Genomic DNA, 1,153,433 nt, shown 5'->3' with positions numbered 1-1,153,433 from the left:
TGGGGTTTGTTCTGCTCCTGGGAGGTCTCATCTGTAATTTACTGCAGCCAGATTTGTGAATCTGCTTAAGCAAAGTTATTCACAACCAGAACTTCTATTAATCCTAGGAAAAAGGATTTTAATTAGGTATAATGGGGTTCTGAATGATCTCATTTGAGACTGGTAGTTTATTTCTTTGTAAGACCACCTAATCATGATCAAAAATCAGATCATCCTTTATCAACCACAGGCATTTCTACTGCAGTAAAAGTATCTTTTTTTATTATTTCTTTCCACAAAATCTTTTTTTTTTTCTTTTCGTGTGGGGAGCACAACAAAACACCAGAACCAAACAACCTAAAAAAACCCATAAAAAGTTCTTGTTTAGTAGGGGTTTATTTAGTTTTTGGGGGGTTTCGTGTTTTTTTGTGTGTTCTTTTTTTTTCTTTTTTTTTTTCCCATGTAATAAAAAACAAAAGCACCTTCAAGGTATTTTGGTCCAAACACTTCAGCATAAGAAAAAGTCTCAGTTGCTGCAATGCACAGTAGGTAGGTGTAACTTACAACCCATAAAATATTTTTTCAGATCTTCTGGTGTTTTAACATGATTTCAAATTTGGGTCTTGAAGTTTGGGGTACAATGAGTTAGTTTTCAGATGCATACTCACTTGCTGCAATATTACAGTTCCAACAATGGGATGAAAGCAAGGTAAAAACTCACGTAAACAGGTCTTTTTTCAGGCATCAAGAAATATGAAAACCCAGCCTTTTGGAGGTCATACATCTCCTTTGGACTGTCACTACTTCAAAACATTTAAAAATCTATTCTCTTAAGTGATCCATTGCTGAGGAAGAGTGTATAATTTACCTGACATCCTCTGTCACTTTGTTTGAGATAACATGAGTTGAGTGGTCAGCAGTTGTCTTGAATATATTATCCAGCAACATAGTACAAGTAATTTTAATATATATCTTTTATATAATATATTATAGATTATATAGCCATATGTTATCTGGCTTCCCTTTCTCTGAGCCTCATGAATATTATGATATGATATCACAAAATTAAAGAATTACAGGATGGTTTGGATCAGAAGGGACCTTCTGCACTAGTTCAACACCCCTGACATAGGCTGGGACATCTTTCACTAGGCCAGGTTGCTCTGATCCCTGTCCAGCCTGACCTTCAGCACTTCAAGGAATGGGGTGTCCACATCTAGGAAACCTGTTCCAATGTCTCACCACTCCCATCATAAAAAATTTCTTACTATCCAATCTAATCTACCCTTTTTCAGTTTACAACCATTATTTCTTACCCTGTTGCTACAGGCTCTAGTAAAAAGTCTATCCCCACCTTTCTTATAAGCCCCCTTTTAAGTTCTGAAAGGCCACAAGGATGTGTGCCCTCAGAGCCTTCTCTTCTCCAGGCTGAACAACACAAACTCTCTCAGCCTTTCCTCACAGCAGAGGTGTTCCATCCCTTTGATCATTTTTGTGGCACTCCTCTGGACTCGCTCCAAGAGTTCCATGTTTTTTCTGTACTGAGGGCTCCAGAGCTGGACGTAGTACTCCAGGTGGGGTCTCACCAGAGCAGAGTAGAGGGGGCGAATCACCTCCCCCAACTGCTGGCCGCACTTCTTTGGACCAAGCCCAGGATATGGCTGGTCTTTTTTTGCAGCCCTTTCTGGGCTGCAAGTGCACATTGTTGGCTCATGTCCAGTTTTTCATCCACCACTTTCCCCAAGTCCTTCTCTTCAGGGATGCTCTCAATCCATTCATGGTACTGGGGGTTGACTCAGTCTAAATGCAGGACCTTGCACTTAACCTTCCTGAGGTCCGCATGGGCCCACTCCTCAAGCCTGTCAAGGTCTGTCTGGATGGTAGTTTTTTCCTTGAGTGTATCAACTGCACCACTCATCTTGGTGTCGCCCACAAACTTGCTGAGGGTGTACTCGATCCCATTATGTATGTCATTGATGAAGTTACTAAATAGTATTGGTCACAGTGTGGACCCTTGAGGGCTCCCTTGGGGGAAACCCAAGTGGTTTCTGCTTGGACATTGAACCATTCACTAAAACTCTATGGATGTGGCCATCGAGCCAATTCCTTATCCATCTAACAGTCCATCCATCAAACCCATGTCTCTCCAATTTAGAGGTAAAAATCTTGTGGAGGAACATGTCAAAGGCCTTAACAGAAGTCCAGGTAGATTGCATCAGTAGCTCTTTTTTTGTCCACTGCTACAGTTCTGTGTAGGAGCAGCTCTACTGGGGAGTTATACAGGCCCTAAAAATGAACCAGGGAGAAACCAGGCCATAAACCTTTTAAATGTGTGGTACAACACTGGCTTCTGTCCATATTTAATTATAAGAAGCTGGCATTAGCAGGGTGGTAAGAATATAGAGCAATACATGTTTGTCCTATCCCAATAATGTGTTTGATGTGAAACAGAGCAAGAGCTCTGGTTTTAGGCTCTAACAATTTGAGAGATGTGAAGCATTATAAAAGACTCAAATGACTACAAATCACTGCTGAGATTCTTATGAGATGTGGGAAGCTGAGAGCCTCAGAGGATTGACTCATAACAGGCATTTAGGTCCTAAAGACTGATTGATATATCGTTTTGCCTGAATGCATCAATGCCAATAAGAAGGGCAAATCTGAAAATTATGTCATCATTCACTGGGGAAGTAGTTACAGTGTGACATGTCAAGCATTTTGATTCAACCTGCCATCCTGCAAGCTGCGCATCAGGGTTTTTAATTTATTAAAATGGCTGGTTTATTTTTCTTTTTAAAAGGAATTTATAAACAGCACATTTGAAGGCTGATATCAAGTGTCTTTTGCTTCATTAGTTTCTTTCACCATATACTATGTCTTAGAGCAAGGCAGGGAATTATAAGGCCATTATAAAGATCATAACTGTTGCTGTCAATAAAACATTAAAAATGAATTCAGAAAATAATTCCCTCTAGGTCCAATGAAGTTGATTTTTTTTGTGACCTTTATGTCTTTTCCTACAGTGGGGATTAGATTTGGACTAATTTAGACCCAGGTTTCCAAGAACATAGCATCTTTTTCTACCCAGCAATTTTTACCTGGCAGGAAAAGAAGTAAGCCATTTCTCTGGGCTTTCTTGACATCTGGCCACTTGATCAGAGCTAAAACTAGGAAACATTTCAGGTATTTAGAAACTGCAGACCAACAACCTGTATATATCAAAGTGCAACGACTCTGGAAAGTTCTGGATACATCAACTTTTCTGCACAAATCACTTGCTGGGCAAGCGCTGGATGATTCTGCTTCTAATGTGATGGTTCAGGAAATGGAAGGAGAAATGGGAGCTTGCATGGAATGCCCTCGGTCTATCCTACTGTGGCATAATCCAGTGTCTTGGGTGTTTGGTCCTAGGTACTAAGGCTCCTGGGATTGCTCTAGGGAGGTAGGTATCATCCTATGGCATGTCAGAACACAGTCAGTAGTCTGTACCCCTTTACTTAACCTCTTCTACCTGGTACTTGCAGTTGTAGGTACACAGTGGTTCCTTCCAGTCCTGTGTTCCTGGAATTTTAGTGGAGTAATCAGTAATCCTGACCTTTTCAGAAGGCAAATATTTGAATATTTTTCCTGTGGAAACAACTGTTACTTAAGTACTTCCAGTCTATCAAGTAATATACTACAGCAGAAAATGAAGTTGGTTTCGGTTTTGTCAAAAATTAACGAACGTAATCCAGGTGATATTGATTTTGACACTTCCTCTTTTGAGATTTGCCTTAGAAGGTTTGTCTTCCAGTCCTTTGATCGGCTTGATGGCCCTCATTTGCAACTTCCCTGGTGAACAAAACACAGAGTTAAAATCCAGATATCGCATTTGTACATTTTATCACTGAGGATGGAAGGGGAAGATCATCTGATTGTCCTTCAGCTCACAAGAGATGACTGTACATTTTCAGAAAGGCAATTGGATCTCAATCGCTGCTGTCACTGTACAGTTTTTGGAGATTTCACTGAGCCTGTGGTGGGATGTTGCTTTACTCAAACCCAAAGCAAATGATCTTCAATGGAGAAACTGAATACCTGCACAATGGGCTATCAGCAAGAAGAAAATGAGAATGAAAATATGGGGGACACCACAAAAGATCAGAAAGCTTTAAAAAAGTATTGATTTTATAAAGGACTTTCTTACCGTAGTTTCAGGGGGGTGAAGGTCAGCAATGTTAGAGTAATCATTGGGTAAGGGACACTTCATTCTGTCTATGCCTAGTCAGCTCGATGGTGAGGCTGGATGGCAGCCAGTAACTGAGCCCTTTGATTCAGCTGTTTTCTTTACCTTTTTTTGAGTGTCACACTTACAAAATCAGATTTTTATCATGAAATGAAAACTTAATGATAGGGAGAAAAAGAGATGGTATACAATGTATCTTCTCTTTTCAAAAGAAAATCTTAAGTGATTTATGCAAGTGTGAATCAGATTGAACCAACCTCCATATTGTTTTTGTAAAAATGAAGCATAAAACATCAAAGATCTATTCTGGAGTAGTTGTCTTTCCATTCTTTCATCATTGCACATCTTCCAAAAATTTATTAGATGCTGTTGCAATAAAGTGCATATCTCTGCTTACCTCAGATTTGGGTCTAAATATTTTGGGAGGGGTTACTGTGTTTGTGTTAGAGCAGCATTAGAGAAAATGCTGACAATTCTGGATTACGTGGTGGGCTGGAGGCAGCATGTCTGTAGCCGCAGGAATGTAGTTTACCTGGGATTTGCTTTCCCCATGCATTTAGCTGGGAACCTGCTCTCAGGGACAAAAGCCCTTCATTGGCCTTCTGATGGACATTTCAGGCATGTGACTGAGAAAAAACGTGAACCCAAAAAGATGTGAAATCTCTTACTGCACTTTATGGCTGAAAACTGAGCCAAACCCCAAGTCTGAAACTTCCAGCCAGCAGTGTTGTTGCCTCTGCTCAGCAATTCCTGTGCTAGATCACTCTCAAGCATTTGAGCTCTCCAGATCTGCTCTGGACCCACATACAGAAAGGCTGCAGTGCTGAACATGTGCTGGTGCACAGCACTGTATCAATGGTCAGCAAGGCAAATGGTGTTTGGCCTCTCAAGGATTTCCACCAGGATATTGACCAAATTCACCAAACATCTCCCCCTCCCCCACATTTCACCTTTGCTTCTATGAAAGGCTTCAGTACTAAGATCAAAGTATGAGGTTTGAAAACACAAATTTTAAAAGCTCAGTAGTTTTCCCTCCTCTAAAAATATCTCCCCAGGAAATCAACAGTCCCCCAAATACAAAAAAATTCCCTTTAAAAATCTCAGTGTTCTGCTCATCATGATTTTGGGGACTGCCTCCTGATGTAAGTGCATTTGGCAGAGGTAATACTGATGAATTATCTTTTTTAACTGCACAAGGCTTCAATGAGACTGCTGAACAATGCCAAAGGCAAAATTCATTGGGAGACATTAAATAGTAAAGTTTAATATGTTGAAAATGAGTTTTAAATTGATTAAGGTTTATAAACAACATAAGCTTGGGTTTTCAATTTTGTTTTTACTTGTTCCTTATGAAAATTAATCTATTTTCTCATATGTCATTTCTTTTTGGTACCTTTTATAGGTTGGCTTGATTGCTGTCAATTCATTTCTTTAATGTAAGCAATTAAACGGTTGATCATTTTGCTGGCTTTCAATTATCTTCCTGCCTGACAATTGCTCCAGCTGTAACTAATTTTCCTTCTTTATGTTCATAATCCCAGTCACATCAGCTGTGTGTTACAGACAAGGGGAATGCCAGGTGTTAGCTAAGGTGAAGGAGAGGAGGCAGCGGTTGGAGATTTGGTCCCTTTGTATTCCTGATCCTTTCTGCTGTTGTGAACAGAGACGTGATCCCTACAGTAAAGGATGGTGTGGCCAAGACTGTGTGCAGACTTCCCGTTTGTTAGATGACATGACAGCTTGCTGGCAGTTGAATGGAGCAGACCGCCATGCCTTGCTATATGTTTATAGGGAATTCGCCTGGGGTACCCAATGCGTAGAGGAATGTGGGGCTTATGATAACTTGGGCTCAGGGCCCACTGAAGTGTTTCTGAGAAACTGAAACTACCTAGGAGCTTTGAGGGAACAGGAAAGGGTGGAAATAACACAGTCCAAGGCCTCAAGCCTGGAGCAAGGACTGAACTGACAGTTCCTCTTCACATTGGCACAGAACCATAGAATTGTAGAATGGTTTGGGTTAGAAGGGATCTTTAAACGTCAGCTAGTCCACCCTGCCCTGCAATGACCAAGGACACTGTCCTGGTTTCAGATGGGATAGAGTTAATTTTCTTCTTGGTGGCTAGTGCAGTGCTGTGTGTTGGATGTAGGGTGGAAACAGAGTGGTCGGGGACTTTTTGGTTTCTTAGGTTGTGCTGGCAGGAGGGCTGGAAGCGCACAAGAAATTGGGAGGGGACTCAGCTAGATCAGCTGACCTGAACTAGCCAAAGGGGTATTCCATATCATGGGATGCCATGCTCGTGTATGAACTGGTAGTGGGGTTGGCTGGGGCTGGGCGTTATTGCTCAGGTACTGGCTGGGCATCAGTCAGCGAGTGGTGAGCAGTTGTATTGTGCATCACTGGTTTTCTTTTCTCCCTTCTCTTTGGATCTCATCCTTCTGCCCTTCTCCCTCCTTTCCATTATAACTGTTTAAGTTGATGTAGTTATTGTTAGTATTGTTGTTGTTGTTCTTGTGTTTTTATTTTATTTCAATTATTAAACTGTTCATATCTCACCTCTCGAGTTTTATATTCCTTTCTGATTCTCCTCCCCATCCCCCTGAGTGAGGGAGGAGTGAGTAAGAGAGCGGCTGTGTGGCACTTAATTACTGGCTGGGGTTAAACCACAACAGACACCTTCAACTAGATGAGGTTGCTCAAAGCCCGGTTGTCCAACCTGACCTTGAATGATTCCAGGGATGGGGCATCTGCCACCTCTCTGGGCAACCCGGTCTAGTGTTTCACCACCCTCATCGTAAAGAATTCCTTCCTTATACCTAGTCTAAATCTACCATCTGTTAATTTAAAACCATTACCCCTTGTCTTATCAGTACAGGCCCTGCTAAAAAGTCTGTCCCCATCTTATAAGCCCACTTTCAATATTTAGAAAGGCCACAAGGATGTGTGCCCTCAGAGCCTTCTCTTCTCCAGGCTGAACAACACAAACTCTCTCAGCCTTTCCTCACAGCAGAGGTGTTCCATCCCTTTGATCATTTTTGTGGCACTCCTCTGGACTCGCTCCAAGAGTTCCATGTTTTTTCTGTACTGAGGGCTCCAGAGCTGGACGTAGTACTCCAGGTGGGGTCTCACCAGAGCAGAGTAGAGGGAGAGAGTCACCTCCCTCAACCTGCTGGCCACACTTCTTTGGACCAAGCCCAGGATATGATTGGCTTTCTGGGCTGCAAGTGCACATTGTTGGCTCATGTCCAATTTTTCACCCACCACTTTCCTCAAGTCCTTCTTTTCAGGGCTGCTCTCAATCCTTTCATCCTCCAGCCTCTATTGGTACCAGAGGTTGCCCTGACCCAGGTGCAGGACCTTGCACTTGGCCCTGTGGAACTTCTTGAGGCTCACATGAGCCTTCTTCAAGCTTATCCAGGTCCCTCTGTATGGCATCCTGTCCCTCAGGTGTGTCGACCACATTATTCAGCTTTGTGTTGTCCACAAACTTGCTGAGGGTGCACTTGATCCCACTGCCTGTGTCATTGATGAAGATATTAAACAGTACTGTTCCCAATACCAACCACTTGTCACTGATCTCCATCTGGACGTTGTGCCATTGACCACTACCCTCTGGATGGGACTATCCAACCAATTCCTCATCCACCAAACAGTCCACCCCTCAAATCTGTATCTGTCCAATTCAGAGTGAAGGATATTGTGGAGGACCATGTCAAAGACCTTACAGAAGTCCAGATGATATCTGTAGCTCTTCTCTTGTGTACTGATGTAGTCACTCCATCACAGAAGGATACTAGGTTGGTCAGGACAGACTTTCCCTTGCTGAAGCCATACTGGCTGTCTCAAATCACCTGCCTCTCCTCCATGTGCCTTAACATAGCTTCTAGAAGGATCTATTCTATGATCTTCTCAAGCACAGAGGTGAGGCTGACAGGTCAGCAGTCCCCAGGGTCCTCTTTTCTGCCCTTTTTAAAAATGGCTGCAATATTTCCCTTTTTCCAGTCACTGGGGACTCCTACATGACTATCACTGCCGCTAGCTAAGTTCATCTAGCTTGCACCATTTTATATTCTACATCTCACTTGATCTTGCCTCCTTCTGAACACTTTGTTGCCTACTTCCTGAAGCCATGAATAGGTGCAAAGACACTTGGTCAACATATTCCGTCTGTTAAAGATATGAGTTTGCTGGAGTTGTAAGATCCTGGAGGAGAGGAGTGTTCCTTTGGGAGATGTGTGCACTTTGCTGCCTATTATTTCTGCTTGCTTGTTGTAGTACCTGTAGGAATATGAGTATAAACAGAATTCCCAAGCAACTTTAGATCCTGCAGGATTTGCCTTTTAATGCTGCTTTTCACTGAAATTTTTTGCAGATGGTATTTCCATCATAGAAAAGATCTTGCAGGGGAAACACTGGTGCATCAATCTGGTGAATTTTAGGACAGCTGTCTCAGGTACATCCTGGCTGACATGGGCATTGTCAGCAGTGACAGGCATTGATGGAAGATGGATCTGATGAGGGAGTTTACATAACTCCACACTTTTTGGGCATCTTCCCCATTAATTATCACTCTACAGGAGAAAATAAGAATTTTTTATTACAACACTGGATCTTTCAATTCAGGCTATCCATCCTGAAGCCAGAGGTTGAGTCTTTGTTGTTGAAAACTCTTCCCGGAACACAAAACAATCCTCTGTTTTTCAGAAAATTTTCACGTTTTTTCTTTTTCTTTCTTTAGTGCATTGCATAATGTTGGAACTTCTCAGACTATCCTGATGCTACCAGGAACCTGCTGTAGCCCTTGCAGCAAGAAAATGCTCCTTGCAATGAGAAGAAGAGGTCTGAATCAAATATCCAGTGAAAACTATGGAAAACTGGACTAATGCAAGTTTAATACTTTGAAATAGAGAGTTCAGAGATGTTCACACTTTGTGACTGGAGTCATAAGGGCCCCATTACCCTGATGGTCCTTATTCCTGGCTTCATTCAGATCTATAGGGCATTAGAGTATAGAAAGTATGGTGTAGAGGAATGAAGCTGGGTTAATTAGCATTGATAATATACAGCTGTGGGCTGGCTTCAGGCGTGGTGGGTTGGCTGATGTAGATAAGGTGCAGCTGTGGCTGGTTCTGTTAAGTGGTTGAGAGCCAATGAAGAGGGAGCAGCCGAGGAAGAAGTGGAGAAAGTAAGAGAAGAGAGGGTGGGCCCTGGATGAGGTGAGGAGAAGGCAGCAGAGGGACTAGCATGGAAGAGTGTGTTGGTATGAGGTGGTAAAAGACCTTGTTGCAGCTTGATAATTTGGAGTGTTGCAACAGTATGGTAAACATGTGACCTGGGTCTCAGTGTGAACCCAAAACATTGTGGCAATCTAGTGCCAAACTTGTTGACTCCAGAACCACAGGTGCCTGTTCCATCAGGACAAATACTGCAACAAGGCTAGTTAATTACAGGGCTAATCAGTCAGAGGAGAGAACTAGCACAGATATTCAGCTTTCTGTGTCTCTCACCTGACTTTTTTTTTTTTTTTACAGCATGAAGCTCTGATGAGGGTCGCATCATCATGTTCAGAGCCAGCTCAAGGCTTTCTAACATATCACTGCATACTCTGATGGAGATACATGTTCCATCCTCATCTTTCTCCCTCCATTTCTCAACTCATTGCCACTGCCTGCTGCAGTTACTTGGAAACCTTGAATATTATTTTTCAGAGTAAAGTTTAAAGAGATGGGTCCTCATGGCAGGAAGCTTTCAGTGCTGGAAACATGGTTCACATGTTCATGAAGTTCATATGTTGGAAACAACTCATGTCAAATCTGTTTATACTTCAAAAAACCTAAAAGAATCCTTCTCTGAGCAGGGTTTCATTATGGGCAAACTCCTTTTCCTCCTGTTTGAAATATTGTGCTGGGTTGACCTTGGCTAGATACCAAGTGCCTACCAAGCTCCTCTATCGCTCCCCTCAGCATTACAGGAGGGGAGAAAATAAGATGGAAAACCAAAACAACTTGTGAGTCAAGATAAACACAGTTTAAAGAAGCAATAGCAAAAGTTGCACATGCAGAAGTGAAGGAAAATGAAAGATGTTATTCTCTACTTCCCATCAGCAGGTGATGTTTGGCCACTTCCCGGGAAGCAGGGCTTCAGTACATGTAGCAGTTGCTCTGGAAAACAAATGTCATAAATAACGAATGTCCCCTCTTCCTCCTCCTTTCTCTTAGCTTTTATATCTGAGAAGACATCATATGGTATGGAATATCCCATTGGTCACTTTGGGCTGGCTGTCCTGGCTATGTCCCCTCCCAAGATCTTGCTCACCCCCAGCCTACTGGTGTGCGGGGGAGAAGGTTGGAGAGCCAGCCTAGATGCTGTGTAAGCCCTGCTCAACAGCAAAGCACAGCACTGTGAGGGCTGCCACAGGGCTCAGCTAGACCAAATGTAACTATGTCTGTAGTGTTTTAAATACTTAATATTGAGCACAGGTGTCATGATGATTGAAGTCAGTAGCACTACACAGGGTCCTATAGGCAAAAGAGGATGGCACACTGGAGCTTACACTTCTCTGAACTTAGAGCAACTGAGAATTAGGGACATCACAACAGCTTTGCTTTTTCTACCTGTGCAAGGCACTGATTACTCTTTCAGTGCTTGCTGGAGAAACCTGTGCAGTAGATAACTGTCTCAAGGGCTGAAGGGACTCATAGATAACTTGTGCCTGAGACCATTGTGCTGTCAGTGATTCTTACTGTCAGTTGCCCCATGCAGAAACCCTTTTTCATGAATCTCAGAAGAACAGTTTAACTCTAAAAATGGTTGGGAAGGCTCACTAAAGGATTTTCACAGCTGGACTGAACACCCCCACCTCCCATCCCAATACTAGAAAACCTATTAAACAATGGGAACAAAAAGTAAGCAATTGGAATTAGACCACAGGGGTTACCGGAGACAATATGTAATAGTGTTTCACAGCCAGAAGCGTGCCATTAACACCATCTCTCACTGTAGCATGGGCCATGGGAAAGATTTGCTAGCAGTGGGAGGGATCTTCATATAGAATAAAGATCTTTTCTCTGCAGTTTTCAGACAAATATGAAGGTAATTGATGTAAAATAGTACATTAGTTTTACTACGTCAGGCAAATCTGTGAGAAATGCTGTGGAGACATCTTGTCATTTCCAATACAGTCAGACAGGTCAGGTGAATACATGAGAACTGTATAGTGAAGAAAGAAATACAGCAAGGTAACAAAGAAAAAGAAGAAAGCAGTTATAGACAGAGGTGTCTGTCTGAAGGAGGGTCTGACTCCCTTTTGTTAACATGTTCAGTGAAATATTCTATGGCAGTGGAATATTCACTCATATAACTCCTAATAACTCATCTTTGAGAGGCAGCAGAGGGAAGTTAGCCTCCGTCTTCCACTTTGGCAATTGTTGGGTAATTTGCTGTGCCATGAAGAGAATAGGGAAATTTGGGCTGCTTTTCTACTCCAGATTTTGACATAATGAACAATTTTTGTCACTGCTATCGAAGATGCTACATTTACTAAAGACTATCTAAAAATTGATATCTTCCTAGATAAGATAGGTGAAGACCTGTAAGCTCAAGGAGTTTAACCATTAACCCAGCACTGCTAAGTCCACCACTAAACCATGTCCCTGAGTGCCACATCTCCATGTCTTTTAAACACCTCCAGGGGTGGTGACTCAATCACTTCCCTGGGCAGCCTGTGTGATGGATGTGCTTGACCCCTTAACCAAACTAGTGGGAGTTTGGTACAGGCTCCAAAGGAGGTAAAGGCCTAAGCTGTGAATGGACCCAGAACTCCTCCAGTTTCAATCTGTTCTCTGAAAACCCACAAAGGAGCAGAGACACAGTGAGTACTGATGCATATGAGATTGGAACACTGATCATGCAGTTAACACATGAATAGCAGGTGGCTTGTCCAAGACTCATTTATCAAGGAACAAAGAAAGTTGTGAGTACAAGGAGTCTCATGCATACCTTTCCCATCTCATGTAATTTGACTATGAGTCAACTACTTTATTCCATAAATACGGCAGCATAAGTGAGCCTTCTCTGTCCTCTCCCAGCTAAGCAGTGTGGCTGCATGCCAGTGATCTCCCCTTGAGCTGGGAAACCTGCCAAGGTTGCTCCTCGAGGCAAAGAGACCTTTTACCTACAGCAGATCTTTGGTAAGTGACTTATATTGTGCATAACCTTGTAGTATGGTAACTCTGATTTTGTCTTGGTAACTTTGATTTAAACTTAGTAGTTTTGAATCAATGTTCAGATGATTGTGCTGTACAGTAATAGAGGGAACCCTGCCATTAAACTCTGTTAAGTTGCACTTTTACATCGTATTAAAACCACTTTTGCCAATACCCTTGACAGTGGTTCGTTAGGCTATCTAAATCACCAATTCATGACAAATTGGCAAAGTTGGCAGTATGGCAAGTAGTATCGCTGATTACTTATGGAAGCATGGAATAAGCCTGAGTCCCAAATTCTCAGAAGAATGGGCTTGTGACCACTGTCATGACTGGGCTGCTGCTGAGAAACAATTAAAATTAATGAGAGGAAATATTAAAAATGGTAAAGGAAAATTAATTATTTGTAAGATGTTAGGCCCATGCCTAGAAGCCACCTGTCAAGATAGGAAAAAACATAATAGAAAGTGACAAGATCTGAGAGAAGAAATAGAAGGCAGGAAAGCAGATGAGTTATTTCTGTTACTGCTAACTGAACAGCTAGAGAAGCAGTTACAGGTAGGAAAGCAGAAAACACAAAAGCTGGAAGAAAAGATTGAGATGATGTTCATGCAGGCCCTGCATCCTCCTAACCTCATGCAAATTAGGAAACTAGCAGTGTCCCCAGAGGATTGGGATGGTGATATTTGGGGTGATACTGATGATTATAATGAGGGAAATGACCCCTTGTTCCCCTCAGATTCCTTGGAATATGAGACTAGATCCCATCATTAAAGCAGAATACATTCTGATTGCCATTGGCTGGTTCTTCATGACACCTGGTGAAATTTCTATTAGGTATGGGAGCCCAAATTTCAATATTAACACAACAAGATGCCAAGAAACGGGGTATGTGACCCAGATGGCAGAGCTAAAGTCACCAGAGTAGAGAGAGCAAGTGTTATTTGCCAAACTGTGAAAATTAATTTATGGTACCTGGGTGACAAGTGCGTGTCGTCTACTCACTTTGTGATTAAAAAGCACAATGAAAATATTTTGGGGTTTGATGTTTTGACTGGACAAAACTGGCATTTGCCAGATTGGAGCTTGTGATTCTTTGGTACAAATACTGACCCCAACCCTGGTAGAAACTGGGACACTACAGTGTGTTTACTCCACACAGCCCCTGCATTCCCCTAGTCGAAAATTACCAATGTACCACAGTATCCAATTTCTGCTGTGGAAGAAAATGGAATTTCTGATGTAATAGCAGACTTAGAAAAATGGCACATTATTTCCAGAACCCACTCCCCATACAATTCACCCACCTGGCCAGTCTGGAAGCTGGAGGCGAGATTGCATCTGGCAATTGATTATTGGTGTCTAAACGCCAACACAGCTCCACTAACAGCAGCAATACTCAATATTGCAACTGCAACAACCACAGCACAAGAGCTGCACATGGATGGCAGTGCTAGATGTCAATGCCAGAGATACATTCTTTATGGTCCCCTTGCAGAAGTAGGATAAAGAGAAATTTGCTTTTCTTTGGGATGGTATACAATACACCTTCAACTGACTCCCACAGGGGTATAAACATTCACGGATGATTGCTCATGCTGTGCTTGCTGAACTTTTACAAACAGTCTCACTTCCTCAGGATATTCAACTGTACCAATATATGGATGATATTCTATTTGGAGGGACCTCCTCTGAAAAAGTGGGAGAAGTGGCAGCAGCAGTGTGCCAGGTGCTATATAAAGCAGATGTTGAAGCTTCACCTAAAAAAGTGTCAGGGACTAAGTAGAGAAGTAAAAATTTTAGGTACTTGGTGGACTGCAGGTAGTGTGTAAAATAGAACAACTTAGAGTAAAATAGAACAATTGCAGATGCTCCAGTCTAGGAAAGAATTACAACTTATAGGTACTTTAGGGTACTGGAAGAAACATATACCTGGATTTTCTATCATTGTTCACCCATTGTACTCACTTTTCTGAAAAGGAAAACTGGAAATGGAGCTAAGAACATGAAAAGGCAGTCAAAACCCTAATACAGGAATTAAAAACACATCAGTCACTGGAGCCAGTACACCCTACGACTCTGTTATAGGTGGTTTATTATTATATTATGGGGTTTTGCAGAACATGGTACTTATTGCAGTCTACTCCAGACCAGGCCAAGTGGGCCAAAAAGGCTTTTAATGTTTTACTCAATTGCATTTAAAGAGACAGAACAGAGAAATTCTGAGTGGGAAAAGGGATTTCTGTCTTTGAACAGTTAAACAAGTTGAGTTACTAAGAGATAACCTGTCTGGAAAAAGCCCTGCTGAGACGTGGGGTTTTGCCTTTCCAGGAGCGATATCCAACTGTGTTGGAAAAGGATGTATTTCTGTGAAAACTCTGTGATTCTGTATTCATAGACAACACTACTGTAGAGACAAAATCACTTAAATATCTGTATTTTACCAGAATTACGGGATGTGACTTTAACTATTCAGGTCCTGTCACCATCAGTTGCTACAATCTAACTATAAATTGTATCAAGCTTTATTGCCTACCCCTATAGGGATGAATCGCATATTGGTAAGAAAACTGTTGCAACAGAATGACCTAATTCAATTGCTAAAATGAACTCAGAACAACAGACAAAGAACCCTGATTACCATGCATCATGATGCAGAGAAAATACACCACATCCTAGAAAGAGTGAAGAAAGATGGATAACATCACTGATGGGAAACTCTTTTTGGATGGCCACCAATGGCAACTGGAATCTTTAATTTGATGATGCATCCAAGGTCTCCCCTTACCTCCTCTTCTCCAGGCTAAAATAACCCCAGTTCCCTAAGCTGCTTTTCATAAGACTTGTGCTCCAGACCCTTTACCAGCCCTGTTGCCCATCTCTGGACACATTCCAGCACCTCAGTGTCTGTCTTGTAGTGGGGAGCCCAAACCTGAACCCAATATTTGAGGTACAGCCTCACCAGTGCCTAGTACAGCAGAAGAATGACTTCCCTGCTGGCCACACTATTTCAGATACAAGCCAGGATGCTGCTGGCCTTCTTGGCCATCTGGGCACACTGCTGGATCATGTTCAGCCTCTGTAAACCAGGACCCCCAGGTCCTTTTCTGCCAGGCAGCTTTCCAGCTTACTCTTGCCCAAGCCTGTAGCATTGCGTGGGGTTGTTGTGACCCAAGTGCAGCACTCAGCCCTTCTCCTTGTTGAGCCTCATACAACTGGCCTTGGGCCAACAGTCCAGCCTGTTCAGATCCCTTTGCAGAGCCTTCCTACACAAGCAGATCAACACTCCCACCCATCTTGGTGTCATCTGCAAAATTCCTGAGGGTGCACTCAACCCGCTTGTCCAGATCCTTGATAAAGATATTAAACAGGACTGGTATGACAGTATTTGTGTAAAAATGTATAGTTTATATAGTAGCACTTCAGTTGTACTTGGGTCAGACTTGATGTGACAGTAATCCCTCTGCTCCTAAAACATGTTTATGGAAGAAGCACAGAGAGCCAGCTGTTAGTGTCCTGCAGAGCACTGCATAAACACCACAGATTAATAAAGCTCTTGTGCAATTAGTCTGAAGAGGGATCTGTGCAACACCGATGCACACAGTTACACCTATTTCAAAGAGACATTTTGATGTCCTGACAGATATTTATGTGAATTGTCTCCTACTGAGGCCTTCACAAGGAACTTGATGTTGATGGTAAATCTGCTAATAGCAGCTAACAGAGACACCTCTCCCTTGTTGACCTTTGATGCAGATAGATGTCTAATGCTGCATAACCAGCAAAACAATCATCCAGGTAGTGCCTGTCAGTTCTTCCTTATTTGTTTTTAAATGGTTAAGACAATATACGTTCTGTCTTGGTGCAGGCAAAAGTAAGCAATCAAACCTGAGGGGCAAACTGCAGTGGATGGTGAGGTAACTGGTGAAAGCATAGCACCTGGCATAAAGGAGCCAACAGCATCTGGGGAAGCATAGGGTGGGTACCAGGATGCTGGGACATGCTGTTCACAGTGGTGCCAAATTGCTATCATCAGCCTCAGAGATTAATTCACACAAAATCTGGCTAATGAAAGCTCAGAAACAAAGAAAACCAGCTTCAGCTTTTAGTCCTTTTCAGCCTTTGAGCAGAGTTTTTCATGGCAGCAGAGACCTGCACATAACCTGCCAGTGGGAAAAGTTTATGCTGAAATGTAAATTGCCTGAATGAGAGGCATCTGATGGGCTGTAGGGACTTGCTCTGGTGGCTTTCGCCCCCTGTTATACAGAAAACTGGGGATGATCCAATGGTCAGGGTATCCATACAGGGTGTGGGCTCTGTTCTTGGCTGCTGGTGCTAACTTCAGCTGGTTGTTTTGCTCCAGGTCCTAATGAAGGGCCAGGGCTCACAGCCTTAAGACACATTAAATGTGATATTTTAAATGGGAACCTGTAATTAACCCAGTCACCTGCAGCTCCTTCGAATCACTGGAGAGAAGTGAAGATGAAATTAATCAACTTAGTGTCTGTAACTCCTTACCTGTTGAGGGTACCTACAGCAGCTATTCTTTTGCTGAACTGCCTCAGTTAGATGCCTAAAATTGAGTGCAAGGTATCTGAGCTTGAAATCAGTAGGAATTAGACCCTAAAAAACTCTGAAGGTCACTCACTTTGCCCAGTTTTTAATATTTAAAAAAAGTCCAAGTCATGTCTTCTTATCTCTGAGAAATGTCAATTGTATTATAGACTAATTGGGCACTGGGATATATGCACTAGCAGTTAGTGTGGCTGATAGTACAAAAAGCATCCTTTTTCTTGTGATGGACTTACTCCATTAAGGTGACAACTCAGCCAGGCAGACCTCATCCATCCCTTACCTGACCCTTTTTTTCTTTTGTTTCCCCTCATCTCTCTCTCCTCAGCTATGGGTAATTGTGACTTTCTCCAATGATCTCACAACAATAGCTATGGAGATAGATATTCTGGCAGTGTTACTGTCAGATTTATATCATCTGAGAAATATTTTTTTCTGAAACATGAAAATAAATATGACTTAGGAAAGGAAACAAGCAACTTTTGTTTTAGGATAGCTTCTCAGCTCTACTACAGAAACAGTATCTGTCAGGATGCCTACTTGTTTATATTCCTAACAGATGAGTATGGCAGGACAGTCAGAAATTGCAAAGTAAATCACAGGTATGGTGATCATCCTTCAACTCCAATTTTAGACATCTCTTTCCTTATAGTAAGAAAAACCCCTAACATTAGCAGATGCATTTCAATGAAACTTGAATTAGTTGAGTTGAGCTAGGATAAATTTAAGGTAGTTGCTGGGTTGTCATTTGTACATTTCTTCCTTTCTTCTCCTGTATTTTGCATAGCAGCTTCTTTATGCTCTTTATAATAATCTTTGCTACCAATGACCTTCCCCTAAATCATTCCCTCTTGCAGTCCATCTGGTGCTTTAAACTCCAGCACAAGTTTTTATAAAAAATGAATTTCAGAGCTCATTTGGCAAATTTTGCTGGAAGTATTTATTGGTTCTCATTGAAAACTTGGAAAAGCCTGAACAGTATTGGCCAATTTCTCATTTTGGTCATAATGATGGATACATATATATTTTATTCCTATTGGTGGTTACGTATGCAATGCATCTACTAGTCATTCATATCGGTAATATATATACACACACGTAACTATTCCAATAATACGGCGTATAAGTCATTCCAGGTTATTACAAGTGGACCCAGAAATCCAGCACATCATTTTGGTCCTTTGAGACTTTCAACTGTAAATCTCTGAGTTGTTTGACATGAACTTCTGCCATTTATTTCCCCTAGGAGAAATTAACTGGGAATATTTTGGCCTAAGCAAGCCTAAAAATGCATTCTGTCCATGTTAAAGAGATCTGAAAAATCTCTGTTGGAGAAACTCAGATGTCCTTGCTGTAAAAGAGATGCATATTCTTATCAGGTCTAGTGAAGCTCTAATGATATTATCTGTGTTTGCATAACATGAACAAAATATACACCATGTCATTGAAGAAATCCGGGTACTTTCTAAATTCTCTGATGGAAATCATAGAAGAGCCCTTTACCCATCACTGATTTTCCTTCAGCAGCTGTTGCAGAAAGTGTTGATACTGAGCAGTTAATTTTTTTTATATACAGTCAGCCACCATGTAATAGGAGATGTGTGTCAGCAGGGTCCAGATACACATCACTAGTCTCGTTGTAATCCGGAAATCTTTAAATTGTCACTCTCTAATGGAACAAGAAATGGGTATTCTAAATTCATAAAGATTTATAAACATTCACTGCTGTCATCTGACAGATATATGCATCGCCTGCAGCTTTTTCATTCTTCATCTCTCTCCTATGAGCCATGGGAAAATGATGTTCCCGCACCCTTACTGCAGGGGTGAGAAATCTTAAGGTCAAGTTAGAGACTCTGGGTGAACTGAATGACTAAAAATGAACCACAAAGGAAGAACAAGCCACTTAAATTTATAAATTGTGAGACAAAAAAATTGCATAGGAGCTCGCATTGTGGCTGACTTAGTTGCTTTGTGTTTGACATGATAGTCACTGGATGCCTTTGTTCTAGGGCAGAGTGACTGTTGTGTGCCATTGGAGTAGTGTACAATATTCTGCTTTCAATACTACAAGACAAAAGGTTTTTCAGAAACCCATTTTTCTTCCTCATGTAAGAAGCTGCTGTTTCATTACAGAAAGCAATACCCCCTGCCCACACACAAGTAATATGTAAACCTCTTAAAACTGTGGTTTGGGATATTGCCTGCAAAGAAAGTTGGCATTCACTCCTGAAACTGGGAAACATTTCCATTGAATTTTATTATTATCATTAATCAAGCTCAGCATAACCCACATATGAAAATACTGCTTTACCATTAGAATTCACCCTGATAGCCCTATATTGACTCCACTTATCTGTGTTTGACTCAAATGGCATCAAATTTTGATGTGACAAATGTAGAATCCATCATTTCCTGCGTGGAATTTGCTATACTTTCATTACCTTACAAAAAATTACTAACTTCTAATAGGCAGTGGTGTGGTTTTACCTTTCAGCCATTGGGTTTTGATGCGCATTCCTTCTCCACACTGAAGAGCCCTATTGCATCTAATATTTCCCTGGCATTAATTTTCTTATTTTCTATAATCAAAACACTTTTGTTTCCTATCTTTTGATAAGCTAAATGTATTTGATGCCCTTTCCATTTCTAATGGTGGTATTTTTTACATATCTCAGACCTGCCTTTTTCTCTGTACAGGGTGTTAAATTATGCATCTGGCCAGATGTGGAACTGAAATCGCCTCCCAGCAAACATCTATGGTTTCAGATTATTGCTCTCCTGCAAGCCTGTGCAGATCTGCTGATAACATGGGTCCAAGGTGCATGTTCACTAGACAGCAACTCTTCCATTTCTGGGCACATAGCTGTGTTTGGCTATATTGGGATATCTGTTGCTTACCCAGTTCTGCCTTAACCAGTGGTCCTAACTGGTCTGAGTCCAGAGCTAAATATATCTACTGTATGAATAAGGAAATAGGAACAGTGATGTGGCCACTTCCCAGTTGTATTCATCAGCACGTCAGCATTAGTTAATGGGTCATGGAAAAAATGCAATCTCTTCCAGACTCTCCATTAATCCTGCTCCTGTCTTTTCATAATCCACCAAGCTTGGTATTGTCTCTAAACAATGGCAACAATGATGGCTTTTGGGTTTTATTACATGATCAGTGATTTGGGTATGAAAGCAAGTCTGGCTGAGAGCTGTGCAAGGCTTACTATTGGCATTGAGATCCCTCAGTGTAGCTTGTCTTCAGCTTGTGCCTATAGAGCATAGGGACAGTCCTGCCCAGTTATCAAGCCCTGCAGTACTGAATGCCTCATGCAAATCTTTTTTTGCCATGTCTGTGCAGATGCTTTTGTCAAGGATGTGTAGACCTGAACAAGGACATGCACTTGGCAGTGTATACTTATTATTATACTGACAAGTGTGTATGGAGTTTGAGCAACACCACTGTGAAGCTGGTGATTGTTCTTACTCCTATAGTATAGCTCAAGAAACTGGGACATTCATAAAAAGGAAATGACAGCTCCTAGGTGAGGCTGAGTTGATAAAGGATATTGGATTTCCTAATTTCCATTATGACCCTACTTGTAACTCCAGCCCCACCCCACTCTGAAAAACAGATTCAGAAAGGAAGTCTGCATAAACTGGCTCCTCCATAGAGGAGCATATATCTAACAATGAGACTCTTTTGATAAGATCTTTGTTTCAGGCTAGATTCCTTGGATTTAACAGAGATGAGACCACAAGTGTAATTACATATAGAAGAAAAACAGGAAATGTATTTCTAATACATTTGTGGAAGAATTCATTAATGATCACCATTTCTTTAATCCTATCTCAAACAAAAGAATATAGATGTGCTGAGGTTTTCATGGAGTGCATGAAGAAAGAGAAAACTTCATGTGCATGTGCGTACATACAATCCAAAGTACTTATGTTGTGTAGATCAAAAGAAAACACACTTTAGCAATGTGAGGTGGTCAATAAGAGATTATGTTAACCAAACAACAAGCATCTGTGAAATGCATTTTTGACTGATGATCCTGAGTATAGCTGTAGATAGCTACAGCAATTTGTGCTCAGGTTTAGTCTCTTGTGATTAAATTGGGTAAGTTAGTAGCTACATGTAATTTGTTATTTTAAATTAGTACAAGACTCATGACATTTCTCTTTTGGGACTGTTTCAGTTGAGTGGTTCACTGCCATCATCTACACATTTAAATAGGTAAAGCTGCATTGGTCAAACTCTATCCATCAGTTACCTGTTCCTATTGTTTCCTTGAAGCCAAAAATGAGAAAAGGCAAACTTTTCAAAGGCAAACTTTCAATGACAAATCTTCACGATTACTGAGTTTTTGTTATTTCTGTTTAATTCTGGTTTTCACTGGAGATACGTAAGAACTAGTGAGTGTTAATGCTTTATTTACCAAATTCTCTAGGACGGAGAAAGTGATCATATGTACAAACAGAGAAAGCTGGGTAGAAGTTTTAAAATGTTTTGACGTGCTTTTGTCAGCTAGCATCTTCTCTGCTAGCTGCCAATTTGATTTTTGATATGTGGAAAAGAAACCAGAAAGAAAGCAAACCGAAAGAAAGAGAAAACTTCATGGACAAATTTGCCAACGTCATCCAGTGGGGATGATCTCCTGTCCTGTGGCTGTATGACAGCCTTACACTGCCCAAACTGTTCTTGTGATCATATTGGAACAGAACAACGTCTATCTCCTCTGCTTTTGAGATTTGTTTCTCAACACACTGTGGTAGGTGAAGAGGTGAGCAGTGATAATGTGGGATGGCAGACAAAGAAGTAGGAGAGCAAGGCTAATAATGCCTTTGGCTCTCCTTATAATGTGAACTCATTACCAGGAGGCAAAGTCCAGTATTATTCTCCCTTAATCCAGATCACATTTATGTATTTTTCTAGACAACGTATTACAGAAGTAGTGGCTGGATGAGCCTTAACACGGTTATCTACTGGTCATATAATTTGCCTGCTTGGTGAAAAATCTGGGTTTGAATCCTTCAGCAAAATCATATGGCTATTGGATCTGTACACAGCTCTTCTCCCTCTGCATGTCGTCAGTACAGTGAAGAGCTCAAGTGGGTCCAGAGGAGGGTCATGAAGATGATCATGGAGCTGGAGAACCTCCTATATGAGGACAGGCTGAGAGAGTCACGTTTGTTTAGCCTAGAGAAGAGAAGGCTCCCGGGAGACCACACAGCAGCCTTCTATTACTGAAAGGGAACCTACAGGAAAAATGGGGAGGGACTCTTTAACAGGCAGGGTAGTGGCAGGATGAGGGGTAATGGTAAAAGATGGTGTATTTGGATATTAGGAAGAAATTCTTTACTGTGAGGGTGGTGAGGCACTGGCACAGGTTGCTCAGAGAAGCTGTGGATGTGCCATCCCTGGAAGTGTTCAGCATCAGGTTGGATGGGGCTTTGAGCAATGTGGTCTAGCAGAAGGAGTCCCTGCCCATGGCAGGGGGTTGGAACTAGGTGATCTTTAAGGTCACTTACAACCCAAACCGTTCTATGATTCTGTAATTCTGTGAATGTGACTATTTTCACTGATATCTATGGAACAGAAAATGACCTAGAAGAAAAAAAAAATAATCGGCTTATCTATTCTGTACTTCCAATATTTATAAGTATCTTTTGATCGTGAATAGGAACAAAGGAGTCAATTGCCAGGAGACAATATTTAATCCGATAGTTTGGGAAACTGAGCTCTCAGATAAGAACATCTCTTGGGCATCACCATGCTCTGAAGAGGAGTCACATGAGGAAAATTGTTCAGACAGTTAATTCTCTGCTTTGGTGAATAAAATGCCCTATTCCAAAAATAAGGCCTGCTTTCACATATTCATTTTTTAACTGCAGTCAGTCTTTGCACAATTATCAGTTTTAACAGTGATCTGATGTTTGCATCCAGATTGTTGATGAGAATGTTAAGAAGTTACTGGGTTCATACCGATCCCTGCCAAAATTCCCTGAGAACACTTGTTTGTTGGGGATTAACGACGGGTAACTGCTACTTGTGGGCTACCTTGATTTATTTGATTGGTGACCTAATAGTATTGCAAAATACAATTTTTTAAAAACAATCTCAACTCCAGATTAGACCACATTTTCCCTGCAGCAAGTTCAGATTCTGCCCTTTCTCCCTGACAGCTGGTACGGGCTGCTGGCGGCCTTTGTGGGGTGGGTGGGCCGGGGCTGCCCCGGTCCGGGCCCAGCCGGTCCCAGCCGGCCCCAGCCGGTCCCAGCCGGCCCCAGCGCCCCCCCCGCAAGGCACAGCTGAGCCCCTCAGCCAAGCCGGGGGCGCCGGGGAGCGGGGACACAGGTTTCCGCAAGGGCCACGGGGCGGCCCAGGCCGAGGAGGAGGCAGCCCAGGGGGCAGCGGCAGCAGCGGCAGCCCCAGCCCGCAGCAGGAGGAGGGCAGGAGGTGCCGCAGGCCCGGAGCAGGGCTCCCCTGCAGCCCTGGCGAGCCCCCGCCGGGGCAGAGCCCCAGCCTGCAGCCCGGGGAGGGCCCCAGGCCGCAGCTGGGGGCTCTGTCCTGCAGGAGCTGCGGCCCTGGCGAGCCCCGGCGGGAGCAGCGGGTCCCTGAAGGGCCGCAGCCCGGGGCAGGGCCCGCGCTGGCGCAGGGAGACGGGGCAGGAGGCGGGAGCGGGGCTGAGGGGCCGGCACGGGCTGACACACAGCACGGCACGGCACGGCCCGCGGGGGGCGGGAGTGAAGGGGGGAAGCTGAGCCTGGTGAAAGTGGAGTTGTTTTCGTTTTGTCTTTTGTTTCTCACTCCCCTAATGCATTTTAATTGGCAATAAATTGAATTATTTTCCCCCAAGTCGAGTCTGCTTTCCCCATGACAGTACTTGGTAAATGAACTCCCTGTCTCTGTGTTGGCCTATAAACTTCCTTGTCCTATATTTTCCCCCGTCCTGTTGAGGAGAGGGAATGAGAGAGCGGCTGGCTGGGTTGGCAGCAAACGGGCAAGGCTAACCCACCACAGTTCCCCATGCCACTTGCTCCCGTGATCCTCTCATGCTGCCAGACGAGGCGGGAAGTAAGGACTCTCCTTGCCTGATGAAAGCATGGAGGCAAGAAGTTGACTCCAGCTCAGAGGAAAGTTATGGGAAGAACAAGTCGCCTCCGGGGCCCATTACTAGCAGCACCCCACTTCTTGCTCAGCAAACTGAGTTCCTGGCTCCTGGAACATCCCTGCACACCAGTCCATGTCCATCTCTCCTCCCCCTAGCCTATCCTGTTGGAGGCAACGCTTGGTAAGAAGAACCCCTTGCCTTGCCTGTGCCCTTTGCTTGTGCCCTGCTTGTGTCTTCTGAGCACAGCAGAAGGGCAGAAGAGAACCAGCCTGGTAGAAGACATTTCTGGGAGGAATTTCTTTGCACAGGGGGCAGTGAAAGCAGAAAAACCCTACAAAGACAGCCTGTCCCAGCTATGGAAACACAACCATTGACTGGAGCACTGCTGCTGGGCAGCTGCCATGCCAGAGGGGTGCAGGAATGGCCTCATATTTGGGTGCAGCCCTGATGGGATCATGTACGTTAGGGTGGGTACAGGTTTGTACGTTTGAGACAAAGCGTTTAATCTTCTGAGTTATAATTGTAAGAATGAAAGTTGGATTTCTTACTGCAGCATGCATATCTTTCAGAAACTCCTGAAAACATAATGACCAACAGATTGTCCTGTAGGAAATGGTATTGCAACACTGTAGCAACGTTGTAGATTCACGGGATACCTCACAGGAAGAAAGATTAATTTATTTAAAACACAAATAATTTCAGTCTCTCACACTCACAAACACTGAGATGCTTTTAAGCAGCCTGCCCAGCATTCAGGCACTAAAGCACCTTTATCCAGGGAGTCTGTTCAGGATTGTTTGGCATGATGTGGAGGAGAAGGAAAGCATTTTTTGGGACCCTCCCCACACTTCCTGCCTTTTTCTTAGGCTGGTGGTTTTGTTTGTGTCTCGCTATACCCTCCAGGAGCTGACAGCAATTAATCTCTTTATCCTGTCCCACCTCTGTGAGTCATCAGGATTTAGTCACTGCCTCTGTTTCAGAGCTGGCTGTCACAAGAAATTGCAGGAAGTTGTGTGCTAGGATCTTGATGACCTGCTACTGTAGGTGTCAGCAGCATATGCCATTTTGCAGCCCTTCTTCTGGTGTTTTGCACCTGTGCATTCACATTCAGTCTACATTCATATCTGTACAAACATTTTTCCTACAATTTACGACAGCCCTAGAAGATTCCTGGGCTTCTGTTTTCTAATACATTGTAAGCACGTTGGTACATGCTGGCAAAAAGATGATAGCTACCTCTTATGATTCATAAGTTTTCATCTCACATATCTCCCAAGTTCCTGGTATTGCCCATAGTATTTCAGCAATATATTACTGTAAACTTTGCTCCTTCCTGGCCCAGGATTACAAAGGAATATTACAGTTTACTTCCTTCTATGTACGTAATAATTTTGTCTATAAATTCTAATCTGATCCAATCTTTGTATTCTCTCTATTTTATTGCATTCTGGATTGCTATGAGCTTTATGATGTGCCTTGCTACTTTCTCACCTTCCTTTATTCACTTTGTATTATCCCTGTTTATCCAAGGCAAACCAAAAAAGTTTGAGAGGAAAGGGAAGGGGTGCTTACTGTTGGTAGGCCAGACAAAAAGAAATCTCTTGAGTAATGGAAAAAAAGTATTGAGTTCACTTTTAAATAATATTCTATATACTCTTTCTGTAAGCTGTTGTAATAGTCTTTCACTGACTTTGTGGCTGCATACTTATCAAGGACTCCCTTGTAGACTAATCAGAACTTTATCTGTTATATTAGAGATTTTAGCTGACATCAGATGGAGACATTGATCCAAATTCTCTGTGCAGCTTTCATAGTTGGGAGTGGCAGCTGACCCTATCCTGAGATTAATAGCATAGTGATCAATGATGAATAATTAATCCACAAATCCCAGCTATGAGAAAGTCAGGGTGTTCAAAGGAAAAATTAGCTGTGCAAGAATGAGGTAGGCATTTTTAATAAGCTCATATTAGTAAGAAAAAACACGGCACAAAATATAGTTTCTGATTCACAAGCCTGTTGCCTGGTTCCTGTGGTCTTTTGGGGAATTCCTTAGGGTCTTTTCCTTATTGTTCCCATGCATGTGTTCCTCTAAAGTTGACATGTTCTGGTTTTCCATTTTCCTGGCAGCGTTGCATCTTGCAGCAATGTGCAGAGCTCGAAGTCTGCACAGTCATCGCATTGGGCTGGCTGGATGTGGGGCCTCTTGATTGGCCTATGCTTTTGCATGTGATGGGGGTGACACAAGGCACCTGGTGGCCTCACTGAACAAGTTCATAACCCTCAGGCACATTCCACTGTTTTCATGCCCCACCATTTTAGTGCCCAGCTGAACTAAAGAACTTGCCCCATCCCAAACATGTTGGGGTTTTTCCAACAGCCTCGTGAAGTCAGGGACCTCAAACCTGCCTTTTGCTGTTACTACTTTCCATTCTCATTTAATGTTCATTCCTTTATTTCTTGTTAAAGAAAGTTTTAGTCATTGCATACATAGATTTATATGGATACATATACTCAATTTATATATATTCATACACATATAATTACACACTATATGTACATATATAAATATATGTATGTAAAATGTATCTTTGTATAAATATTCATGCATATTTGTACTCTTTCTATATATTTACATATAGAAAGAGAAATCTGTATTACTATAAAAATGTATATATTTTTATATATGAACACTCCCTGGCCCAAAGTAAATGGGCAGCCAGTCAGGGGTGCTTTTAAACCATGTGGGCACCTGTCATGTATTCTTTTGGATGGAAGCTGTCCTTATACTGATATTGAAGAAAAGGAGGGAATATAGAAAGGACTGTTGCGAATATAAGCAGAAGCCTTGAAATTAAAGCACAGGATGATGCCAGAGGCCTCAAAGGTATGAATATGAATCCCAAAATTCAATTAGAGGGCACTGAAAAAGTGCAACCTTGCAGCTAGTAGAGGAAGTTTAGGGCTTACATGAATTTTTACAGAAATGCATAAGAACCTGTTGCAGGTGCCCATGATGGACAGCACAGGCAAAGACATCTGTAGCTTACACATATGAGTGTAACAACATTAACTTATTGAACAGGTACCTCACTTCAAAATTGGATCTGCAGAATTTGTCTCGCTGGTATCCTTTACTGCTACAAATGTAAGCAGTGCTTTGTTACTATGAAAGGAAAATACACCCAGAGGGAGCAGTGGATGAACATCGTTGAGTGTCTGTGAGATATAGGTGCAGATTGGGGGCCAGATTTGGCCAGAGCATAATTCTTCCCACCTTGGCCTATGCACACTGATTTCCTGCAGGTGGAAACCAGTATGTGTATGTGAATGAGAACACCAAGCAGCAGGACCTCCTACAAACCCTAAAGAGTCAACTGTGTCCTGTCGTGCCTGGGGATTTTTAGTCAATATCACAAATTTCCATAATCATCTCTGGGAAGTGAGATGGGACCTATCATCTGGCTCATAGTAGGTCCCACAAATAGTTGTGGCTCAGTTTTAGTTCGTAGGGGTTCTGCCTTTCCTAATATCTACTGCACAATACCTCGAAGACTTTGTGAACACTTCTTTCTGAACACAATTTCAAAAAAGCTCAGGCAACATTGGACATAAGCTCAGAGTTGTCTATAGGATTTAGCATCTTTTTTCTGGGTGAAAGTGGACTTAAGGTTTAGTAGAGGAAAATACAGGAACGAGGCCAACAGTAAGGAGCAATATGGGAAATTTGTAAAGAGGGTAATGCATCCAGTTATAATTTCAATCCTAAACTGTGTGCTGTCATATATAACTGCAGTCTGGCACTATTAATTTTGTTGAGCCCATCAAGGAAAACAGACTAAAGCAGGCATTAGTCTACTTTGTCACTTGGCATTTCTGTATCCATCAAGCTGTTCCAAGTAGCCTGAGAGTCATTTCACATTATGACCATTTTCTGTTAAGTTCGACCAAGTCAAGTGTGGAGAATTAAAATTAATTATTCAATGAAAACAAAGGCTGAAATGTGATCAAGTTTGGCTGTTTTGTTTGTTTGTTTGTTTTTCTCCTCTCTAGGCACATCAATTCCCCAGACTCTTTCCTCCTGGTGTGTGTGGCATTTTGAAAGGCAATGACAGATTATAAATTCAACCCAAGGTTGCTGAACCGTTCAGTAGAGTCAAGGGAGGCCTGATGAATTTCTGTTATGCGTTCTGCATAAGCGTGTATTATACAGTCATTAACAATGTGAGTGATAGTCTGAAGTTTGTTGCAGTTGTGGTATGATCAATCATTGTACCTCACCTCCTGTGAGTTGCTTAAATGCTGTTGTACATAATCTAGTATCCTTGAGGTAAAACAAATCCTGGCCTTATGTTTGTGATGTTGACAATAAGCTTCAGCTTCAGCAGTTGTAATATGTGAATATAGGTGTCCAGGGCTGCTTGAGATGCTGTAGGGTATCTGAGACAGCCACATGGGGCAGTTAGATGTGCCTTAGGCTTGTAATAGATCAGTGCCATTGGTGTGGCAACTAGAGGTTCTTTCATATTGTGATAGATCTTTATTATCCATGGCAGTCTGGCATTTCCTTAAAACAGTTGGTTTAAAGTACCAGAAATTGGAATAGAAAAACTTCAGATAACCTATACAGGAATGCTGAGGAGTGCAGTCCTGCAGTTCTGGCACAAAGGTACACTCCTCTCTCCCTAATGGAGAGAGTGATTTTGTACAGAAACCTATAGCCCCCAAGTTTAGCAGCTGCTTCCATTCAGGAAGCTTGTTCTTGTCACTTTTAGTATGCTTTCACTGAAAAAGAAAAGGAAAAAAAGGAACTTAGTTGAATCTGTTCTCCATATATTTGGTTCAAACAAGAAGACTTAGGAAGAAAATGGCTGCTCTGAGCTTGATAAAAAGTTGTGCTTCAATGCTTCAGTCTCTTCTCAGAGGACTTAGTAGGTGAATCAGCTGTTCCAGAGGTCAAAGCACACCATGGAGTAACGCACAGACATATCTCTGAATAGCATATACATATGGCAAAGCTGGTTCCTTGAGCCACAAAGGGCACCAGAATGAAACAGGAATTGTGCCTGTACCCATCAGCTGAACAGTGCCAGGACACATTTGCCAATCCAGAGCACAAGTGCTTTACAGGGCAAAGCTACAGCTACAACGAAGCAGGCTGGACAATCAGAAGATAGTGCTCCAGCCTGTTCCTGGTGAATTTACAGGTGTACAGGAATCCAGTTTGGTCTATAATAGCTCTGCCTTCAGAATATTGCTGAAAATTAGGGAAACCGAGGCACAAAATCAACAGTCCTGGTCAGCTGACAAAATTATCTTTGTTAGAGTCTTTTGCTACAGGTATTTACAAGGAGGCACAGATGGAAGAGGTTGATTTGATATCCTGCAATGGAATGCAGTTTAAATGCCAGCTAAGAAAGCATGCAGTAACACTGTGCAAATATCTGTAAAGTGTAAACACCTAAGTCAGAGAAGAAAAAAGTCAAGGGATAATCATGAATAAGCAATTAGGAGTAAAACAGAGGACAAAGTAGGTTCTGTCTCAGGAGGTTTTTGTGAGAAGTGCTGGATTCTTTCTAATGGGAAGATGTAATGATTGGGCAGATTATAGTGTGGAAAACAGCTTTGGATGCTGGGAAACTGATTTATCAATATACATAGTTTAAGGGAATTCTTAATATTATCTGGCCTAATTTTTTTCAGTGTTTACCCAGGGCTGGTTAATGTTTAGGTAAGATGGACAGGTATAAAGACTGGTTCAAAAAGTTTATTCCTTCCCTAAAGTTTTTTCTTATTTACAATAAACTTTGCTTTTAGAATGGTTATTTTGTCATTTTTGTCATTGTATTTCTTTTCCCGTCACATGGTTGATGTTTAAGGCACTGTTGTTTAATATGAGAGCGGTAGATCTGTGCAGCTCCACTCTGCAGGCTGGAGGTGTGACAGGTTACACTCAGGTGATTGACAAAGTAAGACAGCTGCTACTAGCCCCAGAAACATGAAGTCTCAATGGATTTCAGCACTTAAAGTGGATTTCACAGCAGCTACTACTGCTTGCTTGGGTGTGTGTGCTTGTGTGCACATCCACAGGCCACTCAGCTTCCCACAAATAGCCTCAGCAGCCTGGGACAAACCTGCTGCCTCAGATGACACAAAAGGACCGGAGGAGAGGTATTAGGAGACATGTGCTGGGGCTTAACATCTTCCTGGTGCTGTTGATGGGATAAGAGAAATCCTGGCAGCAGCAAGAAGCAGTGAACAGCTCCAGCTCTTGAGTGCAGGACACAGGGATGACACCTAGGTATGCAAACTGAAGAAGAGTACTGGAAGAAACACTTCATTATTAACCATGCATAACATGCTAGTGGGGGAGATTATTCTTCCAAGCAGGTTTTTCTTTCTTATTTTTTACGTATTGCTTCTGTATATTCATTATTTGCTGAAAGGCAGAATGACTTTCAAATCATTTGGGCTATCTGAAATCTTCCCACAGAGATTAAACATCTCCTGCATGGAGTTTTCCATGTACACACCATGCAGAACGTCAATCTTCCTTCACCTGGAACTATAGTGGAGTATTTTAACCCAGTGTCTTTATCAGATCTTTGCTGACAGCCTGTCAAAGCATTCCTGGGGAATGACTCATTTACAAATGGATTTTCTTCCTTTCTCTTCTACTTTCACTCTTTCTTTTGCTCTTTCTCTCTGTCTCCTTAAATTGCATGCTTTAAATAGCTCTTGAAGATGGAGAGTTTGAAAAGCAATAAATTTCATTTAAATCAAGGGTAGCATGTTGCCAGGGCTGGAATTTTCTGTAGAAAAAGGTACGTTCAAACTGGTTTTTGCATAGTTGTGCGTATGACTGTCACAGTCCATCAAATCAATGACCTGTCCTGATCGATGTTGTGTTTGTGAAGGTGGCTCATAATCTCACTGACCATTTTCCATGTCATTCCTAGGAGGAAAGTTTCTTTTTGATCCTGAATATTTCTTGTTAAGCCATTTAGCTGTTGTAGTACATGAAGACTCACCTTACGCATTTTTATCTTATATATACATAGCATGGGAATCACGCTGTTAATTAGTACTAGGAAAGGTGCTTGATGCTGGTTGTTACTAATGCCCTGATATGTCTCCTGAGACTGTGAAAGGTTGAAAATTAAATCCCTATGCCAAGGAAGTCTCCTAAACTTTCTTTGTATTTCAGTGCTTCTGGCTGTAAGTTTAAGGCCTGTGAAGAATTGGTGGCTTCTGTTAAAATTTCCCCTTTGCATCAGAGGTCAAGAACAAACCAGTTTTTATTAAATGCATTTCCATTGGACGCATATTCTATATCACTGGAGGACTACTGCCTCCTGCAACGGGCACCCCGGCACCCCCCATTCCCCTCTGACTTCTGTGTTCCTCCCTATCCTTTTGCTCACCTTCTGGCACCTCCTTGGAGGAGACCTTACACATAGGTACTTCAAAACTAAGACAAATTATGTACCAACAATCTGGTCCCTCAGATCTTTTCTGCTACTAAGTGGTGTAAGATTGAACTAATCTTTTCTCTCACACATCCGCACTCTGTAAATCGAGTTCAAATGATTCGGAGGAGTATAAACCAGTCTGGCACCACTCTCATGAATATCAAATCAGCCTAAAGACAGTATGAACCCAAGGCTTTGTGGATGCAGTTACTTGATTTCAATGGTTCTGAATTTATTATATTGAAGCTAATCAGAAGGAACAATGCAAGGATGCAAGGAATCGAGTCATAACCAGTATCTGTACCTCCATACAGAACACTGCCAGTGATGCAACTCCCTATGCATATAGGCAGTACTCTTCTATACTTGGAGTAATTCATTGAAGCGGCCAGAGATTAATTAAAAATACTAGCTTATCTGTCTGGCAGCTTTCTGGCTTTATAGGCAGTTTTAATTGACAAAGGTCAGCTTTAACCTCTGTAGAGTTTTCCTCTATAGCCAGCGGAGGAGTAGAGGGCAACTCAACAAAAGGCTGACAGAGGTGCTGATAAATCAGCCTGAAGCTGTTTAAAAAGAAAGAGGGAATGAAAGCTGATAAACATAGAACCAACTCATGGTTTGGCTTTATGAGCAGCTTTCTTGTAAAAACGTCATGCATCTAGTGAGAATTTAAGCCTTTACAGGGCTTGGGGGGGTGTCCTGTTCTGCTTCTGTGCTCAGCATCTAAAGCCAGGACTGTATCCTAGAAAATGGTAGGCTAGCAGAGATGACATTAAAAGGCTGCAGGACCACAGGAAGCGGTGCTCCTCCCACTGCCCAAATGTGTTATGCTGAAGTCATATCTAGGTGTGTTCTGTGATCAGATAATTAACCACAGCAAATGGATGTATTTGCATGTGCCTAGTTAGCAAGGATGATTTCATGTTCTTGGCCTCTGGGGTGCAATTCTGTTGCCTACATATAGATGTCATTGCCCTTGGAGATGCTGTCTAGTAACCCAGCAGGTTCTCTATCAGCTAAGACATCAAGATGCAGGTCTTCCGCAAGTACCACGTCATACGTGCTGGATCCTTACGTATGCACTGGGCACCTAAGGCTGTCTCAGATGGTCCCAGGGGCCAGTGTTTAGGCAATGAGGCTGTACCTCAAGCATCTACCACGCTCTGGACTCTGAGCTGTCCAAACTCATTCACAGACAGTGAAGGTCTGGTCCACGCAATCAGTGGGGTGTACAGAATGACTCACCTGACCAAATGAAGGCAGCTAAATCAGGAGAAGACAAACAGTGAGAAAGCTGTACTAACAGGACCCTGCCGTAAATTTCTGAGACAGAAACTGTACACTACAGATGCACACATTTAACCAAATGAGTTCATCCTCTAGCATTCAATGAAGGCACTCCTAATAAAAATCCACCCTCAAAACTCTTGCTTGCAAAAGCAATTTCTGTGTCTTCTGTCTGGAAACTAGCTTATCATCCAGCCAGAAGTAGACACTGATTGTTTTCTTCAGCTCTGCTGGAAAAAAGACGATCTGCTGTCTGCTTGCCATGCCCAGTGAGCGTGGCCCCCACAGAGGTGCCAGGCATCACGCCACGGTGCTTCCTGAGCTGCCTCTTCCAGACCACCACCTGTGCCACCATCCTGCCTATTATACCGAGAAACAATAGCAGGGTCCTAACTGGAATGAGTCCCCCCTACTTATGTTGCAGTGTTTCCCCACAACCAGATATGCTATTTGCTGCTTTCCTGTTGAACAAAATTTTAGGTTCAGCCATTGTTTGGAGACAAGGGTATTTTCAGATTTAAGTACCTAGGCTTGGTGGGAAATCTCAAGAAATCAGCCTGCCTAAGGACAGGATCTGGACCTTGCATAGAGCTAATTTTAACGGTGTGAACAGCTAGCAGACGCAATGTTCCTGTTGCTGCCAGTAAATAAAGACCAGCTGGGATGCAGGACCTTTACTGAAAAAATACCATGAATAAAATGTAGGAAGGTAAAGAGTGAGGAAGGTGAGGACACTGCTTTGCTTACTAAGCAGGGAAAGTGGATCAAAAATAAATGGTTAATTTTAGAAATCATTGAGACCAAACCCAGAGGCACAAATAGTACTAAAAACTTGGTGAGAGCTCCTGTTGAGCAAACTCAGTCACAAATAAAAGATGTGAGGCAGTGGTGAAAGTGTTAAAAAGAGGCTTTATTTCACTGTGTGCTTATTCAGGCATAAATCAAGTTAAATGGGAATGAGATATTGGTGATAGGATGTCATTGTTTAACAAGTGGTGTGAGAAAAGGATTTTTTAATCTGAATTTTTAAGGGAAAACTCAAGAATAAACACTTCTATCTGAAGAGACATGAGAATGATGTTATCTGCAGGTATTTACATTGTAGGCAGAGACTGTAAATAGACCAATAAATGACTTATAGTTTTTAGGGGAACACGCTTGATTTAATAAGGGGATAATTTTTTAGAGAATATTTTATGCTGGAGTGCAGCTCATTTGTTTCTATGGTGTTCCACTTTCTTTTTGCTATATGGAAAATGACAATTTACCAGCCAAAGTAACTGAACTGTTCATGGTAGAATTCATCCCACATGACTGTGCACATCATTGAAGAGCCTTTTGAGTGTGTTTGACTTCATCTGTCACCCACAGAGATAAGAGAGAGTGGCACTTGCAGGTTGCATGAACATTGCGGACAGCAGAGGTGGCTGTCCCCTCTTCCCTGCCAGGACTTGTATCTGAATTGATCTCATTCCTCTGAGGGTTGTAGAAGTACTGTGACATTTTCTATAAGGAAATCCTTTTCTTTTTGCTTTTTGCTGACAGCACTGTGGTAAGGCAAATTATTTGGAACTGATCATGCTATGCAGCAGAAAAAGAAAAAAGGCTTTAATTAATGTTGAAAACTTCTCTTCAGATATTTCAGAGAAAAAAAGATGTATGAGACTCTAGATGAAAAACCTATATGTGGGTCATGGGGAGATACATGCTTTTGTTTCACAGTTCTCTGATTTGGGATTTTGAGTGAGTTAGCAGATACTAGATTTCTCTGATGAGGAGGATGATTTTGTAGTCGTCAGTCTGGATCAGACTCAGGATCTACCTAGAGCACTGTTCTGTGTACAGCAGGTTTAAGTCAACCTGACTGCAAAGGAAGTATACAAAACCGTGTTGAAGTTTACAATAAGATTTCTATGGCCAGGCATAGTTTATTTTCTGAGTAGTTAGAGGGTGGTTTAAAACTTGAAGCTTGAAGGCTTTTAGTTGGACTAAAGTTCTTGTTTAGCTTTTTGCTTTTCATCTCAAAACTTTGGCTATTTTCCTTACCCATAAAAAATTAATTTCACTTGGTGTTGCATCTGACTAGCTCTTACTTTAGTGGTGCCTTGTGACAGTCTGTTCCATTGCAGCAATTGGCTCATTGTCTGAGTGGGATTTTGTTTCCTATTACTTCTTTTTATTTGCCCTATGCTTATACCAGATTTCCTTTTACTTTCTCAGATTTATTATAAGCAAAGATGAACAGAAGAACTCCCTGTCACCTACATATCCCAAACTAGGAAAAACCAGTTGGTTTTGACTCGGAATATTTCTGTGCCAAAATATGGATGAATAGACATTGCAGCACCTTCTACAGCCAAATCTGATCACTCTTCCAAGCTAAACTACATCTTCTTCGTCTTTAAAATAGTCCTGCTTGCTTCTAATCATGTCTGGTTTGCTCCAGCTGAGATGCAAGTTCAATAATTTTGTTTTCTACAGAGTTACTCCACCGTCTGGTGTATTTGTACCATGCATTTGCTGGTCAGATGGGAGGAACTTAAGGAAGTTTGCTCTGCACTGCACCTTACCTGATTTTAATAGGCTATTTTAAGCCATGTGTTAGTATGTTACAGGTACCTGCAGCATCCTCTCCTTGTCATCCTGAGTTCTCTGCACATCAAATCAAAGAGCTGCATTGTTTTAAACTGTTATCAGATCTTTAACTCATACGGGATATATCTTTTTAAAATTATATAGCTGTACACTTACAGATACTCCTGAATTTCGTAGAGATGCACTTCCACATTTTAACCCCAGGGGTGCATGAAGACTGTGGAATAAAAACTAGCAATGAAACTTGATGTCACTTGATTCAGACTCCCAGAATCATTAAATTCTGTAGTTATGAGAAATTCATGTTAGATGTCAAACCCCAGAAATAAAAGATTTTGTGATAATGTTTCCTCTGTGTGCTTATATAGCTGTCTGTTCACCCAGGTAACTTCTATGTCTATTAGATAGGTTTACCACAGTTGGCAGAATGACAGAGGCCACAAAGATATTAATGTCCTGTAAGTTTCATTAAAGTAGGTTGAAGATTAGAGAGGTTTTTCAGCTGTTAGACTGAGAAGAGAGATTCAATGACTGTCCCTCCTAAAGTGGAGTCTGTAAGGGGAGCCCAGACCCTGCAGCACATAACAGGACCTGCATATACAATGCTTTGCTGGTTCCTCTGCTCACACATCACACCATGAAACTTCTGGTTTAGAGAATTGCTCCCAAGTGGCTCAAACCGTAAACCTATAAAAATTTTAGACATGAGATGACAAATAAGAACACACACACCCCCACCCCACCCCCCAGTATGTTTACTGTTCATTTTGAGTCTCGTAATATTTAGCCAAGCTTGTGATTTTGTGGGAAGAAGGGGAAAAACTGATGACAGGATGTTGAATTCTGGGAACCTGTGACACTGAATCTCTCCCATTTAATATGGGAATGCAATGCTGCATTACTGCAGTTGATGATTAAGGCAACCTAAAAGCAGGATGTGTTGAGAACAGGGAATATGACAAACATGGAAGGTGTTTCCTGTGTAAAGTCACATCAATTGATCTCTGAAGGCAGAAAAAATAATGTAACGGGCCCAGAGCTGCCCAGGGGATTTTCAAATTCAGCTGACAAATAGTCCTACATAAGGACAAGACATTATTGCCATACTGTGAAACATAAAGTCTCGCTACATGTGCACAGTTATGCTGTCTTGTGTTTCTTTTGATTGTGGAAAGGCAACTATGGCTGTTCTTTGCCATACAACAGCCATTGTAGTAACCATATCATGGATCAGACAGGGAGTACATGTACAAGATCCTTCCTCCCAGGAGGTCCTTTTAGGAAGAAGAAGGGAGGATGAACACAACCCACTGACTTGGTGAAAACACAGGAGAAAGAATGTTCATTAGCAATAACACCAAGTGGGGATGTGCCTACCTACGTATGTGTGTATGTCATAGAATCAAAGAATCATAGAATGGATTCGGTTAGAAAGGATCTGAAAGATCATCTAGTTCCAAATGGTAATTATCATGGCTTCCCCACCAACACTTCAGTCAGTTCAGCATTCACAGTCGGGGTGAACAGGTGTAATGAACACACCACTTTTGTTTCAGGTATATCCAGTTCATTCAACTCATTGCCTGGTCCTAGCGAAAGGCTCTCCTACATGCCAGCAAATCAACATATATTCAGCAGTGACTGACATAACAATCTTTGATTTGGACTCTTTATATATTTTTTCTTCACCAGCAGCACACTTAGGGATTCATTACATTCTTTTCACTCCTCTAATGAAGCAACCAGTTTGATCTTGTTAGAAAAGGGCAGTCACATAAGTAGCTAAGTTAGGCAGAGTCCAATTCAGACTAACTTCCTAGTGCATTTACTTGACTTCAGAGCTCCCCTGTGAGACATTTCCATGCCAAGAGTTCATCTCTCAGTATGACAGATGGTTGTCCATGCTGTTTTTTATATCCCTAGGATTCTGGTCTGTAAACTTGTGTTTTCAGTGGAAGTAAAACATTTGGAGAGAATGCTACAGGGATTAGGTTTTGGTTATTCTTCCACGTCTGCCCTATGGAACTAGGGAAATATTTGTGAAGATAACTTCAGTAAAGTTTGGGAAGCATTCAGATGGTGCAGGGATGGGAAATAATCTGTATAGAGAGATGCAGAAATTGCATTTAACAGCTGAGCCAATGAATCAGGGTTGTTAGAATACATTTGATTTTCTGTGTGCACAGCAATTAAAGGAAATAGCTTGCAGGTGAATATAGAGGGGATAGATTCAGGTCTCTGCACAACAATGACGGCTGATATAATGAAGATCTAATGAGAACAAAATTGAGATTCAGAGTTACAGATGGCATTCCTTTCCATCACTATCTGGGATATTATCTTCTTCAAGGATCTGTAGTATCATTTTTCTGTGGTGCTTTAGATCAGAACCAGCTGTCAGTAGGACTAGATATATAAAATGGCTGGGGAGTATGTTAGGGGATTTCGCCATCTAATTTTAGCTGCCTAAAAGCTAAGAGTCTTTTCTAAGTCAGCTGTCTGATGTCCCTGTAGATTTGGTGGAAATAAAGACACCTCAAGAAGACAATTAATTTCATCTACTCTTAGCACACAAGTCAAAGTACTAGGTCCTGAAAACCCTACAGAATTTCTGCTTAACTTTGGGGACTTTAAATTATCAAGCCTTCCTAGTTTTTGCCAATAGTATGTCTGACCTGTTTAATTTCTGCCAGTGGGCATGTGGACAGCCTCTACTGCACATCTAATCAATTCATTAAGATTAGGAAACTATGGATTCTTCCAGCTATCCTGTCCGTGGTCATTGATCTCAGAACATACCTAAGCAAGGCTTGGTGACCACACAGTTTTGATAATTCTTTTCTAACTTAAGGCAATGATTAGAGTATTTGCATGAGATGTTGGAGACAGGTTCAAACCCTTTTTCATTGTCTTTTAAACCATGCTTCCTACCTTCCATGACAGGTCAAGACCTCATAAATGGGACAAAACATTTGCAGGTGCCTCGGAGGTGTTTTCACGCTAGTATATTTGAGGTGCAAAAGGACTGACCTGAAATAAGCAACCTGACATCAGAAGGCAAATGAATGCAAACTCTGAAACCTGTTTGAGAAGAATGAGGTGTCAGGTTTGCTGTAATGGCTTATGTTTGAGGCTACGTTGATGTGCATAACTCATCCTGTGTACTGTGGAGGAGGTCTTCTGACCTGAAGCTGAAAGGGCCCTGCAAAGTTAAACCACTGAAATACTGAATTCGTCTCCTCTCAGTATTCAAAACCCAGGGGTCCTTGAGGTCTGTGAGAACTTCACATGCATGGATGAGCAAAAAGTGCTCAGACTAGTAGGGGTATATTATTATTCTGCTATTATTTCCAGAGATCGCATACCTTGTACCACTCTGATCAGCAGCAGAGTTAAAAAAAATAATAAATAAAATCCAAAACCCACCAACAAAACAAGCTTTCCTTGGCTACCTGTGTGTTTGGAACAAAGCTAACTTCTTCCCTGGCCAAGTACCTCTTCTTCACTCTTCTTTTTCAGGGAATGTCTCCTGTGGCCCAGTGTTGAAGAAGAACCTGCTTTCACATTTATGAGCAGCTGCTGCTGTCTAAAAGCCTGTGGAGATGCTGAACTCAACAGCTGTTTTGTGGTAGCTGTCTTCACCTTCTTGTGGCTGCTGCTCTCTGCTTTTCCTTGGGTCTGTTGGGCTCTGGACAGGCTGCTCAAGAGCTCAGAGGCAAGCTGTGGAGAGCAGGGGTTTGAGCCTCCTTGTCTATTTCAGTTACCAGTTGGAACTTCATTTTGGCTCCTTCCACTCACCGGGAGGCTGTGGGTCTCAACCATGTGCCATGCAGAAAAAAACATCATCAGAATGAGGTTTGTTTTTGTGATGGCTCTTGTTGACTTAGCTGGTGGGATGCCTGTGTGCTGGATCAGGCTGGTAAACTGCTGGTTTTTCCTTTCTGGATTGCAGCCATCATTTTCAAATGTTTTCTGATTCCTTGTAGTGATACTTCAGGTGATGCCAAATGAAGCATTGGCACATCTGGAGCATGTTTGGCCTCGCTTCTCATCTGTTTATGCTCTCAGGGTGGCGGTTTTGGTTTCTTGCTGGGGCTCTGCCTCCCCCTCCACCCCTTCAGAGCTGTGAAAACATTTTTGCAGCTCAAGCCATAGCAGCAGATGACTCGTTACTTTCATCATCATTGCTGCACTGTAGTCTCTTTCCCAAATTCTGGAATAGCCAATTTCTCCCATCTTGTCCTCAGTGTTAGGATGCAAAACCAGTGGCAGACCTGAAAGGTGCTTATGTCCTACCTCTGCAAAAGTGCAGAGCTCACTGCCGAGATCAGTGCAAATCCTGGTAGAGGACTTCTGCTGAATTTTCATGTATGCTCCAGTAACAACCCCAAAACATGTGATGTCCAACATTTTAATCATCACTGTTTGGTAAAGCAATGCAGAATCCTACTGTATTTGCTCCTTTTCATCATGTCGTGGTTTAATCCTGGCTGGTAATTAAAAATGCCACACAGCCACTTGTTCACTCCCCCCTCACCCAGGGGGATGGGGAGGAGAATCGGAAAGGAATGTAAAACTCGAGGGTTGAGATAAGGACAATTTAATAATTGAAATAAAATAAAAATGAAAGATTAACAATAATAATAACAATAACAGTTATAATGAAAAGGAGGGAGAAGGGCGGAGGAATGAAATCCAAAGGGAAAGGAGAAAAGAAACAAGTGATGCACAGTGTAACTGCTCAGCGCCTGCAGACTGATGCCCAGCCAGTACCTGAGCAAGGATCAGCAGGACCCAGCCAATGCCTGCCCCGCCCCCCCCCCCCCCCCCCCCCAAGTTTATGGACCGAGCATGGTGTCCCATGGTATGGAATATCCCTTTGGTTAGTTCAGGTCAGCTGTCCTGGCTGTGTCCCCTCCCAATTTCTTGTGCCTCTCCAGCCTTCTTGCTGGCAAGGCCTGAGAAAGTCTTTGACTTAGTATAAACATTACTAGCAGCAATTAAAAATATCAGTAAATTATCAACATTGCCCAAATCCAAAATGCAGCACTGCACTAGCTACTAAGAAGAAAATTAATAACCCAGCTGAAACCCAGGACAATCATCATCCTGTAAGACAGGGATACCAGCAGATATTTTTTTCCTACCTGTCTTTGCTTTCTGCCCTGCCTGTTCAGGCTGTAAACTTCTCACGATAGGACTGTCCTTCCTGAGGAGCTAGGCATTGGGCAGACATGAGGCAAGCTCAGCTGCGCTCTTCTTACTGTAGGATGACTGATGGCCTGTGAAGATGGGTGACAGAAAGATTTAACAACCTGTTGAAGGTTGTATAGCTCAGGGGTCTAAACTGCCATAACCTTTCTTTCCTGGGAAAGGGTTTTCACTCCTTCTTGTCCTGTTCACTGGTTCTGGGCTCCAAACCATCACGCAGAGGAAAATGGCATCACCTGTATCTTCCCCTCTGGGAAGGTCTTCCCCTCTGCAGTTCCCCATTACCCATGATAGCTGCAGCAAGACTGATTTAGCTTTCTGCCTTGCTGTTCTGCTGCTTTTTTTGGGCAATGAGCATTGTAATCTCTGACAAAATAGCTGCCGTATGGAGAAGTATCATTTATTTAGCATAAAGACCCTTCAGAGAAAGCAGATGCTTAAAAGCCTCAGTGAAATGAACTATAAGCAGAGCTACCTTCCCTGGCAGGCTTATCAATCCCAGGTGGTGGGAAAACCCGCTTCCATCAGACTACCCTACAGAGCTGCTTTTTCTCCTCCCCTTCTTTTCACATCCTCCCCTTGAAAACAGCTTTTCAGCTCTATATGTGACTATTTCCTTGCTCACTGCTAGTCTCAGGGTGCCCAGGAGGGGTGCGTGACAAGAACCAAATTTCTCCTATATTTCTTTGAAACCTTTTTTACCATGTGCTGTTTCCTTCCCAGCGCTGTAGGGATGATGATCAGATTTCAGTATTTTCAGTTTAAAAATCGTTCCAAAATTTAGACTTTAGAAAATGCCCAGGCCAAAAAAACACTCAGAGATTTCTAGAATATGCACAGCTTTTCAAGAGGGGCAAGACTAATCCCAACCAAACCCGTTTCTCTGAGAAAATTCTAGGATGGGATAGAGAGTGCTGCTGGTAAGGGGAAGAAGGCGTTTCAGCAAGAATTTCATCTTAATGTTAAAATGACTGCAGCCCTACATGATGCTAAAAGTGTATATTTTTTACCTGTCATAAATATCAACTTGTTTCTCACTGCCCTATATGGAGAGAGAAGTGTTTGCTCTTGTCTGCTGTTTTCTGAAGCTGAGTATTATAGTAATATTGTTGCCCTGAAATAAATAGATTTACTCCAGGTTTGTTGATATGCACCAAGGTAATAGAGACCAGAATCAAGTTCCAAGTCTCCAGTGTGTGTGTGGGGGGGGGGGGGGGTGGGGGGGGTGGGGGGGGGTGGCAGGGGAGGGGAGCTAAAAAGTTAGCTTTGTCGGTGAAGATAGGTACTTAAGGATTTAATCCATAAGCTCAGGAAAAAGCTGGGGGTGGAAATGTTGAAAGTGGAAAGCTCCCTGCAGACCATTTCCAATACTGGGAGACCCTCTGAAGGAGGAACAAGCTATCATGCAATTATTTACTCTGCTATTTATGGAACAAACCACACACATTTTCCTTCCACAGCAACTGGTGCAGCGCGGTGTTTGCAATGTACACACAATTTCTATGAATCATCATTAAAGTAATCATCTTTGTGACCAGTGGACTCTAGCAAGTGACTCATTAAGAGAACCACTGGCAAATAATTAGCACACATACTTGTTTATATGCCTGTGTCTCCACAGAGGTCTCGTTCTTCTTGTGGTTTGGTTTAGCTCCAGGGGAATTTTGCTTTCAGTGTAAAACACTTGTTTCAATCAAGGTAATTACCTGAGCAGTACAGTTTTGTGTACAGTGTTTCCATTAAACCATCCTATTTATTATGAGAGTAAATGAAACAGTTATAGTCAGTTTTAGAGCAGCTCTTGGCAGTGGTCCAGCCCAGTGGCTGGGGATTTTTTTGTTGTTTTTTGGGTTTTTTTTTTTTCTTTTTCTTTTTTTGAGGACATGTCTATGTTAATTTCAGCTTGAGCATCTAAAAATGCATCTCTCTAAAAATCTCATTACAAAATGCCTTGGATACAGAGATTGCTGCCTCTGCTGCTTAGCCGGTTCTCTGAGGTCACAGCCATCTATGACTTGCTGTGGATTTCTTTGGAAAAGGAGTCCCTGTTTTTTTCTGTGTCTTGGTGTAGCTGACATACCTGGGAATGGATCAGAATGGTGTGTTCGTGTGTACAAATGCCAGTTTGGCAAATGCTCTTTTTCCAGCCACATTTCAAATGTGTACTTTATCTGGATCCACTGCTAACTTCTGCGCCTGGTGCTGTTCAAATTTGCTTAAGAAATGTTTGTTGTGTTTTTAGCAGTGATTTACTCTGAGGAACTGGAAAACTTTATACCTTCTGTGCAACAAAATATGAAAAGTCAGGAGCTGGATTAAATTATTTAAACATAAGTGCTTAGTGCTGTTTGGGCTATTGCAAAGTATTCTCCAGAATATTATGATTTTCTTGTCCAGAGTTTTTTAACTGCCAGCCCAATATAGATGTCTAGTCCCTTATGTATGGGCAACTGGGTCAGCTTCAGATCTTCACTGACTGTAGAGTTAAGATGGCAAGTGTAGGACTCAGTTACTCATATGGGCATCTGGTGCCATTTGGGTTGCCTTCCTATTCCCTTTCTGGTCTCTGGACACTTCAGGAGGCTTCGTATCTCCTGTGTGTCCTGTGAGATGCCTGCCAGCATGATTACAGATGTTTTGACTACCTTATTACACCTCAAATGACACTAGATGTCTGCCTTCAGGTAACTGAATCACAACCATACAGGTACCTTCATTTAGGTACCTGAAGGTAGGTGTCTCCTCCTCTCCCATGGAGTTTGTTCCTGGCTCTAGTACACTTGTTGCTTGACTAAGCGTTCAGTTTGCCATTTCATGGAAATACATACAATGCATAGCTGTTGATTTCTTCAAAGTTGAGTATTTCCTACCTGTTGAGTAGTTCCTGTTGTGCTGCATCTTTTGAACAGTCTAGCTTCACAGTATTGTTGGGGAGCAAATGAAGATGCTGTGATCTGCACCAAAAATTCCTTTCATTTCAGATAAAAGGGCATGCCTGTGATGTGCAATGAATTTGTGTGTGCTCAGTAACATCCAGTTGCACTCATTCTATTTGACACAGGTCAAAGAACTTCTGTGAATGCTTGGGAGATACGAGGTCTAGTTATATTAGCTATAGTTCTAGAATAACAAGGAGCTGCAGAACATCACTTACAAGATGATAATTATCAGACTAATGAGCTATATGCTCTCAGTCCCTTGAAGCACTGATGAGACACCTATGTTTGAAGAGATTTGCAAACTAGGGAACATGAACTGACCACACATGTTGCTAATTACTGGAGCTGGGCATATTAGTGAAATAATTAAGCAGTTAAGAAGTACTTAATGGAGATATGATATAAGACAATAACCAAAGGAAGAGCAAATGATGTCCAAAGGATTGATTTTTCTCAAATTTAAGCTGTCAGACATTTGGATCTCAAATTGCTTTATTTAGGCATCTCCACACAGTGGTACTGTTCTTATCTATTTAACTGCCTTAAAAGAAATCTCTGATAAATCTGGTGTTCAGTCAAGCCACACATGTGGTTAAAGAGGTTTTGTGGTTTTTTTTTTTTCAGAAAGATCTGGAATATCTAAAAATATAGTATATATTCCAGAGAACATAAAAATAGAAAAAAAAACATTGATGCCAACAACAGATCATGTCCAACCTGGCTGGGTCCTCTTAATCCTGAGATTTCTTAAGGTGGTCACTGTAACAGGGTGGAGGGCAGAGCAGGTGGCGATTGTTTGGACAATTTTTTTTTTTTTTTTTTTTCAGTGAGAACGATTGAAAAAATGGTGTTACCGGAACATCTGGATCTATTGGCTTTTTTTGTTGTTGTTCTTACCCCATTTAGTGTTGCCTTAAGTCCTGGGAAAGTTGAGTAAATTGTATTTCCAGACAAAAATTGGAATGTTTTCTTTTTTGTCATTTTCCATTTATTACTGCTTCCGTAAATTACACTACTGCTAAACGCCTCACATGAATTTATGATTCCTTACGATTCTGATATCCTAAAACTGCACTTATTGACAGATAATATTTTTGACCAGAAGCATTCCTTTATCCATAAAACTCAAGAAGAGGCATCTCACAAATGGACAATAAATAGTGGTATCCATCGCTCCCAGAAATCAGTTTGTGTTTTATGACATATAGACATATTACAGTGATGCAGGTGATAACCTGAGATATAATGATAGGTGTGATATAAGAACTAGAATAGAACAGCCTGGAAGACTCTCTAAAAACATAAACTTTCAGGAGCTGATGTCCTTTCCAAATAGCATCCTAAAGGAGAAACTGGATTTTATGTTTTCAGAATATCTCCAAACTGAACAATTCTGTGCAGCAGAAATAAAAAGAACATAGTTCCCAATACAGGAAAATTATCCCCCAGGAGTTCAAAATTAGCATAATTGTTAGGAACTCGAGGTAGCTGGTTGTTTCTAAGTTGAACCTTACTGTAGAGAAAGAGAAAGAATATTTGTAGAAACACTTTTATTTGGAAAAGGTGATAAAATTTGTTATTTAATGCAGCTACAAACTACCATGGTGTTAACCGGCAGCCTGAAATTGAAAAAAAACAAGCTCCATTTACAGGTTTAGATTTCAAATGATCACCAGATATTGTAATGGTGCTGAATAAATCTGTGGGACAGAGAAGTTAGTGGCCAAATATTATGTTTCTCTTATTTGGCAAAAGCTAAATCAATCTGATAAACTCAGTATACGAAAATTGAAATTCAGTATTGGATTATTCAATCCATGAGTGAAAGATTATGTTGACCTTAAAATCAGTGATTTCTTTTGGTTAACCTAACATTAGTTCCAAAACAAGCACATTTACTCAGAAATATTCTTCCTGAATACCCATAACTTGAACTAAATGGAATTAATTCGGGGGTCAGGTGGTCCAGTTGCTTTACATGCAGCCAGGTTCTGTCCCAGGAAAATTCTATTAAAAAAAAAAAAAAAAAATTAAAAGAAGTTAGAGCTTAAATTCACCTTTTTATTCTGTTTTCTATACTTGTGATTTCTGCTGCATTTACTGTTTAAAGCATAAGCTGAGCAAAAACCACCACTTTGTTCAAGCATCAATATTTTCATAGTGTTTATGGTCTGATTTATGCTAGTGCCATAGCGTCACACTCAGTTGCATATTCAGTTCCATTCTTAATGTTGTTCTACAATTTACAATGCTGGCATCTGAAGATGTAAATGTTAAACTCTTGCTCATCTGTCCCGTGGTAGATTCTGCTCATGGTGAAACTTCTTCTATTTTTGTGTGTGATTGAAAAGATTTTAGGAGATTTTCATCACAGCCTGTAAGTGAAATGCTGTGAGATCACCAGATGGAAGTTGCTGACAGAGAACTAAACAGCTCTAAGAAAGAAAACATTGCTTTTGGAAAAGCAGAATTGTTTATTAGATGACTGTCCTCATTACTATTTTGTTCTGTTATTTGAAGAAGCCAGTATCTTGAGAAGCTTGAGCATGAACATCAAACCCATGAACATATATACTGGATTCCGTATCTCCTATAATTTAGCCCTTAAGAAATTAAGAGCTGTTGTGGTTTGACCCCAGCCAGTAATCATGTGCCACACAGCTGCTTGCTCACTTTCCCCTCACCAAGGGGGATGGGGAGGAGAATCAGAAAAGAATGTAAAACTCAAGGGTTGAGATAAGAACAATTTAATAATTGAGATAAGATTTTAAAAAGGAACAATATTAATTATAACAATAACAGTTATAAGGAAAAGGAGGGAGAGGGGGAGCGGAATGAAATCCAAAGGGAAAGGAGAAAAGAAAACAAGAGATTTACAACACAGCTGCTCACCCCCCACTGACCAGGGCCCAGCCATCGATAAGCAATGATCAGCTGGCCCTGGCCAACACCCACCCCCCCCCCCCGGTTTATATACTGAGCATGATGTCCATGGTATGGAATATCCCTTTGGCTAGTTCAGACCAGCTGACGTGGCTGCGTCCCCTCTGAGTTTCTTATGCCCCTCCAGCCCTCCTTCCAGCAAGGCCTGAGAAACCAAAAAGTCCCCGACTACTCTGTTTCCACCCCAAATCCAAACCAAAGCACTGCACTAGCCACCAAGAAGAAACTCTATTCTAGCCAAAACCGCCAGGACAGGAGCTTAGTCTAAGTTGCATGCCTGGGATGTCATTATGCTCAGTAAAAATATATATGCAGTTCCACAGGCTGACCCATCCCATGTCTGTTAGGCACAATAGGGAATGATTCATTCTCCAGATTAAATAACTGCAGTTTAGGTTTCCACATACAGGTGATGACAAATAATCTAAGTGTCTAAATTCTCATTATAAACACTGGACATCATGTTAATGCAGTTAATGAAATCAAAAAAGCTATTCTACTGGCCAGGAAATAGAAGTATTATTCAGTTCCCTAAACACAGGCATCTAGTGCCATTTAGGTGCTCTAGGGAGATGCGTGGGCTGTCAAATATGAAACAATCAGAGGAGATCTACATCCTTCTGAAGGTTGTGTGGGATGCCCTATAATGCCTAGAACACCAGTAAGTTCCCATGGTTGGGGAACTAAATGTGCCACAGATCTCTAGAATGAAATCAGAGTTTTGTAACCTAATGCACATGAAGACATCTCCATTTAGGCATTTTCCGCTGGAGCTGATTCTTATCCTGGTTTAAGACTGCATGAGCTGTGTGCTGAAGGTGTTTCATTCCTTTCATCAGCTAAGACAGATAACTATCTTAGATTAGATGCCTAATTTTTAGATGGTTGAAATTATGTGACATAAATTTCTCCTTCCCTTTAGGGCTTAAGGGAAAAACTTTACTTTCAATGCTGGAAATACTGTAGAGCTATTACATTTTATAAGCCAGGCACTAAGCAAGGAAATGTGATGTACCCTTAATAGCACTTTATATTTGCATGTTTAAAAGCCTGAAAAACATGGTTGCACTTTCACAACTCTTTGTGTGACCGGTGCAAAACCAGGCAGACGACTGAAACAATACTATGCAATTTTCATGCTAATGGAAGAATAAAGACAGCAGTTCAGAATGTCTTGAAATAAAGTGGTTTCATGAAACAGTATTTCAAATATGACTTGGATAAGAATCGTGACACTTATTCATAATACAGAAAGTCATAGGAAGTTTAGAGCTGATCCTCCTGAAATATCTGCTCCAGCCTCAGGGTTGAGCTGAAGACCACCTCTGAATTCATGCTGAAGGCTCAGATCCTTTCTCGATCTGCTGTGGCTTCAACACACCTATGCCCTACGATAGGTTTACTTTGATGTTGTCATTATGCCCCTATTCAAAATTCACTGAAGCCAGTAAGAATTTTTCCATCAAATACGTAAGACTATGAAGTAAGTGTAAGATTGCTCAACTGCACAAGTGTACGTGATGTTTTGGTGCTATTTCCATGGGTTTTGGTGGCTTTTTTTCCAAGTTAAAATTTTTCAAGGATTGCATTAGTAAGTGAAAATGATGGTGGCAGGGACCCTCAAGGTTCTTCAGACACTTTCATTTTGGGTTGGAAAAACTGTTTGCATCTCATAACAGAAAGCATCAAGCTCCATTTGACTTTGGAAGCAATGAAGTTGTCTGTGATTGGGCCGTGGAGATTTGCATTAAATATCTTATGGTGCCGAGTCTGGCTTGCTACCCAACTGCAGCCCCCTGTAAATGTGCTTGTTTGTTCTTTTTATTGCAGCCATCTCCTGCAGGCATGTAAATGGCTGTTATCAAACACCCCATTGTATTCTTGCTGGCCAGATGGCTAAAGGGGCATTACTGTTCTCTCACCATAAACTGTATGCTTTGCTGCAGGCATTAACAAGGCAATATATTTTTAGGAACCATTAAATACTTGAGATTTAGGTAGTAGCAGGTATTGCAGTTGTGGGCTTAAAGATGCTTTTAAAGTCCTTTGCTTTGTCCTTAAAAACTCTGCTTGAATGAGGTTGCCTCAGGAGACAAATTAAAATAAAAATAACCCTCTAAACGCAAAGTTTGGTGGTGCTCCTGAGATATGCTTCTGTTAGGAGTGGAATCTTGCAAGTTGTGAAATGCCTTTTAACTTTCCTTGTGAGACACAGATCCAGATTTCCATGGGCGTAGTAATGATCTCTTTATTTTTAAATTGTTAGCCTGCTTCCTCTCAGGTGCATCTGTTCCTAACACCTCAGAAAGGAGAACCCTGAGCCCAGAAAATCCAATTAATTAAACAATGCAAAGCAGCCTGTGACCCTGTCATATTTCTTGCAAGATGCCAGGCTGCCAAATCTTTAGTGAACACTTACTCTATCACGTAGTCTATGCTGAGTAGTAACAGAAGAAGACTGTGCTTGTAAAACTAAACTGCTCTGTAGTTACAGAGCCATTTACAGCTGCACTGTAACCTTCCAGCCATTCTCAACCTACTGTCAGCTCAAATGTCTTCCCCCCCTTTCCCCCCTCCAGTATTTGCATTTTTCCTTCTAAGTGGTGTTGTGTTTCTCCAGCTGAGATTCACTTTTGTGATCTGTAGGGCCACCACCTGTGAAGTGCTGGCCTCCAAAGAGCCTACCTGATTTAATATGCATGGGATACCAGATCTCCAGGTGAAATGATGAAAAACGTGGAGATTTCCTAAGCAGAGCTCTTTCCTCCTGGAAGCCAGTGAGTGAAAAGCGCAGCACTGGTTTCTCTGGCCACCCCACCTTCTTCTGGTTACTCAGTTGTTAGTGTCTGGGCTTCCCATTCACAACATCCCTCTAAGGAAAATACCATTATGCCCATGGGACCAAGAAGACACAGGAGCAATTAAGTTACTAGCTTTATGGTCCCTAGTGCCTTCTCAGCATGCTTGTGAATGAGCCTTGGTTTTGCTTTCAAAATCTGTAGGGCTGTTCTCAGTACTGTCAGGAAGCTTCTGCTTTCTTCCTGTCCATGAGGTTAGTGCTGCTTCTGCTGCCTGGTTTTTAGGTTCATAGAATGATAGAATCAAAGAATGGTTTGGGTTGGACAGGACCTTAAAGATCATTTAGTTCCACCCCCCTGCCATGTGCAGGGACACCTGCCACTAGACCAGGTTGCTCAAAGCCCCATCCAACCTGGCCTTGAATACCTCCAGAGATGGGACATCCACAACTTCTCTGGGCAACCTGTTCCAGTGTCTCAGCACCCTCACAGTAAAGAATTTCTACCTAATATCTAATGTAAATCTACCCTCCTTTAGTTTAAGACTGTCCTCCCTTCTCCTATCCCCACATGCCCTTGTAAAAAGCCCCTCTCCAGCTTTCTTGTAGGCCCCTTTAGGTACTGGCAGGCTGCTATAAGGTCTCCCCAGAGCCTTCTCTTCTCCAGGCTGAACAACCCCAACTCTCTCAGCTTGTCTTCATAGGAGAGCTGCTCCAGCCCTCTGATCATCTTTGTGGCCCTCCTCTGGATTTGTTCCAACAGGTCCCATGTCCTTTCTCTGTTAGGGGCCCCAGAGCTGAATGCAATACTGCAGGTGGGGTCTCATGAGAGTAGAAGGGGAGAATCATCTCCCTTGACCTGCTGGCCACGGCTTTTTTGATGCAGCCCAGGATATGGTTGGCTTTTTGGGCTGCAAGTGCACATTATCGGGCCATGCTGAGCTTGAAGGCAGCTTTATCGCTTCCCCCAAATGTCTTGCCCTTGGTAGGAAGTATCTCTAAAATAGTCATAGAGCTACCTTGCTGTTATTTTCTATCTCTCCTAGTTTACAACTGGGTAATGACATTTAGGCTAGTGGTATGTGAATTTGACCAAGCCATGGATATTATTTCCTCATCTCCATCCTTCTGCACCCACCTGCTATGGCTTGTGTGTTAAGTTGCTTGGGGAAGGGCTTATACAGCTTACACAGTTTCTTCTTCTGGGTTTATACAGCTCATGACACAGCAGGAATAAGGGCTGTGATTAGTGATGTGGTTTTGACACAGAATAGTAATAGAAATGCTAGACATCATGAATTTCTAATGCTGTGACTCCATCACTACCCCCTAGCTCTGTTATTCTTTGCACACACTCTCAGGCTTGGGTGGAGATGATATCTGGTATTTTGGAACTGAAAGAGAATGAAATGAGTCTAGGGGTTTGGTTGTTGTCCTGTGTATTGACGGACCTGGCCTCAGTTCACTAACAGACTCCTTGAGCACTCCTGGCCTCTCCATGCCTTGCCTCCCTGCACACACTGCTGGGATTCTTGCACTGCCCTGCATTGTAGTAATAAGGGGGAAAACAGTAAAGATTTTGGGATACATTAATCAGGAAGCCAAAAAGCAGCTGCTTGTTCTTAATTTCAGGGTTTGTCACCTCCTTTATGCTGATGAGATGTCAAGTCCATCACGTGCTTTCCTCTGATAACAGCTTTCCTACCCTCCTTGCCCAATTTTCAACAGTTTCTGTGCTATTTCTTTGCTCATATTGAAGGTGCTAGCAGCAAGCAACTAAAAAAACCCTGCATTGTTCTAATTCACATCCTCCTTAAGATTTTCTTTTTCACCTAGGCTTACAGAAAGAGTCCTGCAGTCAGACAGTTTATTGAGATAACTTATTCTCATGTTTGTGACTGTATTTTCACTCTCCCTGTATTTAGAGAGGGGACTAAGGCAATTAATTGTTCATCTGCATTGTGTACAGCATACCAAGCAGAATAACATTTCCATATGTACTTTTTGAAATAATAAATCAATCACAGTGATTAAGATTACACAGAGATATCAATACCTGCTGTGCCTACCTGTAAGGGGTCTGTCCATTGCCTAGGTGCCAGCTTGCAGAGTGATTATGCCACACCTGCCTGCAATGAGGGGCTGCCCAAAGCCCCCCACAGCTTAAGTACTGGGGAAGAAGAGGGTTCCTCAGAGGAGTATGGAGGGAGTAAATGGCTTGGTGGAGTGTGGACTGGCTGCAAAGGGGCTTTGCTGCGTGTAGGCATGTTCCAGGGCAGAACTTGGGTGGATAATGGATTGTATATAACCAGCACTTATGTATGCAACAGGGGATCTCACTTGGGGTCCATGCCTTCATATGCCACAAATGGTGCCCAAACAGGGACTTGAGTAGGAAGCTCACGGAGCCTGAACCAGTGGCGTTGCCTGACTGAACCAGGAGCCGTGGAAACTTTGACTTTGTGCATCCATCGCCTAAGAAGGAGGTGAGCAGTTGGGAGCCACGGGAGGGAAGTTATCCCAAGATCAGTAGTGCAGGCCCAGCTGAACCAGGGAAGATGGATATGCAAGCGCTCTCATCACCACTGCAGGATGGTAGGTGAGCAGCTGGGAACCATGTGATAATTATTAATAATGGAATAGAAAAATTTGGGAAAGAAAAATCATATGTATATTTGGACTGAAACAGTTGGAATTGCCCCACCCACAGATTCTGCATTTTGGGCAAAACCAACTGAGTCATCACATTCTTGTGAGTTGTCTGGGATTATAGTCTTTTGAAACAAACATTCCCTTGGTAATCATGTTTATCCTCTTTCAACAGTAGGAGATCATGTCCAGTAGAGGCTGCATGAATTTCATTCATGTATTTGCAGCAAGGAGCAGGAGAAAAACGTGAATATTTTCTGTGCTGTTTTGCAACTGTGACTAGATCTGTAGATTTAAATTGTACTATGTATTTTATTGATAAAGACCTGAAGAGAGACTTGAGCTGAAGCAGTTCTGAAAGCAAGAGACAGAGAGTGTACTACAGTGCCTTAGATCAGTGCAGAAAGGATGCTCTGTGAAAGGGAGACGTGGAATTATTCAATGCATTCCCTGTCTGGTACCAGGTAGAGCAACCAGCTGCATGAGAACAGCTCCTGTACAAAGCTGTAAAAGAACTCAGACACCCAGTTAAAGACTTTTGGACTCAGATCGGCATTTACCATTAATTTGTATGCTGCCATTGCAGAAGGATATGTAATGACCCTACACGATTGGAAAGTGCTGTATTGTATGATGCTTCCCTCTATGCAGTATATAGTTTGCATAACAGAGTACTGGGGCTGAGCTACTGTGTGGACAATGAATAATTTAATGAACATAAAAAATATAGATCGAGGGCCTCAGTGGATCTCCGCTCAGCTCGTTTGACTAGCTGATCACAGACCTCCTACCAACAACGAGCCAGAGAACAAGACAGAATAATGCGGACTTTCCTGCTGTTTCTTTCCTTGCACCTGACACCACACAAGCTTTAACCACATTGAATAAGTTAGGATGTGATATGAAAAATATTGATGTGTGGGTTTGTTAGATTGCTAGGGTTTTGGGCCATTCTTATATGTCTACGGTGTTTGATGAACCTGATGTGAGCCATGATACAAAGGGCTATCCATCAATCTATGTAACAAACAAAAAAGGGGGAATTGTAAGGTGCCTGTTCATTGTCTGGGTGCCAGATTGTGGAGTGATTATGCTATACCTGCCTAATGAGGGAGGTGCCCAAAGCCCCCTACATCTTAAGTACTGGGGAAGAAGATTGCTCCTCGGATGAGCATGGAGGGAGTAAACAGCTCGGTGGAGTGTGAACAGGCTGCAAAGGGGTTTTGCTGCGTGTAGGCACATTCCAGGGCAGAACTTGGGTGGGTAAGGGATTTAATATAACCAGCACTTACGTATGCAATGAAGGATCTCACATGGGGTCTGTGCCTTTGTATGCCACACCTACCCTGGTGCATCTCACATTTTATGAATGTCTGTTTAGACAGGAAATATTTGCAAAGCAAACCTGAAAGCTTCATGGCATCATAAGCATTGTCACACAATGTATGTTGACCAAATGCACAATGAAATAAGTAAATTTACAGACTCTAAGACTATTACTAGTTTCTGAAAAGTCTGCCAGAAACATTTAGTCCACAACTGCATCAAATAGTTTCAAGTTATGAAGAAATGTGAAAAAATCAGAAGCTGTGAAATGCAAGGTTTACACACACAAACAAGAAGCTAAATTCTTCTAGTAAATTACTCAAGAAACAGTTGGCCCAGCCTTTTACCACAATCCTAAAAATGGGAACAGGAGAATTTGCAGGCAAGTTTAATACATTTCTTTAAACTATGGTCATTCTATTTCAAGGTTATGCAAATAAAAAATTATTTTTCTTTTCAAAAACAAATTATGGCTTGGATTTTGATAGCTTCTATTTTCAGTATGCCATTGATGTCACCTTATTTCATTTATATGAATGTTTTCTGTTCATTAGGGCAACTCAATCAAAATTCAGATTTTGGTCCTACACTTCCTTTGAGCCTGACAACAGCAAGCAGGTTAAGTCAGGGCACCAGGGCATGAGAGAAGAGTCATAATTATTGTCTGTAATACTAAGAGTTCATTTTTATCCAGAGGATCTGCTTTCACACTGCCTAATGATTTCTCAGTTCCATTATCTATTTCATCTAGTGTTTGTTGTTGCAATAGTGATATTGCTTTTGGCTGATGATATTTTAATATCATTTTTCTTTCAAACTGTTACTAATTTCCAGGTTTATGCATCTCTTTTGTCCAAACCTTAATGAATCAATATATTTATACTCATATAAATTTCTCTATCTGCCCTTAGAATTGTTTCAGTCTGATGAGCTGGCATTGACTGAAGATGGCTTTTGAACGTCACTAACAATAAGGCACCTTTGTGGACTCTGACCCTGTGCGCCTTCATCCCTAACGCAAATACCTTTTTCATGTATGAATTTCAAGTTCTTTCTTGTAGTCTGTTACTGTGAGCTGTTTGGCTGTGCTACTTGGACACGAATGGTCACTCTGAGGCTTTATCTGCACTGCTAATCTTATTTTGGCCTTAATCTGTCTGGTCTATGTTATCTTTAGAGAAAAAGTGATTTCCATAATGCAAAATTCTTCCATTTTGTTATGCCACTCCATCTGAAGTTTTTCTAGGGCAGAATGGAGAGAACAGAGAAAAAGAGGGCTCAAGAAAACGAGCTAGCTTGGGCACAGACCTCAGCATCCACCTCTAGGTCCTGGTCCTCCTGAGCAACCTCAGTCATTGCCAGCTGTGTGGTGCCACACAGTATGCGAGATATAAGCATCCTTCTCCACCTCTGATCTCTCTCATAGATTTACTTTAGACCATAGAGAACTCCCTTCATCACTGTTGGCCATAGTACAACTGTATTTCAGCTTAAAGCTTTCACCTGAAAACCCTGCGTACAGTCAGAAGAGAGAGGAAGGCTGAAGAAAAGTCCCTGGCTGTGTCTTCTTTAATAAAGTTAAGATGTAGCTTTGCTACTCACACCATCTGCTATTGAGCATCCAAGTCAGCAGTGTACATAAGGGATAACTCAGACAGCTAAAGGATTTACTCATCCAGTTCAAGTGGTATTTACTGCTCATGCATTTAGAAGAAAAAGGGCTTCTGTGTCAAATCTTGCTCAAAGGAGTCACGTGTCTCCATTGTTTATATTTCAGCAAAATACCAGTTATTTGTCAAGCTTCATCCATACATTTGCACCAAAATTAAGTGTAATGTGAGAGGAAATGTGAGATACATTCCAACCTAGGCTGAAAAATTGATGGTCCCTCAAATTGTCTGTTTTCCCTAGAAACCCAATTTGCTTTTGCAAAGGGGACAGGTCTAGGGAGACGTGATAGAGTACTTCAGCACAGGAACTGATCTCGGTGGATGCTGTGAACTGACAAGAATATAGCTAAACCTTGAAAACAGGTATTCAGCTTAAAATTGAGGATTTTTTCCCAATTAAATGAATTGGGCTTGTCTTTTTCTGTGCTATAGTGACAACAGAGTGCAGACAAGCAATAGTAGAAAAGGTGTTCATACTTTATTTTAACCATTTTTCCCCATATTAATAAACCCTGCTGGAGCTGACACCTTTTCTTAAATCCCAGATGTTTTAGAAATAAACAAAGCTGCTTCTCTGGGAAGCACCAGGAGGCTGTGTTACAAATTTGTGACGTTTTGACACATATACTAGGGATGTGACTGACCTTCCCCAGCTTGAGGTATCTAGAGTGTTTTTTTTATATTTGACTTGGGTGTCTAGGCTGATGCTGTGGACAACAGAAATCTTGGCAGTGGGTTCAAAGGCCTTTATATCTCAGTTCATCTGGCCAAATGTAGGCTTGCCTTAAACACCTTTGTCTATGCTGAGTAGATCTCCTTGAGTCATAAAAGCTCCACCTAGAGGTCTCCTCCCATTTCTCCACTTCAGATAGTCTAGGGCATGGCACTGGATCCAATGCTGGTGCAACTGAAGTTAGCCTTGATGTGGGATTTAATTTGAAATTGAGACAACCTAACTAAGTGCCTCTGGGCACTAAATGTCTCAGCTCCCATAAAAGTGAAGAGAAAACTTCCTGAACAGAAGCATCCAGCACATGTTGACATGCTGTATGGTATCCTGCTTGTCCAGACCCGCACTGGCCTCTTTTAGGTCCTGCATTGTACCTGCCAGCTGTGTGCAGACATCTCAAACTGAGCTCCCTGTAAACATAAGAGTTATTAGGGTGAAACTTAATTCACAGAGTAGACACTGAGGGGCTTTTTGTGCTTTCTTAGGAGGCCCTCAGTCGCCAACACAGAGAAATCTAGTTTCAATCTAGGAGCTGTGGGATAATCCATCTATTTTTTCAGGCAGCTGAAACCCATCTCACAGACTCTGTTGGTCAGATTTCAGCTGACTGTATCAGGAGCTCAGACGCTTAAGGCTCAACCCTGTTGCACAGGCAGAAGCATGTAGCACCATACGAGTTCTCACAGGGTGTGCAAAGCACCCATACAGACCTACTTGATTTGTAAAGAGTACTATGCTCTTCTGCAGAAACATCTTGAATCCAGAAAGGATAGCTGAAAACATCTCAATATCTTCATACACCTGCAGGCAGGCTATTAAACTGTGCTTCTTGCGTATATATATACACCTACATATGGATGCATAAATTCAGATTTGTCAGTTTAAATGTGTAATGTCTATCACAAAATGTTTTATAACATAGGTCAGATGAGGGGAAATCCTTTCATTCCTTATACTAATCCTGGAATAAGTATGTTGGAGAACACCCAGCATCATACTCTGTGATACTACTCTCTGGGCACCAGCTGAATTAGTTTAAAATCAGCCTGATTGCAAAAGCTGTGAGATCCACATTCAAAACGCTATCTGCAGGATAACTCTGTAAAAGAAAAAAGCCAACATCTTTCTCTGTGCTCCCAGAGAAATTTTTAAATGGCTGCTGGTGCAGTTGGTGAAACTTAACATTCCATAAAGATTTTCAGTGACAGGGACTCATGATCTATAATTCAGAGTAACAGGAGAAGGTTGCAAACAGGTTCAGGTCAAATCAAACAGGTTATAAGTATTTAGTTTCAATGTAATGAATAAAAATCTAAGCAAGTGTTTATATCTGAGATTGGAGGAATTTTTACAAAAAAATGCAAATGAGCAATTGCGAATAACCATTTTCACATTTTCCATTTTAAAATAAATATCCCTTCTGTTTTAAGTCACATGCTGAGGCAAAAAAATATTTCAAAATATTCAGTACTGCAGAAATGTAATTGTTGATCTCTTGTAGTTATAAATCCTACTATTCACAGATAGTTTTATAGTATATAAACATTTTTCTTACTTTTGGATTACTTGTCTATAGTCAGTGGGTTATTTACTTACAGTCAAGTTAAGTAACTATCAGTTTGTAAAAAAAAAAAGCTAGAAAATATAGGTAAAACCTTCATTTCTTTTCCACATGTTGTTGCCAACAGCTTTGTCAAAAGATAATATTTTTTGCTGTGAGTGCCTGGAATGACGCATGAGGTGGTCATCAGTGGTAATTATGATCTTGCATGTGTTTAGTGAACTGTTATTTTTCTAATCTTCCACGGAAGCTCCTTCAGTCAAGGTCAAATTCTTCTGATGTTTTCATCTTCAAGGAGCACGCACCGGACAATGTGCCTCTTCTCCTTCCTGAATGTGCAAATACAATTGATATTGTCACTTTTCTGAGCAACCTTCTGAAATGTGTGCATGTGGTGGAAGGAAACAACCACAAAGAAAAGAACTTTAACATTCAGAGGAGAATAACATGTCAAAATTCCTTAAACCATGATAAATGTACCAAAATCATCCAGCTCTTTCTAAACACCAGTGAGTGATGGTGATTTATGACTGTGGAGATTTTTCTTAAGCTAGTAGTTTTTGCAGAAGAAAGAAAGGTCACTGTAAGTGAGGGTGTACATAGCTTATTTTGTTCTTTGCAGTTTGCTATTCCCTTTGAACTAGCCCATACCAGATTAGAGACCTGTGCTAGGGGCCTACCATTAATAATCATCATTATTGTCATACCCAAAAGAAAAGAAGAGACACATGGACACACAGATATTTAACAAGCATTGTGTTTGTGAACCTTTTGACACCACCACATAAATAAAGCCAGTAGTTCATAGATGAGAAAAGCAAATCCTAACAGGAGAAAAAATAGCTGATCACTAAACCAAGCAACAAAAAACAAATCAAAGAAGCTGAATAGAAAAAAAAACCCAGCAATTTACACTGTGTCAAAAAGACTGGCTAATCATTTATAGGTAATAGCAGTGCAATCCAACAAAGGATGATGGAAAGTATTCCATGAGTAGGAAAGTGGAAAAAAATGTTCCCCAGCAATTCCTGTCTTTTTGCCATAGTTAATATCACAGCGAGCCTTGCTTTTTCCATTGCTCAGCTTACAGATCTCCTAACTGCAATGGGATGAAAACAGTTGGGTAAAGTCTGAGACCAAGACTTTGTTTCATGAAGTTCTCTGTTAGAACGCACCCCAGAAAGCCTTAAGCATCCTCAGAGTTGTTGATACAGAAATTAAATATCTGAGTACAATCCACACACCATGGGTCTGTCCAGACCCTTGTTCTGCCTTTGATGGGACAGTAACCAGAAAAGGTAAATTGTCAGAAAAATGTGCAGTGAGGCTTCCTGGTAGCACTCACTTCCCTGTAATTTGCAGCTTCCTAAGCAAGAAGTAATTTCATATGGAGGCTTCAATGAGAATTTAGTGCCATTTTCTTTCCTGCCATCCTACTGCCAAATGGAAAGAGAGTCCTGGCTAAAATAGAGTTAGAAGGAGAGTATGACTGAGGAGAGATTTCACAGACGTCGTTATGAAGGCTGGGAGACATGACTGGTAGAAATCTATGTACCTCTGGCTAAAACCTGAGTATACAAATCTTGTTAGTTTTAAATGTAAGTGAATAACCATGGCTTGTCTGGGACAAACTCCTCAGAAAAAGAATCACTGTGTGCATTTGGATTAACACAAACAAGGAAAAAAATAAAGAAAATAAAAATACTTCCTTAGATTCTGAATTAAATAACCTAAAACCCCAGGACAGTATCTATTAACCTAAGCTTTGTTACTGTCTTTTAGCTCACATTCACTTTTAATTAAGACATTACACTGAATGAACCCAAAGTTTACTTCAGGACTTTTGGAATAAATTAAATTTCGTTGCCTGTAGACATGTGTCTTGTGGTCGATTGGCTTTGGCTTTAAGCAAGGTTTAAACTATGGCTGAAGATATTCTTCTGCTTGCGGCACCTGTAAAAGGCTCTCTCCCATGTATGCCAAAATTTATGCTTATTTATTTTCCTATAGTGGCAGTGTCTGTAAGATCTGTCTTCTGCATTCAGCCTTCCATTTGCATAAAATGTAATTATCTGTGAGGTTTCAGGCTCTTCTATCGTTTTGGTTAATGACCTCAGAAGTTATTGGCAGTGCACATACAGACACACACAAGGTGACTAAAACCACCTAGGCTTGATTTCCATGGGAAGCCAGCATGAAAATGGAACAGTTAAACAGAAAACAGCTACATGGAACATTTACTGTGTGAAAAGCAAGTTCAGTTTGAAGAGGATGGCTTGAAAGGATGTTTTCAAAGAGAAAGAGGGCACTTGAGGGCAGAGCTTGAGGCAAGGTATTTCATACTCTGCAGTCACCTTGAAGCAGAGGGTGATAGGTAAAGCACAGAGTGAAAATGGAGACAAGAGGCAGGATCTGTGAGGCTTGTGGGGGCAGCTGAAGAGCCATGGAGCATCCACCTGCCCCCAGGAGACACATCAGCTGTAGGGACATTTTCTTTTCAAGGTAATGTGTGCGTTGTGAGCTGTGCTACACATGGGCTGTCCCCCCATCACAGTATGATCGCAGGGGCTTTGGATCAGCAGGTGAGTGAGCAGAAAGCACAGAGAGGGACCATCCCACTATCTATCCTTAAATAGTAGAGCTGACTGCTACTTCAACAACATTTTACGTGGAGGACTAAAATAGACAGCACTCAGGAGATGTAATTCTGTTTGGTGTGAGATTTTGGGTTTTCCCATGAAAGTCACAAATAAATAATGCTTGCTTTATTTTTCTCTTTTCAAATCTGTGGTAGAAGAAAGAAAGCAAGCAAGAAAGCAAGCAAGCAAGAAAGCAAGCAAGCAAGAAAGCAAGCAAGCAAGAACGAACGAACCTTGTGTTTATCACCTTCGGTTCCAAAGTACTGGAGAACCTAATGTATAGAAGCAGCTTTTCCCTATCTTTTCACTGCTATAAACAGTTGTCATCAATTCAGACATTCAGAAGCATATATGAAGGCATGGACACCCCTGCAAACTCATCTAACCTTTGTATATGAGAATCCTGGCCACTCAAGTATAAACTAACTTATAAATTAGGGTCCGAACTCCTGAATCTCACCAGGAGAGGGCAATGCTTGATATGCATATACTATCCAGATGCAATGATGGCTATGATAAAATTTTCCTCACCTCCACAAATACACGCCCTTAATAAGACTCATGCAAGAGTAGGATCAAGGCAAGCACTGTCCATGACCAGAACCATGTTTTGATAGAAAAGGACAGGATAAAGTTGGTGTTATTTCAAGATTGTGATTTTCAGAGCAGTCCGCAGATAGATAGAGGAATCAGTCAGTCTGCATTTAAATAGTTAATTACAGATATTAATGTCTCCTTAGCTGCATTAGAAAAAATAAATGTAATGGCTTTTCCTGCCAGGAGGGTGCTTCACATAATGGATCACTTTGCTGATGTGACTAAATACCTTTCTGATATTGATCCACTCAGAAAAGGAGAGAAAACTCTTCAGGGTGCTATAAACCAGCCAGGGAGGCAGCTCAGGGATGCGGCAATATAGAACAGAATTTGTGCCTTAAGAGCTGACACAAAAAGCACTGCTGAAATTGCCAGGTCTTTTCAGGAAAGGCTGACAAACAAACAAAAGGAGAAGTTTCTTCATCTTGCGTCTGCTGCTCCATGTGTCCTTCCAGAACAGACAGTTGATTCTTGACATACTGAGATGAAGGAGTGACCTGCTGCAATATTTGGATATTGGGTGCACATAGCAGTTGCCCTGCACTGGGATACTCTTGCTGCTAGGTGGTGTTAAGACTCCAGCCTATATTCCCAGAAGAGGAGGCTCTAGCTTGGATACGCCTGCCTTTGCTCCATACCCCACCTGTGTCCCAGGTAAGTCTGATCTTGGGCCTCTGTGTTGATCTGTTAGCAGGTAGGATGTAGGAGTGGGATTCATCCAGTTACATTAGTTTTTTTGCAACATAGCAGATTTTCAGATGTATTTCATGTAACTCTAAAATACATTTTTACGCTCTAAAACTCCTCAGTCTTATTAACTTGATCTTAATTAATTCCAAGGAAGCCCAGGGTCACTTACTAAGAAGTCTACCCTGAAGTCATCTAAAGTTAGATGTGACTCCTGCCATAGGCTTCAAATGCCTGTAGTGTTTCAGCATGTTTATTAGCCTTGGTAACTCACTGGCCATTGACTAAAAACACAAAATTGAGAATTGAGTTGCAGGGGTTGTAGTGGTGGGATACAAGTAGGTACAGTTTCTGGGGCACTGTTGGTGTTGTTTTTTTTGGGTTTTCTTTTTATTTTCCTTCCCCCCCCTCCCCCCAGATACAGTTTCTGACTATGCCACTGCTTGAGAACATGGTCTGTTACTGGTTGCTTTTCATTTTTATGCCTCAGTCTCCTCTCTGCACCACCTTTATGCTATTTGGACTGTAAACCTGTCAATCTAAGATCATTTTGTAGAGCAGGAGCCTCACTCAGTATCTGAAATGATAATAACAAGCTTATTGCACACCTCCTTATGGCTTCATTCTGGTGCATTGCTCTGCAGGTAAAGAGCTTCGTGCTCCTTGTGTGACTAGCTGTGATGCCCTTAATGCAAATCTTTCCCTGAGTGGTGGAAATAAGGAAGCACTGGTTTCTGCAAACTGCTCGAAGAACAGGGGTGGGAGCTTCTGTTTGCGTTCTCAGATATTTAACACTAACCTACAAGCTCTGAAACTTTAGGGACATTTGTAACATCTCTTTCTTGTATAGATTTCCAAGTGTCTGATAGATGATGAGCTCAGATTGCAGATCCCATTTCCCATTAAACTTTTGTGAACTTGATAACTTTGGGACCTCTGTATCAAATTAGATTGATTCCGTCCAAGCAGGGGAAGGACCAGCAGAGACACACACTCAAAGAATGTGATAATGTAAGCTTTGCTTCCTCAAGAAACCATGCAAAAACTGTTGGTCCTTTTCAGAAACTTTGCATTCTTGGCCAGTGCCCATCACAGTCCTTTTCTCCTTTGTACTTTTTGTCGTTTAAAACAGCATATCCTTGTGAAAGTGCATCAAAAGATCTGGAAAATTCTCTGCAAAAGAAGTTGCTATGATTTGTAATCCTCTCAGGATCATAATTCCAATCTTTTGGATGTGTAAAAGAAGGTGCCTTGCCTCTCAGGTGAAGAATACAGTAACTGTTATCACGCCTCTGGCTTTAGATCAACCAGACTATAAATAAAGCAAATGCAGTGTATAGAAAGTAGCAGTACCTTTTTAGATTGTTTTGGCTTCTATCAGGTAAAGCTCTTGGGTGCTGTGGGATTATTTGACAAGATGTCTCTTGGGGACCAATACGAAAATCAGTGGGGATGCTGGTGACATACTCCTCTGTGTTGTTCTTACTCAACCCCTGGATCACAGGTCTGCTTGGCAGAATTTCATTTGGGTGCCATAGGTTTGCAATGCATCAACAGAATAAAATAGATCGTTATGCACTTATTCTTCAAGTCCAGTTTATCTGACCACAGTGCTCTGAAAAAACTGAGAAGAGACAAGACTGAGACAGAGACACACAAAGAGACATATAGGGAATCAATGAATATGCACAAAAGTGAAGCTTTATATAAGGCCAGAGTATCAAATAGTGCTGTAGTAGGGGTAGTATTTGGAGGGGGGATGTATCTTTTACAATTAAGGGAAGGGGATGTAATGTGTCATTTGTTCACATAATGATTCAGTCTGGTGCCCGTATTCTGAAACACTGATTTCAGTGTTGAATTTCTATTTTACTGTATAGATGATCTAGGGAAGATGGTGGTTAAAAATTGTGTGGAAATCAAATCCCAAATTCCCCTGTTCTCTGTGAGTAAAAAGGGAGATTTTCTGCCTCACCTGCCCTAGTACCCCTGATTTTTTGTAATAACGTAGGACCCATATCCAGTGGGAATAAATGAGAGTAGAGTTTTACTGAGACAGCTGAACAGGGCGGGTGTCACATGAGATGAGTTTTGATACTCTGCTTTTTCCCTCAGGTTCACTATCTTGTCCCTCTGAATAGCTTTTAAAAATGATGATGAATTTCAGTCAAATTTGAGTTAGGTATAGAGGTTTCAGAGGTAACTAAATATCTATGAGACTCATAAAAGCCTGTTAGAGAAGAGATATCCAAAATAATGTTTTTGCTGGAAGTCTGGCAGAACTCACTTGTGCATCCTGTCCAGCCAGGATGGGTGATTGGCACATGTTGACTCACCAGCCTGCCAGCACACATGTAGCTGTAGTGGCAGGACAGGATTACAGGGGAGGTGATCAAGAGAAAAGAGGATACATCAAAAAGACAGGCTTCATTATTTTTACTTTTCATGTAAAAGGTTGCTTGTGCTGATGGTAGTGGTGGTCCATAGTGACCTGATTTTGCACATGTGGAGCAGTCAGGAAGGTGCAATTAATTCGGGTAATTACTGTGATTAACTTCTTGAAAAAAAATCTCTTCATGGAATCCAGATGACCTTCTTACCACCATCATTACTATTTATAGTATTGTTTCTTATGAAACTAGTTCAGTTTGGGACCCAGCTATTCTGGGCAATATTTCAATACACAAAGCAGAGACATTCTAACCAAGACTCATCTTGAACTCTGTGGCTTTGCCCATACGCTTCAAAGCTGATGGGTACCCCTCAACATAAAACTACCTTCTGAGAGTGTGTTACTAACACCTTTTGCGAATATAATGGTTGACTGACCATGGTTTGCTTAGGGGGATTAAAGAATATTATATATAACTTAAAACCTATTCCGACGTATTTGCTTATCACCACTTATTTTTGCTTTATAAAGAATAGTTGCTTCTTGTTTACTTTAAATTTCTATCTGTTGATCATAAATATTTCTGTGGCCAAAGTTTATTAAAAAATGCAGAAGTCTGTTTTCACAGACACCAAGCCTATTATTCATATTTTGAGGTCTCTGAAATATCCTCCCATGAAATTTATATACAGAGTCTAAGTTTCTTTTGTTCCCATTTAAACACTGGAACAACTGTGGTTCTTGGAGGTATTATTTCATTTTACACTCCCAGATGAATAATCCACTCTAAATCAACATGTTTGCTCTAAATCTGAAAGCAAAGAGAAAAAGTGTCTTTCTATGAGACAACCCCAGCTGTGTAGTGTGGCAGCCAAATGCCATTAGATGTGCTCTGTATACCCTCTCCCATTAATCAAAGCCAACAGAAAGGGAATTCTCTCCTCAACTAATGGCTGAGTATTAGTATGGGGCAAAGATTTACATCCAAGTGACTCTGTATTCAAGAGCTCTTGGGCACAGATTTTTTTCTCAGCCTTGCAGAGGAATGTAGTGATACCTTGGTTACTAAGCTATATGCAAGCAGATGGTATGGATGTACAGACAGGACAGCATTTTAACAGCCTAAATGTAGGATTCTGTTATAATTTGAGGCCTTGAGGCCCTTTGGAGGATCCAACCTAGTCTTCAACTCTATGCAATAGATACATTCAGCTATTTAAGACACTTTCATGGGCCTGCCAGATTTGTCACAGGATATGTGAGAGATGTGCTGTTCTGAAATGGCAGGTGGAAGGAGGAACGAAGCCCTTACAGCATCTACAGTGACATTTCAGATATGTGTTTAGGCCACTGAATTCCATCGATTAGGACTGGGCAGGTCACTGTCTCTGTCTCCGTATCTAAAGTCAAATTCCTTCAATATGCTGCAGCTGGTTTCAGCTCAGCTTTGCTGAAACCTTTCACCAGCCTGTGGTTTGAAGACCTCAGTAGGTAAAATGTGTCTCCCTGTCTTCTGTGGGTAGGAATGCCTGTATCACTGGCACTCACAGCTAGAAAAGATCCACTCAATTGTGGCATGAATTTTTAATTCCCAAAACTCTCTCAAGATGGCCTTTATTAACTCCCAGGATTATGAATATTTTTGTTTTCTTCATAGACTGATCCTTAATGGGTGAAAAAATGACAATGATATGGACAGGCCTGATTTTATGCAACCCAGACCATAACAGTATATTGCAGCTCTTTTGGTAGTTGGCAAAAAGTACTGGTCAACAGTAACTGAAATTAAAGAGAACTGATGGAAGCCCATATCACATGTAGAACAAAAAATTATGAGGCTAAAGGATTTGCCTACAAAAATGGTTTAGAATGTGAGTGAAATCTTGATGTCTCAGGAATTCAGGTAACAAGGTGATAAGCATAGCATAAAAATGGAACCAGAACAGAACAAAACGTAGCTTTGCATGAATCGCTGAAGTCTCCTATTACACTTGCAAGCAAAACACAGACTAAACATTTGCAGTAAAATGTACCTGATGAATTTGGCTGTTAGTTGTTCTAGATGCACTACCGTGTACCAATTTCCCTTATTTGTCAAAACTAAAGAAATGTTAATCTCTGAAACTCCTGGTATTTTTATTTTGTACCCTGCCATGTATTTTAAGAAATACTTATCCTATTCATTTTTAACCCCCAACACAGAAAGACCAGCACATAGCCATTAGCTTCTCATATGTTTTTTCCCTCTTCTTCTGCAGTAGAAGGATTTTTCTTGTTTTCATTACATGAAGGTTGTAGTTATAGCTTAGTCCTTTTACGCTAGTGCCGGCACTTCTAATGTGTGTCCCTTGGATTTATGTGGATCTAAATGAACAACTGCACTGAAGCATCTCTTAAGCTTCTGTATTTTCATTTTAGATTTACTACTAGTAATTACATGCTGTACATATAACAGGGGATCTAAAATCAATTGTGCACTTTACATTTTACTGGGTACTTATTAATTTCAATATCTATCTCAATTTAATCGACATTCCATGCATAAATGAATGTAGCTTTTTTTCAGGGCACAGTGATAATCCATTAGTGACATTTATGAATACTTTTTAAATGGCTGGTGATGCTGTGACCTGAAAGAAATAAAGAAATATGGGATGATTGATGAGGCACTCCATCTCCTCCTTGGAGAACTGACCTGTCACCTAAATTTGTTACTTCCACTTTTTTGCATTATGAGTCCCAGAGCAACACGTTCTTAAAATGCACAAATGATGTTACTTTATCAGATCCACACACCACAGCTTATAAAACAATGCTATTTCAGCAAGTGTACAGCCTTCTACAGTGGCTAATCCCCTCGTTTATATTCCCTTTGCCATTGCTGAAGAGTTTTACTTGTGAGCATTGGTGTTACACCAGGATGAAGATTGCTCAAGGTCCTGATAAGTCAGGAAGATGATGTGTTTCACCGCATGACCAGATGATTTCCATGGCAGTGGGTAAAGGACATCTGGGGAATATCACACCACCAACCACATGCATTTTGCTTGACTTGCAAAGTGTTCAAAACTTGGACTGACCTTCCTCTGAATCTGCACAAAGCTTTATATGGTGCAAATATCAGCTGCTAGGAGTAGATGGGAACAGCATTTCCCATTTCACTGTTCAGGTATCTGCCTGTTTGCTGCCTCTGGGGGGATGGATGAATCCATTTGAGAATAGGTTCGGATTCATGTTTGACAGTGAGGACATAAACATGTGACCCTTTAAGCCCCAGTTAAAAGAGAAACATGACTTCTTGGTCAGTAGGCACTGTAAATCATGGATATCAATGGACTCCAAGAAGTCCTGCAGGAACAGTTCATGTTCCTTTTTGGGCACATTTTTACTAAGAACTCTTCATCTATAGCCAATGATAGCTATGACTCCCCTTGCCAAGGTCTTCCTCAAGTCCATCTTCTTTTGCATAGCTCAAGGCTAGTCCATCATGCTACTGAAACACAAGCAATGTCTGCCATGTGGTGCATTGGAGGGTTGCGTCTCATGGGAAATCACATTGTGCTTGTATGAATAGTTGTCCCTCCCCTTCAAGTGCGTAGCTGTAGGACCAAGGGATTTGGCTCAACTACTTTAATACACATACAGTGTAAAAATGCACATCTTATCAGACTCCCTTCCCAATCACTGGTGAGAGAAAGACTCTCTAAGGAATTATTTACCTGGCCCATTTTAGACACTCTCTTCTGATAAAACAGCATTTCACACTGTGCTCCCCTGTGGGAGATGTCTACCTGTTCCCTGTCTGCAAAGAGAGTCTGTGCAGGTAAGCCAGGTGTAGACTTCTATATTTAGTCAGTTACACCCTGGTCTAAGTAAGGCAACCAAGGGTGCCCATAAGTCTGTAACAGTCAGGAACTGAAAACATTAGTGCTGGGGAGGCACAAAAATTGCTAATTAATTTTTTCTCCCCATGTCAGTAGTTAACAGATAGATGGAATATATGAATAATACTGGTATTTCTAGTTAAACTGTCACAGATGGCCTTAACTCTGACAAGATCAGTGATAGGATCTTTAACTACTCTTTTCCAAAATTATCATTGCTCAGACTTTCACATGCTGTCACCAGGAGTGTGATAGAACCTGTGATTTTTGTGGTGGATGGAAATTCAAGCACTCAGATGCTAGGTGGTTTTTCTCAGACAATTATTTATAATTTAGGACTCTTATCCCTTGTGTGTTTGTATTTTCATTTTGAAGTGTTTGAACCCAGTTGCTTTAATGGCTTCAGAAAACTTGCCACATAAATTCCGAGGACTGGTCTCCCTAAAGGAAACTGAGAAATGGCTGGTGATCCAAGCAAGTTCAGCTGAAGAATTATTAACTCACGTCTCAATTAGTCACTCATTAACAAGCTGTCCTTGCCTTTCTGTTAGCAGAATTAACAAAAATCATTAGCTTCTATCAGCTGTGACCATATTTCCCAACATATGTGGACAATATGCAGTTAGTTAAGAGAGTTCAGCAATATGGAAGTCAGTTTTGTAACTGATCAAGCAAAAGAAAATTTTTCCTAGGACATGCGAAGAGGCAGCATCACGCACCAGGCAGGTCACATTTCCACCGACAGCAGATAAAAGACTGAGGGAAACATGACATTTCTGGGTCCCAACCCATGTCTGCAAATTCCCTTTTCCCATGTCCTGTTCGACCCCTCTGCCTGGTCCAAATCAAGTTTGGGAAATCTTCACTCATGTGGCTGAGAGATGGAGAGCATTTGGCTTCAAACATAGCAGGGATGAAGCCAAATGCTTTCTCTGTGTAATGTTCATTAGCCAAGTGGTTTGAGTGGGAGACTGGCTCTTTTGTTCCTGCTGCAGTGTCTCTCTCAGCTTCTGGCACCATCTTGTGGGGGAACCCTGTGCACCCCAGGCAGGGAGATGGCAGAAGTGCACCCAACATCTGGGAGCCTCAAGGCCAGATAAAGGTAGCAGATTACTCCCACGTCTTCTTCCTGGCATGGGAGGAAACCACAGGGACTGTTGGTCTGGGCCGTGGGGAATGCACATGTGATAATCTCAGATACTTAGCTTGTGTGCACAAAGTCCAGGAACCCAACTTGGAGCTCAATATAGACAATGAAGACGTGATGTTTTAGGCATTACAGTCCCCTAGACATAACCTCAAGTGTGTTTTCGAGAGAAGCTCCTGAATCAAAATGATGCTTTAGACAACTTCTTAAAATTGCTTCCACACATCTTGTCTGTTTGCCTCCCAGGACTTAATTTCAGCTGAAGCATCTCCATATTATCATCACAGAAACCATCATCAAAACTGTTTCACTCTAAGCCAAGATGTCACAGTCTGGTCCTTGATAGGTAGTCTCCAACCGGTACCAGTGAACTTCTTGGAGTATGACAAATACCGCTGGTACTTAGCTAGCTGAGATCCCATTTATTTCAATTTACTGCCTGGCTCCTGAAGATCAGATACTGTATGACTCTCTTCACTTTGTTAGACAGCTCTTCTACTTGACATCATTCAATGGGACTTGGCATAAGGTTATCCAAAAGGCATTCTCTGAGGTTTTCATTTTCATCTTCATTCAGACACAGAGACAGAGAATTGTCCATGACCCACTTTGCTGACCGAAGAGAGCCAGCGGTACCCTTCACTATGGAGGTAAATACAAAGTGAATATGAGAAAGCAGATAATGTACTGCACACGTATTGCTCTGCTACAGGCCTGAAAAGTAAATGACACTGGTTTAAAGTTGTTACTGTTGGCACTTGGAGCTGTCACTGATCAGGAAACTGATCCACTCAGGTTCGGGGGGAGGGGGCTACAGAGTGACTTCTTATTTGAAAAACAGAGCATCAAAACCAGTTATTTCCTTGTGTGTAATGAGTTTTGGTTTTGTAATGCAGCTTGCTGTTTCTGTTATCTCTTGGATATCTTCTGATATCTCTTGGATACCCTCCTGGTAGATCTGGAAGTCAGCAGTATCTTATCTTCCCTTTTGGAGGTCTGACAAATGGCACATCAAAAAATCCAGAGCAAAGAGATACTACGGTCAAGGGTCAGAAACCAGAATACATGATGCCTGCTCCTCAGTGCTTACTAGAAGCACAATAGACACAAAACCAACCCAGGCCATCAAGGGCGACAGTTTGCATAATTTGTTATGGTTTGGGAGGTTGCACTGGGGAGTTTCCACTTTGCAGGCTTCTGGAGCTGTGCAGCAGTATGTCACGATTGCCAACAGAGACAAAGGCTACAAGGAGGATGAATGTAGACGTTCCAGAGTGGAAGCTGCCATGGTATGATTTCTGTTGGTATGCACCACATGCTTGACTCTTTAGGACTTGCCACCAGTTTTGACTCTTTCTACTTCCCTCCTGTGGCATGGCCCCAAACCTTGGCAGTAACCAGATTCAGTTTTGTTTGTGCTGCTGAGAAATTTTGAGCTCTCTGCTGACTACTGTGACCACTAGAGTTTTGAGAGAAACTAAACTTGGCTGTGGTACCAGCTAGTCAAACCTCAAAGAAAATTGACAGGCAGTACTAAAGCTCACAAGAACAGGATAGTGGCGGAAAGGTTGTTTAGCAGTGGCTATGAGTAGGTCAACACTGCAGGACTAACAAATCTTTAGGAATATGCTGACTTACAGGCTTGTGATTTTACAATGTCTTTTAGTTGCTCTCATCACTCTCACTTCAAAGAGATTCATGGATTTGTCCTCACAAGCTTTCAGTGAAGGTTGTGGTGTATGCTGCTATCCCTATTCAGCAGTTGCATCAAGAGAGGCATTTTGTGATGAAGAGATTTAACTGAGGTCACAAAATCCATTGAAGCCAAGCCCAGAGATAGAACTTGACCTTTTTGCATCCCTTTGAAATGGTTCCTTATGGCTGCCTCCCTGTAGCATCAGTTCTCAAGGCTGTAAGACTGAACATATTTAAGCTTTGCACTGAAATGTTCTTTAAAAAAGAGAGTTGTGGCTAATAGCTAAAGTGTCTTTCACATTAAGCATGCAGAGCTAAAGACATGGATGTAATGCAAACATCAGGTGCCCAGATTTTTTATAAATATAGGTACTTATTTAATAAACAGAAAACTATGTCCTCATCATGGACCTAGGTTTGCAATTTAAGAGTTCAACTGTACAAAATAATTCTTTTTGGGCCAGACTGTAAGAATGTTATGGACAAAAATCTTCTTGTTTGCACAGTGGAGACTGATACACTTATGAGTAGGATAAAATGTCCTTGTGATGGATTCAGTGGTCATGGAGAACCTTTCCATTTGGAATACTTCCTATTTTTGTGCTTGCTTCCTTCTTTTTCAGTGATTTGCGGAATAATCAATAGTGGTACTTACCTATTGGCACCCCAGTTTCTCCGTTCTTAAAGCAGAAATGAGAGACAACTCTCAGAACCTTTTAAAAATTAGTTGTGAAAGGCAGATGTACACTACTGCCTAATTTTTCATGTACCTTACTAAATTTAGAAACTTGGCTGAAATTTCAGAGGATAAAAAAGAACTTGCATGTGAATCCTACCCTAAAACAAAGAAGTGGAGAATAATGCATTTATATCTTCTTTAAAAAGATATTTTTTTTAAAAAAAATAATCGGTGCTTAATATTTTTTTATCAGCTTGAAGATGAGAAATGGAGAAATCTTGCTCTTTCTTCTGTTAGGTGGTATGGAAATCCAACTCAGCAAGATTGAGCTCATTTCTCAGCTTTGTGCATCTTTTGACTTCTCTTAACACTTCTAGGTGTTGTTTCCCCATGTATGAAATTAGGAAAAAACCCCAAACTACCCTTTTCCTCCTTGATGTATTTTATCTGCAAGCCCTTCCAGACAAGCACTTTTTCCTTACCGTGGATATGTTCTGTAAGCAGGAAAAGGCTGGAGTTGAACCCTCAAACAGACATTTACCATCAAGAAATTTACCTCTGTCCATTAGATATAGCCATTTTGTTATATAATTCAAATGTAAGTCAATGGGAGGAAAAGTCTGTGGCAGGTGAACCAGGTTGTAGCTAATGTTTATGGATATATATAACAGCCTGTCCCAATCTGGTAGCACCAGCTTTCTCCCAGTCCAAGATGGCAGGCGTGAAATAGGTGTTAATATTCTGAAGATGAAAAGCAGACAGAGCAAGCCAGCAATAAATGTGGAATAAATATGGAGCAGCCTGGTTCTACTGTGGACTGATTTTAAGATTTCATCTGCTTTTCAATGAATTGCAAAGTTAAGCTGCTCTAGTAGCAATTGGGAGTGTCAGAGAGAGATGTCACATCTGTCCAGAAAATCAAGGCCACATTGCATTTTGTGACCACAACAATATTTTTTCTAATGATAAAAGAATGTTTCTCCACAGAGCTTCGGTGCTGATGGGACCCAGTCAGCCTCCAGAGGCGATGGGGATATGAGATTTCACAACAAGAGGTTCTGAGCACAATGGTTTCCTGCTGACGCACCGTTTGCCTCTTGCCACAGTATGACTTATGCAGGGAATTGTGCTCATCAGTCCTGGTTCGTTTCACATCCATCTCTGGACAGAGGAGGGTGGGATCCCTCTGACAGGTTGATTTTGAATTGCTTCCACAGCCTTCGCTGACACCCAGTTTCCAGGTGATTTATACAGTAGCTTGGTGGCAGCTTGTTTATAATGCAATGTAGTCTAAAATGATTTTGCTTGCATCTGAAAGGGAGCATTCATCCATCAGTGCACCCACGGTCGCTCCCCTGGCCCCTACAAGTGCATCTGAAAGGTGTCTTTGCTATGAGGTGTCTCAATCCTGTTCACACACATTTTTTAAAATATTGAATTAGAATTAGTTAGAATGCCATATTTTCAGCTGGAGTAACACTGAAGGAGTCCATCACAAAGGATCTAGGTCTCTGAATCCTTCTGTAATTACATATCACTTGCTGGGGAAATCACTTGAATCACGTTTTTTAAAGTGGTTTAGGGTATCAGGGTGCCTCATCTTTCTACTAATTTTTCAGATGTATTCAGAGAGAGAGACAGATAAGTATCTAGACACAGAGACTGATAGTGAGGATGTACCTGGCTGTCAGAAGTATTAAAACTTCTGCAAAGTCCACTGAAAGTTACACATCTGAGTCCATACCACAGCTGTATGCATTTTTATCAACTCTCTTCTATCAAAGAAAGATAAAGACTAAATCAATGCATCTGAGCATCAAGATTGTAAGGTTATTTCAAAATCAACCAATTTAGCATGTGGCTGTTCTGCAAAGATTACTGCCTAGTGGAGTTCTTGTTTGCTATTGCTTAAGAGTCAGTCTTTACAGATTCAGAACTTTCAAGTAATTGACAAGCATTTTCAAACAGAGCCATATCTAGGAAGGCATTGTCATGACAGAATATCATCCTGGCACTGAATGACTTAGAGTTTAAAAAAAAATGAGCAAAGGACATGAATAAAAAAATATACAAATTCTTCCTGTAAGAGCATGTCATTCCTCTTCTTGTAGCTGACCACCAAATACAAAGGGCAACTGCTTGGCAGAAAACATGAATTGGAAACTCTGCTTTCCCCCACCAAACTACACACAGCATTCCCGTGGGATACCTGCCCTGCAAATGCTCCTCTCAGCTGGGATGGGATGCAGTGGGCTTTCTTTTACCATCACCAAGTTCTGTATGTGGCTCCGCACATGAAGTATCACAAACTCCTGTAAACCTCACAGGGTCTATCATGCCCGCTGAAGACTGGCTTGACTCTTTTGACTCTGTGGAACCAAAATGCCACTCTAAACTTGGCACTGAGCACACTGAAATGCCACATTTTATCTTACTCCTTCCATTAAAAATGTGATGGTCCAAACAAGAGAGGGTGCTTGGACAGTGGGAGATAAGTGGGGAAAAAATGTGTATCTCAGTGTACGGAGCATTGAGGATTGGACAAAATATGGATTAAAGCAAAATTTTTTGTGACACTGTGAAATGTTGAAGCCCTGTGGTGAGGCAGGAGCTAATTTGCTGTGCCAGGCTCTAGTCAGGGCAGAATTACATACTCTAACTGTACAGAGAAGAAAGTCACTTTTCATGCTCATGCATCAAGGGTTTCAGGCTTCTGTCAGTAAGTGAGGAGCTTTACCTCTCTGAGAGAGCTGAGAGAGCTCATTTTGCACGCAGAGCTCCCCAGCTGGCACACTGTACCTACCTCCATTTTTACCTCACTAGGAAAAATCAGGGAAATACCCTTGTTGTCCAGTTTTGTGGAGACGAAACAACTTACAGCTTCCCAGTTTGTAAGAAAACTCTGTGCAGACCCTTTCTGAGTAGAAGAGATCACTGTTGCTGTTCAGAGGATTGTTATTTCTTCCTGACAGATGCTGCTCTGTTTATTTTGAAGATGGGTGGAATTTTATCTTTTATCTTTCACATTATTAGCAAGAACAAGTTGTCCATTCACACTTACAGAAGGTAGTTTAATCAGTTGTTATTGACTAGATAGGTAATGCTAATCAGTGTGTCTGGGTGTCTTTACCCAAATAAACTCAGTTCTAGTGGAGTATGTGGGCCCCCTCATACTTTCCTCACTTCATACATATATGTGTATATGCTTCTGTATATAAAGTTTATATGAATTTATCTGTGTACTCTGAGTTGGCTAACCCAGGGGACCTGTTGTACTTCCTACAGGGTGAACATGGAACTGGAAAAAAAAAAAAGGCAGAAAAAAGGAAAAGCGTCTCCCTACCCATCCAACAAGACAGTCCGGAACTGAAACTCCAATGGCTAATGTCAGGACTGTGTGTGGGAACACACAAAATACTCCAACAGCCTTCAGAAAACACTGCCAGAATTGCAGCAAAAATTAAATCTCTCCCTTGTGGATGTCTGAAAGGGCTGTTTCTGCAGCAGATGTCTTTTAGGGCTCCATAACTTATCCTGTCCCCAGTCCCTCTGTGGACACAGCTGGAAGAAAGTGGTGCTCAGTCTAGTCCCAGGGTAGAAAGGGCAGTTGTCACCAGGGATGATGCCTCCAATAAGACTTGCACAATTATCCCTACCTTCATAATTTTGCTTGTCCATAAAAAACTTGCTTAAAAAATCATTTGTAATTATTATTTGCCTGGCTGCGAGTACTATAATTGTTAATCAATCTTCATTTTTATGTAGTGATGTGTACTTGCTTCCGGGCTAATATTTTAAATTGATATTGTGATGTTTTGTAATTTTTAATAACAATATTTTTATTTGAGCATGATGATTGTGATTAGAGGTAAATGCAATTTCCCAATGGAAAATTATTAAGCTAAATATACCAGCTTCGTCAATTTCCATAATTTATGGGGACACCTTTGCAATTAATTCTGAAAGTGATACTTCAAATTAAAATATAGGATTTATATGCTAGCTTTTTTCCAAGCAGAAACCTCCTCTCATTGTCATAAAATCTAAGTAAGTGAGCTGTTTTAAGAACAGCTTATTGGTCATACTTTGGATCACTGTTGCTAACTGATATGCAGAATCATGTTTCTTTTCGAACAAAATATGTTTCTAAAGGAAGACAACTGTCAGTAAAAAGATCAGAAAACATGAGGCCCCACAGCTCGTGCTCCACCTTCTCTCAATTTGTTTACCATACTCTAGACCATCTCTGCAATACTCTGCATCGTGCAGTGACATCTGGTGTCTGGACTACATAATGCAAATAAACATATAATTAAAGGCTTTGCCTAGGACGTTAGGCAAAGACCAGAATAATTTTCCAGTTTTCATCAAATGTGCCATGAAAAAGGAGAAAAGCTATTAGCTCTATGCTCTAAATTAATGTTGGCTCCTACTTTTTGAGATTTTGTGGAAAAAGCTCCTAACCATGGCAGAGGCTTTTTCAGTCTCTATGACTGATTCAGCTCTAAATCTCGTATGAAAAGAGTAAAGTTTACATGATGCATACTGGTAATCAGATGTCGAGAGTTCTTAGATATACCAGATTCATAACATCTTTCATAACTCTCAGGCTCTGAGTTGCTCTTCTGGTCCATTCAAGAGGTCTGATTCACTTGAAGATCATCTTTCTTCTCTCCTCCTTCTGCTTCCATGTGTGTGTTTAATATTTTATAACAATTGACTGAGAGAAAGTTTAATATTTCCCTCTGCCACCAGCAGGATATTAAGTTTTCATTAAATATGTCAATTAGTTAATTCTTTGCTTCATCAATATGCATTTGTCACTGGAAGCATTCACTAAGCCAGACCAAAACGCAATGAGGACACTCACTGTCTAGAGAGTCTTTCAGCCTTGCAGCTGTTTGGATTCCACTATAGGAAGCTTAGACAACATATTAGAGAAATCGGTTAATTAAAACGTAACTCCCAGATACATGGTGATAGATACTCAGGCTTGCCGTGTTACTTCTGCTTTTGGGTTAGTAAATCACTGCAATGATAAAATTGTTTTCCTCAGCATGTGTGGAGGTGAAAAGATTTTTGTAGTACATTTATTAAGAAACACTCCTTCAGAATTCAACTTGCTTTCTCGAAATCCTAGTAACTTCAGTTTCCAGGCACTGAACTTGACTGAAAGAAATTCTGAATCCCATTTGGTCCTGTGAATGGACATAACTGGTTGGCCAGCAGGTTAGGCTTAATTTATTAATCAGCTGCACATAACAGATCATATGATGCAACTACTGACACTGATAATTGCCTTTTGTCAGGAGGTGGTGGTCTGACTTTGTTCACCTACTCTTCATTCAGAAACCTTCCTTAAGAATCCTCAGAATGTGTAAGTAGTTATTTATATGGCACTTCAGACATTTACATAACAGTCATGCACAATTTATCCAAAAGCTCCAACACCCCATCCCTCACCCTCACCCCCTGAACAAATGGGTAAATATCATGGCCGCCAACCATTTTACAGATGAGGGAAGTCAAAACCTAGAAGGTAAAGCAAGGACCCTAAAGCTGTCTACCAATTAAGCAGGTGAAAGGAAGCATCTTGTTTTTCTTGCTAAAAAACAAATTCTTAAAAAATTTAACTTTCATGGTGACCACAATTATTAGTGAATGGATTGACTTCAGCAAAGATTGCCACTTTAAAAATGTGCAAGGAACATAATGGAAAATATATTTAATTTCTGCAGCTCGTAAAAGGTCATAATTTTTTTATGATTTATTTTATTTTTTAGGCAGAAATGATGTTTTTTCTTAGGCATTGATTATTTTTTGTTTAGGAAGAAAGGAGAATACTTAAAAATAGTCTGAAAACAAAATGCCATATCCCAATTTTCATCAAAAAGAACATTTTATTCATCCTGGCACAAGAACACGTAATTTCATTTAGATTTTGTTAAGAAACAAAACAGACCCAAAATGAAACCTTTCTTATCCTTAAACACCAGTTGGCTCCTAAAAAAAGATTTCATTATTTTTCTGCTTTTAACAACTCTTGTTCCATCAAAAGGATTGCTGAATGACAGTTTCAATGTTTGCTGCTCATCATTGAAACAATAGGCAGTTTTCTTTCCATCAGGATGTTCTTGCATCAGATTGATGCTTTCCTGACTTTTCCCCTTCTGAAGTTTAGACGTGTGTAAATTATTTCCAACTCTGTCCTGTCCAGGTAGCAGTTTATAGAGTTGGATAATTTCAAGTCCTTCCTTTTTGTTTACTGACCCATTAATTTTAAGCCATGTATTTTCAGCGTGATGCCCTCTCCAACCCCACTCCTGCCCTGGTACACAGCAAGGTTTGTAATTTATAGATAAAGGTGTTCAGCTGAAAGTTAATATCTGTGAAGGAGCCACTGGACAGCTATTCATCTTGGCACTGGCCAAGCATGCAGCTGGGCCTGGCTGGGCCAGCAACTTGACACTTCATTTTTATAGATGCTACAAAAATTACCTATCTAGTCCTCTTTCTTCTGCTTCACAAAGCAGTAAGGGCTTGTATTATTTGCATGACCAGATGCCTTAATAGCATTGGGTGCACCTGCCTTGATTTTATGTTCTTCCTCTTTTCTCTGTGGGCCTCAGATCAGCTCTTGAGTATTGACCTAAAAGAAGATATTGCTCCATCTGATTTTCACCCTTTCTTCCCTTACCTCCTTGGTTCCACAAGAAAGTGACTGCATGGGGGGATCTTTTCTATAGAAGGTTAATAGAAAGGTATTATATTTCCAATATCTATTTCTTCCATATGACTAGCATTTTCACAGATTAATCAGACACCATGTGAAGAACTACGTGTTTGTGTTTTAAGTCTGCCTCATGCTACTTAATTGGATGCTTCCTGGTGCTTGTACTTGTGAAAAAGTGATCCTCTGGCCCTTACTCCCTCTCCCCATGTAATTTCTGATGTTATGGGCCTCTGCTTTGTGATCTCTGTGCATTTAAGTGTATAGGTATGATCTATACCTTGCAATCTGAAGAATCCTAGTCCACTCAGTGGTTCCTTACCTGAAGAACTCTACCTCTCTGAGTTCCCTGCCTTTCATTTCTATCTGTTGGACTGTATGCAAGCTGACAAATCAAGAAAATAGTACTGAGTCTGTGTTTTTGCACAGACAAGTGGCATGTAATAGACACTCCATCCCATGGGTGTGCAGCTTGCACTGCAAAGCATCCTTTTAACTATTAGCGTAAATAATCAAAAGCCACAGAAACTGCAGCCTGCTAAAAGAATAGCAGAAGAGACACTGTAAATACATTAATTAGTGAGTTATTTTACTAATATTATTCTTGACAGTAGGTTTCTGTCTGGGAATTACCAGACGTGTGTCTGTGGCAGGGAGCTGTGCTGATTTTCTGCCAAACTTAATAATCTACAGTGATTTTGGGGACGTGAAGTTTTTTTAATGTGTTTGTTTTCACATTCTTTTTATCCATTCTCTAAAATGATAGGCGTAGAACTAATCCCATAGACTGATGGATGCCGGAGCAATAGAGTAAGAGTTGTTCATTTTGACAGACTTAGCCACTATTTTTCTGAACTCAATTCAAACCCATCAATTAAAAACTGCTCTGCTCAGGGAGCCCAGATGTAGTACTGTGAGTCCATACACTCAAGCCATGCATAAGAAGTTGCAAGATGAGATAAAGGTGAGCAGTGGCTTTGTGTGGTCAGTAGTTATAACAACCTTTCAGCAGCCAAGTAGAACAGAGCTTGTTCGCAAAGGTAAGCCATTGTAAAAAATCTCATGACAACGTTACAGATTACTGGTGGACAGGAGACCTTCGAGCATTTGCCCAGTCCCACCATATAAAAGATGGTCTTTGGTGGTCATTTACTCCTTTCTTGCATTTGAGCATCACTTTTCTCTTCCTTATATGCTCTTCTTATTGTCAGAAGGGTTTAATCAAAACAGTTTCAAACCACTCTGGTTTTATATACCCCTTGCCTGCAGTTTCCACTGGGAGATTAAATAAGGTTCATGAGATAAGGCAATGCTTGTTACCGGCTTAGCGGTGGGAGAATAGCCAAGGTGAAGCCTTCATCTTGAGTATGCATAGGTCTGGGAGAGGCACTATTGTGTTACACTTTGCTATCCAGCTAAAAGACCAGCAAAAGGCTTTCTGAAATGAGGGGTATTCAGCAAATAGTTTTGTTGGAGTTAAGTGATATTTTCCAAAACAAGGAGAAGTTTCATTTCTACGTTTTACGAATAAGCCTTTGCAGTGTTTAATTCTAAAATGACATATTTTTCATGTGCAATTTGACTGAGAGAAAGAAAGAAGGAAAGAAAGAAAGAAAGAGAGAAAGAGAGAAAGAAAGAAAGAAAGAAAGAAAGAAAGAAAGAAAGAAAGAAAGAAAGAAAGAAAGAAAGAAAGAAAGAAAGAAAGAAAGAAAGAAAGAAAGAAAGAAAGAAAAGAAAGAAAGAAAGAAAGAAAGAAAGGAAGGGAGGCAGGGACGGAGGGAGGAAGAAAAAAGAAAGGTTAGATGAGAAGGGGAAAAGTTTGAAAGAAGATTGAATGACCTGAAAAAAAATTTGGTTGTTGGTGAATAAAAAATGAAAGACAAATCAGGTAGTTAACCTGTCCATTACTACTCATTCTCCATGAGACTCAGTGAATTGGCCCTTCTCCTCTCCTCTTTCAACTGTCATGCCACCATGTCTGCATTATCCTATGTTCTTGGCCAAGGGCCATGACATTGTTCCCATTCCAGCATGGTAGTGTGAGAACACAGAGCAGAACAGAGGAGGCAGTCTGCTACCAAGCAAGACCCTATGCACTACTCTGAGCCACAAATTTCTGGCTCCGGCCCAGCATCAGCCTTTCTCCCCATTGTAACTGAGTCAGCTGCTAAGGCATCTGATATCCAGTATCAGCACATGATCTGACATTTGGCATTCCACCCACTGGGACTTCAGGAACATGAGAGGCATTTCCAGCTCTTAATCATTCTCAAAAAGGGGTGCTAAAATCCTAGTAAGGGTATTCATGGTCAGGGGAAATAGAGTATGAAATGGATGGTTTGGGATTTGGAAGTCTCGAGGAGGGGTCATAGCTTAATTCTGAAGACAGGATGCATGTAGCATTTTGGAAGATCCCCCAGGTCCATTGTCAGAAAAGCACTTTAAAATGTTAATACAGTTCTGTTTTCTCCTTGTCAATGTGGCTTTGCTACAACCAACAGCAAGGGGTGTGGATCTCCATCTGTAGTGTATAATAAAAGGGTGTTTTACATTCAACAAACAATATGATTTATATCCAAAAGGAGAGAGATGCCACAGATCCTTGTGCTCTTAGGGACTTTAATTTATTGCCTAATTAAACATTTGCTGCCAAATTGTCTGTCCTGTCATTTTTAATTCCTGGTCTAATATTCCAGACAACAGAACACTTAAGGAGGCTACCTTCTACAAGCGAGGCTTAAATGAAAAAAGATGTTCATGTGTGTTTCCTAATCAAAGTAAATAGTCTATCAGGAGTAATTATTCTTTAGCAGGTCTGTTCTTCTGGCACCATGCAATGTGTATGAATCTGCCAAGGTCTGTTGACACCTCATCTCCTTGCTGCAGAGGCAGAAGTCAAGGCCAGCTCCTCAAAAGTGAGGGAACCCCTTGGGAAGACATCACCATGCACCACTGTGAAGAGCCTCTCTGTGTCTTGATGATCTCCCCACAGGTACGGACATGCTGCTTTTAGGTCCCTTCAAAGTTTTCATTTCTCCACTGTAAACAAACCCAGTTCTCTCACTCTCTCCTCACACCATGGGATCATCTTCTTGTCCACCTTCTTGTCCTTCTATAATCCCTTATAGATCATATGAGTCTTTCCTCTGTAATTGCCTCAGGAAACGAGGGGAGGCTGACCACCTTGTAGTTCCCTGCATCCTCCTTCTTGGATGTTTTGAGGACAGACATATTACTTCCTTTCTCCAGGCTTGAGTAAGGTCGATAGCATCTTGTCTTGGCTTTCCCTTCACTGCATATCCCTTTGCCCAGTGTCTCTGTGGACACTTGTGTTAGGTTTGCATGGTAGAGATTTTAGTAAGAGGGGGGCTGCAGGGGTGGATTCTGCGAGAAGCTGCTGGAAGCTTCCTCTATGTCAAATAGAACCAATGCCAGCCGGCTCCAAGACAGACCTGCTGCTGGCCAAGGCTGAGCCAGTCAGTCATGGTGGTAGTGCCTAAGGATAACATTTAAGAAGGTGGGGGGGGGGAAACTTAAGCAACTGCAGCTGAAGAGAGGAGAATATGTGAGAGAAAGAACTCTGCAGACACCAGGATTGGTGAAGAAGGGGGAAGAGTTGCTCCAGGTGCCGGAGCAGAGATTCTCCTGCAGCCCATGGTGAAGACGATGGTGAGGCAGGCTGTGCCTTGCAGCTCATGGAGGACCTCACGCCAGGGCAGGGGGTGCCCGCAGGGGGCTGTGACCTGTGGGCAGCAGCGCTGGGGCAGCTCCGGGCAGGGCCTGTGGCCCCACATTGGGGCTGGAGCCAGCTGGGCCTGAGGGGCTGCGCCCACAGGGGAAACCACGTTGGGGCACGGTGTGAAGAACCGTAGCCCATGGGAAGGACGGTGAGTGATCTCCCTGTCGTTATCTTGACCCACAAGCTTTTTGTTATATTTTCTCTCTCCTGCCCAGCTGAGTTGGGGAGCAATAGAGTGGCTTTGATGGGCACCCTGCATCCAGCCATGGTCAACTCACCACAATACTGTATCCAGCATGTCAGCAAATGCACGTTCAGTTTCTGTGCCTCGAGTTTTGAGGCTGATTACCCATTGTGAAAACCTCCTTGCAGACTCCCACCCAAACAGGAAGGAGTCTGGGAATGCCATGGCCATGGACTCCTCTTTGGATCCAGCATATCACAGTAGCAGGAAAAGAAGTTTGCAATGCCTATGAAACTGTCTCCAAGTTCAGGGACAACACAGCTGCCCTGTATATTAGTTTTTTGTGAGGCATTCATCTCCTGTCTGTCTCTTTCCTTCTTTATTCCTCCCTCCCTATTTAGCTTTTATTATTTTATCCCTCAAATTAGTGAAATAATATTTCCTGCCTCTGTTTTGTTTCACAAGCCAGCCTGAAAACTGGCAGTATGTGGATCTGGTGTATGCTGTTCTAATTAGCATCCTCCGATAAACCCAGTAATATCATATGACACAATTTACATCCCTATTATAACCAATCCCTATTCATAGTACCTCTTAGTAATTGCTGCCTGTAGATTTTTTGTCAAAAAGGTAAGCAAAGACCTATATATTTGTGTCTGTGTGTGAATGTGTGTATGTGCACATAAATAGATGTTATTTATCAGGATTTTCTTTCCTGTAACTTTATTTGTCTAATGACATTTCAATATAATAAAATAATTTTCTCCCCACTATTTATATTATTCTTTGTGACTTTTCTAATCAAAAAGCTGTTTATTTTTTATGGTTTTTAAAGCAGCAGCAGAAAAAGCCAATACCACTGTTACCTTCCTTACTAATGGCATGCAAGACCTTTTTCAAACAACGCTTTCTTTCGTTCAAAGCTTGCAACATCCCTTTAGGTTGGCAGACTTGGTGCTCCCTTTCTGGAGTAGGACTCTTCAGCATGTCCTGATCCATCCTTCTACCTAAGCAAATGCAAGTGTCTGCTTAGGGTCAACTGAACACTCACTGAATGGGTTTCAAGTCTATTGCCTGAACAACAGCAATTAGCTTCATTTGAAATGACAGAGTATCACCTCTCTCTCCTAGTTCTGAGGCCTCCTGCAGGTACTTTGTCCTGCCCATCAGCTCTATGCCAGACCTTAGATATTTTGTCTCGTATGACTATGGCCACATATGCATGGTTGGCTGAAGCAGGCACCCTGTCTACACTGCTGTAATGTTCAGACACCTAACACACTTGCAGACCCTTGTGTTTAGACACCTGTTTCATGAGTATAAGACTCAATGTGTATCCCACTTAGATACTTAACAGCAAAAGAATACTGCTCCACCAGTTCCTGTTGTATCCCGTTTCCCTGATCTTATATCAGTTTTGCCTCTATAAGACAAACATTTCAGATTATGATGTTCTGCTCTATTCTGAACAGTATCTGTATAGCTATGACAAAACAGAGCCTCGACTTTAGCTGGCATTACTGTAATAGAGACGTTTCTTCCCAATAAATTCTTTGTTCTACCCTTTGTCTTCTCTGTTCTGGTGCAAGCTCCCCCTTTTACAATAAGAAGTTTATGAAACAAGACTTGACATGTCTACCTTTGGGACAACAAGGTGCTATTGAATGAAAAACAGATTTCCACAGGGAATTAGTTTTACCTTTCCTCCTTTGCTGGTTAAAAAAAAAAAAAGAAAGAAAAAATATTTAATCTTCACCCTTAGCCCTGAGGACCTCATCCAGCAAGCTACAGAGAGAAACCAACTGTAAGGACTTGCAGAGGAATTAACTGGGGAATTGTAGAGAGCAAGATAAAAGAAGAGATGTCATGGAACTGGAGCTGTAATAACTAGAGGAAAGAAACTGTGTGACTTTGCAGAGACCTTTTCCTTAGGTCCAACCTGCCATTCATTGCAGGTCCAGTAGCTAAGCACTGTTGTATGGATGGAAGCAACGTTTAATTGAGCTGCTGCCTGTGGGTCCAAACCAGCCTTCTTGCCAATGTGTTTCAAAAGACACCTGTGAAGTTCAAGTGTTTTCTCCTTACTTCTTCTGCATGAATTTTGCTCGCAGGTGTAATGAACAGACACAGTATTCCAGCCCTACAGTATATGGATGGATGCAAGACTTCTGTGCTAGTTCAGAGTTGTGCATCCCCTTGGCATCTTGCTGAAATTCTAAGCTTATCTTTAAAGCTTTTTTTTCCCCCTAGGTGGTTAGCTTTGTGTTTCTACCTCCTGTGACCCACTCTACATCACAGGGGAAGAATATCAGAGCAACCCCATCCGTATCTGAGTGGTACTACATTATGCCATGTACACAGGCATGAAGATTTGTATGGGATAGCATTTCTGTTCGCTAACTTTAGGTGTTTACAACGTGTACGTTACATCTAATTTACATAGGCCTCTGTTTGAGTCAATGGAGAACCAGTTACTATACTGAGTGGACTTAGGTTCCATTCAGTTTACCAAAAAATGTGTCTTTGTTAGGACAAGGTGTGATGTCACTCACTGTGTTGAATCTGTTGATTTGCTGTCTGACTTCCTCAGATGTAGATGCCAACGTTGCAGACCACTGCATTTAATCAGTTCAATCATACCTTTCATAATGAGCGCAGTTGGGGTTTGCTTTAGAAGGCAATGAAGACATGGTACATCCAAATTCATTTTCCTGATGCCTGACTAAACACTCATGGGAGGGCTTTTCTTCCCTTTATTGCCAGCTTGTGCTGGAAGGCCAAGAAGCCCTGCTTCTGCTATGCAGTCCCTGGAGGAAGAAGAAATCCTTTTAGAGCTTTGAGAAAAAATACCTTTCTCCACAAATTTGCTAACTCTTTACAGGAAAACTGTCTTTTTTTGTTCATCCTCCAGATGCAGCAGCTAGTAAAGGAATGCCTAAATTGCCACTAGTCTTTGATGTTTCTTGGTGTCTGTAGTACAGAGATAGGGAACGCTGCAAGCACCAGATTCATGCACTTGTAAATGATCAGTATTCAGAACCACACATTTTCCCTTGATATTTTTACCTAAATGGTGTTCCAAGGATAGACACAACAGATAATATTTTGCTCTGTTCTCTCACCACTGAAATGATGCTCCACAGACTTACAAGAAACAGGATAATATGGAACTTAGAAAACAGCCAGAGTGCATGAAAGAACTGTGAAAACAGGTGTATTAGGACTTGTGAAGTACTCAGCAAAGTAGCTAGAGAAACCCCAAAGAAAGGAGAAGACTAAACTAGAATTGCAGTGCAACCTTTATTGTCCTCTGGAATATAACTGCATAACACTGAGAAGATTAGAGTTATTAGTTTAATTTACTTTTGTTTTCATTGTCCAGAAGAAGTTCTTTTGTGCTAATAGATTGTTTTCATTCATGGCTGCTACAATAATTTACATAAGTTTTAAAGTATTAAAAAGTGATGTAGTGAATAAGATAATCAGAAATATTAATGGAGTCTAGAGACAACAAGACCAAAGCTAGGAGGAAAACCCCAAGACTCAACAATGTGACACTGGAGAAGTAAAGCAAGTGTATGGAAGTTTGCAGAAAGTGTAGAAAAGGAATTTGAAGCAGTTAACTTAAACCTGAGCATGCATAGAAATCACGTGTAAAAAAACTGAAAAAACATCCCTAGTTCATAATTTTTCTAGGGAATTTTCTTTACTGTGAGGGTGGAGAGACACTGGCACAGGTTACCTAGAGAAGCTGTGGATGCTCCATCCCTGGAAGTGTTCAAGGCCAAGTGGGATGGAGTTTTGAGCAACCTGGTCTAGTGGCAGGTGTCCCTGCCCATGGCAGGGGGTTTGTGACTAGATGATCCTTAAGGTTCTTTCCAACTCCAACCATTGTGTGGTTCTGTGAAATGCTGCTTCTCTGAACCATTCAAGAGAATTTTTCTCCCTCCTTCCAATGCACATCAAAGCTTTCCCATGCCTCCCAGAGTTTCTCTTTTAGGATTTCCTTTCCACTCTGTTGCTCCCCAACAGCTTGAATCCCTTGGCTTTCAAGACATGCTGCAAAACTTAGTTCTATCCAGACTTTGGGATGATTTTTTATAGATGTAAGGACTGGACTTCCACATACTTTGTCTTCGCAGTAGATGCAGAGATACTGTGAGCATAGTACTACCTCCAGGAACTTGGCAAGACTTACTTACAGGAGTAATTAGCTGCTAGCCAGGTTTAATAGGTCAGGTGCTATTAAACTGTGTGCTGACACAGTTTTACTACTTCCAGACTGGAGTTAATTGCCCAGACCTTTCTCAGTGTCCTTTGGATGCCTAAGTCAGACATCTTTGCATGTAAAACTATTGCATAGTAAAGATCTTGTCTGTCTTTTTTTTTTTTTTTTTTTTGGTAGGAAACATCAGAGTCTAAGAGGTATCAGACTGGACTTAAGGCAATTCTGATTTTGTGCTGTGCCCTATTTCTCATGTTAGTGAGAAATGGACATTTCAGAGGAAAGTGTAAGAGACACAGATTTCCTCATAGTATGTAAACTAGGCATGGGCCTCATGTATGCTCTTGACTTTCCATACATGACTCATGGACATTAAGGATGATGGTTTTGATTCTTTAACTGACAGAATCCTGGAGTACCTTCAAAAGCTAAACAAGAGAGCAAAGAAACTTATACCTATTGTTTGTAATTCAGCATAGAACAACTTGTGTTCTCTACTGGTGAGTCTGCATACCACAAGTGGAGCTTCTGGCACTCTTCCTCCTGACGGAGAAGTGTCACTCTGTGATTCTCCACTCAGTAACTCTCACTACCCCCAGAGGGTCTAAAAGATAGAGGAGGCATGAGAGGAGCAGCCCTTGCCACAATGTGAAGATGGGATTATAAATGGGTGGGAGAAGGCAGCAGAGAGGCACATAGGAAACAAGAGCATCCTCAGAGCCTGAAAGAAATTTGAAAGATGTGTAGACATGGTGCTCAGGGACACGGTTTAGTAGTGGACTTTGCAGTGTTTGGTTTGTGGTTGGACTCGATGTTCTTAAGGGACTTTTTCAAACTAATGTTTCTGTGATTCAGTGATGCTACGGAGAGAAGCAGTTGGGATTTAGCTGCTGGCGGTTCATCTTCCATGAATTGATGTCCTGTCCTCAGCTGGACATCATTCTCCAAGGACCTTTAGGTGGCTGAAGCTTGTCTTTCCCTCTCTGGGTCATGATTCTTCCCCACCTGAGGAACAGCAACAGGGCGAATCTCATGTCTTCTCTTTCGGCCTCAGTTCCAATACCTAAATTGGTTAAGGAAAGAGGGGCCCTGGAGAAGGGCATAAGTGTCAGTCCAGGGATAGAAATGGATGTTGCCACATCAAAAAATCTAGCACATGAGATAAAACCTAAATTATGGTAGCTGGAGCTTAAAAAATCCTCTCTCTAATATATGGTTGGGAAAATCCTTTCATGTGCACTTACCTGTGGATGCCCTATATAAGCAGGAGAAGAATTTTGAAGTCTGTAAAGCTAGACTGGGTTTGGCTCTGGATTTCTCAGTTTTAGCAAATTCTCAGTGAGCTCTCCTTTCACACAATGTGCCTTTGTGGACCACTCTACCAGTGTTAGATGAAGATCCTGACTCAAGAAAAAGCCTGTTAATCAATCTCTTATGGAAGGACAGCAGGTTTTGTGGCAAAGTCATGCCATGCCTGTGGGTTCATTTGAAATCCTAACTTTAAAGTCACATTTGAGAAAGCACCATCTTGCCTCCCAGCTGTGGTCATGTGAACCTAGCCTGATGAGTGGAGGAGAGCAGATTTTTCAGCCCCAAACACCATTCCTCTGCAATTACTGACATGACAGTTCTGTGGTTATTGAGATGATGGCTAAACCCCATTATGCCATGAAAATGCCATTCATTATGCTCTACCAACTTCAATTTTTGCGCTGTTCTCAGAGGAATGACGTACCAGGGTGCATCTCTGTTGTGAAGAGCAAACAGTGCCATTACCTCCTGGGTAACAATAAGAAGAAAACAAATAGAGGCTAAAATATGAAGTGCCATTATAGGAAATTGTTGATTATTAGCCCGTATTTGCTAGTGCAGTTATAGAGGTCAGCTCTGTACAAAACCAGGAAACACAAAGAACAGAAACACAGTTTGTGGCTCAATTTTCAGATGCATGCTGGCAGCTTTTGGTACCTGTGTAATTGTCAGTGGAGTCCCCACGGACTTCCAGCCTTGGATTTTCTTGGCAATAACTTGGCTGACCTAGAGGCAGTGGGTTAACTTTGATTTATGTGACTCTGCTTCAGTTGTTACTGTAAATTAAACATTTTGTCTGCAAAGCTGAAAAGAAGCTACCTGTTTCAATCAGAAGTTTTCTGGGACAAATAGTATTTCTCACTGTGTACCTAGCACAATAAGCATTGATCTTAGATGGTGTCTTGCTCTAATACAGTAATTAATGAAACAGTAATGATATTTCCTTTGTGCTAAGATCAGTGAGCAGGTTTCCGTGGCAACAGTCCATGCACAAGCTTCTGGCCTGTAGCAAATGTGAAGTTATTTGAATCATTTAAATTCTTTTAAACAAAGAGAGGACTGGTGTAACTCAAATTAACTCAGATTTACCGCAAGATGAAAGTATACACAGGGGCAGTTACTTCAGGTCTGCTGATGCACAGAAACTTTTTACCCTGCATTAACTCACTGGTGTATTTGAATCCTTCAAGCAACCATAGGGCTTGTATCTCAGAAATATATGTATTTTCACCACATTTACTTTTTTTCTATCTTGCCATTTTCTGCCAATGGAAACCATGCCCATTTTACACTAGGATAGTAGTCTGCATCAGATCTTCATCTTTATAGTCCTGAGAGGGAAGGAGAACATATTCTTGCTTGACTTCTTCAGCGGCTATAATGAATGAGCAGACAATCCCCAGGCTGAATAAGAGGTAGAATAAACAGCAGGAGGAACTCTCTGCTGCTTCATCATTTCTTTGTTTCTTTAGGAACCAAGGTCTCCTTAGAAATAAAATCGTACTGGCCATGGGTTTGCTGGGGTGGAACATATCACTGGAGTCCTAAGCTCAAAGCATGCTGGGTATATGAAGACTCAGTGCAAAAGGTGTGTTTAATTTGAATGTGTGGAAAGAGACAGAAAATAGCCGAAGAATTTTGTATTTATGGATGACAAATGGCTGGACTAGTGGACCTGCTGTTTTGACATACTGGTAAAGCCTCTCTGCCTGCCCATTTTTGTTGGTCTACTGCAGGGGCAAAGAAGGATGAGGGACATGGAACCCCATGCAGCATGATCCTTTTTGGATGCTGATCCCCATATGTCTCTTCTGCCAAAAGATAAGTTCCTCATGAGCAGATGGTGAGGCAGTTCTATAAGAGAAAGTTTGGGATGGGGAGAAGTATTCTAGGCCTAAAGCTTTTTTATAATTTATTTGCTGTATCAGTGAATACTTTCATAGCCAAAGAAAGGCAAAGAAGTAAGTGGTTTCTGGAGAAAAAGGAAAAGTATTAATTATAATGCAGATCTTTTAGGCATGCTTTTTCTAATGCATGAGAAAGTGCCTCAGCAAATCAAGAAACAGACAATATCACTAATCACTTGATTTCCCTTCCAGTAGGAAATTCTGGTGAATTAATCTTTACAAGGCTTCAATATCCAATTTTTAAGGAAAAAAACCCAGCAAATACTGCTTCCACTGGTTATGTTCTTGTATTCATCCACCATCATAGCCTAGAATTGTTGCTTGGAGATACATATATATATATATATGTAAGGCCTGTATAGACCTGATACTTTGGGCAAATCGGTACTGCAGGGATGTGAAACATGTTGAACTAATTGGGATATCAGCAAAATTCGTGACTGGGACCTGGTCTAGGATGGAATATTAGATGTGGATAATCTAATTTTGTCCATTGGTATCTAAAATAAAAACACAGGTTTATCACCTTGGCAGCTTGGTGGAAGAAGATTCTTGGCCTTTCCTGAATGTAACGACATCTTCAGCTAAGTATTGAATTTAAAGCCAGACTTGGTAGAGGTCAGAATGAGACTTCTGATACTATCAGTTGAATTCTAGTCTGTGAGCCATGGATGTCTTACACCACTGTTGTTCCAATGTTTTAGTTCAGATCACTCCTAGAGACAAGGCATTGGGCTAGATGGACAATGGAACCCAACTACTAGGCTCATTCTTCACCCATGCAACATCTGGAAATGTGGCCTACTAAATTTGGGCCTGGAGAAGGTCCACATGGCAATGTCCCTAGAAGAAAAGAGAAAGCTGAGTTATTCAAAAGCTCCCGCATTGTTTACTTTTTCAGGTCTAAAAATACTTTTATACAAGAGACTTCGAACTGTTTTTTGTGCTAAACACACAAATGGAAATCTCACCACACTACACACATTATTTCATGAAAATAAATATTGTTGCCTTTAATATTTAAAAAGATTTTTGAAATAGCCACAGAGGATGAAAAATACAAGCCAGCTAAAGCACTCCATGTCTTGGAGACCCACAGAGGCATATTTCAATTCTTCTGCTTTAATTTCCTTAGGTCTCAAGGAATTCTGAGGTCTCTGAAATGGCATGCTGGGCAGGGAAAGGAGAGCTGTTGTCCCCAGGGCTTCTTTGGCTCTGTATTATTCACCATCACAGAATTTTTGTTCGGTGTAGGCTGAGAAACTGCATCAAGTACTACTCCTCAAAGCTGTTGGAGTAGCAAATACACTATGCCCACGGTATCCCAAACACCAGCAGGCACTAACTCTTAAGGTAGCCCAGGGGACATGGGATTTCCTTAATTGTTTGTGCAACTCGAGCAGAGTTCAGCGTCTGTTTTAGGTAATAGGAACTTTGCTGTTGGCTTTCTTGGGATGAGGGGAATTGATATGAGCAGAGAGTCTTGTGCTTCACAGGCTCATTTCAGATTAATTTTCTTGTCTTAACCCTATACCAGATACTGCCAGACCTGTCCCTCTGTGATGCTGAGGACACAGTCAGGGTGCCACACAGTAAACAGCAAACCTGTACTCCAAACACCTGCAGCTCCAGGTGGATTCCCTGGGACACTCAAATTTTATGCATGTCAAACTATACAGGTGGATGATAAGCTTAGAAAGCTGTGAAGGAAGCATGTGGGCTAATTCTCAAGCAGTGGATGACAGGCTAAATCCAGAATGATACTGAGTGTAGTTCACGGATCCTGCAGCCAGAATTGCTAGCAAAAAAGCAACCACCAGTTCTCTGTTGGATGCCCCTAATTTCTTTTATGTTGCATATAGTAAAAGGAGGGAGAGATAACCCATTGCTAATTCTGAACAGGTGAACTATGAGAGCTGCTGTCATCAGAAAAAAATAATCTATTACTTTGGAGACTAAGAAAAGTGGGAATACCCATATGGCTCAAGTTCATGGATGCATACACATCTGTACCTGTGCTTGGCCATTTTTGAATTCTGTATTTCTGAATTAATATTCTGAGACTTGATTATTCTCTTGGAGTTCTCCCAATGTAACACTGGAGTCACACTGTGATGAATCAGATTCTTTCTGTGCACAACACGCACAATCAAATATAATGCAGGCATCATAGTCAGTGAACGTAGGGCTGCATTGCAAAGTCCATTTAAAGCAGAATTCAAATGCCTTTGCTTCCTCAGTCTGTTTCTCAATTATTGCATTTCATTGTATCAGTGATTATGTATATTCCCCACATCTGGCACTGTAGTCTTTCCTAAGGATCATTTTGTAATGCCCTCTCCCATTTAACTGGAAAATTTCCTCTCTGTTGAGCAGCAGAGGAGCAGCAAAGGAAGGATTGTCAGAAAAGACTCATTGGGGGATTGTTCTTCTCCGTTATTTTCTACGGACTTACATTCTCACAAAGTCTTATCTTACAAGCAGTCAGAGAAAAGAGGGTTGAAAGGCTGCTGGCAAGGTTATCTACTCCAGAAGCCTGCCCTAGGGCAGAGTAGACTACCTTTATGGTTTGTTTAACTATTCTTTTATGTAAATTTCTCAGACAGTTTTATCACATGGGGCCAGTAGTGCCAAGCACACACTCAGGAAGACATTCCATTCAGATTTTCACTGCAAACCCCCCTCTTCCTTCTCAGCCCCTTGTAGATGCTCCAGATGATCTCCAGCACTTAGAGATCACACATACCCAGAATCCTTCTCCTGTATTGAGCTCACCAGGCAGAGGGTGGCTTTTATTCTCATCACTGAATTGTCTTGCTGGCCAAAGCAGGATAGATGCATCCAAACTGCCTGTTGGGAACAGTCCCTGTCTTGCACCAGTGCTTCAGCTTTGTGCAGAAATTGTGCAGGAGACAGTTAGCTAGTCCAGGCTGCAACAGTACCAGGGACTGTTGTAGTGGTTTAGCAGAACAGATAATTAAGTTTGAGTGTTTAACAGTGTCTCTGCCACTGTTTATTGCTAGTATAGGTTCAGCTTTGGAGTTTTCCTTCACTACATGCTGAGCAGTCTGATCTTGGTCCACACATCATCATGCTATAAGCCCACCCATGTTATGTCAGTGTGTGGCTAGGAAATACTCAGGTTTGGTGACTTCTTAGCTAATTTCAGTTGCAAAATGTAAGTTTTCTTTTCAGTTCTGATCGTATTTTACTGATCTGATTTTGCTGAGGAACAAAGGAGAGGTGTTCACCACAAAGCACTGCCTGAAAGGAAATTCTGTGGTTAAAAAGGGTGTTATATCTTGGGACAGATGCGGCTGCCTTTGCCCTGTGCAATGATGTAATGCAGGGTCCGAGCTGATTGCATTGCAAGGGAATATTGTTTGCTGCTGATGTGACAAGAGACCTGAGCTCTTTGGGGTTGGGGATGTCCAGGCTGTCTCCCTTGTGCTGCTGCTGCAGCAGGCAAGCACTGGCATGCAGGGTGCATACTGAAGCATTTTTCAGTGCTTGCTGCATTACTATTTATACAGCAAGCATGTCCCCATCGCCTTGCTGTTCTTCGATCCTGCTGCCACAAAACGATGCCAGAGAAGGGTTCAGCTGGTTATTAAGAATCTGCTTCCCAGCTTTGCTTTCCCAGCCTTTGCCTTTCCTGCAAAGGGGGGCCTCTCTGCTCTCGGTGAAATGATGCAATTAAACCTCCTCAGCCTTCTCCTAACTGGCCTCTTGGTGGTAGTCTTAACACAGCATATTCACTAGCTGCTCTGCCTGCCTTTAACTAAAGGCATCGATCTCCACCCTGCTCTAGGAGAACTAACGTTTTTTTAAGTAGATACTAAATATATACAAAGTTTATGGACACAAAGCAAGATTTTAAAAGGATTTTCCAGAGATACAGAAGCCCTGCATCGCTGATCCATGCTGACCTACTTCAGGGCTTCACCTGTTATGCAAAGCCTGGTGCCGAGATCTGTCAGATATCCGCGAAGAACAGATATTTGGATCCAGTGCATACAGCGAGGCAACGAAGGCAAAAGGAATAGGGAGGTTGTCATTTGCATACTTAGCAGTTTGTTTAGTGCCAGGCAAAAGAAAAAAAGAGTCACACTGCTGTCAGCAACGTGCTCTAGTGAATACCGTGGCAGGATTAATTCAGTGCCTCCTTTCTAAATGGAGTCCCAAATGGCCAAGGAACAGCCTAACAGAAGGAAACACCATGTGGAGTCTGAGGAATTCAAGGTGTATGAGATTTGTTGAAGCCTTCCTGCAAACATTGATCCTGTATGTCAAAACACGGTTAAGGTCTATGTACATATTTAGAAAATCCCTGAGAAGCATCTAGGTCAGGATGACAGTAAGGACAGTTTCAACTAGTGGTTAGAGTCAAAGTCTAAGTATGGGATCTAATCTTGTGGTAAGGCCATCTTAAGTGCCCCAAGCTCAGCTTTTGATCACCAAAAGGCCATTGGCAGATAGATAAAACTGAGCTCAAAGTTTGAGGCATTTGATTAGAGTAAGTAGAATTATGCATTGCAAGTTAAGTTACTCAAACACCCTGTGGATCGGCTATAAGCTGCAAATAATGTATTATTTCTTTTCCCTAAACATTTGTTGATGGGTTTAGAGCCCAATTCATGCTATGGATCTTCTCACAGTTCTCTTTGGTGGCTGCCTTGGCCACTCAAACTAAGTACAGCTTTGCTCTGCAATGAATTAAATGAAGGCTTTTCTAAAGAAGAAAATAGTGACTAAGGAGATAAGACATAGCCAATATGTATATATCTATAAAGATACGTGCTAAATACATATTATATACTGAAGATATTTAATGTGGCTGCATTTAGGCTGAGGGAATTGCTGCCCCTTTCAAACCAGGCTGAGCAGGTATGAAGCTGGATGGCCCTCAGTGCAGGGCTCCTCTGGCAATTGATATGCTCCTGCAGTTGCAGCCTTTCTGACAGATCTTCAGTCTCTCCCATGTTTCAGCTATGCTTTTTACAGGTAACAGCAGATGACGGTTAACAGCTCTTATACTGGTGTCCACTAGCCTGAACTGTTAGATTCCCCAAGATTTCCCAAAGATATGACTCAGTTTTCCCATTCTGAGATCTTGGTGAATAATTTCACACATTTCTTCCCATTTACCCTGTAAGGAAGAATAAAAAGAAAGACGAGTGGAGATGAGAGAAAGAAATACAGTCAGACATGACTATCATGAGGTAGACTTCACAATTACAGAATTAGAAGCAAACAGCATTACAAATATACTACAGAGTTATGTCCAACCCCTTCTCTTCTACTAGCCCTGTCAGGCAATGGTTTAAATGAAGATAAGTGGTTCTTATAATCTTTTGTCATTCTCTTAGACCACTAAAATAGAAAGTGTCCAACATCTGCTGCAAGCATTTTAATAAAGAGGTGAAAAATTAATCCCTACAAGTCTTCAGAGTTAACTCTTCCCTTCAGCCATTTTCAACTAGTAAGAAAGAAGAATGCTGCAGGGAGAAACAGAATTTCAATATCTGCCCCACGAGGTCCCTTTAGAGATCATAATTGCTGGCAGGGTAATGATTAGGACATGGGGATTTTGCTGGCTCTGTAGTGAAGCACGGAGCGCTGTGTGTAAAAACACTACCTTTGTCACTAGTAGAGCAACGAGGTGTGGAAAGGGGCTGCAAAGACCCCTTCTTCCTTGTGCATTCAGGATAGGCTACCTTAGTGGCCCAAGCATCACATATGGGAGACAGGAGATCTGGTTTCTGTCATTTTCTCACTAGCTGGGTCGGGTTAGCCAGCTGTTATCCCATGTCTCTGCCTTAATTTCACTTACTGTAAATGCCTTGAGTAGGACATCATTTTCAGTAAATGCCTTGAGTAGGACAGATTAAAACTGCTCTCTGAGGTTTCACCTCCATTATTTATTGTAAGCTAAAAAAAAATCAGTATTTTTGCTTGTCTGCTGTTGGTACTTTAATTCTTCAGCCGTTCTGAGCTCAGTCTTTAAACCCGCAGCATGTTGGCTTGACACTTGCCCACTGCAGAGTGGCTGCACTGACGCCAGGGAGGCTCAGGCACTGCCCCCAGGTCTGTATTGTGGTGGCCTCTTTGGAGACAGCATAATCCCAAACACCAGCTCCTTTCTCAGGATCCCTTCTTTTCTCCTCCCCTATTGCTGGCTCCAGGCATGTCCCCTTGGAAATATGAAGAACCATGGTGAAGGCAAGAACAAAGACACCAGGTTTAGCACAATACCCCCAAGGACCCTTCCTTATCTGCTACTTGCAGTCTGCCTCTGTTGCCTTGGCACACCTCGGGCTGCCCAAATATGAACAATGTCAGCAAGACTCCATTGGAGCAAAGGAATCATTTTTACCTCATTTCTCTGGGGAAAAGCTCTTTTTACCTGGTGACCATCCATTCCCTTCTATGTCTCTCCAGCATGGAAACAGCTTTGAGTGAAGCTTGAAAGCAAAACCTCTCTGCTGTCCCTCAACACTGTTGGCTTTACCTTTACAAGGGAACAGGGCAACAGCTCTCTGGGGCCTCACTGGGAGTGGAGAAAGGCCTTTTTCAGAATTACATTGTGAGCAATGTGGGCACAGGATGAAATCCAGCAACTTCATGCATACCCAGCTGAGCTGTTGTAGAAATGAAAAGTTGATCAGACTTCTTTCTCTCTCCTTCTTCACTTTCTTCTGCTGGAACTTTGAAGCTCAAGCAAATGGGTGCTATTATGTGCTCCAGGTGATTTACAGTAGCAGAAATGAAGCAAACTGCCAATTAAGGGTTACAACTGCTGGAATAATGGAGTCAAAATAGTATCTTCCTCAGGTACCTCACTTTGTGGCAGCAGCAATGTGAATATATCCCTGCAGACTGCCACATCAGACTGTCTTACTCCTCCATGGGTTGCAGGGGTTGTGGCACAGGGGAGCTAGCAGGCAGGTCCTGGGTTGTCTTGTGATGCTGCTGACAGTTCCCACATTGCGTCTGGCCAATGTCAACGGCAGCGAAGAGTTTCTTTAATCAGTTGATGGTTGCTTTGCTGTCTGCAAGTGGGATGAGCTGTCCACATTCAGGTCTTGGCTCTCCTATAAAAATCCTTATGTGAACTTGGTAAGGCAAGTGCCTCAGTTTCTCTTCTGTGCTACAGAAACTATGCTTCAGTTGTCTGCTGAAAAAAAGGGGCAATAGCATTGCACATACTTTGCTGGAATAGTTAGTTTGAAAATGCTTCCAGAGTATGAAATGTGACTGTATTATTACTTGCCCTCTCTGTGGTTAAGAATTTTTTGTTTGTTTGCTTGCTTTGTATTAGTTTCTGGCTGCAATAGTAATAATTCCACATGAGACCCCATTCTGAGAAAAGTATTATCCCTTATTTAACTCAAGTTGGCTGTGAAAGATAGTCTTGGAAGGGTCTGCCTGCACTTGGCACTCTTCAAATACTGGGCATTTGGATGAATGAAAAGTTGCTGAAGCTAGGTACAGCTCTGCCAGGAAGGTAGAGTACATAAATGTTGCATTGGTATTTTATTTTATTATTCCTGTTGCACCATTTTTCATTTGAGTTTGGCTTTCTACAGATTTCTGACTTGAGGGCTAGCTCTTGTGTGGACTCTAATATATAGTAAAGGTTGAGCTCACAGTTTACCTTTTCCTACAATGTAGGAGTTAATAAGGACTTTTTTGTCTACCTGGCTGCTTATATTCATGAATCTTGTAAGACAATATTTTTGAAGTCTCCATCCCTGTGCTAGACTTGATTTATGTTCATCACAAGGTGAAAAAAAAGTAAGACATATGTATGCATAGAGGCGGAGGGCTCGTGTGCAAATCCTGATGTATCTAAAGGGAAAGAAATCCTCTTTTTGCCAGATTACAAAGGAGGGAGAAAGGGGAAATGTGCTTTTTAGGGAAAGGAAATCTGGTCTGCAGCACAGCTGTCTAGGAAAACGGAGCCAAAGTCTTATCCCAATTCACAAAACCATGCTTCCTGACATAGCTGCTGTACTGTCTGAGTGGCAGAAAGGTGTGCTTTTTTCTGGAGAGGCAGCCAAGTGGAACAGGAAAGTTTAAAATGTAGTTGACTTACCTACTCCTTGTGACCACATGAACACCTCGTTGGTGGCACTAAGAAGTTCCTGGATATCTGCTTTTCAGGATTCTCTACCCAACCTTGTCCAGTAAGGACAGAGATGTCTCCCTAGAAATGTTCTTAGAAGGATGCTGAGATGAGCTCATTATATTTGCTATTTCAGTTGGACTTCCATCCCCAATTGGATAAATAGTGCAGTTAAATGTTGGCTTGATACAATGTATCTCCAAACCTTAAAGAAGAGAGGCTTAGAATAATTTAATAAGGCACCACTAAAGCACCTGGTAGAGAAATGTTTGGTGATACAGCTACTGTGACCGAGGGTCTCGTTTCAGCTTTTAATACTGCTTTTACAGTAACAAACCTAACATAGTTATTTGTTTTCCGAACATGCCTAATTTTGCTCCCAGCAATTTATGAAGCCTGTTTTGTTTGATAAAGAAACCAGTTTGTTTGGTTTTTTTTTCTTGCAGTACTATTTCTTGGTGAATATTTCACACTACCGTAGCTGATGTGATAAGCCAAATATCACTTGATTGTACTCTATGGCAGACCATGGCATGCTATGGCTGGATTTTCAGTCTATGCCCATATCTGATAGCGTAACTGGTCCACCAAAACACTTGGTGGTCTTATGCTCAGAGCCCTTTGGTAAAGATGAGTCTTAATTTGTTGGTCTTTTTTCCTAAATAAAGTATTTAGTAATGATTGCCAATAAAATACAATAATTGTGGACAAAGGTGTTACTCATATTCAGCTATGACCCTCTCCACCATTAATTTTCTTCTACTACTTACTATGCAGTGACTTGATGAGAAAGGTGTAACCTAGTTATGAACTTTTCCTCCATTTTACACCTAATAATAAAATGCCCTTTTGTGAGCAGTTTGATAAAGTTATTAAAGGCATGTTTGTGACAATCTGTAGCTTCTGCAAAACCTGATGTTCTGAAACTTGCACAAAAGCCTTTAGGGAGCAGACCAGTGAAAATGAAATTTCTGAACATGAATGAGTGTATCAGAGCAGTGGAGCTGGTGTGCAACCAAGTCTCTGCTGCACTGTTCTCTGTAACCACAAAGTAAGGCAACATCCATTCGTTGAAGTGTCCATTCATGGGCACACAAGGGAGAGTTATGGAAAGGAATGAGGCTATGCCAAACAAGAAGATTGGGGGACTGAATGTTGATCTTTGGAGCCCTTGATTAATCCCCAGCCTGGCTTGCTTTCATAGTCTTTTTATATTTGCACGAATGGATTTCTACATGTATCATTATCCACATTTTCACAATTAAAGATCCCTTTTCCAAACTCTACCAAATCAGACAAACTGGGCTATTAAGAGAAAATACTCATAATACCTGATAGGGATGTAAGTAATTGAACTTTGCATTATTCTAGGCTCATCCATTATTTCAAGGATAATTCCTATTTGCCTTAGCTTTATTTTTTTTTTTTAAAAAAACACAACAAATGTAAGATTTCAAAATATATATCATCCCATGTCAAGATCTTTTTCAAGGATTTTTTACAGAAAACATTCATAGAGTTATTGCAATTTTCTATTAAAACCTTCTATTAAACTATCTTTTTCTAGCCTGGAATTTAACGAAGCATGTATATGTGCACTGCAAGCAGTATTACAGTTCCTATTGAAAGTATTTATGAACAGTATTAACCAAATCCTACCTAGATCAATGGTACACACTTGTGTGTGCTTGTACACATTGTACATACTTGTACACACTGCATATGTGTGTGAACATACATTAAGTAAGCCCAGTAGCTTCTAGAATTTACATTTCATGACCTTGGTTATGAGCTGCCCATTTGAAGAGCAAAAGAGAAATGTTCTCATCTGTGAAAATAATAAAATAAACAAAATGAAACAGAACAAAACAAAACATTAAATGTTATACCTGTTTAATGATCAGTAAAAAAAAACAGTGAGGATAAATCTTCCTCTTATGTTTGGTCTACTGCACTCATTGTATACACATATATACCTATTGCCATCTAATTTTAACTTATTAAATCACTTTCTTTGATATTTCCATTTCAGGAATAATTTGCAAGTGATAACTTTTGAGAATGCCCATCATTGTTTGCATGGAAAATGTTCCCTGACTTGAAAGGTGGAAAGATCATCACACTTCTGGGACCCACTGGCTTCTTTAGTACATAAATTCCCCCACTGTTGTGTCTCCAGAAGGAAGACAGTGAGTCCTTCCAAACCCCTGGGAAGGAAGATATTGGAAAAGGGATTACACCTGAGATTTCAGCTTTTCAGGTGAAAGGAGCCCAGGCTCAGCTGGTGCCCAACAAACCAGCTCCAGCAGCAGTGCTTTCAGCAGAGCTTTGCTGGCTGACATCAGCTAAGGGCTGGAGGCAAAAGCAACATCCTTTGCTTGGCTAGCATTTCAAGAGTAAAAGCATCGGGTGTCATTCAACTTTATAATGTTATACCTAGAGTGGGGAGCAGCCAACGCTGTTTTTTCCATGCATATTCTGGTGACATTATACCTTTTGCTCTTGCAGACAGCTTCTGATGCCCAGACTGACCAAATAAAATATATGTCTCAATAGTTCCTGGTACACTCTGTGACATTTCTGTCCATCTTGACTTTAACTGAAGTTTATTTCTTCTCTCAGATGGAGGGCTCCTGGATGACTCAGAAAACTGTTTTGCTTTTCATTACCACTGTTGCCAGCTGCTGCAGGCTCACAACACAATGAAGGGGCTCTGAGCCTTGTGATCTCTTCTACCTCAGCTTTTTCTCTGTGTACTTGCATGATGTTAAAGGCACGTTTAGGTGAACCAGGATAAGAGTTTCCCTGCAGGATTGATGAACAATGTATTGGAGAAGTGTCACCAACACCACAATATCTCCTGTCTGCGTAGGTAGTGGAAAATTCACAGCAGCAGGCAATTGGCATTCAATTCCAGTGTCCCACATCCTATATGAGACTGCTAACCCTAAGAAACAGAGACAACCTTTCTAGACCAATGGTAAAAAAGATTATAAAATGGTCCAACTCCAGCATGGAAGGCAATGCAACTTGTTCCTGAGAGCTTGTAATGTAAGTGAATTGTTTCTTAGGATGGATGAGGACTCCAGGTAGATGCTGAACTTTATGCTCATCCCTTGTTCTGCTTATTTGATGGACAGTATCTGTTTTAAGTGATGGGGGGTGCTGGGACCTCAGTTCCAGATATTTATCTGTAAAACCATCCCTGGGCTTACCCACTTATTTAGCAATGACTCAGTGACAAGCTGTATTTGTCCTTCTTACAGTATAGAGGATGTCTGTGACCCAGTGTAAAGTAGTGTGACTTAGTGTAAAGGATCTCCTGTGCTTGGGCTAGAACATGGAAAAGGATGGGAAATTCCTCACTAAAGAAGGCTGTTTGGTCACAGGACTGCATTGGCACCAGCCAGCTTGGTGATGTTGGACACTGGAGGTCTGCGGTCACTGGTGGCGAATCAGACATTCCTGTTGGCATCTTTCCAACTTAATGTTCAGTAGAGAATAAAGTTGCCTCTACAGTCTATTTATTTTTCTCTGCAGTTGGGGGGGGGGGGGGGGGGGTGGCAGGGGCATGGGGGCAGGGAGGTGAAAAGTATGTCTTCACCCAAAGACTGATAGAGATTTTAGAACGGGCTAAACTTCTCTCTGGAGACATCCATTTGTCTCATTGACTATGGCAGGAGCTGAGGGTGTCTTTTCAAAGAATCTGTTTTCAGGTGAACCCTCCCCTGAATAAGTGCTAAAATGTGGTGAGATATGTGTTACAAACCCCAGTTTTTAAAGGCAAATGGGCCGTAATTGTTGGAGGCCAGTACTTAGAATGGTGTTTAAATGTTATCTTTTGAAGATAATCTCTAGTTCCTCAGCTCCCTTCTTCAGGGTTTAGGTAGTACTGTTCCCTCTGCCTATTTAGATTTTCTCTTGAGTCAAGAAAAGTGTCCTGCTATGAGGAGCTGCTACAGTGTTTCTGCAGGGCTCATGGTCGCAGAGTAAAGCCAGCTGGGGGTGGGGGGCGGGGTGGGGGTGGGGGGCGTGGGGGGGTGTGAAGCAGCAAAATTCTTTGTCTTGGCAAAACTGCAAAACCTGCAAGGACAGGATTAGATCAGCGCTAAATAATTCAGGCCTGAGTCCAACTGTCTCTCAAGTGTGCAGCTTTAGCAGAGTGGCTGTTCTTAACTATTCTTGAGATATTGCTTTAGGTGGCATGCTGATTATCATAAAGGTTTACACTTTCAGCAATGAGCAAAACTCCCAACAATTTCTTGGGGCTTGAGTTTGAGGCACTACTAACCTGCTTATGTTATTATCTTCTGTGGTTTTTTTTTTTTTGTTTGTTTGTTTTTTTAAATATTTCTTCAAGCATTCATGAGTCTCACTTTTTTATAGTAGATATCAGTGATTTCTGTGATGTGTGTGTTTCCTATTATCCACTTTGCAAAATACCAGACAGTCAAGAAAAAGTTACAATAAGTTGTCCATGTGACCCATATGCAGATAAACTGGCCTGCCTTTCAGGACAGGCAAGGAAAGATTGTGTAATTTAAAGGCAAGTCTGAAGTTATCTGTTAATTCAAATAGATAGAATAATCATCTGCTAAAAGTTCATGTGCTATTTGTGCCAGGGAATTGTCAGTCACCAGGGACTGGTGGTGGGCTCATACGTAAGAGTGCTGTTTATGTGCTATTTTCTTTTTATAGCTTAAATCAATAAGCTGATTGACCTGAGCTGGATCGATCCTTCTGAGTTTTATTTACAATTATCCTTTAATGGTTAATACAGTAGTGCTCTAAAACTGAACACACTACAGCAATTCTTTTTGAGACAATGTATCTTCAGCCCAGTCTGAATCCTGCTGAATTCAATGTGTTTATAGCACTACAGCTGTGTTTAAGCCCTTTGCTAAATCAGGACTTATGCAACGATTTGCGAGGTGGTGAAGGATACTAACAAAGGTTCACGTTAGTCAAAGAAGGACAGCCACACAATGTTCTCTCATTAGTGGATGGAGAAAGAGCCTCCTGCAGAAGGCAAGACAGTGCAAGGCTAATTTTCTGAAAGGACTTCTGTTTGTTATTGGATGAACCCAAGAAAAATCTGCTGCACCCAAGCTTAGTCTTTTGTAAACACCTTTCTTAGCAGAGAGCCTCTCCTTAATGAACAGCCTCTCCTCTCTTGCCATGAACACCTCCCCTGTTTGTCCAAAGCCATCCATGCCTGCAGTCCTGTGTTGATGTGCCAGCAGTTAGGGATGAGAACTGCTTATGAGAAAAGTAAAACAAGAAGTTGAAAGCAAGCATGAAATAGCTTGCCTTTCCAAAGGTCCCCATTTCTTTCACCACCACAGAAGAAGCTGTTCAGGATGTTTGTGGGAAAGGGTTGCTAAACTTCCCATCACAGAGCTCTCTTTTTAAAATGGTTCTAGTGTAACCTTTATTAATTAAAATGCTAGGTTAGTGATATTCCAAAACTACAAAAACAGATACTGAATTCAGTTTTGTGTATAGAAATCTGGGTTACATCCACAGGTCTCAGTTCCATAAATGTATGCTACTGAAGATGAGACACTTGTCTATGTTCTCTAGATATGCAAGGAAGATGATTGCCTGAAGTTAACTAATGTACAACTAGTATTGAGAATCCTCAAACTTTTCTGTAAGTTTGAACTAGTTTATTCACATATGCTATAAAATGCACAACATCAAGATATCAGGTATCAGAACCAGAAGTTTCCCATTTCATGGAGAATTAAATTTCAGCCTAATGAAATCGGAGACAAACCTCTTCATGCTTCCAGCTGGACTCAAGTACCATCTTCTGGAGACTTTAAACACCTTGCCAAGTACAACTTGTAAACCAACAACAGCCAAGAATAGACTTAGAAGGCCTGAACGCTGCTGCTTTTCTTTTGCCATTAAATCTTATGTCTTTCATAAAGGTGAAACCATTCTTTATTTTCATAGAGTGGCAAAAGAGGTGAGTCTAAAATACAGTTAAATCAAAAGGAGTCCAACATTCAGTGGACAAATCCCTGGTAAGGCCTCTTCAAGTCAACAAAGTCAACACAGGAGATGGCCACTATCTCTTGGCAAGTGTAAGGACAATACCAGCCACTATTTATGCCTTTGTATATAGGAAGAATAAAAGAAAATAAATGTTGGTCACACTCCCAATGAATTCAGTGAGAAAAAAAAGTCCCATCAAGGAACAGTTTCCCTTCAGTTTCTGGAAAACCAAGAATTCTTCATGGGAATGTGTCAACTGTGTTAGATTTGACAGGATATTAGTAAAATTTTACAATAGAATCATTTAGTTTGGAAAAGACCTTTGAGATCATCAGGTTCAACCATTAACTCGGGACTGCCAATTCTATCACTAAACTATGTCACCAAGCACACCGTCTCCACATACCCAAACTAAACCTCCCCTGGAGTAACATGAGGTCATTTCCTCTCATCCTCTCACTAGTTACCTGGGAGAAGAGACTGACACACACCCTGCCTACAGCCGCCTTTCAGGTAGCTGTAGAGAGCAACAAAGTCCCCCTGAGCCTCCTGCTCTCCAGACCAGACAAGCCCAGCTTCCTCAGCTGCTCCTTACAAGGCTTGTGCTCCAGACCCTTCACCAGACATGGTGCCATTCTCTGGACATGCTCCAGCACCTCTACATCCCTCTTGAAGTGAGGGGCCCAAAAAGGATTCGAGGTGTGGCCTCATCAGTGATGAGTACAGGGGATGACCAATTCCTGAGTCCTGCTGGCCACACTGTTTCAGATACAAGCCAGGATACTGTTGGCCTTCTTGTCCACCTGGGCACATGATAATATAGATATATCATCAACAATAGAGATATATTTAGTTTTGATTTCATCATACCATATAGTAATTGAAACTAGAAAGTCAGGGCTAGAAAACAACAGTTTCTGGGTTGTGGTTTTTTTGTTGGTTTTTGTTTGGTTTTTTTTTTTAGTAGTTGAAGCTTTACAGCTTGTTTTCATTTTGCATCTGAACAGATGGCAACTTTTGCTGTTATAATTTTTCGTCACAAAAGACTGATTGATTCTCTACTTGTTAGGGCATTTACCTCTTATGAGGAAAACTTAAGTTCAAATTCCTGCTTTGAATCAAATAAGGCAGGTTCTTGAACCTCTGTCTCTTTCTGTGCTAACCCCTAAGCTATCATTTTTTAAAATCTATTGATTTTTTTTTTGAGTCGGTATCCATCTCTATTAAAATTCTGTTCCATATATGAGAAACCTTTCTTGAGAAAAGTTTAACTGAATTTTGTCATATACAACCTAAAATTTCAATACTGGCTTTTTCTGATTGGAGGATTTTATTTTGATGATGATCATGTAGACCTCTCCCTCTGTTTAAAAAAAAAAAAAAAAAAAAAAAAAAAGAGCAAAACCATGGCCAATTCTATCCCTTTTTTCTTTTTCCAATGCCCACAAAATTACTGTCTTCAGTAAAAATGAATATGAACATGAGAATTATCTAGGAGAAATTTTGGACAGCAAGTAAGTTCCAATCCATAATTTGTTCCAGTTTCTAAACCAAGGTCTGAAACTCATTTAAGCTCAGTAATTCAGGAGCTGAAACAAAAGGGAAATGGAAAGAGCATAAGCACGAAAATCTACATGTGGCTTTTTCATTTCACTTGCTATAGCAGTTTCGTTACTGCCATTTTGCTTTTACGAAATGAAATACCTGATATTTAAGATTTAGCATTACAGGAATTCTCATGTCAGATGTTACTGCAAATATTGTCTGTCATGCTGATGTTACTCCTATATCCATCTGCTTTTTTTCTAGTCCTTCCTCAGTAAGTACAAAATCTTCAATTGTTGGGTAGGTGTGTACAGGTAGAGACACTTTCACAGCTAAATATCAGAAATTTACCTCAGCTTTCCCTTCTGAATATACCAAGGAACTATGAAAATAATTTGCTCTTTTTATCTGCTATTTAAGCAACTATGAATTCGATTTCTAGCTTTATTTCTAATCATGAGAACTAGAAATATTTTTTACTATTTTAAAAAGAATACTAAAATTGTTATATAGTAATTTGGTTCATGGGAACTGGAGATTTATGAAAATAATAAAGCCAAAGCCAACAAGGTAAGCCTGCTCAGTTGGGATAGCTGTTCAAGCTGCATGCACCTTTTCTTAACTTCAAGGAATTCCCTGGTATGCTTGAGATGTCCCCTCTCTAAGAGGACCTGCTTGCTGTCTCCCTGATGCCTTTTACGGAAATTGTCTAGAAGTTTGACCTATTGAAGAAGTCCCATTAGAAAGGCCATTGGCCAAATTAATCCCTGAGGTCTGGGGGTTTTATCTTTTTTTCCCCCTCCCTTTGCTTTCTGATAACACAAGGAAGATGGTCTTTGCCAGGACAGGTCAGAGAAATAAGATAGGAACTTTCTTTTTAGAAACTTGCATTTAAATCTTGCTGCATGTTTCTAAAACACAGGGGCCTGGTGTAACCTGCACTGAAGTTGGATTTTTCTTTGAGAAAGCTTTGAATTAGACCCTATTGATGTATAATTGCTTAGAAGTTGAGTAAAGCAGTGTCTGCCCAGGACCAATTCCAACAGGATCCTGTTTCCTGAGAGTTGCTCAGGACACTCTGGAGGAGACAGTTTGCTTTCTGATCTCCCAGCTGTGTGATGTTTTTAACACCTTCAATAAATTGTCATTTGCTTACTTGTTTATTTTTGGAATCTGTTGACACATGCATATAAAACAGAGCAGAGCATGGGGTGTGATCTGTAGGTAAGAACACAATAAGAATCATAGAATCATTTGGTTTGGAAAAGACCTTTGAGGTCATCAAGTCCAACCATTAAGCCAGCAGTGCCAAGTCCACCACTAAACCATGTGGCCATACACCACATCTATGCTTTTTCTAAACACCCTCAGGGATGATGATTCTACCATCTTCCTGGGCAGCCTGTTCCAATACTTGACCACCCCTTCCATGAAGAATTTTTCCTAATATCCAAACTAAACCTACCCTGGTGTAACTTGAAGCCATTTCCTCTTGTCCTGTTGCTAGTTACCTGGGAGAAGAGACTGACACACCCCTGCCTACAGCCTCCTTTCAGGCAGTTATAGAGAGTAATAAGGTCCCCCTGAGCCTCCTCCTCTCCAGACTAGACAACCCTAGTTCCCTCAGCTGCTCCTCACAAGGCTTGTGCTCCAGACCGTTCACCAGATACATTGCCATTCTCTGGACACACTCCAGCACCTTTATGTCCCTCTTGAAGTGGGTAGCCTAAAACCGAACACAGGATTTGAGGTGTGGCCTCATCAGTGACAAGTACAGGGGGACAATGACTTCCCGAGTCCTGCTGGTCACACTATTTCAGATACAAGCCAGGATGCTGTTGGCCTTCTTGGCCACCTAGGCACACTGCTGGCTCATGTTCAGCCAGCTGTCGACCAACACAGCAAGGTCCTTTTCCTCCAGGCAACTTTCCAGCCACTCTTCCTCAAGCCTGTAGCATTGTGTGGGGTTGGTGTGACCCAAGTGCAGGACCCAGCACTTCTTGTTCAAGCTCATACAGTTGGCCTTGGTCCAGATCCCTCTGCAGAGCCTTCTTGCCCTCAAGCAGATCAACAGCCCCACTCAACTTGGTGTCATATGCAAACTTACTGAGGGTGCACTCAATCCCTTTGTCCAGATTGTCTATAAAGATATTAAACAGGACTGGCCCCAGTACTGTGCTCCAGGGAACACCACTTGTGATCAGTTGCCAGCTGGATGCAATTTCATCTACCACCACTCTTCGGGCTCAGCCATCCAGCCAGCTTTTACCTAGTGCAGAGCACACCTGTCTAAGCCATGATCAGCCCATTCCTCCAGCAGAATGCTGTGGGAAATGGTGTCCAAGGCTTTATGAAGGTCAGGTAGACAACATCCACATCCTTTCCCTCATCCACTAGGTGGGTCACCTTGTCACAGAAGGAGATCAAGTTTGTCAGGCAGAACCTGCCTTTCATAAACCCATGCTGACTGGGCCTGATCATCTGGTTGTCCTGCATGTGCCACGTGATGGAGCTTAGGATGATCTGCTCCATAACTTCTCCCAGCACTGAGTTCAGGCTGACAGGCCTGTGGTTCCCCAGATCATCCTTCCTGCCCTTCTTGTAGATGGGCATCACACTGGCAAACCTCCAGTATTCTGGAACCTCCTCACTTAGCCAGGACTGTTGATAAATTATGGAAAGCAGCTTGGTGACCTCTTCTGCTTGGTTTTATTCCCTTCCCCCTTGAAATTTAGTTTAAAGGTCTCTTGTTGAGCCCTGCTAAGTCCTGACCTAGAATCTTTTTCCTGCTTTGTGACAGGTGAACCCCATCTGTTGCCAGCAGGCCTGGGGCCATGTAAACTGACCCATGATCAAAACCCCCGAAATTTAGCTGTTGACAGCAGCCCTGGAGCCAGGTATTGATTTGTGTGGTCTTCCAATTACACACCCCACAGTTCCCTGCAACTGGCAGGATAGAAGAAAACACTACTTGTGCTCCTGATCCCTCAGCCAGTAGCCCCCAGGCCCTGAAGTCTCTCTTAATTGCCCTCAGACTTCTTGTCATTTGGACTTCACAGTTGCCCACTTGGAAGACCAGTAATGGATAGCAATCAGAGGGCTGTACCAGAAAAGGGAGTTTTCTAGTAACATCCCTTACCTGGGCCGCAGGTAGGCAGAAGGCTTCCCTATGGGTTGGATCCGGTGGGCATAGGGGGCCCTCCTGTTCCTCTCAGAGTGGAGTTGCCAATGACAGACACCTTTCTTTCCTTCCTATAAGAACTGGTCATCATGTGTGGGGTTGAATGAATCTCCCTAGGCTACTCCTCCAACCTGGATGGTCTTTCATCCAGATCATCGTTTTCCTGGACTTCAGGTTTCAGAGCCATATACCTATTGTATAGGGGCACCTGGTAGGTGAAGTAGCCCAAGGGGTGATGCACCTGCTGCCCCAAGCAAGGACCTCTTTCTATTTCTCCCTGTCACTTAGACACCCTCCATCTATCCGGTGGTGAGTAGGTAATGGAACATCTGCTTCCTGTGATGCGTCCATGCATTTGTCTCAGTGATGGTAGGAAGTGGCACCACCAGTCTATCTCCCTCTCACACTCCTTGATACTGTCATATCCTTAATCTTTCTACTTCCTGTTTTGGCTCTGCCACCAGGCTGAGCAGATCACCCACTTGGTCACACCTCATGCAGGTGTCATCTCTGCTGCCCTCTGCTAGCAGTGACAGGCTCAGGCACTCCCTGCAGCCCATGACCTGGGCTGCTGCATGTTTATATGGGAGCTCTGTCTGGGTTGCCACATGCCTTCTGGTGCAGTTTCTTGGCCGAGTGGACACCATGGCTAGGTTTCTTCTGGGAGTGCAATGATCACTATTAGAACTTGCCTTTTTGAGCCATTAGGGGGAAGGTGCCCTTCCTGTGTGAACTGTTGTGCCATGCCTTGGCTGATGTGCCATGCCCTGTTTTCCTGCTCCGTTCACTTGTGCTCCCTGGGGGCAATTGGGAAATAGCAAATTATTCCTGGCCAGTTTATTGGATCTGGCTTTCTAAGTGGTTTTTAAAGAGATTTTACTGCTTCAGCGGTGTGGGTTCAACAGTTTTGATATGTTTTTGCTTAAAAACAAAGAAGGAAGGAAGAGCTGTGCACTCTGCGGGTGAGCATGCGTGATGCTGCCCTGTTCAAAGACAAGCAAAGGAACCTTTTCACCTCTGGTTCCTGCACTTTGATGAAATCTCCTTTACTTGCTGCAGATTTCCTACATGTGGAAACTGCCTCACCTTAGACAGGATGAACCAGAACAATTCCTTCTTTCCTATTCTGTATAGTAATATCTATTCTTCTATTCTGAGAAGGAGGGAAATGTTGCATGAGCTTGTATCTTCAATGTGTAGAAACTTTGTGGAGAATGCATACCAGTAGGTAAGGTACCAGAAAGAAGATCTCAAACAGCACCAGAGAATGAAGGAAAAGAATTGAATGCAGCAGAAGGTGCTATTTGAAGATCTTTGACAATCACTGCCATAGGTAGCAAGGTCTTTATGTCTTCTTGTGCCTTTATTGCTTCTAAGTCTCTCCTGCCTTACATGCCTAATTCTGCCTATGTCATGACTTTTTGAGATGTCTTTTGGGATTGGAGCAATCCACTTGCCAAAGAGTTCAGTTCAGTACAGAACTACCTCAAAACCGGAGAAATGACAGTGACATTGTGTGGATCCTTTTCTCTCTCATCTTGCCTTAAGACTTGCTGCATGTTCTTGCAGCCCCCAGACTCTGCATAGACTTGCCTTCTCCTGGACAAGCCTGAGGTTCACCCTTTTGGGAATTCCCTTTATTCCGGGCATCCTGATATGTGTGTGAAGCCAGTCCCTGCTCACCAGACTACAACTTTCAACCACAAATCTGCTGCCCCCACTGACAGGAGAACATTTGCTTTTGAAAATAAACATGAAGAATTGAAGAATTGAAGTCTGGAGTCATCTTTAATATGGTCAATAAATCCATGCCTAACTAACTTCCTTTATTCATCTTTACACACTTCTAGTGAAAGAGTTTTAAACTCTTATGAATGTGCTCTTTGTTTCCTGTGGGTTTAGATCTTGGTCTATGATAAAGTAATACTGAATATAATTTAATGCCCCACTGAATAGCCATATTTATTTTCTCCTCTGGTAATATCTGTGGAAATGGTCAAAATGGGAGAGCTGTACCAATATTTCACTGCAATTTATCATCATGGGGTTTTGACACTGATAATTGGAGATCTCAGGTCATTTCTCACACCAATAGCTTTACACAATGAAAGCTGTTTCTTGGTGCTAAAGAGTCTATTTCCTCTCTTTTTAATACAGTTGTGTGGGTTTTTTTTTTCCCCACACTGGTCTTTTCCAAAATAAACCCATAGCTGAAGTTCCCTCCTCGGTCTCTTCTTCGTTATTTGCGTTCAGTCTTTGATTTGGGTCTTTTCAAATCTGGTCCCACATCTGATCTGTTTCTACAATCATGGTACATAATCCTTGAGGAACTCCTGACTGCATTAAAGGTGTCTTTGTTCTTTCTGGGGCCAAGACTTTGCCCTACATACCCTGTTACTGATAAAGCATGTGAACTCTTTTTTCTGCTCAACTCTTACTGCTATGTGTATGTGGCCAAGTTCTGAGCTTAAATGAAATTGAAATTAAAAAGTTACCTCTTTTCTTCTTCTTCTTTTTTTTTTTTAATAAATTCCCTGATATCTAGAAAAGATTTTTCACATTCACTCTTTTACTTATCCTGTGTCAGATGCCTCGTCTTTCCTCCCTGGCCTTTCTTCTTCAAGTCTCCCTGTGCAGACCCATGAAGTGCCATGTGCCATGTGCCATGTGCAGAATCATCAAGTACTGTGTATTTAGCATAAAGTGTCATAATTCTCACATTACTTGCTTGCTAACTTTATGAATACAGATGGATAAGTATAGAAAAAAGGAACCCTGCTAGTGCTTCCAAAAGAAAACTGCAAAGTGAATTCAATATGCATAAACCAGTACAGAATCAGCACCAAGAGAGATGCTCCTAATTCATACACTCATTTTATGGGACATGAGAAAAATGTAACCACAGGACAGACATTTATTTGCAAATCCCTTTCAATGAAGCTTCTACTTTCATCAAATATCTAAGGTTTTGTTTCTCTCCCCCCCCCAACATTGCTTGCTCTTGAGCAATGTAGCCGTATTGGTGTTGCAAATTCTTTTACTTAGACCATAGGAACATTGTTCCCTGGCTCCAGCTACACCAGCTGAAGAAGCTGACATCTTCAGCTGTCCCTGTCCAGAGTTTGCCATCTACTCTTTTCTGCCAGGTGTTCTGTTTAAGTGTGATTTCTAGTCCTTTTCTGTCAATGTGAGCCAAATTAGGAAAGATCTGTTAGCTACTTGCTTTAAATTAGCTTTTTTGACTGAAATTTGTGGAGGAAGTCAAGTACCCCACTTAGTCAGCAAGGGGTGGTTGGAACATAGTGTCCTACCACCTTTGTGATACCACAAAGCAAATAAGAGACAAAATTATGAACACATTTCAATATAACTAGCTTGTGATTTAGACCGAGCTCATTGAGGGGTTATAACTTCTTTCCCATTCACTACTTCAAAAAACTACAATTAAAAAAGTGGAGGGTTTGGATATTGATAGTCTGGGCTGGAAACCAGGACAAAGTGGGGTGCAGGAGGGACAACAAAAGTCTGCATCTCTTATCAAATCCAGGATCCTATCCTATGTTGTTCTTAGAGCACCAGCAACAAGAAAAGTGGGATAGATGAAGCTTCCATACCTGTGATAACTGTTTTGTACACTGGCCCTCTGAGATCCTTTGCTGAAAAGCACTAGGTGTGTTTATCCTATTTTAAATCTATGTTAATAATTTTCCCCAATATTAAAATGATGAGAAAATAAATATTTATAATGTACTCGCCTCCTTTTCAGGTCCTTCAGGATATGGTCTGCTTTTCATGCCTGTGATGCTACCTTAGACTTTGAACACTGAAATAAAGACTGTATTTTGGATGCTGGCAGAGTCAGCTTTGAAAAACTGATCAAGCTTATTCACCTCCTGCTTAGAAACCTATCAAAAAATGCCAAGAATTAAACTATAGGATTAGGAAGCTTGCCATTTCTAAGATTTGTGGCACTAGCAATTGACTTAATGCCTTGGCGGGGATCAGGCTGTGCATGGATTCACTCATGTGGCTTCTCTAATTGTTTGTCAGGGAAAGGATTGCCTCAAATCCTTGTGAAAAACTGGATAGAGTATCACAGTGGACCTCAGCTTTAGATTCAATCTGTGCCAAACTCAGGAACACTTTAACACCAGTGACTGGTTATTGGATGCTTTTCATGCCTAAGGTGTTGTACAAAGATCCTAGTCCTCATACCACATTTGTGACACATGTTTGACTGCAATTTTTGGGAACCCATTTCCAGAGGCAGCAGAGCGGAGAGGTGCACTGTAAGGAAACGGTAGACTTAGCTGTCAGACACCTGCCATTGACATGGTCCACAGCCCTAGGTTGGGGATTTAACTAACTTTCTTGCTAGGCCTTGCTAGCATAAAGTACTCCCTGTCAGTTTTCCGTGTCAGCACTACAGAGTTCATTTGGTCAACATGGCTAGGAAGACACTGGCTAGGTGAAGCTTGACATGCTCACATCTACAGCCTTTTTTGTCTTCTGCTTTCTTCTGTTCAGTTCATGCTCCTCATGGATATCTCAGGCTAGCCTTACTGTTATCTTAGATTTAATCGGGGCTTGTTAGGAAAGAACATTCTGCCTACAGTTCCTCAGAGAAACCTTTGTGCAGAGCTGGCAAAGACACTATGTGTTCAATTGGACTTATGCAATCTACTGAAAAAGTGGGAGGCAGATGACTGAGGAGTTATTCTGCACTGTCAAACAGTCCTCTTAAGACCACATCTAAAACTATAGGGTGCATATAAGAAGACAGTCTGCACCTCTGCTTAGGGTTAGGCTATGTAAAGACACTGATGAAGCTGAGCAACAGCACCATAAGCATGGATCTGGCTGCTATAATTGGCAAATATTTTTGATATAGGCTTCAACCCACCACTCATAACAAAAATGGTGTGCTTCTCTGTATGAGACTTATCTTGCAAGAAAATATTTTTTTATTAGTTTGGTTTGGCCTCCTGAGTTCAATTCTATAGCAGAACCTCAGCAGATAAAAGCTAGTGTCATCCTACTGCACCGTTGGTTTACACCAACAGTGGTGTAGCCCTTTGCATATGTGCTCAGGGAGATATATCTCCAAAGGATAGTGTTCCCAACCTTCAATGTTATTGTGGGGTGGAAATCACTGATTATAAAATTCCTTGAAGCTGTGGGGCTGAATAGACAATATCTGATTTTATACTATTTATTATAGCTTACGTCCATTCTGTCTTGACACTTTTCACTTTTTCCAGTGAAAGGCACAACTGAAGAATGCATTGAAGAGTGGGCTTTGGGGAGGTGGGGAGGAAAATCAGATCAAAGTGAAGCAGAAGTAGACTTTAATAAATTATTTCAGTAAAATACACAGTAAGAAAGTTTGTTTTGTGATATATGTGCCCACTGTAGCCAGACCTCCCTGTACATAACCATAGATACATGAATCAATTTCTTTTAATTTAATCTCTTTCTTGCAGAAAATTGAACAACAGCAACAACAACAAAAAGAGTCAAAATGAAACAAACTACAAAGGAGGCCAGAACAAATGTCTCCTAAACTGGGTGCCACTGAGAGTTTTTCTTTCTTCTTGACTACACAGTGTGATATTTTTCTCCACGTTTTCTGCTCAGATTAAGAACACTTTCATCTTCTGTGATGCTAGTAGTACGTGGGTCTGTACAAAAGCATGCACACAAATGAAGACTAAAGCTTCATCTCTGTTCAGTAGTGCTGGCAATTTACCATCAATCTTGTTTCTGTATAACATAAAGAGAGGGACAAGAAGGGATGTACCTTTTCAGCAATTCAGGGCATATGCTTTCAATACCCAAGTTAAAAGAAATGCAAAGAGGTAAAAAATCTGGATCCAAAACCCAGACGACAAATAGAATTTCAACAAAAAATGTGGATATTAAATACTCTAACTAAGCTACAGCATCATTGCAGTGTCATGTTGTCATGTGAAAGTGTCTAAAGATACATAAGCACCTGAAATTTTAATGCATGGGTACACACTAAAACATTGTAGTAAGTGTTTTGCACTTTCACCTTTTGTGTGTGTGTGTGTGTGTGTGTCCCTGTTCTTGGGAGTTACTGCGTAAACTATGAAAAAGAACCAGTCTTGTCTGGAAAGCACTCCTAAACACCTGCTGTTAGTGTTCACCCAAGAAGTAGAAAACCAGCTTCCACTCTCTCTCCAGCCACCCAAGGGAGTACCTTCCCAATGTTATAATTTAATTGCTTGCTTCTAAGACACAACTGATTAGAAAGGTACTACAATGTTTAGACTAGAATTCCCAAGGTGCCTAGAGCTTCTTGTATGCATGCCTTTCAGATTACTAACATTTACCATTTACAATTGCTGAAGGCACAGTTGTACTTTTGGAACAAAGAGCACAACCTGACCTATAAGGCAGTGAGAAGCACTAGAAAGCAAATGCACGGCACAGTAGATGAGCCACTCATCTAGCATTCCCAGGGCTGCAGCGCTAATGGAAAAACAGTGCTAATGAGATCCTGGGTGCACAAACAAGAGTCCTGCAACTAGAAGCTGCTGTTATATCCTAACCTGTAGCTGTGGCAATGAGGATACCAGCTCTGGAAGTGACCCACAGACAGGATTTGCAGTCTGGATCCAATGCTGGCCAGTGACCAACTTAAAGAACTCAATCTTTTCAGTTTATAAAAGAAAAAGAAAAAAAAAATACTAGGAAGTGCTTTGATTGCAATGTATAACATGCTTTTTTTAAGAGAAAATACTGGGTAATAAAGAGTTCTTTAACCTAGCAGGGAAGCACGTTGCAAGAAGGAGCAGTAGGCAGTGACAGCCAGGCAAACACTAATAACTGGCATGTTTTCAACAGTGCAGGCTATTAGTCACTGCAACAAACAAGCAAGGGAAGCTGCATGTTCCCTATCTTTTAATATTGTCAAATCAAGTAGTAACATTTTTGTGGAAAACATGCTTTTGTCATGCAGAAATGTGAACCAGTTCAAGTTAGTGGGGGTGGAGAGCAGGAAGCAAAGCTAGAAAAAGATACAGAGAAGGACAATTCACTGCTGATGGAAAGAAAACGTTGCTTAATGGGGAGAGATATAAAACTGGGGGCTCTTCAGTTTGGAGAGGGGGAGGCTGAGGGGGATATGCTTAAGGTTATTGAAATAATAATGGTGGTAGACAAGGTTATGGAAATAATAATGGTGGTAGATGAGATCAATTTAATCTACTGACTAAGGAAAATTCCCTGGAATCTTAGGAGACTGATTTTAAACAGAAAAAAAAAAAAACCCCAAACCTTATATATATGTATATGTATATTTAAACAGAGTAGCAATAAACTTTTGGAGGTTTGTTGCCACAGGAATTGTGAAGACTGAAAATGTAAAAATATCATGGCCAAAATCATGTCAAGGAATATCTGAGGATGCAGTGAATAGGCAGGAGTTATACTCTTTATTGTCTCTAATGCAAAAACTGAAAGTTGTAAGACTACAAGAGGAAAGGACTGCAGATAGTGGCCAGATTTGTGCATCCTCCTTAAACAGCATCTACTTTTGGTGCAGATTACTGGTCTAGCCGGACCCAGCCTAGCAGGATATGGTTTATGTTCACATATTCTTGCATTCTACATAAGCACAACATAGGAAGTGGGGACTTCACCTATTCCTACACGTGGTCAGATGACGTCAGGCCTCTTGAAGTGTTGGCTGTTGGCCTGTTCAGCAGAGTGAGGCTGAAGCAGCCTACCTGCTTCCTCAGGTTGTGCCTTTGGGCTCTGTGCTGGGAGAAGTTATGTCAGTACTGGGGCAGACCATATCCATTCAAACCAGAAGTAAGAGTCTAATGTCCTACTTATCGGCTTGGTTTGGGAGAGACAGTTCTGCTCATGGCCACTACTCCATGATGCAGATATTCTAAAGGCAGCAGTGCATCTTGTATCAGCAATAGAGTACAGTGGGCTCGATCCTCAGATGTTTTCCTCCTGTGCATGTCTCATCTTCAGAAGTGTGGTGGGTTGACTGAGCCAAAGGGAGGGACTCATCTGGGAGAAGACCACTCCATAATGAGGAATTCAGGAGGCAGAAGGAGTGGGGAGAGGCAGCCCAAAACTCTATGAGGTACCATCCTTTTGCTTTAGACACCAAAACATCTTGCTAGTACCTCATACCGAGCAGCAACGTTTTGCCCTCACATCAGTCAGGGCAGCCTCTTGACTCCTTGCTAGCATATGAAAGTTATATCCTCATGTGAATGATTAAGGATTCCTTCTGATTTTAGGCTGTATAGATTGAGGAATGGAGAGCTGTGTAGTATGCTGGTGTCAGATATGGTGGGGAAGAGGCAAGCCATTCCAGTTACATTTCTCTTTTCCTTAAAAACAAAACCAAAAAACCCCAAGATTGTTCTAGAAACACACGTCTGTCATAATATTAACTAGAAAAGGAGAGGGTGCTCCTCTACATGTCCATATCCCTGTAAAAGGACTATTATTCCTGCAGGTATTTTTCTCTGTTTTGTCTGTAGAATTGCAAGCACTGTTTCCTAACAGCTTTCTCATAAGCATCCAAAACCATTTGAGTTTAGCTTCAAAGTCTATCAAGTCCAAGATTCATTGATGTTGTACCAGCACTCTGACACATGTGGCTGTGAATGTTTTCTTTTGTCTACCACAGAGCCATCATGTCACATTTTGCTTCACATTAAACCACTGAGACGAAAAGAGAATGTTCTTCTGGATTAGCACAGGACTTAGCCCTAGGAAATACTGGTTCAATCCCCATCTTGGTCACATATGCAGCAAACCCATCACAAGCCTCTTGATCTATCTGGAATCAAATATACTGGCAGAAGGGAAATGAAATCTGTAGGTCTCATTTCTCTATTTGTATAATGAAGCGATCATGATATCCTAGTCCCTTAGGGAGTCTGAGGATTAGTCACCCTAACACCCAGAATACCCTGATATTCCCCTATTGTGTGTTATATAAGACTCTGGAAGGAACGACTAATCATACATGAGGTAAACAAGTAGCAAATGGATTATATGAGAGTAATTCTATGTGCAGTATAGTCTAATAAAATGAACATTTGAGTGATGACAAATAGAGAGCCTTTGGGGATGAGAGTACTAGAAACAAGGAAGCAGCGAAGAGATTTCTAAGAGGTGAGAAATAAACCAAAATGGGCTCTATTTTTAACCCCTGTGCTCTTACACTCAAAATTTTGCTTTCAGGTGCTGAATAATAAGTGGTGCAGACAGAAAGAAAATCCATCTGTGTCTGTGCCAGGTTTCATTAAATGTTGGCCACAGAAGTTAATAGAGGCATAAAGGTGGAGGAATGGTAAACTAAATAAAAAGCACTGAATAACAGAAATGGCATTTTATTATAGGCAGCATTACGAGAGGTAGTTTCCTGTTTGGAGTGGTAATGAAAGCACTGACATCTTGACTTCAGATGTTTCCATGAGTACAAAAATCCCACAAGTTGACTTGTATAGAGGGAGGGAAATATTTCCTGGAGTCAGAGACCAGCGCCTGCAGGACTGAGAGGGATACAAACAAGACCTATTGATGTCAGAAGAATAATCTTGCACAAACTTGTGCTGCAAGCAGTGCTGACCTGACTGTCTTTCCAGTACAGCCCAGTGCTCAAGTTCATGTTGGAGGTCTCTGGACAAAAGCCCACATATAAGTATGGGTTTTGTGGGCATGGAAGGAGACAATGTCCCAGCACCACTTGTACCAATGCTATATGCCAATTCTTGAAAAAAATTTGTCTTACAGACCTTCCTAGAATGTTCTTGTCACGTAAAAATAACGGGAGACATGGAGAGCCTGGACACAGTATTAGTATACATGCATTAAATCCATGCGGCTGCAGAAAGATGGGAGCATGACAAGCTTCTAGTCTGCTCTTCAGCTATTGCTCAATGAAATGACATAGCTGTAACCATGTAGTGCAAGGGAGACATCCAGGGAGGAACTTTTCTGTTGTTTGTTCCCAATCCCTCCTTAAGATCCTTTGGTCCAGACTTTAGAACACTGCAAATTACTCCGGCATTACAGCCAACCATTTCTCAAGGCATAGAATGAAGAGGTTAAGTTCTGACCCAGCTTGGAGAAAAGCAGGACTTCTAGCATGATAAAGGCTGGCTGTGAAAGGACATTTCACGGAAGCCACATGAACTCCTTCTCTCTCCCAGTCTCTGCAAGCCCAGATGCTGTCCAGAAATGCAGAGTTCTGTTCTATCAAAAGATGGAGGCATCGCGATTTGGTTTTGCTCTGTATTAAAAGTAAAGGAACAGCATTCAAAATCTTGGAGAGAAAGGACAGTTTGTTAAGAAAATGCTGGTTCTTGTCTCCTTTCAAGACTTAAAGGTAAGGCAGGAGAGGCTTTCATTTCAGCCAATGTGCAAACAACTAAGCCACTGATTAATCTGGGTGTGTATTTAGTCTTATCTTACAGAAAAGAAATCTATGATACAGATAAGCATTTCCCATTTCCATACTTCATTAAAACATAACTATCTGAAAGAAAAACAAACCAACCTTGAAGAAATTGGTGGTTTTTATCAAAGCAGAATTGACTAATGCTGCAGGTGGAACCTAAGAAAGGCAAAGGACTGTTGCCCTATATCCTCCACTGCTTTTATATAGTTACCTTCATCTTAGTTAAGTCATCTAAACTTCATCTAAGTTAAACAATCTTTATCTTGCAGCAGGAATGACTTCAGTCTTGTGGAAGAGAATGTGAGAACTAGGCTGGCTTTGTTTCATGGCACTTCCCCCAACCAAATTAAGGCATTTACTCAGCAATAATTACTAATGCACCTGACTTGCTCTTTAGTGAGTACAGGTGGAGCACAGGGTGCCTCACTTCTGTGTAGACTCCTTTGCTGTAGGTGATATGGTTACTCAGATGATTGCCAGAAAGACAACTACAAGTCATCTGTGTCTTTAAGAAGCTCCCCTACTGACTGTGTAGCTTTAAATATCCTGAGGGGCCCCAGCAAGTCTATACTCTCTGCTGAGACATCTCAGCACAGAGGGGAAAATGTATTAGTTGATGAAAAGATATTAATAATGCAGAGAAAGGTAAAATTATTTCAGCTCTACTGTAACATATCCAAGCTGTTTGGAATATTTGGCTCTGATTGTGTGTGTATACCCAGTGATGCGTTTACTTTGATCAAGATGTCATGGCAACAGCTTCCACTGATAAAGTGTGCTTCTGTTAATGAGATCACCTGGGCCAGTGATTGGAGAAATGACAACTGTGTATTCATTTCTAGGTTGTTCAGATATTCCCTGCTTTGTGTTCTGCTTCCAGTCACAAAGTCAAAGTAAATATCCATCAACTCAGCAACACTTCTTGTCTGACTTTCCCCTTGAAATCACAGTTTACTTGCTTTGGAGAGCTTGGCATCAAATAAGAGATAAGACAAGCCAGGGGAAAAAAAATGTGCACCCTCCCCCAGCTTGCTTTGTGCCCTGAGAAATAAATGAACTTGAAATAGTGACTTTGACTCAGATGCTGATAAAACTAGTGGTCGCTATTTTACCTTTCCAGGGGTTGGGTGAAGTCATGGGAATTTCAGGGCTAAGAGAAGCAAATTCCCTGTAATCTCACTCCCATACAGGTTACAGGCCGATTGAGGGTGAGAACAGCTTGAATCATAATTTAGAGTTGCTCTAAATTATGTCAACAGCCATCATCAGAAAGCTCACCAGCAAGTGGGAATGAGACTGAAATGGAAATGTCAGTGCAACTCTGATCACAAAGTTTGCCACAAGAAAATTGCCAGGAGGATAAAGTTAGTAAAAGGTTTGAGTATTGAAGTTAAACCCTCGAAAATATATTCTTAATGTTCTCATTATATCAGAACAACTCCTAGTAGTGTATTAAGCAATATGGTTAAGTATGAATAACATCTGTGGTGTTAGTTTCCTTCTTTCTACTGTCCTTTTCCAAGAAGAACTGTTTGGGCAGCACAGAATTTCCTTTTGGGCTAGATTGATTTTCTTATGTATTTATGTAGAAGGAGGTCTGTGCTTGGAGAAGTCAGTAAGATATATGAGGATCCTGTGTTTTGGTGGAGATCATTCCACAGTCTTTGACAAGCTTTTCTGAAACCTCTGATAATATTTACATGAGAAGGTTAAAATAGACTCAGTCTTTCTCCACATCATGCCATGCTAAGCCAGCAGTCTGGACTCCTGGTGCCTGGTTCTTGCTGAGGATCAATAATCTTGGAAGGGAAGACAAATACTTTTGGTATAGCATGGCATATAATAAGGATCTAATGTTAGAAGCTCAGCACCAGGGTAGACTGAGCTCGTTTCTGCCTGTATGGCCTTCCCCTTAGGTAGAAATATCCTTCTAGTTCCTACATGGTGAAATCTTAAGCATCAAGTATTATCTTCCTTTTTATCATGTACTGGATTTGCTGCTGTCCCTCCTGGAATTGTAGATATGAAGATAGAGATCCAGAAAGATGACAGCCTTTAATCTCATTCAATATCATGAGAATAATAATAATACTGCAATAATATTACTCCTCCTCAATAATAATCTGTGATAATTCTGTGATATGCAGGATAAATGCTGCTGTGACTGAGTCTCCAAGTCCATTTTCATGTCTCTCTTTTTTCTACAGGACTTCATAACAGTACTTGGGGTTGAGCAAGAAGCTGCTGCTGAGAGAGGAAAGTTAAGAGTGGAATCACCACCATTCAAGACCTCCCTCTTTGTTTCGATTACTTGGCCTGTGCGAGGGTGACAGCAGAGCATTGATATTAAACAGAAAGGCTGCCAGAGATTTTCCATTCTGAACACTGATATCTGACTATCTACAACCTTTTACTCTTTGTTAGGTTAACACTTTTTCCCCCTAGTATCTATCTTAGCAGATCATATCTGATTTGCTTTTATTTTTAGAAAATGTAACCCAAGTGGGTTTGGCCATTTTCAGGAATGAGGTTACTAAAATATTTCAGTTGTTTCAGCATTTCTGAAAAATTCTAGGGACTTTTCTATTCCTTTTGCTTCCAGTGAGCATCTTGAAAGAGCTTTTCCATCCCTGAAAAAAACCAACCTAAATCTGAACAAAGTGCTAGTCCTTGAAGATTTGACCAACACTGACAGTGAAATACCCATATACTATATCTTCTGGATGTCTTCCAGCCAAAAACTGAAAATAATTTTCTTTTGGATTAATAGTTCTGGACTATAGCAGGTTGGATATGCAAGATGAAGAGTTTTAATTACAGTTCATGAGGTAAGGCTATCTGTACGCCTGAGAAATAAGGGATCATGTTTTGCACGCACAAGGGCTTGCACAGCTTTAGATTCCGATATGAGAAAAATATGATTCTGAGTCTTACTGTTCTCCTGCCACCATTAAATAACTATGAAGTTTCCTGGTGGAGTTTCTCAAAGAGAAAAGTAAAAAGATATTTATATGATTGAAGACTATATGAGTAATAATGTAAATGCACATAGGATCTAAATTATGGTGCCACGTTGGATTAACAGTGCACTAACAGTTAATTTTCATTGTAGCATTTCCAAAGCTAGGAGTACTTAAATTAGTGACCATATCAATGTATTTTTATTGTTATTTTTTAGCATGTAATTATAGTGTAGGCAAATGGGAAAACAGAAAAAAATGAGAGTTGCTGGATGACGCTCGTTCCTGTTGACATAACTACTTTGCTCAACAGTAAGCAGAGAAAACCAAGTTTTTATTGTCCTACTTTAAAATCTTCTCTAGTAAATAAATAATGTTCCTCATTGTAATACACCTTCTACAGTCCCTCTGCTCAAGCTCCCGAAAAAGCACTCACATTGCATTGTACCTTGATAAAGATGGCTGACAAAGACCTAGCTCTGTGGCTGGTAAATGTTCAAGTCAGATGGGTAAGACAAGTAAAGATTATCATTCACGTTTAGAAGACACCTGATCAGGACAGGGATCTGACATTTTAATAAAGAGTTTTCACTTGCCGTACATGTACATTGGGAAGGTAAACAAACACACAGAGAGGCGATGAGATATTCCCACAGCTGGGTTTTGCAAAACAGTGGTGGACTGGGAGGAGAACTCAGTTGTCCTGTCTACCATGCTTACATATATGCCCATCATTACAGCACATCTGATGGGACTCTGAAAGTTTGCCTTTGAGGGTTTCCTCAATCCCTAAATAGTCAAGGGATCACTGTATTTGAAGAGAAAAAAAATTTACCTCTAGCTTTGCAATGAGACATGAACTGTTTCCCCTTCAGCTCACACCTTCTCAACATTATGCCTCCCAGGAGACTGGCAAGATGCTGCTTTGGTTTCTAGTGAAGTTGGGAGGCTTTATTTCCTGGTCTCAGGCACAAACAAAGCAAGTTTGGACTGTTAAAGCACCTCATCATTCTCACAATGCTCATTGTCATCATCTGTTCTTTTTCCTGGGAAACAATAAATGAATGTGATCATGGATGAAAGCTCCTTCATGGGGTGCAGGCTGGTTCCCTGGCAGACTAAGGAGGTAAGAGGACTTTGTGGATATCCTTGTAGCACCACTCACATTGAAAGTTACACGCGTAGCAAGGGTTTTACTAACCTCAATATGACCCTGCTCAAGTACTGTTCAATAAACCATAAACCCAACAGTGAGGCCGAGGGAGGGTGACGCAGGGAGAGAGCTGTTTCATCTGAACAGTCTGTTCTTAGGCCCCCACATCTTTTTATTCCCTAAGTCCAGGGTGGTGCCTAAAATCTGATCTTTGACGATATGTTCATTTGTAATGTGAGAGAAGTGGGGTGAAGTTCTGTTGACTTCTGGAGATAAAAGTCCTTGAGGGAGGATGAATCAGCCCTCCAAAGGTACTGTTTGCATATCAAAGTGAAACTATCATTGCTTTAGCCAGAGGTGCTCCATCTGCATTTGTGGTAGACAGGAGGCAGCTAGCAAATTTTGCAGCAGGATAAGGTTTCCTAAATTACAAGAGAGCCTGGGGAATCCTTAAAATCTGCTGAGAAGCTTCAGTGAAACTTATTCATAGCCAGAAAAGCCTTGCATGTCAGTGAGGGAAGATGTTTAGGGAGGTTATCAATTCTGAATAGCAACACTCAGATGGAAGAAGTGTTATTGGATCATGACCTTGGATCCCAACACAATGGTGTCCTGCAGAGAAATCCAAAGTGGCAGCTAGAAAGGGAGACAGCGTAATCTCACTTCACCTTTTATTGGTTTTTATGTTTCTCTGTTTGTTTCCAATTTTGCTATCGTGTTCCTAAAGCTTTTTTTGGCAAAGGTAAATCTCTTATCTTACTTACGTTTGTCTGCTGTCAGAAACAATCTCAGGTGAATCTGACAAGCTCAGGGCCCCTCATTTCCCCAGAAACTAGAAAAACACAACTGACAAAACAAACCCTGAAAAGACACCTCCTTCAAACCTTTCTGATAGGATATGTTTGAGGACTGGCAAATCCAGGGGAGAAATGTTCACTGTTGAGCATAAACCAATGGCTTTTACAGACAGGCAAGACTGCTCTCATTTCCAAGCGGCCACATCTCTAACCAAAGAAGGATGTCCAGAGCCTGAAGCATTATAGTGAGGAAATAATTTTCAGTTTAGGAAAAGGAAAACAAGGGAACTATCTGTGTTTCTCAGGCAGAACCAGGACCATAGTACCAAAGCTTTGACAGTCAGAGAAGCAACATCCAGGGATCAATACTGCCTATTATTTGAAAAACAATTCCAGTTTTAAGCTTTAAATTGTGAACAACATTGACTGTCAGAGATAACAGCAGATATGACTCTGCCCCCTGTATTCCCAGAAGCACTGGGGACGGAAAAGAGACAGGAAAAGGAAAAGGATTGTCCTCTGAATCCAAGTCACGCTGTTAAGAAAATCATGTCAATGACTTCTTTCAAATTGTATTTTGAATAAAAGACCATACATCTACACATTGTGGGAACATGGGTAACTGTAACAGAGTTTGGGGAATTCCAGCTGAGTTTTTCAAAAACCAGTGTCATGAAACCATCAGTTACACTAACAATATTAAGCCACTCAAGAGATGGGGTGGGGAAGGGAGTCAGTGAGTTTTCTGGAATGTGGGATAAGGAAAGGGTCTTTATTTCTTTTTCTGCATCCCCTTCTACACTCATTGTACAGCTTGTGTCTGCCTTTATGCAGTTGAGGCTTGTTCCTGGGAACTTCATATGATGCTGAGGCTCCAGAAGAGGGTATCAGTAGGGATGCTGGTCCACTGGGAGGCACAAAACCATATCCCAGCACAACTGCTTCTCTCATCCAGGACGTTCAGTCATCTTCCAGGACTCAAGACTCTTTCCTGAACCCTGTGTATGCAGCAATGCTGCTCTGGTTCACCCTAGGAAGGAGGAAAGGAGGAGGATGAGGAACTATCAGAGGAGGAACCAGTTTTTTGGAAAAGGAGAGATGAGAGGAGATGTTCAATAATTCAAACAGGAGCAGGTGTGAGCCCTGCAAATTGGCACAGAGTGGGGTGCAAATCTAGTGCTCCTGAGACTGCAATAGAATTGCCACCTTGGTGGGGATTCATTTCACTAAACATTCTTGTACATAACAGAGAAGATTCAGTCTGAACAGACCACATCAAGCTCCTTGTATGGTCAGAGTAGGGCAAGTCATTAAGCTCACTGAAATAGAGAGAATCATTTGCCATCATCTAAAGTATCGATGTGACTCATCCTGTATGTGCTCTGACTATTGGTTAGATCTCTGCTTTTCATAATTGTACCCAGATAACTACCTTGACTATAGATTTCTAAACTGCTCTATTGGGTTTGGCTGGGGTAGACTGAATTTTCTTCATGTAGCTTGTATAGGGCTGTGTTTTGGACTTGTGATGAAAACAGTATCAATAATACAGGGATGTTTCCATTATTGCAGAGCAGTGCTTACACAGAGCCAAGGCCTTTTCTGCTCCTCACCCCACTACACAAGCAAGGAGACTGGGGATGCACAAGGAGTTGGGAGGGGACACAACTGGGACAGGTGACCCCAGCTGACCAAAGGGATATTTCATGCCATATGACATCATGCTCAGCATATAAAGCTGGGGCAAAGAAGAAGGAAGGGGAAGGACATTTGGAGTGATGGTGTTTGTCTTCCCAAGTAACTATTATGTGTAATGGAGCCCTGCTGCCCTGGGGATGCTGAACACCTGCCTGCCCATGGAGAGTGGTGAATGAACTCCTTGTTTGGCTTTTTTGTGTGCACAGCTTTTTCTTTAATTATTAAACTGTCTTTATCTCAACCCATGAGTTTTCACACTTTACACTTCCGATTGTCTCCCCCATCCCACTAGAGGGGAGTGAGCGAGGTGCTCTGTGGTGCTTAGTTGCTGGCTGGGTTAAACCACAACTGCAAACAACTAAAGGTAGGGGAAATGAACCCTGGCCTTCATCACTGCATTTTAGTTTTGATTAGACTCACATATATCAACACAATATTCCAATGATATTCAGTGTTTCATACCTTCATTTGAGAGCATCCATTCTGTGACTTAACAACACATTATAATGAAAATAACTAAGACTCCCGTCCACAATTTCTTTTTACAAGTTTCACATTATTTTTTTACGGTGAATTTGTTGTTATTCTTATTATTATTATCCTATATTCATCTCCAGGAAGAACCCTGAAGATAGCAGGAGAGAGCACAAGGAGAGGAGAAAACAGAAGCCCCACAGGCAAATGCAGCCTCCACATAGCTCACAAGAGATTGCAGAACACCTCCCTATTTTAATGTGGGCAAAAAACAATTTTCAGCTAGAAAAAATAGCCAAAATAAAGCAACAAACCCAATAACAAGCACCAAAGTCTGATGATCCTGAATTCCACACTCATGATCTAACCTCTAGGCCTCACCAACAAAAGAAATATCTAATATTGGTGGTTTGAAAGTCTGTACTGAGTGCATTGATTTCTGTAAGCACTGCAACATAACCCATTTAACATCTGCCTTTAATTCTCGCCTTCTTAAATTATTCCTTGTTCAGATTTAAAATTGAACAAAGAAGCAGCTTCCTGGTGTGTACTAAGGACACCTTGCCTATGTGTCTGCTTCTGAAAATAGCTCCAAGAGCCTTGAGCTCCTTAAAAATGTGTGGACCAAAAGAATATCTCAGGGGTATGAGGATCCCTGATTAAACACCCTGTATTACTGGATATTTCCAATCCATGACCAGCAAGCCTTCAGGCAAACATGAATTACCAGCAGTCAGACTATATATGAGAAACCAAGTGCTGAAATGATGTAAGTGAAGCAAGTAAGCAGATATTATTCAGAAATTAGTTTCCAGATGCCAACAGGGCACAAGACATTCCAGATAAGTATTTTGTAGGGAGAGAGGGACAGAGTTTGTTAGCTCTCTTTTATTTTTAATTTCCCCCTCACCCCCATCCCTTTTCTTTTTCCATTTTTCCAGCCATTTTTCCAGCAGGATCAAAATGTCTGCAAAAATATGAAAGCGTCTTTCAAATCTTGTTTCGCTCTTGCACTTCAATCAAATTAATTGCCTGTGCTGAGTGCCAGAGTTCTCATGTGGTGCATTACCTTTTGATTTTTGTCCCAGGTGTCTTTTCTGTCACATCCAGATCCATTTCTTTACCTTATTCAGATACTTGCCAATTCCTCATTATGATGTGGCTTTTCCCGTGCAATCAAAACCACCCCTGCCCTAGTTCTCTCCTTTGCAGAGCAAGGATTGCACAAGAAATGGGATACCTCAGTTCACTGACTGACCTACAAACAAACAATTTCAGTTCAAATTGACCAGAAATGAACAATTTTTCATCCCTGTGGGAATGTCTATGTATCCTTCTAATCAGAGCAGACTCAAGACAGGATGGACATACAGGACAAATTCCCTGGATCGGACAAAGGATTTTAATCTCTGTTTCCCATCAACAAGTTTCACAACCTCTTGTTTTGAAGGAAACTGTTTTCCTGCTGCATACATGAACTGATTCATGCACACAGTTTCTACAGCTAAGAGTTCTGAAGAATTTAACCCAGAATCGTAAGTAGTCTAACTTTAGAGATCTACTTGAACCATTCCCAAATAAACTGATTTAGAAAACTGTGGATAAAGAGCCCAGTCAGAAGAATTACAAGGTTAATTTAAACTGTTACTTGAATTGAATAGCTGCTGAGTAACCTGATGATTTTTATTTCTTTTTAAATTAGAAAGTATGTTGTTCTAACTAAAATAAATTTCAATTCTGGAAAAATGAAAACAGACCAATTATAATAAAATAAAACTACAAGGTACTTATGTTTCCAATCCATGTGTTTAACTTCCAGAGAACTAAACAAAAGATTTAAATGGCTTAAACTCACTCTCCCATTTCCACCTCCTTCTTCTTCCTGCTGTTAAAGATGACATTTTCCTTTCAAGGTGGATATGACACAGTATCTCAATTTCACCATGCCAAAGAGTCTTGAAGAACAAGTTTGTAAAAAAAGAAATGATTCAACTCAGAAATCTGTAAATACAATTTTTTAGAAAAGTATCATTGAAGAAATTGTAGTTGTAGTACACCATCCACACAAAGGGCTGCTTAGTGCAATCCCTACCAGAGCACTTTTTCAGGAATAAGTCAATGGACAGCTTGAGAGTATGTCAAGGAGGTAGTTTGTACAGAGTAGTAAGGGGTATCCAGCTGGACGTTTGCAACCCCCATTTCAGCTGTTCTTTGCGTGTGCAAGGTGCTCTCACATGAGGCTAATCCCAGCCTTTGCTCTTCTATATTTTTGAAGGCCAGGGCTGCTGCTGACACTAGAAGTCATCCCAGAGCAATAACTGGTCAGGCACAAACACCAGAACTGCTGGACATTGAAGAGTTGCTAACTATTCCGCTTCCCTTTCCATACAAATGAGATCTGTAAACAGGAGATTATTTGACAGGGGGCATATCATAAAGAGGAATTAAGAAGTTTCATTGGTGAGTCCTAGCAACCTTCTTTGATTTAGAGCACAGAGCCTAATCAAACTGCAACATTTTTGGAAAGGAGTTCTGGAGTGATTAAAAGATGCAGTCTTTCTCAAACTCACCACTAAGCCTTGGTATCCCCTCCAGCCTGTTATTGCTCCAAAACTTTGTCAATGAAAACGGCTCCACAGAATAAAAGGAAAACTTCCAACCTCCTCATGTGCATACTGAATTTGGTCTTTTCCTCCTTTAGAGTGGTAAATGAGAGAGGCGATCCTCAAGATGAATTACTCTGAGTTGTGAGTCAGCTCACAGCATAAATACAGCTGGAATACACACAAATGGTTCTGCTCATTCCAGTGGTGCAATTTCCCATTATGCTAATTAAAGCTTCCCCTGAAGAGATGTAAGCTTGTGTTCCTATTCCTACAAAGGGAATTGTAGTGTAGACCTGTGCTGCCCTGTTCCCCTGAACACATTCAGCCAAGCACTTCCCTAGCACTAAGGGATGTTACCTTTTGAGGATCTTGGTTCATTCATGTGAACAGTCCTTTCTCACTTTGCTTGTGTGCAGTGGGATTCCCCAAGTGAGGCAATGTTTGTAGCCTTTCCTTTCCCAGCTGTGATGTGAGTGAGGAGGGAATAAAGCTAGAAGAGACAGAGATTGCAACTGGATATGCCGATACATTTTTGCTACATAGCAGGAAAAAAGCAAATACTTGTCTAACAAGACATTCCTTGATTCTTGTTAGTGTACCAACTGGTGTTCCTCACAGAAACTGACTTTCTTCTTCCAGGTCTGTTCATGAGGATACACAAGGGATCAGTCCAACTGTTTTTACTCATTCTTCTCTCCTTTCTAACAAAGAGATACCAGACTCATCCATGATATATGAAGGCTGTATGCTCTGTTGCACCTTTTCAGGACCTACTGGTGCCTACTTTTTTCCACGTTGCCCCTGGTGGCAGCAGATGTGGGCTTGATACTCCTGATGGCTGCTACCAAGCTTGATGTTTTCCTTGATAATCTGAGGACTGGGATCTCAACTTGGTCATCACTAGAAGAAACACTCTGCCCCAGATGTGCTTTTCATTCTCTGCTTGGGGTTAGGACCCCAGGAAAAGCCAAAGGAAAATATAGCTCTTTCTCTGGGCATTAAAGCAATAATATCTTTTTGGTTAAGAAGTCAGCAAACATCTCACTAATTGAAGTGAGAACATTCAGAGATAAAAGTGTGAGGTGCCACTTCTCTTTTGCCAGGGCAAGAACAGATCAAACCTCTGCAAATCAGGAAGAAAAACAGATTTTGCAGAGCAATCCATGGCAGGGACTGCAGGAGGGCTTAGCCTGCTGTGCACATCAAAGTTTCCCTTGTATGCCTTGTCTTATTGCTGCTTTAAGAAATTCCTGAGGAAGGGTGCTGCCTTAATAACAAGTTGTACCACTTTTAAAGCCGCATTTGTATCGCTCACACAGCAAGAGCTCTTGTCACATGGAAACCATCGAATCAAAACACTGACATGGCAAGAGAATAAGGCGAGATAATGAAGTGAGAAATTAAGAGCATGAAAAATAAATGCTGTAGAAAAGCTGACACTTCATAACACTCCAAGTGAACACTTGCCTGTATTTCAAAGTCAACCGATAAGAAATTATTTGCTTTTCTTATATAACAGAAATAGATAAAGGATTCCATTTGGATAGGAGAAGATTCCACTAGGCTGCAATTTACGTATGAATGCTCAATATTTAAGGAAATTGCTTCTTTCACTTTGTCAACTGGCATAAATGTATGCTAAAGAGGGATTCATTAGAAAAAGCCATGCAATGCATGAGCTCAGCTCAAATAATCCTGATCTCGTCAGGCAGGTGTTTTGCATCCTATTAGGAGATGGCACATTGAGCTGCAGGAGGCTTGCTGGAGGGTTGTGTTGTTCTGTGAAAACAAAGCACAAAGATCTTACCTCTCTCTTTTAAAACAAGTTGCCATTTATTGCGTGTGCATTTGTTGTGGAGGTAGTCATCCTAGTTTACAGGTCTGCAGTTGTCCTGAGACTAATGCCTCTCACTTCGCACCCTTGTGGATAAGTGGGGAGCCATGGGGCTTTTCTCCTGCACTCTTTGACAATTGATTCTCCAGGCTGCTGCAGACTCCCATCAGCTTCTGATCAGTATCAGCAGAAGTTCCTTGTGCCCCAGAGAAAAGCTGAGAGCTTTGCAGGACAGAGCTGAGTGTGACTGCTGAGAGAGACAACTGTTTCCTGCTTATTACAACATGAGAGCTTTGAGGAAATCTGAGGTGAGAGCTATAGTAGCACTTATGGCAACTTATACAGGATTTATATGTACAGATTTAAAAGGATGATCCAAAATAACCTGTCTAGTCTGAATAGTTATCTGGGAGTGTGAAGCTCTACATGTCTTGTTTTGCTGCTTCTCTTGGAAAATTGACTCAGTCCCTCAGTTTCTGTTATTTGCTGTATCCAGGTATGTTGTCACCTTTGCTGAGCTGAGAAGCATCATTTCTCCATCTTACCTAAAACTGCTTTAACTGAAGAGAGTTTACTTTGACTAAGCTAGACTGAAGTAGACAGGCCCCTATGCCCCTGTAAGGAATCCTTCTGGGTTCCTAGGAGTTCCTAGGAAAGCTCAGGTCACCCGACCTCAACATTTTCCTTCCCAGCCACAGCAAGGGGATTTGCACCCTTTAACACACAGAATATTAGTGGTAAGGGCATTCACTGAGGAAATGGGAGACCTTGGTACCTTACTTTCTCTAGCTGAAGAGTTTGAATCTGTACTTTCATTTCCAGGGAATACTGGGATACAGGCTAAGTCAATGGAAGTGTTCTGTTAATTAACCCATAGAAGCAGGACCACAATATCTGTAGACTATTATTTTGTGATTCTCTGGAGAGAATTGTATAGCAGGTTTCCTTTTTAATGCTCTTGGTTGTTCATCCAAGCCATTTTCAAAGGATGATGTGGACATGTCACTGCTCAGATAGCTAATTTTTTATTCGCATCTACTGGATGATCTTTCTGATGTGATGTACTCCTATTACTGTACACTAGAACCCACAGGACACATCTTCTTTATAGTCTAATTTTAGGGTTATACTTAGTAATGTGGATACTTTAGTTACTGAGAAGATCTGATCTTTATCCATTGCTTTTAGCTACAGCAGCTTTCCTAAGCTTTAAGGAGATGGCTAGGTTAATCCAACATCTCAGATTTTCTTCCATGCCATATGAAAGAAAGGAGATTGTGCCACCTGGATGACACTTTCAAGTGTTCTTGGAGTGTTCATTACTATACCAGTTTTTGACAGAAGTCCTTCTGGTGTTCATGTTCAAGTTTTGTAATACCAAACACAGGACATTCCAAAATGCCCTACTCCTGGCTAAGCCACATATCGGCCCACACTCCAGTTTCAACCACAAACATTGGGAAAAGGTTCAGTGAGAAGATTAATGAAAGGAAGATGATAATAGTCGCTAGATGGAAAATAAAGCATCTTCCCTGATGCTTTTAGAAATAGCTGAGATTTACATGGAAATAGGCGTTGCTAGTCTGACTCCTGAACTTTAAATGTAGATTGAGCATCTGGAGGGCTTTTTATATGGGCATTTGAAGCACAAACAGAAATTATACACTTGGATGACTTTTATAAAGCCCTTTAATAGCCATTATTATAAACTTTAACAATAATTATAAAGGGCATGGGCTGATCAAAGGTCTCAAGAACAATTTTGTGGCTTTCTCATTTGTATCTTTAAAGTTCAGTTCATCCCTCAGCATGTCTTGGGTGAACTTAAGTACCTTGTGGGCAGAAGCTTGACTGGTGAAGTGTGTGATTATGCAAAAATAACCACCATTGCTATCTCCTTCCACTTGGACTCAAGAAGTTGGTGTGTGCCATAGTTAAATGTGGATCTGAGACTTCTCATAAAGGTGGCTGCCTTGCAAACTCAATACAGTATTTTTTTCCCCCACTGTCCTGCTTTTTTGCCCTCACTGTTTTGCACTCCCTTCTGTGGGTGGAAAACAAAGAAGAGCAACGAATCTGCTCAGAGGAAAAGCAGAAGTGATGTCATTTAATGGTCAAGAAAGGGCTTCAGTGCAGATGTTATTAGACATCAATGTTTCACTGTACCCTTTTGTTCCCAAACAAACTCAGCAGATGGTCCTGGGAAAACAAATATGCCTTGTTGGTTTGCCTGCAATTGCCCACTTTGTATATTTAGATGACAGACTTTCTGAAGCATATTTTTATTCTCACCTTATGTTTACAGCGTAGCCAGTATGCAAGGGGCTCTGATCTTCCTTGGGAACTTCAGGCAATGCTATTATCTTGCTCTGCTTGGTTTCCTCTCTCTGTGGTTGCTACACAGGGTTCAAAAGATCAGTTCCAGCTGAGGAGTATTTGATGTTTTGTATCACATTGTTGGAGTTGAATCTGGTGAGGGATGTGAAGAGCAGCAAGAAAGGCTTCTGCAGGTACATCTGCAGCAAAAAGAAGACCAGGGAAAGCACTGCTACTGAACTGGGCAGGGACTCTGCTGACAAAGGACATGGAAAATGTCAAGGTACTCAGTGCCTCCTCCATTCTTATTGGTAAGGCCAGCCTTCAGGAATCCCAGGTCCCTGAGTCCAGAGGACAAGTCTGGAGCAAGTAAGATACTCTCAGCGGAGTAAGATGTGGTGAGTTGACCTTGGCTGGATGCAGGTGCCCACCAAAGCTGTTCTATCACTCCCCTCCTCATCGGGGCAGGTGAGAAAAAATATAATGAAAGGCTCATGGGTCAACATAAGGAGAGGGAGATCACTCACCAGTTGCTCAGGGGCAAAACAGACTCGACGTGGGAAACTAGTTTAATTTATTACCAAACAAATCAGTAGAAATAAAACTAATTCTTAAAACATTTTCCCTCCACTCCTCCCTTCTTCCTGGGCTTAATTTCACTTCCTATTTTCTCTGCCTCCTCCCTCTAAGTGGAATAATCCCAGGCACCACTACAGACTGGGGACCCACCCGCTGGAAAGCAGCTCCACAGAGAAGGACCTGGGGCTCCTGGTGGACAATAAGCTGACGTGAGCCACAAATGGCCCTTGCAGCAAGGAAGGCCACTGGTCTCCATGCACTGGGCTGCATCAGGTAAAGCTTTGCCAGCAGGTCAAGGGCGGTGATCCTTCCACTGTGCTCAACGCTGATGAAACACATCTGGAGTGCTATGCCTATGTCCAGACATGTCCAGAGTTGTCAGGACAAGAGAGACATGGTCATACTCAAGTCCAGTAAAAGGTGATAGAATAGACTGAAGCATGTTACATATGAGGAGAGGCTGAGAGCTGGGACTATTTGGCCTGGAGAAAAGAAGGCTCAGGGGGGCACTTATCCATGTGTATAAAATACTTGATGGGGAGGAGTAAAGAAGATGGAACCAGGCTCTTCTCAGTGGCTGACAGTGACAGCACACTAGGCAATGGGCACAAACAGAAAAATAGGAAATTCCATTTCAGTACACACAAACCCTCTATTTTTACTATAAGGATGGTTGAATGGTGGAACATGTTGACTAGAGACATTGTGGAATCTCAATTGTTGGAGGCATTGAAACCCAACTGGACACAACCCTGAGCCACTTGCTTTGGCTGACCGTGCTCTGAGCATGAGGTTGGACTAGCTCACCTCAGTGACTATGATTCTGTGTTACTGCCTCATCAGCTCCCTGGAAAAAGACGGATTCCTGAATAACGTTCAGGAGTTGCATTCAAATTTAATTTCCAGACAAAGCTATTATATTCCAAAGCAATTTTTGTTTTCTCTGCCATGGGGGTTTTATGCTTAGGGACTCAGACATACTGGGTCTATATGCAAAGGTGATGCATCATAAACATGCATATAAACATTCTACCATGGTTGAATGGCAGCTAAAGTGATCTGAAAGCAACACTTCCACCTCTGAGCTTGCCATGGCAGATGGACTTACTGACTTTCTATATTTGTTAGCTCAGGGTTTGTACTGTGCAACATAAATATACCTCTCAGTACCCTGACTGTAAATCAGTGATAATTCCTCCTTATCTTTCAAGGGTATTGTTAAAACAAATTTGAGAGATTTCTTGTAAGCTAACTAGATCCCCTGTGCTAACCTGCAGGTCATACAACTTCCCATGGTTGCTTTGCTATAACAACTAACTCCTTCCAACTCTCTGAATGAATATTCTCCCAAGAGACACTTCCTTTGAGGGGAAGTAGAAGTGAGTAAAACTCAGAAACAAAGGGTACAGCTACTTTCTTCCAGGAACAGCAATAATAAAGGTTGCATGGTGCCTTGGTTAGTTAACTCAGAGATTCAAGAACTTTTGCCTTCACGTTTTCCTCGTGTCCTTGCTTTCACAAATGAAGCTTATCATTTTTGCTTGCTTGAGGATTTGACCAGCTGCATCCATTGATAGCTGGGAAACAAGAATTTCCATCAAAACACCATCTAAAATCTCCAGGCATTCAAGGCACATGGAACTCAAGCTGTGGGATTTAAAGTACAAACACATATATGTAAATATATACATGTTATAATTATGCTTATTTGTTGGCTTCTTTCTTCTATATTTAGTGTACATACTGCATTGCCAGGTAAAGTATAATGCCCCTCTCATCACTCAGTCTCAGCTGCAAGTTACCTAAAAAAGACAAAGCATTCATTTCCCTATTTCCCTTGAGAATTACACATCCTGACAAATGGGGCCTTTTTTCTTTGCTTTTTCTTTCTTTTTTTTTTTTGTTTGTTTGTTTGTTTTTGTTTTGGTTTTTATTGTTCCATTCTTGCTTGCCTGCTTTGGAAGTTGAAGAGAATGACAAGGGATAAAAGTTCCCATCAACTCCAAAACTTAATGTTCTTCTTTAATGGTTTAATATGTTCTGAATTGGTTAACAAGGAGAAGTAGTTGGAGGCTGAAAGAGTGTCTTGCATGTTGCTGTATATCTTTTATTACTGTACAGCATTGCCTGCACAAAGAGTTGTTCTCCAAGCCATCTGAATGCTTGATACCATGAGGCAGCAGCTGTCCCCATTGTAAAGAAGAAGCCAGAGAGAGACTACTTTAAATTAATTCATCTCTAGCAGAAAGGAAACAAAGGAAAGAATCATTAACTGCTCTTACCCATGCTTGGAAATAAAGAGCCACTGTTTCAGAAAGACCTGAAAAGTAGGTACATTGCCCTGGAAAGTCAAGTAAAAGTGCTACAAAGCAGAAAGTCATCTATGCATATTAGTAATATCTTGATTATTGCATATTAATATATACATATACTAATTTTTATATACATATTAATATATAAATATACTAATATATACATATTAGTAATATCTTGCTATTACTAATTCAGTAGTAAAGCACATAGCAATGAATTTTTTAAAGGTGGTATTTCTTAAAGCCACCACTTGCAAAGGGTCCAAATCGTGGATAACTAGTATTCTCAGGTCTCTGTTATGCATCCAGGTGGGCTACAGGATAAATTATAGGAAGACTGATAGGAATGCCACTGTAAGCTTAATATAGATGTCTCCCTTGGATGAGGTGATAGGTGGAAGAGATGTAGGAGGAGCACACAGCAGGTCACCTCCCAGCAGGTGGGACAAAGCATATCTTCTCCTGCTGTGGGACGAAGCTGCAAGGGACATGCATGTGGTCATGGCTATCCTAGTGCCTGCTGAGGTTTGCAGAGGACTCTCTGGCTCAGCTATCCCAGAGCAGGAGACTGAGCTCTCCCTGCTGGTTTGAGGAGCTGCAGGTGGAATCTGTGTGTGTGCTTTGGCAGGAATTATTTCTTTGACTGCTGCCAAAAGGAAGCGTTAAAAAAAATCCAGGGGGATATTACCAAAGAGAGTTCTCTGGAAAATAAACTTCAAAATTATTTTAAAAATTTCTAACAACTAAATGTCATAGCAGCCAGGTCTGTCCCAGCATACACTGCCTATGGCAAATGAAGACTGGAGAAGGTTTTTCCTGACTTGATCTATCTGTGTATTATGAGGTAAGCAGGGCTGAGCTGTCTTCACCTGTTTTAACCAGGAAACTGGAAATGTGGGAATTATGGCACAGAAAAAACCTGAAGCTGATGGGCATAAGCCTCATGCTTCCACCTTATACATCCATGGGGTAGTATGCTTGAGGAGAAGAGTTTATTAACTGTGGCAGTGTTATGCATGCACAGGTATTTTGTTGCTAGATTTTGAATGCCAATATCTAAATATTTTGTAGACTTTCCAGGTCAGGCCTTTATCAGCCAAGGGGTCACCCAATTGTTCTCATTGTGAGGCAGAAATCCCCTGTTAATCTCATTAGTTATGGCAGGAAAATTATCTCCAGTCTAGCAACTTAAAATATTTTGGGGTACCTCAGGTTTCCTCTGGTCTCACTTCTTGTTGCTGCACCTGTCACCCCTTCCTTTTGCTTTAGAGAAAGTCCAGGAGCTTCTGACCACTATGAAAACCTGCCATGGGGCAGGAAGGGGAGATCTTTAGGTTCCTGGGAGCGTCTAAATAAACTCAATAGAGCAGCTCATTCCCCCATGCTGAACTATCCTTAATCATCTTCAGAGACCTTGAACTCACTGAGGATGGTCTGCATTTCTGGCAGTGATATTTCAGCAGTTTCACCAAAAATTCAGGGAATGGGAGAGATCAAACCAGGCAGAATCACCTGATTAGTGATGCAACTACTATGACAGGGAAAATAATCACAATCAAAGCAATGGGCACTCCTAAAACCCCTCTTTGTTCAGCCAAGTTTGAGAACTAGAACAAATACTGTGGAAGTGAACCACATGAAAATGAATATTTACCGGTTTCCACTCCCTTGATCGCTTGGAGGAAGTTATTTTTGCCATTTCTCTGAGAGTTAGCATCTTATACATTCAGAGCAAATAAATTTACCAGACATGAAAGCAAATTATTACAGTGATTCAATCATGTTGGATGAATCATTTTAGATACTGAATGGGTCATGGGACAGGCTAGAAGGTTAGATGACTTGCCAAGGTTATTTCCTGCTTGATTTTCTAATTTTTATGATTGCTAGCATTGGTCAAGTTCATCATTAGCATTCAAATGTATTACTTTGGTTGTCTTATGGGCTTGGCAATACCATTCTCTTTCTATGTGGCTAGCAAGTCCTGACTAATTGGAGAAGTTTGGAAGGACTGGATAAGTTGATTTTTAATTAAGACTTCTTTTTTTCTGCTTTGATCAACAACAGGCAGTTTGTAGTAATTCTTTCTCACATACGACTTAGTCCATCCCCTTTACTGGAATTTCCTTAACAATTCAATCTTCCAGGACACTTCTTTTCATTCCTTCTCACACTACTTTACACCATTCTCAGCATATATGAATGAATTTAATTCAGGAAGGTGTAAGAAGCTGCAAAGAGAGAGAGAGGGAGGTCTTATGGGTAATGCACTAGGACTAGGTGTTTCACATCTGAAGCTTTGCATATGACCTTCAACAATTACTAAATCTCACTGTTAGCACATTTCTTTCATCTCCCCCAAAACCTACCACCCTGCTACATGGAGATGTTGGAATAGATTCAGCTCCTTAATCAAGGAGGGATGGAATTATCACTCAGGAAAAAAAAAAATCTGGAAATTTTGTTCTTTTATTGAAGTTTTATTTTTAATTTCTGTTTCTATCTCAGTATTTCACGTCCTTCGCCTTTTTTTTTCCCCCATAGCATCTCTCCGTGTTTATTATCTGGATGTCATGTTTTGCACTGAACTGGTAAGTGAAAAGGCTGCATTTGATGGTCTTTTCCAGATGTGTGTGTTTGCCTGCAGCTGGTGGAATTTTTTCACGCAAATTATTTCCTCTTGTTCATGTTCTCTCACAATGAGCTACAATATCAGTTTCCAGCTCTCAGTCTTCAGGAAAATTGGCACCTCTTTGAATTTCTGATGGCTGTCAGCTTCAGGTAGACATTGAGAAGATGAACATCAGGAAGTCAGTAAAAGAATCATTTAAGGATATTGAAAATGAGAGATGGGAAGTGTCAGGAAGTAATTTGTTTTCTCAAGGCATAATAAACCTGCAATATAAAATTTCATCTCCAGTGATCACAGCAAGGTGGTGGTGATATTTAAGAATGGACAAACAGATTTCAGTGTAACAGAATATTGCTGAAAGAGCTAAATAAGAAGAGGTACTTGGCATTACCATCCAGGCCAGATAACAGGGCAGATCTTCACTGAGCTGCAAAGGCAGCAGGAGCTTTGGCAGGTGTAAGTGAAGTTGAAACTGAATATTTATGAGTAATTCACTACACCTTTCTGTTTTGCAAAAGGCATTGCTGAACTCTTAAAAGAGACCTACATACACCATAAAGACCTCTCTGTATGTATCCAGGGCTTCTATTAAGAAGTTTCAGGGAAAATACCAACTCATCAGCCCTGCAGTGTTTCCTCTGAATCTTGTCAGGCTTGATGAACTTTCCTGAATTCAGGACAGGGTTTCCATGGAAACTTTGCTGGTTTTTCATCACTGTGCTGCTGAGGTACACAGCTCTGAGGCAAATCAGCTACGTGAATTAACAAAGGACCAAGGTCTCTTTTCCTAGAACCATAGAATCATAGAGTGGTTTGGGTTGGAAGGGACCTTCAAAGATCATCTAGTTCCAACCCCCTTGCCATGGGCAGGGACACCTGCCACTAGACCAGGTTGCTCCAAGCCCCATCCAGCCTGGCCTTGAACGGTTCCAGGGACAGGGCATCCACAGCTGCTCTGGGCAACCTCTTCCAGTGCCTCACTACCCTCACAAAGAAACATTTCTTCCTAATTCCCAGTCTAAACTTACCCTCTTTCAGTTTAAGCTTGTTGCCCCTTGCCCTGCCTTTACAGACCTTGGTAAAAAGCCTATAAAAAACCTTTTTCCTTCAGGGCTTTCAGCTCCAGGAGGTACCCTCTCTCATGGCTTCTCCCAAGACAGAGAACAAGACTTCTGGGGGAATGAGATGTTCCTTTCCAAAGACCTGGGATGGCATTTTTACTGAGTATTGGTGTAGGGCTGAGGTAACACATGTGGATTGAAACCAATTAAAGTGAAAAATAAATGGTCTCAGGTCACCTTTGAATCTATAAGCTTTACTGACATGACTAAAATGTCACTTAGGGAATTCAGTATTTAAAATGATATTCTGCTTTTATCCAAGTTTCCACAAGGCTGATTTTCCCAAGAAGTGTTGGTCCAGGTGACTTTTATCAGTACTGAGCTTTCCAAATGAAAGCACAGATGTGGGGGGGCAGGGAAGAAAAAAAAGAAAGTGATTATGGGTTAATGCTGTCTGTCAACATGTATTTATTCTATGTACTTTAAAAAAAAATAGATCCCATTTTTAAAAGGCTATATTTGTTTTAGTAATTGACAGTCAGCTTCTCATTTTTTAGTTGGAGTACACTGGGTTAGGGAGGTTACTGCTGACTGACATCTTCACAGAGTGGAATTACTGATTTATGGATGAAAGCGAGAAGACAAGGGGTTCTGAAGACTCTTTCTTGAGAGATCACTTCATGGGATGAAGTGATGGTGAGAGGAAATGAGCAAGTCAAAGGGAAAATAGTGTTATGATAGGGCTAGTGAGTGTTTGCAGAGCATTTTCTGATGCAGTAGTCATGTGCAAATCATAAAGTCCCTGATGTCACACCACTAGGACTGAGGGACTATCCGTAACACTCTGATAAGGACACTGAGTCTATATCTGTATGAAATGAACTAGAGGGCAGTGGGCAAAGTTGTCTCTGAGATTAAATCCATTCAAGCAGTATCTTTGCTGGGAATTTCACCTGAAAGCATAACCTTAAGGCAAACAATTACAATGCACAGGTAAAAGCTAGCTAAATTCTGGGCTCTATACAGAAAAATAAAAAGGAAGTTCTGCAGCGGAAATTTATTTTAGTTCCATCAGGAAACTTTCCCTTCATATAAAGTTTTTCATTCTATCTCTGAATCTTTCATTTGGCCAAAAAACTTTCAAGAAGCTTTGCCTTCAACTCCAGCAAAGCAGAAAACAAAAATTGCAGGGACAGAGCAGATCTGAAAAATCAAGATGACAATTTTGGTATCTAAGATAACAATTAGGTTATCTGAGACAATGCAAGTCAGTGAAGATTGCCCAAAGTCTTTCTATACTTAATTTCCCTCATCTTCACTATGAGAATAAATAACAAAGAATGCATTTTGCCCATTAGTTGGTAATTTGCTTTGAAATCTATTAATTATAAAATCTATATCTAAGTATATCTAAAATAATTTTATTTCGCCCCTTCCTCAACTTCTAGGCATTTCATAGCTTGCATAGGAATTGTAAATGTCTGCTTTGGATCTCTTTCTAATATTGTACGAAACTCTATTGCAATTAGTTTTATACAAAAATGGTGAGGATGAGATCAGATTGAGCTCCTTGGTTCATCCTGTCTAACCTGGGTACATATTTAAGCAACATGGTCATCCAAGGATTCCTCAGGAGTCAGTGGAAGAAAATATTTCCAATGGACAATACAGTCCATCTACTACCCTAATCACACACAGAAGATAAGCCGATCCTGCCTCTGTTGTGTAGGAGGAATTCAGGATATACTTTGAAGGAGGAACAGTGTTTAATGAGGTGCTGTTCCATGGGGAAAAAGATAATCAGACTGTGTAAGTCCTGCCAGAGAGGGAGAACTCATAGCATTGCATTTGCCATATCATTCATATGTTGCACTAGAAACTGAATGGCAACACCTTCATTATTAATTACAAATTTAAGAATAAAAATAAACCCATTATGTTTTCTCGAACCATTTTGCCTGCAAGTAGCCATGCCAGTGACTGGCAGGAGGGTAATAACTCTACTGCTGTTCATTATAACTGAATGTTGGAAGTTTTCTCTATGTCTTCTGAACACAGAGGGGGACAGGCTTTCTGATTTAAACAGCTATACTGATTTTAAAAGTTGGTTTTTGTTATTGGAGACACTACACTCAGTAGTGTAGAGGAGCACTGCTGAAGAAAGTAATATTTATGAAAACAGAATTCATTTTTCCACTGAGTCTGCCATATATTATCTCTTAATCCAATTCACTGTTGAGACCCATAAACAGTTGGTCTGGCAAGTTAGCATGCTGCTGTTTGTAAGTGGGATGGAAGGAGAGGTAAAAAGTGGGGTCAAGAATAACTCGAGTTTCACAGCTGAATGCTTTGGACTGTGAAGCCACGGTTCAAGCTGCAAATGAAAGCTATGCTATTACTAGCTTGGGAAAAGCAGTATAATCATGGAGCATAGTCTGAGCTCTTTTGGTCTAAAATGATTGTCATAATGCATTTAAGAAATTTAACGATGTCAATAAAAGGCATCTGTGCATAGTATATTGCATCTCTGCAGAGGCTTATGTCAACTTACACTGTTGCTCACCTACTGGCCATACATGTGCAGTGGTTGCACTTTGTCCCTTTTGACCTATTTTGAGCTATAGGTAACTCATTTCAGATCTGAAGTGTGTGTGAATATATGATAATTTTGGGAGGTAAAGACTGAAGGGAGAATAATGTAGCTATGATGCAAGCAAAGACAAGTATTATTTTTTCATTTATATACGTACATAAAAATCAAAATTCTGGTATAATTAGTTAAATTTGTGCAAATAGTAAAGGTGTATTAGACTTTGTGGCTCTGAAGATTTCTGTTTTTCGACATGCTGTCCAAAAAGTAATAGTGAAAAAAAAATAATAATCTTTCAGCTGACTCACATTGACGTCAGAGGCATTTTCCCAAGAGGGTAAAGCTCACTACAGGGCCAAAAACCAGCTGAAGGCTTAGCATCACTTTAAATCCCTCCAGAAAATAACATTTCACTGATGGGTAAGTCTCAGAGCAGGCTTTTACACAGTGGGGATTTTCACAGATGTGGAGGTTTTATTCTTTTGTGCTTTCCCAGTGACCTTTGACTAAATGTGTCGTTTCTGGAGCAATCAAGCAACATTAGGAATATAACAGGAAAGATAAAAAACACCTTGAGAACATTTGTTTTTTATTGCAAGGTGTCCCATTCCCTGCCATCCTGGGGAAATGGAGCCTGGGAGGGATAGCAGTAGAAGCAGCGCTTTATTGAATTGGCTCTTACTGTTCCCATTTCATAACAATGAAGTATGAAACACAAATTTTAACACCTAGACAATTCATTTTGGCATAAATACACAGCTTTAAAAATTAATAAAAAGCTATATCAATTACAAAAGTGATTTACCAAGCACAATAAATTTTGTCATCTGTCACTTTTAATGCATGCATACCTGCTCTCTCTCTCATTGACTTTTATGCTTTCTATATGCTAACTACTCTCAAGAACCTACAACAGACCTCACAGGATTTGACAGCCAGCAAGTTTTGTTAAATTATTTTCTTTTATTTTTCTTCTTTTTTTTTTTTTAGTTTTGTTTTCTTTAGGGAAATAATTCAACTCTTTGTTTTATTCTACTTTCATTTACAGACACTTGCAGTCAGTCACCTTGGGTATTTGTCTTTTTCATTATTTATCATGAGATGTGTGGCAATGTTTAATGCCAGAAACAGAGATGGGTTCTTATTTGCCATTTTCACACACAAAATAGGAGAAAATATCTCAATTCTTTTTCAGGGAATACTGGAAATTTGAAGCTAGATTGAACTCCTGTGTGATAAAATTCATCTTTATATAGCCCAAGTGTTCTGTAATATTCTTTGATCTCAGTACAATGTAAGTCTAAATGGTTTTGAGCTCAAATTTTTGTAAACATCTGCTAGTCTTTCTTTGCATTTATTTTAGGATTGCAAGAAGAGGAACTGGAGGTGTTAATACTCCATGGAGAGCTATTTTTCCTCCCCATTAATGAAACTAAGTGTTTTTGATGCTGGAAAATGTTCTCTCAGAAAGACAGATTGCTAGCAGATGCTATATTGGACTTTGCTAAGGAAATTTTGTATTTCTTACCTGTACAATAACTTTAAAAAATAACAGGTTAACTTAAAAAAATTAATTCCCTCTGTCACCAGACACTGTAACCTAGAAACACAATACAGATACCTCTACAGTGGTGGTATTTATGGATATTCCCCCACCCCAAGTTATGTTTGATATTATTGAAACTAGGCAAGCCTGAGCTCTGGCTTTCTTTTTTAGAGAAAATAATTTAGAAGCACCAGCCTTTCTACTGCCTGTTTGAGATTCCTTTGGCAGCTCTGACTGATGTCTCAATGACATTGCACAGGAGCCTATTATAAAAAAAGGGTGAAAGTTCATCCTGAGCATATGTGCATGCAACAAGTCCTCTTTGATAAGAATCTGGTATAAAATGCAGAAAACTAGTGGAGGAGCATTAGTAAAAGACAGATTTATCAATTTCCTGAACCCCAAAACTCTGAAACCAGCTTGAAAGAGTTTCACAATCACTGGATGACCTAGTGATTTCTGGGAGTCAGCGGAGCTTTTTCCCAGGATAGTAAGTCTGAAAATATCAAAAAAACCACCATTGGTGACATTTGGTACTCCAGGTTATGCTTGGAGATAATATCTGCTTCCATCCTTGGAGGTACTTTTTCAGGTTAGATGCTGAAGACATGATTCAGTAGCAGGATCACATGGGTGTATTCCTCTTGTCCTTTCTGAGCCCCTCCTTCTGTCTGCTCTCCTTCCACATCACATTGCACCTATGCATGTGAAGATGAGGTATTTCTGAATGCCTACTAAATCTATTATTTTTAGGCAGCTAAAAAAAAAATAATATGTGAGATGTCAGCATCTATCTTCCAGAAGTTTGATGCTTAATGCTATTTCCTCACATCTGAGCTATTACTTCTGGATGTTCTGCAGAGGACTCAGTCCACCACTATTTTAGATCATTCAATTGATAAAAAGCAGACTACAGGACCTTTATTTAAAGAGAAGGGAATTTATTCACCTCATTCCACACCCTGGAACTGCTCAGTTCAACCACTGCTAGGTAAATCCTTTCCTCAGCTTTTGTCAATGTAGAGGTTTTCTGCCAAAGCGATTTGGAAACAGAAAATTAGTCTTCAAATATCCTCAAATGTAGCTTGATGCAGTGCAAATTTTGTCTGTTTGGTGACAGCTGCCTGCTTAACCAGATTTCTTATAGCAGCAGAGGAAATGTATGCCTCATGGTATCACTTCCCTGTAGTGACTGTAATTGTACCAAACCTCAAGGGGCTCCACTATAAATACGGAGGATCCTACTGCTGGAAAAATATGTTGACTAAAGGTAGGGAACTTGTATAAAACCACTAAATCCCCCTCATAAAGAGGACTCAAGTCAATTAAGGGTTCTCATCACAGTTAGAGCTAAACAGTTCATGTCCAACATATATTTTTAAGTCACTAGCTTCAAAAAAGCTGGAGCAGGAGGGAATGTATCTTTTAGTCCTGGAGGTAAAGGAAAACTAAGTATTTCAGGACATGTTAACTGAAAAGGGGATTCTAGTCTTCCTTTACCACTTTCTAGTAACATTTAGGTATTAAAATTAACTAAAGCTTGGGGGCTGGGGCTAATGAAGTCTGAACTTGTTATTTCAACAGTGCCACTGAAAAAGACAGCTCTACAATGGAGTAGGAGAGTAATAGATACAACTGGGTACTCCCTTAATGCTTTTGGGCATAAAGCCTTAAGTTTTCACTGCTTCATTCAACTAACCTCAGAGGAGGAGACAAAATGTAAGAAGCTGTCAAAATTTGGTACTACCCTGTCAAGGTTCACAGCAACTGCTCTTTGAAGTGAGCGATCAGGGAAAGTGGTGGTTCATTGCATGTTCTGAGGGACACAAGGACAGGGAAGAGTGTTTTCATGCAGATACTCTGGGATCCCAACTAAATCAACTCTATTACCTGTGGTGAATTTGTGATTTTAGAAAACTCATATGAACCTACTGGCTTGGATTCACCCCTTGGCCTAACGTAACTTTTTACAAAACTTACATTCAATATTTTCAACAGCTTTCATACAGATCTTTGTTTAGAAATTATACCTTGTATATTGAGGAAGACAAAGGACTAAGGAAGCAAAACACAATTCCTGTTTTTTCCCATTTATATATATCTATGTAAATGTGAACAGTTCCCTGAAAGCCACCACCTGGATCTGCTGCACACTCGTGGTTAGATTTTCAATCTCCATGATACTTCAGGCAAAATAAGTTTTGCCAGTTTTTCATGGGATGGTATTAAACACTAGAGCAGGAGCAAGAAGGTCTTACAACAGCTTTGTTTTTCCAGGACCTTCATATTCTTAGTGATTTTCAAAAACTCAGATCTTTAGATTGGGGATACTGTTAGAGTCTGGATCAAATTTTTTGCAGTCAGGACTCCTCTTACAGCTCCAGATACCCAATCATTTTGCTTTAAGCATATTTTGTGAATTCTTATGTTTCTATTGATATTAGCATCACATAGGCTACAAGACTCCCTCAAATCTTGTGTTTATCCTAGTGATAGGCTGTAGATTTTCTGTTAGCATGAGCTTTTAATGAAAAGTAAATGCAAGGAACATAGTTGAAGAGCATGCAGGGAACAACATGAGATGCCTTTATGGGTAATTATGAGTGCCCATAAAAGCAGATAACCAGTGGGGAAATCATGAGCAGTTTAAATCTGACTATCATAGATTACAGGTTATCTGCCCCCACCCCCAGTCCCCCATCCCCCGTGCCCCAAGAAAACACCATTAATTTTTTTAATCCCTCAAAATAAGTCAGTGTGAGAGTCACGTACGGCAGGCTTTAGGCCAAAAATATTCTTGGTTTCTGTGGGTGTAGCCCCTGGTTTGGGGGCTGTAAAAGATCTTCAGGATGGGTCCTCAGCTCTTGAATAATTTTTTATGTGATATTTTGCCAGATAGATTGTGGACTGTGACTTGTGTCACAATAATAAATGCCAGATATTTCTCATGCAGATAGTGTCTCATGAACGCTCTAACAGGAGAAATTAAAGTCTAAATGTATGGGCACTTTAATCGAGGTCAGGAATGTTGATCTTTAGCAGAATACAAGGTGACCCTATTTGTCTGATGGAAGTGGAGACTGAAGAGAAGTAAAATGCTTTGTCTCATTTTTTTCCCTTTTCTCGCTTTTTTAATTTGTGTTTTAAGGCTGCACTTCCAAGGCACAAATGTAATACCTGTGCATTTTCCACATGGCTATGTGTTTGAATATAACCATACTTTCCATTAAATGGAAGCCATATTGTTCAAATTGCAACAATTTGGCAACCTTCCCCAAGTTATTGTTTGGCAAGGGTGAAGCAAGGGCATTTAAGATTTATTATGAAATGTATTCCCAAAAGGTATTGAGTGCTGTAGAATTTTGATCCAAACACACCTGAATCTGTGGGAAAAAATAGGACTATTATGATGCTTTTGTGATCTTTCTAGAGTGGAGAATCTCCAGCTGGAGAAACAGTGAGTACAGGTGCCATGACAACTAGATTCCTCAACAGGATACCAGGAAGAAATGTGCTTTGTAATCATATACCACATTTTGTGACCTACAAGACACCATTTATTGACATGTTCTATAGTTTAATTTATTTTTTTAGAGGTGATTTTTTTTTAATCAACGTTCTAGAAATATGGTCCCAGCTCAGCAAAGTACTTCACACATGCCCAGCTGTAGGTACTATAGCCAGTCTAGTTGGATTGTTGTTGTTTGAGTACAGTCCTTCAGAGTTTGAAAAATTCTGCTGTGAAAATGTTGTGGAGTTTAATGGCTTCATACTCAGCTTGCTGACAGCAAATACTCAGCCACGCAAAAACCTGAGCCTCTAAGATTATATAATAGGAGGAAGATATAAAATGAGGATTCAAAGGGGGGGGTGGGTGGAATTTTTGTGAAGACACCAATATAATGATTGCAGTACCTACAAGAATGGGTTCCTACCCAGGAGTCATTCAAGTTATATTTAAAAGAAAATGGTATTTTCCCTCCTCCCTCAGAGTAGAGGTAGGCAGGGGAAAAGTTCCACTTAAAGGAATTCTGTAATTTCAAACTATTTTACTATTTGGACACAGATCAAGTATATTATCTCTCAATAAAACTTCCAAGGAAATGAAATTTTAAAGGAAAAAAATTAATTCAGTATATTATAACCTTTGGAACTGCTTTTTAAAAACAATTTCTTGTGCACAAAAATGCATTTCCAACTTTTCTTTCTTCTTTCTAAACAGAATTTTAACTCCCTTTTCTTATTTCAAAATGTTTTCATTTAAATGAAAATGAAACTCTATGATGAAAACAAGTCGACTAAACCAGCTTTTCCAGAGAACCTTGGTAAGGCTTTTGAAGGTTTCATTCTAACCCACACATTGAAGGAGCTTTGTGAACTTCCTTTAAAGGGTGACCTGAAGAGCTTGGATGAATATTGGATGAATTACTGGATGAATAACAATACATTAGACTTCTAAACCCACATGTTATCATCTTTCCCAGTAGGTTGCAGCTATTTCTTTCAGCTCTCTGTCACTGAAAAATATCTAGAGAACTTCACCTTCAAATTGGCCAGAAAGTGAAGCTATTTGGAAAGAAACAATTAAAATACTGGTGAAATGCAAGGCAGGATACCATATCAGGAAATTTGGAGGACTGTGACTGCAAATGACTATTCTGCAGTTGGAGAGGCCTTGTTGGTGTCTGAGCCACAGCCTCATCACATCAGAGGGATGCACATGTGGACATGAATCACTTCCACCTTTCTGAGACAAATGAGAAAGATGTACTGCACTGAGCAGGAGAAGAACATCTTAGCAAGGTCTCAGTCCCTAGGAATATAGCAAGCCTGGTCCCTTTCCAAAGCATAGACTATTACATCTCATGGAAGTTTTGAGGCAGGTGGCACGGCAGAAAATACAGATATATCATGGTGACTGTAAGAACAACCTTCCAAGTTAAGCTGGTTAAAATTCAGCCACAGCAGCATCATGACTTCAATACGCTAAAAGGAGAGAGGCAATCTTCCAGGTGAGAGGAGAGTGTCCTTGACAGAGAAGTGGTACTTTTTATTAGCCCCTGTGATGGCTGGACACCAGGTGCCCAGCAAAGCTGCTCTATCACTCACCTCCCCAGCTGAACAGGGGAGAGAAAATACACAAAAGCCTCCTGGGTGGAGATAAGGGCAGGGAGATCCCTCACCAGTTGCCATCGTGGGCTAAGCAGACTTGACTTGGGGAAATTAGTTTGAATTATTACTGATCAAATAAGGGTAGGGTAAGGAGAAACCAAGCCTTCAAAACACCTTCACCTCACCCCTTCTTCCTCAGCTTAACTTTACTGCCGATTTTCTCTGCCTCCTCCCACCTTCATCACCGCCGGCCCCCGGCGCTCCCCCCGCCCCGCCCCGCCCCGCGCGGGTCCCTCCGGCGGGACACAGCCCTCCCTGCCCTGCTCCAGCGGGAGCCCTTCCCACAGCTGCAGCCCTTCCCCCCCTGCCCCAGCGTGTCCCCCCCGCGGGCGCAGCCCCCCCGGCCCAGCCGGCCCCAGCCCCCCCGCCCCCGGGGGCACCGGCCCTGCCCCGGCCCGGCCCCGGCCCGGGCTCCTCCCCGCGGGGCCACAGGCCCTGCCCGGAGCTGCCCCAGCGCCGCTGCCCGCGGGTCACAGCCCCCTGCGGGCACCCCCTGCCCCGGGGGGGGCCCTGCCCGGGCTGCGGGGGGGGAGCTGCTCCCCCGGGGGCTCCGCGGGCCGGGGGCGCCGTGGGCTGGGGGGGAAGGGAATCTCTGCTGCGGGCCTGGAGCGGCTCCGGCCCCTCCGGCACCGCCCGGGGGCTGCAGAGATGTTTCTCTCATGTTCTCACTCCTTTGTCACTGCAGGACCCCCCCGTGTCCCCGTCACCCCCTTTCTTAAATCCGTTACCCCCGAGGCGCTGCCACCGTCACTGATGGGCTCGGCCGGGCCAGCGGCGGGTCCCTCTCGCAGACCTTGCAGCCGGCTGCGTTGGCTCCATTGGACATGGGGGAAGCTCCTGGCACATCCCACAGAGGCCACCCCTGTGGCTCCCCCGCTACCAAAACCTTGCCGTGCCAACCCCATACAGCCTATGAGGTAAAGGATAATGTTGTTTCACATGCATAGCTGAGCCCTTGGAAGCAGTTTGCGGTATCTTGCTGGTAAGAGTAGAACGATGTTTATGAATTCTTGCATGGAAACCCACGCAAGCAATGCAGCGCTCAAGCATCATTGACATGATGGTGAGCGTAAGGAGGAATGTTTCAACAAAGTTGCTGTCAGGCACTACAGAATGTTGCATATTAGGCAAAATCCGAGTTCAGCATTTAGTTTAAGATGCTGACCTTCAGTGGGATCTTTCTATAATGTTCTGGCTTTGTTGACCATCCATAAAGTAGAGGAAGCACGACACAGGAAATTCAGCTCCTGCATGGTCAGAGAAAACAAAGCCCAAATATAAACCTATTTTGTTCTAAATTGTTCTTGCTTTCATTGATAATGACCATAGTGATCTTCAAAAAAAGAAACTAGCGAAACTACAAAGGAATTTTGAAATAGTATAAAACATCTATTTGAAAGTAGCCGTTCATCAGAATGAAGAGACTTCATGGAGATATATAAAAATTGTCAGAAAAAAAATCTCTAATCCAGGATGGAATTAAACTAAATCGTCCAGGACAGAATTAAATTAAACTAAGAGAGGAAGGGAAAAACATTCCAGGAAAGAAACCCCACAGATTCTGTGAGTACAGTATATTTGGCTCTGGGTCCTTAGCAAATTCCTTTTTTTCCTGTAGTTGTATAAAATAGAATGTGTGAGACAGGGAACAATCAGAAAAAAAAATGCATAGCATGGTAGCTAAGCTGTTTTGCCTCTCAAACCAAGCTCAAAGGCTGTCCAAGTGAAAATCTGAAATTAAACCTCCCACAATCTAGATTATTTCATGACAAATTCTCTGGAGTAAAACAGCTGCATTTTCTTGTATCTCATGTTTCAAACAGTAGATTGACAGATGCGGAGTGAGCTGCACCATAGTCTAATTTTTGCTTTGTTTGATATGGCAACATTTCCCCCTGCCCCAGCAAAAGTATAATCTTCCTTGGCTCTGGGTCTAGTGTGGCACTCTCTAAAACGAAATAATGACTACATCCTCTACAAACTGTGCCCCAGTGGGAAACTCTCCTGTTATTTAAAAGATCTAAATACTGAAACAGTACCTCTGTGTGAGCCAGAGACACTGCTTTAGAGACTAACTGCCTGTGAAGCCCAAATGCTGATCTCCTTAGTCAAGCTAATGATATCTTCTAGTTCAAGGAGAGCTGTTCTTTTTATTACCACTATTACTGTTAGTGTTGTAATTATTTTGTTCATCTCACTGTCTCTAGAAAAATTCCAACTAGTTATTAATATCTCAAGATACAGCTAAAACTTTCATCAGCTTCATTTGAAAGGAAAAGCGAGGGTTTTGTTTGCAACTGAGCCTGCTATCCTTTCCCATTTCAATTTTAATTTCACTAGAAAGTGTTAGGTTGCCATGGCAAAGCTCATATCTTCACTTCCTTGTCTCAGTAGGTGCTTTGAAGAGGGGAGGTGGTCAGAACACGAGGTAATTTGTGCTAATGAATGGCTATATTGTAGTAATGTGCTCCTATTGGGCTCACTTTCAAGTTCCTCCAAAAAATACCCCCACAGCCAATTCAGTCTATTCTCAGCACAAACAGCCACGAGGATGCACAGAATTTTGTAGAAATTAAAGCCAAGCATTAAAAGTCTTGGATTTGATATTCCATCTTCCAAGCTGATAATAACAGCAGCAGTAAACATCAGAATCAACAGGTCAAAACTACAGATCTTTACTAGTCTCTCACTGAGGTTAAGGGAAGAGCTTGTGTGGGGCACTGAGCTGTGTCAAAACTCTGAGTTAATTGGTTAAAAGATGCAGCAGAGAAAATCCTTTGCAATACTGCGTTCATGTAGAGTCCTTACTAGCAGAAGTTCTGCATTGAATTACACTTTTTAGGGTGACTTCTAGGATGTAGCTGGAAAGAAAAAAGCATCTAACAACCTATTATATACTTAGGAGGAACATCTGGCAAATGATTCAACTTAACATGCAATGCTGTACTACTATTAGTTTATAAGCCCTTGAAGGCATGGAAGTACATTTAGAACATGCAATGTTGGAATTGATGTGTATTTTGATTTCTTCCAATAAAATATTCCAGAGTCTTTTTTTGGTCTTGCTTTCAATACCTTCATTATGACCAGGGAAAACGAGGAGACTCCAATCATATACGCTAATGCCTGTCCCTCAGGTTACTTTGGGTGGCTTGTAAAGGTGAGACTGGGATCTGTAGTAAAACTTTGTACTTGGACATTTTGTTCTCCAGCTCCTGGGATGTCTGTGTTTTACTCACTGCTACAAGTCACTGGATTCTAAGCAGAAAAGTCTGTTGTGGGAGCTTTCAGACAAGTAGTACCAGTGTTGTGAATGGAGAGCCAAATTCTTAGCAATGTTTAATTGCTGAGTTACTCTGCAGGCCAGTGGGGGATCAGAGAATCATTAAGGTTGGAAAGGAGTTCTCTAGTGTCTTAAGTCTTCTGCTAAAACGAGGGCTTATTTCCAAATTAAACCTCCTTCCTCATGGCCTGGTGCAGCAAAATTTGAAAATATTTGAGATGTCACAGTCTCTCTGCCCCTGCATGTGTGCCGAACCATTCTTGTGATGAGGATTTTTTTTTTTCTGATTTCCAAATAGTGCTGACATTTGTGACCACTGCCTCTTGTCCTTTCACGGCCCACCTCTGAATGGAGTGTGTATTTGTCTTCACTGTAACTCCTCTATACATTTTGGGAGACTGCAGTTACACCTTAGCCTTCTATTCTGGCTAAACAAGTCCCTGACTTTTAGTTTCTCCGCATAACTCATAACCCCCACTCTTATAATTTTAGTGGACCTCTGTTGGACCTTCTCCAGCTTTTCAATACCTTACTTCTAGTGGAACAGTCCTGCAGATGCAGTCTCCCTGCTGTTGAATGGAGTGAAATCACCACTGTGCTCAGCCTTCTGGCTGTGCTATTGCTAGTGAGGTCCAGTATGCATTTAGTTTTCATTGCTGCAAGGGTACAGTGCTGACCCATCTGCAACTTGTTTCCCAGCAGAAACGCACAGGAGAGAAGAAAACCCTACCGCCATCCTCCCTGCCTCTCCTTACAAAATGGTCTGGCCATCACAGTGCTCCAGCAATGTGAGTTTTCTCCATAGCTCTGTAATTCCAATGTCACAGTTGTTGTACCTGCACATAGGTGTCTCATTCCTCCTGTTTGTTTCTTATGCTGGGTGTTTTCAGATATAGGTACTTGAGGTGCACTTCAGTCTCTCTGAGAGTCAGACTTCATCCTATGCTGCCCGGTACTTTGCTTGCTCTCTCTCATACAGGCTTTCTTGCTTACCCCAGGCTGTTGCTCTCCATACCCCAGGCTGTTGCTCTCCATACCCCAGAAAACTGAGTTCAAAGCCCTCTGTGCCAGGTTTGCAAGTATCTTGGCAAAAACGCTCTTGTCTTTCCTTGCTCTTTGAAATGGATTGAGTTGTCACAGACTCTCAGTTGTTTAGGGAAGACTTTTTCCCTGTCTTTTTTTTTTTTTCTTTTTTTTTTTAATTAATCCTTTGTAAAATGCATATGTAATTCCAGACAGTAGGGCTGAAGTACAGTCATTAATGAATAATGAAGAACTGAGGACTGACCTGCAGGAGACCTCCAAATTGAATATTTTCTCTTCAGATTTAGCATGATTAAGCAAATTGGTTTTGTGTCCAATCACTAGCTTTACTAGAGAATTATTTTCCTTGCTGTTCTGTCCAAACCCACAGAGACTAATTTAGATAGCATTAATTAGTAATTTCCCAGATCAAAGCCCTTAATAAAATCAATAAGGATAGCCACTGTGCAGTGTGCTGATTATCATTCACAGACATAAAATATTATTTGTCATGTCTACCTTGATAATGACATCAGAGGAAAATGAAGACCAACAAGGAGCAATGCCCTGATCGTTTAATATGTTGATAATGCAAACTGTTTCCCTAAATTATTTGCTTGCTGAGGCATGGGAGTTCTCCTTGCTGTGGGCTTCCTTTAACTCAAGATTTATTGGTAGCCTAAACATATATAAATTACTATCAACAACCTAGGTGATTATTTTTGTAAAAGTTGCAATTCCTGTGGAGATATTTCAGGAGTGAGTTTATTATTTGGTTGTGGAGAAAGGGGAGGGAGTGGAAAGGCTTAGCAAGAAATGGTCATTTATCTTGGGAGTGAGTGGTGTGAAAAGTGACCCAATGGAAGGAGCAGCTGTATAGCTACATGGTTTTTCTATATCAACACTTAATCTTGATTTTTTTTTTCCTTCCTCAAAGGGAAAAGTTTGGTCTGAAAGCTGTTGGTTCACTAGTAATGATGCATCTTGCTATAAATAGCAACTAGTTAATGCAATGAATCCAACCCTCTCAACCTTTTAGCGGGAAGTAACAAGGTCATAGGGAAGGAGGCAAAAAGATCTTTTGTACAAAACAGGTGAAAGTAAATGCTGCTGGGGAACATTTTGTACTCGGGACTGATTATATGTGACATTTTGGCTGAGGGTTTATGGTAGTGAGACCAGTTGTCCCCTTTCTTGCTTAACCTGCCTTCATGATCAGTGAAGGTGCAAGGAAAGGACAATATGACCCATGTAATTCTGGATCCTCTGATGTAAGGTGCTGGGAAAGATGTGGGTAGGAAACAGGCAAGTCCCTTGTCCTGTTCCCTCTGGCTGATGAGGACGAAGGTCTGTTAGTTGGAAATATATGTACACATGTACAAAATGGATCCCTCCTGGATCCTAGCTGGACGCAGGCCCAGTCTACCCAGTAGCTGCCCGTGGATCCTGTCTCTCCAGCTGTGTCCCTCACAGACACAGACACAGACACAGACACAGACACAGACACAGACACAGACACAGACACAGACACACAAATGGGCCTCCCAGTAAATCCCAAGGCCCCGTGGCAGATGATTTGATAGTGCTCAGACCTTCCTTTGCGCACTTGTGCTTATTCCAGTTGCTGGCATAGAGGACTGCTTCTCCAGCTGCTGCAGTGCAAGCCCTGTACACACACATGCACACAGAACAGAGAGTCCTTCACCCAGGAAATAGTTAGAAAAGGAGATAACCAGAGGCCAGACTAGACTGCGCTGATCAGGTGCAGAATAGGGCCTGATGAGCAAACTGTTTGCATGTGACCTGCCCTTTCTATCCCCTTAGACCTCTTTTCCCACACTTATTTCTCCACAAAGCACCTTTCCCTGCCTTATGGTGTTCCTCACCTAAACACACTATAACAAGCCTTGTGCAACCCAAAAATGTTCTTCTCTTGCATCCCATAATGTGTCCTATACCCATGAGCAGTGACTCCGTTGAGTCTGTAAGGTGTCCTGGAGATCTTCTACCATTGACCCATCAGGTGGGTGACCCCGCAACCCATGGGACAAGTGGTCTTCTGGGACAGCTTGAGGGGGGGCTGGGGCAGGTGCTCCTGTCTCTGACTGGTATGTTGTGGCTGCTCCCCTATTTGTTCCTTGGGGATGAGGGGTCAGGGGATGGGATAATAAATGGGGTGATGGCTCCTGTGATGGGCCTAGGAGTAGCTGGATCAAGGTACTCTTTGAATTTCCCTATCTGCAATTATGCCTCTGCTCTCCTTTGTGTGAGCAGAGACGAGCTTTTTGTCACATAGCATTTTAATTTTTTTCTAGATCCAGCATCATCCATAATTGCTAGCTCCTAGACATTGCTTTCCACCTGCGGATCTCAAAGCACAGCTAGCAAATGCCTAAGCCCAGAAGCCAAGGGAAGGAAGGAGGGTAACCCACTCATGACATGACTCCTTCCTTAGATCCCAGCTCAGGAAGCCCATGCACACGTTGCATCATCCAGTTATTTATTGCTTCATTATCTAGTCTCACATTTATGAACTTGTCAGTGAAATTCCGTGTTTCTTTGGCAAACCTGCACAAGTGGAAGAAAGTGTTTTTTCTGCTTTGTTTTTCTTTGTTTATGGATTCTACATTGGGAATGGGGTGGGGAGAGGGGGAATCAACAGCCCTGTGAAGACAGCTGCTTGCAACATGCTTGTCGTGTAGCTTCCCATCAGAAATCTGACAGCTTTAGTTATTGTGATGGAGAAATAATGAGGTGAGAAAAAAGTTGTCAAAACCAGATTTGTATTCTTCTTCTTCCAAGGAAGTAATTTACTTTTTTTTCTGCTCTGTGGTTCCTAGAGCCAAGGAGGTGTCTGTAAGGATCCCACTTACAGACAAAACTCTGTATTTGCCTAAACCAAGGCAATTACAAAAACAAAATGGAAGAAAATGTAATTTATCAACAACAATGCCTATTATTTATGGTATGTTTCATTTAATTAAATGTGGGTGTTAACAGCATTTAGGCTATAGGTGGCTATAGGTGAGCAAGTCACCATGGATTTGTAGTGATAACCCCCTTTATAGTTAATGGGGAAACAGATTACAGTGTTAGTGTATTTTAACATTAATTCACCTCATCCTAAACAAACTCCTACCTTTGGCCAGGTGAATTTTCCCCTAAATACATTGACTGTATTAGTCAGCACAGATATATGGTGCCATCTGAGATACCTGCAGACCTTCCATTGGAAACTGGCAGATATGACACAGGATCTCTTCTGCACCAATAACTGGATCCAGGAGGGATACCTTAGCGAGTCACAAATGGCAGTAAAAATCTGTTTATGCAACTGGAACACACACAAGATCACCATTGACTTCTGTAGAAACCTGGGAAACTGCCTTGCATGTATATTTTTCTTTAGCTATCCAGGCTGGTACTACAAGGACAGAAGTCTCAGGACCTGGATGTTCCCTGTGGATGTCTTTTATACCCCAGACATTCACAGGAAAAACCTTAGAGTATCTCACATAGCACTAGGTCACCTTTCCTGAGATGACTGAGTCTCCCTTAGCCAATACGGGGATGTGGTTTGGAGAACATTTCAGATCACCTGAGGCAGACAGCAAGGGTGGGATTTAGTGACCAAAAACTAGTGGGCTAGAGCCAATTCAGAGACCTTAGGTATCTGAAGCCATTCCCCTTCACCTGACAAATATGACCAGAGTTTTTGGAGGTCCATGCCATTCTGGAGCCTCAGCTGAAGGTTGGGCAGTGTAACATGGGACACCTCAAGTCAGACTAAAAGCACATGTTTAGACACATTAATTATGTCCCCAGTGATTTTTCAGATTATTAACTTTCTAGGTGCAATGGACTGTACTGGCTGATCAGTTCTCCACTAACTACAACACGAGTTTATGCACTGATGCATATATGCATATGCTTCTGAATGTCTACACACCTAAGTTTAATTTATGTGATACAGAGCTGGATCTAACCCCTGAAAATTATTTATTGTAGTTGACTGGATCAGCATAGTTGCCTACACTTAATATAGCTAAAGAATAGTGAAACATTTTAAAGTTTCATTACTAGGTTTTTAGACATATTCACCTTAGTAAAAGAGTCCTTTTATAAATCTGGTTATTTAAATGTCGTAACTCTGAGATTCCCCCTTGAGGAGATGGAAATGTAATGTTAGAGAAATAAGTCGACACGTTAAATGGTGCTTGGATCTTGAGCCACCCTCCAGTGGATCATTTATTGCTCCATGAAATGATGTTGCTAAAGGTAGTTAGATGCACATTTTGCAAGAAGTTCCAACACTTTTTTAGCATTTGCAACACTGGACAATGCAAGACAGGCACAGTTTTTGTTTGGATCCTCTCAATTTGGCATGCTACATATGAAATGAAGATACACTTTTCATTTACAAATGAAGTGCAGACAGCTTTGAACATGCAAGTTTCCTACATATGAGCTGAACTATTGCACAGGCATGACTAGCAGGGCCTTGTGCTTCCTCATGCTATACACACAAACCTGAGAGTGGCACTTGGACTCTTAAACATTCCCTGATGCAGTATTTATGCTTGTAAGACAAGCTGATTGTCACTAGCCTACAAACCTTATACACAGCCAAGGGATCATGGCTGGTGGAAAGAATAAAATTGTTTCCTATTCTCCACCAGCATGATGAATTGTAACTGTATCTTCAGTTTCCTCTTCTTTTTGTTCCAGGACCTCTGAATAGATTTGGCTGAAATGAAACCCCACTCCTTTCTCCACCACTTCTTCAAATATAATGTTTCAAAACAACCTAGGACACAGAAAATCAGTAGGTCACTCAGAATTCCCCTATACAGTATTGCTCTTGCCATTTTAATGTGTTACATTTTGAAATAATAAAATTTTGATTGCCTTGCATGGGTGATAATGCATAGATGAAAACTTCAGGTCATATCTTGTTTTGTCATACAGAATACACTTCTTTTCTTTCTTGTCATAGTTCTTGTCCCCTATAAGAATTACATGCTTGACCCAAATTACAAATCAGAGCATCTGCCTTGAACCAGCTGAGTATTCACACATAACACAAATTCATCCCTAAGGCCAGGCTGGAGCATGTCAGCACCTGATTCTCTCCAACTTACGGATTCTTTCCAACTTCTCTCCACTAACTGCACTTGGATTCAAGCCCACATGTATTTGAGGAAATTAGTACTAATACTCTGGCTGAGATTATTGACACAATGAGTTATGTGGTGTCACACAATATGTGATCTTGTCTGTGTGATGAGCTATGCTTATCAACAACATACAACCATCACCCACATGTCATCAGACAGTGCCTGTCAGCTTCATTCCAGCTAAGGGCTGGATGCGAACTGATGACATGCTTGGGTCTTGCTACCTATTCCTTGGAAAGCCACTTTTATGGACAATTGATGGGACTGCTAGTGACATTTCTATTTCTAATTTTCTCTTTTGCTCCTCCCCAGCTTTACTTAGCTGCAGTTTTGGAAGATGTTGAATGAGCACAGGAATGAGACATACCCTTATGTTCCAGCACCCTGCCTAATCACCCAGCAGCATAGCTTTAAGTGATATTACACTGTAATTACATTAGCAGCAGTATTGGATGCTTATTATCATGCCTTAATTGTGCAATAATTTTGATCAATATGTAATTTCCTTGGTGCTGACTGTTGTGATTGCAAAATAAAAACACAGTTTAGGAGCTGTTGCATGTACATCTGCTTAGTGATTCCTTCAGTGCATTTGGTTGGGCACACACATATGTGTTTGTGTGCGTGAGAGAGCCAGACAGAGCGTGAGCAGTCAGGGCAGCTGCCTGCCAAAATGTTCTCTGCTTGCAGCTGGAGATGACTGACAATGGAGCCCTGGCTAATCTTGCTGCAGTAGTTTAAGAAGTCTCCTCTGTCAATCATCCGCTCATGATCAAATCTATCACCTCGATGGCAGTCAGAGGATGGATGCCTGTGTTAAGGTGAAACCTGGCATTTTTGCTTTGCTGTCGGCTCATGACTGGCTGCAGCTTAGCAGATGGACTTTGGACCCAGGGTTGTGTGTCAAACGCATGTTCCTTGCTGTAAGCCCTGCTATGGGTGCAGCATGGCAAAGTAAGGTGGTGCCAAGCTGTTGCTGGAAGAGCTGGCACAGCTTATTTGTTAGTGTCTGTGGTCTCCCCAGGGAAAGCACTGCGTCCATTTGCTATGCTTACATCCAGGCGAAACCACTGAGAAGCAAAGGGAGGAATAGGTGGTAATGAAGGATAAATGAGGGTAAACACCAAAATAGCATAGACATAGGACGCTGACCTGGAAGGAGGAGAGAGCCGAGCACGAAAATCAGTTGAGATCAGTTTACACTCTTTCAAAGGTGACACACCAGGTGGGTGCACTAATTCTCACCTGTTGCAGCTTCTTTACAGAAAGTCAGTGGTATCTGCTCAATCCAGTGGCAACAGAATGTAAATGTAACTTTAAAAATGCCCTTTCTCTCAGAAGAGCACCTCACTAGGGCTCAGGATGATGTTTGAAAAAGAAGTACCATCTCTTGATTAAAACATCCCAATTCCCCTTGAACTGAAGAGCCATCACTGTTTTCTCAATCTACTTAGTAGAGTTGAGAGAAATTCAGAATATTCTTTGTATGATAAATGCTGCTCTGTTTTCATGCAAATCATCATTTCAGACTGGAATGGATGTTTACAATGAAAGTATAAAAATCCAAAAGGGAGAAAGAAAGTTTTGAAAATGTATGGCATTTTTTTTTTCAATTTCCACTTTGCAACGTGATAAATTATATCCTTACGTGTGGTGTATTATAATGAGCAGCACACATTTCAAAATGAGAAGTAATTACAAAACAAAAACAAACAAATCCTGCAAAGAGCTGTTAAAGCTGAAAATCTCCCAGCACAGCATTTTCAAACAGCTGTACTGCTAAATTGCCTGTTCCCTTGATATCAAAGAACAGACAGAAAACTCCTGCTAGAGAGTTCAACCAGTAAAGCCTCAGGTAATGTGCAACCACCAGAGAAAAAGTGGGAGACATAGCTGTAGAAAACAGGGCAGGCTGTTCAAACACATGGATGCATTGTGTTCAATGTGTTCAAACACATTTGGTGCAGGTGTGTAGGGGTTACTTGAAAAATGACATCCAGCACAACAAATAGATTCATGAAGGAAACCCTTTTAGAAAGGATATGAGTGATACGCAACAAAAGAGAAAAATAATAACTGACATTATCTTCTTAATCCATGAAACAGATCTTTTCTAGCTCTGTATTTACAATGATTGCTTCCTTACTGGAGAAACTTGATCTTCAAATGTCAGATGTAGACGTGCCCCATCATAACATAGGATAAGCCTCATGTTGGATTCCCTGTTGCAATGACCCCACCTACTATAGGGCAAGCATCTGAACATCTTCCCTCACTCCACAGTACCCGATGGATATTGCACACCACCTTTGCTTGTGCCATGACGGTTTGTTCCTGTGTCCGTACCCTAGAAAATACCAACAACTGTGTGAACAAGTTTGGTGGAGAACACTGAACCAGATAAGTGAGGGAGAATTAATAATGCTAACACCTAGAGCAAAATTTCATTGTTGGCAAAGGCACCCGAGCTGGAATAGCTTACATCAAAAACTAATAGAAGAAAATAAAATCTTTCATCTCTATTGTTTTCCTTGGCAGGACCTTAGTTTTCAGCATGGGCTAACGTGACGGGGAATCAATGTAATGACTTCCTGGAAGATAATTTTCTTTACAACAACTACAACAAAAAAGAGGAATGTACGAAGAATGAAGGCAAAATTTAGCACAAAGACTGATTCATATAGTGCACAGGTTGTATTCTTTTATCTCTTCCCTGAAATCCTGACCCCTTTCAGCTCTTGCAATTCTGTCTTCTCAGAGCTCTCTTAGTAATTTTCCAGTTCACCTTTGATGGGCTCATCATCTGTCCTTCAGGGGCTCTCCCAAATCTCTAAGTGGGTTCACGGGATTCATCCTTCTGCTCTTTCCATGGGCATCAGCACACCCAGTCACAGGATGCCCTTTTTTAAAAAAAATTAGTTGACACTAATGACCCGAAAAATCATCCCCAGTATTCTGGGTTTGTATCAACACCACACTGTTTCACAGCTCAGCCCATCTTGACATTTCCTTTTCCATTTCCAGCAAGGACATTAACATCAATAACGCTTCTTAGGTTTTTTTCCCCCCACTGAGATGTTAAGAATCCCTTCTACTACTGACAAAAACAACGTTATAATTATCCAAGCCAACAAATCCATTATTCGAGTTCAGATTAATTTTCTAATAAAACAAAAAATAGCAAAACCTCATTAATATTTCCTTTGTTGTACTTTCACGATGAGTCTTTCTTCTCTTTCTTCTGTGCCTTTCTTTTGTTTTGGTTTGTTTTTGTTTTTTTTTCCCACCTAGCAAAATCTTGCTCATTACAAACAGATCTCAGTGGAAAAAAAATTTATTATTTAGAAAATGCACATTTTTCTTAGCTTTTTGTGGGAAATCAGAATTCCAGTATAAAAGTGATCGAGTGGATCACTGTTTCTTTTCATTTTGCTAAGTAAGTTGAAGGAATTAATCTGAGCTATCACTTACTTAGGATTTCTATGTATTTTTAATGTAATTGTAATGCTATATTTATATATTGTTATAAGAGCAATGTACATTTACATTATGACAGTAACAAAAGGGTTCACTTCTTTCTTGTCCACATGGAAGGAAAAATGATCTGCCATCATCTCCTGATAAGTTTTCTTATTTCCAAGGCACTCTTCTCCTGCTCTTATGATTTTGTCCATACTGTTAGTACTTTGCCTGCACATTCTGATGCCCATCCAGGACAGATGGCAAGGTCTTGGAGTTCTTTATGGTATGAAGATTCAGTTTTATGACCTCATTAAATTACAGTCTTTTCTTTGACCTAACTTTCTGATACTTTGTCCTCTCAGCTTTCCTTAGACCCTCTGCCTACAATATCTTTATGGCTCATTGCTCTGATTTTCTAACCCTTTTAATGGGGGTTATGAAGGACTTCTACATCGAATCAGTTTTCCTCATTATGTCTAAGGAAATTAGAGCTTAGGTCTTTTTTTTTTTAACTTAGCTGTTTTATTAAGTCATTGTCACAGGAGATGCAACGTGTCTCCTGATCGTCTTCCCACTATCTCTGTCTCTGTTTCACCTTCACTTTTTCTTTTTCTCCAGCCATTATGCATAAGATCCTCACTCCAACGCTGGCAAAAATCTCCAAGGCTACTTTAAAAGTCCCTTAAATCTCATATTTTTGCCTTTAGGCAGTTACTAGGACATGGATTAATAATAAAAATCTCAAATACACCAAGCAAATAAAAGCACATGACTGGGATCACATTTTAAAGTAGTGTTTAATTATGTGATCACATAAACCCCCAGATTCATACTTTATTTTGTGCACAGAACACAGTGATAATTTAAAAAGAAGACAGCCAATATGTTGGTTTGTTTTCCTGTTCAGGGACTGGCAGCAAGTTTATCCTTGAACCTTACTCAACCCTGTTCTAAAGATAAAACTAAAAATACCAGCTTAGGCTCTTCTCTTCTGCTTAATACTGTGTCTTCTGAGAGTTTTGCAAATTTTTGGGAGCTAATAATCAAAATGTTACTATTTTGGGGATCATGCTAATTTAAGCGAGAAATATCTGATGCAGAAAATTAAAGTCAAATATTTCCTCTAATTTTTGGGTGCTGAATTCCAGTTGCTCTGTTGTGATAATAACTGCAGCTGAGAACCCAAAGTAATAAGATTCCCAGCACAGTCTTGTAGTCCAGTGATAAAAGAGTTGGTTCCTCTCTGATTTGTAGGAGCCATGTAGAGAGGTGGCCCCAGAACCAAAGGTTAAGGATAGGGATGTGTCTCTTCCAGTGAAGATGTCTTCTGGATGCTGGAAGCTTTCTGATATGCAGAACATAGGAGGTTATATCCATGAATCTCATATACATTGGGAAGGATTTACTATACTGGAAGTGAAAAATCACCAGCACCTTGGCACTTGCTATTTGCCATGTCAAACTATGGTCAAGACCTTGAAATTTAGGGAAGGTGAACTTTACTCATTGTGTACTGAGCAACTGAGTAGCATTTGGAAGAAATACTCCTTTCTGCCCTCTGTAAGAGTCCTTCTGTCTTAGTTGGTTTATTGATCCCATATGGGTGATGAATACATCTCCTGAAGCATGTTTTCTAACATCCCTGAGGGTTCCAATCCAGTAAGTGGTGCAGAATCAATTCACACTGGACAGGATTTAAATGGCTTGAAAGTGATTTATGATCCAAGTGCCATGAACAAGTTGACAGATAAGCTGTGCAGTCCCTACGTTGTCAGATTTCAACCGGATTGGAGAAAGCTGTGAGCAACTGGGTCTGACCTCACAGCTGACCCTGTTTTGAATAAAGTGTTAGGCTACACATTTTAATTCTTTGTAATTTGTAGGGAAACATAAATTTTTGCAGACCATTAGAACACAGAAGCTTGCCTTCTACTTGGAACCAGCCTTGTAAGAAACTATTTCTCTTCATTGACTACAGAAGTAGCCAAGGCTAAACCAACCATTGTGACTATGACCCTCATCCTTCTACCCAGCTGAATATAGATTTGAGATTAGACTTTTTCTTCCTTTAGCTGCTGTGTCAGTATTTTGGTGCTGGTATTCAGGAAGTGCTAAGGAAATCCTCTTTCCCCAACAGTCCCCAAATAAGGAGCATCACTGTATTTTTGGAATTAGCTTTCTTCATGGAAAGGTAGAAGCAGCTACCAGCCTTATATTCCTGGGGAAAAGAGCTGGGATACTATTTTTGGATTTGCATTCTCCTGTCTTCAATAGATCCTAATGGATTGTACACAAAACTTGGACCCAGACACATAATTTCTTCATTCATTTACACATCTAGAGCTCCACATTTTCTTTTTCCAAATCACAATTTGAAGAATATGGAGGAAGTCCCAGAGGAAAGCTTTCTTTTATGCCCTTCATCTGTTTTTTTCTGGAGGAGGCCCCCACTAACTTGTCTCCCCAGGTGGCAACTCCAGAGGAAATTTTTGTAAATTTCAATGCCATTCTGCAACCCTTCTAGAAACGCTGAATGACTCTGTACAGTTCCAGTCCTTTGTTATCATGAGTGTAACGGCTCTGCTGTGGTTAATTGCAGTAACTGTTGAAAATAGACAATTTGCAGCTTCTTGAGAGAACAATAGAAGGAATGAAAAGACTAATGACAACAGCCAAGATTTGTGGCCTGGGGAAAGGAGGGCAACATCATTTTCCTATATTCAAAGTTGTACAACATGAATCCAATTTTCTTCCTTTCATCATCAGCAAATAATTCGGATGTTTCCCATCCCTTAATTGTGCCTTTGTTTCTGTGATGATGGGAAATCATTACCGTGATGATCTGTTGGCTAAATTTTCCCCACATCTGCAGAGCATTTCACCAAGTGGGCCATTTGCCCATTTGCAGGCTAATGAACAAGAGGAATTTTGGATTCTTGAGATGGAGGCTATACCAGGAGGCTGGGAAACATCACATTTCAGAAAGCAGCCTGGCTTGGGCTAGGAGAAACATTTTATAGATCCTGCTGGAATCTGGTTGAATTATGACAGATGCAGTCTTCCATTGTAAATTTTAGTGAAAAGATCACATCCTTTCATGACCATGAGACCAATTTCTTCCAGTTTTCACAACAGGCCATTGTACTGTTCCCTGTCTGACACAAAAGCCATGAGGATTTTACTTAGCTGTCACTCTTAAGGCTGAGAGCCACCCTCAGAAAATCTTTCAACAACCAGCACAGCAACATAGTGTCTCAACAGCATCTGCCCTGGTAGCAATAAAAACAACAGACCTCTCCATGCTTAGTTTCATTCACCAAGGCTTTCACACATAATAGCCTTTCTTTTCTCTACTCTGGGACAAAAAGAGCTGTCTCAAGGTCAAATTTTGGTGAGCTGAACCCTGCAGCTTTTTGTTTCCTATCCTCAGAACTGCTGGAGAGCCTCAGGAGCATATAGGATGCCAAAAAAGGAACAAAACTCAGGAAATCTGTGGCTAGACTGGTCTTTAAGGTGTTGAAGCCATTCACATCCACCTGCCTGAGACTGCAGGAAGGGCAACATGGACCTACCCTAAGGTGCTGGCCAGACAGAGAGCAGGGTGAAGGTTTGCAGACTGGTTGATGGGTTGAACAGGTCTTCACTGTGGTATGGAAATGTGCTTACGGAGGTACAGTGCACTCAGGCAAAGCCAAGCCCCTGACAGCTCTCTGATCCTTTCCATGCCAATGTGGAGATTACACTCAGTCACAGCTTCTTTCAGAATTTATGAACAAAGCAACTCCTTTGAATATGTGGTATGGTTACTGGCCAAGTTAGAGCTTCAACAAGAAAGTGTCTTTCAATCTTATGCTCTTATCTATCCATAAGCACTTCCATATTGCAATCCATATTGTGGGTTGCAAATAAGTCACTAAGAAGGTGTGCATCATTATGTTGAATGGGAGGGACTGGATCATTCTCTGGACCAGAGAGATATAGGGATATAGAAACACAAGGTCCTCTCTGAGATAGCTTAATGCAGACAGAGTTTGGTCCCACTTTTAAATATTTTCTAAACCTGAATCAAAATCTGTCATTGTTAAAAAGCAAGGAAATAAACAGGCCCTCTGTGCATAGTATTGTTCCATGTTCTTTTTTGGGTGACAGGTGGTTTTGAAGTCATAATAACGTGAATTGAGAGTTCAAAGTGGCCAACATTTTAAAGCATGGTCTCCATCTCTGCATGCCTTTCATTTGTTCTCTAGCCCTGGGATATAAAGGGGTATTATTTGCAAGAAGCCGCTATGCCAGCCTACTGCATGTGGCTTTGCAGCTTGGGTTACACATACTGATCTTATGTTCTGATATTCTCTACAGGATATTGCAAATATTTCCTTCTAGGTTTTTAATATACTAGGATATCTTGTATATGATTTCCCTCCTCCCCTCCCCCCCACTCCCATTCCCCCCCTTCACAGACCTTGGGTATGTGTTCTTTCATCTCAAAAGCTTGGACTGACATTTCAGCCAGGAGGGAAAAGTCACAGGAAGTCATTCATTTCACAAGAGAGAAAACTAATTTCCTACTGTTTTAAATTTGTGAGACTGTTTTCAAGAAATATCCCAACTGACCTCCAGTATTTCAGGCAGCAACAATTGCTTTCAGGCATGTCTGATCTTAGATTTGCATCTTCATCAGGTTTTGAACCCGGATGCTTCTCTACTGAATCACTGCCATGCAACGAAGAGAGCTACTTTGCTCATGTAGCTAACAGGCTGTTATCCTGTAGCAGATTGATCACTGGAAGTAAACATGCTATTCACTCTGATCATCTGCAATCTAAATACATCAATCATGTTAAATCTGAGTGTTTTCCTTTCAATTCAGAAATGGCAACATTAAGTTCCTAGTTAGCAATCTTTATAACAGAAAAGCAGAGCTAGATTTCAAGTTTAAATTAAATATCCAAGACATTTTTTTCACTATAAAAAAGGCCCCCTTAAAAAAAAATTGAATGTGTTTTCCTGTGTTTAGCAAAAAATGAATAGCTGAGTACATGAAATATCGTAACACACAGAAATGTGAATTTGATGATATGTTTTGTTTCTGCCTGGTAGCTTTTTAGCAGTAATGGAACACTTTAAGCATACAGATTTTTGATGCAGCAATGACCGTTTTGGAGTGCTTTATTATAACACCACTAGTAGCATGAAAAAACATGATCATATCTCTTGCTTTGTAAGACGTGATGAATCTTCTTACCTCTCATCAGCCCTATGTGTGGCTGATGGGGACTTAATTAAAGGCTTAACTGGGTGATGGGTTGAATTGCAGATGCATATCCAATGTGCTCCACAGAACAACGCTTTTATTCCACCTTTTTCAGGATGCCAGGTAACACCATCACAACTGTCATTGCACATAGTGCGCACACTGCCTAACAATATCAGATTGACTCAGGATGTCTGGAGATGGTTCTGTCCCAGAAAATCTGTCTCAAATGAAGCTCTTCAGCTTACATTTTTTCTGTGGAAAAGCATGAATAAGTTTAGACTTTTTTTTTAACTGCTTGAAAAGAGGTGACTGGAAAGTATGTAATTTATGGGAGATGTCACAGAAGTTTATAAAGTTGTGAATGATGGAAAGAGTATGATCAGGAAATAAATTATTTTATGTCTTCACTCATCGCAAGAATTAAGGATTGACCAGTGAAACAATGAGGCCAAGCAAAGAGACACAATTTCTTAGGCAGCACTCATGTGACACGCATCTCTTTTGCGCAGAATACAGTAAGGTACAAAAAGCCCTTGTAAAGGAATGAACAGACTCAGAACAGATAAATCTGTGACTGGCTGCTAAACATTGAAATCTCCATGTGCCTTGTGCATGCACGAGTCACCTGCCAGAAGGTGGGAGGAAGAATTACTCTGTTATTTGCCTGTTTACTATACACTTCATCAAAACAGCCATTCCTGTCTTTTGTTGGAGGAAGTATGCTGCCTAGCTAGACCATTGGTCCATGAAATACTTGTATTTTCTGACATAACTCATATTGTCCCATGTAAGGTTCTCATCCTGCCAGGGGCAAAGCACTCTCAGCTTCTGACAGAGGTCTTCAGCAGCCACTGACAGGAAGCATAGGACATCCACCACCGCTGAGCCATTAAACTGTTACGCTGCGAGGGGTAGGGATGAGGAAGCCAAAACTTTCATTTCCATGACTACAAACCACATGAAAAATATCCCATTGCATAAAAAAGTGGGAAAGAAATGAGGCTGAGGAAAATGAAACCCTAGTTCCTCAGTCACTGGAAGCTAAATCATAATCATTACCATTAATCAGCAATACTTAAGAGTCTTAGTAATGAGTCATCTTGTCGGTAGCTTTAGTGGGCTGAATAGCTGAATGATAACAGATCCTAAATCTGAGCATCTCCACCTGTTCTGCAGTTGTTTCTTCCAGATTAGACAGGGCTGCATCTTCTGGCCGTGTACCTTTGCTGTGGATAAACAGCAGCATTATCCCTTCAGGGCCATCAATCCTAGATCTTTTAAGCAGCATTACATTAGTTTTAAATTAAAAAAAAAAAGAAGAAAAAGACTGCAAACTAAATCATAAATGACAACGCAGACGAAATCAATGTTTGAGGATGAGCTGATTAAGTCAGAAAAGAGGCTTTGTGCATATGTAGCCACAACTGGAAAAATGCACACACACACATGCACACACAGAAATAAATTTGAATTGTTTAAGGAATTAGAGTGTAAAGAAATGATATTTTATAGTACACCAAACTGCCAAACATGCCATAACCCTGTGAAAACAACTTACGCTTTAATAGCTGAAAGGAATAAAACTGGCAAAAGAATAATTTCCCTGTACACTCTGACATCAGAGTAAATTTCCTATGGAAATAGTGCTGTTTTCCTCATTGACTTCAAAAAGGCCACTGAATAGGATGACTTTAAAGGTATTTGAGTTTGGTTTGTCAGGGCAGTATATCTTGGCTTGAAGAAGGCTGGACAGATTTTTCCAGTGAAAGCTTAACAACTGAGGATAATAAGCAAGCAAGAAAATGCTGTCAACTCTAGTGGAACAAGTGGGATACCTGCTGTGGAGAATTTTGGTTGGCAGGTGCCTGGGATAAAATCTACACATTTAGGAGATGGAATGGGAGTTTATTCATATCTTAGTAATCTAAGGGGCCAGCCATGCTGCTTATAGAGTTCAATCTCCTTTGCTTAATGGAAATCATGCCATAGATGCTGGATCCCAAAAGATTCACTGTGTGCACCTCCAAATGCCACAAGCCATAAAGCAGCCTCCCCAGCTCACTGTAGCAAGACAAACACAATATATTTCAATATTTTAAAAGACACAAACTTACATAAATAACAAGGTGCATAGGAAGCAAGCAGGAGAGACTGAGGACAGTGCTTTTGGAATTTAATTTTCAATAACTGGAGGTTTTTAAGGTGGAAAATAGCCAGATGCTCCTAGGATGTGGCTCCTGCCCTAAGGAAGAAGGTGACCCCTCCTTTCCATCAGGTCCTCAAAATTCAGTGTTCTTTGGTGTATGATATGGATTTTAGGTCATAATAATATGATGAGAGGAATAAAGGACATCTACAGTCAGAACAGAATATTCTTCAAACCATTAAACGTTGACATCCCCATTAACTTGAGCTTGCCTGACAGTCAGTAGAGGGATAATTAATATAATCCCTAGAGCTACGGATGAGAGTCATGTCTTCCTAAGGTCTAACACAGGTCATAAGGTAGATGAATGAAGCCCTTAAAACACCTATTTCCGTCCGTTTACTATAGAAGAAGTCAAGGGTGACAAGCTCAGCAGTAGATTTCATATTACAGGCATCTAAACTTAGGTTAGATGAATCATACAGTAAATGCCCTAACAGTGAGGACACTCATTATTCTTACATGGAATAATTGACCACAGAAAGGGGGACAAACCTGCCCATTGCTTGATACCTTTAAGAGAGAATGGATACATTATCCTACAAGCAATAAAGCTAGACATCTACTGTACCTTCTATTGTTTCCTTGATCACTGATTTTTATTACATTATCAAAGCAGGTGAGACAGTATGTTGGCATTATATGAGCCTTACACACATTCTTCATATTTCCATCATTCTTAAACTCCCTTTGCTGACCCAATGCTGACAAGACCTGAATAAATGGCATAACACTGTGTCACTTCACACTTATGTGAAGCAGCAGGAAAAATACATGAAGTCATGCTGGTATTTGCAACGCTTCCTTCATCATCGTGATGAGTCCTTGAACCTTTCTAGCACTCTGAAGATCTGAGTGGGGCTTATTTTGACATATTGCTATATGTGAGTGCAGGCTTCCTAAGCAATCTTGTGTGAATTATCAGTCTTCAAAGCCTTGTCTTCCTTTGCTTCACACATTCCCTGACACAGGTAGCAGAGCTGTAGGCAGAAAGAAGTGGTAGCAAAGCAGAAGGTGTTAAGTGTTGTCTTCACTAGAAATGCCTATCTTAGCCCCTTTTCAGACAAAAGATGCAGAGCCAGCACATCAGCACCTGCATGGCTTCGGGGCTTTCCACCTGCACTGCCATTTATCCTCCAGTTTCATTGAGATTAAGAGCACTGCCAAGACCAAACTAAAGGCATAGAGCAGTCTTTAAGGAATTAATCAACTCGTCTTTCATCAGCCCTTTTTTCTCCTTGTCTTTCTAGCTGCAGGTATTAAGCCTTCATTCATCTGTCTATACCTGCCGGAATCATGATGCTTATGTACTGTGCAAACTTATGCATTTCTGTAGAATGACTGTATTGATACCATGAGTGGTGGCATAAAGTTTGGTTTTGAGTACGTCAGGAGACCAGTCTTCTATTTTTGCATCTCACAGATGGCCACGACAGTTCAAAATGTGCCTCAGCTTCCCTATTTTACCAAAAGAAAATTCTTTCAGAAGTCCTCTGACGTTTTCAAAAGTTGTGTCAGTGCTGCTGGAGCTTCTAATCTTGCACTTATACTATGACACACATCATGTTTCAGAGTTGGGTAATGGGCATTGTGTTATCTGGACAATTACATGGTGAAGACGAATTGAGACTACCCAACCAACTAATTAGTGTGATGAACTAGCTGGTAAAGACATCTTGAAGATTGCAAGTCCTAGTATCTCACAAAACTTTTGAAATCTGACTTTTCTACAAAGCAAATATTTTCACCTTTCTTTGGATGGGGGCATTTAAGGCTGTGCCATGAACTGTAGTGCTGACCCTAACCTTGCTCCAAACATATGTGTACGTTTAGAACATGCAATGTCAAGTCCAGTAAAGGTCAGCAGGCCCAGAGGCTGTATGGATAGTCCCAGAACTGTATTAAAGTATCTCACTGCTCTCCAATGCATCTCTGGAGTACCCTGCTAATGCTATCCTTTTTTTCCCATCCCAGCTGCTCACTCACGGTTCTCTCTATGTCTTTCAGACCTTTTTCCCAATGGAAAAAAATTAATAATGGGATACAGACAGTTTGGTTGCTCTTTGATGACTCTAAGGTGATTGCTGGGTGAAAACTGCTTGGCCCTTAAAGCAGCTGTAGTGACTGCCTTAGGGTGGTACTCAAATAATCTAGCATGGCTTATCCATGGGTTCCCATTTTGATATTGGCTCAGACAGGGTTGATCTGGAGAAGCTCTGCTCTAGCCTTCATCACATGCCTCCTCGGTGTCATGTTTAAACCAAAAGAGCAATGACAGAGGAACAGTGGCTTTCCTAGAGTCCCCATTTTTAATCTCCTATTCCATCTACTTGATTTCACCCTCTTGTGCTTATTTGACTGATCTTCAGCTCCCACCTGTGCAAAGTACAATGGAAATTTCTACGTTTCCTCCCATAACATCTTACAGGTTGCTTACAGATGATGCCTCAGGTTTAGACTTTTGGAAGATGAATCAAAACTTGGTAAAACTGTTGTGAGAGTTATATGGTCACTTTATATACCTCAGCTGTGTTGCCTTTAAAATTTCAAATATTACATGAAGGAGGCCAAAAAAGTGGAAATAGACGAAGATAAGTGAATACATCCTTTTCACTGTGAGGCAACTTAATCTGTAGTTTCTAGATTTTTTTATCCATAACTCTCTTAATATTTTTGGATGTTCCATAGAAATTGGGAATATTGGTTCTGAGTGTCCACGACAAGGTTTCATACTACTATCAAAAAGCACAACTGGAGTATAAACCAGGCAACTGGGCAGAACAACTGGTAAGACCCCAAGTCTTACCTGTGCCAGGGAACTCTAGCTGACTAGGAGTCTCCCAAGGATTTCTGAGAAAAACCCAAAGGCTGGCACTGGCCAGATCTATTCCCAACAGGGAAGAGATTTGAACAAGGAAAATGCTTCTTAGATCTCTGGACACAACTGCGCTGCTGACTTTGGGACCAGAGAACAGTAATGGGACCAGAGAATGGCTCCAAGGCCATTCTATCTACAAGTGTAGGTACAACTCATAAGTCTAATGCTAGCTCTGCTTATGTATGGTGTCCATAAAATAACTCTCTTTTTGGTTGTCTATGGTTGTCTACAACAAGAGAGAATATGCAGTGTTTGCTTCATCAAAATTCTTCTGCATTATAGAGTCACAGATGTAGGGTGCACCTGAGTGGCCATGAAAGAAATGAGTCACCCAAAGGGTTCCTGCCCCTCGTGCCTTACCAGACATAAGGCCTTTCTGAGATCCTTGTAACCTTTTATCGTCTATGGACCAACATTTCTATCACGATTCCTCCATATTTTCATCAGTGGTGTAAGTCTGGCTTTACATTTCTAAAATATTTGAATAGTGCTGACTCAAGACAAAAAACAATCCCACTGATCTCAGCTACATACAGAACTTTTTTTTAAACTTTTTTTAAAATTTTATTTTGAAAGAAGCAAATTCACACGCACACAGTAGAACAGGGAAACAAAGTGTTACAAGTGAACCTAACCTAGCCGATAAATAAATAAGATTGGACAAATCAGATATACTGTGGAAGCAATAAAGAGTGAGAGCAGGTCTGATGTAAAATAAAACCAGAATACACAGATACAGCAATCACACCAAACAAACCTGGAAAAGTACCACCAAAGTATCAGAAGGGAGAAGGTCCCTGATCAAAGCTTTATAAAAGCCAGTACTAAGATGTACCTTAGAAAGGTCTTTCCTTCTCCTTCCCTGATCTTCCAGTAGAAGACTTTTATAATCAGAAACAAATCTCAAACAGCTTTCAGATGAGTTATGTCATTGTGTGTTCCTACACTTATTAGAACTTTAGAAACTTTCTAAAGTAGGACCCAGCTGCCCTTTCTGTAAGGGCTTTTTCTGAGAAAAGTCTTTGTTCACTGTCTGGGTGCCAGGTTGCAGAGTGATTACACCTTACAACGTAGTGAGGAAACAACTCACACTCAGTCTGGCTCTCTGAGCTCACCTGCAAATCAGTTCTGTGCACACCTGTCTGCAATGAGGGGCTGCCCAAAGCCTCCCAATGAGGGGCTGCCCAAAGTCCCCCCACAGCTTAAATCTTAATCTGGGAAGAAGAGAGCTCCTCAGGTGAGCGTGGAGGGGGTAAACAGCTCAGTGGAGTGTGAGCTGGCTGCAAAGGGGCTTTGCTGCGTGTAGGCACGTTCCAGGGCAGAACTTGGGTGGATAAGGGATTGTATATAACCAGCGCTTATGGATGCAGTGGGGGATCTCACTTGGGGTCTGAGCCTTTGTATGCCATGCTTTCATTTTCCTTTTTTCCTATACAGTACCTTTGTTACATGATCCTAAACTTTTTTTTTCCTGCCAGAAAGCACTGCATGCCAAATACAGTGGCACAAAATAGGTAGCTGAATGAAGACTGAAGAAGTCGGAGAAATTTAAGGTTTCATTGTAGTAAACTTCCACAGTTATTGAAACATGCAATGGTATCTTTGTGTTAGTGAGGCTTTTTTCTTCTTGTTTTTTCTCACTCAATTTTCCTCATCATTTATTAAAAGGGTATATTTTCAGTCTTTCTTAAGAAGCTAAGACTGTTAGAATGTCTTACATGTTTTGATTCAGTGTACGTTACAGATCTAGGATACAGGTTCCTGGTGGAGAGCTCTGCTTGCTACAAATAATATTTCATGACAAAACAATCCTTGAAAATCAGTTATGTTAATTCTCTAACTTCTGCAGGAGAATCTGGATTTTTCTAGAGAAAATGCTTATTCAGTACATTGGGAAGAGCAGTGAACCAATTTTTTTGCTTTTACTAAAATACTGCAAGACTTGGAGTTGAATAGAAAAGAATTGTGGTATGAAGGCATGTCCTATTTTCCTCCTGCATGAAAATGTGCATTGCTCTGAGATAACAGGTTAATTCCTTTCCTGATCCCATGTTTGTCTGGAGAGCAGCAAGGAAGCTAGTGGACCTTGGCTTTGAGAACAGGCTTGAGCATTTGCCTGTGTGACTGTATTGACAGAACCAAAGAGGCTGGATAATGTGATGATGCTATCTCCGAGGGTACCCAGAGAATGACAGAAGAGCGTACTCTGGTGAACAAAGCCTTACTCCAGAATTATTCAGCAATACTTGTTTTCAGTGGAGATGACGGAAAGAAATATAATTTACTTTTATGTGGTGTCATGAATAGCTGTGGTCAAGATTACAGCCAGGACCAGGGCAGATCTCTGCGTGTGTCCCCATGCTTCTTTACTGTGCTTAGACACACAAAAGCTAACAGAGTGTGAGCAACACTCCAGTGAAAGAGGAGGGAAATCCTGCCTTGCTGACTCTACGCAGGCAGCTATTGCCTTCTCAGTCAAATGTATGGGCTGCAAGCTGCTTTTCTCCCTGAGGTGTTCGGTGGGTAGAACAGCTCAGCTTTTAAGCTCAGGTCTGTTCCAGACCGTGACAAATTTGTGCCCTGAATCCATATTCTTTTTAATCTAAATGTCAGGTAGGAAATTAAAGCCCTGCTGAAATGGAGTGTATTACTAGCATTTTATTAGATCACAAACAATTTAATAACCAGATAGAGGGAGAAGGTCATTTTGTTGTCAGTCCAGCTTATCTCATAAATTAGGCATCAAGTTTTGCACAAAAGCCTCTCTCAGCAAATAAAATTATCTGGTTTGATGAAGGGCCTCTGTCTACAGCAAACAGATAACACTGATGAAAGAGGGAGTCCTGTAATAAAATTATTATCCAGGAATGTATGAAAGGGGATAGATTCTTTAAAAATACTTATCACACGTGTACCCTATTAACAGTAAGTAAATACCAAAGTAGCAAAGGACACTCCTTCCTGGTGAATTCATGTGAAATAGTTTCAAGGTCAGTAAACAAAAGGGATGGCAGATGAAATTTTGATTATAAATAGGGTAGATCTTGGTGACTTCATTGGCTAGAAAGGGAAGAAACCTAGAGTATTATCTCTTCACTAGAAATATTTATGGCCCAGAAATTACAGTCTTCTGAGTAGGAGCAGGGCAATGAGTGATGTGTACCAACATGGCATTGATTTCAATGTATCGTGCTACAAATCTGTTTCTGGGATGGGGGAAAGGAGTGACGAAGAAATGGTTTGATTAGAGTAAATTTTTTTTCTGAGACTATGAAGGTCTGTTACAGTTGCTCAGATTTGTCTGCCTGCAGCTCTCTGGGGCACAGGGGTTTCTATGCCCCTGCCTGTCTCAAGCTATCTTCCTTTTTTTTAGCCTTATTAGAGTGAATTTAGACTGGTGCCTTGAGTGTCCTGCTGCAATGTGAGGGCAAGTTGTGGTGCTTTACCTCCTGAGAGATGCTGCAAGACAAACGTGGCGGCAGCAGCAGAAACTTCCTACATGACAGCTCACTTCTGCTGCCACTGTCCAGTTGGAGAAACCACCACGGTGAGGTTAAAATAGGGCCTTTCCCTCCTATGACAGTTAGCAGCTGACCTGTATCTCTTTTAGCCTTTTCTGTCCATATTGTGACATCAATCTCTCCTCAAAGCCTAGCCATGCAAACCTTCTACCCCTACTTCATGTGGGCCTGGGGATGCAGTGAACCAATGGCCTTCAGAAAATGAAGAACTGGAACAAGATTCTCAGAAAAGGAATTCTTTAAATTGCTACCACCTTCCAAAGTAGCAGTCTCTGAACTCAATGTGCAAACCAGTGTTTACTTTGGAAACCTCTCAGTGAGTGTGTCTAAGAGCCTGGTCTGGTCCATGTGCCAGAGCTCTAAGCTCCCCCAACAATGCCTGTGGAACAGCCCATCTATCTCACTATTCTGCTTCACACAAAATTGTTCTAATTAATAGCTACTCTGATGTGATTTTTATCTGCCCAAACTCAGGCTCTGAGAGGAAGCACCACACCTGATAATCTAAACTCTATTTTTCTTCATGCAATACAGCTGGGTCAGCCTCACCTGATACTCTTCTGTTAATGAACTGCCCCTATTCCCCCTTCTCATTCTGGAGTGTATTGCTGACAAGCTCAGCCTAGTGATCACTTAAAACAGATAAGAGACACACACAGTGTAAGAATTGTTTAGAAAACAGTTGGAGGAGCTTTCCCAGTGTATGGATGCCACCAGTGTGAAACCATGCTATTTCCAACCACTTTGACTCTTTGCCTGTGCAAGTGAGAGATATTCTTGGTAAGCTGTTTAACTTTCTAACAGTGAGACACAAAACAGCAGAATTATTATTTTTTTTTAAATAGAGGAAGTAAGGGCAAAGAGTATTTTTTTATTCTTGTTTTCATAAGGACATAAAAACTTCTTAGAAATGGGAATACTTAACTGACATCTTCTGCTTTGTGTAGTGGACTTCCATTTTGTCTCCTGCATGAGAAGTCAGGAGCTGGCACTACAACTAGCTGTGGATTTCTAATGGGTTCCCAGTGCTAGTGGCCCAATGTCATCCAATTTTTTGGCTGCTGATAGACTACAGCCTTATTCCTGATAATGGTTACATAATGCATGGCTTGATGGGGTGCAAAATACTAGGTCATTTATTCATAGAAGATGGGAATCTCTTAATGTGGATACCGTTAGCCAAGAACAGGCTTTTTATTGCCAAATGCAAAGGGATATGCATTCCCACGCCATGAAATAGTTGGGCATCTTGACAAAGAAGGAAAGCTGTGTCTCATGAGAGATTTATGGATCACTCAAGGTTAAAAATAAGAAAAGCGCTCAGCATGGTATTTCAGCTGAATATTTAATCCAATGCTTGGATTTATTTACTGTCTTTGTACAGATTATTTTAGCGTTGGTGTCAGCAAGGATGTAGACTTCAATAAGATCTCATAAACTTATTGCTGATGAAGTGTGTGGTTAACCAAAAGACTTGCAACAGGAGAGTAAAGATTAGGATAGGACATTGATGCTATGCAGTATGAATCCATTGGTAGGTGGAGTACATAAAAACATGTGCTTTAAGGCCATGAAATGCAAAATCCTATATATGGACAGAACAAATGCAGCCCTTACTGACTGGACAGGAGACAGTACAATTTCCTTAGAAAGGCTAAAGCAGTGTGTTGGGGTTTAACTTGGCAGCCAGCTGAAAACCACAAAGCCATTTGCTCACTCCCCCACAGTGGGATGGGGAAGAGAATTGGAAAAAACCCAGGCAAAACTCATAGGTTGAGATAAAGACAGTTTAATAGGATAGAAAAAGAAGGAAAAATAATAATAATTATTATAAAAGAATATACAAAACCAGTGATGCACAGTACAGTTTCTCACCACCCACTGACTGAGGCCCAGCCAGTCCCCAAGCAGTGGGCACTTTCTTTCAAAGTGAAGGTCTTTAAGTACCAGCTATCTTACGGCAAAGATGGTGAGAACTGACTTGATGCTGGGGAGAAAACAGCAGGCACTACAGGACTATTTAAACCAGTGAAAAAAGCCAGAATTTTAATGTCAGACAAGTTCAACAGAGGGATACACTTATTTTTAGAAAGTGAGGATGATTTGTTCTGGTGGTTAAACCACCACAGAAAATAATGAAATTTCCATTTCTTGTTATCTTTTAAAAACTTGAACAGCTTTCCTATGAGGTAATGCTATAGCCAAACACCCACTGTTGCTTTTCTGTAGGACAAGCTTAGTAAAAACTGTGCACTGTATGATATGTGAGGTCAGATTGCATTGCCAGTGTACTCTCCTGGCATTAGAATATCTGCATATAAAAATAATTGTCTGATCCAGGGCTACAGACTCTACATCCCAAGGAGAGCAGTGGAGCAGAAGGAAACATCCCCAGAAGCTAATCCCAAGTAAAGCAATACCTATTCTTCACCATGTTATCACCTTAGCAGGAGATCATACAGTTTTATTTTCCAGCTTTTACTCCCTATTTCCTTTATTTCTTCCTTTAATATATATATATTTTATTTTAAAATTTATTTCTTTACTGGATATAGCCATAAGGATGGTAGACATTAAGATGCATAAGAAGATGTCTAGGATATGGTCTGAGATTAAGTCAACTGAAAAGATTGTGCAAAAAATTTGGACGTGACGTGAGAAACTGGAAAACATAACATATATACTGTGTGTGAAGCTGATAGAAGTTACAAGTAGCATTGTGAAGAATGGACAAGTTTCACAGGTGGAGTTATGAAAGACAATCAAACTTCACCCCTAATTGAAGGGGAATACTGGGGATCTTTGGGGTGTTCCAAGGCCAAGAGTGCCCTGATAACCATATCAGTAATACTAAATAAGGCTGAGATTACATCAGTAATGGTATCATGACTACAAGATTTGGATGTGACTATAGCAAAACTGGGACAAACGGAGAAAAAAATAAGTAGAGGTGAATTGTTTATCTGGGAGGGCAGAAGGGCAGCGAGAAGGAGGTGTCAGGATGAATGGGGAAGAGAAAGAATGGAGAAGAGATGAGGGTAAAGGGCTGGTTGCATGGAAGTGGTTCAATATTCCTGCTTAGCCAAGTCTACCATGTGACCAAAGTCATCTGTCCTGTTGTCTGTTGAAGTCTATTTCTGATTATTTTTCCTGTGTGAATATGCATATGTGGGAGCTAGTCAATAGAGAGACCATCGGTCTAGGAGTTGGGTATTAGTGTCCTGTTTCAGATGGGATAGAGTTAATTTTCTTCTTAGTAGCCGGTGCAGTGCTGTGTTTTGGATTTGGTATAAGAACAGTGTTGATAGGACACTGATGTTTTTAGTTGTTGCTGGGTATGTTTATACTAAATCAAGGACCTTTCAGTTCCTTGGGCCCTGCCAGCCAGAGGGCTGGGGGGCATGGGACTTTGGGAGGGGACACAGCAGGACAGGTGACCTGAACTAGCCAAAGAGGTATTCCATACCATATGGCATCATGCTGAGTATATAAAGTGGGGGAAGAAGAAGGAAGAGGGGGGGACATCTGGCATTATGGCATTTGTCTTCTCGAGTAACTGTTACGTGTGATGGAGCCCTGCTCTCCCGGGGATGGCTGAGCACCTGCCTGCCCATGGGAAGTGGTGAATGAATTCCTTGTTTTGCTTTGATTGCGTGCACAGCTTTTGCTGTACTTATTAAATTGTTCTTATCTCAACCCTCAAATTTTACTTTCCTTTCTGACCCCTCTGGGTGAGGGGGAGTGAGCGAGTGGCTGTGTGGTGCTCAGTTACCAGCTGGGGTTAGAGAAACCAGGGGTCTGAGACTATGTGTTCTGTGGGGATGTTTCAAGGGGATTCAGCTGGGACACCTGAAGGTGCTGGCATTCAGATTTCATCTGGAATGGGAAATGTAAAGGAAAAAGTCCTGTGAAAATGGGAATTCCCATATTTTGAAATCAAATGGACTGAGAGAAATTTTCATCAGTTTGGGGTGGTTCCCCCTGCCCCCTCCCCTCCCAGCTTTTCTAAGAAAGAACTCAAATAAAACCCAGCCATGGGGTCACCTACAACTAGTCATAACTGCAGATAAGCTTCAAATCGGATGCCAATATCCAAACTCTGACAGTTTTGGAGAACTATAATCCATTAAGCAATTAGGCAATTTCTCTAATTGAGATTGTGCCAAGGTCCAGTGTCTGACCCTGCATAATATTGGGGAAAATTGCATTCTGACCAGTCCCAAGAGTCATCTAATTAAAGGCTAATCAAGTAATACTGATGAAAGCTTTTTAGTATGTTCTACAACTTTTGGTAACACTTTGACTTCAACATGGTGCCAATAGTGGAGCTGGTTAATTACCAGGGCTTACTGCTGCCAATGTTTGATGGAAACGAAAGGCAGAACTTCTGCTAGATTTACGAAATACTCTTTCACTGCTATTGAAAGATAAATATAGAAAACCATACAGAAAATACAGACAGATGATATTTAATAAAATAGCCTTTTCAGAGATCTGAATATCCATTACTTGGAGGCAATGGTTAACAGGATAAAAAATTCAATCCGTCTCAATCTGCACTTAGGCAGAGCTATATCCCTGTTGTTATTTACCTGCTCAAATTTATCTCCTTATTTGCCTTCTTATTGATACACACATCTCTCTCTATCATGTTTCTAAAGCACTTGGCATCCTGTAATCTGAGTGCTCAGCTTCTGGTTTTGGGATCATCCTGTACCAAGGCAGACACAGAAGCTCTGAAAGCAATGGCTGACAGGTAAAGCTCCATGGTGCCAATGGCAATGAACCTTGCAGAGGTAGCTCTGAGAGTTTTTTAAACTTAGGATCCACAGGAAAAAGAGGGTATGAATCTTGTGTCACTGAGTTCAGTCTTTACAATGGCAGGCACAACACAGAAACAAATTCAAAACCGAGCAACCACCAGCAGAAAACTGGGAATTTGGGGCTGGAAATCTATGGGGACACCTTGTTTTAAAATCAAAAACATGTTCTGTGAAATGTCCTCAGGCTAGCTCTCTATTTTTACCTATCTTTATTTTCTTACGATCTTATTTCTTTATTTATGGATCCATTCATTTTTTTGTCTTTTTCTGAGACATTTATCACCTCAGCAATTGTATTCTCCTTTGATCTCATGACAAGAATGATGATTTCTTTAAATCACTGTCTTCCACTACAGAAAGCAACCATTTAGCCCGCCACAAGTACAGCACAAGGAGGAAAGGAGTTTCTTGCTATGCCTATTTTTTTTTAAATAAGTTGTTTCACATATCAGCTGAAAAGGCTCTACTGTTGGGTGAATATGGTGAGTAGATTAAGCCATCAGGTATCTCAAAGGTGGTTTTAGCAGAAAAGGTACTATATATAGTGATGTGAGGTCCATAGCTCACTGTGCCTCACCATGGCAGGCCACAGTACTGACCTTCAAAATAACTGTTTTGTGAATCTCTGTCTCAAAAGCCAGCCAAAAGGAGGCCTAGATTCTTTATAAAAGGTTTATTGTTGTTATTATTGCCTGCTTCAGCTTTCCCCTTGAGGGTCTCTTTATCACTAAACCCAGGCAGCAGATTAATTCTCTCCTAAATGCAAAATCTGATGACATTTTTTCCATAAATCTAGACACTATCAGGGATTTACTCCAGGGCAGCAGCTCTCTCCCTGACTTTACAAAGATTTCAGTTTAGAAAGGTTTCCAGCAGAAGCTGTCTCTGTCCCCCAAATCTTTCAGTTGCTGGAAGGCAGTGCCAGTGAAATGCTGTGTATGGCAGTTTTTCCACAGCTGGTTTTAGGGTGAGAAATAAGAACAGATGGAGCAGCTGTGGCAGAAATAATCTCCACGGTGGAAAACTCATGTCTTCTTACTGTGAGCTGATAAACTAAAGCTGGTGTCTGTGTCTGATTTTTCTCTCCTATATGAGTAGAATCAAGCAGGGGACATTAAACATGCAGTTTTCCAAGGAAACTACTGAAGCACAAAACAAATAAATTAAGATAGAACAATGGATTCAGATGATGTGTTAAATATGAGTTTTAGGTGGACTCCTAGCATGTATACACAAGGGGACTGTGCGGATTTATATGTATGTCCTCAACCAACTTCAGGCCTCAGCGTTATTGTTAGCGTTCGTCCCCATTTGTAGAAAGTGGAGCCACATAAATACTTTGAGTGTGCATGCTTTACAAGATAAAATTCTCTTGCCTTCTGAAACATTATTTGATAAAAAAGATATGATGGACAAGTTTCCAGTAACTCTAATTTTTAACTACCATGGTTCCAAAAAGTAGGTTCTCCTTTAGGAATTAGTTTAGCAGAGATAACAAGCACAGCTGGGGAATATCATAGTAATTGTCTGTCTCCATATGAGCAGGACTGTGTTTGCAATATTGCAGTCCTTACTCAGAAGGAGTAGAGTGCCCAGGACAAGGAACTGTCCAGGCTGCCAGTCTGGAGAAGTCAGTGAACCCCTTTATAGTTTTAATATTACATTGTTTACTGTAAACTCCATTAATGCCCCATGTACTTTCATCCTACCTCATACAAAAGATGCCACACAGCTGTATTCCCTTAGAATAGCAAAACTAGCATTCTCACCATCATATAGTCATTTCCATTGATTTTTTGTTTCCCCCAGATGAGACTGATTTCCCACTCTTCCCTGGCTTACAAGTGCTGGAAGACCTGAAAAGAGGCAGAGGTGTAGCCAAGCAACAACAGCAAAAAAAGTTTTTCTTTTTACCTGGGCTGGTGTCCCAAGAGGTCATCCCTGTGTTTGAAGGGCTGGGCTTCAATTTATTGTTGTCAACCAGCTGTGTCACAGTGAGGGGAGCTAGGCTTGTAGTGAGTAATTTCTGGTGTATATTTCATCCAGGCTAGGCAAATTTCCTTTCACAGCCACAGTTGCTCAATATTCCAACATCACAAAAAGCTTGGTTTAAATGATCAGTACTACTGAAACAAAACTGAAGAAACACAAGAAGAAAGATTTGAGGAGGAAGTAGACTTCTGATTCTTGTTTGAGGTCAGTAGCAAATAACGATGCTGCTGATGAGCCAGAATGATGGGGAACAGAAATGGGTGCTGGACATTGACTGCCAAAGCAGATTGCATTTGGTTGCTTGAAGTACTTACTACTCCTAGAACAAGAAAAACTGAACAGTTCCCAACAAGCTGCTTGGGCAATACTCTGATTTAGCAGCCAGATGGATTTATCATAAACTGTGATTGGTAATGATTTGTCTTATTAAGTAAATTGTGATGGCACAGGAGATGATTTCTACTGTAGATGAGTGGTGGAAGGGGCCCTTGGCTAGTGCACCCCTTCAAGCCCTGGATTATGCTGCCTTGCAACTAGACCAGCTGTCAAAACTCATGTTCACATGAGCCTTGATACCACTGTACATTCTGCTGAATAAAAGCTGGTAGGAAGAGGCTTTAAGCCAAGTTAGAGGTCAAAAAAAAAAAAAAAAAAAAAATCACAGCAATTTCAGAACTGAGAAGCAAGTGAAAGAATTAACTCCACCACAAACAAAAAAAGAGGAAAGGCCTGCAGTTATAAAGCATTTTTCTGGTTGCTGGAGGATAAATGTTTCATTCTGGATGTAATTACTGTTTTTTGAAAAGATAAAGTTAAGGAAAGTGGTTAAGGAGAAGGATTTAGTGCCACAAAAAGGAACAAAGGCAACCCTCTAAATCAAATAATTTTTACAAGCACATTGCAAAGAGCTAGAAGAAAAGATGCAGGAAGTAGATTGAGCATTGCCTAGAATATCACTGAAGGCACAACCAAAATGTCTGGGATATGCTCTTAAATGCAAGGCAATTATCATTGATTTTATGTTTCAATTATCTCAGACTCATTTGCTCCTTTATGGCTCTAAAATAAATATATTAGGTGAAAGTCCTTTGGGATTTCATGCATCTTGAGATCAACTAATGTCTTTAACAAGCCTTTCCCCTTCGGAACCACTAGCATGAGCAAAATTCAAAGACCTGAAGAGGGGAAGATTAGTTTTGTCAGAGAAACTGGTCAAAGAACATAACCCACACGCTTGCAAAAATCAGCAATTTGGAAATTAAATAAATTAATGGTATGTGGAAATTAAAGCCAGCAATACAGGTTCAGATTTAACCACCCTCTGCATATGCTGCAAATGACACTTTAGAAGGATTTTGATGGGCTGGTGAACAGTACTGAGGCAGTGAGCGTAGAAAAGCAAGCAGCTTGCAGAGGTACTAATGGCAACACCCTGATTGATTCATCTCTGTAATTTCTGATATTGTGCTAAGGCAAACGTAGATGGTCACGCTCTGGGTTGCTGAAATCAAACATGGGCCCAGCTCTTGTGTCATGTGGCCTTGTTTGTCAAAGGGGGCAACCCATCTTTGTGAACTGTGTTTAATTAGATTTTGTGATTTCCACTTGAAAAAGACCAAATGAAATAATTGTTATATAAACTGTCACTGTATAAACTCCCATATTTTTGTCAATCAAGAATTTACGGCTTTGTGATAGCCCTCAGAAAGATGGATATAGGACTTTTAATCAAATTCTGGAAAACTTTCAAGGTTTCCTTGTCACATTGTGTTTCTCTTTCATTAATTAGGTGCTTTGGGGGAAAAAGGAGACAGTGACTCTCTAAAATGCGGACTTTTCCAAACAGTTAATTAATGACATCTTGTTCCTTAGTAGGCAAAATCTTCTCTTGAGTTAAAAACTCCTTCAATGGCAGGAGTTATGAGCTGCTGTCTTTGTTGGATGTCTTGAGAAGATATTACAGATTTAAACCTGCTTTTTTTTGCATTTAAAATCTGCCTGTGTACAGCAGGACACTGGCCCTAGCCTTCATAACTTGGAGTCAGGGGGTGGATGCAAGCTGCAACCTAACAGAAAGAGGGAGCACAAAAATAGTAACTACCATTGCTAGTCACAGGGGCAATAGCTATTTGGACTAACTAATCTGGGGTAGTGGGTAATCTTTTCCCATTTCAAGTACTGTTGTGATAGATGTAAATGATAGAAACAAAGCTCCTTCTCCAGATTTGTGCGTTATTCTTTGGTAATGTGTTTCTCCTGCCTTCAGAGGAAGGATGACTTCCTCGGAAGTCTGGATTTGAATTAATGATGCAAGAAATGAATCCACCTGACAAAGGACATTCAAGTGGCTTGCTTTCTTAGGCTCCTTAAAAGAAAGAAAAATAAGCAAAGAGGAGAAAAGCAATTATTTCCGTTCCCATGGCATACTGCTGTAAAATATCAGCCATTGCAAATGGGTTCATTGGGGCAGACATAACATACTTTGGACAAAGCCACCAGCCCTTTTTCCAAAGGAATCACGTAGCACTCCATTTCCTACCACAGCTGAAATGCAAATATCTAAGGAGGAGTAGTTAATTTTTATGGTTCAAAAATAAATTAGTATGTTCCCACTGTATTTTTTATCCCACCCAAAAAGATAACTGAATGGGAAATGTATATGCAGTGGGTTGCAACAAGAGGGCTTTTGGGTTGAATGCTTATTTGGAGGCCAGGTGAGTTGGGTTCCTGTCTGAGATCCACACCTTGGACCTATGTAGTTTCTTCTTTGGCAAAGCTGTTATTCCTTGATTTCTCTTTTTGTTATCTCTCTCTTTACTGAAGTTGTGAAAGACGTACCCTGCTTAAAAATTGTAAGTCATAGGTTAGGTGATTTAAAGACAGACTTTGATGTTTGTAACACGTATGATTGTTACAGCTCAGGCATGGTAATTGGATTCCAATCTTTCCCTTCCAGCATTGTCTATGTAAGTAACAAAAAACCCTCATGATTTTGTGTTCTTGGAGGAAAATTTCACAAAGTAAATAACTGCTACAATAATAATAAGTAAACAAAAAAACCCCAACAACCCTTAGATCTGACAACAGTGCACCATGCCCATTGGGGGTGGGGTGGGGGGGAAGACAAGCATTCAAATAGTCTGAGCCTTAGCTGCATAATTTCTAACAAGAAAAAATTTCCCCTTGTTTTTCACCCATCTTGTATTAAAAGGGAACTGAGTTGTATATATGTTCACATCAGCATTTTCAAAAACCTTTCTCTTGGTAAGTCTGCTTTTTAAATTTTTTGTACTCTGGTCCCCATACAACAAAGTATTTTGTGAGGCTTAAGTATGTTCTTAAAGTTAAGTGTGTCTTAAACATTAATTGTGCTCAAAGGAGGTGAAATAAGCTTGTGCTCATATGTTGTGTTGAATTGGATCTTTGACTATCCATACAAAAGTGTAAAGTAAATATGTCATTTTTTACAGTGTGCACAATGATTAACAGTTGGAGAAGGGTAAGGGTAGGAGAGGGGATCTGTTATAAATTACCAGTATGTAAGAAATAACTGCTTTAAAACAGTGGGCTCAAAGCATTTCTCTGTTTCTTTATTTTTAAGAATCTAAAAAGGCAAAAACCTATTTAAAAAAAGAAAGGAAAAAAAAGGAAAATAAAGATCTCCTTTTAGATTATTAATGTTGGTAGGATAAAGTGCTTAGAGACATGGACTGAAAAGTTATTTCATTACCTGCACTGCAATCCAATCCATGTACTTATTTATCCGAATTTGAAAGAAGCTGACAAATTCAAGGCAATATTAGAATGCAACAACACTTAAATTAGCCTCGACAGCATTAATAACAATGATGTACCACCTGTGTCTGCTAAATGTTTTACCATCGTAGATTAAGTTAATTAAAATTAATCAGGAGCACAGTGAGGGGAACAAAACTGAGAGAAGTTTTTAAAGGATATGATGGGTTCATGTACTCAGAGTTCACCTGATGTTAGTGAACAAAACATGCATTTACATATCATGAAGCAATCCAAGACAATTAAAAGTCATATGTTTTTTCACCTGTTCTAATAGGATATATAGAGAAACATGGACAAATTGTGCAAGTATTGGGTTGGTTCCTTCCATGCAGTATCCCCAAGGAGCTGACTGTAATACCTATCCATCCACCCGCAAAAAGATAAATATCCAGGAAAGAAAAAGCATTTGTCTGTGTCATCACCCATTTAACATCAACCCCGGATAGCAAAATAGCTTGTCTTTTCCAAACCTTTAATGGGCTATACATTTTGAGTAGGGATTTCTTTCCCATCTTTCTGCATACCTGAAATCTGCCACTAACAGATACATTTTACATGTTCTTTCTGTTTCATTGAGGCAGACGATTCCTTCTGTCCTTCCACAGTCGGGTAATGGGGTTAGTAATCTCACAGCAGTTATCTGGGGCTTCATGATGGGAAGCAGAAAGATCAATGGATCTACAGGTGACTCCCAATTGACAGGAAGATGGATGTATAAGCAGAATATACCAGTTCACCACTGAGTATTTTGGGGCTCGAGTCTCTTCTGGAAATTTCACCTGTCTGAGCATTTTTTTCTAAATCTAAAGGAAGAAGGAGCAAAGTAGGCACAAGTCATATGTCATTGACAGAAATTTGATTTGCAATGTTGGTAAAATGCCTTAGCACCTCATAGAAGACTACTTTCTGTCTTGCTAGAAGTGATTCAATTTCCCTGTCAAATATTTCAGGGACAAAGAACCATAACGGTCATTGTATTCTTCCTTTTGCTATCAGAAGCAATTATACAATCCCATGTGGGAAGTTCTACCTAAAAAATGTAAGATTTCTTTACCACCACTGTTTCCTTCCCCTCACGTTTCTTTAAACCCTGAGTGACTTTGTCCAATTTTCCAATAACCAGGAATATAGAGAACATACAAAAGCAGACATGACAACAGAGCCCATATATTGTGTGATGCTGACCATCCTCTGTGGTGCTGAGGGGTCGAGACTGTTTATCTCACATTACCTGTGACTCATTTGATTAAGTGAGGTGGTGGACAGAAAGAGTGATAGGCAGTAGAGCACGGCAACATGGAGTAGATGTTGTGAGGTCTTGAGGAGGAGTGATTTAGGGTGGCTTAAAGAATTACTGTCAAAGGTATTGGCAAAAGTAGGTTCAATATAAATTTGTAGAAGAGTGACTTAACAAAGTTCGATGGCAAGGTTCTCTCTAAGACTTACTACATGCATGAAACATACAACGGAAAATCAAGTTAGAATGGTTTACACGGAGACCAGAAATGCAAAGGGTAAGGGAGACCCTCCTGTTGAGTCACGAGGTTCAGAGTGGACCACCTTGCTTTCTAAACTCTTGATGAAGCTTAGGCATGGCTAGGTCCAATCTTAATTGCAGAATTGGTCAACAGTTTTATGTCTAAAGGAATTAGCTACATGGATTTCATCAGTATTAATTTAGCATGCTATCAGTCACTTAGCAAAGATCTGTTTCAAATAAGTGTCTCTCCACCTTGGATAAGGATCTCTTGGTCTCAGGTAAAGGAATCTCAAACCTTGAGAGGAGTCACAGCTGAAGGGGAGAGTCACTGGCGTGTGGTCCAGTTGCAATTTAAAGAAAGCTTGAATTTGGCTTATCAAAAGATCTGTCATTGGTAAAAAGGTCTCTGCCTTGAGGAGCAACCTTGAGGGGCATCAGAGCTCAAGGGGAGATCACCACCATGCAGCCACACCTCCAAGCAGGGAGAGCTCAGAGGAGGGTCTCTTAGGCTGTCATATTTATGGGATAAAGCAGCTGGCTTGTAGTCAAATTGCATACAATGGGAAATGTATGCATGAGAATCCCTGTACCTACAATTTTCCTTGTTCCTTGATATATGAGTCTTGGAAAAACCACCCACTATTCATGAGTTAAACACATGGCTTGTGTTCCAAGCTCATGACCATCGATGCTCACTGGGTCACTCCGCTCCTTTGTGGATTTTCTGGAAGAGTTTTTGGCCCGCCTGTGGTTCAGGTCTTTACCTCCTTTGGAGCCTGTACTAAACTACTGCTCATTTGGTTAAGGGGGTCAAGTGCATGCATCACAGGTCTTTTCTCAGTCAACATGACAAGACATAGGTCTCTGCTCCTGCATTTGGAAAGTTCCCAGCTTGAATTGAAACATTTTTTTCTGTGTCTTTTGCCAAATCAATGCAATAGAGGCACATTGTCATCACCCATTGACATCAATAAAGACAGGATTTCAGCAGTGGGAAGGCATACCATGGACCCTGCATGTTCCTCATTACCTGGGCACCACTTACTCATTGATGTGTTTATATTCTGCCATCTGGAGACATACCTGTTGTCCTCATTTTGCATGTGGAAGTTCCTAGACTTAGCAGTTACACGACTTGACAAAATTTAGCTAAGAAGCTGGAGAACAACCTGTGTAGTTGAAACTGGATCTTTTAAATCCCTGTTATCCTGTTAAGTCAAGACACTGGTCTTAACCTAAAAATACAAGGCCAGAAAAGACTAGGAGTGACTGAAAGAGAAATTAGAATTGCAGTAACATTTTCATTGGCTTTATCCTGATACCTCTCTTTCTTCTGTTCTCATTTTTACTTCTTTGAAAAACTGCACATGAACTTTGTTTCAGTCTATTTTAAGCAGCACATGTGTGCCAGCAGCGTGGGTGCTAAAGGTCGGCAGAGAAACCTTTCAAAGCTGACATGGTGAACTCTAATGAGACCATCAGAAGCAGCTCCACTCTCTCCTGCTCATATACAACGTGCTTAGTTGAACTTGACATGTATTATCAGGCTGTAATTCATTTAGGCATTGGTCAAGGGATAACTTCCAACATTTAGAGAAATTAGTTTTCAGAAATATGAGAAAGATATAAAATCAAAACAACTCAGGAGGTAGGGGTATTAATGCATGTGTGCATAGAAGTGGATATTATTTAATCAGGATGGAGATGAGCAGAGATACATACCAAACGTCCTACTGGCCTGGAGGAACAACAATATTCTTTAATCTGGAGTGATTTTTAAGGGAAAGAGAGGAAAAAACACCAGTTTGTTTTTTAATAAGCCTGGTAAAAGGTGTTCTTGGAGCTTCATTCCTCAGCATGCTTTTCCACAAATAGAGTCAGATGTTGGGCTATCACTTGTTTGTGTCTGAAGAGCGATATGTTCTTGAGCTAAAAATGAAACACTGAGCAGATGCCGACTTGAAGTGATGTGTTCCTAAAAGCAGGCAAGTTTGATGCTGTCAACAGTCAAACACACATAAACAAAGGCAAAAAAGAAGGATTAAAAAGAAGAGGCAGTAATTAGACACAATAACCTTTGACAGGGGATTAATGAACAAGATTTATTAAACAGGTATTAGTAAGCCCACACACCAAATTCACGTTTCCAATTTACAGGCGGAGAAAGTAAGACACAAATCAGTGTAACCACATGCCTCATTGGGAGAACTGATGTGTTTGCCCTCACGCCCCTCCAATGTAGGCATGTGCTTCTGCAGAGCTTTTCTTGCTGCAGAAGGCAACTCCTCTTCTACTAAGCGATCTCCAGACTTATGGTGCCCTGGGGGTTGCAAGTCTGTGACTGATGCATGCCAGGCAGCCAGAGATAAGACATTGGGGTCCAAAAGTCAACCACAGCCCATCACAGAGGTAAACATAGGAGAGAAATGGAAAGAAAAAAGCCAACCAACCAACCAAATAACAAACAAACAAAACTAAACCAGGGAATGATTATATTCCTCTCCTTCCTGCTGGATTTTTTTTCTCATCCCCCTCCTGATGGGGTGACGCTACTTTGGAGAAAAGACCTTTCTTCTTCTGTTGAGCAGTGAATGATACAGAGACAACTACTCATGGCCTAGCCACAGGTCATCAAGAACTAGGTGGTGTAAAACCAGCAAACTAAGCTGGATAGGTTACATAGTCTTCTAAGTGTGAGATTTTGAAAAAGTTAACAGGTCCCCAATGCAGTCATCAGAAATGTCATTAAAGCAGCTTGTTTGTAAAAATGTTATATTGTTATAGTCACCTAAAGGGAAAACTGGAAGGTGACATGAAGCTCTGCTGCACTTTCTTTGTGTATTTTTGCAAGATTTGCTGATACTATAATTTCAGACCAAGATGCCTTACGTGTGTGAAGGTCACCTGTCATCTTGCCTTCATGCAAACTTCTAAAGAAATTTTCTTCCAGGCACTGCTATTAGTTATTTGTAAAGATTAGCTTTCCTCCTCTTTGGAATAAGTTTTCTATTTAGAAGGTTTCTATATTTTCTTATCTTCAGAGTATAGTTTTTGATGCTGTCCCTTCAAGGACATAAAAATTTCTATGAGCTTCAGTGGGTTTTTAGAATCTATTTCTATTGTACTTCTAAAGTCTTCCATTCTTTTTCTGTGTCTTAGCAGGTAAGTGAACAGAGGAAGACTGATTAACCTGAAATTTGTTTATTCATTGTATCTCACTACTGCGTTATCATTTTCTCTTTCTAGTAAATGTGTAGGTGCAGGGAAGTTTTAATTTTCTTTATTTGTACTTTTTGTTTAATTGCTTTAGCATTGCTAGTGTTTTGTGTCCTTATGATGTCCTGTAATGATACCAGGGAAATTTAATTGCATTTACTTTTTGAAGGAAGATATTTATATCATTTGAAACAATTACCATCTTTACTTCAAAGAAGTAGCACCCTTTACAATGACTGCCTGATTTTCTTAAGTTCTTTCTAGATCTCCCATCATTTAGTTGTAAATTTAATTCCACTGTGTTGGATTTTGGACTCTTCCTTAAGGAAAGAAAAAGATCAGAAATGGTAGATTAGGTTTGAAAACAAAGGTGACATTTTCTACAAGCTGATAGGAAATTATCACCAATTTCTTTTGATTTCTTTGTCAAAAGAAAAGCCTCAAAAGAAAAATGTCAACATTTTGGAGAGATGTAGGGAAAAATAATAATAATATGTGAGGTAAATAAATATAAGAGGAATGCCTTGAGACCATACTTAGCTTTTCTGTGTAACAAACCATTCACTTTCATGAGTACTTGACCACTCAGAAATATTTTGGTCTTCAGTGGGTATAGGCTAAGCAGTTTTATAGCTTTCTTCACAACAGCACGCAACGCACTACCAAGGACTGCACATATATCTGGTCTATCATGGTCAGTCATTCTGTACTTTTCTGTAAATTAATGTTCTGTCTCTCTACCCACAGTAATAGTCACATCACCAGTTCAGGCTCCTTGATTAAATATGACAAGCAATTATTGAAGTGCCATTACAAACACAGATAGCACATCCCAGTACATCCCCAGATAATACTGCTATGTCTCTGCAGCTTCAGCGCAGCTCAGCTTTACAGTAAGTGGAACATTACAATACAAAGCAAGTATTTATGAATATCATCAATGGATAGAGAATTCATGCTCTGTAGTATATAGATTAAGTAATCTGCATATGATGGAAAATTGGGAGGGTGTAATAATTTCTGGATTTGAATTAGAACAAATTTAAAATTATAGGAAAACCATTGTATTCCCATGTATTATGTTTAACACAAGCTAGAAAAAAGAAGTCAACATGTTGAAGATTTCAATGGAATGAAAAGTTCTAACAAAACTGAGAACAAAACTTCCCATCTCAGAGCCATTTGCTCTCTGCTAAGAGCTACACAGAAACTGTAGTCCTGGTCAGTCATAGTTCTTTCAAGCCTTACATCCTGGCCAAACTAGAACTCCAGGATTCATTATTTTTGATGGGCTCCCCCAAAACCTTTGTATTACATTTGAGAAGACATTTCAACTTTCCCAATGGAAAATTTTGCAAAAATCACTCTTTCCTTCTACAGCATTTCTATTTCAATAAAACATTTTTTTCAACAGAAAATTTCTGGCATTTTCCAACAAGTTGTAGTGACTACTACAGTAATGGCCGGTGCCTCAGATTCAGGACAGTATCAGGGCAAAGGCGATTTTTTGATGATTATCAAAAAAGAAGACGTGCTCCGTGTCTAAAGGTGGCTCCAGTATGACAACCAGACCACTGCCTTAAGTTCTTATATAAAATATCTGACTTTCCATTAACTCATGCAGCATGGCTTTTTTTGAGGTAGGTGAGGGGCAGGAGAAGCATAGATGACAGGAAAGAGGTGAAGTCAAGAGACAGTCAGACAATGAGGAGAACAGGGTTATACTGACTTGGCAGCAGAGAGTTAGTGAATCGAAAGAAATTGCATTAAGCATGGATGCATTAATGGCAATGACAACAGAGACAAACAGCTTACAGGCTAAATCCTCTCCTCTGTGCATTTCACTGTTCTTATGCTGCCCAGTGCAGAGATGTCACTACTTCTGCCTGGTGGCTGTTTGCCTCTTTTTCAGTTGAAGTGATGAGCATTTGCGGGCAGAGATGAGATGGCAGAAATCATTCAGCAACAGCTCTAGTGGGTGATCTCAATTCTTCCCCCAGCACAACCACCACCACATCCAAAGGGGTGGTGCAAAAAGGACAAGCAAAGTCATAGATATGAAAGATCATATAGAAGCTTCCTGTATCCCTTGAGACCAAATCCCTTTCTGCTGCATTGTGATTTTGGCTTTTTTTCTTAATTAGGATGCAGTGGCGTGACTAAGAAGAGAAAAAGTTGCTCCAAACAAAAGATGGTAACAACTGGAGGTCTCTCCAGCTTGTCAGCCAGCTGTATGGTGGAAAGGTTCCTTGCCTTGAACAGGCTGCTCTGGCTATAAGGGTGACTTTCTTCCACTCCTTCCCTAACCTGAAGTCTTCTGCCTCAGTGAGCATGACAGTTGCATATAGGGCTGTGAAACTCTGCTGTTTACCTCTGCATACCAAGTATGTCTCCTCGGCCCAGGCACACTAAGACCTCATGTGCACCTTCCCATGAATCCATGGAACTGAAAACTCATTTTGGTGAATGTCTGTTTTGTTGGATGGGCAGGGAACTTGTTAAGGATGATGAGAGCCATGTGCAAACCAGCTCTACAGTCTGATATTAATCTGCTCACACTTTTTGTCAATATGCTTTTCTTTGAGATATTCATGGAGAAACTAATGGCTGAGCAGCAATTTACTTCACTTCCTTTTTCATCTGAGGAGAAACAATTAGCCTTGAAAGAAATCTCTGCTAAACAGTGCTGGGCAGCTTACACATGGCAAACCAAACTGTACCCTTGAGAGGACAAATTGAAGCCAAGAAGATCCCAGTCCAACAAAACCTGTCAGTCCACAATTTACTCCAACAGTAAGACTCCAGTGCTGTATTTAAATCCCATCAAACATTTCGCTGATGTTTAGAATGTTTTAAAACTGGACTTTCAATCCATAAAGGTCACATTTTTTCAAAGCTCGGACCATAACATTTTATAAAAAGCGTGGAAGGAGTGACAGGATGGACTTGTCCTTTGAGGACTGAGGGCCACACTGTGTCATTAAAGTAAATAGCTCAGCACCTAATCTTACAGTAACCAGTCACATATCTCTCCCTGCATCAGATATATATATCTGTTAATGTTCATATTCATAACTACATTAGAAATTTATAAGTTATGTAAGTATGTGTAATAGAGGTATATTTACCTAATGCAGTTGTCAGAATTACTATTAATAAATATCTAAATATATAAAGAATTTCTTTATTCTTGAGGTGCTGCGCCCATGATGCCTTTCATTTAAGTTTAGCTAGAGTGTGATGAATTTTTCAATCTAAAAAGCAGTTCTACTAACATTGGATCAGGGACTGTTACCATAAAGTAGTCAGTATAGCTATAACTGTTTATTACATTTGTGGATTGGGGCTCATAAAAGAAAAAAAAAAAGTTAGTTAAAACCAAGTCAGGATAATGTTTAGAAATGAGACTATTCATTAAAAATCAGTAGAACTTTTAAAATCCCTGAGAATGGTAATTCTGAATCAGAGCTTTAACCAGGACTCATGTTACCTCACTTTGGGTATTGAAAAGCTAGGTGTCTCCTTGCAGCTACTTGTCCACACACCTTCAGTAAAGAGATACAGAGATGCAGACATTGCCAGAGCACATTCTGCTGCATCCTTTTGTGCTGAAAATATAGAAGTTAGCTTGCAGGGCTACGTCAGATGAGGTATCTCATTTTCAAAGAACCAAACTGAGGTCAGAAAAATCCTGCCCACAAATCAGGAAAAAAAACCCCAACAAACAAAAAACCCCACATATTTTAACTTCTGTCTAAAGGAACAAATGATTTACAATAATCAACATTTGCTGTTAATAAACTAGTTAAAGTTAGGTATGTGGAGTTCAGTTTTCTCGTACTGAACTTAGTCTGTATTTACTATGTATCTGCTACAGTTTATAGAACTACAAGTTTCCATGGCCATTTATGGAAATACGTGGAGATTTTTCTGAAGAATAAATACCTGCTTTTGTAAGAAAAAGAAAAAAAGAACCTCAATATCCACCTGACCTTATTACTTCCTGGAGTGCCTCTGAGCTGAGAAGCATTTCTGCTTTGTTTAGGAGTCTTAGACTTGAACTATTAAAAGGTCTATTCAAACAGATACATGGAAAAAGGACAACAGAGTAAGATGAATGCCAAAGTAGAGCAGAAATGCTTTAGTATTGAAAACACTATAAAAATGCAATTATGCTGAGGAGAAAAAAATATAAACATATTTCTGAACATTCTAAATATTTTAAATATCTAGAAATATTCATTATGTATCCATCCCCCATACATATTTAAAACCCAAAGTCTCTGCTTTCATTAAGTGAATGCTACTGGAGATAAAAGTATGCTTAAAAGAAATAGAACAATTATTGTTGGACCAGCTGTAGTGATAAATCACAGCCAGGCAGGGAGATTACATTCCAAAAATGGAAATATATGCACATTCACACTGGGTTTACAGCACAGAGGGAAAGCAAGACAGAGAACAGGGGTTTGAAAACCTGTGTTATATAGCTAAAGAACTGAAAACGGAGTATTGTGAAATGATGGACAAATATTACTTATGGCTGCTTTGGACTTTGACATTTTTGAAAATGGAAAGGAAGGACAGCAGTTTAAATTAATTAGTCCTTTAAATTACAATAGTAACTCAGAACTCCAGGCTATAAAACCACTGTTTATCTTTTTCTTGTGCCATTGTTTCTTTGCTTTCCTGCCATTCATTGTCTCTTGTGTGAAAGCAATTTGGTGGCAGAGCCCTTTGTTCTGTGTTGGAAAAGGCAGCTTCCTAACCCAGAGATTAATATCTGAGCAGTCACTGTAAACTTTACATCAATTTTGCAACACTGAATAATGGTGTTACATTTACATGTTGGAAGAAAAAACAGGTGCCTGATACTGACAGCAACATGGTTTATAGACATCATTGGAAACCATGTAAGTTTGTCTTAGAATCATTGTTCCTCCTAACTTCCTCCTCTGCCAAAGGTCCTACTTCCCATGAGCTCCTTTAGCCTCTCTCACGGTGATTCCTGTCTTGTCTTTGAGCTAATTTGAGTGCAGGTTATGTGAGGTGCACATTACCTGTACCAAATTATGGTCATAATATAGGTATAGCAGGGGTAACAAGACACAGACTATTTCCCAAAGGACAATCTTATCTACAACAAAGGAAAAAAGAGTCAAAAAGGAAACGGAGATAAAGCATTTAAGGATTTGATCCACTAGGTCATTTAAATGAGGCAGCTAACAGATGCAGCAATCTGTGCAGGAGTTTGTGCAGAAGGATGTAAAGAAGGGGGCATCTTTAACTGATCATAATGACTGCTAGAAGTGCCTAAAGACTGGAGGAAAGCAAATATCATACCCATCCTCAAGAAGGGCAAGAAGGTGCACCCAGAGAGCTACAAGCTGCTCAGCATTACTTCAGTTCCTGGGAAGGTGGTGCAGCAGCTAATCCTGGAAACCATTTTCAGGCACATTAAGGACAAGAAAATCATCAGGAGTAGTCCGCACGGCTTCACCAAGGAGAAGTCATGCTTGATCGACTTGATAAACTTCTATGATGAAGTGACTGGCCTGGTAAATGAGGGGAGAGGAGTGTATATTGTCTACCTGGACTTCAGGAAGGTCATTGATACTGTCTGGCATAAGAGCCTCATAGTAAAGTTGTTGATGCATGGGCTGGATGAGCAGACAGTGAGGGGACTGAAAACTGGCTGAACGGACATGACCCAGAGCGTCGTGTTTGATGGTGCAAAGTCTCGTTGGAGGCCAATGACTAGTGGTGTACCCCAGGGTCAATGCTTGGTCCAGTCCTGTTTAACATCTTGATTAATATGGGTGATGGGGAACAGTGTACCTTCAGCAAATTTACAGATGACATCAAACTGGGAGGAGTGGCTGATATACCAGGGGGTCATGCTGCTATGCAGAGGGACCTCAAGAAGCTGGAGAAATAGGCTGGCAGAAACATCATGAAGTTCAACAAGGTGAAAGGCAAAGGCCTGCACTTGGAGAAGAACCCCATGCACAAATATACACTGTGGGCCACCTGGCTGGAAAGCAGCTTGACAGAAAAGGGTCTGGGGGTCCTGGTGGACACCAGGTGTGCCTGTGCTGCAAAAGCATCAATGGTATCCTCAGCTGCATTAGGCAAAGCACTTCCAGCAGGTTGAGGGAGGTGATCCTTCCCCTCTGTTCAGTGGTGAGGTCACATCTAGAGTCCTGTGTAGAGTTCTTGTCTCCCTCTGTCAAGAGAGACATGGACTTACTGGAGAGTTCAATGAAGGATGATTAAGGCAGTGGAGCACTTCTCCTATGAGGAAAGACTGAGAGAGATGGGACTGTTCAGCCTGGAGAAGAGAGGCTCAGGGAGGATCATATTAATGTATGTAAATACATTTTGCACCTCCTCCTTAAGGGAGGGGGCAAAGAGGATGGAGCCAGGCTCTTTTTGGTGGTGCCCAGTGCCAGGATCAGAGGCAATGGGCACAAATGGAAACACAGGAGGTTCCATCTAAGCAGGAAACATTTTTAACTGTGAGGGTGACTGAGCACAGTCACAGGTTGCCCAGGGAGGTTGTGGAGATCCACTGAGATATCACAAAAAGTCTGGACACAGTACTTTGCAAGTGGCTTTAGGCGGCCCTGCTTGAGCAGGGGTGTAGGACACAATGACTCCCAGAGGTTCCTTCCGAAGTCAATCATTCTGTCATTCTGTGAAAACCTCTCTGTGGGGCAGATTAAGGCACTATGGAGTCCCCTATTTATTTTCAGTCATATCTAACAGTAGATGCTTGTGGACATGTATATATCAATACAGCAATCATAAAGTTGCCATTTCCCTCCATAGTCATGCAGTTTCTTCACAGCTGCAACTAGAACTGCTTGTACTATGACGGTACTGTACGTTTCGGTGAAATTCAGGTGTCTGAATTTTCTTTAAATCTGGGCCTCATTAGTTTGCTGAGGAAGGAATCTTTCTGAGGCAGTACCATCATGAGTTGAAAAAGCTCAATGTAATGATACTGTGCAGATTAATCAGCTCACCTTCACTGCTGGGGGTCTCCACCACTTAAGGGACCATGTCAGCAAGAGCCAGAGAAAGCAACTGAGAAACATGGAAAGTTCCAGAGAGTTAAATTACTTTGAAGAAAAATCTCAGCTGGAAAAGTAATGTTAAAATTCTCTTAGTATTTGGATTCAGTGTTGCATATTTTATTAAGCAACAGTGAAATATTTTCATAGACAAATAAATATAAATGGCACTTTTCATCAATGCAGTTCTATGAACTGGATAGACTGAGATTTCTTTTCTGGCTACTTCCAGCATCTAATAACTCTACCACAATTAATGTTAACAATAACAATTAACAATCACCTTTCTCATATATCTAATCAATTTTTACTGCATTTGGAAATACTGTGAAAAATCAATCTACTTTTTAAAAGCAAACAAGGGTCATCTGAAATGCAAAATACTGCAAGCGTATGTTTAAGTACAGTATTTGGGATTTTTGTCCTGATCAGACTGTTTAAAACACTTGATAGTATTAAAGTCTTATGATAAGCACTTTAAAAGTTGTGGCAAGGTGGATTAGGTTCTTAATATTATATTACATTTGTGACAGGTCAATAAATATATATACTAAGAAATATAATCAAGAAAATACTACTGTAAGAAAAAGAGAGGTAGAGAAACTTATTAAAGAGGTACAGACTACTGGTTGCTTGTAGGAAAAATATAGAAATAAGCATTGTTTTTTTCAAAGCAAAAAGTACATTTCCAGCCTCCAAACTAAATGGAAGTAATTCCAGGGAGGTTCATGTTCTCATGTCAATAATGGCTTGAACTCTACAATGTTAATAATGCTTTAGTTACTCTTCTATTTTCTTGATATGACAAGTACCTTTCCTTTGCCATATTTTAGTATCTTTCTCTTCAGAGATTTTTTCCTGACATATATAATGGCATCCCTGAGAATTACTCTAATGGATAATAGGGTTAAAAAATGAAACAAAGTGTCTTTCTACACAGTGCTAGGAAATGAGTAAGTCTGATTTCCCTTGATGAGAATGCTCATTTTTTACAACAAAATCAATGCCTGCTTCCATGTGATGGAAGAAAAATGATGGTACCTGAAGCACCTTCTAGGCTACCAGCTGTCACTGTGGTGCTCACCATAGGTCATGTGGGACAGAAGAAAGCATGAGTGCGACTATGTAACCCTACAACAAAGTATTGTCACTGGTAGTCATGGGCCACAAGCTTTGTACTAAGATTACAAGTCCTTGTCAGATTTGCTCTGTCTGAGATTTTCTTGACCTGCTTGCAACTTTGTTTACACGGTTTAGCTATAACAGCAGTTTTTCTAACTGCACAGGTGTCTATGGCTTCTGTTTGTATAGTGAAACCACAGTTTTGCATAGACAGCAGTAACAAGGGATTATTCCATGTAGAATGAGATATTTATTACTCTAACATAGTGATGTAGTATAGAGAAGTACAGGCTTACCACGGCAGCAGAGGCCTTGCGAAGTGAATACACAGGATGTGACATACAAGTACAAGTATGGGATGATGAAAGATGGGACATGGGCTTGGCACTGGAGACCCAAATGGTCACTTATAAAGACCTGGAGTGATATGAAACTGGTTTTAGGGGTAACAAGGAGTACAGGGAGTAGTTATCAGGGGGACCATATGTAGCATATATAGCAAATTTGGCTGTAACATGCAGCTATAGAGCAATGGTGGCAGAGTGAGGGAGATCAAATCCTTGAGGGAGGGAGAAGAAACCATCAGTATCTTATTCCTCCCAGCAAAAGACCCTAGAAGCTCTCCAGACTCAACATAACAACAACCTCCCTCAGCAGTCTGAAGCTAACAATTTTAAGACCCAAAGGAGCAGTGGAAGGATGGGCATAACACCCAGAAAAGGCACAAAAAGTAAGAAGTCAAGGTGTTGAATTTTTAATTACATTATTACTATTATTGAGACTTTTCCTGAAGTATTCTTTCTTCTTTCTGCAATTATTACATCTAGACAAGTAATGATTCTTGAATTAGACTGTTAGGATTTCAATTATACTAACAATAAATTCTTGGCTTTATGTATAACGTGTGTTTCCTCTGCTCATAGACAACAGATATTGTAGTAGTAAGTACGAGGTAGTAGTACCTCGTATCGCATCTCTAGAGAAAGAAGAAAATGGAGGAGGTCTCTCTGTAAGGTGGACAACCTGTGGTAGTGGCCCCTAATGATTTCTCACATCTATAACAGTGTGATGTTGTGCCTTTCCCATCTCAGACTGAGAATGCATCATGCTTTTCTGGAAAAGTGAGCTGTTTTGGCAAAGCCCTCAGTTCTTACTGATTAACATCTTGCTTGCTTGACCTTTTTGCAAGGAGGAAGACCTGAAGAGGAGGAACCACTGATCACATTCACATGGAGGAGGCAATGAAGCTTCTTTTCTGCACTGCCCAGGAAATGCTAGTTGAGACCCAGAGAGACCAGGAGCCTGTTCTGTTCTTCAGCCACCTGATAATCATAGAATCATGGAATGGTTTGGATTGGAAGGGATCTGTAAAAATCATCTAGCCCACCCCCCTGCAGACAGCTGCCACTAGACCAGATTGCTCAGAGCCCCATGCAACCTGGCCGTGAACACTTCCAGTGATGGGGCATCCACAACTTTTCTGGGCAGCCTGTTCCAGTGTCTCACTACCCTCATTGTAAAAAAAATTTCTTCTTTATGCCCAGACTAAACCTACCCTCCTTCAGTTTAAACCTGTTGCCCTTTATCCTGTCAGTAGAAGCCTTGGTAAAAAATCTTTTTCCCCTTTATATACTCAAAAGTTGTAATAAGGTCTCCCTGGAGCCTTCTTCAGACTGAACAACCCCAACTCTGTCAGCCTTTCTTCATAGGAGAGCTGTTTCAGCTCTGATAATTTTTGTGACCCTCCCCTGGGAAGACCTCTAACAAGTCCGTGTCTTTCTTGTGCTAGAGGCCCCACAGCTGGGTGCAGTACTCCTTGTTGGGTCTCATGAGAGCAGAGTAGAGGAGCAGAATCACCTCCCTCAACCTTCTGGTCATGCTTCTTTTGATGCAGCCCAAAATACCAGTGGCTTTCTAGGCTTCAGGTGTATGTTGCCAGCTTATGTCCAATTTTTCATCCAGCAGTATCTCCAAGTACTTGTATGAAAGGGCTGCTCTCAATCCATTCATCTCCCAGCCTGTATTGATACTGGGGATTGCCCAGACCCAGGTGCAGGACCTTGCACTTGGCTATGTTGAACTTCAGGAGGTTTGCATGGTCCTGTTCCTCGAGCCTGTCGAGGTCCCTCTGGATGGCATCCCTTTCCTGAGGCGAATCAACTGCACCATTCAGCTTGGTGTTTACAAGCCATACGATGTCCTGTGTTGTGGGTTCCCTGGGGAAATTCATGGGTGACTCAAATGTCTGCATTTCATCTGAGGGTTGTGTTATTTTGGGTCTATGCTGATGTGGATCCTCAGGGAAGGACCATGTGATGTACTCTCAAGACCAGCTGTTGAGAGATGAGATTATCCTTCACTAAGAAGAGGAAACCAAGCAGCGGGAAGAAAGGTGGGGTAGAGCTTTCTCTGCAGAAGGAACAGCAAAGCCCAACCATATAATAATGTACTGCAGCAGATAGAACCAATCCTGAACCATTAGCAGAGGTGGCAGCACATTTTTGTTCTGCCCTTACTGAATTTTCCCATCCCCAAAAACATTTCTGCCAGGTTTTGGGGTATATTTTAATTTACACATCTGCTGTCTCTCAGACGTACTTGTGCAACCCACAGAAGTTGGCTCCTTCTAATGATCTATGACTGCATCTAGTGAAAATATGTTTTCAATTTGGCTCCTGAAACATGGATCAAGTGATACTGCCAACACAAATATCCTTTGCTGTCAAACATATTTCTCCTCTGCAGAGTGGAACACCTGCACAGCAGCTCAGAAAAAAAGAAAAAAAAAAAAAAGCTTTACAGTGATATTTTCTTTTGCTTTCAGTGTTTCACTTGAATTTCATTTAGCAATTAGTTGAGGCAGCCATGAAACACTTTTATATATTGACATTGCATATACAAGGCCAAATTCCCAGCTGGCAATTTACACCCACTGGTTGACTGGCCTTGGGCGTTGTCTTGCTAAAAAATTCTTACAGCCATGTCACCTCTTTTTAGACCACAGGACTTGGGCTGTCATCCTCTAACATAAGCCAAACTAGCAGCGTGCCTTCTTCTGCCTTTGTGTTGAACCACAGATCCAGGTCAGTTAGCAGAAACCAGAAATGTTGAGAAATACAGTAAGAATTGTAAGTGATATTTGTGGATACAATTTTTTTCAGAATTAAACCTTAGGGCAACTGTGTTTAAATTCCTGATAAGTGGATTGTCACTAATGCACTACTCAGCTTTCGGACTGGGAGTGTTCTTCAGCTTGTCCAAGAAAAAAACCCATTAGAACAGGTCAAAAGAAGGAGTTGTATAATGCTATTGATCAAAAAACACTATGAGGAGAAAATACTGGTGATTCTCTCAGAGAATTCCTTATTTTCTTGATGTTTTATGTATCGATCTACAATACATAAATGCATACACATACACAGGGACACTATATAAATATGTTATATATAAAGTGTTATCATCTATAGATATGTATGTAATATATATTATGTTATGACATATCTCTATATATCAATGCTTCTTGCCTAGGTCATTCTACAACACCAACACCAGCAGGTTAATTCAGGAATAGTCTCAGCTAGCAACTCCTGCTCTTGGACTATAGGTGACAGAACCACAGCTCTTGACAAAGCTGGTGCCAGTATCCAAATGGGGACTGGAATCGAGGAGGCGGGTGGGGGAAGTATCCAGAAGGATCTACATACTGTTATTTTCCTTCCGTGAGCATGGCTAAACTGGGCAGGATGCTGCAGGCTAGGAGGTTGGAAACCAGTGTTGTAATATATCTGTAAATTACATGGGAGTAGAGTTGGACACATAAACAAAAGACACCTATATGAAGAAGTCCGTGGGGGGTTGCGTGTGGCTATTGTCCCCTCAGTTTCTTTGAAAATACTTGTCTTTAAAGTTTATTTTGTCATGAGTAAAACCAGCATAGCACTTTGCTATATTCTCAAGGCGTGTATGTTTTGTTAGATTTTCTTCCACACCTGCGAGTTCTCTGTGGCAAAGTGGATTTAAGTGGTTTTCATCTTTCCCCACTCCCAGTCATTTGTTCCTGTCCAGGACGATCTTTTACTAACTCTATCTATGTTAATGCAGCTATAAAACAGGTCAGTGAAATAAGCTGGCTCTAAAAATAAGAGATTGATGCATTTTAGGGGATTTGTGGGTGGGTTTTTTGTTTTTGTTTTCCTCCTTGCAGATGTTTAGTTAATTCAGTTTGCGACATGGCTCCATGAAGAGACAGGAATTAAACTGCTGCCTGCTGTCTGAAGGGACATGGGAGTTTTTGATGCTGACTGTGCTGCCAAACGTGCTAAGCTGGATGGTGCTCTTAGCCCTGCAGGGATGCCGTACTGGGAGCATCTACTTGCCCATGACTCACTGGGACACTTACCTGGCCATGCACACACATCCAGGCATCAGTAGGTAGTCAAGGAAGATTGACTAACTGGGTATGGACTGAAGACAACAACCTTCAAGGAATGCCCAGTAACTGGGCAACCTCCTGTAACAGGACGTTTCTGGCCCCACCAACTGAATTACCTCTTGTGTAGACACACAGGTGAGTTTTTTTCAGATGTTGGTCACGTCTCCTTTCTGCTCTTTGCTTTTTCTCTTGGACCAAAGTCACAGTTTAGTCCTGGCCACAGGAAGATCTACCCCAATAACCCTGGCCATTCAAATTCAGTAGTGGTGGTCTGTTCTCATTGGAATCAGAAGCTGCAGCCTTCATATCCTCACTAAATACGTTTTGATTATCTCTATCTGATTTCCTGTCCCTTGTTGCAACAGCAAAAAATATTCCTCAGTTATTCTTCAGGCTGTGTCGTGGCATTATTGACTGCCCTAAAACATCCTCCTGGAAGTAGCTGCACTTCTGCACAACTAATGGAAAAACAACATCACACTGAAGCTGTTGATGTTGGAAAATAACATAAGAAAGACTGAATGAGACCATTGACTCTTGTCCTTCAGCATCCTGTCCCTGATGTTGACCGGTTGCAGATGGTTAGGGAGGAATATAAGGGAAGGTCACTCAAGTGCTGTTTCCCCATAACAGCCTCTCAGTCTCCAGTGATTTGTGGCTCTTACACTGAGCAGAGGCCTCCTGTGGATCTTGGTGGATTTTTCTTTTTCTTAATATGTCTTGTTTTCTGAGGCCAGGCATTAAAGATGGTAAAAAGGACATTCAACTGTGTACACAGCAGAAGCTTTCATGTGATGGAAGGTGACTGAAGTAAAATTGAAGTTTGAAAATTTTTTTCCGGAGTTTTTCCTCTATCATTTCTACATGTCATTTGCTTGCTTAAGGAGCAGACAATTCCCTTTCAAAGACAGGGCTTAACTGTCACAAAGGCATCATCATGATTGTTCCAAGTGCTCAGGCTAATCAAAAGCAGAGGAACAGTGGGTTTCAGGGTAAACTGGGGGGAAAGATTAGCCTTTTATGCTTATTAAACCTCCCCCAGACTTCTAGATCTGACATGAAATCCCATTAAGAGGCACCCTACACACAGTAAACCAGAAAAATAGTATCTCTGCTCCCTTCTGCAAGGAGGTGTCCTTGAGGAAGGTCATGGGAGACACTTGTTAAAAGCTGTGACATTTGTGCTCAAGCAGCACCAAGTGCAGGCTGCTCCTGCAGCCGAGGAAAGCTGCACCCTTTCTGTTCTCCCCAGCGGCCCAGCAGTTCCCAGTGGTGAGGAACACTTTGTTGTTACCATGAATAAACACTGAGGATGTATTTCTTTTTTAACAGCAAAGACTGTCTCAAGTACAAGAGATCAAACCCAGCTTCTTCAGCTCATGACTGGATACAGACTGATAAGCGTGAAGAGTCAGGAGAAATATTCTAATTTGCAATAGATTTCTCCTTCCCATTCCCCCGTAGCTTAGAGATATATTTAAAAACAATAAAAGTTTTTTGTTGTTGTTTTTAATTACACTGATTCCCGAGGCTGGTACTGGAGGGTGGCCGTTTTGCTGAAAAATAATCCCACTTTGACAATGGAAACTTGAGAGACTGGTGGAACAGATTGCAAACCATTTCCATGCCTGGTTTAACTGCTTGACTGCCAGCGTGTGTAACTAATTTTCTGTAGGCATTTATTTACATATACAGCTCGCTCTAATTTCACCTTCCTATTGGACTAGAACTACATCAAAGAAAAAGTCTCACATACTGCTCTGCACAGGCATAGATGAGAGGCAGGGAGATGGTAAGTGACTGCAGAGATGAAGGTTCCTGCATTCCCCATGAGGAAAAAAGAAAAGTTTGAAAAGATAGGAATTTAAACAAAATAATAATAATTAAGAACAAAACAAAACAAACCAGGAATCTGTAGTAAGTCACCTTAGCAATTGCTTATACTTCCCCATTGAGTAAGGGAGCTGGGGAAAGGGGAATATCAGTTCTAAAGAGCAAGTGTTTCAGATTTCATGCAAATATCTTGAGTTTAGGTTCATTGCCCTGAACTTTGACCACGTAGAAGACATGCAGCTGGTCTAACCTAGACGTTAATTTAGTCCTCAGCAGCAGCTCACTGAATGTTGAGAAGGTTGCCCATAGGCAAATTATTTGCTTACTGCTGATGCTCTGCTCCAGAAGTGACTGTCTCTCTCCACTGACACTTGGGGGTGGGGGATGATTTAGCTGCCCAAACACATTGTATAAATTATTTTTTAACTGCAAAAATGAAGGGAGATGAAACTTTTCAGAAGTATCTAGGTAAACCTTGTGTACCTGTGTAGGATGAGTGAATTTGGCAGTAACAGCCTAGCCTACACCTGGAGGAGCGCCAAGCTTCATCTTCACTGTTGGGCTGTTGAAATTGTGTCTGCCTAGCAAGTTCAGAGTGAGACATGTGCAACATGTCTACATGGTGGTGAAGCAGTGATTCTGGCTGCGGTGGATACATCAGGAAACTGGTATTCAGTGTATTACCATGGGACATATGCCACACTCCAGAAAACCTCACACAATATTACAATAACCTGATCAAGACAGCAATGAGATGGATTCTATGAAACTATTGCTTTTAAAGAGGCAAATAAAGAGCCTGATGGGCTTGTGATCTCTCAGACCTTCTCTTCTTAGAGTCCTTCCCTTCATCCTTCTCTTCTCCCCACATGGGCAGCAAAGGTGAAGTCAGAGAAGACAAGGAAATCTGACTACTGTGCTGTGTGAATGATGTGATATTAATGCAGATTTAGTTTGGTTTTCAAATAAAATAAACTAGTGTTACTCCATTCCACTTTCCTTATTGCCACACCACCTCTTTGGAGCTTTATCAAGTCGATGGGCACCTGTAGCAGATGGCTGGTCCTTGAGCAGACATCACTGAAACACGGGGTAATAGTTTTCCTGGTAAGGAGAAAAGTAAGTTTTGATCTCCACGTGCTCTTGAGAGCTTTATCAACTTGCTTCAAAACTTCAGCATGCAAAGTGTGAGCACATGAAGCTGGAAGAACAATTATTTCTGGTGTGAAATTACTCAGAGAAACAGTGTGAAAATTAACAGAGAAATGCACAGGTGTGCAGAGCAAAGCACTTGTCAAGGGAAATTTCTGCCTTCTAATACCAGCCCCCAAACAAACCTTTCTCTTGTTGTAAACACTCTCCAGCTTCAATAATTATCAATTTTTTTATTATTTTTTTGATTTATTTTTTTGATCCGGAACGAGGTTAAAAAATACAAAATTTGCACACCCTTTGCTGGGGTCTTCCCCAGTGCAAAGGCACTTTCTGGGTTATTTTCTTTCTTATTGTCTTTATCTAGACATTTCTTTTTCCTTCAATAGCTTCCTTAGTATTCACAGCTTTATCAGGACTGTTACTGACTTAAAAAACCTGTATCATGACAACATGCCACTGTCGTATGAAACTACTTTTACCTCATCAACAGTTTCCAGAAACTGAACATATAATAGCTAGCAGGACTGATGTCAGGGCTCATTTCTCATTTAAGAGTGTGAAAAACTTCCTCTAAACTCTCCTACATTTTGTGTATCACAGAACTTTTTATTTGTAAAGAGGATGTATGTATGTATAGGTGTACTTTAGATATGAACCAGTTTCATCTGGAGATTTAAATATGGTTCCTAACTGCTGAAGAAATGGGGATTTAAAGCAACAAGATTCAGCTTCTTTGCAAAATATAACACTTAAATACTGTAAGATGGAACTAGAAATTATTTCAAAGGGGGATTTATGACATGTGACATAAGATGTCCTTTCATGTTGCCACTTTATCCAAAGAGGAAATGTCAGATGTCTGTCTGGATCCTATAGGAATAAGCGGAACAGTGAACTTACATACAACCCTGGGAAAAATCCAGAACTCTCTGTGCAGTACAGAAGAACATGGATTTCAACACTTTGTTACACCCCTGACTGCAGGATTCAGGTGGACTGCTTCAGTTCTCTTGTATTCACTCACAAAGCTTCAGAAAGCTACTCCCCCAACTTCTTACTTTTGAAACTTGCAAAAAAATTATAAATTAAGATGACAAAATTTCTTCCTTGAAGGATTATATATTTCTTGTTAAACTTTAACTTCATTTAAAATCCATCCTTGATCCTCTTAAAGTATTTGCGTAAGTGAATGAGGGCTGTAAAACATGACTGAAGCTTTCCTCCTTGGGGAAGCAGCTTGACCAATTTACATATTTATTAAATATTTTATATTTTACCAGATGTATGCACTTCAAAATGTCACATCTTATTTTGGTCTGAGAACTGTGTAACAGTAATGGCTATTTCCAGTCCCAGGAGAAAAAAATAAAGTAATCTGCATCTCCTGATTTGATCACTTCTTAAGAGTTTGCGGTTTTATTTCTATGTTTTACTGTGTTCTGCAAAATTTTAGCTTTTAGTGTTATGAAGTGGTGCTAGTCCTATGCAAATGAATCTCCTGTGAGGCTACATGATGAACCTCTCATTTTTCTTCTGGAATGAGATTCAGCTTTCTAAGCATCCAAACTGAACTCCTGAACCTGTTTGATGGTAATTTTGGGTTTAAAGAAAATAAGCGCAAAGCTGTTGCAAGCCAGAAACACATGTGAAGATGTGCTTTCCCTCAGGGTACAAGGATCTGTCAAAGCAGTGTTGACATTTGTGGTGTAATTCTGCCCCCCTCCCTCTTACAGTTCAGCTGTCAGCATCCAGAACAGAGACTTTTTCCTTTGTTAATAATGTACAAGACTAGGGTGTGCATGAGATATAACAAGGGCTTCTTATGTGCAGTCTGGAGTCTGGAGACAGAACGGAGTAAGTCTCCACAGGGGATGCATGAGAAGAAGGCACATGCCCCATTTTGCTGCTGGATTCCTGAGTGCTGTGGAACAAACTCCTTTCCTCTGTGTGTCCCCATGTCTAATGTAACCAGACTCCTTCACAGAGTGCTTTGAGGTGCAGCTGCTGAGAAGACAACTAGAAAATAACTTTATTTAGAAGACAGGAGAAATTTCTGTGACTACCTTTTCTGATCACCTCTACAATGAATTCCTTCCCTGGACTTAACTCTGCCTCAAGTATATTAATTTTGCCTGTAGCAGGATACATTATTTAGGGGAAAAACCCAACCAACCAACCAACCAACCAACCAACCAACCAACCAACCAACCAAAACCCTCACCCCACACCAATATACAGATTTAGAGATGAAAATATCTAACAGTTAGAACATTTGGTACATTGTTCCAGTGGCCAATTATTTTCAGGTCATATTGGCATTGTCTACATTTCAGGCACTGGATTCTGTTGTATTACCCTTTCTGTAGAAGACAGTATTACTATTATAACTTTTGTCCCCATTGGAATTTTTGCACAGCCCTGTTATACCATTCCTTGACCTTGTCTTGACAAAATAAAGAGATCAAGCTCCTTATTGAAATATCTTTTGTTTCAAATGCAGAATCTTAGAATATTTCAGGTTGCTTCAACAGGGCCACATCCTTGAAGCATAAATATTAGTAAATGGAAAAGATTTTCCAGTTGCAGCCAGAGCATGTAAAAAATCGTAGGTTACAGACCTTTTCTAACCCTAAAAAAAACCCTTTAAGCACTCAAGGAACCCTTTGCCCTTTTAGCCATCAGACTTGCATTTGGGCAGGGGTTAGAAATTCTGAATGTCCTAGCTGTTTGGTGGAATAGACTGTGGTCTGAAATATCCCTCTTCGAAAGAAAAGCCAAGCAAGGGTTAGACCCTGTTACTATTTCCTCATCCTGGTTGTGGTAGGGACAAGTCTTTTTCAGAGTCCCATCTTTCCTGGGGAGACCTCACATTATTCATCCTTTCCTCTTCATGGGTCATCTGACAGCCTTATCAGTGCATGGGTCTGGCTGAGCCCCACGGCAGCCCTCACGGTGCTGTGCTTGTACCGGGAGCTAGGAAGGTGGTGATAACGCACCGGGGGGTTGGCTGCTGCTGAGCAGCACTGCACAGCATCCAGGCTGGCTCTCCAGCATTCCCCCCTGCCTCACCAGTAGGCTGGGGGTGGCCAAGATCTTGGGAGGGGATATAGGGATATAGCCAGGACAGCTGGCCCAAAGTGACCAGTGGAATATTCCATGCCATATGATGTCTGCTCAGATATACAAGCTACAAGAAAGGAGGAGGAAGTGAACATTGCTTGCTGATGGGAAAGAGAATAGCATCTTTTGTTTTCCTTTGCTTCTGCATGCGTGACTTTTGCTATTGCTTCATTAAACTGCCTTTATCTTGACACACAAGTGGGTTTTTTTGTCTCCACCTTATATTTTCACCCCTGTTCTGCTGAGGAGGGGAGTGATAGAGTGGCTCGGTAGGCACCTGGTGTCCAGGCAAGGTCAACCCAGAACAATCAGTAAGGATTTCTTCCAGGTCACTGCACAATGAGCATGAAAGACAGTCTTTAAGATTCCACTAGAAGCATATCATGCTAAAAATAGTTTTGCATTATAATTGCAATATAAAACTATCTGCTGACCAACAAGTGCTCCACCTGATCTGTGCCACGGCGCTTTCTGGATTTTCCACTTTCTTACTCAAATGTTGTAATAAAATGTCTTAGAGCAATTAGTTATGAGATGTGGAAAAAATCATGTGGGGTGATATCAGAGGTCCGTTTAGCCCAGGGGTCTGTCTTTAACAGAGGCAGTGGCAGATTCTACTTAAACACATACTGTAGATTAAACTCTATTGTTTTTCACACATTATAAACTCACATTAAACTGATGGTATTTCTTTTCCATAGATTTATAATCTTTTTATTATCTGTCTTCAACTAGAGATGCTGCATGACTTTGACTGGAGCTGACACAGGTCTTTTAATATGAGAGTTAGTCAAGTGTGGACCTACACTCACAGCTGCTGTCAGTGATAAAGGTAAATTATATGCTAAATGAGCAGAACCGCTCTGACAACATCAGAGCAAGTAAAGAGAAAGACTATTTCACACGTTCCTTTCCACCACACCTTAATTTCCTTCATGCTGATATGATATGTTGCTCTCAGAAGATGGCAAAGGACCAGACAAAAATTCAGACCCACTCAAGGGCATGAAAGAGCCTAAGCCATTTTTGTAAAAAGGAACTATACAGGTACTCTAAGGACCTTGTGAGTAGTTATGGATACTCTGCTTGCTAAACACTATGCTTTCAAGTCAATACATGGAGGAGCACAGGCAAAAGAGGATACTGGCAAAGATCACCTTCTAGGCAGCACCACTGGGGAAAGGCTTAGAGAAACGCTGCTGCCTTTCAGTTTGGAGGAGAGACTGTTGCTGTTACAAGGTTAAATTAACATGTAATTGTGCCCTGCACCCTCCAAATATATCAAGAAGTTCTACATTTGGGGTGTTTTTTCGGTTTTGTTTTGGTTTTGGTTGGTTGTGGGTTTGGGTTTTTTGGGGGTTTTTTTGTTTGTTTGGTTGGTTGGTTTGGGTTTTTTTTGTCTGTGGCAGTTTCAAACCTGTGTCATCTTTGCCAACAAATCTGCTTTTTGCTGACACCATGCTTAGTAATCCTTCATTGCTTTAGTGCTGGCAAAAGCAGGGGCAGAAAGATAAATGGAAGCTTGGGATACACGGCCTCCCCTCTCTTACAGCAGGAGCAGTCTCAGTCCATGAACTCAGGATCAGGAACCACTGCCAGAAGCACTGCTGAAGTGAATGGGCTTTTCCCCGGTGTCATGTAAGTCGAGTGTTTCCTTTGCATTTAATATCTTACTGTTAACAGAGGAGGTGGAAAGATCGATTTTCTTTAATTGCTGAGCACGTGAAAAGCACAGTGTCTCATAGTGAGCTGGGTAATAGGTGCAGGCAAGCGTTTACCTTGCATCTGAGTTGTGATCCTTCCAGGTCTTGGCATTGGCGCACAGTTCTGAGAAGAAGGTGGGAATCTGGCTCTGACGAATGTTTTTATGGTTCTGCATGTATGGAATCTCAGTGCCTCCTACTCACAAGACCCTTATAAGACCAGGACCTACAGACCCTTCCTTGGAAAGCTTTAACCATCTGTCTGAAAATCAGCATGTAGTTTGAACCAGTTTAGGGTGTTTGCAATATCTCTGCAGGGCTGGCACGTAGAACACAGGTTGTAAAGGAGAAAAACCTTTGTGGAGCACCAGTGGGAGGTGAGTCAGGAAAGATAACCTTGAGCACTTCCAGTGGCTCCAGAGAGCTCTGTCCAGGTATATGAATCATACCCAGAAAGGATTAAAATAATCACAGAAATAATTTTGTGCCATGTTGTACACCTACGGTGGGGTTCATTTCAAAATGAAGGTACTAGAAGCTTGTTCTTTCCACCAGCTTTTTAAAACAAAGATAAGGTCTTGTGCATTTGACCTGGAGCTTACTGTTGGCATCCAAACCCCAGTACCATCATGTGGCTGATGGACCCAATGTGCTGCCTTTACTGAAATACCATCAAAGTTTGCAACCTTAGAAATGATAAAATGATCTTGTTCAGGCCTATGCAGAGGAAGTACCTAAGGTTGTGGTTGTGATTCATGACTCCCTCTTCATTTACAACAGCAGAAACTTAACTCAGGTTTTAGACTTTACAGGGCTGACAATGAAACTATTCTGACTGACAGGCTTTAAAAAAAGAAAAAGCAAAAGAAGCACAGGAGTACAATACTAAATTAAATTACAATCCTGATTTAGGAAAGCATTTATATACTTGTGTGACAACAACCATGCAAAAACACCTAAAGGTGTGCAGGTACCGAAGGAAGATCTGAATTAGGGACTATTACGTTAACAATTGGGAAAACATGGTCAGCATCAAACAGTTATGTAAACTATCTTTCTACTGTCAGAAGCTTTATTCAACTTGGTTTTCTCCTGCAGACAGCAGGTTTGTCAGATTCTTTTCCTGACTGAGAGATGTAGTTAAACTTTGCCATGTCTCCCAGCAGTGCAATGCCACATTTCTTCAAAGCGTTTGTTCCCAGGTGGAAGATACACACTCCCCTTAGGTTCCCCAGATATTCCCATATAACTAATACAAAGAGAGGTTGTATCTCCTCCAGCCCTAGAGAGCACATGAATTAAATGTCAGTATACGACTTGATTTTTCGTCTCACCTGACTGAAAGGCAGCCAAAGCTTTGATAAAGGGATCATTGTCTTCTGTTTAGGAAGCATCTTCCACAACTACCACCATTAATTCAGATGATATAAAATGTATCAACTATTTATCCAGCCTCATCACTGCCTTGATGAGCAAAAGCAACCTTGCCTATTAGAGGGAAAAATCTTCTGGCCTTGTACCAAGGTGCCCTCAGGCTAACTCAGCCTGCCTTCATAAACAAAACTCACCAGATAAACCCTTTTGCCTGCTTCATTTTCCCTTTCTTTCAGGTAATACTATAGAGCTCAACAAAATGAGATTGTGAAGGTGATCCTGTTACAGCCAAATCTGGGGCAATCATTTTTCTAGGACTCACTTTAAAATAATCATAATATTATGGAGAAATCTGGTGCTCCTGGTAGCTGCTCTTGCCTCTAGTGTTTTCATGGACCACTGTCAATTATTCCTGTGTATCTGTATCTTTTTTATCTAGGCTAAATCCAAAATTCGCATCCCAGTTGCTTTGCAGGTGATGGCTTTTGTGCCTGGGAATGACACGATGTGAAGAAGTTAATGCTCAGCAAGCGTGCACGCAGGGCTTTTACATGTTAAAGTGTGTTTTGAAAACTGGCCCCAAATATCACCGGAGTGATTAATCTGTCTGTTCTTCTCAGTTTCTTTAGTAAATGCTCTGTGACACACTCAATTAAATCTCGGTAATAAAATATCCTCCACTGGGATGTCTGACATGCCTGAAGTTAACCCCTTTGGAGGGTTTCCTTAGCTTATGGACCTGTTACATATTCATGGTGTTTACTGTCTTTCAGTGAAAGCTGCAGGAGCTCAGTACTTGTCTTGATGTGGCTCCTGGCATTTAGAGATACACAAAAGAACACCCCTAAAAATGAAACAAAAACTAGCCCAAAGCAAAACACCCCCACACCAACATCACTAGACCATCTACTTTATTCCTCAGTCAAGTCTGGTATTATTTCTGCCAGAATATTCCCTGGTCCTGTGTCCAGATCAGTTTTAAATGCTTTAAGCGGTGATGTGTTCACTGCTTCCATGGGGCCATCATCACTCAGGCTGATAGATCAGTCTAATAGTGCCTAATGCCTGTCAGCATAAGCTGTGTTCTCAGTTTCTCAGCCTTATCTCTGGTGAAAAAAAATGTACTTATCCTTTTGCCTTGCTAGTGGTTGACAGAAAGTTAATTAGAGCCAGAAAAAACCTTTTTTTCCCCAGAAAGTTCACCATAAATGGTTTTGACTGAGCAGGGAGTCCAATGAGTATTTCAACACTCTCCACATAGGGAAAAATGCTGAAGTTTCTGATACACATATTTTTGAAGGAAAGCTTCCCTTTCAATATTAAAATGTGCATGAAATTACATGTAGCATCTCAAGTCCCCTGGGAAAGTAGGAGTCTGCAGAATCAGTCTTTACAGTGCTGCATGGCTAAGGATCAAGTTATTTCATCTTCCTCTTCCACTTGCTGATTTCATTTTTAAACTGTAGCTTTAACTCTAACCAACTTGGTTGTAAGCATGATGCTGTCACTGCATGCAAATCTGCCAGGAGACTGAGGCACCTGGGCTACCTCCACTCATCCATAAGTCCTTCCAGGACTGGTGGCTCAGGCCAGCTGAGGCACCTCATCCTCATTTTTCATTGAATCCTAGAATGGTTTGGGTTGGAAGGAACCTTTAAAGGTTATCTACTTTAACCCCCCCTGCGATGAGCAGGGACATCTTCAACTAGGTCACGTTACTTGGAGCCCCGTCCAACCTGACCCTGAACATTTCCAGGGACGGGGCATCTATAACCTCTCTGGGCAACCTGTGCCAGTGTTTCACCATCCTCATTGTAAAAAAATTCTTCCTTATATCTAGTCTGAATCTACTCTCTTTTAGTTTAAAACCATTACCTGTTGTCCAGTCACTGCAGACTTTTAGTAAAAATTTTTCCTCACCTTTCTTATAAGCCCCCTTTAAGTATTCAAAGTCCACAATTAGGTCTCCCCAGAGCCTTCTTTTCTCCACGGTGAACAATGCCAACTCCTTCAGTCTGTCTTCACAGGAGCAGTGCTCCAGACCTCTGGCCAGTGCTGGACATGGTTGCCTCTTTCCATGGGTGCATGCCCCATGCATACATATGTCTTGCTGTTGCAAGGCAGAGTCTAGAGAGTGCCTTTGTAGCCTGCAGTGCAGGTGTGACTCAGGTAATTACTGTATTATCCCCCAAACTCCTTAAAACAACCTTAATATGTCTTAGGCCAGCCTCTCATTAGTTGGACATGCATGGAAGACGGATCCATTTTCATTTTCATCAAATTATTTGAACATCTCAAAGACTTGGCAGGTCACCTTGCAAGGCAGGTAATGGAGATATAAAATGATGGTCTGGTGATTCAGTGGTTCTGTTGGAAACCAAGGAGATCTGAGTGTGATTTGTTCTGTCATAGAAGCCTGTGTAACCTTGCCCATGTCACTTCATACCTTCAAATATACATCATGGTACGGTATGGTGTGGTGTGGTACAGTATGGTATGGGAACCAACAAGGTTATTGTATTCTTGTCTTTTTTAAAAGGTCTTAAACCCAAATAGGGTTACTGGTTCTTACTAGGTACTTTCACTATGAACGTATTCACAGTGCATAACAACAGAGAGCCGCCTCCTGCTTGGGCCCTGCAACAATACCGAGGCAATAACAGCTTCACTTTTGGGAACCATGTCCACTCTATATTTGGGAATAGTTTTGCCAGATGGAAAAGCAAATGCAATAGGTGGAAAACAGGCAGAAATGCCAGGAATTTTGAGCAATCCTTCCACAGACTGTGTTGTAAGAAGTCCTTATCACCCCAAGCTCCTACCCCAAGATACATTCAAAGGTGGTGTGCAGCAGCCATACGCTGCCTCTCACCAAAGAGCTTCCAGCTGCTGCCAGTGTTTGCACCAAAGGGAAACATGCTGCATCCCCTCTACTTTCTGCTCAGGAAGCCTGAACCACCTGTACGAATGCGATGTTTCTGTGCAGAAGAAGAAGAGAGTCTTGTAAAGGAAAAAAATTGTGATAGAGGCATCAAAGTGACAGCTGAAACCTTCTTTTTGAAGGAGAAGTGTGGTGAAAGTAGGCTCATGAAATCTTTATGCTTAACGCCATCTGAGGAAATGCCACTGATACCTGCTCTGGTTCCAGAGGCAGGGATCATTATCTTGCAGCATCGCTGTCACTCTGTGACAGTCTGGCCTCTGCTGAAAGTTAAAAGGACTGTTCGTGTTCTGTTGTTTTTTGTTTTGTTTTGGTTTTGGTTTTAATTTCTGAGATTTAAAGACTCCTTTTTAGCTCTTAATCACTTTCCCAGACATAAGAGATATTAAATTAATTATGTAAATCTCTGGGCACAATATCTAGGTCAGCTCCTGATAACCACCTGACAATAGGCTTGTTCCCTAATGGGTGCTGTTCAGAGGAGGTTTTCAGTAGGTTTTGTGATTTTCAAGCAGGATTCTGGACAAATTCAGTACTGAGGCTCTTTTTCTGTCCTGGCAATTTATAAGGAGGAGATACACCAGAATGCAGATCGGTTTGTGGGTTTGCCACTAGCAGGATCAGGAACATCTAAAATCAAACCAGGGGAAGACAAGATGTGCGCTGAGACCTGGAGCCACTGCTCTAAGACAGGAGTTGAGTGTAGCCATGAGAGAACATACAGGTGAGAGATGGGCTCAGAGGATATGAGCAGCAAGCTCAAAAAAAAAAAAAAAAAAAAAAAAAAAGAGATGGCCATATTCAAAGACCTTGAGGAAGTCCTGGCAGCTGCTTGACTGTGTGTTTTCTGCAGACATTGGCAAAAAACATGACATTACCGATGTTCCTTACGTCAGAACTAGCAGTCATGTTGCACAGTGAGTTGAGAAGTAGCAAGTAAGAGATTTTTCTTTTTCTCTCCTTCAAAACCTCAGGTCTCTGTGAACTCAGGAGTTCATGCTTTTGTCTATAGCTTGAAGATGATCTTTCAGAAATGAGGATAAAAATTACAGAAATGATGCCTAGAAGTCACTTTCCCTGAAGTTTTTCCACGTGGTGTCTACTGGATGTAAAATGCTGGCTCTGGGTTTGATTTAAGAGGTCAGATTTAATATCACAATGCTGATGTATTTCTTAAATGTCTGCCAGCTTTTATTAAGGTAGATTTTACTATTTACAATCGGACATTGCAGGTATGCGTCAGGGAGGTGTCAGTTTGTGAGAAGGCTGTGTGCGTGTCTCTTATTCCATCAGCATCTGCCAGTGCTGGAGGGCTAGTGCTATCATTCTGTAATTCTGCCATTCAGCAGTATTACTCCTCAGGCCAGTAATCAATCTTGCCTTGAGCATCCCAGCATCTATTTAAGCAGCAGACCATGGAGAAAGGTGAACTCCCCAAAACTTATAAAGAAAAGCATTCAGGGCTGTATGGGGTTGGCACGGCAAGGTTTTGGTAGCGGGGGAGCCACAGGGGTGGCCTCTGTGGGATGTGCCAGGAGCTTCCCCCATGTCCAATGGAGCCAACGCAGCCGGCTGCAAGGTCTGCGAGAGGGACCCGCCGCTGGCCCGGCCGAGCCCATCAGTGACGGTGGCAGCGCCTCGGGGGTAACGGATTTAAGAAAGGGGGTGACGGGGACACGGGGGGGTCCTGCAGTGACAAAGGAGTGAGAACATGAGAGAAACATCTCTGCAGCCCCCGGGCGGTGCCGGAGGGGCCGGAGCCGCTCCAGGCCCGCAGCAGAGATTCCCTTCCCCCCCAGCCCACGGCGCCCCCGGCCCGCGGAGCCCCCGGGGGAGCAGCTCCCCCCCCGCAGCCCGGGCAGGGCCCCCCCCGGGGCAGGGGGTGCCCGCAGGGGGCTGTGACCCGCGGGCAGCGGCGCTGGGGCAGCTCCGGGCAGGGCCTGTGGCCCCGCGGGGAGGAGCCCGGGCCGGGGCCGGGCCGGGGCAGGGCCGGTGCCCCCGGGGGCGGGGGGGCTGGGGCCGGCTGGGCCGGGGGGGCTGCGCCCGCGGGGGGGACACGCTGGGGCAGGGGGGGAAGGGCTGCAGCTGTGGGAAGGGCTCCCGCTGGAGCAGGGCAGGGAGGGCTGTGTCCCGCCGGAGGGACCCGCGCGGGGCGGGGCGGGGCGGGGGGAGCGCCGGGGGCCGGCGGTGATGAAGGTGGGAGGAGGCAGAGAAAATCGGCAGTAAAGTTAAGCTGAGGAAGAAGGGGTGAGGTGAAGGTGTTTTGAAGGCTTGGTTTCTCCTTACCCTACCCTTATTTGATCAGTAATAATTCAAACTAATTTCCCCAAGTCAAGTCTGCTTAGCCCACGATGGCAACTGGTGAGGGATCTCCCTGCCCTTATCTCCACCCAGGAGGCTTTTGTGTATTTTCTCTCCCCTGTTCAGCTGGGGAGGTGAGTGATAGAGCAGCTTTGTTGGGCACCTGGTGTCCAGCCAGGGTAAACCCACCACAGGGGCTGTTACTTCACAGTAACTTGCTGAATTTACATGCCAAGCATGTAGGGTTTTTGAAAGAAAAAAAAAAAAAAACAAAACAAAACCTAACAAACCCTAACAAACAACAAAAGCAGAAAAAAGTTTGCCATAGTTTATCTGGGAAGGATTCCTCACATAATGATTCATTACACAATGGTACAGCTGGAAGATGAGACACATTTCCCTGAGGGCGCTACCTGGGAGGGTCAGATGGAGGCTGAATAAAGGCCTGTGAGGATGTAGGCAACATCTGGGGCTGATGCCAGGGAGAGGACGATGCAGGATGATGTAGTAGGCAGTCAGGTACCATGACCCAGCACTGTCCTGGGAGCAGTTCATGCCCCACTGCCTGGCTCATGCTTTCAGTTCCATGCTAGAAGTATGTGAGTGTGGTGTGCTATAACACAATTCTTAAATTATTATATACACTCTGGACTGAAAGTAAAACCACATGAAATATGCTAACAGATCCTAAACCCAAAGTGGTCCATCAAAGGACTCAGAGGAGACCTGAAGTCAAGCATCATCTAGTGTGGTGTAGCTAGTGTGCCCTGCAAATATTTGGCCCTGCACAATGAGGACGTGAATACACTTCACTGCCAGACTTTAGGGTCTTCAACCATCCCTAAAGCGGGTGAACTTAAAAAGATGCAGACCCAGACAAGGCCAACAATATTCTGCAGCTTTCTGTAAAAGACCACACCTAGTTGTACCCCATTTTGGCATATGTACATTTGACTCTTGGTCCCCATGCATATAGACAGACCTTGCTGAAAAGTTTTTGATCAAACATTTTTTCTTACATAAAAAAGCACTTTTGTTGAAATCCTACAATTCTGAACTGTAAAAACAGATCAAACCCCAATACTATTTATTTTTATAAAGGCTGTCTCATTTTGCTAAATGATTTTAATAATTCTAATTTTGTCTAAAAATTACATTTAACATAATTTCTTTTTCTGGATTAGCTGTAATATTCTACTTCACAAACTAAAAATGTTTGATGATTGAATCAGTTTTGCTGGGCAATTCACACTATGTGGTAAATTTTGAAATTTTCTTTGACAAATGAAAACTGCTCTCTGAGAGGCTGAAATTTCCCAGAGGACAGAAATTCTATTTCCTAGCCACCTCTGGAGGAAAACTCATGTGAAAATGACAACTTCCCTTGCACTGTAATAAACCACTCTCAACTGAGTGCCATTTATGACCAAGCCTACAAACTACAATTCTTTTGGGAAACATAAATAGGATCAAACAAACAAGCAAACAAAAAAAAAATCTTTTTTCCTTAAAAGTGGACAACTTCCAACTGATTTTTATATTAGTTGGGGTCTTTTTAAAGAAAATCCCTTCTCTGCTGTGGATTGAATTATAATTTTCCTATGTTTTGTTTAACTGTGTGAGCTGTTACAAGTGAATAACAGAAAAATGTCCATACCTAGGTCAGATAAAAGTCTGGTATCTTATCTCTGATGTGGGACAGCAGTAGCAACTTCAGAAGACAGGATAAGAACAGAAGATCTCAAGCTATTTAACCTTTCAGCAATCAGAGACTTGCACCACAGTTAAACTAACAGAAAGTGGAAAGAAAGAGCAGCAGGAAATTCAGTGTCTCCTTCCTTTCCCCAAGCTCCCGTTGCTTTATTTCACTTTCTTTCCCCTTTCAGGGTGAAACAGTCAGTGGAGAACATTTCTTACCTTTATTGGTACAATCCCACCATTTAAAGTTCCAATTCAGAAAGTGCCTAAGCACCTACTGAAGTCCCAGTTGCACGCTCAAAGTGGAGCTCCTGCTCAGAGAAGGTTTCCGTAATTGATGTGCATAACAGAGGGACTGTTCATTACAAGGTCTGAACTACATACAGAGTCAAGAAGGGGTAATAGTAAGAAAAGAAGTGCAGAGACAATGTCTGTAGAAGAGCAAATGAGGAATAAACTGCCCATGAATAAATTTAGGCTGGCAATTAGAAGAATGTTCCTAATCATTAACACAATCATGTTCTGGAAACAGATTTTCAATAGGAACAATGGGGCAAAAAGAAGCCAAAATGGGGCTTCATGGAGCTTGATAAATGCAAGGAGACAAGTGATATAGGTTTGCAATAACAGAACTAGATTCTGTTACCCCAAGGGTCTCAGGAAATTGCCAGAAACTTCACAGAGAAACACCTCTGGAAGCAAATCAAGGTGGTACAATATGGTACCTTGATGCTGAATGTGCACCAGCTGAACTAAATTTCAGCGAAGTTGTAAGTGGTAACAGTCCACATAAGCCAGTTTACAACAGCTGAGGATCCAATTCTATAACGAAGAGTTTACAGATCCAGTAACAAATACATTGAAGAAGAAAAATATGGAACATATTTCCTTGAAGCTTTATTGATCTGCAGCCTTGTCTTAATTCAGTAGCCAGTACAAATGGCACCTTACTGACAGGCAAGACAGAAACCAAAGGTGGCTTAGTACAGAAAAGAAATTAACTTTGTCAGCTCTGTGTGTGAAACCTTTGAATCCCATAATTTACCTACCTGGGCTGGTTACCTCTGAAGTCAATGACTTTTTTTTGCCAATTACTCTTTGCCCAGGTATGGGACAGTAGAGGAGAAGTAAGCATCATTTACCTTCATTTGTCATATACCTTAAAGAATTGAAACAGCGATTTTCAAAGCATAAAGATAAAATACTGGGGTTGGAGGTATGCCTAATGACCTGTTAAAAATCAGCTCACCTCTGTTTTCTCATGCAAGGGAAATAATGTGAGGATGGTTGCCTTATTTCCCTTAATAGTAGAGTTTGCATAGCTACACAAGAATGGGCATATTGAGTAAAATCAGCTCAGCTCGTTCTTTTATCTCTGCATCAGAAGAGCACAAGCTCATACGCTGCTTCTTCTGAGGGAATAGTCATTCGTGTCTCACAGACTTTCTGGATTGAGTGTGATTTCTGTTATGTATTTACTACTTCAAAATTGATTTTTCTTTCACACCTATATTGTTTTCCCATAAGCTCATATATCATTTACGATGACATCCTATATCAAGCCAGTCGTTGGATGAATGATGCATGTATGTAACGAGGGCGGTGTGTGACTAAGGTAACACAGTATCCAAATCCTGATCTTAGCCTTTGCCTTGAGTTTCGCAGCGTGAATCTCCCAACATTTTTTTTTTTTCTAGGCATTCACCATTAGAGAGTCTAGAAAAGTTCACTTTTGTTATCTTCAAAGCATTATGTGTCAAATTCACATTTCTGGAGTCCAGTTGTCTTAATGGCACTGTTTTACATTCTGTATTTCTTTATAAACCATGTAGTGCAATGTCTGGAGATACGAAGTACAAGAGACTTCAGGAGCATCTGATCATGCTGTGATCAAAGTGACTTGAAATCCATTATAAAATGTACCATGGAGGGTCATGCCCCAAGTCACTTAATGAGCCTGAGGAAAAATCCCGCTGCAGGCCGGTGCTTTGTCCTCATGGCTGCCGCCTCTTTCTCTCCCGTGAAAAATCCTTTTGTTCAGGATTAGAAATAAATCTCAGGGTTGTGTGGAATAAAGCTATCAGGATCACAAAATGAACACAACCTATGCTTAAAATCAAAAACATAGCAGGTTTCCCCAGAATGGGATTATTTTACAGGCAAACACAGTACCAGATAAAACCTAGAATTCCCTGTAGCCTCCCTAGCTTAGTTTATGTATAATTCCTCTGCTGATTAGTAGAGTTAATAAAAAATAAAAATGTCTCCCTTTAAAGCAGGAAGAGACTCACATACTTGCATATACCTGTCTCCAGGATAAAGATTTAATTACCTTGAGAAAAAGCTGGAAGAAAGATGAAACTCAGGCACCTGTTACAGCTGGGAAGACAGTAAGGAGGGCCAGCATGCAATAATTAAATCTTTATCACCCAGAAAGGAATCTGCAGCCTGCAGTGTCTTCCTAGTGAATATCACCATGTTTATTTTTAAAACTACTCCCTGCCAGCATGTCCCAAAGTCATTTCATATACACAGCTGGCTGGGAAGAGGCGGGCTGGAGCTTGAAAAAGCAAGAGCTAAAAGGAGAAAGAAAGGGGCTAGCTAAAAAGTTAGCAAAAAAAGGGTGGGGATGGAAGCCATCCAAGACCAGCAATAGGTGGCCTACATTCAGACCTGTCTGAAAAAGCTAGGTGTTCCAGATCTGGGTGTCGCTCTTTCCTGAAGGTGCTGTGTTTTTTAACTTTCTGCTTTTCAGGCCTTCTGGAAATCATGCTGTTTTAGATGAGATGAAAAAATATGGATTTAGGGATCGATCACTCCCAGAGGAGGAGCAACATGGCCACAGCTGAATTTTGCAAACGGTGAACAAACTGGTTGGAAATCTTCTGCCACACAAGTGAACATTGCAGTAGCTGCACCTTATGGCCCCATCATGCTCAGCGCTGCCTTCCCCAGCATACTGATGTGAGCCTGATCAGTCCACAAGACTTTGGTCTGTTGGTGACCCTTGACTGCAGCCGATCCCACAGGCTCTTTTTGATCCAGATACTGGGCTTCTCTTGTAGTGAAAAACAAACTGTGGAAATGTTAATTATTCTTTTGATGTTTATAAAGACAAGTGAACATGCATCACATTTATTTATTCATTCATGTGTCCATCTGTCCTCAGAAGACATGAAGTTATGTCTGTGTGTATGTACATTGATGTGTGAAAGTATGTGTTTGTTTAAAAATTCTGCTGGAGAAGTCTCAGTCAAGTAGCTGCATTAAATAGCCCAACATCTTAGGGCAAAGGGAGACATATTCCCTCCTGTCTGTATTTAGGTTTTCTCATGGAACCAAGATGCACCAAGGAGGGACGTGAGCTGTACATAACTTTGAAGCTGGCCTGCTTCATGTGATGGGTTGCATCAGAGACCTCCAGAAATCCTTTACAACCCTAGCTATGTGATTCTCTGGCTGGTTTTTTTGATCAATGAAATTTGTATTAATGATAAGGGGGACCTACATAAGATTGCATGGGACTGCCAAATAACTCTGGGCTCCCTTAAAGAACAGCCATATTCATGCCCTGAGCATCTGAATCTCAGCCAACTAATTATAAATTTGTTTTCTTCTGACACTTCCCCACTCTTTGCCTCTTGTGCACAACCCTCCTTCCTTCAATGATGCCGTCTACAGAGAGCGAGAGGAAGGTCCTAAGGCTGTATTTAGATTCAAACTGCAAATGGCACCATGAATGTCTGATAAACCTGAATGATGAGCTCTCTTTCCCCACTCCAGCTTGGTCTGGTCTTTTAACTCACCTCTCCTCCACAAGATGCCTGTGTTGGTTTTTGGTGGGGTTTGGACATTCGTTTATTTAATTTCCTAACAGAGTGGTAAAATACATTTATTTTTATAATGTGCTTAAAATGGATGGGCAATTTACAAACTGGAGGGGCTATCTATAATCCTGAGTGTGTATGCCAAGAGCTGAGTATGTTTTTAAGTATAGCTATGTTGTTTCATTCTTCACCTTCCTCTGTGTGCGTGTGGGTATATGTGTGTGTATGCGTGTTCTGCAGGGATTAGTCATGGATTCACAAAATGGATTTTCTCAGAAATGATTCTTTCTTGTCTCATTCTTTTGATACAACTTCAACATCTTTTTCAGTATAAATTTTTCTCCTCCTCCTCTATGTACATTTGTGTGTGCATGCTTGTGGGTGTGTATAAATATGTACACATATTGTCGTTGGCTGGCAGTAGGAAATCCATTTTCTTTAACAGTCATATCTCTGAGAAACAGGCTCACAGAAAAGCTTTTAAATACTAAACTAAAAGACTTTAACTGCTTGGCTTTTCCGGTCAGCTTCTCCTTAATTCATTTCTCTCTCCTCCTTGCTTCCTCTCTCATTCTTACCCCTGTGCTGAATTTTCTGTTTAATTAGGGTGAAAGAAAATAGTGACTTCAAGTCAAGGACACAATCTCTTTCCAAACTGGCAAAGTCATAGTTTAATCCTCCTGGCATAGTCCCATCCAGAAAAAGGAAAATTCCCTCTTAAGATGTGAAGCTAAGAGTTAAGTCCTGATGTACCACCTGTTGTTGAGGACTGTGGAAATCTTTCTATTTATATATGTTGCTTTAGATGCTGAATCCCTTTGCCTGTGAGTACATCAGTCCCTGTTAAAACTTCTGGAAGGTGAGGATTGACATAACCAGAGGTGTTCTGGTGAGATGTCTGTGCATCAGAGGGCACAATCTTTGTGACTGCATCAGTAGACCCTTAAGTAGACTCATAATAATGCTCTATGACTCAGCCACCTGGAGAGGGCAGGACTGGACTCCTTTGTAGTTTTCTGTCTTCAGGGTGTGAGACAGCTTTCACCATTTACTCATGCTGTGCTACAGCAGGCTCCTTTTTCATTTTAACACCTTGTGTTTTGATTCATGTTCAAATTTTCTCCACTCTGGGTACAACTCATCTTACCCAACATCAGCAACGAGGAGTTCAACATCTTGTATAATTTATCTATAGTAACTTCAAGGATTGGACAGTATATTTACATTCTTAGACACCCATCTTAAGAAGGGATATTTTACCTATGAGACTCTTGCTCTGCACTGATGGCAGAGTAGATCTTGAAACCTACCTTAGATCAGATGTAGATCTTTTAATTGTCTACAATTAGATAAGATGCTCCCACCCCATGAGAGAATAAGTTATGCAGATGAGGAACATAACTTCCACCTTGCATTCCATGTAGACAATCTGAAAAGATACTAGGAAATCTCCTCTCATCATGCTCAAGGTGAAGAGGACTCAGATTTCGTAATAGACACCAATGATAATATCATGATGCACTGTGTGTTTATAGGAAAACATTTTTCTCTGAAGTCTCTATGGCCATTTTGCACTTCTGAATCATTTATTATACTGCTTTATCAGGAAGGAAATTAGTGATATGATCTATTAACTCTATTTACCTCTAACTTTCTAGCTACAAACTGTGGCGACCGTAAGGTACCCATACACAGCAAATGACAAATGACTGCAGTTGTGGGTTTGTGAACTATAGTGCAATAGTCTGTATATTTCCTATAGAATTCAACTGTATATAGCATATATTGAGGGTTTCACCCAGGTGTATACTGTGAGCAAGCAGCTTGTATAGTGTGTATTAGACTCAGGTGCACATTGTAGAAGTCTGAATGACAGTGAGTCTATAGAAAACACTTACTTGCACTAAAATGCAGCTATTTCCTTTCTGCAATGTGGCAGCTGAGATCACGGAGCAATCATTTCCAGGCAGAGAAGTGTGGAACAATGTCTCCAAATGAAATTATAGCTTGAGGAAAGGATTTCTTTGAGACAGGACAGAATGTAATTACCCAAGTTGGACTTTTGCCAGGACACTGACGTTTAAAACACTTTCAGCTCTTGTGGAAAGTGCCACAGGATCTTTTAATGACTGCAAAGGAATGGGCTTTGGATTTTTTTTTTTTTGTTTGAGTGTCTCATCCAAAAGACAGAATAATAAAATGAGAAAGAAAAAAAAAAAAAACTATCAAAGAAAAAGCTAATCTTTGCAAAGTGATGAAATATGTAAATCCCACTTTGAAATGGTAATTTATTAACTTCTTTTTAAGATAAAAATGCAATTAGTTCATTCTTTCATTTCCCCCATCCCAAAAACGCACATATATTGTTATCACGTCTTTTGCTGCTGTGTCAAATCTATATCATTTGATTTTGCTACAGTGAAACTTGTGGGTTTTATAAAAGGTTCTGGTGAGGATTTTTCCACCTTGTTTCACTCCTGATTGTAAATAAAGGAAAATATTACTAAATTCAGAAATGATCGCTGTCAAAAATCTGCACTTTGTTGAATTTTATAAAGGCTATGGGCTATTTTTATATTAGATGCAGTGTCAGTAAAGAGTAATCAGAGAGTGAAAAGGACTTTTTATCATTCTCAATTTATACACAGAAATACTCTCTTGAGCTCTGAAGGAAAAAAAAATATTGTGTGTGACAGAAGAGTAAGCATGCCTTATTTTCCACTTGATTGTTGTTGGTAAGGGAATGAATGTAGCTGCGACTATATCTATGCATCTCTATACATAACACGCTGACTATTCCTAGCTAGTCAATCCAGCATAACTTTTCCGAATCCACTGTATTTTTGTCATCACGTTTTTACATTTCAGCAAGATTATATAAAGCTGGGTTTAACTGTCTGGTCATCTATATTTGGGTAAATACCTGTAAATGTCAAATAAAAGGTATAAATACATAAATTAATCAACTATTGCATCAGGGGGAGAATTTATTTGATAACAGGAAAATCTGGAGAACTTGTGTCTGTTAAATTATTAATGTGGATGTTCACAGAGGGTGCAGTAGGTGTTGGTTCAGACTGTTTTTTTACCTGTGGGAACCTGAATTCACATTTGGCTCCAAAGAGAGACCTCTCCTCACAAAGCTGTGGAATAGACTGTGCTACTGCTCTCATAGTCCATCTTGGCAAAGCTGCTTCACACTGTTTAGGATATTTAAATAGGTAACAAGTCTAAAAGAAAAAGAGTGAGACAGAGTCACTTGTAAAGAATTAATACATTTCTTTGGCAGTGAGGACACAAGGGGTGGGATTCACCCCTCCAGTTTTTAGATGTCTATAAGGTAAATGTCTCCATCTGGTTTAAGTTGTCCAGGTTCCCATTATAATCAATAGAAATCTATTCCATAGGCTTGAGGGACTGCAATTCATCTCACGCTAAAGTAGGCTCTTGCATTTAGAGCAGAAAGACACATCTTTTCCTTCCTCCATGTCTCATTTTGAGCTCCTACTCCTCACTGATGTTTTTAATCCTGAAACACAATGCAAAGAGATATTTATATGCTATACGTGGGGACTGAAATGAAGAAAAAGCCACAGCTGGAGATGTGTCTCTGGGATTTGGTCCTGGGCTATTACTGTACTCAGTAGAGAAGGCAGCCTAAAGATACTGCTTCTGACGAAGTTCTGAGGTGAGATTCCAAATTTGGCAAGAAGTAGCGCACAAACCCATTGAGATTTGAACTCAATGTATGCCTGGCTATGCCACCAGTTATGGCAGCAAGATGTTGGTTTTGGGAACATCAGGGCTGGCTGGTTAGCAGCAGTCTCCAACCCAGAGTCCACAAGATCTGTTGACTTTCAGCCATGAGTCCTGGCAGCATTCTGTTACCTCCAGTCAGTTGACCTCTGAGTTGTCAGAAGAAAGCAAAAACTCACAGAGGTATAAGTAAAAGATTTCTTCCCCCTCTTCTGGGTGTCTTGTGTTATTTCACCAACCAAAGAAAACCCTGGATGGATGGTATAAGATGCACACCACCTGTCAGAAAGAAAACACATTAAGTTCAAGTCCCAATTCATCCTGCTGCTGGAAATTCATAATCCTTCTAATCTAACACATGATAACTACCGTTTCACGGGCAGGATTTTTAATTTCCAGCATGATCTAAACATCCTTTCCTCTTTTGCTGGTGTGACTAAGGCAGAAGAAGAGGAGTCGGGAGGTGGTGTGTGTTGGTAAGCCCCTAAATGAGAAGTGAACCAGCTCTGTTTCTAAGGGCTGTGTTGATATTTTAGTAATTGCCTCAGTGAGGAGATGGAAGCCTACTTCTGGAGCAAGGATACAAATCACTGATTATCCCACCAGCTCTGGTGGTGGTGAAAGCTCAGGATTTGTGCTCCCCACCCTCATGCATAGTACTGCTGGTAACCATGGTGTCCAAAAGCCTGTGAGCGAACCTGGCTTCTTACATAATGCTTGCAGCACAGCAGCACCACCAGACTTACCAATTAAAGATTTGTCTTGGCAAGCAGGGATTAAACACTTTTCATTAGCAAATTTAGAGATTCTAAAGCCCTATTATAGACATCTGCCACCCGCATTGTGAGCAAAACAGCTGTACAATGGGCGATTATAAAGGAAGAAGATGAAGTGACGTTTTGGCTAGGAACTTTATTGTCTGTATACTCTCAGCCCTACAATCCCATGGAAACAATTATGTTTAATAAGAAGTATTGTTATTTCTTTCTGAGCGGGTGGGCTATTTGCTCTGTCTCCCCATAAAGGTTAAAAATAACAATGCATGACTCTGTGCTTTGTTAAGATAATTCACATTTCCATCACATTAAAAAAAATCACATAGAATATTCATAATATTGTGCTATATAAAGCTCAAGACACAGGAGAGAGCAGAACTGTTATTATATATTTTCACTATTTAACAATTACTACCGTGAGAGTTTCTAGAACAAAAGTTTGTGGAAAAAAATTGAAATAAAATAAATAGTCGCCTTCTTTCAAAGTTTGACTCTGTAGAGCTTTAATTCCAATCAGCTATAACAAAAGTGATGACAGAAAGGGCTTTCAGCATGTTAATAGCATAGCAACATTCTGGATGTATTTGCAAATCCATTTGCTTTGAGATGCTTTGATCACTTAGTGTTCTACATGGAAAAAGGAGTGTTTTATGAAGGCAACACCCAGTATATGAAACATTTATGAAAGAAAATAATCTCCCTCACTCTTCAGAAATTCTCCATTTGCCCAGCAGAATTTACAGTCACCAGGCACTCCTGAAGCCCAGAATTTGGCAAGATTCACAGGCAGGCACCAGGCCTTGTGCATGCCAACTCAACTGGTTGTTGCAACTAGTGTAGCACCTATTTTCAAACAAATGTCAAGTGTTACAGGTCACCTGCTACCAGGGTGTCCAAAACTCAGGTCCTCATACAGTGAGGCTGTAAGTGGACTACTGCTGTACTAGGAAATAAAACAGTGTCAGGAAAAGTTGCTGGGAACTGAAATTTGCTAATAAACATTTTTATAATTCCCTGGTGTGGCTTTAGCCTGGGCACTGTCCTTACAATTCCTGGACACCAGCTGATAGCTGGCAGAGCCGCAAAACCATTCCCAACAGGCAGCCTGGACGCAGTGACTTCACTTTACAAGACTAGAAGAGTTTAATTGTATAAACTTGGGGCATTGCTGTCCTCAGTGTTGGAAAATGCTCTCAGTCTTCCTTAATTTACTTGCAGAGATGTTGTCTTATCAGAAAAAATGTGGTTACTATTTTCAATGCATGCAGGACTGAGTTTTAGCTACAGCCCCTGGCATTAGGGTATGCAAAGGCGTTACTGCTGGAACTGGCACAAAGCAGACACAGAACACTCCCCCAGTGACCAGAAGGGGCTATAAAGTGCCTGCTTCATGGCAAAAGTCAGTCTCCAGGGATGGATGTTAGAGAGTGCTCTTCCTTCAGGGGCTGCTGTTCTGCAGCTGCCTGCTGGGAGATAAAAGCCATGTGTGGGGGTGTATGTATTTACAGCACTGAGATTTACTGCTGGGACACTGAGCAGCGCAACCCGGAGCTCAGCATCCAAACAGGGAATGAGAGCCTTTTTCAGTCCATGCCACCTCCAGGGATGAGATGGCCAGTGATGCAGTGCAGACACTGGTTGGAGCCTGCACTCAACCTCATAGCCTTTACGTGTTACCCAAGAGAAACGAGCCTCTCAGTCAGGCTTATTAACTTGGGCTTAGAGATGGTAACATGGAGGGAACCCAGAAGAGCTGTCTTGCATTTGACCAGCCTGCAGTGAAGTCAAAACAGACACTCAGTTCCCAAGAAGCAGAATCTTAAATTAGCCCAAAGTAGGACTTTTTCAGAAAAGCTTATGTATTTCATTTTAGCTGTGCCACAGAAGGTTCAACAGGTAGGGAAAGATCTCATCAGTTCATCCTATTACCCAAAAGACCAGGTTTTAAAGGGCACTTTCGTTCTTAACTTCCTTTGTTTTACACTTCTATAGTGATATACCTGGCCAGAGGACGCATAAGGTTCTTTATTTTAAACAAAGGGAATACAACGAGTCATTAAAATAATATAATTAGTCATTAAAAAAAATCAGTCTAGATGTTTAGGATACCAGATAAATACATCATCTACATTCCATCGTTTATAAGGCATGAAAGTTGGGATGTTTTATCTCTGGAAATACCTGTTTCAACTCTCTGGCTTGTATCAGACTAAGGGTTACACATCACCTGAGTTTAGGTGTCTAAATCTAAGCTCCCTTTACAGTTATAAGAGACTTAGTCACAGTCAGTGTGCTTTTGTGTTTGATTAAAATACACAGAAGTACTTAGGGAAACCAGGCATCTCTCACTTGTTTCTACTGACATAGGGAGTAGTATCCAGCCGGCGGTAGGAGGATCCTAAGGTGGCTGTTGATGCCTATGCTGTAGACAGCACATGTAGCCATGTGAGAAATAGGCAAGGTCCTTAGGACTTTGTCTGCTAAGATGGCCATAGCTAGCTGAGATGAGTTTTACTGAGGCTGAAATAGCATTTAATTCAGCACCAACTTGACTTTGCATAATGTGAGAATATAAGACATCAGGATGACAATATGGAGTGCAGTACTCAGTTACCCTATGCCTGACTGTGGCTCATAATAAATACTTGCAGAAATATGCATAGGAAGCAAGGCATGTTTTGAGTATAATATTCCTTCCCTGGTATAAAGCCTTCGAGCTCCTGCATGCAAATGGCCTGGAGATTTGTTCAGATAGAGATTTCCTTCAGACCATGGAATTTAATAGAGTCTAATGAGCTTGCCCTTCACTGTGCTTACTCTTCTGTAACCAGACATGGATGTAAAGAGGTTATTTTCATCCCAAATATACACAGTAACTTGTAGTGCATCTTCATTTGGGGGGTAGTAACACCAAATACTGGCACAGCAACAAGTAGGTTTAAGGAGAAGTTCATGTAAATGAGGGAAGCTGGGGTGGATTTGAGGCAATATGGGGGCTGGTGACTAAGAAGGATGAGTGGGATTTTGGACAGATAAAGATTTTGTATTTTATCTCTCCCTTGTCTGTCTTTCTGCTCCCCAGAAATAACCTTTTCCCAAAATCTCACTTCCATGTTTGACATCTCTTCCACTGCCACAGGGCCTTTCTCATCAGCCTCTCAGTTATTTTAAAAAAACAAAACAAAACAAAACAAAAAGGTCCATTTGTTGAGTCATTTTACATGGACAGTGTGATTTGTTGGTCTTTCATTGAGCTGACTTCTGAAATCAGAAATGTATGGCCTTAAGTGCCAGTATTATTGACTGTGTATATGGGAATGGAGACAGATGTACAGTTACACATACAAGGGTGTTTGTTCTTGCTGTCAGCTTAAGTTAGGTTTCTATGAGTAAAGTGTGCGTAATGCCTTCATTGTATGTGCTTCTTATCTTGTGCAGTAGCGTTAAAGAAAACAGTCAATACTTCAGCAAACAGTGGAGGTTTGCAGTATGTGTAATGTATCCCATTGCAAGAGCAAATGGGTTACATCCTTCACTTTGAGAGTTTAAACAGCAGATTACCCTCTGCACTTGGGTGTATTTCAGTCTGAAATTATTATTTGAATTTTGCTAACACTAAAGGCATGGTCAGGGACTAGGCTGCTTTTGTGTTGGGTGTTATACAGACAAAGGAGGAAAAAACAGTCTCTGCCGGAAAGATTATTTCCAAACACATTTTTGCTATTGGAAATCATGTCCTCAGTAGTTTTCATCCAATTACAGGACGCAAGCAATGCTATGTAAATGTGCGATGCTAATCAAAATAAATATCTGGTTTTATCTCAGCTGGTCACATGACTTTAAGAGATGTTAGTATCAGCAGAACTCTACAGATAGTTACACCACTGCAGCACATGGAGCATGAAAAGGCACTGAATTATTTATAACAACTGGGTCAGCTTCTCAGCAGGAGAAAACTGGCAGAGCTAATTAACTGATATACCCCAGCTGATGTTCTACTCCATATTTGAGGAATAACTCCAAATAACAGAAATTCAAGGAAATCGTAAGTTGCTTTGCTTGCTACAGACTGCTAGCTCAGGTTTGCTATCAAGCTTGCAGGAGGAGTGCACGGCAGGCTATAAAGAGCAGGTCGTCTGGGTGCTTTGTAACCAGTATGTACATGTGCAATTCTGTGCTGAAGGAAAATCAGATGCATTACATTTGCCTACCTTGCCCCACTACAGAATAAACCTCAAGTGCTGAAATAAAGGCCATATTTTATAGGAAGTATATTGCTAGGGTCATTAGCTTTCCTATTCAACTTCATCAGATGGCTACACAGCAGGATGCGTTCCAAATTTATTTGATAGCTTGTCAATAAGCAGCTGCCTTTTAATAGCTCTTAACTTCATGGACTTGAAAAACAAAATGCCTCACACTCACATTAAACGAAGTGGTCCATCACAGGGTTCTCAGTTTTTTCTGGTGTACAGAGCAGAGCACAAAGTAGCCTCTGACTCCAGCTTTCACCATAAGTTTTCTGAACACTCATCACCAGGGAACAGAGACAGAGAGACTTGCTGGACTGGGAATTATTATAGTGAGGAGAAGAGTGGTGAGTCCTGCTAGCTATAGCTAAGCTGGGGAGCAAGTCAGGAAGGAGTGGGAGTAGGGTCAGGAATGGGGACTTCAACATGTCCCCTCTATAAGTGGTGACAAGAGGGTAAAGTGCTGAGCTTGTCAGCGGTGATTTTCTTTAGCACTATTATTTCAACAGCTAATCTTAGAGCCACTTCTGCTATGCCACCTCCTGCGCATTCTGGAAATGTTCAGGCATGATCAAGACAAAGCATTTCAAGGGAGGATGGGAAGCTCTCCACCGTATCCTGCCCCATCCATGGACAGGAGAACCTATTCTGCTTCAGTGCATGTGCAAGTAGTGCTGGGCTGGGTGGCTGGATTATCACAAACACCTTGTCAGCTGGAAACTCACCACCAAGGGGTCAATACTTATGAGGTCGAAACGCAAAAACTTGGCATTTTGTTATAAAGGGGCCAGATGGTTGCAGAACAGTGACAGTACAAGGTAACTTTGTAAGATATACTGCTTGCAGGCACTTTTGAGTATTAAATTGTTTCCCTTTATTGTCCCTCCAGTCTCTTAACTCTTTGAAGACAAGGGCTTCTACCCTTATGCAATAAATGTCTCTGAATTGAATTTTTCTCCTCATTTTACCCACAGAAGAACCTGAGAGATTTGACAACCTGTGTGACTAGTACCTCCTCTGTTACCAAAGTACTATTTGAATATCAATCAGGAGATTTGAGAGTAAATTCAATTTTCCTTCTGACAAAAGACTTTACATTGCTTTTATCAAAAAAAGACCTATAAACAGTAAAATTTGATGTAGGAACATTTTATTTCAAAAATAAAATATTTAAGCCAGACGTCTCCGAAGGACCTAAATGGCATTTCTGGTTTTGTTTTTAATGTTACTTGCTAAGTAGAAGTGGAGGTGTCAGGAAACACTATGCAAGCTGTTGTGAGCCATGATGACTTCTGTTGCTGGTGTGCTTGGGAAGAAGAGAGTAGGGAGGGCTGAACATGGCATTGCTGCCCATCGCTGTACTGTACGGTGCCCAGACCAACAGCATGACCCTACAGTGACCTAAAAACCTGAACTGTTCCAGTGCCATACCCAGTGTTCTGTTCACTGAGTTGGGAATAACCTACAAGAATACTTCAAAAAGATACTTCCTGGTAAAAGGGCAAACTTCTGTTCTTCTCCCCTTCACGCTCCAGTCTGACTGTCAGTGCCTGTGTAGAAATCATGCAGTTAACAGCAAATCGTGAATCTGTAGACTCAGAAACATACTGTCTCTGTTGGACTTCATTGCTGTGAGATCAGAGCTGTGGTGCAGCTGGCTGGCATGAAGTACCGGCAGAAGAGCTTGGGTTTGAATAGTCAGGCCCCTCTAAGCCAGCTGTGTGGATTTCTTTTAGGCTGAGTTTTTGCTTGCACGTGCCCAGTTGAAGAGCAAATTTGTGTTCTTGAGTCTGCAGCATGCTAAGTGCCTTGATGATGCTTCGTAAACACAGAGGGACAGGAAAAAAAAAAGTAGAAGTGATAAAAAGATGAAAAAAAATATTAGCTTCATCTAAACGATTCTTCTGCTAGTGTTTGAGTACTTTCCAAATTATTTTCTTCAATCTCAGATTAAATGACCGTAGTAATTGGCATCCTACCATTTCCATGGGGTATGTTTTCTAAAAGGGAAGGGAAGGGAAGGGAAGGGAAGGGAAGGGAAGGGAAGGGAAGGGAAGGGAAGGGAAGGGAAGGGAAGGGAAGGGAAGGGAAGAGAATGAAGTAGAATAGAATAGAATAGAATAGAATAGAATAGAATAGAATAGAATAGAATAGAATAGAATAGAATAATAGAGTACAACAGAAGAGTTGCAGTTGGAAGTGACCTATAATGATCACGTAGGTGAACTGCCTGACTATGTCAGGGTTGACCAAAAGTTAACACACATTATTAAGGGCATTGTACAAATGTCTCTTAAACACTGACATGCATGCAACATAAAACAATGTCATTAATTGTGATCTTGTTTACATAATACATATATTTTTATATATGTAATTTTATATATATATATCAAATAATTTTATTTATTGTGTTTTGTACCTGTCATTTTTTATAGGCATTCTTACCCAAACAAAAGTACACTCACTGAAACCATCTATGTGTCAAGGGGGGAAAGTGCCACTGATGTGCCCTGTAGCAGTTGTTTTTCCACAGATCAAGTCACTGTAGAACAAAGCCATGGCTGAATCAGCAGCAAAGCACCATCTGGCTGAGGTTGTGCCTGAGCTGCAGGTGCTCCTCAGGCAACTCCAGCACTCCTCAGAAAGGATCTGTGCTGTTCTACAAGCAGCGTAGCTGCATAAGCCTATAAGTAAACATGTATATGGCTTTTCTTCATTGTTGGTTTGCTACCCCCAAAGAGCTTCGTGCTGCTTAGGTCACATCACAAGCAAGGCTCACATGGAAATTGGGTTCCTTTTTTTAGGGTGGGGGAAGGCATGATATGGGGAAGAGTTGTATGTCCATTCTCTAGACCATCAAAGTTTGTACTATCCTCACATGCTGCAGAGAAGAAGCAATATTTCATCATGTCATGGGCTGATGTTTCAGCTAAAAACTGTGAAAGTTTAGCAGCATCACTTCTTTCAGTGTTGCTTGATGCTACTGTAGTAGAGGGAAACTTAGACATATGTTACTGACTTTGTGCTGCAAAGCTGGGCTCTTGGCACATGAAAGAGAAGGGAAGTCACCTCACAACTACAGACTTTAAGTCTTGAGGCCTAAGTCCTTTTCTGCCCGGATGTGGTGGGCCAGGCATCCTCCATCCCATTAATGTAGTTCCCTCCTTTAACTGTGAATTAAGTACAAAGACACAAATTCATTAAAAAGCCATTTGCAATCAGCTGAAAGAAATACACGAGGGCAAAACTGTCATTTTTAAAATGCAGTTCACATCTCCATCCTCTTCCCATCGTATCCAAGTAATCAGTTACTTATTTGCCCTGTAGCTGCAACCCCAAAGACACTACTACATGGCCTGGTGGCATGGGCCTCAGTGAGACCTTGACCGATACAGAAACAAAGAAACAAACCAAAGTGTAGTTGAGGATACCTATGAAAGCAGAATAGGGGAATTACCAAGGCTTTGTAAAATGGTATATGATTGGTTTCTTGCTCCCCCTAAATGACCACCTAAGATTGTAGAGCATCTGTTTTTCTTCCAAGCTATCCCTCACCTCAGTTTCATTCTGCTTATTCTTTCTTATTATACTGTGAATTTTTATCACCTCTTTAAATTGACTCTGAATAGTCTTTACCTGAAAGTATAAACTTATCTATGCATTTATTTGTTGCTGTACTTTATAGCTTCAGAAACATCATAAAATAAAACTCAATTAAGCTTCAAAACAAACTCTACTGTCTCCCTCCCATGCCTCCCCTCTTTGCTCAGTCGTCTCTTTCCACTCCCTGTGACCCACCCAGAGGCAAGTAGTATTCTCACCTGCTGTAACCAGGGTTAATTTAACTTTTAATTCTGATGGGCTCTGACGAAATAGGAAGCTTATCAAGTTAAGTAGGCACAGACCAAAGTGCAACTATTGCAATTTAAAACTGTAATTTACAGTGTGTCCTCCCCTTTTGGGAGGGTGAAACCCAAGCAGATACCAGATGCCCACTGTGAAATGGGGCTTGAATCTCTTTTTGCTTGAAAGCAAGTTCATGACTATTTCAGCTGAGCTGGTTGGAGAAAATTTAGAAACACACTCATTAAATTTCCATGTAGCAGGGACTACTGATGATGGGTTTTTTCCTCTGCTGTACACCGTGACACAGGCAACACAGGGAGGCATCATTGAGCTGCGAAGTGGAGTTCTTACAAGGCCCTGCCAAAGGGAAAAGGATCATGTCAATATTTGTTAGACTTTCCAGCAGCTTAAGTCAGTAGGAAAGCTGAATCCTAAACAAACTCCAATTAGATTTAGTTTCAAAATGAAAGTCTCTTCCTGAACTATTCAACAGGGAAATGCCACTGACACTGGTATGGGCTTCTTTCTTGGGGAACTTTTTAACCCTTTATTACCTGTCATTATTCCATTGGTCAAGGTTGTGATGGTGCTAGTGTAGGGAACATTGCTATCCAGAGATTTGTTGCACAGATATGTATAAAGTGTTTGTTAAAACCCCCTAAATTTGGGGGCATAAGATAATGCTTATGTTGGAAATCTATCCTCCCAAAGAGGCTGGTCAATTGCTGCATAGATGGGGAGAGGTGTCTTGGTTGCAAAGGTCCTCGCAGCATCATCTTCAGCTGGATTGAATGAGACTGGAAGTAAACAAAATGCCTCTACTTGTGGGACATTCAGAGCAATCCGGAGAAGCCCAGTCAGATCTCCTTTTCTGGTCTTGTAAGCTGCAAAGAAGTGATCTTGGAGCTTTACTACTGCTGCATGAAGCTTGCATGATGAAGGAGTGGAGCAGATCTTGAAGGAAGAAACTAGTATGAGATATCTGCTTTCCAGAGCACTTTCAGAGCTTTGATGGCAAATGGAAGACCTATTAAGCTTCTCTTCTCATCTTGCAGCTGAGGTATAACAGGAATCCAAACACAAATGCATTTAATTTGGAGACCACTGTGAATTAATTGCAAAGGAAATAGTTGGGGAAAAGAGAGACAATAAAGTTGCAAGACTCGCTCCTCAAAGTTACCCCCAGGGAGACCTTTAGGGGTGAAAAGCTGCCACTTTGCTAAAGCTGTTGGCAGAAGCAACACTATTCCTTTGTGTATTAGCAAGACAACCTTGGCATCCCTGGGGAAAGTAATAATGGTAATAAAAAATTAATTCAGATCAGCAGCCATTTCTTCTAGTCCTCTCTGCCATGTTACTGAATCTTTATTATATGCAGGTCAATTGTCAAAAATATTCCAATGAGAATTTCATGCCTCAATGCCCAAAAAATCATATTTTCATCAAAACTGCCTAGATTCCATGCCAAAACCTATTCCATTGCCTTGAAGGCTTAGTCCTAAGTCACTTTTGGAAGTAAAATGTTGCCATTTCAGCCACATGGACTTTGCATTGCAGACTGAAGTTATAATGAATAGTCCTCATGTTTACACAATGGGCCCTTCAGACTCTTACACTAAATACAAGCTGGGGATCTAGATTCATACTTCCCTTTCTTGGCCTTTCATTTACATTACTATATCGAAAGAACTACTACAGTAAAGAGTAAAACCTATATTTCTTTTGGAATGTCCCCATTTTGTGATTTAAGACAGTTTTACTTTACTCCAGGAGCAGGTATTTAAAACTAGATTGAAAACCATTTATTTGAAGTGTGCTTGTTGAGATTGGTTTATTCTGTTCCCTCTCTGGGAGTGCAAATAGAGAACATAATCCACCTGGGAAAAAGATTTCTATTGATAGCTTCATTTAGCAGTAGTTTTGCAAAAATCCACTTCTTTTACAAATCAAGTTATGTTCTTTCACAAAGTCTCCAGTTCATATGCTCAGAATTTTAGATGTGTAAATAAATCAGGCACCTTCATCTCCTCATGCCCTTCATATTTTCCTTTTCCACCTCTGACCTTTTCTTGCCTACAAATGTGATTACTGAAAAAGCCTTATTAAAGTGCATTATTTTCTTCACAATGGTAATGTTATTTCCTAAAAGGAAATTTTCACATAATGTCATGTTCAGAGCAAAGAAGTTACTGTACTTCCCTCCCCTTTGGACAGTGATTTGTGAGGAGGGATGAATAGGAGAAAGTAATATGATAGAAGTCTTTGTGGAAGAAAAAAAAAAGGGGGGGCCTCAGATCCTGGCACCGATCTAGTAAATCTGAATTCAATTTAACAGTTCTAGCTATTGCCTGTGGGAAGCATCATGTTGAATTTTAGCTGCTTGACAGAATGAAACCCCAGGTTTCCTATTCTCTAAGGTTATTTTAGCCTGAGTTAAGATTTTTTTTTCCTTCTGATAGCATTCATGACCTATGAAAATTCATCTCTGGCATGATAAAACAGAAGAGAGCAAATAACAGAGCTTTGCCATCTCCTCTCCAAGGCCTCATCATTTTTACTACAATCATCTTCTACTTTTGGTACATTAATTTCCTCCCCAGGATTTTTGTCCCACCTTTCACTGCTGCTTTCCCTGAAATATTGCAGAGCCTGGTAACCTCTCTCTCACCCTCAGTCTGCATCCCCTGCATCCCCAAAGATTTGCTACATCTTGAGATGCAATGACTCCAACCCTCACAGCACTGACAAAACATGACTGAGTCATTTGAAAGCTGGCTAAGGTTTAGGACTAGATGACTCAATGCATTATTACAAGATGGACTCAAGGTACTGACATAAAACATGGGACAGAATAATAGCAGACCACAATAATGGGGTATGCAGCTGAGTTGCAAAACTCCTGAAGGTCCAAGGACTAAAACAGTAGTGAAACTGTACAAAGAGATTTAGCTCTGTACTTTACCAAATTACAAATCTGAAAAAATAAATATTGATTCCACTTACAGTAATTTATTTTTTTCCCTAGTTGATGCTAAGGTGTTTAATCAGAGTAAGCTGCTGCTTATTACCTTGATTACTGTGAATATTGCCACTCTCATTTACAAGATGAAAGGAACCTGTCCCAACTAGGTAGCATAGTTCTGCAAAGGCACTCTCTTACCCCATGGAGAAGTAAGCAAAATTATTTGCTTTGTTTTTCTAATTGGTCATTGCCATGATAAGTTTTCAGCTTGGTGACTGACCTCTAGCCTACAGCACAGTGATACAAGAGGAGGTGCCTTGAGAAAACGACTGAATGAGCTTGGAGTAGATTATTATTATTTATTATTTATCCAGCACCATTCATAAAATGAAGCTTTTTAGTAAGTAGCAGGACAAAAAGTATCTCTCTACTCCAAGCTGTTGTGGCCCAAGTAGACATAATGCATAACCATGCTCATCTGTTTTTTTGTTTTGTTTTTTTGTGTGACAGGGTAGCATGTACCAGAGCATCCTCTGGTGTCTGATTCAGCAAGACGGTAATAGTCTACTAGTGTGGTTGGCCAGTGGGATTTCTTCTTCAGTTTGCACAACAGGACTGACAGCTCTGGGCCTGGGACCTGCTGTGCACACAAAGTGAAAGAGTGCAATAACTCCCCAGAGTCATCTGGATCTGGGAGTAAAGACACAGAGGCAACAATCAGAAGGGAAACTAATAGCAACAACAGCGTGGTTTCCTTACCACAGTGCCTCAGGTTTTCAACTGACATGTGCAGGTGAAGTCTGCAATATCAAGAGTGAATTCAATGGTATTTTTTTGGACATGTTTTACTGTGTGCTTGAAATTTGTAACATATACATATGTAGATGTAGATGTATTTGAATGCTGCATATGTATATGTATTACCTATGCACATAAAGAATTATTGCATGTGTTTCTACCTGGGCATTTTCGGGGCAGTATTTTGTAATGGAGAGAATCAAGCCTTGAACCTGCATTTTCATTCTCAGGGCAGCTGGGTAGTCCCATAAGCCATCATGTAATAGCAAACTGGTGACATTTGTGGAAGAGCACCAGGACCTTACAGAAAGACACCTGAGGTAGTCCCAAAGACCAGAACTTCAGCAACATTTGAGATGCCAGCAATGCATTGTCCAGTTTGGTGACACAGAGCTAGTTGGAGCCACAACCATGGCAAAATTCAATAATGCCATACAGATGCTACTTTCCATCTCAGATTTGTGTCAGCTACTGTTTTGGCCCCCATTTGGGGGGAATAATTCTTCCTCTGCACTTGCAAAGCACTTTCCTTATGCTTCAAAATTCTCCATTTTATGAAACTCAAAAAACTTGAAACTAGTAGCTTGTCAGCGCATTACAAGTCTTTTGTCTCCAGATAAACATTGACTTCTCATCCTTACCCGGTCTCCATCTCTACCTGTTTGTCTTTTATTAAGTACTCAGTCTATTAGATTTCCAGGACTGTAACTTTCTTTTTATTTGATGTTTGTACAGCATCTTGCACAAAGACTTTGTCCCAAGGTTGGAATTCTGAGTTAGTGCAGATAATTTCTTTTGTTCATTTTACCTGCAATACAGGGGATAAAAAAGGATTTGCCTCAAGGCATTTATTGATATTGAAGTTTTCTTATGATACAGTTTCTCACTGTTTCTGCACAGCAGACATTTATTGGTAAACTCCAAATGTTCCAGATAAATGAATTAGCATTACAATGGAACTGCTGTTTCCAGTTCTGGTCTTGCCAGAAGATAGAGGAACTGCGTGTATTTCCTGATGGGTTGATTTGCTATAGAGATAACTGGGAAATAACCTTTTTCCCCTTCAGCAAGTGTCACTGAAATAATTCCCTAATTTCTCCAGTTTGGGTTTATGAAAAAAAATTAACAAATTGGGGTTTGTGGCATGAAATAATAAAATTTGGGGTAAAGTGCTAAGCAGTGTTTTCAAAGCATGTCTTTTTTTCAGGCACTTAAAGGCACATACTTCGTCTTTTCATGTACATTTAGACATGGGACTTTTTTCCCTATGCATCTCCCATGGTATATCCCCCCAAGTGTGATCTTACCAGCCCTTTGCAGGAAGTGTGTCTCTCCAAATAGCACCTCTGGGTAGCTGCAGTTCAGGGGAGAGTTCCCCCACTTCCACCGCAGTCAGAGAATTGCTGTGAGGCATCAGCTTTGGCCAACTTTCTAACCAAAATAAAATTTTTTGTAAGGATATTTTCAGCCAGGCTTCTCCTTTTTAAAAGCTTTCTGCTGAGCTATCCTATGTGGATTTTTGAGTTTGTCTAACATTCTGTCTTGGGATATCCCTACCTTCAAACTGTACGTCTGGAGAAGGGAGAGCATGAGAGAAGGATTTGGCCCTGGAATCTTAGGTAGATCTTCAAATTCCTGTTCCTTTTATTTTGTTCTGCTGCTTTTGCTTGCCCATCGAGCTGAAGATTGATCAGAGCAGACTCAAAAGCACTAAGCCCGCTCTGCTCATAGCAGAAAGGTTCAAACTTCAACAACCAACCTTCTAGCATAAGGGTCCAGACCCTAAGTAAATGTGGCTCTGGCAATGAAATCAGTAGATTTTTTTGAAAGGGATTTTTAACAATAACCATACTCAATTGTTTCTTTCTACTTTTTTTTTTCCTTGGCTTTTTTCTCAAAGTGGAAGGTTCTTAAAGATTAAAGCCTTGTCAGCTGTGAAATTCTAGTCAATTTTGTGAGAAACATTATAAGATCACAAAAAAGGGTTATTCAGAGGATGAGGTTTCAATTTTGTTTTGAGATACAGAGCATCAGAGCAGACTTTGGCTCTATTTTCTTTCTTTTAACAGGGGTTTCTTGTAGGTGAGGTGACTGCTTAGCTCTTAGATTAGATATAAACTACCAGCCTGTTTCTGATTGATGTTCAAGGGAAAAAAAAACCCATACAGCTTTTCAGCCCTTTGCATCAGACTTAAATTCAGAGTCAGCAGTAAAAGAAAGATGTTCAGAAAGCTGGGAAAAGATGCTGCATACCTAATTGCAACATTAACCAGTGAAATATTAGCAAATTTATTGGTTTTTTTCTATTTGAAAAAAAAATAAAGTTAGTTCATTATGCTCTGTAATCCTGCTTAAATATTCATCATGTTGTTAATGAACCACATTCATTTTTAAAATGTTCAACCTGAGACGCTGTCTAACATGATCTGATAATAATATAATTTCTGTATAACCATAAAAGGGACAAGAACAGTAAAAATAATTGTATCTCTAAACATCCTACCCAGTTTTCTCCTGACTAATGAGCAGCTGTTTTTCATTAGCAGCATCGTTTTATCTCTAGCCTATCAACCTGCACAGCTGGGCATATTAGAAATAGCTCAGTGCACTGTGGAACGTATGTTTCCTAAATTGCAGAAACAAATGAGAACGAGGTATTGCAGCTTTTAAAAAAAATGGTTTGGGGATGAATTCTCTCTCACTCTATTATTCACCATGGTGTAATATCTGGAGGCTTGCAAATGGGATATTACTGCACTGCCTGCTGTAGAAATACAGAAAAGATAGTTCCTACCTTACAAAGCCTGCACTACAAAGAGCAAAAACTGAGTCACAGGCAGCTGAAACCCTTTGCTGAAGGTTATGCAGCAAGTAAGAAACAGCACCTAAAGCAGAAATTGTTGCATTTGCCTTTCCCAGGCCTCTAACCTATCCACCACTCTGTATTAACCAGCAATTCAGTTGAAAGAAGACTCATAGGTGAGTTTGGATTTTGAGCACTGTAAAATAAAAGAGCCTGGTCCTAAATATTTCTTTGTCATCTTGCAACTTTCCAGGGAGTTATAACTGAAGTCCAATAGATACCAACTAAAATGTTTTATAGTTTTTGTAGTCTAATTTGGCTTCTGTCCTGCAAAACAGAAACGAAGCCTAAGGCCAACTGCAGATGACAAAAAATAATATTTTTAAAAAAAAAAAAAAAAGAAAGAAGTTAGGAGGTGGTGCTACATCAATCTTTTATATTTTATTTATTTCTCCTTTGCCTCCCTTAGTAACTGTAATGGTGCAGACTATTCTAAAGGCCCCAAGGCATATTGTGCTCATTGGTAGACTGACCTGGAAGGCAGGATGTCCTGTTCAAAGGTCTCCTTGTGTTGCTAGCTTCCTTCAGTCCAAATCAGCTCATCCTCCCCCGCTCCCCTCCCCCCACCTCCCCACCCCGCTTTTTCACAGTTTTCCACAGATTAAAAAAAACCAGGTGAAATATGCCCTGGTAAACATTAAATAATAACAATTATAACAGTAGTAATAATGATAGCAGGAGTAGTTGTAATAATAGTAGTAACAATAATAACAATATTCCTTGACAAACCCCTGTCTGGTGTTTCTGCAGTGGTATTACAATGGCAAAAGGGAACTGGCAAGAATGCATGGAGCAGTTGCCTTCCACTTTTGCAGTAAGGAAAGCAGGAAGGATTCAGGGGTGGATTGCATAGTATGTATCTTATTAGGAAAGAGCACAGCAACCCTGTTTGTCGGTTAAAATGTAATGAAATCCTGTTGTTTAAATGGTCTGAGCAGTTTGGTGTAGTTGATTTTGGTTGTAGCAAAGTGCAGAGTTATGCTGTAATAGCACTAAACCCACGGTAATATGATGCAAAGTGCTGGTGTATGTTTGGTTTCTGTAACGAATAGGAACTACTTAGCCAGTGGCTACGTGATGCTTAAGAAACAAATACGCTAAATCAAATAAGGTAGGAAAAGAATGGTCTCTGATGTTTTCCTCAGATATTGTCCCTGGAATCATATCCTGCTTTTACCAGCTGTTAGAAGAAACAAACTGTACAGCTGTTCTAAATTTGAACTATAAAATATAGCAATTCCCTTTTAAGGTATAAATTTATGATTTTCTGTGACAAGTGCTGTGTGACTGGCAGCAGTATATGTTGCGATGGTAACTTTTGCTGGGGTCCTTTTTCATCTCAGCTGAATCTGACGTGAACCCTCTAAACTGTCCATTGTGATAAAGAAAAAAAAAAGGTTTAATTCCCTTAAAATGTTACAGTTCTACCCCAGCCCTAGTATCACACAGTATGTGTGAGGAACACTTCTAGCTGTCTCTTCATACACATGCCTCGGGTTCCCCATCTTTAAATTAGAAACATAGCTTTGATACATAGAGCTGTTGCGAGTCATTAGTGTTTGGAAAAGATCTGCACCCCCAACTTTTTTGTGAAAGAAAATTGCTCCCACCATAGGAAAAGAAATAATAAAACATCAGGCTCTTCAGTATGGTGGATTAAGTCCATAGCTGCTCTCAAATGCACCCTACTTGGGAATCTGGCTTCCTATTTGGAAATTATTCATAAAGTATTGGCTGAACAGGAAAAAGACTGCTGAGTGTAAGGACCCTGTTTTTGCTAAATTGCATGACCTCCCTGGAAATGCTAATTCAGGCAGGCTCCCACCTCAACCCAAGGAATGCCTGGTATCCTACCATATGTCCAAATGTACTGTATTCCCTGGAAATGGATGGGTAGCAGTAAATACCCTTCCACTCCTGGGACTTCCAAGCTGCACATGTAGGAGCAGAAAAACCTTCCAATAGTAACGAGGAAGTATCTATGGAAATGTTCACACGAATACTTAAGGAAATGCTGCATGATTCTCCTTCCAACATGTAAATAATCTGTATTAATTGCCTCCAAGCAGTCTTATTGTATCCTGTCCTCCAAAGGAAAAATTTCCTCTGTCCTGGGTACTAAACTGGGATCCAAACAATCCTTGCTAAGACAGTGGCTTGACAGCAGACATTTTGTGTTGAATGAAATGGAATAGTGGGATAGGGAAATAAAGCTACCTCCTGTCAACACACACATGATTCTGCTATAGATCACAGCACTGGAAGGAATCACTGGGCCTCAGAAATTTAGATTACCGAAATAATCCTCTGCTTAAAAGGAACCTCTGGATATCCCTAGCCAGGTTTAAAATAGGATTATAGCCAATGTTAAATGTGGTCAGTGGTGGCCTCGTCCGGATGAGTCCTGAAAACCTCCAAGGGTGCATGTTCTACTGTCTCTCTGGCAACCTGTTTCAGCATTGCCTTTCCTCCTAGTAAATCTTTGCTTTCCTTACATCCAATGTCAACCTTCCAGGCTGCCCAGAAAACCTCTCAACATGCTCCAGTACATGTTTTCATCTGATCACAATGACAGCATGCTGTTGGCTTGCAGTCAACCTCATGTGCACTATACCCACCAGATACTTCGTTGCAGGGGCTGCTATACCAGCAGTTGTTTCCCAGCCTCTTTGAGTGCATGGGTGTACTGGTTTTGGCTGGGATAGAGTTTCTTTTCTTTTCTTTAAAGTATCTTGTATGGGATGATGTTTCGGATTTGTGATGAAAACAGTGTTAACACAGGGATGTTTTGTTATTGCTGAGCAGTGCTTACACAGATTGAGGCCTTTTCTGCTTCTCATGCTGCCTGGCCAGTGAGTTAGTCTGGGGGTGCACAAGAAATGGGCACAGCTGGGACAGCTGACTCCAACGGACAAAGGAGATATTTCATACCATATGACATCCTGCTCAGCAATAAAGCTGGAGGAAAGAAGAAGGAAGGGGAGATGTTCAGTATGTTAGTATTTTTCTTCCCAAGTCACCATGGATGAAGTTACATGATGGAGCCCTGCTTTCGTGGAGATGGCTGAACATCTGCCTGCTGATGGAAGGTAACAAATGGATTCCTCATTTTGCTTTGCTTGTGTGCGTGGCTTTTGCTTTAGCTATTAAACTGCTCTTATCTCAACCCGTGAGTTTTCACACTTCTGTCCTTCCAGTTCTCTTCCCCATCATGCTGGAGGGGAGTGAGTGAGTGGCTGTGTGGGGTTTAGCTGTCTACTGTGGTTAAACCACACTGTGGTTGTCACACCCGGGTGTGGAGCTATGCACTTCTACTTTCTGAACCTTAAGAAGTTTCTGTTGGCCCAAGTCTCAAATTTTTCAAGGTCCTTCATGATTAAAACCCTATTTGGCGAGTCAGTTGTTCCTCCTAATTTAATAACTACAATTTTTTTGAGGGTACGTCTGGTGCTCTCATCTTGATCAGCGATAAAGATAGTAAACAGTATTTCCTTCTGTAACAACTCTTGGGCTCTGATGATTGTAACAAGGAAAGACCTTCCATGGAGTCAGATGTAGGTAGGGAGAATGCATTCCCTATCCGTCTTGCAGAATAAAGTACCTTTACTCTTAATTACAGTGACAAAGCAAGTCGCTACTTCGCAATATTTTGTTCCAGAATAAATATGCTAGTCAACCTCCCTGTTAAAAAAAACAACAAACCCTAAGCAAAAAACATCTCTACTTGTCAGTAACCCCTCTTGCTGGCTGCCAGTTTATTGCCGCTCAGTGTGTGAAGTTAAGTTCTCATTATTTACTTAATCATTACTTAATATTCCTATCTTTAAAGATAAATACATTTAAAGAAGACCTTGAAATAAGTCTTCTGCTTTCAGTCAGAAGTGTAATGTACTTGTCTCCCTTTATACTCCCTGCTGTAGGAAAGCAATCAAAATCTTATTATACTGAGTTAACTACCAGCTGCCAGCCTTGTTGACCTTGTTTGTTTGGAAATTAAAAGGCAGGCCATGGCGGAGCTGAATTGAATAACCTGGTAGCACAGAGAGACAGAATAGAGGTGCTCTGCTTATTTACAGAGTGTCAGGCGGATTACACCCCACTTAGGCACCGATTTTGGGTGGGAGTAGTATTTGAAATCAGTAAAGAAATGCAGAAATCTTACATTTGCATGTGCTTTGAAAGAACAGCATGGTTTTGTTTTGTTTTCCTTTTTTTTTCCGAAGGACTCATGAAGCTGGGTTTATGCTGGGCTTTATTAGCACTCACTAGCATACTTATAGATCTATATATACATTCTGTTGCTAGATGGCAATAGTTAAAGCGACTACCACACTTACATTGTCAGGATTGCCACAGAGTATTGCACATAGCTCTGTTAAAGACTGGCATCCAGAAAGATACAATACTGTGTTTTGAGAATTGGCAACTGATGATGTATAAATAAGAAAAGATTTAAGGAGGTAATTTATTATAACAAAGCAGAATAGTAAAGGGCTCCAATACATTAACCATGTAGTAAGAAATTACCTTCTATATTATGTGGGAAAGAAAGAAGAGGAAGTTACATTGATTTACATCAAAGAACCCACAGCTTCTCTCGAATGGAAATCCAAATGCTATGGTGGTCCAAATATTAGTTTCAGATAGAAATGTATCCATTCTGCCCAGTACTAGTTAACGCTTTGTTCATCTTGTCTCATGTCATTTCCCTTTGGGTATGGCATGCAGATCTATATGATAGTCATCATCTGTCAGGGCTTTTGCTGACTCCAGACACCGATGTACTCACAGTTTCAGCACTTGCTTCCCCTGATAAGTCAGTGTCCTGATTCTTCTCTCATTATTCAAGTAAGTCAGAGTTATTTCCATGGAACTGGTATGAGGGAAAGAATATTAAGGATCATCTTTTTGGTGTAGGCCAGAGATGCTCTTCTGGAGTACTGCACAGAGACTTTCCTGGTCCATCCCTGTCCCAGAATCTGGCTGCAGTCACCAGTCCCCACAGATTAAATTGGCTGAAGTGGCACAGGTTAAAGCAGTGAGGTAAATCAATTTATATAATTTCATTCTTTTTCCTCCCTTTTTAAAATTTCCCATTTCATTTACCATGGAACAACAGGAGTCCTTTATGGAGCAGACCTGTACAGGCCATAATTCCACCCTGCACCACTGTAAAGAGCTTTCTGCTTTTGGTCCTTTCCTCTTTCCAGTCACATTCATCCTATGGAATGTGGAATCCTACACATGCACTGGAAGCTGATTCCCCTTTTGGTCAGAGAGGTCTAATGGTTACAGCTAAGGTGCAATGAGATGTAATGCATCCTGTTCTAAGGTTGATGTGCAAAACAGTTCAGCCAATTTGCACCCTGAAAGGGTCTGTTTCTCTCTGTTGCCTTATAAAATGAACCTGGGATGACTACATCAAGTGTAAGTATCTGTATTACATACACGTGAGGTTATGTTACAGTTTCACTTGTAATGTCAGCTTTTCCCATCCAAGGTATCCTCTCCTTATACCTGCTTCTCTCCAGATTACTCGGGTCAGTGGCAGCTGGGGGCATTTGCCATCTCAGAAGACTTAACAGCTGGCAAGGTCAAGAGGTTGGTGAACGTACTCCAATGTGACAGGCACCATTTGGAGAAAGGAAAATTGTCCTGTTTTGCATAAGTGAAGTGGAGGAGAGGAAGATGGCTCATACCTAAAGATAGAGGGAGGGAAATGAAGCAATGCATCACAGAATAAAATCTTTCTGGAATAGCAGTTTCTCCTAAAAATTTCTGAATGATATTTTCCAACCGAGACTCAGAATACTGGCTAAATCCTCTTTATGACTCCCACACTCATTTTCTCTTTTAGATGAGTAAAAACTTCAGTACAGGAAAAACTCAATGATTAAAAATTACAAATATACTGAATATGCAGTATTTTGATGCAAACATTTTTGCAGTAAAAGGCCAGGTGTTATATTAAACAGTGTTTTAAACTTACCCTCATGGAAATATTCCCTCTAGAAATCTGGCAAACCTTTCATTTTTCAAAAACCTGCAAATTCTGGAATTATATGGTTGCAACAACTGCATTCAAATGCTAATACAGCTTTGGCTAAAGCTGTGGAATTGCCTTCAGATTGACAAGTTTATATGGAGACCAATTCTCTTCTGACCTTTCAGAGTTCCTTACAATAGCTGAGTGCAAGACTCCAAACGTCAACACTGATAGGCCTTGTCCAATGATATTTAATTAGAGGTGATTTGTCCTCAGTCTTGGCTGGAAGCATTGGTCATATACATATATGAGGGCTGAAATTGTCAATTAATCTACTTATTATTAGTGATAATTCTGTCTTTTTGTTTCCACCATGTATATATTTTATAGCTATACCCACCAGAAGAATGATTGTCTTAAACAGCAATATGAATGCTCCACAGAAGATCTTTCTAAACGGATTATATTAAAAAGCAGATTTATTTATGATAACTTCTTATGCCATGTTGCCTGCATGGTTTGCTCAGATTGACAAAAATCCAATTTTCTTGGGGGAAAAATTGTATTTAAGAAATATTTTTAAAAGATGTTCAAAATTGGAGCAGATTTTCCTTTGACAGTTTTAAGGAAAGTTCTTCTGGAGGGTGTGTAATGAAGCCCATTCATTAATAGACCATTCACTGTCACAGAAGGACATGAACGGGGCTGTGCACGCATATACATGCCAAGAGTATGAGGCTTAGGTCCACTCCAAAAGTCAGTCTCTGACATTAGGAGGAAATTGTCAAAAAATGGTCAGAGAATAACTGTAGAGTTTTGAGGGAGCTTGACACGTGGAGTCCTAGGTATGAACTGCCACTTGCAGTAACACAAATGCCAGCATTTACCATCAGCTTTTAGTAGTGCACGAGGTGTTGTTCACTAAGGAAGCATGTAAGATTAGCTGGGAGGTGGCAGAATGGTATGGAAATAGAACAAGGGCTCAAACTCACAATCAATATTTTCAGTGGTGTGTTAACTTCTCACACCTCTGTTAATCCCAGTAACTGGCTGTGCAGCCAGTCCCAGTGCCCGGCAAAGACAGAAAGAGACATGTTAGCTAAAACCCCCTCCACCATGGGCCAAAGGAATTTACATTAGCTCACAGTCACCTTTGGAGAGTATCTGCTAAACTCTGAGAGTTTGGTGGTGGATTTAAGCACCCTATTTTCTTTTTTTCTGTTTTCCCTTCTCTGCCTTGTCAGTGATTCAGAGCTGGGACTGGCAGAGGAGGCGAAGGAAAATGAAGTACCACAATGTTATCTTTTGAAAGGCTTGGAAATGGTGTCATAAGTAGTGGCATTTCCAAATGACCTCTTATTTGCTTTCTTGGGTTTTTTGGTCCCTAATCACTTGTCAGTAAAAATGATCAAAATTCAGCATGGATGAAAAAAACCCCACATGGATGCGATTGCAGCATCAGCTGTGAAGCTGGAGCTGATTGTGAGATCATCATGAAAGCCTGGATGGAGACTGACCTGTCACCATCATGAAGGCTCTGACCTGCAGACTGTGGAAATCATTTGGAGGAAGATCACATTTTTGAAGAGTCAGGCAGAGGTCACCATTGAAACCCCTCTTTGTCAGTCCTGCCTTGCACTTGTGTCTGTACGATTCCCCATCACAGCTGACCAGAATGTAAAATCGGTGATACTCAACCAGTGACCTTCAAAGGGTGTCCATGGCAGCCAAAATCAGTGCACCAATAAAGAAAAAGGTTCAAGCACCTCAGGACACTTACAAATAGAGGAGAGAAATACATGCTAAATAGGAGAAAATCCCCTCTTTTGGGGGAGGAATGTGATAGTAATTTGCCACTAAAGCTTAACAAAGTAAGATGATTTCAAGGCTTTTTCTTTTAATTTATTATAAATAAATAAATAAATAAAAATCAGCTGGGGTGGTTTGTTTGTTTGTGGGTTTGGAGAGTTCTTTGATTTGTTTGGAGTTTTGGGTTTGGTTTTTTTGTTATTAGAAGTGTCTGACAAACACTGGCCTTGCTAGTCTCTGAAGTCAGTCACTTGGAAGGAGATTCAGGCTTTTAAAAGAGCTGGTTTTCCTCAGCACTTATCTCCATTTCATAAACTGAAGCACAGGCTCTGCAGGCACACAGATTGTGTGGGAAGGTGAAGCACTCACTGAACCAGCGGAGGAACTGCTCTTCCTGGTGCAGATGTGCACATATTATCTACCTTATTCTTAGATATGCTTATGAAAGCTTGCACATGCTTTTTAACTAAAAGCTCAGATGGGTGTAACTTGTCTGCTTTTAGCAGTATTTTAGCAGGCTTAAAAAAAATTATTCAGTTTTACTGTTGCAACTGTAAGTGACAGATGATAAAAGAGCAGGAGGGCTAGCAGGAAGATAATTGTAGGAGTCTGTGTGGATATAAATACCTAGCTAATAAATAAGGTGGAAGTAATAATGCTTGTGAATATGTATTTTAAAAAAACACAAAACAAACAAACTGGAAGCAAGCTTGTTAATATCTCTCTTATTTTTAATAATGATGCCTAAATCTAGCAAAGCACTTTTTGTAAGTATATTTGATGGAGGAATCACTATGTGTTGCCATGGTGTTAGGTTTTCTTTTTCAGGCCAGAACCATGCATTTAAAAAAGAAACCTTTACCTTGTTGCTATGCAAACACCACATTGTGGTATTACATGCCCAGAAAGTAGCACAACAATATTGCAAGAAAGTCAATATCCTGATAAGATAAATGCACCCTTTCTTTGGCCTTTCACTCAAATGCAATGCTGCGGTAATACTTAAATCTGATTAATCCTCTGGAGGCCAGGCTGCAAAATTTCTAGTGTGCATGTCATTTATGTAAAAAAATTACCTGCTAACATCCTATCCACAACTGTATTCAGACCCAAACTCCAACCTGGTGATATAAAGGTTCACTCCCAAGCAGCAAGCATTAGTTCATGTTTGATGGGATTTGTTCCAAGTGGTTGGGAAGCAGGTCTTGCTAAAAAAAAAATTACCAAAGGCTCTTCTTAAGTGCTGTGTTTACACTGAGCTATGAAACAGCTGACTATTGTTTCTGTATACAGCAGCCCACAAGGCAGTGATGTGGTTGCTACCATATCCATCATGTTGGGCTTCCCCTGCCATCTGTACTGAAATGTGTGCAGTGCCAGTTAGCAGCTAGTTCTGGCCAAAGCCTTATGCCCTTTTTCCATAGCCCAGTTCAGCTGAAAGATAAAATTAATGATACTGACTTACACAGCTTTTCCACTAGCTTATGCATGAGAGACTTACAATGCTGTATGTGTGACTTGTGCCTGGGAGGTGGGTGGCTTGTTAAAGTTCCTGGGATGGAGGATCACTGGCTGAATAGGGACTGTTTAAGCAAGCAAAATTGAACCTGATCCTCGTTTGGACTCAGTCAAATTGCTGTGTCTTTAAGCCTGCTCAGATGGGAAAAATATTTACTGTGCAGTTTTGTTCAAATTCTTAATTATCAGAAATGTAGAACAGCAGTTGATGTACAGTATCCACACTGAGAATCAATTTAGTACAGATACAGAAAACCAGTTTCAAACATAATCATAGGATAGTGCTTCCAGCAACCATTTATAACTGGAATCCAATGGAAACTGGAGCATTTCCTCCTTTTCCTTTTTAGAACGTAAAAAGCTATGTCATACCACATTTCTAATAATACAGCATTATACTATACCATAATGCATCTGCCAGGGCAGCATGTCATGAAATGTGTCACCAATTAGCCCAGACACTAATTATATTTTTCCTCTTGCTTTGTACAGGGACAATAACCAGGCCATGAAGAGAAACATCTCACCCTGTTTTAGGAGTTAGTGAAAGCAATGAATTAGATTGGTTCCATAGCCAATCTCCTTCGATTTACTTCATTAACCAATGAACTAATTAGATTCCTTCCTTCTAAAACCACTTTCTGAGAATCTTATCTTGACAGTTACAGTCTGTCATGAATTTTTCAGCGCCTCTTTAACCCTTTAATAATGGATTAACATTGAAATGGTTGAGAAAAATAATCAGTGTTCAAATAGTAAGTACTGTGGAAAAAAACACCCATCAGATTCAAAATTTTAAAGCTCATCCAACTTTTTTTTTTTTTTTTTTTTTTCCTGCAGGGCAAAAGTTTTCACAGTGAGGTGTTTATTTCTTTTTCACATTCCTCTGAAGTGTCTATTCAGACACATCATCAGAGTTGCTGGGCTGCTTATCTGAATTTAACTGGCACCTTTTTCCTGGAGAAAAATATTGTAAAAATTAGAAATTGAACATAAGCTTCTAAATCTTTATGTGTTTGGATCAGCTCTCTTCTCAAACAGGCTGCATCTTGTCCGTCCTGAAACGACCTGCTCAGGGTCAGGGACAGCAACCCAAGGGTCATCCTTTGCGGTAAATTAATGCTAAGATATTGTTGTTGGATGTCATTGCTTTTGGGATCTCAGAAATTCTGAAGGCAAGACGAGCAACAATTTCTCTCAGCTAAAAGCTAGAGCAAGACACAGCTTTAGTATGGCTGGAAAGGCTTGTTCAGCCCTGAAGCCAAAACACACAGTCTGGGAGCTTTGAGCTAACAGGAAATCAGAAGACAGACCTCAAAATGCGAATAGGCCCCTCACATCCCAGTTGCACACTGGTGGGCTGTGAATTCCCTGTAGGATATACAGTGGCATTTAACCCAAGAAGACAGTCCTTACTGCCTTGCCTTTCTCCTTTTTGATATTTACAGTGAACAATATCATCACTCATATGTCTGTTGGCATACCCCATCTATATAATTGGCAAACATATTTCCAAAGACACCTCCTTCTAATCCAACCACAACAAGATCCTTAGAGAAAGAGGCATTTAGTCGTGTCGCTGTCTGTTCAACTATGAAGTAAGATGATAGAATATATAACAATCCGACTAAATACATAGGACAATGTCTTTTACTGGAGGCGGTGAACACACAGGAAGGTCTGACATCACCCAGCCCCCTGTTTCTCAGCTTCATTGATCCAGGAAGTATCTATTTCATTGATGAATATATCATATATAGCTTCCCCTCCCCCCCCCCCCCCCTCCCCCGGGGAGTTTTGGAGTTACATTTACTTTCTGCATTTGAATTCAATTAATTTTCTGCAGATGATGAACACCAGAACATGACTGGTTTGGTGTATGCTACGCATTGCGGTCCAAGCAAGAAAAATAGCATTTGAATGCTTTTTTTTACAGCTATCCACGTATTAATCTCTCTGATAATTTCTGCACACCATCTCTGTAATTTACAACAAGAGCCATTCTATAGGTCTGTTTCTCATCCTACGAGCAGTCTATCTTGAGCAGATTTCTTTTCACAAAGACTGCAAGATACATAAAGTCTTGGATACCTTCCCAAACTTAAATCATCTATTCAGAGAGACTGTGAAATAAAATTTCTCTTTCTTTCTGTATTTTTAATAAACAGTTTAGATCTTTCATATGAGCTGCCTATAAATTCAAGAGTGAATGTCATGGTCTTGATTCCAAAACTTACTGGAAGATGAACAATTATCACTGCTTTATAAATCCATTTCTTTCTCCAGGACAAGCTCTTTTGGCTGCTGTTTCTCTTGTGAGATTTTATCTGTTTGTCCTGTATCATTGATCTGATATTGGCTTAATTAAGTAATAGGAAGGTTTGGTGCTAATATCAAGAAGAGTAAACAAAAACAAAGCTCTGAACCCCAGTGCTGCATCTAATTTAATGCTGCATCAGTGACAACAAACCTCCTGGAACAGGGTCCAGAAAAACAGACAAACAAACAAACAACACCGCAATACATAGGAAATCTTTAAGCATGGTGAACATACAGAGTATAGGGTCAGCAATTTCCTTCTCCAAAGTGTGTGAGTGACTGCAAGACCTTTTTCTATTGAATTCAAAACACTGACAGCAACTTCTAAAGAGTGTCTGGCCTCTCTGAACCTCCGTTCTGCTGCTCTAGGAAAGGACTAGTAGCATTTCCTTTCCTCACCAGAGTAAAATCTGAAGGTTTTGATACAACACTAGAGGATTTATTTGTTCCTAAGCCAAGTGGTTAAACTTTGGGTCTATGCTAAACCAGTAAGGAATGGTCAAAAACTTGGCAGTATGGCATAAAATACATCATGGAGAAAATGCAATGGAAATCAAAAAAAGAACTTCATTTCAAGGTGCTAAGTGCAATATATATATATATATATATATATATATATATATGTATTTGTTTTTTTCATAGAATCATTTAGGTTGGAAAAGACCTTTGAGATCGTCAAGTCCAACCATTCACTCAGGACTGCCAAGTCCATCTGTAAACCATGTCCCTAAGCACCACATCTATGCATTTTTTTAACACCTCCAGGGATGGTGAGTTCACTGCATCCCTGGGCAGCCTGTTCCAATGCTTTATCACCTTTTCCATGAAGAAATTTTTCCTAATATCCAATCTAAACCTTCCCTGGCATAATTTGAGGCTGTTTCTTCTTTTCCCATCACTTTCTATCTGGGAGAAAAGACCTACCCCGATCTGCCTACAGCCTCCTTTCAGGTAGTTGTAGAGGGCAATAAGATCCCCCTGAGTGTCCTTTTCGCCAGACTAGACAACCCCAGTTCCCTCAGCTTCTCCTCATAAGACTTATGCTCTAGACCCTTCACCTACATTGCCCTGGTCACTGATAATTATCCTAATATTGTGGTACCCACCCCATAGTTAAATCAGTGGTTATTTTGAAGCATCACTTCCTTAGCCAAAGGTTTTAAATTGGTACCCTGAGTTCTTTTAAAAAACAATAGATACATAAATGTAATTGTGATACAATCAGATAAATCACAATAAGGAAATTAACTTTGAATTTCTTTTAAGGGTTCCCTAAAGGCTAGTTTGGGCATATTTTACTATACAGATTTCCTTTGTGGAGCAACTGCACTTCTAATGATTGTAGCTCAGCAAAAGTCAAGGGGAGGTTTCACATCATTTTCTCTAAGGTTTTCAGAAGTGTTATCCAAAAACTACAGGCTGCAGAGTGCTCTCAGCTACACTGTGCCCAGAGGAAAAGCCTGCCGTTTCCTGAAGAGAAAAGCACTCTTGTTACCATGCACAATGTGTCATAAATGATACACCATCCATGCAAGCGTAGCAATGATCCAAGTCTGCTAATGAATACCATGATAATAAAACAATCTGGCTGTGTCTCAGCATGCACATACTGATGTCAGTGGATTCCCAACCATTTAAACCAATTCCATTAAGTGACGCTTTTATTTATTTTAAATCACTCTACTCACAGAAATGAAGTTTAGCAGAGTAAGACAAGAATGCTAGCCAGCAATTAATAGGCTTACTATTCTGTGGGAAGACTGGAGCAAGAACCTTCTGATACTCTTGCATTGAGTATTTCAGCACTGTGGGTAGCAAATATCCATCAATGATAATCAATCTGTTGTAAGGAGTTCCTCACCCACCAAAGGACACCATGAATTTTTACAGTACTTGCATCAGATTGCTTAAAACAAAGATCACTGCAGTTGTATCTTTAAAAGTCCTCAAAACCTGAGAAATGAGATTCATTCCTTGCCCCAAGCAAAGGGACCCTGGCTTCTCTGAAGCCCTGTTTTGCTCTTTATTACACTAAGGAGAATTTTTCTTCCTGGAATTTGGAAGGATATTGCTGAATAAAAAATGAGTTATGCTTTGGGGAGCAGATTTTAGTGCCATGGTTCTATTTACATGGCCCTGTGACCATTAGAATGATAGGAGACGCATAATAATCTATTGTGCTGTGTGAGAACCGTAATATCATAGTATCACTATTACAGATAAAAAGAACTTCCTTCATCAGTCTGTACTATCAGACATAGCAAACTTTAATGCCCCACCGCTTAGTCATACAAAACCTTCCTTATGCTAACCGTTAAGAGACCACATCGATCCCGCTTTTAGTGTTTTCACATGTGTAACCGTCTGGCGTCAGGACAGGTGCCAAAACATGACTTGCATATTTGCCCAGCTGAGGGACAGACATGTTTGGCTTTGAGCTGAGCCAAATTTTTGTGATACATACAAATTTTGCTTCTCCCTACAGCTTGGAGAGCATAAGTTTTCACAGAGGTTGTTAACTCAGCCCTCATCCCCTGCATTCTGCCCCTGCTCTGAGCCGTAAAAAGTCTTTATGTTTGGCAGGTCAGTAAAAACCAGAGCATCATCCTGTTTATTTTATAGCTAACTTCATTAGCAAGAAACAGCAAGGACTGAAATACAGGGCTGTAAAAACCCAGCTTAGGTTTGTAATGTAATGTAATTCAAGTAATTAGTCCACTTAAACTTTTTAATGTGGTCTCTTGGTTTCCAAAGTGCTAAAATGCTGTTTAATGACTGTTCCACAGTTTTTCATTGGTTTGGCATCCTGGCTTTAGTCATGAAAGAACAGGCCATATCTTAATATCTCTGTTTTTTATGCCAGAATTTCAGCTGGTACTTGTTGACGTGACACCCACGGAGCCAGCTGAAATATGTCACTTTTCACCAGCAGAACCTTGTCATGCTTTTCATTAACAAGTCTGAAAGAACATAACTACACTACTAGTTCACACAGTCTTCATTTTTTTGCCTAACGAAAGAAAAAAAAAATGAACTAAAGAAACAGATTCATAACTTTATAGTGATTTTTTTTTGCACTTGTGTTGTGCAGTCCCTCTGGGTGTGCTTAACAGACGTGGAGCTTTGATCATTAGACATAGTGCTCTCATCATGTTCTGGGATTTCTGGATTCATTCTAATCTAATATGCCTCCCTGGCCATTCACAGTAGTAGCTGACCTAGGATTTCTGGTCAGCTGATCACCACAGGCAAATGGATAAAAGCTTCAATACACACTGGAAAATGTGGTCACACAGAAGAAAAAGCAGGTATATGCTAGTTTCTGTTGTGGCCATGCATGCAAATATTACTTAGGGACAATTTCAATAAACTACAGAAACAATTAAAAAATCCATCCCCAATCTGAAGTTCTGGATCATTTTGCTTTGATTAATTAAATTAGATGTTTCCCCAAAATTCCATGGACATTCCCACTTAGGCAGATTAAGGATTTGAAGACTTTTTTTCCTTAATGAAGCCTTATTTACATGTCAAAGCCTCTCAGGCTAGAAAACTCATGAGAGCGTTTTCACAATTTGTGTATTTTATGGCCAGGAACAATAATCATCTGATTTCATCTCCAGTGTAGAACAAAATTTAGAAATGTTCTCTTATGTTTATGGAACAGAAGAAATATTTTCCCTTTAGAATATTTGACTCAGTTAGACCACGTATGCTAAACATGTTGAGGATAACTATCATAACTAGTAACATACCCTTTTGGCTTTCTCCTGAATTTGTTTGAGAGAGCTGATAATGAATTAAAGGATATGTCTGGACATAATATTGGTCCTTTGACAAATTGTTTCCCTATATAATGTTTCAATAAAGCTGAATTTCTTCCGCTGTTTACTCAGAACTGGCCAGAAATCAATTTTCATTCTGTGGGGGAAGGAAAAACAACAAAGCAAAGGTATTTAAAAACATTTTATTTTTAATCAGATTGAATCTCATGGCAATTGTATGCGAAGCTTGATAAGAAGTGTTAATGTACCCTAGACAACTTCCAAAGAAAGAGAACTACATATCTCCTAATCAGATAAACATTTGATGTACCTGGAAAACACTTAGAAGCGTTCAAAGCATCCTACATAACCTTTGGAAAAGTATGTGCAACTTTCAGACAAAAGTTTGCAAACAGTTTACATGGGATTCATGTCACCTAACTTTATCTGCCAGGAAGATAAGTCTCTAGGCTAAACTGAACTCTCTCAACAGAGGAGAATATTATTGTTGCTGTCATGACGGTTTAAAGATATAACCAAGACAGAGTTTGTAAGAAGAGGTAATACTTTCATTATGGCATTTTATGCAGTTGGAAAAACCTGAACACATATTTCAGTCACTCACACTTCCCTTCAGTTCTGAAACCAAAGATGGAGAAAGAAATGCACTCCTGGTGGGTGATTCATTCCTTCCTAAGATAGATAGGTTGACTCACCCTCTGTAGGTGCCTATTCATCTCTATTGACCATAGAAGGATTCTGGTTGACAAGGTAACAGTAAACACCTAACTTTAAGACAGAAAAAAAATAGATAGATGACATGGACTGTACCTTGCAGTTACAAGGGTTTCTCATATGAACTTTCTTCCTTCCATTTTTTGCATGAATTCAGGGGCAAGTTCTAAGTGTAATATTTACAACTCATTTCTTTAGATACTGACAATCCGTACATTCCATTCTGAACTTCATTCTGAGATTTCTTGGTGTTCAGAGTGACTGAATTATCTGTCCCCAGATAGGAATAGTAGCTTTTTTGTTCTCTAAACAATTCAGAGCTCTCCTGGGAAACAGATCTAGGGAGCTTCAGAGATTAACATCTCGTGTTAATATCTGGTTGATTTTAGTTGACGATAAAATGACAGTGTAGTTATTGCTACAGAATGATATAGTAAAAACTTTCAGCATATGCTGAATATGTTATCTTGATATCTCTGAGGTTCTAAATACATTATCCCATATTTTCCAGATGACATAAGGGTACAAATATATTTTCTTTTTAATCTCCAGCTGTTCCAGTTGCAAAAGCCAGTGCTTGTTGGAGACCAATCCTAAATCATTTTGGCAGAGAAAAGTGAGTGTTCATACAGGGTATGATGATACACCACCTAAACTGAAGACTTAAAGTACATGAAGTACATGAAGTTGGAAGTATAGTCACTCAAGACCAAGTGATAAGGGCAAGGGTATTGTCAGAAATCATATCAGCTGTTCATTTAGCTGGGCTAGAGGCAGAGATTGATTCCTTTTCTTCCTCTGTGGTGGTGGTGGGCCTCCTGCAAAGAAAAAAGGCAAGAGGAAGGGCAAGACAATCCATTATCAAGACCAAGTAAGAATACCACAGTTCTCAAGAGATCAGAAACATTAGACACTCAGCTTTCCCAGAGGCATCTTTAATAGTCTATTCAGGAATGAACCAGATATGGTTTTGAGAGGCAGACCAGGTTGAACTGACCCAGCAGAGACTGGATATTGAAATCCAGCCCTTGAAACATAGACATCTCTGCCTCAATCAGGTTGTTTTTATTTTCCAATACTTATGATCATTTTTGCCTCTAGTTGGTTCAATCCCCAGTTGCTGCCTGGCTGCTGAACAAGAACATCCTTTAAAGATTCAGCAGTTCTTCAACAAAATGTTTGGAAACTGCCTTACTCTATTTCAGGTCCCTTCTAGGTAACTTTGCCTACTCTGAACATGCATGATAAAGGCAAAGATATAAGCACAGGGAGACTACATCAGTCTGTATGGGACTGAAGACAGAATTACATTTTGCATAAATGTTGCTGGAGGGGAGAGAAGCCAAAGCAGGGCAGTCAGAGTTTCTCTTTCTCCTCATCACTCATGATAGTAAAATGTCTCCACTCTTCCAAGCCTGCTTACTGGTGTGCACTCACTCCAACTGATTAGGTTCATACACCCTAACGAATGTACCTGCTGAGAGAAGCCAAATGCTCAGAGTGTTATGTGGTTCACTGGAGAGCCAAGCCTGGCACACGCTGACCATAGTGCGCCCATTTGTAATTTGCTTAATTTTTTGAATGATGTGGATAACTACCAGCTAATTGCTAGGGGTGCACATATATTAGAGACTGGCAGGGGTAAGGATGAGAAATATGTGAACAATTAGTTAACTTTGGTCTTGACTCCTTTATAATTAGATAATTTGCTATTACTGACTAGGTACCCTGACTGTTGTTTTTCTTTTTTACTTTTTTCCACTCTTTCCAGGTAACTATTAAGCTCTGAAATGGCTGTGTTTTGCTGCTTCTGCAAAATTCCCTGAAATTTAGAATGTGTGCTTTGCCAAGTGTTGAGGGGGCAAGTAAATCTATAGGGAAGGTATGCAAATTGTGAGATGCAGAGCACAGCTGTGAGCAGAATGGCTTTATGGTTAGAGCTCTGGCTGTGGACTTAGCGGGGTATTACTCCTAACCTTGCTTCCTATCTGCTTTGTGATTATTGGCACATGCATTAATCACTTCAGGCTTTCTTCTGTACCCAAAGCAGTAGATTGTAAAGTATATATTTTTCTAGGCTGTCTTCACTGCCTTCACCATATTTTCATTCTCTTCTTTTATTCAGCAGATGCTTGTCGTTTCCTCTTTCTAGAACCCAGAATATAAGCCCTGCCCTCCACCCAAATCACAGTGTACTCTTCTCTATACTCCCTACGGACACTCAATAGCTCCTCTTTCTCCCAGGCACACCACGAGCTCCTGTGATGGCTGCGGGAGCTGCTGTGGCCTCCTTGTGCCTGCTCCCTTGGGCTCTGTTCTTTCAAACAGGGACAGGACTAATTGTCTTGTCCCACTCACGCCTTTGTTTTCCACCAATTGCAACTTCCTCAGGTTGGGAGAGCTCTTTGCTATGTATAGTGACAAAGCCTGGCACAGATGAAATTCTTTTATGTAAGTGAAAATATCTCATAAAATATCTTAACTCAAGCTTCATTTGGATAAGACTAGAGAGTTTGGGAGGTTGATCCTGTGCTGAAGAAGCTTAACCTTCTCCAAGTACACTAATTTAAAACTATCAAAACAGCACTTTCTCTGTGAAGACTATGAGAATATTACAAAGAAAAAGCCTTCTGGGTTTCTTGCCCTCTGGATTGACTTTCAGATTTGAACATATATATGAAAAATCAGTATTTGCAATCAAGTTACCAAGGACCAGTCAGATTCTGTCTGCCACCCTTTTAGAAAGTCCCTAAACCTCTCCATTTTAATTCATATCTGAATAGAAGTCCAGATGCAGTCATACATAACTACAGAGTTATCACTTACATGTGTGCTTCTTACAGTTCATTACAGCTGAAGGTAAAGCCTCCACCTGCAGAGAAAGTCTGATTACCACAATTCATTGAGCTTCCTTCATCCCTTCATCAAGAAGATGAAGGCACAGTTCAAATGTATTTTGGGCCCCAGTGAAATGTCAACCCCGTTCATGTCTTTGATCCTGAACATCAAAGTCCTCCAAAGAATTAGCCCATGTCAGCTGAGAACTTGTTTCCTTGCAGCCCAGATGTTTTCCAGACACTTAGAGGCAAATCCTTTGTGTGGTAGGGAGACGATTGTGAACAGGGGTCTCAGGGGCATTTAAACTTCATGAAATTTCTTGCAATGAAACTTTTTGCAAGTCCACAGATCTCAGCAGTACTTAATGGAAAGTTCAGTAATGTGACACAAAATAATTACCCATGGAAGGAAAAAAGAAACATAAAGACCCCCATACCAACATTTTATGAACTGATGGGCACCAGCTTGAAAAATACAGAGATAAAGCAATATGTGCTAAATACATAGTTAAATACATTAGTTAAATGCATGTTCCGTGTTCCGCTTAGCTAATTACAGAGCTGTGCCTGCTCTTCTGGGTACTTGCCTGCTTCCAGGGAATATTTTTTTCTGACCCAGTCAGACAGTCCCTTGATACCTGGACTTTCTGTCACACAGATCTGCAAGAAATGTGTAATCCTTGAAATCAGTAAGTGTGCAGGGCTAAAATCACTAGTTAAAAGCCAGAGATATAAGAGAGTCTTGAACTGGTAAATGCTGACACTGACTTGGAGAGATGGCTGTTCCTACAAATTTCTTGGTGATCCAGGGCACAACTCTGACTTGGGTTTGGTGATCCCGATGTTGTGATTTGAGTCTACTGCATGTCAAGGAGGTGTTCTATTCCTCAGATTTGGCCCTCAGGCAGACAAGCAAGTGAAAAAAAGAAGAATTTAAAGACATCTGTTTTGAGATATTAACTAGTAAATAATGCATAAGTTGGGATGTTTTGGCACCACAGCACTGCACAGCTGAATAAAACAAATAAGAGAACCATGATGTAAAACTGAATTTTACATTTGGTCTATTTCTTACCAGCTAAAGCTAAATAAATTTAGGAGATAATAAGCAAAGGGGAAATAGGTTTTATTTATTTATTTATTTGTTTGTTTGTTTGTTTGTTTCCTCAAAGCTATCGTTTCCCTAAAACATTGTATGGTCATTCCCACAAAGCAATGTGAGGGTCCTGTCATATCTGACCGGATGGGTGGCACAACATGGTATGGCTAATGGGAAGGAACCCTCCAGTCATCCACCCTTCCCTCCCTTTGTGCAACACAGCTCACTCATTTCTAAGTGACTTCAGATGCCAGCAAGAATTCCAAGAAAACCTCCTCTGTTGGGATTATGTTGAAATACTGTGCTATAGCTTGTGGCAGTTCAGGCTCACCAGTAACTCAGATATTGGTCCACTAGGATGGAGGAAAAGGTGCGGAGGGAGCTGGCAGCAATAACATCCTCACCTTCCTCTGGTAAAGATGGAAGCCAGTGTTTCTTTTATTACAGTTACTTTGTGCAGAAAGGAACCCTCACTTGCAAGAACTAAGTTTTCATCTCCATCTGTGTTGAAGTCACCAACTGGCCCAAACGGACATAGAGTTTAATTACAGAGCAGTTTTACTAGTCAGAAGAGCTGAAAACTTTGCCATGCTCTCTAATGAATTTGAAACGGAATCAAAAGCTGTGGGAATTGTGTTACAGGCTTGAGTGGAACCCAGATTTGGTTGGGTTTAAGCATTTGAAGGCCAGTTTGTGAAGTTGCTCAAGTGAGCACTTCCCAATATTTGGGTTTAATCAGAAAGGTTTCATCTGTCTCTGTGAAGAACATGCTGTGAGCATTGCTGTCCCATCATAGAGTCAGGGATTGCTTTTGTGTATGGCATAGCACGTTCTTCATGTATAAACCCACCTATGTGTTCTTTTTCTCCTCACTGCCGTTGGGTTTTCATAATTAAAGCACAGCTTGTTTATCATCTATATTTCAGTGGTACCCACAGACCCACTCAGAGTCAGTGCTATTGACCTACCCATGACCATGTTTCTTATTACCAGTTTCTGTCTTTGACTGCTCTTTTGGATGCTGCAGCAATTGAAATGGTAACATAATAAGAGTGGACAAGCTCATCTTCCTGGCAAAATGAGGACTTGACCAGAGAGCAAAAGGAGGTCAGCAGAGTAAGACCAGCAACCAAGTGTGCATTTCTAAAACCAAATTTTAAAAGCTGACTTCCCCAGGGTATGTCATAGATATGTAGGTACATGTGGGACTGAGCATGATTCAAGTACCATGATTCATAGAACAGTCCTGGTAGATGAAGCCATGATATGTACTTTGCAGGTGCTTCACCTGATAGAGAAGAAACATCAGCAAATTAATTAAATGCACCTTTTATGTCAAAAGCTCACACTGATTCAGCAGGAATTTTGAGCATTGATGGTGCTGGTCCAAAAAGCTAGGAATCTCTCTTTTAAACTATTACTCAGTGCTGCTTGTCACCTCAGAGCCATTTTCTAAACCTTGTCTGAATGGATTTCATTTGGATATCCATAAACTAATATAGCCTGTAAGGAAAGAAAAAAGCTATTCAAATCCCAGATATTTCTAAAATAAGCATCCCCTGTCTGTCCCAGAATAGAGTACTCAGTGAAATGGGCCTTTTCAACAAGATTTAGAGTCAGTGGAAACAAAGAACATCCCAAAGTGTAACTCCAATGCAGACACTGTGGTCATGCTGAACAATATTTATCTGTGATACTTTGCTTTTATTTGCAGATACTTGCCTTTCACTACATTGTATCAATATTTATAAAATCTGATGGGCCTTAAAACATGCAAAAAGGGATTAAATTAATTTATCAGAGATCTGAGGAGTATTTTGCATTTTGTAGAGATTTAATATGTCCCTCTGAGTTTAGTATATCTCACCCATTACCAATCCATGAAGCGTCTACCAGAATTAGTAAATCTCTTTCATTTACTTACTTAGAAGAAAATGTTTAATATATGCCACATGAATTTTGCAAATTGTTCTCGTTCTGATGCTGATTAATAGGAAACCATGTAAAAGGTATAAATAATTTCTAGTCTTAAATTAGTGTTCTCTCCTACTTAAATCTGTAGGGTAGATGGAGGCTCAGGATGTTTTCTTATACCTGTTTTAGTCATAGTTATTTCTTAATTGAGCTTCATATTAAAAGCGAAATAGAAGCATATTAAAGATGGAGATGAGAGTGTCATCGTCATTATCTCCAAAGGACAAAATAGTGCACGTCTGTAAAAGCATTTCATCAATCTCAAGTTGACTTGATTAAACAAAAGCCTGAGAAATACTTTCCCTCCACAGTTTTAGGCTAAATAGCTAAAATCAGAGGAAGTGGAAAAGAATCTAATAAACAGTGTTAAGTGGAGCACCTCTGAACTCTGAGTGAAGGCTGACCAGCTAGTAATTGTCTAACATGAGTTGAAATTTAAATTAAGGTATTGAAATATTGTTCCTTTAAAGTTTTAGCTCTCTTTTAAATCAATCAAATACTTCTAGAACTTTTTAGGAGCTGATGCTTTTTGTATTGGTGCTACTTGAGGGCACTTATTTGAGTCATGTATTGCAATCGTATTGATGCTGAGGGCAACATTTACTGAAGCTCAGTTGAGAGGTAGGAAATTCATCATATTTGGGAAGTCATGGCAGTGTGGTGAAGTTCCCATGGGCTGGAAAAGGGGAAACGTAACGCCCATTTTTAAAAAGGGAAATGAGGAAGACCCAGGGAGCTACAGGCAACTGTTAAAGCACATGGAAACTAAGGAGGTGATTCACTAAGGGCAAGTAATGCCTGACAATTTGGTGGCCTTCTATGACAGGGTTACAGCGTTGATTGATCAGGGAAGAGTGACTGACGTCATCTACCTGGACTTGCACAAAGTTTTTGACACTGTCCCACACAGCATCCTTGTCTCTAAACTGGAGATGGAGACAAGGATTTGATGGGTGGACCACTTGGTGGATAAGGAATTGGCTGGATGGTAGCACTCAAAGAATTATGGTCAACAGCTTAATGGCCAAGTGGAGACTGGTGATGAGTGGTGTTCCTCAGGGGTCCATACTGGATCTGGTGCTGTTCAACATCTTTCTCAGTGACATGGACATTAGGATCGAGTGCACCCTCAGCAAGTTTGCCAATGATACCAAGCTGTGCAGTGTGGTTGGTCAGCACACTGGAGGGAAGGAATGCCATCCAGAGGGACCTGGACATGCTTGAGAGGAGGGCTACAGTAAACCTCATGAAGTTCAACAAGGCCAAGTTCAAGGTCCTGTGCCTGGGTTGGAGCAACCCCCGGTATCAATACAGGCTGGGCAGAGAATGGATTGGGAACAGTCCTGATGAGAAGAACTTGGGAGTACTGCTGGAAAAAAAAAGAAAACATTGCCTGACAATTTGTGTTTACAGCCCCAAAAGCCAAACAAATCCTGATCTGCAACAAAAGAAGCATGGCCAGCAGGTTGAGGGAAGTGATTTGAAATTGTTTTACTTCTGGGTCACTTGACAGAGAGGGCTTACAATGTGACTGTAATTTGGAATGTGCATTCTCCTAAAACCTGCAACACATAAGAAAGCTTCTGTTCATGTTTTGCTAGTTGGTGGAGACATTGCTGTTATTTTGTTGATCACATCCATTGGGATCTGACAATGTCCATCCTGCCATTTTATTCCTAAAAACTGGATCTCCTGTGCAGGTGCCTTGACCTTACTTTTTCTAATGGCAAAACTGGCGTTCAGAAGGGTTTGGACTATTTTCATCCCTCTCTCCAAAAACCTCTTCTGCTGTGTTGCCCCATGATATCATCAGTGCATTGCAGATGTTCCAGAGCTTCACCCCATTCTAGTGCAGTCTGGATCAGTCCGTGGCAAATGGTAAGGCTGTGTTTCCACCCCTGGTGCAATCAATTCCAGGTGTATTGGATGCCTTTCCAAGTGAAAGCAAGCTGTGGCCCACACTTAGCTGCCAAAGGCATTGAGAAAAATGCATTAGCGATATCATTGCTGGCATACCACTTGGCTGCCTTCAACTCCTGTCCATGTTGAAGTTCTAGCATGTCTGTCATGGCAGCACTCAGCAGCAGCATTACTTCATTCAGGCCATGATAGTCTACTGTTAAGATTCCACATTCTGTTAGACTTTCACACGGATGATCACCCCTTGGATCCCCAGTTGATGAATCAGCTTATGGATAGGAATCAGGGAGTCTTGGTTGGTGCGATATTGCCCTCGGTGCACCATTGTGGTAGCAATTAGCACCCACTGTTCTTTAACCCTCAGCAACCCCACAACAGAAGGATCCTCCAAGAAACCAGGCAAGGTAGACAGCTGTTTATTTTCCTCCATCTCCAAAGCAGCTATACCAAAAGCCTACTGGTACTCATTTTAGTCCTTGAAATACCTTCTCCTAAGACAGTCTATGCCAAGGATGCAGGCAGCCTCTGGGCCAGTCACAATGGGGTGCTTTTGCCACTCATTCCTAGTCAGGCTCACTTTGGCTTCCAGTACAGTTAGCTATCTGGATCTCCTTGTCACTCCAGAAATACAGATGGGTTCTGCCCCTGTATAGCTTGATGGCATTAGGGCACACTGTGCACCGGTGTCCACTAGATCCTGCTCCTGTGGGTCTGATGTGCCAGACCATCAAATTCACACAGTCCAATAAACCCAGTTATCTCTTTCCTCCACCTGGCTGGAGTCAGAGCACCTGTAGGTCTGATCATAGTATTCTTCACCCCCTTCTTGCAACTGCAAATCAGAAGTCCCTTTATTAAGATTGGAAGTAAAAACAGCCCTTCTACTCTGTCTGGGGAACTGCCCACTGGAAACAAGTGGCAATTTTCCTCGAAGAATGCCCTTTTGTGATTGTTTTTCCTTGCAACCCACGTACATGTGCCTCTAGGGTCAAGGTAGGTTTCCCATCCCACTTCCTCATGCCCTCTCCATGGTCCCACAGGTAAAACTACAGGGTGGCCTGTGGTGGGTACCCCCATATCCTTTCTCTTGAGCAGAAGAATGCTTACTGCCAATAGCTAAGATATGGTCTGGACAGGTGGGGAGTAGGACATATCCTTTTTGAACTGCTGGAACTCCCAGGACAGTTTCCCTACAGCCGAGACACTGTCCTGTAGGGAGAAGAGAGACTTTGTTCATATTGCCGGAGCTGGCCAGCCAATTCATCCACTGTTTGTTTCGCTCCATCTTTCCAGGTCTTTACAGCCAATGAGTTGGCATACAGCAATGGTGTGCTCCGTACAAACTTTCACCATATGGGTTGTGTAAACTTGACTTCACCTAGACCTTTGGATAACTGCTTGTTGTCCAGGTTGCCATAAATCTCCTCCAGCATGGCTAATTCCCCTCAGGTATTGGATACCTCTCCATGGTGGTCTGCTTGCCTGGGTGACACACAATATCTTTCTTGAAGTGATACCTTTTCTTCATGCTTGGCAGGAGTTACCTCCAGAGACTGAGGGCTTGTGCCCCTGTTCCAATCACTTTGTCAATGCCCCCTTCCCTAGAAAGGGATCCCAACTTCTTGGCTTCCCTACGCTTTAATTCCAGGCTACTGGCCCCATTCTCCCAGCATCGGAGCAGCCAGGTGACAATGTGCTCACCTGGACAAGGGCTGAAATGTTTTTGTGTATCTCACAGTTCACTCAGGGACACAGATTGCATTGTTACAGCCTCATTTAATGAGTTCTGCCTCTTCCTCCTCCCCTTCTCATGATGGCCCTGCTTCCGAGTAGCCTGCCTCATCCACTTCTCCTTTCCCTTCTTAGTAGGAGTTTCTTCCCTTACTAAATGAGCTAACTGCGCATCCAATATTTCTTCTTGTGTTTAGGAGCAAATGGTACCGGCACGTGTTGGTTCTCTGGTTCAGCTGCAGTGCCTCTCAGGGGGGTTAGAGTAGCTACAGTGCTTGTCACAGGGTTTGGAGTGGCCGCAGTGCCTGTCATTTTGTCATCAGATCCAGAGGCCTTCTCTTCCCCTTGAGGGTACCGAGTGTGAGTGTTGAGCAGGGCTCGGTAGGCACTGGCCAGGCCCTAGCACGTTGCAGTGATTTGTGTCTCTCTGCGATTGCCAGGGTGACAGCACATTTTTTCAAGTATTTTATTAGTTTTTCAGGATTCTGCATTTGTTCAGGGGTGAAGTTCCCAAACATTGGGGGTGTCCACTGCCCTGGGCACTTGCCCATACTATCCAATATACCCTGCCACTCTTATCTATCCAGTGTCAGGGCAGATCTCTGGGTGTTATTCTTATATAGTTGTTTAACCTTAAACAAGACCTGAAACATATTCAGGAGACATAGCATTAGAAACATGCTGGTTTGAGCATCCCAAGGATATTCAAAATTTTCAAGAGCTATTGTAACCAGCCTGGAGAAAAAGAGGAAGGTGAAGGAGCACGTGAAAGTGCTCCCCCTTGTCTCCCCCATGGATTGGCTCTCTGAGGAGAAAAGGTAAAGAGTGTGCTGTAATTATTAATATTTTCCAAGAGATGGTTTCCAAAGTACGGATATGACGACAATGCTGAACTCAAATACAAGATTAGTCTCATGACCAGTAATTTTATCAGTTGTAAGCCAGTGTTACACAACACAGCAAAATGATAACCGTAATCCAGTCCCCAGAGATGACAAACAGCACAACCGGGAACACATACAGCGAGTCAGGTGTTACCTAACACAGCGCAGAGAACAAGCACAACAACTCTGACTGCAAATAAACCAATGCTGGGACCAGCGACTATTAAACTAATATAATGAATGTTCGTAACAAATCTGTTTTAACGTGCTCTGGTCAGATCTTTCATTATCTCAAGCCTCTGTGCCCCATGCTGGGCACCAAAAAAGCACTGTCATGGTTCAAGCTGGCAGGCAGCCACACAGCCATTTGCTTGCTCCCCTGCAGTGGGATGAGGGAAAGAATCTCTAGAAAGTTAAAACACATGGGTTAAGATAACAACAGTTTAATAGGACAGAAAAGGAAGGGGATATAATAATACTGGTAACAGAATACACAAAACAAGTGACGTACAGTGCAATTGCTCACCATCTGCTGACCGAGGCCCAGCCAGTCCCTGAGCAGTCGGCCGCTGCCCACCGGCCAGCTCTCCCGTTTTCTTGTTCAGTGTGATGTCATATGGTCTGGTATACCCCTCTGGGCACTTCAGGTCAGCTGTCCTGGCTGTGTCCCCTCCCAGCTTCTTGTGCACCCCCAGCCTCCTCACTGGCAGGGCACTGTGAGAAGCTGAAATGTCCTTGATTTAACTAGCACTGCTCAGCAACAGCTAAAGCGTCAGTGTGTTATCAACATTATTCTCATCCTAAATCCAAAACACAGCACTATTACAGCTACTAGGAAGAAAATTAACTATCCCAGCTGAAACCAGGACAATACACGCTCCCTCATTTGTCATTTGTATTCACAAAGTACTGAAGCTTGCGCTGATTTCAATAGTCACTATCTACATGAAGTGATTGGTCTGTCTCATCATGTTAACAGTCATCCAAATAGATGACAGTTCAACTCCTCAGGTATTCTCTCAGTGTGTGAAAATAATGAGTGCAAATAAAGTTATATGTGATGAATTTCACCCTCAGGCTTTATCCTTTCTTTTAAAGTTAGTAGTAATATATTTTCGCTTAACTATGTAAAATATATTTTGGAGGACACTTTCCGTTAGTGAAAATATTATATATATTTTTTACTGTTTTAATTCTTGCTGTCTTAAGACTAAGCACCCTGTTCCAGTGACTGTGAAGACATTCCTCAGACAACAGGATTTCCTGATTTATCTGTAAAGTCTCTCCACTTTTTTCAGTCAGGACCACTGAAATCATACATGCATAAATGGGCTTTTCTGCACTGTTGTGGCTCTAATTGCACTGGTTATTTTTGCTGTTGAATGGTTTCATCTTAGAAATTAATGCAATTTGCCAAGATTTCACTGGCCATAAGGTTTTAGCGTGACCTTTGAGATAGCCCTCTTGCATACTCCAAGCTCCTGCTTTACACTCAATGCATTGTGCTTAACCTCACAAGGTCCAAAATTTGGAAGCTGAAGACAAAGTGTAAACATAATCTAATCACGAGCTTCAGATGATACAACAAATTACTGAAGGAAATGTTGAAGCCTTTATTTATGCGTATGCCTATGGTTTATCTTGCCTATCCTTAGGATTTCTTCCTTTTTGTTGACATTTCCAGTCAGTGGAGGTAGACTAGGATAATTCGCATGGGCAACTGAAGCGATCTAAGATATGAATAATTCTGAAGTGTAGATTCTTCTGCCTTAAATTTAGATGGAGTATAGATCACTAACCCCACTCATTAGGTGGCCTAACTTTAGTTAGGTACTGAAAGTTAAATGGGATTAATCTGTCTGAATAATTGTCTGCGTGCTAACAGTTTTCCAAGCACAGGTTTTTGGATAAAGACCTGCATTAGATAAATAATCCTAAGTATGTTATTTCCAACTGTTCAATCTATTTGGACCTTAAAAATATTTTGATAAATTTTGGCACGCAAAGAACCAGCGTCTGACTCATTCTGTACAACAGAATGGTTGTTCAACATCAATGAACTATATCAGTTCTGAGTTGTGCTTGGACTAAAGTATCAGCTCCATGGATTGCACAAATTCTACTTGTCCAAATTGTCCTAATGTTTAAAAAAATAACTCCTACAAAACTCTGCATTTGCAGACTATGATTTTAACTTGATGTCACCTTGTCAACTGGTGTAGTCTGCTAGTTATCAATTTATCTTACCTGTGAACTTATAAAAAATAACATAACCAAACAAAAAATCTCAGCAGCCACTGAGATTCCAATGACTTCAGATTAATTTGAAACCCCACCATCAGTTCTAGACCTTCCAAATGTTGGCATAGACATTGAATCATAGAATGGTTTGGGTTGGAAGGCACCTTAAAGATTACCTGGTTCAAACCCCTTTGCCATTGTCATGGATACCTTCTATTAGACCAGGTTGCTCAACGCCACATCCAACCTGACCTTGAACACTTCCAGGGATGGGGCATAATGGGGACATAATGCAGACCTCTTTTCTCCAAGCTTTTCAAAGAAAGAAAGAAAGAAGCTCAAAGCTTTCTTTTATGTTCTTCTTTCCAGTTTTTTTTTCTTGACAGTCTTCATTGTCGTTTTTTTGTTCTGTAAATATATAAATGTTATAAATACCATGCTGTTATCCTTCTACCTCTCCTTCCAGCCCTATCTCTCCCAGAAAGATTGTACCTACCTATAAACTGACATTAAACAGTAAATTAAATCAGTGACCTCTAGATCAACATGTCTATCCTTTAGCTCTTTTACTTTTAGCTCTTTTTCCTCTTTTTATTTGTCCTCATCCATTGGCACATAAGCGCTTACCTGAGTCTGAAAGCAAAGGAAAAAGGTATTTTGTACATTCGTGTTTGAAATACAATTAATTTTATCTAAGCTGAGAAAACACTTCCTTTTTTTCCATTTCTGTCTTTAGTTTAAAGCCTGTTGAATCTGTTAGCCTTTACAATTTTGCATGAAAGAGTTTTGTATTGCTACTGCTTAAATAGAAAACATTTAATCACAGACTCTATTAAGAGACTAACTGGAACTCGCTATTCTTTTAATTTATTTGCAGACTTGTTGCTCTTCCTAAGTGTTTCTGGTTTAGTGTTCAGGCACTAAATTATTAACAAAGGTGCTCAGTAAGGCCTGGGGGAACAAATGACCTGTTAAGGTAATTTGAATGCTATTGTTTTAATACTTTTCAGCTGTGTGGAGGCAGGGTGGCAACTAAGATAAGGAATTTAGGAGATATACCCATTCCTGAAAGTGTCATGGTTTGACTGTATGGTCTTAGTTAAATTATTTGAGCCAACATTTTCTAATTTGTATTACTAAACCAAGGCATCTAAAAAGGACTTTGTTTTTCAGGGGTTTAAAAGCTGCTGCTCTTACTTTACCTAAAAAGGAAGTAATCCTGAAAAAAAGTGTGTGACTTTCAATAGAAGACACCAATAGTGTAATTTGTATGTCTCTGTGTGTGCCTATAGAGTATAAAAGCTGTGCACCAGGAGCAGTAATTCTTTCATAAACCCCTAAAACCTACAAGATATGCTACACTTTGCTTATAAACTTGTCCAATATTGAAAATATTTCTATCACTTAAAATTCAATCTGGAATTAATCCAAACTTTTTCAGTTTTGAAAACTGATGTAAGGCTGCTTTCCCCTCTTATTTTTCCTTCTCAGAAGTAACAGAGTTTATCATTCTTGAAAATGTTATTACACACCAAACAGGAGAGTGGTTTTCCATGAATGTCTTACCTAGTAGTACCAGAAAGATAATTCTGTTGTGATTTCTATGCCCAAGGTATTTAAGCTAGAATAAACAAACATCTAGTATCAGAAGGTATCTGTGCTAAACTTTAAGTGTGTTGCAGATTCAGCTGGCAAATATAAAGTAATACAAACTGTTTCCATCCTTGTCTTCCTGGTGTGTGCAGCCTGCTCTGCTTGCTTTCCCTGACAATGATTCCATTGTTATGGTCTTTACAGCTCTGACCCCTCCAAAGACATCTAGTAAATCATACTCTCTAAAGCAGCAAAAATAGGCTACATTTCTATATGAAGTGTGAAATACACTTTAGGTACAGAAACTCATTAGATTTAGATTTAGTTTTAGATTTAGATTTAGACGTGGAAGCTTGACCTGGTAGGTAGATTAATGTGGCACTGAGACTCTTAAACTTGTAAGAGGAAGGCCTTGGTACTGTTATTTGTATTCCTGACCCTAAAATAGTTTAAGGATTGGTTGGATGTATTGTTAGGCTCATCTGAGGAAATATAGAGGAACAGAAATAATATGAGGTGCCTCAGAGTTTCAGGAAATAGCATGAATAGAGGCCTCTAGGCTGCTAGACCAGTGTATTTACTGTACAGCCATAAGCCCACTCATTAAAAGGCCATTAAGCAAATTAGAAAGTGGGTAACCACTCCTCACAGCCGGTTGTTTATTTGCAGGTCAATGTAGGCTAATAGAGCTTTTTGTTCTTCACAAACATTTCTCACGACATTAACAGATTCCAGTAAAAATCTAGTTCATTTATTACTATTTCAGGCTCACTGGAAGAGATAAATAGGACATTAAACATGTACAGAAGTTTAAATTGGCAAAATCCCATCTGTTCTCATCCTTCCTTTAGAAATGCAGGAGCCTACAATCCATCAGTCTTGTGGCACCAGCCAAGCAATTAAGGCTGCTGACACAGTCCTTTGAGAGTGACATGTTTGTGCTCAATGCAAAGTGAATTTTTGTATGTGGTGGATGCTGTATGGTAGGGGGGCAAAATAACAGATTTTTTTCAGACCTTTCCCATCTCAATAGAGCATTGAAACTGCAGTTGTGAAGCTGGGATGATAGTTTGGCTTGCCCCAAAATCCAAATTTACTTAGTTCTAAACCTGAATCCAACTCTATTGCAATAAGAATTACTTTTCTATGGAGATATAATTGTGGGGTAAAGTAGTTAATATTCCTGTCAATATAAAGCACACCCCAAAGTTTGTCGTGACTGAAAACTATGTGGCAGGTATCACATATGAAGAAGGATTCAGGGCTGAAGCAGCTACAGTAATGGCTTTAAGATGGGCTATGACAGTGACTTACTGCAAACCCAGCAGTCCTCTGTGGGGTCATGCAAGATCTGAGCAAGCAGCTAAATCTCAAGAAAATCAACCGCGTCCACAGTAGCAGATTCTTGTTGCCTCAGTTTTCCTGACAGCTGGAAACCAGGATTACAATCATCACCTTGCCATCACATGAGACAGCCTCAGGAGCTGAACTTGAATAACTCAACTGATAATATATTTCATTCCAGTCAGGGCAATTTGTGAGCCTCTATTTTGCTTTCTACAGAAATTTTGACACACACAAATAATCTTTTCCTAAGAACAGGATTATGGAATACTACTACTAATGCATCTCTGTTAAGAAATAAATTATATCAAGATGATCTGATTTGCATAGGTCTGATTTGATTTAGGTATTTTAATTCCTCCACTCTTTTGAGTGAGGACTTGAAATCTAGTGGGTCACCTCTGTCAGAGATTTACCTGTATTTCTCAGATGACGATTTGTTGAACATTTATAAGTTTTAGGTATTAGAACAAAAGAAGAGGAGGTAGACTTGAGGAAGGGACAGACTTCAAGGCAGAAGAGGATTGATGAAGGGAAAGAATCTGGTAGAGTAAGATGGGCTTGATGTAACTTACAATCAGATGGGCTTCTAGTAGCATGCCATCAGGGAAGACAGAAACTATTTCATTGGCTCCAGGGAAAGGTGATTTTGCTGGTGAGTGAAATACCTAAAGATTGCTGATGACTCCTGCAATGTTTAGAATAGCTGCAAAACTCTTACCATATTTGCTTATATTACTTATTGGTTGTTTGTAATGAAAATAAGTTTTATAGTAGCCCTATTGTAAAGGAAGGTACTCAAGCACTCAGTAGTTATGAAGTATCTGAAATCGTACTGCTTCTATAGTAGGAATTTGTTTCTTCTCTGAATCTGTATCATGATTTCTTCAATGAGGCTGTCATGATCCTGCTTCAGTCCCTCCACTGTTTTCTAGTACAAAAGGAAAGTGGGGAACAGAGGGACCTCTGACTTCTTCCAGATCTTTTATCCTTACATGAAAGAATTATAATCCTGCTGGTACGGTTTTTTCTCCTCCAGATGACACAACTATTTTAGAGTCCAGCAAAGAGAGAGACAGTTTCTATTTATAACCCACCAAGGGAAAAGTAAAAAATCTCATTGGTCAGAACTAGTTTGGGCGACATTTCAATTACCATTTAACTTAACAATGGTCAACAATGATGTCATAGGAAAGTGATGAGTAAATCAGGCAGGCTGGTACTTAAAACAGACAAGCTTTGGCTCCCTGCAGAGGGGAACGAATGAGAGAGAATGGTAGGCATTTTATTAAAACCATTTAAGAAGAATACTTATTTTGTCAACTTTGGTTCATAGTAAACAATATCAAAATAACCATCATGCTTATTAAGTGACCCATTCAACTTACATGTTTCCTTCTTTGATAGCTTGGAGTGACAGTGCCATCACTATGGGAAGGGGGAGATATGAATATTTTAGTCATGCCCTGACATTAGATGTGGTAATGCCTCTGGTGAGTAAGAAGTTGGAAACCATCTGAAGAGTTATTTAAACCTGTCTACATCTGAACAAATCACCTAAGCTAAATTTATTGCCAGTGAAAAGCTTGGCCTTAAATCAGTTGGGTAAGCACTGGGATCTAGTAATATCTGAAGTGTTTTAAGGTACCTGAGGCATCACAGTTAGAACACCAGACCTTTGGAAGACCCAAGATCCTCTGGACTACCAAATGGACTTCAAAAGCGATATGCTAGGGCATCTCCAGTAGCACTGGATGCTTTTGCTTAGCTACCTTAACTGAGTCTGTAGTCAATAGAATTTATAGATTTTAGTGTGTAATTCAAGTCTTCCTAATGTAGTTACCTGCACACTGAATCAGAGGAATTGTACTCCTGCTATTCTGTTGAATCAATGTCCTCCAGCTAACGCAGAATCTCAGATAACTTGGTTTAACATAAACACCTGTACTGCAGGCATCTGAATTCAGTGTGGATGAATCTTGCTTAGACTTAATTCAGCCAGTATAAATATGTCCTTCTGAACAACGGTCAAATGGAAAACTCAGCTCTAACATTATCATCCTGGCTCTGACTTGTTAATATTGCACCCTTTTGGTTTTGCTATTGACTGTTACCCTTGGTGGGTATCCTATGATTAATACGGAAAAGTGTAACTGTTGCTGGATTAACTTGTTCAGATCTAGGGTTTGGCTCTATTGTATCGGCTTTTCTGCCAGCCCCAAGCAAATATTATAAAAGATGTGCTGGAAATGATGCTGTACCCCATAAAATAATGTGCTTCTGTTTCATACAAAGCACATCTGAGTTGAAAATATTTGCCTTCTTAGATAGACACTGTATTTCTTTCCTCTATCTTGCCACAAGCCGGTTCAGAGGGATAATGACCCTGGCCTTAGAAGGCCACATTATTCACCTTGAACAGTACCAAGTAATGCCATTTCAGTGTGCTAACTGTACTGCTTTTGAGACTTAAATTACCTAGCAAATACAGATGGATGAGCAAATGGTCTTGAGTGTGAATTGATTCTCCCTCCCAGAGCTTTGCATGTTTGTGTCTCTGTGTGTTCAAGTCTTCTACCTTCCTACTGATTACTGAAAAAAACCTTTTTCCTCCTTATAGTAGGACATTTTGCCAGTGAACTGAAAGATGGATACCTAATATAAGATGAATGCAATGCTAAAGGGAAAAGCTTTCTGATTATTTTGTGGAAGAAGAGAAAAATTATTGAGCATCAGAGTCCCTCTTCTATACCCCTTAGAGGACAAATAAAACATGCATACTCTCTTACATGATCTGAATGCATTTTTCAAGTCATTTTGTAGTTTTCCCACATGCTTATAAAACACACAGCAAGAACTAACATGGAATTGTGTTAAACAATGTTGAAGAGCAAGTCTGGAAGGGGATACAAACAATAGGAGTTCCATAGATTGCATGCACCCCCCATTCCTACAGGTGCACCTATGGGCAAGCACATAGACTGTTTTTTGGAAGAGTTGAAGTCAGAGAAAGTGCCGGAGAACTGGTAGTCATGCACAGGGGACACTATCAAGGCACTGACTGCTCAGAGAGGTGAGGTGTTAAACTAGCACAGGTTGGATAGCATATAGTGTATGTGGTACCCATCTCACAAGTAGGCTTGGCTCCATGCTTGCCTAGCACAACGATGACTTGTCCCTCTGCTCAGGTTCTGGTACGTTCTTCCATCCTGCCAATACCTTATCTACTTGCAAATCATAAGTATCCTACTGGTATATGTCTCTCCTTTCACTACAATGCTTACTACTAACTGAGATTTTAATGCAAGTTTCATTTTTTTGGGTGCTTCCTACAAGGAATAAAATCTTTTTAAGACTTAATTTGTCTTACAAGAGGAAATGTTAAACTCTGAACAACCATTTTCAGCTTTTCCATTCATAAGCAGGATGTGGCAATGTAGATATAACATCACAGACCCATCACAGAGTAATTTCAGTTGAAAAGGATCTCTGAGGGTTTCTAACCTAACCTGCTTCTCAAAGCAGGACTCTCTTGCACTCTGAATCAGGTTTCTTGTCCAATGAGGTTTCAAAATCTTCAGGGATGTTTCAGCTGTCAACATGCTTTGGCTTTCCTGAATTCAGCCCAGTCTTAGTTGATGTTAGTATGTCCCTCCCTAGCAGCATGGCCTCCCTTCCACCTCACACCTGCTTCTTTTCTGTGTTTTATGTCAGGGGTCCTCAAACTTTTTAAACAGGGGGCCGGTGTGCGGATGAAGTGGCAGGCAGTCATCTGCGGCTGCTTGGTTTCCCCCCCCAACCCCCGGCGGGGGGTGGGGGGTGGGGGGCGCAGCGGGCGGGGGGTGTCTGTAAATACCGGGGGCCAGATTGAGGACCCTGGGGGGCCATATCCGCCCCGTGGGCCATAGTTTGACGACCCCTGTTTTATGTTCTGTTAAGAGCTACTTGCCCAGCTTTCTGCTATGCCAGTCTGCTTCTCTCATATCGGTTTGGACAGCTTCTGGACTTTTAAAAGGTTGTCCTAAGAGATAAATCAGTTCACCTGGACTCCTTTGTCCTTCAGGGCAGCCTCCCATAAGGTCAAGCAGACAGGCTTCCATCTCCCAGCTCAGGGAGAACATGAGAGCTTTTCTCTTGCTCTGTCCTATGCACTCTGTCCACCCCAGTTTCCTGCTTATTCAGGACTAAGTGCCTCTTGACAGGTATTTATGCACAATTCCTGTCTCTTTAATAAAAGAGTACTGCCCTCTTAAAATTCCTTTTCCATACTACTTTGACTTGGATGAAAAGGCAGGCTAGATATTAGCCAAAACATTGCCATAAAGGATCTCACATACTGAAGCAGATGGGCTGTGTGGTATCCTGTCCCCACCCCTGTAGTTTAATCAGAGAAGACTACATAAAATACTTCCTTGGTTTTGGTTCTACATTAAAATGTTTCTACTTACAGTGGGGTGATAGATTTGATATTTTCTCATTTGTTTTTCTGTTCCAAATAAGCATTTTTTTTTCATTCCATAAACAAATAGAAAGGTGAGTGTCTAAAGTTCCTCAGAAGAGGACCTTGCAGAACATATTTTCTCCCTCACACCTGTTGGTTGCCTTCAGACCACACAGCTTTGGAAGGTGTTGCTCTTCTGTACTGGGAGGCATTCACTGCTCTCCACAAATGAAGAAGAAAACCCCAGAGCAGCTAAGCAACATGACCAAGGACACCCAATGCTATCTGTGGCTACTGCAGTGTATTCACTTTCCGTCTCACTGCCTCGGTCAGAAAAGCTTTGGATGCTTTAGCAGGAGATTTTATAGCTGTGTCTCCACCATCCTGAAAGACTCATTTCCAAAACAATCACCAATCCTGTGAGCTTGGCCTTGCATTCCTGCTTCCAATATGCATTTATGTTCAACATGTACTGTTAGGTTTAAAACAGCAGAGTCAGCTATTCACTTTTCTTCTTCTTAAGTGAAAATATGTAAAAAAAGTATCTTCCATGATAACACCTACTTTTGGCAGCTGGCCAGGAAACTCTGAGATTGCAAGGTAATGTCTGCGTACTGTGAAAACGGAACTATGCATGCCAGCACTGTCAATCCTTCCTAAAATACTCTTAATTCCCAGTAATTATGTCCAAATTCTCACCCAGTTGATTCTTGGCAATTATCTCCTGCAGCATTAGTTAAATGCCCAGCCTACTCAGAAGCTGGTTTCACTGTTATATTCAATGGACTTTTCATCTCATTTACTGCAATTGTGTCCTTTGGATTTTCTCTAAAAATTAACGAGGGCAAAATTGAAAATACAATGAGATCACTGGTTATCAGAACATCCCTCTTATCTAAGAGCTCTAGAATCAGTTACATGACTACAAAATCTGACATGCTGAAAACTCAGTGCATACATTTATAACTGTGGGCACCCATACCAATCCTCCAGCTCCAATCATGTTCAGATAAACAGCCTGAGGCTGCATTATTATATTTTTAAAGGCATGGATTGCTTTTCAAACACAGCCAGTAAAACAAGTCCTTGCTGCTTAATTTCCCTCCTTATACTGCTGGGAACATTTTATTAGGGGTCATATTTTGATTACATTAGTTTGGATTAACAGGGGCAAAAGGAAAGGATAGGGCTGAAGAGCAGTCTGGGCGCACATTGAAAAGACTTAGGTGAAAAGTCTTCGCTCTCTCACTTTCTGTAGAGAAGCAAGGGAGCCCAGCCCATGTTGCATTAACCATCTAGGGCTAATGACTGACCCTTCTACTCCTTCCACGGAAGGAGAAACATCTTCTGTGTGGCTGAGCCTGAGCTGGTCAGCTGAGTTAATGAAAAGGCATTGCTGATTTCAAAGGACCTTGATGAAGAGAATGTGTTTTCCTATTGCACTGACTGTATCTATATCCCTTTAAAGAATAATCTGAGGAATTTTTAAATACCCTTATTGTGCCACATTTCTTGCCACATCCTGCTAATGTGTCCAGGATTAGTTAATGCTAATCCAGATGTCATGTTGATTTGGCAGCCTAACACACCCCAGGGAGATGCTCCACTAGTGCCTGTGATTTCAGGCATGCTTTCTACAAGAAAGAAGACATTCTCAAGGACCACATGTAAGACCATGAATTTGTGAAGGCTCACCAAGAACAGTTAAATGCTAGCAGTGATATACCTTGCATGGTCATTTTACTGAGTCCTGCTTCTGCTGCTTAGTATTCTCTGGAAGCGTGCTAGTTCACACCTGTCTAGCACCAAGAGCAGATCAAAAACCACACCTTTTTCTCCAAAATTTCAACATGGCAAAGTCTGATTTCTTAAAATGTGAAAAAAGTTTATATTTTCCCCATGAGATAAAAAATGCTGTTTAGTATCATCAACTATGTTTCATCAGTGTACAGTATATTTTATTCAATATTTTCTGCACAATAGAAAGAAATACATACATTTGTAATGTTGAGATATTCATTTAAATGGAAATTAAAAGGAGTGTTTTTGCTTTATTGAAAAGAAAACATTTTGACTTTCCAAAACTAAAAGATGAAGTGATGATGGTTCATTTATCATTTTCATGTTAAAAATGCCACTGAAACAGAACACATTACTTTGAAACGTTTAGATTAGATTGAACCTTGTGCTGCAAAATTGTCTTGTCAATTTTATTCGTGGCTGACTTTCCTGCTACTTTTCTTCTTTTTGACCTATGTGTAAGGTTCCCAAGACATCCTTTCCACATAAAGATATCCAGCTTTGGGGTATGTATTTCAGCAGGGAAGAATAATAGTTTTTAGTGCTGTTACTCATACAGTAACACAGCTTCAATTGCATGATGTGAGAAAATATTTGCACAGCACTTATTCCCAGGCCAGCTGTACCAACTCAGATTCCTAATTTATACCATCCAGACATGGACCAGGAGCTCATTCTCAAAGTAATCTATAAGTAACATTGTTGTTTGTATCCACTTCAGCCATATTTGGAATATGGGCCAGTTTCAGACAAATTTAACAGAGAGGCAGGAGTCAGAAACTTTATATTCTTTAAAATTTTGTGAAAACAGAAAACCTAACGGAAGAAAGGATTGTATTAATGTCCCTGCCTAGAGAGAGATTGCTCCATATACTGAACTCTCAGCAGACATCAAGGGATCCCTTCAGGATTGGTAAGTCCAGAAGAAACCTTTGGCACTTGGATGTTTTATGAATCATTTACCAAAAATCATAAGACAAAACAGTTCCCCAGTTGCTTCTATTTATACAGCAGACAGACTGGCTAATCCTCAGGAATGTCATACTCGCTTCTCCAAAGTTACATAAGAGTATAATTAAAATTGAACTATAAATTTAAACAATAATGTATGCCTAAAATTGCCCAGAAAGTGTAGGTATTATATCAACATACACAAGTCCAATAGGGAAGGCTAAGCAAGCCTCAGGCGAGTCAAATATTCTCCAGGACATGTAGGTTATAGATGCTGATATATAATGACGTAGGTTATAGAGCTGAATAGATCATTTCCTGGAATACTCTGAGAATGATGAGGAATTACACTAAGACAGAAGAGCAGGTGAGAAAACATGACATAAAAGACTAATTTTAAACACATTTTGCACACAGCAGCTTTACACATACTCACAGGAAATAGCATTGCAGAATTTGCGATGGCAAAAGTGAACAAACTTTTCTGCGAGTAGTTGAACATAGTTCCCTTCCTTTTCTGTGCAAGTTTGTACCTAACTTTGGCATAAATTCCTAAATAATCAGGCAGTAGAATTGAAATAAATAAAAGAATTTTACACAGTTTTACAGAAGATTAATAAATTACATAGTTTTACACAGAATGCATGAATCAGTCATGGAATTCATCATCAGTGGCTGTTACAGAAGGCAAATATGCACATAGGCTCAAAAAAGGTTAGGACAACTTCACAGAGAAAAGGTATGTCAGCAGCTGTGAAGTATGATGATTCAGATACAATCAGCTTCTTGGGTAGGTCTAAATCTCTGACTTACACATAGAGTAACTTTAATCTATACTTGCTTTGTTTCTGATAATTATTTCTATCCACATCTATTACGTTCTCCTTTCAGAGATGAATATTGGGCAAAAGGGACTGCTGACTGATCCAGCTGAGCAGTTCTCACATAGTTTTATTTGCAAATGCAATCCTTTGAATTAAGAGAAAGAAACAATTTTATGAACAGAGGCAGCATGACAACATTACAACCAATTGTGAAATGTTTTCCACTAAAAAGCTGAAAATTAAGAGTTCTGTTGTTTGCTTTCTAGCAACTAAATGTTCAATTTCAGTTGGAAGCTAATTAAAGACAAAAAAAATTCAATCAAATGAACCGGTGAAACAGTTGTTTTCCAAAAAGCACACATTGTCCCCCCAAAAATATTTTTTTCTTGCATAAAATAAGAAAATCCAAACCAAACCAAAGGAACTACCATGTATATTTTTTTCATGTAAATACCTAAATGAAGTCATAATAAATTTGCACTTCACACCCCTCTCTAAATGAATGTTGAGAAAATTTGCAAAAATGAAATAATCACTATCTGCAGAGTGTCGTGGTTTAACCCTGGCTACTAATTAAGTACCACACACAGCCGTTTGCTGTCACCCAAAGAGATGGGGAGAAGAACTGAAAAGGAATGTAAAACTTCAGGGTTGAGATAAGAACAATTTAATAACTGAAATAGAATAAAGATGAAAGAACAATAATCACAATAATGACAATAACAGTTACAATGAAAAGGGGGAGGGAAGGAATAAAATCTAGAGGGAAAAGGAAGAAGCATGTGATACACAACGCAGCTGCTCACCCCCTGCTGAGTGATGCCCAGCCAGTCCCCGAGCAATGATCTGCCAGCCGAGCCAACCTCCCAAGTTTATATACCAAGCATAACATCCCATGGTATGGCACACCTCTTTGGCTAGTTTGGGTCAGCTGTCCTGGCGGTGTCCCCTCCCAGTTCTTTCTGCCCCTCCAGCCCTTGTGCTGGCAAGGCCTGAGAAACAAAATCCTTGACTTAGTATAGACAGTAGTGAGCAACAATAAAAACATCAGTGTTTTATCAACATTGTTCTTACATCAAAGCCAAAGCACAGTACTGCACTAGCTCCTAAGAAGATAAGTAACTCCACTGAGCTGAAACCAGGACACCAGACAATAGGGGGGTTATCAGAGACAGCCAACATTGCTTCACTAAGGACAAATTGTTCCTGACTCATCTAGTAGCCTTCTACAATGGTGTGACTGTGTTAGTGCATAAGGGAAGAGCAACTGATTTCATCTGCCTTGACTTCTGTAAGGCCTTTGACACAGTCCCACACATCATTGTCATTAAACTGGAGAGATATGGGTTTGATGTATGGACTAGTCAATGGGTAAGGAATTGGCTGGATGTCCGCATCCAGCTGGAACAGATGTCCTATGAAGAAACATTGAGAGAATTGGTCTTGTAGCCTGAAGAAGAGAAGGCTCCAGGGAGACCTTATTATAGGCTTTCAACATAGAAATGGGGCTTATAAGAAAGGCAAGAGTTTTTACCAGGATGTCTGGTGACAGGACAAGAGGTAACAGTTTTAAACTGAAAGAGGGTATATTTAGATTAGATATAAGGAATACATTTTTTTATGATGAGAGTGATGAGACACTGGAACAGGTTGTGCAGGGAAGTTGTGGATGCCCCATCTCTGGAAGTGTCAATGTCAGGCTGGACAGGGCTTTGAGCAACCTGATCTAGTGAAAGATATCCCTACCCGTGGCAGGGGTGTTGGAACTAGACGACCTTTGAAGGTCCCTTTCAGCCCAAACCATTCTATGATTCTATGTTTCTAATGCATATGTAGAGTGGATTGGGCTTTTTTTGCAAGGGAGGTGGCGTCATGTGTTGAATGAGAGTCTCCATAGATGAAATATTAATGATTGGTGGTTTGTAGCCATACATAAATAATTGTTGATGAAATCTCATAAAAGATGACAGAGACATCAGTTAAAATGTCCCAAAGGAAAGGCTGTTCAAACACATAATTAAGTCCTCTATATTTCTTAACTCCTAGTTAATACTTCTATATTATGTAACTCAAAAGTAATTGAAAACCTGGTGTTCAGGCCTCATTTGACCCTTGCATTTTAAAAATTAGTGAAGTGAAAGAAGCACTAATAAGAAAAGCTGTAGTGATTATGAAAATTAATCAATAATGTATTTAAATCTAAAACAATTAAGATCTATTGTCTTGCACAGAGAGATGTATGTAATTTCAGTGATTAAACAAACTAATTTCTACTTCTGGCAGTCAGAGCAGTGAGTAGTGGTGATGGTCATTGGCTGTATTTGGGAAAAATCCCCTTCAAATACTCTAAGCGTGTAAACTCCATTCTGAGAATTGACAATAATGAGAAGGGATTCCAAGGCATAAGATGCAGCCACCACAGCGTGATTGCAACTGTATGACCTCCAAGTCCTGCCTATTAGTCTTTTGCATTGCCTCCACTGCCAGGCTCCCCTCTGTTTCTGCACATTGTGGGGTTGGATCAGGGCTGCAGCTAGTTTTGCTCTGTTGGGGGGAGGAGGACATCAGGAACATCTAAAAGCCACACAGTGAACTATGAGATATGTGTCCTGAGCAATTCCCACACTGGCTGTTGATACGTATTGCCTATACTTCATGCCTTATGTGCATGCCTTTGCTGTTTAGTGGACAACTTGAAGCTGTTGTCCAGCAGTATAGCTTTTGAAGGGTGCCTCTTCCTTCCACTGACAGCTCAATGTGCTCCTATGACAACATCCAACTGTCCACTGCTTTATCTGTGTGCATCCAGGAGAGGGTTCTCCCAGCCCTGAGTATTGCATAATTCCCTTTCAACATACTCCTGCTCCTTAGGGACTCCAGTGTGTTAATCCACATTTTCTTTACAAATTGGTTGTGTATCAGCTGCCTTCTCATTACATTAGAGCATCTTTTTTTGGCAAGTCTTTATTTTCAGTGGTGTTTGGGATATTTCAGGGCTCCCATATGGTTCTGAAAGAAAATTAAATGTTAAGGATGTTCATGTCAAACTTTCTTCTTCTACTGACTCTGCAAAAGAGCCGCTGATCACCTCAGCTACTTTTTGGGGTTTTGTGTATTTACTTTAAATAGTATTATAGAATTTCCCTGGTAAAAAAGAATTGGTATTTGGGGTGCAGGGAAGGGAGCAGATGTTAGAATTGCAAACACAAGTAAACTTAAAAGAAAGACTGCAAGATATTTATTTTCTAGGTGGCTGGAAGAAAACAACTGTTAAAAAGAGGAGAATTTTTTAACAACTTACATTTCTAAAGTTTTAAACTTTTCAAAAGCCATCAGTGCAAAAAAGTCAACCTAGGAGCTATTCAGACTCAAATGTCTAAGGCATCCATTTCAATAGTTAGCGAGTCTCATGGTTTGGGGACTTTGTCCAAAACTTTGTACTTAATGCTGTATGAACAAAGAAGCACAAGAAGTATGGCTGTGCTGGACTCTTGCTGAGAAGGAGTTTTAGAGTGAACATGAGATGGGTAAGATTAAGAGATACAGTGTTGAGTGGCAAAGGCTAAAATTACTCTGGATGAAGTAGCATAACTGAGAGGTCTCAGAGGCCGTGTTAGTCAGCGGCATTTAACCACCCCAGCTTGGTAATCAGTATCCTAAGTTTTTGCATGCTTAACACACTCATGATCAAGGTTATTCTGCAATAAAAACAGCAGGAAATATTTTTTAAATTCTTTTATCTTACGGTCTCTCTTTCTGGTCCTCACTCTATCATCTTTCCACTCTGATATTCAGCTTTAATCTGTCCTTCATGATTTAACATGCCTCAGCATCCCAATTCCTTGAAAATATTTTTCAAAAAGAGAAAATTTCCACACCTCAAAGCATGCTGAAACCTGAAACAGGACCTCTGTGCACAACAACAGGTTCACTCCAAGATGAATTAACATTATTTATATGCATGGAAAAACATGGAAAACATGCATAAACAGGCTATGCCTAGAGCAGTGAAGCTGTTGAAGCCTATTTTCTACTTGATTTGGGTCCTAGGTTCTTGGTTACCTCATCAGTCATAAGGAATGACAAAGTCTTTTTCTAATGTTTAGGATATTTATAAAGCTCCTTCCCTGTATGGATTCTCTAATTCAGGATGATCAGATATCTCATCTTTCTCTGAGTAGGAGCAGTGATAAACTGTCTCATCTCTCTTGCCACCTTTCCCCAAGATTTTCAAATTACCTAGCTTTGTGATTTTTGTCCCTCTGTCAAATATGTCTGACCAAAGATGATGATTGTGGAAGAAAATCAGTCAGAAAGGCTGAAAAAGCAGAATTAAGGGTGTTTTTATAGCCTTATTGTTGGAGTTTCCTGATTTATGGAGATCTGTCTTGGAAAAATTGTTCCATCATGGGGTAGATGTGAGCTGATGCATGAGATCCAGCAAGAGTAAGACGAAGACGAAAGCCAGTAGAGCTGGATTCCTTACATGATAAATTCATGTGTCCTAGTTTCATCTGGGATAGAGTTAATTTTCTTCTTAGAGGCTGGTAGTGCTGTGTTTTTGAGTTTAGTATGAGAATAAAGTTGATTGCACACTAAGTTTTCATTGTTGTTAAGTAGTGCTTACTCTTAACTCAATGACTGTTCAGTTTCCCACGATCCGACAATGAGAAGATGCACAAGAAACCAGGAGGGAGCAGAGCCAGGACAGCCCACCTGAACTAGCTGAAGGGATAGTCCATAGCATAGAATGTCATGGTCAGTATGTAAACTGGGGGGGAGTTGGCTGGGAGGGACTGACTGGGCATCGGTCAGCAGGTGGTGAGCAGTTGTATTGTGCATCATTTGTTTCTCTGGGCTTTTATTTCTCTCTCTCTTATTGTTATCTCCCTTTTCATTGCTGCTGCTGCTGCTGCTGCTGCTGCTGCTGCTACTAGTACTACTAGTACTACTGCTATATTTTAATTTATTTCATTTATTAAACTTTTTTTACCTCAACCCATGGGTTTTACTTTTTTCCAGTTTTCCTCTTCATCCCATTGAGGTGAGGTAGAGAGTGAGCAAGCAGCTGCCTGGTACATAGTTGCCATCTGGGATTAAACCATGACACCATGGTTCCATTAAAATCCATGGTCTGGGAGCAGCTAGATGTGAAACCTTAATATAACCACTAACTCCCACATGCCTAACCATCTGAAAAAGCCAGGAAACAATCTTTCTTTAAGATCTGGATGCATTCCCACCACATTTTAGGAAATAAAGAAAGATGTCTAAGTTGGTTGTGATCACTGATAGGCATCTCCAGAGAATAATTCAGATCAGCTGGGCTAAAACACCTGCTGAAAGTGCTTGTTTTTCTCCTCTGAGTATTTGGGAAACATCGCTAACTAATTTAGGCTAGGCACACCAAAATTAGTTGTCTAAAGTTAGGTGAGATAACTCCTAAAGTAGTCTATGTTTTATAATGAGCCACCTTGCATTATGCACAGGAATGTATATCCTTCAGGGCAAGAAATTCAAAACAGGTGCTAAGAATAACAATTTATCAGCCCATTATCTGTGACTTAGAAGGAGTGCACATTACTATTTGTGTCTGACTTCCCCTGAAGAAAAATTTTATAAGCAATTTATTTTGTACAGGGAGAAGTAGTGTCCTGACACAGCTTGAGGGGATGACAAGAATTGTAATATATAAATAATGCAATCTATAAAGATGAAATATTTAGAGGGATTAAAAATGCAATAAAGGTCCAGAAATAGCCATTTTTTTGGCATGAGAAGGGAATTTTACATTCATCTTTTTTATATATACAGATCAAATGTGAAGACTGATTCACCACTCAATTACTGTGGTTTTATTCTCCTATTGAGAGAAGTCCTTAAGCATGTGACAAACTTCATGAACCTGTGTGATGCCACTGATCAAAAGAGACTCTTGTGCTTTTTTTTTACTGAATGTGACCTTGCAGTAAGGCAGGTCTAAAAGGCAGTTCAAGAGGTCATGTAGTCCAGCATTGTTCAGCCTGTGGACTGTGGCTTCTGTGAATTTTGTTGGTCGGAAGGTGACCTGAAAAACAAACACAAGTAGATTAAACACTTCTCTAGCCAAGAAAAAGGCTAACAGAATGAAGGTCAAGGGTATAAAAGTAATGAATGAACTTTCAGTTATACCTGCTGGGGAGGGTCCAGCAGAGGGCTATGAAGATGATGAGGCGACAGGAGCACCTCCCGTAGGAGGACAGGCTGAGAGCTGGGCTTTTTTAGCCTGGGGAAGAGAAGACAGAGAGGGGATCTCATCAGTGTCTACAAGTATCTTAAGGGTGAATGTCAAGAGGATGGGGTCAGGCTCTTTTCAGTTGTGCCCAGTGACAGGACAAGGGGCAATGGGCACAATCTGAAAGTCAAGAAGTTCCATCTGAATATGAGGAAAAACTTTACTTTGAGAGTGACAGAGCACTGGAACAGGCTGCCCGGAGAGGCTGTGGAGTCTCCTTCTCTGCAGACATTCAAAACCCACTTGGATGCAACTCTGCAACCTGCTCTGGGAGAACCTGCTTTAGCAGGGGGCTTGACTAGATGATCTTCAGAGGTCCCTTCCAACCCTGACCATTGTGTGATTCTGTGATTCTGTGATTTGCTTTGATTAATGGACCACTTTGGCAACACAGCATAAGACAAACTCTTTTTCATTCCCCCCTGCAAAATAATTTTTCAATAACATCATTGAAATGTTCCACCTCTTGAAGTGATATCATCCATAGCTAAATAATATGTAGATGGCCAACTTATCAAAACCACTGATCAAGATTCAACCACCTTATAGGCAATCTCCCCTGGTACTTAAACATCCTCACCAATTAAAAGATTTTATTTAGATGTAACTGAATTTTTGTTATCAAGTATTTTCTCTTGATTCACCTCATTTTTTGCAAAACCAATGCCAGCTTTTTCAATGTTCCCTTAAAAGCCATGTGTTGTAGACTTCTGCTCACTCCTAGTGCTATCTTCTGGATGCTCTCCAGTTGATTTACATTTTTATTTGAATTCAGTGCCCAGAAATGTATGCAGATGTTGAAATGACAGCTTTCCAGTGCTAAGCAGAATGGAAGGACTAGCTCTGATGTCCTCCCTTCCTTGTGACAATATAACACTCTGATTCCTGTTAAGCTCTTGATCCATTCTGATCCTCAAATCCTTCACTGACAAACCGCTGCCCAATGTCACTGCTTTACTTATATCCCCTAAGTTAAAAACAATGGAAAAGATTCACTCTATCATCATCAGCTCTAGAGTAGCTAGAATCTAGCATCTAGCCCAGTGTAACATGCTTGTTGGTCTCAGTGGTCATGCTGGAAAGGTTTACGCATCTCAAAGGGTAATACTATACCTTGCTATGACAGGTATCTTGGCTGGGAAGGTTGATTCACTTTTTTTAGGAGTCATTATTCATTAATTGTAAGGTATCCAGATGACCAAATTGGACTAGAGAAAATGCTTTGGTGATTCAGATAAGGTAAGATTAAATCCAAATTCAACTGTATTGTCTTGTACTTGCCCTTACTGAATCACTTTATTTTATTCTTATACCAGTTCAGCAAGGTCATCTTGACAAAGAATTATGGCTAGCTCTTTCCACTCTGCACCAGTTTCATCAGGAGTCCTGAAGTGAGTGGGATATTTCTTTGAGCTGATCACACAAGAAACAAAGGTTGACTGCTCAAGACATACCCTAGAAAGGCCTTTGCTCCCTTCTGTCTCATTGCTGCTGACTCTTGTTGCGCCGGGGAGGGTGGATATCATAAACATAATGCCCTGGATTTAAGCACTCCGTAAACAATGGTATTCTTTTAATGGGGAAAGTAATAACCTCAGCACTGTCAAAAGTATGTATTTTAAGCCAGACATACAAAAATAAATCTCATTTTAGTAGTACTGGGGACTTCTGTAATATTTAATCATGGCTTCCATGGCAGCTCTGCCATCAGAAGGGCTGCAGAACTGGGCCCATAGATGGCAGTCATAGGTTCCTGTTATTCTATTATTAATTTTTAGATAGTAAATTACACAGAAGAGATGAATGCCCCATTTTATGAGGCAATAACAGCCTGGATTTTAGCACAGAAGAAGTCAGTTTGTCTAGATTTCAGGCAATATATCAAGGCCCAGTTGTTCGGCTATTATTTATAATATTTTATGGATACTGCCAGATAATTCAAAACTGTGATTAACGCAACCTACTTCAGAACCTCTCTATTGTGCCAAAGCAAATTAGCAAGGGTCAGTCTAAGCAGGGAAAGCTGACATATGAGAGATGTCTATCTCCCATTTTTTCTTCCTAAGGTATTAGAATGATCTTAAATATCCAAGTTTCCTTGCTCGTTTCTTCTTCTAAGGGTGCTTGATCCAACAGCCCTGAGAAATAGGAAGTGTCATGCAGGGACTGATCAGGCACTTACTGGGACATGCACAGGACTTACTTTTATTTGACTTTGCTGTAAGCTATTTCTGCTCTGGAAGTGCAAGTCATTGTGTTGCTTTCAGTGGCACACAAGAGGTCTGCATCTTTTTTTCAGATTTCCTCAAATCTCCTTGCAAGTGGCATAATTCCAGCTATTCTTTTCTAGTTAAACTTTCTATTGTGGAGCAAAACTACAAAATTTGTCCCAAAGTCCAAACATATGCACAGAGTGATAATAAGCTTGTAGAAAACATGGGCAATCAATTTTTCTCCAGATGACAGCAATACCTGGCTGAGAAAGACCATGGATAATGGAAGAATAACCCCTAATTTACTGCTTGAAACTTGGATAAATTTTAGGAAGCTGGTGTCTGGTATGTCTTCTGACAAAATGTTCAGAGATTTCTGCTTTGATATATTTTACATTCAGATACCCATTTGACCACTGAATTAAACATTCTTTTCAGTTCCCATTTCATTTCAAAATGTCTTAGATGCTCAGATATGCACAGATTTTTTATCTGCAGGAAATATTGCTTTAAAGATATTTTCAAAAGCCATCACATTTACTTTTTTTTTTTTTTTTAGTGAATACTTCTTATGGGGAATAGTATCAGGATTAAGACTCTTGCATTGACTGAAGATGTAATAATTAGTCAGTTAGTAATTTCTTTCCCTTCCTTCTGTTCTTCCTCCATCCTGATTCATACATCAGAATAAGGAATTTCTTGAATTAAAAATTAATTTTTTTCCCATGTAAATGCAATATTCCCTTAATTTACAGTTTTTACTGTCCTTCCATGATGCTGGAAATGTGGATGGGAACTCAAATGGGAAATGACAATGGGTTCAAGTACATGTTGCTGCACAGATCTTCCTCACCGTGCTCACAGCAAGTATGAGTTCAAGTATGTAACCTGAACAATTTGAAAAGCTTCCCATTATTTTTGTTCCTGTTTTGGTGAATAACTAAACAAAGCAGTGTCAATGCATTATTCTGCAGCAGGGGGTATGATTCCTCCTTGACCACAGCAGTAGAAAGTCTTAGACATCTGGATAGCAAGTGATGATTTTCCTGTTGTCGTTTGGAATATTCTGGAGAATAAACTGTTAGGATACAGGATGCCCAGACAAGCTCTGGAAAAGCCAGTCTGAAGCATTGCAGTCACTTCACAATTTAAGCTGGATAAACAGAGAAGACATTGCTGATTCAAGTACATGAAGTCGTTTGTTCTGAACCTTTGCCACAATTAATCAGAAGTAGATCAGGCATCTGCTTCACATGATAAATCCTCAATAGATTTTCTGAAATATTATAGCAGGGGGCTAAAAAAAACATGAGTTATATATAGAATCATATAATTATTTAGGTTGGAAAAGACCTCTGAAATCATTAAGTTGATATATGTGTATATATTTTATGTACTATATAATTATATATATAATATGTATGTATTATATCTAAGTATACATTCACGTTATATAATTTTTATCATATACACTTATACATTATATAATTAAATATCATGTATTATATTACATATACACATATTTTATATGTGTGCATATATATTTTTAATATATTACTTTAAAGAATCATGTTATATTTTTTTTTGCTTCTTGCCTATTAGATTCTGAACAATTTTTCCTGAGGCATTCCATTACTTTCTTTCTTGAGGCATATATGAAAATAAATGATATTAATATGGATCTTAAATTCCAGCATGCATTTTTCCTCTAAACAGTCTTAATACAGTCATCAGTGCAGTGAAGCCCATGGCACTCAGTTCTGCAAAAGCATTCTAAGCCTTTAGCAAGGGTAATTACAGTTAGTTGTTCCGCATTTGCTAGCTAATGGCTTAATTGAGTGCTTGGAACATGTGATACTTACAGAAAGAATTCATCATTCTTATAATTGACTTTTCTGTCTGACTCCTCCTGTCATTTTGTGTGTTCTCTTGGGCATAGGAATGAAAGCTACTTTTTTTTTTTTCTTACAGAAATCTATGCCACATTTAGGCAACAATTACAAATTCTGTTTCTACTGCAGCTACATGACAGTAGCATTGCATCATTCAGAGAATTACAGATATGAAGTAAGATCACTAATCTACTCTTGCTAACAGCATAGAAGCATACAGCTGTAAAAAGGGCTGATAACCTGGCATTTGCTCTTTCTAATTTCATATCCGTATTCTACATGACTTATTTTGCATAAATTTGAGCTGTAGTAGCAGGAGTTTGCCTTCCTTTGAACACCTAAGCTAGATATATTCCATATAACTGTGCCAGAAGAGACAAATGTTCTGTACATACTTTCATTGACTCCCAAGAAAATTTAGGCATTCAAAACATTCCTTTTCTTCTTATTTTTTTTCTCCTTTTCTTCATTTTCTATCTTTTTTTTTTGCTTTCACCACCTATTCAGTTAAAAAAGAGAAAGTGAATAAAAGAGGTTTGAAGTTTTCCAATAGAACAATCTTCCATTTGATAATGCCAAATCAACAAAATGTATATGGAAATATACCCATTTTAGCTATTTGCTATAGGTTATTACCTACAGACTTTGTAAAAGGACTGTTGCTTTGACAACAACACAGGTGCCAAGGATTCTGATCTAATATTAGCCAGCCCTGCATTGCCTTGTGGGTTGGAACAGATGTCCTCATGAGGTCTTCTGTAACCTATGTCAGTATACGCATCTAAGATTTATGCTACAAGAATAAAGCAGATAAAAGATTGTTGGAAGTTTTCTCTAAAGCTATAGGATTTTGATTTTTCAACAGTTTACTTGTATGAAACTAAATTTGAAAATATCCATGATCCTTGTGGTATGCCAAATCCATGCTGAATGGGTTTAATAAACAAACTTGTTACTCATTTATTCTTTCTGAGTATTATTTCTGGCACAAATAGACAGATGCCATTTAGCTTTAAAGGGTTTAGGATATAGTTTAATCATGGTCTTTGGGTATATTCACAAAGAGAAAATACTTAATGTTAGAGCACGCTTTAATCTAATAGAATGCAGCAAAAGCCAGTGCACTGAATGGTCAATCAACAACAAGAAAATTGAAGCTGTACAAGGTAAATGGAAGTAAAATGTACATTGCTAGTTTTCAATAGTATTGGTAAGCACAATTTACAAAGACTGTAGACTTCAGTATCTTTCTGTGCTCTTAAACACAGATTGTATGTCTTTCTGTTTAAAAATATATCTTGCACCTTAAACCCACATTGGTAGGTTGTGTTCAAGAACCATAGTATAAGGCCCTATGCTGTATAATATACCAGAGAATGGCTATTTATGATAATGGTCTCTTTTAACCTCAACAAAGTGCTCCCTCCTTGAGACATAAAATGTCTGCTCATTCAGCTGCCCAGCATCCATTTATCCACCTGAAAAAAAGTTTATGCAAAAAGAAGAAAACTTAGTTTTTTAAGACATTTCTCCCACAACAACTTCCCTCTTTTTATAGCCTTTCCTCTGCTCCAAATTATTATTCACATGCCATACTGTATTTCACACCATAACATGTTTATTAGCAGCAATGTGCAATGTCCCAGGCAGCACAGGAATCTGTAATTTACTGACTCCCTTTCCTTCCAGTGAGCATTAAAATGATGTGCCAATTGATCTCACAATGCTCCTTGGTGGCCTTCAGGCTAATCTGATTAGCTGCTTGTCCTGTTGGTGCCTGAGGTTTGGGCTAAAGTGCTGAAATGAACTTGTCTAAAACTCATAATTCTCTGTGCTCATCTGATACTTCTAATTTATGTATGCTTTGCACAGATTGTGTCTACACTTAGGAAGACCTATGACTTTTATCCTGAGTGCTGTTCTCAAACTAACAGGCCAGCTGCCTATTTATATAAATTCTCAGGCAGCCCCTGCAGTCAAAATTACCCAGGGACTCTGATGATGCTTTCAACCTTCTGATTTTGCAAATGATTTTCCCCAGGGCCACTTGGTAGAAATGGGTTGGAGTGACTTCAGAAAGGCTGGCATGTCTTGGATAATTTAGAGAGTGCTTCTCAAGTGGTGGGCCTGCCTTAGTGGTAAGTAAAAGGGAAATGCAGATACATCTTAAGAGCATCATTTCACCCCCTCGGAAGCTGTGTCAGTGCATCAAGAAAGACGAGAAAGCAGTCCAGGTCAAAAGGCAGTGGCTGTCCATTTTGAGCAGAGCTGAAGTGCCCCTTGGACTCTGTTGGCTATACCGTCATTTATTACAACAGGACCTTACACTTGTAGTACACAAGTAGACCCTTTAACTTAGGTGCCTTAATCTAGACCAGAATCCTTCTAGTAAGAGATCAGCTTCATTGAACACATGGATATCTAGTGCCACTGGAAGTGCCATACTGCATCCAAGGCACCTGCACAGAGCAAGCAGATATGACCAGGACCTTTGGGAATCCACATCCTTGTGGACAAGATGGGAAGCTATGCAGGGTGGCACATCGATGTAATCTACAGGGTGAGATTGTCAGTCCTCTGACCAAATGTAGGAATCCCCTGTGAAATAAGATACATTGCATCTACACTTTAATGACTTTATGACTATCTGTCCTCAACTATAAAAAGGAGTACAGAGTAACTTGTTTAAAAGGTGATGCCCACACAGAAAACACCCACATTAAACCCTACCTTCAGGGTCTCTTTACAATCAGTGAGGAGAGACAGACACCTTGCCTGAGACTGGAATGAGATGCCATCTGGAAATGTTCATCTTTATCTGCATTGACTGCACATAGAGTCTAGAAACTTTCTAAGACTGCATGTATAACTAAATGGATAGAACTTAAATTTCATCAGCAAAAATACATTTTATAACATCAGCTCTTTCTTTCCTAGCTTATTAGAAGGGTCCATGTCCTTAAGCCAGATCATAGTAAAAACAGCAATGCAATTCATGAGACAAGTGATTTTTAACATCCTAGATGTACATGTAATTTAAGAAGATATTTAATCACTTTGTTCCCTAAATAAATGTTCTGAAAACTGTTGTGTTTCCTTGCAATGCTCAAATTAGGAACATTCTTAAGCATCCAGAGATGTTATATAATAAGTGTCAAAATACAGTTCTGATTAAAGGGATATCATAGAGGGATTTTCCTAACAATTTAAAAAATACTGAATAGTTCGTGGCAAATTATGAATGTCGTTACTTCATAGTTGTTAGGTCTTCGGGTGATTTTAGAGGTCTTTGTATACAGCTGAACTATCTGGTACAAAGAGAAGAAAAACCTATAGAAATGTGGTAATATTAATTTAGAAACATACCCAATGATTTAAACTGGGCACATCTGATACATTGCACTGACAAGTATTTATCCCTATGCACAGGGCTGTGAAGCAGTAATGAAAAAGAAACCAAAACAAAGTGACACCACCAGTCTTGGAGGAAACTTCCACCTCTCCTTTCTTCTAGGATTTTATGCCGCCTTTATCACAAGTGCCTTCCCTAGTGAAGTTAAAGTAATATTATTCTTACTGGGTTCTTGGTATTATGTAGTCTAAAATTGATTTTATTGTGGTAGTCCCTAAAGCTGAAAAAGACATGTTATAATATAGATTTGTCAAAGCTTACAAGGAAATAATCTCTAGAAGTTTCAGAATCACTATCACATTATGCAAAACAGGAGAATAATAGCTTGCAAAATTTACTTGAAGTATATACAGAGCTACGTGAACCATAGGAAACATTGTCCAGGATTAGATTAGTCCAGCTGTTCAAATACCTTGCCTCAAATTTTGGTCCAACCAAGTGAATCACAGAAGCTTTTCCTGCATATTTGTGTGTGTTCAACATACTAGCTACAATTCAACTTCACCCTTTATATCTCCAAGAAAAAAAAGTTTGCATTCTCTTAACATGTGATGTTATAAAATAAAATATATACGCAGGTACTAAGAGTATCCTGGATGCTTCTTTAGTCTTGATAAGCAGATTACATTGACAGTATTTCATCCAATCAAATTCACAACTCAGTTGTGCATTGGATAAAAACTGTATTTGATCAGTTCTAAATTTTTCAGCTTTTGGTTTCCTGTAAAATTTCTTTACGTATGCAGAAGGAGGAACAATGAACTAACGTTGTCTGCCTTCTGTATAATATTCACAAACATATTCTGTCACTTTGTCCTCTCTTATTTGTCATCTTTCTAAGTAAAATCTGGTATAGAACATGTTTTTCAGTCTTCTCCCACCTGATTTCAGATCTGTCCTTGCATTTCTCTGTCCATTGACTTCTGTATTGTAATAAAGGGTCTGTCTGTTCCAGAATGGAGATGCTGACTGCGCTGCTTTCTTGTACTTTAATGGGAATTATGTCTGTTCCCCTCACTTGAATGGAAAGGAGGGAAAAATCCATGGAAGTCCCATCTCCTTGATGGTCACTATATCAAGACCTCTTCGCACCACTTCATTATCCAAACACCCTCCTCTTTTTCTGAAGTACTTTCACTTATTTTCCCAACATTTGGTGTCAGTCCCTAAGACTTAGGCTATGTATTATTAGTCGAAGAGTGATTTTTTGGGTTGTAGTGATCTGCATTCACCCAGTTACAGAACACTGATGTCAACAGAAAAAGGGCAAAAAGAAGGCATAATCAAAATCCACCTTAGGCAACACAATTCAGAGCAGCTAAACTTGTAATCTAAAAGCCAGAGACATAACGTTATACTATAAGATGCTTGTAGGGTATTGACATTTACTATGCATTGACAGGAGGGAAGAGTTGAATTACTTGTGAAATCTAAATTTGGGAAACATTTTTCTGTGGAGAACATGGTAGACATCACAGATTAGTTTCCTTGCAATTTCACAGAGATCTGAGCACACATCCTTTCAGTAACAGGTAGATTTAATCCATAGTTTCTATTTTCTGCAACCTCCTTTGCAGGCACTGGATGACTCCTATTACATAGCAACTTCCTTTCTGGTTTTGGTTTGGTAGGAGAAATAAGAAAAAAGTCCAGTCCAATTCAGCTTTCTCAAGATGAAGGGCAATGAATTATCCCCGATCTAAATGAACAGACGAGAATAAATTACCTGGTTTCTTGAAATCTTCATACTTTATATTCTCAGAAATCTAAAAAGAGGAGCTGTTGTTGCTGTTGTGAGCTACTGCTTGATTTGTGGTCACAGATGTCCACTTTGTGTTTATGAAATAAAGGATTGTGAAAAACTGTGATGTTTCTCTTTCTTTTCTCTAGCTAGCAGAGCTCCTTCATTGGTTAGGAAACAATATTCTCAACTCATCTGGCACAGAGACCAAATATTAGCTTACAGCTTCTTAATTTCCTCATTGCTAAATAGAAGATTTATAAGTATTAATTTACTTCTTTTATATCTGTGCTGTTCCCATTGAAAGGGAACAATGTGTCTGATACAGTGCAAGCCTGTAAGAGGTATAGAAACTATTTGGACCTTGTCAGACAACACATTCCCAGAAAGAGGAAGAGTCATATGTCCAGAGGTATTGCACCAGCCCTTGTCTGCAGCTTCACTATTTCACTCTCCACTTAAGCAAAGTATTTGAGGTACAGCCAAGGTACACACAAGACACAGCTACATTTCAAGGAGGTGTGAAATAATTCATATTTGGGTAACTTTCACAATTGCATAGCAACAAATCTTTTGCAGTCACTGCAATTGATAGTCTCTGTTTAGCATTCTACCAGCCGGTATCTAGATGAAAAAATCTGTAGAGGTAAAAATAAAGTCTGAGTAGAGTGGAGTATTAAGTTCTTCCAAGAATGTCTACAACATGCACAGCTACAGAAGTGTAGCACAGATTCACCTTTCCAAATCATTGTCCTTCTAAAACCAGGTTTCAGACTACATTTTTCAGCGGTAGCCACTCAATATCCTTCATTTAACATGCTTTCCCAATCCTGATTCAAATTTATCTAAGCCAGAAGTTTCTGCTGTGCCACAGGATACTGAGTCCACAAATCAACATATTTCAGTGATACTGAATTTCAGGTTAATAGTTGCCACACTGTGAACCTCCTGGTTTTTTACTTCATCAGCTGATATAAATCGCTGGGGCTTTCTGTAGATTTTCCTAAATATCTACATAGTCCAATATCCTTTTTTATCTCCCCCAAGAAAATCATTATTTCTTCTCTTCGGTCTGAACTGCTTTAGGAGTACTTTGCAAAAAAGTTCAATGAAGGTTTTAATAAAATGTTTATTACAACAATGTAATAATACTAATGAAATGTTTTTGTAATATTGATCCTCAGTGTGCTCTATCGTTTAATATTTGTTTTTCAGTTCAGACTAAAGTGATTTTATTATTTTAAAGATTAGAACTTCACCTTCAAAGAGTAAACCAGCTATGTATATTGAAAACATAGCAACATCTCTATACCTCATTGATTTCCAGTAGTTGTCCCAGAATAACTTCTTAATTATTTTTCTAGTAATTATTTTTAAATCTAATTATAAGATCTAATTTGTAATAGTTCCAGAGCTGGTGTGCTATTATTTCCCTAAAAAAATAAAAAAAAAATCAAAAAATCAGGCTGGCTGGCTAACTTCTAATAACAGATGAACTTGTTAGTGATTTCTCGCTTAGGAAAAAAAAAAGCCCTGATATTTTTTTGCAATCTGATCTAAACATTTATTAGAGTATAGTCCTTTCTCCACATTGAAAGACAAATGAAAAGAAATTACTGAGGTCTGAATAGGAGGTTAGTTCTTGGAAGTGAAAACTTTTAGACTATTATTCTTTTATATCCAAAGGACTTTCCATTGCTTAGAGCATTTCAGAATGTGGGAAATCCTTTGGGAATACACTTCTCAGCTCTGCTTCAGTAACAGAGCATATCATCTCTGTATCTACTCACCACTGTGCTACCTAGGTAGTTGACACAATCAGTGAGAGCTGCTCTTCACAAAAAGGAGAGGCACATTTTGCTCTGTAGTTGCTGAGATTTGTGGCAGTTTTCTGAGATGATGTTGTAGGTTCATGGACCCATTTGCCAAGAAATTTGCTATTCAAGTGATAAAATCTGTGACTAGCTGCCCACTATGTGAAGACACACACACACATGCACACCATTATCAAATTTAAGCTTGATCTCCAGCCAAACACCAAACCATCCCTGGAGCCTCTAAGAACAGGTCCATGTGGTGAGGTGCAGAGCCTTGAGGTTTGACAGTATTGTGCCATGTGTCCCCATGCTCTCTGCCCTGCTGTCATTGCCATTTTTCAGACGTACCACAGAATAAAAGCATCTATGCTGTGTTTGGGAAGAGACGAACTTGGCACATCTCGCAGTGTAGCTGCGTGGTTATGCTGAACCCTTATTCTGGTTTTCTTAACCACATGCATGAAAGCTGAACCTCAGTTAGAAAATCAGGTTCACCTCCTACAAATGGTTCTGGAAGCTGAGTTGAAGTAATCGCTGGGTGTAGACTTACATTGTGGGAGAGGAAGAAAAACTAGGCTTAAAAGAGGCTTGAGATATGCCTTCTCTTGTCACTGTATAAACCTAAAATGCTGAATATTGGCACACATATGTGAATCCTCCCATCCATAAAACTATGTGTTTCACTGAAAGGTGATATTTGCTATCTCTGTGGTTTGGGGTTGGTTTTTTGTGGATTTTTGTGGTTTCTTTTTGATTATTTTTTTTTCCATGATGCTATGTAACCAGGAACTGCTTTGACAAATATGTGGATCTGAAGTTTATTAGCAGAAGCTTCTGCCTTAACATTTAAACTAGCCCACTGATTGGGACTAGAATATTACCGTGTAGTCTCCAAGTTCTGCAAGGAGGCAAAACCAGCACATTGAGCATATAGTTAAATGGCAAAATATGTCCTATAATCCATTTCATAAGAAAGATTTTTGATTCTTTTTTTTCTTTTATAAGGCAGCTGATGCTGCTGCCTCTAAATAAAAAGTATATAAAGAATGGCAAAGAACACCATCAAATCACTTTCCAAACACAAACTGAATACGGCCATTTTAGAGAGCCACAAAAGTATTTATTTTTCTACTGCCCTCTCGTGACAACCTTTAGCGGGTAAGCAATACATCATCAGAGGTCTGTGCTTTCAGCAGCACATCTATTACAGTAGATTGCTTTGAAGGAGCAGTGTAGAAGAGGGAGCCACAGTCATCAATTGCAACTGCTAGAAACATGTTAACAGGTTCACATCTGAGATTCCTCTCTAACCTTTGGAAAGTAGGAGTTGAAAAGGTCTACTAGCTGCAATTTCAGTGCCTTTTATATAGGAGGAAAAGTTAGAATTTTCCCAAACTTTCTTGCTCAAGGCCACCGTTAATTATGCAATGAAATGCATTTCTTACTTTTAATATACCTATACATAAATTTAAGATGTTTTTTAATGATACCATGAAAATTGAGTCTTACTTTCCCTACAGACCTTGATGTGTTCTGGCATAATTCCTCACCTCCCTAAGGCTCCATGAAATTAGCGTTGTTATTTATGTTGTGGGGCTTCAAGCAATCCAACATTTCACTAGATATAGCACATAACCTGGAAAGGCAATGGGCATCTCTGGGGAGATGTGAGTATGTGAGGGGGAATTGGATCCAAACTCATCGAAGGCAGTAGAAGAACAACCTTCCCCTCTCAGGCTCAGGTTCTCTCTGAGACCACTTCAGACCCTTATGTGCCTCCCAGCCCAAGGACTGACAACTGCCATGTCTGTGACAGTGGCAACAAGATGACATTCAAGTCCTTATTGAGACAAAAATATTTATTTTTTTAAAGTTTGATTTTCCTCAGGCTCCTCTACCTGATCAGTGCAACTCCAGCTATTTGCCCCTAGAATACAGATGTGAATCTCTCTGTAAATGAATGCAACCGTGGTGAAACTGGAGTGATTCTTTCTTAAAACGATTTGGATTAGGTTAATCTTGGTGGGCTGCAAGACCCCTAATGAGCAGCTCTGTCACTCCCCTTCCTCAGCAAAAACTGAAACACCTTCCCCCCACCTTCATCTTCCCGGATCCCAGCTGCCCCCCGGCTCCCGGCCCCTCTGCCCCCGCGGGCCGTGCCGTGCCGTGTGTCAGCCCGTGCCAGCCCCTCAGCCCCGCTCCCGCCTCCTGCCCCGTCTCCCTGCGCCAGCGCGGGCCCTGCCCCGGGCTGCGGCCCTTCAGGGACCCGCTGCTCCCGCCGGGGCTCGCCAGGGCCGCAGCTCCTGCAGGACAGAGCCCCCAGCTGCGGCCTGGGGCCCTCCCCGGGCTGCAGGCTGGGGCTCTGCCCCGGCGGGGGCTCGCCAGGGCTGCAGGGGAGCCCTGCTCCGGGCCTGCGGCACCTCCTGCCCTCCTCCTGCTGCGGGCTGGGGCTGCCGCTGCTGCCGCTGCCCCCTGGGCTGCCTCCTCCTCGGCCTGGGCCGCCCGTGGCCCTTGGGGAAACCTGTGTCCCCGCTCCCCGGCGCCCCCGGCTTGGCTGAGGGGCTCAGCTGTGCCCTGGGGGCAGAGGCCGCCCCTGCAGACCCTGCTGCCACCACCCTGGCATGTACATTAGGTCTTGGATTTGCAGAGGTGAGTAAAAGCTAGTAATGCTGTTTCCTCAGCAAGGTAGCCGCAATGCAGCCCTGGAGTTTGGCAGCCCCTGAGGGAGGTGACCAGATGCTCTGCTCAGGTGTATCAAAATGGCCCTTTACTGGCTTCTCTGATGAAGCTGTTATGCAGGGTATGCAATTGCAAAGGTGCTGCTGAAAGTGATGTAATTCATTTTTTTTTTTTTTTGGTCACAGGTAGGAGGGAATTTCCCAGCTACCCTGTTTGCTGCAGGAAAAAGACATTTTGGCTGAGTTGAAGCATGATTCTCGAGGACCAATCAGACTCATTTCTGTGCAAAGTTTTAATTTTTTTCAGTTTCATACTTGAGCTGAGAAACTCCGCCTTTCATGGGTTTCATGCTCCAGAATTGTGTGCAGGACATGCTAAAATCCCATGGTAAATCACAAAGGTTTTTTGCACATTCAGTTCGACATTCCCATGATGCTGAAAGCATTACAGATTTGCCTTTCAGGTCTGAACCTCTGAGTGTCTGGAGACGGTAGAAGATGAAGACCTTTAGCATATACAGAACTGGAATCTGTGGCTGATGAGAGAGCCACTTGGAAGATCTTTGTAGCAAGATACGTGATAACTAAGGAAATTTTGCAGCTTGACTAAGTTCAAAACACCTTGCATGTTCTTCCATCATAAATATAAGCCTTTCTCCCAACCTGAGCACCACTGAGGTTGATCACTATCAGAAATAAAAGCCATGTTCTCCAATTCTTTGAAAAGGTACTAACTCAGAGGATCAGAAAGTCAGGAATTTCCACTTTTGTTTAACCAGCAGGACTTTCTGAAATTAGCTTTTAAGCCTAGCTGGAATGCATTTACAGAAAGATTTTCATTTTTTTTCTGGATAGCCAAGGTATCTGTGCTTCAAATGCTATTCCCTTCCTGGTGCATGGTAAAGCAGTTTTCAAAGTCCTTGACTTATGGAAAAGATCACTGCTTCCCGTATGCACTGGGATGCTGATTGAGATGACCTTACATATCTGCAGCCCATCAGCCTTTTGTCCTTTCTCCTGGGAAGGAGACTTGTTTATGAAATTATGCTTTCAATAGTAGTAGCCGGCAGAATTCTGATTAGCTAGTGGTTTGTCCCTTGGAAAAGGAACACGAATGACACAGAAGCCAAAGTTTTAATTGTATTGGCAGTTTTCCTCATTCATAAAAGTTCAAGAGAAAGAAAGATTCAGGACAGGGTCATATGCAAGTATGCCATGCATAAACAGAGCTGTTGTGTAGTCTGTTGTTTAACAGACAGTATTGCAACGTACTGTTTTTTTCCCCCAAGTGTACTTGCATTGATACAGAAAGCATTCTTGTCAGCCAGTCACAGATTAACAACTTCCACTCCAACATATAACTCATGAAGGTGACCATTGCTGTTCTTCAGTGCATTTCAGAAAAGCATGGGTGACTTAGCTGTGATGAAAACCCAACTTGTATGTTGTGCTGTGCAACTATATCCCACCACAGGATGCTGTGCCTATTAAGGCATCTATGCCAAAAGCATTATAAAAACTGTGGGGCAGATGGAGAAAGAAAGTGATTCTTATCCTCTCTGCTATTCTGAAGAGAACTGAGAAAACTGACTTCTGAAAGAAAAGTAAATATCAGAGCAGATTTGAGTATCCTGAGCTCTTTTGTCTGCTGATCTCATTGCTAGCTGGCAGCCTTGATGGACCTCCAGTCCAATGGATTCAGTCTGGGACAAAAAGCCAGTTTCTTATGTGAGAGCTGGACAGCAGATCTACTTTGTGGTGACCAGTCCAGACTCTGTCAATGACAGCCTGCAATGAATTGTCAGGAGGCTTTGAATCTCTACATAAAGCTGTCCTCTGTGCCTGGGTGCTGGCAACACAAGAGAGGGGGTGGATCAAGGTATGAGAACCAGCATATGTTAACTGGCAATGTTGGCATATGAGTGGTGAAGGCAGAGCTCTCAGAAAGTATGCATCAAATATGTCCCTTGAAATCATTATGAATTGGTGAATTACTGCTGCAGCTGCTGTTATTAATAAAACATAAACAACCAAGTGTCATTAGATAAGGTCTGGGAACAGCAGCGTGTTATACCCTTACATGAAAATGCCAGTTATTTACAATATATTTAAGGTTCCAACATGAAGCCTAATGCAATTAGTCAAAATCATTTTGAAAATAGCTAAGAATCCCTAGGATATCTCAACAGGCTAAAAGAAATCTAAGTAGAGTTAAAAAGTCACTATTAATGACCCTGCTGTGATGGAATAAAATAGAAGCTGCTGCTTCTTGCTAAGCAAATGAAACCAAGGAGACATTACTTATCCCTGCTATTAATCCTATGGTCTTAATTCCTGATGGAAATTTTCTGATTTCCGTTCCCATGAATACATTTTCCTCCAGTAATTTGACTTCTGTCTGGAACAAAGTGCCAGCTTGCTTCAAATAGCTCTGCTGGTTCCAGGTTTCTCTGTAATTTAGTCAGAGCTGTTTTATATTCCACTCAGAATGTTTTTTTCTATGTTTTGGGGGAAAAAAGGGCTTGCTTTTTGCTTTATAAATTGAATAACTGAAAATTTCATACGTTTTGAATATTTATTTGGAGGGGTTAATTAGAGAAATCAAGGCCTTTATTCTAGGCACATTTGACAGATGCTTGATGGTTCAATTTATAGGAAACATATGCTTAAGGTCAGTCAACACATTACAACATGTACTGCATTTGAGTTTCTTAGTATCTTTCTAAGGTTTCTGGATTTAGTGTTAAGTTTTTGGTTTGGTTGGTTGGTTTGGTTTGGTTTTATTCCCCAGGTAGCCTCTGCCTCAAGATGAAATGTTTTGTAAGGTTGACTTGCTTTGGTTGTTTTTTTCAGATTTTCACCTAGGAATACAATAACAATTTTAAGCAAGGAGGTTATGGGAAAATGCATTATTTTTCCACCATTTTAAAAAAAGGCAGGGGTGTGTGGGGGTAGGAGTTGTTTTCACTGTTTCAATCTGTGTAGGGGCTTGGAAGTTGGCAGGAGTTTTGCTGCTGTTTCAGATGTGTGACTTTTACCTGAAAGTAAAATTTAACTGAAAATTAATTATGTTCAGACAGTTTCTTAGCTCCCCATGAGCAGAAAAGAGCTGCCAGGTACTTCATTTCCATTTCCACTGAGTAGTCAGTAAGTCCCCACAATCTCTACGTAACACCAATGAAGTTGCAAGCGCTCTTTCCATATAATTCCTACTAGAAAACTGGAAAGACCTATTTTTCTAGTTTGTCCAATAGTTTGGGGGTGCTCAGGTCTTAGAATAAAAAGGAAGAGGCATGAATGGATTGATGACAAATAGAATCACAGAGATATTGGTTAAAAAAAGACAAGAGAAGGCAGAGTAAAGGCTAGGAGAAAGGAGAGAATAGGTTAGATGTATATAAGGGAGGCAGAAATAATTCAGGTACTGGGGCAGGAGTGTCCTGTACCATATGAGAAGGTTTTGGTACAGCACCGACCCAGCACTGAATGCAGGTGCCCTCAATTTCAATTCCTTTACCATCAGCAGGGATGGGTATCAGCTCCAAAGCATGGACATGTAGATGCAGGTCTCTACTTGTGCTTAGAGCCCAATTATGCTTTACTATATTCTCTGTAATCAGATGGCTTCACAATTTCTTCCACAAGATCACTGGTCTCTTCAGTGGGAAACAGATGGATCAAGTTTGGGGATATATCAGGGACATGTATTAAAGGGTCTGTTGTCTGTGGGAACCTCATAGTATTATTTACAGAATGTGGAATTTAAATGAGGTGGTGGAAAGAGCAACATGTATAGGAAGAAGGGGACTGTTTTTCATATATGGGAAACTGGAAGCTATTCCGAAGGATGGGACTGTTTTTCTGCCTCTGCCACTGAGCACATCACTTGAATTGCATAGTCACTGCTGTCTACATCTTCATTTTCTGAATGGAGAGCGTAAGACATTCAAGGACAGATTTGCTTTTGATTGAGCTCTCCCAGCTGTAACAAAAACTCATTGGAATTTATATTTGAGTATACCAGATTGCTAAATACTCTGGAAAACCAATGTGTCAGCCTCTCAGGTCCAGTACGACAGAACAGTGTTGTGTATTTGTAAGTATGACATTAATAATACCCTCCTCGATGATTGCCCACCCCATGTTGATAAGTGATCTGGGAAGGTTAAGTCAGGAATACCTCTGAGAAGCTGCTGAGTGCATTAAAGAAGTGGCCTTGGGGAAATGAATGGGGTTGTGATCAGCACAGGGTCTATTCAGTGAGGAGGAACCAGGGTGGGTGAGTGTCTGTTATCCCTTGCTTGCCAGAGCAGCCCTTTAGAGCATGTGACCAGTCAAACATTTAGTTGCAGGAACATTTGGGTCTGCCAGCACAGAACAGGATATAAAAAAGCTCCTAAATATTCCCCAAATCCACATCCAATTATCCCACTCTGTCCTTCTCTTTCTTTGGCTCTGCACTATTTGACTTGTCCTAAAACTCCCACTCCAAAGCCCTGTTCATTATTCTGGTTTTTGACCCGAAAACAATGTCCACATCATCCAGTCTGGCTCAGGATATAGTTTCTCCCTGTTTCAGTCTGCCAGGGAACACCTTTAGGCCACAGATTCATGTGTGTTGCAATCTTTCCACAGCAACTGCCTTCTCTGGAGTGTTCTATGTCTTCCAGCAGAATGAACTATGTTTCCTGGGGGTCTGTACATCTTCCAACAGAGTCAGCTACCTTTCAGGGGGGCTTTCTGTCTTCTAGCAGGGTGTGTGGGACATGTTTGGTGCCGAGATGGCAGTGCTGGGAATGGTAAGCACAATGCTGAAAGGGAAGAGAGGATGCAGTGGCGAGCCACGTCACTGTTTTCATAGTAAACACCACCCACCACTTTTTTTTTTTTTTTTTTTTTTAACTCCCCACACCGCCCCAATGTTTGTGTTCACTACGTCTATTGGAAGGCATGGAAAGATTTAAAATATAATCAGCTCAATACTTTCAGAGAAGTTTCAGTTTCTCTTTTTTCATTTTAAGATGTCTCTATGGAGAAGGCTGGTTTGGGAGCTCCTGTCTCACACAGAGTAATGAAAACTGAACTTTTAATTTCAGCTGTCAGCTGGAACTTGACTCTGACTCCCATTGAACACTGGATCCAAAGATGGCAGTAGATAGCCTAACTCCCTCTGCATCCTTTTTGCCATTTCCTGTGAGGAACTCCTCTCTGGTGTACATGCTGATCCTATCTTCAGTCACAACAAGCACCCCCCAGTTTCACTGGTTCTCCACATCTAAATATCAGGGATATTTAGATGAGCTTGTTCCCTGATTTTTTTCCCCTTAGATTGCTCTTTTTTATTCTCATGCAGACAGTTCAACAGCTTTGGAGTCTGTCATCCTGGAACCTGGGCCTGGTAAGGAATCAGTGGTTCAAAAGCTTGATGCCACAGATCTATTTTTGTAAAATATCTCCCTTTATCCTACCATTATTGTAGCCGCAGCCTCCATTCCAGAACCATTAACCTGATGATCAGGAAGGGAATATTCAGGGACAAACATGCACAAACAAGCTATTCCTGACATGGATCTCCAGCTTATCATCCCATGTCTCTGTTTGGGAGCCTGTATTGACTGTGTATATTCCAACAAGATAACAGTGTTACAAAAGGAGCATTTTCTAACTTTTCTAACCACGTTTCTGTTTGTGTAACAACATTGATGGTGTGCATTGGCTTTTTGCTACTTTCTTCTCCCCGTAAAATTACCTCATGGCCTACGTGCAAGTCTATATTTCAAAAGAGTCTCCAAAAGAATCAACTAAAGAAAGGTAGGGAGAACAGGCAAATGATTTTAGAAAGACTTGTGTGTAATTTCATTTATATTAAAACTAGGAGGGGTTCAGAGTATAGTAACAAGATCATAAAATCTCAGGAGCAACTTGAATCTGAGGAGTGATTGAGCAGACTAGGCATGTTCAATCTAGGAAAGAAGTGACTGAAAGGAAAGGTGCTATAGGTCTGCAGATACATGAATGGCACACAAGGGTTGTGTAAAGGATGAAAGTGAAGACTGAAGATTGCTCTGTTTCTTTAGATCATAGGTAAAGTGAGACCTCTGGAGCACTTCTTACCCTTAGTGTGCCTGATCCAGGTTTGTGATATAGGCAGAATTAAAAAGAGATCATAATACCAGCGGAGAGGTTTCATTAGGTACTGTCTACTATTGATTTCATAACAAGGTGGAGAAGTCATTTACTGAAATGTAGATTTTTACAGTGCAGGTGTCTACATCTGAACTGCATCCTCCCAAAGCGTTTTTTATAGTGAATGGAGAGTGAGCCAATCAACTTACTGAAGTTTAAGACGTGATTCATCTCATCCTAAAATAGATATATATAATAGATCAGACTGATTGCACCCTCAACAGGCCTGTTTCATTCCATGGCATGTAGAAGAGACACCAAGGTTCAGGTGTAGAAATCTGTGCTTTCCATCATGTCTGACAGCCCTGGAGACTGATTTCTGTGGCTTTTACTGGCTGCTTGACTTCAGCTGTCCTGGCAATCAGCTGCATAGAATAGGAGTTACGAAGGCACCAAAACTTTAAATGTACCCTTCACTTTGAGTTGGCCAGCTCCAAGTCAAGATGAGGGATAGTGAGCACTGCTAGCTGAGTGGTGTGTCTCAGCTAGAAGGTAGACTATGATCAGTCATATTGTCCTGGCTGAGCCTGGTTAAGAGGTTCTATCCCTCCTTCCATACCATTTTCTTAACACCATCTTCCTGCTTCTCTGCTAGAAATTATTGTACCTTCACATCTGCCTGTGTAACTTCCCATGGAAGTCAGTCTCCAGCCAGTTCTGTCAAAAAGGTCCAGGTCAGAAAACCCAGAAATTAAAATTATTGAGTGTAGAAGAATGAAGCTGGGTTAATTAACATTGATAATATACAACTGTGAGTTGGCTTCAGGGGTAGTGGGTTGGCCAGTGTAGATAAGGTGCAGCAGTGGCTGGTTCTGTTAAGTGGTTGAGAGCCAATGAAGAGAGAGCAGCTGAGGAAAAAGAGGGAGAGGAAGAAGCAAGAAAAGAGAGAGGGGGTTCTAGATGAGGTGAAGGCAGCAGAGGGGCTGTATGAAGAGTATGCTGGTATGAAATGGTAAAAGACCTTGTTGCAGCTGGCTAGTTTGCAGAGTGCTGTGACATTTGAGGTACAGTTAGCTGGAGCAAAGCTGATAACTGCTTACCCAACTTCATTTGGAGCATTGCAGCATCTCTGATCTTGGAGTTACTTGTCTGTATTGTGTGTCTGTTTAATGCATATGTGAGCATAGCCGAAAAACTTAGTCGAAAGCAGTATCAGCACTAGAGGGAAGTGACCATCTGCTGTCTTTAGAGAAAAATCTGTCTTATCAAATATTATAGAAGCTGATTTTCCTTTTTCATGTGTGCTGGACAACCTAAAAACTACAGAAACCAAATATTTTTGAGTATGTATTCCTGGAAGGTAAGAAATATACTGTATTACTCAGATGATAAATGAATGTTTCAAAAAAACTTAAGTATATAATTGCACATACAGAGAAAACAATCAGCCGCATATTAGTTCACAGTGATGCTGTAGACACTCAAACTTGAAAAGCTACAGCAGTATATGCTCATGATTTTTCTCATGCACAATAAGACCTTTATAACTTTGCTCTTCCAAATACTCCAAACACTTGAAAGGTGCCCATGAATTGCGGCTGCCATCCACTGCAAGACTGTTTAAGTTGATTTTTCCAAATCAAGTGCTAACTTCATAGCCTGGACCATACTTACCAGGATGAGAATGATGAAGTTATGCAGCAAATGATCATATCTTGTAAGAAAAAAAGTGCTATGATTTGATTTGCACTAAGGAATAATTTCTGAACTCCTCTTGGGCCTGCAGCCCATTCCAGAAGAGGCATTTCAGGCAGTAGCTAATCGTTCATCCCTACCCCCATTCTATCAAAACCTACTCATTCCCCTTTTAAAATCAACATCTGTTGCATGCAGATGACATGTATAGATTCTCTCACCTTCATGAGCGACTTGCAACCCAAGAGCCAAAGATCAACTGTTGCAGAAGAAAAAAGACATTTAATCAAAGTAATAGGAAGTAAATGTGAGTCTCATTTCCCAATTGACATAAGGAGTCAGAGCAGGATCCACAAAGGCTTGAGTATGACTATAAGAATTTAGGAAAAACCCAGTGTTAAGATTCCAGCCTTATCAATAACAAAGGGCTTCTCTGAACCACTCTTCTTTCCAGGAAGGCATTTCAATATATAAAGGGGGATTGTAAGAAAGGCAGATAGAGACTTTTTACCAGTGCGTGCAGTGGCAGGACAAAGGGTGATTATTTTAAACTGGAATAGGGTAAATTTATATTTAAGATAAAGAAGATTGTTTGGTTGGGGTTTTTTAAATGATGAGAGCAGTGAGACACTGGCACAGGTTGCCCAGAGAAGTTGTGGATGCCCCATCGTTGGAAGTAGTCAAGGTCACATTGGACCGGGCTTTGAGCAATCTGATCTAATGAGATGGCCCTGCCCATGGCATGGTGGGGTTAGACTAGATGATCTTTGAAGGTCCTTTCCAACACAAACCATTCTATGGTGCTATGATTCTCCCAAAGGCAGCAAATTTGCTAAAGAAAGAATATCTAAGATATTGAGTAATAACTGTGAAGTGTCACCAGGGTTGTTGCATCTATCAGGACAGCTTAGGTTTACATCAGGACCCAGTTCTGAGAAATGTTTTCTGGCAGCTTTCAGGTTTTCCAAATAGGGTTGAGTTGACTTAGTTCCTGACCAGGTCAGGACCTTAACAAATAGAAGCTAGCAAAATCTCAATCTTTCTGTTCCAGAGAAGGGATGATCTATTTTTAGTAAATTTTCTTGCTACTAACTTCTTACCTTTTCTTGTTATCTGTTTGGCTATGACTAGAGAAAAAGAATAGATGGTAAGTACCAAACTTTTCATTCATGTAATAGATATCACTATTTCTTAATTTCAATGAATGAAGAATTCAGGTTCCACAATAACTGAAAGCTCCCCCACCCCATATTAGAATATTTTGAGGATTCAAATATTACAGTATTAGGAACCAATGATGTATTGCTCTGACTGCTCTGTGTAAGAGATTCTAGTGATGAATCCCAACAGGTTCTTGGTTTAATTAATCCTGTTCTGAGGAAAAGGAATCATATAGTCTGAGGCACTTTTAAAAATAAACTTCCAATATGCTGACGTCTTAGTTCCTTTCCAAACTTGGAAAAAAGTAAAATTGTGTGCAAAACAATGGCATTCTTATCTACTCTAAAAGCCTTTTCTCACCTAAAATTAGTCAGTAATTGCAGAGTATCAGATAATATCACTACCTGTTCTTACTGACAATGCTTCAAAACAAAGCCAATTTGTGTTAATGAATCACAAGCAGAGTCACAGGGCCAGATTTGTAGCTAGTGGAGGTTTCAATCCTGCTTAGCTGATTTACACCTACTGAAGTTTCCTTCTCCATACCAAAAACTTTTCTGAACATGTCTGGTGTCTCTTCATTGCTATTAACACCTTCCTACACTAGAAAGCGGGTGTCTGAACCCCAAAGTGGATCTCTGTACTTTATTGCCCCTAATGGATGGTGGTAGATGACTGTGGTATTTGCTTGTTCCTGATAGTCTCCAGAAAATATATAAGGAACAGCTTCTCTGGTCTTTTGAGATATTCAGTCTCAGCAAGTGATATGCCAGTGCCAGTGTGTCATAATCATTGATTAGCTTTCCTCCCCCACCCCGACCCCATCTTCAGTTTTCTTTCATCTGAGATACCTTCCTCCACTGTGGGGACTTTCCCCATCCAGAGACAAGTATTTAATCTCTTATCACAAGATGTGATCTGGATTGTGTTTGGTTTCAGCATATATTTTCATATATTTTCAGCTGGGTTTGGACTCTGCAGAGATTCCTAGAAGGTGGTAAGAGTCAATAAGAATAGTTTGAGACCATATGTTGCTATAAAATTGAAGAATTAGACACAACCCAGCATACAATTCTGCTGCATGATGTGCAGACTTAAAATAAGAAATGTGGTATAACCCAATCTTCTATACAATTTATATATGAAGGACAAGTTAAAAACACAATGAACATGGATCTCCAAAGAGTCTGATTTATGACTATGATTGCCTTTCTGAGTATCTCAGACTCAAGCTGCAACTACTAATTAGCATCCCCCAGGAAATACAACCATTCAATTGTTGATTGTTAAACTGGCTTAATGGTCATTACATGGGGAGCTGTTCTTCTAAGGAAAAGAAAATACTGGAAAATTCAGGCTTGTGATACTCATATGTAGTGGAGCAATGCGTTCAAAAGCTGTTACGTTCACTAAAAGCTTCATCTTTCTGAAGCAGAGCCATACGTATTTGACCTGGATTCTGTGGGGTGCATTGCCAAAGAAAGCTCTAAATGAAGTCTGGTTTCTGCTGTGTGAAGTATATGAGAGGGTCTTTTCAGAAATTAAGATACCATTTCAGTGTCATTCCTCCAGATTTCACCTCTGTCACAGCTTAATTGCAGCAATCTATTCAGGTTGTGCAATATGTTTTTAACTAAACAGGTTTCTGACCAAAACCCATGAGAAATAATTATGAATCACTCTGTAAATCTTAATGGACTTTGGGCAAGTCTAACAGAAAAGAAATGTGTATGTAAATTGTGATTCTTAACATTTAAAACAAATCTGGCATCTTTGAATAAGTATTAAAAATCACTAAAAAATCACTGTTTGCGGGTAGTCCTTCTGCTGTCTTTCTTCTGTCTGATTCCGAATCTATGACTCAATCAGGCATGAAACTTTTCTCATGTGTCTTGCTCTTCTCTTACAAATTCCATGTTCTTCCTCTGCTGCTTTTTCCCCCATTTAACAAGCCTGGAAATAGTTAGGTTGCCTACAAAATTTAGTGTCGTTTCACATATTATGCTCTATAGAGCTGAATAGTTTGGTTTTTTTCTTTTCCAGCTGTATCATTAACAGTAAAATATTTTGTATTTCTCCCTGTGTATATACAATATGGATATGCTCACCAGCTCTCTGTAGAGTTATAAAAAGCCTCCACTTGCCCCTTGTGACCTTGTCACCACAAATTGCTTTTAGATTCTGTGCCATTTGAACAAACACAGCAATTCACTTTCATGTTCCTGGAAATGCTAAGGGGGGGGGGGGGAGGGAAGGTGCTACTACAGTATGCAATATATGTCCGGGAGTCTGGGATCATTCTCACTTTGATACACACTTTTCCTCACCTCTCTTGAGGTTTAAGTTCAGGGAATTTGTGCTACTGACATACAATGGTTTCTGTTCACTCTCACTCTGAAACATCGGTTCTGCTTGGACTCAGAGGATGAACTGAGCTATGCTGTGCTTGAAGGAGGAGAATGTAGATGGATTTGGTCTTAAGTGAAGTTATTTCAGTGAACTGGTAAATGAAGGGGCACTGGACTACGTGATTGCAACATCAGGCTGAAAGGAAGCCCACCAGTGTTTTAGCTGTCCAGTAATCCACTTGAACGTATTTGTGATATGCTGTTGGGAAATTTGGTCCATAGCAAAGTACCAATTGAGCTCCTTCTCCAGAGAATGATTGAACTTGGGCTAAATCAACCTTTTAGCAAGGGCCTAAGGATTTTCAGGGTTGACAGCAGAAAGGTCCTAAAGGCAAGCTTGGGCTGATGATTATCTGATTGAATTCGATTTTTCTTTCTGTGCTGCTTTGGATCAGTCTAAGGACTCCCAAGCTTCTAAATAATGTGGGTAAGGAGCTGAACATGAGTCGCTGGTGTGCTCTTGTGGTCATGGGGGCAAATAATATCTGGGGCAGCATCAGCACAAGATTAACCAGTAGATCCAGGGAAGTTATTAGTCCTTTGTATTCACCATTTGTGAGGCCACATGTGGAGTAGTATGTCTGGTTTTGGACCTCACCATAAAAAAAAAGTATCAGCAAATTATAAGGACTCCAGCAGCAAGTAACCAAAGATGGTCGGGGGGTGGGATGAGGGGATCTTAGACAGCTGGGTTTAGTCTTTCTGGGGACAAGAAGATGGTGGGCAGACCTAACTGCTGTCTTCAATAGTCTAATAGGTGGTTATAGAGAGGATGGAGCCAGACTTCTCAGGGATATACTATGAAAAGTCTGGAGGTAAGGGACACAAGTGGCCACAGAAGAAATTTTTGTTTAATATAAGGGAAAAAAATTGTCTACAAAGTACATAGTCAAATATTGGGAAAGGGGCCCAGGAGGCTATGATGCCACTTTACTTGGACATTTTCAAAACTGAGCTGATGAGGCCCTGAGCAACCTCATGTATGAACTCAACCAAGCTTTCTATAGAGGACTGGTCCAGTGATGTCCAGAAGTCAATACAACTGAAATTATTTTATAATTCTGTATATTAGGATAAATTAATACCTTTAGTTGAAAACACTGGCTGTTTGGCAAAGCAGACTTCTTGATCAACCAGAGTTAGTAATCTCGTAAAGACTTGAAGCTGAAATGACCGTTCAAGGAAATATTTCTGTCCCCATTGCATTTCACAGAACACATCAGTCAGTTAATAGAGTTGCCCTGGCTTCACAGAGGTTTTCATGAGAATCTAGGTAAGGACTGATAAACCAGCATCACTTCATACAACACCCTGGATTCTTCTGGGTTTCCTGTCTGTTTCTTGAATTTCCTCTGATAAGTGATATACTCACAGGCTGGTTGCTTGTAGCTATAGGTTTTATGTAGACTCTTCTGTAATCATATTTCAGAATTCACCAAAATCCTATGCCAAGACTTTTATTTCTTCTGAGTAAAATTTGTGGGGATAATATTGTGTAAAACACAGTGTTAATTTTATTTTTTTTTTTTGTTAAGAACTCATTCTGAAATTGGACTTTTATAGCCCGTGATGTCAAGAGTTCTGATAAGGCACATAATGCCTAAATTAAGGAGAGTGAAAAGGCAACATTTTGGGGGCTACACACAAAGGTATAAAGATAGGCAGCTGTCATATAGCTACACTTTTAAATACAGTAGCCAGATACCGTATGTATTTTCTTATAATGCTGAAATATATAGTTCATGTGAAAATGAGAAATTACTGGTGCCATTTTATTTTATGTTTAAAAATCTTAGATGAAAGTGAGGAAAGAAAAGGTTGGGATTGCAAAAGCAAGTTGATTCCCATTGTCTTACTGTTAACAAATCTGGACAGAGTACAGACTAGGCCAGCTTCGGGCGAAGTGGACATGGACATGTATTTTGGGCAATGAAGTCATGTGTCAGTGGTGTGGCTTCCTTTCAAAGCTCTGCTCTACATTGTCTTGGATTTCTTTTTAGTTTTCCCTGTATTTTTAGGACTATCTCTTCACTGGTTGAAAAAGTGTAGTGTAAAAGCCCTTAAACTGGCATGTTTTGTATAAGCTCCTTAACTGACTTTAATTAATGCATTAATTGCCCTGCTAGAGAAAAAAAAAATTAATAGCAGAAATGCTCCTCTGTGCTCATGCAGCCACATGAGTATTATGCATACTTCCCTGCTGTGTGTGGACATTGCAGACTGGAGCTGGCTCAGGGATCAACACTGTCCTCCCCTGTCTAGTGGAGACAAATTAGTTCTTCATCCAGAAAAATTATGATGATGCTTCTGTTATACCCTTTGCCTGTGTTTCTGGTATCAATGTATTCTTCTACGTGCTCACAGACACCTGCATCAGGAATGGATTCATTCATTTTCCTATCACAACTTAAAATATTTGTGGTCTTCTCCTGTGATTATACCTTCTGGACTCAGGCTAAATTCCCAGTCTTTTTAGTTTCTGGCCCTTCAGTACTCAGGGTTTGCCTAAAATGGTAGAAGTTCAACCCAGTTTTTTTTGGCTGAGGGGTACAGCTACAAGTGCCTGAGTGATACAATGTCAATCCAGATGCAGCCAAGAGCATCTTCTAGCTCACATCAATAGTCTGTCTAGCCCCATATTCTCTGTGACAGGGGAAATAGGAGATGATATCTAGGAAAAGCCCGTATGTCTATCTACTTTTTGTCATTCATTCCCATTGTATTCTCTGAGCATGATGTATTAGAGACACCAGAGGGTCTGTCTCTCTCTAATCTTTTTAGTATCCATTTATGGACCTGCTGTCCATCAATTTGTTTAACTTAATTTTGAACTTCTGATCCTGTCTTGTCTCTATTCTGTGGCAACAAACTACAGAATTTCACTATCCATTGTATAAAAAAGTACCTTGTTTTACCTAGTTTACATTGTTTTATTGAATGTTCCCAACTCTAGCATTGAGGGATTTGTTATACTCAGCTTATCCACCATCTTTATGATTTTGTAAAGTTGAATCATTTCCCTTTTCTGCCTTGTCCATTCTAAACTGAAAGATCCTAGGCTTTATAATATTTTTAAGTCATCTGTCTCTATAAGGCTCCATTCCCTTTATCATTTCAGCTACCATTTTCTATACCTTCCTTAACTCCACTGAGATGCTCAGACAAGAATCACAGAATCATAGAACAGCCCAGGTTGGAAGGGACCTTGAAAGATTATCTGGTCCAACCTTTCATGGGAAATGGAGCCAAGATAAGATTATCTAGCACCTTTTCCAATCCCATCTTGAAAATTTCCAGTGATGGGAACTCTACCATGTCCCTGTGTGTGTGTGTGTTCCAGTGAACAGTAGTTCTCACTGTAAAAAATTCTTATATCAAGATGAAACTCTCCTGTTGCAACTTGTATCCGTGGTCCATAGTCTTCTCCATGTGGCTTCTGGGGAAGAGAAAGTGTTTGTCCTCTTTGTAGCTGCCTTTTAAGTACTGGAATACTGTGTTGAGGTTCTGCCCTGAGCTTTCTCTTCTCCAGGCAGAAAAAAACCCTAACTTCTTCAGTCTTTCCTCACAGGGCAGATTCTCCAGCCCTTTGATAATCTTTGTGGCCCTCTTTTGGACCCTTTCCATTCTGTCCACATCTTTCTTGAATTGTGAGGACCAGAACTGGACACAGTACTCCAGGAGTGGCCTGACAAGGGCTGAGTATAACAGGATGATCACATCTCTCTCTGTGCTCATAATGCCCCTGCAGGTGCAGCCCAGGATCGAATTTGCCGTTGTTGCTGGCACAGCACACTACTGACTCCTGTTCAGCTTTCTGTCTGCCAGGATCCCCGGGTCCCTTTCAACAATGTTGCTCCTCAGCCACACAGGTCCAAACCTGTACTGGACTCATTGACTAGGTTGCCCCGGGTGCAGGACCTTGCATATGTTTTTGTTAAACTTCATACCATTCCTGCTAGTCTGTTCTTCTAGCCTGTCCAGGTCTCTCTATAAAGATGGCTCTCTTGTCTGACATGTCTACCCGTGGTGAAAATTTATTAAATTGATTATTGCTTATGAAAAAGTCTTTGTCTTTAATTAGGGATTACTTAACTTGGACAGTGATCTCAAAGGACAACTTTATTGAGCAGGTGGTGTTTGTCTTGAACCCCCTGAACTAGCAAGATATGAACAGTACCATACAGACAATAAATAATGTGTGCAGCTTTGTCATGATGGTAACTCCACCACACTCGGGCATCTGGCCAATGTCCCTGGCATGTGTGAACCTTACGAATCGTGAGATGGTGTACACCTGCACTTAGCCTAAACTTTAAAGTTTACAGACATTGTGTAAACTAATTTTGTTTTTCACCAAGCATAAAGGCAGGCAAGCTCTGGGACTGGGCCAGAATCCTCACCTACGGGTAGACACACCATGCAGAAGTTTTCCCAGTTACCAAGAGATTCTGGGCGCCATCTGCAACAGGGCTTCCCAGCTGAAGTGTGGGCCTGAATGATGTTAAAATGGTAATTGATGAATCTTTCTTTCTTTGCCTCTGTAACAACTTACAGTAGTGATTTGATGCTTCAGTCATATTGCTTTTTTATCATATTGTGCATAATAACTAGTACTGTTTCCTTTTATCATATTGCATGCTATTTTTCCTTTATTATAGTGTAATACAATAAACTGCATTAATTCTATATTTGATTTGAATAAATTTTTTGCTTGGTATCCAGTCAATCAGCAAAACACTACCTTACCACCCAGTTTAGTGTGATCAGCAAACTTCATGAGGGTGCTTTCAATCCCATCGTTCAGATTATTTCCGAAGAAGTTGAACAGTGTGGGGTCCAGTGTCAATATGTGGGGGACTCCACTTGTGACAGCTTGCCAGCCTGAGTAAAAAACATTAGTCACCAACCTCTGAGTGTGACTTGTTAGCCAGCTTCCCACCCATCTCACATACCACGTCAAGTCTGTATATTGCCACTTTGACCAGGAGAAGGCTGTAGGAAACAGTGGAAAACTGTTGAACACTTTGCTGAAGTCCAGGTAACCAGTATCTACAGCTCTCCCCATGCTGAAAGAAAATATCATTTTGTTGTAGAAGGTGATCAGGTCAGTCAGGCATGATTTGCCTTTGTTAAATCTGTGCCAGCTTTTCCCAATCACCTGCTTAAATTGGTTTGTAATAGTTTCTAGGAGGACTCATTCCATTACTTTCCCAGGGTTTGAAGGAATACTAATGGGTCTGTAGTTTCCAGAATCCTCTTTTGGGCCCTTCTTGTAGACGGCTATGACATTTGCCCTCTTCCAGATCCCCGGACCTCCATGAATGTTTGAAGATTATAGACAATGACTTTGCAACAATGACAGTCACTTCTCTTAACACCTTGAGGTGGATTTCATCCAGACCACATATGACCCAAGATAAGGGCACACCCAGATTTTTTAGAATGACAAAAGGTTACCTTTTGCCTTGTTTGATGCCTAAAATTTGGGGCATTTTTAAAGGTACTGCAGCATAAACTCCTGATTTCAGAGCTGGTTACCTGTAACTTCAAGGTCTTTTTCCTGGGTTGTAACACCTGGTTCTTGAATTCAGCATTTTGTAAACATGGCTTAAATTATTTTTCCCCCTGGATACATTTACCTTCATTGTATAGGGTTTCTATCACAAGGCTTTGGTAGTGGGGGGGTCTGCGGGGGTGGCCTCTGTGAGAAGAGACCAGAAACTGCCCCTGTGTCAGAGCCAGTTCCAGACAGAGCTCCAGAAGGGACCTGTCAGTGGCCAAAGCTGAAACCATCAGTGACTCTGGTGGCACCTAGTGATAACATACGTAAGAAAAGGTAAGCAATGCTGTGCAGCAGCTCTGAGAGAAAGGAGTGAGAAAAATGTGAGAGAAACAACCCTGCAGACACTAAGGTCAGCAAAGAAAGAGAGGGCTGAGGTGCTCCAGGTGCCAGATCAGAGATTCCCCTGCAGCCCGTGATGAAGACAATTGTGATGCAGGTTGTGACCCTGCAGTCCATGAAGAAACATAGTGGAGCAAATATCTGCCCTGCAGCCCATGGAGACACCACTCAGGAGCAGGTGGATATGCCCTGATGGAAGCTGCAGCCCATGGGGAGCCCACAAAGGATAGGCTCCTGGCAGGTACTGTCTTGTGGAGAGGAGTGCATGCAGGAGCAGGATTTCTGGCAGGACCTGTGACTCTGTGAGGGACCCATACTGGGGTAGTCTGTTCCTGGAAGACTGTGTTGTATGGACAGCACCCACACTGGAACAGTTCTTGAAGAACTGCAGCCTGTGGGAAGGACCAAGTTTGAAGAAGTTCATGAAGGACTATGTGCTATGGGAGGGACCCCACACTAGAGGGTGGAAAGAACATAAAGAGAAAAGAACAGCAGGGATGAACTGGCTGCAGTCCCCCAGTTCCCCACGAGTCACAAAATGAAGAGGTAGAATGAAGAAGTGAAGCTGACCCAGGGAACCAGGGAAGTGGGAAGAAGGTGTTTTTATTTTTGCTCTGCTCACTATCCTCTCTATTTTTAACTGGCAATAAATTATTCTTTTCCAAGTCAAGTCTGTTTTTCTCATGGCAGTAGTTGGTGAATGATCTCCCTGTCTTTATCTTGACCAACAAGCTTTTTCATCTTATTTTCTCTCTCTGTCCTGTTGAGGACTTGTAGTGAGATACCTGGCAGCCAGACAAGATTAACACACCATATTCATCAACAGTCATATATCAGATCTCATTTGCATCTACAGAAATCAGCCTTTTCTTAAGTATGTCTGATCTCGAAGGTGTTCACAGAGCAGGGAGATTAGTGCAGGCTTTGCACCAGGGATCAGGAGATCATAGTGATAAGGAGGTGATACACACTTAAAAAGACTATCACAAACGGTCAGTATTTTCATGAGTATATCCCAAACACAGTATCATAGAACAATATAAAAATTATTAAAATGAAGATTATTTGAATTTTAAGCCATTGCTTTCATTCCAGTGCAAAACAAATGTAGGATTCTATGTTCTGAGCACTTGAAAGAGCTAATGATCGATACTTCCAAATAATAATACTAAGGGAAACCAGCACTTTAAGGGCAGACAAGCAGTGGGCAATGGAATGTATACAACATGCAAGCTGAGAAAGAGAGTATGAGCCATAATCCACAAGAGGGAAAAGGTCAGACTGTGCAAAAGCAAGGTAAACTCCATCTTTCTTCTTCCTTTTTTTGTCCTGTTCCTTTCTTTGCATCTTCTATCCATTGCTGTCGCTTCTTTCTCCCTAGCCTTACCACTTGCTCCAAATCCATTTTTTATTGTATGACAAAAATATATTGTATTACAATTTGAGGTCATTAAATGGGTCAGAGAGCATAACTGATGTTAAAAATTCTAACATCCCCCAAAGCTGCAAAAAATCACACAATTAATTTGCCTCTTATGCAACAGTATTTAACACCTGAGCATTGTTATAGCTTAAATTCTGATACTGAAGAAAGAGACCAATCTGGGAGCCCTTGATGCTAGCTAGCTTAATTCATGTTATTTAACTAAAACCTGTTAACCTTTATTAGCATTAACCTTTGACTTTTGTTAACATAACTAATTGAAATATGAATGCACAGATAAATCTCTATGGAATAATATATGTTAAAAAATAATTTCAAAGGGAAATATTTAACCTTCTCTAATATGTCAAGGAAATGTCTAGATTATGTTGCCCCTAAGTGATCTCTGAATTGCTGAGGAGCAAGGAAGTAATTAATGTCTGGTTGTAATGGCAAGGGGAAGAATGGCCACTCTGTACTGAACCAGATGCCACACATAAACGTCTCCTTTCCTGTGGATATTTTCATAAAGCAAAGTAAAGCACAGACTCTCTGGCCTCCCCAGTTTGAGCTAAACTCATGTATGAAGGACAAAAGCAAAAAAAAATAATAATTATTTATTATTTATTAAGATAATTGCTTGGATTAAAAAAAATTAATCTGAAAGTTGTTAAAATGGTTGCAAAGAACTGGGAAAGTGTGCTAGAGAAGCATTTCTTTCTAAAACTAAGCAGCTAACTGTAACTAGAGATTAGATTGAGTGCATCCTCGGTCTTCCCTAGAATTCCTGGTATTACTCTAGTATTAGGTCATTTTGTGTCCCTTGACTATCCTAGGAGCACGCCAGGCATAGAGGCTTGAGCAGAGAACAGGCTCGCCAGACTGCCATGCCCATGTGGAAAGGGGCTTACTCTCATATTTCCTCAGATGTGTGTTTGAAAAGTGTGCAAAACTGTTGAGGCCAAAAGAAAGTTTGAAGAGTGTTTAGAGATAGTTCCCTGGTTATTTCAGACCGAGGGGCTGCTATGGCACTGGTATAGCTCCTTTTCAGCCTGCACCTTTGCCTTTTCTTCTGATGGGGAATGAAGAATACTGTGTGTGGGAGGAGTGGAACTGAAAAGCTCCCTGGAGTTTACATCCACGCTTGAGGGGAACAGTCACCTGACTCCTCTGTGGAGGATGAAAAGGTGGTATAAAGTCACATTACAGAGTTTCTGTCTGTAGATGCCTTCATCTTTAGATGCCTGCCTCATTTGTTGAAGCATTTTAGTGAGGGTTTATGGAGCGTTATTACAAATATTTTTCTTATCTCTATGCCTATAATATCAGTTCCCCTTACAGCTTTGAAAACTGTACACAATTCCAGAAAAGAAAAATGTTAACCAATAACTTTTAGAAAACACTAAAAGGTACATATCCACATTCTCCTCACTGCATCTTTAAACAACCTTAAAACAAACTGTAGCTATAGAAATGGCTGGATCTGCTTTTCAGTAATTCCTTTAAAATTCTTTTCAACAGCACTTGTGCTATTTCTTTCATTTCTTTTCAATATTTTTTTTTTTTTAACCTTGAGATTGTGTTCATTCGTCTTGTAAGCAAATTTGGGCTAATGTTTGTCCAGAAATTGTTGTGTAGAATATGATGACACTTTTGTATGCTTTTGGTGTTTGCAGAATTTCATTACATACATTCTACACATAACATTACATATCATTTTAAATCCAAGGCCCAACCCAAACCTGTTTGTCATTTATGATCTCTTCAGAAAGCAATGTGAAGTTTGATTCAAAATGACAGGGACAGAAATCTTTTTTCAAAGTTGTTTCTTTTTCATTCTTTTAGCTATCAGAAAATACAGGTTTAAGTAGATCACATCTCCCAACCCAAAGTTCTGATTTAAGCAGTGGGCTTTTTTCCTGTATGTGATGGCTACGTTTATGTATTTTCCTTGACTCGTTTCTTTCACTGTTCAAGCCCTTAGGCTCATTCTTGTCAGGAACACAAAGCCCAGATGCATCTTTCTTAAAGGAGTTCACAAATAATCAGTGATTCAAAGCCAGAGCTTATATCAGAGTAAGGGAAAGGCAAACCGAACAAAAGACAGGAATTTCAGGTAGATCTGTGCAGACAGAGAAAATGAGGACATTAGGAAAACCAGAAAAGTGGGAAATGTTCAACTTGGAACTGTCAGTTGATGAGGAAGTGGGCCTGGCTACTAAGATACCAGATAGGTGCTCAAGGGAGGGGTTGTCTCTAGCTCGTTCAAGGAGTGTATGAATAACTGCAGAAGGCTGTCTGTCTGTTGTGTGACTAATTTTTTTGAATGTGAATCTGAGTTCACAGTGTAATATTTTTTATTTCACCTGGCCACAGCTGTTTGGGTGTCTTTAATTACTAAACGTTTGATAGTGTGCAGCACAATTGGACAGCAGTTTCTCTGAGAAAGAGCAGTGGGTTCTTCCATGTTGCCACTACACTGCCAGTGTCAGTAGCAAAGAGTTATTCTAGTTAGGTACTAAAGATACAGTGAATTTGATCTCCACTTGGAGGACTTTCTGCCAAAGTCTTTAGTGACAGGACAAGGGACAAAGTTTTTAAACTGAAAGAAGATAGGGTTAGACTGGACAGAAAAAAGAAATATTTTACAATGAGGGTTGGTAAAACACTGTAACAGGTTTCCCTGTTACGGATGGCCATCCCTGGAAGTGTTCAAGGTCAGGTTGGATGGAGATTTGAGCAATGTGATCTAGTGGGAGGTGTCCTGGCCATGGCAGCGGGATTGGACTAGATAATCTTCAAGTCCAAAGAAGAGCAACTGGTGAAGGGTCTAGAGAACAACTCTTATGAGGAGCAGCTGAGGGAACTGGGGTTGTTTAGTTTGGAGAAAAGGAGGCTCAGGGAGAGAGACCTTATTCTTCTCTACAAATACCTGAAAGGAGGTTGTAGGCAGGTGGATGTCAGTCTCTTCTCCCCAGTAATGAGTGATAGGACAAGAGGAAATGGCCTCAAGTTGTGCCAGGGGAGGTTTAGATTGGATATTGGGGAAAATTTCTTCACTGAAAGGGTTGTCAAGTGTTGGAACAGGCTGCCCACAGGTCACCATCCCTGGAGGTATTTAAAAGACTTGTAGATGTGGCTCTTGGGGATATGGTTTAGTGGTGGATGTGGCAGTGCTAGGTTAACAGTTGGACCTGATGATCTTAAGGGTCTTTTCAAATGTAAATGATTCTATAATTTTATGATTTTATCTTTAACCATCCTTTCCAACCCAACCCATTCTTTGACTTTATGATTCTATGACTCTATGACTTCTATTTCATATTGATTTTCCAGAAAAGTAAAACAAAGTCTCCAGCAATGTAACATCTCATGTTCTGCTTAGCTTGTTGACCTAAATCAAGCTGGCGTTGAGGCAGGATTTCTGCTTCTTTCTTTTCAGTACTTTCTCTCTTTTTAACCTTCAAAACTTACCACCTCACAGCACACTTCCTGGACTGTTGCAATGGTGGAAAAGGATTGGAAGAGGATTCAGGGGACATAGGAGTGGCCATGAACATGTGGAAGACTGTTTCTGTGACTAAGTCCTGCCTTTTTCAAAATTTTCTTAGAGCCTGGCAAGGAAATAAGAGGGGTTTTCCCATGTGAAGGTAAGCTAGTGGGAAGTACTGCTTGTCACTCCAGAACCCCCAAGAGTGCACATAACAGAGAGACAGAATAAAATAAAAATTAAGCAAATAGATACCCAAGCTGAAATATCTTTTTTGGTAGTGTTGTGAGACAGAAGTGTGTGGACAGAGGAAGATCACCATATTTATTAATCCCAAATTCAAAGCTCCAGGAGCAAGTTATCAGTTGGAGTACCCATGCTGAGCCAGGGTATATATGGAAGAACTGTTTCCAAGGAGGTAGTTTTTAAGCTTATTGAAATCTGCATAACTCCAGTGAAATCCAGAGAGTCAGAGACTTAAAGAGTGAGAATGTAGCCTTAACCTTCTCTAAGGGAAAAACTACAGCCAAGCAATGCTAAACTAATTTTCTCTTGCTTCCTGCAGAAACTGCAAGTGTTTGGATGTATCATCATGTGATTAGGTACCCACTGGGCCTGCTTTGGTATTTGGAGACAGCATATCCTGCAGGAGCAGAGAAAACAGAATTGAGTGGGGGGAGCAGAAACAGACCCCTGTGTCTAACAGGCACCTTGGGGCCCCACTTGTTGGGATTGCAAAGGATGAAAGAAAGGGAAAAGTCAATTTAACTCTACGTCTGTGTCTCTGCCTTATAAACAGGATTTTAGAGAGGGAGAGGCGGGTGGAAGTGCTGTATTCTTCCCTTACAGTTACAAGTTATCTGTACATGAGAACAGAGAAGATGTAAGACCCGTCAACTCTTCTATCCTATGAGAATTACAGGGATAAAATTTCACTTTTAAAGATGTTGATTAAATTGTTAAAATTTCCCATCGGCTAAGTTTTAATATCTTTCAGCTTCCGATGTTGTTCCTAATTCCTGAGCTTCAGGGAATATGTATTATAGTATCAAATGTAATGTTCAAATGTCTGGAACATAGGATTTTCCATGGCACATCATGCCATGAAGTGACACTAGTCCATCGCCTGCCTGGTGGTGTGACCATTGCCTCATAGTTCAGAGGTGGCAGTAACCAGGCAGACAGTCTAAATGCTGAATTCTCTTCTTGCCTGAAAATAGCATAGACTTGCCTCTGGGCTCCTGAAGTTGAACATATCCATTGATAATTTGCTTGCCACTACTTTTGAGTTTTTATTATAACCAATATTCTTGGGTAAAAATTTTACACTTCAGAGTGCAAAATTAAAAGCTTATTATACTGCATGGTATATACATATATCAGATAACTCTCTTATTGATGATTCAGTAACCTGTTTCTTTAAATAGTTTAAAAGTTGTCCTCTGGGGTCTAAACATTTTAAATTGCCATAAATAGGTAATAATGAGTAATCATAGTAAGATATGAATGTGTGCATGTGTATTGATGTGTAGATTCTCACCGCAAAAACTCATGTTCAGTTTCCCAGTGTTAAAACTGGTATGGAGTATCCTAGATAAAATATATCTCTTTGCAAAGAAATTGCATAAGAGCCTTTGCTCTTCCAGCCGTGGTCTTTGAAGGATGCAAGCATTTGCTGACAAGCTGTAGGGCTTGAACAAGATGATAAGCATGCACTTAAGTGCTTTGTCAAATAAGTTGGGATACTGATTTGATGTCTCAAATGTAAGTAGGCTTAACAAGAAAAATAATGAACTCATATGAGATTAAGACAGTATAGTATTTATTAGGTGCTAGGTATTTGCCATAATCCTTTATTTCAAAAGACTTGACCAGCAAATCAAGGAAAAAAAAAAAAAAAAAAAGAAACAAAATATATCCCTTTGCCTGTGATAACTATTCATGCAGCAGGGAGAGCAAGTCCTGGGAAATGACAGTATCAGCTATGTAGAAGTCCCATTGCAAATATGATCCAGGAAACTGTCTTATCTACATAAACCCTCAATGTACAGGTCATTCATGTATAATTTTGTTTGACCCAGATACAGCACATTTATGGGGGTTTAAACAGTCAGCAGTTGTCAGCTTAGCTGCAGTAACTGACCACATGCACATTCTTAGCATCCAGCAAATATGAAATAAAACACATTAGTTTGCATCTCAGTGAGAAAGAATCAAGACACAGTGAGGCATCACACTTTTTACATAGGGAGTGTCCTTAATCAGTTATCCAGGCTCAACTAACATTCAGAAACCTGTTAAGCTGTGGTTACTTATTTGAAACATGATTCTAGTTCAAATCAAAGTGTTCCAACATTAAATGATGATGTGGTTATAAGAACAAACTTTTTTTCACAATGAGGACAGTCAAGCAGAGGAATAAGTCGCTCAAAGAGGTTGTGCAATCTCCGTCGGAGGTTTTCAGGAGGTGACTGCTGAAAGCCCTGAGCCACCTGCTCTGACTTCATAGCTGACCATGGTTTGAGTAGGACCTTGGACTGGAAATCCTCTATGACTCCTTTCAGCCATTATCCTATTGGTTCTATGATGAACCTATGAAACTGAAGAATGAAGGTCACCTTCATAATCTCACTCTGACGTCGGGAAATGTACAGGCAATGCAGAAAATTCTTTTTTCTATAGAAAATTCATTTAAGTGGGTGAGTGAGAGAAGTAGTAGATTGTGACCTTCTTCCAGTGAGGCACTAAAATGGGTTGAGGTGCTCTGTAAGGGCTTTAAAAGATACTTTCTGACTCTGTTTAGTGTCTAAAAACATTTTCAGGTAGATAATATAATAGAATTATAATATTTTAGAATATAGGGCACTTCTCTGAAGGCCAGCACTGCCATTGCCAGATTTCAAATCTCAGCTCCAATGCATAGCAGAGCTTCTTGAAGAAGAGATCACTGGTATTGTGCAACTGTGAGAAAAATAGATTTCCATGGTCTTATGCTGTGATGAATCTGAACCATTTTATCTCCCATTCCCAGAATCACCCCGTGTAAATCATATATCTGATACAGAACACCTTGCTGTTATGATACAATTAAGTCCTCTTTTTCTGGTAGGTAGAATTTCAGTAGGTAGTCTAAATTATTCCCATAAACTCCCTGTAGCCTTGGTAGAGGGACCAGGGCACTCTTCAGCTTAGGTGACTGTGCTATTTGAGATGGATCACCATCTGGGATTTCTGTTCTCTCTTTATGCAATATAGAAGCAGCTTACCTGACAAGTATAAATGCCTAGCTTCTTGATGCCTAAAGTCAAGAGGAACACATCCTCAATTCAAACAGCTGAAAGTCTACAAAGTTATAAACACTTGAAAGCAGGTTTCATCTGGATAGCCATCAGCATCTTCCACCGTGAATAATTCCATCAAGTCGAATTTTAGTGTGAAGACACATATGTTTGCACAGGCTACCACCAAAACCCTTCTAATTTCTTCGTATTTCATGTAGCAATGAGTTCTCCCATTTTCTCTTTAATATTTGATCAATGACCAATGAGGAGTTGAGTGCACACTAAGTTTGCAAACAACACTAAATTAAGGTGGGCTGTTGATTCCCTCAAGGACAGAGAGGCTTTACTAAGAGATCTTGATAAGAGTGCTGGGCAATCACCCGTCTTACGAAATTCAATAAGGACAAATGCCAGATTCTGCACCTGGGATGGTGTAATCCTGGATGTATGTAAAGATTGGGAAGCAAAAGGCTGAAATGCAGACCTGCAGAAAGGGATCTGGGAGTTTTAGTTGATGGCAAGATCAATAAGAGTCAACAATGTGCCCTGGAAGCCAAAAGGACCAGTTGTACCCCGAGGTATAGTAAGGACAGTATAGCTAACTGGTCAAAAGAAGTGATTGTCCCATTATATTGGTGTAGTCTCACCTCAAGTACTGAGTGCAGTTTTCACCTCCACAGTATCAGAAGGATATCAAAATATTAGAATATGTCCAAGGAAAGGCAATAAAGATGGTGAAAGATCTAGAGGGCATGACTTAGGACCAGCTGATCATACTAGGTTTGTTCAGCTTAGAGAAGAGGGGTCTGAGAGGTGACGTCATTGCTGTCTACAATTTCATGATGAAGGGACACAGAGGGAGGTTCTGTTCTCTTTGCTCTGGTGTCCAGTGGTAGGATGCAAGGGAAAGGCTTAAAGCTGCATCAGAGGAAGTTCAGATTGGATATTAGGAAAAATTTCTTCACTGAGCGGGTGGTCAAACACTGGAACAAGCTCCCCAGGGAAGTGGTCATGGCCTCAGCCCTGCTGGTGTTCAAGAAAAGTTTGGACAATGCTCTTAGATACATGGTTTAAATTTGAGATTGCCCTGTGTGGTGTCAGGAGTTGGATGCAATGGTCAGTCTTTTCCAAATCCAGATATTCTATGATTGTATCATTCTGTGATTTTATAGTTTTGGCTAAATAATAAAATACTTCATTTTTCATTTCAAGCAGCCCTGCCTTATCTTTTCTTACTGATACACAGTAAAAAGCAATGGAGTGATTTCCCTTCACCCCATTTTCTTTAACTTCCATGTGTTCTTCTTGTAGTTGTTCTTCTTGCTGCCATACAGCCTCTCACATGAAAACCTCTTGGGGCTCTAATCTTTTATAGTCAGATCTCCTCTATTTATGGTAGAACCTATGCTGAGATTGGATGTATAAGCTGAACTTTGTGTTCCAGAACATAATACAGAACTAATACAAAAAATGATATTAACAAGTTTCTGAAATATTTTCCACCCTGTTTGCTTACAGAGTTGGGTTTGGTTGTTGTTATTGTTGGGTTTAATCTCTGTGATGCACAGAGAAAGGTACTAATAGAAATTGTATGAATCTGCAAAGTGGTACTAAAGCAAGTAGATGTAAATCAGTTTGCATGAGCTGAAACTCTTAGCTTTTAGTATCATTTTCATATGTAATTGTGAGTTTTTCTGCATGCATATTGTGTTCCTATATTTTTAATTCTCTTTTGGAAAACACGATCGACCTGATGCGTTTACATTAAAATGTAATATTCAGCTTCTGTCAACAGTCTTAGAAAAGCTTATTGATATTTGAAGCTTCTGTCTGTCTTTTCTCTTCCTTTTTAATTGATCCAATTTAGAAAAGAGAATTTAAAATTAGAAATTTTTAACTCTCTTAAGAAGAAAAATGTAATGCACAGTATATTTATTCTGTCAAATATTGCTGTCAACTAAAGCTGACTGAAAAGCAGTCTGCACTAAAGGAACTGAGAAGTGGCTAGATCTATTTCTGAAATTTCTTCCCTGATGTATCTGACCTTTTTTGTGTTTTTGTTTAAATCACATGAAATCATTAGTGACTGTTTAGAACGCCAATAGCCAGACGTTGGCATTAAAGGTAATGATGTTGCAGCGCTGTAAAACATCCTGCTATACAAATGTGATGGAATTGCTGATTTGCCTCTATTTTGCCAGTTTCTGTTCCAAATCCCTTCTCAGATCAGTTGGATATTGGTCTGGTGGGTTTGAATCCAGCCTTCATCTCCACTTCTGAAGAAGGCTTATATAATCCTTTCCTTAAGAACTGTCCTTTTTTTTGAATGGGCAATAAAAAAGTCAGTGCCTTCTATGGGTAAAAGCTAAATGGTGGCTTCTACTGTTTGGCTTTCTCTAAACCCATCTTATCTTTACAATTAAATCTTGCCCAAATTCATCTTGTCAAATGCATATTGACACTCTTGGATAAATCTGATCAACTATCAGCTTCCATGCAAAGCTCTCCGATAGCCTCCTCTCTCTCTCTCTTATTGCTTTCCTTTCCTCTTCAGAATAAGCTCTAAGGTAATGTGGGACTATTTTGTGGCACTGTAATCAACTGGCATTAAGTCTTATGCTTTAAAAATAAAGTATCTGTGTCCAAGCTGCATACTGGGAAGAGCTTAGATAAGTCCAGAATGATCAAGTTTCATTGCTGATGATTTTCTCTAAACAATGAATTATTTCTATGAATATTACAATATGGTACACTGAAGATCTCCACATCTTTATTATTTATTGGATCCACAACTCCTCAAAGTTTTTTTGCTCCTACTGTTACTTCTCTAAGCTGACAGGAGGACTAACATCTTTTCTCCAAACTATTTCTTTAGCTACTGTCAAGCATGATGCCTAGATTTGATCCACTCCCTGAATCCTCTTCAGCTTTGATTTTATCAAGCCCATGAAGTGTTGGGCACGGAACATGAGATTTGTTCCCCCTGTGCACCTCTTACAGACAAACCCTGGCCTTCCTCCTGCTCCATGATCCTGTGGATAGTGTTATGCAGTAGCTGGAGTCATGCTTAATTAGTAGGGTCTCACTTCCCACAGATAAATTCTTCCACATCTTCTGGTGATATGAAGGTCCTTGAGCCCTCTGTCTTCCCAAGACCTTCAAAAGCAAGAAAGCCCTATTGTGGTGAGTGGTTGTTTGAGAATGTCAGACTGGTTGTTTGAGAAAGTCCAGCAGTTCCTCAAAAAGCGGAACTAATGGATTCATTTGTTTACATAGAAAAATGCCAGTATCTAGTAGGAGTTGGGATACATTATTACATGAAGCTCATGGGACTCCTTTAGTATGAAAGTTGCAATACAAATATATTATTATCTATCTCAAGATACACTGAAATAATCAGTCCCACACTCATCACCATGGTATCTGAACACCTCTGGGATGATATAATAATGTAATTGATCTAAAAAAGGTAGTGTAATTATACCTCTGCTGCAATATTTCACACATAGAGGCTGTTTATAATGTATATCCTTTTACTTACTTTTTGAAAGGATCTATTTTCTTCAGAGAGAGACAGTGGGATAATTTATAGACAGGAAGGCTCTTCAATTGGGGAAAGTATTAGACCTTAAATGGAAAGTTCAGTGTTTGCATTTGAGCAATTGATTGACTCCTTGCATCTCAGGGCTTCTCAATGAGAAAAGGTAATGAGGCTCTTTTTTTTATATTACTTTTTTTTTAATTCCAGTGCGTCTTCCCTGGTTGGATGCTCAAGACTCAGAAATGTCCACTCTGGGGACTCTTCTTACCCAAATTTAGCACCTAAAATGTAAGCTTCTAGTCCAAGACAGTCATCTTGGCTCCTTCTGTAGCCAATAGGGAGAAACTGAGAAACTGAAACCACCAGAAAGAATGAGTTCTCTCATACCAGGAAAAGTGTCTGATAAATGGGACAACTGACTACAATTACAATTCCTTGACAACAGATGGAACCTAAATAGCCAATTTAGACTGGTTCCTGAATGAACACAAGCACTTCACTACCTTTGTGAAGTTGGATTGTAGTGCATTAGGGCATGGGTTTTATCTTCTGTACTGCATTTTCTCTTACTGTATGTGAAGCCCAGAAACGATCCAGATTCCACTGGGCCTGAAGGCACAGTTTTACATAGTATATTGCTTTATATATATACACAGACATGTGTGTATATATACACATAAATAAATATACATGTTATAGTCACTAATTATAACAATAGTGATACTACATCATACATACAAGTCTATCATTGCAATGCTGAAAGGAGCACAAACAAAACTTCTGCATCTTAAGCAGCAGAAACAAAAGAGGATATGAATTTGTTAATACATAAATATGTGCCCATTTCTGCTTCTTGCCTGAGAAATGTTTTCCAAAATAAGGGAAAAATCTTCAGTAAAAGCTGAAATCCTTCTTAAGGAAAGTATTTTATGGAGGAATATTTTATGCATGTATTTTAGTCTTGTTGCCTGCAGGAGGACTGAGAAATGGGCAAAAGTTAAGTAAATGTCATCATGGTAAAATAATGCATCTATCTAAATCAGGAAAAGTGAAATGATGACAATAATTGATCGGACTCTTCTCAAAGGTCAAATGCTTCTAAGCATTGGTATTTGGGGTTTTTTTTGTTGTTTCTTCAACTGACTTTCCCTTTTGTAACACAACTGTTAAAAATGTTAAAATGCAACATTTTAATTCACAAATTTGATTATAGTTCAAGCACCTGCAAGCAGTTACTAAAATTTCGCTTTAATCAGATTATTTTATATTTTATGATCTTAACACACACACAACCCCCCTAATTAAATATTGTTTGTTTTTATGTCCAATTTGCACTTTCTGATTTTCACTTTCTTCATTAATTAGAAAAGGAAAAATCCATAGGGTTTTAATTACTCAAGATATGTGTGAATGCATCATCATTTTCAATTTAAGGTGAGATAGGATGTTTGAAAAGAAACTAACCAAGATAGTAATTTTTCTTTTATTATCCTGACAGAAAACGTATATATCATGAGATGTTATCGGCAGGACTGTTTGCAGTTCTTAGGAATCTCTTGGGTATGTCTTAAATTAAAAGAAATTCAATTATAGGAGGAAGAAAAAAGCCCTAAGTTTTCAACAAGATCTGTGAATGATTGCAGCATTTCTGGTTTCCTTTAGCAGGATCATTCCCAGCCAGACATATCTAATTTCACTAGTGGATTTTACTGGAGTAATCTGGCATTTGTTATACATACCCTCCAGTGAAAGAAACAGCGACTTCGGTGAGTTCAAAGTCAGGTTTAACACATACTGGTAGTCCATCTTCCTAATTTTATGAGCAAAATATGTATATGGATATGTATGAATTGCTCATTAAAAATCTTTCTAAAAGGAAGGAAAAGTCAATAAGATGATAAATGCCAATGAGCAGAGAATAAAAATCTTGGGAAAGACCACAGGCAAAGTCCATAATAACTCACTGCTCATGTCCGACAGTAAAGTGAATGAGGTGGGTGAGTATCTAACATACCTTTGTTAAGACACAGTTTCCTAAATCACCAAGACATCGGCCATACAGTCACACTTCTCACCTTTGCGTTATGAAGAGCTGGTGAGCACCACATCATGGCAGTGTGGCAAGTCATACAGCAACTTCTCTGAATCCTTCGTTTTTCATGAACGACAATGCCTCTGCATTGTCTTCTTATCCTTCCCTCATACTGAGTGCCATACAAACCCCTTCAAACCTGTCACTTGCTTTCTGTTCTGAATAATGTAGAAGTGGGTGTCTACACTGAAGTTGTCAAAATCATTTAGAGATCAATAAACTGCATAAAGGAAACAATCTGTCTATGCTATGGATTAAGTTAACCTGGTTTTTAGTGAACTGCAGATATACCCATGACATTAAATGTTTTCTTCTTTATAAAGCATGTAAAGAAGATAATACCAACTTTAATGGAGTCATCTCTCCAAAATGGAGTAATCTCAAATCATCCACACTGAGTACGTCCCAGCAGTCCCACAGACAGATTTTCCTGTTTCTTTTTGTTGTTTTTGTTTGTTTGTTTTATTGTTGTTAGACCAGAGATCTTTTGAGACTATGAAATCCACCCTGGCTTTAGATTTGCAAACTCACAAGTGTAAAGGAAAATCACACATACTGTCATTTCAGCATTTTGCAGCACTGGACTGCTAATCTGCTTAAAAATTAAATAGGCTAAATCAGATGCAAGAGACATAGTTATGAAACCTCTCATAGCTTTGAGTAATCAAACAGCATCCTCTGTGTTAAGCAACCATGTATGTAGGACTATGGATAGTATCCCAATGCTTCTGAAATGCAGTTTAACCTTAGAACTGATCTTGATTATACTTTTTAGGTATAGGCAGTCCAGTTACCTAGGCAGTGCTCAAAAACCTTCTAATATTTGGAACAGTCAAGACATACAAATTTATGGCCAGTAACACAGTTCTTGGCTTTTTGTTGTCACTGCACTCTAAAAAGACTTAGGATTTACAAAGTCTTAGGGATAACACTGGTGTGGACACAAAGACCATAAATTTGACAGTGTTTGGGCACAGACCCAAGCAGGTGAAGTGTACCATTGACGCTGTTAAACTATCTGAATGGTCCTGGCAACCTTTGGGTCTCATCTGCCTTAAAGTCTCCTAAATAACAGCAAGGCAGAGATCAAGAATTTGCCCAATCCAGGAATAACAGGTGGTTTGGATGTGGCCACCATGCTGAAGGCTTGGAGAGTTTGACTATGTGCATATAGGAAGACTATTTGAGAGGATAAGCTTTGGAAAGTCTTTAGTTGAGATGTAACTAAGAGGGTGACAAAAATGAGATTTTCTTTCCCTTGGACTCGCCTTAGATGGGGATTCTCGCCCTTGAGGGGTGCTTGGCACTGTCAACTGATAATAAAGGGAGCCTAGGTGGTTTGCTCAGACTTGCCATGTATCTTCAAGGCTAAGGATAAAAGAGGCAAGTAATACCTTGTGTAGGATTCCTTGCGTCATCTTGCATAAATCTTTTAGACTTTGTGTTGTTCATTTTCCCCAGTTAAAGAAAATTTACAATATCTTACAGACTTTACAAAAGAGTTGTAAAAGGCAGCTTTGCTGTGACTGACATTGCTGCTGTTTTTAATGGTTTGGTTTTTTAAAGCCCAAAGTCTAGGTAGAGACAATTAAACTCTTTCAGATCTAGTTCATTAGCACTGTACTACCAGTCCTAATGACTGCTTTTTCAATGGGGAGATTATTTTTCCCAAATTTCCTTCAATGGTTCTGAAATCTAAATGTAGTCACCTAAAATACGTGCTGTGATTTTCAGAGGGCTAGGCATTCACCGCTGCTGTTTAAATGAACTGCTGAGTCCTCACTGCCATAGGAGATGAGAGTATTTATTTGGAAGGATTTATATTGGCTGTTAAGTATCAATGAAGCCGGGATTTCTGAAAGACATTAATAATTTTGTGTGCATCCATTTGAAAGGTGGAGAATTCAGAGACATGACAAAGGATTTTGGTTTCTGAAAAGTACCACGCAGGAGCCCTAAGAAAATAAGGTCTTTTTAAGGTGTTCCAAGTTAGACATGCAGAATGAAAGGTCACATTTAAAAATCGCCAAAGATACCCACAGGCAATTATCACATACAGATTTCTCCAGTTTTAATTAGCAGAGAATGAATTATTCCATATTGGGTGAGTTAAAAAAAGAAAAAGAAATGCAAGGTGGGAGTGAGAGGAAAATCAAACTAGGTTTCAGTAATAGACAAATACTAGTTCAGGTCCAGGAAATATAATTATTTGAAATCAGACCCAAAGTGAATGGCAAAAATGCAATGGAATTTGGTTTTCTATAATGCTTTTCAAGCTTAAGGTAATCAGAAGCCTTTTTTCTTTTGCCTTTTTTTTTTTTTTTTCCTTTTAACAAAGTAAATACATGAACTGCATACTTAAGTATCATTAAGTGTTGTAAAAGATATTTATGGATTTATTTGGCAGTTAACAACATGGCCTATAGCAATTAATATTTTTCTTTTACAGAACTCAGTACTGATAATGGACAACTAACAGGCATGCTTAATTGGCATTTAACTACTGGTATCTTGTTATAGTATTTTCCTCTTTGCCCAATGGCAGCAACGTTTCTGAGGATTTCAATGTGTTTAATATGTTGCTGATTTTTAATTACATTTTTATTGCTTATGCAAATGTGTGCTCATTTGTGTGGCAAGCCAGGGGTCAGTAACAAGGACAGTTCTGGCACATTCCTCTGTTCAGTGCCTGCACACCACAGCATTATAGCTTGTTCCTGTTCATTTTTCCTCAGTGTGGAAGAATTGTCCTCTTCTACAGCTCCTTGCAGGAAGTACCCAAATAGCAGCAGGGTTCATGTCAGGTGTCATGAATACTGACTGGTGGATGGTGATGCAAGTTTTGATTGAATTATCACAGTAAAAATCATTGTCTTTGCAAGTAGAAGCCATAAAGTAAGGCTAGCATCACCCTGAGTTACCAGCTTGTGTTTGTGAACTGACCTCACTATTGCTGGAGGGTAAAAAAAAAATTGGCCAGGTAGACACAGAAATTGCCATTGAGACTATATACTTATGTCCTTAAAGCTGAAGAAGCTGGTGCTGTTAGCTTATGGTCTATTTCTGTCTTCTTTCCCTGCTTTCTTGTGAATAAAAATCTCATGAGCCAGAGCAAAACCAAAACAAACGATTGTACAGAGTATCAGTTTGGCCATAATTGCAAAAGTAATCCCCCTTTTTTAAGTTAGTAGCCAGTGGAGGCTAAGACATGTTTCCGGAGACTTCTGAAAGAAATTAAAAGCTTGGACATAGAGCCAGAAGGGAGAGAGAATGAAAGTTTTACATGAAGCAGGACAGATGTCTGGGAAGCTGTCAGGGATCTCCATGGCGAAGGGAAGATTCAGGTGGAATAGTCATCTTGTCCTAACAGACTCCCACTCCTGGAAGCGTGTAGTCTGTTCCTGAGAACTGGGTAGTCAAATAAGTCCTCGGAGAGGTCCATCAGCGGTGGCTTTATTGGTCCCAAGTAACTGAAGGAAGAGATGACCTGTTCTCACGTCAGTAGATGGCACTGTTTCTATGAACTACTGGCGTACCCACCCAGAAATGCAGCTGCAGGTATCGCCTTCAGTTATTCTCACAAGGAGAAAACAAAACAAAACGAAACAAATAATAATAATAATAATAATAAAAAAACCCAAACCACTCCCCCAAACATACAAACAAAAAATAACAAATAACCTTTCAAAAGTTATAAAATTAGTACTCCACAGTTTGAAAGTGCCTGAATTAATCTAAGGTTGGTCATTATACTTTATCTTATCCTTATAGTCATCACTCAAATGCTCGTATTTTCCATTTCCACAGGGCATCTGCCTCAGTTAACGCAATGAATACAGTTGATTTGAAAATAAGACAACTGTATGGAATAAAGAAAAACATCCCTTATGGAATTCCAGGCTTCATTGGTCTTGTTTATGGAGGAATGGATGGAGGTGTTGAATTTCTGTCTGAGAAGGGAATCTGTGGATGTTCACTGCATTGCACACGAAGAGTGAACTTCTTGCACTCAGGTTGAGCTGGATGTAATGTGTTCATGCAGTGGCTATTCACCTGGTTATCTAGCCACACTGATGAACTTCTGGAAATATTTAAATAACCAAACTCTTGAGATGCCCACTGGACAAAATTTCTGCACAGGACAAGAATGAAGATATTTTCAAGGAACATGTCGTGATTGCACGGGTGTGAGTATCCCTAACAGCATCACTAGACAAGATCCATCAGGTTAAGACATCTGTGGTATGACTGATAAGGTTACCTTATTTATAGTCATTTAAAGTGGTTTTAAAACATGATTTCCTAGGTGTTTTTTTAAACAAGTTCAGAAATACAATCAAACACATGGAACACCTGTCGTGCGCCTCCCTGGCCCATCACCTGCAAGGGGTAATGCACCAGCCTCTGCCACTTATACTAGCAGAGGGATGGAGGTTATTGCCAGCCATGGGGAAGCAGCAAATGAGGTAAGATACTTTAACAGATCTGTCCAGAGAGGAAAGCACAGCACTGGAAACTTTGGGGTCCCTTCTTATCTTTGAAGCACAGGTCTCAATGGCTGCAAATTCTCCCACTTAATCTTACAAGCCTCATTTACTTCTGCCCTCACCCAATTTTTCACTCCCAAACATTCTACTCTTCATTTTCAGCATTGTTTGGACAGGTTTCTTAGCTGAATCCTTGTCTTTTTTCTTAACTAGTATTGACCCCTACTTCCTGGCTCAGTTCGTTCTCACATTTCCCTGCTAAATCAAATCCCCCATTTCCATATCAGTGCTTAATCTGTCCTTCTGCTCATTCTCCTTTTTCCCTTCCCATTCGGTTTTCTCAGGTTTTCACTCCCTTACCTCCCTAGAATTCCCCACCCTTTTTTCTAGCTGTCTTGGTCCCTTCTGTCCTACCAGACGCTATTTCACCATGAGAGTGCAGCTGCTGTTGGACGTGTTACTTGCAACTTATCCTTTCCAAAACTGGCTTCACTTCCAGTCTGCCCCAGATTCATCTGTCCACTCAGCTAACCATCCCCTTCATCATCAACCTCAGTCTGATATTCTCCAATCCTCTTTGTGTATCAGCAAATTCTGATTTAATCTACTGTTGGGTGTATTCAGTTTTATTCTTCCCAGTCTACCCTCTCTATGTTTCTTTTATACTTACATCACAGCGTTTCCTCCTTTCTGTGTCTTTTCCCTGTTACTTCATGGGAGTATGGAAGGACAGATGTCAAGAGGACATGAGAAGCATGGTCATTAGTGTCCTTTGATACCAGCCAGCCTGCAGTAGGTGGGGAGTTGAAAGGAAACTTTGCAGTGTCATGTTCAGATAAGTCCAACCACTCTGTAGTGATCCTGGATGAGCCATTAGATCAGAACAAGGACAGAAGATGTAAAGGCTGTAGAGCTATACCAACTGAGAAGATGTTCTTCAGAGCATTTTGAAATAATGTTCTTTTCTGTTCACATGGACCAAATAGCATGGTGTGATGGTGCTCTACTGCTTCAGAGAAACAGAGGCTTTTCTTGACAAGAACAAGTGTCTCTGAAATACATGAACAACAGTTAAGAATTTTCTAGGAAAACTGAAGGTAGATATCTTCTAAGATAAACGTTTACCAAGTGAGAAGGTTAGACAAAGTTACCGGCAACTTAAAATACAACTTCAAAATGCATCAAGACACTCTGTCTTATTATAGGTAGAATTACCATTTCCTGTACTTTAACAACCTTTATGATTTCTTGTTAATATTTGATGTGGAAAGGGAAGTAGAAAAATCAGGGGTGCTCTGAGGACAGACAGAAGGTGTTCTCCTGCCCTTCCCAGAAACAGTTCTCATTTTGCCTCCGATAAGGAACAAAGTTACTTCAGACTCAGTATTTCAACCTCTAAGATGTCTCATTGGAAACACCTCTTTGCTTTAACCTGCACAGTGAAAAGTAACAGGAAAGAACTGAGTCACTTCACCTGCTGGTTTCCAACTGTGACATTCAGTGCATCTTAGGGACAACATTTTTCTGAAGAATATATCTGTCATGGGCATACACTATCTATTTTCTAGACCTGCTTTAAGGTGCTGGCAGCCCCTCCAGGATGTTTTTCTCCAAAGCCACTAACCTGGAGTGATCCCAGCCATCCTTTGTATTTTGGCAGCTGAGAGATGCCTTTGTAGCAGTCTGTGTAAAAGCTGTCACACCTCTGTGCTGTTGGCCTTTGTCAGACTGATTTAAAGAAATCATTATCACAAAAAAAAAAAAAAAAGACATGAAAAAAGTACTTAGCTGATAACTTTATATGTGCATTCCTTTATGTGTTGACAAAACAGGAGGGGAACTATAGTGACACCACACAGGTTTATGTTATCTGTGTTAAAAGAAGATGCCTTCAGGCTCAGCGGACCCATGGAAGACCCTGAATCTCATCTGGATAACATGTTCAGAAGCCACCACAGGAAACACTAGACTGAAATTGTCAACCTGATGAAGTTTCCTAGAAACAGAGCAGTTTTGACTGTAGCAGAGATTGAGCACAGTCGGGGGAAATTATTTTTTGCTGCTTTCACATGAGGGTCCAGCTCTTCTTTCCTTCACTAAACTCAAGAGAAGTTGTTGCTTATACCTAGTTAAATGGTATGTGATCAGTCTGTTGTTGGAGGGGTTACTGAAAGCCAGTGATGATGTTTATCTATCCGAGGGCAAATCCTGCTTGCAAGAAAACCTGATTCTCTGTATTTTGTGCACATGATATACAAAATAATTGGGAAAATGCAATTCCATAACATCTTACTTTAAATACTACTTGAAATTATTCTGGGGTTTAAATAAGTCCTCCAGTAGCAGTATAATAAAAACACTTTGGGATCATTGTGGTTGAATATTACAGTGGCTTTTTTTATATTTTTTAATGACAGGCTGAAAGAAGGAAATGCTCTGTACTTTCCTCCTTGAAAAGCACTTTGGAATCTATGGATTTACCGAGCTATTGCAGAGATGAGCATTACTATTATCACTGTGGATTGCTATCAGGGAAGATATTGTGGAACTGATCTTTTTTTAATGATGTTGTACTCAATTACTACCTATTCTAGTCTTTCCCCTTGCTGTGTTTCTATTTCTGTATGTTTTTTAAAAGAAGGTGGGGGTCTAGGGAAAGGGAGAGGCATTTTCCCTGGTAAATCAATTAACTTCTCCAATCCAGCAAACTGTGAAAAAATACAATAACTCTCTTTAAATGTTCCATTAGGGCCCAGTAACAGCTCATTAGATTATACAAGGTATGTGTAATTGCCCAGAAAAGATGCACTGCCTTCCTGCAATGCTTAATTTAATCTCCACTCTTTACATACAACTATAACCACCCACTAAACAAGATTCATGGCCTCATGCCCAATGGTATGTGTGTATGAGTGTGTGTTTTAAACATAAGAATGTGTTTAAAAGTCAAAACTGGCAAGCCTTTATTTCCAGTTACTTACTATAATCTTACAAAAGAAGGCTGTGGAGGACAGGCCTTGTCCAGGCAGAACATTTTCAAGTTGATTGGAAATCCCTCACTGTATTTTACCTTTGCTGCATAAAGGGGTTTTCCAGCCAGCTCACCAGCCCCAGGTCTGATCATGTGAGATCATGAAGACACCGAGATCTGTTGATGAAGTATAGATGGAAGATAAATCTATGAAAATGAGGTACTGGTTGTATGTCTAATTCTACTGATTCTGCTGTTAGATTTCTGTGTATTAGAGGTCTTTCCCCTCCCCCCTCCCCTTCCCCCCCCCCCCCCCCCCCCCCCTTAGCTGCCACGCAGAAGAGTGTTCCCACAGAGCTTTGTCTTTTCTCCTTTCTGGGTGCTTCCCCTTAATACTAAAACATTATCTACTAAATACCCTTCCCTCCAGCACAGAAATGAGATCTCCGTGATCAGCTCTGCCTTTGTTCACCTCTGTAATCTTCATAGCTGAGTGCTTGAGCACCCCAAAGTCCTTAGCACCAGGGCAATTCACACTTCCATGCTTGATAGTCACAATACTTACTAAACCCTGATTTCATCTGAAAGGGATCATTGGGGTGAATTCCTGCTTTTCCCATATTAAGAACTCTTTCTTCATCTTCAAGTGACTCAGGATAACAGGCAGTATTTATTTTTAATTTTTTTTTATATACTTCCCTGCAAATATTTCTGACAGACACAGTATGGCAAAAGAGAGGTGAAATACCCAAGAGTACAACATCCACTGATACCTCAAGAATAGGCAAAATGTGAGATACAAGGAAAAAAATCTCATGGAAACCTGTTGCTTCTCAAGCTCCAAACTTGCTGTGGAAGGTCTAGAACATCCGGATGCTGCAGGTGTATATGGGAGAGATTATCTGGCCTGGAGTTCAACTTGGACTACTGGCATAGGCACTCATTGCATTACTAAAACCATCTGTATTTTTGAAGAATTGGTAACTAATATACATAAACCAACAACGCAACACAGAGCTTTTATGGACAGGTTGTTATCTTTGGCCTGCTAACCCACTATCACAAAACCTACCTAGTCTATACTTACATGAGAGTCCTGTTCCTAGAAATCTCACAGGAAAGCCTGTTTTCCTATGATTGATCAGGTAAGAAAAGGAGAAACAACTAAAGCTTAGGAACCTCTTCCTGCAAGAGGTGTGCTTTTCTTTTTTTTTTAAAAAAGTAAACATGTTTTACTAAAAAAGCATCTTTCTTTCATGTCTCTTCCATGTTTGCTGATGACTAGAAAAAAAATACTTTTTTCATAAAATCTCATTGTCAAAATCTTGAATAGCCAGAGCTCCAAGCAATTCAACAAGATGGTAGGGGTACAACATTATGTTTCCAATCCCAGTTCTCTGAAAAGTGTCTTCTTTGCTGCTCTGTTTCATTCTGTGTTTTCCTCTTACTGATACAAGGCCATTTTTCTTTTTGTGCCAGACTGCACAGCACATCAATCCTTATTTGTAGCTCTCATGATTTCCAGACTATTGGTTTATAACAAACAAATAGAGGTTTCGGGTTCTCCCTGATGTAGAGTCTGTGGGACAGTCATTGATTTTGCTGGGATCAAGAATGTTAAAATGGCACTGTGGCAGAAAATACAGTACTTTCTAAAGTGACATGGTAGGCATGTATCGGCTATACAAATGGGGAAGGGAAATTAAAACAGGCCAGAAAGTATTATTTTACTCTCTGAAGAAACAATTCTATAGAAGCTTAAAGCCTTCTTACAATTCATCATGTGGTGATGGAGTTGCCATGAAATGTTTCTTCTAGACAGCTGAGATTTGCTGAAGCAAAGCCAGGCACCCGGACAGTAATACATACTCCAGTTGGATTAAGGCAAAATGGAGTCCTCTTGCACCTGGAGTAAAAATGAACACTTTCACAGGATCTAGCTGTGAATATTTTCAGATATTTCTGACATTTTAATTTACAGACTCTATATTGAGAGGTAAGACATAAGAAGATGACTGATTTACAGACCCTTACTATTCTGTCTGGACACCTCAAAAATTTCATATAGTTCAGTGAGGACAGATGTTTGTAATTCCCCAATCAAGCTGAAAATATGGGAAAAGTGGGAACTGTATTGAAATAGACTGATGAAATGAAAAGGCTTTGCTGTTAAATAGTCCCACAAAATGAGCTTTCTGGTTTCACAAAACCTTTTTGTTTGACTCCAATAGAAGCATCTGGGTTTAGTGTTTGCTTAGAGCTGATAAGTTTTTAGGTAAAATTTGGAAGGAAAAATAATTTCAGAAGGAAACTACTGAAGAACTTGATTATGAAAGTTCTTTCATTCCTGCTTTCCTGTACTCTTCTCTCCCTTCTCCTCCCCCTCCTCCCCTTCCTTTTATTTCTCTTAATTTCTCTCTTTCCCTTGCTCTTTGTCATAATTACTATCAATTTGTAAGATCAGCACAGAACTTTACATCCAAATCAAAATGCAATGAAAAAAATGTTCTGTGGTATTATATGGAAGGGAATGTACAAACTCACATAAAAAAAAAAAAAAAAAAGGAGTTGGTAAAATTCACACAGAAAAAACCCAAGGAGGTTCAGTCCTTTGCAGTTTCAGTTTAATATTTTCCTGTTTTTGTTTTCTTCCTTTCTACATGACACAGTAACAGTACTGAGACCAGTGAACTGGGGTGTTGTTTTGAAAATCATTCTTTACATATCTGTTGGGCTAAACTCCCTAAGACTGCGCAAGAAGAGAGAGGTGTTAGACACTTCTACATGGAAAGTGCTTCTGTAACTCTTTCCAGCAGCCTTTGGGAGTCATTTGGGCCTAAGAAGTCATCAGAGTGCCACCCCACAAGGCTATCAGAGCATTTCCACAAGTACCCTTTGTAGTGGTCTGCTAGGTGACCGCTGCTCTTCTGTGATGAAGCATCCATGAATACCAGTGCTGCAAAATGCAGCACTATATAGAGACCTTACCTAGTAGGAGTTTGAAAATTCAGGTAACACATGCAGTGAGATATGGGAGGAGATGGTTGGTTGTTTTCCCAGATGTGATGGCTTTACAGGGCTTATTAACAGAAATGCAGCATCCATAAAGTGTGCAGATCTCATTTAGCATCTTTCCCTCCCTTGCTTTCACGGCCCTGGAGACAGTGAACTAGAACCAACTCTGATTTCTTTGAACAGTGGAGATATAAATTGATTGAGGAAAGCATCCCTCTTCTAGTCCACATTTAAGCACACTCTTAAAAGCTAGCAGAATCAGGGAAATGCCTCACTGGTCATTTCTTGAATGAATGCCATGAGAAACAAGAGGATTGTGGGGGGTTTTGCTTATAACTGAGTTATTAATTAATATAAGTAATGTAAGTCTCTTTACTAAGGCATAGATAGATAAGACTCTAATACTATAAATTGATCTGACTCCCACATGACCTCTTTGAAAGGCCAAGGCTACTCTGCCAAGGCCAGGTAGCTCTTGGCAGTTTGATATTCATAACCAAAATCACTCCTAAGTTAACTCATGATCCTGGACAAATACAAATCTAGTATCCTGCAATGGATGTTAGTGGTGTTGCTTTACTCAAACCTAAGTCTCATCAAAAGTAATAGAGCACAGTAATGGAGAGACTGTTCTCTAAGACAAGTGACAAGCAATCTCTGAGCCAAACTTATATTTCCATGCTTGGTATAAAAACACAATAATAAAAATAACAATAAAAAATAATAAATATTGGGAGCATACTGGTGACAAATTGAGCAGCATTAGGAATGAGATGGTGGTGAGAAATGGGAGAAATGACACAATTGAAATTAAACTTTAAATACAGTTTTATTCACTGCAAGAGATGTTTGGACATAAATAGCTTCTTTCATCTAATCTGACATCCCCCTCCCTCCAAAAATGTTTGAGAGTGTTATTTTCCAACTCTATGGGAGCATAAAAATGCAAAGGTACATTTGTGCAGGAAAAAGTTTAAGATCTGTATTTGGCTAAAGTTTTCCATAACACCTCAATATCTTTATTGTTCACCAAACTGTGAATAAACACTACCTTTTTTTTTTTTTTTTTTTTTTTTCCCTTCCTGTTTTTGCTTGGCAGGAAACAAAACCTCAGACCTGCTGGTGACTTGAAATATTACGTGACCTAGGATGAATGGACAGATGAACTAAGTATCTTATGGGAGCAGTTTTAAAAATTTGTAACATTTTTTTCATAGTAAGTCTTATCATCTACTACTAGTAATACTAATACAAGCACTTATGGTAATAATAACGCAAATTTAATAACAAGGCAGCAATAGTAGTTTGCTCTGTGTATGTGTTCAAACCACTTTACATACATTATAAAGTCATGGATCATTTGAGAGTGCCTCAGGGAAAATAATGTGGTAAATGTTGTATAAGTATTATCTCGATGTGTTGAACCGATTTCGCTATGAGCTGATGCCACTTTCAGCTCATATTACAGCTTAACTGGTAAAAAATAAAAGAACAAGGAATTTTAAATGGGACTTGCATTACTTTGACTTGACTGGGTGTACATTTGCAATTCATGCACATAATTAGGAAGCAGAAATGCCACAACTGACCCTTGTCTCGTCAGAAATTCAGACATCACGATGTTGAATGTGAAACCCTTAACAGTATTACTCCCCAATGAGTCAAGTACCATGCTACGAATATTACTAAAGCACGTTGTTCCAAATGTAGTTGAGACAACTAAATCACCTTTTGTGATGAGAAGAAAGGGGGAAAAAATATCTAAGCATCAAAGAAACTATTTTAACTGGGACTTCTTGATTTGTTTGATATAGGTAACATGTTGCACAGGTGGGGGAGCTCAGGTAAGACAGGGAGGAGAGCAGCATTTCCAGGCCTGTGCTTAGGTAACAAACCTAAAGTGAGATCCACTGAGGACGCCCTGAGAAATGAAGAATTCTTTAAGCGTCAATGGATAGCAGGGATTTAAATCTAAGTATTTCAAGAATGCAGCCCAGGTCTCCCAGCTCTGTGCTCTGTACATCCATCATAAGAACTAGATACTTAAGTCAGTCCAATTACTTCCATTTATGTCCTTGAGCTTGATTAAGATCTGAGTTTTGACTTTATGTATTGTATGCTCAGTGGGGGAGCATTTAACCAATCAAGACTGGATTGGAAGAGCAAATAGATGATATTGTGAGAGTGGAGACCAGTTTGCAGGGCCTGGGGATTGCTGACTACAACGAGTCTACTGTACACTGACTGTTGAGTACTGTGCAAACTTCTCCAAAGAGACAGGGACTCAAAGGCAAGAATACACAGCATTTCCCACCTTGGCTGTTAGCTACCCTTCTGGAGTGGGTGGTATGGGTTTTAAGTCCATGAAGTAACAGGAATGCTCAGATGGGAGCTTGGGGGAGTGCTGTAGCCCAAAGCTGGTCTAGCAGCACAAATTTTGCATTGGAGTGTGTTTTGAAAATAAAGCAGCTATCACTAATTTCAGTGAGGGACCTGGTCCTTACTGTGCCTTGGATGTGCTCTGAGAAATTTCTGAGGTGCACACGTCCTACTTTGGAGCTGATCCTTTCCCTTCCAAATCATCTCCATGAGTAATCCTTCTCTCTCTCTCTCTTCAGCTGAGAAGGGCAACAGTATTGCACTTTCTATTCCCTTTCATTTTGTTTTCATATTTCCACCTTGAGGATGACCATAGTGCAAAAAAACTTCTTACCCAAGACATTGATCCACAGCCTCATCTGATGTAAACTGATGGGTCTTAGAGACTGTCTTAATGACCTCAAAGGCCATCAGACACAGGGGACCAGCTTGTCCTGTAATGTAGATGAGACAGAGGGAGGGAGGTTCTGTTCTGATGTTAACATGGGAGAGGCGAATGCCTTGCGGCTGTGGTTCAGTGAGCACTGTTTCTTTCAGAAATAGCTGTCAATGAAAAGAACAAAACTGAGTTGACCAGTTTAAGATACACTCTGTGACTATTTTTTAACTCTTAAAATAGAAGGACAGAATGGCACAAGGTTTGGAATAAAGAACCGTGCACTGGCTGTTGCCATCACAAGACACCTGAGTTCCATAGCAGCTACTGTGAGGGAATTTACACAAATGAAGTGCAAGGTAGAGAGTGGAACCAAACATGGGATTGCACATGCTGCTGCTGCTGCACCAAACAGCTCTGGTCCATATTGCTGGCTGTAGCTCAACCTAAGTGAACCCAGTGTTTAGGAAGAACCAAAATAAGGCTGTGAGTAGGGCACCCTGATCAACTTGTTCCCTTTCTAAAAGCCAAACGATTTGAACAAGAAGTTATTTCTGGACTAAAGCTCTGAGTGTATTTGCACTCTCTCTCTCTGCAGTTGGGACCAAGTCCTCATTTTGGTTCCTTCTTGCCTGTAGATGAGGGCATAGAGGACAAATCAAAACTTGTGAATTAAGCTGTGACTTTCTGACTGTTTTTACAAACTCTTAATATCTGTTTTGACTAAAGCTTGCATTTTCTGAATGGCTGCAGAGGTGCTCTTGCTCTTACTGTCATATCCCAGCAAAGTTAAATGTATCTTTTATTCTGTATTGTCCTGAAGAGAATGTTTGGTATTAGCTTAGGGTTCCAAGAAACTTTATTCATATCTGGGGTGGAATTCAGGTACCTACACAGAAATGTCTAAAGGCAATTTTAAAACCCTCAGTATCTGCTAGTAGATACAGTATGGAAACTGCAGGAGACCTGTGCTCTGCTGAGTTAGCAAACAGATACACTGAGACATTTCAAATGGCACCAGAAACCAGTGTTGAGGCACCCAATTTTCTTCCCTGGAGGAACAGAGCCACAGAATATAAATTTATAGCAACCTAAGCAAAAATAGAAATTAAATTAGTGTTCCAGTAAAACATGAGAATTAGTTCTGTGGCAGTGTATTGCTCTGTGAGATCTGTGAGAGTAACAGAGGACATGCATTTAATGAATCCCACAACTTTGATGTTTAAAATACCCATTTGAAAGGTGGCTGAAGCAAGATGCCGGAGAAAGGCTTAATTCCCTGAAAACCAAATGACAGCTGGAAGGGTGACCAGAGCTTGTTGCTCTGTTTTTCTTTCTCCACATCATCAAGTCTTCCCATCTTGGTGCAATTAAATAGCCAATATTTGGGTTCATTGAAGTTATTTTGACACAGATAGTGCCTTTAGAGCGTAGCATGCCATCTTGTTGTGATCTGCGATCTCAGCTTTGTTCTCTGATTTGCTGTGGGTTTGGGTGCAGGCTCATAAGCTTAACCACTACGTGACCATGACCTTTTCTTTATCAAATAGAAACATTTCTACTAGGCAGTGAAATACATACCTGTAGAGGAATGAAGGCAGTGGGTTGATCAGCACTGATAACATGCAGCTGTGGCCTTGCCTCAGGGGCAGTGGGTTGGTTGACATGGATGATGTGCAGCTGTATCTCGTTCCTGCTAAGTGGTTAAGTATCCCTGAGGAGTGTGGGAGAGGTGTTGGGTGGAGGAGGAGCATTGTGGTCTGGCCTCTGGAGGAAAGACATACAGCATAGACTGTAGAATCTGACTAATGGTAAAGCTTTGTTGCAACTTCCTAGTTTGTGCTGCAACACACACCTATTGTGTTAAGTGAAGCTAGAGATGAAAACAGGGTTGTTGGGGAGCAGTGTGGATATTGGAAGGGGTTCTCCCAAAGGATTTCTTTATTTGTTTGTTTACTGTTGCATGAACCTTGTGAGACAAATTGGAAACAGCTGGGAATGAAGAGCAGTGGAGGGGTAAGTGTTCTTGGAAATGCCACAACAACTTAGGATGACAAGGTCAGGCTGTATGTGCTCCCTTTCTTCTGTTTGTGCTCGGATCTAATTAGCTGAATCTAGGCAAGGGGAAGGAAACCGTCCCTGCCACAAACACTCAATCTGTAAACTCCTCCACTTTCTCTCAGCTAACAGGGAATGCTATCTGAACCACCAGGGACTTTTTTCAGGTGCCAGGATGCATGTTGTCATTGCCAAGGCCTTAGTTTTCTTTGACCCCATGTCAAGGTGGAGAGAGAAGAATGGGGCAGAATGAATGGAAATGTGTCGTAGAGAAGGAACACCCTGTGGGAGCCCTCCATGCCTGACTACAATTTTGTTTACTGAGAGTCAGAAGATACTGAGGTTTCTGTTCAGGTCATGGAAAAATGGAGCTTGTTCCTATTTTCCCCCCCTGTAAAGCAGAGCTCTCAGTAGAGTCTCAGGTCTACCCATTAGAAGTAGCCTAATTTTGTATTGTTTCAAGGCCCGGTTCATGGAAATTGTTGTCCAAATTATGTGTAGTGGAATTGTGTATTTTCCAGTCTATAGCCACTGTTGGCAAATAACCCAAAACTTGGCATGGTATATAGTGGCTGAAAGGCACATTTTTATGAAGCTTCACCAGTGAGTTCACCTGAAGAGGATAGACTGAGATAAATTGCCAATGCTGGTATTGGTGAGCATCTGTGTGGAAGAGTCCTCTGGCATGCTACAGGTACTGCTTGCACTACAGTAAAGAATGAGCAGATCTAGCACACAGGAACACTGTGATTGCGGATAATGACAGAAACAGAAACAGCCTTGTGAACAAGAGTTGAATGTCCCAAGGAGACCCAAAACAACTAGTTTGGAATGTTGGAGCTCCATCTGGTGAACGACGGAGCTTACCCTTATTGTGTGTTGGTGTATCACTTATCAGTAAAAGAGAAAAATCTGTAGGCAATGGCCTATGTATTTTTGTTCTCTGACTGCCAAGCTTATGTTAGCTTTTTCCAAGATATAAAAATTCATTAAGAGGAGCTTGTCTTCATGACCATTCTTTTGTATACTGAAACATCTTTAAAAAACCCTCTCTTACTGTCCTTTAGAAAATATTTGGGAATGTTACCTACACTAACAATAGCTAATGGCAGTGAGATCCAAAGGTAAATGGGGAGCTACTGGGAGAAAACTGATGACAGTCTAATAGTGAATGAAGGAGCTCCTGTGTAAATCTCAAAATTGTGCTTGCTGAAAGAAGAGGTACCTTTTTGCTCATGAAGAATTCCCCTGTGACTCTTAGATTACAGAATTCTGTAATCTCCTGAGAAATGCTAATCTATGGGGGTTTATAATTTTTGTCCTTACCTTAGAGATATAGAATTAATAGTTATTCTATTTAGGTTGGAAAGGACCTCTGGAGGTGGACTAACACATTATTAAAGTATAAGCAGCTTTGAAGTTACACTACATTGACTGGGTTTATCTAGTAAATCTTTTTAAAATGCCTACAAGTCAGTCTGTGCCTCAAGAAGAAATATATGCATATACTAACATCTTGGTTATGGGTTCTTATTGGTAGGGTTTTCCACCTAGCACAGGGAAGCCAGCAGATTACAAGGAGGTCACCAGAGTTAGCTATGGACAGCTAAGCTGTGAAATAGCAATAGAGTTGTAAAGGAGTCTCTTCCTCACAATTAATTTATGAATACCTTGTCGTCTTATAGACAAACACCTTAATGAAAGGTGACAACATTGCACCTAAGCCATTGGAGCAAGAGGTAGGGCAGATGGCAAGTTTAGAAGAAAGTAAGAGGCAATTGAGCAGAAAGGTGAGCTTTACAGCCTATTCCAAAGCATGAAATTATGAGAAAGTTTGGTGCAGGAAAAGGTATAGCTACTGTGTGAAGTAAAGAATATCAGAAACTGTCAAGACTATGAAAGAACTCTAGCACAAGAAGGAGTGGGATTCATCTCTTACTTCAGGGGTGAGATTCATCTGATTTAATGAAGGCACTGATAGCACAGACTTGAATAGGTCACCTTGGGCTGCCTTTATAGTCAGTAAGAGTCTAATCAATAAAGTAAAAGGAGTTTAGGATGCAATTTGTGTCACTTTATGGAGACATCTATACTTTATCAGTTGAAATGAGGCCTAAATAACAGACATTCTACCACCAAAATCAGTACTGGACAGCTTGACATCTCGGAGACAGACACCTATGTCGTGAACCAAGAAAATATTTTCATTAGATTAATAGTATTTCATTTAGGCTATTAATGGAGAGAGTATAAAGAAATTTCTCTATCTCTGCATAAGCTGTACTCCCTTTCTGCACATGACAAAATGTCAAGATCCACACATTGCAGGAAAGATTTGCCAGTCTTCCTTCCTTATATAAAAAACTTCCCCTTGTTCATTGATCAAATTTCACGGAATCTTAAGATGGTTTTTGGACTCCTTCGCTTGTTTCATCTTAACCTCCTAAACTCTCCAGTTCATCCCACCTCGTTCTTCTCTGTTTGACTCATGTCCTCTTCCCATTGTTGATTTTGTGAGTTTAGATCATGCTATAGCAATATTTCCCCTTTTTGCTTATGCTCCTCCATCATCCTGATTTCATGACAGAGTTTGTACTCCCAAGCTCCTTGTCAGTCAAGAGTCCCATCTGTTAGTTTCACTGTATCAATTTGCATATAGTGCCATTGACCAGGGCAACTAAATATGACATATGGACTTCTGCTAGCCATTCTAAGTCATCATAATTATATTGGTTTTATTCGTAGTTTTAACATCTTCGTGGCATTGTTGTCCAGAAGATTCATGGGATAAACAGGGCTATATTTTGAGCTCTAAAGAAACTTAAATCTAATTAGAGTGATTTATTCACAATATGGGCTGATGCTAGCAACATATGGCAATGGAAACATGGCTTTGATTGACCTGATAGAAAAGAGAGGATCTATTTTATATGCATTAGGGAGATGCTACCAGTAAAGATGAGAAGGACTAAGAAGAGAGAGCTCTCTAAGTTCATAGCAGTTAAAAGGAAGAGACACACTCAACTAATGAGTCACATTTAGTGGAACAGAGTGGAAAAGAATGGCATTTCCCATGCCACTTCTGTATTTGCAGGTCTTCTCCACCATACTTCAGCTTTCTGCCTGAATAAATCATTTCGGAAGTCCCAACAACAGAAGAGTGATGAATGGGAAGGCAGAATTTGACTGAAAATGAGCTAATCTCCCTAGCACATTAGAATAATAATTCTTTGTCAGGCCTAACATTGAATGAAAAATGACTCTTGCTAACACATTAGTCTAGAGAGGAGGTTTTGATAATACAGTAGTGTAAAGCTAAGACATTCATCTTTGAATCGAAGGAAAGCAAGAGGATTAGAGGATCACTTAGAATAATTCAGATGCAATGAAATACAGTTCATGGCAAGAACTAACACAATAGTCCCAATCAAATATTATTTAGGCACAGTTAGAAGTAGTATTCTAATTACCAGCAACTGATTTAACTAAAGATTTTCCTGCAACTCTATTACAGAGTGAAAAAAGGGATGTTTTTTTGGTTTTGGTCTTTTTGGTGTTTTGTTGGGTTTTTTTTTTGTTTGTTTTTTACAGTGACAGCCATGCTTTTCCAAAGGTTTCTTTGTGCTAAGGAAGAAAACTAGGAAGCCTTTAAGAAATAAATCAGACATTTTGGCATCAGTAAACCATCAGGTAAAGAAATCTGTTTCCTAGAAGGTGGCTTGGGACTGTATGTGAACAAGTGTACTTGAATGCCAAGATAAATTGTGTACCTTGCTTGGTTTTAGTCACTTAAGAGATATTTTTTTTTTTTTAGGTAACAGAGATTAATGAAACCAGGTTAGGTGTTGTCACAACTTCTCAGAGGTTAAGTGATTTAAATGGAGAGTTTGTCATTGCTGATACAAAGTGCCCTGAGTTGTAGGAATTCCTTCAGGAAATATAAAATATCTGCAGGGAGACAGGCAAGAAGACTGGAGGCCTAATTGTCCCCTTGTGTATATAGTTTAACATGTCTTCCTCAATTTATGGGAGCCAGACTGATGCTGCTGCATGTCCTCGCTGTGAAGAAGACAGTGAGCCTTTCAGAAGGGGAACAGGTAGCGGAGAGATTTGAGACTTTCACCTTCATCCCATAGCACACAGGATATGTATGGTGGATGTCTGAACATAAATTATGCCCTTTGCAATTTTGAGTCTAGATGCATTCAAACTTCAGAGCGCTAAGCAACCTGTTGAAGTAACTTTTATTTTTACCCCTATACATGGAAGTAGCTGTTGTAAATAACCTAAAAGTACTTCAGCTAGAAGCAGAAATTTTGAATGCTTGTAGCATTTGTTGAAACAACTAGTTACTGAGCTTCTGAAACTAAGTGACCTGGGGGATTTGTGCATGTCTACTATTGAAGGGAAGAAGCACATATGTACTTTGAGGGATACCAAGTGCTCCATTACAGCACTGCCTTGGATAGCAAAACCTGATAGTGTCTTCCCAATGGATAAGCCATCAGCGGGACTTGAAAGTAATACAGTGGTTTAATGATGATGCAGTGAAGAATGATGATGCATAGTGCTTGTTATTGTGAAACATTGATGAAGAGCAGAACAATTGAGAAACACAGTGTTCTTCCTGTGAAATAAGTTATGAGAACACAATAGTAACCATAATGTTGATATAAATATATAAATTTAAATAAGTGAGAGATATGTGTACATCAGACCATGGTGCTGAAAGGATAGTCTTCAGGATGTGTCTCCCTGAACTCAGTTTTCACCTGCATCACCAGTTCTTTGGGTTTCGCTGATTTCATCCTTGGGAAAGGCACTTAGCATTGCTCGTCAACTTTCATTCCAGATTGTCCAAAGTTTTTTTGTCATTGGCAGTAGTTACTGTCAATCTACATTCAAACAGCTGCTTTATCAAAGGTACCCTTCCAAATAATTCAACTGCCAGAAGCCACATACAAATAACACCATTTCAAGGCTCGTATTAACCTTAAGTGTTTCCTTTTAAATAAGCAGTAAGGTAGCTAGGAGAGGTGGGCACCTCTACCTTGAGCACAAGATGAAGTAAAGATCAAGATAATTTCTAAATTGTTCTAATCTTATGCCTCAGTGCTTTAAAGGAGCCCTTTAGAGCCAATTTACTTTGACCATTGACCTAATAACTTTGACAGCAAATGAGGTGTGAAATGCTGTCAAAAGCATCTCAATAATACCTTGTGTAATACTAAACACTTTCAACTCTGGTAAGAGTCTGTAGAAAAAATGCAGCTTATCAATGAGTGGCTTTAGAAATCAACATACTTTTTCAGTGATAAATATTTGCATTGTGAAAATCCTACATAATGACAAATAAATTGATGGACCTTTATCAATATTTTTTTTCTTCCAGGATAATAAATGCAGTCTTAATGAAACAATTACAATACTTTATCAATGTAGTCTTCCACTTACTTTAGGACTTCCAGAGAGATTTTTAGTTGATATTAATCTGATATCTCAGACTTTTTTGTTTATTTTTCATCCCAAATAAATGTTTAAGTGCCTTTTTTTTTTTTCCACAGGAGATATCAAGTAATGGACTGTAAGTAATAAAACCCAAGTGTCAGCTTCCCTGTTCTGCTTTATAGCTCAAATTATCTCTTGGGGCTGTAGCAAACAATGTATGTGTCAGCTTGCATGTAACATGGATAGAAGATTGACATTTGTATTAAGGAGTCCTACACTCTTTGTTCAGTTTTTCCTCAAATCTAATGTGTGACTTAGTGCATTCTCTGACACACTGTTTTCAAGATGTCTGAAGCCTGAAGAATAACACTGTCTGTCTGGCAATGTTGCTGTGTGAAAGAATTAGATGATATGTATGAATACAGATGGTTGCAGACTTTCAACCAGATAGTCTCTCAAAATCAAAATTTACATAGAAGTCCTTCAAGTTTTAAATTAATATTTTAATTAAAAAATATTTATTCTTTCTGAAGAACAAAAATTATTTCGGTTCAGAGGAAAAAATAAAAATAATGTTGAAAATTCCTTTTCCTCTTCTCTTCATTTTATATTTCCCCTTCTTTTACACTGATCATTAATACTTTATACCTCTTTTTGAGTTTTAGGTCTTTTAAGACACAATGTAAGCATAAAGTACTAGGTCATGTATATTACAATTATAGTATTGGACAGAACTCAATAAGCAGAGGGCATATCTGATAATGCCTCATATTCTGTTAGAATAAGGAAAAAGTACATGATAAAAAAGCTTAGAGGTGACCCACAGGGAAAGTAATAACTTCTAACAAATCTGGCATTTGTTCTCAGTAGAAAAATAATGAAGTAAAGATGAAGAGAAATTAAAGAAAAAGTTATGTCTTGTAAAGTATTTAGATAGACAAGCTCAATTTATACTGAAGAAGATAGGAACACTTAACAGGACTGACATTTTACGCTTAGTCTTTGGTGTCTGTTCAGATAAAAACAGGAATTGCAGAATAAACCAAAGCCATTTTTATTGCCCTTTGTAGCAAAGGCAACACAAATTTGTAGCCAAACTTGAAATATAGCTGTTTTTTTTCTCCACTTTAGTTTGCCTCCATATCTAAACAAATATAAATGGTAGTTTTTTTTAAAAAAAACACTGATCAATGCATTTCTTCTTATACCGAACATGATCCAATGTATCTATTCTGAATTCCTATAGCATGCAGTGGATGGAATTCCACGGTGTAGCTCGTGTCTAAACAGTGTCCAAAGATTTTTAAGGTGATGGACCAGCTGTTCTCAGAAAACCTTACAAAACTGGAAACATTTTTTGCTGTTGGATAAAAAGAAAAACTCCCCTCAAAGTCTTCCAAGAATATACTAAGCATCATATATCCTGAGAGAGAAACTGGTATAACCCAGGTGCAGGGGGTAGTACGCTGCACAAATAGAAATGGGCTGTAGGGTCTCGGGGAAACAGCAAAGGCAGAGCTCTAATTTCTCTCAGTAATAAAGTTCTTGGGGGTTTTCCCCTTACAAAGACCTCTGGGGAGTGTAAACAGATTCATTGCAGTGCTACAGGAAGAACCAACCTGCTCTCCCAATACTTGTGAGACCATGGCAAGAAGGAAGTGAAATATCTATTTCTTTTCCTCATAGAGTCCTTCTGCACTTCTAATTTACTCTGATTTTATGTCAGTGTTCATTTTGTGAGTGATTTTGTGTGTATGAACATGAAGGATGAGGACAAAAGTAACTTTCACTAGCCCACCCAAAATTCAATGGTCTTTCCAACCCAGCATTCATCCTGATTTCTCTTATGTTCTGTGAAGTATCTGTCTAACTTTCAAAGTTACAGTGTCGGATGAGCAGGAATGAGTGAAGGTTTGAAAAAGCTCTCATAGGAAGAACAAAGTAGATCAGTGCTTTTCAATCAGGAAGAGGTGGTTGAAGGAGGAGGTGTAAGAAGTCTGTAAACATACTAGCAGCATGTAGAAGTGCAAACTGTATGTTCTCTGTAGAACACAGTGGAATTAAATAAAATGAGATATCAAGCAAAACACCTTTTTTTTTTTTTTTTTTTAATACAGTGTAAGCATAAGCTCCATAAGGATTTCCTTACTACAGTATACTGGAAATGTTAAGAACTTTTGTGGATTCAAAAAGTAGTGGATAGATCAACAGATTTTCAATTAAATTACAAAATTTAATTGATAATTAAATTACAACAAAAATTAATCATGCCTATTACATCAGAAGATACATCAACTGTCTTAGGAAGTCCAGAATCTACAACTTACTGGAGGGTGGGAAGGTATTCTTGGGATGCTCCTCTTGCCGTCATGTTTTCTTCTCAATATTCACCCTAGACATGATTGGAGATGGTATCCAGTGCTGGATGGATCAATGTCCAGGCTGTTAAGCCAAAGTGGTCGCTTGTTCTGCCTTCTTCCCTTCCCTCTGTAGTAGATGGGCTGTTCTTTTGCTTCCAGGAGGCTGTTCTTGAATAACACTCACAAGTTCCATTACCTTCCATGAATGTTTCCCATGGATTCCCTCACAGCTGGGCTCTGAATATGGTGAAGCTGGCTTTTCCCACATCCAAGGTCTTTGTCCTGCTACTCGTCTTCAACGTGCTCAGCAGGATCTTAAACTCCACAATGTTATGATCACTGTTCAAGGCTGCCATTGGTACTTATGTTGCCAAGTTAAGTGTTCTCTGTTTGTGAGCAGCAGATCTTGCACAGTGCTGTTACTTGGGAGATCCAGCACCTATAGCAGGAAGCAGCCCTCAATGCATTCCCAGAACATGATAGATGACGTGTGCACTGCTGTGTTGCTTTCCCAACAAATGTGCAGGTAGTCACTCCTGAGGAGCAGGTTCTGTTGACACTAGTCTTCCTTGAGTTGCTGAAGTAAGGTTTTGTCAGCTTTGTCATCTTGACTGGGGGGAGTTCAGTAAAAGATATCTAACATAAGATGCCCCTTTGATGACAATCTATCTAATCTTGATCAAAAGGCATTTGATAGAACTTTCAGGTCTCCATAGCTTACATCCATACACTAAAATTTCTTTTTTACATAAAGTAAAATTCTACCTCCTCTTCTTCCCTTCTTATTTTTCTGGAAGATTTTGTAGCCATCCATTGTGATCTTCCAGTCATGTAAGTTTTCCCACCGCATTTCTGTGGTTCCTATGACAACATAACTCTCTGACTGGGCATGGAGCTCCATTTTCTCCTGTTTGTTTCCTAGACTACATGCGTTAGTATAAGTTAGTGGCTGGCCTTAAGCTTCTTGTCTTTGGAGAGGGTTAGGGAGTGTTCCTCCCTACTCTGGTAAGTGCATTTAGCCACTCTTTTTCTTATGAAAATACATATGTCCCAGCTTTGGACACTAACCCCTCAAGTGTGTTTGTTTAAAGCATGATTCACTAAGTCAGCCAATCTGCTAGCAAAGATTCTCCTGCCTCTTCTGTGTAATGGAATCATAGCATGGGTAGGGTTGGAAGGGACCTTCAAAGATCATCTAGTCCAATCTTCCTGCCTTTGACAGGAGCATCTTTCACTAGGTCAGGTTGCTTAAAACCCCATCTGCACTAACCTTGACCACTTCCAGAGGTGGGGCATCCACATGTGGGCAACCTTTCTCACCACACTTAGCATAATTTTTTTCATACTCGTGTACCATCTAGATCTACCCTCTTTCAGTTTAAAACTGTTGCCCCTTGTCCTGTCACTACAGGTCTTGGTAAAAAATCTCCCTCTGCCTTTCTTATAAGACCCCTTCCTATATTGAGAGGCTGCAGTAAAGTCTTTCCAAGATCGGTGGATCCCATCACTCCCCAATAGGCTGTATTCATCGAAGAACATTCTGTGATTGTAGAAACCAAAACCATGGCCATGACACCAGCCATAAAGCCATGTATTGGTCGTGCATGATGCATCAGCTTCTCTGGGCACCCTCACCTCTGATTGGCAAGACAGACAAGATTGCATGGGCATCTGCACCCTTCCTTTGCATCCTGAGGCTCTGAAGCCCTGGTTGCTTTTGCCCAGATTTTGCTCTACTGTGTCATTGGTGCCCAGACTGAAAAGAATTAGGATCTATTAGTGTGTGTTTTCACTCTGGTGTGGTAGTCTCCCTGTGACATCCTAGACCTCGGCTCCTGGCAAACAGCAGCTTCCCTTGAGTGTATACCAGTCCAGAAGATGGGTGCTTCGGTGCATCTCAGTAGAGAGCCACCCACTACTAGCACTCACTGCTTCCTATTGCAGTTTTTGGTATGCGTTGCTGGTCCCTGTAAATCTTGATCATTGGCTTTTTCCACTGCCAGGGATCCATGTCTGTTTCTGGTTGGTACATACAAGGAAGGGAAGTGATGTCCCATTGCTGCAGGTCACAAAGACCATGGCACCTCCTTCTCCAAAGTGGTCTGGTCACTGTTGAAGCTCTTTGGTAGCCCTTGAGGGTCAGTGGCACAGGGCTGTAGTACTTCTTCTTGAAAAGGCTCAAATGATACTTTATCCATCTGCTGCCTCAGTGGCTCCACCAGAGCACATCTTGCAAAGGTGGAGCTTCTACTGTTCTCCACCCCAGAGGCAGAGATGCAATCTTTGCAGCTCTCCACCTGAACAGCAGCTGCCCTGATTGCAAGCTCTGTCTGGGTGGTTGCCTCCACTCACCCCAGACTAGGTGAGGTAGCTGATTCCTGTCTGCTGCAGAGTACAGCCTTTGGCTGGTCTCTACCATGATGCTTCTGACAACATCAGAGCACCTCAAACCCCACTCAGATACTTTCCTGTGTACCTGGCAAGCCTCACATTCCCTTAGCGTGCAGCCACTGCTGCTGCTAGTGTTAGCTTTTAGGAGTTTATGCTCAATTTCTGAACTCAAAAATTTAATATCAAGTTTTCCAGTAAAGCAGAAAGATGGCTGTGCTCAAAACAAAAATTTAGCTCTGTGGACTGCCACAACATACTGCCCAGTCCCACTCACACAGTGTGCCGCTCAGTGCAAAGATAACTCAGGCTGTCCTGAGTAATGGTAGTGGTATAATTGGGTGAAATTAAACCCTGTTAAGATTTACAGTTATTATTATTATCATCATCATCATCATCATCATCATCATGGAGGAAGGTATATTGAGCTGATAAGCGTACTGTCATGCTGAAGTTGCTAATATTGCTCTCTGCACCCATGGCAGCACAGAAGATGGCTGTAGTGCTGCTGTGCAGACCAATTACTCATTTCATGGTCTGTATTTCAGATCATGAAGCTGGGTCCCAGAATTTTGTCATTTCTACTCCTATCAGCTTGAAATGTGGTTTCAGCATTTTTCCATCCTTGTTATTAGTGCATTTTGAGATTGATTCAGCTCATGCTTTGCTTTTGAGAAGCTGGCAAGTCTATAACCTAGAGCTGTGGTTGCACTAGATAGAAAGACCCTTTAGGTCAGACTGCTGCTTTCCTATCACCACCCTGTTGCTCCCCAGAGCAGGTCCTTTTCTATTTAAGTTTCCCAAGTGATAATGCTGCCACTGGTTCTCCAGTGAAGATGCTTTATAGTCTGTCAGATCTTACCAGCTGGGAACAATTCCCAAAATTTAGATGACTTTTTGTATGTTATATATTCATTCAGTTGTTCCAGATTCCCATTTCTAATGCATGATTCCCGCCTCCCCCCCTGCCCCCAATATAGCCAAAATAATTTGTGTCTGTCTCTAGTATATTACCCTTTCAATTGAGTCCTTCTGAATGATTAATCCATTACACATATTCAGGCCGTGATCTTGCTAAACAGTTAAGCTATTGCTTAGATATGAGAACATGAATAGTTGCCAGATCTGGAAATATGGTTACAGTTTCTTTCAAGCCTATGTCAAAACATACTCTGAGGTAAGGACTATTAATTTAATCTTTTCTCAAAAAGACAACCTCTTTTGTTTTCTGACCACTTTTTCTTTCCCTTACTTTTCTCTAAAGTCCCGTTATTTATTTATTTATTTATTTTAGCAGAGGTCCCTACCTCTAACCAATAAACAGTTCCCTTTTTTTGCAATCTGTTCAACATTTCATGAAGTAGTCCTTTCCTGTTTTAGACCAAAATTAAAGTCTAAAACATAAAATGAAAATATCATGTCATCCCATACTAACGATGGAAGTAAGATCTACTAACACTGTTTGACTGTTCAATGATTCTGATTTTTGTTGCTGCCCCAGGGGCCTGTAAACTCCTACACGTGCTGTTTGCTTTCCTATCTTAACCTTTTGAATTCCTCAGTGGTGCATCTGTCCTGATGAAAACTGTGTGTTCGCATCCTGTATACCCACTGATCAACAAAATTGTACTGCTTGTTCTTCTATCTCTTCCTTAGAAAGCAAAATAGAAAATAAATAAAACATAAATAACAGAAATTTGTGCACTATTCAATAAATGCCACTCCATAATCTCATTTCTGGCTACTTGCCAGTGTGAATACATTTTTGAATATAATGTGATAATGACACACTTTATTAAGCATGAAATAAGACTGCTTATCATGCTTCTTTCATGCATGAACATACACATGGAAAATCCCACTTCTTTGAGTAACTCAGACCTACCTCAAATAGACATTTAGTCATCCAGCCATGCATTACATGCCACCATTCACATTTGTCACGTGATGGCTGGTCTCTTTCTGAAGGTCTCAGGAAAACAACCATCTATTGCAGTGTTTTACTTTATTATGGTTATTCTTGCTTTACCTGTGTGCACTACCTGGAGTTTGTTTCAAAAAAGAAACTGCTGAAGAAAAGACATGCTACAATCAGTTGGGTGGCTGATCCCATTTTTCTACCATTACTGTGCTTTTGTGAACCTGTCCACCTCATCACAGTGTATGATGAGGAGTTGTGATGGAGCTGAGAACTTTAGTTCCTGGGAAATGTAATTGCTTTGTCTTGTTGGTTTCTCTGGAAAGGGCTGCCTCTTCTCTTGTGAGATTAACTCTTGAAATAGAGATGTCTACTCTTATAGGTTGAGAGTTATTTACTCCAGAGATATTGATATTGCTCTAGAGGAGCAGTAGAAAGATTAGCATAGTTCCAGGAAAAGTGGTAGAAGCTAAGAAGTGTGTAGATTACCAATTTTAATTATATTGCTTCTATTTTAACTAGCTTAATTTCCTTTTATGACAAGATCACCCATCTAATTGACCAAGGGAAGCCAGTAGATGTAGGGGGTTTTATGAGCTTCCTCAGTGGGCTGTGGAGGGGGAGGTGTTGTTCTTCTCTCCCTGTTGGCTAGCAATAGTTCACATGGAATTGTTATGAAGCAGCATCAGGGCAAGTTTAGGTTGGACATCAGGAAAAAACTGGTCACTGAGAGGATGGTTGGTCACTGAAACAACCTCCCTAGGGAAGTGGCCACAGCACCAAACCTGTCAGAGTTCAAGGAGCATCTGGACGATGCTTTTAATCGTATGGTTTAGTTTTAAGTAGTTCTTTGAGGAGCAGGGAGTTGGACTCGATGATCCTTATGGGTCCCTTCCAACTGGAGAAGATTCTATTATTGTATTATTCTGACCTTCTCTGTACATATGTATTTTATTCACATTTTTATCTTTGTTTTCTTGTAATAATGAGGTCTAGACTAATGAGGAACCTTGGATTTAACTGTTAAGATATAAATTATACTAACAGTCATGGTTCTGTTTTTCTTAAAGTATATGTAAGGCGTGCTTCCTCTACGCCCATGAACAAAACTTGAAAATAACACCATTTAGTCTTCCTAACCATGGCTGCTCCTTCTTCCTTCAGACTTGTGTATCATGTCATAACTTCTAAGTAACACATATAGATAGGTAGCTGGCTTTGATTTGGGCTATAAAGCATCTTGGAGACAAGGCCGTAGACCTCTTGTACTACCTGGTATTTGCCAAAATATTTATGTACAGAATAGAGGAGACGTTTGATGTCATCACAGTAGCCTGTGCTCTTACATCAGTGTTTTAGTTTCAATCAAGAGACAAGTTTTCAGAAGGATCTCACAGTAATTCCCACATGTCGTGTTCTAGTTTCTATTGCAGAGCTTGGCAGACACCAAACTGAACACCGTTTGGAAAAAAATTAGAAGATGTTTGGGGTTCACCCAAAGCAATCAAGGTGTAAATGGGCATGCAGACCACACCACTGGGTTAGATCTAGCATTAAGCAAAAAAACCTCAGATGTGTATAGTATGAATACAAGGTCTTTAAAAACAACTGTTTTCAGTGCAGATCTACTGCTGCTGGTCTGAATTATTTCTTAAAGTAGAAACAGCTTGTATTTCTGAGGAAAACTGGTGAGCTGGGAATCAGAGGTTGGTGCTCTAAGCAGGGACAAACAATGTTTCCCGACAATCAAACGCAAAGTGACATATGGGGTATCTTTCACCAGCACTTTGAGGTTGTGCTGACACTGGAACCACTGGAGGAAGTGGTACACCTTTCAAATCTTCAGCTATGCCAGGAATTCAAATAAGCCTTTTCCTGTTTCCAGAGAGCTGGGTATTTTCAAAGTAACACAGCATACTAGTTATGAAACTTGAGCTTGAAAAACACAAAACAACCTGATTTCTGAGAAAGTTCTAAGTGTTTCAAAAACAATATCTGCACTGCGGCACTTTAAACTTGACTAGCATATTCCCCATGCAAATTTTTTTCGTGAAAATATTCTACCAAATACTGTCTCTTTGACCTTAGTCTTATCTGAAAACATTTTTAAGCCAGAGTTATTTGGAAGGGGAAAATATCACTGTTATGACTTCAGTGATCTAAATTACTGTTTTTCATGGGGATAAAGAAAAGAGGAACTTTTTCTAAAGAGGCAATAAGAGTAGGATACAAACATTGTTGCTTTGCCAGCAGTACTCATTCATTTTCACCAAATGCTTAAAAAAAAGAAGAAAATTCTTTGAAATTAAAAGAAAGAGAAATAGAAAGTAAATGCTACAAAGCTTAATTTAATTTTCAACATTGTAAAGAAAAAAAGGAACAATGAACAGGCAAAATTATGATAATTCCACCAAATTCAGTGGTAATAATCAGGCCCCACAGATTTGGTTGCCAGAGAGTAGTGCATATACATTTACCCTGAATATGCAATCCGGCACAACGTCTTCATTGCTTGAGCTAAGGGCTGGCAGTGTTTATACATGTTGAATGCCAAACAGCATTAGGACATGTGGTTATTTTGTATAATTTTGCTTGCAAAATACCTTGAAACTTGTTCTATCAAGGATGCTTTATAAACATGTCATAATCTCTCCACTCAGAAGAAATGGTTAAGTATTAAATGTTTATAGTTGCTATATTCATTTTGTAATGTGAAATATTAATGCTAGGTTTTCTTCCATAGATAAAAAACATTTGCTTACAAATATTTTCAGGCTTTATATTCCAGCAGCTTTTGTGTGTACATGCTGAAGTGGCCAAAAAACCTATTTGATACAGTTGTGTTTGCATTAGATGTCAGTCAAATTCTCTTAATCCAGCTAAATTGTTGTATGAATAGGGAATGGGAGATTAAATTGTTCATACAGTGGAGTAAAGCAGGAGAAGACACTAAATATTTAATGCACTGGCAGGAGGACTTCAGTAACATTTCCTTCTTTGAACAAACCAACTGGCTCACCTCATATGTAATCTAACATGCAATAAATTCTGGAAAATCTGTTGCAAAATTCTGATGAGATGCATAGGTCTGGGAAAGAGCTATTGGGGAGGTCTTAGGCTAGAAGTGTCCAGCTTCATTCTCATATCTGAAAAGACCCCTGTGCTCATGAATATGATGATCAAAGAGGCTTCTGAAAAAGTACCATAGGCCAATTTACATGAAATGACATTTGGCCTTCAGATTTCCCCTAGTCACACTAGCAGTACTGATGGACAGATTGGGAGATTAGAGGCTCACATTTTCACTAAGTAAGCTCACTTCAGAGTTCAATAGGACTTCAGCCTTTCTAAGATTCCATGCAGCCTGTGGAATGCTGAGCACATTCAAGGCTCAAATACTTCACATAACAAACCATTGTTCAAGCCCTGTAGCAGCAAGTATCCATTGACTTTAGAAGCAAAATAATGAATTACTAGTCCAATCTGCTACATAGATCCAGATGGATAACGTTTTTAGTCCTTCTATGGAAAATGCACAAAAATTCCCCTTGGTTGATGTTTTAACATCTTGGTTTTGGAGCAGCGATACACAATCTCTTGAGATTTGTCATACGGCTGCCCCATGTTCTCATTCTCCCCCGCGTACTGACTGACCCCGCCAGCCTTTACTTTCTCTAATATTTTGTTTTCTTCCTGCAATATTGTGTGGGAATTCAATAGCTGCTTGGCACCCAGCAAGACTTTGTTGGCACGCTTCAAGTAGCTTCCAGCAGGATACCGATTTCTATGGTTGTCCAAGCATCTGTGTTGAGACCTTCTAAGTTCTACCAGATTTGATCTTTTTTCCTTTTACTAGTTATTATTATTCAATAAGTTTGTGCATTCAGACAGTTCACTTTCTCTTAGTACTATCATTTCCTTATAAATATAGATTATTGCCCATTGCTGGAGACAGGAACCCTGGGCTGAATTAATAGTTCATCTAATCTAGTACTTATTCAGTTACAGTTCTAAAGTTTCACAAATCTGTCATCCGCAGCTCTCTTCTAAGGTGATAAAGTCAGATTATTGTCATGGCTCACGTGCTGTATCTTCTCTGGACCTCTTCCTACAGTAGTAAGTAATGAAAGAATGTTTTGTTTTGTATAGCCTTTCTTTGCATTGATTTTTGTTCATTTATGTGCAAGAGGGTGGGGAAAAAGAGGATAGTGTTTTATTTGGAGCAGAATATGATGAGTTTTGTGTGTGTTTCCTACCAGCACCATGCAGCCCTGAAGAAACAAACCACGATTATTGAGTTCCCACAAAGTTGGATCTCTGGGAAGGAATATGAAAAATAGATCCTCATCATGAAGAAGAGCCACACTAGTCTTGAGCATGGTTGTCCTTGATGATACCAAGAAAAAAGTCAATATTGTCACTTAATTAGACCAAGAAAGTTTGGGTTACTACGCTTGGGTGAGCATCTCATAGGCTGTATTCCAATTAAGGTGTTTGATAAGGTCTTCCCCACTGTTTCAAGTACTGCTATAGGTATCAAGGATCAATGTTATTGAGTAGCTTGCAGAGAAGGAGCTAATCTTTATCCATTAGATATTTAGGGTTGTGAGACTCCTATCCAACACATCTAAATTGGGCACACAAAACTAGACAGGCTGCTGTATTATGAAAACATCAGAATGAGTAGTTCTAAACCACAGGCTTGTGTAAACAATCTTGTTCTGAAGTCAGAGTAGGTTTTTATTTTTTTGTTTCTTTTTAAACTTTTTCCTAAATGACACAAACTAAGCTGGAAAAAGACATTTTCATAACAGAATAAAAGCAGCTGTCAGTAATTACCCTGCTTTCCTGTGAAACAAGAACTGAAAGGGAAAACAAAATGTCCAAAAGATAGAGGAAAATTATCAGTGATGGATTTGTGGATATTAATGCTCTTTCTCATTGCAAGCAGGTGAAAGTGCTCCTCTAAACTATGGCAATAGGTAGGCCTCAGAATACTTTGTATTCAAACGTTTTTCTCTTCAAAGATTTCTTGCATAGAAGATTATGCAAAGTAGATCTGTGCCTATTCTTCACTTGGTATTTAGGTTATATAAAATTTCAGTGGTATTTCACTGTGCATTCCATTTTGACCAATAAGGTGAGTACACATACCTAACGTTTCCTTGGAACAGCTCTGCGTATAATGTCATCCAAAATAAATTCTGCTTTGCCAGGAGCAGACAGTGGTTCTCTTCTGCTGTGAGCAAAAGAGGGGGAAGAAAACCTCAGCTATTTGTAATGCTTCATCCAGACTAGGACAGTAAGAGAACTTGACATTTCTTCCAGCCTACGTTATGCACTGGAGGTTAGAACTGGAATGAATCCTTCTGCACAAAACTTTACAACAATCCAATGGCTTGACATGTAAAATTTGGATTAAAACAGAATTTCAGTAAGTTTCAAAAGCTAATTTGTAGTTCTGGAATCGAAAACTGAATCCTACCTTCACTCCCTAGCTGATCATATCCCATTTAAGACCTCAATCCTACACAGCAATCAGAATGACCTGAGGTGGGCCTTGCTTTATTGTGTAACATTTTTTATCTTCCCTTAATTACCTGACTGGGCAATGAGATATTTAATATCTTGGCACTGAATGTCTCGCTTTCAGTCATCAATTCAGTACCAGTGAGGAGATACACAGTGGTTTTATTTTCTGGACAGTATTTCAACCTCACTGGAAACAAAGGCGTTCCTACACTGGGTGTAGAAGACCAGCTGGTCAGGTTTTCAAAACATACTTTGTGGGCACAATGACTAGAACTGCATTTGGTTTTCAAATCAAAGCTGAGAAGTTCTTAGGGCAGGATTGGATAGGTGAAAACACATGGTCTGTTGGGATATACTTCTGCTAGACTGGCTGGCTTAGAGAAGGAGATGAGCAGTGCAGGAAAGCTTTAGAAACCCAGCTGAAGTGGCCAGACCACAGTGGGTACAGCCTGGTATTCCCCTTCCAGCTCACGTCTGGGACGCCCTTGGGCTGGGAGCTGTGGGCATACAGCAGTACACAAACACAAGTGCAAGGAGGAGTCCAGCATTTGGAACACAGTAAGCAGATGACCTCAGATTCATTTTCTTAGAGCGTCTGGAAGGATAGGTCTTATTTTTTTTTCATTCTATGCTAAGCACTGTGTGCAGGAGGGCAGACATGCCAACGACAGGCATTGAACCAATAACTGAAATTATTGGAGAAAACACTGTTTGGGGTTGTAAGCTGTGGCTGCAGCTCCTGGCCCTGCCACAGACAATCCATGGGACCTTGGGCAAGTTACCATGTATTCTACATGTCTTACTTCTGCAGCTCAAAATGGGAGTGCTGAAATTTCATTTTGTCACTGTTTGCCTTCTTTCCCTCCATAAACCAGCAAGATCTTTCATGATTCTGTCCCACTACATTTAAAAAGATTATGGTCTTTCACAGAGCTGCCTGTCTGTTGTGAACAGTCAATAATAAATGTGCAATTCTGTAATATGAGAGAATAAGCTTTATCTTCCACTTTACATTGCTATTCAAAAAGTCCTATTGCTGTTTCAACTGGAAAAAGCAAGCATCAGTTTTTTACACAATAGTGGGACAGAGATCTCTTCTGCATTCTGCAAGAAAGGGGATGACACTCCAGAGACACCTGCATATTCTGATTACTGCATGGCATGAGATGTGCCTAGACACTCTCCAAAACACTTTTCTACCTGCTAGGTTAGCTATGTGCAAGAAGGGCATACACGCTGGGGCTCAGATAAATCCACTGCATTTCCAGCTTAATGGCAGTGTTCAGCTTGCTTTCATTCCCAGTGCCAGCAGTACTTTTGTATCTAATTGTTGAAGTGTTTCTGCTACCGAACAACTGATGTCAAGTGACCCTTGAAGTAAGAACATTGCAGGTGTGGAAGGTCTCATTTTTTTATTTATTTGTCCCCCTGCCAAGACTCTCATAATGAATGTGATATCACAATTAAAAAACAGTGAATTCACCCCCAGGATTTTCCAGATGTAAGAGATGACAGCAAGATACACAGCTTTCACTTAGAGGACACAGCTCTGCAATTCTAGACCTTGATTCCTCTCCATCCTCCCCGTATACACACACATGGCACCAGCTCATGCTTCCCTTCACACTCCCTCCTCTCCACCTCTGTAATTTAAAGACTTAGAAGTTTTAACTGAAAGTTACTATAAACCCTTTCACTGCACAGACCATCAATTAGCTTTTGTTCAGACCTGAGTCTAGACAGAGGTGTTTGGAAACACAAGGATGTGCTAGGCTGTAATTCTGTCACACTCAGAACTGAGCACAGCAGGAAAGCAGAGGAGCCATCTGCTGTAACTTTGTCCATATTGAGTTCACTGAAGAATTATATATATTACATGCCTTACCTAGCAGCTCCCAGGTTTAGTTCCCCTGCACATGCTTTATAACGAATTCCCTAGAAATTTCCATGGTAACACTGAAAAATATCACAGTGAATCCAGTAGCCACCTCTGCTGGACTTTGTTTTGAACAGAGGCAGCTCACCACGTCACACGAGTGTTACCTGTCCCTGGACATCTCTGGATCAGCATAGGGTGAGGTGGGGATGGAATACTTCCCAGACTGCACTCCAGAGAAACCAAGCACTGCTCTTAGCTCTGTCACTGGTCCCTGGGATAATCGTGAGCTAACCTATCTAAGCACAGTAAAAATTATTTTATATTACATATGTAACTTACTTTTTTGTTTATAAATTAATTTGGAACGGTACAATTATAAAATAATGAAGTAATTTGATAAATTGTTTTATATTGCTATCTATTAGCACAGGTATCTAGAGACATCTGAAGTACTCTAGGGTAGTTCTAGTTCCAGTTCCAAAAATACGTGCATATCTTACAGGACCTTAGTCATACCTGCCAAACCCATGCAAATGTTTTGAGTACCTTGGGGCATCTCAAATCACATTGGATGCATCCAGTTAAACAACTGAACTGAGCTCTGCGTCCCTTTTTTCCCTGTTAGCTCTCACCCGATCAGCATAATGCTGAGACCTACAAAATACTGCTGCAGTGTACATAATAACGAAAGGATCGTATAAATTTCTTCAGAAAAAAAAGAGAAAAAGCTGTATGCATCAAACTATCAAACCAGGCTTGTCTCTATCCATCTTGGATTAATTATTCTCATTTGTATACTTGTCAGTGTTGCATACAGGATTATTTTCCTTTAAAATAGGAGCATGTAACTGCCACACTGTATCCCTTCTACTCTTAATGAAAACCTTCCAATCCCCTAAAACTTCAGAAGACAAATTAATGCCACAGCATCTGGATTCTATAGGTAGGAGTGACAACATGCTCCACCCTTTCTTTCCAGTCAATTGCTTCCCAATAACACAAAAAAACCCCAAACAAACAACCCTGAGTTTCTGTGGCAGCTAGGCAGTTAGTCTGAATGTAAAGCAAAATGTAGTCAGGAAAGAGCAAGCTCACCTGGATGATTATCCCTTTCCCATGAAAGGATTCAATCAGGCCAAAGAAAGCAGAATTTCCTTCCAAGATGAATTAAAGACAGAGGCAGAACCAAAGCTGTCATAATAAATGGTCTAAATAAATTTTAGTGTCTTCTAATACAGTTGAACCCAGAAGTGTGTGTGTTTGTGCTTTTTGTCACTTTTTGTACATTTTAGAAAGAAGTAAGGTCTGTCTTCCGACATCTGAGATTTTTCAAGAACGGTTCCACACAACTAGCTAAGTTTGGGGGTTTTCCCCCACAAAAAAATCACATCCAACAAAAACAAACAGTGTTTTGGGTAAATGGATCCATTTCAACTAGTTTCTACCAGAAAGACATCAGATCTTGTCAGAGTCTCAGGGAAAACTTACTTTTCAGGAGAAGATCCTGGGGTTCCCATGCAACCCACCAGGGAATATAGAAACAAGAATTCAAGATACACCAGCTTTAAATTGAGCTCTCAGGTCCTACAAAGGATTTTTTTTGTCCTAAGGATTCTCTGGATTGGACATTCATTGACCTCAGCATTCTAGGAGATTTCCTGATTGTCCTTCAAATTTGGGATGCTACCTGTCTCACTTAGGGAGACAAACCTTTTGTTCCATTATTTTTCATAGAAATATTGGGCACGGTGAGAGAAGATATTTTTGGGTTTTTTTTTTAGTTTTATTTTTTCCTGAAAGGTAATGAGGAGAATTTCTTTCAGTTAAGAATTCATAGCATTTTGAAAATAAGGAGATGAATTCTTCTTAGAAAATGAAATGTGTCTCATAAGACTGACATTTCTCCTGAAAACCACCCACCAGCTGGGTATTAGCTGAAGCGTGTTGGCAGTATGGATCCTAAACGCAGCTGTGGGAGTCATGCAGCATCATAGAGAAGATGCAGAGGACAGTGTTTTAAAACTCCAGTTTCTCCTGTGATTTCTACAGCTTTGGATGGTGAGGAAGCATTTTGATATGAATGGGCAGGAACACACTAGCAAATCCATCCACTCCTGTACAGCAGGCAACTTTTCTGTATGATTCATAGCATGTGTCTTACGGCACCTCAGATCTTTACACCTTCTTTAAGCCACGTACAATTTTTCCAAGAACACATTTATTGTTATTCACCTGGATTTCACATTGTCCACATAATTATATGACAGTCTTCCAATTCATTATTTCTTTATTGGGAATTTCATTCAGGAAGTACCTAAACTTAGTGTCAAAACAGGGTTTCATCTTGTGATCGAGCCTGTGTTGTTTCATGGAAGTTGTTGGCAAGATCTCCGCTGATCTTGATGTGGGAGATCTGGGATATGGCAGTTAAAGCACTGTGATAACAGATAGTCTACACCGCAATTCCTGCTGCTCAGTTTTGCTTTCCAGTGAGGATTCACCAAAAGTAAAATGAGTCTCCAAAGGAAATAACCTTCCCTGGGATAAGTAAAAACGTTAGGAACACTGACTGATTCCTACTAATTCCTGAGTTTGAGTAGCTTATGTTCTTCCAAGTTGTTTCCATGCAGTCTGGATTTCTGAGTGTTTTTTTTATTTTTGTAAACTAGAGCCTTTCTACTGTACAGTGTATCTACACAGTATACACTTTCCTAATTGTTTCTGTAATTGGCAGGTGCTTCTGTATACCCTCTTTCAGGGTCATAAAATAAACATTATTGCAAATATTACAAACTGTAGTTGAAAATCACTATTGAAAAGAATCTTAAAACATGTTGTTTCCCACAGCAGAAGACTACTGGACTCAAATGATTCAGGACCTTTCCATGTGTGTTACATTCATATCTGCTACACATTTATTTATTTTTTATTTTGCACACTATGGGTTCCTCCCAAGATTTCATTATGTGACTTCTATTAACATAAAAAAAGATGAAGTTACTCCCACTGACAAAGGACTAATTACGCAAATAGGCAGGAGACAGGGAATCAGCAAGATTCTGCTTCAGAGGCAAATCACCAGGATCAATTTCCTTTTTCAAAATTAGTGATTGGGAATTTCCAGTGATAGCCTGTCTTCCAACGTAACATCCAAAAGCTGTTTGTCCATTTGCTAGGCAAAATGCCCACCATAGTGGAACTAGCATGAGAAGCTAATTAAAGCACTAGATTGACTCAGCAGAGGTAGAACAAATCCCTGGGAGCTGTGAACTTGCCTGATGACCATGACGATACATGGTAGAGAGACTGGAGCCCAGGTCTCTCCTGAGCTGAGAGAATAACTGCTGAAATATTAAATAAAGGCAGAGAAACAACATCAGCTCCTCTTTCAGTGTTATTTTGCGTAGTGTCCCTTAAATTCTTTAATCTGAAGAGAACTCAGAGGTTGGGCTCTAAAATCTGTAGATGGAAAGGTACAATTAGCCTTGAGAGGACTAATGGAAATCAGATAGTCACAGCATTCATGTAATTCTAGACCTTCAGAGATATTGTAGATCCACAGACTGTCCCTGGAGGAACCTGAAATGTAGGTGAAACCCGCTCCTTCTGCCGAACTTCAGGCATCTCAGATGAGCCTGTTGGATTGAGTTTCTGGGTAATAAAAGGACTACTGTCATTAAGAAATTCTAGACAAGACTCATCATCATAAAAAGTTTGGAGTAAATCAAATGAATCACAGTCTAATTGTGCTTCTCCATTCGTTATAAAAATAATTTGAGCAACCAGCTCAGATGCAGACTTCCTGCTCGGTACACCTCTTAACTGGGAAAGGAGTTTTGAAAGCTTTAAAAGCTCTCTAGGTTTCTCAGTGGCAAATCATAACAGGTATGTAAAATGGCAGTTTGAGAGCAGGTAGTCTCCCAGGTCTTTTCATGTACCTAGCTATTAGCCTTTCAGACCTTGTCTTCATTAATAGAATAAAAATAATAGTAGTATCCAGGACCAGAAAGATGCTGTGAAGATAATTACATCAAAAACTGCAAGGTCATACAATGCTAAATAAATGGAACTATATCTTGCATGCTCTAGATCATCAGTAAATAATTCGTTCATCAAACATGTTTATATGATGTCCTGGAAAATCCTTAAATACATCTAAAATGTGACATTGCTTTCTTCCCTCTGGCTCTCAGTCTTTTTTAAAGACCACATGTGCTCTGCTTGTTCACTGCTGATCAGTGAACTGATTTATTCCAGCCTGCCAGTTCCATCATGGTGCCGGTCCATTTCTCATCCTAGGTCCTATATATTATAATATATAATAATATTATATATTATTATATAATATATAATAATTATTTATTATATATTATTATGCAGTCTGGGATTGCCCAGTGGAAATACTATATTGAATCAGGCCACCTAGCCATGTCTTCTGCTTTGAATGAGCTATGTCTTACAGGAAATCGAGAGAGAAATTTGTGAGGACATTTAGGGGAAAAGAAAGGAGAAAAAAAAGAAAAAACATTTGTATTGCATCTAGTTGATTTTGCAGTGATGCAAGTAAAAAGAAATGAAAAGGGGTTTTCAGTGGTAAAGGAGAGGATGTGAGAGAGAGGTCATATTGTCAAGACATCAAGTTAACATTGTTAACTCACTGTAAAGCAGAAATAATGCCCATGCTGTATGTATAGACAGAGAAACAGATAAATTATGTCTAATCAGTCCTGGTGTGAGTGATTTAATTAATTCCTATTCTAGCAGTTCCAGATATTTGATTCTGTCAATCATTTATTTTCCTTTCAGTTAACAAACAAGTTCATTAGCTCTGTTTTTTCACCTGCTCCAGGAACTTTGAAACTTTTAAGCTACCCTTCTCTCAAAAAAAGAAAAGAAAAAAAAAGTGAAATGCTTCATTTAATTTTTGGTTGAATGCTTCATCCACCATTTTTAGACCTTGTTCCAGATGGACTGCTCATTAGTGAGTGAAAACCATTGCACACCTATATCCAAATCAAATTGATGAATCATCACTGTCAAGTTACCTTGGTATTAATATATAAATACTGTGGATTGATACTTATGGTTTTGTGACACAGTTTGGTCAAAGCAATTTAGGAAACTTTGGCTACTCACAGCTGCTTGGGAAGGCATTGCTCCTGTACCTTAATGAGGTTTTGGAAGTTCAAAACCTAAGCACGAAAATGTCCTTCTTCATTCATAAACAACATCTGAAACAATCTGCTGGATGCTCCAGAATTTTTTATTCATAGTGTCTCAAGATAATAAATTCCTTGAAAAGCCAGTTGGATTTTTTCATTTTTCTACATGTATTGATTCTCTAGTTGTCCATTTCTTCCCTTGAGTCATTTCTTCATTTTCCCCATTCTTTCCAAGGTTGTCTGAAGGTTTTCTCAACTAATATAAGAAATGAATTCGCTTTGTTTTATTTGTTCTCTCAAAAATAGACAGACCAAAACTACTACTTTCAGAAATCAACTTGTCCCTTCCTTTATTCAGACTGAGAAGCAGACTTGCTCAACAAATAGCTTCAATTTATGTCTATCATTCACAGTGTAAGGTAGTTGTCAGTGTGGGAGAATATAATATAATACAGCTCTGTCTGCTCTGTTTCCTGAGCTCTAGGGGCCTTTTTGTGGTGCTATTGACCTTGGCAGAGCTGAGAAGTTTTATTTAGTGTTGCTGTTTTCTTCACTGAAGTTTACATATTTTAGCTGGCTTGGAAGATGTGTGTGTGTTTCAGACAATAAATGACTTCAGGCATTCTGATTCTATCAGTCAGTGAGATATATCCTCCCTTGCTCTGAAGGCTACTACATTTTACAGTGAAACAGTTGAAGATATTATATGCTGGTTGTATTATTGGAAATGCATATTATTTCAAATATGTACATATAAAAAAACTTCGTAATTTTGTTGATGCTTTCAAAGCCCTGCTTTGTACCCAGGTGTACGTTTACTCAATGAACAAGTAGATGATTAATACTTAGAGTTAATAGTTTGAAATGTACTTAAGCAGTAGATGTTTGTAAAACTAAATGCCTAACCCATAGATACTTTAGTTTTTTCAATCATTAGGTAAAATAAAAAATAAATACAGGAAAAGAAATGCTTGTCAATAATCTTGTATGGAAGAGCATCCCTACAATGACAAACTGCTGGATGCCAGAAACAACTTGGTAAATAGTGCAGCCACCTCTAAGAATATTCCTGCAAGATTCAACCAATAAGCACTATCTGGCATCAGTCTGTACCAATACAGTAACTTTAAGAATCTGCACATACATAAAAAATAGTATTTACCTATGTAAATAAATTAAAAGTAGCCACAGTGTTTGGTTATCTCTGGAAAGAAACTTCCTAGTCTGAGAAAAGCATAAGACAGTTATCCACAGATCTTGGATATGTTTCTGCAAAATCTGTTGTGTCCTTAGGTGTCAGATCAGTGCTTGACCAAGTACTGAACACAGCAGATCTGTCATGACTTTGGGAAAGGCGTTTTTGGCTGGAACAGGAATGTGACTGAATTAACCTTTCTGAATGAAGAAGAGCTTATGTGGCTAATTTCCCTAGAGCTGTCTGGAAATTATAACCTACCAAGGTGTTAACAGACTGAAATGGACAAAGAAAACAATCGGGAAATGCCTACAGAGAGACAGAACATTTCCTCTTGTTTCATCAGGGTTTTTTTTCCCAGAGAAATGTTTGAGGTACTCAGTTGTAAGCCATTATATGACCAAATAAACATAAGCATTTCGAACATGTATTTTCCAGTACAGCCATGATTTCAGGTTTGGCTGTGCCCATAATTATAACGAGCGTGTTCAAAATGGTGTGAAGCAAACTTTTTCATATTTCACAACAGGTAGCATCAGTCACAGTGTAATTGTCACCTTCCCTAATTTTTTTATCAGAATATGCACCTTCAGCTATCATTATTTCCGAAGAGGAAAGGTGGCAAAGATATCGCAAGGAAAAATGACTGTTCTGACACTTCCTTCCTCAGGTGCAATACCGGTCTTTTTGTAGCTGTGAATAGAGGTGAGGCAAGGTCAGTAGAAATGGGGAAAAAAAAAAAAAAAAAAAAAGATCTGCAGGTGCTTTTAAGCCCCTTTCTTCAGATCTCAGATAGAAGCAGCAGCCTTCAAGATAAAATCCAGCTTGAAAACAGTAGTTCTGAATTCCATTCCATCTTTCATTTCTGTGTCTCTGAGGCTTTCCTGTATAATTCTACAACATACCTGGAGAGGGACATGGTTCTCAACAGTTTTTCGACTGTAAAAACTTTGGGTGAAGACACATTTCTCTTTTGAAACTCAGGGCAAATGTCTTCATGTTTCAGTGCTTGGATCTTTCCCTTTTGCCTATCTTTAGCCTCCTTTGTTTACTACAATTCTGAAAACACATCTTTCTTCACTTTCTATTTCTAGTGCATTGATGCTTCCTTCAGAGCTGAGTCATCTCACAGACAAAGCAGAAAGACCAGGACTTTAGGGTACTGCTCTTCTGACTTGTATATCTGTTTTGGGATGAGATGAGTCACACTTGATGGGTCTTATTTTTCTCCCATTTATTGCAGAGGGAGTTGGGAGGACTACATCAGATGTAGGTGTCAAGATGGAAAAAAATTATGACTGCCATACTAGGCTACTTAGGAGACTACCCATCCCTTCACTTTTGTGTGTACTGTATTTGTTCAGTGATTGCACTAGAGGATCCAAGAAATCACCGGGCTCATCCTTCATTTTCAGGAGTCTGGAGAACAATACGATTTTTTTTTCCTCTGCAGATTTTATTTGTCATTGAAGATCAAATGATAAATGTTATTTCACCATATAGTTAAAATAAAAGAAGTACCCAGAAGGCTTGCTAACAGCAAGTGTAAGACAGACCTCATTCAAAACATGCCACAATGTGTTCAGCTGCATCTGCGGGACTAGTAGTCTTTGGAGCTACTTTCCTAAGGAATCTCAGCAGTGTTGTGTGGATCATCCATACCCTCCTGGCAACAAGAACCATGATGTAGCTGAAGGAGTTACTAAAATGCCATCCAAACATGTTTCCTTTCTTTGTCCTTCTCGTATGATAGGTGTTTCTCCATGACCGATGCCTCATTGTCCCTCGTGTGCCATAGCATAACTCTGCAGCACTCAGGTTAGACGGGCTCCCATGCAGTACAGATTATTGTCTGCAATACAGAAGAAACTATTACAAGTATGATGTGGTTAAAAATCAGGCGAAGTTTCAGAGCCCTCCAAAATGGACCACAATAGCAGCAACAGGATCACTGTTGGGTAACTTGTGTATCTTTTACCTCCATTCCCAAGCCTTTATTTCATTAAGCTCTTCTGATAATAATACTCCTCAGCTTTGTATCAGACTGTTTGTGAATACTGGAGAAAATGTTTTACTAATAGAGCAGTGTTTGATGTTTGAACACTTGTTACAATCTCTCCTGGGGAAAGGGCAGGGAAACAGATGATAACTTCTACTTGGCTGCCTCTGGTCTACAATTTGCTTTCTGCCCACCCTCACTTCTCCTGCCCAGTCTGTATTGAAATAACATCCTGCTAGACAAAACCCACAACACTTCATTCAGTTGTTCTTGTGCTGAAATCAGGAGCCTGTAATTGGACTACAGTCTATCTTTAGAACAAAAGGAAAGTAACACCACCAAACCCCTCAACTCCAAATTTGTAAAGTTCAGGTGACAGAAAATATTCCTTCTTTCATCAGGAGTCTGTTCCGCTGGCTAACTTACTTTCACTGTTAACTTTCCAAACGTAAAAATAAAAAAATTCAAAAAAAAAAAAATTTCATCTTGAATTTTGCTGGCTCTGACTCCCTACAGCCCCATTTTGTAAAATAGCTGTCTGCTTGGTAAAGAGCCCTGTGGCACCATTTCAGAGAATATCTTCCTTAGACTCAGGTTTTGCTGTAAATCTTTTAGAACTGCACACAGAAATGACATGCTTCATCCCAGATTTTAGCAGCCCACAATCTTGATGTTATGCTTTAATTAAACTTAAATTACATTTAGTCAGAGCTTGAAATTTCTGATTTGTTCAGATGCCATTGTTTTCATACATGAAGCTCTTGCTCTGTACTTCTTTTCCCCTCACCCTTTCCCCCTTGAATTATTTAGCATTTATAAAGCTGAGCTTTGCCACTTTTATTTCCATCCGCAGTTTTATTGCTATCTAAGTGATCTACAAATCAAGCCTTGCATCTAATGGCACTGTGTATTTCCATTTCCAGTGCTCTTCTTTACTGTCGGCTCTTGTTGGATGGTGCAAACCTCAGACACAAATAACTGAAATTAATGTCAAATTGCATCATGTGCAGCTTGAATTTCAATTATGAGATCTGAGTAAAAATGCATGTTTTCAGCGAATAGCAATAACACTGTGAATTGCCTGGCCCCAGAGCACACATTACTAGAAAGCATCCTACTCAAGACAAAGATGCAAGATTTCAAAATCTTAAAGCAAATCTGCTTGGCATTTAGTTAAGGCCAATAAGCTGTGAGAATGAGCAGTCATTCAGACCTTCAGCTTCTGTATTCCCTGTCCTATGGTATGTCTGTGGCTGTTGAGAGCCTGAAACTCAACCATGTTCTCTCTGAATAATATGAAGTGAGGAGGGATTAATCTAGCCCCCAAAGCCATGGTGCATCCTAAAAATGTGGAGGTCTGCATCCAAGGCTTGTGGCTCAGCCTGTCTTTAATTCTTTGTTCACTGAAAGACCCAGTAGAAGCCTGTGCATGTGAAGACACAACAGGAAGTTGTGTTTCTCTAGTTGTTATTTGAGGTTCATCTGGCTGTACAAACAAGATAAACTTTAAGGTTCTGTTGTAGTCAGTGGAAAGAATTAGGTGCTTTGAGGGCAGATCCATTTTATCTTCATGCAGATGTCTAAATGGGTCAAAGAAATCACATGCTTACACGCCTTTTCTTCTCCGTTTTCTTCAAAGGATATTGAGGCACAAAGTTATATTTAGTCTACAAGGTGCAGCGCCCCTGCACTGCTGAAATTTATGTGGCTTCAAAAGCTTCAGCCATCTGAATGACCTACATATTCCCTCCAAACAGAGATCTTGCAATGCAGTTACATGTTTTGTCTCTTCAACTTCCTGAAGAAAGTCTCTTCCATCAGAGATTGACTGAAACTTTTAGATATGCTACCTAAGAGAAAAATATCATCATCTTGTACACCTGTCGCTCTGTGAGTACTGCCCTCAGAGAAAGATAAAATAACTTTCCATTAGCATAAAGAATAACTTTTTCTGAATGCTACATACTCAGATGAAGTTAACAGAAGGTGTCCAGCAGTCACTTGAAACAATCAGATAGATCACACTTAACTTTTTTTGTGTGCAAACACTGTCTAGAACTTGATGTGCAGGCTAAAATGTCAGCACCTTGTAGTACTGGAAAACTGCTTTCTTATAATCTGGTGCACATCTTGCTGTCACAATCAGCTCTAAGCAGACCTTGAATAGCTTACCTAGCACATTATTTAGTCAGGTGAACTGTAAAAGTCTTATTGCTTTAAAACACAGAGAGACTGTTAAAAACACCTAATGGGGACTGTGGTATGGGTTTGTGTTAGATTCCTAGTGATTAAGTCTTCCCTTTATATGCATAAGAGAAAGAACAAAGTCAGATTTCTATAATTATTCCTCTGAAAATATATTTTAAGCACAGGAAAAAAAGATAGCGAGTTGGCTTTCATTGTGTCTGTCAGTTCCCACCTTAGGATGTTGGCTTTTGGTTGGCCAGCCAGGCACTCAGATCTGAGCTGAGGCCACAAACACCATTTGTATGCCCCATCAAATGCTCACACAACTTAATTGCTACTTAGGGCTGTAGAATTGGAAGGAACTAGACAAGTCCAGTCTCTCTCTTCCTGTAGGCACCATATCACATAGGCTCAGCTTTTCGTGTGTGCAAATGCTTCTGTGCACATTATGGGTTCCCAAATGCAAAATGTCTGCACCCTTAACTCCTTCCAGGGAACTGGAATTTCTTTGGATGAACTTGGGTAAGCTGCAGCTGTTACTGTTAGGGTAATCGTTCAGGAAACCATTTTTTTTTTTTTCATTTATTGTATCTGCCTAAGAGTGATGTGCCTAGTCAGTGAGGTAGGCTCTCTCTGTAGCTGCTGGACTGACAGATTCAACACAAGAAAGTGCTTCATCCCATTTTGAGACAGAGCTGAGATGTCCTAATAAATATACAGGAAGTTTAGACAACTGACTCAGGTTTATTCAGCTTTTAGATAGTAAAGTTAGGTGAAAGCCAATTCAGCCTCATTATAAGCCTTCAAAATTTCTGGCAACCAAGATTAGTTATGTTAAAATCAAAACACACAACTTTAGCAAAGAAGACTTTATTCTGGAAATGTTCCTGCAGAAAAAAAAAAAAAAACAACACAGAAAACAACCTATGAGGTGTAGACCTTTACAGAACAAGGTAGAGGGGGCAAAGCAATATGTAAGAGCTCTTTTCCATGGCCAAATGAAAAACAATGTCAAAGGCAAAATAAGACATCTATATTTCTGCAAGGCTGCCTGGTTCATTGTGGGGCAAGAGCTTCTGAAAGTCAACAGACAGGTCGACCGGCAGGATGGAAATTTTATTAAAAATATTTAGACTGGATTTTATTACCAAACATAAATGAAAACCAATTAGATAATCACATTAAATGTAAGTAAATGAATGGCATTAATACTCCCAGAATGTAATTATCATTACTAAGGAAATGTATTGTCCAGTTACTTGCCTTTATAAAGGGAGGGAAATCAAATATGTTTCACCTTTTAACTGCCTTTTAAAGCCTTGTAGAATTGATTTCATAGAACATCAAAGATACAGTAATAAAACAGGGGGGACAATAAAGCAAAAAGTGGATAATAGACAAAGGATGATGTAAAGCACCTATATATGCTGGTCTGAAAAAAGCAGGCTCCTTTTCTACTTGGGAATATGGGGTAAGTTGGTACTGCTCCATTACAGCCATGAATGCAGTGCCAAGCTATTGCAGTAGTGCCTGGTCTCCATGGGGTAAGTGGTACGATTCCTGCAGCGTAGTCCCCCTGTGGAAGATTTGGCTTTTGATCTTGCTGTGTTCTGTTCTCCAGCAAATAGCAATGAGCATCTTCAGCTCATGACCACAGGAGGCCACATCACAGCATTCAGTACATCCCAAAGCTGTGATACACATGCCACAATTATGTACCTTGAGGTAATCATCTGGATATCAGTCTTGTCTCCTGTGCGTTTTGAAGGTGTACATGTTAAAGGTAGCTAAATGATGTGGGATTCAGGACCCAGTAGGTTCCTCCTCTGCCAGCTGTAAGGTTGCTGTGGCTCTGTGTTCCCAGGTCCAGCAGCCACAAAGTTGAACACATATTCCCTATAAGTACACACACACAAACATACACGCACAGTACACACATGACCAGCCAAAAAGATGAGCACAGACAGAGGGCAGTACATTTACCAGCACCCCATAAACACACACAGCAGGCACATAAACATTAACAGCACAGATGACCGACCCCATTGTCTTCCTCCTCCTCAACTGACCAAGACTGAAGTTGCTATAGAAATATATACACACAATATAGGTTTATCCAGCAGCTGGCTTCTAGGTCCTAGTCCTTCCCCAAGGCTTGTACCAGGATTCTTAAACCCCTAAGGCTGGTAGCCCCAGTCTAGCACCAGATCTCCTATCCTAGCCACAGCAAATCTGGCTTGCAGCTCATCACGTTTACTGACTTATAACAGCAAGTTCACTAGCACAGGAGATAGTAATAGGATTTAGTAAGAAGATAGGATAGACTACAGTGACCAAGTGAAGGGCTCAGCCAGACAAACATACTGACCACCAGCCTGTTCGCCCATAACCCTTTTCCCTCTGTTTTCCCCATCTTTTTTCCTTCCTGATCCACCTTGGTTCCTCCTTGCCCTTGCTTTTGGTCCTTCTGCTAAACATCCCATCAGAAGTCTTGCACATTCTCACAGTCTCCTTAAAACCTCCTGTACTAACTTTTAAACAATCTTCAAATTCTTTCCACCTCTGCATCCCATAATAAGTCCTAACCCCTTCCAGGCAATAACCCCTCCAGTTTGCAAGGCATTCCTGAGAAGGTGTTCTTTGGCTGACTCATCCACCAGAGGCAGATTCACTGATAAGGTTACAAGGATTCCTTGGCCTCCCTGGGTCTTTGTGTTCAGAGAGATTAGCCCTTAATCACATCACCTGGCAAAGAGAACATGACATTTCTTTCACATCTTTTTCTGTACTTCATTGTTTCTTTTCACTTGCCCTTAGTGTTGTCCTCCATTCCCTGCCTTGTCTGCCAAATAATAACCAAGTGTCAGCAGTTTTTGCAACAAGGGGAAAGTTTCCATACCGGTTAGGCCATACAGGGGACTTTCCCTTTGTGCCATGGGTCATTGCGACATCCAGTTGTGTCTCTTCAGCTCATGAAGTAATGCCGTTAACCCATATATACAGCAAGTTATTATGTTCTGGTGGGTCAGCTCATATTTCTCATGAACAATATCAGAAATGAATCTTCAATGAATCACAAACTCACTCAAAATACAGTATTTGGGGTGGGAAGTTTTTTTTTCCTGAACTGTTCCTGTGGACCTACAGGGAGGTGGACAACTTGTCCTGTTTTACGTTTGGAGTGAGTGCACCTTAGTGGTTCTAAATTGAATATATGCTTATTCAAGTGTAAAATCATAGATGTGCAGCAATACATTCACTCAGATATATTAATACTCCATTACAACTATTCCACAAAACTGTCCACATTTCACCACAGAAATATTTATCAAAATGTTTTTGTGCTATTATGATTTTGGGGCCAATTATTTCAACAGGTTTTTTAAAGTTTGCAGTACTTAGTATTTTCTTTCCCTCTCCTGCAGTTCTATATAGGTCTCATGTTTGCATGATTTTATTAACCCATAGTGGGTTTTGCTCTGTGAAGTGGAAATAAACCACCCTGTAGTCCAGTTGTTTGGTCAATGTATTGGAAGCTGGACATTAAGTGAGATTCAGATCAAAATCTAGTTTAAGGGCATTGGAGCTTCTTGACTCAGAGATGGCAAGAAATACATATTATCTTGGAATAACATGACCTAGTCTCAGAATCCTTAAGAGCAGAGAGTGATTTTTCTTGCATGCTTTCAACACCAAAGACCACTTTTCCGTGGCTTGGGAACGAAGGGAAATATATTTGGGCTATGGAACTGTTTCCCACAGCAGTAACTAGTTTGGCTGGAGACACATACTAATGAAATTGGCAACTTGGAGAGAACTTTGTGAAATGCCACAGAACAGTTTGTATGGATCAATGAGATTACCTTGGACACTGAGCTCTGTCCTTATGAATTGCTAACATATCAGCAAGTCAGCTTGACTAGCCAAGACCCCAATTGCACTTCCAACTTTTCCTGAATTACAGGAAAGGTAAGGAAAATGTCAATCTCTACTTTGTTGCAATTTGGAGCCTAGTCTGGCCTCCAGACTAAGATAATCCGTTCCACTCTATTAAAGGAAAGGAAAAATCCATTCCATCTCTACTAATACATACCATCTCTATTAAAAGAAATAGAAACTGGTTAAACAGTAAGGTTTTTATCTCTGAAGTCAAGTTCTTAGACAAGCTAGCTACTGGGACCGGAGGAAGCAAACTGAAACATGGAATATTCTCTTTCACAGTCCTTTTTAGCTTTTTCTCAGTGCTTATTACTATATGTAAATACTTTCACTATCACATCATTAATGGCAGGGAAGAATACGTAGCATAGTACCAGTAGTGCTTCAAATCATAAAAGCTTTGTTTAAACAAATGGCTGTCTTTTAGTACAAAATCATCCTTCAGGTTATATATGATGTCTTGAAGAATGGTCAGAGGCAAACCTTTTAAACCCAACTAGAAAATAGGTTTAAAGACAGTGCAATGCTATTCCTTTCTTATTACCTATTACTTGCACTACAGGGGATGTGAAGGATACAGCTCATCTCTCCAGTCCAAGAGAGCCTTATCATGTCAGATTCCCTTTCAAACCCTTTCATTTGTGTTATTTAATTTAGCCAAGAAACCCTGTAAAACTGCTGCAAGACACAAGATTTTTCTACATGAAAAGAGGTTCTGTCCCATCCTTTACATCCTAAACCTCATTCCCACTTGTCCTGTCCAGGATTCACCAACATTTCCCATGTGTTTCTCCTGAATGCTCACCCTAAACAGCAATAACTCAAATTAGTGCAATTGTCTTCAGCATATAGGAACTTCATTGCTGCTGTTATACTTTGCCTCATTCTTACAAGAACTCAGCTTAGAAACATCGCTTTTTTCCCCCCTCATACCATTAGATGTTGCATTCTTTACAAAACAGCATCCTCAGGGGCAATTAAAATACAAATGCCGAATACATCCATGCATCCACTTCTATTTTCCTGGAGACAGTAAAACACAGCTCCAGCCCAAAGGCTAAAGAGAATTCACTGCTGTGCATGTTGTTATCCTCTAATGTCATCATAAATTAGTTGGAAGTCTTTCCTACCAAGCTAAAGATCAAAAAGATCCTTTGAGGTTAAAGTTTTGTTACAGCAAGAATATGTCTTCAAAGTATCCTCTTTTCAGAGACTCTGCGGGCTTGAAACTACCCATACCTCGAAGGTCCTCATTTTGAGTCATGCACATTTCCCTAGGCAGCAGTGAAAACCAGTAATACAGAAGATTTCATTTCTCAGCTTTCCAAGTCTGTTCTTATTGATCAGAATTTGGAAAAGCTCACCTTCTTCTGTGCCAATAACTCACTATTATAATATTTTGCAAACATTTCATAATAATAATAATAACAATAACATGTTATAAAATATATTTTTATTACATATTAAGAATTGTTATCACTTTCTGTTTCAGATCCCTTGCATTGTCTCATTCAGTCAATGTTATTTAAAATTTCTATTACATTAGGGGACACAGATCCACCCAAGCAAGGAAGTTTCATTGTGTTAGGTACTGTGATCTAACACATAATAACAGAGAATCCTTTCTTAGAAAGGGGAAAGACAGAGGCTGGAAAAGGACAGGATGAGCATTGCCAAGAGCCAGGGGCCACTGAAGACTCCTAGTTAATCTGATACCATTTGAAGCGTGCTAAGGTGTCCCACCTGACCTCGAGCCACTGTTGCTCCAGAAAGGAGTGGCTCTCTTGTGGGTCCACTGGTGTGTTCACTAGCCCTATGGAGACATTCCAGACAGCCTGCTGTCTAGAATAGCACGATTAGAAAGAGGAATTGAGGCTCTGTGGTGCAATGCAATTCCACTTTAAGACATTTAAATGTAGGCATATGCAAAGTTGCCTCCATCTATGTAAGGTGTCCAACCTCCCATGACAGCAGATGGAGATCTAGGCAGTACAGTCAATGTAACCTAAAGACTAATTCAGCTGACAAACCAGTAGGTATTTTTTTATGGTAAGTGCAATGTTCTTTAGTTTTTATTGACTGTGTTTACTAGTGGCTTAATTCTAACACGTGAGTAGCTAGCAACATGTGATATCCTTAGGGATATCTTACCTGGCCTCCAGCCCTGGTCAAGATGGACAACCATTCACTGCAGTTCCTTTGCCATATCCACCAGACTCATGTTGAAATCTCAGGTACTCTGTAATGGTTTTAGATGCATACGTGTGAGCTATTGCATTGAACCTTAAATCACCGTGGCCGTAGATACCGCAGGTGTACATAGACAACTGAATCTTGCGCAGTCTTTAGCAGAGAAAGGAACTAATTTTCTGCCTGCTGATCACTGTGCCCTAACCATGAGGCTTCACTCTCAAACTTAGCAACATCTCTATTGTGTGGAGGTCTGACTAGACACTTCTGTTGCTGACAGTAGTCAATAATATGCACCCATAAAACCTGTGAGGACAGCAGAAATGTGTGGTAATACTTCCCAGAAGAATCTCCCAACGGCTTAAAACTTAGGGCATTAGCTCTTGTTGATTCAGAACTGATGGTTTTGTATTTAATGAGTTTATCAGAAGTGCTTTAGTTCCATGCAAGTTTTTGACATCAATGAATTTTTGTGGTAATTTGTGGAACACTTATGGATTTCTTATATTATTTTGATTTAATTGCTTTTTGTGTGTGTGTTTGCTTGTTTTTGCAAATCATTAATTTTTTAAGTCTGTGTCTCAAATCTCACTTTGAAAATGGGCAAAATAAAACCTATTATTTCAGTTTCACTGCCTAGTATTTCTTCTGGGTAATTATGACACCTAAAAAACATATTGAGTAATTTTTTAGGTGTTTAAACAAAGCTTATTGTAGTTACAGAATACCCATGCCAAAACCAGCAATCTGTCAACTGAGTATGTGAAGGTGATATCAAGGATTTTCAAAGGACTGCTGATTTGTTGTGTTTCTGAATTAATTTTTGTTTCTTTTTTTAAATGTGTAATGTAAAGCACTTTAGAGAGGTCTGATTTTCAGAAAGAGTGTGAAATCCATTGATCTCTTCAATTTGGGTACCAGCATTATTATCTTGCTGGTATGTTTGATGGGACTAGCATAGCAAAAAAGCACTGACAGTTTCTCATGTTTCCCATTGACTGAGGAATTACAGCACTCAGTCATTCTGAAGAGTGTTTCTGTTCCGATTTAAGATCTTTCTCCTGGATTTTAAGATAATATCTCCAACTGAAGATAATTTCTTATCCAAGAAAATGCCTGCAGGATTACAGTTTCAGACCAGGAAATAATAATGAGAATAATATACTGAAAAAACAAATATGAGTTTTCTGCAGCTTTATCCATCATGAAGACAAGTAACTTCTTCTAGACTCTGGTATTTGGGAACCAGTTAGGTTTGTTTAGTTACACACCTTGCTTTTTTTGTGTGCTTCCAGTTGGAGATCAGAAAGTGGGTAGTATGTCTTGAACCTGGAAAAAATTGTTCCTGAGATATTGGAAAATTGTAAAGGCTGGGGTTTTTTTTTCTGTTGTTACTGGTGGTGATGTGTTTTTTTCCTCTAAGGTTGTGAAAAATTAAATATCAGGATCAACTTCTAGAGCAGTAGTTTGTTTATTTTTCTTTTGCAGACTGAGATACTGATAGGGTAGGTGGCATGTACAATTAGCTCCCAGGTGCTTCTAAAGATAATTGTTGCTGCTCCGTGGCATCACATATCTTACTTACCTGACATGTACAAAAGACAAGAGGGGAGAATACTTTTAATTCTAAATGCAAAAATGAGGCAGATCTCTGTCATGGTTATTCTGCTCTTCACTACACTTGTGCTTAAATTAGGTAATTTTCTTATCATGAGATTGATCCCAAATTTGAAGGTGTCTTCTGGTTACTAAAGGAGTTTAAAGAAAATTAAACTATCAATATTTTCTGATAACTGAATCCCCAAAGTAATTAGTTTCATATTACTTTCAATGTTTTCTCCTAAAAGAGAGGTGTTACCCAAATATTTTTGCACTCTGCATCTTTGCTGTTGCAATAAAGTGACTTTTCTTTCATTTGTTGGTTTGGTTGATGATGATGATGATGATGATGATGATGATGCAAGCTCTTATTGCAATCACTTACTTTAGCATCATGTGTTTAAATACTTTGGCCCCCAAAATTCACCTTCAGGCAACAGAAACTTTACTTTCAAGGTGTCTGACTACTGATGATCTTTCTTTTACTGCTCAAAGTTCAAATTCTCCCATGGTGATAGAAAAAAAATATCATAAACCTTTCCATCTACTTTTCCTACAACAGCCCTTTCACCCTGATACTGCATTTGATGAAACACCGATATCTTGGGGGTAAACATTGAATATGATTCAGAAGCCTATTAAGGCAAACATCTAACTTTTTCTAGAAGCTCTGCTCTGTATAGTATTTCAACCCAGCAGCTGCTGAAAGTCTGAAGCTATTATTGCCATATATGTAAAATGAATCAACAGAGTAAGTTGTCAATAAAGCAAAATTACTTGTAAAGTCATTAGTAATGGTGTTTTTCTTCTGCTTAAACACAATTGCACACTTCTGAGTTACAAAACCAGATATTGGGTTTTTTCCCCCCAGAACTGAAGGAATCAACAGAAACTGGCATTTCTAGGATGTGATATATCTGACTAAAGTAGACATCTAAAATAAATCAGATGTGCTGTGTCTGTTCCTATCCACTGACTCCATAAAAGGAACTGAAGCTGACTGTTCAGATGTAGACTTCTGCACTGCAGAATTTATTTCAACTAATTTTAGCAGTATAATCCATTTTGAGATGAAGACATCTATATGTCTATGAGTGCATTAAGGGTCTACAGTACCATATGACAGTAAAGTTGAATAAGTAAGGGAAAATCTTTCATTAGAACATCAGATAGGGAAAAGACAAGACTTTCTGCATGTGCCCTTTTTTAGGCTTGAAGCAGAAGCAGTAAACTTCAGGATGAAGAATAAATTGCTGTGACAACTTAATTCTGTTAATCAATTAGACAATTCAGGAGAAAAAGGTGATTACTGAAAGCTGACAGTGTGTTGTCTGCAGAGGAAGACATAAAAGCAAACAAACAATCATGCCTGCCAGTTTAGCCTGGAGGGAACACTCACATTCTCTTCTGACCCCAAATCTAAGTAGCAGTTGAACTTTGAGCCCAGCAGCAAGTCACATCAACCAGCTGTTTTCAATTCCAGACAGGATTTCACTGTCCAGCCTACTCTCTAGCCTGAAAGATGTGAGGATGTGCTTCCAGCAGCCATTCATCAATTTTTCTACTCTACTGCAAAGATGCTCAAAATGCTGGAGGTGTACTTTTTTATTTTTTCATTAATTAATTCCATACCTACCTAAAAATAGAGAGAATTAATAAGCTTTGTTCGGCATCCAGCCTGCCAACCCACTAACTTGGATCATCATTTTGGGAGTGAGAAAGGGTTATAGAGTAACACATTCTGGCTGTTGTTTACCAGATAATAGAAGCCATCACAGAAAGAGGAAATTCCGAGTGGCACTTTCCTGACAGCTAATCTCTGGCAAGCTGTCAGGTGCAAACTGTGTGCAGTGCTTCCCCGGCATGTGAGCAGACCCCACCGACAGTTCAACGAGCCGTTCAAAGCACATTGCTCTGCAAAAGCCTGACCTGCAGGGCAGTCTCCTGTCAACTAGTCTGATGTGTACTAATTGTGTACCCAAAGTATTAAATTGGCAAAGCAATCGTCCTCCATTTGCTTTTTCTTCTTCTCTCTCTGTTTTATAATTTGCTTGAATCATGCACTCAAGAGGAATTTTTAGACTAGGAAGCTTGTTAGCTAAAATATATTTCTCCATTCACTTGATTTCATCTGCCAAAAGCCTCAAGCAAAAGTGCAAGTAAGGACAGATAAAAGGGTAGTAATTAGAGCATATCGTGATTATGGTTCTTTTTGAAACATTTATGTGATAAAGAATTTGTTTTTATCACTACTTATCTGTCATGTTGGAAATCAGAAAGGAATGATTCTGTAACTTCTGATCTAAGGTATGTGAAGACTGAAGGTTCTTCTCCTTGGTGTATGGATTCTTGAGGTGTTTATGAAATTATTTTACTGTCGACTGTTCTTCAGATTGTTGTACCTCCAGTAGTGAGACAAGAGTTCCTGTGGACTTAATGCAGTAGTCAAAGATTTGGAGCCTCTTCCATCTTTTCTAGAATAAATAAGATCTTCAGTGAAGTCAACAGAGACACACCAGTATTACCTCATGGTATATATGCAGTGCAGTTTGCATGTATTTATGTTTGCATATATGTGGGAAGTTTCCAATTATTTTCCTCATTTTGTTGTCTGTCTCAATTTAAATACCAGATGGATACAGATTCTTCCAAAGGCAAATAAAATACAGTGAAACAAGGACATTGGATTTGAGGAAAGGAAATTCATAGTCTTAAAAAGAAAAACCAAGAAAGGGAGAGGAGGAGAAATTGAATTGCATGTGTGTGAACAGGTATCCTCATACCCATTGATTCATGGTCTCCATACCTACGGGTAAAGAATAGCGCTGAAATGCTGTATTTTTTCCTTTACAAAAAGTATAAGATGATGGATGAGGTGAAGTCAGAAGGAAAGAATCATTCTACTGATATTCTAGTTATTTTGCCTATCTCAAATTTGATGAGACACTTGAAGTAAGCAGAGACTGGAACACTTTAAGCACAAAGACTTTCAATTCCAGAGAAAACAGCTGTGAAACACAGCCAGCTGCCTGAACTGGAAGAGCCTTGTTTTAAAAACTGGGATACTGCTCCCTGCCTGCAATGAGGGGTTTTTCACCCATCCAGCCACCAGACAGAAGGGCAGTGTAGCATCATGAGAACAGTGAAGGGAGTTTCTAGATGGTGTTGGTCAAAGTTTGCTAATACAAATGTCAGATAGGCCAATCAGGGGTCATGCTGTCTTTGAGCTGCTGCTCACAAACAGGGAAGAATTGGAGGCAAATGTTGCCACAACAGTGAACACGAGATGATTGAGTTGATGTTGTGGAATGCTGGGAAGAAGAGCAGAAAAGCCAGGACTGGTTTAAGGAGAGCAGATTACAATTTACGTAAGGAATTCCTGGCAGAATTCCCTAAGAAACTTCAAATAGGGAAAAGGCAAGAGAGTTAGCTGATTTGCAAAGAAAACTGACGAGCAAATGTTCCTCATTATGCAGGGATTTTGGGAACTTCAGCAGAAGACCATCTAAGCAAGATACTCCTCAATGACCTTAAATACAGAGACAGCATGAAAGTGAAAACAAGGACAGGTGGTAAAGAAGAAATATCAGAGCACAGTTTAGGACTCTAAGCACAATGTGAGAAGGCCAAAGGCTAGATGAAGTTTGGCAAAGATCCACCACTGTCAAGCAGTAGCTTAGAAACTACACAGAGAAAATGGATGCATACATACCCATGGGGCTGGATAGGATAGACCCAACAGTGCTGGAAATGTTGTCAAAGTGATTGTGAGGCTACTGTCTATAATTTGTGGAAAATTGCTATAAGCGGAAGAAGTTCTCGACCATTGCAAAAAAGCTAACATTGCATCCACATTTGAGGAAGTGAAGATGCGGGAATTATGGAACTTCTGGAAGCTGGTCTATCTTACATCCAACACTGGAGATAGGATAAAGCAAATACTCTTTGAAACCATGTCCCAGCACATGAAGGAGAAAATGTTAACTAGCAGCAGTGAAAAATGGATTTACCAAAGACAAATCATTCTTGAAGATTCCAACTTCCTTCTGCAAATGTGCAAGTAACTTTTTGAATGGTGGTTATACACACTTTGATTACCTAAGGCTTCTAATGCCACCTCCCCCAGTATTCTCATTTAGAAGCATGGTATGGAAAGGAAGACTGTAACAGTGTCCAAGTTGGCTGGACCAGTGGGCACGGGAGGAAATAAATAATATCCTAATATCCCAGTGTTGGCAGGTAACAACCAGAGTAACCAAGAGGTGGTTATGATTATTGCTCAATGCCTGCATCGATTATATGAGCAATGAAGCAGCATGTAACCCCAGCAATTTCACAGATAATGGTAAATAAATCAGAGTCAGTGCCTGTCTTGCTATAATGCAGAGCTTTAATCCAGAAATACATTGTGAGAAGGCCAACAGAAACCTCATGGAGTTCAGGAAAGAGTGAAAAGTTGTATAATAATGCTTCTCATAAGACTTGTGCTCTAAACCCTTCTCCAGTTTCATTGCTCTTCTGTGGACACGCTCCAGCACCTCAATGTCTTTCTTGTAGTGAGGGGCCCAAAATGGAACACAGTATTTGATATGTGGCCTCACCAGTGCCAAGTACCAATGAGAGATGCTTTTTGCTTTTCAAGGGCTGCTGGTGTTAGTAACAGCACCAATTCCATATGGAAAAGCATGAAGACATCTGAAGAATATAGTCTATACTGTCATGCTTCTATAGTAACACTGGATTGATAGCTGTGTGGCTTAATAGCTAAGGAAAGTAACTATGTAAACATTTCAGACAGATAAAAGTATATATGCATCTTTTTCCTGCTTCCTTCTCAGTAAATTGTCCTGTACTAGAAGTACAGTATAAACCTGAAAACCCAGGGCACGTCTCAGGACACAGTGGGCCCAGTCGAGTTTCTCTTCTACCTGCATAACAAAGATTGTCATTGTACCTGGAATTCTGCTTGCTGTTTCAGCAGACAATTATTTGGTTCAATGAATGCTTGTTAGGTTGGACATTAGGAAAAAAAAAATGCTTTCAACCAGCAAGGGTAGTTACCCACTGCACCATGCATGCTTTTGTGAGCATGAAATATCCTCCTGCCCTCGCTGCAGGTTTTAAGAATGGGACAGTCAATCATATGTCAAGAATGATTTAGATAAAGTTTGATCCTGCCTTAGGTCAGAAATATGGAAGAAGATGGTCTTTTGAGTTCTCCTCCAGAGAGCTGCATCTATGAATCTAAACTTCTACTATTGGATTTCTATGATTTTCTATGAATATTAAACTGCTGTCTGGGTCCAAGGCATATTGAGATAAAAAATTACATTCCTAGAGGGTGATTCAGTCCATCCTGAGCAGAGGTGAGCATTTTACTAAAGGAAATGGGTGAGGGTGAATAGATCTGAAAAAGATGCCCCAGAAAATTGATTTCTCAGTTCATCTTCTTAGCAAGAAGCCATGATGATTGATTGAATCACTGGGATAAATTATTTGTTTTGCCATCACAAGTGTTTTGATGTACTGGAGATAAAAAAGCTGCCTTGTAACTAAGAAACTTTTCCCAAAACAATGAATTCTTAGACAGCAGGGAAGGTGGGAGCACTACAAAGCAAAATCAGTGTTTGGCATTTTCAAAATTATGAAATAGTAGGCTTATAAAATTAAAATTACATATTAGCTTGGATTTTTCAGAAACAAATATTCAATACCACAAGTCATCACAGTTTTCCTAGTAGTTGATTGTAGATGTCCATATTAATTCTACATTAGAGACAGTTATTCACCCAGGAATTCTTCTATTTACTCTTTTTAAAATCTCTTAAATAATTTAAGCTATCTAATAATGATTAAAAGGGGGGGGGGAAAGAGTGACACACTCATACAGCTGCACACCACTGTTTTTGTTTTCTTTTTTTTTTTTTTTTCCATGAAAAGGAAAGTTACATTTTGATACCATAAAAGAGTGGTTGTATGTCAAAGTAGGAAATGTACAGCTAGCATCTTAATTGTGTCCAGGACTTGCATCTAATGTTATTAAAATTTCTATAATGATTTCTACTCTCTTCAGCGATGGAAGGTGTGCATTGCTTTAGAAAGCATAATATTCTCAGAAGATTCTCCTTCCAGACTAAAGTCTTACGTTAATTCATGTAAAAGTAATTTTCACATAAGCAAGCCCATAGTGACACAGCTAGGTTTTGCCATCTCTTGCACAGCAGTTGAGGGCAACTGCCATTCACCAGTAATGCCAGTCAATAAAGGGAGTATCTTCAGTGAGCTCAACAGTGGTTTCTCAAAAAGAAGGGCAAATAAATTCTGTGTTAGTAGCAAAGTACTTGGGTTTGTCATGACACTGCAAAGTATAAATGGAGTGTCACACTTAGTAATTTAATATACCAACAGCGGTATTGAACTCATTGAACATCTACTGCAGCTATGCAAATCTTTGGTTAAGTGACATTTGATCAGAATATATGCATTGCAGTAGAGGAATTGAGGGTTTTGTATTGTTTCTTGTGACCTTGTGCTGTTCTTTGAAGTTCTCTCAGCACCATTTCTTGCTTGCTTCCCCAGTCCTCTGTCTCCACCAGTTATTTTTTGTATGCTTCTGGGTTCTACTGGGAGCTGATGTCTTCCACCCTGATAAGAGTTTTCATCACATCTGCCACAGATAGTCAATCCTGATTTGCCTGCCTGCTGTAGTCCGTACAGTCTCATCACTAAATTCATCTAGAAACAAGTAACAGTCATTGTTACATGATGAGCCCTCCTTGGTTTCAAGCTTTGCAGCTCTCAAGGCAAGTTGTCGAGGTGCACGACACCAGCCTGAATTGCATTGTCTCTCACTAGTCACATATAAAGAATTGCAACTTGTCACAAGTTGCAGAAGCCTTTTAAGAATCTTTGCCTGCAAATCCATTCCCTGCCTATCTAGGTGCCGTACAGGTGCATTACCTGGTGCTGTGCCCAAGATAATAATTCTCTCTGGAAGTCTAAGGAATGTTAGGTCAATCCCAGTATCACACTAACCATATGATTATGCACGTCCTGTGTCCAGTTGGATCAACGTGCCATCAGCTAATGTTTTTAGTGTTTCCTGTGCAATCATAAGCTTTGCCAGCCAGTTAGCTAGAATTGGTCAGGAAAGATCAATGGCTTCACCTAAGGACAAGTATGTAAATTATGCATAGGTGCTGGCAGACTGAAAAGCTGTGCTTCTAAGTAATTAACGTTAATGAGTTTAATTAACGTTTAATGAGTGCTGACTCCAAAAGAGGAATATTTTTCACCATCTTCAGCTACCTAAATTTCAATGCTTAGTCTGTGAGAAATTGTATCAGACTCTCTCTGTAGCCAGAGCAGACATACAGGCACATTCCTAACCTGAATATTTCCTTCTCCAAAAGGCTTCTAACAAAGGTGTGCTGCATTATATACTATAACGCAAGGGAAAGGTTACTTAGAGGAACCCCAACTTTTTAAAAAGTTCCACTTAGACTATATCTACTGAGGACCAGGTGAAACTGGGAGAAGCTAGATACAAATAACTGCAGGCAGAAATGTCCCATCTGTGTGTTAACTTCAGGCTCCTCATGCTCTGGGACTTGCAACCCTGCCAGATATGAATTCCTGTCTTAGACACTGATCCCTGGCATTATTTTCCTTGTATTATCTTGTCTGTAGTGTAAAACTCCATCCTCAATTTTTTTCTCCCCACTTTGCGGATGTCATTAATGCTAATTGTGAACTTGGATGTGATTGCATATTGCTTAGTTTGATGCTAATGAATTTGAATAGTAATTTGTACTTTATTGAATTAGCAACATATCCCAGAGACCATGGAGAATTGAACCCTAAAGCTTTCATCATCCCTTTCTTTTCTTTTCTTTTCACTAGCCAGCCCTTGTAGCTTTTCTGTTATTTGTAAATCATTTCACAGTCTGCTTAATGCCCAGCTAAGATGAGATCACCACCACTGACGAGAGCACTGCAATATCTTATTACCAGCTAAATATAGACCCCTTGTTTAAAAATCAGAATGAGTTAAGGTTAGTGTTATTCTTTGGAATATGTTAATGTATTAATTATTATGAAAATTTGTGATCATTATGTTAAGTGAATTTATGTGGCAGAAAATGCATAATTACCCACAGAAGTCTAACTGTTGCACACTATCAAAGAGGCGTGTTTGTTAAGGTCACAGTTCTGAAGACTATTACCCTCTTGCTTTTTAGATCACATGCAGAATTTAAATACAACCCATGTCCTATGGGATGACATAATTAAAAGCAAAATTAAATGCATATAACATAAGAATAAGGTGTGTGTAAAGACATTAGCCCACAAGGGAATGTGACTTTTATGCATGTATCACTATTAACAAAAATTATATGCTTCAGCTGAATTTTTTAGAAGCAGATCGAAAATAAGTAATTTCTTTGGGAAATTAAAGATATTTTTTTTTTTTTGACATCTCACTAGCTTCATGATAAAAAAAAAAGATCATTCACTGAGGCCAAAGACCTTCCACATTTAGGTGAAGAAGAAAACTAGCCAAAGACGAGAATATACATAAAACATATTGGAGTTCAGATATAATTTTCAAAAACACAGTAGATTTCAATACACTCTGCAAATTGTTGGCAACAGAAAACCCAAGGAACAACATTTTTTCAGGCTCCTAAGGAACTAGAGTTAGTTATTTGCAGATATCTTCATAAGATCATAAATGCTTTAATTTTTCAGAGAACTTATGTTTGAGCCATAATAACACAATGTAGTAAATTTAAATTTTACAAATGAAAAATAACCTTGGGTTGCAAATTAAAAACATTTTTAAATGTATTTTTTTGTATTTTCTATACAAAATGTATATTTTGTATATTTGTAAATATACAATAAAAATTGTATATTTTTACTTTCTTGCCTGAATTAATAAAATAATGTATTTCACATTCACTTAAATTATTTTCTACAAAACAAATCACAATATTTTATTATCTTGCTATGTAATATTTAGAAAACAATAATCAAGTGAAAATAATCTTCTAAACGATACTTCACAACACTTCGAAAGAAACTATTTTTTTCTTTTCCAAACTAAATGTATAGGATAAAGCAATCCAACCCCCCCTGCATTTTCAATTACAATTTTCGAATGTTAAACTCAAACATTCAAATCACTTCTTCCTTGCTAAAACTTTCCAAAAAATCCTGATAAATTCATTTGTTTCCCCAGATCTTGAAGTGATGCCTTTAGAACAGTGAGAGGCCATTTCTAAAGGCCTCTAATTCTGGTCTCTTTAGGACTTGCAGTCGTACTGGAGACTGATCTGTTCCTCATTGCCTTTGTACTCAAGGACATGAATATTTTTCAGTCCTTCTTTCCTCAGTCTCAGTGGTCTCAGAGCTATGTGAGATTTCATACATATACATTCTAGAGGTTACTCTGATATGCCCCGTAATAAAGAATGAAAATGTTTGAACACATTCTTTAGGGTTGTAAATAAAATAAAGGAATTTACTGAGGGGGTTAAAGATTTGGTTTGGTCATGGCTGTATCTGTGTGTGGGGTGTGGGGTGTAGGCTTGTATGTGATTTTCTCTACTGTTTGGAAAATAAGGAAATCTATGGGCACTGAGTAAATCCACGTGCGTTCCTTTCCAAAAAATAAGATTTATTCCACAATCAGTCTGTTTTAACGGATGGCAATGTTAAAGTTTTCATCTTTTCTCCTTGGATGCAATATGCCAGCTTAATTTGCCTAACATGATATTCACCCTGATACTCATTCTGCATTCTCCCACTATGACTTTTGCAGCTGACTTTTTGTTTTATGACCTTCAACTAGTCTAAACAATCCTCTGACAAGCTCATCAGTGATTCATGATTGCTCCAACAGAAGTAGAAACAATAGCTGAATGAAAAGGTTGAATTAAATAAGTAATCTGTAAGATATTTTTTCAAGCATAAATCATAGTTTCAGGCTTAGAAAAACACACATTGCTTTCAGATTTTATTTTTTTTTTAATCTCCCACTGAATTTCTGAATTAAAGAGTAGAGTTCAATATGACCAAAGCATCTGTGACATTTCTGTATCTATTTTAAATTATTTTGGTCTAGAATGAATACAACTCATTGAACTAAACCTTCAAGGGATGAAACTTGAATTGTACCATCTGAAAATCTTAGCTACATATACGATATAAGTTCAAATGTCCTCATCAAAAACTGAAAGAACATTGGGTATCTGTATCACATTGTTACAAATATTTGATTCTGTTACCGTAAACCTGAAAACTGAGTAGGACCACTTCAGGGAAGGGAACAGATTTCAAAGAAGAGAGTATCAAGGACAGTACATCCAAAAGCAATAGAGGAACAGGCTCCTCAGAGGTCCTCAGATGTCCAAAGGTCTGATATCAGGAAGATGTCCCTAGATCATTCTGTCAGAGCATTATTTAAGGGCTCAGTGACCAAAAGCATTAAAATTTTGAGTGATATGAGTGGCTTGGAGACTAGAAACACCTACAGGAAAAAAATGTGCAATGCAGCAACTTCCTGGTAAGACATGAGAGGTGGGAAATGGTATGGTCCCTTCAAACTCTGCTCCGCCATGTGGGGTTTCAGACCACGTTCTTGTGGAGGGTTTAGGTAAGTCTAAACTGATGTATGGAGACATCCTGATTTCCCTGTTCTTATTTGCCAGCATTATATCATGATTCTCTCCTACTCCATGGTGCAATGTTTGCTTCCCAGGGTCTGAAGGCACCCAAGAGAGAAAAGGGGGTGCAGGAAAGCTGGGCAATGTGGCCCAGGTCCAGCCCTAACAGGAAGTCACAGCATGGCTGAGACATACACCCATAGGAAACAAAGAGGGATCCTGAATCCCACAGTTCAGGAATGTTTTTGTGTGATGTACGGTACCATCCATTACTTCCCTGATCACTCATGCTCTGTCCCTTTCATGATTATGTAGCACTGCTGGTTGAGTCCAAGACATGTGGCAATTCTCCGCTATAGACTTAACTGAGTCCTGTATATTAAACTTTCCAATATGCCATCTGTCATCTATTTAAACCTTTTAAGGATTAGGGTCCTTTTTTAGTTTCCTTGTCTCTCTATTCTGTTTTAGTAAAAATGGGTAACAGTATTACCCTACCTCACAGGACTGTCACAAAGATTACTAAGTTGAAGTGTATGAAGACATATTTAATGTATCATAAATGTGTTCACAGCACGTGCTAATACAGGATTGAGGAAATTAATCTGAAGTGCAGAACACATCTGCTTTGCCCTGATCTTCAATAGGCTATTTACCACAGTTCCTCAAGTCAGACTGCAGTATGGTGATAAATATAATCACTGAAGATGTCAGACAGCAAATAGCTATTAGTAATACAAAGATAATGTGTGGCATCAGTGAAAACACTTCTAAAATCCACCCTGCAAAAAAAAATAAATTAGGTTACTAGAAAGGCCTTAGAAAACAGTAATTCAGCTTCCTTAAAGTGTGAAGCTCATTGAACATGTTGAAGAGGAGATTAGCAAGTAACTTGATTAAGGTCTGTAAGTATGTGTTAAGATTTCTTCAGTGGTTAGATGATAACTTAGTATCCTGCAGAACACAAGATCCAATGAAATAGTGAAATGCAGGAGTTATTTGAAACAAGACAAATTCTAATTCTAAATAAAATACAAGTATTAAACAGAGAAAATGATTAACCACATGCAGAGAGGCAATCAACTCACCTTTACATTACGACAAGACATCAGTAATGCACCCTCTTGGGAACAGAAATGAATGAACTTAAGTATTATGGCTTGTGTTATACAAGAAAACAACTTAGCTCAAAGTGATTGTGTCTCACTCAAAACCATAAATACTTATTGCCCATCAATCTATAAATCAAAGTATTCTCACACTATATTTAGAAATACCATGAAACAGTTGTGGCTTAATTTCACCAGCATGACAATTTATTGTCCCCTGTAACACAGAACTATAGAGAAATTCTACTCAGAATCGGAGTTCCTTTCTGATAGGCCAGCACTAAACCTATGACAATCTGCCTACCACCAAGTAACATACCTTTTGAGTTACATCTTTAATCCTAAATGGCATCTTCTGCTGCAGATCTCCTGCATGTGATAGCACAAAGTTCTTTGCTACATTTCAGGTTGAAACATTAAATTAATCTTAGCTGAGTTTATGTCTCTAGGCATATTTCAGCAATTTGACTGTACATGCCTTTTGTCAAATAAATTTGTCATAAAGTGGTATTTTCCACAAACCTTCCAGAATAAACAAAATATTTTGTTTACAGAAACAGCCTTGGGTCTGAAGTGGAACAAAAATACCCTGATACTTTCTGTTTTCAATAATTTTTTAACAAAGAACATTCTAAAATTATTGGAATTTTCGATACAAATATTTTTAAACTGAAGAGAAGATTGCCAAAGAAGCCTTGTTAGCTGTGCCTTGCAGTTTTAACAGTTAACAGATATTTAGAAATCCAAGCTATGAAGAATTTTTTCTTCTTCATTCACATCTCAGTTTCCACTATAATAAATCTGTCCAAGAACAGATAAACCTCCCAAATTCTTCTATACAATGAAAAGAACAATAAGGCTTACTAAAAGATATAAAATATTTTAAGAATATATTTAAAGAAATGCAAAATAAGATAATGGAATAAGTCTGTGGAAACAGATCTTCTTTCAGAATCAAGGTTAAAATTTCATTAAGGTCTAGGTGACCTGAAACAATAAAGTGTGTAATTTTCAACACCAAGGAAGTGGTGTGGCCATCTGTTTCAGATCCCCAGGGTGCCACTTAGAGATGCAAACACTGTGGCTGGTCTTTGATGCAAAGCTTAAACTTTTCCACATTTTGGTTGAGATATCTTAAAGCCTCTTCAGACATATCCTCTATTTTTAACATAGATGCAGTATGTTAATATCACAGAGGAGACTCCTGTCTTTGCATTCATTTATCACATGCCCATACTCAATGACCCACTTGTCACTATGTATGTAAGGTGACAGAAAAGCACTAACTCTTTCAAATTAAAATTAAATGTGTTGTCTGCTCTTTTTACTCTTGGTAATGTGGTCAGACATGAAAGCACCATGTGCTCTCAATTTACAAACATAGCTAACAGCAATTCTCCATAAGTGTATGGCAACATAAAAATTGTTCCTTGGGAACCTACAGTTCACATACATCACTATGTGGCTAAGCCATACATCATTAATGAAATGGATGTGAAGTGCTGTCTCTGTTCAATAGATGTCTTAAGACTTCAGATGTTCATTCATGCTCTCTGGACTTTATTATGATAGTAAAACATTTATCAACAATGGGGAAAAAAACCCCACAAAAAACCAAGCAAAACCCCAAACTTTCAAGTGGAATTCAAGGCTAGGCATTCACTAGCAAAAAGCAGCTCATAAATCAGCTTTAAAATATTACTATTCTTCTGTGAACTAATTTCTTTTGCTTATACATCCAGGGAGCTTGTTGACTTCCATACAGAGTTGCAAAGGAAATATTACACACTCCTTCATCAAAGTGGAACAAGTTTCATTGGAATGTCTTGAAGCCAGGATGATGATTTGTTTCTGATTAAAGATATCTGGACCACATAAGATATTCCTTGAACCCAACACCCTATCTAGTAATGCTAAAGGCTTCAGAAAGAGTGGTGGAATTCATACTTTGGGTGATTATGGAATAAGAGATATAGTCTTAACAGCTGCAGAAAGAGCCCTAATGGAAAGCAAAGTCTTTATGTGAAACTTAAAGGTCAGATAACATGTTAGTGGCTAACTGAAAATAAGACACAAATTTCTAGTATTTTGTCAGATGAGTATCAATCTCTATTATATTCTTGAATGCATTTATACTTTTTTAGCTTCTACGCTGAACAGAGGTTATGGAAACCGAAGAACCAGCAAACCCCAGGGCTCTACCTAGCTTATTGGTTGAAATAATCATTGAACAGAGAAAAACAAGTACATTAAAAAGTATAACATAATGTCTTATCCGTTTCATTCTCTAAGGGCGATGGTAACTTCTTAGTCTTTCAACCTTTACACACACTATCAGTGACAGATCAGATGATCCAGAATACCTGTTCCTGGGTGCTTATATGCCCTTCCAAAAGACAGCTAATTCAAGCTAGCTGAGCCCTTTTTCACTGGGGAGGAATTATTTTACATTTGTCCTAGATTAAGAGTTCACAGGCAGACAAGCACCACAGAAGTGCTGGCAAGTAATGAGTGGCTTCCTTGGCATGCACCAGAGCCTTTAAAATTCTTAGAATATACCAGAAGAATATCAAAAGAAGCTCTGTATTATCAGTCATTTTGGTTTGCAAAGGGCCTTTGGTAAGGTCACACAAAAAAGACTGTTAGAAAAATCTTCTTAGTAGTCATTATCACAGAAATACTGAGTTTGGCATGTTGCTCTGGAGATCATTTTGTCCAATCCCTCTGCTCAAAGCAGCTCAGATAGAGCTTGTTGCCCAGGATTGTGTTCAATAAGGTTTTGAAAATCTTTAAGGTTGGAGACCTCGTGGCCTCTCTGTAAAATTCAGCACTTCTCCAAGTTGGTCAGCAGAAGTAGTTTAGGATTCTGTTGACTAGATCTCTCTTGTGTACTGTAATAGGAGCTCTGAGAATTATCTTAGAGAGAGGTTACTAAAGCTGACCTAAAGGCAATAGTAAACCCCATTTTGGAAGTTAAGAAGTCAAACAGGGCATTAATAGGCGCAAGGAGTAGAATACTGAGTGATGCCCTAATGCAAATCAGTAGTGCAGCTGCCTCGAGACAGACCTTTTTACTGATAAAATTAAGTTGAAGACAGAAACTGTATAAAGAGAGTGGGCTGGAACCAGTGGGGATGATTAAGGCACTGCAAAAGCACTTGCATACTTCAAGGGAAAGAAAAACTAAAATGTCACACATACACACAAAAAAAAAAAAGACAAAAAAAAAAAGACTGAATGCAGCAGAAGTACAGGAAAAGAATTAATGGTTTAGAGAAGGCAGATGTGAAGTTCTGTTCTCTTCATCTCAGACTGAATAAAAAGGCAGTGGAGTGAAACAAAAGTAGCAGTTCGTGCTTTTTTTCACAGATGCTCCTAGAAGTTAAGTCCATTCAGTCTCTGCTTCTACTGTGGAGCTCTTTGCTACAGCAACTCCTTAGGGACAGAAAGTTACCAGGATTAGACATGCAATTGTAATTTTTAAAACAAATAGCTTGAGCTAATTAATGGTACTAATTCTCAACTGCCATAGCCATAAAGCTCAGGAGATGATATTTTACCTAATGGGTTGGTGGTTTACTACACTAGATTCACTCTGTTTGGTAAAGTTATGTTGCTGAAGAGTCAGGGTTTGTTTTTTTGTTAATGAAAGTTCCTTACCAATAAATTTAATATTAACTAATAAGAAATATTCCAGTGTTCTTTCACTACGCTTTTCATAGTGCTGCTTTCTGCACTGGCATGAGTGGTTACCTTATTCTGAGCTATGTTACTGTAGCTCAGAAAGAGTTTGGGCCATCTTTGTCCAAAAACAGGCAATATGAGATAAAATAACATTACGATGAGTTTAATGGTTTATTATATCCTCTTTTCTACAATAGCTGGAGCAGCCTGGTGAAACTATTCAATATTGTTTAAAGTATCTCTTCCTTACCTCCACTTCATCTTGCTGTTTCTCCCATCTTTAGCTGTCTCTCCTCTCATTTTAATGCAGGTTGGCCATTGTTTTTTTTCTATCTCTGTGTGTCAGTGCCATATGTAATTCATTCAATGCAATAAAAAAAATATCTTGCAATTGAGAGGAACCACTAGCTGCTATGAATCAAATGGAAAGGTATCCCAGATACGCTAGGGGAAGGGCATGAAGCCCGAGAGAAACTGAATTCCTGGCTCTTTTTTCCTTTTATTCTGTTTGTCAGTGTACAAACAGGTCCTGGCTGGCAGAAGGTGCTGTAGAACAGAGCTGAATTCATCCACTATATTTCCTCACCCAAAATCAATGAGGATAATTAGCAGATGAAAGATCTGCTGGAAACAGGTTATTTTGCATGTCAGCAGGTAGATGAGGAATCAATGAGGTAGTCTTGTTCCTCTTATTTCAATGAATTTGTTTCCATTAGAGGATGTAACTCAGCATGTCTAATGCAAAAAAATATTTGTTCGTTTGGGGTGCTTGCGTCTATCTTCTAGGTAAAAACACACAGTATGAAGTATCTGAGCCAACAGGACAGGCTCCTGGGTATAAAAGTTCATTTTGCTGTTTATACCAGAGCAAGGATCTGACCCAAGATGCACTGCTCTCAGGCACATCCAGCTGTCTTGAAAATGGATACAACGCAGACTGTACAAATTGGGCAGTGTCCTCATTTATTCCACAGGATCTCAGTCCAGACTGGATCTACAAAACACTCATTCTGAATTCACAGCAAGGTATCTAGGAGAAGATTCTCCTCATTTATGTTCCAAAAAGGTAAGTATCCATTAATCCTCTCCACTGGACAACTGAAATGGAATGGCCACAAGATGGAGAAACAAATAGTTTGGCTGGGATGTGGTGGAAGCTTATTAAGAGCAGGTCTGAAAGACTTTGACTCAATTAACATATGGACTCAGCTGATGATCTGCAGCAGTGACAGGGAGAGGTAGAGTAAAGGAGCTGGAGATCTCAATGTGGGATAAACCACAATGCTTACAAGTGAGGTGTGATGAAACTCAAGTGTGGTGTTTACTGGGTGAACGGAGAAACCCTCCTCCTCTTCCCTGCTCAGCCAGGCCTGGCCGTAGCCTGCAGGAGAACTTCTACCATCTGTGACTGGTTTGCCACTTCCTCCCTTCCCTTCCCTTTCCCTTCCCAATCCTCTTCCTTTCCTGACACACACATTTACATGGGCACTTAAACGTACATGAATCCAAGCACTCTGTGTTTGCAGCCGTAAAATTTTGCTTAAAATCATAGCTATTCAACTAAATTTACTTATGTGCATACAGCTCCATTTGAAGGATGAATTTTACTAGCTAAAAGTGAGAGAAAAGATTTTCTGTACCTGTACTGCTTTAAATGTAGAAGTTCATTTTCATTCACCATAGAAGGCTGAACCTTTTGGAGTCATTATAGTTAAAACAACGGAAGATGTTTTATTTTCACAGTTAATATTTCTCTTTGTGAATACGTTTCTTGGATGTTTAACCCTTCTTCTTTTTCTCAAGGCAATACACAAACACTTTAATAAATGTATGTGTTTATGAAAATGTTACCAAAACCAGATTTTTAAAGATCAATTTTTGCATTCACCCACAAGTTTTTAAAAAGGTCACAGGAAACATAAATTATTATTATTATTTATTTATTTTTATCCTTTCTTATTGCTGGTGGTAAGAGAACAGGGAGCTTAATTGCAGTTGTCATCATTATGAACAGCAAAATTAAACATGCATATGTAATGTATTTAAATTTACATAAACTGATTATTAAAAGAAATGGAAAGTCTGCGTGAGCAGGTCTCCTTTGTTCAAAGTAAGCCCTGCCCTTTTCTTTTTCTGCAAGGACTTTGCAAGTAATTATGAGCCACTATTTATAACTAGCCTGGGTGCACAATTCAGCCTCCCTCTCCTTGCTGTGACTTAAAGGCAGAAGACATTTCCTGGTTAATACATTTTTCCTTAGTTAAAAGAAGGGGCAGCTGCTTATGGTCCTCTCTTTCCAGGCTGATAGTGACCTTCGCGCAAAAAACTCTTCTCTTTCCTCTTTCCTCTTTCTTCTTTCCTCTTTCCCCTTTCATCTTTCCTCTTTCCTCTTTCCTCTTTCATGTTTTCTTTTTGCTTCCTCTCCCCTTCCCTTCCCTTCCCTTCCCTTCCCTTCCCTGCCCTGCCCTGCCCTCCCCTTGTTTAGGAGGGATAAAGAGGTGATTCTGCTCCTCTGCTGTGGTGGTGAGACCCCAACTGAAGTACTGTGTTCAGCTCTGGAGTTTTCAGTACAGGAAAGACATGGGCCTGTTGGAGCAGGTCTGGAGGAGGGCTACAAAAATGATCAGAGAGATGGAACACCTCTGCTATGAAGAGTAGCTGAGAGAGTTGGGGCTGTTCAGCATGGAGAAGGCTCCAGGGTGACCTTACTGCAACCTTTCAATAATTCAAGGGCGCTTATAAGAAAGATGAAGACAGACTTTTTAGCAGGTCCTGTAGCGATAGGACAAGGGGGAATAGTTTTAAACTGAAAGAGGGTAGATTGAGACTAGACATAAGAAACTTTTTATGGTGAGGGTGGTGAAACATTGGCACAGGTTGCCCAGAGAGGTGGCAAATGTCCTATCCCTGGAAACATTCAAGGTCAGGTTGGACGGGGCTCTGAGCAATCTGACCTAGTTAAAGATGCCCTGGCTCATTACAGTGGAGTTGGACTAGATGAACTTTAAAGGTCCCTTCCAGCTGGAACTATTCTATGATTCTATGATAGGTCTGTCAGGTTGTTCCTGTCATTCATTGTACCAGACACCTTATTTCCTCTATGAGCTGTTAAAGCTTAAAGAAGCCCGTCAAGTTCATGTACATGCAGTGCATCGCACCATGTGGCTACCAGGAACCCTAGCGTTCATTCACCAAGGAGGAATTCTTACCATTTCTTCTTTTGTTGTTTCTGATTTATCTGAATTCTCAACAAAACTTGAACAGACCTGATCACAATAATCCACTAAGGAAAAAAGTTTCAGTCTGTTTAAAATTGTCCTTCTGCCATCTCTGAGAAACTATCTCTTGAATCCTAGAAGAGATGAGAAGGGGCAGGTATTGCAGCTGAGGAGGGGTTGCAATTGCTGATTATAGCTGTGGGCGTCCTTCAAATGGAGTCCTTTCAATCAGGGCTATGACAGTCAGTGTACCCCCTGACCACTGCTAGATAAAACTAATTTTATTAATTCTGAAGAACAACAGATCAGGAGAACAACAGGTGTCTTAACCTGTATGCTTCTTCAGCCCTTCAAAACAGGCATTATGCTGGATGAAAGATACCCCATCAACTTTGGCACAAAGGTGAATATCATTGCGGAAAAGCGAGTGACCTCAGACTGTTCACTTAGCACAGGAAAATCCTTGTTCACCTTGTAAATGCTATATGATGGGATCTGGAAAGGGCCAATAGAGAAGAAAAAAAAAAAAGCTTAGGACTCTGCAAAAATGGTTTTTTTCTTCTCTTTGATGACAAACACACAGCACAGTTAATGTTGCTTGATACAATTTTATTATGATCCAGAAAAGGAAATTATCAAGGCCAAAGAGATGGCACTTATTGAGTGAAATTGGACAAGGTTTTGGTTTTTTTGTCTGTTTGGTAATTTGGGTGTTGGGTTTTTTTTTTGGGTGGGTGGGGGTGGGTGGGTTTTTTTTTGTTTTTTTTTCCTGGGACTTGGTCTGGGATTGTATTTTAACTTCTCATCACCTTTTAAAAATGATCCTGCTAAATAGAATTAATCATGAACAAGCAGCAGACTTGTAAACAGAAAATGGAAAATAGGGATGCTTTGTCATAGTGGGTGGATGAATCACAAGACCAGAATCTTTATCAGTTTATCAACAGCAAAACTGGCCTGAAATATTAGCTCCACATGTCTTTCCAGGGCAGTCTTCCATATAAGTGCTAACTGAAGAGTTCCTGTTCCTCTCCCAGACATTTAGCACTCGGCAGCAGTAGAGGTAGATGTTGGGCTCAATCTGTCACTATGTCCACCGGGGCAGCTTCTAGGTCCTTATGTCCAGAAATATTTTAGATTACAGAAATGGTAATGATTATTGAAGCAAACTTATTGACTTTTAATAAAAGTGTAATTTGATGTGAGCCTTGCATAGGTTTTTTTAAACAATTTTTTAAAAAAATATGATCTAGAACTCAAGAAGTGATTTCTCAATTCTTAATGAAATACTTAATCAAGACACTTCATTTAAAACTGGTCATGCAGGTTTTTGGGTTTTTTCCTGCTGGTTTTTGCCCTTTGACTGGGTAAATGAGCTATGCTTTGTTCTTAGAAGTTGGTAGATGTTGGCTGAGTGGTTGAGAGCCTGCACTTCTGATGAATATTGTGAGTCCCAAAGTGGTTCTGACAAGGTGCTCTTAATGCAGGGACCTAAGCTAGCCTAAACTGATTTTTTGATATTAACTGCAATGGAAACTAATGGCTAGAAAAGTCAGTTCTGTAAAATTAAATTTTAATTGGAAAATTCAGCGATCAATCTGAGTGTTTCTACTCAAGGCAGATCAAGGAATAAGGGTTTCTTAGACAGTCTTCTCAGCCTTGACAACTCAATACTTCAGTGTCTAGGTTTGAGGACCAGAAAGTGAAACTGGCCACAAAGCAAAAATAAAACCAACCAAATTGTCTTGCTTCACACTCCAATCTCACGGAAATGCAATATGGAAATGAGAAACTTGAATGGAAGAAAAATAATTAGAATTATCAAATATATTTATTTTCTAACAGTTCCAGTACTTAGAGCACTGCCTTGTTGGCAATGAAAACATACAGCTGTACACATAGATGCAAAGCAGAAAGGAAATCCTGTTCTAATCATTGAATGAAGCCTGCTTAGGTTTGCTTGTCTGCTTATAGCAGCTATCAACCTTCACAAATACAGACACGCTTGTCTCCGTTTTCCTACCATCAGTTCAGGTTGTCAAAACTTTCTTTCATGCTGTGGTGCTTGGCACTTCCTTTGCAAACATACTCATTCAGCTTCTTTCCGTTTCCCTGTCTTTATGCCTTCCCCTTCCACATTTATGTCAAGAACTCAAAAATCTGCCGCTGGAGCTGTCAGTCATTATTCCGAAAAAGCAGCTTGTTCTCATACTTGTAGTGAGTTGCTGGGTAAAGAGGACAGAAAAAGTTGTCAGAGGAGCCCCTGCAGTAACAGCAACATTTCACCAGAAACAATTAAGGCACCATCTGAGTTCTGCAAAGGGTGTCCAGGCTGTGTTGAGCACTGTCTCCCTGTGAGAGAGGTAACTGGAGACCTAGCAGATGCCTGTATGCGACTCGGAGGAAAGGCTCTCCTAAGATAATATTGATGCTGCCCAAGAGGTCCAAAAAGATTCAGTGACAGGTCTGTGCAGGTTGTCAGATAGCATTTGTGTGTCTTGCTTGCCTTTGACAAGGAATATACTTATTCTTACAACACTGACACTTGCCCAGAATCCTCTTCGAGCCTCTGGGCTTTCTACTGATAAGTACAGCACAAAGAGAAAAAAAACCAACAACAAAAAAGAAAAGACAGCTCTGTCCCCAATGAGTGTTCAAGGCAAATGGACAGGCACAGACGGCGGACAAGCCAACAGTGACACTGTGACTCACCCCTGCTCACACACACACTGAAAACAGACCCACAGTTTCCGAAGCACCATTTCACTGTCCTACCCTGGGCACACCAGGGCTTTTCCTGTACCTCCACCCAGCTGGGTCCACTGATATCTCAGCCCTCCTGCTGCTGGTGGCCTCAGCCCAACTCCTAACACACCAGTGTCCATTCTGCAACTGGACAGCACTAATTGCCATTTTATTTGAGTAAGAGTCAATTGTGGCTATGTTGGTCTCCTACATCTCACCACCAGTGCCAGCAGAGGTCCCAGGGCATCAAGTCACCGCTGCTGCTGCTATGCCAAGTTTGTGCTGTGGGTAAATAAAGACTCCTCTCTCTGGGGTTGACGATACGGTGCTTTTCTGTAGCTCTAAATCAATTATAACAAAACAAAACACAAAAAAAAAAAAAAAAGAGGGACAAAAAAAAGGAGCACACATAGCAAATGCCTGAGAGACTTACTGCATTTTCAGCATCAGATCTGATATTCCGATGAGGTTTGCTTTAGCAGCCCTCTGTCTATATCCACAGGCAAAAATGAACATTCTTTTTATAAGAGAAACAATTGCTTTGGTGACTGCTAGAATTTGTTTTTGTTATTTTGGGTTTAGCGAGCAACAGCGACAAGATTCACATAGCGAAGTGAGTGGAGACTTCTGTGATTTCTAATTCTCTCCTGGCTGAATCAGGGGGAGGGAAGGGAAGGGAAGGGAAGGGAAGGGAAGGGAAGGGAAGGGAAGGGAAGGGAAGGGAAGGGAAGGGAAGGGAAGGGAAGGGAAGGGAAGGGAAGGGAAGGGAAGGGAAGGGAAGGGAAGGGAAGGGAAGGGAAGGGAAGGGAAGGGAAGGGAAGGGAAGGGAAGGGAAGGGAAGGGAAGGGAAGGGAAGGGAAGGGAAGGGAAGGGAAGGGAAGGGAAGGGAAGGGAAGGGAAGGGAAGAGTAGAACAGGGGAGGGGAGGGAGAGGAGAGGAGAGGAGAGGAGAGGAGAGGAGAGGAGAGGAGAGGAGAGGAGAGGAGAGGAGAGGAGAGGAGAGGAGAGGAGAAAAATATAAAAACAATATATGCCCCAGACAGCAGGTTTCATTTTTAATAATATCCTCTCAGGCTGTTGGATAGGACTCTTTTTGAATTACTCAGGGAAAATTGTACTGTAATCATATGCTTGTTAATACTGCTGCTTGCAACGTTAATTTGAAAGAGTTTAGCTTCTTTGCGCTGGAGCTGTTACCATCAAGGTTAGAGACAGTCTCTGTGAAACAATCTGTTTCTCAGCACTGTGCAGAAAACAGCAAGATGCTCTGCAAATTGCTGTTCAGAAAAAGATCAATAGAAAGCATGTAACAAGAAACGGGCAAATGTCAAAAGGCTCCTCTCCTCTATTCAGTAATGTTGGTGCATTTGCTATATTAGAGCATTATGAATTTTAATTTGAATGAAAGACTCCTTATTTATAGTTGAACAGACTGAGTACAGCTTGTCTTAGTGTCTACCACACTGGCAAGGATAAGGGCTATGCTCTTGGCTCTTCAATTCCCTGGAAATGTAACCCCTCCATTATACCTTCCCAAAGCAGACTATATTTTTCCCCCTCTGTAGAGTCAAGCAGAAGTTGCCCAAGGCTGGAGTCCAAACTCCGTCCTGTCTTTGTCCTAATTACTTGCCCATATTCAGGTCAAGAACTGAGGTGATATAGTTTCTAACTGGGAAAACTGATCAAAAGTATCCCATTATTAAGGGTGTATTTACCAATTATGTGAGAAGCCCTTTCTTTCAGCATCAGTAGGTCTGCATCATCTTCTTCACAACATCTATAGGGCATGTGAAGGAGGAACCATAAAGATTTACAATCCTGGGAAAAAGGGCTTCTTTTTTTTTATGATCAGAGGCATATATTATAATTTAATGCTTCATTTGAAGACTGATAAAATACAGGGCCTTACAGCAACCTCTTAGTCATTCAGTTTACCCCATATTTTCTCCTGCTTCAATTCACCAATAGTTGACACAGCCAAGCTTACAAAGCCCTGGATGATATTTTGCAAATCTAAATTGTTGAGACACACAGGGAGCAAGCCTCCCATTGAAATGTCAACACATTGAAATTACAGTTTTAATGGGTAGCTTTCCAGCAGCAGCTTTCACATGTCAATTGTGCCTCAAAGCAATAAGAGATAGTGAGGAAAAAAAACAACCCAAAACACCTCTGTGTCCACTTGAGATGAACGTCAACTGGCAGGTGACACCGAGTGATGTTGCCTAATCAAGTTTGATTCCCAGACACTGTGGCTGTTATTGTCACTCTTACTGTTTCACTATTTTTATTACAGAAGTAGCTAAGTGTTCTACTTGAGGTTAGGGACACAATTTTTTTCTGGCAATGGTACAAATTTTTAACAAATCAGCTCTCATCCCAAGAATTTATAAACTAAGGAGATTTAGAAAGAAGCAGAAGCAGAGAAGGTGAAGAGATATCTCGTAAGCCACTGCATGACTCCAAGATTTAAAAACTAATGGGATTTCTGGTTTGGGGGACCAAACAGGAAACAAAACCACCCCAAACCTCGAATCCTTCACACTCCTCCCTGCACACAAGCAAAATAAATAATTTTGGATCCAACTGTTTATATTCAACTTATAGATGTCATGATGAAACAAACTAGCACAATGAAAAATAACAGAAGTGTTTGCAGAAAACAAAGCATGCAATCATAGTGGTTAAGCTTTTTTCTTTTTGTTTTGTTTTTTTTTTCTTTTTTTCTTTCTTTTCTTTTTTTTTTTTCCCAAAACTCAGTTTGTGTTCACTTCAAAGCAGAAAGGTACTTTCAAATGAAACATTTTGATTTTTCTGACTCCTGTATTTTTTCACTGTGTTTTTCAAGCATTCTGTCTCATGTGACCGTCATAATTTCCACATGTTGCAAACCACCTCTCATACACTTCCAAACATTCTTTTAGTACCTTACGATATCTTTGGAATTCTGATAGCCTTTGATGAAAATTGGCATAGAAAATCTTTTTAATGCTTGACATATTTATCTCATACCTAAGAAGTCCGAAACAGAGTCTTGCCTTTGTAAAGCTTCCACAGCAAAAATGACAAATAAAGAAATCTGCTGCTGCTCCAGGAGAGCGAAATCATGCTGCCTGTTTGAGTTTTATAATAATTATAAATGTACAAATAGAAAAGAGTTGAGCTGGCTCAGACTTGCAGTCTCTAAATGCATTAGAAACATCATAAGGCACTGTTCTTCATTTGAAGATATCCTGAGTTATTAAATTAACTGGTTTGTTATCCCGACATCAACAGATGCTCCTGGGTTATATTAAATATTGAATACTTTCTCATAGGTGCTTACACTGTGGCTGGTTTTAAAGGTGGTTTGCTAGCATGGGCAAAGCATGGAGATCACCTGCAGAGGAAGCAGTGGAGGTAGGGAGGGTCTACCAGGCTGGGAGTTTTTTCTGTCTTTTGGGAATCTGGTGGTATATATTTTTTTCTGTCCCTACATCTTTCTCATACTGCAGTTTTGACAACCGTTTTAGTCCATGGCAATGCAAAAGCCACAGTAAATGAAAGAATGAATAAACATTCTACCTTCCTAGTGTATAATTAATGGAGTCTGCACAAGAAAGGGTCAAACCTCAAAACAGTGTAATAGTGGATAAAAATACATTTATTCTCACTGAGAAACCGAGGCTTCTTTTTTATTATTATTTTCATTGAAAAAAGAAACAGACAAATAAACAGAAACAAAAACACTTCCTAACTTCCCCCCACCCTGAGGAAAAAAAAAAAAAAAAAAAAAGCTTTAAAAGATATGCAGTTTTCCAGAAAACAAAGGTTAAGAAGAAGCAAGAAGCTGCTGCATTCTACTTGGCAAGTGAAAAGCTGGGGGAAGATCCCCTGAGTGCTACAGTCATTTACAGGCCGAGACACTGGAAGAGGTAGTGAGATTCTGTTTAAAATGCCTGGTTGAGGGAGCTCCCCATGAATTTGTTGGGTCTGTTCTGTTGGAAAGGGGCAGCCAAGGGTCATGCTGGTAGGTAGTAGAACCTGCAAAGAGGCAGTCATGGAGTGCTGACTACCTGTAGAAATTTTAGGGAGTTTTATCCCTCCCTTCAGTAACTCATCAAATATCCAGAACAAGTACCGGTTCAGTCTGGTGAGGATGAACCAGGTCTTAGCATGTTGCAGCTTCCTCCTCAGTTGTACTGTGAACCATCCATCATTTTCTGGCCTTTAGATTATGACAGAGGAGCCTGGATGTTGCTTTAAACTAGCTGTTAGCCACCAGTCCCCAGGCAGCTGGACACCAGCTAGGGTAAGAAGCATGAGATGTGGGGCTAGGGAAATTTATATTCTTTCTGTGCCTGTCCCTTGACTTTTCTCCTCTGCTATGTGTCGTGACAATAGATGTTTGAAGGGAGATTCTCATGAAAAAAATCAGGACAAGGGGAAAGTCTAAACAAGCAACAAGACATAACTAAAGGAATAAATTATATTCAAAATGAGAAGTTGCATTGTTTAACATATTGCCCAGCGAAAAATGTCATCCCATGGTTGCTTTTCTCAGTCTTTTGTCAATGGATGGTTCTCAAGGTTTTACCAAAGCCTCTGAGGAAACTCTCCAGTTTGAAGAGGAGACCTAGTTTGCACTTCTTCTCCTTGTACTCATCAGGACATGGCTATGCTTTTCTAGACTTGTAACACCCTGGTTCATCCCTGTGTTTTATTCAATCTGTTAGCAGTAGAGCTGTGTCAGTAATCAATATTTTAGTTCACTGAGAAAACCATTTTTTTTCATTGTTTCAAGGCCAACCTGCAACATTTTTTTCCACAATACCATAAACCTCAAACAAAGAATCTTTTCAATCAAATTATTTCATTTTTTAAGGCATGTTTCTTATGCTTTCTGGGTTTTGTTATTATCACGTTTAGGCAAACTGAGAAGAAAACTCACTGGGAAATAGAAATTTGATTTTTTTTTTCTCTAGCAATAATGAAACAAAATGTTTCAGCTTCTCCGAATTTCCAATGTTTTTAATTTTTTTCTGTTCCAGTGAAATAATGTGATCAGGAATTAAACAGGCTTTCAGGGGTGGGGAAACATAGAAATAATATCTTCAAAACAAGGTCCAGCTCCATAGACTTATTCAGTAACTAATTTATATTTATAAATCTGATTGTTATTAATTCCCATTAATTTTAATGGCTTATGCATTCAGATAGGAATTGTCAGCTTAAATGTGTTTGAAAGTCTCTGTCTTTGAACTTTGGCCCATGGGTCAGAAATAGTCTTGTCCTATTTTGGGGAGGGATTGTCTGCCACTGCCCCCAGCAGAACAAGGTCATTGAGGTCCTTTTATCTGCTCTCCAAATAGTGATGTGTAACAGACCTTTCTCTGAAGGGCAGCTAGGAGAAATGCATGCAGACAGAAAAACATGTTTTATTCATGGCACTCCCCAACAGATAAGTTCCATTATCTTGTATTTCAGCTGCCTTTTAAGCCATTCCTACAGGCAGCAGAGTGAATTGTATTTTCCTCTGCTCAGCCCATCAGTTACCTCAAAAGAAAAAGGGGAGAGTGGGCACATGGGGTTTATCAGAAGGACTTTTTGGCTCAGGTTTTTCTTCCGATGAGGCTTGTCTGTGCAGGAGGGACATAAAGTACCATCTGTGATAGGAGAACCTGATGTGACTTCGGTGTCGGATCTTGGTGTCTGTTCTTGTACATTTACACTGGTTTAATATCTGTTTTGTAGTTCGAGGCTCTTGCTGTTCAGTAGTTTCTTCTCTTGTTAGCAAATCACGAGTCATCTTGTTCTGTGCTGCTGCATTATTCTTGCCATTCAGAGCTCTCTGAAGGCTGAAGGATGCCTCTTGCTCCTTGAAACTGATTGAGACTGCAATTAGCATGGGAGCTATAGAGTGTTTCATGACTGTTTCATGACTAGGATGCTGGCTGATTTGTGAACTCAGGAAGCAAGTTGTGCTGGGTACTGGAGTAAATGGTGCTGGAAGGACTGAGCAGCAGCCAAAGGTTTCATTCCCCAGGCTAGTTATGGCTTGCCAAATTTCCCAGCTCTGTTGCTGGGACTTGCCAGCATAGTCCATGACTGAAGGTACATTTTTATCCAAAGTAATCAAAGATATTGGTTCCAAGTGAAGTTGTAACTTTGAAAGAGTGAGATGTTTGGGCATCCTGTCACATAAGGACTGTCTCAGGTCAGATTAGTGGAGGTCAATTAGAGAAAGTTCAAAACCTGAAATTCAAGGTCTCACTTGACTTGCTGGGATGGAGTGATTTCTTCTGCAAGTCTTCAGGGACTTGAATCTACCTTATGCACCAAGCCGGATTTTTTGCCAGGTACAACACTGATTTTGGTTTTCAGTGAAAAGATGGAGCAAGAGATTTAAAATCTACAAGTGATGCTGGAAAGTAAGACCACTGACTTCTGACCAGCTCTGTGCCCATTCTTTGAAGGCAGTTCAAATCCCACATTTTGGAGAGTCAGATACTCAAAGCAACCTCCTTGGACTCTCTGCATCATGCCTATGCTGTTCTTTGTGTCCTTTGCAATAATTGGATGCAAGCTACAACTTCTGTTGCAAAACCTGTCATTAGCTATTAGACATAAACACATCTGATTGATTAGATATTCACAGTTGATTCTTCTTTCTCTCTCTCAGCCAAAGAGACAGCAGAAGAAATTTTTGAATCCCAGAGACTATTCAGTTATATTCTCAAGTCATTTATTTTGTTTTGATCAGTAGCAGAATCTCTGTATACATAAAAGCTTCATAACTCAATATTGAGTTTGACCTCCATGTATCCAAAGAGCTCAACATTTCAGTCAGGCTTAGTGATGGATTGTCTTTCTTTTGCTTCGTCACACGCACATCTTTACTTATACTGGATACTCAAATATGTGATCTTTTCTTCCACAAACATATATACTACACTAGAATCCCATCTACAGTGTGCTGGAGAGAGCAAAAAATTTCTTCCTGGGACACTGAACTGCCAATGCTACATAAATGCTATCTGAACTTGAGAGACGCTTCTCTGGATTCTTGCACTAAATTACTTTATATTCTTTCTCTTTTCTTCTAGTACATTTTCTTCTCCCATGTTGTGGTTAAACCCCAGTGGGCAGCTGTCCCACGCAGCCACTTGCTTACTCCCCTCTAGTGGAGTGGAGATGAGAATCAGGAGGGTAAAAGTGTGAAAACCCAGGGGTTGAAATGCAGTTTGATAGCTAAAGGAAAAACCGCACACACAAGCAAAGCCAAACAAGGAGTTCATTCACCACTCTCCATGGGCAGGCAGGTGTTCAGCATCCCCAGGGCAGCAGGGCTCCATCACACATAACGGTTACTTGGGAAGACAAACGCCATCACTCCGAATGTCCTCCCCTTCCTCCTTCCCCCAGCTTTATATGCTGAGCATGATGTCATATTGTATGGAATATCCCTTGGGTCAGTTGGCATCAGCTGTCCCATTTGTGTCCCCTCCCAATTTCTTATGCAGTCCCAGCCTCCTCGCTGGCTGGGCAGTCTGATAAGTGGAAAAGGCCTTGTCGCTGTGATATCACTGCTTAGCAGTAACTAAAAAATTCCTGAATTGTCAACACTGTTTCCATCACAAATTCAAAACATATTCCTTTATCAACTACTATGAAGAAATTTAACTGTATCCTGACCAAAACCAATACATCCCATCATCATGCTTTGTTAATGCCCAGATTTGTCTAATAATTACTTCCTAATGAATACATTAGAGAAGGTTATTTGTCTGTATAAAGCACTGATGACAAAAGCAGATGAATTTACCAGGTTGGTGATTTCCCAGCAAAACCACACTAGATTTTAAGAATTGGGTGTAATTATTGCAACCGAATATTAATCTAGTTGGATCACAAAGGATATTTGGGAACTTCAGCATCTGACAAATAAGTATTTGAGTACTTTGAGTAGTTTTGTACATGTCAGAAATTTGCCACTCAAAAAAGGCCAAAGGATTGCAGAGACAAAGGGGAAGAAAAGAATGAAGCACTGACACTTTCAGTGACATAATGTGATTCTTTTCCAATTCATGGCACTTGAACTCATGAAGGCTGATCCTAGTTCCTATAGAAGCAACACACAATAGAAGAAAGCACAGCCTAAAGGCCAATGGCAGTGATGGCAAATTAAAACCAGATGATCTGAGGGTCAGAGACTGGGTTCTCTGTAAATAACTTAAGCCAAGGAGATGCCAAAGGTAACTTTGCTCTTTCCAGCACACTTCCTGTTGCTGAAGTTTATTTCCAGGAGCCTTGGGTTTCTGGCTTCTTTCTCTGTTTTAGGTGTTACTTTTCAAAGATTCCAAAGGAACCATTTCCCTTACCATTTCTCTCCGCATGCTCATACATATTTCTTAACAGAGGTACAATAAGAAGCCATTTTTCTGTGCTGAGCAGTTAGCTGGATTTAAGTCAAAGCAGTTTGAGGTGATGCTCAGTGGGACAATCTGACCCAGGAATTTCTCCTGACTTGGCTCCTCTGCTGCTAAAGGACACTGAGTCCCATTGTGAGGGTTGAGCCTGGTGTGACTGCACTGTCAGCTCCTGGTAAATTCATATATATTTAAGTGCACTAAACATCTGCTGAATTAGTTCTGGGAGGACTGTTCTGTTAGGCAAGCCCTCCTGCCCTTGAGAAGCAAATCACAAGACAGCTTACACTGTGCTCTGACGTTGGATGAAACCAGAGGTAACATTGCCCTCCTGAGAAAGGATGGAGGACACCCAACATTATGATACAAATTCCTGACATTATATGTCCTAGGCAATATAATGAAGCCTTGCAGCACTTCTTCCCTTGTGACCAGAAATATATCCAATTAGACTCAGCTATGCATGTTATTTTGTAAAGAGTACATGCAAGGTGAGCACTTCTGCTTGCCCCAAACTCTAGGTGGGAAGTAACTATAGAGGATAATATTTATAAGGTGTTTCACTGCCTGGGAGAACCTAAATGGCACTGGTATGTATAAAATGTTCCAGGTTTTTTAAACCTACAAGGCTGCCATGTGGCTGCCAGGACACTGGTCTTAGTTGCTGGGTCAATATTCCTGGAAGGCTAAACGGTGATGCTGGGTAGATTTTTTTCTGTTTTGTACATTCTTATTTCTGTGGTTTATGAGACATACAAGTTCTCTTGGAAATACTGTCCACAGATGTGCTAGAGCTACAGCTGGCAGAGAAGTGGTAGCAGGGAGAGACTGGCCAGACAGGACAGAGGAGAGGCAAAGTAGGTTGCACGATGGGTATTTAGGGGAACACGTCTGTCATGAAGAGTTGTTTGCATCTGTATCTTACAGCAGCAAAAGTATAAGTTGTGCAAGATGCAAAATTAACAGTTGTTTGAGTTTCCTGTACATCCTAGGGTAGTGGCTTGCCAGCTGTTTGCAACATCTGCACATTCTTTAACAGCTGGTAATTCAAAACTTTTTTTTTTTTCTTTTTTAAATGGTATTTTTAAAAATAACCGGAAAAGCTAATGTTCTTTATTCTGTAAAAGAGCTAATTTTGGGCTCCATTCAGGACAGCCTTTAAGTATGTAAGAATATTCAGTTGGTACTGCTAAACTAATGTGCTTGAAAAGTTTGTCTTCCCACCCACAGAAGACCAGAGAGGAGCAACTGGAGATAGATGACCCCAAACAATATCCTGCCCTGGCTGCTTCCAGGCCCCTCACAGGAGCCTTCAGCTCAACAGAGGACAGACAGAGGAGCCAAGAGGGAAAAGGGCAGTGGGGGAGGCCCCAGTGAACAGGTCACAGACATGAGCCACCGCTTGGGGACCCCCAGAGCTGTCCCAAGACAGCCTCAGCTCCATGGGCCTGGGGGGAGCACCCACCCAGTAGGTCAATGGGAGAGTCACCTCACAGACCAAGAGTGATAACCGCCTTGGGGGTATGGGAAACATTATGGGGTACAGAAAAGGAGCATTTTGGGCTTCCACAAGTTTTATTATGTGATGTTCAGGTGAGAAAGTGGTGTCAGGGAAAGGAATATGTCTAGGTGATATGGGAAGGAGCAAGAACTGGAAAGTAGAGGGATAAGGGAGACCGAGGTCCAGGAGAGCTGTATCCACACTCTACAGATGCATATGTATTTAAATATATATATAGGTGCATATACATTTAAATAAATAAATATACCTCCTACTAACAGATCTTCATCCTGAACTGCCAAAAGACAGCAACAGGACAAGATTGTCAGTGAATTTTGCCCACCATAACTTCAGTCCATTATTATCTGTCTTAGGAGAGAAAGCCCAAACCAACTCTGTTTTAACAGTGCTCAACACACCAGGAAGTCATTCTTTAGCAAGTTCTTGTTCTTTTCACATTCACCACTTAAATGCTTGTAATTTTTTTGTCAGAGTATGAAATTTTTGACATGTATTTGGCCTTAGATCTACTATAATCCCCAGATTCTTTACAGAAAACCTTCTACTTTGCCAAATGTCCCCCCGCTTGCATTTTGGCAATGAGTTTTACCAAAATTGAACATATATGCTGATCCAGAATAATATGCAGCCACAAATTTTTAGATCTTTTCTTACATTTGTCAAGACTTACTACTATGTCCTGCAACATATTAATAGTCCTTCCCAGGTTTGTAACTAATAAACCTAATCTCTGTTCCACCACCCAGGACATTAACAGCAGTACTGAGCTCTACCTAGCACAGATGTCTCAAGAACCTTGTTTGATACGACCATCCCCTTGTCAGTACCACTTTGTCATGTACTCTGGACAGAAGTTTTAGTCAGGTTTGCCTGCCCTCAGAGTAATTTTTTAGCTCACATTTCTCTCTCTTACTGATGGGATTGTCATGTCATACAGTTGCAAAGCTCCACTGAAGACAAGTATTGAAGGCTTTCCCCCCCTTCACAATGCTCTACAATGTTTCTTATCTTGCCATACAAGGGAACTACATTTGTTTGTTCTTGATAAATCCATCTCTTTGTCATCCTGTGTACTTAGACATTGTCTGCTCAATGTTGTTCTCTTGGATTTTTACTAGGGACTGAATCTTTCTTCCCTGCCCCCCTCCACCCCTACCCCCTTTATAAAGACAGGCTTTGTGCTTTTTTCTTTTCCAGTCTCCTTTTCTTCCATAAGGTCTTGAAGATCTGAGGCAAAATGAGCCAATGAAATAAATTACCCAGAGTGAAGTTTAACACATCCAGTTGATTTGAAAAAAGTTTAATTTATTTTGACTAGTATTTAATGTTCTTTTCCTATTACAATCTGAAAATTTGGGGTTTTGTATTGGTGTTTATTGGACTAGTCACTGCTCACAACTGACTTTTTTTATGAACACTGATAAAACATAAGAAGGTAATACTCTAACTTTTCTGATATGATCCGCTGACAATTTTTCCATGCTACAGGGTGATTTGAGCCCACTGAGCACTTCCCTTATTCTTGTTCTTTACAAATGGTGCACTCACAGAAGGTTTCCTTTTTCCCCATGATGTCTTTTGGTAAATGAGCTCATGTTACCTCTGGGTCTTTCTTATTTTGCTCACTCTATAGTCAAGTTATAAGGAGCCAGATTGCCAGAGTGGTCTCACAATGCTTTTCCTCCGATACTTAAGTTTCATAAATCTTCCCACAAAGCTAGATTTTATCTTTGCTGTTCTTTCTGCTGTACCCTAGCAACATATCCATAAGCTCTTGGCTGGGCCTCCCTTAATGGCAACATCTTACTTATGATTATTAGGTTATTCATCCAGGAATGCAATAGCAGAATTAGTTGCGGAAATCTACTTTTACTGGCATTTTCTATTCCTATACTAGAAATCTAATATCAAGATATACAGAGGGATAATATTTTTTGTTATGATATTTTGCTTGAAAAATGGTTAAAGCTCCTTTCAAAGAGTGACACATTTCAAGAGTATTATATTTGCTCACTGATGCAGTCATCCTCATGGACCATGTAAAAGGTATGAACCCATCACCAGGCAGGAACATGTAAATATCTCTTTTGCCTGTTTTTGCAGTGGAATTAATTAAATTCATGGAGTGGCTTAATGGAAAGGAAAGTCTTTTCAGGACTGAGCTGAAAGGAAGATGGGATGTGATTTGTCTAATCACCTCCCTGAAGAATGAATTTCACTGAGGAGTGAATTCATTATTAAGCATCACCAGCAGAATATAGATGATTTTATTATCTGAGAGTTTTGATGCTTAAAACTCCCATCTTGAATCATGAAATGAACCTATAAGTACTACCTGTATCTACTTTTGCATTTATGCTACAGGGAAGGAAAACTGGTACCTGAAGGGATTGGAAAGATCTTCCCAGGAGGTTAAGTACTTAGGATGCTGTTTATTTTTGTATTCATAATTTGTACAACAAATAGAACTGTAGAATCTTAGGCCATGGCCAGAGATTTGAGGTGTTAGAATGATGAAGCAAAAACAGTAAAGCCAGCTGTCAGACAATCTGTAAGCCAGGCTTGGTAAGATACAAATAGCAATGAGGCTTAAAAGTGTATAGAACACAAAACAAGTCAGATAAGGACAGAACAAATAATCATCTAAAGTGGATGCTTAGAGTATGGTTAAGTATCCATAATATTTCTTCAAAAACCTCTCCAAAACTCCAGCAATTTGGAGCTTATGGACTCCCTGAGCCAGAGGTCATATCTTTGTGTTTATTAGTCCTTGGTGAATTATGATTATGACAATATTTTGAGATATTATTATTGTTCTACATTATTGTGATATTATTAATAATAAATGTTTATTCTTCCTGACCCAGTAAAAGAGGTTCTGTAAAACTGTACATATTACTATGTATTATGAAAAAATAATATCTATACAATTATTTCTATCGTTTTGTTTCTTAGCAGGACTTGGATTAAGTCCATCATTTTACAGAGAAAGGTGTTCAGAAAGAGAGTGACATGGTTCCGACTGATCTTTTTAGTGTTTTCCTGTGGCACTCAGCACAGTAATATCCAATTCAGATTCTGCGATACTATTGTGCTAATAAATCACGACCCACATCCTTTTCACTCCATCAGAGACTCTTGTAAAAAACCAATCACAAAAGTAGATCAGAAAGCCATCTTTATTTTCCCCCCTGTAATCATTTGTCAAAAGAGAACATTTCTGACTGATTCAAAATTGTTCTTAGGAACTGTATTTTGTCTGAGGAGAAGCTGATGCATTTTCACATAAAATTGATTCTATCCCCAAGAAAAATGAAAAGTCAACATTTGCTCATGCAAAGAAGATGTTGATTGTTTTCAGCTCTGCCATAAATGCCTTTGCTTATCTGGGAAGGGAAAGGATTTTCACTTTCTCTCTTGTCACACAGGGCCTGGAAAACCTAGACCTTCATATCCTTCCCCAGAACACACTGCAAGGCTTGAAGGGATGAAATATCCCCAAACCCACAATATATCACAGAGGTACAGTGTGAACAGTACGTGCAATGGGCGTAAGAAAAGAATCAAGTTGATTTAAATAGAACTACCCAGTATCAAATGGGTAAAGCACAAGTAAAGCTGTCCTGAGCCCAACTAGCAGTTGTGAACATTAAAAATCCCATAGCGGGTTTATCTCCAATACTCTCACACAATTCCAGCTCATCCTTCCTGGCTTAGGCTTTTTTCATGTCATATTCATTAGTTTATGAGAAAGAAGGACTGTTTTTTCACCTGATGCTTTGCTTCAGTTCCGATTTCTGGATGTTTCTTGTTTTAAAAATGTTTTGGAGACACTGCACTTAGGTAGCTGATCCCAAACGAATGTATTCCTGATGCAGTTCTGAACAGCTGTAATACTTCACAAGAAGTCAGGCTGGGTGCATGGTATTCATGCTTTACTGTCTCACAGACTTTTGTTTCTTCTGCTTAATTTTTCCCCTCTCCCTCAACTCCTGGGAAAATGATTTGTGGTCATTTTCAGCAGTAAGAAGACAAGCAAAAGAGTAAAAGAGGGCTGGATGCAAAGAAAAGCAGAAAGGGAAGGAGTTAAATAGCACTCAGTGACAAGAAGGAAGTGACCATCAGACAGGAGTCAACCAAGACAGAGCACTCATTTTCTGAGATTGCATCTTGTCTCCTTAGATAAGGGGATGCCATTCCTCATTCATAGAAAGGCTTGCAGGTGCCCACCACACTACATGCTTTTAAGCTTTAAAATCAGTATGAGAAGGAACTAGAAGATGGAAGGAGTTTGTGTTTGCTTCCACCATTCCACCACTGTAGCACCATTCATTTTCTTGAGAATGTCCTGTTTCCCATACAGTGCTTCTGCTTCGCTCTGACACTGGTAGGCTGGGGAGAGAAGGAATTCTATCTGCACAGAGGTGCCTGATTTAGGGCTCGGATTAGGTACTTCTGTAACAGGCATTGCTCATCCTTTGCCCGTTTCACTGGTCGGAGCATTCTCCTGAGACCTGCTTAGCTGGACAAGGCTGAAGGCACTGCTCATCCTCCCACAGTCGCGTAGTCTGGAGGAAAGCTCACTGGCAAAGTGAAGTCCTGTGGGGGGTAAGAGCCTTTAGAGGGTGTCCATGTCCTTGTGGGGGGGCTGGAGGGGGGGCTGCCCCTGGCTGAACCTGGTCCCAGCAGCCCCACCAAAGGGCACCACTGAGGCCCTCAGCCAAGGTGGGGGTGTCGGGGGGAAAACGCATTTTAAGAAAGGGCAAAACCACTACATGGTAACTGCATGGTAGTATGAGAGCAAAAGAAAAAAAGAGGGAAAAAACCCCAGCCCTTGGAACAGTAAGGCCAGAGAGAGGAGGAGGAGGAGCTGCTGGAGTGGAGGGGCAGGTTTGAGCCACCTTAGCCCTGGCCAGGTGCCAGCTGCACACCTATCTGTTCACTCCCCCTCTTCCACAAGTCAGGGGAAAAATAAGATGAGAAATGGTCACTATAAAGGCTGGAACCAGTTATGCCTGGCCCAGGGCAGCCCCAGCTTCTCCTCACAGAGGCCACCCTGCAGCCCTCGCTGCCAGCACCTGGGCACAGCCAGCCAGTGCAAGATCAAAACACAATTCACAGGTTTACAGTGAGAGCAGCCAGTGTCTCTGACTGACATTTCACTGGGAGAGCACTGAGCTAGGAAAGGCCAGAACATGAATTTCACTCCCTTCACCTGAATTGTTTCTAGTGTCTACCCAGTATTAACCGCCCAGGCAAGCCAAAGTCAGAAGGAAAATGTGTTAACCACTCAGCTGTAGTCTCATCTATTCCCAGACTACTGAAAGCAAAACATAGTCTTGTCTAGATATGCTTTATGTTGATTTGTGTTGCAAATTTTACTTCCTATTTCTAAAACTTGTTTCACCACATTGCTTCCATGGGAATAAGCCACGACTGACAGAATTAAACCAGTACAGCTTTTGTATGCAAGCAGACTCTAAGCAACCCATCTTCTTACCTCGAAGCTAGCAAACACAAACTGCCACATGCTGTCAAATGAAAACTAGGAAATGTCAAGAAAAATGATGTGAAGAAACACCTGATTTTTGTAACAAGTATGAGAGTAGTAGCCAGGGAAAGAGGAATAACAGAGGCTGAACACTGTCCTGTGGGTCACCATTGGCTGTAATGTGTATCTTGAGAATTAGGCTGGATTTCCATTGCTATGGATTTGCCTAGGTGTTAAGAGGTACATTCCCTGATTGACAGAGTTGTGTGGTGGTGGCAGCTTCCAAAAAAAACACCTTACCTGTACTGGTGGTGTGCAATTACCAGAGCATGGTACATTTACTCCACTGGTTCAAAGCAGGGTTGGTTTGCATAGCTGCATCCTGGTCTCAGAGCTCTTTGACAGTCTGTCACACCTCAAAGTGTTCCCTTAAGTGTTGACATTGTTATAGGTATGGGGTTTTGAAGAAGGGAGAATTCACTTTTAGCTGGAGCTGCAATTTGGGCTGACCTCCTCTCCTCCCTCCTCAGGCAATTCATACAGTCTCTACTACCAGCACTTCATGCAAACACTCGGTTAATTATTCATGAGGAACCAAGGCCTTTAAATTCCATTGATTTCTTGTATCTGGCTCTTGATTGCATCTCGTAAAATCATTCCTGTTTGATGGCATTAAGTATTTTGAATAATTAATATGGTAATTTATCCCAGGCTGATGCGTAAATGTTACCTTCTGCTGGGAGGACTGTTGGGAGGGGAATACTCTTTAGGGCACTTTTCCCAATTTCTTTAATGTCAACATGGTACTTAGTGTAAGTGCCTGTCTGACAGCTATTGCTTCTATGAGACTCCAGCGCAAGCACAAGCAGGAGAACAAGCATTACATGCACAAGCATTCATTGCTACTGTATGCTTCTAATAGACTGAAAAACAATCAAATTGTCTAAGTGACATTAAATATGTGGGGGTGGGGGTGGTGTAAGGAAATCTCTGACCAATCATGGTCTTCTCAAATCAATGGAAATTTTTGTTGCAAGTTCTTCAGGAGTACACTCCTGGAAACTTAATCCATTTTGGATTTAAGAGATCTAATAATGACTTCTGGACCTTCATGTTGAACCCACAGGAAAGTAATCCCTTCCCTAATGGATATCAGCATTGGGACATATTTGTCTTTTCTTGTTATTTCCATTATAATGCATCTAATAATCAGAACCATTTATTACTTATGGTTTTACTTTCTTTCTATCCTCTTAAGTTCTTTTCAGATTGGTATTTATATCCTTCAGGTACTCATATAAATCCCCAGACCCTGAAGTCATCAGTAAACTGAGCAGTTACACAAACTAATCAAACACCTTAAATTGAAACAACACTTCCTTTGATTTGCCTCTGACATGAAGACTTTTTTGTCTTGTGAGGTTATGCCAATACTAAGCATTCAGACACCGGAATAAAAATCATTAGGGCAAAGAGGGACTGCTAAATCACTTTTCATTAGAAAAATATGTTAAAGAAACAGGGTACCTTCTAAGCAACAGACAGAAATAACCACTGGTGGTTGTATACAAGACAAAGCTTAACTCTACGAAGTGTTTTCCTTTGTTTCATGACTTCCTTTTGTGGGTTTGGCTTCTGCTAGAGAGGTTCTTTTCATCTAAGCTGATCTAATTTTCAGTTATTTTTACTGGCACTTGAGTCTATTTCTGATCTGTTTTCTTTAAGACTGTGTATAGTTTTTGAGAGCAGAAATAAGAACTGAAGAGACCATTTGCTTTTACAAAACTATAGAAATGGAGGTGATTTAGTTTTCCCTACTTATTGGGTATGTTCTTCCAGGTATGGTTTGAACCATATTATTTCTGATGTTAGACAGCAGTACTTGATGACCAACTATAAAGCTTTGATGTCTGCCAGTGCCAATAAAGTAGTTTCAGTCCCATGACATGTCTTCAGTAGAGCTAGACCTAGAATATAAGCTTCAGCTAAACAGTCATCTTGTTGACTTGAAGCTAGCTACCTAGGGCTCAAAAACAGTGCAATTGTGGATTATGGGTAATAGTTCTAATTCGTGTTTCTTTTGTCCTTGCTATCTTCCAGCTCATGCAAACCTCCATTCTGTCATGACTCTTATAATCTCCAGGAGCAGAGGGGTTCACTCAGTGACAAAAATACATAGCAGGTTTGGGCAGATCTGAAGGCATCTGTGTCTCCATATATCTTCCAGCATTATTTCTTTGCTAGAGGATGCCCACTGCTTTCCTGGGATGCCCATTTGTAGCTTCTGAGGTGGATTCTCTTGTATAAACAGTTGAGCTGTGAGGATACAGTAATTTGTTAGTTAAAGTCTCCTGGCACTCCTATTAGAAGATAAAAATTCTGAAAGACATTTCTTTGGCTGTTTGCCAATAATTCAAAGCATTTAATATCTAGTGCTATCTTAAATAATTCATTAGTACTCAATATGCTTAATACCTCTGCTGAGAGTGCCAGTAAATGAGGTTAAATGCGATTCCTGTTGATTTCTTGTATTTCTGTTGGTTTAAACTCTGATAAATGTATGTTTTACCAGACATGAAAATAGCATTAGGGAACAAATACCTTTTAGTCAGTGAGATGGGTGAGAGGCATTTCCCTTTCTCTGTAACAGCAAAGATAGTCTTTCGTCTTAAGCGTACACGTTTCTTTGAATTACAGCTGGTGAATCCATATGAGGGATTGGTCCTTAAGGACAAAGCTCTGACAATCAGCTCCATGGCTTCAAAATTCAGCTTAAAAGACAGCTTTTAGAGGTATATGACTCTGTATGTGCAAAATTGTTTTTGTGCTGCTAAGCAGCTAAATAAAAGAAATGTTAAGCAGATAAATAAATGTCTCAAAATAAAAGAAAAAAAACAGAAAAAATACTTTTCAAATAAATATAAATAAATACCTAGCTACCCTCATTTTAAAGCATCTGTCCCACTGGGTACTTAAGTATATGCTTAAATGAATATCCAAACATTGACTGAGTATCCTGCAAATATTTCAGCCTGTAGTTTGTAGCTGTCCAGGAGCATAAAAATTTTGCAGATGATGAGAGTGTGAAATGTTTCCTGTCTCTTAACCTATGCCCCTCCTCGGTATCCTCAGAGCTTTCCTAATATGCAACATGATTCCCACACAGGAAATTTATTAGACCAGCTTCTTGTTTCTGACTTCCCACCTGCTGCTTGTAATTAATTCCGACTCCAGAAGGAAAGATAACACATCCTTGGAAAGGTTCACTAGGCAGTCTGAGAGGCACAGTGTATGGGATGATAAAGAATAATATATATTGGAAAAGACCTCTGTAGGTTTTCTGATCCAAACTCCTACTGAAAGCACGGCTAAATTATACAGTCTGCCTGCCTTCTGCTATAGCTCCTTCACTTGGCAACCAGGCATCTAAGCTGGGATGCATCTGTCACACATGAAGCCACCAGCACCACCTCCAATGCCAAATCAAGGCAGCAGGCACTCATTCCCTGCAGTGTGAGACCTGGGCTGCTGCATCCTCCAACCAGAGCTTTGCCTGAAACCAGAGGAGCTTTCCAGCAGGAGGAGGCTATAGGAGTTCCACCTATTTCCAGAAACCATGTCTGTGTAGACTCTTTCAATCTCACACTATCTTAATAAGCAGTTCAAGACCCACCACAGCATTGACTGCCAAAGTCCCTGATAACCAATCCTGAGAACCGTGCTTCTGCTTGGTAGTTATTGTTATGCTTCCCAGTAGCATCTGGGTAAGAGCCTTGATACTATCTAATGAGGAATTATGTCAAGTTAAAAAGGGCGGGCACTCCTTAATCAGAAAACAGCCAAGCAGGAAACAGCTGGCATGATCTGTTAGGAACGTTGGACTCTATAAGCAACTCTATAAACTGTAATTTATCTGTCAGAAGCAAACAGTTGGTGTGTTACCTGCTGAAGTTCTTAGCTCGTCTTGTTCACCATACTCTGTCTTATAAGATGCAGAACACAATCTATTACGAGCAACTCCAGTGCCATAAGCTATTGAAAGACAACCTCCAGGTTGAATTGTAAATGTCAGGGTATGAACGCCCTTGTTGTGTTTTGCGTTATATATTTTGAGGTTGACCCTGCTCCTACCAAATATGTACACCTAAATTAATGTCCTCCCAAAGTGGACTCAATATAATTGTCCACATACAAGTACTTTGTGTTGTCTGGGATGCATTAACGTATCAGAAACATCAACACAAGACATTCAATAAAACAGGACTTGAAGATACCTGGACACTTCTGAAGCAAGAATGAGGAATCAAGCAGAAAACCTAGAATCTGATGTCTTATTATGGCACTGAATATCACTCCATTCTAAATTGCAATATTGTTCCTTACTGCTTTCCTTACTGGCAAGTCCAGTAAAGACCCTACAAGCTACAGAAATTTGACACTTAGGAACCCAGTTATAGGTTGTTCTGGGATAGAAAAGTCAACTTATATTGTGAAAGCATTACTTTTACAGACAAGCTGTCATAGTTGCACTATGTAGTTCCACCATACTTTAGTTCGTAACAATTGTAAATATTTAGGTATGTGTATTTGCAATAATTTATGTAAAGGCTCTTTCTGAGAAAAGTCTTTGTTCATTATCTCAGTGCCAGGTTGCAGAGTGATGATGCCTTCAAATGTAGTGAGGAAGCAATTAGCGCTCAGTCTGGCTCTCTGAGCTCACCTGCAAACCAGTTCTGTGCACACCTGTCTGCAATGAGGGGCTGCCCAAAGCCTCCCAATGAGGGGCTGCCCAAAGCCCCCCACAGCTTAAATCCTGATCTGGGAAGAAGAGAGCTCCTCAGGTGAGCATGGAGGGAGTAAACAGCTCGGTGGAGTGTGAGCTGGCTGCAAAGGGGCTTTGCTGCGTGTAGGCATGTTCCAGGGCAGAACTTGGGTGGATAAGGGATTGTATATAACCAGCGCTTATGGATGCAGTGGGGGATCTCACTTGGGGTCTGTGCCTTCATATGCTGCAAATTTAGGGGATCTGTCTATACACAAACAAAGGATTTTAACGCATGCAAGAAAGCTCTGTATCATAGTAATATAAGTATCTCCATAACACATTTTTGAGCACTATGTCCATTATATATATATATATATGAATAGTATCTGTGACTCACAGTAGAGTTGTTGAGTTTTGGTAATTCCACAATCAGACAAGAATACACTATGCTTCTGAGATAGCTGAAGCATAAGAAAGTCTCTTATGGGTGTATTTAAAATGGAAAAAAATTCAAGAACATAACCAAAAAACCTGGGTGTTAGTATGTGTCACCATGTGAAGAAAACATTTAGCAAACGTAAATACTTTCTTCCTAATGTGATTATAGTCTAAACGCAGAAGTCAAAAAGTGAGACATGCTGTGACTACACAATGCCTCATAGCATTCTTGAGTTAACAGTACAATATGTCATACCAGTTTTATAGCAAAACAGGGAAAACACTTCCAGTCCTCTGAGACCTAAATGAATTCTACATCCAAGAACCACCACATGGAGAAGACACAAACATTCACTTATTGCTGCATTTCAAAATTGAAAAAAAAATAATTTATTCTTAATTTTGTTTCAATCACAACATTTGCTTGGCACTTGTAGTGTGAAAATCCAATGAGGTAAGTGATGCATTTTTTTTTTTTTAATCACAAACAGGCTTTTCTTCTCTGAACAAAGTCCTTTTTGCTGGAGCCTGACTGCAGTACTTCCAGTAAAAGTTGCCAAGAGCAAGGGTTAGAGAAAAGAAATAATATCACCTCTATTTTACAGGTGATAAAACTGAAAGTATGTGAGACTGAGCAATTTATACATAACAAAATCTAAGAAAGGACTGAATTAAAATCTCTTTAATTTCCATTCACTGCTTCAGTGGTTAAAAGACAAATAAATAAATAAAATCTCTTTCAGGAAGTAATTTGGTTAAAAGTTGTTAAGCATTGAGACTAACAAAATTATTCTATTTTTAAATGCTATTAAGAATATGATTGAAATCTCAGTAGTAGTCATTTCAGTATTTTAAACATTTTTTAAAAGATATAATTTCTTTGACTAGTATCTAACCATACAGCATTTTCATGTATCATAAAAAGATAATTTTACTCAAAAATGTGTTTGCCAGTAGTATTTAAATTAGATGTAAACCAGTGTTTATGGTCCCATCCAAATAAAGTGAAATCTTCCGTTCTTTTGCTACTGTGCTGGAATAAACAAGACAATTCATACCCCTTGGAAAAAGCAATTTTTCAGCAAAATGCTGATCCTAACGCTAGATTTGCAGAAGCTTGACTGTTTATCTGCTTCGCCCACAGACACCATACGGGGCATATGTAGGACACATTGAGTGGCTGGAATTAGCAGAGTTATTTATGAACTGCATATAAATGTATCATTTGCACATAATTCTCTTTGATAATAACCAAATTAGAGGAGGTGATAGCACCATCATCTGTTTTCAACTTGGTGTTTATGGAAATGATTACTTTATCCCATTCTTGCTTCTCAGAGCAGAAACAAAACCAGAACCAAGCTGTCTTAAGACATACTAGAATTAAATGGTCAAAACTCTAAAATTCATTGTATATTGAAGTTATGGGAAGTTTCTTTTTTTCGAGAACTAGAAGGGATATTTTGCTCACACCCACTCTAGTTTAAAACTCTGATTAAGGCCTTCCTTAACCTTATGTATGTCAGTGGATCCAAGTGCTTGCTGAACTGTTACCACATAAGCTCTTCTTCAACCTCAAATGCATTGATGTGGCTTTGTGCATGCTAAAATGAGATCATATCTTTGCTCCAGAACACTGGAGTCTAAATGCAATGAGAACCTGTCCCTAGGAGACTAGACAGACTCAGTGCAAGGAAATGAGTAGGATAACATCTTGACATGCCAGCTCAAAGAACATCTGTTTCTGCATTTCAGAGAGAACTGAGCAATTTTAAAGGCAGTGAAACCCTTTGTCAGTATCCTGCTTAGTCCATAATTGATCTGTAAAGTTTTTTTTCAAAGTGCCATCAGAGGAAACAGACAAATGGGTTCAAAAATTTTGTGGTGCTCTGGGTTCTTGTGTTGAAATTCAGCTGAACCTTTCTTAGAAATAAAACCAACAGCACTCCAGGACTGGAATTTTCCAGATCGAGATGAAAATATGGCAGCAGCTCTGCCTCTCCCTCTTCATCCCACATCTGAGGTGGGATGACCGAAGACCTCAAAGGGAGTCTAAACCATCAGATATAGTAGTCAACAGCTCCTCAGTTTCTACAGAGACCAAATGTAAGAGAAGCAAGTGTAGGCTGTGATTGTTGTCTGCAAAATTTTGTGCTGCTTTTACTTTCTAGCAGCTGCTCAGTTCCTTGTGGAAGTGAATGAGTGCCAATACTTGCAGAAATCAATTATAATTGCTTTTCTTCCTGAGACTTGAGGAAACTGAGCTGCTGCTGAGAATAATGCTGCACAGAGACAGACGAACCAAAAAAGGTTTGTACTTCCAAAATTTTGAGAAACACTGGCATAGCATTAATCACTGTCATTTGCTAGCAGAAACAATTATTTCAGTGAAATCACTTCTTGATTACTAAAGACATTTTCCTTTGCCTAAAGTACTAAGGTTTGATATTTTTCAGCAGAAATACCTGTTGCAGCTGCCAGTTGGAACCACAACTGACAGTAGAAGCAAACAGATATTTGGGTATTTGGGTGTTTGTTTACAAACATAAGCCCCAAAAGTCAGTAAAAAATGTGTTTATCACAGAATACAGACACACACATATATACTAATATTGCGTATATGTAGTCATATCTATGAATTTCTCTCCTCTGCTGGGACCTATATTACCGTGAGAAGTCTAGCTACCACTCACAAAAGACCTGTCTTCATTTCACTGAAAGAATGCATCATTCTAGTTTCCAACTTTTCACCAGATGTCTGGAGCAGAGGTAGGGCTGCAAATGAGATAAGTATCCTCTGAAATGAGACTTCCTCTTTCTGCTCTATTTCACTCAGTCATGACTGGTAAAACAATTCTGCACTGTGGGCAAGTAATGTCTTTATGGGATGTTTTATCATGAATCCTCACCAGGCAACTATTAATCTTAAATCTTACTTTTATCAAGGGTTTATTCTTTTATTCCCCTCAGGCTTTGTGATATCAATATCATGCCTGTCACAAACAATGACAAATGGCATCTTCCCCATTACTGAAAATAAAGATGCCTGAGACAAAGTAACTTAGCAGGAATTCAAAGAGATAACACTTGATCTAGGAATAAGAGTGAAAGTGTCCAGGAAAAAGGCATTACATTGTCAAGCCCCTGTAGATATCTCTGGCAAAGAAGAGCAGACCAAATGTGTTAAGTTGCCTTCAGATGCTGTGAATGCCCCACCCCTGGAAACATTCAAGGTCAGTTTGGACTGGGCTCTGAGCAACCTGACCTAGTTGAAGATGTCCCTGCTCATTGCAGGGGGTTGGACTAGATGACCTTTAAAGGTCCCTCCTAATGCAAACTATTCTATGATTCTGTGAACATGGTCAAAGAGCTTCATAAGGCATAACTATTTCTAAAATCACCACTCCACAGCCAGACAATATGCATCACTTGCACATAATAACTCATTGAGTGTGTGCTTCAGTTCATGCCAACATGGATTAAAATGTTTGCTTTTCCAAACACTCCAGTGGTCTATTTCAGACTTTAAAGGCCTAGAGAAACACATATGAAATTATTGCATGCCTGAGTCACTTGCATCTCGGCTGTAGGAAGTTACCTTCCAGCACCTGAGAGCCAATAAATTACAACTTGAGGGATTGATTGATTCCAGCCCTTACCAGTATTTTCACCTCCATTATAAGGAATTAACTTCCTACAGAGACAGCAATTACAAGAATGTGAAGCTTGAGCTGCCTGTCAAGGAGTTTCTCAAATGACCTACAAAATTAGGTGTCCACCTGACTCCTCCATCTGAGATGGAAAGCCAATAACTGGGGTAATAAGTGGAATGAGTTTACTCCTCACATGAGTTTTCTGTCATATTAGTCAAACAAGAGTGTGATTCAGGACAGCTTATTTTCCAGAAGTTTAACATGGTGTATACCCTGGACAACATATCATTTACTGGGAGAGAAATCTTGTTCATCTGTTGCTTTATCAGTCAAACACCCCCAAACATAACGCATAAACTCATCTCTCAAATTAAAAACATGAATTGCATAGAATCAGAAAATGTCGCGACGGAGGGAAGACACAGTCACTCAATATGAGTGATCAGCAGACTTCGTTTATTGTCTCTTACAGTCACCTTTTATGCCTCCTTATAATTAGCTCATACATATTACAAAAGTTAAGCTCATTATTGGTTAGTTGCCTAAATACCAAGCCCACCCCTAGTTTCTCTTCTGTAGTTTTCTGTTCCCACCTGCAACATTCTTTTCCCACCAAAATCTTCCTGTTATTGTGTAACAAGGACAGCCAAAGACAGTGTATTTTGCTTTACTTCAGATAAACTGAGAGCGATGTGCATTTTTGTCCAGCCAGCTGGACTATGTCTATGTGACCCTTTTCAGCTAGCCAGTTATCCACAAGAAAATGAGTATAATTAAATGTCAATAAACCAATGGCAGTGGATATTAGTCTCTATGGGAACTTGTGATCACATAACAAGAGTTAAAGAAGCAGGATTTGAAGCTGGATGGGTGATAAAGAGACACAGAAATCCTGGCAGTGTTACTGGCAGGAATGAAGGAGTTAAGAACAGAATATTAGAAATATCTTTACTTTTTTTTTATTTTTTTCCCTCTTTCATTTATCTTTCTGATATTCCAAAGACTTGGAATATCGTACCTGTTTGCATGTCTCTCCTAAAAGCTTTTTAACCATTAGTCAATTAAAAAAAAAAAAAAAAAACCAAACCAAAACAAAACCCAACAAACCAATAAATTGGGAGACATTCAGAATAACTTAAATTTTGTCATTAAAAAGTTATAAAAACAGGTAGCTAAGAGAATTGAGAACTCAAGAGCATGCCACTAAGGAAAAAATCATAATGCACATACCTTCTGAGAGACCAGAGAACTCATATAAAGATCTCTGGACATGGTTAAATTGTTATTTTGAACATAAATATTTATTATTCATAGAATCATAGAATATTTTGGGTTGGAAGGGAACTCCAAATATCATCTAGTCCAACTGCCCTGCAATAAGCAGAAACATCTTCAACTAGATCAGGTTGCTTGGAGCCCAAACCCATAAGAAAACAAGCTTCATGAGCTCCAGTGTTTACAGAATAATTTGTGCAGCTAATATGTTCTTATGAGCAGGACTTTAAAAGAAGCATCTCTTCCCACCTCTTTTTTTCAAAGATTACCTCACCCTTCCCGGACTTCTTTTTCTCCTCTTCTGAGCTTTCTTGATTAATCGAAGACAACTTTACTACCTAACATTTTCAATCTGCTCTTATTTTTCTCAAGGTTTCAAAGAATTTCTGCACCTTCCCTTCCATTTAAATTCTAACTAAGGAAATTATTTCTGAAAATTGAATGAGAGCAAAAAGAGAAATAAATAAATATATAAATTCACAGAAAACTTTGATTTAAATTCAGTATGCAACAAATGGAAGATGGATGGCATTCCCAATCACATCCATTATATTTTCATTATGATGGCAACATGTGAAGCTCTGACAGTTCTGGACTGAATTTCCTACATTAATCAAATGCTGTCTTCATTGTCTCTCTGGCACTTTTTCATTAAAATAGTTGCAGTTGAGCTGTAGTCCTGTAAGTTATTCCTAAACTGGCTCCTTTTCAAGTAAAAATGCTATCTTAGCCCTGAAATATCTGTGTATTTCTAGGCATCTATAGATTTCAAAGCACAGTAGGGGGGGTAGAAAAGAAATTATACCTATGTTGTAAGAGAACGACCGTAACAGAGGATGATATCTAGTGTGTCTGACAGTGATCATGTGTTACTTACTGTACTTACTCTAATGTATGTATAAACACTTTCTTACCATTATCTCACAACCTTTTATAGATTCATCCTCACAAAAGAACAGGTTTTACAGAAAAAATGGTGAACACTTGTACTAGAGTGGAGCCAAGGCACAGAAGAAACAGCTTACACAAGAGACAATACAAGAAATACATCAGGGATTGGATTTGACTCTTCTTATGTATTAAACTATTCCTTCAAAAATGGGGAAAATTTTTCCTGCAGTCTAACAAAGCATTCAGGAACCATCCTAGATCAAATATTATCACATTCATTTACATTATTGAACAACTCTCAATTTTTGCTTATCAATTCAGTTTGCTACAGCTAAAGACATCTGCACTGGTTCAGGCCATCACTGTCTTCTAGAATAATCTGTCTTCAGGTTTGGAAATTGGTGGACAAGCAGGGCAGAGTACAAACAAGGCAAGCATATCACACAGTATTAGAATAAGTCAGTTTGGAAGAGACCTCTGGAAGTCTCTAGTCCAAAATTCTGTGCAAAGGAGGCCTGACTTCCACCCAAGAATGGAGGTTTCACAGCATCTCTGGTAAACCTCTTCTGGCACTTTACTCCAACTTCTTTATCCTTATACCTAATAGGAATATTTCTTGCTGTGCAGTGTGTATGTTGTCTTTTGTCCTTTCACTGTGGACTTCTGAGAAGAATTTGGTTCTGTCACTGCGTGGGGGGGCTGAGTGAGTGGCTATACAGTGCTTAGCTGCCTACTGGGATTAAACCACAACAGCATTAAGTTTTATTAAAGCACATGGTGACACAAGGACTAAGTATCCTTCAGATCCCACAGACCATTCTCAGTAACAATAATGGTCAGCATGTTTCCTCTGAGTTTTTTGAAAATAGTAACTTTTTAGCAGACTTCTCAGATGCCTCTCTTAAAACTTTCTGGTGAAAGTTTTTAGGACCTGTCAGCGTTTACAGTAGCCACTGAGTATCTACTCCAGCCACTGCTGGAATAGCATGGGGAATCTTTTGTCATCCTGAACTTCTATCTGTATTATTTAGTTATTTTCCAAATCTTTCTTTATTTTTACGTTGATTCTACTACCTTCATTCATAAAGGACCTATTATTACTGCTTAAATTGATTTTGGTTTCTATGCAAGAAGAATATGCAAGAAGAATGGCTCATACCTATCCTATAGTTCTAATAAAATGTTTCCCTGTGTATTTTGTTTCCTTCACCACTTTCCCATTTCCTGGCTTCCGAATTATATTAATTGCTGTGACTTTTCCATTCTTCCATTTGTTTACAGATATATATTTTTATGTCTATCTACAACTTTTCATCCTTGTATAGCTTGCTATCATTTTCATGTCAGCGCAGGATGACTAATAATCATTGTGGCCTTTCTTGAACTGTCATTTCCTGATCATCCATTCAAAATGCACTTATAGTTTTTAATTTTTCATTGTATCTGTGTATTGTTGGGTTTTTTTTATTTTTTCCTAAAGCAGATTGGAGCAAAGTAGACAGTTATTACCTCCTCCTGTCCAATAGGTCATATCGTAGGGCTAGAATAAATGCAGGCACATGGACCTTCAATAACACGGTTTTCCTTCTCCTATATATTGAAATAGTTTTGTGAAAACCAGTTGTCTTTCTTTGTCTTTGGTTGAAATATTTCTGAAATACTCCAGTTCACACCTACACATGGAGCTGTTCCTGGGACACAAAATAGAACTGGATGCTGCACTGCCTTCCAAGAGACTAAATAGTGAACTCAAGTTGATAGTAACTTTGTAGGCTCTGTTTATAGTTCCCAATATTGACTATTTCAGGTATTCAGTGGAACAAGTCTTGTTTCCAGTTCAGTTTTATCAACAACATTACTTGTGCCTGTGATGCAAGGGCTCATAAATGAAGGAGACAGACAAAACTTCCTCTTTCCTTCAGGTTTTAACTTAGTTTTACCTGTGGTATGGCAGTGTCAGCTAACAGTATGAAAAAGAATGAAAAAGTAAGGCTGTTTATTTTATTTATTGTTTCAAAAGGAGATATACCAACAAGAACAACCTGAGTGAGCTCACTTTGCCTTTAATGCAATAAAACTATGAAAGAAATTTTACTAGATGTTCCATTTAACATAGTGTTACAATCATTGCCCATCACAAGAACCAGTGGCTACTTCTATTTGGTGACACATGAATTAAAGGCATTGCAGAAAAGGCTTCTCAGATCCTTTGGAAGCACCACAAAAGCATCACCTAATTCATATGTTTACTACTGTGGCTTTATAAGGAAAACCAATAATAATGATTTTGGGTAATTGTTTAAGACTCAGTCCCATTGCTCCCAAATTTTGTTACAGGCACTGGTTTTACTCTTGAGAGCTCTTCAGGTTTTGGTGAAGCCCCCACCTGATGGGCATGGGACACAGCTGAATGCACAGAGACAGTAAGTCGTTAAAGCTCAAACATATCCGCATCTTCTACTGTTGAATGAAATGTTCTTAAACACTAAGAAGAAAATTTAACAGATTATTAAAACTATAATAATGAAATAATTCTGTATGTAGATAGTATTCCTCCAGATTTCCCATGAGTGAAAGAACAGCTTTCCAGAATTTATATCAGCAGGACCATAGTATTTTCAATATATCAGACTGTCTCTCATGATGTTACAAACGCCAGCTGTTGTATATGCCTTAGTTCCTAATCTACTGCAGTGTTTTTTGGCCTGTGGTGTGGATGAAATCAGGCTTGCAACAACTGTCCTCACTCCTAAAATTGAAGTGTTGCCCTGTAGGCTCCTGAATGGACCAAAATGAATGTGTGTCTGAAGAAAAGCAACTAAGCTGGTGAAGGGTCTGGAACACAAGTCTTATGAGAAGCAGTGGAGGGAACTGGAGTTGTTTAGCTTGGGGAAAAGGAGGCCCAGGGGAGACCTCCTTGCTCTCTACAACTACCTGAAAGGAGGTTGTATCAAGGTGAGTGTCAGTCTCTTCTCCCAAGTAACAAGCAATAGGAAAAGAGGAAACAGCCTCAAGTTGTGCCAGGGCAGGTTTAGATTTGATATTGGGAAAAAATTCTTCACTGAAAGGGTTGTCAAGCATTGGAACAGGCTTTGAAGGAAAGTGGTAGTCACCATTCCTGGAGCTATTTAAAAGACATGTAGATGTGGTGCTTAGGGACATGATTTGGTGGTAGACTTGTCAGTGTCAGGTTAACAGTTCGACTTGATGATCTTAAGGGTCTTTTCCAACAGAAACAATTCTATGATTTTATGTTTAGGATGAACTCAAGAAATGGATGGAGAGTTACAGGCAGAGATCCCGAACATAAACCTTGCTTTGGACCCCCTTTTATGATGAAACCTAAGGACTGGCTCTTTCCTGAATGTTTTTGAAGCAGCCACCAGTATTCCAGTACCAGCATCCTATTGCTGTCTTTGGTCTCTCTCTCTGGACAGCTCCCAAGACCATTCCCTGTATCTGAAGTGCTTCAGCATTTAAAGAAATACCCAGTTCAATTTTCTGTAAAGAATTTGATGTATATGTATTTTATATACTATAAAGAATTTAAGGCAAACATGCTAGTTCTTACCTCCCACAGGTCTAGATTTAGCACAACACAGGTTCAATTCAGTCTCTGAGAGATGAGAGACTCCACAGATATTGTTTTGAAGCTGTGCTCTCCTTCTAACTTTACCCATCAGGACATTTCCCATTTCATTCTGAAAAAGTTTGTTAGTCTTTCTGTCTCTGTTCTCTGCAGCCCTGTGAGCTCCTTCCCTTATTTGTTCCCAGTTAACGGAAAACTGCAAATGGCTAACAATTTTCCATAAAAAAAGAGGCTGGTTTCCTTAAGCCATTCTTCAGTTTGGTGACTTCACCTCCCAGGTAGGGAGACTGAGCCAAGTATATCTGCAAGGAACTACTTTTCCACTATCTTTCTAAAGAAAGTGTATCTATCTGTCTCTATATATAGATATATATGCAGCTATGTTGTCTGTCAGTCCATGCTAATCATGTTTAACTCTGCTTATTCAGCAGAAAGGTACAGTTCATGAAGGTAACAAATACCAAGAATTGTAATTGAAATGGATTACTGAACTCGATGAGATAGCCAAATTAAGGTCCCTTATATACTGTGAGATGAATCATCTCAGCAGATACTGGGGAATCCACACAGCAGAGCTAGAAGCAGTCAGACCTCATAGCTCCTCTAAACATATAACCCTATTTTAAATTGCATTAGAGTGCAATCCTTTAAGAAGGAAGACTAGTTAGCTATGAGTTTGTTTAAGCCACCATTTTATTTATTTGGTTCTTATTAAAGTGCTTTATTTCCTGATGTGTTAAAGTGGTTGTTCATGGAGCAGACAGAGATAACAACAATTTTTATTCTGGTATTGATTAAGTAGCTATTTGCACTGATAACTCTTTATCTTCTCAATCGCCACCATACTGCTGGGATCTTGTTCTTGGAAAGAAAGGAATTGCACCTGATATGCTAATTCAGGTCGGTGGGTGCTCAAGTATCTCATGAAATTTCTCCTCTGCTTTTCTCAATACTTCTGTGCAGGAAGGATCATTAATCCTGTGACATCCTTGGCTATCTTTGCAAAATATTTACAAAATATTTACCTGCATGGAAGTATATCTGTCTTAATGGGCTCTTTGTTTCTGTGTGTAAGGTACATAGTACAGTGAATTCATTGCTTTTGTCTCATGTGAGGGATTGTCAAACGATGGTCCAGAAACAAAACCCAGCCATGAATCTGACCCTTGAGGATGCAGGCTGGTCAGCAAGCTGGGGGTGATCTGCATGCTGTTTTACTCTACACAAAAGGCTGCACGTGGGTGGAAATCTGCAGTGGTTTATCAGGTCAGATGCAGCACCATGCAACAATGGTGTAACCGTGCTCTGCACAGACTTCGCTACCAAATACCTATAAAAGCAGATCTTTAATAGCACAAAGAAATGGTCATCTCTGGTGCAGATTATTTAAACCCTACACATGGAGATCAAAAGTGCTTAACAGGACAAAAGAATAGCTACAACCATATACAGAGCTGCATCACTGAAAACAGTTACAGAAAAGAGGTTCAGGATCAGGAGCTCTTCAACACTTTTTTTTTTTATTATTTATTTGAGTAATATTATCATACATATGAAATTTACAGTGTGACAGTACAGTTCTGTGAAGAGAAAGAAGAGATTTCATTTAATTTTCCCAATAATAAAATCAGTGATTTAAAGGCTGCTGTATCTTCTTTTAAACATTGAATTCCTCATCTCAGTTCCTTCAGCAAAGGATAAAGCAAAACAGATATACTGGAGAAGTAACAGTATCCCATGAACAACCAATAAACCAAAAAGTAATTATTGATGAAAATATTTTTCTTCACAACATTGAGAGGATCTGTGAGTTTGAGTTCAGAAGCAGAACATCTCCTCCTGTACCCCCCTAATCTCGCTTGTAGATCATGTCTAGAGGGCTAAAATACCCCCTCCATTACAATACTGATTGCACTTTGTTATTCTGCTTTAGTGATTAAATACATCAGCCACACCGTCAAAGCATTAAGTCCTGATTAATTATTCTCAGAACCCTGGGAGTAATACACGGAGCATTTCTTTAAAGTGTAGGTAGCAAGACCAGTTCAGGTTTTATTCTTAGGCCAACTGGAAGTGTTTCTTTGAATTTCCTTAGGCTTCAATTTCTTTGCCTTCCATTTCTCTCAATTCCTTCCAGTTCTTGTAACTGACAGCAAATAAATCACCGTGGGGCCAAAATCTACCATTTGGGAATGGTGGATGTATTTACGGGTGAGGTGCTGTGCTGGTGTGGTGGGTTAACCTTGGCCAGCTGCCTGCTGCCCACCCAGCTGCTCTCTCACTCCTGCTCCTCAGCAGGTCAGGGAAGAAAATCAGGTGGGAAAGCTCACGGGAAAAGCCCGGGAGCAGAGCTGCCGATTATCACCACAGGCAAAACAGACTGTACTGTTATTTTTTGCTGGCTTGAACACTTTTGGATAGTGAGAAACAAAGATTACCACTAAACCAACACCTTTGACATCCCCCCACTCCCTCCCTGCACCTCACCAGCCCCCCGGCCTTTTTTTATCCCGGCCCGCGCTGCCCCCTGGCTCCCGGCCCCTCTGCCCCCGCGGGCCGTGCCGTGCCGTGCCGTGTGTCAGCCCGTGCCAGCCCCTCAGCCCCGCTCCCGCCTCCTGCCCCGTCTCCCTGCGCCAGCGCGGGCCCTGCCCCGGGCTGCGGCCCTTCAGGGACCCGCTGCTCCCGCCGGGGCTCGCCAGGGCCGCAGCTCCTGCAGGACAGAGCCCCCAGCTGCGGCCTGGGGCCCTCCCCGGGCTGCAGGCTGGGGCTCTGCCCCGGCGGGGGCTCGCCAGGGCTGCAGGGGAGCCCTGCTCCGGGCCTGCGGCACCTCCTGCCCTCCTCCTGCTGCGGGCTGGGGCTGCCGGTGCTGCCGCTGCCCCCTGGGCTGCCTCCTCCTCGGCCTGGGCCGCCCCGTGGCCCTTGCTGCATTTTCCCACTAACCTGGGTACTCTGTTCAGATGGAGAAAACCTGTATGGAAATCAGTGGGCTGGAGTAAAGCTCTCCATGCTTGGATTTATTTCACAATTGACATGACTGCTCTAGTCTTCATGGGGTTTTAAGTCTTGAGGAAAAGTTCATGTCTCCCCAAATCTTCTCCCTCCCTGGGCATCGCTGGATTTGCTGGAAAGATCTGCTTTCCTTTACAGCAACTTGCTGCTTCTTTCTTCCCCTGAATTTTAACCTCTTAGTCCCAGCTCTTGTCTATTTACTCCAAGCCATGCAGATTTCTATCAGAAGGGTAACCTCCCACTCCCTAAGGAAATCTATTGCGATTAAGAGTTGGGTAACACTAAAAATCTGCTATTAATATTTTTCTTGCAGCTTTTGTTTTCAAAACTTGAAATATTTTGGACTGGAAACAAAAAAGCACCAGAGAACATTCAGTTATCATCTAAAATGGCAATATTGAAAAATGTCATTCAAATAGCAAAGTAGATGATGCAAGAAAAATGTGTACAGACATTTGTAAAAAGGTCTGAACTGGCTTTTTCTATCCTCTAGGCCACTAAGATATAACCATACTCTGAGGTGTCAAAAAAGATTATGACAGGGCAGTACTCAAACTGGTAAACCCAGATTCCAAATAGGATTTATAACCTCCAGCCCACTGTTTTATTAACAGAAATACAGGCTCAGTATCTGATTGAGGTCCCGTCAGCTGTGATCATGGGAAGCCTGAAGTTCAGGCTTTTCTGAAAGAAGTCTGGTTAAGGTTTTGTAGCACAGAGGGGAAAAAAATCATGCTGATTTATATAGAAATTGTACAGGAAAAAAAATGTTGCACTGGGATATTTTTGCTGGTCCTACGTCTTTAAACCACATTTCTTAACCATCACTTGCAAAAGAATAAATTAATAAAATAGAAATCAGAAAGGCTATTCCTTGTCAGTGTAGGATTAAACTACGACAAGGAGGAATAAATGTTTGTCTCTATCTAGGACAGTTACAGAAGAACAAACAGCCACAGTTAGATTGCTGCCTCTGAGCAAAGTCTTTGCCTGGGGGGATAGTCTTTGTTTTGAATGAAAAGAGCACAAGCCAAGCTGTAAAAGACAAAATAAACCAGAAGGAAATTTCAAGCAGGTTCTCCAGATGAGTGAGATTGTAACAAATCCAGAGCCACTAAGGACTTCTTGGTTGTCATTATTCCACACAGTCTAGCATTTTCACAGTGATGCATGCAATGCTCTGTCTGGCAGAGTTCTTATTTTCTTCTTCCTTGCTCTTTTGCTATGTGTTTTTAAAAAATAAATAAGTGACCTGTGAGTTATTCTAGGCTTGCTATTTGAGAGGTGATAATTGCACGTGACTGAATTGTAATGTTTGTGTTCAAGATTTCCAAGACTATTCTCATACAATGCAAAGAAGTGTTCCATGTCACAAAAAAAGCTGTGCCTCTCCAGTTTATTCAGAAGAAAGGACTGGTGTGCACACACAGAGGTAGACATACCTGTATAGGTATATGAATACATGGAACAGTTCATACTAATATCTGTACTCGGTTGGCTATACACCCTGCATCATGCAAGAATCTGTTCCAGTGAAAAATGAATAAAAAAATTACATTAGAAGTAGAACTAAGATCCTGGATAGCGTGTCTTCCTCCTCTTAGTACAAGCTAGTTTCTTGTGTCATGCGCTCTCTGTTGTTAATACTCACCTTGAAATTGCATTGCTTCAATGTTGAGCCAAGTCTCATGCTGCACAGACAGTCCAAATAGATCCTGTGGTGAGAAATGCTTCCTGGAACACATTTTATTCTGAAAATCTTTGATATCACCACCATAGAAATGTCTGTATAGTGTATAGTTTACCTGGCAGAAGAAAATGATGTGTCATCTTCTTGAAAATATGTACAAGGGCTATAGGAGACCGAGTTGTTAAATTCCTATCTTTCTGACATGTATTGTTAAAGGTGTAGCTTAGGTAGCTTCTGGTTTTACATGCTGCCTTCCTCTGGTATGATTTTAGGAGTCTAAACACACCTCGTGATTGTGACGGGGCATGGGGGAGCCTCAGTAGCCAGACCAAAATGATGAACATCTCTAGGCAGGAAGGTCTGGGGAGACTTTTTCTGCAATCCTGAATTCCTATTGCAGTAGTACCTGTACTGTTGGAGGTATCTGTATATTAGGTAAGAAAAATGGAAATAATTAATTTCTTTGCCTTTTAGCCCTTAAATAAATTGTATCCGAAGTCTGAAATAGGTAGAGATTATCAGACCTTGAACAGGTTTCATTTTAAATAACTTAAGAGGAAATAAATCATTTTTAGCATCTGATAACAAATGATTTAATAAGTCTACAGTTAAATGGAGTCATAATAGAAATATAAATAATGTCCCTGTGAATAGCAGATGGTTTTACCATGATGGATGTCATTAAAATAAATGATAGGAACACTTCTGCAAACAAATAGACATAAATTAAATCTTTATTACAATATGGGCCTGTAGAAAAAAATATTACACATGTCCGATATGTTAAAAACTGGTTTTCCTCTCAATTAATACTGTATTAAGTACTAATCTTATATTTTTTTTTTTAGAGTGTAGCTAACTTAGAAAAATAATCTCCTGAATGTAGATCATTTCTTCATTAGCCACTGGAGAAAATTATTCTCTCCCTGGGGATGAGTAATCTATATTCCTTCTGTTCTTCTGTAACTAGATTGTGTTTGCAAATACAATTGCATTAATAAGACTCCCATTTTCTCAGAGTCTTAGAAAAGTTTAAATATAGCATTTTGGTAGTGCCTTTATGATGAATGTATCTATTGCTACAGGCACTCCAAGACCTATTTTTTCAGACCTATAGGCATATAGTTATTCAGGAAAAAAAGCGTCCACTATGTCCTAGGGGAGTTTAATCCATAATGACTGCCATTCTCTTCTCAAATTCGGTAAATACCTGTGCAAAGCAAGTTAGAACTGCAGCTAGCCATTTCTTCAAGCAATGTTTCCCTGTACTTACACAATAATAATTGCATGTGTAACTCAGAGGCATCGTTACACTTATGTTGCATGTGCAACTGCATGAATCCTCATAATAAAATATGGAAAAAAACCTGTTGTCCTGGAGTATCTTGATCCATCAGGCTACGCATGGATCACCACATTGCTGCTTCTTCCACTTGTAGATTGTGTACTCTGGAGGCTTTTGTCCCAAAGGATTATGCGATATATCAAAGGATTGACAACAGCAATAAAATATCCTGGGAAGTGGAAGTGAATCTGTAAAAATAATTCATTGAGTTAGCAATGGTGTCCCAGGGAATGTTTGGTGTGACAAGAGCCTCCAGAAAGAACAAAATTTAAAATATGGAAAAGAAAGTCTTAAAGCCATGGATTTTTTTTGTGAGCTTGTGACCTCTGCATCAAGGGGTTCAATTTTCTTTTTTCCTTTGTAGGGTGGAAAAGAGCTACAGGGTGACCAAAGCAGAGCAAGAGGAAACAGAACATATAACATTGCATGTGACCAGTTTAGGGAGCAACTCCAATAGGGGCAATCTGCATTTCTTTCTATGTGACATTTGTCAAAGGAAAGAAAAGGAAGGCAAGACAGACTGCAACCTTTATTGGCTCATTTCTCTTGCAGTAACTGCCTTTGTTCCAGTTCACAGGCTAAGCGAAGCTCATAAGCAAAGACATGTAACCTCTTTGCATTTTATGGCAAAGCACTGCATCCTGAATCTGGGGAGGCTCTTGATTTACCCAGATCTTCTTTAACCTTGAATGAAAGGGACATATTTATAGGTTCAGTCTACAGAACTGCAACTTCATTTAAGAACTTGCTATCATTGAGATCTCGATGCACTGCACTGTTAAGCAACTCCAGCACAAAACTTCGATCTTCCCTTTCTCCCTGTGATAAAAAAAAAAAATAAAAATTCTTACTCACTAGGTAGGGAGTCAGGAACATACCCCTTCATTCCCAGAATCCTAATGAAGTTTTAAAAATGGGGAATATGCACTTTCTTTGTAAATGCTATAAAATGGGTACACAGCTGGCTATAATGATCTTGAGGAATTTAGTGGGAAAATTAAGTAGCAACTGTTGCTGGATTTTATATATTCAGTATTTTCACTAGGATTGCAGAAGATGGTATAGGAAAAGCACTTCAGGCATTAGAAAGAAAGAGGTAATTAAAAGATTTAAAAGAATAGGATTAAAATTCAAAATTATCTTGAGAATTTAACATGCGAAGCTGAGATTGATAGAGTAAGTCTCTTAAAGCAAAACGAAAAGTCATTCTTCTATAGAAAATGCAGTCCAACATAGAACTTTGGCATCGAAAAAAACTGGAAAAGCAGAGCAACAGGAAGGAATGCACCAGCATATGGTGGAACATGAGGTATTAGTGTCAGTTATATTTGAGAGAAAATATAGAAAAAGTTGGATGCATTAGTCAAACATCACTCATGGAATACAAAGAAATAACTGGCAGTGTGAAGGTAAATGGGAGATGTGGCCTCTTTACCAAGAAGGAGGTGCAGATTTTCTCAATTCGTCCCATGTATTTCCACCAGCGTCAAAAGGATGAAGGAACTCATGGCTTTTGGGACATCAGGCAGTCATTTTTCCCTTCTTAAAATCCTGTCCTCAGCTCATGAAAAATTTCTTTCCAGCTATTTTTTCCTTTTTACCATTTGCTCCCCACAACCTGAGGAATGGAAAGCTGAAAGAATCTGTCTCAGAGGATCTGCATGTTCTACTATGTGGTTTGTTCTTCACCACCAATGTGGCCCCAAGTATTCTGGTAAGGCTTCTGACTGATTTATTATGCTTTCCATAATCTACAGCATCTGAGAGCTTTCGTCCAGTATTTAAGCAAAAAAAGTAGAGATCAAGTGCAAAATGTGAGCATACCCATATTTTTGATCACAGGATCAAGTAGCTACGATAATGCATGCATCAACCCACCAGTAGTAGAAGAAGGGCCTATTGCAAGGGCTCAGCCCACATAAATCTATGGATCTGTACAGACTACACCCCAAGGTATTGAGAGTAGTGGCTGTCATCATTGTTGCAAGGTCACAGTTTATAAACTTTGAAAAGTTATGGAGATCAGGGGATATGACTGGAAGATGGCAAGAGTCATACCTATCTACATGAAAGATACAAAAGAGGGTCCAGGAAATATAGACCTATTAGTCTTGCTTCAGTCCCTGGGAAAGTAATGGCATGAGTCCTCCTAGAAGCTATCACAAACCAAATGAAGTGAGTGATTGGGAAAAAACAGCATGGGTTTACCCAGGGTAAATGCCATGTCAGACTGACCTGATCACTTGATACAATAAAAGAACATGATCTGTTGACATGGGGAGAGCAATGGTGGTGGTGATCTGGATTTCAGCAGAGATTTTCCAACAGCTTTCTCCTGGACAAAGTGAAAGATACAGACTGGGTGGTGGATTGTGAGATGCGTAGGGAAGTGGTCAACAGGCCACACACAGAAGGTGGTGATCAATGGGTTTTTCTTAGGCTGGCAGCCTGTCACTAGTGGAAACCCCCAGGGATCAACCCTGGGCCCCATGCTGTTCAACGTCTGCATACTGCTTTGGATGATGAGATTGAAAGCACCCTCACCAGGTCCACTGATGACACTAAACTGGGCAGTGAGGTGATCATGTCAGAAGAGAGAGCTGTCTTATAGAGGGACCTAATCAGGCTTGAAGAGTGTGCTAGCAAAAGCTGTATGGATTTTAACAGTCAAATGTGAAATCTTGCACCTGGGACGACATAACCAAAGAACCCAGTAAAGTTTAGGACCTGTGTGGCTGGGGAACAGCCTTGCTGAAAGAGACCTGAGGGTCTTGGTGGACAACAAGCTAAATACGCATGCCGCTGCAGCAACAAAGCCAAATGGATCCTCAGCTGCATCTGCAGAGGCATTATTAGCAGAGGTAGAGGTGTGGTAACCCCATTCTACTCAGCCTTTTCAGGCTACACATGGAGTATTGTGTCTGGTTCTGGTGCCCATAATTCAAGGAATACATGGACAGACAGGAAAGCGTCCAAAGGAGGGCTGCAAAGATGATCAAAGTGCTGGAGAACCTGCCCTATGAGGAAGAACTGAAGGAGTTAGATCTCTTCCCCTCATCACAATAATCCAGTACTTAAAGGGTGGCTACAAAGAGAACAGAGGTGCTCTCTTCCCAAGGAGTGACATAGAGAAGACAAGGGGTAATGGGTACAAGTTGTACCAGGAAAGGTTTCATCTTGATATAAGGAAGAAATTTTTTATAGTGAGAACAATCAATCAATAAAACAACTTCCCCAAGGATATGGTAGAGTCCCCATCACTGGAGGTTTTCAAGATGTGACTGGACATTTCAAGAAATAATTTCATCTAGGCCCCCTTTCCCATGAAATGTTGGACCAGATGGTCTTTTGAGGTACTTTTCAATCTAGACTGTTCTATGAGTATATGAATTAATATCTGTCCTACACTATTTTTTCTCTCACCCACTCCATATCCAGAGTGAGATCTGGGAGCAGGATGGCCCATATGCTTTTGTGAGATTTGTTTTTTTCTCCTCAGTGTGCCTGTTTCTATATATTTCTGTCAGAGAAGACAAGTTGTGTGTGTATGTGTCACATACAAATTAAATTTGCTATGACCCTTTATACATCAAGTTATCTGTCTCACAACTAAGTTCCCATCCTGCTGTTGTCAGTTTTTCTCCTAATATCCATAGCAACAGTATTGTCTTGTTGATCAAATATTTCACAAGTTTTGAGGCCTAAAAGGATTATTAAAACGTCTTCTCTGGCTTTGTGAAGAATACAAGCTCAAGAAGTTTTTCTTGTTTCTCCTGTGATAAATCCAAAATGTATGTTTGAAACATGGCTTCCAGAAAAAGTACCTATATGTGGCCTGTACAGCTTAGGAGGATGGACCATTTAGTCTATGCTAATATTTTCTTATATTTAAGAATTCGTATCTTGTTTCTAATTTGAATTTATATGTTTTTTGCTTCTGGGTTCTGTTTCTTGTTATGTCTTTCTCCACTATATTAAACATCCATTTACTACCTGGTATTTCTCCCTGTGGAGATATTTAGACTGTAATAGAGTCACCTCTTGATGGTCCTTTTTTAAAATAAACAGCTTGAGCTCTTTATGTCTGATTAAATAAGTCTTTCAGCACACAATCTAACAACTGAAAAGCAAAAAAAAAAAAATAATCTTCCTCTGTCTTCCTGAAACATCCAAAATAAAATTACACGGCTACTCAAAAGGGAGTACTTATAAGAAAATATAATAATAATCTATACAACAGTAACTAGTTAGACTCCAAATACAGAAGATATCCCAATATGGGTGGTTCTTTAGAAGATAGGTGAGAGGAGAGATATGAGATAAAGGTGACAGCTTTGGATGTAGATTTCTGCTAATTAAAGAGAGGTTGAACAGCCTCTGTTTAGAGAAAAGGATGTAGTTGTTGCTTAAAGAGTTGGTACAGAAAGGCCCAAGCATCCCTTATAGTCATCACCATAAACAGAACAAAGTATGTTGTGCAAAACTGGAGAGACTTCTCTTCAATAAGAGTTTGGATGTAACATTAAAAGAAATATCATAACTAAACAATCATTCTGGGATTAGAAGTAATTGTCAATGAGGGTTGTGGGATTGTCATCAAAGGAGTTATTTCAGCCTTATTTTGAGCTTTCAAGATAATACAGTGTGTTAGAAAACTACAGGGAATGATTAGAAAACCTGTAAGGTCCCTTCTGAAACCAGAAATCCATGTTTAGCTATTTTAGGCCACATCAAGCAAGCTTCCTTCATTTGGATATAAGTAGAGTGATGATATTGTAACATCTAAGGAGTGTCAGTAAGCCGTATTAAAAGCCAGTGTTCCAGTGTTCCCAATGATCTGAAACAACATTTTTTGTTTGCTTTGTTTCGTTTTGTGTTTTTAATTAAACCCCAGAAAATCAGCATCAAACTTGGACAATTAGGTTTGGAGCAATCTGCAGTCCCATCATCCCATTGTAGACTGAGTGTATTGGCTTGAATGAGGTATCTGACTGTCAGTAACACCAGATCAGCAGCTGCCTTACCACTGGGCATCGCAACACTGTTAGTAGTAAATCAGTAGAAATCAATCAACCAGTGGAGATCAGCAGGAGAATTCTAGATCTGTGGTGTTGTAAAACAAAGGGCTGGCCATGAGTGATAGGGAAAGGGGTATTGCTGATTGGAAATACTGCTTCACTATGAACAGAGGAAAGGTACCTCTTGCTCCAAGGATGAGACTCTGAGGCTGCCACCTGCCTTGCAGTCCTTATCAACCAGGTCACTAACTCAAAGACCACTCAGTTTCTCTCCACCCTGCACATGTAGCTGGCCAATCTGATTTGTGATCCAGCAGGTATCCAGTGCAAGATACCCCAAATGAGGGAAGGGAGGGACAGTTGAGACAGAAATGTAATGGATCATCTGTGGATATTAAGACTAGAAAAAGCATTGGCAGTTGACATTAAGCTGATCAGGATGTGAAATTCCAGATTGCCAGAGACTCTTCATGTCTGTGATTCAGCGTTTTAACATTTATTTCTATTTTGTGTGCTTTAGGTTTATATTAAAGGATTAAATAGCAACTGTCTTTCCTTTGAATCAGGGCTTTGTTTAGTCTATTTCTATCTATGGTTACAATACTGGTAAGTCTGGACAAATCAAAACCAATTAAAAAAACAGTAGAAATATAAATCCCGATCCATTTACCTAGTCCCTTAAAATAGGACACAGCTTCCTGAATGTCTGATTAAGGTTTTACAAAAGTGATGTCACCTATGGTCATCGCTAAGCAAGGATATGCAGAGAAGAGTAAGTACAGGTAAGATCCAGAAGGAAAGAAATAGTAGGATGTAGGAAATTAATGTTCTTGCAGTACAGCTAAGGGTGTATCTTCCAACATCATGTTATTCAATCCATTTGAGATTTTAATCTAGTTGAGACTGGCTTCAGAAAATAGGAAATTCATGTGTCCATTCAAGCTGTGGACACTTCTGAAAGGAGTTTACTTTTTTTTTTTTTTAAAAAAAAGTATATTTCTTGTGGCACCTATCCTTTTCAGCAGGGAAGAACTATTATTAATCTTTTTTTGCTCTTGTTATTTCAAAACCATATTGTTTAGGAAGCATTTTCAGAAAAAAATAACAGAAAGAGCCTAATTTAAGGTCAACGTTATTTCTGATCTCACCAATGCTTTTATTTGAGGTGAAATAACTTACCTGAAAGCAGGAGGAATAAAACAGCTTAAAATCCCAGAAAATGGATGGTTTCTAGTGCTCCATACAGAGAGCAGATTCTACCTCTCTGACTTGCACACCTCAGCCAAACCCAGAATAAACGTCCTCGTGTATGGCCTTCATCTCTTTATGCTTGACAGGATTCCTTCCATGTTCTACATTCTAGAAATTTGTCATGTTTGGTGAAAAACTTGTTTTCCTACTAAGGAAATATCAAGGATATATATTGTGGGTGCATGTATGTTGGGGTTGTGAAATAAGGGGAATCTAACAAAATCTAATCTCTCTGAAACAAATTAGAACATTTTTTTTGTTAGTTTGTTATTTTTAAGGTAATTAATGAGTCTCAGTTGTCTGCAGCAGTAGCTATAGCAATTAGTTCAACTTAGCACAAGTCTCATTCCATACATCAATAAATGTTACATCAGGGCATGATCACTATGAACTGTAGTCATTGTTTACAGCATATTCATCTTCATAAGCTCTTGACTATAAGCAGAATATCTTTCCATTGAGGTTTGATTAAAAATATGGATCAGTATGCCTTAGAAATACTGGGAAATACTGGGGGGAGAAAAAGCAATACATCTTCTACAAGGTTGAAAAACAAAATGTCAGTGTAAGACATTTGCTCTGCTGCTTAAGTACCTACAAGAAATAGAAGCTTTATGGTGCTAGGTCTTGTACAAGCAGAGTGAGAAACATTTTTGTCCCAAAGAAGCTGTTGTTTGGAGAGGAAGGGTACAAAGTGGGGTTAAACATGGGAGATGTGAAGAATGGGGAGGGAATGGGAGAAACAAGAGTTTCTCTGGAACTTAGTGGTTAAGACAGGAATGAAAATCAGATGTTCATCTACAAACCACTAAGGGATAGGATAATCTGGTCTCCAATCCTACAAGAAATCTGTGAGGGAGGAATAAATCTGAAGGAAATGCCACTTTGCTTCCTAACAGAAGACCTTGTACTATGTCCTCTACTGTGATGAGGTACTGACTCTACCAGTCTTCCCTAACAAGCAGTAGCGAGAATTAATCTACTTCATCATGGGAGCAACTCATATTGAAGGTAATGAAACACCATGAAAATACATTAGTTTCTGTAATAAGGTATGCTCTTAGCTCCTCGATAGTGGTAGCACTAACAGAGCATACCCAAGGAAGAACCTCGTACTATAAGCATATATCATTCAGTGGGACTACTGCCACCAACTACACTGGTAGGATTTATTTATTTTTATTTACATTACCTGGATTAAAAATAAATCTAAAAGTGTATAGGGGGAATTCAGATATTTGTTTTTATGGGACAGGAAGAATATCCAGTGTTTAAGGAGGTAGTTGTTAACAATACTTAAGACTTAGAGTACATTTCTTTTATGGGCTAGTACAGCAGGCCTGGGACACCACAAAATGGTTCTGACTCCCACAGTTTTGCCGTTTCACATTGAAGATAGCTGTTCAGCTTTGTTCTGCAATTTTTTAACACACCTAAAAAGTGCCCTAATAAACATGTGAAGCACATTTGAAGATAACCAGAAATCTATCTCCTCTTGAGTTTGTTAGATTTAGACAGTCAAACACACTGGACGTGTCGATATGTTCGTACTCCACATACCTGTATTAGGTAATATTATTAGGTAATAAGTTACTCATTACCAAAAGAGGCACTAGAAAAGAGGAAACAGAAAACACTAACACAATTTTTTATCTTTCTCTTCCCCAAATAAGGAAAAAAACTGTTAAGCTGACATTTGTGATAATGTATTATGACAGGTGAATTAGGCAAAGAGTTAATTAAAATCTGAGAGTTAATTAGTGAGATCCGCTACACATTAAAGATCATTACTCCATCTGAAAAGAGTAATTAGAGAGCAGTTTTTGGTGTGTTTTATTCTCCTGGGAGTTTTTCTGACATGCCACATAAGTCATTCAATGCTAAGCAAATAATCCACTGATCTCCGTATTTACTGTGATTGTTGTATAATTGTGGCAAGTTAAGCTGTAGCAGGGAGATTCCTCTTTCTAACAGACCTGTCTCTTTATGTCCCTTAATTAAGTCATTTGTGACAATAATAATTATTTCCAAACCTAATTTTAACCAGCAAGCTAGGTGGTGGGTGTTGTTGTTTTTTTGGTTTTTTTTTTCAAATCACCTCAGGTGATAGAGCATGGGGCTCAGGAAATCTGTCTTATTGTGCTGCTTTCACTATTGTGTTGTGTGGCAACAGGCAAAGTCATCTCACATCAATTCCTAACCAGCTGTCAACTGAGACTATAAACTTTTGGAACGAGACCTGTCTGATGGTTGGGATGTCAGCCAGGAGCCACAATAACCACTTATAGGGATAACTCTGAGCAAATGGTTAGTTCTCAGTGAATAATGACTCTTCCATTTTCTAAGAAGCAGTTCCTTGGAAATTTCAAACCTTGAATCAGCATTGATTGCAACTGTTACTTCTGAGAAATGGTGAGTGGATTGACATTTCTCTCTTTGGTTGCACCAATTCACCCTAGATTTTGTCAGGGAAGCCTTTGTAAAAGTAGTTTGTGTTTTCCTTCACACAGTGGCATAGCAAAGATGTGAGTGGGGGCCTGCAGCTTGCTTTCAGATTCATTAGGTTTTGCCAGATTGTTATTTGTGCTGCCTTTATTTATAAACGCCCTGGAAGAACATTGTTTGCTTCAGTTAAAGCTTAAAATTTCATGTCTTGCCATCACCATCTGAGAGCACTGTTCCTCTCACCCTTTATGGGACCCCTTCACAAACACATTTTTCCACATCTCTCCTCCACCTCCTTACCCCACCCAGACTCTACACCTTCCCTTTTCCCAACCTTGCTCTCTCCTTCACCTCCAGCATTTTCAAGCTGTTACTTTTCTAAATCTGGACTAAACTTCCAAATTCACCAGATGTTTTCCATCCAGCAGTACTCCAGGTCAGGGGCTGTTAGCTGCAGGTCTCTGAAGCTGCCCATTTCGCATTTAGCTTCAGCAGCTAATCTCAGGATTTCTGCTATGAAAGAGGAAGGTGCTTCCTGCAAATCTTTTTTCTTAATCTGAAGATCTCTTCAGAAATCAAATTAAGACTCAACAGAGACCAGACTTGTATATCTTAAACTGATGTTTCAAGTGAAAAAAAGTTGAAGAAAAAAATTAAGAGGAGTATTTTGGCCCTCCCTGTTAATGTAGCAAACTCTAGAATGATCTCTTATCTCTTTTAGTTTCATTAAATGTTTTTTTATTGTCTCTCATGTAGGAATTAACAGTTAAAAATAATTGCTGTCTTCTCTGCAGACCAGTGATTTCCCAATTTTCTAAAAGAGCTGACCCCCTATAAACTTTCCAATGACAATACAGTGCTCTGAAGAGCAAATGTAAGCTTGCTGTCAGCTGGTGTGCTTCTTTTGTGGCTTTTCAAGGATTTTTTAGACAGTCCACTAGATGTACCCCCCATGCTACCCTCATACTACCCAGAAATCTATTGTTCATAATGACAAAACCTGTCCTGTGTGCTGGACATATACTGACAATGAGCCTTTTCCCACATATAGTAAAGAGTTGAATAACCAATGCCAATATTATTCACCTCTCATTCAAAAATCATGATTAAATTATGATTTAGCTTATGGAAACATAATGGAATCAATTCTCAAGTATTATGCCAAGTTTTGATTTTGTTTGAGTTACAATTTCTGTTCTGGCAGACTTGACCTGTTTCTTAGAATTGGGCTTCCATTTTTCCAAAGGGAGCTCTGACTCTACCTACTGTTTTTGTTCTGCTTCAGAAAGATGAGTGCTTAATTTATTTCAGGAAAGAGAAGCTCTAATAAAACATACCAGAACGGCAGAAGCAGTAATATTTACTGACTAGTAAACATGTGCATGTCTTACTGTAGCTGACAGCTCCACTGAACTAGAATCCTTCTTTCATCCCTCACTACCTGCCCACCTCCTTGCTGGATATACCTGATGATACTTCTGTATTAAATTTTAGGCTATGCTAGGAATTAATTAAAATAAAAGAACTTCGGAACTGACAGAATACTGTATGTTAGAAATTCTTAATAATCCAACTATATCCAGACAACAGGACAACTGCTCTTCCCAAATGCATTAAGCAGAGACACCATGGCACAGACAAATGATTTGTAGAATGGTTTGAGCTGGAAGGGGCCAGGAACCCCTAACCCTACCCCCCTACCATGGGCAGGGACATCTTCCATTAGATCGGGTTACTCAGAGCCCCATCCAGCCTGGTCTTGAACACTTCCAATGATGAGGCATCCAGACCTTCTCTGGGAAACCTTTTCCAGTGTCTCACCACACTCACCATAAAAAATTCCTTCCTTATGCCTGATATGTCTACCCTCTTTCATTCTAAAACCATTTACCCCTTGTCCTGTCACTACAGGCTCTGGTAAAAAAGCCTTTGTCTTTCTTGTAAACCCCTTTCCTATATTGAAAGGATAGAGTAAGTTCACCCTGGAGCCTTCTCCAGACTGAACAACCCCAACTCTCTCAGCCTTTCTTCACAGGAGAGGTGTTCCAGTACTCTCGTCATTTTCAGGGCCTTCCTCTGTACCCACTGCAACAGATTCATGGCTGTCTTGTACTGGGGACTGCAGAACTGGATGCAGTACTCCAAGTGAGGTCTCATAAGGGTAGAAGAGAGGGGGAGAATCCCCTCCCTTGACCTCCTGGTCACACTTCTTCTGATGTAGTCCAGGATATGGTTGGCTTTCTGGGCTGCAAGCGCACATTGCTGGCTTATATCTGGTTTTTCATCCACTAGTATTCCCAAGCCCTTCTCTGCAGGGCAATCCATTCATCACCCAGTCTGTAGTGATGCTGAGGATTGCCCTGACCCACATGCAGAACCTTGCACTTGGACTTGTTGAACTTCATGAGGTTCACATGGGCCCAGTCATCAAGCCTGTCAAGGTCCCTCTGAATGGCATCCTTTCTCCCAAATGTATCAATAGCACCACTCATCTTGGTGTCATGTGCAAACCTGCTGAGGGTGCACTTAATCCCACTATGTCACTAAAAGAGATTTTGAACAGTATCAGTCCCAATATGGACCTTGAGGGACACCACTTGTTACTGATCTCCATTTGGACATTAAGCTATTGACTGCAACGCTTTGGATATGGCCTTCCAGCCAATTCCTTACCCATCAAATACCCCATCCATCAAACCTGTATCTCCCCAATTTAGTGACAAAGATGTTGTGTGGACCTGTGTTAAAGGCCTTACAGAAGTCCATGTAGATGACATCAGTTGTTCTTCCCTTAACTACCAATACATTTACTCAATTGTAGAATTTAGTGAGATTAGTGAGGCATGATTTTCCCTTTGTGAAGCTATGTTGGCTGTCTCTAATCACCTTCCTGTCATCCATATGCTTTGACATATATTCCAGAAGAATCTGTTCCATGATCTTACCAGGCACAGAGGTTAAGACTGACTGGTTGGTAGTTCCCAGGGTCCTTCTTTTTACCATTTTCAAAAATGGATGTGATGTTTCCCTTTTTCTGGTCACTGGGGACATCTCCTTGCTGCCATGACCTTTCAGTTATGATGGAGACTGTCTTAGTGGCTACATCTCCCAATTCCCTCAGGACCCTGAGATGCATCTCATTGGGTCCCATAGGCTTGTGTATGTTCACATTCCTTAGATGGTCTCAAACCCATGATGATCTGCTCCTACAGTGGGTGGGACTCCATTCCTCCAGTCTCTGTCTTGAGATTCAGGGACTCGAGGGATGTGGGAAGAGCAATTGCCAGTGAAAACTGATGCAAAAAAGTTGTTGAGTACCTCAGCTGCCTTCATGTCAGTTGTCCCCAGATTCCTTGTCTCATTTATTGTGAGGGTGCATTTTATTTAATCATCCTTTTCTGACTAATGTACCTGTAGAAGTTCTTATTATTCTTCATGTACCTTGCAAAATGTAGGTCCAGCTAAGCCTTAGGTTTCCTGATTCCATCCTTACACTGCTAGGCAGTATCCCTATATTTTTCCCAAGATGTGTGTCCCTGCCTATGCATTTTCTTCATGTGTTTCAGTATCATCAGGAAGTCCTTACTCAGCCATGCTGGTCTCCTACCTTCTGTGCCCAAATTCTTGAATGTTGGAATCTAGACTTCTTGTGCTCTAAGAAAAACATCTTTGAATAGCTGCCAGCTCTCTTCTGCTCCTTTACACCTGAGGGCAGTTTCCCAGTTCAACTCACATCTTGTCTCAAGATAGACAAGAGGCATCCAGGGCTGGTATTCAGTCCCAGAAGGGTAGATTTTACCAGCTTCCACCGTGAAGAGACTGATTCCTTAAACTTAAAAGGTTTGTTGTTCTAGGGATTTAGTACTTTCATGAAGGTTGATTTACAATCAATTAGGGCTAAAGAAAGAAGAAATAGCTTCCAAACACAATTTCCAGTGAATGTGGATTATTATCTTTCAGCTTGAACTATCAGCCAGATCCCAAAGCTATGAAGCAGCAGATAAAATATGTTTCTTTATCAGATGATTAAAAAAAGAAAGGATATTTGAGTCAGTTTTAACATCTCAATTTCCATCAGTTATGTTTCTGATAATATAGTGAGAAACTATGAGAGAACAATAAAAATTATTTTGTATTGCAGAAAGCTACTGAAGGGTATTAGAGGCAGTGATGGCACTTCTAGATTTGGAAGTTCCTTTATAGCAAGTCACCACAGGCTTAAATACTGTTCTAGAGGAATATGACCCAATTCTTCATCTGTCCTTGTAGTTGTTCCTAGGGAACCACTGTTGGCCACTCTGAGACATAGGAAATGAGTTAGGTAGACCTTTGGTCTGACCTGCTGCACTTGTTCTCTTTAATAGCTACTTGTGTGAGGCTTTAGCTACCGTAGTCGAAGCCAGTAGCTGTAGAAGCTGGGACACTGCAAAGTGATAGAAGGATGCTCAGAAGCTGGAGAGGCAGGTCACCTCTGCATATGAACATAAGGCAAGCATTGAGATTTCAGTACTCACACTTCCACATGTGTTTTAACCCAGTCATTGAGCTGAGAAGGCTGACATATAGTCCTTGAACTACTTTGTTCCCTGATAATATAACAGTGCTACATCATGGCACATGAGCTACGTGACTCTCCATTGCAAGGTAACATCATGGGGGCACCAGCAGGGATATCATGGCCTCGAGCTTGCCTTCTTTCAGATTTTCAGGCTATAGAGGTTGGTCTTGTTGCTCTTGGCCAGGCAAAGATTTTTGGCCTGTAGCTTGCAGAACCATCTTTGCAGAATGCAACATCATTTCTTCAACAATCAAGAAGAGACTATTACAATTTTGCATGAATGAAGACAGAAGCCATCAAGTACTGCTGGATGATGTCCCAAAACAGCTCTTAATGTCTCAAAGTCTTGAATACAGCCCTGCCTTAGTCTCAAAGATTTAGCTGCACATTGTATGCCCATAAGTCTTCTGGTAGCTCTTTGGTGCTAAGGAAGGCTAAGAAAAGTGATTGCTGCACAGGCAGTGAGAGTCCTAAAAGCCCTTACCACAGAAATACTGGCATAATTTATTACCAGTGCAAATGGGAGACGTAAGTGAAGTCACTCAGCGTCTGAAACATTCCCTGTTGTCATCCAGCTGACAAGAGAGAAAGGGGTAGCTAATTGGCTCTGAGGATAGGGCAGGCAGGTAGGATATAAAGAAAACATTGTAACACTCCCCCCTCCCTCATATTTTCATATGTCTGACTCTAAGCACCCTTATTTCTCCCATGCTATGCTTAAGTGGTAGCAATTGCATGCTCAGGCAAACCTGAAGAGGCAGTCAGTCATGCTAATACTCAAAGAATCTCCCTGTCTTTGAGACTTCACTCGAAGCAAACTGGTTTATTCCTTCTGCAATCCCTGCCCAGATCTTCTCTTTCCTTTCATTTCATGACCATGCAAAAGGTACATGAAGATATAAGCAGAGTCTTAATCAGTCTGAATTAAGCTCTGTATACCTTGATGGTAGCCAAAAGAAAATACTTCAGGAAAAACTGTGGAAAAGGGCAAGCACAGAATGTACTGGCCCCACAGTGTCCTCAACCCAGAATCCAGCCACCCTACTTGTACAAAAGTACATCTAAGTTTAAAAAAAAAAAAAAAAAAAAAAAGAAGCGTTAAAAATAATACAGCCTTTCTGGGGCATAGATCCAGTTTTCATTCAGCCCATGTGGGCCAAGTTCTGATCTGTCATAAAGATTATTGTTGATAATTAAAAATAGACCTCTGCTTCCTGCAAACTTTTTGTTTTTTCTTTTAACCTTTCCACCCTCCACATGGCTATTTCTGATTAACTGAAAGCACCTTGTAAATCACCAGCTGCTCACAACCCATCTTTTATAAAAACTCCAGATGCTTCATTTGCAATGTAATCTACTTGCCTTCCAAATGTACCTGCTTCTCTTTTACTTTCTTCTATTTTCCTGTCTTCTTTTTTCTTTTTTTTTTTTTTTTAACTCATAGATGGCTCAAAGCATGAATTAGTTATAATCTTCTCATGTCTCACATCTTTATCAAATGGAGGCACAGCTCATCCCAAGTGCAGTGGTTTGTAAACAGTGCCAATTAGACTTCTGTTCTACTCCAAGCCTGGGACAGAACAGAGAGATTGAGAGAGAGGGAGATGTGCTGCATTACAAATGGGACTTACTAAATTACGCATGCCAAGACTCTATAAAAGCCTTATCAAACAAAGTCAGTGAGGGGAAAGAAAGAGAGCTAATTATCAGGCAGCACCAGTAAATCAAAAGGAGCAGCCAAATGTATTTTAAAGTCAGATAATTAAGCCATGGTCTAGTAACAGAGGGATTCCTGCCTGCACGTTCAAGACTTTTTTAAACTCAAGTTTAAAGGCAAGATCAGTGTCATATGTAAGTTACCATTATTATTCTGTCCTCTGGTGAAGAAAAAAAATCACAGCAAAATTGCTTGAGTGCCTTATAAGAAAAAGACAAGCAGATCACAAAGGGCAGCCTGCCATCTTGGTTGTCTCATAGTTTGTAAGTGAGCGTTTCTGGCAAACATGTTGGGAGAATTAGACAGAATGATTTCTTCTGTGTGGTTCTTTGATCTAAGATAACATTTCTGATGCAGGGGACTTTACAAAAAACAACAATTTACATATCAATCAATGTATCAAGGTAAATCTGCTCCTAAATCACGCAAACATTTGAAAACATGCCCAACCAAGCATTACTGGGTGTAAAAAGCTATGTGTGAATGTAGGTATTTTCACTCCACCCTTTAACTCTGGATCATAAGGCCTGCCCATGGGGGACTTGGATGTCAGAAGAAAGCAGAGAGTAGGAAAAAGGAAGAAAAGTCCAGAGAAGAGAGATTGAACAGTGCTTATAGGGCTCGTTCCTTGTCTTAAATTTCCCAAAACTATCAATTTCTTTAGTGTGGATATGCAAGAATACAGCCGACCTACGTGTACAACACACAGTCAGTCTGAACACAAGCAGTAAAGCTGTTGTGTTCGTGGTAACAGCAACTGTGCCATAAGTCTGATCTATTTTGGCAGCAGTGGTCACTTTTCTCATATATTCTGCTCTCTTGTCCAGGAGACTACGCTACTGTCATACAAGTCTAGGGAAGACCTATTCACTGAATAACCTGTAGATTTGCCGCCTAGAGTGTTGTAACATACTTGTCTCTCCAGCCTTTTAATTTAAATATCTTTTATTTTTTCATCTTCCCCTCCCCTGCTGAGTTTCTGCACTTTGTGAGACACCAAGATCTACCTCTCCATATCTGACTTAACTCAGGATAGAAAATGTCAAGTGTGGATACTGATGAAACTCCTGAAAGCTGTGCATTGCAACACAAACCCATTGCAAACAGTTTTAAAAGCAGCACTAGGAGCCTGAGTGTGTGCTGCTTTCAGCATTGGTTTTCAAAATTGTAAAAGAACATTTACCAAGTGGCTTTTCTACATAAAAAAATAAATATTGGCAGGAGGCATACAAATTCCTAGTTATTGGCTAGAGTATCTCTAGAGTAGTGTTAGGTTAGCAGTTTAGCATCAAATTATGTTTATTTTTCCCTTCTATGGGGTATACTTGTGTATAGCTGAGAATATTTAGAAATGTGTACACATTATAATATCTGGAATAAAACAAGCCAGAACTCCATTACAGTTGTGACAACGAGTCATATTAATGAATTCCAAAAGGGTACAGAAGGTGGAAGATAACCTGTGATATGAATGAGAATACAAATACTATTTTTTTTTTGCAGTAACCACACCAGATCTCTAGACATGATGAAAATGAGAAGCAGCCAGAAACCAGATTTTAGCATCTGTTTTGTATGAAATGGATTTTTAATGATATATCTTGTAACCTCAAGAAAACAGTGTAAAATGAAGATGGATGGGGATTTTCAGTCACTGGGGTGGGGGATTGCTTCTAGTAGGAGAAGACTTTATCCTTCATTACACATGGATGACTGGCTATAATAAAAGTAATTTTAGATTTTTTTATCACTGATAACAAATTTCATCCTCATCATGTTAGCTACAGGATGTCACTTCATAAATGGCACCAAAAGTAATAAATTTTAAAACCCAAATAATAAAAAAATCTTCAATTCTAGCTGTGGTCTCATTACAGAATTAAATTCTCAGCAAGGACAGATATCTTCAGCTAAACATCTCTTGTACTGTGTTAAGAAGTTATGTGGAGAATGAAATGTAGAATTCTAATTCTATCCATTCTCTGTCACTGATTTATTGTCAGCTCTATGGCAAAACCCTTAACTGCACAAAACACAAGGGGTGGGGAGACTGCTGCAGTCAACCAATGCAAAAACTATGTCAGCGGCTCCTAGCATGATAGGCCTGTCCGGATTGCACAGTGGCCTCCTCTAGATGTGCCATTAGAATGTTTTGTTGTTTTGAGGTCAAAGAGTGAATCTTATCAAGAATGAAAAAATGCAAAGATGGACAATCCACATCTAGCATTCAAACACTCTCACAATATTCTTTTATGTTTAAATGAAAATTTCTGTATTTCAGTTATTACCCATAGCTTCTTGTACTGTCACTTCAAATAAAATTTGAAGAAATAATTTCCATATTTATCCCCCCAGAACAGCTCTGATTGCATGTAAAATATAAGCAATTTTTATAGTGAAGATTGTAATGAATTTCTGGCAGTCTGGACTACCACTTTGATGAATATACTTTTATTGGACTTTTCCTCTTTTTTCTAAGTTTTTTTTCAGTTGTTGGTTTTGGTTTTGATTCTGTGGGGGTTTTTGGTTTTGTTTTTGTTTTTAATGTGTAGATCATAAAAGAAAAGGACAAGCTTGGCTTTTATGCCTGTCTTGCTTTCCTCAGAGAAAAAGCCTGAAGGTAATTTTTACTACAGATAAAAATTCTTTAACTGACAAGAAAAATGCTGTAGAAAAAGGCAAGCAGAGTTCAATGTTAAGGGAAAGAGGTTATGGCAAAAAAAAAGGGACTTGCTAAAGCTCAAGGTTACAGGAAAGGAAACAGGTTACACGGACTGGTTCCAGAGAATTTTCTTTTTAATCTGAATTCAATTTATTGGTCATTCCAGAATTTGGCTTTGCCTTCCAACCCCACAAGCAACACTCTTTTTGTGTCTATACCTCTGTGAGATTTCTGCTTCAAGTCCAAGATCAAACCCACAAGCTTTGTATCCAGATTTTGGGTAATAAAACCGTTTTCGTGGCACAAGAACTTCTGGTATTAATAGTCTGTATCTTCCTCCTCTGTTCTCCTCACCCCTCCTCACTCCTATCTCCACATCAAGCCGCTGAGGAGTCTACATGGCTGTCTTGTAAGGCGGTTGCTGGTGAACTATACACCAGTAATACACACATTTTCAAGACGGAAAAGAGAAGCAGGGAGGGGAGAGAGACAAAGAATAAAGAGAGACTCCCATTCTTTGCTGCTAAACAGGGATTCAAATGCTGTTAAATTACTATTTTAATCATGTCTAATTATTATCTGTACTATGACGATAGCTACAGTGAGGAAAAGTGGGGAGAACAAGGGCAATTTGTAAGCATTTTCACTGCCCAGGCATTAGTTCAAGAAGGGGAGGAAGAGGGCAGGCATTTAACTCATTGTCAGGGAAATATAACATTGCCTCTTGAGCCAATGGCTTCCCTGAATTTACCCAAAAGATATACATCAGAAATTTTAGTGTGCAGCACTGTTGCAGGGTGCATATTAAGCTTTTATGAAATGGTGCTATGTACACACAGTTTCATTCACTGGTCATTAGGAAAAAGACACAAAGAAGCAAAAAAACCCAACACAGCCAAGAAACTCTTACAACACACAACGGTTACTTGCTTGATTGTTTTTCATATAGATATAGCCTGAAAAGGATAAAATCTTGCTTTTAAACCTTAAATCTCAGTTGGTTTTAGCACTACTTCAGGTTGCACGTCTCTGGTCTTAACTGCTGGCCCCACACTCCTGGAAGGTGAGATCTCACATGTTGGGTTCAGGTTTCAAGCAATCTGGGGATCTAAGTGTTAAGCACTTTTTAAAGTTCAAGAATGGGTTGAGTACCCATGTAGTCATAATCCCAGCAAAAATCCTTATGCTGAAAATAATCACTACCACTGCTCCAGCTAAAGCACAAAGGTTTTGTAATGGTGTGCAGCAAGCTCTGTTATCAGCTTTGATGGGAACTCAGCTCCTGCTCTCTGTGCACACTCAGCACCTTCCCAGAGGGATTCACAGTTTAGATAAATCAGCACTGAGATAGACTATTTTGCACTACATGATAACTCATTATCTAGCCACCAGCTAGATGAAGGCATCCAAACCTCCATTTCAAAGTGTAAATAACAATTGAGAGCTACAAGAAACTAAAGAGCTACATGTGGGAAAACAATATTCAAAATGCTAGCATAAAAATAATGAAACCAGGGAAAATGAAATTAGAAGCTAGAGGAAAACCAGGGCAAATGTAGCAGGCAACTATAAAAGGGGTGGAAGATCACAGGTAAAGTAAAATAGACAGCAATATAAACATAGTTTAAAGCTCCTAGAAAGTTGTGGAAGAAAGATGTAATGATGGTAGAAAAAAATAAATAAAAGTGATAACACAAAGTAGGGGTTGTGGGCATAAAATTAAGGTGTTAAAAGTAATTATATGCTTACGCTTTACACAGAAGGAAGGCCCTTTTCATAAGTGACAGCATATACTTAGAGAATTTTCTCCATAGTATCACTGCTGAGGTCACAGACCAATAAAACCTGCATTCTGCATATAATTCTAAGTGGGACAATGAGGTTGCAAGGCATGATTTAAAACTTCTCCTTCCACTTCCTCTGAAGGTGCCCTAGACCACATTGCTTATCCTGATGCATGGTGCCTAGCAGAATTTTCAGTGTTTAGAAATGATGGTAGCTTGGTAGAAGTAATAGGTAAGAGCAAGTCTGAGTAAACTAGTGGATGCAGCACTCACCTGGGATGAGGGACTCCTAGAAGCTAGTCTGAAACAACCAGTCGTACATTTACATGTAAACGGTCATTGTGATAATTACCGTGCACTTTACTTCCAGCATTATTGTCATTATTTCTTCCTCTGGTCAAATGTTTGAAGTCAGAACAGCCCAAGCCCCAGTTCTGACAGAGACATTGACAGTGCCATGACAGTCCTCCTGGTAGCACTAAGTAACACACATGAACAGCAGAGAAGAATTGAGAACACAGATGTATGTTTTGCTTTTCCTCTTTTATATCTTCCTTGCTGCAGATGTTCCTTTCTGTGTCCTATGTTTGCAAGTAACTACATGCATGTTTATCCAGGAGAGCTCAGGTATCTCCTTCTGGATTTACTTTTTGCAGAGCTGAGAAACCCTTTTTCCAGGTGGACGGAAATTACTTTGTCACAATGCTTCTTCTCAAGAGAGAAATCTGGAAACTTTTTCTGTCCACTTGGTACTTATAAAGACTAAGTACTAAATACTAAGTGTTTAATCTTTATAAATGTAAGACTCCTGATTGAAACACTGGTCTGATATCTCTGGCAGGCAGGAACTCAAGTGTTGAATTCAAGTTTCAAGAAAGTTGGAGACTCTCCTGTGTACTGCCAAGGTACTTTCATGCACCTTCCTGAGTTCAGGAGGTGGTAAAATTTATGTGGTACCTGCCATAGCAGATGCCTTTTTATTTATTGCGACTTTGGAAAGCTCAGTTCAAAATGAGATGGTAAAATAACATCAATTGATTTTATAAGATACTTGACATGCAATAACAGGGCTGTTGCTGTAAACATTATGGAAGAAACCTGGGAAGACGGTATGTCGATCAAGCAGTTTTCCACTAAGAATGCTACAGGGTCAAAGAATGGTAGGGACTGGAGAATATAATTTATATCATAGATTAGTAATGGCCTTCCTTTTAATAAAAAATAACCTAAATAAACTTCATCATCATAGCCTTCCAAGCTCAGAATCTTATTAGACATCTTTGACAATCAACAACTAAAAATAAAATGACTGAGAATTGGTTAGGGAAGTGGACCACATGGAAAATCTAATCTGTTAAAAAATGGTAGATCAGACTAATAACAAAGAGTCAGAAACCTGTCAAACATACCAAAGCTAAACTCAATATATTCAATTAATCTTTACCAGTGATCATTGCATGATAGCTTCTCTGACCGTGACTCACTGACTCAGGAGTCATGTTGCTTTAAACGCTGTTTGTGTCTTCCTTGCTTTTGTCACTTTGACAACAATTTATGAATTGATACACAAGAAGTCCAGGAAATCATTAGGTATGAAGTGTTTCTGGTGTACAGGATTAATTTAAAGAGCGGCAGAGTATGTGCCAATATAATTAACAAAGCAATGCCATAATGCCAGTTAGTATTTCCTCGAGTGAGAATTTTATGCTGCTGCATTTCAGCGTGGAAAAACTAATTTACTGCATGTCTGCAACAAGCAACAATAAAGCTCATGTTTGTTTACAAATAAATCTTCCAAGGAAATGAAATGCTTGGGAAATTGCAGGTAATGCTCTTCCATTGTTGAGTGCACATTGAGGGCTGTGATTTAGAGATTACTATGGCCTTGCAAAATAGCACTCAGAGTGGAGCAAGAGTTAATCAGCTACAACAGTAACTGAGGCATCATCTCTGCAACAAGGACTGAGGCAGCAGGAGACTATGAGGAAATACTGAATGGTCATTGCTCCATAGTAGTCATAGGTAGTAGTCCCTGGCAGGGTTCAGGAGGTAATGCTGGAGATACAGAGCAAAACATGATTGCATAAACTTCTGGGATTCTGTGTATCTCCAACATAAGCAAACAGCCATTTCACTTGGCAAAAAATCCTGCCTAAAGTAAGAGATAGCAAAGCCTTCCAAATACAGAATAGGAGAAAGAACTTGCTTTCCCCAAAGTTTTAATGACCTTCTCTTCTCAATATAGGAGCCAAACTTCCCCCTGTGGTACATGACCAAGTTCTCCAAAAACACTCTTGCTGAGCAGGTAGATGTCAAGAGACAGTCAGGAATGAGGACTCTGGAGAAAGTGACTGACTGAGGAGTAAGGGTGGGGATTTGTGGGTCTTGGGCATTGATAGCTTTAAGCCCAGTATGGAAACAGTGTCTACTCTTTTGAAGAACTGAACTTCTTTTTGAGAACAGCAGGTTGTGGTAGAACTTCTTATTTCTTTACTAGGGACAGTTTCTTTATATTACATTCAGAAGTTACTGAAGAAAGAAGAATGGAAGACTCCTTGAACAGGGCCTAGGATGCAGCATCCCCCTCTAGAAGACATGTGATTATTTACACAGCAAAGCCATGGTTCTTATTGGAGTTTCTCTCTGTGTCTCTCTCATACAAAAGAAGTTTTATTTCTTTGCTACACAGTGAAGATTTTTTTTCCCCCAAGTGGGGATTAGTAAACTCTCTTGGATCAAACTCTTATCTCTCCCTGAGTGCTCCAACTTTTAGACCGCTTTATAAGAAGCAGTTTTTTCTCCCTGCATTGACCAAATGGATGAGAACCACAAATGTACTTTACAAAATGTCTTATCCTGTTGTTACCTGTGAAACCTGTTTTGAGAACACACAAATTAAAAACTTCAGTGGAAGAAAACCTTTTCCCAGGTGCTCAAACTAGAGCACATACATCTGAGAAAATCCCAGGAAATCAACTGAAATTCCTTCTGTGATGTTACTACAAGCAACATCCTAAAAAATCCCAACTTCACACCCTGCTATTTTTTCTTGTCTTAATAAACAGCGTAACCTTTTTGTCTTTTTCTATTTCCTCTGTGATTGGCTTTACACACTCCCACCCTCAAAAGTTTGCAGGGGCTGTTCTGTCCTCTCTTACTTTTCACATTTCGTGCAGCCAGCTACTTCCCAGTTTAATATACTGTCTCATGCACTTTGTTGCCAAGATGTGTTATTTAATCTTTTATCCTGATGGTAATGCCAATACCTCAGTACTCTGGGGGATTTATGGAACAGGCTGCAGAAAGCAAGGTTCCCTTGGCAATTAGTGGGCTAAGCTCTTTTCAATGCCCTCAGTTCCTGAAAGTCTGTGCCATCAATCCACAGGATGGCTTAAAAAGACATGCAGATTTCTTAGGACATTTGAACATTTTTGGTCCAACAGTTTTCTCATGATTTTCAAAGGCTATTTCAGCTTTAGAAAAGCAATGATTAAAATAAAGCTCTGTTGTATATTTATTTATTTAATTAATTAAAACCTGAAGGGAAATATCTGCTTCTAGTTGGTGCAGGCCTGATGAACTGTAATTAAAGTGAATAGTGAATTTTTACAGGAACTTGTTTAGCTTGACGAAGAGATATATCAGGCCCCTATCATTACAACATCTGATCACTCCAAAATTTGTAATGTCTTTATTCTCACAGCAGCCATCTGAAGTAGAACAGCATTTTAATCCTTATTTGGCACTCAAGATTATGTTTTCATGCATATAAAGGCAACACAGAAACCATAATGAGAAGGAGACCTGCATAACATAGACTCACATGGAACCATTAGGCTGCTGATGCTCCAGAGTGAAATTGAACCTTTGTGCTAAAAGCATATATAAAGCACAGGAATAGATAAGTGCTCCAAACCAGGTTCTCAGAGCTGACCTGAGACTGGAGCTGCCAGTGGGAAACAGTGAGAACTGAGTGAAGTACACTTTAAATCCTGCTCTTCTCTGGACCACTTTGCTTCAAAATTTATAAACCATAGCTGAAATCTCTCTCTTAAAAGGCAGCCCTACCCTTTCTTTAAATACATAAAGAAATACATATATACATTTATACAGTTTTTCTCTAAAAAATCCTATGGTGGCATATGATTTGCTTACCTGATCAATATGATTCACATGATTTATATGATTTGAATACATAAACTCACTTTGGAAAACACAGATAATACTGTTATTGAGCAATTTTACTTTTCTCACCTCCCAATTCCTCTTTGGCAATCTGAAGTAGGAGTTCTTCCAGCTTTTTTGGAAAAAAAACCCAAAAAACAAAAAAACAAACAAACAAACAAAAACCCAAAAAACAAAAAACAAACAAACAAACAAAAACCCACAAACCAACCAAACAAACAACCCCCCCAAAAAACCCAAAAAAAGTTCCCAGGAAAAAGGTGTAAAAGTTTATCAGGGCAGATGGAGAGAAAGGCAAAGGAATAAACCAGAAGGACTGTTTGGAAGACTCTGACCTGAGCTAGTCTGGACCAGATGGGCAGAAATGGCTCAATCATTCATAAAATGGCTTTAAATTCCAAAAAGTCCTTGATTCATCAGTTTCAAAATTTAAACTTCTTTCCCACAAAGCTGGAAAGCCACCTGTCATCTGGTAAAACTTCCATTATTTCCTATACGTGTTCAGCTGGAAGGATGGAGAATTTCTCGCTCTTATCCCTCTGAATACCTAGCGCCTGTTTTTTGGAGCAGATAATCCAAACCTTAAGGCATTTGGCTAACCTTGCTAAAGGAAATTAAAGGCATCTTGTTCTCTCAGATCTTGTGTGAATGTCCTCTTCCCATACAAAAGGCCCAACTTCTTCACCTACACTTAAACAAAATATGGTGAACATCACCATACTCTGGGAGAGCTTAGTCTGACTGGAATTTTTCCTCAACTGAGCTACTGATTTGATGGGTGGAGTGGTATCCAGTCTCTAGTCTTATACAATAGTTAGCTGTGGCATAAGGAATGGAACCTCTGCTGTACATCTGTGCATTCAGAGAAGAAAAGTATCTAAAGATGTTAGTACCCAAACCCTCATCTCAGCAGAAGGAATTTTCCAAGAGAAATTTCTGGGCTTAGGAACTTTGAAGCTTGGTGTAATAAAGGCATCTAAGGTAAGCTTAGGCATCTGAACCCCTCTTCAGCTCTTGCTCCAAATCTCTCTGCAACCAAGAGTGATGACAGGTTGGAAAATTTTCTCATGAATGATTTGCCCAAGGACACAGAAGTTTGTTGTGGAGGACACCCCCATTCTCTGAAACACATATGTGTTACTTTAACCACTGAGCCAGCCTTCCTACAACCTTTAGAAGGAAATTGAATTAATACATGGAATAGTTCCTTGAAATAACTGCTTTTTTGCAAGAAGACTCTATTGGGTCTGGCTGAGCCCCATGGCAGCCCTCACAGTGCTGTGCATCAAGGCTGTCTCTCCAGGCTCCACACCCTCTCAACAGCAGGCTGGGGTTGGCAAGACCTCGGGAGAGGACACAGCCAGGACAGCTGACCCAAACCGACCTTTGGCCAAAGTACCATATGACATCTTCTCAGATATAAAAGCTAAGAGAAATGAGAAGGAAGAGGGGACATTTGTTATTTATGACATTTGGCTCTAGAGCAACCTCTACATGTACCAAAGCCCTGCTTCCTGGGAAGTGGCTGAACATTGCCTGCTGATGGGAAGTAGAGAATAACATATTTTGTTTTCCTTTCCTTCTGCATGCACAACTTTTACTATTTCTTCATTAAACCTCCTTCATCTTAACCTACAATTTTTTTTTTCCATCTTATTTTCTCCCCACTCTCTTCTGCTGAGGAGGGGTGTGACAGAGTGGCTTGGTGGGCACCTGGCATCCAGCCAAGGTCAACCCACCACAGAGACTCTGAATTCCCTCTCATAGCAGGGCAGCATCCACTCAGTGTCACTGCCTTCCTCCTGTCCTCTGGTTCAAATGATTGTGATATGCCTGGAAGAGATGTCTTACTGTGAAAGCACAGGTTCTTATCCTACACAGTGTTGAAGACTCTTCTAGCGCAACTTTCTTATTATTTACATCTGTTCTAAGCATTTAAGAGACATCTATAGATATTTATAGCATGTGCATGATAACATGAAAGCACAGGTTCATATCCTACAAAGTGTTGAAGACTTGCGGAGCAATTTTCTTAATTATTATTTACATCTGTTCTCAGCGTGTATGAGAGAGCTATAGATATTTATCGTGTGTGCATGATAACAGATGGTATATACTGATTCTATGATGGTTTCTATTGTGGCTTTGTGAAGCTGCTTTACTTGTATATTGCAGTTAATGCAGAAATCACCACTGTAGCAGCCTCATGGTTACAGTGCCAACATCTATGGAGCTTTCTCAAGGAAAAATAAAAAAATTCTTCTCATGCCCTTTTTGAAACAGACAATCCTGTTTTCTATGCCCAGAGACAGCAGAGTTCTGCCTGGGGTTAAAACTAAGGCTATGAGTACACTTGCTATTTTTTCCTCTCCTTTTTCCAAAAATCACTGCCAAATCCAGAAAGGAAAAGTCTCATAATGCTTATATCTCTTACCAAAGAGAGAGGACAATCCCATTTATTATGGAAATATAACTCATTTAATACACTTGGAATTTCTTGCCAGTGTTTCAAATCAAACAGATTAGAAAGCATTAAAAAAAACAACCAAACAAAAAAAAAAAAACCAACACAAAACCCAAAACCAAAACAAACAAACCAACAACCAAGGTGAAGGAAAAAAAGAAAGTCAGAGCAAAAATACTGTGGAAAGAGAATGACACCAAACATTGCCTTTTAATCCCTGCTGGTATTGCTGTACAAAACTAAAATGCATCTAATGTATACCATCTTAGTAACTCCTTCATCCCATCAGGACATTTATCACCAGATCCCTTTGGCAGCTTCTACATTCCCTTTCCCTCCTGTAAGTAGTCAGTCTCCCACATTCTCCCCAAAGGGAAGGAAACACGTTATTTTCTGTCTCTCTCACCCAAGCAGCATATGATTGCATTGTCTTGACTGGTTTTAGGAAGCAGATGAGGAAGCAGGTTCAGGTGCAGGTTGCACACAATTCCTGCACTCCTATTATCTGTGGGATGACTGCAGATCAGCTGGGACTTGCTATATCAGATCAACTACAAGTCTCCTCTCGTTGGATTAAAAGACTGCATGGCTTTCCTTAGGCAGGCTTGCTGCTTACAATTACATTGCCTCCAAGATATGTAGCCTACAGAGACATAACAGTACCCCCAGCAGCCTGGCTTCTCTACGAACACTTAAGTGAAGTAGTGGTCCCAAATTTTCTTTTAGCCTTCCCTAAAGGTTGCCTTGAGCAAGCATTTGAATTCACAGTGTGGAAGCAAATCATGCTGGGGTTTCAGTTCTGATTTAGGCATATAATGGAGACAAAGAAAACTAGACTATCCATTTGTAAAATGTTCTATGGCTGGAACGGACCAGTGTAAGCTATGGTGTTCTGTGCTACCTGGTATATGTGTCCTTCAAAGGACACTCAACTACAAATCCAGTTAAAAAGATTAGGGTATACCTTTTGTGCAGCACACAACAAGCCCTGTGTGGGAGATGGCCATGTCATGCTAAGTGTGCAAAGTCTAGCTACAGGAATAACAGAAGTGTAATATGTGAGATATAGGTAAGCCCACTAAACTCATCTCCACAGAGCATGTCTACATGTACACACATACACACACAAAGAGAAAGACAAGCAAAAGGAAGAGCAAGAACAGAAAACAGGTGGAAGAGGTTTCTTTCACAGAATTATAAAATCATTTAGTTTGGGAAAGACCCTTAAGACCATCAAGTCAAATCATTAACCTGGCACTGCTAAGTCCACCACTAAACTCTGTCCCTAAGCGCCACATCCCTGGGCAGCCTGTTCCAATGCTTTACCACCCCTTCAGGGAAGAAATTTTTCCTGATAGCCAATCTAAACCTCCCCTGGTGCAAACCTGGGGCCATTTCCTCTTGTCCTATCACTTGTTACTTGGGAGAAGAGACCAACACCTACCTCACCGCAACCTTCTTTCAGGAAGGAGGTCTCCCCTGAGCCTCCTTTTCTCCAGGCTAAACAAACCTAGTTGCCTTAGATGCTTCTCATAAAACTTGTGCTTTAGAACCTTCACCAGCCTTGTTGCCTGTCTCTGGACATGCTCCAGCACCTCCATGTCTTTCTTGCAGTGAGGGGCCCAAAACTGAACGCAGGATTTGAGGTGCGGCCTCGCCAGTGCTGGGTGCAGGGGAACAATCACTGCCCTGTTTGCCACACTATTTCTGATATAAATGAGATCAATTGCTTACTGCCAAAACAGGTCTCTGATTCTAAGTGGCCACTTGGAGGATGTTGTGGTTTAACCTCAGCTGGCAACTAAGCTCCACACAGCTGCTTGTCAACTCCCCCTGGTGGCACGCGGGAGACAATTGGAAGGGTAAAATGAGAAAACTCGTGGGCTGAGATAAAGACAGTTTGATAGCTAAAGGAAAAACTGTGCACATGCAAGCAAAACAAAACAAGGAATCTATTCACCACTTCCCATCAGCAGGCAGGTGTTCAGCCATCTCCAGGAAAGCAGGGCTCCATCACATGTAACAGTTACCTGTGAAGACAAAAAAACATTAACGCCAAATGTCCCCCCTTTCTTCTTTCCCCAGCTTTTTATTGCTGAGCATGACGTCATATGGTCTGGAATATCTCTTTGGTCAATTGGGATCCGCTGCCCCAGTTGTGTCCCTGCTCAACTTCTTGCACACTCCCAGCCTGCTCGCTGGTGGGGTGGGATGAGGAGCAGAAAAAGGCCTTGGATCTGTGTAAGCACTGCCCTGCAATAATGGAAACATCCCTATGCTATAAACACTGGTTTTAGCACAAATCCAAAACATAGCCCCATACTAACTACTATTGAAAAGAATAACTCTATCCCATTGAAAACAAGCACAGAGGAAATGTTAAAACTCTTTTATGGAAAATGCTACTGTCCACTTTGCATTCCCATATCTTTGTAATTTCAGGTCCAGTTCTGAGATGATCTAATTTCCGAGCTTACATCTAGGCTGTGCATTATATTGTATTGGGGAATGTATCCAAGCACTGTAATTCAACATCCATGATTAAATTATTAGAACAATCCTTGACAGTAATTGTATGTGCCCTGGTGACTTTGGCTTGAGTACCAGACAACAATCTCAGAATAAGACCATTTAATTTACTAGAATAAATAAATGTAAACTGAAAATAAGCCTAAACTTACACTTTCAATTAACTTGGTTCCATTCTTATAGCATTCATGTTCAACCAACATCTTAAATTTTGTAGGCTGTGTTCATGCCTAGAAAAGATAAAAAAAGTACTGTGCTGAACAAAGGTACTGTGAGGTAACTTAGATAAATTTGTTAGATGCCAGTTACATGAATCCTTTCTTGGGGTGAATGGAGAAGATCTTGTATGGGGAAGCCTCTGGAAGGAGGAATAAATCTTTTTGTGTCTGTTTGCTAACTGTTAAAATTACTGCACATGATAAGTGTTTCCAGTTGAGGTCCCTGAAGGCTCCACTACCTTCTGCTGCTCAGTTACTACCCCAGACTGGTTAAGGCTGCTACTCTTTCTGCTGTTGGAAGAAGGGTTAGGTTAGAGTTGAATCAGAGCACCTGATTTCACTGCAGAAGAGGTTATATACCAGGCCCACGAGCACTACTGTCTTCATTTGGATGTTTTCACAGATCCAAAGAGCAAAACCAAATGTTCCCGACTCCATCATTTTCTTCACCTTTATGATAACACAGAGAGAAACATAGGGTGTAATTATGGTAGAAGGAGCTGTTCACAAGCTGCCAGAAAATTAAAATTGCAGTAGAATTAATTGTTTTGAATTTCCTTACTCTTGGATAAAAGATCTGTCAAGCAGTAACTGGCTGCATCTGTGACAGTAAGGTATAAGCTCCCAGGGCAGTTCCCAGGTGCTTAGGCTAACTGGCCTAGAATGGAACATACCTGTAATTAAACCCTTTCATGTATCGAAATAGTATGGCCACATCTAAACCACCTGTAATATCTGCCTCGTGATATATCTCAAGTCATGTTGGGGAAAGTTCCTACCTGTTCTAATCCAAAAAAATTCCAGGAACTGTTTTAGCAATACCATAATACAGACGTAGAGATCCAGTGACTCAGAACATAACATAGTGTTGCTTAATGTGACCCTACAGACACAGCCATTTTTGCTGCAGCCAGGTGAAGTGTCTATTTAATAACCTTTCCTCCCCATGATGTGTTCAGACAGATGAAAACAAACTTTTTCCTAACACAGATGAGGCAAATACAGCCACAGAGCTCTCAGTAAAGTTGGACTGAAGTTTTTAATTGTTTACAGTATCTGAAGCAACCCTTTCAGACTAGTAGAGCTGTGTTTTGATACCCCTGAAAGCAACCAATACATTTTTTGCCTGTACAGTGGCCATTTGCTTGCTTGATGGTACTGGCATAGGATATTTGAGGATGAGAACAGAGTTTTAATCAGAATAACATTCCTGCCCATTATGATTCAGGTTTTAGGCATAATTGGCTTAGGTACCTGAATTTTTCAAGTTAGTATTACCTGTTATCACCAGAAAAATTAATGTAAGGGAGCCCTTGAAGTTATATCAGTTATTTAGAGTTCTTAATTACCCTTACTACAACCATTATTTCTTGTTATTATACCACAGGTATACACAGCCCACACAAAAATTACATTCTAAGCTCTCTCTAAGATGATGATGATGTAAAGCACTATGCTGTCCTCTGAGATGCTGGTCAGGTTTGTTCTTTATGTCCACACTATATTGCTGCAAAACCTGTCACTGCCTCTCTCCTTAGGAAAGTTGCCATGAAGCAAGAGAATTAAGGGGTCCTTAGAAATTAAGAATAGACTTTAGCATACACATGGAATCAATAATGCGCTGAAAATTCATCCAAGGAAAAGATTTCAAGTTTTGCATTTATAACTGTGGCAGGAATTATGCAGTGTTGCTTAAGCCCACCTATAATATTCAAATGATAAAATTCACAAGTCTCTACTCATGCTGAATCTGTATGAGGAATGATGATCTGTGAAATCAGTGTTCAGATGGTGTACACCTCAAATGGTCAAGCTCACAGCGCTGTTTCTGCTTGCAATGGATACATTCTGCCTTTGACATGTGTGGTTTCAGAAGGCTACTGGGGGAATGTAGGAGTTCCTGCAAAAGGAGCTCATGAAACATCTCTGCTCCTACCTGCTGCTTTGCAGATAGTTTACCCCACGGCATGAACCCCTTGGAGGCACCTTAGATGCTTGCAGACTCCACCTCTTAATTTATCTTCAGTACTTCCTAAATAGATAGTAATGAGCTTAAGAAGTTGTCAGAGAAAGGAACAAGCAAACTCTGTGTCTCTGTATCAGTGCCAAGATAAAATGGTAACATGCATGTTAAGGAAAAAAAAAACTATCTAGGTAGATATATAGAAGGAATTAAATACATAATTTAAGAGAAAACATTATTAGAGAAAAAAAGCATTGAGACTGAGTGCTCATTATTTCTAGTTCATTAAAAAGTAATTGTTACATTTTACTCTTCTTATAGCTGAAGATGTTAAAACACTTTGTAAACATTAGTAAATTAACTTTCCCAGAATCCCAGGCAGAAAGTTAAAGCTTATTATCTGCACTATGTGCATGGAGAAAGAGACTGTAGTCTCTTGGAACTCTTATTTGTACAAACAGCACCATATATATCCATGGAAATCATTACATTTACAATCATAGAATCATTTAGGTTGGAAAAGGCCCTTAAGATCATCAAGTTCAACCATTAACCCAGCACTGCTGGGTTAAACCACCACTAAACCATGGCCCTAAGCGCCACATCTACACATCTTTTAAATACCTCAAGGGATGGTGATTCCACCACTTCCCTGGACAACCTGTTCCAATGCTTGACCACCCTTTCAGGGAAGAAATTTTTCCTGATAGCCAATCTAAACCTTCCCTGGTGCAAACCTGAGGCCATTTCCTCTTGTCCTATCACTTATTACTTGGGAGAAGAGACCAATACCAACCTTACTACAACCTCCTTTCAGATGGTTGTAGAGAGCAAGAAGTTCTTTCCTGAGCCCCCTTTTCTCCAGGCTAAACAACTCCAGGTCCCTTATCCACTCCTCATAAGACTTGTGCTCCAGGCTCTTCACCAGCCTTGCTGGCCTTCTTTGGATGCACTCCAGCACCTCAATGTCTTTCTTGTAGAGAGGGTCCCAAAACTGAACAAGTATTTGAGGTGCAGCCTCACCAGTGCTGAGTATGGTGGGACAATCACTGCTCTAATCCTGCTGGCCATGCTATTACTTATATGGTTGAGCTGAAATATAGTTGTCTTTGTTAATAAACAAGATGCCACCAGACTTGATTTGTAATCTCTTGCTACTGGAAAGATAGCATTGGCAATAGTTTTTAAAGTAATGGGAACTGAAGCAGATCAGCTTTTTTTCCATTCTTCTGAAGATTCAGCTATCCGTCACTCATATTTGAAGACCATTCTCTAGGTTGTGAGAACTAGAAACATCTTTTAGTTCTTATTTTACTTCCCTACAAGTAGAATTTCTATGTGGGATTTGTTTTAATTTTTTTTCTGGAAATTTTTGACTCTCACTAACTGTATACTTGTGTGTAAAATAATCTAGAGCTATCAGCCACTGTTGCCAGAAATTGTAGAATAATTATTTTCTCCCTTGAAAATTTTCAGGCTTTTCCAACAAGACACTGAAAACCAAATTGACATACAGCAGTGAAAACTTGTATTCTATTGAAATTTCAATTTCCTGACAAAGTTCAAACAGAAAATACTTAACTACTTCTGTCGAGGACACAGGTCAGTCTTGGCACAGGTGGGGGTTGTGCCTAAGTTCACTAAGCAGCAATGAGACCTTGTGTAGTAGTTACACTGCAGAGACCAAAAAACTTTTTTTTTTCACACCTGTAATACCATACTTTTAAATGTAGAATCAAATTTTCACATGTTGAAGCAAAAATAATCTGAAAAAAATGAATTCCCCTGCTGCAATGGAGAGACGGGATGCTGCTTGATGCAAGCAAATGACAATTTATTGTAAAAGAAGCATGAGTTTATATAGACTTTCATAAGCTGCGCGTTTTAAACAGATTGGTTCTTTTAAGCTAAGCCTTGCATACTAGGCAATCCCCGATTGGTGGTTAACTACCATCAATTAACAGCAAGGTGTTACCTTTCCTTGGCGCCATCCATTCCCCACTCCCCTATGCTCTCTCAGCATGACTCATCATGTTAATTGTTGTGTCTATATAAGCTTGAGCACATTCCCCTCAGGTAACTGATTGCCACGCATGGTCCTAATTTCCAGCCTGCTCCTGCATTCCCCCTTCCATCCTCCAGCTCAGAGCAGCAGGAGAGAATTTTTCTCATCTTCAGCATCCCTTTAGGTATTAAAAGTAAATAAGAATTAAATAAGACACCCTATGAGGCTAACCTGAACAAAGAAATTTTTTTATGATAGGTATTATTAACCAAACAAGTCTGCGACTGGGGAAGATACTATCTAAAAATAATGAAAGGTCTCCTTTTGTGTTCAATTTCTAGATACCTTGTGATTAAATGGAGGTTGTTCATGAAATAATAATAATAAAAAAAACCCCTCTGACATTGTAAATCAACCAGAACCAATCTTCTGCTTTCCCAGGCATTACTGTAAGAAAATTAATTCTCTGCACCCAGGAACAAGCTTTCTATCTGAAAGTAAATTGATAAACTGTGTTTCAGCTCCTGTGTAATTAGGAATAATGGTTCCCATTCTTTTGAGTGAGTGGCAGAAGTAGGACTGATGAGTTACCATTGTCTGTTGGCACCTTGTATTATCGCTGCTGATATTTCTTTGCCATATGAACTCTCCTAAAGTAAGCAGTATTTTTTTTGTCTGGCCTTTTTTGAGAGCACTTGACCTTCATCAGCCTCTGCAATTCCCTTGACTGTGACACAAGGGAGAGGCCTTCTGTCTTGGATGTCAAGACGTGGTTAGAAGGCATGACCCCAGAGGAACATCAAGGCATGGCTACCTCCTTCCCACTGTATGCCATGCAACCCCCACAGAAAGTTGTGTTGGATGGGCAAATCAAAGCATCTGCTCACCTGTAACCTTCCCCCTATGTTCATGTGGCAGGAGAAGGAATATGGCACTATGTTGCCAATGCATAAATCCTGGCTGATCTGAGATGGAAAAGTGAGTACTGTGTTCAGTGTTGTTGGTCTCAGAAATTTATGCTGTTTTCTGGCACTTATATCCATGAATACTGAGGTAGTTTCTGAGGGATCAAGCTTGCCTCTATCTCCTCTTCAGCATTATCCCCACCACAATGTGCGCAGCCCATATGGTGTTCGGCATTGACCAAAGGAACTGGGCTGATTATTCAGGTAGTTTCATGAGCCCAGTAGCATGTGCTCACTTCATCCTTTTAATCTGAAAATTTAGGAAGAATAATCAAATTTCACCCAACACAATTCTTCCTTTACAAACCCAGGCAGCTTTCCTTCTCTATGTCTGTTCTTCAGAAGGCCATTTAAGCAATCAAAAATAGTGGACTTTCATTACTCTAGAAATGAAAGCTTAGCATCTGAGGAACATACTGTAACAAAATGTATGGGAAAGCCATGAATTCTAAATAAGATTGAGATTGTAAATCTTCACTAAACCATTCACTTAGCTAGTAAATTCTAGCATGAGCACAGGGAGTTTGGACTGGGTCTTTACATTTTAGTTTCTGTGTATTATGGTAAAGTACATTTATGGGACTTCCTAAATCCACAAAGGCCTTGTATATAGTAATGGAATTGCTGCAAAACTTCAAGGCATATTTCCTACTACATTTTGCCACTGTTTTTCATCTCATTTTCATTTGTGAATTTCTGAATATTTTCCAATAGATTTCATATTCCTTTAAAAATGTCTTAAATATCTATTTTCATGTGGCAAACTGAAACTCAAATACCCTTTACTTTTTTAATGTTATCCCCAGCAGTCATCTTTAGACATACTCTCAGAAGCCATCAGCCAGTCTGCAAAAAATGTTTGCAAACCACTACTAATTAAGCGTAAATTTTCATTGAAAAGAGCTGGATGTTCGTGTTTTCATTCCTGTTTTTTTCTTGGTTTTATACATCACTGAAAGAAGAATATCGTGTTATTGCAAACCTACTAAAGACTGATTATTCTTATAGTAGCATCCAAAAAAGTTAAAAAAATATAACTTTTCAAACCAGTTTGTATGTGGACTGAGATGGTACAAGATCCCTGCAGTTTATGAGACTCACCAAGCCACAGACTATGCTGCAGAAGTGATGGTCTCACTATTCTCAGTATTGGTTCAGCCTCACTCCAAGTACTGGGAACAGTTTTGGGTTCCACAATATGAGAAGAATAGGCCATGAAGATGTTGAAAGGCCTAGACAGCATGACTCATGAAGACTGGCAGAAGATACTGCATTTATTCATATTAGAGGAGACTGATGGGTGAACTCATTGCTGTCTACAGTTTTCTTACGAGGGGCAGCAGAAAGGGAGGTGCTGAACTCCTCAGTGACAGGACATGAGGGAACAGCTTAACGCTGTTCAGACTGGATATGAGGAAAAAGGTCTTCACTGAGAGCTTGGTCAAGCACTGGAACAAGCTCCACAGGAAAGTGGTCGTGACCTTAAGCCTATCAGTGTTCAAGAAGTGTTTGGGCAATGCTCTTAGATGTATAGTTTAACTTTTAGGTTGCCCTGTGTGGTGTCAGACAAAAGTTGGACTTGATGATCATCATGGGTCCTTTCCAGTTCAGGATATTCTACAAAAAACTCTATGAGATCGTCATCCTAAGTGGCTATATATGTTTCTGCTGTGAAACTACAATTCTAGTATGTTCTTTGAAACCTTTGGCATTTTGTCACTGAAGTTATCAGTTGGACTGAGCTCTCCTGCAAATCAGGATATTAGTAGGCCTGCACAACAATTTCTTACTAAAGCCTTCTATTCACTCACGAAAATGTTGTAAGACTGCAGCTGTAATTCTGCCCAGTGCTGGTGTCAAAGTAAGCAAAGCCAACCGCAGATTGGAGCTGAGAGATAAAGGAGAACAGTTTTTAAATACATCTGTGCTGTAATTTGTCTCACTTTCCATTTGAAGTTGAATCAGCCCTGTCTTTGACCTTAGCATCTCCATCTGGGGATTTAGATCACAGACAGATGAGGTGGTTGCATAGAGCTAGGGCTCCAACAGCTTGAACAGAAAATGTGACAGGAATTAGACCTAGGTTTTATATGCAACATACCTAAAAACACAGCAGCTGAGGCCAACAATCTAACAAGATTGTCAGGTCTCTGGGAGCCAAACATTTCCAAATAAGGACACTAGGATTTGGAATGTGACTTTCACTTATATTCCAAGTAGCAAAGATGCTCAACTGTGGATAAAACAAAATACCTGAGATTTACTGTTTCGAGTTGAAGAAGTTTGCCATGGGGATTTCTTAGGCTGTGATAAATAAAAGCCCATTAGGTTTCTCCTGGTGTCTAGAAAAGATTGACTGATGTTGTACAGCATAATGGAAAGCTGGCTAATCAATACAGCACTATTTTTCAATTTAACTATATTAATCGTACACACTGTTCTCATTTGTGTCTGAAAGAGAAATAAACAGGTGTGAACATTGATTCCTGCTAAATAACATTATGAAAGTACATTATTTAGATATGTCTCAGTTCCTTGCTATTGTTCTATAGTCAGCTTTATGTAGAGACTTCTTCTGCTCATTACCCATGAAAATGAAGACTTGTTATCTGTGATGTCCATCATGCTCTGATAACATAGCAGTATTTCCATGGACCCATGATGACTGAGTAGCAGGGTAGAAAATTAGGCCATACCTCAGTGGGTAGTCATTGGTTCTTGGCTGTAGGCACAGAGAAATGACTCACCCCTTCCAATCCATGGGAAATGATCCCAGCAACTTAAAAGTGATGGTCCCCTCGCCTCCAGAAGGCAGCATGATATAGCAGTTAGACTCCTTCCAGTTCTTTCTTTGTGCTTGAGAAGTGTGCAGCACATTATTATTTGCAAACACCCCACCCCCCAATTAAATACATGTCAGAGGCAAAAGAAGGTGCCACAACTCACGCCCCAAGTTATGGCCAGAGAAAACTCCTGAAAATAAGCTTTTGACCAGTGAGATTTGACAGGTCAAATCTCATGCTTTCAGTGAGAGATTTGTGCACCTGAACCCTACATCAACCACTGATGTAACGAGCTTTTGCATCACTATAGCCTCTCTGACCATTGCTACATCACAAGATATCACCAGCTTACTACCACATCCCTATGCACTGGATGGGTCCTAGCCATTATCCCTACTGTGGCACTGCCTCACTGTCAGTCAATTGTATGTAACAGATTCATTCTGTTATGCTTTTTAGGATGTGAACTGATGAGGTGTCTTGAAAAGGTCATCCAAGCTTCTTCATATCACCATTTTTCCACCTTGTGGGTATAATGTGAGTTTCCAAAGCCATTTATGTAAGGAGGATTCATAATGCCTGAGGAAATAAGCCTGATAATATATAATAGTAATAATAGTAAGTTACAAATTAATAACGAATAATGATAATATAAAATAATGCCTAATAATTTAGATGTTTATCTAACATGGATTGCCATTATTCTGTTGACTTCATCAGAGGTTCACTATTTCACTCTGCTAGGAATTTGCCCACAGATTCTATAAAAGTTGTCGAAGTGTGAAGTAATGTTATAATCAGAAAATACCAAAGGCAAAGATGCAAGACAGGGAGCACCTTTTGCAAAAGAGAATCCTACTGCCTTTAAAAGCAGTGCTGAGAATCCTTGACCTAGTGGTACATCAAAGGCTCCCTACTTCAAGCACTTACTAACCCGTACATTTTATTGCACTAGAAATTGAAACAAAGTCAGTCTATGGATTCATTGACTTCATGTAAATACTCTGGGGAGAAAAGGAAATGCAGTAGAAGCTGTTGTACTGGACAGGAGTAAGAAATGGTCACGGTCTTAACATGCCAATGACCATAACAGAGAAGGGAAATGAAAAACAGATGAAAAGACAAACCAGGGCATAAGGAGGCTGAGGCACAGGGTGAAAAAACTGCTTTGCTTCCAACAGGCAGACCATGAGGTTGAACTGCAGTTCAGTGTTTTATGCACAAGATTGCCTGTGGGACTTTTCAGCGTCTGCCCAAGCCTTGGCCATAACTATATATAATTGTAGCAGGGGACAGAGAAAGCTACAGACTGCACTAGAGGCATTGAGAACCCAAACCAATATACACAGGGAGTGGGTCCACTGACAGGCTTTCAGGAAGTTTTCAGGCTCCCTCCAGGCACTAAGCAACTTTAGCAGAAAGGAAGATCCTGAAACTTTAACACACATTAGCATAATTCACAAATATTCTGCCAGCCTTCCCTTCTCTGACATTAACTCATAGAGTCACACCATATGCAGCTCTCCACCTTTGATAAACTTATAATTTATGCAACAACTTGCTGTGGGACCAAACATTGCTGTAGGACCCCGGGATGTTTTGGGTGGGTTGGGAACGTTCATTATATTGCAATCCCTGCCAGGGTCTGTAAGTCCTATTATTTAAAGTCTCTTGTGACTGACAATATTCAGACCAACAGAAGAGCTAATTAGTCTTAGGTAGCTTGGGAGCCTTTCTGCTGCATTCTGGCCTTGGGATCAATCAACTGGGCTTTGTGCTGCCAGGAAGAGATGCTTGCCCTGGGCAGCTGTGATGGACTATTTCAGTGTTGTGTCTGAGTCATAGCATTAAATTTCCTCTCCTGTTCAATGACAGAAAAGTTCATTTGACAGTCATTTCTCATTGTTCTGCTGCATCAAAATCCTTTGGCAGGCTCCTCTGAGGAGACAGGTGTCCAAAATACATATTTTAAAACCAAGCTCCATGAAATCCTCAAATATTAATAGCTGGCTCCCACCTAAAAAAATACTAAGCTCTCATTTCCTAGGGCCTCTCAAACCATATAGCCAAGACTAATACGCCTCCCACTCCTTCAGATGGCCGTTTCAAGTCACATTAATTAATTTCCTGGGTATCCCAGGAGAGAAACAGGTCATAAATTATTATTATCCCTAAATTAAAAATTAGTAAACTGAGGCATAGTCACATCAAATGAACTGCTTTAGCAAGGTCAAGATTAAACAAATAACTACTAGGCCACCAACCCTTCAAAGGAAACCGGCAAAATTAACAGTTGCAGGCAAATCTGACCAAATAAGTGAACACTTCAGACCCTATGCAGGATGAGAAGGAACTCATATCACGTTAATGTCTGTGTGAAAAGGATATGACAAATAATTTGGAAAAAGCTTTTTGATTGTTTATTCTTGAAAGGAGAATATGAAGAATTAGTTGCCCCAGGCACTGTACAAAATCAAAATTTGTAAAATACAAAATCTTTAGAGAAACTGGTCAAAACTGAAAAGGGGAGATCACAGTAACTTGAGAAGAAACTGTGAAAAGCTGGAAGCAGATTCCAGGAATTATTAATCTTCCCCTGAGCACAAAGGAGTGTTTGAAGCACACAGACTCTCATTTTAAAATTAAGATAATAGTAATCTATAGCAGTAATTAAATTGCTATTTCTGCAGTGGTGTCATATTAAAGACCAGCACTACCTTGGGAGTGCTGGAGTCAAGGATAAGAGTAATTGTCTAAAAGGTGAAGTTTGCCTTAATCACAATGGCTGAATCTAAATGCTGTGATTTTATATTATGGCATGTCCAGTGAACCTTTCCTCTTGATCGGCTGTGTGAAGACATAGGTCAGCTCATACCTCATCCATATATGGGGGTTTCTAGACCACCTAAATGAAGGTTCAGGTGACATGGGAGTGGTGTGCCAGTTTCTAAACCACACAGAACTGGACTACAGCTAAAACACAGGCACAGGATCTTGGAAGAACTACTAACCTGGTTCTGATGTTTAGTAGGCATCTGTGCACTGCCTTCAACCAGTTATATATATCGACCTCTTACTAGTCAGCCTTTTCTTCCTCTTCTCCTTTCTGCTTTTTTTTTTTTTTTTTTTTTTTTGAAAGATGCAGGCAAGTGAGAGGAATTCTTTTTAAAGGACAGACATCAATGAGTAAAAGATCAACAGAGCATGAACATGTAGAAAAAACATCAAAATACTAAGATTAAAGAATAGAAAAGTGTCAGGCGTGTAACCTTTATTGTGAGCATTAATCCAGCAAACCCTCCTTTTCCAACACTCTTATTGTCTACTTGAGATGTGTAAGCTTACGGAGAGTCACATTTCTGTATTTTTTAGTCTTGTCACAAAGTCCATTTTAATGGTTGACTGAGAAAAAGGAGTGATATTTCCTAGTTTTTGGTCTCCAGACACACTCAAACAGTCCAGTGTGAACTGCTTCATAGAGTTGCCTTGCAGAGGTTTTGTTGCAGCTCCTTTTAATCTAATGCCATGGTCTCCCTTGCAGAGGTGTCTGATCCCTTGCAATCAAGAATTGTTATATCTTTATAAGTCATATGACATGATACAATTTACATTTTATAGAAAAGGAGCAATTTTGGCAGCCAGAGATAAATCATAGGTAAACCACTGAGATACAAATGTAAAACTAGAACTCTCTATTGCACACTTTGCAAAGGCAACCTCCATTTCCCCTAAATGACAAGTTAAAACCAAAAAGTTAAAGTTACTCCAGAGTGTATTAATGAGTATATAATTAATTAAATCATCTCCACTATTTCAATGCAAAAAATAAGCATCTCTGACAAAACCTGCTGATACTCTGGGAAAATGGGGGCCTGAACAACTGACAGTAATTGCTGGATTTGGAAACAGACAGTGCTTTACTAGTATAAGCGATTACAGCTTGTTTGTAGAAGTATATGTTTTAGATGCCTTAGTGATGGATCAGCTTAAGATATTCCAAACAGAAGAAAAAGGGGTTGTCCTACAAAGCATCGAGTCTTCAAAATAAGAAAAGATACAAAGCATGGGTTTGCAGCGCTGGACTTACCCTGAATCAGGACTGCAGCAAAATAGAAGATGGGAAACCTCTATAGCTGCAGAACTCCATCAGATGTGCTAAGAGCACATGTCCTTTTGCAGCTTTTCTATTCAGCTCTCACCAGAAAATTTATCCTCTAGGTTGTTCTTAAGATTCAAAGGAACCGATAGATAGCGTTTTGCACGAAGGTAACAGGTTTTAAGCCATCAGATGCCTAGCTCTCACTTAACTTTTGTGATAAGATTATAGCAGATGAGAATCTGTGGTAATTTTGGAAGGGAAGAGGGAAGAGTGAGCTATGTTTCCAGCTATTTACCAGAAAATCCTCCCAAGCGTGAAAGTTAGCATAGAGAAAAAGTACAGTCTGGTTCCAAAAGTTAGGCATCAAAAGTGAGAGGTGCCATTACCATTATAACTCAGAAATGGGATAGGAACAATAATTATGCTATAATTAAGCACTCTGTCAGTAGATGGGTAGGTATAGTCACTCTTAAAATATCTAATTTATGGATGAAACTCTTGCCTCTTTGCTAGATTGGTCAAGCTCTAGGTCTAATCCAACCATGGCCTGAGAATGTCATATATGTCACTGAAGGCTAAACCAGTGGATAAGAGTAAGGACTCCTGGGAAGTTGGCTTTGGTCATTATCATCCAAGAAGGATTGATATGGATACACTTTCATAGAGTTAATCTAAGTGCTACCTGATCAACATTCACCATCTTTGAGATGAATATTAGGTGTTTTAAAGCTAGACATCTGCTCCAGTACAGTCATTGCCTACATTACATCCTCCAGTACTGGGGCCAGTTCCATTTAATATTTTTATCAACAATCTGGACAAGAGGATCAAGTACACCCTCAGGAATTTTGCAGATGACAGCAAGCTGGGCAGAAGTGTTGATCTGCTTGAGGGTAGGAAGACTCTGCAGAGGGATCTGGACAGGCTGGATTGATGAGCCAAAGACAATTGTATGAGGTTCAACAAGGAGAAGTGCCAAGTCTGGCACTTGGGTCACAACAATCCTACGCAATGCTACAGGCTTGGGGAGGAGTGCTGGAAAGCTGCTCAGTGGTAAAGGACCTGGGGGTGTTGGTCAACAAGCAGCTGAACATGACCTGGCAGTGTGCCCAGATGGCCAAGAAGGTCAACAGCATCCTGGCTTGTATCAGAAACAGTGTGGCCAGCAGGACCAGGGCATTGATCGTCCCCCTGTAATTGGCACTGGAGAGGCTGCATCTCGAATACTGTGTTCAGTTTGGGGCCCCTCGCTGCAAAAAAGACATGGAGGTGCTGGAGCGTGTCCAGAGATGGGGAATGAAGCTGGTTGAGGGGTCTGGAGAACGTCTTTTGAGAAGTAGCTGAGGGACCTGGGGTTGTTTATCCTGGAGAAAAGGAGGCTCAGGGGAGACCTTATGGTTCTTCACAGCTACCTGAAAGGAGGTTGTAGCAAGGTGGGGGTTGGTCTCTTCTCCCAAGTAAGAAGTGATATGACAGGAGGAAATGGCCTCAGGTTTGCACCAGGGGATGTTTAGATTGGATATCAGGAGAAATTTCTTTCCTGAAAGGGTTATAAAGCACTGGAACAGGCTGCCCAGGGAGGTGGTGGAATCACCATCCCCTGAGGTATTTAAAACGTGTAAATGTAGTACTTAGGGAGATGGTTTAGTGGTGGACTTGGCAGTTCTGAGTTAATAGTTGGACTTGATGATCTCAAAGGTCTTTTCCAACCTAAATGACTCTATGATTCTGCAATCAAAAGAAATAATCATCTGCAAAGAACTTTACACCGTGCAACTTGCCTCAGGCAACTATTTTCAGATGGATGAATCACGCTTCCCCTTTGAAGTACAGGCTATGGTGCCTAGGTTCAAACTTGACTTTTGGCTTTTTTGATGACTAACATCAAGTTAATTAAATCAATTATACCTATGGGTGGGTTGGAGTTCAGTTCTAGCTTTTGTCACGTAGTCTATCATTTTCCAGTACACCTGCTTATTCTTTCAGGCCTTCACTTTAGGACAGGGATATTTTGTTGTGTCTGTTTAGCTTGCAGTCTCTCTGAAGCAATGTCTGTTTCCTATTTGGTCATTCAAAAATAACTTTTTATGATAACATCGGTGTGATTCCACTTGGAAGTCCTGTGTCTTGTCATGGGCAGTAGTAAGGTGCATTCACCTTCAAAGATTAGTTACGTGTCCTTAAACCACTGTAACCAGTTGGAATCCGTTTTCCTCTCCAGCCTCCCATTTCCAAGCGTTGCCTTGAAAACAGTCTTGGCACCTTTTCCCTTCATCATTTCCAGGGCCATGGAAAAATCTGAAAGGAAAGAAAAATACAGCATTTGTAGGGTAAAATAAATTAACGCAGAAAGTGTTTGCTTCAGGTTTCTTAATGTTCATTCCCCCAATGTAAAGATTTATGATTTAAATAAAATAAATTAAAAAAAAAAGGCAAAACCACTGAAGTTGCACTTTTATAGATTTGCATATTGTTTTTTTGGAAGAAGACTCACATCAGGCAACAAAGACTGAATAAATCATTAGGTACAGACAGAGGAATGCTTTAAAAGAAATGATTTGCAACAGATATACTGTAAAACATTACCCACGGCAAATGTTGGATCAGCATTATATATAGAGCTGCCACTTATGAATTTTATGGGCTTCTTGGGAGGTTGCTTACGAATAGTAGTATGGTCTCTCCAGCACAGGGCTACGAATCAGGAGATCTGGATTCTATTTTCAGCTAAGTCATTGCCCTTACAATGTCAGCTAAATAAATTACTCGATTTCTCTGTTTGCCCTTGCAAAAAATAAAGGTGAGCTATTAATTCACATGAATTTTGAATCTTATTTAGGAATATACTTCAAGATCTTCAGGTAACAGTTGCTACACAAATGCAAAATACAGTTTGTACTAAGGATTTTTAATTATTTCTAAGGCAGAGGAATTTGGAAACACCTTAGGACTCTGTATACTGTATGGCAAGATTCAGTCCAAATTTACTGGGCACAAAATGACAATTATTTGTGGTAGAACAGACTATCAGAGCCCATGAATTGGTTTGTAAGCAGATTATATGGATAACATATATTGCTTGGGTTAATCTTTTCTCTTCAGCTCTAAGAAAACCAGCAGTAAGAAACTTACTTCAGACTGATATTTTTCTTCCCCTTTCTACGTTTTTTTTTAGTTTGAATGGGAGCTTTAGGGAAGAAAAAATCATTAAAAAAAAATCTGAGGGCATTTTATCCCTTGACTGCCCGTGATTTCTAATCCACCTAGACTGGAGTGATGGAGGATTCTCTAGCATACATATACCAAAGCTCTGAAGGAGTTCCCTCAGGAAGTCTAAGTAAATTGGACTTTGGGTTTATGAGGTTGGTTTTATTTTGGTAGCAGACTTCTCTGAGAGGTCTGTAGCAGCACTAAAAGAGACTGGAATCTCTTTTCATCTTGGGAGCACATTATGATTTGAAACCTTGCACCATTTAGGTATGTGAGTTAGGTCAGATATTTCCCTTAGCTTGAAAATTGAGTTTAGCTCAGAAATCTCCTTCCGCCTCTGACCAGGAACCATTATTAGATGATTTTCTTAATGGTAAGATTTTTAAGCAGGTAATTTTATTTTACAAATGTGAGGCTGTTTTGTTCTTTAATTAACCTTTAACTTTATTTTCCATGGCTCCTAATCAAAGATTATAGGATGAAAGAGTGGCCTAGCCAACATTTAACTGCTTTAGACATTTAATAGTTTGCACATTTTACATGTTATGTTTTCCTAACTGTAGTGAATCATGGGTGCAAGACAGAAACCTAAATGCCTTCTGCTGTTGCATATATCAGCAACACTTTCTCCCAGAAGGGTTTATTAGCTCTATCTTACTACCCTGTAAACAGTGACATGCATAGAGAGATGGCTCGCATTAGCAGTACAGAGAGCAAGCACAACAAGCCTGTTTGGGTTGCAAAATACTACAGAGTGCTGAAAGCTGCCATGTATATTCATCTTGAAGATGGTAGATCACACACTTCATGGACAATTGCTGACTGCCTCTATCAGTAGTCAGAGACTGTATGGCCGCAGTGCTAAGAAAAACAGTAGAAATAGGTGACCCAAATGCACCATCTCACAATTTGAGGAGACCAAAATCAGCTCTCACACCAACTATAAGTAATCTGCAGAATTGGGTGGATGGTCATTAGCAGGGTGGGAGACTAGCTATTTGCCTATTCCTGTCAAACAATGTGGGGATCAAAGATAAGTCCAGTGCTTCTGAGCTTTTCTTCAGAAAAAATGCCTCATTGTTTCTTCAAACTAAACGAAAATGCCTAGGTACAATTGAGATACACAGGTTTTGAGATGGTTCCAATGCAACGCTATTAAATCAGGACAGGCTTGTGTAGGAGGGGAAGTTTGAGCATTTGCTTTATGTCAACTGCATACCTGGTACTGTCAGGATGATGAAGTCTCCTGCATCTCCATATGCCCAAGTATTGAAGTATACCCTCACCATTATGTTCTTATGTAGGTCAAATCTTTGCCTTACTGTCATTGACAACATCTCTTTAAATCAAAGATGAATGGTCTCTTTGTGATCAGTGTTACAATGAATTTCAGGAGAAATGGTAATAATGGAGTACTTAAAAGTAAAGAGCTAGCACTTGAGCTAGCTAGCTATTAATTATAAATGCCAATCTCTATCAGGAATTCTTTTTTATGTAAAAGTGATCTGTTATGAGTACTATTTTAGTGTTAATTAGAGAGAAGCAAGATGAAGTGTTATCCACTGAAGAACGTTCATCGCAAGGTCTGCTGACCCCTTGTGCTTATTCCTGGAGGTGCACTAGTAGAGCCCCTAGTATTAGCAAATGCATTTGAGATGACACCCTTTTGGGTCTGGCCCGGGTAACTGTAGGGATGACGCCTACAGAAGCTTCTTGTTCCAATACGAGTGCCTGTAAGCGTTCAGTTGCAGCACAGACAAAATATACTTCTGAAATAATAAGGTCCATATTTTCAGCAAATATAGAAAAGAATAAGCATTTATTGAAAAGCCTGAGAAGGGAAACAACGAAAGACACTGACCAAGGTTTTGATATATTTTGACAGTGCATCCATGAGCCAGGAAGCAGGCAGGTAATTTGAACATATGTGAATGAATCTTCCTTGGACAATCTCTGTTGTCAGAGAAGCTGACAGTGGCATTGAAGTTCAGGAGTGCCAGTAGCCATCTGGTTGCCAGGTCTCCAGTCTGTGGAGTCCCTGACCACTCTATCTCAATAGGCTCATCAAGAGAGCCCAATCAGCAGTGCAGAGACTACGGGTCAAGCTACAGCAGAAATTCACACTTCTTCCCAGACCACCTCTGGGAAGGTTGTTTTTCTGTCCTGCAGGCCTGATAACACTCCAGTGTTTGTAACTGGTGCCTTTAGAACCTTGTGGAGGATTGCATTGTTTTAAGCAACTCATGTACTCATTCCACAGGTAGGTCAGATTGATTCAGATGGAATTTTAAAGCCGATTTAATCTTTTAAGTAGAAATGAAATAGACAGAAACCTTTATTTTGCTGCAAATAAACTTGCTGCAGAAACCTTTTTTGAACCATGGCCAGTTTGACTTAGTTCACATGAAGGTGTGAAAAGACATCTAAAAGCCTAATTATGATATCTTGCCTACAATAAAGCTTTCTGAAGTTCCTATGACTTGTAAATTCAACCATTTCCAGAAGTTCTCTTCTTTACAGATGTAGACAGATACTCTTAGAAACTACAGGAAAGTGAATATTTACTTTAAAAATGTTGTCTACATCCAGATTCAAGTGCGGGATATAACCTTTCCTAGTTCCTGAATTTTCCTAAGTATCCCTTTAATTTTCTCATGCATGAGAATGATCCTCATTTCTTTGCTGACTGCTGCCCTTATGCCTCCTTTTCTGCCATTAGCGAACTAAATGTTTGGAGAATGTAATTGTAAAAATCATTCTTTAACATAAAAGGCTCTAGAGACAAATGTCAGATTTTATTTCCACTACAGACAATAATGGTACTTGATAGAACCATTTATAATTTCTTAAGAGGGAGAAATAATTCTCTTTAACTGATTTATTCTTATGAATCCATTTACTCTTTCCCTGTATGCACTGGATCAAACTGAGTTTTGTTTCCTAATTGGCTATTGATACGTGGGGGGCAATTCTAACAATGCCCACCAACATCCTCTTTTATAACCAGTGATCATCAGATGGGCCTGAGACCTTGGATAAACCAGCTGGAGACCTGCTGATATGTACTCTCATTCCCCAACCTCTTAAAATAAAGTCATTCTGTATAAAAGAGCTATAAAACATACAGGGGAGTTGAAGGCAGTACTCTCTCCTATCCTACTGGGATATGTTCTGCTTTAGAGGACTGAGGGTTTCCAAAACCCACTGGGTGCTGACCTTTTGATTGCTGGTTCACCCTTACTAATGAATCCACTGTCTTGAGTGTCCTGACTGAGAAGACCTTTGCCAGGCAAAATAACCCAATGACTACATGTCTGAAAGGAGTGAAGAGCTACACTTTGACATCTTCAGTTTATAAATACGTACAAAGCATGGCAGGGAAGCTTTAAAAATAACTTTCTTCTAAGAGAAGGGAAGATGAATGCTGAAGATGAAATTTTGACCCTGCTGAAGTCAATGGAAATTTTCTGACTGATTTCAGTTGGGCCAAGGCTTCATCCAAAGCACTGATCCATTTTGATGGGCTTACAATAGTTGCACAAAGATGGAGAGGGCCTTTGAAATTGTATTCAGTGTTCCAAGGCAGCTGGGAAATCACTAGGTCCAGAAATCAGGGAAAATATCACAAGTGTCAATTATTTCAGTGTTTGCAGATTTGTTAAGGGAAGTAACCAAATCACATATGCTAATTCCTGTTTTAGCTTGTCAGCCTAACCAGTAAGAAACACTTTGTATAGGCTTGTGTATGTTTGCATCCCTATAATTTTATGCTGCTCTTGGTTTTTTAGGTGCAGACAGAGTTTTTCTGCTGTGTTTTACCACAAAGTCTATTGATAAAGCTAGTAGAGATTTTTCCTCATACCAAATTTGTTATAAAAAATGCCACCCCCTCTAAACTTCGCAAATATTATGGATTTCTTGGAATAGTGCATTCCATAGTGCATTCCATAGTAAGACGGTGTCATTGCCTCCCGAAAAGGATGATTAGAGTAAATGTGAAAACTAACCATTTTGTTAAGGTAGGGCAGATAGTTTTGCTGATAGTTATCAATTTAGCTTGAATGGGTGTATGCTGATTTATACTAGCTGATGATATTACTATTGTAATATATCCTTGTTTTTATAAATGTTAAAATGCTTCTATTGCTTGCTTTACTGTTTCACTTCATGCGTATAACTGCCTCAAATGTAATACACAATTTTTCTCACCTGAGAAGCTATTCCCATACATCCCTGTACTTCATACATACTCGTTTCTCCAAATGGCTTTTTTCCCTGTGTTTTATGGGAAAATATTGCCCTTCTCTGACTTTCTGTATAGCCCACTGATTCTTTCTCCTTAAACTAAGTGATCCTCAGACAGGGTTTGCAACAGTACAATATTTAACTTTAATGGAAATTCGGCGACAAATTCCCAGAGGGCTCTTTGAAAATTCATCCTTTGGCATTATAATTGCTTTCTACTGTTCATTCTCCCTCTAGTTCTTTTGTTTAAAGTTCTTCCTGGACTCCACCACTAGACAGACTCTGTATGTGCTCCTAGCAAATGTACACAGCTCGTGACTTGCACTTTGTTTTGCCAGATATCATTCCTAGCTTTCCCACAAAAGGTTTTAAATCTGGAAAGGAAAAATACTTTTTCCATTGGTCATCATCATTTTTTACGCTTTGAAATAATACGGAATTTTTTTTAAAAGGACAGGAATCAAGTAAGAAGAATAGAAAAAGGAAGTTGAATTGGCAGAGAGAATTAAATTAAAAATTAAATTTTTACTAATATAGGAATATCCCTGTGCACACAAATCTATATTCCTATACTTATCTTCTCTTTCAAACCCTTCTGATTTAATAACCCACTGTTCACACTGCTACTGACATGTGCTCTGCCTACACTCTTGAGGAAGGGATTATGCATCTTATTAATGATGTTGTGTCAGACAAGACTGGATACTTGCACATATTACATGCCTAGCTTCTACTTGCAAGTTTGCAATTACTTCTAGCAACTAATTGCATACGCTGTACCCACAGCAGTGGAAAATTACAACTGTAGTCACCACAATATCACTGAATCTTTCATAAGCAAATTTCAGCCTGGTCATTAACACATTTCTGAAAAAGTTTGCAGGCTGTGGTTTGGCTAGAGAGGTTTTTCCACCTGAAATCCAGTTAGGCCCCAAACATACGATGGGCACCACAAAATTACATTGTTATTTCTTCCTTCACTATATCTTAACTACATAAATGGTATATCAGACACATTATCTCAGGAATACATGAGATCAAGTCCATCCCTGCACCCCTGGCAACGTGTTTCCTGTGTATGACTTTGGCCAGTTCACTTGATCTATTTTGTGCCTTAACTTTGTTTTACAGATAAGGATTTCACAATTCCCTGGTGCAGAGGATTGTTAGGATGTTTGGGCTTTTTTTTAGCATAAATAAGAAGTCAGATACTACAGCCTACCCTATGAGGAAAGGCTGAGAGAGTTGGCGTTGCTCAGCCTAGAGAACAGAAGGGTCTGGGGGCACCTTACAGCAGCCTGCCAGTACCTAAAGGGGCCTACAGGAAAGATGGGGAGGGACTCTATCAGGGAGCATAGTACTAGGATGAGGGTTGTTTAAACTGAAAGAGGGTAGATTTAGATTAGATATCAGGAAGAAATTCTTTACTGTGACATGGAAACACTGGAATAGGTTTCCCAGGAAGGCTGTGGATGCCCCATCCCTGAAGGTGTTCAAGGCCAGGTTGGATGGGGCTTTGAGCAACCTGGTCTGGTGGCAGGTGTCCCTGCCCATGGCAGGGGGGTGGAACTAGACGATCTCTAAGGTCCCTTCCAACTCAAAACATTCTATGATTCTATGATCTGTGCTCTATTACATCTCAGGACTCAAGCAGAAGAGTGCTTCAATACCTCGGCTTTCATTTTCAGATTGCTGATCTGGGTGGGTAGTAAGAATGCTGTAAGGGTTAAAGGTAGCTTATACAGGAAAAAATCCAGTCCCACACTGCCTTTCCAGTCTCCAGTTACCTAGAAGATATGCCTACACTGACCCTAGCTTTTTAAAGTTGCACTTAGGAACTGCTTGAAGATATCTGCAGACTGCAAACGTGGAGGGTAAAAGTAGGACGATGCAGAATGGGATAATATAATGAGATTAATTTCATTGTAAATGTAAGGTGACTATCAGGAAAGGATGTATATGTAACACACTGAAGTCTGTAAATGTTATTTTTAACCATGGTTGTGGAAGTTCTATAATTTACCTTGAGAATTTACCTCCCTTACCCACCAACACTGTAACCCCCTTATAGAAGGCCACCAAATTTGTCAGGCATGATTTGCCCTTAGTGAAGCCATGCTGGCTGCCACCAATCACCTCCTCAGTTTCCATGTGCCTTAGCACAGTTTCCAGGAGGATCTGCTCCATGAGCTTGCCAGGCACGGAGGTCAGAATGACCAGCCTGTCATTCCCTGGGTCTTCCTTTTTCCCCTTTTCAAAAAATGGGTGGGGTTTCCCCCCTTTTCAGCCAGTGGGAACTTCACCAGACTGTCACAGCTTCTCAAATACGATGGAGAGCGGCTTAACTGCTTCATCTGCCAATTCCCTCAGGACCTGCAGATGCATCTCATCAGGTCCCATGGACTTGTACACCTTCAGGTTCCTTAGATGGACTTGAACCTCACCTTCTCCTACAGTGGGTGGTTCTTCCTTCTCACAGTCCCTGCCTTTACTTCTGTAACTTGGGCAGTGTGGCTGCAGCACTTGCCAGTGAAGATCAAGGCAAAAAAGTCATTGAGGACCTCAGCCTTCTCCATGTCACAGGTAACCAGGTCTCCTGTTTCCTTCTGGAGGGGCCTCTCATTTTCTGTAGTCTTCCTTTTACCAGCAATGTACCTATAGAAGCTTTTCTTGTTGCCCTTGACATCCCTGGCCAGATTTAATTCTGTCAGGGCTTTAGCTTTCCTAACCTGATCCCTGGCTGCTCAGACAATCGCTCTGTATTCCTCCCAAGACACCTGTCCTTGCTGCCACCCTCTGGAAGCTTTCCTTTTGTGTTTGAGTTTGTCCAGGAGCTCCTTGTTCATCTGTGCAGGCTTCCTGGCATTTTTGCCTGACTTCCTCTTTGTAGGGATGCATCTCTCCTGAGCTTGCAGGAGGTGGTCCTTGAATATTAACCAGCTTTCTTGTGCCCGTCTTCTATTCAGGGCTTTATCCCATGGTGCTCTACCAAGCAGGTACCTGAAGAGGCCAAAGTCTGCTCTCCTGAAGTCCAGGGTAGTGAGCTTGCTGTGCATCCTTCTTGCTGCCCTAGGGATCTTGAACTCCATTTCAAGGTCACTGCAGCCAAGGCTGCCCTTGAGCTTCATGTTTCCACCAGCCCGTTCTGATTGGTGAAAACAAGGTCCAGCACAGCACCTCTCCTTGTTGGCTTCTCTGTCACTTAGAGACATACATTATCATGCGTTCTAGGAACCTCCTGGATTGCCCTGCTGATACTGCTGATATGACTATCAGATAATTTTGATAATTTATCCAGAAATCTATTATGCAAGAGATTTCAAAAAAAGAGAGTAAGTAATTTCTAGATTAAGGGGAAATGTTAAAGGAAAACTTGAGACTTTCAGGTACTACAGATCTGCTAAACTCTGCCCAGTCAATTATTTCTTTAACTCAGCAGAAAGTTTTCTGAATTCATGGTAAGAACACAAACATCAGCGCAGAAATAAGCACAATACTCTGAAATTCATGAATAGGCTGTATCTTGTCGTTCTGAAATACAAGGTCAAGTCAAGTTTGGAAAAGGGCATTTTTTTTTAGTTCTGAATGTAAAAAGAATTGAAAAGAAATTACACCACGCCTTTTGTTTGAAGAAAGAAAAAAACACACTATAGATATCCTTGCAAATGAAATTTGAGAGCAAGCAATGGAAAAAAAGCAGAAGATATCATAGTTAGAAAACAGTTTTCAAATCTTTTGGTTCTCATGAATTTCATGACAGGGTACTTAGGTTGAAAGCTGAAGTAACTGCAGATTTCTTAGTGGTATTTTTGAGAACTTATGAAATGCAAATGAGTTCCTAGACAACTGGCAGAAGAAAATCTGAATATTTCATTTTAAAAGTCAGAGATAAGAGAAATCCCAGGGAACTCTAGACCACTTTAACTTCACTTCCTGGAACAATGCAGGAACAAATAATCAATCAAACTATTTGCAAGCACTTAAAAGATAACAAAGGGATGAGTTGTAGCCAAAATAGATTTGTCAAGACAAAATGTGCCAAACCCTCTAAAATTGTACGTGACAGTGTAAAAGCCTTGAAGATATGGAAAAGAACAGATGTCATCTGTATTAGATTTAGGAATGCATTTGACACTATTTCTCATTATATCTTTTGGGGGGAACATGATCTAAACAGAACTAGTATGATACGGGTGCATAACTGGTTGAAATACCGTGTTCATATTACGTTTATCAGTAGACCACAGTCACAGGAATCCCCCACTGAACTGCCAGGAGCTTACCAGTCTTCAGAGTACAATGAGTTAGAACATAAAGTAAAAGTTATGCTTATCTGATTTGTCAGTGTTGCTGTGCTGGGTCAGGCTACCAGAAGGACATGGTGGAAGACATTTTAGCATTAACTTGACAAAATTATCTTGACAAACTGGAGTGACAGTCTCAAAAAAATTGCATTGCAATTCAGTAAGGGCAAATGCATATTTTTATCCTTAAGTGTGAAATTTTTTTTTTTTTTTTTTTTTAGGTACGGAAGAGAAATGGTAGACTAAACAGCCATTCTGTAGCAGAGTATCTAGACTATCATTGGTTCACAGTCTGAATAAGAGTTTAGAGTCACACAGTTAAAAAAGCAGAGAGGCACTGTGCAGAAGCATGATAGGTTTTGTTAGACATGTGAAACAATCCTTCAGTTTTGGCCGCAATTCCAGAAAGATGTAGGTTTCTTGTAGGGGAGATTTTGTCTGATATTAAGCCATTTAGATGCTATGCATAGAGATCTTTATCTTCACTTAGTTTCTGTTTTCTTCAAAAGACAGCTAGACCACACAGTGGAGGGAGCATGGAGAGCACATCATGTCAGCCTGAAGTAGGTCCTTACTCTCTGATCAGCTGAAGGATGGACTAGGCTCCTCAGCCATCCAAGTTAGATCTCCAGTGACTGTAATGGAAGCTGTGGGTATTGTTCATCTGGAGTAGTGCTTCCAGTCTTATGAACAGCCAAGTGCAGCATCCATATGAGCTGTGGATAGGACAAGGCGGCTCAAAGAGCAGCAAGGGAGGTTTTCATTAGACATTAGAGTTACAGCTCAGTGAAACTTGTAAGGCATTTGGCATCCCTCATAGCATTTGAGATTTCCTACGGTGTTTTGCTTGGCCTCCATCCTCTTTACAGAAGGGTCTCCTCTGGCTTCTGTGTCATACCTGTCACTCCATGTGGATATATTTGACACCTCAGGGTATCTCAGTGGCTAATGCCTGTACTTCAGTAACTGAGCTGACATCCCTAGACAGTTAAGTTTTAGCATGCCCTGAGGAAAAGGTAGTCTCAGGGGGAAGGTGAAGGTGCATGGAAGAAGATTTCACAGAGATGACAGATGGATTTCATGGCTGGATGTTCCTAGAGAAGTGGTCAGGCAGACATTTGGTTATAAAAAGATGCAGCAGGGCTTATGCTGCCTTGTGGCAGAAAGAAGGGCTATTTAACGCTTGAGGTTTCTTCCAGCCTTGCTCTCTGTGCTGTTGTGTATAGGACTGAAGATGTATGTTACTTCTTCTGTTGTTCTGGAAATGAGCTTCAGAGCTCCTGATTGTTCACTTACCAGCTCAAATGTAGCATAAGCTGACTGATTGCAAAACCTGTACAGTGCCATCCATACTTGTTCTTTTTTGTTTTCCCCTCAGTAGTTTCTCATTGTGCTAGTCTCTCTTTAGGTTGTCTGAGTATGTGTGAACTCTTTCTAAAAAAAGTCCATGAATTTTTATGAGAAAGTACGTACACTTTGTCTGTCATCTGCATACTTCCCTCCATATCTGACTATTACTTGCCAGCTCTGTGGCTCCTATTCTGTCTGTCTACATGCCTGTATATAGCTCTCTCATCTTCTTGGTCCACCGAGCTTATTCTATTTATCATTTCCTTCAGTGATCATCCTTTGTTCTTCCCACCGATCAAAATTGTATGTAAACTATTCACCATTTTGGCATCCCCTCTTTCACTAAAATAAATTCTTAATGCCCAAGGCTATGCAAGATGTGGACACTTGCCCTTTTTCCCTGTTACAGATATGTTTTTCACCCCTCTGCTGCTCTATACACTCCTTCGACATACTTTGCATATGAGGGGTGCTATGAAAACCCAAACTATCTTCTGTATTTGTTTATAGTGTCACCTTTCATGACAACTGACATGATCTATAATTGACTCCAGTCACCAAAAAACATGACAGTTACTCCTACAAACAATGAGAAACCTTTGGTTTGTACAATAGTTGCAACTTACAGGTGTCTAATGAGGCAGTTTCTTTGCCGTGATTGAAGAGTTTGGAAATCTCTGGGTTCAAAAAATGTTATAACAGCTTTTCACCTGAGCTCTAATTATAAAGCAGTTTGAAAGCAGGCCAAAAATACAATCTTTAAAAACTGTCTTTCTCATTTAAATTGTTATCTGACATTTTTAAGACATCAATACTGTATTAAAAAAGGAAATAAACAAATGAAAAGATCCAAACAGACTAAAAATATGAGATAAATACTTTGCAGATAATGTACCAGTGCTTCAATCATGAAATGACTATTGAGTCATCATAACTGTTTCTAACATCATGTAGCATATTAGAAACCACTGGTTTTATTTTATTTTATTTTATTTTATTTTATTTTATTTTATTTTATTTTATTTTATTTTATTTTATTTATTTTACTTTATTTTACTTTTACACACATTCTGTAGCCCTGAAACATTTTGTAAATACACATTCTGCCATTTAATTTTCAAAGTGAATTTGAGACATACTGAAAAACTGAAATTGTTCATTTTCTGAATCAAATCTTACACTAAAGTGAAGTGACTTGGTTGGAAAACCCCCTTTTCATATACCAAAGCAAAGGAATCAAAAACTTTCATTTACTGGAAGCTTTTTAAAAAAGTTAATTTCAAATTAGAAATTATTTTCCCTCAGATTTTTAGATTTACTATAATTTTTTTTTAAAAAAAAATATTGCATAAAGTTCAAAGCCATGTGGTAGTAATTTTCTCATTATCACTGCATTCAAGAAGCAAATACAGAATATCCTCCTATTCCTGCTGAAAGAACAAAGCAAAGCATGACTTCACCTTGTAATATCTTCTGTGATCCTCTATTATACCCGTAATTCCTCTATATTAAGACCTTATGCCAATAATAATGAAGACCACAACCTACTCTCATGGCTAATTTTATTTTACCATTCTGTTCAATATACAATGTGGAACAAAAAAAAAGACACTCCTAATGCTCCTTGAAGCTATTTTCAGTTTGTCTTTGGTTTTCCCCAGTGAACTGTTGTGTGTCCCCCCCCCCCCCTTTTTCTTATTTTTTTTTTTTTTGCTGAAGTTTGATAGCCATCAGCTACATTATTATCGCCTCACTAGAGCAGCATGACAGCGGGATGCTAGATGCGCAGCCGCCATATGCCTATCTGTGGTTCAGTGTGGTGACTGTTGATGCTGGTTTACGCCAGCCACACTGGAGTTACAATCACTCAATATCTCCTCTTCCAGTTGTCATTTTTATTTTCCTCCATAACTGAGCCCCTGGACAGAAGCAGCTGGACTGAGCTACAGATCTTCATTCATCAGTATGTTGTGGAGTACGAATGGATCAGGGGAAGCCATACATGCAACCACAGGAAGGGAAGTGAGGATAGAGGGATTTATCTATTATATCTTTCCTGAGAGATGCAGCAGGCTCCTTCACTATCAGGCCCAACTGCAAAGCATCAGATGTCCTGAATACCAGCCCATATATTCAAATTTCTCCTGATATGACTACTGAGCTCAGCAGCTCCATCTACAAATGTAGAGGAATGAAGGCAGTGGGTTGATCAGCACTGATAACATGCAGCTGTGGCCTTGCCTCAGCGGCAGTGGGTTGATTGGCATGGATGATGTGCAGCTGTAGCTCGTTCCTGCTAAGTGGTTAAATAGCCCTGAGGAGGGTGGGGGAGAGGTTTGAATGGAGGAGGAGTAGTGTGGTCTGTCTGCTGGAGGAAGGAGAAACAGCACAGACTGTAGACTCTGACCAATGGTAAGGCTTTATTGCAGCCTCCTAGTTTGATTGTGCTGCTACATACAAATATGAGGTCTTCTCCCAAGATGTGTGGATAGCTGGTGAAGGCTTTGATGCTGCAATATGCTTGATGTTTCTGCACCCAAGCAACCCTCATCCCATTCCTCTTAGGTGTGCCCTGTGAGGTGGTTCCTGTATTTGCTTTTATCTGTACACAATAGCAAAAATGTTTGGGGCAGGTCTGTGAGTAAAATCTGCCTTAGTGTGTGAGCAGTGAGAAACAGGTGTTAGGAGCTAAATTTAGAAAGAAAAGTTCCTGGGAGTTATAGATAAATCATTGTTTTTCCTGCTGTCATTTGCCTCTTGGCTGTACCCCAGATTATGTATCAGAGAAGAAGAAATGATGTCGATGAAATCTTGGCTGAAATTTTAGGTAATTGCATCAGACAAGGTGAAGGTTGTTGGAAGCAGGTTACAGTAATGTCTCTGGATTCCTGGTTTCATAGGTCAAAACACCAGTGTATTTGAAAGTTGTGGTTGCTTTTCTAGCTGATGGACTAAGGCAGTGCTGTTGATGCATTAGCCAGTAGCATGGAAGATTAAGAAGCTCATTTCTCAACAATTAGTAATTTCCAAATCCACTGTATGCAACACTGTTAAAAAACAAATTACATGGGCTATGAGCAGTGAGGGGCATCTCCCTCTCCAGCTGAGGTGCTGTACTACGGGCTAAGTCTAATTCCCTGTTACACCATCCATCATATTTCAACAGTAAGGCAGAACAGACAATTTTTAGCTCAAAAAACCTTCTCTGGTGTCTTTGCTTCCCTTGAATGAAATGCATTGCTTATGAAAAATTCAAGCATATTGAAATCTAAGCAGTGTCTTTTTTTTTTTCTCCCCCCCCCCCCCCCTCAGGAAATACAGGGTAGGTAGCAGAGTAAGCGCTGTACCTCCTTCCCCACAGTGTCCTCCAACCCAACTCACTTTCTTCACTAAGGAGAGAGTCACGACATGAGAAGAACCCTACCAAAAAACCAAGCCAAGATCCACATCATGCAAGTAGTAATATCTATATAAAGCAAGAGGGGATAAAACCTGCCCCTTTAAAGATCAAATAGTTTTGGTAGTGATTTCCTCTGTCCCCTTAATGTGGCAATCCAGATCATCTGGAAGCAGATCAGGTCCCAGATCAGGAACTGATGTGTGCCTGAACGAACGGGCAAAAAAAGACATAAACCCGCACAATATTAATCAACTGTGAGCCAGATTCTGCATCTCCTGTGCTTCCCTCAGCACTTGGACCAAGAAGCTTAACTGCTGGAATCATAAAATTAATTATTAGGTAGGAATTTCAATGTAATACTCCAATCTTAATGTCTGAACAAAAAGCCTTTAGTGTTTTGAATGCATATTTAAAACAGCACAGCATAAATTTTTAAAGTAATATCCACAGCAGATGACAAATATGTCTTGTTGTTGTAATAACTTCAGATCTCTAAATTAAGGATTGTGGTTTGAAGTAATAATAATATTTCACATGTGGAGGGGCCTTTCATCTACAAGGACATAAAAGTCCTCATTCATGGCACAAGCATATACACACAAGTGTAATTGCCGCTGCAGAGTTTGATTCAGCGGTCATTCAAATAAATTGAGGTTATTAGTGCTTCTGCAATAGTTACAATTTAGACTCCCCAGCCAGAAAGCTGTGCTAGGGGCTGCATGAATGAATAAATACCAGAAATAACCTGCAAGCAAGCTAGAGAAGGAAAGGGATAGAAGAGAACTGTCCTCCTTTAACATATAGATAGCAGAGACATCAAGGTATTTGATAATAATCTGAAGTCACAGAGGTAAATAAGGAATCTTTCCTGGCATTTCATGTCTACTTACTGATAGAACTTGGAAAAAATGATATGAGATTTCAAGCCAGAAAATATGAGAGGTATGTCCCAAACCATTCTTGCTTGTTTTAATGCTGGAATGCCTGGCAAAGTAAAACACAAAATATTCATTCATCTGTTGAACAAAAAAATTCCTCTTTCCATAGGTTACTTTAGAGTAACTTTTAGAAAAAAATGACATTAAATGTCAAGCAGACTCTGTAGGATATTCTTTAATACCACTTAACTTTTAGTCATCTATAAACTCACCTTCCCTGTTCTTCTGCAGCATCAAGACAACATTGATGAAGAGATATTGATTCTCACCTAAAAAAAAACCCCATGAACTGTGGAAAGTTTATTGAATGAGCATGATCCAAGATCTCCAGCATATTAAAGGTATATAAAGCTGTTATTTGTATTCCATTGATTTACCAATGCAAGACTTAGCTATTTTAAAAAGGCATAGTTGTATGGTGGATTTTCAGCAAGGATCCTTTCACACACTAGTCCAAGGTATGACAAGCTAGCAGCGATAAAGCTGTAAAGCAATTTTCCTGCATTTTCAGAGAGACATTTTTGCGGAAGGTCTGATTGTAATAGACTGGAGGTAAAACTATTTGAATGTAGGGCACACAAATGGCAAAGAAGATCCTACACTCTGATGGAGTGTGAGAAAAGGAGGTATGGTTGATCAAGAAATCATGCTAGACATGCAAAAGGCACAACTGACTGAGCGTGACTGCATAAACAATTTTTGCTCTCTTAGCTCCACATAGGCTACAGTAGTTTGAAGTGAAAAAAGACACAAAAGTCTTTAAACAGAAGCAGCATGCCTTGGACAGGCTGAAATGCCACAGCTGACATGTCAAACAGCACTTACTTTCTGTAATAAAAGGGAGTTATTTTTCTTAGGGCTCTTTAGTCACCTATGCACCCCCATGCCCGAGCCAAACACACACACAGCAGTAGTGTCAGGTTTGTATCCTCAAATGAAAGCCTGATAACAATGACGAATGCACCTCACCTAACTCCAGGTATCTACAATGGGGTGTTTATATCAGAGCTTGTTCTCCAGGCCCTTAGAGCCATGACTTCTTATAGCCAAAGAAGAGCTGGTCAACAGAATTTGTATTGAACAAAATGTAGGTGCCTATTTAAGGAGATTAATCACATCCTGAAGTCATTGAATACACAAATGAGCTCTCTGTGATCTAAGACAGGAACCCAGGGTGATTTTCTCAGATGTACACTGTAGATACTAACTCTTGAAAATCCTGATTCGGTATATTCTACAATCATAGTGACTTCTCATTAAAGCTCTTTCTTCCGCTCTAAGTATTTACATGATCTATCCAGGTTTCAGATACTAGCTCGCAGCTACTCTGTGTGCAAGAGATCAATGGGTAATTATCATTCAGTAGGCATAGTAAAGTTTGGTCTGTAAAATACATGTTGGAGAAGTCAATGTATTTGCATCCATTTATGCCTGTACTAAGTGAAATACTTCTATTGAATTGAAATATTCGCTATTCAGCATATGCATCTTGTGGCCAGTGCAGACATCAGTATCTGTAAAACAGCTGTGTTAAAAAAGGACTGTTTCTGATCACTCATTAAGCCAGTACTAACTCTCCTTCAGTCAATAGAGTCATAATAGTATAAAATTTATAGGGGAATGGAAGTTGCAAGAATAAACTTTTTTTCATGTTTTGTAAACTGAAGGTCCCTTTTATTCTTGTGAAAAAAGGAGTATAAATGGACTGATGAGTAAGGCAGTGAATAAAAGACATCAGATTTTATGTTGTCCTGCAGTTTATCAAGTCTAGTTAAAACTGAATGCAATTGTAATTACAAAAAATATAAAAATTGGGGGCATTGAGAACTTGAGCACAAGTGGCAAGTGAAACCCCCACACTTTTGCTCCATAGTGCAAATTTACACCACTTACAAGAGAGTTTTTGCCAGGCAACACCTCATGGTGATTTTAGATGTTATTTATAAACACAAAATCTCTTTTTGTCATCTTCGCCTCCATTTGAAATTAACTTACATAGCATTTTGCCAACTGAATGCCTACAATCATTAATATGTAGCTTGTGCATATGATATTATAATGTGCTTCTGAGGAATGTACTGTCTTAAACAGGAGCAGTAAAGGCTACTTGTTCCGTTTCAGTCCATGAACTGTTCTCTAAAAGTTGTCCCTCCCTGCTTGCCTCCTCTCCAAAAAGGAAATATTAACATGCTTTTATGTTCACTTCGCCCATTTTTGTCCAGTGGTCTTCTGATGAATACATTGAACCCTCCCATTAGCTTTTCTTTGAACTAAAGAAGCAGATATATTCTTTTTTTTCTGACAGTAATTGAAGATAAGCACACATGACTTTACTTACGCTAGTAAAATGAATGTGTGGTTTTAATGGCTGTATGAATTGTATTGCGTAATGAGGTATGAGTGAGTACAATACCTTCATTACACAGCAGGTGGGATATTAAGTCCTGGAAAAGACAGTGTTGTAGTTGAAGAGGAAAAAAAAAAAAGAAAAAAAAAAAAGAAAAAGAAAGATTAATGAATTGAAAGAACATTAAGTGGCATCTAAGCTAGAAACGATAGTTGGCTCACATCCCAGAATCTCTGTGAATGTCTTTGCATGAGTTTTCAATCCTACAGTAGGCTTTGGTTGTTAAGAGCCATGAAAAGCAGGTAAAAATTGAGAAAAAATCAAGTGAATAAACTCCTGCATGAAGCAATGAATAAAGGAAGGGAAGTGGTAGGTTGCTATGGATAGTGGTAATACAATTGAAATTCTGATGAAAGCAAGAAATAAAAAAGGATTTAAGCCTACCGTTGGTCATTGACTAAGTAAACAATGTCTGTATATCAAAACAACTTAACATAGGAATGTAAGAAAAAACAGAGCTGGTCAGAACAAGTATCCACCTTGCTCAGTGTTATCCTGGTTTTGAATGGAATAGAGTTAATTTTCTTCCTGGTAGCTGGTGCAGTGCTGCGTTTAGCATTCAGGATGAGAATAATGTTGATAACACACTGATGTTTTAGTTGTTGCTGTGTAGTGCTTACACCAAGTCAAGGACATTTCAGCTTCTCTCACTGCCCTGCCAGTGAGGAGGCTGGGGGTGCACAAGAAGCTGGGAGCGGACACAGCCCGGACAGCTGACCCAAAGTGGCCAAAGGGATGTTCCAGACCACATGACATCATGCTGAACAAGAAAACTGGGGGACTTGGCCAGGGAGGGTGGCCAACTGCTCAGGGACTGGCTGGGCCTCGGTCAGCAGATGGTGAGCAATTGCATTGTGCATCAATTGTTTTACATATTCTTTTATCAGTATTATTATTTCTCCTTCCTTTTCTGTCCTCTTAAACTGTCTTCATCTCAACCCTTGTGGTTTAACTGTTTTGCGATTCTCTCCTGCATCCCAGTGCAGGGGAGCAAGCAGGCAGCTGTGCGGTATCTAGCTGCTTGCTCCGTTGAAGCCCACCAAGCCATCCTGTCTTCAACAGCCCCAGCTTCCTAGGGAGAGAGGGTGACACAGGGTATTTACCAGATGAGCTTTCTGTGTACCATCTCACAGGAGTGTTTTGAGCAATTTAGCTCACTCAGGGTAGGATTCAGTTCAAGATTCAGATTTTGAAGTGTGAGTACCCATACATAAGCAGGTTTTCCACGGCAATCAGGAAACATACACTCATTACAACAAACAAAGATTAGAAAGAAGTTAGCTGGAACAGCTAGTCACTATCTGTTTTAGAATGAGGTGCTTCACTTTCTAGGCTCTTGTGGGCACACGGACCAGCTCTCTTCTGAGTATCACAGAAGCTTTGACACCTCGTGCACATATAGACACCTATAAGCAAAGGTCTTAATTTAGGTGTCTTTACCTGCAGCTGAATCCCACCATTAGTAGTTACTGCCTGTGGACCCTGTCTAGCTATAGGGTCCTTAATGAGAAATAGGGTTCATGATCTTCTGATAAGAAAATTTAACTTTGGTGATGTTTGTGCCTCTCTGAGTTCAGAGGTCTAGGTTCATCCCAGGAGCGATAGCTGTAGTCTGAAAATAACCTTCTGTACACATTTTTGGTTGGCAGGCAGTTAGCAGAAAGGAATTGCTTATTACATTTAATAAGGACCCATTACTGGGAGGAACACTCCATAGGGTTGGGCATCTGTTTAGAGGTGTTAGATTGGTATCAGGCATCACTCTTTTTCAGTGCTTCTTCCAGAACACTTCCAGACCCCCTCCTGGTCAGGAGGGTAGGTTACCCCTTGAAAGCAAGACAGTTTTCATGTCTGTGATGCACAAGTCATGACACCATATCTGGGCCATGGCAATATTTGCTGTCTAGTCTAAACGAATTGTTGAGTTTCCTCACTACACAAGGGAAAGGGAGAAGTGCCTGCAGCATGAGATTCATCTCTGCATTACAGACCTATTTTAAGATGGGATATAGGAAACAGGAGCTCACACATACTTTGCTTTTAACAGCTCAGCCTGTCTGTTTATCCTAGGACTATCATTATGGTCTGTGCTTTATTACATTAACTCAGCAAAAGCATACACATGTGTCAAGTGCTTCAGTGAATAGACTTAAGCAGATGATTAACTTTAAGAGTGTGCTTAAGTACTTCGCTAAATCAGGGCTTCTATGTTTTTTCCTCTCAGTACATCTGGTCGATTTGCATACATTTTCCATATAAAGAAGTTCATATTCAGAACAAAATGAAACTATTTCCCTGCTTGCACATTCAGTGGTACTGCTGCTGAAGCTAACTTAAGCAATTCCCTTTCAGTCCCTTTCACCTGTCCCCCAAGTTTTCAGCTGGTTCTTCCAACAACTGCAAGCATTGTGCTGGAATGGCTCTGTGGGCAGCCATTCGGCAAACCGGATTAAGGCAACATTTAAACTGAAGAATAAGTATAGTTTTGGTGAGTCATTTTATTCTGGATTAGTTTATGATATGCTATGCTACTTGGCTGCACAAACTGTTGATAAAACAGATACAGGAATGTGTGATCAGATTTGGAAGGTGCTTAAACCGGCATCAGCCAAGGAAATACATGTGATACTGTTACATTGCAATGTTTGGTGCTATGGTAAATTCAGAAGACATTGCATTACACGTTTCTTGTAGAAAAGGATTTTTTTGTATAGTGTGTTTAAGTGTTTCAAAAAAAAAAATGACAAAAATCAGTAGTCCATTTTCAGCCACGTCTCTAAAGTAAAGCAATGTATCATGCAGAACATCCTGTAATTACTTTAATTGTCTGAAATTAATATGATGAGAATGAAACATGAGAAAGCCAGGTTGGATGGACCTTTGAGCAACCTGGTCCAGTGGCAGGTGTGCCTGCCCATGGCAGAAGGCTTGAAACTAGATGAACTTTAAGGTCCCTTCCAACCCAAGCCATTCTATGATTCTATGATGAAAAGTCCTGTTTAGAGTAAAATTAATTCTAATTCTAAAAACATGTTTTTATTTTTCCTGATTTAGGTGAACCAGTTTTCCCATAATAATAATTTTGCTATCATCAAAGACAGAGGAGCAAAAAATGAGAATTCTTAAAGCTAATTTCTATCTCAGGTCATATTTGACAAAGCTGAAAAAATTAATCATTGCAGAAAAAAAAGAAATATTCGATAGCAGTACAACGCCTCCTCTGCAGCAACCTAAGTCAGCTGGATCAACAAAATATTGGATTGGGACAGTTCATGAGAGCTGGGTAGGTCTAAAGACCTGGCACTCTTTGCTCTCTCTGTAGGAGTAAAAGGGCAGTATGCAGCTAGCCTGACTAGCCTCAGTTCCTTGGACTATAATTTTGCCTACTTATAGACTGCCTTTAAAAGAGAATCTAGAAGACAAATATGCACTGTTTTTTGTAAAAACATTTTTCCTTGTGGAATTTCTTTGCTGTCAAAAAGAGAATCAATAAGATTAGATAAAATAAGATTAGATGTGAAGCTGATGAGAAAAATATTGTTCAGTTCTATTGTTCAGTTTAGTATATGATCTAATAGCCTATTATTGCTCAGTCTTTTACTTTTCTACCAATTAAAAACCAAGAACTCCTTCATCAGTGACACATGAACTTACTCCACAGCCTCATGTATATGAAACTTGGCACTCAAAATATTTGTATAGATCCATTATACTGTTAATATTTTAATTCCTGACAATATTTGTAAGGATCTTATTAGGCCTAATTCCCTCAGGAATCTGTGCTATTGGTTAGGACTTGTGTTTCTTCATTTACCATCCTAGGTATTTAGATGACTTCCCAACTTATTTTCTGATGCTGGGAAAGACATTTAAGCCCAAAATATAAAACCTGAGGATCTTTCTGGGAACTTTAGTTTCAGTTGCAACCATCCAAAGGTAGCATTCTGTCTCTCAGAAGTTCTGAGTAACTTATCTGCCCAAAAATGAGACAAAACTTTTATTAAATGTCTCAGATAACAGGGCTTTGCACATGATTAACAGATTATAGCAGGTTAAAAGAAAAAAAAATTCCCATCTTCTTATAATTCCTCTCAACTGAATGGGATGCATATATTTTTAGCTGCTATTTTTAATCAATGTTCTTATTGATTAGTTATGTGTATTACATTCCAAAGTGTCTGTTCTGCACTTTGAGGCCTTTTGTACCAAACACCATACAAAGACTAACACAAAATTCCTACACTTATAGCTCAGAGTATAAAGAGAAATTATGGCTGGCAGATTGATTAAACAATACATTCTTTCTGTGTGGCTTCCAAGCAAGATGATAAGCAGATAATAGACGAAGTAGTTTAAGCCTTAATTACTGTCTACAAACCCATTTTAGACAAAGCCTACCAAAGAAAATCCTGAAAGATTTTCCTGCTCTTTTCTTCAAACAACACTTTTACACCTCTTGATGCAGAAAAAGTGGAATTGATTAGAACAAAAATAGTTTGGCTTCTTGTTTGATAATGTGGTCCATTGGATTTGTTGTTGTCATCACAATAATAATATTTATGAACCATTACCTACAATAAGCCAAGGTTTAGGTGTAAAAAAGTTCCTTGACTTACCAGTTACCATAGTTTGGTACTAACAGGCAACTATTGTTCATATGTGAAAACTCAGGGAAAATAAATCACAGACAAAGCTGGATAATATCACTATTATTGTATCTTATGATATGATTAAGCTTATCGCATTATTCAGTAAATTTTCCTGGATTTTACATTTTTGTTTACACAGCATGCAGAATTTATCCCCTTTGCTAATTTAATTACCTCCTGTTGTATTTATGCTGACGTGATAGAAGAATGAAGAGTAGTGTCAATTACTTTCAAAGACAAAGGAGTTAATCTAAGTGGATAAGGGAAAAAGTGATTGAAAGATGTATTGTTCAGGAAAACAATTAGCACAAGCACCTTAACCCCTAAATAGGTTAACTTTTGTAAATCCTTGAATCATAGTAAACAAACTGAGTTAACGCATCATTATTTAGTTCAGCTCAATTAGTGTCCAAAGTAATTGCTAAGAATATGTTTTACATGAAACAACATGCAATGCAAATTGATATTAACTTCCAAGACTGTATCCCACCATGAGCAGTGAAAGAATCAGAAGGGCACTAATATACTGTGGAAAGGGAGAAGAAATGCATGACCCTGACTGAAGCAGCTGATGATGAAAACTGATGTTTTCACTCACCTTACAAAGCAGTGTTCCTCTGTATTTCTCTGAAACTTCCAGATTGTAGTAAAGTTATGCAAAACTAGAGTATGAGCTACTATGTGCAGCAATGGTGCTTTGTCAGTGGTAATAACACCTAACTGTAGATTTGCTCATATTTGAGATTGCTCTCTGAAACAGCATTCCTTCCAGTCTTGCTGTTCTTTAAAAGCAATCAAGGTCAGTATTCATGAACACCACTCCACTGAGTTAGGGTAGACAAGGTTCTGCAGCATGACCCTGAGATTCCAGAGGAAGTTACAATGACAGTACACTTCTCAGTGTGTCGACTGCACTAAGTGAGTAATATCTCTGGATCTTTTCAAAGATTATCTCTGATTTGCTTTGGGTTGCCCAGAGTCATAGTTTTCCCTTTGAAAAATTAGATCCATTCTTCGTCTATGGAAGGACCCCGACCATGAGAAACTTAAAATCACAGGGAAGTGAGAAAAAAGTTTGGCTGCGGTCTTACAGAAGAAGAATTCTGCAGAAAAAGACAGAAAGGAAAGAATATAAATTATTGTGGAGCCATTTTCACTGTCATTATTAATATGTTTTGTACTTCACCATTGAATTTAGAAAGAAAAATTCTCCAAAACAGAACTTTGACCTAAAATATAGTTAAACTATTTAAAAAAAAACCCACAATCTGCCTTTATGTTTTGTTTTGCTTTGGCTAGTTTTTAACCGATTAACCCTTGATGGAGCAAAAAATGAGAGAAAACCTGCCAGTTTCCTTTTAGCCTTATTTATTTGATGTTTAGTCTTTCGGGATGTTAGTGAGTAAGTGCATGATTGGTCATGAGATTTTTACTTAACTTTAACAGTATAAAACTCAGGTGGCTATTTTGTGTTAATTAATTTGGGGGTTTTTGTCTTGTTGATGATGAGAAAGAAATGCAGCTCTGGAGGACACCATGTCCAGACTCGAAACAAGAGTCTTAATTAGGGGATGCATCACTTCCTAGAAGTCCAGTTCTCACCATCATCTTATAAGGGCAGTGTAGAGAGACAGATATCTACTTCTCAGCTCAATTAGATAATAGGAATCCCATCTTCCCTTGATATTGTTACTTTAACAAGCATATCACCTTGATTTTTTAATTCTCATTAAATGTTTGGGCTGTGGGGCACCATGTCTGCCAGGAATAAAAAAGTGAAAGAAAAGAGATAGGACTAGGAAACTGGACAAAGATGTTGAGATTAGTTCAGTCACTGCACTTCTCTTCTATCACTCAGGTATAGACAACGTAGTTCAATAAGAACTCATGGACAGCAGGTCCCCAGAAAGATGTGTCCAGAAAGATGTAGGTTTAGATTATAGCCTTTTGCAACACATGACTTCTCCGCTGTGTTTTTGCAGGACATCAGTCCAGCAGAGTGGCCACCTTCAAAATAATAATCTTCTTCACTCTTACCAGATTTAAGAGATGTTGGAGAGAAGTTCAGTGAAAGTCCCTCCTGCAGGGTTAGAGATAAATTGAAAAGCTACCTCTCCACCCAGTACCAAAGTAACTCTCAAATCAAAACACGCAGTTCACCTCACCCTGGCAAATGGTGTTGGAGAGACAAAACAACTTTTTACTCCCAGAATTATCCACCCACTCCAAAAACATTTTTAGGAAATGACTTGAGGAAAATACACTGATACTGATTTATATGTTGTAGTGTGTGTCATAAGCTATGGTGCTGTGCTGTTAACTTCTGACATTTCTCAGTTCCTAGCCTGAAACATTTAAAAATATATTACAAGGACACTGCAACCCTTTCTCGCTAACACTCAATGACCACAACATGTCAAAATTTTCTAATAACTTACATATACCATATTCTTTTTTTATTTAGGGTATGAAGTCTAGTTTCCACTTTTTGAGAACTTGTTTTCATAGAGAATGCAGGGAATTGAATACTGCAGGTAAGCTGGAACTTCAGAGTTCCTTGTCATAAAAATACAAAGTAAAAAACCAAAAAAACCCAAAAAACACCACACCCAGAAATCAGTAATTTTGCCTTTGGGAGTACATTAGAAAAATGATCAGTTTTTAATTCTTTCAGCCTTTTTAACAATGTGGTTTTAATTTAGCTTCTGGTAGAAGAAATTAAAAAATTAAGAAATTTAAAAGTATATATTTAGCAGTGTAAGAAAATTATCCACCTCCACCCACAAAAGTATTCACCATTTTATAACTCACAGTGTGGCTCAGTGCAGCTAGGTCTTTATGATGGGACAGGTACTTCTACAGTGGAAAAAAAAAATCAAACAGTGCTTTAATGAACTCTGAAAAACACAAGTGGAAAGAGAAGGCTTGTCAGTTGGAAGATGTCATCTTGGCCAGATGTAAAGCAGGCACATCAGAGAGTCAAGGCAGGCACAAAGGGAAGATGTGGTGATATTTGTTCCCTTTTCAGGATAAAGCACTAGTCAAAAATTCAACATGGACGTTGTGTAGATGTTTGACATTCATTGATGAAAGAATGTTTAATTTATCAATGCTACCTCCATCCCTCTGCCTTGTGGCTCTTCTGATCATTTTCATACCTGGTCCTGGTGGCCTGGCAGGAAAAATCTTCAGAGACATCTTATTACTCATCTAAAATGTCTAGCACCTTGACAAGTAGTCTCAGACAAAATAGTGGTACTAAAAACGTTTAATTTTACTGTGTTTATATAGGTGGATATTCCCACCCTAAAGACTACTTGTCTTTTAATTTGCTGCAAAATATCAGGCTGTTCATCTTCCTCCTGCTTGTCCATGAAAATATTGCCTGAATAAATCTGAAGAAATATTATTTCAGAAAGCGTTAGACTGCTAAGCATACTTAAGCCTGGTAGTCAAGTTACACACCACTGCTACAGGTTGCTATTTAATCATGGTTATTACATACCTTTGTACAGATGACAGGAGGGATGTGCGCAGTCTCAGGGTCTGGCATCAGCTTGTGGTGCAGCCACAAGAATCCTATGTCGACAGGCTGTTTTCCTCAGGGGTTGTATACTGCAGGTTTGTAACACACATGTAGGAAAGTTCAAAAGAGCGACAGTACTGAGGACATGAAGCGTGAATTGCCACAAAAGTCAAAGCTTCTTTTGTCTTTAGAGATTTGCTATAGACAGTGTCTGGGGAAGATCTGCGCAGCAAAGGAAACCAATACAAAGAACACACAGCACCTCAAACTGTGGTACACCGAGGACCTGGGTAGTGGGACTCCAAGAGACCCAGAAGGGGGTCATGTCATCGTGGCTAATCATGAGTGTTCAAGCAGCCTTGCAGTTTTGGACTAATTTCGGAAACTAACACCTCTACAAGGCACTGTTCAGTTCAGTATGGACATACTGTTTTACCTAAGCATCTTCACACACTACCTCATAATTATCTTGTAATTTTTTGGAGACTTTGCCTTTCAGTTTTGGAAGCTTCATCTCTTCAGACCTAGATTCAATATTTTTTCCATGAAGGAAAAATTATACTCAAGTACCTTACACTATGACTGTTTCCCAACTGTTATATGAAAACAAGTATTGTAAAGTGTTCTTCATCACATATTTGGAAAGTCACAAATACATCTGGTTAGTGCAACATCTCCTTGCATAGGTGTTGCCTTCACTCATGTTCTCCCACAGAAGTTTGTCTAAAAGATGAGATGCCAAGGGAGATATCAGGTAGGTAAACAGTGATGCCAAGATTTGAGTCCCACAGAGTATTTTAGAGGTGGTAAATCTCCAGCTCAAGTACATCCCTTAAGGAAACTAGATTGCCACTTGCAACTATTACTACTGTAGCTATGTTGTCAGTTAACTGAACCTCTGGTCCTCAGAAGCCAAAGCTAAGAGGAAGTATTTTGATGAACATGCCTAACTTCTGATATAGTGCAAAGCGCAGAAATTCACACAGCCAAGAATAGTCAAAACCCAAGAACAGAAGAAATAATTATTGTCTGAAACGTAAGTAAACAAGATCAGTGCAAGACCTCCTTGCCAAATCAGAAGTGGAAATACTGTCAGAATTTCAGCCGAAGTGAGGTAAACATCTCCAGACTAATACAAATTCAATCTTCATACTTTCTGCATTTTAGCTACGAAATAAAGCCAGGACTTAGTTACATTAAAAAAGATTGCTATATATTTTATGCCACACATTAAGAATATTTTACACTGGAGATTTTAAACAGCATATTAAAAAGTACTGAAATCACTCATATCAATTGGCTATGGTATAATTGAGCTCTATAAAGATTATTGAAATACTTTTGCAACTATAGGAAGTAGTATAAATAATAAGGTGAAATAAATCTCTCCACTACCCACTCTAGAAAAAACAAACTTTTTAGCATTAGCCTCTGTATTTTTGCCAGCCAAAAATATCAGTGGAAAAAGACACATTTTTTGTCTTAATCTGTCTGCAGACCATAAGAGTGATTTTTATATAAAGGAAAGTAACAACATTTCTTCCATATTTGTGCCTTCAAAATTCCCCACTTCCTATTCACTCCTTATTAGAATTTGTTTCTTTCCAATTTCTCTTCACACGAATGTCCATGTATGAGAAGTACTACACTCAGTGACTAAATAAGAAAGGGGGTTTATTTTGATTTTTATTTATTTATTTATTGTTTGTTTTTTTGTTTATTTGCTTGGATTTTGTGGTGGTCATTTTGATGTTATCTAAAATGAATGTGATCCGTATTCAGACCTGAAGGGAACTCGATATGTCAACCTATACACCAGCAGGCGTCTTCCTTGTGAGGTTGACAAGGCAATGTTAGATGTGACCATGGGCTTGGGAGGAGACTCGTCACTCTCTGAGAGACAGACTCATCCTTTCACTTCAGTGACGGCAAGGGCAGTCAGTGACCTGACATACTGTGGTGCCAATATATTTCCATAAATGACCTAGGTATCACCCTTGTAAAGCAATTATACCAGACATACACACACACAATAACAGAGATTCTTTACACCCACAAATAAAATGTCATTGTGGCCCTGAGAATTCAATACACCACCTAATACGCTCCTGCAATCTAATATATTTCATTTATAAGCCAATATATTACCCAATTTATAACCAATCTGTCATGCACATGAATCAATACAAATCATGAAAACACACATACATAACACACTTCACATAATTGAATTTTGTGCTCCCTAGCCTCTCATTACCCTGCCACAAACTGCTTGAAATAAATACCTCTTATTACTTTCAAGGTACAAACACCATCAGGGACACCAGGCTGGTGTTAAAAAACTTTAAAGCACATATATATTCCAGGATCAACTTTCAGAAAGACCATGAAACCTGGAAAGTCTAACTCCAATTTGCAAACTGCGTAACGGATTTCTCTATGTACCCTGGCATAGCCTTTGTTTTCCATGGAGAAAATGAAAAAACACAGATCATTTAGACTGAACCAAACTCCAGCACTTAAGATCTAGAAGATCGTGATTGCACTTGATGTCACTTGCATGATGGTGCTTGATGTCACCATGAGCAATTTCCCATGTGATGCCACACTTGACTGTTTCAGATTCATGTGAATGTGATCAGTACCTTTTAGCACGTCATACGTAGATCAATAATATTAATCCTACCAGGTTATCTGTGTAGATCTTGGTTGAGAAAGAAGTAGATGAGCCTAAAACAAATTATCTGTGTCAGAGGTTGGGAGTACATTTATCAGTCTGGCATTTTCACCAGATGGAAAGACTTTAGAGCAACTCTCCAGTACAAAGTTTGATGTTTCTGCAATTGCTAAGTGAGGCTATATAACAGAGTGGGATTTTAGGCATGCGTATGGATTTATTGGAAGTAGAAGATAGTTCTCATTAACAGTAATCTCCATTTGAATGAATTTACTTAATTATGATTGGCCTTTCATTGGAATTGTAAGAAAAAAAAAAAAAAAAAAAGCAGCTATAATGTAACAACTCCTCTTTTTGTTTGAACAATTAGAAGCTTTAGCCCACTGAAAGCAGCCACAAAATTGTAGAAACACGGGCCCAAAATGCATGAAGTTCAACCAGCAGCCCCAAGGCAAGATGAGCGTTCCATGAGTCTTTTCTGACAACTGTTGCTGTGAGTCCAGTCCTGCCAATTTGGGGTAGTCCCTGGATTAAGTATGCCAATGCTTCATTCTCTAAAATTTTATACCTTTTTTGCTACCAGACTTTCCTGTATAATTTTTTCCACTTTCTTTCATACACACATGACAGGCTTGAGGTAACTGAAAGAAACTCCTGTCCTCTTTGAGGATATATTGTGCACTCAGAAATACCAACTAAGAAGGACATCTCATCTTAGAAGTATAATGTATGTGCTAGCAATTGAGAATTAAGCTATTATCTTCTGTTGTATTTCTCAAAGAACCTAGCTACTATATACACATGACAGACATTTCCAGGTATATTCATTGTTTTTGTCAAGTCTTATTGAAACTTTTCTCTTAATTGCAATTTTCCAGTCAGTTCTGTTGTAGTTATTTATTGCATTAAAAAATGCAAACTGTGCTTAAAATCAGAGATATCAAAGCTTGTTCTGACAGGTTTACATGTAACATCTTTCAAAAAATGATTACACCGCATTTATGTGTATGTGCTTAGAAGCTGGTGAACAACACTGCATTGACAAGCGTGAAAATTGAATTTCTCTATCTAAAAAGATACAGAGCAAGCAGTGACAGTAGGCTTCTTTCACAATGCTTAGCCTACGTGCTACCCATATGATGGAGTCTGAGGTTGTAATGCAACATTTCTGAGCTCAGCACCCATTTTGTCCCCAATCCTTGTGCTTCTTCCAGGTCATTTTTTGGCATATCCCTTTTCTGGTTTTGCAGCTTCTCCTACTCCATAGCAGGAGAGAGCAAAAGAGATCAGACCTATTCACTCTCATTTAATGTATTCCCTTTACTTTTTCCTTGCAAGTGCTCTGTTGGTGGGCTTGAGGAATAAAATCTTGCTTTGTTCCTGTGAAGGTCATTACCCCAGCCTGTTATTTTGACTATCATTTGTCAAATCTATTCTGGCTCCCTGTTCTCCGTATTCTCTGAGAGTAAGAGGCAGTAGCTTCTTATCTGCTGCTTTCCAAGGCTCCCAGAGGCTATCCCCAACATTTTCGCTGTCCTAAGATGCAATTTCAGCCTCTCTTAGCAGTCTTGGATATTTCATGTGGTTGTCAGAGCTGTCCCACATCTTGGGGGAAGGATCCATGAAAGCGTGTCCAAAGCAGCTTCCTTATTTACCTTCAGATCTTATCTTTGTTTAATCTGTCATGATGACCACTCAAGAAGAAAACAAAATTCAGGAAGTATCCCTAACTGCATTTCCCTAATGGTCCAGTGATACTAATAGCATTAATACAGTAAAGTGAAGAGATGAAAACTCTCTTTGCTGTAGTTACTTTAGTCATCCACATCTTTGCTGTAGCATCATTTATTGGTAGTATTCTAAGATATTTTGGTAGATTTGCTAGCATTTAGAGGAAAACTTGTTTCTGGCAGCCATCTAACCTGAGTATGTCTAAAAGACCTGCAGATCAGCAGGCACAATACTGCAATAAAATGGAAAAGACCAGCTGGTCTTCTACTAAACAGCTTGGGAGATCTGGGAACCACTCTTGTAAATTAATCATTCTGTAAACGCAGCTGTCTGATCAAAAAATATTTCTATCAATCAGCATTAAGAATTATTAGGTGCTTCTAAGCATGTTCTTAGGACCTTTGTGTCTAGTTTCTGTCCCATTTATTTATGCCTGAATGCTGTCTGATTTTCTTGCACAAACCCCAAGCCAAATGAACCCTTTGATGATTGAAATGTTGCTTGGAATAGACATCTAGAGGTCTCCAGTCCAACCTCCTGCATGTCACAGTAATGTGTCCAGCAGTAGATCAGATCAACTACTGTTTGTCTCAACAAATCCTAATATCCTCCATGGGTGAGATACAACTACATCTCTGGATGATCTGCACCAGAACTGTACTATCCTCTGAGTGAAGGGGTTTCTCTTTTTTTTTTTTTTTTTTTTTCCTAATGCACCATCTGAAGCTGTTGAACCTCAATTTGTGGCCATTACCTCTTGTTTTAGTAGTAGACTCTGCTGAGAAGTATTTGGCACCATTGTGTTTTTAACTCACTGAAGAAAATGAGGACTGCAACCAAATCCCATCTTCCTCCTCACCAGGCTAAAATAGGCCTTGATATATCCATATTCAGTGTTCCAAATTACCTTCTCCCTTGCATGTTTGGAAATGGATTGCAGGAGGATTTGCTCCATGGTTCTTCCAGTTCCTGAATTGCTGGAGATGTCTTCAGTCCTCTGGGTACTCCATCATCATTTTCATCAAGATGGGCATAATACTAATCTTTGTCCAGACATGAGGGACACACACAATGACTGTTTATAGAGAACTGTGAGTGACCTTGCAATCATACTGGCCAGCTCTTCCAGCTTTTTTGAGAACAATCCAAACAGTGCCATGGATGATACACCAAAGGTATTAAATATTTTATATACTAAACCCAGACTCATTTCCTACTTCATAAATATTTCTTTTTTTTGTAACTACAGATGCATGAGGTGTTAGTTGTGTTTGTTATTAATTATTCCTTCATATTGTACGTACGTTGAATAAATATGCTTTGATGCTGTAATACTCTGAAGCAAGTTTACAACATAAAACCAAATACTTATGGATTAAAAGGATTATATGGACAATGCAAAATGGAAAAAAAAACCTTTTTATCACCAGTTTTAAAAAAGTTACTATCATAATCTAATAATTATAATAATATATCTAATAAAATGAGATGAGTCACTGTTCTACTGGATGAAAGCACAAAAGTCTGGTCCAAGTTCTTAGCTGTGCTGCAGACTTTCAGCATGATGTTAAGCAAGTCAGTTAATCTCTGCATCTTAGTCACTCACCTATAAAATCAAGCTAATACCTCAGTTAAGAGAGTGTTAAATGAGTCCATTAATAATTTTCAGCTGCTGGGATGTAGTGGGGTAGACAAATACAAGCAACAATGCTAAAAGTCGCTTCCTGAGAACATTATTCAATATCACTTTTAGTTAAAGGTTGATGAAAGTAGGCCTACTCATGAATGTGCCAGAATATTCATTTAAGGCTGATGTAAGAAAAAGAAATCAAAAGGTCAACAAAAAACTCCTGCCCAAAACTCTTCTTTTCTCAATTAGAAATTGCAGTTTTGTTATCCAAAATTTACACTGATTTTTTGATGTTTACTAAATCATCACAATACATTAACAGTAATGTAACAATAGTAGTATGTTCGCTATAAGTTTAATATTTTGATTCTAAATTGAATCAAAATAATGTTAGTATTTCCAAATTTTTGCTTTTGTAAAAACCTCCAGTTTATCAGGATACATGAATGAACTGACTCCAGACTAATCAGATGATTTCTTAAAGTGCATTCCACCCCAGTATTCTGTGAAGAAAAGTTCAGAAGCAAATAAAAATATATGGAGCCAACACAAAGAGTGTTTCATTTTTGAAATTATTAGTATTTCATAAAATTTATTAGGTCAGTGAAACTGTTTTTCTTGTGGTCTCTAAATAGAACTTGAAAATTATTTAGTTCTGATAATGTTTATCAAATTGTGGCATACTGCTTTAGAACAAATGTATTCAAAAGACTCCAGCTTCTTGAAAAGAGAAGAGCAGTTCATTTCAATATTTCCTCCAAACCAGTGTCTAATGAGGTTTCTCATAGTTAGAGTCTGCTGCTAGTTTTTTGTTTGTTTTTTTAAATGGGGTCTTCAAAGGTGCACGACTTCTGTTTTTCTTTGGACGTGGATGTACCAAAAGGTATTTGTGCCAAAAGATGTTTGTTGTTTCAGGGCCCTTTACCATAAGCTTTTCTGGACAAAACTCATCTTAATGAATTGGAACATGAAAAGCTGCTCTGAACAGTTCCTGAATCTGATTTCTGCATGGTCCTGGTCCTATATATTTTAAATAAATCACTCTTTAAAGAATTTCAATTTTTAGTGAGATATGTAACCTGATGTAATTCAGAGATTGACCTGTTGTTCAAATATCAAAGGACATTAAAGCTGAAATCTTTAGGTAAGCCGCCAGGATGTTTACTTTTGCTAACAACACCCAGCTGATAAGAAACACTGTGGAGTGTCATTACCATGTGAGACATATGATAGTGACATTTTGCTTTTGATTTAAGACAGATAAAGCTACAAGCCTCTGGGGAGATGTCCACGTGGCCTATGGGTCTAAGCTTCTATTAAAGGTAACAGAGCTCTAGAATAGCGTCAAATGAGCCTAGGGTACATTTGCAGTAAGACTGCAGCAGACATTTACAAGCAAGTCAACTGAAAGACCCACCAGGTCTCAACTGTTCCCTTCCAATCTTTTTCCCAAGCCTTAACTTTCATGTCACATACTTCTCTTCATTTCTATACTCACTGCATAAGGCAGATTTAAAAAAGACTCCCTCTGAGTCTGAAGAGGCAAATTTTGACCTCAGTATTACTGAATTTTGCTGTTATTATGCTGTTATTATTGGAGATACAGCAACACCAAGAGTTTTAGTGAAACTAAGTGGGATTAATTCTGATAGCTGTTCAATTTGCATGCAGAAAAGAGTGCCAGTAAATGAAGAGATCATTTAGGTCACCAGCCTTTAAATATGGAAGTCAGCAATATCTGAGAAGTCCTAGCCCTCCTTATTTAAACATCATTTTGCATGTATTTAAGATGAAAATCCTTCAAATAATAATAAAAAAAAATATTTTAAAGCAAACCCCCCATGGGTCTCTTGAGAAGCAAATGGCAATGGATACATTTACCATAATAACAGACAGTGCTGCTTCATACTCACTTAGGAAGTGGGAGGCATGAACTTTTAGGACATCTTTGGCTTCATGTGTTTAAAACCATTTAACATCCTAACACGATGGCTTGCCCTCCAGGTTAAAAGATATTATTGTTAAAAGCATTTTCAAACATTTTAGCCAGGTAGGTTATGTGGCTGAGCTAGTTACGTGAGGTCAGAAACAGGCAAATAAAAAGTAAACTATGAATATGATTATTGATTTTAAAAAGTCAGAAACATACCTAGAAATTTGCTGAAGTGTGTCCTGGCACCAAAAGTTCAGTGTTTCTATTTTTATACAATATCGGACCGTACTAAAATGCAAATGCTTTTGTTTTTTTTTTACTGTCTACACAAGGACTCAAGGTGCCTAACAGTAGCCTTAGCCAAAGTGAAAAGTCTAATATTTGATGTAATTTATGGCTTAAAAACTGATGATAAAGGTGCTGTGGCCCTTCTAAAATTGATTGTATACCTGGGAGAGGAAGTGGCACCTCATTTGTCCTTGTTCATTTCAATAAACTCAGAATTAGTCACACAATTTAGCCTCAAATTTCAATGTGTTCACTCATCATGGTTATGGCAGTAGTGGTTTTAGGGTATATTGGAACATATCTGATCACATTACTTTGAAGTTTCCATTATAACCCTGTGAAATCAGCTACATATTCATTTTGCTTAGCTTCTTAACCCCTTTGCTCACTGCGGCAAGCAGCAGAGAGCAGAGGGAGTTTTAATGCAGCAAAGTTGACTAAGTGAATCAGAACAAGATAAAGTGTTTCTTAGGATTCAGGAGGTTTCTTTCATGTGTTTGTGACCTTGGCAGACCTAGGAGGGCTTGCCCTGGGACTGTGTTTAGATGAGGAATTTTTTAGGCAGATCTGGAGGCAAGTGGTAGTTTTACAGACCAGGAAGTTAACCAAGTCAGGTGTCTGACTGACAGCAATACAGAATTGCACCACCAAAATTGTTCTGGCCAGGAGACATAAATGAGACATTGGATATTTTTTTTTTTTTTTTCCCCATGCAAAGAAAGATTTTCTACAGTCTTTGCAAATATAACATCACTGAATTTGGTCTGCTGGCCAAACAGTTTACCCCACTTAAATTCTCTTTTCAATGTCAAATAGATATTATAGTCTTCAGTCTTGGGCTATTGATAAATATTGCAGTACACCAACAAGAGCCAGGAAAATCCACATGCTCAGGTCACAGGTGAAAACTCATATCTGGGCTGTAGATCTGGAGCTGTAATCTTTGGGCTTCTTGTCTTTAATACGGTAGGGTCATGATTAGCTCAGCTATCTGGGCAGTTGGCAGAATTCTCTCCACAGCCCAAAGAAAAATTCTGAGTTGCAGAAACATACCTAAACCAACCTTAAAGTGGAAAATAACTGCTTAGTTTAAAATGCAATAGGTAGCCATAGTTCAGGCACCTACAAAAAGAAAATTTGGTGTCCTGATCCTTGCACTAAATCATCTACTTTCATAAACAGTTTTGTTTCATTTAAAGTATATAAGTGGTTATTAAGAGAACTTCATTCATATAAGTCTTACAGTTTTTTGTATGCTTTATGTTACCTTCTTTTGTGAACATTTATTACTTGATGATTTGGAATGACACACTGTGTTTAAGCAAAGTGAGAAGAAGAGACACCATAATGCGGTCATTATTTTTCTCTTTGGCATGTATTTGTAAGTGTTCCTATTTTTTCCAAACTATTGTCTTCACTTTGCAGATATATGTCATGAAAATAGGAGTGCCAGGCAGCCCTGAACTTGTTATGGAGAATGGAGTATAGTGCATGCTCTTGATGCCAAAAATAGTCAGTGTAAGAAGCAAAAAGTAGCATCAAATGGAAATGAAAATCCAAATGCAAAGCTTCTCAGAAAATCTTTCACAAGATTCATATAGCTCAGCTTTAAAAAAACTGTGGATGAGGTCAGAAACCTGACATCCTGCATTCTCCATATTTTATCTCTCTCATAGAAAAGAAGGCAAGAAATTTCTAATATCTTCTGACTGAAAGTTCAGCCCAGCTCTTCATGATCCAAGTTGTTCATATTACCATGTGGACAAATCTCCAGGCTAACATCTGTGTCCAGAGTAGCAATTTGGGAATTAGACATGCTAACCTCTCTTTGCCAGAGATCCTTGTTCAGACACTTAACTTCTCTAACTTTCAATCTTCGCATCTCCAAAATAAAGCTAATCTTACTTGCAAGATTTTTAGGAAGTGTAATGAATAACTGCAAAATGTTTTTTTTTTTTAATTTTCAGATCAAAACTCAGCAAATTATTATTAATAATATGAATAAATATGAGGAAATATGCTCATTGTTCACCTTGCCCTGTACCATAAAAGGCAAAATAGGACAGAAAATTTTTGGGAGTGGAATTTAGCTGGATGAGGCAGAAAGCAGCACAAAATATTTTATCAAGCAGTAATTTAAGCAAGTTCAGAGTGCACTAAAAGGTGAAGTATGTGTGACAACAAGGTGAGCAATCTGTAAGAACCACTATACTCTATTGAGACTGATATGTGGTGTGGGCAAGGTAAGGGGGAGTATGAATAAAAATGTGATCCACTGTGCCAAAGTTACAACGTATTTTAAGTTTTAGCCCCATAGAATTTATCAGACAGCACTGTGGGTCCTCTCAGAGAAGCAAGAGGCATGGGTTCTCTTACATTATTCCTGAAAACATTATGTAACTTAATTTTCTTTACTCAGCCACTTTTTTCTTGAACAACGATAACCAAAACTGGCTAACCAAAGTGAGTTGGGTGGTTGTTTTATGATTTCTGATAACAAAATACCCTTATCACAGATTCCAAACCAAGGAAGTAGAAATTATTTCTAAATTGAGCTTCCTATGCTCTAAGCAGTGCCTCTGTCTGCAAACTTGAACAATGATGCACTACTGTTTTTAATCTCTTGGCACAATGGTAAAAAATAATCCCAAGCGCTGTGCTTTTCTGGGTCCTCAGAACTCTGAACCCCTAAGGCCAGTGCAGTGCTTATTAGAGCAATGAATTTGACTCAGAAAGTTAGGACATAAAATCCAATAGTTGCAATATTAAAATTATTCATTGACACAACTCTTATTGAATTAGAAAAGAAAAAAAACCCACAAAAACCCTAATCTTCTGGACATGGTTCTTTTAGGGAGTTTGAGATAACTGTGTTTCAGTTAATATTTTCGCTAGATTTTTGGTGGAGAGAGCGTGTTACATCTGGAGGATAATCCCGGTTTTAAAATGAACAGGCTCATCCTTTTGTTGTGCCTGCCTCTTTCCAAAAGCCTAGAAAGGGAGCATAGGATGATTAGGCTCTCATTTGAGGTTTCTCCATTATGTATCTAAAAACTGACTGATCTTTAAAAACAAACAAACTTAAATTTTCTGCACTAATGCAAAAGAAGACATCTGGTCTTTGAAGTACACATTATTTCAAAAATAGCATTGCTTCTTGCTGTATGTAGACTTAAGGAACAGCTATTAATAACCATCTTTGGGATTATTTTTTTCCTGAACCATTTCAAGTGTCATCACTACTGAGAAATGTTTCTCTCCAACCACATCAAAATATGGAATCCAGACTGATTAAATAATAATTTCTTATATAAAACATTTCCAGTCTTCTTGATTATGTGCCCTTCATGGGACTCAGCATTAATTAAGAGCATAAGGCTGGAGAAATTGCCAGTGTCATCAAATCCAGACCCAGTTATTGTAGACAGCTACCTCACAGGACCCTGTTGACAACTCTTCACATTCTGTCTCGAGGCAGTCAAGTTTTTTTCGGTCATGCCTCTGATCAGAGGCTACCCTAGCATTTTATTGCTCTAGAGTTTAGAAATATTTTTTGAATTTCCAGCTTACATTTATTCTCAAGCTGATTTTCCTAGGTCTGCACTGCCCAATAACTAGAGGACTGTGTTCCCCTCCGTGGTGAATTAGATGGGGTAATCAGCCAAGGATCTGAATAGCTGGAGTTGAATTAATGTGGGCTGTGTTGCACTGAACGTCACGCAATCTGAGCACAGTAAGGCCCCCTTCTGACATACAATACTGACATGAATCTTTGTTTCTGAGTTGACTTACTATTCCCTTCTTCACAGGAGCAGATCCCTGATCCTTTAAAGATCCTGGGGAATATGTGACCAGCTGTTTCTAATCCCCTGTCCACAGGAATTTTCGTGTACTTTGTCAACAACAGCAAACACCGTGTTCAGTTTGTCAGCTTCTGGGACATGTTGCATAATGCATTAGAAAACCTTAAAGAAATGTATGGCCCAGACTCATAAAGACAACCACTTCTGGTCACTGTTCCATGCAGTGAGGGGGGGGTGGGGTTAAAAGAAAAGCATCTTCTCTCAAGTCCAGCTGTGTCTTCTTTAGGAGTATTTGCCTCTGGAGCTTTGGGTAGAAATAGAGAAGAGGAGTAGGGATACTTGAAGCCAAGCAGCTAAGAGAATAAAAGAATAAATATAGAAAGAAAATAATGTATTTGTACTTCCCACAAGCACTGCAAGGAGCTTCCTTTTTTCTCCATTCCTTTCTATGGTATTTAAATGGTTAAAGATGTACCACATGCCCTAATTAAGAGGTCCTCCTCCGTTCAGGAAAAAGGAACATGAGCTGTCCATAGTGATAGTCCTTTGTTCAATACCTTTCTGTTGGCCTGTTGTATGTGATGGTTTATTACAGCAAGTGGTATCTGGGGATATGGGATGAATCTGAATAGCAGGACCTATAGAAAAAATAAATAAAATGAAATGTCATATTAAAGTGACTGAATTTTGAATTTGGTTGATTGCTTTTTGAAACACAAAGCAGACTGTCAGGCTTGTTTGGCTCGGTGATTATGCGGTGGTTGAGAATATAATTGCAAAAAAACGATTTTCTTGTTAAGGAAAAATTACACCAGAACAGTACTTTTTGGTAATAAGCATGTTGAGGGATTTGTTCCAGTTCTACCCATTTTATTGTAGGAAGTGAAAATTTAAATAATATTTTTAGGGCTGTCAAGAACACAGAGCAACATTTCTCAAGCATCATGATATCACATTTTATTATGTGAAAAATTCCCAGCTTGCTCCGGCGATGTACAGGATCACGTAAGGAGGAGGCTGTATCTCCAGGATTCACTGCAGCCTTCAAGGGAGGTAAGGTTTATCAGGAAAGGAACCATGGGAAATCAGAGAGTGGCTTCCTCTCTAAGAGAAATTACGTTTGTTCTTTTTCTGGATGGGTTATGGTTCACCTTTGGTCATGGCAAGTCTCTTTTTCTGTGATACCTATTCCTTATATGTTCTTCATTTTATTCCTTACGTATTCATTTTGTGGGTGTTGAACTTTGAGATCCTGAGCAGTGCATGAAACCTGTGGCAGAATGACATGGAAAAGCTCAGAGTTCCATCGAGTTGTGCTCTAACTCTGAACGATTCTTCTCTTCTGAAAGCTGTATTGTCAGGCAAACTTTAAATCAACAAATTACCTCATGGGTGTGAAAATGAAAATCTGACAAATACAGGACTTCCTACCAAATTACTAAGTGGGTACTGGTGGATCAAGACCACCATGATAAACCTTTGTCTGCTTCAAATTACAGTTTTTGCTCTCAACCTCACCAGAAGCAATTAGAATTAGCACTTATTTCTCTCATTCATTTTAACTAGAAACTTCGTCTGGAAGAAGGGGGGGAAATTACATTATTATAAAAACTTTAGTCTTGGAGAAAAGGTACTTCAAAAATGAATAGTCAGATAATTTTGGAGAAGCTTTGCATGTGACATTTTTGTAAATAGATTACAAAAGTGCTACAGAGGATTTGACATTATTAACACTAAAAATATTACGAGAATCTAATCCTGCAAGATGCTGAGTCTATGGGAACATGCAACATTTGGCAGCTCTCAGGAAGCTCTCAATAACTCTTAGATTCAGGCTTAAAGTGCTGCGATCCTGAGTTGCCCATTAAAGATGCACTAAATGTTTCCACTAAGGGAAGTCCCAATTATGTGGTTTTATATAGAAAAAGGGAAAGTTAATGAATGGAAATGTGAGGGCTCTGACGCTGCTGAAGCACTGAGCTGTCATCCTCATAACTTTCCCAGGGAGATAAATATGCTTTTTCCAGCTTCTCAGAAGTTATTATTGCATCTGATTTACAGGCAGTATAAAGGTAGAGAGGGGGGAAATCAGTGGGAACTTTCTGTGTTATTTCATAATGAGAATTTTAAAAGCTTTTTTTTTTTTTTTAAATGAACAGTAGGGAAATACCGTATTTTTATTAAAGAAGAAAACACAGATTATAAACTGGTTTGTATCTAATAAAGTAGTCGTGTTGGCTAACACACCAGCATATCATGTATAGAAAATTTGTGAATTCAAAAGCACTCTTAATTTCAACTCGAACTTTTTGAGGTTCACAACTGTCCTGTGGAACACTAAAACCACACAGCTTTTAGCCCTTCCATTTGGAAAATGGACCAAGATGCACTGGAGGTGTACAAGATTATAGGCTGAATTTTAGGCAAGTTGGTACTGAAGTACGTGCAATTCGTACCCTGTTTTCGTTATCTGAATTACAGTGAAAATATTCGCCTTCTGGAGGCTCCAGTCTGTTTCAGTTGTCTACTGAAGACCTCGTTTAGGTTAGAAACCCAACTTTTATACAACTAGAGTGTGTTAGATTAATGCTACTGATCCTGTCTGTTGTTTCCACCATCTGTCTCTCTGCTTGTTTCCCTCTATTTTTATTTTCCTGGTAGCAGACACATAAAGAGCTCCCCTGTTTCCCTCTACAGCTTTTTGCGATTATGATGATACAGCTGGCACTCTCCACTGAGATCAGAGCACTGTTGTGCTACAGGTTGCAGACACACTTTCTAAAAGGCAACTTCAGCCCTAAGGACTGTCCTGTGCAAACAGAGCAAGGAAGGAGGGATTAAAAAGTGACCATGGGAGGACATGTGAATTTGACATAATCCTCAGCCATCTGCATTGACAATCCAACCCAAGTTTCTTGCTGTCAAAGCCTGCCTGCAACCCGCTAAACCTTCACATCTCTGTGCATTTCCTGGTTTTAGTGTCATTTTGGAAGAGTGACAGTAGTGATGCAGATGAAAGCAAAGCCCTAGTGAGAGACACAATACAATTTATTAGGCCCCAGGCAGATACTATCTGTACCCATCAAAGCTTGTAAAACCTCAATGTTGTTTGAACATAGACGTCTGCAGTGTAGGTTTGTCCCACCCCAAGTGTGTGTCACCCTGGGGCCCCTGGCACTCATGCACACAGACAGTGGGTGAAATTCACCTCATCTTAAAAGAAGATGCTAGTGTTTGTTGGGATCAGTCACACTTACTTCTATTGGCTCTACTGACTATAGAGTCTATTGCCTGTTAAATATAATGAGAACCTAACCCTTCAGCTCATATAGAGATGGCTGAATCGTGCATTTCCAAAATAGAGCAGAAGAATCCATTTTTAGTTCTTTTATGTGAGACCAAGCTGTACTTTATGGAAGACCTTAGTATTTCCATCCATATGAGCTTCAGTGACTTTTTTGTACGTGTTCAGCTGTTTTCTTGTATTTTATGGAGAAACTCAGTGATTTCACGTTCCTTATATAGAAATTTCCCTCCCACCCCAGGTTCTCAGGTCATTTGATAGCTGACAGTTTTATGCCCTTTCACTTTCTCTGGGGGAGTGGCAGGTGGGGAGTAGGGAGATGAAGGAGAGAAGATATCTAAGAAAAGGAGGTTGTTTTTTTTCCCATATTTTGCAGGGACCCCAAATCAGAAAATGAAAGTCTTTGGGGTTGTTGGTTTTTTTTTTTTTTTTCCCTCTATAACCCCTGATATATTACAACTGCCTTCTGCAGGGTGATCTGCTTGCAATTTGTTTCTGCAGACCCAGCAGCAGACAAAGTAAAAAGTGGGGAAAGGAAAATATGCACAGCTACTCACTGTGTTTGTATTTCCTATTATCACATTTTAGGCATCCAGTCTTGGCACATAAAGAAACAGTTACCAATACCTAAAGGAGTCAGGTGTTCAGCATCCTAGTGTTTGATAAGTAGCAAAGCCAGCATGCTTGGCAGGAAATATGTTTATGGATCAGACAGTGCTCTTGAAACACATAATGTATCTCTCACACCATCATTGTTTGAAGTCTCTATCTTTGACAAAGAGATCAGAAAGAGTTCATAAAGGAAATCTTCATGTAAAGAGGATAAAGCACAGTGATTTTCAGTAGGAAAGGAGCAACACGACTGCTTGTTGCTGTACATAGTAGAGCCCTTACAGGCAAAACAGCGTAGATAAAAAAAGTGGTGGTGGTGATGGAACCCCAAAATTATAAGCAAGCTACACCACAAAGCAATCTGCTTTAGGACTCCCCCATTTTTGTCCTCTGTTAAAAGGTATCCGCTGATGATGTTAATATGCAATGTGCCTTGAATCCTAACAGGCAGAGTAGGTTAACTGAATGTAATTTCAAGTTCGTGTTTTTCCTTCCAAGCTTAAAACTTCCTACCTTCCCTGAGATGCCTTGCCTTGCAGCTACCTCTGGAAAGTATCAGCAATTACATAAAACCCATAAACCATTGAAACAATGTCAGATATATTAAAAGACTTATTGTTTAGATCAAGGCTTTTTACAACAAACGCTAATGCAAACAGAAACTGGCTATTCACTGGAGAAACTGTTAATTTTTATAGCAGATAGGATAATGCATTGACCTTGGACATAAGAGTTAAATGAGCATGTAGTGGTTTGCTCTTGTGGAGGAAAGACTACATGATTCCTATAAATGGATTAATAAGAGCAGGAAACCTTGTAACAAACTCCTGTGTTTCTTTAATTTTTATTATTTCTTTAATAAGACCATGATGGTGTTTTCACATCAAGTATCTTCTAATGCGAAAAATCAAGGTATGTTTTCAGCTATTTTCAAACAATGTTTCACAGTATGATGTCTATGAATACAAAGTACTACTGTTCAATGCTAAATGAAGCACCCAACAAGCAGGCACAGCTAACAAAAATAAATTATGCAGTAAAAATCTTATAAATAAAACTATAGATAAAAAATAGATGATATAGATAAACCAGAGACAAAAGCGGTTTTCCCTGAAAAAAAAGCCTTACCATCTGTCTTTGATCTTGTTTCTACTATGCCTGAGATTGAGGTAAGAACAGCTTAAGTCTGGTCTTCCTTAAGGAACTTAAATAGTGTGTATTAATTTCATAACCTACCATTTATCTTGGTTTAGTGTACAGAAATGTAATATTTTCTAAAACAGCTTTTAATATTCCATGTAACTGTTTAAAAAGATGAAATTACTTAAAAAGTTATTATCTATCTGGCCTATCTTTAGCTCTATCAAATGTTAATCATTTCAAAACAATTGTTTCCCATTATTTGACTGCTTAATGACATTGCCACCACCAATATATTTGTCCTTTACAGTCTGCAGTGAGGTAAAGGAATAGTCTTAGTCTTAAAGAAAGAATTAGGGCAAACCAAATGCAAGTGTCTTTCATCACATTAGGGAGTAACTTCAACTCTCTGTGGTTCTCACCCTCTGTTTAAACTGCAAATCTAACCTTCAGGTTGGGGCTGGATTTGGCTGTTCAGTTGAAACTCCTCATCCACAGTTAATGTACTTTTAATAGGCACAAATCTAATGCATATACTGAAGAAACTGTAGAATAGATTAACACCACATTCAGCCCATATAAAATTCAGTAAATACAAGAAAACCATTTCAATTTTTATATAAATGTTATATTTCACTGGGAAGTATCCTTACCCATACTTCATTCGAACAATGTCCCTTAAGCATATTACTGAATCTACAATAAATAAAGAGCAATGTTTTATTTTTCATTCAAGTGAAATAAATAAATAATCAGTTAAATAAAATTGTTTGCTCTGTGAATAAAAAGATCCGTCTTTAGGGATGGATTATGTGGTTTTCACATAATTACATCATTAGCCTGAAGGCAAAATGCTCAGATGTGGAAGACTGTGCATCACATGAGTTGTTTTACTGCCTGTCAGTCTTATCTCTATGCCAGGGAAGGTTATGAGCAGATCATCTCGAGTGCCATCACATGGCACCTACAGGGCAACCAGATGATCAGGCCCAGCCAGAATGGGTTTATGAAAGGCAGGTCCTGCTTGATAAACCTGATCTCCTTCCATGACAAAGTGACCCACCTAGTGGATGAGGGAAAGTTGTCGTTGTCCATTCAGGGATATTGGACTGAAACTGTCTGGACTTAACTGCTTAGCATTAGTAGCTACATTTCCTGAATCCTTAGGCCTCAGACTGTGAACTTTCACCTTGATACGCTGAAATGTTTGCCTACTTAAGTAAAACAAGGTCCCTGAGCTCGTTCATGGCAGGAGATAGGAAAGCAAAGAAGGCCACTACCCTCATCAGCAGAAGTTGCAACTTTAGAGACAAGAGAAGAAAGGTCCACCTAGAGGCAATTATGAGACCTAATGAAGAACAAGGAGACTCCAGACCCTAATATTATTGGACTGAGCTTTTTCCTGAAGGGTAGGAAAACCTAGATTGTAAAGGTACAATTGCTCCGGGATTTCTTTGTTCAGGGTCCCTCTCTGGAGGCATCCAGCTTGAGCCGCATCTCACTGCTGTACCAAGTAAATTAAGTAATTAAGATTCTGCCTGAGACTCTGCTACGGGATACCTAGGGTGGAGAAACTTCTTCAATATTGTCTACCCAGACTTTTGTAAAGCCTTTGACACCATTCCCACAGCATTCTGCTGGAGAATCTGGCTGCTCAGGGCTTAGAGTGTATTGTTCACGTGGCAAAAATCTGTCTGGATATCCAAGCCCAAAGACTGGCGGTGAATGGAATTACATCCAGTTGGGTGATGGTCACAACTGGTGTTCTCCAGGACTCAGTACTGGGGACAGTCTTGTTTAATATCTTTATCAATGATCTGGACAAGGGGATTAAGTTCATCCTCAGGAATTTTGCAGACAACAGCAGGTTGGATGGGAGTGTTGATCTGCTGGAGGGCAGGAAGGTTCTGCAGAGGGATCTGGACAGGCTGGATTGATGGGCCAAGGCTGACTGTATGAGGTTCAGCAAGACTCAGTGCCCGGTCCTGCGCTTGGGTCACAACAACCTCATGCAGTTCTACAGACTGGGGGCAGAGTGGCTGGAAAGCTGCCGGGTAGGAAAACATCTCGGGGTTCTGGTTGACAGCCAGCTGAACATGAGCAGCAGTGTGCCCAGGTGCCCAGGAAGGCCAATAGCGTCTTGTCTTGTATCAGAAATAGTGTGGCCAGCAGGACTAGGGCAGTGATCATCCCCCAGTACTCAGCACTGGTGAGACCGCACCTTGAATCCTGTGTCCATTTTTGGGCCCTTCACTGCAAGAAAGACACTGAGGTGCTGGAGCGTGTCCAGAGATGGGCAACGGAGCTGGTGAAGGGTCTGGAGCACCAGTTTTGTGAGGAGCAGCTGAGGGACCTGGGGTTGTTTAGTTTGGAGAAGAGGAGGCTCAGGGGAGACCTTATGGTTCTTCACAGCTACCTGAAAGGAGGTTGTAGCAAGGTGGGGGTTGGTGTCTTCTCCCACATAACAAGCAATAGCACAAGAGGAAATGGCCTCAAGTTTGCACCAGGGCAGGTTTAGATTGGATATCAGGAAAAATTTCTTCACTTAAAAGGTTATTGAGCATTGGAACAGGCTGCCCGGGGAAGTGGTGGAATCACTATCTCTTGAGATATTTAAAAGACATGTAGATGTGTCATTAAATTACATGATTTAGCGGTGGATTTGACTGCTGGGTTAATGGTTGGACTCAATGATCTTAAGGGTCTTTTCCAACCTAAACAGTTCTATGGTTCTATGATTCTATAAACACAGTTTTGGGAAGGTCCAGCCAACCATGTGGCCTGAGACTTAATTACTGAAATAGCTAGGCAGTCCCAGCTGCTTAATTAAGGAGTCATTTTCCCTGGCCCAAAGAGAGTTTCCATCTAAACCCTAAGAAGCCTGTGCAGGCACTTCCTGAACAGCAGTGGATGTATATAGTTTTCAGGAAAGAGAAGGCACTGTGGGAATACAGTGTAATCAGTAATAGCTCTTAGCGAGGTGGAACTAAGACATTAATTGTTACCTCCAATGGTGTGTTACACTGCGGAGACCCAGATGCTAAATCATGCGGGAAGACGTATGTTTTCTTTGATGAATTAGGTCTGCTCCCTAAAAGACATAAACTCTGTTTCCTATCATTATATTAAAGATGTTAATGCATCTTGCACAACAATGAGAAGTGATCTGCTTTGAGAAGAATCTTGCTTCATGCTTTCTTGTTCCCTGACGTTGCTATTTGGTTCTTTATTATTGTGATGATTTATTATTTGTTACTAAAGCCCTTTCCATTAAAAACCTCCAGCCTCCACTGTGGGTAAGTGCTTTCTGATTGATTTGGGGATTTCCTCAAAGTAAAGTAAAAATATGGAATACATCAAAGCCAAAATTAACATTTCCATACTTGACTATCTAATGGTTGACATGGGGAGCTGCAATTCTTCAGATGGGTCTCCAACAGTGGAACTGTATTGAAATAGGCCCATATAGACAAAACATGTTATTCAATAAAATATTTCCAGTCAGAATCTCCCAGCAAAAGTGGAGGTGGCTGTCAAGGGAAATGACTAACATTAGACAATTTCTCTTCACAGCCCATTTTGGGATTCACCCGTTATTAGTTCTGACAAACCCTTTTTCTCCCCAGCTCCAGGGAAATCCAAAATTAGAGGCTGCTGTTTTGTTTGGTACATTGAGGGAATTGTACTCTTCAAATCCACGTTAAGTTCTCATGCATAATGTCAAGCCAAAAAATGAGAAAGCAAATGAACTGGTCCTTGAGGGAGTGCTGCAGATCCTGTTTTTTCCATTCGTTGATGACAGCTGCAGATAGGCATGCTGTCTGTGTTGGCGGATACCTAAGGGGGCTGTACCAACTCACAAGTACTTCCAGTTACAGAAACTATTTTGGCTGTACAACTGTAGGGTCCTTAACCCACTAGAAATTTTGTTGTCTTTGCATTTAATTAAATGGGAATAGAACTAGGAATCCAGTCTGATTCAAGGAGCCATCTGTCAAAATTTCCAGGGCTAACTAGACTCATTGTCTAAGGTTATGTCTGCAGTGTGAGGCTGTTGTTCAGGGGTAACATTGTCACATTTCATGCCTGTGCCAGGAGGCTTTGTGAGCAAGCAGCAATCTCCACCTTGCTCTGATTTTCATGCAAAAAAACTAAAAAACTGTAGACCATAGGAAAGCCATGGCATACAGTAAAGTATTTTGCAATCAGCAATATCATCAGGCCAGGATTGTGGCCCACATGGTATGTGTCTTAAAGCCTACAAAAAGCATTGGCTGCTACAACAGTTGGTTAGCAGTGAGAGGAGGGATGCAAGAAACATGGAATAGAGGGCTAGCTTTGCCAAAGGCTTCTGTGTGAGCTTGTAGAATTCACTGAATCTTGTCACCCAGAGCAAAGAGCGGGGACTCGGATCTCATCTTCACCTGTCTGGTAAATCTTTCAGGCTAGCAAGTGTGGTTTTGCACTGGCCCAGTACTGGAGGCTGAAGGGTATCAGGGTTCATAGTATCTGGCATGGCACTGAAATCAGTTCTGCTATAGCGTATATCCAATTTACAAGTTTGGTGAGCTTTTGTTGTGAGATACTAGATACTTTTAAGAAAGATTTATCTCATCTGCCTCGGGTGATGTACAAATTAGTTTGAGCAGTTTATCAAAGTTTCCAGCCCATGCGATGGTTGATAACCACAGAAGTTTCTGTAGAAAAGAGGGGTGGGGTGGGGGTGGCAAGGCGGGTTATTAGAGTTTCATTAATAATGGTAGAGGCATTTGGGGGAAGAAGGGGAGTATCTGTGGTGAAATGGTCTTCTTCCATCTTCTTCCCTGAGCTGTGCACAGATTTCTTGATGTGTACACACACATTTATTTAGCCATTGACTAGATTAAGTAGTGTCTTCTTAGAGAAGGAAGGGAAATATATAGTAGATAAGTGGGCCCTTTAAGATTTAATCTTTTTTAGCCCAATATTCATCCTATGTTTTGAATAATTTGGAGACCCAGGGACAGGACTAAGCATATAAATCCAGTAAGAATTGGGACCTGTTGCTTTCTTTTGCCCTTTGATTCCAGAAGACTGCTGAGGTGCAACCATACAGACATCATCTCAAAAGCTTTCAAAAATCTGGAGGTGCATAGAAAGATGTGGGAGTAGACCATGTCATGGGTGTGTCTTAAAATGTTCCCTCAAAAATTGATAATTTCCACCAGCTGGGTGGCACAGTTTGAGTGCATTTCCACCAGCTGGGTGGCACAGTTTGAGTGCTTATGTGACTTTGGGCACTGAAGATATCTTCAGTGATCTCCTCTAGCTGATACATCCAATTTTAAATTCCAGTTGAAGTGGGATTGTGTTGAAGCAAAACAGCCTTCCCATTTGTGTCTCTTGCACAATGCTATTGGCTTGCTGAAATACCCCTCAGACTCCCAAGAAGAACACATTGCTCAGGACTATTTCTTAAATTGTGAAGTTCCCCTCATACAGCATTAAACTGCTGAAAGCATCACTGGAATTCCCTGTAGGTGAGTGTTTCCACTACACACAGTTTTCAGTATTGTTTTCTGCTTCTCTGTCTCATGGTTAAAATCTTTCTGACAAATCTGTCAGTCTGTGTCTTCTCAGAGGGATCAGTTCTCGAGCCATAGTTAGTGCAACAGCGAGAGGGAGGGGAAGGAAATGCCTTTTCTCACTCACTGTAGGATATTGTGAAACCAGAGGAGATGTGGCTGGTTGCAAGGATCCAGAGGGTTATTTGGTCAGTTCCTTACAGGGTCACGTCCCTGACAGACACACGTCTTTCTGACACATTTGTCAATGCTTGCTACTCTTGGAATCACTCAAGGACAGGGGCTGCCTGTACACTCCTGAGGGTAGAGCGTATCTTCCAAAGCCTCACTACGCCTCCTATCATCAGTTTCTCTAATGTAAAATCAGGTGTAAATGTTCCTTCCTGGAAAGTGTGTACATTGCTTCCCATCTATGGAAGTGGAACGGTTTATTCTCTTCCTCTCCAAGGTATCTTCTTGCAAATTTGAAGACTGTTTAATAATCTTTGACTATTTACACAGCCCAGATTATTACTCAATTTTAACTTCTAAAAAGACCTTTGATTTCTACCCTGCTAAGCACACACAGAGCTAGTCTGTGATACTCTATAATCCCATCGTGGGTACATTCATCCTTCCTGGCATAGCCTCTTCTGATTTCTTATAACCATTTGTCACACCTTCATTTGCCTTGGTAGACCGCGCGCGCGCGCGTGTGTGTGTGTGTGCGCGCGCGTGTGTGTATGCTTTTCAAGCTTGTCTCTTTTACAATTTACTTCCAGATTTCTTTCAGATTTCAGCTTCAAACACATCCCTACCCACCAGTACTTCTGTTATTAGCAGAAATTACCAATTCTCTTGCACGGCCCTTCTTTGGACTCAGATGTGAACCCAGACTTCATGCAAGTGAGACAGGAGCTTGAGGACAGTGTCTGGGTCTGCCCAGTGAGGGACACCAGAAGAAAGTCAAGATTTAACCTCTTTTTTATGCCCTGTATCACATAGGTTGAAGATACAGAGAACAGATCAATCTTGGTGCAGTCTGTGCCATCAGGAAGATATTTGCATCCCCTCTACCCTGGGGGTATTTGAAGCCACTGTCTCCTTGTCCAAAGAGAATGGAGAAGATGGGAGGAGATGGCTGCTTGGATATATTCTGCTTGTTACGTTTGGAAATAGAATGAAATATCAAGCTGTCTACAGGCCTGAGTGTCATTGTCATTCTTTATAAAATAATCTTTGATGGAGGTATCTTTCTACTTTGTCCCTTTGAAGCTTGATTTTTTATCCTTTGGATACTTGAAAATTTTAGTCTGCCTAAGCTTGGATTCTATTTTTTTTTTCCTAAGAAAAATACAATCTTGATTTGTTTTGCTTTTTGGTGGTGGTTTGGTGGTGGGGGTTTTTTGTTGGTTTGGGTTTTTTTCCTTTGTTTAGGTTTGTTTTGGTTTTTTTCTTATGTAGGCCAAAAGAGTTCAGGCAGCAAAAGGTAAATATTATCTCTTAATTTTGTCTCTTTAGAGACAGTGCTAGAACCTAGGAATACCAGTGCACTTAGTGATCCACTTTTATACTGTGATATATATAAGACCATTCAGATTTTTTCCTATAAGGAAACTACACACTCACAATTTTCTTGGTAGAAATAAACCTAAATAAATCATGTAATGGAAGATTTTCAAACATTTTAGGGATAAGTGTGTTTTGGTTGGTTGGTTTCGTTTGATTTCGTCGGTTGGTTGGTCGGTTGGATGTGGGGTGTTTGTTTTTTTTCCCACTGGATTGAATTTCCATTCAGAATTAAACTCAAGTGGAGGTTAAGAAAAGGACACCCATGTGTGTTTTATGATGAATAAAGTTAAAAATGGTAATAAATAAAACTTGGTATCAGTAACCACTGGAGACACCTGGGACTTTTTGGGACTTTTATCTGCACTGTAATGAAATGCTTACCCAGTGAACATAATGTGATACTTGGAAAATTGACATTTGTTGAGAAACATGATTTTTTTTATACCTTCTCTAGAAAAAAAAAGAAAAAATGCTATATAGAATCCTACAATGTTAGTGGTTTCATTAGAGCTTCTTTGGTTGTTTCTTACAATCTAATGCAATACTGATGAAATACATAAGTGACAGCCCCAGAGACTGATGGCTCTGTTTACCCACACAGCTGTGGAAGCATCTCTTCTGGAGTGGACAAACCAACAGGCTTCAGCTGTGTCCTGCACGGCCCTTCTCTAGTGAAGAGAGACTGATTCAGTCTACATTGTTTGTAGCTCTCTGTCTCCCTGAAGAAAGCACCAGTCCTAGTGCCAACAGGATATTTTGATGAATGACCACTCATATTTGGATTAAACCCACCAAATGCATTTTATTTAGTGGAGCAGGCAGATAAATAATGAATTTTGGATACTACTAAACCAAGATAAATGAGAATAGATGACTTAGACCTGGAAAGTTACATAGCTCATCAATAGTCCTTTGGTATCACCTACTGCCATCGTCTACCAATTGCTCTCACTACAAATTTACTTCAGCAGAATAAGAACACTGCTGTATGTTGAAGAATGGAGACAATAAAGAGTGGTAGTAGAATATTAGAAAGCAGCGACAACTTATGGAAATACCTTCAAGTTGCCAGCAGGTGCTGCATGTTAAGGCTTAGCAATGGTTCAGACTGCTCCATATATTGTAGGTGGTGATCCAGGAAGACAGTGAAGATGTCCATTACTAGTGCAAAGATCCATTCAGAATTAAAAAAAAAAAAAATTAAAAAAATAAAGTTTATTAAAGATGGGATCTGGTAGTTCAGGATGAGTTTTGAAGACTAACATTCATCCCTTTGCCCAAAAGGCAGATTTTCAAAACACCAATGAATGCTGTGACCAAAATCACTAGACTCTTTAACTTCACACACAAGGTTACCTTGGCGTGGTTATCTGCTGTGCCTGTTGAAGTGAAATATTGCATTGCATCGTTGAGAAATCATGGTGGGGTCTCTCATTTTGGAGCTTACTCTGTTGTTTTGCATCTGTTATTACATTCTGCAATGCTCTTGGCAACAGTTTCCACCTTACCCTGTCCTTTCTGTGCCATCCATTCATGCTTCCTGAAAAGTGCAGCTCTTCAGGATATACAGCTTCATTTCCCCTCCTTCTCTTCTTATCAGCAGAGAAATACTTCAAAATATCAACAATACATCAACATATTGATTAAAATACATCAATAGTCAGTCAAAAAATCCTTGAAGTGAATGGGATGTTTTATGTTCTTCTAAGGCAGTTTTCCATGATGCTGCAGACTCAGGTGTTCTGTCCTTGTTTTGGGGATCTTGGCCTAGATGATGAAGATGACATGTCCAGATTGATAAGTTCACCCTGCAATACTTTTTCAGATTCAACCTATAATCCAACACTTTAGGAGTCCCCAGGTTTTGACAGCAATCTTGGTCTTCATCTTTTTTCTCCCGGAAGGGTGCCTTTTTTCCTTCATAAACTTCTAGTTCTCTTTAAGGGAGGCATGATACTGACCTCAGGCAGCAGTGATTATTCTTTGCCTAAATATCTATGCCTCTAAACAGCAATAGAAATATGAAAAATGAGTATCAGTTGAAACCACAACCCCCAGCCTCCCTTGGGATATACCAACTTTCTTAATGAGAGAAACAATAACCGTTCTAGTCCTGAGAGGGTTGAAGATAAATGACTGTCAATTGTTGATATTTTGATCTATAGGACAAATACGGTGTTTTTATTGAGTGTTTATATGAAGCAAGCTGAAACCCATAAGCTGTGTTCTTTGCAGGTAAATCTACTCAATTTCACTAGCAGAGAAAAGCAGAAATATGGTCTTAAATCACTACCTTCCAGTAGGCTCAAAAAGGACCTTTTTTTCCTTTCTTTCTTTTCTTTCTCCACCCCCCCACCCCGTTTTTCATTAAATAAAGAACCACCTAATGGGTGGAACAATACTTGGAAAGTCGTGTTATAAAATTTACAGCTTTCTCTTAAACTGTCCTTTTGACAGCCACACACAAAGGCTCTGAAGGCCAAAAATGTTCTTGAAGGTCAACAAAATATTTGAACAGACAAAAAAAAACCCAGACACATATAAAGAGACTTTCTAATGGATCTCAGAGATAGAATTACAGTAATGTCTCCCAGTGTTTCCAGTAATATTGCCATTTTTTCCTTTAGCTTTCAGACTGCATTGTCATACTCTGTGATGTAATATCATTATATCATGTAAAGACTGTACATCATACTTCCTTTAATTAACCCAGACAACTAATTTCTGTCTGATTGCAAGTTTCTTGGTGGCTAGGATAGCATCACAAAAAACGGGGGTTCTTATCTTTTACAGATCTTCATGACATTACTGATACACTTCTGTTGTAGTTTAACCCCAGCTGGCAATTGAGCACCACACAGCCACCCGCCCACTCCCCCATGGTGGAATGGGGGAAAGAATCAGAAGGGTAAAGGTGAGAAAACTCATGGATTGAGATATAGACAGTTTAATAGGTAAAACAAAAGCTGTGCATTCAAGCAAAGGAATTCATTTGCTACTTCCCATGGGCAGACAGGTGTTTAGCCATCTCCAGGAAAGCCGGGCTCCATCACATCTAACAGTCACTTGGGAAGACAAACACCATCACTCTGAACAACTCCCCTTCCTTCTTCTTCTCCCAGCTATATATTATAGAGCATGCTGTTATACAGTACGGAATATCCTTTTGGTCAGCTGAGGTCAGCTGTCCCAGCTGTGTCCCTGCCCGTCTTCTTGCCCACTCTTAGGATACTTGCTGGTGGGGTGAGAAGCAGAAAAGGCCTTGGCTGTGTGTAAGCACTGCTCAGCAATAATGGAAACATCCCTGTATTATCAACTCTGTTTTCAGCACAAATCCAAAACATAGTCCAGTACAAGGTGCTATGGAAAAAATTAACTCTAGCCCACTGAAAACCAGCACAACTTCAAAATCTAGCTAACTTGTAAGTTTAGTCTCTCCAAAAAGGTGTGGCAAGTCATACCTGATCACAACGTGCAGACTCTATCTGACACCATCTAAACATATGCAACCAGGGACAACCAAGAAAATCATTAGGATGCCTTTGGCAAGGAGGTAGACACTGGACAAAATTTAGGAAAGAACAAATCCATTCAGTCCTACACAAAAACAGACCCTCTGGGCTAGGAAACCAAAGGAGGCTGAGATAGTACGCTGGGGAGTTACCATTTCTGCTTGCCCCCTCTCTTATAATCCTCCATGGACATACACTGGTGGACATTCTTGTGTCCTAACATCATTCTTGTATTCTTGTCTTTATGTTCATTTGGGACTTCCTCTATACTTTTTTTCATTCCCATCCCAAAGACAAGCAGATTTCTAAAGGAAGTTTCTGACTACCACAAATGTCAAACTGTTTAAGCAAAAACATAACTGAGAACTTAGTTCATCTCTGGTACCTTAGTTCATCCTAGGTACCTAATGGGATTGATGGAGAGACCGTATCTTCTACAGAGGACAATTTATCCTCTCCTATCTGCCCTTTGCAGCTGCTAACTTTGACTAAAAGGATTTCCCATGACAGCTAAACCACTAAGCCAGGTACCTGACACAGATGTAGCAACACTGAGTCTAAGTGCTTCTCTTCGTTGGGACCTGTAATGTGCAGTATTAGTTGACGTCAGCACTGTGGGAACAGTGCATGTTGACTCATTAAAATCAATAGGTAGTTTCTGTGACAAAAAAGGGGAAAAGCATCATGATGTTCCGCGTAAAACTTGTATCCCATTGCGAACACAGTTGATAGGTCGTCTTGCATCAAAAAAACCCAACCAAAAATATGTGGATGCTGGCAACAATCTAAACACTGCAGAGCATTGCAGTGTCTGGACTACAACATACAAGTTGTCAAATACCTTCTTACCACTTGACATGCTTTTGTGCTTCCTGGTTATCACTCATACTGTTTTATACCTTTTGGACCTAGGAAAAAGGTTAAAAGGATTCAGTGATGGAAAGTGGAACTTATGAAGAGGAATGCAAAAAGATTTGTTTTCTGCACCTTACTGAAGAATTGTTCACTTGTTTGCCCATCTTTGGGGAACAGAAGCATGACAAGAAAACTGCTAACAGGCTAGGTACAATACTGGCAAGTTGAAGCAGGCCAACTTTTGGTAGGGTTTTTTTTTTGAGTGAGGAATTCAGCCTCTGAAATAATTTACCATATTGAATTAGCCACTTTCAGAGAGTTTAAAATGCAGAGTAGTATCAGTAAGAGCACACCAGACTCCTCAGCTAGCTGAGGAGAAGCACACCTCTTGTCTGGCCAAGGGAAAGCCTACAGCACAGAGAAAACAAGTACAGTTTCTGTGTTACAATTGCCAAGTTCTCAGAAACTGGAAGCCACAACAAAACCAACACAATGCAGGAGGTGTGCCATTTTGGGATCCTGCAACCAGCTTTTTCCAGAGTGCATTGCATGCCCCAGCAAACAGATTTAAAGGGGCAAAGTAAAGGAAAAGAGATATATTTTCACTGTGTCACACGTGTGTGTGTGTGTGTGTGTGTGTGTGAACTGTATTTTTAGTGTCCTCCTCTCCCATTTCACTTCTCACTCACATGTCCTTTCTCACTTGCTTACTTGGGGTCATTTTATCCCGTAGAGTTCTGCCTTCAACATCTGAACTTTATAACATCTTTCCAGATTTTCCCCTCTATGTAGCTCAGATGTCAAGGTTTATTAAGCAGCAAAATTGACAGGGATTTTAACAGTTGTGCTGAGTTTTGAGGTAGGTCTCACCTCAGGGATTTTATAAATGTCCGCTAAAATCAAAAGGGAAAAAAACCTGCTAAGAGAAAGAGAAGCATTCTTTACAAAACTTTGTTTTATAGAACTACTGTAGCACAGCATTGCTTACATATAACTCAAAAAAAAAAAAAAAAAAAAGTGAGTTTAAGCCAGTAATGGAGTTTGTAGGGCAAATTAGGTCTCCATCATACACAAGCATGTGTGGTCAAGGAAGAAACACTAAAGGACTTCCACCAACACTACTGAGACTTTTGTGGCTTACCAACTAAATTACCTCTTTCTCCTGATCTCATGACCCACTCCAGAGGTTTGCTTCACCTGCAATCATCCCTTCAGACCTGCTGACATGGCCCAGCCAGTTCCCCTGGTTTATATGTTTTTATATTATACTTATTGGCTCTGATAGATACCAGTAAAAGAATATTCTCTCACTCCCAACCTCCTGCTCCATGTAACTTATAATTGGGTTGTGGTTGGGGAACATTAACTCTCCAAAGGTGTATGGAAATGTTTTCTCTCACTGGTGATCTTGGAGATTTTATTGTCATGATTACCACCTTGCATTTCTATTCTTAGCTCCTAAGTTCTTTATTTTAATGCTTGCCATATCTCAAGAGGTTTTACAGAGACAGAAGTAATTTGCTGGAGAAGAATGTGAAAGGTTCCATGTGGTACAAAGTATGCAAAGGGAGCATGGTCAAGTGAGTAACAAATCAGGGTATGAATCTAGGACTGCTAAAATGAACAGGAACGTTATTATTAACTGCAGGGGCTTTGGGTCCTGGGAGGCAGACTATATCTTACAATGCCACTGCTTAGTGTTGGGGTCAAAAAGGTAAAAATAGCACAGTTGTTTGCAGAGAACTATGTTTAATAATATGTGGGAGGGACTGCTAAGAACGTGAGAGGAGCGTATTTATCTGTTCTTCTCTAACATGTTTTGGCCCTTTCGGTTATCAAGGGGTTTACTGGGAGATTGAATATAATCTCTAAATCCTTTAGTATCAACACAGTCTGAGTCCAAACCAAACAATCCATAAATCAGTGGCAAGCCTTTACTCATGATCAAGTTAGGGATTAATAAGATCAGAAGCCAGTGCCAGGATTGCCTCTCTTGGCTGCACGTAAAGAGAAATCTCTGCTCCCAAAATGAGCATCTGTGTTGTTGGTTGAACAGATCAAATCACTAATTACACTGTCATGAGCATGGGGGAAATCCATGGGAGAATGCAAAGAGGGAAAAAGTGTCAATACTGTGGACAGAGTAGTGGAAGGGAGAAAAAGTGACTCTTGAATAACACCCTTCTCCAGAGGCCTTTCAAACCTTTACAAACCTCGTCCCCACTCTAAACTCCACTGGATCATCTCCCAAACTCCTATCTCCTCCCTCCATCTCCCCTCTGCAGTTCTACCTGTACTTCTTGGAGGTCTGGCACCATTTCCACATCTCTTCCCTGGTATTCCGCCAGCTCATACACACACACACAGTGCCTTTAAGGGCTGGAAACAACAATGAGAATTCCAGGAGGTGCCAAGCAGTTATTCTGCCTTTTGGGACTGCCTCACAGCTACTTTTTGCCACAGTTGACATAACAATGCACTTTTTGACTCAACTACAGACTTTCATTTCCCCACATCAGTCAATTTTAGGTAAAAGAAAGGAAACCCCTCCACACACACTGCTCAGCAGTGAAGCAGGAAAAATCAAACTAATTTATAGCCAATGACTCACCAGCTGTGAAGAATAACAACATCCTTTGGTGATGTGTGGTGCAGTTTGGCTTTTTGGTGCTTGGATGTTGTCCTTCTGTCTTTGGAAACTGCCCTTGCCCCTCAGAAGAGGGCAAACTCCAAAATTCGATAAACTGTAGCTTAGGGTAAAGGCAGAATCCTTTAACTCACATAAGAAGCCAATGAACGTGAAGTAATCCTTCATTCCACCATGGTTCTTCTTCAGCTTCTTATATGAGATAAATCTTGAAGAAGGTTTTTATCCTGGGGACACTGCATAGATGTTGTGGAACACGGAAGAGCGGTGACTCATTGACAAGAGAATATTGTAGACCCCACTCATGTTCTAAAGCACAGATTATTTGGCAGTATTTTCTGTCATTTCTTAGTAAAATCAAGGATTAGAAACTGACTTCTATTTATATGGGGACAAACTTAGCCCTGGTCATACCTGGGATCCAACTGGATTGGAAGAACAAAACACACTAACCATAGAATTAACAGCATTTTCCACTCCTGTCTATCTATCTGGCTCCAAACATGGAAAAAAATAAAGCTGTTTTGTCTTTACTATATATTCATATCATCTAGGTTCTCTTCAGCCGATGTTCGATTTTCTCCACTTAGATGTATCTGCCCTCTGAGTGTTATCCCAGTAAGTCCTTTCATACTGTCCAGTACCAGAATTTTGTGACCATACCCCATGGACATAATTCTTCTGACATTGTCTATAGCAAAGGTTTTCATAAGAAAGTTTTCTGATTTTGAGTAATATATAAAGCCATCCATGAATCCTCTAATTGCCTTAAGGAATGGAGAGTGACTTCTTTTCGGTCTTTGCTTTTTGGTGCTTGCATTTTCTCCTTTGGGGATCATAAATATTGCAAGAACCTGGAAGCATTTCCAGGTTGCTTTCTTCTGCATTGCCCTGCTACCTCTGTGGACTATTTTATTTGGTCTTATGTCAAATGGAGATGCAGGCTCAGAAGGTTAGTAACACTTAAAAGAATACAAAAGATCAATATGAGATTTGGAAAAGTGGGAAGAAATAGCCCTGATGAAACTTTATAGCCCACCAGAGAGTGGTTTTGTATTGGAGCATTGTGAAAGGAAACTCAGCCTGGACTCACCCTACCTAACTGAGGCTCTAAATTTTGAACACAGCAACCCTTGGGAAATATAAGCATCTGTGGAGGGTATTACAGCCTATCCCAAGATCTCTTTCCACTGACTATAAAAGGAACTGAAAGTGGCTGTGCTCCTTTTTTAGATGCTTAAAGTAAGATGAGGCAAATAGTGGCTTAGTAGTGAATCCAACTTACCTGTAAAGAAAACAAGCTCTAAAACCATCTTGTAGACTGAAGAATTGCTGAGTTTGTGCTCTGAATTTGCAGGACTCGAGGATGCTGGCACAGTTTTCCTGTACTTAGAATTGACGCTGGGCATTTCAGAAACACCCCAATGGAGACATAAAGCAAGGAAAGAAAAGACAAAGGACAATGCAATAACATACTTGTCTGCTGTTTTCCTACGTGCTGCTGTCAGAAGTGTCAGTCATCACTGCATGCATCTGTGTTTTGCTAACTGCCTGTTTGCCATATACTAAAAAGCTGTTCCAGTATGTCAACATACTCCATCAGGTTCTTTTGGGGTTGGGTTTTTTTTCCCCCATTTGTTTCTTTATCCAGTGTAATAGGAAGTTAGTACCATAGCTAGACAATTGCAGTAATCACTCCTGGGGTCCTTTTCTCAGCAAAAACCTTTCATGATCTCACATTCATGCATTATCTTCAGCCAGCATTGGCCATAACAGACAGAGTCCCCTGTGCCCTCCAGCTTCTCTCTGTGTGCTTCCTTCTTCCTCCAGGGTTAATGTTCTGTGGTGATATTAACACACACAGCATGAAAGCAGCCTACGCAGCTACACAATTGCATTCATACTCTGTAGAGTCTATAAGCCATGTTTTCAACCACACCTCCCACCTATTCCCTGAGACATACAGTACCCAAGCAGTTGCTTACGGGTACCATGCGATGACCTTACTTACAGGTTTCCCTCAGGTCCCTCTTGGGCAAAACTTTTCTTTGCATTCTCATGCCTGCATGAGAATTTCTTTCGCTTCAAAGAAATTACTCATGCCTTCTCTCCGACAGCTCTGCACATTGTCTTGCCCATTTTGTTATGCTCAATACACATCTCTTCTTCCTATGGTAGTAGTGTCTCATATAATGCCTAAGTTTATCCAGTGGATGTTTGCTACAGCCTTTCATTCATGTCTACAAGCTCTGTGAAGAAAGGAGGGAAAAGGACACTTCAACATTGCCTTTCAGGAACTTTTTGGCTTTTTCCCCTGAAAACAACCAGATTCAGCACAGGGTTTATTCAATATAGCCTATGGCACTGGTGTTACTCCTGAGTCAGGAGTGATTACCTTAGGCTGTCAAAGGGAGCAAAGTGACCAGGCAGAAGTTGCAATAAGAAATTGAATACTCAAGCAAAACATTTTGAGAAGTGATTTCAACAGCAGTCTTAAGGAAATTCCTCAGGGATTTGGTAAGGCTTCCTCGCTAGAGGTACTTGGAGGGAAATTTCTTTTTAATACATAGATAAGCTAGGTGAGAGGTACTCCACCTGGTTGTCTTAAGTTGATGTTAGAAATCTCCCATATGCATAAACTCCTTCAAGCTATTTTAATCCTGTAAAAACTTTGAGCAGAGGAAGATCCTTTTTCCTCTAGGATTACAAGACCTCCAAATGAAGATTTTGATGATCCTACTGACTTAGCAAAAATGCTGAAAATGCATGTTCTCAAGGCTTAGAGCCTGCCATTCAGACTAGCCAATTTACCAGTTTCAGCTGATTTCAAGTAGCAGCTCAGCTGAAAGGGAAAGGGTGACTCAGGTTGACGTGTTGAGTCTATATTGTACATCACCATACAAGTCACATCGTCCACGTTTCATAGCCAGTCCAAAAAGCCTAAAGGCTGCAACATCTGGAAGGTTGGTATACTGGGGTACAATGAGGTGATAAGATCTTTGTAAATCCAGACAAGAGATGAAGGCAGGACTGGGACCTGGAACATCAGATCATCAACCATTACTCCGACGGGCCTCTGATTTCATATTCATCTTGGAAGCTTCATTTTTCATAAGAAGACAATGAGGATGGATGGCAACTGTGCAAACATCTACCTTGCTTTCTTGCTTCCTTTTCTATCCATGTAGTTTTATCTTTCCTCACATGTGCATTGACAAATTGCTTCTGAAACAGATTGGTACCACCCATAGTCATTAAGTAAATTGACTGTTGCACTTTCTTAAAGCTACAAGACTTAAGAGATCCTGATCATCAGAGATGATAGGGGAAAGTGCAGCACTTGACTGTGGGACTAGGAGCATTGAATCTGAGTATCTCAGTATGGCTAAAGAGAAGATTTAAGCACTTACAGAAACAATCAGGTGTATTAGAAATTTTCAAATGTATACATGCATCAATCTGCCTTTAATGTCATCTTGCCTTCTATTTGTCAACCCCTTCCCTTATTTGTCATCCCAATCTTGTGGTTCGTTGAGCTTCTTTAATCCTGAGCATCTATATTTTTGTAAAAGCTACCAGTTAGCTGAGATCATGCCTATAACATGTTCAATAATATATGTATTAATTTCCCTGTCTCCTTCCTTCTCTTTGTCACTTTCTCTCCCAGATCTGTACCTTAGATCAGTGAAAGTTCCTAACATATTTTTAAAAGTGAAATTCCCTACAACTCTGGAAACACCAATTATTTCTATGTTTTATGTTGTACACCTTGAGAAGTCCAGAAACAAAAGCAAGGCATGCATAAAGTGTGGAAACCCAAGACTTATGTGATGATCTTTTCCCATGATCTCTCTGTTGCTCTGACATCTAAACCTCATTGGACGTTATTTTAGTCCAGCATCCATCTCCTAACTAAAGCAGTTTTATCCTGATACTGTGTAGTCAAAAATATTTATTTTCAATAGCATCTATTTCTGGTTCTTCAACTATTCCACTGCAGGGGCAAAAGAATGTCACTTTTAACTTTTACAGTGGTGTCGAAGAAAGAAAGAAAGAAAGAAAAAAAGGAAGAAAGAAAGGAAGAAAGAAATGAAGAAAGAAATTGGAAGGAAGGAAGAAAGAAAGAAAGGAAGAAAGAAAGAAATGGGAAGGAAGACAGAAATGGGAAGGAAGAAAGAAATGGGAAGGAAGGAGGGAAGGAAGGAAGGAAAAAAGGAAGAAAGAAAGAAATAAAAAAAAGAAAGGAAGAAAGAAAGAAAGAATGAAAGAAATGGGAAGGAAGGAAGGAAGGAAGAAAGAAATGGGAAGGAAGGAAGAAAGAAAGAAAGAAATGGGAAGAAAGAAAAAAACTGGAAGGAAGGAAGCAAGGATGAAAGAAAGAAGGAAATGGGATGGAATGGGAAGGAAGGAAGAAAGAAAGAAAGAAAGAAATGGGAAGGAAGGAAGGAAGGAAGAAAGGAAGAAAGAAAGAAATGGGATGAAAGGAAGGAAGAAAGAAAGAAAGAATGAGATGGGAAGGAAGGAGGGAATAAAGAAAGAAATGGGAAGGAAGGAAGGGAGGGAGGGAGGGAGGGAGGAAGGAAGGAAGAAAGGAGGGAAGGAAGGAAGAATGTAAGGAAGGAAAAACAATCTGAAATTACTAAAGTAAATATTTTAAATACTTATTTTCCTACACATTTTCCTAAAACCTCACCACAGAGGTTTCCTTGCCCTGTTTATGTCAATCAAAAAGCCTAACATGCTAACCTTGGTGACAGGTCTTTATTTAATTTATATATGTGCCTATAGTTGCTAGCTATGATAGGGATTTTGGCATCGGTCATAACTCCATTTCACCGGAACACAGGTTACAAAGCAGCAATGACATGTCTTCTTTCCTAAATGTTACCTGTTACTCTTAAATATGGCATTCCTGTTATTGACAGCATCCAAGGATCAGGAATTCCTGACTTTCATTGTGAAACTCACCATTTTCTGCCATCACTGTGTGTTACCATCAGCCAAATTACCACTCATCATCATATGTTGTATTCATCTGTTTCCCATGGCAATATGAGGTGGAGCTGGTCCACTGTCCAAAGAAAAAGATAAATTCTAGAAGCAGTAATACGAAGAAGCAGCCAATTAAACTACCTTATTACATTTTACTAAGGTGTTCCAGACCAATTATAACCATATTTCTTTCTGGTCTAATTATGTTCAACTCTGTTCCACAGTGTGGAAGCCTATAATGAGGAAACACATGAGAAACATGGTTCAGACTCCATGTGAGGGATCATTAATATGCTCTGGGCTTCTGCTTTGAAAAAGGCTGCACCTAATTATGTGGGTTAATGCACTTAAACTAAATGGATGAACTGCAGCCGTTTTCAGTGTTTCAAGGCCCCTTAGACTGGCAGAACTGTAGATTAATAAGTTGTTAGAGAGTGATTTGTTGACCTGCCCCATCGTTCTTTCACTTTCACTCCATATGCTCTTTACAGGCATGAAATACTAAAGTGGAGAAATGTGCCAATCACTGCCATTTCAGTTTTGTTGCTTTCTGTGGTACTTGCCTAAGAAATGATCAGAAGTGGTGAACAGCAAAACACAATGCCTGGTATGTCCAATAAGCTCAGCTGACTTTGGATGAAAATGCACCATGCACAGTAGATAACAAGTGCCTTGCTAGCACAAACCAACTTAGATAAAAGACTGAACTCCTTTCAGATAGCTGTGGCTGTTTAAGAGTCAGGCATATAGTCTAAAGCTATTGTTTAGGATAGCCCTTTAGCCAGCCGAAAGAGTAATTCATGCAGACCAGCAAGTTATCTCAGTATAAAAGAAAAGGTCGAGTCATTGGAGACTATTCACCTCAAAAAAAGAGACAACTTAGGGGGTATATAACAGAGGCTGCAAAATCATGATGAGATGGAAAGGGTGTATTAAGTCAGATTGTTAGCCACCTTTTTTGATGGAAGGAAAAAAAGGATATCGAATTACAGCAGTAGGAGCCAAATTCAATGAAAAAAAACCCAAAACCCCTGGGGTCTGGGGAGTTTTCTTCTTTCCTTCCTTCCTTCCTTCCTTCCTTCCTTCCTTCCTTCCTTCCTTCCTTCCTTCCTTCCTTCCTTCCTTCCTTCCTTCCTTCCTTCCTTCCTTCCTTCCTTCCTTCCTTCTTTCTTCCTTCCTTCCTTTCTCTTTCTTTCTTTCTTCCTTCCTTCCTTCCTTTCTTTCTTTCTTTCTTCCTTCCTTCCTTTCTTTCTTTCTTTTCTTTCTTTCTTTCTTTCTTTCTTTCTTTCTTTCTTTCTTTCTTTCTTTCTTTCTTTCTTTTCTTTCTTTCTTTCTTTCTTTCTTTCTTTGTCTTTCTGTCTTTCTGTCTGTCTTTCTGTCTTTCTGTCTTTCTGTCTTTTTCTTTCTTTCTTTCTTTTTTTTTTTCTTCTTTTCTTTCTTTCCTGGTTGGTAGTAGATCTTTAAAACTCCTTTGCAAGCCACACAATCATCAGGAAATCCCCATAATGGAAAAAATAAGAAAGGACACAGAGAGATCATGAGGGTGAAATGATTGTAGGTACTTTTTTCTGTCCCCTAGATACCTCTTTATGGCCAGAGCTCAAGACAGAATACCAAGTGATACAGAGCTTTGAGATGAGTCAATAGAACTGTTTTTAATGTCCTACCTTGTGATGATTAAAACATAGAGTGCTCCTCAAGTTTTTTCTTCTGGTTAATCTCAACAACTATCTTCCCAGCACAGTACATTTGTATATTCCATAAAAAGTTTTCATATGTATTGTAAAAGGGGCCAAAAGGTCAAAAAAATTGTTGAATAGTAGATGGTACGTACAACACTACCTGTTTTGACATCTATATCCTTTTGTAGACCTAGCTTTGGAGAACAGTCCCCATCTGCAAAGATCTCAGATCTGAGAAATTTCACTGGCCCCCGATTGCTTTGTCTGTGACAGAAAGACACATGCCAAGGGAGGTTTGTTTTCCTCATGTTCACAGTTGTCCCTTAAGGCACTAGAGGCAAAAACTCCTTCCTATTCCACTCCTGAGCAAGAGGACCTGACAACAACTGAACTGGGTATTTAGCTCACTATGTTTCTGATGTGCCTCTTCTTAATTTATTTTGGCAGGGTCTTTTTAACTTTTCTTTCACTACTGCCAGTATGCTCTAACTCCTTATAATGCCCATGAAAATAGGTTTGATTAAAATTTTCCCCTCTTATCCTGTTCTCATGTTAGCCCTCTACTCCACGGGGGCTTGCAGGATCTGTCCATATTGAACCTCCTGCTGCTGGAAAACTTGAGCTCTGTTTCTCTGTCTGATACTGTAAAGAAGAACAAACTAAACCAGTATTTCCATCCAAAGCATCAGTGGCATAAACAGCTGTTTAATGTCATTGTCAGGTATACCTGCCACGAGGAAGGAGAAGGCAAATGTGACTGTGACGTGAGCAAATGAATAGAAAACGTATCTTCAGCTGCAGCTGCAGCTGAAGCTGCAGTCAATGTTGCAGCCAGTGGTTCATTGTCCAAATGGAGATTACTAACAAGTGGTGTCTCTCAGGGGTCCATACTCTTTATCAATGACAGAAAGCAGGATTGAGTGCACTCCTTTGCAAGTCTGTTGATGACACTAAGCTGACTGTGGAAATGATACACTAGAGGGAAAGGATGCCACCCATAGGAACCTTGACAGGCTTGAGGAGTGGCCAGTGTGAATCTTAGAAAGTTAAACAAGGGTAAGGGCAAGGTCCTGCACTCAGGTCAGGGTAGTCACCAGTATCAGTATGCGCTGGTGATGAATGGATTGAGAGGAGCCCTTTGGAGAAGGGACTTGGATATAGTGGTGGATGAAAAATTGGACATGAGCCGGCAATGTACACTTGCAGCCCAGAAAGCCAACCTGGTATCCTGGGCTGCATCCAATGAAGTGTGGCCAGCAGGTTGAGGGAGGCGATCCTGCCCATCTGCTCTCATGAGACCCCACTTGATGTGCTACATCCAGCTTGTGGTGGGTTGACCCTGGCTGAATGCCAGGTGACCATCAGAGTTGCTCCTATCACTCCCCTTCCTCAGCTGGACAGGGGAGAGAAAATATAACAAAAGGCTCGTGAGTTGGGATAATGACAGGAAGATCACTCAGCAACTGCCATCATGGGCAAAACAGACTCGACGTGGGGAACTTAGTTTAAATTATTAGCAATCAAATCAGAGAAGGATAATGAGAAAATAAAACCTAACTCTCAAAACACCTTTCCTTCACATCTCCCTTCCTCTCTCGCCAACTTCACTCCTAATTTTCTCTACCTCCTCCCCTCCAGAGGTGCAGTGGGATGGGAATAGGGGTTGTGGTCAGTTCATCACACACACTGCTCCAGCGTGGTTTCACCACTGTGTTACGGGCCCTGCCAGCAAACCTGCTCCCAGCCCAGGCTCCTCTCTCCATGGGGCCACAGATCCTGCCAGGAGCTGCTCCAGCAAAGGCTGCCCACAGGGTCACAGCTTCCTTCAGACACAGCCACCTGCTCCAGCATGGGGTCTTCCACGGTTGCAGGTGAGGATCTGCCCCACTGTGGACCCTCCATGGGCTGGGGGCACAGCCCTGCCTCACCGTGGGCTTCACCACGGGCTGCCAGGGAATCTGTCCAGTGCCTGGAGCATCGCCTGCCCCTCCTTCACTAACCTGGGGGGCTGTATGGTGGTGTCTCTCACATATACTCACTTCTCTCTCCAGCTGCAATTGCTTGTGGTGAAACAAATTTCCTCTTTCTTAATTATGTTATCCCAGCGGTGCTACCACTGTCACTAATGGGCTCAGCCTTGGCCAGCAGTGGTTTGTCTTGCTGGCATTGGCTCTATCAGGCACAGGGGAAGCTCCTGGCATCTTCTCACAGAAGCCACCCCTGTAACCCCCGTGCTACCAAAACCTTGCCATGCAAACCCAATACACAGCTCTGGGGATCCCCATCTCAAGACAAACATAGATCTGTTACAGCAGGTCCAGAGGAGGCCACAAGATGATCAGAGAGCTGGAGCACCTCTCCTATGAAGACAGGCTGAGAGAGTTGGGTTTGTTCAGCCTGTGGAAGAGACGGCTCCGGCAAGACCTTATTTTAGCTTTCAATATATAAAGGGAGCTTACGGGAAAGACAGGGAGAGACCTTTTTACCAGGGCTTGTAGTGACAGGACATGGGGGCAGCAGTTTAAACTCAAAGAGGTTGATTTAGACTGGACATAAGGAAGACATTTCCTACAGTCAGGGTGGTGACATACTGGAACAGGTTGCCCAGAGAACTTGTGGATGCCCTGTCATTGTAATGTTCAAGGCCAGGCTGGATGGGGCTTTGAACAACCTGATATAGTGGCAGGTGTCCCCTGCCCATGGCAGGGAGGTTGGACTAGATGATCCTTCAAGGTCCCTTCCAATCCAAACTGCTCTATGATTCTATGATTTAGCATGAATATACTGTTTTATAGCAACCTCCTGGAATGGTGTTTTTTTTGAAATAGCACTTTCTATTATAACCAAGCCTATAATACACAACAGGGGGGAGTATGTCCATATTGCCACATGGAGACTTCACGCCTGCTTAGGACAGCAGCCTCTATACTTTCAGTAGAGAAGCTCTTCACCTGGGTCACCCATGCCAAATGCATCTGCTGAGTAAGCTGGCTCATTGAAAGCTCCATCAGTCTGTCTCTGCACTGCATAACACTAATGAGGTAATCACTGAGCTTCTAATGAATGAGACTTAGCAAATGGGCCAGGATTGTTTGTTCTGGATCCCTTGTTCAAATGCAGCTCAAAGCTCTCAAAATATTTGCTTGCAATCAGCTACATGCTGGGTTCGTTTCAGCTCTTACTAACTAGATGAAAATCATTTTCCTCACTATAGGATTTGCCAAATGTGCTGATAGAAGCAGTCTGCAGTTTATAGCGGATATAAGTAGGGAATTCTATTTCAGAAGTACAGCTCTGTAGTAAGGTGAAGCAGTAGGCATCATAATTTGTAATTTCATGCCAGCACTATGCTTGGCTGGAAAACAGGGAGTGTTCTTCTATTAATTAGGTTTTCTTAATTGCAACTAATGAATATTTAATATTACATATAATGATCCAGTTATGTAGATTTTGTAGGATAGAGCTAGAGAAAAAGTCCAGAAACTCTGACTTTTGTTTCTTCACCAAACCTAACTGCATTGATTTAAGAACTTTTGCAGTTTTGACCCTGAATGAGCTTAAGCACCTGCAAGATTTTCTCTGATCATTTTCTTTGCTCAACCTTACCGACAAAACATTGTGTCAGCTTTTTGGAAAGGAAGCACAGAATTGAAACCAGTGCAGGTGAGAATCTAGTTTAATATTTGTTTTTTCTAAATCTTCACAGTAACCAAAAATCCATAACATATAGAGGGTAGGCTGATTTCTTTTCTTTTTTTTTCTGGTGAGAAACATTTTTGTTAAAATATATAACTTTTCATGAAGAATAAAACCCATATTCTGTGAAATTCTCTTCAACAATTCCTGTGACATTTTAATTAAAACCATTTTTTTAAATGCTTTATTTACTGGAGGAAACCTGCATTTATAGTACATGACACATTTCAAGAAGAATTTAAACAGCATTTTCAATCATGTTTTTAGCAGAAATTATTGTGGGTCAAAATGGAACAAATCTCCCAAATGCTGGTTGCATTGAAACCTACGAAATGAAATCTAATGCAAAATTTCACATTTTTCATGAGATGGCCTTGCTTGAGTTTTTTAACAGATTAAAGGTCTTTTTCCTTTAAAAAAAAAATGGTAGCAATATGTCTCAATGTTTATTTGTCCTGCTTTTTCACTAGTGATTCTCATAAGTAAGTGTGGTGATCTATGCATACAATGGGCTCAAATAAGCATCTAATTGATATGGTTGTAAATGGCACATAGACCTTGTGAAATGCTTAGCTCAGATCCAGCAGAGCAATTCTAAAGCAGCAGTGCACAGTATGAGAATCTCAACTAGATTATTTTTTAAATGTACAGAAACAACAACAAAAAGAGTCAACCAAAACACGTTGACTTTCATGGCCTTTAAATGAGCAGAACTGGAGATCAGGAGCATGTTAAAACCACAAACGATAAAGATGAATTAACAGCTACATGTCTTACAGCACATTCTACACCAAATCTGGAGGCAAACAGCATTCCCCCAGATACACAGGAGGCATAATTAAAACCTGTAACATAAGGTAAAACGTCTGCAATGAAGGAGGGGGGGGGGAAAGGAAAAAAATATTCATAATTACACTAACACACAGTATAAAACTTAGCTTTTCTTTCATACAATTAGTGTTTGTTGTCTATAGCAGTTTTTAATATGACGTGATCAGTAAAGCAGACATTGACGCAGGGCCTGAATGTGAAATGCCTTGAGAATCCATTCCACTTCACAGGTGATCACAGGCTCTGAAAAACCAAGAATAACTGATAAGTATTCACAGGATTCCCAGAGTCATGCTGATGTAAAGTACTGATGAAGGAGTGGCTACTCAAGGTGGCCCCAAAATGCATAGTAAACAATGAAGTCAATGTAAACTCAAAAAAGTGTATTTTCACCAATTCCAGTCTAAGGTATTGTGAAATGGAAGAAGTGGGAGGCTGAGAGTACAGACAAAGTAAATTTAAAAAGAAATACAGCGTATAGCCTGCTGCAGTAAGGAAAAGAGTAGATTTTATGTTCTCTTCAATGCCAGCAGTTCCCATACCTGGAGGACGGTGCATTTTGTTTTCAAAATACATTTTCCTGCAAAGTGGACTAAGTGTAGAAGTCAGAGTGTGACACTGATGCACTTTGCAGGAGACAATATAAGAAATCTTAGTCTCTTTTCCATTTTTCCATGCAACGAAACCACTAGACACTTCCTCTTCGTAGGAAAGACTCACTATACCATGTGTAGAGCTCTAAAACATAAAACATTTAGTATTTATGTAGACAGTTAATAGAAATAAAGAGGCAATATTGGTGAAAGTGCATGCTTCTGTCCAATTACTGTAAAAGACGCTTCTTAGGAAAGACAGCAGCAGCAATATATTACTTCCAAGACAGACATCAGCACTACAGACTTCTGAGGTTAGACAAATTGTACTTTTGTACTCACCACCCATGAAGTAAGTCTGTGTGTTTGTAGTAAACATCACTATGAAAAATATAAGCAGGCTTTTGCAGTGTTTGTGCTTATTCTACCCCTGTACTTCCTTAGCAAATATTATTTGTATATACATGGTATGTTAGAAAATCTAGTTAAACTTGATAACAAAGGAAAGGAAAGGGATGGAAAAATAGTTGTTACTATTGTTACTATTATTGTACCTCTAACTGAGAACAACTTTTTTTCTTTTTTTTCTTTTTTTTTTTACTACAGGTGAAAGCCTTTGAAATTCTCTTTGTTTTAATTATGCTTTACTGTAAATCAACAAGGTGTCAAAATAGACCAGTGATCAGACACCCCCTCCCTTAAAGCAACAAAATACAAAGCCACATAGGTATTTTTGTTCATTGTATGCTGTACTACATACATATACAAGCACAGAAGACAGTTCCTGCCCTGCATTCATATGAACACCACAAAGAGTTAACAGGAACACACTTCCACTTCTTTAATGAGAAAAGGTATCCTCCTGAAGATGACTTTCATCTCAGCTAATATAAGGTGTAAGTATCTCCATCTAAGTACAATGGCTCCCAGGCTCCAGGATCCTGTTACAGCAATTACAGATCTAATCAATACAGATTTTTAGGATGGAGGTCATTTGAATAAAGTCATCAACTTCAGAAAGACCTAAATTTCACTGGCTGTTATTGACTAGCATTAACTACAAAGGGATCTTCAGGATGATTTTCTCAGATGCAGAAACGTACACTGTGGACACCTAAATTTAGCTGCACAAATTCCGTAGTAAAGTCCTTTTAGTATCACAAAAGGATTTGCTAGAATTACTCTGACAAGTGAAAAGGGGATGGACATCACTATTCATATAAACTTTTCATCCACTTTGGAACCATTCTCACTTTCCTGTTCACTTAATATTTCATGATCTTTTTTTAAAGAGGAAAGGCTGCAAGTGGAGTGAAATGAAAACTATCTGGAAAGGAAGAAACACCTTTACTTTGTTCATACTAATGCTGGCACTGACACTCAAGGCATCGTCGTGCACAGACCCATCCCAAGTTGAGTAAACAGACAGGGGGGTCCTGCTGCCTTAGACCTTCTCAATTGACTAAAGGGAGGGCAGGGACAGGCAACACGATAGTGCGATCTGCTACAGGCCACCTGACCAGGAAAGCCAAACAGATGAGGCTCTCTATAGATACATAGGAGCAGTCACAAGTTCACAATCCCTGGTCCTCATGGAGAAACTCAATCACACCAGTATCCGTAGAAGGGAGAACACAGCAGGGCATAAGCAATCCAGGAGGTTCCTGGAATGCATTGATAATAAATTCCTTCTCTAAGTGACAGAGAAGCCAACAAGGAGAGGTGCTGTGCTGGACCTTGTTTTCACCAATCAGAACGGGCTGGTGGGGAATATGAAGCTTAAGAGCAGCCTTGGCTGGCTGCAGTGACCTTGAAATGGTGGAGTTCAACATTCTTAGGGCAGCGATGAGGGCATACAGCCAAACTTGCTACCCTGGACTTCAGAAGAGCAGACTTTGGCCTCTTCAGGTACCTGCTTGGTAGAGCACCATGGGATAAAGCCCTGAATAGAAGACGGGCACAAGAAAGCTGGTTAATATTCAAGGACCACCTCCTGCAAGCTCAGGAGAGATGCATCCCCATAAAGAGGAAGTCAGGCAAAAATGCCAGGAAGCCTGCACAGATGAACAAGGAGCTCCTGGACAAACTCAAACACAAAAGGAAAGCTTCCAGAGGGTGGCAGCAAGGACAGGTGTCTTGGGAGGAATACAGAGCAATTGTCTGAGCAGCCAGGGATCAGGTTAGGAAAGCTAAAGCCCTGACAGAATTAAATCTGGCCAGGGATGTCAAGGGCAACAAGAAAAGCTTCTATAGGTACATTGCTGGTAAAAGGAAGACTACAGAAAATGAGAGGCCCCTCCAGAAGGAAACGGGAGACCTGGTTACCTGTGACATGGAGAAGGCTGAGGTCCTCAATGACTTTTTTGCCTTGATCTTCACTGGCAAGTGCTGCAGCCACACTGCCCAAGTTACAGAAGTAAAGGCAGGGACTGTGAGAAGGAAGAACCACCCACTGTAGGAGAAGGTGAGGTTCAAGTCCATCTAAGGAACCTGAAGGTGTACAAGTCCATGGGACCTGATGAGATGCATCTGCAGGTCCTGAGGGAATTGGCAGATGAAGCAGTTAAGCCGCTCTCCATCGTATTTGAGAAGCTGTGACAGTCTGGTGAAGTTCCCACTGGCTGAAAAGGGGGGAAACCCCACCCATTTTTTGAAAAGGGGAAAAAGGAAGACCCAGGGAATGACAGGCTGGTCATTCTGACCTCCGTGCCTGGCAAGATCATGGAGCAGATCCTCCTGGAAACTGTGCTAAGGCACATGGAAACTGAGGAGGTGATTGGTGACAAGCCAGCGTGGCTTCAGTAAGAGGACATTGTGCCTGACAAATCTGGTGGCCTTGTGTGATGGGGCTATAGTATTGGTGGGTAAGGAAAGAGTAACTGACACCATCTACCTAGACTGGTGCAAAGCATTTGACATTGTCCCACATGATACCCTTGTCTCCAAACCGGAGAGACATGGATCTGACAGATCAGTTGGTGGATAAGGAATTGTCTGGATGGTCACACTCAAAACTTGCAGTCAATGATACAATATCTAGGTGGAGACCAGTGATGAGTGGCATACCTCAGAGAAGAGTATTGGAACTGACACTGTTCAACATCTTTGTCAATGACATGGACACTGGGACCGAGTGCAACCTCAGCTAGTTTGCCAGTGACATTGAGCTGTGTGGTGCAGTTGACATGCTGGAGGGAAGGGATGCCATCCAGAGGAATCTTGACAGGCTTGAAAGGTGGGCCCATGCAAACCTCATGAAGTTCAACAAGACCAAGTGCAAGATCCTGTGCCTGGGTTGGGGCATTCCTCAGCATCAGTACAGACTGAGTGATGAATGGATTGAGAGGAGCCCTGCAGAGAAGGACTTGGGAGTGTTGGTCAACAAGAAGCTCAGCGTGGCCCACTAATGTGTGTTTGCAGCCCAGAAAGCCAACCGTATCCTGGGCTGCATCAAAAGAAGTGTGACCAGGAGGTGGAGGGAGGTGATTCTTCCCCTCTACCCTGCTTTCATGAGACCCCACTCAGACTGCCGCATTCACCTCTGGGTTCCCCAGCATAAAAAGGACAAGGACCTGTTGGAGCTAGTCCAGAGGAGGGTGGTGAAGATGATCAGAGGGCTGGAGCACCTCTCCTATGAAGGCAGGCTAAGACAGATGGGTTGCTCAGCCTGGAGAAGTTAAGGTTTCAGGGAGACCTTATAGCATCCTTCCAGTACCTAAAGGGGTCTACAAAAAAGCTGGAGAGGGACTTTTTAGAAGGGCATGTAGGGACAGGACAAGGGGGAATGGCTTTAACTGAAAGAGGGTAGATTAGATTAGATTAATAGGAAGAAATTCTTTACTGTGAAGGTGGTGAGGCACTGGAACACGTTGCCCAGAGAATTTTCAGGGATGTCCCATCCCTGGAAGTGTTCAAGGCCAGGCTGGATGGGGCTTTAAGCATTGTGGTCTACTGGCAGGTGTCCCTGCCCATGGCAGGGGAGTTGGAATGAGATGATGTTTAAGGTCGCTTCCAACCCAAGTCATTCAACAATACAATATGTTTCTATGATATTTCTGCAGGTGCCCATCACCAATATGTTCACTGCTTGTGCAAGTCACAGAATCACAGAATGGATGAGTTGAGAAGAGACCTCTGGAGATCATCTAGTCCAATCACCAGCTCAGAGCAGGGTCAGCTGAAGCAGTATGATCAGGGATGTACCCAGTTAGATTTTTAATAGCTCCAAGACTGGAGACTCCACAACCTCTGTGGGCAACCTGTTTCACCGTTTGACCACACTTGCAATAGAAAAAGGGTTTTCTTATGCTTAAGCAAATTTTCATCTATTTCAGTTTGTACCCATTGCCGCCTGCCCTTTCAGCGGAAACCACTAAGAAAAGCCTGGTTCCATCTTCTTTATACCCCCACCAGGTATTAACATAGATGAATAAGATCCTCCTGAGTCTTTCCTTCCCCAGAGTACAGTCCCAGCTCTCCCAGACTCTCTCCAGATGTCAGATGTTCCCATCCCTTATTCACCTTCATGGGTCCTTGCTGGACTCACTCCAGTATATCCATATCTCTCTTTTGTCCTGGAGAGACCACCACTGGGCACAGCACCCCAGACATTTCTCACCAGTGTCGAGTAGAGGGGAAGGATCACCTCCCTCCACCTGCTTGCAATGCTTTGCCTAAGGTGTGTGTGTTAGCATCTCAGAACTGCCAGCTGCTTGCCTGGATTTCTTAGCACTGTTCTCAGTGCAGCCTCATTAATGCCAAGCAATCAACTACTGCATGACACAAATGAGATCAACCAGTAAGTGACAAATTCAAGTCAATCACTAACAGAGGTCTGCCTTAAATAAGCTGGCCATGCTTCTTTATGATTAGTGTATGGATGTTTGCGTGTATGCATGTGTATGCACCTAGATATGTGTGTGTGCACAACTGAGTGAGAGCTCTACATGTAGGCACACACATGCCTGAGTACAGGCGAGAAAGAACACAGTCTAATCAGATCCGGTGGACCTTGCGCAGGCTTTTTCTCCGAGGACTAGGATGAAGGGCACCATATGTTTGACATGAAAGGAAACCCTACTACCAGCACAGGCCATTACTCTTGGCAGGCTCTACAGCTACAGGGGATTATGAATCCTGATTTGCAGGCAGAGAAAATATTCACCATTGCAAAAGCCATTTAAATTAGAAATAGATAATCTACAGACTTGGCTTTTGAGGTAACAAGAGATTCTCCAGGCACAATTTAACTAAAAGATATATCGGGCCAACAAGCCAACAGACTTAATATATATTTCTGGTTTAGTTGAGATAAAAGCTAGTTACTTTAAGTTACTGAAAAAGAGTTCTGCCATACTCTTAGGTTTTAATTAAAGAGGTTCTTCTATGATTTGCTGCAGTATTAGTTACAATGAGTTTAGCTGTTCTAGTAACGTACTGTAGAGTCTTGTAATAGCTACTGTACAAATAGAGGACTAAATGACAATCCCTGGGGAATAAAAATAAACATTATGTCGGGGTATTAGATCTTTGGGTTGTTTATCTGGGGAATTTTACCAGTGGAAACCTGGGTGACTTGAGGCTTTGTTCATCTTATTTCAGTGAGTCATTTCTATTACCATTTTAGTCAAAGAAAGGAACCAGGCATATTTATCCTGATTTTTTTTCATGCATAAAAAGAGAGGGCAAGAAAGGAAAGGGCAAATGAAAAAAAGACCCTGCTGCTATTTGGGCTGCTAAAATTACTCTTCTGTGCAGGCTAACAGACCTCTTTACTGTGAACTGCAAAAACAGACTGTAAAGAGCTGCTCTAGTCACATGGTAGCTATAAGTTGCAATAGAAAGCTGAGCTATGGATCCATCCTACGGCCCTCCTTGACTTCAGAGAAGCATCTTTCACCCCTTTGTGGTTTACAATGTAGACTCCACTCATTTATTTAGTCTAGGCTGTTCTGCCTGTGAATTAAAGAGCTAGTCTCATGGGAAAATAAATTTTCCAGAATAATAAAACAATTTGATCCTACCTGCTGTTGTTTCAAATCAAGTGAGATCTGTCTTTTTTCTAAGTAAATGTGATGACACACATCACATTAAGTTCTGATGATACAACTTTTGACTTTTTCAATTTTACACAGATTTAAGTTGTTTTCACAGACATGAACCTCAACAAAATTCTCTGTTGGAAAAGGCTCATCCAGATAAATTATTGATTTATTATTTTATTAACTTAAAAGAGTCCACTATCAATAGTAGTTGACCATTCTATATGCAGAGGTTTTTTGCCAGTTGAATGATTCCTTGAACGTGTGAAACAATGACAATCATTACAAGCTGAGATGACCAAAGAAGGCCTATCAAGTGGAAGTCTGCATCACTGAAAGTGGAGAGGTGATCCAAAGCTCACTAAAGTCAGTGCAAACACTCACTGACTTTACCTAGCTTTGCATCAGGCCCATATGAGAGTTCTTACAGTCTCTCTGCAAAGTCATAGTCTGTAAACCCACACTGTTGAAGTAAGTCTGATGGATTGTCCAAAGGATGGAGAATATAGGACAGAATGAACAGACGGATGTTGGTACTGAGCACTAAAGACTTGGACATGGAAACAGCTCCTCAGAAATATTTATAGCCACCTTCTGAACATGTCAAACTCACGCAGGGAGTGAGCACGTGACAGAGCTGGACCTTCAGCACAGACACCTTGAGCTGCAGCCCACAGAAAGGAAATGTTAGGACCTACTCTCAATTTTGACGTTTTTGTTTAAATCAGCATTTTTCGTTTTTGTGGTTTTTTGGGGGTTTCCCAATAGTTGTTCCAGTTCATGTTCTAATGAACCTGTTTTCAAGGCACAAATGCCATTTAGTGTCTTTGGACTGAACCCTTCACATATGCAAATCTACACTGATTAAGCCCATGTCCTCTTACAATATATCGTATTTATCTGCTTTCCTCTGAAACTAGTGTATACTCTACACCAGTTTCAGATGTGAATTGGAAAGTAGCTTTCAAGTATGACAGTTGAAATCCTACAACACCATCTCATTCATGATAGAGAAGCCCAGCTCATCTGCGAGGTTTATAGAGGAGATAGCACCTTGGATCATGAGGATCTAAGTTTTCTGTTTCTGAAAACCCTCAAGAGAATATTGACTAGAAAGTAGGAAACCTCTGGTTGTTTACATCTTTCTGCCTCTAGTCACGTAGTTGCTAATGTTCTTTTTCCTGACATACCAGAAGACTGAGAAAACTGCAGAGCATGGTAGTTCTGAGAGGTATAGAAAATTCTCAGATTTTCCAGGTACGTGTGGTGGATTGACCTTGGCTGGATGCCAGGTACCACCAAGCCACCCTATCACTCCCCCTTCTCAACTAGATGGGGAGAGAAAATACAACAAAAGGCTCATGGGTTGAGATAAGGACAGGGAGATCCCTCAACAATTGCCATCGTGGACAAAACATACTCGATGTGGGGAATTTCATTTATTACCAATCAAAATCAGAATAGGATAATGAGAAATAAACCCAAGTCTCAAAACGCGTTCTCTCCATCCCTCCATTCTTCCTGGGCTTAACGTCACTCCTGATTTCTCTGGCTCCTCCCCACCAGCAGTGCAGGGGGACAAGCAACAGGGGTTGCTGTCAGCTCATCACAGGCTGTCACATTGTCTCTGCACTCCTTCCTCTGCGGCGGGAGGGCTCCTCACCCCCTGCCCTGCCCTGCCCCGCCCTGCCCTGCCCTGCCCTGCTCCGCCCCGCCCTGCCCCGCCCTGCCCCGCCCTGCCCCGCCCGCCCTGCTCCGCCCCGCCCCGCCCCGCCCCGCGCGGGTCCCTCCGGCGGGACACAGCCCTCCCTGCCCTGCTCCAGCGGGAGCCCTTCCCACAGCTGCAGCCCTTCCCCCCCTGCCCCAGCGTGTCCCCCCCGCGGGCGCAGCCCCCCCGGCCCAGCCGGCCCCAGCCCCCCCGCCCCCGGGGGCACCGGCCCTGCCCCGGCCCGGCCCCGGCCCGGGCTCCTCCCCGCGGGGCCACAGGCCCTGCCCGGAGCTGCCCCAGCGCCGCTGCCCGCGGGTCACAGCCCCCTGCGGGCACCCCCTGCCCCGGGGGGGGCCCTGCCCGGGCTGCGGGGGGGGAGCTGCTCCCCCGGGGGCTCCGCGGGCCGGGGGCACGGCCTGTCTTGCCGGGGGCTTCCCCCCAGCCTGCCAGGGAATCTCTGCTCCAGTGCCTGGAGCATCGCCAGCCCCCTCCTTCACTGACCTTGGTGTCTGTATGGTTGTGTCTCTCCCGGATTCTCACTCCTCTCCTCCAGCTGCTATTGCACAGTTGGATTCCTCACCCTCCCCCCCCCCCCCCATTTTTTAAAAAAATATGTTCCTCCTGAGGCACCACCACCATCACTGATGGTCTTGGCCTTCGTCAGCAGTGGGTCTGTCTTGGAACCAGCTGGCACTGGCTTTATCAGATATAGGGGAAGCTTCTGGCATCTTCTCACAGAAGCCACCCCTTTAGCCCCCCCAGGTACCAAAACTGTGCCACACAAACCCAATACAATGTGGTAGATCCACTTTGCTGATGTGCTCGGTGTTCAACAGATCACCAGCTTTCAGCATCAACATCCAATGTACCCCTGTGTTGGACAACCTTCCCCTGCAGTTGGGGTGCAGTGCGTGACTTAGCTAATTTGAACTGATCTCCTCTACCCGCGATGGTGGGGAATGGTCTCTGAGGGCTCGTGTCTTACCTATCTGATTACCTTGATGATATTTTCAACCTGGGCCTGATATAATTAATTTACTAGATATATAAATTCTTAATGATGCATTTCCAGGATAGAAAAAATAAAGGACAAGGAAAAGAAGACAAAAGTCACTATACTAAGAAAATGTGTGGTGTTTCCTGTCTTTTAAAAGCTGAAGCTGATAGATACCAGATTAGCCTGGGAATTGCATTACTGACATTGTGAACCTTCCACACCTAAGTCTTTATCTGGGCCTTTGTTCAAAGGTATTATATGATGATCAGACTTCTGCCTTCAGTAAAGCCTCCTTTTTCATCAGTTAAAGTTATTCCTTTTTAAATAGTTCTTCCTACTAATTTTCTAGGGAAATAAATGATACCTACTTTTCATTCTAGAAATGTTAGACACAGGCACGACTGCTCACAGCAGAAAAGCTGCTGTTCTTACTCAGTCACACTGGCCATTTCTGCTTACACTGGAATTTTCACAACAGCTTGTTAAGGTAGGACAGATCTAATAACCCACGAATCTTCTGTCAGAAAGAATGAGATAGCAGGGTGATGATATACCCCATGCAACATTGCTTCATATTCATTTAGCCATTTATTTCTCCTGTGCCTTCTCTTAACTGCGTTAATGGGGCCTTTTAGCAACCACCTTTGATTCAACTTCACTGAAATAACTTCTTTTTCAGTTTAGAAATATGTCCCAGTAGAAATCCTGATTCTTTGGAAGTACAGAGGACTTCTGGCCTTGACACCAATGGTTTTTATTTGGCAGCTGCAGATCATTGGTAATATGGGAGTTTCAGAGGCAACTGTTAATGCAAGTACATGCACATCTTTCAGGGACCACCTCAAGTACACAGGTATATCTTATGGATAGTATGGGTTGTTCCTAAAGCAAAAACTAAATCAAGAAATTAGATAATACTAGACACAAAACAAAAAAAAAAACAACAAAACAACCCAAATATCCCAATAACAACCACAAATCCCAAGCCCATACTGCAGGCACTGTGTGATGGTCCAAGAGAGATGTTGTCTCTGTAAGCCATCTTCTTGGGTTTCACTACACTAAAAGACATCCCAACCATTTTCCATCTTCAAACTAGAAGACTGGCATGTGCCTAGTAGGAATTTACCCCCATGTATTCCTACATCTGAGCTGTAAAAATGTGTCTTAGCAATGCATTCCCTAACAATGTCACAGTATGTAGGAAATTTTTTAAGAAACATTCAACTGATATGGTCACGTAGACCTATCGAAAAGGTCTGTAGCACTGTCAGAATCTGCACCTAGGATCCAAAATTGCAGAGTGTAATATAATTATGGCAAGAAATGTAACAGGTGATATCACATTTCAGAACAGAGTATTACTAGCTGAACTTTGTGGATCATGAGAAAATACATTTCACAAAGGTGGAATGTCCAGGGCCTGCGAGGTGACACATAAATGAGATAGGAAGTGGAGAACAGGAAGCAGTAATTTTGCCCAGACTCTTAAAAACAAATGCTGCTATAGAAGTAGCAAGACTATGAGTATAAGGATTTTTAAATTATCTGATGTTGAATATTCCATGATTCTATAATATACACAATGTCAGATAATGACATCACAAGCTCAACTCTGATTAAAAGCAAGTGAATAGCAAATCTCAGCAGCATTGTCTTATCAGATTAAAACAAGGGGAAAATCTCCTATTTATGAATGAACTGACCTCAATTTTTCTCTCAAGGCACACTGTGAATGTCAGAGTTGTGTATGATTGAGAAGTGTCCTGTTTCAGCTGGGATGGAGTTAACGTTCTTCTTAGTAGCTAGTACAGTGCTGTTTTGGCTCTGATGTGAGAACAATGGTGATAACCACACTGATGTTTTTAGTTTTGCTGGGTGATGTTTATACTAAATCAAGGAGTTTTCGATTTTTTGGGCCCTGCCAGCGAGAGGGCTGGGGGGCCACGGGAAATTGGGAGGGGACATGGCCAAAACAGCTGACCCAAGCTAGCCAAAGAGGTATTCCATACCATAAGACATCATGCTGAGTATATAAGCTGGGGGAAGAAGAAGGAAGGGAAGGGGATGATGGAGCCCTGCTGTCCTGGGGGTGGCCGAACACCTGCCTGCCCATGGGAAGTGATGAATGAATTCCTTGCTTTGCTTTGCTTGCATGCACGGCTTTTGCTTACCTATTAAATTGTTCTTATCTCAACCCCTGAATTTTACATTCCTTTCTGATTGTCCTCCCCATCCCTCTGGGTGAGGGGCAGTGAGCAAGCGGCTGCGTGGTGCTCGGTTGCTGGCCAGGGTTAAACCACTGACAAATTCTCCCAGTAAGTTTTGTCAGGATTCCCCAGGACCTACCTGACACACAGACTTACAAGCTAATATAATACACCAAAGACTCAATGACATTTTGCCAGCTTCCTCTTTGGCCAGTTGTTTTGGTCCATAGAGCTTCAACACTTCCAACCATTTTTCTACACTTCTTGCTTTTGACTATTAACAATGACCTCACTGCAGATGCTTCACCACCTTATATATGGCTTGTCCTCATGTGTGTTGCTTCACCCCCAGAGTGCTATGGCAAAGCACTGGTGAAAAGGTGAAGACAACCCACAGAGTGCTATGGCAATGCACTGCTAAAAAGGTGAAAATGGTGAAAAGCTAGGAAAAATGAAGATTTGTCCAGAGCTGACATACAGAAATATGTAAGCAAGAAATTCCATTCTCTGAACAATGTGAGTTTAAAGGAAGAACTCCTTCATGCCTATACTAAAGCAAGCCAGGAGAAGGAAGCAAACCCACTTAAAAATAAGGCCTTGCTTCTTCTCAAGTTCACAAATCACAGAAGATGCTTCCTCCAAAAAATGCATACACATTTTCTCCTCATATTATCTTTCTTGCAGAAGCATTATCAACCTACTTCTCAAAAAAATTAATCACTGTCATTTACGATTTCCTTCATAACATTCCAATAACAAACTAAAGAAACTTATCTGGAACCATCTTCATTAGAAGAATGAAATGCAAAGAGTGAGGCTCAAGGTGCAGAAGGGTTACGACTTCATTTTGTTGCCTTGAAAAAAAGTTTAAAATTGCCAGCAATGCGTGATCTAAATCTAGGTGACATTAAACAGATGGCAGTGAGTGACCAAGGAAAGAGCATTGGTTTTTCTCCATCCATGAGCTCACTTTGCACTTTAAGCTGCATTAACTTTGCTCAGCTACAAAATGCAGCCTTTTTCTCACATCTATCTCTATTTAAAAAAAAAAAAAATCTGGAGAGTTTCGGGAGTGGAGACATTGTTAGGTTAATAGTGAAAAATCCTGCTTCTCACGAGGAGGATGTAAAGGAGAAGACAGCACAGAGGTGTCAGATTTGCCAGTGTTTCAGGACAGGCTGTTTCTCCCTGTTGCCACTTGGAACAAAAAGGCGAATGACTTTGTTCACCCTTTTGCAAGTGGTATGGTTGTCAGGTAAAAGCTGCTAGCAGGGAACAGTAGGGACAGTGCTCACACTGCACCTCTTTAATCAGACTTCTACAGTAATGGAGGCAATTTGAAGATTTTATCTTCAAAGATAGAGGCACCACCACTTACAGAGCCTATTTTCTTCCCTCTTACCTCACCTTCAGAGTGCTCCAAGGCAATCTGAACATTCAGTTGGGTTTTTTTGTTTGTTTTGTTTTGGTTTTTTCCTCTTTTTTTTTTTTTTTTTTGTTGTTTTGGGGTTTTTTTGTTTGGGTTTTTTTGGTTTTTTTTTTTTTGTTTGTTTCTTTGTTTTGATTTAAACATGCTTTAACCCCTGTCTCCTCAAGTGCAAGTTAACTTTGGAACCAGACAGTACGCAATTCCGTTCTCCAAACTTTATGGCCAAGTAACTAGAGTCTCACTTGCCTTGAAACAGACCACATCTTTCTTTGTCTGTGCAGTCACTGCCTATCTTTCCCTAGACAGACAGGGCTCCCAGAATCACATTTGACAACTCTTGTTTAGTAGAAGGAGGAAGGACAGAGAAAATCAACTTTATAAATATACTGAATTATTCTGGGAAACACTCAGGATAACACTGGAATGAGAGACATAAAACACTGGCCAGATAAGATATCATGTGCTGGAGACAAATAGAGAGATTAGATAGCAGACCTGATGAGTCATCAGTTTGCACTAAGGGTAGCAAATCTTACGTTCCTTTGGGAACATGCAGAATTACTGGAATTTGACTTTCAGTTTGGATTAACTATCAGGAAGAAAAAGGCTGACTCAGATTAAAATATTTCTGGTTGCAGGAAAAGACAATTTCAAGGAGACGGATGCTTAAACACTGGAGTATGTAGCCAAGGCTGCCTAGCGTGCAAATCACTCAGTACCAATTCCATGTATCATTACTATTCCACCATCCCTGAGAACCTGCCAAGAGCCATGGGGAAACACCAGCCTTTCACCTTGCAGCAGCATTTAACTACAGAGCAAGCAAATCAGAGCTGTAAAAGGTGACAGAAACCCTTAAATTCTCATGCACGTGTTACTGGAAATAGAGCTGATAAACCTTAAAAAGGCTCACAGAAGACACACAACATGGTTAGCATTACACTCTCACTATCTCAGCTATGGGGGCAGGAGCTGTGTGCTCTGTTTTGCTTAAAAGTAACTGGTGGACAAATAACACTGTGCAGAATGAGAGAAAATGAGAGTTGAAAAGCTCACCTGTCAGGAAAGAAAACCGCAATGGGAGACTGTCTACGCTGCATAGCAGTGTTGCTGTCCTACGCACTGATGAACGTTTCAGTACAGCAGCCCTGCATGTTTAAATGTAATAAGGACTTAGCTGAGGGTTTTGGGGTTTTGGTTGTGGTTTTGTTTGTTTGGTGGGGTTTTTTTACATTTTTTCTTTTATAAAGGCTATTTAACTCTGAAGGGAACAGAACTGATTTTAGTCAATGAGGACAGAGATAGAATGGATAAAACTCCTAGTACTAGAATTAGAGCTGCAACTTACAATGTTTTCATTAAGAACAGCACTGAAAATAAATTGCTGCACAGAGAACTAATTACAAAAAGAACTAATGAATTCCATAGATGTATATATAAATGCAGTTTTTGCGTCCATCTGAATACTAGCTGTTATTAACTCCGGGTGATGCTGTTCTACATACGTATGTTGGTGTTATTCATACAGATGGTGCCAGGGCTGAAGCACTGAATGGAAGTATGCTTCACATGGTTGCTTCACTTATGCTCTAGTAATAAGTACTAGATTAATGCAAAAACTAATCTCATCAGAAAGGTGATATTTTAGTAGAAACCAGGGAAACTAAAGCAGTTGTGTCCTCCATCAGAGCAAAGGCTTTGGCAGGAAAACACAGATATATAAGCAAATTCACTCTGATATTTTGTAGATAACCTTGATGTGTCTTTTGGATACCTCCTCGTTTAGTCCTTAGTTGGCTGTTCGTAAAGGACAGGGTAAGAATAACTGAGTTGACTTTCCCTTTGATCTCTCCCATCATCTTTCTGGTGTAGGTGGCTGAAATATTCTGTCTGTTGCAGGTTTGATACTTTTTCTACTGCCCCAGTCAAGTAAATACAGAGCAGGAGTGCTACAGATGAGATTCTTTTCATCCAAATGCAAATGTTCCAGATAACAGAAGTCACCCTCATTTCTCTTTAGAGAGTAGAGAGATATAAGCATTTCTGGAGGATAGCCCAGCTCACCTTTAACTAACCTATTCAAAAGCCCAGAAAAATTGCCATTTGACATGTCTGTATCTATACATTAGCCTGAAAGGGAATATTGGGCGAGTAGTTCAGGTTTATTTGTCTAAACTTAAGTGAAATTAATCCCACCCTGCTTGCTTTATATTTTACTTCTGAAATAAAAAACTTTTGTATTATCTTACTCTGTTCACAAGTTTTAATGGTTTGCCTTGTATATTTTCTCTATAAATAAATTTTCAGTGACAAGATAGACTAGTGTTGCAACCAGTAGTATAAAGAAAAACCCTCTCTTCATAAAAATGTGCTCTGGAAGTGATAACATCTGGGGTGGGGGGTTTTTTGTTTCTTTTTTGTTTGTTTGTTTTTCTTCTTCCTTTTTTTTTTTTTTTTTTTTTTTTTTTTAACGTACACACAAAGTGTTCCCATTTTCATATGGAAACCAGATCATCCTAATTTCCTTGGGCAGTATTATTGGAAATACACGTGTTAACTGTCAGGCTAGATCCTACTGGCAGCCATCTGATGAAAGTGTCATAAATTCTTTACTTACTGCATGGATATGACTCCCATCTTGTTTTACCCATGATGTTCTTCATACACAGAAAAGCAACCCTTTCCCCTAATATGTATACGCTCCCACAATCCTCACTAAAAACCGAAAAAACAAAATCCACAGTTTGAAGGGAAGAATGGGAAAATATTTCCAAGAAAGATGTCTGAGTTACTAAGCAAACAATGGTGTCAGAAGTCCCTAAGCAGGAAATAATCCCATACTTGCATGGTACCTGAGGGAACATCCTACGTACATCATCTGTTATTACTCTTCCCTGGGTGAGTACTTATGGGTGCTGCTGGAGGCAGTAAAGAGGTGAAACATCCCTTTTGTACTGGCAAGAGTGGGTGTCCTTACATCCCCAAAATCAGGCCTCTCAGATATATCAGGGTGCTGCATCTATTTAACTCCTCTCTGTTTATTTTCACTATCAAGAAAAGCATCACTAAAGGGATTATGATGACTTCCAGAAGTGTCTTCCTTTTCTTTTGAAAAGAAACAGAAGTTTGTTGGGGAGGGAAAATAATCATGAGTAGTCACTGAAGAGCCAGGTAGACATTATATATTCTGCATTGTGCTCTGGTTCCATTTATGTGAACAGAAATGATTAAGATTTTACTTACTCTTTAGCATGCAGTGGTATAAGGGATTAACAGACAAAAGAGGGGAGATGAAGTATTTAAGGGCTTTGGGAGACAGAGAACTTTTGGGTATCAAAGAAGCCTTTTTACAGCCAAAGTCTGTTAAACAAAAGGAAAAGGAAGAAAAAAGGGATATCCATTTAGGTATTTTGAACAGATCTTGGATACAACAGTGACTGAGGTCTTTGGCATGCTTAACATAAAAATGAAAAGCTAGTCTAGATAAAATACAAGAGAGTAAACTGCAGGGAATTGCTATGAATCCATGGAATGGAAAGAGATTTTTCAGTTATCTTTATGTCTTTGGGGTTATTTGAAAAGCCGAATAATTGTGGTAGCTACTGCACAGTCTTCTCCATCCTGCACAACCAAGATCTCTGAGACAGTAACAGTTAGCAATGAATTTTGGCACTGCCCACTGACTTTTTCAGAGTCATGTTACAGGACATCACATGTAGTGTGACTGAGCAGAAGCCTACACGCCCTCACACGCACCAAGCAGGAGAAAATCCTCTGTCCTCAGATGCTGAAATGCATCCACAAGAATGATGGTGGCATTGAAAAAAAGCAAGCAAACAAGCAAGGAAAAAAAAAATATCTGTAGTATTTATTGCCAGTTCTCTGCTCTGTTCTTGACCTGCCATTGGGAGGATCAGCATAATCTCATATTACCCTCTGCCAAGCTTCTCCTTAGAGGTCTTTCGCCTTCACTGCACTGGATTTCTAGTTTGGAATTCCTTGTTTGGAGGTGGTAGATTTCTGGAGCAGGACACCCTAGCCTGTCACTTTAAGGGACATCTAAAAGCACACAATTCCTCCAGCTCTCCCCCCTCTCAATAACGTTATATTGCACCTGAATATTGAAAAAAACCCAGCTCCTTCCTCCTCTGTAACAGATGGTGCTGTGTAGCCCTGAGTACACGAGTATCTGTAGCAGCAGCAATGAAGTGGGAAAGCTGGGCAGACCAGGATGGGAGGGATCATGCACACTCAGGAGATCACTTTGCCTGTTATCCTCAACAGTGAAGATGAAAGAGATGTGAGTCATTTATGAGAAGGATGGGAAGTCTCATTGATACATGTCAAGCTGTATTTTAGACCGGCTTCATCATTTTTTTCTTTGCTGAGGAATAGTAAATATTTAAGGGGAAGCTGTGATGCTACTTAAAAAGCACTTACCTAATTAAACCTCAAATGCAGAAATCCCTGTTCACTCAGAGATGAACTCTGTGATGTTCACCACCTAAGGCTACACCTCAGCCATATGGCGCTTTAATAGATAGTAATGGAGGGAGCCCTTTTTATATTTTAACAGATGGCTACATGCTAGATACTGGGGTTGGAGCAGAGGGGAGAATGAAAGAAAACACAAGGAAAGAGAATCAAGAAAGAAAGACAAAGTTCAAAGGACAAATTCATATTGGTCTTTTCCATTTCAGCTCAAAACAGCTTGAGGTCTTGTTTCTTCCCTAGAAATAACTTCTGTTGATTCCAAACCCTTGAACTCAAGACTCACTGATCACAAAACTTTTCACAGCAGAGTTACAATGTGAGGGGTTGTCCTTACACCAGAAATACCACTACTGATTTCAGCGTTTGCTGGCTCAACAGATAGTTGCACAAGTTTGGGAGTAGGATTCAAGTTTTTAAAGTGTTTCTTCTGCTGTACCTTCCCCACCTCCAGGGTCATTCTCACTGCGTGTAATTGCAACCTCATCAAGTTTGGGCTGCATAAAAGAATGGCTAGAAGACTTCAGAAGAGAAAGTCAGTGCCGGAGTATGTTGCAGAGGAAACATGGTAAATATAGACTTCAAGTAAAGAGTCAGAAAATCTACGTTTTTTTGAAAATAAGCAATTTATTGGAAGATCTAGCTTTCAGATAGGTCCTGATGTGGAAAGGTGGCAGATTTAATGGCTGGTATTACATTCCCAAAATAAGACTAACAGCCAGAGGGACCATAAAGCTTAAGTAATACGGTTCCATTTACATTATGGTTGCTACATGGTTTAATAGGTTCCAAATTTGTTGGCATGGCTGCCATTTCCTCTTCTGGAGGAAGTGTGAAGTATCTAAGATGATCATGGCTTTGGTGACTGAGCCAAAATGGTACGTGATACCTGTCACATCTTTGTATCTTTGCCTCACTGTACTTCCATAAATGCCATTCCTGTCATCATATGCATTTCTTTCCCACTTCACAGGGTAAGTTTAATTTGTCTCAAAAGGCCTGTGGGAACTTGGTGGCAATCTTTCATCCTCCGTGAATTGATAGGGTCCTCATTCTCAGGCAATGTGAAAGCACAGCATGCGGAGCCACTGGGTTCTGCACTAAACGGAGGAGATCTGGAATTAGCAGCAGTGTGGCTGCATCATTCCGCATGGCACTCTAGGTAACCTGCTCTGCTATACACTACCGTGCTGATTCTGGGACTGCATCACCCAGGGTTATGTATCAACAGCAGCTCAGATAGCCTTGCTGCAAGGACACACAACATGCAAGGTTGCATATGTGCTCTTGATAAAATGCAGTGTTTATTACCTTGTTCTACAGAAACTGTGAATCCACAGGATATATATGAAATATTTACTCAATCAGTGATTTTTTTCCTATTTGTTCCAACTTCCAATGTCCATCTGTATAGCATAAGAAACAATGTCCTGTGAATATATTCTCAGAGCATTAATTCTTTTATTGAAAAACTCTTGTTATTTTAATCGTTCATCTGAATTCCTTAGGAAGAAAATTATAATTAACATTCTTTTTTTTAATCCCCATTATTATTCACTACTCTCTACAATAGCTCATTATTTTGAAAAAGGCAAAGCTTGATGTTTCCAACAAAGCACAACTTTTATATTGGATTATATGGAAATTTAACTCCAAGCAATACTAAACAGAACTTTATTAAAATGTTTCTGTTAATTTCAAATTTTATTTCCCAAACTATCTATAAATCTATGTCAGACTTGAATGCTTGTGTAAGAAAATTAGGTCTACTCATGGCTATCACCTTACAGGTCTTTTAATGAGCCCAGTAGGTCATGCTAGACATATTATCAATTCATATCCTTAGATCATCATCAATTCTTATATTAAAATTGTCTTTTTACCTAACGCTTTGAAGACTTTTGTCTGAAGCTACCTGGTTTATTTGTTTTGTTTTTTTGCTATTATTTGTGTTGGTGACTAATTTAGAGTTTCTCTCCCAAACATTCCTGATTTTCTGTCAGACTAGTTTAAAACACTAGCTTCTCCAAGAGGTAGTAGGGCAATAATACATGTGACTACTACTGTCTGCCTTCCTTCACCTCACCCTTGATCCATTACTTTGCCTGAGATCAGACTTTGCTATTAGCTCGAAAAATCACTGCATTCTCCAGATACAACGAAATACTGAAATATAACACGGTGTTCATTGCTTCCAGGATTTTCCTAATAATTGATGATATAAAGGCAGAGGTTACCCTGTGAATTTGCCCAGTGACACAAGGTGCGCTCTTCTTTCAGTCATTCCCATACGTGGGATTTAGTTTCTATGCCCCCATGTGGAAAGCAACAGCAGAGAGGTATGTCCCTGTATGGCTGACCTGGCCAGCCCTGTTTTGATTAGGTTGCACTCGATAATCAAGAAGAAATTGTTAGGGATCAACTGTATGCAGAGGTAGGATATCTCTAAGTCCAGCATGGGGCTGATGCAGCCAATAACACAGTTTCAGCAATGCATTTGCTTTTTTGCCTTAGAAATGCATTTGCCTTTTTTTTTTCTTTCCTTTTTTTTTCTCCCCGCCCCCCCCCCCCCCCCCCCAGTATTCTTTTCATGGGTCCTTTCTATCTTGTCCAGCATTATGCAAACTGAAAGGAAGAAGCAGTTCCAGCCTGAGAGAAAGAAGGCAGCTGTGATGAACCCTCTGTAACAAACAGGAAAGGAAGCATTATTGTGGGAAGCATTGCACCATCTTTGTGAGGTTGATTGTAATACTGCTATAAATACAGAGGGTCTGGTTCTCACACTAGAAACATTTTATGCTTAATGTAATTCAGTTTATGGCCCCAACGCACTGCAAGAGAGGTGTAAAATGGCGTTAAAGTTAATGACAATCAGACCTAGGGATTCTAATATTTGCTTTCTACTGTGCTCGAAATTACTGCTGTTGTTTTATAGCAATGTTTAAAAAGTTAGTACAGAGACTTTATACATAAAAAATCCGGGGTCACATCCATCCATCCATCCATCCAAGAGAAATGCAGTGCAGCAGTTGTTACAGAGTCTATGCCTTAACTGTATTACAAGTTGGATGAATTTGGCCTTTTAAATTTAGGTGTTGATACAGTACTTCTCTAAATCCATGTTTTTCAATCATTTCAAATCAGCAACAATTTATTCAAAGGCGAAAGTTTTCATGAGCCTCATTTTACATTTCTTCTGTCAGTAAAAATAATGAATCAAGGATAACAATGATAAACCTAAATAATGTATCATGAATATGTCTCAAAATGCTGACAGAAAGTATTTTCCCTTGCATGGATGAAATGCTTAGGGAAAACAGAAACAGACATTTCCTTTACCTTCAACTGTAATAACTTTTTTAATGACTTGTGAGCCATCTGATTGTTTGTGATAAAAACTCCCTGTTTCTGCTTATGTAAGGATTTTATTTATTATTATGGTAGTATTTGGTTTTCTGTCTCCAAAATGGGCTGGACCCCAAAGGAAGGTATGAAAAAAGAAATCCCAAAATTCTAATATTTCATCATTTCAACAGTTACTTTATAACAAATATCCAGATCTCTCAGGTACTTTCAGAGCTCTATTTTGCAGAGGTATTATACTTCTATAATGCTGTAGAGAAATATAACAGAAACCAAATAATACAAATGCGTTGAGACCGTCCTGCGCTTTGGAGGAGTGAAAGTCTGCATGACTACAAAAAAGTAGTTGCAACACATGCAGATATTCTTTGCACATATCCCTGCATTTTATTACTAAAAATGAAAGTGTTTACATATACCCAAATTAAAACAAACAAAAAAATATTCAAGCATATTTACTACCATACAAGTTGCGAAGGCAGAGGGCAGCAAATAAACCTTCAATTAATCAAGCACTTGGAAGATTTCTTGAAAAATGTTTTCAGTTTAGTGTCACCTGTCCTGAAAACCACGTAAGACCACAGAGTAGCATTCGAATGACATGGTGAAGGAAAGGTACTCATCTTTCAATATACCTATATATTTTCACTTCTTGTAAATGTTATAGATATTTAAGGTTGGTGACTATAAAGTATAAAAATCCTACTGAAGCAAATTTTGTAACATGGACTATTAGTTTGGGATTAATGTAAATGTTAGAATATATGTCACATGGGAATCTCTGCACAGCTCAGTGACAAAATTATATGCTCCAGGCTTGAGGCATCTTCAATATAGTGGAAAAAGGACACACAGCAATCCCAGCAGGAAAGAAAAGACCATATTCAAAATACAGGTTGACATAGAAAGTCTAGTCCAGAAAACCACACAAAGACATAAGCCCTTACCAAAAAAATGGAATAGATCTTTTGGAAACCCAAGAAATTCTTATTCACTACTTAGAGTTTGAAACATTCAAAACATATCTAAATATAATTATTTAGCTTGAGCGAATTTTTTTTTGACGGGCAATACAAAGGATGTTTTAAGACAGGACTTGAAGAACAAATGGGAAACAGACTTCCCTGTCTTTCCCTGTCTGAGGATCAGGACGGCAGAAATTCTTCCCTGATGCTGATGTGCACTTCATGCCTTGAAACACAAAGGTTGACAATTATACTTTCTATTTAGAAGTTTGTGTTGTTTGCTCCCCCCAAGTATAAGCTAATCAACTCTGGAAATGCATAATATGTTTGTGTCACTTGGTGGCTTCTCATTTTTCAAACTTCTCTATCAGCAGGACAGAAATTACTAGTAATGCCATACTTTTGCCTCATGCTTTTCTTTTTGTTTAAAGCACTGCCAGTGGAAGAACTATATTTCCTTGGTAGAATCTGTTTCTAAACCAAATAGAGGGATTTCCAAACTCTGTAAAAGCACACTTTGGCTGGGGGGGGACAGGTGGGATGGGACACATGGGGTGGAGGGGGAGTGCACACGGTTTGCTGAAGCCAATTATCCCTTGAAAAATTCACAACTACATGAGCTACCCTCACCAACATCACCAGAGCATCACAGTTTGACGTATTTAAGAAATGTTACATAAGGAAAAAAAAAGCTAACTATTCCTTTACTAGCACATCTATCTCTTCTGCCATATGCCACTTCCCTCCTCATATTTGCATTTGAAAGCCTTCTACTGTATTGCCTTCATATTGTATTTGAGTAAGAGACTTCAGAAGAGACAGCTTGAAAGAGAAACATCTGTCATGGGCTCTGGTGTAACATGCTAGAAATGGCTTTGTGGATTTGACAGTTCATTTGGAGTTGACAGGCATGTTTTTGCTACTTTCACTCCCTTTCCTGCACTGCTTATGCTGTGCCATGAAGCCTTGATGGACACTAAATATATCTTCTGGATTTTTTTTAGCCCATGGACACTAAATATATACTATGTGCCACTATTTATACAAAACACATCTGAACATAAATGAAAACTTGCTGGTCTTAATGGTTGGAAGGAAGTCTGGTCATTGGGCTATGTCTGAGGAATATAGCTCCCTATCTGCTACTCGTTTTAGGGATGAGATGGGCTACAAAATGCGGGAGGACCTCATGGAACCTGGAGTGACAAACCTGAAACTGGAAAGTCCAGGTCTCATTTAAATGTTTTATAATTGGGAACACTTACAGTGCTAGAAAAGTTTTAGTGATGTTCTGCCAAGAGTTACTGCCCCCCAAGTTGATTTAGAATCACAAAATCAAAGACTATCTACAATTGGGAGAGACCCATAAGGATCACTGATTCCAACTCCCTGCTGCTCACAGAGGACTACCTAAAACTAAACCATATGACTAAGAGCGTCATCCAGGTGCTCTTTGAACTGTGACAGACTTGGTGCCATGCCCATTTCCATGGGGGACCCTGTTCCAGTGACCGACCACCCGCTCATTGAAGAACCTTTTCCTAATGTCTGATCTGAACTTCCCCTGACACAGCTTCATTCCATTCCCTTGTGTCCTGTCACTGCTCACCAGAGGGAGGAGACCAGCATCTCCCCCTCCGCTGCCCCCACTGAGACAGCTGCAGACTGTGATGAGGCAACCCCTTAGCCTTCTCTTCTCTGGATTGAGCGAGCCAAGAGACCTCAGCAGCTCCTCATAAGTCTTGCCCTGGTGACTTTTCACCATCTTGGTCACCCTCCTCTGGACACACTCTCACAGTTTTATGTCCTTCTTATACTGAGGCACCCAAAACTGCACAGAGAACTCAAGGTGGGACCGCACCAGTGCCATGTAGAGTGGGACAGTCACCTCCCTCCACCAGCTCGCTATGCTGTGCTTGATGCACCCCAGGACACCGTTGTCCCTTTTGGCTGCCAGGGCACACTGTTGGCTCATATTCAACTTGCCATGAGGCAACAGGGGAACAGTGTATGCCATTATGGTAATTTCCAGCTAATAATTTAATCTATGCATGAGAAAATAGAGCTGTAATGTAACAGAGACAGTAATAGCAAATCCAAATGGGGCCAGAAATCTCCAGATGAAAAGTGGAGATGAAGATCTGGAGTAATTAACTCTTAAGCTTTTTGAAATAGATACTCAAGCCCACATTCCTTAACGCCTCATTCTGAAGATGGAAGTGCCTGAAAACCTCTCTTCTCCTACTGAAAATCCTCCAAAATCCTGCTGCAAGAGGACGTGGTGTGACTCCCAGGGTCTCTTCGAGGGTGTTTGTCCTTTTAAAATAAGTGCAAATTGTGTGATGCTTTCCTTTTCATAAAACATTTGGAAGGAGGAGAGAACAGTCTATTTCCTTTTAGCTGTGTCTTGTTACATATAAAGTAATTAAGAACAATTAAGTGATAATGTTGAACATTATAATAATGTAATTAGAAACCTGAGAAAGTATGGGAAATGTATAATCTCTATAATTCGGGCCCCAATTTTATCCAGTTCTGCTGCTGTTACTGCTGATGTAGCTTCATCACCACAGACTGTATGGTCTGTGTGACCTCTACCTTGGCACAGAATGGTCAAGACTTATTTTGAATTCCACTCCATTTGTGAGAATAAATGAAACCAGTGGGTTTTAGTATTAAATCCCACTGATAACAGGATGGATTTGGATTTCATTTGTGTTCAGTTCAGAGAAGGAAGCCACGATTTTCAAAATTACAAGTAAGAAAAAGGAATAACCCCCCTGAAATATTAATTATAGCTTGAAATGAAATTATTAGGATAACTCTTTCAAATTTCCTTTTGACTATTGAGTCACTGAACTTTTACAGATGTGGAAAATGTTGTGTTACAAAACTAGTATCTTTTTTTATTCCTATTCTAGTAGGATCTGGTGATCCGCCTTAGTGGAGTACAGGACAGGGATCTGTGATTTGTTGTAGATCTTTTCAAAGAAGCACAATTGTTTGGCTTTTGATTTCAGCTGTGAAAAAGAAGACTTGGGTTTATTGTGTTTGCAGCATCACTCAACCCTTTTGGTACCAAACACCAACTGGCTGCAAAGTTCATTAAAAAAAAATATCTTATCATGAGTAGTTACATCAACACTCAAGCTGAAACTAGTCAGGAACGGGACTACATTATTTTTTTAACAGCAAAACCAAAAAAAAAGACAGGAATTTAGTCAGATGAATATTTCATCACCTAGTTTACTCCTCCACTTTGAACGCAAAATGTTGCTTAAGTAGGACCAGAAGGCAGGCAGCCACCTACAGAACTTCCCCAGGCAGAAATCATACGTACTTTTTGAAGTTAAACAGATATAGGACAGTGACATTTTTTTCCATTTTGTTCCCTTAATTGCCAGACAAAGTGCAATTTTCTGTTCTGTTCTATCAACCAGATGCCCTTGTCATCCACCATCATACTACAGTAATGGAATTTGACGTCCTCTTTGTTGTTTCTCACTGCATTTGTGTGACTCACTGTGCAAAATAAAAATGTACTAAGAATAGCAGAGTTTGTCTTAATAGCAAAACTATGAAAAACCCTTCATCTAATTGCTTTCAGCTTATTTTTTCAGCACTAAGGCTCTTGTAGTTGTCTTGGTATGCTATAAGCATTCAGCCATGAAGTTATGTACCAGCCAACACATCAATTTCAGTAGAAATCCTGCTAGGGTAAAGTTTTGAAAGGTACTTTGGCACCTAAAGGAGTAAGTAAAGACCTATGCAAACTTCCCAAAGGTATCAAAGCTGCAGAATTGCTTTTGAATACTTTACACAGTTGAAAAGCTTTCTAGAAACAACAAATGGTCACAAATTACTCCAGAGCATTACAAATCAGTTAAAGTTGTGGTCCTAACTACTTGAAGTATTGGAGCACAACAAAAGGTTAAGAGGAAAGGAAGTAACAGCGCCATTGGTTACTGTTGTCAAAGCTAAACTACACAGATAAGTATACGTGGGAGAAAAGACTTCCATTTGTTTAGAATTAAGAAAGCAAATCACCCATTCCACAACTGCTTTACAGCTCTGCATCAGTAAAAACCTCAGAAAAATATTTATTTGCAAGGCCAGTCCAAAACTGAGAGACCAATTTTACTTAGTAAGATACGACATACTGAAAGATTAGAATAGAATAGAAAATTTGAATAGAAGAATAGAATAGAATAGAATAGAATAGAATAGAATAGAATAGAATAGAATAGAATAGAATAGAATAGAATAGAATAGAATAGAATAGAATAGAATAGTTCAGTAGGAAGAGACCGACAGTGATCATCTAGCCCAACTAGCATGTGTCCTCTTTTAAAGTCCAGATCACTTCTCCTCTTGACACCAAAGTAGGTGTGCAAATATGAAAACAAGGACAAGAAATACTAAAGCAAGACTGGGGGAATGACTCACGGGAAAAAATGAGCAGTGGATTGTCTTTAGTTTTCCCAAGTGAATTTGGAATGTGGGAAGAATTGTAAAAATGGAAAATTAAAGGTGGCAGGTCAATCATTTTTGCCAGAAAACAGAATGAGGTCAAGAGATGTGTGGTGATGGAATGACTGGTAAGAGGCAAATACCCTCTCAAACAAGAGAAAAAGATTGGGAGGTTTATTATGCAAATTCAGTGACACAGTAATGTAGTTAAAAGCATGTAAAATAATCATATTTTGCTGAAGTTAATCTATCACTTAGAATTAATTCTGAATTGTATAGAAATACAGAGTAAGAACAAATTTTTTTCTACTGAAAAGCTCCATTCAATTCAAAATGACTGCTGAATTCTACACTGAGCACGTCCATCTGGACTGTGAAACCCAGTGCCCTGTAATGCCATTCAGGCCTTAGCAGAGCAATTGACTAGAGGTGTAGATAATAACGTTATCCACCTTAATGCAATTTAGCGTTAACAGTTTTAAAACCCAACTTTGGGAATTAGAAATTAGTATGAAATGATAATTTGATCAGGGTGGGGGAGGAAGTATTTTCATCTTCTATTTAGAGTGGCCTGCATTTGATTCTGAGTGTCTGCATCACAGCTCAGTGATGCTCTTCCCCTGTGTTTCCAGTCTAACTCGAGCCAAGGAGGTTATAGGCTGAAGAGTAAAAATAAAAGTTGACATGTAGATCGATAATGTTCTAGAAGAGAAGAGAGGTGAAAATGCTGCAGCAAGATACATTTATAACAAAACTAGACAAATTATTTCACAACAGCACCTCAGTCAGACAAGAGCCTCTCTCTGCAGCATCGTGCAGAATGACTGCACTGTGCCAGTGTGATGCCCTTATAGATCATTTTCCACCTTCAAGTCTGGTATAGAGTCTTATTTAAAAGGATGATATTTTTTCTTTGTTTCTATTATTTGCCCTTACATGCTGCTCTCATAAGATTTTACGTAGGCCTGAGCAAGTCAGACATTACACAACCTTTTCTACTCTGGAATGGTGCTCAATGCAGAACGAGAGTCAAAGTGGAAGGAAAAGCTACAAATTTAGTTATTTTCACAGTCAAAGGACTTTGCAAAGAAGAGGCAAATTTCTTAAACCCGAAATGATAGCCTCTGTTTCAATAGAGGCCAGAAGGTTTCCTCCGCACTCCAGCTCCCATAATCAATGTATGATTCCAGGTACACTGAGCTGTTAATAAAAAACTTTGCCTGAGCTGGGGAATGACATACTTAGATTTTCATCCCAGAGGAATTTTGCTGTGGTTTGGGTTTCAGGTGGCTAAGCTAAGAGACAATTTAAGACTCCTTACAGGTGTTCTGAAGACAGAATCAAGCCATGAGAAGTTCAAATGGCTCATGCAGAGTTGCACAAGAAGCAGATGATAGAATCAGGTTTTCCTCACAGAAGTGGATAGTATAGAGCTCAAAATTCTGTTACAACATCTCTTGAAAACAGCAACCCATGAATTTTAGTACCATTTGTTTTGCATGCATTTATTCTATATTTAGACAGTACAGTGTTCCCACCTTTTATGCTGAAGTTGCCTACATTTATTTCAAGCTTGAGTTTCTGCTCCCCAAGGATTTATCTCCATTGTCACACAGTTTATCATAGATGTTTGATCACTGGTTATCTCTGAACAGCCAGAGGAATGAATTGGCTTTGTCAAAATCTTGGCATTTTTTGCTTTCTTTTTGTCAGTGTTTTGCTGACATGTTTTTTTGGGTTTTTTTCTTCTTTTCTTCCAGGTTTGTAATGTGCTAGTTGCCCATTGCTCTCAATAACCTTAGCTTTAATAGCCTCATTGATGATGCCATAAGGGGGCACATAACCATTTAAATGAGCTTACCCAGAATTACTAGCTACCAGAAATGCTTGAAACATCATGTGTATCTTTACCTCCCTTTCAGTGAGGGTCATTCTTTGCTTGTTGATTACCATAGATCACCTTATTGAGATGCAAACACAGTGAACTGCTGAAACTTCTTTTTTTTTTTTTCTTCAGTACTAAAATATTCTTTACATACTTTGCTGAGACATTCTAATTAACTGTTTTCCCATAGGGAACTGATCCTGGCAATGACATCAAGAATATGGCTTTTGTCATTCATCTGAAAAATACAATTGGCCATGATTCAAGGCTATATTTGCCTATGCTCAGTGTAAGCATAAGGATGTACACTTCTGAATTCTTCAGGAATTTAAAATGCTTTAGAAATGTCACCTGCAGGAAGCATGATCCATCCAGTTCTCCTTTCTTCATCCCACAAGTTCACAGGAGATGTAAGCAAAGGGGATGGCACTTCCATGCTTCCCTTGCCTTCCACTCACAGGGCAAGAAATCATCCCAACCTCTGCGTTTCTCCAGAGCTTCTGGACCTGCACTTCTGCTATTAACATCTGTTCTGAACATACAGACTACCATCTAGCTCAGCTCTCTGAAAAAAGCCCAGTCCATAAGCATGAATAATTTGGCATCCAAACATCGCTTCTGACAATAACAGCTCTGCACTTCAGGTCCTCATTCATAAAGTACAAGCAAAATGTCTTCCCACATAAAAGGGACATTCAGGAGATAAATTCAGATACACTATGGTTAAATGAGACACAGAATCTCATAATGAAGTAATTAACTTTACATTCAGAACAAGATCTGACTAGTGTGCAGTAAATAAGACCTATGACCACATGTTGTTGAAGAGAAGGACAAATGATTTTTCACTGATCACTCACCATCCTGTGCGTTATGTTGTGTGGATTAGATCACTGAAGTTTATATCATACCAAAAGATACACACAAGAGAACTAAGTTATATAAGCAATATTAATTTTTATGTTTGCTAACCGTTCGATTCATTTTTTTAAACTTATAGTTCTTTTAAACTTCTATATCTTTGCATGTATAGATTATACTCACTTCACATGAAACATACCCCTTCATTGTTACTGAATTACATGATTATTTTTTCTTAACAGATAAAAAACAGGTAACACAAGTTACATATAACTGAAAAGCGATAACTTTCACATGTCAAGTACTGTTTCATTTTAAAGTACCACCATACCACACTGAAAGTCAAATTGTGAATGCAAAATGCTTCATTCAGACATGACAGCTCTCTCTGATAGTTTTTTTAGGTGCTTTACAACATGCTACACATTTTTGGAAACAGCCTATATAAATCCAAATGCCAAAGAGCTCCTCTCTGGTTAGATTACAGTTTGGGAAAGGATTAGACCTAATACACAGCTGGCTGCTCTTCGTTTATGAGGCTCATCTTGTTTTGCAGCCTACTGCTGAAGGCTCATTGCTTCTCCCAGTGTGTCAGATATAACACGATAGGATGTGCCTTTAGGGGGTTCTTACGCTTCACGTTGGTGGAATCAGTTGCCATTGGAGGTCAGTGATTACAATACATTAGTCTTGTCAAGCCTGCTTTAAAAATAAACCAATTCGTCTATTTCCATGGAGAAGCTGAGATACCTTTCACATTAGTGGCAACTTTCTTTTGACTTCTGCAGAAGGTTCCCTGTGGCTTAAACAACCCCATTCATATTACGTTTAATGTGTTTTCTTAATGTAGGACTCATTGGCCTGATGCTTCCCTGTCACTGGTCTGACCTCTGCTTCCCTGGTGCTGCTGAGCAGGGACAGTGGGAGTACTGTAAGGAGTCAAAAGCTCAGTGTCACTGACGGAGATACAGGGGGATTTTGCATTTATGCTCATACACCCTTTTTCATTGTATGCTGCAGAGTGCCTATGGACAGGACAAGTCCCTAGGTGCAGACAGAGAGGCTGTGACAGAGATAGAGTCACACAGGAAACGGTTATGGAGCCCGACAAAGTTTTGCAGTTTCCATAGTGCAGGAAAATAGGAAAGAACAGGAAAAAAGGTGGTCCAAAACCCACACAGAAAACAAGAGGACCTACGTCACATAAGTCAGGGCAGAAGGTTGGTTGGGAATATGGCATGGCTCTCACATTCTTTGGGGCCGAGTCTTTCTGGTCTAAGCTTTCCAATCAGTCCCAATAACTCTCCTCAGGTGACACTTTGGACTCACATTGAAATGACACCACAGATTCTCAGCCAGCCTTAAAAGAGGGCTCAGCTGCACCCACAGCACTGGCTCAAGCCACTTGACTGTTCAGGTCTCAGGACTGTTACAAACGGGCAGCATGGATGAAACCACCTCGTTTTGGGGAGAGAAAATGAGTTTAGCTGCAGGGACACAAGCCATACTATGCCACTTGAAGATCCAAGGATATTTCCTGGCCAGGTATATTTCCTCCCATGGCAAAAGCCTAGGAAATGTCAGAAAATAATTTATAAGAGTTAAGGGATCTATAATGCATATTTTCTATGCCATTTGGTTGTCTGTTTCAGAACACATTTTCTCCTCACTGTACAAAGTGACAACAGAGTCCACAGTAGTACCACAGCTGCTGGTGATACCACCATTGTCACACAGGGCCAACACAGGCTGTAATTGCAGGGCTCCGATTAGGGGCAATCCCATCTGAGATGTGCATATCAGTTGCATATCTTGGCTGGCATCAGGGGGAAAAAAACCCCAACCAAAAAAACAAACACAGTATTTTGTGACCTCCTGAAAAAAGTATCTTTGTGATTGCGAGAGATGGACAACTGCACAACATCACTTAATAAAGTCACTTCCCAGGGTAAGATCAACCAGTATCGAAGAAATTTCACAATTCCAATATGACAAAGGTTGTTTTGTTTTGCTTTGCTTTGTTTTGTTTTAGTATGTGTATAGACTTTTTCCAACAAAATAACAAGACAGACTGATGTGTCCATACACCTCCCCCACTCTCTAGGATATGGACCTACCAGCATCTTCAAGGAGGGCTGATAAGCAGCAAGCCAGCAGGGACAGGAGCACATGCCCTTTTCTCAGACTACCTCATCCATTACAACTCTAGCAAATAGAACAACCCATGCCAGGATGAACTGCATGAGAAAATGCAAGTGAAAGTTAATCCATTGTAGCAGCGTTTGGGAGCACAGCAGCAGAGCTCCTGCCGCAGACAGGAGGGCCCATTGGATAACAATAGCCTTCAGATGTATCTTCATATAAAGAGGTCATTTTATCTGCCTCCTGCCAGGTAGGCAAGTGAGCAGAAATTTAGCAGCATTTCTTCTAAAGATGCTCAACAGAAGCCTCGCTGCAGAGATTTAGATGAAAGCAATACCACCTTCTCAACACTGGAAAGTCCAATTTGCTAGCAGTCACTTTGCAGCCTCTCCAAAGAAAGTCAATGGTCTCATCACCATTCCTGGGGGCCTTGATGGTTAAAGCTAGCAATGACACTGGCTGTGCTGCTAATACCTTCTGGAGACATGTCAAGCGCTCAATCCTTTCTGTGTCTTAAAGGTTTTAGTACCTGACTTTGAGAGGCAGCATGGAGTCTTGTATGACCTTAGGTGAGACAATCGCTTCATGAGTTTTCTGAGCTTTGATAACATTTTCTTCCTCAGAGAGGAAATATGTGCACTTATATATACGCAGACATTTTAATCTGTTTTATACAAATCTGCAGTTCAAATTCAGGATGTGAAATGGGGAGGATGCAAATGAGGATGTGAAATAGTCCTCTTGAATGACACACCGTTCATACATTGAACTGGGATCTGGAGCAATATTTTTCTCTCAGCCTGGGAAAATGTGCTTCCTCCCTGTTCCTCGCTTTTCCCTCCTCCCCATGTAGCATTTCTTCTAATCCATTACCTCACCCTACTCTGTGTCAGCGGCAAGGAGACTGGGGTGACCTTAGGTGCTCCCACTGTGCACAGGCACAGTTTCAGGGTACCCCTTTTTTCAGGTGGTGAATAATCACAGTCATGGGGGCTGCACAACTGTGGGTGCAGCACAGCTGATCTCTTGGGACACGGTGCTGCAGAGAAAGGCATCAGGAGGCTCCTCCATACTCTTCACACATGCCAGGCATAGGATCTTACCACCACTCCCCTTTAAAATAAATACTGTATCTACACATCTAAGTACGGGGATTTTTGTGGTCACAAACTTTAAGCTGCGTTTGCAAAATTAATAAAGACAAAAATAATTTTGATTCTTCTTGTTCTACCTTCCCTTCTGATTAAGCCTGAGAAAGTTCCTAGATGTCTCTTAGAAAGAAATATTTAAATTTATTCAGCATGGGAACTTACAGTCTTATTTACCCTTGTAGTTATGCCTCTCATTGCAGCTGTCCTCCTGATGTCCCAGCTTAGATCCCCTTACGCTTTGTCTTCTTCTGAGACATTGAAGAAGAGGGAAGATCTGAATAATCTATGGTAAATGAATGCACTTTAAAAGCAGCAGATATACAATGAGAAATCAGATGTCAATATTTCATCTTAGTGTCTGCAGACAGGAGTGCGAAGCAAAACACATTGTAGGATGTATCAAAGCTGTCTGGCTGGTGGAGTTCGCTATATATCATCTACATAGGCATGGCTTTGTTTTTTCTAGATAGCACTGCTTTTTCTCTGAAGTTCTTCCCTGGAGCTCTCACATTCATCTATCTAGATTTTTAATCATTAAACATGAAATTTTATTATATTAAATTTTACAGGTTACACGGCTTTATTTTTTCTCATCCTTTCACTTGTTACCTGGCTGAAGAAATACAAAATGATTAAAAAGAAAATGCTTACGTCCTAGTATTTCAAGGATGTATATAAACAAGAAGGCATACCTAGATGTTCTTATCAGGCTTTAAAGGTATTTGTCTTCTGAATTTGTAGATGAAAAAAAATAAATAATCAAGATCTGCTAACAACAGCAAAAAAGGCACTGTGGTTTCGCCAAAAATAATTAAAACAATAAATTAAAAGAAGCAGGAGAACAAATATCTATGCTTTGATATTTTCAAAACCAAATAGAGGGAATTGGAAAGTTAAATTACTTCCATTTAAAATTTCAATGTTTTGAAAGAAATGAAAATGAAAGTGAAGAATTTAGCTTGACTTCAATTCTTACATTTATTTTGTAGCTTTCTACTAGTTATTTTGTTAAACTTTGTTTTGGCTTGATCTTATTGTTTGTTTGGTTTGTTTGTTTAGATCTATCTTGACACTAAAAATGCCCAGGATTTGTGTAAATGTTAGGAAAAGAATTGACAAAAGACTTAAACAATGGGATCAGTAGGATCCCATACCAAGAAAAAACTTTGCTAGTGAGCTTGAGCAAACTAAGAAATTAAATTACAAAAAAATACTTTTCTAAGCTTTCCTTACCATGATGTGTCCGGGGGACAGACTTCTACAGGTGCTAAAACCCCACCATAATTTCAGCCATTTAAAATCAGACCAGATACAAACACAATTAGCCTTAATGTACTGAAGTTCAAAAACTTCCTACAATTCTAGTGATGGTAGAGGGAATTTTCCTGGGACCAGTCCTCCAAATTGACTTGTGAATGATCCCCAGTTTTAAATTCATTGCACCACAACTTTTTTTTTTTTTTTTTTTTTTTTTTAGCTATAATCTCTATTACTTGTTTCTGCAGTCACTGGAATTGCTGCAGATAGATGTATTTTTTCCTGTGCATGTGTGTAACTCTGTAGTTTGATGTGTCAGCTCCAATGTGATCAGGAATCATTTGAGTAAGTATTTGCTACAGAACTCCTCTTGACACCTCCCAAGCTACTCCAGATGTCCTACAAACTTATCTTCACTACATAAATAAAAAAGCTGACACCTTTCCTCTACAGCATCCTGCTTTAGAATTTAGTGTGCTATTTTTATAACTCAATCTTCCCTTCCCCAGTGAAATCACTGTGAGTTTTGCCATTTATTTCCATGGTCAGAGGACCTGGCCTGGAGGCTCGATCATGCAGATCTCATTCTGGATGACATCTGATCCACGCTCTAAAGTGCAAAGGCTATGGTGCCCTAAAATTAAGGCATTTCTGGGTAGTCCTCATTAACGTCTTTTCCAATGTTTCTCTCCTCTAAACCTTAGCTCCTTAAACACAGCATCTGTCACCGTTGGCTCCACTAAATCCACAGCAGCTGAACTTCCAGGTCAAGGGCTGGGGCTGGAGAGCAACATGATACCTAAATGCTTTAAAGCTTCACTATCCTGTGGACATTTCATGGAAGGTTATACACCGCATGTTGTCCTCTCTGAGATAAAACCAAAATGTTAGGCTTTTACTTTTTAATTTCCAGTCACTAGTGGGGATCTTTGGGTTTTTTTTGGTGGCTTTCCCCCACTTCTTTACATATGAGATAATTTAGGATAGGTAATAGCAATGAAACCATCTTTCAACTGCTTCACGGGCAGTCCGCAGATGTGAACGACATCGAATAGAAGTGAGACACTTGTCCCCATAGATGCTCCAAACTCTAGTTGTTTCTAAGAGGCTAGCAAAATGCCGCTGGCAGTTATGATGGGGTCATTAGGTGTTTGGATGAAGATTTTCAAAAGTACAAAAGCACAGCCTCTTTCTTACTGAAAGCCAATGAGATATAGCACATTATACCTGCTTGGAACCTTCAAAGGCCTCTTCTTTCTCCATTAAAATAAATGTCTTCCTGCTGACTCATCCTGTGTAGAACTCCTACCCAAATACGCCCTAAAACTCAGCAGAAATACACACAGGTAGACAAGTTCATTTTATGCATCTCCTAAAGTAACTGTGACTCCAGGTGTTACCTTGAGACCCCCAGCATATGTCAAACAGCATCTAGACAAATGCATCAATTGCAGACTGAGAAGGAGAAAGATTGTGTGACTGCTCCTGAACCCCAAAGCTTTTTGGGCTGCAACACCTTTCCAGATCTCCATTCCCTCTGTTCCTGCCTAAGGTATTTCTGAATTTAAGCTAGCTTTTCAGGTAGCACAGCAGTAATAACCAGTGATGGAGAGCTATGAAGTTATGTGAAGAAAACACTTGCAAAAACCATAATCTCCAGGAAGTTATGTTTTTTGGTGTGGGTTCTTTTTTTTTTTTTTTTTCCCTTCCAATGCATATAGAAGAGGCACAGTGTGCTATCCTGTGTTGGTCATCCATTTGTTTGCACTTTCCCCCCGATTCCTAAAGAGTGTGCTTAAAGTAAGAAAGAACTTGCATGAGTGGAGTGCTGGCATTTTTCCCAGCAAGGATCTGAGTACTAGCAGTTTTCCTGAACTAAGAGGGACATTTCTATTTTGTCCCTTTCTACTTCACTTGAAGAAGGATAAAAAATGTGCAGCAGTAAAACAAATTGAGAAACCAACTGATCCTGCAGTTCGTTCTGCTTCAGACTGAGTCCTGCTATTTCACTCAAACACATGCTACAGCATTCAAGCCACTCTCATTTTCCTGGCTGTCTCTCGCATCACACACGTATATGTTGTAGACCAGGTGGTGAGTATGGAAAACAGCTGTGCCCAAGCCTCAGTCTGAGTAAGCAGCTTCATTATCAAAAGGTTTTGCATGGGAATCATTCCCTATCTGTGATCAGCATGGTTGCCTTTCTTTCGATTTTGTTTCATGTTGCTATAACTTTCAGTGGCAGAGCAATTAGACTGGCATGCAGCTCTCTGTATGAATGCATATTGTAAATTTACAGACTGGCTTAATGATGTTTTCTGGTTTGTTCTCAAGATGTTTTCTAATAATTCCTATCATTATAGTTGCCCTTTTGGCTGGCACTGAGCACTGAGCTGGCATTTTCAGGTGATGACTGTACAATCACTTCTGTAAGCAGGAATAGCTAATTCAAATTCTGAGTACACATGGTTTCCACAATTTTTTTCCTAGGCATCTGGATTTATTTTTATCAACAGAGAATTTTATTCTTTTACGCAGTCACTGAGATCATTTGAAGACTCTTTAGTTCTAAATAATCTGAATAATTCTCTGTCAGCAATAATTTTACCAGATCATTACCTCACCCCCTGCAAGAGCATTATGCACAGCACAGCTAAGGCTCCTGCTCGTAACTTTCTTCATCATGAAAATTAATGACCTTGTTTCTGATCTCCTTTGTTACTAATCTTTTTCTCATTATTAGTTATCAACCTTCTCTCTTACTCTGTCACATCTTTAATGTGGGTGTGAAGCATTCCTTTGGTGCAGGGCACTATGGGAACCAAAATACCCTGTGCTGACCACTTCTTCTTGCCTGTGTATTTTGGGCTCAGGTTCTCTGGATCTGACCTTTTGCTCAGTTTCTTAAAAGCCCCTTTTCACTGTGCTTCGCTTATCCGGCACCGCTGAGGATCCCTTTGAGACATTATCCTGATGGATTGTCACTTAAAGTTTGTAACACTGAAATTATGCCAGCCAGGATGAGAAAGACTCACAAAAGGAGAACAGAGACAGAATAAGAGCAATGCAGAGGATATGACAAAATCCCTGATAACAAATAGCATATGGCATAGCACACTTGTGTTGAAATAAAAACAAATGAACAGGCAAGGATGCATTTTCAGTAAAGCTTCAAGGATATGATCTCCAGTTCTGTAGGCCATTCTGCTTACACTTGCATCCAGTCACAGCTATCCGAAAAAAACATTGTTTTGCTCATCCAAATCTTGCCTTAAAACATCTGACAGTTTTTATAACATTAAGCTGAGTTTATTTGTTTGCTGGGCAGGAGCCTCTTCTGAAGTCTAACAAACTGAGTTATGAGGACTGACTGGGTCAGTGAGATATTCCCATTGCCTCAGTGCTATAAACGATAAGAAGGATTCTGTTAGGGCAGCATGGTAATCAATGTAGGACTCATCCTTTAAAAGAGAAGTCACTGAGAATTAAGACCTGCACTCCTCGATTCCTAACAACATATGCTTTCATCTTCCAAAATGTTTCAATTTGATTTTTCATGAATACAGGGCTGCTATTTAGTGCTGGAGGTATAGTACTATAAATAAAGGGTACAAAAAAAGTACATTGTTGTCTCCCTGGTTATTCCAAATTCCAGTGTCTGTATTGTGTGCCCACCTAAACAGGCATGAATGTATCTTGATGTTTCCTAGGGTATGAAATTTTGTCTGATTAAAAATAAAGGTAATTGTCATTTTCAGAGGCAACCATCAACCTCAGAGGAATTTGGCTCAGGCTTTCTCAACAGGCTTTTTCTTCTTGCCTTAGTATGAACAAGTTATTTTTGTAAAGCACTTACGAGAATAACTACAAACGTGAATAGGACTTCAGAACTCTCTTTGACAACAAACACATGATAATTGAACCTTCAGCTCTTTGCTTTTTTAATAATTTTACTAGATCCATGGGACTGTTGTGGAAATGGAAAAGTACGTGATCAACCTTCCAAATCTGTTGTGTTTGCAGTTGTGTTCAGTTACTATTTGAAAACACAAAAATCACATGATTTTAACTTTGTGATCAACAATACTCTGACAAAGATGGCATGAAAGTAATTTATATGAAATTATTTGGAACTCTGAAGCTGAGTAATTATAATGCCTTCAAATGAATATTTTTGGTATAGGTCTAAATAAAGAACTAGAAGTCATCTTTGTGTGTAATTAGAATCACAGATTCATGGAACAGCCTAGATTGGAAGAAACCTTGAAAGATCACCTGGTCCAACCTTTTCTGGGAAAGGGAGCCTAGATAAGGTCATCTGGCATCCTGTCCAATTGCAGCTTGAAAACTTCCAGCAATGGGGGATTCTACCACATCCCTGGGAAGGTTGTTCCACTGATTGATTGTTCTGACTGTAAAAAATTTCTTATATCAAGATGAAATGCCTGGTACAACTTGTACCTACTGCCCCTTGTCTTCTCCATGTGGTTCCTTCTGAAGAGCCTCCATCCTCTTTGTAGCTGCCCTTTAAGTACTGTAATACTGTGAAGAGCTTTCTCTTCTCCAGGAAAACAGAAACTAACTCCTTCAGTTATTTTCCTCATTGTTAGTTTTTCCACTTTTATTAGGGTACTAATAAACATAAGGCTATATTTGATATTATGCTGCTCCTATTGGCACCTCTGTGAATCTGCCACCACCATCACAGAGTTATAAATACAGTCTGCCTTGCTCTTTTTTAGCCAGAGTTCCATCCCTGCCATGAAAAGCAGCTGTTAATTCACTTCCACAATTTCACACATCACGTTTATCGCTTCTTCACCTTACCGGTCTAGCTTACAATGAAACTCTCCTTGCAGACATCTTCATCCCCCATACTGAGCTGTGAAATTAAGAACACTTTGGGGAGACTTTGTTCACCTTATATGCTCTGCAACCCCATCTTTTTGCATGGCACGTTAAATTTATGCTAATTAAAGCTGAAAAATTGCTTCTGCTGCAATTAAGTGCTTGCAAGATCCTTTTCCTAATGTTTCTTTCTTTCTTTTTTTTTTTTTTTTTGAGACAGAAAGTAGTAAATTGTACTAAAAGGAGAGGTGGAAGTCTTGCTGAAAGGACCCCATCAAGGGTAGCATGGGTGTTTCTCTAATTCTGTAGTGAACCAACCTAGCTGAATGCCATTACATCCTCATACTCCTACCCCACCAAACTGGAATCAATATTACTTAGGACAACATTTCATTAGAATTTTATGCTTCTAATTATAATATATACTGCAGCTATTGGGCTGCCTGTTCTTTGCTTGTCGATTCAAAAGTGCCCTTGCCAAGGTAACCTGTAAACTGCATTATACAGGATTTATTACATAATTTCCTTTGTGAATATAAGGTGATTATCACCTTCATTACTAGTCATAGATGTATGCACTATTGTATTTTAAGTGTATTAGTGCCTTCCACGTGGCACATGGTAATTTACAATTACAATCGCTTCCCCTTAATCACTCTACTATAGTCTTTTAGCAAATCATGTTTTCTAAAGCCTAGAAACAGTTTTGGCTTTTTTTTTTTAAATCATCCTTGAAACAGAAAGTTTTTGGTTTCTTAATGGCAGATTGCTGTTTCACTTCTACACCAACTCCTAAACGTTTTTTCCTAGCCTGCTATCAACCTTGAAACCAGTATGCTGAAGGTATTAACCCAGCAATGCCTACCTTCTTATGCTGGAAAACTACACAATACTAGGACCTAGGACCTAGGATGACATTGAAATATAAAAATTAAGTGAAATTTCCCCTTATCTTCCTCTTTCAAATGGAATTATTTGATTCCATGCAGACAGCATCTCAGCCACAAAGCATGTGCAAAGCAATGTCTGAACAAGATCTAGATGGGAGAGAAGCTGGTACTTCATGCCCTCAGGTATTTTTCTCAGTGTTTTAAAACCCAAGGCTATCAATTAATCATCACTGTCATCCAAGTGACACACTCTGTACAGAATGTCACTATGCTCATTGCTGAAATGCAAGCCCCTTCCCAGTGGAATAGAAAACACTTTTAGAGGAATAAAAAATTCTACTGTCTGTGTGATAACATATTTCTTCACCTTTCTCTTCATCTTCAGTCTTCTTCCCATATAAGAAGTTGTCTCAGATTCTTTTTTTTTTACTTTTCTATGCACATGCACTGCTTTACTCTTCAATTTATCAGGCCGGATTTGAATTGCCTGTAGATTTTCTGTTACTCAGGGGCTTGGATCATATCACAGAAGTTAAAGGAAAAATTAAAAAAGCTCTGAATGAAAAAAAAAAAGAAGAAAAAGATAATTTTAGAACATAATTATCTATACTCAGATTTGATCCCTGGGAAAATGTACAGGGATCTCTTAATGACTAACAGTTGGATAACTCAATCTGAAACACCCATGTTTCCTGAGAATATTCAGTTAATATTGCTGCAAAAGGGAAAAGAACATATTTTGAATCCAAAGCAATACTCTTCGATCCATTCTCCTCAAGGCTTTCTGGCAACAGCAAGGAACAAAAATATAAGTTCTAACCTGAGGCAGCATGGAGTAACTCCACAGTCTAAACCCAGCTGCATGCCTGAACCTAAGAAATCATCCTCTGAAGCCTTCTACATGACAGTGAGTAGATCTTCACTCATGAAGATGGTTTGGAAAGTAATGGCAGAGCTGAACAAGCGCTGAATTTTGTATTCAGACCTATGTGTCTCCATCAGGAAGGTTCTGAGTGAGTGAAGTTGAACAAATGAGCCCTGAACAGATATTCTGGTTCACTTATCTCCCTGCTGCAGTCTCCACTTAGCTCAATAGCAGATTTTCTAATCTGTTTCACCAGCATTAACATCGAGGAATGATGGGATGCTTAGTCAAGATTACAAGGCAGACTTTTCCTTTCTCTCCCTTTAACATTTAGATATTTAATCCTTTGCAATCTGTGTGTGTCTCACTGTCCACTACAAGGTGTTTTAACCCTTTGCTAGTGCAATTCATCTTTTTTGAAACAGGACTGAAAAGCCAGGGAAAAAACCAAAAAAACAAAGAGCTGCAGAGTGTTCGAACACACAACCCAATTCACGGACTGTCCAAGGGTCTGTAACAGGCACATGAAAGGGAGAGAAATTATATACAAAGAACAACTTGCATGTGGGCTAATGCATTAATTCATTCACACTTGCAGGAACTGAATCTGCAAATCTTTATCAGCTGGAACCTCCCTTGGAAAGGAATCCATCTTTTTGATAGATTTATAGCGAGTAGTTGGATCCAATCTCAGACTCCCCTCTGCAAAATGAAACACCACAGGTGCCTTGTGGGTTTTGCCACATTTCTTTGCACACAGGAACATGGAAGTGCTGAAAGAGAGGACTCAGTGATTTGGGAAAGCCATTGTAATAGCAACCTACATTATCTCCAAGTCAGACCAAGTGCCCTCATGGTCAAGCTGAGCTAACTCGGGTTCCTGTAGAGCTCCAGGTAATGGTAAAAGAACCTCATTAGTCTCCTCTTATAAGACAAGATCTCTGCTATCTTAACACTCCTAGTAATCTGTTTCTGCTTCTGCTCCACCTTCCCAGCTCGAGCTTATTTTTTGAACCATAAGTACATGCCTATATTCCAGAGGGAAATCCTGTCATCACCCGTGCAATGTCATTATTGTTTGTGTATCTCAACTGGAAATGGATTAGTGGATAAACCCCTCATGAACACACCACATCGGTGCCTCACAGCTACTCTCTGATCAGTTGAGTCACCGGATAATGGAAGAAGGAGTGGTATCATTTCTCTGAGTGTCTTTGCATTTTACTGGCAAAAATAAGCTTCATTTCTTTTAAGTATCGCTATAAAGAAAGTAAGATGGATCCTACATTACCTCCTATATAATGTGCTATATATTTTATCTGAGTACCTATGACAGGATGTACTGTTAGTAATGATAGGTGATTCAGAAAGAATAGGTGGGTTGTCATACACCAGGCATGATCTGGTCTGTATGAAATAACAAAACTTTCAACTGACATGCAGAAATTTCAGTTCATTTTGTAGGAGTGATCTTCCTTTCTCTTTGCAATGGAGATTTGCTACCTTTAGATTTCACTGCAATGTAATGTTATACACGTAGCACTTAAGAAGCAACTGCTCTTGTGAGTAGGAATAGCAAGTAAAAATGCTAAATGATCATTAACCTTGATGTTCTTTTGAAGTTTTAATTAAGAGGAATAGTTTCTATTTTCTTTATTCTAAATAATACGCTTTAATACTTAAATAGTAAGGTGGGATCGAGAGAGAGTAAAACTATATTGTGCACCTGTTCCAGTAGTATCCTCTGACTTCACGTAAAGAGGGAGTGATTGATAGGTATCTTTTAAAGGCAGGAGATAAAAGGCACTATCGAATGTATATGTTGCATAGTTGCAACTATTTTAGAGTATGCAGATGACCACCATGCAAACAAATGGTTGCCTGAGATCCAAAAAGTAAGAGGGAAGATACTAAGAAAGTGCAAATCCACTCTCTTACATTTCAAGAAATAGCAGTAAGATCTCACTAAATCTGAAGCAAGCCAGAAACTGCTGTCATTTTTCACAATAACACTAGAGATATTTATGAAGCTTTTCATAAAACAGTACTACTGAGTTTTCCTGGCCAAACATAAAGAATAAAAATAAAAATCCTGGTGCAAATGTAACTGATTTTTAACGTTCCAAGACTAAATTCCATAGCTTCTTCCACAGGAGAAGGCAGTCCAGTGCTGACTGCTCTGACAGAATGGCAAGGAAATAAAGATCAGATAATGTATGTGTACAAATGCCAAATACTTTGCCATGTAGGACCAAGGAATTCTCTCTTAACAGAAACAGTGCAACCCTCTTGCTTTTTTCTTATAAAGCTGGACTAAATAAACAGTTGAAACAACCTTATATTTTAGAGTGTAACGGAACAGATGTTCTTTTTTCATCTCTAACGCCTTTTCAAAACAGGGTTGTGTAAAGATAGCTTGTAAGCAATGGAACATCTAGTACAGTGCAAATATATGGAAACACATGTTTAAGAAGAACACCACAGTATATAGTAGGATTATAAAGGTATTTAAGTTTACATAGCTATCACATTTTCTTAGTAAAAAAATTAAATAAATAAAGGGGCATTTTGGAAATGCATAAAAGACTCTGTCCTCATCCCTTACCAAACCACAATTTTATCCCTTTAGAGTTTTCTTTTCGACCCCTAAATTCCTATTTCTTTGATAACCCTGTTTAAGAGATTCATTCCTTGGAGTACTAAAAATTAATGACTGAATTTAAAAGCATTCCTGACTTCAAGAGATATATAATAGAGATATATAACTGAGGAGCGTATCCTCCCAATACTTGTGCTGGTGTGACTCCCTCACTCCCATATTACTGATTACACTTTCAAGCTACACAAAATATCCCAAATCCAAAAGTTCATAAAAAGAAACAAAACCTGAGGTAATTAGAATTGGTGGAAGCTGTAGCATTATCTGAAGAAGACGGCTGACTTCTAAGGAGTTACTGGAGAGGAAAAGGCGATTACAGCAAATCTGAGCTCTTTGAGCCAACACGTGTTGCTGGGCAAGAGGAAGGTGGTACAATAATTTTTGTGCATTCATGAATTTATTTAGATTATGTGGGCTGAAGGGCATTGAAAATGCTGTTCTAGTTTCCTGTTGGCAGGCAGAACCATCCCAACACAATTAACTCCCAAATCCATTTAATAAAATCACCAATCACATTTAAAAGCAGCAGTAGGTATCCCAGATACCCATGGAGCCAAATACAAAGCACAAAAGCCAAACACAGCTAAGGGAATTTGTTGAAGGAAGTTCATGTCACTCACTACCCACTTGCTAATGAAATTTTTGAGAAGCTGCAAAGTTGATCACACTGATGTTTGAGGATGTTTGGCTCTTCTAGGCAACCATGTGTCCATTTTTCTCTTTCTAACTATTAGCATTTGGAAACACAAATCATGGAATGGTTGAGGTTGAAAGGGACCTCTGAAGGTCAGGTTGGACAGAGTTTTGAGCAACCTGATCTAGTGTAGGATGTCCCTGCCCATGGCAGAGAGGTTGGACTAGATGACCTTTAGAAGCCGCTTCCAACCCAAATCATTCTATGATTCTAAGAGGTCATCTGTTCTAGCCCCCCTGCTCAATCAAGGCCACCTGCAGCTGGCCACCCAGGACCACGTCCAGATGGCTTTTGAGTGTCTCCAAGGATGGAGACTCCACCACCTCCTTGGGAAGCCTGTGCCAGTGCTCTGTCACCCTCACAGTAAAAAAGTGTTTCCTGATGTTCAGAGGGAGCGTCTTGTGTTTCAGTTTGTGCTCTTTGCCTCTGGTCCTGTCACTGGGCATCACTGAAAAGTTCTGGGTCTATCTTCTTTGCACCCTCCCTTCAGGTATTTATAGACATTAATAAGATACCCCCTTCAGCCTTATCTTTTCCAGGCCAAACTGTCCCAGCTCTCTCAGTCTTTCCTAATCGGAGAGATGCCTCAGACCTTTATCTTTGTGGCCCTTTGCTGGACTCTTCCCAGTTATGTCCATGTCTGTCTTGTACTGAGGAATCCAAAACTGGAAACAGTACCCAGCTGTGACCTTAACAGCACTGAGTAGAGGGGAAAGATCATTGCTGGCAATGCTTTGTCTAATGCAGCCCAGGGTATCATTCACCACCCTTGCAGCAAGTCCTGTTGCTGGCTTATATTTAACTTCATTTCCACCAGGGCCCCCATGCCCTTTTCTGCCAAGCTACTTTCCAGATAGCTTTTTAACTTCATAAGTAGAAGGACTGTGTTTTCCTGAAAAGGCCAACATTTCCCTTAAGGGCATCCAGATCTTGGTTAAAAAGTAGGAAAGATGCAAAACTTGAGTTCCAGATTGGAAAAGGGCAGTAAGACAGCCAAATTGTACAACCATGTGAGGAAGTCAAGTTGTGTGGAAAGCATTTGATGGGTCTTAAATTGTGTGACAGTCAACAGGATGGTTGGTTTATGGACATGAATCGTTACCAACCCATAAAATCAACACGTATTCATGACTTGTGAATCTCCAGCAGCGTATGTACAGTTTTGATTTACCAGTTTATGAAAATGCATTTGACTAAAAATATTGTATCTTCTTGCACTCATAGTGGGAAATGAAATTCTACTTGAGATAATTCTTACAGGGACCTCATTAATGTTACATAAGCTTTGATGAATTTTAAATTATCAATTTGTGGACACAAATTTCAGGGGTTATTAGTGTGCATGAACTCTCCCCACAAACCACATAAAACTGAAAAAAATGTGTTTTTTACTCAAGTAATGCAGTCTATACTCAAAATTATATTGCTCCCTATTTTAAGTACTGGCTGCATTAGCACAGAGGAGACAACAAGTCTAGCTGCTGGGTAAGGTACTTAGTCATTTGATGAAGATTATTAAACTATCTAGTCATTACTGATAATATGATTTACCATGCTATTATGGTCATTATTATCAGTATTTATGTTGCTCCTAGAAGTTCAGATCATGGACAATGCATTCACTAAGTTGGAGTCTACCTGAAGTTCCCTGAGCTGCTGGGACTGCAGCTACTACAGTGGAACACAGTAGGCTTTCTCATTTCCTAGCACAAGTTTGGCTTGGGCCAGCTAGTACTGCCTGGAACACATAACCATGGCTGGATGGTAGCAGGGGTCACGGACAGTGGACCATTCCCTATGTGGATATAGAGCCGGTAGAGCCTTGGCACTCCTAGAATGGATGCCATAAGAGAGATCTGCTCTTCCCTATCTAGGAGACAAAAGCAGGAGCATATGTGAAAGGCAAAACAGAGATCTAGTGATATTATTGACTTCAGTGCCACATGACAGATACCACTGGTGGCAGAAATGGGTCTGTGATGTGCCTCAGGAGGGGCAACCCTGGCTTAGTAAAGTATCAGTCCTAATAGTAGTACTAAAGCTACACAAAGAAATATGTATGTTTGCATTGAGTGTAGTACACCTGCTATCCTTTATTTTACATTTTCCTTCCTCTACCATGAAGTCCAAATGCCTTTTGCAAGCCAAGCCTGCTAAGCAGGACTCAGCTGAATTCACCTGAGCTGGTGCAGGGCACTCTTTTGCAAGCTGGCTGATCACAGTGAACCCAGTGTGGATGGCCCCTCAAGAGCTCCAAGGATACTTCAAAGGAAACACATTGAAATGGGGAGGAGGTGGGAAGGAATTTGCATTTTAAATGTGACACTTCCATGAATGAATAATCAGGGATTTGTAAGGCTGGCCACTAAGAATTAGAATTTAAAAAAAACCCTTTGCATTGGTGCTACAGCTAATTCTTCAGGCCTGTTTTTCAGTGATATTAACGCACAGTTTCTTCCTGCAGAGGCTTTGTGCAACCACAGCGATTAAAGAGGTCCATCAGTTAAAGAACAAGCTACTCTAGGGAAGGTGGAGCTAAGAACTTAATCTTATGACACTTGAAAGCTGCCAAATTGGGTAGCTGGACTTCCATGTGAGGTCTTCAGGCTTTCTTAGAAATGCACTGTATAGGCTTATATTATGAAAATTGGGCTATCTCAATGAACAAGATACAGAGTGAACAAGTTCACAATAACCCTTTAAAACTGAAGTGCTGGGGATTTTTGGTTTGGTTTGATTTGATTTCTTTCCTTTAAAGTTTCAATGCTCAGTGTGCAGCAGGTTAGGATGCTCATCAGGAGTAAGTCAGCGACACCTCCTCTGTGCTCAGGCCCTACAGTGATGTGAGAGAAATGGAAAAACAGAGGAGTGGCACATTCACTGCGGCATCTATCCTTCATTAGTAATGGCCTTATCATTGTAAGCATTTTGATGACCTACAGGAGACAGGACTCCTTGCCATATATCATTTACAGCCCCTTAAATACTGGCCTTCCAGCAAACAATGCTCCTATGACACTGCCTATGCAGAGAAACTGCAGTGATGAGCACAGCACAGGCACCCCATCAGAAATCAAAAAAGACTTCTTGCCCAATTGAATCTCATCTCTGAGTCTCAGGCAACTCCTCCCTTCAGTGGCCAAACTGCATCCTAAAACTATGTTCAATTTGAAAGAGAGAAGTTTATCTCCTGTCATCACAGTAAAAAATAAAAGATGGAGTCATCATTAAATCACATCTAACCAAGTGCTACTGGGTGCAGGAAATTCAACTAACACAGGATGGAAACGGTGGAGAGGTTACGGAAGAGCTAAGCACCGGGGAATAAAACAAGAGGAATGTGGTCCTGTGCTTAGCATCGGAGTGGTGTTTCACTGTGATACTGGGAAAATCACTTAACTATGTGCTGCCGTTTCTTCAGTCACTATAGCACAGTTAATATCACATACTTTCAAAAGCATCTGGAGATCTTCAGATGATAAATTATGCTGCAGAGGTAGACAGAATGCTACTCCTGCTGATTATTATTATTATTATTATTGGAAAAAAAGGACAGAACTGAGATTGTTTCTTCCTCTAGATTCCAGTATCATTTAGAAAGGAAAATAGAAAGCTATTTCTGGAATCATGCAAGGCATGAAATAAATAGCATAACTAGTATCTCACATGAATATCAGAATTATTTTGAAGTTTAGATGATAGAGAGATCTGATAAATACTTAAGAATTTATTTTTAGACATCTTATTCTAATATTTGCCTTATTTTTATTTTTCTAATATAACAGAGTAAATAAAAACACTTTTCTGCAGAAATGCCATTTGCTTCTTGTGAGGCTGGACTCCTGTTCATTATATTGAGCAGAAACACATTACAATGAAAAAGGTAGCAGTCTTAGTTTCAAGTACTGGCTCCTTGAATATGGAGCTGGATTCTGTAAAATAGCTAAGCATTTAGTTAAGATATCTTGAAACCAGTTTAGTAGATACTACATTATTGTTCCTACTCTCTGGTGTTTTAGCAAAGCCAAAAATAAATGAACGCAAAGCACTTGAACAGTTGGAACAAAGCAAACCACAAATCTGAATTTCGCACTGGCATGTTACAGGTATTTAAGGGCTATTTCAAAATAATAATTAATTTTTGCTTACCTGCTATCCTGACTCTAACACTAAGGCTGAGGAAAATGACCAATAGTTTGCAAATATCAATGAACTAGGTAGTTCTTTTTGTTATTCACTATCTATCCATTCTCCAGCCTACACCCATGACCAGTTTTTCCTGCTCTCTTTTGTCCTCAGTTTTATCAGTGGGCACTTCCCAAAACTCTGGGAGGAGCTATGATGTCTTTATGCACTACACCTACATCCTCACTGTCTAGTTAGGTCAGTTAGTGGCAGTAAACACAAAAAGCAGGGTGAAGCAATGTGTCCCAGGTGGATCTTTTTTTAGACTTTGTAATGCTCTAATTTGCTTCTCTAAATGCTTCATGTGCCTTTTTCTCATCAGTTTTCTTCAACATCCCTAAACAGCTCCCATCAAAAATCAGGGTAGTGGACTGGATGGGTTCCTCCCCTCCCCTTCCCTATTTTCTGAAGAACAGCTACCCAGTCTAACACAATATTAAAAGACAGGCAGGACTCTTCAGTCTCTGGTGATACCTACAACTTTTGACTGCCTAGAGGGGAGTTCAGAAAGCTCACTTCGACTGAAAAATCTAACTTTTAGATAGATGAGATAAAGAAGATGAATCTGTCTTTCTTCATTTGACTTCAGCGTGCTGCTTCTTTGGGAATCTTACAGATGGCTCACACAGGGATTTTTTGGATGAAATGAGGTATAAGAAAGAAAATCTGTTGATGTTAAACATCAGCACCTTCCTCACTCAGGGGATAGTCACAATCAATATTTGACCCAGATACCACAGTGAAATTATTAGCAGAGGTCATCGGTTGGGGGATAAATTTTCACCTGAAATTCCTTAGACAGTGGAAAATGTAATAGAGTGGAAAATAATGGAGCAATACTAAAACCAAAAGAAATTATCAACAGAAGACTGATGATCTACTGTAACTCAATGCAGTCAATTACATGGCAGCTCCAATAGACGGGATCAGTGTGCTTTAAACACACAAAGCTGAGATCCTGGTATCTACCAAGAAATTAGCAGATCAAATTAATCCCCAAAGCACTTCTACTGAAATCATCAGATATATGCCACAGATATTTTTGCTTCATTTATCTAAACACACATTTTGAAGAGAGTGAGGTGCAAATAAAATCTCTTTGAGCTTGAAAGGTGAGAGCTTGGGAGCAACTGACACAATTGTGCTCCTCTAACAGCTTCCAGTAAGTTACTTAACCTCTTTATATCTCAGTTTTGCTGCCTTTAAAACAGGTGTATTGATAGCTCTGCACCTCAGAGGGGTGCTTGGAGTGGTAAGTTAAGACCTGCTGGATAAAAGGCATGCAGGGCTTTTATTAGCATCTGTATTATAACATCTTCAGTTCAGCATACTGTTTTACAGTCCATTATGAAAGGTATGTGAGGCATATAACATTTGCGTTTATCATTAAATGCTTCAGCGTCTGTTCATTCTAATGAGAACAGTACCTGGGTTCATCTTGAGCTCCAGAACTGACAAGCTGGGTTCACTTAATACCACCCTCCATAATATCCTTTTATAAATCCATTTTAATTTAAATTTTTTTTTTTTACACTTGGCTACATGCAATTCGACTGTCAAGCATCAAGCCCTTGGTCTAAGCCTTTGTAAAACCTGATAATGTATTTGTTATTATGTCCATAGTATTTTCAATTATTTTCCTTTGTCTAAGGCTTCCGTTACGCTTTGATGCCTGTGGACGTTTTAAGTAACTACCATTTTTTATGGGCTGATTAAACACATGACAGAAGATTATTCTGTTCAGTTCTTCTCCTAAGGTCCTTTCATCAGCCAAAGCCCTGATATGACCTCTCTTAATGTTACAATAGTATCTGCAGGTGTGGAAGCACTATAGTGAATTTGCCCTAAAAACACACCTTTGGGTTAGAAAAGGCTTCCACCCATTTTTAGCAGAAGAATTGACCCAAATAACATACAAATGAAACAGACAATTAATCCAAATGCCATTGTCCAAACCTGGGGAAGGGGAAAAAACACAAAAATGGACTGAAGGTTTTCCCGTAGCAGAGATGTCAAAATCAAGAACTAAGCTAGGATAGTCACTTCTCCATCCATTTCCTTATTAGCCATCAAATCAGTCCTTCAGTACAAAGTCTGAGAATAAAAATAGGTTTTGTCATTCTGGAACATAACAGCTTAATGGTTTCTTGGGTTTTTCCTTCTCTAGAAAGAAAAAGATTGAAGTACTCAGCTGGGGCCATTCTTCGAGGAGTATTCTCACTTTTGTCAGTGCCTGTGTCTCACACTGAAAACAGCCAGCAATGCTGGCCGTCTTCTGTAATACCACAGCAGTCAGATATGTCAAATCTGTGTTACCTGAAGGTTTCCCTGGGATAAGACTGACATTCTCAGGCAGAACCCACCACTTTCCTTCCACCCAACAGGCTTCCTAGAGAGGTGGTCAATGCCCCAAGCCTGTCAGCGTTTAAGAGGCATTTGGACAGTGCCCTTAGTAACACACTTTAACTTCTGGTCAGCCCTGAACTGGTCAGGCAGTTGGACTAGATGTTCATTGTAGGTCCCTTTGAACTGAAATGTCCGTGTCCCTGTCCTGTCCTATCCCATCCCTTTACTGGCCACCACCAGTGTGCCTTTGAAAAACCTTACCACAAGTCCGTATCTACTTGCTGTCTCCCTGTGGATGACTCGAACACAGGAGGTTTGGGCAGAGCCTACCACAGCTATTCAAAAGGCTTAGTGACTGAAGCTAAAAAACCTCTACATCTTTTGTATCAAGTTCTGTGACACATCTCAGCTTGAGCTTCAGTCTTCCTTAGCAGAGTGTGATAGTGCGGGTACTTCCAGAGACAAAACCCCAACTCCCCCCCCCAAAAAAAAAAAAACCCAAACAAAAAACCAGCAAAAAAAAAAAAAAAGTAATGTCTTAGGACCACAACAGAACCACACAAGACCCAGAGTCAAGTAATATGAGATGCTATTCAGCACTACAGGATTGTAAGGTATGCTTAACCAACACGGACTTGTAACTTAGCCTTGAGGCTACAGAAAACCTCTTGGCACTTTTAAACTAAGCAACACATGTGAGGCACCTGAAGGTCTTGCCTGAGCTAGAACCAGGGCTGTGGATGGAAAGCACATGAGTACTTGGATTCAAGCATGCATTAGTATCACTTTCACTTGTATGGTAGGCAATTTTCATTTTTGTATCACTGTCACACTGTGTTTTCATCTCTTCCCCCCAAGAAAAGCAACTGCAAACAAAGTTTGTGTCTGAAGGAATCATTAACATTCCAAAAGAAGTAGGGTATAATGTGACACTTCCAGGAGATCTTTGTACCTCTGGGATTCATTTCTCCAGGAATTCAAGTCAGAATGTACAGAAAGAAACATAAACTCCAATGAGTGGCTCTTCCTTCAAAAGAAAAAAAAACCCACATAAAACAAGTCCTTAAACTCTCAAACAATCTGCTTCACAATGTAAGCCTTCTATTCCTTCTGAAATAACATTCTCACCTGAAAATGGGCTCAAAGATAGGACTGTTTCTGCTGTCTCAGGTTCTGCGTACTGTGAGTCAAAAAAAAAAAATAAAATTGCTGAAACTAATATTAAGTGCAGAAACAGGCTCAGTAATCTCACTAAATGCTAATAGAGTTTAATGCTGTTTTCATTAACTTTGTGCCCTTTCATATAAAGCTGGAGGGCTACTCAGTGATAAGAAAAACCTCACCAATACAGTGGTATGAAAGGATGCTAAATGAAAATTCTGGGAGCACTGGGCAATGCTCACAGCAGGGCTTTGACAGGATAAAGATTTTACAGTGGCATATCAGGACTTGTTGAGTAGGCTGAACGTCAAGAGTAAAAGCAATGGCAGGAAAAAATGAAAGCAAGAAGATCTCTGAAGTGATGGGGTATTTTTGTTGGAAACTGCAATTAAAAAAAAATAACTTTCCTCTATAAGTAGCTAAAAACCCAATAGGAAGCTCATCAAAAGGAGATTTAAAAAAATATAAAATCTGACAGAGAGCAAAACCTTGCCTTTCACTGGAAAGCCAGACACAGGCTGACAAAATATTTCTGGCAAGCCTAAACTTTTCCAACACATTTCAGCATGGGGTTTAGTTATCTGAGTTGCAGCATCAAACCTGATACTTTGGCTGTTTTGTTTTTGGGGTTTTTGTTTTGGTTTGGTTTGGGGTTTTTTTTTTTTTTGGTTTTGGTTTTGGTTTTGGGTTTGTTTTTTTTTTTTTGGTGGGGGGTAGAGGTTCACTGTGAAGTACTTTCAATAGGCTGGGGGGAGGAAGAACTCTCATGAAAAGGATAGCCTGACAAAAAGGAAGTATGTTTCTACTGGGAAATGCAAATATAAGGGCAAGAACATGAGTTTTATTCCCAGTTCACTCATGGACTCACTGTGTATCTGATTCACTGAAATCCCTGCAGTGAAACATGCACCTAAAGCTCATGATGAAACAGAACAAGGTCTTGTGTTGAGAAAGGAATGTACTCTGAATAATTAGAAAAGATAAGGTGGGCACCTGAAGGAGATAAGGAGACCATCAAGTCAGGAAATCATTGAACAAAGAAAATTGAAAGGTCTACTCCACCTAGATCCCACCTATTGTGAATGGAATGATTAGGTGTCAAAATCAAATGAGTATGTATGTGAAGGTGTTGTGTAACCTCTCATGAAAACTGTATAAAATACCTAACTTTTCACTGAAAACTTCGGAGCTAGTTTGTCCGGTGTGAATCGGCTAGCTCCCCACCGTTGCACGAAATAAATACCTTTGCTGCTTAAAGACAAAATTTGCCTCTGAGCAGCTACTCTGTGCCATTTTGGCATCAACAAGCAGCTTTATGAGCTCCTACAAGACAGGAAGGTTACACCTGCTCATCATTAAGCATGTGCTTAAGGCTCTCCTTGAGCTCTTCCATCCCTAAATGTTTGTTTTGGGGTTTTTTTCCCCTGTCTGTGAATATGGGTGGGCCATTACACCCATTTCTGTACGTACTGCCCAACACACATAAAAACTCTCACCATGGATGTTAAAGCCAGTATTTCCCACGCTCATCTCAGCTATCAACCCTCTATCAGGAGAGAAACATCTCAAGCATGCAAGTTGTCCAACATTAACGCGAGTCTTAAAGACAGAAAGGCGTGAGTTAACTTGTGCCTGTGGTTAAGTTTCACCACTGATGAGAGAGGATCACCATCACCTTTTTGCCATAAATGCTTAGTTTTCAGAATTGCTGAAATGAGGTAACATCCTACTTTGCCTTGTTCTGTAGTAACTGCCCACAAAATCTGGGCTCAATGCTCAAAGTCTTTGCAGTGAGAAACCATGAGAAAGCATGTTTCTTTGTTCTTTTGGAAAGGCTATCACTAGTCTTTTCCTTGGATGCCTGATGCACCTCAGATCGGAGCCAGACTGTCCACTGAATCAGCATGAATTACTGTAAAGATCTGAGCCACTTAATCCAATTGAATAACTCAACAGCAAGGAAACACTGAAAACAAGTTCAGCCATGTGGACTGCTGAAACTCAGCAGGTAAATTAAACTTACCTGAACTTACAAGAAGTTAACATTTACTTATTATCCCATCTAAGCAAATAAAACACCCTACATTAATACAGGGATTCCCCTGTGGCTACTCAGATTGGAGCAGTTTCTCAACTACTTCAGGCAGGTTGTATGAGCTCATTTGGCTATGCAAATGTTTCTTACCTACTGCAGAGTACGACAGGTACTTTCCTATTTTCCCTAAGACAGTCAGGATGGTTATTGACAGAAAACAAAGTGGCAAATTCAGTTGCCCAGAAACTCAGGAGGTGTCAGGGATTCTGGAAAAGACTGAGTATCCTAGGGTTGGATGGATGGACAGGCAAAGAAGCTGCAGGAACCAAAGCAAGGGAAGGTATGTCAATTAATTGGTCAGTTCCACCTTTCCTTTCCCCACTAGCCATGGCTGTTGCTGGCTTCAACATCTTTACATCTTCCTTCCCACAACTGCTCCTTTGTGGATAGCAAGGACAAATAAATTTCTGGCTAAACAGAGGCAAGATGCAAGAAAAAGAGAATGCAACCAGAGATCTGGAGATACACATGACACATAAACAATTCTCATACAGAACTCTGCTAGCACGTGGGCTTTGCATCATCTTAATTTTAAGCTCTGGGAGGAAGAAAACAAAATTGTCAGCCCTGTGATGAACCACCAGCCCAGTCCAAGTCCCAGAAACACCTGGGAAGGCAATACCGGCTACTGCCTTCAAGCTGTCTGGTGTGCATGGTGTGTTTTTTGACCATACTAAAACATTATGCTGCTTATAGGGGAAAAAAAAAATAAATTGGTTAGTTCCCGCTGAAACAACAGATCCACATACTCTGGATCTCTGCTGCAAGGAAAAGATGTGTATCAGGGCTGCTAGATGAGTTAATGTCATTTTAGGTGCAGCACCAGCCTGCAAGTCCTTTTACCTTCCTCTTTGGCTAAGATCAGCTGAAATGTTTCCAAACTCTTCTTCAGTATGAAACTCTGGAGCCTGGAAGCAGTGTGTTTTCTGCAGAAGAATCGCACTTGGCATGTACAATCCTTAACAGTCCAGCTCATGCACAGACACAGCAAACACCCACAGTGACATTTCAATGGAACTCTACAACCAGATCATGTTTCACATAATTCCTTTTGCTAAATCAAAATGGCACTTCCACTTGTGTCCTGGTTTTGGCTGGGGTAGAGTTTCTTCGTAGTAGCTACTATGGTGCTACGTTTTGATTTTGTGCAGAAAACAAATGTTGATAACACAGGGGTGTTTTAGCTATTGCAGAGCAGTGCTCACACAGAGCCAAGGGCTTTTCTACCTCTCACCCTGCCCTGACAGCAAGGAGGTTGGGGGGGCACAAGAAGTTGGGAGGGGACACAGCCAGCACAGCTGACCCCAGGGATATTCCAGGCCATATAACATGCATGCTCAGCATATGAAGCTGGGGGAAGAAGAAGGAATGGGGGGACGCTCAGAGTGATGGTGTTTTTCTTCCCAAATCACTGTGATATGTGATGGAGCCCTGCTCCCCTGGGGATGGCTGAGCACCTGCCTGCCCATGGGAGGTGGTGAATGAATCCCTTGTGTTGCTTTGCTCGTGTGCACATCCTTTGCTTTACCTATTAAAACTGTCTTTATCTCAACCCACAAGTTTTCTCGCTTTTACACTTCCTATTTTCTCTCCGGTACCGCGAGGGAGAAGTGAGCAAGTGGCTGTGTGGGGTTTAGTTGCCAGCTGGGGTTAAACCACGACAGTTTGTGACTGAAAGTTCAGCTCCATTTCAGGTATCAGCGCGGCTGTCTCCCTGTGCAGTGGGTGTGCAAGCTCCACTTAAGACTGAGTGGCCAGACAGTACATATTCCTCTTCAGAACCAAAACAATCACTACTTTTTTTTTTATTATCCCTGACTGGAGTCACTCTTGTGAGCTTGTTCCACCCACCCAAGTTCTGGGGTTCTTTTTCTGTGGCTATGCACCCCAGGTTTTGGGGGCATGTGTGTGCACATACGTGTCTATGTAAGCTTTAGCAAAGGATGAATGTGTTGACTTTAGCAAGATGGAATTATTACAACGGAAGATTGTATTGAAAGTACCTCTTAACACAGCATGTAAAGCCAAAGATGCCAGCAGATTATAAAACTCCATAAATTTAGAAAAAAAAAGTGTCCTAAGATGACTACCTTTCCTTGCCTACACTTTTCAACAGTTGAATGAGACTCAAATTTTGCTGTATTCCTGTGCAAATGAGTGACAGAAATGGCTGTGCCTTTGAGTATTCCTGTTACATTGGTTCCTCTAGTCCCATAATAAGGGAGTAAAACTGTTCAGTAGTCCTTAAAAGTATTCCTTCTGTTTAGTCTTAAATGGTTAGATGGGAAGTCAAGCCCAGATCTTTCCCTAAACCCAGAATAAGGATCTGAACCATGGTTTTCTACCATAAATCAGGAGGGCATAAGACATGCAGAAGGATTTAATCTGGTTTGTACTTGCTTCGCTGTTCTAAATGTGTAAATGACTGCTCAGACAGACATAAAACAGGCACAGTTCCATCACTTGATAGCAAAGACATAGGAATGAGAGGCAGTATGCTCCAATTCTGGTCTTTTCATCAATATATACTTAAATATTCATTGAAAGTAGAAAAGGCATAAGAAATAGATTCCGTCCTCTCCCCCACGTCTGAGCTGATGTGGGTGTTCCCTTCACCAAGTTGTGTGCATCAGTCTCTGAGATAATCTGATCATATTTAAGGTAAAGTTGCTTTTTAGTTTCTCTTTGCATTGAAATCAAGAAGCATTACAGATGGAGAATATTCCCTCCTGATCTGTTGGAAAACTTGAGTCATGAAAAATCTATCTGTGGCAACGCAGTACCTGTCAAGCCCATATCTGCCATGGAAAAGCCAGGTACCCCTGGCTCAGTGAGACACCGAGCAAAGGGCAGGGGAAAACTCTGTATTAAAACAGCTTGTTACAAACAGCAAGGAAAGAATATATAGCTCAAATCCAGCCTGGAAAATTGACTCTCCAGACTGGTGAGTTTAATCATATGCTAAATTACTGTGGTATGCTTTGATTGTATTAAACAATAGACTATACATTAACAGTTCTAGAAACTATTTAAAAGACATTTACTAATACTATTACACTATAAATAAAAATAAAATACCCCCCCCAACCAAAAATAAAACTACCTACATTCCTTTTTACTCCCATGGTACAAATTTTTATGTGTACATCAAACATATTTTGGGCTTAAAGGCACTTACTGAATAAAGTTACTGAAATTTTTGATCACATGTATACATTAAGAGAAATTTCTGTCCGTAAAGCAAGGTGAACTTCCAGTGTGCTGGATCAAGAGATCACAGTTCATACTAATGAACCTTTTTGACCCATGAAAAGCATACGAATGGAATATGTGCCTGACTGAAGATTAGCATCTGCTACCGCCCAGCAAAACTGTTGATTAAAAGCCATCACTAGAGTAGTTCACAGTAAACCGAGTTGCAAATTATCTAGGACCAAAGTAGAAATTCAGAAACTATTGCTAGCAGTAGGTGGCAGAGAAACATAAAAAACAGAGGCAAAAATGGCTAGTAAAAGATATTTTATACTTATAAAATTAGCCTTAATGAACTATAAAATAAATAAGCCTTAATGAACTATAGCAGCCACTTACAATTATTTCTGTACTAATAAGCTTGGAGCATATATACACCATATACAGGTCATTAACAAGATATTATTTGGAATATATCATTTAATAATGAAGAAGTTGCTAGAAATTAAAGAGGTTCCAGGAAATTTGTGTCTGTCACCCCACAGCAAGGAAGTGTCAAAAAGAGAGAACTTCCTAGTGTCAAAAAAGAAAATTTCCTCAACCAATAAATACCCAAATTTGCTCAAAGAAGCTGAAATGCAGGGTTTATAGCTTCTCTCTTGCATTAAATTTCTCCTCTACAGCCTTTTTAATGCTGTGTTCTGGAAAAAAATGTAAATAAATACTGGTCATTGGGATCTCCCTTGTACAGAACATTTAATAGGAATCCTTCACTGTATGTTGTAAACATAATACAAATGATAGTTGTAAAACTATGAACAATTTTGCTCAAAATAATCAAGAATACCTCTTCATATAGAAAACTCTTACAAGGCATAGTACTAGACAGCAAAAAACAATCTTTGCAGGAGTTGAAATAGAGGAAATTTTACTTTTGCATAAGAAAGAAACTCTTTTTCACTATGAGGGTAGTCAAACACTGGAATAGGTTGGTCAGCCAGTTTGTGGAGACTCCATCCTCAGAGGTGCTCAAGACCTGACCAGACAAAGCCCTGAGTTCTGCTTTGATCAGGGGCTTGGGTGAGATGAGCCTGGAGGTCCCTGACAACCTCAACCATTATGTGATTCTGCAAGGCACTCACATTTAGGTCAGCAGATGTACAATCAAAAATCAATGTGTAATGTGGACAGTCATCATCAGAGCCTAAAATTGGGTAGCCTTTCTTCTACCCCCCCATTTCAAAAATCCCCCCAATTCAAAGCTGTGGAGAGGGTGCTCCAGATACTGCTGTTGTATGGCTCTTCTATAAGCACTCCAGAACTCTCAAACTTTAAGAAGAAAAAGCAGATGCCTTGAAAATATTCCACAGATGATATGGCTTTTTTTATCTAAAGACTAGGCAGACAATCAAAAAAGATCAAATTACTGCTGTTTAATGAGTTACTGCTTGTCAGCTGAGAGGCAGCAATGGATGGGATGTTATTCTTAGCATGTTTTGATGACATGACATCAAAACTAATGCATTTTACTCTGCACTCTCAGCAGGCTGTACATGGACAGCTATGGCAGTTCAGCTAACAAGAGGTAATTCAATCAACCGCAGTAATGTGAAAATTGCAATGATCTACCTCCACTCCGTCTTGTTCATCGTTTCAGTGACAAGAAACTTTACCCGCCTTCTGAGTTGGAACGATGAGATTCATTTGAAATGCATAGCTGTAAATACAGTGTCTCTTTGTGCAAGCCCTCAACTCAGTAATTCCTGATGACCTACTTGTGAGAGAAATGAAATGGTTTACGCACCGTATAGCAAAGTCATTCAACACTGTAATGTAAAAAGCCCATTTTGGTGTTAAAATATGGCTATTAATTGGGGAACTAATAATCTGTCAAAGCTTAAGCAACTTCCTTACCAAACTCAGAAGTAAAAAAGCCATCTCTCCCGCAGTTTTTTAGGAAATAAAGGCAGTTATATCTTTAGTGACTACTAAAGTCAAAGGACTCCTTTCTCAGATACATCTAAAAAGCCTATTTTGAGAGCTGAAAAACATTCCGTAAATGAGACGTTGTGGTAAAACAGATTCCAACTCCTATTAAAGCCTAATGAAACTACAAGGGATATTTCAGAAAATCGACGGAGTACTGTGGAATTATAATCCTCTTTTTAAAGATGGTTTGAGAATCTCACACCAGAGAGATAAAGGCAACAAGGAGTTTATTATTTATATATTGAACAGATTACACATTATCAAAATGTGGATATTTCTAAGATCTACTCAAGGAGGTGGATAGCTAATAAAGACATGGCAAACATTATAAGATCAGGTCTGAAGTTATGTGAGACTTCCAGATTTTTTTTATTTTTTCATGTTAATGAAGGCCTAGGAAGGAAGCCACAGAAAAAGCCTTGAATAAGCTATCTGTTCTTTGTCCGATTTCACTCTCAGGTTTAAAGAATACCTCCCAGATCATTACAGTTGCTTGGAGATATTAACTTGGTTGCAAAGGAGAATGTAACAAGCTACAGTAGATGATGGATGAGAGAGTCTTCCAACTAGGGCTTCAGTGGAGATTGCTGGGGTAAAGCACAGCACTTCAGTGGGAATATTTTATCATTTGTAATTACTTCCTTACAGCATCAAAATGCTAACCAACCTGATGAACATCAAGTGTTTAGGCCGCAGTTGCCCAAGATAGAATTTGAGGTTTTGGCACTGCAGAGACAGAACAATCTTTCCTTCTACATCACTGCATGTGAACCCTCTGAGAGGCACAACTAACACCAAACACAGTTCCTTCTAAATACATCTTTCCTCATGAAGAGGTAATCACAGATGTACTGTTCTTCTAAGGGTCTGACCTGCTGGGACACAAGTTTCTCTAGCTGAATCAACAAAACATTTCTTCTTTAACACAGTTACCAAAAAAACCTTCCTGTGCTGTTTTTTAGGTTTTCTTCCAGAGAACACTGATCCCAAATTGCTTTGCTTTGACACCACCACTAAGGATAATAATCAACTAACATTTTCAAGCAGCTTGTATACCAATGAGAGCCATATTCTTCCATTTAGTGAATGGCACTGACGAACTATGTGCTGCCCTACTCCCAGGAAAACCCATAAGACACTGTGGTGCATTGACCTTGGCTGGGCAGCTGCTCTATCACCCCTCTCCTCAGCAGGACAGGGTGGGCAGGGAGAAAGTAAGATGGGAAAAAAAACTTGTGAGTCAAGGTAAAGGCAGTTTAATAAAGCCAAAGTGAAGGCCACATGCAGAAGCAAAGAAAACCAAAAGATTTATTCTCTACTTTCCATTACCAGATGTTGTCCAGCCACTCCTTAGGAAGTAGGGCATCAGTACACATAGTGGTTGCTTCAGAAAACAAACACCTTAATAATGAATGCCCCCGCTTCTCCCCCTTTCCTCTTAGTTTTTCATACTGAGCAGACATCACACGGTATAGAACATCTCTTTGGTCAGTTTGGGTCAGCTGTCCTGTCTATGTCCACTCCCAAGGTCTTGCCAACCCCCTAGCCTACTAGCTTTTGGGGATGGGGGGAGGGAAATGTTGGAGAGCCAGCCTGGATGCTGTGTGAGCACTGCTCAGCCGTAGCCAACCCCCTGGTGTGTTATCACCATCTTTCTAGGTACCAATACAAGCACAGCACAAAGGCTGCTATAGGGAAAACCAGATCCATCTCAGCCAGACCCGATACAAACTCCCTGCCTTAGGAGACTTTTTTTCCTCCACATTTACGTTTCAAGAACACAGATAGGTAGAGTACCCAACTGTAATATAATCTGATGTTCTCAGAGCTTGTATATGATACTTCTGTGTACATATCCACAGAAAGGGGAAAAACATAGAGGTTCCATCTTTTCTACTGATTTTGGAGCTAGAACATTGTCATAATATCAGTGGCTGTTCTGTTCCAATAGAATAACAATTTTGTTGAGATTTGATTTCTAAGTTACTTATAGAGAAAAGACAAAGAAGAATAATAGTATTTTAATAATATGAGTAGGGAAAGTAAAGATCTGTTTATTGTTTGCCAGCAGAGTCCTCTTTTTTGAACTTTCTCTTTCACATGAAAAAGCTTTAAAATATCACAGAACCAGTTAGGACTGAAATGGTAATGAAACACACAGAGTTTGTGGCTTTTGTTGGATCAATACATGCCAGCACAGAACTGGCTACTCAGGGCCTCCTGGTCCCCCCGACACCAAACTCCACATTCATTTGTGGCAACCTTACCCATTTCCCTCATCAACCCCAGGTCAAGAGAAATTGCCTTCCAGAGAAGAATAAGCTGGTTTAACCTTATTAAAGAACCACACACCTTCACGAACCAACCTCATTGTAAGTCCACTCACCCCAGAGCCAAGGGGCACCAGGGTGAATGATGGACCAACTAACTTAGGCTGCTCTTCTCTGCACTTGTCCCCATCAGGACACTGAAATACCACTGTATTCTGGGGGCTCGATGAGACATAAATCAAGTATTGCCAACTGAAAATGTCAGCTAACAGTGGTGGAGTGGCATGAGAGCAGTTTATAACTTTGTGTCATTCTTTCAAAGAGCCTAATCCTCCCTTATGGGGCTACTGATTTATGCCTCAGAGAACCCTCCCGAGCCATTAATTGTACTGTAAATCAGCTACTCCCTCCACCCAACATCAGTGTTCCTGAAGAAACTAGACTATTCGTAGGAAAGAGGACATTGGCCCCTGACTCAAAGACCTTAGACATATACTTGTGACAAACTTTTCCAAATTGGAACCTAAATTTTAGGCACCTAAAGCCATACTTATAGACAGTTAAAGGAACAACTGGTGCTTCATCCTCTGCAGGCCAGTCCACCCTGCTTCTTGCCTCTACTATGTCTGGAGTCCTCCTTCTCCAGACTGCTCTTCAGTCAGCCTCTCCTCATTCAGGCTCCCTTCTTCTCCCAGGGTCTCTCCTACATCCAGGGTGCTCTCTTCTCCTCCTTCCAGATCTCTCCTTCATACTGCCCATCTCACCTATACCCCTTAGAGCTATTTAACTACTTAGCAGGAACCAGCCACAGCTGCACATTATCCACATCAGCCAACCCACCACCCCTGAAGCCATCCCACAGCTGTATATTATCAATGTTAATTAACCCAGCTTCATTCCTCTATAATTCCTCTACATTTTCACATGGTCTTTCCTTAAGTACCTGTGAACGACACAGTACATGAAGCCAGAGAGACCATTGGTCTGAATCAACAGGGCCATTTTTGTGTTGTTTCTAGCAGTTCAAACTGAAGGTACTGGAGATCAGCCTCTGCTGTCAGGTCCTTAGAGGTGTGTCATTATGGCTAAAGTTTAAAGGCATTGCAAAGCTTCAATAAGTAATGTTTTCAGATTGCTTTGGGAAGCTCAGATCAAAGACTTGCCATCCATCTGAAGGGTCTGCACTGTGCACAGCCATTCAGTGGGAGTACTCCATTTTCCTACCAATTGCAAAGAAACAGTGTAGAAAACCGAGACAGGACAAAGAAAGCTGCTAACTGCTCAAAAGTCCTACTGACTTTGGATTCATATCAATGAATTCATGTTACTCCTTGTTAATTGAGCTGCAGGAACTGTATACATGTGGACTCGAGCTGAGGCAAAGGCAAAATAAATGCAAAGGCACCCTCCCTTAGCTTTCTTTCTCAGTAGAATTAATGACCTGGCATTATGTGATGCTTATAAAGACCAAAGAACATGCAGATGGACAACAATTCAGGTCAAACCGAAATACATTCAATCACAGTAACCCGATCATGTGATGTCCCGTCAAAACATTCATCTGAGGGTTTGGAAGATAGATGTAAATGTTAAAAACTCAGAGAACTTCATAGAAATTAATCTACCTTCTGCCTTTCTTGCCCTGTTATCTTGAAGGATTTTTTTGCATAAAGCAGACTCTTGACTCTTAATTTTATTTTTTTTTCTACTGGTAGTCATTTCTCTCTTCTCTCTTCTACGCATCTGTACAAGAGATTTTAACTTGCTGTCAGGAAGAAGAGAAGTGCAGACATGCCATTGGAATCAGGAAACTCTTCAAGACTATTAATGTTGGCTTAATTTTTAAGAATGGGCCAAATCTTAAACCCAGATCCATTATATATTAATAAGTGAAAAATATTTTTGACTCATTTAAATTTGAAGCCTAAAAGTTACCGCAGAAACAGGATGTACCCGTCTTCCTACGAGAGCAAAAATTGTGCAAGGATGCCAGGCTCTCAGCAATTAATTATAGACTAGAAGACAAAAATTGAAATGACAAGGATTGACACCTGACTATAAATGTAGGAACCTTTTCAAACTAATAGGAAATGGGGGGTGGGGGGGCAGGAATACTGCAGAGTTATTGATTCCTGATTGTGCTGTAGAGCAAACATGGAAGCAATGCCACAGCCAGGGCAGAGGGGTGAATTATTTTAGAATTTGAATGACAGCTGTCAAAAATATTATGACCCTTACAGGGCTTGATAGACTGATACAAGCTTGAAAATTGAGCCACTCAGAGAGTTATTAAGCCATATATAGATGTGTGGTAAAACCAGACACTAAGTAAAGCCAGCCCTGTGGTATCAGTTTAAAGGCAAAAGCAATACCATCAAATATCCTTCTGTATTTTGCCCTTATTTACAATGTTCACATTATGTTGAATTATTGCTCTTTTCAACACTGTATAGGAACTACTGTGTTCTTACAACCTGTCGTTGCCAGGCAAGAAATGTGCTGGGCAAATGTCAGAATTTCTCTTGTGTGTGTCAGAAGAGGATGCCCAGACTTGTCTCTGGCTGGGAAGGAACAACAGAACTGTAAATGCCAAGTACCACAAAGCCACTTGTCAATCTTTCTCTCCCTGCCACCTACAACCCTTATGACTGTGACAGATACAGGCTCTGGTTGCATTTGCTAGTGGGTTATTGACGTCCCTTTCCTTGGAAGAACTTTCTTTTGGCTCCACATGGTACTTTATGCCCAACCTTCTAGTCTGCTGCTATGAGGGAAAGGTGCAGTATTTGATATGACATCAGAAGGGGCTAAATCCCATTTTGAAGAAAGCTATGCTGCTGTCCTGGTTTCAAACCTCAAGATTTAAAACTGTGAGATGAAGATGATCTTTACTTCCCTGGGCCAAGTCACATGAAGGAGCAGTCCTCTGCTCCTCCAAGCACACACAGGAACTACAAGTGTAGGCTTTATGATTTCTATTGCATTGCAAGGAACCAGAGGTACAGCACACAGCAACACTATAGTGCATAAGGTACTAAAATAACCCAACCAAACCCCATGAAACTTGAGGTCTGAAAGAAAGGAAAAAACCAAACACTAAAGATGGACTGTGTAAAATCAGCTGTCTGAATCTCATCCTCGTTGGTCAGGTTACAGAAAACATTTAACCACATAATAAACCCGTAAATAAATTAAGACAAGGAAAACCAATTGCAAAGGAGGGGAAAAAATAATCCAAATTGAAACAACATTTTCTAGTTTTCTATAATAATTAATTCAATTTAAGTTCAAAACAAGACAGTTGCACATTCAGGAAACAGATACCTGGAGCCTAATTATTGCTTTTTCATATGGACTACAGCCCCGCTCTGGAGATGCTGGCCAAGATGGATTTGTAGCTGTACTTTAAAGATTACATGTTGATCATAATCAGAGTGGAACTCCTTGCTCAGGACATTTCCCATTTTAAAAATTTAGAGCGGTTGAAACTGCATCTGGTCACATTAACAATAAAGGAATGGATTAATGGCTGTTAAAGATTAAGTAACTTCTTCCTGGATCAGTATGCCTTTGAGCTTCACGTCACTGAAGGGTGGGAGAATATTCTGCTGAATGACCACTTAGACACTTGCCTGTTGTTCTACTCTTGCATAGCTGAGCATCGCTGTCACCCATTGCATCAGCTACCAAGAAGGGAAACGCCATTTTACCCCTCTGGGCTCTCGCCTCTTTATTCACTGACAGATTCTAAGGCTGGAAAGAACAGTAAGTCCACAGGGTTTAAGGAATCTATACGAGAAAGTCCATGTGCTCAGTCCAGCAACCTTTGTCTGGCTGAAGTGTGTCTTGTAAAGAGGGACAGCACCTTCTGCTGCAATGACTTCTGCCAAGAAAAGGGTGCAGAGTAGTCAAGTCATCTTTCATTCTTTCTTTCTTAGGCTACATCAAGATGATTAAGTTGTTCAAAAGTCTATTTTCCAACCCTCAAATACATGTAGCATCTACTTCAAAGTTTGTCACCTCTCTTTTCGTATAAAGAATGCTAAGGCTTAGGATTCCAACTTGCCTTGATTGTCGCTTTCTGTAATTGTGCACTCATCCAAATGAATCAAAAGGAGGAGGACACAGAAGGTCTATCTAGGCTAGGAAATCTTGACACTATACAAAGATATTGCTAAAGGAGGGACTTCTCTTAGACTGCCACTGCAATACTGTCCTTTTCAACGGTTACTGATGTTGTACTGTAACAGCAAAAAGAACAGCTGCAGTGTTGCTACAATATGAGCTGTGTGACCCAAAAGTTCCCAGGCTACTTTCCTAAGGTGTCAGCAAACAAACATACACACAGAAGTTCCCAGGAGTTTCTCCATGACTTCCATCAATGTTCTTCTCTCTTTCTGCCAAACAAAACTGCCCCAGGGGAGCAGTGACACTTACAGCGGAGGCCTTGACAGGCAGAAGTCAGGGCTCCGAGCTCTCCTGAACAGCTGGTCTCTCTGCATGCACCGAGCAAGCAGCCAGTGATGCCACCACAGCTTGAGAAACTCACAGGAAAAAGTGCTTTTTACTTTTCAAGATTCATAAAGCAATCTTTCCTGTGGAAGGAATGGGCTTCTCTGTCAAAGTCATGTCTGATTTTCAGGGTGTGTTTGTGGTATTTTTGTCCTTTTGAGAAGAACTATTCATTCAGTATCATTATTGCAAAAGTAGAAACAGGAGGAAAAAAAAATATGAAGACTTTATGTTAATGACATAATGATCATTAGTGATCATAGATACTAATGGTATCCTTTCTTTACCTCATTGAATATTGACCTTCAGATTTCTCATTGTGGCTGCACTTGTGAAAGCTAAAGCAGCCTACCTGGAATATCATGCAAATGGGACTTAAACCAATAGAATGGGGTGGCTGGTGTTGCTTCCTTTGGCTCCTTACTGATCCAGCACAGAGCAAACTCTTTGATGATATATTAAATGGAAGTTCTGGCCAGTCATTACTGAACTTGAGATCTTACTCAGTTATGTATCCTTTGCCAATCAGAGTACTTTGTAACTAGTTCCTAGCTTGCTTTCTTCGCTTTATTTTTCTCTGAATGGACACGTAGAGCTGCTATACATTAAAACCCAGCTGTTCTCTATCTCCCTAAAGTATGTAAGACAGCTTTATATGAAACAGTTTGTTGAGGTAGTTGAAACTTTAAATTCACTGATATTTTAAAATCTACTTGCATTGCAATTTAGAATAGAAAAAAAATGTTCACTATGGACATGGAAATTCTGAAAACATTCTGCTTCAGAAATCTTCAAATATAAATGTGAAATCTGCTGCGCACCATTTGGGGTCAACTTAGATTCAGAACAGTGTATAACAATCAAAAAGTGTATGTGTTCCATGATAACTCAATGCAGGTTTTGTCTACATTTGCACTGCTGGGGAGTAACTCATGTTTTAGAATCTTAGTAATTAGTTTCACAAGTGATGATGAAAAGTAGAGCATTATATTTTCCCTAGGGCTTTCATTAGTATCTCCAGGTTCACTTCCCTCAAGACATAGATCTCTTAACAGAATATTAACTCCAGTTTTCCAATGGAGTTTTATTGTAAAAAGATTGTGGTTTTCTGACTTTCTTCACTTAAGGGATTTAGATTAAATTGTGTCTAGATATAGTCAACTGTTGATAAGATTTGTGATTTCTAGTAGATAGGAAGATTTAACTATAAATAAAAGAAATTTTATCATATAATAGATTATCATGATAGATCACATTTTCAAACCAGACTAATGCAGAGTAAAATCAGAGTAATGCAACTAAAATTACTGTAGTTGCTCTAGATTTAAATCAGCAGGACATATCATGATCTGCACCCATAAGCAGTGTCTCTTATGTAAAAGAGGGATAAAAATATATGTAGCATTATATATAAAATATATATCTATATATGCACTATAAGAACATCCATATGCAGTCCACCTCACTGATACTGTCCTCGCTTCCTCGCTTCGATACTGGCTGAACACTTAGGTAACCACGTAAGTGTAGAAAAATATTTACAACTATTTATCCTAGCAATAATGTATGGTTCATAATCATCCTCATCACAAACCAGTGAAACGGTACTTTGGTACTTGCCATCCTTCAACATTTTTTTTTCTTTCATGGATTTGTACAATTCCTTTTTGTACACATCCACAAAGTCATGCCAGAAGGAGTTCCAAAGCATAAGTACATCTTGTGTGAAGAATCATCTTTCTCTGATTGTTTTCAACCAACCTCTGCTAGTTTCAGTTGAATGACTTCATCCTTAGGTGGAAGGATAGCATTGTCAAGTAACACTGAACTCTTGTAAAACAAAACAGTAAACAAAATCTATCAATCCGTTGTGCTTTCTCTAGGGTAGTTCCAGAGGATAGCTCAGGCTAAGAAATCACAGCTTAAATTATTGTAAAAGGTCGTAGTGAGCCTCAGTGTAATGTGGTACCTACTAAGTACAGGAGTGGTATCACACATGCTTCATGCAAGTATCTGTAGGACTTGAGAGGTCTCTAAATCAGCAGTTGTCCCCACCCTCCATTGCTTTCTGCCTCAGGGCTCCTACTTGCTGTCTGCAGGAAAAGTCCCATTGATGTGCTTGGGATCTGGCTTTACCAGTCAGCACCGCTGCCATGGCAGCAGGCATGCAGAGCTGGAATGCCTGAGTCCTTTTGGTGCTAGAAATTCTGTAAATCTGATAATTCCTCCTTGAAAAATGGCCTGGTGACCTTCTAAAGAAGCAGACATCCAGAGATGCTTTCTATCTGACAGAGATTATCAGAAATAACTTATGAGTCATTCTCTTAATGTAATGAGGGGAAAAAAAAAGGAAAAAATATAAACCTTATTTGTGTTTTATGCTTTACATTTAAAGCACATTCTTTACAAAGAAAACATACTATAGCTTAAACTTCACCAGTGGGATGAAGTTGCTTTTATGTCTCACCTATTTTGGTAAGTTTACAGCCCAGTTTCCCTATTACAGACCACTACTCCTTTTAGAGGTGGATCCAGAGCAAAGATGACCAGAATTTTTGTCCATACTGCAATCTCTAGTTGTTTATCTTCCTGCTCCTCAAGACATCCTGTCTCCAGGATGATTCTGGAACATCTCAGAAGGTACGTGCACTTTGGAACATCCAGTGCTGTGGGCTGTTGGATTGCCCCTGACCCTGCTTCAGTCTGGGGTCTTTAACACCGCTTCTGCATCTCTAATTCATATGGATTTAGGATTCATTGATTAGATTTGCTATGAGTTCCATATAAAATCCAACACACCAGAAACAACAGAGAAAATAGTAATGGTAATAAGATCTTTTGTTTGAATATCATCTTGGCTTACATATAAGGATCCACTAAGGATGTTATTTCTGAGCTCTTTAAATAAACCCTTTAAAGAAAATTATTTTCATAGGCCAGACCTGAATCTGCAAACCAAGATAAATTTTTCTTACCATAATCAGCTTCCTAAACCATCTCCCAACCATCTCACAGTGTATGATAAAAGACTTAGTTAAAAGCTTTTACCTGTGGAAAGCGTAGCCAGATCAGTGCTTGACTGAGACTGCGATAATTATAACGATGAACAGCAGAACAGCCAGCGCAACAGAGAGAAGGCAGCACTTCATCTTCCTTGCTCGTAGCTAAGAGGAGAAAAGACAAAGAAATAAATACATAGACATTTAACCCAAAGATGGACAGTAAATCCACAAAGAAATGTTGCTAATTTTCCACTGGAAGGACTATTTGAAACAAGTCAATACAACATGGAGAATTTGTATATTTTTTGGACTGACTCATCCTGGGCAATCCAGATTCTTCCTTTTCAGTGAAAATTCCCCTTAATTACAATCACCTTCTCTACACTACTTTCTTCCTGCTTAAATCATTGTTTGTGTGATATTAAAATTCCAGACTGCTTGGAGGGCTGGACTTGGGTAAGGCTTTTCAGTTTGGTTTTGGTCTGAGTGTGTCAAATCTGTTTCTGGCTGCCAGGAGAAGATGGTCTCCTGTAAGATAAAGAGGTCTCTCTCCAACCTGCTGTGCAATGAAATCTAGCCAAGCAAAAAGGCAGGCTCCTTACAGGGCAGGCAAATGTACCTCCAGCATTATCCACCCTGATTTCATTCTAAGATATGGTAAAAGAGGTTCTACAGCATTCTAATTTTGACATCTGTTTCTACTTAAACCCATCAGCCTTCACAGTGACCTTCATAGGACATAATGTTGTTTGTTCCCATTTAAAAACTTTTGCAGATAGTTCAATTCCTCTTCCTCCTTTTTGGATGGATTAGAAGAATGGTGTTTCTATGACCCCGCAGCATCAGTAATCCTCTTATACAACACAGACACACACAAAAAGTAACTTCAATGAAACAGACAATTTGCTTGAGACCAGATTAGCCAGTCCTCCAGCCACCAGACTTGATAACACCATCTCGACAAGATAAACCAATTGCTTTTGCCCAGAGTTCTTTACGTTTCATACAACTGAAGCAGCTCTCTCACAGGACAGATTATGTCGATGTTACTGCTGTTACCCACTTTTCCTTCCTTTCTTCCCCTAACTGCTGTAGTCAGGTCTCCCAGCCTGCCTCAGATCCTTTACTAACTGGTTTACACCACTCTGCACCGCACTGCATTTCCCAGAGAGACACAGTTCCCCAGTTGTTTTGTTCTACAGATGTTTTGGCTCTTATACAGCAGGTGACAGAAGAGTCATCTCTTCCACCGGTGCTCAAAAGTGCAGTGCTTCATTCCCTTGCAACCCTCCCAGGGCCCATCTGTTTTGCTTTGCAGAGCTGGAGAAGTGCTTCCAGCAGGGAACTGTGATGCACGATCTGTCCTCTCCTCCAGAATCAACCACCAACCAAACTGGTGCTCTTTATTAAAGCGTGGATTTCCAGATGATTATTTAAAAAAAAAAAATTAAATGCTGTGTTGTCCTGCCTCCATAGCATATAATCAGTGATTCATCTTGGCTCTCTACTTTTGCAATTACTCACACAGAATGTTTCCTTTGGGTTTCGTTTAAAAAATAAAATAAAATAAAAGGTGTTTTAAATATATCATTCCATGTACATGTGTTAAGAAGAATCTTTTTGTCAGGTATGCTTGGAAGAAGTGTGCAGAGGGACACTATTCTCCCCTCCCTAAAGTCCTACTTGGGGTCACTCATTTGCTCACACTTTTCAAGCAGTCTACTGTGAGTTTTTGGGAGGAGACTACAGGTGCACAAAGGTGATGCTCACTTTAACAATTTTTTTTCAAACACAAAGTGATGTTTCTTCATAGTGGTGCTGCACTTGCAGCCTTCGTTTCTAGGGGGGTAACTACAATGCATCCTGAAAGCTGAGTGCATGAGAAAACAGGCCTGCTACAGCATCCTCTCTTCTTTTAACCTTGATTGATTCCAAGACAAAACAGGATCCCTTTGCTTCAAACTGCAGACTACCTTAACACACCTAGATGTCCTTGTCCACTTCTAAAACACCAGAGCCTTTGTTTGGTCAGCAGAGGATGCTGATGGGTCATTTAGCATCAAGCAGCATTCTCAAATATTCCTAACGAGACTTTCAAAGGCTGTACAGTTGCCACTTCAGATGGATTTTCCATCAGTCCCTTTGCAGAGAGATTCCCTTGGTTTGCTCCTTCTAGCATTGCGAAGTCCTGTTTATTCTTACTTTGCACTTTACATAGTCTCTCCCCCCTCTCATTTTTTCTTTTTTATAACTAATATAAAGCAAGCATAAAACTCCATCATAAACAGACTAACAGACTAATCAGAGGGTAGAAGAGATGCAGCCAAACCTTCATTCTGGTATTTGGTTCACATTTTATGACCTTGTCCTGGCTGGTAAGTCAGGATAATTATTCCTGCTCTGTTTACAGCATCTCTTAGTGGATTTAGTATTACTGTCCTTCACAGCCATATAATCTGTAGCAGGATTCTCCTGTTAATTCCTAGTTCTTGCTTTACTTTATATTTCAATAAGGAAAATGTTTGGTTCTTTTGAGTCCCTTTAGTCTCCAGTCATAAATTTGTACATGCTGGAAGAGCAGTAGAAACACAGCTTCTGAGCCCTGCCCAAGCTTTTCTACACGCACTGAGGAAGAGCGGCCATATACCCCAGCTCCTTTCGTCACTCAGGTGGAAAAATACTGATACGTGAGCAGTTCCCCTCAAGGTAAAGATGCACACACTGCTTCAGGAAGGGCTATGTGAGTATCACACCACATTAAAAGTATGACTTGACACCCCATGGAGTTCACCAACCCTGTCCTGTGAAGAAGTCAAGCTTGCATTTTGGTGAGCTCTTCTGACCCATTCCCTGCCCTTATTAGAGGAGAAAGATGTTAGCCCTGAGCAGGTTGAACAGGTTGTTCTATTCATCAGAAAGAATCTGCAGACCATGGCATGGGCACCCTCACCTGAATATTACATAAATATATGCTAATAAACAGCATACTTCATAATATTACATACAACAAACTCTACTTAGTACATCTAAGTTAGGTTAACAGAATCTGATTGCTAAACTGAGATTATAAATGGTGTCTTAATGCCATCACTGTCATTCTTGAGGGAAGCTGCAAGACAAAAAGAAACACATCCGTATGTCTTTAATAATCCCAAGGCATCAACACACACTGGAAGTACATCAGCATCAGAAATGCAAGCACTCAACAGCTAGGAAGTGTTAGTATGTTTCCCATGTATGGATATATAAGTAGCACTTCCCCCCACCCCCCACCCCCTGCCATCTCTCTCAAGCAGGATCTCTGCCTTATCCTGTAAATGGGTAATTATTAAGCTATGTACATAATGAATTATAATTTTTACTTATCTACTCAAGTTTTCTGGGAATGTCCATCTAAAGCCATGTTCACATGAGACCACACAAACCTTTCACTTAACATAAAGATTCTAATCTTCCCATGTGAGTTCCATGACCACAGAATAATATAATTAATACTCTCCATCTCAAACATTAATGCAGTGATTGGTTTATGCTCACTTTAAGTCAAGGAAGTGGAGACACAAGCCATGGGTGGAAGTATAGCTGATATCAAGAGAATTCCAATTCTCCAAAGGAGGGAAAAAAAGAAGAAAAAAATGTGATTCATGATGCCGTTCCTTGTGTCAAGGTTAATCTATGCTTACATGGAAATGTTAAACCATTTGCAAATCTATAACAGTATCATTTCTCACCAGGGCAAGTTCCCTATTGCCCTGAGACAGATACTACTAGGTTTCTGCCTCAGAATTAGTAGTCTCACAACAGCAGAGCTGCAGCCACAAAAAATTTAAGGAGGAAGGAAAAAAAAGCAAACGCAACAAAAAACCAAACCACCTGTAAAATGAATCATTTATTTTACAACATAATTCTTCAGGGAGCTTTGCATTTTTATAACCTTTCCATGCATCCAACTAATCCACAGTTGATTTTGCTCAACTTTTTCCAGCTCTTTTTTCACTCAGCTGCTGAAGACTTTTCTTTCACGCTAGGGGATAAAGCTATTCCCTATTCTCCTTGACTTTCCTGGGCTCCAGCACAGGAAGCTCTGCAGCAGTGTGACCTCCTCTCAGTTCCTGCAACTTACATCCATGACTGCTTGCAGGAGCAATGGTAAGATAATTTTGCCTAGCATCTTCCACTTGAAGCATACTTAGTTGCTTACCAAAGAAAAGACATACCTAGGGCTATTGGCACAGCACAAGTATCAACAGCTGGAGTGTACTCTTGGTACAAACTGAGCTTTGAGGGTCTCAAACTTCAAAAAAGTATCAAGAAAAACTGAGGGAGTAAGAAATTTGTCAGAGACTTGGAAGTTTTGCCAAACATTCCTAGAGGTCAAAAAAAGGTATGACTGCTTTCTCCCATTTTCTTCCTGCTAAATTGCAAAGCCCTGTCCACATATGAGGCACTAGAATAATAATAATAATGATGATGATGATAATAATAATAATACCAAAACACAAACAAACCAAAAAACAAACCAAACAACCAACTCCTAAAAACCCACATTCCTCCCAGGGAAACTGCATTTTGGGAAACACTGAGTCCCTTTAACTATCACTTAAAATGAGTATCTAAATAGAGATACAGAAATCAATGCAACAAACAAAATTTCAGGCTGAATATGGGAAAAGTTTAAAGCTACCAGAAAGTACTATGTTCTGCTAGAAAATGTACGAGAAATAATTGTAAGTGGTACAATCTGATTACATTTTAAATATACTAGCTTATCCTGAACTTTGCATGGTATGCTGTTCCCTGCTCTAGTTTTATAGTTCTGTCCCAACCTGTTGTAAGCCCATTTCCCATAACCAAGAATCTGTTGATTACATTGGAGCTAATCTATTTTCATTGTACACATTCTCCCAAGATGAAAAGAATACAGCGTGGGACAAAAACCCGTAATCCTGTAGTAAGAGGTAATGGCTTTTTACAGTTATTTTTGCTAGGCTCTCTGGGTTTTTTAGTAAAACGGTGTAGGTAAAGATATATTTTAATCTTGACAGAGGCTCTTTAAAGAGACATGTGAAATAGGAGAGAAAAGCAGGGAAGGAATGAGCAAGGCTATTTAGGGACACAGCTGAGAAGCACTTTATATTGACAGGCGAACTGGTTGTGACTGAGCCTGGAAGAATCCTGTCCCTCATTGTTTCATAAAAATAAGCTGCACGTCATATTTTACAGCCTAGAAGATATTTATTTCTTGGGGGTGAAATGTGAAATGTTGAAGGACATTCTAATTATGTCACAACAGAGAGTTAAGTAATTAAAAACTATTAAAGCCCATTACAGCCCCAAGCCCAGAAAAGCGAGCTTCATCTTGGAAATTCCTAAGCAAATGCATTTACAAGGAGGGAAGAAATGTTTTCTTGCCGAGGATTCAAATGCTAGCTGTAGCAAAGCATAAATAACAGGAGAGGCTAGAGGAAATGGTTTTTCCTGTATTTATATAGAATAGGAAAAAATATGTTTGATTCACATATGGAAAAACAGCACTGTGCTTCTCTACCCTCCATGGATTGGTTACAGCGTACACGGCAAGGCAGGAAGGTTGAGACTTCACAATTGGCTCTACTAAGGAGGCGAAAAGCCCTAGAAATAGGCATTTTAATTCAGGCAGGGATTTGTACTAGAAGAGCTGCTCTATTCTTGGAACCTCAGAGCATGTGACACTGCTTCAGAGTAGAGACATACCCTACGACTCCACGGTTGTAGTATTTTCTAGGTCTCCTGCAGGACAAAAGCATTAGGCAGGTTGCTGTCATTAGCTAAATTAATTTCACCAATACCTCACCTCCTTATTCCATCTGTCCCTGTTCTTAGTCCTTGGACTTGGATAAGGATGATGATAGCAGAGAAAGAGCATTGCCCAAGATGGTTAACCCAAGACCATGGTTCTATGTACTTCCCTCTCGCAATGCCAAATAATGTATGCAGCTGACACACCGTAGGGTTTTCGGTTAGGTTGTAGGGGCAAGAACTTGTCTGCAAGGAAAGGAGGTCCATTTTTCAGTCATTGTTTTTTAGCTAGGTTATTATGGTAAGCAAGCAAAAAGCTACCCTGTACTCAATACTGAAAGGCTCAATAAAACTACCCATTTTTACCTACCATAAGAAATGCTTATGCTTGTTTAAAAGACAATTTTAAAATAATGAACAAATCACGAAACATTTTCCAACAGAGCCGGGATTACAAACACTTCTGAAAGTACAGTTCTACTACTTGAACAAAGACACCGTTGAAGATTTATCTGCCATGGAGATCTATTTCCTGCAAACCCATCCAGCAAATAAAACCCCAAAATGATTGAATTTAGAAACCACACAGTAACAGCCTCCAGTTATCAGGTCAGGTACTTTTAAGAGCCTCTGCTGGGCAATGAAAACCCACCTTGATTAATTTTCAAGTACTGTTTCCTTCATTGTAAGATTAACAAATCTGTTTGACATAAAATGGTACACTTTATATGCAAATCTCTGTAGAGAGTTTTGTGACATTAAAGAGGTTTGTACAATTCTGCTCACCCTGCCCTCAGAGGTCATTTGGAATTGCATGGAAGCATTTGTCTATGCCCTTAATATGCATTTTGAAAGCTAATTTGAGGTCTGCTGGATTGAGAGCCCAGGTCCTTAATTACGTTTGGATGTGTTTATACAGAGATTATATTAGGAATCTGAAACTACTGTCATTCCAACACACACCAGCAGAAACTCTGCTGAAAGCTGTGGAGTTCTCATGGGGGACGAAGGAAATACTGGAGTAACACAGCAGAAAATCAGACCTTGCAGATGTGTGTTTACCTCCAAGCATTATGTAAACATACAGGGGGAAAAATTCCCCTTACACTTGCACCAGTGTTTTCAGCATTATTATTTTTGTTTTATATTCCATTTACATTTATAAGATCCTTTAGCTAAGTCATACACAATCACCTCTGATAAGAGAGTAAACACACTGTGTTATTGGAATGGAAGTGAGGAATATGACCTTTAACGTGTGTACAAATTAAAATGCACTGACCAAATTTGGTGACCTTTATGGTAAAGCTTCCTTATAGAGTAACAATGAATTTGCTATCAAATATCACTGCTTCTGCAGACAGGCTAGAAAAGGCCAGTAATATTATTAAGCACTTTTGGTGTTTTTAAATGAGAATGAAGCAGACAAGTTGCAGATGAGTAAAACCCACAAGATATGACAGCAACAGGAAAAGGCCAGCCCACTCCAGCAAGGAAATATCACTTTGCTTTGACACATTTTGTGCCTTTACTTCCTCAACATCTGGACTGATTTCAAACCTTCCCTTATGACCCTGTGTCTATGTATCTGCTACTCTCCCCTAATTCTGTGCATTCTGTGCACTTCCCATAAGTCTCTTCACGATTCCCTTCTCACTCATTTATCATCTTTGCATATACACTAGGTAAAGCCAACTGCCCTCCGTAGATATGGTTCCTCAGCATATTCTATTGTAAGACTATTTTCTGCCGCATAGCTATTTAGCCAGTGATGACCACTCAGGATTACATTTTCTATGCCTGCAATCTACCTCAGACTACTTCATTTAAATGAAAATATTGCAGCTGAATCAAAGAAGAAAACTATTGAAAAATGTCCAAGTGTCACATCCTGAAAAAGATAATGCAAACTTTTTCTCTAGTGCCTCCATGCTTTGGAGAAAGATGGGGAATGTGAGGAGGAATAGGGAGAAAGGAGTTTTTCCCAAAAGTGAGGGTGCACTTTTTAGTGTTTCTAGGAAATTTGGCTCAGCTTTGGACAGATATGACTTCTCTCAAACCCTACTTCATGTACTCATGACTAGCTCAAAATCTGAGATAATTTTCACCATCTGCAAGTGTCTCCTATCAGGATGAGCACAGAAGCACAACAATTTCTGTGTTGATTTGCCCAAAAGCTGACAGGGGCTGATGTTAAGCTTGTACACACAGATTTCATTGCTGCATTTTCTAACTTCTGAATGCTTGAATTAGCAATCTTAATATTCCCTTAATATACTTGTTTTTTTTAATGGCTGAGGCATCATTTGTAATAACACACAATAATGGCTTACATTTCTATCATGTCTTTCAAGGCAGCAGACCTCCAATCTGTTTTACAAATTCACTATAAAGAGGATTAATTTTTTTTTCCCCAGCACTGGAACAAAGCCACCTACCTCTGGCAGCTGTTTAAATTCTACATAGCAAACCTAGCCAGCAGTTTAAAGCAGGTAATGACTATTGTGTGTACCTGAAACACCAGAGAGCCTGCATTTTCCCAGAACAGAATTTGCCCAAGGTAGAAAAGCAAATGCCCTTATACTTTTCCAGAAACCACAAGACGCTTAATAGCCCCACACAGGCAGCTTCTCAGAGACCTGAACTCCCCCAACAATTCAAATGCAGAAACACAGTTGCAATGGAGCAAAGCAGAGAGAGAGTGATTCGACCGCATTAAAGCAGTGCTGTGCTCAGAGAGAGGCTTCTTGCTGAGCTGTGTTTATTAGTTAGATTATATTATTGTATGAATAGGACTACTTGGCTGGATTGGAAAAGACAATCTTTGGGTCACGGTGCTGCTGATCTCAAGCTTTGAGCCCAGCAGTTCAGCCAGCTTTCAACCCACCCCACTTACCCAGTCTTCCCATGAGAGGGTTACAGCATCCAGTGCAGAAAGCTGTAGTTGTGGAACCAGCTGAGGAAAGATTTAGCTCATTCTCCGTCCTGAAAAATGCCTGGGCTCCCCAGATTGGCTCTTTTTGCCAATAACAACTAGATTAAACTTTGCACAAGCTTAAAAGGACCAGAGCTCAAGAAAGTGTATAGTTTGGCTTAACTCTATTGGTTTTAATGGAACTACTCCACTGTACCCTTATGAAATTCTGGTCCAAAGGAATTCATAATGTCTCCTTAGCACCATGTGTATAGTTACATGGCACATTTTTATTTGAAAATTCGAATCAAAATAAAATGCCTGGTAAAGGGTGGAGTATAAGCCAGGAAGGATCTTCAGACCATCCTCAAAGAAATGCAAGTGTCAGATAAAGAAAAACAAGGTCCTTCTGGGGTTAGAGGAAAAAAAATAATCATATAATAATATTGCTCACATTGGGACTGAAAGAAGGGATTTTCTGTTTTCAAAGCACAGTACTTTGTATATAGGACTTTCCTTCAAATCTCAGCAGTAATTAAGACAAATGACCCTCATTTCAAGTCTTCAGGCACTAAAGAACAGACTGAAGGTTTAAGCTGGTCTGCTTCTATCACCAGAAAGCATCTACGCATATAAACATTAGCCAGTACATTAGAGTAACTAATCAATGAAAAAGCTCCTTCCAACCTTATGAATCGTAAGTAAAACCAAATTTTGGAAGGGGTTCCAGGAAGTACTGTGTCATCCATGTCTCTGGAAGTTAGTGTTAGGAGCTGATGAATCTCCTGAGTGAAAATGTCACAGAACAATAATAGGCAGTATACTGTGTTTGTGTTCTCATTACACCAACTGATATGATTGGGGGGGGGGGGGGCAACAAAAAGCAGAAAATGCTTCTGTTGCTTTGTTTGAAAGCCTATCTGATTTTTCTTTTCTGTGTCCATTGATTTAATACAGGACATTACGACATTACTTCTCACAAACTTTGCTCACTACAATCTCGAGACCATCATTGACATCACTCCTATTCTAGTAGTATCTCTGCTACTGCTAAAACAGTACCATCATTAGCATGTAAAGCAGTGGCTGACAGGAACAAACTACCATGCATTACTTCATAGTGTTGTAGAACAAAGCTGAATTCTGCTACACTGAACTTTAAATAGATCTCTAAACATCATAAATAGGGCTTTTCTGGTATCGAAGCCCAAAGAGTGTAGAAAAAAAGAAAATGTTTCAATAACAAGACGAAGAGAATGTTTCTTAAAAAAGAAACCCCAAGACAACTACCAGGTTTTTCACCAAAGAATACTATTAAAGCTCAAGACTGATTTTTCCTCCCAGGCATGCTGTTTTTCACCAGTTTACATGCATCCACCATGTCACTGCTGCTCCTTTGCAGTATGCAGAGTACTGGGGAGCAAAGTGCTAAATAACAGTGAGTAAATTAAATTGAGACCAGGCAGGAAAATCATATTTCTGAAAAGTGACAAATTGTGTGCTAGGAACTCAAGGAACACACACCTCCACACTCTGCCTAACCCAGCAGAGATATACAGGCAGAGCAAAAGCTATTTTACAGCTTCTTAACCCCATATATATCTATATGTGGGTCTTCACCTATTCAAAGTAAATCTCACAGAGATAAGATGCAAGTCTTAAGTAATTCCCAAATGAACATCATTGAAGGACCAAGGGATATTTACTTTCTACTACTTATTAGTGTCTGTCACAAGAAGTGGATGAAGTCACATCTAGTGACATAACACCAGTGAAACTAAGAAGAAATAGCAGTGCCTTCATATCATTTTATCGGGTGGGACAGAATTAAATTTGAGGTAGCATGTTTTTCTGTAGAAGCCATGGAGAATTGCTTAGGCTATCAAAATTCCTGATCTAAGCTTTTGTTTAAACCCAAACAAGCTTTTCAAGGTTTGAATAGTATTTTTATTCTCTGTTATTTTTTTCATTTTTACATTGGCCTATAAGCTAGCAGTTTTCTGATGGATTAAATGCACAAATGTCAGGAGGTAGCCTGAGTTGATACTGCACTTCTGCCTCTATGAGAAAGCACAAAGTATTGGAAACTTTTGTGTGAGATAGTATTCTCCTGAGATTTTTGTCTCAATTTTGCAAATGGAGATCCAGGGAAAGTCAAACAAAGAGCAGAGTTCAGGACTTGTAAGAACAGCATTCAATATAAAGAAAAAAAAATCCCAAAATAGCAGGCAATGCAGAGAACTGTACAGGCAGATATAGCATCTATGCCTCCTTTTCTTGTTGAATTGTTATGTGATGCTTCATAAGTTATTTAACCTCTTCATTCCTTAATTTCCCCTTTTATAAGATTAGGGATGCTACTTCATTAAATAAATGGAACAAAATTAGGGACACCTGTGATAACGGATGTCATTATTTGCTAAGACCAACACGCAAGCACTGTTGGTGTTGGTTTGTGGTTTGTTTATTTTGGTTTGTTTTATCATTTTTTTTTTAATATCCAGTTTGTATGTGGATGGGTTTTTCCTTGGTTTTGTGTTAGGTAAGCCAGTTCAGCTGAACCTTTAACATCTTCCTGGATGACAGCACTTCTTGTTAATTATGTAGTCACAGTACAGAGTTCCATGCTCATATTGCAGAGGAATAAAATGTAGTCCCTTCCTTCGTCTCTCAAGCAACACTTGGAGCTCTCTGCAGCATTATACTTAAACGCATGTCCTAAACTGTAGTTTATTCTGAACTAAGCTAAGGTGAACAATGTCTGATATGAACATTCAAAACCATCACAACTCTAAACTACTTACTGTTCATGTGTTCCTGGCAAAAAAAAAAAAAAAAAAAAAAAAGGTATTCAGAAGTATGCTGCATTATTCACTGTCATCAAAGCTGCACGTTTCTGCATGTGTTAAAATCCTTATGTATTTACAAATTGTAATGGATTATGAATAAAAGAGGCAATTGTTACAAACAGAATATCAGCATTGCTTCACAAATGGCCTCCGAGCCTGACTCTGCTGGTCAAAATCATAACTCCCAGGTCTAGGTGCAGTCTAGTCAGCACTGCCAACACGGAGGACTTTTTATGTGAAGTGTGTAGTAATAATTTGACTGTGATAGACAACATAATAGAGCTCTGTGAATGTCACAAAGCATAGTGTCAACAGTCTGTCCTGCAGAGCATATCCATTACTAGCAGCAATGAAAGCACAACCTGCAAAAGAAGGAATTAAATGAGATTATGAGTCTTTAAGGGCAAAAGTAAAAACAGATTTCATATTTGACTTTTATCCCATTGCAGGGATGGAAGGGGGCAGAAAGCAACAAAATATATTAAACCCACCGTATCTTTAAATCTATGTGCATGATTTATGCCATGGTGCCAATTTTTAGACAGTTTGCAAGGTTCACATTAAAAAGCACATCTACTGCCTCCATTTATGGTGTGTAAAGAAAAAACAATCTGTAAACATTTCCTCCAGTGAACAAGACAGCAGAGATGTGATCCTCCAGCCAGCACTGCAGAATTGGGGGCATTCAGCTGAAAGACATGTCGCTCGACTATACCTAAGTTTTTAGCCAAGAAAAAGAAATTTCAGTTACATACCATCTAAAGAAATCTTGGTAGAGATGCAAAGCCAACCAATTAATAAACTGTCAAGTAGGGTAAGTGTACAATGTTTTTATGTAGTTCAGTTTGTAGTGATATGGTTTTCTTAGAAATATGCTGGGTGGTTCTCCTAGGCTGCTGAGAAAATGAGGATATTAATCAATTTTCAGGAGAAGGCTTATCTGCAAATCCTCCCAAACTTCTCTACAAATCCTCTCAAACTCCTGAAAAGTGAAATGAATGACTGGTTTGAAGCGCTGAGAAAGTTTCTGAAGTAGTTCTGAGCACTTCCACTTAAACTAAAACCTCCATGGGAGATTATGCACTGGTCCTATTTGGGGAACAATTCAAAGGCAGACATCTCCAGAGAGGTCCTGCTTGTGGAATTTTTTGAGGTTGGCATTCAACGGACCAGATATTTTTGAAGACTCTGGAGAAGTGAAGGGAACCTCTGAACTTGTTAAGTGTCCCAGCTTTTTTTACATGCAGCTGATCAAAGCTTTTAGCTCTCAATTTCTCTTCTCCCAGCATCTATGACAAGAGCTTAAATAGCTGAGCTACACATGTAAAAAAAAAAATAAAAAAAATCTGTATGGGTGTATGCATATTTCCCCCTTCCTGCTTGTCAAAGCCTCTGTACTTAACATATTAATTTACTGACTTTAACTTTTTAATGCTAGCTCCTTTAAGTCATTAGAGCTCCTTTTTTCATTATAATCCTCTTATTTGCTAATCAGTCTGAGTTTGCCTGTATTTTTAAAGAATATTTTAAAGTTTCTGGTGGAGATCAAGGGAAGTTTTCTTTTGCTCTACTTCACAAACTCCCATTTATTATTAGTTAGTGGTTCAGTGCAATACTTAGGCTACAGTAGTTTTGTTGCACTTCTCTGTTTCTTTTATTGCCCTTTGTGAATGGAAACGTCACTTTCTTTTAAAGGCATTTTGGCTGTTATAGCAGAGAGCTACAGGAATTAAAACATTTATGGCAAAGATAGCGATAGCTACTATAATGTGCTTCAATTGGAAGAGCCACCTTTTCTTTAGTGAGTTGTTCCTAAAATAGTTCATAATGCATTTCTTAATACTCTTAATCATTTGATATGCAAAACTGTCTTTGCACAAAAGATAGAAGATGAACTAATCTCAAGACACCAGGCAGATATTACATCATGAACAACAAACTTCCAGTCACCTCTGACTCAAGTTTCTATTTCTAAAGGTAAATAAATCCACCCCTCACCATTACCAGCCTTCCTGCTGTTCACTGTATGTACTTTAAAAGGCAGAGGAGCCATTAATGCAGAGCAACATCATATTCCAGTTCAAACGCATCAAGGAAAAGTCCTTATAATCCCTTTGGACTCGGCTATGGGGCACAGTAAAACTCACTGAAGCAACAGGCAACAACAGACTCTTAACAGAAGTTTAACAGCTCTACTATTCCCTCTGTGATCTTTCAAACCCTATTTTAAGATAGAACTTCATTTATCTACTTAAAGCAAAAAGCTGTAGACAGCAAGCTGCTTATCCTTCTTTCTCAAATCTAATGTTCAGCAGGGGAGGGGGAAAAAAAGGAAGAAAAGAAGTCAGCATAAGGGCAGTCCCACACCAACTAATCTCTGCAGCAAATTAATTAAACAATTATATTAGCCAAGCCTTCACTTCCGACATGGCACAGCTGACATTAATTGGGCCACAATCAAGATAGTAATTCAGGTTAATTGGATTTCCACTGTCAGCAGCTATCAGCTTGTTTCAATATGCTGTTGTCATTTAAGAATAATTAATCATGGATGACTTTATTGGATGGCACGGGTTGACAGCTGATGGTGTAGTGACGCTTGAAAAAGTTGGTGATTGCTGTAGGCCTACTGAATAGGAAAGCTGGTTTCCTTTGTAGAGATGTTGAGACCCAAAATGTGCTATGCAAGTGAGACAGTGATATTTTCTGACTCTTGCACACATGCAGGGAGAAAAGAGTGGGCCGGAGAAAGAAACAGCCATTCCCATTGAAATAGCACTGCAAAAGGTCAGAGGGATGTGCATGTTCCATCGCACCCTTCAGGCACGCAGTTATTGTTTGGCTACTGCTACAGCAACAAAGGATTCAATAATACAACAGTTCACATGCTGTAAGAGCTGAAATGCCAAGCTTGATCTAGTGTTATTTGCTTTTCTCCATTCATAATAGGCCATTGCTTTGGTTAACATCTGATAATATAATTTGTTCCATCAGTTGCCAGAATGTCTGCAAAAATGTCAAGGAACGTACGAAGCCAAGTCTTTATTTATTAATAACTTGAAGAAAAGGCAATGAAACTGTTGCAGAGAAGTGTGGGGGGGAAAGCTAAAAATTAAAGTATAAGATGAAAATAATTTAGAGTGTTCCGTAAGGAGTAGTAGGAATACATTATGTGTCTGGAGAAAAATATATGCAATTTAAACTTCAAGAAAGGAAAAAGCGTTAACACCAAGTTCTATTAGACTATGTAATTATTCCCCAAGGGGAAAAATATACATATATATTTAAAATTAAAGTACAATTTTAGATTATTTATGACAGAGTGCTAAAAAAATCATATGAGAAGTGGAAACACTGCTTTGATAGCTGGATGGAGAAAATTTTCTATCAGGTATATGATGAATTTATTGTCTACCTACTAGAAATAACTTCTAGGTTGATGGACTACCCAGAATCAAATTTCTAAAGGAAAATCTGACAACATAGCTGATGAATTTTCCTCCCGCTCTTTTAGCAAAATACTGGACAGTAGACTAGCATGTACACTAGCCAAACAACAGAGCACAGATCCCCACTTTGAAGTTATTTTCTTGCTGTGAGTCAGCAAATTCTGATTAGGCAGAAGCATCCATCAACCAAAGTGGGAGCGAGGAAGCCGTTTATTATGACCTCTCTTCAGAGCAGTCTGACAGGGCTGTAGATACAGCTGAGCCATACACATGAAGTTTGTACCTTGTGGGGGTTTCAGTGTACTTCTCCAGCTTTTTACCTTCAATTATAGCCAAGACCTGCTTGCTGCCTTTGTCTTACTTTCTTGGGAAATTCTTGGTTTTCAAACATGCTTCTCTTTTAGAATGTGAATATAGCAGTCTCTTTGAAACCAGAAGAATCCTTGCTGAAATCCAACCTAATCTAAGCGACAGGCAAAAACATCTCAGTGCATGACTTTATTATGTTAAATGTCTCTGATTCAAACTGAGTCCCGCCATGCAGTAGGTGGTTGCTATTTAAGAGAGGACAGATAGAGAATGTCAGCGAACTGTTTTATTTTGTTTTGTTTTGTTTGCTGGTTGCTGGGTTTTTTTAAACCACTAAATCTTATCATATGCTTTATTAAATTGTGGATGCAAAATACTTGTATAACCAGGGAGTCCCTAAATAAATATCCAAAATGCTGCTCTACAAATGTACATGACAGTTTATGCTTATAAGATTATCTCTATGATCATTGTTGATAGATAAAAATTGAATCTGAAACTACATGATTTTTAAACCTGTTTTTTTCCTTTTAAACATATCCTCTAAAAATAGGATTGATGTGCCCTGTCTTTAGTTCTGTAATTTGCGAGAAGGTAGGTATTCTGTTTGTCAGTCCCTTTCCTTGCTCCCAAGAGCTCTGAGCATCTTTGCCAAATTCAATCACATCTGAGAGGGGAACAGAAGCCTGTAAAATACTTCTGTTCTCATGATACTTGGTGCCTTGTAGAGGAAACACACACTTCTTTGGTTTGGCAGCAGTAAATTGGTCAAACCGCAAATAGTGCAGTTTCTGGAAACACTATGTTTTTTCAATTTATGCATAGCGGGTTTTAGGCAAAGGGGAGAGACATGAGAAAAAAAGAAATTTAGGGTGACAATGGCCACAACTGATAGTAAATTAGACATTATTAAATCTGCTGCTTGCAGAAAAACTTGGGTTTCAGTCCAAGAATTTCAGAAAGTGCTTCTGTGATACAGTGAAATGTAATTGCCTATTACCCATGAAAACTACTGCCTGGCCAAAAGGCTCGATTGCAGTGGCAATATTTGAGGAAAAGCCTGTAGCAGGCAGAGATACAACAGAATAATAATTCATTTTTCACTCTCCTTTTTATAATACAAAGGTCTCTTTTGGATTTGGTCTCAGATCACTTCTCTAACCAGGAAATATGTGACAAAGCAGAAAAGCCATGCCTCTCAATCAAGCAGAAAACACGCTGTATGAGCACAGGTTCGACAACGAATAGTTACCAGCCTTTTAGCAGCAAGGAACCAAAGACCGAACCAATCATGGATATTAGACTATCCTCCCATCTCCAGGCATAAGAAAAAAAATGAAAGACAATGGAAGCAAAGGTTGGCTTCACAGGCCACTTTTTCTGCACTGGAGGTTTTGCTCTTGAATAGAGAATTTTCTTCTCGATAGTCCCAGTCCACCATCCTTCAGAAGCCCTTAAGTTACTACATACATTTGAAGAATAGCAGGAAAAGACTCAGCAAATAGGTGAGTTAAACTGCACTCACCATGTGAACCGTGGGACTCTATTCCAGCAATGTCAGAGCAGAGGTAACAGTGAGTGGACAAAAAGCTCAGTGGAGTTGTAAAGTTTTGGACTGCTGTTGCCTTTCAGCTGTCTACTAACATCTGATCTCTCATGCTTCAAGGAACTTGTATGCCATGCCAATGCAACAAAGGGCTGTCAGCTTTAAAAACTGTCATTGGTATTGATGCCAAGAGGTGAGAAAAACCAACACGCAGTGGAGTTGGAGTTGTAACTCCAGTGCTGGTTTTGGGCATTAATCCATACAGTTTATTCTTGCTGAATTTTGTTTGATTTTTTTCCTCATGGTTTTAATGCAAAGATCTTGGAACTGTTTTCATTTTTTGTTTAAATAAGGCTCAGAAGACAATCCAGATGGCTGGCAGGTGAATGTAGTGATATTTTTTCATCTTGGAAAGACACACAGATGATATTTCCAAGAAGGAAAAAATACTCATAACTTTTGCTCCACCTGTTCAATGGAACCAAAATTATATTAACAGATTGGTGGGTAAATTTTTCATTATTTGTTTGTTTCACACAGCTAAACACCATGAGAGTGGAATATTTAATTTATTTTTTTTTAATTGCCTGCACTCGTAGCTTAATCCCTCAGAGCATATTACCATTGATAACAGATCACAAAGACTTCAGAGCTCTGAAGCAGACAATAGAAAAAAACAAGGTGCTTTTCCTTGGACACTTATGTAGAAATATTACCTGATGTAGCTTATTTGTTTAAAAAACCATGAATGCACCTCTCAAATTTACAGGTACCTAGTACCTGGGTGCTGCTGTATGCAGGAAAGACAGGATCAGGCTCCTCCTTTTTAACCTCCTGTTGGAACAGCAGCATACAAGAAGGAGAGGTGGGTAGGGATCTAGTACCTAGCATTTTCTGAGGTGAGCAGGAACGTCTAGAGCTTCACTTAAATTCACAGCCTACACACTTAGCCTGTAAAATCCCTGCAACTGGAGCCTTTTTGGATACATTAAGCTATGATGTTCAAACCAATGGAGCTGAAATAATTACTGTCTTTCTGTAATTAGTTCTGTTAATCTCATTAGCTGGGCTCATGTGTTGATCTGTTGATTGTCATCCTGTAACTGTGGTGAATGAATAAATGAGTGTGTGGGTGTGGTGGTAAAAGAGAAGTGAGGAATTACGTTTTTCAAAGAAAGGTTTGCACAGAAGTTCTGGGTAATCAGGCTCCAAAACCCCAATCCTTTCAGAGGAAAAAAAGTGCCACAATATAGGCAACAGCATTTCCACTTCCCCATCATCTCCTACCTCAGCTTGGGGTGGTATTGCAGAAGAATTACACATTGCAGGGGAAATGTTCTGAGCCCACAGCCTGTTCAATGCTTAATCTTCATCAGGACAGTCAATGAAGATGCTGATGCAGTTCTTAACCAGTTTTTCTGATTAGGGGACTGGCTTGACCTCTTCTTTGTGTCTAGGTTTTCCACAGCAGCTCAGCTATAAGGCAATATTGAATTTTGAAGTGCATCCCAACAGATGACACAGTCACATCAATAAAAGGCCAAGATGTGTCAAAGGTCTAGTACCAGAACAAATGCATAATGTTGTGTGTTTGTTATGCCTGTGCACACATTTCTGCTATAGAGATCTACAGTACTCCAACTTGGCAGATGCTGACCCCTTCCACTGGAAGATGAGTGTGTAGCCTATGAGGAGAGGAGGGCAACGGATTTAATCTCTATCTGGCAGTTGGTGAGCTGGAACCACATCTGGGGATTTTTACCCCTCAGTTTTCCCAGAAAGTCAGTATTTGGCCTTGCAGACATCCCTTGGTTTCATTGCAGCTTTGTGTTTTTACTTTAAAAGTGCATCTGACACATGCAGAGGAAAATAAATCTTTTCTGGTCGAATGCTGTCTGACCAACCATGCTCAAAATTCAAAAAGAGAATGTGTAAAAGGCAGACGTGCTGCAAAGTTTACCTCTACAGTGCTGAACTGATCATCCTGACATGACAAAGAATGCTTTCAACTTGCTTATATGCTTCTGCTGGAAGTCTGGAAAACAAGCAAAAATTCTGGAAATTCTTACATATGAAAACATGTACCTAAAGTGAAATAATTAAATTATTTCTGGAAGACCAGAAACAAACACTTCTGATGCTAAGTACTTTCTTATTTAACAAGGCTCAAGGAGGTGAGAAAGGTGTAGAGGGGGACAATAAGAACTCTTTGTCAAACACACTGTTTCTTATTAATTCAGATTTGCAAAATCATGGGTGAGCCACCATTGCAGAATAATTCATAATTTTGAATATGTAGTGCTAATAAGTAAAGCCCGGGAGCAGACACAGTGGTGGAGATTTGTTATAACTATCAAAAGAAAACAGAGAAAATGAAGTTACTCCTTAAGCACCTGCCTGTTGATGAGAAACAACTAAAAAATTAAAAATTGAGTCTATGTTGTGAAAGGAAATTTCAGTTTGTGAGGAATATGATTAAGGTTGCAAGGAGCCACTAATAATGCATAAAAATTGCAGCTGCTACTTTTTATGTCAGGCTAGAGTAGCCAAGCTAACATGACTTGGTTGCACCTGATTATGATGGATATAGATTAATTACTTACTAGATTGGAAATCTGTAGTTTCCAAGGGATGAGTGATCAGAATTTGATTACATTCAATATGAAAAACAGAATCAATCCTCAATCAGTAACATCTTATGCATATAATTGGTGCCTCAAAAGGGCACATTGTCCAAAATTGAGAAAGTCCCGAGAAAAATTCTCAGCAGAGAGCAAGTAAATAGAAAAATGAGAAAGAAAATTGAGAGAACTCGAACAGCCTATTAACTGGCCAGCATGCCTTGATCTCACAACTGAAAACCTGAGAGTTTTAGTTAAAACTCCATCCTGATTCAGTAATAAACTTTCAGTAGCAATTAGAAATCGAAGGACTTGTACTGTGAACGTGGGATGAAAGCCCTCTGCAATCCTCTCGTTTTTAGTCCAGCACACTGTATATGTCCAAGCATTGGTAACCACAGCTCTTACAATGATGTCACCAATGGCAAATCCATAGGCCTGAATCCCCATGTGGGATAGCCAAAAATCCACCTTAATCTGCAATATCCTCAAGCCTCAGTGATGATAGACGCTGACAGACAGATTGATTAAATATGTCTCATTTACTTAAGAGATAAAGCTTAAAAATATAAATGTAATATAAATAGACAGAATGTAATGTCAGCTATGCACTATAAAAAGAAGCTAAATGCACCAATACAAACAATTCCTGTCAGGGATAAAGAAAAAGACTTGTGGAATTTTTGGGAGAAAGAAATTAAATAAATCCTAACATTGTCACACACCAGTTAGGGTGGAGAGAGAACACTGCTATTAAGGACAGAGAAATACAAATACATTCAATAAACACCTCTCTTGCATATTTGGCTAATGAAGGATGTTGTGCTTATATTCTCTGATGGTTTATATTAGGAACACACAATGATTTTAAACTTCTGCAATCTTTTATCAGCAAGTCTGGACAGCCTGTTCCCAAGGGCTCCTAAAGAAACAGCCTAGTAGACCCACTCCACTGCTGTGTAAAATATCAATAAATCTTAGTATACAGGGGAAATTCCAAAATGCTGAGTGAATGTTTAGGTTTTACCCCCACTCAAAGAAACACAAAAGTGGCAAGAAAGATAACAACATGCTGTTTGACCTCAGAAGAATACACAGCAATCCACTGAGCATAAGTTCAAGTATGGGGTTGGACCCAGTAGCAGCCTATTTATTAATTTATTAATTAATTTAAAACATTAAATATTTGGATTAATTTATTTGCATTCTAAAAAGTTACATAACTCACTGCTGAAGCTGACTGTGAAGATCCAGTTGTCAAATAGGTGGTGTTGGACTTCCACAGCCCATAATGCTCTGATGGAAAATACAGCACTGCTACATTTCCCATGAAACACAATTTCCATTTAAATGAAGAAGCTCGTGTATTTCCAGTATATCACTAAGGAATCGACTTCAGGAAAGGCAAGGAAACTCTGTATCCTTCAATAATCCCTCATGATCCATTTTCTGGGACATGGTCTTAAGTCACAAAGCCTTCCACTTCTTTATGTTTTTGTTGAGAGACACATTGAATGGAACAAGTTGCAATCTGGTTCTCAGCAACAGCCACTAGATCTTTTGCTTCTGATCTTTGCAACAGTGAGCTGAGACATGTCAATGAACACAAGGCAATACACATGACAAAAGAGATCCATCCAAATAAATGAATGCATTTCATTGTAAACGTGTAAACCTAAACATCTGAGAATGGCAAGTATATACACTGGAAATGGGAAACTATTCTAGTAAGCAGAGAGTGCAGGAGACTTAAGAGTAAAAATAAACATCTCAAGGTGAGCTACTGGTGCAATCACATGTCCACAGGTCTGAGGTGAACCTTGGCCACACACTGTGGCAACTAGGAGTAAGATGAGATTACATGACTGTGTATGACATTGTGGAGATTAGTACTAAAATGATGAATACATGGTTTAAAATGGATGCTAAATAAAACAACACGGATCAGAAAAGGAAAAATATTTGAAGGCTGGAAAACTCTTTCAGTGAAAGACAGAAGATCATAATTGTAAATATGTGCATGGACAGAAAAAAGGTTCCATCTATTAAAAGGCTCTTTAACGTGACGGAAAAGATTTCAAAAGAGTGTGTACTTGGAAGCAGACATCAGTTACATTCTAATTAGAAGCAAGGTACAGTGCTTGTGAGGTTGGTTAACCACTGGAACAAATGGTATAATTTCTGACTCTGGTCTGCTAGTTAAGCCTGGACACTTTAGCGTAATAGATGCTTTTAAAACCCCCAGTTATGAGACTCAATGGACGAGTAATTGAGCTGATATATAAGCAATCAGACAGATCATCTAATTACTTACGAAAATTGACACTATCAATGTCATATTTAAAATTCTGTGAAGTTTCAGAATTGTAGATTTCATTACTTTAACTCAAAGAAGGGCAAAAGAGAGCATCTGAGGCAGCAAGGTTGTATGCTTGTGCAAAGTGAAAGGAATCTGTATTGCCTACATACGGCACTTGTCCTGAACATAAACTGCATCATTTCCACACAGACTTAACAAAACTGTCTAAATACATTATATGTAAATATACTCATAAAATGTCATTTGAGATAAAACTATTTATTTATATTTAGACTACATTTCCGATAAAGTACTTTAGAAACATGCAATTTAGATAGATCCATGTGAAATGTATTTATTTGTTAAGTGGTGCTGTCTACAATGCTACATTTAAAAAACAGATGTATTGCTCTGGGGAGGGATAACAAAACTATGCAGATGTGCAAAAACCAGAACCACATTTCCTGAGGAATTAGAATTACAGAAAGCATTTATTAGTGCTCCAGTAAAGGTAGTTAATGACACACTGCTTGCTTTGCAGGCAATGCACTGGTCTCATGAACAACTCTTTATAGGCAGGGTGTTCTATCCACACAAAGCCCCACTGACTCCTGTAAGGACCCAGATACACACTCCCTTGTAACATACCTAGGAGGTAAGGCTTAGCGTTACCTTCAGTGGTGCTTTGTGTGTGCAGCAAAGTCCATTCACGAGGCTTAAATGTACTTAATGGTGAATGCTGGTGATCATCCTCAGACTACACTTCAAATCCTGGGTTCAGTTTGGGCCCCTCACTACAAGAAAGACATTGAGGTGCTGGAGTGTGTCCAGAGACGGGCAACAAATCTGGAGACGGGTCTGGAGCACAAGTCTTACGAGGAGCAGCTGAGGAAACTGCGGCTGTTTAGCCTGGAGAGGAGGAGGCTCAGGGGAGACCTTATGGCTCTCTACAACTACCTGAAAGGGGCTGTAGGCAGGTGGGAATTGGTCTCTGCTCCCAGATAACAAGCAACAGGACAAGAGGAAACAGCCCCAAGTTATGCCTGGGGAACCTTAGATTGGTTATTAGGAAAAATTTCTTCCCTGAAAGCGTGGTCAAGCATTGGAACAGGCTGCCCATGGAAGTGGTTGAGTCACCATTCACCATTCCTGGAGGTATTTAAAAAAAGTGTAGATGTGGTGCTTAGGGACATGGTTTATTGGTGGGCTTGGCAGTGCTGGGTTAATGGTTGAACTTGATGATCTCAAAGGTCTTTTCCAACCTAAAGGATGCTATGATTGTATGTTGTTATGAAGAACTCTGTGGCTATGTCTAAATTATGTCTATTAAATCCCAGAGCACTTCCACATTCTTGGGAAAGGGGAGTGCTCCAGTACATCCCAACATCACAACAGGGAAGAACTGTCTGTGTATCACTACTTCATATATTTCCAACAAGGAGATGTTGGTTCACATGGAAGCCATAGATTGTTTTGGAAAATACTTTGTCTAGTGGTTGAGGGACAAGGCCCTCATGGTATGGTGAAGCATGCTCTGTACAGAGGCAGTTCCTAGAAAGCAAAGGCCTCCGTTTCAGCCTGGATTCATTTAACTTCAGCTATCTAGAGTGTGACTTGGACATCTAGGTCCCTCTGCAGCAAATAAAGACAGTGTATTGCCAATAGACACTGGAAGTGTTGGCAGAACACAGCTGCACGGAGGTCCCTGCCAGCCCCCCCCAGGGCACAGCTGAGCCCCTCAGCCAAGCCGGGCGCGCCGGGGAGCGGGGACACAGGTTTCCCCAAGGGCCACGGGCGGCCCAGGCCGAGGAGGAGGCAGCCCAGGGGGCAGCGGCAGCAGCGGCAGCCCCAGCCCGCAGCAGGAGGAGGGCAGGAGGTGCCGCAGGCCCGGAGCAGGGCTCCCCTGCAGCCCTGGCGAGCCCCCGCCGGGGCAGAGCCCCAGCCTGCAGCCCGGGGAGGGCCCCAGGCCGCAGCTGGGGGCTCTGTCCTGCAGGAGCTGCGGCCCTGGCGAGCCCCGGCGGGAGCAGCGGGTCCCTGAAGGGCCGCAGCCCGGGGCAGGGCCCGCGCTGGCGCAGGGAGACGGGGCAGGAGGCGGGAGCGGGGCTGAGGGGCTGGCACGGGCTGACACACGGCACGGCACGGCACGGCCCGCGGGGGCAGAGGGGCCGGGAGTTGAAGCGGTGAAGTTAGGCCTTATAAAAAAGTAGGGGGAAGACACCATTTTAACAGTTGTCTTAAAAAAAACATTTGAAGATGGTGGAAATATCAAGCACACTGTACTTACAAAGTATTTGAGACTGCTCTGACAGTGAATTGTATATATAACATTTGGGGCTGTAAGACTTTCCACGTCCACAAAAATGATGGAAGGTGACATTCATAAAAGATGAAGAGAATGCACATACAGCATCAGTAAGGACAGATCTATCAAAACAAGAATTAGCTTAAAAAGGACAGACATGGTCTCTGAATTGGAAAGCTTTCTGATAAGATCTGCCACTCTTAAGACTAACAGTAGACAAAAAAGTACACAGTACTCAGTTCATTTCAATGAGGATACATAGCTGTGTAACACAAGCCACAAAACTCACAAAGACTCTGCAACTACTGTTACCACAGCTAGTGACCAGGCTGGTGCAGCCCAGAAAATGTCAGCAGACACTCTTTTGCTTTTATCACATTATGAAAGAAGAAAAAAAGATGGATGGGGAAACCAGCAATAGCAACTTGCCAACAAGTTGACGAACAAACTATCTGAATTTCTCTTCCTGTGAAGGCATTTCAGGAGATGAACGGTCATTGCTTGCCCTCCAAAAAGCTGTTGCACTGTTAGCCCATGGGCATGGTTTTCAGTTGCTATTCCACTCCCTGCTTTGAGAAAAAATAGTGTGATTTCTTTTTCATTCATTTTAGTGTCACCTACAGCAACTCAGTGGGATGTAAGGAGAAAAACAGCTCCCTCCCCCTTCCCCCTCCCCCACTGTTCAGTAATCACTTGGTGCCAAGGTGGCATCTGTTTGCTCCAGAGCTGATTGCAAACTCCCAACAGTGATGTGCATTCCAGATTGCTCCCACCACCACCCGGGACCCTCATTACTCTGGAAGGCAGCTGGAATCTGCCCGCATCTTATCATCAGCACATTCCATTTGCTTACATACATAGCTTCATATGGCGGCAAGACTAGTCATTGTGAAAGAATGGCTTTTTGCAAGCACAGTCTCCTATCAGAAAGAATTGAGGAGGGGGCACATACAAACCCCATGAGGTTCGACAGGGCCAAGGGCAAGGCTCTGCACTTAGGTCCAGCCAATCCCCAATATCAATACAGGCTGGGGAATGTATGGATTGAAAGTGGGCCTGCAGAGAAGGACTTGGGGATACTGGTGGATGAAAAGTTGGACACGAGTTGGCAACGTGTGCTTACAGCCCAGAAAGCCGATTGTGTCCTGGGCTGTATCCAAAGAAGCATGGCCAGCAGCTCGAGGGAAATGATTGTCCTCCTCTACTGCACTCTTGTAAGAACTCACCTGCAGTACTGTGTCCACCTCTGGGGCTCACAGTACAAGGCAGACATGGACCTGCTGGAGTGAGTACAGAGGACGGCGAGGATAATCAGGGGGCTGGAGCACCTCTCCTACGAAGACAGGCTGAGAGAGTTGGGGTTGTTCAGCCTGGAGAAGAAAAGGCTCCAGGGTGACCTTATTGTGGCCTTTCAATACTTAAAGGGGGCTTATAAGAAAGATGGAACAGATTATTTAGCAGGGCCTGTAGTGACAGGACAAGAGGAAATGGTTTTAAACTAAAAGAGGGTAGATTTAGATTGAACATATAGAAAAAATGTTTTGCAATGAGGGTGGTGAGACACTGAAAGATGTTGCCTAGAGAAGTTGTGGATGCCCCATTCCTGGAAGTGTTCAAAGTCGGGATGGACAGAGCTTTAAGCGATCTGGTTTAGTGAAGGATGTCCCTACCCACAGCAGGGTGTTTGGACTAGAGGTCCCTTCCAACCCAAACCATACTATGATTCTATGATACAAACAGAATCACTTTAATAATGCAATGACCATTTCAGGTAGTTTTATGGTACGTCTGGTTCCTCTCTGGTGCCATTTATTATTTAGTACTAAGTCAGTGTCAAGAATTCTGACTGGTGTACCTGGCAGTATTGTGCCCACGATTCAACAGCCAGTTTCAATCAGCTCTGGAGAGGAGGGCTGAACACTTCTGAAGAGAGAGAGTATGCAGTACTGCTCCATTAGCCATTTCCAGTTCTTGGCTTCTTAAGAAAACATCAAAGGCAAAAATACTCTTCATGTGGAAGTAATAGACACATTCCACCACTGAGTCCACAGCTGAGAGAAGTATTCCATGTTGCAATACAATAAACTGTGGAGAGGAATTAAAAACGCTAAAGTCTCTACTACTTTCCTCAGGGAAGAAGTGCTTGCAAGTTCCCTATTTGATTTGAAAACAACCAAAGTCCATAATAGTGCAAGCAAAAGGGAGGAATTGTTTGGTTTCTGGAAGATCTGTCTACTTACCTACCTTCATGTCTCCAGAATTGTTAAGCAGGAGAAGGAAAAGGTACTGACTGGGCCATTTTTAAGAGGCATGTTCCTTTCAAGAAATGGTAGCATCCCTCTGTTTTAATGGAGCCTGTGCTACTGATGGTGTCACTACATAATTTTCCACTCTGCTATTCTGAAACAGCAAGAGTAATCAATCATTTACTTATCACAGGAGCAAAACAGACTTTTCTTGGAGGGAGTGTAAAAAGTGCTACAATAAAGTAATTTTGCCAATTTGAGTGTTCCACTTGACAACTATTTGCATAATAAGGTTTTGCCAAGATAAGAAGATTGGTAATTTTCAGCAGCATGGAGGGGATTGAAGTTTTTAAGCTTTTTTGCCCACTATCTACACACTCACAGACCTCCGCTCTTGATGTATGGTTCTTTTTAAAGTATTCCATCTGTCTCCGTTGTGTAATGAATTCTGTCACTCTCAATTGTGCTCCTGAGCAGTGAGCAGTGGAAGGGAGTTTGCATTTTGATTATAAAAAAGTACCGTCAGCTCTTATTACAATGGAAAACCCATCTCCATGTGAAATTTTAAGGCACTTATAAGCTTACTCTCCCTCTCAGAAGCCGCCTGTAGATCACGCTGTCACCATCTGACAGGGTGTGCAGGAGAGCAGAGGGCTGTGCTGCACTGCCAGAAGAGAAGTTCAGAGAAATGGAAGTAAATCCAGTTTCCTCCCTAAGAAGCTCATGGGAAGGATACAGCAGTACAAATGCTGTCATGTAAAAGTTGTTCCACATGCAGCTTGACTGGAGCTCTGAAGGGCTGTCTGGAGGAAAAGGATGGCAGGAGGAGATCAAGGCTGTCAGCTTAAGTCTCTTTCCTTCTCCTCACCCTCATGAGCCAGTTTATTTCATCCTGAGACTTGTCAGCAATTTTCTATTTGGGATGGTGGGAGGGCAGGAGGAAGATAAGCAGAGATTTTACAGGTTAAGTATTAACATACTTTTAGGGGCTTTGATAGCAAAGTGCTCTAGAAGGATTAGGATGTTAGAGAAAATGTAGAACACGTCTACACCGTGCGGTGGAAAGCACTGCAGAGATCCTGGGCTGGCAAGAATAAACTCCAGGAGATATACTGTCATTCCTGCATGGTGTGATCCTCCAGCTAAAGGGCCCAGCAAAAACAATGGCAATAAATGAGCTGCTAAACATCCTAGAAGCAGGTTTTCAGATTCAAAGTGTCCCACGTCCAGCCATCTTGATGGGCAACTTGCAGCACAGTTTTAGCTCCAGGTGTGGTGCAGGTGGACTAAGCTGTGTGAAGCAGACAGGTGATAATCAGTAGTAGTCTTGGCTGTAGTGAGCATTAACCAGTGTAGTTCAAGATCCTGAAGGGATGAAGAAGAATAGAAGCCCATTGCAGACCCTGGCCTTTAAGAGAGCAGGTTCTGATTTGTTAAGGGAACCGGCTGGTGGATCCCACGCAAGGACACTCTGAAGGGCAATGGAATTCCGAAAAGCCAACAGAATTTTATGGACAGCGTCTTGCAAGCACTAGAATGGTGGGAACACTGCATCCCAATGCTCAGCAAAACAACTGGACACATCAGGAGACAAGCTTGGCTATGCCGACAACCCAAGACAGGGCTCCGATGCAAAAAGGCAGTACTTGGGAGGTAGAACCAGCAGGCTTTAAGCAGGAGGTTGAACTACAGACCTGGTGAGGTCACCTCCAGCCCGAATTATCATATAATCTTATGTCATTTCCCTGGTAACCAATTGTCACTGTGCATTTTACTTACCCAACTCAAATTAAGAGCTAAACAATCTTGAAAATGAAGACACCCTTTATTTACGGTTCAGGATTTACGTGTCCCCTGGTCTATAGTCCTTCATCTGGGGAGGAGTAACCCCATACACTGGTTTGGTCTGGGAGCTGACTAACTGCAAAGTGGCTTTGCAGAAAAGGACTTTGGGGTCCTGTGTGGACACCAAATTGCACATAAGCCAGCCATGTTCATTCACAGCAAAGACCAACAACCTCCTGGGGTACATTAGGCACATAGACATTGACAGCAGGTCAAGGGAGGTGACCCTTCCCCTATTCTGAGCCATGGCAAGACATATCTGGAGTGTTCTGGCCAGTGCTGGTCTCCACAGGAAAAGGTGGACATGGATATACTGGAACAGGTCCAGCATAGGGATCCACTAAGGGAGTGGATATCTCGTAGAAGGAGAGGTGAGACAGCTGGGATTTTTCAGCCCAGAGAAGGGAAGGGTCAGTATTATCTTATACATGTGGATAAATACCTGGAGGGAAGAACAAAAGAAGATGGAGCAAGGCTTTTCTCAGTGGTATGGCAATGGACACACACTGAAATACAGGAAATTCCATTTAAACACACAAAATAACTTTTTTTTTTTTTGCTGTGAAGGTGCTCAAACAGGGGAACAGGTTGGCCAGAGAGGTTGGGGAAATTTCCACCCCTGGAGGTATTCAAACCCCAGCTGAACATAGCCTTGAGCAACCTGCAGAGATGCCACAATCCCAATTATTCCGTGATTCTGTCGGTAGAACCTCCTGATGTGCATCCCTACACAGCTCCCAGACAGTCATGGCCTTCATAGTCTAGACCCAACAATGTGTTTATCTTTGTCATCCCTCTGACCTCTTATTATAGTTTATATATATATTTATATATATATATATATATATATATAATAGCTTTTATATATAGGTTGTTATATCTTACAGCCCAGAAAGAACCCTTACCTGACTGCAGAGGAACAGTCTGTAGACCCCTGCGCAGTTAAACAGCAGTTGTACCCAACAAGTAGGCAGTGCAAGGTCACAGAGCAGAAGTGGCAAAACACTGTCAAGAGGCTACAAATGCTGCTGTCCTCTGTACTCCAGTCCGGACTACCAGCTGCCATATTCAGGTGGGAACTGGCACGCTTACAGTGTTAAAACTCCCTATTAAAACTATATTTGTGCCTCCTAACTATTTCTCCAATCCCTCCCTTTTAAATCCCTTGGTAAAACCCACTTTATGGATGACAGCCTCTTATACACTTAGCAATAAAGAGGTTTAAACGAAATAATCACAATAACTAACTAATAAACATTCTTCATTATTTCGAAGATGATAATAATCCCTAGCACTTGCATTGCACTTTACATATTCAAGCACTTTATAATCATTAACTAATTAGTCCTTGCAAAGCTCATCTAAATATTATTATCCTGTTAATGCAGAAAGAGAAGCTGTAAGAGAGAAGGTAGAGAATTTACCTAAGGGCATACATCAAGCCATTTGCAGAAACAAGATTGGAACTCAGCTCTTCGGCGTCCTAATCCTTGGCTCATATCCCTCTTGCTGTCTCTGATAATATGGGCTAAATTATACAACAGTAGGATCATTTTCTTTAATATTCATCCCCAAATGCATGACGTTGAATATTACATTTCATCTCTTTGTTGTCCTCAGGATCACTTATTTCTTTCTCCCTCCCCTTCTGCACTGATTTTGCCTCCTGCCTTTATATCATGAGCAAACATTAGTAGCACTTAAGGTCTAGCCCCCATTTATGCAACAGCACTGAGATAATCGGCTTGGCCATGTTATCCAATGAATACACAGTACAAAATTCAGATATGCACCTTTGAGCATTGGGGTAGGAAACTCTATGTCTTAAGGGAACATCTTTATCAATGGTGCCTCAGCTTCACAAGGAGGGGTGCAAGCCGATTTACCTCAACACTGTTTATACCTCCACATTAGTGTGTGGATCAGCTCCTTCCCATGTTCTTTTCAAATAAACTGTGGGTGGGGTTTTTAGTGTTTTTTTCCCTCACCTAGATCATTGATACAAAAATGACTGACCATCACATGGAAGTATCCTATGGCAAGTCTGAAACAAGAGGAAGGATTATTTTTTTTTTTTTTTCTGTCAAATGAATCCAGACTGTGGAAATTATTACCACAGCAGAAAGTGGATGCTAGATGTCTACATGCATGCAAAATATGAGTAGAAAAATAATGGAAGGAAAATACATATTGGTATATTTCAATCAGAAAGTATTAAACACATGGACAACATGGTTAAGAAACTGCCTGAGCTAGGGAGCACTGATCACTAGGAAATTGGTGTTGGGGTTGTATCATTACATGCCTATTCCTGTTGTTCACCAGCAACATTAAAATTATATGAAGAAAGTCAAGTCTTCAAACCCAAACATAGTAAACCCCTATGCAGAAACCCTACACAATGCAACCAAATTTGAGATAGTGTCTGATCTACTACTGTACTCTCTCAGTACACTCCCACCCTTATTTTATTTCCTGAAGCTGTCATCCTAATTCCCTAAAGTCATTTTGGTTCATTGAAAAGGAATGATTGCCTTTGAAGGCACTTTTCCTAGTGAGGTAAATAATGTTTTTCCCTTTACTTTAGTGTGCCTTTGGATTTTGTTAAAAGCATTTAGTTCTTTTTAATTATTTACCTTTTTAAATTGAAAAGTAATAAAAATGTAATAAATGGAATTACTACTTTCCACCTGTAGAGACAATTCTCCCAAAGAAATTTAGGATCTGAGGCTCAGAATCAGCCAGCAGCATGCTAGTGTTTGGTACAAATGAAGTTGGTTTCTGCCTGTGGCTGTTCTCTCTTCCATCCATGTCTGCAGTAACTTTCAACATGCTCTTTAGCCTTCCAGTACAGTCACCTTTTGTCATTGAGGAGGAAAGAAAGATCAAGCTATGATCTGCAGTTCTCAAGACTAGATCTGGATCACAGCGAACAAGGTGGAATGTACCACCATGTTTCTATTGAATTATTCAGTGAAACAGAGCGCATGCCATCTTCATGTGGTATCTACTTTAACAGAAACTTAGAATAACCAGGCTGGATACCCCCCAGCTGATGTACAGGTTTTCATGGCAAAGTTACTCCAGCCAATTATTGAACAAATTTTGATGAGATGAATGTCTTTAGACAACAAATACACTGCATTACATAGACACAGCTTTTTTTTTTTTTTTTTTTTTTTTTGGCATTAATAGTTTAAAACACAAATTTCAGAATCACAGCCTAAGCTTTTCTGCAAGTTACAGTATACCTTTCTTTGAAGCTCATGCATGTATTTAGTTTACTTCCAATGACTCACTGCAGATAATGACAGTAGTGGCTAATTCCCAGGTAAGCTATCCCCAGTTTTATTACAGTCTTTACATGGTGTAGATTTACATCGAGAGTATATCCAGCATATAGCCTGGTATTCTCCATCAACTCTCTATCAAGCAGTTCCTTCAGACATCTCAGCTGCCCCGTGAGCATCCACTAAGGAACAATTATATTTGTGGTTAGGTACCTTCTTTTCATAGAAACCAGCGAATTTGTTGTTCTTGGGTCCTGCTTGGTGCCTCCTCAGCTAAGATGCTGTCCCTGTTACTCTTCATGCTGGAACAAACTGGGAACACTAACATGTTCATTTATAGCATCTCATCTGAAAAGTGTTAATTGGAAGCTGAGGTGTGGTAGATTTTTCAGCTGCTCTAACTTGACTGCAAACCTATATTAAACTAGCATTCCCTTTAGCAATGGAGAATCCTTCAAATATGCATTGGGCAGGACTCAAAACTCCTGTGATGGTTCCTAAAACTCAAGGTCATATCAGTAAGCTCCAAGCAGATTATGGAAAAAGAATCTGTGGTGAGAAACAGTAGGGAAGTTATCAAAATAATATTATTTTGGTTTTGGTGCACATGCTTCCCATAATAATGGACTTGCAATATTTAAATATATTATATCAGCCACTTCAGAGAAACTTTCCATCTCAGTGCTGTATCATGCACCTTTCATTTTCAGTTGTGCTCCATGGTGATGTCCATACCACCATAGAAGCTTTACAAAACCAACATAGTTTTTTTTCAGTGGAAGAAGCCTGCGATGAGGGAAAGCAAGGGAAGCATAAGTCCAAAAAAAGCTGTAGTAGCCACTGCAGAAATTATTAATATATGCAAGCCAGAGGGGCTTCTGATTACAGATGGAACAAATGTCTTTACTGAGTTCCTAAAGCATTCAGTCACTTAACATTTTTGGTCATATAGACTCTTCTTTCTTTGCTTCACATCAAATGTCTGAGTAGCCTAGTTGCCATGTGTGGTATGTCATACAGTCTGCATCAATAACCAGCCTCAAAGACTTGCCACAGGATGGGATGAATCTCTAACTGGGGGAGTATTTCTCTTCCTACTAGGAGCCTCGATGATTTAGTTTAAACTAGATATATCATATTTCGATGGTTAAAGTTAGGAAAAGCAAATCCTACTGCTTTTTACAGATAATTCATGAGGTGTTTCTTAAACTGCAGTGACTCTCCACATACTTGCAACTTGCATGAGGACTGTGTGACTATGCCTTTGCATACCACGTACTGTGACCGAACCTGCCTTCCTTAAAGATGTGGTCACAATGACCACAGGACATTTCCCATCCTGATTTCTGAGGGATTGATTTTATGCCCCATTTCATTTGGTCTCTTTTTTAAGAGCAGGCTGCTAGGATTTAAAGAAGAGTGTTTTTCCAAGTGGGCTCGTTACAGATCAGCTCTTTAATTACACCTACTAAAGAAGTAATGCATAGTGATATTCTGAATTTGTCCCTAATTAAAAATACTGTACTTAAGGCTTGCATGATTCCCTTCTGCTGAAATCTTTAATCAGGAGATGAATAAGGCTCTGGCGCCTTGATTAATAATAGGACCAAGTGCTCTGTGGCTGAAAATGCCAGGGTATTAAATTTCCTTAAGTCACCTGGTGTTCCCATCTAATAGAGATCCTGGCAATGTTACTTATGCAATAGTACAGAATAATTGAGGCATAAAGTTACAGGTCCTGAATGAGACAAATGATACTAATTCTCCTGAAGACAAGTCTGACGTGGATGTGGGCACTAATGTAATAAACAAGATACCTTTGTAATTGCATCATTAAATAAAATAAATGGCTTTCTTCTAAGTACTACTCATGAAATCTAATGCACAGGTAAGACATGCTGAAATCCCAACAAATAAAAGTACATGGGAGCTTGGGAAAACACATAGAGATAACTATCCTAAACAAAAACCACTCAGATATGACAATCTTGAAAGTAAGATGAATTTTAAAAGTAACAAATTATGCCAAGGAGAAAAAGTTGTCAGATGCTTTTACTAAAAGTACTGGTTTTGCATCACACAGAGAAACAAAACAAACATAATCCAAAGCTCATGTATATGAGCCATGTTTTCTTTAGGCTGGTTTGAGAAGAGCTGGTGGCAGAACAGAGTCACAATTCTCAGTAGCTGTGAACAGTTCAAACTACAATATTAGGGAAAAGGTACCTTCCTGAATTTTTGGGTACAACTGCCTCTTCTCGAAGAGAACTGTGGCACATAATCATACTTCTTGTCTATTTTACTGTGAGACGTTGTTCTTTCAAATGCATAAAGGCATGAAAGTGATAAACAATTCCACAGCAGGTCTCAGGTACCACTAAAACTATATGGGGACCCCTGCCGCAGGAGCACAGTTGAGTCCAGCAGAATTAAGAACTCAAAAGGGGAGGCTGAGGTACTTTTCCCTGAAATGTGCTTGTTACTATGATTTATTTAGGAGCACCATTTGCATTGGTGACCTATTCCCTGCTACTGCCAGCTTGCCAGCTGATCAGGCTCCACCTAAACCCTAGTCAGATGGTCACCTCTGGACAGTCATAATCCAAGTATAGCATGAATTTATTCATGAGTATGTTACAACTGTTTATTCTTACAATATTATCAATCTTAGCAAAAACCAGTTCCTCTCAGCCTTTATTTTGCTATGCTGCTATGTCATATAGAGACTAATCATACCTATTAGTGACTCTGCTGAAGTGCCAGGCACAGGAGCTCTGTTTTTGGCATTTTACTCTGGAAAGCAAACAGGCAAATTTCTTTATCTGTGCACTGCCCGTATTTCCATTATCTGAGCTAATGCATAAGAAGCCAGCTAGCATGTTTCAGTGCTAAGCTGCAGATTGCAGCAGGTATAAATGCCTTCTTCAGGTAGTATCTTCCCTCTCCCCATCATGGCAATACCTCTGTTAAGCTTTGCTCTTATGTGAACTCACTTTTGTTGCTCAGAGTGACGTACAGTACTCTTCACTGAAGTCCCCACAGTACCTGGTACAATGGCAGTAGCCCCTCCTTAGCACTAGAAATATCTTGACTACCACATCCTGTGGTCACAAGCATCTTTTCATGATCCTGTACATTAACAATTTATTCTTATCCTGGAATGCACAAGCTATTTTTCTGTCTCATTTTTAGCTGATGTAATATCGTTTTACAGTGGAAATTATTAGTGCCTAACTATAGAACCTGGTACTTTCTGTTAGGAAATGTATTTGCTGCTTCACTAATATGGCTAAAACTATTCTTCCTATGTGATATCCTTTTCTTCCTCTGAACTCCCGATACCTCCTGACTGTGCACCAAGGTAAAATAACATATTATGAAATTACTAAAAAAGATTAGTCCCAGTTTGTACTGCCAATTCAAATCCAGCAGCTACTGATCATATCACAACATCTTCCCTTAAATCAGTTTCACCCACTTTTAAGCGTCTTCTGTAATCTCTAGCTTTTTCAAATTAAGTATTCACTTTCCATGTGATAAGATATCAAAGAGCTTACTGATTTTTACATGTACCCCAACAGCTTAATTTCCTTATCTAAAACCTCCTGAATGTTATCATAAAAATAAATATTTTTGTAGCTGACTTAGCAATTGGATGTTGGTCTCTAAAAATAGATTACATAGAAAAAGGCAGATAACGTACCACCACACGATTTTGACCTATAATTTCCAGTGGGTAATTCCAATATGGAATGGTATGCGAATTAAAAGCTTCTGGTTTCCACCCCAGAAGTAGCTGCATACCATTAGCAAGGGGTGCAATCCTTGCACATTCAATCTGAATGTGATCCCTGGGAAGAAAGATGAGTGGAAAAATATTGTGCAAGCAGTTGTAGCCAAATAAAAAAATCCCTTGTGACTTCATCTACAGAAAATAAAGTGTTATTGAAAAATAAAATGGTGGGGTTTTTTTTTGTTTTGTTGGTGTTGCAGTGTAATAATTCTTATGTTGTTTTAGCTTAGGTGGAATTCTAGTTGAAATGCACGTTTTAAAGACCATGGATTTCTAGAAGCCTCATAAAATGCATAATATAATGTGCACTTATAATAAATATTGTTAATCATGCTTATGGTAGTACTTACAGGTCAGGAAAAAGGACTCTGGAATAGCAGGCACTGTAAAAATACTGCCAGTCCTTTGCTAAAGGATAGTTACTGAAGTGCTTGCAAGGAGATAAGTGAAATCAGCAGAGGCGAAGGTCGGCTTGGTGTATGGAACAACAGAGTGGACTATCACTTCCCTCCCCAGTAGTCGTGGAAGTCATAACGCCACATCGGAGAATAAACCAGGCACCAGGACCCCTTTGCCACGCTCTGCATGGTGCCAGGCAGGTCTCAGACCTGAGGTGGGACATGTGGACCGACCTCTCACAACATGACCCCCTGTTTTCTGCCACCTCTCACTGCCAGGCTGCTAAGGCTCTGGTAGTCACTTACAAGATGTCCTGCCTACTAAGGCAAGAAATAAACAAAAGAAGAGGAATTGCATAAATGTTTCTCCTTCACCTTGCTTATCACTTTTAATAAGAAGTGAGTTTTATGTAAGCAAATTCATTTGTGTTTCTTCACTTATACTTTCATTCTGAGCCTTAAATCAATGCCAGATTAAAGGCTGAAAATATTCCACTCAATAGTTATTACATTTACTCTTTCTGATTTTTTATGCAGTCAGCTTAAATACATAGATCAGTAAGGAATTTAGCCAGTTTTTAAGACAATAAAGTGCATGAAAAGTGGAGTAATTCTGCAAATGGATGTGATAGAAAGTTAGTATCAGAAGCCCTCTTGTAAAAAAAACAACAGACACACCACCACCACCCCAAAAAAACCCACAACAAAAAATCCTCTAAAAAATCAAAATATACTAGGACAATTTGCAGGGAAATGAAATTCCAGCAAAAGCAAAATAACCTCTGATCTTTATCTCAGGAAAGGATAAACATCCTTGGGAAATATTATGCTGCAAAATCTTCTCCTTAATTATGACAGCTGGGACTAAACACTTCACTTAAGCAAGGAAAAAAATACTGATGGCTTCACAGAGAGAGAATTGCTGCTCAAGTAGGAACTGAATCAGGCCATGAAGATGTTAATCTGCACCGCTATGGGCCATGGACAAGTGAGAAGTGGATGGAACCAGAGGGAGGTTTTCCCCACTGCCTCCAGTATTTAGGTGAAGGTTGGTTGTGGTATCTTATGGATACTCCTCTTTGTCTCAAATTTTCTCCTTTCACTCAATCAAACCTTACTGACAGAACCCCACTGATCCTGAATGATGTCTGTATTCCTGATTTCTTCAGGGAGGAGTGGTGCTATGCACAGATACAAAGGTGAGCGAGCTCTCCTGCACCATAGAAAATGCTATGCTGCTTCTCTTACCCAAATTTTGTCAAGTACTTTGGCAGAGCAGCACATTGTAGGTTGCAGTTGTTTCCTTAGGAGGATTTATAAAGTTACTTAAGCTTTCCTATATTAAAAACTGCAGCACCTGAACCTCCAACAACACTCGGGGAAACATATGCCCCTCAAAGACAGGGCTTTGGCATCACCCAAACAGTATTTCATGTCTTTCATACTTTCAGTTTATAATACTGCCTTCACCTTTTGCTTCTCCAGTATATGCCAGGTCTCAAGACGTGAAGGGAGGAGGCATTTCCTGACAAAGGCAAATCCTGACATTTAGATGACACTATGACAACTTGGGGAGTTGAAACTCATGGAGTTTTCCTGGAAAGCTTAGCCACGGATTTCAGTCAGGAGGCAATCAATCAGTGGGCCATCGTTCCTTAATGGAGCTAGGCTGAAGTTCGGTTGGCTAAAAATTCTCCCAGTGTAAGTGCAAGACTGTATTTTGCCTGACTTATACTAGAACATAGTTTACCGTAAGGTTTTTGAGGTCTGATTAAACCAAACAAAGAAATCAATTTAAATTTCATTACTAACATTATTCTGAATTAAAAAAAAAAGAAAAAAGAAAAAACACACAGATTTTGCTTGGTTTTAGCTTTGTGTATTAACTAAGTCTAACCTGAATTCACAGTTTTTTTCCTAAACAATGTGTCATCTGTCATCTTGTCACACCTCCCCCGAAGAGATTATGGTATAGTGAAAGAACAAACATGATGAACCAGAAAAGTAGTATCTTTAATTTGCATAGAAAATACCGGCACAACTAAAAAATATACAAAAAGACAGATAAAGGTAAACCACTTTTCCCAAGATCCGCCAGACATGTGACATCTTTCAGCAACTGAAAATTAATTTCCAGTATCCAAATTATAGTCCAAATATCTAAGTGTGCCTCCAAACAAGTATTACATGTTTGTCTAGAAGAATAGAAAGTTTCCCTTTTCTACAGGAGGAGTAGAATTTAAACGTTCCAAGATTTGACACTGTAGCTGGCAGAGATGAGATAAACCAGGATATCTGTAATGAGAAATCTGTCTATTCTAATATAATCTTACATTAATCACTTAACAAATTAATAATCTCACCATAATTGAACTCTCCATAAAGAATATGCAAGCATTGGAGAAACTAACTGATTTTATTTTAGTTTCACATTCCCTGATGCATTAATTCCCTCTGAATTTGTTTTCCTCTCCATTTTGTAATATTGAACTTAGTCCTGTCAGGAATGTTTTATCTCTCTGCTTGTTTGCTTCCCTGACTTTTGGACATGAATGTCACAAACCTTTTCACTTATAAATTTGCTTTTTTCCCTGAAGATACAGTGCAGATAACGACAACAAAAGGCTCCCCATGTGTTCAGTGAACTAGAAAGCAAGATTTTGTACCTTAAAAAATCTCTTGTTGGAGCATAAACTTCTGGATGACTACAGAAGGTTAAGTAAATTGAGAGAGGCTGTCAGTTCGGCAGGGGCTTTGCTTTCAATACCTGCGAGTTTTCCTGAAAACACTGGCTTGAGATTAGCAAACCATAACAATGCATTTAAGTTCAGTTAATTCCTTCAAATTTTAGCCTCCCTGAAAAAGTAGAAAGCAGTCAGAATCCACACAAACGAGGACCTGCTGTGCTTTGCATTTGGGCATGAAATCCTACGCCTTGAATAAAAAATGATAGCTAAAGATACACTGTATGACGTTTTTCCTTCCTTCCTTCCTTCCTTCCTTCCTTCCTTCCTTCCTTCCTTCCTTCCTTTCCTTCCTTCCTTCCTTCCTCCCCTCCTCCCTTCCTACCTTCCTTCCTTCCTGCCTTCCTTTCCTTCCTTCCTCCCTCCCTTCCTCCCTTCCTCTCTTCCTCCCTTCCTTCCTCCCTTCCTCCCTTCCTTCCTCCCTTCCTTCCTCCCTCCCTCCCTTCCCAAAAGACCCAAGCATACTTAATGATGAGCTGGTGAGCAGTGGACTTGAGGACATGAACCTTCTCACCGTACCACAGATGTTTGTACTTTCCGAGATGACTTCCATCTTAAATGTCAGTGACTTGAATAGGAACCTAGATACCTATGGGTACCAGGTACAGACACCAACACTATAAATACCTAAAGTTAGGTGAGATATGCCCTATTCACAACATTTTTTTCTGAAGACTGCTGCACCATATGGTAGGTGGGAGCTGTATGGACAACAGCCATTTTTGTGACCCTTCTAGCCTGTGGACACCTTCATGTGGAAATCTCTTCCCTATGAACTTGAAAAGCATCTGTGTTACTCTGTCCTACAACCAATAAATTCCTGCCCAGCCTAACTCTTAAAATACGATGTGGAAGAGCCCCGTGTGACCATGCCTGTAACATACTCCTGAGACCACGAAGGCAGCATCCTTCCATGCAAGGCAGAGCAAGATTCTGTTGACTGACTGATATCAAATGGTTATTGAGTACTGGAAAGAAGTTACAAATATGTGACAGAGTGCCCGCTCTCCTCATAAGAGTTATCTGAAATGTGCAACTTTGCTTGCAGAATGTTGTATTTCCATCCCCTCTTGCCAATTACTGAGTTAAGTGGTGCATGGAGCCTTTTAAAGACTAGAATTATTTTCTAAAGACTAAGAGAATGTGAATCAAAACTGCTCATTACATATTCTCCTAACTTGGATGGTGTCCTCCACAGTAGGCTGCAGCTACTGGTTATTACACTTTTTCTGTTAGCAACAAGAACAAAGGGCTCTGAGCCAAAAACTGGAAATATCCAACAAGCAATTATAAAACCCCATTAGGAAATAGCTGCTGGTTGATTCTGCTTATTATAGCAACTCCTAATAACAACAATGTACTTCTAAAGTCAATTTGGGCACCTTTTACTGGGTGATGAAATATAAAAACACATTTTGGAATTTTCCAGGATGCCTCTCATTCTTGGATGTGGCCACAGAATATCATCTTCAACATTCCTTTTGCTCATTTTTGTATCTATTATAGATGTATAGAGAGACATAATTTCACCAGAATAGATTCTACCTATCTTTCTATTCTAAATATATATTAAGGGGGGGAAAATAATTCCTGTGTTAGGCAGATCATCTTTTGGGAGAGGTGTACTTCCACTTTACACTGAGCAGTGGAGATGGTGATCTATTATTGATCATGACACAGGGAGCAGAAGTTTAATGTGGTAGTTCTATTACAAACTACTCATTGACTTACTTGCTTAAAGCACCACTATTAAAAAAGTATGTTAATATACAGTCCTAAAATTAATTAAATAATCTGACACAAATTCTGAGTTGGAGGAAACAGTCATACCCCCCACAGACTTCAAAGGCTGCTTTGCATTTCTGCAGTAGACATACCTTTTTTTATCTCCGTGATATGTATTTAATCCTGTCTCATCTCCTCTGGAGCTTCAACAAAGATCCAACAACAGCAAATCAGCATATTAAATACATATTAGTTATCCTGAGTATCCCTGAGATATGTTTGGGGTAGATCAGTAGACACATCCTCCTTGAAGATGAGAAACTGAGAAGGGTAAGAAAGTATTTCTCTGTGCATCAGCTCCTTCTTCTCCCTTGTTCTTACTAATAGCCAGCCACAAATGAAGCTACTCTGTTAAGCATTCCAGTCTTTAAGGCAAAAGGATCTGTGGCAGAAGATACACATGTGCATGTATATTGGTATAGATATTTGACAGGATTTTGAGATCTTCCTGTGGGAAGTAGAAGGAAGAAACAGCACTGCAACTATCAGCTTGCAGAAATGGTTCTGATGAACGTAAGTGGAGCTGCTGAAATAGACCTATCTACAATACACATGGGGGCTTTTCTGGTGTTTTTTTGGTTTGGTTTGGGTTTTTTTGTGGGTTGGTTGTTTTTGTGGGGGTTTTTTTGGTTGGTTTGAGGTTTTTTCCCCAACAACTCTAACCATGAGAGGTCTAAGGAGACACAGGACTTGTAGTGTCCAGATGTACTCTTAGCTATATCACCTGATGTATGTGCAACTAAAAATACCTGGGTAGGCCACAGCTAAACATATCCTCTCTCCCCAGAAGCAGAACCTTAACATTTGTGTTGCCCTGTGATTTCCCTTGAAGAGGGTGTTCTTTAAAGACTTTACACCCCTGCAGACCTAAAATAGCATCCCCTTTTAAAGGAACAAACAAGACTAAGTTGAGTGGTATCTGGGGTAAAAATATGAAAGCTTGAGTCATGAACTTAGTTCATACAAAGCTCCTAGTAAAAACCTGAGGAGCTTTGCCTCAAATACCTAGAGTGCCTTGTTGTACTGGCTTCACATTCAGATGTTAAAGCTGTGGACTTAAGCAAGGCTCTTCATCCCAAATTGGTAGGCTAGTGGATTTAAATTTGATCCCACGTCTCATTATCTTTAAGCTAATGAGCATAATTGAAGGTCTTGGAAAACTTATTTACACTGCATTATTTGTAATTGCTGATAAATCCCTTGAAAAGGGACATCTGTTTTATATGCCCAGTGGGAATTGAAAGTAACATACTTTGTATGTAGGTAAATCACAGGATATTAATAGATCTCGGGAAAGGACTGGCTGTTGAAGGATGGGGTGGAGGGAAAGAGTGGGCTGGTGAGATACAATGAGAGCTTAACGAAGAAAACTTAGAAATCATTGCTAATTGCTTCTTCATGGGCTCAGTGCTGCACATAGATCTCCTTCTGTGCCCCTTAAAAATGTAGCATGTGCATGGCTGGGCAGCTCTGAAATGGAGAAGACACTGACTCTGGCCCCCAGCAAGTGCCTGGTAGCCCAGGGAGTGCGAGCAAAGAGCTGGTCTTGCAGGGCAACCGGGCTGAGGTTGGGGTTGTATGTGGGAAGTAGGGCAAGGTAGGAAAGCAGACACCTGCACTCTTATTTTTTTTTCTGGCATAAACTGGTATATGCAGATCCCTTGGGTCTGATCTAATCTACAGGTTGTCCAGATACTTCATACTTTTGAAAGGAACAGAGAAGAGGATATAAATCCATACCAGCATGACCAAACTAACCAGCCCTCCTGCACGGGCCCAGATCTTTCCCTTCTCCAACTCAAAAAGTCTTCTGGCACTATCTGACACACGGGGACTAGAAATGTCCCACATCCCATGCTGCTGTGAAGACCAGAGACTGGTCCACAGTTATTGCTCAACCTTCAAGCTGTGGAAACTATTCTTTCTACCAATTCTAACATTTTAAAATTCCCACTAGTCCAGGAACCCTTGAATTTGGCCATGTGAGCCCAGCAACACTACTTCACAACATGATCCCATGTCCTTCTTCATCAGAAATATCCCCTTTTCCACCCAGGAATGGAGAAGGTTTCTTCGGCTAAACTTTGACAGACAGCTTGTTGAAACACCCCCACTGAAGATTTAGTGCTTAGTGTAGCGCTTGCAGTTCTGGTTTGTGTTTTTATTATGTTGCTTTGATTGGATTTTAAATTTTCTTTAATATGTACTTCCAAGCCCTTCAATCTCTAAATTGTCAATAAGGGCTTCCGCCACCCAGAATGATATGAGTAGACAATCAGTATGTCAACATCTTTCTGGAGCTATTTACCATCAGGAGGGAAACATGCTTCAGTATGAGAAAAAACAGCAACTAGCTTTTAGTGTCTTGCTCTGTGGCAATCAATCCTTTTACACTCTGAAATGTATATGTGTGTGTGTGTATATATATATATATATATATATGAAGGTTTAATATTCTCCATCTGTTAAAACTCCAGAGCTGCAGCAGAAAGCTCCTATACTTCATACTGAAACAGTAACAAACCATCTTCTTGTAAGCTGTAGAAACAAACCCAACAACAACAAAAAACCCCAGAAAAATCCAAAAATGAAAAAAAAACCCCTACAAAACAACACCCACACCTAAAAAAACCACCACATCACCCAAAGGGGATCCTGTGACTAAGTGTGTGTATACTCATGGAAGCCAAAGGCAAAGGGCTATTAGTGCACACTTGAGATCACTTAGAGAAGCCCATGGGGAAATGCTCTAGTATTACTGCCAAAATAACACACAAAGAAACTATGTCTCTGAATACCCTGAAGGGATGAAAAAATGTTTAATAAATGAGTTCTTTCCAGAGGTCAAATATTAACGATTTGTGTGTGCATTTTCTGTTGAGATTTCATTTTCTCTGTTCCAGCCTGGACAGGGAAAAATATCAGTAGGCAAAACTTTGATTAAAATAAACGAATCAACACAGAGCTGCATGCCTGGGTAAAGCTAACGCATGAGATTATAAAGTGCGACAGCTGCAATATTAATAAGGTGAAGAAGAGGAAAAAAAAGTGATAGAAACCTCACAGGCTGATCTTATTTGGCTTGATTGTTTCTGTATTATCTCTAGCAAAGAAGCCAGGAGAACTGGACAAAGGATGATCTTTATTGTGCTGGATACTCTTTATTTTCCATTTCTCTGCTATGATTCAGCAGAGACGTTGGGGGGAGGGGGTGGGGTGAGAAAAAAAAATTAAAAAAATCAAAGAAGAGCTACTCTTGGAGAGGGAAGAATGTGAGAACAGACGGTAAAAGTGAGGTCAGGGAGAAAGAGAGGAAGGCTGGAAACTGGAGATATTCAGGATGACAGGCAGATAGCAGAAGAGGAGAGAGGGATGCTGCATCCAAGCTGACTGCCTTTGCAGAGCTCATCTCGAGGATTCTTCTTCTTTGTGGTGCAAGCTATGTCCATGCTGTTACAGCTGCAAGATTTGTGGCTGCAGAGGGCTGACTGGCAAGGTCTCCCCATACACTTGGCGCTGCTTGGCAATTTGTAATAATGAGATTCATTAGCGCTATATGCTCTGCTGGAAATACTTCCAAAGGTTTAATCTGAGCCACACAAATGACTATTTACTTAGGTAGCACTTCATTAGCTGCTCCTGCCCTGCTGTGTAATATGGTATAAATTACTAGCTGGTGTTGCTAGCATCACACCCAAACTGGCTGTCTTGTTCATTGTAACATGCTGCTGGCAATCAGCTAAAGGGGATTCTGTTTCAAAGCTGAAAATATACCATGCCTGGCAAAAATATTAATATCCTAAAAGTGCACAACATTTCAATTTCCAGGCACAAAATTGCTGGCCTATATAAAAGAGAGTGGTATGTACTGGAGAGCAAACAAAACTTTCTATGCATGGCATGGAACTTTTCACAAGCAGAGCTCACAAAGCATAACTGCCTTTCTCAGTCCCTGCCCCCCACTTTTTCTCTTTGCTTTTGTCCATTTATTTTGTGGAGATTCCTCTCGACAGCACCGAGATCTCAGTGCTGACAGCTGGGAGAAACAACAGGCCAGGCAAGATGCTCTTTAGTTTGCAAAAGTCTCAGACCCAGAGCTTGGACCTGTCCTGCTAGGGGGACCTGGGACCCAGATTTGTTCAATGAGGGGGCCTCAAAGGCTGGTGACAATGTCTCATCATTTGTCTATGCTCCTCCAGTCTCAGCTGCTTCAGCTTCCAGAGATGCCAGTCCCAGTGGCACTGCAATCATAGTACAACACACAATGAGCTGTTTTACACCAATGGGTTAAAACTGAATGTCAAGCCATATATGTTTTACTTCTCTGTTAAAATGCAGCTGTCCCTGTCTGTGTGTGTGTCTGTAATTAACATCGCATGGCCCCAGTGTGTGAAGCACAGCACATTTCTTGTCATTTCAATTGCAAGGAAAAGGGTGGGAAAGAGAAATGTCTGCATGATTTGGGCCAAGACAAGTATAAACTCCAAATCTTGCAAATTGCTTCCTGTGGGATTTCTAATGCCTAATAACACAGTCTTCCGAAACTAATAAAACATGAAGACATAATCACAGCCTTTATTATGAAATACAGGTGAAAAGTTTCAGCTAACAATGATGCATGTAGCAGTCTTCCCTCCCTTGAATCCACAGGGAGACCCTCCCTGCAGTGGCAGTGTTCTGGTGGACAGACAGGTGCTAGACCTGCAGTCCTCATGGGCTGCCTTGTCAGCAGGGCCCATGGGTAAGGTCTATGTGCTCCAGAAATTCATGGATCCATTAACCTTTACACGAGGGCAGAAACGGAGAGGGCTGTGAAATCCTGCTGTGTATCGAGTGATTTTCCCCACAGCACCAGCTAATCGCCCTGGCTTTAGACATAACTACTCAAGCATAGGACTCAAACATTTCCTGAGGCTCTTCCATCCCAACAGCAATTTTGCTTTACACTCATTAGCTGGATGAGAGGAGACCACAGGACAGGCACAACCTGTCACTTAACTCTTTATGCTACTTCACTTAGCTGTGAAGATCTCTATTTCCATCCTATTTGCACAGCACCTTTTACACTGTTCAGCATAGCCTCTGACAATCTTCATTTGGCAGGTGACAGAACTGAGTCACAGAAACCTAGACCCTGTCTGAAAGACTCAGGGAACTGGGGAGATCTGGAGTGGTATCGTCAAAGTCCCAAAGCAGGAAAGTGGCCAAGTATTTTAAAAGCTGTAAGAAGCTGGTTCTTTTTACTATCTTTTAAATTTGTGGTCCTCTGGATTCAAATTTGCTTCAAGTAGAGCACCATGGAGGACAATGCTTGCACACAGAATTAATCAAAACATAAAGCAAAACTACATTCTAAAAAAAAAAAAGGTAGATATGACAGTAAAATGTGACGCAACCATGACTAAAATCGACACCATCAGTGTAGGCTGTCAGGGTTATTTTCCATGTTCTTGATGTAAAATTCTGGGAGATCCTAAATGGGTACCACATCATGCCATAAAGGTATGCCACCAACCTAGATTCTCTCCTTGTAAAATAAATCTGCATACTTCCAATGCAGGCTACTGACTTCAGCAATACTGAATCCCAACACAGAGAAATCTGGGATGCAAACACAGATGACAAATGATGCATGTTAATTATCCATAATCAGTCACCAGAATTTCTCTCAAGCTTTGGCCAGACTGGTACAATCCTAGACTGGACCAGGAAAAGCACTGATCACCACTTTCAACCCAGAGAATCCCTGAAGCTGCCACACATCACCTAGCAGCTCTCAAGGGATTCCCAGCCCAGAGATCTTTATAGTTCATATCTGCCTCAAAACTCCAAAATATCAAATGATTCGGCAATATAAAAAAGCAGAGCATCCCATACCTTGAAAGCCATCCATCTTCTTCACCCCCTCTCTCTTTCTCATCTTACAAACATATTTCCCAAGATTCCCCATTCAAAGTACTGCTACATGCAGTCTTTTATGCAAATTATTTTGTTTATTTTTATGATGTATGCAAATGAAGTCTTTATTCTGAACATTCTTTATGATGCTATAAATGTAAGAATAGATCTTGAATTAGCCCTTTTCATTGTCAAAGTGGCACTAAAACCAACTGAGGGATTCAGAGGCTTAAATGTGTAAGCAGTTGGGCATAAAACAACTTTTATATCTTGTAAAAATTAAGGGTCTGGGCTGAGGTATTTGAGTATTAAAACAAGATCTCTAAGAAGTTAGAAAAATTGCATGTTTTTCAGAGCTAAATGAAGATTTAGACAAGAAATCAGTGAGTGAAGCAACCTGTGGTTTCACCACCTCTTTCTTTCTAGTATTCCATTTCCGATATTAACTGGGAATTTTCAACGGAAGCTAAAGATGGCAGTTACCGATTTCAGCAGGAACTGGATAAACTGTGTAATGTTGTATCACTTTTGTTTTGCCTTACACACTCCATTTGCTGTATTTTTTCATGCTTAGCTTGCACCCTATAGCCCATGCTACTCTAAAAATAGGGTTACTTGGCAAATAGATCATCAGATAAGCTCCACTTTCACACAACTGGGAGAAAAGGAGGTGCAAAGGTAGGGAGGAATCAGAAATAGGGAAGAACTGGAGTAACAGGAGCAGATGACGGGGGGATCAGAGGCCACGGACTGCTGGGGAAGGGGGAGCTCTGGGGTAAACACGCTTGGCTTTGCCTCTAATTGTGTGTAACTCATACTGCTGCTGAAATGCATTTTCCCCCCACTTAATCTGACTGTCCTCTTCATGGAAAAGTGGCAATTAAAACACAGCTTTAGCCCACAGAGAAGGCTATAAATTCCTGCAATTGGGATAGTGGAGTACAAAGAGATAGCCAAACAGGAGAAAACTCCCAAGCTGCAGTATCAGCTAAATAAGCCACATATTCTTCCCAGCAGATACTACAGACTTAACAAGTGCTTCTTTAGTGAATGGAGGATAGAGGTGTGGGAGATGCTAGCAGTTGCACAAGGGTATTTTCCATGGTTAAAAAAAATCTCTACATTTATAGATGTGGAAAACTATTTTCTCTTACTCTACTGATTTACAGCGGAATGTGGAAATGTAAAGGTCATTCCATTCAAAACTTCCCTTCCATTCACAGACCCATAAAAGCACTGTTGGAAGTATTTTCATAAAACCAGCATTTTTAAACCTACTGATAGGGGAAAACAAGAAACTCACTGCTCTAACTGTCTTGAGGAATCACAAGTCTACTATATTTTTGTATATCACTGATGTTTTTCATGAACACAATACACAAAATTAGCCTAACATGTAGCAAGGATTAGGAGGGATGAAGGGAATCTATTTATATAAACTTTGTTCTCAAATTGTTTGAAGTAGCCAGGAAAGCTCTGTGAAGACAGAATTGATTGTCTGTGCTTAGGCTTTAACTGCACACACCAGCTGGGATAAAAATGATGCTAGAACTGGGAAACTGCTTGCTGTGGGAACAGGTTTAACACACAGTAAGAGGGAAGGTATATAGCAGGCTTGACAAGGGGAATGAGTTTAAGAGCTGTATGAAAATGTCCATGTTGACATGGTGCCACAGTGTCTCCCTGTCACTTTCAAGGAGTAAACATAAACCAAACCTCCTCTGAGGAGACATGATCTCCCTGCCAGATGCGCGGCTGGCAGAAATTTGCCTTTACATGTTAATAAAGTCAACCTGAATAAAGTGCTGTAGGATCTAGTTTTTAAACAAACAAACAAAGAAAGAAAGCCAAACCAAGAAAGCAAGGCTTATGTATATAGTAATTCTAGAGCTTTCTGCCCCAGTATACCAATATGTCCAGATTTTCATCTGTTTCCCCTGGACCACAGTATTACAACTTCCTAGAAATCTTGGTTTTCTTCAAAGCAGCCCAAGCCATGCTACCTTCTGCCTTGCTCGGCAGAACTCAACATGCTCCTGCTGATCTTCCCAAATAACATCCTTTGCCCACTGACCACTGACAGTCATTAGAAATTCATTAGAATTAATTTAGACTTGACTGTGCAACCAGTTTCTGCATTTTACTTCCCTAACCCAGCAGAAGAGATTAACATATCTTTGCTTACAGCATAGTTGCTTCTGAGACCAGCCCTAGAGAAGGTCCCCCTGGTAATGTCCTGTCCACATTTACACTGCTAGCCCCTAAGATGCCTCCACTGTATTTACATCACACCTACACTGTATATCCTACAGCATCCTACCATGAAGGACAGAAGTCTGATGGCACTGATGAGTGAAGAGGCCAAAGATGTGCTGGGAAGAGTCTCATGGGATAAGGTCCTACAGGAAAGAGGGGGTCAGAAAAGCTGATTCATATTCAAGGAACACCTCCTCCAAGCTGAAGAGAGCTTCCATCCCAGTGAATAAGAAATTAGGTTAGGAAGTGTTTTGTTGATGGAGAATAAAAGCACAGCAAGGCAAAGCATCTTATTCAATATCATTCTGTGCCAGGAACTGACCTGAACTCAGATCCAGATTATTTCTGTAGCGATGAAGAATCTTTCTTCCCTAGACCTCCAAGTCCCCTACAATGAAAAACAGAACAAAACAAAACAAAACTATTCAGCCTAAGATCTCTGTACAGCTAGACAGCCATTCTACCAATGTTTCCATGGAAAATAAGAGTGAAGATTTTGTCTGCTGAACTACATCTCTGAGCTTGTAGTACAGCTGTGTGCAGTAACCTCTTTGATACTCTCACATTCTTCCATTCAGAGTCCAAATGTGGACATTTCCATGAATATATCTGCCACATCCACAATAGCAGTTGCACAAGAAAAGAAAATCATATTGTACAGAAAGCATGGAACTGAGAGTAACGCCTAAACTAGCACAATGCCATTATTTCATTTAATGAGATGCCCTCACCTTGAATATTGTGTTCAAGTTTGACTGTATTGCCTGAGAAATGAAATGAAATGAAATGAAATAAAATGAAGTGCAATGAAATAAAATACAGTAGGTAGTAGAAGAGAAGGAGGCAGGAATAGGCAAAGAAAATGATCAGAAGGCCAAGAGGACTTGTGAACAAAGCAAGATAGAAGAGAAGAGAAGAATAAGCTATTTCATTTTGAACAAGAGCATGACAGATTTGTGATTGGGATAGGGAAAGTCAGGCAAGTAAGAGAGAGAGGAAGCACAGGGGGAAGGGAAGCTTGGAGAGCTAAGACAGTACAGCACAGCACTGTGGGAAGAGGACAAGGGACAGAAAAGGAGAGATGAGCATTTTGCGTGATAGACTACTGAGTAGATTTCCTAAATTACAGCTTATGCTTTTGTTTTGTGAAGGTTTGAAAACCTCCTGTCTCTCTGCTTCTTAAATAAGCAGGTGAGACAGATGGAAGATGTTTTACAAGTGTGACGACTTCTTGTAAGAAAAGCCAAATTAAATTAATGAAGTTAATGGTAAGGAAGAAAAGCATCTATCTAATGTACATGGTTATACTGTTCACATACATCGGTGGCTGAAATAAAGTTTTATTACAGATAATAATATGGCATCATGAGATACGCAATTAACCTGAAGACTTCTGGCCACAAGATCTTCCAGATTTCCTACTAAGCTTTTGTATGTACCAGAAAAAAGCGATCTTCCTAAGCTATCCAACTAAATTTTGTATTTTGCTGGTGCAGCCTGTTAAGAACTTCAAGAATTTAAAGAAAGACACAGTACAGTTCACCACATCGCAGAGCATCCCATAAAGCCTTTAATGCCTTCAGCCAAGTTCTACAGCAAGCTGCTGGGTCTAGACGGCTAGGAAAAGCCAATGCATTACAAAGGAGTTTGGGGGATTAAAGTGATTCCTAGGCTTTGCAGAAGACCATCTGATCACCCTTAATGCACACAGAACAAAGCCTTGGGGCTGGGAGCATATATGTGGTGTGGAAAAACAAAATGAAATCTTTGTGACAGACTCCTTTTTAATCTAGTGTTTTCACGCTCCCACTGTTCCTGTCAGCTCTACTGCTCAACATGCTCTGATTGTATAGGCCATGCTGAGGACACAGGGGTGATACCTCAGTCAAAGGATTCGGGCTTGTTTCTGTTGTATGACCTCTGGAGTTCACCTGCACAACACTCATCTGTTGACTTATGGACCTGAACCTGAGCTAATGCCATAATGAAAATACAAATTCTCAGCTCTAAAAGTAATCAGTTATGCACAAGTTAGAGTACTTAAAATGTCTGAAGATGTGCTTGGATGTAATTGACTTTTGGTGTACATTACACTGTCAGGTGTCATCGGTGTGCCTGGCTTTTGCCTGCAGGGCTAATCCTGCTCTTTGATGGCAGTTCAGGCTTTCCACCTTGCGATCACCCTGTGGGAAGATGCTAGACTTACATCTTCCCTTCATCCCCCTTTCTCCAAGGTGTGCTCAGTGGCAAGACAGTTGGAGCTGGGAGCAGGACGCTGGGAGTTTAATAAACTTTTCTGCCGTGGGACTACATTACGGTTATAATTACACTGCTAAAAAATGTCTACTTTGGGATTTTGACTACATGGAACAGAGTAGCTGCTTCTCCCCTGTCCTGGACTGGCCCCTCTGAAATGGATCAGCAGGGCCCACCAGTGACCGTGTGGGCTCTCGACTTACAGTGCCTCTGCAGCTCTAAGATATAATTATGAAGATTTTGTGGTTTGGGTGTCAGTTTTTCTTCTTCACATCAAAGCAGCCTGAAACACATGAAAACTCTGCTGCTGCCCACCAGAGCTGGGTTTTATGACATGATTGGAAAAGGATGGATTATTATGCTTTCACATTGGAGGCTCACAGTATAAGTCTAGTGGAGCGTCGGAGGGCTCTGGATGGTGCAAGGAGCTAAACATGGTGTGTTTCCATTCAGACAGAGGTAATTAATTGCACAACCATCCAGGGTTCACCTTGGAGTGGACTAGTTGTTTCACTCAATACCACTGCCCCCCCAACAAACAAACACAAGCCCCCCCCCAAAAAAAAATAAAAATCCAAAAACAAATGGCAGAGAGTTAATACTTATGCAATATGGATGATCAGGGGACCAAGATATGGGAGTTATTTGGCAATATAGACACATCTTCTGTGGTTGTCTTTGTTTATTCCTCCATCCTTTATCTCATATGGCTATTTACAATGCAAGCTTTCTGAAGCAGGAACAAATTCTCCCTATGGAATTGGGTAATGCCTAGTATAAGAGGTCTGTGATCTCTGCTAAAAGTTACTGTCATATCAACTTCAACACTCCATCTTATATATAGAATTATCTCACAGAACATTGTAATTTTAAGTGGTTTACATAGGCTGGGATGGTTGTGTCTACTCCTGAAATGCCGCAGTCTCTGGGGGAGAAGGTACTGGCCTATAAAGAGTATACAGCCACTGCATGAGGGAATTGGGATTGAGCAGTGATCTCTCTCTCTCTCAGAAACTTGTTCCTCAACGGCCTGCACTTAAAGGAATTTAAAATGCAGACCATAAAATAGATGCTAAGTATGGAAACCAGCAGTCTGCAGAATAGGTTGCACATACTCTACAAAAAGCTATTGAGGGAGAAATATTGTCATAAATTGTGTTAAATACAGTGTGTTGAGTCAAAGCACAGTTTTGATGAAAATTACAATAGCAGTTTGAAGGCAAGCCATTTCGTGTCTCGTACAATGCCGAAGAGTTCGTACAAAGCCTGCTTGATGGACTGGGCAACAGCGGCTGCTGGTGCTTTACTCTCCCACAGTCATTCCCCAGGGGATCAACCCCTGCTGGAAGAAATCTGGCCCAGTTTGAACAAAGCGGGTGTTAAAATCATACCCACTGATTACAAAGAATCCTTGGGGGTCACTTTTTGGCCCTCACTTCTCCCAGCTCGCTCAGGTTTGGACCCAAACCCTCTTGCTCCTGACGCTGCCTCTCTGTGTTCACTTTAAGGCAGGGTACTTCACAGGTGCCTGGTTTTAGATCACCAGCAACACAGCGCCCGGCAGGAGTGCCAGGATGCAACCCATCCTCCCCGTGCAGGCAGTAGGTGGCATAAATGCTCACCAGCTGATCGGGCTTAGACCTTTCTGGGCTGGACTGTTCTTCACATCATCAAAGCAGGACTTCCACAGCTTTCAAGAGAGGCAGGCGTTTGCACACATGGGTGAAAATAAGTTAATAACAGCTGGCTTAAAATGGCCTGAAAATATACCAGCTCAGACTCAAACTGGATTTGCTTCCCTGTGCTCTATTGGTGGTAAGGGGAAAATATTTAGAGCAATTTGCGGTTAAAAGGTAGGGAGCTTAGCAAGCTCAGAGCTTCTTGAATATAGAGAGAATTGATTTTTCCCAAAAATAGCTGATGGGGAACTTCTTTGCCATCTATACAGCTCTCATGCTAGACAACTGCTTCTAGCTTGACATAGGAAATCTGCTAAGGAAAAGATAAACAGAGGTGTGACAAAATATGGCTCTTGTGCTTTTTCTGTAGTGTCAGCATCTCACTCTAAGTGCAGCAACCATCCTTTTAGGGTTCATCCCCATGTTTTAGTCCTCCCATTGCCCATGCTGCTGGGTTCACTGTCAGACCAAAAGCAACTACTCACTCCCTGCAGGCACTGGTGAGCTTCAAGGGCATTGTTTCAACTTGTTTGCTCTAGATAGTAGGGATGTGGATCACACTGGGGGATGCTTCCTAAAGCAGGTCAGAAAAAGAGACATAGAAAAACCTTTTTTGAGCCTCTGATATCTCAGAAAGGTCATGTTGACTCAGGAGCTCCTAGTAGATTCCTGGATGTCACCTTCTTTCAATACTGAAAACATCACAGATTCAGCATACTATTTCTGGAGGCCAAAAGCAAACAATGAACTTAAACCAAATGAAACTGGATTTTTCTTTTGATTCCGATTCAAGAATAAGCAATGTCTAAATGAAATCTAATTTTGGACTACAGACTCCTTTCAGTCACCAATATTCTTTTCATCAAATCAGTGACCGATTTTTCTTCATGAGTACAAAACTGGGGCTGCTAGTAAGTTTTCTGGCCCTTTGCTGGGCGGAAGCTTTTGCCCTGAAGTACTGCCCAAACACATTTCGCACTGGACCATAATCCTCGTTCAGTTCTTTTTTGGTTTTCCCTTCACTGATAGATCAATACAGAAAATTCAGAAGTGGTGAAAAAGAAAGTGCAAGCAGGTTTCTGAATCATAATGCATAAGACATGTGTTTGCCCCCTGAGCAGCAGACAGTGAGGATATAACTGGCAGATCTTCTTCTTCTTCATGCACTCTAACGTTGCCAAAAGCAAGCTGACAGGGAAGCTGAGAGAACAGAGAAAACTTCTCAGGTTTCAGAGAAAATGATGGTCTGCAGCTTAGCCCTGGCTTACAGGTAATACGTAAAGTGTGATGTTGGTCCTATTAGGAAGGCCAGACTGGTCCAGAATATCACCTTCCTTGGGACTGCTGTAACGAATGAAATGTGAATAAAACCACGGATGCACAAATCTGAGACATGCCGGAGAATGAGTAAAGGCCCTTCTCTGGAAAGGATGACTTCACCTGCTGCTGAGCAGTCCTTAGAGAAGGAGAATGCATGAGATGAGGATGTCAAGCAGGGCCAATATGACCTAGGCCTAGCCCAGGCAGTTTAGCAATTAGCCCTGTAGCTTTCCTAATGCAACTCCCCAAAATGGGAGCCAATGCTGTGACAACAGATGAGGACAGCAATGGATAAACTTCTGCACTATCGCGTTCTTTTATTGCTTGTGCCAAGTCCTAAATTCTCCAAAACCCCATAAGCAAGGAAGAAGAGGCCAGATCCTGCATGACATCCTGCTCTAGGGTTTAACCTTATGAAACCAGCTCCATCACTTGCTTATTTTTCTACAGAATAATGATATTTTCCACAGAGGAACTGGAACAGTTTGCTTGGTGTCAGGAGAGAATATTCCAGTCGACTCTTTAAAAGTCACTGCTGCTTCTGGGGGCCTGAAAGGAGCAATATCACTGTCACAAAGCAGAACTCTGCAGTCTTAAAGCTGGTCTATGACTCGGGAGATTTGGACTATGGTGTCCAAAACCAATTTCAAATCCCATGAGAGATATTTTGAAGATGGCGGGTTTAATTTTGTGTGTGTGTATACCATCCGTGGCTGGTTTAGACTGCCACAATGAAGGGTGAGAAAAGGTATGACCACTTTCTATAAATAAAGCAGGGGAGTAGACAGCAGGGAGGGAGACAAGCTAGTTAAAGTAACTGAAAAAGTTGTCACGAGGAGAAATGCTTGTAAACTAGCCATAAAGATATACAGACTGGAAATGAGAATAAGGCTGTCAGCATAAGGGTTGTGAAGCTCTGGAACAGCCAGAGTGGGAAGTGGTGAGGGAAGGAACAAACTGATGGGTGTGAACATAGAAACTGATGCATTTATGTTCCTAAATAATAAATAAATAATGCTGGCTGTATGGACTAAGCATCAACCAGCTCTCCACTCCCTGCTGGCACACAAACTTCAGGGACACAAGCATGGTTTCATTTTTTAAACTGGCTTATTTTCAACGTTTTTTTCTCCTCCAGAGAATCAACAAATAAATAACTCCATAAATAATAAATCTGAGGTGGAGAAAACAAAACAAAAATGAAACCATAGAGAATGGGCCATCCTCTAAACCGAGAAGAACTAGGAACTCAGTTGCAAAGAAAGCCCACCATGCACAAGGACTGTATGTCCCTGAAGCCGACTGTAGATGTTTCATCTCTCCTTCCAACTAGAAACTAAGTACATTTAACAAACTATATATTGCACACAGATCAAAACCACTGACATGTGACAGACACATGAGAAATATTTGGTTCAATTGGGAAAATAGTAAGAAATCAAAGTTTCCTTTCCTGGTTTTTTTTTTTTTTTCCTCAGAAGAAAATCCTTAAAAAAATTCCAAGCAAGTTCCACAAAAAGGAATGTTCTTTAGAAGAAGACTGACTCACTTAGGTTTATTTTTAATAGATCTGGAATACCAGGGAAATTTCAGAGACTACAAAAGTAAAAGCAAATAACAACCTTGCTTTACTCTGTAAATGAGATGAATACTAGAATACTGCTGTCCTTTAGCGGGGGAAAAAAAAAATCAACTACAAAACAAAAAAAAAAAAGGAAAAAAAAAGGAAAACAAAAAAGAAAAACTAGATAATGGGTGGGAAAGATAAACTAATATTATTTTAAAACTGAAGGAAAAGCTTTAAGGAGGCAGACTCAAAGACTTAAATTAATTTCTTAAGGTAGCTTTCTGTTTCAGAAAAAAACCAAAACAGGTTAAGGTATGTGCCTGGGAGTATGACAGAATACTCTGCCACACTAGGGATTAGTATCTGGATCTGTATTCGGGCCCCACTTTCTCATCTCTGTTTACTTATAACACTCAGTTTGATGAGCGCTGTGATGTACTGCTTTGCTCTAAATAGCAACGGCTGGATCCTGCCTGCAGCAGCACCTTCATGCTGGCTGTATCTTGAACAGTTTCTATGTCCTTTATAAAGACATTCATGCCAACAATTTACTACCGTATTTACACTTCAGAGCATAAACAAAGCAAGAGCACTGAGTTGCCCAAAATATAGAGAACTGCCTACAGTTACCGTGGCCCAAACTAGCTTTTCTCTTCCCCTGGCAATGGGAATGGAGAGCACCCTCTTCCCAGTTCTTTCAGTGGAGGGTATTACACCTTTTTAAGATTTTCTTCTTCTGCTAGCAAGCCCAGAGAAAAGTCCTTGTTTCCAGGAAAACTTGCCAGTGTTTCTTTCCGCAGCAACTGCAGCAGTATAGCCATTGACGTCCACAAATAGTGGAGAAGTGGAAGAAAAGGGCTGTAAAGTGCCTACTAAAAGACAGGGGAGTAGAAGTCATCACTGGCTCCCTGCTGATTCCTTCTGTGACTGAGATAATGCCTGGGGCAAAACCGGTGTCTAAATGCAAAGAAATCTTCCTTCAACTTTCCTCCCTCCTTCCTACAGAGCGGAAGATGAACACTCTTAACTCTTCACCTTTTACATCTTAGTTTCAATGCTAAAGTTGCTGCTGATTATGCAGAGGAAGCCCTTTGTTTCACTGTCATTACACACTGTACACAAGACAACAGTGAAAAGAAAAAGAAAAAAGCAAGCAGAGGCTGTAAGTGAAACCCTGCCACATTTATTGTCTTTTCATGGGATGCTAACCAAAGAAGAGACTTCTCAAAGCTATTAATTTGCTCAATTATGGCTGATAGATGTTGGCTCTTTCATTCTCGAGAATCTATCTCTTGCCTCAAAGCTTGTCAACGAGTCCCTGAGTGACACTACAACCTTCACTAGCAACAGATCTCAGGGTTTCATTATGGAAGATTTTTATATTGTTCAATGATTTGTGTGTGTTGGTAGGTGCGATACACTCACAAATCTACATGCACAGACAAGAGAAAGATGACGAGAGGGTTTGTTTTCTGAGCATTTTCACCTGTGGAGTAAATAAACGTGTGGTTCAATCTTCATAAAAAGAGATTTGGTAACACAGTCTGTTTTCAGTGACTCAGACCAGCCAGATCTAAAATGCTCGTTAGCTGTTCTAGTACATGACAAATTGTCTACCTACTACATTACTTTACACAGAACCTTTCATACCAGTTGCACCCATGAAGTGGTCTAGAGTTAAATAATATGGTTATAGCTAAATAGTAACAGAGGGAAGGAGAAATTAACAGGCAGAAGCTAGGGAGAGATGAGCTGTTTTCAGCTTATGTTTGAAATGAGTCAGAACAAATGGGGCACAAGGATAAAGTCAGAGCTGTAGGAAAGACTCACCACCAGCAGAAATACTCCAGAAAATGCCTGTTAATAACGAAAAAGAGAGAGAGAGGAAAATTGTGGCAGAGGCTGGTCTTCCTTTATGGTGGGTTTTAGAACACAGAAGGGTAATTTTAAGCTGGACAGTGTAATGAATGAGGGAGTTCAGAGGAAATGGTTAAGGCTGAGGGGAGGGTGGGTCTTTTAAATATGTAGAAAGTAGCAATAGCATCTGTGCTTATGCCTGATGAATTGGAATAGCAAAAGATGGTGATAGCAATAATGAAGACCAGAGGAGAACTAATTAAACTCTATTTGTTATTATTATTCTCTATTTTCCTATGTTCCACACTGATTCTTATGTATCTATTGCATAACTATGCTCTCCCTGCTATGCTGCTCCCTGCTTGGCTAAGCTGCATTTGGATTTTTGCCTGCATTTGGAGTTTCTAGGATGCACCAGGTAAAATCACTTTGGGGTTAAATATTCAGATTGTAAATTGATTGCTAATTTCTGCAAACTGAAGTATGAGAGTTAGCCCACAGGGAACTGACCAATTCCTAAATTATCATAGAAATCAGAAGTAACCAAAGCCTAAAGTCTCCACATGGGGCACACAACTGAGGATAAAGGTGACTTTGTATTGCAAAGGAGGTGGAGAATATTTTATATGTGATCTCACATTGCTAGAGATTGCACTCTGCCTATAATCCTACAGAGATGCCAGCAGTTTTCTACCAGTTCTTACCAGCAGAAATCAGTGAGATGCTGGAGCACAGAGCAAGGGTCAGGAGGAGGACCTGCCTACCACTGTGGAAAGTCTCCTAATTTAGACAATAGCAGTGAAGTTGGAAGGAAAATATGATGAATCATAGATTCACATGGAAAGATAATGGCTAGAATATGCCTTGACAGTTCACAGGCATACTTAGCTTTTGTTTTCTTTTGTTTTGGTTTTTGAATTCTATTAAGCAACATTTCTAAATGAAGGAGACAGATTCCACTGGATTCAATAAACCCGCTCGAATTTATCCAACCTAAGGGTCAGTCTGACTTTCTGCTATGACCTACCATTATCTTTTCCATTCACTACCCTTTACTGCTTGATTCATTTCCTGACACCAAGACAGAAGCAGTTCTTAAAGAAGGAGGTGAATGTGATATATGCAGTGAATTGATGTATTAATTCACAGGAGGGGTGGGATTAACTTCATCTCACTGTAAGGATTTGATACAGGCGTCCCACCTGAGTTTCTTGTCTACTCTCCCGTTGAAGACACTGGAGGTATAGTAAATATAGGCAATGGAGTTCAGAGTGTGAGTCATCTGACCAAATGTGGATGCCTATTTTAGGATGTGAAATGACGCCCTAAACTCCATTGACTCCACTGACTCACTCTCCATTGACTATGAACAGAGTCCAGGGCAACTTGCCCAGATGCAGACGCCCACATTGCAGATACCCACAGTTAATCTGATGACTCTCGCCAAATGTTCTCCAGGTGAAGAGCGTAACCTGTAAAATGTTAGATGAAGGGGATAGGTGGGACAGAGGGACAAAGGTGGTTCTTCTACAGGGAGCAGGATGTGGGATAGCAAGAAGCTTTCTGTTGGCTTGAGGATATAAAGGAGGGGACAAGAAAGATATAGCTGTTAACATATTTTCACAACATGCTGATCATTGTGAGTCTGGTTTTCAGAAATGCTGAGCAGCCATAACACCCGCTGAAGACAATGGGAGCTCAGCGCTTTCGACAGTCAGACACTTGCTTCTTAGCACTGAATGTAATCTCTAACATTTACAGGAATAAAAGGTGCTGGAGTACAGGTGTGCAGAGAAGTGAATAAACTTCCTCCTCAGATGCTTTGCATAGCCCTTTCCATCATTCTTATTACTGCTTCCAGACATTATGTATAAAGCAAAACTACAGCTGGAGATTACATGGAAATTAAGATTGCCAAAGGTCAGGCAAACTCTGACTGCTGTACTCCTAAGGGCTCAGCCGAAGATTAGTAAAGCCTAAAAGACACCTATTGCAGTGACTGTTGGAAGACAGGTTTTATCTGGCTGTGAAGACACTGTAAGAGGTTTCCAGTGGTCCATGTCTGCCAATACACTGTAGTTCTCTGTCCCCTCAGGGAGAAGCTGTGCAACTTGGTTGAACTGATGCAAATAAAACATCACTCAAGACAGAGGTGTCTTGCTCCTCAGTGCAAGTTCCTCCTTACCCACCCACTGTGCCAGTGTGAGCCAGTTCTAGTGCTGAATTGACTCTTCCTGGAGCTATCTGAATTCACTAGTGCTGAAGAATTGCAACTCCTTCCTTCCTTTTTGAGTTGTTTCTCTACTAGGTTAGTAAACTGCCGCTACAGTGCTGAGCAACCACCACAGCCAGTGAAAAGATAGATGAAGTATGAGACCTGGGGAAGAGGGTAGTGTGCCTTCTCCCTTTTAGAGAGGTAACATGGTCACCCAGAGGCACTTCATCACATGTAGCCTCACCCTGCTGTGCTCTGAAGGAATTTATGCAATTATGCAAGGGTGGTGGTGAGAACTACTTTTTTCCTATTTCTTTCTTTGTTTAAAACCACCTGGATTATTTCACTGGCACAGTTTTCAGTGTGATCAAAGCGCAGTTGTAGCAGCATGATAGGGATGAGGCTGCTTTGCCACCATGTTACAGATTTGCTAATAAGTTAAGATTGATTGACTTTATTTGATTGATTATTTGATTTTATAAAATCAATTATGTAATGGAAATATAGAAGGATAAGAAATATATTTTAATGAAACTTATAGTTATACAGTAAAAGCTGCTATAAGAATCCTCTGTACAGCCCCGTACCAAGGCTGCAGGAATTGGTCAGAATCACCTAGTAGGAATGTTTAGAACTTAGATAACAGACTTAAGATTCAAGATGATTGTTTATATGTAACTTAGGAGAATGTACTAAAATGTCAAAATGAGAATTAATGTGAACTGGAGAGAGTCAAGTGAAGCAACTCATGGTTACCTGCCAAGAAACAGTTACATTAAGTGAAAGGTAATTCTGGCAGGGGGAGATCGAGACCACTGATTCATGTACCACCTACCCAAATCGTACCCCAGACCTATTTCTGGGCCTTTCTAACCTTTACTGCGCAGAATCGGATATGGGAGGAGAGTATGTTAATGATTTATGGGAAATATTATGATAATGCATGAATACTTAATGAATATGTATGAATGAGTTCTATATAAGGTGTATGATTTTGAACCATGGTGTGCGTCGATCGTGAGAGGACTCACTCACACACCCGGCCGACAATAAAAAAGTGTCTGCTTAACTACATCACATTGGTGTCGATAAGTTCTTCATTCCGAGATTTCGGTAACAACGGTTGAGGAATTACAGACTGGTAGGCCTAACTTCAACTTGTGGGCAGATGCTAGAAGAAATTACTTAGCAACCATTTGCAAATACCCAAGAGATAATCACCTTATTAAAAATAAATAAATAAGATGTAGATGTAATATAGGAAATAATTCCAAATAAGAAAATTTAATTTCTGGCTTAGTAAAAAGCCAGGTGAGAAGGAAGGCAAAAGAAGATGCTATATTATGCTAGAAATGATGTTTTATCAGTAAGGCTAGGAAGATGTAATTGTAGTAAGATAGGACTGATTGGTAAATCACTTTTGAAGTTTAATTGTCAAATCTTCTTAGCGTAAGACTGGAAGGGGATCTTAAATGAGATATCTCGGCGATGTTTCTTAGGCCTGGTTCTATTCAGACTATGAGCACTGACTTGTTTTAATAAAACATGTAACTAAATGCTTGTGAATGACAGCAGGCTTGAGTAAATGTACAAACACTTTGGAGAACAAAGGTAGAATCCAAAATTGTCTTGAAAAAAATGGAGATATGAAATTAGGAGGAAGAAATTTAGTGTATGGTCATGCAGTGTGCTATGCCAGGGACGAAGAAGTTAAATACACAAATATTAAAATATCTGTCTGGTCAGCAGGCTATTAGACAAAATTCTGGTGCTGAAAGGGGACTTCAAACTCCATGGAAACCAATGATGTAATGTTGTACATGAAAAATAAAACTCATTTTGGAATGTCTTGATGGGACTGTTATCAGTAAGGCAGAGCAGACTTTGCAAGCGATTCAGTGCCAGCAAGTTAAAGTGCTATAGCTGATTTTAGACACTGCACTTCACAAATTGTAGATATAAACTGGTAATAGTCCTGCTAGAGCAACAAGAATGACAAAAGGGTTTGAACACTTGATCTATCAGGAGAGGTTAGATAAACAACCCTCTTTGTCTTGACTACTTCTACTTCTCCACCTTTCAGACAGTTCACTGATTCCCAGAGACAAAGTGATGCTCAGATCCCATACTTGATGTTTCGACCATCCTGTCTTCCTCCTTGAAGACCTTCCTCAGAATACCAGGGCAAAATTCCTTCCTCTTGTTTCTATGGAGTTCTGCATTCACTGCTTCTCTGCACTCACCTGCAGTGACTCAATTTTCAATCCCCTCTGCTTTCCTTTTTATAGGATGAGGGTCCCTTCTGCCAGCTGCTAACCTAATCTCCTCTGGGGACTCTTCCATACTTCTTATTAGGCCTGACTGGAGTGAAGAGTCACCTCTTAACTCACCTCTTAACTTCAGGAATCAAAGTAAAACATCTTAATTAGACCAACATTTACCGAGACTCCCTCTCAGCCAAAAGAAAGAGAATAATTGCTCCAGTAGATGATTTGATACTGTAAAGGTCTGAGCTCTAATTTGGGTACCTCAAGTAAATGGATAAAGTCAAGTGCTGTAACTTAACCCCAAAATGTCCTCCCTGAAGTCACCCACAATGGCCTTCCTCCTTCAGCAAAATATTCAGAAAAGTTCATTTTTATTTTTTTTTTTTTTTTTGCAAGGATGCTTGCAAGGAATCTAGAACATCATCACACAGACCAGGATATTCCCAACTCCTGTAGCAAAAATGATTAATAAAGAATACTTTCCTGCTCTAGTATCTATGCAACAGATTTTTCTTTTAAATAATAAGACCTTCTCAAGATAGGGCGCTTTCAAAAACTGGCACCTCAGAAGTATAGGTACATATAATAAGCAGCTAATTTCAGAAATGCCAGTTTCTCCCTTATGTTAAGCATTCTTGTCCACATTAGATATATGAACTGTTTTCTATGTCCATTATTATTCCCTATAAAAGCTTATTTTCCATTACCAACCCAGAATATAGGTGGTTTGACATATATTTCAAAGAATTTCAGAATAACCACTCTGAGTTGCAGTGAACTTGAAGTATTTACCCAGCCTTTAAGATAATCCCTTGCTCACTGATCAAGAGCTTTTCTAAATAAGAAATGACTTTCCCAAAGCATCACACACATTTTTTTTAAAAAATACATATATATTCCCCACCCAAAGGTTTTGCTAAGTGCAGTAGAAAGACTTTAACTTTGTGTAAACAACTCTTCATCTGCAATCTTTTCATCCTCAGTAAGAAATGTAGCCTTCTGGACATGGAGAAGTCAGGTTTCCACCCCAATTCTGCAAATGATTTACTGTCCAGTCACTCGGTTAATTCAGTTAGTCTCTGCTTATTTCCTGTTATGTAAATCAGAAGGAATATGAACCTAAAAATCTCAGTGGGGGTGGAAAGCTCTCCATGGTAAAGGATTTATTATTTCCACACTGCCATTACCCCTATCCAGTTTTGTGTTTAATCTATTATTGTCTAGATCTGAATTAGATGCCTGTCCAAAAGCCACTAGAATTAATGACAACTCATCCCTGAGCTTTAAATCAGTAAATTCAGCACCTGAATATAAAAATCTGAATCTGAAATTAAATTCTGGCAATACAAGAAACAAAAAAATTCTGAAAAGAAAACAGACACCATTAGCATGTAACCTAGATTTTCCTAAACTTTATTCATGAATGTAGGAACATCAATTGTAACTAGATTTCGGTTTTCTACCAAATTGTAATTTGGACCCATTGCTTTAAATGGACTGATTTTCCATGCTTGTCTTTTCTATTGGGTTTGATCACTATAAATGCTCAGGTATTTTGAAAACAGGGGGGAAAAAAGAATGTAATATAAATCAGAGGATAGGAACTGAAGAAAATTCATCAGGTGAGCTACAGGGCATAAACTAAAAACCTGTGACTGGCAATAGGAGGGATAAGAAAAGAGAATTTTCCCGGTATCATAAAAGAAAAATCCATCATCAACTAGAAATTATTATTGCAGGTAAAATGAAAGACTATTGATAATAAAGTTGGAGGTGGGGTAGGGGGTGGCAGGGAAGTGAATGAATTCTATGAAATTTTTGTCCACTATTTGGGAAGAAGTCAGATGATGTAGGCAGATAATAAAAGGGATGACCCAGGTAATTACAGACCTGCCAATCTAACACTGATCTCAGCCAAAATAATGGAGCAACTGATACAGGACTTTTAATGAAGAATTAAAGAGAATTAATATAAATCAGTGTCAATCATTACTGGCTTCTGGAGAACAGATCTCATTAACTTAAAGTTATGTCCCTTTTGGTGAGGATACAGTACTAGTTTGTGTGATGAAGCCAATTATGTAGAATTAGTGTCTCAACTGGTGCAATGCATCCCCATGACACATACAATACGAATCAAAGGATGGCCAAGAACTCTGGTCTCTGGCTGTTCCAGTAACTATGAAGATACTACATGAGAAAGCATTTATATGTTTTTCCTACAAACTGCCCCATTGACAATTTCTATTAGTAACATGAAAAATCTATCACGCTGAAGCTGAATCCTTGTGGGATCCTTGTTACAGAAGTATCAAGAGTCCTCCATAAGATGAAAGCATTCAGTGGGCCCAAATGTAAATCCAAACATAGATGAACAAGGAATTCAGGCCGTACTGATAGGATGCATCGTGATGGGGATTCTTGTCTGGGTGACCCTAAAAAGTGTTGGGGAGTAGTATGGATAATCAGCCTCACAGGAGCTGCTGGAGGAATGTGGGAGTCCCAAGTAGGAATGAGAAGAGTTGGTTTTCAGCACACTTTCAGATTCCTGAAGTGCTGAGATCCACATCTAGGATCCACAAGCCACAGAAGATCATGACAAATGAGAAAGAGGCCAGAAAAAAATCAGTAACTGAAAGACTGAGGTAAAAACCCCAAACAAACCACAAACAACAAAACCCCAAAGCCACACACCCGGTCTCTCTTGGAAGAGATTTGGGCTCTGGAAGTTGTATCATCTGTCCTTATAAAAGAGAAATTAAGGCCTTTCATGGTCACAGGACATGGTTACCTGGGGAATATGACTTTCTAATGGGGCCTTTAATGTAGCATGCAAGGGAAAAGTAAAATCCCATGGTAGGACCCGTAAGATGGATGGGTCTTGGAATGTTGTGTGGCTTTTGAGCATTAAATGGAATTACTGTCAGAGAAGCAGGATGCAGGTTGTGGTTCAGCCTTCTCATTATTTAAAATCAAACACTGTAATTCCTCCCTTTACTTCTTCTTTTGTCTCTGAGGCAAACTAGTTCAAGCCAAACCCGATCTGGGAAAACATCACTGGCTAATGGTCAGTTTAGGTGATCACAGAAGTTCCCTCTGCTTTCATAATTTATGATATTATGCCTGAATCTAGTCACTGATAAAAGCTTCCTAGGTACTTCAGTATGTTTCCTCCCCTTGCAGTGTGCTTGCGTAGCGGGACATCTGTTGGCTGGGTGCACGACACAATATTCTTGCTATTAGAAAGTAAAATTAAGGGAGAAAGGAAAACAGACCTTCCCAGGCCATATTTGCCTCACACTGATGTGTGTTTTTCATCCCATAAATTTGTTATGGCTCCAGCTCCCAAGCTTGAGTGAACATTCATCTTTCTTCCTTTACATATATACCCAAACAAAGCTGAACTGTGGGCTGGCAGTAAAGAAATGAGACTCACATTACTGGCTTTGCATTAGGTTTGTTTATAAAAGACAAGGCATATTAATCATAGATATCTGCACCCAGAGAAGCATGTGGCAATGCAAGAAATGTATTCATTACAAAAAGCAGGATGCCAAGTAGACTAGGAGGTGCTATGGATTGATGCACTAGTTTCTTTCTCATAAAGCAAGCTAAACAAGATTTTGCTCTAGCCCAGACAGAAAACACAAATTAACCCTGTCCATTTCTGGGTCCCCCAGGAGCATTATAAAGCTGCCTTTATTCCTTGGAGTTGCCAATTAGTTGAGACTTTGCACTGGTGAGACAGCTGATAGGTAACATTGAAACAAGGGGCTGCTCCAAAACATGATCCCTATTACGCTCCTAGAGAATATGCCTTCCCTGTGTGGATGAGGAAATCACCACCTGAAGGGACAGGCTGGCAAGTCCATTTGCTTCAATTCTGGTTGCTTCAAATTTGAGGGCTAATTCTGCCTTGACTTTAATTCCATGCAGAGTCAGTGATACTCCACAGGGAAATATCTGCAGCATGGCAGGAAACCTGTCCTTAAAGCAGGATTTTTTCTTAAAACCATATATAAGGAAACATTATCCTATTCCACATACAAATGCTTGGGCAAAATTACTGGGGGAAAATATTTTTATATGGATCCACAATTATGAATTCACTGCTATTACAAGACAGCACAATTTGGGCAACTACAAATTGAAGGCAAGGAAGGGACTCTGTCCCAAGGAGCTTTGTTTTTTTAAAAACATTAGCCACCGGGGGTAAGTTCAGATTGTAAGAGCTTCAAAGTACTATGCAGGAAATATGGATATATAGTCACGAAGAAGAGAAATTTTATCAAAGGCAATTTATGGCAACTTGTTCCTGAATTGCTTCTCTAAGTTTCTGCCTAGAAGTGTGACTGAAAGAGTCTATCACCTAGTTGTAGAGACACCTTCTAGTGAATGCATATGCTATCAAAGATTGGTTAAAAGACATGGCATACAGTCACAGCTACAATGCTGAAATAGAACATTTATCCAAAAGGCTGTCGTGCTACCGTGTGGTAGTGTGGCAAGGTGATATACCTCAAACCTTGGTTGTCTGTTTAGCATTGAGAAAAGAAGGACTGACAAAATCCCAGAGGAAAACTGAGCTCTTTTTGGTTTTATGTGTTTGGGTATGTTCAGTGACCCTGGAGTTGTTAAGAAACAGCTGTTGATAAAGAAAATAACAAAATATGGCTGCATGACTGTCTTGCATAGAGGTGATCTTGGGAAATCAGCCACAGGGTATTTTTGCAGTGTCAAGGGGAACGCCACAGGCTGACACCATGATATCCAGAGGCAGAGGGTTCAGAACAGATCAGGACACCTAGGATATTTCAGCCACAGGAGACAAAAGCAGCACTGTTAGAATGGGAAATGAACCCCCTTACACAGAAGAAAGTAGCAGAGACCTCCGTATTTGTCTCTTTGCATAAGAAAATAGCTAAACAGCACAAGAAGCAGACTGCCAGCTGACTGTGGCCCTCTGAAGTTGGCAGATGCCAAGAAGAAATGGTTTTCGCGGAGAAGCAAGGTGATGCAGAATGAACGAGCAATGGACTTCCTCCTCCAGACAAAACACTCTTGCACAGTCTAAATGGGAATCAAAGACTGGGAGCGTGTGAATATCAATTTATTTATTTATTTATTCCAGATCAGTCAGGATCTTGATCTTATCATGCCTCCAACGTTCTCTGGAGGATTTTTCTCTCTCTTCCTTTACAAAACCAGCTATACTCACGGAAGACTGAAGTTTCAGCTGGTCATGTAGTTTTGAACGTCATAGATAGTTGACGGTTCCCTTGGGTATGACATGGAACGATAAAAGGGTTGAAAAAGCAAATGAACTTAAGCTTCAAAGATGAGACATGTTGCCCCATAGAAAACCACAACATGCTCTCTGTTTCCTCATATTAAGCTTTCTTGGGTGAGCACTGTACGACAAATTTGACCTAGCAGCCCCAGCAGTTCCAGTGTAACATGATTTCTTTCCATAGCATCTGTTCTGTAAGATAAGCAAAGCAGAAGAGACAGTCCATAGGACAAATAATAAAATACTAAGATACTCCCCATTGACAGGTATATCTCACAAAATCACAGAACAGTTGAGGTTGGAAGGGGCATATGGAGGTCATCTGGTGTAATCTCCCACCCAAGGAGGGCCACATAGAGACACTTACCCCAACACCATGTCCAGATGGCTTTTGAATATCTCCAAGGGGTGAGATGCCACCACCTCCCTGGGCAACCTGTGCCAGTGTGAGGTCATCCTTACAGTAAAAAAGTGTTTTCTGATGTTCAGAGGGAGCGTCTTGTGTTTCAGTTTGTGCCCTCATTGTGTTCTCATTGCACCCTCCCTTCAGGTATTTATAGATATTAATGAGATTCCCCCCTCACCATTCTCTCCTCCAGGTTGAAAAGCTCCAGCTCTCCCAGTCTTTCCCAATAGGAGAGATGCTCCAGACCTTTAATCACCTTTGTGATCCTCTGCTGAACTCTCTCTGGTATGTCCATGTTTCTCTTCTACAGAGGAGCCCAGAACTGGAAAGTAATCCAGGTGCGGACTTACCAGTGCTGAGTAAATAGGAAGGATCACGTCCTTGACCTGCTAGCAATATTTGGCTAATGCAGCTGAGGGTACCACTTGCCACCCTTGCTGCAAGGGCACATTGCTGGCTCATGTTCAACTTGGCGTCCACCAGGATCCCTCAGTCCTTTTCTGCCAAGCTGACTTCCAGATGAGTGGCCCCCAATATATATCAGTGCATGGGGTTGTCCCTTTCCAGCTGCAGGATTTGGCACTTCTTGTAGAAGTTCACAAGGTTGCTGTCAGCCCATCTTCATCACTTTTGCTTTCTATTCACATAAATTAGATAAAAAAAAATACAGATTTCATTACGCAGCCACCAACAGCATTGTCTTCCCAGGACGCATGGCAGCTGGACTTCTCATATACTGCAGTGACACCATAGATGCCTCCTTAGATGTCATAACGTGTAACCTCCAAGTACAGCAGTGCTGTCGCCCTGTCCAAATTGATGTGGGAGTGATGACTCCCCGCAACCATCCCCTGCTTTCAGTCTCTGACAGTCTAGTATTTTCTTGATCTGGAGATCCTTTCAGTTGACATCACAGCACGCATGGCCTGACAGCCACCTCAGCAGGCCCCGGCAAAGAAGAGGGTGGTGGAACAACAGAAGAATGAGTCACACCCCTTCTACTTCACACCCCATACAGTCAGCAGCAGCTGCAGCCCAATTCAGCTCAATAGTTTACAGGTGTCTTCAGGAACAACTGTCATAAAAAGCTCCCAAAATATGCACTTTTTCCTTGTTTTCCTTTTTATTTTTTTTTACCACTCTTAAAATTTTGTAGAGCAACAGTTACCCAATGAAAGCAGGAATTAACAGAAACGAAAGGAAATGAGAGACACTGAAGGAAAAACAAACATAATCGCTCCAGCTGCAGCTCAATTAAACAACCGTTCAGAGAAAACTACTCATTCACAATTTACTCACAGAAATCCACTTTCTTACATTCTCTTCAGGGTTTCGGAGCCACAGAAGCACACTGCATTTTAAGGCTCCTTACGAAGTAATTTAAGGCCCTCCAAACCACAAAGGCAAATGGCACTGCTTCATTGGCCACTCTCGAAGAAGCTGGTGAGAAGTGAGGCCAAGAGGTGATGTCCCACTTGTGTTTGAAGGGAGAGGTTCATACCCTGCACTGGCATGGGCAGAAAGAAATAAAGCTGAGTTTCTTCTATTCCGGGGTCCACAGGTCTGCCAGCATCCTCCTCTTTGTTTCTGGCTGTTGGGTTTTTTTGAGGGTTTTTTTTTTTTGGTTGTTGTTTTTGGTTTTGTTGTTTGTTTGTTGTTTTTTGTTTGTTTGTTTGTTTGTTTTCCGAAGAGTGTGCACTCACCATTTTTCTTTATTCTTCATCCTTAACTCGTGTCCTCCTTGTCTGATACAGTCCTGATGTCAGTTTGCATCAGAAATGCCCTGTGAGCCCAGTATGGCTACAGTAAATCTCACTATGCTCAGCTGGTGTCAGATGTCCCAGGAACACAATTTAAGGTTTACTTTTCCTTCAGACTGACATTCAAGTGTTTGTCCCTCCAATGTTCTTCCCAAGAGATGTGGACCTGCTGTTCATGCATTTGTCTCTTCCCAGGAGAAATCGGTTTTTATTCCAGCATTAGCACAAATGAGCTGTGCAAGCAGCAGCCATGAGAACTCTCAAACTGGAGAAAGGTTCACGTACAATATTGCTCCTTCTCATTTTAAACTCAGCTGCAACCGTAACTAAACAGTGTCCTGCAAATGCTCCTCATATTGCCCTTTGTGGGAGAGTAACTGATCCAATGGCTAAAGAAGACTGTGGATTCTTTCCTTGCAGCTTTCAGCTTTTTTTTTTTTTGTAACGTACTGTGGTTTGCAAAAGCATAAATTCAGAACACGGATGTAAACAAAGTTCCTCCAAATATTTCTCAAACATAAGTAGGGCTAGACTACACCACATCTTTCCATTAAAAAAACCCCACAAACCATCTTTTTAACAATTTTTAAAGGCTAGATAGATAATACAGAGAGGGAAAGAGAGAAAGTATCTTGTTTAAAATCTCCCTGTGTCTGAGATACCTGTCAAGGCTCATAATACAATTTGTGTTGGGGGAAGGGGGGATGGCACTAGACTACTGACAGGCTCATAAAACACATCCTGGGAAGACCAAGACTGGCATTTCCAAGGTGGTACGTATCTATCATGCCTTCATTTCCAGTGTTGGGACACTGGATACTACTGTACATTCAGCGTATGATACCATGATTTCCCCAGTCAAGCACAACTGAATTGACATTGCTTTGCTCCTGCTGCTCATAGATAGTAACTAATGAGATTCTGTTCCTATGTTTCTATCAGAGAAAAGCAAAACCTCTAGTCCACTTAAAATGGTAAGGGGATAAAGGATTTATAAAAGATGAAAACAAAACATCCACTGCATAATCAGTCTAATTACCACTATTTGGAACCTCAGTTATAAAAACATATTTGTGCTATTTTCAATGTCTGAAAACCACTGAAGCCTGAACACTGCTCTTTCCCCAAACACGCTCCCTTACTGGAATTGCCTACATGCTGAATCACATAGTTCTTTCATGACTGAGTACAATTATCTCAATTACAGAGCAGGATGTGGGAGTAAATATTGCGTGCAGTTTCCTTATTTATTAACTTCAAGTTCACCAGGGAATGGTGTTGAGGAGCACAGTCGCACATTGACTCTATATATGGGCCAATGAAGGTGTGACCTACCAAAATATACCACCACGCTCTAGACATGTTCTATTACAAATACAGCTTCTGTCCCTCCTCCTCACCCTTCGTCAGTGCACACTCATCATCAGGTTTAATATCCTTTTGAAGTATATGTAACCGATTCAACCTCTGGTGAATTGCTCCACAGCTCAAGCACGTGGCTGATGTCCTGCATCACATGCTGAAAGACCCTTGAGGAATATGCCGTAACCAAATGGGCCATGAGAACATCCCTGTCTTCAGTCCAGCCCCAAGCCTTGAACTGCTGGCTCCCCATGAGTTTCTCACCAGCAGACTTGCAGCTATTCTGGGAGACCTGTTCTGTCTTCCTCTTTGACATCTGCAGCAGTGTAGCACATGGACTGCAGGAGATTCTGTCCATCACCAATGAATGTTTAATTCTTGACCAAAACCTTTCCCTGCTGCAACCACCAGCTTTGTTGATTAGGCTCTTCCCTTGGGACACACAGGAATGAGAAGTAATGACTAGACCCTGGATCACCTCCACACATCTAAGGGTGTCCTGGGCATGAGCTTCTTGAGTATTTGGTGTTGAGAAAGGTGGTTTTTTGCAAAATAGTTATATTCACTACAGGAAAGCAGAGAACAAAACCATAAATATTTTAGATTTGCTTTAGAGTAAATTTGGAATAATAAATTAAATCTTGGAAAGTTTCTGAGGGAAAAACAAAACAAAACAAAACAATATTGCCCAGTTCTAATTCAGAGCTCTCTGTCCTACACGTAACTCTACCTCACATTATTTTATTTTTTATTTCTAAATTAATCTTCCTTGGCTCAGAGCCTGAGATCTAGCATTGCCTTCCCACAAATTCAACCATGCTCTTTCTCTTTCCATTTTAAAAGCCATGAAAGGCCAATCAGGACACCCTGGACAGAAAGCTCCGTGAGATTTCAAAGGCATTTCTCTGACTACAGTGTCTCTTTGTCCTGTATGCACTGACAGCTGCAGTTCTTGGGGAAGCGGCTGTGGTGCCTGGCAGGCTGACCAACAGGAACGTGCTGCGCGCACCTTTTGGAGCTCTGTAACTGACAGATAAATATTAATACTAATGTGACTTAACAGGTGTTTTTTTATCTCTAACTACCCTGCTTCCATGCAGTAAATTGCAAGACCATAAAAATGATTGGAGTGAAGAGAAATTTTAAAGAGGCATTATCGATTAATATTTCGGCATGAAGAGCTGAGTAATTCTTGGCAAAACATCTTACTGAATTTATTCACTTTAAATTGTGTTCAGTGCTAGTAAAAGGTGACCAGCTGACAGCACTGGAGACAAAACCCTTGAGAGGCCTACCTTAGCTGAAGAAATACAATGTGACTTAGCAAGCCAGTGCAAAAGGGAAGGTGTGGAAGTTTACAGGTTTTAGACTATCTAGACAGCCATAATAAACCCAAAATTACTCTGTAATCACTAGCTCGAACTCACAGCTGACCATTGTGATAAGGCTTTTTTTTGTGGTCGAGTGCAGATTTTTCTCCTTTTAATAAGAATGGAATAATGAAAGTAGGCACAGAACCAGTAGGGTGGGCAGGGGCAGGACAAGCTCCTGCAAGCACACATTTCTGTAAAACACCTCAAGTGTCACACAGAGGAATGATGTCCAAGGACAAAATGACAGCTTGATCTTTGTCATTGCCAAGGAAAGCCATGAAGAATTACGTTCTTTTTATCAACATGGACCTCTGCTTTCAGACACATGGTTTTCTCTCCCAGTTTCCAAGAGACTGGTGAGAAATCATGCCCTAGCCAGCTCAACATGGCTCAGTAAGGTACATAAAGCACCCCAATCAATAGCCAACATTGACAAGGGGTGGCCTCTTCACCATCTCCAGATCAAACACAGGTATGTCTCAGTTTTTTGAGCAAGCTGCACCATGCAATGTGACTTCAGTCCATGCCCTTCAAACTCTCCATAGATCATAATTTGCTTTCCAAATGTCCTACCTCATGGATGCATCATAGTGTGCACCTCCCTGAGAGAGGGATTCAATCCCTGAATATGCCTGAGGGACACACTTGGATCTGAAAATCTCATGCCGCTAATATCAGCCAGGCATATTGCCTCATTTTTTGCTAAAATAGGTGCGAGACACATCAAGAAACCTTAGGTTGTCTCTGGATGAGAAGACATCCACAGGCACTGGCATGCTGGACCCTGCACAGAAGCTGAAGCAGCAATTGGTGCAAAAGATGCAATTTACAGTGCAGGTATTGTAGTAGCCACAAGTGCCTGACACTTTCCAGAGGCTCACCAATGAGTTAAGCATTCTCCAAGGAGCACACAGTTCAGGGCACATTGTTTCTGTGATGTGCAATGGAAAACTGCATACCTTTTCCTTCCTCATGGGGCACAGAGCGCAACACGTTGCATGTGATGGGATAAGTGGGAAGGAGCACCCACTCCCTTAGCCCTTTCCTTTACTAAAGTGGCGCTTGCCCATTTTCAAGAAACAAAATTTGGTACACTGACATGCTATTCTATACATTTTGAGCCACATGACCACTGCAAAATGGAGCACGTGTGGTTTCTAAAAAGGGAGTGATCTTTGGATGAATGCATGAAGAGTCTCATACAAGTGGCAAAAGTCAGTGCATTGTGTATAATCTGTGAAGAGATGCCAACTTACCCAGCTCTCCAAAAGCTGCAAGAAGGTACATAACCTGAGTTACTAAACCCTTTCACATAAGCACAGCATTCCTATGCAAGTTTAGGTGGCATATAAGTTCTTGTATTTCTGTATAATGCTGTATTGTACCATGGGTACATTTTCCTTATGACGTATCGGTAAATTGGGAAGACAAGTGGAAAACAGAGCTTATAAAGAACTCCTTTAAATGGAGTCAGTGTTTCCGAAAACGCTCAAAAAACACTTCTGTAAATATTATATCCAGAAGTATGAGATGAAAAAAGGCAGAGACCACTGCCTGTCCCACCTCATCCAAGTACCAGTTGAGCTGAGCAGCCTCTGTGCAAACATTTTCAAATGTTGCACTTGGAAAAGAAAAACACAATTTGGGAACATGAATGAATGAGAATGGAAATTACACGGCTGCCTTGCAAAATAAGTGGAAAACAATGGAGTGAAAAATAAGTAGAGCTACAGAGAGAGAGCAAGCACAGAGCTAATGATAAGGCGAACTTTTCCAGATGTGAAAATCAATTTTATTCTAAAACTTCCCAGCCTTTTCATTTAGAAAGCAATAAAAATTCTATTTGTCCCCTGTTCATTTTCTACATAAAATGCCACTAAGCTACTAGCTCTCGGCAACCACACAAAACGTAATAGGTTAGGACTGCAGCCTTAAAATATGTTAAGGTTTTTTAATGAAACCAATTTATATCAGTTTGTGCCAGTGAAAGGGCTGAAGCAACTTAATTTAGTTTCATTTTCCACACATTTGTGGACAAAGCTAGGATTCACTTATTTCTAATTCAGCCCTGCTTCCACATGCCTGCCTAAGCTGTTTCTAACTGATTTAGCTGGTGACCTCTATTAAATAGCCAGGTGTTTGGCTCTATTAAATGGATAATCTCTTGGTACGTACACATCACCGCTACAGCCACCTCTTCATTTGTACAGTTTTTATTTGCACGTGTGCTCAATCAGAAAGCTGAGGACTTTTTGCGAGGGGAAAAAATTATAGCCATAAACCTGACTATTCTTGTAGCTAAAACTTGGCTGTCTGTCAATGCTGCATGCAACATCACCATAATCTTTTAAATATTTTAAAAGACCCAAACAAACAAACAAAACCCCCCCAGTTTTCACGGCCTGATTCTGAAATAACTAAAAAACTTTTTTTTTTTTCTTATTTTTTTTCTTTTTCCCTGTCTGGACACTGTTTCTTCATTTCCTCTTTCTCCTAATCTAGATCCATGTGATGTCAGCCAAACAAGCTTTGTAGGAAGAGCATGTATCTTTTATTAGAGGGATGGAAATAGATGAGGGAAGAGGCAGAAAGCCTGCAGGCACATGAGCCATTCTTCAGGATACTCCAAGGGACTGTGCTCCTGAAATTGTCTCTGGTTTTCTTCCAGATATATGGGTCAGCCTAAGAAAAGACATGACCTTCACTACAAAGCCTGTCTGGCTTTCATCTCAGAGGACCACAGCCACCACACATCTGGTGCAGAATCAGGTGTGCACAGTTCGTCCATTTGTTCCGTGCTCCCCACTGTAGTAATGGTGGCTCATTTTGAAGCTTACTTCAAAATTTAGTAACTGAGAGAGCATCAACAGTATCAAAGCTCTTTTTCACAAGCCTTCTGTTGTGTGGGTTATTTCACATCTAACAGGGAATAAACTTGCCCTGTAGCCATTCCCTTGGTGGAGATATTAATAGTATTTTTCCTCTACCTGGGTACAGGTTTTTGCAAAACTTTGCAGAAATGTAAAACTGAAGATTTCCATTTGGTCTATTTTGATAGAAACCAGCCAAATGGGTGTAAATTTATGCAGCGCAGACAGGACCCACAGACAGGCAGACCTGCAAATGGCCGGGGCATAAAACCCACATGTCTGTAGATAAGGTGGAAGGGAGTAGAAGGGAGGTTTAAAGAAAAAGAACCGCCCTGATTGCCAGAAATTCAAATCCAAAGGGCAAACTGGTTGAAAAAGGTAATGGGATAGAGGTCTTTCCATCAGTCCTCACCCATTTGAAGCTCTGTCTTGGCCACAGGGATTAAGGGATCTCTATCCAACGGCTTCTGTGGATCTGTGAAGGGAGTTTGATTTTACATTCAGTGGTAAACAGGCAAACAAACTCCTGTGGTCATTTCTCAAAGAGGTGATGAAAGGCTTAAGATCTTTTCACCCTTCAGAGGATGCTTACCTTGCCCATATTCCTTAGAGAATTAGCTTGGGACAACACAGTTAACAGTTATACAGGCATAACATCTTGTCTGCAGTGTCCCATAAATTAAAAGGTTTGGAATAAGCTTGATTTTTCCAACACCTGGGAGCACTAGATATGTGAATGAATGATGCTTTACTTGCAGATATTTTTTTTGTTTGTTTGTTTCGTTGTTTTTTTCTCTGTCCAAATTTCATATTCTCTAATCTAGGACTGTATTTGAGATCAAACGTGATGTTAGAATAGAGGATTCTTTCATACCTTATGCTTTTACAGTGAGACAAAAAGTATGTTGATTATTCTCTTTTCCCTTCTACAAAAGGACAGTGGACAGTGATCTAGTGGGCAACTTCAGGTTACTGCTACACAGACTGAAATGTGGTCTTGTCAAAGCGTTATGGGACTCATTCCATACCTAATGGATTCAAGTGCCTGTTCAGTGTGTTTGGAAAAACAATGCATAGCATATTTGGCTCCTATTAGACTGATTTCCTTTGCAGAAAGGTATTTTCAGTAGTTCTTTCCCTCTCATTATGGTTGCAATCAAAAAAGCGACAACAAATACAATCTTGTTACTTCCCACATTTCTTTCTTCATGTGGGCCAACTTCTATCACTGTATATGGCAGGCTTTTTTTCTAAGAGCCAATACTATAAACTTCACCAGGGATTTGATTATCAAGATGTCCGTCCTTTCTCCTTCAAGCATCCTCATCAATCACATAGATTATAAAAAAGTATTAAATGACTCTGTTGTTGTTGATGCACAGTGCAGAATACTACGACATCCACCTTGCTGCAGCGTACCTCCATCACAGTCCGACGAGCTAAAAGGAGTAAGAAGAAAACTAATGCATTTCAGTAAAATCAATCTGAGTCAACGTCACAAAGGACATGACTGTCAAGTGGTAGATGATGTAGTGCCATAGGCTGAGTCTTTGCCAAGTTTTGCATCTGAAAACCCAGTCCAAGGGGAAGAAGCTAAGGGATAAATATTACTTTATCTTATAGAACTTAGTGACACTTCATTAAGTCTGAAGGGACAGTGGCGAGGATGTCAAATCTGACATGCTGCTTCGTTTCCTTAAATCTGTTTGCAAAGTTGAAAATCTTAGATTTACTTTTCTTTGAAAATTAAAACTCTCTTTTAAAACTCTTCCAGTGCCTCTAGATTTACTGGTAAAATGCATTCCTCTGCTTCAGGATCTCTGGTTTGATTTCCCTTCCTGCTCATTTGAACTTGCTTGTTAGCCTTTCTCCTCACAGTACAGCAACTCACTTCAATTAAAGCTTCATTAAAACTACATTGTCATAATGACCATATGTTGCTTATATACTTTTAAAGCGTAACTGTTACCAACTGATGAAAATACAAGTGGGTATTTTATATGTTTATATGATATCGTGTACTTATATTATTTATAGCATACTTAAATTTTCACCTCTCTCAGCACGGGCAAGAAGGAATCACTGAAATAATTTCTGCATCCTGTTCACAGTTATATCCATTTGTGGTTTCTCCACTTTGCAGTATCTGTGTTGCAACTGCTGTAGCTTCAAGTTCAGAAGACCTCAGGTAAACAGCAGTTGGGAATGGTAAAGATTAAAAGGACAAAACCGCCCAACTTTCTCAGTGAAAGAAAAGAATTTCTTTGATCTCAACAGTATCAGGAGGCAGAAGACTGCTGGCAAAAAGCACTAGCTCCTGTCCACCTGGGTCTCTTTCAGAAAGCCATCTGTATAGGTTTGTTATCCCCAGGGCTCACCACTGCGGCCAGGCTTGGGGAAAAGTGGCTGGTGGGAAAGGTCCTGGGGTTGTTAGTCAACAGCTGACTGAACAAGAGCCAGCAGTGGGCCCAGGTGTCCAAAAAGGCCACCAGCACCCTGGCTTGTATCAGAAACAGAGTGGCCAGCAGGACCAGGGCAGTGATCGTCCCCCTGTACTCAGCACTGGTGAGGCTGCACCTCGAACCCTGTGTTCACTTTTGGGCCCCCCACTGCAAGAAAGACATTGAGGTGCTGGAGCGTGTCCAGAGATGGGCAACAGAGCTGGGGAAGGGTCTGGGGCACAAGTCTTGTGAGGAGCGGCTGAGGGACCTGGGGTTGTTTAGCCTGGAGAAAAGGAGGCTCAGAGGAGACCTTGCTGTCTACAACTACCTGAAAGGAGGCTCTTGCAATGTGGTTGTCAGTCTCTTTTCCCAAGTAACAAGTGATAGGATGAGAGGAAATGGCCTCAAGCTTCTGCCAGGGGAGGCTTACACTGGATATTAGGAAAAAGTTCTTCCTTGAAAGGGTTGGCAAGTACTGGAAAAAGCTGCCCAGGGAAGAAGCTGAGTCCCCATCCTTTGAGGTATTTAAAAGAGTGTAGATGTGGCACTTAGGGACATGGATTAGTGGTGGACTTGTCAGTGTTAGGCTTATGTCTGGGCTCAATGCTCTTACAGGTCTTTTCCAACCTACGTGATTCTATGATTCTGTGCTTCTGTGTTCATTAGTTTCTAAAAGCACCATTTACTAGTGATAATGGCACCCAGTATCCATGATCCTGACTGCTCTGACACATTTCAGTTCTTCAGTTCTCTGATTTTTCTGCCATCAATACTATGCAGTCCAGAGGGCAAGACAGGCAGAGGAACTTGTAATGGGGTAGGGTCTGTGGGACAGGCAGGGTTTCCAGAGATGAGGAGCTCCAGCAGTTGCAACAACCTCACCACAGGTCCACAGTCTGTTCTCACTGGCACGTGCAAGCTGGATATTGTGGCACCAGTCCAACAGCCATTTTGGTGCCCATACAAAATCATTTTCACAGCAGTGAAGTCCAAATGAAGAGAAGTTGGTAGAAATGACTGGGATTTTCCTGGCATACGTTTCCAAACAGCCTGTGGTTATGTGCAGATGGGCCAACTGATCAGGTCATGCATTTCATATGATGTAGAAGACGATAATGATATACAGTAGAGATGTGTTCAATCCACTATGTTTATACCTGCATTTATTTGTCATTTTTCTGGGGCCTGACTGTGTTAGAATCAAGAATATGACTCTGGTATATTACAAAAGAGGGAACACTTTCAGATCCAAAGCTCCCCAAAGCGTTACGTCTCATGGATCCAAGACCTTGGCTCAGACCCTTGTGTGATAACGTATCACTCCTGAAGCTCAAAGATGCTCAGGGTTGGATAGGGTGCTCAGTTAGGACACAAGAGAATATTTATCTCCATTTTCCTTTTCCCCCCTAAAATAACATAAACATTAGATTGCTACGAATGTCTACCACATTCACCGTTTAGAAGCCACCTGTTCAAGTTCAAAGGTACTGACAGTCTGGGTTCAGAAACAGTTAATACCAAACAGATACATTTATTTTTTTTATTCTTTACTGATGAAGGTCATATAATGCAGTCCTGACTGCATTCTGCTGGTCTTCCAAAGATTCAGTAAATGACACATATGAATTATTCTACTGCTATGAAGAGTAGATAAAGATTGTTTTTTTACAACCTGATAACTTGCTTTTGCTCCTGCTGAAAACTGGCATTACGTGCTGTATCTGGATTCATTGCTGGTATATGGAAAGAGTCATTTCATTCAAAGTGGAAATTTCCAAAAGATGTCTGGGGTAGCCAAAGAGAACACATATATGTGAGGAGACAGACAGAGAAACAGAAAAAGTAAAAAAGCCAGGAGAAAATAACAAGTATACTAAAATCTGGGAAAACTAGTCCTTGATGTATTAGCTGCATTTAGGCACACATTATTAGTGCCTACTGTTTGTGTTCCAAAGAAAACACTAACAGATAAATTAACACTTTTTGTATCTTCCAAAAATGTATTAAGCAGATGAACAAGGTACATACTAAGGCAACAAAGCTAATTGAAATTGTACTCCAGATTAACTACAAAGCCTAATGGTTATCATTTTTCTTTTGCATGGTGCTTCATATTTGTATCACTGCAGAGCATCCTGCAAAGTTTCACTCATGCAAGAGCCATCCATAGGATCACAGAATAATTCAGGCTGGAAGAGACCTCAGTAGGTTTCTAGTTTGTAGTCCAACCCCTTGCTGAATGTAGGGTCACCTACAAGACCATACGAGGTTGCTCAGGGCTTTCTCTGTTTGGGTCTCAAAACCCTCTGAGAATGCACAACCTCTGTCTCTGGGTAGCTTGACTGTACTTAGGGGAAAAGTATTATCTTTGATGCAGTCTGAACATGACTTGTTTCAGTTAGGATCTGTTGTCTCTCGTAGCCACATAGGCACCAGTGTGAAGAACCTGGCTCGGTCTTCTTAATGACCTTCCCCCTAAATATAGGGAGCTGCTGCTATTAGGCCCCTCCAAAGCCACCCCTTTTCCAGGCTGAACAATCCCCATCCCACACAAGGCACCAGACAAGTGCTCCAGCCCTGACTATCTTGATGGCCTTTCAGAACTTGATCCAATTGATCGATGTCTTGTACTGAGGGTCTCAGATCTGGACAGATTATTTATAGTCTAGCAAGTGTTAAGTAGAGGAAGATGATCACTTTCCTCAACCTCCTGGCTGTGCTCCTGCTCACACAGCTCAGGATACCTTCTTTGCTACCAGGGCATACCTCTCATTCACGCTCAGCTCACTTTCCACCAGTACTCCAGGGCCTTTTACCTAGAGCTGCTCCTCAGCCAGCCAGTGACAGTGTGTTCTGCTGCAAAGGCTCAATCCCTCCCATGTGTAGGACTTTGCATTTTTCCTTGCTGAACTTTGGCAGATTCTGGACAGCCCATTCCCCCATCCTGTCCAGGTCCTTCTGGATGGACCAGTGTACCGACTAGTCCTTCCCCGATTTGGAGTCATTGGGAACACACTCCATCACCTCTTCAGAGTTATTGGCAAAGATGTTCAACAGGACAGGTCGCAGCACCTGTGGCACTCTTTTTACAGAACTACAGGTGTACTTGGACCCATTAGCCACTACCCACTATCCTCTGAGTCCCATCATCCAGCCAGTTTTTACCTATCAAGTTGTCTACCTATCCAGACTGTCACATCCTAAATTGCATACAATTGCAATTGTATCCAAGAAAGCCTTGCTAGAGTTGAGACAAATAACATCCACTGCTCTTCTCTCAACCCCAAATTTCATCATAGCAGGCAATCAAGTTGGTGGGGCATGACTCACCCTTGATAAACCCATGCTAACTGTTACTAATCACCTGCAAACATCCATCGCTGAAGTGGAATGTAAAAGTGTTTACTGCCTGTTTTCCCCTTGAAATGAAACATGACCGTTTTACAACACATACAGCAGCAAATGCTTCTTTAGGGTAGTGCTAATATATCTAGAGCATGAGATCTGCAGATCTTTGGCTTTACCTACACAATTACCCGAACTGTGTCAAAGGCGGCACACATATTATTTGCTTGTCTCTCTCATCCCACAGCCTCCGAATGCAAACGGTTTGAGGTCAGTTGTCAACATATTTCTTGGTTAGAAACAAACCGCAGTTGAACATGGGGTGGGATGTTTTTTTCTTTGTTTGCCCAGAAGCAAGATCAGATGCCTGTCACATTCAACTGCTTAATCCATAGTTATCGTCAACATGATAGGAATAAAAGTGCTTCACAACCAAGCCACAACTCTGAGTTTGTAGTTCAGAAGGGGTCACAGAAAGACAACAAGGGAATAATCAATGTAATCCAACCCTGCACTTGAAGACTGCCTTTCATCAGAAGGCTATGAGAAGTCAGATGGAAAACAGAGTTAAAAGGACAGTTCCACACAAATCAATGTAGAGCGACTGAGGAACAGCTTTTAAAACTGGATTAATATTGCTTCTCTCTCTCCTGTTGAGAAGCCTATAATGCCAATTTAAACCAGGAATTCGAAAGATATTAAGGTGCCAAGTGAAGAAAATAAAGCATTGAGAAATGTATGATCGGTAGAGGAAACAATCCAAAACCTCAGGAATGTAGTACACAAAAAAGTATCTATCTATGCCATTGAAAACTGTGACACCAGAGCATCAAGACAAGGTATCCATAATGTTTTCTTATCAAGGTATTGGTTAAGAAGTGGTAGGGAACAGCATGCATCTGGGTAGTCAGCCCCTGAGGCAGGACCATGAGGAAAAGGAGCAGGGGTTTGAATTTTGGGGCTCAATTTGGATGTATAGGAGTCTAGTGCCATTTGAAAGACCTCAAGGCATCCCACCTGGCCTCCAACTGCTGATCCAGAAGAGCACGAGTCTGCCCTAGGTCCTGTATCCCATCTGACACAGATGGATATAATTCTGGGTATCTTGAAACCACTGAAATGCTTCCAGCAGCACTGAAATCTGCGTTCAGGAACTGAATTGATCTTCAGCAATCTCTGCCCTGCACTGCTCTAATACTGATGAGACATACTGATTACTGTTAAATGCCACTATCTCTCTTGATATGTCCAGTTTTCCAAATAAACTAGGAAAAGAAAAAAAAAAAAAACAAACAAAAAACAAAAACCAAAACAACAACCAAAACAACAAAACCCACAACCAAACCAAACCAAAGCCCAACAGAAGTACAGGAGCTGAAGGCTGAATATCCATTGAAAGCCCAGGACCAGGATCCAGTGGCCACATCAGTAGCAGTAAACACACAGCTCTGCAGTTGTTCAGAGAAATCAATTGTTAGAGTAGTCCCAGCACAACTTCGGACTGGGCAAAATAACCCCTTCCCAGACATCTCCTGAGCAAAGCCAAATGGTTCATACAGGTCAGTGACCACCGAAACGGGCATACACGTTGCAGCCACTCCATCTGCTTGCAGGCACCCTAAAAGGACACATGCTCAACTACAAAGGATAGCTTTGGGGCTAGAGAACAGTCCCTGCCCTATATTGTTTACCAGTAAAGGTATGCCCAAGACGACTGGTGTTTCTCTCCTGGTGTGTTACAGGTTCCTTACACAACCTTTGTCATCCCATTAGCCGTCTGTAAACCAGAGCTGTTTATATGCCTTCCTTCTCGTTTGAGTGTCTAGTCTACTTAAACTGTGAGTTCCCTTAGGAGATTTTCTTTTGTAATATATCTACCCTGATGGAGGTCTAGCTTTGTTTCAGAAGTGCCAACATATACTGTTATGTAAGAAATTGAGAGAAAAAGAGCATTTCTTGTATATTGTATGATGTGGACAGCATGCAAAACCTGTTGTTTCTCCAGCTCTTCAACAGTATATAGCTCCTATGAATCACAAAAACATCCTTCTGCATCAAAATAATAGGAAGCTTTCCATGGATTGTCACCCCAACAAGAGTCAAAGGTCCAATATCGAAGAAATTTATCTTGCAATCCCTCAAAATCTGAGAAACTACTCATCCAGAACGATTTCATTTTCCCTGTAGTGCTCCTCCATTCTGCTCCAACAAAAATCAACACTTTATCTTTTCTTCTTGTCCTTCAGATACTGGAAGCCTCTGGAAATACTACGATGACGTCAAGAACGAACTTACGAGACTCAGATGAAGTCTAAATCACTTACATACAACACAAGAGGTCACAAGGGATCACGATATCCCTTCAGAGAGGGGTAAACTGAGGCACTTAAATGACATAGGAGGATATGTAAGCTACCCAGAAGACCATGCACACTCTAAACTCATTGTCCACTGTCCTATATATTAGCGCTTTTTTTTTTTTTAACGCTCCCCTTGTCTTTGTAGAAAAAGAGTTGGTGATTTCAGCTGACCTCCAAACTGACATATAGCAGCCCAAACTCTACAACAAAACGTTTCCAGCAGTAGCCAGAGCTCTTACTTAGCTTGAACCCAACTGGCTAAAACTTAGCTCTGAAACATTTGTCTGTGTAGAATGTATTTATTTTGTATTTAAGGAGCAAAGCCAAATAATTTTTAGACCTTGCTCAATATGAGAACCTTCCACTTATTGCTGGCAGTGTTTACAATAGATATTGTAATGCTTTTTTCGCTGAAAAAAATAAAATAAAATAAAATAAAATTCCACAACTTTAGCTGAATAAGGCATTTCCTAATGGTGGTACAGGACCTGATAGCATTACAGCTAATTGAGTTTACTGTTCATAGAGGAGACACACAAAGGTCAGGTTGGCTTAACAGCTTGTATCCTATCAAGCTGTATTTGTTCCTCAACGCATACATCAGTCCTTTCTACCCCAAGTAGCAATGACTGAAGTGTACCAAGCTTCAAGAACCCTACTTGAGCCAACTCCTTTCTTACACTCTAGTAAAAAAGAAAAAGGCAGGCAGCAAATACCAAGTACACTTCAATCACCACGTAAGATCTGTCTGCACAAAAAGAATTAGGCACATGGTTTGTGTTACTTTTCTAAAAAATAATGTTAAAAGCCATTGCTTTGGGTTTGTTTTTGGTTTTTTTTTTTTTGTTTTGTTTTTGTTTTGCCATGAATTCCCACAGATTCGGGATGAGAATGAACAATTAGGTCATCTTAACTAATCTATGCTGTCTGCCTTTGCACCACATGCTTCTTATGCATCAAGTATAAATCACTTCCTTAGAGAAATCTATCATTAAGGCAACCACCCTGGACTGGAATCCATCAGAAGATGAAAAACCTACTGCTCCTTTAGTAATTTACACCAGTTTTTCATTACCCTTACTGTTAGAAATAATGAAGTAAATGTCTTCCCTCCACCCAGAAAGTGTCTGGCTCCAGCTTTTAGGCATTGATTCTTGCTATGTTTTTTCTCTGCTACATTTGAGAACCCTGAATGCTGAGTATTTTCCTGTGAAGACAGTACAAGTACGGTGTAATGAAGTTTCCTCTAAGTCTTAATTCCAATAATCTATATACACTTCTAGTTCTTTTCATATATGGTTTTGATTCCAACTTGGAATTTTTTCATGCCCATTTTAAAATGTAGCAAGAAGAGATGTCTATTCTTGACCATTCTGATGCAGAATTAAAACCTCATCCTGCATCTTAAGGAGGACTCACCTGTCCTAGATTTCTATGGAGTGGAAGTCTTCTTCACAACTAGTCAACCTAGGCTCATTTTTCAGTCAGCGGGAGCAGACAGGCAATAGCAGGATAAGATTGTTGCTGCCCCTCTCAGCCAAGGATAAATGTTGAAAATAGATGGGACAAACTGTGTCCTCAAAGTGCCTGTTTCTGTTCTATAACAAAAGCATTGACTATAGAAGTGAATGTAGGCACTTAAAAAGAAGGCATCTAAGTCAGTGAGATAAATTACACCTGTTTGACAGTAGTCAAGGGAGTATATCCAAAGATACAGGTCCTGAGTTACAATAACGTAATAAGAGGCAAATAATGGCAAGAAAACACCACAGTCACGAGACTCAATAACAAAGTTAGGCACTCTTGGGAAAACTGCTGCTTCCCTTTTACTATAGCACAGATGTGGAGAGACTTGTCCGCTGAACTATCTCAGTAAATGAGATGCTTTAGCTGAGAGGTAATTAATCCTTATAGATGTAACATTCAGGATCAGGATGTATCACTGGCAACCAACCTTTATTCTGCTTATGTTTAAGCCACGGTTTCTTTGGGGCTCCCTTCTATGGCTCAAAGTCCCTTCTCAATCCTTCTGAACCTTTAAGCCAGACCAATCTGGTAACTCAATCTCCACACTTGCAATTGCTAAGTTGATTATCTTGCCTTACAGGTCTGGAAAGGCATTATTTAGCTTCTTTCAAACTTTAGCTCCCTCAAATTGCATGCGAAGCTGCCCCTTTCTTGAGCTATTTCTGTTCCAGCCTGACAGGAACAGTAACTAAAGTGCAGGTCTATTGATTAAATATCCTTATTTTTTCCCCCCTGTAACAGCCTAAGGCATTTAATCAATACGGCAATGCCCCACATCATGGGCCAAAAGCACAATATCCAGTGATCATAAACTGCGTCGAAGAAGTGGTATAAAGTGATTTTATGACCTGACACCTTCTGAAATGTCCATTTGTAGTGGAATAGATACATACATTTCCTTCTGCAAGCCAGTTACATAAAAAGAACTAAACATCGCAGGGAGCAGCTGTATAGTTTCAGCTTGACAGAAAGGGCCCCTATGGTATTACGATTTCACATACATCAAAAGGACACAGATTTTGCAAAAGCACATCTATACAACATGCTGTTTATTTCCTGAAGGTGATGCACAAACACATCCCAAGAGGAGAACATGGCAGTCTATCTAACATACTTATATGGATCCTGCTCCTATAACACCTGAACTGCTCACAAGTTTATTATCTTTCAAACGTAATTTTCCTCACAACCTTTTTTTGGAACTGGGTGGCATATTTATCATTAGGAAGGTAGACCTGATCTGAGTTGAAGTAGTTTTTCAGTAAAATAATACCACTCATGGTCATTGTTCTTGGGGTATGTAGATAGTGGTGAATGCCTTACTGAAGACACACCTGTATTCAACCAAACTAAAAAACAGCACTAATTACTTTACTTGGAAAACCACTAGGTACAGAAAGGATTTGTTCTGTAGCTACGAGGTACGTTTAATCAAATAAATGTCACGAGTATAACCACCTATGCCTTCACACATTAATTTGCCTATCCTCAAACAAGTATAAACATACAGCAGCAACTTTATTGACAAGTCTTTCCCACTGAAGATCTGCTTCGTGTCACTAAGGTCAAAAAGTCTGTAGCACAGAAATTATTTAAATTAAATCCCCAGAATTTACCATGGAATTATTTATCCATTTTCCCTTATCTGCCTTCTCAAAGAAAACCTCTTTGGCCTCTGTAGATGATATAAAGCGAGGCAAATAATGGAAATGGGATAGTGGCAACTGTTACAAGTGAAAATACCTCTGAACAGAAGAACATTTATCCTTTTTTTCATTCAGGACATGGTAAAATAATGGACCTTTGTAGTGCCAGTGTTTAAGACCATGGTCCATATGGCTACAATTTTAAGTGGTCAGAAGACATAAGCATGTCCTAGTTGCTTGGTGGGAGTCTGGTAACTGAGACTGCTAATTACAAAAACGCAGTGATCAGCAAAACACAATATTCATCATCTCAAGGCTCCTGAAATCTAAAGGTCCAATTAATTTCTATGGAAATGTTAGGACAGAAGCCAGGGCTACTCATCTGATATAAGACCCATGAAAGAATGGGACTCAAAAGGCACTGACTGTCACTACTAAAATCTGCATTTTCCTGAAGTTTGTCAGTCATTTTTATCACTAAAGACATGGAAAATAAAACCCGTAATTATCAGTCTTGACCATAATTATGATCCTCTTCTGAAAGACATTTTTAAAAACCTCTGCACCTAGTCCTATTTGGCTATAAGGAAAGGTGTATATTTATAACATTCCTCCACTTCTTTCCATCTCCTATTTCAGACCTCCAGGACAACAATCTCCAAGATTAACCTAATTTGTTTGGTTATAGCATGGACTGTCTATTGAGGTGATATTCGGCCACTAAAAGAGAACAAATTTCATCACTAGAATGTTTCCTTGTAAGAGCAAGAGGTAACTGCCAGCTTGCAGGTCTTCTGTTAGATCCTTGGAAAGCCACCTTGCAAAATCCAAGGTAGCAGTCCGTGGAGCTAGCATATGCCAGTAGTTCAGCAATCTGCAGAGATATCAGTTAGATTCAGGAGGCAGAACAGCTATGTCGGAGGCATAAAAGGTATCTTGTTTGGCATTTCAGAAAAGCATAGTAGCTTGGACACAACTAGTTACACTGATCTTGCTACCTTGCCTCCAGTATGACAATGAATGTAAGCGTCTGCACATTGATTTGTTTTACAGAGTGCAATTTGGGGTATGGAAAGCCAAAAGTTTCGCTGTGCAAGATTCAACTCACTTGACTTCAGACGTCTACAACCCAGGTAATTAACCAAAGTATTTCTTTGATTAATTTCCTTAAGAGAGCAAGTAATTGATTCCTGAAGTAGATCTTTAAAATGGGGGAGGATGACTAACCTTCTGAAGGAACTGATCTTTCTCAAGTGGTTAAGAAGGAAAGCTTGACAAGTGGTTTAGCATAGGTTCAAAGCGAGATAGATGTAGCCAACCTAGACATCCTCAGCTCTTTAGAGCCAGGGAGAGGAAAAAGGTTTTTTAAAACAGCCATTCACCTGATAAATTTTAGGTATCTGCTGTAGGATGAAATTAATTTGTAGAGCTTTGTAACAGAAATACTGAGTGGTTTGAACGACTGGAAATTTCTGTGATTGGAAGTACCACAGCAAACATTAGAGGAAGGATTACAGAAATGGCACACATTGATAATCATGGACACAATGGATAATAGTTAAAGTGATAAAGACTGGCTGATGTGTCTTTATACCAAAAAAGGCAGTCTGAACATTATTTTGTGGAGGAATATGAGACATAGCAAGGATTTGAGGTAGTGCTGTTTGTCCTGGCCCACAGAAGTCATCCTGGCCACACCACCTGATGCACATATCTCAGTGATTATGGTATTATGGTTATATAAATTATGATATGCGGATGCATGAGTGTGAGCAAAATCTATGAGACAGTGAGTACGACTGAAAATGTGTCACTAATAGCAATTTTGTTTCAAATACGTATCCCTTACATGTTTTGTTTCACTAATTTCATACAAACTGTGCTGTAAGTGTACCTATTTCTGTTCCTTAATTAAAAAACAAGAATAGGTAGCTATTTCAGATTGAGACACCTACTTGAGTAGGTCTGCTTCTGACCAGGTTAATCCCATTCCTCCTCTACAGAAAAATAAGCTTACATGAACCCCACCTTTGTAGGCCAGTTTTTTGACTCTGTGGTGGGAGAAACAGTATTTTCTTTTGTCCTGCTCTCAGAATGAAAGCCACCAATATGCTGATGTGCTCCAGTAGTTTGTTATGTGGCCCATCACAGTGGCTGGAATAAAAGAGGAAACTTCTCTCCTTACAGCTGTTCATGGCCTTAGAAAACATCACCCATTCTGGATAAAGAAGAGCTATTGATACCCCAGTACAGGATGACTGAGAAACAAAATTTACAAAAGACAGTGACTTCCTTCAGATTATTTCATACTTACGCAGTTATAAGGAGTGTTAAAGGAAATATATCTATACCTTTATATGTAATTGTCAGGCTGGTGTGATATAAAGTTGAAAAATTATGTATGATACATTTACATGCTACTTGGAACGATCTCTTTCTCCTTTAAACATTTTGCAATAGCTCAAACATTCCCTTTCCACCCTACCCTTATAACTATTGTGGAAGAGCATACTGGTTTAAATTTTCGGTCAAGGTTATTTTCCTATTTTGCATTAATGTTAGCATATAATAGAAACATCCAACTACTGTATGTGAGGCTGGGGGGACAAAGCCACATAGATTTAAGGAGCCTTGACAGAAAACCAGCACTCTACTTTTAAAGAGGAAAAAAGCAATGACTGAATTTACAGTTCTCAGAAACACAGCGGGGAAAATACATAATGCCATGACTGTACAAATTTATAAAAATCTGATCAACAGAATGACATTTGCAAGAATGCTGCCTTCAGGGGAGTTTAGAGTTGTTAAGGCCCATTGTAGTCTTTAATGAGATAGTTCCTTATAATTTAATTTTGGGGTGCATCAGATTAAGAGTGTAAGGACTTTGGGGAGGTGGTTGTTGATAGTCACAATAGGTGAAGTTCTGCTCTCACTGCCCTGAAGATACTGTTGGAGTAAGCACTGATTTCAGCACTTAGTCCATCTTTACTGTGGAAGATGCTGGAAATAAATTTGCACAGTGAAACAGTAACTTAAACCTCCTCCTCCTCTTTCTTCAGTCACCCTTTCTTCCAAGAATCCACTTTCAACAGGGCAAAAAAGGAGCAAAACAAAGCAAATGAACAAAGTATCCTTGTTATTTGGATGTATTCCAGACTGAAACTGGGAAACCAGAGACCAAAATTTACCTTTGTCCAGCTCTAAATATAACCATAGAAACCATCTGTAGTTTGGCTTGGTCACTAGATCTGGACACACAAGAGCAAACACCTCTTCAAACAAAGAGAAGGAAATTTTTTGAAGCTTGCCATTTCTGGACCATTCTCTGTTGGGAGGTGAGTTCAGCTGGAAATTGTCAGACTTTGTTTTTTAGATATGATTGTAAATGCAAATAAGCACAGGCAGATACAAATATGGAATTTGTGCGAGGAAATAAAGGAGCTGCAGGATAAAAGAGAAAGGAGGAATTGTTTCAATTGTATTAAGAGCCTGATTAATGCAATTAAAGAAACTATGTTTCAAGTTGCTTTACCTAAAGGCTCTTTCCCCTGAAGTACCATCCTTTAGCATACTAGATATAACATCAAGCTTTGCACTGGTAGTACAGTCTTTCTGTCCCACTTAATCCAGCAGTAATTAGGTCTTCTACGCTTTTCATAATTTGGGCTAAAGGATTTAGAAGTGCAGAATATGGGTATAGGTAGAATATGTCACAAGGCCAGATTTCTTCATTTAGGGAAAGAAATACCCCACATCATCAGTGTTCTTCTGTTTGGAGGCTGCAAAGCAAGCAGAAGAATAAATTTTAGAGAGTGCCAAAACAGGCTTGTGTTTGGTCTGCCAGAAAACCCTGAAATTTTTATGTTTTCCTGTTTTTGAAGAAAAGGAGGTATGTCCCTCTTGCCAGGAAGAGGAAGGAATATTTGCTGAGGCTTAAAAACAAGCCTCAAAAAGCCAAACTCTTGCCAGTGAATCATGGCCATGATAAGGATTAGTGTTGGTGGGCTGAAGGGGCAGCGGACACCTGGCCTGAGGAAGAGGAGGCAGCTGCCTGTTTTGCTCAGTGAAACACTCAGAAAAGTGTCAAGGGGAAATGTAGATTATTGTGTTCCATGATTTGCAAAGCCCATTGCTGAATTTTGGACTATGAAAAAATAAAGCAACTGTGCAAGCAGAGGGAATAATTCAGCCTTGATGAATCCTTTGTTCACCAAGACCAAGAAAACACCCAACATATATAAAAAGCACTTCCCCCATTTCTAATTCAGTTTGGCACTCTGGACGTTGTTTCGTAAAGGACATCCTTAATTCTTCATGGCTGTATGGAGGACTGGAAGCTCCCAAATTGTCCTTTCCTGTAAAAGTAAAACTGGGATTTCAAAGGTGAAACATACTGAATTTTGTATTACCACCTCTCAACTCTCCCTGGATATGGGGTAAACATCTGCAGAACTTCACAAAAGAAAGAATGTGAAATGTTGATTGTGAATGTGAGAAAAAAAGCTTAGGTGACGAAATTATATCAAGGAACTTCTTTCTGCCCAAGTGCTTCAAAAAGACACATTTTACAATTGATTCATCATGTTCATTCCTCAGTTTGAGGTAGATTTGAGAGTAAAAGCACAAAAGGAAGGCAGCTTTTCACCCTGAAAAGCAATTTTCTGTTTGGCTGGGGAAAAGGAAAGAGAAAAAAAACGAAAGGAAGTAAAGTGAGAAATTGAGAAAGCAAGCTATGTATAAGTTAAACCCAAGAGACCCCACAGACCTGGGAATGAAAAATTTTCAATGAACCACTGATGTGCTCTGATGGAGAATGCTACGGAGGAGAAAAAAAAAAACCCAAACAATAAACCAAACAAACAGGAGTGAGCTTCAGCAGAAGATTGGCTTGTTGTCAAGAGCAGCATCTGCTGCTGTGCAAACAGAACAAGAATTACAAGGGCTACCTCATAGTCAGTGCTTCTGGGTACCGGATACTCAACAGCTGAGGTCACGAAGACATCTTCCCCACAGGGTGTACTCTAATCATGGATTGTGTACACATGAATCTCACTGGATTATAATGCATTTGTCCAGAAAAGAGAATTTCATATAGGAATTGAATATATTTGTTAATTTAAGGCAACCTGAAAGTGTTGACAGCTGAGCAGAGGCAAAGATCTGCTGAAATGAAGAGCTACTAGTGTTAGCCATGCTCTCCTCCCCTATCCTGGAGATGATAGGGATGGCTAAACCTTTCAGGAAACAGATCTTGACTTACAACGATAGTGGCAATGCAAGAAATACAACAGGATTCAATAGTTGTGTGGATCAGTGGTTTTGGATTTGGGGAAGATCATCTACCACACTGCCTTAATTTGGCCATGTCTGCGTATCAACAACCAATCCTGTTTCACACAATGTATGTGGCAGGACAGTGTCCCATGCCACGATGCTGTTCTTCCTGCATTTGCTGCCTTCATATAAAACTGGCATGATGGACTTGCTTCTGTCATCTGCTTTAGTTTTGAGCATCAAAGGGCCACAGACTGACTTGCTTTGTATGCCAGAAAGTGAGTTTGGAGGGGACCATCCACACTTAGCAAACAAGTTCCACTACAGATGGAAGTCTTAGACTGGAAGAAAATATGGCCTGGGGAAGACAGGTTAATTGCCTATAAATAATAATAAAAAAGTCTTAAAAAAAAAAAAAGGGACATTTGTTTTATCAGTTAGTGAAGTCAAACCAAGTAGTATTAGACTAACATCATGGCAGGGAATATTTAATGCTTTACAAAAAATACTCTCAAAAAGCCATTCAAGCAATTGATCAGGCTGCCAGAGAGGAATGAAGAATAATTTTCACAGGCAGTATATAAAATTCTCATCTTTTTCTCTGAACCATGGAAAAAAAAATCAAATCCAACTAGCTAAAATGAAAAGAGAATTATATCAGCTAATATACTTGGGTACTGCTGAACCATTCCCAGCTTGAGGTGACCTGGAGGTTTCTCAGATGTTGGTGGAATGGGTGATGAGCTTTGCAACACAGTCTGCCTCAGCTGGCTGGAAGACAAACAGAGCATACACATGCATATTTATGGGAGGTAACTAATGCCTTTACCGTTCTCAAATCCAAAGTGTATAAGGTGGCCCAGTGCTTATTCTAAGCTTAGTCCTAAGTGACAGATACGTTAAGAAAACGATATATTGTCTGGATGCCTTTTGAATGCATCTAGGCAACAAATTCAACCCAATAATAACTGATTAAGCCTTATGGTTTGTTTTTTTTTTTTCCTTTTCACAAACTTTCAGGAAGATTGAAATTAAGTATTTTCAGTGATTGCAAGGAAACTGAGAAAAATGCAATGAATGTAGATACTGCTTTTGGTTAGAAGTGCTGTATCTTGACTGCCAGTCGCATCCAGTGTGGACAACCCACAGCAACACAGGAGCAGTATGAACTTCCCACCACTTGCCGCCTTTCGGGCGTAGATATCCATTTATCCATTTCCTCCCGTAGACTCTGCTCTGCTAGCAGTCACTGCCAGTGGAGACATCTACATTGGGAATGGTAACGTATTATGCCACCACAGCTCGATTCAGCAGAGCTTAATTGATGTGCAGCTTTTACCAGGTTGACATTTGATGTGCTTTCAAGTACTGGTACATTTTGTTAGCAAGGCATGAGGCCAGCGCCAGCTCAGCTGGCAGCAGGGTACAACTTCACTGCAAGCAAATTTACCTGTTGTGTTGGCAGACTTAATGAACCTGCAGCAAGCACTGTGCCACAGAGGTTAGGGTGCTTCGGGCCCTTGTGTGGAAGCACTTCTACATCATGTTGTTGTCTGTTGCATAGTTACAATCAAAGTCATCCAGACTTTGCAGGCTGTACAGCTACTTTGGTTGTTTCCTGATGCTGCTCTACCCCTGACATATCCCTCCCCATCTTTAACCCTGCTACTGGTAGGTTCAGCCATGTAAGAAGTTGGTGATGCCAAGGAATCTGTGGGAATCTTGGCTCTCAGTTGGATGAATCTAGGCTCAGTAAGAATTGATGCTTCAAGGGTTTTGTTCGTTGGTCCTCCTCTCCTTCTAGTAACAAGTAAGAGAGGAAGTGACATGACTGCAGCATGTCTTTGACAATCCCTACCTACAACGTCCAATTGTAGGTCCATTAAGGGGAAATGGACCTATAGTCCATTAAGGTGGAAGTGACCAATGCAAAGGGAAAGAAGATTGGCTACATTATTAAAACAGTAGGTGGGAAGACAAAGGTTCACAGATCATAAAGTCAAAAATACATCTTCCACCTTCTGGAGATGAGTCCTTCTTTCACTGCTCTCCAGCAGTACATCTGAAGTAATTTTTTATTTTTTTTTTTTTTGCCTTCTGGAGTTATTATGAGGAAAGGCTGCTGACTCCTTACCTGTTCCTTTGGCATTGGAACTGTATTTAGAAGACGAACCAGAAAAACCCCAGTCATGAGGCAAAGCTTTGCCATACCAGTTTATGCTGGTTTCTCACTCAAGAGCCATCTGTGGATGGTTACATGGTGGCCAATATTTTATCCATTTCTACAAACAAAACATGTACACCAGAATTTTATAATCTGCTTGCGAAGAGTCATTCAATAACCTCTTTCTATTGTTCAATCCTAATAAGCTTTGGATGCTAAAATGCAAGGGAGGCCAGAGAAAAGCAATAAAACAATACCCACACTGCCTGTCACTGAAAGCAATGCTGCTGAAGAAGACTGGGAATACATGTTGCAGAAGTGATCTAATTCCTGGTAGCCACTGGGTGTATATGGTAATGGTTATTGATGCAGCAGGCTGCTGTGCAACACAGCGTGCCATAGCCAGCAGACACTGCAGGCATTTCACTACAGTTCGGTTCAGCAAGGCAAACAGTTTTGGGGGTGAGAAAGCAGAAAGCATCCTTCACCTGGTCCAGAACAGCATTGTCAGAGTGCGGGACATACTGCTCTCTTTATACCAGATTATTTCTGGCCTAATTCTGTGACGATTCTCTGGATTCATGACAATGACACCAAGAGCAGAATCTGACTTTGTGGCTCTTTTGCCACATGGTGGAAAATACTCCAAGTAATTAAAGAGAAATGTAAATTAAAAAGAAGTAGGCCCTGATCTGCTAGAATTCGCCTCTCACCTCCTTCTGCTGCTTTATATTGCTCTGTGGTCAGATCATCTGCTGCCTGGTCTTGGGGATGCTGCTCTCATTTCCAAATCCTTGGACTTTCAGGTCTTTATTTCCTGCTGCTGATCCTCTGCTATGTTTAAACCTTCTCTAAGTGCAATACCCAGAAATTAATGTCCTCCCTGCCAACACAATTTGGTTTTATGCAAGCAGTACCTATATTCAGCATTCTTTGTCTCTCTAAAATGAGCTTCCAGGTAGGTATAAAAATGTTATCCCTCGCCTCCTCAGTCCTCCAGCCTACCTATTCCTAAAAAATGAACTCTATGAGCCCCTATAAATGGCAGCTAATCAATTAATGACTATCAAGTTTATGATCACAGTGGAAAAGATTCGTTCCCAATGCATTATTCGGGATTAGTTTCTATCACAGCTTAAGGGTCCAAGTAGCATCTCAGTCACCTCTTCATGCTGTCTCTGTTATCTCTTCTAGCACTGAAAAAAACCCCTGTCTTATTAAATCAAGAATTCCTTTAAGGCCATGAAAAAGTAACGCTAGTAGTAAAACAACTTTGCAATATCCTTACTGACCACACTGCAACTATTTCAAAACCTATGGGTACAAAACTTGTTTATTCTGTTTATAAATACATCTCAAAAAGTAAACCAGGAAAAAAAAAAATGCACTGAATCAAACAAGACCCCAAGGAGCACACAAAGTTAATCTCTGACTGGACCATCAAGAATAAAATTTAGGTATCTTGTGACTCCCAGCACAGCTGCCAGAGCTGGTGAACTGCACTGATATATCTGCATCCCTATGAACGCTGGACTCAACTTCCATAAAAATCATTCCAAGGCTAATGAAGTTTATGCTTCCCTAGGAGAATTTTTATTTTAATAGAGACCTGCAAGATACTCTTCTGGGCAAGCCAGAAGAGAGGGTGCCATCAAGGTGAGCTGGGGCAACACCCTCACTGGCGAGGGCTCAGTCCCACAGCACTCAAGCAAGAGTAGGGCAGGTCTAGTGACAGTAATCAGGGTCAGCTAAAGGTTCAGTGACCTTTAATCTCATCTGTAGAAATAAGGCAGATCCAAAGCCAAGCCAGAAAGTCAAACCGGTGAGTTGGGTCAGGTTCAGCATGGTATATGGCCAGGCAGAGCAGACCTATGACATGGCTCAGGGAAAGACCAAGAGCAAGGGACTGAGCTTCATTTTATCTCCCAAGCAAAGGAGTGCTGCTCCCACGGAGCCATCCCACAGCTCTTTCTCACAGCAGCGTAATAGAAGGATACAGAGCAGTGTGCATCATGGGTCACCCAGACCCCTGGAGCAAGGGGAAGATAGGCAGATAGTGTCAGTGCACTCAGGTTCCTGCAGAAACTTTGGCACAAAGCAGCTACCTCTATACTCATAACTCAAAAAGGAATGAGGCATGGCCAGCATGACAAATGCTGGCTTTCCATCACCCATACATGCTTTTTGATGCAGCTTTGTCCTATTATCCCAAAGAATGACCCAGGTTCAGCACAGCACATCCCAGTGATCATGCCTAACGGACAGTTTGGATGCTGTCACCTCCTTCCTGCATGGGAGATGTCTCTGCTCTTTGCAGAGGGGGTGGATGAGATGACCTTTAAAGGTCTCCTCCAACCCAAACTATTCTACAATTCTATGATTCCATAATTTAACCCTGGGGACATGACCAGGCCTTGGATCCACAGGACAGCCTCTGGCCTTATTTTACTCAGCAGGGTAGACGCATTCCCTGCTGAATTCTACCAGAACATTAATTTTCCCCTCTTCCAATAAATCCTCCTTATTTCCAGCCTGATGCTAATCAAACATAACCAGGACTCAGAAACCCAACAGTCTGTTAAAGTGAAATGTGATGATTATCTGTTACTCTTGAAGGCAAGTGCAATGCCAACCCAGCTCCCACACACCTCACCTTTCATGTCTGTGTGGCTTAACTACCTTATCCAAAGGACTACCGAGGACAAACGTTATAATTTTATTGACTCCTCTCCTGTGGAAATAATTTGGAGAATAAGCAGTGCTTGCAAACCAGGTCCAGGAGACCTGGAAGCCAGGTAGAAAATATTTGGATAAAATAAAATGATTTACAGGTTTTGTACCCAACAGCTGCTCTAACTAAAGTTGACAGAAAATGCTGAGTCTCATCACCTCTGTCAAATTAAATCAGTGATTTTGGTCCCTAAAGCAAGTGCCTAACAGGAACACAACTTTTTTGAGGGGAGGAGGCAAGGGAGGACGAGAGGATGAGAATGAAAATCAACGAATGATTCATAGCTGCAACATTTTCTGATTAGATAATGATGGCTTGTGATACAATATGAACATGTCCTGTTTACATTGCACCTTGCAGCATGATCTGACAGGCAACAGTAAAAGCAATTATAGAAACACCATTCCTGAAATATGTTTCACGAGATACTGTAACAGATATCCAGTGCTGGAGACTCTCAAAATCTCCCCAGAAAGTGTTTCAGTCTCCTTATCATTAGACAGCTTTTCTTAATATCTACCCTGATTCTTTCTTACTGCAGTTTAAGACTATTACTTCTTGTTCTTCCCATCTGTAATAAACAAAAAAGCAATTATTACTGTTTTCTTCTTTGCAGCCAACTTATGTACCAAGAGACTGTTATCTTCACCTCCATCTTTTCCTTTTTTAGCTTAACCAACTCTTTTTGTAATCTCTCCTCTACAGTCAGGCTGGCAAGCTTTCAGATCACTCCTACTGCTTTCCTGTAAACTCTCAGTAACTGACCCGTGCCTCACAGTGAGTGCCCAACACCAGACAGCACATTAAATTTTCCTAGTCTAATGTAATAAAGACTCACACCAAAGTCACATTAAAAAATATTTTTAAGGAACCTAAAGCACATGGTCTCAACCCAGACACCACCCATCACTGAAGTAAGAACTCAGACTCAAACAATAACGTGGCACAATAAACTGCCCTGCAATGGGATCTGTCCAACCAAGGGTGGATCATAATCCAGCTACATAAACACAAGCACGTGGCTATGGGATGCCCTGTGGTATATGACACATCCACATAGAGTTGAGTAATGTGGCACAGGCCAGGTTTGAGACTGTAACAGACCTCAAAGTCAGTGGGAGTTGATCACATCATTGATCCCATTCTCGAATAGACTTATACATGAATCATAATGCTTCCTAGACTGGTAGTGAATATGCAGGGTACCTAGACAACACATCCAGTGATGCATTCCTAAATTGGATACACCCAAAGTTAGTTGAGATGACTCCTATTCCATGCATCAACTGAGCTATAGTGAATTCTATCTTCATGTTCTTCGCTTGTGCCAAAGATACAGAGTACTTGGATTTTCTTTTGGTTAAGATGTAAGGAAACATGGCTAAGATGTGTCATCCTGCATCGCTGAAAGCTCAGCGGACGTCAGTGATTCTACTCAGAGCTGACATGCAGCTATTTGCCAAGCAGCAAGAGACCAGTTACAATGTTCAGGTTTGTGTTTTACACAACTATAACATGGGTAACTAAGCCACGCAAATAGTGAGCAAAAACTAACCTTAATTGTTTCTTCACTAGTTTCAGATATATTTAAATCTTGCACAGACACGGAGAAACATTGCTCAACATCAGCAGGATCTCAATCCCTGAGGTTAGATTACACAGATAACAGTATAAAATAAAATAGAAAAAAAAGTTTTAACACAAAAGAAAAGGGTATTCTGAAGCAGAAAGTTCATTCAAAATAACAAAAAATACTTATTATGGACTGTATTATTGGACAGGATAGTGTTGAGTTGATTTAGAACAAGAAGCAAGCAGAGATTTTGTTTCATGTCCATAGCTGCATGGTTGCACGTCCAACAATATTACTGAAGAAGAACTGGGAAAAAAAAAAAAAAAAAAAAAAAAAAAGAAACTTGAGTCTTTGAACCTGAAATGAAAGTAACTAGAAGGAACTTCATGGTACTACACTTCTGTCTACTTGACGGTTTCTTACATATTTCTCTGAAACATTTGTGTTCAGACCTATGCTATTGAACTTCAGATGTCTAATTCAGGAGCTCAGAATAGGAAGCCAGCTGTTCCACACTCCCTCTAAAAGCAACAGAGTGAAGCAGGCACCTTCAGACAATGGTTCAGCCCACATAACATCAAGATCACAGAATGCCTTGGAAAGATGGGATTTATAAATAAAGGCAGGAGGGTCTCATTTCGTTTTTCGATTCAGAGTCTTGGGGATGTATGCATTGCGTGCTTTCCCAGTAATAATAAAGAATTAAGCAAGGTATATTCAGTTATATGAATATATGGCATTTATATTCCTTTTAGGTCAAAGAAAGAGGAACTTGAAGAAAAATATGATCATGGCATATTTTTTTATATAAGTGTGATAGCTGAGATCAGTTGTTATTACATCCTTATACTGCTAAACATTCAATAATATACCCTTTCTCTTTTAAAGAGACAACTGGGAAGACAGTCAGGGAAAGGGAGATTATGAGTAGAATTTAAGATTACTTTGCTTAGACGAAAATAAACTCACCTGTATTAAATCAGCAAATATGACCTGCATAGTGAATCGAGCTCTATTCTACTTCCATTAATGACAATAAGTGTGCCTTTGATATCAGTGAAAGCCTGAAGTTACAGATTATTTCCTCTTCTTTAAACTACTTAAAAAAAATGTTTCAGGAGCAGAGTAATGCCCTCTGGGACAGACTCTAAAGAGTAAAGAAATACAAACAGAGTTTATTTTTTTTTTTTTATATGTTTCAGATCTGTGTAAGAAAAAAGTCTTTACAGTAAAAAGAACCAATGCAAGAATTGTTTCTCATAAACGGACAGCACTGTTCCTATAAAAATAAAAAAAAAATGATACATCGTCACTCACTAGGGAGAAAAAGCAAGCTATGGAGAATATACACAAGATGGACCCACTAAAAAAGGAGCTACTGCAGTATTGATTGTGACATAAAAACTGCTATTAATCTTTGACCCACTGTATAAATTGTTTCTTCTAAACAGTCACCTTAAAAAATGTAATAATCAAGTTGTGGTTTATGAAGAGGACCTGGTTCCTTTAGATGTTTCCTGGTCTACTAAAATCATTTCACAGAAGATCTTAATCACAATCTGCTCCACAAGTCAACCCAGTACCAGTCCAGGAAGGTATCTGGACAGCAGTAGTACAGCCTGGCATTAAAACTGTCTCCCTGCACGAGCACCAGTAACCCATCAGCCTCCCCAAAGTCTACTCAAGGCACTCTGCATTTTTTGTTGGCCTTTTCTGTTCCACTGGGCCCTCCAGGATGAGCTTCTATTGGACCAAAGAGAACTTTGATGTTTGTACCAGTAGAATATGAGAATGTTCACCTGGTGGTGGGCATCTAGCGTTTGCTTCTTAAACTTGGAGACCTCGTGTTTGTGGTGCTGAGTACTTTGGCACGAACACCTTTCAAAGACTGAGGAAGGGAGGAGGAAGACAAAACCAATCTGTGGTACTCCTAGCTCTTAACGCTTCCATCCCAGCTGGCAGAGACATCACAGTTGTCTTCAGAGGCACTCATGTGTAACAAAGCACTTTCCTTGCCTGTGTGTGTGGGGTCACAGTATCGGAACATGAATTCTCTATGTTTTAGCAACACAACAAGAAGCCCCCGGCAGCAGCGCACTGAAGGAGAAGTGCTTTCCTTGTCATCATACTTGTGAACTCTGGACAAGCATTCAGGAGCTTTGTTTCTCCTTGCACTTTTTCTGGATAAAAATGTCTTTACATGTTGCACACTGTGCACTAAAGGGATTGCTTTGTCTTTGGAGCACATACTTGGAGAGAGTTTGATGATGGACTTTCACCAGAACCTAGAAATAATTTAATGAAATGCATGTGGTTTCCTGATGTTGACCAAAGATTAGTTAGATACAGTACACAGGAACACAGAAAAAGATATGCTGGTGCCGATGTTAATTACTGATGGCCTCTGTAGGACCATCAATAAGAAGACAAGCCATGACAACTGGTTGTACTAGGTTGTAATTTTAGCAAAAAAGGTGTTAAAATCTTAATTCCAGAAAACCGCACACATTTACACTACCTGAGCATCAACTTTAGAGGCTAAAACTAGCCCAGGGTTAGATTTTCTACATACACCAAAACAATCTTTATAGACATCAGAAGACTCATGCTGCTAGAAGTCTGAGCAGAACCAGGCAAATGGTACCTTCCATATTCAGGAGAAGATTTTCATTTGGACGAATGTCTGAAACAAGCTTCTCCCCATTTACCAAGAACGATAATAAGACTTATCAAGTGCAACCTCAATCTCCTACATTTTTAAATTATTTGAATTGCACGGAGATCACTGATGTAAGTTTTCATTACATCAGTGTTAATTGTAATATAGGAAGTAAGCCTACAGAATGTGTTAGCTAATGATTTGTCTATCAAGAAATACAAACAACAGTAATGATAAAGACACTATTGTAGAGCCTACTAAGAGAGAATTAATAACTGGTTTACTTGGCAGGACTGCCTGCATTTATGACTACCTAGGAGTATTTGTGGGACACATTGGACAGTACCGTTTCTAGGGAAAAAATTTTAAGAGGTCCATGAAATTATTTTATCCTGTAGCGAAAAAGCTTAACTGTCACAAAAGCACTAGGGCCTTAATGAATATGTATGACCTATGTCTCTTTTGGCCACATATGTTTCCGGTTCTTCATAGGTTTCATAGCCTAATTCAATAGGCTCTACATATATCCCTCTCTTTGCCTGAATGAATTGCAAAAAAGGAAGCAACTGCACCAAACCCAATTAAATATTAACTTCCTACAAAACAAGGGCAAGGCCCATCTGAATGTTTTCAAGCTTCCTCTGTTTTAACAGTCTACAAAGTAGCTGCCAGTCTTTTGTTGACCAGAGGGTCCACAGGGAGTCTACAGCTCCAACTTTGCTCTTCTGTTAGATAACAGAAATCTACAGCAAGCTGTCTCTGTGTCAGACAATCTGTGTCCAAAATATCTGCTTTATGTTAGACAAGATTTACAAATATGTCTAAGTCACTGATTTTTAGCTTGTTATGTCCCAGGTTTTTTTTTTTTTGGTTTTTTTTTTTTTAAAAAGTCAATTGTAGGATTTTCACTGTAAGTTTCTCTAATTAGTAACTAATGTTTACTATATTATGATCAACAGCCAAGAGGTAAAATTAGTTCTCCTGATGCTTTCTAACTATCAAGCATAATTAAAAGAACTGGCACACTTGATGTTAGAGTCCAATAAAAATATGATGAATAATATTTAGCATTATTTTTTCCCCTCAAACTTCTGTACAACTATTAGCATATAACTATGTACTGGGTGTCTCTGTCCAGGAATTGACACGAATCTTCTGTGGGAAGAGGCCATGGGCTGCCCTGTGCTTGACACAGCCAGTTCCATTCCTTTAAACCTGACAGTTCAGCCAACTTTCCACCCAAGCTTTTTCCCCACTTACCACCAAGTCTGTATCTAAACCACTTCAGCTGCATGTATCCTTACCGGACACACTACACATCCACACATATACTGTGGCATATGAAGGCACAGATCTCATGTGAGATCTTTTACTGTATATACAAGTGCTGGTGATACATAATCCTTTACCCACCCAAGTTCCACCCTGGAACATGCCTACACGCAGCAAAGCCCCTTTGCAGCCAGCTCACACTCCACCGAGCTGTTTACTCCCTCCATGCTCACCTGAGGAGCTCTCTTCTTCCCAGATCAGGATTTAAGCTGTGGGGGGCTTTGGGCAGCCCCTCATTGAGAGGCTTTGGGCAGCCCCTCATTGCAGACAGGTGTGCACAGAACTGGTTTGCAGGTGAGCTCAGAGAGCCAGACTGAGTGCTAATTGCTTCCTCACTACATTTGAAGGCATCATCACTCTGCAACCTGGCACCCAGACAGTGAACAAAACCTTTTCATTATTTTCACACCCAGGGCTTGGAAGCAAGCAGGAGAAGCCTGCAGAGATTTCAGAAAGAGCCCTTAGCATACACTTTAATGTCTAAGCTTTTATTTTAGTCATGGTAGAACCACTCAACTCCCCCCATAAAGACATGGGAGTGTATCACATAGCTCCAAAGTACACATTCACTGGGAGGCCAGCTGAATCTTCTTCCAGTCTCTATTGACTGCATTGAGTTGGCCACACACAAGTATCCAGTGCCATTTGAGATGACCTCCAGCTGCAAGCCCAGGAGCCCACAGGTTTCCTGTAGCAGGGACTACTCATATCTGCCAGCCTTACATGTCTATTTAGGATTCCCAAGTGCATCTCAAATGGCCCTAGATGCTTGTTTAGTGCAACTGAATTGTACCATCTGTATCCACCAGACACAAATGGGAATTTAGACACTCAAATCAGATGTAGGTCCCTGCAGAGCAGACAGGTGTCTTTACTTCAAACTAAACCCAGCCAAGCTTACTCCTTTAGCTGTTAAGGGAAGCACTGATACATGTCATATTATTGTGGAACAGGTCTAGACATTAAAAACAGATTTTCTGAGGCCTACATCCACTCACTGTGCCATCTGATTTAAAAAGCCAGTGAGAGCTATGCTTGGTCACCATACTGCGTGTGAGAACATGATGAGGAAGCCTATCACTCACAGAAATGCACATACACATCAACTCAGTCAGGAATACAGGAATGGCTGAATACTCCAAAGACTGGGCTGAGCTGCCCAGCCTGAACTCATAACAGTGATGTAGAACAAACTGAAGAGACAGCAGAGCTGACCACGCAAAAACAAGCTATGGCCTAGCAGCGGCAGCTCTTTTCCTATAATCTTCCAAATAAGGACAATCCTTCTGTGATATAATTGTAGAAAATGTTTCTCTGAAGACCAGGAAGTCAAGCCTTTCTTATCACTTTTGTCTAAAGAAATCCTTTATCCTCAGAATGAAAGGTATGCAATTACTTTTTCGAAGTAAAGAGAAAACCCATTTTGTCCCACTGATCTCCATGCTTTTAATTCTTCATTCCAAAATGTCTTCAAGAGCTTTGGGTGTTGCTGAAGTCAGATTTAGTGAGAGTATAATTCACTCTCTTTTATCCTCTCGAACATAAGTTGTACTTAACAATTCCTGTTCTCCACTTCTGATAGTGCCAGGCCATGACCTGATAGCTGTACAACAAATGTGTCCTACCAGGCCTGTGATTTCTTTCAGGAATATGGAAAAGACCTTTGATTAAAGTGCTTCAGGTTCTATCAAAATGGAAAGAAAAGCAATTTAATCTTCTGTAACTTCTTTCTCCCTACATGTAATTTTCCCTTCATGATCAATATAGTTATTAAAACACAATAAAGGCATAAGAATTTACTTTCTCAGCTACTTCAGACTGTTCGAGATGCCCCAGGTTCCCTGTAACATTTAAACAGAGCTGGCAGAGGTGACTTGTGATTTTGGGAGGCACAACAGACTTCCGCAGGGGAAGCCAGAAACACAGCAGGATTCTTCACTCAGCACAAAGGGATACTAAATATTTATTTTTAGGCAAAGAAATCAAACCCTAGCTGCCTAGTAGTTAAGCACTTTTTTGAAGGTACTTGTCTATCAGCATGAAGGCAAGATGTTCACCTACAGGGCACTCCTCATCACAGACTAAGGCACTATATCTAAGAGAAGCAGGATGAACCATCTTCCAGAGGTATGTGCAAAGGAAGCTGAGCTTGTGGTACTAGCTGCCTAAATTTTAAGTACCAAGTCAGATGAGATAACACTACACTGACTATGGGTCCCTGCACTGTCCCTATGATAAAGATGAGCTGATAAACTGATGCTTACGACAATCAAATAAAAGATCAAGGCACAGAAATCAGAATATAACTCCCCATACTAGAATTCAACTATTAGTTTCACTGTGTCTTTGCAAACCAAGGTGGCATCTTTACTGAAATTTATTGTCAAAACTCAGTGAAATACCTCACGAATGGTGGCACTGTTTGGATAGTGCCCCCATGCCAGAAAGGAGTCACTCAGAAAGCGAACCACAAAACACTGCTACCTGCATGTGCAGATTTCCAGCAGAGGTTTCCAGAATGAACACTGACCAAGCTTGACCATTTTGCTACTTGATGAAATCTGACAAGCTCACAGCCCAGCATAATACCTCTTCAGGCTATACAGCTGTGACTCAAACTGGGATACTTAGTTTCTGCTCCTGGTTTTCATGGATCCAGGTTAGCTATACGTTTCCAGTGCTAATATTCCTAACTTCCTGGTATTCCTAGCCCATTAAGAGGCAAGTTTAATACCATTTCTCCAAGTTTTGACCTTTGGGCAATGCAATTGATTACATATGCCGCCACTGGGCACAAGGATAACTCTAAGTGTGGTTTTCCACTCGGTAACCAAGGATTTCTATTCACTTCTCTGTTAAATGAGGCCATTAAGAGAAATGTATCTCACTAGTTTATGCTGCTGTCAGCAAGGGAAAATTGCTTTTTAATCTCTGACCCTCAAAATGAAATTGTACCCTGGAAAGAGATTTTATTAAACAAATGAAATAGAAAAACAGAAGAGAGTATGTGATTTCCTTCTGGCATCTCTGAATTGTCACAGATCAGACTTGTTTGGCTTTCACACACAAAATCCTTGCCTGTGAAACACTGGATCCAAACCATCATGAATAATTTAACCAATATTCCCACAACTTGCCTTAATACAGTCCCAGGGCTGCATGACAAGGTGAACAACTGGTAAAGGCTACAGGTTACCCGCTTATCTCACCAGCCAAAGCAGCTTCATTAGGAATGCCTCAGCACTAAATTTGCTCCTAACCCTTCTGTCATATCCTTCCCTTCTCCTCCACTCTTGCCTTTTCCATTTCCTCCTTGAGTGATTTGTGCTTAAATAAAAAGTGAGCTCACTATAGAAAAAAGTTAGGGTTTTTTTTCCCTTCCTAAAATCCTACTGGGCACGGTTTATAACAAAAGAACGATTAAGCTACCACCTGGCGGAGTCGACTTTCTCTTTTTGATGGTACAAATGCAGAGCTGTTCAGCTGTGATCACAAATAACCTGAAAGATTTTACCTTCACATGCAAGAGCACCTACCTTCATGACTTCCAAAGCTCTAAAAAAATCCCTTACCCAATAAATATTTGATCACAGATCTATTATTTACAGAAAACAAAGATAGGTTTAAATAAATGTTATTGCTCACACCTCACTGAGGTTAAGTTGCTGCATTCATGCAGCTCATTTATCACTTGGACTGCCACTGACTTGAACACCATTTCCTATGGTAAGCAGCTGTTTTGTAAATGGGCTGCATTACAATACAGTAAAAACCCACGCACAAACAGAAGTTGCTTCAAAATAAAACGCTTTTAAATCTGAAACCTCAGCCTGTCTTTCACAGGGAGCAAGTGAAGCAAGGAAAAAAGGAAGTGTAAGTTTTATCCCAACGACCTGCTGCTGCTGCTATTGCTGCCTGTTTGTTGAGGGAACATAAAGGGTGAACAAATTGAATTGTTTGAAACACTGCTCTCACTCACTGGCCACAGCAGGTTGCCAAGCCAAAAGGATCCTGAAAGTAGGGGCAGGCACACAGCAATGAGTTGCTTGAAGGCTCTGTAGCAATACAGACCATGTGGGAGCATATCTGACAGGTGATCCAGGCAAACATCCCTATGTGGAAGGTTTTGAGCAAGCTGGTCCAGCAAATTAGCAGGATCATTATAAGGGAATGGAGTGTTCGAGGCAGCAGTGTTGCTGACAGCCATGCATCAACAGGGGAGGACTGAGAGACTGGAGTTGAGAGTGAAAATGAAAAGTTATGGCTTAATGGGAGAGGGAAGGAGAAGAAGGAAAACAAGTACTATGGAGGAGAAATTGCTTTGAAGTTGATGAAATCAGTTCTTAGTGGGAAGCCCAGGCAGAGATTTCAGAATGGAGCTGGTGTGAAAGTGTTGCTGCAGGCTGAGAAACAGAAAGTAGAAAGGGACTGCAAATTGGTTGGGGTTTGAGAGATTCAGGCAATTTGGGGAGGACTTCTTTTACTAACTGAAGATCATGGCATGGAATCATGAGGACTCTGGATGGCAGCAAAGTTTCCTTCTGCTGCTGAAGAGGGGGATTAAGGCTCAGTCATGTTTTTACACAGTCACTTCAGTAATGGCTTTTGCTTGGAGTCCTTACAGAGCTTCGAGCTCCTATTGCAGCTTTACTTCAGCTCCCATCACTTTCACAGGCAGAAATAGCCAAAAGAAAGAATAGCTTCATAATCCCCCAAATAAAACTTCCAAGTGATAATTACCCAAAGAAGCAGCAAACTCAGCCACACTCTCACTGGTGACAGACACAGCTAAGCAGCAGAAACATGAGGTTGATTGTATACACTGAATCTTATAGTTCGCAGTAGGCTGCCATTACATCTCAGTCATGAATCTGCCTTACGAGCATTTAGCCTCTTCTCGTCCTAGGAGATTAAGTAGTTACAAAGCTGTGTTTGCATCGAGATTTCAACCATGCCAGTCCACCACAGCTTCACAGCATGCTGAGTGGCTGTGGCAGGAGATGTCAGGGTGCAATCCCATCATATTATGGTGCTAACTGACTGTACACAGTAGTTTTAAAATGATTAGCTTTAAGCAACTTAATGGCAGCTTGTCAGCATCTTTGGGCATACCCATAGGGAAGAGGAGAAGACAATCTTCATTACCATAGTATTTATAAGGAGCAACTGCTTTAAGAGGCTGGCATGACAGGAAATTTCAAAGACTCTGAGAAGGTGATTTTTGAAACTCAAATATTTGTTTTTGTGCTTTTTTTTTTAAAAAAAAAAAACAAAAAAACAAACCAATGAGATGTTTGTGCAAAAGTGGAAGCCAGTTCTTTATTAGTGGTCCCCAGGCAGTAAGATCTCTTTGCAAATGTCACAGATTTACAAGGCTTTTTTCCTTAAAGCTCCAGCCTTCAAAGTGCCCCTCTGTGTATTGCTGAAAGCTAGACCCAGGAATTGCTTCTTTGCAGGAAAAAAAACTCATTGTTCTTAGACTACACAAGTGGGTCACTGAACTATTGCTGGCCTTTATGATGCCAGTGAATCCAAATTAGCTTGACTTCCACAGAGGATACAGGGAAGCAAAGCAACCTGCATTAATCAGGGCAACACAAGCAGCTCTTCCAAAACAAATTAGCTTCAACAGTCAGCACACAGAGTCCTTCAGTCAGTGCGGCCAAGCTGAATTTAGGCCAAAACTTCGCGTCAAAAAGAGTAACTGGTTTAATATGTATCCGCAGAGTCTGCATTTGTTTCTTTTTCTTCCTCTCAATCCATCTGCAGGAAGCTATGAACAAACCAAGCAAAGTAAAACTGCTCATCTCACCGCCGCCAGTGCCTCTCTGTGATGTCCAGCCCACCTAAGCTAATCTCAAAGGCAGGTATTGAGGCCATCAGGTGTCTACATCTCCCCTTTTTTTTTCCAATAAAGGGATGGGTGATAGGCATAGGAATAACGTTCCCTTGAAAATGTTTGTGACGTAATTGCTGTCATTTGGATTTTAATACACAAAGGAGAGAATAGACATGGCCGGAGAGGCAGTCACCAGATCTATGTCAGACATCTCCTGTGAGATGAGACAAGTTGCATGCTGGAAGCAATTCCTCCTCCTGGCTGGTACGAAGGGAGTTCAGACACAGATATACATGTCTCCACCAAACACACTCACATTTGTTCCAATAAATCCCTATCTTCCAGCGAGCAGTTTGACCCATGTTAAAACCATTTTCTCCAGGGACATTTCAGGAGACAAATCTGGGCCATTGGTATCAGATGGCAAGGGTTATTATTTCTGCTTTAGGTCTGAGAGATAGGAGACCCTCACAGAAAAAAAGAGACCCTGAAGCAAGTTTACTGCAGGAGATTACTTCTTCTGGCTTCTCTCTGCCAGACTTGTTTGACTCTCAGTTGGTTTTTAAACTTGAATTTTCTAGTGAGAAGCAGGGCAGTAAAGTAAAACTGTCAAGTTTCTGTGACCAAGAGCAGTTTCATGTGGAAACAGGCCTCTGTTCCTCTGCTCTTGGTACCAATATCCAACATTTATGCTTTCATCTGCATTTTGACGCTGCATGTTCCTACAGATAATGCAGTGGCCCAGCTTAACTGTTACCTATAGTAAAAATAAGTTTAAGAACAAACAATTCTTCTGTAATGATAATAATTTAAAATGAGAGGGAAAATCCACTAATAATTAAAAAAAAAACAAAAACAAAAACAACACCAAAACTACTTCTTTCAAAGCTCTGACAGCTCCCACTAAACCTTTCACACCTATGGGATGTACCCTTTTTGCTCGTGATTAATTACAAGTTCACCTACCACATTCTCTGTTGCAGCACAGATAAAGCAAGTACCTCGCACCCAGTATAAATCAAGCAGCGCTCAAATCAGAACATATACAATGATTTACAACAGCAGGGAAAATTTATGGAAATAAAGTGAATATGACATAAGAAAAACTTTTTCTGCATCATGGATAGGCATAATGGGTATTGCTACTTTTCTATATAGTCCACAGGGTCTCTGCAATATCTGACCAACACGGAGTCCCTAGTGAATTTACATGGTGAAGCAGGGAAGTGCAACTGTTGGGGAGTGAAGCCCACAGCTGAGAAGACAGACTACAGGCAATAATGACTACAGGCAATAATGTGGCTGGCTGCCAATGATGGTAACCAGCATGGACCCAGGGACCTCCTATGGCATCTAAAGACCAAGAGCATAATGATAAACTGAGAATATGTGTTTTTCTGACCTGTCTGATTCTGCCTCTTGTAACAACAGTACCCAACCCTTTTGCTGAGACAACCTGCCTCATGTAAGATGGAGAAACACAACGGCTGGAATTTTCATTTTCTGTTTTGCCTCTATGGTGACCAGCAGAGTTACACCTATGTCATGATGTGACCTCCATGTACATGTGCATTGAAAAGGGGGAAGATGTGCAGGCCCATGGGACAGGAGATGGCCGATGGCCGGGAAAAGAGAGGAGGGAAGCAGAATCATTTGCACAGCCACCTATCGCTCCCTTCCCCAGGCTGAGAGCAGGGGCTGGCTGCGGGCTGCACTGACCCACCCCACAGCCTTGTGTAGCTGGAAAGGTGGTGACCATGACCTAACTTACCATGTGTTTCCATCACATGTTCTTTATTACCCTTGTATGGTTTTGTGAGGGGCAAGTTGTTTATTTGTTTGGGTTGTGGTTATTTTGGGGTTTTTTGGAGGTTTTTTTTTTTCTTTGTGGATTGGTGAAGAGTTTAAATGGGGGAGATGAGAATTCACACAAAGTAATAAAACACTACTGTTCGCACACACATCTCAAGATGAAGGAGAACCCTAAAAAATGCAGAGGAAAGAGCTCAGCAAGAAGATATTTACATTTGTTTAAACATTTATATCATTTCAGGGAAACGAAATGCCTTATTTTGTACTAGTTAAAGAAAAGTTATTTACTGATGCTTTGCTATGTTAATGTACAAGTTGGGACTGGTGCTCCAAGTTGTATTGCTGCATTGCATTATATGCAAACATTATGTTAAATAACCAGTCATTTAATCTTCATTCCTGACAGAATTCTGTTCATTAACGTCTACAGTAGGTCTTAAACTTGAATGTGTCAGCGATGTTGGCATTTCTGATTTCTCAATTTACGTATACATTTGTCGATATAAAAGTACTATGTACACATACACATATTTACGTACATATATACATATAAATAGGAAGAAATAACAAATGTACGTAAGTCAGTCCACATCTACAGGACAATCAGGCTGTACTAGAGGCTGTAGGTAACAGCCAAATACATTAATAAATTGGCAGTTTAACAAAGGAAGGAAAACTACTCAGTAACATTTTAAACAGTCTGTGCTTTTGATCTCTGAACAGAAGAGTAGAGAGGAAATTTAAAGTATGCAAAACTATGGCAGCTTGAAAGCAGTTCACCCACAAAGATACCTGGCTGAACATTCTCCCAAACCCATCCTAGATATTTCTGAAGCAGTCAAAACCAGACATACAAGCTGAAAGAGTGACCTATATGTGCACTGCATTAACCGTATGTATGCAAGTGGCACCAACATTGCTTCCTACAAAAGCCCTTGAGGGCTGCGTGATCAGGACTCTTCCTGTCACATTATGGAGAAAATGTCCTCTCTGATGTAAGATGAGCAGATATCACAGCACATAACCAAGATGATGCCATTTGACAAAGCCCAAACAGCGGGCCAGCAATCGAAGTCACAAAAACTTCACCTCATTTTGTGCCCATATCTCAGGGAACCTCGTGAAAGCGGTGACAGATAGCAAGCTGGGGTTGCATGCATTTGTCTAGGGATCATCATCCAGCAACATACAGGGTAGCTACCTGTCCTCCACAGGCCATCTGGGTTGCACATTTTCCTTGGCCGCAGAATTTTTCTGGTATTTGTCTATAAAGGCTTGTTTCAAGGGCAAGGGAGACTCCAAAGTGTTTTCCCATGAATACCAGTTAGTACACGTTTATGCCCTTAGCAGTGGTTGACTGGCTATAGCTTCATCTTGATCAACATATTTGAAGAATAAAGGACCTCCTAACTGGGCAGGCTATTTCAGCAGCTCCTGCTGGCTGAAGAAAGCAGATCCTTTACACTGTGCTGCATTCATTTTCTGCCTGACTACTCTTTGACCTTCTTAGCCAAAATTGTCATTAGCTCATTTGCAGCTTTGTGATAGGCTCTACTGTCAAGTATTAAATTTATTCTAGCCTCATTTTAGACTTCATGCAGTAAAAACGCAACAGGCTATTTTAAAAGCAAATGCGGCATTACATGCAGGGTGACACACACTGTTTTGAACAGGTATACTTTTAAAACCAAAACAGAGGTGAAGACCATACTTAGGTATCAAAGTTCTACAAAAATTGTTCCTATTACCCACAATCAGCAAAGTAGGTTTCACCAGAAAATGAGCTGTAGATAATTTAAAAATCATATTAATCCTGTTCAGTGGAATAAAATGTCTGTGGCACTTACTCCTTTGATCTAAAGTCCTGCCCCAGACCTTCAGAATTCATTGTGTCCAAGAAACAACAAGGAGGCACTGTGTCTATTCACACAGAACTCAGCTACAGTTTGTCACAAGGCTCCAGATACATGAAACTCACTTCAGACTTCAACAAACCAATTCACAACTGAGATAAAAAGGAAACTAACAGCTTTTCTTCTGTCAATCCAGTGCAAGCAATAACAATTTTTTTCTTTGTTCACTTCGCCCTCCCCTGCCCCTTCATCCCTAGAAAGCACTGATTTTAACCATTGAAAAGTTCTCTCTGGTCAAGCTATTTTCACAAAGATTAATATGTGTGTGTGTGTGTGTGTTTTATTCTTGCTCCAACGTAGACAAAGAAAAAAAAGAAAACAACCCAACACTCAACACCAAAACCCTACCCTCAAATTGCCTTTAAAAAGTGCTGAGCACCATTCCCATAGCCATTATTCACCAACCACATCATGTCTTTTGACAACTCAGTTGCTTTTGAAAAGCACTGTTGCCTGATTATAGGGAAATACTCCAATAAGAAGCACATATACACTTAAATGATGCACTTTTCATGATGTCTTTCCAAGAACAACAGTAGCTAATTGTTGAGTCTCCTACTGGGAAATGTCTTTTTAATATGCAGATCTCTTAATGACTACTCTAATGCAAACTGTCAATGCTACAGTAATTTAATCATATATATATGATTAATTATATTTAATTTTAATTAAATTAAATTAAATTATATATATAATATAATATATATTATACTATATATAATATAATATAATAAAATTATAATATAATATAATATAATATAAAAAATTAAATATAATTTTCTTATATATATATAAGAAAAAAGTTTAGCTCTTAGAGTATGCTTTATCATCTTTCCAGGTAGCACAAATCCAACACAGCCGCCAAGTGTTGTCTTTAAATACTATTACTCAATGTATCTGTAGGGTTTTTTAGACCCACTTACTTGGTGCTGACTGGCTTTTGCCAACTGCTCATTGGCTGATTCTACATTAGAAGATGCAGTCTCAATGTTGGCTTCAATACTATCTGCAAATTAAGATAATAGAAGATAATTACAGGGTAAAAATGTAAAACAAAGAGTTTATACCAACAGCAACTTACTCGTGGGAATAAAGAGATGAGCATCCTCTTTTTCAGAAGCTGTAGTACTACAGGGAAATAGGAACACCACCCATTTTGATGAACAACTAATCCGTCAGAGGCAGTATGGCTGACAGGTCTCTGTGTGTCCCCAGATTGGATGGAATTTAGCAGCTCATCCCATTCCCAGTGAAGCCAGTGGGAAGACTCCAATGGGAAGACTGATAGGAATTCAAAGGAAAACAGCTCAAGACTGGCAAATTCACTAGATTAAACTACAGATGGGACATGGCAGACTGTATCTGAAACAATCTCATTATTAGAGCTCAGGGATAAGGTTCATCTGAGCACATGTGGGTTATTGACCACCCCCAGGTGTCTGTACTGGAGCAAGTCACCAAGGACACTATCACAGTCAACAGAGAGCAAGTCCGTATTGTACAGTTCATCCCACTATACTGTTGCCTGCTGCCAATCAGATTAGATGAATAACAACCTAAACTTCTGGGTCACATTTCCAAGCTTCAAGGGAGGTCTGTACAGCTGGCTCTGACAGATTGATAGACATTGCTGGTACCTCAAATTAAGGGAAAAGTATCTCAGCCGAGATTGCTAGCTCTGATGTTGGGGGAAGTTGAAGGAACCATGAGGAATTAAAATGTGACTAGAAAAGAAAGGTAATCAGCTACACATTGCAGCTGGCAGCCCACCCCCCACCCCTCCACTTCATCCAAGACAAGTATTAAATTTGACTCCAGGGCTGTGCTTAGAAAGCACGGCACCTATGGTATAAAACCTGCAAATAGGGATTTCTGTTTCTAGCAGAAATCTTAGAAATCTTGACCAGCTTGTCCCCTAAGAGATATGCAGTCAATAATTTCTGGCCACAACAGAAGGGTGTATCCACTTGGTCTGCTTCTGTGTGTTTTTGAGTAGATACACCATGGATTATATGAAAATGGTCAGGAGGAACTCAACCACAGCAAGAAATCTGAGAATAAGGTTCCAGGGGTTTCTGTAATCCTTGATAAAATTAATGCAAATTTTTCAACTGATGGTATTAGGAGTTAGATTAAGACATACTACAAAATTTTTAAGTAATGTATCCTTTTGTATTTGAAGGAAAAAACATTAATTATTCTAGCCACTTTCATGATGGGTAGAGAAACGAGGGTTTAGAGATAAACTGTGGAAAGTGGTTGTGTTCAGGTTTTGCCATTTTTCAGTGAAGTGTTGCACATCTGTTAATGCAATTTTGCATTTCTGATACCGCCACTTCAAAACAAAGGAAAAGAGCAAAGAAACCACAAATCAATAGAACCATGCAATAAACAAACTTGAGCTTAACATTTGGGAACCTCTTAAAATACTTATATTACACCTGGGAGACATGGTCTTCCATTCCTTTTATTTTAGATTATGTATGCTGGACTACATAAGAAAAAACCTACCTGGCTGGCACTTTTATAGATTGATATAGCATAATTTTACTGTCTATATCCAATGATTCTCAAACCATTTTTATTAAGACATAACACCATGGACCTCAGTTGGCATAGCTGACTTCTGCCCAATTGCTTTCCTTGCATTCACGACTCAGCAGGAAGAGACAGATCAAAAGGTTTCTAAGGAACTCAACCTCTGTCTATAAAGAAATATTAAATTTTCTTCTACAGAGCCTTAGAAGAGTTCCAACCGCATACATGCACACATCAGCATGACAGCCTTGAAGAGTTTACTTCCAGCATTGCCTGGAGCTGAAGGCATTCCTGGGAAAGTGTAAGATTTTTTTCTTTTTGATACCAGTAGAAAAATCTGGTGCTGAACTACCAAAAATGATGAACAGAAACATGGCACGAGAGTACACTTCACTAAGCAGCATTTTTGCCACGTGACTGGGTCTACCCAGGGTCCACCTCAAACAGGAGTGCCTGAGAAACAAGGTGTTTCTTGTGAGTGAAACATGGTAGACAGATTTCAACCTGTCACTTGATAATAATGAGGTCCCTAGGTGAGTTTACAAGGAAAAACCTACTACCACATCTCCACAAGTGCTGTCACTGTCAATTGCTGTCACATGTCTGTTTAAAAAGAGTAGCTGTCCAAACTCCAGAGCTGGCCCTGACACCTTTCCTGCCAGACACTGAGGCTGAGCCACAAATCAATAATTGGTCATTCTACATATTTTATAGGAGTAGCGGTAGAGGGACGTTTGACATTTTCTGGTTAGAATTGAGAAATAGCTGAAAGGTGGTAGATCTATGGGCTGGATTGGCTGTGTAGGACAGGGGAGTGTTTTCTTTTTGTGTTTGCAGGTTAAGACAGTGCTGCATAATTGCCAGCTTTCTAATTTCCAGTACTGTGTATACGAGCCTTTCTGCATATGGAAACAACAGGGCACAGGGCAGAGAAACCAAAAGAGTTAATATGGCATTAACACAGACAGGATACATCAGCCAGGATAACTTGTCACTCACTCGAAGTGACAAATTCTTCGTTGCATAGTTGTTGAAAAGTTATGGTTAAGCTTGACTACATAATGCATAGTTTACCAGGTTGATTTTGCCTAAAAAAATTTGTAAACATTCTGTGGAAGTGCATAAGAAATAGCCACTGGAACATCACCAGTTGGCATCAACTGAAAACGAGATCCTGACCACTCAGAGTTTCAACATGCCATAGCTTTCCTATAGCTAAGCTGTGACACATGTTCGGATGGGGAGAAGAATAAAAAATCAGGTGAAAAAAAATGGCTAAAACCTAAGAATATACCCTTCTGGGACACCTGTTAATTTTAGAAGTACAAAGTTTGACTGTGGTTTAGGTTATGAAATACAACTTTAAGTAGGAAGGCACCTCCACGTTTTAAGCTACTTGGTGATGGGATTTGGAAGGGATATGGGGATTTGAGAAATCTGTAAGGGGTGAGGGTAATGTGCTGAACACATTGACAACTGCCTAATCAAAGTAACAGAACTTGCTCATGTATCTGATGTTTCCCAGGATCTTACTGCAAACACCCTTCACTGCTCAATGCCTCTTGAACGTTGAATGTCCTCAGAAAATTAATCAGTTAGGCACAGAAGAGCAACAGAGGGGAAATCTATGACAGATATCCTACAAAACCAAGAGTAATCTGTCTGTACAGGGGTACAGGGAAATCACAGGAGCTTAATTTAGCTTCCTTAAATGGCCCTCCAGAGAAACCTATCACTTTCAGCTGCCTGCGGGGGGGCCTAAGGAGATTTGCTTTCGTTAGATAAAATTAAACACTGTGAACGCCCCCATAGCGCTGCATGGAATGGGCTAATCATATGTTATCCACTGTGTTTTGCAAACATCATCTACATTTTTCCCAGCACAGGCTTTCACAAGTAGGATGGATGTGTGCTACGTGTCCTATATGAATTGTTGTGATGTTACAGGAGGAGGTTGGACCCTGGTGGCACTGTTTCTGCTCACTTGTTCTCCTAATGGGGAAACACCAGCCTTGAGATAAGCAAACCTTCTAATTAAAATAAATAAATAAAACTATATATATATAAAATCTAAAGCTACTTGTAATCCTGAGACACTGGGGAAAAACTAAAACAAACAAAACCCCATCAAAACAGCTCTAAAACTCTATAAAAATGAGGCATAAACATGTAAAACAATTTAACTAGTTATTTCTGGTGATTAACACCAGAAAGCAAGGGAAGGAAAGAGAATTTGGGTCAAATCACAAGGAAGAAAGTATTAAGTCAATGTTGTTAATCAGTCAATGATGAATGTGCCACTCAAAGCTATTTTAGTGCACTTTTGCTGAACACTAGTGATGGTTCACAGCTTCACCTTGCTCACTTTCAGGCTTCTTGCCAAGATACCTTGCTTGGGGTTGGAGAGGCAAGTATTTCCAGAGGGGCAGTACGATCCTCAGTAGACTGAAAAAAACCTGCTTCTTTCTCTTTGGCTTTGGTATCAAGGGACAGTGACTCTGTTCTCAAACAGGTGAGATAACCCAGCCCTGAGTCTGGGATTTTCCAGCGAGCCCGAATCCCACAACAATTTTCTGTCCTCATCCTATGATGACAAATTTCTGGTACAGCTTGAAAAGAAACAAAAACCTTAAGCCGATGTGATTGCCGGTTTATTAAACGGAGGGACAGGAGTGCACTAAAGCAGATGGCAGTTGCAAACAAATGCACCAAGGAATTAGGAAAAGATTTCTGATTTTCCAGCTAAAACACATCCTTTCAACAGGAGTAGTGGAGGAGACAGAGCTAACCAGTTTTTAGATGCAATTTGATATGATTTTATGACACACCTGTCACAGAGACAGCAATCACAATGACCCCCAGAAGTGTCTTTCAACCCTATCTATTTACGTGTCTTCTGAGATCAAGCCCTGCTTGTTGACCAGCTGGAGTCACATGTGAAATTACTGGAGTGACAGTGGCTGGAGTGGATTTTTTGTCCCAACATATGAAGAAATCACACATATCACCTGAGTCTTTATAATGGCAACAATGGACTGGTTTCACAAGGCAGCATTTTCAGTAAAATTGCTTGAAAGACAAGAAAGTGAGCTTGTGAATGAGAATGTTTAAAATACTCCCACTTGGCAATAACCAACATGGGCCCCTTCAGGTTTCACAGTATGCTTTTGTTTTTAGCACTTTTAGCTTAACCGTATTTTATCATTACAACTTCTGGCTAAAAATAATCAATATAACATTGAGAAGCACAATAATAATAATTATAATAATTACAATAATGATAATAATATTAATAATATTAATAATTATAAAGAGCATTTTGGTAATGTATATAGGTTACTTTCCTAATTAAAAGCCAAGTTTGGAATGAAATTGCTTTCAGCATGAAAATGAATGTTGTCCATTCTAACTGCCACGTACATGGAGAGTTTTAAGTGAGTGTCATCCCATGAACAAAAGACTCTCCAGCTTTCTACAGGCACAACTATGGATGTTAAAGGGAAGGAAAGCTATGGCAGCTCTTCTGGAGTAAAGTTTAAAATTGTTTAGGGTTAGTCATTTGCAATGTAAACGCCAAGTAGAAATTCTGCACGTGAGAGGATTTATAAAATAATCTTGCCCATATGCTAAATTAAGGCTAAATGGGTCACACTGGCTTAGACTGGTGCAATGAAATACAATTTGCAGCTCCATGAGTCATCAGGAGCTGTGGTTTTTACTTCCAACAAAAGGCAGATAGAACCTATTTGATTTTAGTAGGGCTCTAATTCTTCCACACAGTAAGACACCACAATCCTCAGAGGTAAGGACTGAAGCACTGAACAGCCACTCACCCTCATTTTCCAGGCAGGCCTGGAAAGACTATTTAAACTACCTAAAATGTCATAACCAGCTCTTCCTGCTGGTTTTCTTCGGCCATCAGCCCAAAGCTCTAGTCTATATGAATAAAAGCAGCTATAAGGCAGTGGCCGAACACCAGCATAAATTTAGAACACTTTAGCTCCTGAGTGATTTATATCGTCCTTGAAATGCATCTTGGAAATGTCAAGTATCTGCTACATATGTATGCACTGAAAAATGGTATTGCTTTGCCAGAGGTTTGCCACGCCTGCCAGGATACATCTTCCAGGGATTTTAAATTCAAACACTATCCTATGTACATCTATTGGAAAATAGCACATCCTACCAGAGCATACGGTACCTCACACAATCTGCTCTGTGCTAGATGGTAGCATGCAGAAATATGACCACTTCAGCAGATGCAAAGCCATTTAGTGTTGGTTCTTACAGGGACAAGTAGTCTCGAATGGCTGATATTTACCACAGGACAGGTCAGCACATGAAGAGTTCCCTGAGGGTTCATGGCATGGTCTCTGCCTTCATGGCCTGCTGTGGGCTTTCAGCTGCCTGTCCGAGGTATCTACAGGTCCCTTATGATGCTCCCATATGGCTCTAGGTAATCCAAGGCCCTCATTTTAATCCCATAAAATCTGCATGAGGGAGGGTATTATATCATGGCAAGAGACCTGATTTAACTTTTATTTTTTCCATTTCCTTCTTTTTCTGATGAAAATAAAGTATTTCAACAAGAGCGGTTTTGTGCAGAAATTTATGGGCATGTCAGGTTTTTTGGTTTGGTTTTTTTTTTTTTTCTTAAAAAATAATCCCTGAAAGTAATTTAAAGAGGAAAACAGCACTTAATCTAGCTTTGATTGGGAAATTCCAGTCTCTAGCACTCTTTTTCCTTGTGATGTAAACTCAGCATGTTTTTCTCCTATTAATTCTGTATCCAATTCAAAGACAATACTACATCAAACTGCAATAAAGTATGTTCCTTTGAAATGACAAAAAAAGAAAGAAAGGAACAAATTAATTATATTTGTTTTTTCCAAATTGAGCTCATGAGTTGACACAATTTGGATAAATACTTTTATTTATTTACATGAAATAAATAAATGCATTTGCATTTCATTTTTCAGAAGTCCACTTTTACCTACAATTACAACACACTGACCTGCCATCACGCAGCTCAGTGCACAAACTATCGAGTCCTACAGCTCAGACAACTGATGAAAGAAGTGTCACTTCTGAGTTTGTCACAAGAATGAATGAGGATGATGGGGGTGTTGATTCATAGAAATAAATACACTTTATTTCTGCTTGTTGTGTTGGAAAGACCTTATATTTTACCTACAAAGTCAAGTCACTGATATTTACAACTTGCTTGACCCCTTTTGCTTTACATGGCTTGTTTGATTTACTTAATCCACTGCAGCCATCGCCTCCCAAACACAGTCTGTCTGTAGTAGAGTATAACACCTCCCAGCAGAAACAAACCCACCACCTGGGCAGTTTCTGCCTTTATGACATTTACTGCTCAATTGCAGCATTACTAGAAAGTGAGAGCACGGCAGCTCCAGCTTCCCCAGAATGACTTCAGATAAATCAGTGTGAGAAGCATCCTACTGGTGGCAATAAACCTCATAGAAGGAAAAGCCTTGTTTCTTGTACAAAATTAGCTGGCTCATTAGCTGCAAGTATACCAGCCCAATCACATTATGAGGGTCAAATGCAGAACAGCAGACAAATCTTTAGGAGTTAGTAAATTTGCAAGTATGGAGTCAACCATTATTCTCTTCCTTATAAACCAGCATGTGCTGTCTTACCAGCACTGTCAGTACTAGAGCTAACTGTAAAAGCCCACACAACCAGGGAAGACACAAAACCCACATTCACAGACGGCAGAAACAGGAAAGAACCTTAAAACCTCATTCATCCTTTGTGTTACTTACTATCTCAAGTAAAATTAGCTGGTCAGAGATCATGGTAGCCCACACCTGACTCAAACAACTCAGTTGTAGAAGTGGTCATCAGCTGGTGCTCAACATGACATCAAGCCCTTTACAGGCTCTTCAGCACTGTCCAGAGCCAAGGGCATGTTAAAAACCATAGTGAAGGCCACCACTGCTGCAGTCCAGAGAAACAGGAAGAGCAATGCCAGTAGTATACTAAACTGTGACCTTAAAATTGTTGTCTACAAGGCAACTGAGGGTAGTAATTGTATGGCTCTGCACCATAATGTAAATGTAAATGTGAGGTTCTGCACCTGGGTAAGGACAGCCCCACACACCAGTACAGGCTGGGGCTGACCTGCTCAAAGGCAGCTCTGTGGCAAAGGACCTGGGAGTGCTGGTGGCCAGCAAGTTGCCCATGGGCCAGCAGTGTGGCCTTGTGGGGCCCTAGTGTAGTGGGGCCGCATCCAGAGTGCTGTGTCCAGTGCTGGGCTCCCCAGTTCAAGAAAGACAGGGAACTACTGGGGGGGGGGGGGGGGGGCGGGGCGTGTCCAGCGGAGGTTGTGAAGATGATGAGGGGACTGGAGCATCTCCCTGATGAGGGAAGGCTGAGAGAGCTGGGCCTGTGTAGCCTGGAGAAGGCTGAGAGGGATCTTATCAATGTCTACAAGTATCTTAAGCGTGAGTGTCAGGAGGACGGGGCCAGGCTCTTTTCAGTGGTGTCCAGCGACAGGACAAGGGGCAATAGGCACAAACTACAACATGGGAAGTTCCATCTGAATATGAGGAAAAACCTCTTTACTTTGAGGGTGACCAAGCACTGGGACAGGCTGCCCAGAGAAGCTGTGGAGTCTCCCTCTCTGGAGACATTCAAAACCCACCTGGATGCAGTTCTGTGCAGCCTGCTCTAGGAGAACTGCTTTAGCAGGGCGTTGGGCTGGATGGTGTCCAGAGGCACCTTCCAACCCTGACCAGTCTGTGATTCTGTGAATACTATGCAGTTTAAGCAGCTGGGGTGGTTTACAATAAAGCTTTGTTAGACTTACTTAGATAACAGAACAACAAACTGGTAACAGGGTATATACCTAAGATGAACAAAGACATTGGAGGTTTCTTGGGAAGTGAATGGGAAGTGGAATAGATTATCACTGATTCGGAAATACCCCAGTGTACAGTTCCTGCATGGGCTGTCCTCTGTACTGACATGTACCTCCGTGTCTCAACAAGTGGCTGATAGCAAGAGAGCCAAGAGAAGATTTTCCAATTCATCAGGAACCAATAAGAACATAAATGTACCGTTCACATAATAGCCTCCTCTGAGATCACTTAGGAAATTTAACCAAATGAGACACTTTGCAGACCACATTCAATCGAACATAGATATTAAAGCTGTACATTCAGGTATTCAGGGACTATTCTCAAGATCTGTTAATTTTCTGCAGATGTCCCAACCGAGACACATAACTCAGGAGGGTTTAGTTAAGAATCCAGTTGAATGGTTTTCCAGCTCGGCGTGCATTAGTGCATCTGACAACAGACTCTGGGTTGTGTCATTCAGGCAGTCAGACTGGAGGAGACATGTGTGGAAGGGTGCTGAGAGGCCCTCTTGACAGTGTCTGTGTGTTAAAGCAGCCTTCAGGTCAGAAAGGCAATAACGATAAAACAGGCAACAAAGCTGACCTGATTTCTCAGGAAAGAAAAACAAACAAACAAACCAGAACTGAAAACTAAACCAAATAATACCCCACATCGAAAAGCTTCCAAAATAAGAAATTCATTTGCATTGATGGAAATACGTTTTACTTTGAAGGAAGATTATTATTATTGTTGTTGTTATTATTATTATTATTATCATCATCATCATTATTATCGTTGTTGTTGTTACTATGCAATAAGTGACAATGTGGTATATCAGTCAATATCAGCATGGCTCAAGGACTGAATATATTGACCCCATCAGGACGTTCCTCGGAGACTGAAGGAAGGCACCAGCTGCCATGTTCATACTTGCCAGGTCTCACAAGCACCAGTTAGTGATGCTCGTGAAGTGAGGGAACACCCACCTCAGATCACGTTAAGACATTTCACCACCATATTATTTTCAAATAGAAAACGCCCAAACTTCAAGAGCAAAGTGAAAGGTTAAGTAACAGTAGAAAAAGACTTCTGAGGAAGTCTTTTGCTTGATGCAGTAAGGTCTTATTTCAGCCAGCGGGATTTGCTGTGTGAAGATAGATCTGTGTACATTTGGTAAGGGCAAAGAGGTAGAGGACTGATAAATTAGTTCCTGTGTCTCTGCTGCTGTAATCTTAGATGACCAGTGTGTGATCTTAGGATCTCTTCCCATTTTAGAGAGCTGGGCAGGTTACAGATACGCTGGCAGAAGACTGGTTCCAGAACTGTCCAAAAGAGGAAGAAATGTGATTCTCTTAAAAGTGTAACATGTTTTCAGAACCACATGGTCTTACCTTGTGGCTTTGAGAAATGTGATGGAGCTTCAAAGAGTGATATAAGTGGTGAAAGTTTAATTATAGAAGTACACATAAGGGATGTAGACCTTGTATGTTATTTTGGCATAACTACTAAGGTTACATAGAAAAGTAGGATGGGAAAACAGGTCTTCTAGAACAAAACAAGAACAGCATTTATTTTTTTTTTTGCATCAGGGGAAGAAAACCGATAATGATGATGATATTAATATTAATATAGGTATTAATGTTAATAATAATGATAATATAAATAACTATATTGTTCAGGTCATCTTTATTCTCTGTTACAAGACAAATCATAGAATCATAGAATCGTTTAATTTGGAAAAAGAACTTTTAGATCAAGTCCAATCATGAACCCAGGATTGCCAAGCCCATCGCTAAATCATATCTCTAAGCATAACATCTCACTTTTTTTGAACACTTCCAGGGATGGTGATTCCACCACCTCCATGGGCAGACTGTTCCAATGCTTGACCACCCTTTCGGTGAAAATTTTTTCCTAATATCCAAGCTAAACCTCCCCTGGCACAACTTGAATTATTTCCTCTTGTCCTATCTATTTTTACCTGGGAGAAGAGACCAGCCCCCACCTCTCTACAGCCTCCTTTCAGGTACTTGTAGAGAGCAACAAGGTCCTCCCTGAGCCTCCTTTTCTCCAGGCTAAACAACTAAATAGAAGCCTACAGAGGTGGACAAAAAAAACCCCAAACAACCTTGCCTTCATCAGGTACCAATACAGAGACCGGCAGCTGTGTTGTTGACACTTTCCTCAGAGGGGGTTGAAGGATTCTTTTTTTCCTAACACCAGTTATAAAACTGATTTCATAGAACTGTGTCTATTTATCCAAGTACGGCCAATGAAAGAAGGAGCTTGCGCATGCAAAATAGTGATTTTCAGTATGAAACACTGGAAATGTTTCAAGCAGTTGAGACACTTATAGTTCAGTTAGGTGGCCATCTGAGTATGGAAAGGAGTGACTGTTGCTTTAGCAATCACCCTCACAGAATGTATTTCTCACAATATCAAGTCCTTAATCCTTGCCTCTGATGTTTTGGCTGAAAAGCCCTTCTGCTACCATGACAGTAAAGGTCAGCAGTGGAGATGGCCCTCTTCTAGACACCTGGAGATCTTGCTGTTTACAGATCAGATCCCCAAAGTTGTCATCAATGCACTCCAGAACTTCCTGAATTATTTATGCCCTGCTGTATTGTCCCTCCAACAGATATTGGGGTGGTTGAAACCTCCCATGATCAAAGCCTGCAAAGAGCCTGTTCTATCCATCTGTAGAGAGCCTCATCCACTTTGCCTGTCCTCCTTTTAATCCCAATGCACAAACTCTCCATCAGCTCCTCATCCACCCCCAGGCACAGCCCCATACACTTCAGCTGCTGTCTTACATAAAGGACAACTCTTCCTCCTTGTCTCACTATCCTGTCCTTCCTGAGCAGCCTGTATCCCTCCAATGCAACACTCATGATGGGAGCCAACCCACTATGTCTCCATGATCCCAACAAAATCAAAGACTCTTCATGTTTATTCCCCATACCATGTGCATTAATGTACAGGCACTTTAGAGACAGACCCCAGCATGTTCAGTTCCTGGTTCAGTTTGGGGTATTTGTCCACAGTGGGGTCTTGTAGGCACCTCCCTGCTGACATGCAAGTGCTAGAGGCTGATAATGGACTTTGTAAACCCCTCCTGCCACACCACGCCATGCCTGTTACTCATCAACCTTGTCTATTGCTCCCTCCGCAGGACTGCTGGTCACCACCTCTGTCCCCCATCATTCCTAGTTTAAAGCCCTCCTTGGGAGGTTAGCCATCCTATTGATGAAGATAGTTTTGCTCTGCCTAGCAAGGTGGATCCCATCACTCCCAAGCAGATACTGATCTGCTAACAGGGTCCCACGGTTATAGAAGCCAAAACTGTGTTGCCAGCACCAATTCCACAGCCAACTATTGATTTCACCTATTAGCGTCCTCCTCGCACCCCTTCCCCTCACCAGCACCCTGTGTGATGAAGCTGCATAGCGATGCCTTTGCCAAGAGCCTCTGTAAGACTCTGTTGAAGAGGCTCCTTCTGTTGATTCAAAGGTGACCTGGGCCAATAGCCTTTGTTTTGGCTTTGAAGGCTTTGTCTCACTGATATAGCAATGCTTAGTTAAATATTCATATCAAAGACATGCCATGGCTAGGAACACAGGCATGGAGTTTATTTGCAGAAGACAAAAAAACAACAGATACGCTGCCCCGAGTCTGCATTTCCCATCATCTGTTTCCTCCTTGCATGACAGAAATTGCTCTCTACCCTAGGAAGTGTTATGTATGTGTTCATTAAGGAACTGGCTCACATGCTAGCAGAACTACTTTTAGGTTTTTATAATAAATATGGGTTACGCTGCCTGTGCCGTGCATAGACCAGACGAGCTCTTCCCATTAATTCTCCCCAGTTCAGGTGAACCAGACAGTGGTTTGCTCTACAGCCCTGGGAGCATTTTGCAGAGTGGCTCATCTCACGTTCCCTGATTATGTATTTTCCCTGAGTTTTCTAAAGAAGCACACAGAGAGCTTTCATTTCATGCACGTAAGAGGAATGCATTAAAAAAAAATAAAACAAGTGCCAAGAGAACTGTCTCTTGTCATCATTGCTTTTAAATTTTCATGGTGGGATTTCAAGCCCCTTTGCCTCCTGATTCTTCAGCTCACTTACTTCTCTCTAATATGAATGTCAAAAGATAAATAGTGGCACCTTTCAGCAATTGGTTGGGAAGACACCTTGAGTGGCTGCCAGGCTGAAAAGATACTCCTAAAGAAACTACTAAAAATCTGCTGCAGTGAAACGGGAAGAAGAAAGAACATGTCAGATATAAAAGCAACAAAACCCTTATGCTAGCTCAAAGACAAAGGGTCCTACTTAGTCTGTTTCTCATAGGCAAGTTAATACTGTGGTTGCTTCTGTGCATGGGCAACATCTTAAAATAATAAATATTGCCTTAAGAAAAGGAGTTTCAAAAATCTGGAAGCTAGCTGATGTATGTTGTCAGGTCCCTCAAGGCATTAGCATCTGATATGCTTTTAGGAGATGAATCAGGCTCCACAGTTACACATGTACAAAAATAAGCTTCCAAACAAGCATGCATTAAAGAAAAATATATTAAAAAAGAAAAAGTAATAGAAATAGTAAAAAGTTGGGTTTAGGTATCACTTTGATTTTCTTCTGCACCTGTGAACCTGAGTGGTGTTTCTCAGTGGGATGCAGCCAGCTCATTTCTGTGTGAAAGGAGGTATCTTACGCTAATGGAAACTTGCAAAGGTATGAGCTTGGCAAAGAAATCCAGAGTGATTAATAAACAGCAGAGAAGAGTTTCTTCTTTTATGATCTACATATGGCTGTCTTAGGACTTGATCCAGCTCCCAGGAGCTCCAGTAAGAACTCCAGCTAAGTGCTGCAGGCTAGAAATATCTCCACAAATCTTGCTTCTCTGGAGTTTAGGTCCCTCAACATGGCTTTAGGACCATTAGCTCTCATATTTGGAAGTAGACAGTTGCTTCTGAAGCACTGCAGAGTTTTCTCATACATACACAAAATATGAGATGCAGAATAAAGTCTGATTGTTCTTAGCTGCATTCAGAAGACAGCAGTGACAAAGAGTCAGAGGGAATTTAAAAGGAGCTACTTACTGTGTTTTATCTCTCTGTTCACAAAAAGTGGTAGCTGTCAGTGATGGGCTGCTCTTAAAAATTCCATTAGGGCCTACTCCAATCTCTTTTACGAAGTTTTCTCTACCATGTTCATAGCCACCAGTAGCTGGAGAGCAAGAGGAGGTCAACTAATGGCCAGAAGCTTAAGACTATGCATGTGAGCATATCATGGTGTTAGGCTACGGTAAATTTAATCATATGCACCATACAATTTAAGAGAAGCAAGCTGCTTAATTTTCTCCACCACCATCAATAATCATAACAATAATTGCTACTAATATTGTTTTTTAATTACAGTTCCAGGTAGAAAGGAAGAATTTAATTCCTTTCCAGTTAATTTTATATATCCTCCATCTTCCTTTTTACAGTGAAAAGGGAATGGATTATCTCCCTGTGAATTCTATTTTATACGAAATACACCAGCTCAGTGTCCTTAATATGAGAACCTTATTGCACAGATCAACTTGTCAAATCAAAACATCACTGGATGTACAAAATGCCCCAAACACAGGAAAAACAATTACATCATCAACAAACAGCTGCTCATGAGGGACCACACAAAATCACATTGGAATGGTGCAGGAGGGTAATAAAGCCCATTCTTTAAATGTGGTACCTACCTATTGTGTCTCCTTGCTCATGCACCATGGAGGCCAGGTCTTTAATGATCTGGTTCACATCCAACATGTCACTCTGAAATGACAGAGAGTCTAACGTTAATGATGAATGGGAAATATGCAAGCATAAAAGGGATGTTCTACGTTCAAGCTTCGCAAGGGAAAAAAAACAAATCAGAAAACTCCATCTACAGAAGTAAAAGAAAAAAAGTATAACACTCCCACAGCAAATCAGAAATCCCCCTTAAAGCCATGGTTTGCTGGATCTAAGTCAGCCTGTTGACTCAAGCTTTCTGTAAGAAACAGGTAGAATGATCGGCTGCTTTCAGAATTGTGGAAAACTAAGAGAGGAAACCAACAACAACAACAAATCCTACAGCAGCAAACCCTTTTCTTTTTGAAAAAAAGTTATTGTTCATGCAGGTCCATTCATCCCAGAGTATGGATTTCTTACATAGAAAAAGACCATCTTTCAGCATAGCAGCCATCTGATAAAATTACTGTTTGTAAATTGAGGGAGATATGATCAAAACCTCACTGAATTAAAAATCTCCCTATTGGTAAAGCAGTAAGGAAAGATCTATTTGATGAATGGAATCATTTATATGTTTTCAATTGTAAAAAATAAACACAACCCAGAAACCTATAAAAACCCAACCCCCCCAAAAAAACCCCCCCCCCCTACATTCAGCACTGAAACACAGCAAATTGCCAGTTTGTTTTTTTCCCTCGTTTCTGAACACTTACTATATAAAAGCAAATGCGAGCATATGTTGACTTCATATGATACTGTCTCTTATAAAAAGAAGCTAGCAATAATAGACATAATAATATAGACACTGATAAATGCACTACCAGTAAGGCAACTTTAGCAGAGCAGGAAAAAAAGACACTCACACAGGGTGTGTTTTGTTAAGCTGTACAAACCACAGAATCACAGAAACATCAAGGTTGGCAGGAACCTCTGGAAATCATTTAGTCCAACACCCCTTCTCAGAGCAGTCAATTAAAGCAGGTGGCTCAGGGCCATGTCCATTTGTTTTTTTCTGTCTCCAAGGACAGAGATTCCACAAACTGTGGGGCCAACAGTATGCCCACATATCCCTGGTACTGGGGAACGCAAGCACGGGATGCTTTTCTAAAGTGCTGAAAACATTTCTGAGGAATATGCTTCTCCTGAGGCTAATTGTGTGGTGATTAATTTATCTGCTTGGGTCTTGTTGCAACTTTAGCCCATCATGCCAAAGGTCCAGTTTCTTCCACCCCCACTTTTAAAGAACTCAGCTTCCCTGCTGGTACATTTAGAAAATGGTACAGAATGATTCCACCATCCTCCTACTGAAGTTTGTTATGAGAACAGAACTGGTGTAACATTTAATCATATAACGCAATAGAATTGCAATAATTTGCAATGGAAGCTGGGAGTTCTATTGTGAATTTTACAATGTACCAAATTGTTGAATATCTGAAGAACTGGGAGAAACAAAACGCTTAAAGAGCTGTGAGAAATCATACCCCCCCCCCTCAAAACCAAACCCCCCAACCAAAGACTGGGTAATGCATCACAAAATGCACTTCATTCATTCACTTGTCAAGCATAATGAAGCTTTAATTATGTATGGTATTATTCATAACTTGTAAATACTGCAGAATTTTTTGTAAAAGCAATGAAGTGTAAGTTACTTGAGATTGCACTTGAGCACTGTGGTAGTAAATCATTGCCAGGAAATAAGGAGAAATTAATTGTGACTTTTTTTTTTTTTTTTTTTTTTTTTGCACGGGGGGAGTTTTGTGAGGTTTTGTAAAAATCTTTGAAAAGACAAAGCTAAAGGTTAGCAAAATATGAAGAATTGAGGAATTCAGTTTAATGTGTTGTCCTGCTCTCATTTAACTGCTTAGTAAGAGATGATTACAGAAAAATTAAACAAATAATACTAAAAAAAAGCCCAAAATGCTCATTTGTCTCTCTTGGCTAAATTACCACAGACATCAATCTTTGGTTTTTGTTACTTGCTACATAAACAAAACTGTTTCTACCCTTCAGCCAGTCCTGGTGTATTTTGTTCTGCTTCTTTTACAGCAGTTTTAAGTAAATGTAGCTTAACTCATGTTTTTGCACATATATTTGGTTAGATAGAGGTTATTGCGATATATTGAATTATACACACACACACACACACTCCTCCCAAGTATTTCCATTGGAGTAAAATAAGCAGGGCAGTTCAGTCTAAGAAAGATCAGATGATATATTGACTCCTCATAGGCTCCTCCTCATCTAATTCAACAACAAGGGGTTGGGCTGTCCTGCCTCCTGAGATGCCCAGGTATTGTAAGAAGGGAAGAATGAGAAGGGAAATGCAATGCCGTATATGAATTAGTGCTGTTTCAGATTTACCGTTTATGTTCAGGTACTTGGGATGAAACAGCGATCTGCTGCTGCAGAGTACAGACCCTTTTCATAACATTGCAACAACACTTAAAATTATTGTTTAGAAAATATGCATTAGTTAAAGCCAGCCCCTGAGTTGTTAGGAAGGAAAAAAAAATGTGACGACTGTATTTAAGGAAAAACAAACAGGCAAGTTGTAAAGCGCCGAGCACAAAGCAATCTGACCTGAAGCAAGGGAATCTGTTGAATAATTTAACCTGGCAATGTGAAGTTTCAAAGTCCCTGATATATATAAGCAAAAGAAAAGAAAATATGGAAGAAAGAAAAATAGCCTGAAATAAAGACCTTCCATAATGGACTATACCCTAGGAGCTATGTTCCTGTTCCTTCTCGCCAGGTTAGCTCTATCATTAAGCACTTCTGAACTTGCCAGGCATCAGAATTTGTTAGCAAAATCAGATTGCCTTTGGTTTCCCACATTTTCATTTACTACGTGGAATTCACAGTGAAATACACCTCCTCATAAATCTCTTTGATTCCACAGAAACCAGGAGTACAACAGCCAGCCACCACTGTCTCCTTGCCAGCTAACTAGGCTGGAGGTTTCTTGGGTTTTAATCAACACCAGTCTTTCCTGTCTGGCAACAATTCACTCACTACATTCTGTAGCAAGAGGGAGACAGATTTGTTTCATCTAAATCCTCATCTTTTTTTTTTTTTTTAAATTTAATTTTTATCCCCCCCCCCCCCCCCCCCCCCCCCCCCCCCCCCCCCCCCCCCCCCCCCCCCCCCCCCCCCGGAGAAATCCATTGTTCAGATTAGTAAACAGGATTTCACATCATCCTTGCTGGAGCTAAATGAGGTTAAACTAGTCAACACTAAAATCAGAGATGGCAAAAGGAAATGGCAGTAGCTAAAGATGACCAAAAAAGCAGAGAAGTGCCAATAAAAGTCAGGCAGATGAGAAACCCAAAGAAATGAAAGTGTTTGGGACACTAAAAATCTGGAAGATTAACTCCCACTTCTGAAAGGTTGGTTTGGAAACTTCTTAAGAGAAAGTACTAGGTTCAAAGGGCATGACTGTTTGAGTCATTTAACCTGACCTGGTAAGTGAATGATGTCATTGCAAAGTACTGAGATTTGGGGGGAAAAATATCTGAAATTTCAAACTCTGGCATAGAAATGGTTGGAAATATGATTTTGCAGATAAACTAGACATTTCCATTTTGCATTTTTTGCTTTAATAAGACCACAATTGCAACATTTTGAAAATTAATCCTGGGGCAAGTTGGGTTGTAAAACCCAGACATTGTTACCCAGATGGGACAACCTAATCATAAATCCTAGTAGCCCACTTCCCCATGGAATGAGCATTACTGAGGTATTTGCCAAGACAGTAAATAAGTAAACCTCACTCGCTTCCACCTCTCATACTAAGTGGGGGTGAAGATATAGCCACACTGAAAACTTCTCCTTCATTGACCTTAATGACATCCTAAGGACAGTTCCATCTTCCAGCCATGAGAATGGTGTTAAATAAACCAGAGAGGGGAAACACACTCTCCTCAAAAGGACACAGAACAAGCACATGCTGTCAATAATTCCTCTCTCACATTTAGCCAGATCCCAGCAACCTTTATCAAGGGAAGAGTCACGATTATTTCTAAGAATGTTTGCCTTAGGTTTGTATAAAAAACAGGATCAGAAGTATCTCTGGTCTATCCTGTTTAGCATGTGCTTTTGTGTGTACTCACAAACAAACCATCTTAAACGACTACAAATTACCATTTAAGTTAATTGCTGACTCAATATTCAGGAGATGCTGAATTCTACAAGTGAGGTTTCATTCTGGCCCACCATCTACTCTGCAACAAGGAGCCAAGAGAGCTATAAAATAAACCTGAACGAGGGTTCTGAAAGATGTAATATAACTTCCATGTGTGTAGTTCTGCATATGGAAGCACTCCAAACCAAAATAAAGCAAAACAAAACTCAAGTTCTTGTTACCTTTGGGGGAAAAAATAAAAACCAGAAAGGAAGTAAAACTCCTTTGCAGTGTCTGGTATGTTTTACCAAAGAGATGCTGAGATGCTTCTTGTGTATTGTCCCATCAGCAGCACACTTGGGTCATCTCCTGCCCTGTGGTCCACCATGTGTGAACCACAGATATAGAGCACACAAAAAGACTAATCAAAGCACGGTGTTCGTCTATCCCCATTCTCTTCTGGTGAGATAGGGGAAGGAAGGGAACAGAAAGGGAAAAATAATATAAAACGTGAGTAAGCGTTGCTGATGCTAGATGGCCAAAAACTAAATCTTGCAGCAACAGCCTTTCAACAAATATTTTTCTCTTGTCTATGGCTGGGGAGAAAAAATGACATACTATAAATCAAACTGATTCAGCCTAAGCAACAACAGACCAGCAGAAAATTGTTTTGAGGGCAGAAGCTATCCAGAACAGCAATTACAGACTGAGTTAGCTCTCCTCTGGGACTGAACAACAGCCAGTGTGGGGAGTTTCTCTCTCACTCTTGCTCGCTTGTGTGTGCTTCCTCTCTATTTTGCTGTCGTGGCGCTCTGTGTCATCTCAGGGAGTGTAGCACTGCAATGCATAATTAAAATAGTCATGCCAAGTTTCATCACACTAATCCAGCATGTACCTGGGGACAGCGGGCTCAAGAAATACAAGAAGAATGTTCCTGTCCACCAAAAGCCAAATGGAGAGGCTATGGAAGGGAGAGGTGCCTCAAGCTTATCAGACAGAGGTGAGACCATTGCAGAGGGCACCCCCAACAGGGATGAATAGAGAGATCCTGGAACCAGCCAGCTAGTGATACTATTCATTGTGCCTGTGGTGGATTGACCCTGGCTGGACACCAGGTTGCCCACCAAAGCTGCTCCATCACTCCCCTCCTCAGCTGGACAGGGGAAAGAAAATGCAACAAAAAAGCTCCTGGGTCAACATAAGGACAGGGAGATCCCTCAGCAGTTACTGTCACAGGCAAAACAGACTCAACTTGGGGAAATTTGTTTAATTTATTACCAATAAAATCAGACTAGGATAATGACAAATAAAACCAAATCTTAAAGCACCTTCCCCCCCACCCCTCCCTTCTTCCTGGGGCTTGACTTCACTCCTGAATTCTCCACCACCTCCTTGCTGGTGGCACTAAGGGGCAGGGAATGGGGGCTGATGTCAGTTCATCACATGTTGTCTCTGTGGCTCCTGCCTCCTCACGCTCTTCCCCTGCTCCAGCGTAGGGTCCCTCGACTGGAGACAGTCCTCCATGAAAGTCCTTCCCACGGGCTGCAGTTCTTTGGTAACTGCTCCAGCGTGGGTCCCTTGCACAGGGTGCTGTCCTTCAGGAACAGACTGCCCCACCATGGGTCCTCCTGCGGGGTCCATAAGCCCTGCCAGCAAACCTGCTCCAGCCTGGGCTCCTTTCTCCATGGGTCCACAGGTCCTTCAAGGAGCCTGCTCCAGCGTGGGCTGCCCATGGGGTCACAGCCTCCTTTGGGCACCCTCCTGCTCTGGCATGGTGCCCTCCCTGGGCTGCAGGTGGAGATCTGCTCCCTCGTGGGCTCCACAGGCTGGGGGGCACAGCCTGCCTCACCGTGGGCTTCACCATGTGGCGTGATCTCTGCTCTGGCATCTGGAGCACCTCCTCCCCTCTGTCTTCACTGACCTTGGTGTCTGCAGGGCTGTTTCTCACTCCTCCCTTCCAGCTGCCATTGTGCAGCAGTTTCCCCTCCTTCTTAAATATGTTATCCAAGAGGCTCTACCATCATCACAGATGGGCTTGGCCTTGGCCAGCAGTGGGTCCGTCTTGGAGCCAGCTGGCATGGGCTCTATCAGACATGGGGGAAGCTTCCAGCATCTTCTCACAGAAGCCACCCCTGTGGCCCTCCCCAGTTACCAAAATGTTGCCACGCAAACCAAATACACAGGAGAAATGACCCAGTGACATGTTCAACCTGCCACACCATCTTCAGTGAAAATTTCTGTGTAGTGAAAGATGAAATGTTGTTGGGGGGGAAGATCAAAGTGTTTGGCATATTTGAAGAAGAGGCAGAAACAACGTCTACTGCAGGACTGGCAAGAGTGGAAAAAATGGAAATGTATTTACTGCAGCTCACTTGACTTTGGCCACTCTAATGGACACCTCAAAAATGAGTTACAGATGTGGTTACTACTTATTTTAACCCATTTAACTATTTCTTTACTTGAAGAAATTGGAACTAAGGCCTCCAACTCACCTTCTCTACCACCCCCAGCGTGTATTTTTCCACCAGCAGCAGTCTGAGCGTGAGTGGGTATGGCAGGCAGCTCCCTTAGAAAACTCTCTCCTCTTAGCTGTCAAACTGCATTTGAAGACATCTTGACCACATATGTTGATGACAGGCATCATTATCTCTGATAGTATCTAAAATGGCTGAGAGGCACGTGGGGGCAACAGCACATTACTGTGCGCTCTGTTAATATCTTTTAGCCACCTTTTGCACTACGCTCTTTCTCTGGACCTTCACAACCATACATCTGGATTAGATTGCAAACAGGCATTGCTGTCACTATCTCCCGTGTACTCTATATCCCTCAGTGTTTGCCTTTATAGAGATTGAAGACTGTTTAAGGCAGATATTTTCTTTTGCGGGAACTTTATCAGTTCCAAGTTTGTGCTGAAGGTCAGAACTGGACTGTAGTCTAAAGGAAATATAATAATACAAATGATAGAAAGAGATACTTTGCCCTTTTAAAACCCTTTAGATCTGGAAATTGGAGATGTGTTACTGGAGGAGACCAGCAACAGTTCTGTTTTTAAGTAGGTATCCTCACTTTATATTTGGGAAAATGTGATGTACAACAAAGTGTTAAAGATTGTGTAAAAAGTTCTTGTCGCTAACAATGATTTTGAACTTTAAATAAATTTACATCCAAGATTTCATTTAAATTCAGCAGTTTGTAAAGGTAGTGACTTCACATATGCATGTACATGTGAGTATTTATACAGGCATATACATATACATATGTATTCTTGTGTACCACAAACACGACCACCTGTATAAATAGTACCTGTATATATAGCTACACTAACAATTTTAAGATCTACCTTACCCCCAACATACACCAGGTGTTAAATGAGCTTTTGAGGCTTAGCAGATTGCAGAGATACAAACACAACCTATTCCTGTCTACAGTAGCACAAAACAGAACTTAAATCTCAGGCTTTTTTTTCTTGGCTAAACACTCCGGTGCAAGCTAAGCATGAACACCGATATGTTCTGATTGCAGGCAAGCAAAAAAATAATATATTTTAAAAATAATAATAATAATTGGTTTGCTTTGCCTAGTTTTGGGGGAAAAAAAAAAGCTTCAATGATTCCATTTTGCCTTCAGGTTAATGCTGCGATGGTTTGATATCAGGCAGAGCAAGGGCAAGAATGGCTGTCATCAGAAAACTTAAAGGCAATGCTTGTAAGGGAAACAATTATGCAACAAAGTTAAGGTGCAGAACAAATGAGAATTTGAACCGTAGTGCACTGTGCTCCCTTCATCCCCACCATTCTCCTCCTCCCCAGACACTCATAAAGACCCTGATAGCGAGTTGCCCACGAATAAGCGAAGTTGAAGGGAGGTCCATAAACCAAGTAAATGAAGAGGGAAGTGATGTCATTACTTTTCCAAGTCTGAGGGAGAACATCACCTCTGCCCTCCAAAAGGGGCATGCCACAACTTTATTTCCTTTGCTTGGTGCCTAATGTTATGGCACTTTGTCAACACAGTTGATGCCAGCCTCTGGGATGTTATAATACAGGGGTCCTCAAACCATGGCCCGAGAGCTGGATACGGCCCCCCAGGGTCCTCAATCTGCCCCCGCGTATTTACAGAACCACCCACCCCCACCCCACTCCCCCGCCGGGGGTTGGGGGGGGGGGGGGGGGAACCAAGCAGCCACAGATGACTGCCTGCCACTTCATCCGCACACCAGCCCCCTGCTTAAAAAGTTTGAGGACCCCTGTTATAATGCATATTTAGAAGCAATAACACGCAAGATGCATTATACTGGTCACACTTAATACTTATTCTTTACACTTCTTAGGTTACGCATTTATTTTGTCAATGTTACAGAAGGAATTATCTGCACCTACACTACAAATCCAACCTTTTGCTCTCCTACAACCAAGTTTCTAGCTACTCTACCAGTAAAGAAAGATCAATATCCTCGTGTTTCCAACAAGCCCTTGGGATGTATATGAAATGGATTTGAAGGCTAGAAATATTGTTTCTGTTTTCTGCGATTCTAGAAAGGTTTTTGTGGGATTTTTGGCCAACTCAGCTGCCCCAGCTTCCTGGAGTTGAATTAAGGAGTCCATTCTGAGATAAATTCAGTTAACGTTTGTGGGATAATCAAATGGCACAACAATAAATGCATGGAAGTGCAGGAGCGGGCTGCAAACTAGGACCATGCGTGGCAATCAGTTAGCTGAGGGGAATGTGCTCGAGCTTGTCTAGACAACAATTAACATGATGGGGCATGTTTACAGAGCACAGGGGAGTGGGAGACGGATGGTGCCAAGGAAGGCGCCAAGGAAAGGTAACACCTTGCTGTTAATTGCTGGTAGTTAACCACCAATCAGGGATTGCCTAGTATGCAATGCTTAGCTTCAAGAACCAATTAGTTTAAAACGATAAAAACGCGTGCTTCTGTACAATAAATTGACATTTGCTTGCATCAAGCTGCGTCCCGTCTCTTCATTCGCCGCAAATTGGTGACCCCGACGTGATGCGTTTAAGGATCTAATGTGAAGGGCTCTCGAATCGCCTAACTGAGCGACATGCAGCGAATCCCACAGAACTTTGAATGATCTGCTGAAAGGAAGCAGAAGCCAGCCAGAAATCCCTCCGGAGTTGAGAGGTGAGCTGTGGGAAATCCGTAACGGGGAATCAGGCTTCGTCCCCAGAAAGAGACGTATATGGACTCATAAAGGGTCTTCTAGTCAGATCAGGGAGTCCGTGCCTCAATCTCCTCAACTGGTGACCCCTATGGTGGTGTTCCGAAGCCTTGGAAGAATAAGGACGGAAAAAAGACAGCTCGTGGAAGAGGGCTGCATTCCGGAGGAGACGTCTTGGCTGAACGATCGTCTTGTTGTCTGGACCAGGCGGACAACCTAAACCCCGAGGATAACACCTGTATGCATCGAGACAGGTGAGCAGCCAATAAACTTTAGAGACTTTGAAAGAATGAAAGTGTGTACATACAGCAGACAATTGTATGATGCTGCCGCGGAGGGGAACTCCGTGTCAGGAATGCATTTAACATCTTGGTGGCAAATTCTGACTACTCTTTGCCAAGTGTGGACTAATTCTACTAACGGTGCTAAACCAGAGGAAGCTGTAAATTCCACCGACAGCGCGGCTCTTCTCAAGACAGTCAGCGATGGCGATTCTGTCCACACCTCCTCTGCCCCCAAAGCTTCTGTCACTGATTGCAGCGACCCTCACAACACAGGACCAAGCACGGGAACAGGACAACTCGGACAATGATTTTATTGACACTGATAAACCTTTTGATCCAGGTCCTATAGATCTGGAAAAGGAGCTAGACCTTTCCCCCACCCCCCTTGTCTCTCCTGATGCATTGATTGTATTTTGGGGGAGGGCAAAGGGGGTCTGAGGGATTGGTGGCAGGAATGCAAGTGGGAAACACTTAAGTGATGGGTTTTGGGAGTCGCTAGGGCATGTTCAGTATTTTATCAGACAGATCAACCTCGAGAGTGGCAGCCTGTGCAATACGAGGCTGTTAAAGAGTTAAGCAAAGCAGTGGCGGAAGGGAGGATTCATAATGAGAGAACAACTAGGTATTGTGAAGGAGACTAGGGAAGATAAACATGGTTATCTAGTGTTTAATAGGTGTCTGCATGCTTGTAGAGATATATAGCTATGTAACTACATGAACGATTCCTGCCCTGAGCCTGGTGGCGCATACAGCTGCGGTTTGTGTCCGGGCTCAGAGGTGTAAATAGGGGCTTCTCTGTTATGGTAAAAGTGTTTCTCTTTGCATAAAAAAGAGAGGGAATGAAGGGAATGACCCCAGAGGTATGTTCAGAGAAGGCATGCGACTTTTTGACTGAACCAGTTCTTGTTTGGTGTGCCCTTCCACCTATGTATAATGTTAATCCAAAAGAAGCTGATATTGTTTACACTTTGTCGATAATTGTCTTTCTGTAGATGCTAGTGTAGTAGGAGGCTATGATGGGAACGTGTCGCAGCGGTTCTTCTCTTATCCAGAGTAACAGCAGGGAAAGCATTAAAGAGTTAAATCACCTTGTTTGTTAGGCAGTTCAGAATGTGAGTCAAAATCACCACTGCTTTTTGTTGTTGGTTCAGGGACATGGCTGTGAGGATTTTGATGGTATGTGCTGCGTGGATTTTAGGCGCCCCATTGCAGCAACATGTTACCAAAATCTGAGAAAATGTCAGCCTTTTTGGCATCCATTCACTCAATTGGCAGTATTGTTTGTTTGCTATTACCTTGGTTGCTGTCATGTTTGCAAGGGCCCTGCAGAACATGGCAAACCTGGTACTAGCTGTTCAAAAACAAAAAGGGGAAATTGTAAAATTGCACGAAACAGAGACAGTGGGTTATTTTGACATTGATAATATGTCTTAGTTGGTTTTTTATTTGTTCTATTACTTGTGCCTTGTTTTTGCTTGGTTTCAGGGGTTCTTTTGTGCAACAGGAAGGGGGAATGCAGGAGCGGTCTGGAAATTAGGACCATGCGTGGCAATCAGTTAGCTGAGGGGAATGTGCTCGAGCTTGTCTAGACAACAATTAACATGATGGGGCATGTTGGCAGAGCACAGGGGAGTGGGAGACGGATGGTGCCAAGGAAGGCGCCAAGGAAAGGCAACACCTTGCTGTTAATTGCTGGTAGTTAACCACCAATCGGGGATTGCCTAGTATGCAATGCTTAGCTTCAAGAACCAATTAGTTTAAAACGCGCAGCTTATGAAAGTGTATAAAAACGCGTGCTTCTGTACAATAAATTGACATTTGCTTGCATCAAGCTGCGTCCCGTCTCTTCATTCGCCGCATGGAAGACCCATGAAGAATAAATATAAATAGAGACATTTAAATGCCTGACATTGTGGCCTTCATATTCTAGAAATAAAAATGCTTTAGTGAAGAAGAAAGCTTCTTGCAATAGAGAATATCCATTAGTATTTAGAATACAGGTTGCAGCCTGGGGTTTGTGAAATTTGCTGGCTTGATACCCTAAGAGCAAAAATAAAATACAACACAAAATGTAAAAATAAAAGCCACGCCAACCACAGAAGAAATGTCCACTCACAATTATTCCCATCCTCTTCTGAGAAAAGGCTTTTATGAGCAACAAGTCACTCGGTTCTTTCTTCAAGAGTTGGACAATAAACACACTGGATAGATGCAATTGCCACGGACTGGTTCATGATGTGGGTACCTGTCTGCCAGGACCTATTAATCTATTTCATATATTTGTTTTGTATCAGCTTCCAAACCACTTAATAAACCGTGAGTGTTTTCAGTAACAAACTGCCAAAAGTAAGTTATACGAGTTCTTACAGCAACCGATGAAAAACAGTTGGTTTTTTTTAATATATACATATATATAGGTGTATATATATACACACACACACACTAGGTGTGTTTGTTTGGGACACTTAGACTCTGTAAAAAAACAGAATAAGGGTGCATTTCATATTTACAGCTAGACTTTTTTGTAGCTGTTCAGAAGAAGGTCTCCTGAGTACTAAGTCACCAAAGACATGGAAATCCATTAGCAACCTCCAAACTCAGTATCTTACACACTGACTTTAGCATCCTCTGCTTTCTGGCCCAGGCTCAATGTATAAACTAATACAAGCAGTGAGGGAAGGAGCTGTAATCTATCACACTGACTGATACCAGCCCCAGGAAAGGTAGTTTATTGCAGGTGGTATGTTATCTTCAAAAATAGAAACTGTGCAAAGATTATGACAAAAACTCCAACAATTTTACACTTTGTTTGCAGCACTATTAATTCTTCACTCTGGATTTATTTCCATGAGGGTCATGCAACCAGAAAAATACAATGCAGGAATTCATTTCCTTTTCAGGAGTGTTCTGGGAAACGAAGCAATTAAAGCAATCTTAACCCGTGATGTATTATCAATTGCCACTCAATTATTTTACTTAAATAAAATACTGATTCCAGAGTCTGATCTGTAGCTATCAAATGAGTGATTAATTTAGGTGCGCTATTTATTCTTGAGAAATTAAAAAAAAGTATATAACTTTAACTGAAGGGGGAAAGACAAAGGGACACGGAAGAGGAGAAAACTGGGAATATATAGCATCTTTCCACCACTCTCTGTTACGTTGCCAATTCTCAGTTTAGAAATAAATGAAATTACTGTATCCGGAGGTAAATTAGCCCTCATTACATGTGGAATCCATGACTTTGGTGCAGAGGAGAATTTGTAATCTCTTAAAGAGGTCACTGAAGGTGGGAAGCGCTTGTCCACTGTCTTCAGGAGACCGAAGGGGCACAGCCAAGAGAAGGGGTATGGCTGTCAAGGTCTCCAGGGGCTGCAGATAGCACAATCTCCATGAGTACCTACATATCCTAGGTCTACACAATGTTCACAGACACCTCAACGGTACAAGCCGGGCAAGGAAAAGACACATGTCCCATGCAAGTGGAAAAAAAAAAAAAAAAAAAAAGGCTCTGTCCTATATGTCCCTATGCATTTCAAAACCAAGTTATGTTCTATGTTCTTTGTAGACTATTGCAGATTTTGGCTCTGTGGACTGCTGACTATGCTATTGACACTTACCTCGTATATTTTCAGACAATAATGCAGGTGACCTAAAAGGCACAAATGCTGAGTAAAGGTATCTAAGGGACAATTAATTACAACTACAGCTAAAAGGCTTCTAAAAGAAAGTCTTCATGGCTAACACCTCCTGTAAAAATCAGACATGCTGGATCTGACTTGTCAGGTTTTATTCTCCATTCTGTGTACGAGAGCACGGCTTTTTTAAAAGTATCCATTATATCCAAAATGATTAATCTCATTGTTCAAGGATTTTTTCTTAATGTTTAATTTATACCTATCTGTCCATAGTTACTACTTGGTAATTTGTTACTACCTTCAACCTTAATATTTTAAATCATTCTACCCTTTTTTCCATGCTATAACACATCAAATATTTCTACATAGTCATCATGGCTCAGCTAATCACTGCTGCACTTTCTGAGCCTGCAGTTGGTAAATTCCTGTAATCTCTCTTCATAAATTATACTTAATACTTCTCCCTCATTTCTTTCTTTCTGGATCACCTCCAAATTTCTAATAGAAAAAGCATGCCAAAAAGCTCTCATTTCTTACATGCCTTCCTATCAAAGATGCCAACATCTAAGGCAGACACTAAAGACAGTATGACACTTTGCTTTACTTTCCAACTGTCTATATTTACCTGCCAGCTAAAATTTTCCAATTTCTGGTTAAAACGACACCATTGTCTCATGCTGAATCTTGGTCTTCCCCTGTCTCAGACATAAAAACAATTCTTTGGTAACACAGTCTGAATGATCTAGAAAAGTTGTTCTAGGTCGAATTTCACAATAGGCTTTGAGATTCTCATGGCAAGACTTTGGTTTGTGTCTGTATAAGGAGATAAGAAAGGTGCAAACCCTTAGGTCCCACAATTTCAGAGTCACCCAGAAGAGAAGTTTCTCTAGCTTTCTCAATAAGCACAAGAGGAAGGTAGGAACCTTCCAAAATTAGTTCACATCTTTGGTATTTAAACATAAGTGGGATGAATCTGAGACACTGCAAAGGGAGAGAGGCCTCTGAGTACTTTTTCCCAGAGTGAAAAAATGTGCTTCAGAACATGCAGTATGGCCACCCAGCCCTACAGACATCATAGCTGTGTTTGCACCCATGAGCGTAACTGTCCTGGGCTGGATACCATGAGCTTGATTATGATCCTGTGCCAAGCTAAAATTACATGCAACTGATTCCACAGTTTCTGACAACTTCCACACCTTCTGACTGAGGTATGCTTTAGTAGTCATAATACGTAGTGCTGTCCAAGACGACATTTACTTCCTATATCTCAATCAGTTCCTGAATATCTTTAATGACCTTCCTTAAGTAAGCTTTTCAGAGGGATCTGGAGAGGCTGGAGAAATGGACAGGCATCTCATGAAGTTCAAGAAAGGCAAATGGCGATTCCTGCACAAGGGGAGGAATCACCCCATGTACAGCTTGGGGACTGACTGGCTAGAATAAACTTTAGCAGACCAGGGTAGCCCATCAGTTGCACACCAGCCAGCACTGTGGTAAAGAAGGCTAACAGCCTCCCCAGAGGCATTAAAGTGTAGCCAACAGGTCCAGCGAGGTAATCCCTCCCCTCTATTTGGCATTTGTGAGATTGCATCTGGAGTACCATCCAGTTTGGAGCTCCTGAGTACAACAAATACATCCATTTTATTGGATTGAGTCAGCCAGAGCATCATCATCATATTCAGGGGTGTGGAGCACATGACACATTTCAAGAAGACAAGAAAATCTGAGAAAATCTGAGTTTGCTCAGCCTGGAGAAAAGAAGAAAAGAAGGCTCAGGGGAGACTTTATTGCTGTATATAACACTGAACAGGGGGGTAGGAGGGTGGGGGGGTGGTACAGGTGGAGCCAGTCTCAGTGATGTACAGTGGAAGGACAGGCAGCCATTGAGCACAACTTGGAACACAAGAAATCCCAACTAAACATAAGAAAAAAAAAATATTCCCACGAACGTCTCCAAATACATGCCAATGCCTTTCTCCTCTAAAATAGTGTGAGTTATTATTTCATACTAACTGGGGTCTTCTTTGCTTGAAGGTCTCATGATGCTGACCCTTTCTCAAAGCAGAAAGGAAAATACCCACTCCAATCACATTGTTACCCATCCATATCTAGATCAGTTATCTCTAGTAACTAGTAACCTAGATCACAACCGAAGTCTCAGGAACCTAATTGCAATAACCTGGCCCGTTTTGCAGAACTGTCACCGGCAGACTATCAACAGGTGCACATAAAAGTACGTATCTTATCTACAAAGAAACTAAAAGCAAGGAGAGCCTTGAAGGCTTAGAACACTGCTAGTGTTCCATGCATCGAAGAAAGAAAATATTGGATCTCAATTATGTGCAAAGTCTGCATTGTGACTCTTAAACCAGACACAGCCAGGAGCTGTGTGAAGCTCCTCAGAACAAACTGTGGGCCTTCATGAAAGGGCCAATCCCCAGGAAATGAATCACTCCAGAACACTAAGGGGAAAAAATAGATCTTTCTTTTTCTTTTTCTTTTTCTTTTTCTTTTTCTTTTTCTTTTTCTTTTTCTTTTTCTTTTTCTTTTTAAGAACTAAGAGAGCTCCCAAAGAAAGCAATACAGATTTAGGGAAAATAAATATGCATTTTATTTCCTAGACAAGCAAAGGAAGAAGGTTTAAAGACTTGAATGATACTTCTCATTTATAATCTAGACAATAAAAGGAAAAAGTATATTTTATAAACACAAGTGCAGGACCCCGCACTGAGCTTTGTCGAATGTCATGCAGTTGGCCTCAGCCTGCCCAGATCCCTCTGCAGAGCCTTCCTGCCCTCAAGTAGATCAACACCCCTCCCCCCCATCCACTCCCCCTGCCCCCAGCATGGTGCTGCCTGCAAACTCACTGAGGTTGCACTCAATCTCTTCATCCACATCACTGATAAAGATATTAAACATAACGGCTTCCAATACTGAGCCCTGGGGAAAACCATTTGCAACCAGCCACCAACTGTATTTAACTCCACTCCCCACCACTCTTTGAGCCTTGACATCTAGCCATTATTTTGCCCAGCACAGAACACAACCTTCCAAGACCTGAGCAGCCAGTTTCTCCAGGAGAATGCTGTGGGAAACGGTATCAAAGGCTTTACTAAAGTCCAGGTAGACAACATCCACAGCCTTTCCATCATCCACTAAGCAGGTCACCTTGACTGAACTGATTGAAAGTGGCAAGATGAGCACTTCCACCAGCTCCCTCAGTACCCTCAGGGTGGATCCCACCTGGCCCCATAGACTTGTGTGTGGTTTTGTGCTGTATCAGGTCACTCATCACTTCCCCCTGGATTACGGGAGCTTCATTCTGTTCCCTGTCTCTGTCTTCCAGCTCAGCAGGCTGGGCAACCTGAGAAAAAACTGGTCTTACTACTAAAGACTGGTGCAAAGGCGGCATTAGGGACCATTTTCCTCACCCTTTGTCACTATGTTACCCCCCGCATCCAATCCAGGATGGAGATTCTCATTAGCTCTCCTTTTGTTGCTAATGTATTTATACAAACTTTTCTTACTGTCTTCTATGGCAGTAGCCGGAGTAAGTTCCAGCTGGGCTTTGGCACTACTCATGTTCTCCCCGCATAACCTCACAACATCCTTACAGCCCCCCTGAGCTGCCTCCCCTTCTTCCAACGGTCACAAACTCTCCTTTTTCCCCCTGAGTTCCAGCCAAAGCTCTCTCTTCAGCCAGGCTGGTCTCCTTCCCTGCCCGCTCGCCTTCCCACACATGGGGACAGCCTGCGCCTGCACCTCTGACATCTCCTCCTTGAGGGACGCTCAGCCTTCCTGGAGCCCTTGGCCCTTCAGAACTGCCTCCCAAGGGACTCTGTCAGCCAGGCTCCTAGACAGCCCAACGCCTGCCCTGCAGAAGCCCAAGCCGGCAGTTCTGCCGACCCCACTCCTGACTTCTCTGAGAAATGGAAACTCCAGCGTTTTGTGGTCGCTGTGCCCAAGGTGGCCGCCAACCATCACATCACCCGCCAGGCCGCCTCTGCTCACGAGCAACACCTCCACGGGCGCCTTCCCTCGCTGGCCCACTCACCCGCTGGGTCAGGGAGCTCTTACACACACTCCAGGGGTCTCCTAGACCCTTTCCTCTCCGCTGAACTGTACTTCCAGCAGACACCTGCTAAGTTCAAGTCCCCCACGAGATCCAGGGCTAGCGATTGTGAGACTTCTTGTAGAGTATTTCATCTGCCTCTTCATCCTGGTTGGGTGGTCTGTAGCAGACTCCCACCAGGACACCTGCCTGGTTGGCCTTGTCCCTGACTCCTACCATAAACACTCGACCCTATCGTCACCATCATTAAGCTCCAGACAGTCAAAACACTCCCTAACATACAGGGCTGCTGCGCCGCCTCTCCCTCCTTGCCCATCCCTTCAGAAGAGTTTACAGCCATCCCCTGCAGCACGCCAGTTGAGCGAGTCATCCCACCATGTTTCCCTAACGGCAGCCACCTCATAGTTTTCCAGCTGCGCAATGACTTCCAGCTCCTCCGCTTTGTTGCCCGTGTGGGGTGCATTGGAGCTCTTATGTATGCAGATTACCAGTACAATATTAGATGGTGTCTAACATCCCAAATCCAGAAATCTTATGTTCATCTCAGATCAGCACTTTGAATTACAATACCACCAGTAATTAAAATGACAGTTATGAACAACAAGCAGCTTGCTCTCTGACCAGAGAGCAATTCAAACAATTAATAATTCATTTTACTTCATCGGTTTTGCCTATGTGTCATTAGTACATGGGGGAGATGCTCTCACAGAAAAAAAGTCAAGCCCATTTATCTCTCTAAAGGAATGTGCTACTCCTTATAGGCAAGAGTTGGTGGATTTACACGTTGATGTCTGCTACACCTACATTTATGGTTCAGTAAATTGCCCTGGGCTCCCTTCAGAGTTAATGAAGAGCTAACCATGGGCTTGAGGAGTTTAGTTTAAGGCTTAGATATTTTCAGATAGTCTGGGACTAACATGAACTGTCCGAAATACTAAACTGATTTTTTTTTTGAGAAATACGTGAAACAACCTTAGTGTGGTTAACTCTGGAAATTCATGAGGAATTGGGTGAATTGCCAGAAGACCAGAAAAGAGATTGTACAGTCTGAACAGAGCAAAATCAAAAAGTCTGATAATTTACTGCCAGTCAACTTAATGCCAGCTATGTGCAGCCCCCAGTGGTATGGATGATGGGACAAATAATCAAATGTATGATTTGCAGTTGCACAAAACTCAGAAGGAGAATAAGAAGCAACAGCTATGCATTCGTCAAAAGCTACCTAGTATTCTTCTGGGGCAGGGTAATACACCTGAGGAAGGGGAAAAGCAGCAGACCAGAAATACACAATAGGGCAAACACAGTCTAGATGAAATAACTGTAAAATTGGCTAAGAAATCATATTTAAAAAATAATTCTCCATCAGTTGTTCTCTCAGATAACAGAGTGGATGGATGCACTGAAAGGAGTTCAGCCTTATGAAGTTCAATAAGGCCAAATCCAAGGTCCTGGGTTGGGACAATCCCTAGCATTGGAACAGGCTGAGGGATGGAATGAGAGCATTCTTTCAAAGAAGTACTTGGGAATACTTGGTGAGTGAAAAGTTTGACGTGAGCTGGAAATGTGTGCTTGCAGTGCAGAAATCCAATCCTATCCTGGGCTGTATAAAAAGAAGCATGACCAGCAGGTCAAGGAAGGTGATTCTTTCCCCCTGTTCCATTCTTGAGACTCCACCTGGAGTACTGTGTCCAGCTCTTGGGGTCCCCAGCATGAGAAAGGCATGGACCTGTTGGAGTGGGTCTAGAGGAGGGTCATGAAAGTGGTCAGATGAATGGAACACCTCTGCTATGGAGACAGGCTGAGAGAGCTGGGGTTGTTCATCCTGTGGAAGAAAAGGCTCTGGGAAGGCCTAACTGCAGCCTTTCAATATATAAAGGGAGCTTATAAGAAAGACAGAGAGAGACTTCTGACCAAGGCCTGCAGTTATGGGACAAGGGGTAACAGTTTTAAACTAAAGGATAGCTTTAGATTCAACATAAGGAAGAAACTTTTTATTATTAAGGTAGTGAGGCACTGGACCAGGTTTCCCAGAGAAGTTGTGGATGCTCCACCACTGGAAGCGTGCAAGGTCAGGTTGGACTGGGCTTTGAGCAACCTGATCTAGCAAAAGACATGGCCCATGACAGGGAGTTTGGAATGAGATGGTCCTTGAAGGTCCCTTCCAGCTCAAAGCATTCTATCATTTTATGATTCCCTGAGTTCTTGGGGTTTTCTTGGGAACCAGAACTAATCAACATTCTTCAGTAATAGTTTAGGTGATGGAGTAGAAAGGGCAGTTACTAAATACGAAGATGCCATGAAACGCAGAAATATTTTGAGCCTGCTAGACGACACAATTAGAATTCAAAGTGGTCTTCTTAAATTGGGGAAACACCATAAGAAAAAAGAGTAAAGTCAAATAATGAAAATACAAAGTTCTACAGTTAGAAATAAAGAATAGGAAAGAACTTTTCAGGCGAAAGTTCATTAAAAAAAAAAGGCACTGACGGCTGCTGGGGGCAAAACTGGTGCTTTTAAGATGAAGTACTGTGTCCAATTTTGAGCAATAAATCTCAGGTGGACCATCATATGAAAGTTCATAGAAAAGCCATGGGAATGATCAAAGGTGTTGGAAACAGAGCCTGATAGGAAAAACAGCAAGCAGTGTGTTTTCCAGTGTAGAAGTGGGGGGTGGACACACACATGAGAAAGCTTTTGAAATAAATGCAACTGTTGCAAATAGGAAGGGAATAACCTGTTCTCCATATCCACCACCCATATGACAGAAATTCATGGGCTTAAACTGCAAGAGAAGACATTCAAACAAGAAGTTAATGATTTGGGTAGTTGATCCTGTCTTACAGTCAAGAGATGGATTTGATGATGTTTAAAGATTGCTCTTAACTCTGCTTGTCTAATATTCAATGCAATCAATACAAACCTTCAAAATCGGAGTGAGACAGACTGTTTCAGACAGCAGCCACAAACTTCCTATCAACTCCAGTCACTAAACTGATTAAAGCACACACCTCTCCTTCTGCTCTTATGCATTCAGGCAAGTTCAGCAAATCTCTGCTCTGCTAAACATCTGTGTCCACAAAAATAAAAGGCAAAACTCAATAAGCTTTAATCAACTTATCAATAACAACAAAGGCATTTTCTGTCATTAAATAACTACAGATAACAACCAGACAGCAGTGTGTCCTTTTTAGCAGGGAACAATAGCATCTGCAGGCAGGGAATGCTTACAACAGTGTGCCATCTATCAGCTGTGTGTAAAAACAAACCACAACCAACCCCTATCCCAAAGGCTGCATTTAGAAACCATCAAGCATGTCTACAGTGGCAGAGCAGATACTCCTGTGCTTATACAGCCACTAGTCACTTAGCAGAGAAGTAAGTAACCCCCCCTTCATTCCCACGTGCGTTGGACCCCCCAGTGAAATGCTAATTTAAAAGAATTTGGATTAATCTCTCCAGTTTATTAGAAAGTTTTAAGCATTTATATTCAATCATTGTCGGCTTGTGTTTCCTGAATTCATATCATCTTTCAGTGGACCGTTTTAAATTTGCTTTAATTTGCAAATGAGGCAGGTGAGAGTCTAGACTTGAATGGGGGATGGCTCAGCCTGTTCCCAGCAACACACAGGTGCTTCTGGCTCAAAAAAGCTGAATGGAGCTAGGGGTGTAGGATGAGGAGTGGAACTGGGGAGTTGCTTTCAGAATGAATGTACCTTGAAAAGGTCACTGTTAAGACCACGGATAAGTATTTTTTCCCCATTCAAGGCAGACTGGCAAAATAAATAATTTTCCAGCACAGAAGACTTTAAACACTATACCCACCATACCCCATAATATGAAACGTCATAGAGTATCATATAGATACATATATATTTGATTTTTTATTAACACTAAGTAGTATCAGCATACTTATATCAGGCCTTGGTGAATAACATTAAAGAGCCACTGAAGTAGTTCAAACACTTTTAAAGGAGGGAGGAAACATTGCCATCAGTTTGGTTTTTGGCTGGTGACAACGATTTCTCACTGTTTGATGCCTATTTGGCATAAAGTGGTGGCTTGAGCTCTCTGTCCAGTCCTTATGAACCACTGCCCACCTCCTGCCAGCAGGACTGGTGGAGTATACTAACAGGCAAACACAAGCGCAGAATTTCCTTAGCTGCCAACAAAATAAGGCCATTTAGAACAGAAACAGAAAAAAGTTTTAGTTTCCTTAAGCAACATGGAAAAAAACCCAAACCATAAATTGCATGTGTTTGTATTGCCTGGACAGTTATAGATACTGACAGCAAGCTCATTTATCTGATGAAATCTCTTACAGAGACCCTCGTCCTGCAAGACCCAGCCCATGCCTTCCCCAAGGCACACTGGCTCATTATTGCTTTCATGCAGGAGGCTGTGTAATCCTTGGCTCTTACTGAACTTCAATGAACTAATCCTGTTTGCTGTCCCACACAAGAGAGATGTGCTTCTTCACCTTTCTGCACCTGAGCTGACCTCTGCAAACACTGGCGATGTGCTCTGCTTCACTGCTTTTGTCCTCCAGCCCTCACACATTCCCCACCTGAAACTGGCTGAGCTTTGCTCACTTGCACCCATACGAGATCTCCCCTGTGACATGGTGATCAGAAATGGTGGAGACACCTCGCCCACTGCAGCTCATCCTTCCCAAGTTCCAGAGGCCGTGAAAGCACTAAGAAACCTTTCCTTAGTGGGTGCACATACCCAATGGCACATACAGTCCTTCAGCTCCTCACCAGACGTAAAGGATCCTTTCTATTTGGGCTACCTCCGTGAGTGGTTACTTTCCAGCCAGCCTCAGCTCAGCAAAAAAAACCCAAACTAATATCCCTTTGCATATTTGCAAACTAATATCCATATTTGCATATATGGAAGACCCAGAGTCATGCCTGTAGAGTGGCTTCTGCCTTTGCAAAGCATTAACCGTCAGGAACCAGCGCCCCCCCACCCCCCCACCCCCCCCCTGCCCTTCTCGGCATCATTACGCACTGCCACATTTCGATTTACTGGACTTTCAAAATGGTTTATTACAGCAGAGTGTTTCTGCTCTGATTCCCACCCTTACATGTGCACTGAACCCTCAACTCTGTCTGAAGCCTCTTTGGGTTTAGTTTTGAATGTCTTCATTGTGGTTTTTATTTTTTTTTCAACAGAAAATAGATTGCCATAAATTTTGCCCTTTCAAGTGTTTAGTGACAGAATGGAGTTGCCCTCAGTCACATCTGTTTATCCTGGTAAGCACATTTATAAAGTGATTTCCCATCCTTGTTATTCTGTCAATGGCATTTCACACTGTAGCTACTTTAATGTAGCATTTTATCACTTGTCCTGAGGGCTGCTGACAGCTGCCAATTTCAAGGCTTCATTCCAATCTTAATTTTCCTTCTTTCTTTTTTTTTTTTTTTTCCCCACAAATACATTATTACCTCCATCCCCCACTTCCCTTATTTCCAAAGCCTGAGGGGCTTTAGGAAGAAAGGGGATTTAGAAGAGTGTCCCCAACGATGACCATTTCCTTTTAACACAAAGATATTATAATCTCATAATGTGAAGTTGCATTGCCAAGGAAAAGTTAAACTTCAGGAAAAGTGTGGTTGCTTTTAGTTGGCTATTAGACTTCTCACTTTCTCCTGATAAATTCTCCATTAATGCTATTTCGTTTAAATTTCCCTGCTCCCTTGATGTGCAGAAATTGCATTGTTCATCTCCCAGGGAAGGTACTTTGCATTCTTGCTTGCTGTGATCTTTCTGCCATCCAGGATTACCTAAATCAAACCAGAATAGGTGACAATCCAGCTCATGCCACAGGAGAACAGGAATCTTACCCAAGGAGTTATAGATGCATATTAGCCTGTTTTGAGACAGTTCCCTTCTTGCCATAACCCTTGTACTTCCACCCAACAAAACCACGACCAACACAAGGCAGGAAGAACTGAACAGTTGGTTTTCACCAAAGGACTAGAAACTGAAACCTGGTCCTTTTGAAGCTGACAGCCACATTAAAATTAATTTCAGAAAGCTTCTCCCCACACTACCTCACTACCCCAAAAGTGAAACATCCAGACACAAGCTTGTTTTCCAGTGGCCACAAAGAGATATTGCACTGTTCCAGCGGTCGTGTTTTGCAGCTGTTTGAGCAACAAGCAAGAGCTATAGAATGAAAGAAGCCACAGGGTTAAACCCTTCTACTGGGGCTAAATATTTCTGTTGTTGTCTCAGACTGAGCTTTGCTTATGCCTTAATAGGTAGCTTCTGGTTTGCTCAATGGCTCAGCAAAAAGGCATGTAAGGAGCAAGACAGCATCACCACCAGAAGCCTTTGAAAGATTTAGATTATAAAGACTCAGTCCTTTGGGGAAGTGGGACCAGTGCATGCATCCAGAGTGTGCACAAATGTGCAAGTGAACAAGGCTCAGAGGCTGCACTCTGAACCACGTAGCAGACATTATTCATATAGACTGGCTTGCAGACACTGTCCCACAACAGCTCTGCCAAATCTGGATGTGAGGGCTGGACCAGGGGGTCCCTTTTTGTATACGTATTTCCCACCTTGACACTCCACTTGGAAATTATATATAGGTCTCTGCTGTGTATCTTCCAGACTTTGGATATACATATATTCTTCACATGCAGAAGTGGGGACAGATTGATCTTTTATTTGCTGAAGTGAACTCTGAAAATTCTTTAGATTGCAAGTCTTTTAGACATCAAACCCACAGTAGAAAAATGACCAGTTTGGTCAGCTCTGGAAATCTTAGTCTGATTTGAGATACTGTCACCATATTGCAAGGTCATATCAAAGGATGTGCTGCATCATTCTCCAACAAAGAACCAGATCTGAATTTCATCCTGAGGTGGGCTAACCATTCTGTTACTCACATTTTCACTTAGTTTTCCCAAACCATAAAAATAAATTTCTTCTTCTGATCTGCAATTAACATTAGATTCAAGTTTGTTTTCTTCAATAGAATTGACTTCCCCCCCGCCCCCCCCCATTTTATTGCTGCAACTAACTGTCACGTTGGGCAACTTGCCAGAATATTACATAGATAACCCTGGCATGACTAAATGGAAAGCTTTTCATTTCTTCAATTAAAAGTAAGCATCAAAATCAGGACATTGATTTTCTTTAATTTCATTATCCTGACTGATGGCTTATAAATGCATTTACTCACAGTCATCAGTCCATGATTATCAAGAGAATACTATGCCTCTTCTCCCTAACTTAGAGAAAACCCAAAGTGATAAGGTGGTGTAGGAGAAGATGGGGATGACAGAAGCAGGGATGAAGCAGTGCTATTCAAAGAAAAAGAAGAAAAAAAATAGGCAAAAATAGTGTTTTGTCCGGTCTGGTCAAGAAGAAAAACATAGGTATCAGTGACTATGGGTGTATGCCTGAGCTTATGAGGTAAGCAGCACTTCTAGTAAATGAAGAGAAACAGGCTGATCGTGGGTCAGCTCATGGTAGAACACATGTCTAAAATCACATTGGATGAATTATGTTCTAAAAGTGTCTTCTCATTATTTTGAGACCTTTAATTCAGGCGGGGACACCTACATGCTGGAGACCTATGGCTAGGGAAAAGGTACATTGCTCCAGGTGACAAGAACTCCTAATGACCTGCAGTATCCAACAGCTGATTTGCTAACAGGAACATCTAATCTCTGTTTAAGAACAACCCCTGTTGAAGATTGCCAGTTACATGTAACTGAACTTTACAAAAAGTCTTGGCTGTTTGAATGATGAATAGAGTAATAAAACCTTACACATCATGGTAAAATGGCTAAAACAGAACAAAACAACAAAAAACATGCAAGGCTGTGATAGCCTGGTCTTTATAAGGAAAATCACAGCTCACTTATCCCTTGCAATTCTTTGAACAAGTCAATAGCTCAGTGGAAATGAAAAGGAAACTGTAAAACAGTTGTTTTAATTCTTTTTCAGATTGTAAAGGTCTGTGATGTTGTCACTCCTGAGGTGACTACAGAAGTTAACTACCACGGAGTGAGGTACAAAGCAATGTTAAGTGCAAAAGCAGGTCAGGAGAAAGAAGAAGGAAAGGGAAAAAAAAACCAAACCAAACAAAAACAAACCACCACCCCACACCAAAAAAACCCAGCAAAACAAAACAAAAAACCCCAAACCACAACTAAAAGTAGATCAGTTTTCATCATGACAAAAGGTTAACAGTCAGCTGCCTCCAAGCATATTGCTGGAAGCCATGTTGTTAAATATATTTATTAGCTCCAGGCAGGGGAATCAATGGTGGAGGGAAAAAAATAATAATTCAAAAAAGATGAAGAAATCACAATCTGTCATCACGATGATCCTGCAAATTCCAGGTTAACATGAAAGCTCTATTCAGGTGCAGAAGACTGTAACCTTTGGTTAGCTTTGTTGGGGCAGAAATCTAATATACAACTATCAACAAACCCAGGGCCACTTGAACAGCCTCATCTGGAGGATACATAGGTGGAGTAGACTTAGCTATCCAAGAACACATGGTGCTACATGGGTTACAAGTCAAGCCACTGACTACCCTGAGCCCTCTGCCAAAATCTCCAGGCAAGCCTTGAGACTGGAGGATGGATAAACCTGACAAAATAGATGAAAGCTGGATCTGAGTCACTAACTGGCTGTCTAGTGAGAAGGAGGGTGTCTCCAGACCCTGGGGAAGTCTAACCAGGTCTTAAAATATCTGAAGAGGTGGCCAGGTCCAACAAGACTGAACTTGGCCAGCTCAGCATGGACTTTGTAGGACAGGCCAGATGGATGATAAAGCCAGATTGTACTCGGAATACGCCGGCCAGTGTGTAGGGCAGCTAGGGGACAGTTATCTAGAAAAGACAGAATCATGAAGAACATGGATCTGGTATGCAAAAGATGTACAAGTCATGCACTGTGAGCAATGCATAGGGCGAAACAGACTGTACTTCTGTAGTCAGGCTTGCCAAGACTGGAAAGGGCTGTTGCAAACATCAGAAAGACCTAAGCACTTTCAGTAATACGACAGTGAATGATGTTCAACACTGATAAATGCAAGTGTAAGAGGGGAAAATTAAAATGGCTTGTACAGCTCACATGACTCTACATTTGGCACGCAAGTTCAACCAATGGACTTGAGCAGCCCAAGGAAAACCGCTGCTTAATGCACTGATGCCTTCCAAAATAGCAAACAAGGTATTAGGAAACACAATGAACTGGGCAATAAATAATACAAGGTTGCCAGCCTGGCACCACTTACCAGCTTGAGCCTCACTTAGAAGGAAAGGACTAATTTATCTCTGTGCTAATGCAAGATGGTCAGTGAGTGCCAGCACCTTTGTTGTAGGTGGGAACAACGTGGCAGAGGCAGGTGGCACTTTGGTGGCACTGCTGCCCCTTGGATCTCAGTGGACGGCATCCTGGCTCACCTTGCTTGAAGGTCACCAAGCATCTGAGAGCCTGCAGTACAAAGCCATCTGCTCAGCCACCCCCTCAGCTCAGCCCGCCACAACACAGTGCTGTCCTGACGCCCACAGAGAAAACCCACCTGTGAAACAAAGCGCTGGCTTCTCACAGCTCTTCCAAAGCTATTGTGGCAGCCTTTTTGATGGCACACAACAATAGACACTCTAACTCCACAGGCATGAGGAGAAAAAGATTAGCAAAAGCTATTAATATAATAGTGCTTAACCCAAACCTCACCACTCCCACACAGAGCGCTGCAAAATTAATTAATACCACTGTTTCAGGGCAAATGGAGGGATGGAGAAAAGAAAAGAAAGCTCAGACAGAGATAAATTTGAAGCCAAGACTGTTTACCATGGTATAATAACTGCATGTGTGTTATGGGGATGTACTGGTGCCCTGGGGATATCAGCAACGCACTATATGGCACTGTCCCAAATTAGGAGGTGATGATGGGACTGTGATGTTGGAGATATCCATCCTGTCCCTCAGTCTGGTCCATAACTCCTCTACATTGCACAGCTTCCAGCCCCCAAGTCTTTCTGGCTGCCCTCTGCCCACAACAAGGACTGCTATCCCATCAGGTCTTCCCAGCCCCAGCAGGAAGGAAACATGAAAATGCTCCATCTGATTGCTCCCCCCACCCCAAGCAAATGTCCAGACTAAAGTACTATTGTCACAGGCTTGGGACTGGGACAACAGGGAAGGATTGCTGCACCCTGATTATATAGGGGCATAACATAATACTTTGAGGGAGGGACAAAGAGAGAAAAAATTTGAAAGGTGATCTAGTGTGGCAGGATCTGTTTGAGCATGGTTCTAAAATACCTTGTGCTTCTGCAAAAGCACCCAGGGGAGAGGAAAGCTGTGCATGAAAGAAATGCTGTTCACACTTTTCTTTGGAAGTGTTTGAAAGTCATTCAAGATGAGACACCAGTTCATTTACAGCTTGTAGAAATCAGCACTGAAGTCAGATGATTTATACCAACTTCCAATAGCCGTGGATCTATCCTATAATTAGCTCAGTCACCAAATTCCTAAAGTGTGTTTGGGGGAAAGCGACCGATCTTTAATCCCCACTGATTTGTAAGAGACTCTCCTTGGGTCCCACTCCTATGAGGTGACATCTTAGAAGTAGTAATAATCTTTCTACTGCGGTCCAAATAAAAGGAAAGAAGTTCCTCTCTATATCTTAATAGGTGAGTTGTAAAAAGTTGTGACATTCAGCACCACCTGGAGTTAAATGGGAAGACTCAAGCCTAAAAGACGCGAAGTCCTTAATCCTTAGATAGGGAGACAGGTGACTGCTAGAGAAATGCACAGCTAGTTCCCTGCATTTAAAGCTCTTCATTCACTGGCTCAGCAATTCCGCTGTGGCATTTATTTTTAATGCTTTATTTTTGCAATTTGACTTTCTAATGGCAAAATCTGAAGTCACCTTCCTTAACCCTTCACAGTGATATAAATTGGAAAGAACAAGAGAGGAAACAACGGAAGGAACACAGCTTATCCCTGCCAGACCTCAGTAGGAGCACCAACGTGCAAAGATGCAGGATTACCTTTTATTTCCTCCAGGTAATAGGTGGGAGGACCTAACCCCAAAAGTACTTGCATCCCAATGCTAAGACTCATATTTATAAGCATGAGCTGAAATCAGAAAGGGAGAGAAGTCATGGGGTTTGCTCTTAATTCCCACCCCCCCCCCCCCCCCACTCTTTTATCATTCAGCTGCAAGTAACAAGGAACAAAGAAGGAGAGCAATGCCTCCTATGACAACAAAAATGCTCCAGAGAGTTTATCTTTAGGACTGTTTTAAAGGATAAAGCTCAATACAGGGGCTGATGCTAACGGAGTGACTTTTGGGCTCAGGCTGCTGGCAGCGCCTGCTAATCAGATCAGGCTGAAGAGCTGAAATTTGCACGGCAGTACGTCTATAGGGACATACAGTTGAAATGAGACTAAATATGACATTCTGCTGAATCACTGCAGATCCAGACATCCTTCACTTTACCTCATTAGTCACCCACCCTCCCTTCAATATCACTCCCCACTGTCCTACCATATGTAAAAAATGCCAAGAATAAGGAGGTATTTCTCTCATCTGAGCTCTGTTGATAAAGATCTAAAACCCCAGAAACCACAGGGATGGAGACTCTCCAGGAGCAGTTGCTGAGTATGTTTTGGGCAATGGGGAGAGCCCATGGGTTACTTTGTGCAACCTTCTTGTGCTGCTACAAGCAGGGACAGCCAAGTTCTTGGCTGAGACTAATCCACCAGATTAATTTCATGCCTGACAAATTGAAATTTTCCGAAGGCACTTTGGTTCACCAGAAACCTGGTCAGCACAGAGGACAGGGAAGCTGAAAAGACTCCTTTCTGAAGGGAAAAGAAGGCCCGATATGCAGACTGACCCACTTCTCTGGGATGCCTGCTGCCTCCCTGAGCCGTGCGTTAAAGATGGGAAGAGAAAGCTTCCTACCCTGGTACAGCCCTCAGATTACTATCCATGATTGATTTTCCAGGTAAGTAGTGATGAAGTCGCAACAAGAAGTCCGAGGGCAATCAAGAGAGACTTCAGGGCCTTGGGACAACTGGTTAAGGGATCAGAAGCAGAAGCAGTGTTCTCCTCTATCCTTCCATTTGCAGGGAACGATGAGGGAAGGAACAGGAACACCCACAAGTTCAATACCTGGCTCCAAGCCTGGTGTCACCAGCAGAATTTTGAGGTTTTTGATGATGGGTCAGTTTACATGACACCAGGCCTGCTGTTAACAGATGGGGTGCACCCATCTCAAAGGGGGAAAATTACCTTTGCACAGGAGTTATCAGGACTCATAGCAAGAGCTTAAAACTATATTTGAAGGGTGAAAGGGATAAAGACAGGCTTGCTAGAGATATGCCGGGAGACAGCACACCAGTATTTGGGGGACCATGTGCTAGTGAAGTCCTTTGGTCTGATGTCTCAGTGGTAGTAGAGGATGGAGATCCATGTGGCAGCAAAAATGCAGGGCTTATTGATGTGTTGAAAACCATGCAAGTACCTGAAAACGGTCACATAGGAATTAGGGCTTCTCCCTACTGCAAAAGGTGATGGGATCAATAGCCCAACTGAAGCACATCTACACCAATGCACGCAGCATAGGCAACAAAGCGGAGGAGCTGGAAGTCATTGCGCAGCTGGAAAACTATGAGGTGGCTGCCGTTAGGGAAACATGGTGGGATGACTCGCTCAACTGGCGTGCTGCAGGGGATGGCTGTAAACTCTTCTGAAGGGATGGGCAAGGAGGGAGAGGCGGCGCAGCAGCCCTGTATGTTAGGGAGTGTTTTGACTGTCTGGAGCTTAATGATGGTGACGATAGGGTCGAGTGTTTATGGTAGGAGTCAGGGACAAGGCCAACCAGGCAGGTGTCCTGGTGGGAGTCTGCTACAGACCACCCAACCAGGATGAAGAGGCAGATGAAATCCTCTACAAGAAGTCTCACAATCGCTAGCCCTGGATCTCGTGGGGGACTTGAACTTAGCAGGTGTCTGCTGGAAGTACAGTTCAGCGGAGAGGAAAGGGTCTAGGAGACCCCTGGAGTGTGTGTAAGAGCTCCCTGACCCAGCGGGTGAGTGGGCCAGCGAGGGAAGGTGCCCGTGGAGGTGCTGCTCGTGAACAGAGGCGGCCTGGTGGGTGATGTGATGGTTGGCGGCCACCTTGGGCACAGCGACCACAAAACGCTGGAGTTTCCATTTCTCAGAGAAGTCAGGAGTGGGGTCGGCAGAACTGCCGGCTTGGGCTTCTGCAGGGCAGGCGTTGGGCTGTCTAGGAGCCTGGCTGACAGAGTCCCTTGGGAGGCAGTTCTGAAGGGCCAAGGGCTCCAGGAAGGCTGAGCGTCCCTCAAGGAGGAGATGTCAGAGGTGCAGGCGCAGGCTGTCCCCATGTGTGGGAAGGCGAGCGGGCAGGGAAGGAGACCAGCCTGGCTGAAGAGAGAGCTTTGGCTGGAACTAGGGGAAAAAGGAGAGCTTGTGACCGTTGGAAGAAGGGGAGGCAGCTCAGGGGGGCTGTAAGGATGTTGTGAGGTTATGCGGGGAGAACATGAGTAGTGCCAAAGCCCAGCTGGAACTTACTCCGGCTACTGCCATAGAAGACAGTAAGAAAAGTTTGTATAAATACATTAGCAACAAAAGGAGAGCTAATGAGAATCTCCATCCTGGATTGGATGCGGGGGGTAACATAGTGACAAAGGGTGAGGAAAATGGTCCCTAATGCCGCCTTTGCACCAGTCTTTAGTAGTAAGACCAGTTTTTTCTCAGGTTGCCCAGCCTGCTGAGCTGGAAGACAGAGACAGGGAACAGAATGAAGCTCCCGTAATCCAGGGGGAAGTGATGAGTGACCTGATACAGCACAAAAACACACACAAGTCTATGGGGCCAGGTGGGATCCACCCTGAGGGTACTGAGGGAGCTGGTGGAAGTGCTCATCAAGCCAAATCCAGTCATTTATCAGCAGTGCTGGCTGAGTGGGGAGGTCCCAGAAGACTGGAGGCTAGTCAGTGTGACGCCCATCTAGAAGAAGGGCAGGAAGGAGGATCTGGGGAACTGCAGGCCTGTCAGCCTGACCTCCATGGCAGGGAAGGTTATGGAGCAGATCATCCTGAGTGCCTTCATTCGGCACGTACAGGAGAAGGAGGTGACCAGGCCCAGCCAGCATGGGCTTATGAAAGGCAGGTCCTGCCTGACTAACCCGATGGATGAGGGAAAGGCTGTGGATGTTGTCCACCTAGACTTTAGTAAAGCCTTTGACATCAGTACTGGGGCCAGTTCTCTTTAATGTCTTTATCAACGCTCCAGATGAGGGGATTGAGTGCACCCTCAGTAAGTTTGCAGGCAACACCAAACTGGCAGAAGCGTTGATCTGCTGGAGGGTAGGAAGGCTCTGCAGAGGGATCTGGACAGGCTGGACCGATGGCCCGAGGCCAACTGCATGACATTCGACAAAGCTCAGTGCCGGGTCCTGCACTTGGGTCACAACAACCTGACACTACACTGCAGGTTTGGGGAAGAGTGGCTGGAAAGCTGCCCAGTAAAAAAATGGACATGATGGTGTTGACAGTTGGCTGAAGGAGAGCCACCAGTGTGCCCAGGTGGCCAAGAAGGCCAACAGCACCCTGGCTTGTATCAGAAACAGTGGCCAGCAGGACCAGGGCAGTGATGGTCCCCCTGGACTTGGCACTGGAGAAGCTGCACCTTGAATCCCGTGTTCAGTTTGGGCCCCTCACTGCAAGAAATACATTGAGGTTCTGGAGCGTGTCCATAGACGGGCAATGGAGCTGAAGAAGGGTCTGGAGCACAAGTCTTATGGGGAGAGGCTGGGGGAACTGGGGTTGTTTAGCCTGGAGAAAAAGAGGCTCAGGGGAGATGTTATGGCTCTCTACAACTGCCTGAAAGGGGCTGTAGGCAGGTGGGTGTTGGTCTCTTTTCCTAGTAAGAAATGACAGGATGAGAGGAAATGTCTTCATGTTTGTGCCGGGGGTGTTTTATATTAGATATCAGGAAAAATTTCTTCACCAAAATGGTGGTCAAGCTTTGGAAGATGCTGTCCAGTAAAGTGGTTGAGTGACCATTCCTGGAGGTATTTAAAAGATGTGTAGATGTGGCAGTTAGGGACATGGTTTGGTGGTGGCCTTGGCAGTACTAGGTTAACAGTTGGACTCCATAATATTAAATGTCTCTTCCAACCTAAATGATTTAATGATTATATAAAAATTAAAAACTGAGGAATCCCAGGCACTTCAGAGTAAATCAGAAAGAGGAAAAAAAAAAAGAGGGGTGGGGGGTGGGAAGTGCTGCTCTGTGTGGTCTTTCTGCTTCTCACCATAAGTAGTAAACAGCATGTGTCACGTTAACAGTTGGACTTGATGATCTTAAAGATCTTTCCCAACCTAAATTATTCTATGTTTCTATGGTTCTGTAATTTCTCAAAACCTCTAAATTTGTTCCCAATACCTAAAACCAGCCACACAAAGAGACAGTAACTGCTTTCCTCAAAAACTCATTTCTGATGCTAAGGTGAGCTTTTTTTCCCATGAGAAAATAGCTGTTTTCTTCTTAAAGAGAGTGCAAGAGCTCTCACCACTGTATGAAATTTAAAGTTGTTCCTCCTCATCACTGTCAGTTTTCTGGGCTCCCATTGTTTCCAGGGGAGAAAGGTGCCACTGAGAAGCTTGACAGGAGCAAAATGCCCCTGTAGGTACCAGGCCTTTGAACACAGACTCTGTTGTGGATGCAGCCAGCAGCAAACCATCATTGATAAAATCAGCATATGCTAACAAGTCTCTAGCATTCAGCTCTGAGCGCCACACCTGAATCCCCCATGGACATCTGTCTGTCAGTCCCAGGACACCCAGAAGATTACTCATCTTTTAAGAGCGTAACAGCATGTTGCCTGACATAGCCAACACTCCCGCAATTCTTCCCGCAGGCGTTTCATGTGTACAAGTATTGGAGCAGGTCTTTCCCTCCTTGCCCGCCCTCCTATAGCCTCATCTTCGTATCTCAAGATTTTTCAGAGGGCAAGAAGTTATCTCTCTCTTTGACAGTGCAATCTGCTATGCATTCACGGAGAGACAGGCTGCTATTTAGCTTCTCTTGATAAAGTCGTGATATCATGGGTGAAACTTCAGAGAACATCAAGCTCCCCCTGTAGGGGAGATGTGCCTTCAGTTACAAATGATGATTAGCATTTTCCTTGAGCTTCATCCAAGCTGGATAGATGACAGTGTGTTTTGTGAACAGAAGCACGTTCCATCTGCCTAGCGATTCAAATAAGGGGAGAAAAATTAAAAGCCAAATATGCCAGATCTTGTATTTGGATCTCCCATCGCAACACACAGAAGGGAATTCAGCGCAGAAGTACAGAACAAGCAGCATTTTAATCCTGGCACTGATACTGGCTCTTTCTCAGGTCTTAGACGAGGCATTTACATTTCTATGGAGCTCCACTGGCAAAGAAACAATCTATAATGTCTCAGCTTCCCCAGCTGTGAAATGTGGATAGGAGCATGGTAAGAAATCTGCAGCAGCTTTGATCCCTCGTGTGCTGCGTGGGCAAGAACTGACAAGGAAAGATGGGACTCAGAACTTTTGCTCCAAAAATCACCAGCACCGAAAGCAGAGTTAAAGGTAAGCAGATGTTTATTGCTGTAGCAGCACTGCCTGCTACAGGTACATGGAAAGAAGGAAGTCTTAGACATTCACAAGAATGCTGAGAGTGATCCAGAAAAGTCCTTTCAGTCCCTGACAGCTCAGTAGAAGATGTTGAGAGTAAAAGTACAAAAGTTTAGCTGGGTATGTTTGGATCATTGACCCAAAGCCCTTCCATCTCCCATCCTTCAACAGCAATCCCTCACCCTTAATTTAGGAGATAATTCAACTTCATTCTTTGTACCAGCAAGAGGCCACAATTCCAAAAAATGTGGGTTTTGATGCCTACATGAGCAAATGGATTTTTTTTAAGCATTAGTTTCCAGTTCCCTTCCTAAACAAAGCAACTGAACTTTCACTGCATGGTTAACCCCACCACATCTGCATTCCACTTGATGCTGGAGAAGATAGATCTGAATTCTTCTGAAAACATGACCCTGGTTGTAAGTGCTTCAAGTCTCTGCATCAAAACAGTCCTCTCCTTCACTCAAAATGAACTTACAATACATGTTGGAAATACATACAGGAGGACAGTGCGACAACCCAGGTGCCTGTATGTTTACTACATTTCCAGGAAGGGAAGGAGTATTTAAAAGCTATTGTGTTTTGGTGCTTGAGGTTTCACATTTCAGGCTATACCATGTGCTTCTACAAGTTTTATGGGACTAGCAACACCATGCTGAGCACTAGAAATGTTTTTTGTGGGGTCTTGACTTACTCAGGCTTCTGAGGAAAATTTTATACTATCCATTCTTTGCTGCTTTTCTCTACTTGACTAATGAATTAATAAACATGGTAGGAAAGCAATGACTCCAACATACTCTGTTGGGATCTATTCCTCAGAAAGGAATAATGCTCAGGAAAAAAAAGTGCTTAAAGAAGTGCTCAGAAAGGATGAATTTATTTGGCCTAATCCAGCAAGTTCAGTAGTGTTAGAACTATACAAGCAGTCTGCTGAATCTTGGTTAATCTCCCCTTAGTAAGTAAGGGCTCCTGCTCCTAATGGCTACAGGACTTCTGGTAAGCTTGATGTATGGGAGTTTGGTTTTGTGTCAGCTGAAGGCACAGGGAGAGCAAATTCACGCTGGTCTGTGAAAGACTCACAAGAGATGCAGCAGCATGGGGCAGAAAGCTGCACAAGAAACATAGAGTTCATTACAGCTAAGAACTGGCAAAAGGGGCAAAAATTGAAAGAATACATATAAACGCTTTAGGAAAGAAGGATAACATGGCAGAGAGTTTCAGTGTCCTTTGAAAGCACACAATGACCCACAATCTCAACTGACATCAATTTAGAGACACTCAAGTTCCATTCTTGCGTTCAGGACACTCCCAGAGCCTAGTCTCATCCTATTTCTATTAACCCCTAACCCTTATTTCCTTCCCTTTGAATATAAACAGACTTTAAGCAACAGTTTATGCAGAAATGCCTACTCTTAAGACACCTGCACCTGGTCAGGTGAATGCCACCATGAGGTACTCGCCATTTTCTTTCCATGGCCAGTCTTTCAGATATTTCTTTAATGGTCTGTACAGCAGAGAGCTGTCTGCCTGAGCAGCAAAGGGCAGCTCCAATGGTTACTCATAAGATCATCATTGTTACCCACACTCACAGCAAACATGTCAGTGCAGACTCAGGATCAGCCAAAGCATATGGACACATTGTCCATGGGATGTCCACAGAGAAACCCCACTGATGGGACATAGACCCATTGGGCACAGGGCCATCTCAGATGGGTACTCCTCCAGGGAGGTGCAGACATTGACATGGACACTGTCCTGTATACCAGCCTTTGCTGACTTCTATCCATCCATCTGATGGAGAAAAGGATGCTGACATCCTAATACCAGAACTATTCTACCAAGTAAGTGACAAATGTGTGTGAAAGTGGAAGAAAACCATGAACCCCTGCTGTGGTGGCAACAAATGGAAGAGGAGAGACAACAAGAGTGACTTGGGACCTCGCACAGACATGGAAATAGAGATGTCTTGGCTTTAGATTGAAGCAAGATTGACATGTGAACTTATGGTAGCCCTCAGTGGTGCAGTCAGAGGAGATGGAGAGATAATGGAATCACAGGATCACAGGATAATTCAGGATAGAAGGGGCCACAGGAGAGTCCCAGTCCAGCCTCTCACCCACAGCAGGGCCAACTCTGAGGTCAGACCAGGTTGCTCAGGGGTCTAGCTATAAATTTGCAATGAAAAAAAAAATGCATTAAACTATTTACATTAAAATTTGCATTTCTCCATAACACCTAAGTGAGTCTTAATAATCCTTCTGCTTCAAGCGTGCTGTCTAGCAGCCTCAATACAAAGGGGAACAGGAGACTTCAGCTCTGGGAAGGAAATGACAGCCAGGGAAGACACACAGGGTAGACAGATGGTGAAGAGGGTGGTGGGGAAATACAGTTCTATAACATCTTTTATAGAGGAGCAATTAAAAGTATTAAAGAATACCTAAAGAAGATGAGCCTGCATAGTGCAGAGGGCATAAACTAATACTGTCTTTGGCAGCAGCCTCTAAAATTTGACATCCATTGTTAATACTGTTAACATTATCTGTTACTTTCCATCTGATTTCAGTGAGGATATAGAAGAATACTACTGTCGAGGATAATTTATAAAGAACCAGGCAGCTTTTGGTAAATAGGAGGGAACGTGAAATGGGCTTGCTGTGAAATGTGGATTTCAATCACCCTGTCAGTGACCTCTCCCCTTGTTATCTCTGCAGGGTCTTTTCGATACACTTGGTTCACCCTCCCCTCTCCTGAGCTGCTCAGGAAGGGCTGACTCCTTCTCCAACCAGTGCGGTCTCAATGGGATGCTCCAGGGCTTGGCCATGTGAGCTTTTATCTGTTTACAACATAAGACTAACCTGTTGTTATTCTCTCCATCTGGATTGGGGAAAAAAGAATTATTTCCCTACCAAAAAGAAATAAAAAAGAAAGCACAGCACTCAGTCCTGCAAGGCAAGAAGTCAAATCTGCAGTAACAGCTCTTGAGAGCGCTGCTAGGGGATCTCGGCTGGTTGATGGGCTATTGATCTACATTGCTATTAATTAGCACCAGAGAACTAGAGAGTGAACCTCACTAACCTAAGTAATAGGTGAGAGTGGCAATTCCCCTTTGGGTCAGCAAATCACATCCACAGAAATAGCTGTATCAATGAGGCATACGGTGTTGGTACTGCCTGTGCTGACAGAAATAGGAGCAAGGCATTACCGTTATTGAGACAGTCATCATCTGGCAACAACAAAAAAAAGGCAAAAGTGCAGTAAATGGAGGAGGAAAGTAACAGATCCTTTTAACAAAGGAAATATTAACACTTAAGCGAGAGGATCTGCAGAAGCTAAACACTATTTCATCAAAAGTGCTAGAGATCTCTACCTTATCAAGGTACACTGACAGTCAATATACGTGTCTTTTAACTCAGCTCAATTTCTGTGGAGATATATATACATATATGCAGAAGTGTCTACCTAAAATTCAGATTATTAGCAAATAATGTGAGTGTCAGCACTATTTTCTCCTTCTGCAGAGGAAATACTTCACTTTTAGTAGGTGCTAAAGTCCATCCCTATTCAGCAAAGCTCTTAAGACATACATAAGTGATTTGCTGAATCAAGGCTTTCATTACTAGTTTCTTCATGCAAGCTCACTGCAAGGAAGAGTGCATGAAGTAAAGCGTTTAGGGCAAGACTCTGACACCAACAGTTGTTGGATAAGGCACTGGGAATCTAAGTCAGAAAAGGCAAATTATCTCTAGCACACAGTGGAAACCTCTCTAATTTAGTTAAAAGCACTTCACTACACACAGTATTGTCATAAGATTACACCTGAGACATAAGAAGTGTCTAGGCCTAAAAATAAATGTTAGTGTTCCTGAATCCTCTTTGTCTTGCAGAGTGAGATCCTAGGCTGTACATATATCCCTGATGAAATACTGACTGCAGAAATGGACAAGCTCGAGTCATTTCTGTGAGGAGAGGGAGAAACACAGTTTTAGCCAGCCAGTAAGAAGTCTGGACTTTTGCAAGTAGTCCCAGCAAAAAAGATGTGTGAGTGGAAAGCAGATGATAAGAGAATTTTCACAACTTATTACCTGGTGGTATTTCATCCCTTGCCTCTGTGTCTGCATGCGTTGGGTTTACGGGCCAGATGGATTCATACAGATATTCTTATAGCAGTAGTATTTAATAAACAGTGGAGATGGAAAGAGAAGGAAATAGAGCAAGAACTCTCTTTGGGTGCGTGTGGTTTTTGTGTTTGCTGTTTTAGTATGTAACTCCCATCTATACCGTTCTGTAGGTTGTGACTGAGTTGTCACACTCCGTGGGCTGCCACAGGGAAAGGATCCTGACTCCTCAGCCATTTGGTATGGACTGGTCGAACACCATACTTGGCAGGGCTCGCAGAGCTGACCAGCTATGCTTACATTGCAGAACCCTTCACTTGGATCTCCTCTGGTCCTCACGTGACGCCCCTTTAGCCCTGAAATGTAATCTTACCTTAGATTTCTCTGTGCAAGGAGGTAGGTATCACGAGAGATGTGTCACAGCTGGTTGGACAATTTTGTTCTAGCATGACTGTCAAACTCCTCCAGCATAATGACATTCTGGGTTCCAGAACATGATAAACATAGCACTTTCAAGCCGCATTGGAACCATTCTGGATGGAAAAAGCCAAACTTCAGGTAATATGTAGTCGCACTGGCTTTCTGAGGAAGACCAAGAAGCAGATCATCTCTCAGCTGCTTTGGAAATAACCAAGTCTGTACCTGCATTGGCAAGTATTGCAAAGCAGCAGGCATAGATGTACAGACCAAACCAACTGCTCCTGAGGATCCAATATCCAAAGTATCCATGAAGTTTTACTTTACTTGACTAAGCTCCAGACTGTTCCTGTGGACTGTATGTCTGTTATTAGTAAAAGTCCACAAGGTGGATGCATGCAATATATCTTCTAATGGGGTTTCATCCCACATGATTTTAATTTCTGAGCTCTAAGTGTGCTTTGAGATGTGAGCTAGAAGAAAACATGTGAGCACAACTTTGCAATCACCACTACAATATGAGTCAGAGAGCGAGCCCAGGTAGGCAAGAAGGCCAAAAGGATCCTGGCCTGTATCAGAAACAGTGTGGCCAGCAGGACCAGGGCAGTGATCATCCCCCAGTACTTGACACTGGTGAAGCTGCACCTCGAACCCTGTGTTCAGTTTTGGGCCCCCCACTACAAGAAAGACACTGAGGTGCTGGAGCGTGTCCAGAGATGGGCAACGGAGCTGGGGAAGGGTCTGGAGCACAAGTCTTGTGAGTAGCAGCTGAGGGAACAGGGGGTGTTTAGCCTGGAGAAAAGGAGGCTCAGGGGAGACCTTATGGCTCTCTACAACTGCCTGAAAGGGGCTGTAGGCAGGCAGGTGTTGGTGTCTCTTCTCTCAGGTAACTAGTGACAGGACAAAAGGAAACAGCCTTAAGTTGTGTCGTGGAGGTTTAGATTGGATATTAGGAAAAAATTATTCACCAATAAGGTTATGAAGCACTGGAAGAGGCTGCACAGTGAGGTGGTGGAGTCCCCATCCCTGGAGGTACTTAAGAGGCATTTAGATGTGGCACTTAGGGACATGGTTTATTGGTGGGCTTGGCAGTGCTGGGTTAATGGTTGCACTTGATGATCTTAAAGGTCTTTTCCTGCTTAAATGATTATATGATTCTATGATATGATTCTAAAACTGCCTTTCTCATAGAAGCCAAAACATTTGAACAGACACACCTCAAGCAGACCTGCTCCACAAAGAAGCCTGGAAGTTAACTAGCTCAAGGTTAATGACAGTGCTTGAGACAGGTGTCATCTGGAGTGCAACAGGGAGCGAATCAAAATGACACTGAAAGCACCAAACCAACACTGGCCCATTTAGGGCACAGCCTCTGAAACTCCAATTAATAAAACTTTTCAGTGTTGACTGGCATGACACTGGCAGTTTGAAGGCAACATGTTAAGGATGTGGAGATTGCCTAAGGAGGGATTTGATGTGAAGACAAGTATTTGTAGTTTGGAGCAATGCACAAGTTGTGGAAGGCACGAGGGGACGGAGAGGGGAGGTACAGGCAAATATGAAAATGGTCACTTCATGAGTCTGCTGGGATAGACTGCTTTTTGTTCTCAACACTTTCTAAGGCTTCTCCACATTTTCAAAGAGAACAGCTGTCACTTTCACATATCCCTTATTTTGCCCTCAGGCTTGCCCAGTTTCCCACATAACTGCCCCTTAATTTGCCTTACTCCTCCTCTCTCCTAAATGTCCGTGAAGACTAAAGGAAATTTTTTGTGATCAAATCATTAGATCAATAAGGCTGCAGCTGTACATGGACATGGAAGATGCCCACTCTCACACACTGGAACTGCACATTTGCACTTCATTGCATTCACATCATTAATTCCCCTCACCCTCCAAACAGTGTGGCTGCATCAAAACTGCTTACGGAGAACACGTCAACTCTGAAACTGTGTCAATATTTGGGCAAACATTGGCTAATCTGGGTCAAAAGTGTGCCAGGATATGCTCTAACAATTTAGAAGTACAATGAGTGAGTTCTAGTGTCCTTGGTACTGCTTAATTTACTGGTGTAGAAATTACCTAGCTATTTTCCATCAGCACTTGTAACGTCTGAATTGGATCCATGGGGCGTTTTACACATTTCTTCTGTTCAGCTTTGTTACAACGCCAGGATCCTATATACGGTCTGCTGCTGTAGGAGAAAGGACCTAACAAATGGGAAATAATTGAGAATAGAGCACTGAAGTGACTGAAAAGCAAGGGAAACTGACTTGTGAAGAGGAGGATAACTGTTAGCATTTGAGGAGTTTAAAAGCCAAAGGGGAAGAAGAATTATTTGCAGGGTCCAGTAGAGTTTCACTAGGTGTAAAGAGCTGAGAATGAGAAAGGGATCTTTAGCAAGAACAGAGGGAAGTATTTCATCAACACCGAAGCCTGCTGGACCGTGAAATAGTCTCTCGAAATAAATGGTGGCAGTCTTACAGATCAGGTCATTTTAAATTATACTGGCCAAAGTACTGGAGCGGATTCTTTAGGGAACAGCTCAATATTGAGTCCCAGGGATGGCCATGTCAATCTCACAGGCAGCTCTGCTGCTCATGATAATTAGGCTCCACCATGCTGCCATGAAAAGTGTGCTGTTTGACAGTCATGGAGCACCAGATCTTTTACTTATGGTGCTTGTCATGATATGGTGTTATTTATACATTACTCTGAGTCCAAAAGTCTCTGCAAAGAGGGAGGCAGAGCCCTCATAAGTCAAACCCCTGGACTATTGAAGCTGATGAAAGATATAAAATAACTTGCATTAAACCTTCTAAACTGCTGGCATCAGTGAGAGATTTTACTGAAAATACCCCTCAGCAAGAAATGATATGTAGTAATGTGTGACCAAGGAACAGGTTTGAACTAACAAGTACACTCTGACGGACTCTGTGGGCATTTTTGTTTTGTTTTGTTTTGTTTTATTTTTATTGTATTTAATTTTCTGTCTGCTTATAAATGCTTGACTAACGGGCATGGAGGCTGCCGTCTAACACTTCTCTTCAAAACAGATAGGGAATGAACATCAACATTACTCAACCCAACCCAGAGGGAACAACCTTTCCTAAAAATAAAAGCATTTCCCTCACACCTTTTACCCCACCCTGTCCAACTCTCCTTCTCTTTTGCCAAGAGAAGCAACAACTAAAATGAAGCTCTGCTAATGCGTATTGCTTGCTTCAGGATATCCTCCGCTGATGATTAGAAACTGGATGGAGGTATTCTTGTCATATACTCACTTGCCAAATGTTAGCAAAGCATCCCTAGACAGCATCGTCTCTCATGCTCTGATGACCACATACTACTGGAGGAATCTGCCTACCTTCTCACATCACCCAAGATAATGCTTGAGTTCTGTACAAATACCAAAAGAAAGAGATGGAGACTTGTGGAAATACCCCAGGGAGCAGGGGAGAACCTTCTTTGTATTTACTGTGTCTTCTGACCAAAACCAGGAAGGAACATGCTGAACAACTTATTCCCCCCATTCCCTTTGAAATGCAGGATGAAGCTTTCAGCCTTGTTTTATAGGTAAGTGGCTTCAGATCAGTATGATCAGTGCCCAGGGCCCATCAGGAGTTGATGGCACAGTTGACATCTGAATTAATTTCTCCGAACATTTTCCTAGCAGGGACTCTCCATGGCTGCACAGGCATCTGCAGCTGATGGTCTCCAGTTCGCAATGCCTGTCCATCCAGTAGCAATTAATCATTAAACTGCTTCAGCTAGACTGACCTTGTATTCGTTTGATCTCTATGACTGGCTTCCTGACTGCTAAATAATATGGTAACTGCAATTATCTGCATCAACTGACTGGCACCTGATGGTTTCCAGAGCTGAGAGGTGATGTCGTTGGTCCTGGTAGCATCACGTTTGGTAGCAGACAAAATGGGCAGCTCACTACCTCCATGGGCTGAGCTCCTATTGCCGCTGCTCCTCCTGCCGGGGTGGGAAGATAAAGGGGTGTAGGGAAGTCAGGATAGATGAAGTGAACCTTATTTCATGGACAACTGTTCCCAATACCAGGAGCAAGCCCAGCTCTCCAAATCTGCCCTTTCCCTGGTATACTTCTGTCTTGAGTATTCCCCAGCTCTTCATGGTAAGACAATGCCTGCTGCTGTGTTAGCAGCCTGGGAAGCACAGGAGTGGGACAGGAGACTGCTATGAGAAAGGAAAGAGGGCTGTGGAGGCAGTGGGATGACTTGGTGATGACTCCAAGGAAATGGTGGTGGGGTCTGGGAGGGGTTCACCTTACCTTCCTTTCTCTGGAAAAGCTATCTGAATGGGGAGGATCACTGTAGGCTTTGTGATTCAATATGGCACTTAACATCTTTTTTATAGGTCTTTCCAGTCACCAGATGAAATTCTGAAGTTCTCTATTCAACGGTTACCCATTTCTTCTCAAAGTTTTATCTCCTTCCATTTTTTTACATGACCACAGGATGCTAAATTACGTATTTGTGGATAGAGCTTGTGCCAGCACTGAGCACTGACAATGCACATTACAGTACAGCTCATGTATTTCTGATGGCACATTTTACACTGCTATATATAAAGTTGTTATGGCATTTATTATTCACTGCCAATACAGTTCAAGTTAAAATAGGTTTTATATAACAGTTCAAAGCAATATTTTAAGAAATAACACTCGTGTCAAGGCTGCTGTGTCCTACCAAATTTTGACATTTCAAAGCAATAAAAAATCTTTATCCAAAATGTAAGGTTTTGGTGAGACATCTCCCTTGCAGACTTCTCTATTTTTAATCTGCAAGCAACAGCGAAATAAGGACATTTAAATAAAATGAACAGCCAGCTGAACTTTTGACATGGCTGTTATCTTTCTAGGTGGAAACTGTGAATGCTGAAACGTGCCTCAAGGGATGTTCATGACAGAGAACAATGTCCCATTAACCTGAACCTCTAAAGAGATTCTGGAGATGCGGAAAACACACAAGTGGGAGAAAGTCATTGGAACATTAAGATGATGTCTATTATGGGCACAACTTTATATCTGTTTTTCAGGACACAAGACAGGAAAAGAATTTATTTCCTCATTTCTTTAGCAGTGAAAAGGGTTTTATATCCATTCTTGCAAAAAGGGCAAATTCAAGTCTCTTAACAAAACAAAACAAAACAAACAAAAAAATAAAGCCCTGATACTGGCACCAGCACTATGGGCTCCTCTAAAGTTGTATGCTAATCTGTGGCCCAGAAGAGACAATATTCTAGCAATGCTCTGTGACCTCTTCTGTGCTGCTTAAGATCTATGTGTTTCTGGTGCTAGATATGCAGAAACATAAAAACCCCAGAAAGACCAATCTACTTGCACAAGATATGCTTTGCACAGCTCTGTTCTTCATTCTGGTCCCCAAAGAGCAAAGGAGAACAAATGCTATACATCAAATTGGCAATAAATTTAGTTTATTAGATGTGTTTGACAGTTAGGAATAATGTTCCTTTTAGTCTTCTTGATTACTTATTGGTTTTGAAAACGTATTGGAAACATGTTGTAAGGGTGACTATGAGCTCAGTGAGTCCCTCCTCTGTATGCCCACAACTTCTAATGAAATCAGGGAAGTTTTAATTTGCAAGATGAGTTCTTTCACAAGAAATATGTTCATGTGGGTCAACAAACAGAAAAACAAAACCCAGTGAAAATGAGCACCATCTGCTTATTCAAATACAATTAGGGAGAGGTATGACGCAGTCCAAAAATCCATTTCATTTTCATTATAATTCTTTCAAAGGAGATGTTAAATAAAATACTGTTGGCCCTAAAAGTTTTCCTCCCAAGGAGAAAAGTTTAAGATACATTTGAAATCATGCTTGTGGAATGCAGTCCTCCTTACAAGATGAACACGGATCTTGGACAGCAAAGCAAAATAGATGCAGGACATGGGGAAAAAGAAAGTGCACACATTCTTAGGAAGCAGAAGGCTGAAAAAAATTAACTGCCTCAGTTGAATAAGTTAATCACAGGTAAGTTTGCATTTAGGCAGAAAGGTATACAGCATCTACCAAATCAATAGGTACACAACCTGCCCAAGACGTGTTGCATTTGTTTAGACATCACGCAGGGCTGTGACTGGATTTACTTACTTGCCTGAAGTACCCCCACCAGAGCCACGTGGGCCAGTGCAGCTCCGCGCAGAGCTATCAGATTATGGCCCAGAAATGGGATTTAACCAGCAAAACAATGATCTCTGAGGAGACATGACTGCACCTCTCGATTCTGCAAAGTTGGTGTGCTTGGGGCTGGTTTGGGGCTGGTTGTTCTCCACTGCCTAATGGGCAAACACTAAATGTGGTGGTGGATTTTGTGTGGGGTTTTGTTTGTTTGTTTGTTTGTTTGTTTTTCTGGGGAGGGCAGGGGGCAACATAAAGACACAAAGAAAAAGGCAGTAACTATTTTTCAAACAGAACATCCTTTGTGTCCACACACCATTTCAGAAATACTTTTGCTACAATCTTTCTTGAATATCAAAGTGCAGGAACATCCCAAACCATGCATTTTCTTGCAACAAAGTTCCCTAGAGTTTGTCCTGGTGGATGCAAAGAGATTTCTCAAGTATGAAAGGTCAATTCACACCCAAGGATACTCAGTATGAGAATATTATTTAAAAATTTCATCTGTAGTAATGCACGAAGTCCACAAATCTCAATCGCATTTATTCAGCAAACAATAATAGAAATTAGGCATATGCTAACCTCCTCTCACTCCTGTAAAACTATCAAAATTTCTTTTTTAAAGTGTTGAATGACATGTAGCTATCAATGTTTGCAAACAGAGTTCAAAGCCTCAATGTGTCGACATCTGGAACGTTTGTTCCCTTTTCTCACTAACTCAATCACAGTTCCTGCTGTACCACAACCAAAATCTATTGTGATAAAATTAGCTCAATCCAATTAAAGGACAAAGTATAGTTCTTAATTAAATGTTCTGATTATTCTGAAGCCTTCTTTTTTTGGTTCATCCTGAGTTTAGGACTGTAAAAGCACACAAATTAGAAAGATCTTAAATGTTCTGGTTTTACTAATGTATTGCTTAAATTTGAGTAACAAGAGTTTCCCAAAAGCATAAAAAGAGAAGTATAAAAAGAAAAATGTGGGATGTTTAACTTATTCAGACCTCTTTTTGTTCTTTTTTTCGTATTTTATTTATAGCACTTCTTAAAAAAAAAAAAAAAAAAAAAGAGTAAAAATAGTACATCTTCTTTTAACTGCATTAAGAACTTCCAAATACTTTGGTAAAGCAAAAATATTGAATTGTTTGAAAAATGTTAACAAGCTATTTCCTTTTGTCTACCTATTCTCTCTAATGGTAAAGCTGAATATTTTCTCTCTGTGACCAATTCCAGTTTCAAGTTTGCATGCACCCAGAAAGGTGCTTTGCTGCAGAACCAAGCTGAATTAAACTACCTCCATACAGACTCTACTATGGCAGACTCTACTATGGAAGACTAACTGGAAAAAAAAAAACCCAAAACCCAACAACCAACCAACCTCAACCTCACTGCATTAGCCTGTGAATATTAATTATTTCTTGTCATTTTCATTACCGGTCATACGGATTTCTAATTCTTCCTTCTGCCACTGATTTCCATTTTGAGAAACACTTGATAATCGCTCCCATTTTTAGCAATACTGTACTGGCAGCAATGTAAATCAGCATTTCTTTCATCATGTTGAGCAACGCACAACACAAGAAATCTGCACTTCCAGGTCGCAAGCCCCTGATGGGCCAAAGTTACTGACCTCAATCTGCTGAATGGCCTCTTCCCGCTGACGGATGGCCTCCAGATCCTCTTCTGTGATTTCCGAGAGCAAGGCTTGATCCTGGCTTTGGTCCTGCCACATGCCATCTCCTCCGTTAAAGATCTTCTCACCATCAGGCAGGTCAGAGAAGGGGGTCCTCGGGCTCTGCTGAGATGGGAGAATGGAAAGAAAGCAAAAGAAGTGTAAATGTTGTCCAGTTTTACATAGCCTTCTTATGGGAAAAGAAAATATTAATATAACAGATTGCATAAACAGTGGTGAAAAGGTGAAGAGAAGAATAAGTTACATGCGAGGAAACATCAGGTCTTAAAGAAAGCATTGGGACCTGAAGCTACATTTGAGCCCCAGCAACCAATTTCAATTTTCCAACAGTTCTGACAGAACAAAACATTTACATGCATCTGAAAAAGGACACATCTACCTTGTTGATTTTCCTACAAATCCTTCCAAAATTAGATTTCTCAGGCAGACATAAAGCTTACATATTTGTCTGGAAGACTTTATGATCCAACTTGCAACATAACAAAGGATCCTATCTTGTCTATTTATGAGATAAATGAAATACAGCTAAAAAATAAGAAAAATCGTTATAGTGATGTGACTGCATTGTCATCGTTTTGAGCAACTCAACAGTTTCATGGTGTTCACTTGGTAGAGTTAACTGATTTTGCCGACACATCAGACACCACTTTCTACATAGCTAGATGTTCATACCGCCTGTAGGAAATGTGCTTGTATTCAGATCCAGATTGTAAGAGCCTGTGCATGATCCACCTGCATCTGCAGTGCAGGTAGGGGCTGAGGTTTAAACAAGGGCTTCTCCTCCCAGCCTTTAGCTTCTGTGCTTATAGAGATGTTAGGTTCAGTCTAGGCTGGACTCAGAGAATGAACTGACACAAGGTTAGTTTGGAGAATCAGGAGGCTAGGCTCAAGTTCTAAACTAATAGGCACTGCTGACGACTCCAATCCTACAACTACCTGAGTATTTCACTTCAAACCATGCACACGGTCCTTTAAACTGGCCCTGAGCTGAGCTTTGACTCCTAATCATAAGTTACAATAAAAAAAAGCAATCCAAGTGCTTCCGATGCTCTGAAGTTGAAAGAAGAAATGGCAGTTGCTACGCACATTCTTGACCCGAATGTCTTCCAAGTCTCTGAAAGCTACGAGGGAAAACAAGCACAAGAATGCAGAGGGATGTTCAGTTCTCTGCATCTGGGCTTATCTGAAGCGCAAACACCAGGACTTTGCAACAAGTTGTGCCCCCCCCAAAAAGGCTTTTTTGGTCATTTTGTGGCTACGTTTTCAAAGATATTAAATGCCCTCAATTCCCACAAAGTGAATAGAAAGCAAGGCCATCAGGCAGCTTACTGGAAGGACACGGAAGGACTGGAGAACTGTAAAGACGGGGCTGGAATGACTCGAGTGGAAGTTGCAGGGGAAAGGATGCCAAACCACCAGAGCAAGAATGAGAAGCCTAACCAAGTATGCATGAGGGAGACTGAGAAATGAGGGAAAAAAGCCACTTACAATGTGTTTTACTTCTTGCTTTTTTGCTTACAGATCTGCCTTGGAGGAAGTGTGAAGAAGACACAGAGAAAATGGGTAATATTTAACCCTTGCAATCACATTCAGACCCTCTATCTGGCCAGATTTTGAAGAACATCAGGCATCTGAAAATAATTATTTAACTCTTTAACTCTTCTTTAGTTCTTCAAAAAGTGTATAGTTTCTGCATTTATAAAATACAGAATTTTTGCCATTGCTAAACCTAATTTTGCCTTACAAAATTAATTAGTTATTATGATCGCCACCATCTCGTTGCAGACAAGGAAAATTAAGCAATGTGATGAAGGAAGAGGGGTGATGGAAGAAGTAGAGGCATACAGGCAAATCAGCAGCAAACAGTCAAGCATCTTTCAAAAATATAAACAGGAGATTTAAATCTTTGACACCATTGCCTTACTTTGTTTCATCCTCTCCTTCCCTGGGATCTGTTATCTACACAGAAAGGGTATGTTACAGGAAGAAAATCATCATTTAAAATGAGGTTTAAAATTCATTTACACTTTAAAAGACACAATTTAATAGGATTAAGATACTCTGGGGGTGTTTTATTCACTAATTATTATGTGCCTTGGACACTAACTTATCTGGTAGAGTGTTTCAGTGCCAAAAGCATGTATTAATGGACTCAAGAAAAAAAGCCCTTGGGGTATTCTAATGCTTCATTTATAGTGATAGAGGTGTCCCCTCATCTTCACCAGTGGGCTAAGCAGGACGTGCAGAGGCAGTTATACTGCACAACACCAAGTAGGCTAGAAGACCTCAAGTGCCTGCCTTCTCAAGACACAGGAAAACACTGATCTAATGAAATTCTTGTACTGCGGTCACAGCAAGGAAACCGTGCCATGGACCTAAATGCAGATGAACGGACACTTAAAGCCACGCTTTCCCATACTGATATACATTTCAGTGGAAGATGGCAAATTTACAAGTTTTCAAATGTTTTCTGTTCTGTTCTGATGTGGGAGCACACAGGATTAACACAACAGCCAACAATACAACAATACAGCAACCAACTCTTCAAATTACATGAGTCCATCTGATACCACAGTTGTACCACAAATATGCTTGACCTTGGCCTGTGTCAACTCTGTTAGTCATCCCCACCTGTTGTTCTGGTATCTGTAAATAAAACGCACACCCCAAACAGTCCAGATAGTGCAATGCCAGTGGTGCTGCTCAGTCATCTTTTACAAAAAGCAAAGCTATTCATGTGTTTAAGTAGATAATGGTCTAGACAGAGATGGTTTTCTCTAAACAAAGTCATGGCTTAAGTTAATTTCGGAGCTGCTGAAGGCAATTACTTGACTTTGTATCCTTAACATCTTTCAAGAAAATCCAACCATGGCTGCTGAATGAGTGCGTAAACCAGGAAACAATGGGATGCAGGGGAGCTGAAATTTCCTTCCAGACATAAAAATAGCTCTAAAGTAACATTAAATATAGTGACCAGGACTTGCTATTGGGGTATGTATGGTGGCTGGGTGTGCTAACAAATTAAAAGTGCTTTTGTGTTTGTTGATTGTACAGAGCCCCTCATTTCTGTAATCAAGTGAACAAATCCTCAGTTTGGAAGTGTGAAGAAATCTAATTACTCTTAATTCTTCTGATTGAAAATTGCATATAGCTTGGATTATCAGTGGTCTTCATTCCCTTTTGAGTTGTGCTCATTGCCATGTCTGACAAAATACTTTACTGATAGCAAGAAAAGATATGATGGAGGGCACTCACTAAGCCTCCACCGATAAAGTTCCTTTTGACAATGCACTGGAAGGGGCCATAACTCCCTATACAGCCATTTCTGCATTAAATTTGATTTAGCGCCAAATTTTATACCCTGTGAATCCCTGTGTAATTTTCTGTTGGATTTCCTTTCATAAATTGTTAATTGGATGTGTTTGAAGTTGTTCTGTTGTTAAAATTTGCCTGAAGCAGATTTTTGTCAAGACGTATCTATAAACCAAACTCTGCCTCTGAAAAAAAATGATACGAGAGAAAAAGTTGAGTATATCTGATATACTCAGTAGTTCTTTTAAAATTAAATTCTTAGGACTGAGGTTCATACTATGCTGTTATTCATCATATCTGAAAAATTATGCCTAGGCACAACATTTTTTTCTGTTGGATAAAATCTTTTCACGAGGATAAAATCGTTGCTGCTTACAACTACATTTTTTATCAGATTTATTTTACAAATGGGGAGATGTTATATGCAGCTGCTGATAAAGTGGAAAAAAAAAAAAAAAAAGAAAAGGTTTTATCTGGATGGTGACAATTTCTGCCAGTATCGTACTTTACCAGCAGTAAAATCTTTACATCAGAAATTGCATGTTGAGACCTCTCCAAAGATTACCCCCTCCCAGCCCCCTGCCTGCCTCGCTCCCCATTTGTATTTTAGAAGGGACAGAAGAGGAGCATTAACAGACACAGTTTCTTCTCCTTGTACACAGCAGTATCACAAGTTTTACAACCCATGCCACATAAAATCACCAAGCAAGGGACCAAAATGACCTCTCTTCTAGTTCCCATATGGTCTTTATTCCACACAGAAGCAGAAATCTAAGGTGAACCTTACATAATATAACATTCAATCACCCTTCACAGTTCATCTTCAGAGACTTAGGCAATCTCCTGTAGCAGCAAGATGTGTGCTGGTACCGTCTCAGTCCTGTAGCTCCCTTTTACATTTCTAACGATGCCATTTCTAATTGCTCAATCCAAGATTGTTCCCTTATCAGAAATTAAGGATGTGAAATGCTGACTGGAGATGGATGAGAAATGGTTCTTACTGCTGGTGAAATGTTTACTGATTTCAAAGGAATTTTTTTTCCCACATCTCATCAAAGCCTGAAGATACAGAGAAAAATTATATGATAGAGAGAAAGAGGGAATGACACACATACACTCCCTCCAGCTCAGGTAAGTTACAAGTCAGATAATAAAGGTGCCCAATCTCAGCTGCAATAAGATGAGCCTCTCACTGTCTCTCCAAAAAGAACTGTAAAAGTTGATGTAAATAATTAAGATATATCAGCGCTGCATTTACAGACTCTGTTCACCAGACAAATGACAGACTGCAGGGACAGGAGGATGAAGGGCTGAGGAAGACCTTCACACATGTCTACCTTCAACTTTGGTACAAAGGAAGTTGAAAAGGAGACTTAATGGAGTGCAGTGCCTGGAATTAGACAGTGTGACCCCATTTCTACAGCATCTTCCTGCACCCCAACTTCAACCAAGAGTTCTGGAGAAGGAGGGTTTCATTTCTGACTGTGTGTGAAGACATGGGAAGAGGATGTTAATGCACTATCTTAGGATGGATGTGACACAGCTGTTGGTACATCAAAGTGGGGAAGGTGAGTCTCCTAACTGGACTGAAAACCTAATTCTGGAGAGTAAGAAGGAATGCAAGTTCCTTCTTTTCTGACTACTCCACTCGCATGCACGCTTCAATCAGTTGGAGCTGTCCTCATCATCACTTGGCTGTAAAGACACCTGAGGCTGCCTTTGATATGCACAGGACGGTTCACAAATTCATCATTACCTCCAAGTTTATATGAGCACAGGTAAGACAAGTCTCACTCACATAAGTGAATTTTGTACTACATGCTGCAGGTTGCTCCAAGGAAATCTGCAACCCTGAAAATAGGGTATTTTAGAGGTCTGACATGACTCAGATAGTAAAGCAAGGAAGGTTGCTCTCTGCCTTCTCCAATTTCCAAAAGCCTTGTGCACCTCTAGCAGGGATATGGCCAGCTCAAGCCGTAATCAACACACCTCCCACGCCTCCCGCAAACTATCACATCTCCTTGGGTAACATTCTGGCTCTGGCTTTCAAACAAAATGCAAATGCAGAGATGTTTATCTCCTGCTTTATAGTATGTATAGATATATAAACAGCCAGGCTACACTTTATGAGGATATCCTATTCTCACTAGCATCCAGGCTTAGAGATTCACGTTTTATTGCATGTGGAATAATGAAGCTGGAGTGCCTGCATTAAAGATCAATAAAATACTTTACATGGAGGGCCACTGTGCAGAATACTGCTGTAGTTATGCTGCCTGCCTGTGCCTGACACATTTTTAATAGCATGTTGGCACTGCAAGCTGCCCAGGACAAAAATGGCAAGGAGAAGCTAGTTTGGCCTGCCTATCGATAATGTACAGCTAGGTTAAGAAGACAGATAAATTGGATTAGATGATCTTTCTCAAACCATCCTTCCAAAACAACTAACCTTGCAGACTCAATGAGATTTAGAGCTGTATCTCGCCAGGCAAAAGCCCAAAGCAATTACAGGTAGAAAGGCCTTAGGCAGGCACAGAACAAGCAGCCTGGGACTTCTAAATCTTTTAGAGAAGTGAAATAGTGATATTACAACTTTGCATTATCTTTCACACAGAAGATCGCAGCAGTGATTGGTAATCTCAGCTCTGTTCTCCTATGAGGAGAGCTTCCTACAATAATGGGGGAAGAAATGCAATCACAAATTAACCATTGCTTGCTCTTCCTTTTCACTTAAACATGGGCACATGTAAAACTACCGTAACAAGGACAATTTTAAATCAGGGTATTTCTAATTCTTCCTGCATGCATCACTAACATGGGCAAATACAGAAAGGCATTCAGCATTTTCGTCAAGTTATGTAAATTTAATTACTCTGCACCAATGTAGCATAAGAAAAAAACAGCATGGGGAAATTAGCATAAAGGGAAGAGCTGAAGTGCATTTTTATTTAAATTAACTGGAATCTCTCAAGTGTTTCTGTCTTCACTCTTGATCAAGTTGTTTACTTTTGAATGACGCGAACTTGAAATTGAGCAAGAAAATCACCATTTCTACCAGCTTCCTGCTACTGAATCTGCAAGAAAGTATATATTTTAGGGAAAATGTAATAGCAGAACCTATTTTGCTAGTTCGCTTCTCAGCATTTATAGATTTAATCATTCAAGTCTCTGCAGTCATGAAGACTAAGAAAATCCATTTAGTTTCCTGGAACTAGAAGAGACTTAGTAACAGAGTACCTAGTTCATACCTCCTACAGTTTTCTTCTTCTTTATTTTTCCTTCAAGACTTTATTACTTCACCAAATTCATTCTAAGCAATCCTGACCTCATCACCTAGGGCCGCTCTAGTTCAGAGTCAATCTTACTGTACTCAGGGTGAGAGAATTAAATGACCTGTCTGTGGTAGATGAAGAAAAATAAAATAAGCCAGGAGGCTGAGGTTTAGCTTTCCGATAACCAACGTGCTTTTAAGAAGCACAGCATATTCCCAGCCCAAGGTGAAGACAAAGTTTAGGAGAAATACCCTTCCTACCAGGCTTAGATGGTGGGGCTGACACTGCTATTTTGTACAATTTCTAGGGCAAACTTCAGTTATCGTGAGGGCTACATTTTGTCATGTATTTTCACCCTGCATAATTCTTACAGATACCCTATAAGGGAAGGAAGGAGCAGTTCTTCCTGCTGTTCTTTTCAGTCCTTCTCTTTTTTTCTCTTGATTTGGCAATTTTATCTACCATGCAAATAGATGGTCCCATGGTGATGTGAGTGAAAGGAAACAGCAACAGTGAAGAGAGGTATAAATTTCCCCTCTCTTTAATCTAACATTCTTTTCTTTTTGAACCTATTTCATTGAATGATTTAAATCTGATTACACATGTCTATACCCATCCTTCTCAAAGCCAACTGCCTGTGCTATCACTAGCTTCAGGTGGCATCTCTGTAAATGGAAAGCAAGTGGATAAACACTCCTTTAAGACTGCCATGAGGGAGAACATTCAATGGTATTTTTATAGCATCGCATCACATTCCTAAAGCTGTTTCTGCCCTTTCCTAGCTGTCTGAATTATATTCTCATAATTCTCCATCTCTGCGCAGCTCTGCTGCTGGCACTGTTTTTTGGCTGGCACTGCTGTCTGAGAACTGCACTGTATGTCGTCCCTGGATCCTGATGCTAGGCAGAAAACTCCCCTGCTTGCAGCTCCCTCCCTGAACATCTGAAGTACCCAGCGTTTGTGTAAATGGACCCTGCTTGCAAGAGCTCACAGACACATCAAGACTATCTAGAAAGGACTGTGTTGTCTCTGCCTCCTGACATATGTGCCACACAGCTGGTGAGCAGGTTCCTGCTAGAAAGGCAAACAAGAAGGAGAATGAGTCACTGCCTCGCTTGTTAACAGCCATCTAGAGCAAAAAAAAGTGAGAAGTCTTTTGCTTGGGTTCACATGGAGGCAAGAACCAAATTCAGCTTGACTTTCTGCACCAGAGACAGCCTCTAGCATGGGCACGGTGCCACTCCGTAGTGTGGAGCACTGGAAAAGTAGGAAGATGCTGGGAATAAAAAGGATGTCTTTCTCTTTCAAGAAAATGACTGCTTTTGTATTTTGCATTTTGCTTTTGGAGTGCTCATCCACTTTTTTTTTCAGAAACATGGTTTACTCCCACCAAACCTCTTCAGCATCTATCTTTTAACCTCTTTTTGTTACTGGCCTTTCAGGGTTTCATTGGACTGCTTGGTGTCCAAGCAAATGTTCACAGTCTGTGATTGAGGAACATGCTCATGTAGTGACTGATCTACAAAATACTTGACCATTTTACAGCCCCTGCACTGTCTGTGTTCACCATATTTCAGCTACTGCCCAAAAGCCTGATCCCTAATTAGTACAAAAATTGGAGGCAACTTTTCACCATCCATCTGGAGGAGCTTCGCTGAGCCTTGTCAGGGTAGGTGGCCAGTTGGTAAGGATGGGGATGGGGAGACAAGGTTCCTGCCTGTTTGTGAGAGTAGTGTCCACTTTTGCAGGAGAGGAGGAGAAAAGTGGGCGCTGAGCTTTGAGTGGTGTGATGGGATAACACTCGTTCACCCCACAACTTCTGGCACCATCCACAGAAGAGCCCCATCTCAAACAATGTTAACATTGTACAGAGAAAAGAGCAAGGTACTGCAGCACAGAAACGACTAGCTCTGCACTGGGACGACAACAGTCCTGCAGGAAAACATAACCTATTTTCACTTACAGGCTTTTCTCAGCAGCCTTCTATTATCCATCAGATTTCAACATAAGGCATCAAGACGTAAATGGTCTTCTTTCTATCGCAAAGGATGCTCAGCCTTTTGGTTCAGTTCACAGCATTTTTTTTCCAGCACTCAGAACAAAACAGGAGGGTTATCACAGGCTAGTAACTTTAAAGTCAGTGATTAACTCAAAACAATCAAGCAAAAGAATAAGAGCCATGCAGCATCCATCTGCGTAATTAACTGGTGACTCCCATGTGGCAACTCCACCTAAGAATTCAACCTCTCAATAGAGAGAAAATCAAGTCAGTGGAGTCCAGGGCAGGATTTGTCCCACCCAAAATAGACACTCCAAGCAAGTGTGAAGTCAGCAGTAGACTCTGCATGGCATGGCATCAGCAGAGAAACCAAACAAATCAAAAGCAGAAGTTGGGAAGTTCAGCAAGAAAGTGTCTTTGGCAGACCCTTCGCTTGCATAACTGCGATAGGTGAAGAGAGAACAAAAGTTTATGCTTCCTCAGTGCCATGTAATTTTTTATTTTTTACTTAATTTAACTGTAAATTTGCTCCAACAAAGCCTATTGATCCAAGTCTGACTGCAGGCAGCTGCTTGTTAGGTATTTCACTAATGCTATACACAAACCGTTAATTGTTTTTCTTCAGGACATTTTTGGTTATATTAAAATACAAACAAAGGTAGTAAAAACATTAAAAAGACACAAAATGACAAACGCCTGCAGTGGCAGACACCAACTGAATCAAAATGAAAATATTGAAAAATCTAATTTGGGGGCTATCTAGTAGCACTGCTATACAACAGGTTGTTATGGATCAGAGACACGAGCGGTGGCCAAGCTCTGGTGAACTCATTCACAACGGCCAGACAGCACGTAAAGGGCTTGCCCTGGCTTCTCTTTTCAAGAGATTTGATGAAAACTTTCTGTCTCTATGGAGATCTAATTAGACTGAGCTTTTTGACCAGAACTGACCAGAACTGAACCCGTCATGAGCATCTCAACTAAAATGACATTTAGCAAAGCAAAGATGCCGTGAAGATGATGGAGGAAGTCATCATTAACAAAGACTAGAACATTATGTTGGGCTACTTCCCCAAACAAGTAGCACTGAAGATTTGCCTGCCTCTTTTCTAGGGTCTCTTGTTAGATTATTTAACAAAGTATAAATGCAGGCAAGTGACGCTGGCAATATAGTTTTTGTGAAAGCCCCTTATCACACATCAGTTATTACATGCAGATGGCCTTAAAAACAGGTGGTTGGATATTTCTCTGCTGGTTTTGCTAGAGTCAGACATGGGAGCTATCACAACCCCCACCCTGTTAGGAAAGCCATGAAGGCAATCCCAACACAGCTTGTGTGGGTTGTGTTTTCAGCCATCTCAGCAGGATCTGTAGGAGTGCATCTGTCTATGCTTATAGAGGTTCTGCTCTTCCTTTAGGGTCAAGAAAATAGCTAAAGCCAGTCTTTATGGGCCTTTTCTTAAACTTAGAAAACAAATTAGGGCTTTAGCAAAACCAAGTAGCTTTTTTTCTAACATTACTTGCTGCTCCTGTGTGCTTCAATCAACAGCTGCTTAGGGAGCAAGTTCCTTGGTCTCTTAAGTGACATATCTGCTTAAGCTAACAAGGTGTGAGATGAAAGTATATAAATTAACAAACAGAAATTCATAGAATCATATCACATCATTGAATGATTTAGGCTGGAAAGGACCTTAAAGATCATCTAGTCCAACCCCCCTGCCATGGGCAGGGACACCTGCCACCAGACCAGGTTGCTCCAAGCCCCATCCAGCCTGGCCTTGAACACTTCCAGGGACAGGGCATCCACAGCTGCTCTGGGCAACCTGTTGCAGTATGTCACCACTCTCACAGCAAATACATTCTTCCTTATATCTAACCTATATGTACCCTCTTTCAGTTTAAAGCCATTCCCCCTTGCCCTGTCACCACATGCCCGTGTAAAAAGTCCCTCTCCAGCTTTCTCATAGGCTGTCTTTAGGTACTGGCAGCTGCTATAAAGCTTCCCCGGAGCCTTCTCTTCTCCAGGCTGAAAAGCCCCAACTCTCTCAGCCTGTCTTCACAGGAGAGCTGCTCCAGCCCTCTGATCATCTTTGTGGCCTCTGGTCTCGCTCTGACATGTCTAAATCATTCTTATGTTGGGGGCCCCAGAGCTGAATTCTTATCTCCCCATGCTTCCTACCGTATATATATATATTTTTTCCCTCCAAGCATGGTATGTTCCAGCTCATGGACACAATCATCCAATTGACAATGCTGGGAGGAAAGGCAACTACTTGGAAATTAGCATTCGATTCTAATCTTGTACTCTTAAGTGTATAATTATGGCAGAACATGCACAGCAGAGCCTAGTTAGACAGGGACTTCTGCAGTCAAAAGTTTGTAGCATGTTCCTAGAGACATAAACTCAGTGAAATAGAGATGACTTTTTCCACTAAGTTGGTGAAGTGGCTGCTGTCCTTCTAAAAGTGCTCTTTAAAATCCAGAAACATCAATGGGGATTTTCCCAGTGGCCATTCCTCCTCCATGCAGGAGGGGATGAGTCTGGTTCGTTCTCCTGACCAGTGACAGTTGCTTGCTAACATAGTCTTATCTCCCAACCTGTAAATAACCTTAAAAAATAAGTTCAGTTGAAGGGAATTAAATGCTTGACTGACTTCTACGTGCTGTGACAGCAAGGAGTGACATGGATCAGAGCACACTGTTTTCCTGGAAATATTTAACAACTAGTCAACTTTATTTGGAGGACATGAGCTTCAGTCTCAAGAAAAATGAAGAGTGACAACTTGAATTTCAAGTCAAATGAAGTTAGGATATTTACTGGTTTAAAGAAAAACACAAAACAGCAGCAAGAAAATTATATTCTTTCTCAAGAACAGCGATATAGTTATTACAGATCCAGACAGTGTCTCGAGAAAGAGAAAGTAAAGACATTAGGTAAATTTAGTCACTGATGCATATTAGTGACCAAAATGCCTGCAAAGTGAAATAATGACGATTGGAAGTGTAAATTTTGCTAAAAGGAATAAAATCTTGTTTCTGAATTAGTTTGTCCAGGGAGAACGAAATAGGAAGAATTTGGCAGTTTGCTAATTTATCCTGTATGAGTTCTTTATAGGGCAAGACAAAGTGAATTTAACCTTCCAAACAGTGACAAGAAATAGGAAGTGCCAGCAAAGGAAAGCAATGCGGGCCAGCTTTATTATCCTCATGTGCTCCAGGCTGTCTCTGTGATATACATTTACAGAGACGCTAACCTTTCTTTAGCTCAAGCTTTTAGTCCCATACCACACGATTAGCATACAGGCTTGATGAAGGCTTTCATGAGGATTGAAGAGCTACCTAAAAAGTTTGCAAAATAAAACATCCAGGAAAAGGATTAAGATAAAAAATGCTGAAAGGGTTTCCAGCTCAGTGTCTCTGCAACGTGACATGTAATGAAATTGTCCTAAATCCGTTTATGTTTCCAGTTAACATCAGGGCAATGTCTTAACTATGTCAGAGGCAGAAGAGGCCACAGATAAACATTCAGATAATTTCTACCACAGATTTTTATTGGACTGTTATTATTATTTATTTTATTTATGTTTCAACTGTGATATGGACGTTCCAAACTGATGGGACATTAACCATCCACACAACTGTTCTTTATTAGCTTTAGCACTTAGCCTACATGTTTCCTTCCTAACATCAAGCCATTCTGACTTCTATCATTTAACTTGGTGAATAATTCACCAGGTCTTCATTTGTATTTTCACCTTGAAAGTATTTATAGACCGTAATCACGTCTCTATTGATACTTTCTTCTAGACTACTTAATTTAGCTCCCTCATTTTCTCATCTAATGTTTATAGACTATATACCTGATGCTATTTTACTTGCCCTGTTTGTATTCTTTTTTATACTCTCTGTATATACCAATACCCTCCCCAAGCCATAAACTCCACGACTTCATTGCTTGTGCCATAAAAATACATTTCCGTTGGAAACTTTCATCCAAACACAGGAGAAATTCTGTCACATGTTAAAGTCTTCTCCGAGAACTGCTGTACGGGGCTTTGGCTGGTTGCTTGATTGGTTGCCTCTTGGTAATTTCCCTAACTATTTGACCTAGTCTCAAAGGACTCATATCTGGACATTTTCCATTCCTAGAGCAATAAAGGACAAATGAACTCATTCTGAAATGCTAGGACGCACTCACTGAATTAAAATCATATTTCACTCCCCCAAACAGACCTCTGGCTCCAAAACCACAGTGGAACAGGATACTCTCCATCAACAGATGACAGCTTTCTGCTATTCCTTTAAAGACTAGATTACACATCAAGCTTCATAATGCCTCATGAAGTCACTACGTATTACTTAAAACACTATTTTTTTATTTACTCTTTTTGCAAACCAGGACCTACAGCCTCAGCAATGAGCTGCTCCAGGTCATAAAGCACACGTGGGAATGCAGTGGTGCACAGTATTTTCTAGTATATAACTCAATGTTCCTTGGTGCTCCTTTGTGTGTTTGGAGATGAGCTTTACATCACATAACCTAAGACTCCACACTGCCAAAGAAGCACATATGGATGTGTGCATGGGTGCAGGCACACACCCACTGGCACTGTCCCCTCTCTCTGTCCAAGGAGCCATAAATGTTTGGGGGAGAAAGGGACCACAGTGAACCACAGGAAGGGTGTCTGCACAGAATTTACTTCCTTCTGCTCCCTGTCTACTCAAAACAGTGAAGAGGGTTTCTCTAGCAGGTAATTCAACCCAACAAAGTTATGTCCTTGCTTCATTCCCCCTCCTTTTCTCTACTGACTTTCTAAGGAGCCTGCCAAGGAGCTGTATGTTGTTAACAGAGTTACCTAAAGTTAGATGCTAGTTTGTCCCATCAGATATCAAGTGTCCCATTCAGAGAAAGAAGGATAAATTAGGCAGATGCTAGCTCAGGACTGGAGGTATAGATGTGTAAGTGGGATCCCTCTTAACACTAATTTGAGATGTTTGTACAGTAGATATCTTCATTTGAATTCATCAGCCAAACTGAACTGCCAGAAATCCACCCTGACCAGCTTTACATACCCATACTGGAAGCACTGACCTCCAGGTTCCTTATTAAGACTCCCATTATATTCAGTGGAGACCTGGTCAATAAAGTCAATGGAGATAAGAGCACTATTCTCCAAATTAAAAAGATTGACAGCTACTTAACATGAGATTGTGTTGTAGACTATAAAGGGAGCCTTGAGTGTCAGGCTCAGAAGCAGAGACCTACACTTCACATGCCCAGGTGTGGCCAAGGAAGTCAATGGAAAAAAAAGAACAAACAAAAGAAACAATTAAAAAAAACCTCAACAAACACAACAAAAACAAATACCGCACACACACACACACAAAACCAAACCCAAAACCAACCAAAAAAAACCCCACAGACTTTTAATTTTTTTTTTTCCTAGAGAACAATTCCCCCTACTTAGCTCAGATGAGTACACTAAGACATGTCTGTTTCAGCTGACTGTAGAAAGCTGCCTTCAGACTGCAGTCTTGTTGGCTTCAGAGGTAGAAATCTACTTTGTGGAATAATTAACTGAGATTCCTTTAGCATGCATGGTTTGAAATCCTACTAGATTTATCTGATACTGGATGAGGACAGCGAGGCAAGACAGATCTGTGGTATCTGTGGTGGTGCCCTAGAACCTGCCTAGATTCCTTTTCCATGGAGAAACCCTGTCTTCCCCAAAATGGCACATTTAAGAGTAGAAAACATGTTTGCAACTGTCTGGTCAGTGTAACCAAGAATTTACAAACCCATCATTTTTACTGATGTGTTGTTTGTTTATTTGTTTCACACAGGATGACCTTCTGTCTCACACATAAAAGGCTAAACCATGTGAAATGCTGAATTTCTTTTGACAAGTTTCCTCCAGCTGGTGAGATCTGGAGGCAACCAGCATTTTGCTCACAGACCTTAAGAGACTTAATAATACCATGAGGATACGAAGTGATCTAAGCTATATATTCATACTCCATGAGATCACACTGCATCAAAACTTTGATAGATGCCTCTGCTATTTGCTCATCCTTAAGGAGCAATGACCCAAACATTAGCATGTCTAGTAAATTGTTCTAATGTGTGGTGAAAGGGGACTAATGGACACAGTAATTGATTGTTTGATGGATAGCTGGGGACCCCTTTGATTATGAGTTTTTGCTATGGTCCAAGACTTTTTCATTCTCCCGTTAACCCAGAGCTGATTGCTCGCATGAATTATCTCCTTCTCTGCCTGCAAATATCATTCTCTTAATAAATATTTCATTAGAAACAAAGCAGTGATGGGGAGAGAGGAGAAAACAGATGCTCAACGCTGTGTCTTTTGAAGACGTTACAGGGTGTACGGAACAGACACTGAGATTATCCATGAAATGTGCTCAGGTCAGACAAGAGGTCTTTGCTCCTCCAGGATTTAGTGCTCAGAACAATACAAGGGGCAGGAAGAAGCCTGAAGGTCAATTTAAATCAATTAAGAGAAGCCCAGTATGAACCAAGAAGGATGCACTGCGGTGGGGAAGCCACTCTGTTAAAGCTGGCTTCCTCATAAATCCCACCTTGCTCTCTCCCAAGCTCCAGGCTCAGCTTTCATGTCACAACAGAGAGGGACCCTGACCAAGAAAAAGAATATCAGCAAGAAAACAGTTCTAATTCCTGGGATTTAGATGCTGAGGGTTTAATTTGGATCCTAGTGAAGCTTATGGCAAAGTTCTCACGGATACCAATGATGTCTTCTTTTGATCCTTTATCTTCCCGTGATGACTCCTCAGAAGTTAGCTACCACCTCTGTTTAGCTTTATGATATTTAATGGCTTATTCAAAACACCTGCTGAACCTGTTTGTTTCATTCCAGCTGGTCAGTTTTTAGCATGACATTCAGCTATACTTCTGGGTTACAAAGGTTGCTACTGTCTTTCCAAACAGGTTACGCTGTTCTCCTAAAGGAGTGTAGAAACAAGGCAAAACCAGATTCTGTTTTGTCATTCAAACTCTCCAACCTGGATCAACCCTGTTCCACATCCCTCCGAATTGTGAAATATGAAGACAAGACTTTGGGCCTCCATTGGGTCCGCTGAGGAGAGAAGCTTCATAAACTAAGCTTAAGTCAGAAGGAGTTTGCTGCAACACAGGAAGGAGTCACTACACAAGCTGATCCCAATTCACTTCAGTGCCACACACTTAGTATGCTGAAAACTGCTGCAGTTTTTAAATGGTCTTTCATTGAAAAATTGTTGATGAGCAAAATACATAATGTTCCCTATTACTCTCCACCCTGTGTACACCCCCCGGGCATCGAGACACTCTTATCTTGTTTTCCTAGCTGTTCCTTGAGCATATTGATATTGTTAGCCTCACAATAGGTATCATTATGTCAATAAGCCCAATTTAAACATTAATAGGATGGTTATGGGCAGAAATGCAACTGATCGTATCACATGCTATAAAAGGGGTACACGTGTCAAGGGAATGGCTTTGATGCTCTGCTCCTGCAATTCTATTCCAAAATTTCTACAGAGGGGAATGGCATTAGCAAAGGACGGGGGAGCAGAAGAGACAGTGACAGAGGGACAACTAACCAAAAAGAAAGCAGAGACTAGCAAGAGTGAATGAAGAACACAGAAGGTGCTCGGAAAGGGGGAGAGTGGGACAAAGAAGAAATAAATTAGGGAAGTGAATGGAAAGGAAGCCAAAGGCAGACCTAGCATGCTTCCAACATGCACAGATCTCCCACTCAGGTGGGACAGGGTCTGAGACAGGACCGTCAGCAGATCTTCCTCACGGAGAATGAAACCCTCAGCAGTGCCAACATATTTCAGAAGCAAGTATGGGAGAAGGAAGGCAGGGAATTTTTCCAAAATCAGTGTAGCCATCAGGCAAGCCTATGCATTACTGTTGGTGCTCCTTAGTTGCCATACACAAGAAAACTGCTGGGGAGTCAAGTCCACAGTGCTTGAGCAGCAGATCCCATTTAGAGACAGAAATCTTTGTCTTCTCCTGGAGAAGTATTTGCCACTAATTTCTGAAGATAAATCAACAGCCTGCCCACCTTCAGGAAAGGAAACTTTCTTGCCACAGGGGACTTCTAGTAATAGGGAACAAAAAATGGGTGAAAGAAAAGCCCTGGAAAAAATTCCTTCTGGTATAATGCTAAACTCTACTCATCTGCAATCAGATCGTGAAGAAATTGTTGACATGGTTAATGTTGGACATGTATTTCCCATAGCAAATTACAGAAGGTGGTTGAATCCATAATATTACTGCATATTTTAGCATAACCATTAGGCTTCGTGTTGATTTTCTCCATAGAAAGCACTCTATGAACCACTGACACTGCCTGCTGATGGAGGTGACACTTTTCACCACTAAAGGTGCATTGATCTGGCTCAGCATTTTAAAGTCCCTGATGGGTTTACATTACCTATCTGCTGGAGTTTTTCTATTCGCTTCCACCACCCATGCTTTTACCCCTGCTGCTGCTGCTTAGCTCAAACACAGCTGTGCTAATACGCCAAAGCCACATATCTAATCCATACCTTTTTCATCTATTTTCGGGTCTCATTTGGCAAACAGAAGGGGACAAAACCAGTCTGATCATAACTAAGAGACAAGTTCTTGAGGTATATCCTGGGCCAGTCTCCCAAGGACATTATGCCCTTTAATTTTGTAGGAAAATACATTTGGCTGAGTTTTACAAAAGGCTTTGAGCAGTGGGCACCATCCAGAGTCCCAGGATTTTTTCCAGGAGGAGTCATGCTAGTTCAGTTGCCCTGGATAAGCTTCATCATTGATAACTCCATCCTGCTAACCAAAAGATGTCTATTGGATTGTAGCGACTACGGTGGTATTCTTCTCCACCAGTCTCACCCTGTCATGCAGTGGCAGTGGTCAGTCTGGCTCTCCTCAGAAAATGTTGACTTTTTCAGAAAGAAATCTGAGCCCTTCCACCCCAACTTATTCTAAATATGCTTGGTAGGTCTCATGCGTAATGTACCTACACCAAGAGATCTCAGAAAATGTACAGGTTGTGCAGGAACATAAATTTTGACTGAGTAAGTGATGAAATGCAGAGCAACATCCCCAGATTTGGGGTAAAGACTATATAATCATTCAATGGTGTTTGTGAAACATGTCAGGCTCTGTCAGGAAGAAGTGTTATAAATAAATGTGAGGTAGATACTTCAATAATGCTATTTCATATACATGCAATAATGAACTTTAATTATTTCTTTGGGCTTCTTTCTTCTTTTACTGTAGCAGATGAGTCAAGCCCAGATGTGTAATGAAACTGATACTGGCATCACCACGTTTTCTTTAGAAGTGGCTGAAAAAGCTCTATGGATCAGCTGCCAAATCATTTTTTCTCCTGTGGGGTTTCCTTCATGCATCTCACCCAGAATTTAATTCCCCCACATATGGCATGCATGAATCATAGTGCAAGGAATTTTCCTGACAGAAAAGATCTTGCAGACAAGCAGTCTTCTCACATCGCCTGTCCTGAAATGAAGCCAAAGTCACCTTTATCATACTCAGTGGAGCAACCTGCCAAGAGGAACCAGTTGCCATGGTATGTAAGGAAGTTCATATATAAATTTATATTTGGGAATTATGAAAGCTAATTTAGAGCTTATTGGTAACCTTATCACCAAATATTTGCACCAGGGAACAAGCAGATTGATTTGTTTCCTGCTGTGATGCTGGGAATTAACAGAGGATATCAAAAAGAAAGCTCAGAGATGTTAAATGTAATGATACTGGATAAATATGAAATACCTCACTCATTCCTTGGCTCTTCAGTAGAAACTCCGGGAAATGAACAGAGCAATGCGGTACATCACTCCTTTTGCAAAATGCCTTCCTGTCAAGGTCTGCAATGCCTACGTGACTTTCATGAAGAAGAAGTCACAGGAGATGAATCTCACTGAAATATTTTAATTCTCCCTTCCATCTTACCTGTAGTGCAAGCAAGGCCAATGACAACACAAGCCTACTGAAAGCAACAGGCTATGTTCCTCAAAGCCCCGCACCATGGAGTCACCACGGCCCAGTTTCTCTTCTCTCATAGACAGGAGCTTTCAAACTCACTGAGGGGCTACCCAAAGGTATCTGACTTGTCAGGTCTACTTCCAATCCCATAACTAATACCCCAATGTTAAGGAGTGGACAAACAAATCCATGAAAGACATGAATGCTGTGGATTCCTTGCATGTCAAAAGTCCTTGCATTTGACAGCTGCTCAATCTATTCCTTTTTGTACATACCTCCAGACCCACCAATCTCCATTTTCTTCTGAGCATCATGCAAAACAAAACAAACAATCCCAAAACCCCAACCCCTCAAGACTTAAAAAAGCCGATAACCCATGGCATGGGTTACTCTGGGAAGAAAGACTTTGTGTTTACAGCAGTGACAAAGGCAAGTCAGCTGAGCTCAGTATAAGTCGCTGCATGACCTATAATCTCCATCCTACCTCTTCCTTTTCTGTAAAATGGGGAAGGGTTCTTAGCCCTATAAAGTTGAAATATCTTAATTTTCAAAGTGTTTAAGATCTGCAGGGACATTTGCTAAAAATCAGTATTGGAGAATTCCCAACTCATCTCCCCCAGCTTCACATCGAGTCTTATATACAATCATCTGTTTTTAAACAAAGAAACCTAATAAAGCATTTCCAAAAACACACCACACACTTCTATAGCACAATTCTTTAAACCTGCTCTTTCCTTTTGGTGGCCAATTTACATTCTGTAACGTTTGCCAGCCTCTTACAGCTGGGAAGGGTGAGAAGCACCACTGGCAAGCTGTGAGATGCAAGTGGGCAGAAGGGGAGAGTCAAGCAGACAAAAAGGTGATTAAAGGGCCTTTATGTGAACTCATGTCTCTAGAAGGGGACAATGCCTGTAGGCTTAGAAGCAACAAGCAGTGCTAGAAGGAAAACAAACAAAAAATTATAAGGTTGGGTATCATCAAGCTCAAAATAAAATGCATCTCAAAATAAGCAGGACTGGTGGTGTAGGACCAGAACAGAAAAAAACATTAAGGATGCACCTTTGTAAAATGAGAGGTATGAGGGACAAAACATTTAAAACCAAAAGAAAAAGATTCCAAACTCAGCATTTTTAAACAACAAATGTGGTTCTCTGTAAAGAAAGAGTCCTTTCCCCCCTCTACTCTTCCATAAAACCCTCCCTCATGCCTCACTTTTTCCCAGCCTGGGACTGCCTGGTAGCTCTGCCCAGGAAGGCAGCCAGGTGTTAAACAAGTGAACACCACTTGATATCACCTCTACCTGTAGTCACACACATGAGCTGCACTCCTCATTAATTTAAATGATTTTGAATCCTTTAAACTGACAGATAGCAGATTAGCACTACCCTAAGCTGCACCTGTCATAGGTCACCATGCCTCACTCTCCCATTTGTCATACACACACTGCTGGAGCCTAAGCAAGATGCACTGATGGGCAATGCCTGCTCCCACCTTTGCGGTGACAAAATGATGTCAACTGGGGAGAGGAAGAACCTGCACAGCCCTGTGGACTCCACCACAGAGGAGCACCAAAGTAGTTGAGACTAAAAACTGGCAAACTCCCTGGTGCTGCCCAGCAGATGTGACATAAAACTAAAATTTCTGCTCCTTAGGAACCTGAGAAATTATATATGTATAGACACAAATGCATTAATATTATATTTACTTCCACTCTATTTAATATGTATGTTCTACCTAGCACAGAGAGGGACATCTAGCAGGTGGTTACCTCCTGCATTTTTCCACCTTCTAGTAAGCAGGGACTCTGTCTTCAACAGAAGCATAAACCATCTTATTCTACCCCAACTCTGTACAGATTTTATCCTCAAGTCAATGATATTAATTGACCACAAATATCAAATGGCTCATCAAGGGTTCCTGGCTGCTGTTCTCGCCTGAGCGCTATGAAACGAGGCTCCTGTGTCCAATTAAATGAGTCCCATGGCAGCAGATGGCACTCCAAAGTGTGCAGCATCCGCAGCTTCCCTCACCCCATCCTCAGCAACTGCTGAAAAAGGCTTTTTTTTTTTTTTTTTTTTTTTCTGTGCCTGGCTCTTCATTGGTACTTTTAACCATGATTGAATATAGGGGTCATGAAGTAGCTCACAACATAGGGCCATCAACATTCCCAGTCTTCAGCTTCCAGAAGAGGTCAGTATGTCCTGCTACACACAAAAGCCACATTTCCACTTTCTTTCCCTAAATCATCTCCCCAGTTACAAACTGCTGGGCACTGAAAGGGAGAAAACACCTTCCTCATTCATCAGAAATCAGTTGTGATTGCAAGAAGGTGGTTCAATTACTTATTTTTGTTTACATACCCCCTTATAGAAAAAGAAAACAAGAAGGAAAAAAAAAAGAAAGGGGGAGGGGAAGGGAGGGGAAGGGAAGGGAAGGGAAGGGAAGGGAAGGGAAGGGAAGGGAAGGGAAGGGAAGGGAAGGGAAGGGAAGGGAAGGGAAGGGAAGGGAAGGGAAGGGAAGGGAAGGGAAGGGAAGGGAAGGGAAGGGAAGGGAAGGGAAGGGAAGGGAAGGGAAGATCCTTAAAGCAAGGAACTCTGCAGATCAAGAAATTCAGTTGTATCAAATGTAATGGTTAAAGGTTTTAGGAACCATCTCAATTGTTTTATTTCATTCAGGAGTTTATAGGCTGAGTCAAGGAAGAAAATGAAATACTGAAGCTTTTCCTTTTACCCAAGTGAAGTATGAAAACCACAACCCACAACATACCCAGGACTTGCACAGATCAAAAGCAGGATCTTCAGCTTTGCCCCATGGAAAACTGGGTTCATGGAAATCAGCCTTTTTTGTCCAGTCAGTTTTTCCATGCAGAATTATAGTCTCTATAGCTTTCTCCATGCCTTGGTGTCTATGCCAAGGAAGACCTTGGGGACCTCCTGCCTATGGTGTGAGTTTTGCACAAACTGAGGCCAAAGCTCAGCTTCCCTTCGCTCCAACCCCTTGTCTGTGCTGCACTGACCGCAGTAAAACTGTCTGTTTTCACAAGACTCTGACCCATCATCTGTAAATAAATGAATAAATAAATAAAAAATGTAATAGTTTATTTTCCTTTCCCCATGGACAAGACTGCATTTGTGTAACATATCTGAATGATCCATGGGGGGAAATGACCCAAAAGGAAAAAAGCTTCCTTGGTCTACCATACCCAGCTCCCTTCCAGCATCTGGAGTGGAGATGAGAACGCAAGTTGAGCACCGAGACAAGCGATGAGTTATAGGCCTTAGCTGATTTAGGGAGTAGGGAAAAAAGTTCTCTTGCACCAAATTCATTTGATGCAAGGCTCGCTGAAGCAACCAACTGCCTTATTCTCATCCCTGTGTACCACACAGTAGCACAGCTTTCATTAAACCAGGATTAACGAAGGGGACACGGCAAAGCACTACTGTGTTTTACTGCAGGGGAAACAGTAAGATGCATCCTTGTCATCTTGCTGCTAAAATAAATTGCTCATTTGAACACCCACAAGAGGAGAATACCTGTGATAGTTTCGCTGCATCACTTCCCCCAGGATTCATCCAGTTTACAGGTGTGAAGAGGCACATGGGTGATGCTAAGCAGGTACCAGCCATACAATGTTGATCTGCTCCTGACAGCAGCACTGATGAGCAATATCCATGGCTCTGTTTTTTCTTTCACAGAAATCACAGAATATCTCAAGTTGGAGGGGACCCATAAGGATCAATGACTCCAACTCCCACTTCATTCCCATCTGTGGGAGCATATCCTGGGAATTTTCATCAGGGTTTGCCCATGGCACATGTTATGAACCACCACTTCATTTCAGATTTGGGACAGTCGGACACAGCTGAAGAAATCTCTTAAACTTTAGGGATTATTGCTCAATAGCTGTCTTCTCAAAATGACAAGTCTGTGAGAATTATAAGGAAGAACCACTGTCTGTATTTATGTGAACACATATATTTTATTTATCACATAGACTACTGCTATCAGCTAAAAAATAACTATTTGAAACATCATCTGCTGCACATGCCTTGTCTTACAGATCCTGGTGTACTTTATAAAGAGACTATATATAAATTACCTTTCTGATATATGTTCAGATTTATGATTTATCTCCAAAGGTATTTAAACATCCTGGGTTATCATTAAAAGTGAAGATGAAACTCCATAACAAAACATCAGTGGAAGTTTAATTTGGCAAAATAACAAGAACTTGGATTACAGTTTTCAGCTAGGCAGTAGAACTAAGTAACAGAGTAAAGAATCCAAATTATAATCCTGGTCCTGTATGTCCTTCCGTTTGCAGTAAATCAGGAATAATTGTGATTAACTTAATGAGTCTGAGATAGCAAGTCTTACTGTGCCAGGTCATTTTGGGGGCTGGAATATGCAATAGCTGGAGCATCACACGGCATTTCATGGATGATGTGCAGTACAGGGGAGGTAACAGCACTGCCCTCTACACAGCAGTGGAAGGGGTTAAATATCTTGGAATTAAATGGTGGATATAACAATGGTTATTGAGACCCTGAAAAAAAATCAGATGGAGCCCTTAGAAAGGTCATTAAGTGTTATTCTTGTCTCCACCCTGGTGAAGCGAGGGTTAACCTGTTTCCAAATATTTATTTTTTTTTCATGAGAAAATACCATTGCCATTCACATTTAATCATGTGATAAATGCAGCCATCAAAGTGGGTTTAGAAGAATACAATTTCCTTCCTTTCAATAATCCATCTCCACAGGGGGGTTTAAATGTATTAAATAACACTGCATTCACTTTGGAGCAAGGTGACACACTCAGTAAGGTTTTACATTTGTTTCTCTAGTTACTGCATGATCTTTGCCAGGGCAAAAGTCAATTTAGACTCTTGCAACGCAACTTCTCCAAGGTGGGATTGAAAGAGGGGAGGTGGATGAGGTTGTATGAGCTTCCCTGTCATACCAGCAGAAACCACTTCCGCTTGCAATGGGCAGAACCACTCACTATATCAGCAGGTTCCGGCACAGGAAAAAAATACAGGAATATATCGGGGAGAAAAGTCCATAGAGTGAACAAAATTCAGGCTCGCAGACTGATGAAGAGGTTCATTTTTTTTATAATTATATTACTGTTACCGCAGCCATGTGTGTCCTGCAGACCCAGCCTACATCTCACCAGCTCTGGGATCTTGTCCTGCATTTGCTCTCCTCTTACATTGCTGTCAGCACAGCCCTGACACTGCTGCCAAAGGTGACCCTTACTGCCCAGAAAAGCTTCATGCAAGGACAAAGCTCTCTAACCAAGGTGAGTATCCATCCAACTGGCCACACCTGTCACTGTGTTTATTAATATTGATGTGAATATTAACATTTATATTTATGTAGATATATACAGATATTTCCATATCTACATATGTGGATATGTAGATATATACAGATATACCTATACACATCCATGTCAACAGTGCTGACCAGGACCATGCAGCGATGCGCTTCCCACATCACTTTTTTCATGGTGCAAAAAGCAGTACTCCTGAGCACTCAGGAGCCAGCACCCCTTGGCATCATGGCCAGAGCTAATGCAACAGGTGAGAAAGGCTTTTCCCATCTTTACAGGCACAGTGATCCCCTCCATGAATGACCCTGATTTGGCATGAAGACATGTGTATTTGCAGTATCGGTCAAATTTAGCTGCTGAGAGAAAAAATGAGCCTTCAGCTACCCAGGCAGCTACCACAAGCAATGGGGAAAAATATTTGCAGAGTTGCTGCTGGCTATGGAAGAATAATAACGTGGGTACCAACAATGTTACGTTATCTATCCGAGCCTCCGGGCACAATATAGATTTGCTCTCTGTGAAAGCGCTCTCTCCTATGAACAAGGCACATTCATGCCAACGTTTCATCCCGAGACCCCAAACACCCCCCTGCAACCCCAGCATCACCATTTCCCACACACAGCCTTCCCAGCAGGGTCCTCACCGTTGTGGGATGAGAAAGTGGCCCCAGGATTTGGGAGCCTAAAAACAAGTGCTTGCATAGCTGGCTGGTGAAACTGGCTCTATCCAGACAAAACAACATCTCTGGTTTGTGAGACGGCTCTGGGGGTGACTCAGAGCTGGGGTAGAGGAGAGTGGCATCAGCACAGCATGTGAAGCCAGCAAGCTGCTGTGGAGGAGGCATCATACAAAAGAAACCCTTCCCTTGCTTTCATCTTCTGCCCACATTCAAAAAAGAACAACAAAAAACAGCGAAACAAAACCAACAAAAAACCAGTTCTTTCTTACTCAAACAAAATAGAAAAAATAGAAAAATAAAAACCCACAAAGAAAGAAACAAACAAAACCCCCTCAACTAACCAGAAAACACAGCTAATGAACACAAAATCCTTTCCTTGGGTGCTGATACAGGCAGTTGTTCTATCTAGCTACATCAGCAGACACAGGTAAGCAAGGCAGGCTTATCTCATGACAGGCATTTGATAGGGGATTGCTAAGGAAAATCCACAACACTCAAGTTGTTTGGGCAATTTTGGAAATGGCAAGTTCCCCCAAACCCTGGTTATACAGATTTGTTCTTTAGATAGATCTGGTATTTTCTTATTTTTCTCCTTTTGTAGAATACATGGCTACAAGCCATTGGAAGCTCATGCCCCTATCCTTTGCAAATTACCTCCTTTAAAGATATAGTAAGACTCGAAGGTTTTCTTACACGTTTTTGCATGCAACACTGAAATCCTGAGCATTCCCATTGCCCCATAAAACCTGCGCGCAGCCACAAGCAGCACAGGCATTTTCCCAAGGGCTGTGGTGCAAGTTTTATTGCCCGTAAGGATGGAATATTCTTCATCTTAACTCTTACAGCTGCAAAGTACTGCATCCCTGACATAGCAGAAAGGGAATTTAATGGTTAGTTAGTGAAGTACTGTACCTATAAATCCCACTGGCATTTTTTTTCAGGATTGTGGGCATGCTGAGCAGAAAAGACCTCCCCCTTCCAACCCACTGGAAGCAGTGCAAGGACAGTACTTTGGGCCATTCAGAACTGATTCTACCTCCCTTGGGAATATAGGGAAAGATACAGAAAGAACACTAGATACGAATCTATTTATCTATTTCCATCCACTTATTAAATCCTTGTATCAGAATCTATTTCCCTATCGACAAACAAGCGGGGTGGGGGGTGGGGAATAAAATTTAAAAAAAAAAAAAAGGAGGAAAAAAAAGGAGAAAGTTAAAAAAAAAAGAAAATTGTCTTCGGAAAACTGCTTTAATGACTGCTTTAGAAAAGCCCACAAAACAAACAAAAGCCCACACTTAAACAAAGTCAAGAAAAAATAGCTGTGTGATTTAAATGCTCCATATTGACAGCTTTAAGAACAGAGGAGTGGGTTCATTAGAATATGGCTTTTAATGGATGCACAGTCATTAAAACCAAAATTGAAATTATTGAAATAACACTTTTTACAGAAGTAGTTGCATACCAAATGACCTTGAAAAGACATAGCAATTACTACCACACATGCAAGATACGTTATCGCCAAAGCTAAGGCTTGATTCCCTAAGATATACCAGCCAGACTGGAACATTAGGAACTGGGATGAGTTCTCAGATAAGATGTTAGAGTCAATAAGATAAATGCATAAATAAAAAGCTCCATTTGTCGGGGCAAAAGCTGTATTTTGATTGTGAGAAAGTCAATTTTGCATTTCAGAAAAATACACACTACAACCTCTCCCAAACGTTAAAGCCAGTTTCAAACTGAGCTTTGGGCTTCCAACACAGAAAGCACCTACTGCATTAAACCTCATCGTTAATTATCGTTCAAAACAGCCTGTTGGTGTTTGCTTAGCCTGCAAGATCCTCAGGGTGGCACAATCTAATAGCTGTGCTTATACAGCATCTACCATGATAAGGACCCTGTAAAAATAGAAGCCCAAATAACTAGAGTCATTACACACACACACATACATATATGCAGTTTATGCAGATATTATTGCCAAAAAATTATTCTCCCATAAAGACAAGAATTGGATCTTGCTGCCCCAAAATGAGAATTTTACTCTAATCACATAAAAAGAACAACTTCATAAACACAGGAAGAAAGAGAGAAATTATGCTTCCTGTGAGGAGGAAGTCCATTTAAAGCACGAATAAATTGATGCAGTCAGGAAAAAAAAAGCTTGTATATGCAAATAGAGGTTTATTACCCATCTTTGTGCTCCTAAGAAACATAATTTACTGACCTTCGAGAGATGGGTCAAGTAGGCTTACAGAATAAGAAACAAAGGCATCTCTTTTGGCAACTGTCATGTTCCAGAGCAGTAATTATCCTTCCCTCTCCCCATGAGCAGCAGGAAATGAAGAGGGGTGCCATTACACTATGACAATTACTGTAATTTTAATTTCTAAAAATTGCCAGGAAAGTTTCCTCTTAAAAAAAAAAAAAAAAAAAGAGTTTTTTCAGATTTTTGGTGTCATTTTAGTTTAAAACTCATTCCTCAGCTAAAACAGAGCTGTGCGTCTCCCACTTCCTTTGGGGAACCACCCACAGTGTCTACATGGTGAGAAAGCCCACTTGCCTCCTCACTGGACAAGAAGATAGATGGCTAAGTGTGGTCAGTGAGGATACAGGTAAGATGGAGGTGGCCCAAAGACACGTCACAGATGCCATTAAGGATGTAGAAACTAGTCTGTCCCTGCTAGGCAGTGCCAGGGATGGATCCCCAGGAGCCCTCAGCTTGCCAGCCTAGTCTGCTGATGGGTTTAGTATTACTTGAACTTACTCAATCATGGGCACAATAACGTATTCTTTCTATGGGAAGCAGAAGATGCAGAATAATTAAGAAGAATTAAAAAGAAGGGTTCTTTTCATCTTCCATGCTCAGAGGGATTATTGTTATTTTGTGGATCTTCTGCAGGCTATCGTTTATTATTTTAACATTATGGATAATCTATTCTGTGCTATTAAAACATTATCATATTTTATTATATCCAACTGTTGTACTTTGGGATGGGCTTGGCCCAAGAGGACAGGTCTACCCAGCTGTCCAACCTCCCCTACCACTGACCACACTGTCCCAGGCTCTGCACCACTGCTGTGGGGGACACCTGAAATAATCCCTCTCTGACACTGGAGTCTCTGTCTGGAAGGAGGAACAGTGCAGGGGAAGAAGGAGGGATTTGAGGCACATGCCCCATACAGGATCAGAAGCCGGGGGCGACCATATCACCTAACACATTGCTGTCTCTGCAGTACGCTGCAGCGGCAGTTCTCATAAATGAAAGCTGCTTTCCAGAATTCCCCTGTGCACTCCCTTAACGAGACTTCTGAGGTCTTATTTTGGCCACCGGGTGAATATTTAAAATTGCTTTCAGAGATTCAAGGAAAAGGGCTTTTTTGTTTGTTTGCTTTTCTAAGTAGTTGCCACAGCTCACATTCAACAATGATTATTTCGCATGGTAAAATTCTGTGTCTTTTAATGTATGCAGTAACACACCTATAGAACTATATTGATTTGTTTACACACAAATACATTTCTACAAACACATATTTGATTAAGAATTTATATAACTTCAGGCTTCAAGGAATTCTGGATCAATGCCTCTATTTTGCTTTTACGAACAAATAAACTCAATTAAAGAGTATTTACAACAAACCGCAACGGACAGGAGAATAATTTCCCCAAAGCTTCACTTTCCAATTCTTACCTTTCATGTGGGTCTAGGGAATCAATTACTCCCTAAAGGGAAGTTATTGGAGTTTGTGTTACCAAACCTCTTACCTTTCCCACTCACCAATGGAAAAGAACTATAAGGACATGCTTACAAAAAACTAGCATTTGTCAAACCTCTTATAATTTGCTGTAATAAATTAAAGTATAAATAAAATAAGCCAAACCCCTGCAGGCAAACAGTATTCAAATGAAGACTGGATCTGCAGCAAGTCAAGAAGTTGACTATGCAGTTCAAAAGACCCATAAATCAGGTTCCCCAAACATATGTAGTATTTTGCATTACTGTATTGGGTGTTAACATTAATGCATTAATATGTGCATAGTGGTCAGCTTACAGTTCCTGTGGGAACTATAATTCTGCATGTCCTCACCAATCTGCCGCTGGAAATAAATAAGTAAAAAGAATAAGTAAAAAACATTCACACCACTGCATTCCCTTCAGCAGGCTTTATATTAATTTTTCTCTTGTACTTCAAGGAGGAAGAAATGAAGATGTGTGAAGCTGCAAATGTATAGGGAAGTTGAAACAGATGTGAATTAACTTTCATCCTTTTCAAGCAGTTTGCATGAAATCTCATGTGTCCCCCAGCGCAAGCGTCACTGCATGAAAAATATGTGCTTTTGGGCATGATCAAGCCTATTTCTGAAGTCAGAAGCATCTCACCAAGAACATACTACAACCTTCTTCTTTTTCATAATGCATTGAAGTCAACCATCAGCATTCACATGCAAGTGAGAACACGGATAAACAATCTGCAGCGGCAGTTTAACACAATTTGTGCTGATGCTGCCTGACCCACACCAAATCGTTATGGGCTACACTCTCCTAATGGTTGGATTCTTACCTGTTGGAAAGTAAAGGGGTTTGTCTCTGACTCGTTCCTCCTCCAGCCTCCCCTTACTTCTAACCCCAGCATTACTTATCTCCAAGATTTGAGTATTTTTGTCCAACACCTTTGTTTTTCCTCCCTATTAAAACTCTGCTGATGTTCAGAGAAGGTTATTTTTGGAGTCTTCGACCATTGCCAATATCCTACAAAAGCTGATTGCATCTAGGCTTACTCTAGGTGTAGGGATGCAAAACAGCTATGCAATAATTAGTCCTCTTCATCCTATTCACAGTGGTTAATGGCCGGAAGGGTCCCACATCATATGGAAAAGTCACGGCCATGCAACCACGCTGGAGTCCAGGCAACACCAGAGTTGTTCCCACTTTTTAAATCCACTCCATCAATAGCAGTCTAACTAAGTTGGTTAAAAGCATAAGAAGTGAGGTAATATAGACGGCACGAAAACAAATCATAGCTAATTCACACAAAATAACCCCCCTTATCTCTGAGCTCAACTATCAAAACCAATAAATGTTTGAGATCTGGAGGATCTGACCACCATTCAAGAATAAGCAATTTGTGACCATGCACAATACCCACGTTTAACACAGATCATGAGCTGGTGGACAAAAATAAGCTGTAACACTTCTAGAAATGCATAGCTGAAAAGCAACATCTGTCCACCACGGCTCCAAAGGTGGTGGTGGGAGCTCTCAATAAAGGTAAAGGAATTCACCAGCCTTTTGGCACACACAGCTTTAGCTTCATTAGCACTACCACCTGACGCCAACTAAGGGACAGGAAGGTCCGATGCAGAATTGTGATTGCTTGAAACCTAGCTAATGCTAAAACGTTGGTCCACTGACTTGCCCTTTGGTGGTGTCATTCCACCCTTTTTACAGAGAAGGATTAACGTTACAAGGAACAACTATTTTTTACACACACATTAAGGAGGATATCGAAAATCAGGTGGCACAACAAGGTAAGGAATGAAGATTCATTAGAAAAGCAGAAAATCTACTGACTGCCCCTTAAAAACAAAGACAAGAAGATCAAGAATACCAGAAATAATCACTGAAATTAGACATAGAGTTCCACGGTGTGGTGGCATGATGTCAGCTGCAAATATCTAAAAAGCTTTTTAATGTGTAGGACTTGAAGGGCCAAGCTAATCTCTGCTGGATGTGTACCACAGCTAACTGATCTCCTGGCAGCAAACCTGCCATTGAAATCTGTGGAGATTTGTTACACACACACACATATTACATATATAGTGTTTTGCATTACTATTTGTGAAAGACTACACACATATGTGTATACACACACACACACATACATCTTTACGGTCTTAACCATCTCACATATGTGCATGGGCACACATACATTTAATTATATTTTAAATATACATACACATGCATGTACATATGAAACTAAATATATGCACAAGACTATAATGTATATACTGTGTTTACACACAGTATTTATTCATTGACAGAGTTCCTACTATGGGTAAAAAGGAAAAAAAGGCTCTATTTGCATAGAATAGCTAACCTCAGTGTAATGTATCCAAAGAATGCAGACAATATGATCCCTTTTAAAATGGATGACAAAGGTTTAATCAAATCTCCTCTCACTTCCTTCTAAGAAATTGCACTTGGAGTGTCATTTCACTTAGCTTACAAGCCCAGCTCCCGGGGAAGGGGATACAGGACTGCTCTTCGATATATTTCCGAGCAGACAAGACTCCCATCAAAAAAAACCCAGCTTCATGAGAACAGAAAAGCAGAGAATAATCAAACAGGTCTTACACATGTCTCATTTCCCTGGGTCCTGTATCTTCCACCAGCAAAGATGGCATACATCTCTATTTCAAAACCACCTCACTGGCTTCAATGTAGATAGTGGGGGAGCACCATGCCCTTTAGCATCATTAGTGGGGTTAGAAAAGAGCCCTTTTTAAGCAATGTCCTTACTGTCAAACACAGACACACATGAACTTACCTGCTTGATACTTCTCTGCCCAGTAGGAAGCAAAGCTTTGGATTTGTCTGCTATTTTCTGTAAAAAATTTAAAAAAAAAAAAAAAAAAAGAGGGAAAGAAGGCTGAGAAAACAGAATCCAAGTATTTACGGAAGGAATCATATGAAGCTATTTCTTCCCCTTTGCAAAGAAAAGGACATAGAGAAAACTCTTATTATTTAGAAAAAGAAAGGGACTATAACCGTATTGGAAAGTTTGGTCTTGCAGGAATTAAAAAGTCTTCAAAGCTTCCAAAATGACAAGGTTATCAAAACTGAAACACGCATTTAAGAAACGACAGCTAGGACGTGGATAAGTAGCAATTTACCACTCAGATTGGTTTCCTGACGCAACTGGGCATTCACAGACTGCAGTGGCTAATTTTGGCACTTCTGAATTGATGATTTTTTTAAGAAAACAAATCAAACCTACACATACATTTCAGATGGATTGTACTCATGAATGTAAAACAAAAAAAGGCATTGAAAAGGTGAGTGTATATGGGGGTGGAGCCCTTTACCCTGACTACTTCCAAGTTCTCAAATACCGGTTAAAATAATTTCATTTAAGGACTCCACACTTGTGGGGTTTTTTTTAAGAGGACAGAGAAATAATTAAAAATACGAGATAGCATTAGAGATAATGTACGGTTATTACATAATATGCATGATGCTGAAGTGCAATTTTATGTACTGTTATTTATTTATTTGTCTGTTTGATTATTTATTTTTTGACCACAGGCAGCAAGTGTTAGAAAATCAATCGGTAGAGTGTTTCTAATAGAGATACATTATTAAGTGCATGTTGCCAGCCAAATTTCATTACACCTGTATAATTACAATATATTCCTCCCATGTGTTGCAGGCATGGGTCAAACTCACTAACGTAGTGTAAGTAAGGAACCAGAGTTCATCCAGGTTTTATTTCCATTAATCAGGATATGTGTTCATACTTGTTACGGTAGGGGAGAGAGGCAGTTTGAAGATGGGAAATTTAAATCATTATCACTACAGCATAATCTGTTCATCGGTACAGCCTCCCCAGGGTAAAGTGGAAGAGCAAGAAGCAAATGAAGGAGCTGAAGTTCAGGTTTTGTCTGTGTTATTAAACAGCTTGATCTTGGTGACAGGTCGAAACCACAAGACATGTTTGGAAACAGGGGCATTGTGCAATCACTTCTTCTCCCCTGAAAGTGGGGACACCCCAAAATAACATCATGCCTAAGTCAGGGGAACCACTGAAAGTCCTACCAGACACACAGCTGGCAAAAGCACAATTTTTTCTCTTTTTCCATTGCTGCTGAATTGTTCTGCAGTCACATGCGTGTGCATATTCCAATGTAACAATACACTGCTTGACTGATAAAGTAAGAAAGGACAGAAAAAACCTACACATAAGCAGCTCTGTGGAGATGCTCCACACTCTTGGGAGCCATGCTCGCTCACACTTAACACATTCCCAAACTCACAAAGGGAAGAGTGGAAGCAAGAGAGACCCTCACCTTCTGCACAGCTCCGTATCTCTGGATGGCATCTGACAGCTGGTTCTTCAGCCTGTCCAGCTGAAGTCGCTCTTGCTGTTTTGGAAAAAATAAAAAGAAGCCTAGTTAGCAGGTCTGTAGAGGTAAATTGAATAGTAGACTGTCTGGGACCATAGGAAATAGCCCTGGTGGGAGACACCAAATAAACAAAGTAGGCACAAAGAATATTCAAAAAAACTCAGTTTCACTGGAGCTGCCAGGTGGCTATCAGGTTTTATTTTGGGAAGGGAGCACAAGATGTTTTGATCTTTCAAGCCAAAGCAATTAAAAAAAGGCCACTTTTGATATTAAAAATAGCACTCCAGTCATGACTTCTGTGTGGTCTGCTATCTGAGCCAGACACCTTCTGGAGCAGGGATATATTGTGGGACATTCTGCTGCCCTGCTTACTCCACGCAGGGGGTTTCATTCCGATACCAGTTCTTAAAGACTGAGCAACACACACAAATAAATACCCTACTGCTATCAAAAGAACAGAATGGTCGTAGCATGGTATACTGCTTCTGCTTTCTAGAATCCAGCCTTGGATTACCTGCTGGAGAACCCCAGGTGATCCTCCTCTAAAAAGTCCTTTATACCATGACCGAGTTCATCACTTCATTTGATGGCAATGGGTGATTTACCAGACCTGACAGTTCCATCAGCCACTACAACATTCTTCCCACCTGGCCTTGCACCTGGTTGTCAGAAACCAACCAATCTCCAATTTTCCAAAACATGTACTCAAACACCACCACCTTTCTGTCTGGAGTGTTCTCAGAATAAGACCCCAGTCTAGCCTGAGGTCATTACTCGATACTTTGCAAAATCACCGTTCTCAGATGGAGTCACCAAACCCAAACACTGTCAGGCAATGGAAATTCTCCGGGAGCTGTTCTACCCCTTTGATCTCAGATTTCAGGTGTGCAGGAGCTCACATCTCCGGGATTTATGGAGAAGAACGAACTGCAAGGAAGTGGGGTGTCAGCTTAAAAACCAAGTATCAAGCAAAACCCAATCTATGCTAAGACACTAAGCAGAAATATTAATTTTACAGCAATTTCAGCTACTTTAGGCAACCACTTAAGAATACAAAAGTAAGTTTTAAAAAGAATGGGATAAACATCTTTGATTTTTAATGGTAGTATTTTCATACACAGAGTATCCCAGCCTTACAGCTCTTCATCCAAAGATTTAAAACGATTTTTAGAACAGGGCAAGTATCGTTATTCCCATTCTACATACAAAGGTCTATAAACCTTATGTTTGTTACGTATGCAAAATAAGGTAAGATTGCCACCCTGAAAAGCTGACCTAATGGGTCAGCACTCATCCTACAAAAACCTGGAATTCCAGATAGGCCTCTCTATTTAAGTCCTTTGGGGTATGTTTGAAAGGAAGCCCTAAAATAGCCACATGCTATTTTACAACAGTCTCCTGCCTTGTATCACACTGATTTACACCAGTATCTCTGCCCCTGAAATACTATCAATTTGCTCAGTTGGACATCCTGGCTCCAATAGCTCCAGCAGCACTCGGAGCTTCCAGGGAAGCCAGAGAAACTCCCACAGTGCACCTTGTTGGCACTGCAATACTGCTGGAAAATAAGAAAGAAAGAAAAAAAATTCTCCGTGTGTGTATGCAAAGCAATACACAGAATAATGGTTCGGAAAGGACTGACTGTAAACCTCTAAATTAATGGAAAGCTTTTCATGCTGTGAGAAATGTTATGGGAGGAAAGTTTGCAATTGTACCGAGATCCCCAAGAGGGACACACCAACCAGCAGCCAATACCCACCAGAACTACTTATTTTATATGAGGGACGAGAGCTACAGGCTTCATATCAAAATTTGTAGGTTTTATTACTCCAATTGCACACTGTTAGAAGAGTTAAAAAAAAATAAAATCTGTTACATTAATTGACCAGGCAGAAGAATAAGTTATTACCAATAGAGAGCAGCAAATTTATTCCTAATTAGTACTTTCACCCAAACTGAGGGAGACCCTGAAACAGGTGCGAGCTAGTCGAGGCTTTGTTGCTGAGCTCTTGATTTCCAACTCCACATGATCCAGTTTTGGAAGAAGAACTGGTTTCTGCAGCTGTTTTCCCCACTGGTCATTTATAAATGCAAGCTTTGCTTATTGTGTAACAGGAAAGGAAGTTATAACAAGACACGGAGCTCAGCAGCTTTAAAGCACCCACTACCGCTTCTTTATTTCATTATTTCCTCCTCCATAAGACCCAGCACTCCTCCCCAACAGCATCATGAATGACACATACCCTGGATGAGCCTCTGACAACCTCAGACAGCTGCTTGATGGCTTTGGTGCTCGTCGTGATGGTTTTATTAGTCTCTTGCTGGGTTGCGTGACTACAGAAGAGAAGAGAAGATGGGAATTGTAACTGAAATTAATTCATAATGAGACACTCACAGAAATTTATCAAGCTGCGGAGCAACTGAGACAACACAACACACAGCACATGGAGCCACAGTAGGATTACGTGAGTCCAGGGTCTTGACCAGCAAGGGCAGCCAGAAGGCTGTAGGAAATATTAGCAAGGAGCTGCCCCAAACATTCTCCCTGCGATCAGCACAAAGACAATGGCTGGGTGCCTGCGTAGTCAGGGGGAGGTGATAAGATGAAAACAGGAGAGACCATCACACATGGTTGGTATTGCAAGTAAAACAGTCAAAAGAAGAGTTCCCTAGCAAAAAGAGACGGGACTGGGGAAATATCTGATGGCTTGTCCAGGAAAACTTCGGACTCAGAAGAGAAATCTGAAGAGACAGAAACTGAGTGGGACAAATCTACTTACCGAAACGGTCTACCTGCTAATGACATAATACCTGAGGAAGGCACCATGAACACGAAGGTGCAGTGCTGCTTTATGAGCACTGAAACAAGCCAGCAGGGAGCCACACCAGTCCCCTCTCCAGTCACGGCTGTCCTTCTCCGTTACACCCTACGTTCCAGTACCATTGTTTCTTGCAAGCACAGGTTGCTGGCTTTGCTCTTCGGGACCACACAAAGCAAAGGGAAGAGACATAAATGCTGCCCAAAGCTATTCATTGGCTCAACCCAGCAGTTCTCCAGCTTTATCAGGCCAACAGGGAATTTTCTGCACCCTAAGCTTCCCCAGGGAGTTCTTCACAAGGTTTTAGTCATAAAGGGGTGGTTTTCCATAATGCTTCTGTCAAAAACTCCAGAAAGACACGAGGAAGACCAGGAGAAAATGATCTTTTTTCCCCCTTGGAAGACACATTTGAGCTACAGTTGTATTGAAAAGATTCATTTGCCAGTACTGGGTTTTTTTTTTCAGAGTGGGTAGAACTTGGAGTGAATGGAAGTTCCTTGATTAATAAATGTTAAAATGTTTATTTACAGCCCCTCTGTTCTGAAGACCCATGGACCGACCTGGCTGTTCAGCTCCTTCCTGCTTCTCTGTCAGTACTGATGAAGACCAGCTCTTTCAAGACTTATGTCAACCTTTTCAGTACCTCTTTTGAGGAACAAGGGCAGCCCCCAACCAGTCTTTACCAACTGTAACCTTACACTATGTTGAGTACACTCAACAAGCAATACAACAACTGTCATTTCCACCTAGTCAGGGAAGATGGGTATAAGCACCATGAACTGCGATATTCACCCCCACAGCAAAGATTTCTTCCACTTAGGTTACACCTCTGTGCACACAGCTCAGGTGGAAAAGCTGTCTAGGATAAAAGTGCACTTAATTTTATGCATTGTACCTACCAGGTATACAAGCGATAACTTAGTGTATCTTGAAGATACCATCTCTTGGCTGCAGAACAGTAATTCAGATGTGTGTTAAGGGTTGAACAAGCACACAGAAGGCATGGACTCCTTTGGCACCACACAGGAAAGAGAAATAATCTCATAGAAGACAAGACTGGATCCAGTAGCTATTCTCAGGTCTCCTCAGTTAAATTAAGATACCATTTCTATATTCATTCATCAAAAGGCATTTTATTTATTTATGAACCGAGGACCCACTGTACCGGCTGACTAAATATATCGCTTTAAATCTGAGATGGAAGAGGTCATATCTACCACAGACACGTATACCACACTGTCATCACAAGACAGGGAGCTGGGAGTTGAATCTTTTCGCATTGCCTACCTTGAGGAGTACACAGTGAACCAGATTTCCCATCTTTTAATCAAGAAAATCTTGCCACCAAGTGCATGAATGCCCTAAGCAGCAGTTTCAGAACTGAGGCTTCAACAAGTAATTCCTCTTAATGCAGTGCAAGATGCTGGGGTTGATGTCCAGATATTTTGCAGACCTCATTAAATTATCTGCCCACAGAAACAGTCAGGAATTTACATACCAGCAATTACCCATCTCCAAAATAAAACGGCTTGTTAGACTCACACATCTGATCCTTCCCAATTTGTAAAGTTAAATAAAGTCTCCTTCATTTACATTCTAATGTAAATTTTGTTAGATGTCTTATGTAATAAATCTACACTGTGCACAAGCTTTGCACAGAACTGCTGCAAAGTAACTGGGAGCGGAGTACAAAAATAAAAAGTTCTGCCTTTCACCTCTTCATTCAAAATGCACTTTAACCAACATGCTCCTGCTTGACCTTGGCACTTCCCACCATGTTGTCAGCACAATTAACATCTTATTCTTCAGCCTCAGAGATAGGCTTAGGAATCAGACAGTAATTATATTTAATTTACATTAAATGCTATTAAGACCTTCATTAAAAAAGAGGCACTGAAACTCCACTCCCTGCAGCATTTTATTTTAATACGTAATGGTAACAAGATATGTCATCATCATTATTGTTACTGTTGTTGTTATTATCATTATTATTAATATTTGTCTCCCCATGAAAGTGTGGAAGTTAATTAAAGGGGTGCCTCTGATGAATAAAATGTGCTTCTGAAAAAGTCATTATTTTAATAGTAAGTTAAATACTCAGTCTGTGGAGATACCATGTGACTAAAATATAAATAATGCAACAGACTGTTTTTTTCTACAGCATTACTCTGAAAATAAGCACTCTAAGAGTAAAAACAAAAAGGGCATCTCTTAGGAAGAGTCACATCTCTTGCTGTGCATTTCCGTGTGCACAAAGATTGCAAAAACAATGCACTAAATAATACAGGAGCTGCCACACTGCTGCCTAGGAGTTTCCTAAGGCTGCTATTTTCTTTACCAGAGAAGTATGGTCCACCGGTCCACCGAATCCATAATCCCCAGCACACAGCTGCCTGCAGTTTGTTCTCTGAACAATCATATCTCTAATTTATTTATCCAGTTTTAAGATGAGCGCAGTAAAGTGGCAGATGCGATGACGGCTGCTTCCCTTCTCCGCAGGGACAGAACGAAGGAGCTTAACTACTGTTTGCACCATTTCTTTGAGACACTTTGATGAATGACCAAGGCAACAAAAAAATAATCAGACCCTAAATGCAACAGCAAAGACCAAGAAGGATAAGACTTCTCTCTGCCTCACCGTGCCTGCTGCCACTCACAATAATCCCAAAGAGGTTTGTTTTCTAGTTCCAGCAGGAGAAAGGCATTTCCATTTATAATATAGGGTATATCTTACTTTACTTTCATCTGATAGCTAATGTAAGAGCAATAATAAGCTTCTCAGGTGCAGATCAAAGACACCTTTACTGTACTGGCTTCAGCATCATTAGATTTATATTCCCTTTGGCACAGTGCAACTGCATAGCACTGGAGTAGTTCTATGCATTTAAGAGCCGGGTGGTCAAGTAGGTTTGGCTACAGTTAAGCCAGGTAGCTCAGCAGAACGTAAGCTGCATACTTGTCTGCTGCACAGCCACAACGCTTACTGCCGTTTTCTTGTACAAAAAGGGGAAAATCATAGTATGCAGAGCAGAGCACTGAGCTGCATGATCTGTGGCTTAAGTAGAAATAGGTTGAGTATCTGCATTAATATATATTCCATTGTTGTTGGAGACATAAATATGTAAGTGTGCATCCAGTATGCACAAGGAAACTGCTCACACTGTAAGATTTTAGCCAATTTCTTCCCTGTCTTACAGCTGGATTTTGTGAAGCACTGATGTCTGTGGGAGCTGATGATAGGCCTCAGCAAACTATAAATACATGTATATAAAACTTCATGCACTGAATACAAGGGACAGCCATGGAGTAGCAAGGGGTACTAAGTCTCTGTGGCTTCTGTTCCTCTTTCTCCACTTAATCCAGGTGCTTAACTTCAGAGCAAAACCAGCAGAGGTCCTTCATGGTCTGTGGAGAGGGGCACCTCCAAAGGTGCTGCAGAGGTAACCCACCACTTTTGGGTGTCTCCTACATAGCCAGGAAAATCCTACAGCAGAGCTAATGATATTTCAGAAACAGATGATCCAGGCCGATGTGTTCAACAGTTGCATTAGCAAACACTTACCTATAGGATGGAAATTTATGCTGCATTAGACCACTATAACTTACTGCCCATAGACAGCCCCACACTTCATCCTCTAGGGCTGCCAGCTCTGCTTGTGCCTGACTAAGGCAGTGGGCATCTCTCCTCTATAAGTATTTATTGCAGATGTAAACAAAGCAGAAAGATGAGCTAGGAGGAAAAGTTTCACCAAGATGCCCTACAGAATCTTTACTGTATCATTACAGTCACCAAAGGAAGAAAAGCTAATTCTACTTGTACTTGTTCCAAACTGAAAATCACAGCTCTAACTATTATTTTTTTTTGTTTCCCCCTGCCCCCTTTTGTCTTTAGGTCCTGGTTGTGCACATTGAGGAATCATTTACAACAGAGCAAAATAAGGGCTCAAATTCCTATCTGTCAGCAAACCCCTTTGCATAGATGTAAATCATCCAGCAGAGTAAAAGTCAGGAGAAAAACAAACTGCTACTTCCAAGTTTCGAGACAAAATATTATACCGTAAAAGCATCATAGATGTCCAGTTTTCCTGCCACTTGAAAGTATTAGAAGCGGTGCTATTTTTCTCTAGGGGGATTAGGGCATGTTCTGTGGTCGTGGAGGGAAAGAAGGGGAGGAATTTCAAATCCACCTGGCACAGGTGCTGCGTCATCTCTAGAGACAGGCACAGCTATAGGCTGCAGCTATAGCAGCTATGCTGTTCAGTGGTTCTGGATTCAACATACGAATTGCAGTCAGATAGCAGTCCCTCACAAATTTCATCACAGAAATGCAAACCTTAGCAAAATTTTCCACGCTATTTTCAATATCTATCAGGCACATTTTTTTTTTCTCTCCATTGCTTCTTAAAAATAAATAATAAAAAATTAAGAAGCAGTTATTAATAAAATAAGAACGCTCGACACCTGCAAAATGCGACCAGTCTTTGCAGCTAGTTATTTATTGACCTACTACCAGCAATTCAAGTTTGTGTTTTTCAACTAAATTATCTCCAGGACAGCATGTAAGACCCCCTCTTAACCCCACATCACCTACAGATTAGTTCAGCATCGCCTCAGACTCCATCTGTCAAGTCATTACTGACAGCTCAGAGAGCACTCAAAACAGGACCCCACGGGAAGCAGCTTAACAATGTCATTGCCATTAGTCACCTCTCAAGTTATTTTTCCTTCTCCCACCCATACTATTCCTAAGTAAGTTTTAATTTTACAAGTTTCACTTTATTTCCTAATGAAAGAGCCCCTTGGATCCTTTGCAAACGCCTTGCCAGCACTGAGCTATATTACACCTCCTCTCCCTCATTATCCAGTAAGCCTCTTAGCTTATCAGAGACAGAAATTAATTTAATTCATCATAATTTCATTTTGATGAACCCTGGTGCCTACTGATCATGACAGTAATTTTTTCCCCCCTCCAGGTGCTGATAAACTGCTTATTTCTTTGTAACTATTCTTGCAACTCAGGTAGTACAGAAGCAGACCATCTTCCTGCACCAGATTTCTGCAAAAAAACCCAGCAGGTCCCTCCCTTTGCAGCCCGAGGACCTCAGCTGCCCTCTGGCAGCTCTTCATATTTGCCAGCGTTCCTGGTATTGCCCCCATAATCCTTTTAGCGCCCTAAGATAAATGGCATCAAACCGTGACTATTCTGATTGCTTTGCCTGTGCTTTCTAACTCTGTCGTGCCTTTCACATTTCTGCATTAACGAGTGGACCACGGCTTAACATCTGTCATGGAAAGGTTACCGGGATGTATCCCTGCAGCAATTCTCAGAGGCACAACCAAAGGTGTCGGTAATAACACCAGAAAGCAGCTAAGCACCGTACAACCTGCAGATAGTTGTTACCACCCCTTTCTTCCAGTAATTTACTGCAGCTCTTTGCTGAAGCTGGGATCAGAGCTGCCTTTCCAGGTTTTTCAGAAACATGATGCTTACCTAAGGCTGAGGGTTGCTGCATTTAGGGCTCTGTAGCGGGAGTTAGTGGAGCCAGTCAACTTGCAGGGGGAGGTGGGGAGAACTACACACTTTGAGTCCTGCATGTAGTCCACGAACACAGAAAATACTTTATACACCATAAAAGAGCATTAGAACCCATCTCCTTTCCTGGAAATTTGCAGACATGGATGCTGTCTTACGTTTTTAACCTATAAATCCCTTTGGAAACACTATGGATGTGGACTCCAAAATATGCAAACTTTCTCTTAGAACTTGCCTGTTGCAGAACACAGGCTGGAAGCTACAGACACAAAATGCAATAAACAATACACCAAATCACAAGGACTTTGTGCAGATAAAAAAGACTGGTGTATCTGCTGAAATACATTTTCAGAATTTATACTCCTGTAGAAATCAGCTCCTGCATTTCAGGGCAGGACCAGAAACAAAAGAAGCCCGTGTCTCCCTATTTATGAATTTACCAGCCATAAAACCCTCTATGGCAAGAGCTTACTGAGCGTGGGACCGAGCCAGGGACATGCACAGGCTCCGCTTGTCACTGCTGGAGATGGCAGGCAGTCCTACCTATTGTAATGTTAATCCCAGTGGCTACATCCCAATTCTAACCAGCAGCCCTATACAGCTGTGGGGCCACGGGTGGTGTTAAGAGCAGCACTTCACACTACGTCAGGTTTTCTGTCGTTGCTGGATGTCTGTGTTTTTAAATAATATGATGGGTTGCCATGATATCAATCATACAGCAGTGCATCCCCCTCACTGTATGCACCAGTTCTAGCTGATGAAGCAAACTGGATAGACTTGATGAGTGAGTGTGGGTGCACGGGTGTGCAAGAACATGTCATACACACACGTATGTAGGGAAGACAGGGACAAATGGACAGGAGATAAATTGCACTGCAGATTAATTTAGCCTATTATCCTTCCCACACTCGCTCTCTTGGTTTTAGCATTTAAAGCGCGTTTAATACTCGGTATGGCACTGTGAAAAGTAAAGATGAAGGGCACTTTACTGATGTGAATGAGTGATCGATTGCTTTAGCTCTCCTTGAGAAACTATGCTGAAACCATCATTAATAAAAGAGCCAGCACTTTGTACCTTGGAGTATGGAAAGTTTTCGTGAAAGGAGATGTAGATCTTTTGAGGCTTTATTCTAATTTTAAAAGTTGTTTTTGCTGTTTCATGTGTTTTCTTGCCACCAAATTTTTAGGTGGAAAGAGCATCCAGAGCAAACATCTGCAAAAAAGGGAATAAATCACACAAATTTCTGAGATGTAGACGTTTTCACCCTGGAAAATACATTTCATTTAAAAATAAAGCCAACTTTGCTTAAAACCAGGCAATTTTAATTGAAAAATGAATCCATTTCATTCAAACGACTGTGAGGTGTTTTGTTATTTTGTGAAGTGTGCAAGAAATCAAAGACAAACAAACAGCTTGAGACACCTTTCAGCTTGCTGTTATTATTTGTGTATTTCTACTTAGGGGTATTAAAGCACAAACACTCCTATGTGTATACTTAAATTAAGTGATGTGCCTAAACCCAGTTCCTCTATCAGGATTTAAGTGAGAATGAAAAGGCATTAGCAGCAATTGTACCACTGAAATTGTCAATGTGTAGCAAACAGGCTGTCTTATAAAGCAGTGAAATATGTCCACCCTTTGACTAGCGAGAAATCTAAAAGAAAGGCAACAACCAAGCAATTCTTTTGCAGTCTGAAGTGCAAAAACAGGTGGTTTATCATCTCTGAGAAGTTCAGTTTCAAGACTCGACAGACAAACATCCAGAAAGCACTGTGGCAGGGCACAAACATGAAGACTTTGTTCAACCATGGCAGGAATCCAGATCTACGGGTTTCAGAAGGCAGCATGTCGGCAAAGGAAACGCATCTGAGGAGGTTACGCTGACCCCCTACTCCACTGCAGATGACAAATGAAGGAATGTCACCATAAAGGTCATAGACCAGCTTGGAGGAAGGTATGATACACGCTGATCTCCTTAACGGGTAATGTGAAGACACTGTTCCAAAAGAACAGCACCAACATCCAGTGGGACATCACGTCTGTTAGAAATACACCTTTTAGGCACTGAAGAAAGCCTTTATTAACCTTCACATTGAAGTTAATAAATGTTGCACTGTAAATACCAATTAGTTAAGCTGTCTGGACAATGCAAATGGACTGGCATTTACAACAGATGTTGCAGACATGCAAAATCCACTAATGGTGAAGTATCACGCAAAGGAACTGAAACTCCTATTTGATTTGCTTCAGTACCGTCACTGGCAGAGGCAGTGGCATAGCTTTTGGCTTCCAAGACAGATGTGTACGAACCCCACAGCATGGGCTTCTCCTGACATCTCTTTCATTTCCATCTGGGAACTCCATTCAGATGGGACATGATGATTTTGGGTTTAGTCACAAGTCTACTTGAAACATGGCTGCTCTGTAGAGTCCATGAGCAATGCAACTATACCATTCTAAATAGATAAGCATCTTTTTGACCTCATGGGTATCATACAGTACACACACACATACTTTTCTGTCCACAAAGACACGATTTTAATATGGTTCTTTTATGTGCTGAAACATGCTCACGTTCCCCAATCAGAGCCTAGAACCCCTGTGCCACTCTCCCACACCTCACCTCCCTGGTCTCAACCATCACTCCTATGTGTCCTACAGAGAAGAAACTAAATTTTCTCTCCTTACAATTTCCGCGCTCCCAAAACTACAAATTTCACCAAAACCAAATACCATAACAATGGTCTCCAATTCCTAAAATAATAATAATTTAAAAACCATTCACACCAACACTTTGCTATTATAGTTCTACTGTATATCAGTCTCCCTAAACTCCGATGCTCCATTGCAAATCCATGTATTCCCAAAACATGACCCTGTGGTGGGTTGACCTTGGCTGGATGCCAGGTGCCCACCAAGCTGCTCTATTACTCCCCTCCTCAGCAGAAACAGTGCAGGGGTGGGGTGGTGAAAAAAAAACCTTGTGGGTCACGAAAAAGGTGGTTTAATGAGGCAATAACAAAGTTTGTGCATGAGGAAGCAAAGGAAAACAAAAGATGCTATTCTCTACTTCCCATCAGCAGGTGATGTTGCGCCACCTCCCAAGAAGAAGGGCTTTGGTATGCGTAGTGGTTGGTCCCGTAGACAAATGTTGTAAATAATGAATGCCCCCTTTCCTCCTCCTTTCTCTTAGCTTTTATATCTGAGCAGACATATGCCATTGGTCACTTTGGGCCAGCTGTCCTGGCTATATCCCCTCCCAAGATCTTGCCCACCCCCAGCCTACTGGTGAGGTGGGGGGAAAGCTGGAGAGCCAGCCTGGATGCTGTGCAGCGCTGCTCAGCAGCAGCCAACCCCCCGGTGCGTTATCACCACCTTCCTAGCTCCCGGTACAAGCACAGCACCGTGAGGGCTGCCGTGGGACTCAGCCAGACCCAGTGCAGACCCCAACCACATCCCCTGAGTTAGGACATGATCTCCTGCCCCATTATACCTCCATGCACTTATAAAGCACGGCCACTCACACCTCACAACTCCAGCAACTGAGACAAGATATCACGACCTCTCACTCTGGCCCTCTGACCACATCTCCTGTGATATGGGATGCCCAAAGCACCTCCTCACCCACCTAAAGCTCATCCCACATTTATACCTAACAATATCATTAGCCAGAAGTGTAGCACTCAGCCTCCCTGGCACAATGATACTGGGACCATACTGGGAAGCTGCAAACTGCTGCTGCTTCACACAGAAGAAAACATCACCTTCACAGCTGCTTCCAAAGGTGGCCACATGCACTGCTGCTGAGCATGACCCCTGGCTACTTCACATAGCACGGGTTGGGGACCTCTGTTCTAACTAACGGCATTTCTCTTGATGCTGGGTATGTTGCATCTTTGTGACCAGCTCCATTAACTCCCCAGCAGGAGCAAACACAGAGGCATGAAGGGCTGCACAACACGGTCAGGTTTCCTCTCTGTTCCTCCTCTTCCTCTCCTAGAATGGATTTTGGAGTACAGCGGCATGCAGATAGGGGACCAGCTGGAGGAAAGATGTTTCAAAGTACAAAGCGTAAAAGTTGAAGTTGGTAACAGCACTGGCACTTTCTGAACACACTCCCTTGAGGCACTTGTGCCAAGATCTATTCTTCTCTGATTTTTTTTGAGTAAGAGACAGGATGGGGAAAAAAAGTGAAAATAATATATTGCAGAAAACAGTTTTAAAATATGTTTGCTTGAGAGCAGAATTTTTTTTTTCTGCAGCTTTATTTGTTTTCATATTGCACTTCATTCTCAAAAAGCACAGAGATGACTTAAAGGAATTGTGCTGGGAAGAGAAATGAATCTCAGCAGCCTACTTACCACCTATTGCTCTATCCCATATACTTCATACGCCTCTTTAAATCTGACATCTCTGCAACTTTCTGAACATAAGGGCAAGCTGTGAAGTGCAAGGGAAATTAATATATTTATCCTGCACAGAGTGCAATACACTCAAAATACAGAATTCTTGATCTCTAAATGCTTTCCTTCCTAACTCCTTCATTGTCCTTTCCGTTCAACTTATGTTTCACTCTGCCTTGCATTGCCTTTCTAGTAACAATTTAATTTAGCAAGCACAAAGATGTCTCTGTCTCTTTTTAGGAATGATTAAGTTTAAAAAAAAGAGACAAAATCTTAAAAGAAATGCTACTGGTGAGGCTTCTCTGCTCATCAGCCCTACATTTCATCAATTTAAAGATCCTCCAGACTCTCAGGTGACAATAATGCATAATTTCCAATGTACCACAAGTCGCTCTTCCCCACCACCCTCCAACTGACATCAGATCATAAAGCAGTGTAGCAGTTAGAGTACAAAAACACAAGGCACTTTATTGGCCCATAAAACACTTGCAAGAGCAGCCATGTGAATGAAGACCCCATTTTGTGGGGCAATAAATTTTGCACTAGCACCCAAAAGGCATTGCTATTGCAGGAATTGTGCAAATCACCTCACACGGTCCATGACAAAACATCTTAGGTTGTGTCCAGAAGGACATATACCTGCAGACAGAAGGACATATACCTCCAGAGGGAGAGCAACAATTGAAATGCACGGCCAGTGGTCCAAAAAATTAAACTTCAAAGAGATACTTCCCTTATAGGAATGGTGTACAAATATATAATAGAAGGATAAACAAACAGAAAAAAAAAAAAGAAGAAAAAAAAGAAAAAAAAAGAAAAAAAAGATCTGAGGAAGTTCATTATAAATCAACAGGCTCTGAAGTTTATTTCAGGTAAGGCAAGACTATCTTTTTCTGCTGGAAGAGGGCAATGGACCAAGCATGTAATGAACTCAGGTACAGAGACTCTCTGTTTACAGTGAGGGACAAGGGGAATATCCAATTGTTCCAACCCATTCAAATGTGAAAACTCAAAGTCCTGACATCAGAAACCCCTGCTGCTGATAGCGAATTTGTTCTCTAGGGGGAAGAATGGATTCAGTTTAAGAACTGCTGTGAAGAGTCCAATGCAGGTACTCAAATGATGAAAATTACCTGATGAAAGATCAATAATATTTCTCCTTGCCCTGAATTGAGGCTTATGTGCAGACTAAAATATTCCAGGGACTGATTCATTGTCGCCTTGCTTCAATGCGAGCTACTGTAAATGTAACTAAGCTAGGAAATTATGTTATGATCATGTTGTAAAAATCACACTGCATTTTTGCAGGTAGGGGAAAAAAAAGAAGAAAAAAACCCCAAACAACAACCTTGAGAAAGTCACACTCCATGCAATGTAAAAGCAGAAAAATCCACCCAAACATCTTTCCTTGCAGTCTTAGTGCTTAAAAACAGATTTTTGTACAAAATGGAAAATATGCAATAGCTGCCAAAAGGTTGTGCACATGGATCCAGTTGACGAGTTACTCGATATGGCAACAGTATCCATTAAAGGCCCAACGCACCACAGGAGAGGTGTTACTGAGGCATGTGACTGACTTCTCCTTTTAAAATAAAGGGATCTTACATCAATACAGAGTCAGGGTGAAATGCAAGAAGCTAAGGGGAAGGATCTGAAATACGTATTTTTTTTCCCTTTCTTTCCCAAATGGACAGAAGAGTTTGTTCAGCTGAAAATTGACTTCTTGAGTACCGTGAAAATCTGGAAAAATTCAGGGACATGAGATCTTGAGTAAATGATGATGGCTTGGCTCATAAGGAGCAGAAAGAGATTTTTCCCTCCAGTGTGGCCAGCAGGACCAGGCCAGTGACCGTCCCCCTGTGCTCAGCACTGGTGAGGCTGCACCTCGAACCCTGTGTTCAGTTTGGGCCCCCCACTACAGGAAAGACATTGAGGTGCTGGAGTGTGTCCAGAGATGGGCAACGGAGCTGGGGAAGGGTCTGGGGCACAGGTCTTATGGGGAGCGGCTGAGGGAACTGGGGTTGTTTAGCCTGGAGAAAAGGAGGCGCAGCGGGGACCTCCTCACTGTCCACAACCACCTGCAAGGGCTGTAGGCAGGTGGGGATTGGTCTCTTCTCCCAGGTAACAGGTGATAGGACAGGAGGAAATGGCCTCAAGTTTGTGACAGGGGAGGTTTAGGTTGTGTATCAGGAAAAAATTCTTTCCTGTAAGGGTTATAAAGCACTGGAACAGGCTGCCCAGGGAAGCGGTTGAGTCACCACCCCTGCAGGTATTTAAAAGATGTGTAGATGTGACGCTTAGGGACATCGTATAGTGGTGGACTTGGTAGTGCTGGGTTAATGGTTGGACTCAACCTTAAGAGTCTTTTCCATCCTAACATTTCTGTGATTCTATGGTTAGGAAGTGGACTCCCATGCTGAAAAGAAACATGTCTTCTGCCCTTGTACCTTTAATCCTGGACTGCCTATTAAGACGGTACAGCCACATTCATTAAGTCCTCTGGCTTTCTGGGGACTGAGCACTGAGCATCTCTGATATACTGGATTCTAGGTCACTTTGATGTTATCCCAAATGGGACTCATTACCATCCAGTGTTAATTCTTTCACTGACATCTAATCAGCCAGATATCCCAAACCAGTCCTTGGTTCTATTTTCAGGACTCTGTTCAATTGTACAATGCACAAATGGTAGATGAGATCCATATTCATAACTACTAATGTATGTGACATCCAAGCCAGCCATCTAACCACATATCATCCAGGACTGCATCAACCTGTAGGTACCAAAATACAGGCTGTTGCTTTCTTTTTACTTAAAGGCCTGTAGAAACATATTGTTTGTTCATTCCACAGGTTTAGAAATAGCAGCACAATGGAGACTGGCAGATGTCCTGCTCTTAATGCTCTCCTGGTATCCAGGCTGATGGGTTCCTACACAGAGAACCCCCAAAACCAGTTCTGCTGCTGCCAACCCACAAGTTGTACCATGTCTTCTGGCTGGAGAACTTTCCTGGATCTCTTCCCCCTACCCCAAAGTTGTTGAGATGTGAAAGTAAGCCAGCTCAAGGCATGAAGTCAACATAGGTAAGTTCTAAGACATAATGAACCCCACCATTATCCTTTAACTGAGGTCTATGTCACACAATGAGGCCTCCAGAAGTCTGCTTAGAGTTGGCCTTGCTCTTGAGCAGGGCCTTGGACAAGATGACATCTAGAAGACCATTCCAACCAACACTACCTTGCAACTTGATGAGCTCTGTTCAGTTCACTGGATGGATGCTTTTCCCAGAAGTTATCACCCCTTTCCCAACCGCTTCACTCCAAGGGGAACTTTTGGCCTCTGAGGGTGGTCTACGATCAGTCATCAGAATTTATCAACACGTTTGTAAAGCCCTGAAGCAATCATGCAACTGAAAAAAAAATTAAGAAAATCACTGCCTCCTGATTTCCTATTTTCCTGTATTAACAACAAAAAAAGTACAATAAATTAAGCCATTGCTACATTAAACTGCTAAGAGAATTGTTGACATTTTTAGCTGCACTTGCCAAACATAAATATTCTGCTCACATATTTCCTCCCATTAGCCTAACATTAGTTGGATATTTTTTGGTTGTAGGCTCCTCTAAGCAACTGCATCAGACCATGGGCTTATGCATTGATAGATCAAATGCACTGCCAGACCCATCTTCACGTCTGCCTATCAGTCCTGCACTAACGGTAGCCCACGGTGGTCCTGAACAGTGCTGCAGCCATTCACAACCCAGCATGTCACCATGACTTTGCTGTCACAGGCAACCTCAATTTCAGTTCAGCAAGGTGTTGGCAAATTTTACACCATTGGTGAGATATAATTTTCGGCCGCAGAGGTGCCTTATAATCTGTGCTCCTACCTGCCACCCAGATGGGTCCTTGTCAACTGCTTCTCATCCATCTGCAGACACCATGCAGCATGATGCCGTATCTCCTCTTCCTCTTCTCCCCAGCAACAAGGCCACTTTGGTGGCTGTTGAAGACAGCACTTAGAGAACAGCTCGAAGGAGCCTCATGCAGCCAGTGTCATCTCACAGTGTGATGGTTGGATGTGCCTCTCTGACACAACACCTACTCTGCCACACTGACAGGATCTCATTTTTAGTCCTAAAACACATTCTCTACCAAACAGACTTAAAGGAAGGGACCCTTTTACTGTCTCTACAGAAGGAAAATAGTTCCTATCAGTGAGGATCTTATCTGCCCTAAGAACTTCCATAAAAGGAACTTGTTAGATCAGATGTATTCATTTGATTACTCCATATCAATCTCTTACATTAATGTATTAAATTAATGTCACTTTGGAAGGGTGCTTTATTTTTATTATTATTGAGGTTGAAAGATGTCAGAGATAACTGCACAGAAAGGTCTTGTTGACTGTATCCCTGAAAACAGAAAATAAACCCAGTAATCTGCAGCGGCAGCAACAGCTTTCGAGCAATGAAACAAAATCAACTTCTCAAATGTCTGCATGTGTTGCAAGGAACCTGATGAGGAAGGAGACTTCACTCTCACCTTCTCAACCAGTCCTTATGTCATTCTAGGGACTTTTTTCTTAATGGAGAAAAGAGTATTGCACAATTGTTCCTTGCCCCTTCTGCCTCCTCGCCCTGGATAGATGTCTTTTAAACGCTCTGTGTTGGCGTTGCAGCTCTCCAAATGCAAGGTGCTTGAAAAACAGCAAGCAAAATTGCTTGAAAAGAAGGCTGCCAATTAATCTACCAGTCAAATCACCTACTCTCTTTCATAGACCAAAGTAAAATCAATCTTTTAAACAGACAATACAGTAATTTATCAACTCCTCTCTTAATATCAAAGGCAGCATGTCTTCACCTCCCCGTGGCTCACAATTTCAGCTCCATTACCTGGCACAGGAAGCTGAGACTTGCCCAAATTTTAATCTGTACAGCTACACCTACTATTTCTCATCATTAGGCTTTAGTCCAAGCTATAAGAGTTGCTACCTCTATGTAGTTGGGAATTAGCCATTAAGAAACAGTGATACAGTGCTAAGGGAAGTCCGTAATTTTATTATAAAATCAGACTGAAATATCATGTTATGTTTCCTGTGTCCCATTGAGAGCCCTGATAGCCATTTAAGTCAAAACAACTCCTTTACTATTCCCCAACCAGCCTGGTACTGTCCAGAACAGTAAATTAGAGATTATAAAAACTTTACCAGAGTTTAGAAAACACTTTTTGTTCAGGAGAGCCCAACAGCTCAGTAACAGCTGTCATGGACTCTTGAGAAAATCTGCTTGCAGATGGGATGGTTGGGGGAAATCCAAGGTATTCCAGTTCATCGTTAAAAATCCAGAGCATCTTAGTGTCCCTCTGAAGCCACACAGATGTTAAGTAATGATAATAAAAAGTAATAAAACTATTGTGTTTAGGAGAAAGCACTGACCATAACAAAACCTCTTTCATAGATGCTGGCTTTTTCCATGTTCCCTATTCAGCCAAATCAATTTCTTTTGTTATAGAGAATAACTATTTCTTACCTGCAGGACAAGATAAAATTTAACACTGTGATTGTACTAGCTGATACAAGTATTCCTTCAGATGTTGACTGAAGGAAGAAAAAGATTTTTAAAAAGCATCAGGAAAATAACCTTAAAAAGGAGATGTTTTCTTACCCCACATTTTCTGCTGGTCCTTTCTTTATACAGCCCAAAAAGCTCAGGTCACAAAAACCTGCTGCCTTCCAACCACACATCCAACTGTTTCACATCAGGTGACCCCTTCTATGCTCTTTTTTCATTTTCCATTTCATGACTGACTCCAAGGACAAGCTTTCCTCCACACTGGTAGTACTGGTCAGGTGCACACTGCTCCCACAGAGAGTAGGGCACTCCTTTTTCCTTTTAAAGCACTATTTTTAAAAAGGCATTAATGAGCCAGATAGCTTCTATATTACCATTTTTGCTTCTTCTCTGCTTCAGATCCCTATTTTGTTTTAAACATAACTAATTTCTCCTTTTCTCTTATTTTGTGTACATTGCCTATTGGGACAGGAGGTTCTTGGGAGCATCATCCAGTACAGCAGTAAGTTGCTCTCATTTGGGCTCTCACTGCAATACAAATACTAGCAAACAATATCGAAATCTCATTTTAGGACCAAGATGTAATTGGCTCTGAACTTACCTCCGGTCTTACGCTGCTGTAATTCCATTAGCTTTAATGGAATTACTCTTGATTTGCACTGGTGTCTTGAACTGAGTTTTTGCTTTTCAGGATTTATATATTCTGTTTTCCTGTTGTTATGGTTTAACCCCAGCCAGCAACTAAGCCCTTCACAGCCACTCGCTCCCTCCCTCCTGATGGGATGGGGGAGAGAATCTGGTGGCTAAAAGTGAGAAAACTCATGGGTTGAGATAAAGACAGTTTCACAGGTAAAGCAAAAGCCGTGCACACAAGCAAAGCAGAGCAAGGGATTCATTCATCACTTCCCACCGGCAGGCAGGTGCTCAGCCATCCCCAGGGCAGCCGGGCTCCATCACGTGTAATGGAGACTTGGAAAGACAAACACCATCACTCTGGATGTCCTCCCCTTCCTCCTTCTTCCCCCAGCTGTATGTGCTGAGCATGTTGTCATACAGCCTGGAATACCCCTGGGGTCAGCTGGGGTCAGCTGTCCCGGCTGTGTCCCCTCCCAGCTCCTTGTGCCCCCCCAGCCTGCTGGCTGGTGGGTGGGGTGAGGAGCAGCAAAGCCCTTGGCTCTGTGTGAGCGCTGCTCAGCAGGAACCAGACATCCCTGTGTTGTCAGCACTGTTTCCAGCACAAATCCAAACCACAGCCCCATACGAGCTACTGTGGAGAAAATTAACCCTATTATCCCAACCAAAACCAGCACACCCGCCATTAACAGAAGAAGCCAGCCAAAGTAATTTCCAAGTCATTTTTTCCCCATTAAATTCAAGCATTATTTTAGTTTATCTGTGTGACCTCCACTTGCTCTTGTACATCAGCCATCTAATTATTCATGGTTCCTTCAGGACGTTGCATTCCATTATCTTCTATTTATAATCCAAGACGTCTGAGAACAAAAGGGGACCGAGTACTCCAGTATATGCCTTTATGGCCTTGCTACAATTTTTCTTACTCACTTCCAGATGCTCTCTGCATATACCCTCTCCTTTAACCTCTTGAAATTTGCATTCTATCTTTTAATTATAGTTTCCCATGATCCACCTCATGGCTATTAAAAGGAAGATTCAAAGAGGCACCACAGAAAACTTGTGGCTTAGCAGAAACTTAAAGAGGCATTTTACATCACCCAGTTTAGTTCAGCCAAGGTGGGAAACCCTAACTGGTGAGCTGGTGGGTGATCCAAGAGCAAGAGGTGGGAGATAAGCTTCCAGTTCAGTCCACTACTGCAAACTGTTATCTAACCCACACTCTGTACGTAACACTGAATTGTTTACATCTTGGCAATGCAGTGCTGGATTAATTTTGCAAATTAAAAAGAAAGGGGATGGATAAAATAAAGGACTGAACATGTCTGGATACAGTCACCAAATGGGAATAATCCAATCAAATTGAGGCAACTATATGTCATAGAAGTGTCTATTGATTGACTAAAGAGCATTTATGTGTGACCAGCTCAGTGAAAACATCTCTACTAAAATGTGTGAACCTGTCCCAGCGGAAGAGACCTCCTCACCTCCAGCAACTGCCCATCTTCACAGGGTTGGAGAGTTTCCTTCTGTTCTGCTGTTCTGTGAACATCTCCTTCAAGAAAGTTCAAAAGCCTTTCAGATACCTGCTCAATCTCTCTTTCATTTCACAAGTGGAGTCAAATGTAGCACACCAAAGCCTCAGTGTCTGGTTTCCCCACTTAAGCATACTCAAGACTATTTTTAATTGCATTTCCTCTTTAATTTTTTTTCTGGTGTCCACTCCTTATCATCTCTTTTTATGAATTCTCTTCCTGCTAGATTTAAGAGCTCTTGACTGCTTTCCCCCCTTTAAGGTGCTTTACACTGTAATCAAGTAACTTCTCAGCCTCATTTGTGATAAACAAAACAGACTGTGTTACAAGTCTCCTCAAGAAACACTTCCCCCCCCAATCCTAATCATTTCTTGTGTTTCCTTTGGACCCTTAGTTATAGTTTTGCCACAGTCCTTCAAAATTGTGAACACTTTAAATTATTCCACTCTGTCCTGGTGCACAATGCCTTAGTTATATAGAGAGGAAAAAAATCATCTTCCCACTCCAAACTCATTAGTTAAATGTTCGCACACCTGTGAATGCCTCCTCTGGGAATTCCTGCTGAGTTCCTTGATGTACATTGGGTCACTGTTTTGCAACATACATCCCTGTTTTACGAGCATGGTTCATATAGCTTTCTCTTAGCAATAACTTTGTGTTTCGCTATACAGAAACATGCTGCTAGGAAGGGCTCAGCCTAAAACTGTGTACAGCTCCTCCAGCATGCTAAGTAGCTTCGCTGATCTTTGTGCCAGCTCTGAATTTTAGTAGATATATTTTTATAGCCACTTAGTTTTGACTAGTAAAATCACTTATTGGTATCAGGCCTGAGAGCAAACACAGAGAAAACCCATTAGAAATGCTCAGTTTTGATTCCCGTTAACTTTGCAAAGAGCTGTCACAGCCCTTATCTTGCTTTTCAAGCTCAGTAGACCGTGGAGGAAAACTCCTCTTGGGTGTATGTAACTGTGTGTGTACTGGAAGAGAAGAGGCAGAGAGCTGTGAAATACAGATGATGTTTTTAGGTGACAAGGGAGCAGCATTTAGTTCTTCATCAGGCTGAGACCTGGGCATTAATCATTCTCCCTCCAGTCCCCTCTTCCATCAAAATGGAAGCAGAGATATAAGTCAGAGGAGACACAGTACATGCCAGCCAGATCCTAACCTGGACATGACTCCCATGCAGTCTATATATAACCAGATGGACCCTTGACAGCACCCTTACCCAGCCTCACAGTGCTCTCCATCACTGAAGTTCATCTGGGCTTCCCAATGGAAGTTAAGGAGGGAAAGACGTCATGTTAGGAGATGAACATGTATGCAAGAGAAGCCCTTTGCTGGCAGGCTTCAGCACACACAAGCGAGCAGTCATGTAGCTGCCAGTATCAAAAGAAATAGCGCAAAACTTCCCTAGCTCCTGTCTGAAAAGGCAAACCCTCAATTTATCTGCATTAAAAAATCCAACACCAATAAACAACCAACAAATAACCAACACAACTTTCCTGAATTTCAGCCCTGAACACTATAATTACTTAGAAATTATTTATAATTACACTTTTGAACAAGTACGATAAAATTCAGTTAAGAGATAATTCTCCCTGAATGTGAGAGTAATACACGGGGACACCATCTACACCAATCCACCCCACACGGGCAACAAAGCGGAGGAGCTGGAAGTCATTGCGCAGCTGGAAAACTATGAGGTGGCTGCCGTTAGGGAAACATGGTGGGATGACTCGCTCAACTGGCGTGCTGCAGGGGATGGCTGTAAACTCTTCTGAAGGGATGGGCAAGGAGGGAGAGGCGGCGCAGCAGCCCTGTATGTTAGGGAGTGTTTTGACTGTCTGGAGCTTAATGATGGTGACGATAGGGTCGAGTGTTTATGGTAGGAGTCAGGGACAAGGCCAACCAGGCAGGTGTCCTGGTGGGAGTCTGCTACAGACCACCCAACCAGGATGAAGAGGCAGATGAAATACTCTACAAGAAGTCTCACAATCGCTAGCCCTGGATCTCGTGGGGGACTTGAACTTAGCAGGTGTCTGCTGGAAGTACAGTTCAGCGGAGAGGAAAGGGTCTAGGAGACCCCTGGAGTGTGTGTAAGAGCTCCCTGACCCAGCGGGTGAGTGGGCCAGCGAGGGAAGGCGCCCGTGGAGGTGCTGCTCGTGAGCAGAGGCGGCCTGGCGGGTGATGTGATGGTTGGCGGCCACCTTGGGCACAGCAACCACAAAACGCTGGAGTTTCCATTTCTCAGAGAAGTCAGGAGTGGGGTCGGCAGAACTGCCGGCTTGGGCTTCTGCAGGGCAGGCGTTGGGCTGTCTAGGAGCCTGGCTGACAGAGTCCCTTGGGAGGCAGTTCTGAAGGGCCAAGGGCTCCAGGAAGGCTGAGCGTCCCTCAAGGAGGAGATGTCAGAGGTGCAGGCGCAGGCTGTCCCCATGTGTGGGAAGGCGAGCGGGCAGGGAAGGAGACCAGCCTGGCTGAAGAGAGAGCTTTGGCTGGAACTAGGGGAAAAAGGAGAGCTTGTGACCGTTGGAAGAAGGGGAGGCAGCTCAGGGGGGCTGTAAGGATGTTGTGAGGTTATGCGGGGAGAACATGAGTAGTGCCAAAGCCCAGCTGGAACTTACTCCGGCTACTGCCATAGAAGACAGTAAGAAAAGTTTGTATAAATACATTAGCAACAAAAGGAGAGCTAATGAGAATCTCCATCCTGGATTGGATGCGGGGGGTAACATAGTGACAAAGGGTGAGGAAAATGGTCCCTAATGCCGCCTTTGCACCAGTCTTTAGTAGTAAGACCAGTTTTTTCTCAGGTTGCCCAGCCTGCTGAGCTGGAAGACAGAGACAGGGAACAGAATGAAGCTCCCGTAATCCAGGGGGAAGTGATGAGTGACCTGATACAGCACAAAAACACACACAAGTCTATGGGGCCAGGTGGGATCCACCCGAGGGTACTGAGGGAGCTGGTGGAAGTGCTCATCAAGCCAAATCCAGTCATTTATCAGCAGTGCTGGCTGAGTGGGGAGGTCCCAGAAGACTGGAGGCTAGTCAGTGTGACGCCCATCTAGAAGAAGGGCAGGAAGGAGGATCTGGGGAACTGCAGGCCTGTCAGCCTGACCTCCATGGCAGGGAAGGTTATGGAGCAGATCATCCAGAGTGCCTTCATTCGGCACGTACAGGAGAAGGAGGTGACCAGGCCCAGCCAGCATGGGTTTATGAAAGGCAGGTCCTGCCTGACTAACCTGACCTCTTTCTACAATAACATGACCTGCCTGGTGGATGAGGGAAAGGCTGTGTATGTTGTCTATATGGACTATAGTAAAGCCTCTGATACCATCTCCCACAGCATTCTCCCAGAGAAGCCGGCTGCTCATGGCTTGGATGGGTGTGCTCTGCGCTGGGTAAACAGCTGGCTGGGTGGCTGAGCCTGAAGAGTGGTGGGAAATGGAGTTAAATACAGTTGGTGGCTGGTCACAAGTGGTGCTCCCCAGGGCTCAGTGCTGGGGCCAGACCTGCTTAATATTTTTATCAGTGATCTGGATGAGGGGATCAACTGCACTCTCCTTTTGTTTGGAAGCAACACCAAGTGGGTAGGAGTGTTGATCTCCTTGAGGGCAGGCAGGCCCTGTAGGGGACTCTGGACAGGCTGGATCAACGGTCTGAGGCCAGTTGTATGAGGTTCAACAAGGCTCAGTGCTGAGGGTCCTTCACTTGGGTCACAAAAGCCCATGCAATGCTACAGGCTAGGGGAAGAGTGGCTGGGAAGCTGCCCAGGAAAAGAGGACCTGGGGCGGTCGACAGCCAGCTGAACATGAGCCACCAGTGTGCCCAGGTGGTTAATAGCACCCTGGCTTGCATCTGAAACAGTGTGGCCAGCAGGACCAGGGCAGCGATCGTCCCCCTGTACTTGGCACTTATTAGGCTGCACCTCGAATCCTCTGTTCAGTTTTGGGCCCCTTCACTACAAGAAAGACATTGAGGTGCTGGAGCGTGTCCAGAGATGGGCAACAGAGCTGGTGAAGGGTTTAGAGTATAATTCTTATGAGGAGCAGCTGAGGGAACTGGGGCTGTCTAGCCTGGAGAAGAGGGGGCTCAGGGGAGACCTTCTCACTCTCTACAACTACATGAAAGTGGGTTGTACTGAAGTGAGTGTCAGACTCTTTTCCCAAGTAACAAACAATAGGACAAGAGGAAATGCCCTCACGTTTTGCTGGGGGAGGTTTAGATTGGATGTTAGGAAAACTTTCTTCTCCATAAGGGTTACAAAGCACTGGAAGAGGCTGCCCAGCAAGGTGGTTAAGTTACCATTCCTGCAAGTATTTAAAGGATGCATAGATGTAGTGCTTACGGACATGGTCTAGTGGTGGACGTGGCAGTACTAGGTTAATACTTGATGCTTTTGAAGACCTTCTCCAGGTTAAAGAATTCTGTGATTCTATGACACTACACTTGTAGAAGCCATACCAGACTGCTAGTATATAATGTACCATAAGGGCAAAATGCCCTCAACAGCCCCTAAATAACTCCTCCCAGGTGTGTGTGTGTGGCTGAACATCCTCCATGGGTTTTCAGCTTCACAGAAATAATCTTCTGCATCCAGTGGTGTCAGGGACTTGACAACTCAGTAGCACATCTTTACCTGCAGCAGGCAGAGAGGAACATCTGGCACCTTGTCCCCTCCACAGATGAGTATCATTCCTGGTACTAATGAGGTAAGTTGAAGTGTTTGCTATTGGCAGCAACAGACATGAGAAAACAACACAGCTCACTGTGCACAACACAGTGTTAAAAAGCACTGGGTTACGGACAACCAGCCCAACCCGCAGCTACAGCTTAATTAAAAGAATTTAAGAGTCTTAATTAATGTCATTCAAAACCTTAGGTATTAAAATCTATTTGCAGAACAAGGGGTGAAAATTCTTCATTTATTCCACGTTTCTTGCTGAATGTGTCTAAGCTCAGCCTCCTATGAGCTGACAGCATCGATCCTTGCCCACTTTGCTATGCTGCTTCACCAGCCTCAGCCTAAATCAGAGTGACCTGCCAAAAACCACCAAAAACTTCAATGTGCATGTTTTACTGGATTTCGCAGGGACAGGGAGACACTTTCATTCTACCTACTGAAAATAAATGTTTTAAAAGCTGGTATGCTGCTGATGCAATCCTGCTTCTTTAGAAAGAATATGCACAAAGACCTGTTCCTCAAGGGTAATAAGATGAGAAGAAGAAGAAAACCCACAAAACTACTAAACCAGCCATCAATTCCTTTTCTAAGCTGCCTCTCTGGCAAGCTCTGTGGCCCACACCCTCCCGTCCATCCCACAGCCACCCCTCCAGTTGTTTTTCTTTTGCATTCTGCAGGGTGAGAGTTTTTATCATCTGCATAATGGAGTTTAACCGTTCCTTCTGGTTAGCCAGAAGAAAAGGCATCCTGCAACCCAACAGCTTTGGAAAAGGGAGGTTATCACTAAGCAGTTACACTTACGGGAGCCAGCCAGCAGATTTCTAAATACTTCAGAAAATAAAGAGCATTACCCCTGAATCCTTTGGTTGCTCTTTGTTGCTTCAATTACTGACTGTAGAAATGAAGGTGCTGCTAACACTGGGGTAAACTGTGATTCCACTTCTGATTGACTTCACATTTCTGCATTGTCTAGTTTTTGTTATTTTTTTTTTAATGCTCTCCCTTATGCAAGACCTTGAGTATTTATTTTGACAGCTTACATTATTCAGCAAGCAATTAAACTTTCAAATGTATTGTGTTCTCATAGCTTAAAATAGCTTTGGCGGTATCAAAAGGGTTTCTCAATCCCCCCCAGAATGAAGATAAAGAACATCTCTGTTGATTTTTTTTTCCAGGTTGCCTTTTTTTTTTTTTTTAGAAAATACAGTATTTTAAAGAGTCTTCCTGTTTTGACATCCTTACACAAACCAAGCAAATACTACTCGTGGAATTTCCCAGAAAGTTAAAATAGCAGCAGGTAAACAGAATATGTTCTAGGATGATGGAAGTAAACAGGAGGACCCTGATGAATAAACTAACTCCACAAGTTCTTCCTGTTCATGGCCCTACCCGATCCTTGCACACTTATGTAGAAGGTGGTGGGAGACAGAAAAATATCTCCAGGATTCAGTTAAAAGACAGAATTAAACTAATTGTATTGCTAAAAAGCTGTGTGATTAACTGCCACAATAACAAAAATATTCTCTGCCTGTCCACATGGGACAAAGGAGACACAGGGTGGGGATGTCTCCAGCCACCGCAGCTGGTTGTAAGTCAATGCAAAACAGAGCCCTGAACCTCTTCTGAATTGATCCCAATCAAGCCATCATAACTTTTGTTTCAAGAAGTCCTTTCAAGGACACAAGGAAATATAAACTACCAAATCCAAAAGCTTGCAGTTCCTCCACGTTTCCAAATACAAATCCACTGAGGTTTTTTTCCCCTTCTTTTATTGCCTTCCTCCACCTCTAAGTTTTCCTAACTGCAAAATGAGCTCTTGTATCATCTGCTCTTCCTCTTATGCTGGCAATCATCACCCACGTAAGTGGCACCTCTGCTCACTGCCGGGGCCGGGTGTGCAGATGCACATTAGTGCTAATGTTACTGACCTGCTAACCCACAGAGGCAGCCTTCAGCCCGCAATTTGCTGTCGAATTCAAGGACAATGTTAGGGTTAGTCATTTGCTTCTCCCATCAGATGGTGCTTAAAGAGAGTTAGGACAGCTTTTAGTCATCCCTGCAAGCTTTTAAATGAGACCCAAAGCATCAGGACAAGTTGTATACCAGGAGTTTTGCGTTTGTTTTCAGCTCCGCAGTCCTGGCAGGAGAAGGGAGGGGAGGGCAGGGGAAGGGAAAGGAGCAATGGAAAGTGCTGCATGAGATTCACATGATGATGTCCTATGGTTACTAGTATTTATTCTGCCATTTAATATCCCATTGGCATTAGACTGAGGGACTCATACCTGGGAGTGTGCTGTAACTGGTTATTATACTTGTCACCACTCCCTGTAAACAGACCTTAGCTGTCTCTGCTCCATAGATCAAGGATTAGCTGTTACCTTTTCCCTCTGCCATTTAACATGAGACAATCTCCTTTCCTCCCTCAGGTAATCTATACCCTCCAGTAATTTATTGTCCTACTCCCCCTCTTGGTTTTTACCACCCAGTCCCAGAGAAGAAAGGCATGCAATATGTCAGCTGACAGCCTTAAAATCTAAAATTTGCCTTAGGTTTTCCATCCTAGAGCTACAGTGCATATGAAGGATGTATTTGCAGAGCACTTTGCAAGCAGAAGTTCCCCAAAGGGATCTTCTTCAGTCCCACTAGGGAAACACAACAGCTCCAACCATTTGCAGAAAAAGGAGGATTTTTCTCCTAGAATACCCTGGATGATCTCCCTCCTTTCCCAAGGCAACACAGTAGTAATTTGCTGTAGTTGCGATGGTCTGAGAACACATGTAAGACAACATTTTTGGGCAGAGGTAACATTTTTTATCAAAATGTGTGGTAGAAGTGGAAGAAGCTTTAGGCCTACAAGACAGCTCTTGTACATCTGAAGAAAGCTTATCTATTTTTTCAACTCTAACACCTGGTCTGATAAAAGATTCTGACTCTACCTACAAGCCCAACGAAAGCAACCTGAGCTCTTTAACACCCAGTTTGAGCTAAACCAAGTCCCGCGGAACAGCACAGTACTGAAATACCTGCCTTTGCAAGGCAAAGCCTAAGCTTGGTCTGCTACCACACTCCTCCTCCTCATTTTAAACCCTTACGTGCTGAGTACAAAGTATTATTTTTCTGACTTGCTTTGCCAATTCAGCATTAAGGCTGCTAAATGCACACAGCATCAAAACTACTATTTTCCTTTCCTGTAGCACAAGAAAAAGAACGCACAAAGATAAGCCGCCTCTAATTTGAGGCTCTGCAGAGGAAGCTCATGGGCAAACTGCACTGCCTTCTACCCTGCCCGACCTGCGCAGCAGGTGGCAAGGCGAGGGAGCACGGATGTGAATGCGCGTGATGGGGAGGAAGGGGCACGGCGTGCTGAGGACCTCAAATTTGATCTCTGAAAGGCCACCAAGGACACAAAACCTCAGCGTTTCAGATCAGCCATGAAATGTATGTCCATCTATGTTGGTGTGGCACAACCTTTGAGGAAGTGGAAGATGGTGAGAGACATTGGCTGAGGGGGCATAGAAATATCTAGTTGCTCAAGCAGGCATAGTTAGTTGCTTTAGTCTTATTAATTATTCTTTGCTATATTCACTGCTCTGTACACATTAAATCCTCAGCACCACCTCTCAAGTAGAACAAGCTTTACTCCATGAAGAGCTGCATTTGGCTGGCAGGGCTTGTTTCAGGAGAAACTAAACATTCACAGGGCTGGAGCTGGCTTTTATCAATCTGTGATTTCAGTAAGACACACTTCTTCATGGAAAAAGCCACAGTGACTAAGTGCATTGAAGTGTCCCTCTTCCCTCCTCTTCAGAGATCAACACCATCCTATTTGACTTTTGTGAATACACACCAGGGCTCTCAGTTCAGCGTTGCATTAGCTCACACTGTGCTTTCAAGTAGCCCCTGGGGAGGAAAAGCCTTCTCCTCCCATATCCCTCAAACATTGGATTATGGAGGTCAGTTGCCACAAACCTGTTTACATCCCAAGGTGATTGATCGCCACCCGGACAGTCCTCAGACAAGTAATGAGCTGCAAGCATTAGTCTAATGTACGTGACAGAGAAAGTCTAATTAACAAATTATAATTTTATAAGAAATTTAAGATTCAGTGTGTGCACATGATTATACAGAGCCTGAATACCACCCTGCCAGGCAGAGAAAGACAAAATGTTTTAACTCCCGTTAGCTTAATAACTTCCTAATAGTTTAATTCAGTGTCAGGGCAATCAAAAGTCCCAGGGGAGGACACTGAAAGATCCTTCAGAGTAAATCAAGAAATACAGGAGGAATTGGAAGAAGCATTGACAAATGTAGGAAACTCCAGAAGACTCCTAAAAGGGAAAAAAACCCCAAACAACAAAAAAACTTTCCAAACAAGCATCAGCTGGTGGTGACAGCAGAGAGGCCAAGGACAACCTCTTCTTTTTCTTCTGCAGGGGAAATGTTTGGGAGAAACAAAGGAGTCAGATGCTGAGTTAAAACAGGGGTAAATGAGAAGATGTGTGAGAGACAAGCAGCCTATTGCCCAGACCCCAAGATCCCCATGATTCATTTCCATCATTTTATGACTACTCGCCATTTCTGAAAGCAAAGGCAAAACCCAGTGGGAGAAGGTGGGAAAACACACAAAAGCACAAAGCTGAATCTACAATAAAAGGGTGGGGATAAACCAGATTAAATCTGTGTTACTGGAAGCTGCAAATAACAACCTTTCCAAGTGCGCTTTAATTACTCCACCTTCAAGGAGTTTATACCCATAGCTCAACATATGCATCATTAAAACTTTAAAAAATTCCTCTAAACATCACTGTTCTCCCCATCTATACATAAGAAAAAATGGCCAAACCATTTTAAAACCCATCCTATCTACACCATCTAGTTAAATCCAGAGCAAAATTTATCATTGAAACCAACACAACCTGTATACATCTTCAAGGTGCTTCAACAACCTCCCCAATACTCCTTCACACATTGTGAGAATTTTAATAAGGGTCAGATAGCACAGTGACAAGGTATATCAACTTACCCGGGAGGACTGGATAGATTTGCAAAGATTAAAGTTAAAAGTGCCAAATACTCTCTAATCACCCACAAAATTCTGGCTGCGATTTTACTTCCATACCTCAGCCATGCATAATCAGGATAACCCTTTGGTCAAGAAAATCCTATAAGGTGGCCTTATAAACTTACATGCGACAGAGCTGCTCTGCAACATAGTTTTATCCATGTGTATGGGCAACAGAGATGAGGCCTTATGGGAAAATACCAGCATTTGATATTTTATTTTAGAATCATGGAATAATTTATATTGGATGAGATCACTGTCAGTCATTTGGTCAAGCTCTCTGCTTGATGTAAGTCCAGATGCAAAGATGCACAAGGTTCTTCAGGGCTTTACCACCATCCCTATGCATCACTCACAAGAGCAGATGGGGCTGACTGCTCAACTACAAGCACTTATTGAAAATCCTGATAGTATGCATTTGTAAAGACCTGGCTCTCACGCAGGAAAATCAGCACACAGCACCCATCTCCTGCACTCTCTTCCCCAGCCCCCGCCCCCTTCCCACCACCTTTTAGTTGCATAGTTTAAATGACCTGATATGAACAGAACACAGACATCTTCAGGCTAGACTTTATAACCACAAGTATACACTGAGGTTTATATCTCAGCTTTTCTTCACCACTATATCAGACTGAGGCTGTATCTAGGTCCAGCTGATACAGAGAAAAAAGGGGAAAAAATAATAAATAAATAAACAGGTTGAGGGGAATCATACTATGCAAAAACTACAAAGCTGAAATTTTCTGTTTCCCTTTGATATATTTATTTTTAATGGAAAGAATCTGAAATTTATCAGATGTACAAAAATCATCGAATCATAGAACGGCTTGGGTGGGAGGGGTATTTAAAGATTATCAATGCTCCTGCCATGGGCAGGGACACCTCCCACCAGACCAGGTTGCTCCAAGCCTCATCCAGCCTGGCTTTGAATACTTCCAGCAATGGGGCACCCACAACTTCTATGGGCAACCTGTTCCAGTGTCTCACCATTCCCGTAGTGAAGAATTATTCCTCATATCTAATCTAGAACCACCTTCTTTTAGTTTCAAGCCATTCCCCCTTGTCTAGCACTACATGCCCTTGAAAAAAAACTCCCTCTCCAGGTTTCTTGTAGGCCCCCTTTAGGTGGTGAGCATTGTCTCCATCCCAAATAAAAAACAAAAATAAAACAAAAATAAATCCAGTTATAGTTAAACAATGTAAGTCCTCAACACTTTTTCTCTAGTTCACACCCTTCTCTTTGTTCAGGGACACATACACGTGCCAGTATTACACACATGTGAAGAAGAAGAGGTTTTGAACAGTAAAGGAAGCTATAGAAGAATTTTTGGCTCCTCGTGCCACATATCAAATAGCAAGTACCATTTGTTTCTTGTCCTCATATTTTAAAAAATAACCCTGGAAAAAAGGGCTACATTCCAGATGTGTCAACATTAGACCTTCAAAGAAGTATAATGCCTGGTTCTCTCCAGACATGTCCAATTAGGGACACATTAGTCACTCAGAATCATTACTTCCCTGTTTGAAAATCAGTTCTCAGATCTGGAAAGACTGGGCATAACACAGTGTCATTTATTATACCAACCGTAACACAGACTCAATTGTGTTTTCTGGTTCAATCTTGGTTATTGCAATTTGCCCACTAGTCATGAACAAACAGGCCACTTGGGTTTTTTATTATTATTCACACCAACATTTGTTTTTTCTGCTTGCTGCTCTGACAAGAAAGGTAGGCAGAAAACATGATTTTGTCATTTTTGTAAAAAGCCACAGGCTTTGGCCTGACCTGACAGTGCAAGGTCTCAAGGACTTGTCTAAGCTTGTCTTGACCTGACCACATCTGAGCTTATTTTAGCTTCAATAACAATTGCCTGGACAATTGTCACTGCCCAATTTGTTCTAGTTTAGCATCAGTTCATAATAATAAAAAAAAGCTATTTTGTCTATGATTCTAGAGTAAAACAAGGTATGGGCGAGTGCAAACATGAGATGGTACCAAACATCCCAGTCTGTAAACACAACTCATCATGGTTCATCAATGGTCATGACAGCAGTGCTTCCTGAACCAGGTAAAACCAACTTGAGAGAGACAAAAGAGAATAGAAAGCCTGAATAGTTGGGAACCAACAAGACAGAAGTGCCGGTAATAACAATTATAACTGTATTACTAATGAACCTTCCTGTAGTCATTAGATAACTAGGACCACCAGACTGCTAAAACATTAACTGGACTAACAATAAAACCATGACTCCATATAAAATGGTGTGCTTCCTTCTGCCTCAGCAAAGTTAGGGGGAATAACAAAATGCAAAATTTTGTGGTGTTGCAAGGTTGGGGTCACCGGAAGATGCTGGGGACACACTGCCATGCAAATTGACGGTCTTGATGTATTCTGCTTCATCCTTCAGTCCCCGGACTACTGCTATAGTGCTGACCTGAGAGAAACGGCCCTGTTTTGAAAATGAACTACTGATTCTGACAGCAACTAAAATACCTCCCAGCAATCTTTCCCATTCTGATTACTATTACAACTGCTTCTAGCACAGCTGTTGTCCCAAAGAAGTAAACATTGTAGGAGTTTTACATACCTCGTTTTGATGTTCAAAGGACTGCTGACTAAAACTGTAATAAATACCAGGAGGCTGGACATCAACACAACGAAGGAAAGATAGACATAAATTTAGGTATATGCCAAACCCAACCGCTCAGGCCATGATGAATTATTTTAGGCTTGGAACTTTACTTGCAATTATTTCACCAAGAAACACTGGTTTTAGCCAAGGACTCAAGTCAAAGACCAAATCTAAGCCTAGCCACTTCACCAGGCTGAAGGGTAGACCCAATCCATTTTTATAGAACATTTGTTGCCACATTATTATATAATTTATCTCAATTTGAATGTTCTTGAGTTGTTTATTTGGTTGTAGTTTGGGGGTGGGTGGGTGGTGGTTTTTTACCATTTTATTTATTTATTTTTTTAATATACATTTACACAACAAACTGTTGTCAATAACAGATTTTTATCTCAGGAATAGGAGAGATGCATGATGGAGCAGGGACACCGCAGAGGGACTGCAACCACACAGGCTTTTTGCTGTGCACATTTTCAAACTACTCAGGTTATTTATTGAAGCAAACAAATGAATAAACCCACCCAGTAAACAAGCAACTAAATGACAGCAGGCCTTTTTTAGGGTGTTTAAATCGGGCGTCCCCTAATTACCACATCAAGAAGTGCTGCACACCCATCGTGCAAATCGATGGTGGAGTGTGTAGCAACACGTATCGAACTCCCTTCTGCGGCATCTCTGTCTATGCAAAGTCTGCCAGAATAGGGCAAAGAGGCTCCTCTTTGCTAACTTACAATAATACTGCTGGAAGCATTTCTGGTCAAAAGGCAAAGAGCTCAAATCTGGACGGGAATGAGCTGCGAGAGGGACAATGAGTTTCACATGTCCTTCATTACCCATGCATTCTTGTTTTTCCCTTATAAAGGTGCTGGGAGAGTGACTGGCTAAAGTAATGTGGATCACTGTACCTACATCTTTAAAAAAATCTAAAAGCTTAAAGCCTGAACTAGTGTTGGTTCATGTGCTTTGTTAGGGGCATGGGGGGTAGTCAGGGCTCCTCTGCTTCTCTCCTGGAAAACGCAAGATCAAGAAGGAAGGTGGTGACACACTGAATTAGTAATTTTGCACTGCAGCATTTGTAAGACATTGCTACAAATTGTTTAGTAACAAAGTAATTCTGGGATATACACAAAGATGCACTAAAGCATCAGATTAAAGAGATTTCAGAGAGGAATTACTTTACTACCTTTCAGTACCACAGAGGTACAGAACATTTTTTCTTAAAACCTTTTCCCTGAATAAAATGGGTATTGGGATGGCCTTGACACCAGTCTGCAAACTTTGTAGGTAAACAGAAAGGATTACATATTTGGTTTTGTTTGTTTGTCCTTATTTTCACCCATCTAGATTTCAAAAGTCAAGAGTTAAATGTTCTACAACACACAGAGCTCAGACTATGCAGCCATGTGGTAACAGCACAAAACTAAAGAGGCTAAAAGCTAAAGAGGGGAACATGATTAAAAAAAGGATTAAAAATAATCTGTTCATTGCTGCTTCCCATAGAGTAATCACAGCTGTGACAAGTAAACTGGATTAAAAAAAATAAAATACTCTAGTCCTAAGAAAACCCCCATCAAACAAACCCACCAAAAAACTTTAACCTGGAACTGAAGAAAAACACAGCTCATGACAAACAGTGTACATCTTTCCCAAGCCCTTGGACATTTATATACTGACCAGCTCCTCTTTAAATACAGAACAATCTCACTAATACATTCTGATGGCTGCATACAAACAAAACCAGGCAATTGCCAGGTGAACAGACACCTACGTATATACATACACTTTGATCAGATCTTAAAGCTTCAGTTAAGTGAACCAGCGGTCACTGGGAACTAACATATCTATGAATTCAGCATTTAATTAATAAAGCCGTAAGATGTGATTATATTAAATCTTTGAGTCAAAAAGATATCAAAAAGTGTGCGCAGGAAAATAAAGCAAATTCACAACTGTTACATATAACAATGGGCAGGAAACAAAGGATAAGGCAGGTAGATTAGAGTGCAGATGTGCTGCTGCATCCACCAAGGTGGGAGGCACTGGGCTGTAAAAGATGTGCAGTCGTATTTGCATAAGGCAAGAAAGTTCACAAAGAAAGGGAGTAATTTTTGTTAAGCCAATTGATGAGGGAGGGAAGAAGGGCATGGAAAAAGCAAACATGAATGCTTATGGGTACATATGAAAGGATGGAGTCAGCTTTCTGTATTTTATTCAACTTTATTATGTATCGCATTCTTTTGAAGTCAATCCTGTTCTTCATTTCACCCAGGAATTATTCAGAGTTTGTGTTTTCTAGGCATCTTTGCAATTTTACAATCATCTTACACTGTGCCAAGGGTAGTTTAAAATGTAGTATGAGGTTCTTTAGTTACGTTATTTATTTTTCCTGGATTCTCTGAACAGTGCTTCGTTCTTTCTTAGGCAAACTTTGATTTCAGCTAGAAACTCTATTCCTCCATGAAAACAGGAGGCGATGGGAAAAACAGTGAGCCGTTCACACGCTCATCATAAATCTCTCCTCTCTCACAATAAACAGTTCATCATCTTCCAGCTCTCCCTCATGCTGATGATTTTCCCACTCTACAAATGCCAGATTTAATGCCTCCTTCAGCTCCTACTCCCCTCTTTGTGCCTCCATCCGCGCCATCATTTATGAATAAAACGCTGCCTGTATCATCATTTATTAAGCTACCACATTTTCTTGATAGGTCCAACAGCTCAAGTTAGTAAGACACTGTCTGTACAGAGAAACCTCAGAGAGGAACGTCACATCAGAAACTGTGGAGCCTCTCATGGGAGACTCAAGGGAAGCCTTCTTTCTAGGACAATATTCACATATAATGCACCACAGAACTGGTAAGCTTGCCTGCTTGCACTCCTCCTCTTCCCATTTTCTTTTTGTAAGGGAAACCAAGCTGCTATACCCTGATGTTATTTGGGTGTATTCTGGCTCCTGTTGAGATGCATCTGTCTCCATAAGAACTCCTACTCAGGTGTTAACCAACACGTAAAAGCAGCAGATTTGGCCATGACCCAGCAAGGACTGCTTCTTGTGAACTGTTCAGATCATGATACAACAGAACCGTTAGCATTATACAACAGAGGAACCAGCTCTTTGGACCACATCTTTATTCTCGTTGTTTTTTTCTTTAGCCCTAATCAACACTGAATAATTCCTTAATGCTTTAGAAAAAGTAAGACGTTAGGGCTCAGCCAACTACTTATGTCTTGAACTTGACCATTCCCTGCCAAAAATCTAGGAAAAAACATCAATTTGAATACAGTTCAAGCCAAAATTCCGCCATGAGAAGCAAACCTCTAAACAACAGAAGTACACTCCAGCAATTACATAGCAATAAGTTACTTTGCTCAGGGGTACTTGTCCCTCACCTTGAGTCCTGCCAGATACCAAGGGAAGAGTCTAGAGAGGCAGGCCACCAAGGTGCACTTCTCAGTAACGCTACCCATCTGCACAGGAATAATCTCCTTTTGCTGAGAAGGCACAGCAACTCATGCATAAACCAGATCTTCCCAGCGCTCTCTATCTTGCAGCCCCCGCTGAATGCAATGAGGGAAGCAGGTGCATCTATGGTTTTACATATATTATTTGGATGGGTAGATTGGAAAAATTGCTCAGGCCAGTCTAGGGAAAATGTACTTTCTCTGAAAAGGAAATTTGGACAACTGCAATAAGAGATGCTCTGGCTTTCGAAGAGCTGCACAATCACTCTGTGATCTAGCAGCTGGATTAAGGAATATCTTCACAAGCAAATAAGCGTTTTGCTTTTAGTGGGATATAAGCATCACTGACAAGCATGAGCATCTCTTTTTTTCCGCTTTATCCATCATCTTGCCAATTGATAAGTGTGAGAAGTGTACTGTACATACTCATTTCACTTCTAAACAATAAAGAAAAAAAAGTCAGCAGTCTTGAAAGAGATCCCAAATACTAAAATATTCAACATTTAATGCATTTTACACATTTGAAAGAGAAGAGGCGTATAGCTATGACTGTATATCCAGGTCATCCACATAAAGTGATCTCTGCTCTTATTCTTATATATGTTACCTGTGTGTTGCAAGACAGAGCTTGAAGAAACCTTCTCAGTGGCAGCAGAAACTACTGCAGCAGGATCAGGCTCTGTAACTGCTCCACTGGCCACAAAACTGTGTCCCTGAAATGACAGCTGCTGAATGACTGTTTAGATAAATGAAAATCCCAAATTCTTTTTTTTTTTTTTTTCTTTCTTTTCAAATCCTTCCATGTCTCAATTCTTGTGTCTGTCTGGAAGACAGACACTCCTCATGCTGAACATACAAGGCACTTGGAAACACAATACAAGATTATAATTATATATAGCTAATAAATTGTTTAACGTATTTACATAAAGGTGTCTAATAGTGTACATAGACACAGATATATATATACACCCACATACACAATTTATCTATAGTTATATACTTGGAAAAAACCAGTTAAATGCTAAAGTAATACTTGTTGGTTACAATGTTTGAGCAGAAAGAAGCTGAGCCCCAGTGACTTCATAAAAATTAGGATGAAATATAGCTGATGTTTCCTTGGCTTTGACTAATAAGCACTAAACAGCATATGTGATGTCTACTTGGAGCACTTCTCTCTAAGGAAATGGCCATGGCTCCATGAGTATGACTGGGATTACTGGGTCCCAACATTACACCCCATCTCCCAAATTCTCCTGGCTAAGTGTGCAAGTGACCTTAGACTTGGGAAAAGTTGTCCTCCAAAAGCCCACAACTGTCTATACAGAAGGAACCACAGTGGGAAGAGCTGTATTATAGGAAACAGGTGGGTTTGGACATGACTTTTGCTAAGAGGCAGTTGTCCAAGCCAAGGTCAGATGCTGGCATTAAGCTGTCTCACATGTGAGCCCCACAGAAAAAGCAGCTTGGATACGAGAAAATACATGATGAATATTGCCCTACGTCTTTTAGCTTATTTCATCTCCCATAGCAATGACCCAAGTGACTTTTCCTACAAGGCAGGATAGGGAAAAGCCACAGTCCTAAAGTCCATCACCTCCACCCAGAGCATCCCTCCCTCCCTTGTTTTGCCAGAGGTAGAATGGGCAGAAGCATCCTGACACTTCCCAGAGGCTGTGCGCCTGCTGTGGGAACCATGTCAGGTGACATGTGCCCAGTCTGATGCCCAAAAGCATTTCCAGTGTCAAGACCCAACCACCCATCCCGAGAGCATCAGCAGCAAACTGCAGAGATCAGCTTCCCATCAATCCTATTGGCAATCCATTTGTTAAATATTTTCCTGTTTACACAAAGCCAGGCAGCTCAGGAGGCACCCACAGAGCTGACAGTTTTAAGAAGAGAATATTCCAAGTTCTTTTGCTTTTTTTCTTTTTTTGATTCCTTATGACCCCATTTTCCCTCCCTAATTTTCTTCCCCTATGTAGAAAACAGCTACAGCATGTAAAACGCCAGAGGCACAGTCCTCTTGCCATGAAAACAGATGCTTTTTTAATTGTCCATCTCTCAGGCATAATTGGTTGAACGGAGACACATATAAAATAGGCTGCAGCACATGTGTCAAGGGAGGGAGCTTTCCTCAGCTGGTGTGAGAGGAAAAAATCTCCATCTACCAGCCTGAGAAATGCAGTAATTTAGCAGGATCCACTCACATTCACTTTTCAGTGCCATAATTAGCATGGTCTGGTCCCATAATGTAGTAAACTTCACTTTGTGACCCAACCTTCTCTTTTTATGGCTTGTTAGCAGCGTGGTCATTCAGGTACAGCCCGGAAAAAGGAAGAAACATATATGAAGCTACGGGACAGTTGCCATCCATGGTAAGGGAGCACTTGGGTAAAATGCACAGGCATCTACTCACCAACTTTAAATATTTCTTGTCCTATTCCGATCCTATCTACACAGGAGAAAAAGGTTATCCCTTTTTGTGGTCATATCCTCATTGCTGGAAACCTTTTCTCTCATCATTCCAGTTAACTCCAGATTTAACCAGGGTGCAAAGACCCTGTGCTCCCAGCTCTGTTTGAAATCGTATTTAATAAAGAAGATTAACAACCACGATGCTGGTAAAAAAGGATTTAAAAAGAGAAGAAAAAAAGTGTCTTCTTTTTAATTAAACTTGGTTTGCTATTAGACTGAACCTTTCATACAAGATTGCTTCCCAACTTTGTGATTAATTCACTGTAAACCCCTACAAATTCACAAGGCTTATTTTGTCTATCTGCAAAATGGAGAAATAAAACTAGGACCTAGATTTCCAGCATTTCTACTGAGGCTTTTAAAATGCCTGTTGCTATAGTACTGTGAAATCTTTTTACAAATGAGCCTGAAATATTATCAGCATTTCAATAGGTAATTACAAGGGGGCGGGGGTGGTGATGGGGTGGTGGTGGTGGAAATCAGTATTTTTTCCTGTGTCCTTTAAAACCTTTAAACCTAGATTTGTAATTGAAGTGCAAACTGACCTTTATAAACTGTACAGCATCGCTAAAACACATTATGCTGCAGGGCTTGGGGGAATTTGCCATGCTCAGCAATTCAACAATCTTACTTTCTTTCACTTGTGTTCTTCAGACAATGTGACATAGCTGGATTTTCCCTCTATTCCAGAAGCAAATCAAGCAGGAGAGCTTTATCAACACTATAATCTAAATCTCCTGTCAACTTGCTGCTGTAACCTGCTTTTTGGCAAATAACACTGCTGTTTTGCCCACCTTCTCAAACATTTCATCAGCTAATACTAACCCATATTAAATCCCATTTGCAATCTGCTGGCTCAGATGGTTAAATGGTCTACATACAGAAATGATCCATCCACGCCAGTTGAACCATCTCGGATGGTTTTCTCTCTAACCTGGTCGTACCGTAACGTGACTGCAAATACGTGCGTTCCCATAAACACGCAACAGAAATGCCAGGCGCTGGACTTTGCGAGTGGATGATTCTAGTGAAAGGAAACAAGTGCGCTTAAAGCTTCACACGGGAAAACCAGTGCAATCCTGCACATAAGCAGGAAGCCCTCACAGTACGGATTTCACAAATTTCTTTCAGTTCTTAGGAGTCCATCTGCAGACAGTAGTTTTAACAGCACCCAAACCATGTCAGCACCACTCTCTGCCAACACAAGCCCAACTTGTCCTGGTCCAGCTGCCTTTGCGCTGCCATAGAATCATACAGGTTAGAAAAGACCTTTCAGATCATCAGGTCTAATTGTTAACCCAGCACTGCCAAGTCCACCACTGAACCATGTCGCCGAGCGCCATGTGTACATGTCTTTAGATACCTCCAGGGATGGTCACTCAACCACTATCCTGTTTCAGCACTTTACAACCCTTTCAGTGAACAATGCTTTCCTAACATCCAATCTAAACCTCCCCTGGTGCAACTTCAAGACATTTCCTTTTGTCCTACCACTTATTACTTGGGAGAAAAGACCAACAATTCACCTCACCAAAACTGCCTTTCAGGCAGCTGTAGAAAGTGATAATGTGTCTCCCCTGAGCCTCCTTGTCTCCAGGCTGAACAACCCCAGGACCCTCAGCCGCTCCTCACAGGACTTATTTTCTAGACCCCTCACCAGCTCTGTTACCCTTCTCTGGACACGCTCCAGCACCTCAATGTCTTTCTTGTAGTGAGGGGCCCAAAACACAGTGTTCAAGGTGTGGAACCTGCATATGCATCTGCAATGTAAGGCTGCCTTTCTGCTCTCATCTCCTTCCTTCCACCAGGGACAGGTTCACCTGAATGAATGGTACTAATTTACTTCCCCCCATCCCACAGGCAGCAGCATTTGTTTTGATCAAACTTATGTCAGCTTGTATTGCCTCTTTCCTTTAACATCTTTGCTTAGTCATCTCAGTCAGCTCCCGCTGGTCCTGCATAAGGCTGTGACCAAAAAGGCATCTAGAAGTAGCATTTTGGCTCAAAGGCAGAGCTTGACAGCTCCTAGACAGCATAGATCAGGTACATGCTAATTTTGGTCATACCCAGGATTTTTCAGTTTGCACCTCTTGGGAGTCAGCACCAGAAACAAAAGCTGTGGCTCCTTCTCCTGCCATGTTTGTATTCCTCCTCCACTCCAGGTTTCACCTCCAAGCAGCAAGACGACTCCAGCCACAATCACTTCCCCTCAAGGCCACAAATTTCTTCATTTTTTTTAACACCATCTAAAAAGGTGTTACACAAGGCTTTGGAGCACAGGGTTACTGTTTCTTGCAGCTTAAGAGAAAGAGAAGGAGAAATACAGTTGAAACACAACACTTGTTCAATGCTCTGCATTTCAAGTGCTCCAACAAGTTTGCTTTCTTCATCTGCACCTTTTGTAACATGGTTGTTGCCATGGGACCAAGTGGCACCAGCACTTGTGATACTCAAACATTCAAATTTTATTGAACTGTTTACTATTGCAAAGTGCAGGGTGTCATGTGTACAGCCCTGACCTTCTGGACTGACTTACTTTATATTAATATTAATAGAATAACTTTTAAAGGAGGATGAAAATTCTTCCTCAGCTACTTTAACCCCTAAGGACGTGTACTAGGGAACTAATACTTTTTTCCCCCTCATTATCTTAAATCTATAAAGAAAACCACCATTTTCTGACATTACGATCTTGGAAAGAAATATGACATTACTTGTTCATTATTCTGCAAGACTGAATGCATGAAGATCACAAGATGCGAACAGGCAAGCTCTCCATGTACAAATTGCATCTGTGTTTTGTGAACAGAAAGAGCAAGTAAGGAGACAGCAATATAAAATGTCCTGGTAAACACATATAAACCCCTTGAGGTTTTACTTTCTTCAAAATAAAACACATATGTTTGTTGAACACTTGACCTTCAGCTTTGTTATTCAAGAGGAGGTCATGGACCCACGGCTAATCACAGGCATTTTCTGCAATAAATCTGCCAAGTTACATGCTAAATTCCAAATGCTGAGATATTAGTAACAACCAGTCAATGGTGTATTAAAATTATCATTCCTTGGCTTCTCTTTTCTTTTCTTTGTAATTTTCATGCGGCACTACTCAATTCTCTTCTTCAAATACATCTTCCCAAAAAGCATCCTCATCTGGCTTACCCAGTTCTACTTCAAACAAGGTAGGGAAAGGGGCTTATTCCCAATCCCCTGAGAGACTTCATTTTGATGTCCCATTACTGCTCTGTGGAAGTGTTACTTGCCCCAAACCATCTCCTTACTCAGTTAAAACATCCAATGTCCACACAAACCACCCAAGGATTTGATTAACCCCTGGTGATACCACCTGCAATGGGAAGATGGATGGTTGTCTCTGTGCAGAGGGTTTATTATGCTCCTGATTGAGCACGGTATGAAAGGAATCACCCATTAGAGCGCTGCAATGAACAAATGCCGTGATACTAGCAATCCAGAGCAACTTCTCCAGCAAGCAACAGCTTGGCAGATCCTCATACTCTTCTCTGAGATTAGACTCTATTATTTTCTTTCTTCCCCCCCCCCCCTCAAACCCAGCAAATCTTCCAGAGGACGGTAATTGCTTCAACAGATAGCCTGCAGAAATGTGACCGAATGGATCAGCTGAAGCCACAGATCACAACAAACATCATTCTCGTTGATGGGACCGCTGCTCCTGGCTTTATGGCCAGTGTAAGACTCACAGAATAAATGAGACCTTACACAAAGCCAATAGAAGTATTCCAATAAGCATTAGCATGTTTGGATCAGTGTGTCAGATCCCTGAAGGACTCCATGGCAGAATGGATGCTCAGCCCTGACAACGGTGCACTCCATGGCTGCAAACATGAATTATTAAACAAACTTCATCCCACAGGTCCCTCCAGTCAATCAATAGGCTCTGCATCACTGAATGTCTAACTGTGGGCATAAAAACTTAGCATAAACACGTAGCCATCCTGTCCCCCCTCCAGGAATTTTGCTTTGGTCTAGAAAAGTTTACAAAGCTTGTATGTACAAATCCAGAGGCAAGTCACTCCAATCAGGATCTTGAGTCATTAGATAAACTTCCTGCCCATGGATATTTCAACAGAAATGAAAAAAAAAAAAAAAAAAAAAAAATTTGCCCTCTGCAGGCTATGCTAACAGAATGTGAACTCATCTTTCACTATCTCTAACTCTGTGGGAGAAAAGAGGCAAAATATTTGAAGTTAGTTTGATTTCTGAGGTGAGGGAGGATGAAATTTGCTCTGTTAACTCAAAATGCCAATCTTTAACCTAGTACAATTCCACTCCACATTTCATTTCTAACACACGAGAATGGCAAAAGAAGTAAACCCCCAATTAAAAAGCTGGTATTTTGGCTAATAAAAGGGGGGGGGGGGGGGGGGGAGGGAGATCTTCATATTTTTCAGCTATTAAGCTCAGAAAAGCTTCTGAAAAATTAACAAAAGTATTGCTGTTATAATGGTGGTCCAAGAGATGAAAAGGAAGTAGCTTATTCTATTAATTTATTCCTCCTGCTGTCACCCACAAAACAAAAAATAAAATAACATCAGCGTGAGTTCAGCATTTCCAAGATAAATATCTTAGAATAAATGTATGAAAAGACCAAGCATGGCAGTATTTTTACACACAGCAATATGTGGCTACACTTCTGGTAGTGTCATTTTTTCTCGCTACAAATAGAGCGCTTGCTCGAGGCGGCAGTTGGCTTCCAAAATGGGAGCGTACACTTTTCACCTGAGGCACCAAACCAGAAGGGGTGCGTGAGGTGGGGAGAAGGCTTATTTATACAATATCTAGTCACTGGCAGAAGAAAAGAGTCATCTCTCTGTTTATCCAGATCTGTGCTCTGAATGGGCGGAAAGACTGCAGAATGATACTGCAGAGCCTGCTTCCTTGGAGTGAATGTGCAGACCTGGGCTCACCCTGTGGAAACCAACTTCTGTTCCTCACTTCCCCTTAAGATGTTACAGCCATAGCGTTTAGCCAGCCCGACCTAAATCTGATGGGCAAATCTGCAAAGTGGAGATGGGAACAAGAACATGTGGGAAGGCTGGGGCTCCCATGCAACGCAGTTTTCACCTGAAGAGACACCAGCACTGAGTGGGATGCCATGGTCTTGTTTCCTTGACTCACTGAGACACCAAGGAGTGATCAGAAACTGCAATCCAAGACATGAAAGCATGAAAAAAATGAAATAAAAAGCAGCGGCATTGAGAAATCTTCCAAAGGAAAAGGGAGATACTTGGTTATCCCACAGGTGCCATCTTTCTTTGTCCCCATCTTGCATCTCCTGGAGCATCCATCACTTGCCACAATTGCTCCATCGCTTCATGGCTTAAAATTCACAGCCTGCTTCCAAAGGCTGCCTTGATGGGGGGAGATGCTATTGCTTTGGCCAAGGTTTCTGGCCACCTCAGACATCTGGCAAGGGCAATCTGGGAGGAAAACACTGAAAAGAAAAACTTCTCTGACAGATTGATTTGTAGTGACCATTAGAAACTGTTCAGGCATGTGAACAGATACTCCAAGGACCTCTCTAAGCAGGGAAGGTGGTCAAAAGCAGATGAATTTATCATCATTGGAGATTTCTGTGGCTCATCACCAGCTTTTGTAATTTATCACAGAGATGCCATTTAGCTGGAGCTCTGGGATTCTTAAGGGTGAGATCTGTCACATAAATACAGCTATTAATGCAGCAAGTGTATTATACAGTTAAATGCAAATGTTGCAATCTGGCAACCCATTTTTACTGCCAAACCTAGAAGGTTTTTCATGTCAGAAATTGATGCCAGCAGCGATAAATGGAGTATAGATAAAGTTAATCCGACCGCTTTGAGTTGAACAGGGAAGGTATTACTTTGAAGGTTTAACATATTAAGGGAATCAAAACGACATTTCAAAATATTTATGGATTTTTTTATTTTTTATTTTTAAAGCTTATACAAGCAGTATAACAAAATCATATAAAATATTATTAAATCCTACCCTTAATTAAACATGCTGACAGTTAAAAGCTTCTGTCTGAATTACTTTAAAAAAAATCTTCTTTCAGTAAATTACAACTTTAAAATATCTTTCTGCTTTAAATGAATCTGCATTCCACAGGAATTAAAACCTTTTTAACAGAAGCTTTAAAAATAAAAAAAATGGAAAAAAATTAAGCTATACCTCCAACTTATCAAATGTAAAGGTAAGATAGTGAAGAAAAAAGGAAACAATACCCATAAATGATAAAATGAACAAGCAAGAAGTCTTTACTGGTTGATGTCAGCTCAGAAAAGCTGAGGGGCACAGATTCATCTGCCACCCCAGGAGGTCGGTGAGGCTCCTAGCCATGAGGACACCATTCAGCCTCTCTTGACCATACACAGATGAAACAGGGTATGTCCAAAAATCATTTCAGTCCTGCTAAGTTACAAGCAACCCTACAACTCACAAAAAAGCCTAGGGTCACTCTGCTGCTTTGTGAAATATTTGTTGGGTGGGAACAAACTGAGCCGTCTTAATCATTCACCCTGAAGGTAAACTATCAGTAGTAATTCTCTCATTTGATTCAGGGGGGCACCTAGTGCCACTTGAGCTGTCCTAGCATGTCACCATGCCTAATGTTGTTATTTCAGTAGTGAATGAACTGAATTCACAGTCCTGTGCCAAAACTTCCAGCCCTCCTACATGTCTCAGAGACTCTGGGGCATCTCAATAGCCTCAAGAGTCACCTATCTTATCAGGATGAGCTGAAGCTTGGCAGACACCGTAGACCGAGCTCACATAGATGCCTACCTTTCGGTGTCTAATCCATAAGAAGGCGATTTGAACAACCTGTGTCAAGCAAGTGCCATACCTGGGGTCCAATCCATCATAAACTTAAAGATAACGTTTCAACAGTGCTTCTACAAGTCCAGCAAACCACCTCAGACCGACCCCGAGTGCACTGACCAGCTCACTGCCATTCTATATTTGACTCTCACTGTTCATAGAGGCTTCAAGTCTGGATAAGGATGCTTCTCTGCAAGAGCACCCCAAATGGTGAACCCTGCATAGGTCACGCTGGAAGTGCTTCACCACAGGTATCACTTGATTTCAGGGTTGTGTGGTGGCAAAGCAAACTAATGAAGTGTTTTTACTCTTCACCCACCACTCACCCCCACCCCCTGCTGTTGTGGCAAATTGCCTGGGAAGGGTGAGGAAGATGGAGTTCCCTCTAATCCCAGCAAAGAATATGGCCAACTACATATGCGTTTTGGCATAACTTGTGTGCCAGGGAATACAAGTGCCCTGTGAGATTAATGTTTGGCCCAAGGGCAGGTACGAGTAGCAATCCAAAAGCTGCACTTTTGGCCACTTCCAGAATCATTGCCTTTGCCTCACCCCAAAGCAGCTCAGATCTCAAACTGAACATTCAATTTGTAAAATACTTTGAAACTCCTTTGCAGTCCTGAATCATAACCACTTCTGCAGCACAGCCCTAATCACATCATGAAAGACTAGACATCAAAAAGCATGCGCTTTGCCAGTGCTCTGCAGATAGTGAGCACTTTGTGGGTGTATATTCACTAATACCACTGAGATGGGACACTCGGGCTGTAGCCATATGAATTCTCTGCCATGCACCATCTTACCCAGGATAGCTGTACCATTTCAATCAGAAAAACAGGTTTATTTTCTCACACCATGCAAAAGTAGAGCTCAGCCCTCTCTCAGTTGCAGAAAAAAGCCCTATGTATTTCAATAAGCACAGTTTAAATAAAATAATTAATGCAAACGGAAGAGGGATGTGGAAGCTAAAATTTGGACTTTTCCTCAAATCAGGAGAAATCAACGCATTTTGCTGTATGGATGCACTCAAAAATCTCATCAGTATTAAAAGCTCTTAAAATATCCTTCTTACAGCTCCTCCTTAAACAGGCTAATTCTTCTGCTAGTGGCTGGTAAAGTATCCAAAAAAGTCAGGGAGTGAAAACTCATGGGCTATACCCCAGACACACTTAAAATTGGGTAGTATGCAATGACCATAACTCAGTGCAATATTTTTCTTGCCCTTGCACATGCAATGAGCTAAGGTCAAATGTCCAATAAGGAGATGTACTCCTTCCTGAGGAGAGCAATGCAGGAAGCCTGGTTTGAGGAGCACTGATGGCTGCTGTGGTCAACCAGCCTCCACAGAAAGGGCATCAAGGACCCTTCATGCCACTAAAACCTCAGTCACATGGTTTCAGCATAGCCATCAAATGATACTTGCAACCTGCATGACCACTTTTCTTTTCCTAGAATCGTTTACCTTGAAAAGAACTTTAAGATCATCAAGTCCAACTGTTAACCCAGAACTGCTAAGTGCATGACTAAATTGTACCTCTAACCACCACATCTACACACTTTATGAACGCTTCCAGGGATGGTGATTCCACCACCTCCCTGGGCAGCCTGTTCCAGTGCTTTATAACCCTTACAGGAAAGAATTTTTTTCCTAATATCCAATCTAATACTCACCTGGCACAACTTAAGGCCATTTCCTCTTGTCCCATCACCTCTAACTTGGGAAAAAAGAGTGACATCTACCTGTATTTACAAACTACTTGCTGGCAGCTGTAGAGCAGGGGTCTTCAAACTACAGCCCACAGGCCGGATACAGCCCCCCAGGGTCCTCAATCCGGCCCCCGGTATTTACAGACCCCCCTGCCCCCCCCCCCGCCGGGGCTGGGGGCGGAAACCAAGCAGCCGCAGATGGCTGCCTGCCACTGCATCCACACGCCGGCCCCCTGGTTAAACAGTTTGAGGTCCGCTGGTGTAGAGAGTGAGAAGGTCCCACCTGAGCCTCCTTTTCTCCAGGCTAAACAACCCCAGGTCCCTCAGCCGCTCCCCATAAGACTTGTGCCCCAGACCCTTCCCCAGCTCCGTTGCCCATCTCTGGACACGCTCCAGCACCTCAATGCCTTTCTTGCAGTGAGGGGCCCAAACTGAACACAGGGTTCGAGGTGCAGCCTCACCAGTGCTGAGCACAGGGGGACGATCACTGCCCTGGTCCTGCTGGCCACACTGTTTCTGATACAAGCCAGGGTGCTGTTGGCCTTCTTGGCCACCTGGGCCCACTGCTGGCTCAATGGTCAGCCGGCTGTTGACCAGCACACACAAGTGCTTTTCCACCAGGCAGCTTCCCAGCTGCTCTGCCCCCAGCCTGTAGTGTTGAGTGGGGTTGGTGTGACCCAAGTGTGGGACCCAGCACTGAGCCGTGTTGAACCTCACACAACTGGCCCCAGCCCATCAGTCCAGCCTGTCAGATACCCCTGCGGAGCCGTCCTTTCCCTCAAGCCGATCAACATCCCTGCCCAGCCTGGTGTTGTCTGCAAACGTACAGAGGGTGCACTCAACCCTGTCATACAGATAATCGATGAAGATATTAAACAGGACTGGCCCCAATTCTGAGCCCTGGGGAACACCACTTGTGACCCAGTCACAACAGGACTGTGTCAGGTTGTTAAGAAATGCAAGATTCCCTCATCCCACCCCACCCCTAAAAAATTGCTGGGTTTACATTTGTTAAATCAAATTCTGTTCTCAGTAAAAAGAAAAATAATCTGGTGTCACACAGGTAAGCCTTATCCTCATAGCAACATTTTATAGGGGATACCTCTGGACCCAAGCCTCTGTCTGTTGCTGGGCAAAGCCATGCTTCACCCCTGGTGTGCTTGGTCAGTAATGAACAAAACATAAGCAAGACTGATACAGGGGAGCACACCACACTTCTCAGAGAGCATTGCCAAGGTTACAGGGATGCTTTCAATTCCAGGCTCTTTCTTGAGGGTGTTGGAAGACTAAGCAGACATACCCAATCCCAAGAGCAGAGGCTAGTTTTCACTGCCTTTTGCAGACAGCACTTTATCTGAGCGTTTAATTTTATTTACCTAAATTAAAAGCTAGTTTCCTTCAGTGCCTAATGTTGGAGAACTCCCTCATCCCACACCCTCTGGCTAAGGAGGCAGATAAATGCCTTGGGAGCTTAGATTATTAAACCAAAGGTCAGGAGGAGAAAAAAAAAAAAAAAACAAAAAAAAAAACCAGTTGATTTTTCCTGCAACATATCAGTACTTAACAAGCTCTTTGTAGGCAAACATCAGTGGAGAAAGCTGTCAGCATTGCCTGCTGGCCCTAGCTATTCACCCTAGCTACATGCCCCTTTTTTTCTTTTGCTCCCATTTCCTTCCCAGTTAATCCAGGGTCAGGTGCATTCCACCAACTCCATGCAGAGCTTCTTACGAGCATTTATGTTTCCCTTGCCAGGAATTCCAGCTCCAAGTGCATAGCACACAAATATTTGTGCTGGCTCTGGGAAGAGACTTGACCAAGATTATTCACTGTTGGGTCTCATATATACCCTACTCACACAGCAGCAACCAAGACTGCTTGGCTGACTAGAGCTAGCACTCCATTTGGGATGAAATCTCCCAAATTCACTTGCCACAGATACAGTCCTTATTCTAAATGACTCAGCTATCAAAGGGAGATAAACCATTTCAGAAATGGGAAAGGCCCAATTTGACAGTAAGAAGCTTGCCTTCATCTGATGCCTTTATACATCCTGTGCATAAGAGGCAGAAAGTCTGCATGAATTTGAAAAGGAGTCAGGCAATTCTATTTTCTTCTGGTTTAGCAGGACCCTGAAGCTAGGTAAGCCAATACTTTTGCAGTATACGGACTATGGTAGCCAAATGTCCCATGCGGCAGGACCACTATTCACCAAGAATCCCTAGTCACAAACTCTGCCTCCCCCCGCCTCCCTAACCATCTCATTTTAGGCAGAGCCTTAGTCACCTAGTTAGCATGAAAGTAGAAAGCGTGGCATTTTTACTATTTAGATACTCACAGACACTATTGTTTTCCTAATAGCCAAGGCTATAAACCTATCAAACGTTCCCCTCATTGTTCCCCAACCATCTCCCAAGTTAGAGGATATTCAAGGAGAAACATGAATCAACCTTTGAAGGAAAGGGGTCAAGTGGCAAAGAAGGAAGATTAAGCCATGATTTACAGCCGGGGAAGCAGAAAATGCTGCCCTAAAGGTCTCACCTGAAGAGCTGACCCTCTGCTTGCTCCTGAACATAGAGATATATGCAGCACTGCCAGGTCTTGTGATTCATGGCATGCTGCTTTTCGCTGGTGCAGCTCTCATGAGAGACAGGCAGAGATGCTTGTAGAGCATTCAAGGCTGCCTGCATGCATCTGGTGACTAAATAGGGGCAACACAAAGGACACATCAGTGTTAAGACAGGATGAAAAAACTGGAGGACTGAGGGGCAGACAACTGCTGGTCCTCCCTGGGTTGGCACCCTGGAGCTGTTTGGTCCAGAGATTCAACAAGCCAAAAGGGAGAAATCAGGAGAGACCTCCTGCTACAGCACAGGGAGAGGGGAGGAACCAGGAGGGTGGAAGGAGACAGCTGGAGGAATTCTGGGGTCGATGACAGGGGCAGGGAAGCACAGTTAAAATTAAAATAAGCTGCATTTAGCTATCTGGACAATTAATGATAATTCTGAGATGAAAAATAATTACTGCAATTAGTGCATTATGCATCTATTTATGTAACTGCTCAAGAAAGAAGAAAATCATGTAGCCATGTTTTTGAAGTGCTCCAAAGAGTCAAGGAATTGATTATTAAATTACAAAAAAATAATAGTTTATAAGTGCAAGCACAATCGCTGCTCTGAATGACAAAGGCTTTCCTGGGTTAAGGATCTCCATCACTTATTAAAGTGGTTTATGGTCCAAATAGTTTTGTACATGTAAACATCTTTCATGATTACATCAGTCTCCACAGACTGAGTTTTTACTCTTACATTCTCTCCAATCTCTTAAATTTAGTTCCAAGTCTTCTGACTATTATTACTATTACTATTTTTAACCCCCAAGTTTGCAAACCAGAGTGTATGTGAATTAGGGCAGATCCAATTCACTGATGAAGGCAATGAATCGGAAAGGGGATAGAGACTGCAAACCAGTCTGAGAGTTTATATTGCTTTGAGAAGGTCAGTCAAGTCCATCAGGCAAATTATAATGTATAAAGCCAATATAACAAAATAGAAATCAAATTCTCCCCTTTGTTCACAGCCCAATCGCAGCAGGAACTACAGTCATATTCGCAAAATCAGAGCCACATTCCAAGTACTTGGTTTTAGCATGCAAGATGCATTAAGGGAAGCAGCTTTAATAAATTGTGCTACATTTGGAAAAGCCATTTTAATTCTTTAATTAGCATGCATACAATGAAAACTAACTGCACGTGTTTGTGTATACACATATATAGAAGAGTGTGTAATGAACTGTAACTATTGCAAGTGAAACTGAAGTTTCCATTTTCTTAGTGTTGTGCCACGTGACGCACGTTTCAACACCACAACATACTTCTTCTATAAAATATCTTCTTGCCCTTTCCTTTTTTTATTCTCCTTCTCTTGGGTCCATGCGTTTTGGCAAAGTGGGGAGCAGTGGTGAGAAGGAAAAAGCTACACAAGCATCTGTGGTGTTTAACTAATTCCCAGCAGCCTCATGCTCATTTTACCCTAACCTACCTCCCTCGGTGGGATGGGGGAGAGATTCAGGAAGGTAAAAGTGAGAAAACTCCTGGATTGAGATAAAGACAGGTAAAGCAAAAGCCACACACACAAGCAAAGCAGAGCAAGGGATTCATTCACCACCTCCCATGGGCAGGCAGGTGCTCAGCCATCCCCAGGGCAGCCGGGCTCCATCACACATAAGGGTGACTTGGAAAGGCAAACATCATCATACTGATTGTTCCCTCCCCCCCTCCTCCTTCTTCCCCCAGCTGTATGTGCTGAGCATGTTGTCATACAGCCTGGAATACCCCTGGGGTCAGCTGGGGTCAGCTGTCCCGGCTGTGTCCCCTCCCAGCTCCTTGTGCCCCCCCAGCCTGCTGGCTGGTGGGTGGGGTGAGGAGCAGCAAAGCCCTTGGCTCTGTGTGAGCGCTGCTCAGCAGGAACCAGACATCCCTGTGTTGTCAGCACTGTTTCCAGCACAAATCCAAACCACAGCCCCATACTATTATTAATAATATATTAATAAAATTAAGTCTAATCTCAGCCGAGACCAGTGTAGCATCCTACACTGGCTACACATTAAAAATAAATAAAACTAAATTAAAAAAACAACAAACAACAAAAAATAACAACACATACACAGCCACAGAAAAGCCATTTTTACTGTGGCCCATCATTTTCTGTTATCTACCTACCATTCTCTGCCACCTGAAACCAGCACAAGCAAAGCTTTATATGATCAATACACATCCTACCATCATTAATCACCAACAGAAAGGAAAAAAAAAAACCAAAACTAAGTAAGCCTGACAAAAAAGTGTCCAGCTATAAAAACAAGACAGAAGAAAGGGTGAGGATAGGTGAGGAAAAAGAAAAGGCTGAGAGAAAGCAAGATCTGCAGCACTTCAAAACAAACTCACAGTCCATCCTGCAGCTCTTGAGTATCTTTTGAGGTCCCCAAAGATCGGAGGCTTCTTTCCAAAGCAGTCACTGTCAACAGCAGAGAATAAAACCATAAGGAATTAGTACAGTTCTACAGTGAAAAAATATTGGATTTTTATTCGTTTGTCTTTTAATTTTATTTTTTAAACAATACAGTGAAGTAGTGTTTGGACAAGGGACACAGGAGACAAAGGGGAGAACATCTAGCAATAGCTGTTACCCCAAAATGGATAAACTGGGTTCCTTGGATGCATAAATGGTGAAGCCATGTATCATGTACTATGACATGATGGGGTATGACTTCTTTTAACAGCAAGAAAAACTCTGTCCCATGGACCTGGCACAGATCTCTGACTCCTCCAGTCTCAAACTTTCTAACTCTTCATGTTACAGCAATGGCATGGAATTCCCAGGGCTGGAATTGTGCTTTCTACCAGGAGACTGGGGGAGCACTCTTGGGAGTGGGAAGCCGCTGCTTATCATCCTCAGGGGGTACACCCCTCAGGAGGTACACTGCCCCAGAGAACTGTGTATGGAGCACCTCCAGCTGGAAATGTGCCCTAAATGAAGAGGCAAGAAATTGCATAATAATGATTAATTCCTCTGAAAGGCGATTAAGAGGCAGAACACTGTTGTCCATTCTGATGTCTTCTATCTCATTATTCAAGACTTCAACACTCAAAATCTTTTCTATGTTTTGGCTCAGATAAAATGGAGTGCTTCACTGTGATCACCTCCTGTGTTTAAGCTAGAGAGCTTCTTGGGCTTTTCCATCAGGAGAGGAGAATACTCTACCCTAAGAGCAGCTTGAAGCTGGAAGAATGGTATGTTTTGCAATACACAGTGACTTCAGATTTAAGAAATATATGTTTGTGTATAAAAAAGTAGCTGAAATCTAGTACTGTTGCATTTTTACACCCTTACACATTCACTATCTCAAATTCACTCTCATATTAACAGCAGGTCACTACTTTTAGACTTTGCATATCAAGTATGCAAAGCACTTCAGGATCTTCCACAATGAAGGATGCTAAATAAATGACATTCTTGATATTTACATGTGGGATTTTCTCAGGACGATTCCAGTTGCAAAAACTCATAACTCCTTATCAGTCACGCTTCAGTATTTCAGGAAGGAAAAAAGAACAGATTAGAAACATGGCTCAATTATTTCCATAGAAATTTAAGAAATCCTCTGTTTTAATGACTGTGCAGACTTGGACTTGGCCTGCAACTTTGAAGAAGTCATAGAATTATACTTCATCTGGCAGACAAAATCCCTTTTTCTCTTTTGGGCTTCATTGGGTTGACACTAAAAGTCACTAAACAGTATAAAAACTAACTAATGTGCCTGAACAACATGAATATTCAAAACAAGCTTAGATACCACTATATATTTTCACCCTACTTGCTAGATCGCAGTAACAGATTTTAGTGTAGAATTTGGCAATTCAGTTAGATAAAGCCTCAAGGAATTGTCTACAACTGAGCTAATAATTATTATCCTTTGCTGGATACACAATGTTTTAAAGAATAAACTTAGATCTCACAGATATTATATTTCCCTTTCTTCCCTCCTCCCTGGTCTTAAGAAATCAATCTCCCATGCAATCTATATATTGTCCCTTTCAAAGACAATATTTTGCATCCGTGGTGGGTTGACCTTGGCTGGACACGAGGTGCCCACCAAGTCACTCTATCACTCCCCTCCTCAGCAGAAGAGGAAGGGAGAAAGTAAGATGGAAAAAACCCCACCTTGTGGGTCAAGACAAAGGTGGTTTAATGAAGCAATAGAATAAAGCAAGAGCAAAAGTTGTGCACAAGGAAGCAAAGGAAAACAAAAGAAGTTATTCTCTACTTCCCATCAGCAGATGATGTTGGGCCACTTCCTAGGAAGCAGGGCTTTGATACGTGTAGTGGTTGCTCCTGAAGACAAACATCGTAAATAATGAATGCCCTTTCTTCCTCCTTTTTCTCATCTTTTATATCTGAGCAGACATCCTATGGCATGGAACATCCCATCGGTCACTTTGGGCCAGCTGTCCTGGCTATATCCCCTCTCAGGGTCTCGCCCACCCCCAGCCTACTGGTGAGGCGGGGGGAATGCTGGAGAGCCAGCCTGGATGCTGTGCAGCGCTGCTCAGCAGCAGCCAACCCCCCGGTGCGTTATCACCACCTTCCTAGCTCCCGGTACAAGCACAGCACCGTGAGGGCTGCCGTGGGACTCAGCCAGACCCAGTGCAGCATCATCTAAAAATATCTCTGGGCCCATCAACCCTTCGGAACAAAGTAGAGTGTGGTCCTTGGAGAACAGATATCAAGTCAAGGTAGAGGAAGCACTTGTGCAGCCATTGAATTTCTAAGAATGTGTTAAGACGTGTGCAACTCCAGAAGGGAAAACTGCAACTACAGCATCCAGGCACCTTTCTAAGCTGAGCTGCAACATCAGGGCAACTCAAAGTGAAAGCTACTCTGCCAGTGTCTTCCTACAAATGAAGATGAGGTCAATGGAAGACAGATCTGATATGCAAGCAGTTCTTTGCAAAAACAGTACAGACCTTTGCTATTGCCTACTTTGGAGAAGATCAGAGTAGGAAGCCGCTTTCTTATTGCACAGAGGTGTTCCAGACTTCACACACACACCATTTTACACTGAGGCAAATCCAAGAGCTTTCACATTTCTTAAATATTTTGGAAAAGAGAAATGCAGGCAAAAGAATCCAAGACAGGAATGCAAAAGAAGAGGTAAGTGCTTGTCAGTCAGGTGACAAAATGACGGAGATGCAAGTCCCTATCCTAAAATCTGATCTAATATTATAATGTGAGCATAGTATTTACATACTTACATAAAGGTCAGTTATCCCAAAAGGACAAGGTACGCACTCTGGAACAGCCACAGGTAGGCACATGATATCGCTTCTACCTGGGAAATAGCAGGACTGAGACTCCAGCTTGAGTCTACTGGTTCTTAGGGAGACTGAGCTGTTTTGGGGTAAATCTAACTTGCTTTGACCAAGAATCGCTCTATCAAAATCTGTGTCATTCCTGTGCTCAATGAAGAAAATCCCCCCAAAATTTACCAGTTCTGACCACGCCAGCAGTAACTCTACCAAAGAAGCACCATGTCAATCTGTGCTGGAGAGATGCTGTGAAGCCAGTGGTGTAACTGACATCTCGCTTTAAAAGCCTTGTACGCTGAATTTTATAAGGCATGCGCTAGTCCTCCGGGCTACGGCACTCAGAAGAGCTCACTGCTGTTGCAGCTGCAATGATTTACGTAAACTGAGAGTTTGGCTCCATTTGTCTATGCCATCACAATCCCTAAAATCAATGGGGGATAAGAAACCATCCTCAGATGGCAACGGAGATGTTATCACACCTGGGGGATGCTGAAAAATCCTTTGCTCAGCCTCTCAGATCAAGGTAATGGGACTGCGCATGGCACCAACCAGTCACAGGGAGCCATTAATGAGCAAGTAACAGGAATTAGAGAGGGAAGAGGCCCATTAGAGCACTCAGATTCTCCATCTGGCCAAAACAGGCCTGATTCCTCCAGTATATCCTCCACTGATCAGCCCTGTAGACAAGATGCACCAAACCGACCCCTTTTACGAGGGTTATTTCACTTATTTATAAGGCATATACCGAGAGGCAGCTAAAAGCTGTACACTGGAAAAAATGCAAAACCTTGATAAAAATAAGTAGGAAAAAAGGCATCAATAAGACAAATTCAGAGAGTATTTGAGCTTCTTTTTGTGGGTTTGGTTTTTTTTTGGTTTTTTTTTTTCCTTGAAAGAAAAAATCAGCTAAACAAAAAACTCCATAAAACTTGCATTAAGTCAAAGCACTATCAGATAACCTTCCCTACACTCAACAGGGACAGTCCCCAAAGAATCAGAGAAAGAAGGCAGATGCAAAGAAGAGGAAAAACCTCACCCTACCCCTTGACACTGTTGTAAAGGGGAAGGGGGGAGTGGGGGAGTCTGTGAGCTCACAACCTGGCAGGAGAGTGATCCAGTAGCACATAAACAGAACCAGCTGTCCTGGCTAAGATTCTTATTCTACACATGAAGACGTTCATTTTCACAGCAGAAAAAGGGAGCAGGAGATATTTATACGTGAGATCAGCCAAAATCAGCTCAGAGCTGCGAAGATCCCCCTTGGCCAGGAGGAAAGTTCTGAACTGTCCAAGAATTTAAATCACCCCAAAGGCTCAGACTTCAGCAAAAAGAGTAGGGAAAGCAAAGACAGACAAAGAGTGCAGTGATTATTACTTCTGTAGTGTTATTCAATTAAAAAAAAAACAAAAAACAAACCAACAAAAACCCCAGTGCTTTACAATCCCAGTACAAAGTTGACTTGTTTCATTAAAAATAGTTCTTAACAGTTACCCAAAACCAGGAAAAATACAGCCAAGGTTGCCCACACTCTGGTATTCTGGGAATCTAAACAACACACAAATAGCACTGGGAGCTTGTGACATCTTCATCATCCCAAGAGGGAGAAGAGCATTCCAGGTGCATGGTTTGGTCTCCAAACACCATGGGGAACCTGGAGAACCCCAAAAAGGCTGCAGTAAGGCAAGAAAAGAAGGAAAACGGGAGTGGTGATTTAATTTATGCAATCCTGTAGATCATTCAACGCATCATGCCCAGCGCAAGAGGAGTACAAACCAACCTCTGGTGAGCATCTGCAATGCAGCTGCTCGTTCCTTGCTCAGCCGCTCGCGTGGTGGTACACAAACAACGACACTGACTTTTGCTGCATGCTCTCAGACAGGGCTTACTGAATTTCCTGAAAAGACCATACAGTATAGCTGTATAGGGCATAAAGGATCAAGGGCATCCTTTCCCATTTTATAACCGTGCCAAATTATTTACCTAATGTGGATTAGCTCTTCCAAATCTTAGCACTGCACTCAGCATTCCTCTCCTGAAAAGATGCGCTTTTTGGGAAAAGGCTACGAAGAAGTCACATACAAACTGAATGGAACTGACCTGAGCAGACAGAAAAATAATATGGGTGGTGAAGAGAGCAACAACAGTAGAGTATCTTATGGGCATTTCTTCAACCTAAAAGCACTTTAAAAGGCATTATAAATTCATAGATTCATAGATTTTAAAGGCCAGAGAGAGCAATTCTGATTATCCAATCTGATTTCCTACCATAAAATTTTGTCCCTTCAATCCTACATCAAGACTGTAGAGTGTAGCTGGACTAAAGTATATCTTATAAAAAGACATTCGAATCTTGATTTAAAGGTTCGAAGCAATGCCAAATCCATCACATCCCCTCCATATAGAGTTCTAATGGCTAGTTATCCTCATACAGAAAGATTGAATTTGTCTAGCTTTGACTCCTATCTCCTGATCTTGTTATGTGCGAGAATGTTAGATTAATGAGCCCTATGCTATCTATTTGACGTCTTTCTTCCCAGAGAGGTACTTACACACCATGATCAAGTCCTCTTAGATGTCTCAAACAGAAGTTCAGATGGCATACATTTTAAAGTCTGATTTGCAGGCTTCAAACAGTTGTCGCAGCTCTTCTCTATACCCTCTCCAATTTTTCAAAATAGTTTTAAGTACAGGCACTGTCATTACCTGCTTCACAGAGCACTCAGTGCAGGTAACTCTTAACAGAAAGCACATCATCATGCACTCTATGTCATCTCCAGAAGAAAAACAAAGACCACCTGAAATTGCTTAAAACCTAATTGAATGGATTAATGCAATTCTAACAATGAATAAAAATAGAAATTGGACCACGGCACTTCAAAAAAGATGCACCACTCATCTTAAGGTCTTCTCAAGATAAATTTCACTACAGTAGGAGTTTATTACAGCACAGAGATGTATCAAGACAGCCCTAACCTGGCTAGTTTGGATTTTAATAGCAGACACAGAGTCACAAGCAGGTTGCAAAATGTCACACTGAGCCCTTGGTTTGGCAGCAGAAGTGCCGCTACCATTCATCACTACCATTGTCAAAAGTATTAGTGCTGGAGCAACCAAGGTTGATACCTAATCCAGGTATTTCTTTCTGTGTGTTACAATGTGGTTATACACCCGTCCGTAATCCAACTACCAAGGATCACAGTTAGGAGGTCCAAGCTGCCACAGGGGCCCCAAGCTCAGGTCACCACACTGGAGTTTTCTCAAGGAAAAGCCCAGAAAAAAGTGGGTCCTGGTGGACACCTAGTTAAACATGAGCCAGCAATACGCCCTTGCTGCAAAGAAGGTGAATGGTACCCTGGGCTGCATTAGGCAAAGCACTGCCAGCACGTTAGGGGAGCGATCCTTCCCATCTGCTTGGCACTGGTGAGGTCACACCTGGAGTAGTTTCCAGTTCTGGGCTCCTTTGTACAAGCGAGACATGGACTTACTGGAAAGAGTCCAGCAAAGGGCCACATAGAAAATTAAGGGTCTGGAACATCTCTCCTATTAGGAGAGACTGAGACAGCTGGGACCGTTTAGCCTGGAAATGACAAGGTGGAATGGGGATCTTACTGATATTTAATACCTGAAGGGAGGGTGCAATAAGAACAGAGCCAGGCTCATTTCAGCGGTGCCCAGTGCCAGGAGCAGAGACAACAGGAACAAACTGAGATGTGGGATGTTCCCTATGAAGATCAGGAAACACATTTTTACTGTGACGGTGACCAAGCACTGGCACAGGCTGCCTTGACAGGTCATGGAGCCTCCATCGCTGGAGACATTCAAACACCATCTGGACCTGGTGTTGGGAAAATCAGCTCTAGGTGGGCTTGCACAAGCAAAGGGGTTGGACAAGATGACCTCCAGAGGTCTCTTCCAACTTCAAATATTCTATGATTCTATGATTTTTTTCCACCTTCTGCAGTGCATGTTTGTCCTTCACCCCAAGCAATGTCTATCCCACCAGTATCTCCAGTCTATCTCCAGTATCCCAGTGGACAAATACCACTGGCAACCCAAAGATGACTTTCAATGGCTGAATTTCTCAGATTCTGCCCTGTGAAGAAAGCTGTTGAACTTGTCATATCCAAGCAGTTTGCCAAAAAACTATGAATAACAAGTGTTTTAAACAACTTTAAAGCCTCTATCAGTAACTCCTTTGAAAAATAATGAACAATAAATATTTTTTTGTGTTTGCATATCTCCCATTTTGCTTTTGACCCATTCAGAATCATCTTGTATATGCAGTAATTGAAGTTCTGACAAAATACTGAAGAATCATAGACTTATGCAGGTTGGAGGGGATCTCTGGAGGTCTCTAGTCCAACCTTCTGCTAAGAAAAGGTCCACTCAACAGCAAGTTGTTGAGGGTCTTCTAAAGCTCCGAGTATCTTGAGAGATAGAGATCTCACAGCCTTTCTGGGGTCCTGTTGCACTGGTTGAACACCCTGATGGGCAGAGCCTTTTTCCTCACATTGAGTTGGAATATCCTGTGTTTCACTTGCCCTTTGCCTCTCCTCCTTCCACTGTGCACATCGGAGAGGTTATGGCTCCACCTACTTTACAGTCTCCTCTTAAGTAATTAGACACAAGAACATGATTTCTGTTAACTCATGTTCAACTTGTGGTTAACCAGTACTCCCAGGTCTTCTCTTCAAAACAGCTTTATAGCCAGCCAGCACTCATCCTGTCCTGTTGCATAGGGTTATTCCAATTCAAGGCACAAAGGAAAGTGTGAATAATTATTTTCCTTGGGCAGTTGCACAACTTCATGGAGCCTACATTGCTTTCAGGCCTTCACCTTCTGGGATAGCAGAGAGCAGCAATGAGGCTCACAGTGCTTCTTGGGGAAAGGTACATCCATGTTGCAGGAGGTCCGGAGCTCAAGGTGATGATAGCTGAAAGTAAACTCAAACTTACCAATCCATTCTAGTCACAGAAATGGTGCTTGAATTTTCCTGGCAGATGGACCATACACAACTCCTCTAAAGAAGAGACAACTATGTTTCTCTAAAGAAGAGACAACTATGTTTTGGAAGTTTTACTTCCCATCCTTCTTCTAGCAAGGATTCCTTGCTACAAGGACCAAGGCCTTAGCCCTGGGACACGTGGGGGAATAATTACAGAAATAAGGAGGCAGTAAGATCCTTTCTTTATACCTAGGCCAGGCACCTCTGTCGCCCAGCCAGTCTCCATAGACACAGAAGAGACTAGACAGAGAAGCTGTCCAGGTGATTCAGAAGCAATTTCAGGGACCACTGTAAAATCAGCACCTGATAATTTTAGATTTTTGTCTGATACTAGTGTATTTCACAACTGAGACTCCATGACATTAACTACCATTCTGCAATGTTAGTTTATAACTGTGTGCAAAATACATCCCTCCAGCCCAACACAACAAAACTGATGAGCCAGAGCATGTCTCCAAAGGGGAGAAGCACTCTGTATCTCTAGGGTCCAGGGAGACATGAGCAGGAATAGCATCCCTGCTCATTTTACAGAATGAAGAATAACAGAAGAGTTTTGGTGTTGGTGTTTTTATAAGGGAGATAGATGTTTTGCAAGCTCATATGCCAGGCTCTGAATGCAGTAGTGCTGCAACACATTAGAAAACGAGTCTGGCTTGTTCCACCTTTCTGCGCTCTAACTCCCTATTGTAACAGATGACACAATTAAAAATAGAAAAGGATATGGTCTCAGCAAGGATTGGAATATATCTGTGCCTATTTAATGGAACATATGGTGGAATATTTTTACATCTTATAAAGAACTGTGTATTGGACATGTGCTGGTGCTTGTGAGATGCAGCAGCAGAAAAAACTGTATTAATATTTGCTCCCTGACAACAGGAGCTGCCATACACCACGTATATGCACACGAGTTATCAGCAGGACAGCACACAATTGACTAGGAGACCTTTCATTATACGCACCATTGGAATTAATTCGGAAGACATTGGCTGAAGTCTCCTGAAAAAGTTCCTGTAGTTCGCTGGGATCAATCTGGGTGGCTGTGAAGACAAAAAAGGAGAAGATATATTAATACTGGGGACCACAGATCACTTTGAAAGGCACTCACCTCCCAGCTGATCTTTTGAAGGAGGATGCAGGTTTTTCCTCACTGCAGAAATTCAGCCCCAGTATATGGCCTGATGTAGCCTTACACCATATCTAATTGTGCCGCTGGCACTGGACAGGCAACCCAGCACCATCAGGACAGTAAGGATGATGCTGCAAAGCAGCAGACATGGCTCACATGGATTGAGGCAGCATTTGTATGAATTATTAGCAATTGGAATATAAATTATTTCTGCTCATTTATTACATGGAAGTATCAAAGCCACAAACGAACGAGAAACCACAAGCACAACAGGATGGTCAACCATCGCTTTCCAGAGCAGGAAGGCATACAAGTAGGTCCTGCCTTCTTGAAAGGGAGGAAGCAGTGAGCAGAGCGTAACTGCTCTGTGGGCTCAAGGCTTTTGGGGCAGGAGGGAGATGGGAGCCCAGCTGGGTACTCCACACATTCATCTTCCAGCCCCCAAGAGAGGCTTCCCTTCTTCCTGGCAGCCCAGCTGCAAGGGTCAATGAGTCAGTGCCAGGAACTGCTATTGCCGTTGCCCAGATGACCTCTCAGCTTCATGCCCAAGGTCCCACTTTGGCCAAGGTACCCAAACCTGCTCCACATGGAGAACAATGAAGTGAGGATTTGAATGTTGTAGGGCTTTGTGGTTTGGTGGTAGGGTTGGGTTGGTTTTGTTAGCTTCGTTTCCCAACTTTGAAACTATCCAGGGCTCCTCCACAGCTTCATCATCCCCAAAGAAGAATTGATATGAGTTTGGACTGGGCTATATTACAGAGAAAGGATGCGTGGTTTAAATAAGCTTTAAACAGGTGTTTGGTTTTAGATTGGCAATAGTCACCAGAGCAACAGTCATTTACATCTGCGTCTTTGGCACCAGCTTTACAATAGATTTTCCTGTGGTTTAGCCCTATTCTGCCTCCCACCCAGGTCAGCTTTTGTACGTTTCCCAGAAGCTGCTCTTACCTGAAACTCTAGTCAAGTCCAAAAGCACTGCAGGTCTTGTTCACCCAACACACTACAGTCCATTCCAGCAGCCTCTGCTATTAGCAAGCTGCTCCTCTGAGCTGAAGCATTACAGAAACTCGAACAGGAGCTACAATTCCTAATTTCAAGTCAGCAGACTGTAAGTACGACATATCCTGCATCCCTTCACCAGATTTCCCTAAGCTGGGAATATACACCATACATCCATCCTGCTTTTGGAAGATCAGAAAGTCAGCGATGGAGCAAGGTGAAAACCATGAATATTGAACAAAATGAGAAGCCCCTTTGATGCATTGCTCAGGTTAGTCCTGAGGACGCATCTCTTGGTGCTTGAGAACCAGCTCCACCTCCAAACAGTGCAATTGGGGGATCTTCCACTGCTCCTCACACATCTCACTCACAGCAACACTCATGAGACAATTCAGCCCTGTAACAACCATAAATAAAGTCTTGGATCAGTCTGCCACATTGACACAAATCCGGGGCATTAAACGGTGTTAAATCCAAACGCACAATGGATCATTGCTAGAGATTTTCCTGCTCTTCTCTTCCTGCAGTTCCTCCTAGATCAGCTGTCCGAGACACTCCTTTCCTTTGCTTTATATATAAGGCTATATAGCACGAGATATTAGCTTGGGTTTACCCATCCCCCAGGAATTACACTTGTTACTAACAAGATCAAACTTTCATTAAATCACTGGTAAAAGAGCAGCACAGGATAAGATTTTTAGATCTTCACAAACTGCGTTGACCCCAGTATCAGGAGGTTTTTTTCCAGGATTTTCAGTGTGCCAACATGCTTAGGTTTAGTAATTCCAGAGGATGGGCGGCCAGAACATGGCTTCAGCTTGGCTAAGTTTGCAGATGCATGCCGAGAGGACTGGTCCACACATTTTGTGATACGAGTTTTTTTGGATGGATGTGAGTTTTTTTGTGGGAAAGAGAAGGGTTTATTTACCTATTATTTCCATTCTTTCCTTAGAAATACTGAATTTGTCTCAAAAGATTTTGAGCCTGGCCCAGTGACCCTGCGTTCATATGCACTTAGGTACTTTGCTGAATGAAGCCTCAGATGGACCACGATGCAATCAAAGTAAGGGCTGGAAATCCTTGATGTCCTGAATTACAAGCACATAGCTAACAATTATATTACATGAAATCCCCCCAAATAATATGGACTGCAGACTTCAAAGTGTTCCCACATGTGAACACTCCTGCAGATTCACAGCATACAGCAGTGACCTCTGGGAAGTCACTTAAAAAGCCAAAAACACCCCAAAAGCAGAGATGAAATATCCCAAATGTTGCAAAAAGCAGGAGAAATACCCATTTAATTGCATGAACTATGCACACCTCGGCTTCAGAGTCCCTGCAACACCATGAGAAAGAAACACTGAGTAACACTGTGCTTCCAGGGTTGGTCCATAAAGATAAAAACTACCCAGAAATACAGGTACTTATTTAGGAGGGTGGGATTTACCCAGCCCTCCCTGGGGAGACGAATTTGCTTACCCTATACCCCATTTCCCCAATGGAAAAAGAGGCAAAATGCAATAAGACAATGTGTGAGGATCATACTCTGAAGACGTGGAAATAAACTTTTTAAGCTTCAGCATATTTATTTGAGTCAAATGCAAGAGGACTGTGAGATGATGAACTCCCCCGTGAAGGCCTGAAATCTCAATCCATAACCGTCTAACAGAGCACGCCATATCACCCCCACACCTCAAATAAGTGTACTGTCATTTAATTTGCAAAGGCAGGCGCAACCTTTGGACAGAATTTCCAAACAATTGCTTTGGGAATGCAATGATTGGAGAAGAGCATATCTGAGAACTGCATCAAATCTGGCTTGCAGTTTCCTGCCTCTGGACTTTTATTTCATGTTACAGCATGCTGTCAGTTCTGGATTTATTTTGGGTTTGGTTTAGGAAATAGAATAGTAACAAGGAGGTTGCTTTAACTGCTCTGATTTCAAGGTTACACACATCGAGCAGAGATGTAACTATTCATGGAGATTTCAGCAGTTCAAGCAGACAAGCAAAACAAATTACAAAACAGCAGCACAAACCAAAGCAGAAGTGCATCTGTACTGCCAAGCTAAGTGAAGACATACCAAGACTGCAAAGAAAAGTGAATGTGAAGTACATTTGTGTCCAATAAAGAATTAAATGTCTTTGACTATATCCAAGTGAGTGCTAAAATATTATGATTCCCCAAGAAGGAGTAGAAGTTTGCTGATACCCAGTAAATACTTTGCATGCCCCAAGGCTAACAGAGTTCAAGGCCACAACTGGGAAAAGATGACTTTTACTTACACTTTGGGTCCTGAAAGCTGTGAAGGTTTTGCAGTGGATGTGTTACAGAATCCTACATGCACATCATTTCTCCTCAGCTTCCTTAACTAAACATTTCCACAAACGTTTTTACAATTTCCATTTCTTTTCCCCATTCGCTTTCCAGAAGAATCCTCTTGGCAAGAGGCAGGACAACCCAACTTTCTCTGCTATCAGCTCAGCCTTCTCCCACCTAGCACGTACTGATGACCTGTTATATTTATTACAATTGCTAAAGCTTCAGCACCTAACATTGGCACTTCTGATATTTAATTCTTCTTTCTTTTACCTGAATAGCTACACAGAAACTCAGGTAAGTGCCACAAATGGAAAGGATGGGCTTTTAAGTACCTGCTCTACCAAAACAAAGGGTTTTCACACATGCTGTGGCCAACTGCAATGAGAGCTCAGCTGCAAATGTGATGTTAAGGAACTACACAGCCTGAGTGTGGTGGGTTGACCTTGGCTGGATGCCAGCTGCCCAATCACTCCCCTTCTCAGCTGGACAGGAGAAAAAATAAGATTAAAGGCTCATGGGCAAGATAAAGACATGGAGACATCACTCACCAATTACCACCACAGGCAAAACAGGATTAGCTCCAGGAAACTGATTGCCAGTTAAAAGAGTAGGGTAATAAGAAATAAAAACAAATCTTAAAACACTTTCCCCCCACCCTGCCCTTCTTCTTGGGTCAACTTCACTCCTCATTTTCTCTACCTCCTCCCCCTGAGTGGTGCACAGAGATGGGGAATGGGGGTTATGGTCGGTTCATCACACCTTGTCGCTGCTGCTCCTTCCTCCTCACACTCTTCCCCCACTCCAGTGCAGGGTCCCTCACACAGGAGACAGTCCTCCGCAAACTTCTCCAATATGAGTCCTTCGCACGGACTGCAGCTCCTCATGAACTGCTTCAGTGTCCTTCCCACAGGGTGCAGGCCTTCAGAAGCAGACATCTCCAGCATAGGCTCCCCACAGGGTTCACAGGTCCTGCCAGGAGCCTGCTCCAGCGTGGGCTTCCCATGAGGTCACAGCCTCCTTTGGGCATCCACCTGCTCTGGCGTGGTGTCCTCCCTGGGCTGCGTGTGGGGATCTGCTCCCTCGTGGGCTCCGTGGGCTGGGGGCACAGCCTGTCTCACTGTGGGCTTCATCACAGGCTGCCAGGGAATCTGCTCTGGTGCCTGGAGCAACTCCTGCCTCCTTCTGCACTGACCTGGGGGGCTGCAGGGCTGCTGCTCTCACATGCTGACTCATCTCTCTTGGTTGCATAGAGTCAGCTTCTGGCATCTCCTCACAGAAACTACCCCTGCAGCCCCCCCACTACAAAATCTTGCCACGTAAACTCAATACAATGAGACAGAGCCACTGCCTTATAACCCAACTTGCCGCAGTCCTAGAAATGCATGTATTGGGTTTTCAATGGGGTTTGTTTTGCTGTTGTTTATGCACTTATTTTAATTATCACACCAAAAATCCCTTTCCTTCACAAGAAAAGTAGTTGCAGCCATCACCACTGAAAATACTGTCCTATCACAAGATGTGGCATATGAAGGCACAGACCCCAGGTGAGATCCCCCACTGCATCCATAAGTGCTGGTTACACGCAATCCCTTACCCACCCAAGTTCCGCCCTGGAACGTGCCTACACACAGCAAAGCCCCTTTGCAGCCAGTCCACACTCCACCGAGCTGTTTACTCCCTCCACACTCACCTGAGGAGCTCTCTTCTTCCCAGATCAGGATTTAAGCTGTGGGGGGCTTTGGGCAGCCCCTCATTGCAGACAGGTGTGCACAGAACTGGTTTGCAGGTGAGCTCAGAGAGCCAGACTGAGTGTGAGTTGTTTCCTCACTACGTTGTAAGGTGTAATCACTCTGCAACCTGGCACCCAGACAGTGAACAAAGACTTTTCTCAGAAAGGGTCCTCACAATGAGATAAGTGCATGTGAGCAGTATGAGATATTCCTTGTCTGATGATGCTGACAGTACACTAAGAAGGGTCAGAGAGAGAGGAGGAGGAGTAGGGGATGCCATCACAGCCAAGCTTTGGTGCCTTCTTCATGCTGTTAACCCTTCCCATCTTGTCATCCCAGAAAACTGCCTCAAAATAAAACTTGACAAGAATATGTGTGCTAGTAAATAAAAGAGACTGAGGGAACAAACCATGTTTTATTGTTAGCTGGCTGCCCAGCTCTGTATTGCCAAGACAAGCCGAGGAGCTGTTTCGGGCATAGTTTACCCCAGAAACTGCTTCCTCTAGACAAAAATCAGTGAGACCACAGCAGGTTTAAATGCAGACACACAACGCCATCCCACAGCTTTCTGCTACATTATCATAGAATCACAGTGTCAGTTAGGCTGGAAAAGACCTTTACCATCATTGAGACCAACCATTAACCTAACACTGCCAAGCCCACCACTAAACCATGTCCCTAAGTGCCACATCTACAAGTCTTTTAAATACCTCCAGGGATGGTGACTCCACCAGTTCCCTGGGCAGCCTGTTGCAAGGCTCAACAACCCTTCTGGGGAATAGATTTTTCCCAGTATGCAATCTAAACCTCCCCTGGCACAACTTGAGGCCGGTTCCTCTTGTCCTACCACTTGCCACTTGGGAGAAGAAACCAACACACACCTCATTACAACCTCCTTTCAGGCAGTTGTAGAGAGTAGTTGAGAACCTTAAAAATCCATACAAGCATTACACATGATTTTTGCAACGATTATTCCAGTGGAGATTCAGAGTGCACTGATTTCCATATTTCAATGCTATTATAATCTCCAATTCATCACATGTCTGTCTACAGGAGACACTTACGATGAGTACTGGCCAGTGGAGGGATGTGGTGCTTGGAGCAAAATACAACCTTGGAACAAAATATAACCTGGGAGCTTGTGGTCTGCTTCCTCCCACCCTGCTCAGGAAGGAGAAAATGCTGCTGATGCACGTGGCCATCCCTGGGCCTCTTGGGCTCCGTGACAGTCATTAGCTCCAGCCACCACCAACAGCAGTTGTGGCAGGGGAAGGACAAATCCAAGCAAGCTGGCAAGAAATGTCTTTCAGTTCCTCTTTAAGACAAGCCAAATGCAAAGCCTGAGCAGGCTTACAGGGGTCTTGTCTCTAGTGATCTGGATATAATTATTGTCCAAAGGGAATAGCTAGACATCCAGGACAACATGCATGGTAAAGTTATCTACAGGAACATCCTTTCGCTTAAAGTTAATGAAAACTGCCCATGTTCCCCATGTTAATCTTCCTTGCCTATTAATTATTTCACACTAATTTGAAGCTCCTAATGGCTTTTCTGCAGCCAGGTGAAGTCAATTGCCTCTCTGAACTCAATTTTGTAGCAAACCCAAAATAAATCAAAAGTTGCAGAAAAAAAAGAGGCAATAATTACGGTAACTTCAATAAAAAGGGAGAAGAGGAAAAGCAGGACAAGCACTCAATCTTTCTACTTACAATACTTAATGTGGCTGTAGTAAAGCAGCTCAAAAGCTCAGAATTGCAACGCATTTATCCCCAATGCAACACCAAGAGCTATGTCTGTGTTCTGTAAAAGGCAGCCACAGATCTCCTGCATCTGCATCTTCGCTTCTTTGCAAGCTTTAACTGAAATTATAACATCATCCTTTGCTGAAGAAACTTCCAGCATAAAGTACTTTGTATCTAAACTCCTCTTTTGTACCATGAAACTCCTGCAAGGAGTAAAATGCAGGTAGGGAGAAGCCTGCTCACTATGATTTCAAACCATCCACCCCACAGCCTCAGTTTACCTCTCTCAGTAAGGATGAAGTACAACTGCACTCAGCCCTGTGGCTTAACCCCTTCACAACCCAGCTGAAAGGGTAAGTCTCACCCATCACGCACCTTGTTCATTCCTAAGGACCAGGGGAGCCATTGCAGAGCTTCAGTTCCCCCCCTTGAAGGCTTTTTATAGTATTGACCTTGACCTACAATATCCGAGAGAGTAACTCTTTAGTGAAGACTATGATCCACAACAAAAGCCATGTGCCTCTGACACTGGGAAGTGAACTCAAGGGAAAGAAAAAGATTGACTTCTGGCTGCTGGCCCAAAAGTAAGAGGTTTGCTCTAGAACAAAATGCTAAATTCATGTCTTTAATTTAACTTTTCCAGCACAATTGACATAAAAATGAAGAGGTGGAAGAAGATGAAGGAGGCAAAGGGGGAACGACAAAGAGGCAGATCGTCATGGGAAAAAGAAAATGCTACAGAAAACAGACTGGCAAAAACTGGCGGATGTACAGCCACCTGGGACTACAGGACAGGCAAGTCCTCTAGCCACCAGTACTCAACAGCTTCCCAGGGTGCTCCTCCCTGTAGACTCTGTGGTGTCTGATCCCATGCTTCGTACCAGTCCTCAGTCTCTTCCACAGTGAGAACACTCTTTTGGTCTTCAGCTGCCTTTCCATTTCATACAAACCCTAGGAAACTCATTTAACCTCCCGACCTCTGCTCTTCTGTTGAAAATGGTCAAAAATGCTTCAGCAATTACCACCATAGAAAGGACTGCCAGGAGCTTGTTTGGACAAGGCCCCTTTCCTCAAGGAAAAGAGCTTAAAATAGAAAGGGAAATGACAGGAAGGGAATGAAAGAAGCAGCATCGTGTGTAATGTTGCAAAGTTGCTTCTGGCATGCAAGCTTAGGAGGTTTTTATTTTCTCCTGTTGATGTTTGAGTGAAATAAGTGATAAAGGGAAATGTAAGCAAAAATCACGCTCATCAGGCAACACGCTTTTCATCAGCCTTGAAAAACGTGATGTTGTTTCACATGGCGATGCTCTGAAGCCTTTTGCTACTGATTTGTGCAGTGACTTGTACAAATGAGCTGGGTCTCCTCAGCGTGGCCACAGCACAAAGAGGGGGCACCACGGGGATTAACAAATGGGATGAAGCTGGTGTTCACAACAATCCTCTTCCAACCCGTGTTATCACACAATGGGGTCAGGGCACTGAAGAATTCCATTACCTATGGGTTCACTTGGGGTCTCTGTTTGCATTAACGTTTACAAACTCCAGTTCATTTTTTTATTTTATTTTATTTTTTAAATTGCCTTCCTGGTTTGGCCAAGTTCTCATGAACATAGGAAATAAAATTTTCCTGGTTTTAGAAATGAAGCTTAACCTGAAGGCATCTCAGCTGGAAGGACCTGTTTTGTCCCAACCACCTGAAAGGGTGATGTGTTTAAGTAGTGAAGTAACTGCCTCCTCCTCCTCTCCCCAAGAGAAAACTGAGAAGCGAGGAGGTCTCACCCCACAGCTTTGTCTTTAAGAAATACCTTACTCCCACCTTACCTCCCCACAGATCACCAGCAGAAAAAATACAGAGAAAATGAGAGGAAAAAACCCCACATCTACTTTTTTCTCTGAAACACTTACCACAGCTATAGCAAATTAACCAGAGGAGACAAATTTTATAACTTCTAAGTCAAGTGCAGGGCCCAAATTCAACGAGTGGACAAGACCAAGGAGGTAAAGCAGGCAGGGGGATCATTTCAGGGTGGTAAGGATCCCACCTAAGCATGCATTTTTTTCTTGGGCTTTGTGGAGTTTCAATAGATTAACCTTTTCAAAGCCTCTGAGATTTGTGCTTTAGTTAACAAGTCCCCAGAGGAGGAACTACAGTGCATGGTGTGCCCAGCACAAGTGCTCCTGGTAGAGCTAGTAAGTTTTAACTGGAGTTCAGCATGGCTCTTTCTTGGAAGAACTTAGGAAAAATAATGAAGCTATAACTCTATATACAATACATATCTCTGAAAGGAATAATAAACATGGAGCTTGTCCCAAGGAAAGCCTAAGAAGTCTAAGAGCTATAAAAGGCTATTCAGACAAAAAACTTGTGCAGGTGAGGTCTAGGGTGGCGGGAACAAAACTTTGCAGCTTGGCAAGTGTCTGCTCTGGTGGCACAGGAGGCATCACCAGGGTCATCCCAGGCATGGAGAAGCACCCTTACAGAAATCAAGAGAAGGTAAAGGGCGAGCATTAACTTGCAGTGAAAGTCAGCCTCAGAAATTAAATAAGATATAGACTTAAGACATTATCTTCTCCATGACCTAGCTGAGGAAAGCGGCTGAACATAATCTGTGCACCTCCATTTTACATCAACCAAGAGAGAAGTTTTTTTCCTAAGCCACTCGGACGGAGCATTATACCCAGGGGTGCTATGCCATATTCCTATCCTCTCTGCCCTACCCTGAGGGAAACCTCCCCCTGCAACTCTAAACACAGCACCAAATCCTCAGCCACAAGAATGCAGATCTGTGTAAACCAAAGAAGTGGTTCACAGAGAACAGGAAACATTAGAGGGTGCTGAGGCACTGGAAGAGGTTGCCCAGAGCAGCTGTGGATGCCCCCTCCCTGGAAGTGTTCAAGGCCAGGCTGGATGGGGCTTGGAGCAACCTGGTCTGGTGGCAGGTGTCCCTGCCCATGGCAGGGGGGTTGGACTGGATGATCTTTAAGGTCCCTACCAACCCAAACCATTCTATCATTCTATGATTAGTTGTCTTTTTACAGTGCAATCAAGATTCAATCAGATTTGTTTTGCATTATTTCTAGTTAAGATGCTCTTATTCTCCTCTGTTTCTTTCTTTAGCATATATGCAAATAAGAAACTGCTGAAGAAGAAAGCAAGGAGACACTCTAGGTGCATAGCTAGTGCTGGTATCTCCTTTGCCTGGTAGCTCACTCTGCGTGTCCAGGAGAGCATGACTGCAGACAGTGCCAGCGTGTAGGGAGCCTGGCCAAGGTGTGTTCAGCTTTGCTGAACCACTTCAGGCTTATGTCCCAGAGGGTAGATGTACATCATCCTCTACAGCAGTCATCAACGAAAACAGCCCTCAAACCCCAACCACACAGGATAAAAGGCAAGTGAGAGAAATATCCAAATAGTTCACCAAGAGAAGATGTTGGCTCTAGTGCCAACCCCAAGACACACACATTCATTCTGCCCCCACCAGGCACTGACCCTTGGCCAAGCGGAGCGATGTCCTTGGTGAGCACTGCATCGTTCCATGCAGCCAGGCGTGAGCCATAGCAGCCCTGCCCAAATCTGCTCTGAAGGCAGGCTTTGTGCCTGAACGGCAAAGCTAGGACCAAAAGCCTGGAGAGACTGTGTGTACAGTCTTGACTAGGTGCAGAGAAATCCCACGCTGCATCAGAAACGGCATCAGAGCAAGCTGCTGGCACGAAGCATCATCCAGAAGATGGGCTGCGTCACACAGCAAAAGCGGTGAGATGTAACAGGAATGCTGGACAGAGGCTGCTTCCAGCTCATGGGCTGGGGGGGGACAAATATCCACAAAAACCTCAACAAAGTAGTCCCAACCAACCAACAGACTTTATTACATTACTACCCTACGAGTTTATTTTAATTTATTATTACCAAGTTCCCTGCTTCTGCAAGGACACTAAAAATACAGAAGATCGTTTCCAGCAGCAAGTTACAGCTTGTGGTTTTCTTCACGTTTTTTCTTCTCAAGCTTATTGAAGATGCTAGAAAAAGAACAGTGGCCTGTAGTACAAAAACCTGATAGTTTCTGTGTCTGTATTAAACCATACCACTGCTAAAAAAACCCCTGTTTTCATCCTATACTCCCTTTTTAGGCAACAGAAAAAAAAATAATAAAATAAAAGCAACCAACTAAACAAGCAAACAAACAAACATACTGCCTTCTAATTTCTATGAGAAAAACAGCAGCTCTTGTTGATTTAGCAGAAGGAAATGCCAAAGACTCACAAGACTGTTACTGGAATGAAAAGCCCATCATCACTTCATGGTGGCTAAGGGTGATCTGAAGGTCAGGCCAGCTTGGCAGCTCATGGGAAATGAGTCGGTGGGATTCTCAGTTCTGCTTCACCCGCTCAAATCTATATAAAGTTAATAAAGTAATTCAGAGAATTCCTTCCACCACAGCCAGCCACATGGGCTGAGGTGCTCACAGTCGGGACTATCAGGGAGAATGCTGATTTTCAGTGATGGTTAACTGCAAAACTGACTGAAAATTGTAAGCAAAATTTTATGAAGAGTAAGTGCAGAGCAGAACTTTGCAATGGATTAAGATGCTTCTAATTCTGGCAGAGTAGAATTTTGGCTTTGGTTGGAGAGTTTTACAATTAAGAGATTTTCTCCATTTTTAAGCAAAGGGGAAGCAAACTCTAAAAGGTTTTGCATAAATCTGACGTATTACCAAGACGCAGTTAAGTAACTTTTAAATAAAACAAAGCACTTTGATTTTTTTTTTTTTTTTTTTTTTTTTGCTGTTAGTGGATTAGGAAGGAGTTATAAAAAGACAATTCATTTTTGATTGAAATAAACCAATGTACTGGAAAATACCAATTCATTTGCAAAATTTCCCTATCGAATCCAATTGCTTCCTGCTTTCCAAGGTGGAAAGTCTAATCATGTTCCCTTCTTCATGCTCCAAAGCAGTAGCATTATGGCAGTGCTGGCCTGTGTTTTTAAAAGGATACCCAAGTAATTTTTTTTTTTTTAAAAAGGCAATTTAAGATGTCTAACAGTTTTGCTTTGTTTGGTGTTTTTAATGATGATGCGATTGGAGTATATAAATGAAACTTGAGTGAAAGCAGGTTTTTGTTTGCACTGCTTTATTCCTAGGACAGTCTGTAGTCCTGTGCTAATGCAAACACAGACACCAGCGCCAACAGTATGTGAAAATGTAAAGGCACTGACTGAAAAACAACGTGGAAAAGATTCATCTTACACTCTTACACTGCCCAAACTGTTGGGAATGCGATGTGAAAACAGCCAACAAAAAAGATGAAGAATCCAAATATTTTTGAAACATCGTTATTTAAAGATTTATTGCTGATATAAATTACAAAATACTGTTTTTATTTTTAAAGTAGCTCTTAATCAATCTCTCTTCTGGTCTTATTAATGCATTCCGCACTAATTGCCTTGGAAAATATCTTTTAAAAGATCCAGGCTATTAATGATAAAATGGAGATTTTTAATTTCTTTTTCTTCTGATTAAGTCCATGAGATGCAAGGAAGTGGTATCAGAAAAATCAGCCATACAAATGAAAGACAGAAATCTTTAAAAATATTACTTTACCACAGCTTTCCAGGTGAAAAATCCAGGTAAATGGGTATTTTTTTCAGTCCTTGTAGATGATGGAGTCTATAAACAAAATCCTGAAATGTAAACTCAATTACCAAAAAGACCCCCAAAGCATACTAAACAAAAGGTTAAACAAAAATGAGTAAGAATGTGTGATCCCAGCAGACAATACGTATAATTCAGAGGTTCCAGGATTAAGATGAGTCACTAATCTAACAGGAACAATCGTGGATGACACTCAGGTGGAGACAAACAGTGGGGTGGGAGAAGGGAATGCTCTCCTTGCTGCTCTGACCACTGGCACCTAACGAGGTCAACCAGCCCCTTGGCATTTGCAAGTCCATACAGAAGAAGAGTTGTAGGAGGACAGGAGCGCACGTGCATGAAAACTCTGCAGGAAGAGGGTGTGATGCTGGACCACCAGGTTTGCTTCAGAGTCAGCCATGCTTGTTCCAGTACAAGGCTGAAGAAGCTCTAGCGTAGAAAACTTTCCCATTTCCTTCCTCTTCATCCCTGCCTTTGCTGGTCAGGACTAAAATTGCAGACCATCTCAACGATACAGAAGACAAGCTGCACTTGCAGTAAGTAAATGCAACACTCTTGGAGAGCCCTTGCAGCATCATTGAGAGCTGCATGAAGAGTTTTTACAAACCAGAAACCTCAGAAAGATGAAATGAGATCTGGGATGACAGGATAGCAGAAATAACGAAAAACAAGGCAAAGTGGATGCAATGGGAAACAGCAATGGAGCAATGCAGCAGCTGGCATCTAGCTACAGGAAAAAAAGTGTTTTGTGGACGGATTGCAAGTGCTGGAGATGATTTTCACATTCACAACAAAAGTACCAACCAATTCACCCCCCTCTCATGGAGAGCTTCAATTCCCCTGCAAAAAAGGAGCAACATAACTTATCAGATGTCCTAAAGATAAATTAAAAAGGCCAATACACCTTTTGCCATTTATTGGTAGTCTTTATTTATGTGTTTCAATAAGAAAACTTACTGATAATTTATGCATGATAATCTATGCACCTTCCCAACATTTACTGAATGGAAGAAAGAAAATTACTTGTTTCCCTAAGATTAATCATAATAGAAACCATCTGTCTCAAGGCACTAGCTAGCTCTTTTGGAAGAAATCATAAAACTCATACAGGATTTTATAATCCATATGTACAAAAAAACATACGCCATTCAGGGAGGAAGATGAAATACCATCTGCCATAACTTCTGGAAGTCTCCTGGGTTTGTTTCTGTGGGACATTGTATGCAGATCTGCTTCTCCATGGCTTATGGGATCTGCAGGTGGTCAGCAGAGGTTGTAGCAATGGCCATAAAATGTCCTGTTTCTTGTACAACTACTGCTGTAGCTATTCACTGAAAAGACTAGAACAAAAAACATAGGCTGTTCTCTCTCTGGGATTCACATGGACCAGATTTTAAGTTCTCTGACCCTAAGCAAGTCACTGGCAAGCCTTCATATTGTTTATTGCTAGTGAGATGGTCAATGTGGGCTAAGATTAAAGAATAAGTCTTTTATTTTTCATATAGAGGCACACTCACTCAGCAACAGTCCTTCCTCATCTACTAAGACAGAAGTAGAGGGGAACATCACCTCACTGTTATTTGTTAATTAGAAAAAAAAAAACACTTTACTGTTTCAAAGACCATTTCGGGCATAATCTGGTGGACCTGTTAATGTACAAGGCAACCTCTAACCCAGGCAGAACAACACAGCCCATGACTGTGCTAAAAAGTAAAATAAAAATAAAAGAGAAGTCCATTAGAACTTTATGTAAAGCTACAGAAGAAGTGTAGTTACCCCAAGTGTAAAGTGATTTGGACAATTAAATTTATATCCATGCACAAGAGGGGGGAGGACGGGATGGGACAGGGGGATGACGACAGACAGACATGATTGCATGGGTGATAACTTTTATTGCAGATTATTATATCACCCTCTGCACCTCCACGAAAGCAAGAATATGCTTCCCCTATGGGTAAAGCAGTAGCATGTGCAATGCACTGGGGCTCAGCCCGAATGTGCAGGAGGACTGAGCCATCCCCAGGCGCATCTGTGCATTTGGTTACAAGACAAAACCTGGCCTTTTGCTATTTAATTCAGCAGAGCTTTGCTCTCATTCTCAGCATGACTCATTAAATATCTGCACACCAGATTTTTCTCTTCATCTAGATCGAAAAGACTCTCTTATGTACTTGAACACAGACTTTCTCCCTTTTTTCTAAAATAAAAACTGAGACATGGGTTGAAGTATTTGGGGGAAAAAAAAATCCACCACACCGAGATACTGATGAGTATGAGAAAGTGGAAATGACAGGAAACTGATGAAGAAAAGGCTGAATTAATTTTTTTTAGACAACTGGTTTATTAGCTAAAGCATTTTGGTTTAGGTCAACAGGTACAGATGCCAAACTCAGTAAGCTGGTTTTCACTGATTTTTTTTTTCTTTTCTTTTCTTTTGATGCTTTGGACCAAAATACTGTGTATTCTCAAAAGTTGCCCACATTTAAACCCCCAAAAGAACAAGAAAACTAGAAGACATTTTTTCTCCAACTATCTCAGTCAGTGCAACTCTTCTTTCTTTTTTCCATTTTCAGATAAATTCTAAACATATTTACCATCCATAAGGAGAAAAAAAACTTAAAAAGTAAACAAAAATCAGTTAATTGCATCACCCCACCAAGTACCAGAACCAAGGCTCACACAGAGAGAAATACACATACAAGACACAGCAAAGTGGTGAAAAACAAAATACATCTGAAACATTTTGGGTCCAAGGGCAAAACTCTTGGAGATGCACAACCTCCATGGGAGCTAATTGTTTTGTCCCTTTGGAAAATCTCCAGGGATCCCAAAGCAGACATTCATTTTAGGGCTGTAGCAGTCATTCTGTTAATAAACCTAAGAATTACTATTTTGAACTCTTCCATGACCCTCTTCCTCGTGTAGCGTCTCTTCAAACATCCTTGCAAAGTGCTGCCATCATCTCCTGACATTCCTTCCGTGACTTTTTGCTGCCACTGAGGTCAAAGAAACCCTTCCTCATGCACACTCCCTATCAAACAGTATGAAAGACTTTACACCCTGATTTTCTGCACGCATACAACCGTTGCTTTTTTTGTATGCCATTATTAATGGTAAATCTAAACATGCTAGCAGCGCATTGCCAGCAATGGTTCTCTGGATTTTCGTTGACGTCAGGATTGCTATAATAAAATACAATGTTCTAGCAGAAGAAACAGGACTGCTGCCAAATCCCTGCTCCCCCATGGTCCCTTGTGCTGCTGCTGCATCAGCCAGTGTTAAATAGTTGGGCACAAGCAGCTAGAGCATGTTTCTAGACTGGCTGGGGCAGGGGGTTTATCCATCCACTAGCCAATACCAGTCACTCGACAGGGACCTATCTCAGGTGCCTGTCTGGAGATGCTGGACTGCCTTCTCCTTCCTCTCATCTCCTTCTGCCTTGTTCTCCTTTCCTTCACTCCCTTAGTTTCTTACTGAATGCTTTTTCCACCCACCACTTCTGAAGTCAGCAGCAGCCACCACCGTGCAGCTTTCATGAAGCAGCTCAGGGACACTGAGATGTGCCACATCCCCCCTTGGACAAAATCTCCTCCTTGCTGCTCCTCAGGAAGAGTAGGTTGAAACCAATGAGCCCCCCAAACTTCCTCCCTCTCTGTTGCCAGGATGGTGCCCTCCCAGTGCCCGTATTCAGCTGCAGCAAGCTTCAGCCCATTCTTCCACTTGCTATCTGGACACGGACTTGAGCAACCTGGCCCTGCTTGAGCACAGAGGTTGGACTATATGACCTCCAGAGGTCCTGTCCAACCTCAACCATTCTATTGCTCCTCAAAAAGCCCTTCATCTTCCTCATCAAAAGAAATACTGATGGAGATCCAAGGATCAGGGTGCTATAGTCTTCTTTTGTAATCATATACTGACTCCCTTCCTTCCACCCCACTGCACTATGCAGAGGGGACAGGCACTGGGCAGAAGAAACTGCAGCAACTGGGCTACTGCTCGAATGGGTAAAATGGTGCTGCTCAGGGGCAACCAGCGATCCTTAAGTGGTGAAAAGTTGCCTCCCACAGACTTTTCATCATTTTGCAGCTCCCAGGTGTTATCCTTGCACCAGCCCCCCTGGGTGGCCAGAAGACAGATCATGTTGACCAGGTGGGGCACATGGATCTGCTGGGAAAGGAGATAGATGCTTGGCAGACTGACTTTGCTGCTGCTGAGCACTGGATGAATGAAGTCCAGGAGAGCATGGACAAGACCACACTGGGCTTGCAAAAGTCACAGTAGCCAATTCTCTCTGAAAACAGAAAGTATCTCCTGTTGGAGACAAAGAAAAAACTCCTGAGGGTCTTGAAGGCTTGTGTAGAAGGTAGGGATGAGCCCCTAAGCACCCATTCCATTCCAATGAGTTCACGGTCTGGTTGGAAAGTTCATCATCTGGTAGCTTCTCCCAGAACAGGTGGAAAGCAGAGTCTGGCAGTCTCGCTGGTACTCCTGTCCCACTCCCTGCAGGGTGCTAATTCCACACTTGAGATGTTTTAACATCCCCCAGAGATCTGAGGAGGTCAATCAGCACTTCTCTTCTAGTTCATTGTAATGAGCAGCCCAGGCAGTTAACATCAGTTAGTTTAAGTGAATTGATTTTATCTGAAATTCCTGCTGCTGCCTTCATGCCTGCACACACATTGTTACAGCTTCTATAATTAGAGCACACTAAGAGAGAAGCAATTAGTAAGGAGAATGACAACTCTAAACCACATCTTTCTTGGGAAGGTGTTGTGTGCGTGTCTGGGGGGAAAAGCTTGCACATTCAGGAGGAAAGCCTCTGTAATGATGCCACTAGGCATTAACTAGAAACCTAATTGGTTCTGTCTTAGTGTCTAACAGTCTCAAGTCATAAAAAGGAGGGTGGGGGGGCGGGCATGACGGGGACAACGCCACCCAAAACACCACAAGCACACATAGGTGCACACATGCATGCACCCCTCAGCCACCTGTGCTTAATCAAAGATAAGATGCGTAGAAAATAATCAAAATATTAGCCAGCATGCTAAGCATGGTCTCTCTAGACACTGTGGATTTGTTTACAGTGCAAAGGCATGAGACCTATGGGAACAAGCCTGGTGTAAATTTATATAGGTTGAGATTTAGTAACAGTGTAGCACATAGTGCTCTGGTCCCTGCTGGTATAGATGTTGCTGCAGAGCAAGAGCATTTTGGTGTACCAAATCCCAAACCTCTTCTGTTCACAAAGATTTAAATGAGGCAAGATATGTTTGCTGGGGAGTTGCATCCACCAGAATGCACAGCCAGCCCACAGCCAGCGCCGGGCTGCTTTGCTGGGTTTAGTCCAGCTAAAATGTGTGTGCACAACCTGACTGGGGTCTCTCTTGAGTCCCCAGGGCTTCTTTTGTGCCCCCTTTCCTCCCTGCAGACCCATACCAGGGCACCCACAGTAACATGAAGCAGAACTGCTCCAGTCTGTGAGCCACAGCACATGAGATTTGGGGTTATTTTTTCCAGCAGGAAGAGCACCAAGACCTCACTAGACCATAGGCCATGCTTTGTGCAAGCTGTGGGCAAGAGCAGAGTGATGGTCCCAGTCCTGGTCCTAGCCCCGCATGGGCAACCTGCAACATCTGAAGCTCTCTCCCCACTCTGTTGAACGCCATCTCCTATTTTTATGGAGCTTGGAGGGGGAAAATCCACCTGATCCTACCTGCAAGTGTGTGTGTGTGGTCCCAGTTTCCCTGGATGAAAAAGGGATCAGCCATCTCCCACCCATCCTGCAGATAAATTGAGACAACCTCCTGATGCAAAGAGCTGAATATGCATTGAATAATACTGCAGTAAGTAATTAGCATACAGGTATGTTTATGTGGTTTAACCCCAGCCAGCAACTAAGTACCACGCAGCCACTCACTCACTCCTCACTGTGCGCTCCCTAGTGGGACGGGGAGGAGAATGGCAAAAAGGTGATCCAAAAAAGACTGACAAAATAATCCTATGATCCCTTCTAGCCTTAAAATCCATAGCTGCAAGAGCTGAAAGATATGCAAGAAAAAAAATTACAACATTGCTTGCTGTTAATGCCAAGACTAGACATATTTTCACCCCAGATCATGGCTAAATAAAAGAATTTCAAAACTTCCAGTAAACTTTTGCACATATAAACTGGCTGAGTAGGTGGAAAATTACACTTTGAAAAGGACCATCTTCCACCAGGAATGCATCATTAAAAGCATGCTTTCTATAAATTACCTTGGATTCTGCCTGAGGAGCTCTGTGGCATTGTCTTAAAACATCATAAAACAAACAAACAAACAAACAAACAAAAATAATCAAGCTTCACAGACAAGGAAAGTTAAAATTCTTCTGACTCCATTAAAAAGCTGGAGGATTACATTTCTCAAACAGTTTTTGCTTTGTTTGAAACGCAAAATCTGTCCATGCACTGGCATCCAAATACCCTGCCCTTGTTCACTTTTTAAGTTTGTTAATTCAATCAGAGTTCGATTACAATCCTTCTGCCCCTACACAGGAATTGGCTGCTTAATGCTCAACCTCAATGGCCATAAGCAAGATTCATCTGACTACTACAGGGTAGCATTTTGCATACAATAATTAAAGCATAGATATTTAGTGTTGCACTATAAGCCATGGCATGAGGTAAGGCACAATCCTATTTCTTTTTGAATGCTGAGCTCCTGTCATTACTAATGATACTTTGCACAGCAATAATGAAAGTCTCCCGAAGTTTTGTGTACTCCTCCACTACACAGTGATGTGATGAATCACCAAAAATCTCTCTTCCCATGCAAAAGAGGTTCATAGACCCAGTGTACACCAGTAGCCCATAGCATCACGCTGGTGGGGGACCAGATTACCCTGTTTCTCTTCAAATCGAGCCCTTGGGATGTGGCATCTGTATCAAAGATGCTCCAGAAGACCCCAAGGGTTGCTCAGTGCTTACACTCCACAGCATCAATTTTCACAGCTACAACAAAATGCCTTTTTTCTTGCACTGATGCTAAAGCCTTGGATGCAGACAGGGGTGGTGTGATGTGGAGAGCAGACTAGTCCCAAAACAACCAGTGCATCTACTCTAAACAGGGGAAATCTCAAAGAGTGGCTACAGCAAAAATCACCGCAGTGAAAATGATTATGTGCAGGTTAGGCACTGCCTGGAAAACCCCTTATTAAAAAAACAAAACAAAACAAAACAAAAAAAAAAAACAGTACCAGAGAAGAAATATGTTTGCTGCATGCATGAAGGAGCCACAGTCCTACCTTCTTTGGGTGCATTTTGGTATTGCTAGAAAACAACTCCCAGTGACTGGTGAGTTCCAAGACACAGGATGAGACAGAAGAGCTCTTTAACCTCTGGCTGGCATCTGAACCCAGGTCAGATGTTAGCTATGTCAAGGTTAGACAATCAAATGTACAGTGATGTGGTACAGCCCAGGCTCCAGCACACAGACATCTGTATCAAATGCTGAAGGATCCCCCAAGAAAAGATTTCTGTAAAGATTTCCTGTCCCTTGCTTAGCTAGCATTTGACTGCACATCCTCTTGACCCATCTCATGGAGGGCAATTTTCTTGAAGAACCCATCCCACCTCAGACAGGGTATGGAAGACACACTGAGCCATGGAGAGTACTAAAATGCATGCGCAGGGCAAATATCCCCGAGTTGGTTTGTCCACACCATGCTGGTGGGTCTCGAAGTCCTCCAAGTGAACATGCCTTCAGGTTGGTATGGCCAGCTTTCCCCCTACTTCTGGGGCTCAAGAGCTGCCCCTATCCCTCCCACCCACCCAGCACTGGCAGCGCTGCACAGAGCAGCATTCAATTAGGAAAGCAGCCTGCAAGCCGAGAGAGCTGAAACACAGAGGGAGGAAGAAGCCAGCTCAAATAAATGGGTAATTGCCATTTAATTCCCGCGTATTAGATTTGGCAATACTTGCATTACAGTTAAGTCAATAAAGCAACTTTGACTCAAGCTTGATTTGACGATGGGACAGACTAATCAATCTGTCTGTGATGCAGGCTGCCAGCCCTGCCAGGGAGACCTCAGGATGGGGGCAGAGGAAAGGCCACCGCCTGTCTGCCACGTGTTGAGGGAAATGGTCCTTTATGTGCCAAAATGAGTATTAAGTAAAGAACCCATTCATGCTTTTCCTAGATTAGGCAGCCTTGTTCATGGACAAATGCAGCCCCTTGTTCCTATGGCTCAATTATGTTCTATAGCAACAACCTGCCACCTTGCTGGAAAGGTGTTGCTGTGCCAAGCACGCCTGCCCATCACATCCATATGAACACAAATTAGGAGGCAAGCCCACGTAGGAGGTTCACTGTCAGGCAATCAGTTCAAGAGAGTCAGCTAATTAAAGCTGAAACAGAGAGACGAAAACTTCCCCGTGCTGACTCTCTCACAGTTTGTCACTCCAACCTGGTTGCCCATCGGCAGGGGGAAGCCGCGCTGGAAAGGATGCCCATGCAACCTGCCACTGACAGCGGGCAACAGCCAAGGGCAGTGAAGGAACAACCACTGCAGACATCTGTAGTCCAAATCGATATTAATAAACACATTTCCTGGCACCTGACATCAACAGATAAAAAATAACTCATCTGGTTTACAGGTGCATCTCCCCTTCCTTGAGACATGTGAAGCCCTTGCTTTTTTGGCAAGCTACAGTCTCCTTTGGGATGGACACACTCTCCCTCTACTGCAACACACGGTGGTTCATAAGAGTAGAGGGAAACCAGGTGAAACCACAGGAGTCTGAGTTCAGCAGAATACATACCAAGACAGCAATGCAACCAAAATAGAGATGTGCATTATTTTGTATTACGTCGCATTGTAGACGATGGAATAAGTAGATGATATGCATTACATACAGTTGCTCTAGTGACTTGCAAGACATCTGCCCTATCCAATAGCCACAGGAAACTATGAAAAGCAGGACAACTGTGACAAATCGTTTTTGCTGAGAATACAGCCAGGCATTGTACAGTCTCTCAGGCTCTATATTCTGATAAACCTGGAAGTGCCTGGAGGTATCGCTATTAGTTTCAGTGGATTTAACATAAATAAGGCACAGGCTGCTGCATTCAACAGCAGGATGAATCATTAAAGTATTTATACATACAGACTGAAACCTCACCACTGTGATGTAAGGACCTGTTCATCCCCTACTGCTCTAAAAAAGAACCCCAAAGAACCCCCAAAACCCTAACCCAACACTTTATTTTATGAATTTCAAAACAAGGCAGTATATTAAAGAAAATACCTGAAGTCCTCTCTTCATTTGTTAATGTTAGAATATTAGTGATAATTCTTCATCTTATAGTAGTTATATGCATGTCATGTGGCTATGTACACACCCAGATACATGTAAATCGTGTTTTATATCATATTACTTTTCCATTGCAAATGTTTTCTTGGGATGTCCTAGAATGAGAGCAGATTAAAAGCACCTGCTATTAAGTCTTTACAAAAATCTCTGAATTTCTCATGAAAATCCAAAGTGTGCTGTTAATGTAATTGTTGAGTTTCTAATGTACATGTCATTTTGATGAATGTAGTACATCATTTCCATAATGTCTTACATGTTTCACACACTTCTAGGTATTATACCATCTTCTTGATATCCCAGGAAAGTAGGAAAGAAAACAGAATGATGGAGCCATGTACGGCTACAGAGAATTTTTTTCAAGGTAAGAATCACTGTGCAAAACTTCCCGAGCACTTGCTTAATTCTCCAACTACTAGATTAATACTTTCCAATCCTTGCAATAATTTAATTAAAGTGATCAGCAGATGAGAAGTAATACCGCATCACTGAATCTAATTAAACTTCAAGTTTATCCTCTAGAAATCAAGAAAAATATATATTTCCTCAAGAAAAGACATTTATTTTACTCTGACAGAGGAAAGGATAAAAGAAAAAAAGCAATCAGTTTTGTTGATAACATCTCTCTCTTCTCTCCCCGCCTTCCAAATGACAATGCTTGCCTAGCTAAATAATAAAATAATACGCATTCTGCACCGCTAATCTTCCTGTTCTGAGCTATATGAGCCACTTTGTCCCTTCCTACCAATGCCATTGTACAGCAAAACAATAGTGCCTTTGTAAAAACTACAACAAAAACCAAATGGAGGGGAGGTCTCTACCGTGTTGGAATCTGCCAAGAAATAAAAATTTAGACCTTCTATTTGTCAATTGTACATCTTACAAAAGGCTCCTCCTCCATCCCTGTCCCATGCAAGTATTAACCCTCTAAGCTTGATTGGAGCTTTGTGCAAGATTTAAGTAGGGATGCTGAGGGGGAAGGTGATCTACCCCAAGCAAGCAGCAACAAAATGACCTATGGAGAGTATTCCCACTTTCTGCTGCCCAGACCTCTGCTGCCAAAGCCAGTGCCATGGCCTAAATCTAGGTGTTTTCCAGCAACTCTTCCCTACGGAAGCATGCACGCACGCCTGGTAACGAGCTGTGCTTGCAGACAAGAACTTCATCCCTCCGCTTAGTTTTCTTGAAAAATCATGCGAAGAAGTTTTATTACCATCAGCACAACACTGAACATTGTTAACTAGTGCAAAAACAGAGAGCACTAAACATTTAACTAAATATGTACGATTCCTGAAGAAGGCTTGCTCAATTAACATTTTACTGCAGTGACCTGCAGGGCATACTGTCTTGCTAATTAAGTATTTTCCTCTCTATTCCCTTCTGGTTTTACTTCCAAAGAGAAAATAGGTGGGTAGTAAAAGCAAAACAGCTGTATAAAAGGGTTTGTATGGCTGACTCAGACCTTCCCTAGCAGCACCTTTTCCTCCTGATGCTACATCCCCTTGTAGGCAGCACCGTGCCCAAGCTACTACATCAAGTGGGCGTGGCTTGTGCATCCACATCAGTAAAGTTCTCAACACAGCTGGTTGCCTCTGGGGACAAGTGGCCAGGAACCAACTCAACTGACCTATAAAGAATGAAGAGGCATGCTGGAGAAAATCAGAGGTCTACAGCAGTGGTGAACAGCAGATGCCTAGAAAGAGCAAAAAGGTGGAAAGCACACATTCCACTACACAACACCTTAACAGCTACCAACCAACCGCTTGCATCTCCTTGGGCAAAAAGTGCTTTCTGTGGAGAACTCCCCCACATTTAGTCTCCCCTCAAAGCCAAATACACTTTCAGGACTGGTAACAAACTACAACAAGGGGTTCAATGACACAATTTGAGCTGATTGAGGCTCCACTCGTTCTGTTTGTTCTGAACATGACACCTGCTACCTTCGTATGATGTGTGGAGACCTGGCTTCACAGCCAGGAGATGGGCTTAATACCAGAATAAAGATGAGGTCGCTACCCAAAAACTGTGCAGAGAACCACTTTGTTAGTGAAGTATCATTGCCACGAATCTTGTAGCTCTAAATCCTTAGTAACTCCTCAGGGGAGGAAAAAGGGAATGAAGGAAAGAATAAAAGAAAAAGGTTTGCAACATGAAGGACTTCCCATGGCTTTTGAAAGATGTCTACTACTTCTGCCATACGGCTGCTGTTCTGCACATGATTGTAGGGCAAGCCATACAACCACCTGAAGGAACATGATTCAACATCTTTCTGAGCCAACAGGTCAACAGTACAAATCCCAGCTGAGCAACCTACTCAATGAATCATAGAACAGAAAGAAAAAGACTCTCCACGTCAGCTAGTCCCTTCCCAAGGACAGAGACAGCACAGAAAGGCCCCTCCACACACCTACTCTCATTGCCTACTCCCATTTTAATGTTATTCAAGCTGCAAAGCTTGTTCTTAATCTCTTAAAAGACTATTCCAGTGTAACACATCTATCCCAGAGACGATTCATTATCACTGCAGAATGGAGAATGACACTGATCTCTCCACAGAAGTCTAAGTTTGCTCAAGGGCCTTTCTTTGTAATTGGCCTTAACATTTTTATTGTGGTGCTACCCCCAAAAAATACACGCTGTGCCTTATACACTGAGCACTACAATAACTCCTTACCAGCTACTGCTGGCAGGTCTGCTGTGGCCCTCTTGGTAGTTCAGAGGCACCCTCTTTGAAAGATTTCACAGGCACCTCTTTATTTCCCAGTCAAGACCTGAAAACAGACACCTCCTTACCTACAAACTGGTAAACCCCCTTCTGGATGTTTTACAAAGAGAGAAGAACAGTATATTAATCTATAGACCTATAAGTCAAAATCTCCCATATTTTATTCCTGTCTGATAGCACCTCAGGAAAATTTATTCGCTTCTCTCTAAGTTGGCCACCGCATCCATAAGAGTGATGATAAATACTGGACTATTGCTCTAAGGCAGCATGAAGGTTAAATTCATTAGCGTTTGCAGAGTGGCTGAGATGTCTGGATGAAAGGCACTAACCATGGGAAAGTTATTATTATTATTCTTATGGAGGCAGACCACAGCTTCATTAACTCCCCTTGAAGACATACGTTCTGTGGCCAGTGTAGGCGCAGCTAACTCCTGCAGTGTTGAGACACCACCCGTGCTCAGCCCAGCCAGCTCGCTTACTGAAACAGAAACCGGGCAGAAAATACATGCTGCCCTTGGTTAGGATCAGCCTGCTGTCCCAGCAGAAGGAGCATGGTCTAACACAGAATGGCAAGATTACATTTGATCTACAGATGCATTTCTCCCTATTTACAGAGAAAGCTGTCATCACACTACTGAAAAGAATACATGGAGCATGAAAGAGTGGAGACTGCCCTACTATTGCAAACAGGCAGAGTTGCTCACTCCTACATCAGTTCCTGCTCAGCCACTGATTTATTGCCTGGCATTGGGAAACTCACCTTTGTACTCGTTTTCAGTTTGCTTTTGTGCAATTCCATGGACAAGAGCAGACCCCCACGGAGTGCAAGAGAGAACACATAAAAACCCAACAACAGAAACATAATTCTCATCCTGGCCACCACTCACCAGCAAAACATCTCTGCGCAGGGCATACAGCCAGCTTTTTGTACCTTCTGCCAAGATGCCATGTGAATGACATCAAAAGAGCAGAATCACAGACTCACAGAATGGCTGAGGTTTGAAGGGACTTCTGGAGGTTATCTGGTCCAACCCCCAGCTCAAGCAGGGCCACCTAGACCCAGTTGTCCTGGACCATGTTCAGACAGCTTTCAAATAACTCCCAGGATGGAGACACCACAAACTGTTTGGGCAACGTGTGCCAGTGCTCAGCCACCCTAACAGACCTCTGGCTTCATGCAAGACAGCAGGTCCTTCCTTCCCCACTCAGCATTTCCTCCATTGCCTGCCACACGAGCCCAGCATGTGGCCCATCTTCATCTCTTCTGCTGCACAGAGGATTGGACCATACTCCGCCTTGGGCAAAGCATCGGCCTGGGAAGCAGGACTACAAACTCCGCTGCCACCTATTTATTAAAATGGACACCGGAACATGAGGTGTAGCAAATGAGAAGATCTTTGAGGAAGGCTGAGCCCATTCAGGTCTCCGACAACATAACTTCCAGATTCAGTGAACCAAAGCTACTTTTCATTATGACACAGTGAAGGATAAACACCACTGCATTAGTCAGCTCCCTGCAGTCAGCTTTTGACGGACACTGAGTGGGTGGCAGAGAAACCCTGAAAGCAAAGAGAAAAATCAGACTCTGCAGCACGGCATTAGTTGGAGCTGGTCGTCTGGCATGCAGTGCTGTTTCTGCTGTTGTCTGGAGGCCTCTTCTGATAAATTGTATCATCATGCCACACCACCACTCCCCAGGCTCACCAAATGCAGTCCGGCAGTGCCCAGCTTTACTTCTCTCTGTTGAGCTCCTCTCAGCCATTTATCCATATTTTATTAAGAGTAAAGCACATAAAATAAAATAAAACTGCATTTTTAATGCATCACTTTGCAGAGGTAAACATGGGCCATGGCCCCTTCTCCACTAAAAGGGGTAAGAGAGCTTTGCAGCAGCCAACACTACTGCTTGAACTTTTTCAGGGGACCAGTGTTTTTTTCCTAAGACACAAGTGAGCATCCATCACACCACACACTTTGTCAGAAGTGCCAAAAAAGAAATCGGAGCATGGTTTCCTGGTAGAACAACTGAGCTTTGTGGAGATGAGCCTGATCCTGATTTGTGCAAACCGTGGCTGGTAAATTGTTAGCGCTACTCCCAGGCAGAGATCTTCCTAGCTAAGATCCTGCAGTGCTGGAGAAACACTGCTCCCACTGAAAGCCAAATAACTTGCACGGTAGAGGCAGACAAAAGCAGAGCTCCAGGAGTGCAGTTCCCTTCCCATGCTCATGATGGACAGCGATCATCATAGACCCATTTGTCCATACGCTAGAGCACAAACCTCTCCAGTACCATCTTTCCCTGGTAGTCATACCCCAGTGGGGCTCGTTCTGGCGGTGGCAAACCACTGAGTGATGCATTTGTTGGTGGTGTATGGGGTTGGCATGGCAAGGTTTTGGTAGGGGGTGAGGGGGTACAGGGGGACTTCTGTGAGAAGATGCCAGAAGCTTCCCCGTGTCTGCCAGAGACAAGGCCAGCCCACTGCAGGATGGACCCGCTGCTGGTCGAGGCCGAGGTGATCAGTGATGGTGGTTGCGCCTCGGGGACAACGTATTTAAGAAGGGGGAAAAAAATGCAAAAACCTGCACAACTACAGACAAGAGCAGAGGAGTGGGAGCACCCGGGAGCCGCGGCCCTGCAGCCCCCGGGCGGTGCCGGAGGGGCCGGAGCCGCTCCAGGCCCGCAGCAGAGATTCCCTTCCCCCCCAGCCCACGGCGCCCCCGGCCCGCGGAGCCCCCGGGGGAGCAGCTCCCCCCCCGCAGCCCGGGCAGGGCCCCCCCCGGGGCAGGGGGTGCCCGCAGGGGGCTGTGACCCGCGGGCAGCGGCGCTGGGGCAGCTCCGGGCAGGGCCTGTGGCCCCGCGGGGAGGAGCCCGGGCCGGGGCCGGGCCGGGGCAGGGCCGGTGCCCCCGGGGGCGGGGGGGCTGGGGCCGGCTGGGCCGGGGGGGCTGCGCCCGCGGGGGGGACACGCTGGGGCAGGGGGGGAAGGGCTGCAGCTGTGGGAAGGGCTCCCGCTGGAGCAGGGCAGGGAGGGCTGTGTCCCGCCGGAGGGACCCGCGCGGGGCGGGGCGGGGCGGGGCGGGGGGAGCGCCGGGGGCCGGCGGTGAGCGGAGCGCAGCCCCAGCGCCCGCAGGTGGAGGCAGGACGGGGGGGGGGGGGGGGGGGGGGGGCTGTGTTAAGACTTTGTTTCTCTTAACCCTGCTCTGGTTTGATTGGCGATAAATTCAGTTCATTTCCCCAAGTCGAGTCTGTTTTGCCGGTGGCGGTAACTGCTGAGGGACCTCCCCGCCCTTGTGTTGACCCAGGAGCCTTTTCCCTCCCTGGCCCAGCTGAGGGGCGTGATGGAGCCGCCTTGGTGGGCACCTGGTGTCCAGCCAGGGTCAACCCACCACAGTTAGTATCCAGTCCAGTACCTTTATGGATTGTACTTCATGCAATGTAAAGTGCTGCAAGACGTTCTGTTCCACCTCGAGGACGGACAGCCCTGCAGGACCAAAGCTGTTGCTGCTGCCTGCTGAAATGGATGTGCTGGAGCAGCTCACCCCCACTGAACTCACACACACTGCCTATCTTCATCCTAACCAGATCCTTCAGAGAAGCCTCCATCTAATGTGTAAAGGTAAGCTTTGCTGCTAATACACTGGGTAGAAAGAAAAAAATACTGAAAGCAATACTTGTATATCTGAAAAAAAATACACAAGTTGAGGATTCTGCTGCTGCAAGAGAAGTAGTGCAGTAACATCAAGGAAAGGTTTGTTTTTCTCAATTAATATTAAAGCATTTAAAGTCTATTCATTAAATGCCTACAAGCACTGAGGCAGACAGCATCACCGCCTCATCTTTATCAGTGTGCATCTATGTGCTTAGACGTAAACCTCGACCAAGGATGAATAAATTCAACACATTTGCTGAAGCTCTGCACTTTGACTGGTAGCCTGACCAGTAGCCAGTTAGTCTTGCTTTTTTGGGCCACGTTCCCCTCCAAGAAACAATGCTTTCAACACTCCTTTCATTATTAACTATTTTACTAAAGAGAAACACCTAGTAGGAAAGCCTCTGGTGGGCCTTTAGCAGCCACAAGCTCCACTTAAAACGCACACCAAACAAAAAGCTTCAGCTTTGACTAACAGCCTGTGCTACCACTATCCAGGAAACGTGAGTGCAGCCTTTCTGCATCATATTCTGCCCAAAGTCTTTCTAGAAATTCCTCCCTTAAAGGAAGATACTCTTCCACAACCAACAGAAAAACAAAGATGAGCAAGCACCAGAGACTGCCAGGGTGGCTGCCAGATAGCACAATACTTTGCAACAATAATTGCAAGAATGAAGAGAAAAAGTAGGAGGGAGTTCTAATCTTACAATATCTGAGTCTGAAAATCAAACTACACTTCCAACCCTTACTTTCCAATGTATCTCAGAACTGTGAGGAAGGAAATCCTTAATTTACTGAGGGAACTGTAACAGAGAGAATTAAAGGCTCTGACTCGCACGCACCAAAGCAGTGGCTGGAGCATACATTGTTTTAACCTGGCAAGTGCTGGCCCACCAGTGTGTCACCCTCCAGGTAGAGGGGTGGTGCCAGTCACTGCCCAAAATATTCATAAAAATGCTATTTTATTGGTGCTCTAAGATAACACTCAGGTGCAAGCCACATGCTATAGTGCTCACTTGGGAGCGAGCAACCTGCAGAGCTGAGGTGGACACGTGTAACCAAGCATGCATCAAAACATGGTAAAATTTCTCTGGTGTCAGTCTGAGCCCAAAATGATGTGTGAGAAGCCATGCAATTAAATATGGAGCATGGCAATGGTGAGCACACCAAGTTTCCACGCTCCTCCAAGAGTTTGCAGGTCTGTCCAAAATGATCTTCAAGACTATGAAAGCGCTCACCATGAATTCTCCAACTACCAAAACAAACGCAAACTTGCAAGTTTCCATGGTTGTTGGAGCAGAGATGTTTGACATACCCAAGTCCCCAGATTTGCTGGAAATACTTAAATGTATTCACCAGGTTCTCAGCTACCATAAAAAGTGGCCTGATGGGAGGAGGAGTGAAAGACATCTGAGGGCAAGTAGATAATAGATGTTTTAGGGCTTCTTTTGTGCTTTCTTGAACTCGGGTGATTACCTAAGAAATAACTACCTATCTGCAACCTAGGTATAAAAACACATTTTAATTTAACAGGATTTCACATCACTTCAGACTAGAAAAATATGTCTTTTTGATAGGTTTTCCCATCACTTAAGACCTGAAAAAAATGTCTTTTTTGTAGTCTCCCCCACCACCATCTTTTCCACTGTAGTTTTTCCATTGCTTTTATCTCTCTGCAGCTCTTATACAAATAGGCTGACTTCCATGCTGTTGGTCATATGCACAGGCTGGGACAATGACTCAGCCCGTGTGCCAGCCAAATAATCAGTCAGAAGTCCTGCCAGGGTCTGCAGGACTAGAAACAGGAGCTTTAATACAGTGTTCCAGGTAATTGCATCTAAACAAATTCACAAAACTAGAAAATGTATGACAAACAAAGACAAAAATACATATATTCATACTGCACAATTATATACACATATAAATGCTCTATAATGTCAATTTTGGGAACTGATTCTCAACATCTTACATATATTAAAGGAGGTAACAATGAAAGTGAGCTGTGTGTTCATGACTAAAGAACTACAAGGTGAGGCAGAACAACTAGCATCACACACAGACACAACAGCACAAATGACCTACAGCAGCTCTTAATGACAATCACGTTGACTCTTGCACCATGTGATGACTCTAGGCACCTTCTCCTACCTCTGAGACCAGACCTGCAAAGACACCTCCTCTGCTGGGAACACCTTTTGCCAGCAGAAGCAAGGCTGAGGTATGTTGCCCTCCTACAAATACCTTACTTCCTCAGAAATGGGTCAAATTAACCCTGATTTATTTAACTGAATTTCCAACTCAAACTCATTCGGAAGCCCAGGAAGACAAATTCATTCTTATTAAACAGCCAGTGAACAGCTCACCAGAAATTTCACTGTTACGTCAAAGAATCCAATATTTTATACTAAAAGAGACTGTTGATCCTTTATATTAAAATATTTTCAGAATTTGCTAAAATGATGGCTACCAAAGATCTGAGAAAAAGAAACTAGCACTCTTCAGCTCCCCAAAACAAATCTGTGGCTTCAGAGGAGCACCAACGGTACCATTGGCTTATTATAAGAAATAAATCTCTTCTATTATCAGTACATCTTTCCCAGAGATTTGACTGAACTAAAATATCCATTCGGAGTTGGTCTCAGTATCTTCAATACCACGCAGAGAACATCAGTGCATAAGAGCCTTGTAACTATTTCTTTCTTATATCAAGACATATGCAGAATTGCACCATTAATGATGTTGCAACTATTCCTTGCATTTTGCCCCCATCCAGAGATGACTGATCTTGCAAGAAACTACCGAGAAGGCAAAACTTATGTTGTTATTCTAAGAGTACCAAAAATACTCTTAATGCCTATGTAAAAGTCTTTCATTTAGCTAGATAGCTTTCTTAAAAATCAGGCAGTCTTTGTCCTTGATTAGTAAAAGAAGCTATTGTCTGTTCTTCTGAACAAGAAACTCATCTTCCCAAGTCTAGCAAGGTATTTCTTAAACATTGACAAAGTTCCTCGCTTCATATTAATATTTTTATACTTAAGCTGTACCCCAATATAGTAACCAATTATTTCTTCAAACACTCTTATGAACTGGTGCATAAAGTGCTTGTTTATCCAATAATACCACAGGGATGTTACTAAATTCAGTCTTGCATTCAGAAGAGATTTCCAAATATTTTGTATCTCTAAAAGAAGCTTGTATCAAAGTAGACTTCTGAAGCCGGGAATGACCCGGCTTTTGCAGAAGGATGTGACCCAGACACCACACACATCTTGCACGACGCTATGTCCAACTGTAAAGACACATTGGAAATGTAATAATCACCCTTCCAAAATCAGATTTAGCAGGGATATCTGTGAATAGCCTGTGCAGTTTTAAACTGAGTTCTCACAAGAAATGAGAGCAATCGCTGTCAATATCAAGGACTGCGACTCTGATACACAACCAAGTTACATCACTGAGCTGATGTGACCAGCAGCATGTGTGCTCTTAGCCAACAGCAACCCAAGATAAATTAGACTTGCTTACACCCATGTGAAAGATTTAGGTGAGTGTTTTATCTCACATTTACACCAGGCTCAGCGGACAAACCACAGCCCTGCTAATAAACAGCAACTTGTTAAACTGATGGGACTTTCCTGCACTTCAAAGCCTTTGGAGAGCAATGGGAACAAGCGCCACGCTCTTCGATCTCAGCAAAGAGCATATCCATTCCTTTTATTCACCCAGGCCTTTCTTCTAGATCAGAAGTCCATTTCCTTGAGGCAGAGATCACACACACATAAGGATCCACATTGCTGAGAAGAGTTAACTAATAACCCAGTGAATGCTTCTTCCCCACAACCAAAGTCCCGAATCCTACCTTTATTCGCCATGTCTGAAACTCAGCAGCAATTAAAAGCTATCTATGAGACACACCATGAGCAACACAAAGCTGTTTCATTCACCTTTCAAACTATAAAAGAAAATTGTATCTGTTGTTTCGATTTTGCTATAATATTCAAGACACATCACACAGACGTTGTGCATGCATTGCTTTCTGGTCTGATTTTTTTTAATAGTAAGGTACAAGTTACCTTCTGAAACACTTGGCATATATCCCTGGTTGACATAGGTAGGGCTTTCCCCAAGTATTTCTTAAACTAACTTGACATTTCATATAATTAAATCAGCAACTAGAGAGTAAGCATTTGAGCTATCATATTATCCAAGCTTCACACATATGAAAATAATTGTACTATCTTGTGAATCAGGGAAAGACACAACCAGACTGGTTAAAACCTAGTATTAGAAGTATAAATGGTTATAATTTTATTAATCACCATTTTTGCACCGATGCTGAGAATGAATTGCTCCCTGACGTTCCATCACACCAAGAGCTGCACAAAACATGCATGATTAAACACTTCCTCCCCAGAAGAGCTTACACTGGATGTTTCTTTGTTCAAGCAACTACATGAACTTTCCATGCGTAAAATTAAATCTGCTCTTTCGAGGGGGGGTGGCTCAATCCCGCAGACATATGTCTGTTAACAGTTCCTCCAAGAATAACAAGCTTACTTGTATGTGAAGCAAGACTGGGCCCCCAAAACAAATAGATGGGATTAAAGGCAGGTATTCAATAAGATGGCATTTATTCCTTTTAGGCAGCCACACCTGTCTTTCTCTATCTAGGCTATGAAATCTGTTTTCTCAAAATGGAAATTATAATCACACCACACTGGTGTCCTTGCGAGGGGGATATAGACAACCCTCTCCTGGAGACCACAGTTTGAAGAAATGTGTGACCTTCTCTATTTCGAGCACAGTTAAGTCCTACCAGTCCTTCTATGTAAAGAAAGAAGTCTAATATCTGACATACGCAAATATATGCATTACATATATTTCTTTGCCTGCCTCTTGGCTGTGGGTAAATTACAAGTAATGGCAATTTTTTCTCCTCCAGTGCGGGAAATAAATTAAGCCTCAAAACCATAGCTGTTCTTTTGACCTTGTACTTTTTCCCAGGTTGCTGTGATTAGTCTCTAGCCATTTTTTTGTATTGCTCAAGCACAGGGAAGAAGACTGGCCAACTCCAATGACACCTCCGGAGGCTCCAAAAGCAAAGACTTAGTTTTATTGGCATAGCTGGCAGCACCAATGCAGACTGCAAGGAAGCACCTGTACCAAACAGGTGCTGCTTTTCTTACCTCCCCTTTTTCTTTCCTTACAATATGTGATAAATGGCTCTGACGCATCAATCTTTTCACTGTTTTTAGACCCGGCTGAACGCCTCTTCTCCGAATCGACCAGTTATCATTTGTTATTAAAAATGCTGCTGGGCAGATGAGACCTAAATATGGTCTCTTCTCCACAGAAGAGACACAAACCTGCCCGATGCAGATCAAAGCTTGTAGCCACATTAGGACAGCGTATCCAAGCTAACCAACCCTACCCATACTAGCTCAGGAGCAGCACTAAACTGAATGCAACCACCCTAAACATGCAGCTGAGCTGGTGGCTCACAGGGTCTCATGCCTCGTTAGGGGAACATACCAAATTAGCCTCTGCAGTGGCTAAAGACACGTGAAGATGAGAGCCAGGAGCTGTATGCTCTGCAGTTTCTTAGAGCAACCCTCCAGCAAATTGCACAAAGTGACTTGATACTGCTTCTTGTAAAGACACTTACACCTCTGTTTTCTTCTCTCCAGGGAGGGAGAAGCATTTGCCTTCCTTTGGTTGAGTGCTTAACACGCATGGTTTTCTTAAGAGTTAACAAATACTGCTGAGCATATTAAAAATAAAAATAAAAATCCCCCTTCTCTCTCCTCTTGCTATGGAACAGCACTGCAGGCAACGGAAGGGGAAATTCATCCCAAAGCTCCCTTTACTGCAGCTGTCCTTGTAGAGAAGAAAGACTTATTTTCAGCACATAGGGATCAGATATGCTGGGGGGGGGGAAGTAATAATTTCCTCCAAAGGAATTCAGCTAAATCCACTCAATGGTCCAGGAAATACCTGATGGAACAGATCACATACATTACATTGCCAGACTTCAACAGACCTCTATCGCAACAGCACACCTTAAGCATCAGAAAGAACTCTTCTGTATTTGCCTTTTCCAAAAGACAGCACTACCCATCCTACCCTGTTTTCACTGCCTTCCCTTTGTGGTGAGAAAACACAACTTGCAAGTGTAAGGCCTTGCTGAGAATATAAAGCAATGGATAAAAGCACCAGTGGCTCAGCAGAAAAGGGATGGCAGAGGCAGCTATACTCCCTGTTTTCCAGAGAATGAATACTGATCCCCCCGATAGCTTTGGTTACCGGTTCACATAAGTATTAAAACAGTTGTCATTTTCTTATTTCTCAGTTTATGGAAGTAGGCCCTTTGAGGAAACTATTTTTCCCCTTTCAAAACTACACCCAAATTTCCCAGCTGGAGCTGTAAAGCAAAAGCAAGAAGGTTCCCAGAAAGCAAATAGCTCTAGTTGGGGATTTTATTGGTTTGTTTGTTTTAACCCTATAAAATATGGGCACACGAGGTTTCACTCCTGAGAAATCATGTTTTTGCCATTGCTTTCACTTTATATGAGACAAAAAGACGGTAGCGGGAAGAGATGATTCACTGCAATGGTACCCCTCTCACCATGTTAGAAGTCAGACAGCAAGCAGTCTTGCTGTCTTTGTCTCTTTTTCAAAAATTGGAAGATTTCTCGTTTTCTGTTAAGATCCCCAGGCACTGTCATCCCTGCATCATGCCATACAACTATCACTCTTATTCCTCTTGCCATGGGACGCTTGCTCTCACATTCTGCAGCACACAAGGCTAATTTGGGCTAATGCCATTAGAGAAAAAAGGGGAATCCAAAGACCTTTCTGCAGCCACACTTTGTTATGCAGACATCATGGGGAACAAGTAACCTGGAGAGGATCATAGAAATAAACAGTAAATATGAAGGAACAAAACTTAAAGGAAAGAGTGGGTTATACTTCAGGGAGTATTTCTCAGTGTTGAGACCTGAAACAACCTCACTAGAGAAGTAATTGAAGGCTGGTGATGAGGAATGCGTAAAAGCACGATGGACAACTTCAGCGAATGGACCGCAGGGCTGGTCTTGGCTGTGAAGATGCCTTTGCTTGAATAACACCAGACCCCTGCACTCATCCCATCACCTGACATTGTATCCATGTTGAAAGGCCTCATTTCAGGTCTCACTGAAGTTTAGAAGAACATGGGAAGGGAAAGAGCTTGGTCTTCCCATCAACATCTGGTGTCCTTTTGGCAACTGCACACAATGCTCAGTACCGTGCCAGGACCTCACAGTCTGCATCATGTTTTATGAAGCACTCAGTCTTTAATTACCTTTAAAATGTGGAAAGCCTCAATTCCACACTGACAGATTTAGTGACTAATAAAAACAGCATATGATCATATGAATATTAAACCACTACCAATGACTGCGACCCCTGTGCGATGTCAGGGTGGCTTTGGGAGCCATCTACCCTCTTGGCAAGGCTGTGGCTCTCAGAAACCCCAGGGTACAGCTGGAGATAAACACAATGGCTTCTTCCATCAAAAACCAGGCAAATTAGCTGTAAAATCCTGGTAGCACTGCCAGAGACTAGCTCATGTACTTGTCTTGTTCAGAGAGGTGTGGTGGGCTCCCCAGGCCAAGGGGCAACTTGTTGTCCCACTCTAAGGCTGGGATAAGGGCCAAAGGATGCCCAGAGAAAGACCAGGGGAATGATCAGGGAAGCAAAAGAAAACAAAACAGAAAGTGGGAACTGAGTTTCAGAACTACTGAATTCTTTATGTATAAAGAGAAACCAAGGAAAAGGTAAAATGATGCAATGTTTGCAAGGAACGCTTCCTGAGCAGTCTGAGAAAGGTGCTACTTACACCTGAACAGATACAAGTGGACAAACTTTCTCAACATACATGCAATCAAGTGTTCAATAGCTTGAGATTCAAAGAAGGAAAATCAGCCATTGCTACAAACTGGTAGGAAGCTCAGGACACACACATGAGTGCCCCATCAACTATATTCAGGGCGGGGGGGGGGGGAAACAACAACAAAAAAAAAAAAAAAAAAAAAAAAGAAAAAGGCCAATAAACCAATAAACTCATTTCCCACGGTGGAGACCAGCTCTTCTCTATGGCACAAGAAAAGCAGCGGATGGTCAATCACATCCTCCCTGAAACACTTCTGGAGAAACAGAAGGTGCATGAAGTCCTCGGTACTGTAAATTCAGCTCAAACATTAAAAAGCCATTAGAAATGGATAATGAAATTAAGAAGTGGAAAGCTAATAGGAACCACTGCATGGGGGGAGCCCTGCCAGTGCTCAGCAATGTGGCCAGCTGAGCACCGACTAAGAACAAATTGAGTGTTAGGAGGAGGGAAATAAAGCAAGTGCCATAGCTCTGCTTGGCAGGAAAAGTGTAATAGATTCTGTCTCAGAGATGTATCAGCATCTGTGGCTTTTAAATCATGGAGGAAGGCAGAGGGAAGCAAAGCTTTTAGCACTCAAAGCAAAATCTGTGACGAGACCTTTATGATGATGAAACACACTTGAGAGCCATGGAATTAACAAGAGGCAAAACATCCGGCAGGAGACTGGACACACAGTTCTTCCCCCATCCTTGAGATCCCAAAGAAGAAGAAAGTAGTTTTTTGCCTCCTTCCCTGTTACCCAGTCTGACAGCTTGGAAACACATAAATAATTCTTTGCAATTTTCATAATCACAGCAAGATCCTCAATATGCTTCAAAACTACAAACGAAAGAGCAATGTATAACATGAGTTATCAATTGCATTAGGGAAAGAAGTGCTGCTTCACTTTTTTGCCCAGAAATGGCAAGGGAGGTAGTGTCAGGGCTGAGGCAAGAGCTTGGGATACCCAACTCTTCAGTTCAGTTCAGGACAAGTCCTGCACACTAGGACAAGTCAAGTTTCTAAATTTCCCATACCCCTCTTCTCCTCTCCCTATGGAGGAAAAGAGGGAGACCTTCTTATCAAAAAACAAGGAGATTTCTTCCAGACCCTAAATATTTTCAGACAAGCTGCAGACCCAAAGTGAACACTTTGGAGATAGCTAAAAGCATCGGATTAAGGAATCACCTATTCAAAATAGTTTATCTTCAGTGACACATCACTGTGCTACTTGAACTGAATTTAATCTCCACATCAGAGGGCAGCTTAACCATCTCATCCTCCCCTTTGTCCACACAAACAGCAAATCAATTTGGAGTAATTTTGCATCTTTTTCTGCATGAGCATCTCCCTAAGAAAATCAACACTTGCACTCCCACTTGCACTTAACTAGGCTGGTTATGCCAGAGGACAGCACTACACTAGCGAAAAAGAATGCACAGTGAAATTATCCACCTTTACAATGCAGAACCTTCCCCCCTGCCCCGCCTCCAATTTACCCATTAAAATACCCTTGCAATGGTTAGAAAGTGGGGTTTGGTCATCTATATCTACACGTATGCCACTATATACACTGGCAAAGTGCAGCTGCCCCTGACATAAAGCAAGGGAGCCGCTTAACCCCAGAGCTAAAAGCTCACATGGAGCTCTCTGTCAAAGACTGAACAAGACCTTGAGAGTGAAATAATTAACAAAGACCAAACGGCACACATTTCTGCCTCTACAAGGCCAGAAAAGGTGAAGCAGCATCATTTTCCAGTCTCACTCAAGGTAGCTCACAAGTAGGGAAAGGTGTTAAGAGCCTACAATATTAATTAAGTTAATAGTTTGGGATTTAAGACAGGACATCAAACATGCCTGCTATATTACAATCTACTTCTGTGTGCCTGCTCCAAAATCACGGAGCAAAATTATGTCACTGCAGATGCAAGGACACAGGTTATGCTTTGCAGATTTCAATCAAGCAAAATTTACCATTCAGCTGGGTCCTTTCCGGACACAAGAAGAAACTGACCTTGAAGAATTACTGTGAAAGCTTCAGAAGATGGTCAGTATTTGATTCTGCACAAAATGTAATCACTGGGGATATCAGGAGATCATGTCTAAATGGGCACTCTGCTCTGTCCCACAATGGTCTTGTTTTCTTATTAGCAAAGTAAGTGATTTATTCTTGCTCCAGTTTCAGGGGTGGGAAAGTCACTGTGCACAAAGTATTTCTCCTCTGATTTTCCAGATAGTTGCATTCAGACTGGACAATCTTTGCACAATTTCTCCAGGAAAGTTACTTTTACCCAAGTGGGGCTGCAACTTTACCTTTGTCTGTCCCTAATTACTACAAAGTAATTAAAATATGCAGGCAAGCCAGCCTGCTGTTTTTCACTTCTTCTGCCTTGAGGATGACAGTCCCATTTCCTGACAGTTTTATGGCTGTGCTGCACTATGGGGTTGCCGTACTCATTCTCTCCCTCTTTCTCCTCCACCCTCACTTCTTTCTTTCTGCACACACAGCACTAATGTGAAATCCTTTCTAAACCTACTCATGAGCACACCAGTGAGTCTCATAAACTACCACCAGATAAATCTCTGATGAAGGCACAGAGGAGGTCTTCTGCAGCCTGCTTCATTATTCATTAATAAGGTCCCACCCAGATACTGTAACCACTTCTATAAAACTTGGCGTTTTTGTTTGCCTTGTCTCTAATCTCCCTAAATCTACACAATCCTTTTCCGCAGACATCCGCTGATTCTTTATCATCTTTATCCTCCTTGGCCTTCCAAAGCAACTTCCAGCAGAGAATTTAGAGAGCTTTTCCCCAAACAAAACTTTTTCCCAAGGCAAGCACAGGTATCATACAAGATCTGAGCCAACGGACCAGATCAGAAATTCACGTGTTTCAATATCTGCCTCCGGGATCTATGGACAAGCTACAGAAATGGAGAGGTAGCCTACACAGGAATGGTCCTTCAAAGCCTTCATTTTTTTAGGAGAATTCTTTTTATACCTTAAATCAAAAGGGTCTAATCTCCTTATCCTTAAAGATTCACCATTACACTTGTGCATATTTTGGCGGGGCCCAGAAACAGTTTGTGCCTCTTTGAGCTCAGATGAACCTTAGGCCATGGTGATGTGTTTCCATAGCATATTTCACACATCGATGGGTAGCTTGAGTCTCCTGTGAACAACTCTGCATCAAACAAACAAAACAACTCCCTAACAGCTATATTCCAAAGCATATAAAATAATCTGTCCACACGGTTTAATGCTAGGCTATGCGATTATAGAGCCTAGTGTTTTAAGGAGCCTCATGTGTGCAAGTCATGAGGGAAAAACAAAGTGTCTACAAACATGCTCAAGTACTTTGAGCTATTTCTCGAGCTTCCCTGCTCCAGCTCAAACGTCCTTCTGGATCCCTGAAGCAGCAAGTTTTACAAGTTACTTGTTAGTAGGGCAATCACAAGTTTGATATCTATTTCAGCAGGGAACAGCAGCTGCAGAGGAGAAAGAGGAACAACGTGAATAATCCATATCCTTTCCTGCTGGGCACACCAAAAGGTGAAGCAGTACAAGAAGCTCTTCGCCTAGAGTGGGTAAGCACCATCTCCCATCGTGGGGTTGTCAAATAAATGGAAAAGGCAGTAAACGGATGTGTTTGCTGCCAGATCCACCCCTGCAAGGAGCTTTGGGGCAAGGCATAAACCAGGGTGTCCCATGAGAGCTGCTTTAATTTGCTTCATTGTGCTCTCCATCCACATGTCATCACCTTCTGAATCACAGCCACCCTCGACATACCCAAGGTGGTTTGTTAGCCATGCACGGGGCAGCTTCATAATGAAAAGTCACCAAAACCCCTGCTACTGCCCTGGCAGCTGTGCTGACCCTCAACTTGAGATGACAAAAATCGCAGTTTCACAGAAAATGAGCTAAAATACAAATCTGTGGTGTCTGCAGGTGTCAGTAGGCATTTTACCTTTTCTAACATTCAACCTGGGACTGGAAACATCCTTTCTAAAAGGAAGCAAAGCATTTAGCCTGCCAGAACATCCCAATGCAGAATTAATTTCAGGCTTCCTCTAAAGCACTGAAGTTTGAAGACTAGGTATGATGCATATTAAAAAAATGAAAGAAAAAGAGCTGCAGAACAGCTCCTGCATTAGTGCACACCAACCTTCACTTCTTTATTTTTACATGACTGCATCTTCAAACCCAGTGTCGCTCCTCCCAGAAGACACAGCCAATATCCTGATCTATTTTTTGATCTTCTAAATCTGGGCACAGGCAGAGGAAGCTGAGCTGAAGCTGGTGGGGAAGCATTCACATGCCACAGCCCAGTAACCAGCACTGCAACAAGGAAACTCTGGTCGGGTCCCAAGCTTGCGTTAATTGCACGTTATTTCTCAGCACTTGGCTCCTGCACAGCCAAGTTCCATACGTGACTTTTGCTGCAAAGCCTTTTATCCATGGCTACATGTTTCTGCAAAGCTGCAGATGAGATAAAACTGATCCTGGCCACTGGGGGTCATTAAAAGGCCTGGTAGAGCCTCCTCCCAGGAATGGAGCTGTTTCTCATGCCGGAATCTGGTATCTGCTCCTTGGAAGTATTTGTCGGGACCTCTGTGTTACAGCCCATTAGGACCAGCAGCTACTAAATCACCTTCATCTTCTGTCACTGCAGAGATTTCCCCTCCTCTCCTGCTTAACTTAGGAGATCTGACACAGACGCTGCTTAAAAGCAGACCAGCACCCAAAAAACATCCCAGACATTTAAAGGCATAAATAAATATGCCTTTAAAAAGAACAGCACAAGAAATGTAACAGTCTGCAAAGTCTCCCAACCCTTCAGCTGGTCTCCTGCCCACTCTCCTGTCAACAAGGCAGGGCAGGGAGGGAAATCTTCCAGGGAAGTGGTGATAACACTCTCCTCCCTCCACTCTTCCATGTCGAGGACACAAGGCACACAGAAACACGCTTTTGTAAACCTTTTAACAGTTTCCCACAGCACAGGAAGCATTGTCCTGGAGAAACTGGCTGCTCACAGCTTGGATGGGTGTGCGCTGCGCTGGGTAAAAAATTCACTGGATGGCCGAGCCCAAAGAGTGGTGGGGAACGGAGTTACACCCAGCTGGTGGCCAGTCACGAGTGGTGCTCCCCAGGGCTCAGTGCTGGGGCCAGACCTGCTTAATATCCTTATTGATGACCTTGATGAGGGGATTGAGTGCACCCTCAGTCAGTTTACAGATGACACCAAGTTGGATGGAAGCGTTGATCTGCTGGAGGGTAGGAAGGCTCCGCAGGGGACTCTGGACAGGCTGGATCAATGGGCCGAGGCCAGTTGTATGAGGTTCAACATGGCTCAGTGCTGGTCTTGCACTTGGGTCACACCAACCCAATGTAACAATACAGGCTTGGGGCAGAGCGGCTGGAAAGCTGCCTGGTGGAAAAGGACTTGTGTGTGCTGGTCGACCGCCAGTTGAACATGATCCAGCAGTGTGCCCAGGTGGCCAAGAAGGCCAACAGCATCCTGGCTGGTATCAGCAACAGTGTGGCCAGCAGGACCAGGGCAGTGATCGTCCCCCTGTGCTCAGCACTGGTGAGGCCGCACCTCGAACCCTGTGTTCAGTATTGGGCCCCTCACTACAAGAAAGACACTGAGGTGCTGGAGCGTGTCCAGAGATGGGCAACGGAGCTGGGGAAGGGTCTGGGGCACAAGTCTTATGGGGAGCGGCTGAGGGACCTGGGGCTGTTTAGCCTGGAGAAAAGGAGGCTCAGGGGAGACCTTGTGGCTCCCTACAACTGCCTGAAAGGAGGCTGTAGTGAGGTGAGCTGTCTGTCTTTTCTCCCAAGTAATAAGCAGTAGGACAACAGGAAATGTCTTCAAGTTGCACCAGGGGAGTTTTAGATTGGACACCAGGAAAAATTTCTTCACAGAAAGGCTTGTCAAGCATTGGACCAGGCTGGCCAGGGAAGTGGTGGAGTCACCATCCCTGGAGATATTTAAAAGATGTGTAGATGTGGCACTTAGGGACATGGTTTATTGGTGGGCTTGGCAGTGCTGGGTTAAGTAGTTGGACTTGATGATTGTAAAGGTCTTTTCCAGTGGAAATGATTCTTCAATTCTATGCTTGACTGACTGAAGGTAATCCAGTGAGCCACAGTCATACACTTGAAAACACAAGTCAGCAAACTAGCCGGTAAATACCATCTTTAGGGTTTCTACAGTTTCATGAGAAATAGTTATGACAACCTTGGGCAAGAGGACTCTCTCTACAGGACAACAATGCCCATGTCCTTCAGCAGGCAGACAAAGAAAAAACCTATTTACCATGCTAAAACTGCAGCTCAGTCACAAGTCCACCACACCAGGCATCTTTTGCAAGGGCTTCAAGGGATGACAACAACATATTCCCACACACAGTTAATGCGGGACAATCCGTCTAAGTTGACAAGTAATGGTCTCCATCTTAGATGAGAAGATGGAATGGACTTTCTAAAACCAACACGAGTGCAGGGAAGGGTTTGTGTTGGTGGTTGAGGACTGCACCACCCACCCTTCCTATGGAGATGCAGCTCAGAGCCGGAGCCCGCTCCAGGCGAGCTCAGATTAATGGCTGGGCTTGAGCACAAAGCCGTTCTGCAGTCTGCACCGACAGGGATGCCGACATAAACATACTCATGCCAAACTAAGGAAAGTATTTATACAGCACTGTAAAACAATGTCATTACCTTCGCTTTGGGAAAACTGGCCAAGAAAAGCAGCAGAGGCATGTGAGGAGAAAGGGGCTGAAAGAAGGAGGAAGAAACAACCGAGGGGGGAAAATAAAAATATTGGAGCGGGGGGGGGGTGGGGGGTGGGGGGGGGTGGGGAGACCATGCTGTGCCTAAACCAATGGATACAGAGCAGGGTGGGATTTTTATTTCTCCCCAGAGCAGGCTGGCTTTTGTTTTCCGCCAACAGGAATTCACAGTGGGCTACGGCAGCGAAATCCCTCAGCCACTGGCAGGGAATTCCTTCTGCCTGGCTCACAGTCACCCTCCTGCAAAGGCCAAGGCAGAGAGATGCTACAAGGACTGCTTTATTATAAAGCTTTCTATTGCAGACATGCACTGCTACCATCTAGCGTGATGCTGAAACGCTGGCCTGCTCCTCCTCCCTCTTGCCTTAGCTTTGAGGAGGTCTTGCACATGCCTGGAAGAAGTAAAACACGGCCATAACAAAACAGAGATGGACCAAAAAGCTCAGGATGCTCAACCAGAAACAAAAGAGTTGGAGAGCAGCACCAAGACAAGCAGCCCAATTAGACATCATCAAAATAAAACCCAATAAAATAAAATAAAGCAAAGCTGGATTCTTACCACATCAAACCTGAGGGTATGGAGGGGAAAAAAAGCACTGGGATAAGACACGCTAACAACTCAATTAAAAACCCTCATCTTGTTAGGGGGCGATGCCAGGCATCCTCCAAATCCAACGTGGTCCAAACTCTCTGATCTCCAGGAAGTTCAATCTCCCAAAAGGAAACTCTTGTTTGCAACAGTGACTGTTTTATTAATATTGCACATAAGCATGCATTTTTTCTCCCTGTCATGATGTCAACAGGGCATGGTTTCTTCTAAGCAGGATGTGTGAAAACCCCATGAAGAAGAAAAAAGAAAAGAAATAAATCTCCATGAAAAAAACTGAAATTCGGTTAACAATCCAAAATTAAAAAATATATTAATAGACAGCACTTTGTTTTAGCAGTCAGACTGTAATAGGAGAGGAATGGAATGACAGTATGACTGAAAGCTCCAAATTACATTTCAAAAACATACTTACACACACGCATACATATGCTGCACATCCATACCCCCTAGGTATGCACATTCTATATAGTTTTAATGGTTTTATTGTTATTAGATCCTGGCTTGGTATTATCTATGTATTGTTCAAAGGCACAGCCATCTGGCTACTGTCTGGCTGGTAAAGCACTTCAGGAAAAGCAGCAGACAACTCCTCTTTCCAACCTGCTTAACTCTTGCAGTACCTGAAATAAATCTAAAACACTGTCTACTATATGATTGCAATAAAGGGGTTTTTGCAGCATTTTGTCATAAACCCAAGTTCTTTGCAAACTGTACTTTACAGCAAATCCTCTTTATAAATCTCTGCTTCATACCACCTTATAGAAGTGAAAATAACAATAAAAAAGAGGTGTGGGGGGATGAGTGGGAGAAAATGATACAGAAGGTTCATTTTCCTCAGCCCATCACTTCAGTTGCCTCCATACATGTGGACAAATATGGTAGGTCTGAAGTTCTGAGGCACCCAGGACTGATTTTTTTCCTTCAAAACCTCTGTTTTGGGGGAAGGGGATTCCCACTAGTCTTATCTCCACAAAACTTCATACCCAGCAGACCCATTTCACATGCAAGTGCACGGCATGTGCTCTTCCCAGCCCCAAAAGAGGGATTTATGACTTCTAAGAATATTCTTTACATATCTTTGCCCCTCTATGTTGCTCTGCTTCCATTTCTGTATTTCTGTTAGGAAAGGAGAAGGAATATAGTATTTTATGCAGCATGCCTGTGGACAGCTCTTCAGTCATCTTCTACACGCCTCTTAAGGACCTGAGCAAAACATTTTGGAGGGGGAAAAAAATAAAAACTCCCTACCTAACCAAAGTCCCTGCATGTGTCTGCACAACAGGAATGTATATCCCTATCTATGGGAAGATCTTTGTCTCTGTGAAAACCCACTCCCAGATCTCTCCGGGTGAAGCTTTCAAAGTAAGGAATGGCCAAACACACTGAAATATTTCTGTGAAATATCCTGTTTCAGCACATTTCTGGGCACCAAGGGATTTAGGGGCTCTCAGGTTTGACTGGCTATATAAACAAGCCTTTCATTGAAAGATAGTATTTCAAGAGATCCTTAAAAGCCTTCGAGAGCAGAAAGCAGCCTTGGACTATCCACTCCCACATCCCTACCTGCATCATCAAGCACCTGGAGACCTGTGAGATCTGACCTTAAAAGTATTTCTGAAAATGCGATATAGGCTGAAACAAAGCCCACTCTGAATATTTTAATCCTGGTACTGTACTTCCCAAGAATTATCCCTGCCTACCACTTCAGTGTGCTGCAGGCTTAATTCCCATTAAAAATACTGTGTTTAGAAGGAATTAAAGCATCTTTCACGTACTTAGGATACATTCACATGGAAAGAAAATAAAGTCTCATCATCCTGTTCTGGCCCTCAGCAGCCAGAGAAAGGTAAAGAAACACAGACATCCCAACAACATGTTTCGACATCGTTCATCTAAAGATGCTGCATGAAACCAGCCTGGGGTCTGGATAAGAGGACACCCCAAAGCCAACCTCCTGCTCTCCCAGCACATTTCAAAGACAAGGACCTTCTCTGTGAGTCCCACCTGCTTATAAAGCAGCTGTGGGCATAATTTCCATGACGTTCAATGAAATTACTGCTATGTGGGGCTGGATAAAAGCAGGCACAGGAATTTTGTCAATCCCTAGGTCTGTTTTAAGCTCAAAGCGGGTGGTGACTGTCACCTGGGAACATGTGCTGCCAAGCAGAGATGTGACACAGTTGTGCTGGTAACTGCCCCGCCGGCCATCTGGCAAGATGGCAGCATGCCTGGCTGCTGGACATGTAGGTCTGTGGCAGGGGCAAAAGGATGAAATTTTTCAGATAGTCTAAGACCAATTAAAACTAAAAATAGCACATTAGCCCAAGGAAGCTGCTCTGTGATTTGGAAGAACTGGGACATTCCCCAGTGTCACCAGGGGAGAGCTATTCTTTCCATCCCCTGTGTCTCTGTGGACTAGGACGGATGACAACAGCAAATAGTCTTGACACAACAAGAAGTGTTAGTCTTTGACCCTGACCTTCTCTTAAAAAAATGAGTTTTTTGGGGCAAGAAAGCATGTGCATTGCAGAAAGGCATGGAAACCACAGAATAAAATGCATGCACTGCTTGGGATGTCACAGCTAAAGGTTGTGAGAGATGTGTCCCGCTCTTCACAGCTTGAAGAGTCATTACTAACAGCACGATCCATGTTTCATCAAGACTGTCTACAAGTCTTCAGGACTGGTTTCTCCAGCCCTGACATCCATGTACGGAGAAGTAGTACCCTGAAGGGCAAAACCTGCCTTACTTCCCTCTCCAGCTGCTTCATTTCCAGCTCAGCCAAGGGAAGAAGTTGCAGACAAGTCGAAGTGTCCATGATACAACATGTACCAAATTCCCACAGCTACAGGACAGAAGAAATGAGGCTTTCTTCAAGTGCTTCTCCAGACTAAGAAACCATCCTTGCAGAAGACAGAGGTAGATCCATAAAAGATAGCTGCTAACCAGTTCTGCTAAAAGAAGAGAAAGAAAACCTACATAACTGTCCACTGCCAAGTTTTGCTTTATTCAACTACCTCCTTTAAAATTTAAAAGCAAATTTATACCTTGTTGGGTTTCTACTGTACAGATGTTCAAAAATCCCAGTAGCAAAGCTGAAGGTTGAGCCCAGGACAGAAACAACTTGGCTCAAAGGATGGACAGCGCTAGACGAGAGCAAGTCCTGCGAATTGCAAGCCAAGAAATGCAGTGGCTATCACTTTTTCAAGGGAAAAACCAAGATGTAAGAGCAAAGGGAGTCTGACTAAGGAAAACACTGCAGGTCAGAAATGGGGAGGAGAAAGCCTTTTCCAGGAAAACCGTGCCAGCTTCAAACCTTAGGATATAATCTCCAAGGGAAAAACAGCAGGCAATGGGTATGGTTTGTGAGCAGGAATCCTTCCACAATCCAAATCCTTCATCCATCAAATAAGGATAAAATTCATTTTCTGCAGGGGATGAAACACGGCAGGGACACGACAGGGCAAAGCCATTCTCCAGCTGCTGCAGGGGCAAGAGACTGTGAACTTTCCACTTGTTTTTCCCGCTGCCATGCCATGGTTCAGCAGCATGAGGCATGAGCAGGAGGGGAGATGTCAAGTGTGGCCAACTTTGTACTCTATTCCTGGCTAAGCTCATTGCATTTGGTCCTTGATGTATAAATCAGCAGGGCCTTGATTTATTCCTCCTTCTTTACCCTGTCTTTTCCAGCTTGGGATCAGGAAGCGATGGAAAATTGGTTTTAGAAACACCTACACAATCACTTGCACACCTCAAAATCTATGCAAACCACTTCTTCCACGCATAAACCCCCAAACATGTGTAGGACTGTCACTACCTTCAGCCACTTCACCAGACAATAAAGGTGCTCATGAATCCCAGCCATTAATATCCAAATCACAGAGAGAAATTCTGGGAAGATCTGGCACACGTACATCCTAACATCCAATTTCAAATCTTTCCTTGCTCTTAAATGCTTTCCATCCACACTAATTCGCCCTAATCCCCAATCTACCTGCTTACATCTGGCAAGGCCTTCCTCACTGTTTATCTTTAATCCCTGCCCACTTCTAGCTGCCAGTGTCTGGCTCCAAGTAAACATCATCTTGGAAGAAGACAGTTAGCAGTGATATTTCTGGATTGACAGTACAGATGAAAGTTTTATTCCTTTTTTTCTACTCAACTTGAATTCCATTTGTATCATACATATTTGGGTCAGCTGTGTCTACTCCTCCAAAATGTACAGAAGTGAGTTTGTATATGTTTTGCAAATAAATACATCACTGTAGTTAGGTGGCAGAACAGAAATCCACAACTACGGTATTTCAGTGTCTATATAAATCTCCATAAGCAAATACAAAACTCCACTTGATTCTTCAAAGAGAGAAAGGAAAAAGCACACATACACAAAGGATGCTAAATTCTGTTCCTCTAATTGATTAAGACATATTCTGCCTCCTTCAGAATTTAATTCATTAGATAATATTCGACAGCAGGAGGGGAAGGAAACAAGAAAACAGGGAAGTTAGTTGATAGATTTGCTCAAGACCTCACTACAAACTAGTAGCAGAGGTGACAAAGACTTGGAACTTTACAACTTGCAAGTCCAGAACCTTAAAATTCAAAAGAATTCTCTACTCATGTTTAAAAAATAACAATAATAATTAAAAAAAAAATTGTTCCTCTTTCAGTATTGAAAACCAGTGGTCTGCAGCTCCCAGACTCAGTATTTTTGATGTACTTTCAGGAAAGAAAAAGCGATAGATGTGTCAAGCATATTAATCCCAGCTGGAATTACTCCCAGAACAATAAATTTTGGAATAGATTGGCTATTAGGTACCACCTAGGTTTAAAACAAATTTGTGTTTATCTATGTGCTGGTTTTGGCTGCAATAGGGTAAATTTTCTCCACAGTAGCTCATATGGGGCTGTGGTTTGGATTTGTGCTGGAAACAGCGCTGACAACACAGGGATGTCTGGTTCCTGCTGAGCAGCGCTCACACAGAGCCAAGGGCTTTGCTGCTCCTCACCCCACCCACCAGCCAGCAGGCTGGGGGGGCACAAGGAGCTGGGAGGGGACACAGCCGGGACAGCTGACCCCAGCTGACCCCAGGGGTATTCCAGACCACATGGCATCATGCAGCACATGGGGGAAGAAGAAGGAAAGGGGCGGGGGGGGGGGGGATGTTTGGAGTGATGGCGTTTGTCTTCCCAAGTCACCTTTAGGCGTGATGGAGCCGGGCTGCCCGGGGGCGGCTGAGCACCTGCCTGCCCATGGTGCTCATGGTGAATGAATTCCTTGCTGTGCTTTGCTGGCACATGTGGCTTTTGCTTTACCTGTGAAACTGTCTTTATGTGAACCCAGGAGTTTTTTCACTTCTACCTTCCTGATTCTCTCCCCCATCCCACTGGGAGGGAGCGAGTGAGCAGCTGTGAGGAGCTTAGTTGCCAGCTGGGGTTAAACCAAAACAATCCATTTAAAAATGCATACCTTAGCTCTCTCTTATAGACAGACAAAGAAGTATGTAACCTTTTTTTTTTTCTTTAAGAGGAGCAGGTGATTCAGCCAGATATTCCCAAGAGATGCTGTGGGGTTTTCCAGGGTCATGCAAGCAAAGGAGGAGAAAACTCCCACCTCCTGAAGGCTCAGAGATCTAGAGGTGGGATCACGAGTGACGGAGCAGGGCCTGGATGCGTATGTGCTCTCCAAAAGGTTAATGACTTGCTAGGCTTCAAGCTGCATTCATGCACAGAGGTTTTGCTAATTTTTATATACATATATATCTATTTTTTGCCTATAACACTGGATGTGCATACGCTCCAACCTCTCAATTACACAGAGCTGCATCTCACCCAGTGTGCCCTGCAGCACCCACTTTTCCTATCACAACAGCACAGGCAGCACAAGTTAAGTTTTCCCTTCATAAACTTCACCCCAGGTTTCAGATTCTTTGGATTTGCTCAGTCTTACAGCCAAAACTCCAAGAAGAAGTTCTGCAACAACAACAACAAAGAAAGAATCCTCAAAGCAATACAGTTAATATAAATTTTGCTTTGCAGCCAAAAGTTGCAGCACAGCATCACCCCTGCTAAAAACCAGAGTTGTGCTAATGCCCAACTCATAACAGGGGAATTCTTGGGCCAGTGTAAAGTCACACTAAATACTGTTCTAGCTCTCCTTCAACAATCAATAATGTCTGTTCCCAAATTTACTGGGGCTACTACAGCAACAGCAGAGGAGACAGAGCATGCACTTGATCACTCACTGCACATTAACATCCTTGCAATCCCACCTAGGACAGAGCAAGTCAAATTTAATTTCAAACTGACTTGGTTTCCTGATATGCACATAAAAAAAACCCAAAAAAAACCCCGGAACCTAGATAGCAACCAAAAAAAAGAAAGAAAGAGGCCTTTTAGCAAGCTGCAAGGGCAATAAAAACTGCCAACACCTTCTGATAAAGGGAGTACAACGTGGAGTGGATAAACCTGTGCTAGCAATGACAGCCTCCTCCTGGAGATGTTTTCCAGTGAAGTAAGAGAGAGAGAGAGAGAGAGAGAGAGAGAGAGAGAGAGAGAGAGAGAGAGAGAGAGAGAGAGAGAGAGAGAGAGAGTGTGCGTGTGCGTGTCTGTGTCTGTGTGTCTGTGTGTCTGTGTGTCTGTGTGTCTGTGTGTGTCTGTGTGTGTCTGTGTCTGTGTGTCTGTGTGTCTGTGTGTCTGTGTGTCTGTCCGTCCCCCTTAACATTGTACAAAAACCCTGGCTGGAGCATTTAGCCTGGCTGGAGCCTGATTCTGCTTTGTCCCTGGGGAGCCAACTGGATGGAGCCAACTGGGACGCAGACACTGCCCTGGCAGCCCTGGACGTGGCACACTGAGAGCAAACCTGGGAATAAGCTCTGTGCTGCCCTGCCACTGATTTCAGACCGTAAGCTCCCTGCTAGCACATCTGTATGGCACAGCAAGGCATAGGTGAGCATCGGGACATGCATGGTGAGCCAGCTCTGATGGAAAAGCAAACAGCTGCCGAAGAGGGGCTCCAATCTCAGCCTATTTCCCATGGATCCCCATGCAGCAAGCACGGACAGATGTTCATAGCAGGTTACAGAGTAATGCTACCGCTCAGTGTCAACTATGTCTTGCTTCAGGTAGACTTATTTGTAGGCAGGGTTTATTAAAAAAGGCTCTTGATCCAAGCATCTGATACTGCCAAGATGCAAAGAACAGGATGCAAAGCACAGGGTACAAGACCAGGGATACAGAAAACTTCCAGGAAGCCTTGCAGCACTCGCAGAATTTCATAATACAGCCAAGCACTCACTCAAGGCTTGTTGGACAAGGGCTCCAAAGCAAAGACCCCTCTGCCCTCCTAACTAGAAAAGTGCTCTTGTTGTTCGCAACTGAGAAAGCTGGCAAAGAAGAATTGGATGGAACCGACAGTATTAAAGAAATCCTGGGAGCGCTGACGTCTTGTCTAGGTCTGAATAACAAGAACTAATACAAACTTTGTGTGAGGCAATAGCTGAGTTTTATTTTTTTCAATAAAACTTAACTTTTCCTTGCTCTGCACCTGAGACAAGGAATAGCTTTTCCTTCCTGGCTCTGCCAGAGCTCAGCCAGCTGCAGGAGCAGCCAGAAGCACAAAGCATTGAGCTGTATTAATTTCAGGAGCTGAAATTTAAGCACAGGACATTCTCCCCTCCTTTAGGGAAATGCATCTACCTGTAAAGACATGCCAGGAGGACAGCCTCCGGTCTGGGGTTCACCGCTAGGCACTCACAGGGAAACTAAAGGAACCAGCACCACATTCCTGCTGCTCTGCATTCCCTATCAAGATACCTCTACATACAAGCAGCAGACAGGCGGGAGATGATCTTCTTAAACTACTTCCGATTTGACTGTAATTGAGTGGTAAATGCAGCAAACTATTTTGAGACAATGAGCTCTTTAAATGCATTTCCAGCTGAACAATGCCTAAGGACAGGCCAGCTCTTTGCTTTCTGCTTTTCTGTTAAACATTGGGACCACCAGCATGATTTTTCCACGTTTACAGTAAAATGGCTTTGAATGACCAAGACTAACAAATAATATTGGTAAAAAATATATCTTTACCCAAGAGGCTTTTTGTCTATTTGTTTGTTTAGTTTTAGTGGTTTTGTTGTTGGTTTTTGTTGTGTTTAAAAAAATAAATAAATGCTATGAGGTTGTCAACTCACGCTCACGCATTTCATTACAACATTTCTTCGAATGGTGTCTTCTGGTTTTGCTAGTTGTATAAATAAATGCCTAACGACTCAACTTCCCTGAAATACTGAGACTACAGCAAAACGTTTATTATCATGTTAGAAGTGCCAGAAGGGATGGGGCAGAGGTTTTCAAAACAAACATTTTCAAAGTTAATTCATGTATTAAAGTTAATTCTCCTGGCAATTCCTTTTACTATAAAGCATGTTGTTCATTATTTTTTCATGTTTTCTTATGTTTAGACTTATTAATTCATTAAATCACTGCTAAAATCTCTAAGAACTGGATGTAAACCAGAGAATATCCTCTAAAGTTAGTGAAACTGGACTAAGAAAATAAATTTATAATGTTTGGAAGTCTTACACAACAGCAAAGAAACAATATGAAACAATTCCTCAGTAAATGCCACAAAAAAGTTTTGTGAGGTTGTCTAGCGGGCGAGATCATCTTACTACATTTTTTTTTTTTTTTATTGTTCGCATCTGGGCTTTGACATGCACTTTATTTCAGGGAAATCAGTGACTTACTTAAGACAACCCGAGTCCTCTACTTCTGTATCCCCATAAATTGAAGAAAATAGGACAGGACCCAAGACTTAGAAGTAAAAGTCAATCACTGAGACTCTCAGAAGCTTTTACACGCCATTTGAAAAGCCATTTTATCGTTTAGTGCTGTATCCAATAGAAGCTAGACCACCCTCTTTAGAGTCCAGGTGGTAACCTTGGAACAGTATTTGTAAACCCATCAACTCCTGGGGAGATAAAAAGGCGCATTTCAAGTCCTTCCTTCCATTCTGCACTTGATGGGACTCCGTTCCAAGAGCACGCTTCAGCTGTATTACTGAACGTGACCAAGACACGGTCTAATACTTCAGTTTTAAAGGTTACAACTTTTGAATGAAACCCCCTTAATATTGCATAATAGCTTTAATACTTCAGTTTTAAAGGTTACAACTTTTGAATGAAACCCCCTTAATATTGCATAATAGCTTTGAATCTCCCTAAAAGATTCAAAGATTTTGTTCTTCCTTTCGTTCACTGCTTCTGACTCTTTCTAACATTTAAGTGCACGGTTGGGTCCCTCATTGCTCCAGTAGGGAACAGCTGCCACAACCAGACCTAGACTAGACCACCTTCCAAACCCTTTGGACAAAGGCATACGCTGCAATGACCAAGGGTTGCAGTGCCCCTTTAACAAAGCATTGCAAGTACTGGAAGTAATTTAAGAAGTTAATGCAAAAAAAAAAGTATTCAGGTCCTAATATAGTCAAAGGATTAACCACCTGCTTAATGCTAATTCACCTCATGGGGACTCTTTGTGTACTTAAGAGTTTCTTGTGTGTTTCAGCACTTTGTAGTATCAAGATGCAAAGCTGGCCATAGATCCCTTCCCACAGTTTGCCATCAGACCACGTGGTGGTCAGGCCACAGCACCGGTTCACAAGTGAGTGTTTGAGTGAGTTTTGTCTACAGAACATCTACCGTGGCTTTAGCCACTGGACCTGGGTCTCCAGCAGAGCTCCTGCCATCCCCATCCCTCCAAAGGGGTCACGACCACTGTGAACGTCTCCTCCCATGCAGCACATAAGCTCTGTGGCTTTGCCAACCTGAAGACAACAATGAAGCCCATGATGGGATTTTTGAGGACAAATCACTTTCCAAAGCTGCTAGGAAAAGAGAAAAAAGGATTGAAGAGGACAGAAGGATGGGTCCAACTGCTAAGACAGGACAGAGACAGCACTGCCAGCACTCACATGTGTCTTTCCACTCCAGAGGCAGGTGGGTGGGAGAGAGGGAAGGGCAAAGAAAATGACAGACCCAATTCCTGGAAAAATGTTAGAACAAATAATTTAACAATTGCTAAGTATCAAAATGATAATTAGGTGACATATACCCAGTGAACACTGCCAAGAACAACTTACATGGACCAATCTAATTTCATTCTGTGACAAGATAACCAACCTAGCAGACAAGGAGAAAGACACATGTGCAATATATCTTGAGTACAACTCTGGCCAGCGTCCCACACAGTATCTTCATGAGCAACCGAAGGAAAAATGCTCTAGACGAAGTCACACTAAAATTAAGCACTGATCCAATGGTCCCTTGAGCACACCTAGAAACCCTGCACCTCTGGAATATGAAATTATCCTCACCTGTTCAAATCTGGCATTTAATGTCCAGGGCACAGTAAAGTTAATAGAACAAATGTTAAAAATTTCCTGGCTTGCAGTATTTTAATTCAAGATATTTGAATTCCTTGACCTGTATGCTTCCCTGTGTGCAGCACGTTTTGTTCCCTTTCTCCACAAGATGGTTTGGAGAAGATAGGTTGAACGTGGTAGAGGATGCATGTTGCACACATCAAAATGGTGAGAATTCAGGGTTTAATTCCTACTACTGCACAGTGTCTGGTCTCTGTTTATTTTTGACAAGTCACACTACTGGAAAAAAACCAAAACCCCCTTCTGAAGTAATTTCAATCTTTTTCATTTCTCAGGTTAAAAAATGAAAAGAAAAATAACAGCTTTCTACTGCCTAATTTACAACTTCTCCATGCAACACCAATGCACAGCTGAAGCCCAGCGAAGCTCCTACAAACAAACAGGGTAACACTTGGGTTTACAGGGATTTTTGGAGCAGAATGAGGACATGAAACATAGACACCGCTGGAGGAGGGCATGTCATACAACTGCAAAGCTTACTCTTCCACTTGCCACTCCTTGCTGTTCTTCAGTGTCTGTGGGATGACACAGTCAACCTCCTAAACTGCTATACTGCAAGTAATCCTGGTGGTCTCACTTATGACACATCTTTGGGGTGGTCCCTGGTTAAGACTACAGAACATACGAGTTTTGCTGGGTGCAATCTCTCTTTCCTCCCAACAATTTCCAATAGGGGGGAAAAAAAAAAAAGTATACTTTGGAGGTGTGGGAGCATTGTCCCCTAAGAAATTCTGGATATCCAGCAACACCATAAAAGCAGAGCCTGAACCAGAGTTGTCTGACACCCAGGAGTCCCAGGCAAACCAAATTAAAAAAAAACCCTGCCTCCAGGATTCTTCCCAAAGCTGCTGAAACTGGAGCCTGCAGATCTCTCTAATTAGGCTGGTCAGCAAGGGCAGCCGCCACCTAGCCCCGTGATGGGCTGTAAGTCCATCCATCATCACGTTGGCCCAGGGCCAAGGGAAAGCACCTTCCAGTAATTAATCTTTCCCAGCCTTGGCAACACATTCAGATTGAGCACAGAAGAAATGCAGCTAAGATGGACAGGTGGGTATTAGGACAGGGGACACCCTCTTGCCTCTATTAAAAAAAAAATAAATCCAACAACAAAACACAAACAACAACAACAAAACCTCCCCAAAAAACCAAAACCTAAGCCCTATTTTCTTTGCCACTTTTCATGCAAATAAAGATTTCAAAAATGAAGTCTCCAGGGGGGTTGGTGGGTTTTTTTTCCCATTTCACTGTCTAATCACTTGCTGTGACAAGCCTCCAGCTTCTTGGGCGAGCTGGGGCTGGGAACCTGTTTGGTTTTTGTACCTGATTTCCATGCCGATTTATTACTGGAAGGTTATTAAGCAGTGCCATCCCCATCACTTTTACTGTTGCAGGATCTCAGGGTTTTCTATTGGGTGCCTGAATTACCACTGGACCACACACTGCCGTTGGACAGTAACTACTTGCTGTATAGGATGCTGGTACCTGTCTTTATTTATTTATTAGCTATAAAAAGAAGAGGAGGTTTGGAGCACATGCAGCACATGCCCAGCAAGGTCTGCTCCCCCTGCGAGCAGACATACGCATGCCAGCAGGAAGGCCACGCTCTTTTGTTCCAGCTGTACCATGATCTAATACAGCAGGCGGATTTTCTCCACAAGCCAGTCATCCATCTTTCAGAAGCAGGAGGGAGACGATTAGTGTTGCATTCCCCTCTCCCGACACTTAATCACTGACAGGATTTGGGGATACTACAACAAGAGACATGCGGCATATTTTACTCACACTCCCATGGTAAAGGAGCATGGGGAGCTACACAGGTTCAGATGAACATCTCTGAGATGCACAGAAAGGAGAAGAGCTTCTCCAGGCTGCCCTTGGCCAACACAACCAATTGTTCCTTCCCTTGCAAGCCTTTCCACAGCAATGCCCAGCCAAGGAACCAACTTGGTATTTAGCAAGTCCACAACTGATTTTGGTTTGCTGGGAAAATCAGTCCTGGAGGACCTCGGAGACGTGTCCATCACCATGCCACCCAAGATGATGTCGGCATGTATGGAGGGGAAGCCAGCACTCAACTCAAAGACGTAAGCCAACATGTTAACAGGCTTTGGCTGGGCAGCCAACAGACTGTAGTTGTCTTGAGAAAGCTGATGTTTCTACATCAGCTGCTTTTTGCAATCCACTGAGGGTGGCTTCAGCGTCACATCAGTAACTGCTAAATGATGGGCAAGCTGGGCACAATGAGGTAACTCCTCAAATATTTAGAGATTGAAAGTGTCTTGAATTATTCTGTGCATTTGCATTAAAAAAAGTGGTCCTTTCATACAGCAAAATGAGTATTCAGGCTTTTTTAACATCACCTACAATGCACTGAGATTCATCATTTGCCTAGTCCACATTTCAATTCTCTTTTCATACGGTTCTTTCATTGTGCCCAAGTACCCCATTCTTTCTTGCTTTTATGCCTTTAATTTTGCCTTGTAGAATAGCCTAAAAATCACTATTTACAACTGAACAGACAACTCGTGCTTAATTCAATACCTTCTCCATCTTCAAAGAAAAAAAAACAATCACAATTCAACCCAAACTCATAAAAAAACAGAAAAGCAAGAGAAACCTCTATGTCTTTTTTTCTATTTCCATCCAGGGGGAATACCTATTTGCAAAACAATGTTTCCTGAAGAACTTTTGCAAGCCTCAAAACCTGAAAACCAAGTTAGGCTGCATTAACGAACAGCCCAGTCAAAAGGCAACTGAAGAGAGCAGTGGTGGTGTTCCCTTGTGCAAAGTGCTAACACAGCCCTTTGTCACAACGCTACAAGATCCCCTCTCCTGATGCTTCTGCAGAGGTCTGAACTCCCACTCCTGCCTACACTGCAGCCTCACCCTGCAGCACAAGCCAGACCCAGGTGCAAAATTAAATGCAAAAATAATACTCCAGCTAACAAGGCTCACTAAAAGCCACACTAGATTAACCCAGATCTGGCCCTACAGCAGTTGCCCATATGGATTGGGATCTGGCGCACATCTGGCCAGCTGGAGATGTGATCTTATCTACCCATGCCCACATGGGCTGGCCTCTCAAACAGCAGCTCAGAAGTGGGCAGGATGACACCTACCTTCCACCTCCATGCACGAGCCAGCCCCACGTCAACAGGGACAAGCGTTGCGCTACGCAGTGTCCTTCTGCCAAAGGATGCCTCCTACAACTTGCCTGTCTCAAGAAGGGGACATGGTAGAGTCAACGTCTTCAACCCGCTAAAGCAGGAGGTTATAATGATAGCTACGCTCCACATTATGACAGTTACATTATGAATTTGCTTCTATGAAGCGCGGCTTTGACTTGGACATTTGAGACCATTTCAGATACACAGGTGGACACCTGAATGCTTTTCTCATGCTGCTTCAGCATTTCTAGAGGCCTTTGGGGCAAGAGGGCTACAGGTAAGGAAAACACATCTGGTCTTTACTTAAAAACGTACCACAAAAATAGAATCCACAGTCATTTGCAAGACGCTGTTTATAGCTTCAGCACGTCCTGAACAAGTTTTTGACCCTGTTGCCACATCTGAGCACACTTCCCAGATTCAAGCAGCCTCCACAGCATTTAAGTTACCCTCTGTGGAAGCACAGCCCACTGCCCTTTGCACATCTTCCCGTCTACTCCCATCATCTGTGTGCCTGCAGCCCACCGCAGAGCAACCATTCAGACAAACTTCTTGCAAGAGTGCTGGGTAGATGACGGAGGTCATGACCAGGTCTAGAAAATGTGCTACTTTTCTTCTTGTATTTCCCCCCAGATACCTCCAAAATCCTCATCAGTGCTGCTGTTCCATGTTGTGGATATAGTGCCTCATCATACAAACTGAACCCAGTGAAAGCTTGGTTTTCAGAAATGACCTCTAGGAAGATGTTATGTTTATACATCAGCCACACTGAACATAGGCGAGTAAAACTTTAGTCCTCAGCGAGTCAAGCAGAATAAATTACAGCAAGGGATCAATACTTTACCGAGAGGTTGATAGCCTTGTCTTGAAGGGCCTCCAAATGGATTCCTGCTCCCAAATCCACTCCCATCAATGGATCCATAAGACATTTTCTAGATAGCAATGGATGCAGGATTATACTTCAAAGCTAAGAAAACAGAAAAAGACCAATAAAACACCGTTAAAAGTCAGTTAAAGCCCAGTATTCTAAGAAAAAAGGAGAAAGAAAAAAAAGGGGAAGGAAAAAATTTAGGACTATCTCCATACTTCAGGCCACCCACCTGTGAAAAATAAAATCACTAAAATCCAGGTCTCCTAGACTACAGCTGATCTTGGGGGCAAACAAATCATTTGACCTCCCCATGCCTTATTTTCTCCAGGGATAAAGGGCAATCACTTATCTGTTTCAGCCACGGCAATACTTTAATTCCTTGCTGTTCACAAGGTGCTTTGAGATCCTGAGCTGGTAGGCAAAAACTAGGTACTCGATCAAAAAAAGGTAATGCTGTCTTCTGGAACATTACCACTACACAGCTGGCTAGGAGTCTATCCATCATACTGCAGTCTTGATGAGCTCTCAAAAGAGACAGTTTACTGCTATATTATAAGCTCCTGGGCCTCTAGTATAAATATTGGAGCCAGAGTTATATTTCTTTGCTGTTTAAAAAAAAGCAAACACAACAACAACAACAAAAAAACCCACAACACTGCAAGACCCAAGGTAGCGGGAGCAGAATGAAATCAATGCAGTGCTGACAAAGAAAGACTACTTGTTCCCCCTTCCCACCTCCCCATCCACAGGCGTCGGTGCACCATGGGGCCAGATAGCCTCCAGCATATCAGCAAGGTCCCAAGACTTTTATGTTAAAAATAGTTCAACCCTAAGGGAGATGACGAGGGCAAAGAAAAGAAGAGATAAAGGTGCTGCATCAGTTGGGGTATGATACCGTACCAACCCTGTCTGCTGCCTCCTTACGCCAAGGCTACGAAAAAACACCCCAAAAAAGTGTGTCTACCACCTAAACAGGTAGACGACCATGATGGCTACTGGGTAACCCTTCATCAAGCAGCAATGCAGTAATGCCGCAGTTTAGAGCACAGGAGAGTCCCATGGAGAGGACACACTGGTGTGAGATGACCAAGAATAACACCCGCCCTCCATGTAGGGAGTTGCTCTGTCTTACAAATGTCATTTGTTAACTGAAGGACAACCAAAAAACTGGGCCAACAAACCACCCTCACCAACAAGTATGTTGCAACCTCTTTAGTGCAATGGCAGAATCACAGAGTAGTTTGGGTGGGAAGGAACCTTTGAAGGCCATCTAGTGCAATCCCACTGCAATGAGCTGGGACATCTTCAACTAGATCAGGTTGCTCAGAGCCCCGTCCAACCCGACCCTGAATGTTTCCAGGGATGGGGCATCTACCACCTCTCTGAGCAACCTGGTCTATTGTTTCACCACCCTCCTCGTAAAAAAATTTCCTCCTTGTATCTAGTCTGAATCTCTTTTAGTTTAAAACCATGACCCCTTGCCCTATAGTGATAAGTCCTACTAAAAAGCCTGTCCCCCATCTTTCTTATAAGTCCCCTTTCAGTACTGAAAGGCCACAGTAAGGTCACCCTGGACCCTTCTCTTCTCCAGGCTGAGCAACACCAACTCTCTCAGCCTTTCCTCATAGGAGAGATGTTCCAGCCCCCTGACCATTTGTGGCCTTCCTCTGGACCCACTCCAACAGCTCCATGCCTTTCTTGTACTAAGAAGATGTTGGGGTATAAGGCTGGATGACATGAGATGCAGTGCTCCATCCTGGGCTTGGACACTCAAACTGTGCACGGCCTGGACCAGCCATCCCTGTGACATGTGAAGAGCTGGGAACAGCCTCCAACTTGTAAGAGCTTCTTGACACATGGCTACATGTTGCGTGGTGACCTGATGTATGCATTGACAGATGCCCCAGAAAGGGCTGAAGTCTCTTTTGGGGTGCACTGACACAGCGGTGTACTTGCAACTATTCCTTTGGTTTGTCCTCCATGGAGAGAAAAACACCACAAATTCCCTGTTCTGGACTGTACTGGGAACAGCCTAATGGTCTCAGACAATTTTGTACTTCATTCTCCTTTTTTTCTTTCAAAGTTTCAAAACCAAGCAAAAAATTACTGCTGAGATTTGGCAGACAGGGAAACTCTAGGACTAAAGAAAATCACTCACCATCCTCCCTTAATTGGGTAAGACACTTAAAAAGATGATGAAAGTGCAACTGCTTTGAGAGAGCAAGGGATGGGAAGTAAATCCATTAAAAGTGGAGAAAATCCCGAGTATAGCTTGCCTACCCAACCTCAGTGTACCACGTACACCCATAATTAGCATCTGAGGCTGCAGGTGCCCCTGGGCCATAAATCCTTCATTTTACAAGAATGGCCTTCAGTCCAAACCTACAGCAGCCACCCTGCAATAGCCCAAGCTTCCAGAGAGGGAATGAGTGTGTGTATTTGTGTGCGCGTTGAGGAGACAGAAAATGAAGCAAACAAGAGAGGAAGTTAAAAGATGCCATCTACGAACCAAGGGTTTCCAAGACACTCAACAACACAACAATCAATCACGTCAAGCATGTAGAACAACAAGCACCACAGAAGTATAATCTACGATGTCTTGATTTAAGTTCTTCATCACAACCCCTGAACACTACAAGAAACAGATGAAGATTCACTTGGGAAGCCTGTAGTAGACTTGGGAACACATCTCCCCTCTCCCAGGTCTCAGGTAAGCCCATAGCTCCCATTACCTGGGAAAATAAGGGCGCATGGAAGATAGTTGCAAGAACATTTCTGGGCAGGGGTAAGGTATTATCTTCTTTTATTTACCTCCCAGTGTGGCTACAGATTAAGAGTGCTGTAAGCAGGGAAGTGGGAAAACCAAACAGCTTGAAAACAGCCTCTTATACAGAGACTGATCCTGACTCATCCTTCCTTTTTAGAGATAAGCAAGTAGAAGCATTTGCTGCCACGACTTCCCCAAGGCCACATAAAACAAACGTGGAGTGAAAGTCTACACCACGTTGTAAAATGACTTGATTACAACTGGGCAAGTGTTTCTTTGGCAAACAGTGAATGCATCTATTTTTTCCCCAACAGAGTGGTGTGAAAGCAGGAGAGAAGGAAGGCTTTTAGAGCACTCCAAATGTTTCGTGTTGATTTATCATTTTCAAAGCATGCTCCCATTTTAAAACTTTTTCTCCCTGTAAAGGAGAAAATAAGAAAGAACTGAAAATGAAATATTTTCTTTTCATTTAACCAATCTTTTTTGCAACAATCACCTCGCACCCCATCCACCTAAGCCATTGAAATATCTCTCATTAAAACAGCTCCGGAACCACGCTCCTAGCCCACAGTAATATATTTACAGGAAAATTTAAGAGCAGATATAAATGCATTTAATTTGATTGGCAATAAAAGCATTTTCCTCCCCATCCCCACGGGTCCTCCCAAGTCTTTTTGTCTATTGTTCCTCAGGGAGACTTGTCCAATTTACTGTGAAGGCAGTTTGTACAAACATACAAGCATTGCCTAACATACTAGATACAGGGGAGAAAAAGGAAAAAACAAAAATAAAAAGAAAAAAAGATTTCACTACAGCTTTATCCTTATCACCTAAAATATAAATGGAGGAAAAACCACACCCAAGCCAGACTAAAAGGACATCCATCCTGCTACAGGCATGAATTTATATTTTAATGACATGCAGCTACATCTTGCTTTGTATATCCTGTAGTAGTCAGTCATGCAGTGAATAGAATAGTAGAATGTAGGATCTCAAGGCAAGGGTTGGTTCATGTTTCTTGGATCGGGAAAGATACTGGCAGGCAAAAATATTTAAAAGTTCCCCTATACACATCAGTCTCCATTCAGAGGGACATTCAGATGGCCAGCTTTATTAGTAGTAGGAATGAAAGATAAAATTTCAGCGTGTAAGAAACAGGTTAGAGAGCACTTGTGCTGGTTTTGGCTGCAATAGGGTAAATTTTCTCCACAGTAGCTCGTATGGGGCTGTGGTTTGGATTTGTGCTGGAAACAGCGCTGACAACACAGGGATGTCTGGTTCCTGCTGAGCAGCGCTCACACAGAGCCAAGGGCTTTGCTGCTCCTCACCCCACCCACCAGCCAGCAGGCTGGGGGGGCACAAGGAGCTGGGAGGGGACACAGCCGGGACAGCTGACCCCAGCTGACCCCAGGGGTATTCCAGACCACATGGCATCGTGCTCAGCAACAAAAAACAGGGAAGGCTGGCTGGGGGGCTGCTGCTCAAGGACTGGCCAAGCATCAGTTGTTTGGTGATGAGTAGTTGTTTTCATTTGCATCAATTGTCTTCCTTAATGTTTATTTTTCTCTATTTTTCTTATTTTCCTTTTCATTACAATTTATTATTTATTACTATTATTATCATTTCAATCCTTCAACTGTTCTTATCTCAACCCACAAGTTTACACACTTCTACCCTTCCAATTCTCTTCCTCCCATCCTGCTGGGGGGGTGGTGAGCACACAGCTGCGTGGTGCTTAGTTGCTGGCTGGGGTCAAACCATGACAGCACTTCAGACAAGGCAGATGGTTTTAAAGTTGAGTTTGACTGAGAAAGACATGAGCATACTGGAAATAAATGGAAAAGGATGACAGACATAGACATATTGAAGCAAATCCAGCAATGGGCCATGAAGATGATTAAGGGACAGGAGCATCTGATATGTGAGGAGATGCTGAGGGAGCCGGGACTGTTCAGCCTGGATAAGAGAAGGCTCAGGGCAGGGGGGTGGTAATTAATGTGTATAAACATCTGACAGGAGGCAATAAACGTGACGGAGCCAGACTCTTCACAGTGGTGCTCAGTGACAGGACAAGAGACAATGGGGATGGACTGAAATATGGGAAATTCCACTCAAAAAAGAAAATACGCTGTTTCTTTTGTTTGGTGTGGTGTTTTGGTGTGTGTCTTGGGGTTTTCTGTTGTGGTGGTGGTGTTTGGTTGGTTTTTTTTGGTTGTGTTTTTGTTTTTGTGGTGAGTGTGGTGAAACACCAGCACAGGTTGTGTGGAGAGGTTATAGAGTCCTCATCCTTGGTGACAGTCAAGCCCTGAGTGAACACAGGCCTGAGCAACCTGCTCTAGGTGACCCTGCTCTGAAGAGAGGGGTTGGACAAGATGATCTCCAGAGGTCCTTTCCTACCTCTGGTTCTGGGACTCTGTGATTTTCCTCCTATGACACCTGAGGCAGCTTGAGAACCATTCACGGCCCCATTGGCAAACTGGGAGATCCTTACTGTGCATATTTACTAAATGGGTGGAGAAAGGAAGAATAAGAAGAATTGCAACCCATCAGTTCATTTCCACCTCCTGCAAAAACACTGGAATAAATTCACTAAAAGTACCTGATGATAAAAAACAGTAACAGCCAGCATGCACCTGGCAACATGTCACATCTAACCAACGTCAGCCTCTTTATGCAGCAAGTTAGCTGGCAATAGAGTTAGCAGAGAAACAGGAGATACTACAGCTTTATGCTATTAGGGGTTTCCTTGCATGGGAGAAGAAATGGATTGGAGGTGCAGGTGAATTTTTTTATTATTATTATTAGCAGAAAAATACTCCCAGTGGGCTGTTGTCATAACCAAAGAAGAAACTGTGTCAAGCCCACCAGTCTCTGCTCTCTCCATTTGTAATCTGAGCAGTGAGCTGTGTGATGGAACAGGGATTAGCCTCATTAAACGCACACAGGCCACCAAACAGAGAGGTTAGCTGACAACTTCAGCATTCAGAACAATGCTAACAAACCAGAAGTGATGTTTGACAAAAGACGCTACATAATTTGCGTCAACTGCAGGGACCCGAATTCAGAAGCAGCAATCAAGTCCATACACAGAGGATGGGGAACAACTGGCCAGTGCTGCAGAGAAATATGGATGGATGCTATAGACTGCAAGCTGAACAGGAATCTGCAATGATGTTTCATGTAAAGGTGGCAGACATCATCACAGGATGTTTAAATAGGATTACAATCTTTAGACAGGTAAAATAAACCTTTTGCTCGACCCCACACTGCAGAGTCCTCATCTGCAGGCAACAAGCTCCAGCAAAGATTTTGCCAGAGACTGATGAGAGTCTAAAGGGAACTTGGAGAATGACAACAGGTCACGAAAACATGACCTGCTGGGAAAGACTGAGTAAATGGGGCTGCTTTGGCTATAGAAGGGAAGATTGATGGAAAACTTGAGCCTTCAAATCTGTGCAAAGCTGCTGTGAAAAGACAGGGAGGAAAACATTCCTTTCATTCCTGTTGGCTAAGACAAGGGAACAGCTCTAAACTAAAGCAGGAAAGATGACATGAGACATTGGGAAAGCCTACAAGGAAGGATAGAGCACCTCAGGGAACAAGCAACATGGGAAAGGTCTTCTTACACCTAGAGGTGATAAGACCAGGCAGTACTGGTCACTGGTTAGTACTGGGTCCAATCCTGTTTAACATCATTCATGATTTGGATGATGAAGCAGAGTGTATACTCCGCAAGTTTGCTGATGTCACCAAACTGGGAGGAGGGGCTGATACACCAGAGGGTCATGCTGCCATCCAGAGGGACCTGGACAGGCTGGAGATATGGTTCAACATCACAGTATCATTGATGAGACCACCTAGGCTGACCACCCCAGCTCAAAGCAGGATCAGCTTGCCCTGGATTGTGTCCAGTTGCGTTTTAAATATCTCCAAGGATGGAGATTACACAACCTCTCCAAAAAGCCTCTGGTATTTGACATCCATAAACTGGAATCCCTCCTTGGTATCTAACTAGCCGCATCATCCAAGCGCAGGTGGCGGCTGTTTACGTGATGGGAGGAAGAGGTCACACAGGCACTGTGATCTGTTGCATAAGTGGTTGCAGACATGAAGCTTCCAGACTCACAACAATTTCCAGTCTTGCATTTGCACGCATCCCAGGCTCAGCATTCAGTCTTTTCAGGACAGGTCCATCACATCATAGGGAAGACCTCCAGATTCCTTAGGAAACAGCATTAGGAACTTGGCTGTGGATTCAGTGGCACTTCTGGCAGGCTAATAGCCAGCTGAAGCCAAGACCAAGAATCCAGGTGAATTTCTTGCTCTGAATTTCACACTGGCCTGTTGGTGCTGCTGAGCTCCTCACCAGGATTTCTCCTGCCTGGGGAATGGCACCGCTACCACAAAGCAGAATGTTTCTGTTTACTGTTCAGCTTAAAATCATAGACAGGTTGGATAATAATTACCTGCCATTCATGAATGTAAGGGGTGCTGAGAGGGACAGCACTCCTGTACTCTATTTCCAGCTCTACCACCACTTTGCTGATGGAGAAGTGCCTTCACTGGGGGCTGCAGAAGTGATTAGCGATGATGGCACCTCCCATTTCTGGGTGAGCAACTAGAGATACATTTTTCTGATGTTTTTAATCCAGATAAAATCCAACCAGCCTGACCTTCTTCATAAAGAAAGGGCAGATAATTTCACACAAATCATCTTCAAACACAAATACAGGCTGGGCAGAAAATGGGTTGAAAGTAGCCTGAGGAGAAGGACTTGGGGGTGCTGGTGGACAAGAAGCTCAACATGACCCAGCAGTGCATGCTTGCAGCCCAGAAAGCCAACCGTATCCTGGGCTGTATCACAAGAAGCATGACCAGCAGGTCAAGGGAGGTGATTCTCCCCCTCTATTCTGCTCTCGTGAGACCCCACCTGCAGTACCGCATTCTGCTCTGGGAGCCCCAATGTGAGAAGGACATGGACCTGTTGGAGCAAGTCCAGAGGAGGCCACAAAGATGATCAGAGACTGGAGTACCTCTCCTGTGAGGACAGGCTGAGGCAGCTGGGGTTGCTCAGCCTGGAGAAGGCTCTGGGGCCACCTTATGGCAGCCTTCCAGTACTTTCTAAAGAGGCCTACAAGAAAGCTGGAGGAGGACTTTTTACAAGGGCTTTTGCCAAGCTTTAAACTGAAAAAGGGTAAATTCAGATTAGATATAAGGAGGAAATTCTTTACTGTGACACTGGCACAGGCTGCCCAGAGCAGCTGTGGATGCCCCGTCCCTGGAAGTGTTCAAGGCCAGGCTGGATGGGGCTTGGAGCAACCTGGTCTAGTGGCATGTGTCCCTGCCCATGGCAGGGGGGTTGGAATGAGATGATCTTTAAGGTCCCTTTCAACCCAAACCTTTCTATCATTCTATGATTTTCACGCATCAACCTCCACAGCCTCTGCTTCAGACCAGGTCACCTCTTTCCCTAAGACTCTCTGTGAGGCTCCAGTTAATGAAGGATCAGCCCCAGCCACTCCATTAGGAGAGCTGTGTCTTCTCACTTCTTGAACTTTGCTGTTTGGTCTCCCTGTTGCCTCTTAACCTTCCCTCAGATGAACCAAACAGACTGACCTTCTTTCATTTCTTGCTAGAAGACTGTCTGCCAGTACACACAAAAAACAAGGAGAGAGAATGCTCAGCATCTCCTTGCTTTCCATACATCTGCCTCTATCTCCCTGCCCTTAAAATGGACAGGCAGATACAGAGTACCAGGATTAACTTGGTTAACATGGAAGATTTTTGAAGCTGTGAGATGAAAGGGCATATGTGCAAAGCATGCTGCTTTTCCAAATCCCCTCTAACAGTTTGTTCCCCAGACATAACTCTGTCACTCGAATCACAGATACGCTGCTTCTTAGCTTCTCAGGATCCTTCTCAATTATTAAAACCAAAACTCAATAAACCTTTATGCTTTTCACCTGAAAAAACGCCTCTTTCCTCTTTTTTCAGAGAACCTGAATATATGAACAAGCCCTGCTGCTGCTCACTTTTTTTTGTTTGTTTTTTAATCAATGGTTTTAATACTGAGTCGATGTAATTGCACAAATCCCTGAGTGCTCGCTGAGCCTCGTAACACGACTGTCAGAGGTCAATCAGAATAGCTGTAGGGGATGACTTTCTTCTTTTTCAGCCTGCGCCTCTGAGGTAATTTATGCTCCTCTGGATCTTTTGTGATGTTTGTAATATTAACGTCATGTTCTCGGGTGGCTTTGGGCAGGCAAGGCGAGGAAAGCAGTGCAGGAGCTGAAGAAATGACTGGCAGGAGAGCAATCTAGCAGCAATACCCTGCACGCAGCAGGGCCGGGCATGCAGGAATACGGAAGCTTCCTCCCACTTTTCTTCCCAATTAAGTTCTAATACTGATGGAAGGTCCTTGGAGAGTGAAGTAATCTCTGCCTCCATGGCCTGAGGGGCACACCGTCTAGCCTAGGTTGACACGGTACAAAATATGGCAACAGCAAGAACAGCAACAACAACAAAAAACCCCAAACAACCCAGGACATTTTATCTATAATCAGACCTTGTACAAATCAAATTGGCTTCCAGAAACTTCTAGACACATAGGTAGTACTTGATAGGCACAATGTCACCTATGACTGTAAACAACCTTATTCAACTGAAGCACACTCTTGTCTACCCTCCTCCAGCTGAAGTGTACTACAGAGCAGAGCGAACGCCCACTGCCTTAAGGCATCATGGAGTAGGTGCAAAGCGAAAACAGTGTGGATTATCTCAGAAACGAGCTGCTGCTGCTATTCTAGATATATGCTAAGAAACAATGAGAAAAATTCTCTTTTTGCATTCTTCCTCGTCAAAGCCTTATTTCAGGAAAGCATCTGAGCACTTTCTAACAGATTGCATTTTTCTTCCCTGTGGTATAGCTGCCATTGTAGATGCCTCCAGGAGCACAGCAGTTTGGATCGGGAAAAGATACTATCAGGATAGGCTGTGAAGTCAGAGATAGTGAGATAAGACACCCATGCCATTTTATGGAGATATATACTGAGCCACTAATAGATGGTTTGCTGTCCTTCTAACTGGGATGACACCAAGAGCTCTGCCTAGTCTCAGCACACCTGAATGTAACCTTCACTTAATCTTGTTTTTTCACCAGCTCAGCAACACCATGCAAACCCAACAGCAACAGCTGCTGCCTACCTCCTTCTTTCATCAGTCAGTCATTCCCAAGATTTGCAGCTAACAGCACCCATCAGGTACACCAGACCCTTTCCTGTCAATCACAAGGCACCTCCACCCTCACCAACCTCATGAAGGCTCCATTCTAAGACCTCCTATTGATGTTAGAGGACTTTAGATTTAGATGGACTGTCACACAATGTAAAGGAGAAGGAAGCCATAAGGAACAGAGATGGGAAGGAACAAATGCCTTCAAATCATCTGTATACATTTCACGCTACACAAATGTCTGCGTATCAGACACCAAGAACAGATGTAAGGCAAGCAATCTGGAAGCTGTCGTGCTCCTTTCATGTCAATCCCAGTTGCCACTTCAATACACAGACTTTTCTTCCACGTCAACCTGACTGCATGTCTTCTCACAAAAGAACCAAAGGCAGTCTTCAAATCCTGCTAAGCGGCACCAGAGACAGGTTGGCCTTAGGCAAATGCCAAGAATAAGGACTAGATATATTTTGTTTAGTTTGGGTATCTCAGATTCATAGACCCCCCATTTAAGCCATACAAACTTTCTGAGAGCAAAAGTAGCGGTTCAGGGCTGTTAGAAAAAGTCTTCCATCAAAAGGATCTCAGATGCCACGGAAAGATGGATGCCTTCCATCTTCAAAGCACAAGGCTGCACACACTGCAACGGTTTGGTTCCCAAAAGCAGCAGCCGAGTGTGATAAATGACGAAGTGATTGCACTTCACCTGAAGAAGCAATCAGGCTTCCTTGATTCTGAGGTATTTAGGTCAAGAGGAAAGAAGGAAGACTATCTTTGGGAGACCAAACATGTTTTGGAGTCTACCGCCACTGAGCTGTATGTAACATTTCCTACTGTTCCACTCCAGGCTATATGGATGGCAGTGCTTAGATGACTTAGTGCCAGGTCACTGCTAGCTCATTTTGACCGAGATATGATACCACCCTTTCTATTCTTTACAGTGACATTAAAATAACAGTTAAGCAGCATTTCTTCTGGCTTCTGCAGGAGAAGATGATCTAGACAGCTTCTAGCTCTGAATTTCCCTAGTACAAATGCTCTGAAACAGTGCCTGTTCTAATCCACCGAAGGTTTTCTGTTTTTGTCCTGCATTGCCTTCTTCTATTTGCTGTTTTGTGCCATGTTGTCTACTTTTTGTGAACCTTGCATGTAGAACAGTCTTAATCTATCCATATGCCAGACAAACACAGAAGTATTACATATTTCAGTGAACAGCAGAATTAAATTTCCAGTCAGTTCAGAATCCAGGTTTCATCTGCCTTTTCTCCGGTTACAAAAGATGAATATTAATATCTATTTGCTGTAACAAAAACTGGGAGGAGGAACACAGAGAAGAGGGAACTAGTGTCTAGTTTGCTACTGTGAAGTTAGAACAAACTTACTAATTATAAAACATATACATGCACCAATGGACAAAGACCAGCTGCAACACACTAGGTGAGCTTAACAAAATTAGAAATAACATTTATGAATTTATATTGAATTTCAGCAGAATAAGAAAAAATACATCTCAAGACAGCAACCAGTTCTGAGTCCACAGGAATATCTTGATTGACAGTCCTGCAATGCTGCAGGGGAAGAAGACGCAGGGTAAAATGGGATATGTGAATTAGTCAAGTAATAGGTTTTCAGATCCCAGGATCCTGCTCCCCCATAACCCAACATCTCTTGCTTCCTGTGTACCAATTCCCAAAGTAGAAATACTGCTATTCAATGCACAGGATCAGAATACACACCAGCCTAAGTTCTCATCTACACCAATGTTCACCACTAGTTTTATTATAAATAAATCCTGCAGAAGGCTAAATGAAAACCAGCATGATCTGGTGAAAAGACAGAGTACACAGTGGGAAACTGAAGAATCTAATTCTACTTTTGGTAACGATTTGTCAAGAAACAGAAAACAACTTGGTATCTTCATTTCAGGTTTTCTACCAAGACCATGGGAGATGACAGAAGTTAGTTAAGCATGGTGTAAATCAGGGGTCCTCAAACTACAGCCCGTGGGCTGGATACGGCCCCCCAGGGTCTTCAGTCTGGCCCCCGGTATTTACACACGCACACACACAGGGGTTGGGGGGGGAAACCAAGCAGCCGTAGATGACTGCTTGCCACTTCATCCGCACCATATGATGGACAGCAGTCAACAAAACCTAGTATCTGGGGGGGGGGGGGGGGGGGGGGGGGAAGAGAAAGTTTGGGAGGGGTTATGTTCTGCTTGGTGGGGGTTTTTTTGGTGTTAGGATTTTTTAATTGGAAACTGAAAAGAAAACCGATGAGATGCTGTGCAGCAGTTTCCAAGATTCTTTTCAGTGAGAGGTCACCACTCAGGAAGGCAAAATGAAACATGTTCAAACATGAAATGTTGATGAACGTGGGCAGCCCAGGCCAACCACCAACTCAAGATGCTGAGACCTTGCAGGAGAGCATAAGGCTGGCTTGGGGCTTTGCCAGAATGCCCTGGAAGCAAAGGCCACCTTTGAAAAGACAAAAAGACGGAGCCACAAACCCATGCAACAAAGGTGAGAAACAGAGATATCTGCAAATATTTCAGGGATACAGCAAGGAGGAAATAGTTCAACACAATCCCAAGCAGTGAGTAGCTACAAGGTGGGCATGGAGACAACTACTATGTAACCATCACCTAACTGTGAAATCATTAGCCCATGCCTTCCCCCACAAGTATAATCTCAAATGAAAGTAAAAAAAACCCACAGTGGCCACATTTACTGTGGCAAAACATCTTAGGAATACTGCATCCAGATAAGTACTCATGGCCTTCCATTCTTAATACAGATCATCTAGCTCTTGAAGAGGCGAGGAGGGCCAACTGGTACACACCACCAGCCTCTGCTGCCCAGAGCCCTTTTGACATTTCTATTCCTTGCTCTGCCCATTGTGCTTCTACGGTTACTCCAACTATGTACCTTCACAGAAGACTACAAAAGACTTCCAAACAATGGCCATGCTGTGAGATGAAGTAAAACCAAGTAACATAAATACATGTTCTCCAACAATGAGAAAAAACAGAAAGATCCTCAGGATTGCACTGTGGCCACCCATCACAAATCACAGACTGGAGTCGGTAATGCCGTGAGCCAATTTTCCTGCCAAATTAATTTGCTGGAAAATCTCCAAGCTGCATTGGGCCAACATACACAGTGGAAAGACAAAAAAAGAAAAAAAAAAAAGAAAGTTCAATATTCCAACTCATTCACCCTTGCCAAGATCCCTCACTGATGTAGTACATGGCTGATCCCTTAACTATTTGTGGTCCTTAATATCACACCAATCTGGTGTTCACAGAAAGACTTTCTGTCTGTATTTTTAAACCACAACACAATCCCCCTAAGTCAGGAGGGAGGGTGAGCACATACACTAGCTTTATTTCAACTTTCCTCCTCCCCAAACATAAGTCATCAAATACAAAAAAAGGAAGTTTTTAAGGCAAGGGATGCTCCTCAGTGGGTGCAATGTCACAGCCCAGCAAGGAATTGATGGGGTTACTCGTAACAAGGCAACAGGATGAAAATTACGTAACATGGACTGAAGAAGAAAAAGCAATAGAGATGCTTTTGACCACAGGCATTTACCACAGGGATGCCACAGAAAAACACAGCTACAAATATGCCTGAATCCTAGGAAAACATGCCAACAGCCACCTCTCACCAGCTGGGGAGGGGAGGCTCTCCAGGATGGAGCAGAGCCTCCCACCACATCTCCTGCCTGCAGCAGGGCACGGTAGGCAAGCACAGGATCGACATAGCAGGAGAAAAGAGATTTCACCGCACCTGAAAGGCTTACAGGGAAGGACAAGAAAGCGCTCATGAAGCACGTGGATGTGTAAATATGTGCTGTCAAAGGAGCTTGTCTTCTCCAGACCAGCTCCACTCAGAAAGCATTTGCCAAGCAGGCAGCAGAGACTGCTAACAGCGCAAGGCAGCCGGCGGAAGCTAAACTCATTGCCTTCCCAGCCTTCTTTCACCCTAATGACAGATATATTTTGGGGTATATCCACCATCATGCTGAGAAAACCATATTGGTCGGGTCTGCTCTGACATGGCCTCCAATCAGTTATGAACCAGAGACCATAAAAAGCCCCGTTTCAGCTCATTTCCCAGCTTCAGTATCATTCGCCACACACTTTGGGACTCCTCCTTCCTGCTGATAAGCTCGTGTAGCACATGATGGCACCAAAGGGAACCAAGTGCAAATATCAAGTAGAAAAAGCAGCTTCGCTTCAGCGCGTGACTCATGCGAGAAGAAAGCCAAGCCCTGAACAAGCCAAAGCGAAACAGCTGACTATAAAATTCTGCACGTAAGCACAAAGTTGCCTTTAAAAATGCAGACTGCAATTTTTTTTTTCCACCAAAAAAGCAGTTAGTATTTTTTTTATACAATTAGCCATGCATAAGAGCCTGATGAAGACAGGACACAACGTGGGATGCTCTTGTCTAAATATAGGTGCCAAGTACCATCTGAGATGGCCTGTGAGGCAAATACGGAGCTAGCTGGTAGACTTGGCTGGTGATGCTCAGCCTTCTGGACTGGCAGAAGAGTGGGAACTGCCTCCAAATTACAGCACCAAAATCTCAGCATGTGCAGAAGGTACACCCATGGCTACTGGTAGACACTTAAGCCAGCAGAGCCAGAAGACTGAGGAGCAAGCCAAAATACACTGGAGGTGCCTGTGTAAGTAAGAAGAGGGAGTGGAGGAAGAAGGCAGCTTCTGGGAAGGACAAACATACAACAGATTAAAAAAACCCACAAACATTAAAATTACCTTTAAATTTCTCATTTTCTCCTCTCTTTTCTGTGCTTTAGGTCTACCACTTCCCTTCTAATACAGCAGAACTGAACAGGTAAGGTCTCTTCAGGCTGGGAAAAGAATTATGGGGTGGGGGAAAAGCCCATAAAATAACATCCTGTGAAGTCCTGAGTCACCTGGAATAGGCAAACTCCCCCCTCTCCTTCCAGTCAAGAACTGGGGAGTAAGGAAGCAAATCCAGAAGGAGACAGGAAAGAAAGAAAGGAGATACTCCTCCATGTAAAGTCTAGGTATGAGAGAACTCCATGCCACAGCTGCTGTGGATACTAAAATCTTCCACAGGCTGAAAAATACCACAGAAGTATGAAAAGAAGAAGAAAAAGAAAAAAAAAAAAGAAAAAGAAAGAAAAAAAAAAGGAAGAAAAAACAAATCCATCACATGGTATCAAATGTACCAACTCTGACTCAGGGAACGTGGGAAAACACCAGGAGAAGCCCTGCTCTGTTTGCCCTGCTCTCATGGTCTTCACAAAGCAGCCACAAGTAATCACATAACTGGTCTGGATTTGGTCCACCATGCATAGACATATCGCTACCTTGACCCAGTTTGTCGCTTCATGAGAAAATACCAGAAGGAAATCCTCCAGGTAAGCGCAGAAGTGGACAGTTCACGAGCTGCCAGGATACTTGAAATTTACCTCTTTTGGTCAGCTGCTCTGCCTTGCCTCTTTCCATGACTGTGGTATGCCCCAGTATCTTGGCCTTATAAATTAGTTAGACCCAACCCCAAGATCTCTATTTCAAGATAACCATATTATCATGAATCACCAGATCTCTACCACCTGAGAGTAAAGAGAAACACTTGGCAGAAAGAAGAATGCAAGACCACCACCAGGGACCCATCAGCCACCAAGGGCTGGTGGCTGAACATCCTTCTGTGCTCAGTCAGGCTCAAATCTAAATCCATCTGGGCACTTACGAAGGTGAAGAGTCTTTGGAGATTAAAGTCAGGAACAAGCGCAAGGAACTACCAGATGCTAAATTCACACCTGATGAAAAGCGTGCAAAAGATGCATCTGTGTTGAGCTTCGGTTTACTGCTCTTAACAGAAATACTGTAATTATGTTGTATAATTGCACACCTGTAAAGGATGCATGTGAATCAAGGTGGTTATAAGGCATAAAAATATTTAGGTCTTCAATAAGGTGAGGTGAGGTGAGAGAGAGACCCTCTTCTGCTGTACCTGCTCTCAGCCTGTGACGGTAGTGCTTGCTGCATTTTCATCACGCAGGCATTCCCTTTACATCGTTACACGGAACTGCAATATTGGATAGAAATACATGCTCCCACACACGACTGTTTTTTTATTCTCTATCCAAGCTCATCTAATCTTGCTGGCCCAATTTGTGTTACTGTTTTTGGCTTCTTTTTTTGTTTTTTTGTTTTTTGGGGTTTTTTTTTTTGGTGGCTTGACTTTATGGAAAGGATAAGATCTCCATTTGAGGAGAACTGTTTCTTCAAGCTCTTTGTATGCATGCAGTCGGTTTTTCACTTAAATTTTTTGTCTCACAAACTTTTTCAGCCTGAAGAAAGCATTGTTCTGAAAATGAAATAAATAAAACATAAAATGAAGGAGACTCTGTAATGAAGTTGGGACAGGGACCAAAAGAACTTGTATTTCAAATGTTCTGTTGCACCGTTTGCTTGTGTTACATTCAAAGCTTTGGGAAGCCATCCAAACCTACACAGACAAAAAATAATCCATGGAAATTAGAGCTGCAAGGTGCCAGTGACAGTGAAAAGCATTTTGATCGGAAAATGAAACTGAAAACTCAAGAATGAGGTGAAAAGCATGAAACAGCTTGTGCAGGAAGAGAAATATCCAAAAAAAGAAATGGTGAACAGAGGAGTTTTGACACTGTAACCTGTCCCTGTAGTGTGTCCTCCCTGCCCCAGTCCCCCCTCAAAAAAATAAAAAAGTGACATGAAGAATGAAAAAGTCCCTGTGCAAAAATAACTGGAGAAATGGAGGAGTTTCCATGCCTTCCATAGGTTTTTGTTTTAATTTCCCCTCTTATCTCAGTGGAGGATCTAGGGGATCTCAAATGGGTTTGGCTACTTTCTTCACTCTGTGAATAAACCACAGGAAAGTCCAAACTCCTGAAAGCAAAGGAGAACTGGGGACCATATGGGCCTTACACGGCTTCAGACCAGACAAATATCCTTGGCTGAACCAGTCACAGGCATGTGGCATAGCTGCCCAACATGGATCTTCCCAAGGAGCATAAGGTCCACATTCCCTCCCACCTCTCCTCAAGAGCTGCACCTCTTTGGAGAGCTCTCAGGAGAGCCCAAGGCGGGGGGGGGGGGGGGGGGGGGGGGGGGGGGGGGGATACGACACTGTGGCTGGTGAGTCCCAAAGCACATTAAGCTCTTCTGAATACCCACCACAGAAAGTCCAAGGACACATCTTAGTTTCCAGAACCACTCACAAGCTCATGGCTCTTCTTCTCCAACATTTATATTCCTTTTGGTAAATAATCTGATTAAATCACAACTAACTTGAGGGAGAAACACTGGGGGAAAAAAAACCCCAAAGAATAAAAAACCAAAAAACAACCAACCCTAAAAGTCAGCTATGCAAAGATGAAAACTCTGTCTTTAAATGTAAATAAGATAGAAAAGCTTACCCATTGTACCTTTCAAATCAAAACCCAATCTCACTGTAAGGAAGGAAATAAAACCACTGCAACTAGAGCATAACCGAAATAGTTTAAGGTCAAATAGAAAACCCCAAACAATTCCGGCAATTAAGTTCATGGGAGCACAGGGAGGGTGCACGGAATTGTGTCTAATGGGTTCATTCCACAATGAGACCAGAGCTATTTATTCAAATTGAACAGCGCTTCCCTTTCTGTGCACCCTTAATCAAAGGATTAAATGTTATCCACGAAAGGTATGAGAATCTGTCCCCTAATGATTACATGCTCATAAAAATCAGGAGATATCGTTGCTATTTCAACCAAGTATCATAAATAACTGCATCAATTAAATTCTGCCAGGCACTGTACATATTGCAGATGCTTCAAAATAAATCGTCTCATTGCAAAACAGATTATGTGCAAGTTCCAGCAGGGATTGGTAGTCCCTTCAATTGCTGTAAATAAAAACATACCTCTACCAGGCCATTTTTTTGCAGGAAAATGTTTTGAAAATAATTTTCAAATATTCAATTCAAAATGTTGAGGTAGCCACTCACTGCAGATGAAATTAAGGGAAACTATAAAAGAATGAAAGGCTAAAAAAAGAAATCTGGTCCAGATGGATTCCCGGCTGAATTCTATAAAATATTTACAGATCTTCTGTCACCAAAACTTACGCTTCTTTTTGATGAGGTGGAAACCAAAGGCCCTCCACCTGTCTTTTTTTTTTTTTTTTAAACCCTCACAGAAGATATAATACTGTTATTTAGGGAAAAAACACCTACAAAACCCCAAACCCACAACAGACTTTAACCTCGGCTGTAATTACTGCAAGTGACTCCAATTAATCAGTGTTGATACTAAAAGCCTGTGAAAAGACATATTGTCCCTTTGCTTAATTTAGCCCAAAGTTGTTCCCTAAATTCCAAGTTCAAGGGTTTGTTCATTAAAATAGGCTTAGCTCAGATAAGCACAGGCTGATACCACCATCATTCACGCAATAAATTAACAGCCTAGTCCCATGACAGTGCTGTCTCTAGATACCAAAAGATACTTCATCATGTGTCATAAGCGTAAAGTATCCACTTTTTCATTTAAGATCAGCCAAAAAGTTCTCAGTGTTCTGCTCCTAAAAATGTATTTTCCATTTGCCAACACCCAGACTGGCAGAGCTCAGCTCCTTAAGAAGGCAGGAGCAGTTTCTGTAGACATGGCATGGAAATCGACTTTACATTTGTTGTGGTCCTGCAGATGATGGAGCAGCGGAACATGGGGCAGCCCTTTACACTGCAAATAATCCTGTTGGTCTTGGCAGGACTTTTGCAGAGGGATGTGATGAAGCATCAGCAAGGGTATTAGTATTCAACCCTTTTGTTTCAGGGCGTGCGTCCAGGCAGTACTTGGTACTTGTGGATTTGATGAGAAAGGTAACAAGGTGAAGGCAGTGGCTGAAACCAGGGGATGAAGGTCCAGGTCATGGCTCTCAGATTTCTTGCTCAAGGCTATGCATCTTTGTTGTTCTCTCTGTCCTCAGCAAGGGAGCCTAAGATCTTAAAACAAATTCCTTCCATAACAATGCACGTGTTAAACCTGAATTTTGATCTCTGTTGGGTGTTCCTGGCATTCTGCAGCACACAGAACTATCTCCTCTCATGTATTTGCAGATTAAAAGGGGAAAACAAACAAACATAAAAAACCCCACACTGTGGTCTGCTTCCAAACCCATTTCACATATTACCGCATGAAGTAAGAATTTACAACACATTAGAGGTTAGGGGTGTATCCCAATTTTTTTTTAAGCTGGCCTTGGATTCATCATTCAATGCAGCATTATGCTTTCTACAAGCAAAAGAGACTACATAATGAATTGGTCTCCACTGGATGTTGACTTGATAAGCACTACAATTAATTCAAATTAGCATGCTGCCCTTCCTTTCCCTTCACACTTTCAGAAATGTCTCTCTAAACCAAACTATGATTACCAGTCATACATAAAAGCTTCACAAAAATACTCCTCCACAAGCATATGGCAGAGCAAATTTGTCCAGCACTGCAGGCTTTTCATGACATTTATCTCGAAGAAGGTATTACACAGTGGTATAGATGCCTCTACACATTGACTATGCTCAGAAAGGTACAGAGCTGTTCCTTACCCCACTGTGGCGTGCACCATCCCCTTAGGAGAGCATCCTGCTCCCCTTAGGTGCTTCAGACAGATGAGGACTGTAATCAGCTATCCAGGATCTCAGCTGCAACATCCATCCTTAAAAGTCAAGGCTGTGCTTTCCAGGAGCTGTACTAGACCTCAGCCACATGCCATGGCAACCGAAATCAAGTGCATTTCTTCAAAACCATCATTTACTTAAAAAAAAAAAAAGCAGCAAGCTTAGCTGAGCACTTTATGAAAGATCTAACTCCTATATACAACGGCCACAATTAAAAACATGACAATAATTGGCCTGTTCCCAGCGCAGCCACACTGTTCATGATCTTCCCCTACCTAAGGGTAGGAAGAGCACAGCGAACAGAATGTTAGCTGTCAAAACGTAACAGCAGCTGCTGGTATTAGTTAACCTTAACCATTAAGACATCCCCCCTGTATCAGGATATTGTCTCGGAACACGCCAAACCAGTTCAGCTGCCCTGATTTAACAGCGTGACACTAGTGTTCAGGCACTGCAAGATGAAATAGCTCCTAAAATAACAACCTCAAACGATGTAATTTCATTAAGGCAGGCTGACCCTTGCTGCCTCTGCTTGTGTTCCTCTGTGGTATCGTTTCTCAGTGATTTAGTTCATTCTCCTGCAAACTTCCTTCTTCTTTCCATTCTCCTAGTTGTGCATATATTTATATAGAAGAATAAAGATACACAGATAAACCCTTACGGCGTTTCTCTCCATGCTGTCCAAACGAGAATACATGAAAAACAAGATATTCTAGTGTTACATTCAGCAGTTTGCAAGAGTGTGCACAGCCTTCCTTTTGTGGCTATTTAATTTAAAAAAGAAAAAAAATGAAAAAAAAAAAAAGAGATAAGAGCTAACAGTGCCTGACGTATACATAGAAAACTCTTCAAGCTCAACTAGTGGCTCTGAGAATTCAAGGTTCAAAAGTTATGAAAAACTACAAAATCACCACAACAAAATCCAGCTTTTTAATTTGCAGGGTTAAAAATCCTCCCTATACAGACATCGTGCGCAGTACCGAGGTCCAGGCAGACAGCAGACTCTCAGAGAAGATGCTGGTTTTTCTTACTCCCTGCATCTACCCACTGTTTTAAGGAGCCTCACGCCCTATCTCAATGCTGCTGCAATATCCAGATGCTGCTCTGAAGGGGCTTTAGTTAAAACAAAGCACTCACATATGCCTAGTCCCTATGTTACTGACACCACCACAGATAAATTAAACGTGAAGGACTCTCAGGATCTGGAAACTTGAGACTGGTTTTACTTCGCAAAACCTGAATGGTCTGAAAGCTGCATTTTCAAGAAAGGGGCAGGAAGACCTGTTCAGCTTTCCAGCATTTCATTCTCTAGCTCTTCTCCCGCAGTTCTGCACATACTAGTTACTCGTTCAGTGAAAAACATTTTGGTTTTGCATGTATGTGAATCTAGACATATTTAAAATCACAACATACAAACTTATATTAATTCTGATTTTACAGGTGAATTAACTTGGAAAATAACCCCCAAATGAGACACCTTTTAGCACCTCTTTAAAATAGCTGGATTTCTCACAGGAATCTCAATACATTAACTGCAGTATGTATTTGTTCCTCTCTGAAACAAGCCTATAATGAACTAAACAGAGGCACAAGAATCCCAAATCAAGATAAGCCCCATCAGCCACAACACACAATCCTCTGGAGAGGGTTAACACCAGCCTGTGATTTCAAGCTGTGGTCTCCAGAGAGCTTCCTTCCTTCTTAGTTCTGCCAGAATTCTCTAGTATCGTAGTCCAGCCCAACCTCTCACGCTATTTTACCCACAGGGAAAACCAGAAGCCACCTCCACCATCCTTTGCAGAAATCTGTCAAACTTTTTCACTTAATGAAGTAAAATTCTAAAGCATTTGGATAATTTTTCTGATGCATGACATGACTTAAGTCAACCAAGACCTTTTCAGCCAGCGTTGTGGACAGGGATGCAAGCTTCATTACAGTTCAAGTACAACCATCAGAAAAGGAAAGAATTTCACAGAAAGGGTTGACTCAGTAGCTCAGTGTCAACTTTTCAGAGAGGACTGAGTTATTTCACCCACCAGCTCCTCAAAAGAGCAATCAGATGGTCACAATTTCTGTTCACAATCTAGAGTGAAGGTCAGGTCTCCCATTAGGCCCTTGATGGCCCCATATGGATGGATCCCATCAAAATGTGGAGAGGACTTCGCATACTCAGGACATGACTTTTCCAGGCTACAACCTTTTCAAGAGGGACCAACAAAGCAAAAGCATTAAAAACCACAAGTGACAGTATTTCCACACCACTGACAAACCAAGCAGCGTGCCGAGTGAGACGACACACCAGAGAAGACCAGCACTTGCCTATAAAGTGTAAGGAAAAATGTTCTCTTAAGGGACTTCAGTCTGACTGGCATATGCTTGAAGTCTCCTGCTGCCAGGACTAAAACATCCCTAGAATTATTTAGCATTACAGCTGACAAGTTTCCTACCTCTGAAAGCATTGTGCACTGCTCAAGGGAATTTTGCATTAGGCCTCATCTTCATATAGAGGAATTGATCAAAGAACTGAAAATTAGTGGCTTCTTGGGTAATCGTGACTCGTTTACTTAAAAAAAAAAAGTATTAAAAAATAAATAATCTAGAATAGTAATATAAACCCTCGCTGGTTTTAAAAGCCTGCTTTACAAAGGCATGTAAGTAGAAAAAGAGAAGGGTAACTGGATGTGTAAGAGGTGATAAAGTGTAGGAATTTCACAGGTACCCCTTCCTGGATGTCCACAATTCTCAGTTATGGAACACGGCAACCCTTCTTTCACAGGACAAAGGATTGTACAAAATAATCCAAAGCTATATGCTCATACATTAACTTAGGGAACAAAGAAGGAAAACCAACCAACCAACCACCCCCACCAAAAAATAAACCCACCCAGATGCTGCCCCCCAACAAAAAAAGTGATACAAAAAATCTACAGCCAAAAACCCACAAATAAGTAAGAAAAAAAAAAAAAAAGGAGGCAGGGGAGTGGCAGAACATCTGATTTTCACAATTGATGCAGGACAGGAGAAATGGAACTCAGAAATAATTCAGAAAAATGAAAAATCAGGAACATTTTTAACTTTCTTCTACCTTTGGAAAATATCTGGAAAACGTTCAAATACGAAATTTCACTGAAAGCCAGTGGAAATTATTGTTCACCCCATCAATTGCTCAGAAAAGTTCAAAAATAGCAGCTCAGATGTGATTAAATCCAGCAAGCCTCAGTAACATAAGCACCAACACTGTGAAAGAGCAGGGCAAGCAGCGATTTGGCTCATTAGCACTGATTTGTGACACCATTTGGAAAAAATCAAGGGAATTCCAGAAGAAAAGCTAACGTTGAATCAAAGATAAAGGGTAAAACAGATAATACAGTGCTCATTAATGGCCTGCCAGCCTAACAACAAATCCAGAGGATAAAAAAAAAAAAGAGAGAGAGAGAGAAAAAAAAAAAGGAAAGGAAAAAGAAGAAGAAACAAGTCGATTATTAAAGAAGAATATTTAAATTTCCTGATGCAATAGGCAATTTAACTCTTGCTTTCTCTCCAGCAAGGGATAGCTCAATGTATTGGTTCCAACTACTGGTAACCTAATGCTCAGCCATGAGAAAGTTATTAAATATTCAACTCAGTATGGATTTATAGAAATTTTGGCTTACTGAACTCGGTGACATGGTTTGGTCCACAAGATCACAAGTGACACTGACAAGGATGACAAACCGAAGCCCGCGAGGCAGAGCACCAACCTGAGTGACCAAAGAAAACCACCGTGTCCCAGAATAAACCACTTACGCACCACAAAGCATCAGGCTACAATTACATGCCTGCAACTACCAGAGATGGCACATGTTTCCAGAACAGTCCAATGGAGATCCTTCGTAGAATCAGTTTAAGGTCATGCAACGATCAGTTGAATTGGTTAAAAACGTTGTGCCAAGAGGTCACCAACACGGGGAGGTCACTTCCATGCTTCATAGTGCTGCACCCAGGCACGGCCACATCGAGCCCAACTCTACTGCCAAGTTCTATGGAACATTGACCAAGCATCAAAAGAGAATCCAGAGAAATATTCAGGTACTGGAAGTGTAGATTTTTTCCATGACTGTGATACATCCAGCTTAACCAAAGCTACGTTTTGGTGCAACTTTACCTAAATGTTTATGTTCCCATCATCACTGAATAGGAATAATCTTTAACTGATTCTTTGATTAGCCAAACAAGCCAAGTTACCATAGACTGAACTTTAAACCTGGTCACAAAGTAGAAAACAGGTGAAAACTTCCATCAGGAGACGTGGTTATAATTAGAAAAATCTACTGTGGACATTTAAAAAAATTAAAAAAAAAAAGCTATGAGAGAGAATCTAAGCTCAGATTTCCCTCCCCCATTTAAAAGATATGCTTTAGTTCATAGGGAAAATAACTGAAGGAAAAAAGACTTAAGGTATTTGCTATATAAAAGATCAGACCAGATAATGAGAGTGATTCTTTCTGGCTTTGTAATCTGTTTCTCAGCTGCCACTGAAATGACTGGAGTTACACTCGGTCGCAAAGCTCAGCCCATACATGGATGCCTTGGTGGATTTTTCTGAAAAGAGAGATAAAAAATCTGGGCTGGCTTCAAGCAGTGTCACCCAGCCTTTAAATGGCTGTGAAGTGGGCAGCAGCATCTTCATTAGCATCTGGGTGCTATTTCAACAACATTTTCTCTAGGACAATCAGTCTACCACTGATGTTCCTGATCTGAGCTAACTTGTTTATTCTCTGGTAGCCCAACATTATTTTGAATGAAACACATGAATTTGGGGCACAAATTAATTCTCTTTGGGATCAAGTTTCCCCAGCATTTCCCTAATTCTCTTTGCAGTGTGGTAGGCTGATTGCAACTGCAACAGGTAGGTTTCTCCATCTCTGTCCTGACCTCTCATTTCACGTCTCTGCCTTTGCTTCTCCTCCTACTTCTGTACAGTCGTTACAGATACCAAATTAACTGCTTAATTCCAGTGTCTCCCTTTAGGCATCTTGGGGGACAAAGCACACTAGCTCTGAGCTTGCACTGACAGACCTTCTTTTGGTACACAGAAACTACACATGAACACACCTGAAGTGTTTTACCAGGTAATAGAAATAGAAAACTATTCTTAAAAAAAATAATCCCTGAAGCAATCACCTGTCTGGGGCAGCTCACTAACTGTTTTGATAAATCACCTCCCATCAACTCCAGCATCTTGAAACTTGCCCAATTCCCATTTTCAACAAAATTATGAAGCAAAAGCCTTTGAGAGGATAGCACATCTTCCCCTACTCTTCTTCCCACCTTCTTTTTTATAGTATTATCTCCAAACTGTTTTGTGATACTCTTTAAATCCAGTGTCAGAGTTCAGTCATCCAAGTCAGGAAGGGCAAAAGCCTTGGATCCCGAACACATCCCAGCACGGAAAGGCTACCACACACCTCTTTTCAAAACATTATTTTGGAGTCCATTGCCAACACTTTTCTCTTGCAAAATCATTGTTTCCCCAGGGCAGAGGTGGGATAAAGCCGCTCCACCTCAAACGTATTTCCATTCCTCTCACCAGCACGAAGTAGGAACCACATGACGGACAGTAAAAGCACTCAAAAGCTCCATAAAATCTCCAGTTGACAAGCAGGGATAAGAGGTTAACCTAGACTATGTTAACGTGACCGGTTTGGAAACTTGCTCGCTTAGCATGGAAAACCTGAAGCTCCTAAAAGAAAGAAACATCCCCTTCCTCCACATCCCCCACAAAACCACAGAGCATGCACGTCTTCTATCACAGGCTTCCTGCTTCACTAACATCCAGAATGTTGCTCTTCTGTCCTCGCAGCAGTAAAGACAATTTAAGTTAAAACCTGATATTCAGTAGAAAATGATAAGCTTATGTCACATGAACCCATTAAAAAAAAAAAAAAAAAGGAAAAAAAAAAGTCTTCTTTGCCACCACCCTTGTCAGGGTTTCCCAGCCGTGCTCTCTGGACCTGTAACCTCTCATCTGGAAGTTTCTCCTGAACTGGTGGCTGGAGTCAACAGCGGTGCCTGCCAACACAGCAGCTTTTCTGTCTGAAGACCATAAAAAAGAAATCACCCTTTTCCCTAGGAGCTACCTGCTTTCTACCCTTGCTTCTGTCTTTGTGGAAATGTTTTAATTATACAAATAAATCACATCCTTACTCTCCTCCACTGAATATTAAAAGGGTTTTTTTTTGTTGTTTGTTTGGGGCATTTTGCTGTTAGCCAGTTCTTTAAAAAAAGAATCAGAAATACAATGCCATGCTCAACTATGCATTAGTGCTGTTCTACCTAAATTATTGTATTACAAGCATACATCTTTCTCGTTTTCATCTAAAATTTGTTAGATAATGGGAGTTCACAATATTCTGATATCTCACCTAGTAGAGTGATTCCTCCAGGAAAGCACAACTGCAAACAAAAATCTCTTATGCAAGAATATATAAAAACCTTAACATTAGCTAGTGTAGTAAACACAGCTCTGTGCGGGGCGGGGGGGGGGGGGGGGGGGCGGGGTAAAAAGAAAATAAATCTTTAAAAAACAGGGGAAAAAAAGGAAAACATAATAAAAAAGAATAGATGCATTAGAATGGGGATTTACACATACAGAAACTTAGAAAATTTGGAAAGACAGAAGCTATTTTAGATCACAGCTTGAAACGAGTGCTGGTTTTCCTCATTACAGCAGCTCTGGGACCTAGAAAGGAGTCTGAGATATTGTTACACAGGGTCTGAATTTACAGTAGAGGTAAAAGGGAAAAGAAAGAACAGCCTTGTCACTCCTTCTATAACCCTATGTCTAAAGGTGCACAGAGGATCCCAACATCTGTATTCGCAAAGATCAAAGAAACACCATCCTGACACAAAACTCCTCAAAATGCAGCTATACCAGACAAGGGGCAAAACGTGATCCACATAAAAAACTGTCGTCAGCAGGACCCAAATGTTCCTTAAGGACACGAGGAACCACAGGTACAGAGGTGGAAGAGCAGAGGAGTTGGCTGTCTGTGATGCATCAGGCACCAGGAGAGCAGCAAGGCCCCAGTTTGCAAACTACTGTGCAGAACCACGAATGGATGGGTCCTATCAACAGGGCTCTGCCAACTGTCAAACCCATCTTTGCCTTCACTCCTATTCATAGAATAATTTAGGTTGGGAAAGACCTTTATGATCATCAGGTCCAACCATAAATCTTACACTGCCAAGCCCACCACTACACCATGTCCCTAAGTCCCACATCTACACATCTTTTAAATACCACCAGGGATGGTGACTCAACCACTTCCCTGAGCAGCCTGTTCCAATGCTTGACAACCCTTTTGGGGAAGAAATCCTTCCTATTATGCAATCTAATCCCCCCCTGGTCCAACTCAAAGCTATTTCCTCTCATCCTACGGCTTGTTACTTGGGAAAAGAGACTTATACCTACTTTGCTACAACTTCCTTTATGGTAGTTGTAGAGAGTGAGGAGAAGGGCTCCCCTCAGCCTCTTTTTCTCCAGGCTAAACAACCCCGGTTCCCTCAGCTGCTGCTCATCAGACGTGCTCCAGACCCTTCCCCAGCTCTGTTGCCCGTCTCTGGACACACTCCAGCACCTCAGCGTCCCTCTTGCAGTGAGGGGCCAAAACTGAACCCAGGATTCAAGGTGCGGTCTCATCAGTGCTGAGTACAGGGGGACAATCACACACCCCACGTGTCTTCACTAGCCTCCTCATCAAACTTCTCATTTCTAGGTCAAATCAACTCCTTTCCACCTTTTTCCTATCATCTTCCACCAACAAATGTTTGAGTCCCCTCTAAGGAAATCTTCCCACTCTGCTCTCCCACTTTAAGGGCACTCATTTTTTATTTTTTTTTTCCTGGTGGTGCCTGAGGCCGCAAAGCCACCCACAATCCAGGAACCAAATCCCAGTCCACCATCCAAACCACGCTGATGACCCTCATCTAAAAACCTTGATCTCCTATGCATTCTTATAGAAAGATCCGGAGACTGACAGTAGAAGAATTATTAAGAAAAAATAAAACGCGAGACCCAAAATATATGGCCAGATGGTGAAGAACATGCCACTGGGAAGCTGTGTGCTCTTGGCCACCAGCCTGGGAGACCACTAGGTCCTTTCCATCTGCCAAAACCCACCGTGCTCATGCCCAAGTTAAGGGCTGTTGCTCTGGTTTTCAGCACAACAGCTTTGAGCTCACTGCTCTGAGGAATGCCATGGGATACTCAGAATTTGAAAGGTGCAACATAAAACTACCATCTCATTTTATTCATTTTACAGCTGGACCTGCTTCTCCAGAGATTTCACCACGTTAAGGCAGCACGGGAGCAACAGCTCGTCCAGGGAAGGGAGGGGGGCCTTAAGTACTCAAAAAGAGAAAAAGGAAAGACAATGTTCAGCCTTGTAGAGCCAAAAGAGCAAATGAAAGCAAGTCAGAGCTCTAGATGCCTGTAGCAAGTTTCACCCAACCAGGCAGGAACAATCATCTAGGAGACACGGTCACATCAATGGATGCTTCAAAAGCAAATGGAGCAACTTGTAGGTAAGGTTTAAAGGAACAAGTTTTGGCCTCTTGCTGATGCTCTTTTTATTTTCCCCATTTTCTAATTTAGGTAAAAAACAGCCCTCCTGCCTCTTGTAGAGGTGTTCTTGGCATCCTAGGTCAGCCATGGGTGTTGCACAGCAGAGCCAGGACTCGGTGCCATCTCTGCTTCTTTCAAACCATCCACAGAGGAGGCAGAGGGTTAAAAACTTTTGGTTTTAAAACCACTTTGTGGTTTAAAATATATTTTAAATAACGAAAATTTAATAATTCGGGAAAAATCCAGGGAGATTTTTCATATGCCTCAACATATTAGCAGGCAGGTCCTGCCATACCTGAACAAAAAGGATGATGGAAAAGACAGTATTTCCAAAATAAAGATATGGGGCATGAAGCTTAAAGGTTCTTTGTATAGCATACAGTGAATCAGGTAGAAAGGTTCTAAAGGCCGTCCTTTCACATCGAGAGCTGCAGTTCCCATGGTATACAGGCACATCAGCCTTCTCCCTGCTTTCCCCAAGAGAAACCACAGAGTAAAACTCCCTCAAAACCCCCTTTCCCCCCATCAGGGCTACTGCAAAGCTGCATTAGATGCTGTTAACACTGAAGGGCACCTACTGGGTGTGTCCAGGTGTTGGGGGGCTCTGTCCTGCAGGAGCTGCGGCCCTGGCGAGCCCCGGCGGGAGCAGCGGGTCCCTGAAGGGCCGCAGCCCGGGGCAGGGGCCCGCGCTGGCGCAGGGAGACGGGGGGCAGGAGGGCGGGGAGCGGGGCTGAGGGGCCGGCACGGGCTGACACACAGCACGGCACGGCACGGCCCGCGGGGGCAGAGGGGCCGGGGAGCCGGGGGGCAGCTGGGAACGGGTAAAAGTCTGGGGTATGGAGGGAAGGTGTGTTTTCAATTTTATCTTTGCTTTTCACCACCCAAATCTATTTTATTTTGCAATAAATTAACTTTCCCCAAGTTGAGCCTCTTGTCCACAACAATAATTAGGAAGTGATTTCCCTGTCTTTACCTTGACCCACAAGCCTTCTCATCCTATTTTTCTCCTCTCATTCAGCTGGGAATGGAGGGAAGTGAGCGGCTGGGTGGGCGCTTGGCTGTTTGAAGCAGCTAATCCACCACAGGCAGCAACAGCTATAAAACACAGCAGCTGACAGGTGAAATTTGGAAGTTCAGGTTCAACAACATCCAAATGCTTAACCCTGTTCCTATGACTCATCTCCTGACGTAGCTCTTGCTTTACACATTCATTGAGTCTCTTGTTGTGACCCACTCCTGTTTCTCAGCTCCATCCTCTCTTCCTCTCCTGTTGTTTCCATTCACAAAGACACAAACCATGCCTGCACCTTCCAGACCCACTTCGGTGTATACAGCTGCTTCCCCCCGCACCCCCCCCCCCCCCCCCCCCCCCCCCCCCCCCCCACCTCCTTGTGATCATCTCAAATGATACTCAAGATCAGAGGATGTTTCCTCTCATTTGTGCTCCTCAAGGACCCACCTCCAGTTCTGGCAGCACCCTGGTCACCTCCTCAGTACCCTTTGGGTTTGTGGGCTCATGGCATGGGAAAGGAGGGCTGCTCCCACAACATCATCTTTCAACTATTGCAGCTGGTGTTTCTCCAGCTTTGACATATGCACTTCACCCTGCTTTAAGAAATCCAGAAAGTTCACACAAAAATCATTTTTCCCTTCTCCTGAGATATAATCCAGCCCTTCTTCCACTTGCTCCCCATTCCCTTATAAGACAGTATTTCCCACTTGCAAAGCTCTTTGCAACCTATCCCTTCCTCTCTTGCAACACCAAGATACTCAACATATGGGCACCCTTTAAAACATTACTCCACCATCTGAAATGACCACTTTCACGTGGAAGCTGCTTTTTTTCTCCTGTCTTTATACAGCACCTAAGATCCCCAAGCTGCCTTTTAAAACAAATGGCAAAACGAACTTACAAAGAATTGCACACAATGAAAAATGCTGAAAGACCATAATAGCAGAAAACACCGGAGATACAAAAAAAACCCAAACAACAAAACAACCAAACACATTCACAAATCTGCGTTCAGCCCAGCTTTGAGTTCAGCTACTAATGTGCAAATTATGGCTACTCAGATCTGTTCTACTGCAAATTGTTCAAGTTCAGATTCAGCTACCTTAAAATCATGTTAATAAGAACAACTTTGTTATTCATCTATGTTATGTTTACTTTTAAGTGATGATATGGCCATGATGCAAATGCATATAAAATCACCATTTTTTGATTCTTAAAACATGGATATTTAATGAATTATTTAAGCACTATTCTAGATACGTGCAGCACATCTTCCCTTGCTCCAGTGAAATTAGTGTGGGCATTTTCACTCCAGGATTTAATGATCTTAAATTTAAAATAGACAGTTGAGTTTGCTCTCTTCTAGCACATTAAAAGGTTGCCCATTCTCATTTATTGCCTTTTAATTAATTTGTGTGAACACAAGGTATCTTCCAAAGAAAAAGTCCAGCCCCATGAAAGAGTATCACAGATTACTGCATCCATTAATTCCTTCTGCCGTCTGGCCTACCAGTTGTGATGTTCCCCTGCTGGAGGTGCCTGAATGCCTTCTCTCTCCTGGGAATTTACTGGTTTCCTGTTCCAGGATGCCACTGTCACCTTCTTTCCCTGAACCGGCATTACTGGACAGTTGTATACTAGATTATCTATCTAGCATGAGGAGGCACAGAATTACCTTGTGTAGGTTGTAACACATTTTCCCTACTAAACGTGGTAGTCTATGGTCTGCAGAAACCAGTGAGAATTATTATTGACTACAAAAAGATGGGGGGGGGGGGTGGCCGGGGGGAGGGGCTTGTTTCATGTTTTGGCTTGGGTTTTGTTTTCTCTTGCAGACTACAAAAAACTTGCATAACCTGCTTTGATTTCTCTGTCCCCAGAAATCTCCAGATGGGAAAGGTTGTAAAACCCAACCATAGCAATTAAGATCTTGCAATTTTCAGCTCAAACTCCACTGCAAGTTCTGACTTCTCTGACACACAGTACCTTCCACTAGCCTTTTATCTGCTCACTCTTTGCTAAGTTAGTACCATGTCAACGGGTTTTAACATCCCCATCAGGTGAGTTATCCAGTCCTACCAAATTCCTTCTGAAAAGCAGAATTCCTCTTCTTCACCGCATTTAGCTCCCATGCACCACCACAGTGTGACAGACAGATCTTTAATTTTTTAGCAGTAGTTCATTTTATTGGCAGTGAAGACAATTGGAGATAGGGGACTGGGGAAGTAGGGCATTAAAAATAAAAAAATAAAAAATGCAGGAAGCTGCTGATCGAGCAACGAGGACAAAGCTCCAGATGTTCACATACTGTTGCTGGCTGGAGAGCTACCCCTATGAGATGGTTTTCCAGCCAGCAAGAGGACAGCAAAGCAAGGGGCAAAGACCACAGGGAGTGGTGAAACATCCCCATGGGGGTGCATCATTAGCTCCCTGCTGCACCAATATGCTGAAGAGCAAGACAGGCCGGAGACCTGGGGCAAAAGTACGATGCATGTCTCCATCCTATATCTCTTAGACCAACACCCTCTTGGCGCACATTCCTCCCCACCTCCATTTGGCTTCCCATGGAGGAAAAGAAGAAAGGAAGAGAAAGGGGAAGAGAAAATTAAAGCAGGGTAAAATTTTCCTGAGGACATTTATCTTTTGTCCCACTTCGCCCTACAGACATTGCGTCTCCACCATGCACAGCCTGCTCTATGCAATAGCACTGCCTGCCCGAGAGCCGCTCACCAGGTTATGGAGCACAGGAAGGAAAAGGAGACTTAATAAAAACCCGTATCATGAAGATGCCACCTTCCACGTCAACGTCATTCAACAAATCAATGCCCTCCATGAAACAGCATTTCATGCAAAGCTAAATTCATTTGCAGATGTTCAAATAATTACGCAAATGCATAAAAATCAGTAGTTTTACCATCCTTTAATGCTCAAAAACCCCAAAAGACCACTGTGGAAGCTAAATGCTCAGCTAAACAGAGTATTTTAAATCTGTAAAAAGACACTGAGATCACAACACTCCAGACAAGCCGTACCTAACTCGTCACTCTCTTTTTGCTGCTATATTTAACGCATGCTGAGCGGCTCCATTCCTGCATCGCTGCTCACCTAAAGGTGCTCAGAGATGCCAGTAATTTCCCAAGCAGCAAAATGAACCCAAAGACCGCACACAAACTAAATCCTTGAGAAAGCAGACACAGGGGTAGTTGAAAATGAAATTAGGAAAGAAAAGAAAAAAAAATAGGAAAAAAAAAAATAACCCTCCAGCCTTCACAGGTTGTCACTGTATCATCCCTCTCTCCCCTCTGTCCCTGTAAAAATCACAAGTTTTAGCCATGCTCAACAATTCATGTTTATAAAACTATCAGCCTTTCTATGTATCATTCCATAGTTGCTCAGAAAAAAGCTGTATTTTGGTGGGAAGAGGGCAGTAGTGGGTGGGTACACAGAGTAATCAGAAAAGCCAAAATCTCCCTATTTCACTTCCATAAGAATCTTTCCAGAATTTCAGAATGGAAGACTAGCCCCAATATTATTTTGTATTAGCAAACAGCTCCATTTTACGGTCTTTCTGCATACACCTTGGATTCCCACATGGCCATCAAGGAGCTCCAAAATGTCACATATGTTATTAAAAACAACAACCAAACACATTTTTCTTAGATCATTCATGACAAGAGGTGCTTCTTTCCAGGTGAACTTTCAGCCGGCTTCAGCAAGCAGAACTGGCTCACTTCTCCCACAAACTACTGCATCGCTTTTCCATTATTCATATTCCAAATTGCTATTTCTCTGCATTAGCAAACAAGAACAAAATGTCCAGCATTTAATTTTTATGTCTCTCAGTGAGGTGAAAATGCTGTTGATGGATTTCTTCCTCAAGCAAAAAGTTTGCTGGACCAACAGCCTGCTGTAATTAAGGTTAGAAACCTCAATTAAAAGAAAACCCAGCTTTTGGTATGTTGTTTCTTCCCCTGACAGAATCTGTGTATGATGGGCGAATTACAGAACGCTGCCAGATAAAAAGTGTCATATAAATACAGAATTACAGAGATTATTAAAGATTATTCTGAGTTAAAAAATCAACACACTGCAGCGGCAGATTCTTAAAGGTGCTGGACGAACACACAAAGAACTGAAGATGGAGAAGTAATTAGAGGCAACTCCCATCCTTGGCCTGGCCACCATCCCAATCTTCAGGGCATTTTTCATGGCCTGAAGCTTTCACCAATTTTATACTGACAGATGGGGAGTGGGAAAAAAAAAAAAAAAGGGAAAAAAAAAAGAAAAAAAAAGCAGCAAAAAAGCTTTATCTAGGACCTTTCCCATATTAATTAAAAACCTGCTGATGAGACAGAAGCAACAAAGCAAGTCACGTTGTTGCCCATGGAGCATCCTCAAGTGATGGCAGGTGCTGGCAAACGCCAGTATTTCTTCCTTCTGGGAAACTTCTTGAGATTTGCTCACGTTCAGAGAGGCTGCGCTTCCCTCTCCTTATTTTAATCTCCATACAAGAAAAACCAAGCCAACCAAACAAAAAAAAAAATACAAAGCAAAACTGATGACAACAGACAAGTCACCAAAAATAAGGAAAAGTTCTATTTCTCAAGCAGTCAGGCTGCATCAAACAATCACCTGTGATTTATTTTGGCTCCAGTTACCCTCCAGCTATACCTCCAAGCTCAATGTACATCTCAGGCAGAGCTGCACAGAAGAGCACGCTGCAGAGAAAGACCAAGCAGCACCAGCATACGAGTGGATTCAAATCAACAGGGAAGGGAAGAAAAATGAGTAAGTAAATAAATGTGTGCAAATATAACACAGAGCCTATATATAAATATGTAATTGGTAAAATGTGTCTGAATATAAACACATATTTGGGTAACTTCATACCAAGCACATTTGGCTTAACAGTTTAAGCACCAGCAGGTTAACCAGATAGACCCTCTGCTTCCCACTTACCCTCACCCTTGGTCACCTGTGATGCTCAAGCACAAGGCAACATCCTAGCTCTCCTACCCCATCCATTGGCTGCATTCACAAAGCCCTATTTCACAGCTAAAGACATGTTAACTGTAAGATCTTTCATCCTTTCCTGAAAAATGGGTAGGAATGATGGAAAAAGCAATGGGATTTCCCTCCTGCCTTTACCACTTCGGTGGCGGTGGTTTTATTTTTTTGGTGTTTTTTTTTTTTATTTTATTCTGAGTTTCCTTTGCAGCAGAACTTGCATATATTAAACACTGAGGATGGGTGGAAGGAGCAGGGAGGAGAACAGAAAGGGGAGGGAGGCGTAATGCAATTATAACACCTAAGCCAATCTATTACAGAGCTGCAGGGGACAAGGACAGAACAGGTACTCAGCAGCACACGTGTGCCTTCAATAAATCCTGCTACTCCCCTGGGCTTCACCAGCGTAGCTCCAGCCTCCAACCCCTTTGGCACCAGGGGCAGGAGCTGCCTGGCCCAAGCATCATGGCTTACCCCAACTGGGCAACGGAGGGAAGCCATTCGGGTCCCCCTGGCCACAAGTGATGCAGCTGAAGCACAGCAGAGCTTGAATTAGACAAGAGGAATAGATAAGCATGTCAAGGTGTTGGTGAGTAATTTTTTCTGCAAAGGTGAGTTTTGCAGGACATGGGGCTGGTGCTACATGTCCCTCTTCCATCTGCACCCACCGCCGCAGGTGTAACCCTGCAGCAAAAGCTGGGCTGTGTATAACACCATTTACCAAATGCACCTGTTTCCTTTCAGTCAGAGCCATTAACTTTTTCGATGAAAACCGGCGCTTGCTCCCATTGGAGGAGAAAAAGTGAATGCCATGATGGAGAGAGGAGCTCGCTCTGCCTTCAACTTCATCAGAAGTGCCAATATCTCAGGGTGGATGTGGAGGACTGACATTTTAGAAAGGGCGGGAGGGAGAATAGAAATTAAATTCAGATTTTCATTGCACAAACAAGGCACGCTTGGAGAACAGAGAGGGATGAAATCCTCGACTGCATGCCACCGTGTCACTTCCAGAGAGTCACTTTTCTGACTACCACCGTACTTTAGATGGCAGTTTTAAAGGTTATGGCTGAAGGGGCTCTTCCAGCAAAGCCTTCAATGAACTTTGAGCAAAACAGAAGTACACGCACGAACAAGCCAACGACAAGAGTAAGGCAAGGAAAAAATTTCTGAGCCATCACTGCCAATACCCATAGGGCCGTTGCCTTCCCCAAGAAGCCTTCTTGCCCCCCTGCTTTCTACCGCACTCTCCCAAACTCATTTCCCAGCTGGATCATTCATAGCAGCATTCAGGTGGAGCAAACAGCAAAGCACATCCTACCACAAGGTCAAGAGCAATCTAGAACTGTAATTCGTATCTGTCCAGCCCGGCAACACAAGTGTACAGCATCACTTGCATTTTTGGGCAAAATGTTTCCATTTTCAGTTACTCATTACAGGCAGTGAACCACGCGAGAATAATCTATTACAATATGAGCTCAGAAAACTTTTTAGAGGAAGCAAATGAGGATAACCAAGCTCAAATAGGGTTTAAAGAAAAATCCTGCTAATTCACGCTCGGGAGAACAGCAAGCAAGCCATAAATTATGAATTAATAAACCCAGCCAGCCACCTCTCTCTTTTTGGCTTGGACAACAAAATGCTATGAGTTTACATGGTTCTCCAGTCATCACCATTGTCTCGCTGGTGTCTACGTTACAGTTGTGGGTCCTGCAAGACGCACTCAAGCCCCTCTGTGCTAGCTGTCATAGAGACATGAAGATGACAGGTCACCTCCCAAGGAAGCCAGAAGCTGGCACGGAACAATGAGACAATGGATGCCTCCTGGGAAATGGCACTGCACACGGGAACAGCCAGACACACAGGCATCATGAAGGCATCTCAACGGGTATATGAGGTCTACCAGGGCCTGTATCTCCAGATGGATCTTCCTACCTCCAGACTTCATCTCCAGCTCAACATACTTCTTCCTAGACATGGTTTACCCCAAAGGACGTTCCACAGCTCCACCCGGTGAGACCATTAGTGTTACCATCACAACCTGATGGTTATAAAAACGTCCACAGGTAGCATAAAACAAGCTGTAAGCTCCTCGAGAGAAAAACAAATCTCCAGAAACACCACCCAGACAAAAAGCCATGGCAAGCAGGGAAAGGATGCTCACTCTCGATGCCATTTCTTGGCTTTGGGGGCCAGTGGTGTTATGGAAAGGATGTGACTGAGAGCTGAAGGACTCCCTAAGGGTTGACGGTGAAACCTCTCCAGCTGGTTAGAGACAACAACCTCGCTGCGAAATGTGATTCTCATCTGGTGCTCTTTCAGATGAAGAGATGTTTGCATGTTCCAGATCAGCTGGGTCCTCCAGTCCTATACACTGGAGGAGATGAGTGAGGGAAAAAAAATCCCCAAAAAACTAAGATGATGTTCATCAACCAACAGGTTGATGTGGAAAGAAAAAGATACATAAAACCTTTGATGAAATAAGTTTTGACTTTTCATATGGGTGTTTTCCTTTTGAAAGACCATCCTGAAGCCAGAGGAAGCACACTGCGTCATAGACTCATAGAATCATTTAGGTTGGAAGAGACCTTTACAATCATCAAGTCCAACCATTGACCCAGCACTGCCAAGCTCACCACTAAACCCTGTCCCGAAGTACCATATCTATATGTCTTCTAAATACCTCCAGGGACGGTGACTCAACCACTTTCTGGGAAAGCCTGGTCCAGTGCTTGACAAATCTCAGGGAAAAAAAATTTTCAAACATCCAATCTAAAACTCCCCTGGTGCAACTTGAGGCCATTTCCTCTCGTCCTGTTGCTTGTTACTTAGGAAAAGACACCAACCCCCACATCGCAACAACCTCCTTTCATGTAGTTGTAAGAGAGCCATAAGGTCTCCCTTGAACCTCCTTTTCTCCAGGGTAAAAAACCCCAGGTCCCTCAGCTGCTCCTCACAAGACTTGTTCTCCAGACCTTTAACCAGCTCCATTGCCCGTCTCTGGACATGCTCCAGCACCTCAATGTCTTTCTTGTAGTGAGGGGCCCCAAAACACAGGATTCGAGGTGCAGCTCCATCAGTGCTGAGTGCAGGGGGACGATCACTGCCCTGGTCCTGCTGGCCACACTGTTGCTGATACCAGCCAGGGTGCTGTTGGCCTTCTTGGCCACCTGGGCACACTGCTGGCTCATGTCCAGCCGGCTGTCAGCCAGCACACACAGGGCCTTTTCCACCAGGCAGCTTTGCAGCCACTCTGCCCCAAGCCTGTATTGTTGCATTGGGTTGGTGTGACCCAAGTGCAAGACCAGCACTGAGCCATGTTGAACCTCATACAGTCAGCCTAGCCTCGGCCCATCAATCCATCCTGCCCAGATCCTTCTGCAGAGCCTTCCTACCCTCCAGCAGATCAACACTCGCAACCACCCACCTCCAGCTTGGTGTCATCTGTAAACTGACTGAGGGTGCACTCAATCCCCTCATCAAGGTCATCAATAAGGATATTAACCAGGGCTGGCCCCAGCCCTGAGCCCTGGGGAGCACCACTTGTAACCGGCCACCAGCTGGGTGTAACTCCGTTCCCCACCACTCTTCAGGCTCAGGCGTACAAGCCAGCTGTTTACCCAGTGCAGACTGCATCCATCCAAGCCATGAGCAGCCAGTTTCTCCAGGACAATGCTGTGGGAGATGGTGTCAAAGGCTTTACTATAGTCCATATAGACAACATACACAGCCTTCCCCTCATCTGTTCAGGCAGGTCATCTTGTCATAGAAGGAGGTCAGGTTAGTCAAGCAGGACCTGCCTTTCATAAGCCTGTGCTGGCTGGGTCTGATTGCCTGGTTGCCCTGCATGTGCTGTGTGATGGCACTCAGGATGATCTGCTCCATACCTTTCCCCAGCACTGAGGTCAGGGTGACAGATCAGCCGTTCTCCTACTCCTCCTTCCTGCCCTTCTTATAGATGGGCATCACACTGGCTAACCTCCAGTCTTCTGGAACCTCCCCAGTTAGCCAGCACTGCTGTAAAATTATGGCATCCCTTAAACCCAGGAGCAATTTAGCATTTTTGTCAGGTTGGGCTAATGAAGAAACCTTCCACATCACGGGGCTGGTGGGACAAAGAGGCAACACTCCAGCAGAGCAACCCAGGAGCCCTTCTTCACGGAGGGAGTTGTGGAGCACAGTGTACACAACCAACCGTACCCACACTGCAAACATCTCCCCAGACACCAGCTGGGGATGCAGAGATGCAAAGCACCAATGGTCAAACCACAAAATAACCACACCTTCTGCTGTGCCCCTTCTGTAAGTCTCACAGAAAAGCCCGTTTGTAAGGACAGCCATGTTTATTTGCATGCATCGCAGGGAACTGGACAGTCCCCGGCATCAACGTGCATCGGAAATACGTTGACTTGCAATTGGTGTCCTGGAGCTGTGATAACCTTCCCACCAAGAAATCAGTTCTACCACTTAATATACAAATTGAAAACTGTATTCTTTCTTTTCTGGGTTTTTTGTTTGGGGGTTGTTGTTTTTTTTTTTTTTTTTTTTCTTAAATTGAATCCCACTTGGTTTTTATCTCTTGGGTAACAAGGATGCTTGATGCAATAGAAACATCCAAAATCAGAATAGCAAATTCCTCATTCCCTGAACAGTGGATAAACCCCGCTTTGACTTTTAAACTGAAAAACAAGTGTTTCTGTTGTTCGGCTGGGGCTCTGCGTGTGTGTGCATGTGTTCTGGTGGGGGAGGGATAACCACAAAGACATCCCACATGGAAACAGCATTACAACGTTCCTTTAATGTAGATTCTTCTCCTTCTATGAATAACTATTTCACAGAATAACCCCTCTAGCTGACCACACCACACAAAGCATATAAATACATGAGCCTATGAGTACGAGAGCAGAAGGTGAATAATATCAGGTGGTTTAAATCTTGGCTTTCTTGCTTTATTCCACTGGTTGCAACCTTTGATGGAGTCACGCACCTTATTTTGGGTATCTGCTTTGGGATGAAACTAATAGTTTTCCAGACCAAAGAGGGACTAATAGCCAGATGCACTTTAATCCTGCCTGCTGTGGGTAACAGCTGGCTATTTCCCAGCAAACTGTTTTACTCATTTCAAGGATTTTTATATGTAATTGCTTTTAGATATTAAAAAAAAGCAAAAAAGGGACTAGGGCAAAGGGATGGTGAGGTAGAAGGCAAAGGGTTCAACAGCTGCATCTCCAAGGTGTACCAGTGGCAAGAAAGCCGATCCATTACCAGTTTTATTTCCTCAGCTCAAATATCAGTGAATAAAATCTTCACCACAGCCACATGAACACTTACAGACCCACAAACACTTTCAGTACAAATTAAGTTCCTGCATGCCAACACGGAGCTACAGGGACCTGCAGATGTGAGCTTACACCTGCCCACAGCAGCATTCTGCCCGGCAGACACGGTGCTTGGGATACAAGGAAGAGTTCTCAAAAAAAGCCCAAAAAGAAATCAAAACAATGAAAAAACCTCAACAGCTACTCAAGTGAACACAGAAACAGAGTCTGCACCTTGGTTTGCCCAGCAAATCTTTGCTTACCTCTCTGCTCCAGCACTTCAACACCCAAGCTTCAATCTCCAGCTTGTTTGGGACCTGCTGACAGAATCCATGTCACCACAGGATTCTAGCAGCATGCAATCACCAGATGCCCCCTTTATGTTCTCTATATAAGCATTCCACCCCCATTCATCTCTTGCTGGGATAACTCACTCCCAATATCAAGTTTGCAATTGGCGACAGGCTAATCCTGATTGATGACCACCAGAATTATCTTTTTCCAAAGCCCCTAGCAAGGCACAAGCATGCACCATGCCTGTCCAAGTTTGCTTCTTAAGCAACCACTAGCAAGACAAACCAAGGCAGAGCCTCCCTAAAGGCAAGTAAGAATTTACATGGCACATAGGACATCTGACACTGTACGAGGTGTAGGAGGAGGGATGCAAATACTTGTATAAGAAAATACCAAGGGCAAGGAAAAGCTGGCATTTATGTTTCAGGGATAGCAAGAGAAAAATGTGGATTATTTGCAGGATGAGAACATCTGGGGCGGGGGGGGGGGGGTGGTGGTGAGAGCAGTATCTGCTTGCAGTAAGCCTTCATCACCTGCCCTCGAGCTTATCGGCTGTCACATAAAGGTGGCTAAAAAGCCATGTGTTTAACAGGAGGAACAAGCCTTTTGCAATAGGAATTAAAAAGCAAAGATATTATAACAAAAGCACTATATACCCAGCCATCAAAACCATTTCCCTCCTGACAAACATCCCTGGGCTGAGTATTCATGCTCTGAAAAAAAACAGAAATCTGAGGGAACTCAAATGGGAATCTCTCAGCCTCCCCCTTTCGCCAAGCACAAAGACGATGCTATTTAAATCGAGTGACAATCTACAGCACACAAAGGACAGAGGAACTGAAGTTTGGGGAGTGGTGACGCAATATGGTGAAAAATAATAATCAAAGGCTGAATTTGGCTATTTCCAACAGGCAGCTCAGCATCCATCCGCCTCCTTCGGTGGCTCCGTCCTTCGCTGTGTTCTCTGAGAATAACATCCTGTCAAAAACTAACATTGAGTTTCTACAGCCTATATATAGTGGTGACATTTTTATTCTGCTAATTGATTTAAAAAAAAAAAGGGCAAAAAAAAATTGCAACTTTTGAACTACCTAAGAGCAGTAGCTTTTTTGCATGGAGTTATGTTACTCAAAATGAGTGCAGAGTCTTTAAAAAAAGCAAGTCTGACACGGACAGAGCTCTCTGCAGGCACCTCCTCTTGCCTGCAAGGATGATAATTATTTTCGAAGAAATAAATCTGGCTTGTGGTTTGCAACCTCTCTTGCAGCCCTTTTAAACAGCATGATGTGTATTCTTTCCAGTGCACCACGACTGACCTTCACATGTATAGTATTACACTCATTAAATATCCTTATTAGACTTGTTGCTGAGATGTACCACTCTGGACAACTATTCATGTCCAAGACTGTAACTGTACACAAACGAGGGACAGGACCACAGGCAGTACATATCTCAAAAGAGTCTGATGTTTCTGCTTTTTATTCCCAAGCATTAACGTTCCAAACGGATTAGATATAACTAGCAAACTTATTAATTTACACTGCTATGTCCCACTTCAATTGCAACTACAACTCCGTGGCAGAGAAAAGCAAACTTCTCTGCATGTAGTTATTTACCATTCAATTTATGAACAGAACTGTAGTTGTTTACAATTTGTAATTCTCTAAAGATTTTTCACCTTGGGAGAAAAGGGGAGAAGACCAATTTTAATATGCACATCCAAACAAAGCGCATTTTAATGCTTAACAGGGACATTTTGATGCATCGGTAGAAGTCACGCCTTTGCAATTCGAGTAAGTGCATGTTCTGGGAATCAACACATCATGACTGCTTCTAGAAGCAGCAGAAATGGATCAAAAATGGAATAGACGTTGATATCTTTTGGCCAGAAAACAGAGCAGATTGCTTCTCAGGAACGCATTTGGAGTCCAACTTTCCAACCTAGCTGCAAGTAGTGGCATATAGTTATTTACAGGCAAGAGGGACCTACACCAAAATTTACTGAGAGCACTAGGCACTTTCCACTGCATTTCAAGTAACTTCAGCTCAGTGTTTTTCAGCCTGCGTGCTACGGGCTACTTTGCCTTTTACTGAAGACACCATGACACCAAGTCTTTCTGCACAGCAATCTAAAAATGTGTAATTTTAAAGGCATCTAGAAGTCCAAACGACTTCCACGTAGCTCCTCTAGATGACATATAAAGTCCAATCAGATCAGAGTGGTCTCATTCAATCTTGTAAATCCTCTTCGGTTGCCAGATTTGGAGCCAGGCGTTTCAGAGAGCGTGAAATGGGTGGGCTGCTTGCACAGTCTACATCCTAAATTCCTCTGGAGACCTTCCTCTGTTATCACATGGACATGGGACCCTTTGAAACACTCTTCTCATTCCTTTTGAGGGTAACTGTGAGGTTAGTAGCATGCAGTAGGTGGAAAAAGGGTGGGAATAGAGCACAACCACAGAAGTAGACGTTCTTGTGGACGGCTCTTGTAAACACCCAACACAGTCTACAAAAACATCATAAAAGTAGCTTAAAATGGGATATGATGACCACAATCAACTCTACCATGTCTAAACTGCTACAAATTTCATATAAGTCTTTCAATCTGCCTATTAAATGACCACCCAGAACTACTCCTCAGAGAATACCATGTTTTTGTGCCTAGCCAGGTGCTAAACGCACCAAAATGTTGTCTTCTAGTTCTTTTTCCAAAAGACCGGTGCAGAGTGCACCACAGATGTCACTTTTCAATAAACCCAAGCCTCCTAGGTTACAAAAAATTATATAGAATTATATAATTAGCATTATAAAACACAGAGTACTCTGTAGGGCATCAGAGTACCTGCACAGTATCAAGAGAAAATCAAGAATACTGATCCTTCTAGGATGGCATCTGCCATAAGCAGGTTATTTTCCAATATCTCACTTGCGATCCCCAAGGAAAGGCAACCACTGCTTTACTTCTGCTGAAGACTCTTGCAATATGCAAGGGAGGGAGGAGGGGCACGGGGGCGTACAGAGATGGGGGAGGGGGCAGCTGAATTTAGTGGTAGACCACTCATAAAGGATAAGGGTACTTCAATATGTGAACGTGATGGAAGCAGGCAGCTTGTGGGTAAACAATTCAAAATTATTTTTGGCAAATGAGTTTTGGTAAAGGCAATGAATTCAACAAGAGCAAGAGTTATAACTGGGATTGATACAAGCCCTTCTGCAGCATTGCTCCTTCATCTCGAACCAATGGATCAGCCTCTCCTGAGCTAAGAACTTGAAAAATAATTACAAAATGCAAAATAATACAAACACAAGGAAAGGTCAAGTTTAATTGCTGCATTTGAGATAATTTTTCACATTCTACTTCCCACCCAGCGCAGTGCTGAGAGTCCCTGGAGACACAGATGAAGGGATTTTGTAGAGAACAACAAAAAAAAAGCCCAATGTGCAAGTTAGGTACCAGCTGATACGACAGCAGGCATCTCCTCAGACACCTCAGAAGTAGTTTGCAGTTGCACAGGGGAAAGGAGAGGAAGTTCACAACTGCAAAATGAAGTTAAGAAATCAGCAACTTGTCCACAGCCAGAGCCACTTGCAAACAACAAAACACTGGTTACAGAGAAACCTAAAGATTCAGCCTCTATATTATAAACCAGAATAACACTGACCTACTTTCCAGCGGACTTGCAAAGCTGCTGGAGATGCTACGATGAAAGACACTACAGAAACCTAAAGCAATATGGTTTCAGATACACAGGAATAAGGTTATCACTGAAATGCAGCAATGCGGTTTCTACAGTGAAGGTAACAGATAAGAGATCAAATAATACAGAGCTAGACAACTTTTTTTGAAGAAATATCGTTTTAAAAAAGTATTTCAGGATATACACTTGCAAATGGTGCCCCAGATCTTTAATCACCACAAAAAGCAAAATTAACTTTTTTACATGGTAAGGATTGTCTCTAGAAGAAACTTGCGATAACCTGCACAGCATTCAATTTATTAGCTTAAAATATGGTGATGAGTTGGATCCAGCCAGGATTCGCATCTATATGGGAATAAGGGATTAATCAGGTCTTGCGTGATTCAAAAGAAGCTCTCCACGGTAAAGTGGAGCACTGTATAAAGAACAGAAAATTCTCTGGTGCAGAAAAAAAGAGGTCTCGGACACTCTACAATACAGTTAGCTTTGCTAGGGAAAAGCAAAGCTGGGCTATTGAGTTCTTTAGAAATTACATGGCTTCTTGCTTGCATTGATACAACCATGCAAACGAAGCTCAAGCCTCCACCAAGATGTACATTAAAATCATATTAAAAAAAAAAAAAATATGCTGAATTTGCCCTTACCATTTATAGAAACAACCTTTCAAATCTGCTGCTGCAGCATTTATTCCCCAGCATTCCCAACGCCTATGAAAAGACATTCTTCCCTCAAAATGGAAAAAGAAAGTCAATCTTTGCAGGAAGCGGGCTTTGGTAAGCAGAACTTGAGTGTGCTCACACAGACTGCACAAAAATGGAGCTAAAAAGTAGCGCGTCCATCAGGAAAGCCTTGAATCTTTGAAAAATAACCATCAGCTTTTGCTTCAAAGAGCTGTATTGTACCAATCAGAATTCGGTCCCTCCACTTTGGCCATCAGATCACCACCTGCACAACCCCTTAAATCCCTGCAGAAGTCCTCTTCAGATACAAAAATGGGCACCCAGAAACACCCTTAGGAGCTCACCTTACCTCAATCCGGACTGTTCTCCAGCATAAAGTAAATCACATTTTAAAACAGTTGAGTGGTTAGCAAACCTTGAGCAACAGGTTATCAGAGCACCTACTGATGCTCATCGAGGCTGTGCTATTACAAAAGAGAATAAATATTGCCCAGCTCATTTGCACACCAACTTGTTAGCCTGGCAGGGGTGAAGATGTGCTACCTGTGCCAGCTCTGCTACGGAACACTCAGCTTTAAGCAATCTCTGTCTCAGCTGCCTCACTGAGAAATCGGTGAAGACTGCACAGAAGCACTTGGGAATAATATGGTAAAAATCATAAAATATTTTGGGTGGGAAGGGACCTTTAAAGGTCATTTAGTCCAACCCCCCTGCAATGAGCAGGGACATCTTCAACTAATCCCAGTTGCTCAGCATGGGGCATCTACCACCTGATTGCTGAGCAACCTGGTCCAGGGTTTCACCCCTCTTATCATAAAAAATTTCTTCCTTGAATCTAGCCTAAATCTACCCTGGTTTAGTTTAAAACCTTCCCCCTTGTCCTATCGCTCCAGACCCTGCTAAGAAGTCTGTCCCCACCTTTCTTATAAACCCCCAGTAGATACTGAAGGGCTGCAATAAGGTCTCCCCAGAGAAAAGGGCAATTAAATCCTTTGAATAAGCAAAGAAGCATGCGTAATTAACCATTTAGAAGCCATCAATAAATGGGAATGCACCCCGCAGTCCAGCAGCACACAGCGGCTTCAGCTGTTTTACAGGAAACACATCTCAAAGACATTGTGAATCCAACAGACTCGTTATCCATAGCCAATTCTCCTCCCAGCAGGAGCCATCCCTCCTGTGAGCACCTGCACCTGGAGAAGATGACCCCCAGCATGAGCTAATCCATCCCAGCCAGGTCACCCAGACATCAATGCCCCCAGGGTTTATTTTGCCATCCTCTGGACTGTTTGTTTTGCAATAACTCAAGCCACGGTTCTTCCAGTGCCTCTCCTCAGAGACTGTTTCACACCTTCATAGATCTCACTCTGAAGGCATTTTTCCTTCCAGTCTAATCTTCGGAAAAATTCGAAAGCTACAAAATGTAATAAACCAACCAGTCAGATTATATATATATATATATCACAGTTCGAAAAAAGATGAAAGGCTATATTGTTAAGGATGTAATTCCAGTGGCTTCCAAAATGTAGCCTGTGCATACACAGAAGAAGAAAAGGAAATGAAGCAGATTATATTTTGTCTTATAAGTCTCCTAAAATAACCCAGCTTCTGATCCTCAGCTCACATCAGGAGAATGACACTGAAAAGGCTAATAAAGACCTGCCAAATATCTCATCAGGACAAGATACCTGTGTGTTCATACCAGCTTTTGCCAATGTATAAAGTGAAATGATATGAAGAGGGGAAAGGAGGTCCATCTGCTTAAAAATCAAATATTCACGAGCAGAAGGAAGCGTACCCAGAGCTCCCATGTCATTTTGAATAGAAACTACTGCAATCAGGTTACGATGAGCAGTTACTATACCACTACAGTACCACCGCAAATACTCTTGATTTGATTTATATTGGTAGACATTAAAAAAACCCCAAACTATTCTGTCTCAAGGCAAACAAAATAAAAATAAAAATCTGAGGCTTAGTTGGAGGAAGATAAATTGTAGCTTTTATAATAACAATAATAATTTATTCTACCATGGCACTGGACAGACGATGATTAAATATGAGCAAAGGTCTCCACATGTTTGGATTTACATCAGGCCATTCAATCCATTTAGCTCCAGAAGCAGTAATTAATCATTGCTGGAGAAGGGAGAAATCTTAAGAAATTCTTACGCTTTCCAATTTCAGAAGCGAGTTGTAACACCTTTAGGAGAGCAGTTCATCTCCACAGGAGCTGAGACATCTTGAAAAGCTGGTAGCTTACAAGATTTTAGCTTGCCATTTTACAGAAACTGGTATTGCCTTTTATGTTAAGGAAAAAAAAAAAAAAAAAAACAAAAAAACCCCACAAAAACAGAAATTCACACCACAACAAGAAGCTTTATAGACCTACAAATTCAAACACAACCACCACTCGCCAAAAAGATCAATGAGACACATTTGAAGACAGTGCTGAATATAATATAATTGCAAAAGTCTTGGAGCAAGAGGATGAACGCTACTGCACACCATCAGTTCCCGGATCACTCTACAGAAGACATCTCTCTTGTTTGATAACCCATTTTCTAAGTGCTGTCTCATCACCCCAACAGCCATATTTTCACCCAGCTTCCAATCCTACGTACAGAACTGACACTCCCAGACTGGGAATAGATGTTCATCAAATAAATCTCTTCCATAGCTTAAGGGAAGAATTGAAAGAATAATTTCACAGTTATCATCAGAGGAGTTCTGGAGACCAGCAATTTCCTACTGAACACTGGGTAAATCTCTGCAGATTCACTTCATGAGGTAGGAACACCTTGACGTTCCCCCGCTAAAATATGACAAAGTCACAGAACAATTAAGGCTGGAAGTGGCCTTTGGAAGTCTCTAAGACTCTCCTTCTCCTCAAAGTAGCTCCAGTTAGAGTTGTTCAGGCCTTATCCAGAAAATTTTTGAGTATCTCCAAGAATGGAGATCTCACAATCTCTCCAGGTCCATGCTCCAGTCTTCAAAAACAGTCATGGTAAAATACAGATAAACAAAACAGAAAGTCTCCCCTCTGACATCTCCTCTTCAGGTTGAACAAACCCAGTTCTTGACGTCCCTTCTCGTATGTCTTGGGCTCCAACCCCTAGATCCCTTGGTGGCCTCCCCTAGAGGTGCTTCAACATACAACTGTCTTTATTGTACTGGAAAGCCCAAAACTGGACAATGCGTCCAAATGCAGCCTCACAAGTGTCAAACAGAGAGGAAAAAACATTTTCTTGGACCTGCTGGCTAAGCCTTTATTAACCAGGGACGTGGTTTACCGTCTTTGTCACAATGCCACTCTGCTGACTCACGTTCAGATTTATATTTAGGTCTTTCACTGAGTTTGGGCTTAAAATTCACCGATTCAGACTTTCATGTGAATAATGACCTTCTAGTAAACCAGCTGGGGGTTAAATCACTGTGCCTCTTCTTGCTGGTGGGGCTCACTTTGGCTCTGAGTCCTCCTGCTGTAAGTCAGTTGTCCAATACTCTCTCAACAAAAATCACTTTCCCCAGTCTACAGATTAATACCTCAGATCACAGAGCTAATATTTAGTCTTTACTATGTGGGGGTAAATAAGAAGGTCCTGTGAAGTTTTGACTACCAAATATATTAAAAGAGACTAATTCATTGAGTTCAGGTTAGGAGCTCAATGATATCCACTTTTTTATTATTTTCTCCTTTTTTTTCCCCCTGAACCAAGAATTCTGCAAATATAAAGGCTCTCAAAAACTGTATTAAAATTAAAAATTACAGTATGAAAGAAATTGCACTGAATTAAAGCATTCAGGAAAAAATGAATTACACCACTGGAACACCAGTTTTAAGAATCCATATTTTGGTTTGGTTCACTTACAGCCACACATCTGCTTTCACAGTCTATCACAAAGATGATGGAAAACCCAAAAAGCTGAAAGAAAAGCAGGATGGGAAACAAAAGTTAACAGAATCAGAGCACAAACTAAAGGATACTTGGAAAAAGATTTCACAAACTTACTGCTTGAAGAACACACAAGCCACCTCCTATCCCGCAATATAATATCCTTGTTCGTCATTCTTGACTGCCACTCAACTCCTTCCCCTGGTATCCCCCTCTAAAAAATGCAGTACGACCTGATCACAAAAGGTTAGAGAAAAGCCACATGAATTCACACCTGCACTCAGATCTCCAAACGGAAGAAGGAACTCCTCCTTCGCAAGTATTGTTATTTGATGATGTATTTGAAAACACATTAAAGAATAAAATGCAGCCAAACAAAAAATAACGATCATTGAGCAAAAGCTGCTGCAAGCAGAAAGACGACGCTAACTGGGAGATTGATTTTGTGTCATTTATTACATACAGAAGAGTACTGCAAAGAGGAAGTTTGACAGACAAAATAAATTTGCTTTGGTTTGACTCTTCCATCCCCATTCAAATACTCATGATAGATGGAGCAAAAGAAAACAAAAACAACCCCAAAGACACAGCACTAGCCCCCAAAATTAAATTCTGTCTAATAAGGATCTGAATAATAAAGGGTCCTTATAAAAATTATAAATAAAAAAAACAACTTTATGCTAGATAGAGAGATAGTAAATAATAAAACAAATTCCATCCTACATCAACTAGGAAACTCCTTTTCCCCGAGCACTCAGAGGGCATCTTGGCTGGGAGGCAAAGCTCAAAGGTCTCAACTTAGTCCTTCTTGACACCACTTCACAGTGAAAACCCCTCAGGAGCGTGGTCCCTTGTCTACGAACCATTAACATTAGTACTTGACAGTCCTACAGAACCTCCAAGAGTAAAAAAAAAAACACCACAAAAACAGTGATTTTGGCGGCATCATTCAGCAAGGCACTGGAAGACGTTCTAGAAGTTCACACAGAGACCCACTCCTGCCTGAAAATGTTTTTCTGTACATTTAAACACCAGCCGCAACAGAGATAAAGAACTAGAAGATGTTCCTAGAGCTTCAAAACGTGATTTTCAGTCATCTTCTCTCTAAAACAATCAAGTGTTAAAAAAAGCCATGCCAAGAGGGTGCATGCAAAGACGTGGGGTAAGCTAATTAATAAATCAGTAAATCCTGTCCCACCTAGGCTGACATAGGAATGAGCCTGCAGGGCAGAGAAAAGCTGTGTGTCGTGGAAGGAAAGTGGTGCCCAATGCAAGGGTAACAGACACTTCGCCCACAAACCTGAGACCTATAGATTATGGATGTATGTACTTCAGACTTCATATGAAGGCCTTTATGATGCTAGATGATTTTTTTTTTCCCCCTTTATCTTCATGGAATCTGCATTAGACCCTGTGTTTTAGGGCTGAAAGGTTCAGTGCAGAATTTATTTCACAGCTATTACAAGGTACATTACACTAATTACAATGCACATTACAGCCCGCTATGTAGTGCGCTGTGATAAATCAGACGGTGCTATGGTCTATTGTAAACACTGCCATACATCTGTGGACACTACTGCATGTTTGACCACTTTCATAAATATGAGTGTTTCCCTAATACAAGTCTGATTGGCTACAGGGACTAATTTACTACCATTTTCCTTCAGCACATTAACAGTGTAGTAAATTCTGTAGCTTCTAGGGGTGAAAAAAACCCCAAAAAACAACCCAAAAAACAAGAACAGTGGGATTTCCTTCAGTAATGTAGCATCAGTAGTACTTTCCCTTCAGTAATATACCAATTGTTCTTTGTTTTCCAAAAGCATATTCACTGTGTGAGATGTTCAACGGCACGTGTACACATCAAATGTGCCATCATGAACCTAACACCCATTCCCTGGGTGGGAGAGCACTATTCAGACATGCTCAGGCTTCATCTAGAGCAACAGGAACAGTTGCGTAGGCTGTGTCCTTCCCTGTGATAAGAAGAAGTAGAGTTGGAGCATCACCCAAGGGTCAGAGCACCACCCAACTGGAGCGACATGTGGGGTCCTGGGACTGGAAGGATTTGATGCCAGAATTAGATACCCAAACTATTCCAAGTTTGCTGCTGACATGCTATCCAATGACCCATCTGTCCTTCAACCCATCCACTCAAAAAAACAGTAAAAAAAAATAATGTGTGGGACAGTAAAATGTTCCACTCCAGATGTTAGCCCTCACAGAAGATACTCCAAGCCAGGCCTCTGTTACCCTTCCTATAGCAGAACTCACCAAAATGAACCACCACTTAAATAACCAAAAATACTTCCTTTACTAATGGAAAAAACATCCTGGAGGACTGCAAGACACTGGTCGGGGTTTTGTCCCTCCTTGACACTCTGCAGTCACCGCTGGCACAGGAATTTCTGCCATCCATGTCTCTACCAAAACTTTTCTCCTCTGGCAACTTATACTGCCCTGCAGACCACACAGTGAGTCCCAAACTGCTTTTACCAGGTAAATGACGCCAGCACAGGTCTGGCACGATGTTGTTGAGTCTGCATGGAGAATCCCACAGGAAGGACAACTCTGCTGTTCGCCATCTAGCATGGAGCCAGCAAACCGCCCTAACAAACTTCAGAAAGTGACTGCAACTTTGCCTCCAGCTCTGCCTTACCCAGAGCGAACTGGACTCCGAAGAACTAAGGAGCCCAAGCTCTCAGAAAAGCCACCAAAACACGAAACAGGTTTAAGGTCATGCAAATGGAAGGTAAGGGAGAAGGAGGGGAAAAGGTGTTTTGAAAGGGCATCAGAAAATGTAGTAACACGGAGCCCCAATTCAGTAGGGAACACCCCGACAGGCAGACGTGACAGCACATACAAGAGATCAAGCAGGATAAAACAGCTGCTTAAAACTTCAAGGAATTGTGATTATGGCTTAGATCCTACACAGTTATGGTCTGGAAATAAAGGACAATAAAGGACATTTCCATGTCCAGCCTGTTGAGGGATATCTCAGAAAGGTCTACAGCCCCTGGCAAATCCAAACAAGGGGATGTTGACTAGCCCAGACTGCAGACGGGGAAGGAAATCGGACTGCTCTTCCCACATACCACATATGAACACTGAGATCCCCTCAATCCCAGCAGGAGTCCTGCTCCATGAACTAAGAAAGAGGAGGATCCTCACAACACAAACCAGCTTCCACAGCCTGGCGGAATGGGACTTCATAGAATAACCTGAGGAAACATGAACAGCATCATGTACAGGTTTGTTCTTCAGACCTAAACAGATTCATAAGATAGCATCTATATGTGCTTTTACCAGATCATTCTTTGCAGTGTGACCAGTCAGGATTAACATTTCCACTACACTGAATTTAACAGTCAAGAGAGAAGATGAACATCAGCAGTCCAAGCAAGCAGACCAGTCAATGCACAAAAGCCAGATAGCTCAATAAGAACAAAGCCCCAAAGGTTTTAGCTGTTGTCACTCCATGTCCACTGCCTAGGTTCTCCATGGCTTTTCAGAGCTCAGCTGCACCTTGAATTGCTATTAAATGTGAATATTTCAGAAGGTGCCCTACCAACCGCTGCTCCCTACAGCCAGGAGTACAGCTGCATGGCACTGCTATAGCAGCAAGCCCTTAGCTTACCCAACGACCCAACATCCTTCAGAAAGGTCTCAAATATGTCTCAAATAGGAGAAAACACCAAAATTGTGGGCTGCCACTTCACACAGCTCTCTGCAGCAAATCCTAGTAACAGACAGAGCAACGCTTAACCGTGAACAATCATCCAATACCCCAAAACAGTCCTGCCGCAGGTGCTTCCACCCGTAAAGGGTCAGCAAACCACCGCACCTCAACTCAACAAGAGCAAAATGCAGATTAAACCAACATGAGATGACGAACATTGAGGATGGGCATTCCCACCTGCACTCCCAGGTGATGAGGTTGGACCACACAGGCCACAGCAGTACTGTAGATACACCAAAACATGCTTGCACGTAACCACACACCAGTCCCAAAATAGCATTTTTCCAGCTTTTGGGCACTGATACGTAGGTTTGCAGTTTCCAGCTTCTCTTTCCCAGACACCCTAGAGACCCATGAATTATTTTGGGCAAAGAGTCAAGAAAAACAAGGCTATTGCCCAGCCATCTCTACTGAGCACACAGGGAAGACCAGAAAATGGTTAGAGGCCTGCAAACCAGAAATTTGTTCAGAAAGAAAAAAATCCACAGCCTCAAACCTCCCACAAGAGTTGAGTTCTTTCCTCCTCTATATAAATTTATGTTGTGTCCAACTGCAAGGCAGCAGTGGTCAAGTTGGGATACGCAGGTGGAAAATTAGAGAAACAAGACACCACTGTGCCTTGTGCCCGTGTCTGACGGGAGGCCTAAGGGGTGGATGGACGGTCCTTCCTGGCCCACACAGGCAATGAGCTGATGCCCAAGTGCCCATGTGCAGGTGGTGACTTCAGCTCCATGTCCAGCTCAAAGCATCTCCCCCAGCACCTCCAACCACCTCACTCAGCCTGTTCTACCTTAGCTGGAGAAGATAAAATACCTCCGACACAGAGCCAACTGACACTGGGTTCAACACATCGTGGAGGCTGAGTAAAATTAAACTCGTGGAGCACATACTGCCGCTAGCCAAAAGCAAAGGAGTTCATAAAATAGCACTTTGCCACAGACATCCAGGCAGAACAGCTGCCCTCATCCACCACTGCCAAGAGCTGCTTCCCTCACACTGAGTGCAGGGCTGGCAAGGATCTATAGTATTTAAAAACTGATTAAAAGTTCTATGTAGTTTTTAATGTACCTCATCAGACTATGCATGGCGAATGGCTGTGTTTCTAGGTCAGGAAAGGAGCTTCTTTGCAAGCTGAGAACCAGCAAGGTTCCCAACAGCCAACAAGCAGAGGACACCCTGTCCATCACAAACATGGAAGAGACCAAGAGGACCAGGACACCTTTTCAGCAACAGATTTTTTTTCAATGCTGCAACAGAGATGCTTTCAGCTTGGCAGTAGTGAAGACACATTTAAGCACCAGTGGATGAGCACGCACCTGGTCAATCAACACACTATTAACAGCCCAGTTATTTCCCAAGGGCTGGTCTAATCTAACAAGAAGAACATGAAGATCTGGACCTGTGAATGCAATCACAAAGGCATAACCTGAAATAGCTCTACCATGATCATAACCCCAGTTATAAGATATACAAGATGCTGGCTGGGGACATGCAGGAAAACGAGACTTTGCCAACAAATTTAAAAATTCACTAACAGCAAAAAGATCCACTACCATGCCAAACGCCTGCCAACTAAAAAACAACCCAAGTGCATACTCTCTAAACCTCCTGAGGCTCTTTTCCTCACTCTTTCAAACGCTCACTGATGTCTTTCCATAGGGGACAAACCGTCCCAGTTTTCCATTTGAGCAGTGGGATTGAAAAGCTGTCCTGGTTTCAGCTGGGATGGAGTTTAATTTCTTCTTAGTAGCTGGTGCAGTGCTGCGGTTTGGCTCTGATGTGAGAACAATGTTGATAACTGCACTGATGTTTTTTAGTTGTTGCTGAGTGATGTTTATACTAAGTCAAGGAATTTTTGGTTTCTCGGGCCCTGCCAGCCAGAATGCTGGAGAGGCACAAGAGACTGGGAAGGGACACAGCCAGGACAGCTGATCTGAACCAGCCAAAGAGGTGTTCCATACCATGGGACATCATGCTTGGTATATAAACTTGGAGAGCTAGCTGGGGGGGATCATTGCTCGGGGATTGGCTGGGCATCAGTCAGCGGGTGGTGAGCAATTGTACTGTGCATCACTTGTTTTCCTTTCTTTCCTTTGGATTTTACCCTTTTGCCCCACCTTTCCATTATAATTGTTATTGTTATTATTGGTATTACCGTTATTGTTATTTTTATTCTTACATTTTCATGCCATTTAAATTATGAAATTGTACTTATCTCAACCCTCGAGTTTTACATTCCTTTCTGATTCTTCTCCCCACCCCTCCAGGTGGGGGGAAGTGAGCAAGTGGCTGCGTGGGGCTTGGTTGCCAGTAGTGTTTGGTTGCTGGCCGGGGTTAAAAAACGACAAAAGCTCATGCAAGCATGCACGCTTAGAAATAAAGCGGCCCTATAGCTTACACTTCTGCTCAGGAATGAGATTAAGTGCCACCAGTAAAGCTATTACGTTATCAAAAGGTCTGCTGAACATATATATAGTCAATATATTACACTAAAGGTGTAATTACTTTAATTCAAAAGAGCTAGAGTTTTTAGAAAAACACAGGATTGTATTTTTTACCAGAGCTCAGTGTTCCTCAAAACATTCGCAGCAAGAAACAGGACAATAAAAGCCACAGAAGAAATTAATCATACAAGACAGAAAAGTCAAGGTTAGTTTTATCCAGGTCACGACTTTTAAAAGTTGGGATTTTGTTTGTTTGTGCTCACTAGAGGGAGGTGCTACTGCAGAAAACAAGGGGAAATTATAGGCAGGTTCACAGCACAAGTCTCTGCCAGCACACTTCTCCTTGGCTAGATACTTAAAAACCTCATCACAGCACTGCCAAATCTGATTTAACTGGGTGTGACAGAGTCAGAAAGCTCTGCCATCAAGATTAGTTATGACATAATAGAAAGTCTATGAGCTTTCAGTCCTGTCAATATTAACTTTCAAAAGCAATTTCAAAACATGCTCATTGGGGTTTTTCGAGGGAGAAAATTGCTTATCCTTTCAATACCATGAGTCAGATACTCTGATTACTACCCAACTTTTTTCCTCCCCTTGTTCTCTTATAATTAGATTAAAAAATAAAGTTATTAAAGTATATTGCAAATAACCCACCAGCCTATAGATTGTCCTCCCCCTACCCCCATTCCTCTTTCACCGTATGTAACTACCTGCTCATTTAGACAGTAAACTCCTGTGGTTTGCTTTTAATTATGGCTACCCTATAGCAGCAGTAGAGATTACATAGCTTACTGTACATACAATTCTTGGAAGTCAATCTGAGCTCTTTATCCTTTTTTATTATGTCATGCATGAGAGTGGTTGTGAGAGAAAAGAGAAATTATGCCAACTAGACCACTTTGCCCAGCCAAGGCCGCCAGCCTCTAAAGAGCAGGTCTGGGCAAACTGCAGATGAGTCAACGAACAGCATTTCAACCATCATCTTCTAAAAAACCCACTGCATCGACTTCCACATCCAGCATAGCCCAGTGAGTATCCACCATGGAAGCACGGCTCAGCAGCATGTGTTAGGAGCTCAGCAGAAGCATTTGGGAACCACCACTGTGCAGGAACAGGTTTCCATGTCTTGTAGAGCTTTCCAGCATTGAGCTGCTTTGTTTAACCTGCTTTCACTTCTCCTCGCTGTAGACACTGGGAGGTCTCCCCGTCCTAAGGAAGCACACATTCAAAAAGGGCAAGGGAGGGGAGCACTGGTGAAGGACGACAACATTTCAGTGGAACAGTCCTCAGATTCCACTGATGAGAAGAGTAGCTCTGCCTAAAGGAACAAACTGCCAGAAAATAGTCCCAAGCCAGGAGCCAACAAACCAACCAACAGCTGAACCAACGAGATGAGCAATGCTGTTCAAAACAGCCTTGTTTTATACAGCACCTTGCACACCAGCTATGACAGCACCCTCCAAGCTTTTTTCTTCCTTCAGTTATTATTTAGGAAGCAAAAACAGAAGATAAAAAAAAGGCTTTGGGATAATATCTGAAAAGGAGACGTCTAGCCATTGGCATATGGAAAATACCCGTTTACCATAACAGCCAGTAGGAATGTCAATGCCTATAATGAATCACCTGTTGCCTTCAGCCGGCTTTTTCTCAACAGAAGAGGTTCAAGGAGGACAGGTCCAAGGATTCCCATGGAGCTGAAGTCCAGAGTCCTCTCTGGATGGAAGACAACAACCATTGGGGACAACATCCATAAGGCCAGTATTGTTTTATTCAGGTCATTCCCCAGGTCTAACAAAGTCCAACCCCACCAACAAGACCTTGCTGACTAAGACACCATTCACTCCACTGAAACTTTATTGAGTTAACATGTTGTTTGGAAAAGCACTCACACCTCCTAGCAAAGGCCAAGAGCGCTGTGAAGAGATGCGACTTAGAAGCTGCCTCAAATACCCAATGAAAGCAGCACCTCAAGACCCCGTCCAGAGGGGTCTTGAGCATTTTCAAGCTCCTCATGCAGACTCTGGTATTGTAACTTACACCACTTATATTATTAGATAGGTGCAACACATGGCAAATGCTTTGGGAGCTGCAACCTTGTTTCTCCTACAAATGGACAAAGTAAAGATTTTGCAGACCCAGGAAAGCATCAGCACAGCTGTATCTCCTCAACCCCACTGGCTGCTCTGACTCCTTAATGCGCTTTTTGTAGTTGTTGTTTTTTGGTGTGGTTGTTGTTATTGTTGTTACTCTATGGCAAGTGAAAGAAAAAAAAAAACCACAAAAAAACACACGTAACACATGTTTTTTCTGGTCCAATTTAAGGGGCAGGGAAAGAATGGAAATAACACCCTTTCCCTAACTGGCACTGTGCGGGTCTGGAGTTATTTAAAAATATATTGATATGTCAATATACTAATCTCTAGAGAAATCAACATCCCCAGCTGCACACTTCTGTTTGCCAAGGGAGTTCCTCCACTTGCTTTAGTTAACCGAGCTTTGGTTGATACACGATGTTATCATAAAAATGCCTACAGCGTGACAATAGGCTCGTTATAAGCGCAGAGGAAGACACAGACTGTTTCATGCCACTGGCAAAAGCTTAATGGGAAAGTGCAGATATTTTAAATTACTTTTTAATCATTTCTAGATATTTCCCCCCAAAATTGTAACTACCTACTGAACAACCACACCTTGTTGAGAAGCAGTAATGCTGGCGGGCACAGACAATACTTTGCATTTGGCAAAGATGCTTTGATCCCATTGAGGGCTTCAGAATATTCACATGCAACAGCACTTAAGTCGAGCATTTTCAACTCTGTTTGCAGGTTTTCTTTATTTCTTGCTATATTTTTTTTCCTTCTCAAAAAATGATGGATTTCTTTATTCTGCTTCCCAGCTGCTCTCTCAAAAGAGACGATCACATTTTTTTTCTAACTCAAAAGTTTCGAAGACAAGATCTTTCCCAGCTGGCCAGCTTGAGCCACAGCAGATCATCTCAGGCAATTATCTTGTTGAGGAGACAAGGACTGACATAAGCCAACCTGCAAAACTGCCTTACAACAGGAAACATTGATTCAGACCATCTTTAAATGCAGAAATGCTCTCTCTCAATGACAGACATCATGCCATCACCTCTCTTCTTCGTTTTCTTGACCCTGCTTGATTTTAGGAATTCTTTCCTGCTATGTACCTGGCTGGAAAATGAGGGTGGGAAGAAGAGTTGAGTCAGTAAGTCACTGAGAATTTCAAAGTTTCCGCAGTATTTTAAATTTCCTAGAAAAAAAAAAAAATATGTAATTTTAGAAAAGAGTGATGTCCTTTCCCTTGGAATTAGTGTAGCAGGTTTAGATAGTGCCACAGGGTGTTCTTGTCTTACTGTTCAATGCTGGATCAGTATTTTGGGGGTTCTAGAGACCATTCCTGTGCAATCACTGCCTGTCTCCCTTCCATCTGCTCCATAGCTGCCAACAAAATCCTCTTCCAAACTAACATGCAGTTCAACTTGCGATCCACATCCCATCCCTTAAAGCACCTGCTCTAACACCACCCCGCACACCATATCTCTATCCTTATGCACTGCAAAAGGGGAGAAAAAAAGAGGAAAGATTCCCACCATGGCTTCATAAAATAACATTGAATTTGCAGCAAGCAGGCAGGAGAGCTGCCACTCCATTCTGCTAGAAGATAAATGCATTTGGCCTTTTGGATCTCTAAACGCAGAAGTAATTCACATCAGCTTCTTCCTCACTGCTTCAAAAAAAGGGGACATCTGGATTTGCCTCTTTTGCAGAAACCTCACACGATGCTCAATGCACCAGCTGTAGAAATGCTGGCTGCCATCCCAAACCAGCACAGGAACCTGCCCGTGTGTGGAGGAGGTGTTTTTAAAACACACAAAAAAATCCAAAGCTGGCAACGAGGAGCAGAGAGAAAAGTTCTAAGGCCCAGGGATGCAGATAGTCCAAAATATGCTGATGTCCTTTGAGAAACGAAGGCTGCAGCCAGAAAGTCTGGCCTGACACAGGAGATTCATCGGCAGCTCCCAGCAGAAATTAAGGCGCTTGCACTTTGCTTTTAAGACAAGGAGGCACCCACTTCTGACTGTAGAGCCTGAGCTTCTGTGATTTCCAGGTCAAAAGAGAAAAATCAATCCCACTACTTCTTTAAAAAATAGATACATAAATAAATAAAGCTAAATCATCAGCCCCGTCATATTTCCCCAACCTGAAGATGGCAGCCATTTGATAGAAGGAGGGCAAGGACAGTCTCACCTCCCCCCCATCCCACCCAAGCTGCAAAAGAGGACGTCGATAAACTGGAAAACAGGTGATGGTGGCAGCCACCAGCAGACTCATGATGCTGCAGGAGGGTAAGAGGTGGGAACAACATTGTTTTTCCATAGTTCATGTGTTTTTAGGTGCCGGTGCTTGGTCCAAACACCTGCACAGCACAGGAAAGCTCTCTTCAACCCCTTAATATGCAGTGGAGATGAAGCTCCTTTTTGATCCAGGAGCTGCCCAGCTGTCCTTAAGGAACAGCTACTGTATTAACTATAATTTCACTTCCTTGTATTGCTGGGCATCTAAAAAAAAAAAAAATCCTTTCTTAACACCCAGGTTTTCCCCATCTGAGAAGCACTCCCAAAACACAAGAAACCCTCTTCCCATGTGGTGCACGGCAGACACCTCCCGCGGCCAGACAGCAATGCTGGCATCCAAACATGGGAAGCTTTCCCTCTAGCTTCATGCTCTGCTCTGCCAAACCCAAACCGTGCTGCTGAAGTGGGAGAACACCTTCCTACTTCTTCGGGGAAGACCAGGGAATTTGTGCAGATCCTGGGTTACTCAGAGGCGGTGTTTCTCAAGAAAGAGAACCCAGGAAGCTTGGAGCGGCAACTCTCAGTGCTAAGGAGATTAGGACGACAGCCCAGAGAATCAGCAATCCCAGCACACCACATCAACACACTTTTGCCCACGGTTGTCACTTTGAGCAGAGTTTGCTACAAGAGCAACACAGCAGTTATCTTGTTCACAAGCACTGAGATGCAGGGAAAAAGCAGCAAGACAGGAGCCAGAGACTTTGTGAAAGCAAGGCCTGCCCTGCTCATTGAGCAGGGACCACCATACGGGTGAAATCTGGCCAGAAACCACCCCAGTGCTGAAACACTGGCCAAGAAACTAGTTTGAGCAAACAAAATATGCTAACTGGCTGACGACACTGCCCACTGCTCTAAGACGGGTGGCATACGGGATGCTAAACATCAGGAAATCCAGATGAAGGTAGGCGTAGGTCAGCACCAGATTAACCCACCACCCAGGGAGCAGCTTCTTTGGATGACTACACTGTTCACATCACATGCTGACAGCCAGGACAGCCGCACAAGGAGGCTGCATAATGGCTCGGTTTCCCTTCCACACTTCACAGATTTGCTGCAGAGCAACACCACAGCCGGGAACTGCATGTGGGATGAGGATATGGAGCAGGACACTGGGAGAAGAGGAACAGCAACCCAAGCCCACGCCATTAGCTTTGAACCCTTGTATGTGCCTTTGGACAAACAACACTCCCAATTCCTTAGCAACCCTAAAGACAAAACCAGTATCCACACGGAAAACAGCATTTGTGAGGTTCAACAGCAACACTCGCAAAGATCAGAAGGATGGGGATAAGGAGAAAATGTAACAAGGTCTAGCAAGGACCTGGGCACAATAAGGGCATCAACATACAGATGTTACTTCTCCATCTGCTTTAGCAAACAAGGTATCTTTTACATATAGTTGTGCGTATGCATATGTATTTTTATGTACTGATATAAACACTATTTTCCCAATCAACATGCCTCTACCTGAAATCACAAATAACCAGAAACAAGAAGAAAGAAAACCACTTGGTCACACAAGAAAAGTTTGAACACTGAAGCTGATGCTCACTGCTCCAAGCTGGACAAAAATCCAGGCACAGGCTTAGCCCCAGTCAACCTCTTACTTGCATCACCTGAATGGCTGAAGCATGGGTCAGGCCAGTAGAACAAAGTCCCCAAGGAGGACCTGCTGGTGGACTAGCATGGGGCAGCCTCTCCAGACCTCAGCAGCCTCTGGCAAATATTTCGCCATGTGCATGACGTGGGCTGGGGCCAGAGAGTACACTGTGCTTGCACCCTGTACACTCCTTCCAGCAAAAGTGCCTTCACTAGCGCTCGCTTAGGGCAGATCCCAGGCAGGGAGAATCAATAAGCTAAAACCAACTCTGCTGCCTGGACTTTAAGGGTATCAGGAGGTGAAAAACAGCAAATCTGAACAGGAAGAGATACAGCCTCTCTGCTGCAAGAGATATCCTTCCTTAGCTTTGCTCCCAAAGGACCAACATGTACCTACCAAACAGCGAGGCTTTCAAGAGCATCCCATACCCAACCTGCAGCTGGAGTGACCCTCCCCAAAAAGCTCCCACCCACCTTCCTCGTCATGCAGCATGTACACGGGCAGAGCACCAGACCCATGGTACACAGAGTGGGGAGGGAGAGGGGTGATGAGCAAGTGTTCCGAGAGCACAAAGAAACCTCAGAAACAGTTAAGAAGTTGAAGAGGTCAACAAATCAATGGGGCCAACATACTGTCAACATAGCCAGGGACAATCATGACAGCTGGTGGGAGACAAATATCTTGACCCCGGCTTGGCTGACACCATCAACACATCTCTCAAAGCACGAAGGGACTTTCACATTCATCACGTTTGGTGTTCTTCATCATTCACACCACCAAACAACACTCTGCACCAGGCTCATAACTCCGGGTCCAGCACAAGCAAGATGGGTCAGGGGCACAGAGGTGCCACAGCAGTTATTTCCCCCCTCGCTGATAAAACAATCTGCCCCACCACCTGGTCGACTACAGCTTTCTAACCCATCAGGCCAGGCAGCTCGCAGAGGCCATATTCCCATGCAGAGCCCTTTCTGCCATGCAGAAGAAAATGCATGTCAAAGCAAGAGATGGAAGGGGAAAGCTATAGAGCTGAGAAAAGACGCCTTCAGCAAAATTTGTTTTAAGGCATGACTAGCTCATACTGAAAGCCAAATCCTCTAGTTTTCAGCCCATATCCTTGTAGGAGGACAATTTATGTTATCTCACTCCAGCCAAATGTGGTGCTGGGGGACTATTCAGAAGTAACACCACTAATGCTCTTCACTCAGTACTGCTGCAAGGAGATCCAGGGGCAACAAGCACTGATATTTAGGAAAACATCACCCATATCAGAAGGGACACCTGTCCCAGTGATTCAGCATGAGTGCTGCCGCAGGTAACATGAAAATCACACAAAGCTCTGCTCTCTCCCAAAACATGAACCTTGCAGGTGATGAATCAAGAGTTGCTCTCCCAAGGGACACCATGAGGAGTCACATAAATCCACAGCAGCTCCCTAGACCTCCAAGTGGAAGTAAACTAGCTGGGAGGGGAAAAAAAAAATAAGTCCCAGGAAAAGCCAAAAGAGCTTGGCTTCAATTGTCCTACCCAAGAACAGAGCTGCCACTTGTGAATCTGCTGCTGGAGCAGACAGCAAGTCCTCTGGGAGTGATCAGTGAGCATCCAAGGGATGCATGCACATCCCACCAGCGTGGCATGGGATGATGCAGGCAGAACTCCCCTGCTTGCATTTCACACCGCACAGGAGACCAAGAAGGCTTTACTCTCCCTGGCAAGAGCTTCCAAGATGATGAACGTGAAGTTAAACCCAGAGACCTACAGAACAATATGGTTCTCAGTGGTTTCAGGGAATTTGTAGTTTCAGGAACAGACTTTTTAGGAGGGCTTGTAGCAATAGGATAAGAGGTAATGGTTTTAAACTACAAGGGGGGAGATTCAAACTAGATATAAGGAAGAAATTTTTCACAGTGAAGGTGGTGAAACACTGGCACAGGCTGCCCAGAGAGGCTGTAGATGCCCCATCCATGGAAACATTCGGGGTCAAGTTGGACGGGGCTCTGAGCAACCTGATCTAGTTGAAAATTGCAGGGGGGCTGGATAGATGACCTTGAAAGGTCCCTTCCAACCCAAACTATTATATGACTCTAATTCTCCATGTCATCTTCAAGCACACATCTTTCAAAACACTGCCACTTTCCATATTTCATTTTTTTTCTGCACATAGCTAGTTCTGGAGATCAAAGACACAAAACTATCAAAGAAACAGCACAACAACGTGGGGAGAACAGGAAAATACGGCCAAAGCTCTGAGACAGCTCTTGGATAAGGCTGCTCTCCATAGCAGTGAGGCTAAGGCACGATGCACAGGACTCCCTCCCCAGCCTCACCACCAAAACTTTCATAAACCAGCTCTCCTTTTCCACAACACAGTCCAAAAAAGGGTGAAACTTCTATATATGAAAGCCAGGGAAAAAAAAAAAAAAACACAACCCAAGGGAAAAATTTTATATGCATCTGCCCAAGCCCCATCCTTCCACATGTAGGTAACCCTCTCCTGCAGAGGTGTTCTTAATAACTGCTTCCCAAGTCCTGTTCTCCTGGTCACACAAGACTTTGTTCTAATCTGGAAGGAAAAGTGAGACAGATGATTAGTACTGGGAAGAAAACTATTTCATTATCATGGCTAAAGGACACCAACACCACCAGTGCCATGAGCTCTGGTGTCCAGCAGCAACCTGCAGCCTCTGAGCTGGCCTGCACAAACAGGTACAAAAGCAAGCGTTTATTCTTCAAAACATACTGCTCAGTACAGGAACAGCACCTCCTTTTTAAAAGAAAGGGGATATATCCCTCTAAAAATGCTGAAGGGTTTTAAGATTTCCAGATTAGCAGAGGTGCAAAAGTAGAGTATTATAATTGGTTGCAAGATGCCTGCAAAAAATAACAAATTAAAACCTGCAATGAGGATGGGGAATCACCTACTTAACTGTCCTGTCTGCTTTAAGATACTGAACCTACCATGGGAGGAACATGCTGGCCACAACCCCGTTAAGTACTTCAGTTTATGTCAAATTTGAGACAACAAGGAGAGCCCTGCTGAATCAAGATCTTTGCATTTCTCACCAGCAGGTTGTTTCTTTCTCATGCTGGCTTGCACGCACATACACACACCCCTGCCTTTCAAGTACTTCCATTTTTAGGTTTTATGCTAAGAACCATCCTTCTAGAAACAACACCTTTTGGCTATAAAAGCACCCAATTCCCCTGCAAGGAAAAAGTGCTGGTGCAACCCTGAGAGGCAGATCCTGCATTCGCTGAGCACTGGGCAGCTTTCAAGATGCCACCCAGAGCAGCACCCAGATGGTGCAAGATGAACATTAGCCAGATAAACCGTAGGTTCCTTAGTATACACATCGACCTTGCAACAGCTACTAAGAATACTGTATTTTCTAATCTTTGCTGTTACAAAGAAAATGCAGTGTCCATTCATCAGTCTGTTATCACAACAGGCCTTTTAATTAATGCAGCTACTTGCCTTGTTCAATTAATGCCAACAAGGAAGCCCTTCTTCACACACTGTGTTTAGCTCCTATACTGTTCTGGTCACCGTATGCTGAATACAGTAGTATTTTTAAGATATTAATAAACACTTCCTATAAATGCTGTATATGTCCTATATGCATGCTCTATACACAAAACTCACTAAAAAAAATATTTAAAAAATGCAATAGCCCCAGCCAGAATAACTCAGAAATAAAATTGCAACAATGATTTGTATCTGTCTAGAGCAGCAATCCCAGCCTTCGGTGAACTCCGTGCAAACATACCGAGCCAATTACATCCCGTGACAGCAGCCTTTCCCCCCCCCCCGCCCCGGACCAGCAGCTACTTGTAGCTGCCTGTGAGAAACATCAAAAGGTAGGGCAACATATATACGTGTTACCAAGCAGGCTATGGCCAAGCAGCCTAGAGGTTTAATCAAGATGTGGATCAAACTGTGCAAGGTGTTTTGTAAACATTGATCTTACTGAGTCGTTACAGCTAAAGGATGTAATTCCCAACTACCTGCCCATTTAACCTAAGAAAATCACCATCAGGCACCTCAACTCAATCCTCCCCCTCCATCTCCTCTTGTTTACCACAGCCTTCATTAGCAGATGAGTGGTAATCCACCTCATCCTTCAGCATCCTACACCTGGGACATCTGCAGCACCACTCTCAGGCCCTCTTAGTAATGTAAAACTAGCCCATGGGGGAAACAAACTTTTTTAAAAAGACTCCAGCCATAGCTAGCAGCTGACAAAAGAAATGTTATCAGCCTCCTAGACACCAATGGGCAGGACAAGGAGATGCGCAGCCTGGCCATTTGCCCTCTATTGCCTAGAACAGGGGTCCTCAAACTACGGTCCCCCAGGGTGCTCAATCCGGCCCCTGGTATTTACAACACCCCCCCCCCCCCCCCCCCGGCCTCCCCCCCACACCGGGGGTTGGGGGGGGGAACCAAGCAGCCGCAGATGGCTGCCTGCCATTTCATCTGCACGCCAGCCCCATGTTTAAAAAGTTTGAGGACCCCTGGCCTGGCCTAGAACACCCTAGTTCCAACTTGTTGTTCAGCAAGACCATCAATGCTCTGCTGATAAGCATGCTTTTTCTGCTGGGCATTCCAAAGCACCTTTGCTTCACCCCCTTTCTTTAGGAAGGAAAACAAACAGCAGGAGCTGACAGCTGGGAATTCGTGAGTTCAGCCGCCAGCCTCTTCTGCTCCAGGAAAATAAATTTAGGAAGAGTATGATGATGAGTGTGCTGGTTTTGGCTGGGATAGGGTTAATTTTCTCCACAGTAGCTCATATGGGGCTGTGGTTTGGATTTGTGCTGGAAACAGTGCTGACAACACAGGGATGTCTGGTTCCTGCTGAGCAGCGCTCACACAGAGCCAAGGGCTTTGCTGCTCCTCACCCCACCCACCAGCCAGCAGGCTGGGGGGGCACAAGGAGCTGGGAGGGGACACAGCTGGGACAGCTGACCCCAGCTGACCCCAGGGGTATTCCAGGCTGTATGACAACATGCTCAGCACATACAGCTGGGGGAAGAAGGAGGAAGGGGAGGACATCCAGAGTGATGGTGTTTGTCTTTCCAAGTCTCCATTACACGTGATGGAGCCCGCCTGCCCTGGGGATGGCTGAGCACCTGCCTGCCGGTGGGAAGTGATGAATGAATCCCTTGCTCTGCTTTGCTTGTGTGCACGGCTTTTGCTTTACCTGTGAAACTGTCTTTATCTCAACCCCAAGTTTCTTCATTTTTACCCGATTCTCTCCCCCATCCCACTGAGGGGGAGCAAGTGAGTGGCTTCATGGGGCTCAGTTGACAGCTGGGGTTAAACCATGACAAGCATGTAAGGGACACCTGGGCTTCTGAATCTTAACATCAGTGAGAGATGCACTTAGGCCTTGATTTCAACTGTTGCATGCTCACAATCCTGTTTACAGCAGGACATTGTTAAGAGCAGCTAAAAGACAGGTGATTCTCCATCAGGAGAGAGAAATACAGGAGTGTTTCTCTTATTATGCACTTAAGAGAGCCTGAAGCCTCACACGGACTCTCCCAAGCAACAAGATCCAAAAACAAGCTCATCCTGCCAGTGCCCACGAGGGCACAGTAACTCCAAATCCCATCTGCTACCCCCTCCTCCTGAGATGTTTACAGGGGGAAACCACCTCAACCACCCAGCTCACCAGTCACCCAGGTGCTTTGAGTCTTCTCCAATCTGCTCCACCTACACTTGCACATGCAAAACAAACCCCAGGGCAGCTGTGTTTTCTACAGCAGAGCAAAACAGCAGACTTGGAGAGGGGAGATCCATCTGGAAAGCAAACGTTGTGAAAAGCATCCCACTGTTCCACAAGGATGAACGTGCCCAAGGGCAATGCCAGCCGTTTGTGGTGATGGCCAAGGACTGGGAGCAAGAAACTTGGAGATGACAGACAGAAGCATGTTAAAGTTCAATGACAAAGGCAAGGAGAATGGAGAAACCACAGGCTGAAGCTTAGATGGCAGGAGGAAGAGCAGCACTAATGAGGCCAACAAAGTTGCAACAGACTCAACTCCTAAATGCTGATACACACAATGACGACAATACCATGGCAATCCATCCAGGGCTTCCCAGTGATACACTCCACCTGCTTGGGATGAAGACAACCTTTTCTAAAACCCAGAGTGAATGCAGCCATTTAAAAATTGTACTTTGGTGTTGTTTTGTGGTTGGGTTTGCATGTTTGGTGTTTTTTTTTTTTCTTTTTTCTTCTTTGTCTGAAGCATTCAGCCACAAAACAAAACTATTTCTGCCTGCACTGATAGAGGAAATGCTACAGACTGTTTAGGTGAGATTAATTTCAGGATTGTGGCCAGGCTGAGGAAATTGGTGGAAGAAATCCTTCATAGCTGGATAATAAAGTTGCAGTTTCATGAGTAATTCTCCCGAGTTACGTTCCCAGCACCCTGAGTGTGGGTGAGGCGACATGTTCATTCCTTCCCTCCCTTTTTGAATGGAAAATGCCATCCAAGCACACAAACATGGTATTTATTAAAAAAAAAAAAAAAACACGAACACACACAACAAAAAGCATGAGGTGGAGGCACAGATTGTGCCTTGCTTGTACAACATATACAAGTACCAATACAGCTGCTATCTAGAGTTGTTCACCTGGTAGATTCTCCAGGAACGTCCCCAAGCTGCAACACAACCAATCTGTACACCACGTCCCCAAAATCTAAAGAGCCTCTGTGGCGGAAACCAGGGCAGTACCAAGACAAATCATCAAAGACACTGCCCTGTACACGCATCTCTTGATGCGGAGAGATCAACCCATGCTTCCTCACTCCAGTGTTCACATCCTTGCTGCTGGGCCATCTCACATCTTCATGCACGGTCCTACATGCACCGCAGGGACCAGCTGCCTGTCCCAGTGCCATATTTTTCCCAGCTTGAAATGGTATAAGTGGATTGCAACCAGCTCCCCCTTCTGAGCAAAGCAAAGGCTTTCATCAGGAAGTTACCTTAAGTTTTAACGCTGCCAAAGCTCAGTTGCAAGGAAAACAGGGGGGAGGAAGAAGGGTCTTTTTCTGAAGATGTCTCTGCTCCATCTGGACCCATCACCTTCCATTACTCAACTGCCTTTCTGGGAATTCCTCCATGCTTTCCCCTATGCCATGCCCAGGCACTAGACATGAAAATAGCTTACGACAGTTCCTGCTGGCGTGACATTGACTCTCTTTCTCCTGGAGGATGAATTAGCAGATGGGACCAGAAGATGGCCGAGCTAGAGAGCTGGACAACTGGAGTCTTTCCAATCCAGTAACTACAATCCAAAGGACTGAGGACACAGAGATCCTTCAGGGACAGAACCTCTTCCCCAGGGGTAGGAACAGGGTCAGGAAAGACATGCAGGTGGTTACTGACAGCCTGTGCAGGCTAACTTACGTCTGCGTGGTTGGTTTTACTGTTCCCCAGATTCCTGCTTTGCTTGCTTATTTCCCAGCCAACTGTATTATTCCAGCAAAATAACCACAATACCAAAGAGTTTTTGAAATTAATATGATGGGCTCATAAGCATCTTCCATCATGCAGAACTAAGATTAAAACGTACACCCGCCCTCGCCTCACTCCCTGAAATTCATCATGCGGAAACTTCCCTGCATCATGTCAAGAGACTCCCGACAGCTGAAAGAGCTAACGGGAAGCTCCAATCGCAGCAACAGCAAGAGCATCACTCTGCTGCTACCAGACTTCAAAGCATGGTTCCAGCTCCACCACTATGCCTGTTCCAGCAGACCAGCTGCTGCTTGAAACACAAAAAGGCTGCCTTTAGAGCACTGTCCTGTCCACGCACATGGCCAATAGTCCTTCTCCTATACAAATGGACGTGGGAGGACGAGGAGAATACAGGTTTCTTGATATTTTAGAGCAGCAAAAGGCAATGATGAGTGTTTTCTCAGAAACCACTACTGAAGGTCTCACACATTCTGGCTTTGCCACCACACCAACACAAGAGAAGTAACACTATAAGCCAAGAGAAAACCAAAAACAACCTCTGTAAAATCCTCAAGGAGCAGTTGGGAACAAACACAAAGTTAGGGGGCTAAACCGTCACAACATGTCACAATGTTGGGCATCCCTAAGTAGAAAGAGCTTCCGAGAACCATCTGTGAAAGCATCTCCACCCACTGCGCACACCAACTGCTTACTCTACACAGATGTTTTGGCCAAAGATGTAACATTGCACTACCAGACCAGGGCAAAACCCTGACATCCACACTACACCTGGCCTTAGAACCCTGCAGCTCCAGCTGACATGAGCAATTCTGTAAGAGGGAACATAAGGACAGATGCTGACCCACAGCCCTCAAGGCACTCTGATAACCTCATTCAACAGTGAGGCACCAATACATCAAGCCAAGTCATTTCCAAGGTCTTGCTGTGAACCCCAGCTGTTGGGGTTTTTTTCAAATTACCTCCCTTGTGCATGTGGTTGACAATTCCTTCACGGCTCATTGTCGCAGTACTCTCCAAACTAGCCAGCTGCAACAAGGTCTTTTACCATCTCATACCAGCATACTCTTCATACAGTCCCTCTGCTTTCTTCAGCTCGTCTCACCTCATCTAGGGCGTGTGCTCTCTCTTCTCTTGCTTCTTCCTCTCTCTCCTCCTCAGCTGCTCCCTCTTCCTTGGCTGCCCAACCACTTAACAGAACCAGCCACTGCTGCACCTCATCTACATCGGCCAACCCGCTGCCCCTGAAGCCAGCCCACAGCTGTATATTATCAATGCTAATTAACCCAGCTTCATTCCACTACAGCTCATCACGCTATCAGGACCACCACAGGAAAACCGACAGCATCTCAGACACCTTCTGGTGCAACAAACACAGCTGCCTGCACTTGATGCATATTTTGGGGTTGAAATTGAGATGCAAACTTCTGCAAAAATAACTGCCACGGAGGAGTGGTTGCTTTTTCTCTTGAAATACAGAAACATTTTCCATTTCTTCCCTCCCTGTCCCTTGACTGATTTTACCAGCCTATAGAAGGAGACAGGAATTGCATGACTCAGAGGGAGAATCATCTTCTACTCATCACATAAACACACACATGCACCCAAGTAGCTGGGTGAGATACTGTCTTCTGTCCCAGGCCACCTGCATCACACTACCCACCAGCAGCACAGCTCTGTAACATGCCCATGAGAAAACACAGAAAAGAAGCAGCAACAGTACCAAGATCCAGAAGCTAAAATTGCAGGACTGTCCCAGCTGTGATGAACAGGATGTTTCCTCCATTCCATCACAGCATCCAAGGAGCCACCAATCCAAACATGAAGGTCCTCATCCCATGTGCAGAGGAGATCATGGAAAGAGAAATATAAAATTTGCTGCATGGAAGAGGCTGTGTGGGATCAGGTGAGAATGATCAATGTAGTCAAAAACTATGCCTAGGAACAAAATGAAGGCAACATCCCTTAGAAATAAGCATCATACCTCACATACTGTACTGGCTTGCCTCCTTCATAAGCTTTAAACTTTTGGAACACATCTCCAGAAAAAAGTTATAATTTACTGGCACATATTTTCCATTGCCTCCATTTTTACTGCATTTCTATTGTGGTGCCCAAACATCCAATTATTGAAAAAGCAGAGTGGGGATTAGCAAGGCACAGAGGCACCAAGAGAAAATGTTTTCTCTGATGCAGGAAGACAGATTTGAAAACATCTTCTTGCTCTGCAACAAAAGTCCTACCACAGCAGCAATGCCAGGTGTCAGAATATGACCCCCTGCAAAACTGCAAAATTCACTTGACGGTGTATAGATATTACAGCCCCCATGGCACATTTCCAACACCAGCTCTCTTCTCAGTTATGAGCCTTCAACCCCATACAGCTGACAGCAACACGTGTAGGATCTGGACTTTCAGTGCACAGGAAGATGACTCTCAAAGACATAAAAACATCAGTGCATTTCAGTAAGGCCTTTAGAGTCAGTTATCTGATGCTTTAGACTCCACTGATGGCATTTATGAATTTAAAAATGCATGTAAGGCTTCAACATCTTCTCCCAGTTGCTCTCTTCAGGATGCAAATGCAATTTAACACAATTATGCAGGACAGAAAGCCCAACGTTTTTACAGGATCAGCTGCATTCCAGTTGACTGGCAAGATAAAGAGACGCCAGCTCAACAGGCAGGCTGGACAAAAGCACATTACCATCTCTGGATGGTTTTCAGATCAGTACTGGACTTTGCAAGGAGGAACAGCACTTTTCCAAAAGACATCGAGCCCAGTTACAGCTCTACAGAAGGGGGGGTGGGGGGTGGGTGAAGAGTGTACAAAAACCCACCACAAAACACCCACCAGGTAATCCTCAATTTGGTAGCAGGAAAACAAAAGCTTCCATTCACTAAAATAAATTAAAAAAAAAAAAAATCAAGACTGGAAAAACCCAAAACTCCAAGAAAGGTACCCCATTTACAGATGTGTTATCTGAAATTCTCAGCATTAGGGCAGAGAAGCAAGAGAAGAGAGAGCTCTTGGTGTGAGGCTTCAGGACACTGAAGGCATTTATCTCCATTGCGTACGTTTCAGATTTGAACTGAGATGCTGACAAAGCATCTGGAGGTACCTTGAAACATTTCCCATCACGACTGCTCTTTGCAAAGGAGAAGCAGCTTAAAATTGGCATGCAGTAGGTATTTCTGTATAATCTGCCATCTTCCACAGAAAAATCAGTCATCCCTAATTCTGGGCATTTTTTCTGTTAAAAAACCCAAAAAAAAGCATTTTTGTTATCACAGACCACAATTGAAAAAATAAAGTAAGATTTTTTTAAAAAAGAACAGGTTTATTAAGCAAATCCTCAGGATTTACCCCATAACTCCCAAGTGATGTCAGAGGACCTTTAAGGTGGTAACAAGGATCTTGACAATATGTTTCCAGGAGACATTCACGAGCTCTTCACTTGTGTCTCTCGTTTTTTAAACAATGTGGATCAGCAGGATCTCAGAAGTAATCACTTCATCAGCTCTACCCTTGTATGAAGGAACAAAATGGAGAAACCACCTAAGCACAGGTACACGGGGTCGTACATCCAACACACTGCAGGTGCTTGGGCCAGTCCCAGATCCCCATGCCTTCATCTCCCATCCTAAATCTGGCCCAACAGCACTGGCCTTTGTAAAGTAATTTGAGATCTCTGGGCCTGAGAACGCAAGTACAGGTGTTTCTACCTGGAGTCCAGGTAATCCAAAGCAAATCACTGCAGAGTGGTAATGGCACGGTCTATCTGAAAATAGACAGAAATCCCCACCGAAAACATCTAAGTCGTCATGATAGAAAAATAAATCCCTGCAGATTGTTGCTAGCATTATATGAATCATCATGTTGTTATAGCAACTTCATATCTGCATCGAATCTGAAAACTAAGCGCAGCTGAAATAATATAACAGCATTAAGTAAAAATGATATATAACAAGATAAAAATGGATCGGTTCGATCTCAGAGGAGCACCCACACTTCTTTCTCACCCTCTTCCCTCCCTTTGAAAACATTGCTTTCCTGTATTTAAACAAAGAGAAGAGACTCGGAGCTTATGGAGAAGAAGCAGAGCACTAGCAAGCTTCTGAATTCAAGGAGAGCCTTCAAATTGAAGATCCATATTTAAATAAAATGAAGCGTAATTCCCAGTTATTACCACCAGCCCCAGCCGACTGACTGTTGTTTCTATGTATTGCAAAATTCATGCATTGCATTAATTGTATAAATTATATAATTGTATAAATTTTATAAATAAATTATATCTATTTATATAGTCCATGCGTTGCATGAATTATATAAATATATATGTACACTGTCATCCCGCTCTGTTCAGGAGCGCCGAGCAGAGAGATCCCAACAAGAACTGAAAATGCAGAAGCAAGAAAGGGGATGCACAAATCTATTTTTAAAACTGCAGGTATATGTGGTCATTTTATTACTGGAGAAAAAAGTGAAAAGTGTCACCACGGTTCTTTCCATCAGAGCAGCAAAGGAAAAAAACTAAATAAACATATTTATTTCAGGGACCTGGCAGAAAAGCATAACTCCTCTGAAAGGCAAGAGGCTCCTATCAACCTCCAAGACACTGCAGGTGCCTCAAAAGATGCCGCTTTGCTCCGATTAGCCCCAAGGATGCTCAGATAGCACCGCAGGGCGCTGAAATGCTCCTCCTCCCCATGGGGTACTGCCAGCATCAAGGAAGTTTAGAGAGGGAAGAATGGAAATAGCTATAAAAATAAAACATAGAAATAAAATACAGAAAAAAAATTTGCAAGTTTTGCTCTTGATGCTTCAGACAAATTAAAACTAAATAAACAGCCACCAAAAAAAACCCCAAACCCACAGCTCTAGTCCCAAAAATTCCTATTAGTGTTAACAACAGCACTGAAGTAACTCAATTAATTAAAAGCTAATAAAAAGAAGCAGCCTAACTTATTCTTTCAGAGTTCAAGACAGCAAAAGCATCACTCTGCCCCAGACAGGAGAACTGTTGTTTTCTTTTTTCTTTTCTTCTTTTTCGTAAATGCATTTATTCATTGAAGTTTCCTTGTAGGCTGTGTAATGAGTCACTTTGTGCTTCTCTACAAAGTGCAAAGGGATGGAGAGGAATGGGTTTTAAAGAGAGGATGGAGACACTCACAAAGCCTGTTAGAAAAGCTTGAAAAGCTTTTGAAGGAACCACAGATAAAGCGAGGCAGCTCCTCACATCAGCTCTAAAACCTTTTCTCTCTCTACATAGCTTTCCCAGGGTCTGAGTCTGGCTGTCTCCTTGCTTACAGCCAGCACAGAAAGCCACCCCCTCTCCTTCACCCAAAAATAACTTGCTGAGCTTTGTTCCTCCCCAGAAGAGCTTGCGAAGATAAGTCCGGAGGTCCAAAAGCAAGCACAAAGGATGCTGCTCCTCCCACAGATCTGGTGGTTCACAGGTATGGACAGGGCTATCTCTGCACCAGTGAAGAAATATGATCAGGGAGGTCATACTAGCTTGTAGCACCAACAGCACAAGGCATTTTTTCTCTCTTAGCTTTGCAGCCAGAGAAGCCCCAGCAGCCACCAGCTCAGAGCAGGCCACATTTGTCCATGTGGGTGGGTGAAGACTGCAAGCAGCTATTTTGCAATTGTTTTTCTGGTGCAGAGGAAGAGTCCATCAGATCAGTAATGCCAAGCTCAACAAAAAGCCCAGGATACAAACTCTGCCATCACCAGCCTTTTCTCAGACTGGATCTGGAATGTCCTGGTCTGGTCCCACCATAACTGCTCTCAGGACACCTGGCTCTCCAGGAACTTCATCCACCCTTCATCAACAGAAGGTTTGAGGAAACAAAGCCAGCATGGAGGGGTGACACGAGTCTGCAGAGAGGCTGGACAACAGGAATGGCACATGTGCCAGTGCAGTCTTAATTTACATCGAGTGCTGATGGGTCAGGACCAAAATAATCTCCACCATGAAAGCAAAGTGAGGGACTACCCTAGACAAACTTAGAATAATACTCCAGACCCACCTAGGGCCAAGCTCATCAACCCTTGAAGCTCAAACTGATGAAATAACTTCCTAAGCCAAGAAACACTCAGGCTGGCAACTCAAATCTCTTTAAGGATGGTGACAGCACACCACCACCACTGAGTGGTTTAGGTAGATTTTGACCAAGACCCAGACCCCTTGACTGACCACCTGTGCAACATCCACTATCCAAGGATGGCAGGCAAAACCCCAAGACACCACACAGAGCATGCTGCACCATCCATCTTCATGTCTCCAAAAGCTACCTGATAACTACCAGCCAAGTGTGCTGATGGCACATGCATTCCCTTGAAGCTCTTGCCACCGTGTTGCTCAGTCCTTGGGTGAGAAGGACCCTAACCCTTTGGAGCTCTCCAGCACTACTGAAATATACAGAAGTCCCCAAAAAGCACAGCCTGAGCCCAACTCCACTGCTGCCACAGTTTTCCAGCAAGGCCTCCCATCTTATGTCTAGCAGCAGAGAATATGAGATCGCTGCAGTGATGGCCATGATTATGTCCCATACCTCATGGCAGAGATCCCCCTTTACACAGAATGAATTGTCTCACTTTTCTAACACGCATTCTGTCTGAGAAAGAAAAATAATTTAAAAAAAAAACACACAACAAAAAAAAAACCCTCAAAGTGATAAAAAACCCCCATAAAATGTAAAATAAATTAAAATAAAAATTAAAAAAAAAACCAAACCTGCAGACAGAAACTAGGGAAACTTTTTCACTGCCACCTAGACTGCTTCCAAAGGGTTCACACGCCAATCTAATAATAAAGCTGTCATATGGGGTGATGTGATTTTAGTTTTCAAGCTGAAGGTTGCTATGGGAGGCTGTTCTCAGTAGCAGCACTGCACAGCATTTGTAAAAGGCCTTCCCAGCACCAGACACTGGTCAGATTTTTCAATAGGAATAAATTCTTTTTTTTTTTTTTTCCCCAGTTCCAGAAAAAGCCAAAGTCCTAGAAAGAGACGGGGAGGGGGAAAAAACCATAAATAATTGAGCTGTAATTCAGATCCTATAGAAGTGCGGATGCAATAAAATCCCCCTCCCAAACCTGAAGCCCCAGGAGAACCTCAATCTTGCAAATCAGCTCACATCACCTGAGCCAGGGTTGCTGCATTTGCCAACACCAGGTTTGCTCAGATGTGGGAAAAGTTAAGAACCATCAGAGAATCTCACATACCATACAAACGAGGAGCAGAAACAGCAACGCTTATTGCAATGCCTCTGTAGCAGTGCATTGAACTGCAGGGTACGTTGACTGTGCGTTTAAATACTGACCCTGATAAAAATAAGGCATCACTTCAAAACAGGTTGAGGAAGTTTACCTAGCACAGGACAAGCTTTTCAGAATTTTTTATTTTATATATGTATATATGTGTGTGTACATATATATATAAGGAGGTGTGCAAAGAATGGAAAGAGTTGCATATCTAGAGAGAGCTGTACAAAGCTGGTCAAATACAAATCACTCTTAAAAGCAACAAACAAGTAAACATAGAGGGTATTTTCTACACCACATTGCAAGATTTAGGAGCCTGTTACAACCTGCAGGATTTAGAGAGGAAACACAATAAGAAGGAGGTTTACCGAGGACTTAACACAAGGACATAGCCATGAAGCAGCAGGGAGAAGGGGGAGACGCAGGAGCTATTTACCTTTACACAGTGTGCTGAACGCTACCAAGTACTGATTTATAAAAGGCTTTTAATTCATGTTGTGAAAGCTTCCAGCCATTAGGGGCTTTAATTCTTTGCAGGTTAAGTTAAGCAGCATTGGTAGATGAGATATATGGATAGCAATGAATACTTACAGAGAAACGCACTGCAATTCTGTGGACGTGTGCCTATACGAGGTTAATGTAAAGATAGATACGTAACTGAGTTATAGAGGTGCCAAGGAGGAGATGTGCTGTGCTGGACCAACAAGGAGGGGCTGGTGGGGAAGCTCAAGGGCAGCCTTGGCTGCAGTGACCATGAAATGATGGGAGTTCAAGATCCTTAGGGCAGCAAGAAGGATGCACAGCAAGGTCACTACCCTGGACTTCAGGAGAGCAGACTTTGGCCTCTTCAGGGATCTGCTTGGTAGAGCACCATGGGATAAAGCCCTGGGGGGGAGAGGGGCACAAGAAAGCTGGTTAATATTCAAGGATCACCTCCTGCAAGCTCGGGAACAATCCGTCCCAGCAAAGAGGAAGTCAGGCAAAACCACCAAGAGATCTGCATGGATGAACAAGGAGCTCCTGGACAAACCCAAACATAAAAGAAAGCCTACAGAGGGTGGCAGCAAGGACAGGTAGCTTGAGAGGAGTACAAGAGACATTGTCTGAGCAGCCAGGGATCAGATCAGGAAAGCTAAAGCTCTGAGAGAATTAAACCTGGCCAGAGCCATGAAGGGCAACAAGAAAACCTCCTATAAGTAGGTCAGTGATAAAAGGGGAAAGGGCAGGCCCTCTCCAGAAGCAAATGGGAGACCTGGTTACCTGTGACATGGAGAAGGCTCAGGTACTCAACACCATTTTTCCCTCAGCCTTCACCAGCAAGTGCTCCAGCCACACCACCCAAGAACCAGAAGGCGAAAGACTGGGAAAATTAAGAACTGCCCGCTGTAGAAGATCAGGTTTGAGAGCATCTAAGGAACATGAAGGTGCACAAGTCCACGGGACCTGATGAGATGCATCTTCAGGTCCTGAAGGAACTGGCAGATGAAGTCATTAACCCAGTCTCCATCATATTTGAGAAGTTGCGGCAGTCTGGTAAAGTTCCCACTGACTGGAAAAGGGGAAACAAAACCCCTGTTTTTAAAAAGGGAAAACAGGAAGACCTGGGGAAACACAGGCCAGTCTCACCTCTGTGCCGGCAAGATCATAGAGTGCATCCTTCTGGAAACCATGCTAAGGCACATGGAAAATAAACTGGAGATTGGTGACAACCAGCAAGCCCTCACTAAAGGCGAACCATGCCTGACAAACTTGCTGACCATCTGTGATGGGGTTACAGCACTGCTAGATGAGGGAAGAGCAACTGATGTCATCTACCTTGACCTGTAAAAAGCATTTGACACTGTCCTGCATTACTTCCTTGTCTCTAAACTGGAGGGACATGGATTTGATGGATGGACCACTCAGTGGATAAGGAATTGGCTGGATGGTTACACTCAAAGAGCTGCAGTCAATGGCTTGATATCCAAGTGGAGACCAGTGATGACTGGTGTTCCTCAGGGGTCGCTACTAGGACTGGCACTGTTTCACATCTTTGTGACACAGATAGTGGGATGAAGTGCACCCTCAACAAGTCTGCCAAGATACCAAGCTGTGTGGTGCAGTCAACATGCTGGAGGGAAGGGATACCATCCAGAGGGATCTTGACAGGCTTGAGAGATGAGCCCATGTGAACTTCATGAAGTTCAACAAGGCCAAGTGCAAGGTCCTGCACCTGGTTCAGGGCAATCCCAAGCACAAATACAGGCTGGGCAGAGAATGGGTTGACAGCAGCCCCGAGGAGAAGGACTTGGGGGTGTTGGTGGACAAGAAGCTCAACATGGCCAAGCAATGTGTGCTTGCAGCCCAAAAAGCGAACTGTATCCTGGGCTGCATAAAAGGAAGCATGACCAGCAGATCAAGGGAGGTGATTCTGCCCCTCTACTCTGCTCTGGTGAGACCCCACCTGCAGCACTGCATTCAGCTCTGAGGCCCCCAATATAAGATACACATAGACCTGTTGGAGCAAGTCCAGAGGAGGCCACAAAGATGATCAGGGGCTGGAGCACCTCTCCTATGAAGACAGGCTAAGACAGTTAGGGTTGTTCAGCCTGGAGAACAGAAGGCTCCAGGTAGACCTTACAGCAGCCTTCCAATACCTAAAGAGGGCCTACAAGAAGCTGGAGAGGGGCTTTTTTCAAGAGCATGTAGTGATAGGATGGGGGGAAATGGCTTTAAACTGAAAGAGGGCAGATCTAGGTTAGATATCAGGAATGAATTCTTTACTATGAGGGTAGTGACACAGTGGACCAGGTTGCCCAGAGAAGTTGTAGAGGTCCCATCCCTGGGAGTGTTCAAGGTCAGGTTGGATGGGGCTTTGAGCAACCTGCTCTGGTGGAAGGTGTCCCTGCCCATGGCAGGAGCATTGGAACTAGATAGTTTTTAAGTCCCTTTCCAGCCCAAACCATCCTATGATTCTAATCAGCATCTAAGTCCTACACAGCTGGGAGGTAGGTGATGATGAGTTTAGTCTTTGACTTGTGCACCTTCCCTGTTTTCCAGCACGGATGTCTCTCCTTGGGTGCAGATTTAGACAAGACCATGAAGAACAAATTCACCAATGCTTATTAAACTGGGTATTCTGATGTGACTTTCAGCAAAGAAAGCGTGAAGCCTTCTGGCTAGAGATCTCACACAGCCCTTCCCATGCAGAAGAAATGGCCAGTTCTAGCATTTACTTGCAAAACAGTGTCTTCTAAAAGGAAGGGCTGATCACTAAACCGGACGATAACCAAAATCAACCTGAGCTCATAAGAAATATTAAGCAAGCACAACACTATGCCACAAAATTGTTTGGGTTTGGTTTGGGGTTTTTAGCAATTTCCACAAGAATTTGGAACAACAGATGTTATACCAATCCACAACATCTCCATCAGAATTGTGCACATGTGCAAGAAGGAATCTTTCTTGCCTGTTGAGTCTGATATTTAGAGGGCTGGAGCACCTCTCCTATGAAGACAGGCTGAAGACAGTTGGGTTTGTTCATCCTGGAGAAGAGAAGGCTCCAGGTAGACCTTACAGCAGCCTTCCAGTACCTAAAGGGGGCCTACAAGAAGGCTATAGAGGGAATTTTTACAAGGGCATATGGCAGCAGGACAAGGTGGAATGGCTTTCAGCTGAAAGTGGGTAGATACAGATAAGATATCAGGAAGAAATTCTTTACTGTGACATGGAAACACTGGAATAGGTTTCCCAGGGAGGCTGTGGATGCCCCGTCCCTGGAAGTGTTCAAGGCCAGGCTGGATGGGGCTTTGAGCAACCTGGTCTGGTGGCAGGTGTCCCTGCCCATGGCAGGGGGGGTGGAACTAGATAGTTTTCAAGGTCCCTTCCAATTGAAACCATTCTATGATTCTATTTATAGGAAAAACTGAGAATGCAAGAATATTAATGGTGACAAAAATAAAAAGAGTAGCTAATGACAAATTTGAGCCCCTACTCAGATGTGAGCACACAGTCAAAAGCTGGTGTACCCTGTAGTCCAGATATTAACAGTCTTCTCCCTTGCAACTTGACAACTGGAGATGATATTTTTACAAAAATACATCCAGTTACAGCAGAGTCAATAAACCAGAAATCCAAATTCTTTGGAGCTTTCCGTTTATAAGGTTTTCAGAGTACATTTCCCTCTGTTTCCGAAGCCTCTTCCACTTGTGTCTAAGTGAGCTGCAATAAATAACTCTCACCCAGAGCTTGCTCACTGGGAGTCCAGTGCTCAGGTGGTCAGTTCAGAACAAAGGCTGGAACTGAGGGGGTTAAATTGGGTTTATAACAGGTAGCAAAAGCCAGAAATCAATTTGATTTAGTGCTCCTCTATTTTGGGCAATTCTCCCCTGTTGCTACTTTAACTTGTCAGTGCAAAAAAGCCACAGTATTATAGATTGTTATACATATTTTTATATATAATATATATAGTTATACAAACACACATATTTTCATATATACACACACCATTAAAAAAATTCCATATATACGTTTTCTTATTCTACACTGTTGTAGTTGTGAAAAAATAAACCTCTTCACTTTCAACGTCCCCTAGACACAGACCTAGATGTTAGCTACAAAATCTCCTCAGATCAGGGAGATGATTTTCAAAGGCTGTCAGTTCAACATTGGCATTGGCACCAGCACCAGCCAGCAAAAAAAGGTCAGAACCTTGTTTCTAGCATGGAAAGATCCTTCTCCCCCTCTAGCTATGATGATACATCTTGGTTTAAAAGGATCATTACGGATGGGCTGTCTATATGGCTGAAGGAAATTTGGGTGATGATGCAGGCAGGAGTCTTCAGTTCAGTGGATCAGTGGAGCATCTGCTCTGCATGGAAAATAGGGTAACCAAGATGGGCTGAAAAAAAAAAAAAACCTGGGTCTGGCATCACAAGAAATAGAAAAGCACACAACCATGCAATGTAGATGTATATCTGTAGGATACAAGACAGCACCCACTGTTCTACTCAGCATAGCTACTCCTTGCTGAGATGCTGCTTCTTCATCAACACCAAGAGCTAGCAGGCAAGGGATCCTCCCATCTGGTTCACAGCCATGAATTACTGCGACGTCAAAGCTTTCAGACCTGATTTAAACTATGGCAAAAGTTATACGTAGATGCAATCTTAAGACAAGAGAAGGAAAACAGATTTAAACCTAATTTTCAGATACACAAATGAGATGCTGCAGGAGAGAGATTTCCAAAGCATGGATCCAGATTGAGTCCTGCACATCACTGAGGAGCATTTCACAAAGTCTGGGTTTGAGAGAAAGTCCTGCCATGGACCAGAGAATCTTGTGCCAACATAATTTTTGCCAGAACACACAAATAACCTAAAAAGATGTTTTTATCAATAAATCAGTATTTAAGTGCCCACAGCCCATTTTTTTGCTTGAAAATGCTTCACCAGCAACAATCCTGAGCCCACAGTACCATGCAAAAAAAAAAAAAAAAAACCCAAACCAGAAACAGACATTGACATGCACCAACTACAGCAGCAGTACCAGGAACACATTCAAGAAAAGTCATTATTATTAACTATTTTCTTAAAAGTAGACCAAACTATTGCAGAAGACCTCACTATTAGACCAAGGCATCAAAGCAGAGTCAGCACCACCACAATCTACCTACTCTTCATGTCTTGCTCTGCTCTCAACGCTCCTCCTTCCCCTGCACTCTGTTAATAAGGTCAGGGATGTCCTTCCCAGTGGTCTCAATGCCTTGTCGGCAGAAATTCAAATCCATCCAACCCTGGAAGCAGCTGCACCAAATAACTTGATCACATTCATCATTTTAACTTATCCTATTTATGAATCAGGTCAAGCTTGAAAATGCCATTTACATTATCAGCCCTCGTGATATTAAGATAATCATGCAGAGGACTGATCAAAGGTTCCTCATAACTTTGGAGCACAAGAATTACCATATGGGAACACTTTATCTGTTCCAGCATCCCTTTTTGACTACGAAGAGTACTTTCTTTCCCAGAAATTAGGACAAGGGACACCAAGCTGAACAAGAAAGTGCTGACGATACTAAATCTGAGCTCCTCCATTCGGTAACAAGGCAGCAGGTACCGTATGTACATCTCCAAATAACCACGAAGAACATCATGTTTTAAAACAGAACATCTGCTGAAAATCTCTGAGAAAAGAGATATTCAAGCTCGCTTGAATTACCCCTATTTTACCTAGGCTGGCTGGAAGGGTGTTCTGACTTTTCCAGATTGACTCTGAAAACAATAAAAAATGGTTCTCTCATCCGCATTCATTTCTCTCAGCCCTACTTTGATAGGGAAACGAACCCTGTAGCCTCTCAAAATGCAGAAATACTCTGCTTATGCTCTTAGAGCCCTTTGCCTGTTGTCCACCCATGAGCCCAGTACTAGCTAAAGCACCTGCACCATCACAGTCACAGCTGGTATAGATCTAACAACAACAACAACAGAGGAAAAGGAATTTCTATCTTCTCAAAGAAGAACTATCACTCTGCTGTTCATCTCCAGCCTATTTTTCTTTCTATAACAAATAAAATGTTAACATCATTCTGTTATATTTGGAAATAGATGCTTTATCCAGAGTATGGGCAGAGGGAAAATTTGGATACTAATTTCAGGATTATTTTAAGGGGGGAGGGAGCGGGGGGGGAATGTATGGATGTAAACTAATAAAGAGTCTTATATGGGGAAAAAATAAATTCAAAGTATTTTAATTGAAGCAATTCACTTCTGATACCAGCTATTAAGGATGCAGATACAATCATTTATCTGATATGCAGCAAGAAAACTTTGCAAAAAAAAAAAAAAACAACACATGGGACATAATCCAATGACAGTCTTCCCTGTTAACTCAAGAACAATGTTCTATTGAATATTTCAAGTGTGATTACACTGTTAACAAAATGGCACCATGCCACAGAGTCCTATAAATTATTCTCTCTCAATACCTCCCTTCCTCACAAAGATGCCAGGAGGCTAGATAAAAAAAAGTGCTCCCAGATCAAAGTGAAAGGCACTGAAGAAAAGTGGAGGATCCTTCAACTGACCGCCTTTGTGCCAAAGTGGAAAGATGACCTTAATGGTTGGTGTTGCAACTTCTAGCCAGGATCTGGCTTGGGAATTATGGTCCCAAAAAGATGCTTTCTGCAAAGGAATTAAACACATAGGGTTTTAAATAATGGTAGCCTGCTCCAAGTCACAACTTTTAAAGCAGTTCATGCTGCTGGCTTGATTTTAGAGCTATTAATGGCAGAAAATTTTCCACTGAGTTTCTCTAATGTGGACAAACTATCACAAGTAGCAGAGATGAAAGCTCAAAGCTGCTCCATGGGTGATGCATGAGCTCAGGGATAGCAGGCCCCATGCTCACAACTGGTGAGCTTCAACCAGGAATCCCGACCCTCCTTTCTCCAGCCAGGACACCAGTTTAGAAGGAAGCAAACATAAGCAGAATCATAAATATTGCCAAGTCCAGGCAGTGAGACTGGAACACAGATAATTAAACGCTTTGTCAAAGATTTTCTGATCGTTCAGAGGATTGGGATGTGCAAGGAAGAGGTTTGCAGAGGTATGAACAGCAGCCAGAGAGCCATGTAAGCACATTTGAAAGTAGTAAACACTAACATGAATTCAGTTTAAATTCCCTGAATATGTGAGGAAAAAAAGGAAGGGAGAAAAAGCCATTCTGCGGCCAAGCTCACCCACATAACTGAAGTGTTGTGTCTAGGAATCCAGTTTGGCTTCTCTGAAGTCAAGGGAGAAGACTGGAGCCTCCTCGAAGGAGCTCCACTGACCATGGAAGGAGTCACAGGTCTCCACTAAATTCTTCAAGTCAAGTCCCTTGGGACCAGTGTCATCACCACTTGAACCTGACACAAACTGAAGCCAACAAAAAGGAACTGTATGTCACCACCAGCACCTCAAAAAGTAACTTAGCCCAAGGCAACTACTTTCAGGTAAGCAATAGGATGCACAGGAAAGATGACAGAATAATACAGAGATTCTTTTAATGTAAAATATAATTATTATTGGTTATTGCAATGTAAAATTATAAAGTAAAATTAGTAGTGCAACGTCATTTGGATCTTCTTTTCAATAGAGAAGGAGCTCACAAAAGTACGGGGGAGAGATGAGCAGCAAAAATGCTCCTTGCCCCATGGCAACAGGGGAGAAGGAAGGAGACACACCGAAGGAGTAAGTTTGACTTAGAAAACAGACTGGTACCAAATACAGCAGAAATAAACTCAGTAAGGAACAGTTTAGAGAAGACATTTGGAACCTGTACACTTCCTACCCCATAGCAGAAAAAAAACCGAGGAAATCTCTCCCCCAAAAAAATGAAAAGTCAGGAAACTCTCAAGAGATAAGTGATTTTTTTTTTTGAGTAATTTAACTGTAGCACAGGTTGCAGAGGCCAAGAACTCAAGCATCCAAAGGCACAGGGAAGTGTATAACAAGGCCAGCCAAAGTTGTCATAACTAAGTTGCAGCACAAATGCTTAAGCCAGCCTTAATGATTAACCATCAGGAGAAACCCAGGGAGAAATTATCACCACATTTGCATATCAGGACATTACTTTCTCTTCTTTTGAGCATGCATATTACTGGTCACTACCCAAAAGAGATTCTTGAGCTAAATGAACCCTGTGTCTCACTAGGCAATTCCTAGACTACTTTTAATTAAAGGCACCATTAAGCCTTCAGAGAACCAGATGCCAATCCATGTCAAAAGTTACACAGCTGAACAGGGTCCAACTACATTGCATTCAAGGGATACACCACATCCCAAAGAGATACATTTTTACAGGAAACTTTTTCTGTATCTTACAATCTTACAGTCATTCCAGATGCTCTTGTTTGTATTATCCCTTGTTTGAAAAGGCCACACCATCCCTAGCTATCTGCCTTAATCCAGCTTAAGATGGGGTGACAAATAAAAGAAAAAGCCCATCTAATCACCAATACTGTGAGGAAGGTAATTTAAAAAATGAAAAATAATTAAAAAAAATTTACATAGAGTAACAATCTCTTCCTCCCCTTTTCACATTTTTTGAGGGTAGAGGAAGTATGATATTTTGGGGTCTCTCTTTTTTCATGCTTCTTCAGGGTCTGTACAGCCTAGCGACTGTATGTTCTTGCAGACTGTAAATCCCACAAGCCCAATTCATCGATTCTTGAAAAGGCATTTTATAAACAATGTAAAAGGGTAACAAAGCACCATGAAAAGGCCCCTTGCACAACCTCGTCTGGGTGACAGAACACCCCAAATTATCTTTCGGATTAAGACAATGATCAAGCTTTCTTCTCTAAAGTTAAATGGGAAAAGAAAGTCCAAACTACAAATCGACTCAGAAACAGCCATCATGTAAGATACTAAAAATATTATCATCTAAACACAGGAAGGTCAAAAAATAAATTCTTAGCTGCCTTCTCAACATAATGCAGAAAGCATGTCTATTCTTAAGCATACACCAAGGCCAGTGAATTCAGGGAAAAAAGACAGATGGGAAAATATGTAGGAGAATATGTTCCATGAACACTTCCACAAATAGGCTACCAAAAGTCAAGAGAGATGCTGTGTCACAAGGGATGCAGAAGTCACAGGAGATGCATTTTTCGACATTCCCCACCAGGAGATCTTCTGGAGCAGACAGAGAAACCTTTACTACTTGTTACCATGGCACTGCCTCCAGACGCTCATCCTATAGTTTTCCCATATTTGCAAACAAAATGGCCAGCCTCCCATGGTCACGGAATGACAGATGCCACTTCCTCAGCCTTTCCCAGCAACATGGTGATGATCGCCACAAAGAATTACAATACAAGAACCATCAATGGTCCACCCTGACTTTCCCATGTACTAGTCCCACTCTCCTGCCCTTTCAGCTGCTCCCTAACTTGAAGCTCTTGGACAGCTTCAAGGAAAATGGAGAAAAAAGGGGGGGAAAAATCCTAAAACATCATACCACCCTAAAAGTTGAGTGAAATATTAAGGGCTGAATCAAGGAGAGAAAGATAAGTGAACACCAGTGTGGAGTAGTTCAAATCACAACACTTGCAGAAACTACCCAGCATGCGGATTACCCCCGAGTAACTTTATTTTATATATAAATATATATATATAAAAATAAAGTAATTAAAAAATGGGCACCCAGCCAGAGTCACAGCTTGTCTTGTGGTGGGGAAGCAACTAAAGACAGCAAGGGGCAGAGAATGTGTCAGGAGGTAAAAGGCACACCTGTAGGAAACCAGGTGCCTTCTGCTTGCTCTTTGGCAGACGGAGATCCTCCTTCTGAAGCTTGCATTTCAGACATTTCTTTTGTGACATCCTGGTTCGTGTCCCCACCAATCTGGTTTGTGTCCCCACCAACAGTAAGGCCAATCTTGGTGGCGTAGCCAACAGTAGTGCAGCCAGCCACTGCTCCTCCAGCCCTGAAGTCACTTCAGCCACTTGCGTTTCTTCACATATACGTAGTCTGAGAAGCAGCAGAGTATCAGTTCATGGACAGCAATATACCTCCTCCAAGGAGCAGATGTTCCACAACCAGAGACCTGAAGACTACTTTCTTGCTCCCCAAGTATACAGTGCCCAACCAGCAAATTACACAGTGTGTTTCCAACATAAATCTGTCACAAATGCATCCACCAGCAGATGCATTCACCCATATTACCCTCCCATTTGATCAAGAAATCAGGACCACAATTAAGTATTGCAGGGTGCTAACAAAAATTTAGTACTTCAGTTAAAACAATGATCCAATTTGTGTCACTTTACTCCAAAAACTAATGTACATCATTCATTGCATGAATTTGCTTTTCTATTTTAAAGATTTTTGCCACCTAACACACAGTCTTGTTTGCAGTTAAGCAAGAGCAAAATTGATGAATGCCAACACAGCTGGATCTCAACAGCCCTTCCACTAAACTGCAGTGTAAAAATTAAGGGAGTGCCAGAGATTACTAAGAAAAATACAGCAACTCACCTGTAGGTTTCCAATCAAAAGTCATCTCATGGAGGTGGAAACAATTCCAGGTGCAAAAGCATGCAAAGGCAAGCACACATGGCAGAGTTTGCACTAGTCCAGCTTATCACCAAGTCACAGCTGCCTTTAATGCAATGACCTGAATTGTCATTTCTAGTTGTGGGACAGGAAAAATCAACTGACCTGAACATCTTTGCCTAAAATCCCAGAAAACACAGGAAAAAGATGACACAGAGACAGGACAAGGTGGAATGGCTTTAAACTAGAAGAGGGTAGGTTTAGGTTAGATATCAGGAGGAAATTCTTTACTGTGAGGGTGGTGAGACACTGGAACATGTTTGCCCAGAGAAGCTGTGGATGCTCCATCCCTGGAAGTGTTCAAGGCCAGGCTGGATGGGGCTTTAAGCAACCTGGTCTAGTGGCAGGTGTCCCTGCCCATGGCAGGGGGGTTGGAAAGAGATGATCTTTAAGGTCCCTTCCAGCCCAAACCATTCTACAATTCTATCATGAAGAGAAAAAAAAAAAAAAAAACAAACCCAAAAAAACCCCACTATTAAAAATCCATTCTTCTTTCTTCTCCACATATTGAGCCACCTAAAGGAGTCCATGTTAGCCAGTTTCTACCACAAGCATTTATCACCCTCCTCAACTCTGAAAGCAAACTCCAAGTGATAATGCACGATCCTCCTGCAAAGCTAAACTGAGATGGATGGGGGGCAAGAGGTATAATTTAAGAGAGTTTATATTGCTCACAGTACCAAAAACACTGCATTCAGGCTGCAAGAAAGGTCACTGGTAAATTGAAGTCAGTGGAAGGCAACAAAAAATTTACAAACAACATCTCCACAGAAAAAAGAGCTAATTTGGGCATTCAGGGAAAAGAGCCCTCAGAAAGCAAGTCTGGGTATGCAAGAACCTTCCTCACCTCAGACACGAAGGCATACTTATCTTCAGAGGCCCAGAACATCTCATGATGAAGCATAGAAATTTGCATTAGTACCATGAATAGTAGCACCCAGCACGACAGGAACCTCCTCCTTGGCAAAGTCACACATACCAACAGAAAAGAACAGTTTGGAGTTATCTCCCATCTGCCAGCTGGCTTTCAGTGCAGAAGTCTCAGTAGCCAGGATCCCCCTCCAGCAAAGTGCAAAGGATTGCTGCCCTGAGCTGGCTAGCCTTAAGCTTTCAGCCCTTTTGCTTATCTGCTGTTGCATTTGCAATGTAAAGACTTCACTTCTTCCCCTCTGAACACCATCATCCAACGAAAACACAGTTTCTCAAGTAGAGGAGAAACTCTTTATGTGGTTTTGTTGGAAGAACAGGACTGAGGTTTGTGTTGCATGTCATCAAGCAGACAACTGATACACAGCACTATCACTAACTTCAGTGGGCCCTTCATGGTCCAAACTCCAGTTGCGAGCTTAATGCCAAGCCAAAGGAGAAAACAGGAAAATATGAAGAAGCTCAAACTAACAGGACAGGTTGAACCTCACCCCTACTTTCTAACTGTGGACATAGACACACTTGTCATAAAACAATTCAGCAATTCAGGATCTCTAAAACAAAGATAGCCACCCTGACTGTTACAGAGGTGCTATTTTTCAGAATTAGGTTCCTTGATGTTACCATTTCTTTGGTTCCACCTCCAGGGGATTTACCAAGTGCACCAAATGCCCGGTGACTCAGCTATTTTAGATCAGGAAAACTACGTCCTAAACATCCAACTTTCAGAACAGTATCTTGAAAAAAAGACACACTTCCCTTCAACTGAAGGGTCTCTAAGTCCTTTTTGTTTGCTTAACGTGCCTTAGCAGTGATAAAACCACACATTTCTACACTGCATAGCACTGAGCACTGCAGAGCAATGCATTCTCAAAGCCAACAGTGGAGCTGAGCATCTCTGCCCATGTCCCGTACAAAATGCTTCCTGCCATGATAGCTCTGCTCCCTTACTCTGTGTCACCATGATGCTTCTGTCACAATCTCTCCACATACTGCCTGTGTTCACGGGCACTTCCCCTCTGCAGCTTCAAGCCCCATTCATGTCTCAATTCATTCTCCAAAGCATCATCCCAAGCACCACACAGACAGCAAGCAGCATACATGGGTAATCTAGACCAGGACACGTACTAACTGTTTGACTGGATTATACCAAAAAAACAGGCAAGTCAGTGAATTTTCCTGTTTTCCTTGAGGACATTGAGATACTAAGTCTTTAGGTGCTTCCTGAACACATTCATTGATAGTTGGACAGAAGAGAAAATCAGCAAACTGTACTCTTTTCTCTGATGTGGTTAACTCAGCCAGCCTACTAAAAGGCAGAAAGACACCAACAGGAGAAAGCTTTAAAAGAAGTGAGAGACTTCCAACTACCATTAAAAAAAAAAATAAATCCATTTCTGCAAACAACTTAATGGCGCTCCTCTGTTCCCACTTTCATACCTGTGCCCCAAACATTGTATTTATATTTCATTTTCTTGTTCACCTAGTAGAAAAACAACCCATTCCTCTGGCTTGCAGCTATTTACACACTTGGTTAGGGCTAAGCTGAACCCTCAAACCTGTCACTGAAGGTTTCAGGTGCTCCTAGCTCTGGGTTGCAGTCACCATGTAGCAAAGCATCAGCGATGGAGGCTTTGCATTCCACGTCACAGACAACAGTGCTGCCCAAAAGGAACCACATTCCACCCTGCTGCACCAACCAAGGTCCCACTATATCCTGATGCCTGGCACTCAGCCTCTTCAGCTGGGGTTGCAAGCAAAATTCATTCAACCCAAGCAAGAGCAGCAAGCTGCCTTCCAGAGCTCAGACTACATCCCACCATCTACCTAAAATCTACATGTTTGGTTTTGTGGGGTTTTTTTTCCCCTAAGTCTTTTTATTATTATTATTATTTCTGGTAGGGTTTTGTTTTGAATCAATCAGGCTCTGGAACTGGCTCACCACACAGACACCAGCATACCAGTGCCAAAATGTTGCATAGGGCTGAAGTCCATGGATCCACTTAAAAGAGAGTGGAGCCCTGACTTTTATTGGCTTAGAATGATGCAAAAAGGCATCTTTGGGCTGCAGCTCTGCGATGCATTAGCTCTGACAAGAGAGATAACTCAAGACCTCCCCACACTGCTTCTTCCCTGCCCCACACCATGGCTGGCTCTCCTCTCTCTTGCTAATATAGCAGCCAGCAGCTCATGCTGTAAATCAGATCAATGAAACATTCAGTTAAAAATAACAGCCAAAAACTCCTCCATTGCAGGAGAGCCTTTAGTATTACAAATGATGCACGTTACTAAAAAAAGCAAGCTGAGTTGAGAGTGATTTCTGAGAAGGTAGCAAAAAACCAGCACCAAGCCCAGCCAGCAGACCAAAAGCTGGGCTGCTCCAAGCATTGCTGGATCACCAGATAACCCTGATAGTGGGAAAACGGGTGTCAATACCCCCAGCTAGTGGCTACCTAGATCAAAGATGTTGGCTGGCTCCTATCCTGGACCTGTGTGGTGATGCTGCAGAGGCAGGACATACAGAGGACACCACCATTCTCTGCTTGCAAGCTACTCCTTGTGCATCTCCTTTCCCAGTGGGCTGCGTTACTCCTGCCTCGTGGCTGAGAGCAAGGGGGAAGATGATGGGATGCAGCTTCTGGGGTCAAGAAACAGCTTCCTTGTGGTGAGCACAAGCATTTGGCCTGTAGTGCGTACTGAAACTGTGAGAGAAAAGAAAAGAGATATCCTTGAGGTTTTTTATTCTTTTTATGATTGATGCTGGGAAGCATGAGGGATTTTGAGGTTCGTTGTTAGGGTTTTTTCCCCTTTTCATCTGATCTTAGCACCTTTCATCTAAGCACACTCTAAACAAATAACCAGTTGTCTTCATCCTGCAATCCAGATGCATGTTGCCATGCTCACACCAGACCTGTGCTTTACCCACAGCAGCCAGGTCCATCAGCAGGAGGATCTGCAACAGGACAACGAACCACAGCATCTTGCCTCCCATTTCCAGCACTGGGATGTAATCCAGCTACAGCAACTGTGGCTTTTAATGCCTTTTACAAACGCCTAACTCATCCTGTACTAATCCTTCAGAGCAGCTACTCCTTCATTTTACCCCTGGAAAGACCAAGCTAAAATATTCGTTGGGTTAAACACAAAACCCTACAGCTCTAGGCAGTTGTTCAGGACAGAGGAGTTGCTGTTACACAGTTCTCTGATATAGTACAGCAGTATAACACCATCCTTGCAATAAAAGTACAGAATGAGCTTCTAAAGATGCCCTTCTAAACTAGGTATTTCTAAGTGAATTTAGTTTCATGACAAATTCTTTTTGCTTAGTTCTCACTTTTTTTTTTTTTTTTTTTTTTTTCTTAGGGAGTGAGAGGGCAGACAGGGGCTCTTTTTCTCAAGCTCAACATTAAATTAAATTAAGAGAGACCCAACAATACATTGAAAATGTACTCTTAAGGCATGGCACACGGCATATTTCAAACAAATGCAGCTGAACACCTCTGAATTATTGAAAGCTATTTCAACAAGGTGGTTCAATTACTTGAGACATTCACGCAACTTATAGGAAGTTGAACCTCTTGCACGGAGAAACTCACCAGCATGGAAAGCTGTCAACAACCCCATGGTCCACATCTCCTCAGTCTTCCTAGGCTCCAAAGGACTTCCCAAAACTGTCCTTGTGGGACATCAGGCTTCCTTCAGGAACTACTGCCCTGAAACACCCTTGCTGTGAGCTGAGATTTGCTTCCAGCCTCTCAGCTGGCTCTGATGCTGATCATTATCTCCTCGCTTCCTTTTACTCTCCAATAAATTTTAAGTTAAGCAAGTCAGGAATGAACCTTCTTGTCTTGAGCTAGCACATCTTCCAGCTCACAATACCTATATCCTACAGCAATGCACAAACTCAATGATTACCAGCTGGACCTTCAAGAGCAGGACACCTGTTTGTGCGGCTCTAGTCTGGCTACATGCAAGCAAGAGGTTTTCGATGGGGGCTTCAAGCTCAGTCCCTTCTCCATCACTCCTCTGGCACGCTGCCATACACCTCCAAAAAGCTCTGCTTCAGCCCACCATGACAGGCTACAGCTCATTATTTTAGTGAGAGCTTGCAGACACAGTCTCTCAGTGACTATTCCAAACCATGTCCAGATATCCCCAGAAGTCTTTAGTACTGAAAAAGCAAACCATGGAGGTGTGAATTAATACATATGTTGTCCACATCTCAGCCACCACAAATCACAACCACTGAACAAGACCTGATACGCATTATTTTAGTTGACCTTTGACTACAATGGAGGCAAAGCAAGGTGAATCCAGCCCATAAATACTTCTGACTCAGCCAGCATGTGCAGACTGAAGAAGCTCAGACCTCAGACCTTGAAGGTAAGCACAGCACAGCACTGAATCTCCACAGGTGTTTCACATTAAATAGACAGGAGGGAGGTGTTAACACTGAAGCGATGCTCTGCAATTCAGGCAATCTGTGTTCAATTGCCAGCCTTCCATACACTCTGTAATGCAGCATTGCGTTATCTAGGAAAATTAAAAGACAAGGCACAGGCACCTCACCTGCCTCCAAAGTGTCCTAGTGCTGCAAAATGCATAGGAAAGACTCCTGGTTAAATGGGGTGTTATTCTGCTTTAGTACAGCCCAGCAAGAAATGGACTTGCATCATTTTAATTTTTAACCTTCACGTAGTTTCAATTAAGAAAATGTAAGTCACAAACATAAAAAGATACAATTATAATCAAGGTGGCAAGAAAGTGGTACTGTGTTTATCACTGGAACATTTTGGGAGTTATCCTGAACGAGTTCATACCATTGATCAAAGCATTTCTTTGCATCAGCCTGCTGCAGTAGGCAGATAAAACATAGCTGCACTGTGTGCATAAAATGTCTTCAGATACATAAATCTTAGCAAAGTGGCTTATTATTTTGAGGCAAAACCAGAAAGAATTACACATTGCATTAAATATTTTCTTCTCTGTCCTATTCTCAACAGTCTGAAAGATCAATTAAAGTGCTTTTCAATAAAACAGGAAGAGAAGCGCTTTCCCTAAATAAATAAATAAATAATGAAGCCACACTTTGCTTTTAGTATGATTTCTAAAGAAAACAAGTGTAATGACTTCAAGATTCCCACAGTGAAAAAGAAGAAAATGTGGAGGGTTTAATCATCCACTTATAAGATAACAAAATAGATTTCTCAGGTTTTAGAAGTCTCTTGTAAAATTTTAAGCATTCATACACAAATATTAGTAACATGCTGCAGCAACCTGAATAGTTTTCCCTGCCGTTGCACAGGAATATGTGCAAGTCCCTCCTCTGCACTAACGTACACCCATTTATGATTTTCACCACTTTTCTATATGCAAAGAGATCAAAATAAAACCACAAGCAATCATGCTGTGGCTTTTAACAGCTTCCTCCTCCCTCTTATGAAGGTCTTGCTGTCCTCCATATCAGCAAGCTCTCTGTCCAACTACACTGCAACATCTGGAAGCATCAGCATGAGCTCTCTGCACGCTGACCAGTACTGTGACTCACAGCCAAAGCCTCAGCACTGAGAGAGCATCACCGAGTTTAACTGGTCTCCCAATTATAAACCGTAAAAGGAACTGTGGGAAAGTGGAGAAAGACCATCCCACCAAGCAAACTCAAGAGCTACTTTCTTCTCAGACTGACCTATATCGCGTCTTCACAAGGCAAGGGAGAAACTATTCCCATCAAAACCCCATCTTCTCAGTTTCCAAGGAACACATTTATTACAATGAGGATGGTGAAACAATGGAACAGGTTGCTCAGACAGGAGGTACATACCCTATCCCTGGAAGTGTTCAAGGTCAGGTCGGACAGGGCTCTGAGCAACCTGATCTAGTTGAAGACTTCTCTGCTTATTGCAGGCATGTTGGACAAGATGACCTTTAAAGGTCCTTGCTTTAAAGGCCATCCCTTCCAATCCAAACTATTGTATGATTCTCAGTTCTTAAAGAGCAGCAAATCATTAAACCACCACACTGAGATGAACCCAGAGGACCTTTCCAAGCTGTGCTGCTGGACAGCAATTTGGTGGAATTATATCTCCTCCCTCCCACAGCATTGCAGAAGCAGTCAAGTGCTCTTCCACTTTGCCCAGCCAATGCCAAGATGTTGGGCTCACTTCCAGCAATGCAGTCTGGAAAGGAAATCTCAGCTGTGGGCAAAGCTGTGACAGGGCACAATCACAGAATCATAGATTTTTTTAGGTTCAAAAAAACCTTTAAGATCATCAAGTCTAACCATTAACCTGGCCCTATGAGGTCCACCACCAAACCATGTCCCTAAGTACATCTGCAGGTCTTTTAAATACCTCCAGGGATGGTCACTCAACCACTTCCCTGGGCAGCCTGTTCCAGGGCTTCACAACCTTTTTGGGGAAGAATTTCTTCCTAATATCCAATCTAAACCTCCTCTGGTGTAATTTGAGGCCATTTGCTCTCATCCTATCATTTGTTACTTATAAGACTGACACTCGCCTTGCTACAACCTCCTTTCACGTAGTTGTAGAGAGCCATAAAGTCCCCCCTCAACCTCCTTTTCTCCAGGCTGAACAACCCCAGTTACCTCAGCCACTCCTCAAAAGACTTGTGCTTTAGACCCTTCACCAGCTTTGTTGCCTTTCTTTAGACATGCTCCCACACCTCTGCGGCGAATGAAGAGACGGGACGCAGCTTGATGCAAGCAAATGACAATTTATTGTACAGAAGCACGAGTTTTTATACACTTTCAGAAGCTGCGCATTTTAAACAGATTGGTTCTTGAAGCTAAGTATTGCATACTAGGCAATCCCTGATTGGTGGTTAACTACCAGCAATTAACAGCAAGGTGTTGCCTTTCCTTGGCGCCATCCGTCTCCCACTCCCCTGTGCTCTGCAAACATGCCTCATCATGTTAATTGTTGTCTAGACAAGCTCGAGCACATTCCCCTCAGCTAACTGATTGCCACGCATGGTCCTAGTTTGCAGCCCGCTCCTGCACACCTCAATGTCTGTCTTCCAATAAGGGGCCAGTTTCTCCAGGACAATGCTGTTGGAAACAGTGTCAAAGGCTTTACTAAAGTTCAGAGACAATACCCACAGCCTTTGCCTCATCCACCAGGCAGGTCATGTTATTGTAGAAGGAGGTCACGTTAGTCAAGCAGGACCTGCCTTTCATAAGCCCATGCTGGCTGGGCCTGGTCACCTCCTTCTCCTGTACGTGCCGAATGAAGGCACTCAGGATGATCTGCTCCATAACCTTCCCTGCCATGGAGGTCAGGCTGACAGGCCTGCAGTTCCCCAGATCCTCCTTCCTGCCCTTCTTCTAGATGGGCGTCACACTGACTAGCCTCCAGTCTTCTGGGACCTCCCCACTCAGCCAGCACTGCTGATAAATGACTGGATTTGGCTTGATGAGCACTTCCACCAGCTCCCTCAGTACCCTCAGGGTGGATCCCACCTGGCCCCATAGACTTGTGTGTGTTTTGTGCTGTATCAGGTCACTCATCACTTCCCCCTGGATTACGGGAGCTTCATTCTGTTCCCTGTCTGTCTTCCAGCTCAGCAGGCTGGGCAACCTGAGAAAAAACTGGTCTTACTACTAAAGACTGGTGCAAAGGCGGCATTAGGGACCATTTTCCTCACCCTTTGTCACTATGTTACCCCCCGCATCCAATCCAGGATGGAGATTCTCATTAGCTCTCCTTTTGTTGCTAATGTATTTATACAAACTTTTCTTACTGTCTTCTATGGCAGTAGCCGGAGTAAGTTCCAGCTGGGCTTTGGCACTACTCATGTTCTCCCCGCATAACCTCACAACATCCTTACAGCCCCCCTGAGCTGCCTCCCCTTCTTCCAACGGTCACAAACTCTCCTTTTTCCCCCTGAGTTCCAGCCAAAGCTCTCTCTTCAGCCAGGCTGGTCTCCTTCCCTGCCCGCTCGCCTTCCCACACATGGGGACAGCCTGCGCCTGCACCTCTGACATCTCCTCCTTGAGGGACGCTCAGCCTTCCTGGAGCCCTTGGCCCTTCAGAACTGCCTCCCAAGGGACTCTGTCAGCCAGGCTCCTAGACAGCCCAACGCCTGCCCTGCAGAAGCCCAAGCCGGCAGTTCTGCCGACCCCACTCCTGACTTCTCTGAGAAATGGAAACTCCAGCGTTTTGTGGTCGCTGTGCCCAAGGTGGCCGCCAACCATCACATCACCCGCCAGGCCGCCTCTGCTCACGAGCAGCACCTCCACGGGCGCCTTCCCTCGCTGGCCCACTCACCCGCTGGGTCAGGGAGCTCTTACACACACTCCAGGGGTCTCCTAGACCCTTTCCTCTCCGCTGAACTGTACTTCCAGCAGACACCTGCTAAGTTCAAGTCCCCCACGAGATCCAGGGCTAGCGATTGTGAGACTTCTTGTAGAGTATTTCATCTGCCTCTTCATCCTGGTTGGGTGGTCTGTAGCAGACTCCCACCAGGACACCTGCCTGGTTGGCCTTGTCCCTGACTCCTACCATAAACACTCGACCCTATCGTCACCATCATTAAGCTCCAGACAGTCAAAACACTCCCTAACATACAGGGCTACTGCGCCGCCTCTCCCTCCTTGCCCATCCCTTCAGAAGAGTTTACAGCCATCCCCTGCATCATGCCAGTGTTTTAGTGACAGCAACTATGCCAACATTTTCCAGCTGCACAATGTCTTCCAGCCGCTCCTGTCCGATGCCTCATGCTGTGCGCCTTGATGCAGATGCACTTTGGTGGGGCTATTGATCCTGCCACCTTTTGCTGGGGGAAGAAGCCCCAATTCCTACCTGACCATTCTCAGGCACTTCTATGGTTTCCAACACATCAGTAACCCCTGTGAATTTTCTGCCACACAGATCTCCATCCTCAACCACCACCGAGACATCAGACTGAAGGAACTCACTAGCACATTGTCCCTCAAACATTGGCATGCCGTCCCCAGGCATATCTCTTTCAAGCCCGGTTTTATCCCTTTCACCCTTCAAATCTAGTTTAAATCTCTTTCCATGAATGCTGCAAACTCCTGTGCAAAGGTCCTTTTCCTGCTTTGAGACAGGTATACCTCGTCTGTTACCAGTAGGCCTGGTATTGTGTAAACTGGCCAGTGATCAAAAAAAAACAAAATTCAGCCAGTGACACCAGGCTTGGAGCCAGGTATTGATCTGCTGCCTCTTCCTGTTTCTTCTCTCATTGTTCCCTGCAACTGGAAGGATAGAGTAGAACACTGCTTGTGCTCCTGATCCCTTAACCAGTCATTCTCACACCAAAATGTAAAAGAGCTGACAGGAGAGAGAAATCACTGTCCTACTCAATTGAAACCTGAAGGAAGTAACTTGCAATACTAAAAAAAAAACCTAAAAAAAATCAAAACCAGCACACACAAAAAAAAAACACCAAACCCAAACCCTAAAAAATAAAATCAAAAGCTAAGAGGCAAATAATTCATGTAGGCAATATGCAGTGCCCATACTCTACCCGAATTGTTTAAATTGAAGGTTCATGGTTTAATCAGAACCACTGTAAAAAGAAAAGCTAGGGTCATAAGTACAAGATTTATCTTCAGTAAACAAAACAGGTTTCTCAGTAAGGCATTTTCATTTGAAATATAAAAAAAACAAGTTGCAGTTTGTCAACGGACCAGTAAGGGGAGTTGGTGCCTAGAGCTTTGAGTCAACCACCCATACACAGTGTTGGGTGGAGAAAACTCAAATAAATATAATTCTGAGGTAGTGACATTGAGAAAACATTGATGACTGCCAGAAGATGCTAGAGGAAGATGGACAGAAAGCACCATGTCCAGAAAACCCACCGACCTGGAAAAGAGAGAGGGCTTGAGTGATACTACAGTGCGGGGGTGGGGAAAGGTCATGGTTTTGCTTGGAAATCAGTCTTCCTCTCCCTGCAAGACTTAATGGAGAATATGTGATGGAGAGCACTTGGAAGGAGGAAGGCAAAGGACAACTGAAATCAAGTCAAGATCGAGCCTGGAATAAGAAAATAAGGACTACATCTCAATGCACTTATGAGTACAATATTCTGACAGTAGCATGTTTCCCAGAAAAGACTTGGGCCAATTTTTCCAGAGGCCATGAGGAGACATCTAGGAGGGTACCAGATGCCTGGGAGAAGACTTCAGAAAATGGCTAATCAGCCACCTTATCACCGAGCCACAGCACTAGAAACAAATAGCAAAAAATACAAATAAAGATTTACTTTTAAAAGAAAGAAAGAGGAAAAAAAAAAACAAAAAAAAAACCCAACACTATAATCCTCTTGCAAGGAGTGGGATTTAATAATATTATACAGTAACTAAAGAAAATGCCAGCAGTAGGAACTCATTAAGTATTGTATGGGGAACAGCAGCAAAATCACTACTGCGTCTACAGCCATGCTGGGCTCGTCAACAGAAACAGGGCTGCCACCGGCTATGGGGCCGTGGGGAGGTGCACTCAAATACTTAAGTTCCTCTTTCCTGTTAATCTCATTAACCTCGTATTTACTCTGTTGTTGGTGATTACTCAGGATGTTAATAGGCATACTTTCTGCATACTATTTACTGAATGTTACAAATCTGTTTAGCTCTGTATATGAAACAGGGCAGGAACATGCCAATGCTCCCCATGCTATGGAAAACAGACATACGGAAATTAAATCCTTTTTAAGGACGTGTTTCAAAGATCATGAGTTCTTGAATAAGAATTAAGTGTAAGATAATCAATTGATTCAGATAAATATATAAAAGCCTTCCTTTTTTCTAATTCTAGTATACTTTCTAAAGTATTCTACGAAGGAGAAACAGATACCAAGCCAAAAATACCCAAGAGAAGACTTATTTCCTACTATTAAGCTGGAGTATATGAAACTACTATTCTAACCACGATACAAATTACCGTTAACAGTATTCCAGGTGGGAAAAACAGATGTAGTTTAAGAAAACCATTTCTGCTGATAAAAAAACGCTATAGGTTTTACAGACACAGTCTGTTACACCTTGAAAACTGATACTTTCCCTGACCATCTGTTCCTAGCAGAGCATACCCATTAATACTCGCTTTGGCCAGAAAGCCCAACTCAATGTCAATACACTGTGAGTGCGGGACATCCCAGAGCTTAATGAATCAGCCAAGTCAGGAAAGATCAGCTGTTAGGGGAAGAATTTGGATGGAGCTCACCCAATATTGATCAGTTAAAACAAGGAAACCACCACAAGAGAGAAGATGCCATCCAGAGGTGAACATACGCAAGCACTGAGCCCACAGCATTCCTGCACACCCAAGTCCAGAGGGTGGGTCTACAAAATAGAGCATCACCTCCAACAAGTTTAAGGGATACGGAGTTGGGGAAAAAGAAGAAAAAAAAAAACCAAACCAACCCCAAAACAAAATAACGTGGAACAGGAAGGATTATCAAAAGAAAGAAAACAGAAAAAATCTCACCCACAATTTTATTTCCTTGAGCTGTGGATCCACTAGTTCACCACCACGCAGCAATAGCCTAACAGACCCAAGGCCCGTCTCAGCAGTATCGTCTCTGTTCAGGTAAAAGGAAAATAAATAAAAATCAAAAGTGAAAAGTTCATACAGGTTTTTATCTGCTCTGTTTCCCCCGGTCTGAAGTGCAGGCATTCCCAAGACTGAGGTTTTAGCTGTATCTTTAGCTTTGACTGCCTTTGGTAGTTTTAACACCATGTGAATTTGTTAAAGAAAAATATATGTATTAGGCAAGCTTTGCTTTTGGTCTACACAGTATCTCTTGACAAGGTAAAACACACATAAAAACACCTACCACTTTCAGGGTTCAAAAATTAGGGGATGCTCAGTGAAATACAGCAACTAATTTTCATCTTCTGCAATTCGTGATTTCATGTAACTGTCACTACCCCCTGCTTAGTGGTCTCATATTTTATATTCACTTTTAGCCACTTTAGCAGGATATGTCACCATTTTTCCTACATCCCCAACAAAAAGAAAACCCATGCAACTAAAGGGATGGCTAAGCTAGAAGCATGCAACTGGGACAACCAAGTGGACTCAGCACAGAAGAGTAAAACCTTTGCTAGGATAGTGTAACACAAAGCTACACAAAGGACTCATACCTTTTTAACACCAGCCGATCTGTTATAAAGCAGTTACCAGAAGACTGAAAAATAATTGTGGTATCTTTATAACTGATTTTTAATTAAATTACATAGAAAGAGGAAAAAAATAAATTTTTACTTTGGGGAAGATTATTTGTACAAGAGTGCCTGTGCACATGCTGTGTATAGAGCAACAGAGAGAGATATATTCATATAGAAAAATACACAACTGCATATTTTAGAAGAACATCTGTAAAGATCCAATAGCTTACACAACTCTGAAGACTCTAGTTAATGATGTAATAAATCCACTTCCCATACACGCATTTTAACAGCTCGAATTTTTTGTCCCAAATTTGGAAACCGATGCTTCAAAAAGTATTTAACATGCTTTTAATGCAATTTATCATGGCTTAATAAAAAATAAAATAGGAAATAAGAAAAATTATGGCTTAGGCAACTCAGGTAGAGGCACTTTTACGCTGTATAAAATTAAGGACATACAAGTATTACGCTGTTTTTACAGCAATTATTCCTCAAAGAAAATACTTTAATCAAACTGTTGAAAACTTTGGTTGGTTGGTTTAAGAAGGAGAAGCATCATCATGCAGGACTCAGTCTTCCAGACTTATCAACAAAGCATTCTAATCCCTCCTTGGGATGGGAGACTACAGAATGTCAGATCACATGGGATGACACTGGGGCTGGAGAGAGCAGCAAAGGATGCTCAAAGAGCTCCTGCCCTGAGTTTTCGTACCCTTAGAAAAATCACACAATTACCCATTCTTCTTCTTTGATGAACACAATGTACTACAACACCCTCAGAAGCCAACAGCAGAAGCTCCAACACATGAAAACAAAAGAAAACCTTTAGAACCTTTAAGTTAAATCACAGCAGTCAGCACCAGCTTTTGATGACAGGGTAAGACAGACGTTTCAACTTTAGGATGCTGCCCAGCAACGTATTGTCATGCTACATCACACAGTGCTCCTTCCTTGTTATTTTCTCTGGCCAAAGGTCAAAATTAATCTTCCCAAGGGACAAGCCTTCCTATAGAAAGAGTGATGAAACTCCCACATCCAACTGCCTCATGAACAATCCACATCTCCATTGTGAGGACCTTCCAAACATCAAGCCATGCTGTGATTTCTCAAGGAGGCAACCTTCCCTCTTTGTAATCACTGTACAGTGACACACAAAGCATGTGCACTTTACCACAGAGACGCAGGACACCCTGTACAGATCCCATTCCTCCTCTAACACAGCTAAGGAGGCATCAATATGAAGTACCACTGTCTACTGGATCACATCTACACATTGAAAACCAAACAAAGTCTATGTTTCAACGTCCAACAGTCTTGGGAGCATATTTTCTGGGTTTTGTGGGACACTGGTTTTTGGGGAGTTTTTTTTGTTTCTTTGTTTTTAATCTACTAGAAAATCATAAATCTATTAGATTAAAATCTAATAGAAAAACAACCTATTGTAAAGCAGAGGTAACGGCTTGGTATACAGCTAAATTACACATCAACCTGCTCTAGCACCAGGACTGCACTTTCCCCTTCTCTGATGCACGCTCCATCTCAGCGCGTTCAAAGGTCCCAGCAAATTGCAAGCAGCAGAGGATCCCTCCAGCCCTGCCATCACGTCCCCAGGAAAGTCACTCCTTAACAACATGTATTGCTTCCATGTGTTACCAAGTTCCCATAATGAATTCAAAGAGCAAAACTGAGGGAGTTATAGAGAACAATGCTGGCAGCTGCAGTTAACTACTTTCATCTGATCAATTAACCCTTAAATTTGTAAGGAAAAAAAAAAAAAAAAAACCACCAATATTAACGTGACCGTGCAATTTAAGGTGGGTGGGACAGGGAAGTCAGAAATCTTGCCTCAAGCAATCTCACATGGAGCAATCTTGCTCCAAATGAAAACAACATTATTTGTCCAGCACAGAGAGTCCAGAACTGAAATCTCAGGATGCTAATTGCCTCTAAGGTAAGGGCTTCTACCACCTTCATGAGGCCTTGGGTCAAACATTTTTAAACTGCCTCTACAAGCAAAAATCAGTAATTGTTTTAGTTTTTCACAAGTTAAGCCATGACACATCCCACCCTGCCAAGTGGGAACTTGGGTCCTTAAGCAGAGAAACATGGTGGCCCAGTTCTACAGAAGTATCAATATTACGCCCACCTCTCAGAGCGCCCAATGGTGCAGGCAGCCCTCGGAGGATGCAAACCAATATTGAAGTTATCTACATGCACTACATTGCACATGAGACTGCTTCACGACCCATCTTCTCCTTATCTCATCCTCCCACCCTTCCCATCCCATGGATGTATCTGTTTTCTTCTCTGAATCAATCCTGTCAGGATGTTTCTCCACAGCAGGGTCTCTCCTGCTGGACACCACACAGGAATGCAAGAGGGACATGATCTTTGGTTGGCATCTGTAGAAACGATGCCACTATAGGGAGGAATTAATGACAACTCTGCGACCTGCAGGTTTTGTGTTGGGTTTTTTTAAGCCATCGTGTATATAACTCACATGATGTCAGTACAAGAATATCATACTAAAGATCTGGAACGTAAGGGGCGGGTTCTCCTCGTTTCTATGGTTATAAGCAATTTTAATGACCAACCTAAAAAAAAATCTGGAAGAGAGAGAGAAAGTAGGAAGGAGTGAGGTAGGCGTTTAATTTTGATTGACAAGACATAGCATAACTAGTTAAGATCTGTCAAATGCCTGCTGAGGATCACAAATCCTCAGCACATTGTATGGCAGACAGAATTAGTCTAAATGCATAGCTTTACAAAAAATATTTCTTACCCGGCAAGATCAGAGTTCACCATTTCATTTTCTCCACACAAAGCAGCTAATACCATAACTAACAAAGGAGCCAAGGTAGAAACAGGAAAAATACATGGCTTTTATTATTTATGAGATTTTCAAATTTTAGTATGCTACAATGTGTTAACTTTTGTCCCTAGTCAATATATATATTTTATATATATTCATACATTTATATATATTATATGTATATATAGTGTATATTTATATATACACACATAAATATATATAAAAATGGGCAGCATTCCCAAAACTGTTAACTACCATAACAACAATTTGAAAGGTATTATCAACCTTTCATAGCATCACTTTGGAATCACATCTGCATCACATTAAAAGCTGTACAAATACAGAGTAAGCTGATGACTCCTGTGTTAAAGACCTTAAAATAGGAGACTGAATGCAGAAACTTGAACATAGATTGGATGGGAAATATCAGAAATGCAGATACAATCTGGAGAGACAGAAACACTGGCATGACAGCTGCGAAGTTTTCTGAAGATATACCATCAAAAAAACAAGGTTTGGGGAAAATTAAGAGCATCCCAACAACCATTCATGGGTGATGTCATCGAGAGAGAAGAACGGTGAGACAGAAACGTGGAGCATTTCAAAGTCAGGAACAGAGATTCACAACCTTGGAGGGAAGAGTCAACATCTCAACAAAGCATAAGGCAGCAAAGAAGGGCCCTGGAAGACATAACCAGCTTAATGCAACAGAGGTACAGGATGCAGCAAAGGACAGACACAACGAAGATTCAAGATGTGCCTGAACCAAGCAAGGAAGATGTTTTTCTTCTACTCACTCAGCACTGTTGAGGACACTGTGATCTTCACAGGGCCATATACTCATGAGACCATAATTTTCTGGGTTTCTATGTACTTTCTTTTAATGTTTTAAAAGGCTCTGCTATTTTATCAAATTTTGTTTGACTTTTAAGGAGGGAAATCTAGGCAAGAGAGGACAGGGCTACGAAGGAGGGAAGTCAACAGATCCTGAGATGCCTGCCAACAGGATCTGCACTTAAACCATGCAGTTTTGGCAAAGAACACCCTCAAAATATGATATTTAAAAGTCTTATGGTGTTGGAACATATAATTAAAGCAAAAGGACACAAGCGAACTAAGAATTGATCAACACCAACTTGTATCAAAGTCAGGAGAACGTGTTCCCACAGTCTCAGCCACCTGGTTCTTCCATGCTACGCTGAAAGAAAGAAAAAGTAGCTACCAACTACTTTCATTTCACTGAAGATTATCCCTCTAAAAGCTACAGATCTGTACCGATCTCTAAGAGCTAAAAAAACCCAAAACCAACACAAACAAAACCCTAAACTCATAAGAAGTTGCCTTGTACTGCCAGTTTCCAATCCTAGAGCAACATATTAATTGTGATACAAACTTTTCTTTCCCCCAGCAATGCCCAGGCTTCACAACAAATGATCATGAAAACACTTACAAATCAGTATTTCTTGAAGAGCCACAGAACTCACTCCTCAAGAACCAGAATAAATGGAATGACTCAAATCCACTTCCCAACTAGTCACCTCACTGGGGCAAGTCCACTGACCTCGGTCACTTAAAACTCTTATTTTACAAGTAGTTAAACTAAACCTGTACAACATTTATTCAGCAGTTATACCCTAAACAAGCACAGTAGCACTCACACACGAAGTTACTCTTACTACCAGTATCTAAATACTTAAACCATTATACAAAACTTGACAGATTTGGGCACAGATTCATCAATTTCCATCAAAAATTTCAACTGATCTCTTAAGAAGTCAACGAAGACTTCTAAAAAGCCAAAGGCAGTGTGATGTGCAACAAGGAACACCAAGCTCCAGGACACGTTCTCGCACCACTCCGTTGGGCACACTGACTTCACTGAAGTCCAGCCGTGGCCCATTTAACGGGGTGTACAAGTCCAATGCACACCTCGGCTCAGATAATTTAAGTCCCTGAGAAATCACATGCAAGAGAGAAAAGCATTGCGGATGCAGTCTTTCAGCCTTCCTATCCAATGGCTGAGGATGCTGTCATGGTCCACAAGCAAATACATTTGGTCAGCTCTGCCCAGGAAACCTCTACTGAATATAACCCATCACCAGCACACAGGAACTGCTCAGTAACTGTGGCTGTAGTCTAGTTATGAGGTGTGTGAGGGGAGGGAAAGGACCTGAGCTCTTGCAAGTGTTCCAAATCATCAAGAACATCTTCAATGCATCAGTTAATGACACAAAGAGACACCACACATCAAATAAGGTTCAAAAGTAGGATCAAGGATAAAACAGGAGTATTAGGTGAGAATGGGAAAGAAAAGAAGATATGCCAGTGCAGAAGGTACTATCAAGAGGGTAAAACTGCCGCCTGCTTTTCTGTCCTCAAGTATTAAATGGGGCAACATTTGGCTAGTGGTTCCATGGCATGTAATAGTTCCTCTCAATCTCCCTCAGTGCTTCTTGTACTCACTGAAGCAGGATAACTGCTTTAACCTACCTGAGAACTCGCACAGCCACCCAGTTGTACCTGCTGAATACAAGCAAGCCTGGCAGCAGAAAGAGGCAGTAGTACCTCTGACAAGTACTGATGGACGCAAGACCAACCTGGCCAGTCACAAAGTAAGAACCATGAAATCACTGCTTTTGTTCTCCTAATTTATTGCTGTTTCCTTCCCAATAGTGCCACCATGAACTCAATAAGCAGGAAATAAAAAATGAAGTGATTCATATTTTATCCAGTTTCTTATTGCAATATTTGAAACAGCCAAGCCACCTATCACCAGCTTGAAGACAGAAGTCAAACCAGCACTGAGGCAGCTGGCACAAACTCATTTATTACCAGATAATGCGTCCAAACCTCCCAAACCAACTCCGCAGCCATCAAAGCCACCTCTTTCCTGGACAGTGCCCAGGAATGACTTGCAAATGAAATGCAACCAGATTTATTGCTTCTGCAACCCTGGAAATTTAAGTTACAGAGGTGACATTACATTTTGTTTTGCCAATGCTAATCTAATACCTTTTTGAAGGTGCATATGTTTCACCCTGCTGGCTTCCAACACTGAATTACCAGCTCTGCTAAGCTTCAGAATAAATGAGACGAGCGTGCCCTCTGGGCAAAATCCCTTGTTGTAATCTTTATTCAAAACACACTGCTTCGGAGCCTTGCATGCATTGCCAAAAATCGCCTTGAGGTTTGCTCTTAAGATGGCAATTTGCATATCAACATTTTGCTGCAGAGCTTACCCAATGTCCCCGCTATTATTTTAATACTCAACTGTGGGCGGGCCCCTGAGCGACGCAAAGAAATGCACACTAAAAATACTCCTGCTTTCCCCACCGGCTCCACACATGACCACAGCTAACGCCGGCTTGGATACAAAACCAGGAGCTATGGTATCCATCCGCCTCTTAAGGAGGATGCATAGGCTCCAAAGTGCTCAAAAAACACGCTATGAAGCAGAAAAGTGCCTCTGCATGGATAGAGGAAGGATGCACACAGCAGCTGGAGGAGGAAGACTGCAGAAAGAGCCAGATTTGCAGTCTAGGAAAGCAGGAGAGGTTTATCCAAGCGCAAGACATACTTGGGAAAACACTTCAAGAGGTAATAAAGCAGGCAAGGGAGGCATTGCCTGGGACATGAATTTAAGATGATACTGAGCAGAGGAAGGGAAAGAAATCTCATGCACACAATAGGAGTGATCCCCAGCAAACGCAAGCACAGCCTGATTCATGCCCCAGAAGGGAGATCCCAGTCCCACTGGCAGCACCACGTCAATGAAAGTGCGCGAAAAAACATGGATTGCAGGTTTTTCTGTGCCTTCCTCCCCCTCACCCAGCAAACCCCAGTCTCAGAGGTTGTAATTATTTTTGGCAAGGTGTAAACAGGTCCAGGAAATGAAACTGAAAACCAGAGTTATTTACAAGATGTAATGCAGGGTGCCAGCATCAGAGCCCAGCTACCAAATCAGCAAGTGTAAGGTCACCCCTGTCCCCTTCAGAGAGCAACTTTGCCTGGCTGGCTGCACATCTCTTTGCAAAACAACCAGCCTCAGTCTGCCCAGAAAGGCAAGTAATGGAAACGGAGCTCAATGAGCCACCGGAAAGCATTGCTTCAGACAACTACAAGGGCTTTATCACAGGGCTGGTAAGTTTTGAGATTACATCCATCAAGACAACATCCACCCAGTCCTTAAGTGACCATGACAACTACCTGCCTCTCTAGGCTGTGGGAGAGCAGCAAGAAAGGCATCAGGTCTATAAGTCTTCCTCCACCAAAGCTGTTGTGGAGGGAATCAGCCAAGGGGCTCTATCTGCATGTAAAAGACTGGTGAAGACCACTCATTGCCTTACACTGAAGGCCACCACCTGCTTCCAAGGAGTACTGCCCCAACCCAGGAAGAACCACAGACTTTGAAAAGCAATTTGCTTGCAAAAAGGAAAGCTTTATATTCTCACTTTCCTTTCTGCTGGCAGAGAGAAACAGCAAAACTTGAACCTTCCCAGCAAGAGGATATTGCACCCCAATGGGGCTGAAGAAGCCAGCAGCATCTCAAGCCTGAAAAGCAACCACCAAGGAAAACACAAAAGCTCTTCCTGGTCTTACCAGGAACCAAAGGAAAAGGGATCATAGAATGATAGAAAGGTTTGGGTTGGAAGAGACCTTAAAAGAACATCTAGTTCCAACCCCCTGCCATGGGAACAGGCAACTGCCACCAGACCAGGTTACTCCAAGACCCATCCAGCCTGGCCTTGAACACTGCCAGTTGACGTGGCATCCACAACTTTGAGCAACCTGTTCCAGTGCCTCACTACCCTCACAGTAAAGAATTTTCCCCTATTATCTAGTCTAAATCTACCCTCTTTCAGCTCAAAACCATACCCCCTTGTCCTATCACTACATGCCCTTGTAAAAAGTCCCTCTCCAGCTTTCTTGCAGGCCCCCTTTACAGTCAAAACCAAGATGTGCAGGAAGGCAGGAGACGAGTGCCCCAGGAACAGGAGGACCTCCAGACTGCTTTCTGCACACTCTCTTTAGAGTCTCTGTTCAAATGCCTTGCAAACAGGACTAGGACCCACAGCCCTATTTCCAAGTATGGGATTACACTAAATTCTAAATAATTTTTAAAAGGATGACAAACACAATGCATTAGGAAAGGAATTGGACCAAGAGAGAAGAGCAAATCTATAGACCTCAGATCCCATGGGACATTTCTATATACAGAAGGAAACAAAGGTACATCTGAGAAATGTGCAAAGGAAAAAAAAAAACATAGCAAAAAAAAATAAACAACAAACCAGATCTTTGTTTCCATACACAAAGAAGACGATATTTACAATAAACTGCAGGTATTTCCATAAATGGGGGAGTGGACAAAACCAAAGTCAGAATTGAAATCTTTTCCATCGCCTTATGTTTGGGGCAAAGGAGAAGAAACCTATCTGTGTGAAGCTTTAAAGATTATATTCAGGAAAATATCTGTAGTGAGTCTGTCAATCTGCTTTTTTTCAAATTCAAAGGAGAGTCAGTCGCAGCATCCTGCTTTACTGTAATTGCAGTACTGTTTACACCACTCGCTTAAACACATTTCCAAGGGATCAGTCTTGGCACTTGAGCAGGATACCAATCCATTATATTTTTAGAAAAACAACCTATACCTATGAAACTTCCCTGTGATGCATGATCAATACTTAAAGAGGGCTTTGGGAAGCTCACAGTTGTTCTCTACAACAGAAGCATCAAAAAGCTCAGAGGAGCATTTCTGGAGCTTCAACACCCACATTTTGCCACCTACTTCTGTCTTCAGGCACTTGCAATTAATGGAAGCTGAAGGTCCTTGACACCAAGAAATGGAGCCACTAACATACAATGGCCTCAACACAACTTTAGGCACCCCCATTTCAATTTTTTTTTTTTTTTTACATTGTTGCTTTATTTATCATTAGTGAAAGCATCCTAGTAAAATGAACTGATTTTTCACAGCCACTACAAATCTGGATAGTTTTACAACATGTACATAACCTGTATGTAAAGTGATGTACGATGGTAAGCAGCAAGATGGGCACACTTCCCTGATCACAGCGATGCTTATTTGCTGATCCTGTCTGCACTGATCCCAACTCTCTGTCCACAGTGGCTTTAGCAGAGATAAACCCAACATCTTTAAGTCTTTAAAACAAAAGCAAAAATATCAGAGCATACAGCAATCAAAAACAAAGGCACTGTTATATATGTTAATTTTACTGTATGACCTTACGTACTATATTATAGAAATTAATTGCTATTTAAGAAGAAGTATATGCTTGTAAGTTTAATTTCTCATACTTTTTCACTGAGTATCTGCTCCTGGTCACTAACTGCAGCAGAATATTTGATAGGACTGACATTAGGGCCTCTCCAGCAGCGACAGGTACTCAGGTAAGACAGCGGCTGGAGATACATCAGGCAAACAGAAGAAAGCAAAACATTGGTGAAAGATGTATCACATCTCAAGCTACTCAACAGTATGTTTCAACTTGTATAAATTAGGTATTTTAGAAATTAGGAGGTTCTCATGAAAGTCTAGAAAGCTGATAGTGTCACAAGGGATCATAAATCACTTGTTATGCAAGGGGAAAAAAAAAAAAAGTCAAAAGCTGTATTAAGGTTTAGCTCTTGCTTCACTTTGCAAGAAGGAAAAGCTCAAGATCTGCAGCTCCCAATAGAAGGATGCAGCTACATGGAAGATGGTAAAAAACAACGTAGATTGATCCACAGCACCTACTCTTATACATACATGTGATTAATTTTTTTTTATTATTATTAGCTGGGAATAGAAGATGCAGTTCACTGGAGTAAACTTCAAGTTGCTGTAGCTATTACCATTTAAAAACAACACACAAAAAAAGTTTCCTTTCTCATTAATAAAGATTCCATGGCAAACAGAAGGGACAAAGAGGGATTTTCAGTCACTGGTGGGACACTGAACAGTGCCTGCGCACAACCAGCATTTTAAATAAATAATCTGCATTATCCCCCTTCAAATAAATCAAGCCCACATACTGGAAAAGGGAGGCTTCAACAGAACCAATGGCAAAGTTACGCAAACTCAAGGGATCACTGTCTGCAGCTCCCATTTCCAGGCTGATGAAGCGCAATAAATAGCAAACGAAGAAAATCCTTCATGTACAGCGTTACATCAAACAAGGAGTTACCCAGCCAGTCAGCACAGTTCCTGCAGCCTCATCGTCCTTCCCCATCACCAAACAGATGCACGGCAGCGTTTTTTCTCCCCTCTCCAAAATTAGAAGAACTTGGAGCATAACGAGCATCTCCAGGCTGGGACATGGGATGCTGCAAAGCATTTGCTAATAATTCAGCTCAAACATAGTTGCAATTATCTACAATTAGTTGCAACCACTGCTCCCTCTGATAAAAAGCCCTTATTTTAGCCGCTAATATGTTTTCCAAACAAACTATTCACGTTAAAAATTTCAATACTGGTTATCTAACCAAGCACTAAATCCCAAGAGGAAATGCAATGAGAAGTGGCGTGTTTTTTGCATTAAAAACTCTGCAGAGCACAGGCTGGACTTTTCCTACAGTTAGCTTTGCTGAACTTGAAGCCACCGTTGCACAGCTCACAAACCTGGTGAGACATCAGCCACATTTTCCCCAAACAGACCAGGAGAATTTTGCTTCCCCAAGACATCCCAAAACTGGGGCACAAGAGCTGGACAGTGAGCACCATTGCACAAGGACTGTGGTCACAGTCATGAGATGCCACATACTGGTAAATAAATAAGGGAATTTCAGGGGGGAAAAAAAGAAAACTTAAGAAAAGAAGCATCCATGGCTGTATATGCCTCCACTACAGCCTTCCTGAGCTATCTGCTCATATTAAGTTTTTTTACAAAGCAGCCTTTAATAGCAAGTTTGGGAGTTCACTTGTACTATATTCAAGTCTCTAGCATCTCACACTGCAAGGAAATGGGTTAATTTAAAAATTTGGGACACATCACCTCCAAATCTGTCTGTTTTCCATATGCAGAAAAATGGAGGCACCTGCCTCCTCCATGCAGAAGTATCACAAGAAGATTTATTATAAACTGGAAAAAAACAAAGCAGCAAGCTTCAGCAATGAGGATGATCAAAGCCCCTCACAGAAGAAGAAAATATTTGAAAGAAATAAGGAGTATGGCAACCTACGGCACAACAGTGTTAGAATAAAATCATACAGCATGGCTGTCACCTGCACTATTTTGCTCCATGCACCAATGACAGAGGAGTCCTACCGGAGGGGGGGGGGGGGGGGGGGGGGGCGGGAACCCTACAAACATGGCCAAGTCATTTAAGACTATAGTCATAATAAAGGTAGGCAGCATGGGAAGAAGCACAAATAAAGTCCCTGATAACCTCAAGGAATAAATAAATAAATAAATGTATCACAGTTTTGCAACATGTGGCTTTGCAGCGGGGGCAACAGCAGAACAAGAACAAAACAAACGCTACACAATGAGGAGTATAAAACATTTTGCAGTTATTTTGCAGTTATTTCTGCTTTTATTTAGGGAAGAGAAAACAGAGACAGGAAAGAAATCACAGCCTAACCCCATACAAACATTTACCTTGTTTAAAAAAAAAAAAAAAAAGGTAAAAAGTTAATTTACTAAAAAAAACCCTGAATTTAGGTATTGCAGCCCAGTTCGATTTCATTCAAGGAGAAGCTGGAAAATGTTTTGCAGATTTTGTTTGCAGTATCCCAGCAGATGAGCAGCCAACACACCTAAACTGCCCTTGGTAGGGCTTCTCCCCAGAGCTCTGCATCCCAACAAAAGAGCATTAAAACACCTGTGCTGATACAACACTTCTCCTGTTTTTTTGAACCCATCTTCAGAATATTTTAAAAAATGCAACTGATCACCAATGCAATCTTCACTTTATAATGGTGCTGCCAGCAAAATGGACAGGGAAAAAACAATAATCCACCCTGCCCTTTTATTTTTAGTTAAGTGCTATTTTTTCCATCATCAGAAACACAGAAGAGCAGAGATGTGCCCATGCTCTACAACAAAGAGATGGCACCTGCCTACTGAATTTCCTGACTAGTGACACTATAAAGAAAAAGAAGAGTTTTAAATAGAAACCTCCCTGCAAGTGTTAAATCAGATTAATTTAACTCTTTTGCATTATTTTAATCTTACCATCATTCGCAAGGCAAGCAGGAAAAAAAAAAAAAAAAAAACCAACAAAAAACAACCACAACACAGTAGGATTCTTATCTTGACCATATTCCTTTGGAAACACAGTGTATTATTAAAAACCACAAATAACCTTTCTGACAGTAAAAGACACACACTTCTAGCTCCTCTGCAGTAGGGCAACAGCACGAAATTCATATTACTTTTATAGTTTTCTGGGCATTTAACATCAAGTGATGGGCACAAGCTTCCTTCATTCCTTGTAATGCTTAATGCTGCTTCTGGCAATGCCACCCCAAGTTTGTGGACAGATTTTGTATTTGCACGTGTCAAAAAATATGTGTTTTATTCTTTTGCAGCAATTTGAAGGGTTGCTGATGCTGCTGAAGGACAAGCTTTGCAGTATTTCCCCAACAAGCGCTGGCAGGAAGCTCCGATGCTTCGGTTTGCAAGTAAAGTTCATGCTTGAATATCGGGATGAAATTTAGACCAAATGTACCATGCTGTAGGCAAACACATCCACTCCCATGGTCAGGAAGGCACCACCAACCATGTCATGGGTGGAAGGACCAGTCCTCCATCCATCCAGTCTCATGGGGATCAGACCTGGGTGAAAGTCCTCTCCAGTACAAGCAGCCTTTGCCCCGATGATGGTGACTCCAACCCTACATAAGACACAGGCAGCGGCTCCTCCTGCCCACACAAAGCTCTTGGGTGTCACGGATTTCCATAGCCCCCTGCAGGACCAGGAACCATCAGAAGGTTCATAAAAAGCCAAGCAAGAGCCACCTACCCACCCCGCCACCCAAACTAGCTGAAGTGTAGGTAGGAGGACAACAAAGATGGGAAAAGTAAAATAGATTTTTTTGAACACTCTTTCCATTTTCATCTAGCAGAATGTGTTTATGGCACAGGCAGGGAACTGAAAGTATTATTTTTATCCTGATATTATTTACCCTTTCACACTTGCTATTTAAATATCTCTGAATTCCCAGAAGAACCAGCAATTCAAAATACCATTTGATATATATTTATAAGCAAGGGGAAGCACAGACTCATTCATTTTCAGCTTGCCTACTTTTTTTTGTAAATTAGATTTTAAGTGCTGTAATATCGATGTGCAGATTTATCAAGACACAGAAGTACTATTTCTCTTCCACTCTCAGTAAAGAGTCTCCAGCCCCAGCACAGGCATCTTGCTGTCTGGGAGACCCAGTCACACTGGAGAATCATGTGGTGAGGAGCAAATGATGAGAGGTTTAAAATAATCATTAAAAAAAAAAATAAAAATCAGGAGCTGTGAGAAAAGGAATTAAGTTTCTTGCACAAGAGAGGATGGGAATAAAATACTTCTATTATTAAAATCTCTCTTCTACCAGTCTCTGTAGCCAACCTCAGCTAAATAACTTGCAGTCGTTGCACAAGAGACAGCTCTGCATGCCAGGAAAACCACAGCAGTACAGGGTTATACTGTGAAACTCCCTTGAATCAAGCAATTGCCAACACCCTTCTAGGACGGCGACATCGCACCCGAAAGCTCGGTTGTGTTTAGGCAAGATGGCAGAAGGAAATGGGGATGGCGATCTCAACCAGGAGCCAGGATTGCAGCAGGACGCATGGTTGCACTGCTCAGCCTCTTCGATGTCCATCAAAGCCACATCAGTGGTGGCTGTGTTAATTTTTAATTGCATTAATACACACAAGCAAACCAAGGAGGCAGGAAGCTTTGGAGAAAGCACTAATCATTATTTGTTGCTCAGCTATTGGTGGGCGAGGGGATCAGCACACCATTAGCACCCTGGAAAAGGCCCAGAGACCGACCTGGAAATAGATGAGAAAGGATATCACAGCTGGAGAAAGAGCAGGAAGGCATCAAGGGGCCAGACAGCAGCTGGCCTGAGTCATCGATGATTTAAAGACCTGAACCATCTGCACTGGCTCCTTAGACCAAGGCAATACAGAGACCAACAAGGCAGGACAGGACATTGCATAGTCACAGCCCCATTGCAAAGGGAAATACCTGCCTGGAAAAAGGGGTAAACACTGGATAAAATACACACCTTATTGCTATTGGATGAAAATAAATAAAAAAAAAGGGGGGGGGGGGGGGAACCACCCTCCTAGTTCAGTGCAGCCTTCCCAGTGCCAGTCCACACATGACACAGCTAATAAACTTTTAGTATTTAGCAGGACAAAGCACAGAGAGCAACACTTCAGACCACGGCCCCACGCAAGTGTTATACCGGGTTTGCAAACAGACAACAGCTTGTTTATGTGGTGCTCTCAGACACCAGATCCATCTCAATCTGCAAATGTCACGGAACACTTCAAATGCAAACAAGCAGAGGTTTTGCAGCATGGCTTCAGCGTGACTGTGGAAGAATGAAAGCGTGCTTTTAGGTTTCCAAACCCTTTGCTTTTTGATATGCACACAAAGACACTGAGCAGTTCAGTGGAAACACAAGATTTCCCCAGCGAAGTCCACTCCAGCGCCAGATGCTGCAGGTTAATTGTACCACGCAGCTAGGGTGAACTTTTATTAAAAGCTTCAAAGTACAAACACTTTGAAGTACAAAAGCAACAAAAAAAGTTTCTGCAGTCAGGCAAGGACTACTGCAGAAAGCGGCACTTTACACATTTAAAAGTAGTTTTATTTCCTCTCCTTGCATTCGCAAGTCCACCTCACTGACTTATTTATGGCTAAAGCTTCCTGAATTACCTTGGCAGGAAAAAAAAAAAAAAAAAATACCTTATACTCTATGCGAGGTTAAAACTGAGCCAAATTTAACTACAAAACAGGTCTCAGAGCAGTTCCCAATGTCACCATTGCACTGGAGATCAACACATCAAAGTTTCATTGTGTTAGGCAACCACCAGACAGTGTCACAGTGACTGGCGGTGGCAAAGTGGGCGCAGCGACCTCCCATCTTCGCCCGGTCACTGGCCACCTGGAACACACGCTCTGCCCTTGGGAGAGCACAGAACCCTGACCCAGGCCAGCCCTGTCCCCATGTCACACACAGACAGACCTGTCCCCAGGCCAGCCCTGTCCCCATGTCACACATAGACAGACCTGTCCCCATGTCACACACAGACAGACCTGTCCCCAGGCCAGCCCTGTCCCCATGTCACACACAGACAGACCTGTCCCCAGGCCAGCCCTGTCACCATGTCACACATAGACCCTGTCCCCAGGCCAGCCCTGTCACCCTGTCACACACAGACCTGTGCCAGCCCAGCCCTGTCCCCATGTCACACACAGACCCTGTCCCCAGGCCAGCCCTGTCACCATGTCACACACAGACCTGTGCCAGGCCAGCCCTGTCACCATGTCACACACAGACCCTGTCCCCAGCCCAGCCCTGTCCCCATGTCACACACAGACCCTGTCCCCAGCCCAGCCCTGTCCCCATGTCACACACAGACAGACCTGTCCCCAGGCCAGCCCTGTCACCATGTCACACACAGACCTGTGCCAGCCCAGCCCTGTCCCCATGTCACACACACACACCTGTGCCAGGCCAGCCCTATCCCCATGTCACACACAGACCCTGTCCCCAGGCCAGCCCTGTCCCCATGTCACACACACACCTGTGCCAGGCCAGCCCTGTCCCCATGTCACACACAGACCCTGTCCCCAGCCCAGCCCTGTCCCCATGTCACACATAGACCCTGTCCCCAGGCCAGCCCTGTCACCATGTCACACACAGACCCTGTCCCCAGGCCAGCCCTGTCACCCTGTCACACACAGACCTGTGCCAGCCCAGCCCTGTCCCCATGTCACACACAGACCCTGTCCCCAGGCCAGCCCTGTCACCATGTCACACACAGACCTGTGCCAGCCCAGCCCTGTCCCCATGTCACACACAGACCCTGTCCCCAGCCCAGCCCTGTCCCCATGTCACACACAGACCCTGTCCCCAGGCCCGCCCTGTCCCCATGTCACACACAGACCCTGTGCCAGCCCAGCCCTGTCCCCATGTCACACACAGACCCTGTCCCCAGGCCAGCCCTGTCACCCTGTCACACACAGACCTGTGCCAGCCCAGCCCTGTCCCCATGTCACACACAGACCCTGTCCCCAGGCCAGCCCTGTCACCATGTCACACACAGACCTGTGCCAGCCCAGCCCTGTCCCCATGTCACACACAGACCCTGTCCCCAGCCCAGCCCTGTCCCCATGTCACACACAGACCCTGTCCCCAGGCCCGCCCTGTCACCATGTCACACACAGACCTGTGCCAGCCCAGCCCTGTCCCCATGTCACACACACACACCTGTGCCAGGCCAGCCCTGTCCCCATGTCACACACAGACCCTGTCCCCAGCCCAGCCCTGTCCCCATGTCACACACAGACCCTGTCCCCAGGCCAGCCCTATCCCCATGTCACACACAGACCCTGTCCCCAGGCCAGCCCTGTCCCCATGTCACACACACACCTGTGCCAGGCCAGCCCTGTCCCCATGTCACACACAGACCCTGTGCCAGGCCAGCCCTGTCCCCATGTCACACACAGACCCTGTCCCCAGGCCCGCACACCCCCGCACGCCCCCCCCCCCTCGTACCCAGGCCGCCTCCCGCGCAGGGCCACCAAGTCCCCAGGTGACACACACGCCCCCAAGGCGGGACCGCCGTGTCCCTCGCACAATCGCGCGCGCCCGGAGGGGGGGAGGGAGGAGTGGGGGGAGGGGCGGGGAAGGCCCGGCACGCGCCCTCACCTGTCGCCGCGCGCCCGTCGCCGCGAGGCTGCGCCCTGCCGCCGGCACCCAAACATCACGTGACCGCTTCGGCCCGCCCCGGCCCCCCCCCGCCCCGCCCCGCCCCGCCCCGCCCGCCGGAGTCCTCAGCCCGCAGGTGGTGCCGGCCGCGGACACCACCCCGCACTGCAACTCCCGGCTGGCACCGCGGAGCCGCGTTCCGCCCCCTGTCTTCGGCGGCCAATCCGCGAAGGGGACGGCAAACCCCGCCCACCGCCGTCCCGCCCACCGTCCCTCCGCGCCAGCCCCCGCCCGCGCCTCCCTCAGCCCCGCCCGGCCGGGGCTGTGGCGGGGTTTGTCCCTCAGCTCCACCGCCCGCTCCACTCCCCCTGACCCTCACCCCTCCCCCCTCCCCCCCCCCCTCCTCCTCCTCCTGCCCCTATGTGGGGATGCGCCAGACGCCGTGCGGGCAGCCGGGTCCCGCCTTCCTCCTAAAGCCGCGCTTCCCAAGGCGGGCTTCCTTTGCCTGAGGCCCGCCTGTCTGCACCCCCCTCAGCCGCCTGCACCGCCACGGGTGCCCGGCTGCTCGTCCGCTGCCCGGGCATTCCCCTGCCCAGTCTCCTCCGGCCTGTGAGGTGGCAGTGTGCTTCCCCTGCCGTCCTAGCTCCGTCCCCTCTGTCCTGCCGTAAGCCACCAGCCCTGGCGCTCCCCTCCTATGTTCCGTTACTGAGAGCAGCGGCCCGAACATCTCGGCTACCTTCCCTCGAGCGACCGGGCACAGGGACCCGTCCAGCCGCTGAGGAGCCCCGGGCTGGGGCTGTGGGGGCATCCCAACACTGGTTGGGATGCGATTGGGATGTGGTTAGCCTGTGGGGAGGGTGGGACTGGCAGCGCTGGTGTTCCCTTTGAATTCTTCAGCTGTGGACCCCTCAGACTCCAGCCCTGGATGAGCCAAGTCTCTTAAGATCATGAACAGATACTCTTGCAGAGCAGCGTAAGCTCTTTGAGGACAGGTTTGTGCCCTTCTTTGTAGTCGTACAGTGCCTAGCACGCAGGAACAGAAAGAAATAAATAAAAATCACTGACTCACTGCTACTAAAGCTGCTAACGCTGTTCAAAACACCACAGATTGCAGACCGAGACTGGAGGAGATTGACCAAAAAAGTGCTTTGATAGAGCAGTTTAGCACACAAGGTGTTTGTCCAGCACACACCCTACCTGGGAGGGGTTTGCTTCTTGTTTGTGAAGTGGCAGCAGCTTTACTTGGTGGTTGGCTTTGCAAAAGGAGTTATAAAGCAAGCGTTTTCTTGATAGGGCCTTTAAACAACAATTCATTTTAACAAGGGGTTGACAAGCCAGCTGTTTTTTTCAGAAATGTAGTTCTGCACCAGTAGCCCTGCTAAAAAAAGCTTTGAAAGGGCTGGAGGGGCCACCTGAGCCTCCATAAACTTCAGGATTTTACAGCACCAAACTGCTATCAGAGCAGTTTCCTCGATCTTTTGCTGCATTGATAATCATTTATTTCTGTGCGACTCTAACAAAAACCCCTTAGGAAAGGGGACATAAAAATGCATTGATAACGAAATACAGCTGTCTTCTTGCCCTCTGCAAAATCCTCTGACTGCAGTTACACGTGCAACACTGTGTCTTGCTGGATGTTTTTTGAGGGGAGGTATGGGGGCGAAGGAAGAGCAGGTTAATCCTGCAAGAGGCATAGATTAACATTCAAAACCACTGTGCAAAATTTTCAGTAAAAATCATATTTACTTCCAGTATAAGTCTCATGAAAGTAAATAAGAAAAGAAATATATAAACGTGCCAATATAGGACAGATAAAGTATTCCAAGGGACAGCGATCATAAAAATTACAATGAGATAAAACTCATATGATTGTTTTGGTTTGCAGCCTGCATCTTGCTGGTTTTGCATTTTGTAGCTGAAGAAATACTGCTTAATCAATAAGTGTGTTATTCATGCAATAATAAGGCTGTGCATTCTCTCAGGACATTTTTCTTCTGGGGGATTTGGGCTTTTGCAATCCTTTGTATTGTGTGCATCAGGACTGGTTCTTGTTATTACCAGTTGCTTATTGATCGTTACAGCTCTCAAAAGGAGCAAGGGTAGGTTCTTGGCATGGTATAGAAATCAGACTTTTAACGTAAGCAGGCAAGGCATCTTGCATCAGGGAAGATGGCACTTTCCCTGAATTAAGAAAAAAAAAAAAAAAAAAGGGAACAATTAACAGCTTTGTTCCATCCCACAGCAATTGCATCGATAAATCTGAAAAATACACAGTCAGCTATATGGGGATCAAAAGCCCTAAGGGCCAAAACTTTATTTAAACAGTTTAACCTTCATGTTTGTCATCTTTTCCTGGGAGGAAGTTGCCCGTCTGCCAGCTGCTGCATGGCGTTTCCCAAGGTGGAAGCAGTGATTTCATTCCAGGGTGAGCAAAACTCACAGAGGTCAGACCTGCATACCTGGAGAAGTTTGGCAAAGGTGACTCAGGGGTGAAGTTGTCGGCATGTTTTTCCTTTGGAGAACTCCCTGATTCTTTCACAAAGATGAAAAGGGATGCATCAGAAGATCTCCACCTGAATTTAAATAAACTTAGCAATGATGCTTTCACCTCTTTCCTGCTGAGCTGATTATCCAGTTAGGCTGAGTCTGTCTTTAGGGGATTTCTTCCATTCTTTGGAAGGAGTTTCCTTTTGGCTCTCTAGTTTGTTTTGTGAATCATCTTAATTCATAACCATTTAATAGATATGCTATTAAAGTATTTATAGAAAGGTTGTCCTGTTGTCCTTTCTGTTACTTTTTCCCAAGCTGTGTTGATTTGGTTTCACTAGAATGATGCCTGCTGGCTTTTCATCAATCTCTATTGCCACTGCCATTTCTTTATGTCATCTAATGAGTTTCTTTGACATACAATAAAGCAAGTCATGCTCTTATGAAAACATTATCAAGGATTTTATAGAAAATTATAAACTATGGTAGTCAAATATCTTAGAGAATATTAAAAGAATTATATCTCTCCTATTGAATTTCAGTTTAAGAAAAAAAAATATAACAAACATGAATTTGTGCTACATCCTATTACATACTTACATATAACCCAGTGGGGTTTCATTCCTATTAACTATTGCAGGACTTTTCCACAAAGCAGGAGAACACAAAAAATAACTTGCATAAAAAAGTAAAGATTGTCATGTGGATTTCTTAGGCTGTGATTTCTTTTGTGATCTTAACATAACTTCTTATAAAATCAAAGCTACTATTAATTTCTCTCCTGTTTTGGATTAACTGGCAGTGTTGATAGGTTCAGGAAAAGAGAGATAATTAAATTACATATCACAAGAAAGCTTCAGTGCCTGTTTAATTTATCCCATTAGTGCACAGTTGCTATGTCACTCCCAATATCCATGTAAACACACAGCAAAGCTTTTCTGAAACAGCAATAAGGGAAGCATAAAGAACAACATCACTGCAATAACATGAAGGAGAAAGCCTGAAAACTTCTCTGGACTATGTACAAATAAATATTTCCAGATTTTACAATAGTCCAGGGACTATTTATTTAGAGTAGTTTTTCATCTTTTGTGCTTAAATTTCCATGTATTTTTTTTGTTTTGTTTTTGGGGGGGAAACTAAAAAAAAAACCACCAAAAAAACAAGAAACCTTCTTTTCAGAAGTTTCTTTCTCAGTTTTCTCCCATTTATTTTCAAATGTCAATGAGAAATTACACCCACACCCCGATTACTACCTCCTTTTGCTACTTTCTCCTGCTAATTTCAGTATTTGGCCTGGGGTTACAGCATTTCTGAAAACTGCTAAACAAAATATAGCTGTTTTTTTAGCAGTACTTAACTTTTCAATCCTGGATTAACTGGACAATTGCAGAGTTGAAAGAGTACTTTTTCCTTTGGTAAAAAAGTTGTTTTCCATTCAAATGGCTTATATACCAAACCAGTCAACTGCAAGGAGCACAGGAACAAATAGAAGTTAGTGTGAATGCTTCACAAAAACAAGGCTGATTCTTATTTCCAGAGATCCATGACGGTTACCCAAGATTCCCTGAAAACAGTGCAGCTTGGAGAGTTTATCACAGCATATCTGTATATTGTTACCTGTGAGCTATTTAATAACAAAGATATTATAACAACAATAAAAAGAGGCTGGAGAATGCCAGCCAATCCCTGAACAACCTTATTTCAGTCTATTTAAAGTCCAAGAGAGACTTGAATTTCGGGACCTAGCAGGTTCTGGCATAAACCCGATGTTTACATTAAGCACTGCAATGGCAGCAGTACCTGTCCCAAGCTGGTGACTATCCGGCAGGTCCAGTACGTCACAAGGCGGAACCAAAAGCCGTAACAAGCTGATTTTCACTACTCTGCACTGCATTCCTAAATCAGTTACACCTGGCTATGTCTGCAATAGCTGTGGATTTTAGTGGCGTTATGCCTGGATTTATCTTGGCATCGCTAGCTTTGACCCTTCCTTTTCTAGAAACTTATTGTTGTGCCTGAATTAGGAAAATAAAAGCCCCAAGCCAATAAAAAACACTTTGTATCCGAGGCAGTGATAAGTCAGTCACCTCATCAATAAAGCGTGTCTGATACTCTCAGTAATCCCAGTGATCAGCTTTGCTTATATGGAAGCTGGAGATACTAAGCTCCTCACCACTCTGAGCAGGGATGACAAGTGACAATTGAAACTAATGTTGACAGAGCTAAAGGGGTACATGCTGAGTGCGACAGATGTAACACAATGGAGAGGGAACAAGGCTAAACCAAGCTGGTGGGGAGGAAAACTTGGAGGTTGGAACAAATCCCTCATTCTGCTTAATGACAAAACACCACTGATAATTTGCTCAGTTCAGTAATGCAGTTCCTGCTGCACCTGGATAATCAGGAGGAAAAAAGTGCCTGATGTAGAGGAGCCATGGTACAGGAGTTACAGTTATGAAGGATGCAAGGAGAGCATCACAGAGAGTGAACTAAGGGAGGTTTAGAGATTTCAGCTCTTGAAGTCATAGTATCTAGTTCTTCCATATGACATCTTAGGGCATCATGGTATCCAAAGCACAACTGAAAACCTGCTTTTTATGATGGACTTGTGAAACAAGTAAATGCATCATGCAAAACAAGGAACCCTGAAATACAATAAGGAAATTATCTGGATTAAAAATGTTTATTTCAGGTTTGATTCTACAAACATAAATGTTTGTTTTATTGCCTGGTTTTAAGGCTAAATTCCCACTACCAGGATCAAGTCTCTATTTGGTTACTGTTGCTAGAACTGCAGTTGCTACCATTAATTAGTCAAGAATTGTACTTTCTGCCTCTAGTCTCATTTAGTTAATAGGTTTTATCCCAAATTAAATATTTTGGAAGGAAGAAAATATTATTGTTTTCTACACTTTTGTGCTACATCTCTCACAACAGATTCCCACTCTGTTCAGTATGCAAGTGCCACTGCACAATAATTTTAAAATAATAATCCTATACTATGAAGTGTAATAAAATATTAAGTTTCAGAAAGAACATTTTTTAAATGACCAAAGGCAAACACTAGGTTTTGGGGATTCATTGACAAAAGAAAATGTACTTTTCAGTGTTTATAAGGACTCATCTGGACTTCCAAGCTTTTCATCCACACTGTAAGACAGCAAGAGATAGTCCATGAACAACAGCAAGAAATATCCATGACCTAGACAATGTAATTACAAACAAAGATTGAAAGGGATGAGCTTGTTGAATCTAGAAAATAGAAGATCTGGGGAAATGGGAGTAACTTCTCAGATCTATGAAGAATTGCTGCAAATAGAAACAAAACACTATTCTCCATGCTGCCAACTAAGAAGCAATTGGATATTGGCTTGGATTGCTGGGAGAAGATTTAATTTAGATATGAAAAAGTACTATCCAATATTAATGACAGTAAAGCACTTGTACAAACTACCTGGGAAGGCCTGGACTTGCTGCTGGAAATTTTCAAAACCAGATTGAATCACAAGTCATCTGTGGAAGTGTTTTACATGATGATTCAGACAACTTTGGGGATTAACAAAATGATCCCATGAAATCTCTCCCTGCCCTATATATTCTGTCATTTGGGAAATGTCAGGGGGAAGGGCTGTATCAATTAAGCCAATAAGAAATTCAAAACAATTCTGTTTTCACATAAGATTTGTTTTTAAAAAAAATCAGTGTTGCTTCAGACCCAGGTATATTTAACCCATCTCCTTCTACCATCACCCACGAATGGATGCCAAAAAAGTAAGACAAGGGAGATGTTTATGACCATTCTACCAGTTTCCAACTATTCTCAGCTCAGGGATTTCCTGACCCTGTTTTGATCCTCACTGATTCCTTCTTCCAGCTATCCACCCACATTTAAGCCCATAAAAATGTTCATTCATATTTTTCATGTCTGCTAATTGCTGCATGAAGGACCACCACCTTTGTTTTATTTTGAACCCCATGAGATTCATATGAAGACAGTAGTCCTCACGCTAGAAGAAACTGAATTGTTGCTGCTACCCTCTGCTTCCTGCCTTTGAAAGATTATTCATCTTGGTCCAGACCAGATAAGAGAATAGTTTTGTCCCATGGCTGCTTATTTCATAGAATCACAAAATCAAAGAACGTTTTGGGTTGGAAGGGACATGGGCAGGGACACCTTCCACTAGACCAGGTTGCACAAAGCCCCATCCAGCCTGGCCTCGGACACTTTCAGGGACGGGGCATCACAGCTTCTCTGGGCAACTGGTTCCAGTGCCTCACCACCCTCACAGTAAAGAATTTATCTCTTATATCTAACCTAAAGGTACCCTCCTGTAGTTTAAAACCCTTATCTTAAAACTCCTATTGTTAAAGTCTTTTTGGGGAAATCCAAGAACATTTTAGTTACTGGGTTATTGATCTCCACAAGCCTTTTAACCCATTAAAAAAAACAAGAGATCTGTAAGGTGCAATTAACCAGAAGTAAAATCTTTTTACCTTACTTCACCAAAGTTTCAGCTAATTTGTCTGGTTCAGATGTCAAGTTTGTAAATTTGTAGTTCCCTAGATTTCTCCTGGATCCTCTCCAGTCTCCACATACCAGGGAAGTTTTAAGGAAAACATTGCACATTGGTGTTAATAATTCAGGTATTTAATTTTTTATTTTCTGTTAAACTCATGGGTAAATACATCTAGCCCTGCTGTTTTGTCTTGTGTTTATTCTCTCCTTTTAATCTGTACCTTTAGTTTGATTTCAGGCAGGCTCTTTGCTGAATCCTTTCCTCAAAGAGCCTGGGATGTTTATTGCTCTGTTTCTTCTGTAGTAAACCCCAGTGCACAGAATTGACTTGGGTATTCTGCAGTGACCTTTTTTCTGCGAGTGATTCTTGTATACAGTTGCTATCAATCGGTCTTACAGGCAGGCTTTTCACTCCTGATGTGTTGAAAGAAAAAATTAATATTAGTGTTGTTTGCTTTCATTTCTTGCTCCTCATTCTCCTTTGGCCTGCCTTGTTATATTTTTACTTTTAATCTGCTGGAGTTCCTGAATCTGTTTGCTTTTTTTGGATACAGTGTTAGCTTTTTGAAGGATGCCTTCTCATTTCTGGTAGCAGCCTTTACGTTCCTGTTCAACTGTGCTGGCTTACTTTTTTCTCCAGGCTTTTTTAAGAGAAAAAACAGCGGTACACCAGTGGCATGTTTCCTACTCAACACCTTTCAGTACTTGTCACTGTCAACACCTGTAAGGATTTAATTCTTCTGACTTCCCCTTTCAGGTTTTTTTTTAAGAGCTTATCTTTACGTGGTCCTGTTGCTGATTTTGAACAAACCTTTCATGGACTGCGCTGCCCCTGTTTCTCCCATAGGGATGTTGACGCAAGGGTCATTGTGGAACCTGCTGGAGGATGTTGACTTCATGATGAGTTTTTGAACTAGATTTTTTTATCAACCCAGGGGTTACATATCTTCTTTGGGGATCAGTAGCCAGCTGCTCCTTCAGACTCAGATGTGGCCTTTGCTCACTCTCCATGGAGGTAACTGAAGTCACCCAATACACTTTTATTTCCTGCCTTTCCTACCTCCCCCCCCCCCCCCCGCCCTTAGCATCAGTCAGTGCCACTGTACTGGTGAGCAGTAGGGTCTATTGACCCAGGGCTGTATTGTTCCTTCTTGGCCTGGAGTTTCAATTCATAGACATTCTTGATGAGGTGTTTTGCTCTTTCTCGGCAGTGAATGGCTTATCTGATATAGTTATATAGTTTGCCTTTAACTGTTTTCCTTCCACCAAGTTTTTGATACATGTATATCCATTTCTTCATTCATGCTTAGTTTTACTGTCTCTGTTCCTGCAGTTTCCAGCATTTGCGCGGTAACACACATATTGCCACTTTAGTTCCTGTCTTGACAACCTTTTCAAATGTCAATCCAGTTGTTTTCCATTTTCTGTTTGATAATTTACTTCCTGTGACCTCTTCTTCATTGAGGTGTACCTCTGTTTGTGTCTTTGTCTTTAGAAATGTCAACCCAAACCCGATACTCTTGTGTACCCATTGGTTTCCCTCACTCCTTGCTTTAGAAGCTCACTCACAGCCTCCTCGATTTTAAGTGCCAATGCCTCAGATGAAATCTGTCTCTCCTATACTGGCTTTCAATGCTCCACATATGTCAAATGAGCATGAAACCATCTTACATTCATACTCCACCTTTCCACCACTTTCCCTGGACCTGCAAGAGATAAGGGAGCATTTCAGAGAACATTACCATAGAGCTCCTTCTTTTGGTTTCTTTTCCAGGAGCTTAAATCTTGCCACCACAGACAGCATCTCCCTTGCCTGTGTCATTGATACCCATTTGGGCCATGACCCCAGACGACTCATCACTTGATTCTTCTAATCTTCCAACTACCTTTGCATGTTTTAACAAAAAATGCTATTGTCTGGCATTCTCTAATCCCTTTAATAGGTGATAACTTCTTTCCTGATCCTCCAAACATCTTAATTTTTCTGTCCTCTTGAAAATGGTCCCAGTATCTTATTGATGAGTGTTTCTGCATGATTTCTCTGGAGGAAGTGAAGAGGGGGCCAAAAACAAATTTTAGGAAAAAATTTTGCATGATAATGAAACAAGAACCTTCCAACATGGTTTAGACTTTGTGATGACCTGGAAAGGAGGCAAAGTGAGGGAGGTTTAAGAATATTCAACTGCAAAGCCCAAGAGCATATGCTTTAATTAAATTTAGCAGCTTGAATCAGCTCCTCCTCTCCCATCTGAATGGCTGGCAGATAGTCTGTGATCATGGAAATATGCTTTCCTTTGCCCTTATTTATGTTACTAAATTTCTCCTAAAATTTCTCAGTGTCGTGACTGCACATAGCAATAGTAGGAGCAAGAAATAAGACAACAAGATATCACATAGACCCACACAAAGCACTTTGGCTAACAAGGTGCTCGTAGTACAGGTTGCCAGTACTGATTGGATCTCTTGATGCTTCTAGCACTGGAGATGAGATCCACATTAAGAAATTTTAGCAATAAGGTCCTATTTCATGAGGAAGATTGGGATGATTACTCTACAAAACTATCTGCAACAAGGTTTCTTGGGGCTTTTTGGGCACCTTTGTCCATAAACACCAATGCTTTTGCTGTTAAATGTTAGATATTTTAATGTTTCTCCTGTGCATATCCAGAGGTGCTGCTGTCTCAGTGGAGCTGAGCCATGCCTTCCCAAGAACTTCATGAGATTCATGTCATTGGCAATCTTTTCTCAAACACTCTGGTGAAGCTCATCTCAAAAGCATGTTCTGGGTGCATGTAATGATCACCAATGACACCGTCCTGACTGTCTATTAAGGAAAAATCTGTCCTTTTTGTAATAGAATAGGGATTAGCTTGCTTGCTTAGGAAGTGGGTGGCTTCGGCTCAAGTCTCTCAAGTTGGGAGCTTTCCAATCTACCATTCCCATGTCCTAGAAAAATGTGCTAATCATGCAGCTGGGTTAAAGCTGCTTTCTATCCTGCTAGGCAAAGCTGTGCCTTTGTGCAGAAAAAAGGCCTTCAAGCTTCATAAAGCCAATGAAGGAACAGCCAAAAAGAAACATGACATTGTAGCTCATTAAAGAGGGAATCCTAGGCAACCTCTTGGTAGAGAGGGTAGAAAGGGTGTAAAGATGTACTGCAGAGGACACTTTAAAGTTAAAACAAAACACTCGTGTTTGACATAAAGAAGAAGGAGGCAGTGGGTGCAATTTGCTTTAATTTCCCTAATCCTTGTTTTGAAGAGCTTTTTTCCTGGAGGGTGTCCCCCCAAATAATAGAGGTTACCTCCCTTGGTGGATGCCCTTTGTAACATTGCTGTGCCTCATCCTTGCTTTTGAATAGATTGCCTAGGGATTGTAAAATTGTTTTGCCTTTCCTCTTAAAAATGAGGATTTGCTAACCATTGTGGTGAGATACAGCTGTATGTTTTATAGGAGGGGGTTTATCTCTGATTCTTTTTGGACTGACCATCTCTTTTAATAAATGAAATAAATGCTAAGTGCAGATAGATGCTGCCTCACATTATGACAACTTTGTAATTTTTATTGTGTGAGTGGGAGAGATGAGTACAGGTCTGTGCAGCGTATCTTACTGGAGAGTACACACAGTACCACTGAGACTTGGCCTTGCAACCTAGAACCTGGATTTGTGCCATAGTGTCTGGGTGTCTTTTGTACCTCATACCCACCTTTACTAAATTTACTTCCTTAAGATGTACTAGTTATTTATCCATTTCAAAGCTGTCATTGATGGCAGACCTGTGAGGAAAAGCCTGGATGCTCCAAAAGAAGCATCCACAAAATAAACTCCTCTGCTTCAGAACTGAACAGATGCTCCAGTTTGTGGCCAGGAGGATACTATGTTATAGAGAATCCCTCCATCCTAAACTGATTAAAATTCCTTATTGAAAGTGTGACCAACAGGTCAAGAGAGGCAGTTCTCCCCCTCTACTCTGCTCTGGTAAGACCCTACCTGGAGTACTGTGTCCAGCTATGCGTCCCCCAACAAAACAAGGACATGGACCTATTAGAGCAGGTCCAGAGGAGGCCATGAAGATGGTCAGAGGACTGGGGAACCTCACCTATGAAGAAAGGCTGAGAGGGTTGGGGTTGTTCAGCCTGGAGAAGAGAAGGCTCCAGGAAGACTTTACTGCAGCCTTGCAGTACCTAAAGAAGGCCTGTAGGAAAGCTGGAGAGGGACTTTTTACAAGGGCTTGTAGTGATAGGGTAAGAGGTAATGGTTTTAAACTAAAAGGAGGGATATTCAAACTAGATATAAGGAAGATTTTTTTTACAATGAGGGTGATGAAACACTGGACCAGGTTGCCCAGTGAGGTAGTAGAAGGCCCATCACTGGAAACATTCAAGGTCAGGTTGGATGGGGCTCTGAGCAACCTAATCTAGTTGAAGATGTGCCTGGTCATGGCAGAGGGGTTGGACTAGATGACCTTTAAAGGTCCTTTCCCACCCAAACCATTCTATGATCACTTGCAGTCAAGAAGGACAGATGAGGATGGTTAAGAAAGGGCATGTTAGTCTTAGGTTTAGGCCAAGTAACAAGCTGAAGAGTTACATTCTGCCCGCTTAAATTTCACCAAGAATTCAAATTAACAATGTAGCTCATTAAGATAATGTGTCTCAAAGTTTTACATGATGACTGGCGTTGATACGCTGTCAAATAGCCCCTCCACCATTGATCAGAAGTGACTGTACTTCAGCAGTGGGTCAGCTACATTTCAGTCCTTGTCCAAAGTTAATGTGAAGACAATGGAAGGACTTCTACTGAGTCAATAATCTTTGGATAAATTTCCTATGTCAAGTACAAAGTGCTTTTAAATAATTTATGCTGAAGGCTTTGTATAAAATCGAAATTATTGTTTTCATTTACTTGCATATCATAAGAATAAAACTTTTTTTTGGAAATTGTTTTACTTACTTATTTATCTGTTTGGAGATTGGAGCTGAAGTCTATTGATCAGCCTGATTGAAGAATGTGAAATCAGAGTGAGGCTGGCTCCCTCATTTTAACAAGTTAGTATATCCATTTTATTTTCTTAGGCAGCTCTGATACAGTGAGATACAAATCTACCCGCCTGCAGGCCATTGAGCTACTTGGGCTAAGTACGGGAAGAGAAATTGTTGTAAGGATATGTGCATTCATCAGAATAATATATACAAAAAGGGAGAATTATTAACGTCTCAAAAAGTTTTTCATAGTCCGCTAGTTTAAGATATTAATGAACTGCTGGTTGCATGAGCCAGACCTCTTGACCTTAAAGTGATAAATTTTCAAAACCAACAAAAGTAAATATGGGCCAACTGATCCATTTACTTGAAGTATTTTGAATGCCTCTGATTTAGTGCACTGATCTGCACTATAATCTGATCTCAGGGTGGTCTACCACCAGAGGAAGAGCTGGTCCTGCTCCTTCCACTTCTGAGCTGACTAGGGCTACAAAGATGATGAGGGGGCTGGAGCATCTCCCTGATGAGGGAAGGCTGACACATCTGGGCCTGTTCAGCATGAGGAAGACTGAGAGGGGATTTTAACAGTGTCTACAAATATCTTAAGGATAAGTGCCAAGAGGACGGGGCCAGGCTCCTTTCAGTGGCTCCCAGTGACAGAAGAAGGGGCAAAGAGCACAAACTGCAACATGGGAAGTTCCATCTGAATCTAAGGAAAAACTTCTTCACCTTGAGGGTGACTGAGCACCGGTACAGGCTGCCCAGAGAGGCTGTGGAGTCTCCTTCTCTGGAGATATTCAAAATCCACCTGGACGTGTTCCTGTGCAACCTGCTCAAGGAGAACGTGCTTGAGCAAGGGGTCGGGCTAGGTAATCTCCAGAGGTGCCTTCCAGCCCTGACCAGTCTGTGATTCTGTGTTCACACACACCTGGCTGCAGATTCCTGTGCCTTCCCATACATTTCACCGAGCAGTTATGTAGGCAGGGGTAGCAGAAAGGACTTGGATGACCTCTTTGGCAGCAGCCTGAAGCAGAAGCCTGAAATTAGGCATGACATGAAACAATACCTTAACATTGGCGATTTTCTCTGAATGGCACCATAGCCCCATATGATTATGGAAACTTCAATAATTAGAAGGTCTTACATGGTGCACTGGTAATTGATCTCAGAAGCAATAAAATCTGATGTGTTCATAAGCATGAACAGTGTTTGCTTTCCTTTTTACTTCAAGCTAATATCTGCTCTGAAATAATTAATTTATTTTAAATGTTTGTATTAGACTTCAGTGAAATACAGGAGGTAGTATAACAGGAGAGGATAGAGGAGATCTGTCCCATTTTAGGCCAATAATTACAAGGGCCAGTAACTCTCTGTCTCCTGGCAAGTGAAAAAAAGCACCCCAAAATCAAACCATAGGTAACTAACCTGTGTTTTGCAAAGACAAAGTTCATTAGGCTCCTCAGAAAGTGGACTGCTCTATCTGAAATCACTTTAATAGGAAAGTGGGAGTAAGCAGAAACCTTACAAAGAGCAAAAAGATCAGTATAGGAAACTGCATTTTAGAGCTCAGAAATGCAGGGATAGCACAAGCATTGCTAAAAGTAAATGCAAATCAATCCTGAGAAAGAAAATTAAAATAAGGAGCAAGGATTTCTTCAGTACTTAAACAAGAAAACAGAAAGAAAAGGTGGAATAAGAAATATAGGGCAGACATTAAAGATAATGGAACTATGACCCTGCAGTTAAAGGTCTACTTCAGCCCAGTTTTCTGTAAGCACTCTGATGTAGAACCTGCTAAGGAAAGACAAGATGATTAATGGGAAGAAAGCTGTGGACATGGAAATTTCTATTACCAAAGTGGAAACAAAACTCTCTAAACTAGTTTCATTTAGCTAGGGAGAAGGGAGGAGATATGGAGCTGGGTAATCAGCATTCTTGGTGTTTGAGAGAGCTGGCTCAGGAAATCAGTGCTCCATCTCAAAACTCTTTAATAAATGTATGAAGTTGGGGGTGGTTCCATCTGTATGTCAAATAATAAATTTAGCGTCCATATTTGAGTGCAGAAAAGCAACCACCCAACCCCACAAATGTGCAAGCTTTAGAATAAATCTTCAAGAAAACAAAAATTTATGATTAATTAAAGAAAAGAAACGACCATAAGGAAGTGAAAATAAATCAAGATGGGAGGAAGTACAGATTTATCAAAGACCATTTGTGTCTGGTATCTTTCTTAAAAAGGATAACCAATTTTTATGCATGGGGAAAATGCTTTAGACATAATCCACCTAGACTTCAATGAATATCAATACTGTGCCACACGGGGTATTATTGACTGCAGAAAATGTGGATCATTTCCAAAATACTAATGTGGTAAATATCTACTAAAGAGAAATGACCTCTAGGTTCTGTAGAGAAGAGAACTTGTAGTTTGCAGGGCAGTTTTTAGTGGAGTTTCACAATGCTTTGCCTTTGGACTAATCTTATTTAACGTTTCAGTTGGTGACCCTGGCTGAAAAAATAGAGATTTACTAATGAATTTTGTAGACAGCACAAAGCTGGGAGGTATAGGCAATTCAGAAGAGGGTTGGTGTATTAGTGAGGTGAATTGGATGGAGAACTGAAAAATATAATGGTACAAAGAGTAAGGTCATGTATGTGGGGATTAATGACAAGAGAACTGGCTGTAAAGCTAGAGCTTGTCAGTGGAAAATGAGGGAGTAAAAAGGGCATGCTGTGTTTTGTTGATCACGGAATGATACAGCCCTGGAAAAGCAGACATCCTAGGGATGCTTCAATTGAGGTGTTCTCAGGAGACATCGTTCTTTGATAAGACTGAAGTGAGGCCTCTTACAGAACAGTGTACAAAATCCTCAGCTCCCACAAACAAGAAATGTGACTTCAAGCTGGTGCTGTGAAGTTCATCTGGGACCATCAGTGGCACGAAGAGGTTACCAGATAGGAAAAGCTTAAAAGTGTCTTTTATACAGCCTAGGAAAATGAAAGCTGAGAGGGAATGTGATTGTTCTTTAAATATAACTAGACTGAAGAAACAGAGGAGGACTCTTTAAGCAGAGGGAGAACACTGATGCAAGAGTAAATTGGTATATATTGGACATATGTGATTTAGTCTGGAAAGTCTTAAGAATTAAAGTGTCCTAATCCAAATAATGGCAACAAAAGACCATACTTTCAGGTAAATTTGTTAAGAAACTGAAAAATATCATCAGGTATGACATCAACCATAGTACAGAATGGGTTCTGATTGCCCAGAAAGATTCTGGATACACTAAGCTCAGCTGTGTCACCTTCAGTCCTAACCTGGGATATCTGCATGATGCTGCATTTACTGATCTTTATCTCTGATAGCTTGGCACCTTTGCCTTGTTCTCTGTTGTGTGGTACAACCCTATCTTAGATAAGTCATGAGTGAGACTTTGAGGTGTACTGTTGGTTCCAGGTAGGAAGGTTTCTACTGATCTTTAAGTGGAGGAGATGTCTGTGCGGTTAAATGAGCCAAACCATGTTCTGAAGGCAACTCTTTTTCTACATGGAGACTCTTGGGACCCTAGGGTGATTCCAATTTTAGCTGAAACACTGCCATCAGATCAAAAAAGAGCAAGGATGCATCAAAGCAAAGCCATTAATGCCTAGGCTAGGTCTACATAAATGAGGAGAAAAATTTTTTGTTTGTATTTTGTATTTGTACATGCTGGACTAAGACTAAGCATTACAGGCAACTGCAATTGCTATCACAAGGCATTTGTCAAACAAGAAGGGAGGACTTCATGTCCTTGTTGACTGTCCTTCTCCAGTTTCTCTGACTAAACATAGCAGCAGAACAAGGTTTTCAGTACAAGGCTAGCCTGCTGTAGTTGCACAAAACGATTTACATGCTCACTCACGTGATGTATCCAAAGGAAATGTTCAGTAACAGTCAGGAGACCTTACTCAGCAGTCACATTGCGCTCTCATTGTTGTAAGGGATAATTTACTCAACCCTTGTCTCAGTTTACTGAGTGATTGAAATACAATATAAGGTTAAACACCAAGAGACATATATAGCCTCCTCATCGCCCTTCTGAAGTCACCAAAAAACCCTACACTGATAAGGAGAAAATGCATTTCTTTAAGGCATTGATAGTTTGCTCAACAGTCAAATAATGAATAATAGACAATTTTATAAAAGAAACATATTTCTTTTTTTTAGAAAATCTGAACTTAGATCTTCTTACGCTGTAATATCTTATCCACATCAATGATATATTTCACAGGTTATTTGAAAGGAACCTGTTTGTCCTTGCTCTTGACAGTTCATCGCACTCATGGGGTACTCCTCATGGGGGTTCAACTATGAAAAGGCAAGGAGAAAGGCTCTACCCTTGTGAGAGAGATCAAAATGTTGGGGTTTGAACTGTTTTGAAAAATACTTTGTGGTGTTTCCAGAAGCACCTCAAGAAAAATTATCTCTCTTACAGTTGCTGCAAGCTGAGTGCCACCAGGTCACTGTGACCCAACAGTCACAGTCAATGGGGGAATGAAATGGGGGAGTGACAACACAGTCACCCTGGGAAGATTTCAGAGGGGTTCACAGAGCAGTCAAAGAAACTGGATAAGTTTTCAACATTGATTGCAAAAAGGAAAAAACTAAAAATAAAAATAGTAAATGTAACTTAATATTTATATGTGATTCATGTTTTTCAGAAACCCACATTTAAGTGACAGCCAGTGATATTAAATTCTGCCAGTACTTGGGACATGTCATATAAAAAGAAGTGATCCATTGAACAGTCAGACTGAAAAAACTGCAGAACATCAGTCCTTGTTTGGAGAAGAGGGGATGTGGAAAAGAAAACAGTCATAACTCCCTTGAATTCCCATAGTCATGAAAGAGGACAGTCCTTGTATCCATGGTGTGTGTAAGCAAGGATATTCCTGATACGCAAAAGGCTGAGGGCTGCTATCAGAGAGTTTAGTAGTTTAAAGGGAAAGCTAGCGATTAAAAAAAATCAAAAGCTCTACACACATCTATATTTATTCTCATTTTGGTGAGTCAAGCAGAAGGATGCTCTTTAGTGGGAGGACTTGAAGAGCACAACTGTGTTCTCCCCTGGTTCAGCTCCAAGGTGGTACCTGGTTACAAGCCAAGAATTCCATGCAAAAGAGAAGAAATAAGAGCGGGGGGGGTGGGGGGGTGGGGGGTGGGGGGGGGGAGTTGGGGGGATGCAGAAGACCAGCGGAGGGCTGAAATTTAATGAAGGAACCAAAGTGATGTTACAAAGAAAGGAGAGATTTTGCTATTCATGGAATCAGGTGTAGTTCAAACACGATATTGCAGTGGAATTGAGACTAACACAAAACATGCCTTTGACCTTGCTAACTTGGAGCTGGTCTTTGGAAGGCAGTGATGGATTCTTTAATTTAAATCACTAAAATAAAGCCAAATCAAAACAGCATCTGAGCATATATTCAAAGAAAGCTCTCTTATTGTGCCAAGAGTAGCCTGTATGCCAGAGCTCTAAATAAACAGTCTAAATATACAGGTTCATAAATCTTGTGTGTGAAATTAAAACAAGGGAAAGGACATTGATTTATTATATGTTTGTTGGAAAGCTTAAGACTTAGTCTTTAGTTATAATAACGGTGTCCTCCATGCTCCATAAGGGGACAGAAGTGCTTGACTTCAATTGTGCTTTTGTTGGTTTTGGTAATTATAAGGTCAGTAGCAAGCATTCCCAGAACAGCAATCTTTTTGGCTCCACTTTTAGGTTGTTTCTAGACTCCCATTAAAAGTTCACTGCTCAGACTAAGTTCCCCAAAAAGAAACTGACCTCCTGAACTTGAAATATAGTTCTTGTTTCAGGGAAAGGATTTTGTGGGAAATGCCATAAAAATCAAGAGAAGTATTTGAGAGCTCTGCAGTCAGATTGTGACTGATGTACATCACATAAGCTTTGCTTCTTATTAAGAGTCAATGAAGCCATAGTAATTTTACACCAGCTGCAGATACATCCTGGTTTATTAGAAAAACATCTTTTTGATTATTCTTAAAAATATGGGGGTGAGGGGGTGTTTTCTCTTTGTTTGTGGGGTTTGGTTTTTTGGGGTTTTTTTTCCCCTTGTAGGTACTTGTAGTACCTCCACAACGTCCAGACTTGGGTAGCTCCACTGTCTCTTGTACACGCTGCGTGGAGAGAAGGGGATGTATGGGCAGGAAGGCTTTTCGTTTTAGTGCTACTCAAAGTCCTAGCATGCTGAATTGGGCAAGGTTTGAAGATACTAGTGAGTGTAACAAACGAGGAAATAAGAGGAGTAAGAAATAGGAATGGAGGGACAGATAGTGGGTGCCATTGAGGATCAAGCTTCCCTACTGGTGTATGCTAGTAAGCTCTATGCTGTAACACATTAAGTAACTCTTGTGCAACACATGATAACACATTGTCAACATTGTGGCTGTATGCACTGCGGAAGAATGGCTTTTTCTGTAGTCCTTCATTTGGAGACCATGTGGCTACCAAGATTCTTTTTGAGATGTGCAAAGTCCCAGGATGTCAAGAAGGGCAGAAGCTGACAAAGGTTGGCTCCATCTTCACTCCCTACAATCAAGGACAAATAAAAGATGTGACAGGTGAATGCACAGAAAAAAAGTTTAAGAATGGGATAGATGTAAAATGAAGATACTTTGTCCTCTGGCAGTCTGTGGCTTAGGGACATGCTTAGCCAGTATATAATTGTGTCTTTGTGATGAGTAGCCCTCAACAGGCCTTCCTTACATAAATGCCTCTGATTGCATTGGGGTCTACTTTCATCTATGCAACAGCTTGAGGTGTTGATTTCCACAGTTCAGTCACGCAGTGCATGAAAAAAAATAGTCCCCTTAACCAGCTGTCTGTTAAAGAAAGGCAACAGAGGAGGGATTGTGATGCGTGCATATGAGACTACTGTTTACAGGAGCTGTGCAAAGTGTATCCCCTTCCTCTTCCATGGCCGCCCATCCTCTGGGTCCTTTGATATAGCAGTTGTCCTGTACTTTCCCCTCCAACCACTTGAGTGCAATTCCATCCACTCTTGTAGGTTATGTCTTTCTCAGAGCACGCCAGCGTGCAAAGTCACTTCACAGACATCTTAGCTGGAAGAGCATCAGGTTCCTATGTCACCGGGCAGAGTGCATCTCTTCCAAAAGTGCGGATCAGGATATGTTACAGAAAAAGCTGTTTGCACAATCAGCCTGTACAAGCCAAATGGCTGATTCTAGAGTTTCCCAGAAGCCTTTGATTCCTCAGGCACCAGTGCTGGAGCTTCTGTGTCACCATGGCCTCAGCAGTGACACCTCATGAACATCTTGGTCCTATCTTTCTTTCCTTGCGTGACAGAGGTGGTAGGAGATGACAGGATGACTAGCTCTTCCACTGCACCTTATGAACTGGAAGAGCACCTTCACACCTTCTCTGTCTCTTGTAACTCTGGTGGCTCAGAATCGCTGGCTTTGTGTCCTTTTGATAGCCATGCTGCTGGAGGACACACACAATGCTCTCTGGAGAGGCCCTGAATTCACCTCCCGTGCAATTCTAGCTGCTCAGGGATGTCCTTACTCCATACCAAACTAGATATGGAAAGAAGGTCCTGATTCACAAGCCTCTGGGGGCTCCTCTAGCCTCTGCAAGGTCTCCCAAGGCCTTCCTGAAGGTAATCACCTGCCTTGCAAGCATCTGCTCCCTTCACATGTCCCAGCATGGCAGGAGCCCAAGTAAAATGGCCTGACCTCAGCTTCCTGCTGATTCTTCACCAGCTTCTGGCAAGACTACAAAGAATAACCAGTGAAGGAAGTCCTACCCTGGGTGCAGGAGAAGAAGAGAGCTGTGAAAACTGCTCTGTGCACAAAGCCATGTGTGACGGGTCTTCCTGTAAAGAAGGCAGCTCATATTTTCTTGGGACATTCATCACCAAGATGTAGAAGGCCTGTTAAATGGTACAGCTGTATTTCTTCTGAGGAGAGTGCAAACTCTGCTGTTTTAGACATGCATCTTGGCTTAATTTCTTAACTGTCTCTTAGTGGCTAATTAAATGACATTTCCCATTGCATCCATGGCTTCCTTCTTGCCATCCTACAGTAACTCACTCAGCGGGGTTGTCAGGGAGCAGCGAGGGTCAGCTGCTCCCTAAGGCGTGGGGAGATGGCTGCTGAGCACCATAACATGGCTGGCCAGACAGGAGCTTCACCAGCCCCAGCCCTGAGCAAATTGAGCAGGACAGGTTGTGGCCAGGTTCACCCCAAGAGCCCAGATCACCAGACACATTTATGGGGATAAGGCAGGTCCCAGGAGCCAGGAAGTCAATCTCCAGGACAATGTACAGATCAAGTCTTATGATCCCTGGTAGATATTTTTTTTTATGTTCACATGTAACCTTTCCTCTCCACCTTCTCCTGGGATCTCTGCATCTCCCTCCACCAGAAAGTGTACATCGTTTCTCACAGTTGCTGCTTTACGTACCAGTCCTTAAGCACGATTATGATGATTAGATTTTATAGTTTTATAGCCCCAAAGGATTTCCTACTGCCCAATTCTTTGAAAAGTAGGAAGAAAGACTGATTAATTCTCAGTTCTGCTTTACGCACATCCTCTAAAGGGTTAAATCAACTCCCTACGTCTTTATGAATCACAGCCTTGCTGTCCTCTGCAGTGAATAGGAGTTGTTGACTCTGAATTCAGGATGTAGACTTATCTTCCAACTCTGTCATTTTTCATGATCTTTATCTCCCTAAAACTTTCATGATCCAGATGTTCCCTATTGGCTTAGATAGCTGTGCTGGTAACCATCCCCACTTAGTACTTCCTAATGCTTCTGACACAAGTCTGGGTACAGTAATCAGAGAAAGTAAATAGTATCTGCAGAGCATACTAGAATTTAATTAAAAAGAATAAGAATATCTCAGACTTTGGCACAGTATATCACCATTGTGGTTTGCTGCCTGTACAGACAGTGCCACAGAACAGCTATTCCTACTCCACATACCTGTAGGCTGACAGGCTTTACCTGGCTTATGGTACATACTTCTGAGGGACTTAATAATAAGAAATATCCTACCAGGTTGGAGGAAATCAGAGAAAAATTATCTGGGGAAGGAATTTCCTTAACGTCACTCAGTGTCAACATCTGAGAAAGGTTTTAGGAAACGGTCTTCATTGCTTTAAATAGCATCATACTAGATTGATACTTTAAAACACCTGGGACAACTGATTTATTTATTTTTTACAGATGGCTGACGAAAAGCTTCATGCCATACATGGACAGATTTTTCTGTCAAGTTGTTTGTTGTTGTTTCTTTTTCTTTTTTCTTTTTTTTTTTCCTAAGGGTAGGGACTGCATTTGAAAATCTCTTTCCAAACTACCCTTCTCTTACATAAGCTATTATAACTCACAAAAGACACCGAGAACAAGGAGTACGCTTAAGCCAGCAACTTGCAAAAGGCATTCAGGGCTTTGACCATCTGCTGGATGGCATATCCTTCTCTGTTATATCTCAAAGGCAGCACCAAACAGGATGCTTTAGAAAACTGATGCCTGTCTTGAAGAAAAAAAAGTCTTCTATTTTTGCCTTCAAAATTTTCTTCTATTCCCTTAAGGATTTCTTCTAAAGCTGGATGGCTAAGAAAAACCTTTCTTTTCCTGCAATACAGCTTGTATGGAACTCCCTGTGAGACAATACTTCGGTTAGCACAGTGGCAATGAATACAGGTGTTTGTGGTTTTGGTAGTGGCAGGATGTTGCATTTATTTTTTCCCCTTTAATGGGAAAGGCAACAACTCTTTCTCCCATGGGCTGCAGGCTGCCTCCTTGGTCTAGAAGCAGAAATGGATCTGGTCTGGAATGCCAGGTAACTACCTCCTACCCAAAGTTTGCTGCTGCCAAGCAGGGAACTTTAAGCTTCAGACAGGTGCTATGAAGACTGATACCTGTGTCTCAGTGCAGCTATGGACGTGATCAACAAAATGCAGAATAAGTCCTTGCATTAATTGACCTGATGGCCCAGAAGACTGCTCTATTTCACAAGACCCACCTCTGGGCAGCCTAAGACCATAGGTCAGTGATTTTGCAAATCCTGCAACTGCCTTAGTAAAGAAGACCTTTCTCAGGGTCAAAAATTCTCTACACAGAGACCTTGAGGGACATAAACATGAGGAAGATCAGAACTGGTGTCCCACTCACTGAGCACAAAGGCACTGGGAGAGCAACACCATTGTGGTAGGCACTGGTAATGGTACTTCCATCTTTGGAGTGAAGAAGTCTGTCCACATCCCAGCTTTGCTCGGGTTCCTCACTGTAGAGGGGCAAAGAATTTACCTAAGACTGTTGAGCTAAGGGAATGGGACAAGTTGATTTCTAGTGAGTTTGGTAGTTCACTTCTCCATCATCTTAGTCCAATGTCTCTAATGGGAAGCTCTCCTTTGATAATTTTTCAGGCTTTTCAGCAGTCTGAGCAAACAGATAAAGGAGGAGTTCATCCAATGGGATTAAATTATCTTCTCTTTCCTTAGAAGTGACTGCTAGAAGTTAAGCTTCAAAATTCTCTAGAGGTCAGTGTCCTTTTTCTTCCTTCTTTCACTGAGCAGTGGAAAGTCACAGACTTCAGTAATCTGATAGATTTCAACAGTGGCAGCTCCCTGAGAGAAGGTGCAGTAGAAATATAAAATCCACACATACTGAAAACCCCCTGGAGAACAACAGTGAAATGAGAAAAGGATATGAAAACAACATGTGGAAAAAGAAATGAAGCAGTTGGATTTGTTTAGCCTGGCAAAGAGAAACCTAAAGGAAGCCAGGTATGTGTTCTTCCAATAAAGGAGAGGGAGAGTATGGAGATCAATAGTTCCATGCCCTTAGTGACTAGAACAACAAGAAATCTGTTCAACTTCCAGCAAAGAGGACAAATTAAATGTCATAAAAGAAAATAAAGAGTGGAGTGAATATTGTGTAGAGAGGCTGTGAAAACACCTTAGATGTTTATTAGAAGACCTGAGGCAAACAAGCTCCTGAGTGGTGTAGGTATCCTCGAGTCTGCCTTGGTGCAGAGGAGACAGCTAGGGCAGAGGTTCACACGTTTGGGACAAAGAATGTACCTGAGAAGGTGAGAAGCCCTAGAAAATTACTTTCAGCCTTGGTGTCTCCCTCTACACTTGTTCTTTACTGCTTCTGTCCCCAAAGGCTATCTTGTCAAAGCTGTAGAAGTAAACCAAACTACCACCACCACTACCCTTTTCTTTGACCAATGCAGACAGCAAAATGAGAACAAAATGACTTCCAAGGGAATTTAGGAGGAAGAGTTAAGCAGAAGGCTTGTACTTCTATTCTAAAAAAGAAACATAGCTCAATATTAAAAAGTCCAAAAGCTGCAGGAGCTGATGACCTTTAGGTCCATTGCATTTCCTGGAAATCCACTTCTACATAAATATTCATTGCTGACGCATGCTCTAATAAAAATGGCATATTGCAGTCATTTGCTGGTTGGTGCATAGTCTTGTCAGCTCATTCATAGCACATTTACTGCCAAATCATTCCTTTAATCATAGAACAAGAAATGTTACACACGCTGAACAAATCTCCCTCATTAACTTGAGCGGGTTACTACCGCAGTCTGTTATACTTCAGCTTCTATTTCCAGAGAAGGTCTTGTAACCTATTGTGTGTCTGAGTCACAGCTGTCACCACTGGGCTTTGCCAGGACGAAAACTACAGGCTAGGACTGTAATAGTACTAGATGCCTGCTTCTGAAGAAGTCTTCAGTATCTCTGCCCTGGGACAGAAATACCTGCTCTTCATTTTTACTGTGTATAATGATCCATTGAAGGGCGCTTTTTATCCCTAGCAGTATCATTGAAATAATTAAAGTCCCACTCAACCTCAGTATAGTGTTAGGATTTAGCCCTTTATAATTGTCATACACCGAAGAATTGTCATACACACAAGAAGAAAGTAAAATAAGAATTATGGCTGCAAATGCCCCTTGTGCTCATCACTCTCAGCCTGCCTTCTGAAACCTCAAATTTTTGCTGTCAGCTTTCATAGGGGCAAAAATAAATTGAGTTGCCATTAATATGTGAAAGAAAGTTTGGTAAGGCCTAAGGGCTTTTTTCTGTATGGGCTGTAGGCTATGATTTAGCAATGCACATAAACACATGTTTTCCTGAATTAGGGCCCCTTGCAGGCTTTTGCAACCAGCAAAGCAAGAGCAAAAATCCCCATCAGCTTGCAGAGATAGAAGCTGCAGATACAATATGCTTTTTTGCTGGGAGGCACTGTCTGCACTCAAAAATTAAATGTACTTGGAAAGTATTCTGGGCAATAAGGGCAACTGGCACATCACAAGCTACCTCCATGCTGGTAACCTGTTTAGATGCAAGGTGGCTGCATGCAGGCTGCCAAATGGGCATGAACCCTGGCACACACTTATGCCTGAGTGTAGCCTGGGAGGTGTTTGGAGAGCCTCATTGGCACATACCAAAGGCACGCCAAGGACCTCTCCAGCCTTTTGCTAATATGGATAGATCATGTTCTGGTGCCTGAGGACATTCCCAGACAGTTCAATGTACTGGTACATAGTCATCCAAAAATGCTGTCCCAATCTCATGTTCATCTTTACAACTCCAGCAAAAAGAAACGGATTTCGTTCCATCACATAACATTTCCTGACAAATTACCATCATCCTCATTTTGGTGGGCTTTTTTAAACAGTCTTTCTGTCATCTGAGGTCACCAAAGGAAAGGCCAATCACTTATTTCATTTTTAAACTACTCAGGCAAACTCACATCAAGAAAAAGAAAAAAAGAGTATGGAAGTTGTATCAGTTAAGCTTAATAAAAAGCAAAGGTCTCTAGTATAAGGCTATTTCACTGTGCTACCAGCTTTGGCTCATATTAACAACTGTTATCACACCATTCAGTCACTTTTGACCCTCCAATCCAGGCTGTCATTTTCCATATGGGTTAGCTAGTTGGCTGGAAATCCAGACGAAACTGAACTTCTGCTCTAAATTCCCTTTTCTCATACTTTTTAAGAAAAGGTTAATATCTTACGAGTTTCTTCAGAGAATTTTCATTCTAGGGAACTCAAATAGGTGGTGATATATATCATGATCACATATTCCATGGCAAGAATATGTCAGTTAGAAAAAACTTGGGGAACACATTTTCATCTTATAACTCACACTGTCACTATGCTTGTGCAGTATTATATTTTATAACCAGATTGATTCTGTCCAGTACAAATATAGCTGTTTCAGCACCTGAAAATCTTTGTATTTCTCATCATAATTATTTGTTACGTGGATATCAGCTTTATCTGGTGTGCAATTACACATTTCTACCAGACTTTGTCTTACACGTTAAACCTTACTTTGCCTTACTTACATTCCCTCACAGTCACTTCACTTAACTGTAGAAATCTGCACCTGGAAAGATTTGTCCAAATCCAGGGGGCTGCCACCACAACATCAATCCACTAGAGAGATCTCTTTTCTTCAAAGTCAGGAATTTCCATCCTAATTTGACATCCAGAAAGACATAGAACGGGACATTCAATCCTGAACCACAAGAAGTCAGACCTTCCTCTTTCACACTATAAATAAGAGAGCTGTGGCCAACATATCCTGCTTTACATACTTTTTGTTTTATTAATACTCATTGCTACCTGAATACATTATCTATGGTTTGGAACATCTGCAGCTATACTCTTAAGGAGAGCTGTGTATGTCCTGTACCTCCAAGAGGTAAGTTAAAATATATAAGTATGCATCCATATTTTTTTAACGCACAGGTTAAAGCGCATAGAAAAAAGAGATTTACATATGAGTCATGTTCATATGCATGCATACATTTAGTAAATTTTATTTTATATACCTTTTAGTAACAGAATTACAATAAAGAGGCATTCAAATGAAAATTTCTGGGTTATTTAAATGACCTTTTGTACATGAAAGGCATAAAAACCCACAGATGGAAGGCTGTATTATAGAACAAGAATAGTGTATGATAACAGTGTATTTGCTCCTATTTTAGTTTGTTAAAGGGAATCATAGTTGGTATATGAGCTGGTTTGTTGACAGAGGGAGGAAAAAAACATCAAGCCAAGCCAAACCACTCCACCTACAATATTAATTAACTCCAATATGACAAAGCCATTCATTTTTTATCCTTTTTTTAAAAAAGGGGGGTATTTAAACACTGTTTCTTAGTGCATTTGAGCCAGTTATACTGTTAATATACTGGAAGTTTAGATGTAACTTAAATGTTCACATCTCCCATCCTATTTGTGAATCTGATCCATAACACTAAAGATTCCCATTGAGTATAGGGGCTTTTTATCAAAATGTTGCGAAGTGTCATGATAAAATCCTGCCTCTTGTAACACGCTCAGCTTCTACTAAATTAAATAAGAACAAAAATTAAAATTTACATTTTGGTGGAAAGAAGCTTGAAAGTGGGACCTGAATTCATCAAAAAGCTAAAAACAAAAGTTGAGGAAAAATTATCTTTGTTGCTTTTTGATCACAGGGTTTTAAACCTATTGGATGAGAGTCACAAATACTTCAGGTCATTCTAGTCTTCCTACCCACCTTCCTCTAAAGGTCAGTCATAGGAGGAACTTGGCAGTGTCTGGAGATGGTCTGCAAGGCACTATGCCATATGGCAATGTCCACGCAGATGAACGTGTTCCACTGCCAGTGGTGCCAGAAACTCCCAAACATAACCAGAACTGCTGAGATAGATACAACCAGGGCTGCACGTGTGTGAATTAGTTTCCTACTGAGAGGTTCCTTGACGTTGCTTTCCTACTATTCCAAGGTATATGTGGGAAGCTACTGCTGAAGAGGAATGTCTGAGGAGGTGTTACAGAGGACAATATCCTCAGTGCTCTCCCACAGGAGCATTGAACTGTGGTGTTAGCAATTAGAAAGAATGCCCACTGAGTAGGGCCTCTGATGAGGAACATGTAGGTACAGGGCATCACACAGGCTGGGAACATTCTGCAAGTCCTCCAAGACATTATATTTGAGAATAAAATACATTACTATAAGCTTCAGGAGTCTTTAGTTAGGGAAAAAGACATAGAAAACCATCCTGCTTTTAAAGGGTTGTTTCTTATTTCTGGAAGACCTCTGTAAAGGTGGCAAGCTCTCCCTTTCTTTAAATAATAACTGTTTATTTCATTGGTTTCTTCTAGTTTAATCATCAATGAAACTTTTGCAGAACAGAACTGAAGTAGAGTGGCTGTTCTTGGCACTTTTCAGTGTAAAATCTGCCTTGCGAAACCTTTTAACAGAAGTGAGCCTTTTCTAAATTGTTTCTAACAATTTTAGAAAAGTCCATTCATGTTGTCCTCAGCAGTACTGAATTACACTCTTGAAATGAAAATAATGGACTTTGTCTGTCAAAATGTGGTATTACCCCATAAATCTCCTTTGCATTTTTAACTCAAGTAAAGAAATGGCATGCAAGGAAGCAGATGTGTGAAAGGCCCGTTAACACCTTGGTAGGCAGCAGATGCCCACCAGAGATGCAAACCAAAATGTCTCATTTCAAAGATGCAATAAGCTTATTTGTTGAATAAAGCCTCAAGATGTTGTGGCAAGTGAAATCTTTCTGATGGGTCATCAACAGCTGTGGACAGGAGCCTTATCACAAGTTCCTGGAAATATCCTTCCAAGCCCAGTAGCTGCTGGATCTTCACTCTAGTGTGAATGCAACATGAATTAGCAGGAACATGTCTGAGCTACCAAAAGGAAGTGATCTTGATGAGAAGGTCTGGACAGAAGCTCTGAGATGGACAATTTAAGAAATGCAGGACTGGAAAAAGTCTTGTTATTCAGACTGCACAATGGAGTTGGAACAACCGGAGTAAGAGAAGCCCATAGGGGTGTGACTTGCATTCGCATGCTGACCATGATCTTCTGTAGGGTGTGAAGGTCAGTGTGAAGATAGAGGGGTGTCTTGGGGGATAGTATCTTGCACAGCTTAAGGGCCAAGCTCCACCAGGCTTGGCTCAGGGCTTAAGAGGCTAACAGTTGTTGGGGTAGCAGCACGATCAGGGCTGCTCCACAAGGAAAGGCAAATTAGGGGCTAGCAGTGACAGCAAGATAGACACAGATGTCTTCAACACGGAGCCCAAGCTCACAGGACCCAAGGAAAACAAACAGCTCCAGTGACAGTGACCAGGTTCAGCTGAGATCTCAGATCACCAGGCAAGACCATAGTCATGAGTTCAGGTCCAAGGTCAATCATTCAGGAGCAGTGAGGTGCCCAGCTGAACACAGACTTACTCACCATCCCAGTCAAGTCAGAATGTAAATCCAGCTCTTGGGGCAACAGCAAGATGTGTGGGTGAAGGCCCCAGGCAAAGCTGGTCGGGGCAATAAGGTCTGTTGCTGTCTGCAGGCCCTCAACAACAGTTGGTCCAAGGCTGGCAGCGTGATCATTGTCAACAGCTGTGTTTAATTATTACTTTTGTGTAGATTTACATAAGATTATTACTTATGTATAGATTTAGTCTTGGGCATAGTGATCACAAAATGATAGAGTTTTCATTTTTTGGAGAAGGGGGGGTGGGGGTTTAGGGGTCAGCAGAATTGCCAGCTTGGGCTTCCAGAGGGTAGACGTTGGCCTGTTTAGCAGCTTAGTTGGCAGAGGCTCCTTGGGAGGCAGTCCTGAAGGGCCAAGGGGTCCAGGAAGGCTGGACTTTCATGAAGAAGTCTTCAAGGCACAGGTGCAGGCCATCCCCATGTGCTAAAAGATGAGTCAGTGGGGGAAAAGATGGGCCTGTCTGAAGAGAGAGCTTTGGCTGGAAGTCAGGGGAAAAAGGAGAGTTTGTGACCTTCAGAAGAAGGGGCAGGCAGCTCAGGAGAAGGATGTCACAAGGATATGCAGGGAGAAAATCAGAGAGGTGAAAGCCCAGCTGGAACTCAGGCTGGCCACCGCTGTAAAAGATAACAAAAGATGTTTTTACAAATACATTAGAAACAAAAGGAGGGCCAAGGATAATCCTTGTCCTTTATTGGATGTGGTGCAGAACATTGCCACAAAGGGTGAGGAAAAGGCTGAGGTACTTAATGCCCTTGCTCAGTCTTTAGCAGTAAGATGAGTTACCATCAAGGTACTCAGCCTCCTGAGCTGGAGGAGCAAAATGAAGTCCCCTGAGAAGGAGCAGAATGCAGTCCCCATGGTCCAGGAGGAAATGGTCAGTGACCTGCTGCTCCACTTAGGCACCAGTCTATGGAGCTGGATGGGATCCAGCCGAGGGTACTGGGGGAGCTGGTGGAAGTGCTCATCGAGCTACTTTCAGTCATTTATCAGCAGTGCTGGCTAACTGGGGAGGTCCCAGAAGACTGGAAGTCAGACAGTGTGATGCTCATCTACAAGAAGGGCAGGAAGGAGGATCTGGGGAACTGCAGGCCTGTCAGCCTGACCTCAGTGCTGGGGAAGATTGTGGAGCAGATCATCCAGAGTGCCTTCATTCAGCATGTACAGGAGAAGGAGGTGATCAGGCCCAGCCAGCATGGGCTTATGCAAAGCAGGTCCTGCTTGACTAACGTGACCTCTTACAATAACATGACCTGCCTGGTGGATGAGGGAAAGGCTGTGTATGTTGTCTATATGGACTATAGTAAAGCCTCTGATACCATCTCCCACAGCATTCTCCCAGAGAAGCCGGCTGCTCATGGCTTGGATGGGTGTGCTCTGCGCTGGGTAAACAGCTGGCTGGGTGGCTGAGCCTGAAGAGTGGTGGGAAATGGAGTTAAATACAGTTGGTGGCTGGTCACAAGTGGTGCTCCCCAGGGCTCAGTGCTGGGGCCAGACCTGCTTAATATCCTTATTGATGACCTTGATGAGGGGATTGAGTGCACCCTCAGTCAGTTTACAGATGACACCAAGTTGGATGGAAGCGTTGATCTGCTGGAGGGTAGGAAGGCTCCGCAGGGGACTCTGGACAGGCTGGATCAATGGGCCGAGGCCAGTTGTATGAGGTTCAACATGGCTCAGTGCTGGTCTTGCACTTGGGTCACACCAACCCCACGCAGCGCTACAGGCTTGGGGAAGGGTGGCTGGAAAGATGCCTGTGGGAAAGGCCCTGGGGGTGCTGGCTGACAGCCGGCTGGACATGATCCAGCAGTGTGCCCAGGTGGCCAAGAAGGCCAACAGCATCCTGGCTGTTTTATCCAAACAGTATCCAAAACAGAGTGGCCAGCAGGACTAGTCCAGTGATTGTCCCCCTGTGCTCAGCACTGGTGAGGCCGCACCTCGAACCCTGTGTTCAGTTTGGGCCCCTCACTGCAGGAAAGACATTGAGGTGCTGGAGTGTGTCCAGAGACGGGCAACGGAGCTGGGGAAGGGTCTGGAGCACGAATCCTACGAGCGGCTGAGGGAACTGGGGTTGCTTAGTCTGTAGAGGAGGAGACTAAGGAGGGATCTTACTGCTCTCTACAGCTACCTGAAAGCAGGCTGTAGGCATGTGAGGGTTGGTTTCTTCTCCCACATAACTAACACCAGGATAAGAGGAAACAGCCTCATGTTTTGCCAGCAGAGATTTAGATTGGATGTTAGAGAAAATTTTTTCACTGCAAGGATGATCAGGCACTGGAATAGGCTGCCCAGGGAGGTAGTAGAATCACCATCCCTGGAGGTATTTAAAAAACATTCTTGGTGAGTGGTTTAGTGGTGGACTTGGCAGTCCTGGGTTAATGGTTGGACTTGATGATCTCAAAGGTCTTTTCCAACCTAAAGGTTTCTATGATTCTGTGATTCAATGAGTTACATGGACCATGACTCAACATTGCTTTAGATGGTAACACTCCTCCAACAAAATGAGATTTAGTGATTATAAAGAAGAGACTTTACACTCACTAGAGATACAAATTTGCATGGATCATCAGCAGTAGTGATTATTACTCTGACTACTGTAGCTGATGCAGAAAACTTTTCGTAATTGTTCATACTTGACCATCAGATGGAGGGCAGCATGCAAACAAAGTAACTTATAATACAATTTTTGTATGGTGTCTAAGCACTTGAAATGTTCTCCCTGATGAAGATATGAAGAAAATTACACATTGTGGCTTTGACAGAAACAACTTATGTCCCACAATGGTATCTACAATCATTCATATGGGTCATTAGATTGAAAGAACAAATTAAATAGAGTTGTTCTGCAAAATTCACCGTTGCTAAATAATATATCTTGGTAGAATAAAAGCATTACATATTTCTGGTAATATGCTAGCTCCATTTTCAATCAAAAGACTCATTAAAAGCTTGGTTGAAAAGGGTGTATTTTTCTCTGTGGCCACTGGTGCTTTAAACCATGAAAATGTTAAAATGTTTCTGGCAGATGTTCATTCCTATACAGTAGAAAGAGAAGTGATCTATTGTCTTCTTATTTCCAATACATGAGTAAAATTCATTAGAAATGCTTGAAAATGCAAGAAGTATATTAAAGTCAATTGACTTCACAATGTGTCATCATGAAGATGACCAATGACTTCCATGGTACGAGTAGTGTTGTCATCTGAAAATATGAAGTAAACAAAGTTTGTATTGAGATATACCTGGTCCTAGACAATGTGACATAGAAAAAAAAAAAAAAAAGAAAGAAAAAATAAAGAAACAAAACCCCTGTGAGCTTTTAGGCACACAAAGTCTTCTTCAAATAGAATCAGCAGCCTTCCAAGCTAAATAGGAGTGGGGAATCATTAATCAAAGTTAAACAGACTTACGTTAACCAGCTAGAGAATATGACAGAAAAGCTAGCAAGTGTCTGGAGCTAGAGTGATGTGGGAAGCACTAGAGGTGATAAGGTGGTTAACATCTCCTGGACATAGTGAGAAGATGTTAATTATTCATGCAAAATACTGAAGGCTGATATCTGGAAAGTTCCTAATAAGTGAAACTTTTAAATTTATGGACAGAAACTAGTGTGATTTATCTACTGAATATTCAACATCATCATCTGCTACATTTATGAAATCAATCCCTAAATTAATTTTATAAGAGAATTTTGGTTTTCAAGGCTCTTAACTCCATTTCAGACTTTGTTTGCCAGAGAATTTCACTTGGAATTTTGCTTGGAAGACACTCGTGGTAGGCACCTAGTGCAGCCTCCTGCCTGAAGCGGGACTGTTGCCAACACCAGATCAAGTCAGCAATGACTTCTAGTCAAATCTTGAGTCTTCTGTGACCTCTCTAGTGAACTGTTCTGGAGTTGCACTACTTTTCTAGTGAGGGGGGTGGTTTTGGATTTGGGTGGGTTTTTTTCAGATGCCAAATATGAACCCTCCAAGCTGCAGTATGAAGACATTGTCTTTCATTATATTATCCAAACCTACCAAGAATAGTTTCTCCTCATCTGTATAACTGTAGTTCATACAGTTATGGACAGCTACTGGGCCACCCTTTAGCCACCTCTTCATTAGGCTGAAAAAATACCAGCTCTCAAACTCTTTTCATAGGATCTGTGTAAGCCCCTGACTGCCGTAGGAACTGTCTGCTGGACTCTCTTCAGTTGCTCCACATGCTTTTGAACAGAGAATCCAAAACTGGATGCAGTATTCTGGCTGCAGTCGTACCAATGTCAGGTAGAGGGGGATAAGAACTCCCCTTCATCCTGCTGCTTAGATTCTTTTCAATTTAGTGCGGGACATGGTTTGGCTACTTACAATGAGTGCACTGCTTGCTGATGTTCAACCTGATGTCAACCATAACTCCTCAGGGCTGTACCCAGGCAGTCAAGTCCCTGTCTGTATTGAGGTGTGGGGTGATTTTGTCCTAGATGCAGAACTTTACACTCTTCCTTGCTGAACCTCATGATGTTGGACCGGTCTGCAAGTTCATTGCATTCTCTTTGGGTCAAGGCTTTGCCACATCTCAGCATGTCAATCCTTCCTGTCAGTTTAGTGCCATCCTTAAATTTGCTGAGGGTGCACTGTTTCATCATCCAGGTCACTGAGGAAGATGGAAGACAATATCAGCCCCATCTGTTCTTATTATGAGCTGCCAGCCAGACACTCAGTCATTGATAGCTGTCTTTTGAGTAAGAGGGTCCGGACAGTTTTCAACCTACTTGACAGCCTGTTCACCCATGCTTCAGCCTTCAAAAGAGAGTGCAGTGGGAAGCGACATCTAAAGTCATATTAAGTACAGACATGTGACACCTACCAATCTTCTTCTACCCACCCAGCCATCCCTTTTTTCAAAGAAGGCAGTTAGGGCCCTCAATCACCTTTTGCCCTTGCTGTTGGACTCCATGATTTTTCCAGAGATGGGGGTGACTTGGAGTGACTTATACTTTCTAATGTTCTCCTTACTACTGGGGTTTCTTTGTTGGGTTTTACTTGGGTTTGGTTGTGGGTTTTTGTTAAGATATGCCCTTTTTTTTTTTTTTTTTTTAAAGATCAGTCTTTTTCCAGTCATTGGGCATCTTCCCTGATCAGTTATTTTTCAAGGATGATAAGCAGAAGCCTTACAATCACATCAACAAGGCCTTGAATGCTGTACAGAATTTCTTAATGACTTTTCTTAATCTTCCAAAATGAGTTTAAAATTTACAAGAGATATTTCATCAAGTGATTCTGGAAACCAGGAAAATGTTTAGGCACATCCACAAAAGGTGGTTTTCTTTATGCCTTGCATTACGACACGTTTCTTGCCATAAGCCCTTTCTTTTGTATGTTATGGGAGAGTTGCTCAATTTAATTTTCTAAGTTCTTTAAAGAAGGCAAAACTGATGAGGACAGAGTTGTTTAAAATCTCTGAGTGTTAATGTGTCTTGAAATGTGTTAAAAGTCTATATTTTTTTTTTATGATTTAGCATTAAAGCTTTGAATAATCTGACCTTGCATTGGACTTCAGGTATAGCATAATAGCTAAAAGAAAAATTATAATAAATTATTATGAAAAAAATCATAATTTTTGATGAAATGAAAATGAAATGAAAAAAATATCATAAATTTATCTCTTACCTGGAAAGAATGTGGTAGCAAAGAGAAAGTTTTATTCAGCAACATAAAGTACTTCTGAAATCCCTGACATTTGTTTTCATGGAACACCTTGTTAATATAAATTATCTATGTTCTTAAAAAAAAAATAACTTTTTCAGGATGTCATAAAAATTATGAAGTATGTGGGATCAGCAAGAGGAAAGAATGAAGTGAAAGACTGAGTGTGTTTACATGCTTCAAGAATCATGCATTCAGAAATGTTCAAATGTTTTTTCTTCAAATCCCATTTTTCCCATTTTTAAAAATCTGGTGGAATCTGTTATATCCATTTTTATTTTCAAGGGAGCTATGAAAATAATCTTTGTTTAAACAAACAAATTCCAGAAGCTGAAAAGGTTAAATCCCTCATATCTTAAAAAAAAAAACATTAAAATGAATATTTTATGAAATATCTTAGAGAGAGACTTTTTGTTAGAAAAGTGGTATTTGTTATAATTCAGTGGTATATTTGAGGGCAGTATAAGGTTCACTTTAAATAAAAATACATATTAACAGGAAAAAGAATTTCCCTAAAATACTTCTTGTATAAAGTATGGCCCTTTATTCTGTATGTTTTGCCTGGAGCATTGATTAGTACATGTAATTACAGAAAAGCTTTGCTGAAATCATTAAAACAGGCTCTGTAGAAGCTGTGACCAATAGATGGGCTGTCTAAACTCAAATGTGCTAATGAGGAAGGGAGGATGGAACATGATGAGCAGCCCTGTAAAATCATACAGGTGGGTGATGTTTTGTCTGTATCTTCAATTTAGCACCTTGTCTGCTAAATCACAGGCATTAGGGCTGTTCCTTACAGACCGTAAACTTGGATGAGCCTCTGCCACTGATCTGAGCACATGGTCATTATTCACTGGAGTCTGCGGATGTCATATTTTGCAACCCCATGGCAAGGGTTTGTTGTGTTGACAGGACAGACACATGACAAGAAACAATTTCTAAGCATGAAAGCTGCCAAAACACAAAGGGAAAGTATTTTTGTTATAGATCTGTCTTCTTAAGTCTGCTGCATCCTAGGAGGCATTGATGAAATGTACAACCATGTTTCCCATTTCCTTTGTCTATAGCATATCTTGTTTTGAGCAAACTCCTGATATCCCTCCTACCTGTAACTTTGCCTTATACTGGGTTGTCTGAATGATTTTCAGACATTTAAGAAATGCTTATTTTTTTGGAATACCTCCTTTTTTAGGTGACTGATGTGAAGTATCCTAAATTAATGCAGTTGTAAGAAGGTGGGACCTCAGAAGTCATTTAGCTAGTTTACAATTATACTTCTGATTCTGTTCATTAGCTCAATCTTTTCTAGTCTCAACTAATCTTAGATAAAAATATATGCCTTTCGTAGCGTGCAGTCTCAACTGTTTTGCTGGATGCTAAGGTATCTGTAGCAGCTCATGGAAAGTAACAGCTCCTGAGCATCTTTTTTACTACTTAATGTTTTCCAGGCATTTTTCTAGAAATAAAGTTTGTGAGGGACCCCATAAACAAGCAGTGACATGCTCAAAAAACAAGGATGGTCCTGGTCTTCAGGAGTTTCTCATCTAGGTGCAGGAGGAGGGGTTATGGAGAGCTAGATCAAACAGTCCTGGAAAGCAAGATAGCAGTGACTGGGCAATGACAATTATTAGAGTAGTTGAGTGGTGCTTATATATAACAAGGCTAAAGCAAACAATAAATACGTAATTTTCAAGCCATCTGCAGCAAATATCACTTTCCCTCTTTTCCTTCTCCAAGACATGATATTGTCCCCTAGAGTCAATGTCACCTTCTGCTTCCTCATTTTCTACCTTCCTGACCTTCCCCTTCACAAATGCTGACACATTTCTGTTAGTCTTTTCTGGTTTGGTTGGTTTGTTTTTGTAACAATGAAATAAAAGCCTCTGAAATCCCATTTTTTCTAAGTTGTCACAACTGCCTTCATTAATGATACTTCTGTTTGTTAGAAGTAGCTGATTTATTTTATTATATTTGCCAGAAATGTATCTGGAAGGAAAATAAACTGTGAGAAATAGACATCATGCCATGCACACCTGACTTTCAAACTGATTTTACTGGAAGCTACATTACGGGGACAAAGCTGATGCACTGGCACTCTTCTGAACCTCAGAGACACAGGGAATCTTGACAATCCTCCAGGAGAAACTCTGGAGCTAGCAGTGTGTCCATGGAAATTCAAGGAAATGCCTTCCCTTTCTTTTCTGGCTTCAGACTTCTGATTTCACAGAAATGTTAGGCAAGTCTTTTGATTTGGAATGATCTTAACCTCGTGAAGGTGGGAGTCATCTTGGGTACTGAAACTCAGGCATTCAGCTTTAGCATATAGCTACAGGACATTTGTGTTCCAGGAGAAGAGCTGAGCAGACTGAAGATATGAAAGATGTTCTCGCCGGCTGTCCATTTCTACTCATCACAAACTGTAAAATCCCATGGGAAAACTTTGCTTTAACGTAAAAGAAATATTAAAAAAAACAAACAAACAAACAAACAAAAAAAGTGTTGCTGGTTAAAGGCAGCATAAAAAATCCCAGCAAGGACAGACCCAAAATAAGACATAAACACTGAAAGTTTCCCACCCAAGGATGAATCTCATCTGGGTTCATCAGGCTTATCTCTAGAATAAGAGTGCAGTTTGAACATCCCAACTAATTTCTGGTCAATGCAGAATACTGACGATCATGCTGCTGGGTCTTGTGTCACTGACAGGTTTCCATTTCTGTAAGTATTAACCTTGTGATACTGGTTTGGGAAGGCAATCTGCCCCCAAATACAAGGATGTTGCTAAGTCTTTCCAAAACCACAGTCCGGGGTCTTTGGTTTCCCACTCCTCTGCTTCCAGTTCCCCTCTTTGCACACACATCCACCCTTTAGCAGCAATCCACTGAGACAAGTCTTTTCTTCTAAAAAACAGTTTCTGCAGTTTTATGGGCTAAAGGAGTATGCTTAAGAGGGAAATATGGTTTGGATATAGTTTTCAGCATCAAGTTGTTTTTAGTTCTCACAGGGTTTGCCAGGTGAGAAAACCAGATGGAAGTCTCGGCCTGGTCCTGGATAAGACATTGCCCACTTAAGAACTAATCTAGAACCATATTTAATTTTGAATGGTAACTGAGGAATGTTTATTTCTGGTTTTGCAAACACGTTTAAAATCCCCCAAAAGGAGAAAAGGGGTTGTATTTGAAGTGGTGATTTGAACCATTTTAAGGATAACTTTCCATAATTCAATTCTGGGTTCTAAATTATTTCCCACTAACTTCCTATTATTGAAATCAGCATTAAATAACACTGCTTTTACCATGTGCTTTGTGCTTGGCATTAGCGTGACCTTCAGCTGTGACTTTTGTCACTGTCTTTATTAACTCTGATATATTTCAGAGTTAGCATTCTAAACCAGTATATACCCAAATTAGTTAGTAAGAAGCTGTATGAGAGCCAGGCAAAAGTGATTCACCTGTTCCACATTGACTCAAATAAATACAAATACTTTTGATTTTTTTTCATAGATAAATAACTTCCATTAACACTGTTATATGGGAGCGTGATTCTTGACTAGCCTTATTGTCACGGTGTGTCAGTGATGAAGCAATGACCAGATTCAGGTAATATTCAAAATCTGTTGTAACTTATAGATTCAACATTTGCTGTGTTTTCTTGATTACTCACCACCCTGCAGTCATCAGATGGACTTTATGCTTCTTGTTGGGGCATGTCTGCAACCAGCACAAAAGCTAAAGAAGGTCTGCATCTGTACTGATGAGTTAAATATCCACACAACCAGACACTTGAGGACCTCTGCCTACCAGTGAGCTGCTGAGCAGAAGACTGACAGTTCCATTATCTTCTAATTTACTTATTTTACTTGAAATTAACCTGGAACTTTGGCCAAGATTCTTAAAGCTTTTCAGTGTGACCAAAAGTGCAATGGGTAATGTGTAGGGGAGATAAAGAATAAGCAAAAAGTCACTCAGTGAGAAAAAAACTAAAAATAAAATAAATTGAAATAAAAATTGGCTAGCCCCACTTACGGTGCCTGCGGTGTCCTGCACACCAACACCTCTGTCTAAGTTTGAACCTCCAGAGATATTAATATTGTGCTAATAATAACCAGCTCTGTATCTCTACCGCTCTGTGTATTCTACATATGCGTAAGATATTCACTGCTAATTTGTCTCCAGGAAGGTCTGAAATCCTCTCTGAAGATTTAAATGTCTTACAAGTTTTATTTTTACATTGAAGTTGCTGAAGGTGAGCCCAGTTTCACCACCCACGCATGCACTGAAAAATAAAGCTTCTAATTTGCTAGGAGAAGGTCCTCAAATCCCCACCCACAGGAGGCTGGTATTTTAAATTTTCCCAGAAGAGTTGATTATGGTGAGACCCTTAAATTACCACCTACATCCATACACCCACATGCATGTGCACTTGGGTTTCTGTAACATGAAGCCCCGGAAAATTGACTTTTCGAAGAGATCTGGATGTAGGTTTCTACATGTTTGTTGACAGAGCAGAGGTGAGAAAAAGAAGTCTGTTTGCAAGCTCTGCACTGCAGCTATAGTTACAGGGGAGTTTTCACCCCTAGAAAGCTCTGTCTCTTAACTTGCACCTGTAACTGTTTCTTTCTTTGGATTCAGGCTTGGAGTTAAGTTAATTTTCTGTGCTCCTGCTGCTGTCTTATATCACGATGATGTTTCAGCCTGGGTAGATGTTATTATCCCTCTAAAAACCAGAAAAATAAAAAATATATAATCACATGCTCCTCAATCCCCACATCAGATGGAACAGGGTAGCTGCAAATATGCATGCCACAGATTTCAAGGCAGCAGATCCAGCATGGGGTGAGAAGTGTTGGCACTCATAATATTGAGCCTGTTGATAGACCATTTCATTGGGGGGAATGTGAGCAAGAGAAGGTCCCTATGAAACTGGTGCCATCCCTCTTTGCCAGGCAGAGGAGCGGAGGCATGGGAGGGATGAATGCCCTGACTGATTAATGCTCACTAGCTCTTGCCATGACAGATTTAGGAAGAGATGCTAAATCTCCTGATTAGCAGTTTCCTGTCTCAAGTACTCAACAGTACTTCTGCGTATTTTATTCCCTCCTGTCTCCCTGTCTCCTGCCATGCTGTCTCTACTGAGCTCTGATCTGCTCCCAGAATATAATCCTGCAATGTCTCGGCACTCTCCCTGACAAGGAGGTATACAGGTTGTGGTTTTGTTTTGGCCCCAGATCACCTGTTAGGCTTCTTTCTGGAATCATAAGACTTTCTGTTCCTAAGCAATACAACAGTTTCCCTAGACCACCTCTCTATGTCTCTGCATAGTACCAGGGATCCTGGCTGGAAAGGCCCACTTTCTAAAAGCAAACGAGGTCATTAACATCCCAGCTGAGATTCTCAATATGCAAAAAGCCAGGGCATTGAAAGATGTTCAGCGTCCTCTTAACTGCGGTGCATTGTGTGTTGGCATTTCAAAACTCATGCCTGGATAGCACGCTCATAAATGGGCACAGTGCACTCAAAAAATGTGGATGCAGTATCTGTATCAGGACTCACTGGTTTTCTATATGAACGTGTATGTGACAGAGCTTTCCTTCCTCCATCTGTTCCAAGTTAGAAGCCAAAGGCTGATTGCAAAGTATAGAAAGGGCTATGATGGCCCCATGTGCTAGGTCTGAGATTTGTCCTGACAGTGGGATTCTTAACAGCTAAACAAAGTGTATTGGAATGTCAGACACTCTTCTGTGTGTTTTCTCAATGTTAGGTATGCAAAAGTGCCCTGAATTACAAAGAACAGAGTTCAGCTCCTCTTTCCCACCCCAAGGAGGTCCAGAACAGCAATCAGAGATGGATGAAGAGAGGAACTCCTGCCATTGCTGGCAGCAGCTACGGAGGGAAGGCAATAATGCAGGCTAAGCTGTCTTTAAGACAGTAGGCTGCAGTGATGTGAGGCTGTAAAATGAGAAATTGGTTGAAAAGTACCATAGAGATGCCAGTTCTGCTAGCTTGGGAAGGGGAACTCGACTCATTTAGTAGTCATCTCACCTTCATGTATCCAGGATAGACTCAGTTTTTATGGTTCCATGGGCAGGTTGAGGTTGGGTGTGTCCATCTCAGTGTATGGAGAGGTGCCTAAGGACTGAGGGACAGCCAGTGTCTCTTCAGTCTTCAAAAAGGGCAAGAAGGAAGACCTTGGTAGCACATAACAGCATGGCCAGGCCATGGCTGGTGATGGGAATCATCTCAGCATTAGTGACAAGGTGCCTATAAGAACAAACATCCCCATGAATGGGACAAATTGGGCTCCTGGCTGTGAAGCTCCTCAAAGAACTTCCAGGGATGAGCAGTCCTTGTGCTGCAGGACTCAGGCTTGTGAGCTTGGAGGAAAGAGTGACGTTTCCAAGGCTGATCCCCTTTGAATGCTAAACAAAGTATTGATCTGTTCTCAAATTCCTTGTGGGAGGGGGGAACATCTGGAAGTAAAAGAGGAATTATGCAATTAGCTAGGACTTAGTGGTTCTGAGTTGTCAGACTGTGGCTGAGTGATTGCTGGGTAAATGTGATTTTTCCTTTGCTCCCTGTTCTTCAACTTAGCTCCGAACTTTCCAGCGATGACATATTATCTAACAGCCAGTTTCTCACCTCTGCAGACTGTGACTGACACTGTAATGAACTGAGGGAATAAATCTGGAGGTTTTTTCCTCTTTTCATTTGGACTAGAAACAGCAGATCTCCAGCATATGCATGATTCAGTCATGGATATCTTTGATGTCCTTATTCCTGCTGGGTTCTTCAGCTGTATGAAGTGGCCTCGGGTCTAAAAGATGTAATAGGTGGTGGGATTTCTTCCATCTCTTTCATAACACAGAAATTGGTAATGGAAGTTCCACCCCTCAGTGAAGTTAGCTCGTTTGATCAGATTTTGGCTAGGCTTGAAGTGGCATGGACTGTGGAAAGATGCATCTTTTCTCGTCTCTGGGTTTTAACTTAAATTAATTGAAGAAAAAAAGAGTGAACAGAAGTACCCAAGTGTATGTCTATCCTGTCAACTGCATGAAAGTCTGAGCCCACAAAATAAACTAGGAAGCCTTAGTTGGGGCATGAGATCTTTTTGGGTGAAGACCCAAGGTGTTTGATGATCCATAACATTACGTACAAACCCTACGAGCCCGAGCTAATGCCAGGTAACAACCAGAAGGGAAATGAAAAGGTGACAACTGCATATACAATGATTTGCTCTAAATTAACACTCACCCCTCAGGAAGGAAATCTTGGAGTCACTACAAATAGTGCTTTCATATGCCATCTCCGTGCTCAGCAAGAGCAACAAATGTGAATAAAATCTTAGAATTTACTAGGAAATGGATAGAAAAGAGCTTCACTTTAAAAGTGCATATATAAATCCCTAGTGCACCTAAATCTGGGACACTGTGTGTACTTCCATTCATGCCATATAAAAAAGGATGTAGCAGACTCAGAAAAGGTAAAAAGAAGGATGATCAGAAGTGTGGAATAGTTCTGGTATAAGGAATGGCTAAGTAGGAATTCTCATTGCAGCAGAGAGCCATTCTGTGTACCAACAGACATCTACAAAGTGATGACGAGTATGACAAGGGTGAGTAAGCAATGGTTATTCATTATTTCTCATACCATGAGAACCCAGGAGCACTAATGAAATGATCAGATAGCAGGTTTAAAACAAACATGAAGAAGTTTCTTTACACAAATCATGGAACTTGTCATGGGAATTAAAAATGTAACTTTTTTTCAGAAGGAGCTTAGAAAAATCAGTAGAGAAGAGTCTCAGGGCTAGCAACTAAATACCTAAATAAGTAACGAAATAATCTAACAAAAGCACTGAACACTGGGGTGTAGGAGAGTAAAACAGATGAGATTCACTTTATACTCTCTTAAACTTTCCCCAAAAGCCCTATTATCAATCTGAGACTGGGTAAGGTATATTCAGGTCCTGACGATGGTGGCAAATTTATAGCAAGGAATTAAATGTTCCCACCTTCACCCTCTAGCCTGGTTTCCTTTCCGCATGGCCTTAGCCAGTGTACCTTAAGGAAGTTTAAACTCAGTGATTTCCTAATTAATTTAATTAATGTGGATCCAGGGCTGGAAACAAATCAGAAATCATTTCTCAGAAGAAAGAAAGAAAAAAAAAAAGAAAAAAAGATAAACAAAAGAAAAAAAACCCACCCCACATGTGGAGGATGTAATAAATCATAACCTGACCTCAAATTAACATATCATGCTGCTGTGAAAAACACAAACACTGTACTACTCTGTGTAACCTGCCAGTGATGCTCTGCTCACTCATGGGAAAGCCTCGGTCGAAGGGGAGTACATAAAGTGGGGCACTCCATTTCCAGAAAGATTTGTCCTACTTCAGGGGTATCTGGCAGAAACCACAGAGCAGCCAACAGAGAAAAGGTACCTGTGGGAAAATACTGAAATCATTATCTCCCTCATAGGGAAGCGGACTGAGAAGAATATGGTGGCATAGTTCAAATCCATGAAGGACTGTTTTATTAGACGAGAAGAAATCCATAGGAAAAGATGTGATGGTAATGGATTTAAACTGCTACGGGGAAAATGGTTGTTAAATACTGGGAGACATTTCACAATGGTCAGGTCTGCAAAACACTGGAATGAATTTCCTGCAAGATCTCCATTGTGGGAGGCCTTGAAAAAAACAGTTTAAACAAAGATCCATCAACAGTGACCTAGAAATACTGTATCTTGCTTTGGGACAGGAAAATAAACTGTGCAACCTCTTGAGATCTCTCCCAGACCTATGAATTTGTAATGCAGTTTTAAACCTTTCCTGTAGGCTTGATAATTTGGGTGAAAACACTTTAGGTGTTTTGAATTAATTACACAGCCTTTTACCAGACGGTGGATTGGGACTGGCAATGTCATTTCAGCGAGGTCCATGAAACACACAGCTATTTCAGCTTTCTATTGCTAGAGAGATATCTTTGTTTCTCTTCTCCGCAGCAGGCTTCAAGAAGTATTCAGGCTTTGCTGGGATTTTCAGGATAGAAATTGGGGGAGAAATGTGAATAATTTAATCCTTATTTCTTGAATCATAGCTGGCAGGAGCATGATGTATGGTTTCCTTGTCCTGCTTTCTGTTTTTTCAGAATGAGTTAGCTGAGCTGACCATGGGTGGGCAAAACTGTCACCCACAAGGAGCTGTGGTGGGTGATTAGAGAGGAGAAGGCTGTGCCACAGAGGTGGTGGCAGAGGTTGCTCAGAGCAACACAGCTTAGGAAGCAGCACGAATGGATGCATGGATGAATTCAGCCACCAAAAAGCAGGACTGGTCTCTACGAAGCTCTCCAGCTGAGCAGAGGATGAATTCAGCCCCATGCTGCACACTTCTTGCACCAGCAAAGCTGAAAGGCAAAAGCTGCTTTTACTTCACTCTACACCATTGCAAATGTCTTTGGATTCTCCTCTGCTGTGTGTGACCTAGGAGAAAAATATTTGTGGTGCAGGCGTCAGGCGAGCTGCTCTCTGTCATGCCTGTATGACTACTGCAAGCCCCATGCAGATGCCACCACCAAGCAGTACCTGGGGCAGCTTTTGGTTCATGCTGTTGTCTGTTCAGCTTGCAGGGGGAAGGAGGCACGAGAAAGACCTTCACATCTTTGTCTTGCCACGGAGATGAACAACTCCCAGATGTCTGCTATGGCTATACAAGATGTAAATGTCAGCCCTGTTCATGATTGAAATCAGCAAGAGATGACTTGGAGACTGCTGGCATCAGCCAGGAAAGTCTGTGTGCTTTATGTAACTAATATTGCAAGGCCAATGCCTTATGAACTGTAACTAAGTGAAAAAAATTGGAAACTAGGTGTCATTTTGTTTATTTATCAGATTACCTCTCAGCCCAACAGTGTAGTCAGCAAACATTTACTACGGCTTGTAACAAGCAGTCAGTAAAATTTCCTGCGGTCTGGGAATTCTTGTTTTCTCAGGGAGAAACTTCCAGTTGGAAAAAGCTTTTTTTCCCGGCTGAATACATATATTTTTGTGGGATTGGTTGGGATGTTCTTTGTGAATTGTTCACCAGATGAGCAGATCATTTACTCTACCCACTGCCTTCAACTTGTGCTGTTAGCCAGGGCTGCTGCAGTCACTTTTCCATGATGTTTCTCTGCTGACTCCTCTGCCTTACATTGGCTTTCTGGCATGACTGCAAGGCCACGGGGGATATATGGCAAAAGAGCTGTCTGGGGAGATCTGCCCAGAATGAAGTTCAGGATTTGCTTGAGCTTCCCCTTCCTGGACATCACCAAAACCTGTTTATGAGCTGCTTGGCTTTGTCCTCCATTTGAGAGGTGGCATATATCTACAGCAGTTCATCTCAAATGGAGGACATCCTTGCTTGGTACCCAACCCTTGCCTCCAGACTGTGTGATAACACTCCAAAAGTGGAGCAAGGACCACCCGGATGTTGTGTGTACAATGCTCGGTGCCGTGACATCTGATACATCCCAAGGTTTCTCGATGCTGCAGCACCAAACACAGCAACTTGTGTTTGGAGGCACATTTCCACTACATGAGAATGGGGAAGGAGACCATTTAGACACAGCTGTTGTTGGCTTTGGGTCCCTAACAGCCTGGAATGGGTTCACATCCAAAACGTACCCCATACTGTATTTTAATTAAACTGAACAAACCAACCAATCATGAAGCCATCCAGCAGTGCTAACTTTGTGTTGTTGCTGAGCTGGACCATACACCACTATGAGGAGGGAAATTATATTCACACAGCTTCTTCTTTCTGACTATTTGCAGCCAAGAGCTAGCGCATACTTTCTTACAATAAAAAGCTGTTGGAAGAAAAAAAAAAAAAGAAAACCCAACAAAAAACCACAAAGAAAATGGCTTCAGGACTGTTCCCCTCTTGCCCGTATTTATTCAAGCTGTCTTCCTCTCTCTGCAAATTTGGCAAACAGAGCCTGGCATCCCAGCTCAGGGGACACCTGTTAAATAAATAGGCTCAGTCTCTAACTGCTGCATTCATGGCAGAGTTTCCTGGTTCCCTTAGGCAGCTAATTTTTGTTGATTATCATATAGTACAGAGGGATTGTTTGTGTTTCTGCATCCCATCCCGGCACTGCCGCTGGTAACAGGCATGTCCATGTGACTCGAGCCTGCTGCCTGCGTAGAATAAAGAATGATTTTTTATTCTGACGTTTAATGTGGATCACGAGGCAGGGAGAAGCAGCCAGGTGGGGTTCTTGTGGAGGTGAACTGAGCTGCTGTTGATTTGCTTGGTTTTCCTGTAACAATGCCTCTTCAAAGGAACCTCAGCTGAACCAAGGCTTAACTGGAAGCAGAAGTTGTTGCCTGAGGCAGAGATACAAAAGAACTTGCTAAGAGGCAACAAATGGGCTCGGAGGCCCTCAGAGAAGGAATAAGCAACAGAGAGGATTGAGGAGTTGGATTTTAGTATTGAGGGCTCCAGGATACATGCGGAAATTGAACTGTCCAGGACATGCCTGCACACAGAAGCAGACCTGCACAGCCAAGGATCATTGAATCGTTTAAGTTGGAAAAGACCTTTAAGGTCATGAAGTCCAACTGTTAACCCAGGACTGCCAGGTCTACCACTAAACCATGTCCCTAAGCACTGCATATATGTAATTTTTAGTCACTTCCAAGAATGGTGATTCCACCACCTCCCTGGGCAGCCTGTTGCCATGCTTGACCACCCTTTCTGTGAAGAAATTCTTCATAATATCCAATCTGCACCTTACCTTACAGCATGCAAGCCAACATGGAGAAGGCATGGAGCCAAATCAACATGGTGATGTCCGTCACCTTGGGTCTATATTCTCTGAGCTGGACCTCAGAATTTACATACAGCATGGGGCTAGCATGTTTTCAGAGGTAGAACTTACGTCTCATCACCTTCAAATACAAACAGAGAAAGCTCATGCTGTATTTCCTCAACCCTATAGTTTGGCTGTTTGGCATAGCAATCTCCAGCAATTGATTCGTTTATATAGTGTTAGGGACTTAAAGTGAGTATAATAGTTCATTACTTTATTAGTGTTGTTTTGTAATTGTAAGGGTTTAGGGGGCGTAAGAACATAGATATGGTTCCTTTAACTTGAGTTCTGCCTTAAGGGCTTGTCTTCACTGCAGTTTCTTGACGGGACTTGGACTGAAGCCTAAAACCATTGGCCTTGGAATAGAGGAGAGGAAGACTCACATTTGCAATGCTGGTGGCCACATCTGGATCTTCAGGCTTTAGTGCCCAGCAGCTCTCCTTCAGGTCTGAAGCTGAAGCAATGAACTTCAAAACTCAACCACCAGTGGAGGGCATGGTGTTTCTTGTCTAAGTTTAGGAGGTCAATGGCACTGTTCAGTTTGGCTGGTTCTCCATGTCTTGTAGTCTCCATTTCAAATTCAGTCATCTCTCATATCTTCCATACGCAAATGATAGTACTTCTGGGGTATTCCAGTGCTACTATCCATGTTGTAGACAAGACATAATTTGCAGATGGAGGCAATAGCCTTTATTAAACAAAGAAATAAGTTGAAAACAGTAGAAATGTATGTGCACATACACACTTTTTTCAGCCTAAACTGTTCTGCCTTCCTGAGAGGGCTGCAATTTAGAAAGGGGTGCATTCGCTGCAAATACCATTGCATTAGGGGTGGGATCTCTGCCAAGGATTTAACTGAGAGGAAAAGCCCATCTATTGCTGTGCATTTTGGACTCCTGTATGAAGTCGTACTCTTGAGGGATCCTCCATACTGGCTAGAAAGATTCACAGTTTATTTCTGAGCACAGGATAAACTACGTCTATCTATAGATTTGGCTCAAAACCTGAACTCCTTGGGAATTCCACAGAAAAATACCCTCTGTTTTCTTTTTAGAGATAATTATTCTGAAATGGAATGAATTTCTAATCTCCTGTGGAATGGGAACTCTCACACCCAGTTTAGATGAAGTTGTGAAGGGATTCCTTTTAAATCTTTTTGAAACATGTCTGAAGCTCACTGAGGAGCCTGAAACCCAGTCTGCCAGATTTGGTAAAGATGGGAACCTAAGCAGTCCTGAAAATCCTGAATGAAAGCCAAATACAGTGCTGTAGCAGAATACAGATAGGGGTTTTTTTTCCTCCATAGGGAAATAGTTGATATTCCAGAAACTCAGTTTTCTCTGAGAAAGTGAAAATCTCAGGTATCTTTTCTGATTTCTAAACCAGTGCACATTAAAGGGAAATTATGTTGCTATCCCATGTAAGAAAGGCCATGAAATCCCACTCATAACATGATAAGAGTCCAGCTTTCCAAAAGAAGCTATAAAAAATTCACAGCCTGAAATCCTTAACTCCACCAAACATACAGAGAAGGGAGAAGAAAACTTACTTTTTATGTCCATGCATGTGTTGAATGGGAGACACTCACCTCTCTCCTGCCGTGCCTCTACCAAAACATCCTCAAAACAGAGATGTGCATCCACACCCCTGGCAACAGGTCCAACTTAAAATGCTTGACAGGGAGCTGCCTGAAGGGAGCTGTTTCTTTGTCTCATCCAAAAGAGGAGTGCAGGGTGGTTGGTTTGCAAACACAGATGATCTAATTCCCTTTTTCTTTCAGTTTTTTTGATCCCTCCAGCTTTTCTGGTCCTGCCTTACTCTTCTTGGTGTACTGTGAACCCATTCCAGTTTATCATCCCCCTCTACAGCAGAGGTGCACAGGAGCAGACACAGTATTTTAGAGCTAGTTGCATTAATGACTTCATCTCCACTTACGGTTTCCCTGATTGGACATCCAAGACTGTTTTCTTTTAGCTTGCTACCATTCAACAGAACTCTGCATGCCTGGCTGAATATCACGTAAGGCTCAGTCTCCTTCCCTGTCTTTAATTTTCATTCTTTCTTTAAAACCTGACCTTGCATTGAGACAAATTGAAACACATTGTACTGGGATAAACCCAGCTTGCCTTGTTGTTCACCAGCTTCAGTCTCAGCTGCAAGGAGCCAAAGCAATCCCATATTTTCCTTGTGTTCAAAACTGATCAAGGAAGATAACTGCTTAGCACTGGCTGCAAGATAGAGTCTTAAAATGTCATTACATACCGGGTGTCTTGTTTGTTTTGCTTGAGGTCTATCAGTGGATCAGTTAAGGTGTATCTGAATAGCAGCTAAATTCCCTGTTGTGCAAATACTTGCTGTGCAGCCTCAACAGGCGCTCAGGTACTAGAAATTCTTTGCCTCATCCTCTCAGTGCAGTCTAATTCCTCCTCACTGTGATTATGCCTCTTTAATAATTCGTTTTAATGGGATTTATTTTTTTCATTCACATCAATTTTAACATGCATATCAACAAGTTGCATACACTTTTGATTCAACACCTTAAAAAATAATATATCCTAACCTGTTCATTTTATTGGTGTCATTTATCTTAATTCTAACTTGGACAATATAGCTTACAGGGATTTTGAAATATAATATACTAATTTTATTTACTGTACCCCTGGTAAGTCTGAAATATAACAACACTCTTTTTCAGCTTATTAGAAGAATGACACATCCTGATAATTAGAACTTAGTAAGTCATGTCTGCATTTTAATATCTGCCATTCATGCTGTATGGTATATGCAGAATAATTTAAACAGCAGTAATTACCTAGTAGACATCTTTGTGTTGGAATATGGAGCACAGTTTGGCTGCCTCTCCTGAATGAAGAATAGTGAATTTTTTGGGGAAGCAACTATGTAGGAACAGAAACTTCAGATGATTACTAGCTGCATCCATTATTCAGTAGAGTTGTGTCTTACTTTGTTTCATTTCCTGTGAATCAAGTTTTACACACTGAAAATTGACATAATTTCTTTGCTGGAATGAAACTGAGATCAGAAATCAGGCTGTGCTCTTTATGAATACCAGTGACAGAAGGCAAAGAAAGAGGTGAGGCATGAAACTTAACTCAGGAATATTGACTAAGCTCTGGTTCACATCCAGATTTGGGGTCTATTCCTAACTATGCTCAGACACATCACCGCACTGCACAGATGAGGAAGGTTTTGGAAGCCACTGATTTAGGGCATGTTTATGTAAAGCTCTTCATTGGCTTTTTCTGGACCTGTTCAGGTGAGAAAAGTTACTGAAGAGTTTGCTGACTCAGGCTTTGGTGTTGCTGCAGGGGTTTTTTAAGCACTGTCAAGCAGGAATGTCCTTCAAAGCCCACAGATGTTTTGGGAGTCTGTTCATCCGACCTTTTTTCCCATCACTGCGGGGGTGGATGAAGCACTCCCAGTATGTGCTTTACGTCTTCTTGGTACTTTTTGAAGCTGGATCGTGAAAGATGCTCCATGTATATGAGCTATTGTTAGCACCGAAAGCTTCCTGATGCAGTGTGTGTATCACTCTGTTTCGCCCAGCCGCTGCTTGCTTCCACATGGGTGACTCAAGAAGCTGTAAAATAACTAGCTAACTAGCCTGGGATTCTCGCCCTTCTACATTTTCAGGCTGCAGACTAATTTCAGCTGCTGCTTCTATGCCAAAGGATGTGTATTTTTTATGCATTGGCTGCTCCGTATCATTTGAATGTACCCCAACAGTACAGGGGGTCTGGAGAAACACTTCCAAATAGATGGGAGAGGCACCAGGTGTCGTGGGAGTGGGTATTCTGTTCTGAGCATGGAAAAGCTGCTGCCAAGGGGATGAGAAGGCACAGTGGAAAGGTAGGTTTTGAGGCTGCCTAGAATGAGAAATTGAAACATCGAATATCTGAGATACTAGATCTAAACCATTTTTGTTACTGGTCTAACTATTGTGACCATAATGGGAAAGCAAAGTGGAAAGAAAAAGTCTTTCCTCTACCTGTTCTGGTTTCTCCCATCACTAAAATGTGCAAACAGGGAGGCTACGAAGCACAGGAGGCTTGCTGGAGGCTATCTAGTTTTTGATGCTCTTCAAGCTCTTCCCCCACCTCAGAGGTGGTAAACTGTTCCCCTCAGTCAGGCACCTTCTCCTGTTGACATACATTGCATACAGATTATTGCAGTGTTTCCTTGGCCTATGTGCCTCCAGCCATCATTTGTAAAACAGTTGGCAGCCATGAGTGCTCAGATTTGGACAGGCTTTCCAAAGATGTGGTGGTGGGGAGGATGGAAGAGCAATTAAAAACCCCCTAATGATTTCCTTGAAATCCTGGAGCCCATTTTAACAACAGGATGTATTGCAGGGTGGATGAACTTCCTAGAAGCAAGAAATGAATGCCCAACTTGTTTCTGGAGGGCTGTAGATGCCTTCTTAAAAAGGCTGACTGCAGAAATGGGATGTAGCTTTCATTATAATCTCTTTCCCCTTCCTCAGCCTTTTAAAGAGCTTCTTAAATCCAGACTGTGTCTAAGCTCTGAAGCAGCAGCCCTGTTCTGTATGGCCCTTGGTCCTGGTCATATCACTGTTCACACTGGAGCTGGAAATTGAAGTAAACTGTCCTTCTTCCACGTCTGGTTTGGCCTCCAAAGGCAGCCAAAGGTTGTGAAGGTGGTTTGGTCCCATGGAGTCACACCTGAGATCCATGCTCCCCCTTCAGAGTGTTTAGATCTCATGAGAAAAATTCCATGATTGCTCATTTCTGGTCTTGTTAAAGTTTTCTGCTAACCAAAATGTCAGCAACCTTACGGGGGTTAAGTCTAACACCTGAAATCCTTCATGCTACATAATGATGTAGCCTTGGGCGATAGAGGTGGACAAGACAAGCTTCCTTTAGCCACTCTTTCTTTGATCATCTCAAGTAACAGCTCGTCAGGAGTGTTTCCATGGTTTCTGTGTCTTGAACAGACTGTGTGTGGTTCCATCCCATGCATTACTCATGACAGACACTGATGCTGGGGTGATTCCGGTGGGCTTTGGGAACTGAGAATGATTATTTGAATTGATTTTTTTTTTCCTGATCCAATATGCATCTTGAAGTGGAGAACCCCCAGGGAACAGACAAAGCATGAAGAAAACAGAAGCATCATTCTCAAGAGCAGGACAAAAATGATGGACAAACTACTTGAAGGACTTGCTTTTGCAGTGACCACTGAGGGACCCTACAGTGTGAAGACTCACCCCACTGTTGTGGGAAGAGCAGGTTGCAGCTTGGGGTGAGATACTTGCAACCTGAAGGCTTTTCATGCTCAGGAAGAAAACTGGCTGGAACAAAAGTCCAAGCTACAATGGTATATCCAGGAAGTGCTCCTCATCTTTTGTGTTTTGCTTCATGTCGTGGTATCTATCTTTTGGACAAGAGCATGCCATGTAGGTGTGAAGCAGAGAAGAAAAAGCATGCCAGTCTTTAGGCATGTATTAAAAAAAATGAATCAAAAGACAGAAACTCAGCCTACCTCCCTGCCTTGGAAATATAGCATGGACCTCCTCTGATGACAGAAAAATGAGTAAATGAAGGACTGTGTAGATGGAAATGGAGTACATAAATTATTTTCTAAGATCTGCTGGAAATTGAAAGATTATTTTTTCCAATAAGATGCTCAAAAATATACCCATAATAAGTAATTTTACAGATCACCACCTGGCCACCTTGATATTTTCTGGTTTTGGAGGGTTGCTTTTTTTTGGGGTGGGTGTTGCTGGTGTTTCCCCCCACCCCCCACCAATAAGAACATTGCCAGTGAAATGATTTTACAGGACCTTGTCTGTGGGTCCCAGACCATGAACTTCTCCTTTCTTTAGATATCAGCCAAAACCAGATCTTTGAAGAAATATTTTTGAGAGAAAATTTTAGTATTTGCAGTGACTTTTTTTTCCCAGAAAAAAACCCCAAACAAACACGAACAAAACAAAAATGCTACCTCAAATCTCTCCCCATCTGCCTAAGAGTTTTTTCAGCAAAGGGCCATCATTTTCTAATCAGTACAATTTTTAGCTGTCACAAGAGCATCAAATGCTCTCTAGTTGGCATGGAGATTGACTCCATTTCACTGGACTTGGAAACTCTGACTTAAAAAGACCTTTAAAACCTCTTTCTCCAGTATAGCAAGAGATCATTAGCAACTTGGGTTCAGGCAGGCTCCAAGGGCAAGGAGGGAGCCAGTTCTGGTGTGCTCTGGGTTCCCATCCTGGTTAGGTCCAGTAAAGTATAAACATAAACCAATGGAGAGTAACAGACGTTCAAAGACAAAGTCCATCCTCCGTAATGTTCTGGGCTTAAAAAATAAGATACCCAAACCAAAAATATTCAGAATTTACGTTTGTGTTCTGAGTCGATCCCTTGACACCTCTAAGGCTCACTGCAGGCCCAAATAAAAATAATTGCATAAGAGACATCTAGTTTGCATTTTGAGGCTTCTCCCTCACACCTGTTGGCATTAAAAATGGATGTGGCTTGTTGTTTTAGGGAATGGAAGGCGGCAGGCTGAGAGACAGCTGCAAGTTACGCACCAGGTACTGAGACCAAACTTGATTTGGTTCTCATCAATCTAATATTCCTTTTATGTGGCCTGAAAACACTCCTCTCTTTCTCCTTCTCATTAGTAGAGGTAAATACTCTTCTCTGATTGAGGCTGGAGGTTTATACATTGATTTTTGTACCATACACAAAGCATTGGTGTTGTCTTCTGCTTCCTGCCAGGCTGGACTGCATTAAATCATAACCAAGAGGAAAAGAGAGATCGTTTCTGCTGCATCTCCTCATCTGAGCAGAACCACGTGATATTTAATGACCATCTGCTGATTATTTTTCTCTTAAAGATTGATGGATGTGATTCATGGCCCTTTCAAAACAGAGCTGCTCCCTGACAAAATGAGAAAGCCTTTGTGAGCATAAAAAAGGGGGTGACTTCCATCGCAAAGGAAGGAAGAGTGGCAGATAGATCCATATCTTCTGCATTTTTTTACAGAGGGTCTTTGGGCAGTCTCGCCAAGACTGCTGCAGTCTTACTGGGGTCTTCTGGGAGATTTTCCTATATACTCTTGAGCTATTCTTCTGACAAAGGGCTGCATACAGTTTTTTTGTAGCTGGGATTGGCAGTGCATTGCAGGACTTCTCCAAGAGGCTGGTATAAGGGCAAGGAAAAGCCAGATTTCCCACACCAATGCCAGATGCTTCCTATGCCTGGGATCTTGTTAAGGTGTGGGAATAATCCCCTCTTGCTGCAATCTAGCCTGAGCCCATAATTTGGGTTGTGTCAGCTGCTCTGAGCTGGGACTCCAAAGAAGCAACTTCGCCTCTGAGCCCTCTACGACTTCCCCTGGGACTTCATGCAAAAGATTCCAACTACCCTTTGCCACCATTTCCCTTCTTTCTAGAATAGAAATAATACTTTCATAAATAGTTGGGATGTTACAAAGGTAAAATTGCAAAGGAAAATTGAAAGATAAAATTGAAAGGGTAAAGTTGAAAGATTGGCTTTTTTGAAAAAGATAGGAAAAAAACCCACAAGTTAATTGCTGATGAAAATAACTTTTTGCAGCTCAGGCACATGATGTCTCTGTTTACTCCCAGAATGGGTGGAGGATAAGCAACAGCCAGATAATCTGGAAATTAAAGAAAGAAAAATCAACAAGTTGAAATGATGTATTGTAGTCATTAGTAACAGCATTGTAATAACCCAGCTCTCAGCACATTTCCAAATGCCCTACCCTGTATGCACTTTCTTATAATGAGAATAATTTTCCTACCTGTTCTACCAAATCCTTTTAAGCAGTGCTGGGGCAATGTTCTTCTACTTCCCCTGGGGTGAATCATGCATTATTACTAAAGGGGGAACAATATGAAGATAATACGGTCTTTTATAGAAGCAGATCTCACAGGCACACTTTCCCCATGGAGGATGCTCTGACCATTGCTCTTTCAGTCTGTGCACCTCGTGCTCTGTTAACCAAAGTTTTTCAGTGACCTGCTGTGTAGAGAGCTATTCTGTAATCCCTCCACAGAAGAGGAGATGTGTCCTTTTAACACCTTTACACCTAGTGAAACAATTGGCACAAGCCCAGAAGAGCGGACTAATGTGTGTCTCTAGTCATTTGCCTTCAAATTGGACAAGCATAGTAAATGTAACACCCTTTGGCTACTTCTTCCCATTTATGCAGTCATCGCTCTGTTCTGAATTTTTGACATCAACTAAGAACGTCTGAGAAGAAGCATTTGTCAGGCCAGGAGAACCTAAGGTTCTTGAGTTCAGCTCATGCTGCCTTGTCAATATCCGCTGGTGGTCACCTGCAGAGAGGCTCCCATTCATTAAAATGTGTGGCAGCATTGGACAAGACTGAGCTGTCTCTGCAATGTCATGTAGCCTGCAAGGCTTCTCCATGCACCACTTGAATAGCTGTGCCCATACCAATGTGCAAACTGGCCCCCAGATTGTGGCACTTACTCTTTCAACCACAGGGATCTCTGTGGATGAGGTCCTGGGGATCTGAGGACTGCTGTCCCAGCTGCTAATCATGAGGGAAAGCATGGTTGTACCTTGCTTTTGGCATTCACCTTTATCTCACCTACCAGCTTTGCAGGTAGTTTTACCACCATGTGAAGCCTTTATCTACACTTCTGGTGAAATCATCAACCAGAAGACATGACGCACAGTTCTTCCTTCAAGGATTCTTGGGGTCCAACCTGAAAAAGCCCTAATATCACTTATCTCAAGGGACTAGATTTGTAGGGACTAGATTTGTAGGTCACTTAATCTGGCTACATGGAAGGATTTTATAGTTCTCTGGGGCAATGAGTTGGGAGTATTCAGATTTTCACTGTGACATTCTCTGACATGCAAAGCAAACACAGCTACTCAGATACTTCAGTGGAAACACACAGAGTGATCTGGTAAATCAGACACTTCCCATGGAAATGAACTGCAAAATCACAATACTGCGTTATTGCTGTCAGCTGGCCAGGTTGTTAAAGTGCTTGATTTGACTGCAAAGCTCAAACACCCATCTTTAAATAAGACTGCACTGTGAGGGATGTGGGGGAAGAAAAAAAAAATCCACAAAAAAAATCCACAAAAAGAAAAAAAAACCACACCCCTAACCAAACAACCCCAAACCAGAAGAAGTGGTGTGTTTGAACCAGAAAGGATCAAACACCAGGTCTCCCCCTAAGTGGGAAGTCAAGTGGCAGTGAATTTTACCCAGAAAATCACACACCTAGGGAAATTTGAGGTCCCACCCTGCCTTGTTGTTGCCCTTGTGTTTTGGCTTGCCTTCCCTTGTGGATCAGCCCCACACTTTGGCTTCCTGACAGCATCTGTGAAGAGTTTTGGCATTATCTTACTGTACTGGATCACTGGGCAATAAAACATCAGGTGAAATTCAATGACATTAAATATGAACAGTGCACACAAGGAAAACAACAGTTCAAACTTTGCCTGCACACTGATGGACCCTGAGCTGATTATTGCTGCTGAAGAATGACATTTGGGGCTTACAATGGACAGTTGAATGAAATTATGAGCTTATTGCTCTATAGTAATCAAAAAAGGAAATTAAATATTAAGGATTATTAAGGAGAGAATAGAAAACCAAACAGAAATCATCGTAATGCCACTGAGCAAATGCATTTTGGACCTGCATCTTGAATACTCTGTGCAGTTCTTGTTCTCCCTTCTCAAAAGGCTCTAGTGGCCATGGAAAAGGCTCAAAGAAGAGGACAGAAGAGTGGTCAGGAACAGCTGCAGTAGAACAGAAAGGGTTTACATAGATGTGCACACTTCAGTCTTAAAAAGAGACACTTTGGGGAGGGTTGTCAGGCGGAAATCATGATAGATGTAGAGGCAATGATGGGGAATGGAGTCAGTTCTTCATAGGCAGTGTATGGTTGAGCTGTGGCGCTCCTTGCCACAGGACAATGCTGTTTCTAGGGAAGAATTCAGGGGGAAGAAAACCCCAAACAACAAAACATTGAGGGTTATTAATGTACTGGGCAGTATCAGTGTCTTCCTACCTTGTTTTTGTACTCCTCTGTAACCCCTCTCAGTCAGGGCATGGGCTGAAATTGTTTTTTGATCAGACCCAGTATTCTTATTTTAATGTACTTTTATTTAATTTTTTCATGCTGAAGTCTTACAGATTTATTGAGTGACAGGTGACTTCACTAGGTAAGAAAGGAGAGGAAAGTCTCATTGAAACCACAAAAATTATTTATTTGGTAAAGAACAGGAAATAGAAATACCAAAGAAAACTCCTAACGTGAAGATAGAACTACACAGATAGCTTCTAAAAATGCAGTTATTGCTATGAGAGGACATCATCGAATCTTTGGACAATAAATAGGGGAGAGAAGCGTTGATGAGAATGTCAAACTAAGCTGCTCCCATGAAAAGCTCTGAGGAATTGGTAATGCCTATAATATGAATCGTTGCCAGGCCTCAGCAGCACAGCCAGCTGCAGGAAGAATAACCTATTTAAATAAAATAAAAATCCCTCTCTTTTCTCACTTTGTGCTCTGTTAATAATAACAATAATCATTTAGGTTGGCTTGGACAGGCTTAGAACCAGTGAAGCAAAGATTTAATAGAGTTCAAACAAGTCTAGATTTTTAAAAAATGTACTTTTTTTCTGCAGAGTGCTCACGGCTGTACCCTTTTAACAGTGTCTTACATATATGGGAAGGTGGGGAAGGGGAATTTCCTGGACCACTGTGTCAACTTCTCACCTTAGCTATCATATCTTAAAAATCAGGCACGTTGTGACCCAAAGGATCTTCTTTTGACTTGCTCCCCATTTTAGACTTTCTTTTCTCTTCCCACTTGAATGCCTCTTTCTGGAATATGAGTTGTCAGAGCTGTACTTAAGGACTGGGTGTTGTCCCGAGCCTTTGTGCAACGATGTCAGCACTTCTTTGCCTTGACTGAAATAAAGGTCAGTGAATCACAGTTTTTCCAAGGAGGCTGTTACAGACACAAATGTATGCCAGGTTAGTGGAGCTCTGCTCTTGTGACACTTTTAGCGTGCATGTGCATGGATAACCTGAAAGGAAGACAGATGTGAGTGGTTTCTTGCTAGATTATCCCCTCTTTGATTAGATGATGCTTTTCAGCTTGATAGGCAGTTGCAGATCTGGAGTTTGCAAACAATAAGCATCAAGTGTCAGACAGCAAATTAATCTTCTGCTGAAATATACTGCTAAGTGGAAAACGCTTATTTTTCCTTTCTTTTACACTGTTTTATGTCTCTTGCAATTTGCAGATGGCAGTGCTAGTAGCTTTTGATGCTCATGGCTCTAAAACCAAAGAGTTAAAATCATAATCTCCTTTAATTTCATAAGCGAATCAATCAGAAGATAAAGTAAAATTAAAAAAAGAGAGAGAAAAACAAGATATGCTTCTGGCAACAGAGCTGTACTGTGGTGGATTTCAGTTAGATGGGAAAGTCTGCTGGCTTTCTTTGAGCAATGACATTGAAAACTCTCCTCTTGGGGGAAATAATATTTTTTTGCACTTTTATAGAGCTTTCCATCCATCAGTTTATGAAGGAATAAGTACAAGCTATTGTTAATGAGGATGGCTGGGACTAATTTGTAGACTAGACATTTAACAGACAAATTAGAGAGCAAGTTCTGTGCTGTGAAGAATTTACAATGTCAAAAGGCAACAAAGATGAGGGATGGGTGGTGACAGAAGCCAGCAGTAGGAAACAAACAGCGGTGGTGTAGATCTCTATCCACACAGTAATGATCACAATTAACTTTGTTCCTTTATTGACATGCCCACAAGGACTGAGAAACTTTCCAGTAGGGCCTTAAACATCAAGGAGCTGAAAGTATGACATTTAGGAAAATTTGCAATGAGACAATGGACGGGACATGAAAACTATTTTGCGATTGCAATCATGAGCATCTTCAGCCCAAGGTGATGTACCCACAGCAGACATAGCCATTGCCCTCCCAGAAAACAAGCTGCTACTGCCTTACCTGTTTACCTGGGTTATATCAGACTTACTGACCTCGGTCTATACTCACTGAGTCCATACAAGATGGATGCGATTGTACAAACGAGCTCTCCCAGACAGTACACGGTCTAATCTGCTGTGCATCACAACCTCAACTAATGGGGACCCTACTAAGTTATGAAATACCCTGACAGCAGGAGTAGGAGATGGATTTTTGCCCCCCATTAATATCTACCATAATAACTATGCAAAAGTGTGAGAGAAGCAAAATGGATAAATAAGGGCAGATACATCCTGTGTGGTGTGAAAAGATGATGGGTTAAGTGAGTTGAACTTGCTTAGGGCAGGATTTGAATGATCAGGCATGGTTGCCTGTACTGGAAGTGCCAATATCATAGGCTGCCACTGCTGGATCCCTTTATGGTCAAGGAAGAGTGAATCAGCAGGGTCAGGGGTTCTTAGGACATTAGTCATCTCATCTCCATCTTTATTTGATCAGACAAGACCTGTCCCATAAGCCAGGTGAGATGAACCCCACCTCAGAACAAGTCTGCTGTGCTACCTCTGCAGAGGATTGTACCAAAGTGACCTGCACAGATACAGAAACTGCAACAGATGCAGTGACACTTGCTGGGAAAAATTGAGTGATTAGACCCACACTGAGCTCACACTACCACAGACACACTCCTGGCTGTATCCAAGTGAGTTATTTTAAAGGTATTTTGGAAAGGTCTTCCTGAGCTGCAGTAGAAACCATATGCATGTGTACCTTGTCTCTAGAAAATCCTCTAATTTTGATCGTACAGGTGTTTTTAACCAAAATTTTCATGTTGGAAAGGAAGGACTACCACTGGTTTGTGCAGGGAAGACATGTAAGTTAAGCATCCATCTTCTTTGTTCCTGGTTTCTCATTTGCATACACAAATAATTAGCTAAAAAGTTTCCCTTGCACGGCGTGTTGGCAGCAGTAAGAGCTGGATGCGTGACCATAGCATGGCCATAGGACTGTGCTTCTGCCTTCCTGTTGCACTCATTCTGGGTGTGACAATGCTGTCCTAGATCTTGAAGTTCCTGTAGCCAGCAGTCTTGGAGGGCTTTGGGGCCATTTACAGAAGGGTGGTATGACATTAGGGTATGTATTAGGAAGGCTGGCAGACCCCTTCTAATGAAACAGTATTGTTTGTGCCTATCTGTTGGATTATTTTGTTGCATGTTTAATTGGATTTACACTCTGAACCATGTTTATCTTATATCTTGCAATTAGCTGGCACAACCAGCACCTGGAATGTCTGATTCCAGTGCCTTTACACCCAGAATTACACCCTCAACCCGTATTACCCACTGCAGAACCAATGAGGCAATGACAAGTTCAATAGTGTGTGACAACCAAAGATGCTCAGAAAACCTCTGAGACAACAGCTGCAATACTCAGCACAGGTTACCTAAAACAGTAGGAGCCCTCATCACTGGGACCATAGATCTGATGGTTTCCATCACCTCCTCCAGAGCTTCCCAGATTAACTTCTCTAGTAATCTCACAAATGTGAAAAATTACCAGGTTTAGATTATGTTGAGATGTGTGGTTGGACTAACATAAGTATAGATGAATAGTGCATGTGCCATTTGTGCCATTATCTACCAGGCACCTACTGAATGATTTTTTTTAAAATCTCTTTTTTATTATTATTATTATTTTATTTTTTTTACTGCAGGAACCATGCTATCTCCAGGTCTGAAACTCATTTAGTTCAAATGGGTCCTGCTACCTCTGTGTAACAATGTATTATAAACTTCAAACCCCATGCAGATTAACTTTCCAAAGGTCACTGAGATCATTTTAGGCCAGGAGCAGATTACAAAACATCCCACAAACTCAAAGGACAATTATCCACTGGCCCAATAATTGTCTATGTTTTAACCTTTAAATACAGTGAACCTCCCATTTGCAAAAGAAAATATCAAACCAAACCAAATATATTCAAACTTTGTCATTAAAATCAAACTGCTGACTCACAATTTTATCAGTTGAAACTCAGTTTAATCATTTTGTTTTGCAGGAATGGGGTATAATTAGAGAACCAGTGAGCATGTAACTCTGAATTTATTATGCAAGCAGCTACAAAAATGACCGTCTTCAGCACAAAATGATTGAATGTCATTAAGAAGAGTGAATCCAAGGGTGAGACCCCAGTGGGATGCCCTCACATGCAAAGTGTAATTGCATAAAGTAGCATGGGGCCATGAAACCCAATTTGCCTCTTTCTGATGCTTACATGAACTTCCTCCCCACATCTTCATCAGCTGTGGAACTGGGAAGTCAATGAGGTAGATAAATCATTGGGATGATCTCTACCATATGTAGGCAAGCTATTTTGGTACAACCCTCCTCCTCCTCAAAACAAAACAAAACAAAACAAAACAAAACAAAACAAACAAAAAAAACCCCAATCCAAAAAACCCCACCTAAAACAAAACACCAACAAAACAAAACACTAAACCCCCAAAACCCCAACAGTTAAAGACAGCATATTTATGCTAATATTCCCTTCTGTAGCTACCAACCTATTTTAGCTGTTTTGGAGTTGCTGAATGAACCAAGTGCTGGTGAAGGTAATGGACCCTGCACACTTAGGAATGACCGATTCCTTTACTGAGTCACATTTCAGCATCTCCTGCAACTTGGGTACGTATCCACAGAGACAGCTGAGGTCTCTGAGCAGGCCTGGTCCTCAGTCCCAGGGGAGCAGTGAGCCTCTGAGCGCAGCAGCAGTTACTGGTTTTGAGTGTGCTCTTAGCCCAATACCACTGGGATTTACTTTGATGTAGCTTGAGCCGCAGTGAACGCAGGCAGCATACAGACTGATAGTTACCACAGCCCAGCTGACAGGTGGGAACATACTGAAAGGACCACAGATCTGAGCCTTATGTTTCTTAAAGAAAGCAGTTCTTTTAATTACGGGGGTTGAAGCAGTTATCTCAGCCGGTGCTGTCCATAGATGAGCATCAGCTTGCTTCTAGCTTAGCAAGTCTGTAATTGACAGACATCTAAAAGAATGAGTCTGACTAGTTATTAGAATAAATCACAACTTTCTTGAAAGAAGCTCCTCGTGTTTGAATAAATCCCGCATTTTGAGGAAGTCGTTGACTCGGTTCTTACTATTAGAAAAAGTTTCAGTTTCCCCACAGCCATGCAGCTGCATAGCAGACGTCCAAGATTTTGCATTACTGATTTGCATCTTTAGCCAGGGATTTATCCTTACCTCTATATGACCTTGTGAATGCATTTTTTCAGGGCTTATATGTGTTCTTATGCAAACATTCCAATATCCATCTGCATGCACTCTTACATGTAATTGTGCATTGATGCTTGTGAGCCAAGGCGTGTGAGTGCTTAGTCTGCAGACTTTAATTTACTGCTGAAAATAATAAGGTGATTTTCACTAGCACATAAATTCACTGCCTGCCTGTTGCCTCTTCTGCAGAGTGAGGACACAGACACTTGTTAGTTTGAGCTACTGCTCCAAACTGTCAAGTTTCTCTCTGGCCAAGCAGTAGGCAAACAAAGCACCTCCTGAAAGCGCTGCTTTTTCTGAACCCAGACAGCGTGTTTTGGCTGATTTAGGACATTGATTATGCAGGGCTGGGGGCACCTTGTAGCCTCCATTTTGTATCATTGCAGTCCTATCTTCTCTGCTCTACCTGTCCCTCTTCTCCTGAAATTCTTTGCCTGCCCAGGAAATATCTGGTGGAGAAAGCTTTCCTGAAGTGGGGGTGGGGGAAAAGCAAAGACAGGTTCTCCCTGCAGAACAAGTTTTGGTGCTATTTCATACTTCTCATTATACCAAATCCCAAAAGTGGAATGTCAGTGCTTCCCCAGTCCTTAATGTTCTGGAATCAGATCAATCTCCTAAAGACTTTTTATTTCAGGTACAAGAAAGTTGCCTGAGACCCTGTCTGGAAAGAACAGAGTTATTACCTTTGTGGAGAGAGCAGCTGGAGCATAATTGATGTTCAGCCATATGATAAAACTGTTACAAGTATTAAGCTCTTTGGGGAAGGGCTTGTCCTTTAGCAGTATGTTGTTATAGAGTCTGGATGCTACTGCAGTCTGAATGCAATGAATTAATATAATAGCAATGTGATGCAATACACTTTTTTCATGCAGAGTATACTGGAAGAATATTTCTAGATTCCATTTTGCTTCTGGAATTACAAATTATAGTTATTCTAGCATAGAAACATTCCCCTTCAGTACCAAGGTATAGCTTTATAAAGGTATCAAATGAGCCCGGGACAGGCTACCCAGGAAGGGATGATTTCCATAGGAGGAAAACCAGCTGCAACAGTGCAATCTAGAAAATAGGCAACCTGGAGTATCATCTGGAGGGGACAATCATATCTCAATAATCAACGAGGATCACTTGCAAAAGGCTGTGAGATGAAGTCCTGGTGGATTTACCTGGATTACCAAAAGAGCCTTGGGGTGTCTTGTATGAGGCTATTGAGAAACTGTGTGGCCATGAGTGAAGTGCTGCAGTGCTATCATGGGCTCAAAGATGCTTAAGAGACTGAAGTCAGATGAACATGCCCAGTTGTGAGGGCTGTGTTAACGAGGGATAGGTTTCAAGAACATGGATGATGTAAGTGGCCTGGAAAAAAATAGGTAGCAGCAATATGACAAAGTATGCACCTAATGTGCAGTTGTTCAACTTAGTCATGATGAAAAAACTGCGAACAGCAGAGGTCTGAATGCTTTGCTGAATAAATGCCTATTCAGTAAAGAAAGACTTTTTTTTTTTCTTTTTTTTTTTTTTTTGTAAACAAGCAAATGAGCTTTCACACTTAAAATGACTGAATACTTCTACATTCTGAGTTATGAAAGATGATCATAGCTGGCAAATATCAACAGATAAAAGTTTGGAAGATCTCATATGGGATTGTCTGGAGCAATAATTCTCATTAAACTTGCAGTTAATTTGAAAATTTAGCAGGAACAAATGACATTTTAAAAACTATTTTCTGTCACAGACACTTTCACAGGATGGAGGTAATTTAGAAAACAAATTTTATTGGATATTTTTAGTAGGAAACTATATAAAAAGTCATTTTTAGCAGATAATCATGATATCAGGATATTCAAGTATTGGTATTCAAGGAAACGCATAGACTGGAAGAGATATATCTCCTAGGGAACCCACTAAAAATACCTTTAGGATTATTAACATTATAGATAAAGAAAATTAAAAGAGCAGTGACAGAATGAGAGCAGGTGGTGAAGAAAGAGGCCCATTCCCTCGTGTCTTCTATAAAAGATTTAGGAAATAACCAATTTGCTGCGGTAGATCAGACTGTGGGTCTGTCAGGCCCTCAGACATTCCTTCCCTGTGATTGCCAGCTTGAATCTCTGCATCGCTTGGGGTCCCACCCCCAGCCACAGCACTAATTGTGCAGAGCAACCAATATAGTGCAAAAGCTTCTTTCACTTTGTTTGTAAGTTCCGTGGAATCCCCCACTCCCATCTTCTTCTCTCTCACTTGGTTTTCCACCTCCCCAGAGAAAGGAGGTATGGCAAGTACAGGGTCATCCCTGGCTCATCCCAAAAATGTTTGCCCTGTATCAGAGGAATGTCAGTTTTTTCCTGGAAAGCTTCTACCTAATTAGTTGGCCTCTTTACTTGTGATTTTGGGTCTTTTGCCCTGGGGGACAATGTGTGCTGGTTAAATAATCAGTTTAAAATGTTTGATAAAATAGGACTGCAAGATTATTTATTTATTTTTTAATACAGTCTTTCTTTGGCTTAATCTTTCTCCTCTTTTTTTTTTCTTGTGCAGAACCAAACCTGAAGAGCAGAGTTTCTGAGAACATTTCCCGAGGACCTCCCTCATCCCCTTGATTCTTAAAACATTTCTGTAGAGGCTTCCCTGGGTGATGTCCTGTGAGCCACAGATGGAAAGCCACCTTCAAAAGGCTCAAAAATGTGTTTGGATTAAACTCTTTTTGACATCGTACTTTCCTTCTTAAGCAGGATCAAGCTCTTCAAGGAGGGTGTGGGAGCACTGGTGTTTTCAGGGTGAGGTAACACTGTTAGAAGGCCAAGCACCACACGGCCAAGACACCTGGAAGCCAGCTTTCCAGCACCTAACTCTTCTCCCTGCTCTCCCCTAACCAGCTTTTGCCAATGCTCCACATTTTTTTAAATGTGATGCTCAGAACCACAGCTGGGCGGGAGACCTTGCGAGGGCTCAGAAAAGTGGAGAGGTAGCCTTGGGCAAAGATGAGCGTGTGTCTTGTAAGCTATGCTCCTGCACCTATATCTGAGCAGACTCCTGCAGGTGCCTGATAGATGTATGCATTCATTTTGACAGCATGATATGCATCATCCCTCTGCAAGTACCCTTATTTTCACATTCATTTTCACCATGCTTCCTTATCTTGCTCAGGAAAACGTCATATGAAACCCTGACCAGAGCCTTTCTAATGCTGCCATGTAACCTCTGCTGCTTCTCTCCTGCCCACAAGACCCATTACCCTGTCTTGGGGAAAACAACTGCAACAGTCTGACATAACAGATTCTGATAAACGGAAGATTTGGAGCTAGCACAGGAGCCAGAATAATAACACAAGTCTGAGAACTAAGCAGGGACGAGAGAAAACAGCAAGGGCTTTCACACAGCAAACACAAGTTGAAATACTGGAAGTTCTTGGCCAGTTGGAAGGTTACTGCTCATGTTGTCTTAAACAGTTATGGAGACCACCACCAGCTCACAGGGGACAACCATACTTGCTGGTACCTTGGTCTAGCTGGCTTTTGGTGTCTTGCTTTTCTTGTGCTTGTTAGAAAGCCTCAGCTGGGCAAAGCATGAACAGAAATCAAGATAAAGCAAAATGGATGCCTGTTGAAAGGAGACCCTAAAATGATTTCTCTGACCGATTAGCCTTACCAGACCTTCTTCCTCCCTCCTCAGCTGTTGCTGGTGTCAGCACAGTTTTGCCATAGGGCTACAATTTCATATGAGATGCCCCAAATATATTCAGAGACTTCTTGCCATGCCCCACCTTTATTTAAAGACAAGAGTCCTGAGTCAGATAATACTTCACCTTGCCGACTGCTCCATCACTCTCTAAACATCAACACCCCAGCAATCAATCCTACTGCTTCCCCGCCCCCCACCAACTGATCCTCTTGCCAAGAGCAAGAAGAGCTTCCCTGTTCCCAGCATCCTGCCACTCTAATTTAACAGGTTTCTCACAAAGTCTAGACATCTCCTGAATTGCATGTAAAAAGCTTTTGCTCCCCTTCAGCTCCATTAATCCTGCAACTCCAGGCCCAACAAGGCTGACGCTCCTCCATCGGCTCTGGGTGAATTACAGTTTAAATGACAACCGTGCAACTCCTTGGCAGGGACTCTATGCCCTTCGTTCCTGTATTTTTCTGGATGGAAGGAAATAAATGATAAATTCCTTTGAGACTGCTGTCTATCCCACTGCAGCAGAAATTAACTGAGCTGGGAGAGTTCAGTGCCAATTGGATAGCTTGTACTATAGCTATAGCATCATCCTGCAAGCGAGCAGAAAACCTTTCTCTCAGACTCTCAGGGTGCCGGTGTTGATTGTGTCATAGATGTAAAAGATGAAAGAAGGCTAATGGGGCAATTATAAAGTCTTTTGGTGCTTCATTTACTTTCTACAGAGCCTTCCTTGGCATTAAGTTCAGTCTTGTTTCCAGAGTCCTAAGTAGAGCTATTTGTAATCTTTTCTTTTAAAGTTTCCTTCCAGATAGAAATGACTTTTTTTCTCAAACAAAACCCCCCTTTGTTTGTAATTTTCAAATTTTCCTGATTTTAGTGATATCTGGAGAAGTCTTTAGAAAAATCCATCAGCATTCAATTTACAGTTTTTCTGTCCTTTCCCTCTTTCTACTTTTCTGTATTCCTCTTTGCCTGCTGACAAAAAAAAAAAACCAACCCTGAAATAAAACCCAAACAAAAACAACAAAAAGAGAAGTGAGAGAGGAACAGGGGACATCAATAAAAGTTTTATTCATATTCAGTCCTCTGTAAAACAAATGACTGAATTAAGTCTTTTTGCCACAGCACTGCATTGTGAGCTCATGGTCACTGGCTCGCCCAGCAATAAAGGGATCTCTCTCCAAGGCTGGGCATTCCCTTCTGGATTTACCAGTTCACTGAATCAGGTCACACATTTGCATTAATGCTATTGCTCTCGATGTACATCCTGTATAGATCAGGTGTAGAAATCACCCATCTGTATCCCACCAGAAGCACCTCTTTTCCCACTGATGGCTAGTAGTTAATAATTTAGCTATTTAATCTATTTGCCTTGTGCTTTACCAATATCTCCAACTGCTAATTTTGTAATCACTACTAAATCAAAGGCTCTGGGGGTGTTTGCTGCTCTGTAGTAAAGGCAGAAGAATGCATAAGGCAGCTTTGCAACACCAGATCAGTTTAATTCCAGTTCAGCAGGCATGTGACATCCATACTCCTACAGATTCTGCATTTTCTCTCACATGTGACGATTTCTCAAAGGCTGACCACAAAAGGTAATGCAGTCATTTGTCCTGTCTTTCAGAATTTCAGGGTGTAAGTCACTCTGCCTAAACATTCCATGTATTTCTATCAGTAGATATGCATGACAATGCTCTTGTTTTCTGAATGACTGCAAAAGGCTTTGACGCCCAAAGGTGATACTAATTTTCCCGTGTTATTGTTATTCCAACAGGATAAAAAGAAATACTCACTGTACACTTTTTCTTAGATGTTATAAGCAGAGCACCTCTATCTGGCACTGCGCCCCATGTCATCGCTATTTTTTCCTTTCTCTCCCAAAGTGCATGGCCTTATAATTGATGTCTTCGGTTTTTCCTGTACAGCTTCTCAACACTTCAGATATCATTATTCAGCTCAGTTGTTAGCACTTTTCTTTTTCATCACAACTTATTACACTGCTTTTTGAGTTTCTGATCAGCATTTTCAGGTTGCTCACGATGCAAGGTATGTTGTGTTTTACCAAACATCTAGCGCAATAGCACTGACTTTTACAATCCTGTGTCACTGAGGAAGAAAAATAGACTTGTTACCTAACTCGTCCTGCATTTAGGATTCATCCTGACTCCCAGCTCTGCAGTCTTTCCTGGACTGCTGTCTGTGCCTCCTCTGAAGGGAGGTTCTGGTGATGCTCTACAGAGACTACCAAGATGGGCCCTTCACCGCAGGTAATTTTTCACATAGGCTCAACACCTCACCTGTAGAGCCCCAGGGACTGGTTTTTCTCACACATCTTCCCCACTAGCAGGCTTCCTGACACAACTTTAGCCACTGAGAAGTTAAACCCATTTTGCTCTTTCCTCCCTTGCGTGCAATGTCCTGATCAATTTCTGTACCAGTCTCCAATCCATAGTGGCCATTAGGATTCTCCAACTTCTTTCTTCCATATTGCTAATAAGGCTGTTAAGCAGATTGATCTGTCATTGATCCACACTGTGATCCAAGTGACACCTCCTTCTGACTCACATGTACCTTATATCCCAAAGTAGGGCATGCTGCTATTAAGGCACTGGATTTGGATTCTGGAGATCTGAGCTTTGTCCATCTCTCATTTATCTTCTGGATGTGTTTGCACAGGAGATTTATTTCCTTTGAACTATTTCTCCCTCAGTACAGGGGGGTTAACAGCACTGTCCTTCTCCAGGGAAGAGTTTTCAGGGCATATTTATTAAAGATCATGTGGGTATGGTGTTATTTTGGGCCACATGAAAATATCTATACTAGAAGGTGGAGTGTATGGTTGGCTGGCCTGGGCCGGTCTGGAATTGACTCTGTGTGTGTAAAAGTAGAGGTTTCCTTATCCTGTGATTTCTAAGGAAACAGCAAATGAGAAATTTTATCATCTCAGGTACTTGCATGCAGCACCTCATTCAGTCACTATAGCTAATGGGACCAGAACTGGGGCTCTCCATCAGTCTTCTGCTGTAACTGTTGCCTCAGTCACCAGGGCAGGGTAAATGTTGCAAACATCATGTACAGTGAATTACTTTACATTCCCAGGAGCTTGATTTTTCTGTGTTCTGGTTTAAGAACAAAACAAGCAAACAAAAAGGCAAAACAGACCCCTGTTCTTTAGTACTTAATCAAAGACATTATTAATGCTTTTTACCAAAACTGATTTTTTTTTGAGGGCATTCTGCAGCTATACGCTAACCTGGATAAAGGGTATCCTTTGTTTTCTATACATCCACCAATTTTAAACTCAGCAGTCCTCTCAGAGACAATATCAATTAATATAATGAGCAATACTTTCTGAGAGACTGTTTCAAATGCCACATCATTAACTGGCATATTAAATCTGCAAATTTCCTTTCACCCAATAATTTTATAATTCTGTCAAAGAAGGCAATTTTTCATGCTATAATTCCTCTCACCCCTTTGCATTCACCCCCTGCTGCGTGCCACTCATGATGCGGTGTGTTTTATGGTGTCTTTATTATTTCCCCCACCCCACACACCTGTGCATGAGGGTCTCGTCAGAAAGGCTGGACTGGTCCTGGCCACAGAATAATCATAGTGTGTCCTGTTGATGAGTCAGCCTGCCCCCTTTAAAGAGGTCTGTAAGACCAACTCTGGTGGATCAGCCTGTCCATCAGCCGAACCACGCTGCCTGTGACACCTGGTGCTCATGAATACTTAGGGTGAGAGCATAAAATAGGAGGTATAAAGAAGTAATTTCTTACATTTCCTGGGTTGGAATATATCTGATTAAATAAACATCTTTGTCAAAACAAATGGAGAATAAATTGAGTCAGTAAATGGAGAGCTAGTCAACACAGACAGCAGAGTTCAGGACGTGATTCATCCGATCCTGAAACAGATTTATAAAAAAGGTCAGGTGACTCACTCCCTAAAAATGCCTGTATCTCTCCATTAATTATGAAGATAACTTGCTTTGACATATTCAGCTTCGATTCTGTAGCCATCTACAACTACATGGCCTAAGCCAAACTCAAACTGGTGTTTTACTTCTTGAAGCTGGAGAAGTGCAGAGGGATTATTCCCCTTAGATATGCAGCTGGTAGATGATGCCTGGGATGGCATAGCTTCATGTATTTGATCATCCCACAGACGTTTTCTTACCTATTTTCTGTCTGAGGGAGCTGAGAGCATTTAGGACAAACATCTCTGACGTTCTCTGGGGACTAGCCAGAATATTTTATCACTCCTGAATATGTTCTGGACCTTGGATAATATTTCAGTTTAGTCCTTTTCAATTTTGCAGTTCAGATCCCTGTGCACAAACTGACATGTGTGACTGCCACTCTGGCCATGACATAGGAAGCTGGATATTCTATCTCTTGGTTTTGCTTAGTTGTTTGGGGTTTTTTTTTTCCTTTTTTTGTTTGTTTGGGTATCTGAGTTTTGTGGTTTTGTGGTTTTTTTTCTTTCCAGATGTATGAAACTTTGCAACCATGCCATTTTGGGGATGCAGAAGTCTGGGAAACTATAAAGGCTCAATGATACAAGATTGCCACTATTCTGGAGTAAAATCTTTGAAGAACATTTTGTATGCTTGACTTCAAGCCCACCTTTGAGCTTTCAGTACTGATCTTACCCAGCTGAGCTTTGAAATCTCCCATACTGTAGATTCCACAACATTGCTGTGCATCCATTCCAGTGTTTGTCAGCCATTATGGTGACTTCTTTTATTTTTCATAATATGTAATAAAAATGTCCTTGTTTCAGCACACTCTTTTGTTGTGAACCTTGGAGAAGTCTGATCCTGTCTATGCTATAATCTTCTGTTAAGTGGTTGAAGACAGCAATATTCCCTTCACCTTCTCTTTTTCAGGTTGAACAAAAGCAGTTATCCCAGCCTCTCCGTATCTGTCATGCGCTTCATCCCCTTGACCATCTTGGTGATCTCCACTGGACAAGCGTGTGCATGTCTTGCACTGGGAAGTCCCACACCTGACATGGTAATCCAGGTGCGATTTAGTGAATTGGAGAAGAATCCAACTGTCCAGCACGTGGATTTCATCTAGCTGACCACTACCCTTTGAGCCCAATGGTCCTGTCAATTTTCTACCTGCCTCTAATCCTCTTATCTAGCCTGTATCTCTCCAATACTTCTACAAGAGTATTATGGGAGACTGTTGAAACCTTTGCTAAAGGTAAACGACACCTAATGCTCTCTGTGTCCTTGGAGCTAACCATATCTTGAGAGAAGGCAATCATGTTGGTCATGCATGACTTGCTCTTGATAAATTAATTCTGACTGTTCTTAGACACTTCTGTCTGTTGTATTTCCATACTTTCCAGGAGGATTTGCTCTGTAGCCTTTCCAGAGACTGAGGGTAAGGTGACTGGCCTGTAGCTACCTAGATATTCCTTGTTGCCTTTCTTGAAGCTGATTGTGACATTTGCCTTCCTCCAGACATCAGGAAGTCCTTTGACTGCCTTGACCTTTTGAATATGCTAAAGAGTGTCACCATGTCAATGGTGAACTTGCTTAGCACATTGAACTTGCAGTTGCATGGTTCCATGGATTTGTGCATATTTGATTTGCTCACATGGCTTCTAATTATCTCTTCCTCTACCATGTGTACAGAAAACTGGGAGGTCTGATGGTAAACCTTTGAGTAAACTTCAAGCCAAAGACAGCACTGATTAGACAGGTTTTATCACCTAGTATATAGGACAGAAGATGGAGAGGAAGTTGCCCCAGCTCTTCTCTCTCATTCCTAGCTAAGCTCCTCCCATCCTTGCTGTTATCACTAAAACTGTCCCCTAATAAATAAAAATAAAAAAGAAGTAAAAAACTAGCACCATTGTATAAAATGAATAAATAAAGGTAGTAAAATGAAAGTGATAAGGTCCCACCATGAAAAATATATTGCCTGTAAGTGAGGAACAAGATGCTCCATGAGTAAGCTGAACCATTCCAGCTATATTTCACTCTTCCCTGTGAGTGCTGCAGAGAACAGACCTGGGACAGGATGCCAAGATCAGCATGTAAATGGAAAATCTGGCAGCCATGTGAGACCCAAGGAGCAGAACTGCGTAAAGAAAACAAAAACAAAAGCATAAAAAGAAAAACCCCAGGCTGGATCTGTGTCAGCAGGTGACATTATAGGATCACCTGGCAGGGCGACTTACTGTGTCCCAGTGTGGTCACTTGGATGGCAGGGAGGGATATCTGAAAAGCAATAGCTTCCCCTTGCTGCATGCATGGGGCTGAATTTCAGCTGCTGACAGGGAGCCAAAATATTATTTGGGCTAGTATGTCTTCTGGCAGGAATGGACACGGCTTTGCTCACCTCACGAGGAAGGTACTTTATGGCAAAGCAGATTTTTGTACCTCCTGTTCCTTTTTTTATTCAAATATGAGGGAAACCTTTGAATCAGTTACAGGTGTGAAAACAAAGGCTATTTCCACCATTATAAGTGATTCTTGTAAGAGTTCAGGTTATTTTGGTCATAAGAGGTCCTTTCTAAGGACAGAAGAAGACTGTTTACAACAGTTGGGGCTGGAAGTATACTGAAATTATGTGGAGAGGTTCAGCATACTAAGCTAAGACTTTGGAGAAAGGCTCAAGTCATTTTTGAGACAGGTTTTTGGCATGACTTGTCTCTATGTCCTCTGAGTCCCCGCTGTGAAACTTACTGCTCAGCCCCACCGTGAGAGCGCATGGATAAAGATTATCAGGAGCGCTCATGCTCGGATTTATCAAGTCAAACAGATGTCCAGTGGAAAGCACAGAAGGACTTATCCAAGGCATAATGCAATTAACTGATAAAGAGGTGTTCTGGGCACCAGGATACCTAGACCTTCCTCCAACCAAGGCTTTATCCGCATGTGGAACATTACATATGTATGTATATATGACCCTTGCATAGGAAAGACATGGACCTGTCAGAGCAGGTCCAGAGGAGAGCTACAAAAATCAGAGGGCTGGAGCACCTCTCCTATGAGAAAAGGCTGAGAGAGTTGGGGTTGTTCAGCCTGAAGAAGAGAAGGCTCCAGACTGACTTTATTGCAGCCTTTCAGTAGTTACAGGGGGCCTAATAAGAAAGATGGGGACAAACCCCTTAGTAGGGCCTGTAGCAATAGGACAGGGGTTAATGGTGTTAAACTAAAAGAGGGTAGATTTAGACTAGATATAGGAAGAAATTTTATACATTGAGGGTGATGAAACACTGGAACTGGTTGCCCAGTAGAGGTGGTTGATGCCCCATCCCTGTAAATGTTCAAGGTCAGATTGGACGGAGCTCTGAGCAACCTCATCTAGTTGAGGATGTCCCTGCACATTGCAGGGGGGTTGAACTAGATGACCTGTACAGGTCCCTTCCAACTCAAACTATTTCATGATTCTACATAGCCCCTGTGGAATTTAGGGAGAGTACTGCATCGCACAGTTCTGGAAAAGCAAGCCTTTATGGTCCATGGGCACTCAGGAGCCTCTATGAACTACCCACAATATAGCTCTTCTGCTGAAGTAAGTTTCTCTGCGAGAAGACCATGCAATTCTGGATTGTGAACACCATCCCTAGTACCTCCTTTTATTTCCCTTCTAAGCATCTAACCCCTGCTTGGTGTTGACTGTGTGATAAAATCCTACCAAGGTGAGGCTGTGTGATAAAATCTTACCCTGATGAGGATATCCCTGTAGGGATTATTTTTTTTTTTTCCTCTCAAGTCCTTAAAACTCTGTGCTTACTCACCTCTCCCTACTCATTCCAGAAGCTGAGAACTTCAGGTTATCTTTCCAGAGGCTTTCAAAATGAACAGCACAAAAGTATCATTTAATTAACAACTTGCCACCATCAGCAAGAGTTAGTTTTAGCACAGACCAATTCATTTTGGAATTGGATATTTCTGTTACAAATAAGGCAGCAGTGAGCGTGATCTACAGTGCCTGTAAATTTTACTGGCAATAATTTTTAGTATTCTTTGAAAATCAATTCCAAGTTCTATTAGTTTACTCCCCTCTTACCTCTCCCCCACCATTCAGATTTAGATCATGGTACTAGTAGTAGTTTTAATTCATTACCTGAATAATTCCAATTATCATTCCACGCTCTTTCATGACCTTTACTTTTACTGTCTTTTTTTTTTTTTCCTCTTTTTTACCCCTATGGCTAAAACCACAGTGCTATTGCCATGGCAAGTTAAGAAAGCAAGTGGATGCTAAGGAAAATTTCAAGTCTACACCAGTGTGGGCAAAACCAACTTTCCCAGCTGCTTCTGTTCAGCTACCTCCATCTATCTCTCTCACCCGTCCTTCTGTCCAGTCTTGACGATGCCTTTCATGCAGGTGCATGGGGAGTTTGCAGGTGGAGGCGATTGTCGGGAGGAAGGATATCGGACAAGCAGTGCTCCACCTGCTCTGCTTTCTCACAACAGGGGACCATCCATGCGTGAAGAATGTTAATTACCCATTGTAAATCAAGAAAAGTCAGTTTGATGTGCTGAATTTTTATTACCCCTCTCTCTGCCTCCCCCCGCCCCCTTCTTTTAGCAGGATTAATATTCATCCATATGTACATGGAGAGAGGCAGAAGGAGAAAAAAACCTTTTTAGTAAGACTGCAGGAAATTGGTTATAGTTGTTATTTATAACATGGTGCTTCCAGGACCTCAGGTGAGATCAGGATTGTACTGCTCTAGAAACTGAAATAACCCAGAGCATGTCTAGTCTGAACAAGCAGGACAAAGGACATAGGCTGACACCTGTTTAGCAACTGGAAACTGAGGCAGAGTGGTTTTAATATATTAAGCTGATACTACAGAGGAAATTGATGCCACAGCCAATAAGCAGGTTAACATCTTTTTACTCCCAATCGGGGTTTTCGCTGACAAGGACATTACTAAAAACTGTTCCCAAAACTACTGAAAATATTGCCAATGACATCCACATTAGGGACCATTTGAACAAAGGGATGCTGATAAAATTTGAAAAATCCATTTTATGTTTTGGGGAATTTTCTGCCTTGTCCTTTGCCCAAGTCCAGCCATTGTTCCAGAGTCTGGCACACCCTGTGGCACCAGTGATTTTCAAAAGGTGAGCTACTGAACAGAAAGATGGTGCCTGTGCCCGACCACACTTTTATTTATTTGTTTACTTACTTGTGATATGTATTTATGATAACAGATTGGAAGGCTTCAATTTTTTTAATTGTTTTTTTTTCCCCAAAAGGAAAAGATCCTTCATTTGTTCCCACTCATCTCCAACCTCCCTAAATGTTTGTTTTCAAGGTGTGGAGCTCCTCTCTGCCAGTTCCACACACAACTCTGTAGTCCAGTGCTTGCCCCAAGCATTGAAATGACTTTTTCAGAAGTTTCCAATGACCAAAGTAAAGCTAAGGCTCAGCACTGCACCTTACATTTGACACGTTAGGGACTTCTCTTGTCCTCTTTCTGTTTTCATGACTGTTGTCTTCTACCCCTCTTATGGCTCTTGTGAAGGATTCTCCTTATACCGTAGCTGGCTGGGGATTTCTACCAGCTTGTGGCCCTGCTACTGTCATTGGCCATTTCAATTGTCACCCCTGTGTAACTGCTTCAAGAATTTCTCTTTCATCAGATGGTGTCCTAAGGTGGAATTAATCTTGCTTGATTTTATAAAGATACAAGAGACACTTCTGCATCTAAGCCATTAATGAAAATGCTTTTTGTATTTAATGGGAATAAACAGGTACTTTGGGGATTTCAGATGTACTTCAGAGGTCTCTCTGAGGAGGTGATGAAAAGCACTGAGAAATACTTTTCTCTCCCCACTGATTGTAGGGATTCTCAATACTTAACTGTGAGGGGGGCAGTCTGTAGTACAGATATTTTCAGCTAAATGAGATGATTGTTAAAGCTTTTGTCCAGGCTAGTGCTCTAGTAGTACATACTGTCTCCCTCTGGCATCTCCTTGTGGATAACCTCAAATCAGTCCATTATGACCAAACCAAATCTTTTATATCTTCCTCAGCCACAACCCTCCTCATTCACTGTATTTTTAATGATGGGTATCAACATCTTGCATCCTCCAGATCTGAATTATGAGTATCATCATCAGCTTTTGAATCCTTACATTACAGTATCTAAGTTGTCCTATGCAACATCTCTTTTTCATATACACAGAGGCTACTCTGCACATCCTTGCGAGTCCCACCGTGTAGCAAAGAACGTGACATGACATTTGGCTTGCTCCTCTTGCTCTTTGCCTATCAGGACATAAAGATGGGATATCCCTGCCTGAAATACTAGAAAGATGCTGAAACATGGAGGAGAGGTGTTGAGGAGACCAGGATAGCCTGAGAAGAGTCAAGGGATGTTAGATGAGGTACAACACTGACCACTTGTGTTAGCCCATCTCTGGATCTCAGCTGAACATCCCTATAGTGCCTTCCCATTATTGTTTCTTCATCATACTTTTACATGGCACTAGACATGTGGCAATTTAATCACAGAGAATGCCCATAAGTTGTCTTGAGTGCTGATTTAGCTGCTGCTGTCTTTCATGGATATCTCTCCACCTTCTCTTGCCCATGAAGAAAAATGTCTGCCTCACATCTGTAAACACACGTTGGTTCGCTGCTGTGTTGCTTCCATTTCCAGACACCCAGTGTAAGTAAAATAACAAGTAAAATAAAGAAGTAAAAAATAATTTAAAAAAATGTATAAAATCCAGTTGTTTTAATCTTTCAATCAACACCATGTCAGATTTTCAAGAGGGGAAATTTGATATCAAAAAAGGAGGCTTCTGGTTAAGCCAGAAGAAACCACTGTCACCCAGTTGCCTGACTACAGCACTGTGATGGATTTTAAGCTTCACCTGGTTTCTTTTGTGGCTTTCAGCTGATAAAGACAGAGCAGCATGGATGATCTCTACCTTCTGCCGGCATGAAGGCAGGCAGAAACCCGTCTAAGCAACTGGCGCTTTGTTGCGCACAGTATAATTCCCTCACCATGAAGTATTTGATTAGAAAAGATATCCAGATATCCAAATGAATATATATCAGCACAAACCAGTTAAAGGAAGTGAAGCCCAGGCCCTAGGAGATACAGACCTGCAGCTGCATTCTTGGTTCGTGATGCCTTCCTGTCTCACAGGTCTCTCCACGCCTTGTTCCATTTTCTTGTATAGAAAAGTCAATCTGTTTCCCCTTCACTCCCTTCTTCAGCTCTGCTGGCCATGTGAAATTGCTTTTAAAGCTTGCTGTAGGGCGAAAGTGCTTTGCAGCTTTGTAAAACAGGCATGCGGCAAAGCAGAGACAGTTTAAAGGAACAAAGAATGAGAACAAACAAACCCATTTTCATATGTGCTGCTTAAATGTCTTCCAGCCTCCAGCCTTGTTATTCTTCCTCTAGAATTAGAAAAACCTGTTAGCAGAAAGTGTGCTTGCTCTTTGACAGTTAACAGCATATTATTTAGATCGATATGGCAATTCTCTTCTCCCCTTAATAATACCACTTTGCATTTATATAGTAGTTATATATTTATATATACATTTCTGCAGCAGATAGCTAAACTGGGTTTTGCAGGAAGCTGTGAAAGAAAATGTTATGTTCAACAGTACTGATATGCAGTAATCGAGTAGATCTCTAATCTCAGACCTACAGTCAACAGGTCTGCAAAGAACCCATCTGACGAGAAATAGGAGCACTTAAATGCTCCTTCCACAGCTAGAGATAATAGAATCTACTTCCCAAGTCACTGATCCACAGGATATAAAAAAAAAACCAACCCAACAACAAAAAAAAAAAAATCAAAACCAAAGCACTCATAGGCCAATCAGTACAGAAGGACTAAAAAGGGGTTTTGTAGGACTGTTGGCAAAACTGGCATGACATATTTGGAGGGGTGAGAAAAATGGAAAGAGAAAAGCCAGGGAGGAAGCAAGAGTTGCAGAATGGGTATGTCCCAGGGCAGAAACAGGGACCATCCTGAGCACACAGCTCCCTGAAAACCCAATGTGGGCTTCTCAGGGGTGAAGAAACTACCCTTCCATTGCTTTTCCCATGCTTGGAAAATAGGATGCTCTTTGAAATAATCAGGGCTTTACCAAAGAAGACACTGACATTCATTTGTTGATTTGTCACCCTCACAGAAACTAACCCACAATGCTCATATACTGGTTAGTCCAGTTCCTCTAATCCAGTATAAACTTTGGGAAAATTGAGATGTGGCAGGCTGTGCCGTTTGTGAGAGATACAGAACTAGAAGCTAGGCATCTTGAGGCTTTTATTTTCCTGATCCACCATTAAAAAGAGAAAGTTGAGTATAGTGGAAAACGTGACTTTAGGATCTGCCAGCTATGATGGGACTTGTGGAAGGTGAAAATATCCACTTGTCAGGCAGGTGAAATACAAATCTGTATGGAAGGCCCAAATACTCCTTCGTTCCAGCTCATGCCTTACTCAGAGGTCTCTATGTCTCCTCCAATGACAGCTCAGGCCTCTGCATGCTAATTATTTTTCCCTTTAAAAAACTAATCCCAAAGAGATTTGATTTGGTTGTGACCAAAATATAACTATGCTGAGTTGTTCAAGAAGGGAATGTAAATCATATATTTTGAGCATGCATAGAAATTGCACAACCATACACATATAGTCAAATAGCAGTTCACATGTCTGGGGCCAGATTTTACAACGTGCTGAGCATCTCTAGTCTCCAGCAAGCTGCAAAAATACTGTCCACAGCTGGTTTAGCCTTCTCCTGCTGGAGAAAGGTAAACAATCCCACATACCATATAGAAAAGTCAACGAGTCCTTATTGTTCCTTGGAAAAGCTGCATCCTTCCTGGGAGTGTTTTCTTGCACAGGTCTTCTGCTGTGGTGGGGGTCTGTGATCCGGGCAGGGGAGGGAGAGTGATGTGCTCTTCATTTTACTTCTGGGTTTGTTGGGGATTTTACTTGTTCTGAAAATGGCAATCTTTGGCAAAGCACACGGGTGATGGTCTGAAAGCTGCTGGGTTCCTTTTCCCATTGGCTTGCTTCCAACTGCAGCAACCACCTTCAATCAGGCTGTTTTCATTCACTTATGGCTCCATCCTGAGCATTGTCCAAGGGAAGAGCTTTCAGGTCTGATCCAATCCTGTTTCACACCCAGGAGCTGCATCACACCTGGCAGGTGCTGGGAATCCAGCCAAGCCAGGAGGTATCAGGGTTGGACCATGGCTCTCCCAAAAGTGTAATTCTGCAGTTGAAAGAGCTGTGCAAGGCCCTGAGCATCACGGCGTTCATGTGTTACCATTACCACTCCATCCTGTCCGTTTGAGACTGTTTCCCCTTGATTACCTCCTTAAATCAATACTAATGGATTTTCTCAGAGTTAATTTTTTTTTTCTTTCTTCTTTAACTCTTTTCCCATCACTCCTCCCCAACACTTTCCATCTCTGGTGACTGGAGTCCTTGCCAGCTCCCCTCCCTTGCATCAAAGCACCATTTCATAGCAGGACTGTAATTTATACAATTTCTCCTGCTCGCTTTGCTTAATTGTCTCATTTGTAATATTTTATCCTCTTTCCTTTTCAGTTCATTCAGAATACCCAGGCTGGTTAAAATAAATATGTATTTTTAATTTTAAGCAGCCTAATTCAATTTTGGTAATGCAGGATGAGTATTAATCAGGACGGCTTCTGAATCCAAGGCGCATCAAGTCTCAGCCAGCAAAATAGCATGTGTTGCTCAGTTTCACACCCCTCCTGTCACTTTTTATTTTTTTCCCCCATGCAAATCTCTGAAATTCTCTGCCTGAGGTTCAGATGTTCAGAGGACTTCCCAAATTCCAGGGGTTGTTAATAGTTAAAAAGTGGTGGGGGCAGAGTGGAAGATAGGGGGCTCCAACAGGCATTTTTCTCAAGGTCAACACACCATCTGCTTTAGGAGGGGAGTTGTAGTAGTGTCACTTAGTAGAAGACTTACTTCCCAAGTATCTCCCATGGACCATTTTTCTCTGATACTGCTATCCCCACCAGTCCTCATGTTTTTTCTCCATCACTGGCTTTATCCCACCCACTTGAAATAAGCGCCCAAACAACTGTTTTTCTCGCTGTACCACTACCCATGAATCACCACCAAAAACCTTCTGGCTGTGACTATTTCAACAGATTCTTTTGGTTAACAACAGGCTTGAAGGTTTTACCAACTTGGTATCAAGACTTTTCATAGAAGTCTCTCCCTATTTTTCATCTCTCAGCTGAGACTTCAGTCTATCTGATGCGTATCCCAAGGGAGCCATGGGCCTGTTTCATACCAGGGGGAAATAAGAATGTCCAGGGAAGTGGCAATTTATGACCCTCTAAAAACATGTCCAGAGAAGTGTAGACCTTCAAAAAGTTTATAAGTAGAAATTGCTGGTGAAGGCAAGTTTTTCTGAGCCACGTCTAAGAGGCCTCTCTGTGCTGGTCTATGGTTCCATCTGATCCACCAGATATAACTCTCTTGTGCCTGAGGACACCACCCTGGAGCTGTGTGGCCATTTCTGTATTCAAATAAATTAGTTCATTTTCTTCTATGCACTAACTGCAGACAAAGAAAGACATTCATTCCTTCCCTACACTCCTGTTCCTTCCACTTCTCCCATGCTTAAACTCTTCTGACTGTTCTCTTGCTGACTGACACCTCACCCTATTGCATAAAGGCCTCCAGATCTTCAAATCACATTAGTACCGAGCCACAAACCATCCAAACATTGCTGTCTGGAAGGCCTTTGGTGATGAGGTGCATTCCCACCCGTTCCTGAAAGCTCCTTTTTTACGTGATGGTGAAGGCAGACAGAGGGAGTGAGGGCCAGAAAGACTCACTTGGTAGGGGAAACACTTACCACCCTTTGCAGAAGTCTGGATGAAAAAGTCAGAATGAGTTTTATGAGGGAATCTAAAGGGACTGCAGCTCCCTCCCCAAAACTTCCATTTCTCTGTTCAACAGCCTTGAAGGTTACTTTAGCCCTTCCCTCATTTCTGCTGATGCAAGAAGGAGGGTGTGGGGGGTGGGGGGGGTGTGTAAGATGTAAAAGCTGGGGCAAAAAAGACTCAGGTCTCAGGTACCCAAATGGTGATCGTTTGATGGCTGTTCCTTACCAAGACATACTCCACTTTCCCCTATCCCTGCTCCCAGGCTTCCTTTGCCTTTCTTGTAGCAAATCACACAGCTGAGTTTCCAGACATATCGTGCTAAAAATGCACACCTGAGATGTTTGCAGCCATAGTCTTGAGGCCTCCCAAAGCTCTCATGGTGGCAATGCAACCCGCCATGTCTAAGAACACAAGGTCTGAAATGGAGTGGGAGGTGTTAGGTTCATGGCAGGAGCTGGAATGATGCTCGTGCCACTTGCCTGCATCCAGCACCTGACCTCTTTAGCAAATTGGGGTGGGCTTTGCAGCACCCAGGTGGAGGTCTGCTTCGAAAGACTTTTCCTGGACACTTGCATGTCTGCTGCCCAGACACTTGCACATAGCTGCTGAACTGTAATACCTTGTCTGTGTTTACCCAGCTTTGCACTAAACCTGTAAAAATTCATGTCAGTGCAGTGTGACAAGAAGAAATTTATACCAGAAGCTATAAGGTTTCTATTTGCCAGGAAGTTCAAGAAAGTTCCAGTACATCCTTGTGCCTGGTGTACACAGGAGAGATCCCTCTTTTCTTTCTACCCTCTGCTCCCCAGGACTCTCCCAGGCTGTTTTATGGTGGGATTTTGTACTGTGAACCATTACCAGAAGGCAATAGGAGCAGCCAGTCTTAAACAAGGTATATGTAAAACTCAGCTCAGAGAACCACTTCAGTTCGCAACAGTAGTGACTGTCATTTTGAGGACTGCATGAACTATGCTGCATGTTTCTGGAACATCGGTTCTTGTCATGTTATCATTGTGTATTTTATTGATGCATTTTTCTTTCCTGTTTTATTTGATGGTATTCTGCTGAACACACCTGTAACAGTTGTATAAAGCAGGCATGAAGGTATCTGAGGTCTTTGACTCCCTCCTGTGAAAATGACTCCCAAAGTGTGTAGTGGATTCAGGAGGAGTGTCAGTTCCAGACAGATGGCACCTCTCCCTGCTACAGTAAATCAGAATGAAAAGGCTATTTTAAAAGCAATTTTTTGCCCTTGGGTTATTTCATACATCTTAGGACTGCAAATGGAAGGACACTCACTCTTCTCCTACTGGCTCCATCACACTCATTTGGAGGGGTAGGTGATTCCTGGTAGACTACCCGCTCTCCTGCATCAAATTTGAATGCTTTGGGAGAGGGACTACACCTAGATGTCTGCCAGGATTCAGAAGTGTTTGAGGTTTGGTAAGTTGCCTTCAGATGAACACAGGATGGATGGGGGTCTATAGTGCTCATTGTAGGGGTTAGTGAGGGATGCAGCTATGTAATCCCAGAACATCATCTTCTACAGTGATTACTCCCAGTGCTAATCTCAGGAGTGCTTCTACTCTGTGCTGGGAGAGACCATCAGCAGGAATAAGGCTTCAGGCTTTATTTCCTGTGCTGTCATGCATGTGAATTCATCTACTGAGCCTACCCATGCAGCACGGAAGACCTGAACTCAGAATCACTCCTATTTACACTGCCCCTGCTTTGTCCCAAGAACCTCTTGTCCATGGGAAATACTGAGCCTGACTTTGTTCATGGTTAGTCACTTCAAATATTCCCCACCAGATGAGGTGGTAACCCAGGCTGCAGTTGGGAGGAGGATACTTCTCTTCCCCTCTCCATTTGAAAAAAATATATGCACAGGACGATAGTTACTGAAACAAAACTTGTAACCACCTACACACATTAAGGTATCCCTTGGCAGGATTAGGATTGCAACCAACAAGTGTGTGGAATTAAAAATCTGAGAGAAACTTACAATGAGGCCAAAGTTGGCAAATTCTTCTCAGGTTGAAGGATCTTCCATACAGCAATGTTGTGCCACTGTTGGTGGGCTGGCAGACCCCAGGGGAGGTGATGATTTGATGGACAGCTAGACCTCTGCACCCACTGCCTCAGAAAGTGCTAACAGCCACCGTGTCCTGTTCCCATCCCAAGGGTACTGCAAATAAGATGGGCACAACCTTCTTAGGCCAGTGCTGAGGGACAGGGGCAAAGCACTGGTGGGACAGTTTCTGGGTCCTCTATCTCAGTGAAAGCTAGATATGAGGGGGCTTAGGTGGGTGGAGCAGGTGGGGGAGGTGTCCCTAACAAGACAAAAAGAAGTATCAGAGGCATGGGCTACCCGAAGTGTCAGAGGAAACAGAAATGGGCAATGGGTCAGATCATGTTCCAGGTTTCACACTAGCACTTCTAGCCCTATTCCTTCTCTCTTTCTCTCCCAGTACATACACAAGATGATCTTGGCTTAGAGACACAGCAATTTCCCTTGAAATGGCATTGACCATCACTCAAGGCCTATTTGTGGGGATGAGGCAAAGTGCAACAAGGCATGGCAGCGCTCTGGCCAGCTTTCTCTGCAGATCCACCACAGCCTGAGTGCTAGAGCTGGCATGACCACCATCATATCCATCCAGAGAGAGTGTGCCCATGGAGGCAACGACCTCACCCAGCCTTAATGCATACATAACAGACTCCTGCCCATGCTGAGACACCTGCAAGATCAACTAAAGGAGCATGATCATTGTCATTGAGAGTCTTTGCTGGCACTAGCTTGACAGTAGCCAGATTTGAAGGACATTCCATGGCTCCCAACTGTGTCAGTAGCCCACTATGAACACAGTAGCCACTGGGTCTCCCGCAGAGAGACCTAAGTGTAAAGGGTTTTGTATTAGCTGGATCCCCAGATTTGTGGGCTATGTCACTGGGACACACACGAGGATCACATCTAGATATGGGCCTATAATATCTCACAAAACCTTTTTTTGTCAGTTTAGGCTGTTTCTGAGTTGCAGTGGTCATTGTGGTGGCTGGGGACAAGGGTTGGAGGCTGACATGAAACAGCATTCATAAAGTGGCATGGGTGACATGAAACAGCATTCAGATTTAAAAACAAAACAAAACAAAACAAAACAAAACAAAACAAAACAAAACAAAAAAACAACCAAACAAAAACCAACCAACAAACAAAATCCCCAAGAAAAGACTTTTTTCCTCCTCTGAGTATTTTCTGTAGGGCAGTATGACCTTAGCGCTCTATTTTACAGACTGTAATAATGGACACATTTTATTGAGTGCATGGGCAACCAGCCATCAGTCTGGTCTGGAGGTCTGAAGTCAAAGGGCAGAGAGGGCAAGTGTCCCTTATTTTGTTTACTTCCAGAGACACATCTTAGCACCACGGGGCAGCATTTATTTCCTCTTGCTTAGAGGGAGCTGAACTAGAACTTGGCTTTTTAAATTACTTTCTCTAAATAAACTTTCTAAAGCCCTAGCCCAGAAAAAGCTGTTATGTGCATGTATTTTGACTAGACTCTTACTAATTCCATACAGCCCTAAGAAGAGAAACCTATTTAAAAACATTCATTAAGAGAGCTGTGACTAATCTGAGCTGACCTAATTAACCCCAAATGTCCTGTGTGGAAATTGTTGTGGATGCTGCACAAAAGGCCCAGGCTGAAGGCACATAAATTTTCTGCATGCACTTTCATTCCCAAGGAACCAGTCGGTTCTTCAAGTGTTATTTCTGGACTGGTATTCATAGCTTACACCTTGCCAGTGTCTTCTTCCTGCAAGGAAGCTAAATTCTTTCACCTCACCATGGAAAAAAAAAAAAAAAAGTTTTGCACTTGACGGCAAAAAATTCTTTTTACACTGAGTAATTTAAGCAAGTTTCATCTATGTATGATGCCTTCACATGAAAGAGTTGCCCTCAGCTCCGCTATAGGTGGGGGAGATACAGTCAATATAGTCAGTGAGGTGTTGTAGAGCTGGGTACAGTTCCTCCTGTTGTTAAGAGCAGATGTCTCAAAACAAGTGGAGTATCTATTTTTTCCCTCCGGTACCTATATAGGAAACCTCTAAGCAATGTACACCTCTAAGCAGTGGTGTAGATGGTTATGTGATAGGCTTCACAAGATGGGTAAATCTTGTGAATTCTGCCCTACACATCAGGACTCGGTAATTCCTGAGCAATCAGGATGATGCTCAAATCAGAGAGGGACACAGGCTACTGGGTAGGGAGGAGTTTGTCCAAGAGCAGTAAGTTTGCACCTTGCCAGAGAGATGACAGCAGAAGATCAGGGAGGTGAGGAGCAGGATACTGTTTAACAGACTGCACAGTATGTTTTATATACACGGAAGGGAAACTATTGGAGTCAATAGAGATGTGTTAAAATATCCTGAGAAAGTGACTTTCACAATATTATATGTGATAGAAGCATGGATAAATGCCCTGAGGAAGATGTGAGAGACCTTGGGCCACTGGTTTAGCAGCAGGGGCCAGAAAGGTGAGATTGTACAGTTATCATTCAAGATGAATCTGCAAAACCAAGACGCACCTTGGATGGGTGGATCAGAGACTGATCTAGTCTGAAGCCGATAGACATTCAGGGTCTATGTGACAGTTGAGAAAATGGTGTTTACCACAGACATTAAGGAAAGAGACAATAGACAATACTGTGTTGGTTTGCTGGTGTTTGGAATTTTCAGCTGAAGCGTACAGAAGAGAGAGGAAGCCCTGGGATAAAAATTGAAAACTAGCTTAATTTGTGGGGACAATAGGATATTTATGGGTTGACATCAAAGAGAAAGGATAGCTACCCTTTTGGTATGTAGCTGACAAAGAAGAGTATTTTTATGGTGCTCTTGCATAAAGATGGTGGTTGAATGTGTGTCTGCAGATTAATTTTTCTTTAGAAAAGTGGTGAGAAGAGGTATGGGGACCCTCCACCAAAAAAAAACCAAAAAACAACAACCAAACCAAACCAAACCAAAACCCAAAAAACAAAAAAGAACAACAACAAAAAAACCAACACAAACACACAACAAAAAAACCCACAAATCCAAAACTAAAACACCCCCACAAAAAAACAGTCTAGAAGCTCAGAAGAAACAAAATCTTAAAAACACAAAAGATCTCAACCCTGTAATAATAAATAGTGCAGAAAGGAGACAGATGAGATAAAGAACAACAAATGGGCAGTCTCAGATCTATCCACTCCCTAAAGACAGAGAACACACCAAGTTTAAAATATGAACAGGAACATGGGACAGCATTTCTTTTGTAGGGAGAAATTATTGACCAGGATAAATTGACAGAACTGCTATTTGGGCTTTCCAGCAGAAAATGCAGGCTGAAATTACTTTCTTTGAGAAATAATATCCCTGTTTTTGTAATCACTGACTAGAGGCAGTTGTGGTGCTGAATTGTCCCTTGCTAATGTAGGACAACATGATGAATGATGCTTGTTTGGGCAGCAAACAGTGGAGGATACACACTGCTGCTATCGATGCATCACTGGTGTAGCCCTCTAGTTACAGTTCCTGAATATTTTTGAACAGATAATTCTTGAATTATAAAGTTATCTTTCTCCTCCAGGGTGATACCTTTATGGGGACATCACCCACAGACAGGAGGACTTCATTCCACAGCTAAACCATCCTATTTTAAAGATGATACTTGATCCCAGTGTGCAGATACCACTTCACTTACATGTGAGCTGAGCATGTGAGTCAGGCTCCCGTGAGACAATTTTCTGCTTCAGGGACAGAATTACAAAAGATTCCTGAAAAGAAATCTTATTCCTCGTTATAGAACGACAGGGATGAGAAAGAGAATTGTGGGTAAACCCTGCCAACTTGAATTTTGGTGAGCTTTGTCCCCCTCCTCCCCCCAAGATGACTAGATAAAAGCATTTGTCAAAGAAGGCAGGAGGATGAGACTCTGGGTAAAAAAGCATCACACACCACTCAATACAGCACTAACAGGTGTCATGTATGAGGCTGGATGAGTTAAAAGAGTGAGCTGGGTTCAATGGCAGGATGAGAAGAAAAGCATCACTTCTCTAAGAAATGCCAGCCACTCCGTCCTTCCCCTCTTTTGGTGTGGAAATGGCATCTGGCTGGGCTGGAGGGATGCCAGGGAGAGCAGTGGAGTCCTGTGTCATGGAGTAAACAGAGCAGGGGACAAAGACAGGCTTCCTCTTTTATATATATATATATATATATATATATATTTTTTTTTTACAATAGCCTACATAATCTCTGCTTGGGAAACAAGAATAATAATACTTAATTTAATAATAGTAATAATATACATTCATAGTAATAGTAGCAATAATGAAATAATAGTAATAATAATAACAGGCTTCTTCAGTGTGAGAAAATGTGAGCTCCTAAGCTATACTTTCCACTGAGAAGCAAATAAATACTTTTTCTTGGGGTTTTTTTTTTGTGTTTTTTTGTTGTTTTGTTTTGGTTTTGGTTTTTTTGTTGTTGTTGTTGTTGTTGCGTTGTTATTCCTAGACAGCCAGCTGTTGGAAACCACAGTCCATGATGCTATTTTGAGAAGGTGCAGCAGTTCTGATCATCTCACAGTTGTCTAGTACTAGCCTTTCTTTCTGGGTGCAAACTGTTATCTTTGCAAAGAGACCATCGTATAATTGGTGGCGTTTGTGTGGATCAGTGGTCTTGTGTATTGAAAACATATTGGCCTTTCTTTAAAAGGATTAATAAGTGCAGAGAAATGGAATTGCACATAGCCTGTGTTTCAGCTGTGTTCCTTGTTGGCTAGGGACTTCAGCCTGTCAAAAAGCCTAAACACATCCAAGCATGGGTAGCTGAATAATGTAACTGCAACTCCTGAAAACGCTCTCAGGAAGCCTATAAATATGTCTTTCTGGGATCCTTGTTTGCAAAAACATCTCATCATCAAGTTTTTTCCAGGTAACATGAGGTGAGGCTACTGAAAAATGTATCTGGTGTTTATAAAAGTTAGGGTAAACTGGCAAGATTTCTGTGCAGGATTATCTTCTCCCTTCCACCCATCATCATTTATCTATTCTATTCTATTCTATTCTATTCTATTCTATTCTATTCTATTCTATTCTATTCTATTCTATTCTATTCTATTCTATTCTATTCTATTCTATTCTATTCTATTCTATTCTATTCTATTCTATTCTATTCTATTCTATTCTATTCTATTCTATTCTGTTCTGTTCTGTTCTGTTCTAATTTGATTTGATTTCTCTGTGGTTGGTGTGCATAAAGGTTGGCTCCTCGCTAAGGGCAGTTATCCACTGGCGAGGACCCAAAGAACAAAAATTTACAACACAAGCTCTTTGGGGCAGGAACTGTTTATTCAATGTATCCCATACAGTATGTCACATAGTGAGTCTCTGACCTGGTTGAGACTGTCACAAGTAATAAATAAATCAGTATTAATCATCATGAGCAGCAGCCACCTTGGGATGAAAAAATGATTCATTACTCCAATCTGCTGAATTATTCACTCTTCTGGTGCAAAAATGGCATGAAATATGAGCTCTGAAGATGTGGAGGTTTTTAGCATGATAGGGATTTTATGCTGGTATTAGAGGTAAACTATAGCTGGTGTAAAAAAAAACTATCTCAAATTTGTGATGAAAAATGTGGGAGTATTTTTATCGAATAACGTATTTTATTAAAAATATCCCTTCTTTTGTCTACACTTTTTTTACATTCTAACACAGAAATAGCTTGCTTAAACCTTCTGTGTCCAAAATCATATTCAGCACCATGCAACATAAAAGGAATTAAAAAGATCAACAAGTTGAAATTTTGATTTTTATTAAAGTTCGGGGTTTTTTTACAAAAAGGGAACAAAATATTTACTGAATAGAAGAGTTTCCCTGTAAAATCAGGGATTTTCCAATTGACTGTGGTATGAACTTCTAGGAATAAGGGTTTCTTTAAAGATAGTGAGAAATTATATGAATAGAAAAAAGTGGAAGAAAATCAGTAAGGCAAGTGTCAGGGAGCACATGGATGAAAGCGAGTACCTTCTGTACTAGTCTCCAAAGGAAAATTCTGCAGAAGGTTCTCATTTGCCCAGAAAATTAAGTTCCACTCAATGTTATGGTCTAACTACCTTCACCTAAGGGGCCAGTGAGAGCATGAAGCACAAAAATATATTTGGAGGTATTTCTTTTTGAAAATTTCTTTTTGAAAAAAAAACCCACAAAAACTTTTAACTTAAGTTCCCCTTTCAGTTTGACACTGTGGATCTTCTGGAGCATCATGGCTCATGGTAGCACCTTCACTGCTTGAACAATTCTTTGCCCTGACACTGTTATTCCTATTCATAACGTCATATGATGATTTGTACCTTCACGTGTCCTGTGAGGCAAAAACCCAAAACAAACAAACAAAAAGTAGAGTTTCACAGAGGGAGATATGTTATTTAATGACAATAAAAAAGAGGATCTCATTCAGAGAGATGAAAACAAACAGTATGAGTACCTTCCCTCTGCTAGTCCCCTTTTCAATAGCTGGAGTGCTGACTGACATGTCAGCGACAAGTGCTATCAGTGCTGCTTTTCTCATACAGACAGGTTACTTGTGCTCTGGTAGAAGATGGATTTATTTTGGTGAATTATTGCATTTCCATCATCTCATTCTTGGATGATGATGATGATGATGAAGATAACTACCACAATAACAATAACAACAACAACAATAATAATAACAATAATAATAATGGACATTTTTTATCTATTTCTAACTCCAGTATCATCTTTCTTGAGGGCACTTTCACCTAAACAATATTGGGTTTACTGCCTTTGTAAGAAAGAAAACCACAGCACACAAAGAACAATATAAATTAAATAAACCAAACCAATAAAGTGCCTTAAAACTTTTACCTTATTGGAAGTACTTAGGAATGTGAATGAATTAGGATATTGGTTTTCCTGTCCACCCCAGTCTTTCCAAAGATTGCCAGCAGGGGATACACCTTCAAGAATGTAAATGAATGCTGACCTAATGAGATCCCATTAATATTATTAAATTACCCAGAAAACACTATTCATCACTGTAAACTCATTTAGCAGAGAAGAAACTCAACCAAATTACTGTAGGGTCCTTGGCAGTTACCCAATAACCATGATGAATAAGGCTAGTTCCTGACAGCTTATTGACACTGATGCTGCTCTCAGAAGCTCCCCAGCACCCCATCCTCAAATTGGACTTCAGGAGGCTTGTTGTGTCTTGAGGAAAAGTTGCAGAGAGAGAAGAGATCCACTTCCAAGATGACAGAGAGAAATGGACATCCCTTTACCCTTTCTATTCTGCCAGACGGTCCCCCCTCACCCTTGCCCAGAAGGTCTAGCCCTACTCACCACCCTCTACCTTCAGACTGCTGGAGGCTGCGGGGTGCAGAGTGAGGAGCACAGCCCTCCAGCTTCATCCAGCCGCTAGAGCCCAGATGATGAATTAGCACAGATGCAGCAGACAGATTAGCATAACTCATAAAATCCAGTGAACTCACGGAGCAGGGCAGGGACATGAACCTGCAAGGGAGAAAGAGAAACCTTAAATTAAAATCAGGCTATGTAAGCATGAAGAAAAAGTTCACCTTCCAGCCTGGGTGATCACCCCAGCATCAATCAATTTGCTATTCCAGCAGAAAATATGGCATGCAAGAGAGTGAAGGCTGGCAAGGAGGTGGGTGGGTGGGTTTATTCTTGTGTTTTATGCAGTTGGTTTTGCAGGGATTGAGCTCCCTAGTACACCCCCATTGAACTGCCAAGGCAGTACGCAGTATGCCTGGGACTGGTGGTTGCTCACCCTTGGTGGTAGCACAGTCATTCCAAAGAACACTGTGCAACTCCATCGAGCTGAGGAACCAAAGTATTTGTTGTTGAGATGCTGACAGAAATGGT

At 41.3% G+C, this 1,153,433-nt stretch overlaps 1 protein-coding gene across 7 annotated transcripts; it reads right to left on the bottom strand.

Annotated features, from left to right (window-relative positions):
* Positions 1 to 554,286: 554,286 nt before the first annotated feature.
* TSNARE1 (t-SNARE domain containing 1) lies at positions 554,287 to 1,063,814 on the bottom strand. 7 transcript variants are annotated; one of them, XM_055799973.1, is made up of 13 exons: positions 1,063,729 to 1,063,814; positions 1,046,340 to 1,046,433; positions 947,722 to 947,844; positions 889,617 to 889,694; positions 880,727 to 880,796; positions 830,672 to 830,762; positions 828,372 to 828,446; positions 826,853 to 826,909; positions 795,620 to 795,787; positions 749,277 to 749,349; positions 735,055 to 735,137; positions 623,018 to 623,133; positions 554,287 to 554,943 (listed from the first exon to the last, which is right to left on the bottom strand). In XM_055799973.1, exons 3-12 carry the CDS (start codon positions 947,804 to 947,806, stop codon positions 623,038 to 623,040), a joined length of 876 nt encoding a protein of 291 aa, XP_055655948.1. In that variant the 5' UTR covers positions 947,807 to 947,844; positions 1,046,340 to 1,046,433; positions 1,063,729 to 1,063,814; the 3' UTR covers positions 554,287 to 554,943; positions 623,018 to 623,037. The 7 variants fall into 7 exon arrangements, with proteins under 7 accessions (XP_055655948.1, XP_055655947.1, XP_055655951.1 ...); XM_055799972.1 differs by having other exon boundaries at positions 1,046,344 to 1,046,433; XM_055799976.1 differs by having other exon boundaries at positions 795,620 to 795,784; positions 1,046,344 to 1,046,433.
* Between the last annotated feature and the right edge of the window lie 89,619 nt (positions 1,063,815 to 1,153,433).

This window comes from Falco peregrinus, chromosome 3 (assembly GCF_023634155.1).
Source record: "Falco peregrinus isolate bFalPer1 chromosome 3, bFalPer1.pri, whole genome shotgun sequence".
Lineage (NCBI taxonomy): Eukaryota > Metazoa > Chordata > Aves > Falconiformes > Falconidae > Falco > Falco peregrinus.
Note: the sequence above shows the minus strand (reverse complement) of the source record. Positions and strands in the feature narration are given on the sequence as shown.

Coding starts and splice junctions, on each gene's coding strand:
- TSNARE1 (XM_055799973.1), bottom strand. CDS start 947,806: ATGTCTTATGGATCCATTGATGGGAGTGGATTTGGGAGCAGGAATCCA. Junction 828,447..830,671: donor TTGTCAGAGGCTCATCCAGG/GTATGTGTCATT, acceptor TTTCCAAAACAG/CAAGAGCGACTTCAGCTGGA. Junction 795,788..826,852: donor GGCAGAGAAGTATCAAGCAG/GTAAGTTCATGT, acceptor CTCCCATCTCAG/CAGAGCCCGAGGACCCCCTT.